Source organism: Homo sapiens, chromosome 14 (assembly GCF_000001405.40).
Source record: "Homo sapiens chromosome 14, GRCh38.p14 Primary Assembly".
Lineage (NCBI taxonomy): Eukaryota > Metazoa > Chordata > Mammalia > Primates > Hominidae > Homo > Homo sapiens.
The window spans coordinates 88,155,178-89,308,610 of NC_000014.9; the positions used below are offsets into that span (position 1 = coordinate 88,155,178).

Here is a 1,153,433-nt window from a genome sequence, read left to right on the forward strand (position 1 = left end):
CCTATTTTAATTAGACCGATGCCTACAGTTATTCTCATTTTTTTTAGCAGATCCAAACGACATAAGGTAGTTTAAAATCTAGTTAAAAATCATCTAGAGATCTGCCTGAGCAACATAGCATGACCCTGTCTCTACCAAAAAAGAAAAATTTAATTAGCCAGGTGTGGTGGCATGCGCCTATATTCCCAGCTACTCGCGGCGATTGAGGCGGGATCCCTTAAGCCCAGGAGTTCAAGATTACAACACTGCACTCCACCCTGGGAGATACACTGAGACCCCATCTTTTAAAAAACATCATATAGAACAGGGCATTTATTAATGTGACAACATGTAATGCATCACTAAATGCAAAAGCAAGCAAGAGAACAGTCTACACATAGTGCAGTAACATTACACAGTATTGTAATTATTACATAGTGTGCTAATAGTATGGAAACAATATCTACAAATACTGTATGTGTTTATGTGATTTTTGAGAGGGAGATGCTATATATAACCCAATATATTGTTATTTTTGGATGGAGGTGACTGCAGGTGATTTTTTGTTGTTTTTCTCCCCTTTAATACTAGTCACATTTTATGTTGAACATGTATTTTAAAACTAATCAAGGACTGTGCTATTTCTCAAAACAGCATAGGAAATTGGGGTGAGACAAGCTCCAAAGGTTATAGTTCGGATTACAGGAGATTTCTGAGTCTTTTGCCTTTCTCCTTCTAAGCAATTTGACAATAGAAAGAGTCAAAAGAAATCCCTGGTTGATTTAAACCTGTTATCAGTACTCCACTACTGCCAAGACAAGCATTTTTACAGTTTCTCTCTGGGAGATCAAGAATCCAGGCATTTTAACAAGTGATTAAATGTATCTAGCTAGGGTGAGAGGGAGTGTGATGGATACCAGTGGGATAAAAATAGATATTTTTACAAGAAGACAAATGATACATTATTCAAAACATTTAATTCAAGCTTTTTGTGTGCTCTCACATGCCCCCAAACACCTAGTCACTTCCAAGGACTAAGTTAATGGCCACCAAAGTGATGTGCATTTCATTTAAATGATAGATCACTTATTTCCCCCATTCTCCAAACAGAAGCAGTTGCAATTAATGCATTTCACCACACTATAATGCAATGCAGAAGAGAAGGGCTTCTTGGTGAAAGCCTGTCCTATTTCCATCCTGGGCCATCACCTGTGTGGGCTCTCAGTAGGAGACCACAGACAGATGAGGCGCTGCCTGCTGCTAGAATGCCATAAAACACACTAGTGTTATTTCTCTTAATGGCTTCCTCCCATTCCTGTCCAAAATGAACTTGCTAATATATCATAGGAGTTATCAAAACAGGTTTTTGTTTCTTCCTTAGTACTTGAAACTCCATTGGTAATTACCATTATGGGGTTGCATTTCGCATCTGTAAGTCTTAGGATGAAAACTAGAGCTCCCTCACATGTTTTCTATTTACACATTTTTCTTTTCTCAGAAAACTGGGCCACATGCATTCACAAGAGGTGGGCAGCAGGATGACAGACTCCACACCGAGCAGATGAGACATATTCCTATAGTCCCATGACCTCCAACAGGGTTTCCCTTTATCTGCAGACTCAGTAATCTCCTTTTCTGTCCCTCTCTGAAAGAATGAAAAGAACCCAACCAAACAATCTCTGTGGTAGTTCAACCCTGGCTATCATAAATCAAATAGGGTGAAGGATAAAACTGTGTACCTGAGCCAATGGGTTTCTTTGGAAACCTGCTAAGATGGAGCTGTTACATACTCGCCATCTAACTGATGCTTTTCAAACTTTAATGTGCTTATGAGTCACCTGGGGATCTTGGTAAAATGCAGATTCTTAGCCCCAGTCTGGGGAGCCCAGGAATAGGGATTTCTAATGAGCTCCCAGATGATGCTCAAGCGATGGCTGGTGCTTTCCAGTCCTGGCATCTTCTGGATACCATTGGTTGAGATAATCCATTAAAACCAATTTTGCCTGATAGTGATCCAAGGTAAGCAAAATTTAATCTGGTGATGAAGGGCTCACCCCTGATCAGGGAATATTATAAAAGAAGCCCAAAAGTGTAAGAAGCTAAAAGAGTTTTAAAAAATGACACATTATTCATTGGAACCAAAGAAAACCAGGCACCAAGACAACCCCAGAGACAGAACCAGAACAAAACTGAAACAGAACTACTGGTTTTATTAACCACTTTGTCTTGGAATCCAAAATGTTGAGAAAATGAGGAAAGCTTTTTCGGAGGAAAAACGAGGACCATGTTGCCACTGCCTCTGTAGGTGATTTATGCCTGCTGAAGGCATCAGGAAACCAGTAGCCAGGCTCTCCATGCACTTAACACTAGAAATGCAATTGTACAAACAAATGAACTACAGGGCAGATTAATTAAGTAGGCTACAGTAGTGAGACTCTTTCCTTTCTAGTTTCCAAGGTTTTATGATTCCAGGACATACACAAATTAAGTACACCTGGGAAGATATATTTACATCTTTTCTAAATGAAGTATTGCATCCACCTGTTTCCTGAGTCTATCAAAGAAGCCCATACTGCCATGGTTTCCATTTATATAAAATGAATAAGAGTGTACAGGTGTGCTCAGACATCTAGCCTTGCAAGGTTAGAAGGATTATACTCCCAGACTCTCAGGTCCACAGAAGACTCTGAGGCCCATAGTGACTTGTCTAAATCCAACTCCCAGTTGGGAGAATATTCTGCCATACTAGGAAGAGGGAGTCATTCATGGAAGAATCACAGAGGCTCCAGACCATCTGGATGTATGGATTCATCTTGACTCAAATTCATAACTCATTTTTAATTCCATTGTCTTTCCAAATTGTGAGCTACCGGTAAGGAGCAAAAGGCCGAAAAGAGAAGTTGATCCAAAATGTTTACTCCCTCTGCAATGACTGCTTATAGAAAATAGCAGATTCTCCAAAAGAGGTGCAGAGTCTGAGAATCCAGATATGTATGATCTTCCAGAGGCAAGACGGGTGGCCAAATTGAGGACCAAACTATATGTCTCCATGGCAGATAAAGAGGCCACTTCCAGCACCTGTGTGAAAGATGGTGCTTTTGCTTATAGGATATTCTTTTTATTGTCCAAAATTAGCATAGCCAGAAACAAAATCTTGGACCTGCCTAGCTGGGCAAGAATCTAATAATGAAGGTAGAGGGAAGTACTTGCATATGTTCAAGGTCTATAACTTTCTGTAACTGTCTTCTTGTAATTATTCAGTATCATAAAAGGAAAGGAAGAGAGAAAGACAGAGACTCATACTCAGAATCCCTAAATGCTAGGGAAGAAAAATAGTTTTGAGTGCCCTAACCTTCATTATCATAATTTCTTGGGGATGTAGATTACTCCATCAAGATTTAGAGAACTGTAGTTACAGTACTGAATTGAACAATAAGCAAGCCCAATAAAGGTCTGCCGAAAAATTCACAACTCTATTCCTCCAACAGCCATACTCTCTGTGTAGACCTTGCCACTCCCTATCATAGCACTGTCTTGGAAATGTCAGATTCCAAGACCTGGCTACCTCTCATTAACCGTCCAACTCTTATTTCTTTCCTCACCTTACAACAGGTCTTCAGGCTCATTGATCCTATACTTCCCTCCATACTTCCCAGCCAATCTCCCTTTTTGTGGCTTCCCTTTTTATTTCAGAAGGACCCAGAGTGAGACCCTTTTCCATTCTTGGTGAGATCCTCAATTACCTGGCCCCTTCTATTTCAGGCCCACCAGCGCTATTACCGATCTTGGACAGGTCCAAACCTTCTCCCTCTCCAATGCTCCTACACCTGCGCTGCTGAACACTGCTTGAGAAAGTCATACACAGGGCCTCCAGCCTCTCCCGGGATCACAGCATCCCGTAATAACCCTCACCCATATCCCACCACAGCTATTCCAAACAGTTACCAGTCTTACCAAATCCCCATCCCATCCCCACTTCATGCCTCAGGAAGTTGGCTTTGCCTTCCACCTCACTGAGGAAAACGAAGCCCTCAAAAGGGCCATGCAAGGTCCCCTAAGCCTATGAATGGGTCTAATTCTGTGTCTGTCTCCTCCCCATCCCCTTTGGTGAACTTTGTTTACACTCAAACTCAAGTTCAAGGCAATCCCACTACCGATGCTCTGCAAATGTCCCCCTCTCCCCTTTTCTTGGCCCAAGACCCTGTTTTCTGCCCAGTGTTTCCTTTCCCTTCTGCGTTCTCACCCTCTCTCATCAGGCTCTCTTTGTGCAGCTTATGAAGGTGCCCCAGAGCCTGCCACAGTTGTGGAGGAAGCAAAGGTCTCCCTTGACCTTCCATCGTCTCTAGCAACTGCTCCATCTTCCTGGCCAAGCTTGTTAAAGAAACCTAACTGGGCTTGCTCCCTTCACTGGGAGCCAAAGGTCTCACTTCTTCACCACTGAAAATGCTCTGGCAAAGTTTACAGTAGGTCACCTTCTAGATAACAAACCCAGGCTCAGTGGACACCTTTCAGAACTTATCTAATGTGAATGCTCTGCTACTCCTTTCTCAAAAGTCCCTTACCCTGTTCTTAGCCCTGGCCTCTGGCTTCTGCAACGTCAATCTTGCATTCTTCTTCCCTTACCCCTCCTAAGTTAACTTCCTCTGTTTTCCTGGTTTCCCCTCTTCCTTCAGGATCCCCCAAGGTTCTACTCTTTTCAGTCCACATGCTCAGGTAGAGAGCTCTTCCCCGCGCTCATGGTCGTATCCCATGGATAGACAAAATGGACCCAAAGTAACCAAGTCCTTTTTTAGCCATCTACTGGCTGAGTTTGCTAAAGAGCCTACTGACACCTCATTTCCTGACTGATTCTCCCTTCCCACAACTTCCAAGTCACAAAGGGAAACTCACTAAGTCTAGGTGCCTTCATACAAGAGGAAGTTAGAAATTTTGGAGATGCAAGAAAAAGAGGAGAAAAATATCTGTTCTGTGTGTCCAGCCTCAGGTTTGCCTGGTTTGTCTTGGCCACAAGGGACATAGGAGACCTCTTCACCATTGAGCTGAGCCCATTGCATTCTTCAGAGATTCCACACAATTTTCTGGCATTTCGGCTGTCTCTTGAGCCGGGTCCTGCTGTTCATTTGATTTTTGTTTCATTTGTTTCTGTACACATGCTTTCAACACGCTAAGCTCCTCTCTCCCTCTATCCCTTCCCTCTCTCCTTTCCTTCCCATCCTCCCTTCCTTTCTTCTGTCCGTATTCATTGACTGTCTACTACTTGCCAGTGTCCACTGCGGCACTAAGATAAATTAAGTTGCCCATAATCAAGTGGGAGATGAACAGGAAAAATGAGTAGTGACTGTAGAAAAGTCACGTTCACTTGGAGTTTCAGTGTGATCAAAGTCCAAAGCCCCCAAAGACCCTCTCCCAAGATTTGGGGGTTGCTGTGGCACCTTGCCTTTGCCAAAGTTCCATTCAGTTAAACTGCCCTTTGGGCCATTCCTCTTAACACTGCACTTGAATCCCACTCAGAGACACAGCACTAGCTTCTCTCTGTTGAATCTCGGGGTTAAGATCTAATTTTTCCAACTCTCTCATCATTTTCGTTTCCTTCACAAGTGATTCTTATGGGTTTTGCTGCATCCTTTAGTGTGAATTTCATTCTTCAGTGTGAATTTCACAATGACTTGGGGCCACAGGTTTTCCCTTCCCTCCCTCCTGCCATTCCTCCTTTCCTTCCCATCCACCCTTCCTTTCTTCTGTCCATATTCATTGACTGCCTACTACTGGCCAGGCTCCACTGGGGCACTAAAATAAATTAAGTTGCCAATAATCAGGTGGGAGATGAATAGGATTTCAGGGGAACAGGTAACCTATTCTCTAATACAAGCTTGAGAGAAAAGTGACTTGAAGAGTTGGCAAAAAATGTGGAGTTTTCTAGGCAACTTGTGGGTGGGTAAGCAGAGCCTGAGGGGATACAGGAATTATAGTTCTTGCCCTGTATATCACCCCAAATTTTCAGGTCTAGTTGGAAGCAACCATTAGGCAAGGCGAAAAACAGTAGAACATCAATATAGCGTGCCTCAGTTAAATATTTTTTGAACTGTTTTTGCACTGCAGAAGTGTTTGTTGAATAGCTAACAGAATCTAAGTTGAGAAGTAAACTTTAAGAAATTGGACTAATATTGTGATTTTTGATATTATTGGTCAGAATCATTTCCCATTTCTCATTATAATAGTTAAAGCAAGTACCTGATTTCTTAGTTTTTAATTCTCCTATAAGAAGTTAACCTTGCAGGAGAGGTGGTTTTCAGTGGTCATTCCCTGAGGAAAAATGCCTTCAGCCCAACCTCAGTATATACACATGCGCGCGCGCGCGCGCGCACACACACACACACACACACACACACACACACACACACACCACTCCACCATATACCCACCAACTATCCCTGAACCATCCAATGTATTTTTTGCTGGTCTTATTTCCAAAGCTAAGCAAAAGAAGAAGAGATTGCTCTCCTGGCTGATAGAAAATCATAGTAAGTTTTGAGAAAAAGCCAAGTAAATAGTTTTCTGGAGTTCTTATTCCATCTCCCATCCCAAACCTACCGTAAGAATCCAAAAAATTATAGAAATGGCTGGGATTTTTAATTTCAAAAGTCAGTGATGTGAGTGAAAGGCTGTGATCAAGATTAAGCTTCAGAAAAGTATCTCCGAGCTCCCAGAGAGTTGCTGTAGTGAGTGCTGAATGTCTATGGCACTAGTACTGGAAAGCAATGTGGAGTGCACAAAATTCCCTCATCACTGTAGACAGCTGAAATGCTCAGAAAATTTTGAGGAATCTCTGAAAAATGCAATGGGCTCAGCCCAATAGTGAAGAGGTCTCATGTGTTTCTGGTCTTGTAAAGACCAGAAATGAAATTTAACATGCATATTTTTAAACACATCATTTAGAAGAGAAATACTACTGAGCCAGATAACTATTGAATTTTATGAGTCCTAATAAAAAAAAGGGAGGAGGTTGGCTATAGGAAAATAAGATTTTTTGTGCTTATTCTATTTTGTGACGGTCCTTCCTTTTTTCCTTCTACTCATATTCATATTCGGAAGTTTGTGAGACTTCTCAATTGCCCTTCTCTCCACCTTGGCATTTTTCTTCTCTCTAGGATCCTGACGTATTTCTCTCGTGCCTCAAGGACGTTGACTTTGGAGAGAGCTGTTTTGAGTTTGAATCATGATTTTGGCACTTACTGGCTTTGTGACTTGGGAAAATTCTCTTGTTTGGCATGTATTTTCTCTTCCATAAAATAAGAATTATCATCCTTACCTCACAGGATGGTTATGAGTATAAACCAAGCTAATATATGCCAAGTGCTTCATACTTGCTGGCACCTATAGACACTCAATAAATATGAGTTTTCTTTCTCAGAAGAATAACTGTTGTTTTTTATATTCAAAGCTATATTCTCTGTCAGTGTCCTCAATAGTCCCAAACTGGGCAAACCTGGGGCTGGACACACAGAACACTGTGCCCTATCCTTTGTTCGCCTGAGAGCCAGGGCCAGAAGTTAACACACAGCTTAGCAAACAAGTATTTTCTTAAAAAAAAAAATGTGGAGTGACTGCAAAGCTCACCTCTAAGGCTCTTTTCAGCTGACATTATGACATTACGGGACTCTGCCTTCTAGGATCTCCCATGGCAGGCAAATACCTCTGACACACCTCCACCCCATGCATACATCTGACAAAACGGAAAAGAATAAAGCTGCAATTTGGAGGCCAAAGTGAGGCAAAAAGAAAGGCTGATGTTGAGAAGCAAACTTACTGTTCCAGCCTGGGGTCCTCCCTGCTATTGTTAACCAAATTGATGTTTTCTTTGGAAGACCACTCTGTCAGTTGATGGCAGTGGACACTGTGTTGGGAGAAGAGTCAAGATTCGACATCTACCTCCTGGTTACCTACTTGATTGATGGTCTACACCACAGAAATGTCCCACATTTTTCCCACACCACAGCCCCTCATAACCAAACTCTATAAAGAGGAGGACTAGCTCCCACCCTCAGGCATATTTTCACTCTTCATCCCATTCTCTTCTCTTCTTACGATGGAGCCCAGTCTGTTTGGCCTTGCCTAAGTAAGAATGGCATAGAGAAATCTCTAAAAGGTCAGGGGTTCCCTGGGTGGAAAGAATTACTGATGAGTTTTTGTTCACATTGATGAATGGGCAGTCAATCAATATGAAAGGAAGGGAGGGAAGGAGGGGTAAGGAGAAGAGAGAAAGGGAGGAAAGAAGGGCTTGTAGACAGTAACTGATGAGCATGTATATAGTTGCTGATGAAATGAGGACTGAAATGTGCTAGCAGCTCCTGTCTCAAATCCACAGCTAAAAAAACCCAGAAAATTTTGTAGAATTTGTTTCTGAGAAACAGAAGCCACTGAGTCAAAGTTCAAAATAACTAGGTTTGCATCTCTGAAAAGCTGTTTTCTAGCTGGGCGAAGAAGTCTCTTTCACCCAATCGTATGTATGAACTCTTGCTTTCCTCCCTGACGGGACTGGAAGCTCTTTTTACAGTCACGATATGGCTCTGGTCTGTGGTCCTAGACCAAGTTTTCATGGTACTCCCCTCTTTGGCCTCACACTTCCTCACGAAACTTCAGTGCTGCCTCATGGCCTGCAGGATAAAGTCCAAGTTCCTCAACATAGTATTTGAGTGGCCATGGGCCTGGCTACCCCCGCACCCTTATCTTGGTCTTTCCATTATAACAGCTCCCCATGGCTCATAGTTCACTGCTGCATCTCTGTGCTTTTGCTCATGGTTCCACTCTGCCTAGAACCCTCACCTACCCATACCCCTAGGCGAGCTGCTACAAGGTTCCTGCCTCCTTCCTCTGTGTGTGACCTCTGCCCCAACACTTGGCATCCCTCTCTCATTGCACTGGCCACATCCTGTAACATTGATCAGCTTCATGGTTTTACTCTCACTAGACAGTGAGGTCCTTTGGGGAGAAACACTGTCTTACCTCTCTCTCTGAATCTCCACCATGGAGAACCACGCCCAGCACACAGTAGGCATTCAGTAAATATGTGTTGGGTGAAGGGGTAAATGAAGGAAATGTCCATGTTCTCCCTTCAGTTGAAACTCAAATGTCCTTTAGAAGATTGAACACTAAGTTTGAAACCACCCTGACTGTTGCTGCCTCCATCCAACCTCTTGGCAGGTGTATATTTTGTGCCTTTTATCCTCGTAACCTCATTTCTCTTTTTATTCCCCTCTGTCACTTCAATGGCGTGCCAACCTCCATGCACTGAGCAGCTGATAAGGCTGGAAGCCTGGCAATGGTAACTACCAGAAAGTTTCGACTCCCAGAGATGGTCATGGACTTTCCCAAAATATGTTCCTGGGGCCCCAAAGTGTGTGGTGGGAGACAATGCTTTCTATTTTATGTAAACCAAGGAGAACTTGGCATGCAAGTGTGGGGGTGCCACAGCAGGAATATGGAATTCCATCCCAGACTCTTCTCACTCAGGTTGGAAATGTGCAAACAGCAGCTAGAGAAATATCCATCTGGATTACTGCAGACACGATCAGGGCTTTGTGTGGAAGGTTAGGCTAAGTGACCTCAACATTCTCTGTCCCTATATTGGCAGGTCTCGGTCTTTGAGTTCAAATTTGATAACCTGCAGTGAGTTTTTGCTGGGACTGTGATTTGGACCCAATTATCTCATTTCCCATTTCTTCCCTCCCCAGTGGAGACTGGAAAGACTCTGAGCCCCTGCACATCCCTTCTCCTGGCTCTTCACTACAGAGGGCTTGAGGCTTCTCCTCTCCTTGGTTCTTCCAAGGTCCAACCTATGAAAACAAAAGTGAAAATTTGAGTTATAAATACCGTCACCAAAATGTAAATGACTAGAAATAGCCACTCTTGAGTCTTACTGACACACATACAGAAAATATGTGACATCTCCCTGGTGACTCAAGGCAGTGTGAACAGCAGCAGCAGTGGGCTTGATAGTGATGCTTTACATGCCTTTGGCACAAGCACCTCCCTGGAACTTAGCTAGGCGTCTGTAGCTAATCTTCAGCCACAGGACCTTCTGGCATCTTCCATGGCCTACCTGTCAGTTTGAAGATTGACAGCAGCTTGGAGCCCTCACCCAGACGAGCAGCAAAAGAGGAAAATAATGAGTAATTCATGAAAGAGTCACCATCAAGGGACTCTTGGGACTATTTGAGAGAAACCTGGGCTGGGGGGAGGGGAGTGCTGGAGCCCTACAGAGCAGCAGGGGGCAGTGCCAGAGAAATATTATTCTGTGGCTGTTACCACAATTCTAAGCCACAGCAAAATGGATGGTTTCCCTTTATTGTTTTGTTGCATTCAGACAATCTGGACTAAGATGGCTGGTTCCTGAGGAGGAGTTTGGAAGTAAAGAGGAATGGTGATTTGGGACTCATAAAGACATCCCGAAAGTGGGGGTTGGGAGAGCAGGATAGCAGAGACCTGCCACTGGCAATGCAGGGCTCTCAGTGGAGTGTCCTGGCAGACTGTGAGGGCAGGGAGGAATCTGTTGTTTGACAGCAGTGAAGGGGGCAATACCCCTTTTATTGTAATTATCCAGTGGCTGACAAAGGAAGGTTTTCTTGACTCATGTGAACCCAGGAAATAGGGCCTTCGAGTCCTTTGCCTGGCGTGGCAGGGCAGTGGCACAGGTTCTGCACAAGGCAGGAAAATGGGACCTGATGCCACTGCCTGTCACATCCGTGCTAAAGAAAGGCACAATGCTCAAGGCCCATCGCACGTGATGCCCATTTCTGCACCATTACTACCCACCCCTCCTACACCCTGCAAGACTCATGGGATGGACCTTTTAGGGAGTAAAAAAAGGAAAGAAAAACTGTAAACATTCACAAGGCATAGAGAGACTGAATCCCAAAGTGCACACAAATACCATTAATACCCCCAGCTCCCAAATCTCCCCCAGGCCAGTCTTCCTGGCCTCCCAAGACCAGAGAGAAGTGGCCTCTCTCAATGCGAAATGATCTCTAAATGCCAAGAGGTGTTTTTGAATAGAATCATGCAAAACTTAAAAGGGTCCTCATGAAACAGATGAAGATGATGGATACAACAGTACCACCTGCAGTCAAACCATCTCAACCTGCAAGAGGAGCCTCTGGCTAAAGGTCAGTTATTTCGCAGGCTGGAGATTAATCACAGAGCTCAAGAATATGAAAGCAAAGAGAAACAGAAAGGAGGGAGAGGTGGAAAAGGAACCTGTAACCTCCATTTTCTCTCTCTGGGAGCCACATATAGTGAAGAAAAAGCATCAGGGTTGGGAGGTCTGGTGTGGTTAGGAGGTCCAGTGTGGGTGGTATTCTAAATGTCAACATAAACGGTAAGTCCACCCACTTCCCTCTACCAGAACTTTGCCCTTTACTGCTTCTAAAAGGATGGGTCATAGGGAATAAAAGAGGGAGACAGGATAAGAGGAAAGCAAAGACATGACCTCGCCTTTTCCCTTTAAGACCTTGGGCAAGTCACACTCCCTATCCTGGGCTGCCTGACATGCTAGCTGGGAATTTTCTGACTTTCCCTGGCATCACTGTAGTATTACAGCCAGATCATAACCTGAGAGCTGATGCGCTTCCTCACCTAAAATGGAACAGACGGGAGGGAGGGTGGAATGCTGTTTGTGTTCAGGTATGAGTCATTACCATGCATCCCACTTCCTTGAACCTGACTCTTAATTGCATGCTTTAGCCAAGATTCAGCAAAAGGAGAGCTTGGGAGTAAGTCTCCATTGGCAGAGAGCACCCATGTTGTTTGCTGCTCATTTTTCTACCCATGGGAAAAAGAACTCCTAACCTCTGGAGTCAGTAGTCTGGCCACGAAAACTCATCCAAGTGACTTGGGGAAGAGATAAGATTCCCTGGCCCCAGGTGGTGCAGAGAAGTGGGTGGTACCTCCTGGAGTCCCCATTCCTTCTATTATATGTGGTTTTCATAGTGGATTAGAGGCTTCATGGCAGTGAAGTGCCAATAAGAAGAAGGTGAGATCTGGAGTTAAACATGTCTTGATTTTATATCCCGGCCCCATCACCCACCGCTGGTGGGTGTGACCTTGAGCAAGTCACTGAAGTTGTCTGGTACCTAGGATGCCACACACACCCACCCACCCACCCACACACACATACACACACAGAGCAAAGAGTAATTGCATTTTGGTTCTGATGCACATGAGAGACTGGCAGGTTTAAACTCCTCGATGGGCCAGCAACTGTTGAAAGGCTCTTCAGTTTCTCTTTGGAATAAAAATAAACAAGTTCAAAAAGAAAAGAAAGCAAGTTGAAAAGGGACATGTATTCTTTGAGGAAGCAGATTTGCCTTCAGTGGCCAAACAATGAGTTGTGAGGTTTTTCCACTGGATCATTTATACTTTTTTGTATAGATAACAGCAGAGGATAAAACTAGTAATAGTAGAAATAATTAAATGTTTACTCTTTAATAGTAAATAATAAGTAGTTAAATATTTAAGAATAGAGTCATTAATTTTGTGTGTGTGTATGTGTGTACCTAACACAGAGGCAAGGGCTTCATGTACAGTATCTTTGGGGGATTCTAACCCGGAAAATTCTAACCTCTTGATTTTTTTAAAATCTTTTTAAGAGGCCTCCTCTTACTTTGTTCTAATCGCCTTTGGGACATCTATGGGTCTCTTTGTCAGAAAAGACCCAGAAGCCTGGGCTTATAGTATAGAAGTGGGGAGAATCCCCTACCACTGTAAGCAACGAGCATTGTTTTTATTTAATGGGAGTCACATTGTGCTGTCTTGCTGCACGGATAGCCAATTCTCTACATCTTATAACACAATAAACCAGGGAGGAGAGGGGAAGGGAAAGTACAAGTCCCCTTTGGTGAAAAAAAAAAAAAAAAAGAACACACTGGGGTGATGCCAGTTGCTAAAGGGGGCAGCACCAGGGACCAGGGACAAACGTGGAGAGGGCGTCATCTTCCGCTCCCCCTGTCCACCATTGCAGTCACAGCAGAGGCTTTCCCTGATGGGGGCTGGCGTGAGTGCACTTAGAGACAGCCTTTCCAGGGCTCTTTGCAGCAACGGTACCCCTGTTAAAAGTGAGCCCATTATACCCCAGGCTTGCATGAAGGGCGGGACCTATCTCTCTCTTCCTATACAGAGTGGCAGCATCCCAGAAATGGATGGCAGACAAGCTGCAGCGCTGTCTGTCCTAGACTGGGGGAAGAGGCTCTGTCCCAAGCCCATTTCAGTGGTAGCCACCAGAGGAGGATTCCTGCAGACCTCACTCACACTGCAGCCAGAAGCTAAAGGACAACGTCTATACAAACGGAAAGTCTTGAGCCCTGTGACAGGGGCATGATAGGGAAACAGATTGTGTTCTTGCCTGTCCAGGGCAAGGAGCTGGTGCGGCCCCCTACCCCTGCCCCCAGCCCTGAGACCTCAACATATCCCAGCACAACTCCCCCACCACCCCCTCACTCCAACTCCACTCCACATGAGGGCAGATGCCTACACTCATCACCAGGCTACTCAAGGGCTAGCCAGCTTTTACTCTTTAGTGCCACCTACTGGCATGGAGACCAAACAGCACCACCAAATAAGCCTGCCAGAAGGGCACAGTGCTAGCGTGGGAGACAAGCTTCCTAAGATCTCCACACTCCCAGCCCTGCAGAAGATAGTGTGTCAATATGCATCAGTCTTGTGTGTTATAGACCCAATACATCACTCCAACAAGCAGTATTTGAAAAAACCACTGCATAAAAGCTTTCCATAACCAAGGAACCCATACAGAGACTTGGTCCCCTGAAAGCACCCAGAAATGAAACCAAATGGTCATACACAATATACAACACAGTCATACCTTCTAGGGAAAATAAATTTTTAAAAAGTCTTAGCCAAACAATAGCAAATTCAAAAGTTAGAAGCGACAGTTTCTTTAGTTGAGAAGGAATCACCTCAAGAAATCTAGCAGTACAAAAAAACAGTTCTGACACAAAGGATCAAACTAGCATTCTAGCGATGGATCCTTACCAACATGAAAATTCTGAAATGACAGAGAACTCAACATATGGACTGTAAGGAAGACCTCAATGCAATCAATGAGATCTAAGAGAAAGTTCAAGGATCAATGAGATCCAAGAGAAAGTTGAAAACAAACATAAAGAAATCGGAAAAACAATTCAACATATGTATGTCTCGTATATGTTATATATATATACATATTTGAGACAGGGTCTTGCTCTGTCACCTAGGATGGAGTGCAGTGGCACGATCTCAGCTCACTGCAACCTCCACCTCCTGGATTCAAGGAACTCTCCTGCCTCAGCCTCCCCAGTAGCTAGGACTACCGGTGCTGGCCACCACGCCTGGCTAGCTTTTGTATTTTTAGTAGAGACAGTTTTACCATGTTGGCCAGTCTGATCTCAAACTCCTAAACTCAAGTGATCTGCCTGCTTGGACTCCCAAAGTGCGGGCATTATAGGCATTAGCCACCACACCCGACTGAGGTGGCTATATTTAAAAACAAGCAAAACTTCTGGAAATAAAAAATTTGCTACAGCAATTTCAAAATACAGTTGAAAGCTTTAACAATAGACTAGATCAAGCAGAAGAATTTCAGAGGTTGAAGACCAGTCCTTTGAATTAACTCAGTCAGATAAAAATAAATAAACATATTTTTTTAAAAAAATGAACAAAGCCTTCAAGGAATATGGAATTATGTAAAAATGACCAAACCTATGACTTATAGGCATTTCTGAGACAGGAGAAGAAGAAAAAGTAAGCAATTTGGAAAAGATATTTGAGGCAATAATTCAGGAAAATTTATCTGATCTTGCTAGAGAGGTAGACATTCAGTTACAAAAATTTCAGAAAACACCTGCAAGGTACTATATAAGATGAATATCACCAAGGCATACAGACATCAGACCATCAAGATCAATGCTAAAGAAAAAATCTTAAAGTCAGCTAGATAAAAAGGTCAAATCACCTATAAAGAAAATCCCATCAGACTAACAGCAGACTTCTCAGGAGAAGCTTTACACATCAGAAGACATTGAGGGCTTATCTTCAGCCTTCTTAAAGAAAAAAAAATGCCAATCAAGAATTTTATATCCTAATAAACTAAGCTTCATAAACAAAAGAGAAATAAAGTCTTTCACAAACAAGTAGATGCAAAGGGAATTCATCACCACTAGACCTAGCCTACAATAAATGCTCAAAGTAGTTCTAAACAGAAACAAAAAGACAAAACAATACTCACTAACATAAAAGCACACATAAGGGCAAAGTTCACAGATCCTATAAAGCAGTTATACAATTAAGACTACAAAGCAACTAGCTAGCAACACTAAGAAACAAACCTCATGTGTCAATATTAACAAAGAAACAAACCTCACATGTCAATATTAGTCTTGGATGTCAACAGCCTAAATATTCCACTTAAAGTATACACATTGGCAAATTGGATTTAAAAAATTAGACCCAACCATCTGCTGCCTACAAGACACCCACTTAATGTATAAAGACACCCATAATATCAAAGTAAAGGGATGAAAAATGTTTTATCACTCAAATGAAAAACAAAAAACAGTAGGGAATTGCTATTCTTAGATAAAACATACTTTAATTAGAAAAGAAGACTTAACTATCCTAAATATATACACACCCAACACTGGAGCACCCAGACTTATAAAACAAATTCTGCTAGACCTAAGAAAAGATATAGACAGCCATACAAAAATAGTGAAGGATTTCAACATTCCACTGACAGTACTAGATAGATCATCAAGGCAGAAAACTAACAAAGAAACTCTGGAATTATACTGGACTCTTGACCAAATGGACCTAATAAACATCTACAGAACATACCACCCAGCAACTGAAGAATATTTTTCTCATCTGCATATAAAACATTCTGTAAAATTGACCATATCCTTAACCGTAAAGCAAGTCTCAATAAATTCAAAATAATGAAATCCTATCAAGTATCTTCTCATATCACAATGGATTAAAATCAAATATCATTACCAAAAGGAATTCTCAAAACCACACAAGTACATGGGAACTAAACAACTTGCTCCTGAAAGACTTTTCAGTACACAATGAAATTAAGACAGAAATCAAAAATATTTTTGAAACAAATGAAAATAGAGACACAACATACAAAAACCTCTGGAACAGAGAAAAAACAGTATTAAGAGGGAAGTTTATAGCATTTCATGCCTTCATCAAAAAGAAAGATCTCAAATTAGCAACCTAACATCACACATCAAGAAACTATAAAAATAAGAATAAACCCAAAGCTAGCAGAAGAAAAGAAATAACAAAGATTGGAACAGAACTCAATGACATTGAGACCAAAAAAAACTATACAAAGGATCAGTGAAATGAAGTTGGTTCACTGAAAAGATAAACAAAATTGATAGACCACTAGCTAGAATAACCACATTAAAAAGAGAGAAAATGTAAATAAACAGAACCAGAAATAATAAAGATGACATTACAAATGCACAGAAAGTAAAAAGGATCATCACAGACTACTATGAACTTTTCTGTGCACACAAACTAGAAAATCTAGAGGAAGTTAATAAATTCCTAGAGACATACAACCTTCCAAGACTGAATCAGGAAAAAACAGCAGTCCTGAACAGACCAATAAGAGTAACAAAATTGTATCTGTGATTTAAAATATTTCAACAGGAAAAAAAAGCCCAAGACAAGACAGATTCACAGCCAAATTTTATCAAATGTAAAAAGAAATGCTGGTACCAATATTATTGAAACCATTCCCAAAAATCAAGGAGGGGAGATTCCTTCCTAACTCATCCTATGAAATCAGCATCATCCTGTTACCAAAATCTGGCAAGGACACAACAGAGAAAGAAAGATACAGGCCAATATCTTTGGTAAATATAGACATAAAGTTCCTCAACAAAATACCAGTGAACTGAATCCAATAGCACATCAAAAGAAAATTCTAGGGATACAAGGATGGTTCAATATACACAAATCAATAAATGTGATTCACCACATAAACAGAAGTAAAAACAAAACCCATATGATCATCTCAATAGATACAGAAAAGGCATTTGATAAAATCTAGTATCCTTTCATGAAAAAACATCCTCAACAAAATAGACATCAAAGAAACATACCTCAAAATAGTAACAGCCCATATATGACAAACCCCCAGCCAACATCAAGAATAAGAAAAAGTTGAAATTATTCTCCCTAAGAACTGGAACAACACAAGGATGTCCACTCCCACCCTGCCTATTCAAAATAGTACTGGAAGTCCTAGCCAGAGAAATCAGGCAAGAGAAAGAAATAAAAGGCATCCAACTTGGAAAAGAGGGAGTCAAATTATCTATTTGCTGATGACATGATTTTATACCTAGAAAACCCTAAAGATTCCTTCAAGACTCTTAGATTTGATAAACAATTTCAGTAAAGTTTTAGGATACAAAATTAACATCCAAAAATCAGTTGCGTTTCTGGACCCCAAAAACACTCAAGCTGAAAACCAAATCAAGAACTCAATCCCATTTATCATGGCCACGAAAACATATAAAATACCTAGAAATACATTTAACCAAGGATGTGGAAGGTCTCTACAAGGAGAAATACAAAACTGATGAAAGAAATTATAGATGACACAGATAAATGGAAAAACATCCTATGTGCATGGATAGGAAGAATCAATAGTGGTAAAGTGACTGCCCAAAGCAATCTACAGATTCAGCATAATTTCTATCAAATTAACAATGTCATTTTTCACAGAATTAGAAAAAACAATCCTAAAGTTCATATGAACAAAAAAGAGCCCAAATAGCCAAAGCAATCCTAAGCAAAAGAAACAGAGCTGAAGCTATCACATTATCTCACTTCAAACTATACTACAAAGCTATAGCTGTAACAAACAAAACAGCATGGTGCTGGAATAAAAAAAAAAGTCATGTAGATCAAATGGAACAGAATAGAGTACCCAGAAATAAAGCCACATACCTGCAACCAACTTTATCTTTGGCAAAGTCAACAAAAACAGGTAATAGAGAAAGGACATAAATGGTACTGGGAAAACTAAATAGCTATGAAGAATGAAACTGGGCCCCATATCTCTCATTATATACAAAAAATGACACAATATGGACCAAAGATTTAAATGTAAGACCTGAAACTATAAAAATCCTAGAAGAAAACCTAGGAAAAACTCTTCCAGACATTGTCCTGGGGAAAGAATTTATGGCTAAGACCTCAAAAGCAAATACAACAGAAACAAATATAGACAAATGTAACTTAATTAACTAAAGAATTTCTGCACAGCAAAAGAAACAATCAACAAAGTAAGCAGACAATCTTACTTTAAAAAGGGAGACCATATTTGCAAACTATGCATCCAACAAAAGACTAATATCTAGAATTTATAATGAACTCAAATGAACAAGAAAAAAAAAACAACCTCATTAAAAAGTGACATAGTAGACACTTCCCAAGAGAAGACATACAAGTGGCCAACAAATATATGAAAAAGTGTTCAAGCATCAGAGAAATGCAAATTAAAACCACAATGAGATATCATTTCACAACACTCAGAATGGCTACTATCAAAAAGTCATAAAAGATGTTGGCAAGGAAGTGGAGAAAGGGAACACTTATACACTGTTGGTGTGAATGCAAATTAGTTCAACTCCCATGGAAAACAGTATGGAGATATCTCAAAGAACGAAAAATAACCATTTGATGCAGGAATCTCACCACTGGGTGTCTACCCAAAGAAAAGAAATCATTATATCAAAAAGATACCTGCACTCATATGTTTGTCACAGCACTATTTACAATAGCAAAGATATGGAATCAACCTACGTGTCTGTCTATCAACAGATGATTAGATAAAGAAAATGAGGTATATATTCACCGAGAAATACTACGCAGCCATAAAAAAGAATGAAATCATGTCCTTTGCAGCAACATGGTTGGAGATGGAGGCCATTATGTTAAGTGAACTAACTCAGAAACAGAAAATCAAATACCACATGTTCTCACTGATAAGTGGCAGCTGAACAGTGGGTACACATGAACACAGAGATGGAAATAATAGACACTGGGGACTCCAAAACTGGGGAAGGCTGGAGGGGTTCCAGGTAAAAAGTTACCTAGTGGGTACAGTGTTCATTACTTGGATGTAGTGTTCACTACATATCCATGTAACAAACCTGCATATGTACCCCCTGAGCCTAAATAAAACAACAAATAAACTAGGGAGATACATGAGCAGAGGGCCTGCTTTGTAGCTTTAATAAAGTCACTGACATTTCTATATGTTTGTCTCCCTATTCCATAACTACAAAAAACATTGTCTGTCTCACCTTCAACAGATGGGAGCTTCTTGGGCAGAGGTACAAAATCTGACATATTGCTTGGGCTTGGCATATGATTTAGTGCTAACTGACCCCCTCTGCCTTCACACTAGTTTGAGATGTATTGAATTGAAGCCAAGCATTTTCAGCGTCTGCCTTGAATCTTCTTCAAAGGTCCTCTGGTCAAGCTGGCTTCACACATGCCTCAGATGCCATGGATGAGTTATTTTGTCTAGAGCACTCAGTTGGCCCCTTGGAGGGGCTGGTCTCATAAGGTCCCCTTCTCTGTCCCAGCCCTTCCACGTGTGGGCAGAAAATTGGTCCTGCATCCCAGCTCCCACAGGGCTGAGCTATTGAAGCTGCCCAACAGTGGGCATTCAATATAAGTCTAGCTTCCCAGAGGGCAACCAGGCCCTGAGGGGTCTGGAGCCAGGACCTGGAAGCTGGTTTGGCTATGGGACCAACTGGATCTCTCTCTCCACAGCAGGCCCACTATTCTGCCCCTATTCCCTTTCCTCTTTGCCTAAGAGGGGAGGCAGATTCGGCTCAGCATTTGGGAGTCTCTTGTCTCTGGCACCCACACCCGCCCACCAAGGCAGAAAGAGGTTGGAAAACAGGAGCTCAATTGCAGGTGCTTCTGGCCTCTAGCTACAGGAAACTGCCTCCCCAACCCTTTCTCAAAAAGAGACTGTGCATTTCATGGCACAACGCACGAATACAAAGTGTTTCTATGGTGTGAATCTTCCACAAATCAGGGAGAAAAATGATCTTCTGTTTCTACCCAAGAAACAAAATCATTCAGGTTCAAACCAAGAAGAGAACCATTTTGGTCAGAAGGAGAAAAAAACGGTTTAGATATGCACGAAGTGGTGAAGAACTTTATTTTCTGTAGATCATCATGACATCAGTTTCAAGACCCACCCAACTGGGAGCATGTGAAATTTTTTCTTAGAAGGTTTGGACTGGGATCTTGGGACTCTGCACCTACCCACACTGCCCCTCGCCCTCTGGCAGGGCTGCCCTGGGTCTTCTATGCTGAAGCCCACTGTGCTGTCCTTTCTTTTCAGGGGCTAGACACAGGCCCCCTGTGTGGGACTCCAGACTCCTCTCTGCCCTGTCCCCAACCTGAAAGGGAAACCTCTCTTTCCCATCACTGCATTCCAAATCACTCTACTCCCTGTCAAATGAAATCTTGTGAGACTGACTTTTGAAACAAACAATGAGGAATACTCCTACCATTGTGTTTCTCCCTAGAATGAAGCCAAAATCTGGGATCTGCTTGATGCAAGATAAGAGGAAAGGGGGAAGTAAAAGGAGAGGGGAGAAAAGTTAATATACTGTGTATTATTCAATCACACTTGCTTTCAGAAGGAGTTACAATTCCTGTTGTAGCTGGTGACCAGTAGCACCGATTTTCTGTTTATCTTTTAAGCTTGGCTTAGAGTTTGTAATTTGTTTTAGTCATTTTAAAGCATTCCCCCCTTCACAGAAAATGTCTTATAACAAAGTAATCTCAAATGAGTATATATTTGAAGTATTCTCTGGACAAACAGATCAATCTTAGATATTGATCAGAATATTTAATTAAGCAGAATTATGCTTTGGAGCCATTCAGGTTTCTCTGCTACCTAACAAGTCCTATACCATCTTTAAGATGCCCTGTCTTACAGGAAGCCTGCCTTGACTGACAAAATGCAAACTGATCCTCACACTCTCTTAATTCCTATCAATTTTGTGGTAATTTCTTGTACTCTTGAACCCAATTATATACAGTCTTACTGCCAGCTCTTTACCTCCCCAGAGCACATTGCTCAAAGCTACCTAACTCTACTGTGCAAAACTTTGAGGGCCGTGAACATGACCTAGTTGTTCCATCATTTTCCCAGGGCCTCATACATCACAGGGTTCCATAAATATTTATTCAATGAATGAATGGATTATACAATCTTAACCAGTTGCTATTGCCATTAGCTATTTCTCCTATTTTCCTCAGCAATAATTCACTGGGAAAAAATGTTTGGGGTTCATATTCGCTCACGGAAATAATGAAAAGGCCCGTTACTTTTCTATGAAATCAAATAACTGAAGAACAAAATGTTATTTAAGGTATTGATTAATGTTCTATATAAAATACTGAAACGCACAGCCATAAATTATGCTGGCATTATGTGTATTTCTATTTCTTATGTTTCCAACTAAGGCTGTTGATGCTAGAATGTTAAAAAACGTTCTTCATTTCAAAATAAATTCGTATCTCATTGAGGTCCTGTGATTGTTTTTTGCTTCAAGCATTTGCAAAACAATTCAAAAGAGCCATCAATATAGGCACTTTACAGACAACAGCATCAATTATTATGTTGGAAAATATTTTAATATTATCACATTCCAAGTGAGGAAAAATCTTTACTTATCCTGCATGATTCCAAATAATGAATAATGACCTTTAAAATTCATTTAATAAACAGTTGTCTTAATAATAACTTGTGTGACAATGTTTTTTTAGTTTTAGATTCTTACATCTTTTTAAATATATTTCTAAGAACAGGTCATCCAAAATTTGAGATATTTCACATGAAGAACATGTATGGAGGCTGACCTGTATGCCAGTTCAGATCCGTAGAGCCAGGTGTGCACTGCATTTTAAAACTGGGATAGTTTGGTTGGAAGAGTATCTGCGCCACTCTGGCTTCTTTGGTTGATGCAAGTTCATGGAGGTGACCAGATAAAAAGCTGCCATTGTGGTTGGTATTCTGTCTTCAGAAATCTCCCAACATATTTTCCATTTGTCTGGACTGCTATCCTTTGTCCTGGACTCCTGTCACACACTGCATCCTCCTGACTTCCCCTCTAGCTCACCCCAAATTTGGGCTCCCTTCTGCTCCGACTCTCTGCAGAGCCCCTTTGCTCAACACCACAGTTTTGGATTTGCTCTGTATTCAATGACTATCTTCCAAGTTCCTGCCACGTCTATTCACTGTGCCAAGCCCATGAAATTAATGAGAGAAAGAGAGCTCCCTCTAGGAACTCTCGATGTGGGGAAGATGACAAATGTCAAAAACCGGGGGACTGTTCTTACCAGGGGATCATTGGAAGGCCATCTAATCCAGTCATGGAGTTGCTGAAAGGCTTCTAGAAAGCTGGTGCTCTTGTGGAATGATGGCCAAGAAATAGCATATGTGAGACCTCTCTAGGGACTCTCGGAACTAATTGGGGAGAGACTGTAGGGACTGGAGGCCCACAGAGAAGCTAGGGCAGGGCCAGATAAATATTGTTTTATGGTCATTGTTATGATCCACTCCTATGAGGATAAGCAAGAAGCCCTTTCTAATACAATTATTTTATATCCAGGTACTTTTGAGTTCTCTAAGAAATACAGGCCCATTTACTATCATTTTGGAAAATTCTTTTGATGGTCAATAAAGTGTCAGATTACCTTGCTGCTGTTACTCTAAGTGACTAATGCTACTTTATTCTAAATACTGTACCCTCATGAAAAAATGAGAGGAAAAGGCAAATAATACCTTACTACTACTCTGAAAATAATTCTGACTTCATGGACTCCCTGAAAGAATCTCAGAGTCCTACTTGGATCACTAGGCCATATTTTGAGAACTGCTAACAGGGAATGTAACCTTAAAATAGATTTTAAGAATGTGCCTGGATTAGTAGGGAAGGAATTATTTGATTGATGAATGATGCCTGCCTTGGGCACAGGAGCAAAGCATAATCTCATATTTCCTAAGTATACAGACACTCAAACTCTATCTACAGTAATACGATTGGTTTTTAAATAAGCATTCCATTATCTATACATACAAATGAAAGCTGTCCTTCATAGTAGTCATGTTTAGAATCTAGTTATTTCAACAACTATCACTGTGATTAAACTATTGGAGTTCACTGTAAATCCGAAATACAAATCAAACTCATTACTTTATAGGCAAATTTGGTTTTGACCAAAATGATACTTAGGAGTTGGATAAGTTACTTACGCTGCCAGTCTTGGCTCCAAATGACTTCCGCTTCCTGAACAAATTAAATCTGCCTTGAAGGATGAAAATGTGTGATTAATAAGGTAATAAGATTATCCCACCAAGGCTGGGCACGGTGGCTCACACCTGTAATCCCAGCACTTTGGGAGACTGAGTTGCATGGATCACTTGAGGTCAGGAATTCAAGACCAGCTTGACCAACATGGTGAAACCCCGTCTCTACTAAAAATACAAAAAAAAAGTTAGCTGGGCATGGTGGGCACATGCCTGTAGTCCCAGCTACTTGGGAGGCTGAGGCGGGAGAATCACTTGAACCCGGGAGGTGGAGGTTGCAGTGAGCTAAGATTGTGCCATTGCACTGCAGCCTAGGCAACAAGAGTGAAACTCCGTCTCAAAAAAAAAAAAAAAAAAAAAGATTATCCCACCAATAATTTGAGTTTCTATAATGTATCAGGTACCCTGTTGAGTGCTAAGGATGGAAATGAAAGGCACAATCTCTGCCCTGAGGCATTTATAATATGCACGGAACAGACGAGGAAACTAGCACTTAAAACCCAGCATAAGCAGCACTATCACTGAGGGGAGCTCAAGCTGTGTTGAAAGCAGCTAACTCCAAGGGGATGGAGAGAAGTAAGGAAAGACTTCCTGGAGCTACCTCATCAGCTGAGTTCTGAGGACTTGAATGAGTCAGGTAGTAGTGGAATGGGGGAAGTGGCGCATCAGTGAGGACGACTTCCAGAGGGATAGCAGGTGCAAAGACATGAAGATAGAAGAACTGTAGACCACTTACACTTGCTCTGACACACAGTTGGGAATACACCTTTGAAACCATGGCATGTCTCCCTCACAAAAAGAAGAGGAGAGACGGTGAAGACAAGTCAGAAAGAACCACATCACATTCTCTGGAAAAGTCATGAAAGCATATGTCCCCTGCAGCCACATGGCCTAGTGAGATACTCAGGCTTGGAGCTGATTAACTTGGGTTGGAGGTTTCCTATTCTCTTTGAGCCTCAAAGTTTTCATCTGTAAAATGAAGATATTCAATTTATGGTTGCATTTGCAAGGGTAAATGGGATGTTTGTAAACTGGTAGATAACAGGTGCTCAAAAATGGTCAGCATTTTGTTTCTGCTCAATATTAATAAGCCCGTGGCTGGCAGATGCATAGCAAGAGCAAAACCAAACACAGCATGAAATGTCGGCATCCAAGGGGTTGTTCATTTTATACTGGAAGACCTGGCGCGATGTCTAAACTTAGTGTTTCACCAAGAAAATGTGATTTATCATGCTGGTGTAGTCCCGGCAATGTACAATCAAGATCAGGTTGAAACAGGGAAATGAAAGTAAATGTGCAGCAACAATTCTGTTTTTTTTTTTAAGGTTTCTCTTCATGGATTGCTTTGCGCTCCTCCTCCTGCAAGACAGTGAGTCTCCACAGGCCCATGAATGTCATAAGTGAGTGCAAGCTTGAAGAAGCACCTATCCTGTGCTCAGGACAAAATATCTGTGGTCCAGAGCAGAGCTCCCAACCCAGCTACTATGAACCACGCTAGGCCCCAGAAAAGAAAGGAAAACAGAAGAGACATTGGATTGGATCTTCCAGAAGGTCTTTGTTGCAATTTTTCTCCATCATTGAAAAAAAAATTACATCATCAAATAAAGACAATAGCAGCACAGCTTATTGAAATGTCACAAGCAAATTTGTTTTGTACTTTCCCTAAGAACATTATGAAATCTCCCTCCCCCCACATTATTTTCTGTAAAATGCCTTTTTTTTTAAAGCACCATGAAATCCTACGGAAAGAAAAATAAGTAAAACACCTCCACACATGGATTTATCATCATTGTCACTGGGTCCCCTGTCTGTGACTCTGGGATGGGAAGGAGGCCAGAGGCTGGCATGTGAGGTGGTTTGCATATCACTTCTAGGCACCACTGCACCTTCTCCCTTCAAGCTCAGAGCCCTGACAGCAAAAGAGAGCTTCCGCAGTTACCTTCTGCAGCATAGGTCTGCTGAATCGACGGAGCAGGAGTCCTCTCAAAATAATTTATTTTAATGCACAGGGAACTATTTCAGATTTTTCACCTAAGAATCAAGAACACAAAGTAGATACCAAATCTCAGGCACCTGTGAAAATGATAATAACTTTCAGTAAAATCAGAGACACCTCTCATTTCTCCTCAATGCCACTGCACTGATGTCAACTGACTTAGGGCAGGCATGAGAGAACTGAGGTTTACATGGAGTATGGATGGGTTGGTGAAGTCCAATGAAGGTATGGTGCAGAGACAGAGGACAGGGCTTTGCTTACAGCCATGTAATTAGCATGCTGTTCCAAAGTTTCCCTATGCAGAATTAACAGCATCCACAATGCCACACTAAAGTGATCTTTGTTTCAGAGAGTTACCCTTTTTCTTTTTAAGGCCATTACTAGCCAGCTCTTACTGTTCACTCAGCCACTGTCTTTGCACACAATTGCATCCTAACAGTGAGAAAGAATAACCCCATATTAGCAAAATGCAACAAGCAGAGATGTGGAATGCAACACTGGCTGGTTTTTCCTTTCTCGTTTTACAGGGGCTCTGAATGTTTGTTTTCCTACGCCTTTCCCGTGGTTCAGAAACCCTGGTACACACTGGATGCTTCATATTCTCACCAAATCCAGTGGGTAAAAACCAGCCCCACCCAAACTCTGGTCACCTTCTCACTAGTCCTCAGAACCCAGCATGCAAATAGACAGGCAGCATTGACGAAGCCAGGAAATGATATCATCTCAGAGGGAGGCAAGGGGGCAGGTTCTTAGCATTCAGCTCAACTAGGACTTTAAACATGGAATGGTCCTTATAGAACCCAAAGCAGCCATTTCCTCAGGTGTGTGTGTGTGTGTGTATGTGTGCGTGTGTGTGTGTGTGTGTGTGTGTGAGAGAGAGAGAGATGTCTGTCTGATCATAGTACTTGAATTCATGATACATGAAGTACTACAATTGACTGCAAATAACAACAGCTTAAAATTTCTTTAACTAGTCTTAACACCATGCAAAAAATGCCCTCACAGCATGAGCCCTCCCGGTGACAGTACACTAAAGAGCTATAAGGGAGGATAGAGAGAGCCTACACAGGGCATGATCCGAATTTGGACACCAGTCTCCCAAGTACATCTGGTCTCCATTAATCCCCCAAAAGACAAATCCCAAAGGGCAAGAGACTAAGCTCTCACCTTAACCTAAAATGGGCAAGACAATTAATTAGTCATTATTCACAAATCCAACTTATAATTTAATCTTAATAAATTTTGTGAACTCATGGACTAGGGAGTGTTTCATTAGAGAACTGCACAACTACAATGGCCCTTGACAAGTATCTGTGCTCAACTCCCTCCCTTGATGTGCAGACAAGGTAACAAGAGATCTAGGCAGAGAACTGATGCACCCACAATCACAGGCTATGACTGCTGGAACACAAATAGTCCTAGTTACCTTAGTAACAGGCCAGAGATGGCCCAACACCACCCCAACCCGCACACACACACACACACACACACACACACACACACACACACACACACACTCTATACAGCCCTGCCCCAAAGTGATAAATATCACTGTTGGGTTAGGACTGGGTATGGAGCTGTACTCTTTCCAGGAAAAAATGCCCATTGGCTCTCTCACCAGTAAACCTCCAGATTTGTCATGCAAGAAAAATTCAGTGCCTGCTTGCCAGTGAAGCAAAAGACAGCCCCCACTGAAGATGGTGGACGTGTGCTCTTTCTTTGTGTGAAATCGAAACATTTCTCCTAGGTTTATGCTGGAATGGGAGTGCAGATTGGAAAGGGGGGGCTGTGCTGATGCATGTATAGAATGTGTAGCAGCTTTGACCTATCACGTGTATTCTACATGCCATTTGGCCCCATCTAAAAAAGGTAACATTCAAGTAACTTCAAACCAACTGGCCTCCTCCAAAATTAGTTTATATGAAGAGGAATCCAACCTCTTATTCTCTCTCAGCATCTTTGCGAGAGTATTTCATAGGTTTCTAAACACTTTGCACACATATTTAATCGATCAATCACCATAGAGGATCTTCTTTGATTTTGTTCATCACATTCTTGGCCAAATGTCTCAGGGAATGGGTTATGTAGAAAATTTTCCCACCCCCAGCCCAAGGTTATGTTTGATCCCTCTGTGTGACTGATTTGACTCATTTGGGGAAGCATCTATGCACATACCAACACATGCACCTGTTCCATTTGGTAGAGTATGCAGCTTAGTGCTTTGAACTATTTTATTCCTGCTGTATGCAGAGTTTCTACAAAGTTAGCAAGTAAAGTGCAAAAGAGTGCTTTCAAAGGGCATTTTTTAAAGGGTGCCACATACAAAATTTCCAAAACCAAATAAATGTACAGTAGGTGTCTGCAGGGGCAACCCTTTGAGCCATGTTTACACAAAGACCTTGTGCCCTCTTGGTGGTGGAGATTCCACCATATCTGCTCCCCACATCTGTAAGCTGTGTCCATGAAGCTAGAAAGACACACATACACACAAACACACACAATCACAAGGATGCATGACACAGACACTGTAGTGAAGTTGAAAGCAGACTTTGGTCAGACTTTGAATACCAGCTCTACCACTTTCTTGCTGTGTGCCATTGGATAAATAACATAGCTTCCCTGAGCCTCTGTGTCCTTGTGTATATAATGGGTTTGCAAATACTTCCCACATAGTGTCGTGAAGTTTCAATGAGCTGACGTTCATAAAGTGCCTAATCCTGTGCCTGGCCCACAGAAGGCACTGGATAAATGAGAGGGAAGCCTCTGCCAGATTTGGCCGTAGGGCCTGGAATTTTAACACACTGCTACAAAGAACGTACCAGATAACACAGAGTGGAAACCAAATAAGTGAGATCCATGGACAGTTTAATTAGGAAGCTTCGACTTGTTAGAATAACAGAGGAAGTCCCAGTTATCTACCTATTCCTTAAAACACATTTTGTCAGGCTGGAATGATTCCCATAGTAAAACTCAACATCCACACCTGCATAAACATCGCCTCCCAAGTGACTATTTATTACTGAGTCGACACAGGATGTCACCAGTGAGCCTCATCTCCAGTCCAATGGAGGAGTTGACTTAGACCTTCCTTGGACAGGAAGGGTCTCATAAGCAATGCCAGAACTTCAACAGAGCCTAAAGGTCTGGGGACAGGGAGATGGGACTTCATGTGCTCCAGGCAGGGAAGAGCTGTGCATTTTTGAGAAATGGGCAGGGACAGGTCTTCCATGGTACCAGTGGTTGAGGATGTCGTGGGTACAACTTTCCCTGGAGGTCAGAAAGCATGAGACAGTTTCTGGAAGTCTCCGCTAGTGCTGTGATCTTTTGGTAAATCCACACTGCGGGTTAGTTACGTAAAATCCCGTGAACTCTGTAAAAGGTAGCAGTGAGCCTAGAACACCCATAACCAGCAACTGCCTGGTGTTGCCAGGTCCAAATGCTTTCACGTGTGGCCCAAAGAGCTAGCTGTGAACCAGCCAATTATGATAAAGACTGAGGCATACACAGGAGTATGTATTTTCCCCTTTCTGATACAAACCCATTTAAAATCATCATGCAACCTATGACTAGCCATTCCCCGACTTTCCTCTGCGGGATGTTCTAGCCTCACAGACCAATCATAATTATGATGTGTTAGCTTATCGTTTGCCTGGGAACAATCAGTCTAGGGTGTTCCAGTTTTAGTGAGTAACCGATGTGAGATGTAGAAACAAGCAAGGAGCAGTGGTGACTTTTTCAGAATAAAGGAATGCCCAAACATAAAAGTAAAATGAAATATTTTAAATATTTCTAAGTATCATTGTTAAATGGAATTAATGGCACTTACGCTGCAAGCAATAAAAACATTTCAAGCTTACTGTACAAGGGGTACATTTTCTTTTTGTTTGGAGATAGCGAGATTGGATCTTATCACTATGTCTACCCTAAGACACCCAAGGGACAAAAAGCCCTGAGATGGAAAGATGCCATGGTCCTCCTCAGTGTGTCTCAGAAATGCAGGATGTCTACTTTTGTAAAAATGTAGGATCAGCTAGACAGAACAGCAAGCCACTGGCATCATGCAAGGCAATTGTTTTGGTATTTCTACCCCTCTTATCAAAACAAGTTATAACCAAAGTACATGGACATTTCCAAATCAGTTTATTGTCACCATTGCACCCACTGAGGAAAATGCATGATTGGCCTTTAACCACGCAGCAGTTGATGTCATGTTTTCACCACTGCTCGCCAGTTCATGTGGACTACCTACCCCTGTGAGAAAGACCAAACTCAGCAGGCTTCTGTCATTGGTTAAGGTGATATCCACAGTGTGATGTGTTTGTGATTATTTTTTTTCTTTTGTCATGAGAAAAGCAATTGCACCTTTTCGTACGTGTGCTCTGATCTGCTTCCAACAAATTCCAGGTGCTCTCAGGTCCCCACAGACATTCATTTGGAGCATAGAAAGACTAGGTATGATGCACTGAATGGTTGGTATCAAAATTCAAGCTCAGAGCACATGCCAAAATGTCAACTCCAACGCTAGTTACACATAACCAGCTCCCACCCAATCAGGTCCCCTTCTGTGTGTGCACATATTACTACGACTCCACTAAAAAGACACACCTGTTTCTTTCAGGAGGCTGGTCTAAGGAATAGCTGCCCTTGTCTACGTGTGTGCCCAGGTAGCACTGCCCAGGGGTACAGCACTGCCACTGAAATGCCCTTAACATGTACGGCCAGAACCGGCTACGTGCACGGACACTCTTGGTGTGTCCTGCGTTTGCTATCTGAAATGAAGTTCTTGTTCTCTGATTCCTTTTGGCAGAGCAAGCTTTCAGTTGTTTATGGCACAGTGAAATATATTCTTCAATGCTATGTAATTTTGGACTAAAAAGTCTGTTTAAGGCACATGTCTCAGTGTGAATATTAAAAACACACACACACACACACACAACGCTCAGTCCAAGACCAATGTCCTTCACATTTAGTTTCTGTCTTCAAGTAATGAGTTGTTCTCCGGCTCCCGGTCTTTGGTGTCCGTGGGTATCATTCCGTTCTCCAACTCAGCGTGCTGCTGGATACAGTCCGTCAGCATGGCTGTGCTGGAGTTGTCTGAGTTACACATCTTTTCCGTCTCCTCCTCTTTCTTCTCCTCGTCCAGGGAGTAATTCCGGAAGGTCTTGTAGATTTTCTGAACGTCCTCGGGCAAGGTCTTTTTGAGGTCCTTGTTTTTCCTCTTGGTGAGTCTGGAGGTGGACCCGAACTTGTTGATGATGTTGTCCTCGGACGCACCCTGCCCATGCTTGTTCAGCTGCTCCGGCCCCTTCAGGCGCAGGTTGTTGGGCCGGTTGTTGATGCTCTCCTGGGATGAGGCCTTGAAGCGGCCGGTGTCCAGGGCAGCAAAGACAGAGCGCTTCTCGGGGGACAGCATGTCCAGTGAGTGGGCCCGCTGGTCCAGGCCCAGCCGCCGGCGCTCCATGCTGCGGATGGTGGCCGCCCGCTGCAGCTTATCGTGGATCTCCACGCTGAGCCTTCGCCGTGTCTCCCGGAACTCAGCCGTGACATTGGCCTTCCACTCTGCCGCATGGGCCTTGATTTCACCCACCTGGCCAAGAGACAGAAGAGCAACAATATGCTGACAAATGCCTCCCTGCCTTGGCCTCCCAGCACCCACAGCCCTCGGGTGTCCCCACGGGGAGGCCAGGAGGTGACGGAGCACATGCCCAGGGGGAGGTGCAAATGCTACCTTCTGCCCTAGTACTTCTGCCACCTGGACACCCATCCCTAATTGGCTAGTAAATAAGGTGGCTCAGGGAGACACACGTGGTGGGCAACCCCAAGAAGCCTCAGATTTGGAGATGGTGACTTAAAGAGAGGGGGACGGCATCCTGCAGGAGAGGTTAAAATGTGGAGTTGGACAGGCCTGGCTTCCAGCTCTCTCTTATCAATTGCATGGCCTCATTCCCCCAACATACACTTGAGTGACCATATATAGCTCACCTGAGACAAGGAAATGCACCTCACTCAGTCCTGGGCACAGCAGATGTTCAGCAGGCCTTCTGCCCTCCCTGCCTTTCTGGTTTTCTATCCTGGCAGGGTGACCAACTTGTTCCAGTTTGCCTGAGGCTGTCCCAGTTTTAAAACAGAGTCCTGTGTCCTAGGAACTCCCTCAGTCCTGGGAAAACTGGGATGGGTGGCCACCCTATCTGGGCCATGCTATGGTCATGTGCTGTGGGGCTTTCCCTGGTTTAAGAAGATGCTCCAGGGCACCTGGTAACCCACTTCCCCCAGTCAGGGTGCAGGAAGACGGCCTATTCTGCCAAAGCCCACAGAACAGGCCTCCTTAGAGTGGAGTTTTGCCTGAGGATCAGCACCAAATTTCTTGGCTCTTAATGAACAGGGCAGACAGTATAAGTCCCATGCTTCCCTCTGCAAATGAGGAACTCAAATTTGTGCATCCAGGAAAGTCAATATTCATGTTGTTCCCTTCTCTTTTGTTATAGCTGATTTTCAGCAGGTCAGTTAGCTGTCTGGGGAACCGGTCTGGAAATTGCATTGCTTACTTTCCTGGCTTACTTATATAAACCAGGAAAATTAGCATATGGGCCCAGGAAACTGATGTGGGAAATCTCTCCATTCAGCAACTTTCTCCTGGGGCCTTTTATACAGAATGAAGCAAACAGAGGCTGGCCCTCTATTTCTTTGGTTTTTCTTATCTCCCTTCCTTTCTTTTAGCTCTTTTTTTTCTCCTTCCTTGGCCTTCCTCCTTTCTTTTCCTCTCTTCCTAAGAGAGCTACATGAATATTTATTTTTTAATCACAAAATCTATCTTTCCTTCATATGTCTTCCTTTACTTCCCTTCATGTAAAGTTACATGCACGGCCCTTCCTCAGGGATGTATATTTGTCTCTATGGATGTGACAACCAAGAGGGGATAAGTGAAAGAGGCCCATTGGGCTCACTTCCCCGTAGCTGGTCAATGTTCGATGATTTCAGTTTCTTACTGAATCAGGAAAGATTCTTGGCGTTCAACTGCCTTTCTGCACAGACCCTGAGACCGGAAGGACAGGCTGCACCCCCCCACACACACACTCAGCCATAGTCTACCTCTCCTATTTATTTTCATTTTCATTTTTTTAAAATCAGCTGTTGTTTACTAGTTTTTCCAGGATTTATGGGCTGGTAAACGAATCACCATATTTTCTCACCTGCCAAAAAAAGAATCCAGAAATAACTGTATTCTATTCTCCTTAGCTTTGAAGGACTGATTCAACATGAGGAAGCCTATGACCCGCCCCCCGCTCCCCCTGCAAAACCGAGCCAGAAACACTCCAGCCCACAGGACAGAGACAGGCAATTCTGGACACAAGCTCATCTGTTCTCAGGAACATTCATAGGGTTAGGAAGGGGTCCTACCTCTTCTTTTGTCTTTTTGGACAGAACCCGTAGCCAATCTCCGATCATACTGAGGACAGCTGCAAAGTAGGCAAGGCCAACAAGGATCCAAAACCACACTAGGGGCTTATACCACTCCCGATAATTGATGCCAGCGTTTCCCCCTGAAAACAACCAAATGTTACTTTAACCATGATCTAGCATATGGTCTTTGCAGAGAACACATATTCCATTCCATGTAGTGAAGACGTCATCCATCATTGTTTAACACTCAGCTGTTAGGTTTGCTGTGTACAAGGTGGACCGGGGTTAGAGGGCAAGGGGGGTACCCATCCCTTACCCAAAAAAGCCTAACTTAAGGCTTTACTTCCCTCGATTCTTGACCACTAACCTTAATACCAGAAATAAAAAACGCCAGTGGCCAACTTGACCTACTAATGCTTGACCTGAGCGTTAAGGATGAATAACTCTGAACTACAGGACAACAGATCAGGCCTGGTTGTCATTGTTTTTTCTTAAACTTCTCTAAATTTATTTTAATAAAAATCAAATATAATCATATCACCCCCTATGGTTTGGAATTCTTGGAACCATTTCCATCTTAAGCACCCATACATTTACTAAGAGACAAGTGGATGTGTGAAAGTAAAATTAGCTTTAATGGCATTACTGGGATTTTGATGCAAGCAATAGTGATTTAATGCTAACTGAGGAATGGTGTTTACATAGTGCTACTCCAAAGGGTCAGTTAGGCTGAGTAATTAGAGTCACCATAAACTAGAACTAAAAGGGACCTTTGAGGCCAATCCCTTTATTTTATAAATAAGGATTACAGTAAAAATCCATCAAACCAAATTGGCCAGTTGCCTGATTGCATTGACTGGCTGTTCCATTGAAAGGACCAGTCATTTATTCTGAATAATTAGCCTATTTATTCTAACCTTCCTACAGACACTGCTGGAGGCAGCCATGCAAAACAGGTTGCAAGCCCAACCCACCGTCCTAAAGAAGTGAGGAAGCTCCTGGAAATAACGGACATCAGCCTCAATCTCTCTCTGGGAAACGCTATTGCCTAAGGAAGCAGGCAGTGGCCATTTCTAAGATGACAGATACTAGCAATGGATTGGTAACTATCGTATTAGGTGATGAGTGATTACAGACTTTCCCACCAGACCAAGGTTGTAACCACATCTAGCGCCACTGAGTCTTACGGCAAAGGCAGCTGGGCAAGAAATGTGACCTGTGGCTCCTCTCGACAAGCTCAAACCCAATCAGCAACACAGCGCAGCAGACCATGAGGCTCGACAGCTGCTGCCACTTCTTAACGTTAGAATTCCAACTTCTCTGTGCCAAGCCCCCTTCGGTTTGGTGCAGCTGCTTTTGGTTTTTCCTTTCAGACAACTCTCTCCTGCATCATTAGAGCTGTAGGATACGATCTGAGTTCCCGCACCAGTAAGTGGTTTTTGAGGTTCATTTCGTTTCTGTGCTACGCCAGAGAAATCTGTAGCTTTCTCCTGTGGGCTATCTGGGAGTAAATATTTACCTTTGCAAGTCACTATTACCCAGCAAAGATGGTCACTAGGGTGCGCTAGTGAACAAGGAACAATGAAGCAGGCAGTCAACACCCTTCTAAGTATCCCTTTATGAGCTGCTTATCTGGATTCGGAGTTCTGTGTGTGCTCCCAGACAGAGTTGCGAAATATTGTAAGGCTGTCCTAAAGTGAGTCAGCTGCAAAATAAATCAGCAATCAATCCTGCAGGATCAATGATCTGATTACATTTCTAGTAGAGTTCATACTATGTCGAATCACAGCAACCATCAACTCTTGTTAATGTATCGTTTTCCAATGATTGGGCAACCTTCCCTATCACTCGCAGACTGTTACCAAAAGATAGAGATAAACTTCCAGTCTTTTCAGGCATGCATTCTCCAGATTGGTCTGTGTAAGCTCGGAAAACTGGAGCTTGGAAGGGGTCTGGCCTAACTGCAGTCAGCACTGTGACTTTTAAGAGACCGTGGTCTACAGAAACCTCAGGACAAAGGAAATATGGCTCTGTAATCACTGACAAGGGCAGTAAAACTGTGGATGCCTGGGACTGTGTAGGTTGTGCCCTTACTAGGTAAGTAAAGATAAGGTAAAGTACTAGTTTGTACTAAGTGCTCAGTCCATGGTAGATAACAAATAATAAAAGCATCACTTAAAAAATCTCACTCCCAGGCCTCTGCTATTTGTGCCTCAGATTAACAGACTGAACTGAGCCATTGGTTAGAGATCTGTGTCTGTCACAGGTATCTTATAATAGACAGTCCTCAGGACAGCCCAGTGCTATCCCAGAGAGCTCTAAATCACCACCCACTGCAGGTTATGCTTTGGATACTTAAAGATGTTTGTGAAATAGTTCAAAATTCCAGCTGCCACTACATGTGTTTGCCTTAGATTGGAAACACCACTGAGTTTTCCCACGGACCGGCTACGGATGATGCCAAGGGATTAACTGGAATACATCTATAACTGTTCCTCTTACTTTTCTCAGTTTCTCTGTACAGTCTCTCTTCGGAGCTTGAGGCCACTAACTAGACATCCATGGTTGAGCACTGTGCGTAAGGGGAAAATGGGTAGAGTCCCAGGCTACAGGCTTTCTGTAAATGATTTTTAGTCACACTGACTAAAAATCAATTTTTAGTTAAAAGCTAAAAAAAACTAAATTTAGTCACTTTGCAATTCTTAGTCCTTAACCAATAAAAAGGAAGGGGAAAAAAAACCCTATTATTTCTACAAAGTGGAATTCAGTCTTTGTCTGCCCAATTGGAAGAGCTACAAAACCACTCTGCCAGTTATTTGTATTATAAAATTAACAGGGAGGCACGCATGCCCCTATTGATGAGCCTTCAGCAATCTCTTCCAGAATTTCCTGTTTGCCAGACTCCCAGAGACCAGAACCCATCCTCCTGATGTGCACAGTATTCCATGGAGAAATCAAGACACTGCTGGGATCACACGCCAAACAAGAACAGTCTGGCCAGGTGCAGTGGCTCACACCTGTAATCCCAGCACTTTGGCAGGCCGATCACATGAGCCCAACAGATCAAGACCAGCTTGGGCAACATGGCTAAATCCCATCTCTACGAAAAATACAAAAAATGAAAATAAAAAATAGCCAGGCATGGTGGCACACGTCTGTAGTCCCAGCTACTCAGGAGGCTGAGGTGGGATGATCACTTGAGCCCCAGAGGTCCGAGGCTGCAGTGAGCCATGATCACACCACTGCACTCCAGCCTGGGCAACAGAGGGAGACCCTGTTCAAAAAAAACAAAAACAAAAACAAAAACAAAAAAAAACAGTCTGCTTAGGGCTCAGGTCAGGCTGCCACTTCACCAGGAACTGGTAAAGGAAACACACACACACACACACACACACTCCATCCAGACATTTCAAACTTGTGACAGATGATAGAGTTGTTTGATCAAAGTGTTCACTTCTTGTAGTAGAAACTGATCACTTGTCTGAACATCTAGAACTATCCTATTAGAAAAAGAGAAGGATGGCCTCTTCCTTCTATCCGTACCTTTCTACCACACTTTTGGGAAACTGGTGCACATATGAAACTAAATCTCATTTCATTTGCAATTTCCCTGGCCCTAGATGAAATTGATGATTTTTTTTTCACTTCCTTAAACATAGCTCATCCACATTTATTTTTACAAGGAAGGCTATTGCTTGTATATACACTCCTGCATAATCCATGAGCTTATATTCCCTCTGGGCAGTTCTCAGCTCCCCATAGTCACCAAAGTCCTCAGCTTTGTATCTGGGCATGTGCAGGACAACGTTTGCAGAGACAATGGCTCTCACCTGGGAGTCAGGAAGCTGAACCTGCAGGTCACTGCAGACCAAATTCTATGCTAATCTCATCTGAGTTTCCTATGTGCCACTTCCTAACACAGCCTTTATCATTGGATTAGAGAGGTTTAATTCAATTCAGAAGTTCAAGATTTAATGAGAAATTCACTTTAGTCTTGCATAATTTGTGTGACGATAAGGGAAATAAGCATCCTGAGAAGGAAAGGGTTGGCTTTCTTTTCATAGCAGAAAAAAACCTATGGTATTTATATTACATAGGACTAGGGATTTGAAATGAGCCTCTTCACAGCAGTAGTGACACTGAGTCATCTTCATTTGCTTCTCCCGCAACATCTTTTATCGATTGCGAAAAGCACAGCCAACAGATTATTTTTCCCGCCAGAGCCCCAGTGCCTGGCCTGCCCAGGGTGCTTACCTGCCACAAAATCACCAAAGCCCACCGTGGTCAGAGTGACCACCACAAAGTAAATGGACTCCAAGGCCGTCCAGCCCTCGATGTACTTAAAGATGACAGCAGGGATCGTCACAAACACAATGCAGCCGGCCAAGATGAACAGGATGGTTGAGATGACCCGGATCTTGGTCTGACTCACTTGCTTTTTCTAGGAAGAGCAAAGGAGAAAGATAGGCAAGTCAGCGGCATCACCCTGGATTCAGGATATAGATGCACAGAAAACGGTACTGTGTCAGTGACTTTTAACCTTTCTCTGGTCATTGGCTGCTTGGAGGAAATTTGATGAACGCTGTGAACTCTTTCCTAGAAAAGTGCATTCAGAATTTTTCAAGTGGTCTAGGAGGTTCTCAGGCTCCCTGAAGCCTGTTCGTGGACACCAGGTCAAACAAACAAAAAAATCCTGCTTAGCCAATGCTTTGAATGTTTCTTGCATGGTTCCATGACTGCAGCCCAAATGCTGATTCTGACTTCTCACTGGTGCAAATATAATGGTTTCCCAAAAATGCTACCATTTGTCATGTAGTATTACTGATCCACCATTCGTGAGAATGAGTTTGGAGCTCTTTCCACAATGGTGGTGATGGATTTGCACCGTTTCCCTTGTGTCAAACAGAATATGCTGGAAAAAAAATTATCTGAGTCAGGCCAAAATGTTTGGATGAAACGGAAAACACAGTCATCCCCATCTTCACCTGTGACCGACTCTAGCCAAGTATTTGTGTGTTTCTTCGCCCCCACATTTTCCCTGCTGAGGCTGTACATTTATAACACACTTTTGTTTTAAAACACACCTGTCTGAGCTGGTGCTGTGATCATCATGTGTGTTGACTGTATCACTCACAAGAGACAGGATAGGAGTTAGCATAACAGGGTCCCCGTCTAAATGGGTAGTAGGACGACAATTAGATGGACTTAATGATCTGTGGTGAAATCTCCTTTGGGGCTTTGAAATTTTTATACATCTCTGCAAACAAATCTCATCTCATGCCAGCTCCTGAAGGAGTCAGTTGTTGGGTCATTAAGAAAAAAGCATCTAGAATGGGAATTAGACTGATACTGGGGCAAAGGAATCATACCAGTGGAGTCCAGGAGCAGGACTGGTAGCATCGGTCATATTCTCTTTGGATGTGCTGAAGGCGACACTGGAATTGACTCTAAGCTGAAAAACTCTAAGCTGAAAAATCCTCGCAATTCTCAGAATTGGTGCTGGAGACTGTCATCAGGAGGCCCTGGTATCATATACTAGCATAAATATATGAACGATGTGTTTAACACCAGAATGTATGGCCTTTCTACATTGCCTAGATGAATTTTCTGCAAACGTACACCACATTTGGGGCAATCAATATAGGAAATCCGTACCATGAGACCTGCATCCTCTTCATCGCACCAAGCACAGAGAGACCTTTGCTTTATATACTTCATTTTACACATGCAAAACTGAAGCCAAGAGGGGTTAAGGGACTTGCATAAAATGATGCCACTAATGAGCCGAGATTAGAATTCTGATGTAATTAATTCTCAGTCCAGTGCTTAACAACGGAAACAGCTTTTCAAGTAATTCAACAATTCACCAACCCAAAGAAAGTTGTCAAACAAAGTCGTCTGCATCTAACAGAAGAAATCAGACTAACTCCTGCTGAAAATGGGCAGTCCTCTGTCCCTTCTGTGAAGGAAGACTGAGAATAAAAAATGGTCACCGGGTGATCTGTCCAGGAAAAGCTAAAGAAATGCCATCCTTCCTTGTAAAAAGGAGGTACTTTTCTAACTCCTAAGAAGGCATCTGGTATATAAAATGGGAACAGGGAAAAATAATTTGATCTATGCTTTGATATAGAAACCCTCCTAATCTCCTCAGAGAAGCCATCTGAAAAAAAAATTACAATTTATTGATATTGTTGAAACTATATATGAAAATATCGACTTTTCCACACATGAAAGTGTCGTAACAAGATAAATTACCTGAAAACTGCAGGGAAAGTTTTGTCTATTTCATAAATTTCCATGTTGGATATTACAGGAGGATTTTGTGAAGGCAGGTAAGCCCCTCTGAGAATCCAGGAACTTACTTTAATTAGCCTAGTTTTGTTTGCAGAAATGTATGAAAAGTTCAAAGCCCAAAAGGAGATTTCGCCATAGATCATTAAGTCAATCTAATTGCTGGCAATGGGAGTACCATTCCTCCTCAAATATTCCTCCTCAAATGCATAGTGAAGTTAAAGTGAATTAAATGTTTGTGAGATGCTTGTTAAGTCATAAATTAAGATGTGAATGTAATTGCAATCTAAATGAGGTTGAGGTTGGCAAAAGAGGACTGCAAGTACGTAGGAAGCTGGAGACGTTCCTGGACTTCAGGAGATGGGCAGGAGGGAAGATGGGGAAGGACAGCGGTGGATTTGTTTGACGGCAGACAAGGAGGTGTATAACAAAGGCTAGATCGTGGCATCTTAATTGCATCATCTACTGGAGACTTTATCAGCAAGGTAAACATTTCACCACTACTCATTGCCCCGGCTAACAAGTGTGTTCCTGGGCTGCTTCTCCTAGACATCCAAGGGTCACACTCAGAGAATGTTTGGAGCATTTAATTATCAGGGTATTTTAGGGACTTAAGAAATGCGCGTCTTGCATGTGTATGTGTGTGTAGGTGTATGAAAATATGTGTATACCCATACTTTGCTATAAAAAGAAGTGCTGTGGGCGTAAGGTTTTAGCAATATCTGTTATTCTAGATACCCATGTTTTTGCTGCCCTCTAGGTATTTAAAAAAAAAAAAAGTTGCCTTAATTGAACATTTTAAACTGCAGCTTTCACAATGGAATCACAAACCATCTCATGTGCCGTGTGGTGATCTTCAGTTTTCTTATCCCCATTAGCCCTGTAACTGTTCACTGCTGCTGAAAAACCATAGTAGTGTTTAAGAGCACAGAGTCTAGGGAAAGACTGCCTGAGACACATCCCAACCCCACTGCTAAATAGCTGAGTGACCTTAGGCAAGTTTCTCAACCTCTCTGTGCATTAGTTTTTTTCCTCTATAAAATGGAGATAAGAAATCCCACCTCATCGGATTGTTTGGAAGATTAAACAAGTGTGCAAACACTTAGCACAGTGCCTGGTTAATATTCAATGCTTGTTAACAGGCCATTTTAATGTAAATGCTCAAATTTTTCCTTAGACGTAGACAGTCCCAGATTTAATGCTTCTCTTTGCCATTGAGGAATGTTCCCTCATATGTGGCTTAAGATAATCTCTGTTTAGCTTCAGGAGGTCGCTGCTGGTTGTCCTTTCCTGGATATATTGTATACCTCATTGTCAATGACAAAAAATGTCCTCATTCTCCTTTGGTTCCTCTTGCCAACTCTGGTTTGAGCTCTCAGACAGTCGCAGCTCACAATCTTGGAAGCTTTTTTATTTGCCTTCCAATTAATTCCATCCTACTTCCAAAACCCCAGGCTCAGCCACCTCCCCGTCCCATTTTTCATCATCCTTCCGAAACTGCCAAGAATTGCAGATAACGTTTGCGATGTCAGGAACCAGCTGCAGAGGGATTCTGAGAGGCACAAACCTCACTCTCCCTGCCTCCCTGCCACATCCCCCTGCCACTTACAGAATGGAGCTGTGTTTCCACGGTGGGGTTGCTAGGCAAAATTGCATGGCTTACTTACCAGTAAGCAGAGCCGCTAGCAGAAAGCTCTGTGAGAGCCCAGATCTAACTGAGCTAATGTGTCCTTAGGCTAACAAAACTGTTATCAGGGAAGAGATGGTCTGATATGATATTTGGGTAGAACTGATAGGATGGTCGTTGTACTTCTGTCTAAATCGTGTTTTCACACTTTGTTGATTGGTTAGACTAGAGCGCATGTTCTTCCCTTCTCTTTACACAAACAGTATTTTGCAAAACTATCTCCCGTATCTGATTGATACAAACTATAGGAATTTTTTAAGTACTCAAAACCCATCTCCTGTAGAGTTCATTTAGTTGTTAAAATTATATGTGCAATTGTTCCAAAGACCAAGTAAGCTTCGTAAACAGGAGGAGAGGGAGCCAGTTCTAAGAGCTCTCTTTTGAGAGAGGGATGTATGGACTGACAATTCGGGAAGTGTTTACTTGTTTCAGGCCTCAGAGGGCTAAGCCACATGTCCAATTCTCATTAAGCATAATTCTCTGTCTGTTTTTGTTTACTTCCACAATGTTATTTTGGAGAGCATGTATATTTCCATTCATTTGTGGGCTATTTTTTCATTTAATTTTTACCCCCTCTTTAATCCCCATTGTTTGCATCTTTATGTAATTTCTTAGAATTCTGAGATTAGCAATTCAGATTGTTTTGTCTGGCTGGGAAATTATTTATTCATTGTGATTTCTAGCCAGGATGTCGGGGATTTTACTCAAGAATAAAGACACTGCGGTAAAAATCCTAAGACAGAAGCTAAACATGCAGAGCTCAGTTTACGGCTTGGTTTGGTTTGTTGAAATGCAAACACATCACCATAGTAATACATCTGAACTGAGGATAATTTCTCAAAATGGAAAGATGATGGGAACTGCCTAGTAAGAGGACTGACTTCATTTTCTTATAACATGTTTTCTTCCAAGATTTATTTTAGAAGGTTCACTTATAACTAATAATTTCATCATCACAATGAATGGCCTTGTGGCACTAGCAATTCTATAAACTATGAGTAGAGCTTTTAAACACTCTCTGCCTAAAATCTCCATGGCAGAGATGCTGTAAGCACACATCAGTGAGAATAGTGAAGTGGAACCTTCAAGAAGCCTACTGAAAAAGTCCCACTCAAAAGCCGAATACACAAATGGATCATATATACACACACAGAAAAAAGTTTATATCCAGCTTCTGACTCTGAGTCATGTTGCAAGACACCTATGACAGACTGGCCAGTTCAGTACTTTGCTGGTTTCACTATGCAAAGTTCTTGAAAAAGATGTTGGTATATATGGGTAAATTGTTTTTATCACTAGACTACCAATATAGGTGCATCTGGGATGGAAAAAAATAAAATTCACAAATAATAAAAACTCAGGCCAGGCATGCTGGCTCACACCTGTAATCCCAGCTCTTCAGGAGGCTGAGGTCAGGAGTTCAAGACCTGCCTGGCCAACATGGGGAAACCCCAACTCTACTAAAAAATACAAAAATTAGCTGGGCATGGTGGCAGATGTCTGTAATCCCAGCTACTTAGGAGACTGAGGCAGGGAGAATCACTTGAACCCGGGAGGCAGAGGTTGCAGCGAGCCAAGATTGCACCACTGCACTCCAGCCTGGGCAACAGAGAGAGACTCCGACTAAAAAAAAAAAAAAAAAAAAAAAAAAAAAAAAAAAAAAAATCAACTGTTCCACTGCAGGAAGACTTTAATTAAAATTTTCAAAAGTTTTCTATTCTAAAAAACTGGTTGCTGTTAACATTTGAAGATAATACGCTATTGGAACACAAGATTTGGCATTTAATTCATTCTGCACATAATTATTTAAAACCTTAAATGTCAGGGACCATTCTAGTTGCAAGGGACATGGCAGTTCGAGGGAAGGAGGGAGGGAAGGAAGGAAGAAACAGAAGGAAGGAAGGAGGGAAGGGAGAGAGAGAGAGAGAGAGAGAGAGAGAGAGAGAGAAGGGGAAAAAAGAAAAGAAAAAGTTCCTTCCTCTTGCACACAAAGTCCAGCAGGAAGATCTGAGCCTTTGTCTGAAAAGGTCTTTGTGGCACTGTCCATGGTGCCCCACCCTGGTAGATATTGAAGGCAAAGCTTAGTACCTAATGACACCTAGGTGACCAAATATATCACCTGGGAGAGAAGAAAGGAAATAATAACATTCTTGTAGCTCTGGCATGTGGAATATAAAAGCATGCCAACTGTAATGGACGACCTTTAAATCTTTGTCAGTCAGGCATTCAGAAGGTAGGTCTCAGAGGCAGGAAAACTCATAAGCGATCACACCACATGTAGAAAACATCCAGACAAATCCTTAACTGAAGAAGGGTCCTTCTCTTTGGTTGAAGCATGAAAGAAAGCCCATGGAAAGGTAAGGAGAATGGGACACCTGCTGATGAGCCACATCAACTGAGTAACTCCTGACAATCCCAAAAGATGCCCCTCCCAGCTGCTCACCTATCCAAATTCTAAATTTATCCTACTCAAATTTCAGCAGCATGATGAACAATGCCTCCATCTCAAATGGCCTCTCCACCATCATAAACAGAAGCATACAATAATACTACAGTAACAATGCTACAGACAGCTAAAAGGTAGACTCACTCTTCTTCCACTGGCTAACAAGGTGTAAGGGCACAGTTCCCTGGCTAAGCAGTGCACAGGAGTGAAGGCACAAGACCATTCTAATAGGATAAATGCTCATTTTCCGCCCCAGTGCTTTCCTTGTATAGGGAGCTCCACCTGCTGCAATACACATGGCCACTCAACTCTTATTCTGACCCAGGAACTGTTAACCCAGCCCCTTCCTCTCCCCTTCCTTTTGGGAGTTACCCCTTGTGATCTCCTATCTAATTCTGAGGTTGTATTAGGAAACTCATCTTTCCACAGATATAAACCATATTCTTCAGTATAAAGGGAATATAGTAATGTTAGGCTTTAATTTATCATCTCCTTTGTCTTATTTTATTTTATTTTATTTTATTTTATTTTATTTTATTTTTTTGAGGCAGAGTCTCACTTTGTCGCCCAGGCTGGAGTGCAGTGGCGCAAACTCAGCTCACTGCAACTTCCGCCTCCCAGGTTCAAGCGATTCTCCTGCCTCAGCCTCCCGAGTAGCTGAGATTACAGGAGCGCACCGCCACGCCCAGCTAATGATTGTATTTTTAGTAGAGATGGGGTTTCGCCATGTTGGCCATGCTGGTCTTGAACTCCTGACCTCAAGTGATCCACCCGCCTCGGTCTGCCAAAGTGCTGGGATTACAGGCGTGAGCCACCGTGCCCGGCCCATGATTTTTTTATTCTAGCAGAAAGCTCAGTGATTATTCCATTATGAAGGGGGAAAGAGGTGAAATCCTCTGGTGTTCAGCAAGCTCTCCTCAAGGGAAGGTGAGTTCCCTTCTTTAGCTTGTGAATGTTCACCCGGAAGGAAGACATGTTGTAAAAGCAGAAAAGTAGGGTGAGATTACAGTGGGTTTCTTGCTAAGGGTGCTCTGCTAAAAGAAGAGTGGATTGGGACAGCCATTAAGGAACCCTGAGCCCTGGCTAGAGCTGTCTGGGAAGGACAAGAACCTGGAAAAGCAGCCAGGGCAAGGGGAGAGCAGTGTTAGGGTTCTCATGTAGCCATAAAACAGACTAGGTCAGTAAAACACCCCTTGCCTCGCTGGCTCCTCTAGGAACACTTTACTCTTTCTTGTCCTTCCCACCCATCTCTTAGCTATGCAGCTGTTCCCTGGAACCAGTATCCAAGAGTACCCAGAACACGTAAAAGAGAAGAAAGTTGTCATATGATCCCTATCCCCACTCCCATGAGTAGCCCAGAGGCTACTAGACAGAAGAACTATCTATAGGCCCAGGAATAAAGGTAAATGACAAACAGGTATGCATTTTCTGTGACCTTATTTATCTTGCCTGTTAGAAGATTTGAAGACAGCCTTCAAGGTCAGATAGATTTAGGTCAACACCTATACAAATACCTGGGTATTGCTGGATAAGCAGTAAACAACGCCCTTCCCAATAGACAGTTTCTTTCTTTCTTTCTCTTTCTTTCTTTCTTTTTCTTTCTTTCTCTTCTTTCCTTCTTTCTCTTCTTTCCTTCTTTCTTTCTCTCTTTCTTTCTTCTTCTTTTCTTTCTTTCTTCTTCCTTTCTTTCTTCCTTTCTTCCTTTTTTTCTCTTTCTTTCCATATTTATCTCTCTTTCTTTCTTTCCTTCCTTTCTTCTTTCCTTCCTTCCTTCCTTCTTTTTTTAGACAAATACTTTTAATGTAAGCATCTAGGGATGCTTGTCCACATAAAACTATAAATAATAATAAAATAAGCATTAAGAAATCTTACAGAGAAAGGTGTGTGAACTAGAAGAGAAAAAGGCAACAAGAAGCAAACAAAATTAGAAAATCTTTCAGAAGGATAATTTAAGAGCATAATTGAGAAAAAAATTGGGGTACAGAAAGAAGAGATAGAACAATAGTTTGAGGGATCTAGAATTTTTCTGGAGGCATACAAGAAGGCTTCCCAGCTACGTGTGTACCTAATTGTTTCAGAGATAAAAAGAAAATGGAGAGAAGGGAGAAAGGGATATGCATGAACTTTCTAGTTAGACTAGGAACGAGAAGTTAGATAAGAAGGAAATACAGCTTTATAGAAAGTCATGCAGAAATAAACCCTACACTGGGAAGGCCTGCACTAAGGGAACTGGACAGGAACACCTACAAATGAGAAAATTCCTTTAGCATATTTTTCAAGCTATGAATATAGCTGAACTCTATAACTTTTCTATTCCTTTTTTCAATGAGTATTTATCATGTACCTACTCTCTGTCAGATATTGAGCTAACTTCACCGGTGAGTAAAACAAAATGGCCCCCAGTCTCACAGAGCTAGTAGGAGTTGAGACAAGCATTAAACAGTCATGCAAGGAAATAATTAATCACAGCTTGTGATAAATCAGACGTGTTGTGAAGGGGAAAGAATCCACAGAGTGAGAGAGTGTAAAAGGGACCTCATGACACTGTGGAACTGTTTGCCTACCACAGTCTCCATATTTACTGCTCATACCTCAAGATTCCCTCTTCGTAGTAAAGGGAGTTGTTGCAAATGATCCAAAACAGGGGATTAGTGATGGAGAGAAACAACCCTGCAAGGAGGCTAGGGAGGTGCCAATGAACTTGGACTTCACATACATTGGCTGTTTTCTACTCCTGACAAAGTTTCCATTGGAGGCCTCATGGCAGAATCAGGGCAAGTACCTTGACATCCTAGGGGACGTGATCTCATCTAAGTTTTATACAAATGCCTCCAGGAAATGCCAGCTCCAATTGTGTGTTGTGGACAAATAAATGCATACATGATTCATTTCCTTATTCATCTATCACTTATTTATGATTATTAAAGAGGAGCACTGTTCCTTCATTTGATTAGAATGGATTTGCTTAGAAGGACTACACTGGGCCAGGCACAGTGGCTCACGCCTGTAATCCCAGCACTTTGGGAGGCCGAGAGGTAGGTGGATCACTTGAGGTCAGGAGTTCGAGACCAGCCTGGCCAATATGGTGAAACCCTGTCTCTACTAAAAACACAAAAATCAGCCAGGTGTGGTGGCAGGTACCTGTAATCCCAGCTACTTGGGAGGCTGAGGCAGGGGAATCGCTTGAACCCGGGAGGCAGAGCTTGCAGTGAGCCGAGATCATGTAACTGCACTCCATCCTGGGCAACAGAGTGAGACTACGTCTCAAAAAAGAAAAAAAAAAATAGAAGGCTACACTGAAGCCTATTTTGATTGCTGAACATGCATAATAAATGTCCTGGCTTTTAATTGGTACATTTTTTCCTCTTAAAACAATTAAGTTATATGCAAACTCTTTCATGGAGCTAAATGTAATGAATAAAGTAGACTATTACCTTTCATGAAGAGACTGGGCTGTTTAGCTATGCAAATGAAAGCAGATGTAGGCATCCCAAGGCTGTGACTCCAGGGACACATGCTCCATAAGATAAAGTAGTCAACAGTGCCCTACCCTTTGGTAGGGTTGCATCTCTGTAGATACTATTTCCTTTACAAGAGTATTCTCTTTAAAATGCAGTTCTAGATTCCATTGCTCCTGCAAAGTGTTTAGTAGAGATATGCATGAACAGTTTGAACAGTTCTTCTCAGAGGACCAGAAACTGAGAATCTAAAAGCAACAAAAGAAGATCTCCAGGCCTCCTGATGTTCACCCCATGTTAGGAGAAAGATTAGAAAATGGAATTGGATCAACCCTGGTGACGCTCAGCCTGTGGTGTATGGTAAATGATTATCAATGATACTGCCATAGGTCGCCCAAGCCACTCCACTATCATGCTGTGACCAAACAGAGCTAATGTGATCACAGGGCATGTCCACGTCAGAGGATCCTTGTCATTCTTTTTGCCCACCAATAATTTGAACATCCTTCTTTAGTTTGGTGAAAGACAGAGACCTCCTCCCAGTACAGAAGCTGCAATGTACCACCTACTGACTTTCCCAGCCTCTCCTGCTATGAGGAGACAAGCATGTGACCCAGGCTTTCCCAGCCATAAAGACATAATTCAGACTTTGAACCACACCCATGCAGATGTAACAGGGTTAAACCTTGAAGTAGTCATCTAAGAGTCCTCTGTCCTCCGTCCTCCTCTTTCGTCTCACTGGCACCCGCCACTCCCCAGACCATTCTGAAAAGAGGTGTGGAGATTCTCAGAGGCAGACTTACAGAACCACTTTCTCCTCTTCCAGACAGTAGGCAAGACCGGGTTAGGAACACAGACAGAGAGAAGGCGGAATGGCCACTCAGCCTGGAGCAAAAGTACAGTGGGAGGGACGAGATCTTCCTAGAGTCTTCCGGTTGCGGGGGGTGGGTGGTGGGAAGCAAAACGTCCAGTCTGGAGGCCAAGAGGAAGAGACTAGATGCAGAGCTTTCTGCTGGTGATTCACCACCTGTGCACAGCCCAGCTCTCAAGAGTCCTGGATCCTCCTAGGTCCTCCGACAGAGGGTGAGGGACTGGAACCCTGAGTGGGGTGGGCATGGAAGGTAAACCTTGCCCTTGATCAAGATGGAAGTGAAAGCATCAGCGGGGAGCTTCCATGGGAGGTGGGGTGGCAGGCAGGAGCAGACATATCTTGGATGTTATATAAAGAAACAGGGACCCTGTGGAAGCCATTCCAGGGATGGTGGTACCAATGTTGGTATGCCCCACTCCAGGAGCAGTCACAAGGATGGTTCTTGCAGCAGCATCCAGGGGCCACCGCCCTGTATATGCCCGGGCAGACACAGCAGTGGCTTCCTCCGGGACCAGTTCCATGGTGTGATTTGGTCATTGTTTTTAACAAGGTACCTTCCCAGTTTGGGTTTCCAACCATCCCAAGGATTTGGTAGCTATCCAATATCCTTTTTAAAATTATTTTCATTTTTGTTTAAATTAGCCATAGTTTCTCTCATTTTGAGCTAAGCTGCCTGCCTGCAACAGCTACTCCTGGAGGTCAGGGCAAGCTGGCTTCAGCTGCCTCGAGGCAGGTCAAGGACACAGCTCAATTGGACACCCTGGAACAGGCCTGGAATTCTGGGCTCCAAGAACAGCCAGACTGTAAGCAGATGTGATGTAACTGCTGTGGGTAATATCTCTCTGACATTCCTAAATCTTAAAAGTCTTGTTACAATGTACAGCTGGTGTCAGCTGCAGTTTGGAAGGTGTTGTATCTATTCCTGAGAATCTAGTGTTACCGGGGAGAGTGGTGTCCGTCTCCCTCAGCTCTAGGACAGCAGGACAGTAGCACTCCCCCTTCTGAGGCAGAAGGATCTGTCACCTGCAGAAGGTGGGTAGCAAAATTGTCATGAACGATCAGTGGTTAGAGCAGAGGTCAGCAATCCAGAAGGAGCTGATGGAGTAACACAGGGAAGGCACAGGCTGTGGCCAGGACACGGTGACAACCCCTGCCAGTACCCGAGGGCAGGGAAACTTGGACAGGGTAGGTAGCAGGTGGGAGGGGTACTGTGGGGCCAGTGGAGCACCAGGCATTGGGGCCAAATGTAGATGCAGAGAAAAGATTCAGAAGTACGATTATCAACGTGTTAGTGGTGGATTTCTTTGGACAAAGGATATTTACAGGATTTTACTTTCTTCTTTGCACTCCCCTGCATTTTCCAAGGCCTCTACAGTGACCATGTATACTCTTTGTAGTCTTTGTGATGAAAGAAAAAGGAAAAGGGGGAGAGGTAGGAGAGAGCGAGAGGGAGAGGGCTAAGAAGAGAAGGGAAGGAGAAAACGAGCAACATGCTCAAGAACATGGCAGAGGTTCCCTCGAGAAATAACAGCACTGTGCCCTTGAAAATCATTCACTTGGTCCTTCTTCCTTTTGGAAAAGGAGTGACAACCCTTCCTTGGAGGGAAAACTAAAAGAGAAAAGGAGGAAGAGATAATCCCCATGGTAACATAAGAGGGATGGGCCTTGTCTGAGCCTTCAGGATCCCAGGAATGTTTGCCAAAGGTGGCAGTGGGAGAGCTGTAAGGACCTGGCCATGATCCAGTTCAAGAAATGCATCCTGCCTGCTGCCTCATGCTGCCTCCTCCTCCTCCTCCTCCAGAATACGTCAACCCACTTCTGAGGAAACTGTCAGGGACCCCACCCCCCGCCATTTCCCCCAACTCCCCCCTACCCCCGCTGCAGGCAGGTAGTTGCTGACCCCTCTCTCTTGCTGTAGTAGCAGTTAGTTTGCAGTTCTGGAGAGACTGGATGGTTTATTGGTGCCCCAATACTGCTCCATTTTATACTTCAGTGCCTTTTTCAAGATTTGATTTTTTTAGAACCATTTTTGCTTCACAGCAAAATTAAGAGAAAGGTACAGAGATCTCCCATATAGCCCCCGCCCCAAACATGCACAGCCTTCCCCACTATCAACATCCCATGCCAGAGTAGTGCACTGGTTACAAGTGATGAGCCTATACTGACAATATCATCCAGAATCCATAGTATACATTAGGGTTCACTGTTGGTGCTGTACATCCTATGGGTTTGGACAAACGTCTGATGACATGTATCCACCATTATAGTATCATACACAATAGTTTCCCTAGCCTAAAAATCCTCTCTGCTCCACCGATTCATCCCTCTCTTCCCCCAGGCTCTTGGCAATCATGGATCTTTGTAACTGTCTCCATAGTTTAGACTTTTCTAGAATGTCATGTAGTTGGAATCATACTGCATGTAGCCTTTTCAGATTGGCTTCTTCCACGCAGCAATATGCATTTAGCATTCCTCTACATCTTCTCATGGCTTCATAGCTCATTTCTTTTTAGCTTCTGTGCCCTTTTAAGGGCTGTTCCATCTGCTAGGATAAGGTTCTTCGCCCTTTTTAATGCTTGTCAGACTCCTGTTCATTCCTCACACACAATTCTGACATTACCTCTTGCAGGAAGCCCTCTCCAGTTCTTGCTCTCTGCTGTCCATGTTCCTTCACCCTTGCATGGTCCCCTGTCCATAGAACTGCTCAACCTGCATCACTGTCTGTCCATCCATCCATGTGTCTCCCTACTACACAGTGTGCTCCTTCATCTCAATGTTCTAAGTGCCTGGCACAGTGCATTTTTCTTTTCTTTTCTTTTCTTTTTTTTTTTTTTTTTTTTGAGATGGAGTCTTACTCTGTCACCCAGGCTGGAGTGCAATGGCGTGACCTCGGCTCACTGCAACCTCTGCCTCCCGGGTTCAAGTGATTCTCCTGCCTCAGCCTCCCGAGTAGCTGGGACTACAGGCATGCACCACCATGCCCAGCTAATTTTTGTATTTTTAGTAAGATGGAGTTTCACTATGTTGGCCAGGATGGTCTCAATCTCTTGACCTCATGATCCGCCCACATTGGCCTCACAAAGTACTGGGATTATAGGCATAAGCCACCATGCCTGGCCCGTAGTGCATTTTTCTACAGCTGCCTCCTCTATTTTAGCACCTCAAGAAAATATGAGAGTACTGTTTAAAGCAAATATTCTATAAAAACAATAAAACCATTCATCTAGCAAGAGATAAACTGACAGGATTTTATAATTTGGAATTCTAGTAAAGGTACATAACATAGAAAGGTATAGTCAGATGGATGTACACACACATATGCATATAATAAATATTTGTGGAATAGAACTGAATATTAATGGCATGGGAAATACATCAAGGGAAGAGGCTTAACTATTGGAACATGGCCATTTTCACGAGAATAGAAATTAAATATGTAAATTCTTGAAAGTTACATGGGAGCCCCCTGGAAGCTCTGTTTATAACCCTGTTTAGATTACAACACCCTAGGAGGTGGTCTCTAAACTTGTTAGGGTGTTTGCGGTTGTCACAACTGGAGGGGCACGTTTGGCATGTACTGGGAGGAGGTCAAAGACGTTCAGATGTCCTGCAATACAACAATCAGTGCCACAAATCACAGAACCATCCCACATTTAGCATGAGCTTTGAATGTCCCACTGAGAAAAACTCATGTCTACAATTATCTGAGCCAAGAACCTAACTCCCTTTTACATGTGAAGACACACACACAAATTGTTTGCATCTTTTCAAAGTTGACCAAATTTTTTAAGAATCTGACTCTAATGTAAATAGATTAGCTGGAACCTTGCTGAGAGTTGTTCTCTATTTTGGAAAACCACACCACTGGAGAAAAAGTCCTTTGTGACATCTTAGTCATCAACACAACATACCTGAACCAATCTGCATTTGGAGATATTGCATTCTACGTATAGATGCCAAGACTCACTGCTTCAGCAGGTCTCCTAGGGTTTCATAACAGAGCACCTATTATTGAAACATTACTTTCCATTTATTTCTCCTTTATATTATAGCTAGAAAATTTGCATTGAATTTTTCAGAATTATCTGTATTGGCAAAGTGCACTGTCTCTGAAATTCATTTCAATGTAGTAAAGGAGTATTCATAAATATATGCTATAAAAGAATATTGGATATTACAGGGTTCAGAACCACTGGGTGAAGGTAAATTGTATACTGTATTTAAGAAGATTGACTTGATAAGTCTGTAGAATTACACTTCTAAGTATAGCCTGATGAGGTAAAAGTGTCTGCATATGAATACCATTGGCAATAAGCATTAGCAGGGAGCAGCTCCCTACAGACCCATCTTTTATTCAAAATAATTGTACTTCAAAGCCTAAGAACTTTTTTTCCCCATTGCCATTTATTTGCATACAATACTAGTTTCGATTTCAAGGTCACTCTCTTTTTTTTTTTTTTTTTTTTTTGAGACAGATTCTCACTTTGTCGCCCAGGCCGGAGTGCAGTGGTGCAATTTCGGCTCACTGCAAGCTCCGCCTCCCAGGTTCACGCCATTCTCCTGCCTCAGCCTCCCGAGCAGCTGGGACTACAGGGGCCCGCCATCGCGCCCGGCTAATTTTCTTGTATTTTTTAGAGGAGACGGGGTTTCACCATGTTAGCCAGGATGGTCTCGATCTCCTGACCTCATGATCCGCCCGCCTCAGCCTCCCAAAGTGCTGGGATTACAGGCGCGAGCCACAGCGCCAGCCCAAGGTCACTCTGTTTATCTTTTTTTAGAGGGGGATTGTGCAGGATTAGGAGAGTAGGAGGGATAGGGGATGTCTCACTATGCTGCCCAAGCTGGCCTGATCCTCCAGCCTCAGCCTCTCAAGTAACTGGGACCTAGTCCAGCTTCAAGGTCATTTTCTATATCAAGATGTATAAGGTTATGTCTAGCAATGTTCATTCATTGATTCATCAAGTATGGATTAAGTGCTCTCTGGGTTCCAGGCCATGTGCTAGCACCTGAAGATGCAGTGGTGAACAGGCAGATGGGACCCGACCTCACACAACTCATAGGCTGATGGGGATGCCCACCATCAATACAGTGAGATGAATGTTATTCTTGGGGTCTACAAGATGTTATTTGGGGGGGGTGTTGACCTCATTTAGAAGTCAGGAAAAGCTCCCCAAGGAACTGACATTTGAGCTGAGACCAGGAGGAGGGTACAGACATTGTTTGAAACACCATAAATATCACACGCAAAAGTCTGGAGATGAAAGAATGTGGCACATTCAGTGCAAACGCAGAGATCCACTGACATTCCCGTGGTGAAGCAGAGATTTCTCCCCAAACACGATCACCAAGGCTCTTACTTTAGGAAATATTAACTATGACAAACTTTTAACATTTTGACCCATATAATCTTTTCAGAAAATTTGGTTGGTGGGTTCCTTTTTTATTTCCCTAAAAATAGAAAATAATTTGAATTCAAGACATTTCTAGAAACATCATTAAAGGCACATGATCATTTTTTAAAAATAGAAAGGAGAAGAGAAGCAAATGTGTGCTCATCTTCTAGACAGGGGACAATACCATCAACTCTTAAACTCTTCCAATAGTGGCTCACGGAAGCAGGTGTCACATATTTATACAGCCATCTGTACAGGTCCTCTTCTTCCTCTTCCTTGGGGAAAAGGTTGATAAGCCTCCAAAGGGTAGATAAAAGAGAGAGACACCTAATATAAATACAGAATTAAAGGGCTCAGGACAATTGAGGCTTTCTGAAGAGCAGCAGAGTCAAGAAGCATACAGCAATGTCAGGAAAAGGATGCCAGAAAGAAAGTGGTAATAACATTGCAAGAATACCATATGGCATTTACATGTCATGTACTGCATTTTAAATGTTGATACTTGCTTTTTTTTTGTTAGCTCTGGTGCCAACTCTGTTATAGTACACAGCAAAATTTATTTTTTAAAAAAAATCACATGGAAGTTCTCTGTAATCTATTTTCAAATTGTAGATAAATTCCCTTTTATTTTAACCACATGATATCTATTCCTGATTCTAATTGCTCAAGCTAATCTGCAAAATAGTTTAGAATGAGAAGGGACAGTCCTGACAACTGAGACGAGATGCCCGATACACCCATTTGTGACTACTCGGGAGTGAGAGGGGACCTGGGGGTGGGGAGTGGATAGGTAGACAAACAAATATTAATAATAATAATTTAGTATCAGTTCTTTCAAGCATTCCCCAGGCTCGTATAGAAAGACTGCAGATGTTGTTCATGGTGAAATTCACTTCTGCCAAGGAACGGAACAAATAATGGAGGAAACATCACTCAATCTGAGAGGGGAAATGATGTAATAATACAGTATCTAAACAGAAGAGACAGTGTTTGAGCTCAGTAAAACCCATCTTCCGAGGATCCCTTGTTGGTATTTGAAGGGCCAGGCTTCTTTTCGGAGGAAACTTTAGTCTTCCTTTAGGATCTTTTAGTAACACTTTGATGCATTTTTATAAAAATACAAACTGGCCCTTGTTTTCAAGATCTGGTAAGAGCACGGGCAAGCTGAGAGGCAGTCAGCATGTAGCTAAAATAAATTCTCACTCATTCTTGGATTTTTTCTTCTTTTTTTACTAGAATCTGCGTATGTGGTAAGATCACATGAGCACATCTGCGTGAACACTTGCAGCCAGTGAAGTGTGGCCGACGACGAAGAAGACAACCTGCCTCCTTCACGCAGACCGAATGGCAACGGCATCCCCTGGGGGAGCCCCAGAGGAGCCGACGAACCTGCCGTCTGCACTCTTGCTTGTGCTGTTTGCCTTTCGAAAGGGCTCGCTGCATCGCGGCCAGTGCATCTTCTCCTCCCAAGGCCATGCTTGATGGCTGAGGTCCCGTCCCAGATACAGACCCTGTTGCCCATGGGTTTCTTTCTCTCTGTCGCTACCCTTTCTGGGGCCCCCTCCACTTCTCCAGCCCCACCCACCTCCATGCCCATTTCCAGGAAGGGTAGGACAGAGGGCAGCATCAGCAAGCATCTCTTCATTTGTGAAGCTTACACATCCTGGGTGCTTGGAAAAAGACCTGGTTCGTGTCTCTCTCCTCTCTAATCAATTCACAATCAATAAATATTTACTGAACACCTCCAAAGCACTTAGCACTGAGCAGGTCCTACAGGGATACAGGCCAATAAAGGCACAGTAACATTTAGCTTTAAGCCCCTATGCTTTACTTGAGCAGAACAATCCATTGGCAAGACAAGGCAGGTGCTTGTGTGATGTGAAATATACAAGCTAGACTTAACAAGTCCCTCTCTGGGCTCCCATAGCTAACAGTGTTCTACAATAATAGTGAATAGCATTGATTGAGGCTATGTGGCAGACACTGCTCTCAAGTGTCAACTAAGTGCCAAAACAGACAGGAACCATTATTATCCTCATTTTTTCAAATAAGAAAACTGAGGCACAGCCTGAGGTCACATAGCTGATAAGAAGTAGACATAGCATGGATCATTCACCCAAGGTGGTGTGACTTCAGAGCCTGCCTGCCCTAGCCCTGGTATCATTCTGCACAATATTATGGACACTGGTCTTGATGCATGGCTGTTTTCTCCTTAAGAGAAAGGACTATCCCTTGTTTATTGCCACATATCCCTATAGTGTTGAGAACACACACAAAAAAGTGTTATTCGATAATTGTTTATCAAGTTGACCTAGCGAGGAGCATGAAGGAACAGCCACAGTGAAGAACAGAAAAGTGAATCATGATTGGGTGAATAAAAGGATTTCAGAGTAGAAAAAAGGTCTGGTGGAAACTGGATGTCATCCGTATGCAGAGGCCCTAGTCGGCCTGGCACTGAGCCACCCGTCCTCCCACCAGCTCTGCGCACAGGGCCCAAGCTGACGAGTAGGAAGGAAAGACTCACAGGGACACAGCTGTAGGTTAGGGCAGGGAGGGAGACAGGGAAGGTGCAAGAGGGAAGCAAGGCTAACGGCACAGCCTCTCCACTTAGTCCCCAGAGTGATAGAACAGCAGCTATGGGAGCAGCCAGGACTTAGAGGCAGTCAGACAGCAATTTACCAAACGCTGTCATTTGGGCCTATAAAAGTTAAAGGAAAAAAAAAAAAAAACAGAAAAAAGCAAGTGTTGGTGAGGAAGTGGAAAGACAGAATCCCTGGGCATTGTTGGTGGGAATGTGAAATGGTGCAGCCACTGTAGAAAACAGTGTCACGGTTCCTCAGAAAAATTAAATCTGTAATTATATGTGACTCAGCAATTCCACTGCTGGGTATATGTCCAAAATAATTAAAAACAGGGACTTGAATAGATGTTTATACACCCATGTTCATAGCAGCATTATTCATAACAACCAAAAAGTGGAAACAGCCCAAAAGTCCATCAACAGATAAACAAATAGGCAAAATGTGGTATATACAGACAGGGGGATATTACTCAGCCTTGAAAGGAAGGAAATTCTGACACATGTGCAATATTCATGAAGCCTTAAAGACACTGTGCTAAGTGAAATAGGCCAGACACAAAAGGACAAACACTATATGACTCCATTGACATGAGGTTCCCGGAGTGGTGAAATTCATAGACACAGAAAGTAGAATGGTGGTCACCAGGAGCTGGGGGAGAGGAAATGAGCAGTTATTATTGAACAGACTCAGAGTTGTCATTTGGGAAGATGGAAAAGTTCTGGAGATGATGGTAGTGATGGTTGCACAACAATGTGAATGTACTTAATGCCACTGAACTGTACACTTAAAAACAGGATGGTAAATTTTATGTTGTGCACACTTTAACACAATTAAAAAAAGGCATAAAGAAAATCTTGAAGCAGGCTCTAAAGTATCCTACCAACTCCTGGGAGTAACTTAGAGGAAAAGAAAACTTCTGGCCAGGCGCGGTGGCTCACGGCTGTAATCCCAGTGCTTTGGGAGGCCGAGGCAGGTGGATCATGAGGTCAGAAGTTTGAGACCAGCCTGGACAAAATGGTGAAACCCCGTCTCTACTAAAAATACAAAAATTAGCCAGGCGCAGTGGCAGGTGCCTGTAATCCCAGCTACTTGGGAGGCTGAGGCAGGAGAATTGCTTGAACCTGAGAGGCAGAGGTTGCAGTGAGCCGAGATCGTGCCATTGCAGTCAAGCCTGGCAACAGAGCTAGACTTCATCTCAAAAAAAAAAAAAAAAAATCTTTGTAACAATGACTATGGCCAGGATGAAAATGTTAAATCCACAGAAAAAAGAAAGCCCAGAATGTCATGGAAATTGATGCTAACTTGAAAGACCAGTGATCTCAACTTTTGAGTATGGCACTCCCTTCTGAAGGTTAAAAATATCCTTGATCCCCACACAACAATAGAACTTTTGGTACTAACTGATAGTGAGAATATATATATATATATATATATCGAGAGAGAGAGAGAGAGAAAGAGAGAGGCCGGGCATGGTGGCTTATGCCTATAATCCCCACACTTTGGGAGGCCAAGGCGGGCAGATCACTTGAGGTCAGGAGTTCAAGACCAGCCTGACCAACATGGAGAAACCCCATCACTACTAAAAATACAGAATTAGCTGGGCATGGTGACACATGCCTGTAGTCCCAGCGATACAGGAGGCTGAGGCAGAAGAATCACTTGAACCCGGGAGGCAGAGGTTGCGGTGAGCCAAGATCGCACCATTGCACTCCAGCCTGGGCAACAAGAGCAAAACTCCATCTCAAAAAAAGAAAAAAAAAAGATACTATAGATACTATGAATTCGGGAGTCACCCTTTAAAATGAACTGAAATGAATCATTGATGACAACCCCTCTACACACATTTGGAAAAGGGCAGCACACATGTTAAGGAGACATATTGTTTATTCTGTCCACTGGCAATGCTTGAAACACAAAAGGATTCACTGATCCTTTAAAACGACACCTCAGGCTCCTAGGGGTCCACCACCTATAGGATGAGAACTACAGCTATCTATGAGCAGGAGCCTAAAACTCAGCAGTAAACTTCCAAGACATAGTGCAAAACCATTAGGTCAAAACTTATGATGCACAAATGCAGCTCCTCTCAGAAAATACAAAGCAATGCATTCTCCCCCAGAAATACAAAGTGCACTTCTAACAGGAATGCACATTTCCTGGGCTGGATTCAGTTCAGGAGAGTGCAGTTTGTTGGCAGCCCTTCACTATGCAAAGCCATCAGAGCCTGCTCAGCATGGGGCTGCACATGCTTGTCACACTGTCACCTCCCAGGGGAGCTGGCTCTTTGGGGTGTGATGGTTCAGAACACTGGCACACCTTTCAATAATGATGTGTATTCTAAACATTTTCCCTTCCCTAAGGCAAAAAGTCATAAAGCTATCTAGAAAGTATCAATGACTACTGACATGCCAGTCATCTAAAACTTATCCTACAGTGAACACATAGATCACACACCCAGCTCCGTGATGAGCACACTCAATTCAATAAGGGCACCTCTCAATTTTCAGGAACCTAATTTGTTAGAAGCTACACCAAAGTAGGTCATTGCTTGCTTGGCTCACAGAAGTAACATGAGGCTAAATGTAAAAAGAAAAAAAAAATTACGATAATTTTTTAAAAAGTTCTCTATAAGAAGAGAGCAAAGAATTAATATTTTATTAAATCAGTGCATTCCAGAGGAACCAAACTAACCTGTGAAAATTGGTGATAAAGCATGAACATAGGAAATCATTCACCTATTATGCTGATTTTATAATACTAGTAAAAATGTGATTGCTAATAGAATTCTTGCATTAAATTCATAACTCAAAAGCACCTGGAATCTTTAAATACAGTTTACCATGTTGTAGACCTAAAGCATCACTAGACTTTCACTAGCCCCAAAATGCAAAAATATAAAACCTTTTATTAATACTTAATGAAACCCCTGGGATTCTAAGAAGTGATTATCTCTTCAATGAGAAAGACCTCACTGATAATGAATACCCATAAAATTTTCTAGATAGTTTCCTCTATCAGAGATGTTTTAAGAGTTTCAGAAGCCTTAGGGAAAACCAGCCAAATCTGAAAGATATGAGGAAAGAGCTAAAATGGCTCTTAAAAGGAAGAGATATTTAATACTACTTGACATAGCAGACCTTGAGTTTAGGACTGAGTTAAATCCCCAGTGGGAATTAAAATCTTGGTGGTGATGGTCTCAAACTCTATGCTCTTTTTATTTTACTTTATTATTATTATTATTATTATTATTATTATTATTGAGACAGAGTTTCACTCGTGTTGCCCAGGCTGGAGTGCAGTGGTGTGATCTTGGCTCACTGCAACCTCCGCCTCCCAGGTTCAAGTGATTCTCCTGCCTCAGCCTCCCAAGTAGCTGGGATTACAGGCATGCACCACCACACCTGGCTAATTTTGTATTTTTAGTAGAGATGGGGTTTCTCCATGTTGATCAGGCTGGTCTTGAACTCCTGACCTCAGGTGATCCGCCCACCTCAGCCTCCCAAAGTGCTGGGATTACAGGCTTGAGTCACCACACCAAGCCACTCTATGCTCTTAAAACCATCGAAGCAGAGCATTGAGGCATTCTGATGAGCCCAGAAAAAGAAGAATGCTTTGGAGGACAAGGCCAGCTATCTCAGGGCACCAAGAGGCTTGGCTTTGAGCTGTGCATTTCCTCCTGTTTTTAACATTAAGCAGGTTGTACAAAGTAGAGCAGTGGATGGAAGAACAGAGTGGGGACTATCTTTGCCTGGCAACTGCTCTCGCAGAGGTGGGTCAAAACAAGTCAGCTATTGGTACAGTATAGGCCCCTCTTTTATTAGGTTGGTACAAAAGTAATTGTGGTTTTTGACATTACTTTTAATGTCCTATAGTGATACCAGAATATAAACCCATCTTTGTATTAGTCACATAGCAGCAGACATGAGCAAGGGGACACCTAAATCTTAGATTAACCTCCAAGAAAAGAGAACACAAAGAAAGAGATATTAACTAATAATGAGCTGGTATTAGGGAACTAAAGCAGATACATAAAGAACCAGAGGCTATGATGCAATTCAACACACTGAGAGAGAGCATGAAGTCAGAAAACTAAAATCCTTTTAAAGCAGATGAAGACAGGCCCAATATCTTTCTCTCAACTAGCCATTTTTATCTGTCCCCAGGTCTTACTAAACCTTTTGTGAAGGCTCCTCTGAGCCATCAGATGCTATGCCTACATTGCAAGAGAAAGAAGAAAGGGCATATAGTGGAATGACTAAGTCTATTCATGCACTCTGGGGCAGGGAGACCAAGTTTGGAAGTCTAGTTCTGTCATTTATGGGCTGTGTGACCTTGGACAAGTCACAGAACCAGTCTAAGCATTCCAAACTCATATAATTAAGAAACAATAATGATCTCTTTGGCAGGGTAACTTACTGTACAGCTTACTCTAGGTAAAGCCCAGATAGCCCAGTATCTGGCATAATAAACCCTCAAAACAGATTAGCGACTCTATTAGTCCATTCTCACACTGCTATGAAGAAATACTCGAGACTGGGTAATTTATAAAGAAAAGGGGTTTAATTGACTCACAGTTCCGCATGGCCGAGGAAGCCTCAGGAAACTTACAATCATGGTGGAAGGCACCTATTCACAGGATGGCAGGAGAGAGAACGAGTGTCAAGCAAAGGGGTTAAAGCCCCTTATAAAACCATCAGGTCTCATGAGAACTCACTATCACAAGAGCAGCATGGGAATAATCTCCCCCATGATTCAATTACCTCCCACTGGGTCCCTCCCACAACACATGAGGATTATGGGAACTACAGTTCAGATGAGATTTGTGTGGGGACACAGCCAAACCATATCAGTGACTTATATCTAGGCTTTGGTATCACAGTGCCATAATACTCAGTATTATCTCAACAAAATCCTCTCAGACAAATGACCGATCCAAGGCTCCCTACAAAGGTTCTGGCATGCAGATGTTCATGAATAACTTCCCACCCCAAAGTAACAATCAGATTCCCAGAAGTTACCTGTGATCAAAGCTTGCCGGGGGGAAAAGAGAGAGAGAGAGACAGAGAGACAGAGAGAGACTCTGTTAAAGCTACCTGGAAAATGTTTAAATGATAAACGCTATCCAGGCAGTATTTTAAGTAGTTCTATTTTAGGCAATGTTTGATATCTTTACTGTGCATAGAAAAGAGTGAAGATGCACTTTAAAGGCCATTAAAACGTTCTATAATGACCTCAGAAGACAACAGGAAACACCAAAGGGATACTGGCCAGTTATGAAAGGTAAGCCAAGAAAGAAGAACCATACATTAGATAAGTCCCTATGGGTCAGTTAAAGTTAGTGCTGAGATGGTTTGCCTAGTGAAGAATAATAGCAGAACAATTTGTCATTATGTGTACTCATCAGAGTCAAGTCTCCAGGCATTTTTGCTTTCTTGGTGAGAAATGATCTCATTCCCGGAGTATAAAATCTGCAAAGCCCTCTTTAAGGACCCATCTGAAGGAGGAGAGTTCTGAGTCGGAATGGCGCTAGCACTGAAAAACTGATTAGGATCATTGGTGGAGGCACCAGAGCTCGTGTGGAAGATTTGGACAGGGGACCAGGGCATGCACCTGGTAGTCTTTGGGGCAATTGTCCCCTTATATCCCAGTATAGCTATGGTCAAATTAACTAGGGCGATTTTGCCCCTGAGGACACATTTAGTAATGTCTGGAGACATTTTGGCTGTCATAACTGCGGGCAGTGATGATGCTGGCATCAAGCGAGTAGAGGCCCAGGGATGCTGCTACACATCTCACAATTCACAGGACAACTCCTATGACAAAGAATTATCCAGACCAAAATGTCAATAGTATCGAGGCTGAGCAATCCTATGTTAAATGAAGGGAGGAAAGAAGGAGCCGTCCATGGAAAAACTGTCATGGACTGTCATTAAGAAATGTTGTGTAGTCTGTTTTGTGGATGTCATATATGTAGGTCACCCCAAATGTACATTCTGGCCCTATCATTAAAGCTACAGAAAATCCTTAAACTAATTTGGAACAGACTTGATTGATAAAGCTTTAAAATTATTTGCATTTTCAAATAATTACTTCCTACCTTCTTGCCGCCTAGGAAAAGGAAGAAAGCAATTGTTTACATTAAAACCAGGGCCTTCTCTCTGATAAAAATAAACTCACGGCAGGGCGTGGTGGCTCATGCCTGTAATCCCGGCAGTTTGGGAGGCCAAGGTGGGCAGATCACGAGGTAAGGAGTTCGAGACCAGCCTGGCCAATATGGTGAAACCTCGTCTCTACTAAAAATATACAAAAATTAGCCAGGCATGGTGGCACGCGCCTGTAGCCGCAGCTACTCAGGAGGCTGAGGCAGGAGAGTCGCTTGAACCCAAGAGGCGGAGGTTGCAGTGAGGCGAGATCATGCTACTGCCCTCCAGCCTGGGCAACAGAGTGAGACTCCGTCTCAATAAATAAATAAATAAACTCACATTATTATGTAACATTAATCCTACTGAGTTAGTTGTTAGGAACTTATAATATGGTATGTACTAGGGCAGGCATGACATAGAAGCAGATACTCCAGAGACATATGGGCACTGGTAAACTGAAGTTCACTGATATTGTGTCTTTTCTACACTACTGAAAGGCAGCCATTTCTTAAACTAAAGCCACAGCCTACCACTCTGCCCTCCTCCCCTGCCTCTTTGGGTGCAATGCTGATGTGCACAGCCAAGACCCTTGAACATTTTCATTACCAATAGGTATTGGAAACTGTAGCTGAACCTACAATGCTGAAAATAATACCCAGTTTCCAAAACAGGGATTTTGATCTGTTTGAAATAATAATTTTTATTTTTTTATTTTACTTAAAAATATTTTTAGAGACAGGGCCTCATTCTGTTGCCCAAACTAGAGTACAGTGATGTGATCCTAGCTTACTGCAGTGTCAACCTCCTAGACTCAAGCAATCCTCATTCCTCAGCCTCCTGAGTGTCTAGGACTATAGGCACTTACCACCTCACCCAAGTAATTTGAATCTTTTTTTTTTTGAGACAGAGTTTCACTCTGTCACCCAGGCTGGAGTGCAGTGACACAATCTCAGCTCACTGCAACCTCTGCCTCCCCGGTTCAAGTGATTCTCCTGCCTCAGCCTCCCGAGTAGCTAGAACTATAAGCACACACCACCATGCCAGGCTAATTTTTGTATTTTTAGTAGGAACAGGGTTTCATCATGTTGGCCAGGCTGGTCTCAAACTGCTGACCTCAAGTGATCTGCCTGCCTCTGCCTCCCAAAGTGCTGGGATTACAGGCATGAGCCACCACGCCCGGCTCGATTTTCTTTTTTTTTTCAGAGATGGGGTCTCACTATGTTGCCCAGGCTGGTCTTGAACTCCCGGGCTCAAGTAATCCTTCTGTCTTGGCCTCCCAAAGAGCTGTGATTACAGACGTGGACCACTGCGCCTGCCTCTTGAAATAGTAATTATTTTAAGTTAACCCTTTTGCTGCTGAATGCTAGCTCAAAGATGCCTTGGGAGAAACAGAAGCTTCCTGCCAATTGTGTTCTTAAAAGCCTCTCCTTGATCCATGCCAGGCACATGGCAGAGGCCTGCAGGAGTCTTTGGCTTCCGCCACATGCCCCTTCCTGGAATCTAAAGTGGTTGATCAGTCCACTAATTTAACCGTATTAGCACTTTGAGATTGTCATCACTTCCATCTTAAACATGTGGCCTGTTCTAAATTTTCCAAGTAATTTTGGCACTCGTAAGTCTAGGGTAATGTTTTATTATTTGTCAGTGACACCCAGAATCATTTGGATCCATAAGCAAATAAACATTTCTGCCATATCCTTGGGGCGGGGGGAAAGCCAAAAAAAGAAAAAGAAAAAAAAAAAAAGGTGTCCCTTGGTTTTACAGGAAATACCAGAAAGCCTGCTGATCCGAGCCGGAAAAAAAGAAGCAGGTACTTCCTACCAGAGGCCAAAGTCCAGCTTGGAGCCAAGAAAATGAGAATCAGTCCAGAATTTGACTGGTTTTCCTACAGCATCCTATCAAGTGATAATCAGCCTGGCCCAGCAAGACAGCTACCCCACAGCAGGGGAGAAAGAGGCCGCCTGCTTCCAAAACCTGCTTCAGAATCCAATGTCAGCCCTCCTTCATCCCAAATAAGCAGATATTTGGGATGCTAACTGCCCAGATATTTCCCTGGGAACTCAGGAAGAATTATTTTTACTTTAATTAGTATGGTATACTAAAATATTCTAAACTCCACATTGGTTTCATGGTGTAGATTAATCTGACATTAATATTTTCAGCCCATCTGGAAGAGGTTAAGGCAGGATTAGTGGTTCTAATCCAGGTCCTACCACCAATTCACTGTGTGGATCCAGGCAAGTCACCTCACAGGCTCCATTTTCTCAGGTGTGAAATCTATGAGTCTCACAATAGTAGTATTCCCCCCGAAGAGTGATGCACAAACGACCTGGAACTAAATTCCTGAAAGGCTGGTCACCCTAGAGTGGGACCCAGGAGTGCATCTTAGAGCATATGAACATGACTATACCAGTGCGCAACAATTTTACCATCCACTACTATTCTTGGAGATAAAAGAATGCATTCCAAACCCCCTTTGCAGCTACGAATGGGACCTGGTAACTAGCTCGGGCCAATGGGCTCTACCTGAGGGACAACGCTCTGAAGAGCCAGCAAGCAGCGCTCAGCTGTTTCCCCCACCCTATCTAGCCCCTGAGCCTGAGAAGCTGCCTGGGTTGCAGCAGATCTGGCAGGAGTGGGAGTAGGCTGTTTGTGATAGGCTAGCTTATCTTGATTGATTCAAGGATCCCAACAGCCACCTAATTTATGACAAGGAAGAGTGAAGACATCTTCTCTATGAGTGATCTCAGTGGCTAGCAGTTAATTGACATCTATGTGAGACGTTATCATTTGCTTACTCCAACTTCTTCGCTAACAGAATTCTAATTTTGTTCATCACAGCAATGTGTTCAGCCCCAAGAGATGAAACATGATTCCTCTGCTCCTTAAGCATTGGAATCACTTGGACAGCTTGGTAAACACAGATTGCTGAGCTCCAGCCCCACCGCCCCCACCACGACCACAAATAATTTTCATTTCTAACAAGTTTCCAGTGGATGCCGATGCCGATGGTCCAAGGGATACTGATGCCTAAGGTTGAGGGACCAAACTTTGAGAATCACTGGTCCATTATGGCAATACTATCGTCCTTTGTCCGATACTTCCTTTCCTATCCTCCCTTGCAGATGCTAATGTGATCTCATTCTGGTCAATGAGACAGAAGGGGAAATCTACAGGGTAACTTCTGGGAAAGATTTTTCTTCCATAAAAGGAGCTGATGTCAACACAATATTGAAAAAGAAGAAAAAAATTGGAGGACTGACACTAACTGGCTTTAAGAATTACTATAGAGCGTGGCCGGGCGCGGTGGCTCACGCCTGTAATCCCAGCACTTTGGGAGGCCGAGGCGGGCGGATCACGAGGTCAGAAGATCGAGACCATCCCGGCTAAAACGGTGAAACCCCGTCTCTACTAAAAATACAAAAAATTAGCCGGGCGTAGTGGCGGGCGCCTGTAGTCCCAGCTACTTGGGAGGCTGAGGCAGGAGAATGGCGTGAACCCGGGAGGCGGAGCTTGCAGTGAGCCGAGATCGTGCCACTGCACTCCAGCCTGGGCGACAGAGCGAGACTCCGTCTCAAAAAAAAAAAAAAAAAAAAAAAAAAAAAAAAAAAAAAATTACTATAGAGCGAAAGTAATCAAGACAGTATGATATTGGAGAAAGAATAGACAAATAGGTCAATGAACTAGAATAGAGAGCCCAAAATAGAACCACATAAATATAGTCAACTTACCTTTGACAAAGGAGCAAAGGCGACAACATGGAGAAAAAAAAAAAGGTCTTTTCAACAAATGGCACAGGAACAACTGAACATACACATGCAAAAAATATGGCTGCAGACACAAAGCTCACACCCTTCACAAAAATCAACTTAAAAGTGATCACATACCTACATGTAAAATGCAAAAGTATAAAACTCCTAGAAGGTAACATAGGAAGAAATCTACATGACCTTGAGTATGCCAATTACTTTTTAGATACAACAAACACATGCTCCATGAAAGAAATAGTTGATAAGCTGGACTTCATTAAAATTAAAACCTCTGCTCTGTTAAAGACACTATCAAGAGAATGAAAAGATAACCCACAGATTGGGAGAAAATATTTGCAAAGGATATACTAGATAAAAAATGCAAAGGATATACTTGATAAAGGAATATAATTCAAAATATATAAAATATGGCCAGGCACAGTGGCTCATGCCTGTAATCCCAGCACTCTGGGAGACCGAGGCAGGTGGATCACCTGAGGTCAGGAGTTCAAGACCAGCTTGGCCAACAAAGTGAAACCCCATCTCTACTAAAAATACAAAAATTAGCCAGGCATGGTGGTGCATGCCTGTAATCCCAGCTACTTGGGAGGCTGAGGCAGAAGAATCACTTGAACCTGGGAGGCAGAGGTTGCAGTGAGCCAAGATCATACCACTGCACTCCAGCCTGGGTGACAGAGTGAGACTCTGTCTCAATAATAATAATAATAATAATAATAATACATTACACATTATACATTAAATCTCAACAATAAAGAAACAAATAGCTCAATTAAAAAATAGGCCAAAGACTTTAACAGACACTTCACCAAAGAAGATATACAGATGGCAAGTAAGCATCTGAAAAGATGCTCCACATTATACATCATCAGAGAAATGCAAATTAAAGCAAGATACCACTACACACTTAGAATTGAGAAAATTCAGAACACCGACAACAGCAAATGCTGATGAGGATGTGGAGCAACAGGAACTGTCATTCATTGCTGGTGGAAGTACAAAATTGTATAGCCACTTTGGAAGACAGTGTGGCAATTTCTTATACACCTAAGCATATTCTTACCATCCAATCCAGTCATCACACATCTTTGTATTTAACTAAAGGAGTTGAAAACTAATGTTCAACCAAAAAACCTGTGCACAGAGGTTTATATCAGCTTTATTCGTAATTACCAAAACTTAGAAGCAAACAAGATGTCCTTCAGTAGGTGAATGGATACATAAACTATGGTACACCCAGAAAATGGAATATTATTCACCACCCAGCAGAAATGGACTACAAGCCATGAAAAGACATAGAGGAAACTTTTATCCATATTTAAGTGAAATAAGCCAGTCTGAAAAGGCTACATACAGTATGATTGCAACTACACAACTGTATAAGTCCGTTTTCACGCTGCTGATAAAGACATATCTGAAACTGGGAACAAAAAGAGGCTTAATTGGACTTACAGTTCCACATGGCTGGGGAGGCCTCAGAGTCATGGTGGGAGGTGAAAGGTATTTCTTACATGGTGGCAGCAAGAGAAAAATGAGGAAGAAGCAAAAGCAGAAACCCCTGATAAGCCTATCAAATCTCGTGAGGCTTATTCACTATCATGAGAATAGCACAGGAAAGACTGGCCCCCATGATTCAACTACCTCCCCCTGGGTCCCTCCCACAACACATGGGAATTCTGGGAGATATAAGTTGAGATTTGGGTGGGGACACAGCCAAACCATATTAATGACATTCTGGAAAAGACAAAACTAATAAAAACATGAGTCATTGTCAAAGGTTAGGAGAACGGGATTGATGAACAAGCAGGGTACAGAGGATTTTTAGGAGAGTGAAATACTATGTATGATACTATAATGGTAGACGCATGTCATTATAAATTTGTCCAAATTCATAGACTCTACAACACCAAGAGTGAACCCTAATGTAAACTATGGACTCTAGGTGATAATGATGCATCAATGTAGGTTCATAAATTGTAACAAATGTACCAGTCTGGTGCGGGATGTTGATAATGAGGGAGACTGCACATGTGTGTAGGGGCAAGGGGATATGGGATATCTCTGTATCTTCCCCTCCATTTTGCTGTGAATATGCAACTGCTCTAAAAAAAGATAAATTTTAAGGGAGTTCCTTTTGTATTTCCTGATATGAGGTTGGGTGAAAACGTGCTATTTGGTCATGAAGCAGCCATCTTGCAATGTGAGTGACAAGTCTGAGGATGAAGAGCTACCATGCCAAGGAAAACAGAGCAGAAAGAGGTAACAAATCTGGATACACCTGACATTGTGGAGCTGATAGCACAAGCCTGAGTCAACGTACCTCCAGGCTTCTTGCTATGTGAGATAAGGGTTCAAATTCTTAACCCATTGTTAATGAGTGTTGGGAGTATGAAAATTGTCAGAATCAAAATGGGGTTACTTGTGCTTAAAACTCTGACAAACAGAGTCAGGGAAAGCCAGGAAGGAAGGATTCTCATGCACAAATGCCTGATTACAAGAGCTATCATAAAAGACTGCAAAAACTACAACCTTGCACAAAACCCATCACCTCGTTATGCAGAAAAGCATTTCTGCGAAGACATCTACCCAGCAACTGACTGTCCAACCTTGGACTGGCATCACCCTTGTTATTGATCCTTGTATTCAAGGATAATTAGCTCAAAACAATTATGTAATCCTGTTCATTTTTCCTTTAAAAACCTTTTTTTTTTTTTTTTGCTTTACCTCCCTGAATGCACACATAGTTTAAACTGGCATGTATGTTACCACTGCAATGCCCATCCCTGAGTAAATATCATTTTCTTTCAATGAGCCTCTGTCTGTATGTTATTTAGGGTGACATAAATGGTGTCAGAAGTGGGATCAAAGTGAGTGCACCTCAGAGGAATGAGAGGTCCCTGGAACTGAGTGCAGTACTGACTGAGCCCTTTCTGCTCTCTGCTTCTGTCTGTTGCCTCTTCTGTCTGGGTGACTCTCCTCTCAGATTCTCAGACTCCCTCCCTTTGGCGAGTTCTTTTTGACTTTATATGTGATTTGATTTGGCTAAAAGGTGCCTTAAGTAAAGAACTTTGCATCCCTCTTGGGTCTGTAAAAGGCGTTTTTGTTTGTTTGTTTGTTGGCAAGCACTTTCTGGTAGAAAAGTATCCTTCTGCATTGAGTACTCTGGTTTCTACAGAATTTACATTCTGTCTTAGTGGCATGTCTTTTCTGGTGAATTCACTTTTGGTTCTTTCTTTACATCTAGTTTAATATGTTATTTGGTCTGTACACCCGGCTTAAAAAAATGTGTGTGGCTGGGCGTGGTGGCTCACGCCTGTAATCCCAGCACTCTGGGAGGCCAAGGAGGGCAGATCACCTGAGGCCAGGAGTTCCAGACTAGCCTTGCCAACACAGTGAAATCCCATCTCCACTTAAAAAAAAAAAAAAAGAAAATTGTGAGCATTCTTATTTTAGTTTCATTTGGGTTTGGTTATGCACATCTGCAAATAATTTGGCACCTTTACTTTTACCTTTCCTTTGTTTCTGAACATCATCTGAGAGCAAAATTAAACATTTTAAGTGGTGGTGCAAGAAGGCCATTTAAAAGTGTTGTTTTAAGCTTCTATGATTGTAGTCATATGTTACACAGCAATAGAAAAACTAATGCAGCAGCAAGGTCCTAATTCAGGGTAAAGTGACTGTAAGCCCTTTCGGAAACAAAGCTAAAGCTATATTCTCTGATCAGCTTATAAGCAATAAAGCTGGCAATTTGATCTCCATCTGACTCCTCCATTTCACAGTTAGTTCTGAACTCCAGAGGAGAAGAATTCTTATTTATTCATGTCATAAAAACTCCAATAGTCAGGCATTTTATTATTCTGCAACCAAAAGCATTTCTAAGTAATCCAATATCCCTCAGCAATTCTTTAAAATGAGGATCAGACCTGGGATGTGTTGGAAGGACCCAAAACAGGGTCACCTCAGGATTCAGGCATCTTGAAGACCAACTTTATATTTACTTTATTTATTGATTGATTGATTAATACAGGGGCTCACCCTGTCACCCAGGTTGGAGTGCAGTGGCACGATCTCAACTCACTGCAACCTCCACCTCCTGGGTTCAAGCAATTCTAATGCCTCCGCCTCCCAAGTAGCTGGGATTACAGGCATGCACCACCGTGCCCTGCAAATTTTTGTATTTTTAGTACTGACAGGGTTTCACCATCTTGGCCAGGATGGTCTTGAACTTCTGACCTCAGGTGATCCACCCACCTCAGCCTCCCAAACTGCTAGGATTACAGGTGTGAGCCACCATGCCCGGCAGAAAGCCAACTTTAGATTTTATTTTTACTCCACCGTAAATCCTCTCTTCCCAAGAGCTGAGAGAAAACATAACAGATCAAGAGAAGGGCTTAACACTCATTGAGCAGAAGAAATACATAAACCTTCCCCCATGAGAACTAAAAATTCACAACCCCAAGCTTTGTTAGCTTATACAATTTTCATTTCTCAAATAACCACCTAAACGTAATTGGACTTTTAAATGTAGTTTAAATCAATGGCAGAAAACTGAGATTTTCTACCAAAACTTTACATGCAGCAAGCAAACTGCTGCAGGATCAGTTGTTCGTATATTTAGGAAGTGTGCTTACATTCCCCCTGGAATTCGGTCACCCTTTCCAATAGCACCCTCCAATACTCAGCAAATGCATTCATTGTGCACTGCCAATTCAATAATATGCAACTGTCTCGCCTTCCTAAAAGAATCTTGATCTTTGATGGTGCTGCAAGGAGCTGAGTGGACAATCAGCATAAAGATGAAATGTGAGGTTTCTAAGGCTCTGTATCAGAATCTGTTGATGGTCCATTTGAGACGCAGCTTCAAGGGGAAGGAGAACCATATACTCTATTTGTAGTCGGAAATTCATTAGGGGAGACTAAGTCCCTAAATTTAGTAGCAGATGTCCAGATGATTGCAACCTCTTCCATCACTTCAAATATAGTAACTAGAATTTTTTCTGCTAAGGAGGATTTCAAAAACTTTTAGTCCAATCCTTTCTTCTACAAATAAGGAAACTGAGCTCTAAAGAAGCTACATAAAAATAAAAATGCCAGATCAGTCATTTCCCCAATTGAATCCTGTTCTGAGTGTTCAAACTACCAGATTCTTTTTTCTCTAAGTCAGAGGGCCATGAGGCAGCAGCTAAAAGGGTGCTTCCAAGAAGTTCAAAAGAGTTCTTGGAGACAGGGCTGCTATGTCTGGTTTAGGAAGAACTAAACATCTGAAAAGCAGGGAAGCTGAGCACTGATGGTTTCCATGGAGACTACTGGGGAGCCCAGGTGCACGGTCTAATGAGGCCACCGGCCAGCCAGCATGAAGGAGCAAAGGCTGTGGGACATTCCAGTAAAACTCACACACCACAGAGCTCCTCAGATGAAACCCGGATGAGTGGCTAGCCTGCCCATGAGGGCTTCTCTTGGAGAGAAACACAGAAGCCCTGGGCTCTATATGTCTGCCCTATATGACAAGCTCTTTTCCACACATCATTTCATTTAATCATCACCAAAACCTGACAAAGTAGATTCAAATTCTATCCCCTTTTGTGGATGAGTAAACTGAGGCAGCTGACCCAGGATCAGTGAGATTATAAAATGGCTCACCCAGCTATGGTGCCTCGTTCCTCCCATTCTACTCTTTTTAAAAAGCCTCTGAAACTGCTCATCTGAAAGCTCCCTTGCATTCTTCTAAAGAGAAGTATGAGCCATTATTGCAGAGACAGCCTTGAACTCAAAGTTTAAGAGTTCTTAGAGGGGGAAAAAAGCACAGCTTTAGAGCTTCCAGCTGATCTGCCTTTGGCCACCATTCCTAGATCCTGGAAAAGACCTCAGAATGTCATTTGTAAATATTAAGTCATCATAAGAAAGCATTCCCTGAGGAAGGTTTGAAAGACTTGAGAATTAGGTCAGCGGTGAGTAAGAGGGCAGAAGTGACCTTACATCTGAGCAAAACAGGTGTTCTGTGAAAGCATACAAATGAGTGCGAGTTAAAGGGCATTGGGAACCCCGGTTTAATCACTCAGCCACTCATGCCTGCAACTAATGCCAGGAATAATTTATTAATTAATTTTAATTTTAGTAAATAAATTCCTTGAGTTGAGATAGTTGTCTCTTGTTTAAAGATAAATATTCCAGAAAGGAAAAAACCCACTAAGGCAATAGCAATCATCAACAGTTCAGTAGGAAGTAGTACATCAGGATGCCATTTCTGAGGGAGCACTCAGCAGTGAGAGATGGGAGAGAGAGAGACCATTAGGAGACAGGTGCAAAGCACAGAGCAGTGTCTGGAGAAGTCAGGCTTCTGGAAGAAGCAGGATTAGCCTAAAGACACTGTGCTTGAAAATAAAACGGAGTAAGGGAGTTCCAACAACAAAATGGATGGATTTACAGTTTTCTACATCATTACAAACACAATGAGGAACCCCATCTTCCATCTTGAAGGAGAAACTGAACTTGTCTCACCTCTTCAAAAAATCTGTGTTGGCAAATCCATACTTAACCCTCTTGTGTTGTGATTGCAGAAATATCACTCTAAAATAGGAAGCTACTCAAAGAAGGGAGTTTAGGTGCAAGATGTTTGACTTCCATTGGCCAAAACAGAAAATACAATCATAACATTAAAATTATTCCATTAAAAGCAGACAATGCCCCTGATACTGCCTCCTGGATCCTGTCAGGCTAAAGCCAACTGGATCACAGTGGTTAGAATTTAAATATGACACAGTACTCACTCGAAAGACCTTCTCCACTCTTGCAATGCTTTTCCCAAAGATGGTTCCAAGTTGGTCTCCAATTCCAGCCAATAAGAAACCAAAGAGTGGAATTCCAAAGATGGCATATAAAATACAAAAGATTTTGCCTCCTTCAGTGCTCGGAGCAATATTCCCATACCCTGGTGAGAAATATGAAAAAGAGGGAGAGTGGCAGAGAAATTAGCATACTGACCAAAGAACTCACAGACTTTTTTAAAAGTTTGTACATTCCCCCACCTTATGAGCTTCAGGGAGTAGAACTTCATTTCAAAGGCCCTCTACAATTCGCAACATTGTTCCATTGCTTCTCTTCCTTCTCCCCTTATAAACGGTTTTAAGGTTTCTTGGATATTAACACATTTTAGGAAATTCATGGTCACTCAGAACTTTCATTTTCATTTCTGACAAAAAGTGATACCACCTTTTTCTGAAACACCAAGCATCATGGGCATGTCTAGTTTAGCGAGACCTGAATGCGTGGGAAGGAATCACCACTGCACTTATTAGATTTGACAAGAGCTTCTTTTTCACAGTCTTACCCATGGGCTCCACCTGGACCGACTGTGGCTGTCTTGAAGGGTAATGGGTACCCCATATTAAAGAGGAAATGTGGTCTAGTACAAGGTTAGAAAGGACTCATGAATTGTACAGCCTTACCCTGGGAAGTCTAAAAACAGGAAAGAATAGGGAAGGGAAGGCTTTGTGCTGTCTCTCCCCACCGCCAGTGAAGTTTCGCCCCATCTGGTTTTTTTCTCTTTACTGGGAACTCCACATCATCTCTGAGTCCTACCTCTCCGCCCAACTACCTCTTGCATTGAGGGTAATAAGATGCTAAAAGTTTATTGATGGATGTTTGAATACAAGAGAATCTTTTTATAGTCAGGTCTACTAATATGTATTTCAAATAGTGCTTTGAAAATACCCGCAGCAATCTTAAGAGTACTGCCATTACATAAGTAACTTATGTACAATGAGTACTGGGCTTACCCTATATGGATGAGGCTAAAGAAAGTATTGCTGGAAGAAAAAGTCCTATAGCATTAGCACACTTTATATGGAGATGAAAGTCTAAATTAATTAATATTCATTTTTGTGCCAATTGATATTACAATCTTATGTTAAAAAGTATCTAGACAGTAATCTAACCATTCTCCCAAATCTGGGTAAATCATGTGGGGCCTGTTTCTGAATCCATTCAATGAGTGAGTTATTGGGTCCATGGTTATTGACAGGTTGGGAATGCAACATGATAAAAAAACGTTGATGGTTAGTCCATCATTCAGCCACCCACAGGCCTGCAGAACTCACGGTTGCCTTCTGCCTTCGGGAATGAGTCACCTGGATACTTTCTTTTGCAATCTTCTGTTCTGAATCATTCAAACCTCTTATAATAATCTAAATTACAGCTTCCATTTCTAAAATGAGTGTTCAGGCTAGGCTTCCTCATCTTGTATTTCCTTTACTCACCAGGATTTTGATTTAAATATGCAAAAAAGCTCTCAGAACTTTTTTCAGGTACTTTCAGGAACTTGGACAAAATCATTTTTCCAAGAATACCCCTCTAGAATGGTCAAGCTGACATTAAGCTAGCCCTATTGAAAAAGAAATAAATGAGCCTCTACAGTTTCACTTTATGCAGGTTTATGGTGACTCTTGGAAACATTCAAGTAACTTGTGAAAACACTGAAGACCCCAGCTTGACTGTCTCACAATAGCCTAACTTTGGGGAATATAGGTTGTCCAAGTGTCTCAGAAAGAAATATATTGCAGACATAGGCAAACAAGTGGAGGCTTGGAACTGGATGAACAGGCATCTCATTAATCCTGACAAGTGCTACACCCCCTTCCTCCAGCTTTCAGAGATGACCACCCCCACCCACCTCCTGGGTAAGGCACTGTGGCTTACCACGGAGCATCAGGGAGAAGTGAGGAGATGAAAGATCTGGATCAAATTCCACCTCACACTACCTGGTTCTCCTTAGACCCACTTAACATCTGCAAATCCTAGTGTCAGAGGTACTCAAGGAAAATGCAGGGAGAAAAAAATCAATGGACTGTAAAGTACTGTACCAATGCAAAGTATTATTATTATTATTATTATCACAATTGGTTCCTTATTTGTTCAGTGTTTTGTTGACTAGAACACAAAAATAATATTAAAGCTAAGTTCTTGGGTAAGAGCATGAGTGATGCAATACTCAAACAAGCCTTTAAATATATTCACAGCCATCTTTCTTTGGTGACACACTGCCCAGTGGACAGAAAGTCATCATTCTTGAGTGATGCTGTATCTCATGCATGGGCGTGTGTGTGAGTGTATTTGTGCTCCATGCCTTTGGTGAACTATAAGGAGAGACTGTTTGACCCTCAACACTGTCACTCTGGGAAAATTCCAGCACTTACACTTTGGAGCTTTGCTCTGAGGCAATGGGAAGACCACATTTCTGGATTTGGGGATCTAGTTACACCCCGCCTCTCTGACTGCCCTGCTCATCCTTCTAGAATGCTTGGGTAGAACTTTGAAGTAAGGTGTGACAGTTGTCTGTAGGCTCTAGAACTAGAGACTACACAGATTTCTGTTCTGATTCTTCTATTTACCAACTCTCAGGTCATAGGCACATTCTTAATCTCTCTCCCTCACTTTCTTCATCAAAAGACAAGGCTATTAAAGTGCCTACCCATAGCTATTAAAGATTAAATGAGTTACATGCAAAGCAAGAGTTACATGTGAAGATTAAATACCTGTGAAATATGATGCAAACTAAGCACCCCGTTTGCCTTGTGCTTTACTGTGGGAAGGAATTGTTTCTGAGCAATATGTCTCCAGGAAAACTCAGTCCCAGGAGAAAACAGGCGGTTGATTCCTATCTTCCCTCCAGAAACTTCACTGTTCTCCCATAGCACCCACAGCATCAGGTGGTGACTTTCAGCAGAAGACAACCAACTCCACAAGGGCAAACAGCCAAGGGGAGGCTGTAATGAACGCACAGCACCAGGATGAGCTCAGATCTGTTCACCTCTGGCTAGAAAAGAGTTCCCCGTTTTTCAGGAAGAGAAAGCTGGCATTTAAAGAGGACTTGTGCCTGAGGAGTGCACACAAAGGCTTCCACTTGCTGTTTACGTGCCAAAGTCAAATCTTGGCCCAACTGTGTGTTGTGCAGCCCTACTTGTTTAGTTGAGAGTGTGCTTTCTTATTATGGTCACCAGTCTGTCTGCGCAGGCAGGGCTGCTTTATGGATGTGCACCCTGTGCAGTCCCACAGGGCCCACGCTTAGATGGGTCCTGTGCTTGGTTTAATGCTCTAAGGGACCCCACTTCAATTTGTACTGGGTGCCACAAATTATGTAGCTGGTCCTGGTGAATCTAGCTGGACTCCACTGCTTACTAACTATGAAATACCGGGCAAGTTATTTAACTTCTCTGGGCCTCAGTCTTCTCATAGATAAAATGAGGCTAATAACAGTACCCACCTCATGTGGTTATGCAGGATTAAATGAGATAATGTATGTGGAGCACAATGCACGTTAACTAGTAAGAACTCAGTAAATGTTAGCCATGGTGATTGCTCTTTTCAAAGGCACAGGTTAAACATCCCATCTAAATCAAGTGGGGCTCACACTCATAATCTCAGCACTTTGGGAGGCCAAGGTGGGAGGATCACTTGAGGCCAGGAATTTGAGACCAGCCTGAACAATATTGTGAGCCCTTGTCTCTACAAAAAAAAAATTTTTTTAATTAGCCCGGCATGGTGGTGCACAACTATAGTTCCAGCTACTTGGTTGGCTGAGGCGCGAGGACCATTTGAGCTAGGAGTTTGAGGTTACAGTAAGCTATGATCACACCACTGCACTCCAGCCCAGGCAACAAAGCAATACCCCTTCTCTGAAAAATAAAAATAAAAATAAAAAATAAACATCCAATCCAGTGCTGGGTAAGTACCAACAGGTGCCTCGATAGTTTGATAGGGACAACCCTTAAATGAGGCTGCCAGGCTAGTGACGCAGTGACTGGCTACCACCTGGTCCTGACCAGAGGCTCTCTCTCTGATGTGGGCAGAGTCAGGTGGCTCAATCTGAAAATGCCTCACAGACTAAAATCTAATCGCATTTCACAGATATTGGTAAGAACCTGATCGCTCGCTGTCCTTCTACAAATGACAGCTTGTGAAAAAGCATCTGCACATAGAAGTGAGCATCATTCATCCAGCTTAGAAAAGCTAGTTACGGGGGACCCACCAGCTGAGCCAATAATCAAAGGCAGGTGGGACTTTCTCACGTTGAATTAGTTACTGAGAAAGGGACTAGGGTGCAGTGCAGCCCTGTCATTGACAGAGCAGAGTCTGCTCTTCCTTCTGGCGTGGCTACTGGTCTGGAGAAGTGCCTGAAGGTATTCCGTTTGCTATACACTTGTAAATCTTTCCATATATCTCAGCACAAGAAAAACCTTCTTCAAAAAGAAGTGCTTTGATATCCTCAGATAAAAGGGATCTCTGATACTAAGGAGTAGCGCTGCTTTTCAGAAAAGATTCTATTATTCACAAAGTGTGTCTATACACATTCTACCTAATAAACACATTTTTTATGTCTGAAAAGTACATAACCTTAAGCTGCTCATGAGAGCCTTTCTGGAAAGAAATTTGGCAAGCCTTTCATTTCCTTTGACAGAGCAAACCCTTGGTAACCTTTCCAAGGCAACAACCAGAGATGAAGACCACACTTCACAACGTTAACACCATGGTGTTACATTATTACTAAAATAGAAACAGCTTAAGTTCCCAGGAATATGTGATTATAGTGTGAATAGTGGATCCAATAGAAACCATCAAAGAATACACTTTTCAAAGAACTTTAGTAATATGCAAAAATGTCTGCAATATTACGTTGCAAATTTTATGATCGCAAGGGAACAGGCCAATATTTGTGTATTTCACAATTAATGAAATACACAGCTCCTCAGCTCTCACGGTTCCTCTTTCCTGACTCCTAACTAGTGGAAAATTGCTCAGGAAGAACTGGAAGAATTGCTGGGCTCTGAGTTTTCTTATAAACCTTGCGACCACATGCAACAAATGAATTTACCACTAAGTAACTGGAAAAACAATTATTTCTGCACCTCATTATTCTTACTTACATTGTATTAAGGGCTTCTTTGGAATTCTCTAACTGTATGACTCTATAAAGATCCTCCACTCTGGAGTTAAAATTTAGCCAGCTAAATGGTGCTCAACTTACAATACATTATTTTTCAATTAAAAGAAAGAAAGAGTGAGAGAGAAAATTGTGTTTTCTAAATTAAATAGAACAAGGACCCTATCTCTAGTGTTAACACTGTACAATGATACTGAAGTGGACTTTGCATTTTACTTTTGGTTTTGATGCACATTTGTTTTGCAGTAGTTTCCTGTTCAGCATCCACCTTCCTTCTGATTTTTGGGAAAGCCCCCCTTCCTGTGCATAATTGGTATGACACAGTGTCCTGCCTCCCACCACAGAGGAAACAGCTCCTAGGCAGCCAGGATGTGTGCACATGAACAAATAGGATGGCTCTGCCTAAGACTTTAAATCAAGAGTCAGTGGCTCAAAGATGATGACAGATGGCAGCTGCAGCAGCCAGCAGGCTCAGTCACTAGCTGTGGAGGTCAGAGGATATTCACTGGCCCTGCATGAGCTCTGACCCAAAGCATGTATTGGGATGTTCTCACTTGCAGGTAATAGAAAGCTCAACGCACACTCGCTTAAACAACGAAAGAAAATATATTGACCCCAGTAAATAGAAGGGGGTTTAACATTTATTTCTTAACACTTCCTGGGTAGCACCATCCAGAGCTCAAATGATGTAAACAAGACCCCATTCACCACTCCTTTTCTTCACTCTGCTTCTTTAGTGTTTGATGAATTCTAGGCAGAACAACCCAAGGGGAAAAAAATGACTGGCAGTGCCTTAGGCCTGTCTCTTTCCAGACTTACCTTTAGTAAGAAAGAGAGGTCATTTCCTCCAAAGCTCCGGCAAAAGCCCCTAATCCAGATCATATGTCCATCTTTGAACTAATAATTGTGGCCAAGCACTGGATTTCTTAGTCTAGACAAGGTGATTGTTCACCTGAGGCCTGGGGACAAAGCATGGGGAAGGGAACCACTGGGGATATGACAATGAGGACATGGGTGAGTAAGTGAATGGAATCCAGGCAACAGAATCCAAGGGCTAAGAGCCATTTGCTCAAACTCAAAGATTCCGGTGTAAGCACACACACAAAAAAGGGCAAAAACCATCGCATATCAAACGTTCTTCATTAGGCAGATGGAGCCACCATTCCTCAGTCACATAATATTATGTGGATCAATAAACATAGTTGTTCAATAAACCAAGTTCCTGGATTCCTAACAAGCTAACACAATAAATACCATTAATGCACCTTCCAATGTAGCCATAGTGTTTTTCAATGCAGCAGACAGATCATTCATTTAGCCATGTCATGAAACAAGAAAATTAGGAGTTTCCTTCAATATACACACTAATGTCTCATGAATCCAATACCGGGTATCAGAGAGCATTTTCCAAAATGTACTTCTTGAAGTGGCCCAGACTTTCTCAATTTTAATTGGTGTACAATAGATCCTCCTACAATGCGTGACACTTTTTCCCAGGTTAACAATCTGCTGAACACAATGAAACCTGACATTGGTCTTCTTGGATCCACTACAGCAACGCCCTCTGGTGTTGTTCAGGTTGCTAACACTTTTTGCCCGTATACTAAATGGTGTCAGGCCACCCAGCTTCCTTTGTTGGACGCTGTGAGTCTGTGGATTAAGCTGACCTAACCTGGCCTAGAGTGCCAGAAAAGGCTTCTAAGCCCCAGACCCACTGGTGTCATGGGCATCTTGAATACTTTTAATAGCTAACACCAATATATTTGCAGATTTGCAAGTGTAAACCTAGCATGTCATATAATTAGATTAAGAGTGTTTCTAAATAACAATGGCAATTTTCCTTCATCCAAAATGTTCTTGTTGCATATGACTTTCTGGATTTCACCTAGAAACAACATAGGTCCTGAAGGCTAGATCTTAAAACAAAAGCAAAAACCTGTGCCGCTAAACCAATCGTTAGCCTCTGAAATTTGCGCCTATAGGAAGTTGATTGTCAAAACTGTGCCTCAGAGGAAAGAACCTCTCAAAAGGCATAGCTGGGCTTCAGAGAGCAATAAGGCAGGGAGTTCCTCCTAGAGAGTATAAACAAGTTTGAATGAAGGAATTTCCCCCACCAGGAGGGCGGGGGAGCCTCTCAATGCCTGTCCCTCATTGCTGTGGACCAGTGACTGCTGGGTGTCTCTCCTGCTTCTGAATGAAGATTTTTGTTGCAGTGCTACTTCACAATTGTATGTGGGCAGAAAATCCTCAAACTCATTTTCAGCAGAGCTGGAAGAAGGATATAATCCAGAGATTCCAGCATATGTGTAAGAACTACCAAAAGAAGCGGAGATTGGACAGAAGCCATATGAACAAAAAATAAAAAGAAGAAGCTCAGAAAATGATGACAGGGCCCTAAAGTGGTAAATTTCAGAAAGTATCCGAAAATATCCAAGTATAAAGGGGAGGGTCTCACTCTGAACTTCAAAAGAGATGTCCCTGTTTTTACCAAGCATGAAACATAGGATAAAGAGGGAGAGCAGCAGAAGCCACCCTGAACTTGATCTGGTTCAGAAAACAGGGAGGTAGGACAGAAATAATACAGAAGGACCCTATTTGCAGAAACACTCTGTCACAGAAATGAAGAGAGTTAGGATGTGCTGTCTGGAAGGTGGTACCCTGACTCACCCTGCTCTCCTCTCCCCAACTCCATGAAATCATTTGGCAGAAAGCTGGTCCAGGAATATCCAGTTTGCCTGGGGCCAGGTATTTTAAAAAGAAGTTGACCCAGCATAAATATAAAACTTCCATAAGAAAAAAAATGTGAAAAGAGTAGCAAAACTTACCAATGGATGGAAAGAGGCTCACCAGAAAAATGTTTCCAAAATCAGACAAAAATTGTGACCAAGTATGAAATAATCATCTCTAAGAATCTTCACAGAGAAGCCAAAAAGTAGAAATTCAAGAAATCAGTGGAAAAATGGAACAACAAGTGAAGATGAAATGTGAGCTATGAAATTCAGGAAAGAAACAGGAAAAGGAAAAAATTCCCTATTGATCACAAAAACAAAAAATAAAATTGGAAGGAGCTCATGGCAGCACAGGCATTGTGGAAAACATACAAACTAAAGGAATAGGGAGAATAAAATTAACAAAATGAAAACTAGATTTTAAGAGTTAAAAAGTAGAAGAGAAATGAGAGACATAGAAGATGAGCAAAGAAGTTACAATATATGTATAGCTGTAATCTCCCAAAGAACAAAACCAAAACCACACAGCAAAGAAAATGTTTAAAGATGTCAATCAAGAAAACTTTAATGCAATAAAAGAGTCAAAACCTAGTAATGTTATCAGATGAAAGAGAAATAATATTTTAAGTCACTGAACAAAAAGATAAAGTCACCTATAAAAGTGGGGAAAAAAAGGCTGGCATCAGGTTTCCCCCAACAGCTGCATAAAAACTGGGAAACAGAAGAGCAACACCTGTGAGACCAGTTAAAAAGAAAATGTAAAGCCAGGCGTGGTGGCTCACACATGTAATCCTAGCACTCTGGGAGGCCAAGGTAGGAGGATCCTTTGAGGCCAGGAGTCTGAGACCAGTCTGGGCAACACAGCAAGACCTGGCTTCTACAAAATATTTTAAAAATTAGCTAGCCCTGGTGGTATGCGCCTGTAGTCCCAGCTACTCAGGAGGCTGAAGCCAAAAGATCACTTGGGCCCAGGAGTTGGAGACTGCAGTGAGCTATGTTCATACCACTGTACTCCAGCCTGGACAACAGAGCAAGACCCAGTCTCAAAAAAAAAAAAAGAAAAAGAAAATGTGAGTCAATAAAATGGATTTCATTTTGTTTCAACTATCCTTCAAATGTTAAGCTACAACTGTGAACAATGCAAGATCTCACAGAATATTGCTCCCCTGAGCCATTCTTAAGGCAACTACTTGAAGATGACTTTCAGCCAAGTAAGTGATCATGAGATAAACCACAGCAAAAGGACTAGAGATGAACATTAATGATATCTAACTATAGAGCTACGACTAAAACAAATGCAAATATCAGGGTAACAAATTAAAATCTAAATTACATACCCTGAGGTTATACAGGCATACGTCAGAGACATTGTGAGTTAGACTTCAGACCACCACAATAAAATGAGTCACACATTTTCTTTTTTGTTTCCCAGTGCATATAAAAGTTATGTTTACACTCTACTACAGTCTATTGAGTGTACAATAGCATTAGGTCTAAAAAATGTATATATACTCCTTAACTTGAAAATACTTTATTACCAAAAATTCTAATAATAATCTGAGTTTTCAACAAGTCATAATGCTTTCGCTGGCGGAGGGTCTTCCTTTGATGTTGATGACTACTGACTGATCAGGGCGGTGACTGTTGAAGGCTGGGGTGGCTGTGACAATTTCTTGAAATAAGACAACAAAGAAGTTGGCCACATCCATTGACTCTTCCTTTCACAATTTCTCTGTAACATGCAATGCTGTTAGATAGCATTTTACCTACAGTAGAACTTTTTTCAAATTGGAATCAATCTTCTCAAACCCTGCCACTGCTTTATCAACTAAGTTGATATAATATTCTGAATTCTTTGTTGTCATTTCAACAATGTTCACAGCATCTTTACCAGGCAGGAGCAGATTCCATCTCAAGAAATCACTTTCTTTGTTCATCCATAAGAAGAAGCTCCTAATTCATTCAAGTTTTATCATGAGATGCAGCATTTCAGTCACATCTTCACACTCTACTTCTAATTCCAACACATCAGCAGTGGCATCCTCTAGTGAAGTCTTGAAGCTCTCAAAGTCATCCATGAGCCTTGGAATCAACTTCTTCCAAACTCTTGTTAATGTTGGTATTTTGACCTCTTCCAATTCATCACAAATGTTCTTAATGGCATCTACAATGATGACTCCTTTCCAGAAGATGTTCAAATCACTTTGCTCAGACTCATCAGAGGAATCATTATGTATGGCAGCTACAGCCTTATGAAATGTATTTCTTAAATAATAAGAGTTCAAAGTCAAAATTACTCCATCCATGGGCTGAAGAATGGATGTGGTATTAGCAAGCATGAAAACAACATTTATCTCCTTGCACCTTTCCATCAGAGCTCTCGGGTGACTAGGTGCATTGTCAGTGAACAGAACTATTTTGAAAGGAATCTTTTTTCTGAGTAGTAGATCTCAACAGTGAGGTTAAACTCTTCAGTAAACCATGCTGTAAACAGATGTGCTGTCATCCAGGCTTTGAAGTTCCATTTATAGAAGGCAAGCAGAATCCTTAAGGGCCTTAGGATTTTCTGGATGGTAAATGAGCACTGGCTTCAACATAAAGTCACCAGCTGCATAGCCCCTAACAAAAGAGTCAGCCTATCATTTGAAGCTTTGAAGCCAGGCATTGACTTCTCTTCTGTAACTATGAAAGTCCTAGATGGCATCTTGTAATATAAGGCTGTTTTGTCTATAATGAAAATCTGTTGTTTAGTGTAGCCACTTTCTTAGCTAGACCTTCTGGATAATTTGCTGTAGCTTCTCCACTAGCACTTGCCACTTTAACCTGCACTTTTATGTTATCAAAAGGTCTTCTTACCTTAAATGTCATAAACCAACCTCTGCTAGCTTCAAACTTTTCTTCTGAAGCCTCCTTACCTCTCTTAGCCTTTATAGAACTGAAAAGAGCCCGCTTGCTCTGAATTAGATTTTGGCTTAAGGGAATGTTGTGGCTGGTTTGATCTTCTATCCAGACCACTACAATTTTCTCCATATCAGCAATAAGGCTGGTTCACTTTCTTATCATTCATGTGCTCACTCACTGGAGTATCACTTTTAATTTCTTTCAGGAATTTTTCCTGGCCAGGAACAGTGGCTCATGCCTGTAATTCCAGCACTTTGGGAGGCCAAGGTGGGTGGATCACTTGGGCCCAGAAGTTCAAGACCAGCCTGGGTAACATAGTGAAACCCCATCTCTAGAAAAAAATGTTTAAAAAATTAGCCAGGAATGGTGATGCACACTAGTAGTCTGAGCTACTTAGGGGGCTGAGGTGGGAGGATCCCTTGAGCCCAGGAATCAAGGCTGCAGTGAACCATGATCACACCACTGCACTCCTGCGTGGGTGACACAGAGAGATCCTGTCTCAAAAAAAATAAAACACAAAATTTCCTTTGCACTCACAACTTTGCTAACTGTTTGGCAGAAGAGACTTAGCTGTTGGCCTGTTTCAGAGTTCAAAATGCCTTCCTCACCAATCTTAATTATTTCTAGATTTACATTTAAAATGAGAGACATGCAACTGACTCTTCCTTTCACTTGAACACTGAGAAGCCACTGCAGGGTTATTAATTGGCCAAATTTCAATACCATTGTGCCTCAGGGATCTGGGATGCCTGAATGGCCAGCTGGTGGAACAGTCAGAACACACGGCATTTATTGATTAGGTTCACCATCTTCAAAGGGCATGGTTGGTGGCACCCCAAAACAATGACAATCATGACATCAAAGATCACTGACCACAGATCTCCTTAACAGATATAATCAAAAATGAAAAAGGTTGAAACTATTGTGAAAATTACCAAAATGTGGCAGAGACACAGAGTGGAGCACACGACGTTGGAAAAATGGCACCAATAGACTTGTTCAATGCGGGATTGCCATACACCTTAAATTTGTTTAAAAAAAAAAAACTCAACATCTTCAAAGCACAATAAAGCAAAGCACAATAAAGTGAGATACAACTTATATAGAATGACACCATGAATAAGAGTGGATAGTGGAAGAGGGAAAGGAAATTGAGATGCTAAGTTCACTGACTGCCTTATATGTAATAGCTGAGTGCCAAGAGTTATCATTTAAAGCTGGCAAATCATATAAGAGAAACATAAGCAAATTTAATCATTTAAAAGATGATGTCCACCAAAACTTTGTGTTGGAAAAAGAGAGAAAAGAGATATCATCACCCGTTATAGGGATCGAATACATGCTGGTTAACGAATAGAACACTAAAATTATTATATGCCATTATACTTATAAAGTTAACCCCTAGGCCAGGTGCGGTGGCTCACGCCGGTAATCCCAACACTTTGGGAGGCTGAGGCGGGCAGATCACCTGAGGTCAGGAGTTTGAGACCAGCCTGGCCAATGTGGTGAAACCCCATCTCTACTAAAAATACAAAAATTAGCTAGGCATGGTGGTGGGCGCCTGTAATCCCAGCTACTCAGGAGAATGAGGCAAGAGAATCACTTGAACCCGTGAGGCGGAGGTTGCAGTGAGCCGAGATTGCACCACTGCACTCCAGCCTGGGTGATAAGAGTGAAACTCCATCTCAAAAAATAAAATAAAATAAAATAAAATAAAATAAAATAAAATAAATAAATAAATAAAGTTAACCCCTAAGACAAAAATACAAAACTCACCAAGTGTCAGAAAAAAAAGACACACATACAAAAAATAAGACAAAGACTGATACAGGAAAGAGGTCATCACTGTTCACTCTATGATCAGCTGCAGAAAGCATTTATCTAGTCAAAATCATGCAGATGTTTCACTTCTATCTAATTAAATATTGGGAAGACAGGAGGACAGGAAAAGAGCCCTTCTGTGATGAGGCAGGCAGGAAGAAGGAACTAACTCCTCATCTTCCACAATGGAAAGTCAAAAAAAATCCCCAAAACTGAAAATTCCAGAAGTAGCACAAGCATGATATTTAAAGACATGGGGATGAGTGTTAAAATCAACAATCAAAACAGATGAAAGCAACAGTCTCTGGGAAGGTAAGAAAAGGTGAGACGGTCAGAATGTTACTGTTTTTTATAAAAAATTTTGTAGAATATTTTGGTTCCTTACTATATAACTTTAATAAGAAGTACAATTTTTAAAATGGAAGTTGAGCTCAAATGAGTAACCCGAGTTCAACCGACCAACTCATATTTTCCATTCTAACCTTTTCATTAGGTTTGCTAGCCTTTCATTCTGGAAAAAGAGATACTTCATTATGCTTTGGCTTTTGTTGAAAGCCACCACAATGACTGCATTAATTTAAACGACAGTGTTTCGTAAGCCTCCTCTGAACCTCAAACTATAGTGTATGCTATGAGGACAAAACACTGACTAAGCGCCCTTACTCAAGATGACCTGCAGAGGAAGAGATATTAGCAAACAAACGGGTACCTATGGTCGTAATGACAGTTCCAGCAAAGAAAAAGGCACTGCCGAGGTCCCAGTGGCTGCTGTTGTTGGAAGAGTTTCCTATTGGACTGACTCCCGCATTGTCAGCATCAAGAGCATGCTGCAAAGAAAGGGAAAAAGCATAAGACTCAGTTTAAAAGTTGTTTATTTTTTTTTTCTTCAAAAAAAAAAAAGGTTCCAATACATTATTCCCCTACTCAAGAACCTGCAGTGATCTAGAGAGAACTGGTTAAGTGGATGATGGTAGCATCCCAAAGCAAAATACTATGCACCCAGTTGTGAAAATCAGAAAATTAGTGTTAAATAGGGGGGAAACGCTAGGGTATAGAATATGGTGACATTTATAGAAAGCTTGCAGGCATGGGGTGGCCCAGATTATGCAAAATGTTACAAGTTTCTGTGCATATACACACACAAAAAATGTCTAGAAGAATGTTCACCCAAAGTGGGCATTTCCGCAAGGCAGGATTTTGGTTGCTTTTTCACTCTTTTCTGTCTTGTAAGAATGTTTTACGTTGAGCTTGTTTCCACAGGGCAGGAGTTAAGAGCCATCCTGGCTGTGGCCGTTATTAACTTCAGAACCTTGGGCAAGTTGTTTGAACCTCTCTGAGCCTAGTTTCCTCATTTGCAAACTAGAGATAATACCTTCCCCACAGGGTTGTTGTGAGGATTAAATGAGATGGTCCAAGTAACACCCTTAGCCAAATGTCTGGCTCCCAGTTAGGGTTTACCAAACAGTAGCCAATTTCATGATTGTCATTCCACTCTCCCCCACCCCCACACCACACACACACACATCGCTCTTTTTAAAAATAAGCTACAATGACTCCTTGATGATAACTGAATTGGAATTCCATACACCTTAAAATTTCCAACAAACTGGCCACAATGATGACCCATTTTCATCTCACACTGCTATAAATTCCCCACTCTGGGCAGGACACTCCATGACATGTTCCCTGTACTTATGTACCTGTGCCCTCCCACAAACGGTGCCCATCCTTCTGGGTCTAATTCAAGCCCTGCTTCTTCCAGGAGACTTAGTCTATGCATCACTGCTTCACAGTTGCCCCCTTCCCCGAGTTCATACTTCGGCAACAATTAAAGATACGCTAAAAATCCCTCCCTAGCCTCATCACGAGCAGGAGAAGGTGAAAAAACTCCGTAGCAGTTCTTCCTGAGCTGGCCCCTGCCATCTTCTTTCAAGCCAGGGAAAAAGGTAGGACGTGCTGTCATGGCAGCCGAAACACATGCTGTTCACACGGGTGAACTGGGATAAAAAAGCGACAGGTGGAAGCCTTGGAGAGGAGGTGACAGACACAGGAGCTACTTCTAGAACAACAAACAGACTCTCTGTTCCTTGGGCAAACCTGGAATAACCCTATGTAGGGAGAGCAAGACACAAATATTGAAACGTAATTACATTTATCCTAAGTAATGCCCATTAAGCTTTGTTAAAACAGGCATACAGTGGTTGTCACAAATCAGATTACAACTGGAAAAGTCAATCATCATTACATTTTGCCTTCTTTCATCTGAGTTATTTCAAACACTCTGAACCAGGGATCAACAACTTTTTCCATAAAGGGTCAGATAGTAAATATTTTAGCCCTGGTGGGCCACATATGGTTCTCTGTTGTATATTTTTCTTTTTTTAAATAATCTTTTAAATATGCAAAAACCATTTTCAGCTCAGGGGTTGTACAAAAAGATGCTGCGAGCTAGATTTGGCAGACTCATAGACAATTGACTGGATGATACAGGGGAAAAAAGCACCTTCTGTCAAGTCGTGAGTCTATTCTTTTCTGCCTCTAAGAGAACATGGAATATTATGCAAGACCGCAGCCGGCCACTGTTTCTAGCAAAACCTGGCACCCTAGAATTTAAAATCTGGCTGCATGGGATGTGTACAGACTGTCTTTGCATAAATCAGCCTAATTGACAGTGGTCACATAATCATCAGAGGTATGTTCTGCTCTGCTCTAGAGGGCAGACAGATGGTGAGTCCTTTCCACCGGTAGCATCTCCATTTTCACTGTGCCGTATGAGTACCATCAGACCAAGCCACAAAGCCTTCACCAGTGTTTATATCTTCATTATCAATTCAGCTCTGATGAGCCCACTTGGAAATAATACCGCAGGGAGGGCTCTAGGCTTCAGTCACTTAGGTTGCCTCAAATCATACCATCAGTACCTAATATTTACAACTCCTATCAAGCTGTGAAGAGAGGTTAGGCTCACTCAAGTCTCACGGTGCTGAGAATTGCACACAAATGTCATAAGCAAACCCAGCACTGCAAACAAAAACACAGATTTGCACAAAAGACAATGGGGACGATGATTTGTTTCATCAAAAAATCTGAAGAATCCTTTTCAAGTTTCATTTTTCTTGAATTATGCAATTCATAAATATTTAATGTTTACCTATGTAACCCTCAAGGAAAGTGTTTATCAGTTGAAAGGAAAAGGGAACTAACAGTTGTTAAGTGCCTGCCTTTCGCCAGGTGCACTAGAAGCGTCATTCTGTTTTATCCTTTCTACAACTTGTGTGTGATTCCATTCTATCCTTTCCATAACTTGCAAGAAAGTAGTATTATCCCCCACCTTAGAGATGGGGAAACAGGCTCAGGAAACTTAATTAACTTGTCCTAGGTCACCCAGCCAGGAAGTGAAGAGGCCAGGATTCAACCCTGTCTGGCCCAAAGCGGATGGTTTTGCCTTTCCTCTACCTTTGGTACCTAGAATGCATGTTGCCTCCCCTACTCCCATCTTCACCTCCAGACAGATGAGGAAGGAGGATAGCCATTGTCCCAGAATTTAGGCAGAAGAGACCTCACGAGAGATCATTTCTAATTAGACTACTTCCTTGAACATGCAAATGGAGACACCAAACTTCACTTGGCTGTTGAAGCTGATTAGAGATGAGTCGCTCTGTGTTAAAATAAAATTAAAGAATAAATTAATTAAAGTAGGAAAAGGTTGATTTTTATACCCTAAGAGGGAAGGATCAGAGAAAAGGGAAAAGCCCTGAAAAAGGAGGACAAGAAGAAATAAAGCGACAAAAAGGGGTGTCAACTGACAGGTGGGAAATTCAGGCTCCGTAGCGGCAATGCCCAAGTCTTTGAAGAGCAACTCCATCTAGTATCCAATTTCAGCTGGGTTCTATCTGTGACGTCAATTCCTCTCTCCCTGCCAAATCTTCAGTAAAATGGCCAATGCACCCAAATGCCCTGGGGAAGCAGTTTTGTGGAAATTATACATAAGGCTTGTTATGGGCAAAGTAGGGCCACTGATGATCTGAACTAACTCCTTGAGAGCAAGACTCAATGAAAAGGAGAAAAATAAGCTCTCCCACGAGTCACCAAATTTCTGACAAGGCTTTAGAAAGCCCCAATGCTGAGAATGAGGTTTGATTTTCTATCTGGATCTTATGACTCTGAAAAACTCTGGCAAACAACCAGAATTCAAATGAATCAGCAAACTCGGGTTATAACTGACGTTACCATTTGAATTGGCAACATCATTTTTAACTCAATAATAATAATTCTAATTGAGTTTACAGTTCTAATTTTTATTAATTTTCGAAGTATTTTCAAATGATCTTAATTGTTTGAGCTCAAGTAAAACATTTTAAAATTAAATGCATTTGCTTTTAAGATTTTTCTCAGCCGGGCACGGTGGCTCATGCCTGTAATCCCAGCACTTTGGGAGGCCAAGGCAGGTGGATCACAAGGTCAGGAGTTTGAGGCCATCCTGCCTAACATGGTGAAACCCCATCTCTACTAAAAATACAAAAATATTAGCCAGGCGTGGTGGCGGGCGCTGTAGTCCCAGCTACTCGGGAGGCTGAGGCAGGAGAATGGCGTGAACCTGGGAGGTGGAGCTTGCAGTGAGCCGAGATCGCGCTACTGCACTCCAGCCTGGGCAACAGAGTGAGACTCTGTCTCAAAAAAAAAAAGAAAAAATTACCTGCATTCAGGCTGCAGAAGTGAATGGAGGGCAGCCCATTAGAATGTATGAGCACACAGATGATGAAATGGCACAACTGAGCTCGGAACAGTTTAGCTCAAAAGATGTTACAGGGTAGAGGTTCAACCAATGTTATTTAATAATTTCAGACTCAGTGAGCATCATTTGTTCACTTACAAGTTCAACCATTATCAAGTTCAGAGAGATCTTACAAGGATCAAAAAATTCACACAGGCAGATAATTCAATAGAGGTAGACAGATAATTAGATACGAGGGGATACTGTAGATAAGAGGGCATTACTTTACATTTTAATTCCATTCCTCCTTGAATTTCCTTTTTAGCCTCTAAGCTGGCATTTCCAGCACCCACTCAGCTACCCAGTAAATGGCACGGGAGTGAATGTTTTAAGTTAACAATAAATAAATGAACAAACTAAACTAATAAATTTAGATATATTATCTTCCCAGAGGTGTGAGAGGAAAACATTTTACTTCTTTCTAAAATTAGACAAACACAAAAGCAACTCAACAAAAACAACAAAATAATAATGATTTGTTTCTTTTAAAAAGAGGTGGAGAGCTGACTTGAAAGAGGGCAGGATCTAAAAGATTCTGTGCCCCTCTTTCTCCCTTGTCCTCCCTCCCCCACACCATGCATTAGGACTACCTGACAGGCAGAAGAGAGAAACTGCAACCTCTCACAAAGTGAGGCGGGTCTGTAGCTGATGCGCTTAGAAAGAGAGGAGGAGGAGGTAACTGGACCCCTCACAGGACCCCCCACCACGTTTTCCCCACCAGTTTCCTCCCATCAGGCAACGCCAGCTACATGAATCACTGCTCCAGACAGCGTGCGATACCATCATGAGCGTTAGTGCTGCACTGGGATGAATGATGACCCACAGGGGACCACTAACTGTCTGTGGCTTTTCTCCTATGATCTGTGCACTCGGTGAGATCATCTGTTTCTCTGTTTCCTTATGTGCCACCAAAAAGAAAGACAAACAAAGGTGCAGCAGTAATCTCTTGGTTGTCTCAGATTGGCTGAAGAATACAACAGATTCGTGCTTTATGCATGGACGCTAATAGCTGGATGACCAGTTGATCTATTGTCCAAAGCAGGGAACTTGCAAATAAAAAGGTAGCTCTGTTAACAGCTATGCTGGGACCACAGGACAGGTGCAACCCAGGATGTATGGTCATTTTACTAACAGACTGTTTGTCTCTCGAGAAAGGACTTCATCTGAGGGTACAATGGTGGCTGCGTCCACCACGTTCTTACTCCCTGAACGGCACAGTCAGCAAAGGGATTATGAATTGGAGATTTAGCCAGGGATTGAGGCAGGATGAGGGCATGAATGTGGAAAGTGGTTTCTAAAATGTATTAAAAGTGAGCCTATTTTTAGTAGAGACGGGGTTTCACCGTGTTAGCCAGGATGGTGGCGGGCGCCTGTAGTCCCAGCTACTCGGGAGGCTGAGGCAGGAGAATGGCATGAACCAGGGAGGCTGAGCTTGCGGTGAGCCCAGATCGCGCCACTGCACTCCAGCCTGGGGGACAGAGCGAGACTCCGTCTCAGAAAAAAAAAAAAAAAAAAAAAAAGGGAGCCTATTCCAGCCATTAGCAGTTGGGAGGAAAGCCACAAACTCTGTGAGAAAGGCAACTGGCAGACCACATTCATTACTACTCAAAAATGCCCCTAATGATTCAAAACCCCAGCAGCAGGGCAGCAACATCTCTCCACCTCCTCACACATTTATGGCCGAAGAGCCTCGGGTTTGAAGTGGAAAGACAATATTTAATTTGCTTGCCACAATTACTTTTTCTTTCACCTGCTTCAGAAGTATTTCACATATAAATATTCCACAGCCACACAAGTGAATCTTCCAAGGGCAAGGTGAGTTCACAATATTTCAAACAACCATGGGAGGGTCTCAGAGAGGATTTCTGGGGCCACACCCAGTGAGGCACTTTTGTGGCTGATTCAGAGATGTCTTGGATTCAGTGCAGAGGAAGACAGTGGGAGCACCTCATACATTACTCTTGCAACAGGGAAAGTTCTTGGATAAAGCGGTAACCATTCAGCCTTGCAAGCTGTTCAGCTTCTCTGAACCTTGATTTCCTCATCTATAAAATGAGGACTAATACCTTCCATACAAGGTTGTTGTCAGAGTTGTCTAAAAATGAACATAAGACTTCAGGCACTGTGCCTTGTCATTTCTTATTCAGGAGTATTAGTAACAGGAACCCTTTCGGAGCACTTCCTAGAGTACAGATTAACTCAGCCCTGGTGAGGACCTAGTACAGTGGGCAACACTGCTGCCCCCAAGGGACTCATGACACTGAGAATGGTAAAGTGCTGTGTGTACAGTACACATCTGGTGCGCAGCAAAGCTAGCAAACAATGCTCTTAGAATTGTCAACAGGAAGTTCACCATCCTGAACTCTGCAAAGGCGCTTCTCTCTACTTTGAGTTCTTTTTTCTCTATCTCAGACGCACAGCTTCCCACATCTGGGAAGGGCAGGCTGGCTCACACCCAGCCTGGGACACCCAGCTACCTGCAATAGGACGAAGGGAAGAGAATGCAGGCTGACGCACGTGTGCCTTTACCTCCCACCCAGACACAGCCAATATGGCAGTCAAGCCTGGGCTGACCTGAGTGGACACACCCCAATCAAGTGGCCTTCCTAACTGCCACACCACCTCAGAGTCCCTCATAAAAAGCAGACCAGACCATAAAAAGGTAAAGAAAGAGGCACCTTCAGTGCTGTGGTGGATATTACAATGACGTGTATTTTCCTACTGCCCTAAGTACCCAGTTATGTGCAAATATTAGCCTTTCCTCAGGTCCTCAGGGAGCCAGGCAGCAAGTTTTCATTAGAACTTTACAGCCTAGTTATAAATCTAAAGTGAAGGCCACTGGCAGAAAGGACAGGGCAAGTGGAGAATCTGTTTGGAGAAGAGGAGAGAGAAACCCAGGATGGGCTAGCATGCTTGCTCATGGCGTATGGTCTTAGACACGCTAGCTTTCCTTGCTACTACAAGTTAATCCCTTACAATGGGGATTTCTGAGACTCAATTCATTAGCCCCTTGGGTATTCACTAACGACTAATCTATCTAAATATTATCTTATGAGACCAGGCCATATTTGGGGGCACTCTTGTAGCTTCCAAATTGTGCCTTATGATGGAAAATGCATTTCCTCTGTCTCTCTTTGACTACATGGAAGGATGAAATAAGACAAATTTTAAACCACGAGGAAAGTATCAAGTCCACTAAGGAATCAGGGATAGATGTGTATACTTTGATATGATCAATAAACTTTCAGACTAACAAGCTGTCACTCTTTCATCTCAGTTTGGACTTACACTCTACAGGCAGAATAACAAATTTGCCAACTGATGTTGAAAAATTGCCCTGGTCCTGAGGAGAGTGTCTGATATATGCCTTGCTCTCTCTGCACTTGAGATCATTCCCATTAAAAATGGGTCTATCCAATTTCTATTTTTAAAAAACTGTACTGGACTACAAAAGCAGCTACAAGAATTCTGATTCATTACACTGTGCACTAAATGGAAGGTTACTATTCCTTCCATTGCCATTGCATTGAACAGAGCCTGAAATTTAATATTTAGATGATTAATAACATCATGAAAAAGAGAGGCTTCTGCTATCTTGCTTTTATTGTAGCTATTTACCTTAGGGCTCTTTGTTGCTTTTGAGTGATCAATATTAATCACAAATTAAGATTTCATTTCCAGCTGGGCATGGTAGTTCATGCCAATAATCCCCATACTTTGGGAGGCTGAGACAGGAGGATTGCTTGAGCGCAGGAGTTCAAGGCCAGCCTGGGCAACATGGCAAAATCCCATCTCTACAAAAAATACAAAAATTACACAGGTATGGTGGTGCATGCCTGTAGTCCTAGCCACTCGGGAGGTTCAGGTGGGAGGATCGTTGGAGCCCAGGAAGCAGAGGCTGCAGTAAGCCATGATCGTGCTACTTTACTCCAGCCTCCACAGAGCAAGACTGCCCTTTACAGAACAAGATTCTGTGCCAAAAAAAAAAAAAATCATTTTCTGTGCCTCCTTAAGAATGAGTCACCAAATCTCCCTGAGCATAGTTTGATAAGGGGAGAAACAAGGAAGTGCAGACAATGCTAGAAACTTCAGGGAAAGTTCTAGAATACTCCTAAAATTAATCATAGCTGCCAGCACTTGCAATGTGGCAGACTCCGCCTTATTATCCTATTTAGTCCTCACAAAATCCTGTGAGGTTATAGTAGTTAGGAAGTGTCAGAGCTGAGACTGGTTAAAAGTCCTCTCTTTTAACTCTAGCCTTCTATCTTCCACGAATAGTTCTCTGTTCACCTTCTAAACATTTTTCTAAAGCTCATCTGTCATGTCACCTTCTTCCAACTAAAAAAAAGGACAACATAGAGAAGTCATAATTTGTATGTCTCATCTCCATTTTTAAAAAAACAAAAGGTTAAACACTCACTTACTGAGGAAAGTTAAGCTGCACCAGCAGGCTTTTCATCTCTTCTGCCCATTTCCATAGAGAAGGAAGGAAAAATAAATGTTCCCAATATAAAGTGACAAGCTACTCTTAATTGCAGACCTGAATGATAACCCATGGACATTGGTTTTAGATCGAAAAGGGTGACCCAGCTTCAACACCTTATGTTAAGACACAAAGCCCTGCCACTCTAAAGGACAACCAGGAGGTAATCACGACTCACTGCAGTTGACTCACAGGTGAATGAAGGTCCTCTTGGGGGTCCCATAGGTTGAGTCAGAGACTCCTGCTCTGTGACTAAGGACCTGAGTGCTTCCTTGTCTTCTAGAACCAATCTAGTAACCAATAGCTACTGGGCTGTAACTATCCACTAGAGTAGAGCATCATGGCTAAAAACCATGGATTCTAGAGCCGGACTGCCTTGGCCGGATCACAGTTCCACCTCTCACTTCAGCTTGGGCAAGTTATTTAACTTCTCTGTTCCTCTGTTGCTTACCCCACTTCATAGGATCAATGTAAAATTTAAATGAGTTACTACACGTGAAGCATTTAGAGCAGTTCCTGTCCACAGTAAGCACCATGCCAGAATTGGCTAGCGATATAATTAATACTGAACCTCAAGCTCCCTGAGGACAGGGTGGAGGCATCTTGCATTTTTTATTGTTTTTTAATCGCTAGAGCCAAACATAGCACCTGCTTCATTATAGGTACTAAGTAAATATTAGTTATATAAATGAATACATTGTATTGTGATAAGTAATAAGAGCAATTGTAGGAACGAGACACCATCAAAATCTCATTATTCCATAATGTATACAGCCACACTCTAAAGGAGAACAAACCCATGCACATTTGGAAAAAAATGCAGTCACAGGAGCATTCACTTCTGGGTTTTGGTTTTATTTTTATGGGAGTTTTTTTAGAACATTGAATTCTCATTTGCAAATTCATTTTCCAGTGGCATGCCAATTTCCATTACCTCTTTAATTTCTGGCTTAAAAGCTTTAGATCTCCTTCACTAAACAGTGATGAAATCAATAACCCCAGGGATAGAAACAGTAATAATAATGACTCGGAGGCCTGTAGACACAGGCTGGGGGCTGCAGGCCTGATCTTGCACACATTGAAGCATCTTTTGCGTGACTGCCTTGCTGGTGAAAGGGCAGCTCTTCTAAATTCAAAGCAACAGCCAGGAGGAGTCACTTCAACTCAGAGTTGTGCCCCTGGGCTCAAAGAACCCGAACCTGCACTCTCCAGAGCTCACCTGCTGCCTGAGCTGCTACCTAAACTTCCTGGACTAAAGACTGCTTGAAATAGGGGATGGCCCAGGGCAGACAAACAGAGGGCTGCTCTAGATCTGCACTCTGAAGTCACAACAAGGATTTCCATGAACATCTCAGGTGCCGTGCTTTCCAACACGCTGCTTTCCTAAAAATTCTTATGTCCCTAAATAGGGAAATACGTAAAGCTTCGACGGCTATAGATACCAAGGGAATCTGCTCATGCATAAAGAAGACAACAAGGTGAGTTTTTGTCTTAGCTGGGTGTGGTGGCACACCCCTGTAGTCCCAGCTTCTCAGGAGGCTGAGACAGAAAAATCACTTGAATACAGGAGGCGGATCCAGAGAAGTACTATTGACAACCAGACCAAAAAGAAAAGACTTGTAAAACAGAAACAAAAGAATTTTTTGCTTTCCTTCTGTGAAAGTTCTAAATGAAGGGCTCTTGGTCTTCAAACAGATACAAAGGCTGGGCACAGTGGCTCATGCCTGTAATCCCAGCACTTTGGGAGGCCGAGGTGGGCAGATCACAAGGTCAAGAGTTCAAGACCAGCCTGGCCAATATGATGAAACCCCGTCTCTACTAAAAATACAAAAATTAGCTGGGCGTGGTGGTGCACACCTGTAGTCCCAGCTACTAGGGAGGCCGAGGCAGAAGAATCGCTTGAACCCAGGAGGTGGAGGTTGCAGTGAGCTGAGATCATGCCAAGGCACTCCAGCCTGGGAGACAGAGCAAGACTCTGTCTCAAAAAAAAAAAAAAAAAAAAAGAACAGACACAAAAAGCACCATTCCTTCATTCCTCAAGCCTTTAGCATTTTCTATTGGCCAGCCACTGTGCCAGGCAGAAGGGATATATTGATAAAAGACATAGATTCAACTTCAAAGAGCTCACAGTCATGGAAAGAGGACAGAGAAAAGTAAAGGTCATCCAAGAGAGTCTAGCAAATGGGGGGCAAATGGTGCCAAGCAGGACACGACCCAACATAAAGGGCCCATAAAGGCTTCCCCCAAGAGTTGAGTTTTGGCACCACTGAGGACAATTGAGTTCAGAACTCCAGAGCAAAACACTTAGCAGAGTGCCACAGTTGCCACTCCATAAATGTTTAGTTATTGAATTAATGAACAAATAACTTAAAACCCTTTGGGTTTATACGAAGAACCAAAATGGCAATGTACTGATTGACCAGATTATATCACTCTGCTACTGAAAACATAACTGTAAGCTTCACAGTGCTCTTAAGATAAAATTCAGAATCAGCACCTGCGTGGTTTGGCTCCTGCCTGTCTCCAGCCAAATTGCTTTCTAAGTTCCCTTTGCTAAATGCCCTTTGGCCACATTTGCTCACTTCTCTCAAGTCCTCAGCCATGGCATGTTGCTTCCTCCCATCCAGGGCCTTGACTCAGCCCTCTCTGCCTGGAATCTTTGTCCTACTAAATCAGTTCTCCTATTTGGGTGTCCCATAGCTCTAGCTCCCTCTCCTTTGCAACTTTCATCTGGCTTTTAGTTACAATTATTTGTGTAATAACATGCATAAGGTTTGGCTCTCCCACTGTCTATAAGTAGGGTCACTATATATTTTATATTTCAAACCAAGACACTTTTTTTTTAATATAGATGGGGTTTTGCCATGTTGCCCAGGCTGGTCTCAAACTCCTGAGCTCAAGTGATCCGCCTGCCTCAGCCTCCCAAAGTGCTGAGATTATAGACATGAGCCACCACGCCCAGCCCCAGGACACTTCTGAGAGAGAAAGGGGCACTATTAACAATTACTCCAGAACCACAAAACCTGGGACATTTGGTCATCCTAGTTATAAGCTCCAAGAAGGCAGGGACCATGTCTGTCTTTTATTCACCATTACATCCCAGCATCTAGCACAGTAGGCAATCAACAAGTTTGTTGAATGAAAGAATGAATAAGTGAGTGAGCAAATGAGTAAGTGAGTGAGCAAGTGAGTGACTCGGGTCTTGGCAGAAGGGCAGAGCCACAGCCTTGGGAAATGTTTATGGGTCATGCAAATTACCAAGGAGATTACCAACATCTCCTTGGTTATGGAGAGAACAGTTTGACAGTTCATAATATCTAGTCCTCTCATCTGCAGAATAGCAGCTTTGGTTGCCATGACAACATCAAAGGTTCATACCCAGGACCACAGCACAATACCCACTCCTCACATGCCGCTGCCCACATCTTAGACTAAATCTTTCTCCACTAAAACATGGTAGAGTCAGGCCCAATGCGCACAGCCAATAAAATGAGTCAGTAAGCCAGAGGCCAACAATCTGGCACCCCAGCCTTGTCATGCAGGCTCTCTGTATGTCAGAAAGGTTACAAATACAGGAAGAGGACAGGAGAGAGAGCTCTGCGTTAGAAGGCAAGCACTAACTGTCACAAAGGAGCCTGCTCATCATGTTGTTTGAGTGGGTTTTCCCTTCGTCAGGAGGAATTTGTCTTGATCCAATTATGTACTCTCTAAGCCCACCGTGTCAAGCCAAGGAGAGTACGATTAAGAGAGCGTGGCCTCTGGAGTCAGAGAGATCTAGCTAGACTCAAGTCCTGCTTTGGTCACTAGCTAGATGCAAGAACTTTACCCTCTGTAAAATGGGGCAGCAACAGTGGCCGCCTCTTGGTGCAATGGAGAGAGGCAAATGAAGCTAAGTAATATATGTAAACTCTCTAGCACCCAGCCAGCACAGAATCAGTGCCTAATAAATAATGCTGACTGGAAAGAGTCAGGGGAGCAGAGGATAGGGAAGGATTTGTTAAACAGGACATAATTACAGCAAGATAACAGGAATAAATTCTAGTGTTCTATACCACTGCAGGATGGACTACAGTTAACAATAATCTAGTATATAGTTTCAAATAGCTAAAAGGAGGATATTGAACGTTCCCAACACAAAGAAATGATAAATGTTTGAGATGATGAATATGCTAATTTCCCGGATCTGATCATCATACATTGTAGGTATGGAAACATCACGAGGTACCTCATAAATACATACAATTATTATAGGTCATTTTTAATTTTTTAATGAAAAAATAATAAATCTTGCCAAATAATACTCATCAAACACAGTACTGAGCAAAGTATCTGAAACTCTATTTGGAAAGGATTAAAAAAAAAATCCTTAGCCGGCACAGTGGCTCACACCTGTAATCCCAAAACTTCGGGAGGCTGAGGTGGGCAGATCACCTGAGGTCAGGAGTTTGAGACCAGTCTGGCCAACCTGGCAACACCCTGTCTCTACTAAAAATACAAAAATTAGCTGGGGTGGTGAAGTAGCCTGTAATCCCTGCTACTTGGGAGGCTGAGGCAGGAGAATCACTTGAATCCAGGAGGCAGAGGTTGCAGTGAGCTAAGATCTCACCATTGCACTCCAGTCTGGGCAACAGAGTGAGACGCCATCTTGGGGGCAGAGAGGGGAAGCCCATAGACGTCATAAAGTGAAAACCAATGGTAAAGTTTCTGTTCACCAACATAAAGAGTCACTGGACCAGTCAGGGTGAGGGGGAGAGAGAGAGAGAGACAAAGCAGGTGGGAAGAGACCCCCCAAAAGGCTCATGCTCCAGGCAGTTCCAGACCTAGCCCCAGCCATGCAGATGAAGGCCCCGGGACTTTCTTCAGACAGAAAAACTATCATGAACAGACAGTGACCATTTTGCATTGGAGAGACCCCTCTTGCTGGAGGCAAGGACTGAAGTGAGCCAAGGAAGAAGGCAGCCTACCAGGGAGTGAGATAACCTGCTCACTCTGAGGGGATTAGACCAACCTGCCCCCAGAAACATTCTCCAGAGAGAGAGGAATAGACCCCTGTCGTTTGCTTTATGGCAAGGCACTTAGAATGAAAAATCCCATGTCCTTCCCGATGGGTGCCTCATCCAACCCTAAACCCACTCCCGTGAAATGCTATTCCCTTCAGCGAGGCTATGACCAGAAGAAATGGCAGCCATGGGACCACTCGAGCTCCCCTGAAGACACTCAAAATCTTCAAACATCTGGGAAACATCAGAATTCATAACCTGAAAAAAGACTGCTGCCAATGATCATCCCTGCAAACCGAAGCATTCATTCTACGCTTCCCCGTCAGTCAGCGAAGGCTCCTCACGATTTTATTCTTTGAGGATCACAAAAGAGGAATGTTTTATGGCTTTCTCCAAGACTAGTCAGTATAGAAGCTTCTAAGACAATTGCACTGGGAACAGGGAGATAAGCAATTGCGGCATGTGAGGACGTCAAAGATAAAGGCTTTCTTGGGACACAGTGACCGCCAAATCAAGTTCATGGAAACCTCAACTTCAAAAATACATTTAATTTACTTTATTCTACTGCCAAAGAAATGCAAGTACTCCAGGTATAATTATCTTTGTCTACTCGGTTCGCTTGAGAGAAGAAAGACGGGTGGGAGAAGGAAATAGCATTTCCTGATGCCAGTGACATGCCAGGCACTCTGCTAGGTTCACTCACTCCCCACAATCATCCTAATGAGGACTGTGATCCCTTTAATATGAGGAGGGGCCTTAGGTTTAGTGGTGTTGAGGGACCAAGTCTATCTGATATAACGTCCATGATCATTCCCCTTCTAACACACCCTTTCTTTGAAAACACAATATTCCCCACGTGGAGTGCTATAGCACCATGCCAGACAGCCCAGTTTCTTGAATCATGTTTCCTTCTCCCTCCAGCCTTTTCCTTGGAGTAAAAGCTTTATGAAGAGGTCTACATATTAGTGAGGGGATACTCACCATTGATGCAAGTAAGCAGTATGGCACAAGGGTTCAGTTGTGTGGGCTCTGGAGTCTGGCTTCCCAGGGCTCAAATCCAAGTTTAATCACTTATTGGCTGTCTGGACTTGGACAAGTTATTTAACTTCTTGGGATTTATTTCCTCATCCATAAAATGAGATGATGATTGAACCTACTTCAGACTGGGCATGGTGCCTCAAACCTGTAATATCAGCACTTTGGGAGGCTGAGGTGGGAGGATTGCTTGAGGCCAGGAGTTTCAGACCAGCACGAGCAACACAGTGAGACCCTGTCTCTACCAAAAAAAAAAAAAAATTAAAAATTAGCTGGGTCTGGTGGTATCCACCTGTAGTCCCACAGACAGACAGTGTCCATTTCACGGTGGAGAGGCCTCTGAGGACTTCAGTAACTTGCTGGAGGCAAGCACCGAAGAGAGGCAGGGGAGAAGCCAGCCTTCCAGGGAGTGAGATAACCTGCTCACTCTGAGGGGATTGGACCAACCTACCCCCAGAAACGTTCTGAGGAGGCTGAGGCAGGAGGATTGCTTGAGCCTAGGAGTTCCAGGCTACAGTGAACCATGATTGCACCACTGCACTCCAGTGTGGGTAAGAGAGCAAGACCCTGTTTTAAAAAAAAGGAATAAAAAAAAGTACCTACTTTGTAGGCTTCTTGCAAGAGTTAAATGAGCTAGAGGATTCAAGCACTTAGAACAGAGTCTAGAGGAAAGTAAACAATCAGTAAGTGGTAGCTATATTTTATTATTACACCAGCTCTGCAGGAAGTTACCCATTTACAATCATCTGCACACTCCCTCACATCTCAGGGGTAAGATTCTAGAGACGGATGCATCTTTTGTGTCCTCTATGTGCTGAACTGCTGAGCCCCAGCTCGGGTTAAGCGGCTTGCCCTAGGACATCAAACTTGGTCCTAGTGGAATTCGGATTAGCATCTTGTCTCTTTGTTCAGAAGGGTCCTTATTAAAGGGGCCTGGCCCTTCCTCTAGAAGATCCACATACCTCATTAGGGTTTAACTGCAGTCAGGCATTGGGGATATAAGCCCTTTCACTCGGTCACACCTTGGAATCTGTGGTCACTCCACTGGTCAGGTGACCTGCTGCTTTGAGGCCGCCTGAGCCCACCGGGTCCCTCAGGTTCTCTGAAACTGTGCCTCAAACCAGAGAAGCAGCGGGGAGAGAGATCAGTGGAGCCGGCCCTAGTGTCTACTTAATAAATGTGAGACTGACAGTCTCCAGTAAGACGAAGGATAAAGATGACATTCTAGATGCCCACAGTAAACCCTCTCAATGGAATAGCAACTTGCTGTGCTGATTCCCTGAGCTCAAGCCACAAAGACAGAGCATCATGGTGTGAGCAGCCCAGCCTAGCACTCTGGGAGCGACTTCTGTGATGGGCACTCTGCACTTGAACAGTAGAAATAAAATTTTTCTATGAGAAAATCCAGAGTTTGAAGCCCAAGAGTCATTTCAGACACCTTCTTCTCTTTTCCCTCAGCAGAACTCCACGATGCGCATCAGTTAGGAGTTTTCTGGTTTCTTTTTTTCTTCCTTCCCTAACAAATAAGCAGCAGCAATAACAAGAGCTCAAAGTTACTGAGCTTCTTTTGTTTAATCCTCAGACCACCATAGTGTCTAACAGGTAGACACCGTGATCGCAATCTCCATTTCACAGAAGAGCAGTGAGGCCGGGGCAACATGATATTTGCCCAATTCACTCAGCTCATTAAGTGGTATAGGATTTAACGTGGGGAGATTAACCCCCGAGTCCTGGGGGCTACAGGCCATGCAGGGATATGCAGCACATAGCAGAAATCTTTGCTGAGTCAGGTTTGAGTAATTTTCAAGTTTTCTCTGTCAACTTTCTTAAATATAGCCTTTTCTCTATCTCTCAGCATCCCTCACCTGTGATGTTGCAACATTCTAACTGGTCTTCCTTCTTCCCGTTTCTCCTTCCTCCAACCCAACTTCCTCATTGCTAAAAGGTTTTTTCAGCAGCCAATTTCCATCTTCCAAGCCTCGCTTAAAGCTTTCAGTGACTCGACATTCCACAACATAAAGGTCCTCTAAGCACCTCCTCAGCCCAGCTCCCACGACCCCCTTCCCAGTCTCATTTCCACGTACTCTCATACTTCTCAGTTCAAGCCATTCTGATCACTTTCAATGCCTCAAATCTGGAACTGATTAGTATAACATTCTTGTCACCACAAACTTGTTAGCATTTTCCCATGGGCCACATGCCAGCCATTGGGATACCCTCCAACCATGGCCTACCCAATGAATCCCTCCCAGATATCGTGTTTCTGTTCCAGTGCATGGTGGTTCAGAGCCTGGGATATGTGGTCAGACTGCCTGGCAGTAAACCCTGGATCCTCCATTTCTAACCAGGTGAACTTAAGCCATCATTTCAGCTCCTGCTGCCTCATTTCCTCGCCTGTATGTGGGCACCAAAGATTATCCTCACAGAACAGCTGTGGGGACTGAAGGAGATAAATAACCACAAAATATTCTCTGAGCTCTATTTGCCTCACTAGGGCTCCATTTTTTGGACGTCTTTCAGATAGCTCTATTCCAAAAGATTGTAATTATTGGCTTACATGCCTCTTCCTCCAGTGCTTCTCAACCTATGAGCATGTTGAACTGGATAATTCTTTGTGGGAGGGGGGGTCTATGCTGTGCATTGTAGGATGTCTAGCAGCAACCCTGGCCTCTACCCACTAGATGTCTATAGCACCTCCCCAGCTGTAACAACCAAAAATGTCTCCGGACATTGCCAAATGCCCCCTAGAGGCAACCATCCCCTCCCCGGTGACCCCACCCCATCCCATTAAGAACCACTGCTTGAAAATCTGAGCTCCCTGAATAATATAAAGAACAGTAGCAGCAATAGAAGCAGCAATAATAATCCTTTTGTGAGCATTTACCGTGTGCCAAGCACAGTTCAAAGCCTTTCTCATGAATTACTGCATTTAATCCTCTCAGCACCCTGAGGCCACATTCTATTGATGAAGAAACAAGAGGTGAGTAACTTGCTTATGGTGAGTCTTTTTTTTTTTTTTTTTCGAGATGGAGTCTCATTCTCTTGCCCAGGCTGGAGTGCAATGGCACCATCTCAGCTCACTGTAACCTCCGCCTCCCAGGTTCAAGCAACTCTCCTGCCTCAGCCTCCTGAGTGGCTGGGATTACAGGCACCTGCCACCACGCCCAGCTAATTTTTGTATTTTTAGTAGAGACAGGGTTTCACCATGTTGGTCAGGCTGGTCTCAAACTCCTGACATCGTGATCCGCTTGACTCGGCCTCCCACAGTGGTGGGATTACAGGCGTGAGCCACCGAACCCGGCCGCGTCTTCTTCTTTCTCTCCCCAACACCTGGCATGTTACCTGATACATGCAGGAGTTCAGCAGCAATTCTGAGAACAAGTGGATGGATGGATAGATGAATGAATGACTAAATGAATGGATGAGAATGTCCCCTTCATAACAGCAACCCATCTTTCTTCACCTTTAGGGATAGTGGCCCATTACTCTCCTCTGGAGTCCCACAGTACCCCATGAAGTGGTCTTACTTGTTGGAAAATCCCTCCCCACGATGGCTGTAAGAGCTACGGCTCTTCTAGGCTATCCAGCCATTTTGAGGGTATCATGCTTCTCTGGATACTCTATTTTGGTTATTAATAATATGAAGCACACATTCCAGCTTGGCTTTATGAGGGGTTCACTCAATCCAGCCAAGAGACATGATGAAATAAATACTTTCCATCTACTTTCTACTCTCCAGTCACTCCTTTCAGACTTGGGTGAGATACAATAGTACTATCTTTCCAACTTAAAACACAGCACACTGAAAACCCTTCCAGATGTGAAAACAGACTATTTTTAAATACTGTGTTTCTTGTGATCGCTACATACAGTGCTGCTCAGAGGCATAAAGTGTGAGAAAGCTCCCTGGTCTGTAAGAGTGGACACTTTCATCCTTGTGAAGGTATCAGTGAACTGAAGGGCAAAATGTAATGATTTGGTGCAATGATTTGACACAGATTCAGCAGTTAAACCTGCTTAACTTATATTGTGAGAAAGACTGTAGATAAACACAAGGATGAATCTGTAAGTCATAGTAGATGGAGATCTAAAAGCATCCCAGGTCCAGGACTGATGCTCAATGTGCATAGGGAGAAGAAACAGAAATGCTTCCTGTTAGGCAGCCAGGAACTCTAATGATTTACTTACTGAGACAAGGTCTCACTCTGTTTCCCAGGCTGGAGTACTGTGGCACAATCATGGCTCACTGCAGCCTTGACTTCCCGGGCTCAGGTGATCCTCCCACCTCAGCCTCCCAAGTAGCTGGGACTTCAGGCGTGTGCCACCACACCCATCTAATTTTTGTAACTTTTTGTACAAAAGGGTTTTGCCATGTTGTCCAGACTGGTCTCGAACTGCTGGGCTCAAGCAATCCATCCGCCTTGGCCCCCCAAGCTGCTGGGATTACCAGCATGAACCACCACACCTGGCCATCTAATGCTTTTTGACTGCTAAAATTCTGGAAAGTGTCTGATATGGTTTGGATTTATGTCCCTGCCCAAATCTCATGTTGAATTGTAATCCCCAGTGTAGGAGAAGGGGTATGGTGGGGGCAGATTTCCCTCTTGCTGTTCTTGTGATAGTGAGTGAGTTCTCATGAAATCTGTTTGTTTGGCTTTTTGTTTTTGTTTTTGTTTTGAGAGAGTCATGCTCTGATGCCTAGGCTGGAGTGCAGTGGCATGATCTCGGCTCACTGCAACCTCTGCCTCCCAGGTTCAAGCAATTCTTCTGCCTCAGCCTCCCTAGTAGCTGGGACCACAGGTGCACACCACCACGCCTGGCTAATTTTTGTATTTTAGGTAGAGATGGGGTTTCACCATGTTGGCCAGGTTGGTCTCGAACTCCTGATCTCAGGTCATCCACCCACCTTGGCCTCCCAAAGTGCTGGGATTACAGGTGTAAGCCACCGCGCCAGGCCAAGATATGGTTGTTTAAAAGTGTGTAGCATCCCTCCCTTTGCTCTCTCTTCCTCCTGCTCCAGCCATATAGGACATGCCTGCCTCCCCTTCGTCTTCTGCCATGATTGTAAGTTTCCTGAAGCCTCCCAAGCCATGCTTCCTGCACAGCCTGCGGAACTGTGAATCAATTAAACCTCTTTTCTTTATAAATTGCTTAGTCTCAGATAGTTCTTTATAGTGAGAATGGACTAATACAGCATTCAACATAAAGCACAAGTTTAAAAGAGACTGGAGCTTATTATAAACCAAGATCTACTTAAAGGGCCTGTAGACTATTTGGATGAGAGAGTGTACAGTCAGTCCAACCTTGCGCTGACTACCAGCTCTACCACTTTGGTGGTTGGAAAGTTACTCACCTCTTTAAGGAAACTGATGTTTCCTCCCCTGTAAAATGGGAATCGTGATATGAACTTAGAGTGTTGTTGATAAGATTAAATGAGATAATGGGTATATGATGCCCAGCTCATAACAGATGCCTAATAAAGAGCAGCTTTTTAAATTGTTATAAAATTATCTTAAATGCACACACGTGTGTATGTGCAAACACATTCACACAAACGCACACATACACACACATATCTCATTTCACAGAGAAATCTTTGAGGTCAAAACAGGACACCAGTCTTAATGGCAGCATCAGAATAAGGACCTCCACGCTCTCTGACCCTGTCCTTCATTCAGGTCTCTGAGCTCTCTCATAAAGATGAGGGTTAAAGAATGGGCAATACGGAAATGCCGAATTAATCAACAAATGCATGGATAAGCTCAGATAGCTTGTGACATCACCAGTGTTCTACAATTTGCTTTGATATCTTGCTCTAAAAACATTTATCTAATGGGCAATAATTAGAGGCAAAGCAAAGCATAGGTCACATGTGGAGGAAAAGGTAACACAGTGCATTCCTTTTCTTCAAGATCTTACTGCCTAATGAAGGAAAATTCAAACACAATACTAGATTCACTTCAGAACGCCTATCAGGTTATTATGACGTGTCTTACAACTAATTAAAAAGGATCCTACCTCATATCACAACAATGTGTATAAATGTAATTATACTCCTACTTAAAACTACTCCAGAATTGTTTATTCCATTCTCTATAGCATGCTAGGCTTTAAATCTGGCACTGATTAGTACAAAAATCTCATCACCACAAATGTGGTAGCATTTTCCCATGAAAGAAGAAAAGGGATGGGCGTGGTGACTCACACCTGTAATCCCAGCACTTTAGGAGGCCAAGGCGGGTTGATTGCTTGAGCCTAGGAATTCAAGACCAGCCTGGGCAACATGGTGAAAACCTGTCTCTACAAAAAAATGCAAAAAGTAGCCAGGCATGGTGGCACATGCCTGTAGTCCCAGCTACTCAGGAGACTGAGGCAGAAGGATCAGCTGATACCTCGATCAGGAAGTTGAACCTGCAATGAGCCATGATCACACCACTGCACTCCAGCCTAAGTGACAGAATGAGACCCTGTCTCAAAAAAGAAAAAGAAAAAAAAAAAAGACAAAGCCATTTGGAGAACTGACTTCCTATGAAACACTTATATGAAATGCTGCCCTTGGATTTTTAACATTTTATTTTTTTGAGAAGAATTATAGGGCATAGCTATGAAATCATATTTACTCCCAGGAAGGGAAGAATTTGTATTTCTATTTATTTAAGAGTCAAGTCATTATTAAAACTAACTGACAAGAATATGATTGCTATGAAGGTGCCAGATCATAAGCAGCATCAGAATTCCCCTACTCTATTGGTATGGTAAGAAATAAATAAATAAGAAAACAGCGCAGACTGGTAAATCCTACACTATCTTGGATTGTTGCAGCCATTAGAATTTAATGTGCATCTTCCAGAGCCAGAAGGAATTGTAAAAGCTGTCTTTTCCATCCCTCCACCTTCCAAACTTTAGAGCCCCCAGAAAGATGAGACTCTCCCTCACCTCCATAAATGTCACCGCCTTCCACCAAAACCCACTCTTTGTAGTTCAGGAGGGTGTCTGGGATAGAAAGTGGAACTTCAGCCTCAGAGGCAGCCTTCCTCCTTCACGTCCAAGGTGAAGCCCTCCAACAGGGCTCTCCACCATTTCCCTTTCTTCCTCGTGGGAACTGCTTTTCTCTCTGGCTTCTCAGACTTCACAACCCTCCTGATCCAGTCCCTCGCACCGCAGCCCCACAGATGACTCTCTGGCTTTCCTATAGCTCCTTACCGCCACAGTCCACCCCTGCCAAGTCCACATCTGTCGCCCAGAAGTGTTGCCTTGCTTCTTTAGGCTGCAGTTCAAGTTCTCTGCTTCCATTTTCCTAAGAATCTTTTTTCCTTAATATCCAGGGTATGTAAAGGCCTTAGTACAGTGCCTGATACACAGTAAGTATTCAAAAACAGCAAACCTGATGATTACTACTACTGTGATCCATATTATTTCATCCCCATAAATCCACTATAACAGCTGTCTCAGGCCACTGACAGCCTCTTCACCCACATACCTGGTGGCCTCTTCTCTACCTCATCCTCATGGACCTTGGACAGGTTAATATATCCCTGCTTATTCTAAATCTGCATATTTAAAATTCTTTCCTTCTTCGGGTTCTATCCCAGCATTCCACAGAGTTCAGAATCAAGGAGTTAATCAGCACACATAGGTGGACTTGAACTTGAAAATCCAAAGTCCATTGGCCTGCTGCCGCCTCTGACCACTCATCCAAAACCAGATGCAGAACATGGACCCTCCTTCCCCCACACTGTCACATGCCTCACTATCGCTTCTTGGAGGTCTCAGCTCACATGTCACCTCCCTGGAGAGAACTTCCCTGACCACCAAGAGCCTCTCAACTGAAGGCAAGACTAGAGACCCAGAAAGATAAAACCAACACTGCCATCCACCCCACCAGCTGGCCTAAGATGGACTCACTCCCTGCTCACCTGGATCAACGTCTCCAGCTCCTGGGGGCTCACACAGACATGATCCCGCAGGAATTCCGCCTTCTCCAAGGCGATGGTATTCTTCTGGCTGCTCTCAAAGGGCTGCTCCAATGCCCGGAAGACAAGACCGCCAGTGACAAGGTAGACCACCACAACCACAAAGATGGCAACCACCGTCTTCCACTTCATGACGGTCTGCAAGCCCCCTTGGGAGGTGCCTTCCATCCTGGCTACCACTGTGGCTCGGGAGGAAATGGACAGGCGCGGAGTTGGAGTCGGAGCCGGAGCCGGGGGTTGCCCGTTAGTGGCGCTCTTGGGCTGGCACACCGGTGCTGCTGCGGGAACGGCCACTGAGGAGTCAGGGTGGGGGACAAAGAAGAAGAGAGTTTGTTTATAAATAAATACAAAACGTGTCAGAAACAAAGCACAGATGTCTTCTTTGAGCCAGCTTTCAAATGTGAGGATGAAACGCTGGTTCACCAAGCCTGCAGTTAGGGAATTTGATCAGTTGCTAGGTACCCATTTGAGTTCTAAAAAATAAGCACCAGGGGTCCCAGTTTAAAAAAAAAAAAAGTATAAACTGAGTTTGAAATACTTACATTTTTCTACGAGGGTCCAAATTGAAAGCTATCTCTCTGCCATTTATAATTCACCTCCTCCCTTAGCTTCCTTGTTGAAACAATGTGTAAGGAATACAACAAATCATCAGATTTAAAAACAAACATGTTGTTGAACTTGGAGAGGAAGTAAATAGGAGAGGGATAACCAACTACTCTATCCAAGCACCAAGGGCTGGTGATACCAACAGCAGAGAAGAGATGAATGTCTAGAGACTTAAAAAGTCCTCTTGTCACAAAACAAAGGAAAAAAGGATGAGCTTGTTATATCTTAATAGAAGATGTGACTTAGGCATAACCACTCCTGATCTACTAGTAATAGAATTTTTCTTCTATTGTTTTCCAATAAGACGTCATTGGAAAAAAACTGTTTCCTGGTTTTCGAAGCACATAGAATTCTCTAAGGTCCCTGTTCTCTGTAGGGCAATTTCATTACTTTGGAAATAAATAGGTTCAGCTGGAGGCTTTTCTGCGATGGCAGGAAGTTTGGGGTTATGACGCACACGCAATGCTATCATGCATCACAGAAATGTCTTGTGCAACAACGAACAGCCACTGCACTTCAGTTTTGTTCTCCCTTTATTATTCCAACTCTTATTATAGTCTCTGTCATGGTGCAGGCTGGCTGTTGTGTGAAGAAGGTATTAGTAGATGATAAACCTAATTACCTAAGTGGGGTAAACAGTCCCACTCCAGCAGGGAGTTAAACTGCTCAATCACTGTTGGAAAAGTCAAAGAGCAGGCTATGTCACTGCCTGTTCAAAACACCTGGCTGTAGAGGTGATGGCTTAGAAGAATCTAAGTTTGTAAACATCTGCCTCTCCTCCTAGGCCCTCGGAATCAGTTTCTGTCTTTGGAAACCGAGCTGAACGTCAGTCTTTTATGGCATATTATCCAATCCAATAAAATCACTCCATGTTAAATTTCCCTCAGATTTACACAAACGCAAAATTGCCTGGAATCTTGATTGAAAGATCTATATGTTAGAATCAGCAACCTGGGCATTATGTTCTTGCTAACCTTTCCCTAAAGACGCTGCATTCACTTTCCCCCTTGCTCCTGTTGATGCCGAGAAGGTGAGCCTTGCCTAAGGTGGCTTTCTTTTACCACTGCCCACATCTCCCATTCATTCTGCCTCATCACTGTATTTCATCCCTTGGGCCTTTCCCTACCCCTGTGGCCAGCAGCCTCATCCAGGCCACTGTCACATCTTGCCTGGACCAGCCCAGCAGCCTCCCAAGGGGCCTCCCTGCTTCCATGTGTATCCTGCTTCTGAGCCAGAAATCTCATATTAAATATCACTTCTGGGAGCACCTTCTCCCCTCCTGCCTTGGGGGCAGGTAGAATAATGGCCCACAAAGAGGTCCACATCCTAATCCCCAAGACATATATGAATGTTATCTTACATGGCAAAAGGGACTTTGCAGATGTGATTAAGAATGTTGAGATGGGGGATGATCTTGGATTATATGGTTGGGCTCAATATAATGACAAGAGTTCTTATAAGAAGGAAGCAGGAGGGCCAGAGAGAGAAGGGATGTGAGGACAGATACACAGGTTGGAGTGATGCAGCCATGAGCCCAGGAATGTGGTCCCTCTAGAAGCTGGAAAAGGCAAGGGAAGGATCCTCCCCTAGAGCCTCCCGAAGGAACCTGTACTGCTTACTCTTTGATTTTGGCCAAGTGAGGCTGATTTTGAACTTCTGACTTCCAGAACCATACAATAATAAATTAGTGCTGCTTTAAGCCACTACATGTGTGGCAATTTGCTACGGAAGCCCCAGGAAATGAATCTGCCCTCCATTAGTTCAGGTTTCCTGATATGGTTTGGCTGTGTCCCCACCCAAATCTCACCTTAAATTGTATTCCCATAATCCTTACATCTTGGGGGAGTGACCCCGTGGGAGGTAATTGAAGCATGGGGGCAGGTTTTTCCCCGTGCTGTTCTCGTGATAGTGAATAAGTCTCACAAGATCTGATGGTTTTATAAAGGTGGGTTCCCTTGCACATGCTCTCTTGCCTGCTGCCATGTAAGATGTGACTTTGCTCCTCATTTACCCTCCACCATGATTGTGAGGCCTCCCTAGCCATATGGAACTGTGAGTCCATTAAACTTCTTTCCTTTATAACTTACCCAGTCTTGGGTATGTCTTTATTAGCAGCAGGAAAACAGACTAATACATCTCCCTTGCCCAGCACTCACTGTGCTGTGCTGCTGATACAGCCTGTGCCCTTGTCCAGCACTCCCATTAGATTGAAAGCTCCATGAGGGCAGGCACCCTGTCTACCCCTCACCTCTGCACCCCTAGTGTTCTGCACAGTACCTGGCACATGGTGGGTAGACAATCAATGATGGTGGAATAAGTGAATAAAGGGTGGAAGGAATGCTGGCACATCCAAACCACACAGACAACGTGGATGAGCAGCGTCAAATGGCAAACAGTTTGGCACTCCAGCAATACTGAAAGCAGGTCCTCAAACACAGCAGTGCTCTGTTCACACCTTCACACCTTTGCAGGTGTTGTCCTCTCAGCCAGTAACCCCTTCCCCACCCTCATCTGCCTGGAAAACTCCCATCCTCTTTAGTCTCAGCCAAAAGCTACCTCCTCTATGAAGTCGTCCTGGGCTCTTCCAGGCAGGCCCAGCGTGCTGATCTTCCCCACTAGCCTATCAACTTCTTGGAGTCAGAAAGTTCATCTTTTAATCATTGGATCTCAATTTCTTGGCATAGTGCCTGGCATAGAGCAAATGTTGTTTTCCAGTGGTGGTGGTGGTGGTGGTGATAATTCCTTCACACAAAAGCCCCATCGGAATCACCAGCACTCTCAAAAACAAACATTTATTTAATGCTGAATGGGCACAAAGGGGTGTGGTATGGTGGGGATAAGGCACAGTCCCTCCCAGCCTCAGGGGCTTGCCAGTCAGCTTAAGGAACATGTTCCACAGCACCAGGTAACCAACATTAGCTTAAAGCCTCATCAGCTGACATGCAATAAATAGCATGAGCATGGAGGTGAGTGGAGGCTGGACTCCGTCACTGACCTGCATCATGGATGCTTCCCAAGCTTCTAGCATCCCTGAGGCTGGGCAGAATTGGGCTTGAGAAACGTCTCTTCAGGCCAGGTCCTGGTGCCAGTTTGCGAAGAGACTGTCCATTAGGGCAGAGTTTGAACAGAATCCACCCATGCCTGAGCTTCCAAAGCACCAGAGCAAAAACCAGAGTTTCAGTCCCAAATCCATCAGTGACAGCATGACCTCGAAACTGTCACTTAGTTTCTCTGTTTGCTTACTGTGAAATGTGAATAATAGCAGCCATCTTTTTTTCTAAACGTCCACAGGGTTCTCAGGAACAGCAAATGAGCAGCCCTGGTCTACTGGCTGGAGTATATTTGTAGTTGTCAGGAGTACCGGCACAGATCTCAGAATGTTACAAAACCTTTTGTGCATTTCACTAAAAAGGGACTTGGTTGTTTTGGCAAAGAAGACTGCACATCTCAATGGCTAGAAAAGGATCTGGATTGTGCTTAAGATGGATAAATTCTTTTCTTTTTCTTTTTCTTTTTTTTTTTTTGAGACGGAGTCTTGCTCTCTCGCCCAGGCTGGAGTGCAGTGGCACAATCTCGGCTCACTGCAACCTCCACCTCCCGGGTTCAAGCTACTCTCCTGCCTCAGCCTCCCAAGTAGCTGGGACTACAGGCGTGCACCACCATGCCCGGCTGATTTTTTGTATTTTTAGTAGAGACGGGGTTTCACCATGCTGGCCAGGCTGATCTTGAGCTCCTGACCTCAGGTGATCTGCCCGCCTCAGCCTCCCAAAGTGCTGGGATTACAGACGTAAGCCACCGCATCCAGCCAAGTTGGATAAATTTTTAAATGGCATTTTCATTAATCCATTTATTCTCCTTAGAAGCCACAGTTGTTCTCACCCTAATACAGTTGCCTTATGACCTGGAATCAACCACTGGAGTTCTCATGCCTGGAACCAACAAAGAAGCAAACTTGGCCAGATGGTGATGAGGATGGTGGTGCTGATGGTGGTGAAGGTGACAGGAGCCCTGATGGCCTACTGGGCACTTACTCATGCTGTCACTCTGACAAACACTCTGCTTACATCACTACATTCGGTCCTCACTACAAGGAATTATCACACTGCATGAGTCCAGGTAGGACCCCCAGAAGCAGATGCCAAGAAGGGATTAAATGTGCATGGATTTTATTAGGGGGAACGCATGTGTGAGAGAAAATGATAGGGAGTTGGGGAGGCTAGAACAGCCACTAGACTCTATGTAAGTCTGACCCCTGGAAAAGGAAGGAAAGAAGGAAGGAGGAGGTAAGCATCTTCCAGCCTAAGGAAGTTTAGCAAGCCCATCAAGGAGTTCTTGAGCTGAAGTTAGCTGTCTGAGGAGTCCTGTGTCTCCCAGAAACAATCCTGCCGTGGTATCCTTGCTGCGCACAGACACTGGCTGGGAGCAGCCCGGGAGCAACGTACCCGCAGTGCAAGCCCAGCTGTGGAGATCAGGGCAGCAGCCAGGGCCCTGATCACCAACACCCACTCCAGTTAGAGGCCTGTAGGCGCATGCTCATGCCCAACACAGCCCCACTTCACAGACAAAGAAACTGAGACCCAGACAGGTTCAATGGCTAAGTCAAGGTTAAGCGGCCCAAAAGAGAGAAGCCAGATTAAAAAGGGAATCATCTGACTTCAAAGTCAGTTCTGCAGAGTGTAGGAACAGGAAAAGAGGAAACATAGCAATTCCAGGGGGAAAGGGCCCTTTTATCCCAAAAAATAGGAACGACATTTGTTTCAAATAGGCATTAAAAATATTTTCCAGTCTATGAGATTGACTACTTCAGTTTCCAAACAGCAGTGGAGTTCTTCCCTACAAAACGTATCAATAATGAATGGATCTATAAAGTAATGGCCTATCACACTTCACAGCTCCAACAGAAGAGTACTGGGCAGCAAAAGTGCTGCCAAGAATTGATGAGAAAGGAAATGTTGAAAGGTAATATCCTTTCTGCTAGTTTTCATTTTAAAATGTTTCCTCAAGAATATCTGCATGGCTGGGCGCAGTGGCTCACACCTGTAATCCCAGCACTTTGGGAGGCTGGGAGTTCGAGACCAACCTGGCCAACATGGTGAAGCCCCAGCTCTACTAAAAATACAAAAATTAGCCGGGTATGGTGGCATGCACCTGTAGTCCCAGCTACTCGGGAGGCTGAGGCAGAAGAATCACTTGAACCAGGTAGGTGGAGGTTGCAGTGAGCCGAGATCGTGCCATTGCACTCCAGCCTGGGTGACAAGAGATAAATTCTGTCTCAAAAAAAAGAATACGGCACATATTTCATTTTCACCTAAATGTGGGTGATATGGAGGGGTACATGTGGAAATCTGCTTTTTCATGGTTGAACAAGCTCTTAATAAGTTGACATTATTCAGGCTTTCTCAAGCCCCACAGATATTACTGCACCATCCATTCATTCGTTCAATCAACAAACAACTGAGTTTGCCTGGCACTGCATTTGGCACTGGAGCTACATAAATTAATAAGACGCATCCCGCCTTCAGAGTTAATGGAAGAATTAACAAAGATCTTACACGTGCATGAAGCTGTTTTTGTTTTGCTTTGTTTTGGTTGAGACAGGATCTTGCTCTGTCACTCAGGCTGAAGTGCAGTGGCACAATTATAGCTCACTGTAACCTCGAATTCCTGGCTTGAGCTATCCTCCCACCCCAGCCTCCCCAGTAGCTAGGACCACAGATATATGCCACCATGCCCAACTAATTTTTTAATATTTTGTAGCGATGGGGTCTCACTACATTGTCCAGGCTGGTCTCAAACTCCTGTCCTCAAGCGACCTGCCAGCATCGACCTCCTAAAGTGCTGGGATTACAAGTATGAGCCACTGCACCCAGCCAGTGAACCTGTTTTTATCTTCGCCAAACCTTCTGTGTAAGGTGATGATTATTATCTGCCCCCATTGATAGATGAGGAAACTACGGGCCAGAGAGGGGACACTGAGCAACCTATGACAAGCTAACAAGCAGGGGCATCCTTGAATCCATCTTCAGACACTTAACCCGAGTGCCTCCATTCCTCCATGTCACCTGAAACAAATGGCATTCCAAGGGTTCAGAGTCTCTTGGAAACCTGAAATGCAGCTGCCTCAGTGCCACGGTCACACAGCAGCGTGACTCTGCTACTGACCCAGGCAAAGTGCAACTGTGACTGCAGACTCCCGGGCAAGAGGGAAAGGACAGCCTCCTCTCACCTCCCCCCTCCCCGCAGCCGACCTCCCACCCCTACTCTAGGTCTGGAATCATTCCGGGGCCACCTGCACTGATGGCTCAGAGCTTCCAAAGAGTCCCAGGTTACAGCTCAGCCTGCATAGGCATAGGCAGACTTCAGGCCGCTGGGGAGGGAGGGTGTTAGGAAGAGGGCAGGAAAGATGAGGAGCGCAGGATTCCACCTCGGGTGCTCCACCCACACCGGCCTCCAGTTGTCCCAGCAGCTCTTAGAGCAGTATCTGTGCTGCCTCTGGTTCCAGATACCCAAACAACCAAATCATGTTTTCCCTGTTTCCATGGGACAGCCCTACCTTAAAGGCAATCAAGCTGATCCCAGTAAGAATGGCAGTAACACTAAGTCTGTATGCACTAAGAGAGCAAGCCATGGTCCCAAAACGCCACCCGAGGCTCTCCCTTTGGGTGAAGCATTGCTCCCTGCTGTCTTCAAAATTTCAGGCTGCACTTCCAGATGGAAGAGATCAAGCTATGATGAAATGACTGAGACCCTATGGAGCCATGAGAAGAGGAAAACAAGGCAGACTGGGGGGAAGAGGGAGCTAGAACTGCCTGCCACCTCATCTCACATCTGTGCTTTCCTGTCCCCTTAGTCCAGAACCCCATCTTCTCTCACCTGAATCACTGCGACAGCCTTCAGTCCTGTCCCCCTTAAATCCATCCTCCATATACCAGCCATGTACATGGTGTGTCACTCTCTCAGGTGTCAGTGTGATCACATGGACCCTTGCTAACAATGCTCTGAAGGCGCCACCAACATTCAGAGTAAAGTGCAGGCTCCATGCCTTGCTCCCTGACTCTCCCTTCCAGGACCTGGCGCCTGCCTATCTCACAGGCCTCACCCACTGCCACGCCCCCACAAGCAACCTTTGCCCCAGCCAAACCCAGCAGCACCCAGACCCGCTCACACCTGTCCCAGAGAAACAGGTCTCGCTTCCCAGATTCTTCTCACCTCTTGACTCTTTTTTTGGTCAATTCCTTCTCAAACATCAAAACCCACCTTACGTGTCCCCACCTCCAAGCTGACTGCTCATCCCCCAACATTATATTATAAGATGCCCTTCCTTTGTGTCTCAATATGAAGTTTAGCAGAGAACCTACAACTAGGAGACCCCTGGTTACAGTTTGTTTCATTCCTGAATTTGTTCATTCATCCATTCTCCCATTTGCTTTGGGCCAGCATTTATGGTATCAAGTTCACACACCTGCCCAACAGAAACTTTGACTGCAGAGTTAATCCTGCATATGGAAGCACCCCTGGCACTATTGTGGTTTTTTCCCATAGGCAGAAATCCAGAGTCAAGGTGTTAACATTCTCAAAAAGCAAACAGTCCAAAGAGAGTTCTTCATGGTTTGTACAAGCGCTAGAGTGGACAGACAAGAGACAGGGCAGTATTTTACTTCACTGGGCTCCAAACACTCAGTTCGGGCCTTTCTTGTTCCTTCATGAAGAGCTACAAGCCTCTCTTTTACTCAGGGGTACAAAATACTTGTGAGATTTTAAAAATTCTATTGAATGGCATGAGTCACACTTGGTGAGTCCCCTCTCTGGTGGAAGACAGGCAGAATTTACCCTGAGTCTGCCTTCCTGGGGTCCCTCTGACTGGGGCCAAACTGCATAAACTGTGATTTGAGGACCCAAAAGACTAAAGGGCTTTTCTTTCACCCCACAAGCTGGGGAGAGAACAAGGGGTTCACATGAGACTTAAAGGAGCAGTGACTTCCTTCTCGGGACTTGTAAGCTCGACAGTTTCCCCTGATTTTTCCCCAAATCTCTTCTTGTATTTATAAACCAAAGGTATGGCAAAAAAAAAAAAAAAGTCAGAAGCCTCTCCACTAGCAGACAGGCCCCAGAGAACAAGGTTATCAGGGTTAGAGGAAGCAGGGGGAAGGTTGGACTTCAACAGCCACCCAGCTTACCCCTACCATAGGTCTGTCTTCCACGATGGCCCCACCCTCCACAGGAAACACTGGGCAGGGCTCCTAAAAGACAGTCCCTTCTCCAAGCCTCCTTCCTCCTCCCTGGAAAGGGACAGAAGCAGTAGCACTATTGGGAAGATTTAACATAAAATGTACGGCATGTTGCTCAATGCCTTGTTCAAAGCAAGTCCTCAATCAACGTGAGCTGTCCACATTATTAGGAGGTGAAGAAAACTACGTGTTCTATGCAAGCAAATGCAACAAAGCGTGCAGATGCTGTGTTTGACAGAGGTGTGGGGGACAGAAAGACATGAAGAGAGAGTGTCAGTGCCACCGAAGAGGAGACGAGAATGCAAAGACAAGGTGCCCACTGGTGTGGAAAGGGCATTAGGTGTCTGCGAGAGGGCAGAAGGAGGTGGAGAGGAAGGCGGAACAGCAATGGGGGGGCAACAGATACAAAGACACTCAGCCATGAATCAGCCTGGGGCATTTGGGAAATTACCTCAGGTCTGCGTGTCAGGACTAGAGGGTGTGAAGATGGCTACACCAAAATAAAGCTGCAAAGACAAGCAGAGGAGAGAGTGTGGCTCTTGTTGGTCTTATTAATGAGCGTGGGAAGCCATCAAGGCTAACACAGGGAGAAGAGCCAGGGGGTCAGACCTGGGTTTAGCAAGCTGACTCTGGCAGCAGTGCGTAAGAGACATGCAGCAAGTGAGAGATCGTCTGTGGGGGGTGTGGGTAGGAGTTTACTGGAATGTATTATGAGGCCTCAACTCAGGCAGCAGCAGAGGAGGAGTCAGAGACAAGGCGTGTTAAGGAAGTAAAATGTGCGGGTCCTAGTGATGGATGCAAAGGAAGAAAGGAGGCGTCTGGGATGACTCTTATAAGCTTATAACAGTATCATGCTCTGCAAGACAGAAAATGCAGGAGAGTTAGGTGTGCAGCTCCTGTAGCCCATCCAGGTGGAGCTATCCAGTTAACATGAGGCATAAGGGACCAGAACTCAGGGGAATAATCTAGCTGAATCCCTAGATTTAAGAGTGATGAGTATGTAAGTGGTACTGAAGCCACAGGACTGGATGAAGTGGTCCAGAGGGAGATGTAAAATGAGAAGAGAGTAAAAGATGATGCTCAAGGGAGCAACATTTAAGGGACAGCAAAGGGAGGGGGATGCATGACAGAGAAAGAAAAAACTAGAGAGGAAAAGGGGAGAACTGGGCTGGGCGTCAGCATCAGAGATGGTAGATCTTATCCCAGTCTCTGTCTCCAGCACCATTCACAAGGCCTGACCCACAGGAAGTCTCAGTGTGTGCCTGATGACTTCAGTACTATACCATAGCAGCATTTTGCTGTTTTTACCACTTTCTATCTCGGGCTGCCAGGAAACCCTGTTCAACAGCACTCCTGTTCCAGAACTTCTGAGCATTTTTGGTTGCTCCTGGTAGCAGGTGGGATGCCTTTATTGTTCCGATAAAATAAACTCTCACCCTCCGACCCAGGGCACAAATTGCCCAGGACCAGAGCTATTCCTTGTGTGTGCTGAGCTGGTCAGAGCAGCCCAGGCATATCCGACTGGACCACCATCTTTTGGGATTTAGAGCTGCCTACCTCGTGATTCTCCCAATAGACTCTGACTCCGCCATGTTGACGAGATGGACTTCTTTATCCTGCCTCCATGATCAAGGCCCTAAAGGTGCACACAGCCACAGCTGGGGTTCCTTGTGTCTTTTTCCAAAATGCTTCCTGAATATCATATTCTGTCTCTTGCCCTAAGTTTTTTCCTCCACAATTTAAATTAACTAGCGCACTTTATACAGGAAAGACCTTTATCCTCCTCTTGGGATTAAAAGTAATACAAGCAGTCATAGTTCTCAAAATATCCCCTTTCCCTGGGGCCAAGGGTTTTAAATCTTATTGTCAACGCCATTCCTTCCAGATGTCTTTCCCAGGTGTCTTGTCAAAAGCAGTTATCTCTCCTCACTGGCTCCCGGAGGGGTCTCCCCCCACCCCCCACCCTGCCCTAGGCTCCACTCAGCAGCCAGGTGAGCCTTCTGAAATTCCCAGCTTGCACCTATTAAAACTCCACAAGCACCGCCATGGTTCTTTCCCTGGCCTCCAATGTCCCGTGTGCTCAGGGCTCATCTCACTTCTCCAGCCCTCCCCTCTTCTTCCACACACACTTCTCCCTTCCCAGCAAACTCCTTCAGTATCTGCAATCACAAGCAAATAGACCATAAGTAGTTATACTGTGGATCTACAGATCCACAGTAGAAAGCAAAACTGAAAAATATTTTTTGGCCTATTAGAAAGATCCTTTCCAAACCAGCCTGGCCAACATGCCAAAACCCTGTCTCTACTAAAAATACAAAAATTAGCCAGGCATGGTGGCGCACGCTGTAATTCCAGCTACTCAGGAGGCTGAGGCAGGAGAATTGGGAGGAGGAGGTTGCAGTGAGTCGACATTGCACCACTGCACTTTAGCCTGGGTGACAGAGTGAGACTCTATCTAAAAAAAAAAAAAAAAAGATCTTATGGCTTAAGTCCGTAACATGTCCTATTGCATAATTCCCTAGCTTTAAGAAATCTGTTCGCTGTGTCCCACCCAATAATGGTGATAACAAATAGCTAGAGGTACTTCGATTAATTCCATATTTATCAGACCATAAAATACATGGAAGTGACAATGGTTCAGAATGATGAAAAGGTGGGGCATCTACAAACTTGATGTGTCATTCATTTGTTTATTCAACCAATGCATGCCCCCTGTGTGCCAGGAGTAGTACCAATCTCCACACCCCACATCCAGGCTGCCAAGCCACCCACCACCGGGTCTGAAGGGACCAATTCTGAGAAGTGTGAGGCCAGTGAGGCCACTTGGTGTAGCTTTGTTCTCTCTTCTGCTCTCAGCCTCCTCCCCTCTGATCCAACCTTCCCCTCACCCCTACCCCAAACCATTCCAAAGATGCCTCAGGGGCCCCTGCTGAAGATCTGAAGACTCCCTCATGCCCCCAGCCTCTTCAGGGCCCCTTCCTGCGCCTTTTCTCCTGATACCTGGGCTTTCCCTGAGGACACTGTGCTGTCAGTGTGACTCTGGGGTAGGGGCTGTTCAGTCTCCCTCGCCCACAACATCAGGGTCACATTGTCCTGGAAAACCAATACCCCATATTCTTGTGTCAAACCCGCAGTTCCTCTGAGACCCCAGCCCTCTGGCTCCTCCACTTCCTACTCTTCCCCGTGGCCATCAGTGGTAGACCTGGCTGCTCCCCCAGTTTCCTGCAGCCTTCTCTCTGGGTCCTGTTTCCCTCCTAAGTGACTTCAGCATCCCACACACAACCCAGCCAAGACCCAAGCCTCCCATTTCCTTGAATTTATCACCATTGCCATCATCTCCATTCCATCTCAACCACTAACTCAGGGCAGGTATCCCAGAAGCAGATCCCGGATGAGAATTTGTTTGTGAGTTATTTATTTAGGAGATCCCTCCAGACAAACCGTGAAGGAGTGGGTGATACAAACTCCTAGGATGGCCAGGCGCAGTGGCTCATGCTTGTCATCCCAGCACTTTGTGAGGCCGAGGCAGGGGATCACCTGAGGTCAGGAGTTTGAGACCAGCCTGGCCAACATGGCGAAGTCCCAGCTCTGCTAAAAATACAAAAAAAAAAAAAAAAAAAAAAAATTAGCCAGGCATAGTGGTGCATGCTTGTAATCTAAGCTACTTGGGAGGCTGAGGCTGGAGAATGGCTTGAACCTAGGAGGTGGAGGTTGGAGTGAGCTGAGATTGTGCCGCTGCACTCCAGCCTGGGCGACAGAGGGAGACTCCATCTCAAAAAACTCCTAGGAACATCCTGAAAATAGGCTCCGGTAGACCAAGGAGAGTCCTCTGAAAAAGGCTGTAGGTACAGGCCAGAAAGAGAGAAGCCCCCAGAAGCTAAAGGACAGGTGCACAGAACAAAACGGATCTGGGTGACCTTGGCACAGCCCCAACAGCTCCACTACAGCTGAGTCTCCCTATGGCCACACCCTAAACCTTGTTACCACAAGAACTGTCTCAATACTCAGTTGAAGCGATTACTGCTACGGTCTGAATTTTTGTGTCCCCCAAAATTCACACACTGAAATCTAACCCTCAATGTGACGGGATTAGGAGGTGGGGGCTTTGGGGGGTGATTAGATGGTGAGGGCTGAGCCCTCATGAATTGGATTCATGCCCTTATAAAAGAGAACCCAGAGAGATCTCTTGGTCCTTCCACCGAGTGAGGACACAGCAGGAAGACAGCTGTCTGTCAATCAGGTACCAGATCCTTGCCAGACACTGAATCTGCCTTGATATCTTGATCTTCCCAGCCTCCAGAACCATGAGAAATAAATTTCTGTTGTGCAAAAGCTACTCAGTCTATGGTATTTCATTATAGTAGCCCTAAGGCACACTAAGACATTGACTAGATCATCCTCTCTTTCCAGCTTGCTACCCTCATCGCTCCCACATCATACCCTGCCTCTACTTTCTCCTGTCATCCTACCCTCCCTGTGTTCTCTTTCTCTTCTCCACCCAACTTGGATCCCATATTCAACACTGCTCTTTAGCTAACAGACTCAACTTCCTCCCCTTTTGTCTTTTCCTGGAGCTACCTGGAAATATCCCTGTATAATATTCCTTCTCTCTGCTCAGAGTCACAGGCTGCTGAACACTGCTACAGAAACCAGGCAGCCTCACAGGTCGCTATCACTCTCAGTCCACCATTTCCTTCTTCAAATGGCCCTTGATGCCCCATGGCAGTCCTGCCCTCTTTCTCTGCTCAGCTACAGCTGTCATGATAAATGTCATGAAGACATCCAAGTGTACCTCCCTATAAACAAACCTGAGATCATATACAGAAATCCTACTCTGCAAGATAGACGTGTACTTTACAAAAGGATTTTCCATCGAAAGCATTTAAACAGCACAGTCTGTGTGCATCAAAAGTGGGGTATCATATGTATATTTTTAAACCATTTCTGTAGAATGAGGTGTGCCCTCACTGTTGCCTTTCCCCAGGTCACTGACATGGAGGCTCCACACCCCAACACACTGCTTTGCAAGCAGCCTCAGCCATCTCCATTTGTCAGTGTAGCTGCTCAGTGCTCCTGGTTCATTTCAAAGTCACCAAAACCTCCTATACAAAACTTAAATGGAAAAAAAAAAAACATTTGGATGGTTATTCCTTCACTGTGCCTACTAAGTCAAAAAAAAATAAACAAGATCCATCAAAGGGAGAAAACAGTTTCTACAAAATACCCTACCAAACAGCTTTGCATTTCAGCATCACCCTCTGAGTAATTTCCTCTGAAGTGGCTCCTCTAATGCATATCAGTGCTGCTGACATCAGCAACATTTCTGTGATTTACTGCAAATGCATCTATCAGAGGCTGGGAGTGGGCGCAGGTTAGAGGAAGAGAGAAACCTAAAAGGGAAAAGGATACCCACATTATTCCTCATGGGGCTAGGGAGACAGCAATGTAGAAAACCTACAAATCCATTCATCTGAAGACTGGGAAGTGTTTTTGAAATATTCATAACTGATTAGTGAAGTCTTCGAGGAATCAACAGACTTACTTAAAAACTGGGAAAGTCAATTATCTTCAATAAAACAGCTCAGTCTCTTCCCAGTAACACCTAGGTTTGGGGAATAAAATGTGGCCGAAGGAAGGCAAGAGTCAGTGCTGCCAGAGAAATCTATGGCTGAATCAACATTCTGAGGAATTTTCCATACCAGAGAGCCACTGAGCATAGGCTGAACCTGCCAGCTAGACCAACACCTCACTCCACTCCCCAAAATACCTTTTCTCATTAGCAATTTCTCCTGCTAGAGGATAAGTTCCTCTAGATGCCCCTTGAAGGTGGACCTTTTCCTCTCTAAATTTTCCATGGTCCCAATCCCAGTGCACAGTGTATAAAAAGGGCTCGATTAATGTTCATGGCATGAATTCAACAAATGTTTGCTGAGGGCCTATTGTGCTTCAGGCATCGGAGGCACCAAGGTGATGAGCAGAATCCCTGCTGTCCAGGAATGGATGAGTTGGGTGAGAGCTGGCGGTATCTTCACCTCCACCCCTATGGAATTCAGAAGAAGCCCAGCACTCAGGGGCTAGAGAAGGCACCCAAAATCTCAGAGAGCAAACAGACCCTTACATGGATCATATAGAAGTCTGCTAAGCTGCTATACTGGTACAGAAGTTGGCTTCAGTATCATTTTCAAGGATTAATCCCGTCTTCCCCATATGAGAAGTGTCCCTTCTCCTAGACCCTCAGAATCAAATCTATTACCAAAGCAGTCTCTATGTGATGGGTTAGTCACAATTAAGCAGCCACTGTGAACATATTTCCATTCAAGGAACTCCCCAGTTATAAAATTGTGGGACACTATTCGAAAATCTAAGACAAATTGGATATTGAATGCTGGCACATAGTAGAGTTCCCTAAATTAATGTGGAATGAAAGTACCACATGCAAGCTTGCCATGTGAGTGAATGCTAAGTGTTGATGCAAGATCTTCGTAAACAGCAAAGCCTGCAGGAAAACACAAGAGAAAAACCGTTTTCCTAGATAGTTCAATCTAACCTTTGAGTTCAGGTGTCAGCCAAGGAACAGAATCTTCAGCCAAGGAACAGAATTTAATTCATCAATACACTTTGGATTCAACCCATACTTAATTGCTTGGAAATTGCCTCTGAAGAGGTCACTGGAAACAGTCTTGTGGTTATGTTTCCTCCACCTCACAGAAAGGAGGAGAAACAAAGGCATAAAAACTGGTATAACCAATTAAAGTAGCAGATGATCAGCCTGGCTGTCTTGGAATTTGCAGGCATGTCTGAGAGTTGTCTGCCATTGGGAGATTTTTAATGGCCCCTCAGAAACCAGTTGCACTTGGGCTGCCATGAGAGGTGCCAAACTCACAGGCACATGGAGTAAGTACTTGGTTCCAAAAGCATGCCCAAAAGTGCCACGCCACTGAATTCATTGAGAACCTCCCATGAGGCCCATTTCATGGTGTTCTTTAAGTTGTACCACAGGTACCAGGGTAGTTCATTTCTTTCCATTCAGTTATCAACAGCTGCTAATTTTCCCCAAATGCAATTTCTATCAAACCAGCATTTGATGAGGTCCTACTATGGGCTCAGCATCCTATGCTCTAAGGGAACTTAGTAGAAGCATTAACCATCACCAGACATAATTTCCTTTGAGGTCAGATTTTCTTATTGACCCTTGTGGCTAAACCTAGAAATAGACTGCATCGCATGGTAGCTTCTACATGGTAGTTTAGTTAAGGGAGAATTGCCAGATACGTGTGTGTGTGTGTGTGTGTGTGTGTGTGTGTGTGTGTGTGTGTGTTACAATGCACATAACATAAAATTCCCTATTCTAGCCATTTTAAAGGGTGCAATTCAATGTGTGCTACCAGATTCAGGAAACAAAAATACAGGACACCCAGTGAAATTTGAATTGCAGATAAACAATAGCAACAAAATTTTTAAAGGGTAAGTATATCCCATGCAATATTTGGGATATACTTATACTTTTTTAAAAAGTTTTCTGAAATTCAAATTTAACTGGATATCTGGTATTTTATCTGCCAGCTCTAAGGTAAGGGACAGGAGGAGCACAACCATCCCCTACCCAACATAATTGGCCAAAAACATAGTGAAGTACTAAACTGGGTGATATGATTTGGCTGTGTTCCCACCCAAGTCTCAACTTGAACTGTATCTCCCAGAATTCCCATGTGTTGTGGGAGGAACCCAGGGGGAGGTAATTGAATCATGGGGGCCAGTCTTTCCCATGATATTCTCATGATAACGAATAAGTCTCATGAGATCTGATGGGTTTATCAGGGGTTTCCACTTTTGCTTCTTCCTCATTTTCTCTTGCTGCTGCCATGTAAGAAGTGCCTTTCACCTCCCACCATGATTCTGGGGCCTCCCCAGCCATGCGGAACTGTAAGTCCAATTAAACCTCTCCTTCCCGGTCTTGGTTATGTCTTTATCAGCAGCGTGAAAATGGACTAATACACTGGGTGATACCCATCCTAAAACTGCATAAAATCTACTGGTCTTCCTCTCCTGTCACTCCACTGAAACTGCTCTGCTAACGATCTCTGCTACCGACACAGGGGACACCAACACGGCCACACATCACTTGTCCTCTCAGCAATATTCTGCACAGGAGAACTTGCTCCTTCTTAAAAAGCTCCCTGCTTACAGCCTCTGTGATATCACACTCTCAAGGCTTTCCTCCACCCTCTCTCGTTGGGTCTTTTTAAATCCACTCTGCAGATACTTCTTCTTCTGCCTAAACACTGGACTTCCGTGGGTTATTTTCTGCACCCCTTTTGTTCTATATCCTCTCCCTGTGTAATCCCTACCTACATGCTGATGGCTCCCAGGTCTATACACCCAGACCCAAAATGTCCTTGGAACTCCAGCTTCACACACCCAATTGCCTACTATTGAGTTTCATTTGGATACCTCAGGTGTGTCTCATGCTTAGTAAGTGAAAATTGCGCTTGTTAGTTGACCCAACCAAAAAAGGAAGTCTCACCTCCCCGAATGATAGTAATGTTCACCCAAACCGTTCAAGCCAAATAGGCAGGATCCTGAGAGGCAGCCTTACTTTCTGTTCTCTTGTCCTGTCCCTCCCCAATAGTTCTCTCATTTCTACCGCCAAAATAGACCTGCAAACAATCCACTTCCCTCTGTCCCCCTGGCCCTCCATCCAGGCTACCTGCTCCCTACTAGGCTCCAGCCATAGCCTTCTCTCAGGTCTCCCCACTTTCCACTCTCACCCACTCCCACAGAGCAGTCAGAAAAATCTTTTCGAAACATAAATCCTCTCACATTCCTCCTTGCTCAAACTTTTCAGTGCCTCTCATCACTGCATCTAGAATAAAATGCAAGCCCCTTATCATGGCTTCCAAGGTGCTCAAACTCAGTGCCTCTCATCGTTGCATCTAGAATAAAATGCAAGCCCCTTATCATGGCTTCCAAGGTCTGACAGTAAAGCCTCTGTCCCCTCTCTAATTTCATCTCACAACATGCCCCTTTTCCCTCTGGACTCCAGTTTCCATTCAGTTTCCACTCGGTTACCACTCAGTTTCTTTCTGCCTGGAAGGCCTGTCCCCCATTCTTCCACGGCTGGCTCCTTCCCATTCTTTGGGTCTCAGTTTAAATGTTACCATGTCAGAGAGGTATCTTCTGACTACTCTAAGTAGCCTAGGATAGTTCATTTTATGTGACAACTTGACTGTGTCAGAGGATGCTTAGATATTTGGTCAAACATTATTCTGGGTACTTCTGTGAGGGTGCTTTCTGATGGGATTCATATTTAAGTTAGCAGAGTGAGTAAAGCAGATTTCTCCCACGACATAGGTGGTCCACATCCTATCGGTTGGAGGCCTGAATAGAACAAAATGGCTGACCTTCCCCTGAGTAAGAGAGAATTCTTCCTGCCTTTGGACCTGAACTGAAATATCGGCTTTTCAGGGGAATTATACCATTGGCTTTCCTGGTTCTCAGGCCTTCAGACTTGCACTGGAACTAAACTATCAGCTCTCCTGGGTCGCCAGCTTGCTGACTCACCTGCAGATCTTGGGACCTGTCCATAATTGTGTGAGTCAATTTCTTAAAATAAATAAATCTCTCTCTCTCTCTCCATATATATATATATATATATATATACACATACACACACACACATACATATGTACATATATACATATATCTCTCATATAGATATATATATACACAAGATACATTTGTGTGTGTGTGTGTGTGTGTGTGTTTGTATCCTATTGGTTCTGTTTCTCTAGAGTACCCCCACTAATACATAGGTCCTCCCCATTATTCTCTATCACAGCAAGTATGATTGTAGTTATATTATTTGTTTCTTTACTATTGATGAACCATCATCCCCAACACCTTCCCCACTAGATTATCAACTCCCTGAGGGCAGAAACCCTGCTCATTTGGTTCACTCTTATATACCCAGTACCTAGTATGGTGTCCGGCATTGGAGGGCATTTAATAAATACTTTGAATGCATGAATGAAATCAAAGAAGAAGATGTTTGTTATATAGTAATTATACTGTATGAAAAAACTAATAGTTATTTACTTAAAAAGGAATCATAGATATCAACTAGTCCAACCACCTCAACCAGAGGTTGTAAATAACTTGCCCAAGGCAAATGCTGGAACCAGGATATAAGCCCAGCATGCATCCAGCTCTAAAATCCACGCTCTATCAAGACATCCTGCCACCTTCAAGTTCTGTTACAAGAGGTTCTCTGGAAGAGAAGCTCAGTTCATGATTTTGTATTAATTTGCAAATTTAGCTTGAGTTTCTCAATTTGATGCTAATAGTCCTTTGATAATTCCAAATCTCAATATTTGGCATTCAGGACTGCATTTAGCTCAGCAGGAGCAGAGAGCGGATAGCCATGCCATACCTCAAGGCCCAAAGCTGAGGCTTAGAAGACACCTATTTTTAGGGAATATCCTGGAACAAATCAGCAAACTAAGCCAATTAGCTACTGGCATGAAGGGAACTACATCTACCCCCATGGTCCTCCATTTCAGCACAATTGCACACTGTCTCAAACTAGCTACTTTTTTATTCCTAGGAACCCTCCAAAGATTGCAGAAGAAATGCCCTAAACTAAAAGCAATGGAGGTACAGAAAGGCACCACCTTGAAAATTACAGCATGTAATACCTTCTTATTCCTAGTACTTTGAGGCTTGGTATCAAGCTCTCCCATGCACAAAAATCAACAGAGGCTGGAATCCACGACCTCCTGACAGTGCTTCCGCATAGACAATTCCAGAAGACACCATTCACAGTCGCATAGTGCACAACCTGTGCAGACATACATTGTACCCCTACCTCTTACAACCTGCTTCAGCACTATGTCAAACTGTGGTCTCTCTGCAATTTAGACATGAGCTAGAAATGTCCTTGCACCAGAAAATTCACATTTCTTTTCATCACAAGTAAACAACTGCTGTATGCATCTATTAAACTCCACTGTCTACTAAAGAAGAGAGTGATTATCACACTTTAAGGGTTTTTTTAAATCACTTTCCATCAGGAAAACTTGATGTGGAAAAGGAAAACTGGGAACAAAGATCACGATATGATCACTCTTTCTGGGACACATTTATGTAAAAAATCAGTCAAGAAAACCCAAGAGATATAAGATCTAAATCAAACTGAACTTTTAAACAGTGGAATAAACTCTTTCTCTTTTTTCTTTGACTTTTAGTTTTATGGATTTGTGCTTACATGGGCACTTTAGAGGTTATCTTCCACAGTAGATGGTAATACAGATTTGCCGGTAGAAAAGACTTTAACTAGTGACTGAGACCTTGAGCCTGAAGTTAGAATAATGATACCGATACAGCTTACAGGCCAAATCTTTAAACTAAAAATATCCAACAGCAATGTGGAATATGTCAGAGGTGTGGGTTTCAAAAGTTTACATTTTAAGTGGAAATTCAATTGAATTAAACAAAATTCAAACTTTAAGCAGAAAATGTAAACACAGATATAAAATTCCATTTGAAGGAAGGGGCTCACGCCTGTAATCCCAGTACTTTGGGAGGCCAAGGCAGGTGGATCACGAGGTCAAGAGATCGAGACCATCCTGGCCAACATGGTGAAACCCCGTCTCTACCAAAAATACAAAAAAAAATTAGCCAGGCATGGTGGTGGGCACCTGTAGTCCCAGCTACTCAGGAGGCTGAGGCAGGAGAATTGCTTGAACCAGGGAGGCAGAGGTTGCAGTGAGCTGAGATTGCACCACCACACTCCAGCCTGGTGACAGAGCGAGACTGTCTCAAAAAAAAAAGTCTGAACACCTTTTGGTGTTCCATACTGCTCTTGGATATTGTATTTTGTATGTTACAAATATATTAAATATATATTAAGTATTGCATTATACTATGTATCATATATTAAGTTTAACACAATATAATTTACCTCAAAGCATGCTACTTGGTTGGACTTTGGAGTAAGGGCCTAGAGTCACATGAGCTTTGCTTCTTCTCAACCCCTGCAGCAGGTCCCAAGACTTTTTTAGGACCCAAAAGATTCAGGAACACAATTCAAAACCTCAAGTCTAGAGGAAAGAACACCAAGAAGAAAATCCAGAACCTGGATTCTAGTGCCGGCTTTGCACTAACTAGCCCTGTCACATTGAGCATGCACCTGGGGACTGGGAGACCCTGGGTACAAACGCCAGCCTCCATGACTGCATTAGTCAGGGCTCTCGAGAAAGACAGAACTAATAGGATAGATGTACATATGAAAGGGAATTTATTAAGGAGTATTGACTCACATGATCACAAGGTGTCCCACAATAGGCCATCTGCAAGCTGAGGAGCAAAGAAGACAGCCCAAGTCCCAAAAACTCAAACGTAGGGAAGCCGACAGTGCACTGTGGCCAAAAGTCTGAGAGCCCCTGGCAAACCACTGGTGTAAGTCCAAGAGTCCAAAAGCTAAACAACTTGGAGTCTGATGTTGGAGGGCAGGAAGCATCCAGCACGGGAGAAAGATGAAAGCTGGAAGACTCAGCGAGTCTGCTCATTCCACCTTCTTCTGCCTGCTTTTTTTAGCCGTGCTGGCAGCCAAGGGGATGGTGCCCACCCAGATTAAGGGTGGGTCTTCCTCTCCAGTCCACTGGCTCAAATGTTAATCTCCCCTACAACACCCTCACAGACACACCCAGAAACAATACTTTGCATCCTTAAATCCAATCAAGTTGACAATATTAACCATCAAAATGAGAACCTCTCTACTGTTCACTCTCATCTATAAAATGGGTACGATAAAGTAACTGCTTCACTGTATTGTGCAAATTAAATACATAATACTCACAGGGTGCTTAGAATATTCAATGTCTCTAGTAAGCACTTAAATAACTGCTAGTTGTAATTAATGAAGTCTACAAAATGGAACATGTGTTCCTGAACATTAAATGCAATGCTAACTAAATAAGTTTGCATTAAACTCACTTTGTGTCTTGTTTTAAATAGTGTTTGTTTGTTTGTTTGTTTTTGAGGTGGAGTCTCACTCTGTGGCCCAGGCTGGAGTGCAGTGGCACCATCTTAGTTCACTGCAACCTCTGCCTCCCGGATTCAAGCGACTCTCATGCCTCAGCCTCCCAAGTAGCTGGGATTACAGGCGCGCACCACCATGCCTGGCTAATTTCTGTATTTTTAGTAGAGATGGGGTTTCGCCATGTTGGCCGGGGTAGTCTAGAACTCCTGACCTCAAGTGATCCGCCCACCTCAGCCTCCCAAAGTGCTGGGATTATAGGCCTGAGCCACTGTGCCTGGCCTGAATAAGTTTTATTTTAACTATCATTAGAGGTTGTGAGTGGCCTCTGTCTCTCCAGAGACTAGTTAATTGAAAGCCATCTGTATTTGTCTTCACCTTTTAGCATGCCAACTTCTTGTGGCATCTCAATATGCTCCCACAGCCATTAGCACAGGATCTTGCACAGAGTCAAGATTCAATCAGTGCCCATTAAATGAACGAAAGCTTAGCTGTTCTAAGGAGTCAATCTTTGAATTTTAATACAACTTAGGTTAAGATTACTCAGGTTCTTTAATAAATAAAAGAGATCCTGATTTTAGAGTATGTCCAAATTTAGATGTGTACTGGATCCTTTAAGCCAGACAGGCTCATAAGTGGCCCACAGGTTAAGCCTCCTGGAAGACTGTATTTACCAAAACTAGCTACAACAATCTCTCCTATCCCATATACTCCTTACTATGTGACTTTAATATTCCCCCCGTGAGAACATCGAACCTATGTTCCCTCTCCTTGAATCTGGACAGGCTTGTGACTAAAGCAGAAGTGACACTATGTGACCTCCAAAGCTAAATAATGAAAGACCACACCGCTTCTGCCTGGTTCTTTTGGGATGCTCACTCTTAGGATCCAGCTGCCACACTGTGAGGAAGCTCAAGCTAACCCATGTGGAGAAACACAGTGATCACATACAGATGTTCCAGCCAACAGCCACGCTGAGATCTCAGCCAAGAGCCAGAATCAACCACCAGTCACATGAGCCAAGATACCTCCAGTTGATTTCAGCCCCCTCCCCTAACCCCACAGACACCTGTAGATTTCCCAGGTGAGGCTCATCTTCCCAGGTGAGGCCCCAGACGTTGCAGAATAGAGACAAACCATCGCCTCTGTGTCCTGCATGAATCCCTGAAGCACATTATCTGAGCATAATAAAATGCTTGTTTTATGCCAATAAGTTGGGATGGCTATGCAGCAATCCCAACTTATTGCTGCATCTATATTGTGATAGAGGCATTCATCTATATTGTGATAGAGGAACTGCTCATAAAATGGAAACATGGCAAAAACCAGGACAGAACCCAAGCATCCTGCACACTGACTAATACACAAGTTAAAACAAGATTCTGAAGTAACACTCTTGTTATAACACATTGTATTAGTCTGTTTTGACACTGCTGATAAAGACATACCTGAGACTGGGTAATTAATTTATAAAGAAAAAGAGGCTTAATGGACTCACAGTTCCATGTGGCTGGGAAGTCCTCACAATTATGGCAGAAGGTGAAAGGCACGTCTTTCTTGGCAGCAGGCAAGAGAGAATGAGAATCAAGTGAAAGGGAAAACCCCTTATAAAACCATTAGATTTCATGAGACTTATTCACTACCACGAGAACAGTATGGGGGAACCGCCCCCATGATTCAGTTACTTCCCACCTGGTCCCACCCACAACATGTGAAAATTATGGGAGCTACAATTCAAAATGAGATTTGGATGAGAACACAGCCAAACCTTATCACATGCCCTACTCTTCCATCTATTGAGGTGCACCCTACGGAGAAAATAAAATAGTAACATTAAAATTGCTCATTTATTGTTCATTACAATACCAGGCACTATTCCAAGTGCTTTACATGCATTAACTCATTTAAATGTAAAAATAACTTTACAAGCAAGGTATTATTATTACTCCATTTTACAGATAAGCAAGCAAAGCATAGAACATGCCACTAACAGGCAGGGCCAGGACTTGAACCTTAGCAATCTGCCTCCAGAATGCATAATCTGACACAGGACACTAGATGCTTCTCAAGCCTTACACCCTGTGAAAAACAATACATGTGAAGCAGCTAGCATAGTGTTTGGCATTGTTTCCTTCCTTCCCCAACATGGATGCTACCATCAATTATCATCAATTAGATTGCCACAAGTTCTTTTTTATTATTATTTCTGTAGGTTTTTGGGGAAGAGGTGGTGTTTGGTTACATGACTAAGCTCTTTAGTGGTGACTTGTGAAATTTTGGTGCACCCATCACCCGAGCAGTGTACACTGTACCCAATTTGCTGTCTTTTATCCCTCACTGCCCCCACCCTTTTCACCAAGTCCCCAAAGTCCAATGAGGATGCCTTTGCATCCTCATAGCTTAGCTCCCACTTATAAGTAAGAACACACAATGTTTGGTTTTTCCATTCCTGAGTTACTTCACTTAGAATGTTGGTCTCCAATTCCATCCAGGTTGCTGCAGATGCCATCATTTCATTCCTTTTTATGGCTGAATAGTATTCCATGGTGTGTGTGTGTGTGTGTGTGTGTGTGTGTGTGTGTGTGTGTGTGTGTGTATCACAATTTCTTCATCCACTCATTGATTGATGGGCATTTGGGCTGGTTCCATATTTTTGCAATTGTGAATTGTGTTGCTAGAAACATGCATGTATGAGTATCTTTTTCGTATAATGACTTCTTTTCCTCTAGGTATGCACCCAGGAGTGGGATTGTTGGATCAAATGGTGGTTCTACTTTTAGTTCTTTAAGGAATCTCCACACTGTTTTCCATAGTGGTTGTATTCCCAGCAGCAGTGTAGAAGTGTTCCCTTTTCACCACATCCCCGCCAACATCTATTATTTTTTGATTTTTTTATTATGGCCATTCTTGCAGGGGTAAGGCAGTATCGCTTTGTGGTTTTGATTTGCATCTCCCTTATCATTAGTGATGTTGAGCATTTTTTCATATGTTTGTTGGCCATTTGTATTAGATTGCCACACGTTCTAAAGCAAAAAGTATGCCCCTTCTAAAGCAAAATGTACAGCTCTAACGTTTTGTTCCACTCATTGTTCACTATTTAATTTTTACACTTAGTTGTCCAATTAGCTGCTTGTCCAAGTAGCACATTGAACATGATTCAAAGAGAAATTTTGTTTTCACTCATACACATTCACATCCCAACTCTGCCTCTTCTCCTAGGCTTGTGCATCTCAATTCATGGTACTGCTATTCATCCAGGGCTTGGACAGAAAATCCAGAGTAGTCTATGGCTCCACCCTGCCCTGACACCCACAGCCAGTCCAGCCAACTCTCCCTTCCAAATACATCCTGATTTCATTCCACCACTTCTTTCATTCCCACCTCAACCAGCCCATTAGCCATTGTTGTTTCTGCACAACAGTGTCCTAACCTGCCTGCCAAAATGTAAATTCGATCCCTCCACTGCATGCTGAAAACCTTCCAGAGGGTTCCCACAACTCCCTGAGGAACCTCCAAACTCCTGTCCTTAGATCCCCAAATTCTGGCCATGGCCCACTTCTCCACCTTCATCTCCTACCATCTGTCCCTCAATACCGCCCAGCCACACTGGTCTTCTCATTTGTCCAAGTTAGCTCTAGTCTCAGGGACTGCACGTGTGTTGTTCCCTCAACCTGGAACAGTCTTGCCCAGGGCCTTACAGGGTAGCTCCCTCTCAGTGCTCAATGCTGCCTCCTCAGCGAGGACTTCCTTCCTCACCACCCCACTGCAGAAGGGCCATTCTCCCCTCCAGTCTCTTCCTAGCCCACCACCTGGCTTGATTTTCCTCAAAGCAACTTAGTGCTAGCTGAGATTGTATTCTGTACTGATTTGCTCATTCCCTGTGTGTCTCCCTCATTAGAATATAAACTTCCCATCTAGAATATATGATTCAACCCAGCACCCGGGTTGGTCTCATTATAACACCACTCAGTCTACAGTCCAACCTTCACCCCACCTCTGCCCTCCATGTAAAAATTTCCATTTCCCTAAAGGAAATCCTGGAGAAGATCAAGAGTAACATGGCCTTTAGGATTCAAATGCTGCCTTTTCTTTCTGACTCATCTGAATGTACCTCCTTCTTTGCCTTTTAAAGTCACCAGGTGGTTTTTCTATTAATCATGAAAGAAGAATCTCACTGGGCTTCTTCTCTTTTATTCACACAGTTCCTCAGGCTGAAGCAGGGCCCCATTAGTGTGGTGTAAGTGATCTTGGGGAGAATCCAGTTTGGTGGAATTAATCATGCCCTTACACAGTTTTTTAGATTCACTTGAAGACAAGGCAACATTTGCCCAAGTGCCAGGGCCATGGACTTGCAGCTTTGGGTGATGGCAGGAATGGGAGCAATGTTGCATCAGCCTCCTCTGGGAGCTCTGCCCACTGGCCCTCATCATAGCTGCTTGTGTGATCTGCTCCTCTTAAGCTGGCCAATCTTTAGCTACACACACAGTGAAGAAGAGAGCCTGAGGGTAAACCCACCCATCTTTTAAGGGGGCTGTGATGAATTGTTCAAGCTTAGAATCAGATAGACCTGAGCTCATGTCCTTAGCTCTGTGGCCTTGAGAAAAAATACTTAAGCTCTCTAAGCCTCAGTGTTCTTATCCTTAAAATGGAAATTATACCTTTCCCTTAGTGCCATGGTGAGATTTCAGCAAGATAATTCACTTGAAGTGCCTGGCACAATGCCTGGCACATAGTAAATACTCAGTAAATGTCAGCTACTGTGATTATTACTAAGGGCATCGTGCTTGTGTATCTATTTTGGCATAAGCATTGTGTCTTATTCACCTTGTATGCCCAGCACACAGCAGAGGCACACTGTAGATACTTACAGGACAACTTTTTAAATAATTGGTAGGATCAGCAGGATAATGTTCGGTCCCCCAAAGATGTCCATGTCCTGATCCCTGGAACCTGTGAGCACATTACTTTACTACTTTACACGACAAAGGGATTTTGCTGATGTGATTAAGATCTTGAGATCAGGAGATGATCCTGGATTATCTGGGTGGGTCCAGTGTAATCACAAGGGGGAGCGGGAGGGCCAGAGAGAGGAGGCATGTGAGGACAGATGCAAAGGTTACAGTGGTGCAGCCATGAGCCAAGAAACATGAGCAGCCTTTAGAAGCTGGAAAAGGCAAGGGAAGGATTCTCCCTAAAGCCCCCAGAAGGAAACAGCCCTGTGGACACCTTGATTTTAGCCCCATATGACCCACTTAGGAAGTCTAACATGCAGAATGATATGATAAACTTGTGTTGTTTTAAGCTATGCAGTTTGTGCAACTTGTTATAGCAGCAAGAGGAAACTAATGCAATTAGTAACATGTTCTGGGTGCTTGCTCTGTGCCAGGCACTGTGTACATTTCACATGAATGCCCTCACTAAGCCTCACCGCAGACCAGGATGGAGGTTCTACTCTTGCTCCAGTGTTACAGATGGAGAAATCGAGGCACAGGGAAGTTAGGTACTTTGCCCAAAGCCTCAAAACTTATAACAGATGGAACGAGACTGACGTTCTAAGCTCTCTACTATGTGCAAAGATGAAAATTTACAGATGAAAACCTTTTGAGAAAATTCTTGCCAATGTCCCTATAAGGTACAAAGCCCTAAGCTAACATGGCCACAAGGAAACAACAAAATTATTTCTGCAGGTCATGCAGTTGCTATATTCAGAGCCAGAGGAAGACCTTTTCATTCACAAAAAAAAGGCACCCACCATGCAAGTTGTGCAGAAGCAAAGCATTCACCAGAAGCTTCTAGGTCAGCGTCAGGAAACAGGCAGGGAGGTATTCAAGTGGCAGAACCGTGCTGTGGGAAGAGGCCCACTAGGGCAGCCTGACAGGTGGTCCCTCTGCCGCGGAAAAGGGCAGCACCTGGACTATTTTTATTCCCACACGTCTTGTACAAACTATTGCTTTCACCAGCAGAAAATCATGAAGAAGCCAAACACTGCAGAACTGTAAATAGTGGGAAACTCCTGGTCGTGGAAACCACGGTTGGCTTTCTCAGGCACAGGAGTTTTCTAACTGTGCACAGAAGCCAGCCTTGAGCACCCCGCCCCTCGTTCCCCACCACCCCAATGGAGCACCATGTCACCTGCTTTATATACTGAGCTTCCCTGACAGCTTTCATTCAAAGAGAGGGTTTCTCTGTTACAAGGCAATGTTAAGTGAGCCCTTTCCTGTTGTCTTGGGGTTTATACTGAGATCTCTCAAAACTGAAGACTGAGGATCCATCAATGCAGAGCTTGCATATGATCTCTAAGCCATATAAGAGAATTCGCTGGAGAAAAAGCATTTCTTAGCAGAAAAGAACACATAGCATTGCAGCACTATGGCAAATGAAGGAGCAGAAAGAGAACTGCTCAGAGATCAGAGGGGTTGGCAGAAGGGGGTCTCAGCATCTGGAACCCCAGCTGGGTGCCTGCTGAACTGCATACTTCATAGAATGCACTGCTACAGGTAGGGGCATGAGAGATTTGTCTGAACTCAGGGCTGCCACATTAACTGTGCAATTCTAGGAGAACACATGTGAATGATGCCCTCTGGAGGTGTGCAATGAGACGGCCCTGGGAAAATCAGACATGGGTGCGCAGTGTTTGGCCTGTAATGCAGGCTGAGGAGGGTAGGCAACAGTGGAGTCACGTGCTTTCCCCATATATGGCAGCACAAAGATGCCTAATGGTTTCTCCTGGGCCAAGTAGGCACTGGATGGGGTCAGAAGCTACATCAAAGCCTTCAGAAAAAAGCCTTCCCCAAGAAGTCCATCCACTTGAGAAAAAAAGTTCAGGGTACACTCAAGGCAGAAGCTGAGAGGCCGGGGGTGTCATAAGAGACCAGCCAGGGAGGGCATCATCCATGTCTGTAGAGGAAAGTCTGGGGGTCTTCACAGGGTGGCCAAGAACTCACAAAAGCTGGACACCTGCAAGACAGAGACTATTTCATGACTAGAAAGAACCATAAGAAGCACCAGCTAAGTAAAACACCCTTGCTTTCTAGTCACCTTCTCCCTGCCCCTTGACTGTGGTGGAGCCAAAAGCAGCAAAGCCAGCAGGAAAGGAGTGTGCACAAGGAGGGAAAAGGAACAGCCACGGCCCCCGCCTTCCCTTTCCCATGGCTGATCTGCAGTGTCTCAGGCCAGGCCTGGCCTACAGGGAAAGGAGAGCTTTGTGATTTTGTTTTGTTGTTGTTGCTGTTGTTGTTTGAGATGGAGTCTCCCTCTGTCACCCAGGCTGGAGTGCAATGGCGCGATCTCGGCTCAATATAAACTCTGCCTCCCGGGTTCAAGCGATTCTCCTGCCTCAGCATCCTGAGTATCTGGGATTATAGGCACCCGCCACAATGCCCAGCCAATTTTTTGTATTTTCAGTAGAGACGGGGTTTTACCATTTTGGCCAGGCAGGTCTTGAACTGCCGACCTGAGGTGATGTACCCACCTCGGCCTCCCAGAGTGCTGGGATTACAGGTTTTCTTGTTTGGTTTTGTTTTGGACAGGGACTGGCTCTGTCACCCAGGCTGGGGTGCAGTGGCACGATCTCTGCTCACTGCAAAGCCCTCCCCACTTGTTCAAGTGACTCTTGTGCCTCAGCCTCCCGAGTAGCTGGGACTACAGGCACACACCACCACGCCCAGCTAGTTTTTGTATTTTCAGTAGAGACAGGGTTTCACCAGGCTGGTCTCAAGCTCCTGGGCTCAAGCGATGGCCTGCCTCGGCCTCCCATAAGTGCTGGGATTACAGGAACAAGCCACCTCACCCGGCTGAAAGAGAGCTTTGAATTGGATGAGAGGTTGATGTTTTGATTCATGTAAAACTGGACTTTTGAATATCTGAAAAAAAAGTACAATTTTTATTTCTATTTTACTTGATTTGATTTTTAAAGTGCCTGGAAAAGCTGTGAGGTATTTCTGGTGTATCATCCAGGGTTGGCCTCACAGGGCAAGAGTGAAGGTAGGAGTTGAAGATAAATGAAGTGATTTATGGTTTGTACTCTCAAGAAGGCCCGCCAATTTAATAAACTAGTTAAATGGCTTTAAAAGTAAAAATAAAAACTGCTATAGCCACCCCTTCTCATTATGGATTCATATATCCATGAATATATATTTCCAGCTCTACCCTCTAAATTCCAGACTCCTGTCTCCAACTGTCCAATTGACATTCCCACTCAGATATTAACAGGCTTCTCAAATCCCACAGAGCTAGAATAGCATAGTTGATTTTAAAATAATAAAAACCCTCCATTCTTACCTATCTCAAGAAATGCTACCACCATCCTCCCAAGTTACTCAGTCCACAAGCCTAGGAATCATTTTTAATTATTTTCCTTACCATCTTCAACATGTATTTCATCAGCAAATGCTGTGGATTCCATCTCCAAACTAGAAATCAAACCCATCCACCACTCTCCATCTCAGCAGTCACTCTGCTTGTCCAAGCCACCATGATTCTTTGCCTGGACTTCAATACCTCCAAACTAGCATACCCACTTCCTTTCTTCTTAGCCTCCTTCTCCTCCTCCTTCTTCTTTTTTATGGACAGAGTCTTGCTCTGTTTACCCAGGCTAGTGTGCAGTGGTGCAATCATAGCTCACCGTAACTTTGAACTCCTGGGCTGAAGCGATCCTCCTACCTCAGTCTCCCAAGCAGCTGGGACTATAGGCATGCACCACCACACTTGGCTAATTTAAAAATAAATTTTTTTAGAGATAGGGTCTCACTATGTTGCTCAGGCTGGTCACTAACTCCTGGCCACAAGCGATCCTCCTGCCTCAGCCTCCCAAGTAGCTGAAGTTACAAGTGTGAACCACTGTGCCTAGTCCTGCTTCCATTCTCATCCACCCTTTCTCTACATCATTCTCTCAGCATCCATGACCATGCCATATTATGTCAACAGTACCGATTTTGTTTAGGGAAACCACTACAGCCCACTCTCAGCCCTTGAGTTGGGCTTCACTGGGCTTCTCTCTTAGGTTCCATGAGTGAAGCACACAACCCAGGCAAAGCCAATTAGCACATTCGATTCCCCCAATCACCACCATGATAATTAAAGAATGAGTATCTGACCCTAGACAGGCCAATCAGGACCAAAAAGATGCCATTGCAAGACTTTTGTTTCAGCCTTAGGGAACTGAGCTTTCGCTCTCCTGAAGGATGTAAATCTGGAAGACAGAGGAGGGTCTGCAGCCTTTGGCAGCCACCTTAGGATTTCCAAGATGGAACTTGCCTAAGAATAGAGCAATGCAAAGAAGACGAATCAAGAAATGAAGAACTATGCAGTCCTGGATGCATGATCTGAGCCCTAGATTGAGCTTTGCCTGGACTGTTCAGTTTTGAAAATCAACAATTCTCTTTTGGGCTGGATCCCACTTGGGCTGATTTCTTGGGTACAATGTATCCAGAGCAATGTGTCAAGCAACAGATACATGGGTTGATCCAATGACTCTGCCTATGCCCATGACACTCAGGCCTCAAGCAATCCAAATATACAAACGTCCTCATAGGGCTACATGGGCAAAGGACCACAAGAGATTCTGGCTGGTCTTTAAAATACAAATTCCAGCAGCAAAGTATTGCCTTAAGGATCAGTTCCAGACTTGAAATATTGCCAGCTTTCTCTTTCCTCTCTTAAATTTAATATGCTACTTCAAGGGCACGGTCCCAACCTTCCCCTCTCAGGTATTCTAATAATGTTGCGTTCTACCCTTAGAAAATATTTAAATGAAGTCAACTATGACCCTGTATAGGTTAAGAATTTCTCACTGTACATTCATGAATATTCTAATTCTCTTCAATGTATTTCTTATATGTGTTTGCTCATCTATTTGTTCTTATACTGGAAACTCTAAAAGACAGAAAACGAGACTTTATGACCCTCTTTGTGAGCTATCTTGAGCCAAACAAGTATTTAAGTACCTAATAAATACCTATGATGACAAGTACAGCCGTGACAAGGGTGACAGTAGCGTTGTTCTGTGTGTCATTAGAAAGGTTATTGTTCTGGCCATTCAGTGGAGATTATTTCCCCTAAATTAATAGAAATCAACTTTGCTCTGTCACCCTTGTGGGAAGGCATTAGAAACAGGCATAGGTGAACAACTTGGAATTCTTCCTAGTTCCCAGATATGAATAGCCACCTTGGACATTTGAAAGCTTGGGCTCTTTCTCATAATTTGCAAAATTCTTCTTGGCTCTTCAGTAGCAAACCCAAACATTTTAAATTTCCTTGAGATGGTGGCTCACCTATAATCCCAGCATTTTGGGAGGCCGAGGCAGGCAGATCACCTGAGGTCAGGAGTTTGAGACCAGCCTGGCCAACATGGTGAAACCCCATCTCTACTAAAAATACAAAAACTAGCCAGGCGTGGTGGCGGGCACCTGTAGTCCCAGCTACTCGGGAGGCTGAGGCAGGAGAATTGCTTGAACCAGGGAGGCAGAGGTTGCAGTGGGCCGGGATCGTGCCATTGTACTCCAGCATGAGTGACAGAGCTAGACTCCATCTCAAAATAAATAAATTAATTAACTAATTTATTTATTTATTTATTTCCTTGAGATCTACATGGGGTCAAAATCTAAAAGGAATTCATTGACAGGAGAACACCTCCACTAGTATCAGAAACATAATTAAAGTTGTTCATTAGCTCCCAACTATGGACTGTGAGCTCATCCATTCAGCAAGTTCCTCTTGAGATCATGGGCTTTATTAAAATATCCTATCACTGAGTTCCAGAGTCTTAACTACAACAGCACTTCTGCTCTTTGGGGGGTCTAATTAAACTAACAAATTCTTGATCCTCAGCCCTTAACTCACCATGCTACCAGCTCCTTCTCTGGGCCTGCTGGGCAACCATCCCCTCCCAATCTGGTCTAGTCCATGCACCTGGGCTATACACAGAGGAAGTTATTCCAGGTATTGGTAGAATCTTGCTCAGGAACCCTATTAGATTCTGAAGCTCTTTTATGTAACTCTTCATACTCTGGCCCTGTCTGGCTTCTGAGACCTCACATAACCGGACATAAAGTAAATGCATGTTCTCAGATTTGGGGAAACTGCATGGCACACTGGAAGTGGAGCAGACCTTGATGCCCCATGGAGCAAAGCCTGAATCCTGGTTCTACCATTTCCTAACTGTATGACCTTGGACAAGTTTTTTACCCTCTCTGAGCCCCAGTTTTACACATGAAACAAGGATAATATTGATGATCAATGAATACTTATCTTGTAGAATTGTTATCATTTAAAAATAGTGTTTCTGAAGTGGATAGGACACTCGATAAATGCGTGTTGCTGCTATCACTGTAACCTGGTTGTTCACTTTACCATCATTAGGTATACACACCGAGCCTAATCTCTCTTGGTATGAGTCCTATCTCCCATGCTGCAGCTGTTTCTCTTTCCTCCTGCTCTATTCTGATATCTGGCAGAGTTGCACTGCAATGAATTTATGTGGCAGGCCAGAAAGGGAGAGAAGATGCATAGACATGAGGCATCGGAAAATGTCTCTCCATTCTGCTATTATTGTCTACATGGCTTGAACCCACTGGGCTCTGCATTCACCTTCTGATTCTTCTCTCTTAGACCTGGACATCTGGGCATTTGAGTCCTAGTGTCCCTGGACCAACATCAACGCCTAAAACTAGAGGCTTAACATTAGTAGTGAACTCCAAATAGGACCATTACATCGGCCAAAGCATGGTACCAATATAGTATTGTACAAATATCTTCTATCAAATCAAGACATTGTCAATTACAAAACACATCATTATCTTATGTGCCTCTTGAAAATTTAAATTGCCAATTAAATTATGACATATTGCTAGTAAGACACATTCTGATTTCAGAAGGGTAAATAATTCAAAAATGCATCTAAGAATTAATGTAGTACAATAGAACATTTCTCTTGGAGAAACATACAAAGTACAAAATATGGCTCTTGTTCCAGTTTATCGGAGTACTGCACAGAGCCTGGTAGGTAGTAAATAAATATTTGTAAATGAATAAATATATGCATGAATAAACAGATTTCCTATCAGCCACATTATAATGAGGTTCTATCATTTTAAAAGGAAAGTTGCCACAGTGGAAAAATCATGCAAAAAAATTGAAGTTAAATACTCATCATTTCACATTTAAAATTCACTTAAAACAATAAACTTCACTTCAAACATTTGTTGCCACTAGGTTGGAGATCTAGATCCATTAATAGATTCCAAAAGTTTAGTGTCTACTTAATAGTGAGTTTGAAATTGGACACTATTTTTAAGTGCAGCATCCAGGACCATAAAACGTAACGTGCCTATTGAGAAACATCTGGCAGCATTCTCAGGGCACAGTTTTGGTTCCTATTAGCTAGGAGACAGCGTTGGTGGTTTTGATAACAGAGAATACAGATCCCTTTAACAGTAACTTCTCCTTTCATTTGTACCCTAAATTGTCTGTCGACTTCCAGCTGTTTCCTGGCACTTAACCAATCCCAGTGATGATGGGGATGAAGGCCAGTGAGTCACGATCCCCAAAAAATTTTCCTTTAAAAGAATTCAGCCTCCACTTCCTGCCCAGAGCAGCTCCCAAGAATTGCTTTGCCCTATTCATTGCAGTCAGGATTGGCGCATTTCATCCCAGGTACTACAGAGATAGACATTATATAAAATAGATAAATTAAAAAACAACAGATGAAAGAACTATGCATGAAAATGAATGGATGTGGGAGATGCAGACTTAGACGTTTCTCTGAGGAAATTTCCAGTGGGCCACCCTTCTCTTCGTTCTGCAGTGGGAATACCAAATCTCAAAGCTGCTCGTTATGCGTTCATCTGCTCTTTGCCTAAAGGTATGCCCAGGAGAGTCATTTCTGTGTAAAGGCAGAATTGCATCCACAGCCACCAACCGTAAGATCTTTTCAGGTAGAAAACAAGAGATTGAAATAGAGGAATCCTGGCATGTAAGTATCCCAAAATATAAGGAAATTGAAAAGGAACTACCTATTTTATGTATAAAAATGAGTTACTCAAATGACTTTTCATAGAATATTATTGGCCAGTTCCCAGGACACAGTACCCTTGTACAAGTCAAAATTAATATCGTCCACGTTCAGTGCAACCTCTGCACCTCTCCAGCATGAAAAGCCAAACAGAAATTGTATGGCTATTTATCCTTGAGTATACTTAAAGACAAAAATAAAAGGAATTAACTACAGTGTGGACTGCCTCTGTTCTTTCCCAGTGAATAATCTGTAAAACGCCTTCCCCTCCTCATCCATCACCTACTGGAACTGCGATCATTATCTTCTTTCCCCTACCATACAATCACCATCCTCCACTGCTCCACGCCTTAGAGATGCCCCACCTCTCCTCCTCGTAATTTCGGAGAAATGATTGACTCCACTATGCCAGTGGCTAGTGGGTCCTCAGCCCTCTCAGTGACTATTTAAACCTTTCTTTTTCACTCCTCCAGTGCCCCCCTAGCCCAGACCTTTGCTATGGTGACTACTCACAAATTCATTGTTTCTCACCCAGATTGCTGCAGTTTCTCCCTAAGAGTATTTAGCTTGCAGTTATTTGTCCCTCTGACTTAAATTATGTACGCCCAGCTAGTGTAGCCTTCCATGGCTCCTGATCATCTGTGAAAATAAATCCATGTTCAACCTAGCATGTAAGGTATCCATAAGACCCCAACCTTCCTTTCCACCTTCATGCCCCCAACATCACCACCAAACAACGGAGACTTGCTCTTCTCCTCACAGGTGCCTCAGTTTCCCTCTCTGTTGTCATGATGATGCCCTTCCCTCTGCTGAACACCCTCCATCACTGCCTTTTGTATGATCCCATCTTTTAAAGTTCATCTGAAATGACACATCTTCTAGGAAGCCTTCCCTGGTCCCCAAAGCTGGCTATAAACTCTTCCTCCCGTAAGTACCGAATACATGTCATTGCATCTCTCTTACAGTCCTTATTCCACTCTGTCTCCCACTTCATACTTTGGTTTCTGGTTTAACACTCCCTAAGACACTTTAATTTCCTTAATATCTGCAAAAGTGTCATATAGTATCTGGCAAATACTTGTTGAAGTGAACTGAATTTGAGGAGAGCTTACCCTTGGGTTCCAGAGTGGCAGCTCACTCAGCTGACCAGTGGCAGAGCTGATATCAGATGGCTTATCTAAAAGCTGCTTTACATGGCAGAGATTGGACCTGTCAGGCCTACATCTCACTTTCTCATTGGTGTGCCATTCTCTCTCTGCTTTGCTCCAAATCTATTAAGAGTAAGGACTGCATCATATGTTCATCTCCTCCATCACAAGGGCTTGCACACAGTAAGTATCTAATAAATGTATCTGGCTCCTATTTATTCAGTTTCATCATGTCACAGTTAGAAAGCTGTAACAGTGCCTTGGGTATTCCCAAAAGTGTAGCACATGAACCATAGGTACACAAGACAGCATTAGGTAACACACATATGCAACATTTTTTTAATGGCCGCAGGTTTAATTTACTGTGCATTTGGAAAAATAGAACTAGCACAGAATACCTATGATTTCATAGGTACTAGTGCTTGGGGTAAGGCTACATTTATTTAAGATTTAAGGGGTTAAATTTAAAGAAAAGCATTCAGTAAACAATGATAAGTTTATTGCATAGGGCAAAGCTAAATTTAAGTTTTTAAAAGTGAAATCAACTTACAGAAAATATTAAGTATATAGTGACACAGCTGATATCTAAATATGGCCACCAAAAAATTAAAAAGTGAAGATGGCATAGGAAAGGCCGACGTTTAAGAAACCCTTCCCTAACTGGGCCTGAATCTGGTTTTGCTCTCAAATGCACCCACTGCAATATTTATCCCTCACAAATATTCCTTCATGTAACATCAGTACTCAGAAACCCCAAATAGCTCCCGGCCAGCCTAATCTCACTTCCTCTACTGACAGTTCTCATTTCCCTAATTCTCTTTGCCGATTCCCCTCTGATTCCTCCCCACTGGGTCTCAGCCCTTTCTATCCCTTGAGCAAAACTTGCAAATATGCACCATCTTACCAGTGCTTAAAACCATCTTCCTCCCCTCTCTTCTCCACCAATCCACATACATTCCCTTCCCTGAGTAACGAAAGTTCAAAACCACCTACTTCTTCTACTTCTCATTCTTATCCATCTTGTGCCACACGTCCTTCATCAATCACATTAACTGTCTTTACTTGTGACTTTGCATTTATTCACATGTATGTTTCATCACTCCAATTACACTCTGAACTCAGCAAAGGCAAAGACTATGTCCTTGATGTTGTGTGAGGTCTCAGTCATCCTACAAGAGTAGGCTAAGCATATACCACAAGCACTAAACATATGTCCCATAATATGAGAAACCAAAGGCCAACATGCCAGAAAACATTTAACACTGGGTTCTCTCCTAGCTTGTCAAACATGAAACTTGGTTTAGGAAGCACCTGCTCACTACGTAATTCAAGTGGGGTTCTTACTGCACTCATCACAAAGACTGAGTTTTAATAGCTTTCCTGGACAATGAACCTGGCTCATCATAAGAATGCATCTTTAGGGTATTTTAATAAGAAAATTGTTCAATCTGGATTCATTCCTAATGCTTCTTTTAAAGAACTCACCTATGCCTTCAAATGAATTGAATGAATGGAGTCCAGAATTCCAAAATTCAGAAGGTTTTGGACTGAAAATTAGTTTTATTTATCATATGTTTTAAATAAATAAGAAATCATTTATCCTATATTAGGCTTCCTTTTCTCAATCTGTTAAGGGGTTCTCTGTCTTCATCTGAGCAAATATAGACCAGTGGTTACAAATACGGACTTTGGATTCAGTCAGATCTAAGTTAGACTCTCAACTCTACCATTCACCAGCTCCAGGACCTTGTGGAAATTTATTTACTCACATAGCAAACATTAATCGAAAGCTACCATGTGCCAGGCACTTTGACTGACCTCCCTAAGTCTCAGTGTTCTGAGAATGAGAATAACATTCCTTGACAGTAGAGGCATTGTCAGGACTTTTAATCTGTCAGAATTAAATATGATAATGTACGCAAAATGCCTGGCACTCTTCCAGGTTCATAGTAACAATAAATGTTAGTTATCACTGTCATTATCACCATCATCATCATCATCATTATCATTATCTTGAGTCGTTGTAGAGCCTTTAGTGCTGCTAATTAAGTTCCCCTTCTTAAAACTCTCTCCTCCCTTGACTTCACAGAGATATCATTGTACTGTTTTTAGTTTATTAATTTTTAAAATTTTGAAATTTGGTTTATAAATTTTTTAGTTTTAGTTTATTAAACTAACAAATAGAACTTTTTTTCAAAGAGTTAGAGGCATGATGCAGAGACTCCTAACAGTATGCTACAACAGAGGGTGCCCAGCAGGAGTGGGCGGTTAGAGAAAGATTCTTGGAGGACATGACATTTGGACTGAGATTTCAGAGGCGAGGAGAAGCCAGTCCTATGAAAATTGGGCAGAAGATAATCCTAGGAGAAAAAAAAAAAAGAGGTCCCGTAAAGGCCCTCAGATCAGGAGGAGCTTGTTTTATTCAAGGAAAGCAGAAAGAAGTGCAGCATAGGTTAGAGGAAGACGGCTCAAGACCAGCCTTGGAAAGGAGGTCAGCACAGCCAGCACTCAGGGTGCTGCAGGCCAGCACCAGAAAGCAGATTTTATGCCGAGTGGAAAGAGGAACCGATAGAGAATTTTAAGCTGCGGGTCAAGAGAAATCAGATTCATATTTTTAAAAGATCATTGTGGCTGTTCCACGGAGGATCAATTATTGGGAGCAAGGGTAGAAGAAAGGAGGCCGATAAAAAGGCTGTCAGCTCTCCACACAGGAAGATGCGTGGAATGAGGGTGGCAGGAGCAGAAATGGAGAGAAACAAACAGATTCTGGATGTGTTCTAGATATCGTATCAGGCAGGACTTGCTGGTGAGTGGAGAACAAAATGGCAGGGGTGGGAAACAGAGGACTCATGCAACATGCCCGTACTTTAAGCAACTATACAGATAGATGGCGGTGCCCATCAATGAGATGGGAAACTCATTCAATGAGATGACAAACTCTTGAGAGAAGCAAGTTTAGGATATACTCGGCATATAGATGATACAGAGGGACTGCTGAGATCACTCAGGAGAACCTACAGATCCTGACAAGAAGGACCTCAGGTCTAACTATTTGGGCATTCCACCAATTAGAGGTAGAGCAATGAGAAAGGAGTCAACAGGAAACAGGAGTGGCCAGAAAAGTTAAAAGAAAACCCAGAGCGGCCAGGCGCGGTGGCTTATGCCTGTAATCCCAGCACTTTGGGAGGCCGAGGCGGGTGGATCACCTGAGGTCAGGAGTTCAAGACCAGTCTGGCCAACATGGTGAAACCCTGTCTCTACTAAAAATACAAAAATTAGCTAGGTGTGGTGGCACATGCCTGTTATCCCAGCTACTTGGGAGGCTGAGGCAGGAAAATCGCTTGAACCCGGGAGGCAGAGGTTGCAGTGAATTGAGATCGTGCCACTGCACTCCAGCCTGGGCAACAGAGAGAGATTTTGTCTCAAATAAATAAAAAAATAAATAAATAAATAAAACCCAGAGGAAATGATGTCACAAAGCATGTGATGGAAATGAAGTGCTTCAAGAAGGATGGGGTGGCTGGCTGTCAAAATTGCTAGGAAGGGTCAGGGAAAATGTGGCAGACACTGCCTGGCACTTTCACCTTAGGCGCTCCCCCTTCCTTTAACAGATCCAATTTTGGTTAAATGACAACATTTCAAAGAAGATGCGTCCCATTCACAGACTCAGGGGATGAATCTTAATTGGTCCAAGCCAATAAGGATAATACCATCCCCCTTTGCCAGGGATGAGTTTAGGGGGTGATATTTAAGAAATGTGCATGGGGCTTGCAGGGCAAAAAAAACATCCTCCATGATAAAAAGAAAAACACAGAGGCTACTTCACTCCCTTCCCTGCTTTTAGACGACATAATATCTGCTGATGTGATCAAGAGAGGCAGGGCAGGAAACTGAAGTCTGGGTCCTTGAAGGTGTTATGAAACACCCAAGCCAAGCCTGGAACATCCTTGTTCAGTGAGAACGTAACTCTCTTAACAGTCAATGTCCGTATTGTGTAAGTCACTTGTATCAGGACATTCTGCAACAGGCAGCTGAAAGCATCCTAACTGGTACTTAAGATAAAAGGACAGAAAGGTGATGCAATGTCCATAAGTGGCCTCCAAAGGAGCAGCCCCCATAAAGTGGTGGTGGCTTGGAAAGAATGTGAGGGGAGGAAGTAGTGATGGTGACTTCAGACCACCCTTTCCAGCAATTTTGCTGTGAAAGGCCTAAAGGAATGAGGGGTGGCTGGCGGCAATGCGGGATCAAGGGGGATGACACGGAAGCCCATGTATACGCTAGTAGGAATATTCAAGTAGAGAGGGAGAGATCAATTCCCCAGGAGAAGAGAGGATGCCCCAAAGAGCAAAGGAGTCCCCAGCATAAGCAGAAGGGACGGCCTTAGGTAGGAAAAGACGCCCTTCATCTAGAGAGGAATCAAGGTGGGACTGGTGGGTGCAGATGCAGGTAACCTAGAAGACTTGATCTGGGGAAATGAAGTTGTTTCGACCAATTGCTTCTTTTTTTTATCAATGATGTATGAGGTGTTCAAAATGTAAAATGTTTCTCAAGACCTATCTAAAAAAACTCCCTCCAATGTGAAGTCCTTCCTGAATCGCACACTCAAGTCCCTCCTTCACGCTTTCACAGAACTCTCTTCTGGAGTAGGTATTCTGTCTTGTGTCATAATTTGAGTTCCTTGTGCCACCAGAATGGACGCTCTTTAATGACAGGGACCATCTCATTAGCATCTCAATAGCAATCAAAAAGCCTGGAACACACGTTTAATAAATATACTAAATTGTACTTTGGGAGAGTGAGAAGGGGGATGGCTTGAAAACAGGAGTTGGAGACCAGCCTGGGCAACATAGGGAGGCCGTCTCCACAAAAAAATAAATAAATTAGCCAGGTGTGGTGGCATGTTCCTGTAGTCCTAGCTATTTGGGAGGCTGGGGCGGGAGGATCACTTGAGCCCAGGAGTTTGAGGCTGCAGTGAGCTAGGATCACACCACTGCACTCCAGCCTGGGTGACAGAGCAAGACCCTATCTCTCAAAAACAAAATAAAATGAAATAAAAATACTGAATTGAAGTAGAGTCTTATTGTAATGAAGTAAGAAAGACAACTGACCCTCATTATTCACTGAATATATATTTGCAAATTCTTCTACGTGTTAAAATTTATTTGTAACCCCGAAATCAAATCAATATTCATGGTGTTCTGCAGTCATTCGCAGTCATGCACACAGCAGTGAAAAAAGTTTGAGTCACCCGATGCACATGTCCTCAGCTGAGGTTGAACAAGGCAGCGCTCTGCCTTCTTGTTCGAGCGCTCATGCTGTAAGCTAGTGTCCATTCTGTGATCTATTTAGTGCCATGTTTTTCACATTTTGTGCTTTTTTGTTAGTGTTTGCACTGTTTAAAATCACCCCCAAGTGCAATGCTGAAGTGCTATCCAGTGTTCCTAAGTGCAAGATGCGAGGTGCCTTATGGAGAAAATATGTGTGTTAGATAACTTTGTTCAGAAATGAGTCACAGTGCTGTGGCTGTGAGTTCAATGCTAACAAATCAACAGTATATATGAAATAAGATGTCTTTAAACAGAAACACACATACAACAAGGTTATGTATTTAGTTGATGAAAATGTGACCTGACCAGGTGTGATGGCTCATGCCTATAATCCTAGCACTTTGGGAGGCCGAGGCAGGCAGATCACCTGACGTCAGGAGTTTGAGACAAGCCTGGCCAATGTGGTGAAACCCCACCTCTACCAAAAAATACAAAAGTTAGCCGGATATGGTGGTGCATGCCTGTAGTCCCAGCTACTCGGTAGGCTGAAGTGGGAGAATCGCTTGAACCTGGGATGTGGAGGTTGCAGTGAGCCAAGATCGCGCCACTGCACTCCCACCTGGGTGATAGAACAAGACCCTAAGCTCGAAAAAAAAAAGAAGAAGAAGAAGAAGAAAATGTTGTGACTAGAGGCTCACAGGAACCTAACCGTATATTTCCCCTAAAAGCAACGGTTCACTATTTGCTAATTCAGGATTTACAGCAACTTTATAAAACACAAGAATTACCATAAATGATGAGAATCAACTGTACTTGATTCTGCCCTTTTCTGAGAAGGAAAATTATGGAAACAAAATAGTTTGATGAGACTGGAACATGCCTCATCAAGCTTCACCCTCTCTTTTCATGCTGCATGGATCACTCACCAGCACCAGGGTTTGTTCTGAAGATATCTTGGGGAGAAAACTGCCAATCAGCTGTGGATTGTGTCTCCTGAGAGCCATTAGCCTGCCTGAGAGGTTGAGCATCCCCTCACTCCCACCATCAAAGCTAACTGATTGGGGCAAAAGGCAGAAAGGCAAGAAAAGAGGGAAGCTTTACCATATGTCTTCATTTGGGTTTCCCCAGAAGCTGATCCTACAATTACAATTTGAGCACAAGTGGTTTGTTTGGGAAGTGAAGAAATCGCCAGTAGGGAATTAGAGAAAAGAGAAAGGGCTGGGAAGGCAGCCAAGAAAACCAATAAAAGGTGAAGTTTCTAACTAGCTACTGCTGTCGCCCAGTGGAATTTTTCCTACAGAGGAAACTGGGACCCCATGTAAACCATATTCCTGAGTTACCCTACCCAAGGCTGAGGGAATTGGGGTGTTTACGCACCATCTTCCATCAGTTATTGGTTGAGGGCTCCTCCTGGGGTCCACTAATTCCCCAACACTTCCTGCCTTCCATGGGAGCAGCAAAGTAGGCTCAGTCAAGAAAAAGGCAAAAAAAATGCCAAGTTGGCAGTCAGAAGTGAGCCAGCATGAGCTGAAGTGGTGCGAGCAGGAGGATAGGGACAGGCACTGGAACATCTGCTACATCAGACTGGGCTGCTGCTGAAAGTCTTACATAAACCCAGAGCAGGAATGGGGCCACTTCCATGAAATCCATGGTAGACGAAATTCCTATACAACAAGCACATAACCACTACCGGAGGCCTAAATTGTTCATGTACTTTCAGCTAATTATCTGATTCAGGGGCCAATTTCCACTAGTTTTAAGTCAAAGTAAGGTTTCATGGTGTTTATATAGGTTATTTTCCTCCTTCTTTGGTAGAAGCAAGATGGAAATCTCATTTGCATTTTAATGATAAAATGGGACCTTTTCCCTAGAATAGCATGTGAGAGAACAGAGCAGGACAAAAGTAATTTTGGGGAAATGTGGGGGAAGATTTGTACTTCATAGGATGTGCTCTGTCATCATGATAGCTCATTCCCTGATGATCAAGTGAAGACACACATCCCTGCCCAAGAGCCTGCTGGTACCACGCCTTTTCCTTCCATGAATACCTGTCCCCATCATCCCCACTGCTATCACAGCAACTGAGGAAGGGATACACCATCTCATGTCTCCAGAAAAGCACTGGGGCTGGGGGAGGGGGCATGGGGTAGGAGGGGAGCCAACTAAGACACCATAGTGTTTCATTACAATCTATTATTGAAGACAACACAAGAAGGATGACATTTCCTCCATCATATTGAGTGACTGGTTGCTGGGTTTCCAACCCAGAAAGTATATCTCTCCTATCACTTTCATTTCTGTAACTTTCCAAGTTCATATCATAACCCTTAGGAAATGGACAAAAGAATTAGACTGGTCAACACTATGTGAGTATACAGACATGAAACCATATCCCCCTCAAGGTAGATGGAAAATATCAGAGTTCTTGCAACCACAGCAATTCCTCAGGATGTCCACACCCAGTGGGACACACCCATCTCTATAGAAATGGTGTTCAGCATGATGCAGAGGTCCAACCAGAGACCAGTGAGTGGATGAGAAGGCCAAGGTCTTGCCTTGGAGCCAAGATGGACCTGAGCACAAATCCCAGCTCAAGCGCTTTCAAGATGGGTGGCCATGAGCAAATTACATACACACTCTCAGCCTCAGTTTCCTCATCTTCCAAATGGACTAATACAACTGTCTCAGATGACTGTCTTCATTCTTCATTCAAAATAGGTATGGATGCCACATGAGTGAACCTTGAAAGCATTATGTTACGTGAAAGAAGCTGATCACACACACACACACACACACACACACACAAATATCTACCTGTTGTATGATGCCATTTACATGAAATGCCCAAAATAGGCAACTCCATAGAGACAGAAAGTAAATTCATGCTTGCCAGGGACTGGGAGAGATAAAATGGGGAGTGACTGCTAATGGATATGGAGTTTCTTTTTGGAGTCATGAAAATTTTCTACAATTAGATAGTGATGATGATTGCACAACTCTGTGAATATACTAAAAACCACTGAATTGTACATTTTAAATAGGTAATTTTATGGTATGTAAATTATATCTTAATAAAGCTCTTATTTTTTAAAAATAGATATGGAGTCCTTGTTACATGAAGATCCTTTGGAAGTCATGAGCATCTAAGTCGGTGAGCTAAACATTAGGATATTAACCAGAAGAACAAGCAAGTGACTCAGGCTACTGTGAAGAATAAATTACATATTATATGTTAAGCACTGAGTACTGTGCCTGAGCCACTGAAGACCCTCAGCAAATGGGTGTTACCAGCAGCAGCATCATTGATGTTTATTAGGTGCCTCCTGTGTGCCAGGCACTGTGCTCTGCTCTTCGTGTGCATGGTCTCATTTAAGAGGTCTCATTTAACCATACCTACTCCCTAGGGAGCAGGTACTTTTATCATTTCCGGTTCTCAAGTTGGGAAGCAGACACAGAGAGGTAAGTTAGTGCCTAAGTTCGGCAGCTTGGGAGTGGCAGAGCTGGTGGGGCACACCTGAGCTCTTGCTCATCTTCTCATCAAACACTTCATCTCCACCTGCAGCCGTGGGAGTATGGCCACTGTTAATAATCATCAGCACCCCCAGTCAAGGTTCCCTCGATCACTAGGACGAGCTTAAAACAGTGCAGAAACCTCTGATAGATACTGGAAGGATGGCTCCTACAGGTCTCTTCCAGCCACTCAGCTGAGAGTCCTGGCAATGGAAGTGCGGCCTCAAACTCCAGGTAAGACTCTCACTACCCCTGGATTCTTAATGGACACCCCAGTCAGTCCAACCATCTGCTGCTTCCTTAAGCCCTTGTGACCCAGACTGGCATCCGTGGTTCTCTGTTGGCCTCATTCTGCCCCAGCAGCCCAGAGAAGGCCAAGAGACTGCAAGGCATATAACAGACAAAAGTCCTAATTTCCTCCTACTCAAAAGACATGTAAATTTAGACACTTTGGAAATCACGTGTAGCAAAAAGTTACTATCTGCTAGAGTGTATGTGTGTGCACGCGTGCACACGCATCCCGGCACAGGCACACTTGTGTGCACTCATGCAACGTGTACTCAAGTACCTCACATTTCAGCATCTTGCAATTCCTTGGAGATTAATTTACATGCCATCATCATGGGAGAGACACAAACTCCAGTCTCGTCCCAGTATACATGCACAAGCCACAGAGTCCTAATTAACACAGATTCTTCAAAATATCTAATTACAAACTAGGCAGCTCTGAGGCCTTCTTTGAAATCACTGAATTTTCTAACAGAATGTCACCACCTTTGACAGCATCAGCACCCATTCCATATTAAATTCCCATATTAAGCATTTTTGCCAAGCAATGGAATATCAGAATGGCCTCATTTTCATCCTTATTAATGTATTTTTGGAACCTCTTTACTTGTCAAATGTGTGCCTGAAACAGATTTCTAAAATGCAGAAGTTGACCTGAGTGTGAGAGATGCTAAGCCTTGGCTAAACGGTTAGTTTCAGGAGGGCAGAGACTTCGTCTTGTTTATTGCTGTACCTCCAGGGCCTACAACAGTGCCTGTCACGAAGAAGACTCCGGGCAAATATTCACTGAAGAAATGGATAGATGTCTTCTTCAAGAGGCTGAATATACACTCACATTTGTACTTGCTGCAGACATAGAGAATTTAATCTGAAATCTCAGAACCGATATGCTCCAGACTCTAGTAGAGCCTACTGCTCTTTCTCGATTCTTTTTCCCATAGGAGGGAGAATAGCAAAAAGGCTCAAGCAGGCAGGGCACGGTGGCTCACACCGGTAATTCCAGCACTTTGGGAAGCCGAGGTAGGCGGATTGCTTGAGCTCAGGAGTTCGAGACCAGCCTGGGCAACATGGCAAAATCCCGTCTCTACAAAAAATGCATAAATTTGCCAAGTCTGGGGGCACATGCCTATAGTCCCAGCTACTCAGGAGGCTGAGGTGGGAGGATTGATTGAGCCCAGGAGATCGAGGCTGCAGTGAGCTGTGATTGCACCGCTGCACTCCAGCTCGGGCGACAAATCAAGATCTTGTCTCAAAAACATAAAAAACTAAAATTAAAAATTAATAAAAGGCCCCAACACCCGTTGGCATTGCCATAAGCATCACTGTTGAATAATGAAGGTTAGCATTACGGGTTCATAGATATGCTTTGTCCTCTTTTTGCTGTCTGGGCAAGCACAAGTCACTTCACCAATCTAGATTCAGTATTGCCCTAAGAAGCCTCAATGGACTTGGATATCTTAAAAGTTCCTTCCACTTTATAAAGTGAGTTTAACATGAGCAGAGCAACCTCTGACAACATTTGCACAAATGAAAAGTTGCTTTCAGTGACCTTCCTGGCACTCCTGCCCTCCAGAGCTCTCAGTCTGCTCCCTACACAGCACCTGACTTCCCCCCTTCCCACTTGACACCAGCCTATCAATACATATCAGTCCCTAGTTCTGTTCTCTCTTGGTCCAGTTCTCTCATAGGAACTATTAATTTGGCTGTACCCACGGGTAATTGGAAATTAGTTTGTTACCCTGAGGAACTACATTCGCATGTTAACAAGATGTGTTCTGGAGCTGATGTTTTAATCCATATCTCTCTCATATACCATATCATATGGTATATGATATACCATATCATATGGTATATGATATACCATATCATATGGTATATGATATACCATATAAATGATATGCATTTATCATGGTATATCATAATTACTTGATGATGCACCTGTCTCAGTGGCTAGGCTGTGACTTCTCTGGGTACACGCCTCAGGTCTTTTTCATCTTTCTGTGTCCAATGCCTAGCCCCATTTCTGCAGGCACTCACTCGCTAAGTGTTTATGGAATAACCAGATGGATGAGTGACAACAGCCAATGAATAAAGTAACTGTTAAGATTGTAGGCATCCTGATAGTCATGGGAAGGAGTGGTGTGTGTCAGCTGTGGAGAGGGACTTTATAGGGCTCCTCAAATCCCACCCCCTGTGGCTGTCTGCTCTGCCTGTCTTTAGTACTGAGGCTGAATGCAGAGATTATTGCCTGAGCAGCAGGCATTCACGCTCCTATAGAAACTGCGTTCTCACCCTGCCAGAGAAAGGGATCGGCACATCAGAAGCTTTCATTAATTCAGGCTTTTGGGAGGCCTTCCAAGCTGAGGCCACAAGAACACAACTAGCAGGGGGTCCCATTAGAGTCAAAGGAGAAATACCCCAATGTTACAATACCTCTGGACACACCAGGAACAAAGTGACAGCGGGTATGGAGGGGGCAATTTTATCAGGAGCATTATGCTGAACTGAGAGCCACATGCTTCCAAAAGGCGTCTGAAGTATAACAGAATATGAGCGAGCGCACCACAGTTTTGCATGTATTGATTCATCGACTCTAGATATGCAAATTATCACAGAATCAAGGGTCATGTAACAAAGCCAGGGAAAATATCATTTTAATGAACAGAAATTGAAAATGCAATCGCCATTGCTTTAAGATACACCTCCCATTTGCAACCAGAAGTTTGGAATTGGTTGTCATAATTCAAAGATGTCAAGAAAAGCTTTTTTCTGTTAAAATATTTTAACAGCTTTTATGTAGGATTCCTACAAGAATACACAGATACCCCAGGTAAGGCCAGCACTATGCCTGTCACACAGTAAGTATCCTCTGCAAACATTCGCTGAACCCATCATTTGATTTATTAGCGATTTAAATAATCTTTTAAAAATCTGATTGTGTCATCCTCCCACTTCAAATCAATCAAGACATTCCTGTTATTCTCAGAAAAAAAGAGTTCCTTAGTAAGTAAGACCTACTATGCCCTACATGACCTGAGCATCACCCACCTCTCCCCACCCTCATGCGCCATGCCACACCTCACTTTCCAACCAGTAGCAAAACCCACATCTCCAAACAAGAGACCACGGCTCTCTTTCCTGTGCCTCATTGCCTTTCTCTGTTCATTTAAAACACATCTAAAAAAATCTCATGGTCTATACCAGACTGTGAGTGCAGGAGTGTTACTGGAAACTTTGAGTGCCATGAGCCACCGTTGTTATGCCCAGCTGTAAATAAGTCTAGAGTATGTATACTACAGGACTTAGGACCAATTTTCACAGTAAAAATGGAAAAGCGGAAGAAATTAGGTGCATGAGGCTTAGTCTGGATCATAATGAATCCTTGTGGATCTCAGAACTGAAAAAGGGGCTACAGGAAGTGTTGAGTTAGTAGGAAGTTAAAATCACCAGTGTAGAAACCACCCTGAAAGTCAGTCCCTTGTCAGGGTGGTTGGGGGCAGGGATGGGGGAATTTCTGGATGAAAGAATAGAGGGGAAAACAACAGAACCAGAAGGGGGGCACAGTGGCGTCTTGGCATCCTGAGACTTTTTCCACTCTTGGTTACTATGGTTACAGATGCCATCAGTGCTGGCTCCTGAATGTGACTGGGGCCCCAGGCATCTCCATTCAACACACTCTCACCCTGTCCCAGACCCTGTCTTTGCCATTTTGTGCAGTAAGTGACATATTCAACAATGTCCAGCTCCTGATCATTCTCAAGTCCACGGTGCTACTCAAAAGAAACCATATTCACTCGCCTCTGCCCAGAACACAGAAGCTCCAAAACTTCCTTCAGAATACAAAACTGCCTCAGGAATAAGCCAGGCATGTAATGTTTGGAAACATGGGAACCTCTAAGTCATTGGATGCATCCTGCTTCCTGGAAATCATTTTCTCAAGACTGTACAGAAAAAGCAACAAGATTGTAAAAAAATGTTTACTCAAAATATGACAAGGAGTGCTAACGGTCCTCCCTCCATCAGCAGCTTCTCACTGTGTGTTTGCCGTCACCCCCAGGCACACGGTCCCTGCCATCCTGGCTGGATGCCGACTTGCGTTTCAGTCACCATACAGACACATGGCCTGCAGGCACTGCAGGAACACACCAGACACACACCAGACACCCCATTCCCCAGCATTTCTACTGCTCGGCCTGGAGGCCATCCTGTTTTTTCTGGCTTTACCCAAGAAAGTTAAGTTGTCAGTCACTGAATCTGTAAAAGAAGGGACATTGCAAAGAAAGGGACTCTGTAAGAGAAGTGGGACCATGAGTTATCACACCCCACCTCTAGTTTCACAGTCAGAAAAAATAGGGTGGATTATGGGGTCTTTTTTTTAAATTAATGTTTACAGATTTACACATAGATGGTGCCCACACAAGACAGGCAAAATAGACACTTCCAGTATTTGAATAATACAAAAAGTTTGGACTGATAGGTATGCTGGGATCTATTATGAGACCATATGTTCATATTATACATAAATCATCATCATGCTCACTGTCTTTCTAGAATAATGTTTCAAGCCGTTGGTAAATGAAAGGGTAAAAATGGAGTTAAATGAATCATCATTCTGTGGTTAAGTAGAAAATGCAGGCTTAAACAAAATTAAACAGACTTCTGAACTACAGGATTATCAGAGAGAGGCATATGAGGCAGAGGTAAGAGTTCAGGCTTTAAATCAGACAGACTCGGGTTCAAGTCGTAGCATGACTAGGTAACTTTGGGCAAGTTACTTAAGCTCTATAGGCCTCAGCCTCCTCATTCAGAAAGCAGAGATAATAATTTCACCTATTTCTTTGGATTATGAATAGGATTATATGAGATAATAACTACAAAGCATTTAGCCTAGCACGTGGTGCCTATTCAATAAATGATAGGAAAAAATTCTTACGGTGATTTTTCAATATGTCTTCAAATTCTTTGACATGTCTCCCTTCCAACGTGAATGTGATCACCCCCACCACTCCCCAGATGTGGACTAACTTTAGTGACTGGCGTCTAATGAAAAGAACGTGGTGGTGGTAACAATATGTGATTTTTGAAGTTAAGTCATAAAAAGTGTTGCCAATTCCACCTTGTTCTCTCTTGAATCACTTGTTCTTGGGGAAGCCAGCCACCATGTCACATATGAGTACACATAAGCATCCCATGGACAGGCCCACATTGGCAGGAAATGAGCCCTCTCCCCAACAACCAGCAGCAATTTGCAAGTCACATGAGCACACCAGCTTGGAAACAGATCCTCCTGCCCCAGTCAAGCCATCAGATGACAGCAGCCCGGACAACATCTGACCACAATCAATGACAGACTCCTAGTCAGACCACCCAATTAAACTATCCCTGAATTATTGATCCACAGAACTTATGAGATAATAAATGTTTATATTGATTTAAGCCACTAAATGTTGGGGTTATTTGTTACACAATAATACAGTAACATGCTAACGTGCATGATGACTCTCTAGGAATGACTGAGCACGTATCATCCTGCAAACTGACTTTACCATGACACCACTTTTCTTCTCAGAGTATCTGATGAGTCTAGCTTATGTCTCACAGAACACATTTTGGGAAATGTTGGTCTGGAATTTAACAGTTTATGAAGTTTATTCACATTTGTCTCATTTGATCATCTCAGCAACTGTGAAGTGGTTGTTATTGTGATCTTTATTTTACCCAAAAGAAAACTAATGCTAGGAAAGGTTAGGTGACTTGGCCAAGTTCACACAGTGTTATGGTCTGAATGTGTCCCCCCAGAATTCATATGTTGAAATCCTAACCCCAAAGGTAATGTTATTAGGAGATGGGGCCTTTGGAAGGTAATTAGGTCATGGGCATGGAGCCTTCATGATTAGGATTAGTGCACTTATCAAAGAAGCCCAAGAAAGACCCATCACTTTTTCTACCGTGTAAGGACACAGCAAGAAGGCACCATCTATGAGCTGAAAAGTGGGCCCTCACCAGATGCCAAATCTACCAGTGCCTTGATCTTGGACCTCCCAGCCTCCAGAACAGTGAGAAATAAATTTCTGTTGTCTATAATCTATCTAGTTTATGGAATTTTATTAAAGCAGCCGAAATCAACTATGATACACTGCTAATAAAATGGGTACATTAACTCAGACTCAAATATTGTGATTCCAAGCCATGTTCTTTCACTGGTCTTTTCTCTGAGTTAACCAGGACAGCCTAGGTTGTTTAAATCTGAACTAAGAATACTAAGAGTCTTCCAGAGTATCAGGAGGGTTGTGCTCTGCTATGGACCACTTCCTGGATGATCCAGACAGTGAACCAGATGCTTCCAAGAGGCTGAGCTGGAGGCTACCCTGACTTCACAGGCTGCCTCCTGCAACTGTGAGAACAGCACAAGGCAGGTACCACTCATGGAGCCTTCATGATGATCCGGCATTCTTCTAAGAGCTTTGCATGTATCACTTTATGTAATCCACATAACAAACCAAAGAAGTAATGGCTGTAATTATCCCTATCTTGCAGATGAAGATACCAAGTCACAGAAAAATGAAGCAATGTTCCCAAATCAGCCTCTAGTAAATCATGCTTGGATTAGGACTCAGGCAATCTAAGACTATCAGGGAAGGAAGGGATCTCAACAACCAACAACTCAACTCCCTCCTTTTCTAAATGAGTGGCAGCGCCAGCCCTAGAAACCAGGTCTCCTATCCTAAGCTCCTATACTGTACAGAGGGTGACATTTTGCCTGGAGTCTAGGTTAAATGACTATAACATGTATTTAATCTCCTTTCAGGTTATTGTAAGAATGTAGAGGCCGAAACAGATCTATCATAATCACCTCCCATATGGCCTCAAATTCCACCATGAGGGATAAATTCCTTTGGCCTAAAGCAACATTCTTAGCCAGTAGAATCCAGGAGCTGGCCCAGGTTAGTCCACAGTTAACATGGGTAACAACACTCCCCAGTTCTCAGAGGAAAATATAAATTAATAAATAGACTTTATTCATCTCTAAGCTTTTCCTCCCATCAATTTTTCTTAAACACTTGGTGCCTGACTTTTGTCTCAGAGGACGAAGTAAGTGAATGTTGGATGTCAAACCTTTTATCACACCTAATATCAAGCATCTCTATTCTGCCTGTCAGGCTCATATCACATTAAATTTAGTAAGCTATACTATTTATCTTTATCATGCTAAATATTTGGTGTGTGATTATTTAGGGGATCTCGAGTTCTGCTTGCACATAAGAAACTCATTTTCTTGGTAGTAAAATTGTTGCTAGCTTGCATGTCAAAATTATGAATATTGGTGTTTTAGGCGTCTGCAAAGGTTACCGTGACTTCCAGGCTCTCCATCACCCGACCAAATTTTCATTTTCTATTCAAGCAACTCTTTTTAAACTGTAAATACCACCAGCCCCACCACACTGGGTAGTTGAGTAAGGGAGAAAGGACCCTTTGCACAAGCGAGAGCAATTGAGATCAAGACTCTGCAGGATTTGGGGGGATGGCGGTGGGGAGGGAACAAGGGAATGAAGAAAAGAAGGACGGGAGGAATGAAGGAAAAGTTCCCTGTGATCACCTGGCTTATGTATGGCAGTAAATCCTATGTTTTCCTTTCTAATCTTGTTTCCCCACCATTCCACTCTGCTTCAAAGTTACTTCCATGGAAAGGGTAAGTGATGAGACTAGCAGTTATTGGTAATACAAAACCTAAAATCTCCTGAAATCCCATCCATCTCCCAGCCTCATCCCCACTACCTCCAATGCCCACCCCTCCCCATCTCCCTGGCTCTGGGAATGGCAAAGGAAAAGAATGCAATGCTCCCTCATGACCGTGCCCTCCCCTGCCAGTGATTATGACCCTTACTCCCTCCCTTCAACCCTAAATGGAGGATTAGGAAGTCAGGTTTCATTTTCAATTCAGAGTACTCAGTCCTAGACACTCACAGGGAGAAAAAAAAAACTCTTAAACTGTGGCTGCAAATGACAAATAGATGTTCTAGCAAGTAAATATGAGGTCTTTATTTCCCCATTGTAGGTGATGGTAATGAGCCAGACATAGATAAACTGTAAAGTCTCCGCTGAGAGTACCCCTAGGACCAGACCCCAGAAGTGGAAGGTCCCTTTGACCTCCATGATTCTTATGGAGAGAAATCACCCAGGTGGGTGGAACCAACAGGGTGACCACACTCCTAGTGCCATGGTTAGGTAGATTCTGTAAACATGCCATGCAGAGCTAAGCCCCTAACTCACTCTAACCTCATCTGGATCATCCAGTAGGTGCCCTTTATAAGAATCAGAGTACTGAAAAAGATTGTCATTTTTATCCACCTTTCTGCATCAGCCAAGGGAGCTGTCCAAACTGAAACTTCCTAACTGGCTATCAGTAGAATGGCTTCTTTCCATTTTATCATTAAACTCTTCCTCTAATTTCCTGTAGACTAAAAGTCAAAAGGAAATCACTAGCTCACTGTGCCTATATTAAATATACTTCACACCATATCTCAGTTGTGGTTGAAGTTTCCTAATGAGGGGAAAGACTATATTATATTTTTTAAATGCATCAGATTTAAGGTGGGGTTCATATGGAGCCAAAGTACAGATGTTTTGGAAATGGTGTGGAACAGCAAAGTCAACCTGCTCAGTCTTAATTCAACCCAGTGATCACTGGGATTAGCAAAAAGGATGGTGAAGCTCCTTAGACACTGCTGGAAAAGAAGCCTGAACCAAATCTTGGCCAAGACAGTCTTTGGAACACTGTTCCTTGGTACTTTTGAGGATAATTGTGGTGATTTTGGCACATTTTAAATCCCATTTGGAACACTGATCTCCTGAAAATTGGATATTAAATCAAAAATAGATTATTTTCTTTCCAGGAAATCTAAGCTCCGCAAATGTGTGTTTGGAAACACGTTAATAAAGCTAGCACTTAAGCAACCTAGCAAGTTGAAAATGGCCCCCATTCACAAAAGACCAAAATCTTCTTTTAGCCAGTACAGCAGAAGGAAGATCTAAGGGTCTTCACCTGAGCTCATAGAATGAAAGTGTAGACCTGTACAATAAGCACAACCTGCTGAAAATAGCCATCAACTAAAGATTCACTGATCAACAGGGAGACTGCTTCCTCTAAATCTCTCAGAGAAACCTTTGAACACACTTTTGGGTAACAAAGAGCAGGAGAGTGTGGAATGAACAAAGTCGCTGGGAGGAAGGAAAGCTTGAAGGAAACTGTCATGGACGTAAGCATCAAAAGGCCTAGGGTAGCCCCAGCTCTGCCTGTTTGTTGCTTTGGGCTCCCACATAAATCATTTATCCTTTCTACATCTTGCTTTATTTGTCAGTAAATCTAAGACTCTAATCCCTACAAAAATAGGGTTTTTTAAAGTACAAATGAGATCATTCCTAAAAAGTGTTCTGTAAACTGAAAGGTGCTATGCACATAAGGTATGGGCTTCTCCAGAATTTTGCATTAAAGTGTGCACTAAAAGTGTAGCATTTAAAAAAAAATCCACCTCCACTCCTAGAGCTTTGCTTCTTTCTTAAGTGGATTAAAGTGCCTAAAAATAGCCACACTCCAATAGCTAATATGAGCCAAATTATTTATTGGACACTGACCATATCTTCAGCAGGCTAGATCAGTCCACCCATCCACCCTCACTGCACTTCTATTCAGCCTTCTTACTTCGGGTCAAAGACGAGAAAAGAAGGAAAACAGCGCACTGGAGGTTTAGAGCGAGCTGGAGCTTGCAAGGAAGTGGGAATATCAGCGTCCTTTCTGATATGCCACTATTTGGGGATATTCTTCCTTTCTCCTTATTTGTACTTTGCCATTTATAGCTGAGAGGCGTCCTGCAATTTCCATGAGGCATAAAGCCTTCAGTCCTCTCCAGTCCATCCTGCCAACCTTCCATTCATTCAGCAAAGGGTTATTGAGTGCCAGGCACTTTCCAGGGCACTGGGGTTATGGCAATAAACAAGACAGAGAAAGTCCCTGCTCATGCACCTCATATGCTAGTAAAGGAGGCTGGCATCAAATGTCACCCATGAGTAAGTGAGATGGTTTCAAATCATGACAAGTGCCAGTAAGACAATCGAATAGGTGACACAAGAGAAAATGATGGTGCTGGGGAACAGGAGGAGAGGTCTTTCAGATAAGACAGGGAATCCCTTGCTAACAAGAGGACATCTGAGCTGAGATTCAAATGACAGAAAGGAGCCAACTACGTGAAATGCATTATAAGCAGTGGGAATTCCAAGCGCAAAGGCCCTCAGACAGATGCAAGTGTGATCTATTTGAGGAATGAAAGGAAGCCAACTGGCCCCAAGATCAGATCAAGATGGGGAAAGTTGAAGAGACAAAGTCAGAGAGGTAGACAAAGGCAATGACTCCTTTCTCCATGGAAGGGAAGCGAAACCCAGAAAAGCTAAATGAGCAGCCCAAAGTCATACCACTAAGTATTGCTACAGCTGCTTTTAGAACCTAATTATTTTGCCCCCAAATCCAAAGTTTTTTTACACTGTATTCATCTGCTTGCCTCTAGTGAGAGGAATACTATTTGCAGATCTCACTGGTTTTAAAAAGATCTTAATACACATAAGCAGCAAGTAAATACCAATTTTAAGCAGAAAATCATCAACAAATGATGCTGATGATTTAAAGTGCACGTAAATTCTGCTATGAAAGCTAAGACTTAGAACCAATCTACTTGTGGTAGGTCCTACACAAACAGTAACGCTCTTCATAGAAGTCTCTGTTCCATGAATATGAAGGAAGGCCATAGCTCACCAGAGATGAACCATTTTATATTTGGGTCTTGTTTTTACCTACACCTCTTGACAATGCTTTGCTTAATCCACCCAAATGCTATCCAAACCAATCTATTCTCAAACCACCTTCATTTTTTGCTATTAAATTGTAGGGTAATAAGGCTGTAAGAAAAACATTATAATTACAACTGCCTTCCAGAACCCATGAGAGCACCTCCGCCTGAAGGGTCATGTCTGTTGATAGACATATCCTACAGTCCAAGTAATGTGAACTGTCTCTCCACTTTCCCCTAATACTGCTGGGCTCCCCTTCATCTTTTCCCTGCTAAACACATTTGGTCTGTGTAATCCAGAACCTCCAAAACAGAGACCCAAACTCTGTCCAGTAGTCACTGACTTGCCCATCAGACATGGAAATGAAAAGATTATTGTCTGAATAGGTTAGTAGAGAAAGGAACAAGTAGGGTAAGCTTGAGCCACTGTCTCCTCTTCTCCTTCCTCCTCTCTCTTCCTCTCTTTTATCCTCCTCCTATTCCATTCCCTTTTCCTCTTCATCCTCTCTCTTCTCCTTTTCCTCCTCGCAACAAGCTTCTCCACTTCCTGAGCTTTGGGAACCTTACCAGGCAAAAGCCAAAAGTCCCAATAAGAAACACAGACTTGAAGAGTGTTTAAGAGCCCAGATTCTAATCTTGTCCTACTAGCTGTGCAACCTTGGGCAAGTTACTCAAACTCTCTGTTCCTCAGTTAACTCATCTGTAAAATTAGGATAATACCTTTCTCCTAAAATGTTTGTGAAGATTAAATTAACACATGTAAAACATTAGAAGAGCACCTAGCACATAATTCTATACAGATAAGAGATATGCCACCTCACTCCTCACTCTCTTCCCTCCTCCATCCCCTGGCTAGAAAAAGACTACTGTCACCCCTACCTTTGGGAATAACTGTGCACAAAGTCAGAGCAACTCCACTGGAAGGCAGATTAGTGGTGTCATGATGGCAATCAAGTGCCAAATGGAACTATAACACTTATACCATCAGATAAGTATTGTGAAAATAATTGTATGAAACAATGTACATAAAGCACCTGGCATGCAATGGTTGCTCATTAAATGTTGTTATTTTTATTGAGGTTTTTTTCATTTTTAGCACCACTGGTTGTAACTGAAGGTGCTATTTGTATGCTTTTCTTCACTGTGTCAGGCTGTAAAATGTGTAAAATTTGTCTGTGTTCATCACTGTAACATGAATATATAGAATGATGATCACACAGAAATGTACCTTAAAACACAAAGCCAGCTTCACAAAATCAGTCTCACGGTACTCCCTCTGTTCCTTGAAGATCCTGACCCCAGCACTTAGACAGCTGCCCACCTAACACACCCCTTGGATGGCTTGGGGACATGTCCTACTCAACAAGTCCTAGATTGAACTCATGAGCTTTCCTTCAAGACTGGTCCTGCCCTGGCTGCCATCTCAGTCATTCCAATTCCTTCACTTCACTTCCACACATTATTCATGCAAAGCCTGTTGATTTCACGTCCTCTACAGCTCTCTACTCCGTCCGCTTCTCCATGCCCACAGCAACCACCCTGGCCCATGCTACCATTGTATCTGGTCCCCTACATCCACAAGAGCCACACAGCACTTGTTTTGAAACTTAGCTCAAATCATGTCACTCCTCGTCTTGAAACTCTTCATTGGCTTTAGATAAATACTATACTCTTCCAACCCCACAATGCTACCCCACCTCCAACAACACAGGGCTTGGAGGGGGGCGTCTCGCCTGTGGATCCCCCAGTCATATCTCAAAACACAAGCCCTCTTGCTCTCTGCTAGGGATAAATACATTTTTCAGGGATTTCCCAAAAGAAAGCCAAGGCATACTTCCGTATTTCCAGAGGTTTCAAATAGAGACAAAATGAAAGGTTTGTGCTGTATTTACAGTATAACAGCCTGGGTGTTTAAAAAAGGCAATACCTCTTCACTCACTCTGCCATAGCCATGGGAACCTCCTTTCAGTTCATCATATACACATACCTCTTCTGCCTCAGGCCCTTTGCACTTGCTGTTCCCTCTTCTGCAACAATTCCCCTCCTCCTTAGACAATTAACTCCTATACATCCTCCAGGCCTAAGTCCAAGTGTCATGTCCTCAGGGAAGCCTTCTCTGGTCCTTGTCAATCTCTTCTATCAGACACTTTCTTAAACCTCTGATGCTCTCCCTGGAGCATACATAAACTTTGAATTATGCATTCCTCCATGGAATTGATTTAGGTCTGTCTCCCTCACTGTAAACTCCAAGTCAGAGCTTTTATCTTTCCTGTTCTGACTGTATCTCCAGAGCTTAGGACAGTGTTTAGCATGTAATAGGTATTTAACAAATATGCTTTTCAGGGATTCTCCCCCCAAAAAAGCAAAGGCACACCTCCATATTTCCAGAGATTTCAAGTAGAGACAAAATAGAAGGTTTGGGCTGTATTTAAGATGTAACAGCCTCAGTGTTTTAAAAAGGCAGTATCTCTTCACTCACTCTTCAATAGCCAGTCAATTCCTAAGACATTTACTCAACAAATAAGATGGTTTCTTCTTTCCAGTCTGGAGAAAAAGAAGAAATGCGCTCATAAAGAACATTAAACACACACGCACCCCAAATAAACAAATTTCAATTCCAATACACACAGAGGCGTTGCCTAGCCTGACACAGTCGTCAGATGAGCTACAAGAAATGCTAAAGAGCATTCTTGTCACAACTGGACACGCGGTTCCAACTTGTTCTGCTCTCATACTGATCACTCCCTTGGAGCCTTAACATCTGTATGCTAATTACAGACACGGTGGCCGACGCTAGGCACACACAAATCCGTCTTAATCCCTCCCTTTTGCGTGGATGAAACCTGGTCCAACATTCGTAAAAGCATGCAAACCACACCATTGCTTGGGCGGGCACACTTCGTGCCCCTCCCCTATGCCTTGCCAGCCCCACCCTTCTCACAAACCACCCCTCCTCCTGCTTCTACTCTGACCTGAGCCTAACTAGCTGCTAGGTTTGGTAATAAGATTGAACGAAGACTCAGGAGGCCCTGTGGGCTCCATTATTCTGCATGCCCTGCGAGAACGGCCCACCCCTAGGGACGGCTGCTGCAACTCGAGCCCCACTTGCTGCCAGGAAACCTTTCCCACTGAGGACACCCGGGCATGCGGCGCAGCTCCAGGTCCAGGGGGAAGCACCCCACCCATCTGCCAGAGAGACAAAGATCACCAGAAACAAAGGACACACACACACACACACACACACACACACACTCGCACACTCAAAGTCAAAAGCAAATACCGACACTTGCAATTTCAAACCAAACAGTCGGCTTGGTCTATCTAAATAGATCTGGAGACAATCTAGGAGGGACAATGATTATGTGGTAATGACAGGCACTATCTGGGTTCGGAACCCACGCTGCCTCCGCCCTCCTCCCACCCGCGCTGCAGTTCCCAGGCGCATTTCCCAGCCTCAGGACACACGCTGCCAGAAGCAAGAGTGCTTCCACTCAAGGAAGCGCGCACACGCCGGAGACAGAGGCAGGGCGAGGGCAGCCAAAAGTAGGAAACACCCACCTTTAGGATCCCAGTTCACCTGTTTTCTTGGCGTCTCGATTGGAAATTTCATTGCTTCGTTGCCCAGAAGGGGAAGAAATGAAAAGAACCCAAATAATAATAAAGTCCTCAAGCTTTACACGCCTCGGTTTAGCAGTCCAACAAAACAATTTCCGAGGATGGGGGAGCCTTGGACTGGCTCGTGGAGGAACCCCAGAAAAAGACAGGTGGGAAAATATTAGCTTGGGGGAGAACTGGAGAGGGCTTGGGTGTTTGCACCGGCCAGGGGGTGGCCGGCCGCGGCCCCGTGGGTAAAAGAAAAAGTAAGATCGGCGAGGGGTGGATGAAAGGATGGAGAGGAAGGCTTGGGGAGATGGAAGAGCCAAGCTGCTTCCCAAAAGCGGTGCCGGCAGGTTAGGGGCTGCGCAGCCTGAAGGCTGGGGCTACGGAGAAGCCCACTGCAGTGTCACTCCAGCCCCCGAAGGCGTGTGCGCACACACTCCCGCACACACACACCCGCACACACACTCCCGGGCGCGCGCTTGGGCGGGCACGTCAGCCTCGCTCGGCCGCGCTGAGCGCACACGCCCCACCCCGGCCGCGGCTCCTCGCCCCCGGCGACGCCCCCCACTTCCCGCTCCCCGAAAGCCATTGGATGTAGGGGTGGCGCGGCGCCCGGGCAGCGCGCGGCGAGGGCGACCCTCCCCGCGGCGCGCCCCAGACGCCGCGCCCCGGCAAGAGGGAGCAGGGCGAGCAGCGGACCGAGGCTCCCAGCTGGGAAGGCGCGCTGAGCCCCCGGCACCCGGCTCGGGGCAGCGGGAGGCGGTCGCGGACTTGCCCGCGGGGCGGCGGGAGGCGGTGGGCGGTGGCGGGGAAGCCGCGGAGGGGCGGGGAACGAGCGGTGGGCGCGCCGCTACTTACTGGCTCGGCCGGCCGGCGGGCGGGCGTGGAGGCGGCAGCGGCGCGCTTGCTGGAGTTGCAGCCGGAGACACGCTTGGTTGCCTGGAAGGCGCTGCAGGAGGCGGAGGAAGGGCCGCTGCGGCTCCGCCGCAGACCTCGGCCTCCGGGTCACCTCTTCTCACCGCTCTCACCCTGAGCTCTCCCTCCTTCTCTTTTCTCACTTCATTTTTTTTCCTCCCGCGTCTGGCTCTCTCGCCTGAGTCCCGAACCCACGTCCCCGCCGCACTCCAAGGAGGCCCGTGCCAGCCATGAGCCTTTTGTTCTGGGACCGCTCCGCATCTGCTGCGCTCTCCCCGCCCGGGGAAGCTCGCTCCCAAGGCACAGCTTGGTCCCTTCCCCAGCTACCTGCAGCCGGACTGGGGCCGCTGGTCGTTGGCTGGAAAGGAGGCTTGAGAGAGGCACGGGGGCCCCCGGAGGAAAGCGGAGTTGCCAAGACCCGGCAGCTCCCGGAAGCGGCGGCCCCGGGATCCTGGGACCAGCAGGGCAGATGCGAAGGGACCCAGACCTGTTCCCGGAAAGGGGCTAAACCTGGAGCATTCGTCTAACGCCCTCTCACTGCCCCTGCTTGAAGCCCCACAGGGGTTTGTGGTGGGGCCTCAGTCTTCAGAAAAGCCAGGTGGTGCTGAGGTGCTCTTGAACGGGTCACTCCGAGTATCAACATGAATGATGCTGACAAATTGCTTCGGATGCCTCGCAACGGAGCCTTACACGTAGTAGGTGCTCAAGAAATACTTGCTAAATGAAGACATGAATTGCATGCTGCAGTGTTGGATAGGAAGTAGTTTAAACCCCTACTCTGGCTTCCAGATAAGGTTACTAAAATTTGTTGTTCATTCAACATATATATTGAACCCCTTCCAAGTGCCATCACTGTGCTATGTGCTGGCCATATGGCAGAGAACAAGACAGAGATCTTGCCTTCATGGGGCTTACTATCTAGTGCCATAAGGTCCTGTTAGATTGTTGTTGCCTTTACTTACGCATAGAAATTGCCCAGCTCATTCCTATGCCTGCCAGCTGGGGTCCTAAAATCCCACACTAGCAGCTGATCTCTAAGTTGCATGCTACTCTACGGCACCTTGAGGCTTCTGGGGAGCCCTATGTCAGCAGCATCTTTCTCACCATCCATCCGTCACTATCACATCAAGGTTTCTGAGTCCAAGAGCAAGACCTACAGAGGTCCGCTGTGGTCTGTGGGAAAGGTGAGTGCTTTGTCACTGGGCTGTCACAGGCACCCCAGGCTGGAGCCCTGAATTCTCTGCAAACCCCGTTCAGGCAAAACTGGTACCAATCTGATGGTGCTACTCTGACTCTTCAGCCCTTTAGGCAGGTTCCCGGGTGCTTCAGAACCATCTTCCCTGGACTCTGTAACCACACTTTGCCTCTCTCTACTAGGACTGGGAGGATGGCTAAGACATAGAAATCAAACAAACAAGGAATCTCTGCTTCTCCCAGCCATGCCCCGAGACACCAGTGTGTATGTAAATTCTGTTCTCAAGTCCAGAGGGAGATGCTTCTAAGAAAGGCTTTCGAACCTCCCTCTGCGCTCTTCTCTTTAACTGTTCACGGACAGCTGGACTCTAGCACAGTCACTGCAATACAATGTTTTTTACATGCATCAGAGTCAGAGAGGGGCTTCAGCAGAGAAAGACACCCTCTCCTGAGTCCTCAGAGCACGGGGAGGCAAGATTGACATTTACTGAATTCCCCCTCACCATCTCATATTTCCTCTCCATTCATCTTTGTTAGATCATTTTGCAGAAGCTGTAACTGGCCTCCTTTTACAGATGAGAAGATCAAGGCTCAGAGAGATAAAGAAACATTCCCAAGGTCACGATATGAGGATTCAAACCCAAGTTTGTTGACACAAAGGTCCATGCTCTCCATGCCAGAACCTTGTGAGCTCATCCAGTCCCGGGACCCATGAATCTGACCCTGAACCTGTCCCATGGGTTCGTTTGGGTAATGAAGGTCTAAATACGATATTTTCCAAGCCTCCAGGCCCTCCTCCTTTGCAAAATGAACTGACCTATGGTTGTGTTCTGGGGTCTGCATTGGGGAATTAGTTCACTGTCCAAGGCAAATTCCTGTGGCAGGAACTGCACCCTTAGGATGCAACATCATTCGGCCAATCAACAAACATTTATTGAGCATCACTTGTGTACAAGACAGGTTGCAGGTCCCCATTAAAAGTTATTTGGGGCCCTGAGTAGTGATGACCTTCCCCAGAATGGCAACAGCAGGATGGTTATAAGGGGAGGGTTGGGGATGGGGAGGTGGGGGTAGACTCTATTAGGGCAGGGAGCAGGATCAGTGTCTAGTGCTCCTGGTCTGCCTTGAAGACTTGCACTAGTCATTGGCCCTTGGGATGATCTCTCTGCTTAATCACTGGATGCCGCCCCCTCCTTTCTTTTCCCCACCTCCAACCTCTGGAGCTTTCTCTCACCTCCACTTTCATTCTCCTTTCTCAGAATGTAGACAAAAGCAAGTTACCCGCCCCCCCCCAAAAAAAAATCCACCAAAATTAGGTAAATAAATCCCAGTACCGTTTCCCAAAACGTGTCTGAAATCAAACACAACTCCTCCTCAACTGCGTATTTGGAGTGGACTGCATGGAGTGGGGATGGAGGGAGACCTCCCTCCCAAGAAAACTTAGCCCTTTGGGCTACTGCAATCCCCCTCCATCCCCTTCGGTTCTACCCTTTGGTTATTTACAAGCTGGACTTCACTTACCCAAGGAAAGAAAGAAGTCTGTGTAGAGAAAAAACATCCAAGAAAGATGCCGCTCCAAGCGGTTCTGTCTCCCTCTGTGCCGCCGCAACTTCCATGGCTATTGCTTCAGGCGGGTTAAGTCTGGTGGAAAGAGACTGCCTAGCGTTCCTGCGGCAGGAAAACAAAACATCGTGGCGCAAAGTCTCCCTGCACTCGCCGGCCCCCAGCAGGAGACCCGGGCTGGCGGCCACTGCGTCCTGGGTGCACTCGGTGGCAAAGCGCTGCTACCGGGCACGGGTCTCTGCAGCTCAAAACCTGCCCGGCTGGAGCGCACCAATAGTTGCCCCACCACTTTAATGAATGCCGTGTGGCCCGGCATGGGAAGGCTGGGAAAGCCCGAAAACCCCAGTCATCTCTGGCAACGAAGTTTCCCCGAGTTGGCTGGCTCCCTTACCCCCTCCCCACGCTCCAGCCCGGGGTAGCTGTGAGACCGGAGGAGACGATGCCTGCCGCGTGGGGAGTCTCAGGGTGGCTGGCAATGAACAGCTCAGCCAGAGAAGAGTCGAACACGGATTCCGGGGCGAGTCAGGAGAATTTCCTGGGACAGCGAATGGCAGGGAGTGATGAAGCAGCTTGGGGAATCCTCTTTAGTGCCAGTTCTGCAAACAGAAGAGGGAGGAGATGGGCTGATTAGAATCTACTTTGAATTCACAAATATTAGACTAAATTCATTAATCTGCCTTGGATTGTTTCCCTTTGGTTTCATCCTTCTTCCCTGAAGTCCAGAAGAAATCCCAGTCTTCCATCTTTTCCCCACCCCCAAGACACCTCCAAGTCCTCTTCCCAAAAGAACTGCAGTCAGGTTTCCATGTCATTTTGTGAAAATACCCCCCGCCACACACACACCCTCCTTTACCACACACACATACACACAGACACGCAAGCATCCCCTTCATATACCCACTCAGTGGTAGTAAAATTGATAGCGTTATACATTAACGTGAACTTAAACGTGCCCCACCAAAAATTTTCTTCCCCCTACCCCCACCTCGTGAAGTTTCCACATTGGTCTCAGCGTTTAAGCATGCCTACATTTGTTTTCTAGTCCCAACTGACATCTGCAAAAACACACCCTTAAATATATGTTGCTCTAATCCTGGGCTCTGCTTTTGGCTTGGAAGAACTAGAGACACATCAGAAGTGAAAGGACAGAGGGTGTCATATGTCATACACCTGGAAGCGTGAAGCTAGGCTGCTCCATAATGAACTCTGTGTGTGTAAGTCCTGCAGATTTATTTTGATGACTCAAACCTCTAATTGGGGATTAATGAGGATAATATACTATAAACTCCAAAGAAGTTGTAATTAAAGTGTCAGGCTGATGGACATGATTCATAACCAGGAACTGCATCCTCTTTCCCTATAAGTTTCTCTATTTAAAATCTTAACCCTTAGGACAATATTTTTATGCTCCTATAAAGCATTGTGCCAAACATCTTACCAAAAATGTACAGAGCTATAGTCCTTCTTCTTATAGAACAAGTTTTAGAGTTTTTCTCTCTCTGTATTACTTCCAAACCATAATCCCAGGTAATTTTTTAAAGAGATGGAGCTAGAATATTTTTGCTTTTCCCCTCCACTATTTACTTTGAAAATTTTCAAACACACAGAAAAGTTACAGTTGTTTGGTAAAAACCAGTGCCACAGTTTGAATGTGTTTCTCTAAAACTCATGTAAAACTTACTCTCCAATGTAATTGTCTTAAGAGGTGAGGCCTTTAGGAGATGATTAGGTCATAAGGACTCCCCTCCCACTTATGAATTGGTGCCTTTTAAAAAAGGGCTTGCGGGAATGAGCTTGTCTCTTATTGCCCTTCTGTCATGTGAGGACACAGCAAGGAGATGCTATCTCGGAAGCAGAGAACAAGCCTTGGTTTTGGACTTCCCAACCTCCAGAACTATGAGAAGTAAATTTCCATTATTTATAAACTAACCAGCAAAAACGGACTAAGACAAGCAGGATCCAATCAAAGATTGCATTTGCTTGTTCTGTTTAGTGTGTTTTATTCTAGAAAAGCGTCTTCATATTTTTCTAATGCCATTGATTTTTTTTTTCACAGAATCCAAGCTCATTTGCTTTCTGATGTGTTTAATGGCCTGACGTAGCTAAAGATAAGTTGAGTCAAAGGGGGAAAATTATTTCCTGGTCATAGTAGATCATTAAAATAAGTTAACATTTTCTATAAACTTGGCATCTGTGCCAGTATCCATAGAATGGAAGACAGTTGTAGCTCCACTCACTCTCCTCCTTAGTCTTTGCTTTATTCAAAGAAGTTATCTTTGTTTTTTATCCAAAAGGTCTTGTTTCAGGAATGGATGAGTGTTTTCACACATATACACCAAGTTGACAGGCACATATGGTATTTTACTGAATTTAAAAATAAGAACTCAGCAAGGTCACACACCATAATGAATGAGCTCTGATTTTCATGTCGTTCTAGGAAGGTTTTAATTTGAACCAAACTTAAAGACGTGTAGAAAGCATGTGTGCTTTCAATAACCTATTGATTTATGAGCAAGTCTTATTCTCAGGGTCTTTCAACTTGGCAGAGTTGAAAATTCTTTAGAGGGACCTACTGTCTGGGCATATGGACAGATGCTTCTCCCAGAGAGCCTATGAAAGGCTTGGAATAGCCTGGAGAGTAGAAAAAATTGTGTTCAGTAGGAAGTGAGACACAGTCTCACATTGCTTCTCAGCCTTTTAGCGAAGATCAAGTGTGAGACAGAGTCTCCACCTCCTATGGGAATGTGTGAAATAAATTCATTTCATTTTTGCTGCTCTTAAAGCTAATATTTGTTTGCTTGAATATCATTGGAACAAATGTAATATAAGAACTTTCCTCTTCTACAATTAAGTCAGCTAAATGTTTGCTGAATCATGAAACCAGATTTCAAAGAGGTCATTTCAAGATTACTGGTTCAGTCTTCTACTTCTAAATAAGAGTCCAATATATATGACTATTCAAGGTTTCTAAATATATTTAGTGAAAGATTCCAAACCCTTTGTTGATGGGCTTTTCCAAAATTTAAGAAACTTCGGTGGAGTAAAAATATTCTCTTATTTCCAGTCTAAATCTCTTTCTTCTTTAAATTTTTCAGTACTTAAGTGAAGATGAGGAGAAACCAGTCTTTTTCTGTAACTGTTATGTATTGGAGATTAAATTGTTCAATGTCCTCTTCTTCATATCAAATAACCCTTTTTTACCCCTTTACTGACATGTATAGGCTAATATGGCCAACTCATACTTTTCTTAAAAGCATTCTTTTTCACTACAAGTTTCAGAAAAAAAAATCAAAGTCTTTCTAAGCCTTACCGAGTTTCTGCATCTATAAAATAGGGGTTCATAATAAGAACAAGTATTTGGCCAGCTTATGCACATTTTAGCCCACCGTTCTTTTCAGTAGGGAGCACTGCAAAACCAACCAAGTGAATCATGCCAAGCTTTATTCAGTTTCCTCACCTGTAAAATGGAGCACTAAATATCTGGCTAGTTCTGCCTACAGGGTTGCTGTAAGGAGGCAATAGATGTGGAAGTGCTTTGTAAACTGTGTAGGAATTCACATATTAAAGGAATCATCTTTAGGATTACTTGTTCCATAAGATTCTTCTTACTATCCACCGGGCACATAGCAACCACTTTTTAAGATTATCCCATTTATTTCTCATAACAATCCTAGAAGATGGGCAATATTATTGTGATTTAATTTAAAATAATACCTGACATGTATTGGGCATATAAATATTTGTTGAGGAGAACACTGGAGCTTAGAGAGGTTACTGCTTATCCAAATAAGCAAGGCTAGTTAGAGATGGAAGTAGAAATCAAACCCGAGCTATCTGACTGAAGTTGGGGACCCACTAATCTCTAAGTCAAATTACCATTCCCAATGCCAAGATGATTACACAAAGTTTTGATCTCTGGCAATTGCAGCTGAAACACTCTTGACCCTTTTTCCTTTTCATTGTTACCTCCCCAACTCTGGGGTACTATTCCCTTGTATTATTCTCTCTATCAAAGTGTGTTGTCTGTGTTCTTTGAGAGAACTGATGCTCAAAGACAATGTTATTCCTATCCCAGAGGTATTTGCATTTTTAACACCAGGTGAACATTTAAGCCAAAGTATAGAAAAATAAATCTTAGACCATCAGACATTATGAAACAAATAAAAGAAGTATGGGGAAGAGGTGAGTAGAGAGGGAGGTGAGAAAACCTTTGTTATGTCCCTGAAATCATGGCAAATATGTGACCATCCTGAAGTATTTACCCAGATATGCAGTCTTCTTGGAATTACTTCAACTTTTATCCAGTGTAATATAAGACCACATTATGTTGCTCAACCTACTCTACTCTTTCAGTGGTCAATTAATAATGCTGAGGTACGGAAAGAGGATCTATTTCCAGTTTATATAATGCCTCTATATTTAGATTCCAATACTATGTTTTTATTTAGGTTTTTTTTTTTTTTAGATGGAGTCTTGCCTCTGTCACCCAGGCTGGAGTGCAGTGGTGCAATCTCAGCTCACTGCAACTTCCGTCTCCTGGGCTCAAGCGATTCTCCTGCCTCAGCCTCCCCAGTAGCTGGAACTACAGGTGCCCACCACCACGCCTGGCTAATTTTTGTACTTTTTAGTATGGACGGGGTTTCACCATGTTGGCCAGGCTGGTCTCGAACTCCTGACCTCAAATGATCCACCTGCCTCGGCCTCCCAACGTGCTAAGATTACAGGTGTGAGCCACCGTACCTGGCCCCAGTACTATATTTTTAATAGTCATCTAATGTTACTGATACACATTGAAATGCTGATCCTCTTGGACCTGCAAAGAATTTCATCAGGAATCAAAGTTCAGTTGACAACTGTAATTTCTAAGAATCTTATGGTATCTTTTATGAAAAACTATTCTTTTTCATTTTTTTCCAAATTTGCGTCCTTGTTTTTCAAGAAGAATTTCAAAAGAGTGATGTCTTCATGTTCCAAAGCGTTGTAAGTGACTATAATCTTCAGGTAGAAAGAATGCAACATTTTTAGAAAACCTTTATCAATTATTGCCTCACTATATAATGCACCGTAGTAAAATCTCAACTAATCAGAACTCACTCAATTAAAACTACCTCCAGCAATGTTGTAGAAGAGAAAGTCAAACACTGCCAGCCTAGATGGCCACTGCTAGCCTAGATGGCAGATAGAGAAAGGCACTCCCCTCTGGTGGGAAACAACGCACTATGGCACTGTCTTAACTTGAGACAGTATCTTTGTTCTTTGTTCACCTCAGAAGACATCCCTTGGGGACAAGGGGTGGGGTATGAGACAGGAAGGATGTGCCAATACCAGGAAGCACAGCAGTATGTCCAGAATTTGAACTGGCTCTCAGTCCCACTCACCACCTCAGCCTAGTGCCTGTATACAATGTGCAAACTGAACAATTGTACGCTCTGGCCCTCTATATAAGATACACAGATGGATACAATAAGCAAGAATATATGATGAATTCCAATCATTCAAGGTCAATTTTTGGAAAGAGAATATTTAAGTACTTTATGTCATACATGAATTCAAATTAAGTTTAGATTAGTTTTGAGGGAGAAAATATATCATTGTGTTTGTCGTTTCTGGATATTTTCAGCTTCTCTTGTTTTCCTAAGTGCTATTTTTCTCCATTGGAAAGAAATCAAAACATTATGGCTATGCAATATCATAACCATGTTCTTCCTTTAAATCATAACAGTAAGCTTGAACTTGATATTACAGGGATGCCCCCATTGCTATTGAGCCATGAATGAGGAAAATAATAAATTTAATTCTAAAATATTGGGAGTGGGGAATCTACACTCTGCCTCTGACCAGCTGGGTAACTTGTTATTTTATTAAAGAAGCTGCTGAGACCAAGTAAAGCTCATACTTTAGTGATGGTTTGCTTTGCTTTACTCTACTCCTAGGAGATAGAATAATCTATTATTTTCTGTCTTTGGTGCCAGGACTTTTATTTGTAACATGTGCACATTGGACTTGGTATATTTTTTTCTGGCATATAGAATTTGTTTCTTAGAGACAGGGCCTCACTATGATGTCCAGGCTGGAGTGCAGTGGCTATTCACAGGCACAATCATAGCACACTACTCCTCCATAGCCTCAAACTCCTGAACTCAAGTGATCCTCTAGCCTCAGCTTCCTGAGTAGCTGAGACTATGAATATGTGCCACCATGCCCAGCCCTGGTATATAAACTTTATAAGCTGACATCAAAGACTCATCCATTCAATTTTAGATTCAAGAAAGAATAAATAACCTGGAGTTAGTGCATGTATCCATTCTTTTGTCCTTTATCCATAGAAAGCTAGAGAACCTTACAATGTTTTCCATATTCGCAGTGACCCTAAGTCCATCAAACAGAAATTCAGTTGCTTTAGAAATTCTGAGCTTCCAGTGAGAAAACTGAGTCATAAATATAATCATTAGTAGGGACCATGGAGATCATGTAGTGGGAGCTTTGCAAAATTTCTTAGTGGCAAGAAGCAGATTCCTAGGTCCAAGTGCTTCCTCTGAGATCCTGTTTCAGTGGGTCTAAGGTGGGGTCTGGAGATTCATTTATGCAACAAGAGCCCCAGAGCCCCAGGTGACTTATTTTTTGAGACACAGTCTCACTCTCTCACTCAGACTGTAGTACGGTGTTGGGTTCATAGCCCACTGCAAACTCAAACTCCTAGGCTCAAGCAATCCTCCCATGTCAGCCTCCAAAAGTGTTGGGATTACAGGCATGAACCACCAAACCTGGCCACCAGGTGATTCTTCCATGCAAAGTCTGGTTACTTCTAATGTACTAGAGCCCTTTGTTTTACAGATAACAGTGAGGCCCTGAGAAGTAAGGTGACTTCCCTGAGGCCAAACAGCTGGTCTGTGATAGAATTGGGACTGGAACAGAAATATTCTGACTGGCTTCAAGTCTTCATAAAATGGACTAATGTATTTAAGAAACATTTGCAAGCATGATGGGAGTTAGGAGTTGTGAAAAAAGCAAAGTTACACAATCAGAAATTTCAGTTATCCGAAACTCCTCATTTCAGATGCATTTGGGTTAATCAAGCATTTATAACGCCTCTGTCCCTTATTTGTTGGACTATTGAAGTCTTTTCTCCACGTTTTCTCTGATTTGCCCCAAAATCCCAAAAGCCATGTGATTTACTGGGTTCCCCTTAGTAACTTTGGGCCTATTAACACCTCCATCCTTCTCATACCTCTTGGCCAATGCTCTTCCCCCTCCTTAAAATTCATATAAAGCCAGACATATCTCTCTTGACTCATGTTACACAGCTCCTTTCTATACCGTTTCCTTCGTCATCCATTCATTTAGGTGCTCTATTTCTCAAGCCCTTCGTGTTTAACTTTTTTTTTTTTTAAAGACTAAGTCTCGCTCTTTCGCCCAGGCTGGAGTGTAGTGATGCTCTCGCCACTCACTGCAACCTCTGCCTCCAGGGCTCAGGCAATTCTCGCCTCAGCCTCCCAAGTAGCTGGGATTACAGGCAAGTGCCTGGCTAATTTTTGTGTTTTTAGTAGAGATGGGCTTCACCATGTTGCCCAGCCTGCTCTTGAACCCCTGGGCTCAAGTGATCCACCCACCTCGGCCTCCCAAAATGCTGGGATTACAGGCATGAGCCACCGTGCCCAGCCCCTTTGTGTTTAACTGTGGTGCATGCTTGTTTATATGAATGTTAAGTTTTTCACATATGAGATAGCTGTCCTAGAGTGGGAAGACCACTCTAATAGAAATTGAAACTACTAATTTCTAGTCTCAGCTCTGCCACTGGTAAGCGGTCTGAACTTGAGTAAGCCACTTTGCCCGTCTGAGCTTTTGTTGTTCAAGGAAAGGGTTAAACGCTGATTTTCTGAGTCTGTCTGACTGTCTGACTCTGTGTCTGTCCCATTTCTTTAAGGAAGAAACTATCTTTCCTGATTTATCTTCTTTTCACTGAGCCTATTTCGTAAAGTTACTTAGTGTGCTCTCTCGATAAATGCTGACACTTCCTTCTTGGTCTAGTTTGGCTTCCCTTCTCCACCTGCTCCCCTCACAGATGGTGCACGAGCCACATATCTGGTCACCATTGAACTTTGATTTTGGTAAAGACTAGATTTTTAAAGCAATATTCACCGTGTGTCTTTCCAGTGTCACCCTTCCCTCCCATGAAATGGCACACCGTGTTCCTTGGCCCTCCACATTTGCCATTAAAACAAAACATTGTTTTCACATGTCCCTTCTATTTAACAGGTTATTTTTTTATTTTTGGTACTCCTGCACTTGCATTTATTGAATCATAATATTTAATTTTATTTCTGATGTCCTGGACCTCTTTCTTTAGAATTTCTATTTACAGTGAGCTTTCTGTTTAGCTGTGATTTAGGTCACATTGGTTTATGTTTTTGAGTTTTTTAAGAAAATATTTGGTCTCACAATCACAACCATTATTACATTTTTTGTTTTGATTAAGTTTTTTTAGAAAAATAGCTCTTAAAAATATGACACTATATCACACATAAAATTGCTCTATTCAGTCAGTTGATCCATATTCAAGTGGACTGACATCCTTCCTTCCTCCGTCCCTCCCTCTCTCTCTCTCTTTTTCTTTCCTTCCTTCCTTCCTTCCTTCTTTCCTTCCTTCTTTCTTTCTTTTTGATATGGAGTCTCGCTCTGTCACCCAGGCTGGAGTGCAGTGGTGCAATCTCATCTCACTGCAACCTTCAAGTGGATTAACTTTAGATACACATGAATGATAATAGAGTATAAGAAATATGAAGTGATAGAATGTGTCTGTTCAATGAGCAAACACTCTGAGTTCAAAATAATACACAAAATTGTAAACCAAGAAAATGTGGGATTTCAGGACCTTGGACAGTTAGAAGTACTCTGGCTGTATTCCCTGGTATTGCCTCACAAGCAAGTTTGTGATACATTTTTACATCTGCAGTACTATATCCGACATGGTGCCCTGAAATATCCTGCTGTTATTTTTTTTTTTCAGATGAAGCAAAATAAAATTGCCTGTTCAAAAATAATGTGGAAAATGAAGGTTTTCCTACACATTTATCTGACCTTCTTTCTAAAATAAATGTAACGGGAAAATGTATTGCTGACTATGCTAATATATCAAGTTACGTGAACTCCATGCTGAAACTTAAAGATGATCAAAACCCCAGACAATGGCAAGTGCAAATTGCTGGGCGCCATTCTGAAACTTAGATTTTAAATCTATAATTTCTTGTTTTACCACGTGTATTTTCAGAAAATGCAAACAATAACTTTGAAAACTGATCATGGAGGGTTTTCTGTGATTTATATTTTACGAGAAGAAAATCGAGGCTTCCCTAATAAGGTCTATAAAGCCCAGGCTGTATGCTCAGATCCAGGAGAGCAAACAGCTTCGAGGCATTGATGCAACTGTGCTCTCAGGCATGGTGGCGGGGCTACTGCAATTTGGCACTAAGTGGCTTTCACAAATGCTTTTTTAGCTAGTTTGCTATTTCTTTTTAAAATATAACCAAATACTTCATTACACAGTTATAAAGAACTATAGGTGAGAAATACCAGGAAAAAAAGTTCAATGTCATAACCATCCAAGAAATGCAAATTGAACAATAGGATGCTGTTTTTCATCTCTCAGATTGGCTGAGATTTAAAAAGATGTCCAGGGATGTGGGGAAATGGGCACTTTCATGCTCTGCTGGCGGGAATGCAGATTGGCACAAGTCCTGGGGCGGGTGATTAGGAAATATGGATCAAAAGCCTTAAGAAAATGATGAAATGGTATATGTAATAACATGAAAAAACAGTCTCAGTTCATTGCTAAGTGGAAAAAAACAAGTTATAATCTGGCGCAGTGGCTCATGCCTGTAATCCCAGCATTTTTGGAGGCCAAGGCAGGTGGATCACTTGATGTCAGGAGTTTGAAGCCAGCCTGGCCAACATGGTGAAAACTGGTCTGTACCAAAAATATGAAAATTAGCCATTAGCCAGACATGGTGGCTAATCCTAGCTACTCAGGAGGCTAAAGCATGAGAATCACATGAACCTTGGAGGCAAAGGTTACAGTGAGCCAAGATCATGCCACTGCACTCCAGGCTCGGTGACAGAGCGAGACTCCATCTCAAAAAAAACAAACAAGTTACCAAGTTATACAATCATACGTTTGTAATATTTAAGCACACATTCTGAACAGATATATATGAAAATATCATTATCTCAGAGAGTGGAAGAGGGATGAGTATTTATATTTTATTTACATGTTTTCTAATGTATCTGTATCCAACATAAATTACTGTTTCGATCATGAATTATTATTTCATTTAAAAAATGACAATTTGCTTAATTATCAATAGAATTCTCATAGTAAATACTGTCTGGTGTCTCCTTTTCCCAGGTCTACGTTTACTGGAGTTGGCTTTGGTGTGTTTAAGACACTGAGGAGAAGCCAGTGGGGCTGGGCAGTTGTGGGTAAGAAAGGGAATAGCCCTAGATAAGTGTAGACAAAGTTGGAGGATAAATTATTTATTCTCACCTTTGAAGCCATGGTAGTGTTTGGATTTTATTCTAGAAGCAATGGACTACCATTTCAGGTACAGAGCAAGGAAGAGATGGTGATTAGATTATAAATTTTCGTTTTGTTTTTAATTAATTATTCTGCTTGGCTCTGTGCAGAGAATGGAAGGGAGAGAGGTGAGATTAGAAGCCAGGAAGATCAGTAGGACCATCATAGAATATAGTAGATGAGATTAAAGCACTGAGAGTATAGATGGAAAGAAGTTAGAAAGATTTCATTTACCTTTTTTTTAGTGAAAATGACAGGACTTGCTTGTGCGACAAGGTAGGAAAAAAATCAAGGATATCTCACACATTTGTACCAGAAATAACTCTGACAGTTACTCCTTATTGTGAAATTGAGAAAGATAAACTGTGCTTTTTAGTTATTAGTTTTCAAATCTTTCTACTGAAATACACCATTATGGTGGGTTGGATGGTGGCCTCCCAAAAAATATGTCCGCATGTTGGGAAAAGTTTTGCAGGTGTGATTGAGTTAAGAATTCTGAGATGAGGAGATCATCCTAGACTATATGATGGGCCCTAAATCCAAGGACAAATATCCTTATAAGAGAGGCAAGAGGAGACTACATAGACAGAAGAGGAGGCAGCAATGTGACCATAGAGGCGGAGACTGGAGTGATATGGCCACAAATCAAGCAATGCCAATGGCCACCAGAAGCTGGAAGAGGCCCAAAATGGATCCTCCCCTAGAGCCACAGGAGAGAGCACACCTCTGCTGGATTTCAGACCTCTGTCATCCAGAACTCTGAGAGAGTCCATTTCTGTCATTTTAAGCCACCAATTTGTGGTAATTTGTTAAGGCAGCTACAGGAAACTAATACAGTTATTGATATGGTTCGGCTCTGTGTCCCCACCCAAATCTCACGTCAAATTTTAATTCCCAATGTTGGAGTAGGGGCCTAGTGGGAGGTGACTGGATCATGGAGGCAGATTTCTCCCTTGCTGTTCTCATGAAAGTGAGTGAGTTCTCATGAGATCTGGTTGTTTAAAAGTGTATAGCACTATCCTCTTCTCTCTCTTCCTCCTTCTCTGGCCATGTAGGATGTACCTGCTTCCCCTCGCCTTCTGCCATGATGGTAAGTTTCCCTAGGCCTTTCCAGCCATGCTTCCAGTACAGCCTGCAGAACTGTGTGTCAATTAAATCTCTTTTCTTTATAAACTACCCATTCTCAGGTAGTTCTGTGTAGCAACAGACTAATACAGTCATTGATACAAAAACCTGCACAAATCTTAAGTATGGAATTTAATAAATTATCACAAAGTGTTTATTACTTTTTCCCATTAAAAAAATTAATTAGGCAGATTTTCAAACATACACAAAAACAGAGAGTAATATAATGAATAAGGTAATATTCACTATAAGTAACATAATGAATCCTCATGTGCCCAAAACCCATTTTCTTTTTTTTATTATTATTATACTTTAAGTTCTGGGATACATGTGCAGAACATGAAGGTTTGTTGCATAGGAATACATGTGCCATGGCGCCAAAATCCATTTTCAACAATTGTCAACACATGAGCAATCTAGTTTCATGTACACTCCCACTCACCACCCTGCCACTGGATTATTTTGAAGCAAATCCCAGACATCATATTGTTCCATCTATAAATACTTCAAATACATCTCTAAAAACAATGTTTTCTGCTGGGCAGGGTGGCTCATGCCGGTAATCCTAGCACTTTGGGAGGTCAAGGCAGGCAGGTTGCTTGAGGTCAGGAGTTCAAGACCATCCTGGCCAACATGGTGAAACCCTGTCTCTACTAAAAATACAAAAAAATTAGCTGAGCATGGTGGCAGGCACCTGTAATCCCAGCTACTGGGGAGGCTAAGGCAGGAGAATCACTTGAACCCAGGAGGCAGAGGTTGCAGTGAGCCAAGATCACGCCACTGCACTCCAGCCTGGGCGACGGAGCAAGACTCCATCTCAAAAAAAAAAAAAAAAAAGTTTCCTTTTTTAACATAACCAAAATATGATACATCACCTAAAAAATTAACAAAATATTTTAATAATATCAGATATCCAATCAGTATTCAAATTTCCCCCAATTGTCTGATATTTGGTTTCTTTATTGAGTTAGTTTGTTTGCAACAGGATTCAAACCAGGTCTATACACTGCATCTGGTAACATATCTCTTGTTCTATGAATTTCTTCTTTTCTTCTTCCCTCTAAATTATTTGTTGAAGAAACCAGGTCAGGTTGTTTGCGTTGTAAAATTTCCCAGATTTTAATTTATCTCTGAGTATCTTTAGTATATTCCTATCTTCCCTGCATTTCCTGTAAATGAGAAATTAGATCTACAGCGTATTCAGGTTCAATATATTTGGAAAGAATGCTTCATAGGTGGGGTTTTGTACTTTACATCTTATCACCATAATGCCTGGGTGTCTTTTCATGTGACACTAAGATTGGCTAATGGTTTCATTTGTTGTCAGCCTGATCTACCCACTACAAAGTTCCACATTTGCTTTTCCCCTAATTGTTTTACAACTATTTGTGATCATTGCCTTGAGCCATTTTTGGGGGTTGCAAAATGATAACATTTTATTTCTACTTTTTCTGCCTTTATTAGCTGGAATTATTGTATAATGAACTCTCCTTTATACACTATTCAATTACCTTGAGGTATAGCCCATCCACAAAAAATAATGATAAATGTTCAGTTCTTTCCCTTTATGTACCAGTTGTCAGAATAAGTAGTTGGTTCCCTAGCATCCTCCAAAGGTGATTAACAGGATTTGTTTTGTTTTACATCATTAGGAAATAATGAATTTTACTTTGATTATTATTTCATTTCTTATTTTTTGAGTTCTGCCCAGAAGACACAGTGTACTATTTCCTTGGCTGTGTCTCCTAGGAGTCTATGTCAGCCAGTGTCTAGCAACCTATTCACTTTTAGAACTATACATGGATCATTGGCCCCAGCCCCTGTTAAAAGAGAGGAGGAGACGGAGGGTCAGAGTGGCCTGATAATTTGACGAAATCACTCCTGTCGTTAGTAGCAGGATCCAGGTAAGAGCCCAGATCCATGCTTTTCAACTGCAACCTAACTAAGATGCTAAGCTATTTAGATTGCTAAATATTTTGCTTCCAGATGCAGAGTAGCCACAATAATTGCAGTAATAAATATATTCATCTGGTAGTTAAAAAAGTAATATTTGAACATCTTGTGGTGTATGTACTACTTCTTATTGTGGTTTGGCCAAAAGAACTGTAAATAACAATTCGTGCACCAATAAAGTAATCTGAGTCAATTGTTAAATCAAAGGATTTGAGTTCGGTTAGGGAAAAAACACTTTGGCACTGAAAAGAATCTGTTTTGCTTACATTTTAAAGCAGAACATGAAATAGCCAGACTAAAAGAAAGGTTTTCATGGCTAGTTCTACTCAGCTTCTATTTCTATTTTAATTGTATTTAAAATTAAATATTCATTTGAAAGTAATATTTAAATTTTAATTTTAAAATAAATTTAAATTATTTTGATTAAATTTAATTAAGTTTAAAATTTTTATTTTTAAATTTAAATTATTTTAATGTAATTACATTTAAATGGTTTTAATTTTATTAAATTTAAATATTTTAAATTTTAAAATAAGTAGTAATTTAAATTTTAATAATAATTTTTCAATATTACATACAATGTAATATACACATCTGAATTCCCATATTCATGGCTCTTTATTACAGGGATTCAGATAGGATGTAGTTCAAACTATATGCCCCTCCTTCCTGAAATACAGTCAATGATGGTGAAGTGTAATGTAATACTCCTGGGGTTGTAAGAGAATCATTAGCTCTTTTTCCTAGAGCAAGATTTACAAAGTACTTTCAACATCAATTATTAGGCATCTGTTACAGTATTTAAGAACTAAGCCTGGAGTCTTTTCACATGCAAAACTGTATTTGAAGTCAACATATGTCCTCTAATTAACATGTTATATTTTACTATATATGATATGCATGCCAGTGGAGTTGAAGGAACTAGAAAATTTTTATCTGGAGATGATCAATAATAACAGTTTTTTCAATTTTATTCACTACTAAATGGATAAGGGAGTGTATGTCTTCTTCATAACTCCATGCAAAAACCAATGTGTGTGAAATACAGTAAAATGTTGAACAACATGGGTTTAAACTGCAAGAATCCACTTATACACAGATTTTCTTCCACCTCTGCCATTCCTGAGATAGCAAGACCAACACTTCCTCTTCCTCCTCCTCCTCAGCCTATTCAACATGAAGACGACAGGGATGAAAACATTTATGATGATCCATGTCCCCTTAATAAATTGTAAATATATTGTCTCTACCTTATGATTTTCTTAACAACTTTTTCTTTTCTCTAGCTTAGTTTATTGTAAGACTGTAGTATAAAATAAATATACAAATATGTATTAATCAACTGTTCATGTTATTGGTAAGGCTTTCAGTCAACAGTAGGCTATTAGTAGTTAAGTTTTGGGGGAGTCAAAAGTTAAACACAGATTACTGACTGCGCAGGGAGTCGGTACCCCTAACCCCTGCAGTGTTCAATGCAAGGTCAACTGTACACTGACACACACACACACACACACACACACACACACACACACACACATATATATATATTTAATTGAGACGGAGTCTCACTTTGTTTCCCAGGCTAGAGTGCAGTGGCGCATCTTAGCTCACTGCAACCTCTGCCTCCCTGGTTCAAGCAATTCTCCTGCCTCAGCCTCCTAAGTATCTGGGATTACAGGTGCGTGCCACCACACCCAGTTAATTTTTGTATTTTTAGTAGAGATGAGGTCTCACCATGTTGGCCAGGCTGGTCTCAAACTCCTGACCTCAAGTGATCTGCCCACTTCAGCTTCCCAAAGTGCTGGGATTACGGGTGTGAGCCACAGTGCCCAGCCCACTGACATATATTTTGAGTCAGCAATGACACAGGAAAGAGAGCTGGGATCACTTCTTCCTCATTATTTTCCCCATGCATCCAGGTAGAAACGAGGAATATACATGCACCTTTGCATTTCCAAATCTATTTATTTTTATTTATATTTTTTACTTTTTTCTTCTATAACCAATCATCTAACCTATTTTTGTTTCTAGAAACTCCAATTCTTTAAAAACAATATTGGTATAAAATCTCTTCCCTTCCCCTCTCCACCCATGCATTCTTCAGTCCTTTAGCAGTCATGCTTTTCTCATGGCCTATGTGTACCTCTCTCTTTCTTCTCTTTGTTTTATTCCCTTGTATGGTTCAAAATTCCTGGAAGAAGATAAGCAGGAGCCATCTGTGTCCCACAATTAGGAGGGGGACTCCTGTGATAAAGCATTGGTTCCCAAATCTTGGAGTTTGTTTAAAAATACAGACTATACTCATCATCCCACATTTGGTTTTCCAGATCTCCAAGGTTAGGGCCCTAAAATGTGTAATTATGGCAAGCTCCCTAAGCAATTCTGATGGAGAGAGTCCAAAAACAGATACTTGGGAACCACTCTTACGAAGCACAGTGATTATTCTTGACCATAGACAAGAGCACACATTTCTCTTTTCCCACCTATCTCCATTAAACAAAACCTAACCAAACACTTTTACCGTAATAAACTTTAATTACCTCCACAAACTCTTAAGAAACTTTAAATCCTGGTGTCTAAATTATAAAACTATTATTGGAAAGAATATTTACCTTTCAGGGAGAAGTCTCTGCTTCAAGCCATATCATTATCATACTTTGTATATCACATATAATGCTACTAACAACATCTGGGACAGGTATTTGCACCAGTTAAGGCCCTTGCAGTTTCAAGTATCAGAAAACCGAACTCAAACCATATTAAGCAGACCAGAAATGTATGGGCTCACATTACTGAAAAGACCAAGTATTATTGGCTTCAGCCTTGGCTTGATCCAAAAGACTCAAAATATTTCAATTCTCTCTCTCTCAGCTGCACCTCTCCTGGGCTGGCTCTGTTTTCAACAAGATCTTCCCTTGAGGTTGCAAGGTGCTTTGCAATAGTTCTACATCTCATTTTCCAAAGGTCAAATTCACCAGGGAAGAGTCTTTCTCTCCCTGTGTGGTCCTAACACAGGTCTTCTTACATGTCAATGCTTCTGACTGGGTCACATGCCCATCCTTAAACCAATGACTGTGCCCTAAGGAATGTGATGTTTGATTGGCCAGGTGTGAATTAGTAGCTTGCACTCTCTGCTGGAGGTAGGGATGGGGTCAATACACATAGACCAACTGTGGATCTAGGATGGCTCTCCAAAAAAATACCGGGTGCGGCTACCAAAAGAAGGACACTAGATAGTCAAAAATGGCAAATATCTTCCCCAGTATAGGTGATTACAAGGCTATTTCGACCAGAAAACACTAGTAAGTTGCAAAACTGAAATCCCAACCAGGAATTTCAATCTCTTATGAACATCACCATACATACACCCAAAATGAGACATTACTATCTGTTCTAACAGAGTCAAAGCATGTTTATTATCTTTTCCTTTCATTTTGTCCTTCTGATTTTTATATCCAGTTTTGTTGCTCTTGTTGTTGTTGTTGTTGTTGTTGTTGTTGTTATTGTTGTTGTTTTGAGACGGGGTCTCGCTCTGTCGCCCAGGCTGGAGTGCAGTGGCACGCTCTTGGCTAACTGCAGGCTCTGCCCCACGGGGTTCATGCCATTCTCCTGTCTCAGCCTCCCAAGTAGCTGGGACTACAGGCGCCCACCACCTCTCCCGGCTAATTTTTTGTATTTTTAGTAGAGACGGGGCTTCACCATGTTAGCCAGGATGGTCTCGATCTCCTGACCTCGTGATCCGCCTGCCTCGGCCTCCCAAAGTGATGGTATATCCAGTTTTAAACAATGGATCAAACAATGTTAAAAAGCTAAAACTAAAAAAAACAGATTGCGAATTTAAAATGTCATTAAATGATGATGACACATTGCATACAGTACTTTTGACTTTTAAATAAGGAAACTTTTTCTACTTGAATGTCATCTGAAGCTTTCCAGACTTCAATATACAGAGGCCTGAGGTGCGTAATAAATAGAATACCTGAAAACATAAAAACATACCAAGCATAAATCTGAACCCTTAAATATTCATTATACATAAGAAAATAAAGAAATTATCCAGTATATAAAAAGAATTCCTGGGAGGCTGAGGCAGGAGAATGGCGTGAACCTGGGAGGCGGAGCTTGCAGTGAGCCGAGATCACGCCACTGCACTCCAGCCTGGGCGACAGAGCGAGACTCCGTCTCAAAAAAAAAAAAAAAAAAAAAAAAAAAAGAATTCCTGTAACTCAATAAGAAAAAAACAGAAAATTGGGCAAAAACCTGGAAATTATATTTCACAAAAGAGGCTATTCAAATGGACAGTATAGGTGTGAAAAGGTGCTCAACTTTATTAGTCCTCAAGAAAATGCAAATGAGAAAACCATAATCTGATACCACTATTCATCCAACAGAAAATAATAAGTGTTAGCTAGTACAGATGACCCTTGAACAACATGGGGGTTAGTGGCACCAACCACCTGCTCTGTCAAAAATATGCATATAACTCTTGAATCCCCAGAAACTTAACTACAAATAGCCTCTTGTTGACTGAACGCCTTACCAATAACATAAACAATTCATTAACAGATATTTTGTATGTTATATGTATTATGTGCTGTATTCTTATTAATACAATAAAGTAAGCTACAGAAAAGGGAGTGTTACTAAGAAAATCATAAGACAGAGAAAATATATTTAATATTCGTAAGTGGAAGTGGATTATCACAAACGTCTTCACCCTCATCATCTTCACAGTGAGTAGGCTGAGGAGGAGGAGGAAGAGGAGAGGTTGTTCTTGCTGTCTCAGGAATGGCAGAGGTGGAAGAAAATTCCCAGGATTTCTTGCCCACTACTGTTGAGAATGTAAATTGATATAACCATTTGGAAAACTATTTGGCAGTCCCTATGAATGTGGACATATGTTTATTCTATGTACGACACAGCAATTTTACCCCTAGATATGTAATCAAAAGATATGATCAAGAATGTTCATTAGAACACAACTTGTAGCAGTTAAAAACAAAAAAGCACCAAAATGAATATCAACAGTAGAATGGTCCATAAATTGTGGCATAGTTGCACAATTTAATATTCTTCATCAGAATGAACAATTACAAACAACAACATAGGTGAGTCTCACAAACATAAAAGTTAAATGAAAGTAGCTGGACACAAAAGAGTACGTATTGTATTACTCCATTTATAGAAAAGTTAAAAACAGACTGAACTAATCTATCCTATTAGAAGGCAAGATACCAGGTAACCCTGGTGGAAGGACAGTGATTAGAAGGAGCAAGAGCAGAACTTAGGGAGTTTGGAGATCATCAGTTTCTTGATATGGGTGCTAATTACACCAGTGTGTTAAGCTGGTGAAAATTCAGCTAGCTGGGCCTTGTGTGTACTTTTCTGAACATGCATTACACTTTAAAAGTTTAAAATAAAAAAGGAAGAAACAGTTAAGTCTCCAGCCAGTTATTTCCTTCTATTTCCAATTCCCTTGCTGTTTTATAAAGTTGCATTTCAATGTTAAAATACTTGTTCTGTTTTAACAAGCAGTGGGTGGTTGGTGTGATTTCTCTATAAATGATTTGTATAATGGTTTGGGAAACACATAAATGTTAGGGGTGTATACAATATTTTTTTCTCATAGAGATTATGTTATTAAATCATAGTACTTTTATTCAGTTTTATTTTTTCTGTGTAGCACAGTGCCCAGAAGCACTCATAATTTCCATCTGCAGATTATAACACAATTGACTCCTGTGAAGATCACAGCTATTGAAAACATTAAAGTAAAGCAAGAATCAGACATAGCTGCCATTGTTGATCCTGAAATATTATTTGAAATAATGAAGAAAGTCTGAGGATATCTGTTATTCCTTCTTATATTATCACTGTTTCCCATTAGTAGTCTATGTCTAGTAGATACAGAATAACTAGTGATCAGGTTTTCATAAAAATCTCCATTTTGGAACACAAACCCCAGCTTCCTCCACGTGAGCTCACAAGTTTTTGATCCAGCCAAAGCTCTTCTCAATATTGCAGCTTCCTTTGTAAATAAGTGTTCTTTTACTTTTCTTCACACTAACAGAGGCTGGATTAACATTGAGGGTAAACAACTTATCCTAATAAGCAGCATTGTATTATTCAGAATATGGAGTATGTGGACTGTGCAAAGCCATAAAAAATCCAAAAGAATATAAAAATTATGAAGCGATGAGTCAATAGGCAGATGTTTGTAAAAAGACAAAGTAACAAAGGGCATGCATCAAGTAGTAAATCGTTTGATTCTGAGGTCTCATAAAAAACAGGCAGTGGGGAGGTGACTCACTTGAGTGTCCCTTGATGCCAAATACAGATAGTCCCCAATAGTACAATGGTTCAACTCATGATTATTTACTTTTTTGACTTCACCACAGTGTGAAAGCAATATGCTCAGCAGTCGAGTACTCACACAACCATTCCGTTTTTCACTTTCAATACAGTACTCAATAAAGTACATAACCAATGCTTTTTTATAAAATGGGTTTAGTGTTAGATGATTTTGCCCAACTGTAGGCTACTGTAAGTGTTCTGAGCACATTTAAGATAGGCTAGACTAAGCTGTAATGTTTGGTAGGTTAGGTGGATTAAATGCATTTTGACCTAGAATATTTTCAGTTTAAGGTGGGTTTATCAGGACATAGCCCCATTGCAAGTTGAGGAGCATTTGTATCAGGAAAGCAACAGTTTTTCTAACCCATAAAGTCAGAAATAAAATTACTATGTTTTCAAAGTTGCTATGTTTTATCTTCTTTGGTATAATATGAAAATTTCTATCTTTTTTTGTTTGTTTGCTTGTTTTTGATACGGAGTCTCCCTCTGTCACCAGGTTGGAGTGCAGTGGCATCGATCTCGGCTCATTGCAACCTCCGCCTCCCGGGTTCAAGCAATTCTCCTGTCTCAGCCTCCAGAGTACTTGGGACTACAGGTGCCCATTACCACACCCGGCTAATTTTTGAATTTTTAGTAGAGGTGAGGTTTCACCATGTTGGCCAGAATTGTCTCAATCTCTTGACCTCGTGATCTGCCCACCTCGGCCTCCCAAAGTGCTGAGATTACAGGCGTGAGCCACCAATCCCAGCCGAAAACTTCTATCTTCTAAAAAAATTATTATGGCATTATGTTTTGAGATGTCTCAGAACCACAGGCTAACTTTTAAGATAGAATGAGAAGTTAAAATTTGTCTAAACAAATGGCCCTGAAATTGTGCACTGAGGAGCGCTGTGGGCTCCTACTTGGTGTTTCAAGGGGGTTAGAAAAAGGACAAGAGAGAATCAATCGGGACCCTGCTAACCCCAGCACATCTTTAACAAGTAGAAATCCACTTCTGTTTTCATAACGGGCTTCTATGTGGGCTTTATTTGAGGAAAGCATTCAACTATTTAAAAAGAAACAAAAACTTCAAAATAGATAATTCAGGCAGGATGCAGTGGCTCACGCCTGTAATCCCAACATTATGGGAAGCCAAGGCAAGTGAATAACCTGAGGTCATGAGTTCGAGACCAGCCTGGCCAACATGGTGAAACCCCCCAAAATACAAAAATCAGCCAGGTGTGGTGGCAGGCGCCTGTAATCCCAGCTACTGGGGCGGCTGAGGCAGGAGAATCACTTGACCCCGGGAGGTGGAGGTTGCAGCGAGCCAAGATCACGCCATTGCACTCCAGCCTGGGTAACAAAGTAAGACTCCGTCTCAAATAATAAAATAAAATAAAATAAAATAGATAAATCGTCTGGTCCAAATATCCTCGAAGCTGATACGTGTATAATTAAGGAAACTGAGGCGTCAGCAGTTTAAGTGATTTGCCTCAAATCTTAAAGCCACCCAAGGATAGAAGTAAAACTGGAATTTCCACTTTCTGATTCCAATTTGAATGGGCTCTCCAAAATATGATGTGTCCATCAAAGAGCTCTTGCAGTTCCAAAACAAGGAATTGAAAATCTTGAGTTTGATGTTATTGAATGCTTATTTATCCAACTTATGTAGATTTTTGTTTACCTTCAGTGTTAAAGTCTTTGATACAGAGACCATCTGCATTTTATTTTATTTTATGTTTGTAAATTTTTTTCACTCTTTGCAGAACTCAATCTACCATCTGCATATTAATAATGTGTGGCATGCTGCATGAAATAATATAGATAATAGAATCAAGAGTAAATTATTAACAGTCCACCTCCTGTTTGCTTCAAAGTGCTATTTGCAAATGGAAAAATAAATTAGCCGCTAAAAACATTAAATTGGTTACAATCGAATCCTTCAACAGAGTAAAGCTGCCATGGGAACTGACTAGATGATTTTAAAGCTAAAATAAGCCTTTTCAATACATACTTCAGTTTTTTACAGAAAATATATTAGGATGTCAGTTCAAAATGCATATATAATTAGAAATCAGCTTTTTCTATCATGCCAGCTTACTTTCTGAAAAGAATCTATCGTAATTAATTTCTTTATTTGATTCGGAAACCAAAGGGTTAATTAAAGATAGAGACCTCTATTTTTAGCTGTTACTATAGCCAGACTCCCATTCAGTCTAAAAACAGTCATGTATTTTACACCATTTTTAACCCTGCAAAGCTGAGACTCATGCCTACCCAAATTAAGGATAAGCTTAAATAGCCCATCCTCAGTCAAAACCATGGCAACCAGTACACAGTACACATCCTGCATCTTGCCCGGTAGTCCTTCAAATTCTTTAATCACAAGACAGGAAATCTGTTTTGTTTGGATGTCACTTAAGGGCAGATTAATATTACATGATGGTCAACCATTTGCTTTTATTTAGGAAAATAAAAACCTGTTTGATGGTGTAAGCTTTACAATTAGAGAGAGACAAGAGTGCTTTTTATTATTTATTTGTTTACTATCTTTTTTCAAAAAGATCTGTGGTAAGTCCCAGAATCCCAAAAGGAGAGATGAAGAAAGTGAGAAGTATTGGGTTGTGGGCTTTCTGCAGTTATGACTGCAGAAATAACTAGCTTGGCAGTCAGGGTAAATAAGAAAAATAAAATTGGATTCTGTACAGTGACACTGCCGAAGTACCACTCTTAAACTGGGCAACATGAAGAGATCTTTGATATTTCTGTCTTTTGTTTCAAGTTGAAAATAGCTTCATGATTTTTTTCTGATTATAAAGTCAACAGATGTTCAAGTAGACCATCCATGCACTTTAGAAGAGTATAAAGAAGAAAGCAAACATCAGCCTAAGTCACCCAAAGGCAACTGTTAAAATCATGGTGACTATCATCCCAACAGCACTCTGTGCATGTATTTTTTTTTTTTTTTTTTTTTTGAGACTGAGTTTCACTCTTGTCACCCAGACTGGAGTGCAATGGTGCAATCTTGGCTCACTGCAACCTCCGCCTCCCGGGTTCAAGCAATTCTCCTGCCTTAGCTTCCTGAGTAGCTGGGACTACAGGCGCCCACCACCACAACCGACTAATTTTTGTATTTTTAGTAGAGACAGGGTTTCACTGTGTTGGTTAGACTGGTCACGAACTCCTGACCTCAGGTTATCCACCCACCTCGGCCTCCCAAATTGTTGGGATTACAGACATGACCCACTGCACCTGGCCACATGCATTTCTTAATAACTTTATATATATGAAACTACTCTGCATGATGTTTTGTGACTGGCTTTTCCCATTCAATTCATTGTGAAGGTCTTTACATTCCAGTCAATATAGATTTGTCATACACTCTACTGCATAGGTGTGTCATAATTAATTTAACTAATCTCCTGTTTAGAAATATGTAGGGCATTTCCAGCATTTTGCTATTATGAGCAATACTACAAAGAAGATTATTTTACATGCATGCTATTGTACAATTGACCAACTATCTCCACAGGATAAGTTTCTAGATATGAGATTGCTAAATAAAAATATATATATATATTTAAATTTGGTGTCCATATCATCCAGATTGTACCCTAGAAGAGTTAAGCCAATCTATACATCCACCAGTAAGGCATGAAGATAAAGCTTTTCTGCATCTTTACAGATATTGGTTATCTCAGTCTTTTTATCTTTTCCCATCTAATAGACAAGATGTCATTATATTTTGATAGAAGCAGCTATTTCCCATCAATTTATAACTCCTAAAAAAGGAGAAGTGTAATTAAATTCAATGAGATAGTTGACCTAGATGATTTTGAAAGGCTTTTCCAGTTTTAACATTCAGGAATTCTACAAAAATGGTCTTAATTCATTTCTCTATCAAGCATCTGCTATAAGCAAGTCCCCAGAGAAAGAGAAGCTAACCTTGAACACCTAATCAATGTGAAAACAACCCTTTGAGATAGTTGTTTTGATGCTTATTGTATACAGGAAAAATATGGGGATTAAATAAGAGCAGAATCAGAGCAGGTTGGTTCAACTAGAAAGCTGAGATTTTTTTCTCCCTATCCCTTGCTGTACCTCATTGTTGTTTCTGTCCTTCAGGAACATACAGTCCACTCCAAGGCAAGGTAGGGGTTGCAGGAAAAACCATATTCACATAAACATAATTCAAGTCTCATCTTCTGATTTCTATGTTCAGGCCCTGGTCTTCCTCCACCCACTCCCGCCCACTACCATCTTGTGCTACCACTTGAGCTTTCAATATTGCACATTTAATAGGTGCTTGAGAAATATTGTCCATGTTCCTCACTATCCACCTATCTGGCTGAGGGGAGGGAGATTTTTCTTGTTGTGGACAAGGCAGTCCCTACTCCCTGCACCATGTAATAGCAGCCTGGCAGCTAGAAAGCTCTTAGCCTCAGGACTGAACATGCCACTTAACTGATAGCCCCCATCCTCAGCCAAGCCTCACCAGGCTTGGAGCTATGAGCCCAGAGAAACAGACTGAACTCCAGAGACAGCAAGACACTCAGCTCCGGGGCACAAGTAAGACAGATTATACTTTTAAAGTTTTTCTTGGACTTTTCTAAAAAATCTGATTAAATCATTATTATTTTTTATCTTTGACATTTTCTCTTTTGCCCTTTGACATTCTTAGAGTGTCTTTAGACTTTGTTGAGATTATTATCATCATTATCATTACTATTCATCATTAACCATGGATGTCTTAGTCTGTTCAGGATACTATAACAAACTGCTCTTGACTGGGTGGCTTATAAATAACAGAAATTTATTTCTCACTGTTCTGGAGATCAAGGTGTTGGCTGGTAAGGGCTCACTTCCTGGTTCATAGACTGTTGTTCCTTTGCTGTGTCTTCACATGGAGGAAGAGGTGAGGCATCTCTCTCGGACCTCTTTTGTAAAAGCATTCTCCTAATCACCTCCCAAAGGCCCCATTCCTAATGCCAGGTCCCAGAGAGATACCTCCCAATAAATGTTTTTGTCCCCTCCAAAATTCACACGTTAAATCCTAATGCCCAGTGTGCTGGCATTAGGAATGGGACAGAAACATTTAGACCACAGCAATGAGTAATTCACATTTGCTGTAGTTCAATGTTACCTGAAAAATAACATTTAAACTACTAGTACTCTAGTTACTACATTCTGAGAGCTAGAGCTGACACATTATATAACAGCTCAGGACCAAGAAGTTAGCGTTGAATGGTTATGTTCACATGTGGTCCAATAGGTCAAAATGTCATTGGTTGATATGCATTCATAGTGGTGTAGGACCTAGACTCTACATATCCACTCTTGTATATAAATCATTTCATGCTCATTTTATATTTCACATAGTACAAAATAGCTTTTTAATTTGGTTTGTGTAAATATATGACGAGCTGCAATTCAATGATTTCTGGAGATGAAATACCCTGAAAACAACTGGAAAGACACATCATTTACATTGTGAAATTCATGTAAACCTCACCTGATAAATGACCACATTTCCATGCAATAATTAACTGTTCTATGTGCTTTGATTAGGCTGGGAAAATCTTGATTTTGGTGAATGCCTATGGTTCTTCCAGGCTGTTGGATAGGACAAGCCCTTGATTGTGGCCTACCTCACTGTAAGGTTAGCCTCCGTATTAAAGAGAATGGCCATGGTGAGGACATTGAGCTACAGTGACAGCCCACTCCTGGGAAGAAAAGCAGGCCTATTACATTTGCTGCAATAAACTCATGCTTTCTAATTTGCTGTCTTTTTTTTTTTCAAACAAATGTGTTATTACTCAACAACAAAGGGTCTGACAAGATCCCACAGAGCTTATACTACAAAGCTACATAAAAGCAGGAAATGATGAATGTTAAGTGCATTCTGACTTGATTCGGTTTAAAGAGATCACTTCCAAGAAACACTTGGGATCAGTACTTGTGGTGTAAGAGATGTGTCCTGACAGCTGGGGTTTATTGGAACAAGTGGAGCTTTGTTCCCTTTTATGTCCATTTATTCCCATGCATTTGTCATCAGAAACTGCTCATGCAGAGGGCAAAGCAGAAGATTACACAGTGGAGCACCCGCAAAGAGGTGAGAGATTCTCTCCAACTAATGCTGAGGAGGAGGGATTCACTGTCAGTTCTATTTTTAGTGGTTGCTGCTGTGATGATTTCTAGGGTGCCGAGTCCAGCCTGTCCCTACAAATGAATTCACACCTGGGCATTTCTATAGTTTGATTTTGTTTGTTCCCTCCAAATCTCATGTTGAAATTTGATACCCAATGTTAGAGGTGGGGGCCTAATGAGAGGTGTTTGAGTCACGGGGGCAGATCCCTCATAAGTGGCTTGGTACAGTCCTCACGGTAATGAGTGAGTTCTTACTCTATTAGTTCCTGGGAGACCTGGTTGTTAGTGGCAACTTCCCACTCTATCTCTCTTGTTTTCTCTCTTGTAATGTGATCTCTGCACACATCAGCTCTCCTTCACCTTCCGTCATGAGTAGAAGCAGCTGGGCCCCTCACCAGAAGCAGATGCCAGTGCCATGCTTCTTGTACAGCCTGCAGAACAGTAGGCCAAATAATCATTCTTTCTTTATAAATTACCAGCCTCAGGTATTCCTTTATAGCAACACAAATGGACTAAGACAGTCATTAATATCCATGTATACAACAAATCCCATAACCTCTTCTTCCTTTGCACATAGCTAGACTCTATTTGCCAGCCTCTCTTGAGGTTATAGCTAATGGAATATGAGCAGAAATGACATGGGCCACCTCCAGGCCTGGCCCATAAAAACCTCCTTGATTAATTCTCCTTGCTATCTCTTCCCCCATCTGCCAGCTGGATGTCCGTGCCCAGGTAACCATGAAGTTGTGTTTGAATAATGGTGGAGCTTCCATAAGCCAGATCCTAGAATGATTACATGGAACTCAACTTATCCACCCCTCTACCCCTGTCTATTGGAATTTACATAAAGAAAATATAATTGTCTATCATATAAGACCACTGAAATATGGGCAGGGAAGTGGGGGAGGTCTGTTACAGCAGTTAGCCTCCCCTGACTCATACAGCATTCAAGAGCCCATAGAAAGAGCAGGTGATGCTCTCTGAATGCACCTACTCTTGCAGCATTTCTGACCACCTTTTTTTAATATTCCCCTCTACTTGATTCCAACAACTGATACTGAGCTGGGGAATGATGGGGGAGAAGCATGTTGGGTTGCTACATACTAGCATGTTGATGTGACTTTGGAAAAGAAAATGTGAAGACGGCAAAGAACACACATTCCTGAGGACAGAAATGCTATCCCAACCGACAAATCCTTGTTGGGCATGTTCCCTAAAACAGTCATTCTGCTAGGTGCTGGGAATACAAAGGTATGAAACTTCATCTCCACCTTAGAATGAAAACAAAAACAAACAAACAAACAAAAAGATACAGCCCTATTCCTCAAGCTTACAAACTATTTGGGGAAACACAACTTAAAATACAGTTGACTAATCAAAGAGGACAAGCTTTACAGTCAGACAGAATTAGGTTGCAATATCAAATATGGCACTTAGTAAATAGATGGAAAATTATTTCAACACATTGTGCCTCAGTTTCCTCATCTTTAAACTTATATAATACCTGATGTATTAGTCTGTTCTCACACTGCTATTAAAGACATACCTGAGACTGCATAATTTATAAAGGAAAGAGGTTTAATTGACTCACAGTTCCACATGGCTGGGGAGGCCTCACAATCATGACTGAAGGTGAATGAGGAGCAAAGTCAAGCCTTACATGACAGCAGGCAAGAGAGCTTGTGCAAGGGAATTCCTATTTATAAAACCATCAGATCTTTTGAGATTTACTCACTACCATGAGAACAGTGTGGGGGAAACCACCCCCATGATTTAATTATTTCCACCTGGCCCCTCCCTTGACATGTGGAGATTATCACAATTCAAGGTGAGATTTGGGTGAGGACAAAGTCAAACTATATCATTCTGCCCCTGGCCCCTCCCAAATCTCATGTCCTCACATTTCAAAACCAATCATGTCCTCCAAACAGTCCTCCAAAGTCTTAACTCATTTCAGCATTGACTCGAAAGTCCACAGTCCAAAGTTTCATCTGAGACAAAGCAAGTCCTTTTGCCTATGGGCCTGTGAAATCAAAAGCAAGTTAGTTACTTCCTAGATGCAATGGGGGTAGAGGCATTGGGTAAATACACCCATTCCAAACGGGAGAAATTGGCCAAAATGAAGGGGCTACAGGCCCCACGCAAGTTCAAAAACCCAGTGGGGCAGTCAAACCTTAAAGCTCCAAAATGCACTCTTTTGACTCCATGTCTCACATGAAGGCCACACTGTTGCAAGAGGTGGATTCCCATGGTGTTAGACACCTGATAAACAGGGTTAAGCTTTCTAACATTTTATTTTGAAATAATTTTAAGCTTAAAGAAGAGTTGCAAGAGTTCCCATCTACCCTTCCTTCACCCATCTTCCCCTAACTTTAACAATTTACATAGTTGGTTCTTATTTTACAGAATTGTTTTGACTACTCTGGTTTCTTTACTTTTCCAAATAAATTTCAGAATCAACTTGTTGATTTCTTCAAAGAAGCCTACAGTTGACTCTTGTTTTTTACCCAGTCTGACAATGTTTTTCAATTAGTGTTCAAATCATTAATATGTAAAATGCATCAAATCACCTTCTTACTAGCTGTTTTCTATTTGTTTCATCATTTCTTTGTCTCATTTTTTCCCCCCTTTTTGCTGCCTATTCTCAGAATCATTGAGTATATCTTAGGATTCCATTTGATTATCTCTATAGACAATATATATAAGAATTTTTAAAGAATATTTAGTGATTACCCTAGGTTTACAACACATGCATTTAATCAGAGTCTGCCTACAAATATATTATACCACTTTATTTGTAGTATAAGGAATCTATAACAGTATATCCTCAGTGCTTTTTAACTGTGCTCCACATGAAAATCAGGAGAGGAGATCTGGAAAAAAATGCCAGTGCTCAAGCCCAACCCAAAATGAATTCAATCAGAATTTCTGGGGGTGGGAGAAGCCCAGATGTAGCTTTCAAAAAGCTCTCCAGGAGATTCTTCTCTTTTTTTTTTTTTTTTTTTGAGACAGGGTCTCACTTTGTCACCCAGGCTGAAGTGCAGTGGTGCAATCACGGCTCACTGCAGCCTCGACCTCCCAGGCTCTAGTGATCCTCCTGACTCAGCCTCCCAAGTAGAAGTAGCCAGGACCACAAGCACACACCACCACACCTGGCTAATTTTCTTTTTTTTTTTTTTAGTAGAAACAGAGTCTCACTCTGTTACCCAGTCTGGTCTCAAACTGCCGGGCTCAAGTGATCCTTCCGCCTCAGCCTCCCAAACTGTTGGGATTACAGCCACGAGCCACCACTCTGGCCTTCAGGAGATTTTTTTTTTTTTTCTGAGGCAGAGTTTCACTCTTGTGGCCCAGGCTGGAATGCAATGGCATGATCTAGACTCACTGCAACCTCCGCCTCCCAGGTTCAAGCAATTCTCCTGCCTCAGCCTCCCAAGTACCTGGGATGACAGGCATGTACCACCACACCCAGCAAATTTCTGTATTTCTAGTAGAGATGGGATTTCACCATGTTGGCTAGGGTGGTCTCGAACTCCAGACCTCAAGTGATCCGCCTGCCTCAGCCTCCCAAACTATTGGGATTACAGGTGTGAGCCACTGCACTCGACCCCAGGAGATTCATTTTTTTTTTGGAGGGGGCTTAGGGGAGACGGATTCTCACTCTGTTGCCCAGGCTGGAGTGCAGTGGAGCAATCTCCACTCACTGCAACCTCTACCTCCTGGATTCAAACAATTCTTCTGCCTCAGCCTCCTGAGTAGCTGGGATTACAGGCACCCACTACCACATCCAGCTAAGTTTTACATTTTTAGTAGAGACAGTTTTCACCATGTTGGCCATGGTGAAAACTCCTGACCTGGTCTCGAACTCCTGACCTCAGGTGATCTGCCCGCCTCGACCTCCCAAAGTGCTGGGATTATAGGCCTGACCATGCCCCACCGGCCGAGATTCTTAACAAGCAATGAGTTCTGGCCACCAACTCCTTTAGGTCATGGGTTATCACTTGGTGTTTATATGCAATGTGCAGCCTGGGGGTGTGTTTAATTATGCCTGTTACTGAAAAGGCATAGTACCTGGGCAGTGAATACACCTGGTAACAATACTATTAGCACTTATTGTCCTGATACAATTATCTCAACTCCCTACCCACTTCGGTCTTTTATAATGTCTGCTTTAGACTGTAACCACTAGAAGACACCAAGGAGTTTGCAAAAAACAAACAAACAATAACATCACGTTTAATGAAAGAGTACAGAAGAAGCTACTTATACATTCAGTACAAGATGCCCCATTCCAATCAGTGAAGGAGGTACCAGACAGAATAATTTGCTTCCTCACCCTGAAACGTTTCACTTTTTATAAATGATAGTGTTAATAATTTGAGTGTTTGAACATGATTTAAGGCCATGAATAATTTTCTAAGAACAAAATATCAGTGAAATCACTAACACTAAATCTGCCATCTTTCATAGAGCAGCTTGTGATAGCACAGGTCCTAAAATAACTCCAAAGTTTTAGAGATTTGGCCTTTGTCAGAACAGTAGGAAAAAGCTGTCTTTTAAAAATACCAGGCTTTTCATAGAAATAAAGGACTGGAAGCCACATTCATTGCAATTTAACTCTTTTATTTTAAAGGTTAGGAAACTGAGACTCAGAGATGTATCTATTCAAACTCATACAACCACTTAATACTGTAAAAGCCAAGGATTTTGATCTCATAATTCTTTACTGTGTAATGTGTCCATGCAATTGCCAAACCTTTAGCATTATTAGAACAATTATTCTGGATAATCTCAAGAGCAGAGAATATAATGGGGAAAAGGCAACCGCTAATAAAATCTGAATATGGGTTTGGCTCATTTTAAGTCAGTCCTCCAATTTCTCCAAACTATAAAAATATTCACATATAAGAGTAGAAATACTGCTATATTTTCAGTCCCATCCAAGTAGGCATTCTGTAATGTACATTTAAGAACTATTCCAAGCTGTCAATAAAAGTAGTTTCTAGGAGACTCCATTTTCATAGTCTAGTTTGAACACTACAAAAAGTCTGACTGTGATTGGCTAGGATTATGTATAACTGTAAGTAATGGAACATTTAGTTCTCTCTTCTGAAAGTCTGAAGATAGTAGCCCTTCTAGGTTGGTATGAGCTTCCATAGTATCAGGGACTCAGATTCTGATGTAGTTTGGTTCTGTGTCCCCACCCAAATCTCATCTCGAGCTGTTATCCCCATGTGCTGAGGGAGGGACCTGTAATCCCCACATATGGAGGGAGGGAGGTGATTGGATTATGGGTGACATTTCCCCCATGTTGTTCTCATGATAGTGAGTTACTTCTCATGAGATCTGATGGTTTTATAAGGGGCTCTTCCCCTTTGCTCTTACTTCCCTCTCTCGCCTGCTGCTATGTGAGACATGCCTGCTTCCCCTTCCGCCATGATTGCAAGTTTCCCGAGGCCTCCCCAGCCACGAAGAATTGTGAGTCAATTAAATCTCTTTTTTAAAATAAATTACCCGGTATCAGGTATTTCTTTATAGCAGTGTGAAAACCAAGGGAGGCAGGTCCCAAGAGAACCATTCTTTTGTAGGTGCCAACAAAAAGGGGAAATGTGATTCCACTCTCTGGTTTAATGTCTACATTAGTCAGTGGATCTGCTCACCTGCCCCTGTGATCCAGGTGGAGGGGAATGAATTAAGAAGACAAGGAATGATGGAGGGTGGTAAGACAGAGAGAGGCCACTTCCTTTCTTTGCATCCCTTCCATAGTTCCAGATCCCAAGAAGTACAGAAAAGGATCCCACAGGTACTTGTAAGTCTGTGAGTCTGTGGCCTACAGTCTCTAGCTGGGGATTGCTGTAGCAGGGGTCAAGGAGGCAAGCACACTGAAGCAGTGGGGGAATATGCGGACCGAGGGTCTTCATTTGGAGTCAAATCTCACAACATATTACCAACATCTGGGGAAGCTGCTTGGGGAGGCTGCCATCAGAGGGGCATGCTAGAGCCATCGCTTGTCTACATTGAACCCTCAGACAACAACGGTGTCAACCACCCATGAGAGCTACGTAAAGACAAGTCAAATAAGGAGCTGGGTCTTTCTTGTTCCTTTTCCTTCTCCAGCTCAGCATCAGAGAAGCAGGTGCATGGAGGGAGGAAGAAGGGGTTATATGAAAGCAGATCATGCCCCCTCAAATGCCAGCCCTGGTGCCCACTGGTCTAGCCAATGCTGGGAGGAGTGGGGGAGAAGAGCTTTGGATCTGAAAAAAAATTAAAGTTTAAATAAACAGAGCTGAGTCTTAAAAACTGAAAGTGACTTTTAATTACTGAAAATGACAAAAAGCTAAAGAATCAGGCTGAAGTGTTATAAAGAGCCCCTGTCACCCAGTGAGGAGGGGACTGTGTTAGAGCAGCGTTGAAAATAGTGGTTGGGAAAAATAAGTGTTCTTTGTTTTTACCCGCAAATGAATTGAGACTCCTTCCTCAATGAACCAAATTTGTCCTTTAGTCAAAATCACACCAGTGAAGCAGCCTATGCCAATTTGAACAGATCCTTGTCTACTCCCTCTTTCCTCCATCTGGAAACAGGGATACCACTATACTAAGCAAGTGATTCCCAAAGCTAAGACTTCTAAGTACCACCTACATGGCTTTTGCCATATTGTTATACCACCTGTACTATTATTTACTTTATAGTTTTCCCTTGAATTTACTCACTTTAAAAATTAACCATATTTTTAAAAGAAACTGGCTCAATTATAATTGGAAGAACAGTACAGTATTCCCTTCTTAGCCATGAAAAATGCATTCCAAGATCCCCAATGGATGCCTGGAAACATGGATAGTACGAAACCCTAAACACACACTGTCTTTTCCCATACGTACTACCTACGATGAAGCTTAATTTATACATTAGACACAGGAATAGATTAACAACAATAACAATAAAATAGGACAACCCTAACAATATACAGTAACAAAAGTTATATGAATTTAGGTTCTCTCTCTCTCTGTAAACATCTCATTGTACTGTACTCACTCTTCTTGTGATGATGTGAGATGATCATTGAGAGGGCTACTAAGTGACTCATTAGTGGGAAGTGGAGACAGCGTGGAGACACTGGACAAAGGGAGGATTCACATCCCACATGGGACAAAGCAGGACAGTGCAAGGTTTCATCATGCTATTCAGAATAGCACACAATTTATAACTTAGAAAGTGTTTATTTCCAGAATTTTCCACTTAATATTGTTGAAGCATGGTCGACCATGGGTAACTGAAATCTTGAAAACCAAGCCCAATTACTACTGTAGAAATTGCCATAAATGAGCACAACAAAGATGATACTCTCAAATCTTATCTAAATACTGTGGCCTGAGCCCAAGCTTTGATCTTTGTTAGAAAGGGAGATTAGCAAGGGTGAGAGGTGCTAAAGACACACTAGTAACAAACAGAGACTTTCTCCTTGATGTAATTAGGGTTGAAAGAATTGCAAAGTGAATGACTTTCTTATGGGGTAATTCAAAGTTTTTTAATGCTGTGACTGAGCAATAATGTATGAAATTAAAAAACCTCACCTGAGAGGAAGCATGTTCTGCTATATAATGATGCCAGCAGTACATACCTGCCTCCAACATCTTGCTAAGCAGCTTTTATAACTACCAGGGAACTTACACTGAAAGGTGATGTGCTAAAAGATAAGTCTTAGAATCTGAGGGCATGAAGTGCTATGGGTACATATTAAATGCTCTGACAGGTACGATTCTTTCATTGCAAGCAACAGAAAAGAATTTGTTGGCTTATGATATGGTCTGGCTCTGTGTCCCCACCCAAATCTCATCTTGAATTGTAACCCAAATTGTAATCCCCACGTGTTGGGGAAGGGACCTCGTGGGAGGTGACTGACTTGACCAGGGCAGTTCCTTTGTGCTGTTCTCATGATAGTGAGATCTCGTGAGATCTGATGGTTTTGTAATAGGCCTTTCCCCCCTTCACTCTGCACTTCTCTAATTCTTCTCCTTCCTGTCTCCATGTGAAGAAGGACGTGTTTGCTTCCTCTTCATCTGTAATTGTAACTTTCCTGAGGCCTCCCCAGCCATGCTGAACTGTAAGTCAATTAAACCCCTTCCCTTTATAAATTGCTCAGTCTCAGGTATGTCTTTATTAGCAGCGTGAGAACAAACTAATACAGCTTATATAACTGGTAGGGCCAGAGGCAGAGCTCACTTCAACCAGAGTTGTATTTGGATGATAAAATAGTCTCTTCAGGAGGTGTTCTGAGTCTCTTTGTCTCTCTCTTCCAGCTTAGCAGATGCAGCAGAAAAAGTCAATACTAGAATCTCTAGCAGCTATGTCCCAGGGAGGTTGCCGATAGGATGGTGTGCTGACCAGGGCCCCACACCCACCTGGAATGAATGCCTGAAGCCAGCTTGCCTGGGAGTGTTCTCCTGGATCCCATTCCCATTTCCTGTGATAATAGAGAGCTAGAAGAAAAGAAGGGACTGGGAAGGAGGGAAGATCAAGACCTAGGATGAATTTCCCACAGGAAGACAAGGGAAAAGGTGCTAGGCAGTCAAAAACAAGTGTTCACAACAAATGCCTTCTCTGCACCAGGCATAGCCAATATGAAAATAACCTAAAAGGTCACTTAATGATATTTTAAATTACAAAGAGTAAATGTGTGTTTAATGGTCCCTGTTGCCTGGGCAGCAGACACCGCTGATGCTCAGCCCACATCTCCTCAGCCCTTACCACTTTATTGGATGCCAATCCCAACTTCAACAGCCAGTGTGTGCACCTTACTGCTTACAGCTTTCTCTGAACATGGAAACTTACTTACATGCCAATAGGGCAAGTCAGAAGGCCAGGGAATTAGCCACCTAAGGCCCTTACAGCCCTTAGACAAGTACAGTTGTTAGATGGTGGATCAATGCCCTAGCTTCCCCACCCCTGGGGTAGGATAACTGCTGAGTTCTGTACTGTTTCCCAGCTCCTTCCTGGTGGGATTGAGTTCCAGTTACCCACAGTGGTAACTTGCTTGATAGCATTCCTTTTTTGGCTTCCTTCTCTTCTCTCTCTCACTTCCATGTCCCCCTTCTAGTGTTTATTTGGACCATCTCCTAAATAAACTACTTGTACTTGAATTCTTGTTCCAGAGGAACCCAAACTATGACAGCCAAAAGTAGTGGTAAGTTATTTAAATGTATTACCTCCTGTCATTCTCTTAACAATCACATGAATTGTACACTATTATTATGCTATTTTGCAGATAAAGAAATGAGGCCCTTAGTAAAGGCCACACTGCTGGGGAAAAGCACAGCTAGAATTCAAAGCAGGTTGACTCCAACACACACTTAACAATGGCTGCTGTGCTTCCTGACACTTTACAATATCCCTATAGACCCCCAGCTTCCAGTGATTCTATTCAAAGCAGGTAAATCCCAGAGCATCACTGAAGGGGATGTAAATGAACTGGAGAAAGTACTGTTGTTCCGTAGAATCCCAGGGGGAAACGTGACCCAAGTAGCCTTGCACGTAGTAGGTGCCCCTTAATATTTATTGAAATAACATGTGGCAGTATTTACTTTACAAAACATCATTAGTGTTATTCTTTATGCTATCCTTGAAAAAGGGAAGCTTTCTGAGGGATAATTCTCCAGTAAAATGTTTCTAAATCAATACAAATGACAGTCCCCCTGGATTACGATAAAGTAATCATCTCCAGAGTAGAAGAAAATTGGACTCAACCGTGTTCAGAATAATACATGTTGCTCTTTTACAAAAAAAATGTATAACTTCAAAATATACATATTCTTACTTATCTAGGACAGCTTAGGTACAGGTTTGCCTAAGACCAAAGACTGAAGCAAATTCTCATTGATCTTTTCCATTTTATACATCCCCAATTGCATATGAAAATCATTTTTCTATTATTTTAGGTAGCACATGCATAAGAGAGTGAACACGCCTAAGGACAAGTCACTGAAATAATTGTCTTCCTGCCTATTTCCTGATTTAGTGGAATGAGCACGAAATCAAGAGTCATAAAGACCAATTGTGTGGGCTAATTACTTATCTTTTCTGGGCTCCATAGCTTTTTCTGCAAAATTAGAACTTTTGCTTAGCAATCACCAGCATCCTCCTAGCCCCTAAATTTTCTGACAAACAAGGGAAAATATTTGCTTACCTCCAGCCTTGTGTACAAACTGAATTAAAGAGTGTCGGAACATCACTTCTTCTACCTTGTTCAGATATTGTACAGAAACATTCACTCTGCATCTTATAAATAACACAGAGGAAGTCTTTCTGTACCCAGATCACCACCAAACTTTCTATCTTGACTGTGCTTTCACTGTGGGAAATATTAATAGCTCCTGTGTTCATTGTGACCTCAATGTTATCATAATCTCAGGTTGCCTATAGGTATAAACTTCAGTGAATACTTAACGTTACAGAATGATAGGCTGTTTTCATAACACATTTTCACACTGTTGGATAATTTAGATTTTGTTTAAAAACATAATGAACACTAAGAAGTTGTTTGCAGACAAGGAAATGGAAGACTTCAAAGAGGATAAGAGAAATCTCACATTTAATTCAATTAAGTCAGAGAATGAACATGTCTAAGGATGTCAAGAACCACCCTCCCACCTCCATTTTCTAAGATTACTTACTCAAATATTCTAAAGAAATAATTAATTTAGTCTAAATTAAATCTAAGTTTCTAATAGTGTTCTTCAAATACTTCAAACTACTAGGTAGAACCAAGTGATATTGTCTAATTGACAATTTTTTATTTATAAAACAGCAATTTCATGTCATTCAATCTAATAATTTAGAGTGTTTCTGTATATTGCAGGCAGACATCTAACAAGACAAAGAACTAAAGTGTGACTGGAGTGGAGACTGAAATCCCTTAGAAAGACTAGGCAAAGTATCAATAAAGAATGGTTTTCATTGGTAGCTTACATAAATCATGGCTTTTAAAAATTGATTTGTGCGTGGCAGTTTGTGAATAGTAGATGCACTTATAAGAGCTTTTCAAAAATTCTTTAACTGTTAAAACTTCAGATTCTATTTTTTTAAGTGGAAAAGATATTATCAGGATAGATGAACAGATTGGTTAAGCTTTTTGTTTTGCTTTGTTTTTCATGGTGAAGCCACTTGTAAACAGAGAATGCATTCGGTGGAGATTATCAAAGCTTTAGGGTGAGCATCCTCCCAAATGTACTGTTGTGGAGATTGATTGACAGTGGAAGAATAGATGGAATGCTCTTCTTAAGCTATGGGGACAGGTTACCTAGTAACCACTGAATGATTAAGTTCTGTTCACAGAGACTTGTTCTGTTAATTGGACGAAAAGATTTAAAGAGCGCAGCTGGGGAGAAATGGAAAGATGGAGGACCGTGGCCATTATTAGTGGACCTGACCAGCAGCCTTAGCCAAATTGTCACAATATGAGTGAATCTTCTGTTAGTACAAAGAAGTCAGTGAAGCTACCTACAGAGTCACAATTTTGTGCACTTTTTAACTGTAGGAAAAATGAAAATAAGGTGTGGAATTACACATATTAAAAAGTGCAGTGAAAACTGTGCGGTGTTATAGTTCTGAGAATGATCATTTTCTGTGGACAAGATTATATTTGTGTTCAGATATCAGAGTTCTATTATTTAAGAGAACTCAAAATAGGCACTTGGGGTCAGTATATCCTATCACAACTCTCTTCGGTCTAATACCATCAGGCACATACTGCTTTATAGAGAATTGTGGTCACCTCTGTTCTCTCCTGCTTTTAACAATAAAATTAAGAAAAGTCAAGGTATAGATTGGTAATAATGACATTTTTCATTCATTAAGGATTAAGAAAAAGCAAGGTATAGTTTGGTAATAATGACATTTTTTATTCATTAAGGATTTTTAGATGATAGAGTACTTTTTGCCTATGCTCAAAAAAGAACTCAGTATTTATATTTTAGAAAGGAAAAAGTATCTAAGACAAGTCTCAATCAATTTAGAGATTTATTTTGCCAAGGTTAAGGGTCATGACCTATGACACAGCCTCAGGAGGTCCTAAGGACATGTGCCCAAGGTGGCTGGGTTATAGCTTGATTTTATGCATTTTAGGGAGACAGAAGTTACAGGTAAAGACATAAATCAATACATGTAAGGTATATATTGGTGTAGCCAGGAAAGGTGGGACATCTTGAAGGTGGGGGTTAGGCTTCTAAGTCATAGGTGGATTTAAAATTTTCCTGATTGGCAATTGGTTGAAAGGGGTAAGCTCTGCCTGAAGAGTTGAAATCAGCTTGAGTGAAGGTAACTGGGGAGGGGTGGGTTGTGGAAACCAAGGTTTTTGTCATGTAGATGAAGCCTCCAAGTAGGAGAATTCAGAGACAATAGATGTGAATGTTTCCTATGGAACTTTAAAGGTCGGTCAGACTATTCAGAAAGACCTAGTAAAGGAAGGAGATTCTCTACAGAATGCAAATTTCCCTCACAAGAGACAGCTTTGCAGGACCATCTCAAAATATATCAAATAAATATATTTTGGGGTAAAATACTTTCGCTTTCTTCAGGGCCTACTATCTGTCACGTGATGCTATACTAGAGTCTGTTTGGAACTTGCTGGCTTATTGCTACAGAGCCTGTTCTGTCAGTCTTAGAATTCCTGTTTTCATATTAATGCTGGTCAGTTGTGCCTGAACTTCAAAGGGAGGCGGGTATAATGAATATGTCCTACCTTCCCCTTCCTGTGATGGCCTGAACTGGTTTTTCAGATTCCTTTGGGTCCCCTTGGCTAAGAGGAGGATCCATTCAGTCAGTTGGGGGGACTTAGAATTTTCTTTTGGTTTACCATATATATATGTATGTATATGTACACATATATTATCTAATTGGAGAAGCTCTACCTTGGAGCAGAGCTTTTTTGTCTGCTTGGGTTTTTTTTTAATTTTTAATTTTTGTGGGTACATGATAGGTACATGTATTTATGAGTTGCATGAGATATTTTGATACAGGCAAGCAATGGATAATAATCACTTAAGAGTGAATGGGATATACATCTGCTCAAGCACTTTTCCTTTATGTTACAAATAATCCAATTATACTCTTTTCATTGTAAAACAAAAAGTATCTGAGGCAGGTCTCAATCAATTTAGAAAGTTTATTTTGCCAAGGTTAAGGACGTGGGCCTGGGAAGCTGCACCTGGGAAACAGATCTGTGCTTTTCTCCAAAGATGATTTTGAGGGTTTTGATATTTTAAAGGGGAAAGAGGAAGAAATTTTTAAAAGGTGTAGATAGATGAGACAAGTGGTTGCATTCTTCTGAATCTTTGATCAGCCTGTCGTCAATTACAAAATGTACATGTGAGGGGGATAGAAGAATAATCCCTTATGCCTTCTCTAGCTCAGTGATCTGCATTTTTACATCAGAGGAAGCAATCAGATATTCACATGTCTCAGAGGAGCAGAGGGATGACTTAGAGTTCTGTCCTTTGTCCTGTACCTGGGAAGATAAGCTATTATTTACATTGTTGGGATAAAATTCAACAGAGCTATTTTAGGGTAAAGATCTTGGGCCCCACAAGGAATTTCCCAGTGGACAAATTGTGAGGCAGGTGTGTTAGCTTTTTTATCTTTGTAGCTGTCTTATTTAGGAATAAATTGGGAGGCAGGTTTGCCTGATGCAGTTTCCAGCTTGAGTCTTCCCTTTGGCTTAGTGATTTTGGGGTACTGAGATTTACTTTCCTTTCACATAATTATTTTAAAATGTACAATTAAATTATTTTTTACTATAGTCACCCTTTTGTGCTAGCAAATATGGGGCCTTATTCATTCTTTCTAACTATTTTTTGTACTCATTAACCATCCCCACTTCCCCTTCTAACCCTGTTACTCTTCCCAGTCTCTGGTAACCATCCTTATACTCTCTGTCTCCATGAGTTCAATTGTTTTGATTTTTAGATCATAAATAAGTAAAAATATATGAAGTTTGTCTTTCGGTGCCTGGTGTATTTCAGTTAATATAATGATGTCCAGTTCTATCCATGTTGTTGCAAATAACAAAATCTCATTCTTTTTTATGACTGAATAGCACTGCATTGTGTATATGTACATTTTCTTTATCCAGTCATCTTTTTGTTGTTGTTGAGACAGAGTCTCGCTCTGTCACCCAGGCTGGAGTACAGTGGTGCGATCTCAGTTCACTGCAACCACCACCTCCTGGGTTCAAGCAATTCTCCTGCCTCAGCCTCCTGAGTAGCTGGGATTACAGGTACCTGCCACCACCCACAGCTATTTTGTGTGTGTGTGTGTTTATATTTTTAGTAGAGACAGGGTTTCACCATGTTGATCAGGTTGGTTTCGAACTCCTGACCTCAAGTGATCTGCCCATCTAGGACTCCAAAGTGCTGGGATTACAGGCATGAGCCACCATGCCCGGCCTATCCATTCATCTTTTGATGGACACTTAAGTTGTTTCCAAATCTTGGCTATTGTACATAGTACTTCAACAAACTTCAGAGTGCAGATATCTCCTCGATATCCTGACTTCCTTTCTTTTGGGTATATATGCTGCAGTGGGATTGCTGATTTATATGGTAGCAGTACTTTTAGTTTTTTGATGAATGTCCAAACTGTTCTTCATAGAGGCTGTACTAATTTACATTCCCACCAATAAGGTACAAGGGATCCCTTTACTCCACCTCCTTGCCAGCATATGTCACTACCTATCTTTCAGATAAAAGCCATTTTAACTGAGGTGAGATAATAGCTCATTACAGTTTTGACTTGCATTTCTCTGATGATTAGTGATGTTGAGCACACTTTGTTTAACTTTTATTTTAAGTTCAGGGGTACATGTGCAGGAATCATAGGTTTGTTACATAGGCACACGTGCATCATGGGGTTTGTTGTACCAATTATTTCATCACCCAGGTATTAAGCTGAGTATCCTTAGTTATTTTTCCTGATCCTCTCCCTCCTCCCTGCCTCCACCCTCCAATAAGCCCTGGTATGTGTTGTTCCCCTCTATGGGTCCATGTGTTATCATTTAGCTCCTACTTATAAGTGAGAAGATGTGATATTTGTTTTTCTGTTCTTGCATTAGTTTGCTAAGGATAATGGCCTCTAGCTCCATCTATGTCCCTACAAACGACATCATCTTGTTCTTTTTTATGGCTGCATAGTATTCCATGGTGTACATGTCCACATTCTTTATACAGTCTATCACTGATAGGCATTTGGGTTGATTCCATCTCTTTGCTATCATGAATAGTGCTGCAATAAACATATGCATGCATGTATCTTTATAATAGAATGACTTATATTCCTTTGGGTATATACCTAGTAATGATATTGCTGGGTTGAATGGTGTTTCTGACTTTAGATCTTTGAGGAATCTCCACACTGTCTTCCAGAATGGTTGAACTCATTTACACTCCCACCAACAGTGTACAAGTGTTCCTTTTTCTCTACAACCTCACTGGCATCTGTTATTTTTTGACTTTCTAATAATCACCATTCTGACTGGTGTGAGATGTTATCTCATTGTGGTTTTGAATTGATTTGCATTTCTCTAATGATCAGTGATGTTGAGATTTTTTTCATATGCTTGTTGACCACATGAATGCCTTCTTTTGAGAAGTATCTGTTCATGTCTTTTGCCCACTTTTTAATGAGGTTCTTTGTTTTTTTCTTGTAAATTTGTTTAAATTTCTAATAGATGCTGAATACTAGATCTTTGTCAGATGCATAGTTTGCAAAAATTTCCTGTCATTCTGTAGGTTGCTTGTTTACCCTGTTGATAATTTCTTTTGCTGTGCAGAAGCTCTTTAATTAGATTACTTTTGTCAATTTTTGCTTTTGTTGCAATTGCTTCTAGTGTCTTTGATGAAATCTTTGCCCAGAGTATACTTTCATATACCTGTTTGCCATTTGTATGTCTTCTTTTGAGAAATGCCTATTCAGATATTCTGCACACTTTTTAATTAGTTTATTAGATTTTTCTTTCTTATTGAGTTGTTTGAACTCCTTAGATATTCTAGTTGTTAATCCGTTGTCAGAGGAATAGTGTGCAAATCTTTTCTCCCATTCTGTGGGTTGTCTCTTCACTTTATTTTTTCCTTTGCTGTGCAGAAGCTTTATAACTTGATGTAATCCCATTTGTCTATATTTGCTTTGGTTGCCTGTGCTAATGGGGTATTGCCCAAAAAGTCTTTGCCCAGACCAATGTCCTGGTGTTTCCCCAATGTTTTCTTGTAGTAGTTTCATAGTTTGAGGTGTTAGATTTATTACTTAAATGCATTTTGACTTGATTTTGTTATATGGTGAGAGATAGATGTTTAGTTTCTGCATATGGATAACCTGTTTTCCCAGAACCATTTATTGAAGAGACTGTCAATTTCCCAATGCGTGTTCTTGAAACCTTTGTTGAAAATGAGTTAGCATAAACGTATGGATTTATTTCTGGGCTCTTCATTCTGTTCCACCAGTCTATGTGTCTGTTTTTATGCCAGAATCATGCTATTTTGGTTACTATAGCTCTGTAGTATAATTTGAAGTCAGATTATATGATTGCTCCAGTTTTGCTCTTTTTGCTTAGGATAGCTCTGGCTATTCTGGGTCTTTTGTGGTTGCATATACATTTTAGGATCGTTTTTTCATTTATGTGAAGAATGTCATTGGTATTTTGATAGAGATTGTATTGAATCTGTAGATTGTTTTCGGTAGTATAGACATTTTAACAACATCAATTTTTCCAATCCATGAACATGGAATATCTTTTCATTTTCTCATGTCCTCCTCAATTTCTTTCATCAATTTCTTTTATAGTTTTCACTACAGAGATCTTTCAGTTCTTTGGATAAATTAATTGCTAGATATTGTATTTTATTTGTAGCTATTGTAATTGGTATTTATAAGCTATTGTAATATTGACTTGCAAAAATTAGCCTGTAAGTACTAGACAGATGATTGGCAAGATGGCCAAATAGGAACAGCTCCAGTCTGCAGCTTCCAGCCAGACCAATGCAGAAGGTGGGTGATTTCTGCATTTCCAACTGAAGTACCCAGTTCATCTCATTGGAACTGGTTAGACTGTGGGTGCAGCCCACAGAGAGCAAGCAGAAGAAAGATGGGGCATTGCCTCATCCAGGGAGCACAAGAGGTTGGAGAACTTCCTCCCCTGACCAAGGGAAGCCATGAGGGACTCTGCTGTGAGGGACAGTGCTATCAAGCCCAGATACAACGCTTTTCCCATGGTCTTCACAACCCACAGACCAGGAGATTCCCTTGGGTGCCTATACCACCAGGGCCCTGGGTTTCAAGCACAAAACTGGGTGGCCATTTGGGCAGACACTGAGCTAGCTGCAGGAGTTTTTTTTTTTGTTTGTTTTGTTTTGTTTTTGTACCGCAGTGGTGCCTGGAATGCCAGCGAGACAGAACCGTTCACTCCTCTGGAAAAGGGGCTGAAGCCAGGGAGGCAAGTGGTCTTGCTCAGCATATCCCATCCTACAGAGCCCAACAAGCTAAGATCCACTGGCTTGAAATTCTCCCTGCCAGCACAGCAGTCTAAAGTCGACCTGGGATGCTCCAGCTTGATGAGGGGAGGGGCATCTGCCATTACTGAGGCTTAAGTAGGTGGTTTGCCCCTCACAGTGTAAACAAAGCTGCCAGGAAGTTCGGACTGGGCAGAGCCCACCACAATGCCAAAAAGCCACTGCAGCAGACTGCCTCTCTGGATTCCTCCTCTCTGGATAAGGCATCTCTGAACAAAAGGCAGCAGCCTCAGTCAGGGGCTTATAGATAAAACTCCCATCTCCCTGGGACAGAGCAACTGAGGGAAGAGGCGGTTGTGGGCACAGCTTCAACAGACTTCAACATTCCTGTCTGCCAGCTCTGAAGCGAGCAGCAGATCTCCCAGCACAGCACTTGAGCTCTGCTAAGGGACAGACTGCCTTCTCAAGTGGGTCCCTAATCCTAGTGCCTCCTGACAGAGAGACACCTTCCAGCAGGGGTCAACAGACACCTCATACAGGAGAGCTCCAGCTGGCATCTGGCAGGTGCCCCTCTGGGACAAAGCTTCCAGAGGAAGGAGAAGGCAGCAATCTTTGCTGTTCTGCAGCCTCCACTGGTGATACCCAGGCAAACAAGATCTGGAGTGGACCTCCAGAAAACTCCAGAAGGCCTGCAGAAGAGGGGACTGACCGTTAGAAGGAAAACTAATACAAAGAAAGCAATAGCGTCAACATCAACAAAAAGAACGACCACTGAAAAACCCCATGCGAAGGTCACCGACAGCAAAGACTAAAGGTAGATAAATCTATGAAGATGAGGAAAAACCACTGCAAAAGGGCTGAAAATTCCAAAAACCAGAATGCCTCTTCTCCTCCAAAAGATCACAACTCTTTGCCAGCAAAGGAACAAAATTGGACAAAGAATGAGTTTCACAAATTGACAGAAGTAGGCTTCAGAAGGTGGGTAATAACAAACTCCTCTGAGCTAAAGGAGCATGTTCTAAACCACTGCAAGGAAGCTAAGAATGCTGATAAAAGGTTAGAGGAATTGCTAACTAGAATAATCAGTTTAGAGACGAACATAAATGACCTGATGAGCTGAAAAACACAGCACGAGAACTTCATGAAGTATACACAAGTATCAATAGCTGAATTGATCAAGCAGAAGAAAGGATATCAGAGATTGAAGAATAACTTATGAAATAAAGTGTGAAGACAAGATTACAAAAAAAAAAAAAGAATGAAAACTAACAAACAAAGCCTCCAAGAAATATGGGACTATGTGAAAAGACCAAATCTACGTTTGATTGGACTACCTGAAAGTGACAGGAAGAATGGAACCAAGTTGGAAAACACACTTCAGGATATTATCCAGGAGAACTTTTGCAACCTAGCAAAACAGGCCAACATTCAAATTTGGGAAATACAGAGAACACCACAAAGATACTCCTCGAGAAGAGCAACCCCAAGACACATAATCATCAGATTCACCAAGGTTGAAAGGAAGGAAAAAATATTAAGGGCAGCCAGAGACAAAGGCCGGGATATCCACAAAGAGAAGCCCATCAGACTAACAACAGATCATTCTGCAGAAATGCTACAAGCCAGAGGAGAGTGGGGGTCAATATTCTTAAAGAAAGGAATTTTCAACCCAGAATTTCATATCCAGCCAAACTAAGCTCCATATATGAAGGAAAAATAAAATCCTTTACAGACAAGCAAATGCTGAGAGACTTTTTCACCACCAAGCCTGCCTTACAAGAGCTCCTGAAGGATGCACTAAATAGAGAAAGAAAAACCGTTACCATCCACTGCAAAAACATACCAAAATGTAAAGACCATCGACACTATGAAGAAACTGCATCAACTAACGGGCAAAATAACCAGCTAGTGTCATAATGAAAAGATCAAATTCACAAATAAAAATATTAACCTTATATGTAAACAGGCTAAATGCCCCAATTAAAAGACACAGACTTGCAAATTGGATAAAGAGTCGAGGCCCTTTTGGTGTGTTGTACTCAGGAGGCCCATCTCACGTCCAAAGACACAAATAGGCTCAAAATAAAGGGATGGAGGAAGATTTACCAAGCAAATGGAAAGCAAAAAAAGCAGGGGTTGCCATCCTAGTCTCTGATAAAACAGACTTTAAACCAACAAAGATAAAAAAAGACAAAGAAGGGCATTACATAATGGTAAAGGGATCAATGAAACAAAAATAAAGCTAACTATCCTATATACATACACACCCAATACAGAAGCACCCAGATTCATAAAGCAAGTTCTTAGAGACCTACAAAGAGACTTAGACTCCCACACAATAATAGTGGGAGACTTTAGCACCCCACTGTCAATATTAGACAGATCCAGGAGGCAGAAAATTAACAAGGATATTCCGGACTTGAACACGGCTCTGAACCAAGCAGACCTAATAGACATCTACAAAACTCTCCATCCCAAATCAACAGAATATACATTCTTCTCAGCACCACATAGCACTTATTTTTAAATTGACCACATAATTGGAAGTAAAACACTCCTTAGCAAATGCAAAAGAATGGAAATCATAACAAACACTCTCTCAGACCACAGTGCAATCAAATTGGAACTCAGGATTAAGAAACTCACTCAAAGCCACACAACTACGGGGAAACTGAACAACCTGCTCCTGAATGACTACTGAGTAAATAATGAAATTAAGGCAGAAATAAAGAAGTTCTTTGAAACCAATGAGAACAAAGACACAATGTATCAGAATCTCTGGGACACAGATAAAGCAGTGTTTAGAGGGAAATTTATGGCACTAAATGCCCACAGAAGAAAGCAGGAAAGATCTAAAATCAACACCCTAACATCACAAAAAGAACTAGAGAAGCAAGAGCAAACAAACTCAAAAGCTAGCAGAAGACAAGAAATAACTAAGATCAGAGCAGAAATGAAGGCGATACAGACACAAAAAAACCTTCAAAAAAATCAGTGAATCCAAGAGCTGGTTTTTTTGCAAAGATTAACAAAATAGATAGACCACTAGCCAGATTAATAAAGAAGAAAAGAGGGAAGAATCAAATAGATACAAGAAAAGATGATAAAGGGGATATAACCACTGATCCCACAGAAACACAAACTACCATCAGAGAATACTATAAACACATCTATGCAAATAAACTAGAAAATCTAGAAGAAATGGATAAATTCCTGGACACATACACCCCCCCAAGACTAAACCAGGAAGAAGTCGAATTCCTGAATAGACCAATAAGAAGTTCTGAAATTGAGGCAGTAATTAATAGCTTACCAACCAAAAAAAAGCTCAGGACTAGATGGATTCACAGCTGAATCCTACCAGAGGTACAAAGAGGAACTGGTACCATTCCTACTGAAAATATTCCAAACAACAGAAAAACAGGGACTCCTCCCTAACTCATTTTATGAGGCCAGCACCATCCTGATACCAAAACCTGGCAGAGACATAACAAAAAAAAAGACAATTTCAGGCCAATATCCCTGATGAACATTGATGCGAAAATCCTCAATAAAATACTAGCAAACTGAATCAAGCAGCACATTAAAAAGCTTATCCACCACAATCAAGTCGGCTTCATCCCTGGGATGCAAGCTCATTCAACATACCCAAATCAATAAATGTAATTCATCACATAAACAGAACCAATGACAAAAACCACAGGATTATCTCAATAGATGCAGAAAAGGCCTTCGACAAAATTCAACAGCGCTTCATGCTAAAAACTCTCAATAAACTAGGTGTTGATGGGACATATCTCAAAATAATAAAAGCTATTTATGACAAACCCACATCCAATATCATACTGAAAGGGCAAAAGCTGGAAGCATTCCCTTTGAAAACTGGCACAAGACAAGGATGCCCTCTCTCACCACTGCTATTCAACATAGTATTGGAAGCTCTGGCCAAGGCAATCAGGCAAGAGAAAGAAATAAAGCGTATTCAAATAGGAAGAGAGGAAGTCAAGTTATCTCTGTTTGCAGATGACATGATTGTATATTTAGAAAACCCCACTGTCTCAGCCCTAAAACTCCTAAGCTGATAAGCAACTTCAGCAAAGTCTCTGGATACAAAATCAATGTGCAAAAATCACAAGCCTTCCTATACACCAATAATAGACAAACAGAGAGCCAAATCATGAGTGAACTCCCATTCACAAATGCCACAAAGAGTACAAAATACTTACGAATACAACTTACAAGGGATGTGAAGGACCTCTTCAAGGAGAACTACAAACCACTGCTCAAGCAAATAAGAGAGGACACAAACAAATGGAAAACCATTACATGCTCATGGATAGGAAGAATCAATATTGTGAAAATGGCCATACTGCCCAAAATAGTTTATGGATTCAATGCTATCCCCATCAAACTACCATTGACTTTCTTCACAGAATTAGAAAATACTACTTTAAATTTCATATGGAACTAAAAAACAGCCCATATAGTTGAGACAATCTTAAGCAAAAAGAACAAAGCTGGAGGCATCATGCTACCTGACCTCAAACTATACTACAGGGCTACAATAACCAAAACAGTATGGTACTGGTACCAAAACAGGTAAATAGACCAATGGAACACAATAGAGGCCTCAGAAATAACGCCACACATATACAATAATCTGATCTTTGACAAACCTGACAAAAGCAACCACTGAGGAAAGGATTCCCTATTTAATAAACGGTGTGGGGAGAACTAGCTAGCCATATGCAGAAAACTGAAACTGGACCCCTTCCTTACACCTTATACAAAAATTAACTCAAGGTGGATTAAAGATTTAAACGTAAGACCTAAAACCATAAAAACCCTAGAAGAAAACCTAGGCAATACCATTCAGGACACAGGCATGGACAAAGATTTCATGGCTAAAATACCAAAAGCAATGGCAACAAAAGCCCAAATTGACAAATAGGATCTACTAAAGAGCTTCTGCACAGCAAAATAAACTATCCTCAGAGTGAAGAGGCAACATACATATTGGGAGAAAAATTTTGCAATCTATCCATCTGACAAAAGGCTAATATCCAGAATCTACAAGGAACTTAAACAAATTTACAAGAAAAAAACAATCCCATCAAAAAGTGGGCAAAGGATATGAACAGACACTTTTCAAAAGACATTTATGCAGCCAACAAATACATGAAAAAAAGCTAATCATCACTGGTCATTAGAAATGCAAATCAAAACCACAATGAGATACCATCTCATGCCAGTTAGAATGGTGATCATTAAAAAGTCAGGAAACAACAGATGCTGGAGAGGATGTGGAGAAATAGGAATGCTTTTACACTGTTGGTGGGAGTATAAATGACTTCAGCCATTTGTGTGTGGCAATTCCTCAAGGATCTAGAACCAGAAATACCATTTGACCCAGCAATCTCATTACTGGGTATATACCCAAAGGATTATAAATCATCCTACTATAAAGACACATGCACACGTTTGTTTACTGTAGCACTATTCACAACAGCAAAGACTTGGAACCAACCCAAATGCCCATCAATGATAGACTGGATAAAGAAAATGTGACACATATACACCATGGAATACTATGCAGCCATAAAAAATGATGAGTTCATGTCCTTTGCAGGAATATGGATGAAGCTGGAAACCATCATTCTCAGCAAACTAACACAGGAACAGAAAACCAAACACTGCATGTTCTCACTCATAAATAGGAGTCTGCATGTTCTCACTCATAAATAGGAGTCAAATAATGAGAACACATGGACACAGGGAGGGGAATATCACACACCAGGGACTGTCAGGGCATGGGTGACAAGGGGAGGGATAGCATTAGGAGAAATACCAAATGTAGATGACGGGTTAATGGGTGGAGCAAACCACCATGGCATATGTATACCTCTGTAACAAACCTGCACGTTCTGCACATGTATCCCAGAAGTTAAAGTATAATTTAAAAAATTAGCCTGTAAAAATTTACAATCTATTGTAAATGGGATTTCTTGATTTCTTTTTTGGATTGTTCACTGTTGGCATATAGAAATGCTACTGACTTTTGTATGTTGATTTTGTATCCTACAAATTTACTGAATATATATATCTCAGTTCTAATAGTTTTTTTATTCAGTCTTTAGATTTTTCCAAATATAAGATCATATCATCTGCAAACAAGGATAATTTGATTTCCTTTCCAATTTAGATGCCCTGTATTTCTTTTTCTTGTCTGATCACTCTAGCTAGGACTTCTAGAATTATGTTGAATAACAGTGGTGAAAGTGGGCATCCTTGTCATGTTCCAGATTGTACAGAAAATGCTTTCAGTTTTTCCCCATTCAGCATACTAGCTGTCTGTCAGTCATATATTGCTTTCATTATGTTAAAGTATGTTTCTTCTACACCAAGTTTTTTGAAGACTTTTACCATGAAGTGATGTTGAATTTTTTCAAATGCTTTTTCAGCATCAATTTAAATGATCATATGGTTTTTGTCCTTCATTCTGTTGATATGATGTATCACATTGGTTGATTTGTGTATGTTGAACCATCCTTGCATCCCAGGGATATATCCCACTTGGTCATGGTTAATAATATTTGTAATATGTTGTTGAATTTAATTTACTAGCATTTTGTTGAAGATTTTTGCATTAATATTCTTCAGAGATATTGGCCTGGAGTTTTCTTTCTTTGATTTATCTTTGTTATTGGAATCAGAGTAAGACTGGCCTTGTAGAATGAGTTTGCAAGTATTTCCTCCACCTTGATTTTTTGGAAATAATTTGAATAAAATTGGCATTTGTTCTTCTTTAAATGTTTGCTGGAATTCAGCAGTGAAACCATCAAGTCCTGGGCTTTTCTTTACTGGGAGACCTTTTTTTTTTTTGAGATGGAGTCTCACTCTGTTGCCCAGGCTGGAGTGCAGTGGCACGATCTTGGCTCACTGAAGCCTTCGCCTCCCAGGTTCAAGTGATTCTTCTGCCTCAGCCTCCTGAGTAGCTGGGATTACAGGCATGCACAATCATGCCCAGCTAATTTTTGTGTTTTTGGTACAGACAGGGTTTCACCATGTTAGCCAGGCTGGTCTTGAACTCCTGACCTCAGGTGATCCACTCGCCTCAGCCTCCCAAAGTGCTGGGATTACAGGCATGAGCCACCACGCCCAGCCAGACTTTTTATTAAGGCTTTGATCTCATTACTTGTTATTTGTCTGTTAAGGTTTTGGATTTCTTCATGATTCAATCTTGGTAGGTAGTCTATATCTAGGAATTTATCCATTTCTACTAGATTTTCCAATTTATTGACTTATAGTTGCTCATAGTAGCCTGTAATGATCTTTTGAATTTCTCCAGTATCTGTTGTAATGTCACCTTTTTCATTTCTAATTTTATCCATCTTCTGTTTTTTCTTACATGTTTGACTAAAAGTTTCTCAATTTTATCTTTTCAAAAAAATCAACTATTTCATTGATCTTTTGTATTTTTTCCTTAAATTTCCATTTCATTTATTTCTGTTCTGATTTGTATTGTTTCTTCTCTTCTACTACTTTTGGGTTAGATTTGCTCTTGCATTTCTATTTAAGATGCATTATTAGGTTATTTGAAGTTTTTCCTCTTTTTTGATGTAGGTGCTTATAACTATAAACATCCCTGTTAGTAGCACTTTCATTGTGTCTTGTAGGTTTTAGCATATTGTGGACTATTATCATTTGTTTTAAGAAATTTTTCAATTTCCTTCTTAATCTCTTTTTTGACCCACTGGTCATTCAAAAGCATATTATTTAATTTTCATGTATTTATATGGTTTCCAAAATTCCTCTTGTTATTGATTTCTAGTTTTATTTCATTGTGGCCACAGAAGATATCATTTCAACTTTTCAAATGTTTTAAGACTTGTTTTGTGACCTAATATATGGTCTGTCCTTCAGAGTGATCCATGTGATGAAGAAAAAAAAATCTGTGTTCTACAGCCATTGGATAACATGTTCTGTACATATCTGTTAGGCCCATTTGGTCTATAGCACAGATTAAATATGTTTTTGATTTTTTTTTTTTTTTTGTCTGGAAGATCTGTCTAGTGCTGAAAGTGAGGTGTTGAAGTCTCCAGCTACTATTGTATTGGAGGCTATCTATCTCTTTAATACTAGTAATATTTGCTTTATATATCTGGGCACTACAGTGTTGGGGGCATATATGTTTACAACTGTTACATCGTCTCGCTGAATTGACCCCTTTATTATTATATAATGGCCTTCTTTGTCTCTTCTTAAGTTTTTGTCTTAAAATCTATTTTGTCTGATATAAGTATAGCTACTTCTGCTCTTTTTTGGTTTCCATTGACATGGAGAATCTTTTTCCATCACTTTATTTTTAGTTTTTGTGTGTCATTATAGGTGAAGTGTGTTTCTTGCAGCCACAGATAATTGGGTCTTATTTTTTTTTTTATCCATTCAGCCAGTCTATGTTTTTTGATTGGAAAGTTTAGACCTTTTACATTCAATGTTATTATTGACAAGTAAGGAGTTACTCCTCTCATTTTGCTATTTATTTTCTGATTGTTCTGTGGTCTTTGCTCCCTTCTTTCCTTCCTTCCTGTCTCCCTTTTAGTGAAGGTAATTTATTTTCTCTGGTGGTAGTATTTAATTTCTTGCTTTCTATTTTTTGTGTATCTGTTGTATGTTTTTTGATTTGAGGTTACCATGAGGCTTGCAAATATTATCTTGTATTTATTATCATTAATTATTTTAAGCTAATAACACTGCTTGCATAAACTAACAAGCAAAAAAAAACCAATAAAAATTCTACACTTTAACTTCATCCCCCAGCTTTTTAACTTTCTGTTGTATCTATTTATATCTTATTGTACAGTCTATGTCTTGAAAAGTTGTAATTATTATTTTTGATTTCATCTTTTAGTCTTTCTACTTAAGGGTACTTTCCACTCTACAGTTACAGTGTCATAATTTTCTGTGTTTTCCTGTATATTGACTACTACCAGTGAGTTTTGTCCCTTCGGATGATTTCTTATTGCTCATTAATGCCCATTTCTTCCTGATTGAGGTGCTCTCTTTAGGGGAGTACTTGTAAGACAAGTCTTGTGTTGATGAAATCCCTCAGCTTTTGTTTATCTGGCAAGGTCTTTATTTCTCCTTCATGTCTGAAGAATATTTTCACTGGATATACTATTCTCGGGTAAAAGTCTTTTGTCTTCAGCACTTTAAATATGTCATGCCACTCTCTCCTGGCCTGTAAGGTTTCCACTGAAAAGTCTGCTGCCAGATGTATTGGAGCTCTAGTGTATGTTACTTGTTTCTTTTTCGTGCTGCTTTTAGGATTCTTTCTTTATCCTTGACCTTTGGGGGTTTGATTATTATATGCCTTGATGTAGCTTTCTTTGGATTAAATCTGCTTGGTGTTCTGTAGCCTTCTTGTACTTGGATAGTGACATCTTTCTCTAAGTTTCAAAAGTTCTCTTTTATTATTTATTCAAATAAACTTTCTATCCCTATCTCTTTTTCTACCTCAACTTTAAGGCCAATAACTCTTAGATTTTCCCTTTTGAGGCTATTTTCTAGATCTTGTAAGCATGTTTCATTGTTTTTTTATTCTTTTTTCTTTTGTCTCTTCTGACTGTGTATTTTCAAATAGCCTGTCTTCAAGCTCTCTAATTCTTTCTTCTGCTCGATCAATTCTGCTATTAAGATACTCTGATGCATTCTTCATCAGCTGTGTAGCCTGGGGTTGGTGAGGCGGGACAAAGAGGGAGAGGTGCAAGCACTCTTAGCTTCCCCAGCTGGTATCTTAATAGGTCACACGTCCCACCCTCCAACTCAATCTACTGGCTTTGAGCCCAGCTCAATACCAGGACTTGCATAAGAATTGCAGTTCTTGTGGCCTAAACTGCCCCTCAAGTTCACTTAGGGCCCCAGTGCCTCCAGCCCACAGTGGCAAGCCTTGCCAGAACTCAAGCTCCAATTGCTGGAATGGGCAATTACCCTCTGCCTTGGGCCGGTCCAAATGCCCCCTCCATGGGCAGGCATCAGCTGAGTACAGCTCAGTTTGCTTTCTGCTGTGATGGGGCAGCACTGAGTCTAATGCAAAGCCTCATGACCGCTGTGCTCCCCCTCTCTGAAGCACAGAGATTCTCTCCAACAGGGAGCTGCTGCTGGGGAATGGGGGAGGAGACAGGGATGGCATCAGCAATTTAAGACTGTCTTTCCTACCCTCTTTGGTGCCTCTTTCAGTCATGTGAAATCAAAGCCAGGCACTGAGAGTGCTCCCTTGATTTTTGGTTCCTATGAAGATTACTCCCTTTGTGTAGACAGTTGTCAAGCTAGGTGTTCCTGAGAAGGAATGATTGGCAGAGCCTTCTATTCGGCTATCTCACTCCGCCCCTCCCCTGGAATCACTTTTTAAAATGTTTGTCAGTTGCACGTTACATTGCTTGAATAAGATTTGTAGGTAATATTGCCTTAGCATGGCTGCTTTCCTCACAGGGATGGAGCTTAAAACTTTCCTAAAGCCCCCTCTAGTGACAAACAGCAAATTATTATCCATTATTTCATACCTCCAAGCTCTAAATACCTCCAAGCTCTAAAGTTCCATTTTCTCATTTAGTTATTAGATGAATCAATTGCTACATTATTTCAATTAGAGAATGACTGAGAAATAGTTAATAGCTCAAATTCTCAAGCATTCTTAAATCACTGAAACCTAAGCAATTTTGTTTTGAGACTGAGGTCAGCACAGTGCACATTTAACTCTATAATTTTACTCTGCCCTCATACATATAATTTTTAAGGATTCCCTAAATTTCCTTCATTTTTGTCTTTCAGGAACTTTAAGGGTTAAAATATGTTCGCAATAACTCAATAAATAGAAAAATGTTGTTTTGAACTTTGGCTTCTTGTTGTTTTCACTGTATTTACTGGAACATTTTCTAAACACACAAATATAAATTCCAGGAATCCTCTGAATTATGAAACTAAGGGTCATCCATAAAGACATAGATTAAATATATAATAATAACATAATGCTTAAAATAATAATATATAATAAAACAGAATAAACAATAAACTATATATTATTTGCATAACTATAGGTTATGGTATTAAAATATATAGTTTATTTCACTTATATAAAATTGAAATATATTGTATATTTCAAATATATAAAAGCCCATTTCCAAAGGGCTTAGAGCTCATCCAATAAGACAGGCCTAATTAAACCATTAAAAGAAGAAGTCATATTCCTAATAAAGGGAATTAACGAGATAAATTTTTAAAAGGCTATGAATATTTATTTCAACTGAGCACAAATCTTAGTTTTGAGGTTCCTGTAAGCTAATACAAAAAAAGAAACCCAGTAATTGATTAGTTCATGCCAATTCATTAAGGGAAACAAAGTATTTCCGTCTAAAACACACATATGGGTCAGGCACAGTGGCTCATGCCTGTAATCCCAGAACTTTAGGAGGCTATGGCAGGTGGATCACTTTAGGCCTGGAGTTTCAGACCAGCCTGGCCAACATGGCAAAACCCTGTCTCTACTAAAAATACAAAAATTAGCCAGGCATGGTGGCTCACGCCTGTAATCCAGCACTTTGGGAGGCTGAGGCGGGTGGATTGCCTGAGCTCAGGAGTTCAAGACCAGCCTGAGCAACACAGCGAAACCCCGTCTCTACTAAAATACAAAAGAAATTAGCTGGGTGTGGTGGCATGCACCTGTAGTCCCAATTACTCGGCAGGCTGAGGCAGGAGGATTGCTTGAATCCGGGAGGCGGAGGTTGCAGTGAGTCAAGATCACACCACCGCACTCCGCCTGAGCGATGGAGCGAGATTTCGTCTCTACAAAAATAAATAAATAAATAAACAAACAAAAACACATATGCAGATTTCTAAATGTCAATAACAAGATTATAGCATTGGAATAATTTCAGAACATGAAATTCAGGTGTAAACATATATATTCAACAAAAGGTCTTCAGAATGCCTACTCTCCAAGGCCATTGCAGCTGGTGATGATTTTCCCAATAGAAGGGTGTTTCTTGGGAGCTCACCCTATAATAAACTCATACCAGCTGTATCCATCACCCATGATCATGAATTATTTCCTGGGAATAGCAACCAGAAAGAATCTTCTCTCTTGTTTACATACATAGAGCCAAAGCAAAGGACAAATTAAATTGCACTTAGGATAACATGTTCATTGCTAAAATTTGAGAGACATAGACCCTATTATGCACACATTCTTGAAATAATTGGAACAAAATATTGAAAGGGAAATAATGAAATAGATGGCTTCAGACAAAGTTGGGTACCAGACAATATGGTCTCCAGAAGTTTCTCCCATTCTGCTGCCCTCTCCAGATCACGCACCCCCCCGTTCTACTTGAAAACAAAATCTACTTGTCATCCTAAAGTCTACTTTTCTAAGAGGAGCTGGTATCACCTTCCCTGAGTCAAGTCACTGTGTTGCTTATCCCAAGGGTGTTTGCCTTGGGTTCCTTGTTTCTAATTCAATTTAACAAATGCTTACTGGAGGCCTATTATATGCAAAGTATTTGCTAGCTGCCAGTAGTGAAATAAAGGCCTTCATGATCTTAGAAATGGATTTCAGGCAATAATGAGTACCTAGGAAGGAGTTTTTGTTCTCTGCATGATATGATTTGGCTCTGTGTCCCCCTCCAAATTTCATGTTGAACTGTAATCCCCATGTTGGGGGAGGTACCTAGTGAGAGGTAATTGGATCATGGGGGTGGATTTTCCCCTTGTCGTTCTCATGATAGTGAGTTCTCATGAGATATGTTTGTTAAAACATGTGTAGCACTTTCCTCTTCGCTCTCTCTCCCTCCTACTCTGCCATGTGAAGAAGCTACTTGCTTCCCCTTTGCCCTTCCACCATGATAGTGTTTCCTGAGGCCTCCCCAGCCATGCTTTCTGTACAGCCTATGGAACTGTGAGTCAATTAAACCTCTTTTCTTCATAAATTACCCAGTCTCAGGTAGTTCTTTACAGTAATGTGAGAATGAACTAATAGACTGCATAACATCTGACTCCCTGCCCCTGTATCCTTCCAAATTACTTTTGTTGTTGGGGCCACAGAGCCATCACACACACTTCAACATGCCTCCAATTTTGAATCATTGTCTGCCTACCCTGGGTTTTAGGAAAACAGGGGTTCAAGCGTTATTATAACCGGGTTTCTGATTTATTTCTCCTTCCTTGTTACAGAGTTTCTGACTTACTCCCTCAAGCCTGAATTCCCTGATACCCAGCTCTGCTGAGATAGGAATCTCAGAAGAGAGAAAGCTAACATTTATTGAATACATTCTTTTATTTGCCAGGCACTGTTAATTCTTTTAACTATAAAATTAGTAGCATCATTTTTTCATCCCAAGCAACAGAGAGGTAGACTGTTGATGAAAAGAGTCAAACTCTGTAAAATATTTTTAGAGATTTATTCTGAGCCAAATATGAGTGACCCTCAGGAGGTCCTGAGAACATGTGCCCAAAGTGGTTGAGGTGCAGCTTGGTTTTATACATTTTAGGGAGGCATGAGACATCAATCAAATAAGAAATACATTGGTTTGGTTCAGAAAGGTGGGACAACTCAATGAGTATGTAAATTTAAACATTTCCTGGTTGACAATTGGTTGAGTTTATCTGAAGGCCTGGGATCAATAAAAAGGAAATGTTGGGGTTAAGATAAAAGATTGTGGAGACCAAGTTTATTGTGCAGAGGAAGCTCTCAGTATAGCAGACCTCAGAGAGAGAGCAGATTGTAAAATTTGTCTTGTCGGACCTAAAAGGGTGCCTGGCTCTTAGTTGGTTATCTCCTGGATTTGGAAAGGAAAGAAGGAAAACAAAGGGGAAAAGAGATTCTCTATAGAATGTGGTTTTTTCCCACAAGAGATTTTGCAGGGCAATTTCAAGATATGGCAAGGAAATATATCTTGGGGTTAAATATTTTGATTTTTTTTTCCTTGTCTCATAATATTATGCCAGAATCAGATTGGAAAGTAAGTCATGGTATATAGAGTCAAATAAAACCCATCTGATAAGAATTTATGGTTTCTAGGGCATGACTCCCTAGACACCTTAGATAGGAATTTGGGCAAGATAAAAAAATTAGAGCTTAGTCCTCAACTCTACAGAAGAAAATGACATTTACCCAGGAATGGGCATTGCAATAGGAATATGCGTGCCATGGCAAACTGTTTGCATATTCAAGGAATTAAAGGAAAAAAAAGTTTTTTTAAAAAATAAAAAAAGGAGAGGATTACATAATTGTTTTGAGGTAATTAGCCTTGGCTCCAAGCATCAATAACAAGGGTGATGTCAGTTCAAGGTTGGACAGACAATTGCTGGACAGATGTCCTCATAGAAGTATCTTTTTGGGTAAGGTGGAGGTCTTTGTGCAAGGTTGTGGTTTTCGCAGTATTTTGTGATAGTTTTATTATCAGGCATTCATGGATGAGAACTCTCCTTCATGGCCTTCTCCAGTTCCACTTGTCAGGTTTTCTAACACATGTGACTCTATTTTTGATTCTGACAACTTTCACAATCTACATTAGAAAAGAGAAAACTGGGGCTCAGAAAGTTTTAGAAACTAATTCAAGATCAAGCTGGTAAGTAGCAAAAAATTTAGAATTAAGTTCTACATATCTGGTTCCAAAACCAGGACTCTTTTCATTACAGCAGTGGTTCTCAACAGAGTTGCGATTTTGCCCCCCAGGGAATATTTCACAATGTCTGGAGACATTTATGACTGTCAGGATTGGAGGTGGAGTGGGTGGGGTCTGCTTCTGAGAAGCTACTTGCTTCTAGTAAACGGAGGACAGGGATGCTACAAAACAGTTCATAGGGACAGCACCCCCACAACAGAGAATTATACAACCAGCCCAAAATGTCAATGGACATTTGGGCTGAGAAGTCTTACATGACAGAATGCTTCCTACCCTGATCTGACGTTATTTCCAAGGATTCAAAGGTAACTGCTTCAAAATTAAACAAATTATAGAAAGCCATCAATAAATCAACCCCTTATTCATGTTGCAGCTCTCTTCCATTATAAATAAAAATGGATTGAAACTTACGATAAAAGGGAGGCAGGGACAGGAGCGGGGAAGCTTGGCGAGCAGAAAGGAAATTCAAACTTATTATTAAGGTTAAGAATTAAGATGTAAATATGTAGATGTTTTTCACCCCTAGGATTTTCACTAATCCAAAAGTTCACGGACTGCTTTGAAATTTAATTATTTGGAACTGGTTAAATGTTACCCTGACCTCAGCTAACATTTGTGTTTCACTTTTCTCCGGGACCCAGGGGACGTGGATGCCAGATGAGTCCACCTCCTCTCCCTGCTCTTCCCGCAGGGACAGAGCCTGCCAGGTGCTGGTGACTCGGATCCTGACAGGAGGTCGCTCTGCGGAAGACTGGCAGGATCCCAGAGCAACAGACTGGGGCTCGATGCCCCTTCCCCGCCAGGTCTCTCCGTCCGCAACTGTCCTCCTAGTACCGGGTATCCCGCAGGCGGGGCTGCGGAACGCACGTCCCCTGCGCCGTGACGTCACAATAGCGACTCACTGGACCCAGCCCTTAGCAACGGCCTGGCAACGGTTTCCCTGCTGCTGCAGCCCCCGTCGGCTCCTCTTTTCCAGTCCTCCACTGCCGGGGCTGGGCCCGGCCGCGGGAAGGACCGAAGGGGATACAGCGTGTCCCTGCGGCGGCTGCAAGAGGACTAAGCATGGATGGCAGCCGGAGAGGTAAAGGGCAGCTGTCAGGGGCTACCGCCGCCTCGCCCCTCGCTCCAGGCGGCGCTCCCAGCCTCGGGTCCGGGCAGCTGAGTGCAAGGCCGCCCCTTGGGGCGCTTCCTACCCCTGGCTGAGTCGCCAGTGTTGCCTGGAGCTGCCCAGGCCTGCGCAAAGGAAGAGGGAGAGCCTGCTTGCCAGCCTCGCAGGTCCGCTTCTTTGCCCTGAATTTGTCGCCCTGACACCAGGGGCCCCTGTCTCCTGAACTCAGGGTCGTGCAGCCTTTAAAACCTCAGTAGCTCCCAGGCAGAGGAACCAGGTTTGGTCTTTGGAGTCAGACCTCCCCGGGCCCCAAATCAAACCCCTCTGCTCTCCATGGAGACGACCCTCAGTTTTCTTATCTCTTGAACGTGAGGGTCAAATACCCAGGCCATGGAGTTCTTGAGGATTAAATGCAGATAATATAGAGAAGATCCTGGCGCATTTGAAGTGGTCAGTAAATACGAAATCTCCCAGTAACGAACTACCTCCCCCAAAGCTACTGAGTAACCCAGGGTTTCTGTAACTTTCTGTGAATAGGAATCCCCTCAGGGTCATGTTAAAATGCAGATTATGATTCAGTAGGTCCCTTGGGGGTGGCTGAGATTTTGCATTTATAATAAATTCCAAGTAATGCGGTGTTGCTGGTCAGCGGACTGCAGTTTTAGCAGCAATCCGTACTCACCATATACACCTGTTCTCTACTGATTTCTTGAGTCAGGTGGACATCATGTGGTGGGGTTGGGGGTGGGGAAATACAATCTTAAATATCTACAAATCGGCCCAAACCAAATAATTTGCATTTTCACACTTTCTGAGCCAGTATCATTCTTTCCTCGAGTCAAATGAGGCAATCTTTATAGACTCCCCGCCCCTCCCAATTCAGTGTTTTTATCTATTTAAAAGACTGCCTTTAAACCAAGCTGCTAGATGATTCCTTGATGTCTTTCTTTGAATGAGTCTGCCTTTATTATATAGTCATTGATCAAAATAAGTGCTACTCCGAATGTAGGAGATAACTATTCATTGATCAGCAAACTATTCTGACACTTCACCAACCTAGGTTTCAGAAAAAGCAAATCAAAACGCTTTATGATCTTAAGAAATTTTGCATATAAACTAACATTAAACCCTTGCTATGTACTAGGAACTATTTCCAAATTATCTCATTTAATGTACAAAAATACCTTGATAGGCATTAGCCTTATTTCATAGTGAAGAAACTAAAGCAAAAGATCACAAATAACTTGCCAAGATCACAGCGGCAGAACAGGATTTGAATCTAGGTGAAGAATATAAATCTGAAGCCAATGCATTTACTTACTATCCCATGGTAGGGATGGGCAGGGGGAAAGGATAAATGTAACATTTAGAGTATGGTAGATTTAGTAAGTTGTCAGTATTTGTTTATTGAATTATTTTAAAAATTGGGTTCATGCCAAATGTAAAAAGGTTTATATTTTTACAACTTGCACAATTTAATTAGCTTCATTTTTAGGAAATAATATATGATAATGTCAAATACTGTTATTTTGAATTTTTAAAATAAATGTAATCACCAAATAACCAGGGCAGTCAGCTTTCATGTACTGTAAATTAATAGGAAACCATAAATAATTTTAGACACAGCTAAAATAATTGAGAATAAATTTCTTAGATTTCATTAGGAGGTGCTTTTAGTTATTTCAGAGCATAAAATATTAAAACATCTAAAGAAAAATTATCTTTTGTCATGCTCTTACTGTAATCACGTTTTAGACATTCTTTTGTAAGGCAAGCCTTCTAAATGGTGGTATAGTACAGCACCAGACTGAAAAACGGTTAGTCTTGTTTGTAATCTTTGTTTCCTACTAACTAACTAGGTAATCTTCAGCATGTCACTGTACGTCCCTGGGCCTCAGTTATTTATAAAATGGGGGCTTGGACTAGGTATATATAAGGCATGGTTTCCAGCTTCCTATGGGGGAAGGTGAAGAAAAGATTGAGAATAACAAACTGCCATTCACTCTAATATCAATGACCTTTAGGAAGGAGAGGAGACAACCTATTAGTATATTACTGAAAGTAACTTGAAAAAAAATTTTTTCCCAGCACTCTGGGAGGCTGAGGCAGGTGGATCACTTGAGGTCAGGAGTTTGAGACCAGCCTGGGCAACAGAATTAAACCCTGTCTCCACCAAAAAATACAAAAATTAGCCAGGCATGGTGGCGTGCGCCTGTAGTCCCAGCTACTCGGGAGGCTAAGGCAGGAGAATCACTTGAACCTGGGAGGGGGAGGTTGCAGTGAGCCAAGATCATGCCACTGCCCTCCAGCCTGGGCAACAGAGCAAGACTCCATCTCAAAAAAAAAATTGTTTTGATCTGTTGGTCTCATAGAGACACTTATCAATGGTAGATTTCCAAACCTTTGGTTTTCCAGAGAAACCTTGCCACAAGAAACACTTTCATCTTTCCTCACTGGACTTTCTTCTGGCTATTTTAATCAAATTGTGTAGGAAAATGGGCTGCTCTCATATACCAGTGAATTTCACCACTAAGACCTTCAATCTCATTGACAAGATTTTAGTCCTAATAGTTAGAGAATGATGTTCTTTTCCTTGGCATTTGGTTTGAGGCTACTTCTCCATGCCCCTTTGGCTCATTCTGGGTCCAGTCCAGTCAGGAGATAGAAACCATACAGTGATTTTTATACAAGGAAAAGTTAAAGAATTGTTATACTTTCATAAAAGAGTAACTATAAGATGTAAGGGGCTGGGCGTGTCAGCTCATGCCTGTAATCTCAGCATTTTAGGAGGCTGAGGCAGGAGCATCACTTGAGGTCAGTGGTTTGTAATCAGCCTGGGTAACATAGCAAGACCCTGTCTCTAGTATATAAAACAAATTAATGAATTAATTAAAAAGATAAGAAAACTGTATTTGGTACCTAGAATTACGGGAAAGTACTCAAAGAAGGACAATTTGAAAGAGAGTTTCTCCCAAAGACTGGGGTTCAGACCTCATTAGAGAAGGCGTGATTGTGCACTTGCCCAAAGCTTCATCACCGAGGAGTGATATCGGAGGCTTCACATTCCATGGGAAATAGACTTTGATAAATTGCTTAGCCAAGTCACTAAACAAACAAGTGAACAACAATGAAAACAAGCTCAGGAGAGGATTCTGTATCTAGAGTTGCTGCAATATATTACCTAAAATGTTAACTTTTCAACAAAAAGAAATTGCAAGTCATGCAAAAAAACAAAAACAAAAAAACAGGAAAATGTGACCTATACACAGGACACAAAGGAGGAACCAGAAACTATGAGAGGGTAGATGAATTAAATCGTCTTATTTCTCCCCTCAATTCTGTTAGGTTTTTTTTTTTCCTTTCTCTTTCTTTTTTCTTTTTTCGAGACAGGGTCTTATTCTGTTACCCAGACTGGAGTGCATTGCAGCCTCCTGGGCTCAATCATCCTCCCATCTCAGCCTCCTGTGTAGCTGGGACTACAGGCACACACCACCACACCCAGCTAATTTTGTATTTTTTTGTGCAGTTAGAGTTTCGCCATGTTGTCCAGGCTGGTCTTTGAACTTCTGGGCTTAGGTGATCAGCCTGCCTCAGTCTCCCAAAGTGCTGGGATTACAAGCACGAGCCATTGTGCTCAGCCCTAATTCTGTCATTTTTAATATGACATGTATCTATAGGAATATTAGAAACCAATGAGTATATGCCTTGGTGTACGTCTGATGGTAAATAGACAAGGGAACATAGACATCAAGGAACATCTAAATTCCATGTTTGTTCTTATCACCATCTTATGCTAAAGAGCAGCTGGATTGATTCCTGGGGCCAAATATTAACCACCTTGTTCACAGCTGTCACTTACAGATGGGTGGGGAAGCATTTCTATCCAGAGCATTATCACTAGGTTCCAGCCTTTTTTCATTCTCTTTTCATCCTTTCACACTTCTCTGGGTATACCTGTTTTTCCTTTTTCTGTGACCTATAGTGAAACATACATAGAATAGAATGGAATTTGGAGGGAATAAACTACATACAGCTGAGATATCTTCTTGGTCTGTTTCACATGATTTAGTAGCTTAGAACATGGTTCAAGTACTGAGCAGTTTATATTGGTCAAGATAGTGTAATGATTAAGACCCAGGAAACAGACTGCTTGGGTTCAGATCCCAAATCTGTCACATTCTTGTGTAATCTTTGGCAAATTACAAGTTTAACCTCTGTGCTTCAATTACCCTCATCTATAAAGTAGGGAGAATTATAGTATTGTAAGGATTAAATGAATTTATACCAGCAAAGTGCTTGGAGCACTGCCTGGCAGGGTTACCACTCAATAAATTAGCCTTTTGACTACAAATGAAGAAATCAACTCATACTGGTTTAAGCTAAAATGGGAATTTTTTTTTTTTTTTGGCTAATGTAAAGAAACGTCTAGGGAAGGAAGAGCTTCAAACATGGTTGGCCTCAGGTACTCAAATGATGTCACCAAGAAATCGCTTTCTATCTTGGTTCCACTTGACTGTGTAGGCTTCATTCTCAGACAGGTTCCTTTATAAGGTTCAGGATGGCCACCAGCAATACAGGGCTTGCTTAGACCCTTCACTGGGTTTAGCAAGCCCAGTGAAATGAAAGTACCTTTCCTAATAGTTCCTGTCAAAGGCCCAGGATTGTGTATCTCATGTTGGGACTTGGATCGCATAGCATTGCTGACGCTGTCAACACAGCTGTCCACATTTGGGTTTTATGCCTAACCCTGACAGTGGGGTCAGCTCTATTTGAACCACCTGGGCTAAGAGTAAGGGAAGAGTCGCCCAAAGGAAAGTTGAGTTGTCATTTCCAGGTGAAGAGGCATTGAATTCTGGACAAGAAAAAAGTCACAGTTCTTTCTATCTGGAGAAATGAGGTTTTTCTGAGAGTTTGTTGGTATTTTTTCTTATGTTTAGGTCTTACCCTCCTTCTTTCTTGGTAGAAGCTATGCTCATTTCATGACTATCTTTTTTCCCAGTTCAGATGGCATCACCTTGACTTGTATTGTCCTAAATATTTTTTTCCTTCCTGCACTCTGACCTGTGACATAGAAAGAGCTTCATAGATATTCTGACCTCAGTTTGTTTTTCTGTTTTAATCTATTCTGACAAGCTTTGTTCTCTGGTCTTAGATTTTAGTTCTCCTAGCTCGATACTTCTTTTTTCTATATTTAGTCATCCATATATCTTCTAGACTTTCTATGTGTCCTCCTTGTTATAGCTTTTAACAGCCCACCTGATAGCAAACTAGCCATCTTACCCTCTTAAAACATCTCTGTTTGGGGGATAAAGCATTTATATTTTGCATATTAAATTACATTTAATGCTGTAACTCAGACTTCCTGTTTTGGAGATTACTACTAAAAACGCAATCACCTTTTAGGAAAGAAATTATTTTGTGATAAATTTATTATTTAAAAAATATTGAATATTGTTGTTTTTGTAAAAGTTGTGTTTCATTTATCCTAATTTATGATTTTTTTTTCTTGTTAAAAGTCAGAGCAACCTCTGTCCTTCCCAGATATGGTCCACCGTGCCTATTTAAAGGACACTTGAGCACCAAAAGTAATGGTAAGTGAGGTGCTTAAAACGGCAGCTTTGTTAGAAGATTGTCTGAGTGTTTCCTTTACTGGCAAATTATATGACATGATGGAAAAATTGTTTCATTTGACGAATATTTGAACTTCATATTATTAATTTTAATGAAATATAGGCGTTCTTGAGATTAGAGAATTTTGGAGTCTATGATTTCAAACTATTATTGTGCCCTGGATGTGGACTTGGCTGTCTCCTGCTCCCAGCTGCTACAGCAGCCCAGCTCTACTTTTGCCAGGAAACTACCCTGATTTAAGGCATACCTGCCTTGTTAAAATGGTGAGTAGCAGGTATTAAAGACGCAAGCACTGAAAAGGAAAAGCTGTGCAGAGAAAAAGAGCACTTGAATAATACATTTCCTATTAGGAGCAAAGGCCTATGGGCCTCTTTATCCAACTGGATTTCTAGGTGCTGTGATATTTTTATATTTTAAAGCTTTCAAGGTACATTTTTAAGGTAGGTTTTAAAATAAATTTTTGTAATTATACCTTAGAAGTATAAGTCTATGTCCTTAGGCAAAATAATTAAAGCCTTATTTTCCTTATTTACAGGAAAAATCTTTGATACTGTTACCTCCAAATGTGGTGGAAGGATCTCATTTTCAGTTGCCTCACTTATTTCTTTGTATTACAGTGTATTTTTTAAAGTTTATGATTGTGGCTATGTATGTATGTAACATATATATGTATGTAACATAGCCATAATGATAAACTTTAAAAACTAAATTTTAAATAAAAAGTTAAAACTAGATTTAAAATATACATACATAGAAATCAGGATAAAGAACAATATGTAAAGTTTGCTAACTTTCTTTTAAAGAATATATATATAGAGCTGGTATAGGTATGGTGGTTTTAAGTATGAGGCTGCCTTGGATCACATGGAAGCTGCATCCTTTATCAGCAGTGTAACCTTGAAGATGTAACTCATATCTCTGTGCCTCAGTTTTCACTTCGATTAAATGATAATAATAATGACTAGATAAGTTTATACATATAAAGAGTTTAGAACAATGCATGGTAAATGGCATTTATTCAGTAAATATTTTTAGTAGTGGCATCAAGCTCGTAATTATTGCATAGGCTTGTATTATGCACAGAGTCTCTGGAAGGATGCATTTAAACAGTAACATAGTATATTTCTGGGAAGGGAGACTAAAGGTCAGGGTAGAGAAATCACTTCTTTTTCAAACTCCATATGCCATTTTAGCTGTTGAATTTTTTTAACCACATTGCGTGTATTACTTCTCAAAAACTGTTTTTAATGTTTAAAAAAGCTTTGCCTATATTTATATTTTATACTTGTGTGTAAGTGCTTAACTATTTCTAAGATTTCTTTTAAACAGTTTGAATGAGGACCAAGGAGTTTAATGTCATGGAATTTCTTTGCGATTACACTTGTTATAAGATAGTTTTAGTACTTCAAAAAGAATGTAGTAAACTGGTATGTAGATCTTGTTTTCAGGTTTAAGTTAGAAATTTGCTTCTTGGAATATAATTTTTGTATGTAGGGTTTTGGGATTTGGTAGTCATTGAATTTCTGAAATTCCGTTGATTAAGTATTAACAATGGTAACTAATTAAGCAAGCAGCTAAACATCCTTAGTTAGAAGATTGAGAGCTGTCAAAAAAAAAATAGTTCTGTAAATGTAATGACAGATCATATCCTAGAATCTCTTCCCCAGAGTCTCAGGCTTGTAAAATTTTATTCTCAGGAAGGTTTGAACCCAAATGGTCAATAGCTCATTGGCATTATCAGTGCAAGATTAAAGCTTCACATCACAATGTCATATATCAATATCTCTGGTTGAATTTCAGAACATTTTATAAGAATGAGTTAAATAATCAGTGCCTTGTTTATCTCATGATTTTTATATTAGTTTTAAATATATAATGATTATGTTTTAATTTTTAGCTTTTTGCACTGACTCCTCTTCTCTCAGACTAAGCACTCTCCAGCTGGTCAAGAATCACATGGCTGTTCACTATAATAAAATCCTTTCAGCCAAAGGTAAAAATGTGCAAATGTGAACTCTCTGTACTCAATTTAAACCTCCAGCTTCACTTCTCATTAAAATATATCTATAGCAAAAATGAATACCTTATATATATGAGAGGATTTGTATTTGTTTGGTTTAGTGTGATACAAACTATTGACTCTAGGTACTTAGCAAATTCATACCCATTTTTGTTAACTATATTTGAAATCTATATATTGCCTATTTTATTTCGTTTTTTATCTCTATTGCTAATAATATTTTGTTAGATATTGCTTTTAATATGAAAATATATAATCTGCTTTTTTGTTTACACATCTATGGAAGTTGCACAAAGAAGATGCTATTTTTCTGTTTAATTTTTTTCTTTTGTCAGCTTTATTGAGATAAAACTTACATTATAAAATGCATTGATTATAATGTGTACAGATAAATATTTTGAAAAATGAACACATTTGTATAAATACTACTACAACCATGCTGTAAAACAGGAATCAGCTAACTACACCGTTCAGGCCAAACCCTCCTACCACCTGTTTCTGTACAGCCCATGAACTAAGAATGGTGTTCATATTTTTAAATGGTAGCAAAAAATTTAAAAAAAAGTATTTTGTGACCTGAAATTCAAATGTAGTTATCCATAGACAAACAATCATTTTCAATCTTTTACATATTGTCTGTGGCAGCTTTTACACTAAAAAGCAGAGTTGACCAGTTGTAACAGACTGTATCACCCTGCAAATCCTGAAGCATTTGCTACCTGGCCCTTTGTAGAAAAAATTTGCCAACCCTTGATATAGAAAAAGTCCATTACCTCAAAGAGTTCCCCCTAGTCCTTTGCCGTCAGTCCCCTCCTGACAAATCCCTGGCAACCACTGATCTGCTCTTTCGCCTATAGTTTTACCTTTTCTATAAGTTCATAGAAATGGAATCATGTATCGTTTTGGGTCTGGCTTTTTTCAGTTATCTTAATGATCTTGAGACTAATTCACACTGTTCTGTGTACCACCATTTATTCTTTTGTATTGTTAAGGAGTATTTCATTTAATGAATAGACCACAATTTGTTTATGATTCACCAGTTGTTAAACATTTGGATTGTTTTGACTCACTTTTGGCCATTAGGAATAAAGCTGCTATAAACATTCACATATAATTTTGGCGCATGTGTTTACGTTTCACTCGGGTAAATTTATGTGTCAGGAGTAGAACTGTGAGGTAATATATTAAGTATAAGTTTAATTTTATAAGAAACTACAGTTTTCCAGAGTGAATATACCATTTACATTTCCATTACTTCTGCACCCTTACCAACCCTTGGCGTTGACAGTCCTTTTTTAACCATTCTAGTGAATATGAAATAGTATCACTTCATAGTTTTAGTTTGCATTTCCCTGATTTCTAGTGATGTTGCCTTATTACTTCCCATCTGTATATCTTCTTTGGTGAAATGACTGTTCAAATCTTTTACCCATTATTAAAAATGGGTTGTTTGTCTCTTTAGTATTAAGTTGTGAGTTTCTTTATATACAGATTCTATATCAGATATATGTTTTGCAGATATTTTTTTCCCAATCTGTAGCTGGTGTTTTCATTTTCTTGTTAAAATTCGTATTCTGGAGAAATTTTTAGACTTACATAAACATTTAAAAATTGTATAGGGAGTTACCATATACCCTGTACTCTGCTCTTCCACTAATGTTAAAAATCTTAAAAACCGTGGTATAGTTATCAAAACCAGGAAATCAATATTGATGCAATCCCATTAACTACAGACCTTATTTGAATTTCACCAATTTTTGACTAATGTCTTTTAAATTTTTATTTTCTCATTTAAATAGCTAAAGTTTTTAAATTTTAGTTTATATTTTATGATGCTTATATTTTTAAATGACTAAAAAAACAAAAGAAAAATATTTTGTGACATGAAAATCGTGAAGTCGTTTAGTTTTTTAGTTTTATAAACTAAACAGGTTATTTCATAACCTGTTCAAGAAATATTTGCCTAACCTTAGGTCACTCAGAATTTCTTAATATGTTTTCTTCTAGAAGTTTTAAAGTTTTAGCCCTTACATTTAAATTTGCGATCCATTTTGAGTTAGTTTTTGTATATGGTGTGATATAAGGGTTTTGAGGTTTTTTGTTTGTTTTGTTTTTTTGCCTCTTCATATCCAAATTTCCCAGTACCATTTGTTGAAGAGGTTATCTTTTCTCTATTTAATTGTCCTAGTACTTTTTGAAAGTCAGTTGACCATATGTGTGGGTCTGTTTCTGGACTTAACTCCTTGGTTCTGTTGATCTATATGTCTATCTTTAAGCCCCATGCCACACTGCCTTAATTATTGTAGCATTACAGTAAGTCTTGAAATCAGGTAGTGTAAGTCTTCCATTTTGCTTTTTTTTCCCCAAGCTTGTTTTGGGACTACATTATAAGTATGTTAAGTCTGTTTCATTTTGAGTAGTTTATATTGCTATGTCTTCAAGTTCACTAGTATTTTCTTCTGCAGTATTGAATGAGTTATTAATCCCAACAGTGTATTTTTAATCAAGGATCTTGTGTTTTCCATCGCTAGAAGTATGATAAACAGCTGCAAGGTCTGGAACATTTTGTGATTTCCACATTTGGTATTTGTCATTTATAAATACTGACAATATTATTAAACTATTACCTTTCTCTTTCAGCTGCAGTAGACTGCTCGGTTCCAGTAAGCGTGAGTACCAGCATAAAGTGTAAGTAATTTTTGGACATTATTACCTTTTTAAAAAAAAATTAAGGTAAATATACATAACATAAAATTTACTGTCTTAACCATTTTTAAGTGTCCAGTTCAATATTAAGTACATTAATATTGTGGTACAATGATAACTACTACCTCCAGAACTCTCTTTATACTGCAAAACTGAAATTCCTGTGCCACATAAACAATAATTTCCTCCCATAGGCCCTGGAAACCAACATTCTTTTCTATCACTATGAATTTGACTACTGTCACCATTGTACTTACTATCTCTATGAATCTATTTTAGGTACCTTATATAAGTGGAATCATATCGTGTTTGTTCTGTTGTGACTGGCTTATTTCACCTAGCATGATGTTCTCAAGGTTCACCCATATTGTAATGAGTCAGAATCTCCTTTTTAAAGGCTGAATAAAATTCCATTCTGTGTATATACCACATTTTACTTATGCATTCGTCAGTTGATGGACACTTGAGTTACAGTCACCTTTTGGCTGTTGTGAATAAACTATACTGCTATGGACATGAGTATACAAATACCTCTTCAAGACCCTCCTTTTAAAGATTTTGGGTGTATATTTAGAAGTGGAATTGCTAAATCATATATTCTATTTTTAATTTTTTGAGAAACTACCATACTATTTTCTTTTCTTTTCTTTTTTCTTTTTTTTTTTTTGAGACAGGGTCTCACTCTATTGCCCTGGGGCTAAAGTGCAGTGGAACGATCTCACCTCACTGTAACCTCCACCTCCTGGGCTCAAGCAATCCTCCCACCTCAGCCTCCCAACAGCCTCCCAAGTAGGTGGGACTACAGGCGCAAGCCACCACGCACAGCTAATTTTGCCACAGCCTTTTTACATAGAGACAGGGTTTTACCATGTTGCCCAGGCTTGTCTCAAACTCCTGAGCTCAAGTGATCCACCTGACTCAGTCCCCCAAAGTGCTGGGATTATAGGCGTGAGCCACTGCACCCAGTGACCATATTGCTTTCTATAGCAGCTGCACCATTTTCCATTATGACTAATGATGCTCAAGTATTCAGATTTCCCCATGTCCTCCCCAACACTTGCTTTTTCCTATTTGTTTAATAGTAGCCATACTAAAAGGTGTTGACACATTGCCTTTTGAGAAAGCATTTCTAACTTAAAAATTATCCAAAAATACCCAGGCACAGTGGCTCACACCTATGGGAGACAGAGGCAAGTGGATCACTTGAGCCCAGGCATTTAAGAGTAGCCTAGGCAACATGGTGAAACCCTGTCTCTTCAAAAAATACAAAAATTAGCTGGATGTGGTGGCATGCAACTCTGGTCCCAGCTACTCAGGAGGCTAAGGTGGGAAGATTACTTGAGCCAGGGAGGTCAAGGCTGCAGTAAGCCATGATCATGCCACTGCACTCTGGCCTAGGTGACAGGGAGATGCTGTCTCAAGAAAAAAAAAAAAAAAGGAAAAAGAAAACCCATAATGTTGACACAGGATATATAGAATCCTTATATATCTACCCTTTGACCAGGTTATCTTCATTTTTAAATCATCAGACCAAAAATTTGAAAACCCTGTTTAAAAATTTCTGAAGAATACCATTTGAAACCTTTGTTTTTGATTTCAATTAAGAAATGTATACTTTATGGGAGGCCGAGGCAGGCGGATCACGAGGTCAGGAGATCGAGACCAACCTGGCTAACAGGGTGAAACCCCGTCTCTACTAAAAAACAAAAAATTAGCTGGGTGTGGTGGTGGGCACCTGTAGTCCCAGCTACTCTGGAGGCTGAGGCAGGAGAATGGCGTGAACCCGGGAGGTGGAGCTTGCAGTGAGCAGAGATCGCATCACTGCACTCCAGCCTGGGCGAGAGAGCAAGACACCGTCTCAAAAAAAAAAAAGAAATGTATCCTTTAAAAATAGGCAAAAAACATGGCTGTCACAGCCTTTGATTGTCGTATTAATCATATAAAAATCAGTGTTATACGTATGTTTATTGCAGCACTATTCACAATAGCAAAGACTTGGAACCAACCCAAATGTCCAACAATGATAGACTGGATTAAGAAAATGTGGCACATATACACCATGGAATACTATGCAGCCATAAAAAATGATGAGTTCATGTCCTTTGTAGGGACAGGGATGAAATTGGAAATCATCATTCTCAGTAAACTATCACAAGACCAAAAAACTAAACACCGCATATTCTCACTCATAGGTGAGAATTGAACAATGAGATCACATGGACACAGGAAGGGGAACATCACACTCTGGGGACTGTTGTGGGGTGGGGGGAGGGGGGAGGGATAGCATTGGGAGATATACCTAATGCTAGATGACGAGTTAGTGGGTGCAGCGCACCAGCGTGGCACATGTATACATATGTAACTAACCTGCACAATGTGCACATGTACCCTAAAACTTAAAGTATAATAATAAAATTTTAAAAAAAGATAAAAAAAAATCAGTGTTATAAATTTTAAGTTTAGTGTTTTCTAAGTTTCTAAGTTTTCTAAGTTAATATTTGAATTTATGTAGAGTTTGAGAACATTTCTACATTAAAAAAGTAAATATCAGCCAGGTGCAGTGGCTCATGCCTGTAATCCCAGCACTTTGGGAGGCTGAGGCGGGCGGATCACGAGGTCAGGAGATCGAGACTATCCTGGCTAACACGGTGAAACCCTGTCTCTACTAAAAGTACAAAAAATTAGCTGGGCATGGTGGCAGGCGCCTGTAGTCCCAGCTGCTCGGGAGGCTGAGGCAGGAGAATGGCGTGAACCCAGGAGGCGGAGCTTGCAGTGAGCCGAGATGATGCCACTGCACTCCAGCCTGGGCAACAGTGCAAGACTCCGTCTCAAAAAAAAAAAAAAAGAAAAAAAAGTAAATATCAACCTAAGGTTAATTCATGCTAAATGATAAATGAATAAAAGCATACATAGGGAAATGCCTTTTGGGTGCAATCTAGGAAAGATCACAAACAGTAGGAATGGTTAACTCATCTCTGCTTGTATATCTTAGTTGAAGAGATAGAAGGTAGGGGAGAAAGTAACTACCAGCTATAGGTCATAGCTACAAACACAGTGTCTGTCTCAGGCCTTGTGCTTGACACTTTGTATTCTCCCTTTTCTATTCTTTTTATGTTTGCAACAAACCTTCGTGTAGGCTGTCATATTTTTGAAGGAAAATTAGATTCAAATAATTTTAAAGGAGGAAAAAAGGCATGTTAGGCAAGAGTAGAGACTTCTTAGTACATATTTTTAAAGACCAGTTTGGTCGCTACATACAAGTTATATGGGCAAGTCATTTTACCTCTGACCTTCCTTTTTTGTGAAATGAAAGGTAATTAGATGATTTCTAAGGACCCTTCCAGATTTTTAATTTCTGTGCTTTACATTTTTTTCTTCTGTATCATATTAGTAACTTTTTTGTAGCACAAAACTGGTTCAGTGTTTACATGCTTTAAATATCTGGATCATTTGAATTAAGTTGGTTGGGATTACAGGCGTGAGCCACCGCGCCTGGCCTTAAAATGATCTCTAGAGACAATGACAGCCATTATATAATTTTTAAAGGGTCAACTTAACAGGAAGATGTAACAATTATCTACATACCCAACATCAGAACTCCTAAATATATCATGCAATTGTGGACAAATCTGAGGGAGAAATTGACTTTAATACAATAATAGAAGACTTCAATAATCCACTTTCAATAGTGGATACATATTATAAGACCCAGACAGAAATCATTTAAACCGCTGACTTGAACAACATAATAGACCAAAGGAATTTAACAGATATATACAGACCTTTATACCCTATTGAAGAATACGCACTCCTCAAGTGCACATGAAACCTTCTTCAGAATAGATCTCATATTAGGCCATAAAATCAGACGTAACATATTTAAGAAGATAAAAATCATTTCAAGTATCTTTTTCAACCAGAATGGAATAAAACTAATAATTAATAGCTGTAAGAAAATGGGAAATTCACAAATACATGGCAACTAAACAACACATTCTTGAACAAGTATTGAGTCAAAGAAGAAATAAAAACAGAATTTTGATATCTTGAGGCAAAGGAAAACAAAACCACAATATACCAAAACTTACAGAATGCAGCAAAATTAGTACTAAGAGAGTGGTTTATAGTGATGAATACTTACATTAAAAGAGGGGATCTCAAACAACTCAACTGTATACCTCAAGGAACTAGAAAAAGAAGAATAAACTAAGCCCACCTCGGTAAATCCCTAGAAACATACAACCTTCAAAAACTGAATCAAGAAGAAATATCCTGAATAGACTAATAGAAAAAAGGAGATTGAATCAGTAATCAAAAACTTCCCAACAGAGGCCACATGTGGTGGCTCATGCCTGTAATCCCAGCACTTTGGGAGGCCAAGACAGGCAGATCACTTGAGGTCAGGAGTTCAAGACCCTCTGGCCAACATGGTGAAACCCCGACTCTACTAAAAAATACAAAAAATTAGCCAGATGTGGTGTTGCACACCTGTAATCCCAGCTACTCAGGAGGCTGAGGCAGGAGAATCACTTGAATCCAGGAGGTGGAGGTTGCAGTGAGCTGAGATCATGCCCCTGCACTCCAGCCTGGGTGACAGAATGGGATAAAATCTCAAAAAAATAAAATTAAAAATTAAAAAAAACTTCCCAACAAAGAATAGCCCAGGACCAGATATCTTCATAGGTAAATCTACCAAATATTCAAAGAAAGGATAGCACCAGTCCTTCTTAAACTTTTATAAAAATAGAAGTGGGAATACCTCCAAACTCATTTTATGAGGCTAGCACCACCCTGATGCCAAAACCAAACAAAGACAACACAAGAAAAGAAAGCTACAGGCCAATATATCTGATTGATATAAGTGCAGAAATCTTCAGTAAAATACCAGCAAACTGAATTCAATTGCATGTTAAAAGAGTCAAACACCATGACCAAGTCAGATTTATCCCTGGGATACAAAGGTGGTTCAACATATGCAAATCAACCAATGTGATATACCACAGTAACATAGTGAAAGATTAAAAACCACACAATCATCTCAATACATGCAGAAAAACCATTTGACAAAATTCAGCATCCATTCATGATAAACTCTCTCAACAAAATAGGAATAGAAGGAACTTACTTCAACAGCATGAAAGCTATATATGAAAATCTCACAGGTAACATGATGCTTAATGAAGAAAAACAAAGCTTTTCCTCTAAGATCTGGTATAAGGCAAGGATTCCTCACTTTTGCCACTTCTGTTTAACATAGTATTGGAAGTCCTAGCCAGAGCAATTAGACAAGAAAAAGAAATAAAAGGCATACGAATTAGAAAGAAAGCAGTAGAGCTGGGTGTGGTGGTTCACTCCTGTAATTGCAATACTTTGGGGGACCAAGGTGGAGAGATCACTTGAGGCCAGGAGTGGCCAGCCTGGGCAACATAGTAAGACCATGCCTCTACAAAATAAAAAAACTAAAAATTAACCAGGCATGGTGACACATACCTGTAGTCCTAGCTACATTGGAGGCTGAGGCAGTAGGATCACTTGAGCCCAGGAATTCAAGGTCACAGTGGGCTTTGACCGTGCCACTGAATTCCAGCTTGGGCAGCAGAGAAAGACCCTGTCTCAAAAAAAAAAAAAAAAAAAAAAAAAAGTAAGGTTACTTCTGTTTGTGATGACATGATATATATGTAGAATACCCTAATGCCCAATAAAAAAGAACTGTTGCAATAAATTCAATATAGTTTTAGGATACAAAATTAATGTACAAAAACCAGTGGCATTTCTGTACACAAACAACTGTCTGAAAAGGAAATTAAGAAAACAATGCCATTTGCAACAGCAACAGAAAGGATAAAATGCTTAGGAATAACCTTAAACAAAAAGGTTGAAAACTTGTACACTGAAAACTATAAAACATCAATAAAGGAAATTTTAGAAGACACAGATAAATGGAAGACATCCATATTTATGAATTGGAATAATTAATATTGTTATAATTTTTGTACTACCCAAAGTAGTCTATAAATTCACTGCAATCCCTATAGAAATCCCAAAGACATTCTTTACAGAAATAGAACAAACAATCGTAAAATTCATGTGGGACCACAAAAGACCACAAATAAAACAATCTTGAGCAAGAAAAACAAGGCTGGAGAAATCACACTTTCTAAATTTCAAAATATATTTCAAAGCTACAATAATCAAAACAGTATGGAACTGGCAAAAAAAAACACATACCAGACCAATGGAAAAGAATGGAGAACCCAGAAATAAATCCATGTGTTTATAGTCAACTTATCTTCAAAAGGGTACCAAACACACACAGTGGGGAAAGGATAGTGTCATCAATGAATGACTCTGGGAAACCTGGATAGTCCCATGCAGAAGGATGAAAATGGACTCTTAAACCATAGACAAAAATCAACTCATACAAAAATCAGCTCAAAATGGATTTAAAAACTTAAATATAAGGTCCTAATCCATAAAACTACTAGAAGAGAACATAGAAAAAAAGCTTCTTGGCTTTAGTCTGGGCAATAATATTTTTGGATATGACTCTGAAAGCCAGGCAACAAAAGCAAAAATAGACAAGTGGAATTCACCAAACTCAAAAGCTTTTGTACAGCAAAGGAAACAATCGACAGAGTGCATAGGCAACTTACAGAATGGGAGGAAATATTTGCAAACCATGTATCTGATAAGAGGTTAATATCCCAACTGTGTAAGTAATAAGTACAACTCAATAGCAAAAAAAAAAAAAAAAAAAAAAAACCCAAAACCTTGCTATAAAAATGCATGAAGGACCTGAGTAGACATTCTCAAAGGAAGACATACAAGTGGCCAATAAGTGTATGAAAAGGTGCTTAACATTACTAATTATCAGGGAAATGCAAATCAAAACCTTAATGAGATATCACTCACACCTGTGAGAATGGCTATCAAAAAGACAACATGTAACAAGTGTTGGCAAGGATGTGGAGGAAAGGGAACACTTGTGCACTGTTGCTAGGAATGTAAGTTGGTACAGCCATTAGGCAAATCAATATAGAGGCTCCTCGAGAAATTGAAAATAGAACTACCATACGATTAAGCAATCCCACTTCTGAATATATATCCAAAGGAAATGAAATCAGTATGTCAAGGAGATATCTGTTCTCCCATGTTTGTTACAGCATTATAGCAAATAGTCAAGATATAGAAACAACCTAAATGTTGACAGATGAATGGATAAAGAAAATGTGGTATGTGTATAAAGAAATACTACACACACATACACACAACCCACACCACATTTATAACATACACAGACACATGCAAAACCCACACCACATAGCCTTTAAAAAGAAGGAAATCCTGTCATTTCTGTCATTTGTGACAACACAGATGAACCTGAGGGTTCATTTTAGCTTCCACATATAAGTGAGATCACGTGGTACTTGCCTGTGTCTGGATTATTAAACATGTGTATGTGCAATCTAAAGTGGGCAACCTCAGAGAGGCAGAGAGTAGAATGGAAGTTGCCAGGGGCTACAGGAAGGAGGAAATGGGGAGATGTTGGTCAAAGAGTACAAAGTTTTAGTTAATGCAAGTTGAGTAAGTTCTGGAGATCTAATGTACAGCATTAATTAGAGTTAACAGTACTGTATAATATACTTGAAATTTGCTAAGACAGTACATCTGTGTTCTCACCACAAAAAAAAGAAAAAGTAGCAACTATGTTAGGTGATAGATGTATTAATTATCTTGATTATGATCATTCACAATGTATATCAGAATATCAAATTAAATGCCTGAAACATATACAGTTTGTCTGCTATACCTTAACAAAGCTGAAAAAATTATTACCTAAGCAACCTGATATATATATAAACTTAAATAGAATGGCCATCTGGTCATGACTGGAAAGAATATATTAACCAGATATATTTGGTTAATGTATTGACTGGACCAAAAGAAAAGGCATATCTTGTTATAAGATAGAAAGACTCTATATAATGCAAATATATTGATACATACTTTTTAAAGTATTGATACTTTTTAAAGTAATTTCTAAATTCAATGTGAGCTCAATTAAGATGCCAAAAATCAGTATTGTTCATACACTACTTGACAAAATGTTCCAAAATTAACCTACATATATATGAGAAAATAGCCAGAAATAATCTGAACATGAATAGAAAAGAGTAGTAGAGTAGCCCTACTAAGTATTTAAAAGTATTTTAGGTCAGGCGTTGTGGCTCACGCCTGTAATCCCAGCACTTTGGGAGGCCAAGACGGGAGGATCACTTGAGGTCATGAGTTCGAGACCAGCCTGGCCAACATAATGAAACCCGTTCTCTACTAAAAATACAGAAATTAGCCAGGTGTGGTGGCATGCACCTGTAGTTCCAGCTACTCGGGAGGCTGAGACATGAGAATCACTTGAACCCGGGAGGGGGAGGTTGCAGTGAGCCAAGATCATGCCATTGCACTCCAGCCTGGGCAACAAGAGTGAAACTCTGTCTCAAAAAAAATAAAGTCAAAATCACAAATTTAAAATGGTCATTTAATTTATTTTGCTAGAGTAACAAAATAACATTTAATTTAGTTTGCTAGAGTTTATTCATTGATTTATTCAGCATATATTTATTGGGCCCCTGCTATGTGCTAGACATTGTTCTAAGGGCTGGGACTAAAGAGGTGAACAGGACAAATTTCCTGCTTTTGTAGAGTTTACATTGTAGTTGGAGAAGACAAACAATAAGCAAATACAAATAAATAAAGAATATGTCATATGGTAATAAATGCAATGGAAAAAAAATGACTGAGAGTCCCTTGGAGGAGAAGCCCTTGCTGATAAGGTGACAATTGAGCAGAGACCTGAAAGAATTAAGGAAGAGGCATGTGGCTATCTGGGGAAAAAGCAATCCAGACAGAGGAAACAGCAAGTTTAAAAGCCTTGAAATGGTGTCATGATTGGTGTTTTCAAAAAACAGCAAGGAGGGCTGTGTAGCTAGTATGGAATAAGCCAACTGAAGAGTAATAGATGAAGTCACTGAGATGGGACAGAGGGATGCAGAGAATAAAAGGCAGTGGCCATTGCAAAGACTTTGGCCTTCACTCTGAATGAAATTGCAAGCCATTGGAGGGTCTTGAAGAGAGGAGTAGCAGGGCTACTTTTACTTTTAAAAGCATCCCTTTGGCTTCATAGTTGGGAATAGTCTGAAGCAGAATGACTAGTTAGAAGACAGTAAATAATCCAGATGAGAAATAATGGTGACTGGGACCAGAGTGGTTGCAGTGGAGAGAGATTGAAATAATCAGATTCTGGAAACATTTCAAATGTGTGTCCATAGTATTTACTGATGGGTTGGATGTAGATGTAGTGTGAGAGAGAAAAGAGGATTGGGTCAAAAATGACTTCCAAGACTTAGAACCTCTCAGCCAAAAGGATGGAGTTATGATTTACTGAAGTGAGCAATACCATAGGAAAAGATTGAGAGGAGAAAGCAAAGCAGTAGTTCAGTGTTGGTCATTACATTTGAAATAAATGCCTATTACATAGCCAGTTGGCAACCCTTAGGAGGCAGTTGGAGTGCAAGTCTGGAATTCAAGAGACAATTTCAGGATAGAGCTAAAAATGTGGGATTTGACAGCATATAGGGGGTATTTAAAGAATTGCTTGCACTTTTTGTTTTTAAAATGTAGATTTAGCTAGTGCTTATTTATCCATGGTATTTTCTGCTTTTAGTCAATTAAGGCAGGAATTTTTCCTTTTTGCTACATAAACCAAATTGTGATGGCTTAGAGTAATTGCAAATATTATAATCACCAAGTTAAGTGTAATTAATAATCATTCTTCATTATATATGATTTTTCATTATAATGAATTTGGCTTAGAAACAGGCTTTCTAGACACATAAAAAGAGAAGTCTCTGGATTTGAGCCATCTCTGTTTTTATAAGCTACTCTGTACTTTTCTGTCATAGCAGACTACTGACTTGATCAGTTCCTAACCTGGAATATAGTTTATTGAATTATTTAAATAATTTAATTTTTATAGAAGTTTTATTGAAAAATAATTTACATACTATAAGATTCACTGATTTTTTACTAAATTTACAGAATTGTGCAACCACAAACCAATTTTAGAACATTTTCATCATTTTATGAAGATCCCTTGTACCCATTTGCAGCCACGCTGCAAATTCCTACCCCTAGCCCCAGGCAACCACTAATCTACTTTTTTTTTTTTTTTAGCATTCTATTTTTTGTTATTGGGAAAAGAAGAAATTCTATTAAATAAATATATTTACAAATCAAAATGATCTTTAATCAATTTGTAACTAGTTTCCACAATTGCATTTGTATACAGTTTCTTTAGAGAAGAAAAATATTGACTAAAAAATGTCCAGGTGTTCTTTTTTTATTATTATTATTATACGTTAAGTTCTGGGATACATGTGCAGAACATGCAGGTTTGTTACATAGGTATACATGTGCCATGGTGGTTTGCTGCACCCATCAACCTGTCATCTACATTAGGTATTTCTCCTAATACTATCCCTTCCCCAGTCCCCCAACAGGCCCCAGTGTGTGATGTTCCCCTCCTGGTGTCCATGTGTTCTTATTGTTCAGCTCCCACTTATGAGTGAGAACATGCAGTGTTTGGTTTTCTGTTCCTGTGTTAGTTTGCTGAGAATGATAGTTTCCAGCTTCATCCATGTTCCTGCAAAGGACATGAACTCATTCTTTTTTATGGCTGCATAGTATTCTATGGTGTATATGTGCCACATTTTCTTTATCCAGAAAGAAATATACCCATTGATGGGCATTTGTGTTGGTTCCAAGTCTTTGGTATTGTGAACAGTGCTGCAATAAACATATGTGTGCATGTGTCTTTATAGTAGAATGAGTTATAATCCTTTGGGTATATACCCAGTAATGGGATTCCTGGGTCAAATGGTATCTCTGGTCCTAGATCCTTGAGGAATTGCCACACGGTCTTCCACAATGGTTGAACTAATTTACAGTCCCACTAACAGTGTAAAAGCGTTCATATTTCTCCACATCATGTCTAGCATCTGTTGTTTCCTGACTTTTTAATGATCGCTATTCTAACTGGCATGAGATGGTATCTCATTGTGGTTTTGATTTGCATTTCTCTAATGACCAGTGATGATTAGCTTTTTTTCATGTTTGTTGGCCACATCAGTGTCTTCTTTTGAAAAGTGTCTGTTCATATCCTTCGCCCACTTTTTGATAGGGTTGGTTTTTTCTTGTAAATTTAAGTTCCTTGTGGATTCTGGATATTAGCCCTTTGTCAGATGGATAGATTGCAAAATTTTTCTCCCATTTTGTGGGTTGTTTGTCCACTCTGATGACGGTTTCTTTTGCTGTGCAGAAGCTCTTTAGTTTAATTAGATCCCATTTGTCAATTTTGGCTTTTGTTGCCATTGCTTTTGGTGTTTTAGTCATGAAGTCTGTGCACATGCCTATGTCCTGAATGGTATTGCCTAGGTTTTCTTCTAGGGTTTTTATGGTTTTAGGTCTTACATTTAAGTCTTTAATCCATCTTGAGTTAATTTTTGTATAAGGTGTAAGGAAGGGGTCCAGTTTCAGTTTTCTGCATATGGCTAGCCAGTTTTCCCAACACTGTTTGTTAAATAGGGACTCCTTTCCCCATTGCTTATTTTTCTCAGATTTGTCAAAGATCAGATGGTTGTAGATGTGTGGCGTTACTTCTGAGACCTCTGTTCTATTCCATTGGTCTATATATGTGTTTTGGTACCAGTATCATGCTGTTTTGGTTACTGTAGCCTTGCAGTATAGTTTGAAGTCAGGTAGTGTGATGCCTCCAGCTTTGTTCTTTTGGCTTAGGATTGTCTTGGATATACGGGCCCTTTTTTTGGTTCCATATGAAATTTAAAATAGTTTTTTTCTAATTCTGTGAAGAAAGTCAATGGTAGTTTGATGGGGATAGCACTGAGTCTATAAATTACTTTGGACAGTGTGGCCATTTTCACAATATTGATTCTTCCTATCCATGAGCATGTAATGGTTTTCCATTTGTTTGTGTCCTCTCTTATTTCCTTGAGCAGTGGTTTGTAGTTCTCTTTGAAGAGGTCCTTCACATCCCTTTTAAGTTCTATTCTTAGGTATTTTATTCTCTTTGTAGCAATTGTGAATGGGAGTTCACTCATGATTTGGCTGTCTGTCTGTTGTTGGTGTATAGAAATGCTTGTGATTTTTTGCACATTGATTTTGTATCCTGAGACTTTGCTGAAGTTACTTATCAGCTTAAGGAGATTTTGGGCTGAGATGATGGGGGTTTCTGAATATACAATCATGTCATCTGCAAACAGAGACAATTTGACTTTCTCTCTTCCTATGTGAATACCCTGCATTTCTTTCTCTTGCCTGATTGCCCTGGCCTAAACTTCCGTTACTGTGTTGAATAGGAGTGATGAGAGAGGGCATCCTTGTCTTGGGCCGGTTTTCAAAGGGAATGCTTCCAGCTTTTGTCCATTCAGTATGATATTGGCTGTGGGTTTGTCATAAATAGCTCTTATTATTTTGAGATACATTCTATCAACACCTAGTTTATTGAGGGTTTTTAGCATGAAGCGCTGTTGAATTTTGTCAAAGGCCTTTTCTGCATCTGTTGAGGTAATCCTGTGGTTTTTGTCATTGGTTCTGTTTATGTGATGAATTATGTTTATTGATTTGCATATGTTGAAGCAGCCTTGCATCCCAGGGATGAAGCCAACTTGATCGTGGTGGATAAGCTTTTTGATGTGCTGCTGGATTCGATTTGCTGGTATTTTATTGAGGATTTTCACATCAATGTTAGTCAGGAATATTGGCCTGAAATTTTTTTTTCTTGTGTCTCTGCCAGGGTTTGGTATCAGGATGATGCAAAATGAGTTAGAGAGGAGTCCCTCTTTGTCTGTTGTTTGGAATAGCTTCAAAAGGAATGGTACCAGCTCCTCTTTGTACCTATAGAGGAATTAGACTGTGAATCCATCTGGTTTTGGGCTTTTTTGGGTTGGTAGGCTATTAATTACTGCCTCAATTTCAGAACTTGTTATGGGTCTATTCAGGGATTCGACTTCTTGTTTAGTCTCAGGAGGATGTATGTGTCCAGGAATTTATCCATTTCTTCTAGATTTTCTAATTTATTTGCATAGAGGTGTTTATAGTATTCTCTGGTGGTAGTTTGTATTTCTGTGGGATCAGTGGTGATATCCCCTTTGTCGTTTTTTATTGTGCCTTTTTGATTCTCTATTTTCTTCTTTATTAGTCTGGCTAGTGGTCTATCTATTTTGTTCATCTTTTCAAAAAAACAGCTCCTGGATTTATTGATTTTTTGAAGGGTTTTTCACATCTGTATCTCCTTCATTTCTGCTCTGATCTTAGTTATTTCTTGTCTTCTGCTAGCTTTTGAGTTAGTTTGCTCTCGCTCCTCTAGTTCTTTAAATTGTGATGTTAGGGTGTCGATTTTAGATCTTTCCCACTTTCTCCTGTGGGCATTTAGTGCTGTAAATATCCCTCTAAACACTGCTTTAGCTGTGTCCCAGAGATTCTGGTACATTGTGTCTTTGTTCTCATTGGTTTCAAAGAACTTATTTATTTCTACCTTAATTTTGTTATTTACCCAGTAGTTATTCAGGAGCAGGTTGTTCAGTTTCCATGTAGTTGTGTGGCTTTGAGTGAGTTTCTTAATCCTGAGTTCTAATTTGATTGCACTGTGGTCTGAGAGACTGTTTGTTATGATTTCCGTTCTTTTGCAATTGCTGAGGAGTGTTTTACTTCCAATTATGTGGTCAATTTTGGAATAAATGTGATATGCTGCTGAGAAGAATGTATATTCTGTTGATTTGGGATGGAGAGTTCTGTAGATGTCTAGTAGGTCTGCTTGGTCCAGAACTGAGTTCAAGTCCTGAATATCCTTGTTAATTTTCTGTCTTGTTGATCTCTTTAATATTGACAGTGGGGTGATAAAGTCTCCCACTGTTATTGTGTGGCAGTCTAAGTCTCTTTGTAGGTCTCAAGAACTTGGTTTATGAACCTGGGTGCTCCTGTATTGGGTGCATATGTATTTAGGATAGTTAGCTCTTCTTGTTGCATTGATCCCTTTACCATTATGTAATGCCCTTCTTTGTCTTTTTTTTATCTTTGTTGGTTTAAAGTCTGTTTTTTTCAGAGACTAGGATTGCAACCCCTGCGTTTTTTGTTCCCTTGCTGGTGAGGAGTTGTGATCCTTTGGAGGAGAAGAGGCGTTCTGGTTTTTGGAATTTTCAACCTTTTTGCACTGTTTTTTCCTCATCTTCGTGGATTTATCTACTTTTGGTCTTTGCTGTTGGTGATCTTTGGATGGGGTCTCTGTGTGGATGTCCTTTTTGTTGATGTTGATGCTATTCCTTTCTGTTTGTTAGTTTTCCTTCTAACAGTCAGGCTTCTCTGCTGCAGGTCTGCCGTAGTTTGCTGGAGGTCCACTCCAGACCCTGTTTGCCTAGGTATCACCAGCGGAGGCTGCAGAACAGCAAAGATTGCTGCCTGTTTTTCCTTCAGGAAGCTTCGTCCCAGAGGGGCACCCGCCATATGCCAGCCGGAGCTCTCCTGTATGAGGTGTCTGTCAACCCCTGCTGGGAGGCATGGGGGTCAGGGACCCACCTGAGGAGGCAGTCTGTCCCTTAGCAGAGCTCAAGCACTGGCTGGGAGATCCGCTGCTCTCTTCAGAGCTGGCAGGCAGGAACATTTAAGTCTGCTGAAGCTGTGCCCACAGCCACCCCTTCTCCCAGGTGCTCTGTCCCAGGGAGTTTTATCTATAAGCCCCTGAGGGAGGCTGCTGCCTTTCTTTCAGAGATGCCCTGCCCAGAGAGGAGGAATCTAGAGAGGCAGTCTGGCTACAGTGGCCTTGTGGCGCTGTGGTGGGCTCCGCCCAGTCTGAACTTCCTGGCGGCTTTGTTTACACTGTGAGGGAAAAACCACCTACTCAAGCCTCAATAAGGTGGATGCCCCTCCCCCCACCAAGCTCTAGAGTCCCAGGTCAACTTCAGACTGCTGTGCTGGCAGGGAGAATTTCACGCCAGTGGATCTTAGCTAGCTGGGTTCTATGGGGTGGAATATGCTGAGCTAGACCATTCGCCTCCCTGGCTTCAGACCCCTTTCCAGGGGAGTGAATGGTTCTGCCTCACTGGCATTCCAGTTGCCACTGGGGTATGGAAAAAAACTCCTATAGCTAGCTCAGTGTCTGCCCAAACAGCCACCCAGTTTTGTGCTTGAAACCCAGGGCCTTGGTGGTGTAGGCACCTGAGGGAATCTCCTGGTCCGTGGGTTGCAAAGACCATGGGTAAAGCATAGTATCTGGGCCAGAGTGCACACCGTTCCTCACAGGATAGTCCCTCATGGCTTCCCTTGGCTAGGGGAAGGAGTTCCCCTACCCCTTGCGCTTCCTGGGTGAGGCAACACCACACCCTGCTTCAGCTCACCCTCCGTGGGCTGCACATATACAGTATTTCATCCTGTATATGTACCACATTTTCTTTATCCAATTCACCATTAATGGACACCCAGGTTGGTTCCATATCTTTGCTATTGTGGATAGTGCTGTGTTGGATATGAGGGCATGTGTCTTTTTGGTAGAATGATTTTTTGGGGGGGGTTTATACATGGTAATGGGATTGCTGGGTTGAATGGTAGGTCTATTTTTAGTTATTTGAGAAGTCTTCAAACTTTCCTCAGTGGCTCAGTCTTCAGCTTTCCTCAGTGGCTGAACTCACATTCCCAAGAACAGTGTGTAATTCCTTTTTCCCCGCAACCTTGCCACATCTACTATTTTTTGACTTCTTAGTAATAGCCATTCTGGCTGGTATGAAATAGTATCTCATTGTGATTTTATTTGCATTTCTCTGATGATTAGTGATGTTGAGTACTTTTTTATTTGTTGGCTGCTTTTATGTCTTCTTTTGATAAGTGTCTATGTCCTTTTCTCACTTTTTAATGGGGTTATTTGTTTTTCTTCTTGCTTTTTTTTTTTTTTTTAAGTTCCTCATAGATTCTTGTATTAGGGTTCTCTAGAGGGACAGAACTAATGAAATATATATATAAAGGGGAGTTTATTAAGTATTAACTCACATGATCACAAGGTCCCACAATAGGCCGTCTGCAGGCTGAGGAGCAAGGAGAGCCAGTCTGAGTTCCACAACTGAAGAATTTGGAGTCCGATGTTTGAGGGCAGGAAGCATCCAGCACAGGAGGAAGATGTAGGCTGTGAGAGTAGGCCAGCCTCAACCCTTCACGTTTTTCTGCCTGCTTTATGTTCGCTCGCAGCTGATTAGATGGTGCCCACCCAGATTAAGGGTGGGTCTGCCTTCCCCAACCCACTGACTCAAATGTTAATCTTCTTTGTCAGCACCCTCACAGATATACCCAGTACCAATACTTTGCATCCTTCAATCCAATCAAGTTGACATTCAGTATTAGCCATCACAATTCTTGATATTAGTTTTTTGTCAGATGCATAGTTTACAAATATATTCTCCCATTCTGTTGGTTGTCTGTTTACTCTGTTGATAGTTTCTTTTGCATTGCACAAGCTTTTTAATTTAATTAGGTCTCACTTGTCAATTTTTGTTTTTGTTGCAATTGCTTTTGAGGACTTGGTCACAAATTCTTTGCCAAGGCCAATGTCCAGCAGAGTATATCCTAGGTTTTCTTATAGAATTTTTATAGTTTTAGGTCTTACATTTAAATCTTTAATCCATCTTGTAGCCTTGTAGTGTAGTTTGAAGTCGGGTAATGTGATGCCTCCAGTTTTGTTCTTTTTGCTTAGGACTGCTCTTTTTTGGTTCCATATAAATTTTAGAATAGTATTTTCAATTTCTGTGAAAAATGATGTGAGTAGTTTGATAGGAATAGTGCTAAATCTCTAGATTGCTTTGGGCAGTATGGACATTTTAATGATATTGACTCTTCCAATCCACGAACATGGAATGTTTTTCCGTTTGTGTGTGTCAGCTCTGATTTCTTTCAGCAGTATTTTGTAATTCTTTTAGATATCCTTCACCTCCTTAGATATTTTCCTAGGTATTTTATTTTGTGTGTGTGTAACTATTGTAAATGAGATTGTGTTCTTGATTTGGCTCTCAGCTTGAATATCATTGGTGTATAGAAATGCTACTGATTTTTGCACATTGATTTTGTGTCCTAAAACTTTACTGGAATCGTTTATTAGTTCAAGAAGCCTTTTGGCAGCATCTTTAGGGTTTTCTAATTATAGAATCATATCATCAGGAAAGAGATAATTTGACTACTACTTTTCCAATTTGGATGTGTTTTATTTCTTTCTCTTACCTAATTACTCTGGCTAGGACTCCAGTAGTATGTTGAATAAGAGTGGTGATAGTGGGCATCCTTATGCTGTTCCAGTTCAAAAGAGGAATGCTTCCAGCTTTTGCTCATTCAGTATGATGTTGGCTGTGGACTTGTAATAGATGGCTCTTATTATTTTGAGGTATGTTCTTTTGATGCCTAATTTGTTGAGGGTTTTTTTTTTTAATCATGAAGGATTGCTAGATTTTATTGAAGGTTTTTGCTACATCTGTTGAGATGATCATAAGGTTTTTGTTTTTAATTCTGTTTATATGGTGAATCGCATTTATTGATTTGCATATGTTGAACCAGCCTTTCATTCCAGGAATGAAGCCTACTTGACTGTGGTTTATTAACTTTTTGATGTGCTGTTGGATTCAGTTTGCTACTATTTGTTGAGCATTTTTGTGTCTATGTTAATCAGGGATATTGGCCTATAGCTTTCGTTTTTGGTGTGTCTTTACCAGATTTTGGTGTTAGAATTATGCTGGTTTCATAGATTGGGTTTCATAGAATGAGTTAGGGAAGAGTCCTTCCTCAAGTTTTTGGAATAGTTTCAGTAGGATTAATACCAACTATTGGTATGTCTGGTAGAATTTGGCTGTGAATCTCTCTGGTCCAGGGCTTTTTATGGTTGGTAGGTTTTTTTTATTACTGGTTCGATTTTGGAACTCAGTATTTCTCTTCAGGGTTTCAATTTCTTCTGAATTCAATATTGGGAAATTGTATGTTTCCAGAAATTTATCTATTTCCTCTAGATTTCCTAGTTTCTATGCATAAAAGTCTTCTTAATAGTCTCTAAGGATCTTTTCTATTTCTGTGGGGTCTGTTGTAATGTTGCCTTTGTCATATCTGGTTGTACTTATTTGGATCTTCTCTTTTATCTTTGTTAATCTTGCTAACAGTCTGTTGATCTGTTTATCCTTTCAAAAAACCAACTTTTTGTTTCATTGAACATTTATATGGATTTTGGAATCTCAATTTCAATTATTTCTGCTTTTAGATAATTATTTTCTACTACTAGCTTTGGGATTAGTTCTTGTTATTCTACTTCCTCTAGTTGCAATGTTAGATTAATTTGAGATCTTTCTGTCTTCTTGATGTAGGTATTTAGCACTGTAAACTTGCCTCTTAACACTGCTTTTGCTGCATCCCAGAAATTTTGGTATGTTGTGTTTCTGTTTTTATTTATTTCAAAGAGTTTTTTTGTTTTTTTTTAATTTCACCTTCTGTTGTTTACCCAAAAGTCATTCAGGAGCAAGTTGGTTTAATTTCCATGTAAAATTATGTGGTTTTGAGGAGTACTCTTGGTATTGATTTCTACCTTTTTTTCCACCGTGGTCCAAAAATATGTTTGGCGTGGTTTCAATTTTTTTACATTTATTGAAACTTGCTTTGTCTTCGAGCATGTGGTTGATCTTAGAGTATGTTCCACATGCAGATGAGAAGAATGTTTATTCTGTGGTTGTTGGGTGGAGTATTCTTCTGTAGATGTCTATTAGGTCCAGTTGGTCAGGTGTCAAATTTAAATCCAGAATTTCTTTGTTAGTTTTCTGCTTTGAGGGTCTATCTAACACTGCCAGTGGGATGTTGAAGTCCCCCATTATTAATGTGTGGCTGTCTAAATCTTTTCATAGGTCTAGAAGTACTTGTATGAATCTGGGTGCTCCAGTGTTGGGTGCAAATATACCTAGGATAGGTAAGTCTTGTGGAATTGAATCCTTCGTCATTATGTAATGCCCATCTTTGTCCTTATTGCTGTTGGTTTAAAGTCTGTTTTATCTGATACAAGAATAGCAACCCCTGCTCTTCTATTTACTGTTTGCATGATAGGTCTTTCTTCATCACTTTACTTCAGGCCTATAGGTGTCATTACATGTGTGATGGGCCTCTTGAAGATAGTAGAAGGTTGGGTCTTGTTTTTTGTTTTTTTTTAAATAAAATATTATTTTATTTTTTAAATAAAAAAATTAAAAAGTGGTTCTTGCCACTCTGTGCCTTTTAACTGGGTACATTTAGACCACTTACATTCAAGGTTAATATTGATATGTGAGGTTTGATCCTGTCATGGTGGTGTTTGCTGTTTGCTTTGTAGTCTTGATTGCGTATTTGCTTTATAGGATCTGTGAACCTCTGTATTTATGTGTTCTTTTATGGTAGTGAGTATCATTCTTATGTATGCATGTTTAGAACTTCCTTGAGCATTTCCTATAGGCTAGGTGATGTAGTTTGGGTATTTGTCCCCACCCAAATGTCACATTGAAATGTAACCCCTAGTGTTGGAGTTGGCGCCTGATGGGAGGTGATTGGATCATGTCTGTGAATTTCTCATGAATGGCTTAGCGCCACCCCCTTGATGCTGTCCTTGTGATAGTGAGTGGGTTCTTGCAAGATCTGGTTGTTTAAAAGTGTATGCCCCCACAGCCTTCCCCTCTCGTTCTTGCCATATGAAATGCACATTCCCTCTTCGCCTTCCACCACGAGCAAAAGCTTCCTGTGGTCTCCCCTGAAGCAGATGCTGGCATTGTGCTTCCTGTACAGCCTGCAGAATCATGAGCCAATTAAACTTCTTACCTTATAAATTACCCAGTCTTGGGTATTTCTAATAGCAATGCAAGAACAGTCTAACACACTAGGTCTAGATATAACAAATTCCTTTAGCGTTTGCTTGTCAGGAAAGACTTTATTTCTTCTTTGTTTGTGAAGCTTAGTATTTGGTGATTACATAGTCATAAATAACATGGTTAAGCATTTGTAACCTTCATATCTCTGTGAATAACTGCTAAGAGTTGCTTTCTTATGCCCTTAGGCTTGGCCAGTTTGTCATATCTTGTTGGCATTCTTTTTTTTTTTTTTTTTTTTTGGTAACTACACAAATCTCACTATATTGTTTGTATTATTTAAATAGTTAATCCATTTAGAATTTCTATAAATTAAATGTGTTAGTTAATATCTAGAGGCACATGTGAAATAAATAATTTTTAAAATGTGTTAGTAACTCTTTATATAGGAAAATAAATGGATTTTTATTTACATATCATAACATTTTAACAAGAAAAATGTTCCATTTATTACTCTAACAAGACCAAAAAACCAATTTTCTATTTTGTTCCATATTTTGAAAGATTTGTTTTCCCTTTTAGATGCAGACCAACAACGAAGAGAGAAACTCAAAAAGGAATTAGCACAATGTGAAAAAGAGTTCAAATTAACTAAAACTGCAATGCGAGCCAATTATAAAAATAATTCCAAGTCACTTTTTAATACCTTACAAAAGGTAAGATAGTATTTTTATTTTTTAAAAGCAAATGTTTCTAAGGTACTTCTTTAGTGGTACAATCTGACTTTGTTTACTATAGTTTAGGGTCAGCAAATTTTTCCTGTAAAGATCCAGATAGTTAATATTTTAAAAGGCTGTTCAGGCCTCTGTCACAACTACTCTGCCATTGGAAGGCAGACATAGACAGTACATAAATAAATGAGTATAGCCGTGTTCTGCTGAAACTTTATTAACTGAAGACATTGGGTCAGATTTGGCCTGAAGGTTATAGTTTGCAGACCCCAGTTATAGGTTTTTTGTGATACCTTCGAACATCTGGTTAAATAAGTTCTATTCCTAGTTTGTGAAGTTTTTTTTTTCCCTTTCTCCTGAATGGATATTAATTTTATGAAATGCTTTTTTGCATCTCTTGGAATGATGATATTATGATATAATTTTTCTCTTTTAATCTGTGGGGTTTTTTTTTTTTTATATATATATATATAGTCTCACTCTGTTGCCCAGGCTGGAGTGCAGTGGCATGATCTTGGCTCACTACAACCTCCACTTCCTGGGTTGAAACAATTCTCCTCCCTCAGCCTCCCCAGTAGCTAGGATCACAGGCACCCACCACGACTCCAGCTAATTTTTGTGTTTTCAGTAGAGATGGGGTCTCGCCATGTTGGCCAGGTTGGTCTCAAACTCCTGACCTCAAGTGATCTGCCCACCTCGGCCTCCCAAAAAGTGCTAGGATTACAAGCATGAGCCACTATGCTGAGCCTCTTTTAATCTGTTAATGTAATGAATTACAAACAATTGACTTTAATGTTAAACCAACTTTGCATTCCTGTTGTAAACAGAACTTAGTCATGGTACATTACCTTTTTTATTCATTGCTAGATTTACTTACTAATATTTGTTTAGAATTTTGGCATCTGTCCATTATTGATACTGGCCTGTCATTTTCTTTTTTTGTACTCCTTGTGTCTGGTTATGCTATCCTCATAAAATAAACTGGGCACTATTTCTTCTTTCTGTACTCTAGCTTGTGTACATTTGGTTTATTTGTTCCTTAAATTTGGTGGAACTCAACATTAAAATTGTCTAGGCCTAAAGTATTTTTTATGAGAAGATTTTGACTACTGATTCAATTTTTTAAGTCATTATAGAATGATTTCAATGTTAGATTTATGTAGGAAGTTGTTCATTTTATGTAAATTTTTGGCAGAGAATTGTTCATACTATTCTCTTAATCTCTTCTGAATATGTATTATTTCCCCTTGTTATTCCTAAGGTAGTTTATTTGTGCCTTCATTCTTCTTCTTCATCATTCTCATCAGAGATTGAGTCAGTTTTTTTAAAGGACACACTTTTTATTGTGTTAGTCTTCTCTATTGTATTTTGTTTTCTGTTTTGTTAATATCTGTGTTTATCTTTATTTCCCTCTCTCTGGGTTTATTTTGCTGTACTATCTCTAATTTTATTTAATTTATTAATTCTCTGCCTTACTTCTTTGCTAGTGTAAGCATTTTTAATGCTATAAATTTTCCACCAAGTACAGCTTTAGCTGCATCCCACAAGTTTTGATAGGTGGTATTTTTATTATGTTTCAATTCGAAGTATTTTACAATTTTCTTTTTGTTTGTTTGTTTTTGTTTTGTTTTTTGAGATAATGTCTTGCTCTGTTGCCCAGGCTGGCATGCAGTAGTGTGATCTCGGCTCACTGCAACCTCCGCCTCCTGGGTTGAAGCAATTCTCGTGCCTCAGCCTCCCAAGTAGCTGGGACTACAGGTGCCTGCCACCATGCCCAGCTAATTTTTGTGTTTTTAGTAGAGTCTAGTTTCACCATGTTGGCCAGGTTGGTCTCTAACTCCTGACCTCAAGTGATCTGCTTGCCTCAGCCTCCCAAAGTGCTGGGATTACAGGCGTGAGCCACCATGCCCGGCCTACAATTTTCATTATGATTTTTTTATTTAACCCAGAAATCATTTAGAACTATTTCTTAATCTCTGTATCTGCTTTTTCCTTAGTATCTGTTTGTTACAGATTTCTAGCCTAATTGTACTGTGATTAGGAAACATCTATATTATATCCATTTCTTGAAATTTATTGAGCACTTGTTTTATGTCCCAGTAGGTGGACAATTTTTTAAAAATGTCCTGTCATTATATGTTTGAAAATAAAATATATTCTATAGTTTTTGCATGTAGTATTTGATATATAGTATATTCATTAAACTTTGTATTTTCCAGATATTCAAATCTTTTATATCATATTGATTATTTTTGTCTGGTTAATCTATCAGTTATTGAGAGAAATCTTCCACATACTTACATATTTAGCTATTTCTCCTTGTGGTACTATTAATTTTTGATTTACATATTTTGAATGCATGTTATTACATTAGAGATATTAGAGATACAGAATACAGATTTAGAAAATCCTGAAGGAGGTAGTTTCTTGGTGAACTGAACCTGTTATCACTGTGCTTTGAATTTCTTTACCTTAATGCTTTTTCTATTAATATTTTCTGATAGTGATATAATTAAATTAGCTTTATTTTGACTAGTATTTACTTGGTATATCATTTTCCATTTTTTGATCTTAATGTTTTCTTCTTTTTTTTTTTTTAATGTCACTTGCCAATCTCAATGTTTTAGGTTAGTATTTGGTGGGTCAGATTATTCAATCTGATAATCATTGTCTTTTTTTTTTTTTGAGACAGAGTCTCGCTTTTTTACCCAGGCCAGACTGCAGTGGCGCTATCTTGGCTCACTGCAAGCTCTGCCTCCCGGGTTCACGCCATTCTCCTGCCTCAGCCTCCGAGTAGCTGGGACTACAGGCACCCGCCACCACGCCTGGCTAATTTTTTGTATTTTTAGTAGAGACGGGGTTCCACCATGTTAGCCAGGATGGTCTCGATCTCCTGACCTCGTGATCTGCCTGCCTCGGCCTCCCAAAGTGCTGTGATAATCATTGTCTTTTTAATGGGGCATTTAATATGTTTTTATTTCTGGCTTCTTATTTCATACCTTCTATTTGACTCAATGTGGTAGACAAAATTTGAAGACAACACCCCCACAGTGACCCACACCCTTAAGCAATCCCCTCCTCTTCAGTGCAGGTAGGACCTGTAACTTGCTTCTACCCAGTAGAATATGGGAAAGATGATAGGATGTCACTTCTGTGATTCTGTTATGTGGCAAAAGTGAAGGGATATTTTCCCCTGCAGATTAAGGTTTTTGTTCCTTAAAAGAGAATGGAAAAATAAGTCTGGGAAGATTTTCCACAGTGACTGCTGTTTCTCTCCCCAAGCCACACCAAGAGAAGGTGGGAAAGGGATTCTCTCTACTCTTCCCTATAAGCTTCGAGTAGGTTTCCTGGAGGAAAAGCCTGCAAGAGGTACAAACTCCCCAAGTCCTCAGGTCCGGTACAGACCTGAGCACATCACTAGTCCACACTCAGTCTTTAGGAAATTAACAAATATTTATAACATAATCTTATCAATTTATGTGGCATTCCATGGCATCTTTCCCAAGTAAGCAAGTGCTGGGATACTTATCTCTCTCCATATTTCAGGTTAGTTGTTTGCTCTGTGACCTCAGTTCTCTCATTAGTTCAAGAAAAATCATTAATGTGCAGATCGTTCAGCTTTTTTCTTCTTGTAATGGTGAGAGCTGTGTTCTTTCCATCTCTATCTCTCAGCTGAAACAGTAAGTTTGTTTTATTTTTATGTGTGGTTTCATTTTTTGAACTTTTAAATTTTGAAAACCTTAGCATTTACAAAAATATAGTATAATAAGCCCACATGTTCCTATCACCTAGGTTGTAGCAATGATCAGCTCAGAGCCAGTGTTATTTCACCTATATGCCCACTCACTCTCCTAGGTTGTTTTGATGCAAACCCCAGACACCATATAATTTTATCCATAAATATTTGAGTATATATCTAAAAGATAGACTTTTAAAACCACAACAATACTATTATGCCTTAAAAATTAATAACAGGCTGGGTGTGGTGGCCCACACCTGTAATCCCAGCACTTTGGGAGGCCAAGGTGGGTGGATCACCAGGTCAGGAGATCAAGACCATCCTGGCCAACATGGTGAAACCTCGTCTCTACTAAAATACAAAAAAAAATTAGCCAGGAGTGGTGGTGCGCACTTGTAGTCCCAGCTACTCGGGAGGCTGAGGCAGGGGAATCGAACCCAGGAGGTGGGAGGTCTCAATGAGCTGAGTTAACGCCACTGCACTCCAGCCTGGTGACAGAGCGAAACTCCGTCTCAAAAAAAAAAATAATTAATTAATAACAGTTCTTTAATAATAAATATCTGATGTTTAGATTTCCCCACTGTCTCCTTTTTGAGTTTGTTAGAGTTGGTATTAGAAGGCCAGCAGTCTCCTTCAACTCAGTGCCAGGGTTCAGGATGGGGAAGTTTCCTTGCAAGTCATCTAGTTGAGGAGTAGCCATTGAGAGAATCCCAGATTCTCAAGCATGATCTCTTAAGAGCTTTGTTTTCTGCCCCTAGCACCCATGATGTGGTTTAAAAAAAACTATGGACTGCTGGGCAAAAGCCAGATTGACTGCTCTGCTTACCAAATACCAAGGCTGTAATAATGAGTCTGGATTTTTTTCCTTGAGAAATGCTGGGAGCCATAGACCAGTTTTTAGTTGGGAAGTTATGTCATCATACTGACACTACACAGACTACACTGACAACAGTGGAGGACAGTTACGAGACAGTTGCAGTAATCTGGGAAGCAGTAATTAAGACATGATTCTATGACAGCAGAGAGAGCATAAGGAATACATTTAAGAAATAATTAGAAAGTAGAATCTCGGCCGGGCGTGGTGGCTCATGGCTGTAATCCCAGCACTTTGGGAGGCTGAGGCGGGCGGATCACAAGGTCAGGAGTTCGAGACCAGCCTGGCCAATATGGTGAAACCCTGTCTCTGCTAAAAATACAAAAATTAGCTGGGCATGGTGGCATGCACCTGTACTCCTAGCTACTCAGGAGGCTGAGGCAGAAGAATCGCTTGAGTCCAGGAGGCGGGGTTGCAGTGAGCCAAGATTGTGCCACTGCACTCCAGCCTGGGCGACAGAGCGAGACTCCATCTCAAAAAAAAAAAAAAAAAGTAGAATCTGCAGGACTTGGTGACTGAGTGGATGATGTGAAGAGTAAGAAGCAGGAGTTAAAATCCTAAGTTTCTGCCTTGGGCAACTGGGAGAATAGTAATATATCATTCACAGAAATATAATAGGATGAGGTGCAGGTTTTCTTTGGGGCTGGAGGTAATAAGAGATAGGAGTTTATTGTTTGGCTGTGTTTGATTTGAGATGCTTTTGGAACATCTAGTATATTTAGTAGACACTTGGATATAAGCATCTGTGTCAGCAAAGAGGTCTGGGCTGAAAATAGACTTGGGAGTCATCAGGGGAAGCAGTGAATATGATTGAGAGCCCCAGGGCTATTATGTAGATAAAAAGACCAGCAATAGAGCTGCTTCCTTTAGAATAAATCTGTTATCTGCTCTGTATTATACTTTGCTATCTGGGATTCTGTTCCTCAATATTTGAATCACAGGTGTATTTTCATTTTTAGTGATTGTACTTTTTAACAGAAAATTTAAAATTTGTTTCTATTATTCAGCATGAGTATAAATTACTAATTAAATTTTGAGATAAGAATGGGGTTTCTTGAAAATACAAATCATATATTTTAATATATCTTTTTAATGTATTTTATATATCTATTTATATATAATAAAGTAAAAATATATATTATTTACATATTATATATTTTTAATATATTTCTGTAAATGTTAGATGTTTTCATTTTTCCAATAGCAACTATAACCCTATATAACTTTTTGCCTCCATAAAGTTGTTAATTTATTATTTTATCTGTATTTTTATTGACTCCATTTAGGATTCATAGTAACTTGCACTTTGCCTACATTTTTGATAAGCCCTGATAATAAATATTTTAGATACACTCAGATTGTCTTAAGAGCCTTATTTTGGGTAGTATATTTTGATAATTGAATGGGTGTTATGGTTAACAGACACCTGTTATGGTTATAATTTGTATTCACTGTAAAGGCTGCTATAGTTAAAATGCTGGCTTTAACCTCTGAATGTATTAGCCCTTTATATACATTATAAAGGTCATATATCAAAAACCTTTTATGATAATTGCCCAATTCTCTTGCCACTTTTCTTCTCCCATACTCTGACTCACATGCTGTCACCCTCAGAACCCTCCTAAGCCCTTCCAGTCTTCACCCTGTAACTCTTGAGTCATTCACTACTTAGTCAATGCTCCCATACTACTCGTTTGCTTCACTGGTGTAGCACTTACTGTGTGCTTTTAAGATTAAGTGAATATGTGGGTGTGAGCTTTATTTCTGAATAAATCTAGAAAAGAGGCGGGAGCAGTGGCTCACACCTGTGATCCCAACACTTTGAGAGACTGAGGCAGACAGATCACTTGAGCCCAGGAGTTTGAGACCAGCCTGGACAACATGGCAAAACCCCATCTCTACAAAAAAAAAAAAAAAAATACAAGAAAAAAAAAAAAGCCAGGCATGATGGTGTGTATCTGTTGTCCCAGCTACTCAGGAGGCTGAGGCAGGCAGATTAATTGAGCCCAGGAGGTCGTGGCTGCAGTGAGCCATGATCAGGCCACTGCACTCCAGCCTGGGTAACAAAGTAAGATTAAAAAAAAAAAATCTGGGAAACTTTTTAAAAACAGTACAAAATAGTGAAAATCAAGAGCTATATTTGTTTTATAAAATATAATTTGAAACTTTTTTGCAAACAGATGTTAGATTTTAAAATAATTTTTTTTTTTTTTTTTTTTTTTTTTTTGAGACGGAGTCTCGCTCTGTCGCCCAGGCTGGAGTGCAGTGGCGCGATCTCGGCTCACTGCAAGCTCCGCCTCCCGGGTTCACGCCATTCCCCTGCCTCAGCCTCCCGAGTAGCTGGGACTACAGGCGCCCGCTACCCATCCAATTCTACAATTGAATTGACTCTTCAAGTGTTTAAAAATCCGACAATTGGAAAATTATTGTAGGTTATGTCTTCTGACATCCTTAAAAAAGATTGATTTAGTACTGAGTTCTGTATTGTAAAATTCTTGACATGAAAGTATGATGAGTATATAAACTATGTTATGGTTATTACTTTACATAAATCTTGAAATCACAGAAACAGTGCACAACAAACCTCGTAAACTAAGAATAACCTAAGAAAGTGAGTGTTCAGGGTACCACCAGACTCTTTGCTCCATTGGCACATAATTGATGAACCCTTTTCTGATTTCAGAACTTTACAGTGATCTGCTGTTCATGTTTTGGGATTCTACCAGTGTGTTACATATATTCTGCACAAATATCTTTATCCAAGTTTCATGATATTCATAGCTAAAGGAAACAAGATGCAGATTGGTACAGTGGATTTTATACTGTAGTCTACTGGTTTCCAAGGAAAGAAAAAATAGGATACAAGGTAGAAATTATAAGATACAAAAATGGGAAAAGTTTCATGCTTTCTATAAGTTCAGAAGCAATTTTTCCATCCCATTTCAGAGAGATAGCTTAACATATACTTCTACCTTTTAAAAAGACTTTCTTCAGTGTTTCATTTTGTTTATTAAATAACCATTACCGATAACATTTCTTTACAGGCAATCATAATGGCTTATGCATTTCTTTCTCCTTCCTCTGATCTCAGTTTGTGCTGTTCTTCTAAGTGTAAATAATTCCTGTGCTTATTAATTAATTGCCCTATAGGATATTTTTAGACTGTACTTAGAAATTTCTTCTTTGAGAGCTAAACTCTTCTGGTACATAAGCTGTAGTGTGAGTATCATTTAGGACTACTTATAAAAACTAACATCTTGAAGTCATTTACCAAATAGTACCCTAGTGACTCAAAATTTAATGCCAGCATACTTACTTGCTTTGAGTAATGTTGTCTTGTATTTGGAATAAGGTTATAAAACAGTTGGAAAGGAAAGGTGATTTGACATATTTTAGATAGTAGTCACAATGTCCAGTTATCTGCAATTTTTTTGCTTTGATAAATCAGCACTTTAGGTTAGCTGACTTATTTGTTCCCAGAAAAAGAGTTAAAATCAGTTTAAAATTTTTTATGCTGTAAAAAAAATCTAAAATCATATAATTTTCAAATAAGTTTTTAAGTAGACAATATGATAAAGTGGCAAAGAACATGGGCTCTGCCTCTGTTCAAATCTGTGAGACACTGCACCTCAGAGCAGTGTTTTTATCTACAAAATAGGGTAATAATTGTACTACCTCTCAGAAGTTGATGTTAGGATTAAATGAGCTATACATGAAAATGAGTACAGTACCTTGCACATAGTAAGCACACCATACATATTAGTAGCAGTGATAGAAGTTCTTATTATTCCTCTTCTATTCAATGTCAAGAGCAGTACCTTTCATACAGGAAGCCTTTTTCCTTACTCAACTTGTCCATCTTCCCCTTGTTATTCCTCCCAATGAGGTAATAAGACAGATATAATTGGCTAAATCCTAGCGATTTTTAACCTCAATTTCTGTAACCTCCATGTAATTTCCCCTCTACCTAATGAAAGTGCCTCAGAGTTTTGCAAAGGATATACAGATGTGTCCGTAAGGGCTGAAGTCATAGGCAAAGCTTCTTAGACATTTTCAGTTTATAAAACAATAAAATACTATCTGTGTTTTTAGACTTTACAAATAACCTGTAGAAATGGTTTTCCTAAAGTAAAGCCAAAAAGAAATGGAGCAAGTCAAAATGCCTCCCTTTTCATAGTATTACCCCCACCCCAATGAAAAGAAGTTGAGAAATATATATGAAATTATTATGGAATAAATATTTATTAATTATATTTAAATTATCAATTACCTAAATCAGGGCTCCATACATTATGAGGAGAAGTTCCTTTTCGTTTCTTTAAAGGCTTAACATCACAAAGGGATGGCTTACACTGCACTCTCCAATAATGACAAGACAGGACAGTGAGGATGATGTCACTAATAGTGGTTGAGAAGGGCATTGGTGCTCACAATTTGTGTGGAAGCTTTCAGATAAAACTGACATCTCCCAATAAATCTTAATATGCAAGTTGAAGATCCCAAATATAGATATGTTATTCATCTTTTTTTCGTTTCAGAAAGGAAATTGATTGCTCTATTACTTATATTTGGAATTAAATGTTAATATCTTAGTTTAAATACTTGACTAGAACTTCAGATAAAATATTAACATCTTCAGGAACATATCAGTTAATTTTGTAAACCCTTGAGGCTATCATTTTTTTAATGTATAATCTCAAAATCCCCAATTACATGAATTCGTAATGCAGTTGATGACTGTCATATCGAATGTTCTTAGCCCTCAGGCGAACCGCAAATTGAGGATGACATGTTAAAAGAAGAAATGAATGGATTTTCATCCTTTGCAAGGTCACTAGTACCCTCTTCAGAGAGACTACACCTAAGTCTACATAAATCCAGTAAAGTCATCACAAATGGTCCTGAGAAGAACTCCAGTTCCTCCCCGTCCAGTGTGGATTATGCAGCCTCCGGGCCCCGGAAACTGAGCTCTGGAGCCCTGTATGGCAGAAGGCCCAGAAGCACATTCCCAAATTCCCACCGGTTTCAGTTAGTCATTTCGAAAGCACCCAGTGGGGATCTTTTGGATAAACATTCTGAACTCTTTTCTAACAAACAATTGCCATTCACTCCTCGCACTTTAAAAACAGAAGCAAAATCTTTCCTGTCACAGTATCGCTATTATACACCTGCCAAAAGAAAAAAGGATTTTACAGATCAACGGATAGAAGCTGAAACCCAGACTGAATTAAGGTATGACACATCAGCAACCAACAGTAAATCCTTCAGGAAATTAAATGAAAATTAATGAATTAATATTCCTTGTTTTCTGCTGCCAGCCTTAAGATCTGATAGTGCCCTTTTGATTGGAATGAGATGAATGTGACTTTTCCTTTTCCATGTATCACTAGAACTATCAGAGTAATTGCTGAAAAATAGCTATTAAACTGGTCAAGCACCTTATGCGTATGAATTACATATTTTATTATTTCAAGCGTGGTTCAAGAATTGTGTATGTTTTTAAATATTATACTTTCAGAGAATTCTTAAAATAGGTCATCAGACAGCATTTGTGGAAATATGCATATTGATTCATGTTAAAAGTGGCGAAACAATGGGCTATAGAGGGGAAGAAACTAACCCTTTATCCATCTAACCCTCTGCTCCATTTCCTGCAGATATTCCGGCCAGTCTTCATAGCAACAACTGCCAAGAATAATTTTAAATTGGGATAATTTCTAGAAATTAAGTATAATTTGCCTCAATAATGTTTTCAAATACAGTAGTGCCTGGCACAAGATGAATGTTCAATAAAAGTTTGCCAGATGACTAAAGAAAAAAACAAATCTTGTCAAGTTTTGAGATTTAGCAGATTTGTGATTGTGATTGTTTTTCTAGTATTACATAAACAATTTATCTGGCAGTAGGTTTTAGTTGTTTTAGAAAGTAAAAACAATTTAAGATTAGTATTTTTTTCTTTGAATATAGATAAGTACAGTGATATCAGATGAGTCTGCAGATATTTAATCAAATAAAATCAAATAATTCAAAATTATGTATTTTATAAGAATAGATGGGTCTCATTCTTTTTGAGTTTATTTTTTCTAGCCAGTAAACCTTGTTACCACAGTGCTTATATTTTGAAGGATTAACAATTATTTATTTTAAATTATTACAGCTTTAAATCTGAGTTGGGGACAGCTGAGACTAAAAACATGACAGATTCAGAAATGAACATAAAGCAGGTAATAAGTATGAAATCTTTTGGTATTGCTACATTTGAATTACAGATGTTTTTCAGTAAATAGAATATGTACAGCTATTTAGACTGTGAAGAATAATCTGTTGGTGGCACTTATCATACATGATATAGCCAGTATACAGAAGGTCTGCCTATTTACAAATGGTTATAGCTCTCTCTGAATGGCCAGGTGGATCCTGCCAAATCTGGGAAGTCATTTGTTACTAACATCTTTCCTAGATGATTGGTTGGCTGGCTGGACAAATGGAAGGATCAGTAAAATACCTTAAGTATTGTTTTCAAAGATGCAGACCTGGATTACTAGAGGAGCCAGCAGAGTAGTGCAGAAGTTGAGTTTTTATACCTTTTTTTTTTTTGTAAAGAATTGCCACATATTATATAATTGGAAATTATACATTTTATAAGAATAAGTAGCTGTTATTCTCTTATGTTTGCCTCTGCTTTTTCTAGACCATGAAGCTGTTTATTACAGGGTTTATATTTTGAATTCTTAGCATCATTTCTTTTAAAATATTGCAACTTTGAGTCTGATTTTGAGATAAATTGTTTTATTTTTGGAGTTTCAGTCTTGCACTTGTGTCCTGACTTAAATTTGTTGCTTATAAAAATGGTTTGTCTATTAAAATGTCAAACACAGATCCAGAGATAGAAGAATAAAATATAATCATACTCAACTTCCCCCTTCCCTTCTGAAAATGGGTAGAAGGTGGTAGTTTTCCATCTCAGCTATTAATCGCTGTTTGACATAGGGCCCTGCCACTTAAGGCCCAAGGACAAATCACTTATCCTCTGAGAGCTGAATTTCCTCATCTAGAAAAACTGTACTTAACTTGCAGGATTATTAGGAGGAGTAAATGATGTAGGCAAAGTGCCTAGCCTGGTAAGGGCTTAATAAATGATAGCTATTACTAGCTTGAAATTTTTGGAAAGAGTTAGCTTTGCAGATAACTACGTAAACATGAAAAAATATTTATTTACAATCCTGCAAGAAAATGTGTGTCCCCATATTCCATAGATAGTGCCATCAGTACTTGACTTGAAGAAGCCAGTAGAGTATTAACTGCAGTAGATCCATATTTTAACAGCACCTTTAAAACTGTAAAGCACTATACATAAATTGTCATTGTAAAGATTGAATCTAATGATGTGAGTAAATGCTTGGCACAGTTTGTGGTGTGTAGTAAGGAGTCTATAAAAGTAAGCTGCCATTATTTTTGTTTGTTAATATTATTGTTCATGCTGCCAGCGCTACCACTGCTTCTACATATTTGACATGTTGGCATTTAAAACAGATGAGCTATTTGAATTTCTGAATAATGAGATTTTGTTCCCTCAAACTTACTTAAAAGTTGAAAATTTGCTTCATTTTTCCCTTTATATGTTTATTTGTGGCAATTTCTTAATGTCATTTAAATGCCACTCATTAAAATACAAGAAATAAGTCATTTTATCTTTAAGTTTAAGAAAAAAGTGCTGGATGGATAGAAAAATTATTCTAAAATATTCTTTGTCGTACTGTATAATTTTTATCTACTGGATATCTCTGTTCAATCACTTAAAATTTGCTGTGTTATATTCTGCTTTCGTAATGTATTTTTAAGCAAAAATAAATATTTTTTTTATTGCATCCCCAGGCATCTAATTGTGTGACATATGATGCCAAAGAAAAAATAGCTCCTTTACCTTTAGAAGGGCATGACTCAACATGGGATGAGATTAAGGATGATGCTCTTCAGCATTCCTCACCAAGGTAAACAGTTCACAGGAGAAATAATTTCAACTGTCTTTAATTGCCTTCTTGTATAACAGACATATAGTATTTGCCGCATAAGTACTATTTAATTGCATGCTCCAATCTATTTTGGTGTTATGTAATTCAATAACAGTTTTAGTTTTACCAAGGAAATTTTACAAATTGAAGTGCTTAGTAAAAGTTGAAATGAATTAATTTTGCTAATTCATTAGTAAAGGAAAAAACCACACCAACTTGTATTATTTATTATCACTGTTCATTAAAAAAATGATTTTCCCCAAGACAAGTCCTCTGGCAGTGATGCTAACCAGTTTACATGCCACAAATAGTACTGAAGAGCTTTACCATTTGAGGAGTCATAATTTGTGATTTTGAATATTCATCATATCCTAGTGCTTGACCAATCTGTGCTATATGAAGACACTATTTATTTATTTATTTATTTATTTATTTATTTATGAGACAGTCTCTCTCTGTTGTCCAGGCTGGAGTGCAGTGGTGCGGTCTCAGCTCACTGCAATGGAGGCACTCTTTAAAAACTACTCATCATGTTGAGTAATTAAGGAATATTATACATTAATTAGCAGGTAGTAGAAAACCTAAAAGATGCCTCGATAGTTTCAGTTGTCAAATGTATTTCCAGTGTCAGAGAGTGGATATGAAATGCCGGTGGAAGGGGTAGAAGAAAGGAAGGAGTAGAGATTAAAAAGAGGGCAAGAATAAGGTGTTAGTAGCAGACCACTAGGGAAGTACACACAATCCCCTCAGGCTCTGGCTTCTCCCTCAGGCCTTTGCTAGGGAGATCTCACCTGCTAAGGCCATGGAGAGTTCATTGTTAACTACCCTGTCTTTGAAATTTCTGATGTTTCAACACATATAACTTATTATTTATTAATATAACTGCTCTTGAGCCAGTCTTCATTGAATATTAAGAATGACTTAAGGAAAGGAATATTTATCTTTTCTAATACTTTCTAAAAGAAGTAAAGTAGAATAGTATAGTTGAGTATACCTGAATAAAATTTAGCTTCAAATTAATTATTGGTAACATAACTGAATAATAACAAAATTTATCATGATGACCACCTTTAAAAATATTTTCATAATAATGTATCTATATCCAGCATTATCTATACATTAACCTTAGTCAAATTGTCATTGTTTATACTAGAGAAGTGCCGTAGTGTAGTTTTAAAAAGAATTGTGAATTTATACCTAGAAAAGTAGTTTAAAAACCTGTCTTTGCTGCTTACTAACATTAACCTTGGAAAGTTACTTAGCCTTTCTGACCCTTGGTGAACTAATCAGTAAATGGGAAAAATAATACACAGCCCACATGCCTGACTGGGTTGTTTAGAAGATTAAATTAGATATGGGTATGAGAGTGCTTTAAAAATTGCTGAAACATGTAATTACAGGTTGAGCATCCCAAATTTGAAAATCTGTAATTCACCATACTCCAAAATCCGACATGATGCCCAAAGGAAATGCTCATTGGAACATTTTTGGATTTCAGATTTTTGGATTGAGATGCTCAACTACTAAGTATATAATGGAAATATTCCAAAATCCAAATTCTGAAACACTTCTGGTTCCAAACATCTAAGATAAGGGCTATTCAGTGTGTACTAATATACAATGTTATTGAGTACTTATTGTATGCCAACCACTGTTTTGCTCAACTACTTTAACTTCCTCTTTCTAGGGCAATGTGTCAGTATTCCCTGAAGCCCCCTTCAACTCGTAAAATCTACTCTGAGTAAGATCTTTTTTAAGTCTTCGTTTTGCATAGTGGAATCAAGGATTAAGAATCAAAGAAACCATATTAAATAAGTCAGGATTGAACAATAATCTCTTTTTTTAAAACTGGCAAGTAATAAATGTACATATTCATGGAGTACCTAGTGATATTTTGATACATATACTGTACAGTGATTAGAACAGTTTAATTAGCATATCCATCATCTCGAACATTTTATCATTTCTTTGTGTTGGAAACATTGAGTATCCTTCTTCTAGCTATTTGAAACTATGTATTATTGTTAACCATGGTAGTCATCCTATAGTGGTATAGAACACTAGAACTTACTCCTCCTATCTAGCTATAATTTTGTATCTTGTAACAAATCTCAGCTTGTCCCTCATTCCCGTCTACCCTTCCCAGCCTCCAGTACCTTCTGTTCTACTTTCTACTTCTATGAAATCAACTGTTTTTAGCTTCCACATATGAGTGAGAACATGCGATGTTTAACTTTCTGTTGCTGGCTTATTTCACCAGCATCCATCCATGTTCCATCCATGTTGCCACAAATGACATGATTTTATTTGTTTTTATGGCTGAATAGTATTTCATGGTGTATATATACATTTTCTTTATCCATTCATCTGTGAACACTAATCTCTCTTACAACCAGCTTTGGGATATCAATCGTATAATACATACTAAATTTGAGAAACTGACCTGAATAATTTTCTCGAATTTTTTTGAGAAATAATAACAACTTTCTGGAATAATTATCAATCACGTCATTTTTATCTCCAGTAGAAATTTGTCCCCAGGTATTACCTGATACTTTTTAATAATCAGTATCCATGATTCTTACTTATTTTTTAAGTAAAAATAATAAAATAATAAAGAAGAGTTTTAGAGAAATGCAGACTTTTAATAGTTCAGGATACTCTTTCCAGAGGTTTCTAACCTCAGCAGTTCTTTGCAGATATTTTATTTGTAGATTTTAATGTTGTTTTAATTAAGTTACTCTTTTTAGGGAAAATAATTTATAAAATTTTATTTATTTTCAAATATGCTGTTTTTAAATAAGCAAGACCCTGTGAATCAGTTTGAAAGTGTAACTTTTTATTAAACATTTAAATCTATTATTTGATTTGCTTATTAACTCTTCCCTTATATTTGCTTATTCAGTAATTTAGTTACTTGCTACTTACATTTGGTATTAATTCACTAATTTCAGCTAATTAAAATCAAACGTACAATAATATCCTAATTTTCTTGTAATAGCTACTAAAATATAGTTATAATAGAGAAGTGTGTTCAAGTAGTTAAAAATTACCACAAGATTTATGTTCACAAATTTTCCTATGAGAATTTTTCGTCTCCAAACGTTTTGAGAGAAAAAATAAATTTTTCTGCTTAGTAAATTTCTCAACCTTAAAACAAGATGCTGGCCTAGGGCTAGGAGAGGACTTCTTAGTTGAAGCTCCTGCTTCTCTGGACAACTTTCCTCTTCCTTCTTGCAAATGCTTTGCAGAGGGACTTGCACCTCTGCTGCTGGACCTGGTCAGGAGCAAGAGGAAATTTAAAACATTCCTCGGGAGTGCTTGCTCCCAGTGGATTGCATTTGATTGCGCCTTGTCCTTCGTTGCTTTCTTTTTGTGTTGTTTAATTCTGCTTGTTTTTTACTGCTATGGATGTTGCAGATATCTGTGAAATTTTACTCTATTAGGTCATCACCTTTAGTAAATATTTATCCTTGCATAATTTGAGAAGGTAGACATGTTTGTTTTGTAATATTCCCCTTAGTAATATGAGATAGAAGTACATTGGTAATGGTAGAGATAGATATTTCTAATTAGGTACTAATGTTTCTTACAGTTTTCAGAATAAGTAAGGAATAATTTTTATGCTATATATTGCCTTCCTTTTACAGTGAAGAAGAACTGTTGTATCTGAGTTTCATTGAAGATGTAACAGATGAAATTTTGAAACTTGGTTTATTTTCAAACAGGTTAGTTTTTTTAATGGTGTTATGTTAATTCAGGAGTACATTAAATATTCTTCATATTTCTTCATATGATGTTAAAATTTTAAAGTTATTTTCCCATATTAGGAAATGAAAAAATATATTGCTTTCTTGGAAACTTATTATTATAATTGATAGCAAGTTGTAAAGAATGTTTAATTCATACTCTAGGGGAAGTTCACCACTTGGGAGAATTAAAGAATAGAGCTTTTATTCATTTTAATATTATATCCCTTGAGTTATAAGTGACTAGTGAAGGAAGATCTTTATCACTTATTTGCAAAGCTCCATAATCCCATTTTACTACCTAAAATTGTCATGAGAATCAAAAGCAAGCATTTTTGGTGCAACCATTATTAGTATTAGATCTAGTAAAATGAGAACAAATTAAGAGCTAGGTTTGCACGCTGTAAGTTAAATGGAAAGTTTGCAAAACCAGATTAGCTATTGCATAGCTTAAGGAAACTGTGTGTCCTGAATTTTGCTTGAACATTTATGTATCTAAGATTCATTGAGCACTGAGCTCTACTTTGTGTTATGTAACCTAGGACCCTATTATGTATACTACTTGCTTTCTCTGTCATAATAATATGCCAAGCATAGACATTTTTAATAAATTATTTCTATCCTCTACATCAAGTTTTTTAAAAAATTAAAGCAAACATTTTCATTATTGGTATAAAAAGGCATATCAAAAAGACCTAAGATTTTTGGCATTAATTCTGTTGACCCCTTTCATTTTAAAAAGTTGGTTAATAATATTTGCATAATATGGGTAAAGAGTTTCAGGATACATAATGAAAAGTTTTGGCAATCTGTATCACAATATGAATATACCTAACACTGCTGAATCGTGCACTTAAAAATGGTTAAGATGATAAGTTTGGTTAGTTTTTGCCACCACAAGAAAAAAAGTACACATACAAAATCATATGTATTTATGCTTAAAATTTTATGTTTTTCTCAAGATTATAAGACTGTTTATTACAGCATTTTTATAATTGTACCAAAAACCAGAATCAACCTAAATGTTTAATGGTAAATGTTTGGTTGAATAAACTGTGGAATATATATGAAATGTGAGGTCTGTTTAGGGATTAAAAATGATGTTGAAGTGAATTTACAGATATAGAAAGATGTTAAAGATATATGTCATTGATTAGAAAAAACAAAATAGGGCTGGGCGCAGTGGCTCACACCAGTAATCCCAGCACTTTGGGAGGCTAAGGTGGGCGGATCACAAGGTCAGGAGTTCAACACCAGCCTGGCCAATATGGTGAAACCTCATCTCTACTAAAAATACAAAAATTAGCTGGGCGTGGTGGTGCGCGCCTGTAGTCCCAGCTACTCAGGAGGGTGAGGCAGGAGAATCGCTTGAACCCCGCAAGGCGGAGGTTGCAGTGAGCTGAGATCGCGCCACCGCACTCCATCTTGGGCGACAGAGTGAGACTCTGTCTCAGAAAAAAAAAAAAAAAGAAAAAGAAAAAAGAAAAAACAAGATAGATACCCAAATAGTATGTATTGTTTAATTACAAGTTGGTAAAGAAATACAAATGAATAGAAAAAATGCCTAGTAGTGAATATTCTAAAATGTTAACAATAGTTGTAAAAAGTAGAATACAGATTTCTTGGGTTTTAATAAAAAATTGTGAAATAATTCAGAACTACTAACTCTGAGGTTGGTTCATAACTTCACTGATGCTAGCAAATGATAACAAAGGAAATTAGTTGTTTTTTAAGAAACTGTTGATACATTCCTGTGATAGAGAGGTGAGCATGGTGTTCTAGAATGAAGAAATTCTGTGGAGCCAGACACATCTGGGTTAAATTCTCCTAAAGGCTTTTGACCTCAGGGGAGAGGAAATTATCATCTTAGAGATGTGGCTTTCTCGTCTTTAAAATGGTTTTTACACTATCTTTCCCTCCCTACATTGGTCAGAACTAGAGGTAAAATGATTATTATGACTAGCACAGTAGCACTTAATGGAAATTAATAGGTGATAACTTTTAAATTATTATGTGGATTTACCATCAGTGGGAGTTTTTAAATTTTTTAATTATTTTTTAAAATTTTGTGAGGTACACAGTAGGTATGTATATTTAAGGGGTACATGAGATGTTTTGATACAGGCAAGCATTGTGAAATAAGAACGTCACGGAGAGTGGGGTATCCATCCTCTCAAGCATTTATCCTTTGAGTTACAAACGATCAGATTACATTCTCTAAGTTATTTTAAATGTACAATTAAGTTACTATTGACTGTAGTCACCCTGTTGTGCTGTCAAATGGTCTTATTCATTCTTTCTATGTTTTTGTACCCATTAACTACCCCACTTAACCTGCAGCCCTCTACTACCCTTCCCAGCCTCTGTTAACCATCCTTCTACTCTCTATGCCCATGAGTTCAATTGTTTTGATTTTTAGATCCCACAAATACGTGGGAGAATGCAATGTTTGTCTTTCTGTGCCAGGCTCATTTCACTTAATATAATGATCTCCAGTTCCGTCCATATTGTTGCAGATGACAGGATCTCACTTTTTTAATGGCTGAATAGTACTCCATGGTGTATATGTACTACGTTTTTTTATCCATTCATTTGTTAATGGACACTTAGTTGCTTCCAAATCTTAGCTGTCATAAACAGTGCTACGACAAACATAAGAGTGCAGGTATCTCTTCGATATCCTGACTTACTTCCTTTTGGGATTGCTGGAACATATGGTAGCTCAATTTCTAGTTTTTTGAGGGACCTCCAAACTGTTCTCCATAGTGGTTGAACTAATAGTTTACATTCTTACCAACAGTGTGCAAGGATTCCCTTTTCTCCACATCCTCACCAGCATTTATTATTGCTTGTTTTTGCATATAAGCCATTTTAACTGGAGTGAGATGATACCTCATTGTAGTTTTGATTTGCATTCCTCTGATGATCAGTGATGTGTGGAATACCTTTTCATATTCCTGTCTACAATTCGTATGTCTTTTGAGAATTGTCTATTCAAATCTTTTGCCCATTTTTTGATTGGGTTATTAGATTTTTCCCTATAAATCTAATAGTAAATAGTTGTTTGAGCTCCTTATATATTCTGGTTATTAATTCCTTGTCAGAGGGGTAGTTTGCAAATATTTTCTCCCATTCTGTGGATTGTCTCTTCACTTTGTTGGTTATATCCTTTGCTGTGTGGAAGCTTTTTAATTTGTGATCCCATTTGTCCATGTTTGCTTTGGTTGCCTGTGCTTGTGGGATATTACTCAAGAAGTCTTTGCCAGACCAGTGTCCTAGAGATTTTCCCTCAATGTTTTCATTTAGTAGTTCCATAGTTTCAGAACTTATATTTAAGCCTTTCATCTATTTTGATTTGATTTTTGTATGTGGTGAGAGATAGGGGTCTAGTTTCATTCTTTTGCATATGGGTATCCAGTTTTCCCATTACCATTTATTGAAGAGACTGCCTTTTCCCCAGTGTATGTATGTTCTTGGCAACTTTGTCAAAAATGAGTTCACTATAGGTGTGTGGATTTGTTTCTGAGTTCTCTATTCTGTTCCATTGGTCTGTGTCTGTTTTTATGCCTGACCATGCTGTTTTGGTTACTGTAGCTCTGTACTGTAATTTGAAGTCAGGTAACATGATTCCACCAGTTTTGTTCTTTTTACTTAGGATAGCTTTGGCTATTCTGGGTCTTTTGTAGTTTCATGTACATTTTAGGATTTTTTTTTCTATTTCTGTGAATAATGTCACTGGTATTTTGATAGGGATTGCATTGACTCTGTAGATTGCTTTGGGTGGTGTGGACATTTTAACAATATTGATTCTTCCAATCCATGAATTTGGAATATTTTTCCTTTTTTTTTTTTGGTGTCCTTTTCCATTTTGTTCATTGGTGTTTTATACTTTAATATAGGAATTTTTAAAAGTATAATTTAGGAAGGATTATAAAATATCTCTGTAAGAGGTTTTTCTTTAGGGTTTGGTTGTGTGTGTGTGTGTGTGTGTAAATATCGGGGTAGAGAGGCTTTGGGTGTTTGCATATGTCTGTGAGAGAAAAACAGCTTTTTGGTGGTGGGGTGAGAAAAAGGAGAATTTTATTCAAAGAAATAAAAGTAGCATACAGTCTTTCAGAAATATGTAATGTGAAGCAAATGCATAATGGAAGAACTTAGAACAGGAAAGGATTAGTCTTCAGCTTTACAGAGAAAAAGAAAAATCTGAAAAACATTTTTCAACCTTTGTAGTTTCAGTGTTACGTAGCTAGTTTATATTTAGATGATTTTCTGATTTTGAGACATTAACATTTTTGTTTATCATTTGTAGGTTTTTAGAACGACTGTTCGAGCGACATATAAAACAAAATAAACATTTGGAGGAGGTTTGTCTTTCCTTATAACTTCATTAGAAAAATTATAATGTAAAAATAATTGTATGGTTTTTTTCATACCTTCAAACAATACATTAAAAGCAAGTGCTTTTTTTTTCCCTTGAACTTTTTTGAGGGTGGTGGTGGGAGAAGTGAAAGGAAAAGTATTAATCCTGTGAGATTTTCAGCACTGCAGTCAAAATTTAATTTGACTCAATTAATGTAATTAGTCTCATCTTTTCTTAATCCTAGGAAAAAATGCGCCACCTGCTGCATGTCCTGAAAGTAGACTTAGGCTGCACATCGGAGGAAAACTCGGTAAAGCAAAATGATGTTGATATGTTGAATGTATTTGATTTTGAAAAGGCTGGGAATTCAGAACCAAATGAATTAAAAAATGAAAGTGAAGTAACAATTCAGCAGGAACGTCAACAATACCAAAAGGCTTTGGATATGTTATTGTCGGCACCAAAGGATGAGAACGAGATATTCCCTTCACCAACTGAATTTTTCATGCCTATTTATAAATCAAAGCATTCAGAAGGGGTTATAATTCAACAGGTGAATGATGAAACAAATCTTGAAACTTCAACTTTGGATGAAAATCATCCAAGTATTTCAGACAGTTTAACAGATCGGGAAACTTCTGTGAATGTCATTGAAGGTGATAGTGACCCTGAAAAGGTTGAGATTTCAAATGGATTATGTGGTCTTAACACATCACCCTCCCAATCTGTTCAGTTCTCCAGTGTCAAAGGCGACAATAATCATGACATGGAGTTATCAACTCTTAAAATCATGGAAATGAGCATTGAGGACTGCCCTTTGGATGTTTAATCTTCATTAATAAATACCTCAAATGGCCAGTAACTCAATATTACTTTTCTTCCTTTTTTAAAATGTATGTATAAGATTTCTCTATTGGTTTTCTGTGCTGCAATAATAAGTTACCAGAAACCTAGCGGCCTAATGTGCCACACATTTATTATTTATCCCACAGTTTTGTGGATCAGGAGTGTAGGCACAGCTTAGTTGGGTCCTCTGTCCTGGGTCTCACAAGGCTACCCCACAATCAAGGCAGTGGCTGGGGCCATGTTTTCATTAAGAGGCTTGTTGGCAGAATTATCCTCCTTGCAGTTATAGATTTGAGGGCTTCGTTGTCTTGCTGACCAGTGGCTAGAGGCTGCCTATAGTTCTCTGCCACTTGGCCCTTTCCTTAGGGAAATTATAACGTGGCTGCTTGCTTTTTTAAGGATATCAGGAAAACCAGAGAGATTCTGCTAACAAGATGGAGTCTTATATAATGTAACATAATCACAGGAGTGACTTTCTATCACCTTTACCGTGTTCTTTTGGGTAGAAGCAAGTCACAGGTCTTGCCCACACTTAAGGGTTGGGAATATATACAAGGGTGTGAATGCCAGAACACAGGAATCACTGGGGTCATCTGAGGACCTGCTGGCCACAATTTCTAAAATCACTTTTCAGAGGAAAACATATTTTACCTATATTTTCAGAGGAACATATTTTACCCAGACATAAGCGGTTTTGTAGGCTATGGGAAATGGTTTATGATCTGGTGTGAGTCTTGAAGCGTTGGACCTTGTCTGCAATATCTTTAATTTTGTTTTTCTCACTTTTCCTGCAATATCTAAAGCCTCAAGGACCTTTCAGTTGTCAGTGACCCAGGGAATTCTGTCAGCTGGCTGAGATGTTGTCTCTTGTTGTGAGTGCAAACATTTAGTCAGACCTGTCTGAAGCCCTCTCCTACCCTTGTAGCTCATGAATGAGACCCTTACTATTAGAACATGGCCCAGCAGATTCATCTCTAATTATACCTTTTTAACTATTTACAATAATATAATTGAATATTTGTGTGCCCATTATGTACAAAGTTTCATGCCTAGATACTGTGGAGGATAAAAACAATAACCCATTTTGTTTTTATAAGCTATATTTTAATTTTATATTTAAAAAAATACAACCCAGGTATTCTTCTAAAAACTTAACAGTGACTTCCAAGTATCCTGTTCTTTAACTCGGGTTTTTATCATCCTTTGGCCATAGCAGTGTTTCCCAAAGGGTGGTACTTACCACTGGAGACCTGAGAGTTGATTTTAGTGGTATGTGGATGACAGGTCCATCTCATTCATGGGATGCTGACCATCACCACTGTCTTCAGGATAAGACACAGGTACAACCTGCAAAGCACAATATGGTGGGACTGAGCACCCAACCCACTTTTCACCTCCACTGTCGGAATCCCCAACTCACCCTGCTACAACCCTTTTTTGGCACACCTTCCCCTCAGCCCTCACCTCTGGACTTCTTCCCTTTAACCCTGTAAGCAACACCGTCTATCCCCTCTTGCAGTCCTCTTAAACCTCCTGAAATAACCTTGGCTCTATTCTTGGTCCCCAGCCTGGGTCTCCCCATCTGTTAGATCTTTACCCCTCTAGTTGCTTCTTGGGTTCTGTTGTTCCTCAGCCCCAGGGTTCCTTTCTTCAGTCCCAGCCTCACTCTTTCACAAACCCCCTCTTCCCATTCCCCATGTAACTACCCCAGACCTACTGGCCTGGCCCAAATTTTCCTTCCTTGGCTGGAGCTACCATCTGTCTTTCCGGAGGCATTCTCAGAAACTATCTCCTGGCTGCTGTTCTCCAACACTTTGGTCCAAGCCCCAGACCTGCCCTATTTGACATTCAGTCTTCATGCTCTAACTCTGGGTACAGCTTCTTGTCTCTGGGGCCATGACCCATCCTAATTTGGATACCTATTAGGACAATTTGTTGTTATCCTTTAGTTTCCCTTTAAGTTTTAAAAGGTGAGTTGATTTAAAGAAATATTAAAAATGGTTCTTGAATGTGGCAAAAGTATTATAGTATGAAGGTAGGATGTGGGTGGTAAGTTTGGGAAACAGCACTTAAACTCTTCTAGCAGCATCTTTTTTTATCCCTAAGACATCTTGTTACAGCATCAAGCAACATCTTTATATCTTCCCCTCTTCCTTCTCACACAGCCCATCAACTGAGGCTGAGAGGCATGATGAATGCGAGTGTGTCTTCTGAGCCAGGTTGCCTGGATTTGATTCCTTTTGAGCTGTGACTTTGAGCTGGGTTACTGAGCCTGTGTGTGTTTTCTCATATCTTGGAGAGGGGTAATTATAGAGCCTTTATCATAGAATACAAGAATTAAATGAGCTTGCATGATAAATACAGGCTGCTGCTACTTTTTTTTTTGCTATTTATTTTTTATTTCAGTAGGATTTTGGGAACAGGTGATGTTTGGTTACATGAATAAGTTCTTCATTGGTGACTTCTGAGATTTTGGTGCACCCAGCACCTAAGCAGTGTACATTGTACCCAATGTGTAGTCTTTTATCCCTCACTCCCCGCCTACCCTTTCCCCTCAGCCCCCAAAGTCCATTGTATTATTCTTATGCCTTTGCATCCTCATAGCTTAGCTCCCACTTATGAGTGAGAACATACAATGTTTGGTTTTCCATTCCTGAGTTACTTCACTTAGAATAATGGTCTCCAATTCCATCTAGGTTGCTGCAAATGCCATTATTTCATTCCTTTTTATGGCTGAGTAGTATTCAATTGTGTGTGTGTGTGTGTATATATATACACACATCACATTTTCATTATCCACTTGTTGATCGATGGGCATATGGGCTGGTTCCATATTTTTGCAATTGTGAATTGTACTCCTATAAACATGCGTGTGCAAGTTATCTTTTTTGTATAATGACTTCTTTTCCTCTGGGTAGATACCCAGGAGTGGGATTGCTGGATCAAATGGTAGATCTACCTTTAGTTCTTTAAGGAATCTCCACACTGTTTTCCATAGTGGTTGCACTAGTATACATTCCCACTAACAGTGTAAAAGTGTTCCCTGTTCACCACATCCACACCAATATCTACTATTTTTTTATTTTTTGATTATGGCCATTCTTGGAACAGTAAGGTGGTATCGCGTTGTGGTTTTGATTTGCAGTTCCTTGATAATTAGTGATGTTGAACATTTTTTCATATGTTTATTGGCTATTTGTATATCTTCTTTTGAGAATTGTCTATTCATGTCCTTAGCCCATTGTTGATGGGATTGTTTTTGTTTCTTGCTGATTTGTTTGAGTTACTTGTAGATTCTGGATATTAGTCCTTTGTCAGATGTATAGATTGCAAAGATTTTCTTCACTCTGTGGGTTGTCTGTTTACTGATTATTTCTTTTGCTATGCAGAATCATTTTAGTTTACCTAAGTATCATCTGTTTATCTCTGTTTTTGATGCATTTGCGTTTGGGTTCTTGGTCATGAACACTTTGCCTAAGCCAGTGTCTAGAAAGGCTTTTCTGATGTTATATTCTAGAATTTTTATAGTTTCAGGTCTTAGATTTAAGTCTTTGATCCATCTTGAGTTGATTTTTCCATAAGGTGAGAGATGAGGATCGAGTTTCATTCTTCTACACGTGGCTTACCAATTGTCCCAGCACCATTTGTTGAATAGCTTTGTTGACAGTCAGCTGACTGCAAATATGTGGCTACATTTCTGGGTTGTTTATTCCATTCCTTTGGTCTATATGCCTGTTTGTTTGTTTGTTTGTTTGTTTGTTTGTTTTTGAGGCAGAGTCTCACTCTGTCACCCAGGCTGGAGTGCAGTGGTGTGATCTGGGCTCACTGCAACTTCTGCCTCCTGGGTTCAAGCGATTCTCCGACCTCAGCCTCCCAAGTAGCTGAGATTACAGGCACCTGCCACCATGCCCAGCTAATTTTTGTAGTTTTAGTTTGTAGTTTGTAATTTTAGTAGAGACGGGGTTTCACCATGTGGGCCATGTTGGCCAGGCTGTCTCAAACTCCAGCATAGAAGGTATGTTCCTTCTATGCTGATTTTGCTGAGGGTTTTAATCATAAAGGGATGCTGGATTTTGTCAAATGCTTTATCTGGTCTATTCAGATGATCATGTGATTTTTGTTTTTAATTCTGTTTATGTGGTATATCACATTTATTGATTTTCAGATGTTAAACCATCCCTGCAGCCCTGGTATGAAACCCACTTGATCGTGATGGATTATCTTTTTGATATGCTGTTGGATTCGGTTAGCTAGGATTTCGTTGAGGATTTTTGCATCTGTGTTCATCAGGGATGTTGGTCCATAGTTTTGTTTTTTTGATATGTCCTTTCCTGGTTTTGGTATTAGGGTGATCATGGCTTCATAGAATGATTTAGGGAGGATTCCCTCTTTATCTTTTGGAATAGTGTCCATAGGATTGGTACCAATTCTTCTTTGAATGTCTGATAGAATTCAGCTGTGAATTCATCTGGTCCTGGAATTTTTGGTTTTTTGTTAGTAATTTTTTTTTTTTTTTTTTTGAGATAGAGTCTCGCTCTGTCACCTAGGCTGGAGTGCAGTGGTGCGATCTCAGCTCACTGCTGCAACCTCTGCCTCTTGGTTTCAAGCAACTCTCCTGCCTCAGCCTCCCAAGTAGCTGGAATTACAGGTGCCTGCCACTGCGCCCAGCTAATTTTTGTATTTTTAGTAGAGACATGGTTTCACCATGTTGGCCAGACTGGTCTTGAACTCCTGACCTCGTGGTCCACCCGCCTTGGCCTCCCAAAGTGTTGGGATTACAGGCGTGAGCCACTGTGCCCAGCCTATTTTTGTTGGTAATTTTTAAATTACCATTTCAATCTCACTGCTCGTTATTGGTCTGTTTAGAGTTTTCTGTTTCTTCCTGTTTAATCTAGGAGGGTTGTATATTTCCAGGAATGTATCCATCTCCTCTAGGTTTTCTAGTTTATGCATGTAAAGCTGTTCATAGTAGCCTTGAATCATCTTTTTTGTTTCTGTGGTATCGGTTGTAATATGTCCTGCTTATTTCTTGTATTTATTTATTTATTTATTATTATTATACTTTAAGTTTTAGGGTACATGTGCACAATGTGCAGGTTAGTTACATATGTATACATGTGCCATGCTGGTGCGCTGCACCCACTAACTGGTCATCTAGCATTAGGTATATCTCCCAATGCCATCCCTCCCCCGACCCCACGACCCCACAACAGTTCCCAGAGTGTGATGTTCCCTTTCCTGTGTCCATGTGTTCTCATTGTTCAATTCCCACCTATGAGTGAGAACATGTGGTGTTTGGTTTTCTGTCCTTGAGATAGTTTGCTCAGAATGATGGTTTCCAGCTTCATCCATGTTCCCACAAAGGACATAAACTCATCCTTTTTTATGGCTGCATAGTATTGCATGGTGTGTATGTGCCACATTTTCTTAATCCAGTCTATCATTGATGGACATTTGGGTTGGTTCCAAGTCTTTGCTATTGTGAATAATGCCGCAATAAACATACGTGTGCATGTGTCTTTATAGCAGCATGATTTATAGTCCTTTGGGTATATACCCAGTAATGGGATGGCTGGGTCAAATGGTATTTCTAGTTCTAGATCCCTGAGGAATCGCCACACTGACTTTCACAATGGTTGAACTAGTTTACAGTCCCACCAACAGTGTAAAAGTGTTCCTATTTCTCCACATCCTCTCCAGCACCTGTTGTTTCCTGACTTTTTAATGATCGCCATTCTAACTGGTGTGAGATGGTATCTCATTGTGGTTTTGATTTGCATATCTCTGATGGCCAGTGATGGTGAGCAGTTTTTCATGTGTTTTTTGGCTGCATAAATGTCTTCTTTTGAGAAGTGTCTGTTCATGTCCTTTGCCCACTTTTTAATGGGGTTGTTTGTTTTTTTCTTGTAAATTTGTTTGAGTTCGTTGTAGATTCTGGATATTAGCCCTTTGTCAGATGAGTAGGTTGTGAAAATTTTCTCCCATTTTTTAGGTTGCCTGTTCACTCTGATGGTAGTTTCTTTTGCTGTGCAGAAGCTCTTTAGTTTAATTAGATCCCATTTGTCAATTTTGGCTTTTGTTGCCATTGCTTTTGGTGTTTTAGACATGAAGTCCTTGCCCATGCCTATGTCCTGAATGGTAATGCCTAGGTTTTCTTCTAGGGTTTTTATGGTTTTAGGTCTAACGTTTAAGTCTTTAATCCATCCTGAACTGATTTTCGTATAAGGTGTAAGGAAGGGATCCAGTTTCAGCTTTCTACATATGGCTAGCCAGTTTTCCCAGCACCATTTATTAAATAGGGAATCCTTTCCCCATTGCTTGTTTTCCTCAGGTTTGTCAAAGATCAGATAGTTGTAGATATGCGGCGTTATTTCTGAGGCCTCTGTTCTGTTCCATTGATCTATATCTCTGTTTTGGTACCAGTACCATGCTGTTTTTGTTACTGTAGCCTTGTAGTATAGTATGAAGTCAGGTAGTGTGATGCCTCCAGCTTTGTTCTTTTGGCTTAGGATTGACTTGGCGATGCAGGCTCTTTTTTGGTTCCATATGAACTTTAAAGTAGTTTTTTCCAGTTCTGTGAAGAAAGTCATTGGTAGCTTGATGGGGATGGCATTGAATCTGTAAATTACCTTGGGCAGTATGGCCATTTTCACAATATTGATTCTTCCTACCCATGAGCATGGAATGTTCTTCCACTTGTTTGTATCCTCTTTTATTTCCTTGAGCAGTGGTTTGTAGTTCTCCTTGAAGAGGTCCTTCACATCCCTTGTAAGTTGGATTCCTAGGTATTTTATTCTCTTTGAAGCAATTGTGAATGGGAGTTCACTCATGATTTGGCTCTCTGTTTGTCTGTTGTTGGTGTATAAGAATGCTTGTGATTTTTGTACATTGATTTTGTATCCAGAGACTTTGCTGAAGTTGCTTATCAGCTTAAGGAGATTTTGGGCTGAGACAATGGGGTTTTCTAGATATACAATCATGTCATCTGCAAACAGGGACAGTTTGACTTCCTCTTTTCCTAACTGAATACCCTTTATTTCCTTCTCCTGCCCAATTGCCCTGGCCAGAACTTCCAACACTGTGTTGAATAGGAGTGGTGAGAGAGGGCATCCCTGTCTTGTGCCAGTTTTCAAAGGGAATGCTTCCAGTTTTTGCCCATTCAGTATGATATTGGCTGTGGGTTTGTCATAGATAGCTCTTATTATTTTGAAATACGTCCCATCAATACCTAATTTATTGAGAGTTTTTAGTATGAAAGGTTGTTGAATTTTGTCAAAGGCCTTTTCTGCATCTATTGAGATAATCATGTGTTTTTTGTCTTTGGTTCTGTTTATATGCTGGATTACCTTTATTGATTTGCGTATATTGAACCAGCCTTGCATCCCAGGGATGAAGCCCACTTGATCATGGTGGATAAGCTTTTTGATGTGCTGCTGGATTCGGTTTGCCAGTATTTTATTGAGGATTTTTGTATCAATGTTCATCAAGGATATTGGTCTAAAATTCTCTTTTTTGGTTGTATCTCTGTCCGGCTTTGGTATCAGGATGATGCTGGCCTCATAAAATGAGTTAGGGAGGATTCCCTCTTTTTCTATGGATTGGAATAGTTTCAGAAGGAATGGTACCAGTTCCTCCTTGTACCTCTGGTAGAATTCGGCTGTGAATCCATCTGGTCCTGGACTCTTTGGTTGGTAAGCTATTGATTATTGCCACAATTTCAGATCCTGTTATTGGTCTATTCAGAGATTCAACTTTTCCTGGTTTAGTCTTGGGAGGGTGTATGTGTCCAGGAATTTATCCATTTCTTCTAGATTTTCTAGTTTATTTGCATAGAGGTGTTTGTAGTATTCTCTGATGGTAGTTTGTATTTCTGTGGGATCGGTGGTGATATCCCCTTTATCATTTTTTATTGCATCTATTTGATTCTTCTCTCTTTTTTTGTTTATTAGTCTTGCTAGCAGTCTATCAATTTTGTTGATCCTTTCAAAAAACCAGCTCCTGGATTAATTAATTTTTTGAAGGGTTTTTTGTGTCTCTATTTCCTTCAGTTCTGCTCTGATTTTAGTTATTTCTTGCCTTCTGCTAGCTTTTGAATGTGTTTGCTCTTGCTTTTCTAGTTCTTTTAATTGTGATGTTAGGGTGTCAGTTTTGGATCTTTCCTGCTTTCTCTTGTGGGCATTTAGTGCTATAAATTTCCCTCTACACACTGCTTTGGATGCGTCCCAGAGATTCTGGTATGTGGTGTCTTTGTTCTCGTTGGTTTCAAAGAACATCTTTATTTCTGCCTTCGTTTTGTTATGTACCCAGTAGTCATTCAGGAGCAGGTTGTTCAGTTTCCATGTAGTTGAGCGGTTTTGAGTGAGATTCTTAATCCTGAGTTCTAGTTTGATTGCACTGTGGTCTGAGAGATAGTTTGTTATAATTTCTGTTCTTTTACATTTGTTGAGGAGAGCTTTACTTCCAAGTATGTGGTCAATTTTGGAATAGGTGTGGTGTGGTGCTGAAAAAAATGTACATTCTGTTGATTTGGGGTGAAGAGTTCTGTAGATGTCTATTATGTCTGCTTGGTGCAGAGCTGAGTTCAATTCCTGGGTATCCTTGTTGACTTTCTGTCTCGTTGATGTGTCTAATGTTGACAGTGGGGTGTTAAAGTCTCCCATTATTAATGTGTGGGAGTCTAAGTCTCTTTGTAGGTCACTCAGGACTTGCTTTATGAATCTGGGTGCTCCTGTATTGGGTGCATATATATTTAGGATAGTTAGCTCTTCTTGTTGAATTGATCCCTTTACCATTATGTAATGGCCTTCTTTGTCTCTTTTGATGTTTGTTGGTTTAAAGTCTGTTTTATCAGAGACTAGGATTGCAACCCCTGCCTTTTTTTGTTTTCCATTTGCTTGGTAGATCTTCCTCCATCCTTTTATTTTGAGCCTATGTGTGTCTCTGCACGTGAGATGGGTTTCCTGAATACAGCACACTGATGGGTCTTGACTCTTTATCCAATTTGCCAGTCTGTATATTTTAATTGGAGCATTTAGTCCATTTACATTTAAAGTTAATATTGTAATGTGTGAATTTGATCCTGTCATTATGATGTTAGCTGGTTATTTTGCTCATTAGTTGATGTAGTTTCTTCGTAGTCTCGATGGTCTTTACATTTTGGCATGATTTTGCAGCGGCTGGTACCGGTTGTTCCTTTCCATGTTTAGCGCTTCCTTCAGGAGCTCTTTTAGGGCAGGCCTGGTGGTGACAAAATCTCTCAGCATTTGCTTGTCTGTAAAGGATTTTATTTCTCCTTCACTTCTGAAGCTTAGTTTGGCTGGATATGAAATTCTGGGTTGAAAATTCTTTTCTTTAAGAATGTCGAATATTGGCCCCCACTCTCTTCTGGCTTGTAGAGTTTCTGCCGAGAGATCCGCTGTTAGTCTGATGGGTTTCCCTTTGAGGGTAACCCGACCTTTCTCTCTGGCTGCCCTTAACATTTTTTCCTTCATTTCAACTTTGGTGAATCTGACAATTATGTGTCTTGGAGTTGCTCTTCTCGAGGAGTATCTTTGTGGCGTTCTCTGTATTTCCTGAATCTGAACGTTGGCCTGCTTTGCTAGATTGGGGAAGTTCTCCTGGATAATATCTTGCAGAGTGTTTTCCAACTTGGTTCCATTCTCCCCGTCACTTTCAGGTACACCAATCAGACGTAGATTTGGTCTTTTCACATAGTCCCATATTTCTTGGAGGCTTTGCTCGTTTCTTTTTATTCTTTTTTCTCTAAACTTCCCTTCCCGCTTCATTTCATTCATTTCATCTTCCATCGCTGATACCCTTTCTTCCAGTTGATCGCATTGGCTCCTGAGGCTTCTGCATTCTTCACATAGTTCTCGAGCCTTGGTTTTCAGCTCCATCAGCTCCTTTAAGTACTTCTCTGTATTGGTTATTCTAGTTATACATTCTTCTAAACTTTTTTCAAAGTTTTCAACTTCTTTGCCTTTGGTTTGAATGTCCTCCCGTAGCTCGGAGTAATTTGATCGTCTGAAGCCTTCTTCTCTCAGCTCGTCAAAGTCATTCTCCGTCCAGCTTTGTTCCGTTGCTGGTGAGGAACTGCGTTCCTTTGGAGGAGGAGAGGCGCTCTGCTTTTTAGAGTTTCCAGTTTTTCTGCTCTGTTTTTTCCCCATCTTTGTGGTTTTATCTACTTTTGGTCTTTGATGATGGTGATGTACAGATGTGTTTTTGGTGTGGATGTCTTTTCTGTTTGTTAGTTTTCCTTCTAACAGTCAGGACCCTCAGCTGCAGGTCTGTTGGAGTACCCAGCCGTGTGAGGTGTCAGTCTGCCCCTGCTTGGGGGTGCCTCCCAGTTAGGCTGCTCGGGGGTCAGGGGTCAGGGACCTACTTGAGGAGGCAGTCTGCCCGTTCTCAGATCTCCAGCTGCGTGCTGGGAGAACCACTGCTCTCTTCAAAGCTGTCAGACTGGGACATTTTTTTGTCCTGCTTATTTCTAATTGAGTTTCTTTGGATCTTCTCTCCTTTTCTTCGTTAATCTCACTAATGGTCTATCAATTTCATTTCTCTTTTCAAAGAACCAGCTCTTTGTTTATCTTTTATATTGTGTTTTTTTTGTTTGTTTCAATTTCATTTAATTCTGCCCTGATCTTAGTTATTTCTTTACTTCTGCTGGGTTTGGGTTTGGTTGATTCTTGTTTCTCTAACTCCTTGAGGTGTGACCTTAGATTGTCTATTTGTACTCTTTCAGACTTCATGATGTAGGCATTTAATACTATGAACTTTCCTCTTAGCTCTGTCTTTGCTGTATTCCAGAGGTTCAGATATTTTGATAGTTTGTGTCACTACTATCATTCAGTTCAAAGAATTTTTTAATTTCCATCTTGATTTCATTGTTGACCCAGTGATCATTCAGGAGCAGGTTATTGTACTTCCATTTATTTGGCATGGTTTTGAGGGTTCCTTTTGCAGTTGGTTTCTAATTTTATTCTACTGTGGTCTGTGAGAGTACTTGATAAGATTTTTATTTTTTAAAATGTGTTGAGACTTGTTTTGTGGCCTATCATATATGGTCTATCTTGGAGAATGTTTCATGTGCTGATTAATGAATATATACTCTGCAGTTTTTGGCTAGAATGTTCTGTGAATATCTGTTTAGTTTATTTGTTCTAGGGTACAGTTTAAGTCCATAGTTTCTTTGTTGACTTTCTGTCTTGATGACCTGTCTACTGCTGTCAGTGGAGTATTGAAGTCCCCCACTATTACTGTATTAACATCTATCTCATTTTTTTGGTCTAGTAGTAATTGTTTTGTAAATTTGGGAGCTCCAGTGTTAGGTGCATAGATACATTTAGGATTGTGATATTTTCCTGCTGGACTAGTCCTTTTATCATCATATAATACCCCTCTTTGTCATTTTTAACTGCTGTTGCTTTGAAGTTTGTGTGATACAAGAATAGCTACTCCTGCTTGCTTTTGTTGTCCATTTGCATGGAAAGATATTCCATTGGTAACAAATATCCCACTGGTATTTTGTTGGTAACTTTTTAATTACCATTTCAATCTTGCTGCTTGTTATTGGCCTGTTCAGAGTTTCTGTTTCTTCCTGGGTTAATGTAGGAGGGTTGTATATTTCCAGGAATTTATCCATCTCCTCTAGGTTTTCTAGTTATTCCATTCAAGATATTCCATCCAAATGGACATCAAAAGCAAGCAGGAGTAGCTATTCCACCCCTTTACCTAAGTTTATGTGAGTCTTTATGTGTCAGGTGGGTCTCTTGAAGATAGAATATACTTGGTTGATGAATTCTTATCCATTCTGCCATTTCATATCTTTTAGGTGGAGCATTTAGGCCATTTACATTAAACATTAGTATTGAGATGTGAGGTACTATTCTATTCATCGTACTATTTGTTGCCTGAATACCTTAGGTTTTTTTTTCATTGTGTTAAAATGAAAAATTATAGGTCCTGTGAGATTTATGCTTTAAGGATATTCTATTTTGATGATTTTGAGGATTTAAGATTTAGAGCTCCTTTTAGCAGTTCTTTTAGTGCTGGCTTGGTAGTGGCAAATTCAGCATTTGTTTGTCTGAAGAAGACTGTATCTTTCCTTCATTTATGAAGCTTAATTTTGTTGGATACAAAATTCTTGGCTGATAATTGCTTTGTTTAAGGAAGCTAAAGATAGGACCCCAATCCCTTTTAGCTTGTAGGGTTTCGGCTGAGAAATCTGCTATTAATCTGATAGGTTATCTTTTATAGGTTACCTGATGCTTTTGCCGCATAGCTCTTAAGAGTCTTTCCTTTTTCTTGACTTTAGATAACCTGATGACTATGTGCCTAGGCAATGATCTTTTTGTGATGAATTTCCCAGGTGTTCTTTGAACTTCTTGTATGTGGATGTCTAGATCTCTAGCAGAGCTGAGGAAGTTTTCTTCAATTATTCCCTCAAATATGTTTTCCAAACTTTTAGATTTATCTTCTTCCTCAGGAACACCAATTATTCTTAGGTTTGGTCATTTAACATAATCCCAAACTTCTTGGAGGCTTTGATCATTTTAAAAAATTCTTTCTTCTTTGTCTTTGTCAGATTGGGCTAATTTGAAAGCCTTGTCTTTGAGCTGGGAAGTTTCTTTCTTCCATTTGTTCAATTCTATTGCTGAGACCTTCCAATGCATTTTGCATTTTGCATTTCTCTAAGTGTGTTCTTCATTTCTAGAAGTTGTGCTTTTTGTTTTGTTTTTGTTTCGTTTTGAGATGGAGATTCACTCTTGTCGCCCAGGCTGGACTGGAATGGCGCAATCTTGGCTACCTGCAACCTCTGCCTCCTGGGTTCAAGCGAATCTCCTATCTCAGCCTCCCGAGTAGCTGGGATTACAGGCGTCTGCCACCACAGCTGGTTAATTTTTCTATTTTTAGTAGAGACAGGGTTCACCACGTTGGGCAGGCTGGTTTTGAACTCCTGACCTCAGGTGATCCACCTGCCTGAGCCTCCCAAACTGCTGGGATTGCAGGCGTGAGCCACTGCTCCCGGCCGTGATTGTTTTTTACTTATGCTATTTCACTGGAGATTTTTCCATTCATATCCTATATCTTTTTTTTTTTTTTCTTTGAAAAGGAGTCTTGCTCTGTCACCCAGGCTGGAGTGCAGTGCCACAATCTCGGCTCACTGCAACCTCTGCCTCCCTAGGTTCAAGCAATTCTGCTTCAGCCTCCCCAGTAGCTGGGATTATAGGCGCCCACCACCATGCCTAGCTAATTTTTGTATTTTTAGTAGAGACAGGGTTTTGCCACGTTGGCCAGGCTGGTCTCGAACTCCTGACCTCAAGTGATCCACCTGCTTCGGCCTCCCAAAGTGTTGGGGTTATAGGTGTGAGCCGCTACACCTGGCCCTATATCATTTTTTTTATTTCTTTAAGTTAGACTTTACCTTTCTCTGGTGCCTCCTTGATTGACTTAATAGTTGACCTTCTGAATTCTTTTTTCCTGCAGTTTAGAGATTTTGTCTTGGTTTGGATCCACTGTTGGTGAGCTAGTGTGATCTTTTGGGGTGTTAAAGAACCTTGTTTTGTCATATTACCAGAATTGCTTTTCTGGTTCCTTCTCATTTGGGTAGAGAATGTGAGGGAAGATCTGGGACTCAAGGGCTGCTGTTCAGATTCTTTTGTCCCACAGGATGCTCCTTTGATGTGGTGCTCTCCCCTTTTCCCTAGGGATGGCATGTCTTGAGAGCCAAACTGCAGTGATTGTTATTTCTCTTCTGGATCTAGTCACCCAGCAGGGCTACCAAGCTCTGGGCTGGTACTGGGGAGTGTCTGCAAAGAGTCCTGAGATGTGATTCATCTTCAGGTCTTTCAGCCATGGATACCAGCACCTGCTCAAGTGGAGGTAGCAGGAGAGTGAAGTGGACCCTGTGAGGGTCCTTGGTTGTATTTTTGTTAAGTGTACTACTGGTTTTGTGTTCGTTGGCCTCCAGCCAGGAGGTGGCGCTTTCAAGAGTGCATCAGCTGTGGTATTATAGGGAAAATCACACTGTGGGCGGGGCCATAGAGCTCCCAAGAGATTATGTCCTTTTTTTTGGAGTTCTTCTGCTGTCCCGCAGAGCCTACAGCAGCAATCCATCTCCTTCTGTCTGCTCAATTCTCTTGGCTTTCCTGGTATATTCCTGCAGTAGTTCTTGGAGCAAAAGTTCACAATGTGGGTTTCCACACGCTGCTCTGTCCATCTGAGTGGGAACTGCAAATTAGTCCTGCCTCCTATCTACCATCTTCCCTCCAGTATACCCCCTGCTGCTAGTATTTTTAAACAAACCATGCCACTCTCTTCTTTAAAACACCTGTGAGAGTTTGCACTTGCTAACACAATAAAGTCCAGGACCTTTGGCATTTTCTATGTTATATTTTCCTTCCCAGTTCATGTCCTGCCATCCTCTCCGAAGCACCCTGTGTCAATCACACCTACTCGCTTGTTCTTCACACATAGAGGTCCTCTCTCTCTCCATGTATCTGCTCAGGGTATCATTTCCTCTCTTTGGCACCCTGGAGTCTTCATTTAAATCCCAGACTGAATATAACACCTCCTGTGAAACCTTGAGGGATTGCCCTAACATTTGTCCCTCCTACCCCAACTCTGTGATCTGAAATCTGTCTTACTACATGAGTTTTATAATACTGTTTACCCAATTTGTCTCTAGACTGTAAGATTCTCAAGAGGAAGGACCTGTTTCTCTTTGGATACCCAGCTTGACAATGAATGCATTTGTTCACGGAGGAAGATAGTTTGAGCTTAATGGGAGGTTTAGCTTCAGATAAGGTTATAGGGAAAACAGGATATTTCCTCTTCTCTTTATACTCAGAAAGTTCAGGTTCCCCGTGTAGAAAGAAGAATGTAGCAGATTGCTAAGCTACATGAAAATGTGTTTGCTCACATTTTAAATGGTGTAAAATATAAATTAACATCATCATTAGAAGGCTGGCCTTAAAAAGTCACATGGTCTCTAGGAAGTCAATAAGTAAAGAACAGAGCAGCTTTTGTGGGCAAGACTATACTTTGCCAAGTGAACTAATTAGCTGTATGGTCACCAGTGAATTACTTTATCCCAGACCTTGTGTGTTTTTGATTTCTCAGACCTCACGGGGATGAAGGGCCTTGGTTTTAAAGAGCTCGGACTAAATGATCCAAAGATTTCTTTTTGTTACTAAAATTAGTTCTACTTTAATTCTTAAGGTCTGTAGAAATTAAAATGGAAATAATTTATATTTGAAGTAGAAATACCTATTCACTCTTCATGTGCTGGTGTAGTATTGGAAATCAGTCTGCTAAACCGATTCATACTTCAGTGATAGAAGATGCCACCCTGAGTTACTTTCCCCAGTAGCCAGATGGAACCAGTAAGGAATATCATATCCTAAAAGAACAAATCCATGTTTAAAGACTGGGAGGAAGATCTTTTTGGGTTGGAGTAAGGAAAGTTTTGCACCAAGGCTAAGCTTGTTGCCTTGTGCATTCTGCTTTGTGCTCATATTCGAGTTTTGAGGCAAAAACACACACCTAGCAGTTTGGGACATGAGGCCTCCATATCACCTAGTTTTTCCAACCCAACAAACCCTCAAGTTTCTCCCGAGAGAAAGAATATACCATTGTATAAGTTTCCTATTGCTGCTGTAACAAGTTACCACAAACATTAAAAAACATATCTTACAGTTCTGGAACTCAAGTCCTAAAATCAAGCTATTGCTGGAGCCACATTCCTCTTGGAGGCTGTAGGGGAGAATCTGTTTCCTTGCATTTACCAGCTTGCAGAGGCTGCCTGCGTTCCGTCACTTGTGGCATCTTCCTCCATTTTCTAGCCAATTGTGGAGGATCTTTAAATCTCTTTACTAAAGACCCTGGTGATTACTTTGTGTCCACCTGGATAATCCAGGATAATCCCCCAACTCAAAAATGCTTCATTTAGTCACATCTGCACAGTCCCTTTTGCCATGTAAAATTTATAACTTCAGGGGATTAGGATATGGACATATCTGGGGAGCTGCTATTCAGCCTACCATGACTATAAATATCATTAACCTAATTAAAATGGCCTAAATTAGCTGGCTGTGGTGGCTCACCTATAATCCCAGGACTTTGGGAGGCCAAGATGGGAGGATCGCTTGAGCTCAAGAGTTCAAGACCGACCAGCCTGGTCAACAGAGTGAGACCCCATCTACACACACACACACAAAAATTAGCTGGGTGTGGTGGCCCACAGCTGTAGTCCTAGCTAATTGGGAGGCTAAGGCAAGAGAATCACCTGAGTTCAGGAGATGGAAGCTGCAGTGAGTTGTGATCAGGCCACTTCACTCCACCCTGGGTGACAGAGCAAGACCCTATCTCAAAAAGAAAAAAAAAGAAAGCCTAGATAGACTTTAGTTTGTATTAATTATAGCTTGGCTATACAATGAGTCCCAAATTAGGACATATATTAAACGTCCATTGATTTTTAATTACTAAAGCAGTGGTTCTCAAACTTTAATGTGTATCAAAATCACCTGGAAAACTAAAGTGATTTCTGGGCCCCATCCCCATAGCTTCTGACTCAAAATATTTAGATCTGGGTCAAGGCTCAAGAATTTGCATTTCTAACAGATTCCAGATGCTGCTACTACTGGTCCGAAAACAACCCCACTGGAAGATGAATAAAGTGGACACAACAAATAGCATATGTTCTACTATAGAGGTGGCCACATGAAGAGCTCTGCAAGCCCACTGTGAAATTGATAGCAAATCTTTATTCAAGTGTATTAATTGACCCACAAATATCCTGATTAATGAAGCTGGCTAGTTTGGCAAGATGCATTCTAACTCTTAAAGTGATTGATTACTGTGGAGATGTGTGATGACAGATTGGCACCTACTAAGGAAACCTCTCTTGCCTGGTACATTATTAAAAATAATCCAGTGGGGAAATAGGACTAATTTAATTACATGCCTTTATGCAGTAAGATCCACAGTTGAAAAATAGAGGCAGTAGCTTTAATTGCACTGTAATGTTCACACACAAATCATATCTTGCTTGAAACAGTTTTATGGCAAAAATAGACCATATATTGATTTCACATATATAACATTTAACCCTTCAAGCCTTTTTGCCCATTAAATATACACACCTTTACAAACCAATAACAGTTTAGAAGAATTAAGCTCTTCTGATTATAAACTTTTACATTATTGATCAGACAGTAGCACATAAAATTGCTTTTTTTTTTAGTATTTTACATGAATAATTTTATTTGTGCTTCATGAAAACTCCATTTATCCCATTTTTTATTATACTTTAAGTTTTAGGGTACATGTGCACAATGTGCAGGTTTGTTACATATGTATACACGTGCCGTGTTGGTGTGCTGCACCCATTAACTCATCATTTACATTAGGTATATCTCCTAATGCTATCCCTCCCCCTCCCCCCACCCCACAACAGGCCCTGGTGTGTGATGTTCCCCTTCCTGTGTCCATGTGTTCTCATTGTTCAGTTCCCACCTATGAGTGAGAACATGCAGTGTTTGGTTTTTTGTCCTTGCGATAGTTTGCTGAGAATGATGGTTTCCAGCTTCATCCATGTCCCTACAAAGGACATGAACTCATCATTTTTTATGGCTGCATAGTATTCCATGGTGTATATGTGCCACATTTCCTTAATCTAGTCTATCATTGATGGACATTTGGGTTGGTTCCAAGTCTTTGCTATTATGAATAGTGCTGCAATAAACATGTGTGCATGTGTCTTTATAGCAGCATGTTTTATAATCCTTTGGGTATATACCCAGTAATGGGGTGGCTGGGTCAAATGATATTTCTAGTTCTAGATCCCTGAGGAATCGCCACACTGACTTCCACAATGGTTGAACTAGTTTACAGTCCCACCAACAGTGTAAAAGTGTTCCTATTTCTCCACATCCTCTCCAGCACCTGTTGTTTCCTGACTTTTTAATGACTGCCATTCTAACTGGTGTGAGATGGTATCTCATTGTGGTTTTGATTTGCATTTCTCTGATGGCCAGTGATGATGAGCATTTTTTCATGTGTCTTTTGGCTGCATAAATGTCTTCTTTTGAGAAGTGTCTGTTCATATCCTTCGCCCACTTGTTGATGGGGTTGTTTGTTTTTTTCTTGTAAATTTGTTAGAGTTCTTTGTAGATTCTGGATATTAGCCCTTTGTCAGATGAGTAGATTGCAAAAATTTTCTCCCATTCTGTAGGTTGTCTGTTCACTCTGATGGTAGTTTCTTTTGCTGTGCAGAAGCTCTTTAGTTTAATTAGATCCCATTTGTCAATTTTGGCTTTTGTTGCCATTGCTTTTGGTGTTTTAGACATGAAGTCCTTGCCCATACCTATGTCCTGAAAGGTATTGCCTAGGTTTTCTTCTAGGGTTTTTACGGTTTTAGGTCTAACATTTAAGTCTTTAGTCCATCTTGAATTAATTTTTATATAAGGTGTAAGGAAGGGATCCAGTTTCAGCTTTCTACATATGGCTAGCAAGGTTTCCCAGCACCATTTATTAAATAGGGAATGCTTTCCCCATTTGTTGTTTTTGTCAGGTTTGTCAAAGATCAGATGGTTGTAGATGTGTGGTATTATTTCTGAGGGCTCTGTTCTGTTCCATTGGTCTATATCTCTGTTTTGGTACCAGTACCATGCTGTTTTGGTTACTATAGCCTTGTAGTATAATTTGAAGTCAGGTAACATGATGCCTCCAGCTTTGTTCTTTTGGCTTAGGATTGTCTTGGCAATGCGGGCCCTTTTTTGGTTCCATATGAACTTTAAAGTAGTTTTTTCCAGTTCTGTGAAGAAAGTCATTGGTAGCTTGATGAGGGTGGCATTGAATCTATAAATTACCTTGGGCACTATGGCCATTTTCATGATATTGATTCTTCCTATCCATGGGCATGGAATGTTCTTGCATTTGTTTGTGTCTTCTTTTATTTCATTGAGCAGTGGTTTGTAGTTCTCCTTGAAGAGGTTCTTCACATCCCTTGTAAGTTGGATTCCTAGGTATTTTATTCTCTTTGAAGCAACTGTGAATGGGAGTTCACTCATGATGTGGCTCTCTGTTCGTCTGTGATTTGTGTATAAGAATGCTTGTGATTTTTTGCACATTGATTTTGTATCCAGAGACTTTGCTGAAGTTGCTTATCAGCTTAAGGAGATTTTGGGCTGAGACGATGGGGTTTTTTAAATATACAATCATGTCATCTGCACACAGGGACAATTTGACTTCCTCTTTTCCTAATTGAATACCCTTTATTTCTTTCTCCTGCCTAATTGCCCTGGCCAGAACTTCCAACACTGTGTTGAATAGGAGTGGTGAGAGAGGGCATCTTTGTCTTGTGCCAGTTTTCAAAGGGAATGCTTCCAGGTTTTGCCCATTCAGTATGATATTGGCTGTGGGTTTGTCATAAATAGCTCTTATTATTTTGAGATACATCCCATCAATACCTAATTTATTGAGAGTTTTTAGCATGAAGGGCTGTTGAATTTTCTCAAAGGCCTTTTCTGCATCTATTGAGATAATCATGTGGTTTTTGTCTTTGGTTCTCTTTATATGCTGGATTACATTTATTGATTTGCATATGTTGAACCAGCCTTGCATCCCAGGGATGAAGCCCACTTGATCATGGTGGATAAGCTTTTTGATGTGCTGCTGGATTCGGTTTGCCAGTATTTTATTGAGGATTTTTGCATCAATGTTCATCAGGGATATTGGTCTAAAATTCTCTTTTTTTGTTGTGTCTTTGTCAGGCTTTGGTATCAGGATGATGCTGGCCTCATAAAATGAGTTAGGGAGGATTCCCTCTTTTTCTATGGATTGGAATAGTTTCAGAAGGAATGGTACCAGCTTCTTGTACCTCTAGTAGAATTCGGCTGTGAATCCATCTGGTCCTGGACTTTTTTTGGTTGGTAGGCTATTAATTATTGCCTCAATTTCAGATCCTGTTATTGGTCTATTCAGAGATTCAACTTCTTCCTGGTTTAGTCTTGGGAGAGTGTATGTGTCGAGGAATTTATCCATTTCTTCTAGATTTTCTAGTTTATTTGCTTAGAGATGTTTATAGTATTCTCTGATGGTAGCTTGTATTTCTGTGAGATCAGTGGTGATATCCCCTTCATCATTTTTTTATTGCCTCTATTTGATTCTCCCCTCTTTTCTTCTTTATTAGTCTTGCTAGCAGTCTATCAATTTTGTTGATCTTTTCAAAAAACGAGCCCCTGGATTCATTGATTTTTTGAAGGGTTTTTTGTGTATCTCCTTCAGTTGTGCTCTGATCTTAGTTATTTCTTGCCTTCTGCTAGCTTTTGAATGTGTTTGCTCTTGCTTCTCTAGTTCTTTTAATTGTGATGTTAGGGTGTCAATTTTACATCTTTCCTGCTTTCTCTTATGGGCATTTAGTGCTATAAATTTCCCTCTACACACTGCTTTAAATGTGTCCCAGAGATTCTGGTATGTTGTGTCTTTGTTCTCACTGGTTTCAAAGAACATCTTTATTTCTGCCTTAATTTTGTTATATACCCATTAGTCATTCAGGAGAAGGTTGTTCAGTTTCCATGTAGTTGAGCGGTTTTGAGTGAGTTTCTTAATCCTGAGTTCTACTTTGATTGCACTGTGGTCTGAGAGACAGTTTGTTATAATTTCTGTTCTTTTACATTTGCTGAGGAGTGCTTTACTTCCAGCTATGTGGTCAATTTTGGAATAAGGGCAATGTGGTGCTGAGAAGAATGTATATTCTGTTGATTTGTGGTGGAGAGTTCTGTAGATGTCTATTAGGTCTGCTTGGTGCAGAGCTGAGTTCAATTCCTGGATATCCTTGTTAACTTTCTGTCTCGTTTATCTGTCTAAGGTTGACAGTGGGGTGTTAAAGTCTCCCATTATTATTGTGTGGGAGTCTAAGTCTCTTTGTAAGTCTCTAAGGACTTGCTTTATGAATCTAGGTGCTCCTGTATTGGGTGCATATATGTTTAGGATAATTAGCTCTTCTTGTTGAATTGATCCCTTTACCATTATGTAATGGCCTTGTCTCTTTTGATCTTTGTTGGTTTAAAGTCTGTTTTATCAGAGACTAGGATTGCAACCCCTGCCTTTTTTTTCCATTTGCTTGGTAGATCTTCCTCCATCCCTTTGTTTTGAGCCTATGTGAGTCTCTGCATGTGAGATGGGTCTCCTGAATACAGCACACTGATGGGTCTTGACTCTTTATCCGTTTTGCCAGTCTGTGTATTTTAATTGAAGCATTTAGCCCATTTACATTTAAGGTTAATATTGTTATGTGTGAACTTGATCCTGTCATTATGATGTTAGCTGGTTATTTTGCTCATTAGTTGATGCAGTTTCTTCCTAGCATTGATGGTCTTTACATTTTGGCATGTTTTTGCAGTGGCTGGTACCAGTCGTTCCTTTCCATGTTTACTGCTTCTTTCAGGAGCTCTTGTAGAGCAGGCCTGGTGGTGACAAAATCTCTCAGCATTTGCTTGTCTGTAAAGGATTTTATTTCTCCTTCACTTATGAAGCTTAATTTGGCTGGATATGAAATTCTGGGTTGAAAATTCGTTTAAGAATGTTGAATATTGGCCCCCACTCTCTTCTGGCTTGTAGAGTTTCTGCTGAGATTCGCCGTTAGTCTGATGGTCTTCCCTTTGTGGGTAACCCGACCTTTCTCTCTGGCTGCCCTTAACATTTTTTCCTTCATTTCAACTTTGGTGAATCTGACAATTATGTGTCTTGGAGTTGCTCTTCTCGAGGATTATCTTTATGGCATTCTCTGTATTTCCTGAATCTGAATGTTGGCCTGCCTTGCTAGGTTGGGGAAGTTCTCCTGGATAATATCCTGCAGAGTGTTTTCCAACTTGGTTCCATTCTCCCCATCACTTTCAGGTACACCAATCAGACATAAATTTGGTCTTTTCACATAGTCCCATATTTCTTGGAGGCTTTGTTCATTTCCTTTTACTCTTTTTTCTCTAAACTTCTCTTCTTGCTTCATTTCATTCATTTGATCTTCAATCACTGATACCCTTTCTTCCAGTTGATCGAATCGGCTACTGAAGCTTGTGCATTCATCACGTAGTTCTCTTGCCATGTTTTTCAGCTCCATCAGGTCATTTAAGGACTTCTCTACACTGTTTATTCTAGTTCGCCATTCATCTAATCTTTTTTCAAGGTTTTTAGCTTCTTTGCAGTGGGTTCAAACTTCCTCCTTTAGCTCAGAGAAGTTTGATCGTCTGAAGCCTTCTTCTCTCAACTTGTCAAAGTCATTCTCCATCCAGCTTTGTTCCGTTGCTGGTAAGGAGCTGCGTTCCTTTGGAGGGGGAGAGGCGCTCTGATTTTTAGAATTTTCAGCTTTTCTGCTCTCTTTTTTCCCCATCTTTGTGGTTTTATCTATCTCTGCTCTTTGATGATGGTGACGTACAGATGGGGTTTTGATGTGGATGTCCTTTCTGTTTGTTAGTTTTCCTTCTAACAGTCAGGACCCTCAGCTGCAGGTCTGTTGGAGCTTGCTGGAGGTCCACTCCAGACCCTGTTTGCCTGGGTATCAGCAGCAGAGGCTGCAGAACAGCACATATTGCTGAACAGCAAATGTTGCTGCCTGATCGTTCCTCTGGAAGCTTCATCTCAGAGGGGCACCTGGCCATGTGAGGTGTCAGTCTGCCCCTACTGGGAGGTGCCTCCCAGTTAGGCTACTCGGGGGTCAGGGACCCACTTGAGGGGGCAGTCTGTCCGTTCTCAGATCTCAAACTCCTTTCTGGGAGAACCACTATTCACTTCAAAGCTGTCAGACAGGGACATTTAAGTCTGCAGAGGTTTCTGCTGCCTTTTGTTCGGCTATGACCTGCCCCCAGAGGTGGAGTCTACAGAGGCAGGCAGGCCTCCTTGAGCTGTGGTGGGCTCCACCCAGTTCGAGCTTCCTGGCTGCTTTGTTTACCTACTCAAGCCTCAGCAATGGTGGATGCCCCTCCCCCAGCCTCGCTGCCATCTTGCAGATAGATCTCAGACCGCTGTGCTAGCAGTGAGTGAGTATCTGTGGGCGTGGGACCCTCCGAGCCAGGTGTGGGATATAATCTCCTGGTGTGCCGTTTGCTAAGACCATTGGAAAAGCTCAGTATTTGGGTGGGAATTACCTGATTTTCCAGGTGCCATCTGTTACCACTTCCCTTGGCTAGGAAAGGGAATTCCCTGACCCCTTGCACTTCCCGGCTGAGGCGATGCCTCACCCTGCTTTGGCTTACGCTCGGTGGGCTGCACCCACTGTCCTGCCCCCACTGTCCGACAAGCCCCGTGAGATGAACCCGGTACCTCAGTTGGAAATGCAGAAATCACCTGTCTTCTGCGTCACTCGCGCTGGGAGCTGTAGACTGGAGCTGTTCCTATTTGGCTATCTTGGAACCGCAAACAGTATGTTTTTCTTACATTTTTTCCTTTACCTTTTTGTTTGACTTACAGGGGTTTAAGTATTCTGTATTATCTTGTTTTTATTAAACCTGTTCTAGAAATAAACTTGTTGTCTCTGGAGAATATTCAGTTTTTTCAACCTGTTTGTTGGTCTGAACCAGTGTTGCACTGGTATTATTTCAGTAAAACTACAAAACCTTACCAAAATCCTTTCAGGACACTTAACTCTAAGATTAAATTACATTTCAATAAATATTAATCACTGTAAGTAACAAAATATTTGTCTCATTCAATGGTCCATTAATTTCAAGTGATTTCTAATAAACTTCCAGGATAAAAAAATTTGGACCGTCTCAGCATATGGTCACAGTCTGACCTGTAATATCTGTATCTTATGAAAAATGAATACGTTTATATTCCCTGTTCATTTGTTCAGTTTTTCTCAGCTGATGAGCAGACAGAAATGAAAACTAGTTATTGAATCTGTACTAGTCTCATCAACCTACTAAAAAAATTGAGGCCTGACAGACTCATATCCTGTCTAACCCAGGTAATCATCCAACCTTCTGAATTTCTTTGGCAATGGACATCTGTTTTTAAGAGTGAATACTGAAGATGTTTGTTTTACCAAGTTTTTAGAGTGTGAATTTAAGTTACACACGCACACTTAAATGTCAGTGGTTTCACATTTGACAACTGAAATTAAGTAGTAGTCTTTGTACACACTTTAAAAACCACCTACCAGTTCAGTTAAAATTGTAGGTCTATTAACACTGAAATTATGTCGCTTGTGTACTGCTATATCCAGTGCAGCTACACCACATTGTCGATTCAGAGCCAAGGGATTTTACAGATTTTAAAGTGCGTTTATTTGACACACCACAAAGTCATTTAATGAAAGTTAAGGAATAATGATCAAAACATTTATCTAGTTAATAAGTAATTTTCAGAAATTTGGAACAGTACGCAAGCCATACTATTTCTGAAGTTCTACAGAAGTTCAAACACAATGATTCCTTTCTTGTCATCCGTTTGTCCCTATTTATAATATTAAAGCATAACTCAAAAGTATATGGTTACTATCCCTTTAGTAACCCATAAAATGTTGGAAGGTGTTTAGATGTTCTTTAGATTTTTGAAAATTAAGTATTTTTTAGAATACACATGGGTAATGTCAACATTTTTGGAAATATGATGTGCAGACAGACCTTAATTTTACTTGTATGTGACCTAGGGATACCCTCTATATAATAGCATTTGCCTTGGAACTGCTGCTCCTTCAGCTGGGTGCTGAAGACCTTCACCTTCCTTCTTGGGCCATCCCTTACTTCCCATTTCAAGCCAGTAATATTAAGGAGGACATATAAGTGGCAACAGGAAAGGTAGGGGACAGTTTTGCCAATTTGCCCTCCTTCACCCCCTGCCCCACTTCAGACAGTTTCATTAGCAAGATCCCTGCTCACATTATAAGGCCCATTCTGTTCCTTACCCATGCACAGCTCAAGTTTCTGCAACAAACGCTGGCATACGTTCTGAAAAGTTTCCCATAAAACAGACACTTAACTTCAGTTGCTTTCTGAGTCTTGGTTGCCACTGCCCGACAGGAGTATTTATTCTCTGATCTCACCAGCAGGGTGCAGTAGGGAGAAAAGTTGCCCTATAATTTCTTGGAGTACAGAACACATACAGATACGGTTTGGTTCTGTACCACTGCTTACCTTTCAGGGCCCCTATGGTTTCAGTAAGCTTTGAGGGCACAAACTAAGAAGGCTAACACCAAGAGTATTGTTTGCATGGGTAAATATTACTAAAAGTCAACATACAAGTGAACTTTTAGAGCATATTTTTTATTTGGGAACTACCTGAAATACCCAGAAAACTATGCCACCACTTTAACAATCCAAGGACTTCAAATGTTTTCTAAAACTCTCTCTACCCAAGTAGACATGCAAACTTTGATCTGAATTTCCTGACATTTCCTTATTTTTCTGTTTTTGTTTTGTTTTTTTTTGAGACAGAGTCTTGCTCTGTCACCCAAGCTGGAGTGCAGAGGCGAGATCTCGGCTCACTGCAACCTCTGCCTCCTGGGTTCAAGCAATTCTCCTGCCTCAGCCTCCCTGAGTAGCTGGACACGTGCCACCATGCCCAGCTAAGTTTTGTATTTTTAGTAGAGACGGGGTTTCACCATGTTGGCCAGGCTGGTCTCATACTCCTGACATCGTGATCCACCCGCCTCGGCCTCCCAAAGTGCTGGGATTTACAGGGGTGAGCCACCACGACCGGCCTTCCTCATTTTTCTATAAATAATTTTAGATAGTAGGGTAAATGGAGTTCTTATTTCCAGGAATTTGAAAAGCTCATATTCTTTTGAGAAATGTTTTCCCAGGCAAATTTCTAATGCAGCTATTCCTCTACTTTTGAAATGTCCATCCCTCAGCTCAAAAGAAAGCACCCTGCAATTTAGATTCTTTTTTTAAAAAATTAAGTTTAAACTGGAAAGGGATAGTTTTAGCTTGTTCCACATGAAATCTTGCTGATAAGCAAATTCAACTACATTTCTATCCAAAAGAGTTCCTTTAAAAAGTCTGACTTACAGTCAGGCATGGTAGCTCATGCCTGTAATCCCAGCACTTTGGGAGGCCGATGCTGGCAGATCCCCTGAGGTCAGGAGTTCGAGACCAGCCTGGCCAACATGGTGAAACCCCATCTCTACTAAAAATTAAAAATTAGCCGGGCGTAATGGCGCACATCTGTAATCCCAGCTACTTGGGAGGCCAAGGCAGGAGAATTGCTTGAACCCAGAAGGTGGAGGTTTCAGTAAGCCGAGATCGTGCCACTGCACTCCAGCCTGGGTGACAGAACGAAACTCCGTCTCAAAAAAGAAAAAAAAAGTCTTATTTACAATAATTTCCTGTTTCCATTTCTTTATGCAAATCTCAAATAATAAACCTGCTCTTGGCAAGCTGCAGCTAATCTCCAGTTTATATTACTGTACATAGTTGTATATTTAAATTTTCTTAATATTGTGAACATTTAACATCTCAACCCTTCTGAAATGACTGATGGTGAAAGCTTCACAGAAAAGCTGGCCACGTCATGCTGTCGCCACTCAGTCCCACAACACCACACTCTCCTCCCTCCTCCTCCTGTTTCTGGCTAGACATTGCTTTCTGGACGTTTCTAAGGAAGCACAGGCCCAGCTTCTAATTCGACCAAAGGGTTTTAAAGTCTAAGTTCTAGCATTTTCTGAATGCTTCACAGTAGATGTTCCAGAAGAAATTAATGACTACAATAAGCATTCCAAATGATATTCTAAAATGAGGACTTTCTGGCTGGACACAGTGGCTCACGCCTGTAATCCCAGCACTTTGGGAGGCCGAGGCAGACAGATCACTTGAGGTCAGGAGTTGGAGACCAGCCTGGCCAACATGGTGAAACCCCGTCTCCACTAAAAATACAAAAATTAGCCGGGCATAGTGGTGCATGCCTGTAATCCCAGCTACTCAGGAGGCTGAGGCAGGAGAATCACTCGAACCCAGGAGGCAGAGGTTGCAGTGAGCCGAGATCATGCCACTGCACTGTAGCCTGGGCAATAGAGCAAGACTCCGTCTCAAAAATAAAAAATAAAATGAGTACTTTCTGTGCTCAAAACTACCAACTAAGCTAAACTATTTCATCAAAAGACCCCACTAATCAGGAAAACTGATACCAGAGATACCAAAATTGATCAGTGGAAAACAGTGGTTTATAACTCTACGTTTTGTGGAAGTGCACATTTTGATAATTCTTATTAAAAGACACTAAGATACATGAAGCATTGTGTAAGTTTGGCAGACATTAATATACTCATTTCAGAGGCAGTAAACCTATGAACCCTTAATGTTCTAGTTTGCTCTTGAAAATGATACTATTTCAAAGCTCAGTAATGTGGATAGATTTTTATTCAGAAATCCTTTCATATTCACTAACTGCAATTAAAAGTTTAAAATTACATGGCTCTTAGGAATGACGCCAAACATGCAACATTTTAAGAGTAATATTAAACAGTAATTTTGCCCTCAGAAGTTTACTTATCAAATTATTACAACAGGAACACAAATAGACCACATATTACTCTTTAATTAGATTTGTTTTACAATATGTTCTTGTCAACGAGCTATGTCAAACTGTTTGTTTAAACCTGACAGAAAAGCATTTTCACAAAAACGTACCATGGAGAGGGAGGGGGAGGGGAAGAAGCACTTTTTCTAGAGATGGAAAATAGTTCCAGTAAAAAGTTCTTATTCCTTTCTTCTAAGGAGCTCGTTCTGAATATTTTCACTTAGTTCTACTGTTCTTTAAACAGGACTTTAAAAAGAATTTTGTATTTACAAAATTTACATTTTGTTCCTACAAAATGTAATTTTTTAATTTTGTAAAATAAAAATGTAAAATTTTAATTTTGTTCCTACATGAGAAGTGTGCGTACTTTCAATTAGTTTTCATTAATATCTTCTGAGTTTTCCTCTTAGGTGGTTGGTTTCTGGGTAAGGCAGAGTTAGGCTGGTGCACACACTATTTAGGAAGTCCTGTCTCGTGGCTGACAACATACATGTAGTGCTCAAGGAAGTGAGTTAAGGAGTGACATGGGAATCAAAATGATGCCTAGAATAGTGTAATTTGGGAAACAGCCCTAGATTTGACATTTTGGAAGTTCACTGTAAGAAGAGACCCCAAAAAGAAGGAAAAGGGAAAGGGTTCCTCAGCTAAATATCCCACTCATCCATGCCTACTCAGCGGTCACTGTGACAAGGCCATCTTAATCGGGGCCAGAGATGACACTCTCCCCCTGTAACTCAGCCTGGCTCTGTCTATTGGGATGTGCCTAAATGGGATGGGTGAGGGGGCACTAAACAGCTAACACTGGCCAGGGAATTATTAAGGAGCTAAAATGCAAGTACCTCTTGAATACCACAGCAATCTCTGTGCACAAATTTGGACTGTACTTTTTGGGAGAAGAGGTGAAAACTATTATTAACTATTCCCTTCCTTCAACCAAAAGGAAAAATACGCCTCTTTAAGGCTTCTTTTAATGATACTATAATGCTGAATTTATTTATGAAAAAGAAACAATACAGGTTGAGGTGGGAAAAGCCCCAAGGAAACGGAGTAAGTCACTGGCGGTCACAGGACTTGAATTCCCTGGGGACAGTGCTGTGGGGTCCCCTGCTCGCCATCCCAGCACCTCAGTCTGAGTATAGATAATACTGCATTTTTGTAAAGACGAAGGCATCCTGCATTTACCATCACACTCCACCTACTCTTGTCCTAGTCATCTTACATACTCTTAGTCCTTAATCTCTCCCAAAACGCTTCTCAGCGCCCATTGTTATTGTGTCATCTACAAAGCAACACATATATTAAAACTCAGATTTGTTTTTAACAAAAAAGTGCTTAAAACCACCCTAGGCAATTGTTTTTCACTTCATTTTCAACCAATAAAATCAAATTCATTTAGATCTATGAATAATACTGAAAAAATAATGCTTATTCTCTTACATTTTAAATAATGTGCCTTCATCCTCAACTTTACATTAACTGACTCATTTCAGTATCTAAATGAATTGAGCTCTCATTTGAAAAACAGAAGGTACAACTATATAGAATTTTTAGGATAAAAAATGTTCTGGATAGAAAAATCCTTTTGATGTTTCAAAATAACACAGATTCTCAGTATAGTTTTCAGTTTGGCAACTAAACCATTATTAAGTACCCAAGGTTTTTAAAAAATAACAAAAGATAATAACATGATTTTTAAATACAAAGTTATATAGGAGCAACTCATATCTGTGGATCATCCTTACACAAAGTTGTTTCTCACTAGAAAAATCCCTAAATATTTGTCATAAAATAAAAACTCCATTATCAAAAATTAGTTTAAGATAGAAATCTATGCACTTTAATGATTGCCAGAATTGCCCAGCATAGCTTCAGTAAAATAGAGAATTGTCTAGAAAATACAATCTCCAAAATGTGTGCAAGTACTGCAAACCGGACAGACCGGGGCAGGGCAAGGCCCTTGAAACCAAGTCCTCCTTGAGCACCTTTCCCAGGTTAGAAACCCCTCTTCAGCCTGTGCTTCGCACGTTTCCTTCAGCGTGCCGCCATTCAGACTGCGCCACTTACGTCCCAGTGCCACGCTGCGTGGATCAAGTGTCAACGGGAAAGTATGAGTTAGGCAAGCGCTTTTTTTTTAAGCTGTAAACGCTTCACATGACTGGCCCCGTAAGAAATTGTGGGAGCTTAGATGAGCCTGGAGCTTTTCAGGAACTGGATGAGGACTCTGTACACAAATGTGTACTGGCAGAGAGTCTGCACCAGCATCATTCTCTGTTGCCTCAGCATGTCCAGCACTCTCGGGATGTCCAGCACCTAGGTTGAGAGAAACGGTAATGAAGATAATGTGTTCCCCTGGGGAGACAGAAAGGATGGGAGGACACGAGTGTCCTGGCAGAAACCTGGTTGGGAGATGGACAGTCTCTTTTCCACCTTAGCGTCTTCTAGAAATAAGCCATGATTGCCTACTTCTGATTTTCTGATTAGTTTTAGCTATAAATAGAATGTCCATGCAGACTATTTCTTCAACATTCCCCAGGTGTAGCTCACTGACTTTGTATGGTTGGACATAATTACCATGTCTCACTAAATACCAAAATTATACAAAAACATAGTGTGCTAAGTGCTATCAGTATCTAGCTATTTCCCTCAAGGGCTCTGGGCAGCATGAATCATCCTTGAAATGTAAACAGAAAAAGAATTCTGAGCTCAAATTTGAAAAACCCTGGGCAAGTAAAACAAAATTAAACAGCTTTATTTATCGTATGACTTCTTAGTCTTTAATATGCTAATTGGTACTGAGACTCTCCAAGAAGACACAGCCTTTTGCAGGGAACATTAGTAACATCTTGAGGCCACCACAGTCCAAGGAAATGTGCGCAAAAAGAGCTATTAAGTCACTATGTCCCTCTCTTCCCCAGCCTCATTTCCACCCAAAAAGGCCAGGTGATCATAAGCGCCATCACCTCATTGTGTTCCAGGCAGGCGATCATGATCTCCGACAAAATCACCACGCCAGTCCTTCCTACCCCAGCACTGCAGTGGACCAACAACGGAGGGTTGGGGCTTTGGGGATCACTTGTGCTATTTGTATGGCGTCGAACAGACTGGATCTCTTCAAGATATGCTGTGGAAAATCAATGAAATAGAAAAGTACTCAAGGATCAAGGCGTATCACATTGTTGACTCAATCTTCATATTCTCTCCACTGATTAAGAGGACTGCAGATAAAGAGCACTGGGTGCCAGTGAACCAAACCCAACCACAAAGGGACAGTGTGACCCTGAGCAAGTCACTACCTCTGTCCACTTTCTGATCTACAAAATGAAATGACGGAGATACTGAGTCAGCTGTGGCATTCTACTCACTACCAAATCATAATTTATAAACCTCGTTAACCCTCCCCAAAACACTTGTATTCTTTATGTTAAAACAAGTCCGAAGCTTATATGAGATAACATAAAGGAAATATTTCGGAAACATAAATGTTCCTCTCTGTTTAACACCTCCAGAGGCAGCTGTCCTCGGAACAAAGTTAAAGTCACTCACATAAAAATCCCTTGAGGTCTTCTGGACAGCCATGTTCAGGCCAGTCTGTGTATTGGAGGTGCCAGACGGTCCTCTCTTGCCCAGTAAGGAGGTGCTTCATCTTCAGGCCTGTGGTGGCATAGCAGCCAGAGTCTGTGCGGAACCGGGTCGTGATCTTAAACCTTCCATAGGTGACAGTGTTGTGCCTGGAACCAAGTCGTGGCCAGTACCTAAAGCTCTTCTCCCTTCCACCCTCCTGTTAAAGATGAGCATGGTTAAATGACTCGAGATCCGGCAATGGATGCCTTTCTCACATAGACGGCACATCTGAAACAGAACCACAACCCTACCCTGCCTTTTTCTCCACAGGTCAGGATTCCAGATGATTAACATTAACTGTTCTTCAGAGGCTGAGAAAATCACTTAAGAGAAATAAGTACCTACCTCTTCTGCTGTCACCATTGCTATAATTGCAATTCCCTGTTCCCATACCATCTGCCAAAAATCTTGACAGGTATTCTGTAATGGTCCCTGTGTGGCAATATAATCCCATTCGATTCCACTGACAGAGACCTGGGATTAGAAAAGGTTAAAAAAATTGATGTGTGGGTATAATATACATAGGTATGTATGCATGCATTCATGGTAGTACTAAAAAAGTTTTTTTAAAAAAGTAAAAAGTAAAAAAGTAGTAAACTGGATTATTCAGCAGAATAAGGAAAGACTTTTCATCTTTTCCCTTGTGAATACAATTTGCATTACTGACATTTTTATAAACTTAGGTACTGTGAATATACATAATATCTATGCAACCTGTTTAACCTTGCTGAATGTCAGTTCTCATTTATACAATAAAGATACTGCCTACCGTCATAGGGTCATTGTGAGGACTGAGTCAGTATCTATGGTACCTGGCACATAACTCAATAAGTAGCTGTTATTGCAGACATGGTGCCTCTTCTTTAAAAAAAACCTTCCTACTTAAGATAGTCTCACCTCTGAACTTCTGAGTCAAGGTCACTCTCCACAATAATATTAAGTTTCCACTTCAGATTTAACTTCCTTGAGAGCAGTCTAATACAACAGTAATTACTAGATTTGTGGTTAAGAGACCTGGGTTAAATCTTGGCTTCACCAATATTGAGTGACGACAATAACTGTCTCCAAACACTCACTAAACGTAAAACCCAGTGCCAAGCCTTGTGCCACACGCACTCTCACTCAGGGCTGCCAGCCCCCTAGTCACCGCTCCACATCGTCTCACTGAGCACCCAGTGGCTGCCACTGTGGATGAGTACCAGGTTATAACAGTGAATAAACACTAGGGAGGAGGAGGGGACTAGTGAGAAGCTGGCAGGGTAGGTGTCATCATTTATTTATTTCCATGTAAGTGAGATGAGGTCCCACAACACAGCTTATAAAGTGAGGTCCCACCTCATTTTAGATCTAGGCGTCAGACCCAGGTCTATCAAATTCTTTCCTCTATTCTGCAAGTGGCTGCTGAAGATTTTGAAATATCACTACAGAACTACAGTATCATTCATTCTTATCCATCTAGTCATGAGAGACTGGATGAGTTATTTCAAGGAAATGCTCGGTTTTTAAGTAAATTATGCTGATATTATATTTAAAAACAAAATAGTATGTGCATAGATTCCCAAAAGCCATCAAGGGGTACTGGCATTCACAGGCAGACTGCCAGTCTCCAGAAAGCCTTGGTGTCAGCTTGTTCCCTTCTCAAATAATACTTGCAAACTAAAGAAAAAAACCACCACCTGTCCACAGTTACTCATTCACTCACCATGAGATTTCTCCTTCCCAAAATAAAGAATTGAATGTGGCCAGCATGAACAAAGGGTACAATGAGGAAGAGGGAACATCTGGCTTTATTCCATCATGTGTTGTGAATCATCATTTTGTCCATTTTCATAGGAGTGATATTACCCCAGATAAGGTGCCAAGAACATACACTAGGGAAGGACAGCCTCTTAAATACATGGGACTGGGAAGACTGGATATCCATAAGCAGAAAAGTAAAACTGGACCCCCTATCTCTCACCATAAACATTACCCCAGTTTAATGGCATTATACTGGTTCCAGGAAAAAAGCACTTCTTCAAAGAAAAAAAATGATACTTAAAAATTATTATAAAGAGTATGTAAAGAGAACAGATGGCACCTTGGTAAGTTGAAAGCTTTTGTGAACACCATCAAAAAGCCCAGACACTTTTGTTACATAAAAATGCATGTCAGTATGTGATGAGGAAAAACTAGCAATTCAGTGGCTCCCAGAATTTATGAGCTAAAAAGAGGTCTTCAGATTTAGAAGGACAAAGTTCTAAAGCCAGGCAACACAAGGTCAAGGCTGTAGGGAGCCATGATCATACCACTGCACTCCACCTGTCTGGGCGACAGAGCAAGACTCTATCTCAAAAAAGGCAAAAGAAAAAAAAAAAAGCCGGGCAAATAAGTGCGCCCTGAGTCCTGGTAACAGTGTTGGGGGCAGAGTGGTTTCGCACATGGAGAGTAGACATGACTTTGGCTCTGTCTGATAGACGCTTTTTATCTAGCACTGGTATGTGGATTTCCCAGCTTGCAGTACAGTTTGTCACAAATGTTTAAAACTAGGGTGTTTATCTAAAACAATACAATAAAAATAAATTTTAAAATATCTGAATTCTAAACAGACATGAATACAATTCTTACCATTCTTGTAACTTAACTGAAACTGCATGTGCTGTTGATTACTTGAGGCGTTCCTCTCACCTTAATATGTGATGCGTTGATGTAACCAGTGTTGTTTTCTTTAGTTGGGACCAACTCCACTCTCACATCATCATAAGGAAGAACATCTTGGAATCGATTTCTTTCTGCATTTTCAGGGAGTCGTGCTGTTGAGCACTCCCCATCAACTAGCCGTTTCTTAAGAATTCTTTCATATTCTGTGAATACCATTCCTTGTTCTAATCGTTGTTCCAGAATTTTACACTATAAAACAGAATATGTGTAATAACATGAATACAGCCACACGTCGTGGCTACCTTTTGACTGTATATTTGAAATCTTGTTTTCTGCTTCAAATCTAGCACTGTATAATATTGAAAATTCTAGGTTGGGCACGGTGTCTCATGCCTGTAATCCCTGCACTTTGGGAGGCCAAGGAGGGAGGATCACTTGAGCCTAGGAGTTCAGGACCAGCCTGAGAAACACAGTGAGACCCCGTCTCTGCAAAAAATTAAAAAACGAGCCAGGTGTGGTGGTGCATGCCTGTGGTCCCATCTACTTGGGAGGATGAGGCAGGAGGATTGCTTGAGCCCAGGAGGTTGAGGCTGCAGTGAACCATGAGAACCTATCTCAAAAAAACCAAACCAAAACCAAAACAGAAACAAAATTCTAGGTGAAAATGAAGTTAAAATTTTAAAAAGCCACAACAACAAGAGTTAAAAGAACAAAAGACAATCATTTTGGTGAGAAATATAATGCAAACTTTTGTTTAAAGTTGAAAATTGGCCTAAAGAAATTTGTTGAATTCATTTTCTCTAGATCTGTGGTCAATTTTGTGACCCCTAATAGATGGAATTCTCCTGGGGAACAGTAAGTAAATCTAGGGGACGGATAATGAGTTCCAACAGCTATGAACAAATGTTTCCATTTTATGTCATACGATATATAAAAGACTAAAGCAGTAGGAAATATTCGAAACTACCTCCAGGATCCCGTTGTAAAGCAAATGTATGCCTATCTGATTTTGATGTAATAAAACCTCATAGAAAATACACCTCAGGCACAAAGGAAGTTTTGAAAAATTGAGAAACTACTCTCGAGATAAACTTTCAGTATAATAAAAGTCAATGTCTGCTGCTTTTCCCCTGTATGCTCCTGTATTTTTGTAGATTTCTTCTCACTTTAAGGCCATCAAAATCAAGACTGCTCCAAAAGGCCAGGAGAAGGTAAAAAAGAACACTGAGAAACAAACAAACAAAAAATCAGCATTCGAACCTGAAATTATCTATTAAGACATTAGCTATACATTTGCCCCAATTTTGAGGCCCATATTACAAAATTCCTTAACACTCATTTATTATTAAATTGTGTTAGAAAATTCACCAAAATCTCATGAAGGCATTTGCGTAGTATTTACCGGTTGTTCCAGAGAAGGCACAAAGCCCTGTGTGTCCCATACATACCCTTTCATCATTCGTTGCTCTGGTAGCCACTTCCTTTCCTTCATCAGGCAGAGGCACTCGAGATAGGGAGAGTCCATTTAGGGCAGCCAGTTTAAGAGGACCAATTTTTTTTGCATCTACTCGAGTCTTTTTCATTCCCTGTAAAAGGATTTATATGTATATATGAAATATACACAAATACAACCCCTGTGAAAAGAAGTTTCAATGCACTGAAGACCAGGAACACACAGAGGGAGTGTTCTCCTTTGCCAATAAACCCAGAAAGATTACACTCCTTCACACACCACTTGTTTAACAAACATTAGTAGGAAGACATTCCTTTCAAGGCCAAAGCCCTGATAAAGTCTTCCAGATAGAAGGTTTTGAAACACTATTGGTTACAAAGTTCTGTTGTAATGAAAGGTGAGGCTCCAGGCAGACTGCATTCCTTTTAAAACAAGACAGACGTAACAAATCAGCTGAAGTCCAAAAAAAAAAAAAAAAAAAAAAAACAAAAGCTTTAAATGCAATCAATTGACTATAGTAAGCTTTTATAAATTTTTTTTTTGAGGGTCTCACTCTGTCACCCAGGCTGGATGGAATGCAGGGGCACCATCATAGCTCACTGCAGCCTCAACCTCCAGTCTCAAGCAATCCCACCTGAACCTCCCGAGTACCTGGGACTACCAGCACATGCCACCATGCCCAACTAATCTTTGTGTGTTTTGTAGAGATGGGGTCTCACTATGTTGCCCAGGCTGGTCTCAAACAACTGAACTTAAGCAGTGTTGGCCTCCCAAAGTGCTTGAGATTACAGGCGTGTGCCACCATGCCCGGACAGCTTTTTATAATTTTTAAAATATATAAATTCTTTAAGTCATTCTGAAAAATTAAATGGTTTCTGCAGCAGCCCCCTTTGTGTGTTAAGCCCCCTCCTCATATGCTACTCTGCATTCTAGTGCAGACTTAGATGACCCGGGTTAGATCACGCTACCTCTCAGAACGGCTACGTTTTTAAACAAGGAAAATAAAACAGGGCTAAAATCTCCATCATGACACCAGGAGGATAGGACAGAAGAGAAAGCATCAACAAAATCTTGTCTCCTGAAATCAAGTGTTTCCTAAAATTATTATTAGAGCATGATTTTCCTCTCTGAGAATAGTAAGCATAAGAACACTAAGTTGACCAGGTGCGGGGGATCACGCCTGTAATCCTAGCACTTTGGGAGGCCGAGGTCAGGAGATTGAGACCATCCTGGCCAATATGGTGAAACCCCGTCTCTACTAAAAATACAAAAATTAGCTGGGCGTGGTGGCACATGCCTGTAATCCCAGCTACTCGGGAGGCTGAGGCAGGAGAAAGGCTTGAACCTGGGAGGTGGAGATTACAGTGAGCTGAGATCGTGCCACTGCACTCCAGCCTGGAGGCAGAGTGAGACTCCGTCTCCAAAAAAAAAAAGAACACTAAGTTTCGTTGGATATACTACACTTCCTTGGATGATATCAATATAATGAGTAGCCCCAACTGGAAAATAATGGTTCTGCCCTGTAAACAAAATCCGTGTTATTCCAGCTCTCTCAGCCTGTAACAGGCCATGAAGCCCCATGATAATGGTGCAAGAACAGAGGGAAAAGGCAACTTGGTGAGAGAGGAAAAAAATCCTAAAAGATTGCTGCTGTAATTGGAGACTGTGATTGGTACCTAACTCAATAAGCTAAGTGGATTAATTTTTAATTTTATAATTAATATTTGATCATGAGCTCCCCACATAATGCAGTCTAGACTATAAACAGCAGAGGCCTGGGTTCACATCTGGCCTCTAACTGACCAACTTCTTTCAGGCAAGTCACCTTTCCTCTGTAAGCCTCACCTAGACAGAAAGAGACAGATATATCCAGACACAGGCATACAGACTAAACACTTCCTGCTTAGGCTGAAATTTAATGATTCTAACGTGCAGAAAACAGTGATGTGCTGGTAATATTTAACAACAGGCTCTTGGAAGGAAGTTTTGATCGGTGTTTGCCCATATCCATGGTGTAAATACTCCCATCACAGCCAATTTCAAACTGTTAATGTCACATCAATTGGCTCACAAGGTTCCTGAACATTTAAGTCGGCTCTTGCTAGTCAATATGAACTAGCTCTGGCACTTCTCTGCCTGAAAATGACTCAAAATATCCCACACTGGGACACGCTGGATAAAGCTGATTGGCTGTGAGGTCAGTTCAAAAGCCAGTATTGGAAGAATGTTGTATGTAGTCAAAACTAGCCTTGAATATGCCTTAATTAGCCCTTAGAATATAAGCACAGGATTTTAATGCATACCCTGCACAGTGATTTCTTATGTGAGAACCACTGCACTAAAGGGTACAACAAAAAGAAAATCTTTATGTAGATATATGAGCACCCAAACCAGTCTGCCTTTAAGATAACAATCAGGTTGCTGGAGGTGGAGATGGGTGGAGAATTCTAAAATCATTCCTACTTGTCTACAGTTTATTTCACTGTTTTTAATACTAAACCTCCATAACCTTAATTCACATTAGGAAATTTGTTGTAACGATTAAGATAATGGCAACCCCATGTTACTATGAAAGGTCAGAGGGTACAATAGGGAATTGGCCTCTTCCACTCTTGAAAGCCATTAAGTTAAATATATGATGCCACCTCACAGTAATGTTAATATTGACTAATCTCTTTCAATGTGCCAGAACCTCATTTTTATCCCCCCAACAACTCTCTGGGGTCCTCTCATTTACAAATGTAAAAACTGAGTCACAGATTAAATAGCTTGTCTGAGGTCACATGGCTGCCTCTTTTACAAGGTAATCAGTGTCAAAACAAATAAAAGCAAATCTTTGGTTAAAATCAGTTACACTGAATCATGTAATTCAGGAGGCATTTTTTCATGCCTAACTGCATGTGGGACATAATGCCACGAAGCAGGCAGCGAAGGGATGACCGTCCTCATGATCTGAGGTTATCTGATGTGGAAGCTGAGGTTCTGACGCATGAAGGGTCCTGACCGTGGTCACAGAGAACTAACAAATGGCAGGCTCTAGACTCAGCCCCAACGTTCTTAACTTGTAGGACCTTTGCTCTTTCCTCGTGACCACAGCTGCCATACCCATTCCTTAAGTAGAATCCTTTAAGCAAAAAGGACCAAAAACATAATCCAATCACATAATTTTACTAGTATTGTGGTCTTAAAAGTCAATGGGAGAGAAAAGTTCTTTTAAGAGAACCAAATTGATCAAAGTCCTCAGATTTAACTGAACCTACCAGACCCCATTCAAAACATACAGGGATAAAATAGGCCTGAGTACTGAGCTGTACTCAGATAGCATTTGGGGAAAGTACGTGAGTCACACATAAAAACAGACCGTTCTTAATGCAATGGGAAGGGTGTTAACTATAAAAGGACCCTGTCCAGCTGGCTCAGGGATTCAGGTAGAGTTACTTTGGAAAATCTACCCACACCTTATCCTGAATCACTGCTCCCTACACTCTTAAATCTGTGTCCACTGAAGGCATTGGCCTTTACTGTTCAGGGATGTGAGTTATGTTGCATACTTGTGAAAAATTTAAAAATCAACTTAAAATTCAAACCCAAAACTTATTAAAAGAAAGCAAATTTAGGCCAGGTGTGGTGGCTCACACCTGTAATCCCAGCACTTTGGGAGGCTGAGGCAGCCAGATCACAAGGCAGGGGAATCGCTTGAACCCAGGAGGCAGAGGTTGCAGTGAACTGAGATCACACCACTGCACTCCAGCCTGGGCAACAGGGCAAGACTGTTCTAAAAAAAAAAAAAAAAAAAAAAAAGCAAATTTAAATCTGTGGTACTTTTTTTGTTAAGTAGTTTTTGTCTATGTACATTAATCTCTTTCATAAGTACTATAATAGTGTGCGTTTTTTCCTGTTTAGCAAGATGTTTGCAGCATCTTAAAGGATGTCATACACTAGGCCAGAACCACACTTGAGATGAGCCGTCCTGTCGGAGTTTGCAGTTTAGCAGCGATGGGGGGAGGAGAACCCTAGTTGCCAGGACACTGGAAGCCAACAGGAGATAGGATGGAGGCCCTAATCAAGTTAGCCTGGCTCAAGTGCAGGGCATGAGGAGTGGAGATGTGGGCCAGGAAGAGCTGGAAGCCTGAGCACTGCAACAAAATCACTTCGGTGGACACACTTCATGACAAGGCCGCAGATGCTTAGTCCCAGGTTAAGGACTGAGTTTAAAAGTTTCAGTGAAAGACTAGCAAGGCTTCAACAAGCAATTATGACTTAATAGAACATATACAGTATACTTCAATGCAGAACATACATCTACAGTGTAGATGATAACAGAATGGGCTTCTAAGTATGGGTTTAAAATTCCAGTTCAGTCACTCACTAGTCATGTGACCTTGGAAAAGTTAGTTAATATCTAAGTCTGTTTCTTCATCTGTAAAACAGGCATAACAATAGGCTTACTGTAAATAGGCCACAAAAGTAGAGGAAATGCTTGGCCCATGGCAAATGCTCCAAGGATGGTAGCTAGAGATGATGCTACTATGCTTTTTTATATTTTGCTTCAAAGTAGGTAAAAAGTGCTTAATTCATATTTATTTATTAGGCTGAATATTAAAGAACTGCATCTTCTACCGGGGACTTTCCTTAGATTCTCAGCTGAATTCATCTTTCTTTTAAATTTAAGAAACCTGGACGTCTCAGGATTTGCCTTAACAAAGTGCCACCTTCCCAACTCCAGAATCACTCTGGAGAATCACGGCCAAGATATGTAAGCTGTATCCACACACACTCCAACCTGGAGAATTATATTAGGATTGGGTACACTTTCCTGGATGCTTTTTTCAGATATCTCTTGAGCAAACTAAACAAATGCACCCCTGGGGTGCCACATCACCCACAGTATTTTTAATGGGTGGCTAAAGCAATCGTGGCTAAAGTAATGAAATCTTAACTGTCTTTCCCTTAACAGTGCATTACTAAAACATTTCATTCATCTTTTCCATTTCGACAAAACCCTGTGAATTTACCTTTTCACTTCATCTATAATAATTATCTCCAGTAAAACCACTAAAATTCAAGTGGATCCCCATGATTTCCATAAATTTAAATGTGTTCAGAATTAGACAAAAAGAGAGTGACGTGGGGGAATGAAGAACGTTAAAAGAACAAGAGGAGCTGAAAAACACGGGACGTGATGAGTGAAAGAAGCGCCAGGGCGAACGCGCGGTCCCCTGGCCCGGCACTGCTCGCCGCGTGGCTTACCCCTAGAGGCGGGAGCCCTTCCACGATGTTCTTCTTCCCAGAGAGAAGGTCCGACACCGGCCTTTTCTTCAGAGAGTCCCTCCGGGCTCGGTAGCGGCCTGACGTGGTGAGGTCGGACTCCGACATGGAGGGCATCAGCAGCCCGTCTCTCCAGGGCCGCTGGGCCTCTGCGGTCGTGCGGACGGGGCTGCTGTCCATCATCCTCTTCTCCGCGTCTGGGACGTGGGCCTTGGGCTCCAGGATGTGCAGGGGCCCGGCGAGCAGGACGCGAGGGCAGCCAGGTGGGTCCTGGGCCAGGCCGGGCCGAGGCTCGCGCGCACGTGCAGGAGGCGCCCGGGCCCCGCTCTCCTCCTCGAAGTCCTCGTCCTCCTCCTCCTCGCTGCTGTGGATTAGCATGGTGGCGTCCGACAGGGACTTCTTATGGCCGTACCTCAAGCCCTCCGCCTCCTCCGGCCCTTCTCGCTGTGTCCTCTCGGTGAAAACGCTGGGCTGGGAGCCCACCGAGACGGCTCGCGGCGCCACCTCTGCCGCCGACGCGGATAGGGTGCGCTCCTTGAGCCGCAGGCCCTCCAGGCCGTGGCTGAGCCCGGCCACCTCGATGCTGTTCCGTTTGTGCAGCTGCGCGTGGCGCGCGGCGGTGAGGGGCTCGCTGACCTCCTGCAGCGAGTGCGCCACGGGCAGGCTGTCCTCCTGGAACGTTTGCACCGAGTGGTGCACGCGCCGCGTGATGAGGTCGGGGTTGCTGCTGCTGATGTAAAGGTGGCGGGACAGGTCTGGCGTGCTGTTGGCGGGCCTGGGGGGCGGGTAGGGTGGGGGTGGCCGGTACACCTGCGTCCGCATGATGTTGGGAGACGGGTAGTCCTGCGCCTGCAGCTGCGCATTGGTCAGCTCCGGCACGCTGACCGCGCCCACCACGGGCCGCCGCTCGGCAGGGTAGGGGTAGGGAGACGGGCTGTGGAAGCTGTAGCTCAGGCTGAACGGGCAGTGTGCGGCCGCTGGCGAGGGGAGCTGTGCGTGCTCGCGGATCTCGGGCTGGCTGTAGACCAGCGCCGCGGGCCTGCTGTAGGCGTACGAGCTGCCGATGTTGAGGTTTCGCAGCGAGTGGCTCTGCCGTTCCGCATGCACCAGGCCCCTGTTGAGCTGCTTCATCACAGTCTCATAGTCTGGGGTGGGGCGGTAGGACGGGGGTATCACGGCGCTGTGCCGATGGGACGGGAGGTAGTCAGGCCTCATGACGTCACTCCCGGTGATGCTAGGGTTGGACGACATCGGCGAGGGCTGCAAGTAGGGCTGAGGATTATTTAAGGAGTTGGTGCTGTGTGCACTGTAGACACTGCCATTACGGATCCGACCGTTGAGGTCAATCTGGGCTCTATCCAAGCTTGTCTGAGAGTGACAGTAGTATCCGTTCTGGTTGGGCACAAAGAGGTTATCTAGAAAAAATGAGTTCAAAATGAGATTTTTTTAAATGGACTAATTACTCCAACCAAATACTGAGATCGGCCCTTACCTCTGATGACATTTTTAACACAGCTTGTAAAAATCCCCGCTAGAATGACCTAGCTTTAGCCACACTATCTGAGTGACCCTGGGAGCTTCGGCTTCCTCATCTATAGGATGGGCATGGCTCTGCCTACTTAAGGGGTGGCATTCATTGGGTGACAAAGTGAGACCCTGTCTTAAACGAACCACACCCACAGCAGACTAGCAGACTTTTTGGAACTCTGGGGAAGTTGAGGCAGAGATACCATTCAAGGCACTGGGCTGGGGACTCTGCCTTTCTTCCCTGGGTAGGGATGTGGCCTTGCTGCTGCTGAGCTAGTTCAAGCACCAACTGTCTGTAAGCATTTCCTTAACTGGAAATTTTTATTGTTCTTCCCAAATGAATATGAGAGCTTCGACTGTAAAAGGGTAATGGTATAGCAGGATCTGAACTTCTCTGGTCCAACAGTGTCACCAGCAGCCACACAGCCCATAAAGTGTCCAGAAGCCAAGAGGAGCCACATTAAACAGCTGCAGCTGCCCCCTGCCCTGGCCCCCATGTTTCAGGAAGATCCAGACCTGCAGCTAACAGAATCAGTTTAACCTAATCTTAAAATAGCTATGCATGTGTCCCTGCCCAGGGATGACAGGGGCCATGTTTCTTCTAGTCAATTTGTAGCTCACCTGCCCTCTGTTACTGAGGATGATTTCTAACCCTAGATGATTTCTAACACTCAGCAGCCAACTCCTTCAAATAACAATTTCCTCTGAAAGGCATTCTTTTTGTGCTTCGAAAGCTCCATGGTGATTTATGTGATCATGGTGATACTTAAGTAATACACCACAATCCAGTGGGTACACTTTATTCTGGTGGCACATGCAGCTGTGAGGAAATAGCACTCAAATCTCCATGGTATTCTTCTGCTGACACACAGCACTTCCATGTCACTGTGCTTTCCTCATTTATGCAAAGCTTGGTCATGGCTCCATCTCTGCAATCCCCCTTTCCTCACTGCTGCCACAGCTCGGGCCCCTACCCCAGCTTGTCTGAACTAGCTCTATATACACCTAGTCTCCCTGCTTCTGCACCCCACAAACCATCTAGCCATTTATGAGACTGTTATGTGGAAAAGGCAATACTAAGAATAGAAGGAGGAAAAGATGGTTGGAATACAGGCAAGAAAAGGGGAAAGGTATGCATGAAATCACCATAATTCAAGGAAGGGAGAAGAGATGAAGGGTTACAGGAGTCCAGAGGAAGAAATGCTCATTTCCAGCCTGAGTTGGGTTGATGGGGACAAGGAAGAGAGAACCAAGAACCACCTCACAAGATATGGCAGTTAAGGGGACTTGAGGGGTAAGTGGGTGGGGTGGGCGTGTCCAGCTTCCATCAGAAGTGAGGTCTCTCCACCTCTCAGAGCACGCAGGGTTACCCCTCCTCACCCCTTGATATCAGGCACAACAATGCGACTAGTAATGGTCAAGGGAAAGTGCACAGAGGGTTAAAAGCCAGCTTCCAGGCTCTCTTCCAACTGCAACACTGACCAACAACATTCCAGAGAGAAGAGCCTCTCCAGCTCAAGCCCCTACGGCAGACTCAGACAGGGCAGAGCCCTCCTGCTAGTACAGTGTGCAACGGACAGGTGACCTTTATTATTACTTCCCTGAGAGTTTGGAATGGAGTATTTTGTCAGCACAGCATAGCCCTGCCTATCCGGTCTGCATGGCAGCATGTGAACGGAAGGGTGCATGGGGTAAGGGCACCTGAGGGTGCAGAGCGGCACTGGCAAAGCCAGGGTGCACCCCTGGGCAAGCTGGGGTGGCTAGAGTGTCAGATAGCTACAGAGGAGTAAAATAACTTGGGAAGTAAGGTTGGAAGGGCAGGCTCAGGGAATATTGTGTGGAGTCTCGAACACCAGGCAAAAGAATGATCCTGCACACAGCCGTGTGCAGTGGCTCACACCTGTAACACTAGCACTTTGGGAGGCCAAGGTGGGCAGATCACCCAAGGTCGGGAGTTTGAGACCAGCCTGACCAACACGGAGAGACCCCATCTCTACTAAAAATACAAAATTAGCTGGGCGTGGTGGCGCATGCCTGTAATCCCAGCTACTTGGGAGGCTGAGGCTTGAACCCAGGAGGCAGAGGTGGCAGTGAGCTAAAATCATGCCATTGCACTCTAGCCTGGACAACAAAAGCGAAACTCCATCTCAAAAGAAAAGAAAAGAAAAGAAAAGAAATGTTAAATGTAGATGAGATCCCTGGGAAGCTCACAGAGGGAGGGAAAAAGCCACAGGACAGACCTGCAGAGCTCACCAAACAATACTGATGGGAAGGAGGAGGGAAAAACCTAGCATGCCAGGAGAGTTTCCAGAAGGTACAAAGGCTTGAATGTGATGGTGAGGGGATGTGGGGGTGCTGGGAGGCTCCCAGAGGGCCGCTTTAACAGAGTGGCAAAGACAGAGGAGTGGGCGGGTAACCAGCAAGCAGAAGCAGCACACAGAGAGTACTCTTATAAGTCAGTGAGAAAGGGCTGGGCACAGTGGCTCACACCTGTAATCCCCACTTTGGAAGGCCAAGGCAGGCGGATTACGAGGTCAGGAGATCAAGACCATCCTGGCTAACACGGTGAAACCCCGTCTCTACTAAAAATACAAAAAATTAGCCGGGCGTGGTGGCGGGTGCCTGTAGTCCCAGCTACTCAGGAGGCTGAGGCAGGAGAATGGCGTGAACCCAGGAGGCAGGGCTTGCAGTGAGCCGAGATCGCGCCACTTCACTCCAGCCTGGGCAACAGAGTGAGACTCCGTCTCCAAAAAAAAAAAAAAAAAAGTCAGTGAGAAAAGAAAGCAGATCACTCAAACCATTACTTAAAGGGAGGAGAATGAACAATATTAAGATGTTTATAGACAGAGGGAAGAGAATGAGTGGCAAAGTGAGACTAACAATGCAGAGGACAGCCAGGTCCTGGAAGTGGGAGGGGCCGGGATTGCAAATACCAGACAAGGGCAGGGTGCAAGAGGGAGGAAATACAAGAACATGGTGAGGGGGATGCTCTCAGGCTCTACACCCAAAGCCCTGCTCTCTACTACCCACCTCACTGCATGAAAACCCTCATCTTTTACACCAGGGCCGACACAAACAATACAGTCACATCCCACCTTCTGGTCCCTTCATGCATCACTCCCTACCAGTTCCTTACCCGAGAGGAAACCTGGACCACTCTACTCTCCAAACACACCCTGCTTCATTCTGTGCCTGGCGTTCACTATCCCCAAAACTAGGAACAGCAACCCCAGTCAAGTTCCTGCCTTTCTACCTGCTGAAATCCACCCATCTTTTCAGATACAGAAAGTTCTTCTCAATCTCCCCAATGTGATGAGTCTCTCTTCCACTGAGGAGCATGGTAATTGCACATGCTGTCTCAGAAAAACTATCATATTCAAGTTATTTGTGCCAGGAGTGGTGGCTCAGGCCTATAATCCCAGCACTTAGAAAGGCAGAGGCAGGAGGATAGCTTGGGCCCAGGAGATTGAGACCACCCTGAGCAATATAGCAAGACCCCATTCTCCACGAAAAAGGGGTTCAGGGGAGAAAGACAAAGTTATTTGTGCACTTGTCTTATCTTAAACTATTAGATTCTAAGGTGTTTTTTTTTTTTTTGAGATAGTCTCCCTCTGTCATCCAGGCTGGAGTGCAGTAGCACAAAATCTTGGCTCACTGCAACCTCCACCCCCACCTTGGGCTTAAGCAATCCTCCTACCTCAGCCTCCTGAGTAGCTGGGACTGGAGGTGCATACCACTACGCCCAGCTATTTTTTTTTTTTTTTTTTGGTAGAGACAGGGTCTGGCCCTGTGGTCCAGGCTGAAGATAAACTTCTTAAGATGTGGAAATACTCATCTGCATAAACCTCCTTAGCATTTGGTATAGCCCCATACAGAGAGAGTATAGAGTAAATGTTAATTGACTGCTTAAACTTCAGCTTGGGGGTTTGTTATAAATACAATTCCTTATACTTCTCATGTGAAAACTGCAGTAGTCATGTGTTTAACTTTTACAATAGGAAAGCCTCTGGCAGGGAAAGAAAAGTAACCCTGGGAATTCTTTGTCAGATAGCAAAGAAGCACTTAAAGGCTAATAGGGTGGTGGTAAAAGGACACAGGAACCAGCTTGATAGTTTCCCATTGGCCAAATTTGAGACCAGTGGAGCATCAAAATTTGATACTGCATGTTTTTACATACATTCAAGAACCCAAATATACCTGGATCATCTGAGGTCAGGAGTTTGAGACCAGTCTGGCCAACATGGTGAAACCCCATGTCTACTAAAAAATACAAAAATTAGCCAGGCGTGGTGGCGTGCCTGTAGTCCCAGCTACTTGGGAAGCTGAGGCACAAGAATTGCTTGAATCTAGGAGGTGGATGTTGCAGTGAGCTGAGACACGCCACTGCACTCTAGCCTGGGTGACACATTGAGACTCTGTCTCCAAAAAAACAAACAAACAAACAAAAAACAATATATTGGCTTCTTTTATGAATCCAGGATAGCTATTATCATGATGCAATTTGGGGTGCAACTTCAGCCAAAAACTGTCCAGGCTTCATGATCTCCAAGCATTCACAGATTTATCCATAGTCATAACTATGTAAGGCATGGCAGAAACAGTGTACTTTACCTTGGGAAGAAGCATATGGTTCTGTATAATGTCCATTATAGTGCAACTGCGGTGGGGGAGGCATCACGTAGGGCTGGGGTTTAGGCTAAGAAATGGAGAGTTTGACACAGGGTTGAAACACATTGCTTATGTAATACAGGTAAAGTTATTATCCACTGGATTCTTTCTGTTAAAAAAACTTCTAAAGGAATTAAATATATTATATATGGAAAATAAACATGAAGACACAGTAGTTCTTAACATATCTAGCATTTCTGTTTCCCCAAATGGCAATGTCAAGCCCTATGACTGATACCAAGGACATTAGGCTCCACCAGAAAATCTGCATCTAAAAAGCTAAGAGCAAGAAGCAATAGATACACATTTCCTTGTAGAAACATTTCAACATAAGAAGCTTATAGGTATTATAGTCAATCTTATTAAAGGCATCTAGTATTTTAAATATATACCAACTTAGGATTACTCTTGGCCAATAGTCTAAGTTCTTAATATTAAGGTCAGACCTAATATTCAAATATGTATAATATAATAATATAAATATTAGGTTGGACCTATGGGAAAAAATTACCATTTCTTTGGTTAAAAATGATGAAATATCAATACACTTTTATGGTTCAAACTCAAAATTAACAGCATTGAAAGCATATTTTATTCAGGAAAAACATCACTAAAATAAAAAAGCAATCATATTTTCCTTGTTTCTTACCAGAGACATCCTTGAAGAAGACCTCCTCCTGATTGGGTTCACTGTGACAGTCTGAGTTTGCCTATAAAATAGGATGACTCTGAGAAGAGCACATACACACTCTCTCTTAAATTCTACCAAAACAAGATATAGGAATGTAAAATAATAAATCTTCTCAGGCAAAAAAAAAGACAAGCTATCTAAGTCATGAAGTCAAAGAAAAGAAGGGAGGTTCTCTGTCGGCCCGTGGGGCCTCAGCCCTTTCCTGCTGCCCCAACCCGTCAACCTGCCCTGTGGTTTCAGGCTCCCCACACAGCATCATCGCCTGGACCCACAAGGGGATCAGAGCATACTTCCCAGGCCCATCCAATAAACCTCTGGATTAGCCATAAGCAGTGGGGAAAGAGACAAGGCTACATCACCCACACACTTGTCGCAGGAGAAGCTGGATTCAGTGCAAATGCAAATGTGTTTCTCCTATGCGCTGGGGGAGCCCTGGGTCCCTCCACTAACCTTCCTCCCGGGGGACCATCCACTGTCAACCCAGAAGCCTCAAGCAGTAAGAACTGCCTTTAATTAAAAGTCTGTTAACCACAGACTACAAACATAATGAAGAAATGAATTTATGATTTTAGTGACAAGAATCTACATTTCCAAGTGCAGTAAGCATGCTCCTGTAGACCCGCCTCTTGGGAGCATCTTGGGCCCAGGAGTTCAAGACCAGCCTAGACAACATAGTGAGACCCCATCTTTTAAAAAACTCAAATATAAAAAAATTTCAAACCTACGTATTTTTTAAATCTACATTTCCTCTAAGGAACCAAGGGAAAGCAAAGCACAAGACTTGGTTCAGTGAGCCGATGGTAAACCCATTTACCTTTCTTTGCAAGAAATTTCTGATTTGTTTTGAATATACTTTTTAAAAAAACACCTAAGGCCAGGCGCAGTGGCTCACACCTGTAATCCCAAACTTTCAGAGGCCAAGGCGGGTGGATCACCTGAAGTCAGGAGTTCGAGACCACCTGGCCAACATGGTGAAACCTCATCTCTACTGAAAATACAAAAACTAGCTGGGCATGGTGGTGGGTGCCTATAATCCCAGCTACTCGGGAGTCTGAGGCAGGGGAGTCACTTGAACCCAGGAGGCAGAGGTTGCAGTGAGCCGAGATTGCGCCATTGCACTCCAGCCTGGGCAACAAGAGCGAGATTCTAGCCTCAAAAAAAAAAAAAAAAAAAAGTACCTAAACGTATTAGGGAGTGCTGACAAACACTAATGTGATAATGTGAGATTTTCAACTACTCACACAGCAAGTTCTATCTTTAAAAAAACAATAAGGTAAAAAAAGGAAACAGACACAGAAAAGCCCATTTGTAACTATTGTTTTCAAATAAAGGCAAGATTTTTTTTTCTTCTGTGTGGTCAGTTTTACTGCAAGATCTAGGAACCTAAACACACTGGATTCTTGGCTTTGTTGATGACATGTAGTTTTGTCAAAGCACTTTTTCTTATACCTTTTACCACCTATTCCTGGTTCATGTACTTATGTAACACATAATCACTGATTACAAAAATATTTTGTGACCTTTGGTTACAGTGTTCTAAGGACTAATTACTAGAAAATCCATCATGACAAAGTGAATATTCAATCCATTTAAGCAAATTTACCATAATATCAAGCCTCATGTCTCATAAATTAATATTACTCTTAGCACTCTGAAAACTAGTATCTTATATTCAAAAACCCTGAATATTAGCTTATTTTTATAAGACTCTTGAGATAAAAAGAAAACTAGTACATACTAGTTTTAACATCAGGTGATTACAACTGCTTTTACTAGCTTTTATAAATAATTTCATTTCTTTGTTACTGGAAAGTATTCAGGCTGTTAATGAAAAATAAATGTCTCTTTTCCAAAAGATATTCCATTCTTCCAGTATTTATTTTGGTGACACAAGTCTGCATGGCGTGTCTGGGTTTTAAAAAATAAAAAATAAAAAATAAAAAATACTCCTTAACTGCACATTAATATATTCCTTAAAATTAGTGCCCACAAATTAGCCAGGCGCGGTGGCAGGCGCCTGTAATCCCAGCTACTCAGGACGCTGAGGCAGGAGAATCGCTTGAGCCAAGGGGGCGGAGGTTGCAGTGAGCCGAGATCACGCCACTGCACTCCAGCCTGGGCGACAGAGTGAGACTCCATCTCAAAAAAAAAAAAAAAAAAAATAGTGCCCAGAATTTGAAGACGCTGCATTTTTGCAGCCTTGAAATTTACTTTGTCTCTGGTTATTCTTCATTGTCAGGACTAGGTTTAGGCAAACTGGGTCCTCTGAACCCTGTGTTCAGTCTAGCAGAGACTCACTGTCTAGATGGACTGAACTTAAGAAACTTTTAAAGTACTACAAATTCACAAGGATTGCCAACAGAATTCTCTGTCAACAAACTCCAACAACATGTCTACAGTTGCCCAGCCTGGGGCAAAAATAAAACACAAAACCCAAGGATGCAGAGCTTCAGCACATGGGCGGCCCTCCCACACTGAGAGCTTATCTTGGCGCTCTTGCCGCAGCACCCAGTGTGGAGGCGAACACTGCCCACTGTAGTAGCCGGCTCTACTAAGAAAACAAACTACAAAAGCGTGTACCTGCCAAAGTGCTTGACCCAGGCAGCCACGCCATCAGTTCTAATAGTCTAACCTTCTCTTTCTTCTTGGCATTGTTCTTATAAATGCAGTTTACTCTGAGACCAGCTATCCTCAGCTTGGCATACAAGAGAAAACCATGTAACTGTTGGCTGTGGTTTCCAAACTTTTTGGGCAGTTACTATGTTGATGGGTGCTGCTAAATAACTGAGAAGAAATCACTAGAATCTGTGTGCCAAAGAAGACAAAATAAAAATTAAAAAGGCTGAGCCAGGCGTGGTGGCACATGCCCGTGTAGTGCCAGCGACTTGGAAGGCTGAGGCAGGAGGATCCCTTGAATCCAGGAGTTCATGGCTGTAGTGCACTACGATCCCATCTGCGAATTCCCACCATATTCTACCTGGGAAACTGGGATACTAGGACCTGGTGTCTTTAAAAAAAAGAAAAAAGTCTACCAGCCCAAGTAAAATCAATATTATTTATTGAAACTGTGCTAAGGACTGTACATGATTATCTCGTGGAATGTGAACACCAAACCCATAAGGGAGGTCCAGTTATTATCCTGATTTTACAGATAAGGAAAGTGATACGTAAGTTCAGTAAGTTGCTCCTGGTCACATGGCAAACAAGTAGTAGAACCGGCATTTGAACCAGCAGGTCTGTCAGATTCCTGAGTGTATGTGTCTAACAATCATGTGTCCAACCTGCTCCCCAACCCCAACTAATCTGTAAGCTCCGTGGAGGCAAGATGTGGTATCCCTGGTGCCTTTGCTGAGCAAATGAGTGACTAACAAGTGAGGACTAAAGTGATGCTTATTACTAAGCATTTACAGCTGAGCTTGTATTTCTAAGCCTCGTCTGAATTTTGCTTTGTAAGTTTCCTTTCTTATACGATGTAAGGGAGTTAAGATTTTGATAAACAAAAAGATGCCATTGAAAGCTCATGCACTAATAGATAGTTCAAGGAATAGATTCCTTCCTGTAATCCCAGGTACTTAGGAGGCTGAGATGTGAGGATCACTTGAGGCCAGGGGTTTAAGACCAGCCTGGGCAACACAGCAAGACCCCATCTCTAAAAAACTAAAAAAAAAAATTAGCCAGGCATGGTGGCACACGCTTATAATCCTGGCTACTTCAGAAGCTGAGGGCTGAGGCCAGTGGATCCCTTAAGCCCGGGAGTCTGAGGTTACAGTGAGCTATGATCACACCACCACACTCCAGCCTGGAAGACAGAGCAAGACCCCGTCTCTTTAAAAAAATAAATAAATAAAAGTGTTAGATGGTGGAAATACCTAGCAAATGTTTGTCTCAATGACTTACACCTTTTGAGCTCACTATAGTAAGGGTAAGGAAGAATAAATGCTCTCCTCCCAGCCTACACTTGGGTAGACCAGGGCTGCATCCAAGCTGCTTACAGGTCACTGACTTGGCTCTGGGATGCCTGCTTCCACTGTTCACCCCCCTACCAAACCCCGCCTTAGGTGTAGCTTCCTGGCATTGTGGGATGGGAGAGGAACAAAGCCAGCAGAGACCATCTCAGGTAACTGGGAAGGAATACTGATGGAGGGAGAGGCCCTAGTGTCACTCCAGCCCCATGAAATGTGTGGTTTTCTTTTTTTTTTTTTGGAGATGGAGTCTTGCTCTGTCGCCCAGGCTGAAATGCAGTGGTGCGATCCTGGCTCACTGCAACCTCCACCTCCCAGGCTCAAGGGATTCTCCTGCCTCAGCCTTCCGAGCAGCTGGGATTATAGGCGCCCGCCACCACGCCAGGCTAAGTTTTGCATTTTTAGTAGAGACGGGGTTTCACCTTGTTGGCCAGGCTAGTCTTGAACTCCTGGCCTCAGATAATCCACCTGCTTCAGCCTCTCAAAGTGCTGGGATTACAGGCATGAGCCACCGTGACCGGCCGACATGTGTGGTTTTCCAGGGTGACACTGACCTTTATCCATATAAGAACCTACTCAGAAAAAGCCGCTGCCTCTCCTCGGCTCCACCAGGGGTCCATGTCCCCATACCCAGAGGTCCCACTGTTTGGCCTTGTGGCTGCTCCTCCTCTCCCCTCCCACCTCTTCCTGCCCTGCTCCTTCACATGGATCCATGGGAACTACTGGGTCCTCTCTACACTTCTGGGGCTCAGGGGACTGGAATGGGATAGGGGCTGCTCCATCTTCTTCCAGACTTCCTATAGTCTCTTCAAGCCCTGCAGTAGGCCAAGAAGATGGGTAAACTCTTTCCCTTTCCAGGCAGGGCCTACTCTAGTCAGTCTCCTGATTACAAAAGTCTCCGGAACCAAGGTGGACACCGGCTGCTATGTTCACCAACACCCCTGAGCTGCAGGGAGCACTCACCAGCCATCTCACTGCGCTCAGCGAGTGGCCTGCTGCAGTCTGAAATACAAGTTTCCCTTCTGGAGAAAGTCTCTTGAACCCTCTATCACTTGGCTTTGCAGGTTGAAGGATACCATCCTCCCTTTTCCTCACAGAAAAGAGCAGGGGAGCCACCTACACCAAGGGGCCTCTCATGACTCCCCAACTCTCTCGGCATTTTCCTTATATAAATCAGGGAGGGTGCTTACAGCATGACCAGTTCTGGGGCTTAGAGTGAGAGACAGTGGGTTTGAAGCAGATTTCTGATCTAACAGGTTGACATTATTATGTCATTTAATTCCCAATTCAACCATAAAGGAATATTAAGTATAAAAGTCTCAATATCCTCACTTTATAATTTTAAAAGACAGATTGTTATCCATCTAACATTTTTAAGGTTTGGATAACGATCATTCTGTTATCTAATGCACTTTGTTAGGGGGTGGAGGGAGAAGGCTGTTGGATTATGCCATTGTATAAATACTAAAATATAGTTATCTGGGTCAAGATTAGATGAGTCACATAAGGCCATCCCAAGCAGCAATAAACTACAATAGATCAGGACTGGGGGTAAAGGGGACACCCTGGGATTACAGTTCCCCTTTCTGTGCAAGTCGAGTCTATCTCCTGGGCCACCAGTCACCCCAGCCCAAAGCAGATGTCCAGAAGCCACCGTCCAGTTCCAGGCCAGGGGCAGTTTTGTTAAATGCCTATCACGCTTTAGTTTACCCATCTGGCCCATGACAACAAGTCTACCAATACTTCAGAATCATAATATTGGAACATGACTAAACAGTCTATATTGAGAGCCTTTAAAACATGGCCATAACAATTAAAGTTCTTTTCATTTTATTATCAAGCAAAATTTTAAAAGCTAATATTAAAAGCTTCATTTACTTTATGTGGGAAACAAACGCTCACAATGAAATATATTAGTTCCCTACAGAATGAATCATAAGTAATTACATAGGAATAGCTCATGGAAATCGACTGCCACAATCTATTGGATATATAGAGATTGAAAGCAAACTTTGGAAAACAGCCCTTTAAACATAACTATTCCATTTTAAAAAGATTCAGGTGTTCCTTATTTAGGTATAGCATATGCAACTGATGACATTAATGTAGTTTTGTTCACACTTGCCAATAAATAGCAATATTCCAAAAACTAGAGCTGAATTTCTAAGACTCATTCACCATAATCAATCATTTGTTGCTTTTCCCTCTTCCCTCTTTTACTTATTACAAGTTGTTAATTTGCAAAAAAAAAAACACAAAACAAAACAAACAAACAAACAAAAAACAGGCACTAACCACCAACCAATATGGATGCCTCATGGAAAGGGATTATGTTTTATGGTTTATTCAAAATGTAGACTCTCCACTATTTTCCAGAGAAGAAACAAACTGAGGTAATAATGGCTCAATATTATGAACACTCTTAACTTATTAAAGTCTTTAAAATGAAAATGCTGTGGTCCAACAGACTGCATTATCTACTGCTTGAATCTTAGAACTTACTTCTGCATAGAAATCATGCCACATATGGCTGGATAACCAGGCCAGCCCCAGGGAACCCCAAAGGCAAGTAGCACTACTGAATATCACCACCAGGGGGAACACTTTCATATGCAAATACACCCAGGCCCCTAGCAGAAACCGCTTCCCATATTTACAAAGAAAGCAGGTTCCTCCTCCCTGTCAGTGCTTACGAAAATCCCATCACCAGACCAGCGATGGGGACTCGGATGCAAACATGGTGCAGGGGAAGGCAGAGAAGAGACAGGGACTGGGCCATACATGCAAACCACTGGCCAGCTCCCCGTCCGGGTGGGCATCCCCGCATGTTATCTTTACACTGCTGCTCCTGCCCAGAGTTTCTCTCACACCCTGCAAGACAGAAGGCACTTCCACAGCCTTTCTCCTTCCTTCCTGGTGCTAAGGGACAAAATGCCCTTGTTAGACTTTGCCTCCACCCCATGCCTCATTTACAATCTGTAATAAAAGGAAGAGACAAAGGAGCAAAAGTGCTCTTCTCCCCTGTGACTCCCATCACTGCCACACTCCGGCTCCCATTGTTCACTAAGCCCTTATGCACCGGGCACCTTGCCAGACAGGGGACACGAAGATGAGGAAGAGGAGACCCTGCCCTCATGGAGCTTCATCAAACAAGAGAGACAGATCAAATGAAAATGATCTGTCAGTTGATATCTGTCAATATGAAAAAAGCAGGCAGGAACTACTCTAACAGGCTAGCACAGCGGCTAAGAGCACAGGCTCGAGTCTTGCTGCTCCACTTACTAGTTGTGTGGCAGGGCAAGACATTTCACTTCTGTAAGTCTCCATACCTTCATCAATAATGGGATAGTAATAATTGTGCCCAACAGGGTTACTGTAAGGATTAAAGAAAATAAAAGCTCTCAGTATAATGCTTGACACAGAGCAAGCATTTACTAAATTATTGTTATGAATTATTCAGGTCATTGTTATAAAAGAGGTAGAAAAAACAACTTTCAGAGTGGTGTCAAGGACTAAGCAAACTGAATGTTTGGTGGTGTCTATGGGGGCTGTATTTTAAACTCAATCTTGAAGAATGACTAAGAGTCTGTCAGAGAAGGGAAGGAAGGGCATTTTAGCAAAGGCCTGGGCTGGGGGCATTCACATGATAAGGAAAGATGCCTTCCTGGAGTCAGACTCCAAGGCCAACTGGGCTGGGGCAGCTAAGTCCAGAGAAGGACCTCAGGAGTCTGCCCTTAATCCTGTACCCAGGACGGGGCGGGTGAGAGGCACATGCTCAGATTTGTTCCTGACATGTAACTTCAAGAGCAGTGCTACATATTTTGCTTATCTATCCAGAAGACTGACTGCATACAGATGAGATAGGGCGTGGGGGGCCAAGTGGGAGGGAGCTCCAGGAGGTGCCTCCAGACATGGACCAGGGACAAGAGGACAGCTTAAAGAAAGGTTGTGGGAATTGAGTGCAACATTTCGGGTCTCAGCTTAGATGTCACTTGGCTGGGTAGCCTTTCCTATCTTGGCAGTTCTGGGTGACGTACCATTTTCCTAAGGGATCTTACAGCACCAAGACATCTTGAATCAGAGCTCTTAACACCTGTATCTATAGATTAGCTGAACAAATTCATTAAGGCCGACAGTGAGCCAGGCCCTTGCTTGGCATGGGGAATATAGCACTGAAGGCAGGGAAGAGTGTCTGTCCTCAAGCACTGCTCTAGAGCTAACCTGCTGGCAGGGGATACAGGCAAACAAACAAACAAACAAATATAGAAATTCACATGGTGCTAAGTGCTATAAAGAACAAAACAAAGTTAGAGGGTAAAGAGACAGATCATAGTGGAAGGGGGGTACCATAGGACAATCAGGGACAGCCTCTGAAGAGGGTCATATCTGACCAGACAGCAGGCTGCAATGAGGGAGCAAGGCAGGTGGAGACCTGGGAAAAGAGCAAGGACAGCATCCCCTAGGGTGAGGCACATCTGCAGCCTAGCCAGGATACCACTGTGGCTGGAACAGAGCAAGCAGGGAGGAGGATAAAAGACATAAGGTTGAAACCAGGCAAGGACCACACTGTGTATGGCCTCGTACTTTTATTAGAAGTAAAATGGGGCCAGGCCTGGTGGCTCACACCTGTCCAGCCCTTTGAGAGGCCGGGGCAGGAGGATTCCTAAAGTCCAGAAGTTTGAGACCGGTGTGGGTAACATAAGGAGATCCTGCCTCTATAAAAAACACCAAAAAATTAACCAGGTACACACCTGTGGTACCAGCTACTCAGGAGGCTGAGGTGGGAGGATCACCTGAGCCCAGGGAGGTTGAGAGGCTGCTGTGAGCCATGATCATGCCACTGTACTCAGCCTGGGTGACAGAGCTGTCTCAAAAACAAACTAAAAAAATTACTTAAAAAAAGAAGTGGAATGCCAAAGGAGGGTTAAGAAGAGTGAAAGGATCTGGGCAGGGTGCGGTGGCTCACACCTGTAATCCCAGCACTTTGGGAGGCTGAGGCAGGTGGATCACGAGGTCAGGAGATCAAGACCATCCTGGCCAACATGGTGAAACCCCATCTCTACTAAAAATACAAAAAATTAGCTGGGCGTGGTGGCATGTGCCTGTAGTCCCAGCTACTCAAGAGGCTGAGGCAGGAGAATCACTTGAACCCGGGAGGCGGAGGTTGCAGTGAGCCAAGATCGTGCCACTGCACTCCAGCCTGGGTGACAGAGCGAGACTCTGTCTCCAAAAAAAAAAAAAAAAAAAAAAAAAAGAAGAGTGTCAGTGTCAGGATCTGATTCAGGTTAAACTAAGATCATTCTGGCTGACATATGGAAAATAAGCTACAGGCAGCGAAGGCACAGAAACAGGAAAGTCAGAAGGCTACCTCAGTATTCTGATGAGAAGTAGTGGCAGCCAGCACTAAGCTGTTAACACGAGTGGTAAAAATGGTCAGGTTTCATACCACATCCAATTCATCAGCAAGTTCTGCCAGCTCTACCTTCAGAATATACAGGCAGTAGTATATATTCACCACAACTTTCAGAGTGGTATTGAGGACTAAGCACACTAAATGCTTGCGGTAGGATGCAGGAGTCAAGAGCTCAAGGAGGGCCGGGCACGGTGGCTCACGCCTGTAATCCCAGCACTTTGGGAGGCCAAGGCAGGCAGATCACCTGAGGTTGGAAGTTCAAGACCAGCCTGAACAACATGGAGAAACCCTGTCTCTACTAAAAATACAAAATTAGTGGGGTGTGGTGGCGCATGCCTGTAATCCCAGCTACTCGGGAGGCTGAGGCAGGAGAATCACTTGAACCGGGGGCTCAGGGGGAGGACAGGTCAGGAGAAGCCCCCTAGACGAAAGGATTTGGAGAAAAGGCCTCAGGACCAAACCAGCAAAGGTGACTGAGAAGAAACAGCCTAGAAAGAGGAAGCCGAGCAGGGGGTGGTGTCCTGGCAGCCGAAGAAGAGCAGGATTCCAGAAGGATGGAAGGAGCTGTCGGAGGATCAGTACTGCGGAGCGGTCAAGTGAGAGAACTCATGAAATGATCACTGGACGAAAGTCACCTGACCACAACAAGCAGCATCAGTAACGTGGAGGCTTAGGGAAAATGGGATGGAAGGAAGGAAACATACAAGCATACACAACTCTCTTGAGGAAACCTGCTATTCAGGAAAGCAGAGATATGGTGCAGAGGCTGGAGGGGAGTATAGATGAAGGACAATATTTTATATGTGCAATATCACCGTGTGCTTTATTGATCTGGCAAACAGTAAGAAACCCATGTGGGCTAAGAAAAATGCACACCAGGAAGGAGGGGCAAAAATTCTTCAGATAGCTGGAAAAGCTGAATAATCTTTAATGACTCAAAATGCTTACCAGAGGATTGATTTAAACAAATAAAGGATATTATTCCCTTTTTACCTTTCAAGAATTACAATGGTTCTTGTAACTAGTTGAAATAAATCTTAGAGGCATACAATGTAGTTATTACAAGTTGGTCCAAAGCTAAAATAGGAAAACAGCTATAGGATCAAGAAAAGATGTCAACTGATAAAATGTCTTTCTTGATGATACAGTATACTCAAGATTACAATTTCTAAATTCATTATTTTTGATAATTTCCATGAGCAGGACATACTTACAGGTTACACTGGTTTAGTCTGTAAAACTTGTGTCGCGCAACACAGAGTCTCCAAATGTATTTTGCTGTTTCCATGTCTTCCTAGCAAACAAAATAGGCATAAAGCAATATGAAAGCACACATACAACTTGATACGTTTAATGCAGAGTTTGTCTAAAGACATAATGGGTGACATCATATGACAAAGTCACTTTCAGAACACTATAAGCCTTTCATTTTCCAACACTGTGCCCATGGTATGAATACCACAAGTAGGATTTAATTTATGAAGACAAAACAATCTGTTCTAACAGTGTGATTCTCATATTAAACAGTTTCAAAATGACTTGGGAATCTAAAAACTATAAAAATACCAACTTTTATTCTTGCCAAATATACTCAAAGACATTTTTAAACAAAAATATGACTCAGTAACTCAATATTGCCTTTGTCAAGAGAGCAAAAGCAAGTAACTGTTAAATAACATTTCTTCAGAGCTATTCATTTATCAATGAAATTTAAGATATCAGTGCTTACTTTCTCCCCCACATAATCCCTGAAGTTTAATTTAAAGGTTATCATGATCAGACAGTAGTTATCCAAAGACTCATTCACTCAGCATTTACTGAGCAGCCATTTTTTGCTAACTGCCATTTTGCAAAATGCTATATGATAAAACTGCATGTTTTATACAATTACAAAATATTATCATTTTAATGCTGCCCTGCCTCCAAACACATACAGGCACGCAGAAGTAGAACTTGTTAACTTTTAGGAAAAACATTCCATGCAGACCCCTAATGTTTACTCACAGTTTGAAATTGAATGGTCTCCTCTTTATTTGCCAGCTCTAATGCAAAAAAGGACTTGTTGTGGGACATGTTGGCAATGTCATGCCACCTAAAGAACAGCAAATAGAGAACTGGCAATGTGAGTGCCCATGGGGGAAACAAGGAGATAGAATACACAAGTTTTCCCTAAGCCTGACGTGTAAGTTAGCATTTGGTAACATTTTTGAGAAAAACAAAAAACAAAAAACACGAGACCAGCCTGGCCAACATGGTGAAACCCTGTCTCTATTAAAAATACAAAAACTAGCCCAGGCGCAGTGGCTCACGCCTGTAATCTCAGCACTTTGGGAGGCCAAGGTGGGTGGATCACGAGGTCAGGAGATGGAGACCATCCTGGCTAACATGGTGAAACCCCGTCTCTACTAAAAATACAAAAAAAAAGAAAAAACTCGCCAGGCGTGGTAGCAGGTACCTGTAGGCCCAGCTACTCGGGAGGCTGAGGCGGGAGAATGGTGTGAACCCGGGAGGCAGAGCTTGCAGTGAGCCGAGATCGCACCACTGCACTCCAACCTGGGCGACAGAGTGAGACACTGCCTCAAACAAACAAACAAAGAAACAAATAAAAAACAAAAACTAGGTCAGGCATGGTGGCTCACGCCTGCAATCCGAGCACTTTGGGAGGCCGAGGCAGGTGGATCACCTGAGGTCACGAGTTTCAGACTCCTGGCCAACATGGTGAAACCCTGTCTCTACTAAGAATACAAAAAAAATTAGCTGGGCATGGTGGTGGGCACCTGCAATCCCAGCTACTTGGGAGGCTGAGGCAGGAGAATCGCTTGAACCCAGGAGGCGGAGGTTGCAGTGAGCTGAGACAGCACCATTGCACTCCAGCGTGGGCAACAAAAATGAAACTCTGTCTAAAAAAAAAAAAAAAATTACAAAAACTAGGCCAGGCGAGGTGGCAGGCACCTGTAATCCCAGCTACTTGGGAGGCTGAGGCAGAAGAATTGTCTGAACCTGGGAGGCAGAAGTTGCAGTGAACCAAGATTGTGCCACTGCATGCCAGTCTGGGCAACAGAACGAGACTCTGTCTCAAAAAAAACCAAAACAGAAAAAAGAAAAAAAAAAACAGTGGTTTTAATCAGCTAGCATGAATGTTCTAATTGAAGTAACAGCAGCTAGTTCAAAAAGTAAACTCATGTATAATAAATGAGGGAAAAGAGAATTTAAAAGATGTAAAATGTATCATTCTCATGTGTCAGATTTGCTTGATGGAAGATCCCTCTCTTAGCTGATTGCCAATGCCCCATTTATTCATTCAACAAAATAAAAGACACCTATTATAACAATGCCAGAAATTGCAGTAGGTCCTAGGGACACTAAGATTAGTGAGTTACAGTGCTTCCCTCAAATTCGCACAGTTGGAGGGGAAAGGTGGGAGAAAGAACACAGAAGCAAACAAGAACTTTTAAGTGCTGCAGGTATTAAAATAAGGCACAAAAGTGGGGGAGGTGTGCTCTGAAAAGCTTCAGGGTGAAGATAAATTTGAAATGCCAGGAACTCAAAGAGTGAACTATTCTGGAAGTGATCACTAGGATTCAAAATCTTATACTTTCTAATTTTATCGTATTAGCTTTTATATGTTAATATTTGATTTTATTAATCACAGAATTTTATAAAAAGAAAAAATTATGGAAGAAAAAATTTTATCCTTCTCCATTAGATTTATTTATTTTAAATGTATTAAAATAAAATCAACTTAGTACGGATTCCGTTGTTTGTTAAATCTAAAGATTATTAGCATCACATTAAGGCAACTGTGAAAATTCCTATCCAGTGATAAAGGAAGCCAGGTAGAAGCCTCAAGTTTCCATGTGACACTTTGGGCACCATCAGAGCCCTGCTCTTCAGGTGAAGCCACGGATCCATTTTCCTCTCCTCTCCCTGACCCCCAACTCAGCATGTTGGGAAGGGTTAATATAAGTGGCTTGGGGACGAGAGAGCAACTGCCAAAGGGGAGCCACCCAGCCCAGGGCAGTGCATTCTAGGAATGGGGTTCTGCTCCCCAAGTGATGCGTACTCTCTGAGGTCATAATCACCATGGAGAATTCATGGCTCAAGAGGCAGTAAAGCAAAGGAAGTGAGGGAGGAGATGTCAGTTTAGAGAAAAAGCTCTTCAAAGGCCAAACTAGTTCTCAAGAAGAAATGGTAGGAGTGGTTTAGAAAGCTTGAGTAGTGTGTGTGTTGTGGGGCGGGCAGTGAGTAGGCGGTGGAGAGAATAAAAGCTGTTTAATACAGCGATTAAGAGCCCACGCATAAAGTGGAGGATCCAAGTTCTAGTCCTAGTTATGCCAGTTAATAACTGGGTCACCATGGACAAATCACAACTTTTCTAAGCCTCAATTATCACACGTGCAAAGTGGTGGTAATACCTACTGCTGACAGTGTTATGAAGATTACACTAAAAAAAATTCACAAAAAATGCTCAGCATAGTTTATCTGACTCATGATAAGCACTCAACAAATGGTAGACACAAAGGAACCAAAAAACAGAAGTGATAGAATATGTTTTCCTGCCTTATAAAAACAATATAAGCTTTTGGTTGGACATGAACTTTGGGTTTTCCAGATAACAGATTTTAAGGAATTAAAGGTAGGGGATTGTACAATATGGTCCAACTTACTATCTTTAAGATACAAATTAGAACACAGAATACTATAAAGGAAATTAAAATCACCTGTACTTTCATTGTTCAGAGTCAGTTACTATTAGCACATCGCTATATATTCTTTCCAACTTGCTTCACATTCCAAGATTTCCACAAATGAATAGTATCTTTTTTTATATCAGCAAAAAAAACCAACATTATAAAAAATAATTGAAATTTGCTTAGATACTGGTATTTTAGGAATTTTGGTACAAAACTAGAGTCAAAACAAAGCTCTATATTTTTCATAGGAAAGAGCCCTTCAGGCTGGGCACAGTGGGCTCACACCTGGAATCCCAGCACTGTGGGAGGCAGGCAGATAGCTTGAGCCCAAGAGTTTGAGACTAGCCTGGGCAACATGGTGAAACTGTCTCCACAAAAAATACAAAAATTAGCCAGGCATGGTGGCATTAGCCTGTAGTCCTAGCCACTCAGGAAGCTGGGATGGGAGGATCACTTCAGCCTGGGAGGTCAAGGCTGCAGTGAGTGGTGACTGTACCACTGCACTCTAGCCTGGGCAACAGAGTGAGACCTTGCCTCACAATAAATAAATTAACCAATAAATAGCCTTGGAAACCAGAGCTCAAATTAAACATTCATATCAAAGCAAAGAATGGCCTCCATATGGCACAAAAAGGGTCACACATTTTTAAGCATTTTATAATAGGCCGTCATTATAGGCATTATACTCTGGACATAGAGTTTTGAAGAAAGCGGCTTATTGAAAAGGACTGTTGCATTCAGATGGTATTTTTTTCCTAGGAAGGGAATTATTTCCATTTTTTAATGAGACCTTGGTATAGACTTGTGAACAATTTAACTGCTGTAAGTACTAAAAAATGTATCACCAACAGGAGCCATAGAAAACATACAAAAAGAGGTAAGAAAAATACCTAAATACCACAGGATGCCTTCCATTCTTGTGTTTCACAAAGATACCTTCAAGACACGCTCCAATGGATATGTCACTTCCTTGGCTATCCTACAAGGAGAAAGCAGAAGAAGAAACACCCAGGAAGCAGATGCAGAGGAACTGCTGCTAGAGTTCCCTGGACTGGTTTCCCAGATGTAGAAAGTTCCGAAGACCTACAGAGTAACTATTCAGGAAGACAAAAGTCTGAATGAGATCTATGATCTTATAGGTAAGTATAAAAATTGAAAAAGTTTGGCCCTCCTTAGGAACTCTATTTCAAGACCATTTCAAAGTATGAACCACAAAATGGGAATGTGTTTTACCACAAAACTTTGGTCACCAGGACCTCAGCTTTTAAGTTTCCAGAGTTTTGCACGTCCTCAGCCTTTGCACATAAGGACATCCTTGGATTTCCCCATGATTTTCTCAAATTTGTAAGCCTAACTTTAAAGAGCCCCAGCCGCCAAGCCACACTTACCTTAGCAGGGTAGCTCTCTTCTCCATAGCCATCCATTCTCTCTACCTCCTGCATGTACAGCATTTCAGCATCAGGAGCTGTGAGCCCTCTGCAACCCAAAAGAAGCAAGATTGTTCACAAAGCAAGCTTAAAATGGTTTAAAATAAAGCTTTTCTTAAAACCTATATGTCAATTTAGCATAAGACATTATAAACATTTCACGTTTCTAAGCATCTATAATTGGCTATATCAATCTTGCTATTTACTGAAAACCAGTATGTGCTGAATGCTGAGGGTATCACATGAGATCCTGCTCTCCATACTTAAGGCAGATGAGTGGGAAGGTGGGGGATAAAACAACTCCCTAAAAAATCTTAGGGTGAAATCTTGAACTTTTCTTAAACCACCAAGTAATTGCTTATTATCCCAAATATCAGGGCTGGGCATGGTGACTCATGCCTGTAACCGCAGCACCTTGGGAAGCCAAGGACAAAGGACCACCTGAGGCCAGCAGTTTGAGACCAGCCTGGGCAACATAGTGAGACCCTGTCACTACAAAAAAAAAAATGTTTTAAATTAGCCAGGCATGGTGGTGCACATCTATAGTCCCAGCAGCTTGGAAGGCTGAGGTGGGAAGACTGCTTGAGCCCAGGAGTTCAAGGATGCAGTGAGCTATGATCGCTCCACTGCATGCCAGTCTGGGCAACAAAAAAACAAAAAAAAACAAAAATAAAAACAACAAAATATGAGGCATTACTGAGAATTATGTGCTAAATGTCGAACGCAGGGAATAAGGGTACGAGGAGGCTACATGAAAACCCCTTTTTGCTCAGGTGAGTGCAACACTACTAGGATGGGTAGGAAGGCAGTGTGGGTAAAGGAGGAGTGCCCAAGTGCATGCAGACTTGCATCTCCAGCCTCATCTTCCGATGCTCCCCGCTGTCCTCAAGGCACCCACACTGCAGCCATCCCAAACTCTGCATCTCTTCAGATAGAATATGTTCCCTAGCCCCTCTGGGCTTTTGCACATGAGAATCCCTCTTCTTGGTGTGCCTGTGACTCACCTGTGGACCTGGCCAATCCCTAATATCCTTCAAGACTCTGTCTATGCATCATTTCCTCTGGATCACCTTCTGGGATTCTCCAATGCCGCAGCTCCATGCAGTCCCAACACATTCCGCCCATACCCCTCTAACTGCACTCATTATCTTCTTATATGTATTATAATTACTATAGTGGGTTGTCCTGCCAGCCCTCATATTGCAGGGCTGGGAATGCACTCTTAGAAGACAAGAAATTATTCTATTTATCTTTGTGTCATAGCATCCAGCACTCTTCCTCTGCTTAATGCAGAATAAGAACACTAAGCTATCTTTTAAGGAAATGCACAAATGAATAAATGGAAGTGACAAAAGGCAGGACAATGTGTGCCTGAGGGACCAATTAAGCTAGAAAAGAAATGGTTCATGTGGTTCTGCTGTCCAGCAGAAGGTAAAGCTGGGAAGGCAGGATTTAACCAACTTGTAGGAGGCCTTTAATCCCAGGGTAATGAACTTGGGCTAGTAGAAAGCATGAAAATACCCATGAGCACGTGGAAGGAGAAGGAGAGAGGTAAGAGGAAACTGATATTCTAGGGAGATTAATCTTTTGTGAGTCACTGTGTGGATTTGAGTGGAGAGAGACTAGAGGCAAAAGTTTATTTTATTTGGAAGGGGATAAGCAATAGGTTCTAATGAAACTGATCTGCTTTCAATTTCCACCTCTACCACACGTAGAGGTAACTAAATCTTTTTCTTTTTTTTTTTTTTGCTCTGTCACCAGGCTGGAGTGCAGTGGCACGATCTCAGCTCACTGCAACCTCCACCTCCCAGGTTCAAGCGAATCCCCTGCCTCAGCCTTCTGAGTAGCTGAGACTACCGGTGCATGCCACCACACCTGGCTAATTTTTTGTATTTTAGTGGAGACAGGGTTTCAACATGTTTGCCAGGATGGTCTCGATCTCCTGACCTCGTGATCTGCCCACCTCAGCCTCCCAAGTGCTGGGATTACAGGTGTGAGCCACTGCTCCCAGCCAGAGATAACAAAATCTTTTTGAGCTTGGTTTCCCCATCTGGTAAGATGGAGATAATAATGTTTATCTTAATGAGTAGTTATAAGAATTTAATGATAGAGTACAGACAGTCCTCAACTTACGATGATGGTTCAACTGAATGACTTTCAACTTTACAGTGGTACAAAGGTGATACAAATTCAGTAGGAACTGTACTTCGAGGACCCACGCAACTATTCTGTTTTTCACTTTCAGTACAGTATTCAACAAATTATATGAGATATTCAACATTATAAAATATATTACAGGCTTTGTGTTAGATGATTTTGCCCAACCGTATGCTAACATAAGTGTTCTGAGAACACGTAGGGTAGGTTAGGGTAAGCTATGATGTTCAGCAGGACTGGTGTATTAAATACATCTCGACTTAAAGAGTATTTTCAACTTACTATGGGTTTATCAGGACTTAACCCCATCACAAGTCAAGGAGCATCTATATGTGGAACTGTGTGGTAGTTGGTTTAGAATAAGACTTAGCATTATCCAGAAGAGTATTTTTTCTTACAGGCAACACAGAGATTCATCATGAAAGAACGTCAATATGTACAAGTATACAAAGGTATGCAGAAGCATAGTTCAGAGTAATAAGCACCATAGCTCTTAGCATAGCTCCCCAGGTGACAGACACAGCTTCCATAGGTATAGAGAGGGAAGTAACCCTGTACTTGCTAAGCTGTATCATAAAAGAAAACAAATCATCCTAATTTTACGTTAACCTATACAGGTTTGTTTGAGGTTATCAAACAAACCTTTACTACATGCAGTAAAAAATGGGCACCCTTCAATGACTGGCTGCTTTCAACTTCCTCAGTGTCCTCACTGGTAAAACATGGACAATAAATAAGTAATATGGGTAAGTGCTTACTTAGAACAGCACATGACACACAGTGAGTGCTATATAAATGTTGGCTACTTGTAATAGTAGTGGCAGTAATGTTCCAAATTTAGTTGGGCAAATAAATATTAATCATGTAAATTAAATATTTAATTGAATATTTCAAATTCAAGCAGACATTGGTTCTATGCTATTTCCATGTCTTATTTCTTAGAGTTACCTGTATTTCTGATGTAGTAAGGCCACTTTTTGGGTTGCTTCTTCCAATACTTTTTCATCTTGTAACCATCCCTGAAGAAAACACACAGTGGTAAGTATGTGACAATTCACCCCAATTTCTTAGAAGGAATCATGGCCATTGACTGTTAATGACTCTCGTCACTATCAGGCAAAATTATGACTATTGTTACTATATGGGAGCTTTGTTTACATAGGTAATCATCTTTCTAAGGAATTAACTGGCTTCTCACAAGAGCCAAAAAAAAAAAACTTGCCCCACCTTCTCAATTCCAGGGAAAGTTTCAGCTGAGTTATGTCAAGTTGGTGACAGTAGTTAGCCAGTCCTGAGCCCAGCAAGATAAAAACATCTTGTGCGTTCTCTGGCACTGTGTAGACACTCAGAACAGCATACCACACCTTCCTTAGTTGTTGCAATGCAGTTTCCATGTCCCTTCCATCAGTAATGACTTTATAAAAGTAGAAGGCAGTGTCTTTGTCATCTACTTTTTAAATTGCTGATGAGAAGCGACATTCCTCAATATAATTTTGTAAGGTTTCAAACCTTCAGTTAAAAGCAAAACCTGTGCATGCTTCCTGAGAAGCTGAAAATGAATCCTTCTTTTTAAACTCACAAATAGAAAACAAATGTCTCCAGGCACAGTGCAGTGACTACAGACCCTTCAGTTTCTGTGGGTTCACAAGGACCAAGATGACTACAACAGGGAAAGCAGTCACACTTGAGATGTTTATAAGAGGGAATTTTTTTTTATAATCCTATTCCTGACAGTAAGTCTATCATACGGATTTCATTTCAGGGATTATTAAGGGTATAGGAATAAACTGTTTCTTTTAAAAGGCCCAGTGTCAAAAGAAGTCTTACCACAGGAAACAAGGCAAATTTCTGAAGAAAGTCCTGGGATTCATACTGATCAAAGTCACCAAAATCCGCTATATAGAATGACAAACATTCACGTTAATTATATTTAAATTTCATTGCAAAATATGCACAACAAAATTCAATACGCAGTATATCTAGATGGTATGCTAATATTTCAGAAGTCAAATTTGTTATAGCTATATAAAGTATATTTTTAAAGTATCTTTTTAAAAGTGTTAATTAGGCAGATATGAGTCTTGGCTTGGAAAAATGCCTATGAATTAAATAAAAAAACAAGTTGCAAGCTCTATGTAATATGATCTCATTTTACAGTTAAAATGCAAACAAAACCTACCCTGTAATCATATATGCTTGCTTATGTACAGGAAAATGTCAAGGAGAAACCAAATTGTCAACAGTACTGATGACCTCTGGGGAATAGACTTAGACCACTTGAATATATTACAGCAAGATATATTTGTGTTGAAATTTTTAATATTTTTTAAAAAATTGACAATTCAGCAAAATGCTTATGAAAAAGTAATTCTTAAAGCCAAAAGTGATACTTAAGAAAATCTAAAGTACCTTGAAAAGGAATGTGGCTCCATGTGCATCAGGCATTTGTTTAAAAATGATACATGTCTCCATGCCTTCTTATAGCTGAAGGAGTTTTATTAATAATTATTCTGATTAAATTTCACTCCCAAGGCTAAATGCCAGTTATTGTTTGAAATAATGCCCCATCAGAAATCTTCCCAGCCAGGCACAGTGGCTCACACCTATAATCCCAGCACTTCAGTAAGCCAAGGAGGGAGGATAGCTTGAGCCAAAGAGTCTGAGACCAGCCTAGCAACATAGCAAGACCCTATCTCTATAAAAAATTTTAAAAATCAGCCAGGCATGGTAGCGCACACCTGTAGTCACAGCTACTTGGGAGGCTCAGGTGGGAGGATCACTTGAGCACAGTAGGTTGTGGCTGCAGTGCGCCACGATCACATCACTGCACTCAAGCCTGGGCAACAGAGTAAGACTGTCTCCAAAAAAAGGAAAATACACACATACATGTAAATACATGTATATCAGACATGTAAAAATGAAAAAAATAAACAATTCAAAAATGCTGGTGAAATGCAGAATCTTTATTTATATATGTACATTTTAAAGATGAGGTCTTGCTATGTTGCCCAGGCTGGTCTCGAACTCCTGGACTCAAGCAATCCTCCCACATTGGCCTCCCAAAGTGCTGGGATTAGAGGCGTGAGACACCGCACCCAGCCATCTTTATCTATTATGATTGATGTTATTACTGCATAATTCAGGACAACCATTTAAGAAACCAAACAAGTGGGAGTGGGGTGAGGGATAAAAGTCTATACATGGGGTACAGGGTACACTGCTCAGGTGATGGGTACAGCCAAATCTCAGAAATCACCACTAAAGAACTTATTCATGTAACCATAGCCAGCCACGGTGGCTCACATCTATAATCCCGGCACTTTGGAAGGCTGAGGCAGGTGGATCACCTGAGGTCAGGAGTTTGAGACCAGCCTGGCCAACATGGTGAAACCCCATCTTTACTAAAAATACAAAAATTAGTTGGGTCTGTGTGGTGGCAGGTATCTGTAATCCCAGGTACTCGGGAGGCTGAGGCAGGAGAATCGCTTGAACCCAGGAGGCGGAGGAGGTTGCAGTGAGCCGAGATCGTGCCACTGCACTCCAGCCTGGTCCATAGAGCGAGACTCCATCTCAAAAAAAAAAGTAACTAAATAAATAAGAAGAACTTATTCATGTAAGCAAACACCACCTGTTCCCCAAAAACCTATTGAAATAAATAAAAAGAAACCAAACATATGAAGTGTACTTAAACTGTAAGCGAATATAACCTCATCAAACTCACTGACTGGCATATCTTTCTTCTTAAAATATGACCTATTAGCAGACAAAGTCTTTGAACTAGATGAATACATAGCATAGTATTAATAAATGTATATGTATATAGTCATGTGTCAAGGATGGGAATGTGTTGAGAAAGGCATCATCAGATTTTGTCACTGTGCAAACATCAGAGTATACTTACACAAACCTAGGTGGTGCAGCCTACTCCACACCTAGGCTATATTGTATAGCCTACTACACACCTAGGCTATATTGTATAACCTATTGCTCATAGAAGCCTATACAGCATGTTACTGTACTGAATACTGTAGGCAACTGTAACACAATGGTATTTGTGTATCTAAACACAGAAAAGGTACGCTAAAAATAGTGTTATAATTTTATGGGACCACTGTCCTATATGAGGTCTTTTGTTGAACAAAATGTCATTCGGCATATGATTGTACATATGTGTGTGTATACACACATATATACATACTTCTATTTATTGTACTGTTTGCTCTGTTGACCTATAACATGATTAACTTCCAGAAGTCTCATATTTCATTGAGGTATTCCAAGTTCATTTTTTCCCAAAAGGAAGCCCCTTAGATAACAGAATATTTCACTAATATATAAACACTACTAAAGATGTATATAGATAGATAACTTAAAAATCCCTTGCTATTTTGTTGTAACACATTTTAATCTGATAGAACCATTTCATTATGAATTGATCTTATTTACCTTGAACAGCTAAGCCTGCTAGCTGAATTGCTTGTTCTAAGGTACAAGGAATACTTCCTTCCAAGATATCTTTCTTCAGTTGCAGATAATACTGATACCTATAAAAAATGTCAGTTGTATAAGGTCAATGTCAATATTATCTCATTGAGATACAATGCATTTAACCATAATTTGGTAGAGAAGCATAAACCAGTGAAATAAAACCTTAATCCCACATGGTTGTGTGTGTTTTTTTTTTTTTTTTTAGATAGGGTCTCCCTTTGTTGCCCAGGCTCGAGTGCAGTGGCATGATTACTGCTCACTGTAGCGTCAACCTTCCTAAGCTTAGGTGATCCTCCCACCTCAGCCTCCTGAGTAGCTGGGACTACAGGTGCATACCACTATGCCTGACAAATTTTTCTATTTTTTACAGAGATGGGAGTTTCACCATGTTGCCCAGGCTGTTCTCTAACTCCTGGGCTCAGGCAATCCTAGTGCTTGGATTCAAAATGTTGGGACTACGGACATGAACCACCACACAGAGCCCCTAGACAGTTTCAAACAAGGATGAGAAAGTCCTCAACCACATGACACTTACACATATTAAAGTATATGTGATGAATTACTTATCCCAGATTATAGTTATTTCAAAATTAAAACGATCCTATAAGACAATTAGTCATCTGCTTCATGCCCTGTAAAACAGTCCCCACAATTTCTTTTTAGTTGGAGAAATGGAAAGCCAGTGGCTAATCTTTACTTTAAAAACTCTGACTAGTAACTTAGTAATATAAGAGTTTGCTTACCTTGTTTGGTAGAAGTTCCCTAGCACTGGAAAGTAAAGCCAGAGAAAAATGGTTTCTGATATTTCAGACCAGGCTGATATTAAAATGTTTCTGATGAAATCCCTCAAAACAGCTGTTAAGATGCTTTCTTAATATCTGGTAATGTGGGTTTACTTCTGTTTACCACCCTGTTTGTACTTTCAATATATAGGGCATCAGTTACCAGAACAAGGTTTAGAGTCAAGTAGACCTGAACTCTCCAAATTAGTATTCTGCACGAACTTGGGCAAGTCATAATCTGGTGAATTTAAATTCTATCACCAGTAAAATGAGGGTACCATCACCCCTTCACAGGACTGAACATACTCAAATAATAATATATGTGAAGGACCAAGAGCATAGCCGGCTAACAGCAGCTCTTATCAATCACGTACTTGAAGCCACTCACTTCTCCATTTTGATAAAGCTCTAGAGTGAAGATTTACTACTTCCTTTTATTTATTTTCTCAACAGGTAATTACTGGGGTCTATTATATGTTAAGCATTATTCTAGATGCTGGGGATACCGTACTAAATGGAAATCACAGACACTCTGCCAGTGCAGTCTATGGAGCCATCTGGAATCCAAACTGTCCTCCGTATCTGGTGCCTGTGAAGTGCAACCCAGTTACAGTTCATGTTTGAATTCCTCTGACAGCCCACCCCTTTAATCATTTCATATGAGTCTTTATCATCTTATTTCAGCCACAGACATGTAAACCTCTGTTCTTTATTACCAAAGAACCTGACCAAAACACCATCCATTCAAGTAAGAAGAATTTGGATCCAGCTTTTCTCCTTCCACCTGCTAACAGCCAAACCCATGGATTTCCCTCTATAGCTAATGGGATGCTGGCAGTTCTGGGATCCACCAAAGAGAAAAACTTGAGATTTTCTATATGGCAGCTCCTTTCAGAAGCTTATCTGAGGGAGAGCGTGTTTAGGGAAGTCTGTCTATTGAACATGCTATTCACATATTCCATTCTAAATATTCTAGGACTTTTCCTTAAATCAAAAACACTAGAAAGGGCTGGGTGCAGCGGCTCATGCCTGTAATCCCAGCATTTTGGGAAGCCAAGGCGGGCGGATCACTTGAGGTCAGGAGTTGGAGACCGGACTGGCCAACATGGTGAAACCCCATCTCTACTAAAAATACAAAAATTAGCCAGGCGTGGTGGCACATGCCTGTAGTCCCAGCTACTTGGGAGGCTGAGGCAGGAGAATCGCTTGAACCCAGGAAGCAGAGGTTGCAGTGAGCTAAGATGGTGCCATTGCACTCCAGCCTGGGCATCACAGAGAGAGTCTGTCTCAAAACAAAAAACAAAAAACATGAAAAAGCAACATACTTGGACCCAATTAATGTAGCCTTCCACAAAAATATTTTTGCCTTACATTATACTGTTATGAGAATTGACTCTTCCATATTTGCTCTAACTTATTCATTTCTGGTTCAATGTCTTATATAAAAAATCACACCTCAAAGTTTCTGTTTAAATGCTATACCAGGAAAATGTATCATGCTTGCAAACAGGTATGCTTCTTTGTGTTACATAATGAATGATGGAACTCGTATTTCTTCTTTTGCTTTGGCTGCCATTAAGCTCACAGCTAAAATCCAGGCATAATCGCACTCATTACTATCCCTCTTAATTGCTTTCTCCACTATTTAATAATAGTTACCTTTAAGTGATGAAGAGCTGGAGCTCAGAGATTAAGCAACATGCTCAAATGCACAGAGCCAGACTGAGCTGGAGTTTGAATCCCCAGGTCTCAATGACCCAAAGGTCTTGTTCTTAACCACGACAAATCTACAGTTATAGATATTTCTAGTATTTTTATTCATTTAGTATGTTACATGACAGTCCACAAAACACAATGGTCGAGAGCAAGGACCCAGGAGCCAGCCTGCTTGAGTCCCAGTTCCAGTATATACTAGCAGTGTGACCTTGGGCAAGGTGTTCAACCCTTCTGTGTCTTGGTTTCCTCATCTACAAAATAGAGATAATAGCACCTACATCACAGGATTTGTTATGAGAATTAAATTAATAAAGTACTTGGGACAGTGTCTAACATACAGTAAAAAACATAAGTGGTTGTTATTATATGTTATTGTATTATCCCTCAAATACTTTAATGGAAGCAACTAAGGATGGATGAATGGATGGATGGATGGATACACAGACAGATAGATTTTTTTTTTTTTTTGAGACAGGGTCTTGCTCTATAGCCCAGGCTGGAGTGCAATGGCGTAATCAGGGCTCACTACAGCCTCAACCTCCTGGACTCAAGTGATCCTTGAGCCTCAGCCTCCTGAGTAGTTGGGACCACAGGTGTACACCACCACAGCTGGCTAAATTTTTTTTAATTTTTTGTAGAAACAGGGTCTCTCTATGTTGCCTGGGCTGGTCTCAAACTCCTGAGCTCAAGCGATCCTCCCACTTCGGCCATCCAAAGTGCTGGGATTACAAGCATGAGCTACCACACCCAGCCATAAATACGTTTTTCTTAAAGAAGTATTTACTGTAGGAGCAGATGGCCAAGAAATTACACTTCAATGACATTATCACTTTCTACTAAAGTGATTAAAAAAACCTTTTTGCTAAAATTTCTATATATTGGTGGGGCTGAAGATGGCTTATAAATATGTTATTTCAATATTTTTGCAGGCCTGCTGCGGTGGCTCATGCCTGTAATCCCAGCACTTTGGGAGGCTGAGGCAGGTGGATCACGAGGTCAGAAGGTCGAGACCATCCTAGCCAACATGGGGAAACCCCATCTCCACTAAAAAATACAAAAATTAGCCGGGCATGGTCGTGGGCACCTGTAATCCCAGCTACTTTGGAGGCTGAGGCAGAATTGCTTGAACCCAGGAGTCGGATGTTGCAGTGAGCCAAGATAGCGCCACTGCACTCCAGCCTGGCAACCAAGCAACAAGAAGAATGAAATAACAGGAAAAAAACAAAGCAGTAATAAAATGTAACATGCAGACCTGAATTCAAAACTGTCAGCCAAGGAATAAAAGAAATTGCACGTTTTGATTCAAAAGCAAGTATTCCATAAACTTGCCCGAAAGTCAAAATATGCTGATTAAATATTTTATCTAAATCTTTATGAAGTTACTGATCAACTTTCCAATATAAAATATTTCATACAATATATGACAATAATTATATAATAAATTAGGTGACCCCATTTTGCACAACAGAAATTCCAAATAATGTATGAAGAGGCAGCCTTTTTTCTTCATCTGTTTTTCTTAGACTAGTAATAGAAGGCAATGTGTAGGCATCGGCATTTTTATTTTTTAAGTTTTATTTTGGAAATTCTGAAACATATGTAGAGACATTAAGTATAGTCACCCCATCTCCTTATCATGGTGCCTCACCCATCAACCTTATGCCTACCACGTTTTCTGCATCCATCCTGTCCTTTGCCCCCTCCACCGCCAGTGTTTTACAGCAAATCCCAGACATCGTGCCACCTGTAAGTACTTCAGTACATATCCCTAAAAGGTAAGCTTTATTTTTTAAAAATGTAACTACATTTTTATCACACCCAACAAAATGAACATCTTCATAATACCCAATACCTGATTCATATGCAATTTTCATGATTGCCTCAAAAATGCATTTTTACAATTTTCTTAAATTAGAATCCAAACAAGGTCTACAGATTACATTTAATGGATGTTTCTAAATATCTCTTGCTATAAAAAAGAAAGTTTTTATTACCTTTTATTTTCATGTTATTAACAGAAATGGAGCCATTTGTCATGTAGAATTTCCTGCCTTCTGGACTTTTCTGATTGTAGTCTCATGGGGTCATTTGGCAAGTTTACATGTTCTCACATCTTTCCTGAAAACTAATCATTAGATTTAGAGCAGCACTGTCTAACAGAACATTCCGCAGTGATAGAAATTATCTATATCTGCACTGCCCAATATAGTAGCCATTAGCCACATGTGGCTATTCAGTACCTGAACTGTAGCTAGTGCAAGAAAATTTTTAATTGTATTAATTTTAATTAACTTTAGCCACATGTAGCTAACAACTACCTTACTGAACAGTGCAGACTGGAAGCTTGCTTTGATACAAGTTCATTTTAGTCATTTTCATCAGTGGTGCCTGGTACTTCCTGATGCATCACATCAGAAGAAATGGTATTTGGTTGTCCCACTTACAGTGACGCTGACATTGCCCACTGAGTTCAGATGATGCCAGCCTGTTCCCTTTACCCAAAGGTTTTAGCCAATACTGATGATTGTTACCTCTTTATATAGTCTATAAAGAAAAGATAGGATAAACTTACTGCCATTCAGAGTAATGAATTGTACTCTAGTAAGTTTCAAAGGTGAGCAATGAGGTTTTTTTTAAAGTATTATGAATTCATGAATTTTAAGATATATTTGGTATGTTTTAATCCATGCAGTTGTATTCTTTTTTTTGTTTTGTTTTGTTTGAGATGGGCTCTCACCGTCGCCCAGGCTGGAGTGCAGTAGCGTGACCTCAGCTCACTGCAACCTCCGCCTCCCAGGTTCAAGGGATTCTCCTGCCTCAGTCTCCTGAGCAGCTGGGATTACAGGCGTGCGCCACCACACTCGGCTCATTTTTGTATTTTTAGTAGAGACGGGGTTTCACCATGTTGGCTAGGCTGGTTTCAAACTCCTGACCTCAAGTGATCCACCCACCTTGGCCTCCCAAAGTGCTGGGATTATAGGCGTGAGCCACTGTGCCCAGCCCAGTTGTATTCTTTATGATGGTCAAAATTTCCAAGCTTTGTGCAGTGGTAGTATCATAGCCAGTGAGGTTTATCTGAGGCATGATTATCGACAATTGAAACAAAATGTCCTCTTTTGCAAGTAAAAACTCCAGGCACCAAAGTGTTTGCTCGCTCTGCCATGTGAGGACCCAGCCAGAAGTTCTGCAAGCCAGGAAGGGAACCCTCATGAGACCTCAACCATGCTCAGATCTCCAAACTGAGAAAATACATCAGCTACCCAGTCTATAATATTTTGTTACGGCAGCCCATGCTAAGATATATTTGCAGGTCGTTTTTGCTAGATATATAATCATTGCCTCATATTTCCTTTCCTTGAGGATGTTAAATGTTACTTTTTTGTCTGTTGGCATGAAGTGTTTTTCCAGAAGTCTGATACCAATCTTATTTTCTTAATTTTATAACAGTTTTAGTCTGGATGCCCAATTTCTGGTGACTTTGCAGAATGTGTTGGCGCTGATTGCTCTGGACTGACCATACCAGGTACACAGTATGCCTTTTCAATAGAGAGCTTCAAGTCATTTTCCTTTCAAGGAAGTTTTTAGAATGTGTTATAGCTAGAATATACAATTTGTTATATAGTTTTTGGAATTTGTTCTTTGCCAATGTTTTGCCTTAGATCATACTGTTAGAAGAATGTTTTGGCTTTTTCCTTTAGGGAATCCTATTACATCTATTTTTTATCTTGTCTTCTATACTTTTATAGTTTCTATCATTTCAAAATTTCTAATTGTTTTTGCAGCTATTTTCATATTCACCTGTTACACAGACGAATTATTCCCAAGCTTTTCTAATTCAGATTTAAATGGTTCTTTCATATCATGTTATTTTCTTAATTTTTTAAGTTCATTTTGTAGTATCAGGTGGCAGTTTTCTGCTGCTTTATGGTCATATTTTTCTGTTAAGTCTGCACTTTCTGAAGATGTATTATTCAGATTGTTGTTCTCCCCCTTTGTTTTCTTTTTTCTTTTTTTTTTTTGAGACAGAGTTTCACTCTTGTTGCCCAGGCTGGAGTGCAGCGGTGCCATCTCGGCTCGCTGCAACCTCCGCCTCCCGAGTTCAAGCAATTGTCCTGCCTCAGCCTCCCGAGTAGTTGGGATTACAGGCATGTGCCACCACACCTGACATATTTTGTATTTTTAGTAGAGACGGCGTTTCTCCATGTTGATCAGGCTGATCTCGAACTCCCGACCTTAGGTGATCTGGCCCCCTCAGCCTCCCAAAGTGCTGGGATTACAGGTGTGAGCCACCACGCCTGGCCCTCCCCCTTTGTTTTCTTCCAATATCTTTGAGTGGGTTTTTTTAGAACACAATTTTTGAGGTATAATTGGCATACGAATAAGCTGTTCAAATTTCAAGTGTACAATTTAGACACATATATATATCCATGAAACCATCACTATAAAATGAGGAACATACTGACCAACTGCAAAAGTTTCCTTGCACCCCTCATAATCTTTCTCTCCAATTCCTACCCCATTCCTAGGAAACCACTCATCTGCTTTCTGACTATGGATGTAATAGACAGAACTCTGGATATCTTGGACCAAGAGGTAACCTAGTGCATGGGAAGGATGCGCTGAGGATGCTGGAGCACTAAGAGAAAGTGCGAGCATCCTTGAAGACTCTGTGGAGCTGTCAGACAAGCTCTGCAAGGCTGACTTCTGAACTCTCACAGAAGTCAATGATATTTAGGGTTTTTGTTATATATAGCTATACTTAATCCTTACCGATACAACTTCTCTATCAGGTGCTCCTATACCTAATCGATGAGCAATCCTATTGATTGACTCTAATAGGCCCATTCTCTCTCAATCCAGCTAATGCCTTTCTGTTCAGTTCTATATTGTAAACCTATGCCTAGATTATGGCACAGGTATTCCTAAACTGGTGTCCTGCCTATAGTCTTGCCATCTCTGATCTACCTTCTATGATGGGTGATCTTTGTGAAATGTAAATTTAATGATTCCATTAAATTTGAAAATCTCTTCCTCATTGTACCATGACTTTATTGCTAATGTCTATTTTTAAAACCTCCTTAGGTAATACCTGAAACTTCCTGAAGACATGTAATCATTTTGATTATTCCCCCTGCTTTGCAAAAACTATTCCCTCTAGAACATTTCTAAAGTCAATTTAAAAGTCAGTCTCTCTACCTTTCCTGTTCAAGTTCCCCTTGCCCCACCCCTAGGAATCCACAGCTTTAATTAAAGCATTTATTATCATAGGATACTGTAACTATTTATATGAACTGCCAATTCCACCAGACTGTGAGCAGCTCCTCCAGGGTGGGATTAAAGCATATTCACCTCCCACTCTATTCAACACAATTCTTAGAGCATATCTTCAGTAAATGTTTAAATGAGTTAAAGTGATCAGTTCAGGCTTTTTCCTTCTGGCTTCCACTTTTCTCTTCAATATTTCTATCTCAGACTTTTACAGTCAGTTTGTGTTTATCCTACCACTGGATCCTACTGCTTTGACTTTCCATTCTCTCCTAATCATTAACTGGCAGACTCAAACAGCACTCCACAAACATGGGACAGTACCAGGTTCTTACTATCTGCAAGGCACTGTGTAAGATATCATTAAGTAAAGCTAAAGAAAACATGGGCTAAAACCTAGGAAAAAGATACACGGACAATCCTAATAACAGGGTATGACAATTACCATCTTAACACAAGTAGAATCAAATTCTAGGTGGTAAGCCAAAACTCATTCTATCCTGGGGTCATAGATGCTTCATGGAGGAGGTACCTTCTGAACCACAACTCAGGAGGCAAACAGGATTCCAGTAAATACATGTGAGAGAAAGATCTAGGACACAAAGATGAAAGGGCGTGCAGCATGTTTCGGGCCCTTGAAGTAGCACAGCTACTTCATTTTTGAACATATTTAACGTTCAAAAGTAACATTAAATAGGGTTAAAAAGGTCAGGTAGTGATGGGATTCACAGAACTTTGAAAGGCAGGCTCAAGAACTCAAATTTTATTCCTTTTTTCATTGTCTTCAGGGGGAAAAAGAATAAGAACACTTAGTTCCTCTATTCTGCTCCTTAATATCATCTTCCCTTTCTGCTTTTGTCCCTATTAAGTGCACTTATTGGCCAAAATTTCCTGATCTTAAACACTTCCCTCCCTCTCCTCTGTACTCCCTCCCCAACCGGTCTACAGAATATAGCTAGAGGCAGAGAATTCTAGGAGCCTTTCAGCACATTTCCTTGAGGAATGAAGACAGATTTTGTAACTAATTTTCTAAAATCTCTTCTCTCCTTTCCTTGTTACAAAAGATCAGAAACAAAACAACAAAAACATTAAAGGTAACATCACTACAAGAAGAGTTCACAGAGAGGGTAAATCCATCATTTTTCCCTTTAATTATTCCTTTGTGCCTAGTGAACCCATAAGTTACCCAACATGCAGTAAAACACTCTGACATGCCACATATGAGAATCTCTTTGTAACACCGTGGCTAAAAATGTGGGGCGAGAGGGCAAAGTTTCAAACTTATCTTCTGACTTCAACCTTAGTTTCACTTTTTACATCTCACTAGACTATTTCCTAAAAACAAACGGCATGTAATTTCTCACCTGGTAATCTCCTGCTGCAGCTGAGAAACTGAAGGCACATAAAACACCACTCCAAAATAGACGGTAGGTTCCAATGCATATTTATCCAGCTGCTTCTTCAAAGGTTTTTCCAAATCTACCCACCGGCGCTGATTTTGCTTGTTGTAGTACCAGAGGCTGAAGTAAGTGACCTGGAAAGACAGAAGGTCATTGAAGGAGGCAATAACATACAAAAGGATTTCAATGACTTCAGTCGCACTAATCCCTGACCTGTGACCAAATGACAGCAGTCTCTTATTGCCTTTCTTCTCAGAGAAGAACAACAGCAAAAACTGAAGGAAAAAAAGGAGGTAAGACCTATCTGTAACTAGCTACTCATATTCAGGAAACAGAGGCAAAAACTCAATTGCTCTTGCATATCATTTACTGAACTCTGAACCAAAAAAATACATTCACGACCTAGACACTGGAATGTAGTGGCGGCTACTCAATTTTATATGCAGATTTTAACAACAACAAAAATACAGAAGAATTTATCCTTGGTTTTTCAATTACTAAAACACTAAATTTATCATATATATGTATATATACACATACACACACATATGTATATATACATATGTGTGCGTATGTGTATATATGTGTGTATGTGTATATATACTATATATACACGTGTGTATATACTAGTGTATATACACTATATATAATGGTATATATATATGTGTACATGTGTATTTATGTGTGTATGTGTATATATAGTGTATATACACTATATATATGGTATATATATGTGTATATGTGTATATATACTATATATACGTGTATGTGTATATATACACCTGTATATATATATGATAAATTTAGTGTTTTAGTAATTGAAAAACCAAGGATAAATTCTTCTGTATTTTTGTTGTTGTTAAAATCTGCATATAAAATTGAGTAGCCCCCACTACATTCCAGTGTCTAGGTCGTGAATGTATTTTTTTGGTTCAGAGTTCAGTAAATGATATGCAAGAGCAATTGAGTTTTTGCCTCTGTTTCCTGAATATGAGTAGCTAGTTACAGATAGGTCTTACCTCCTTTTTTTCCTTCAGTTTTTGCTGTTGTTCTTCTGGGCAACAGAGTGAGCCTGGGCAACAGAGTGAGAATCTACCTCAAAAAAAAAAAAAAAAAAAAAAAAAAAAAATATATATATATATATATACACACACACATACGCACACACACACACATATATGTGTATATATACGTATATATACACATATATGTGTATAAGTGTATATATACATACACGTGTGTGTGTATGTGTGTGTGTGTATATATATATATATATATATATATATATTTTTTTTTTTTTTTTTTTTTTTTTTTTTTTTTTGAGATAGATTCTCACTCTGTTGCCCAGGCTACAGTGCAGTGGCGCAATCTCAGCTCACTGCAACCTCCGCTTCCCAGGTTCAAGTCATTCTCCTGCCTCAGCCTCCAGAGTAGCCAAGATTATAGCATGCACCACCACACCCAGCTAATTTTTTGTATTTTTAGTAGGGACAGGGTTTTACCATGTTGGTCAGGCTGGTCTCGAACTCCTGACCTCAGTTGATCCGCCCACCTCGGCCTCCCAAAGTGCTAGGATTATAGGCATGAGCCACCGCACCCAGCCTCATAATTAATATTTTTAAATAATCATAACTGGGGTTCTACCCAGTAGAATGCTGAGTAAGCAGTGTTAAACCAACTTTTCACTACTCTTAGTTTTGGTTTCTATAAAAGAAATTATTTCATGTAAGTACCATTTCTAGTATTCAGATGCAATTCCAACTCTTCTTTATTCCTTTGTCCCCAAAATTTCATTACATGCACATTTAAAACAATTATAATGCTGTGAAGGTGAATTCTCTCTCTCCCTACACACACACACATACACACACACACACACACACAGAGTGCATGAGAAAAGCTATGACTAATGCAGTAAAATAACGTTAGTGTATTACTCAGAAGTTTAAAGAAAATGCCCAGATGTCTTAGCATTTAGATCTCACTTGCTGTGAAATGAAACTGTTAAGATAAATCAATACTAGCCCTGGGCCTGGTCAACCTGAAAGGATATTAATGCACTTATGAGCTGAAATGACAGCCTCAAGCCACTGCTAATACTTGCCTCAAAATCAATCTACAGATTAAGACAATTGGAAAATCACTGCTTTGTAGTTGCACACTCCAGAATAACACTGTCCCAACAGAACTTAGTGTGATGATGGAAATTATCTACATCTGCACTGTCCAATAAAGCAGCCACTAGCCACATGTGGCTACTGAGTACTTGAAATGTGGTAGTGCCACCAAGGAGCTGTATTTTTAATATTATACAATTTTAATTGACTTAAATAGCTGCAAGTATCTAGTGGCTACTGTATTGGATAGTATAGATTTAAAGCAACAAGAAAACTGAGAAATAATAGAACATTTCTTTGACCTGCAATCCTCATTCAAGTAAAAAATAAAACTTTAATTTGCAAGGGAAAAGATTATGCAAACATGTGCTCAATAGTCATTTTATTATTTTTTAACAAGGTAAGAACTATACCTTTAAAATGAGTTCATCAAATAAATTCAACAAGAGTGAAGAATGTGCCCATTTTCCCCTATATCCACAAATCCCTAGAATACTGCTGGAATTCAATAAATTTTGTTGAATGTAAAGAAGGAATATTCTCTTGCTTCTTAGTTGCCACCCAAGTCATCACACAAGAATGGAATATTTTGAACATTTCCTATGTGCCAGGTTGTATTCCAAGAGCTGTAGAGATACCATAGATTAAATCACCATCACTAATTTATGAAGTAGGTATTTTTATCTGTGTAAAACCTCAAAGCCAGTGTTTCCCCCAGGTATTGTCCCTGGACTACCTCTACCAGAAGTACCTAGAGGGTTTCTTGGGCCCTAAAAAGCTATTAATCTCCTAGGTATTTCTTGGGTCCTTTAAAGTTTGATAACTTTGCACTACACTACACTGCTCCTCCAAAGTTATGCAAGAGAAAGTTATATAAAACCTTATCTTTGGCTGGGTGTGGTGGCACACACCTGGAATGCCAGCATTTTAGGAAGCTGAAGTGGGAAGATTTCTTGAGCCCAGGAGTTTGAGACCAATCTGGGCAACATGGCGAAACACTGTCTGTGTAAAAAATACAAAAAATTAGCCAGATGTGGTAGCGTGTGCCTGTAGTCTCATCTACTTGGCAGGCTGATCACTTGAACCCAGGAGGTAGACAGAGGCTGCAGTCAGCTAAGACTGCACCACTGCACTCCAGCCTGGGTAACAAAGTGAGACTCTGCCTTAAAAAAAAAAAAAATCCTTGACAAGCTGCATGCAAATAAAATTTTTGAAAATCCAAGCACATTGTAATATATCTGAAAGGCCAAGTCCCATTGTTAATTATATTCTGAGGTTATGACATTTTAAAATGAATTGCTTATTATCTGTAAGCATAGAATATGTATCATACATTTATAGAAAACAAGTACTGTTCTTTTCTTTTTTTAAACTGCAACTTATAGAAAACAAAAATCTGGTTTAATAGAAAGAGCTTGATGCTTAAGTCCAAAGTTCTGAGTTTGATTTCCAACAGTTATTTACTAGGAGTGAAATGGTAAAGTCAATCAATCTAATTTGGTTTTCTCAAGTGTAAAATAAAGTAATATCTCCCTCACAATCCTGTCATGAGGATTGGATACGGGAAAACTACCTAAGTACATTTTCCTATTAGAAAACCATTATATTTTATTTTTTGAGAGAGAGTTGCACTCTATCACTCAGGCGGGAGTGTACTGACATGATCACGGCTCACTGCAACTTCAAACTCCCAGGCTCAAGTGATCCTTCTGCCCCAACCTCCTAAGTAGCTAGACAACAGGTGCATGCCACCACACCAGGCTATATATATATATTTTTTTTGGTCAAGAGAGGGTCTCACTATGTTGCCCAGGCTGATCTTAAACTGGCTTCAAGTGATCTTCCCGTCTCAGCTTCCCAAAGTGCTGGGATTACAGGAGTGTGCCACTGTGCCAGCCTGAAAACCACTATATTTTTAAAAATATCATTTAGTTTCACCCATTCTCTCCACCAACAAAATCAATTACTGACTCCTCCCCTCAAAAGACTTTTAAAATTACCTACATGTATTTGATTACAACAAAATACATTTCTGTTACTATGTTTGTTTTCTGTTCCATCTTAGAACACAAGTTTTGGACTGAATGTACCACATTCGGTCTATAATGCCAGATTAGGAATCCTTTAGGATCTAAAACTGTTTTGGTAAGTTAACAGCAGGTCATTTTTTTTTTTGAGACGGAGTTTCACTCTTGTTGCCCAGGCTAGAGTGCAATGGTGTGATCTCAGCTCACTGCAACCTCTGCCTTCCAGTTTCAAGCGCTTCTCCTGCCTCAGCCTCCCAAGTAGCTAGGATTACAGGCACCCGCCACCACGCCCAACTTTTTTTTTTTTTTTTTGCATTTTTTAGTAGAAACGGGGTTTCACCATGTTGGCCAGGCTGGTCTTGAACTCCTGACTTCATGATCTGCCCGCCTCGGCCTCCCAAAGTGCTGAGATTACAGGCGTGAGCCACCACGCCTGGCTGTATGTCATCATTTTTAACCAAAATGAAAAGGTCTTAAAAATACCCTTTGAATACATTAACTTCCCCTTTAAATACAGTTGGACTGTAGACTGTTCCAAATACAAAAACAGAATTATAAAATTTCTGGTTTATTGTATAATTTGTGGTTGTACCTTTTGTGAATGGACTGTAATATAATTTAAAAAAATAACAGCTGAACAATCTGCTAGCATTCTGTTAAAAAGCACATTCTGAAAGGAAAACTGTTAAAATATGCTAACTTTATCAGTGCATCTATTACTCATGCAACATGAATTAGAAAATCAAATAGAACTGAACAAATACATTTGTTGAAATTGCATCATAATTAGTTTTTCACAAATTATAGACCATAGAAGAGAGTAGCGAGAACTTTATCTAAAGGTACAAACAGCTGAAAAGAATGGTGGGCTTAGGCCGGGCGTGGTGGATTGTGCCTGTAATCCCAGCACTTTGGGAGGCTGAGGCCAGTGGATCACTTGAGGTCAGGAGTTCGAGACTGGCCTGGCCAACATGGTGAAACTCCATCTCTACTAAAAATACAAAAAATTAGCCGGGTATGATGGTGGGTGCCTGTAATCCCAGCTACTCAGGAGGCTGAGACAAGAGAATTGCTTGAACCCAGGAGGTGGAAGTGAGCTGAGAGCATGCCACTGTACCACTGCACTCCAGCCTGGGCGACAGAGCAAGACTGTCTCAAAAAAAAAAAAAAAAGAAAAAAAGAAAGGTGGGCTTAGTAAATTCTTTGTTGGTTAGCTCTTTTAAATAAAGGAGTCTAAGATTTGGGACATCTGAATATTGACTTTGTAGCTTGTCAAGGATAGATTGTTTACATGACTTTCTCGTGCGTAACTATTGTAGTTAAAGTATTTGCTTTGGGACCTGCCCCAATGTTCAAGTTCTATCTTAAGAAGTAGTGAAAGCTAGCCAAAAATCAAATTTATATCTTGTTAAATACCTCCAAGGAGGTATTATATTTCTAAAATTGCTGCTAGAAATGTTTATATACATATGGGTAACTAAATTATTGTAACATTATAATCCTGGATTGAATGCTCTCTTAGAATTTCTACACATACATAATCAAGTCACAACATCTGATTCCATGAGATTTTATGACTACAATATCATCTGTTTCTAAAATAGGTAGGTGGAGCTTGAGCAACAAAGTATTGTGATTAAATTCTCATCAGGCAAAGATTTTTCCTGGGTAAGACCATTTTTTTTTTTGGCTCGTCTTGAATAATAACCTTAAGAATCTGAATAATTAACTTTCCAAAATAATTTAAAATCCATTCAAAAAACAAACAAGGTGGGGAGTGAGCACGAAAATCAAGGAAAAGGAGAGAATACTTTCTAACTCAATCTATAGGCCAGCATTACCCCAATACCAAAGCCAGACAAAAGATAACCACAAGAAAACTATAGACCGACATCCCTTGTAAATATAGATGCAAAAATCCTAAGCAAATATTAAAAAACTGAGTCTAACAGCACACTAAAAGGATTATACACCATGACTAAGTAGGATTCATCCCAGGACTGCAAGGGTGGTAAAACATACCCCCCAAAATCATTATACCATATTACTAAGACAAAAGAAAAAAAACACACATGATCATCTCAATTGATGCAGGAAAAGCATTTGACAAAATCCAACATCCTTAATGATAAAAAACACCTAGAAAACTAGGAATAGAAGAATAGAGAAGAGCTTCTTAACATGACAATGAGCATTTAGGAAAAACCCACAGCTAATATCATACTCCATGGAGAAAGACTGAAAGCTTTCCCCCTAAGATCAGTAACAAGACAAGGATGCCCATGTTCACCACTGCCATTTGACATTGTACTGAAGGTTCTAACCAGAGCAATTAGGCAAGAAAAATAAAAGACATTTAAAGTGGAAAGAAGTAGTAAAACTATCTATGTACAGATGACATAATCCTAGACAAAGAAAATCCTCCAAATCCACCCCCCAACCGTGACACACACACACACACACACACACACACACACACACACACCCCTGCCCTACTCGAGGTAATACATTCAGTGAAGTTTGCAGGGTACAAGATCAACATGCAAAAATCAGCTGCTATATACCAGCAATGTACATGTCAAAAAAAGAAAACAATTCCATTTACAGTAATATCCAAAAGAACAAAATATGTAGGAATAAATTTGACCAAGAAGGTGAAAAGGCATATACTGAACACAACTAAACAGTGCTAAAAGAAATTAAGGAAAATCTAAATAAATAGAAAGATATCCCATGTTCATAGACTGAAATACTTAATATTGTTAAGGTGCAGTACTACCCAAAGTAATCTTCAAATTCAAATGCAATACCTATCACAATCCCAATATGCTTTTTCATAGAGATAAAAAGCCAATCCTCAAATTCACATGGGCCTGCAAGGGGCTCCAAATAGCCAAAACAATACTGAAAAAGAATAACAAAATTGGAGGACTCACACTTCCTTGTTTCAAAACTTATTACAAGAGTATAGTAATCCAAACTGTGTGGTACTGGCATAAGGAGAGACATATAGACAAATAGAATAGAGAGTCTAGAAATGAACCTATGCATCTACAGTCAACTGATTTTAAATAAGGGTGCCAAGACCAGTTAGTGGGGAAAAGAATACTCTCTTCAGCAAATGGTGCTGGGGCAACTGAAGATCCACATACGAAAGAATGAAGTTGGATCCCTACTCCATACCATATATAAAAATTAAGTAAATATAAGAAGCGACCCGTAAAATAGTTTAGAAGAAAACATTAGGGTAAATCTCTGTGATCTTGAATTTGGGAATAAATGCTTGAGTATAACACCAAAAACATGAGCAACAAAGAAAAAAATAGATAAACTTATTTCAAAATTACAAAACTTGCCAGGCACAGTGGCTGATGCCTGTAATCCTAGCACTTTAGGAGGCCAAAGTGGGAGAAACTTGAGGCCAAGAGTTCAAGACCAGCCTGGGCAACAAAGCAAGACCCTGTCTTTACAAAAAATTTTAAAGTTAGCTGGGTGTGGTGGCACACACCTGTAGTCCCAGCTACTCAAGAGGCTAAAGTGGGAGGCTCACTTGGGCCCAGGAGACCAAGGCTTCAGTAAGCTATAATTGTACCACTGCATTCCAGCCTGGGCGACAGAGCAAGACCCTCTTAAAAACACACATACACACGCACAAAATTTAGAACTTACATGCAAAAAAAACCATATCAGGCTAGGCATGGTCACTTATAGCTGTAAACCTAACATTTTGGGAGGCTGAGGCAGGAGGACTGCTTGAGCTCAGAAGTTTGAGACAATCGTGGACAACATAGTGAAACTTTGCCTCTACAAAAAATAAAATTAGCTGAGTACAGTGGCACACACCTGTAGTCCCAGCTATTCAAGTGGCTGAGGTGGAAGGATCACTTTAACCCCAACAGATCAAGGCTGCAGTGAGCCATGATTGTGCCACTGCACTTCAACCTGGGCAACAGAGCAAGACCCTGTCTCAAAAAATAATAATAATAAATGAAGAAAGTAAAAAAAAAACCTACAGAACAGAAGAAAAGGAGAAAATATTTGCAAATTATATATCTGATAAAGGTCTACTACTTGAAACGTATAAAATGACTCTTACATACAGAAAGAAACAACCCAATATTAAAATGGGCAAAGGACTTACACACTTTTTGAAAAAAGATATGAATGGCTAACAAGCACATGAAAAGATGCTTAACATTGTTAGTCATTAGGGAAATGCAACTCAGAACCATAATGAGATACCACTTCACACCAACTAGGATGGCTATAATTTAAAAAATAGGAAGTAAACATTGGTGAGGAGAAACTGGAACCCTTATACATTGCTAGTAGAAGCAGAAAATGGTTCAGCTGCTGTGGAAAAGTTTGGTGGATCCTCAAAACACTAAATATAGAATCACCATATGATCCAGCAATTCCACTTCTAGGTACATACCCAAAAGAACTGAAAAACAGGTGCTCAAGAAACACATGTATATGCATATGCACAGCAGGACTATCTGCAATAACCAAAAGGTGGAAACAAGCCAAATGTCCATCAATAGATGAATGGATAAACAAGTTTGTGGTGTATACATACAATGAACATTCAGCCATAAAACACAATGATGTACTGGTTCATGCCACAATGTGGATGACATTCAAAAATATTATGCTAAGCAAAAGCAGCCAGAAGACAAAAGGTCAAATATTGTATAATTCTGTTTATATGAAACATCTGAATAAATCCCAAGGTGTGGTGGCTCATACCTGTAATCCCAAGGCACTGGAAGGCCAAGGTGGGAGAATTGCTTGAGGCCAGGAGTTCAAGACTAGAATATATAAATCCACAGAGACAGACAGTAAATTGGTGGTTGCTAGGGGCAGGGAAGAATAGAGAATGACTGCCTATGGGATACAGAATTTCCTTTGGGGGTGATGAAAATGTTTTAGAAATAGACAGTATTGTAATCGTACTAAATGCCAATGAGTTGTTTACTTTAAAGTGGTTAGTTGTGGCCAGGCACGGTGGCTCACATCTATAATCCCAGCACTTTGGGAGGCTGAGGCAGGCAGATCATGAGGTCAGGAGTTCAAGACCAGCCTGACCAACATGGTGAAACCCCATTTCTACTAAAAATACAAAAAACTTAGCTAGGCATGGTGGTGTGCACCTGTAATCTCAGCTACTCCGGAGGCTGAGGCAGGAGAATCGCTTGAACCTGGGAGGCAGAGGTTGCAGTGAGCCAGGATCACACCACTGCCCTTCAGCCTGGGCAATAGAGCGAGATGATCTCAAAAAAAAAAAAAAAAAAAAAAAAAAAAGGTTAGTTGTACATTATGTGAATTTCATCTCAGTAAAAAAATGTTTTTAAAGATCAGAAATATTCATAATAAAGTAAATAATTTTATTTTTATTACAATAATTTTTGGGGAACAGGTGGTGTTTGGTTACATGAATACATTCTTTAGTGGTGATTTCTAAGATTTTGGTGCACCTATCATGTGAGTAGTGTACACTGTACCCAATCTGTAGTCTTTTATCATTCACCCCATTCCCATCCTTCCCCTGGAAACCCCAAAGTCCATTACATCATTCTCATGCCTTTGCATCCCCATAGCTTAGCTCCCACTTACAAATGAGAACATAACGATGTTTGATTTTCCATTCCTGAGTTATTCACTTAGAATAATGGTCTCCAACTCCATCTAGGTTGCTGCAAATGCCATTATTTCATTCCTGAGTAGTATTCCATGGTGTGTGCGTGTTTGTGTGTGTCACATTTTCCCTTATCCACTAGTTGGTTGATGGACATTTAGGCTGGTTCCATATTTTTGCAATTGTGAATTGTGCTACTATAAACATGTGTGTGCAAATGTCTTTTTCATACAGTGGCTTCTTTTCCTCCTAGTAGATACCCAGTAGTGGGATTGCTGGATCAAATGGTAGTTCTACTTTTAGTTCTTTAAGGAAGCTCCACATTGTTTTCCATAGTGGTTGTACTAGTTTACATTCCCACTAGCAGTGTAAAAGTGTTCCCTTCTCACCACATTTACACCAACATCTATTATTCTTTGATTTTTTTATTATGGCCATTATTGCAGGAGTAAGGTGGTATAGCATTGTGGTTTGATTTGCATTTTCCTCATAATTAGTGATGTTGAACAGTTTTCCATACGTTTCTGGGCCATTTGTATATCTTCTTTTGAGAATTGTCTAACTCATGTCTTTAGCCCATGTTTTGATGTGATTATTTGTTCTTTTCTCACTGCTTTGTCTGAGTTCCTTGTGGATTCTGGATATTAGTCCTTTGTCAGATGCACAGTTTGCAAGTATTTTCTCCCACTCTGTGGGTTGTCTGTTTACTCTACTGATTACTTCTTTTGCTGTGCAGAAGCCTTTTAGTTTAATTAAATCTCATCTATTTTTGTTTTTGCTGCATTTGTTTTTGGGTTTTTGGTCACAGACTCTTTGCCTAGGCCAATGTCTAGAAGGATTTTTCTGATGTTATCATTTAGAATTTTAATAGTTTCAGGTCTTAGGTATAAGTCTTTGATCCCACTTGAGTTGATTTTTGTATAAGGTGAGAGATGAGGATCCAGTTTCATTATTATACATGTGGCTTGTCAATTATCCCAGCACCATTTGCTGAATACGGTGTCCTTTCCCCACTTTATGTTTTTGTTTCCTTTGCTAAAGATCAGTTGGCTGTGGGTATTTGGCTTTATTTCTGGGTTCTCTATTCTGTTCCATTGACCTATGTTTTTATACCAGTACCATGCTGTTTTGGTAACTATAGGCTTGTAGTCCAGTTGGAAGTCGGGTAATGTGATGCCTCCAGATTTGTTCTTTCTACTTAGTCTTGCTTTGGCTATGGGGGCTCTTTTTTGGTTCCATGTAAGTTTTAGGATTGTTTTTTCTAGTTCTGTGAAGAAAGATGATGGTATTTTGATGGGAATTGCATTGAATTTATATATTGCTTTTGGCAATATGGTCATTTTCACAATACTGATTCTACCCATCCCTGAGCATGGGATGTGTTTCTATTTGTTTCTGTTATCTATGATTTCTTTCAGCAGTGTTTTGTAGTTTTCCTTGCAGAGTTCTTTCACCTCCTTGGCTGGGTATATTCCTAAGTATTTTAATTCTTTTTCCAGCTGTTATAAAAGAAGTTGAGTTCTTGATTTCATTCTCAACTTCATCACTGTTTGTGTATAGCAGTGCTACTGATTTGTGTACCTGAATTTTGTATCCTAAAACTTTACTGATATGGTTTGGCTGTGTCCTCACCCAAATCTCATCTTGAATTCCCACGTTGTGGGAGGGACCTGGTGGGAGGTAACTGAATCATGGGGGCAGCTCTTTCTGGTGATAGTGAATAAGTCTCATGAGATCTGATGGTTTTAAAAATGGGAGTTTCCCTACACAAACTCTCTTCTCTTGTCTGCCACCATGTGAGACGTGCCTTTCATCCTCCACCATGATTGTGAGGCCTTCCCAACCATGTGGAACTGTAAGTCCATTAAATCTTCCTTTTGTAAGTTGCCCAGTCTCAGCTATGACTATCAGCAGCATGAAAACAGACTAAAACATTTACTGAATTCATTTATCGATCTAGGAGCTTTTTGGATGAGTCTTAGGGGTTTTCTAGGTATACGTTCATATCATCAGTGAATAGAGACGGTTTGACTTCCTCTTTACCGATTTGGATGCCCTTTCTTTCTCTTGTCTGATTGCTCTGGATAGGACTTGCAGTACTACGTTGAAGAGAAGTGGTGAAAGTTAACATCCTTGTCTTGTTCCAGTTTTCAGGGGGAATGCTTTCAACTCTTCCCCATTCAGTATAATGTTAGCTCTGGGTTTGTCATAGATGGCTTTTATTACCTTAAGGTATGTCCCTTCTATGCCAATTTTACTGAGGGTTTTAATCATAAAGGAATGCTGGATTTTGTTAAATGCCTTTTCTGCATCTATTGAGATGATCATATTGTTTTTAATGCTGTTTTTGTGGTCTATCACATTTATTGACTTGATATTAAACCAACCCTACATCCCTGGTATGAAACCTACTTGATCATGGTGTATTATCTTTTTGATATGGTGTTAGATTCAAATAGCTAGTATTTTGTTGAGAATTTTTGCATCTATGTTCATCAGGGATACTGGTCTGTAGCCTTTTTTGGAACAAAGCCTCCAAGAAATTTTAGATTATGTTAAATGACCAAACATAAGAATAATTGGTATTCCTGAGGAAGAAGAGAAATCTAAAACTTGGGGAAACTTATTTGAGGGAATAATCAAGAAAAACTTCCCTGGTCTTGCTAGAGATTTAGACATCCAAACACAAGAAGCTCAAAGAACACCCAGGAAATACATCACAAAAAGATCATCACCTAGGCACACAGTCATCAGATTATCTAAAGTCAAGACAGAGGAAAGAATCTTAAAGGTCAGGTGCAGTGGCTCACTCCTGTAATCCCAGCACTTTAGGAGGCCAAGGTGGGCAGACCACTTGAGGCAAGGAGTTTGAGACCAGTCTGGCCAACATGGTGAAGCCCCATCTCTACCAAAAATATAAAAATCAGCCGGGCATGGTGGCAGGAACCTGTAATCCCAGCTACTTGGAAGGCTGAGGCCAGAGAATTGCTTGAACCCAGGAGGTGGAGGTAGCAGTGAGCCAAAATCACACCATGCACTTCAGTCTGGGCGACAGAGTCAGACACCATCTCAAGAAAAAAAAAAAAAGAAAAAGAAGAATCTTAGGAGCTGTGAGGCAAAAGCACAAGGTAACCTATAAAGGAAAACCTATCAGATTAACAGCAGATTTCTCAGCAGAAACTCTACAAGCCAGAAGGCATTGGGGTCCTATATTAGCCTCCTTAAACAAAACAATTATCAGCCAAGAATTCTGTATCCAGCAAAACCAAGCTTCATAAATGAAGGAGAGATAAAGTCTTTTTCAGACAAACAAATGCTGAAACAATTTGCCACTACCAAGCCAGCACTACAAAAAATGCTGAAAGGAGCTCTTAATCTTGAAACAAAACCTCAAAATATACCAAAATAGAAACTCCTTAAAGCATAAATCTCACAGGGCCTATAAAACAGTAACACAATGGGGGAAAAAAAACCAAATTATTCAGGCAACAACTAGCACGATGAATAGAGCAGTACCTCACATTTCAGTACTAACCTTGAATGTAAATGGTCCTAAATGCTTCCCTTAAAAGATACAGAATGGCAGAATGGATAAAAATCCACCAACCAAGTATCTGCTGTGTTCAAGAGGTTCATCTAACACATAAGAACTCACATAAACTTAAGGTAAAGGAGTGGAAAAAGATATTCCATGTAAATGGAAACCAAAAGCAAGCAGGAGTAGTTATTCTTATATTGGGCGAATCAGGCTTTAAAGCAACGACACTTAAAAAAGACAAAGAGGGACATTATGGAATAATAAATGGTCTAGTCCAACAGGAAAATATTACCATCCTAGATATATATGCACCTAACACTGGAGTTCCCAAATTTACAAAACAATTACTACTAGACCAAAAAAATGAGATAGATGGCAACACAGTAATAGTGGGGGACTTCAATACTCCACTGACAGCACTAGACAGGTCATCAAGACAGAAAGTCAACAAAGAAACAATGGACTTAAACTATACCCTAGAACAAATGGATTTAACAGATATTTACAGAACATTCTACCCAACAACTGCAGAATATACATTATTTTCATCAAAACATGGAACATTCTCCAAGATAGACCATATGATAGGCCACAAAACAAGGCTCAACAAATTTTAAAAAAATCAAAATTACATCAAGTACTCTCTCAGACGACAATGGAATAAAACTGGAAATTAACTCCAAAAGTAACCCTCAAAACTATATAAATAAATGGAAATTAAATAATATGCTCCTGAATAATTTTGAATCAACAACAAAATAAAGACAAATTTAAAAATTCTTTGAACTGAATGATAATAGTGACACAACCTATAAAACCTCTGGGATATGGCTGGGCACAGTGGCTCACGCCTGTAATCCCAACATTTTGGGAGGCTGAGGCTGGCAGATCACGAGATCAGGAGTTCAAGACCAGCCTGGCCAACATAGTGAAACCCCATCTCTACTAAAATTACAAAAATTAGCCAGGCATGGTGGTGCATGCCTGTAGTCCCAGCTACTCGGGAGGTTGAGGCAGGAGAATTGCTTGAACCAGGGAGGCAGGGGTTGTGGTAAGCCGAGATTGCGCCACTGCACTCCAGCCTGGACAACAGAGTGAGACTCCATCTCAAAAAAACAAACAAACAAAAAACCTCTGTGATACAGCAAAAGCAGCTCTAAGAGCATTAAATATACATTAAATATATATTAACTCATAGCATTAAATGCCTGTATCAAAAAGTCTGAAAGAGCACACAGACAATCTATGCTCACAACTCAAGGAACTAGAGAAACAAGAACCAACCAAACCCAAACCCAGCAGAAAAAAAGAAATAACAAAGATCAGAGCAGAACCAAATGAAATTGAAACAAAACAAAACAAAAACAAAAAGCTGGTTCTTTGAAAAGGTAAACAAAATTGATTGACCATTAGCGAGATTAACCAAGAAAAGAGAATATCTAAATAAGCTCAATTAGAAATGAACTGGGAGATATTACAACCAATACCACAGAAATACAAAAGATCATTCAAGTCTACTATGAACGCCTTTGCGTGCATAAACTAGAAAACCTAAGGGAGATGGATAAAATCCTGGAAATAGACAACTCTCCTAGATTAAACCAGGAAGAAACAGAAACTCTGGACAGACCAATAACAAGTATTGAGGCTGAAACGGTAATTAAAAAAAAAAAAACTGCCAACAAAAAACAAGTCCAGGACCAGATGGATTCACAGCTGAATTCTATCACACATTCAAAGAAGAATTGGTACCAATCCTACTGAAACTATTCCAAAAGATAGAGAAAGAGGGAATCCTCCCTAAATCATTCTATGAAGCCAGCATTACCCTAATACCAAAACCAGGAAAGGACATAACAAGTACAGATATTTTCAGCTCTATTTTAAAATGTTTAAATACAACAAATTCAGTTCATTAAGTCTAAGAAAAAAAATGAGCCAGAAATAGACGAGCCTATGAGTTCATTACAATTTCTATTTTCTAATATCTATACTTACGTCAAGATTTTGTGCCGTTTGACAGTTAACTGGCAACCTCACGTGAACATAATTGAAGAACAGAGAATAGGGAAAAATGTGTTTGAGCAATCAAAAATACATATTAAAGTCAATGTTATAAAGTATATGCCCTTGACAAAGAAGAAATTTCTCCTATCTCTTTTATGGATTTTTTTTCTTATTTTATACATACTTTTAATGAGTTTAGCGATTTGGTAATCCAATCCAAAGCAGATTAAAAGATGACAAATTAAAGGAAAAGGGCTTATTTAATAATAGCAAGTTGGCAGTAGAGGGAAGTGATGGGCAACATTCTTTTTAGCAAAGGAGAACACGTACATAACAAACAAAAACCCCTTAAATAGAATTTACAAAGAATTACAAATATATGGGAGTCTGGAGTTACTTACTAAAGAAACAAATAACTCCAAACATTAATTAGTCATGTATTCAACAACAATCACTGTTCCTAAAAGCAGAGGTAGTATCCTTTATTTACGACAGATAGAAATTTATAAATTGTTTCCAAAACTTAGCACTCCAAATAGTTTGGACAAAGGAGTCAACCTTGTTTATCAGGCAAAGTTAGTTATGAAGCGCTTCATTTCCCAAAGAAATAACTTATTTCCAAGAAATAACTTATTTTCCAAAAATAACTTATTTTATATAAAGCTTTACAGTACTCTAGCCAATTTAATTGGGGTTTCATTACTTCACTTACAAGTACAAGCATATTTTCCAAAGCCAAACATGAAAGCTGTTTCCATTTCTGTTTTGGTACCTGCTGTTATTTGTTTTTTGAAAGGTTTAACTAGTAGCATAGAAGCTAATTACAGTCACGTGCCGCATAACAATGTTTTAGTCAACGACAGACCACAAATGCGATGGTGGTCCCCTAAGACTGTAACAGCTGAAAAATTCCTATCACATAGTGATGTTGTAGTTGCTAAGTTGCAGTGCAATGCATTACTCACATGTCTGTAGTGATGCTGGTATAAACAAACCTATCGTGCTACCAATTGCACAAAAGCACAGCACATACAACTATGTACAGTACATAACACTGGACGATAATAAATGACTATGTTACTGATTTATGCATTTATTATACTTTTTATTTAGAGTGTACTCCTATTTATAAAAAAGTTAACTGTAGGCCAGGTGCAGTAGCTCCCATCTGTAATCCCAGTGCTTTGGGAGACTGAGGCCAGAGGATCACTTGAGCCAAGGAGTTCAAGAACAGCCTGGGCAACATAGTGAGACCCCATCACAACAAAAAATACAAAAATCAGCCAGGTGTGGTGGTGTAGACCCAACTAGGAGGCTGAGGCAGGAGGATTGCTTGAGCCCAGAAGTTCGAGGCTGCAGTGAGCTGTGATTGAGCCACTGCACTACAGCCTGGGTGACAGAATGAGACCCTCTTTCAAATAAAAAAAACAGTGAACTGGAAATCAGCCTCAGGAGGTTTCCAGAAGAAGGCATTGTTATCATAGGGGATGACAGAGCCATGCATGTTACCGCCCCTGAAAACTGTCCAGGAGGACAAGATGTGGAGGTGAAAGAAAGTGTTATTGATGATCCTGACCCTGTTTAAGGCTAGGCTAATATGTGTGTCTTAGTTTTCAACACAGAAGTTTAAAAAGTGGCCGGGCACGGTGGCTCACACGTGTAATCTCAGCATTTTGGGAGGCCAAGGTGAGTGGATCACTTGTGGCGAGGAGAGTTCAAGATCAGCCTGGCCAACGCGGCAAAAACCCACCTCTGCTAAAAATTAAAAAAAAGGGGGGGCGGGGGGCGCTTGGTGGTGCACACCTGTAATCCCAGCTACTTGGGAGGCTGAAGCACAAAAATGGCTTGAACCCAGGACGCAGAGGTTGCAGTAAGCCAAGATCACGCAACTGTACCCCAGCCTGGGCAACAAAGTAAGACTGTCTCAAAAGAAAAAAAAAAAAGTTTAAAAAGTAAAAAACAAAAAAATACTTTAAAATAGAAAAAAGCTTATAGGGTAAGGATATAGATATTTTTGTATAGCTGTACAATGTGTCTGTGTTTTAACCTATGTTATTACAAGAGTCAAAAGTTTTAAAAATTTAAAAGTTTGTAAAGCAAAAACGTTATAGTAAGCTGAGGTTAATTTATTATCGAAGGCCAGGTGTGGTGGCTCATGCCTGTAATCCCAGCACTTTAGGAGGCCGAGGTGGGAGGATCACCTGAGGTCAGGAGTTCAAGACAAGCCTGGCCAACATGTTGAAACCCCATTTCTACTAAAACTACAAAAATTAGCCAGGTGTGGTGGTGCACGCCTATAATTCCAGCTACTTGGGAGGCTGAGGCTACTTGGGAGAATGCTTGAGCCTGGAAGTCGAGGCTGCAGTGAGCCATGATTGCGTCACTGCACTCCAACCTGGGCAACAGAGTGAGACTCTGTCTTAAAAAATTAAAAAATTGTGATATATTTAATGTAGCCTAGCTGTACAGTGTTTCTAGAGGCTACAATAGTGTCCTACTACTATAGTGCAACTTCCTAGGCCTTCGTATTCACTGACTCACCCACAGCAACTTTTAGTTCTGCAAGCGCCATTCACGGTAAGTACCCTATACAGGTGTACCTTTTTAATCTTTTACCTCACATTTTTACTGCACCTTTTCTATGCTTAGATATGTTTAAGTACACAAATACTCACCATTGTTATATATATATAATTACCTACAGTATTCAGTATAGTAACATGTTGGACAGGTTTATTATAGCCTACCAGGACTAGGCCACAGCACATAGCAGGTGTGCAGTAGGCTATACCACGTAGGTTTAAGTACTCCCTGTGATGTTCACACAACAATGAAATTGCCTAACGAATTTCTTAGAACATTTCCCTGTCCTTAAGTGACACATGGCTGTATTTCCCCCGGGTGACAATGCCTGAGATTCCAATAGCTGCCACTAGCATGGTGTGGTACAAAGAGCACTAGATTTGCAGGCAAAAGGCTCGGCCTTTGAGTCCTGACTTTACCACTTGCCAGCTCTGGAATGTCTCACTTCCTCACTGAGTCTGTTTCTTAATAGGGAATTTAACATGTACTCTTCCTTCCTCAAAATTGTGGTGAAGAACTTTGTAAGTTCTAATCGTACTGATAATACTGAAAAGCACTCTTACCTTTGTCATGGTACCTATATTTAGCAGATAGGATCTCTTCAGGTATGACAGAAAATAGAATAAAACTTGAATCAAGCATGCTTCTTCCTTGAAAATATCACTATTCAAATAACAGTCAAACTAATTTCTTCCTTTAAAGTCTGAACATACCAGGACTTTTACTAAAAGAAAGGCAAAAACTTTGCTACAGACAGGCCCATGTGCCTGAAATTTTAACTACTGCCTTGGTCTAGGATATCTTCCCAGAAGCACACATCCTCTCTTCCTTGAGTCCAAATCTTCTGGACTATGCACGTCCTGTTAATGGAGTTCGTTTAATTGTAACAGAAGTTTTCCAGCAGACAGCCTTTAGTTATTGGCGTTCAGTTCATGTCTCCTGCCACACTTTGTTATATAACTTTCCAGTGCTTTTCCTGATAAGAAACTTTACCTCCACGTGGCTTCTCTTTCTCCACAGCTGCATCCACTCTCACTGGTGATCAAAGCAAATTGACTTGACCTGTGGGAAACTCATTCCAGCAGAAGTTGTTAAATCACTGAATCTTCTAGCATCCCCTAGATCAATTCTCAATAGTCACTGTAGAGAATTTTGTGAAACTTTCATTGTCAGGTGTGTTTACATTCTCCCTTCCTTTCCTATTTTGTTATGAACAAACATATCAGGATAGTTTTCAAAAAGTTATTCAATGATTTCTTCATAGTTGTTTAAAATTTTTTCATAGCTACTCTTCTAAAATTGTACAGATAACTGTGCCTGCTTTGTAAACTACAGTAAAAATAAAAGTTAAAACAAACTTGGCTTCTTTTCAGCACAATATGGTTGACTTACTTTACATGAACTGATGTTGACTGAGAACAAAGTGATTTGATAACCAAGTTTTTTGTTCAAAGCAAAAGAGAGTTTACAAATTTGAGATGGGGAAAAAATGTGCAGCACCCAAATCATAGTCCCCTAAGGAGACGTCAGCTATTAAAAGCAGGTCCAAATCCTGTCAGAATGTAAACCCTTTCCTAATCCCTAAGTCATTTCTCGTCTAATTATTTTAAGAGTCTTTTTGGTTGTACTATTTTTAAAGTAGAGCAGAGGGACACAGAAATTAGCTGAAGGGTTTTTAAAGCCACTGATGCATTGGGTTGATAAAAGTTAATCCCATCTAAAATTGCAAATATAATTTCATCCTGATGCCTTTCTTAGACTAGGCAGAAGTCAGAAGACTTTTCATCAGGAAAGAGATGACAGAAGATAGCACTAGATAAAGTCTATCCCGGGAAGAGATCATCTAACAAGGGTAGTTAACAAGTATTAACCTAATTCAAGCCTGGAGCTTACCTTTACAGAGTCTGCCATAAATAATGAAGTATCGTACTTCTTCCTTGTGACAGATAGTGGCGGTCACATTGCCTCAAAGCAGGCAGCATTTTTTCCTTTTCTGTTTAATTTTAATCAGTTTTCTTCTATACTTGATCAAATAATATATATTTTACAGCCAAAGTGGTAATATGCAATATCATTATACTCTATTACAACTAAATGAAGACTCAAGAAAATAATCAAGAGTACATCTTGACCTTCTAAATTATTCTGAAATTATACTGAAGTCCAAGTAACTGAACTTCTCGTGTGGCTAGATTTTTGTTGTTGCTGTAGCATTTATCTTTAAGGAAGAGTCAAATGATAAGACAATTTCAGGGACTGAAAGACAGTAGGAGGCACAAACTGAGATTACTGTCCACATGGATGAACTGCTTATCTCTTTTCTATTTACTATCCTGGACAATGAGATGCTATGAATATGATGCCTCTGAAACACAAATAAATATACTCTATTTTTAACTGGACTAATGTTTAGAAAGATTCATCTATTCATTCAATGAATATTGATTGAATACCTACTACATGTCAATCACTGTTCTGGGAACTAGGAATACAGCATTGAACATGAGAACAAAATTCCTGCCCTCACGTAACTTAATTCCAATAGGGAAAAATAGACAAGCAAAATATATATTATGCCAGATACTGATAAGTGCTATGGAGAAAGATCTTGAATTATAAGATTAAGACAATATCAACATGTTTTTAAAGAGTAAACTAGGATTAAAGGGGAAATTTTAGTAGTCACGTGTCCCTTAACGATGTGGGAATGCATCATTAGGCTATTTCATTGTGTGAACATTATGGAGTGTACTTACACAAACCTAAATGGTATAGCCTCCTACACATTTAGGGCATGTGATATAGCCTACTGCTGCTAGGCTACAAACCTGTACAGCACATTACTGTAGTGAATATTGTAGGCAACTGAAACACAATGGTATTTGTGTATCTACACTTATGTAAACATAGGAAAGGTACAGTAAAAATACAGTATTATAATTTTATGGGACCACCATCTTATAAGCAGTCTGTCATTGACCAAAAATGTGATATGCAGCACATGACTGTATATATATAACCAACAAGAATGACAGGGATAATTGAGATGTTACTGCACAAAGTTTCAATACAGTCAAAAGCTAATATGCTCTATGTGCTACCATATAAAGGTTGTTTAGTTTACGACCCACATAACCAAAGATAAACTAGAACTTCTTATTCTTCAGTCACAGCCTGGGCTCATCACGAAAGGCAGCCAGCACTTCAACGGACTCACTGCCTCTACCTTTCTCCTTGCTTGGATGAAGAATCTGAATCTAGAAGCCCACCAAATTCATCTAACAGTAGTGCAAGCAGATATTGCTTTGGAAAATATCTCAGCAGAGAACACTCCTGGGATGTATTTCATCAGTCTGATACTTCCAACTCTGCCAGGGAACAAGCTCACCAAAGGCTTCTCATCAAACAGCTCTGCCCTAAACACCCTGGGGATTCCCCAACAGTGTCTTGCGGGCCTAATGACACTCATGTTCCTTCTCATGCTTACCTTTCTTTGCCTGACGTGAGTGCAAAAACCTATCTTAAGCAAGATAATTGTAAAAATACAAAAATTAAATGATAACAAATATCTCCAGAGTACTTACAAAAACTACTGTCACATTTAGGAGGCCACTCTGAGCCAGGCTGTCATCAAGGGCATGAGCTCCAGAGCAGGCCACCTGTCATTTGTCAAAGGTTATAAACCAGGAAGAAAGATGCTGTTCAAGGAGTCAGAACTACTCTAGCTGTGGTTTCCGCCATGTAACCATGAGCAAGTCACTTAATACCTTTGTGTCTCAGTTTTCCCATCAGTAAAATGGAGATGAGCATAACAGTGCCTCATATACAGGATTTTTGTGAAGATCAAAATAAGCAAAAACATTTAAAGCACTTACAAAAGTGTCTCATGCAAACAAGTGCTCAAGTAATACGAGATCTTCTTATCATGGTTTTCTAGTCCCTTTAAACAGTATAAAATTTCGTATTACATTTATTTAGTAGAGGAGATCCTACACTTAAATACTTCCTTCACTAATAGGATTCTATCTTTGGGAACTTTTCCTTTTCTTTCCTTTTTTTTTTTTGAGATGGAGTCTCACTCTGTTGCCCAGGCTGGAGTGCAATGGCACAATCTCAGCTCACTGCAACCTCCACCTCCTGGGTTCAAGCAATTCTCCTGCCTCAGCTTCCCGAGTAGCTGAGATTACAGGCGACTGCCACCACGCCCGGTTAATTTTTTTTTTTTTTTTGAGACATAGTTTTGCTCTTGTTGCCCAGGCTGGAGTGCAATGGCATGATCTTGACTCAATGTAACCTCCACCTCTCAGGTTCAAGCGATTCTCCTGCCTCAGCCTCCTGACTAGCTGGGATTACAGGCATGCACCACCATGGCCAGCAATATTGTATTTTTAGTAGAGATGGGGTTTCTCCATGTTGGTCAGGCTGGTCTCCAATTCCCGACCTCAGGTGATCCGCCCACCTTGGCCTCCCGAACTGCCGGGATTACAGACATGAGCCACCACGCCTGGCCTTCTTTCCCTTTATTTCCTTTTAAAGTAAATAGACAATATCAACACTTGGATTGCTTTTCTTTTAGGAAAATGGCAATGGCTCCATGGAAAAGCAGTATATTGAGAGAAAAGTGCTAAAACAAGAGCTGGAAGACCTGAATTCTAGCAGGGGGCTGTCACCAACTAGCTGCCCTAGCCAGGCATTAGTTGTATAGCATCATACAGAGAAATCTGCATTCTATTGAAGGGTAGCATACATTATACAAATAATAATAATACAATTTTAGACATATTCACTATTAAACATGCTTCATTTTTCTGTTATCATACTGTATGGTTTAAGTGTTATTTCCTTAAGTCACTAAGCATAAATTTGACTTCAAAATAGGTGTCAATCATAAAAACACAGGCGAATCAAGTATGCAAGTGTCTACATATTATTTCTAAGTGCAAAATACAAGGGACTGAGAAGGTTATTTTCTAGATATTTCATACCAAACTTGCAGGAAGAGAAAGGATGTTATGGTGAATATCTTAATTCTCAGCAGTGCAGCTCTGAACTCAGTTGCCTGACTTAACAATAATACCTCTCCAGTGATTTTTCTCCAATCCATTATTATCCCTCAGTGTATTATTCCAACTAACAAATTTACATGATGAAACAGAAAGTGGAAACGGCTAAAGAATACTAAAAAAGAGCTGCCAGTTAATGAGTGTCCTATGGATGCTATTGGTCTTTGGTCCACTCCATCAACGAGATGGTGGGAGGAAACAAAGTTGATTATACACAGGGTTACACATATGTAAAGCAACTAGCACAGGGCATGGAATATGGTCAGTACCCAATGCAGAGCTATCATTCTTACTATTACATGCAGCCATATCACATACAAAAGAAACAAATCCCAGGGAAGTTGGTTTCCTCAGTTCACACAGGTAGTCTGCAGGGATTTGAACCCAAGTCCATTGAGCACCAAAACTTTACCTCTTTTCTTCCAAAACCCCACTTTGCCAAATGTAGTTGAATCAAATGGTATAAAGTTCAATGTGCTGAAAATTCACTTGACATTGAGGTTCATTTGACAAGTCAACGAAGTCTGAGCCATCTAAGTAACTGTAACATAACAAGTTGTTTTTATTTTTATTTTTTCTGGAGACAGTGTCTTGCTCTGCCACCCAGGTTAGAGTGCAGTGGCATGATCATGGCTCACTGCAGCCTTGCCTTCCTGGGTTCAAGTGATCCTCCCACCTCAGCCTCTAGAGTAGCTGGAACTACAGGTATATGACACCATGCCCAGCTAATTTTTTAATTTTTTGTATAGATAGGGTCTCACTATGTTCCCCAGGCTGGTGGTGAACTCCTGGACTGAAGAAATCTTACTGCCTCGGCCTGTCAAAGTGCTATGATTACAGGCATGAGCCACCTTGCCCGGCCAATAAGTTGTTTTTAGATTCACATGAGCTTGCCACTCAGCATGAGATTACCCGTATATTTTCTTAGCCTGAGTAGGCAAAATAAGTCAAAACTTATTTAAAATAACAAAACTACTCTGCCCCATATATAAATCTCAACACTATACACCTTTTAATGATCATATTTGGGTAATCTACTATAGAAAGTGGTACAAACCCTTGATAGGAAGTTATTTCTACTACATGCTACCAATCCTCATGAAGGATTTGTGACATACACAGTTTCTTCTAGTAATGTTAGCATCTTAGGCAAAAACTTAAATTGCCTCTGTATGTTCTGTCAATTCATTAAAAGATAAAGGAAATCTAAGTGACATTTGTTTATGAACAAATTGCTCAGAGAACTGAATAGGAAAATATTCGCTAAATTGGCATACTGTTAAAAGAATGATGAATCCTTGTTAATAGAAAAGAAAATGCCATATTCACATAAAGTGTGTATCTGACAAGAAGAATGATACAGAGGGCTCAACAATTGGCCTGGGAACTTGATTAATGTATAAAGGAAGAATGAATCATCCATTCAATTCCTGAAGATGCATCACATACCTGCTGCCTAGCAGGGAAGACAGACATGGATCTACCATCAGCAGGACAGTGGGGGAATTCCCACTCATGACCTCCCCTCTGTCCCCCCTGAGAGGGGCTTTTTCCTTAATAGTAAGTTGTCCCACTGAGCAATGAATGGCCCTTCCTGAGACCTAAAGATGAAGGCCAAAGAAAAAAAGGGCATCTGTAGTAGAAGGGTCAGCGAGGGGAGGCTCTATATTCAGAGGCAAATTATTATTTTTTAATTATGAAGGTCTTGAATTGTTCACAAATATTCCATCCTTCCAGCATCTTTCACTCTGGGAAGTAGAAGACCAGGGAAGAAAGATCCTGCTCTGTGACAAGGGGAGAAAAAGGGAAAGACTGCCTTAACCAGGAAGCCTCCAGGCCCACAGCCTAGGCCCATGGATGGACTTGGGGGAGAGAGTGGCTATGAACCACCTGAAATTGTATACAAAATTCTGTGTTTGCATCAGATCTCAAAGGGGTCCATGACCGCCACAAATTTAAAGGTCAAAGTTCGAGCAGAAGTCTGATATAAAATCTCAAATCCTGGGTCTTTTGCTTATTAGCTACGTAATCACTCAAACTTTTCTTAAGTTTAGTTTCCTAATTTGAAAATGGAAAAGATAATACAACGCCTAACTCATTGTGAAGATTAAATGAGGTAAATAAAGCTTCCAGCACAATAACGCTCATTTACCCAAATGGAGACAGCAGAAAGTCAAAGCTTCTAGAGATATTAGAAGGAATGGAATCTGATTCTATACACCAAAGACAGTGACAGCACTTAGAGCCCCCAAAACACCATCAGTTCCCTCATGTCCACCATTTTGTAATTCACCTTACAAATCTCGAATGAGTAAATTCATGCTTAATTCCACATGGTCCTGAGACTACACTACTGTGACAGACTGATGGTAAGAAAATAAGGACATCTGGTATCTCAAGGGAAAAATCCAATACTGAAAGGAAAACATCTTAGGTTATTAGCCTTTAAGTTTATTAGGCACTAAGTCTAGGTTGAATAATACTCTATTCTTCAAATAAACAGGTTTCCAAATTCTGCAATAACTTGTGATTGTAGAATAGACTTTAAAATGCATATCCTCCATGTTTGTATGTGTAATTTCCATACTTATTTATATGGCTAATTCTTAATTACCTAGACCAAAGAAGAAAAGTAACAAAACCTAAACATCAAGAAAAATCCCTGATCATTTATAATTGGTGTTAGACTTGGGAAAGCTTTCTCTATCTAGGTGAGAGGCCAACCAACCTAACATTATATTTGCTTCAGACGGTCCAATAGCTCTAACTGAAAATATTCACAGATTCTTGTCTCTACCTCGGTCTTACTTGTTTTATAACGTACATACCTAAATGAATAACTACTTGGCCCAAAAGGTAAAAAAGTTTCTGGGTACTAGACTTTTACTTTACATATATATCAGCTATTTTTAGAGTCCAAATGAAAACAGCTAGTACACAAGGAAATAAGCATGAAATTCTTGATGTCTACTCAGATAACAGTCAAGATAAGGTCAGTGGATATTTGGAATACCTAAGACACTAATTTAAAATAAAACACTTTGATGGCCAAGAACACTTTCTAAAGTTGTGCTTGAGGGTTATGGTTTGCGTTATATGCTTGATTCCTCTCTATTCTAACAAATCCCCTAGCGAAAAAATATCCCCATCTGCCATAAGGTGCTATGAGAAGTATCTGTTCAAAGTCCAGTGAGGAAGCTGACACTCCCTTGACACAGCAATCTTACATCAGGGAGCCACTACAACTAGATCACTTTCTAAGTGTTTCAGAAGAAGCCCCAAAGTGAAAAAGAAGAGTCTAAAGAAAATGGTGCTTTTCTATCTGTATACAAAACTTTGGAAATGTTTACCTCTCTCCAGGAAATAAAATCAGAGCAAACAAAGGCTGACTTAATTGTACTGCTGTCCATGTTTATCAATCTAAATTCAAAACTAAACTCTTAATTTTTAAACTAAGTAAACATTTATTCAGCAACAACATAGGTGCAAGGTGCCATCCCAGACCCTGGCAATGCTCCAGTCAACAAGAGTCCTACTTTGATGGAGCTTACAGTCTATGGAACAAAAACTTGACATTGTGTGTAACGCACTAAACACACAATTTAAAAAACATTTCGTAAAGATCTATGATAAACCAAAGCCTATAATTAAGAAATGAGAGGCCACTATATATATTTTGCTAGACTTTCATCTTCAACAAAATACCCTGGAGGTAATTTTTAGCAGTGGCTCAGTATTTAACTCAACTTCAAAACAATAGTTATGTATGAAGGCCATATATGGGAACAACAATAAAGACGCCCCAGCATGCACACACCCCCCTCAGAAACAGCTGAAAGAAAACTGTCCTCTAAGTTATAAAACTAACACAATATACCACAGCAAACATGAAAAAAATAACCTTGAAGAGACTTCCATGGTTTCACAACTTCCCCATATCCTGAGGATTAAAAAACTTTTTAGGCCAGGTGCGGTGGCTCCTGCCTGCAATCCCAGCACTTTGGGAGGCCAAGGTGGGTGGATCACCTGAGGTCAGGAGTTCAAGACCAGCTTGGCCAACATAGTGAAACCCAGTCTCTACTAAAAATACAAAAATTAGCCAGGAGTGGTGGCAGGTGCCTGTAATCCCAGCTACTTGGGAGGCTGAGGTGAGAGAATCGCTTGAACCCGGGAGGCGGAAGTTGCTGTGAGCCGAGATCGCGCCATTTGCACTCCAGCCTGGGCAACAGAGCAAGACTCCATCTCACCAAAAAAAAAGAAAAGAAAAGAATTCCTATGAAGAGAATTTGGTCAGTTACTACAACAGGGGATAGGAGTCACTAATAACAATAACATAACATCAACAAAAATGGTAATAAAGAAGAACACTTATTGAGAGTTTCCCAAATACCAGGTCCTTTGCTAAATGTTTTACATTTAACACCGAATCCTCATAACCACTATCAAGTAGGTACTATTATTATCCCCAACTTACAAATGAAAAATCAATGAACTTGGGAAATTAAGTGATTTAATAATTACTTAAATGACAGCACTTGGATGCAACCTAGGTGTTTCTGAATACTGCAGACTGTCTTAACCACTTTACTAAGCAGCCATCTCAAGAGGCAGACAGGCACTGAAGCACCACTGAAGCACCGCGCAGAGGAAAAGGTGCCCTGACTCAAAGGAATTTGTCTGGTCCTGGAGGCAGCAATTCTCTGCTTATAAAAATATGTACTTTTTCTTTTCTTTTCTTTTTTTTTGAGACAGAGTCTCACTCTGTCGCCCAGGCTGGAGTACAGTGGCGCAGTCTCGGCTCATTGCAACCTCTGTCTCTCGGATTCAAGTGATTCTCCTGTCTCAGCCTCCCAAGTAGTTGGGACTACAGGCATACACCATCACGCATGGGTAATTTTTTTGTATTTTTAGTAGAGATGGGGTTTCACCATGTTGGCCAGGCCAGGCTGGTCTTGAACTCCTGACCTCAGGTGATCTGCCCACCTCGGCCTCCCAAAGTGCTGGGATTACACGCGTGAGCCACCGCGCCTGGCCGACTTATGAAAATATCTACTTTTTCAAGGTAACATTCTTCTGATTCCATGTTCACCAAGAAACTTCTGGTTTGTTCTGGTTCCCATGTGCCCTAACTATAGGAAAATCTTGGCCTAGGCAGAGGGCACACATACCTGGGACCCTTGGCAGTTCCTTACTGCTTATAAATTACTAAACTTGGGTCCTGGTTTTACACATCATTTTTAGCGAGCTAGATTAAATCAGGTCTTCCCATGACATGAGATTTTTGAGCCTGACTCTTGCACTCTGGATTGTGCTGATTCCGTCAAGGTGATGCCCCAGGCAGTGCCCATGCCCAGGTGGCCACTTGTGTCACCACCTCCTTCAAGCCTCTACAGCATATGCTTTTAAAATTGGAGAAAATTTTCTAGCTCCCCTTAAATTCCACAAGGACTCACAGCCTCTCTTGAAAAAATGTTTTGAAACTCAGAAGAATGATAGGCAGGGAATTTCAACAGCTTTGAGAAACTACTGCTATAACGAACAGCAATATTTTCCTAAGGGAATAATTCATTTTCCCATTTTTAAAAGTTACTTTGGCTCACGCCTGTAATCCCAGCACTTTGGGAGACCGAGGCAGACGGATCATGAGGTCAGGAGATCGAGACCATCCTGGCTAACACGGTGAAACCCCATCTCTACTAAAAATACAAAATTAGCCGGGCGTGGTGGCATGCGCCTATAGTCCCAGTTACTTGGGAGGCTGAGACAGAAGAATGGCATGAACCTGGGAGACTGAGACAGGAGAATGGCATGAACCTGGGAGACGGAGGTTGCAGTGAGCCGAGATCGCGCCACTGCACTCCAGCCTGGGCGATAGAGCGAGACTCTGTCTCAAATAAAAAAAAAAAAAAAAAAAAAGAAGTTACTTTCTGTAGTTCAAATATGGTGAATTTAAAAGAAAGTTAGCAACCTAAGTTAACTACATTGGATACATGTATATTAACCACGTTGCTTTTAATTTAATACAAAATATCTTAGACACTTGTAAAAATATGACAGCTAAAAATACAAACAAAAAAAATACCCATATACCCAGTGTAAGAAACACTACTGATATAGCTGAAACCCCTGGGTATAGTGTTATACTATTGTGCGGCCCTTGTAACTGTCATTATAGGCCCGGGCACGTTGGCTCACTCCTGTAATCCCAGCACTTTGGGAGGCCAAGGTGGACAGATCACCTGAGGTCAGGAGTTCAAGACCAGCCTGGCCAACATGATAAAACCCCATCTCTACTTAAAAAAAAAAAAAATACAAAAATACAAAAATTAGCCGGGCATGGTGGTAGGCACCTGTAATCCCAGCTACTGGGGAGGCTAAGGCAGGAGAATCGCTTGGACCCGGGAGGCAGAGGTTGCAGTGAACCGAGATCGCGCCATTGTACTCCAGCCTGGGCAAAAGAGTGAAACTCCATCTCAAAAAAAAAAAAAAAAAAAATTGTCATTATAGAAGTGAAATGGTATTCAATTAAGCAAGAGGGACTTTTCCCTCCATTTATATTTGGACAGTAGCAAAGTTTTCCACCCAAATCTATATGCGATAATTCCAGATTTGCTTGGTGGGAGAACAGTGCAAGAAACCAACATACTGATATTTCTTGGTATGAATCACACAGAGACTATATGTACAAACTAGAAACAGGTGTGACCCCACTCAGATTATTTCTGAACAGTCATTTGTTAAGATTAGGCCTGATGCCTGAGCCATCTGTTTATATGCTACAGAGCAGAGCTTCTGGGGCTTTCAAAGAAAAAGTTTGCTATACAAACTTTCTACCCATGACTGTTACATTTATGTTGGAAATTGTGGGACAGACTCTCCACAGGCAAAACATTTTCTAGGGACCATGCCTGTTTCCTCTTCTGTTAAAAATCAGGCTCAAAATATACCCACAGCTATATAAAGTTACTTGTTCCCTGAGACTGATAACTTCTAACAAGGGATGGCAATTTCTCTGGACTTATTAACAGAAGGAAGGCAATGCCTGTGGGTTCAGTTCTCCCTGTATTTACTGAACACATTCCACACCTGGTATAAAAATAAATAAACCACAGTTCCTCAAGAAGCTGACTCTCTAGGCGTTATAGACAGACCTGGTGCACGAGGAAGAAAATTACAGGAAGAAGAAACCATAATAGGAAAAAAAAAAAAAAAGTCGAAGCAACCAAAGTAAATAAATAAATAAATAAATAGAATATAAGCCACTAAGCCAGGCAAGGTGGCACACGCCTGTAATCCCACCTACTCACAAAGTTGAGGCAGGAAGATAACTAGAGGAAACAACTCCCAGACCAGCCTGGGCGACATAGCAAGACTCCATCTCAAAAACACAAGTTAAAAAAAAAATTAGCTGGGTGTGGTGGAGTGTACCTGTAGTCCCAGCTCTTGGCAGGCTAAGGCAAAAGGATCACTTGAGCCTAGGTGTTTGAGGATGCATTGAGCTATGACGGTGCCACTGTACTCCAGCCTGGGTGATGGAGTGAGACCTCATCCCTAAAAAAGAATAAATGCAAGTAAGCAGGGACTGGTTACTGAGGCCTGCTGTTCTGGTTTTCTTTCTTCTTCTTCGGCAGTTTCATCTCAGTTTCCTTCCAACACTTTCCCCTCCTCTAATCTACCATGAGGGGTCTGCGATGTCCTCTTTTTCTCCCCTGGAGAGCCTCATACCATCTTCTGGCTTTAATGAACTCACTTAGGCTGATACTTCCCAATATCTTCCCTCTAACCTGGATCTCATGCCTGAACTCCAGATCAGCAGATCCATCTGTCTATTCAAAACCTCCAACTGGCACCTCAAACTCAGTATTTCTAAAACTGAACTCACCACACGCTCCTCCTTGCCCCTAATAGATCTGCACTTCCTTTCACATTTCCTCTCTGTTATAGCCCCACCATCTACTGAAAACCTGAATATCAACCAGGACCCATGCTAACCCTTCTCTATTACTCGGTAGGTCCTGATCCAGATTCCAACCACCTCTCTCCAACCCTATCCAACTCCAGGTGGCTACCATCTGTACCTGAACCACTCCCCTCAAATCATTCTCCAAAGGGCTCACTCTTCACAGAAACAATCGTACCACACCTGTTTACACCCTTCATTAACTTCCCCACTACCCTCAGGATAAATCTAAATCCTTTAACAAAAAATCCTCATTGTGTGGCCCTTACAGTCGGCCTTTCCTCCACGCACTTCAGGCTTCAGGCAGACCAGCTTCCTCTGCGTCTTTGGTCCTGTGCAGTTCTCTTTGTTGGAACTCCTCCAGCCCTTGATAGGACTCCCTTGCCCCATCCTCAGGTCACAGCTCAGAATCAAATTCCCTGAGCAGCCTTCCCTTTGCTGCACCTCCCTCTGGCCTATAGCACACCCTCTACTTCCCTTATCACAGCATGCATCATGCCTGTTTTCTTACTGGCAACAACACTAGGGTGAGCTTCCAAGTATGTATGTGCTTGGCACTTACGCATCTTCAGTACTGAGTGATCATATAAGTGATTGGATGGTCACCAGGAGCAAAGTTCATCTATTCCTGACTTTTTAGGTGGAATAACCAGTTTCTCTAACTTTCCCTTACCCAAGAACCAGGTAGCCAAAGGTAGGGAGGGTCCTAGGTTTAATTAGAGACCTTTCTTCACAGGCCTTGCATAACATTTTAAATTTAAGACATTATATGGATACATGAGTACTCCATAACTTCCTACCAACTAGATTAGGGGTTTCCTGGGCAAACCTCCCAATCGGTACTCTAATAGACTAGTTAGCAGAGCTTACAACCTTATGCTACTCTGAGAATTAGGTGTCACAGTCATCCCCATGGTTCAGATGGAGAACTGGGGCTCAGAGATATCACATAACTTGCCCAAGGTAACAGAAGCAGATGGTGAGGAAACTAGAACTCAAACTGAGTTCAGGCAGTATGTTTCTAGAACCTCGATCTGGCCTGTAAGAATATAGTCAATGAATTTTACTCAATGAATGTTGAAAGAACGAAGTCAAGAGCCGGACATGGTGGCACATGCCTATCGCGGGAGGATCGCTTGAGCCTAGGAATTTGAGACCAACCTGGGCAACATAGCTAGACCTACCTTGACTCTAAAAAAATTAAAATGAACAAAAAAGAAAGAATGAAGTCAGTAAACTGTACTAGAGATCAGGATGACCTTTGGGGGTATATTAGAAAATGGAAATTTGAACAACCCAAAGTGTATTCACATTTGATTCTGGATTACCTTAGAGGGGGAATATAAACATATTCAAAATAAGAACCATTAGTTCTTATAGGGCACCCCAAGGGGAGACTTCTTAATCTAATCTATTCCTGCTTCATGAGGAGGGGACTACAGGCTCAACTCAGACATCCCAGCCAGGGACACACAGTGAGTGGCCCGTGGGCTAGAACACACAGCCAGCATGCGGGCCAGAGAAGCCTGTCGTGTTTTTTTTATTTATTTTTAATTTTTTTTGAGACAGAGTTTGTTGCCCAGGCTGGAGTGCAGTGCTGTGATCTCAGCTCACTGCAACCTCCACCTCCTGGGTACAAGTGATTCTCCTGCCTCAGCCTCCCCAGTAGCTGCGATTACAGGCACCCACCACCACGCCCAGCCAATTTTTTTTTTTTTTTGAGCAGGTGTCTCGCTCTGTAGCCCAGGCTGGAGTGCAGTGGAGCGATCTCGGCTCACTGCAGCCTCTGCCTCCCACATTCAAGCGATTCTCCTGTCTCAGCCTCCCGAGTAGGTAGGATGACAGGTGCCCGCCACCACACCCTACAGGCGCCCACCACCACGTCCGGCTAATTTTTGTATTTTTAGTAGACATGGGGTTTCACCATATTGGCCAGGCTGGTCTCGAACTCCTGACCTTGTGATTCGCCCGCCTCGGCCTCCCAAAGTGCTGGGATTACAGGTGTGAGCCACTGCGCCCGGCCTTGTATTTTTAGTAGAGACAGGGTTTCACCATGTTGGCCAGGCTAGGCTCGAACTCCTGACCTCAGGTGATCCACCAGCCTCGGCCTCTCAAAGTGCTGGGATTACAGGCTTGAGCCACCCGCGCCTGGCCTGCAGTGTCTTTAGGTGGCTTACCTCCCGCAGCTCCAGCCTCTGGGCCACGGCCTCGAGGCTTTCCTGGCCAGTGCTCTCCACGGACAGGGTGAACTCCACAAACTCGTTATTAAGCAGTTGGATCCGGGCAACCAGGCAACTCTTGCTGGACACCGTGTAGCGCCGGGTGCGTTTCAGTTTCAACCCAAATGGCAGTGGCATCTTCTTCTTTCTTCAAGAATGGAGGAGCAAAGAGGGAAAAGCTACCCCCACCAACCCAGCGCTGGTGACGCCAGGAGAAAGCGATCCTCTCCGGATGGGACGAACACTGTCCGGCCTCCAGCTGCTCACCCAGCAGCCGCTGCCGCCATTAAAAAGCAACGGAGTCTCCAATGGCCCGAGGAAGGGAGCATTGACGCCAGCGCTGGGGAAAGAGGAACGCCGTTAGTTAAGCAAACGTAACGCTGGGCTTTGCTTGTATAAAGAAAAGCCAGTCAAGCTGTGGCCAAAGAACAAGCCGTCCCTCTCCACTGGAAAAAAGGCACTAACAGGACCCGGAAGGCAGGGTGGAATTTTATCTCAGAGTTGTGCTAGGCTCAGGGTCAGACTCCACCCTTCACTGTATCCTACAAATAGGGATAGCAAACTGGGCCATCCTCAGGATTAAATGAGATAATAGCCAGCACTACTATAATCCCAAATTTTGTAGTTAGTAATTGTGATCCTCTTCCTATTTTGGATAAGGTGTTGTTTTTTCATAGGTAACTCTTTCAGGTTGTAATACTCCAAATGTCAGAGTTCTTTAGTCCTTAAGTGAGAAAAGTGCCAAATGGCCCCAAAAGAGCTAGGTTTCAGTCCCAATCCCTTTAGAAAATTAACCCTGAAGGCAAATGGGAGGAATAATCCCCACTAAGAAAGGCAGGTGTGTGATTCAAACCCGGTGAGGTGCCTAACAAGCGCTTGTGGAAGTATTTACGTCATCAAATTGATTTACTGATAAACATCATAAAAGACCCTACAAATGCTCGTTATCCATTTACCACTAGAAGAGTGGCAGTTCTGAAAATCCAGACCCCGGCCCCTCTCCAGGGTGGGGACGCCCAAACAGGCCTTCACCTAAGCGGAGCCGCGGCCCAGAAGGGGAGGCGGGCGAGGTCTTCCACGCCATCCTGAGTTAATGAGCGGCCGGAGGCAACAAACCCAAGAAGCCCACGGGGCCTTGGAGCACTCAGGCCCCGGCTTCTCCCGCGTCCTCCCCTTGGGAAGAGCACGCGGCGTTGCCAGGCCAACCAGTAGACTCGGAGGCCCCGGAACCCTCTTTCTGCAGCCGCGTTTCTGGACGGACGCGCTCTAAAAGGACCGGTCCCTCGGCTCCCGAAGGGAACATTTAAAGGGACCAGCGCGTGCCCTACTGGCGGTGGAGAGGTTGGGCGGGCCCCATAGGATGCCCGCTTTGGAGCCACAGGACCTCAAAATACGCTCCTTACAACGTGTTTTATAGAGCGAAGTCTCGCTATGCCACCCAGGCTGGAGTGCAGTGGCGCCATCGTAGCTCACCGCAGCCTCGAACACCTGGGCTCAAGCGATCCTCCCGCCTCAACCTCCCGAGTAGCTGGGACCACAGGTGCGCGCCACCAAGCCGGGCTCTAACAGTTTTTAACCAGACCTGTTGATGGTTTCTGGGGCGAGCACTAGCTGGGGATTTTTATATCAGCTGGATTAGTTTTTTCCCCCTAAACGAGTCTACAAAATCCCGGACATTTCCAGGGTCCTGAGACGGTTCCCTACCTTCCTTCTGCGCAGAGATTGCCTGTTGGGGATGAATCGCTTAGCGAGACCCAGCCATAGCTGGCTACGCTGAGTTCCGGCCCGGGACCGCGCGGAGAGGCAAGATCTATTCCCGACCCTCTCATCTGGCAGACAGAACCCAGGCTTCAGGAAGAGAAGCGGCTTTCGCAGTTTCACGCTAGGACGGGCTGAGCTGGGAATCGATCCCAAATTCCACAGTCCCAGTCCTCTCCTGGGTCCTGCTCTCCTGACTGCGTCTCAGGCCCAGAGGTGATGGGGCACTTAGGGTTAGGGAATGGCAGACCTGGAGAAAAGGGTTCCGCTACTACCCTCGGCTTTGCCAAACTTAACATTTTGAAATTCCATTCCACAAATGTGTATTGCGTCTCTGGGAACAAGACAGCGTAATGAGCATCGTGAGAAATCTAAGACGAATCCCTAAACCGTCGCTGTCTTTAAAGAGATTACAACCATGCTATAATTACATACAGAGCTGTATCTCTAATAAGGACCCAACCACGGTTTTATCTGGCTAGTTTTTTTGTTTGTTTTGAGCTCTGGTTATTTCCCATAGCCAGGAAAATCAAAATATTAAAAACAAGGGATAGGGGAAGGCCAGAAGAAAAAAACAACGCTGCAACTACCTAAAGCACTGTGTTAATTAACCGCATTTGCTGAGTGCCTTCTGTAGGTAAAAGCACCATACTATGGAGGGAAACAGAAAATAAGTATTAAAAGATATGGTTTCCACTTCCAGTAGTTTTCAATGCTCTTTGCTGTTTCAGGGGTATAAACTAAATAAGTAAAGCAAGATGGAAAAAAATTAGCAAATGACAACTTTAAATAATAAGCTTTTAACTAGAAAATTGATAAACCAAGAGTAAATATTTAAGGATTATAAATATGCATACTAAACACCCTTTCATGAGATCAGATGGTGGGTTTCAATTTTACATAAAAATTATGGTAACTGGAAACCGGGCGGATTAAGTAGTGTAGATGAACAGACAAGATATTGCATATGTGTAGAGGAAAGATAAATATTTGTATTAGGTGCCATTCAAATATGGTAGTCTTTTCACTACATAGAACTATGCCTTGAAAGCAATAGATACTACACTGTATAACTTAATTATTAACTTAAGCTCTGATTAAGCAAACTCAGTAAAACTTTCAATTGTCCCTCAGACTTGAAATGTATTACTGCATCAGGGATAAAGGAAAAGTCAAAATTATCTCTTATTTTGGTAGATGAAATTGAAAAAGTTGCAGTGTGTGTGTACATGGTGCATCCCCCCAAGATCTATCCATAAGAATGGCTTGCTTTTTGCTTATTTATATAAAACCCACTATGTTAAAACAATGATTTTGTTTAATAATTTACAAATTTATCAATGATTTATACATCTTAATTTTCAGTAATATGCAGTATTTGTTGCCAAATGGTGTAATACAATTATGAATGTCTGAAGATAATAAAACCAAGATGAGTAGAAATTTAAGAGTTCTTTGGGGAGGTCTGTTTCAGGTATAAAATAATATGCAATAATATGAAAGTGATTGGGTCTGGAATTATAATTTACTAAAGTAAACATAATTTATAAATAGCTATTAAAGGAAAACTAGGATATAATTTTTTCTCTACAAAATCTTTCCGTTTTGTGGTAAGTAAACAGATACATACTAGATTCTGCTTCAGTACAAGTTTACAAAAGGCAGTCTGAACTATTTGTGAATTCATTTTAATTTTCCCTCTCTACAACCCTTTCCAAAAGTTCCTCAAATACACTTTACCTCTCAATCTTACAGCGTTTCCCCTTTCCTATTAAGGTCCTTACCACATGTAATTTTGCCAAAGTTGCTTTAAAATAAAATAAGCACTAAAAGGAGAGAGTATGTGACATTTTTAGAGTAATATCTATAGCTATAGCATTAAACCCATGTTTCTCACGGAGAAAACATCTGTGCGTAGATGCTCCAGAATAAAATGCCCTAGAAACGAAACGGACTATATTCAGAGTAAAATTACTGTCGTGTCCCAAACTTAAAAAAATAAATAAACTGTCAGCAACTATTAGGCATACAGCAGTTGTCACTTGGAGCACACGAATGTTCTGAATGTGTTTGTGAGCATACGCTATTAGTATAAGGCTTTCTCAGCAAAAAAGAAAATAGGACGAGCATGCCAAGAGCGGCCAATCTAATCAGGATTTGCAGAAATCACAAGTCGGAATTTGCAGATCCAAGAATTCTTGTTTCCAGAGTAAATACTCTACTCCAAAAACAAACCCAGGCGTTACCAAACAGTCCTTCCCTGCGCCCCTTCTCGCCAAAGTTATCTGGCGAATTTCACGTTTATATATTCTGAGAGGCACAAATATGCCTAACACATTTAAAACCCTGATCCAGAATTAACCCGCAACAATCGGCCAGGGCGTTCGGAATAGAAGTTCAAGACTCCTTTTAGAAATTACTCAAGTATATGAGAGCGAACCTGAAAAACAAGACTTTTCTCTTTGTTACGCTCCCGCTACGGGTCTGGCCGCCGCGCCCCATTCTCCGGGATTCCGGGGCCGCGGGCGCGCTCCGGGGTCCGGGCGAGTGGACACACCCCACCGCTCGGGCCAGCCGCCCGCCCCTCCCGCCGGCCGGGGACCGCGCCCTCACCTGCTCCCGCTCCCGCTCCCGCATCCTCGGGGCCGCGCGCCCCGCTCAGCGACCCGCCTCCCGGGGCCCCGCCGCGCGGCCGCCGCAGCCGCACCCGCACGCCAGCCCGGGCCGCGGCGCGCTCATGGGGCTCGCACGCCTCACTTCCTGTCTCCAAAAACCCGGCTCGCAGACCATTCCCCTGGGCAGAGTCCGGCGGTGGCGACGGCGAGGGGCGAGGCCTGGAGGTGGGACCGGCCGGCGAGGAGCGCCGCACAAAGAAGCCCCGTGGGGGCGGGGGGTGGCAGGAGGACGGACAGACCGTCGGACCGACGCGGGACGCGCGGCCGGAGCAGCGGGGCGGCCGGGCCCAGGCGTCCCTCCCCCTGAGCCGGGCGGGCGGATCCGGGGAGGCGGCGGCGGCCCGTGACCTCAGAGAGTTGGAATGCGGGCAGCCGCGCGGGGGAGGCGCGGACAGCTGCGCCCGGCCGCCGGGGAGGGGGCGCGCCGCTGCTTTTTTTAATCGTATGACCACTTATTTTAAGAGTTTCCAAATAAAGCAAGGCTTTTAATAAAATGAGTGGAGGGGGTATTATTTAGGTTCCAGATAAAGGGTTTTATTCCTGTGTTATTAGGTAGGCTGTAAAATGCTGTTATTGATGGTTATTCGTTTACTCTGGTATATTTCTGAACACTATTGGAATACATTTCTTCTTTTCCTGCTTGCTCCTAAGGTTATGCCCCATATAACTAGACACTTCCAGTACTGGGTGGGAAAGCCCCCCCACCAAAAATGGTTCATATGCCTCAAATAACCTGTCAGTCCCCAAAAGGGAGCTGTCTGCTTATGCAATATAGAGCAGAACTGTTAAGGATGGAGACTTGACAAAGTTGTCAAATCCCAGCTCCAACATTTACTAGCTGGATGACCTTGTGCAAGTTTCTTAACTTCTCTTTACCTGTTTCCTCTCCTATAAAAGAGGGATATTAATATCTTTGCACAGCAGGGGTGGGGGAAATAAATACTAAGCAATATCCAATAACTTGTGTAAAGTATATATGAAGTGTTTCGTTTAAGGTTTATTATACAGTATTCTTGTACTGCATTATTACTGTATTGCAGCACTTAAGCTGAGGAATAAAACTGTGTGACCCTACCACTATTACAATAGTGTAAGATCTTTTCTTGGCATGTGGAACACAGAACCTTTTAATTTATGTAAATTTTAATTTCAGTGATTTTGTTTTAATGCTGTTGTTTCTGGAAAGCTTTTTAAAGTATTGTTTCATGTAAATCTCATTTTCTTAAACAATTAACAAAAACTTTTGAATACTTAACTCTGCATGAGACGTGGTCCCTGCACAACACGGACTTTTGGTTTAGTGGGTGATAAACGCACCTGCACACCACACACGCAGTACAAGGCCAAAGTGGGGAGCATTGTCATAGAGGTATGAGTGCTATCCAAGAGCAAAGCCCAGCAAGGTGCATCTTGGGTCGTTTAGCTAAAGGCAAATAAGATTACCTGTGTTTCTAAGGGAAAAAAAATAGATCAATTCTGTTTGTAATTGATATTTCAACTGAACTCTATGAGGGGGTCAATTTGTGTGTGAGCAAAGAAAAGAGATCTAAAAAGAAGTCACTTTGCTGGCTTCCCAAGGTAGAAAAACTGGAATCATGTGTGACTTCTCCCATTATCATCTCCAGCCTGTCATCAAGACCTGGTATTTCCTCCTTTGAAATGTCTCATGAATTCTTTGTTTCCTTTCTGTTCCCCCTGGAACATTCTAAATCCAAACCCTCATCATTTTACATCCGGATTATTGCAACAAGGGTGGTCTCCTGGCATCTGGTTTCTCAGTTCTCTCTTATTTCCTTGCTAATACCAGGCTTCCTTCTCTTATCACTCTTAATGGACTCCCAAGGTTAAGTTCTTCTGCCTGACCTATAGGGACTTTCCAAACGGGCCTCTCTGACCACCTATATCGCTTTCTGCCCCTGTCAAGCTTTGCCCCTGGCCAGCAGCCCCTCCTGCCCTCTTTCCACTTGTCTAAGCCTTCTGCTTCTCTGCAAGTAAGACTCTGCTTCCAGGATGACTTTCTAGCCACACCATTCCACAGTGATCTCCACACTTGGCAAGAACTGTAAAAGTTGTTTCATGACGGCTTCTTTTATATCTCCTAGGATTCCTAGGACAGTACTGGGCAAAGAGTAGGCACTAAATAAAAACTTGTTAATTGAATCAGGAAGAAAATAAAAGAATTTTAAAAATAGAAAATGACCATAAAACCCAAGAGATGTTAGACAACTGAGTTGAACTTCCTCCCTCACAGTCCACAGATGTCATTTACTGACCAAGTACCTAAGCCCTATTTTCCCTCAGCTATGTTAATTTGGCAGGAACATTCATGGGAAGGCACTTGAATAACACCTTCAAAATATTAGACATAAAATTATTAGCTTGTGTTGCATATCTAAGGAAGTGAGATAATTTATATGGTGCCACCCCCAAAGATACAAAAGGGTGTAAGTAAAAAGTCCCCTTCTCACCCTGCCTGCTAGACACCCAGCTCTTCTCCTGGGAGGTAACCAGTGTTCCCTCATTCCTCTGTATCCTTACAAAGATGTTCTGCAGAGTTACAAGAAACTACATATAAGTATCTTTACCCCCTCTTGTTATCCAGAAGGTGGCATACTTACACATACTTTTACACTGGAAGTTATTTCTTACTAAAATAAATAAAATGTAAAAAGAAAGCCCAGCACATAAAATGATGAAAGACAAAAAGATGAAAGAAGGCTGGGTGCAGTAGCTTATGCCTGTAATTCCAGCACTTTGGGAAGCCTAGGAGGGCAGATCAGCTGAGGTCAGGATTTCGAGATCAGCCTAGCCAACATGAAGAAACCCCGTCTCTACTAAAAATACAAAAATTAGCTGGGCGTGGTAGAGCATGCCTGTAGTCCCAGCTACTGGGGAGGTTGAGGCATGAGAATCGCTTGAGCCCAGGAGGCACAGGTTGTGGCGAGCCAAGATCACGCCACTGCACTCCAGACTGTGTGACAGAGCAAGACTCTGTCTCAAAAAAAAAAAAAAAAAAGGAAAGGAAATTGTGGTTTGGTGGGTGCACTGACTAGTGTTTTCTTAGAAGTTCAAAAGTTAATCTGTTTTGATAGCATGGTGAATACCCACCGTATAAATTATCATCATCTGCAAAAATCCAAATTGAATGAATGCCCTGCCACGCAAAGATAATGATTCCTGTCTGGGCGCGGTGGCTCACGCCTGTAATCCCAGCACTTTGGGAGGCCGAGGCGGGTGGATCACGAGGTCAGGAGTTCGGAACCAGCCTGGCCAATATGGTGAAACCCCGTCTCTACTAAAAAAATACAAAAATTACGCCCGGCACGGTGACTCACGCCTGTAATTCCAGCACTTTGAGAGGTCAAGGTGGGCAGATCACAAGGTCAGGAGATTGAGACCATGCTGGCTAACACGGTGAAACCCCATCTCTACTAAAAATATAAAAAATTAGCCAGGCATGGTGGTGGGCACCTGTAGTCCCAGCTACTTGGGAGGCTGAGGCAAGAGAATGGCGTGAACCCGGGAGGCGGAGCTTGCAGTGAGCCGAGATCGCATAACTGCACTCCAGCCTGGGCGACAGAGCGAGACTCCGTCTCAAAAAAAAAATTAGCCGGGCAGGTGGCACACGCCTGTAGTCCCAGCTACTCAGGAGGCTGAGGCAGGAGAATCGCTTGAACCCAGTAGGCGGAGATTGCAGTGAGCCGAGATCGCACCACTGCACTCCAGCGTGGGTGATAGAGTGAGACGCTGTCTCAAAAAAAAAAAAAAAAGATGATCCCTGAGGAAGGGGACAGTGAGGGCTAGAACTAGAAATGTGTGGCCAGGCGCGGTGGCTCACGCCTGTAATCCCAGCACTTTGGGAGGCCGAGGCGGGCGGATCACGAGGTCAGGAGTTCGAGACCAGCCTGGCCAACGTGATGAAACCCTGTCTCTACTAAAAATACAAAATTTAGCCGGGTGTGGTGGAGGGCGCCTGTAGTCCCAGCTACTTGGGAGGCTGAGGCAGGAGAATCGCTTGAACCCGGGAGATGGAGGTTGCAGTGTGCCGAGATCGCGCCATTGCACTCCAGCCTGGGGGACAAGCGCCAGACTCCGTCTCAAAAAAAAAAAAAAAAAAAAATAGAAATGTGAAGTCTTCGGTCTCTGAATCTGCACCTTAAGTTCTGCCTACCACACTCAATACTGTGTCACATGCAACACCTTTTCAGTTGCAAAAGAGCAACCATTTTATGGATAGATTCCCCTGGACATCAGAGAAATGATTATCTTGGCAGTGTGTTTGTTGAAATGGAGAAGCATGTCTGCCTCAGTAGCAAGTGACTGCTGTGACTGTAATTCCCAACACTTAGGGCTTTTGATCCAAGTATGTCTATGCCATGTGATAATCACTATTGGAAAACACTTGTCCATTCAGCCCACATATATTTAGAAGCCAGGTGCTGCAAGGAGAAAGGTAAATAGATGCATACCCCTGTCCTCAAAGACTCACCATGTGAACAACAGATGAATATGTAATTGTAGTAGGTGAGGAAATTTATACATGGTTATACTTTATAGTCTGAATGGACTGGTAATGTCTCGTTAATCACTGTGATCAGCTTCTGCTTGAGTCTGGAAAAGCAGACTCAAAAGGCTGACAAAAAAAGGTTGACTGAGTACTCAAAGAAAAGCAAAGCTTTGGGCCTGGCACGGTGGCTCACACCCAGCACTTTGGGAGGTCGAGGTAGGCGGATCATGAGGTCAAGAGAGCAAGGCCATCCTGGCCAACGTGGTGAAACCCTGTCTTTACTAAAAATACAAAAATTAGCTGGGTGTGGTGGCACGCGCCTGTAGTCCCAGCCACTCGGGAGGCTGAGGCAGAAGAATCCTTTGAACCCAGGAGATGGAGGTTGCAGTGAGCTGAAATCACGCCACTGCACTCCAGCCTGGCGACAGAGTGAGACTCCATCTCAAAAAAAAAAAAAAAAAAAGAAAGAAAAGCTTTTCAAGCAGGAAGACACCCCCACTCCCACCCCACCTTCCCCCATCCCCTAGTGCTTCTACACACTCACACACGCACACACGTGCAAAGGATGTGCAACATCCAGCTGAAATACAACCTGAGAAGAGATTGCAGACGTGGTTGGGGGGCAATGTTAGAAGACTCATGGCTCCATGGAGATGGGGTTGGTACTCAGCCCTTCTGACTTCAAAGCCAATGCTCTTTTCAGTCATCTTCTCTTTTTGGAAGACAGCCCAGAGCCCTCTTAGCTGGCACTTTGGGTTTGTTGAAATCTGGTCTTCACACTGTCCCCTAGAGGAAAACATGTTGTTTCCCCTAAATCAGAGAACATTTCCAAGCTGGGAAAAAAAAAAAAATACTGTCCAGTATAGTCTTTTTCAAGCCTAGCACTCCTACTCCCTCTAATGGCTTCTCTTAGGGCATTATCATGAACATCTTCTTCGAGATGTGATGTAGTTTGTGAAGCTGCAGTTTACAGGGAAGTGCCTGGAACTGCACTGGAACACCAAATGAACCATTGGTTTAGTGGGTTTGCCCCTCCTGTGATCGAGACATCATAACATCTTAGATCTAAATGTGGGAGGTCTCAAGCAGCCTTTCAGTCTCTTTTCCACAGTTGTCCTAAAAGTTAGCTCATGGTCCTAAAAGTTAACGCTTTCTTGAATATATTTTAATAAGTTTCCCTACTCTGAATATGTTTTAATGAAAACATTACTTTTTATTAAATGTTATTCTCAATATTATGTTAATATTGACTGAGAATTGGGTACCCAGTAATGGTAAAACATGTTTTTGTTCTTAGTTCTGAAATGGCTGGTAAAGGAATAAAAGTAATTCATCTGTCTTTTGTATTGTGAGTGTCATGAAAGCAGGGAGTTGGTCTTGCTCCTCTTTGTGCTCTGGCTCCTACCACTGTATCCCAGTGCAGGTACTTAATTTTTAATCAGCAAGCATAGTACTGCTATAAGCCAGGCACAGTTCAATATACTTCACAAATATTAACTTATTTCATCCTTATAGTAACCCTTTGCAGGTGAAACTAGTATACCTATATCACAGATAAGGAAACTGAGGCACAGAGATGAGAAGCAATTTGCCGAAGGTCTCAGAGGGAGTGGCAGAGCCAGGATTCAGACCCAGACGGTCTGGCTGCAGTGCCCTTGTTCTGTGTCATTCTGCTCTGCTGCCTGTCATCAATGCTGAATGAGTGTATGATCACTGGATTTATCCTTGAGGAATGCTTTTGTAAATTAGGTCTTTAATTTCTTTTACCCTATTAATATTTAATGAGTGCTTACTATGTGTCCAGCATCCTGAAAGGTTGGAGAAATATAAAGCCCTACAGAGAGTTTATAATTTTGTTAGGGAAGACACACACACACACACGAAATAACATTGCACAGAATATATTATTATACTAATAGCTTCCATATAGATGCCATAGGAATTCACAAGAAAGGATTATATGAGATTATTAAAGGACCACGTGACAGACCCTAGGTAGCCCCACAACTCCTGCTTCTGCTGTCCCCACAACCCACTCCTGACCCCTAGTGTGGATTGCTTAGGTAATAAACATGGCAAAAATAAGAGGTTTGGCAGATGTAATTGAGGTCGTGAATCAGCTGATTTTGGGGTCAGGTCCTGGGTGGGCCTAACTTAATTAAATGAAAGCCCTTGGCTGGTCTCAAACTTCTGGTCTCAAGTGATCCTCCCACCTCTACTTCACTGAGCTGAAATTACAGGCATGAGCCACTGTGCCTGGCTTTTACTGGCGTAAGTGAACAGACATGTTAGTGAACCCTTTGGCAAAGAACTGTGGGCAGCCTCTAGGACTTGAGAGTGGCTTCCAGATGATAGCCAGAAAAAAATCTGGGTCCTTACTCATAAAGCCACAAGGAAATGAATTATTTTTTTTTTTCCTGAGACAGGGTCTCACTCTCTCATCAAGGCTGTAGTGGCATGATCTTGGCTCACTGCAACCTCTGCCTCCCAGGCTCAAGCAATCCTCCCCTCTCGGCTTCCCAACTAGCTGAGACTAGAAGTGCATGCCACCACGCCCAGCTAATTTTTTGTACTTTTGAAGAGACATGTTTTTGCCATGTTGCCCAGGCTGGTCACGAACTCCTGGTCTCAAGTGATCCGCCAGCCTAAGCCTCCCAAACTGCTGGGATTACAGGCATGAGCCACCGCACTCAGCCAGAAATGAATTCTTGCTAACAACCTGAATGAGCCTGAACATAGATTCCTCCTCAGTCAAGCCTCCAGATGAGAATACAGCCTGCCTGACACGATTGTAGCCTTGTGAGACCCTGAGCAGAGGACCCAGTGAGGTTGACCCACGGAAACCATGAGATGATAAACGTTTGTGTTTTAAGCTGCTAAATTTGTGGTCATCTGTTATGCAGCAATGGATAACAGAGACCACTCTCAGGAATTAGTGGATATGAGGGAGAAAGGAGACCTCTCTGTGCTTCCTCTGTTTCCCAGGTTTTGTGATCAGGGATAGGGAGAATTCGGCTATTGATACAAATAGGGGAATCAACAGTAGTAACCTATTGAGTGGAGGAAGGGGAGATGAAGGCGACTTCTGTCTAAGCGCTGAGTTGGGAGAAAATAAGAGTAGTTACTTAGAATTTGGGAGTGGGGTTTGTGTGAGAATTCAAGGCTGATGGAAAATTCGGTCATTATCAGCACAGAGTTGACAACTTAAGTCCTAAGAACAAAAGTGTTGTCCCACGGAGGGTGTTCAGAGAAGCAGGAGGATGGGATTCGTCTCGGGGAGAGGCCACGGGTGGCCCTGGAAGAAGGAAGGCAGAACCAAACCCAGGAGGGCCAGTGTACTGCAGAGTCAAAGAGTTGACGGATTGGCTCTGTTGCTCTGGATAGTCCATTTTCCCTTCAAGGGTAATTGCAGTGCAACCTCTAATGGGCAGACTCCATTTTACAGGTAAGAAAAGTTGAAATACCTGGACCGATACCATACTGACAGTAAGTGAGGGCTGGATTTGAACTCGCGTCTCATATCACAGCCCAAGATCTTTCTGCTACACATTTAATTCATTCTTACCATCCAAGAGAGAATAAAATGAATAAGCGGAGGGCCAGCAGAGAGACTAACGAAAGGTCCCCGAGGTGCCCGGGAGGCGGAGCTGCAAGACCACCCGCACGCGCACGCCGCCGCCCTCCTTGCCTGAGCACAGGTTTCGCGGGTAGAAGGCGTGCGCAGGCGCGGACACGGGCGCATGCGCGTTCACTCCGGCGCGCAGTGCCGGCCGGGGCGGGGATACGCCGTGTGCGCGGCCGGGGGCGGAACGGAGGAGGAGGCGGTGGTGTCCCGGCTGCGGGGTAGGAGTCCGCGGCAGCCTCCGGGTAAGCCAAGCGCCGCGCAGTGCTGAGTTCCCGCACGCCGCAGAGCCATGGAGATCGGCACCGAGATCAGCCGCAAGATCCGGGTGAGGCCCGTGCCGGTCGGGGGTGGGAAGCCAGGTCTCGGCGAGCGGGCGGTTGTCAGGAGTAACGGGGACTGTGGGCCCGGGTGGACGCCGCGGCCTGGCCTCCGCTGGACGCTCCTGGCGGGCTGCGGCTCCTCCTCGTCCAGGCCGCCTCGGCCCTGGGGACATTTGCGGCCTCGGAGCGTGGCTGCGGCTGAAGTAGCCGCCGGGAAATGGAAGGACAGGCGCAGGCCCGGCTGGAGCCACCACCGCGGCGCACGGCGCCGCTTTGGATCCGCTGCGGGAGGTGGGCGCCGCGGGGCTGGGGCTGGAGCTGGAGTGGGGTGCGGGGTGGGGGGCGGTGCAGGCGAGGCTCCTCCCAGCCCCCGCCCGGGGGATCCGAGGTGCGCGCACCAGCAAAGTGGCCTCAGCCGCTGCAGAGTCCGGTCTTGTTTTCCTAGAGCCGCCTTTCTCACATGCACGTTTGCTCTTTTTCTCTCAGAGTGCCATTAAGGGGAAATTACAAGAATTAGGAGCTTATGTTGGTAAGTGTTTTTTTGGTTGTTAGTCTTACAGAATTTAGAGTTTGCAGCTAATAGAATTTTAGTGAATGCGTATTTCTCACCGTACTTTGGACATTGGGAGAGACTCCCTTCTACCTTCTTCAAATCTTATACTCCCTGGTTACTTCTTTATCATCTTTTTGCAACCTTGTTTTTTTTCTCCCAAACCTCCTTCTGTTATGGTGTTTTGAAATTTAGTTTCCTCCGTTAAGGCTCTGTTTGACCGAATTTTATTTTATGTTTTTCCTATTCTCTCTCTCTCTCATTTTAAATTCTAGGGACGGGTCTCGCTACGTTGCCCAGGCTGGTCTTAACTCCTGGGCTCAAGCAATTATCTGACCTTAGCCTCCCTAGGTGCTGGGAGTGCGGGGATTACTGGTGTGAGCCACCATGCCTGTTTAAAGTTTCCTATTCTTGTTACTTTCCTCTTGACATTTGTTTTTAGAACTCTGATGTTGGATGTGAATGTTTGATGCTTTCTGGCATTTGCTTCTGTAATGGTTCAGTGAGTTTTATTTTCCGATCTCTTTATGTTTTCCCTCTCTCTCTGAAACAGTAAGGCTTTTTCCGTCTCTTTATTCTTTTATAATTTGAGTGTTTACTCTGGGTCAGGTACTGTGCTTAACTATTGTATATGTATTAACTCAGGATAATCCCTACGAGAATCCTGGAAGGTAAGTGGCAGTATCTTTGACTGTGTAAACAAGGAAACTGAGGCTTTGCCTACTTGAGCAAGGTTTTATGGTTTGCCCCCAAAGCTGGTGCCTCCTATAAAAATAATAGCTACCACTAATGACAGTGGTTCTCAAAGTGTGGGAGACTCCAAGGGCCTCTGAAGTCAAAACTGTTTTCATATTAATACTAAGATGGTATTTGTTATTTTTCACTGTGGTGGTGGTGTTTGGATTGTGTAAAACTAATGGTTGATAAAACTTGTCAGCATAGTAACACCATAATGAAATCATATTCAAATCACTCCCCCCTTGTAGTTTTTTTCTTTTTGAGCCAATTACACTTAAAATGTCATTGATGAAGATGTGAAGTCCAGGGTTTACAAAATATTTTTTATCTTCTTAGTATTCAGTGCGAGGAAATAGAAATGCTCATAAAACATTTTTATTGTATACTGAAATACGATTGTTCTGAGGAAAATCATTTTAGTTGAGAACTAAGCTAGCCACCTCTTTCAGGGAACATCATTTTTAACTTCAAAGTACTGACAAACTGGTTACATACACTAGGATATTTGGCAGATATTTACTTGAAAGTGAGCAAAGAAAAGAATCCATAGTCTTTGTTGCCAATCACATGTGAGCTTTCAAATGAAAATTAGAATTTTGGAAAATCTGAGCCTGCCTCCATGAATTTCACAGCTTCCCAGTACTTAAAAAATTTCTGATTAAATAAATGGTGATTTAAAAAAAATTTGTTATTATTATTATTTTTTTTGAGATGGAATTTCACTCGTTGCCCAGGCTGGAGTGCAGTGGCGTGATCTTGGCTCACTGCAAGCTCTGCCTCCCGGGTTCAAGCGATTCTTTTGCCTCAGCCTCCCGAGTAGCTGGGATTACAGGCATCTGCCACTACACCCAGCTAATTTTTTGTATTTTTAGTAGAGACAGGGTTTCACCATGTTGGCCAGGCTGGTCTCAAACTCCTGACCTTGTGATTCGCGTGCCTCAGCCTCCCAAAGTGCTGGGATTACAGGTGTCAGCCACTGCATCCGGCCAACTCAATGGCGATATTAAAAAATAATTATTTTATACTGCATAATGAAATATATCAACGTGTCAGTGGTTTTTGTAGCTAAGTGAACCAATCTTTTCTAAATAACCAATGCATAATATTACAAAATTATGCAGTGGATTAAAGATTTATTTAAACTCTGGGGTGGGTCAGTGGATTTTTGTGCAACAGTTCAAAAAGGTCATTGACGTATTTGACATTCCACGTTGCTTTAACATTTAATAAGCTACCACTTGTTTAGTTTTGGTGTAGTGTCACAGAAGAATATCCACCTTATCTGAAAAGACTATCAGAATACTCCTTTTTCAACTGCATATCTGTGAGACCAGATTTTTTCATATTCTTCAGTCATAAGCACATAGAACAAGATATATAAAAATATGAAACAAGGCCAGTCTTTGCAGTAAATTTTTCTTTTTCTTTTTTTTGAGATGGGGTCTCACTCTGTGGTTCGGGCTGGAGTGCAGTGGTGCAATCTTGGCTCACTGCAACCTCCGCCTCCCAGGTTCAAGCAATTCTCCTGCCTCAGCTTCCCGAGTAGCTGGGATTACAGGCACCTGCCACCACCCCGCCCCCCCCCCCCGGCTAATTTTTGTGTTTTTAGTGGAGACGGTGTTTCACCATGTTGGCCAGGCTGATCTCGAACTCCTGACCTTAGGTGATCCACTTGTCTCAGCCTCCCAGAGTGCTGGGATTACAGGTGTGAGCCACTGTGCCTTGCCTAAATTTTTTTTTGGAAAATTTAATAATGTTACTTGTGTTAATATAATTGGATTTGTGATTAACATGTGATGGATTTATTTTTTAATGAATTAATAAATACTTTTTAATTAAAAATGATCAGTTCTAATTTTGAACACCATAAATAATAGAACCTGCATAAACCAAAGAAGGGGCCCAAGACCAAACAGTTTGAGAATTGGTAATTTATGGAGTACTTACCACCATTTGCTGGGCACTTTCATAAACGATTTGTTGTCAGGATTGTTGGAAGACTAACAGATGAGAGAATTGAGGCTCAGAGAAAATAAAGCTGAACCAAGATTTATTTATTCTTTTATTCTTTCAACACTTGAACTGCATTTTTTATAGTTTTCTTTGAAACAAAAAAAGTACTTCTGAAATGAACCTTTCTGCCTGCATAGAAATATTACAAGTATTTAAGGTATTAAAGAAATTTGTCACAGCATGGTGGTTCACGCCTGTAATCACAGCACTTTGGGAGGCCGAGGTGGGTGGATCACTTGAGGTCAGGAGTTCGAGACCAGCCTAGTCAACATGCTGAAACCTGGTGTCTACTAAAAATACAAACATTAGCTGGGTGTGGTGGCAGGTGCCTGTAATCCCAGCTACTCGGGAGGCTGAGGCAGGAGAATCGCTTGAACCCAGGAAGCAGAGCTTGCAGTGAGCCGAGATTGTGCCACTACACTCCAACCTGGGAGACAGAGCAAGACTCTGTCGTAAAAGAAAAAAAAAAAAAAGAGAACTGGAATGGAGTTTTGAGGGTCAGAGATTAGAGTTCCTGATAACAGCTTTTGCTTCCTTATCTTCTTAGTGAGGTTTTTGTTTTTTTGTTCTTTTAAATCCTAGACCTCACTCTCATAATCACTGTAGGATTACCACTAGGAGGGTGTTTTTTGGCTTCTTTTATTTATTTTATTTATTTATTTTTTTTTGAGACAGAGTCTTGCTCTGTTGCCCAGGCTGGAGTGCAGTGGCAGGATCTGAGCGCACTGCAAGCTCCGCCTCCTGGGTTCACACCATTCTCCTGCCTCGGCCTCCCGAGTAGCTGAGACTATAGGCGCTCACCACCACACCCGGCTAATTTTTTGTATTTTTAGTAGAGACAGGGTTTCACTGTGTTAGCCAGGATGGTCTCAATCTCCTAACCTTGTGATCTGCCCACCTTGGCCTCCCAAAGTGCTGGGATTACAGGCATGAGCCACCGCGCCTGGCCTTTTTTCTTTTTTTTTTTTTTTTATCCTAGACCTCACCCTTATAATCATTGTAGGATTACCACTGTGAGGGTAAAACCGTGCATTGAGTTGACATTATTTAATGTTAAAATTGATTTTTTTAAATGATGTGGAGCTTTTGGGTCTATTTGTTTATTCGATGTTGCTACAAGTTTGTTACTGTGAGTAATTGAAACCTGCCTTTAGCAAGGGTAAAGATGTTCACTTGAGAAATGAGTGTTATTTTGAAACTTTGCAAATTAAAACTAAACAAAACTCAATTCTTTTTCTTGGGGAATGTTCAAATATTTCCCATAAGCTTCTTTGAAATTAATAAGCATTATTAAAAAGATTCAAGGAAGTGAATGCATGCTCAAGTTTGACCCTATAATTCAGAATGTTTAGTTTTGTAAGTATCAATTATTCTTAATTTCCATTCTTCTAGTATTTGAAATACCTGTGGAATGAAGAGAAAAAAATTAAAGCTAAGCCATCTTGTCCAATGTAATTCCAGTAGAGCTCTGCGACTCTAAAGCTTAGAGCTACATCTATATTTTCAAGCACATCAACTTTAAGAAGAAAGTTTTGAGGAAACAAAGTTTTGATCTACCTTTCCTTTTAAATAGATGAAGAACTTCCTGATTACATTATGGTGATGGTGGCCAACAAGAAAAGTCAGGACCAAATGACAGAGGATCTGTCCCTGTTTCTAGGGAACAACACAATTCGATTCACCGTATGGTATGTTTCTGAATTTTTGTGCCTCAGACCAAAGTTTGGCACAAGCCTGAGTTGATATTCTGTCCAAAGAGAGGTTCTTGACACTTGAGTTAGGTTTACTTTGGAGAGGCAGTTTGTGAGTGATGAGAGCACAGCCTCTGTATTAGTCCATTTTCACAGTGCTATGAAGAAATACCCGAGACTGGGTAATTTCTAAAAGAAAGAGGTTTAATTGACTCAGAGTTCCACATGGCTGGGGAGGCCCCAGGAAGGGGAAGCAAGCACCTTCTTCACAAGTCGACAGGAAAGAGAAGAGTGAAGGAGGAACTTCCAGAGACTTATATAAAATCATCAGATCTTGTGAGAACTCACTGTCTCTTGAGAACTCGGGAACTCACTGTCTCTTGAGAACTCACTATCATGAGAACATCATGGGGGAAACCACCCCCATGACCCAGTCACCTCCCTCCCTTGACAGGTGGGGATTACAATTCAATATAAGATTTGGGTGGGGACACAGAGCCAAACCTTATCAGCCTCTGAAGCCAGACAGCCAAAGTTGAATCCTGGCTGTGTCTTGCCTTGGTTTCTCTAGCTATAAAATGGAAATAGTACAGCCACTTGCTTTATAAAATTATTATTGAGGATCAAATGGGCTAATATGTGTAAAGTACTTATAGGTGTCCCTAGCATTTTCCTAAGGAATTCTTAGTATATGTCGGCTATACTTAATATGTTTCTTTTGTAAACTTCTATATCTTTTTTTTTGAGACAGGGTCTTGCTCTGTCACCAGGCTGGAGCACAGTGGTACAATCATGGCTCGCTGCAGCCTCGATCTCCTGGTTTCAAGTGATCATCCCATTGCAGTCCCCTCCTTCCTGAACTCCCATGCCTGACTAATTTTTAAATTTTTTGTTCAGACAGGGTCTTAGTATGTTGCCCTGGATGCTCTTGAACTCCTGGGCTCAAGCAGTCCTCCTGCCTTGGCCTTCAGAAGTCTTGGGGTTATAGGTATGAGCCACTGCACCTGGCCAGCTTCTGTATCTTATAGTTCCTTTTCCCCCACCAAAACCAGTTACAGATGTTTTTTTGAACTGGGTTGGCTTCTTACATTGCCTTTTACAATGAGTTACCTTTAGAGGGCAAGGTTTTCTGTTTCTCACTTTTCTGTTTCTTACTTTTTAAGCTTTTTGTTAAACTCACACCTTCATTTTGAGTAATAATTGTAGTGTAATGTTACAGCATATTTTGAGATTATAAGTTTTTTTAAGTTTGGAATTTTAAAATAGGCAACTTTGCTTTTATACATAAATTACTGTTATATGCCTTTAGTTGAGAATACTGACTAGAAGAGTAAGATTCAACTTAAGATGCTAGGTCCTGGTACCAGGTTTGAGGTAAAGTGAGGATGAGGGCTGGAGGATAATGATGTAGCTGAGAATAGACAGACGAAATACTTTATTAGGCTTCTCAGGCTAGGAACTACCAGTTACCGTGAAAGGTGATGATGTAGCAGAAGTGAGCAAGTGGCCTGCCGAATTTGAGTGCAAGAGGAGGCACTGAGTGGGGAGATGAGCCTGGTTAAGTTCTTGCCTTTATACCAAAGGTCGTCTTCAAGGTGTTTTTGCCCAAGTAGGCAACTGTATGCTTATCAACCGTCTTGAAATTCTGCACAGAATTCTCTGGGTTTATACATTGCACAAATTTGAAGAACATTGTATAGTGGTCATCAGTTGTTATGATACACTGCTGCCTCACTGTGGGTGACCCAACCCATTTGTTACAATTTGTCCCCAGAGGTTATTCCCTCCCAGCCCCCCACAAAAAAAGACTGTGGGTCTTTTGACTGGGAAAATTACCATTATTGTGAGTACTATTTTTTTTTCTAAAGCGACCGAGTAGATCCTTTTCTCCGATAACTTGATAGAATACTTAGATTTTTAAAACAGACTACCAAATGAATTTAAAACCAAATTAATTCAACATTCTCATCTGGCCATAAATTGAGTTCTTTAACATGTAGTGAAGCAAAGGGTGATGTCCCCATTTTGGCACTTTGCTTTCTTAAGTTAGTGTTCATTAACACCAGCCCCAAACAGACTATTGTGATTATTTGGAGCCTTGAAGTAATTGTGTCCGTGGGGACAGTAGCATGTGACTAGGGTTCTCATTGAAACATGAGGTTTCTGGCATATTTTGAGAGGTACTGGGAAGGGATGTAAGGCAAAGTACCTCATTTATAACTACCAAAACAGGTTATGTTACAAGCAAGATTACAGCCTTACAGCATCAGTTTTGAAAGTAATAGAGTGAAATGATATAGCATAGTTTGAGATTATAACTTGTTTTAACCTCTCAGAATTAAGTTGTCCAAGACACCATCTAGTTTAAGCAGTTAATATAAGCTGCTTAAATGGTGGTAATAATAAGCAATATTACATGTTTATGATACTTGTTTTACTGTAAGCTACAGTAAATCTTTAGTACTTACAAACAGGGTGACATATTTTGTAGACTAAGACTGGTCAGATGATATTCTTTCCCATATTTTTGCAGAGGCTAGATGTTGAAAACAGTGAAGAAAAAAATACAATTTTTTATTGACTTCTGTAGGATTTATACAAAGCCCTTTTTTAAAAATGTGAAGTTTGAAAGTTCATACCATTTATTCACTAAATACAGTTTATCAGTATTTATCTCAGCTAGGTGCGGTGGCTCACGCCCGTAATCTCAACACTTTGGGAGGCTGAGGCAGGTGGTTCTCTCAAGTCCAGGACTTCAAGACCAGCCTGGACAACACAGTGAAACCCCATCTCTATTTAAAAATAATAAAAATATAAAAAAATTTAAAAAATTATCTCTGAATATAATGTCATAAATTTAGAGTGACAGTTGAAATGAAATCTTTCTTAACAGAAGGTTTATTTTTGTTTTTTGTTTTTTTCCTCAGGCTTCATGGTGTATTAGATAAACTTCGCTCTGTTACAACTGGTAAGATTCATAACTTTTTTTTTTAATTTCTGCTTGCTATGGCATATGATTTGTTTCTTTCTAAAGTCATAGTGCTTTGGGAAAAACCCATCAATTTCAAAACGGTTCATTTGAACTTTTTTAGAAAGCACATACTTTTATGAACTTAAGAGCAGTAAATTTAACATAATTCAAAGATAATTTAAGTGTGGGAGAGGGAGCAGTGCACTTTATCCGAAGGAAATAATTACATATATGTGCAAAGATTTAGCCTCAAGGATATTTCAGTATTTTATAATTGAAAACAATTTAAAAGTTCAGTCATAATAAACGAAATTGTTGTATTACCATGTGTGGAATAATATTTAACTATTAAAAATAATGTTGTGGAAGAATAACAGAATATACACGCATAAGATACATGTTTTAAAAAATGTGTATATATGCTCTTCCCCCGAAAAATCACCTTTGAGATAATTGGTGATTTTTATTATATTTTTAAAATTTTCTACAATAAACATACTGCTTTTGAATTGGTGATGAGGAAGGAAACGACTTAAAGTAATAAAAATAGATGGCCGGGCACGGTGGCTCACGCCTGTAATCCCAGCATTTTGGGAGGCCAAGGTGGGCGGATCATGGGCTCAGGAGATGGAGACCATCTTGGCCAACCAACATGGTGAATCTCCGTCTCTACTAAAAATACAAAAATTAGCCAGGCATCGTGGCACATGCCTGTAATCCCAGCTACTTGGGAGGCCGGGGCAGGAGAATCGCTTGAACCAGGGATTTGGAGGTTGCAGGGAGCCGAGAACGCGCCACTGCCCTCCAGCCTGGCGACAGAGCGAGACTCCATCTCAAAAATAAATAAATAAATAAAAATAAGAAATAAAAATAGATTAAAAGGACTGTATTTTTCTTTTCAGAACCCTCTAGTCTGAAGTCTTCTGATACCAACATCTTTGATAGTAACGTGCCTTCAAACAAGAGCAATTTCAGTCGGGGAGATGAGAGGAGGCATGAAGCTGCAGTGCCACCACTTGCCATTCCTAGCGCGAGACCTGAAAAAAGAGATTCCAGAGTTTCTACAAGTTCGCAGGAGTCAAAAACCACAAATGTCAGGTAAGAGTCTGGTGTAGACCTGCTGGGGGCAGATGGCTCTGTGTATGTGACATTTATATTAGTTTTTATATCTTTCAGTTTGCTGTTCTCAGCAATTTTTAGAAACAATGAAGTGATCGTGAGTAGTTTTTTGAATAAAATAATGGATAAGATCTAAGTATGATTATCTTTTATCACAAATTTAGTAAATCAAAGTTGAAAGAAAGTGCAATTTCAAAGCAGTTTTGAATGGAATATGTAAAGGGAGTATCCTCAGTTTTTTCATTGAAATTTTTCAAGTAAACATTCTTTAAAGATTTGGTGATAATTGCCCTAATTTGGCTGTAATACATTTTGTTGTTCTTTTAAATAGACAGACTTACGATGATGGAGCTGCAACCCGACTAATGTCAACAGTGAAACCTTTGAGGGAGCCAGCACCCTCTGAAGATGTGATTGATATTAAGCCAGAACCAGATGATCTCATTGACGAAGACCTCAACTTTGTGCAGGAGAATCCCTTATCTCAGAAAAAACCTACAGTGACACTTACATATGGTTCTTCTCGCCCTTCTATTGAAATTTATCGACCACCTGCAAGTAGAAATGCAGATAGTGGTGTTCATTTAAACAGGTTGCAATTTCAACAGCAGCAGAATAGTATTCATGCTGCCAAGCAGCTTGATATGCAGAGTAGTTGGGTATATGAAACAGGACGTTTGTGTGAACCAGAGGTGCTTAACAGCTTAGAAGAAACGTATAGTCCGTTCTTTAGAAACAACTCGGAGAAAATGAGTATGGAGGTTTGTATGTACTTTTAAATTCTGGCTTAGGCTAAAAATCGGCAGTTCTTGATACCAAATAATATATGAAGTAACTAAACACATATTCCAAGGCTGGGCACAGTGGCTCACACCTGTAATCCCAGGACTTTGGGAGGCCGAGGCGGGTGGATCACGAGGTCAGGAGATTGAGACCATCCTGGCTAACACGGTGAAACCCCGTCTCTACTAAAAATACAAAAAATTAGCCAGGCATGGTGGCAGGCGCCTGTAGTCCCAGCTACTCGGGAGGCTGAGGCAGGAGAATGGCGTGAACCTGGGAGGCGGAGCTTGCACTGAGCCAAGATCGTGCCACTGCACTCCAGCCTGGGCAACAGAGCGAGACTCCGTCTCAACCAAAAAAGAAAAAACAAAAAACAAAAAAAACACATATTCCAAATTTATTTTATTTTATTTTACTTTTTGAGAAGGAGTTTCACTCTTGTTGCCCAGGCTGGAGTGTGATGGCGCGATCTCAACTCACTGCAACCTCCACCTCCTGGGTTCAAGCGATTCTCCTGCTTCAGCCTCCCGAGTAGCTGGTATTACCCGCCACCATGCCTGGCTAATTTTTTGTATTTTTAGCAAAGACAGGGTTTCACCGTGTTGGCCAGGCTGGTCTTGAAATCCTGGCCCTGTGATCCACCCACCTTGATCTTGGCTCACTGCAACCTGTGCTTCCCAGGTTCAAGTGATTCTTCTGATTCAGCCTCCTGAATAGCTGGGATTACAGGTGTGTACTACCACGACCAGCTAATTTTTGTATTTTTAGTAGAGATGGTGTTTCACCATGTTGGACCAGGCTGGTCTTGAACTCCTGACCTCAGGTGATCTGCCCTCCTTGGCCTCCCAAAGTGTTGGGATTACAGGCATGTACCATGGCGCCTGGCCCCAAGTTTATTTTTAAATTGTTTTATCTGCTGTTTCTCATGCTATACCAGATTTTCTTCCCCATGGCTTGCTCCTAGAGTTCTTTTGTATCACATCTGTATACCTTTTTGGGATTTCCAGCATTTGAGATATTAATCTTAAATTAATTTGGGGGGTTTCAATCAATTTTAGATTGTTCATGGTAATTGCTAGTGAGCAACCAATTAACTCTGTTTTATTAGTTTCCTCAATAGCACTATATGCAGCTGTTGATAAAATAAATGTAAAGTTCTAATTTTTGTTTTAGCTAAAGGTTGACTGTTAGGGATAATATTTATATTTATAGTATTTATTTATTTATTTATTTTGATACGGTGTCTCACTCTGTCGCCCAGGCTGGAGTGCAGTGGCATGATCTTGGCTCCCTACATCCTCCACCTCCCGGGTTCAAGTGAGTCTTCTGCCTCAGCCTCCCGAGTAGCTCGGACTACAGGCACATGCCGCCACGCTCAGCTAATTTTTGTATTTTTATAGAGACAGGGTTTCACCATATTGGCCAGGCTGGTCTCGAAATCCTGACCTTGTGATCCGCCCACTTCGGCCTTCCAAAGTGCTAGGATTACAGATGTGAGCCACCACACCCAGCCTCATATTTATATTTTTACATAAAACCAAGAAATACTCTGTGAATTTCTCATATTACTGTGTACTGTTTTTTTCTTAAAATGGAAACATTTTGTGGTAGAACTCTTGTTATTTTCTGAGATTAGGTAAGCATAAATTTTATCTGATTGCAGGATGAAAACTTTCGGAAGAGAAAGTTGCCTGTGGTAAGTTCAGTTGTTAAAGTAAAAAAATTCAATCATGATGGAGAAGAGGAGGAAGAAGATGATGATTACGGGTCTCGAACAGGAAGCATCTCCAGCAGTGTGTCTGTGCCTGCAAAGCCTGAAAGGAGGTACCTTGAACATGGCTGTAAATTAATCTTTAACTGCCTTGGTGGAGTCTTCCTGATTTATTGAAGAGAATAATCACGAAAATAATTTTTGTTTGTTTTTTGAGACGGAGTCTCGCTCTGTCAACCAGGCTGGAGTGCAGTGCCACGATCTCGGCTCACTGCAACCTCTGCCTCCCAGGTTCAAGTGATTCTCCTGATTGAGCCTCCTGAATAGCTGGGATTATAGGTGTGCACTACCATGACCAGCTAATTTTTGTATTTTTAGTAGAGATGGTGTTTCACCATGTTGGACCAGGCTGGTCTCGAACTCCTGACCTCAGGTGATCTGCCCTCCTCAGCTTCCCAAAGTGTTGGGATTACAGGCATGAGCCACCGCACCTGACATAAATATTTAATGTAATACCGTGTAAGACTTTTCCATTGGGTTTTGAGAAACACGTTAATGAGAGAAATTGCTTAACATTGGAGAGGATTGCAGAGAATATTGACTAATATGGTGGGGTGAGGAGGAACAACATCAATTAAGATTCAGATTTATTATTTAAAAAAACTAAAAGGGGCCTAGGCATGGTGGCTCATGCCTGTACCTAGCACTTTGGGAGGCTGAGGCAGGAGGATTGCTTGAGACCAGGAGTTCGAGACCAGCCTGGGCGATGTAATGAGTCTTTGTCTCTTAAAAAAAATTAAAATAAATTAGTTGGTCATTGTGGCAGGCACCTGTAGTCCTGGACTGGAGAGGTGGATGTGGAAGCATTGCTTGAGCCTAGAAGTTTAAGGCTGCAGTGACATCACACTCCATCCTGGGTGAGAGAGTAAGAGTCTGTCTAAAAAAAAAAATAAGGTTCCAGTGTAGTTGGCATTTTCTAAAAACTGCAGCTAGTCTGTTTAAAACCTAGAGAAGGTTGTGGTAAAGGCATAATAGATGGCTGGCCTGTGAGGAACTGAAATTTAAAGTTTAATAAAAATACCTTTCTTAACTCTTTTAGACCTTCTCTTCCACCTTCTAAACAAGCTAACAAGAATCTGATTTTGAAGGCTATATCTGAAGCTCAAGAATCCGTAACAAAAACAACTAACTACTCTACAGGTAATTTAAATGTATTATGTTTACACTTGGTAAGACATTTCTGTAATTCTTGAGTAAGGTGAAAATGATTGCTCCTTAAATTGTAAAATAAAGGTGCCTGTCAGATGTCAAGACCAAGATGAGGTTCCCATATAGAAAAATGGCTTTAAAAGGAAATTGACAAGTTTGAGAAACTTCGCCAACTGTTATTGGACTGTAGTTTTTCAAGCACCATATAATGCCTTTTATATCTTTCCAATGTGTGTAAAATATATAGTACGTAAATATTTTGAAGAGAATTTTGATGAAGTAGGACTTTCATATTAGTAGCATTAGATTCAACATTAGATATGAATTTACGATGTGTAAAGGGGAGTACAATTGGACAATGATAGGTATCTGAAGTTATAGAAATTTGTTAAACAGTAGTATATAAACAAGGTTGGTTTCTTCCCTTTTGGCGGAACTCATTAGTAGAATATAAGGCAGAGAATTGACTCATTTGTGATGTTCCTGCTCCAATTCTAGTGGAAGTACTGAATAATTTTATGAGAGAATATAAAAGTATTACGTTTTCAAAACAGGAGATGAATCAGCTGTAAGCTGGTCTTACGGAAAGCTGATTCTGAAATGCAAACAACTGATGGGTGTCATTTTGTGTTGTCAAATTCTGTACTCTCTGGCCGACCTGTTGTAGCCAATGTGTAAACTTGTGTTAAGAAGCTGATGGTAATGAGCTACTCTAAAAAGATTTAAGTTTTGCTGTGGATTTGGTGGGTGTACTTACAGCATTGCCCTGCTTATCCACTCTCTCGCTTTTTTTTGTGACCCCCCTTCCTAAAATGAGGTAAACTGTAGCCATCAGTTTTTTTATTTGTTTTCTTTTTTTGAGGCGAAGTCTTGCTCTGTTGCCCAGGCTGGAGTGCAGTGGTGTGATCTTGGCTTACTGCAATCTCTGCCTCCTGGGTCCAAGCGATTCTCCTGCCTCAGCCTCCCAAGTAGCTGGGATTACAGGCGCCCACTACCATGCCAGGCTAATTTTTTTGTATTTTTAGTAGAGGCGGGGTTCCACCATGTTGGCCAGGCTGGTCTCGTACTCCTGACCTCAGGTGATCACCTGCCTCCTCGGCCTCCCAAAATGCTGGGATTACAAGCGTGAGCCACCGCGCCTGGCACCATCAGTTTTTGATCCTGATACTTGTCTGTCCTCTTGGTTCTCCTCATCCCTAATTTAACCTTGAACACAAAATTCAACAGGTTTTGGCATATAGAATAAAGATTATCAGGCAAAGGCGCACTCTTGACCTAATGATATATCTACATTTCATTTCCTGATCTATCAGCAATATTAATTGTCTAGAATGATGAGAAGTTTAGAGAAGTTCCATGACTTTGAAATTTTCTTTCTTTACCTAGGTTATCTAAATTACAATTTGAAACTCATATAAGATCATGAAGCTAAGCTTAAATAAACCGCATTTTGTTGAAAATGAATACATATGTACTATATTGTATTCATGGTATGTGGTTGTATGGATATTGTTTACATATGTTTGGATAAATAGGTTCAGGTATCTATCTCAGTAACGTAAGAAAAAATGAATGGTATCTATGGATTGAACTCCTCATATATATGTTCTTTTCTTTTCTTTTTCTTTTTTTTTTGGAGACAGAGTCTCACTCTGTTGCCCAGGCTGGAGTGCACAGTGGTGCAATCTCGGCTCACTGCAACCTCCGCCTTCCGGGTTTAAGCAATTCTCCTGCCTCAGCCTCCTGAGTAGTTGGGATTACAGGTGTGTGCCACTATGCCCGGCTAGTGTTTGTATTTTTAGTAGAAACGAGGTTTTACCATGTTGGCCAGGCTGGTCTCAAACTCCTGACCTCAAGTGATCCACCCACCTTGCCTCCCAAAGTGCTGAGATTACAGGCATGAGCCACTGCGCCCAGCCTGAACTCATATGTCCTAAACCAAAGGAGGCATTTATATTTAATATGACATAGTCACTGTGGAGTTTTGACGTATTACTGCATTTGTATTTCTATCTTTTTTGCTTTTATGTGAAAGTTCCACAGAAACAGACACTTCCAGTTGCTCCCAGAACTCGAACTTCTCAAGAAGAATTGCTAGCAGAAGTGGTCCAGGGACAAAGTAGGACCCCCAGAATAAGTCCCCCCATTAAAGAAGAGGAAACAAAAGGAGATTCTGTAGAAAAAAATCAAGGTAATAACTTAAATGATGTTTCACTCTTTACTACAGTTTTTTCATGAGGCATTGAATATTTTCCAATGGATTTTTATGAAATATTACACTATGAAAAAAGTGATGATTAAGCCCAGAAATAGAATGAGAAGAATACCATGAGGAAGGTTCATACCAACACTTCAGAAAAAAATTTTTTTTTTAAAGAGGTAGGGTCTTGCTGTGTTGCCCAGGCAGTCCTCAAACTCCTGGGCTCAAGCAGTCCTCCTGCCTCAGCATCCTTAGTAGCTGGAGGTGTGTACAAGTGTGTGCCACTGCACCCAGCCCTTTCTAGAAATTTTTGAAAGTCTTTTTATTGTGGAAATTTTTAATATTCTCAAAAATGGAAAGGCTAGTACAGTGAACTCTCATGAACCCAGTCATTAAGCCTTAGTTATTATCAGAATTTTGCTGGTCTTTAGATAGCTCCTTCTTAAAGATATATTTATTTCTGCATTCTTTCTTTTTCTCTTTTTGTTGATCCTGCCCGTTTACCTGAACTTGAAATTTTAGTTACCTTTAAATCTCCCGTCTCTTAAGCATCCTGTCTCTGACCTCCCATATGTGTCCCAGCAACCCTAATTTATCCCCTCGTGCCTAACATACTTCAGTTTGCTTCCAGGTTTTTTTTTTTTTTTTTTTTTTTTGCTTTTTTCTCAGCTTTCTCCCCCAATTCCTATACAATCTTTTGACTTTGAAAGTGTGTCTCTCATCTTCTGACTCCTTTGTGAAAGTATCTCTCCCCTCCTCCTCATTACCCAGAACTAACGCTATTAGTTTGGACTTTTGGTGTCTGTTATCTGACCCCTGGGCCTGCACAGCCCTTCTCCATGACTCTTCAGACCTTTTGTCTCTTTTGTCGTCAAGAAGGATTCTTTTTTCTTCTGTTTCTTTTTCTACTAAGATTTGAATTTTAAGACCCCACCAAAAAAATCTATATGCTTATTATGTTATTTCTCACATACTTTTCAAGAACCTTGGAATATATTTTTTCATTTCTTCAAAACTGTCCTTTAAATTGTTCCAGGTTTCATGAAACCTTATGATTTCAGAATTGTCAATTCTGTATTTGTTTCCTCATTGTGTCTCTTTAAAAATTTTTGACTGTATTGTTCAGTTTGCCATGACAGCGTTATATACTATTCTGATAATTGATAGGCCTGAGGACAAGACCTGTTTGGTCCCCAAACAGCAGATAGGTACCAATTGGAAAATGTGAATGGGCCAAATTGAGAAGAGGAGCTGAAACTGAGGAGGGATTTTGCTCAGTGCAGTGGCAGATGAGGCTGATCTAAAAGGACTGCAGTGGTCTACTCCCTGTGGAGTCTGTAGTGTGTTGCACCAAGGTTTTCTTCAAACACAGGACTCTACGTGAGAGTCTTGGAGTGGAATCAGATGGAGCAGGGAAACAGACAATAGAGAAAAGGAAAGAATGTCAGATAAAAATAGGAGAGGAAAACAATAGGAAATCTCAAAGCAAGGTGCCATATTTTTTAACATCACAAAATCAACAGAAGAAGGTTGTTGATTCTGAAGTTAGAATAGCTATCCAAAGCAAACTTTCCCCTAAAATGAACAACAGAAAAGTATCAAGGTCAAGTCCTGTGCCGAATTAAAAGATAAAAGGGAATAAAAGACAAAACAGCATTGTTTCAATGAAAGCATGCTGAAAGGTATACCAAAAAGAAATACAATTTCAAAGTGAGCTAGAAGACATTATTTAAATAATACAAGACAAAGCCAAGAAAAACATAAAACAGAAGAACTTTGAGGCTGGGTGCAGTGGCTCATGCCTGTAATCCCAACACTTTGGGAGGCTGAGGCAGGAGGATCACTTGAGACTAGCCTGGGCAGCATAGCAAAACCCTGTCTCGACAAAAAATAAAAATATTAGCTGGGCAAGGTATACACCTGTAGTCCTGTCTCCTTGGGAGGCTGAAGTGGGAGGATTGCTGGAGCCCGGGAGGCTGAGGTGGGAGGATTGCTGGAGCCCAGGAGGCTGAGGTTGCAGTGAGCCACGATCATACCATTGCCCTCCAGGGAGGCTGAGGTGGGAGGATTGCTGGAGCCCAGGAGGCTGAGGTTGCAGTGAGCCATGATCATGCCATTGCCATCTAGTTTGGGCGATAGAGTGAGACTGTGTCTCAAAATAAATGAAGACTAAATTAGAAAGAACTCGAAAGAATTAGTGCGTCTTAATAAAATAAAACATGCGTGTAATCCCAGCAATTTGGGAGGCCAAGGCGGGAGGATCACTTGAGGCCAGGAGTTGAAGATCAGCCAGGGCAACATAGCAAAACCTTATGGCTACAGAAAACAGCAATTTAAAAATAAATAAAATTAAAACATCTTCAGAGAAATTGAAGATAAAAGACAAGAACATTTTAAAAGTCTAAAAGGGCTCATGAGAAAGTGGCAAATATTGATAATAGGCAATAGAAATACAGTGTTTTTATAGTAGGAATCTCCAAAGAAACAATATTCAGAGGAACAGAGCAAACATTAACTGTCTTTCAAGAAAACTTTCATGAAGTGAAAACATGTTTGAAACTGTTGTCTGAAAAATTGTACAGTATACCTGAGAATATTTACCCAGAACCATAACACTAAGATGTATTATATAATTAATGAAATTTTAAAAAGAAAAAAAATGATTTGGACATTCAGGCAAAAGGGGCACATGACTTAGAAGAAAAGGAAAGGTAGATTATCATCAAACTTTTCAACAGCATCACTTTTGTGCTGGAAGAAAATGGACTAGCATATTTAAGATACTCCAGAAAAGAAAATGTGAGCCAAGAATTTAATGTCCAGCAAAAGTGACCTTTAGAAGTGATCCAGCACCAACTGTTATCTATATGCAGAAATTCAGAGACTCATTCCCATGAACTTTTCTTAGGAAATCTAATGGAGGATGAGCTTCAGACAAGTAAAAGCCTGTTGTCCTGAATTTACATTGGAAATGTTTCGGAACTCACAGTGTATTTTATATATAAATACATTTTTTTCTAGTTCTGTCTACTAGAAGGCATAGAAACATTCATCAACCCTTAGCATCATCTGTAGTTCCCAGATTGTGGTCTTGGAATACTTCCTATTTAAAAAACTAGGCTTCTTGGGCTGGGTGCAGTTGCTCACGCCTGTAATCCCAGCACTTTGGGAAGCCGAGGTGGGCAGATCACCTGAGGTCAGGAGTTCAAAAGCAGCCTGGCCAGTGTGGTGAAACCCCATCTCTACTAAAAATACAAAAAAATTAGCTGGGTGTTGTGGTGTGCGCCTGTAGTCCTAGCTACTCGGGAGGCTGAGCCAGGAGAATCGCTTGGATCCGGGAGGCGGAGGTTGCAGTGAGCCAAGATTGTGCCACCGTACTCCAGCCTGGGCAACAGAGTGAGATTCCGTCTCAAGAAAAAATAAAAATAAAAAAACAAAGAACTAGGCTTCTTGAGAAATGTCTTTTTCCAGGTCTGGGGCAGGAAATGTTAACATGATCCTGGAATGGCTCAACATCCCAGATAGCAAAGAAGCTGTCAATGAATGGTAGACCACGTCCAAAGGATGCAGGCGCCAACTTAGAGGTTTCCATTGGCCAAAAATGGAATTATTTGAGATTCAGTAGGTGTAAATATCGCGGTGAATTAAAGCCCATTTAAATCCACAATTTCATAATGACATTTTAAAAAAATAAGCTCTAACTAGTCACCTTCTGGAAGGTAGTAGATAATCATTCATTGTCTTGAAAACTGGGTAAATAAAATAATTGAACATTTATGCTGTCTTTTCTGTGAGAACGATACCACTGGGTAACCCCATAGGACAGGAGTTGGCATCTGTTGGAACCAAACCGTGCCTATTCATGTATGTATTGTCCGTGGCTACTTTCATACTACAGCCTTAGTTGAATAGTTGCAACAGACCATATAGCTTGCATAGCCTAAAATAGCCTAAAAGATTTGCCAACCTCTGATATAGTAGATGAGAGAAACATTTTCTTTTAAAATGATTTCAGCTGATAAGAGAACAAGATGGTAGGATTAGAGTTATGCTTTTAAGAGTGAAAACCAGTTGTTTTGTGCCTCTTGATACAAAAGAACAGAACTTTTGTCTTGCCAAAAATGTAAACCTAAGTCATCAAGCTCCCAGTCCAGCAGTCAGTTTGCAAGAAGTTGCAGAGGCCAGAGGAGTATGTTGGTTGAGCTTCACCATGAGTGTGCAGCCGGAAAAATAGTGTTTGGGACACTGTGGGTTGAATAGCCTGAGAAATTGAGATTAAAAGGCAAATCAAAGGAAAATAAAAGGAGCAGGATTAAATTGTAGTGGCTAGGGATACCCAGTGTGTGTGAAATTATAAAGAACCTCTAGGCGTTAATATAAAAAGCACATAGTGGTTGCTTTTGAAGAGGACCGATAAAGATGGAGCACACAGAGAGGCTTCTGGGGTGGCAGATGACGTTCTCTCTTTTGACTTGGATGGTAGTCAGAAGGGTGTTTTGCCTTACAAAAATTCATTAAGCTATATGTTTGTGTGGTTTTCTATACTGTGTTTTAAAAGGGGATAATTGAAATGGTGTCAGGTACCTTTGCTGATGAGGAGTTTGGTATTACTAGATATATTCACAAGTGTGAAGTGATACTGCAAGCAACTGTTATCTGTTAATGTGGTTACTCACTGTTGTACGGTATAATCTGGGGCAGGTTTTTAAAATATAAACATGCACTCGTATTGGCATAAGTTGTTAATTTTTTTTCTTCTTTTGTTTGAGCAGATAGCATTCTCTCATTTCTCTGGTGTCTTTATTTTTACTAGCGCACCCACCTCATAATATGTGTACTTTTTGCTTTTTGTCTTGCCATCAGTCTGTCACTAGAAGTTTATTTTGCCGATCTTTTCAAAGACTTAACAACATTATTCTGGCTTTATTGATTTTTTTTTTTTTTTGGTGTTTTTGTTTTCTATTTCATTGACTTGTGCTTTTTTTTTATTTTTTTTTTTTAAGAGGCGAGGTCTCACTGTCACCTAGGCTAGAGTACAGTGGCACAATTGTAGCTCACTGCAACCTCAAATGCCTGGGCTCAAATGATCCTCCCACCTCAGGGACCATAGGCACACGCCACCACGCCCAGCTAATGTTTAAGTTTTTTTGTAAAGATGGAGTCTCACTATGTTGCCCAGGCTGGTCTGGAACTCCTGAGCTCAAGCAGCCCTCTTGCCTCAGCCTCCCAAAGTGCTAGGTTTACAGGTGTGAGCCACTGCACCTGGCCCGACTTCTCTTTTAATTTATCCTTCCATATTTTAAAAATTATTTACCTCAGGCTGTCTTCTTCTCAAATGTAAGCATTTGAGAAGAATACATATGACAGGTTTTAATTCATCATGTTTTCATTATCAGAGTGTCTTTAATTTCCATTATAATTTTCATCATTGAAAGTGTGTTTTCTATACAGTATTTGGAAGTGGTATGTGTTTTTGTCTTTTAATCCTTTTTATTATAGACACCTGACTTAATTGCATTGTGGTTAGATAATGTAATTTTTACAATGCATAGTTTTTGAAAATTGTTAACACTTGCTTAGTGCATAATCAAGTTTATGCATCTTCCACATGCATTTTGGAAGAAAGTGGACTAATTATTGGATGGGGAATTTTACATTTATTCAGTAGATAAAGCTCTACTGTTAACATTATTCAAATCTTGACCTTGCTGAGTTTTTGTGCTGCTTGACTTACCACTTGAGAAAGGGTGTTGAAATTGCCCAACATGATGACAGATTTATCTTAATTTCTCTTGTACTTATATCAAGTTTTTGCTTTATTTTTAGGCTGTTATATACTATTAGGTGCATACATATTTAAATTTGTTATATCTTCTCTGCAAATTGAATCCCTTATCTTGATTTATGACCCTCTGCAAAAAAGATGTTTTTATCTCAAAGTCAGTTTTGCCTGATATTAATATAGCCATTTAATTATATTTGCTTTATATATCTGGTTTCCCTGCCTTTGTTTTCAGTTTTCTCTCTCATGCTTTAGGTATATACAGTTGACCCTTGAACCAGACAAGTTTGAACTGTGTGGGTCCACTCATACACTTATATGTGGATTTTTGAAAATAAATATATTGGAAATATTTTTTGAGATGTGGCAATTTGAAAAAACTTGTAGATAAACTATATAGCCTAGAAATAGTGACAAAATTAAGAAAAATTTAGGTATGTCATGAACACATAAAATATATGTAGCTACTAGACTAACATTTACTATCTTAAAACATACACATCTATTATGAAGTTTAATTTATCAAAATATATGCACACAAACACAGACTTTACATGATACCGCTTGTAGTTGAGAGAAATGTAAGCAAACATAAAGATGCAGTAATAGCTACATAAGATTTACTATAGTACATACTGTACTACTGTAATAATTTTGTAGTTACCTCCTGTTGCTTTATGGTAAGCTAAGGTGTTTTGAGTGTCCACTTAAAATGCTGTGTGATGCAACCATCTCTGCGACAGTTCAGCTCTCCAGTAAATTGTGAATTGCAGTGAAAGGTGATCTCGCAGTTCTTGCATATTTTTCATCATGTTTAGTGCAATACTGTAAACCTTGAATAACACCAGGGGACCCATAATGTGCTACTGGTGATGCTGGACATGCTCCCAAGAAGTAGAGAAAAGTCATGACATTACAAGAAACCATTGCTCAGTATGTACCAAAGATACATGTTACAACTGTGGCTGCAGTTATTCACCATTTCTGGATAAATGAATTTAACATAAGAACCATGGTTAAAAAAAAAAGAAAAAGAAAAAAATGTATGAAGCTGCCACTGCAGCTACGTTGGCAACAGTAAGTAGTTAAATGTTTGGGAAGTCAAAAGTTGTATGTGGGTTTTCAACTGTTGTTGGGGGATTGGTTCCCTTAGCCCTCATATTGTTTAAGGGTCAACTATATATTATATCTTAAATATTATAAAGCTGGATTTTGTTTTTTAATCTCATCTGAGTTTGCCTTTTATTGGAGAGTTTAGACCAGTCACATTTATTACAATTACTGGTATAGTTGGATTACTTTCTGTCATCATTGCTGATTTGCATTTGCCTGCTTTTCTGTTTTTTCTCATGTTTTTTAAGGTTCATTAATTACTGTTATTGTTGACAACCCTAACCCTGGTTCTACAATTTTAAACTAGTTTACTGTTTAAACCTTCCCTTTCTGTTCTTTTTTTTTTTTTTTGAGACGGAGTCTCACTTTGTTGCCAGGCTGGAGTGTAGTAGCGCGATCTCGGCTCACCGCAACCTCCGACTCCTTGGTTCAAGTGATTCTCCTGCCTCAGCCTCCCAAGTAGCTGGGATTATAGACGCCCACCACTACGCCCAGCTAATTTTTGTATTTTTAATAGAGACGAGGTTTCACCATATTGGCCAGGATGGTCTCAATCTCTTGATCTCTGATCCCCTGACCTTGTTATCTGCCCGCTTCAGCCTCCCAAAGTGTTGGGATTATAGGTGTGAGCCACCATGCTTGGCCTCATTTCTGTTCTTTTAGTCGTTACCAGTGAAATTTTACCACACAAATTTAATTTAGTATTCTAAAAGTTAATATCCTGACCCCACTCTCAAACAGTAAAAGGACTTTTGAATACCTATGAAGAGCTTCAGTCTTTATCCTCCTCATTTACTTGTTTCCAGTGTTTCAATTTGATCTTTTTTAAAATGCACAAGTTGGGCCGGGTGCGGTGGCTCATGCCTGTAATCCCAGCACTTTGGGAGGCTGAGGCGGGTGGATCACCTGAGGTCAGGAGTTCGAGACCAGCCTGACCATATGGTGAAACCCTGTCTCTACTAAAAATAGAAAAATTAGCCAGGCATGGTGGCACACACCTGTAGTCCCAGCTACTCAGGAGGCTGAGGCAGAAGAATCGCTTGAACCCAGGAGGCAGAGGTTGCAGTGGGCTGAGATTGCGCCGCTGCACTCCAGCCTGAGCGACAAAGCGACACTCCTTATCAAAAAAAATAAGTAAAATAAAATACACAAGTTGGACAACATTTTTGTAATTTTTTCCAGGCAATGTTTTTTGAGGTTTACCTCCTGTTTATCATTTTACTTATTCTTAACATCTCTGAGTGTTATTTGGGGATCATTATTTTCCAATATTTTGAAGTATTTTTGAAGTATTTTTTTGGAAGTTTCACTGAAACATGTCTGTTGGCAATATATTTTCCAAGAGTCTATTCACCTGTGAGTGTTTTCTTTCTTTGTGTTCTTGTGCAGTAGTTTTGCTGGATACCCAAATCTAGGTTGTTAGTTATTTGCTCTCCACACCTTATATATATTATTATCCCACTGTCTTCTGCTTTCCATTGTTGAGTGGACTTCTATCATTCTAATTGTCTGTCGTTCCTTTGTAGGTGATCTGTCCTTTCTCTCTGGCTGCTTTCAAGATCTTCTCTTTGTGTTTGATGTTCTGCAGTTTCACTACGATGTGTCTAGGCGTGGATTTCCTTTTATTTTTCCTGTTTGGTATAATGTATGGAAGCATCCCATATATTTGAAATAAAATGCATTATGAAATACATGCTCACCATAGAAAATCTGGAAAAAGAAAGCATATCAATGTAATATCTCCTGATAGATGAGAAAATAATCAAATAGTATAAAAAAGATTAAAAATAAAAAGCAACATTCCTTACTTCATTCTTCTCTATACTAGTCCCACTCCGCAGAATCCCCCACTTTTAAATGCTTCTGTTTCTTTCTCCGTGTTGTAATAATATGCTTTATACTGTTTCTTCATTGACCAACTAGATAGTACCTGTTGATTTCTTGCTGTATGTCAGGTTCTAGCCCATTTATACTTTTCCCTTGCTTCCAAGCTCATACAGCAAAATCAATTTTTAATTCATTTATTGGTTACTTTAGTAATTTTAAGTAGTAACTTAAATATTTCTTGTCTGGTTATATTTCAGTATATTTTGACTTCTGAAAGATATGTATCCTTCAATTCCTTTTTTTTTTTGGAGGTAGAGTCTCACTTTTGTCACCCAGGCTGGAGTGCAGTGGCGTAATCCTGGCTCACTGCAACCTCTGCCTCCTGGGTTTAAGTGATTCTCCTGCCTCAGCCTCCTTAGTAGCTTGGGACTACAGGCACACCCTGCCACACCTGGAATTTTTAATAAAATTTTTAGTAGAGACAGGGTCTCACCATCATGCCCAGGCTGGTCTCAAACTCCTGAGCTCAGGCAGTCTGCCCACCTTGTCCTCCCAAAGTGCTGGGATTACAGGCATAAGCCACCATGCCAGGCCTCTCTTTCAAGTCTTATATTTTCTTTCTTGCCGCCACCTACATTCTGTCCTGCCTCCACCTTCTAAATTGTCACCTGTTCTTTTATATTGTCAAAGCTGATCAAATTTACATTTTGTTCCCTACTTTAGTTAAGACTTAGTCGATTGACTCTAAGTTGAGAAACAGTAAGCATTTACACTGTTAAGACTATTTAGTCTGGGCATGGTTGGTGGCTCACACCTGTAATCCCAGCACTTTAGGAGGCTGAGGTGGGAGATTTGCTTGAGCCTAGGAATTTGAGGCCAGCGTGGGCAACATAGCGAGACCCTCATCTATATATATATTTTAATGTTTTTTAATTAGCTGGGTGTGATGATGTGCACCTATAGTCATGGCTACTCTGGAGAATTGCTTGAGCCCAGGAGTTCGAGGTTACAGTGAGCTGTGATTGTGCCAGCCTGGGTGACAGACCAAGACCCTGTCTCTAAAAATAAAAAAAAAATTTTAAAGACTATATAAATATTACAAGGCCAAATTTACATTCTGTTTCTTGTACAGTTTTGTGTGGGAACTCTCTAGAGTTTTTTTAATTTTTCCCCCTTTTTTGTTTCCCTTAGGTTCTTCTTTTTTCCCTTCTTTCATTGCCTACCTGTACTGTAGCCTAAAAGTCTTATCACTCTGTGCTTTGAAATCTTTGGGTTTCCCACTTTTTCTTAGGTACCTTCCTCCTGGAGCCTCTCTCCTCCTTTTCTGACCTCACTGCTTGCTCTAGGCCTGCTCAAGGCCATCATCCCGAGGCGCCCTCCTCCCCTGAGTCGGCTCTGCAATTCCTGAATTCCATTTTGTCTTCTCAGTGCATTTCTCCGTTTTGTAATCACGTCACAAAGAAACTCCTTAAGAAAGTATAGAAGGTAAATTTTCTGAGTTCTTGGAAATCTGAAGCTATCCTTGTACTTGTTTGATACTTTGACTAGGTACAGAATTATAGGTTGAAGTCATTTTCTTCAGAACTTTGAAGGCATAGTTTCATTATCTTGAGGCTTCAGTGTTGATGCTGAGAACTTGGTTGCCCATCTTATTCCATTGTGTAATACCTGGGATTTTTTTCTCCGGGAACTTTTTTTTTTCTATGTTCCTGGTGTCTGAAATTTCACTGTGGTATGTCTAGATGCTAGTTAGGTACATTAGGTACCCTTTTAATTTGAAAATTCATTCTCTTCCGTGTGGGAAATACTCTTGCATTATTTGTTTTAAAATTTGCTGTCCTTGTTTTCATTGTTCTCTGGTGGAAATTCTGTTAGTTGGATGATAAGCCCTTACTTTAATCTGTCAGTTGTATATTTTTTCTCTCTTGATTTTTGACTTGATCTTGTTGGTCTACTCTTGAATACTTGCTTGACTTGATCTTTAGTCTCCTTACTGAACATTTTAAAAATGTAGGCAAGCATATTTTTTAATTTCCACAAACTTTTTCTTGTTCTATTTTTCATAGTATCTTACTTTGTGGATACAGAATCATCTCAACTGTCTGAAGATCCTAATTAAAGGGATTTTTTTTTTCTTTTCAAGGAATTCACTCTTGTCTTCTAATTAATGGAGTCAGAGTCAGATTTTATGCTTTTTTTCTTGCTCTTTCGATTATGGAATTTTTTTCAAAAACATCTGCAGATAGTGGTTCCTAGTTTAAGGAAAGGTAGTGCAGAGGCTTACCTAGAATTGTGCTGTGGGCTGAGCTTTTCTGCAGGCAGGTTTAGCTTTCAATGAAGCAGACAAGGAGCTGCAATTGGCCTTGCAGTTGTAGAGGAATTTCTTGGGGGAGCAGGTTGGTATGCTTACACTCCTACTGGTTGTCTATTAAAAATATTAAAATTTTGTCTTTTAAATGTCTGTCTCTGGCAGTACCATTCACAAGCCTTCTTCTCTGCCTTACATCCTTCTTGGTTTTTACTCATTGCTGCAATCTCTCACAGTTGGATGGCCCTTTGTTTCATCCAAATTCAAGGCTTGATATATCATCTCTGCACTGTGACTCTCACATTTTTATATCTCCAGCCTGGACCTTGCCCTGAATTCCTCATTTCTGTCCAACCACTTTATATTTCTTCTTGGAGGTGTAATAAATCATTTCAAACTTGTCCAAAGCTCAACTATGAATTTTCCTCTCCTGTCTGTTCTTCCTGTAGTCTTCCTCATTTTAGTTTATTGGTGACTTCACCTTTCCAGTTTCTGAGACAGAATCCTGTTGCCATTCTTTTTTTCTCTCCTTCTCCTTTCCTTCCTCTTCCCTCTCTACCTCTGTCTCCCTCCTTCCCTTGTTCCACCTGTCAGCCTCTACCTCCAGATTTATAGAATTCACTACCGTTTATCACTTCTGCCTCTACCACCCATCAAAGTCACTGTCTGGCCGGGTGCGGTGGCTCATGCCTGTAATCCCAGCACTTTGGGAGGCCGAGGCGGGTGGATCATATGAGGCTAGGAGTTCGAGACCTGCCTGGCCGGCATAGTGAAACCCCGTCTCTACTAAAAATACAAATATTAGCTGGGCATGATGGCACATGCCTGTAGTCCCAGCTACTCAGGAGGCTGAGGTACGAGAATTGGTTGAACCTGGGAGGCGGAGGTTACGGTGAGCCGAGATCATGCCACTGCACTCTAGCCTTGGTGACACAGTGACACTCTGTCTCCAAAAAAAAAAAGGCAAAAAAAAGTCACCGTCTGTGATTTGCCTTGGTTACTTGATTATTGGAATAGTGTGTTCTTACAAGGTGTGCCTGCTTTCAAACTTGCCTTCCTTCAGTCCATCCCACACAGCAGCAGCAGTGATCCTTTACACTGTAAATTAGATCATGCTACTTTGCAGCTTAGAACCCCCCAGGGGCTCCCTGTCACACTGTAAGTCACAGTGTTCTGCCTTCTCATCACCCACCTGCCTCCCTCTGCTCTGGCTCCCCGTGCTTGCTGCTGCTCCTGCACACTGGCCTGCTTGTCCTTCAGGACGTTGGAAGAGCTGCGCGTCTCAGATGCTTTTGCCCTCTCCTGAGAATGTTTACTTTGGATGTTCTCATATCTCATCCATGTGTCATCTTTGAGGCCTTCTCTGGCCCCATCCCCACACTCCCTCTTTTCTGAAGCTTTATTTTTCCCCATAACGTTTGTCACCATCAAATACATATTTTATGTTTTTGTAGTTTAGGTATTTTTATCCGAACGTAGGTCTTTATGTTTTAACGTGAATTGTTTTCTTTTAGCATGTATTTTTTTGGGGGTCTTGAGAGCTACCTCCTTCCCCGTCTCAACAGAGTCTGTCCTTTTTGAGCAGGGATTTATGTGTTTGTTCTGTATGGCTGTTACTGAGTGCCCAGAGCAGTGTCTGGCATATAGTAGCAGGAGCTCAGTCAGTGTTTGTTGTCTGAGTAAATGTCACTCCTGCCTTGCATCTAACCTGCAGTTTTCACAGGGGCTCATTTGTGGTTTTGCCTGCTGTGCCTTACAGCCAGTATTTGTCCATATATTTTCTATTACCCAGAGATTGTTGACATCTCATCTGCTGCACCTTGTAACCCCCATCTCTAAACCAGTGATCTCCATCATATTTTTGACCTGAAAATTTTTGTACAGTAGCCATTTTTAAGTATGTATACCAATATATGTATTTTACTTACGTACACATGCTGTATTGATATGAATATTAGAAAACATAAGAATAGAAATCTGCCGGGCTTGGTGGCTCACGCCTGTAATCCCAGCAATTTGAGAGGCTGAGACGGGCAGATCATTAGGTCAGGAGTTCGAGACCAGCCTGGCCAACATGGTGAACCGCCGTCTCTACTAAAAATACAAAAATTAGCCGGGTGTGGTGATGGGTGCCTGTAATCCCAGCTACTTGGGAAGCTGAGGCAGGAGAATTGCTTGAACCTGGGAGGCGGAGGTTGCAGTGAGCCAAGATTGCGCCACTCCACTGTAGCCTGAGCGACAGGGTGAGACTCCATCTCGGAAAATAAAATAAAAAAAGAACAGAAACCCAAAGATCATAGGGTAGAGATGTAGATATTAAGTTCTTTAATTCACTTTTATGGACTCTTCAGAAGGAGAGATTATAATTGTATATGCTTGATACATTGTGTTGGACTGGAAGCACTGTGAAAGATTCTTAGTCAAGGGGAGATTTTACATTCAAAGAAAATGGAAAATCCCCCTGCTTTGCTCGGAGGGAAGAACTGCACTTAAAAGTTTGATGTGTATTGGTGTCGTCTTCTAGGCATTTCTTATATCTGTGAACATGTGCACCCTTTGTATATAAAGTGGAATTACATGTTTACTTACGCACACACACACATGTACATATAAAGCAGGAATTATACTACCCAGAGTTCTCTGTGACATTTTTGTTCCACTTAATGTATCATGGGAGAGTCCTTGAGTGTGGACCTAGGAGCCAGACTACCGAAGGTGCAGACCCTGCAGTTTACTAGTTGATTTAACCTTTCTGTACCCTAGTTTCCTAATCTATAAATGAAGAATAACGGTAGCATTTACTTCAGAGTTCTTGGTAGGAGTAAATGTTAAAATACATAAGCTTTCTCTGCTGATGAATATTTACACTGGAGTCTTAGGAAGGGTCCTTGCTTATTTTCTATTCTAAAGTTGGGCTGGACATAGTGGGCCATATGGGTGCCATCAGATGGGCTCTTGTTTCTCTGTGACCCGTTCTGTTAGACCTCTTTCCTGCTTTTTTCCTTGAGGTTGTTTATCTGTCCTCTAGTGAACCAGCTGGTTTGCAGGTGGTGCTTTTCTGAGAGTGTCTTGCTGTTAACAGTTACTATGGATGTCATATGCCAGCTGGTTCTGTTAAAAAAAAGTCTGTGAATCCAAAGCCTTGAATTTTGAACATTATTTTCTGTCTGGAATTTTGAAGAACTGATTCATAAAGTGGAGAAATGAATAAAGATTTTTATTTTACAAATTCCAGCACTTAGCATTTTCTTTATTCTGTTACTGTGACATCTATTTGGGAAACCAAAGACTACCATTCTTTATAAGGATTCCTTTTTTTTTTTTTTTTTTTTTTTTTTTGAGACAGATTCTCACTCTGTCACCCAGGCTGCAGTGCAGTGGCGCAGTCTCACTCACCGCAGCCTCTGCCTTCCCAGGTTCAGGTGATTCTCATGCCTCAGCCTCCCGAGTAGCTGGAATTACAGGCATATGCCACCACGCCTGGCTAATTTTTGTATTTTTAGTGGAGACAGGGTTTTGCCATGTTGGCCAGGCTGGTCTTGAACTCCTGACCTCAAGTGATCCACCTGCCTTGGCCTCCCAAAGTGCTGGAATGACAGGTGTGGGCCTCTGTGCCAGGCCAGGATTCTTCTTTTAAGAGACTATAGTGAGCAGCATCTACCAACTTGCATCCTTGTATGTTGCATATCTTATTTGTTTGCTTGGGGAGTAAACCAAAGTAAAAACGTCCTTTGTCAAATTAAGGACCTTACAAGATTTTCTGTGTTAATGGATTGGAAGTCTTTACTATTCTTTTTTTTTTTTTTTGAGATGGAGTCTCCCTCTGTCGCCTAGGCTGGAGTGCAGTGGCACGATCTCTGCTTATTCAGTCTCTGCCTCCCGGGTTCAAGCGATTCTCCTGCCTCAGCCTCCTGAGTAGCTGGGATAACAGGCGTGCGCCACCACACCTGGCTGATTTTTGTATTTTTAGCAGAGACGGGATTTCGCCACATTGGTCAGGCTGGTCTCGAACTCCTGACCTCATAATCCACCCACCTTGGCCTCCCAAAATGCTGGGATTACAGGCATGAGTCACCACGCCCAGCCTAGATGTCTTTACTATTCTTAAGATGGCAGTAGTCCCCAAGTTGATCTATGGATTCAACTCAATCCCTGTTTAAACCCCAAATTGCTTTTTTTTGTAGAAATCGGCAGGCTGATCCTAAAATTCATATGGAAATAAAAAGGGACTGAGAATAGCCAAAACTATTGAAAAAGAGTAACGTTGGCAAGGTTATGTTGCTTGATTTCAAAACTTACTACAAAGCTAGAGTAATGAAGACTGTGTGGTACTGGCATAAGGATGACCATACAGACCCGTGGACCGGAATTGAGAATCCAGAAATAAATGCATACTTTCACAACCCATCAATTTTTGGCAGCGGTGTTAAGACAGTTTATTGGCAAAAGAATAGGTTTTTCCACAGGTGATGCTGGGACAACTGAATATCCACATGAAAAGAATGAAGTTGGAACCTTATCTTATGTCATAAACAAAAATAACTCAAAATGGATCAAAAACCTAAACTTCAAAACTCTTAGGGAAAAAAATAGATATGTCTTGGATTCCAGAATGATTTCTTAAATATGACACCAAAAGCACAAGCAACCAAAGGAAAAAAGATAACTCGGACTTCATCAAAATTTAGTATTTTTGTGTTTCAAAAGATACTATCAAAAAAAAAAAAGACAACAAAATGGGAGAGAATATTTAAGAAACACCTGTCTAATAATGGTCTAGTATTAAGCCAAGGCTGAGTTCTTATTTCCCCATCCTTAAGTTTACACGATACTATATTAGTGAAGTTGAATTCTGTCATTACCACATGTATCTTGAAAGAAGTTTGTGTGGATCACGGGTCCAGTTACTTTCTCCGCCCTTTCCCTCCAGAGGATTTGTCACTCTCAATAATGTTATATACTAATTTCAAGGGGAAATACAACTCAAAACAAATCAGAAATCTGAAGCTTAAAAATGTTATGGTTTAGATGATGAAAAGGGAAAAGTACATTTAATTCATATCATATTTAGATGTAAAGCACTTAATGTTATATTGCTTAACCTATAAAGTAGCGCTTCAGTGCTCTCATCATATGAAGTAAATAATAGAAAATTCTTTGTGTGACACATGTCTGTTTTCAGCCAATCAGAAACCAGGATTATTTTGTATGTAATAATAGGGTTTACTGGAAGAGGAGCTATACAGATGGTACTTAGAGGATGTAGGGCCCTACGTATTAGGGCTTCTTAGTTGTAGCGAAGAGCAATTGGTCTGGTACGTTTAGCTTTTTCACATTTAGTTTTGAATTCTGACTCTAGAAATGTACAACCCCATCTTTTGAATTACAGGTTTTAAGATGTTATTTGCTCTTAATACGTCTTAAGGTAACAGCCTTGATCACTGCTTTTACTTTCGATGAAATAACTTAATGAGCTGTGAAGAAAAAATTATCAGATTTTAAGGGAGAGAATTTTATGAAAATGTCTTTGAGGTTCCTGTCACCTTTATGAGAATGTCTTCAAAGTTTCCATCACCACCTCTACCAATTTTTCTTCCACCGGAGCCAGTGGACTTAGGTTCCATAACAAGCTCCTCTTGTTCACTGAATGAGCTAGACAATATTTCCCACCTTTTAAGGAAAATATCAGCTGATATCAATGAAATTAAAGGAATGAAAGCAGCTATTTTGACAGTGGAAGCAAATCTTTTTGATCTAAATGTTAGAGTGTCCAAGAATGAAGCAAAAATTTCATCTTTGGAGGTTAAAATGAATGAATATTCAACAACATATGAATGCAACAGACAGTTTGAAGATCAAGAAGAAGATACTGAATCACAGTCAAGAACTACTGATGTAAAAATAATCGGCTTCCTTAGAAACGTTGAGAAAGGTAAACTCTTAATATATGATATGTTCTAGGTACCCATCCTTTGATCTGTATCTTTCCACGTATGTTGACTGTAGCTCTGATGTGGAGGGAGCAAGTTACAGAGAACTTGAATTTTTCATGGACCTTTAATGACAAATTTGGATTCTGCTTGATTTAGCTTAGCAATCTAGAATTGATCAGAATTCCATCCTCTTTAATGGAGCTCTCTAAAACGATGTTTTGAAAAGACAGATGAACCTAGAGCAATGAAGCAAAACTTGAAATGTGGAAGTGTGGTCTTTCATGTGTCTTGTGAAATTATTTTAAAATGTCTCATTCTTTCATCATGTACTGTTGATGTGAAGGAGACCTGTTGCAGTATTTGGATGGAAAGAGCATTCTTCCTGTAACTTTTCACCTCAGTTTTCCAAGCTTCCCACAGGAATGCAACTTGACCTAAGTGTCATCTTCGTTACAGTTCCTCAGAATGTGTGTTTTTTTATGGTAATAATTCTGGAAGGAATTGACTTTTTTGGGACGCACCAGTAAAATTTCATATAACTTATGTTTTAAAGGAAACTAACTGATACAATTTCAAATCGAGTATAGGTTTTAAAATTTAAAAACACCTTTTAATGAAATGTGGTGCTTGGTGGGAGATGGCCCACTTAACATCTTTGCACTGAGTAAGCAAAGCCTGTCCTTGTGAAGCCACCTGTAATGGATATACCCAAAATCAGCATGTGGGCATCTTAGTAAGATTTCAGTATTTGCAACCCTATCAGTTACATCCCTTTGTACACTGTAGTGCAGTACCTTATAATGAGCAAGTGAGTGCCTGATGTCTGCTAAGCGCTGTGGGGGCTACAGAAAAGTGTGACATTCTCCCATCCTCAAGGAGCTTAACATCAAATCGAGGATGGAAAAAAATCAGTTCTTTGTCCCTATTTTGTGCAGTCAGACTGCTGGGCATATTATTGTTAGGAATAGTGAACCTAATAGGAATTAATGTTAGGAGCCTATTTTAGAAGAAATAAGTAGTTGAACATCTTTTCTTGTGGAAGAGGCAAAGAATTATTATCATGCTTTGCTAACATAGGGTGTGGATTGTAGAGCTGAGTGTCTTATTGTTTTCTTTGCATGCATCGAAGCCCAGAGTTTGTCTTTTAGGAACTCTTGTTTAGATGATGAGAGTGTTTTGTTTTGCTATTTCGATTATCTTCAAAGGTCATGAGTGAGTCGTGATGGTAAGAGCTCAGGTGATGGAGGGAGGTGCTTGCCATGCTTATTGTGCAGTTGGCTGTGATGCGAGCTGCTGGGCCACAAGGTGCCTTTTCCTGGATTTTCCACCCGTTTGCCACCTTTACTTTCCCCGCAGAATTCAAATTCAGGAAAACTGATGTCCTCATAGAGGGAGAACCAGGAGTGTTTTAAATTGGCATTTGTGGTTTAACCCTGAGTACAGCCTTTTTTGTCTTACAGGATATGTCTTTGGTCTATAAATACTATTAAATTGAATTGTTGAAGCTTTAAGTTACTTTTAAGACTTCAAGTTAAGAACCCAGAAGGATTGATTTTTGGGAACCACATGCTGGTATTGTCTGTGTTGTAAGCTTAGTGAAGTTTTAAAATTTATATTCTAGGAACTCAACAGAGGCAATTATTATCCCGACTGCAAATCGACCCAGTAATGGCAGAAACTCTGCAGATGAGTCAAGGTTGGTAATGTTTCAAGTTGTACTGTAATCCAGCCATTTCAGTTGCCATTTCCATTTCTTACACCCCATTTAACGTATCTCGGATCTCTTAGATCCTGCCCTAAGATGTTATATTTAGATCTGTGAAAATATTTTAGGGCCAGGAGATAAGATCTGCATTTCTTTCATGTTATATAGTGTTATAATTTTTTGCCTCATTGGAAAACTTTGTTCCTTTCACACCATTCCAAGTGTGTCCCTAGCACTGTCGGCTGTCACTCTCCTGCTGTCAGGAGTGACCTGCGTTTCTGATTTACCCTCCCACTCTACCCAGCTTTTGTCATTGCCATGAGTGGCTTTTGTATCCTGTTTTTCACCTGGTTAGCCTTATCCTCTTGTACTTCATTTTGGAGTCTTATCACCAGGGCCACACCTGGAACTTGTTGTTCTAGTGTTCTAGAGCCACTCTAGTTTGCCTGTCTCCTTTCCTCTCCCCACAGACACACATGCCAGGGGCTACTCCAGGACTGGAGCTGACGCCTTCATTTTTATTATCTCTGTCCTCAGTGCCCAGCCCCTGCCAGATGCATGTTCAATGTCTTAAAAATGACTGCAGGATAAACACAGGCAACCATGAGAGACCCGGAATCATCTCAGTCCTTCTGTTTCCCCTAAGTCTGTCTTTTGTGGGAAGCTCTGGTCCCTAGACCCCTCTCAGTCAGGACTCCACAGTCAGTCACTCTGTTCCCCGACCCTCCCCCAGCTTTCCAGCTCAGAAAGTGTGCTTTTCCTCCCTAAGGGTCAGCCTCCACCAGAGGCCAGATCCCACTGGGTTGGTGAGCCACTGGCATGTCACCCACTCCTCCAACTTCATTCTCTGCCTCCTGTCTTCTCTCTGTAGAGGTGTTCAGACATTCTCTGCCCGTGATTTTGCTCTCTCATCTCCCAGCAGTCCGTCCTGCTTCCTCCACAGGAGTATTTGAAAAGGTTGACAGCCGAGATCTGTGTGTGGGATCCACTTCATCAGCTCTTGTGCATGTTTTCTCTTCTGCCTCCTTCAGCTTTTCATTGTACCCATGGTGCACGCAGTTTGAAATAGCAAGTAGTTCTGTGAGGCTTATGAATGACTGCAGTCCTTAGCTCCTATCACATTTTTTATTCTAAGATCCCTTTGTTTCTGCATATTCTATTAATTTTCTAAAAACATACTGATTTTGTGTACACAATACTCTTTGTTATTTCTCTGTGGTCTGAAAGGTGGTTTTGACATTTTTCCCCTCCCTGCTTCGTCTTGTTTTCTCTAAGTGGTCTGTTTTGGCTGTCTTTTATGCTGGAGGTTCCCCTCTGATGTCTGGGGATCCTAGGTGGTCTTACATTTAAGAGTGGAGCACTCAGAAGGTCACTGGTATTCTGGGTTCATGAGTTGGGGCATGGGGCACTTTGACTTTCTGTTTGAAACTAGACCCTGTGGTGGAAAGTGATTTGTCCTGCCTGTCTGGTTTGTGGGCACCCTGATGTCACTGCCTTCAAGACTTTCCTCTCAGGCTGGTCAGCTTCTCCAAAACAAAGTTTTTCAAGTAATAGCCTGGTAGTCAGAGTTCTGCGAGCTTAAGTGGGGAAAGAAGGCTGGGGGAGGCACCTCACCATTAATTATTATGTAATGTTTATTTAACCCTCCCCCAACCATTGTCAGTCCAGTACTTCTTTCATCATGGCTGGTGTCTCTTGGTCCAGGGACTCTGTTCTTATCCTCTGAAGAGTCTAAAGCTCCACTTTCTCCAAGGGAGAATGCATGCAGTGGGTAAAGATTTATCAGGAAATCTAATTGCCTTTAAAAATTTTTAACAGTGTACCTTCAGGTGATTTTGTCGTAGCATCTTTCTGGCAGAGACCCTAATGCTTCATCCATAGGCCTCTCCGAAGATTATCTACAGGAAAGCACATCACCAGTCATCCCAGGTGTCTTCAGTGTAGAGGTCGGGATTGGTGTGGCAAGCATCAAAACCAAGAAAACAGTGGCCAGGTGCAGTGGCTCACGCCCATAATCCCAGCACTTGGGGAAGCCAAGGCAGGCAGATCACTTCAGGTCAGGAGTTCCAGACCAGCCTGGCCAACATGGCGAAACCCAATCTCTACTAAAAAATACAAAAATTAGCCAGGCGTGGTGGTGCACATCTGTAATCCCAGCTACTAAGGAGGCTGAGGCAGGAGCCTTGCTTGAACCCAGGAGGCGGAGGTTGCAGTGAGCTGAGCTCGCACCACTGCACTCCAGCCTGGGTGACAGAGCAAGACTGTCTCAAACAAAGAAAACAGATACATGGAATTAGAGTTGAAGAAGAACTAACTGCTTCTTGGACACATCTAATACACCTCTTTTTTGCCTGCCATTTCTTCCATTTCTTCCTAAGGTCCTTTTACTGCCAGTTCCTGAGCCTTTGGAGAATCTTGTGGTCTGAATTGGATTGCTTCATTATTGCCTTAGAATTCAGCTTTTACAGATCCCCTGAGTTCTTAATCATCTGTTTTCCACTTTGAAAATTTCTTTTTACACTTATTTTCTTTGTGAGTTTATGCTTTCAAAACAAAAACAAAACCCTTATTGACATTTCTGTGGGCTTTCAGGAGGGAACAAAAAGTAAATGCATGGGGTCAGCCTGTGGTCTCTACTCAGAAGATGTTACTTACTCCCCCGTCTGTCTGGTCTCCATGTGACCTGGGCTGCTAACGTTCCGCTTGCAGAGAGGTGTGCGGGAGGGACCGGTGCACGCTTTCCTCAACCCTGGAGCATGTTACACTTGGGTTCCCATACTTTCTCCAAGCTTTGACCTTTCGGCTTCCAGTTCACTCTGTCTTTATTCTTCTCATTCCCTTTCATTCTCATGTGTCAGCGCATCTCCTCCATTCCTCCTCAAAAGGTTAGCTTTGCTCTCTCCCACCTTCAGCATTATTTTCATCTCTTCTGTGTTCACCCAACCTATGAACTGGTAGAACTCCTTCGTCTCAGAAAGTGCAGAGTGGTGGGAAGGAGTGAAGCAGCCCCTGGGCCACTGTTGGGACCCACCTTTGACAGTTGTGAGACCTCGGTGAATCATTTAATAACTTGGAGCTGCAAACAGTCATCTGTAACATGGGAGGAAACCGACTTTGTAGGCTTTGAGTGAGGATTCAGTGAGAGACGGCCACCCTGAATATGTTAAACACTTCTGTCACCTTCGGTTTTGACTCAGCATCTTATTTCTGTCCCCCCACCTACAGGTCAAATCTGAATTTTCTACTTCCTCTTAAACATGGGAGAGTCCCACAAAGACTTTAAATCTAACATGGAAATGTATCTTTGCCCCTTTTAACTTTGCTCTTTTTCTTTTGCTAAGTTTCTCATCCCAGCTTTCTCTTCCGCCTGTCTCCCTTTACCATCTGTACTGCCCTTGCTGGGGAAGGCGGGCACGCCCCTTCCCAGGATGGAGCATGTCTTCTCTTCCTGTCAGGTGTGTGAGACCAGGACAGACAGCAGAGAATCTTTTCATTCAGAGCCTCACCCTCTGTCCCGGGCAACAGCAGGTCGAGAACTCTGGTTCTTCCTTAACACTGTTTTTCTAAAAACCAGTTTGATCAGGCCACTTCCTTCCTTAGGAACCTCTCTTGATTTCTTTTCTCTTTTTTTTTTTTTTGGTTTGAGATGGAGTCTCCCTCTGTCACTCGTGCTGGAGTGCAGTGGCACAATCCTGCTCATTGCAGCCTTGACCTCCTGGGCCCAAGCACTTCTCCCACCTCAGCCTCCCAAGTAGCTGGGACTGCGGGCATGTGCTCCCACGCCTGGCTAATTTTATTTATTTATTTATTTTCTGGTTGATGGGAGGTCTCACTATGTTGCCTAGGCCGGTCTCAAACTCCTGGGCTTATGGAATCCTTGTGCCTTGGCCTCCCAGAATGTTGGGATTACAGACATGAACCGCCACACCAGGCCACTTGATTTCTTACTAATTATAGACCAGAATCGAGAGTCACTGAGACATAGAAGAACCTTTATTATATGTGTCAGCCTTCCTTGGTATGTACTGCTGAGCCCACCACACACACCCTTCCAGCCATTCCACATTCTAACCTTTCTCAGATGCCTTCGGCCTTGTGAAAGCCCCTTTCCTTCTACGTGCGTTTTCCTCTGCCTGAAGTGCTGTGTTCGTTTCTCCGAGTCTCTCTCCTTGTTTATTCCTGCTTGTTCCTTTACTGCTGACTTCAGATGTTCCTCCTTGCTAAGCTTTTCGTTGGTTCTTGGCTGGAGTGGGCTGTTCTGTATTCTCAGCACCTTGTTCACATCCCTTTTGGGTCATGCTATTCTGAAATTGTATATGTGTCTGTTTTTCTTTTTTTCTTTGTGTATCTAGCTCAGTTCTCTTAGTTGTTCAGTAAATACTCAGTGAATGAACATAAATGAATACCCTGTAAATTTTGGTCTCTAAGCTTTAAAAGAAGTGTATTAACTTCAGTCCGTTGATGGCGTATTGATAGGTCAGCCATTCTGGGTTGTAGGTCTTGGCATATTTTATAAAATAGTAGATGATGTGAGCTTATGGTTATTTGCATTAAAGGCCAGTGTTTTTCTTGATACATATGTTTAAGTGTCCATTCACCTTTCAGTTACCTTTTAAAGTAGTCCTCGGTTTATAACCAACTGGAAATTATACCACTTGAATTCTTTTTATCAGGACATGATTCTAAGTGGTACTGTGCGAAGTGAACAAACCAGATTTTGGAAAAGTGGTTCAGCAGTCTGTGTATTCTAATTATAGGGAGCATTAGGACTCAAATTCTCCAGGTTTTTAGAAAAGATTTTTGTACTTTAAGGGTATATTGTTAATATCTGTTGAGATGCCTCACCTGAGAACCTTTCTCTGCTGTGGTTAGGGAGTGTTAATCAGAATCACTTGTGCCGTGCCCTACGCGAGAAGGACTCCTTGAGTTCTTTGAAAACATGTTTGGAATAGAATTATAGCCCTGTTTTCCTGAGTGGAACCAGTTGTGATTTTCCTTTGAAATAATTTGAATATATAAAAGATTGACATTCTTCTCACATATATAATGTTGGGAATGTAAGGTATATTCAAAAGTAAACATTTGTGGCCAATTTTTTTGGCTCAGATTACTATGACATGGAATCCATGGTCCATGCAGACACAAGATCATTTATTCTGAAGAAGCCAAAGCTGTCTGAGGAAGTAGTAGTGGCACCAAACCAAGAGTCGGGGATGAAGACTGCAGATTCCCTTCGGGTACTTTCAGGACACCTTATGCAGACACGGTAGATGGTTTCTTTTTCTTGTGTAGTTAATTTGTGTGATTAGATAGTAAAGGTTAACCATTCGTTTGCAGCTTCCCTCCTCCCCGCCCTAACCGCTAGCGTAGAGTGCTTTCATTGATTCAGTAGCTAGCCCATGAATAGTTAGCCAAATTCAGTTTTCAAGAATTCCAGTTCATCTTTCTTGTTCAGAAATCCATTAACCTACAAATTACAACTCAGTGTATGATTTAACTCTATTAAAGATTCTTTTCTTTATGCAAATTCAGGAAATGCAAGTTTAAAAGCCAGCTGACCATAATCAGGTCAGCTCTAAAGAGAGTTGGCAGATCAGGTTTGGGTGATTTTTCCCTTAGAAAATTGACTGTTTCTATAAAAGAAGAAACATACAGATAATTAGCATAAATGCTGCTGGCCCTTGTGTTCTGAGCATTGATGCTAATTTTTTGGTTTGTTTCCATGTTGACCCTATGAAGATCGAATGGGTGATGGGGTCAGGCTTGAGGGGAGATTGTCCTTAGTAAGTACAGGCTGGAGGGTCACTGGTGATGCCACTGTGACTGTTCATGGCCATCGTGTGTTAGCAGAGAACCCACCAGTGCTGCACCTGGTAGCCCTACCTAGTCTTTTTTTATTGAACCAAACGCAAAGCCAAGGGAGTGATAGTTCTGCTGAAGAGCACTTTAGGGGGCTCAGCGTTTTGTGTTTGTTTCCCTAATTCTATGGTATTTTTTATCTGTCTGGCAGAGATCTTGTACAACCAGATAAACCTGCAAGTCCCAAGTTTATAGTGACGCTGGATGGTGTCCCCAGCCCCCCAGGATACATGTCAGATCAAGAGGAGGACATGTGCTTTGAAGGAATGAAACCCGTAAACCAAACTGCAGCCTCAAACAAGGGACTCAGAGGTCTCCTCCACCCACAGCAGTTGCACTTGCTGAGCAGGCAGCTTGAGGACCCAAATGGTAGCTTTTCTAACGGTGTGTTGAGAGCTCAGATTTTCAGGGTGCTGTCATTGTGAAGGGAATCTTTGACTTGTTTCTCTACCTTGAATGAATATTGGTTAAAGGCCTTGCTTTTATTTATATTCAGTAATGGCCTTTTTTCTTCTTTCAGACAAACCCACCAAGTACATTTCAGACTCTTTTTCCTGTGTCTTTTTCATAGGTGGGCTGTTACTCCAGTTTGAAAACGGAGTTCAGCCATGGAACCTGAGAGACCTCTTCCGCTTATGCTGGCTAAAGGATGAACCACCATTCTTGTTGCCTTCTTTACCTTTGTATTTTCTTCAGAAACTGTACTGCCACTTTGCCCTTTTATCAGCAATAGTCTCTTGCAATTAACTTGAGAGAAAAATTTAGATTTGATGCTATTTCTACCTCAGTGAAATTTCTTTGAAAGGAGTTTCTCACCTAATCTATCAAGATCTTGGAACTGTTTAAATTAATGTTGAAGAGTAATATTTAGCAGAACTCAGATGAACTCATTTCAGATAGCACCATAGTTTTTGGCAGGTGACAGTTTCTTATCACCGTTTCTTTCACTGGGTATCAGTGGTAGCTGCAACGCCACTGATCATTTCCATTCATGATAGAGAATGGTAATTATGTTCCTTATATCTTCTAAAATATTTAGAAGCACCTCTTCATTGGCAGGAGGGATAATTACTCAATCTTAAAAGCGTACAGATTCAAAGGAAAAACAGTAATGGATTTTGAAACATTTCCTTGAGTAATCCTCTTCTTGGAAGAGATATGAAAATGTATTGAATACCTTTCTCGATCATTAAAAATAGAATAGACTTCAGAGGGAAATCATATGTTAGTGGAGCAATAACACTTAGCTTTATTTTAATTGGTTGCGTTTCCTACTGTGAATCAATGACGTAGTGTCGTGGTTTTGATTAGTGGAGGGAGTTGAAAATCTGACCCTATCAACAGGAAGAAAAACTTAAAAAATAGTAAAAGCTGCAGTAGGCAGTCCCGATTTATTGACTCTGTATGTTTTGTCTAAAGAGAAGACTCCAGTGTTTTCACTACTCTTGATTTTCAATTTGGTACCTTAATTTTTTGGTCTATTAGGATCTGGTTTCATTTAAATGTAGGTGTCCATATGAGGCTTTATGGGGTATACATGTAGCAGCAGTGACACCATAAATAATATGTTAGTAAAAATTCTTGCCAGTGCTGTGGCCATTGTGCTGACAGCCATGATGAGTGGTGAGCCTCCTTTCCCATTGCTTTGACTGGGGACTCAGTGTTTCCCTGCTGCTCAAGGATGAAGCTTTGTAAGATTAGCATAGGGGTGTGGCTGGAGAGACTCCTGCAGAACAGTTCTCAGGAGTCTCTAGTCTCTGCACCACTTCCCCTGTGAGCAGGGAGTTTGAAACTGCAATTGCTTCTGGTTGGTTTTATGTTGGGTTGTTTCAAGGATGCTACCAACAACAACATCTGTTTTAACCTGCTGTCTTTTCACTCACTGTCATATGGCAGCACAGATTTTATAGCTTGCTTTCTTTGTTTTTTTTTTTTTTGAGATAGAGTCTCTCTGTCCCCCAGGCTGGAGTGCAATGGAGCCATCTCAGCTCACTGCAACTTCTGCCTTCCAGGTTGAAAGCCATTCTTCTGCCTCAGTCTCCCAAGTAGCTGGGATTACAGGCATGCACCATCACACCTGGCTAATTTTGTAGTTTAAGTAGAGACGGGGTTTTACCATGTTGGTCAGGCTAATCTCCAACTCCTGACCTCAAGTGATCCACCAACCTCGGCCTCCCAAAGTTCTGGGATTACAGGTGTGAGCCACCGTGCCTGGCCTATAGCTTTCAATAAAAGGTGAATTTGCCTCTTAAAATTTGAACAGAAAGTTTTAATAGTTTACAAAGTCGGTGTCAGCCAGTGAAGACTAGGGGCATGACCTTCGTATGACTTAATGTTTTTAAAAGAAAGATAAAGTTTCTTTGTAAGGTATTATTGTAATAATCACATTTCTTTGTAAAGTATTATATTGTTCCTGAGTATCTAGCTACTTTGCTTTCCAGCTAGGCTTCTCTTGGGTATTCTCTTAATCTTTTATTTGTACTGGGTTCTTGTGTATATATTATAGTCTGCTGTGTGTAATTTATTATAGGAAAAGGGTAAGACACATTTACTTTGCGGGGATGACACAAAAAACCTGTAAAAATTAGAGAAACTTCCAGTCATCTCACATTTTCTTTGGAACCGATTATTCTTGTATCTTAGAACTAAAATGACTTATACTGTTTTGTTTTTAGAAAGGGTATCCCTCCTGTTGCCCAGGCTGGAGTGCATTGGCACAGTCATGGCTCACTGCAGCCTCCACCTCCCAGGCTCAAGTGATTCTCCCACCTCAGCCTCCTGAGTAGTTGGTTACTACAGGTGCACACCACCATGCCTGGCTAATTTTTTGTATTTTTTGTAGAGATGGGGTTTCACCATGTTGCCCAGGCTGGTCTGAAACTCCTGAGCTCAAGTGATCTGCCCGCCTCGGCCTCCCAAAGTGCTGGGGTTACAGGCATGAGCCACCACATCCTATTTAAAGCTTAAATAGGACTTTTACTATTTTTAAAGTAGCATAGAAAACTGTTTGTATCAGGCATAGTCATAATTGCTCTTTGATGCTGCTCCTATCTGGGCTGCATGACTACATTTGTGTGCCTTGTTCTCCTGTAGTGAGGACAGAATGTGGGTCACTGGAACAGTAAGTACTCATAGAACTAGCTGCTGCTGCTATTACGACTGGTTGCCTGTTTTGCATTTTTTCCGTTTAATCATCAGACTCTAAGGAAGACATTATTTTCTCTTTGTATAGATGAGGAAACAGAATTCCAAAAAGTTAGCTAACATTTGCACAGAGTGTCTGGCTGAGCAACTAAGTGGCAGAGTCAGATTTTAACTGACCTCTGGCAAGAGGACTAGAGGAATACAGTTGAAGTGATACTTGCTTTCATGAACATGAATGTGAACCATAATACATAATACCCATGATGCTATTTTGTGGGGAGTTTAAGGTGTCTCAGTCCAGAAATTAGCAGCTGATTATTGCCTGTAGCTGTAATTTTACTTATTCAGTGTTATTTAATAAATTGCCAGCATTACAATTTCGATGAAGGCAGATTTTTGGCTTACTGAAACAGGATAAAAATCTGGCAACAGGGGTCCCACTTTGCCCTGTCATAGTAATCGAAGCTGTGATTGGATGTGGCACAGGGAGTGGAGTGGATGGGTGTGCACTTGCTTTCCAGGCTGCTGCTCCCCGTCTGTCCCTTATTGCATTTATCATCTTCAGCCCAGTCAGTCTTGCTGTTAGGGGAACTGCCCAGTCTCTGTAAGTGATGGCATTTGTGACCCCATTGTAGGTAAAAATGTTTTCCCCTTTTTAGACATTGCTGGCTGAGCGCGGTGGCTCATGCCTATAATCCCAGCACTTTGGGAGGCCGAGGTGGGTGGATCGCTTAAGTCCTGGAGTTCAAGACCAGCCTGGGCAACGTGGGGAAACCCTGTAGCCAGGCGTGGTGGCACGTGCTACTTGGTAGGGGCTGAGGTGGGAGTATCACTTGAGCCTGGGAGGCAGAGGTTGCAGTGAGCCGAGATTACACCACTGGCACACCACTGTACTCCATCCTGGGTGACAGAGCAGGACCCTGTCGTAAAAAAAAAAAAAAAAAAAAAAAGTAAAAGACATTGCTGAGTTTCGCACCTGGACTTACAGCTCAGCAGGTGGGAATCCTTTTGTATTTGGGCCACTCATCATCTTGCTGGCGTGTGAGGATTCACATCTCCTTATCACCTTACCTGTTTTCAGTTTTTATTTAATTTTATTAGTTCCCCACTTGACGTCCTTCTCTATTTTTAATTCAGCTATGAATTAGTATTGAGAATTAGAATTTTTGGTGAAAAATTTGGCCGTAGTTGCAGAGTCACTGTCCTCTTTCCTTTTCACAGTGAGAACTGTTGTCTTCTTCCTGGCAACCTTTTATAGGATTCTATGGCCAGTGTTAATCCCATAATTTGAGCTCACTTATTTTATATGACTGTACATTTAACAGAAGATTCTAAGACAGGTTTGAGGGAAATATGTTAAAGGTGCTGTGTACTGAATTGATCATAATGAATGAAATACTTTTATTTCCTTTCCCTTTGTAGCTGAGATGAGTGAACTGAGTGTGGCACAGAAACCAGAAAAACTTTTGGAGCGCTGCAAGTACTGGCCTGCTTGTAAAAATGGGGATGAGTGTGCCTACCATCACCCCATCTCACCCTGCAAGTGAGTACCATCCCCCCATCTCACCCTGCAAGTGAGTACCATCCCCCCATCTCACCCTGCAAGTACCATCCCCCATCTCACCTGGCAAGTACCATCCCATCTCACCCAGCAAGTACCATCCCCCACATCTCAACCCTCAAGTGAGTACCATCCCATCTCACCCTGCAAGTACCATCCCATTTCACCCTGCAAGTACCATCCCCCATCTCACCCTGCAAGTACCATCTCCCCATCTCACCCTGTAACTACCATCCCATCTCACCCTGCAAGTGAGTACCATCCCTGCATTTCACCCTGCAAGTACCATCTCATCTCACCCTGCAAGTACCACCCCCTCATCTCACCCTGCAAGTATCATCCCCCATCTAGCCCTGTAAGTGCGAGTACCATCCCCCATCTTACCCTGCAAGTACCATCACCCACTTCACCCTGCAAGTACCATCCCCCACCTCAGCCTGCAAGTACCATCCCCCACCTCAGCCTGCAAGTACCATCCCCTATCTCACCCTGCAAGTACCATCCCCATCTCACCCTGCAAGTATCATCCCCCACCTCACCCTGCAAGTACCATCCCCCATCTCACCCTGCAATTGAGTACCATCCCCCATCTCACCCTGCAAGTACCATCCCCCATCTCACCCTGCAAGTGAGTACCATCCCCCATCTCACCTTGCAAGTACCATCCCCCATCTCACCCTGCAAGTACCATCCCCCATCTCACCCTGCAAGTATCATCTCACCCTGCAAGTGAGTACCATCCCCCCATCTCATCCTGCAAGTACCATCCCCCATCTCACCCTGCAAGTACCATCCCCCATCTCACCCTGCAAGTACCATCCCCCATCTTACCCTGCAAGTGAATACCATCCCCATCTCACCCTGCAAGTGAATACCATCCCCATCTCACCCTGCAAGTGAATACCATCCCCCATCTCACCCTGCAAGTGAATACCATCCCCATCTCATCCTGCAAGTGAATACCATCCCCATCTCACCCTGCAAGTCATAGCCAGCTGATTTTGGCTTTCAGTTTAGTGTCTGTATCTTACACCTTATTTTGTTTTTGTTTTTCTGTGGACAAGTTTTTAGTTTTATAACTAAATGGAGTGACAATTACCATGGCCCTCTCCAGAGTAGCGTATTTCTTGTTCATGTATGTTTGTTGAGAGGCAAGGGTGGGGGGGCTTTGTTTGTGCCTCGGACCTGTGAGATACTGAAATACCTGGGGTTCCTTAAGAATTCTGTACGTTTAAGCAGATGGGTATATGGTAACTGCCCCAGTTTGTATGCATTTTGGCCACACGCAGTATACACAGATTTTGAGGAGTTGAGGGAAAAGTTAGTTATGGGTAATGAAAACATTTTGGACTTGGGTTAAATTTTTCCTTACAAGCTGGCTGGCTCAATGTAATGAGCTTTATGAGATGGCTTTTTGGGGCTTCTTTTTTTTGCCGGGGGTAGGTCCTATGGATGGAATCTTCATTTTTAATTCTTTTAAGGAAATGATGTGGGAATAATACAGCTGTACATATAAGGAGAGTATGGGATGAGTCTTTTTGTATCACAAAGCCTTGCATAGAGGATGTGTTTATTGTATTAATGAGTTCACTGCATAAAATATATACCTTTTTTATTAAGTGGTGTGATTTTTATCACAAAAGCTTGTCTTTCTTGGTGGCTTGGCTTGAGTTAAAAGCCTGTGTTTGTGTTATCCCAAGCTTTGGAATAAATGATTGTGTCCTATTTTGATATATGGTCTTATTTTAAAATATTCTTTTTGTTGCTGTTTTTTTTGCATTTCTCAAAACAAGTAGTGATGGGGAGTGTAAAGAGCCCTTATACACAGAACTAATAATGCATTGAGAAGATTGAATATGAAATATGCTTTTTTTTTGTTTTGTAGAGCCTTCCCCAATTGTAAATTTGCTGAAAAATGTTTGTTTGTTCACCCAAATTGTAAATATGATGCAAAGTGTACTAAACCAGATTGTCCCTTCACTCATGTGAGTAGAAGAATTCCAGTACTGTCTCCAAAACCAGGTGAGTGAGTGACTGTGCTACTACATTTGGGTAAAAAATATAAAATGGCATTTTGTGACTGTAAATGGAATTGAACAAACAAAAGATGGTTTCAGAAATAATTTTGGCAGGATCAGTTAATCCAACCAGTCTTTAAAGAGCAAGTGTGCCTATCTGTAGTATTCCGAAGTATTTTGACTAGTGAATATATAAACCTTACCATTCTAATTTAAAAATGGTTTTCACTTTCAAAAAAAACATCAGTAGACTGCATTAAAAATGGGTTTTCCAAACAGATTGGAGATCAGTCCTGGTTTTTATTTTGTTAGCAGTTGCACCACCAGCACCACCTTCCAGTAGTCAGCTCTGCCGTTACTTCCCTGCTTGTAAGAAGATGGAATGTCCCTTCTATCATCCAAAAGTAAGAACTTCTATTTTCTCAAATCAATTTAGTGACAACATCTCAATTTCCTCATTTAACTTCTTTTTTGTCAGAGTTACTACATTGGTGCAAAAGTAATTGCGATTTTTGCCAGTAAAACTATTAAGTTGTTCCTCGTCACTGAACCTCCATCTGGCCCCTTAGGCCAAGTGGTCTGAAACTGTTCAATGTTAGTATCCCAAGCACTCAGTGGGGGGAAGCATATCTTTGCTAGTCACATTTTCCATTATTCCCTGCATTTAAGTATATGGATGGGTTTTAGCGGGGGCTGGGGGGCAGTTTGAACCTAATGTCAGAACTGAGATGAAGAAATCCAGTAGGTACTGCTTAAAACCATCCAAACTTGTACTGATGATGGTTGATGAATCTCCAGATGTTTAGTTGGTCAAAATGAATTATCTCCTTCTTGCCCCGGTAGCTTGAGGACCATATGAAGGCCTTCACTTGCCCCCATCTGTAACTGGGCGTAGATGAGGGTACTCAGTGAAGAGTGTAAGGGATAATTAGAAGTTTTTGTGGTATGCTAAACTACCTTTTGAAATTGTACTTGCTGTGATTCTTTGACTAGAATTTTGTGTCTCAAGGTTAAGTCCATTTTTCAAGGCTTCACTAGTATTAAAATGGTCCTTATAGATGGAATCTCTTACTCTGTTAATGGTTAGGGTGGGCTGGTTATTGTCTCCTAAGTTGTATGTTGGCCAGGTGAGGTGGGTCAGGCCTGCTATCCTAGTACTTTGGGAGGTAGAGGCAGAAGTGGAAGGATCGTTTGAGCCCGGGAGTTTGAAACCAGCCTAGGCAACATTTAAGAGACCCCATCTCTTAAAAAAAAAAAAAACAGGCTTGGTAGCACACGCCTGTAGTCCCAGCTACTCGGGAGACTGAGGCAAGAGGTCATGCCACTTCACTCCAGCCTGGGTGACAGAGTGAGACCCTGTCTCAAATAATAAAATAATGTGTTTACTTATATTAGCCTTGTGGATATTGTTGAAGCTCTGTTATCTCTATTCAGCATTGTAGGTTTAACACTCAATGTACAAGACCGGACTGCACATTCTACCATCCCACCATTAATGTCCCACCACGACATGCCTTGAAATGGATTCGACCTCAAACCAGGTAAACATTCAAATTCGTTTTTCTCATGTCAGTTCAAATTCTTTTTTCTAATTTGCAGTTTCTAAATTTATAAGCACACAAAATTGGAAACTAGACTGTTACTTTGAATTTTTTTCTTTGCTGTTTAATTATAGAAGGCTCCTTTGGCAAAATAATTTACTACATGGGCTAAATTTTACATTATCCAGTGGTTACTTTTTTAACCTAGATTATCTTGCTCTGTTGCCCAGGTTGGAGTGCAGTCACACTATCATAGCTCACTGCAGCCTCAAACCCCTGGGTTCAATCCATCCTCCCACCTGTAGCTGAGACTACAAGCGTGTGCCTCTATACCTGGCTAATTTTTTTTATTTTAAGTAGAGATGGGGTCTTGAACTCCTGAGCTGAAGCGATATCCTTCCACCGTGGCCTTCCAAAGTACCAGGATTACAGGCATGAGCCACCACACCCAGCCAGATTTTAACTTCTCATTATATACTACGCAAACATATACTAAGGCCAGCAGGAGTATATATATGTGTACTGTACTTGAATTTCACATCCATTTTCTTCGACATTAGCAACTGGGAGATACTGAAAGGAAGTTTCAAAATATTTTAGTGTGGCCAGAAAATTTAATTACATATGGTATTATCTTTTATCTACCTGACATAATTGAATTATTTTTAAAAATCTGCCATTTATATTGTAATCTTATGACCAAATATTTATTGCTTAAAACTAGTCAACTTTTTAAACTGAGATATATGGTATATATGGATACAAAGCAGATAATTAAAACAATTTTTGGTTCTGTTCATTCAGCGAATAGCACCCAGTCCTGCCTGGCAGAAGATCATGCAGTTTGGAAGTTTTCATGTACTGATGAAAGATACTCTACAGAACTTGTCAAATCTTTGAAACTTGGAATATATTGCTTTCATAATATGAAGTTTTATTGCCTATCTATCTGAAGTGTCTAATTTTTCAAGTTTGTAAGTTTATTATGTGGTTTTAACATTGGGTGTTTTTGTTTTGTTTTTACTATGAAAAGACAGCTTAAGGAAGAGCTAAATTCTGTTAAAATATTTGGGGCATGTTTGTGCACTGCTGTTGTGAGGATCAGCATATGAAATTGACATCATGGTTAGTCATGGTACTGCAGCTTAGGGGGCTACACGGTTGCTGTGTGAGTGGAGAGATGCAGTGAGGCAGTTGTCATTATTCTAAAAATTGTACTACTTTCACTTTTCCCAAAGATTATATAATGTTCATAATCCACCATGAAAACAGCATTGGCCAAAGGTACTGAGGCTGCTTAAAATATTCAATTCTGCTTTTTAATTTTTAAGTGAATTTAGTTTGAAAAGCATGATTATACAGGCCTCTCAGGCTGAGTGCTACTTTGGTAAAGTTCCCAGTTTTCCTGCCTTCTGTGACAGGATGAATGAGGTGGGTATGGACAGTGGAGGCAGCTGGAATGGCAAGTGCAGAAAATAGGAACAGTTCTATACAGTGCTCTCATTTACTAATAACATAATGCCTTCTAAATAATTTTTTTGGGAAACTACATTATCACAAAATTATACAAATTTTTTTACAAGTATTTACATACTGTATCTGAAAACAGACTTTAAAGTCACAAGATTATAAATGTACATATATATTCTCACATTCTGAAAAATAACATTCTCAGAATCCACAGAAAATATACTTAGTTACTACTGAAGATAATTTTTGAAATGTAAAAATTAGATTTAAATAGTATATTTTAAATGACAGAACTATAATTACAGAGATCAGATCAGATAGGTAAACTGCAAGATAGATAGGATGAAACTTTTGGCCTACTGTATTACTTACAGAGTTTTTTTGTGTGTGGTTTTTAAAACTGTTAAGGCAAGAAGTGTCAAATGCTTTAGAGTTAAATAACAGATCACTGATTTCAAAGACTTGGTGTATAGTGTTAAAAATTAAAGCTTAAAAGGTGGTTAGAAAAGTGGATTAATGCAAAAGGGGTAATAAAGACTGCAACATTCTCAGGACCAAATTAAACTGCTAAAAAAAAAAAAAAAGTTCATTGACTTGCTTAGTCGTATACTCAAATGATGATAAACCTACATGTGCAAAGGCTCACGTTTAAGATTGTCAAGCCAGCAGTCTACTGTTGTGTTGCCATTGCTTTTCCATTGGGAGAAGAAAGAATTAACCAGTCATTAAACCATTTGGTAAGTTGCACTTTGCTGTGCTGATCCCACAGGAAAGGCTTGAAACACGAGAAGCAGCAAAGACAGAGCACACAAGTGCATAAGGCTGTTGTCTTCGGCTTGGGTGAAATGACAGTTCCTCTTCATTCTAAAGGTTTACTCCATTGAATTTAAGGCATTTGTTCATTCCAGTGTTGAGATGCTTTGCATCTCTGCAGAAGAAATTTATTTTAAATTGTTTAAATATCTGGAAATACTTTTAGCTATCATTTATAAAGATAGTTTTGTTCTCAGTTTCACTATAAATTATAGAACAAATGGGAAACAAGGGTTTAATTTAGTTCAGCCATTTTACAAGGAAATAATAAAATACTAAAATCTGATTGTTTTTTGCTATTTAATAGCCACTGCCCAGACACATATTTAAGAGTTTAATCTTTCAGTTGCTATGGCTTATGAACAAGCTAAGGTTGACCATAAAACATTTGTTGGATGACGTGGTTTAAAATGATCACCACAAAAAGGGACCACAAAAAAAGGAAGGAAATGAGCATGGTTGGCGATTGGAAGCAAGGGTACCAGAGGGCACAGTGTGCTTTGGCATGCATTTTATACATAAAATGAATGGAACAAAAGGTGCCAGAAGTCCCAGGTTACACAATCAGGAGCTTAGATACTGCACACAAAAATAATTATCTGGGTTAAAAAAGTAAACATAGGGCAGATTCTATATGGCCTATCATGTTTCTTCACCTTCCCCTCGTTGCTGGCTGATACAGCGAGGTGGTCAGCTGATGACTACTTAGTCAATATGACCTTTAGTCGTGAAACTGACAGCAGCAGTGATTAAGGCTGACTTAATCAGGTTGGCCACTTTGAAGGACAGAAATGCAGTGGAAACAGTTTTATTCTATGTAGTTTACATGCTTAAGGTTACAGAGTTTCTACCTGCACTGTAATGGAAATATAATTTCTCTGTAGCCAAAAGCTGGCAAACTTGACCCAGAGGGAAAATTTAAAACTGCAGCAGGCTCAAATGTAGAGTATTTTTCTTTTTATGGGCAGGTTGTTCAGGGATTTTTTTCCTCCTTTAATTTATTGACTGACTGTAAATACATGAGTAGAAACTTAATAGTCATGTATTTCAAAATTTGGCTTAATTTAGGAGAATCCACTGATGAACAAGTACCAACTTACGTTTCAAGCTTCTTAGCCCCATAATCAGTCCTTCAGCCACAGCTATTTAGAGCTTTAAAACTACCAGGTTCAATCACTGGTTATGCTTTCTGTGATGTAATTTAGTCATTTCTATTTTTAGTATTAACCAAGTATTAGACACAGAAAATAGGTATTAAGAATCTTCATATATCCTGTCAGACCAAATGGGATTCCAGGAACCTAAAGCGATCTATTATGCTATAAAGATAATTAACACATTAAAAACTCATAGGGTCAATACAGCATCTTAAACCTCACACTTAGAAAAATATATTTTTAAATAGCAGTCTACATAATTTTCAATCTTCAGGAAACTACAGATAGGCTAGACAGCGAATTCCTGAATGATGAGTAGTGATCTTTGGCAGCATTTAAAGTGAAAAGAAATAAGGATCTAAGAATTCAGCCCTAATCCACTAAAAAAAGGAATTCTAACTGACAAGTTTTTACAAATGGAGTTGGGCTCATTCATTTTGGAAATAAACCTATGGAGTGGCACACATCTAAACAAATTTTCCCAATAGAAAAAAGGCTATAAAAATTTTATTCCAAGAGTGATTAAATTGTATAATGTTGTATATGTGAATTTAACACTTTTGTTTACATGTTAAACAAATGTGTATATATTAGACTACATTAAATATGCAATTCTTTCTTCCAGTTAAATACTGTTGCTCCCTAAAACCCTTACATTGTACACCATTGGGAATGATTGTTCATCATACTACTTTTCCATTAGTGAGGCTACAGTTATGTTTTAAATGTGCGATTACAGAGATGGCATCTGAACATAAACTGATGGCTCGAAAATGAAAATGGAAATGTAGCAGCCATATACTGCTAACTTTGGATCTGTTCCTGAATTCAAAACTACTAGGAGAAAAGTGTCCTTTATAAAAAAGGACCTTATTAATGCCTAAAAAACATCATATTCTCTAGGAAAGCTTGTGTCTGTTTCCTTAGGGAAAATGTTTGCCTTTTAAAAACTGTGATCCTTTAGGATGATCATGACTTTCCCTTTCCTTATGGAAATGCAAGAATAAAATATTTCATTAAACAATGAACCTTGAAAATAAAATATAAACATTAAGAAACCATTTTGCTAAAAAGATAATGAAAATTATCCAAATTGGGTTTTTGAGTTCTTCTGTAAAGAGTGCTCTACCCTAAATTTTCCCAGCAGGTCTGCCGAAATCACACACTTCCCAATACAGGGGGACTTGGCCTTTACCATCAAGTATTCGATCCTTCCTTGAAATGGCATTATCTGGCAGTGTATGGATTACGGATTATACCCAGTGCATATAGCAAATATTTTGAACAGATCAGTCTTTCACTATTTTGATGATTCTGGGCATTTCTCCCTGTTACAGTCTTGGGTTAGCACCACTTGACCATGCAGGGTTGGGTTTTGGTTTTTCTTCTCTGTAATTCTGGTCTCAAAGTTAATTTCTGTAGTCATCTCAGCATCTCTCAGTGAGGTGTATGTACACATTTCCAGACAAATAAGCTGCAATCAGAGAAGAAAATTGCAGGGAGTTAATTATGTTTTTAGATTTTCATAACAGTTTAATATTTTTCAGTTGTGCTTTCAGGTTACATGTGTAATATTTTTCCTCTTTAACTCCTTTTATTCTGTATTTGCATAAATATGAGATTCTGAAGAGCCATCTGGTTATACTACCTTCTACTAATGTTGACTAGCTGATTTCATAAACCAAAGCTGTAGGAGTTGTTGTATTAAGTCTCTTAACTAGTAACATAGTCTGCTCTTCATGGGCTGAGAAAGTTACTAACCTGCAGTCATCACCTCCAGCACTAACAACATGTCGATCACCACTGGTAAATCGAATATTTGTCACATGGGGCGAATGACCCAAGAACCTTTTGTGTTTTGCCTAAAAAACAATGACAGACAAGCTCAGGGCATTTGGTGCACACAGAAGTCAAAGGCTCTTATTAGGAACTATAATCTCTATGACAAGAGCTGTGGAGAGAGTAGGGAGTTAGCACCGCAGCCAGTGATTAGAATGCTTTTCAGCATGAGTAGTGGATCTGCAAAACCAGGCTGTGTGGGCAGTCAGATGTCTCCAGGTACTCTGACCATTTTTCTCTAAGGAAAAGCATTTGAAATTTGATAACTGATTATAGGTTTGGTGAAAAGCTAATTACAGCTTTTGTAGGATGGTTCCAAAGATGGTATTACTCGAGGGAGAGGATTTGTTTCTAATAGCTTTTATTTCAAAGTAAATAGATTTAGAAAGTTTGGGGAAAAATTTAGAAATTAGGACAAAACATTTTAAATATATGGGGAAAAGTGCTGATGATAAGACATCAAAATTAGGAGTAAACTGATAATAGTAAACAAAACACAAACTTACAAATTTTTCTGGACATGGGAAGTCAAATAACTTAACCATGCCAAAGTCATCTCCTGTAACAAGACTGATTCCTGAATGAGATACACAGGCACAGTTGACATCAGCTTTCTCAGCATGTCTGGACCAGATTCCCAAAACCTCATCTCCTAGAATACTAGAGGGAAGGAACAAAAGAAAACTCATCATGGCAAGTGCGGGCAGGTTGACTATATTCAAAAAGTTTCTTGGCAATTAATCTCTAAGTACCCTATCATGTTACTTAAAATACAGGAAGTAAATTATGGTAAGTTGTTTGGAGACCTGAATTTCATCAGGATATCAACTCCTGCCTTTTAAAAATGACATTTTATAATTTGAAGGGTTTCTAGATTAATCTTTTTAAGATTAAAGTAGTACTTTATGAAAACTGATAGAACTATTTTTTCTTTTTTTTTTTTTGAGACGGAGTTTTCGCTCTTGTTACCCAGGCTGGAGTGCAATGGCATGATCTCGGCTCACCGCAACCTCTGCCTCCTGGGTTCAAGCAATTCTCCTGCCTCAGCCTCCCGAGTAGCTGGGATCACAGGCATGCGCTAACATGCCCGGCTTATTTTGTATTTTTAGTAGAGACAGGGTTTCTCCATGTTGGTCAGGCTAGTCTCGAACTCCCGACCTCAGGTGATCACCCCCGCTCGGCCTCCCAAAGTGCTGGGATTACAGGCTGAGCCACCGCGCCTGACTGAAAACTGATAGAACTATTTTTCAAATTAAAAGTGCTACTTGGCTGGGTCCAGCAGCACATACCAGTAATCCCAACATTTTGGGAGGCTGAGGCAGGAGGACTGCTTGAGGCCAAGAGTTTGAGACCAGCCTGGGCAATATTGTGAGATCCCTATCTCTACAAAAATAAAAATGACTTATGACATAGGAATTAAAAAAATTTCAGAGATGGGGTCTTGCTATGTTGCCCAGGCTGGTATCAAAACTTCTAGGCTCAAGTGATCCTCCCACCTCGGCCTGCTACATCAGAGATTACAGGCATGAGCCACTATATGCCTGGCTGATACAGGAATTTGATGGCATTTTTCATTGGCCAAAAAAATGGATAGTCATGGTTACCTGTCATACAGCCAGGAAATTTGAACAAATTTGGAAGCTTTGACTTCTAATAGATTCAAGATAGCATTCCTTTAGATAGAGAATTAATAACAGTTGCTTAACAGCACCCAATACCTTTTTGCCAGTCATTAAATTTAGCATTAAGAAAAATATCAGGGTATCTTTAAAGTTAAAACTTTGATTTCCTTAAAAAAAAAACTTGATAAATCATGGAAACTGATAAAACATGGAAATATATTCAATAAAAAGGGGTCCCAACATGAACATACCATTTCAAAATATGGTAACAAAAACTTGAAACTCAATTACTATTCCTTATTGGAATGGCTCTAACAGTTCAGAAATAGGATTTTCTAACTGGCCTTCAAAGTCAGTTCTTGCCTTGTGAATATATAAGTATTTACCTAGTCCATGTAGCCCAAGTAATTCTGTCAATAGCGGCATGATCCATAAGATGTTTTCCTGAAGGCACTTCATAGACATGCCGTTTATAGCAGCCACTAGAGACCTTTTTCATCAGATTAAAATGGGACAAGAATTCCATTAGGTGAGAGACAAAATCCACAGGGGGTTTACAGAATACTAGCATATTGCTACTTGATTTACATGTCTAACATTATTAAGTATGCAAAAGATCACTACAAAAACTTAATAGGAGAAAAGCTCTGATAAGTGGGGGAGGAAAGGGGAGCTGTAGGTCAGAAGGTACAAAGGGAGGAGTTGAGAAGCTGGAGCTCTGGAGCTCAGGAACTTTAAATGCATTCACTAACACGAAATGTAAAAGCAGAAGAACTTGCCACCTGGGTATACAGTATTGGTACTGTACCTGGAGATAACTGCTATCTGCAGAGAAGTCCATTTGAATGACAAAGCTTGGAATGTCTTTGCAGTAGCTGATTCTGTTAAGAGTGGGGCCCAGCGTTAGGTCATAAAAATCCACTGAGTTCTCACTAGAACCTACTGCCAGATACCGGGAATCCGGACTAAATCTGAATCAAAACAAAACGTAAAAAGTATTAGACCACATGAAGTATTATAAATACTTAAGATCAGTGACTTTTCCTTTCTAGTTCTTAAAAGTAACGTGTGATAAGGCCTCAAATAGATTTACCTGTCAGACACAACTGATCATGTATACTGAGATTGTCTGGGTTACATGAAATAAGGAAGCTTTATATTTTACTTAAATTTTAAATATTTCCCCAATTGTCATCTCCCAATTCCTTTAAAAACGTCTAATGGCTTAAAAAAACTTTCTTAGGCCAGGCCCAGTGGCTCACACCTATAATCCCAGAACTTTGGGAAGCGGAGGCGGGCAGATCACCTGAGGTCGAGAGTTTGAGACCAGCCTGACCAACATAGAGAAACCCTGTCTCTACTAAAAATACAAAATTAGCCAGGCATGGTGGTGCACGCCTGTAATCCCATCTACTCGGGAGGCTGAAGCAGGAGAATCGCTTGAACCCAGGAGGCACAGGTTGTGGTGAGCTGAGATTGCACCATTGCACTTCAGCATGGGCAACAAGAGCAAAACTCCAACTCAAAACAAAACAAAACAAAATTTAATTTTTTAAATAGAGGCGGGGTCTCACTATGGTCCCAAACTCCTGGCCTCAAGCAATCCTTCCCCCTTGGCCTCCCAAGGTACTGGGATTACAGGTGTGAGCCACAACACCCAGTCAGAACATCTCAGCTTTTAAAAGCCATTAGCATTACATAATTAATAAGCTAACAATTCATTAAGATAGTTTTCTTCCATCTGGAAAAAACGTTGTCTTAATATTAAGCAAAGAACACAGCCCAGCTTAACTAACCTCCAGTTATTAAGGTGAAATGACACAACTTGAATCTTGGAAGAAGAATTTTTTTTTTTTGAGACGAAGTCTCGCTCTTGTCTCCCAGGCTGGAGTGCGATGGCGCAACCTCCGCCTCCCGGGTTCAAGCGATTCTCCTGTTTCAGCCCCCTGAGTAGCTGGGATTACAGGCGCCTGCCACCACGCCCGGCTGATTTTTGTATTTTTAGTTGAGATGGGGTTTCACTATGTTGGCCAGGCTGGTCGAGTACTCCTGACTTCAGGTGATCTGCCTGCCTCGGCCTCCCAAAGTGCTGGGATTACAGGCATGAGCCACCGCGCCCGGCCTGAAGAACTTATTTAAAAGACAAAGTGAAATGCTATTTGCCTAGCAATCTTTGGAGTCATATGGGACAATTCAGTCTCTTGAAATGGCCCATGAGTCTTACTGAGGTACGATAGAGACATGTAAAAGCTAAGGGAAGCCACTGTTACTATTTTATATATTGAAGTTCTGAGGAAGGTTTCATTTGTAAAAGGATTTTACTGATGAAAAGTGTACAAGCTTTTGACAGACCTAGATTCAATAATCTTATCTACTGATCACACGGAAGTACTCCGTAAATGGTAGCCACTGTTGAAAAATGCTTAAGCACTGAAAAACAAAGGTTTAAGAAACATTTAAATTAATTTGGATTCTGGAACATTTAATCAATAGGTATTGATTAAATTAATGAACTACATATTCCCAAACTGAGGTTACTAAGAGAAGATATGTTTGAAATCACAACTTTAGTTTTCCAGGGTGACAACTTTTGAAGGGCAGATAGCTCTCTTGTATTACAGTGGGAGATACCTCTTGGTGGGATGAACTTAATGGACATGGCTAAGTGTTAACATGAATTCATCAAACATTACCTACTAGTACTTGCTATTATAGTTGGTGCCCAGTGGGTTTATAATTTAGCAAGAAGAATTAAGTAGTATACAAACAGCCATATTTTAGCATACAATTTATAATACGGGAAATGCTACAGGCCCTGGGGACCTCTTTTTGAAGGCAAGGCTATGGAAAATTTTACAAATGGAAGTTAAATCAAGTATATACTAGAAACTCTATTCCATTTGTTCACTAACCTGATATCATGGATTGCACATCTCCTGTCTCTCTTCTTTCCCCATATTTTTAGAGAACTCACTAGTAAAATGATAAATTCTCCATTTTTCATTCCAATAGCCACCATGTCCCCTTCAGGGCTGTAACACACAGTACGAGCAGCATGTCCCAAATTCACTTTGTTTAACATCTTCTGCATTTAAAAAAAAAAAAAAAAAGAGTCATAGGAAACATTAAGTGAAGTACTTCTAAATTATACCAGTTTCCCCTCAAAATGCTCAACAGAATTCTGGCAGTTCTTTAAGTACTAGCAATTTAGAACTTCCAACTTTTCTTTTTAGAAGTTGTAACCTCTTTTAAAAAAATTATCTGTACTTACTTTATCAGCAATATCCCAAAGTCTCACTGTCCCATCTTCTGCAGCAGAAAGGAAAAAATCCCTGGAAGGATGTGTTGCTAGTCCCCAGATTGGCCCATCCACATGACCGTTAACTAAAATATTACAAGCTGCATTTTTCTCTCCAACTTCGATTATTTCAGCATTCCTTGTCCCAACAAGGATCTTGCCCTGAAACACAAGCAGGACCAATACAGTGAATGTAATACAACAGCTGCTTTTCTTCTTCATAATATAAAAATGACCCTATTGACCTGCTTTCAGAGAACTTTTTGCTTTGAGCTAATCTAGTAGCAAGGCAGTCATTAGCTCATGCAAATTTTTCTATGACTACAGGCACACATCTATCTGTAAGCACAATGGGCTAGATTACATATTAGAGTCCATGCTACAGAATAGAACTTTTCTGTGGCAGTACACCTGGATTCTTCAATAATCAAAGTTTTTATTTGATAATCTTAGGATTTCCAAACTGGGGTCAGTGCAGTGGGATATAGGAAAAAATAATAGAATTTATTTTTTAGTTAAAAAGTAAAAGCTTAACTACAATTTAATATGCAGGCTGAAGATAATATCCGTATGATTTATAAATACACTTAATAAGTACAAACACGCTCAAAAATTTTCATAGGAGTTGTAGTTTTGAATTTTTATTTTGAAATTGACACATAATTATACATATCTATAGGGCATAGGGTAATACGCATAACCATCACCTCAGACATTTATCATTTCTTTGTGATGGAAACTTTCAAAATCCTCTCTTGTAAATACCTGAAAATACATAAATACGTGATTCTTAACTATAGTCATCCTACAGTACTACAGAATACTAAAACATACTATTCCTATCTGGCTGTGTAAACTTGTATCCTTTAACCAGTCCTTCCCTATCCCCCTCCCCCTCCCCCTTGTCCGCCTCCAGTAACCACTATTCTACTCTCCACCTCTGTGGGATCAACTTTTTTAGTTTCTGCACAGGAGTGAGAACATGTATTTATCTTTCTGTGCCTGGCTTATTTCACTTCACATCATGTCCTCCAGTCTCATCCATGTTGCCACCAAGAATGACAGAATTTCATTATTTTTTATGGCTGAGTAGTATTTCATTGTTTGTTTACTGCACGTTTTATCTAGGGAATGTGTGTTTTTTTAAAAAATGGAGACAGCTGTCCTAATATGAGTCAACTGCCAAGGGCTTTCAATTATGTCTACTAGAGTTGTTAAATTGGCAGATTCTAGAAAATATTGGAGGTTTACATACAGTATTTAGACAGAATAGCTTCCTAGCTTATGCACCACACTGGTGCTAACTTTGGCAAAGAAAGCAGCAAAGACAGAGTAATGTTGGCAAGCAAATCCATCGTTATGCATTATTAAGTATTGTTCATTAGGCTGCAAAGGGTGAGGGAATCACAGTAATAACCACTTTCTGTTTTCTGCTGCACTGTATCAGCTCATGGAACATCTTACTTTGCCTCTGCACACAGAACGAACACAATCTGTGGCTTGTCCTGTCTCAAGCCTGAAGGCACGGCACCGCCTCAGTTCCTGATCCCACAGTTTAACCGCTCCTCCTTCTTTTGACCTAAGTAAATAACCAAGCCAGAGTAAGTGTTCATTATTGGCTACTATAATTTTTATTATAAACAAATACCAAGTTATAAGCAGAATCTTTTTTTTTTAAAAAGGCCCTGATATTTATAATTTACCTCTAATATTCTTGTAAACTTTCTATGGCAATTTGAGGATATACTATATCTCAGTCAAAATAAACATCCAGTTTCAGTGAATTTTATTTTGAGAAATACTCTTTTTTTCTGACATGAGCATAATTTTATTTAGCCTCTACAATACATTACAATACATTATCCTCTCTCATAATACTTTTTTTTTTTTTTTTAAGATGTAGTCTCGCTCTGTCTCCCAGGCTTGAGTGCAGTGGCATGATCTAGGCTTATTGCAACCTCTGCCTCCCAGGTTCAAGCGATTCTCCTACCTCAGCCTCCCGAGTAGCTAGCATTACAGGTGTGCACCACCACACCCAGCTAATTTCTGTATTTTTAGTAGAGATGGGGTTTCACCATGTTGGCCAGGCTGGTCTCAAATACCTTGACCTCAGGTGATCTGCCTGCCTCGGCCTCCCAAAGTGCTGGGATTCCAGGTATGAGCCACTGTGCCTGGCCTCATAATACTTCTTGATTAGGAAGATGTAAAAAAACAATTTTATTAAAAGGATAATGGAAATGTAAGGCAAAATAATAGAATTACAAATGCTATGCTACAGAGTTGATTTATTTATTTTTTTGAGACAGAGTGTCGCTCTGTCACCTGGCCTGGAGTGCAGTGGTGTGATCTCGGCTCACTGCAACCTGTGCCTCCCAGGTTCAAGCGATTCTTCTCCTTCAGCCTCCCAAGTAGCTGGGATTACAGGCACCATGCCTGGCTAATTTTTGTATTTTTAGTAGAGATGGAGTTTCACCATATTGGCCAGGCTGATCCCAAACTCCTGACCTCGTGATCCGCCCACCTCGGCCTCCCAAAGTGTTGGGATTACAGGCGTGAGCCACTGCAACTGGCCCAGAGCTTATTTTTGAAGGCCAAAACAGAAGCATATTTATTCCCTATCAGGTGTTAAAATATCTCACTGGAACAGTTTAGCAGGCTTCTAGTGAGTGGGGGTGTGCAGGAGTAAATGACGTGGGAAATACAAGTGTTGGAGGACGAAATAGAGCCCATTTATGGATTTTATTCCTGGAAGGGCTGAAAAATGTATTCCTTCCTTTTCTGCTAGATGAATTGCTTGTCTGAAAGCATGCCTATGTGCATTCTTCCTTTATGTAAAAGGCACAAATTCTGCGCTTGTGTTTAATTAACATATGTGGGTTCTTTCAATCCTGTATTGAAATGTACTTCTTAGTCAACTATATGTCACATTTTTTTTTGTTTTTGTTTTTGTTTTTTAAATGGGGTCTCACTCTGTCACCCAGGCTGGAGTGCAGTGGCACCATCACAGCTCACTAAAGCCTTGACCTCCCCAGGCTCAAGTGATCCTCCCACCTCAGCCTCCTGAGTAGCAGGGACTACAGGCATGTGCCACCACACCCGGCTAATTGTTGTTTTTTATAGCGATGGGGTTTCACCATGTTGCCCAGGCTGGTCTTGAACTCCTGGGCTCAAGCGATCCACCTGCCTCAGCCTCCCAAAGTGATAAGATTACAGGTGTGAGCCACTGTGCCTGGCCTACATGTCATGTTTCAACATGCATATGACTATGTTGGTGACAAATCAAATCATAAGTATCTGGTTACTGTTGGGAGATTTGAAAATCACTCAGAAGAGACCTCTTCTCAAATTTTGAGGTCTTGTATAAAACAGTTTAAATTTGCCTCAAGCAAAAGGAAACAAGGCAGTTCTCTCTAGTTCCCTCATCCTTTTCTAAAGCAACAATGTGCATTCTACTCCTTAGAATCCATTCTGAACAAAAAGAGAGCAGGCAGTCAAAATACAACCCTGGCTCCAGATTCCCCCATGGGCCTCCTACTCAGCAAATCATACACAGGCATACAGACATTAAGAAAAGTAACTCAACTTGTAGGACAACTACCTATCCACACCTCAGAAAAAGTATCACCCCAACATGAAAAAAATTGGAAGTGAATTAAGACCAGAAATGAGAATCAAATAGAAGGCACATAAAAGGTAATAAAGGAGAAGCATATGAGGAGGAAGGTCGGAGAGGACACTCTGTGTAGCCTAGAAACAACTAGAATAATTAACTGCAAACCTCAGGTAGGTCACAAATGCATAAATATTCTGTGAAAAGAAAGAGGACTCACGGCCTTTCCTTTCCCCCAGTCACGATAAGTCCATCTCGCAGGGTGGTGTACATGGCAAACACAGGCCCGTTGTGAGCTCTCGCCACGATTCTACACAATATGTGATCTTTCCACACACAGACATCACCACTGATGGTACCTGTAAACGTCAAGTTATTCTGAAAAGGAGTGGGGGAGGGGGAGACAAACTCATCAAAAGTTCAAATAGAGTTTAAATAGATAATTTTCTATGTATGTGTAATGCTGTCTCACCCTTGATACAAAGAGCATGCATCGTGTAGTGGCAGCAGCACTGAATTCACGAGTCAGGAAACCTGAACGGGAGGCTTAGCTTTGTCAGGACCTTTTCCTTTCCAAGTCTGTTGCTTATTAGCTAGAATAACCTTAGACAATTCTTCCCTTCCAATTCTAACATACTATAATTCTAGGGTTTATTTTTTATTTTTTTGAGACGGAGTTTCGCTCTTTGTTGCCCAGGCTGGAGTGCAATGGTGCGATCTCAGCTCACCACAACCTCTGCTTCCCAGGTTCAAGTGATTCTCCTGTCTCAGCCTCCCAAGTAGCTGGGATTACAAGCGCCAGCCACCACGCCCGGCTAATTTTTGTATTTTTAGTAGAGACAGAGTTTCACCTTGTTAGCCAGGCTGGTCTTGAACTCCTGACTTCAGGTGATCTTCCCGCCTTGGCCTCCCTAAGTGCTGGGATTATAGGTGTGAGCCACTGTGCCCGGCCTGAGCCACGGTGCCTGGCCTGGTCTTATATTAAGAATACCCAAAATGTTCAACTGAAATTTGACATGGCACAAACATTTCAATAGTCTTTTTCTCAAAAATGTAAGTGTACTTAAATATTCTAAAATTATAACTTTTCCTATAAGTATTGCATAATCACAAAAACAAAAAATGCACTTAGTTTTTCGATGCACCAAAGGATTTATACAGCCTAGCCAATGCAGGATATTAAAGGAAAGAGATGTGGATTGGAAGCCACAGGTCCAGATGAGATGGAATAAAGTGAGAGGAGAGCAGGTCTCCTGAACACCCTTCTGTCAGGGCCAGGAATTGTGCTATTTCCTTCTGTCTCACTACCTCCTTCTTCCCTCGAAGTAGAGACACTGGCCCAGAGCACTTCCAGCTGTATGATAAGCAGTGTGTTAAATGATAAAAAGCAAAGGAAATCCTAAACCCTAGTACCACCTTAAATCATTTGAAAATCATGTTTCTTGATTTACCTTTCTCTCTGACAAATTTTTAGGACTATGAAGAACTACTAGGAAGACAGAAATTTTAGGATATTTAGGGTGACAATTAGAAGATTAAGGAAGGCTTTTGAGTATAACAGTAGTCCAAGGAATCAAATGTTCATCAGAATCCTTATTATGGTGGCTCATGCCTGTAAACCCAGCACTTTGGGAGGTCAAGATGGGAGGATCACATAGCTTAGGAGCTTGAGACCACCTAGGCAACATAGCGAAACCCTGTCTCTACTAAAAATGAAAGAAAAATTAGCCTAGCATGGTGGTTCCTGCCCTGTAGTCCCAGCTACTAAGGAGGCTGAGGATCACTTGAACCTGGGAGATGGAGGCTACAGTGAGCTATAATCGCACCATTGCACCCCAGCCCAGGCGACAGAGTGAGATACTGTGTCAAAAAAAAAAAAAAATCCTTTTCCCCCTCTCATTAACATTCTTTTCACTCCCTAATTTCTGAAAGAACTAGATTTTTGAAAGATGAAATATATGCTTGACCAGGGCATGTAATGATTAGCAGATCACAGTATCATCTCAACAACATTCATGTGGCTGATGATCTAAGGCAAGAGAATGTAAAGTAGTCAAAGTCACACTATGTGCATTTTAAGAGACATACTGCACCAAATGCAATAGCGAGCATGGTCTGCATCCGGGCATCTTCCAGTGTGCTCAGTAGCCCTTTTTTGCTAAGAAGAGCTCTTCCTGCCAGGGTCCAGAACTTCACATGTTTTACTCCCACTGAGACAAACTGGGTATCTGAATCTGGTCGGAATTCTGCCACAAAAATACGTTGATTGTGACCAGCTCTGCTGGCAATTTTGGCACCTGACAAGATACAACAAAATTATCTAGGTTATTACAAGAACCAAGCTAATCAACAGCATCAAACAAATATGTAAAATACATAGTTCAAAAAACAAAGGCTTAGAAGAGAGGCCAATGGCCCCTGCTCTACTACCTAGCAATACATGATTTACAATTATTTGTGTATTGAGTCCTTTTCACTTATCTTCGCTCCATTAACTTTTCTTTATATAACGTAAATGTTTTGTCTAAAGTGTGGTAGGTAATATTATCCTGCTGATCTGCCATTATCATTAGAAATATACATAATTTTCATAAGAATCTCCAAAACCAATCAAATCATTAATAATAAATACATAGTTTCTTGCTGGAAGAAAATAGCAGTGAATCATTTATAATGCTAATAATGGTTTCATTAATTTATCTGTTTTGTGAGGTTACAGTTCCACTGGGCTTTTAAAGTGAAATATACCTACAGTACCACTGTGTACAGTATATTGCATAGGCCTCCACTGAATGATTGTTTCAACCACCAACTTTAAGACAAATATTAAATACAGAATTCCTACTACCTTTGTATTCTTGTTTTTTTAAAAATCAAACACACAAAAGAATCCTACCTTCCTGCCATCTCCAAATGGTAATAGTATGTTCTGGGTCTAGTCCCACAGACAGCAATAGTTTGCCAGTAGCACTGAAGCTGACTGAACATACTCCCTTTGAATGGTAGCATCTTAGGATAGATAAAGTCTGCTTGTTCATTGCATCCCAGATGTGAATAGAAGGAGCTGTAGCTAAATAAAGATAGTATCAAAAAGTTGTAATCTACCTGTTATAAATATTTCTGTTTCTAAAGCTTATGCATATTCATCTGTGAAACATGGACAAATGTGTACCAAACAAAAACTGTACTTAACAAAGAACAGCTCAAAACTAAGGCTAAATTTAAGAAAGGAAAAGGAGTTTTGGGGGTGGGGAGGAAAGAAAAGGAAAATATATAGAACACTTCTTCAGGCCATATTCCAAATTGCACTTTTGGAAAAACAGCATTTAGACAAGCAAATCAGGCAATCTCAACTTTAAACAATTCAAAACAAATGCATGTTTTATGTATACTTTTAATCTTTATACAATTATATGGAGAACTATACAAATATTAAACAATAAATATTAAACACCAAGTATACATTCAGTACTGATGTTATCTGAAAGAGAAGTGAAAAGCAGACACAAATAGACAAAGGCAGTAGATAGGAAACCACCTGAATAGATCTCAAAAGAAATTTTCAACCATACAGATAGACATCTGGTAAAAAGCTAAGTTCATATCACTTTATAAGACATTTACTTAAAAAGGATTTCATGAGAAAGATAAAACTGCTAATCTTTAAAAAAATGTGGTTATTATTAATCTTGTGTAGCTTGTTTCTGCTGCTTAAAAAATTATCCCAGTTCTCCATATTTTCTAAATTAAAAAAATTATAGTTTTATATTTTCTTTTTTATGAACTGCACCCTATAAAAATGGATAGGTCAATTCAGCAGTTAATTCAATCTCAGAACATAAGTACTTTTAATGAAGCAATAAAAATACTAAAGTGCATTTGCTTCAAATTATAAATGTTATAAATGTTTTAAAAATAGAGAAACATTAAGACAAGCTGCCTTAAATCATTCAATGCAGAAATAAATGTTGGTCTCTAAAGAAAATATTCTGATAAGTTTAGATTATATTTTATACCATCTGCTATTTGTAATACACAATGATAAATTAAATCTGGCAGTTCTTCAAAGCAGTTAAAATATATTAAACCAGAGACTTAGAGTATCATTAAGTAGAAATTGTTCAAAGATTTATGCAACTGTAAAATATCAAAACTACACGGAAACATACATAAAAGTTTATCATATAATAAAATAGGTTATTTATGTTTGTAAAATTTATGACAATAATGTCAGTATTGAACTAAAATTAATATATTATTCATTCATTAAAAGTCAAAGTACCCCAAGGCATAGGTAAACTTAACCTCAATAAAGAATGTTAGGTGGCTTAAATTTAAAATGTAAATATATACCAGATCACTCTATACATTTTGCCAGTGATAAATATTATATAAATATTTTTATATGTTTACAAAATGCACCTCTAGGCAATTCACATGTTATATTTGCCAAATCATGATGAGGTAGACAATAGATTTTCAAGAAATATCACTAACTTTGCCTCCAAATTTAATATGCCACAAGTTTTAAAGTTTTATTTATCTAAATTTAAATAGCAAGTAATCTTAAATTCAATGACTGAGCTTCTCATATTTTTATAAAAAATTAAAGGAGATGGCAAGAAGGTGAAACCAGAATTTATGTTTTAAAACGTATAGGTACGTAAGGTAATGGAATTGTCACACACTTAGACTGTTCTAAACTTACATCAGTAACAGTATTTAAAACTAAAATTACTGCAAATTTTCAGGACCTCTCGAAGTTACTAAAGATGAAACTATGTTTATTAAGTATATTATATTTTCTCCTATCATTTGGAAATGGTCATTCCTGATGCTTGGGTAACACATAAACAATTCTTCCTCCACCTGTTCCAGGAGGCCATGAGGTATTAAGTACCTATCATGGCAGGCATGTTACTGGGGACATCGCATATTTTCTAATGCTTACCTTCTAGGTAGGTACGTTTTTTCCTGAATTCAGCCTCAGAGAAGATAACTGACTTGCCCTAATACAACTCAGAGCTGGGAGAGGCAGCACAGGTATGCTGTTCTCAGTATCCAGGTTCCACTCTTGCTCTTTTCCCCACATGTAGCTCCCTCCAGAAAATCAATCCCAGTAACTTTTCACTACCGTTTTTCACTCTTAGTTTCCAGTATAGAGATGCCATAAGTGTCTCTTTAAATTTTTAATTGGGTCTTACAAGAATCAAAGTTTTAAAGGATATTCTTTATCCCCTAGTTTGCCTTTGATGCAGTATAATAAAAACTGTATTTTTTTTTTTTTTTTTTTTTTTTGAGATGGAGTTTCGCTCTTGTTGCCCAGGCTGGAGTGCAATGGCATGATCTCGGCTCACTGCAACCTCTGCCTCTGGGGTTCAAGTGATTATCCTGCCTCAGCCTCCAGAGTAGCTGGGATTACAGGCACCTGCCACCATGCCTAGCTAATTCTGTATTTTTAGTAGAGATGGGGTTTCTCCATGTTGGTCAGGCTGGTCTTGAACTCCCGGCCTCAGGTGATCTGCCTGCCTTGGCCTCCCAAAGTGCTAGGATTACAGGCATGAGCCACCATGCCTGGCCTAATAAAAACTTTATTTTAAAAGAAAATTTTAACATGGGTCATTAGGTATGCCAAGTGTATTTTGTCCTTTAGTCTCTGTAGTGAGTAACTCCTTACTGCATACTCAGCATCCATTACATCCTTTCTTCCTACCAAGGCTCCAGTTTTATTCAGGAATCTACTCCTTCCTAGAGCGTAAGTGATTCAGGGGAAACAAACTGCATGCTCAACTAATAAGTCTGAGCCCACTGTGATAATACTGCCTCCACTCCCAACCCAGACCTCAGTGATTAGTTTAATAACCCAGACTTAAACCAATCAGCACATGGTATTCCCCTAGTATCTTCTCAGTTCGCAGTTTGCTTTGTGTCCTCACGCAAAGTCAGGCTAAAATGACTCAGTCAGGCTAAACGGAAGGATTTTTAGGTCATGGCTCTGAAAAGGATTTTTTTGCTTCTTTCCCACTGGATAACAGCAAGGAAGCACATAACTCCAATTGCTACTGCAGCCATTTTCATGACCACAAATGCAACCAGCCTTATCGGTGAAGCCAACACTGTGGATAGCAGAGCAGAAGAGACGGAAAGTCCCTGGGTTCTGGATGACATCATGAAACTCCTGAAGTAGCACACTCCGGAGGCTACCCTCCCTCTTCATTCTTGTGTGCTAAGGAATTTCCTTATCCTCTGCTGTAAAATGCAGACACCCACTGAAGTTATTTGATGGGCAACTGCCTGTCACTACAAATACTACCAGAGAGTGAGTTTTCTCTGCTTAATTGCCTTAAGGATCAAAAATATCAAATTCTGAGGTGCAGTCTTAGGAGGGCTGAAATTACTTTATCAGAGACAAAAGATATTCCCATAGTGTCCACTGAAAACATATCTAATGTATTCAATGCTAACTTTTCTTTTTTCTTTTTGAGACAAGGTCTCACTCTGTCATCCAGGCTGGAGTGCCATGATGTGATCATGACACACCGCAGCCTCGAATTCCTGGGCTCAATTAATCTACCTACCTCAACCTTCCGAGTAGCTGGATCTACAGGCACATGCCACCACACCCATCTAAGTTTTGTATATTTTTGTAGAGATGGGGTTTGCCATGTTGCCCACACTGGTCTTGAACTCCTGAGTTCAAGCAATCCACCCACTTCAGCCTCCCAAAGTGCTAAGATTGCCGGGCACGGTGGCTCACGCCTGTAATCCCAGCACTTTGAGAAGCTGAGGCGGGTGGATAACCTGAGGTCAGGAGTTCGAGACCAGCCTAGCCAACATGGTGAAACCCCATCTCTACTAAAAATACAAAAAGTTAGCTGGGCGTGGTGGCAGTCGCCTGTAATCTCAGCTACTTGGGAGGCTGAGGCAGGAGAATTGCTTGAACCCGGGAGGCAGAGGTTGCAGTGAGCTGAGATTGTGCCATTGCACTCCAGCCTGGGCAACAAGAGTGAAACTCCATCTCAAAAAAAGAAAAAAACAAAACAGAAAAACCCAAAGTGCTATGATTACAGGTGTGAGCTACTGCGCCCAGCTCATATCTCTTCTAATGTATTTATTCTCCCACATTGCAAAGTGACAATTTAAAATCTTTATCCTTGTTCCAACCTAATACTCATTCCCCACCTCCTCAATCTCAGTTGATGATACAGGGAAAATGGAAGTCATCAGACAGTACTTCCTTATTTTTCCATCCCCAAATCTACCAGTCTTCTTATATTTGTACAAGAAAGAATGTCCAATAAATTTCACTCCTTATATCTGTGGATAATTTCTTCCTGTCAAACTGATTTCTCTCAAAGTATTCCCCATCCCATTTGGCTCACTGTTCAAGCAAAAAGTTCAACTGGCCTTGATTCCTCACTATGTCATACGCCCATACCCAATTAATCAGAAAGGATAACTGGCTTTACTCCAGAATACACCCCATATTTGTCTCGTTCTCTCCACATTCACTCCTGCCACCCTGCTTAACTGTTTTTTGCTTGGACTACTATAACGGCCACCTAATTTTCCAATTTTCTCTCTTCCCCCTCTACATTCTCAATAATATAGTGAGAGTGGTTTTCTCAAAGTATAAATTCGGTCATATCACTCCCTTGTCTAAAATTCTCCAGTGACAGCCTCTGCACTTAGCATGAATCCAAACTCTTCTCCCTGAGCTACAGCATCCTGCATGAGATGACCACTATCCCTCTCTACATTCATCTCAGAGGCCTTCCTCCAGTCACACTGACCTTCCAGTTTCTTGATCCAGCCTCAGGGTTTATGCAGGAAAGATTTAATATAAGCAGGGTACTTGCAGGGTACCAAAAAGCAGTGCAAAGGCCCAAGGTTACTGTCATCAGAAGGGCCTGCTTGCTGGGCTAGCTCTTGGCCAGTGTGTAAGAACTTCTGAAGTGTTCTCCATGTTGACAAAGCTCTTTTGTCCACCTGGGGCGCTGAACACTTGCTTTCTTCAGGGCGTTTGGTATTTTGGTAGTTAAGGCTGGTCTTTATCCCTATGTGACCAACCCCCAATAAAAACTCTGGACTCTGAGACTTCAGTAGGCTTGCCTAGGCAGAAACACCTCATGTGTGTTGCTGGATTTGACTGCTGGAGGAAGAAGCAGGTTCTGTGTAATCCCTGGCATGAGGGTGTTGGAGAGACATAGAAACCCTGTAACTAGATGCTCCGGATTCCACCTCATATGTCTTTTCCCTTTTCTGTTCAATGTAATAAACTAAAGCCTTAAGTACCTCTGAGTCCTGTGATTTCTCCTAGTGAACTGCTGAATGTGTGGGAAGTCTTGGGACCCCTGAAACTGGTCTGAGCCTGCAGCCCCCAGATCATGCCTCAGCTATCTACTCCTGGCATAGCTGAATGTTACCACCTCTGAAAAAACAAATACTTTGTTTTATTGCCATCATCTCATTTATTGTTTTTAACACATTTCTTGCCATCTCATCTCAAATCATCAAGGTATTTTAGTTTTTATTTATTTATTTATTTATTTTGTAGAGACAGGGTCTTGCTGTTGCCCAGGCTGGACTTGAACTCCTGGCCTCGGAACTCCTGTCTCAGCCTCCCAGAGTGCTCGGATTACAGGTGTGAGCCACTATACCCCACCTGTCATCTCATTTGATTACAATACAATCCATGCTTCACTGTGCCTTAAAAGTGTGATATTCAAAAACTATTTTTGTTTTTTGTACCCTTGTCTTGACATGATGGAGATTTACTGGTTAAAAAACAAAATAAAATAACAAGAGATAACAGATAGTGCTCAAAGTCTGTGAATTATAATTGTGTTACTGGAACTTGCAGAGTACCAAAAAGCAGTGCAAACAGATGAGTGTCATCTATAGCCTCTGTAGCTACTACACACCTCTGCCATTGTAGCACAAAAGCTGCCACAGAACATATATAACTTCATAAGCATGGTCGTGTCAAATAAAGCTTTTATTTAAAATGCTTATACTTTTATTAAAGTGCTTAAAACAGTGCTGAGAACAGGGTCTCACTATGTTGCCCAGGCTGGTCTTGAACTCCTGGGCTCAAGTGATCCTCAGACCTTGGCCTTCCAAAGCACTGGGATTACAGGTGTGAGCTACCATGCTTGTCCAAAAAAAACCATTACTATTACCACAGATTGAGTTCAGAATCATGACATTAAAATAATGTATTCTTCATTAAAAAAAATCCGCAAGTTTTTTATAGAGTAACAAGATACTTGATGATATGGTTTGGATATATGTCCCTGCCCAAATCGCACATTGAATTGTAACCCCCAGTGTTGGAGAAGGGGCCTGGTGGGAGGTGATTGGATCATGGGGGCAGATTTCCCCCTTGCTGTTCTTGTGATTGTGAGTTCTCATGAGATCTGCTCGTTTAAACGTGTAGTACCTCCCCTTTCTCTCTCTTCCTCCTGCTTCCACCATACAGGACATACCTGCTCAAGCCCTTTGCCTTCCACCATGATTGTAAATTTCCTGAGGCCTCCCCAGCCCCATTTCCTGTACAGCCTGTGGAGCTGTGAGCCAATTAAACACATTTTCTTTGTAAATTACCCAGTTCTTTAATAGTAATGCAAGAACGGACTAATATACTTGAACTTAAGTTTAATATGCACTATCATTACCAAACAATATAAATAAAGCAGAAAATGTTTAGTTTTCCTTACCTGACATGTCTGCTGAATCACCTATAATGGAAAATAATTATCTATAAATAACATAAATCTGTAAAATCTGTAAAAACCCAAATATCATATTAATTATAATTTAAACTATTATATACAAAATTGGTTTTATTACATTTGATTGAGTAAACTGTAAGAGAAGGCACTCATTTCAATCATACATACTTATTAACATGCTATGTATGATCTTTCAATCTTCCTTTGGATAAAAATTTTGTTTTCTTTGCATTTAATGAGTTACATAAACTTTTAATTATAATAACTTTTAAAATGATACTGATATGATTTAAAATTATATTACCCTCATTTTGGTTTATAAAAATGTACTGCTAATAATAGACTCTCTGGAGTTTTAATGACAGCAAAGGTTACTATATAACTCAAGAAAGGAAACAAGTTCTTTCTTTCAACTAAAGATTTTCCGTATGCATCTTTTAATGCATCTCTGTCTCCAGGGAAGAATTAGATCTAAACCTTCTGAGCTGAGAGACATGATGGCAAAGCTTACTGTATAACTCAAGAAAGGAAAAAAGTTCTTTCTTTCAACTAAAGATTTTCCATATGAGTACAAGTTTGCCAAGAAAGAAAATGTGAAAGCTCATGCTCATTATATTTGTGGTAGAAATACCTAATAACCAAACTTTTCAAAGTAGCAGTCTTTAGAACAAGAAAGAAAATAAAAATATAGGAATCCATTGAAGACAGGTGATTGTTTTTTGCTTTGGTAAAGCTTTATATCCATATGAAATAATGATTTAAAAAACATATTGATAACATAGGACCATAGTGCCTTGACCTGGAACATGAGGAAAAACAGAATAAAGTACTTAACTCTGCTGAGCAGACCACATAGGAAATATCATTTTTAGTTATGAATATGCTCTATTAACAACCAAATGGTGAGAGGGCTTGGAACTTTGCCACCTGAAGCCTGGGTGAAAGACTGGGAGTGTTTGGTCTGGAGAGACTAGGTTTGTCTCTGAATATTAACAGGGTCTGGGACAGAAGTACAAATGAAAGCTTGAATGTCATCGGCCTAAATATTTTAAAGCTATCCATCAAGATAAAACTTATCAAATAAAATATATTCTAGCCTCTTACCTTGATGAGTACACTCCTATAATGATCTGGAAGGCAGATACCAATTTAGAACTCCTTAGAGTTTGGGCAGCATGAGACAACCTGTCTCATTCTCTTCCATCCCACACCACAAAGAACCATGGAAGCTCATGTGTGGTGCTATGAACTGGATGTCTGTCTTCCCCCAAAATTCATATACTGAAACCCTAATCACCAGTGTGATGGTATTAGGAGGTGTGAAGGTTATGAGGATGGAGCCCTCACAATGAGATTAGTGTTCTTATAAGAGACAGGAGAAAGATAATCTTTTTTCACCATGTGAGGATATAATGAGAAGACAGCCATCTGCAAATACAGAGAAGGCCCTCACCACAACTTGACCATGCTGGCACCCTGATTTTGGACTTCCAACCTCCAGAGCTGTGAAAAATAACATTTCTGTTGTTTAAGCTACAAACTCTGTGGTATCTGTCATGGCAGCTCAAATTTCTTAAGACATGTGGTTATCCTAGCTACTGCATTAGAACTCCATCCACCCCTACACAAAGAACAGCTTGGCCACCCCTCAAGAGTATACACATTGGTTGTACAGTCTGTCACTGGGAGGACAGACGCAGAGAAAAGGCTCATGCAGGGCCATTAGTAGGTTCAGGACCATCTGGTAGAGAATTCTGGGATTTCATATACCCAAAACATGGTCCAGTGGAGAAGTAGGCTCCCCCATGGAAAGCAATCCCCTTGCTCTCATGTACACCTTGTTCCATGGAATGTAGTTGGAGGGTGCCAAAGGAGACCTTTTAAAAGAGAAGCAAAAGGCTGGGCACGGTGGCTCATGCCTGTAATCCCAGCACTTTGGGAAGCCAAGGCGGGCAGATAACAAGGTCAAGAGATCAAGACCATCCTGGCCAACATGGTGAAACCCCGTCTCTACTAAAAATACAAAAATTAGCCAGGCATGGTGGCGTGCACCTGTAGTCCCAGCTACTCAGGAGGCTGAGACAGGAGAATGGCGTGAACCCGGGAGGTGGGGGCTGCAGTGAGCCGAGATTGTGCCACTGCACTACAGCCTGGGCAACAGAACGAGACTCTGTCACAAACAAAGAAACAAATAAAAGATAAGAACTAGATAAGACTCAGGGAGAATATGCTAGCTGTCTCCAAAACTGGAAGATAATGCCATGGGAATGTGATTAGATGTTCTAGATACACCAAGAATGAGGGCCAAAGAGTAGCAATCACAGACAGATTTCTGTTGTATATGAAGAACCACTTTATAACTAAGCTTCCCAGGGAAACGTTTACTTCATTAGGTATTAAGTGGCAGCAGGGTTCAAACACACTGTAACAGAGAGGACAAAATGATATACTTGGCCCTAAAATTCCAAGATTCTATCCAGGAAAAAAGTTTGAATGTAACTGGCTAAAATAGTACAAAATCAAACATTTCAATTACTCTATGATCTATATGATTTTTAACAGAAGGAACAATAAACATTGTAAATGCTGTTTTGTGTTTTGTGGGTATTAAACAAGCCTGACAGCAAAGTAACAAAACAATTCTCTTTATGTGTGAGGAGAAAAATAAAATCCTTTCTTATTCTTTAGTCTTCCCTTGAGTCTATCTTAATTAGTCACCAGTAATTTTTGTTATCTGTCTTCTGGAAGGGTACAAATGGTGTAAAGAATGGAGCTACATATATAATCTAAAATTTACCTCTGTACTCCCCAGATTTTGACTTGGAAAGAAAGAGGAGGGATATAATTAAACATTTCATATTTTCTATAGTGTTGTCTTTCAAAATAAAGGGGAGAAAAGGGCCAAATTCCTAAAAGATTAATTTGTGACCATGACATTTCTTAACTAAGAAAGAAAACCACAGCACTAAAATGATAAATAAGTTGCCTAACAGAGGGAGAGCAAAGGAAAGAAAAGGAGAAGCCAAGGTGGGAAATGAAAGAACCATATTCTAGAATTCTATTTGCAGAACGTAAATCCCATTAATACAGGGATTTTGCCTTTTTGTAAGTAGCCCATATCCCCAGCACCTAAAACAATACCTCGCACATGGCAGGTGTTCAGTAAATTTGTTGAGTAAGTGAATTTACTCAATAAAAATTAACTAAACAGTAACTATGTACCAAGAGGCATTGAGCTAGGTACTTAGGTAACATAGTTTCTTCATTCCTCAAGGAGATGGGCCTTGTTCCTTGTGCACAGTGAAAATAAGACTTCACTTTCCAAAATCTTAGCACAAACAGAAGCTAGACCTATGTATTTATATGCAAAGATTAGAATATTTTCTGTATAATGGGTAATGTTCCATTTACTTTTAAAAGTAGAAAACTGTACAAAAAGGAAAAACACAAGGGTCTATGTGGCATAGCTTCAGAACCAGGCAACCCAGACAACAAATTCCTGACTATCAACTTAGTACTCGCATGAAAAATAAAGATATTAAAAGTATAAATTATCTTAGTCAAGAAGAAAAGGGACCTGGAAAGCTAGCTTAGCCATCAAGGCCCAATAAATTCCAACAAACTCAATGATTTCAATAAATTTTACAAACGTATTGAAGTTTATGAAACTTCTGCCATATTCATATTTAGTAATCACAGGTTGGCAGATATGTCCTAAACAGACCTGCCATCCTCTCATCAGTTTGGCTGTAGAGTTATGGCCTTTGTTTAACAGTTTTTCACAGAGGTAAAAGAATACAGGTATATTTCAAAACAGCTCAAGACAGTTGGTGAATTAGGTCAATGACAAAGAAAAGAAAAAGGCAGAAGGGATTTACCAACAACAAACAGACTTGGGTCCTCTCTTCTTTCCAGCCTGAACCCCCACGGAAGCAGGGTTCTACCCCGCCCAGTCTAGTTATTTCTTAGCTTCCCTTTGTTTACTACTTCCTCTTCAAACTCCTCTTTTCTGCTTTATATGCTATTGACTTAAACCTTTTTGCTGACCAGAAATTCCTGCTAAAGGACTAAATCCAACTATTTCAACTACCATACAATAGTTTCCTTTAAATTTTGGATTGTCAAGACCAACTCAGATAACCAGAGTGAGTGAGAGAAAGGTACCTGAAAGCAAATAATATGGTATAATTGGGTAGGGCTTTATGTATACATAGATTTTGAACAATCGATAAATCAATAAAATTTTGATTTTTTCCTTGGATATTGAATTTATTTGAACAAAGCAAATGCTTTAAATTGTTTCTTTTTAAAATACAGAAACATACCTACTTGGCCAGTTGCCACTATGTTGATAAATTTGGGGTGCTGGTTTACTGTGAGGCACAGAATATCATCATTATGTTCCTGATAAAAACTCTGAGAACCTACAAAAAAGAATTTGAGAATTAAGTTTGAAAATTTTAAGATGTAACAGCCAAAAGCACTTACCCAGAACAATAAACTACTCTTTAACTTATTTGCTTATTCAAAACATGTTTTTGAGCACTTACTATGTATACAGCATCATAAGGATAGAAAAATGATTCAGAATTATGTAATGGGATAGAGCCGTAAAAGGGATAAACAATACAGTACAAGGCTGAAGATTCCAAGTGCCACAAGAGAGTTGGGATCAAAATGCTATGGGAATTCAGAGCAGAAAAGATTAATCTCATCATGGGAATATGGTACTCCTGGACTGACCCAGATAGATTTTACAAATGTAAAAGTCAGTGGGGAAGGGCCTTCTAGACAGAGGAACACTTTAAGCAGAGGCCTAAAGGCAGGAAAGTGTTGTGTATCCATATAACAGGCTCATTTGGCTGAAGTGTAGGGTCATGAAGAAGAAAGATGAGTAACATGGTTGGAAAGGCAGCTTGGGACTAGAGTTAGGGAGGATTTTGAGTGTCAGCCCACGATCCTTCTGTTTTGGTTTCTCAAAGAAAAGGATTTGCCAGAGTCACACAGAAACCAGTAGTAATTTTCCATTTAATAATTTGGGCCATATTGAGTCACATTTTATATTTGTTCTTATGTCAGTGGAGGAAGAACTGCAATCTGTTTTTGTTTTTTTGAGACAGTCTCACTCTGTTGCCCAGGGTGGAGTGCAATGGTGTAATCCTGGCTCATTGCAACCTCCACTTCCCTGGTTCAAGCAATTCTCATGCCTCAGCCTCCCAAGTAGCTGGGATTACAGGTGTGTGCCATCATGCCCAGCTATATATTTTTTGTATTTTTAGTAGATACGGGGTTTTGCTGTGTTGGCCAGGCTGGTCTCAAACTCCTGGCCTCAAGTGATCCGCCCATCTTAGCCTCCCAAAATGCTGGGATTACGGGCATGAGCCACCGTGCCCAGCAGGAATTGAAGTTTTTTGATCAAATAAGTATAATGTGATTCATCTGGTAGTAGTAACAGTGAAGAGACCTTGTAAGGCTATGACAGTAGTCCATGCAGAAGGGAAAAAAGATAGACTTGTGGAAGTAAAATGAAGAGGTGGAAAATGAGTTCAGAGCAGTAGGTTGGATCCAGAGGATAGAGAAACCATGAATACTACTAGGCCCCCCAAAAAGCAAAACAAAAATCAAACAAGTGGGGCACTTCAACAACCCACTGATAGTGTTAGATCATCAAGGTAGAAAACTAACAAAGAAATTCTGGACTTGAATTCAATACTTGACCAATTGGACATAACAGAAAGAACACTCTGCCCATCAACCATAGAATATACATTCTTCTCATCTGCACATGAAACATACTCTAAGATTGACCACATGTTCAGCCATAAAGCAAGTCTCAATAAATTCAAGAAAATTGAAATCATCTCTGCCATACTCTCTACCCACAGTGCAAAATAGAAATCAATACCAAGAAGAGCTCCCAAAACCACACAATTACGTAAAAATTAAATAACTTGCTCCTGAATGACTTTTGGGTAAACAATGAAATTAAGGCAAAAATTTAAAAAAAATCTTCAAAGTAGATTAAAACAGAGACACAACATACCAAAATCTTTGGCATGTAGCAAAAGCATGTTAAATGTTAAGAGGAAAGCTTACAGTGCTAAATGCCTATCTCAAAATGTTAGAAAGATCCCAAATTAACAATCTAACATCACACCTGGAGGAAATATAAATACAAGAACAAAGTAACCCCAAAGCTAGCAGAAGAAAATAAATAACAAAATCAGAGCAGAAATGAACAATACTGAAACCCAAACATCTATACAAAGAATCAACAAAATAAAAAAATCGGTTTTTTGAAAAGATAAACAAGATCAATAGACCACTAGTAGTTAGCTTAACAAAAAAAAGAAGATCCCAATAAACACAATAAAAAATGACAAAGATCACATTACAACCAATCCCACAAGAACACAAAAGGCCCTCAGAGACTATTATGAACACCTCTAAATACACAAACTAGAAGATCTAGAGGCTATGATGTTAGTTGTGGGCCTCTAAAAAAAGAAGAAGAAGAAGAAGAAAAATCTAGAGGAGATGGATAAATTCCTAGAAACACACAACCTCTCAAGATTGAATCAGGAAGAAACTGAAATCTTAAACAGACCAATAATGAGTTCCAAAATTGAATCAGTAATAAAAAACCTATCAAAAAGCCCTGGACCAGATGGATTCAGAGCTGAATTCTCCCAGACATACAAAGAAAAGCTGGTGCCAATCCTACTGAAACTATTCTAAAAAATAGAGGAGTGGGCACTCCTCTCTAACTCATTCTGTGAAGCCAGCATCACCCTCATACAAAAACCTGCCAAAGACATTTGAAAAAAGAAAACTACAGGCCAATATTCCCATAGAAAACTACAAAACATCCCACACAAAACATCATTCCCATACAAAACATCATCCCTATGATGAACATAGATGCGAAAAGCCTCAACAAAATACTAGCAAACAAAATCCAGCAGGACATCAAAAAATTAATTCACCATGATCAAGCAGGTTTCATCATTCCTGGCATGCAAGGTTGGTTCAACATATGCAAATTAACGAATGTGATTTACCATATAAACAGAATTAAAAACAAAAACCATATGATTATCTCAACAGATATGGAAAATGCTTTCGATAAAATCCAACATCCCTTTCATGTTAAAAACCTTCAACAAACTAGGAATTGAAGGAACACACCTCAAAATAATGAAGCATTTATGGCAAACCCACTTCCTACACTATGCACAATGTATCCTCAAACTGGTGAGAAACCAAATATAATAAAAACTAAAGCAGGTGGCCTAGTCTCCATCTGCCCTCTCTCTAGACACCCCACCACTAGAAAAGTGATTAATTACAAATCAGAAAAGTAAAAATAAAATTATAAGTATAAACATGAGAGTTTACACATACATTCCTTTCTTGTTTATCTTACTCTTCCTCATTCTCTCTGAAGGACAGACAGACCTCGATTAAGAAGGATTTTTCTCTCTAATCAGTATGTTTTAAATGGCCCAAATTATTAAATAGAAAATTGCCACTGATTTCTGTGTGATCCTGGTGAATCCTTTTCTTTATGAAACCAAAATAGAAAGATCATATTGATGGTTAATACCGACAAGAGGTGGTGGATTATAATTCACATCATCAATCTACTCTTTACCCATTCAGGATGAAGCTATCAGAGGAAAACCAGAATGAACTAGATAACCTTTATTTTTACTTCTAACTTTCAGACTTTTATGAAGTTTGCCATTAAATTGTAATAAAACAATTCAAAATTAAATACTTAATGTTACTAGTAGCATTATCACATTGTTCATGAAATGATGCTAACAGAACATTATTTGCTCTTGAATAATCCAACTGAATAACCCAATCAGTTAAATGAACATCAAGAAATAATTTTCTCACCTTCTTGGATCAAACAAGGTATCATCATAGAGCCACAGATAAACAGCTTTCTTAGCCTTTCTTCCTTGGCTTTCCAAGGCCTCAGTAAGAACACTTCCAGCCCCAGCAATCACTCACCCAACATGCTACATTCAATCACTATCAGAAACCACCATCCAAACCATCTATTCTCATCATGAGGTTATGGGAAAATAGAATTAAAGTTACAAACGGTTTCAACATAAAACATGGTTTTAACATACAGTAAAACCTCTACTTCTAATAGAGACTTATGAGCACTTTGCATTATGAATTCCTTTTCTGCTGTATTATACTCTCTTAAAACTGAAATTTGTTTACTTGAAATATTACTAGAAAGTTCTGAAATATGAAATATTTTTATTCTGGAGTGTTTCTCCTACATTTCAATTACTATTTATAGCTTTAACAAAGATTTTAAGCTGCTAGATCAAAATTTCTAAGTTAAAAAAATTGATAGAGGGATGGAGAATCAGGGTTTCCTACCTGTAGCAACATTGTGCAGAATTCCAACAGATGCAGTGTGATAAATTATATCATCACCATCATTTAAATAGTGAACATTATTCCTACAGTCTCTGCCTCGATAACCAAAAATGAGCTCCAACACAAGGTCCTATAATGATAATAATAAAACCATTATATTCTTCCTCATGTATAAATGTTCACCACTGTTTTGTTGTATACGTAATACTAGTAGTGTCTGCAGTCAAAATGGAGTATGCATTTTTGATGTTTTACAAACTTAATATACAAAATTAAGCTACTCATACTTCTTTATATAACCTGTTTTGGGCAGCTTAAACATACATTCTATACTTTTCTATATAAAGTTATGAAAAGGAAAATGGAATCACAAGGTAGTCTGATTCCAAGAACTTTAGTTCTTAAGATTTCACATGTAAACACTGAGGTACAGTTGGCCTTACATATCCAAGAATTCAACCAATTCCAGATAGAAAATATTGGGGAAAAAAACAATAAAAAATAACATTTAAAACACAATATTGTATAACAAATATGTATACAGCATTTACACTGTATTAGGTATCATAAGTAATCTACAGATGGTTTAAAGTATGCAGGAGAATGTGCATAGGTTATATGCAAATTACTATGCCATTTTATATAAGGCACTTGAGCACCTGTGGATTTTGGCATCCCCAGGGGGAATCTATCCCCCATGGACATAGAGGGACTGTATTTTTTGTGTCCAAAAGAAGAAAATTTTATGTTCATTGTTAATCAAAGTATCTGACCTACATACAAGAGTCAGGATAAATTATGTCCAAGTCACATACTTCGAAGAACTCAAACAGTACATTCATCATCGGTGGATAAAAACTAAGTATACTGTCTCTGACAATTCATGCTAAAGTTCTGGCAGATAATTCTGCAACTGAAAATGTACATTTCATTGACTTTGTAGGACTAGGTTGGGGAGGGAACGACAGCAATCACCATCGCACAGCTTTACGCCTTGTTTACGTTTGATTTAGCAGAGTTTGGTTGTTCGCTACTGCTACCGGGATTATGAAATGCCTAAAGAGCCTTCCTTCTTCCTCAATTATTACGTAAGGTTACTTTGGCTGGAAGCAGAGACAGAAGGAGAAACAGGCTTCATGAACCCTGTACAGTGAATATATCGCACAGGGTCAAAATTCCTATTTGGTATAAGTACTTACTCTTTAATTTACAAATTTAAGCCACTAAATTTTAGATACTGCCAAGGTGTCTGTGCTTCTATAAGCAAAAGATCATTCACACATACTTAGGTTTAGGACTCCTCTGAGATACAGTTCAATTAGGGTATTATTCACAGAAAAGTAAAAGGAAGACTAATTTAAAAAATTAAGAGAAACAGAGAATATCCATCCAAAACTCAGACTTACATAAGAATTAAGTCAAACAAAAAACAGTACTCAAATACACTGATTTTCATGAAAACTAATGACAAAACTTGGGTGTTTTATAAAAAAGAACTCTGGATACATTTCAGTAACACTGGAGAGTGAGTTTTCCTTACCTCTATAGGTCTCTTTTTCTTGCCTACATTGTTTGTCTGGAGTTTCTCTGGCTGTGGTGGGGCCCTGCTCACTGGAGGCCTGCAACAGAGAAGTGGGGAGGAGGAAAGGCATGCAGCACTCAGTGCCTTCACTGAGCCTCTCACACCATCCCTCCCAGAGAGGTGTCTTGTCACACCTTCCCAAAGATGACCCATTCTGTGGTCCACTAGACTGCCCTCTTCATCTTGAGAGCTTCTAAAGCAGGAAGGTAGAAAGAAAATATTACAACTTTTATTCATTTTATTTTATTTTTTTTGAGACGGAGTCTCACTCTGTCGCCCATGCTGGAGTGCAGTGGTGCAATCTTGGCTCACTGCAACCTCTGCCTCCTGGATTCAAGCGATTCTCCTGCCTCAGCCTCCCGAGTAGCTGGGATTACAGGTGTGTGCCACCACACCAGATAATTTTTGTATTTTTTTAGTAGAGACGGGGTTTCACCATGTTGGCCAGGCTGGTCTCGATCTCCTGACCTCAGGTGATCGGCCCGCCTGGGCCTCCCAGAGTGCTGGGATTACGGGATCAGGAGTGAGCCACCACACCCAGCCTTTTCTCTTCTTTCTTTCTTTCTTTTTTAGACCAAGTTTCACTTTGTCACCCAGGCTGGAGTGCCGTGGCACATTCTCGCCTCACTGCAACTCCACCTCCCGGGTTCAAGCAACTCTTGTGCCTCAGCCTTCCCAGTAACTGGAACAACAAGCGTGCACCACCACACTCAGCTAATGTGTGTATTTTTAGTAGAGATGGGGTTTCGCCATGTTGGCCAGGCTGGTTTGGAATTCCTGGCCTCAAGTGATCCGCCTACCTCGGCCTCCCAAAGTGCTGGGATTAGAGGAGTGAGCCACTGTGCACAGCCTTACTTTTAATTTCTTTGGTGTACGTGTCATAATGTAAATAACAGCACAAGAGTAGATTGTTTATAAACAAATGTGAAAATGTTAATTTAACATACTCAAATATTTCTTGATAGGTACATTAACAACAAAGCCTGGATTACTGTTCTAAAGTATCTAACAGAGTATCTTCACATGGCAGGTATTGAATACATCCTTCTTGAAAGTGAATTTTCGTAATATTTCTATGAACGTTCCACACTGTTAGCAACATAAATCACATCCGAGTTCAAATTTGTATTTATCTGTTTCTCCATGCCCTTCACCTTCTCTACTTGCTGAAGTCCCTAGTACTGGTTAATGGCATTGCCATCAGATGGTTACTCAAGGAAGACATTTTATAGTCACAAAGCACTGTAAACCATACAACACACTATAAAAGGAAATAACTATTATTATTGCTTCCAACTCTTTCTCTTCCCTTATTCTCACTATTTACTAAAAATGTATCAACTTTACCTACACAGTAGCTGTCAAATCTCAAATCTAGCCCCTCTTCTCTGTTCAGGATCTATTTATAATGTGCCGTGTCCCAACAGGTATATTGAGTTCACATTTTGAATTACTTAAATGTAGAAGCTCTTCTCTAGAACCTTTAATTTTTTTAAAAAATGCAATTTAGTTTATTATTTTTATCTCAACCATTATTCAAATACTGAATAACCGGAACATTGAATTTAAATCAATCATGCACCAATCCCTTTCCAAATTTTAAGTTAATATTCAATTTGTAACACCTAAATCAGGAAATAATACAAATTAACCTTCCCATATAAAAGACTCCAACATTTATGAACAAGTCTCATAAAATTAAAGGCATAAAATATACTTGCATTTTCAAAATGGTTGTCAAGTTAAACATCAATAAAAGTAAATGTGCTATATCTTAAACATCCAATAAGAAATGAATGGGATGTTGATACGCAATATGAGGCAGCATGTAAAATATATAAGCATGACTGGTGTCATAAAAAGTAAACATCCTTTTCAAGAATATATAAACAATGTTTTCAAACCTTCTTCATATACTTTTTTGGATGCCCACAAGTAAAAATAAAACTGAATTTATCATATTTAACATTTAAAAATATTTCTGACAGGACCATTTCAAAGAATGATAGAAGCCTTGCTTTTTTCCCCAAGTCAATTTTGTTGGTGAATATTATTCTATGTTACTGTCTGACAGCTTTAAATGTAACCCAAACAATAAACAGGTAATTTTTATCTATATAATCCTATATAACAATTAACCACATTTTAATTTTTATAAAGATCATTTAAGCATATTTTAATTTTTATAAATATCATTTATATAAGGTATATCATTGCTGAAAATAAAATTATACAACTTATAAAATTATACAAGTTGAATGGATAAGTTTTAGTAAAGCAGTTACTTATACAGAGTAAGTCCAATAATTAAGATGTTATTCATTTCAGTGATACCAATTCCAAAGGAAAAAAATGTGCAAAACTGTGAAGAGAGGTAAAGAACACTAAGTAACAGTATCCCATTAATGCTAAATATGGAAGATGACAAAAATACAAAGTTAGGCTTTGTAAACACAGCAAAGAGAGGATTACCTGGAACCTCTTTTCAGCAGCAGATAAAGAGGGAAAAAGATTACAACATAAATTTGAATTGAAAACACTAGTGAAATACCTCCTGTAATAAAATATTTTAACAAGTTTAATGCAGACAGCTATATTGCATAATATTAAAGGCCTGTTGTTTTTAGTTTATAATCCCAGCACTTTGGGAGCCCAAGGCAGGAGGATCACGAGGTCAGGAGTTCGAGACCAGCCTGGCCAACATGGTGAAATCCCGTCTCTACTAAAAATACAAAAAACATTAGCCAGGCATGGTGGCACGCACCTGTAATCCCATCTACTCAGGAGGCTGAGGCAGGAGAACTGCTTGAACCCAGGAAACGGAGGTTGCAGTGAGCCAAGACTGCATGCGCCACTGCACTGCAGCCTGGGCGACAGAGCACGACTCCATCTCAAAAAAAAGAAAAAAAAGAAAGAAAAAAGAATAAAGAAAAGGCATAAGGCTGGGCACAGTGGCTCACACCTGTAATCCTAGCACTTTGAGAGGCCAAAGCAAGAGGATTGCTTGAGCCTGGGAGTTTGAGACCAGCCTGGGCAACACTGTGAGACCCCATCTCTATAAAAAACACAACAATTAGCCAGGCCTGTGGCACCTATAGTCCCAGCTACATGGGAGGGTGATGTGGGAGAATCACTTGACCTGGAAGGTCAAGGCTGCAGTGAGCTGTGATCACATCACTGCACTCAGCCTAGGTAACAGAGTGAGACCGTCTCAAAAAAAAAAAAAAAAAAAAAAAGGGTTACTCCATTAATTAATAACAGGGAATCACAAGAAAGGTGAAAAAAGAAAAAAACAAATAAATGAGAATTCAATATATTTCATGTTGTGAACTTTAAAGCTTGCCATTCTTATTTTTCTGCAATATAATCTGAATTTTAAACAAAACATTTAAGCTTATTTTTGTTTTTAAGAATGGGCACTGGCACTAAAATGTTAATTTAAAAAGCTGGTAGCACTGGAGATACTTCAAAGGAAATTGTCTAAAGAGCCTAAGTTCCACCTGTTCTGACCTAAGAGGGTTCCCCAGTCAGTGAATCCAAGCAGGCAGAATTAGTCACTCGGGACTATGCTGAATTTAGAATTTTGCTAGTAAAAAAAGTAATCTTTAAAAAGTTTTTTTTCTCTCTTAATAGCATAATGATCAAAACAAAATTGGAAGGAATCATGAAAGTCATTTCATCCATTTTCCCACTGAGACCAGGAACCTTCTTTACATGTCTAGAACAATCATTGTACAGCTTTGATGACAACTAATCATCTAAACTCTGTATAAATACTGCTTGTGACAGGTCTCTTCTACATAAAAAGCCATTCATATCCAAGATAACAATGATATCTCCATTTAGTTTTCTTGTTTTGAAACAAGATTCCCAGAATAATAATTATTATATTTTTTTGAGACAGGGTCTTGCTCTGTCACCCAAGCTAGAGTGCAGTGGTGTGATCATGGCTTACTTGAGCTTTGACCTCCCACGCTCCAGACATCTTCCTGCCACAGCATCCCACGTAGCTGGGACCACAGGTGCACACCACCACACCCTGCTAATTTTTAAAATTTTTTTTGTAGAGACGGTGCCTCATCAGATTGGCTAGGCTGATCTTTAACTCCTGGCCTCAACTGATCCTTCAAACTTAACATCCCAAAGTGCTGGGATTACAGGCATAAACCACTGCACCCGGTCAATTAACTATTCTTTATATGAAGTGGCCTCCCAACCTCCCTTCCTCCTGTGCTTTCTTCTAGCCCATTATAAACTATCCAAGTCTCCTTTAAAATGTAGAGATCAGTACTGAGTAAGCTATTCTAGATGTGAGGCTAGATCCGGGTGCTTTATTTCTGGTAAAATAGTATAAGATTTTATGGCCCATTTTAGAGGTTGCTTCATACTCTGAACTCATATCTTTGTACACACCACTCTGCTTAAAACAGATGATGGATTCCTGCTGTAGATATAATATTAACAGGTGCCTATTATTTGAGTTTCTGCACCATCTGGTCTCAAGTCTACTGTTTTCATCCTTATCTCCCAGCATTTTCCTAGTGATACCTTCCTCCCGCCACCCCCCACCCCCGAAACAGGGTCTTGCTGTGTTGCCCAAGCTGGAGTGTAGTGATGCCATCACAGCTCACTGCAGCCTCAAACTCCCAGGCTCAAGAGACCCTCTCACCTCAGCCTCCTGAGTAGCTGGGACCACAGGGCTGCCACCACACCCAGCTAATTTATTTTTACTTTTATTTTTTGTAGAGACAGGGTCTCATCATGTTGTCTAGGCTGGTCTTGAACTCCCAGGCTCTAGCAATCCTCTCACTTCGGCCTTCCCAAGTGCTGAGATTACAGGCCTGAGCCACAATTACAGGCCTGAGCCACCGTGCCCAGCCATGATACCTTTTTTAATTTATAAAACAGACTAGCCATTTCCACACTGTCGTTTCAGAAACTCTTTCAAGACATTTTCACATCACCAAAGGTAGATATAAAAGTAACCCAAAGAGTCTTTACCTACATGTCATTTTATTAAACATACAAATACCATAGTTACCCTCTTTTCATCTTTTTAAATGAATGGATTAAACATGCATTAAATCATGTTAACAGGTTTAAAATTGAATAGTCTTTCACTTAAATATATGTGTGGTTAGGTTTGTTTTTACGAGCCTCTGAAACTTAAAGAAAACCAAAACTATTCATTTGCATTGTAGTAGTTTGTACAGTCATATGTAAAACAATTTATCATAATGAAGACCCTTATAATAACAACCATATATGCTATCTAAAAATGCAACTCTTTTATAGAATTTGTCCTACTTCATTTTATAATGCTTTGTTGACAAATGTAGTTAAATGTTTTATAGGGAAAAAATACCTTAAAATACCATAAAGAATAAAATAAAGGGTAAATTTTTGAATAAAATATTTTCTTTTATAAAACACTTACCTTACTACTCCCTGCCTTCAAAAGGAGCAAGGGGGAAAAAAGTAGGAAAACATATAAAAATTGATGATGAATAGAATACAGCATTTTAGCAAACAGAAGAAAGGCAACATGTCAACAGAATTTTAAGGAAATACAAAAATGTCTAACTTATGTCACATTGGTTTAAACATTGATTTAAATATTTTTATTCACAAATACTGGAAATTTGACAAAAATTAACTACTTTAAATACATAATATTTGTTATAAAAACATTTATTGGCTGGGCAAGGTGGCTCATGCCTGTAATCCCAGCACTTCGGGAGGCTGAGGTGGGTGAATCACTTGAGGTCAGGAGTTCGAGACCAGCCTAGCCAACATGGTGAAACCCCGTCTCTACTAAAAATAACAAAAAATAACTGGGCGTGGTGGTGCCTGCCTGTAATCCCAGTTACTCAGGAGGCTGAGGCAGGAGAATCATTTGAACCCAGGAGTTGGAGGTTGTAGTGAGCCAAAATCGTGCCACTGCACTCCAGCCTGGGCGACACAGCAAGACTCTGTCTCAAAAGAACAAAACAAAACAAAAAAATAAAAACAAAAACATTTATTAAAAAAGAAAAAGGTAAAATTATCACTTAGGAAAAACATCCACGAAAGTATCAACCAAATAGAATGGTTATTGTCATCAGAAGCATTTTTCCTTTTAAGTGGATATTTGATAAGTATTTAATTGTTTTTAATTTTTTTTTCATTTATTTATTCTCCCAGAGACAGGATCCCACTCTGCTGCCATAGCTGGAGTGCAAGGGTGCGATCATAGCTCACTGCAGCCTCCAACTCCTGGGCTGAAGCAATCCTCCTGCTCAGCCTCCTGAGTAGGAACCTCCTGGTACAGGCATGTACTACCATTCTTGGCTAATTTTTCTATTTTTTGTAGAAATGGGGTCTTGCTGTGTTACCCAGGCTGGTGCTAAACACCTAGTCTCAAGCAGTCCTCCCACTTCAGCCTCCCAAAGCACTGAGATTGCAGGCATGAGGCACAGCACCTGGCCTGTTTTCCATATAAAGTGCTTTATTTCATATTTATGACAGTAATATATGTTACTAAAAAGCAATTATTTAAATAAACCATGAACCATATTATCTCCTCACAAATATTCTAAGTTGGTAAAAGAGATATGAACCTCTTCATTTGTAATCTCCTTTGATTTTTTTTCATTTTGTGAAAATGAAATCACATTGATGACTTCTGCCTTGTCATTTTCTTTTTTTTTTTTTTTTTTTTTTTAAGGCAAAGAGTAGAGCTTGGACTCTGCCACGGGGGCCAACAGACCCTCTCTCTCCCTCCCCACACCTTGTCATTTTCAAAATATTTAGCAGGGTTGAAATTGTAAAGTAAATTGAGAACAAAATGCAAAGCAATTTGAAAAATTACTTTGAAAAAGTTAGCTGCAGAATATACAAGCTAACATCAAAGATTTCAGTTATGACAGTGTTAATCATTCTTCATGAGTAGTAAAATATTTCCATCTGTCAGAACATGCCTCACTTCAGCAATGGGTGGAAATTTACATTTAAGTGTTTTACCGTGAATGAAGCAGACTACAGATTAAAATTAGGTCACATTTTCTGACATACCAAATTTATCCAATAAATAATTTTTTTAAAAAATCAATATAACAAATGAAAGAAATTTATGGGAATGTCTAGAGCCCCTTCTTCCCCATAGAACACTTTTCACTTTTCATTACTTAGGAGACATAATTTTCCTTAAGTCATATTAAACACTACACTTCAAATATTCTAATTAGAATATTTAAATAATATTATATTTTCATATTTATCTGTATTTATCTAATAAATACATATGTAGCGCTTATTGCTTTGTGAATATTTAATTTCAGAAATAATGTTTAAGTATTTACCAGGTATCTCCTCAGTTAACTTTCATTTCATTCCAAGGGATAAGGTGTCATTAATGAAGACCTACTATCTAAATTCTTGATTTACATTATTTCATTTAAAACTTGAAATATACCATAAGTTAGGGATTATAATGTTCATTTTGCCACTGAGGAAACTGAGGTTCAGAAAGAATGAATAATTTTTCAAACTCACACAACTGGTAATGAAAAAAATGAGTATTTTACCCATTTGTCTGACTCCAGAATTCATGTCCTTTGCACTATACGATGCTGCATTCTAGCAAGTTACTTGAAACATGGAATTCTGTACAAGTACTTAGATTATGGTATACTGTGCTTTCTTAAAAATATCCCTAATTTAATACTTTGCCTCTTTATACATAATGAAAAACTGGATGATCACTCTCCATCCCCTTTCCTTAGGTGACCTCCCATTGCTATGATCTGAGGTACATGAGGTATACCATCAGCAAACGACACCTGGAAAAGGAGCTGAGGAGGCACTGCGCCCTTAACACTCCATCTAGACTTCCCTGGCAACGCGGGGGTCAGTCAATTTACAAGATCTCTCAGTTCTCCCTTCCCCATTACTAACGTGTTTTTCACCTTAACTTCATCCCTTTCCCCGAATATAAAATCCATAGGTGCAAACTCAAATCCCTCTGACGAAGCTTTCCTGTAGTCATTTCTATCTCTCTGAGTTCCAAAATTCTTCAGCACTATCCTAAATGGCCACAAATTCGCTTGAATTTTCTACAAATCCTGTTCAACTGTGAATGAATTCCCTTTTAATTTCTCCCTCAAATTGTCCACTAACTTCTCATAATAAAGTTTTCCTCACCACAACCTTGTTCTCACCTCCCACTCCCTCTGTTCCTTCTTACTGTTTCTGGATCTTTTCCTTTTTTGTTCTTTAAACCTCTTTGCTTCTGAAGTCCATGCCATTCAATGCTCCATATCCCTTTTTATTGTTTACCACCTTTGATTTTGAAACACTAGTTTCACAATTTATTTCTTAATCTGTCATCTAGCTCAGAGACTTTATTAAAAAGTGATCTCTAAATTACTTTGGGCAGTATGGCCATTTTCACGATATTGATTTTTTCCTATCCATGAGCATGGAATGTTTTTCCATTTGTTTGTGTCCTCTCCTATTTCCTTGAGCAGTGGTTTGTACCTCTCTTTGAAGAGGTCCTTCACATCCCTTGTAAGTTGTATTCCTAGGTATTTTATTCTCTGTGTAGCAGTTGTGAATGGGAGTTCACTCATGATTTGGCTGTTTGTCTATTATTGGTGTAGAGGAATGCTTGTGATTTTTGCACATTTATCTTGTATCCTGAGACTTTGCTGAACTTGCTTATCAGCTTAAGAAGATTTTGGGCTGAGACAATAGAGTTTTCTAAATATAAAATCATGTCATCTGCAAACAGAGACAATTTGACTTCCTCTTTTCCTATTTGAATACCATTTATTTCTTTCTCTTGCCTAATTGCCCTGGCCAGAACTTCCAACAATATGTTGAATCAAAGTAGTGAGAGACAGCATCCTTGTCTTGTGCCGGTTTTCAAAGGGAATGCTCCCAGTTTTTGCCCATTGAGTATGATATTGGCTGTGGGTTTGTCATAAATAGCTCTTATTACTTTGAGATATGTTCCATCAAAACCTAGTTTATTGAGAGTTTTTAGCATGAAGGGGTGCTGAATTTTATCGAAGGCCTTTTCTGCATCTATTGAGATAATCATGTGGTTTTTGTCATTGGTTCTGTTCATGTGATGGATTACATTTATTGATTTTGGTATGTTGAATGAGCTTTGCATCCCAGGGATGAAGCCGACTTGATTGTGGTGGATAAGCTTTTTGATGTGCTGCTGGATTTAGTTTGCCAGTATTTTACTGAGGACTTTCACATCGATGTTTACCAGGCATATTGGCCTGAAATTTTCTTTTTTTGTTGTGTCTCTGCCAGGTTTTGGTATCAAGATGATGCAGACCTCATAAAATGAGTTAGGGAGGAGTCTCTCTTTTTCTATTGTTTGGAATAGCCAGAAGAATGGTACCAGCTCCTCTTTGTACTTCTGGTAGAATTCGGATGCGAATCCATCTGGGCTTTTTTTTGGTTGGTAGGCTATTAATTACTGCCTCAATTCCAGACTTTGTTATTGGTCTATTCAGGGATTCCACTTCTGGTTTAGTCTTGGGAGGGTGTATGTGTCCAGGAATTTATCCACTTCTAGATTTTCTAGTTTATTTGCGTAGAGGTCTTTATAGCATTCTCTGATGGTAGTTTGTATTTCTGTGCAATCAGTGGTGATATCCTCTTTAACATTTTTTATTGTGTCTTTTTGATTTTTCTCTCTTTTCTTCTTTATTAGTCTGGCTAGCAGTCTATCTATTTTGTCAATCTTTTCAAAAAACCAGCTCCTGGATTCACTGATTTTTTGAAGGGTTTTTTGTGTCTCTCTCTCCTTCAGTTGTGCTCTGATCTTTATTTCTTGTCTTCTACTAGCTTTTGAATTTGTTTGCTCTTGCTTCTCTAGTTCTTTTAATTGTGATGTTAGGATGTTGATTTTAGATCTTTCCCACTTTCTCCTGTGGGCATTTAGTGCTATACATTTCCCTCTAAAGACTGCTTTAGCTGTGTCCCAGAGATTCTGGTATGCTGTATTCTTTGTTCTCATTGGTTTCAAAGAACTTATTTATTTCTGCCTTAATTCTGTTATTTACCCAGTAGTAATTCAGGAGCAGGTTGTTCAGTTTCCATGTAGTTGTATGGTTCAGAGTGAGTCTCTCCATCCTCAGTTCCAATTCAATTGCACTATGGTTTGAGAGACTGTTTGTTATGATTTCTGTTCTTTTGCATTTGCTGAGGAGTGTTTTACTTCCAATTATGTGGTCAAATTTAGAATAAATGTGATGTGGTGCTGAGAAGAATGTATATTCTGTTGATTTGGGGTGGACAGTTCTGTAGATGTCTATTAGGTCCGTTTGTCCAGAGCTGAGTTCAACTCCTGATTATCCTTGTTAATTTTCTGTCTCGTTGATCTAATATTGACAGTGGGGTGTTAAAGTCTCCCACTATTTTTGTGTGGGAGTCTAAGTCTCTTTGTAGGTCTCTAAGAACTTGGTTTATGAATCTGGGTGCTCCTGTATTGGGTGCATATATATTTAGGAAAGTTAGGTCTTCTTGTTGCATTGATCCCTTTACCATTATGTAATGCCCTTCTTTGTCTTTTTTGATCTTTGTTGGTTTAAAGTAGATTCAATGCTATCCCCATCAAGCTACCAATGACTTTCCTCACAGAATTGAACTACTGTAAATTTCATATGAAACTAAAAAAAGAGCCCATATAGCCAAGACAATCCTAAGTAAAAAGAACAAAGCTGGAGGCATCATGCTAGCTGACTTCAAACTATACTACAATGCTACAGTAACCAAAACAGCATGGTACTGGTACCAAAACAGATATATAGACCAATGGAACAGAACAGAGGCCTCAGGAATAATGCCACATATCTACAACAATCTGATCTTTGACAAACCTGGTAAAAACAAGCAATGAGAAAGGATTCCCTCTTTAATAAATGGTGTTGGGGAAACTAGCTACCCGTATGTAGAAAACTGAAACTGGACCCCTTCCTTATACCTTATACAAAAATTAACTCAAGGTGAATTAAAGACTTAAACATAAGACCTAAAACCATAAAAACCCTAAAAGAAAACCTAGCTAATACCATTCAGGACTTGGCATGGGCAAACACTTCATGACTAAAACACTGACAGCAATTGCAACAAAAGCAAAAATTGACAAATGGGATCTAATTAAACTAAAGAGCTTCTGCACAGCAAGAGAAACCATCATCAGAGTGAATAGGCAACCTACAGAATGGGAGAAAATTTTTGCAATCTATCCATCTGACAAAGGGCTAATATCCAGAATCTACAAAGAATTTAAACAAATTTACAAGAAAGAAACAACCCCATCAAAAAGCTAAGGATATGAACAGACACTTCTCAAAAGAAGATATTTATGTGGCCAAAAAACATGAAAAAAAGCTCATCATCACTGGTCATTAGAGAAATGCAAATCGAAACCACAATGAGATACCATCTCACATCAGTTAGAATGGTGATCATTAAAAAGTCAGGAAACAACAGATGCTGGAGAAGATGTGGAGAAACAGCAATGCTTTTACACTGTTGGTGGGAGTGTAAATTAGTTCAACCATTGTGGAAGACAGTGTGGCAATTCCTCAAGGATCTAGAACTAGAAATACCATTTGACTCAGGAATCCCATTACTGGGTATATACCCAAAGGATTATAAATCATTCTACTATAAAGACACATGCACATGTATATTTATTACAGCACTGTTCACAATAGCAAAGACTTGGAACCAACTCAAATGTCCATCAATAATAGACTGGATAAAGAAAATGTGGCACATAAACACCACGGAATACTATGCAGCCATAAAAAAGGATGAGTTCATGTCCTTTGCAGGGACATGGATGAAGCTGGAAACCATCATTCTCAGCAAACTAACACAGGAACAGAAAACCAAACACCACATGTTCTCACTCATAAGTGGGAGTTGAACAATGAGAACATATGGACACAGGGAGGGGAATATCACACACTGGGGCCTGTCAGGGAGTGGGGAGCTAGGGGAGGGATAGCATTAGAAGAAATACCTAATGTAGATGATGGGCTGATGGATGCAGCAAACCACCATGGCACATGTATACCTATGTAACAAACCTGCACGTTCTGCACATGTATCCCAGAACTTAAAGTATAATTAAAAAAAAGTGATCTCTCCTCATAAAATGGCCTTGCATATGTCCTTACTTTTTTATTTGCTGATTCTAGACTAAGACCAATAATTCCCATTAAAGACAACCTGCCTTTTTAGAAAATTTTTGAAATGAGGACTGACTATGCTTAAAGAAAGGCACATGGATAGGCAGGCCTTTTCAAAATTGAATCACAATACTGCTCACATACTTCTTAAAAAGTACTCGGTATTGGATTCAATTTTTATTATCTCCTCCAACCTCATCACACACATTTATAAAAGTTAGCAAATAAGATGAATCATATCAACCTTATAAACATGTATAAATCCCTAAACCAATAGTGTTAACACATAGTGTTACCATCAATAGGGTTTTGTTTTTGTGGGTATTTTTTTTTGAGACAGGGCCTCATTCTGACACTCAGGTAGGAGTGCAGTGGCACCAATCATAACTCACTGCAATCTCAACTTCCTGGGCTCAAGCAATGCTCCTGCCTCAGCCTTTGAAGTAGCTGGGGCTACAAACACACACCACTAAACCTGGATTATTTTTATATTTCCATAGAGACAAGGTCTCACTACATCACCCAGGCTGATACCAAAAGGTATTTAAAGACAGACATACTTTCTAAGAGGTGCTGTGAATTGTCTATAGCAAGAATATCACTGTTACTTAGTTTGTGTAAAAAAGCCACTTAAATAATAAATTCCATTTTTAATGACAATATCTTTTTCTTCATCTAATACTAAACTAAATTATTACCTTTCATCAATTGAGGGTTCTTTTTGTTGTAAATGAGGCTTGATTCCTAACATTGGGCGAATATTTGTTGATAAGGCTCTGATGGTGTAACTGATTTCATTCTCCCTTGTAACATCACTGTCATAGCCTACAATAAAAATATACGAGTAATTCTTTAAGCAATAACTGAGATCAATTATGATCTTATAAATTGGATACAAAGATGTTCAACAATATGAAATAAATTAAGTTGTTATAAGCAAATTATGAAGTAATATACAACCAGAAAAAACGATGTAGAAGAATATTTAATTATATGTAATGATGTTTTCAAAGTATTACTAAGTAATAATAGCAGGTTAAAAAATAAGTTCAATATGACCATACTTTTCTTAAAAAAATATTAGCTACATACATCTTAGGATATACCCCAAATATTAGAAGAGGTGTTACCTCTGTGTGGTCAAATTATGGAGGCTGTGTTTAATTTTTATGGCAAAATACATTTTCTATAACGAGCTGATATTACTGGTATATTAGAAGAAAATCAAAATTATTTTAAAATATGAGGTTTAATAATATAAAATTTACCTTAACAGTACTTATTTAAAATTCAGATATTTTTCATTTGTAGATAAATAATATCAAAGTCATAAATTCATGGCAACCTGTTGTTCTTGAGTCACAAAATGGATTTTGATGTTAAACAGACTAAAAACAGTACCACTACAATTATTCAAACATTATTATTACTTGCTTTAACTTCCACAGCTTAAACAAGTTGTGCTAAATTTTCCCTATATTTTTGTTCAAGTATTATAAAATGACGTACCCCCATCTTCTTCAGAATCAATGTCGGATTCTTCACTATCACAAGGCCTTTTTTCTCGATAGCCTTCCATCTCATTTGTCCACACCATTAAAGACATATCTGTACCGCCTAGGGTAACCAACATGCTGTCATCATAAGTCCAGCGAACATTTGTGACATGTGTACTATGGGCCACATACCTCTTAAACTTTCCAAATTTCCCCTAAAGAGGAAGAAAATTCAAACAATCTTTCTGAGAAATTTCATTATTTAAATATTTCCATTATGATTTTGAATTTTATTAATAATTAAAAATTAATCATTTCAAGTGCAATGTGTTAAAAAAAATGAGAAAATACTGAAACTCAGCAGAATAAAAGATACCAATTCCTAAACCTGTTAAGGACAAGATCTAAAACCAGTAGTTTCACAAAATGCTGGTACCCCAGGCAAAACTCTTTAAAAAACCAACTTGGTATTCTGCATTAAAAGCATAAAAATGTTCTTGTATTTGACTCACCCATCTCCCTTTTAGGGATCTATGCTAAGAAATGCTATCTGTGTAAAAAAATACTTACCATGGTATTTACTTATAGTAGTGAAAAAAATTAAATACCTTAAATGTTCAAAGTAATAGTTAATTACAATGTATATGGAATAGTGTATATATATTAAAGACAATGGTTATGCAGATGTACTGTTGGAAATAGATACAATAATTGAGAAAGGATACACATGCCTATGTACAGCATGAGTATGTTAACAAAAAGTAACTATCGATTGATTGCTTTGGTACACATATATTTATATACCCATGTAAATATCTTTCATCTCAATTCATTAGTGCTTTTTTTTGTAAGCAATACACATAGAAATGTATTTTCCTTTTAAATAACAATAAAGTTTAAGTTATTGTTATTATGGTATTAGCATTACCAAGTTACATAAATTTCAGATCAAAGCATCATAAAGCAGGTTTTCCGTTAACATCTTTTCAAAGGTGTTAAAATGAGAGATGTCTTATACAAAACACAGTGATAGCAAAATTTGTGAATTCCCTAGGAATGACGACTCTCTTTTTTTTTTTTGATACTGGAATGCAGTGGCACGATCTTGGCCCACTGTAACCTCCGCCTCCTGGTTCAAGCGATTCTTCTACCTCAGCCTCCCAAGTAGCTGGGAATACAGGGACCCGCCACCGTGCCCAGCTAATTTTTTCTGTTTTTAATAGAGACGGGGTTTCACCATGTTGACTAGGCTGGTCTCGAACTCCTGACCTCAGGTGATCCACCTGCCTCGGCCTCCCAAAGTGCTGGGATTATAGGCGTAAGCCACTGCGCCCAGCAGGAATGATGACTCTTAATAATTAAGTCAGGGTGAGGGATCTGTCATCAAAGCATGGCAAGAAGGTAGTTTCTCTAAGACTGTGTGGTTCTTGCTACACTAAGGTGAAAACATAATCTGCAGATCAATATTCCAGAACCTATTCCTAAGGGATCTACACCATCTGGAACGCTGGAAGTGAAGTTTCTGGCAAATATTTTAGTGGAACACATTGTTAACAACTAAGACTCTACCATTTACATGTATCTAAAACAGGAATCAGTGGAATATTTTCTTGGGTGTCTGAGTTTTCAATGAGAATTTTTAAACCTGTGTTTTCATTTCAATGCTGATCTAAAAATATTAATATGAGCAGTTACTCAAGATCACCAGGAACTGAATACCACAATATCATTTCAGTGCCATATTTCAAATTTATCTTTATGTTCATGTTGGTGCCAGAGTATAATATATAACTTAATTTGTGAATTAAGAAATAAATGCTGCCAGATAACAGTGACTCGCGCCTGTAATCCCACCACTTTAGGATGCCGAGGCAGGAGGATCACCTGGGTTCAGGAGTTTGAGACCAGCATAGGCAACATCTGGAGACCCCATCTCTACAAAAAAAAATTTTTTTTTACATTAGCCAGGCATGGTGGCATGTGCCTGTGGTCCCAGTTACTCAAGAGGCTGAGGTGGGAGGATAACTTGGGTCTGGAAGGTCGATGCTGCAGTGAGCCATGATTGCGCCATTGCATTCCAGCCTGGGTCACAGAGAGAGACGCTGTCTTAAAAAAAAAAAAAAAAGAAAGGAATGCATTGTATCTGGACTTGATATATAAATTTTATTTCCGTGTTAAGGAAAAGCCTAATATTTTACAGTAGTTTGAACAGAGGGAAGTGATAAAAGAATTAAGTACTTGCACAGCACACATTAGCATAGGTACGTAGAATGCCAAAGAATCTGTTGGCGAGGCCCAGTGGCTCACGCCTGTAATCCTAGTACTTTGGGAGGTCGAAGTGGGCGGATCACAAGGTCAGGAGTTTGAGACCAGCCTGACCAACATGGTAAAACCCTATCTCTACTAAAAATACAAAAAAATTAGCTGGGCATGGTGGTGCGCGCCTGTAATCCCAGCTACTCAGGGGGCTGAGGCAGGAGAATAGCTTGAACCCGGGAGGTGGAGGTTGCAGTGAGCCTAGATCATGCCACTGCACTCCAGCCTGGCGACAGAGTGAGACTCCATCTCAGGGAAAAAAAAAGAAAAAAGAAAAAAAAAACTTAATATACATAAGCAGGAAGTAAATACCAATTTTAAGCAGAAAATCATCAACAAATGATGCTGATGATTTAAAATGCACATATATTCTGCTACGAAAGCAGAAAAAAAGAATTTGTATGATTTGGTTTCAAAAAAAGTCATTCATTACATTAAATCAATGGTGCTTAATTTTATAAGTGTAAGTATTTTCTATTTAATTGGTTAAAACAACTTCAAGTTTGAAGCTGTAACTATAAAGAGTTTATATTTATTGTTAATAGTATATATTTAATTAAAAATTGAAAAATTATTGAAGTTAATATTGGGGATAAAAGGAATGTGTCTCTCTCTCTGACACAGGGTTTTGCGCTGTCACCCAGACTGGTGTGCAATGACATGACCACAGCTCACTGTAGCCTCCAACTCCTGGGCTCAAGCAATCTTCCCACCTCAGCCTCCTGAGTAGCTAGGACTACAGGCATGTGCCACAATGCCTGGCTAATTTTTTTCTCTGTTTTGTAGAGAGGAAGTCTTGCTATGCTGCCCAGGCTGGCCTGAAACGCCTGGCCTCAAGTGATCCTCCCACCTCAGGCTCCCAAAGTACTATACTGGGATTATAGGCATGAGCCACTGTCCCCAGCCAAGATGTTTCTTGTAAAAGGGATATTCATATTAGTCAATATTGAAAAACACTATAGGATATGATATATAACTTAATGTATGGGATTATAAATTACAATACTTAAAAGCTATAGATATGAAACATAATTCTGAACCTTTCATATTACAACATTACATATTACATATGTACAATTAATAACAATGAAGTGCTATGACAGGACATTACCTTAACCATTTCATAATTGATGATCATTAGGAAAGTTAAAGAAAAACACATACTTTAGTAGGATATCTAAATAACTTCACAAATCCCAAATCGTCCCCGGTAGCTAGAACCATTTTGTCACTGGTGAGGCAAGAAGCAGTTACATCTGTAACTTCTCCAATTACTGGCCAAATTCCTTCACAGCATAAACCAAGTACACTTGTCCATGATGCCCAAGCAATTTTTTCTACCTAAAAATGAAAAACAATGCTGTAAGTTTGGATTATCCAAACCTAAAGTATTAACAACCAAAATGTAAACATTTTTCTTTGTAGTTATGTGTGTCACAAGTAAAATGAAAGTTTTAATGAAAAAATAGTTAAATTATTAGTTGTCTTGGTTTTGTAACTCCCCAGAGCCTACTAATTGCTGCAGAAAAATTTTAACATAGTATTATTCAGAATATAATTATATATCCACTGTGTGTTCTAGATGCTAAGCATACAGTGTTAATAATAAAACCGTTTCTGACTTTAGGATAATCAAGTAAGATTCTTACAGTTCATGTTTAAATTTCTAATAATGCATTATGTTTTCCAACTAACCCTTACTAGAAATTTAGAACTTTTACTTATGGTCTCTCCCTTCATTAAGACACTTTCATGTTAAATTTGTTAAGCCTCTCTTCCTAGGCCAAGATAAAAAATAAAAAAAAAAAGGCTAATATTGTCAGGCACAAAATGCAACACAATTTTTCTTGTTTTTTTTTTTTTTTTTTTTTTTTTTTAAAGAAGCAAAAACAGTAATCTGCCAACAAACTTCTTAGGCATATGGATTCCTAAGGACGTGGCAGATATGCAATACTCCAATCTTAGATGGCATGTCTTCTATTTGCTATTTCACGCTTCTTGTCTTTTAAGGAAAGCAACTGGAGCACAGCTAGCCGTGCAAGTGATTTATTCCTTTTTTTTTTTTTTTTTTAATACAGGGTCTCACTTTGTCACCCAGGCTGGAGTGTAGTGGCATGAACATGGCTCACTGCAGCCTCCGCCTCCTAGGTTCAAGCAATCCTCCCACCTCAGCCTCCCAAGTAACTGGGACTATAGGCACATGCCACCATGCCCAGCTAATTTTTTGTATTTTTTTGTAGAGATGGGGTTTCAGCATGTTATCCAGTCTGGTCTTGAACTCCTGAGCACAAGCAATCTGCCTGCCTCTGCTTCCAAAGTGTTGGGATTACAGGCGTGAGCCACCATGCCCACTGACTCCTTTTATTAATATAGTGTTTCTTCCTTCACCCATGTATTCTGACTCAATAAACTCAATAATATCCAATATTTTAATAATTTGAGAACAGACTTCACGTGTAACTAAACGATAGAAAGTAGGTATCAGTTTTCTAGCCACTTTTATTCACATGAACAACACTGCAAGCACCACTGTTGTCCTACCTCCACGCTGGGGATGGTTTGTTTTTTCCCTCTGGGAGCTTCAAAGAATAATTGTTCCTTAGCACCAGTGTTGACCTGTAAAAGCTTTCCTTCAAAAAAATTTTTAAAAATATTTACACATATAAAATACATACAAATATATATACCATCAGTATGATGTTTAAGTTTTATGGGAAAAAATCAGCTTAAATATAAAAACCATTTTCTGCTGCAGTCAACTTATAGTAAGAACATTTTATTTTTATAATTCCATATTACTAAGTAACTAAATTCATAAGTGGTTTGATTTTTGTATATGTATATACATAAAAATGATTTCTTTGGTTATGCATATGTAAAAAATTCCTAGAAACAAATGTTAAAATATTTTTTAAAGTGTATCTGTTTAACTATATTTAGAAAAACTTTATGATGCTCAATTTATATAGTTGAATACAATATAGTTGAATACATGAAACAATAACATCCTTAAAAAGAGAGGATTTAAAATACTTAACATTTATCAAACATATTAAACTCAGTCATATGCCATGCATTCTGCTAAAATACAAACATACTCATTAAGTTCTTTATGTTATATGATTATGACTCTTTTTGAAGATATATTTCATATCAAACAATGAGAAAAATGACTTTAAAATCTTCATTAACATTTCTTTTTAAAAATGTATTTCATTTTTTTTTTTTAGGAATGGGGTCTCACTGTGTTGCCCAGGCTGGTCTCAAACTCCTGGGCTCAAGCAGTCCTCCAGCCTTGGCCTCCCAAAGTACTGAGATTACAGGCATGAGCCACCATACCTGGCCAACATTTCTATATTCTATTTATGTCAAATTTATATGACAAAGATCAAGACATCTTCACAACAATTTTTTTGCACAATATTTAAATCACTTTACAAATTAAACAACTAATCACTTACTGTACTATTATTTGAACGATATTAGGTGAAGTATTGAAAAGTGTAGGTTGGGTGCAGTGGCTCATGCCTATAATCACAGCACTTTGGGATGCCAAGGTGGGAGGACTGCTTGAGTCCAGGAGTTCGGGACCAGCCTGGGCAATATAGTGAGAACCTGTCTGTACAAAACATTTAAAAATTAGCCAGGCATGGTGGTGCATGCCTGTAGTCCCAGCACTCAGGAGGCTGAGTTGGGAGGATGACTTAAGCCCAGGAGGTTAAGGTTGTAGTGAACTGTGATTGTACCACAGCATTCCAGCCTGGGTGACAGAGTGAGACCTGTCTCAAAAAAAAAAAAAAAGAAAAGAAAAAGGAAAAAGAAAAGTCTCAACTCTATAGTATTCATCTTCAGATGTAAAATAGTAAAAAATAATTTTGAGAATAATGGTTGTTTTTCCCAATTCTTTTTAACTCATCTGTTGAATCACTTTTCCGTTTCTCTAATATAGCTATACTAAATCAAATGAAACTTTTATCAAGTATTAAGTTATTTAAAGTCTTACCTCTAATATCCCAATCAATATGGGTTATGTAACTGGTAGCTCCTTTGCATATTCCTACTCGTTTACTACTCATTACATTGTATATATCTATAAAGCTGTCATGGGATGCTACAGCAAGATATTTCCCAGAACCTATAATAGAAACATATTTGCTTGACATTTTCTATCTTTGGAAATACTTTTTTACACTCTGCAACTAGAGTTAATTTTCCTTTTCTTTATGGAGAAATCTTAGCTGTTTCATAAATTATAATAAAACAGATGTGTTAAATAACAAATGATAACATTTTTCAAGTATATTATACTTAACAAAATAATTTTTTAGTGTAACAAATTAGTTCAGTGGGAAGCAAATGTCAAAAGCTATGTATGATGTAGTTTTGATACTTTGTATTTAACAAAACTCCCTCTAAATTTAGAAAAAAATGGAACTAAACCAACATAAGTAAATTTTGCCTTAACATTAGTAATTGCTACATTACAGTAGGTTTGTAGTAGATAATGAATACATGGAAATTAATGGAGTAAAATGAGTGCAATTTCAAAAGCATTAAGAATATAACGAAAACAGTTATCCAACCCCTTTTATATCACAAATGAGGAAACAAAAGCTCAGAGAAGCATCCTGGCTCAAGTCACACAGAAAATTTAGTAACAGAATTGGCGCTAAGACAGATATTTGCACCAATCTAACAACAGGGCTTTTACCTCTTGCTACACTGCCTCTTCTAGTAAAAAAGTTAAGTTCTGAGATAACATAACAGTTAATAAAAATTATACATTGATACATTTATACACTGCCAGACCCAAGTTAATACTCAAATACAATTTCAATGGATCTTACCAGGTGAAAATCGAATATCTGAAATCATATCTTTTCTGTGATGAAAAGACACAAGATCCTCTAGAGTATCCGCATTTGCCATTAAGAAGCTTCCATCGTTGAGACCTACGGCTAAAGCTTTACCATCAGGAGAAAAACAGCAACACCTCCCACCTGAAAGAGAAAGAGCATATTAGGCAATTTTCCCTTTTTTCTAATTTAAAGTATGGGCCAGGTGTGGTGGCTCATGCCTATAATCCAAGCACTCTGGGGAGCTGAGGCAGGAGGACTGCCCGCGGCCAGGAGGTTAAGACCAGCCCGGGCAACATAGCAAGACCCCATCTCTGCCAGTAGGCAGAGTAGGGGAAGGGGCAAGGGGCAAAGGAGAAGGGGCGAGGGGGAAGAGAGAAGAGGGAAGGGAAGACAGGTAAGTAAGTAAATAAATAGACAGGCATGGTGGCACACACCTGTAGTCCCATTTACTTAGGAAGCTGAGGCGGGAGGACTGTTTGAGCCCAGGAGGTTGAGGGTGCAGTGAGCTATGATTGCACCACTGCACTCCAGCCTGGGTTACAGAGTGAGACCTTGCCTCAAAAAAAAAAAAAATATTTGCTAAAAAGGTTGCCTCTTTATTATGGCTTCAAATCAATATTAAAAAGGAGTCGAGATACAGATTAAGTTTTCTATAGAAGTCAATGGTATGGAATTCTAAGCAGGAATGAAACTCACTTCTGAATACAACAAAAGCAAGTATGGATATTTACCTTAAAAGAAATTAAGTTGATGAAAAAGAATGAGAGATTTTAATTAACATAAAAAGCCAATGATATATGTGGAAGTTTTGCAGAGTAGGTTTTACCTTTGTAGCTTCTTTCCAAAAAAACAGAAATTTAAGAAATAAGTCATCTTTATAAAAGTAATTTTTTTTGAGATGGAATTTCTCTCTTGTTGCCCAGGGTGGAGTGCAATGGCATGATCTCAGCTCACTGCAACCTCCGCCTCCTGGGTTCAAGTGATTCTCCTGCCTCAGGCTCCCAAGTAGCTGGGATTACAGGCATGTGCCACCAGGCCTGGCTACTTTTGTATTTTTAGTAGAGATGGGGTTTCACCATGTTGGTCAGGCTGGTCCTGAACTCCTGACCTCAGGTGAACCACCTGCCTCAGACTCTCAAAGTGCTGGGATTACAGGCATGAGCCACAGCACCTGGCCTATGAAACTAAAATATTTTTAAAAATCTAATAGGCCATTATTAAAGGTAGGAAGATACATCTGTATATATACGTTTCAGAACCATATATGAAATGATATTTTTATTATTAATGATAAATTAATATCGTTCATTAATGTCATTAATGATGTTAACATTCGTAAAAATAAGGGTTAGTGCTGCATTGATAAACACAAAAAAGGGCTTACCCTAACAGCAAGGGTTGCAGCAAACATATTCAAAAGCCCTAAGGATTTTGGTATCTTGTATGAAATCTGATGAGGAAAGGACAGGGTATATACAGAATGAAAAGTTATAGCATAAGTTGAGAACAAGTAGTCATTTAATTATCAAGCATACATTGGAAATGAAGAAATCTAAGATGTGATTTCTCAGATTTGAGAGTCAAGAGATGATGATGACCTGGAGCTGGGTGGCAGCAGTGGAGGTGATAAGAGGAAGGATTTGGATATATTTCAAAGATAGAGCTGGCAGAACTTTGACCAACTGGATGTGGGGTGAAAGGCGTCAAGGGCATGGTTTTGCTTGAGTGGTGATGCCATTTACTGAGATGGGATAAACTAGAGGAGGAACCACCAGTGCTTAGTTCTGTACAAATTAAGTTAAAGATGCCTATGAGAAGTTCAAGTGAAGACATGAAGGAGACAATTTAATATATGAATCCTTTTCAGGAGCTGCATATAATGTTTGTTATATGTATATCTTTATTTGTGTATATTAACTATTTGACTTTTCTCTCCTTTTTCTCCTTCATATTTTATACAAGTTTGTTGGAGGTTAACTTTACAATTTTGTGTTAAAAGAATATTCCTTGTGTTAAAAGAATATAAGACCGTGACTAAATTTGAGAATAGCGTAGGTCTTCTCTCTTTAGGGGTGAGAACTACTTCACTTGTACCAAGGGTAGCTGCATCTCTTTGGGTAGAAACATAAGGTTAGTTCTGTGATTGTACTGAAGTTCAAATGTGTGTATAAAGGTTCATGTGGATCCTGACTAGCCAGAGGGGAAGACTGTGCTGGTTATTAATTTATTGCCTCTCAGTTCCAAATCTGCCACTTTGGGCCTCACAGACTTTTTTGCTAGCTTGCCAGTAGAGGGAGCTGGAGAGACACTACAAGGCCAAAACAGAAGTGACTCCCTTCCTCCAGTGTGCTGTTTTACTAACAGAGCCCGGGCACTGGCATGAAGGGGGCCTGATGGCATTCACCAGAGTGGCAGCCCCAACTGCCTCTTTCAGCAAGTTTCTCCACCATCACTGTAATGGCTCTAACAATTTAGCTGCAATTTGCGGACTTCAGGAAGATTCTCTGGCAGGAGTCCTCACAGTTCAATGATTTTGCCCTAGGTTAAGCTCTTCAAGCAGTGGTTCTGACCATTCAGCTCTGGCCTGCTGCCTCTGGCAAGCTTCTCCTTCACCAAGTGACTACTCTCACTGTTCCACTGAGGGCTGCACCCTCTGGCAAGCTTTTTCGCCACAAGCTCACTGAATGTTCTGGTGGCAGCCACACCATTTCCAAACAGGTCTGAATCACCTTTAACTTGTTCACTCTCCCTTAGTACTAGGGTTGCTGCTTTCTATGGTGGCTACCTCTAAGGCTTTTTCAGTAGGTAATCACTTTTTGCTAGTTAGCAATTCTTTTTATTAAATTCCCACTGTTCAAATAAGCCTTGTAGTCTCATCTTCTGACTGGACAGTGACCGACTGAATCTAAAGTGTGAGTGTACATATGAAAAGAAAAGTCCGGGGAGAAGCGCTGGAGCAGTCCTAAATGCAGAGTGCAGGAAGAAGAGATAGCACTAGCAAAGGAAACAGAAAAAGGGAGTCAGTGAAGTAGAGAGAAGAAACAGACACGCACGGGTTCCAGAGACAAGTGAATAAAGTATTTCAGAAAAAAAAAAGGGAATGATAAATTGTGTCACAAACTGCTGTGAGGTGAATACACTGAGAACCAGGAAGTGATCAACAGATTGGCAGCAGGTTAAATGGACAAGTAGGGAAAAAAGCCTAATTGGAGTGGGTTATGGAGCTACTGTCATGTGAACACACAGAGAAGGGCGCCTCAACTATTTTGAGGAGTTCTGCTACAAAAGAGGGAAGAGAAACAGAATAGTAGTGAGGTCAATTATCACAGTTCCCTGTTTTACTCAATGCTTATTCTGCTGGTTGGGTGCAGGCATAAAGCAGGTAGAAAGTTGAGTTTAAGGGAAGATTAATATAGTAAGTATCCTTTAAAATTCATAGCTGAGATCATTGAAAAATTAGAAACATTTTCTAGTTATCAAAATTAAAAGGGGAGCAGAAACCCAGAGCAAAAAAGCCACATTTGGAAGGGGAGGGGCCAAGAAAGCCAACTAGAAACAGCTGTGGTCAGAGGCTCCCACCAAGAAGACCGAAAACGGCAAGTGAATCCTGCACCAGCAACTGAGGTATCCAGGTTCTCTCATTGGGACTGACAAGGTGGTTGGCATGACCCATGGAGAGTGAGGAAAAGCAGGGTGGAGTGACAGCCCACCTGGGAGCTGCACAGGACAAGGGGAGCTCCTACTCCCAGCCAAGAGAGGCAGTGAGTGATTGTGCTATCCTGCCCGGGAAACCACACTTTTTCCATGGATCTGTGCAACTGGTGGATCAGGAGATCCCCTCCGTGAGCCCATGCCACCAGTTCCTTGAGTCCCAAGCATAGAGCTGCACAGATTCTCAGTGGCCACTTAGCTACAGACTGCCGAAGACTACCAAGTTCCTGGGGGAAGGGACGGCTGTCATCACTTTGGCTGTCTGCTGCCTCAGATGACTGAGCTCCCTGGGCGAGGGGCAGCAGACATCACTGCAGCTCCAGTCTGCCATTTCTCCTCTGATGGTGCCTGGGAAAATAGACAGTTTAGACCCAGGAGGAATTCACCACAGTGCAGCACAGAGGCTGTGGCAGATGGTGGCCAGACTGCCTCTTTAGGTCGGACCCTGACCATAACCCCTCACTGTGCGGGGCCTCCCTGCAGGAATTTCAGCAACTCCAGCCAGAGGTTTGTGGACAGAACTCTGATCTCCCAGGGACTGAGCTCCTAGAGGGGAGGGGCATCCGTGGTCTCCATGGATCAGCAGACTTAGTCTTTCCCTCTACCAGCTCTGAGGAATCTGGGCAGTCAGGACAAGTGGGATTTCCCCCAGTGTAATGCACCCCCTCTGCCAAGGGGTAGTCAGAGTGCTTCATTAAGTGGGTCCTGGATCCTGTACCTCCTGACTGGGTGAGACCACCCCAACAGGGGTTGCTAGACACCTTATACAGGGGCGTTTCCACTGGTATCAGTTCAGTGACCCTCTGGGACAGAGATCCCAGGGAAAGGAGCAGGCAGCTACCTTTACTGTTTTGCAGCCTCCACTGGTGATACCTCGAGGTGTGGGAGGGACCCAGGCAAAGAAGGTCTGGAGTGGACCTCCAGCAAACCTCAGCTGGAAGAGGAAGAGGGGTCTGACTGTTAAAAGAAAAACAGGCCAGGCATAGTGGCTCATGCCTGTAATCCCAGCACTTTTGGGAGGCCGAGGCAGGTGGATCATGTGGTCAGGGGTTCAAGACCAGCCTGACCAAGATGGTGAAACCCCATCTCTACTAAAAAAAAAACAAAAAAAATTAGCTGGGTGTGGTAGCAGGTGCCTGTAATCCCAGCTACTTGGGAGGCTGAGGCAGAGAATTGCTTGAACCCAGGAAGTGGAGGTTGCAGTGGGCCAAGATCATGCCACTGCACTCCAGCCTGGGTGATAGAGCAGGACTCCATCTCAAAAAAAAAAAAAAAAAGGAGAAAAAAGAAAAACAAACACCAACAACAAAAGCATCAACAAAAAAAGTCCCTGCAAAAACCCCATCCAAAGTTCAGCAGCCTCAAAGACTGAAGCTAGATAAACTCACAAAGATGAGACAGAATCAAAGAAAAAAAATGCTGCAAACTCAAAAAGCCAGAGTGCCTCTTCTCCTCCAAATTAACACAACACCTCTCCAGCAAGGGCACAGAACTGGGCAAAGGCTGAGATGGATGAATTGACAGAAGTAGGCTTCAGAAGGTGGGTAATAATGAATTTTGCTGAGCTAAAGGAACAAGTTCTAACCCAATGCAAAGAAGCTAAGAGCCATGATAAAACATTACAGGAGCTGTTAACCAGAATAACCAGTTTAGAGAAGAACACAAATGACCTGAAGGAGCTGAAAAACACAACCAAGAATGTTACAATGCAACCACAAGTATCAATAACTGAATAGACCAAGCACAGGGAAGAATTTCAGAGCTTGAAGACTATCTTGCTGAAATAAGATACACTACAAGATTAGAGAAAAAAAAAAAGGATGAAAAGGAATGAGCAAAACCTCTGAGAACTATGGGATTATGTAGAAAGACTGAACCTATGACTGACTGGGGTACCTGAACAGAACAAAGTTGTAAAACGTACTTCAGGATATCATCCAGGAGAACTTCCCCAACCTAACAAGACAGGCCAAAATTCAAATTCAGGCAATCCAGAGAACCCCAGTAAGATACTCCATGAGAAGATCAACCCCATGATACATAATCATCAGATTCTCCAAGGTCAAAATGAAGGAAAAAAATGTTAAGGGCAGTCAGAGATAAAGTCAGGTCACCTACAAAGGGGAGCCCATCAGACTAACAGCAGACCTCTCAGCAGAAGCCCTACAAGTCAGGAGACACTAGGGGCCAATATTCAACATTCTTAAAGAATTTCCAACTCAGAATTTCATATCCAGCCAAACTAAGCCTCATAAGTGAAGGAGAAATAAACTCCTTTTTAGACAAGCAAATGCTGAGGGAATTGGTCACCACCAGGCCTGCCTTGCAAGAGCTCCCGAAGGAAGCACTAAATATGGAAAGGAAAAAGTGTTACCAGCCACTGCAAAAACACACTGAAGTACGAAAATCAATGATACTACGAAGCAACTACATTAAGTGTGCAACATAACCAGCTAGCATCACGATGACAGGATCAAATTCACACATAACAATATTAACCTTAAATGTAAATTGGCTAAATGCCCCAAATTAAAAGACAGAGAATGGCATGCTGATAAAGAGTCACAACCCACTGGTGTGCTATATTCAAGAGATCTATCTCATGTGTAAAGACACATACAGGCTCAAAATAAAGGGATGGAGGAAAATTTACCAAGCAAATGGAAAGCAGGAAAAAGCAGGGAGTGCAATCCTAGTTTCTAACAAAACAGATTTTAAACCAAAAAAGATCAAAAAAGACAAAGATGGGCATTGTATAATGGAAATGGGATCAATTCAACAAGTAAAGCTAACTATCCTAAATATACATGCACCCAGTTCAGGAGCACCCAGATTCATAAAACAAGTTCTTAGAGACCTACGAAGAGACAACTTAAACTCCCACATAATAATAGTGGGAGACTTTAACACCCTACTGTCAACATTAGATCATAAAGACAGAAAATTAACAAAGATATTCAGGACTTGAACTCAGCTCCGGATCAAGCGGACCTGATAGATATCTACAGAACTCTCCAACCAAAAACAATAGAATATACTTTCTTCTTGGCACCACATAGCACGTACCCTAAAATCGATCACATAATTGAAAGTAAAACACTCCTCAGCAAGTACAAAAGAACTGAAATCATAACAGTCTCTCAGACCACAGCACTATCAAATTAGAACCCAAGATTAAGAAAATCATTTAAAACCACATAACTACACAGAAATTGAACAACCTGCTCCTAAATGACTCCTGGGTAAATAATGAAATTAAGGCAGAGATCAAGAAGTCCTTTGAAACCAATAAGAACATGGAGACAAGATACCAGAATCTCTGGGACACAGCTAAAGCAGTTTTAAGAGGGAAATGTATAGCCCTAAATGCCCACATCAAAAAGCTAGAAAGATCTCAAATTGACACCCTAATATCACAACTAAAAGAACTAGAGAACCAAGAGCAAACAAACCCCGAAGCTAGCAGAAGACAAGAAATAACCAAGATCAGAGCAGAACTGAAGGAGATAGAGACACGAAAAGCGCGTCAAAAAATATTAATGAATCCAGGGGCCGGTTTTTGAAAAAAATTAATAAAATAGATCATTAGCTAGACAAGAAAAGAGAGAAGAATCAAATCGACACAATAAAAAATGATAAAGGGGACATCACCACTGATCCCACAGAAATACAAACAACCATCAGAGAATACTATAAACACCTCTATGCAAATAAAATAGAAAATCTGGAAGAAATGGATAAATTCCTGGACACATACACTCTCCAAAGACGGAACCAGGAAGAAGTTGAATCCCTGAATAGACCAATAACAGTTCTGAAATTTAGGCAGTAATAAATAGTCTACCAACCAAAAAGAGCCCAGGACCAGACAGATTTACAGCTGAATTCTACCAGAGGTACAAAGAGGAGCTGGTACCATTTCTTCTGAAACTATTCCAAACAGCTGAAAAAAAGGGACTCCTCCCTAACTCATTTTTTGAGGCCAGCATGATCTTGATACCAAAACCTGGCAGAGATGCAACAAAAAAAAGAAAACTCCAGGCCAATATGACTGAAGAATATTGATGCAAAAGTCCTCAATAAAATACTGGCAAACTGAATCCAGCAGCACATCAAAGATTATCCACCACGATCAAGCTGTCTTCATCCCCAGGATGCTAGGCTTGTTCAACACACACAAATCAATAAACATAATTCATCACATAAACAGATCTAAAGACAAAGACCATATGATTATCTCAGTATATGCAGAAAAGGCCTTTGATAAAATTCAACATCCCATCACGTTAAAAATTCTCAATAAACTAGGTATTGATGGAACATACCTCAAAATAATAATGATAAACCCACAGTGAGTATCATACTGAATGGGCAGAAGCTGGAAGCATTCCCCTTGAAAACCAGCACAAGACAAGGATGCCTTCTCTCACCACTCCTATTCAACATAGTATTGGAAGTTCTGGCCAGGGCCATCAGACAAGAGAAAGAAATAAAGTGTATTCCAATAGGAAGAGAGGAAGTAAAACTGTTTTCTGTTTGCAGATGATATGATAGTATGTCTAGAAAACCCCATTATCTCAGCCCAAAAGCTTCTTAAGCTGATATGCAACTTCAGCAAAGTCAAAGGATACAAAATCAATGTGCAAAAATTACAAGCATTCCTATATACCAACAACAGAAAACAGAGAGCCAAATCATGAATGAATTCCTGTTCACAATTGCTATGAAGAGAATAAAATACCTAGGAATATAGTTAACAAGGGAAGTGAAGGACCTCTTCAAAAACTACAAACCACTGCTCAAGGAAATAAAAGAGGACAGAAACAAATGAAATAATTCCATGCTCATACATAGGAAGAATAAATATTGTGAAATGGCCATACTGCCTGTTATTAGTCTGTTCTCACACTGCTATGAAGAAATACCTGGCTGGGTGTGGTGGCTGACACCTGTAATCCCAGCATTTTGGAAGGCTGAGGTGGGCGGATCACTTAATATCAGGAGTTCAAGACCAGCCTGGCCAACATAGTGAAACCTTGTCTCTACTAAAAGTACAAAAATTAGCCAGGCATGGTAGCGCATGTCTGTAATCTCAGCTACTCAGGAGGCTGAGGCAGGAGAATCACTTGAACCCAGGAGGTGGAGGTTGCAGTGAGCTCAGATTGTGCCACTGCACTTCAGGCTGGGCTAAAAGGGTGAGACTTCATCTCAAAAACAACAACAACAACAACAATAAAAACCCTGAGACTTGGTAATTTATAAAGGAAAGAGATTTAATTGACTCACAGTTCTGTATTTCTGAGGAGGCCTCATGAAACTTACAATCATAGCAGAAGGCAAAGGAGAAGCAGGCACCTTCTTCACAGGGCAGCAGGATGGAGTGAGTACAAACAGGTGAAATCCCAGACACATAAAACCATCAGATGTCGTGAGACTCACTATCACGAGAACAGCACAGGAAAGACCCGCCCCCATGATTCAATTACCTCCCACCAAGTCCCTCCCACAACACATGTGAATTCGAGATGAGATTTGGGTGGGGACACAGTTAAACCACATCATTCTGACCCTGGCACTTCCCAAATTTCATGTCCTCACATTTCAAACCCAATCGTGCCTTCCCAACAGTCCACCAAAGTCTTAACTCATTTCAGCATTAACTCAAAAGTCCACAGTCTAACATCTCATCTGGGACAAGGCAAGTCCCTTCCACCTATGAGCTTGTAAAATCAAAAGCAAGTTACTTACTTCCTAGATACAATGGGGGTACAGGCATTGGATAATACAGCTGTCCCAAATAGGGGAAACTGGCCAAAACCAAGGGGTTACAGGCCCCATTCAAGTCCAAAATCCAGCAGGACAGTCAGATCTTAAAGTTCCAGTGATCTCCTTTGACTCCATGCCTCACATCCAGGCCACACTGATGCAAGAGGTGGGTTCCCATGGTCTTGGGCAGCTCTGCCCCTGTGGTTTTGCAGAGTATAGCCCCCTTCCTGGCTGCTTTCACAGGCTGGCATTCAGTGCCTGTGGCTTTTCCAGGCACATGGTGCAAGCTGTCAGTTGTTCTACCATTCTGGGGTCTGAAGGATGGTTGCCCTCTTCTCATAACTCCACTAGGCGGTGCCCCAGTAGGGACTCTGTATGGGGGCTCCAACCCCACATTTCCCTTTTGCACTGCCCTAGCAGAGGTTCTTCATGAGGTCCCTGCCTCTGCAGCAAACTTCTGCCTGGGCATCCAGGCATTTCCATACATCCTCTGAAATCTAGGTGGAGGTTCCCAAACCTCAATTCTTGACTTCTGTGCACCTGCAGGCTCAACACCACATGGAAGCTGCCAAGGCTTGAGGCTTCTGATCTGAAGCAACAGTCCAAGCTGTACTTTGGCCCCTTTTAGCTATGGATGGAGCTGCTGGAATGCAGGGTACCAAGTCCCTAGGCTGCACAGAGTAGAGGGGCCCGTGGCCTGGCCCACAAAACCATCTTTTCCTCCTAGGCCTCCAGGCCTGTGATGGGAGGGGCTGCCGTGAAGACTTCTGACATGCCCTGGAGACACTTTCCCCATTGTTTTGGGAATTAACATTCAGCTCCTCATTATTTATGCAAACTTCTGCAGCTGGCTTGAATTTCACCTCAGAAAATGAGATATTCTTTTCTGTCACAGTCAGGCTGCAAATTTCCTGAACTTTTATGCTCTGGTTCCCTTTAAAAACTGAATACTTTAAACAACACCAAAGTCACCTCAAGAATAATTTGTTGCTTAGAAATTTCTTCTACTAGATACCCTAAATCATCTCCCTCAAGTTCAAAGTTCCACAAATCTCCAGGGCTGAGGGAAAATGCCACCAGTCTCTTTGCTAAAACATAAGAAGAGTCACCTTTGCTCCAGTTCCCAACAAGTTCCTCATCTCCATCTGAGACCACCTCAGCCTGGATTTCATTGCCTGTGTCATCATCAGCATTTTGGTCAAAGCCATTCTACAAGTCTCTAAGAAGTTCCAAACTTTCTTACATTTTCCTATCTGCTTCTGAGCCCTCCAAACTGTTCCAACCTCTGCCTGTTACCCAGTTTCAAAGTTGCTTCCACATTTTCAGGTATCTTTTCAGCAGCATCCCACTCTACTGGTACCACTTTACTGTATTAGTCCGTTCTCACACTGCTATGAAGAAATACCTGAGACTAAGCAATTTATAAAGGAAAGAGATTTAACTGACTCACAGTTCCACATTGCTGAGGAAGTCCCAGGAAACTTAACAATCATGGCAGAAGCCAAAGGAGAAGCAGGCACCTTCTTCACAGGGTGGCAGGATAGAGTGAGTGGAAGGAGGTGAAATGCCAGACACATGAAACCATCAGAAGTCATTAGACTCACTATCACGAGAACAGCACGGGAAAGACCTGCCCCCATGATTCAATTACCTCCCACCAGGTCCCTCCCACAACATGTAGGAATTCAAGATGAGATCTGAGTGGGGACACAGCCAAACTATATCACTGCTCAAGGTAATTTATAGATTCAATGCTATTCCCAATAAACTACCATTGACATTCTTCACAGAATTAGAAAAAAACTACTTTAGAATTCATATGGAACCAAAAAAGAGCCCATATAGCCAAGACAATGCTAAGCCATAAAAACAAAGCTGGAGGCATCATGCTAATCCCACTTCAAGCTATACTACAAGGCTACAGTAACCAAAACATCATGGCCACTAGTACAAAAACAGACACATAGACCAAGGGAATAGAATAGAGATCTCAGAAGTAAGACCACATATCTATGTCCATTTGATCTTTGACAAACCTGACAAAAACAAGCAATGGGGAGAGGATTTCCTATTTATTTGTTTGTTTGTATTTTTTCTGAGACAGAGTCTTGCTCTGTCTCCCAGACTGACGTGCAGTGGCACAATCTTGGCTCACTGCAACCTTCACCTCCTGGGTTCAAGCAATTCTCTTGCCTAAGCCTCCCAAGTAGCTAGGACTACAGGCACACACCACCACACCTGGTTAATTTTTGTATTTTTAGTAGATACAGGGTCTCACCATATTGGCCAGACTGGTCTCGGACTCCTGAGCTCACACAATCTGCCCACCTTGGCCTCCCATAGTGCTAGGATTACAGGAATGAGCCACCACACCTGGCCAGATTCCCTATTTAATAAATGATGCTGGGAAAACTGGCTGGCCACATGCAGAAAATTGAAGCTGGACCCCTTCCTTACACCTTATACAAAAATTAACTCAAGATGGATTAAAGACTTAAATGTAAAACCCAAAACTATAAAAACCCTAGAAGAAAATCTAGGCAATACCATTCAGGACACAGGTACAGGCAAAGATTCAATTATGAAAATGTCAAAAGCAATTGCAAAAAGGCAAAAATTGGCAAATGGGATCTAATTAAACTGAAGAGCTTCCTCACAGCAAAAGAAACTGTCATCAGAATGATCAGGCAACCTACAGAATGGGAGAAAATTTTTTGCAATCTGTCCATCTGACAAAGGTCTAATATCCAGAATCTACAAGGAACTTAAACAAATTCACAAGAAATAACCCCATTAAAAGGTGGGCAAAGGACATAAGCAGACAATTCTCAAAAGAAGACATTTATGCAGCTGAGAAACATATTTTAAAAAGCTCAACATCACTGATCACTAGAGAAATGCAAATCAAAACCACATTGAGATACCATCTCACACCAGTCAGAATGGCGATTATTAAACAGTCAAGAAACAATAGATGGTGCTAAGGCTGTGGAGAAATAGGAACACTTTTACTCTGTTGGTGTGAATGTAAATTAGCTCAACCATTGTGGAAGACGGTGATTCTTCAAAGACCTAGAACCAGAAACACCATTTGACCCAGCAATGTAATTACTGAGTATATACACAAAGGAACAGAAATCATTCTATTACAAAGATACATGCACACATATGTTCACTGCAGCACTATTCACAATAACAAAGACATGGAATCAACTCAAATGCCCATCGATATTAGACTGGATAAAGAAAATGTGGTATATATACACCATGGGATACTATGCAGCCATAAAAAGTAACAAGATCATGTCCTTTGTGGGGACATGATGGAGCTGGAAGCTATTATCCTCAGCAAACTAACACAGGAACAGAAAACCAAATACTGCATGTTCTCCCTTATAAGTGGGAGCTGAACAATGAGAACTAAGGATACAGGGAGAGGAACACACACTGGGGCCTCTTGGGGGACAGGGAGGAGGGAGAGCATTGGGATAAATAGCTAATTCACATGGAGCTTAATATCTAGGTGATGGGTTGACAGGTGCAACAAGCCATCATGGCACACGTTTCCCTATGTGACAAACCTGCACATCCTGCACATGTATCCCGGAACTTAAAATAACATAAAATAAAAAAAAATTTTAAAGCCACATCTGCCCTAACGGCATAGCAGACTAGTCTTGCACCTGAACCTCCTAGACAAAACTGGAATTCATGAAGGGACATACATTAATTGTACTCATTATAGTACTAGCTTTCAAATTTTTGTTAATTTTAGGTTCCAAAATACTCATAGTGATTAATACCATTATTTCAAAATTTTAAAAAAATCTGATCTCTGAATCATTAGCATCCAGAGTAAACACGGGTTATATTGTTTTGAAAAAAATTTTCTTCCCTCAAATTTCACAGAGATAATAAAGGTCAACTAAGCAAAACTAATACTGTGAGAATAATTCTTATTCTAGCTTGAAGACTTTTTGAACACTGGAATATGAACACAGTATTGGTTTCCTAGAGGCTGTAACAAATGACCACAAACTGTGTGTCCTAAAACAACAGAAACCCATTCTCTCACAGTTCTGGAGACTAGAAATCTGAAATCAAGATGTTGGCAGAGCTATGCTCCGTTGTGAAAGTTCTTGGGAATAATCCTTCCTTGTTTCTCTCTAGCTTCTGGTGGTTGTAGCAATCCTTGGTGCTCCTTGGTTTATAGGTACATCACTCCAATCCTCTGCTTCCATCATCACGCTGCATTCTCCCAGTGTGTCTGTGTTCCTATATCTTCACATGGCCTTCTTATAAGGACATCAGTCACTGGATTTAGAGCCCAACCAAATCTAGTATGCCTTTGTCTTAAACTGATTATATCTGCTAATACTCTATTTCTAAATGAGGACACATTCACAAGTACTGGGGGGTTAGAACTTCAACATATCTTTTCAGGGGGACACAACTCAACTCACAACAAATACAATAGTAATGAATTATAATTTCCTTCTACAAATCATAAATTTAAAGACAATGTAACCTGGAAATGCTTTCTTTAAAATAAATATTATAGCTTGCTATCAATAAAGGGGCTATAGCCAGGCATGGTGGCTCATGCTTGTAATCTTAGCACTTTGGGAGGCCAAGGTGGGCGGATCACTTGAGGTCAGGAGTTCAAGACCAGCCTGGCCAACATGGTGAAACTCCATCTCTACTAAAAATACAAAAATAAGCCAGCCGTGGTGGCGCACGCCTGTAGTCCCTGTTACTCGGGAGACTGAAGCAGAAGAATCGCTTGAACCTGGGAGGCGGAGGATGCACTGAGCCAAGATCATGCCACTGCACTCCAGCCTGGGTGATAGAGCAAGACTGTCTCAAAAAATAAAAATAAAAAATAAAAAAATAAAGGTGCTATAGTCCCTACAAAAAAAAACTTTTTCAAAAAAATGTCCTTGAAGCCATCAAACAAGAGATAGTATTATCTGATGATACAAGAGTCACAGGAAATTTAGAACTGGATTATACTTATATTTTCATCATTACTCAGACTAGTGTATAGAATAGTGTATAGTATAGTGTAGCGTATAGTAAGGGCCTTTTAGGCCATTGGAAAAATTTGCTCAAAATTAATTACTTTTCAACTCAATAATACTATCATTAATAAACTTTGCTCCTTAAGGTTGCTTTAAAAGAAACATCAGTTATTTTATTTCAGTGTTTTATGCTGAAACTTTCTTCATTTTATGAAGTATTTACTTTTAATAATTTACCAATTAAAATACTGCACAGCTATACTTATATTATGATTTTGTCTTTTTGTATTTCAATATACTAAACATTAAATTATATATTTAGTTTCACTAATTTTTACTTTAAATTTTTTTGACTCATGAATATCTTAAGAAATAAAATAGTTATTTAATTACATGCAATTTTTTTGGCAAAAACTCTCCAAACAGCATATTGTCATTTTCTTCTAGTATTACAACCATATCTCAGGAGAAAAAAACAGAGAAACCTTTTTTTTAAAATGTGTCTGGCAATAAAGACTTTATGAAACAAGCTTATCTATCCTGGCCTGGGTTCTCCACAGAGAAGGAAAAATCATACTTGAGAATTCACAAACACAGGGTGGCTTTCATAAACCTTAGATTCAAATTTATTCTAATTACATGATTTATGTAATCCCAGTTAAATAAATTTTCAGTGGTTCTCGATGGTAGCACCCCAGACACCTGAAGAGAGAAACACAAAATCTCTGGAATTCATGAAGGGACATACATTAACTGTACTCATTATAGTACTAGCTTTCAAATTTTTATGTTAATTTTAGGTTCCAAAATACTCATAGTGATAATCTAATACCATTATTTCCAAATTTTAAAAAAATCTGATCTCTGAATCATTAGCATCCAGAGTAAACACGGGTTATATTGTTTTTCAAAAAAAAGTCCTCGATCCAGACATCATGGGATTCCCACACCCTCAATCCAGACATCATGGGATTCCCACAGGTAAAGTCCAATCAAACATGAACTTACAATACAAATTTAAAATGCACAAGAAGATGGACCACTAGGAGGGAGTCAGCAGAAAAAAAACAAAAACCAAAACAAAAAAACAAGAAAACATCCAAAAGAATGGTAAGAAAAACACAGCAAAATGAGATCCTTGGAGACAATTAGATTTTATATTCTTTATCTGAAATGGGTAGTTAAGATTAAAGATAGAAAAGAGTAAATCTAAAATATAAACAAGAAGTATGATGTTAAAATATCTCAGGCAAACTTGAAAACAAATAGAAGTTATAAAAATGACAATTATCAAAATTAACTAATGGGTAGCTTAAAAAACAGATGGGAATGAACTGCTATAAAGAGAATTAAAAACTAGAATAAAGATCTGAAAAAATCACACAGACGCCACATAGAGACAGACAGAAAACATGAAATGAACAAGACAAGGACTAATAGTGTAGAATTAAAAAACAGAAAGTTCATTTTAAACTTGGAATTGGCCGGGGGCCGTGGCTCACGCCTGTGATCCCACCACTTTGGCAGGCCGAGGTGGGCAGATCATGAGGTCAGGAGATTGAGACCAGCCTGGCCAAGATGGGGAAACCCTGTCTCTCTACCCTGACAGCTTCATCTGCTTCCTACAAATGGGCTCAGTTCTATTTACAATATCCTTCCTCAGCTGTCTACCCTTAGTTTTTAGTTCTTTTTTGAATTTTTTTTAGTCCCCACTATGCCTTAGAAAAGTTTCCAGTTCTAAATTATGTATAATCCATAGTCACAAAGGAGAGAAAAACTTAGCTTCTGTTTACCTTCTATATTCTTTATTCAACAAGTTATTGGAAATTTGCTCACTTTAGGCATGATGATAGGAGGTCCCATAAAGCCAAGACTGAGTACAATTACGTTTCTCTATGTGGCACCATGAGCAAGTAGACATTGAATAAATATTTCAACATATTTAAAGCCTTTTTAAAATGTGCCTAGTTTTGCTTTCTTATATTTGTAAAGGTTAGAAAACTGTGAGAGCTTAATCTACGTTCAAGTGTGAGAGCCTCTTACCCTTTTTCAGCTTCCGGACAGCCAACATACAATGACTAGGTGAGAGATCCCATATTCTTAAGGTTTTATCATCGCTTACAGTAGCACAGATGGGCAGATAAGGGTGTGTAGCTAAACCCCACACCTCTCCTTCCATGTGTCCCTATAAAGAAAACATAGGATCAATTTAGTGTATGTGTGTGTATATTTATACACAGTTTTATTTAGAATAAAGCTAAAGATACCATTCAATAATATATGATAATAGGATACCGAATAGTGAGTAAATCTATCAAAACTTTTCTGTTTATCTTTGGGAAACACAATAAAATACCTCTGTAACAACTTTAGCTCCACAATTACCATATAATCAAGCTACAATTAAAGTTAGCTTATAATCCTAAAACTTTCTCTGGGTGGAGAGAATAGGAATTGGCTGCTCTGCAATGTTAATAATTGCCACACAGGAGGTACTTTCCTGCATGAGAGAGTGAGGAGCTCCACAGACCTGCTCACCAGTGAAACTAGTAAAAATCAATTAAAAAAAAAAAACGCAAGCATTTAAAGTCTCTGAAAATAGTTCCAAGGAGATGCAACAAAGGAAGGAACATTTACTCAAGAAAATCTGTTAAAATTTGTTAAGAACAGTGAGAGTCTACGGTATTTAAACTGAGATCCACTCCCTTCCTCCCTCCTCATCTGGTTGGAAACTCCGAGACTGATGCAACCAAGAACACTAGGCTCTCTCTCCCCCCAGCTCGCGGTCAGAGCACTATCTTTCCAGGTAGGGCAGGATGTCAGCATTTCTCACCCTGCCCTCAGCCTCCTGTTGCTGAGGCTAAATTCTTGTTGAGCTCAGCTGACAGGTGGGAGATAACTTCTGCCCAGCCCCTCCTCCAGATGGAGGCTCTACTTTGGATGTGGTGCCTCTGAGAATAATGGGGTCCTGGGGTAACCCAGGAAAAGCTGAGACTACTGTCCCCTCTCCCCTTACCAAGTACTCAGGGCCTAAAGCCTGAGATACTCAAAGATAAGGATTCCATTGACCTCACTCTCAACTCCAGAGCCCTGGTTCAGAGATTCTGCCTGGAGGGAGAGGCAATCCAGAAATCCAGATAGCTCCTAATCTCTTCTCAAAGGAACTGACTTCATTTACAGCAGAGTGTGAAAAAGCTCATGCATAAGTACGTCTCAAAAACAGTGAAAATTGTTTTGAAAATTTCTTAACTATTCTTGAATATTTTTTCTTCTATATGGTTTTTAATATCTTTCCAGAATTTGTAAAAAATCTAATAAAAAGTAATTGGGAGGAGACTGGTAGGCTAACTGGAAATATAGGCTAAACCGTAGGCCAGCTAGTTTGTCCAAGAGAACCAGTAAACTCGCAGAGATAGCTGGGAGGAGCCTGCCTGGAGTCAGAAACAAACCTCAAACACTAATCTAGGGAAGTATCCCTTTAAAGGAGCCTGAATTTGATTGGTTTAGCCTGTGGCACAATTTATACCCAAGGAAAATGTTGAAAACAATAGAGCAATATGCTACCAATTAAAGGAGTTTAACAGTTGGGTGTGGTCAGGGAAAGAGACAAAGATGAGGGAACCCTTCCTGAATTATGTTATACAGCCATTATTACCCTGATATCAAAGCCAGACAAAGATATCACAAGAAAACTAAATACCAATATCTCTTATAAATACTGATGCTAAAATCCTCAACAAAATACTGGCAAACCAAATCCAATACACATAAAACATTACATATCACAACCAAGTGGGATTTATCCCAGGAATGCAAGATTGACAACATCAAAAATCAACTAATACACTATATCAACAGAATTAAAAATGAAAAACACATGATCAGCTTAATAGACATAGAAAAAGCATTTGATGAAAATGCTCCACAAATTTGGAATAAAAGGGTAGTAACTCCTCAACTTAAACTTAGTAAGGAGCATCTACGAAAAACCCACAGTTAACCTTATACTCAATGGTGGAAGACTAGATGCTTTCACTCTAAGATCAGGAACAAGACAAGGATGTTCTGTTCTCACCACTTACATTTAACAATGTACTGGAGGTTCTAGTCAAGACTATTGGACAAGAAAAAGAAATAGCAGGCATCCAGATTGGACAAGAAGAAGTAAAACTATGTGTATTTACAGATGACATAATGTTGTACACAGAAAACCCTAAATAATCCATTATAAAACTATCAGAACTAATAAATGAGGACGGCAAGTTTACAGGTTATAGGGTTAATGTACAAAATCTACTGCATTTTGATACACTAGAAATGAACAATATGCAATCAAAATTAAGAAAACAGTTGTATTTATAACAGCATCAAAAATAATGGAAGTTAAAAACTCGGCTCACTGCAAGCTCCGCCTCCCGGGTTCACGCCATTCTCCTGCCTCAGCCTCCCAAGTAGCTGGGACTACAGGCGCCCGCCACTACGCCCGGCTAATTTTTTGTATTCTTAGTAGAGACGGGGTTTCACCGTTTTAGCCGGGATGGTCTCGATCTCCTGACCTCGTGATCCGCCCGCCTCGGCCTCCCAAAGTGCTGGGATTACAGGCGTGAGCCACCGCGCCCGGCCTGTTTTATTATTTACATCTTTTCACTGATATTTAATTTTCAGTAATGAAATTTTAGCATACATTTTTATTTTTTCTTAGAAACTTAAGAATGGCCTAATGAAGAGTTTCAGAGAAAAATAATTGCCTTAGGCTCAACAAATATACCTTATATAAATAAAATTAAAAACAGACTGGGTTAAATTAATTACAGCTGGTTTTTCTTTTCATGGGTCCTTTATTTTCTGATAAGAAATTACTCAAAATATTGGCAATTATTCCATAGAAGAATATGTATATTTACTGACACCCAATCATTTCATTATAACCAAATTAAAATTTTTTCTGTATACATTAACAGAAAAAAACAAATTTTTTCTGTATACATTAATTTTTTCTGTATACGTTAAAATTTTTTTCTGTATACATTAAATTTTTTTTCTGTATACATTAACAAATATTTCCCTAATTTAACATTATTTTTCATCACTGTCAACTTTTGGCTCTTATATATTGAAATAATCAATTGTATGTAAAGAAAAAAAAACAAATTAGCATTTAAAATTACCTGAACCAGAAGTGTTATTGGGCCACTTTTATCCACTTCTAGTATTTCACCATTCTTTGTGCCAACTAAAATATGACCATGTCCTAATGATATGGCACGTATAGATGGATTATCTTCCAAGAGAAGACCTGAAATGTTAAATGAAGATGTTCTTTTAGACATACAGTTACTATAATACAACAGTGTATATATTGCCAATTAAGCTATTTTGACAGTGAAAATCACATTACAAGGTTTTCTCCTGTATTTTAAGTATTCTAATAAATGTACTATATTAACCTCAATCATTCAATTTAGTAATCTCTAAATAAGTACCACCTATGTCTTATAAGTCTATGATTCTATTCTCACATTCCCTCCTACCATTCCAACAGCTATTTGTTTACCTCTTCTTATATTAGCCCTTCCTTATCCATCTCCTGCCCCTCTTATTTACAATATTCTTATTAGTAATTTTAATTCAATTCAAGATATATAGTCAGCCCTCAGTATCCTTGGGGGATTGATTCCAGGACAACCACAGATACCAAAGTCTATGGATGCTCAAGTCCCTCATATAAAATGGTGTAGTATTTGCATATAACCCACATACATCATTCCATATATTTTTTTTTTCAGTAGGGTGGGGTTGTGCCATTTTGCCCAGACTGATCTCAAACTCCTGGGCTCAGGAGTTCCACCCACCTGGGCCTCCCAAAGTGTTGGGATTACAGATGTGGGCCACCACAGCCGGCCCCCATGTGCTTTAAATAACTTTTAGATTGCTTATATCTAGTAGAATGTAAATGCTATGTAAATAGCTGTTATACTGTATTTTTAATTTATATTATTTTTATTGTTCTATTGTTACTTTTTATTTTTCTCTAGCATATTTTCTATTTGCAGTTGGTTGAATCTGAGGATATGGAACCCACAGATACAGAGGGCCAACTATATTTATTTATGTCTACTTGTCCTAGGGAGGCTTCAGCAACATATTAGTAAAGATGATAGACTCAACTCATACCCTTACAGAGCATACAGTGAGGAAAACAGACCCTGTGTTAGGGGCATATTGAAATGGGAGCACAGAGCAGTGGAATCTAACTTTTTTGAGAGGAGATGAGGGTGGGGGAAATCATCCTAGAAAAAATCAGGTTTGATATTTGAAAAATAAGTATGTTGTCAAGTAACTGGAGGGGGCAGGAAGGAAGAGGAAGGACATGTTTTAGGAAAAAGTAAAAACAGGTAGAAAGGCCCAGAAGTCAGAGAGAGTGTGGTGCTATGCCTTAAAGGAAGAAATGCACTCAAAGACGAGTTAACGGGTGCAGCACACCAACATGGCACATGTATACATATGTAACAAACCTGCACATTGTGCACATGTACCCTAGAACTCAAGGTATAATAATAATAATAACAATAATAATAATAATAAAGAAAATGCACCCTCTGGGCCCACAGCCCGGAGGATGGTCGGCGGACAGGGAGTTGGGCCTGATGCTGCCCTTGCACCCTTCCTCCTCTTCAAAAAAAAAAAGGTAGGCCAAGCACAGTGGCTCATGCCTGTAATTTCAGTGCTTCGGGAGGCCAAGTTTAGAGGATCATTTGAGTTTGAGACCAGCCTGGACAACATAGAGGGACCCTGGCTGCACAAAAATTTGAAAATTTGCTGAGTATGGTGGCAGGCGCCTTTAGTCCCAACTACTCAGGAGGCTGAGGCAGGAGGACCACTTGAGTCTAGGGGTTCAAGGTTTCAGTGAGTTATGATTGCACCACTGCACTCCAGCCTGGGCAGCACAGCAGGACCCTGTCTCTTAAATAAATCAACAAACAAATGGCAAAGGGAAAAAAGGCCTGTGAGGCTACAGAAACAGGGTCAACAAAATGCCAAGGTGAAACAAAATATCAAAGTTGCACACAAGTTCCTGACTGGTGATAAATGTGATGTTCACATGGAAATTTTCTTTGGAAAATTAATGTTAAAATTAGGATTCATAATCTTGTATTTCACTAATATTTTACCATGTGTATCATAGAAAATAGACTTTTGAAAAGATGGCAATGATTCTGGTATCCAGTTAAGTGATTTCTTCCACTTAATTCTGATGCCCAACAAGACGGAAAAATACATGCCATGTGTTCCACCTCAGTGATCACACACATTAATGAGCAATTAATCTTTTTTTCCTATACAAAAACCCCACTAAGTCTCAAATCACCTTTAGATCCTGGGGCCAATGCAGCTCTTTTTATAGCATAGGTCTTGAGACATCTTTCAAAAGAGTCATCCCAAAGAGCTACTATACCATCTTTTCCTCCAGTTACAAACCCCTATGGAAAAAAAAAGGTTCAAGTTAATAAAGATCTAAATATTTTTTAAAATAGTAACCTTTTTCCTTATATTGAAAACTTCTAGAAAAAAGAACATAGTCAAAAGTTACAGCTTGTAAAGAACAGGAATTAGCTTAAGAATCCATTGTGTTTTTAAACCGTCTACATGGAATCTGCAACAATATTTACAGTGACCCTAAACATTTTACTTTTAGATAGGGCTTTAGAAACACAGTTTCTAAAATCTGTAACTATAAGTTAGATCACCACTCTCAGAAAGTTACATATATCCTCTTGGAGTCTACATAATAACCTCATCCTTAAAAAGAGAAAACAAAAATGGTAACTACCTGATGGATATGGTGATTATATATAAACAGCCGATTTTTGACACATAGTATGAGCTTAAGAACATGAAGTTAAACTTTAAAAAAAAACAAAAAAAACACAAAACAACAACAGCAGACCTGGCTGGCACCATGGCTCATGCCTGTAACACAATACTTTGACGGCTGAGGTGGGAGAATAGCTTAAGCCCAGGAGTTGGAGACTACCCTGGGCAACATAATCTCTACCAAAAAAATTTTTAAAAATTAGATGGGTGTGGGTGGCACTTGCCTGTAGTCACAGCTACTCAAGAGGCTGAGGCAGGAGGATTTCTTGAGCCCAGGAGCTGGAGGCTGCAGTGAGCTATGACCACACCACTGCGCTCCAGCTTGGGTGACAGAGTGAGACACTATCTCAAAACAAAACACTGCAGACCTATTTCATTCTGTGTTCGGGAGTTTGAAAAGAGAAACAAAGAAAGGTCAAGATGACCCTAGCCCACAGACTACTGCTGGATAGTCCAGGCAAGTAGAAAGGCAGTGTTCCTTTACTTCTTAAAATGCTCTACACTCCAGGACAAATTTTGTTTAATTTAAAATCTCTTTAGGTTACTTACTTTTTCCAATGCATGCATACTGAACACTGGCCCATCATGCGCTTTCACTGTTTTTACAAGAAAGATGTCTCTCCAGATACACACATCTCCTGTGGATGTTCCAGAAAAAGCCATCTCTTCAGTCCATCCATACACTGCACACATCATTGTGTCATTTTTCCCCAGTGTGCCTATGTAGCCTTTTCTTCCAATCAATCCTCCCCCTAGTTCACAAAAAATATTATGAAAGTACCACTTTCAAAATGTACTCAATTATAAAGAAGCAAAGTTTCTTTTCTACTGTTGTTGTTGTTGTTTGAATAGTAAGGCATGCAACAGTAAGGAGAATTGAAAACTACAGGTGTCTCAATCAGTGATGTGGGTAACACCTTGCATAACTGCATTTAGACCATAACTTTTTAGATAAACAAAGACCTGGACTAAGTCTGTTTTAATCAGCCCTTAGCACTTTTGATGATGTTTTTTAAAGTTTTTATTATGACATATTTAAGAATACAAAAAGGCATTTAAAAACCCCAATACAATGAATGCCTATATATCCGCTGACCTACAAAAAGATCCCAAAGTAACTGAAATGTCATGCCAACCTCATCTCCCTTCTTCACGCTTTAGTATTGTGAATGTGATACTGATTATTCTCATGCATTCCTTTACATATAAATATTTGTGAATTTTTAAGCAATCTCATTTTTCATGTTTTAAATTTTTCTATAAATATCATCCTGTATGTATTCTTTGCAACTTGCTTTATTCACCAATGATTTGTTATAGAGTTTTTTACATGTTAGAAAACTCACTTTCATAACCACATAGCATTCCATTATATAACTATACCATGGCTTATCCATTTTCCTATTAATGGAGATTTAAGTTACTTCCAAGTTTTTGCTATTAAAAGCAATGCTGCTTTAAACATTCTTGTAAAGGCCTCTTCTATACAAGTGCAAGAGTTTCTCTAGGAATGCCTGGGAGTAGTAATAGGGTAATGTGCAAAAGGCATATCATATAGATCAGAGAGGTATCAGCTCTTGCCAAACTGTTTTCCGAAGTTTATATACCAATGTACACTCCTACGAACAGTGAAAAGAATTCCTTGTTTCTCACCTTTGGGAACAGTTTGTGTTGTCACACTAGGGAATACGAAATACCAACTGAATTTTATTGTAGTTTAAATTTGCATTTCTGTGAATATTATGCTAGATCACATTTTCATATTTTTACTGGCCATCATTACCTATTGATATCTCTTGCCCATTTTTCCCAATTGGACTCACAAATTCCTTCCTTCCTTCCTTCCTTCATTCAAGAAATATATTAGCTGGGTATGGTGGTGTACGCCTGTGGTCCCAGCCACTTGAGAGGCTGAGGCAGGAGGCTAGCTTGAGCCTGAGAGGCAGAGGTTGCAGTGAGCCATGATTGTGCCAGTACGCTCCAGCCTGCGTGACAGAGCAAAACCCTGTCTCCAAACAAAAAGAGAGAGAGAGAAAGAAAGAAAAAAGAAATATACATGCCAGGCACTATTCAATGTACCAGGCATAGACTTATGAACAGAACAGGCAAGACAACAAAATTCCCTAGAGCTTCATGGTGAGAGACAGTCAATAAATGTAACAAGTAAAATATACTGTGCTAGATGATGATGGGTGCTTTGGAGAAAATAGAAGCATAAAAAGGAGACAGGAAGTGGGAGGAGTCCACTTTAAGTAGGGTGGTTAAGGTAAGCCTCATCAAGAAGGTGTATCTAAATGAAGACTTGAAGGAGGTAGCAAGAGCAAGCCATGCTAGAAGAGTGTTCCAGGCAGAGGGAGCAGCAAGTGCAAAGGCCCCGATACAACAACATGACTGAAATCACTAAGTAACATCCAGGGAGACAAGTATGGAGCAGCAAAGAAGGGGAGACAGTAATGGGAAATGGGGTTGGAGAGGTCTAAGGCAGTACTGCAGGCCATTGTAAGGACGGCCTACTTTTGCTTTACATGAGATGCAAAACATTTGAATAGTGAAATGACAAGATCTGGCAATTGATTTATTAAGAGGTTCATTCTGACTTCTGGATTGAGAATAGATACAAGGGAGGTCAAGGATGAAAGGAGTTAGAAGGCTATTTCAATCATCTGGGCAAATGGTAAATGTGGCAGACCAAAGTGATATCATAGAAGATGACGAAAAGTGGTTAGATTCCAAATGTATTCAGAAGACTGTCTTTTCTCAACATAGAAGGCAGAGTCATTAGTGACCTTGTAAGAGCAGCTGGGTGGAGTGGTGAGGTGAAAAAAACTAGATTAGACTTTTCTAAAGAGAAAGAGAACATAAACTGCAAATTGAAAGTAGGAACAACTGTTTAGAGGTGGTTTAGCATAGAAGATGACAAATTGATCAGCAACTGGAGAATAAAGTTGAAAGAGGGTTTTGTGTCACTTATTTAAGATGGCGAAATCACATCACACTTTTATGCTGAAGGGAAAGTCAGTAGAGAGGAACATTGATGATACAGTAGAGAAAGGGTAGAAGAGTTAGAGTGATGTCCTTGAGTAGATGAGAGAAAGAATCTAGTGCACAAATGGAAGAACTGGCCTTTATTAGAGGGCAAACTATCTTCTAGAGCAGGGTGGGGAAACAACAGGCTGAATGCCAAATCCTGCCACTACCTGTTTTTGTACAATGTCCACTAGAGCAGGTTAGCACTCTGAGCTGCAGAGACCAAGTCTGTTTACTTCTCTGCACCCAGGGTCTGCCTCCCTGGTTTGTGGCTGTAACTAGCATCTGCCCAGAGTCTGGGCTGGTCCCCACCTACAAGCTAGAGACTCTGCTAATGGCAACTGCTGGGTATCTGGCAGTGGAATCTCAGTCTAGTAGTTGCCCCATTTCTGGTCAGCTGCCCAAATTCAGAAGGTTGGGCTCTCCAGGAACAGAAGGACACACTAGGATCTATGTGTCACTGGGGTAGTGAAGCTCACTACAGTTTCACTCCCAACCAAAACCTGCCAGACCCATTCCCTGGCAGACAGAATGTCTAATGGCAACTGGGTGCAAACAGGGTAAGCAGGGCAGGACAGTTTTCTCTCTTGTTCTATAATTACCTACATAATACCCTTGATTTTGTCCTTTGGCCTAGAAAGCCTAAAATATTTACTATCTGGCCATTTATGGAAAAAGTTTGCCACCTTTGGTTCAGAGCATTGACAGCTGGGTTTTCTTGATGATACACACAGCATAACATGTTCCTGTTACATGAGGTCATATAATCAGCTCACATTATTATTGCATCAAAAACTTTCAGAGGCTCCCCATCCCTCTGTCCCTACCATGAATAGAGTTCAAATCCCTTAGGGGAGAGATTAATAAATCATAACTTGAAATTCTCAAAGCCTAGATCTGGAATGGGAGGCAAGAAGCCCCATGTTAACCTCAAGCCTAAGTCATCTCCTTCAACCTAGTTTACCTAAAACTATGCATTTAGAGGGTTAAACAATAGTTAGGTTAAGTAAGTGGATACTTATTTCCCAAGTGGTTAATGAACTCTGTGGATCAGAACCCCAAAAGTAAGGAAGGTTGAAATGCTCACCAAAGCCTTAACATTCATCCTTTTATGCTTCACTTTCAGGTCTACTATACGTCTAATCAAACTTAAGAAAGAAAGTTATTCATTTGGAAGTATTTTCACTGCAAGAATATTTGCTTTCTTGAAATCTTATTTCAAACAAATTCATAGTTCTTTTCCAAGACAGAAATACTGAGTAAAATCGGCCTTCCATGTTCTCAGGTTTTGCATCTGTGGATTTAATAAAATGTGGATTGAAAATATTCCTTTTAAAAAGGATGGGCTGGGCACGGTGGCTCATGTCTGTAATCCCAGCACTTTGGGAGGCCAAGGCGGGTTGATCACCTGGAGTCAGGGAGTTCGAGACCAGCCTGGCCAACATGGTGAAACCCCATCTCTGCTAAAAAATACAAAAATCAGCTGGGTGTGGTGGCGGGCACCTGTAATCCCAGTTACTCAGGAGGCTGAGGCAGGAGAATCACTTGAACCCAGGAGGTGGAGGTTGTAGTGAGCCGAGATCACAACATTGCACTCCAGCCTGGGCAACAGAGCGAGACTCTGTTTCAAAAAGAAAAAAAGGATGGTTGCTCTGTACTGAATACATACAGACTTTTTTTCCTTGTCATTATTCCCTAAACAACAGTACAACAAACTATTTACATAGCATTTACATTATATTAGGTATTATCGGTAGTCTAGAAATGACTGAAAATATACAGGAGGATGTGCATAAATTATATGCAAATACTATACCATTTTATACAAGGGACTTGTGCAGCATGGATTTGGGTATCCTTGGGGAATCCTGGAACCAATCCCTGATATTTTCTGATGCCATGAGGTACAACTGTAGTATATGCTGCGAATTTGCAATTACAAGTGACTAAGGTGCCCAAATGAAGTTTGTTTAAGCATGTGGAAACAAAATTACAAATGTAAAAATACTTCTTTTTACTTTGTAAACGCATATGCTGTTATCTGATGAGTTTTTGATAAAGTGTTAAATCCAAGACTGAAAATTAATTCATGTCCCATGTAATTTACAACTTGAAAGTTACTTGAACTTGGGAAATGTCTTCACTAAGTTTATTCTTTTCTAATAATGTTTTACTTCTTCCTATATTTACATATTTTCTCTGAACAGTTTCAATTTATTGAGATTTTGATGTCACATTGATGGAATTTATAAGTATACTATTTAGAAAACAGACATTTTTTATTTTATAGTTACAAATGACTAAAGTATCATTTGTACTATAAATGATACACTTTTGTATCATTTAATAGCATATGAGTAATTTTTTTTAATTTTCATTTTCAGTTTAGACTATAGAACATGTCTTTAACAGAAGAAAAAGTCTGGACATAATTTGATTAATCTCATATATTGAATTCTTTTGCAAGTATGAATACTACTGTATTAGTCTGTTCTCACACTGTTCATAAAGACATACCCAGGACTGGGTAATCTATAAGGAACGAGGTTTAATTGATTCACAGTTCCACATGGCTGGGGAGCCTCACAATCATGGCTGAAGGTGAATGAGGAGCAAAGTCACGTCTTACATGGTGACAGGCAAAATTGCTTATGCAGGGGAACTCCCATTTATAAAACCATCAGATCTCATGAGACGTATTCACTTCCACAAGAACAGTATGGCGAACCGCCCCCATGATTCAATTATCTCTACCTGGCCCTGCCCTTGACACATAGGGATTATTACAAGTGAAGGTGAGATTTGGGTGGGGACACAGTCAAACCATATCAACTACATAAATGCAGCCAATAAATGGCAATAAATCTTGTATTTGTTTAAAATGCATCAATACAACAGTAAATTACTTTTAAAAAATAAACTAATTTTAGATAATTTTAGATTTCCAGAAAAGATGCAAAAGTGTTACAGAGTATTATTCTCTTATACACTTCAGTTTCTACTAATGTTAACATCTTTTTTTTTTTTTTTTTTTTTTTTTCGAGACAAGTTCTTGCTCTGTTGCCCAGGCTGCAGTGCAGTGGGAGATCACAGCTCACTGCAGCCTTAACCTCCTGGGCTCAAGTGATCCTTCCACCTTATCGTCCCAAGAAGCTGGGACCACAGGTACACACCACCATGCCCAGCTAATTTTTTTTTTTTTTTTGTAGAGACAGGGTCTCACTATGCTGCCCAGGCTGCTCTTGAACACCTAGGCTCAAGTGATCCTCCCACCTTGGCCTCCCAAAGTGCTGGGATTATAGGCATGAGTCACTGTGCCCAGCCAATGTTGACATCTTATATTACCATAGACCATTTGTTGAAACTAAGAAACCAACATATTTGATACATTATTATTAAATGAACTCAAGACTTCATTCAGATTTCATCAGTTTTTCTCCTAGTGTTCCTGCTCTATTCCAGGATGCAGTCTAGGGTACACACTGCACTTAGCTAAATTACTTTCAAAAGCAATAATTTCTTAAAATTCTATGGAGTAAAAAAGAAGCACTTTCTTACCTGCTTTACGCCAAAATTTCATGTGTTTAATTCCAGCTGTAATTAGTTTATCAGGCACATAGGGGTTCATCTTTACAACAAAAATCTTATCTTTACTTCCTCTGAAATAAACATCGAAATGTTTTAGCTCTGAAGATTCATCATTCCTGTATTAATCTCTTGCCTAATCCATACCCTATCTTGATTACTCTATTTACGAATATTTTACTCCCACTTATCTCTCAGGTTTGGGCTGTGTATTTGTTCTTTTGTCATCATTTTAATATGGTAACTCTGCTCAAGAGAATCTCAAGAGACAGAAATGGTCAAAACTGAACTCCTTTTGGACAGCATCTATAATACCTACTATAGTACTGTGCCATAGGGAATGCTATTTGTGGCATGAATGGGTTAAAGTCAATTTTAAAACAATACTTTGTTATAGCTTAAGATAGCCTTTCCAACTACAAAATTCCTCTTAAACTATTGTTAATTTGAGCATTATCTATATGCTCCATAAAAAGCATTTATCTATATATTTAAAGTGCTTTAACATCGCTTTAATAAATAGCAGGTTAAAATCTCTGACACTGTTGACTAGTTCCTCCTTTAAAGCATTGTTAATATTACTATAAAAAATACATGCTCACTGTAGAAAACTTAGAAAATGAAGAAAAATATAAGAAAATAAAAACCTATAACTTCTTTGTGACATATATGCATATATATCTTTTTTCACTTTAATATATAATATAAGCATTTGAACATGGTCTCCAACAGCTATATAATAGCCTATCATACAGTAGAACACATTCTAACTGTACGTGGAGATTTTAGATAGTTATATCCAATGCCATATTATAGTTATATTTAAAAGTGGGTTCACAAGGGATAAATCTACAAAGAAATTCTGAAATCATTTACTATGATTATATTATTTATTCAATGGTAATAAACATGGAAGCAATAAAAAGTTACATATTTGCTTGATTTCAAAATTCTTTTAATTAAAAATTTTTTTAAGTCCAAAGTAATTCTAGTATTTTGCAAATGTGATATCAAGTTTTTTTCCTACCTTGCTATTGAAAGTTTCTCTCCTTTCTTCCAGTCCCAGAGCACAACAGTATGGCTATCATCTATGCCAACTGATGCCAAACGTTTCCCATCCGCTGTGGAAAATTAATGAGAGAGATAAACTGACTATTAACATTCAGAAGAGAGAAAACATTCAGTATATATTCTAAACCCACATCCTATATTTAAAATTTGATAAAATAATGTTAAATGTTAGGCATGCATACACCTATAAAAAGAACCAGAATTTATAAGGGAGGGAGAATAAAAGTTTCTCAAATCCTCTAAATGTATCTGCTCTCATCGCACCTGATCTCCTTTTCCCTTATCTATCCATCAGGTTGGGATGGGAGGAGGGAGATAAGAAAAATGGAAAAAAGAGATTTAAAAAATAGAAGGAAAGGGAAAACTAACAAAGGGATGAAGAAAATATTTAATTAAATTCATCATAAGAAATTTACTGTAATATAAGAACTTTGAGTAATTATGAAAAGTTAATCAAATGAAAAACACGTAAGTTACAACAACATGCTGCCACTAATATGACTACTTTTAGTAAAGGTCAATCATTCAAGCAATACATAATGAATATATTAGACAAATCACTGCGACAAATGATCAGTGAATATCCTATGGGTGTGCATGTTTACAGGCTGTAAAGGCTCAGACCACAAGAAAATATTTTCCATTTTACCACACTTTGCAAGTCTCAATTAGTTCCTCACTGCTCCAGTGGTATTTTTCGTGGTGACTCACTTAGCTTGCAATTCATTTTCTAGTTTCTTAACTGTTAGCAACTCTTTGAATATATATATATATATATATATTTCCCTCTGAACTCTACTATGGATAATTTATCACTTCAGTCAGAGCAGCAAAAGCATTAATTCACTGTTTCTTAATATAGAATTCTCTATTAATGTATTTCCTCCCTCTTCCCAATTCACACCCTAGCTTTCACCGTAGATCTATCTGTAGTGGTCAAACTTTTAAACAAACAGAAAAGCGCTAATATGATCTGAAATTATTTTTACAAGACAGTTTAAAATTGTCACTGTATAAATATGTCTAAAATAAGTATTTCAATTCTCAACTCTTTCTTTGCTAGCCTTTTACCCTAAACATTTTCAAAGTTTACTCTGGCTATAAAACGGTAAGTGAGATCAGTGCCCTCCCAGCGTGGGAGATGCAAACCACCTGTGGTAACTGAGATGAATTTAGGTTGTTACGTAGATAAACATTTTTATGTTAACAGAAACATGTAAATTTTAATAAGTATTAAAACTATACTCATTAAGTTATAATTATAAACTAGCTAGCAAATCCACACTTTCATAGTATTTGATAAGGATAACAGTATACACATTTGATAAAAACTGTGAATGTCACAGCTAAATGACAAGCTTAGGTAACACTGACTTAGATTAAAATGCTATGTGTTGCCTCTGCATTTTGTTAATTCTTACTGAGACAGCAAACAGCCTTACCTGAGAAATCAACGGCACTAACACCATACTGGTGGTGGCCCTTTAATATGGACAATGGTTTAATGGTCTCTGTATCCCATATATGAATTGAGGGATCTCTACCAACCTAAAATAGAATTATAGAAGCTATTAAATACAATTAAATTATTTATTTCCATATCTACTAAAAGGAAATAAAACAAGAGATTTTTACAGCTTGACTTATTTACCACAGAAATTTATTAAATAAAAATTTAAAGCAAACTATATAAGTGACTGATATTTTTTTCTTATGCTTGTTCAAAAGCTAATGAGGCTAGGCTCAGTGTTTCCAGGAATGATGTAACTAACACTATGTGACTTTTATCATATATTTCATCAATAAAGATGATAAATGCTTACTGAATATCTATTGTTTGTATGCTAGATACAACGAGCAATAAGACATTCAGGTAACTTTTGCAAACTCACTGGAAAAACAGGACATTATCAATGAAAGACAAACACCTCTTAATAGATGCTTAATGAACATGAAAAGGCTGTGCAGAATGAGTCCATAGAAGAGAAGGTACTGGAGGTGGGCCTTCAGAAAGCACAGAACTTGAATATAAAGAATTCTAGACTAAAATAATGGGGTAAACAAATATTCAGAGGGGGTTAAAGTACCAAGCATGTCTATAGACCTGAAAAGGCAAATCTACTGCAGCACTCTGTCACTTATTTTTTAACTTGGTTTATGATGTTCACTAATGCACAGGTAAACTATCAATTCTTAATTATTCCTCTAGACTCAAGTAATCACTTTCTTTAACCATAAGCATAAAGAGATATAATATCTTTGTATATAGAGACAACTCCTGAAATAATTAATAGAGCTGTCAATTATAGTTAATTTTGAGACTGATTTATTTATTTTTTATTTTTTTTGAGATGGAGTTTCACTCTTGTTGCCCAGGCTGGAGTGCAATGGCGCTATCTCGGCTCACCGCAACCTCCACCTCCTGGGTTCAGGTGATTCTCTTACCTCAGCCTCCCAAGTAGCTGGGATTACAGGCATGTGCCACCACACCCAGCTAATTTTTTGTATTTTTAGTAGACACAGGGTTTCTCCATGTTGGTCAGGCTGGTCTCAAACTCCCGACCTCAGGTGATCTGCCTGCCTCGGCCTCCCAAAGTGCTGGGATTACAGGTGTGAGCTACCGCACCTGGCCGAGATTGATTTTATAAAAAGATATAACAAATAACACTGCAATCAGCCAATATTTCACTAAGTTATTCAGCCAAACATTACCAGTAACTTTTTAGAAAATTTTTAACATTTTTTGTGGGTACACAGTAGTACCAGTAACTTTTAAGTTTTCTTTTTATATAAAAACTTCTACAGAATTTGATGCTTTTGATGATTTTACTGTACTACTCTCTTCTGGTTCTCCAGTTTCCTTTTTTTTTTTTTTTTTTGAGACAAGGTTTCACTCCTGTTGCCCTGCTGAAGTGAAATGGCATGATGTTGGCTCACTGCGACCTCCGCCTCCCAGGCTCAAGTGATCCTCCTTGTCTCAACTTCCCAAGTAGCTGGGACTACAGGCATGCACCACCATGCCCGGCTAATTTTTGTATTTTTTGTAAAGATGGGGTTTCACTACGTGTCCAGGCTGGTCTTGAACTCCTGGGCTCAAGTGATCTGCCGCCTCAGTTTTCGAAAGTGCTAGGATTACAGGCATGAGCCACGGCGCCCAGCTTCCTTGACTCCTACTACTGAGTTTCCTTCTCAATTTCCTCACCTGTTACTTAAATACAAACCTCTCCCAAGGTGGTCTTTAATTCTCCAGTCTTCTCATTCTTCATTTTTGCCCTGAGGTATCTCACTTCTATAGTTTCAGTGGTTAAATCAATAAATACCTCCCAAGTCCTTCTCTCGAGCAGTTACTTTTCCTCTGAATCCAAGACTTACATTTTCAATTGTCTACTGGACATCTCACCTGGAAATTATGATGATGACTAACACTCACTGAGAAGTAATTTATGTGCCAGAAACTGTTCTAAGCACCTTACGAACATTGACTCATGTACCAATCACAACAACTCTACGAGATGGGAACAGATAACATCCTTATTTTAAAGGATGAAGAAACGAAGGTAAAGAGAGGTTAGGTAATTTGCCAGTAGCGAATAAGTGGAAAGGCTTGGATTTCAATATCACATTCCATGAGGTATAGACAGTATTTAGTATAATATTGAGTACTATTAAAGTACACTTAGGGCATCTCACTCAGGGATGAAGGGGAGAAGGGAGAGGTTGGGAGAGTTCTCAGATAGGCTTAGCCTAAGTCTTAAAAGGAGCAGAAATTAGATAAAGTTGGAAGGTTGAATAGAAGTGGAGGGGAAGAGTTTTCCAAGACGAAGGAACTAAGTAAAAGATGTGAAATAGCATTATACGTGTTGGACAAATTCTATCTATCTCAGAAGGCAAAAAAATAGTTTACAAAGAGGCAAATAGAAAGAGATAAAAAGGGGAGTTGGAGAGTCAGACTTGGTTAAATGCCTTGAATTGCATTGGGAGTCAACTTCCAACTCTGCATTAATGTTATGCCTTGAATTGCATTTAACCAAGTCTGACTCTCCAACCTCCCCTTTTTATCTCTTATCATTTATAGCTTGTGGCTATTTAGACAGCTGTTTAGACAGCCTACAGGCTATTAACACTAATAAATATGAAAGAATTTTAAGACTTTTAGAAAGATTACTAGTGAATGGGAAAAATGGATAGAGGAAAAAAGCAGAAGACCAATGGCTATAGTAATGTTTTAGAAATTGTGAAGCATTGATTGTCAGTAGAGATATGGAAAAATTAAAGATGAAAAGAATATTGAAGATAAAGAATAAATATATATTCAGGTGAAAGAATGGGTGCTACTTGAGGACTGACTAGCTTTAGGGGTGAAGAACAAGATTAACTTCCAGGCTTAGGCAACCAAGTTAATACACTGCTATGTTCTAAGAAGGAAACACGAAACGATGAACAGGTTTGGAAGGGAAGATTAATCCTATTTATCTCCATTTTAGATATGTTGAATCTGAGTTGCCCACAAGACATCTAAATCAGTGTATTTTTAGTGAATTATATCTATATATACACACACACATATATACACACACACATACATATACACACAGAATAATTTGTCCAATTCTTATACTACATTGTGAGCTCCCGATAGTGGCAGCCAGTCTGAGTTATCTCTGTGTTTCCCCACAACATTTAATGCTTTTGAATAGGAAGCACTCAACAAGTATTTGCTGAATTAAACAAAATTTCCAAATTATAGTACAATTAGTCATGTTATTCGACTTTCCAGGTAAGTTTCTTTCACATTCTTTCATTTCCACTTAAGATCACAGTTACTGACAAGAGGTTATTCTTTGTATTTAATTCTCCAAAAGACAAAACTCTCTAGATTTTTCATCTAAATTTCTTTTTTTTTAAATTGTTTTATTTGGGAAAAGTGCTTCTTACAAAAGGGAAGCTGCAAAATACAGAGACCTCTGCAACAATTATTTGTTTTTTTTTCTTAAAGTGAAAGAATGGGTGGGATCCAAGGAATCAAAACAGTAGATGGACAAACCAGGAGCATCCCTGAGTTATTTTCAGGAAACAAAGCATCAAAACACAAAGGAAAAATTTCCAATCAAGGAATTCTTCCAACGACTTAACTTTATCTAGTCTCAGGGATTCCCAAGCCCTCCCCTTCAGTGGAAAAGCATGACTTATTACTGCAAACCCATTACTCCACTACAACAAGCACCTTAGAACAGAGTTTTTAATCACATCTGTCTACCTGAAAACTCAGAGGTGGAATGAGGCAAATACCCACAAAAACAAACACAAAAACCTGACAACAAAATGTCCCAAATGAGGACAAACGTTTCTCAGAAAGTGCCTGTACCGGAAAGGTTAGATCGTAAACCATTAAATACAACTGTGCATCCAAGACCCAGTTTGTGTTAATATATAGGATAACCAGGTAGTTTTAACCTCTACCTACCCTCCTGATTAGTTCCTCAACTAATGTCCATAATGCATTCTAAGATTTGAACACTGTGAGTTACTCATAGTTCTTTAAATAAGCTGGGTTTTTTTTTGCCCTACTTTTACAGATGCTGTAATACACTTAGAATGCTTTCCCCCAACTTCCCCTCTGCCAGGTAAACAACTCAGCTCAAATGTCATCATCTCTATGAGGGTTTCTTCGATTCTACTGGGCAAAATTAATCATTAGTTCTTCATTACATTGCTACCAGGCTTTGTACATATTTCTACATTTAAAAACAGGGTGATTTTGCCTTCCAAGGGACATCTGGGTACTGTCTGGAGACATTTTAGGTTGCCACAACTCAGGGAAGTGGGTGTTCCTGGCTTCTAATGGGTTGAGACCAGGGATGCTGCTAAATATCCTACAATGCATAGGTCAGCCTCCCACAACAAATAATTACCTGCCCCGAAACATCAATAGTGCTAAGGTATTGTCATAAATATAGATCAGAGAAGCTTCTCTGCTCTATACTTAGGACACTGTATCACAACTCAGAATGTGAGTTTTCACCATGACAAGAAGTTGTCTTATTTATCTTTATATTCCTAGCACATTTCTTGGTACATAGAATGTGCTTGATGAATGTTTTTGAGTGAATGAAAGAAAGGAAGAAGGAGAGGGAAAGGAAGGAGAGAAAGAGCAAGTAAGGAGAGGCACAAAGAAAGGAAGAAAAAGGAAGAAGAATGGGAGAAAGAAAAAAGGGAGGAGTTTTCTCTCCTTTCAGGAAAGCTATATAGGAGGATGCAAGTTGATCCCTTTTCCACATATCCTAGCTAGAAGGTATATTTACACAGTGTTTAAAGCCAGACAGACTGAAGGCTTTAGGCTTTACTACCTATTAACTGATTGATCTTAAGCAAATTATTTAATTTCTCCAAACCTAAACCTCATCATTTGTAGACTGAAGGAAATAATTTTACTCTCACATGGTTGAGGTGAGAATAAAATAAATATACATTAATAAACTAGTAAAGTACTTACACAAAGGAAGAATCTATAAACATCATTTCTTCCCTTCCTTCTCTAAGAATATCCATATAGAGAGGTATCAGTTAAGATTTTCTCAGGGTTTTTTATTTCAATATTTGTGCTTTCTACTTTGGTAAACCTGAATAGATTACTATCATGGTTGTAAAATAAAGAGACATAGTCCTTTGGTTTGTCACAGGACATTTGTTAAATAATTTACATTTGTTTTAGGTAACTCAACCTAAAGACACCAGATTTCTAGTCTTTATGTTTTCTCTAATTTTACTAATTTAAAAAATTAATATCATGACAGAAATAAAACAAGCCAGAGCTATGAGTTCCAAATTTAAATTAAAATAATATGAATTAAAATAATAAAAACTCTAAAACTGTAGGAAAAAAGTTTGGGGTAAATTTTATTTATAATCTGAAAATAAAACTCATTCTAAAGAATTCTTTACTCTTCATATCCTAGAACATAAAAGAGATATGTGATTAATTTATTTAAACTCAAACAAAGGTGTAGCTTATCTGGCTTATTGTCAGTCTTTCAAACCTACCTGGCCTGTTGCCACGTAGTCTTTCAAAGGATGAATAGTTAGGCAGAGAATATCATCATCATGACCCAGATAAAAACGCTGTGTGTTTTGCTGTCGATTATAAATGACACCCACTGCTGCCACATGGTACACAATTTCACCAATTTGAGTATAAAACAGATTACTTCGACAGTCATAACCTCTGTAACTAATATAGAAAACAAATCATATATAATTAATTTTGGCCTTTTATCTGATCAATACAGAATATACAGGGGAGAAGTAGGTACCCTTTGGGTGAATCATTCAATTTCCAGTTTTACAGGATACTAAACAATTTTTTTTCAAGAGATGGGGTCTCGCTCTGTCACTCAGGCTGAAGTGCAGTGGTGTGACTGCAGTTCCCTGCAATTTTGACCACCTAGGCTCAAACGATCCTCCCACCTCAGCCCTCCAAGTAGCTGGGACTACTGCTGTGCGCCACCATGCCTGGCTAATTTTTGTATTTTTCATAGAGATGGGGTTTTGCCATGTTGCCCAGGCTGGTCTCAAACTCCGGAGCTCTACCCACCTTGGCCTCCCAAAGTGCTGGGATTACAGGTGTAAGCCACCATGCCCAGCCTGAACAATTAAAAAAATACCACCATCTCAGATCCAATAAACTTTTATGAACTGCTCGGACTGCAAATAGCTAAATCTAAGCTATAATACTGAGTGAAAAAAACAAGGTAGAAAATAGTATGTATAGTATACTACCATTTACATAAGTATAATATTAAAATTGTATACTATAAAACAAAAACAATTGCTTTTTATAAGTAAAAGGTATAGAAAAGTATATTTGTATTTGTTGTATAAGTATTTCTGAAACTAAGTAACAGTAACTATCTGCAGAGAGGGGAAATGATGGCTGGGAGGGCAGAGGTGGGAGAAAGATTTTCAAACTGTACCCTTTTATACACATTGTTGGACCATGAGAATACAACGTATATTCCAAAAATAAGTTTAAACTACAATTTTAAAATATTATCCTCATCCAAGACAAAGTAGTCAAATCTTAAAATGGTCAATATAAGTCTATTTATAGCAACCTTGGTTTGCACTTCAAAGAAACCCAATTCATAAAATACAACTGCATAGAAACTACTGCCATTTTAACACTAGAGAAAAAATACTTGTACTAATTAAATCCTTTTTCAAATTCTTGATAAGTATTATCAGTCAGGTAAGAAAACGAATGCTGGGTGAATGGTAGAAAAGAGTCAGATTGGAAAATCTGTTTCTGCCAAGCTGAAATGTGAGACCCGTATTGCCAGATGTTCTAAGAGAATCCAGAACCCGTATTTTGGTGAAATTAAAATATTTAGGCAAAAATGCTCATGCAAGAAGAAGTCACAATATCATTCCAAATTAGACATATTGAGGGGAGATGATTATCTCTTACATTTTACTTAATTGTTTAAAGAGGCCCATTTCCATACATATGAAACTTTCATAAGACAAATTTATTTTTTATTTAATAAACACTTACATAGTGCTTATTATGTGCCACATAATGTTGTAAGTCACCACTAGCATTGCCTTATTCACTCCTCATCAGAACCTTGTAAGGTAGGTACTTGATATGATTCGGATATTTGTGCTGTCCAAATCCCATGCTGAAATGTGATCCCCAGTGTGGGATATTAGGCCTGGTGGGAAGTGTTTGGGTCATGGGGGCTGATCCCTCATGAATGGCTTGGTGCCATCCCCTTGGTGATGAGTGAGTTCTCTCTTGATTAGTTCATACAAGATCTGATTGCTTAAAGAGTCCAGAAACCCCCTTCCCTTTCGATCCCTTTTTCCTTGCTCTCTCTCTTGCTAGGTAACACACCTGCTCCCCCTTTGCCTTCTGCCATGAGTAAAAGCTTCTTGAGGCTTCACCAGAAGCTGAGCAGATGCTGGTGCCCTGCTTGTACAGCCTGCAGAACACTGAGCCAAATAAACCTCTTTTCCTTATAAATTATCCAGCTTCAGGTATTCCTTTATAGCAATGTGAAATGGACTAACACAGTACTATTATCTCCATTTTACAGACAGAAAAAAAGAGACACAGAGAGGTTAAGTGACTTGTTTAAAGTCACAAAGCACACATATCATTAATATATTACACACAATGTAATGTATTACTCTAAGTCAAATATGCCCAGTTGTCCCAACAATGTCCTTTATAATCATCTTAAAAATCCAGATATTTTAAAAAATATCTTTCAATTTGGTTTTGTCTAATGTCTCCTCATGATTAGATTCAGGTGATGTGTTTTCCCCATGGGCAATGTTGTATCCTTTCGGATATGTCATTTCAGGGGATACAGTCAGTTCTATCATTAGAGATGTTAAGCTAGTAAGTGTGAACCAAAATTCAAACAAATAAATGAAAGATAGTTGTTTTATACCCGTGAACAAAGTGTAATCGAATACTATTTCCTGGAGCCCGCTCTCTTCTTTTAGAAGTAGCACTTTTTTGTTTCTCTTTGCACTGTTCTTTAAGCTGAGGTAGATCTTCTTTGTAAACCTTTAAAAATGTATACAAGTAGAAATATTCTTAGAATATATACTAATAAAGGTGTTCGTATACTCCCAATATAACTTTCAGACATTGTCTGAAAACAACAGCTTTAATAGTAGTCTTAAATGAAAAGTTAATTCATGAAATTTACTCCCTCGGAAAGAACAAACAAATTCACATTTTCTACATATCACACTGACAAATAGATACATAGTGTTCCAGGAAATTTTTATACTTCATAAAAGAATATTGTTAAAGGAATAAATGTGAGTATACTATGACAAAATCCTATAGGCAAATAGAAGGCAAGCATACTTAATATACCAAGCATTTAATATAAAAAAAATTTTACACAAGTGTACTCTAACACTGACAGTGGGAAAACTAATATAGTCATACATTGCTTGAGAAATTAAAGCCACAAAAGATAACAACAGATGACTAACGGGGAGCAAGATAAAGAAGAAATTAGACTTTTTAGAGAAAAACCATGTGATATGGAAAATTACCTGTCGACGGTAGGTGAGCTGTGTCTCTTGTTCAATTTCAGAATCCAGTTCTGGAACATCAGACAGATCTGAATCTGATTCATCACTATGAGAGTCAGCCAGACTTTCTGTAATTTTTAAAAATGAAATGTTACTTGTTTAAAGAAGATTCATTTTCAAAACAGCACTGAAAAATTAATGATTAAGAGCTATGTCAGTTGACATGGAGACAAGCCATAAAACAATCAAATGAAATTACCTATTCAAGTGACACAGATGTCAGTAAACTGTACTACAGATTATCTTCCTCTCCACTCACTGCAAACTCAATAGCTCCTTTAAATCCCTTCACTGGCTCCCCAATGACCGCTACATCAAATTTAAATGTCTGTGCAAATATAAGTGAATATAACCTATAATTAACATGAAAAATAGCTAAAAATACTATATGCAACAGATGAATTGACATTAGATAATTTTTGTCAATAAAAGCATTTACAAAATCTAGATACCCATCTCTCAGAGGATATATTAAATGTTTGTTTTGCTATTAATATAACTGTTTCTTCACTCATTATTTGATAGATTAAAACGCAATCAAAATTACTTTGTATTTCACACTCTGTGACATCTAACTTTAAACATATAGAACTAATATTTTAACTTGAAATTTCTACTAATAACAAACTACACTGTTAACTTATGAGGCCAGATTATACTTTAATATAAAATTGTTATTTGGGGGTTACTGAAGAATTATTTGACAGGGAAACTGTTTAGCTAATGCATACTACTCACCTTGGGGTGCTATGTGAACAGCATCTTTCAGTTTTCTTTCAGGAATAAATTTCCACTGAAAGACAGAGTGATCTGCTCCACCAATAGAAATAACCCACTGATAATCATGTGACCATCTGACATTAGTTACGTGAGCTGAATGGCCAATATATTTTCTAAACTTGGCCCCTATAATAAAAATATATCTTTAAATTGATAAACAAATGCTAAACAAAATACCATTTCAAACAATTTTTATATATGAACCACTGTATCATCCTTCTATCTGAATTATAAACAAATGGGAAAAATGCTGACTCAAAAATTGAACAAATGAATGAATCTGTATCAAGGAATGCAAATATCTCCTCTGCTGATTCACAAGGAACCACAAAGGCTGTGAGGCATTATCTTACCACTTTGAGAAAAACCTGGGGATCAACTGTTTTTATATTAAAACATTTGAATGTTTTGGCCTGAGGCCTTTGGGCTTAAGTGAAATTCAAAGGACTAATCAACTAGACCTTACCCCCATTATTCTCAACCCAAGCAGCCAGAGGATCCTTTTAAGACTTAAGTCATCAAGAAAATATTAGCAAAATGAATTCAGCAACATATAAAAAGGATTACACAACATAATCAAATGAGATTTATGCCAGGAATGCAAGTTTGGTTCGACATTAAAAAGTCAATCAATGTAATGCATCATATTAATCAAAGTCAAATATGCCCAGTTGTTCCAACAATGTCCTTTATAATCATTTTAAAAATCCAGATATTTAAAAAAAATCTTTCAATTTGGGTTTTGTCTAATGCCTCCTCATGATTAGATTCAGGTGATGTGTTTTGGGTAAGGGCAATGTTGTATCCTTTTGGATATGTCATTTCAGGGGATATGGTCAGTTCTATCATTAGAGATGTTAAGCTGCATCATTTGGCTATGGTGGTATACACCCAATTTCTCCAATAATAAAGGAATCATTTAACTTTGTGGTTAATTTTCTTAAAAATCTATGTGATAATAGGGATATATTTTATTTATTTATTTATTTATTTATTTATTTATTTATGGCAGAGACAGGGTCTTGCTATGTTGCCCAGGCTGGTCTCGAACTCCTGGGCTCAAGCAATCCTCCTGCCTTAGCCTCCCAAAGTGTCAGGATTACAGGCATGAGCCACCACATCTGACAGGAATATATTTTTAGAATATATTCTCTATCTCCTCCTCCTGGTATGTGGCATTATACAGATATTCTTATTAAAATACACAGGATACAATGATGCTTAGCTTCCTTTTGATATTGTTTTAAACACTTTATATTAAGTTATAGAAGACTTGTATATCAGGATGTCAAAGCCCCATCAACGAAATTCTGGAGAAAAACTTTCATCTTAGTCATTAATTTAAGATAACTATCATCATTAATGCATGAGATAGAATCAAAACTCATCTAAAGTTATAATTTACTGCTGCTTAATAGTAATACTGTTATTTTAGGAATAAATTTTTTATGTAGCTTAATATAAGTCACTAATTTAACTTCGCATAGTTCAGCCCAGCAAAGTCCTATGAGGTAAGGGCTCTTATATAGGAATGCATTACTTGCCTGTCAAGAGGGCTTTGGCTACTACTACTACCTTTGATGCAACCCTTAAGCACTCTTAGACATCAGAGAGTCTGAAAAGTTAAAGCCAGAAATTCTAACAAATAAAATTCCAAGTTCTAAGATCTACTAATTTGTTATGTTAGGACAATTAAAGAGTTATCTCAGCATCTGATCTGCCTATACCGAGTGATAGAGAGAGGTACAAATAATCCTGTAAGTCCCTTCCAAACTTTTCTTTGAGACTTCTCAAAGACCCTCTTGGATAAACCAAGGCAGCTAAACAAGAAAGTTGTAAAATAAGTCTAAGAGAAACCAGTATTTTTAGTCAATGGGACTGTATTAATTTTTTAATAACCAGTTTAATTTTTAATAACTTGTTCTGATAAATGGGTATCTTAAAAGTGAACCTAGATATCATATCTTTCATGAAATGACTTTGACTCACCAAGACCAAGTTACATGCTTCCAGAATTCTCTGTGATTACCCCTTGTGATTATATTTATATAACACTGAAATGTAATAGTCTATTTACTTGTTAACTCCTCCAATAAAACTATAAGCTCTTTAAAGACAGCAGTGGTGTCTTGTTTAATATATATCTCTGGTGCCTGGTATATAGCAAACACTCATTAGATATTTGAAGAAAGAGAAAAAGAAAGGAAAAGCAAAGATTATATTTCCTTTTGCTCTGCTTGGACTTTTGAGTTGGAATGCTAGACTGTAATGTAGGAAAGAGTAGTAAAGGAAACTGAGAGGGCATGAACATGATTCCAACCCCTATAATGCACAGAAGAGGGCAAAAGTTTGATGTGCCTTAAAGAATATTAGAATTGAAATCAAAAGACTAGTGCTTGAGCATCATTTAATAGCACGGAAGTCTGAGCATTCCACCAAACCTCTTTTGGACTCCATTTTCTCAGTTTTAAATGTAAATTGGATTATATGCTCACAAGGTACCTTTTGATTATGAAAACTATGATAAAAAATGATTCAGTAATAAGAATAGTTAAGGCCTAAACAGTGTATCATCAATTAGTACAAATATCTCAGAGAAAAAATTTATCAAGACAAACTATAATGATCATAGAAGCTTCCTAATTTAAAAGAGGATGAAAATTCTTGGTAAGGATAAAGAAATATACTAAAATATTTGTGTTTCAATGATTCCATTTCTTTTATAATGTGTTTTAATGTGTATTTTCACACAAGGGTAATATGATCTAAATATTTTCAATATATGGTATCAATATGACAAAAGATTTTTTTCCATTTAACTATGTTTTAATGATATTAAACTTCTAGATATGGGAATAATAAATATATGAAAATATCTTTCTGACCCTAGTAAAAGTAAGAATTTCTTAATATACAAAACTACACTACCTATAAGAAAAGAAAGAGAAATAGACTTGACTACACTGAAATTAAGAACTGGCCAAGAAAACACATCATTAAGAAAATAAAAAGGCAAGCCAAAAACTGGGAAAAGATATTTGCAAACTATAAAAATTACAAAGCATTTGTATTATTAGAGTATATAAAGTAATTCTTAAAGATCAATAAAAGAAATAACCCAACAGAAAATAGGAAAGAGATATGAACCCATGTTTGACAGAGGAGAAAACACAGAAGACCAAAACATATTTTAAAAGATGGTTAACCTCATTTGTAGTCAGACAAATGGAAATTAAGACCTCAATGTGACATCATTTACACCAACTGGGTTTGCAAAAGTTAGAAAGTATAGCAATATCAAGTGCTGAATCAATAGGCTTTGTAAAACTGGATAACCACTTTGGAAAATATTTAGGTATTTTCTTATAACGTTCACATTCTCCATGACCCAGAAATTTCACTCCTAGTTATTTCACTCCTTTGAGAAACCTGCATTTAATATCAAAAGATGGGAAATGACCCAAATGTCCAATGACAGGAGAATAAATGCATGAATTGCAGCATATACTTACAACACAATATTTTGCAGCAGTGAAAAAAAGGCATTAAAGCTACACGCAACAATATGGAAAACAGCACTGAATCAGTCCCCGTTATAAATTTTTCTTTGTTAGATATTTGGTTTTTCCTATGAATTTCCTGGAATCTAAATGATATTTTCTCCAAATATAAATTTTCATTTGTCAACAAGAAGTACAGAGGGGGTCTTGGCCATTATTAACAGTGATGGAGGTGATGGGCTAACGTAACTCTGCCCTCACCTCTCCATTCTCCCTGACCCTGACCTGCTCACTGTCCACCACAGCCCCTATGCTGCTGCCTAGGAAGAGTCCTGGATTCTTTCAGAGAGATTATGGTCAAGAGCAGGTGAAACTAGAGAAAAAGAGGATGATAATGAAGAAAAAAATATGAAGAGGGGTGGAATGCTTTGGGCTGAAATTAAAGTGCAGTATGTAGGGTATATGTGGTTCATATGATCATTCTCTCTTTGAGCTAACTTCGTATATTTTTTGTTTCAATTACAATGATTCTATAACATAAACTACTTCTATTATTTAAAGTCCACATTTTGTAAATGCTGCACTTCTAAGAAGTCACCTAATGAATATTACCTGAGTGGATATCTAAAATATATTAATACACCAGCTACATTTTTCTAAGTTGGACTAGCAATGCAACTTAATAATTAATCTAAAAGAAAGAGTATATTTCTAGTAATACTGCCAACTTCAAGGTATGTAATTATGTGAATTCAATTAATACATAATCTTTTTTGGCCTAAGTGGTCTGCAAAACATAAAATCTTAAAATACTTATATTAATCCATTAAAAATGCAGTAGTCGTATTCTGTCTTTCCCACTTACCTAGCTACAATCTCAAGCTGACTCACAAGTGCCTAGAAATAGAAATCATCCTTACTAGAAAATAAATTACTAACAAAAAAGCTAACAAATGGGAAACAAAAAAGAGAAGCAATTTATACTTATGTCCTTGAAGGAGTGAATAATCTCTTAGACAAGACTAATTTTCTTAGGCTTTGGTAAAATATTCACACAGCAGTTCAAAGAACTACTACACATTTTATAAATGAAATAAAATTATTGTGCAATAATATCGACTTCTCTCTTGCAAATGATAAAAATAATCAATAAATCCTATTCACTTGACTAAGAAAACTAAGAAGATTAAAGCATTTTTGTTTTTGCATAGAGGTCAGTATGTGAAACAGTAAGTAGGAGCAACGTCTAAGAGGAAGATCATCATGACTACTACTGAATCTCACACTTCATAACCAGGCAAGTATCATCTTAAAATTTGTTGTGCATGGTGACTCTCATGTCCTGGCTATGTGGTGGGACTCAGAAATAGGGTACTTTAATTGTTAGATATTTAGCCAGTCTTTTGATATGGTTTGGCTCTGTGTCCCCACCTAAATCTCATCTCGAATTGTAATCCTCATGTGTTGAAGGAGAGACCTGGTGGGAGGTGATCGAATCATGGGGGCAGTTTCCCCCATGCTGTTTTCGTGACAGTGAGTGAGTTCTCACGAGATCTGATGGTTTAAAAGTGTTCAGCAGTTCAGCATGGCTGGGGAGGCCTCAGGAAACTTACAATCATGGCAGAAGGTGAAGGGGAAGCAAGGCACCCTCTTCACAGGGTGGCATGAAGGAGAAGTCCATGAGATCACAGGAAAAACTACCATTTATAAAACCATTGGATCTCGTGAGAATTCACTCACTATCACAACAGCAGCATAGAGGAAACTGCCCCCATAATCCAATCACTTCTCACCAGGTTCCTCCCTTAACACCTGGAGATTACAATTCAAAATGAGATTTGGCTGGGGACACAAAGCTAAACCATATCAGACCCTGCTCATGCCTGTAATCCTAGTACTCTGGGAGGCTGACGTGGGGAGATCACCTGAGGTGAGGACTTTAAGACACAGCCTGGCCAACATGGTGAAACCCTGTCTCTACTAAAAATACAAAAATTAGCTGGGAATGGTGGCACATGCCTGTAATCCCAGTTACCTGGGAAGCTGAGGCAGGAGGGTTGATGGAACCCAAGAGGTGGAGGCTGCAGTGAGCAGAGATCACCACTGCACTCCAGCCTGGGCAACAGAGTGAGACCCTGTCTCAAAAAAAAAAAAAAAATACAACCATCATTGTACAGTCTGACTCTATGAAAGAATTCACGAAGTGAAAAGAAAAACGTTTCTTTGAAAAGAAAGAGATATAGTGCATTCATAACAACATATGAATTCAAAAAGAATTTTCTAATAAAACTTCATGACCAAAATAAATGCAGCATATGACAATAATTTTTGAATTAGAAAAATGAAACCCTTCACCAATCAGTGTAATTTTAAAAAATATGAAATCCTTTATCTCAAGACTAATTTTCTGCAAGAACACGAAAGTCTTCTGTGAGAGAGAGGTTACTTAATATTTTGAAAGAAAAGGTACCTTTTCTTAAACATGGATATCGGAATAATTTTATAATTCCATAGTCATCAGCTGTAACTAAAACTTGGCCAATATAATTTCCATCTACTGAATTTATATCGTTGATATCTGAATACTTGGGCCAAATTCCATTTACTTCAAGGCCTGAAACACATGTCCATGAAGCCCAATGAACACCTTTTATTTCTTCTGTACTTGTCACTTCCTTTCCTCCTAAAAATAAATCAGAGTCTTAATTTAAAAAGTTATTTCATTTGATTTTCTCAAGCCTAAACTGTACTGAGAACATAGTAAATTCCAAAATTTAATGTATCTTCCCACCCCACTTAGAGGAAAATACATAAATAGGTAGATAAGTTTGGGTTAAGAGAAAAGAAAACTAAATGCAAGAAATTTATAAAAAGCTACTACAGAAATTATACTGATTCAGAGACACACATTGCCTTGAATGATTAGCTTAGCAGGTTCAATTATGTGGAGAATAAAACTGAATCTTATTTAAAAAATGATACAGATTAGTCATAACAGGGTAAGTTATAAAAAAGGTAAAAGCTATGAGAAAGTGGCAAATCAGGTATTAAAAAAGAAGCCTAAGATACATAGTTGAGGAAAAAGAGAGAACTGGAAAAGACCAAGAAGAAAGGATGAGTGTAGGATAATATATTTACATTAGGTAAGAGGACTTTAGGACCCGGTCAGTCTTCATTACATATAGACTGTTAATGAAAAACTTTTGGGGAGATGCATTAATTGAATTATGCAGCTAATTTTATATAATAGGTTATTGGAAGATAGTGACTAATTCCCTAAGCGTCACAACAAATAAAGTACTATGCAGTGGCTGGGTGCAGTGGCTCACACCTGTAATCCCAGCACTTTGGGAGGCCGAGACAGGCAGATCACTGAAGGTCAGGAGTTCAAGACCAGCCTGGCCAATATGGTAAAACTCCATCTCTACTAAAAATACAAAAATTAGCTGGGCATGGTGGTGGGCACCTGTAATCTCAGCTACTCGGGAGGCTGAGGTAGGAGAATCACCTGAACCTGGGAGGCAGAGGCTGTAGTGAGCTAAGAACATGCCACTACACTCCAACCTGGGCAACAGAGCGAAACTCCGTCTCAAAAAAAAAAAATACTAATAGGTAATATTTTGATGATTCTGCTTTTATTCCATCCATTCATGCACTCACTCACTTGTTAATTTATTTACTTATTTGTTTAGTTAGAGCCACGATCTTGCTCTTTCACCCAGGCTGGAGTTCACTGGCACGATCTTGGCTCCCAGCAGCCTTGAACTCCCAGCTCAAATGATCCTCCCACTGCAGGTGCATGCCACCACAACCTGCTCATTTTTTTTTTTTTTTTTGGTAGACATGTGGTCTCACCATGTTCCCTGGCTGTTCTCAAACTCCTGGGCTCAAGAGATCCTTCCACTTTGGCCTCCCAAAGTGCTGGGATTACAGGCGTGAGGCACTGCACATAGCCTATTCCTCTCTTTTAAAATCTTTGGTTGCAATTCTGTTTTTCAAAGTTAGTTAGTTATATTATTAATATTTGCAAAGTTTATTTGTTTTTTTTTTTTTTTTGAGACAGCCTCTTAATCTGTGGCATAGTTGGAATGCAGTGGCAACATAACGGCTCACTGCAGCCTTATCCTCCCAAGCTCAAATGACCCTCCCATCCCGACCTCCCGAATAGCTGGGACCACAGGTGCATACCACCATGCCTGGCTAGTTTTTGTATTTTTAGTAAAGGCAGGGTTTCGCCATGTTGCCCAGGCTGGTCTCAAACTCCTGGGCTCAAGCTGTCGGTCCACTGTGGCCTCCCAAAGTGCTGGGATTACAGGCGTGAGCCACTATGCCCAGCCTGCAAAGTTTATTTGAGATAAACACAAAAAAAATGTATTGGTCACACACTTCTAGTAATTATATTCACTTAATTAGTTCCACCCATAAAAATGGCATTTTTGACTAAGATACAGTGGTACTTTACCATACACTATACTCATGGTATGGTATTCAATAAAAAGAGAATCTGTTTTAGATCCTCCAGCCAAAGCAGTTTTAATTAAGAACCAAAGGATTTATAGTAGTAGTTGCCAGGGACTGGGAGAGGTAGAGGTTGGTGGGGGCCGGGGTGGATATAAGGAGATATAAGTTTCAGTTATACAGGATGAATAAATTCAGAAGATCTAATATACAGCTTGTTGAGTACAGTTAATAATGCTGTTACTGTATGATATACCTGAAATTTGCTAAGAGAGTGGAACTTAAATGTTCTCACCACACACACACAAAAATGGTAACTGTGAAGTGGCAGATACATCATTTAGCTTGATTGTGGAAATGGTTTCACAATGTATCTATCAAAACATTACATTGTAAATTTTCAATATATACAATTTTTAATGTCAATTATACCTCAATAGAGTTGAGAAAAAACCCAAAAGGATTTCAATATAAGGCAGCCTTATTGTATTATATTGTAGAATTATTGTAGAATACAATAATATATTGTATTATATTGTAGAAAAGTCTACAATGCCTGAAATATTAGCTCAGATCTTCTTTGATTTCCTATGATCAAATGTAACTTACACTCTGCTTCCAGTAAAACTCTAAAATATTGTATAGGTACTACAAATCTATAATTTGCTAGAAATTGTTACCTGGCATTCTATAAAAAAGTCTTTTCCCATTTCCATCATTTGTCTGCAAATATCTACTGTCTGAAGACCAGTCCAGATGAGTGATGAAACTAAGGGATCCCAAACACTCGCCAACTTTTTTATAACGCTGAGCAACTCCATAAATATCAACCGAGCTGTCATTGCATCCAACAGCAAGGTAAGTTCCATCTGGTGAATATTTTAACTCATGAATTGCCTCCTTCCTATCTTTAATATGTACAACTTCCGTCATATCTCTGTTAAAAAGAAAAAAATGAGACTACATGAACAGAAGTCACAACAGAATTAATGCCGTTTCAAACATGTCTAAAATGACCGTGAAGCTGTATCAAGTGTTTATAAACTATAAAGTAAACATAAATAACACAAGTAGTATTAATTCAGCAACAATACGTTGCTGAACAGAAATACATGGAAACAATATATGCCAGATGTACAGGAAAATGCTGAATTTCAGTTTCTAAATTACTTTAAGTACTTCAGAGATCCATACTAAATTTCTGGAGTTAATAAAGAATAAAGGAAATAAAGTAATAGATTTTTATGGTAAAAGAAGTTCTTTGTAAATATGGAGTTTATGAAAAATGTTTAATTTAAACACTATAATTTTCAAACAATTTTTTTTTGTAAGGAGCTAAATGTGCAAAATTACATTTAGGAAATAATAAAGGATGAATTCATCTATATTACTTCAGTAATACTTTTTTTTTTTTTTTGAGACAGAGTCTCGCTCTGTTGCTTAGGCTGGAGTCCAGTGGCATGATCTCGGCTCACTGCAACCTCCACCTCTGGGGATCAAGCGATTCTCACCTCATACCTCAGCCTCCCGAGTAGCTGGGATTACAGGTGCACACCACCATACCCGGCTAATCTTTTTGACGTTTTTAAATAGAACACACATTCCTCCCTTAGGGACCATGTTGACCAGTGAAGTGGAACTTTTTTTCAATGATGACTTCTTATTGAGTATCCAAAATAATACAGATATTAGTAACAACCAAAAGATGGATAAATATGTAGTAAAACACCACGGAGTTTCCAAAGTTGTGGAGTTTGTGGGCAGGAGAAGGAGAAACAGAGGGAGGGAGAAAAGGTAGGGGGAAGTAAAAATTCTTATTTTCAATCAGTGTCAGAGACTTTTCTCCAGAAAAATTTTGCTTTTATTGACTTCTGTTACACATGTGCAAGAATTAATCTTCAGTTGTATTTGAGTCACTATACAGCTGTGGGCCTGTTAATTACAGTACTTACTGATTATGCTAACCAACATAGTACTAGAAATAGAAATAGAAAAATGAGCCCCAAGATAAATCCAAGATTGTATTATTTGAAGCTTCTGTACTTTTTTTTAAAGTTTCCCTGGTCAACATCACTTCTGCCTCTGCAACTTGCAAGGTCCTCTTCCTATGCATAGACTCATACAGCTGCCTCTGCATTTCCCAGGGACTCCTTCAAGTTAACATTAAATCCATATACCGTATTGCCCTTTGCTCCATATCCATCCATCCATCCATTCCTCCCTCCCTATATGGAGTAAGATTTTTAAGAAAAGTCTAAGGCACTATTTGGCAGCTTTTACTTTTTATGCCTCCTTTATTTAAAATTTTATAATTATAATCTTCATGACCTGCATTAAAATGCTTCTGGAAAATTCTTCAGAAGTATTTTGGTATTTTTTATAGCATTTTTGTTTAGAGACTTAATTGCTTCCAATTAAGAAGAGAAGAACGTCTTATGTCCAAGGTTTTCTGTTAACATGTCCACTGCTCACCAACACACACACACACACACACACACACACACACGGTAGAAGGTAACAGAGAGAGATTGTGGTTGACTGATTGGTATTTTAGTATAATATCGCTCCGTCAATATTGTGAATTATATGACCACTCTCTCACATGAAGAGTTTCTCTGACAAATTTAAAGCAAAGACGACAACTATTAGATGAAAATTTGTTAATTTTTTAAAACATTCTGAATTAAGTCTCTGGGAGACTAATATATGATCACTATGGTTTCTTTTAAGAAGCAGAAGGAGGCAAAAGCCTGGGAATACTCATACATGAACAGTTCATAATACATCACAAAGTAAAGGTACAGAGTTGATCAGAGCATACAACCGAAGAATCATTTCTAGCTGAGTGATTCTGGGGAGACATATCAAAGGAAGTGGAGTAGATAGCTATGATGTCTCCATTTTGTTCTGAGGAATGAATGAGATTTAGCTCAGCAGAAGATAGGAAATGGAGGTAAAGGACCTGTTTCAGCAGAGACAACAGTATGTGAAAGAGCTGATGGCAAGAGAAAGTATTCAAGTTCAGCTTGTGACGGCCACTGTAGTTGAATGGACACAAACAAGGGGACTTTGGTGTGAACTCAGTCTGCTGAGGGAGAATCATGAAGTGGGGGCCTCATATGTCTTATTAAGATTTTTGGCCTTAATTTGTGAGGTTAAGCTAGGATAAGATGTACCAGTCAAATCACTGATTTGGTTCCAACGTAAAAAACAAATAAGGCTGGGTGTGGTGGCTCACGCCTGTAATCCCAGCAGTTTGGGAGGCTGAGGCGGGCAGATCACAAGATCAGAGAGAGACCATCCTGGCTAACACGGTGAAACCCCATCTCTACTAAAAATACAAAAAATTAGCCAGGTGTGGTGGCATCCGCCTGTAATCCCAGCTACTCAGGAGGCTGAGGCAGGAAAATCACTTGAACTCGGGAGGCAGAGGTTGCAGTGAGCTGAGATCCTGCCACTGCACTCCAGCCTGGGTGACAGGGCGAGACTCCGTCTCAAAACAACAACAACAACAACAACAACAACAACAAAACAAATTAAAGGAGCATAGTAATAGGATCAAAACCAATTAAAAGGTTACTGCAGATGATGGTTTCTCAGACTTCAGAAAAAAGTGAGCTTCTTTAAAATACAATGTAGTATTATACTCCATACTATTATAGGACGTAATACGTACTATAGGTTAAAGATATAATTCTAATCTTATTCACAAACCTTAATTAAAATGTTCCTAGAAAATTAATTAGGAAAGCAAAATCAACAGGATGTGGTGCTGATGGATTACAGATGGTGGGTTCAGGAGAAAGAGGTATCAAGGAAAACACCTAGGTTTTTGCTTAGGAACATGGATAATGGTGCCATTAACTAGGATACGGCCCATAGACAGATGATCAGTTTGGGAGGGATATCATGAGTTCAGTTTTGGAAATGCTGAGTTGCAGGTGCCTTTGAGACATCCAAGTGATGTTAAATAAGTAACTGGATATGCATAGCTCGAGTTTTGAGATAACAGCTGGAGCTGTGCATCCAGGGTCATTAGGCTATGCGTGGTAACTGACAGCAGAGGCAGAATGAGACTATCTAGGGAGAAAACATAGAGTAAAAAGAAGAGAAAGTCTAGGCCTGAGTTTTGAGGACCTCTAATATTTACTTGCTGGGCAAAAGATAATTAGCCTATGAAGAAAATGGGGCTAGAGAGGTAAGCTGAAAACAGAAAGAGAAGAAACACCTAAAAGCCAAGGGAGAAAGCATTTTGAGAAGCAGCAAGTGGTTAAGAGAATCAAATACTGCTGGAAATTCAAGCTAAATGAGAAGTGAAAAATGTCTCCTAGTTTTAGGGACATAGGGTACAATTAGTCAGTGTTTTTCAACATAAAGCTGAAAGCAGAAGGCATATAGGAATGAGGATAGAGGTTGATAATTAGAAGAAAAGAGAGAATAAAGTTAGACAGTTTTATGAGAAATACTCCTGTGAAAGGGAGGAAAGTAGAAATGTGATGTAAGAGAGAGAGACTTTGGTTTGAGGCATGAAACTTAAGATGGGACACATTGAGCATGTTCTAATAGGGCTCTTTGGTGGGGGTGCAACCAACCATTTCATGTGAAAAAATAATGGACGTACACAAAGAGTTACTTTTTTAAAGCCAGGAGACAACTTTTGGAACTTACTACTCCCAAGACGCAGAGCAGAAAAAATATAAATAATTTGAAGAAAAATTTTAAATGAATGTGTGATTTCTTCAGCAAAAACTGTCACGATCCCTTTTAAAGTTGATAAAATGTGGTAGTAACACTGTCAGAGAGAGACAAGTGGCTAGCCATTGGTAGAATCTAAAATGACAATTTGACTAGGCATGGTGGCTCGTGCCTGTAATCCCAGCACTTTCAGAGGCCAAGGCAGGAGGACTGCTTGATCTCAGGAGTTTGAGATCAACTGGGCAAAATGACAAGACCACATCTCTACAAAAAATTAAAACATTAGCTAGGCATGGTGGCTACTTCCAAGTAGTCACAGCTACTTGGAAGACTGAGATGGGAGGATCGCTTGAGCCCAGGAGTTCGAGGCTGCAGTGAGCTGTGATTGTGCTACTGTACTCCAGCCTGGGCAACAGAGCGAGACCTTGTCTCAATCAATAAATAAAATGACAATTTTATGTATTTACAACTATTAATAGTCTATCCCATACCCTGTGGGAAACCTTACTCCATCTTCAGCATAATTCATTAGCCTTGCTTATCAAGCTCTTCCACTATTATGAAGTCTCTCTCACTATTCATGAGAAGGAATGGGTGCCTCTGAGGAGTTTGCTGTTGATAACACAGTGTAGCTTACTGTAAGTCAAAGTTCCATATGTGTATATATAATTTTCTACTTTAAAATATTTGCAAGTTTTCATATGACTCTATGATATGAGCTTTTTTTTTTTTAAACAGAAAATGGTGGGAAGTGAGGACAGCAAAATGGTGGAAAAGGACTTTCCAATGCTACTCCCCTTGCAGAAATACCAATTTGAATCATCCATGCATAAAAATACCTTCACAAAGGAGATAGACACATGAAAATCCCTCCAAAAAATTAATTAATCTAGGATCTGGTTTTTTGAAAAAATTAATAAAATAAATAGACTGCTAGCTAGACTAATGAAGGAGAAAAGAGGGAAGAATCAAATAGACATAACAACAAATGATAAAGGGGATATCACCATTGACCCCACAGAAATACAAACAACCATCAGAGAATACCATAAACACTTCTATGCATATAAACCAGGAAATCTAAAAGAAATGGATAAATTCCTAGACACATACACCCTCCAAAGACTGAACCAGGAAGAAGCTGAATCCCTAAATAGACCAATAACAAGTTCTAAAATTGAGGCAGTAATAAATAGCCTACCAACCAAAAAAGGCTCATGACCAGATGAATTTATAGCTGAATTCTACCAGAAATACAAAGAGGAGCAGATACCCTTTCTTCTGAAATAGCCCAACAATTGATAAGGAGGGACTCCTCCCTAACTCATTTTATGAGGCCAGCAACATCTTGATACCAAAACCTGGCAGAGAACCAACAAAAAACTTCAGGCCAGTATCCCTGATGAATATCAATGCAAAAATCCTCAGTAAAATACTGGCAAACTGAATCCAGCAGCCCATCAAAAAGCTTATCCACCACAATCAAGGAGGCTTCATCCCCGAGATGCAAGGCTGGTTCAACCAATGCAAATCAATAAACGTAATTCATCACATAAGATCTAAAAACAAAGACCATATGATTATCTTAATAGGTGCAGAAAACGCCTTTGATAAAATTCAGCATCCTTTCATGTTGAAACCTCTCAATAAACTAGATATTGAAGGAACATCCCCCAAAATAATAAGCTGTTTATGACAAACCCACAGCCAATATCATACTGAATGTGCAAAAGCTGGAAACATTGCCCTTGAAAACTGGCACAAGACAAGGATGTCCTCTCTTCACCACTCCTATTTAACACAGTATTGAAGTTCTGGCCAGGGAAATGAGACAAGAAAAAGAAATAAAGCATATTCAAATAGGAAGAGAGGAATTCAGATTGTCTTTATTTGCAGATGACATGATCCTATATCTAGAAAACTCCATCGTCTCAGCCCAAAAGCTTCTTAAGCTGATAAGCAACTCCAGCAAAGTCTCGGGATATAAAATCAATGTGTAAAAGTCACAAGAATTCCTATACACCAACAACAGGCAAGCAGAGAGCTAAATTATGAATGAACTCCCATTCACAATTGCTACAAATAAAATACCTAGGAATACAGCTAATAAGAGAAGTGAAAGACCTCTTTAAGGAGAACTACAAACCACTGCACAAGGAAATAAAAGAGAACACAAATGAAAATATTCCATGCTCCTGGATAGGAAGAATGAGTATCATGAAAATTGCCATCCTGCCCAAAGTAATTTATAGATTCAATGCTATTCCCATTAAACTACCACTGATATTCTTCAAAGAATTAGAAAAAAACTACTTAAGACATCATATGGAACCAAAATAGAGCCCGTACAGCCAAGTCAATCCTAAGCAAAAAGAACAAGGCAGGAAGCATCACGCTACTGAACCTCAAACTATATTACAAGGCTACAGTAACCAAAACAGCATGATGCTGGTATAAAAACAGATGGGTAGACCAATGGAACAGAATAGAGAATTCAGAAATAAGACCACACATCTACAACCATCTGATCTTCAACAAACCTGACAAAAACAAGCAAGGGGGAAAGGATCTCCTATTCAATAAATGGTGCTGGGAAAACTGGCCAGCTATATGCGGAAAACTGAAACTGGACCCCTTCCTTACACCTTATACAAAAATTAACTCAAGAGGGATTAAAGACTTAAATGTAAAACACAAAGTTACAAAAAACCCTAGAAGAAAATCTAGGCAATGCCATTCAGGTCATGGGCATGCGCAAAGATTTCATGAAGAAATCGCTAAAAGCAGCTGCAACAAAACAAAAATTGACAAATGTGATCTAATTAAACTAAAGAGCTTCGGCACAATAAAAGAAACTATCATCAGGGCAAAGAGGCAACCTACAGAGTGGGAAAAAATATTTGCAATCTATCCATCTGACAAAGGTCTGATATCCAGAGTCAACAAGGAACTTAAACAAATTTACAAGAAAAAAACAACCCCATTAAAAAGTGGGCAAAGGACATGAGCGGACACTTTTTGAAAGACAACATTTATGTGGCCAACAAACATATGAAAAAAAGCTCAACATCACTGATTATTAGAAAAATGCAAATCAAAACCACATTGAGGTACCATCTCACGTCAGTCAGAATGACAATTATTAAAAAGTCAATAAACAACAGATGCTGGTGAGGTTGAAGAGAAATAGGAATGCTTTTACACTGTTGGTGGGAATGTGAATTAGTTCAACCATTGTGGAAGATGGTGTGGCGATTCCTCAAAGATCTAGAACCAGAAATACCATTTGTCCCAGCAATCCCATTACTGGGTATATACACAAAGAAATATAAATCATTCTATTACAAAGATGCATGCATGTGTATGTTCACTGCAGCACTATTCACAATAACAAAGACATGGAATCCACCCAAATGCCCATCAATGATAGACTGGATAAAGAAAATGTGGTACATGTATACCTTGGAATACTATGCAGCCATAAAAAGGAAGGAGATCATGTCCTTTGCAGGGACATGGATGGAGCAAGAAGCCATTATCCTCAGCAAACTAATGCAGGAACAGAAAAGCAAACACCACATATTCTCGTTTATAAGTGGGAGCTGAACAATGAGAACTATGGACACAGGGAGAGGAAAAACACACACTGAGGCCTTTGGGGGTGGGGTGAGGGGAGGGGGAGCATTAGGAAAAATAGCTAATGCATACTGAGCTCAAACCATTTATGCCTAGTGCTCCATTACTGGAACGCTAAGCTTGTGGGAATTATTTATATCTTACTGCTCAAGGTCATTGCCAAGGTCTGATTTTTCATAAAAAAAAATTTGCAACCCCTGGCATAAATGGGTTAATACCTAGGTGATGGGTTGATAGGTGCAGCAAACCACCGTGGCACATGTTTACCTACATAACAAACCTGCACATTCTGCACATGTACTTTGTAACTTAAAATAAAAATTAAAATAAAAAAAATGTTCATAAGAGCTAAGAAAACATGGTGAGAGATTATAGAATCTGTATGTAACACAGCAATAAGGAAAGACATATTTGAAGAAGGAGGGAAGGACAGTTTTACATTACTCATGTCACCCCTTCCCTCAAGCCAACCTAAGTGTCCATCAATGTACACATGAATAAAAAAGAGATATACTATTCATTCTTAAAAAGGAAGAAAATTAGCTGGGCACAGGGGCTCATGCCTGTAATCCCAGCACTTTCAGCAGCTGAGGCAGGAGGATTGCTTGAGGCCAGGAGTTTGAGACAAGCCTGGGCAACACAGTGAGGCCCAGGCTCTACAAAAATTTTAAAAAATAATTTTAGAAAAGGAAGAAAATCCTGTCATTTGCTACCACACGGATGAACCTGGTGCACATTATGCTTAGTGAAATAAACCAGGCAGAGAAAGACAGATACTGCATGATCTTGCTTATATGTGGAATCTAAAAAAGTCAAACATAGCAGAGAGTAGATTGGTGGTTAACAGGGATTAGGAGTACAGGTGGGAAATGGGGAGATGTTGGTTAAAGAGTACCAAGTTTCAGTTAGAACGAGTTAGTAAGTTCTGAAGATATACTGTATGGCACAGTGATTAGAGTTAATAATAATGTAGAATATACTTGAAAATTGCTAAGACACATCTTAAATGTTCTCACCCCCTAAAGTGGTTAAGTATGTGAGGTGATGGATATGTTAACTAGCTTGATGTAATCATTTCACAAAGTATATGTATAACCAAAATCTCATGTTGTACGTCGTAAATATATACAGTTTTTATTTGTCAATCATGCCTTAATGAAGCTGGGGGGACACAAAAATAAATTTTTAAAAAGGCAGACTGGTTACAAAATAATTTTAAAATTGTTAACAGTTTTTATTATGAAGAAAAGATAAGTTTTAAGAAGATATTGTGGCTTTACCCTGGCATACCACCTTATATACTAATTTAAGAATCATGATGTGAGATTCTAATTCATTCTATTTTCTTCCAACTCTAACATAACCCCCACTCCTGGTGCAGGTACTTTAATATGTTATGAGCCGGGCACAGTAGCTCACGCCTGTAATCCCAGCACTCTGGGAGGCCGAGGCGGGCAGATCACAGGGTCAGGAGATCAAGACCATCCTGGACAACATGGTGAAACCCCATCTCTACTAAAAATACAAAAAAAAAAAATAGCTTGGCGTGGTGGCACGCACCTATAGTCCCAGCTACTCAGGAGGCTGAGGCAGGAGAATCGCTTGAACCTGGGAGGCGGAGGCTGCAGTGAGCCGAGATTGCGCCACTGTACTCCAGCCTTGTGACAGAGCAAGACTCCATATCAAAAAAAAAAAAAAAAAAAAGTTATGTTCAGTAATGAATCCTGCTTTACCATATGGAGAATACAAAGCAAATCAAGAAGAAATAGTAACCAGATAAATTCAGATGGATTAAGAAGACCATTTTGTGAGTTAGAATTTTGTGGTTCACTTTTAAAGGCATTTAATAATCAGAATAACCCTTTCAATACTATTAGCAATGTTGGATTCAGGTGCTAAAATACAGTCTTATTAGGAATAAAAACTTTTTCATCCAGTCTACTGCATTCAGTAACTGAAAGGGCAAGTAAATGTATAACTAAAAAAAAATCACTACTTTTGAATGTGTATCAGATATGATAGGAATTCTTAGGTGTTTTACATGCATCTTAAATTCTTGTAAAACCTCTATAAGTGAGCACTCCAATTCCAGTACTTCCAATACTTTCAGTTCTTACAGAAAAGAAAAAATGAAGCTGATCATGAATATTAATTATTATTCATAAGTAATGACCAGGTGTTTCTATTTATTATTTCTAACCTGCAAAACTGAAGAGCAGCCTCCAAAGAAATTAAACAACCAATGAGAAAAAGAACAGATGTTTAATCTTAGATGATGATAGTTACAGAGATTCCAGAATCAATAGATCAAATCAGTGCCCAAATTATAACAGTATGGATAGCCCAACAGGGAGGTTTCGTAGTCTTTCATCTCTCTTCAAGAAGCTGTTTCAGCATGACAAAATAAAGTAATATGACATATTTATAGAGCTCTGTGGAAAAAGCTTTAATTTATATTCAAATGTTATATTCATTTTTTTAAAATATGAGGTACCTAGAGTAGTCAAATTATGTCTTTCATAGAGACCCAGAAAGTAGAATGATGGTTATCATGGGCTTAGGAGATGGAAGAATGGGATTATTTTTTACAGGGTACAGAGTTTCCATTTGGGAAGATGAAAAAGTTCTGAAGCTAGAGGGTGGTGATGGTTGCACAACAATGTGAATGTACTTAATGGCACTGAATTTTACATTTAAAAATGGTTGAAATGTGAAGTTTATATATTATATATTTTACCACAATAAAAAATGTTAACTTAAAAACCGGTCTCGGAAAGGGGAGTCAGCACGTGTAGAGGCTCAGAAGTACAAGAAAACATAATGTATCTGTTCATAATGGGGAGATGTTAGTTAAAGAGTACGAAGTTTCAGTTAGAATTAGTGAATAAGTTCTGAACATATACTGTATGGCATGGTGATACAGGAAAGGAGTTTCCTATAGATGAAAGAAACTGGGGTACTGAGAAATAGGCTGGAAAGATGGGCACTACATACCACGTGAAGGATTATGAGCTGCATCCTAAGGACAGTACAAAGCCTTTATCATACTTTAGAAATAAGAAGAAAGCACACAATGTGTTTTAAAAGGAATCACCATCACTGTGGAGTGAAGAAAGGTCTTGAGGGAAACCAAACAGGAGGTAAGAAGATCAGCTAAGAGGCTATTCCACCAATCCAGTTAGTAGATGACAGAAGCCTACACAAGAGTACAATGGTGAGAATAGAAGGAAGGAGATTAATATGAGAGCTATCTCAGAAGTAGACTCTCCAGAACTCTTTAATTAACTACACAGGGGAGGCAAAAGAGAGAACTGTGTTAATAGTTTCTGAATTGAGCAACTGAGCGAAGGATCTTACCGTTCACTGAGGTAGAGAAGAAAGACTTCGTAAGTACTTATCCTGTGGATCTACAGCAAATTTCTTACTGACTGCATAGAATTCAATTGAATTTATCTATCTATAATTCAACACAAAATGTTAACTGCTTTACCAAATTCTTTAAATTTTTCTAATTACTCAAACAAAAGAAGAGATGGAAGCATTTTTTAAAGCATAAGGCTGTAAATAACAACAACAACAACAACAACCCCATTTTAACAGCCTCAGCTTGTTAAACGGAGAGGGATCATTACTGAAAATCTATACTAACAGGAAAAGGTAGTTGGGACCCAAACTTTATAGCTCAAAATTTTAGCCATTAATCTATTAAGCATTCTTAACCCCCCAAACCAAGGCTTCTGAATTTATTTTTCGGACAAAGCTATTTTTATAAATATATTTTTATACTTGATGAAATTAACATCTGAAATATATTAATAAGAAGGGGAAGAGAAAAGGATAAATAGGTAAAAACAACAAGTATTATATATTCTGTATCGCTGAAGAGAAAATTACTTATATTCTGTATCACTGAAGATAAAATTATTATGTGTTTCTACCCTAATACCATACCTTACTCTAAGTACAGTGAATGAGCCATCCTTCATTCCAAGGGCAAGATGGATTCCATCTGCATTGACAGCTGCACAACGAATTGGTTCTTCCATATTACACCTTGCTATTAATGCATGATCTACTAGGCTCCATATCCTGTAAAATTTAATTTAAAAAATAAAAAAGGTTAGCTAATGCATACTTTAGTAAAAATATTTTGGTTAAAATAATCTCATCTTAATTAAGATAAATCTAGATATCTTAACTATCTGTTGTGTGGCAAGAAATTCTTATCTATGAAAATGGGAATTGTTCATGCTTAAATGACAGAAGTTGATAGAATCTTTTGCTTTGAATTTTTTTGGCGACATCACGTCACTCTGTCACTCAGGTTGGAGTGCAGTGGCGTGATCATAGCTTACTATAACCTTGACCCTGTGGGCTCAAGCAATCCTCTAGCCTCAGCCTCATGAGAAGCTGGGACTACAGGAATGTGCCACCCAACCTGGCTATGTTTTGTTGTTGTTGTTGTTGTTGTTGTTTTGGTATCCTTTTAGCACAGTTATAGTGTCACTGCATAATAAACACAATGTTTTGCCATCTAATTGAATAACAGTAAAGTCCATGCTCCACTTTGCCTTAAAAATGTAACACTCAAAGTCCAATTTTATCTTTTTCCTCTTATGTCAACATGATGAGTATGCACTGGTGATAAATAATAATGTCACCATATGGTAATGCACATAGCGGTCAAAATTCTGTCAAGTTGTAAATGTGTCACTGAAATTTGTAATGAGCTGAGGAGCAGTGCAAAGGGATGTGAGTATACCATCTCTTTCCCAACTTCTCAACTCTGCATCTGTAGTGTGATACACTGCATTTTTTTTTTTTTTTTTGAGACGGAGTTTCGTTCCTGTTGTCCAGGCCGGAGTGCAATGGTGTGATCTCGGCTCACTGCAACCTCCGCCTCCCGGGTTCAAGCAATTCTCCTGCCTCAGCCTCCCAAGTAGTTGGGATTACAGGCATGCACCACCACGCCTGTATTTTGTATTTTTAGTAGAGATGGGGTTTCTCCATGTTGGTCAGGCTGGTCTCAAACTCCCAACCTCTGGTGATCCACCCACCTTGGCCTCCCAAAGTGCTGGGATTACAGGTGTGAGCCACCGCACCCAGCCAATACAATGCATTTTTAAACAATGCAGTACATTGATTCTTTCACTTTTAGATAGGTTATTTCTACCCTGACCAAAGGGAGAGAGTGTGTGTGTAGACACACATATGTATATATCCTTATGTACATACAGTCTAGTGTTTAAAACTATCCAAATTCAGAATCTGTTCCAGACCACAATGCTAGAAATCAACAACAAAAAAGATAACTAGAAGATACCCATTGTTTGAAAATTAAGAATTATACTTCCATATAATCTAAAAGACAAAGACAAAGATGAACTCTTAATGATTTGTTACTATTTTGAAGTAAGTTATAAAACTGCTTAAAATCAAAACTTGTGAAATATAGCTGAAACAGTACTTAGGAGGAACTTTTGGGAGCTTTAAATGCATATACAGTTGGCCCTCTGTATCCATGGGTTCTGCAGCTACAGATTCAACCAACCATGGAAGGAAAATGTAGTTAGGCCTATGATAGTTGCATCTGTACTGAACATGTACAGACTTTTTTTTTTTGTCATTATTCCCTAAACAATATAGTATAACAACTATTTACACGGCACTTACACTGTATTAGGTATTATAAGTAATCTAGAGATTTAAAGTACAGTTGACCCTTGAATAATGCACCAGTTAGAAGCACCAATTCCCATGCCATCAAAAAGCCACGTCTAATGTTTAACTCTCCAAAAACTTAACTACTAGTAGCCTACTGTTGACTGGAAGTCTTATCAATAACACAAACAGTTGTTTAACATACACTTTGTGCATTATATGTACTAATACTGTATACCTACAATAAAGTAAGCTAGAGAAAACAATTAAGAAAATCATAAGGAAGAGAAAATATAATTGTTATTCATTAAGTAGAAGTGGATCATCATAAAAGTCTACATCCTCATCATCTTCACATTGTGTAGGCTGAGGAGGAGGAAGAGAAGAGGCTTGTCTTACGATCTCAGGGGTGGCAGAGGTGGAAGAAAATCCACCTATAAGTGGACCCATGCAGTTCAAACCTGTGTTGTTCAAGGAATAACTGTATTTTGGAGGATGTTCAAATTATATATCATTTTATATAATGAACTTGAACATCCACAGATTATGGTATCTGCAGGGGGTCTTGGAAGTAATCTCCCCCAAAAATAGCAAGGAATAACTACATTATAAATAAACAAAGGCTACAATTTAATAAATAGGCATCTACCCCCAAGACATTAGAAAAAGATCAGCAAAACTAAGATTTTCTAAATGCTTTTATAGTATTTTTAAAATTGTTACTAGTTTATAGGAAAAATGATTTTTGTATATTGTTTTCATATCCAGAAAATTTGCTAAATTCTCTTTTCAATTCCAGTAATTCATCTTTGGATTTTTCTATATATATAAACACATCATATATATATATAACCAACTGAGAATGGCAGTTATTTTTTTCCTTTCCAATCTGTGTGTGTGTACGTGTACATATATATACACATACATATATATGCTATACACATATACATTTGGCCTTACTATATTGACCAAGACTTCTAGTCTATAGCTGAACAGAATGGTGAAAATAGCATAACTGTCTTTTTTCTGATTTCAAAGGAAAATCTTCAATACTTCAACATTAAATATGATATTTGCTGGTGACATTCTATGCTCTTACCACAAGGGACAGCAAACCATGTCCTGTGGGCCAAACCAGGCCTGCTGCCTATTTTTGTACAGTCTGAAAGCTAGGAATAATTTTTACATTTTTAAATGGTTGAAAAAAATGTTTTAATAAAATTTTGAAACACAAGAAAATTATTTGAAATTCTACTTTCTGTATCTGTAAATAAAGTTTTATGGAAGTATAGGCATATACTTATTTGGTTTTTTGTTTTTTGTTTTTTTGAGACAGAGTCTCACTTTGTCACCCAGGCTGTAGTGCTGGCGCAATCTTAGTTCACTGCAACCTCCGCCTCCCAGGTTCAAGTGATTCTCGTGCCTCACCCTCCTGAGTAGCTGGGATTACAAGCATGTGCCACCATTCCCCGGCTTATTTTTGTATTTTTAGTAGAGACAGGGTTTTGCCATGTTGGCCAGGCTGGTCTTGAACTCTTGGCCTCATGTGATCCACCTGCCTCAGTCTCCCAAAGTACTGGGATTACAGGCATAAGCCACCACACTCGGTCTTGTTTTTTGTTTTTTTTTTTTGTTTTTTTAATGTATTGTCTATGGCTTACATACTGTCTTTGTATCACACTACAGAGGCAGAGTTGAGATACTGGGAAAGAGATGATACACTCTCATCACTTTGGACTGCTTCTTAGTACATTACAATTTTCAGTGACACAGTTACAACTTGACAGAATTTTGAGGGCTATCTGTATTACCATATAGTGACATTTTGTTATTATTTTTGTTTACCAATGTATATATTAATACTGGACTTAGAATGTTACATTTTTAAGGCACAATGGAGCATGGACTATACTGTTATTGAATTAGATGGCAAAGCATTAGGTTTATTATGCAATGACACTGTAGCTGTGCTAAAAGGATACAAATATACATTACCAGACTAAGCACTCATCACAATTTTTCCAACTCACAGGAAAGCTCAGAAAAATTAGAAAATTTAAAACAGAATATCTCATCACAGAAGTTATTCACAAATTTAAAAATACAATGAGGTTGCAAGAGAAGTAAGTTTCTGAGTGGTTGATTTGTTAGCCAAGCAAGGAAAGCTACTTATTGGTAATGAATTACTTAAATCATTTTGAATTGCAGCAGCTTAAGAAATATGTCCAGAGAAAACAGACTTGTTTAAGACTGTTAGCCTTTCTGTGAGAACAGTTGCTCCAAAAGTTGAGAATATTGGGAACACTACCAATAATTAATTTAAAAACACGACAAATAATTTTGAGTGGTTTTCCTTGATTCTTCATGGGTTAACAGATGTTACAGATACTACTCAATTGTTTATTTGGGGAGTCAATGCAAAGTGTGAAGTGACAAGAATTTGCTTTTATGAATAGTCTGCATGAAACAACTAGAGACAAGAATATATTCAAAATCATTGAGAAAACACTAATTCAATGCAACCTAAATTGGAATCTGCTAAGATGAATTATAACTAACTGATGGTGGGAAAAAAGTATGTATAGAAAAAATGGCTTAAAGAAATTTACACAGATTATGAAAACGTAAGGGGTTTAAAGCCTGTGCTTATTCATTGTATTATTCTTTAGCACGTACTTAGTGAAGAAAAAAATAAGACTCTCTCGTTTTTTTTAACCAATAGCATTAATGGTGAACTTCATTTGCTCCTGTGGATTTAACTAACCACTTTCAGTTCTGTGAATTTATTTTTTGTAGTTATAACAGCTGCTTTAATGTCTTTTTATATTATTATTATGCTTTGAAGTTCTAGGGTACATGTGTACAATGTGCAGGTTTGTCACATATGTATACATGCGCCATGTTGGTGTGCTGCACTCATTAACTCGTCATTTACATTAGGTATATCTCCTAATGTTATCCCTCCCCCCTCCCCCCACCCCATGACAGGCCCCGGTGTGTGATGTCCCCCTTCCTGTGTCCAAGTGTTCTCATTTTTCAATTCCCACCTATGAGTGAGAACATGCAGTGTTTGGTTTTTGTCCTTGCGATAGTTTGCTGAGAATGATGGTTTCCAGTCTCATCCATGTCCCTACAAAGGACATGAACTCATCCTTTTTTATGGCTGCATAGTATTCCATGGTGTATATGTGCCACATTTGCTTAATCCAGTCTATCACTGATGGACATTTGGGTTGGTTCCAAGTCTTTGCTATTGTGAATAGTGCCACAATAAACATACGTGTGCATGTGTCTTTATAGCAGCATGATTTATAACCCTTTGGGTATATATCCAGTAATGGGATGGCTGAGTGGAATGGTATTTCTAGTTCTAGATCCTTGAGGAATTGCCACACCGTCTTCCACAATGGTTGAACCAGTTTACAGTTCCACCAACAGTGTAAAAGTGTTCCTATTTCTCCACATCCTCTCCAGCACCTGTTGTTTCCTGACTTTTTAATGATCACCATTCTAACTGGTGTGAGATGGTACCTCATTGTGGTTTTGATTTGCATTTCTCTGATGGCCAGTGATGATGAGCATTTTTTCATGTGTCTGTTGGCTGCATAAATGTCTTCTTTTGAGAAGTGTCTGTTCATATCCTTTTCCCACTTCTTGATGGGGTTGTTTTTTTCTAGTAAATTTGTTTGAGTTCTTTGTAAATTCTGGATATCAGCCCTTTGTCAGATGAGTAGAGTGCAAAAATTTTCTCCCATTCTGTAGGTTGCCTGTTCACTCTGATGGTAGTTTCTTTTGCTGTGCAGAAGCTCTTTAGTTTAATTAGATCCCATTTGTCAATTTTGGCTTTTGTTGCCATTGCTTTTGGTGTTTTAGACGTGAAGTCCTTGCCCATGCCTATGTCCTGAATGGTATTGCCTAGGTTTCCTTCTAGGGTTTTTATGGTTTTAGGTCTAACATGTAAGTCTTTAATCCATCTTGAATTAATTTTTGTATAAGGTGTAAGGAAGGGATCCAGTTTCAGCTTTCTACATATGGCTAGCCAGTTTTCCCAGCACCATTTATTAAATAGGGAATCGTTTCCCCATTTCTTGTTTTTGTCAGGTTTGTCAAAGATCAGACGGTTGTAGATGTGTGGTATTATTTCTGAGGGCTCTGTTCTGTTCCATTGGTCTATATCTCTGTTTTGGTACCAGTACCATGCTGTTTTGGTTACTATAGCCTTGTAGTATAGTTTGAAGTCAGGTAGCGTGATGCCTTCAGTGTTGTTCTTTTGGCTTAGGATTGTCTTGGCAATGTGGGCCCTTTTTTGATTCCATATGAACTTTAGTTTTTTCCACTTCTGTGAAGAAAGTCATTGGTAGCTTGATGGGGATGGCATTGAATCTATAAATTACCTTGGGCAGTATGGCCATTTTCAGTTCTGTGAATTTTTGCCAGATACAGAAGCAGAAAATCCTGACTTGCACTAACACAGCAGTTAAATGGCTTAGCAGTGGTTAAGTTTTGTTGTGATTTTCTGATCTCAGAACCAAGATTGAAATTTTTCTGAATTAAGAAGAATTGATCTCTGTCTTTCTTTTGAGACGGAGTCTGGCTGTTTCCCAGGCTGGAGTGCAGTGGCGCGATCTCAGCTTATTGCAACTTCTGCCTCCCAGGTTCTAGCGATATTATTAAACACTGAATGGATTTGGAAATTAGCTTCTACTGAAGACTCAATACTGTTACCTAATGAATTCAACCTAAAATTATAAGGCAAAAGCAGCACAATGTAATGTGAAACTTACATTGTGGTAAAGTCATTTGAACAATTAATGCTATTTGAATAACAATATCAAGCTGCTTTATACACTTCTGTGCTATCAAAACTTAAAACAAGAAGTGAGGTCTCCACTGCCACACAAATCTGCAGCAGATATTTTTTGGAGCTTAATTTATAGCTTTAGCACCATACGTTGGACTATCCTCCTTTGGCAAATGCTGGGTCTTGTCTGTCCCTTGTGCTCCAAGACAAAGCCATAAACAAAGGTCAAGTTTACCCAAAGGAAAAATGCCTTCAGGGCAAAAAGCGGCTTTGGCACAATGCCCCTAAATGCCCATTTTCTTTCACAAATTGGCTGGATAGCTCCTCACTATCTTGTCAGTTCTTTGAAGCTTTTAAGGTGATTGACATTTTAACTAATATCTTTAGTTGTTTTCATTGGAAGTTGTTTTATTCCAAATAAATTGCCCACCAATAACAGGAACAGTAGTCTGAACAATTACTTTTTAAAGAAACAATTGTCCTATTGGCAGCAGCTAGGTGGCACTTGGTAATAGCAGTTCTACAATGAAAGGATTATGAATAGCTCCTAGCAGAGCACAGAGTGAGGTAAGGTGTAGCCCCCACAGTAAGTTTACAGACATATGACCTATGCCATCTCCCATCCCCCAAAAATAGACTGGCACAATGACAGTAAATGGCATGACTGATTAGCATACCATAAAAAACATCAGTAATTATCTGGAAACAATTAGGTTGAGTCCCCATCTTACTTCTTACACTAAAGGAAGCTTTACATAGATTGGGAGTTAAACATAAAAATATAACCACTAATGTACTGGAAGAATATATTGAAAATTTTTAAAAAATAATTTTGGGGAAGATTTCTCTATGATACAATCCTAGAAGTCATGAAAGAAAATACTGATAAATTCAGCTATATGAAAAATAACAACAACAACAACAAGAATTTTTGCTTACCTAAAACAACCTACACGAAGTAAAAAAAAAAGCAAGTAACAAACTATTGAAATTACTTGCAATTTACATTATAGGCAAAGAGTTAACATCCATAATATATAAAGAGCTGCTAAAAGTAAAGGAGAAAAAGATCAACAACCCTACAGAAAAAATGGCAAGAAATGTGGAAAGTTTACAGAAAGGATTCTAGGGAACCACCTAACTTTTAAAATTGGTAAATATAGGGAAAGAATTAAGCACCTTTCTGCCTTTATTATAACCAGGATAAACAAATAATTGATGAGAAGAAATTCTCTTTATAGAAATATTACAGCTAACAAATGAATAATGAGTGGTAAATGTAAGTATTAGAATGCCACCATTTGAAATTCTTATTAAAATGATAGATTTAGGCCATGCATTCTCAACGGGGGCAATATTTCTTGAAAGGGGTTAAAAATGAATTCTTAGGGGTAAAATATCTTAAATATTACAATGGTTTGCATTCTCTTAAGGGGCCACAATACAAAAAGAGATACATAGTTGTCTGTGGTCTTAAAATTTCAAAGACAGGGTGTGATCAAGAAAAAAAATGTAAGAAAGTGACAATGAAAAAAGGTTGGGAAATACTAATCTAGACGATAATCATCAATGGCTGCTACTAGAAAAAACGGAGACTACACATTACATACCATCAAGCAGGAGTACATCACCACCTAGGAAATATCCTGAAAATTCATAACTGTATCTCATCAAACCTCTAAATCTAACTACCAATTTACAGGATACAGGGAACACAGACTATGTTAAAATACACTATGGGTATGCAATTAGCCAAATCCAGAATGTGGGAAACGCTGAATAAACTGTAAGAAGAACAAAAAGGGAAGGAAGAAAGCTGTAGAATAAAAGAGACTGAAAAGACATATCAGCAAACGCAATATATGAAGCTCATTTGGGTCCTGATTTTAAGAAATCATAAAAATATTTTATGAGACAATCAGGAATTTCTATACTAGCTAGATACAGAACACTGTGTGATAACAGTATTGTGGTGATGTTTGAGATATCTTTTAAAGATACAAACAGAAATATTTACAGATGAAATCAGGGAAAAAAAAGACAAACTGGGGTAAACAAATCTCAATTCCTAAATTTGATCAGTGGTTCTCAAACTTTTGAGTATATCGTAGTCACTTGGAAGGCTTCTGAAATCACAAATCGCTCAATTTCTGGTATTAGGTCCTGTAAAAGGCCTGAGAATTTGCATTTCTTACACATTCTTAGGTAATGCTGATGTTGCTCGTCTAGGAACCACACTTTGAGAACCACTATCACAGACAAGGTTTCTAATTTCTTTAATATATAAACAGGTATCATTAGATCTTATTTAAAATCAAGTAGAGAAAAAGACCTATGAACTAACAGAAAATAGGCAAACAGCTTGAACAGGTCAAAGAAAAAAATGTCCTCTAAACATATAAAAACATAACAACCCTCAATATAAGAGAAATACATATTTTCAAATATAACAAGGTATCATTTTTCACCTTTTGGGATTATAATTAGTTCTGTTAAGGGTGTGAGAAAACAGGCACTGGTAATATATTCACAATAGGTGTATAAATTGTTGCTGCCTCTATGTAAGGCCTTATCTATCAAAATTTAAAATGCACACATCCTTTGACTACTGCTAAACATTTATCAGAGATATTCATACATGTACAAAATGACAAATGTATAATGATATTCACTGCAAGCCCTGTATTTCTAAAATACACAAAACTGGAGGAAACTAATCTTCCATCAGTAATGGATTAGTTGAATAAATTACAGTATATCCATGCAGTGAAATATTATATTCCTGTTAAAAAGGAGGAGGTAGTTTTGTACATTCTGATATGGAACAAACTCCATATCATATATTTGTAAGAGAAAAAATATTACTAATAATTCTATTAATTTTCAGTATTACTTATGTTCATTTGTTATACCATGAGCTAATAAAGTTTTAATCGGAGTATTTTTTCTTTCTTTTTTTTTTTTTTTTGAGATGGAGTCTCACTCTGTTGCCAGGCTGGAATGCAGTGCCATGATCTTGGCGCACTGCAACCTTCGCCTCCTGGGTTCAAGCGATTCTCCTGCCTCAGCCTCCCAAGTAGCTGGGATTACAGGTGCCCGCCACCATGCCCAGCTAATTTTTGTATTTTTAGTAGAGACGGGGTTTCACTATGTTGGCCAGGATGGTCTCAATCCCTTGACCTTGTGATCTGCCCGCCTTGGCCTCCCAAAGTGCTGGGATTACGGGCGTGAGCCACAGTGCCTGGCCATGTTTTCTTTATGTTTATCTAAGGATACATTCCAGCCTATGGAATTAGTTTATAATTTGCTTACCTGACCGAACGATCATCACTTCCAGTCACAGCCAAAGGTTTAGTAGGATGGACAGCAAGTGCCCAAAGTTCACCTTCACAATGCCCTTGCATAATTAGAAAAGGTTTATTTCTTTCTTGCACCACAATTTCAAAAATTTCACTGTCCTGTGTTCCAACTAGAATGTGGTCACCTCGCCAACACACACTCCTTACAGACAAACCTAGTAAAAAGTAAATTGTATTTAATATATAATGCTGTAATAATGATAGCAGCAGGAGGCAGACAAATCCCTATGCAGATAGGGGCAAGTCCCGGTGAAAGCCAACCTTCAAACCTAAGACAGTTTAAAGCCTGAAAGCCAAGCTACAAGTCTCAGATAAATCCATGGACCAACTGAGAACGTCTCTTCCCATTTGGTGCACTTTCCTCTGATTGATCCCCACCTTTCACTTACTTTACACATATTTATCCTTCCCTAATTTTTTTTTATAGTGTTGTGCCCATCTTTGAGGGGTGCTTTTTTTAAGCCTTTTTTTACTCACAAACCCATCAGCATGCAATCCCCCATTCTGAGCCCATAAAGGCTCCAGACTCAGCCATATTTGGGGACTGCCCACCTTTGGGTGGGGGGTTGGGGGCAGGGGAGACTACCTGACTTCACCCCATCTCGGGTACCCTCTCCATTGAGAGCTGTTTTGTCACTCAGTAAAACTCTTTGCCTTGCTCACCTGCCAGCTGCCAGTATAACTTCTTTCTTCTTGGATGTGGGACAAGAACTTGGAACTCACCAAACAGTGAGTACAGACAGAGCTGTAACCATGCAGCACTCCCCTCCTACTCACCAAGCAACAGGAGAGGGAGCCGCTGGGCACCACATGCCCCCATTTATTGGGCAGGACTGAAAGAGCTATTAACATGCTGTAACACCCCCTTTGGGGCTTCAGGGCCGCTAGAGTCCCCAAGTTTTTTAGGTGCCACCACATTCCCTTCAACCAGACGCCAACGCCCAAGGCAGAAGCAGGTCACAGCACACCCGGCCCAGCCACAGGCTGAGCATGGATCCTGCAGCAAGTGTGGGATCCAGCCAGAGTATAAGCCAAGCGCAGCCTGCCAGGCCAAGTGGGCAGGGTACCTCCTGGCGAGCCTGGAGCCCAGTGCAGCCCGGGACAGGGGCATTGCGCCCGCCATGGAGGTCTCCAGCTGGCAAGGTAGCACCCAAAATATCCTGTGTCAATAATTCCAATCTTCCTAAATTGAAGTTAATTTTGTACCTTTTATATCTTAGATGTGAGACAGAAGAAATATGTAAGTCCTTGATCTATACTCACATTTTCTTCAATTGTCCATGTTGTTTTCTACATGAAATATTTGTCTTTTTATGTACCTAGTTCCTACCCATCCTTCAAGACATGTACTCTTCTTCCTTCTCCCTTGTAGACAACTCTAGCCATGTCTACTTGCTCAGCCAGTCTTATAACACTTCAGTCTGCATTGTTCAATAAGTACTCAATTAGTAAATTACCTTTATAGAATTGTATTCTTTTCCTTTTAATAATCTTTTTACTTGTCTATATTTCTTCAATATACTTATAATATCATTAAAAAGAGAGAATTTTACTTTTTCTGCCTACTCCTGAATGTCTTTTGTAATCTTAGGAAAGCTACCGTGTTTTTCAGTTTTCTCATGTGTGTTACATGGCCAATATAAAGACACCGTGTACCTCACAATGTTCTTGTGAGGATCAGATAAGAAAAAGTCTCAAATTATTTTGTAAGCTTTAAAGCACAATAATGTTTAGCAAAACTAATGAAAATAAAATACCAATTAACATTTACATGCTTATTATGTGCTATCCTTATAAACATTTGAGAAATATCAATTCATATATAGGATCCTATATCCTAAATAATATATTTATTCTTATTCTCCTTATTTACAGTGAGGGTAAATTACCAGCCCAAGGTCACACAACTTGTAGGTGACTGGAATATGGTTTAAACACAAACCTGTGGGTAGCTTTTATAGTAAAAGGTCCTGTTTTATTACATCAATTTTTTTTAATCCCCAAGAGAAAAAAAAAAAATCCCCCAATTGCTGACAAATTTGGGTGAAGGAAAAATACACCTATCCACATTTAAATTATCCTGAACAAAAGTTTCCCAACCCTCAATATTTACCCCCAACTGTTTATTTAGAATAGTTTGTTAAATAGTTATATTTAGCATTCTAATAGTAAAATACTTTCAAAATCCAAAGATACCTAAGTGAGTACCTCTCACATCTCTCTATAGGTCCCATTATAATAGATATTAGACTTATGAAAGAATCTTTCTCCTAACAATGAACCTAAACTCTTTACAGGCAAAATTTCTCCTTAATAGAAGAATTTTAATCAAATGCATACAGGGTGAAGAGGCAAATATAAGTCTTATTTATATTTACAAAACTTACATTTATACTCACTGAAAGAAAGAGATAATCTTTGGGAAGTTTAGAGTTTGCCTAGTAATAAGACATTTGTTTTGTTATTACCTTTGTATCCCTGGTCTGTTTCCCTGAGATCAATCACAGTAATTGGTTTAAAAGTTAAATCCCAAAGACGAATACAACCATCTCTGCCACCAGTAGCAAAGCCTTCTTCACAAGCATTCATGCTAAAAATTCCTGCCTAGAAGAGGAAATAAAATAATTTAACGACAAATATTTTTTAAGAACATCTACTATATGAAGGTAGAAACCCTTTTAAACCAATTTAACAATATTTTGGTAGGATATAAGAATAAACAAATACATCAGAAAACACAAAAGAAAATCTAGAAGTAAGTCCATAAGAACTTAATACAGTTGCCCCTTGTGGATTTGAACTTCACTGGCTCACTTATATGGATTTTTTCAATAAATACAGTCAGCTGTGTATCCACAGTTCCACATTAGCAATGAAACCCAGATCAAAATACAATCTTTGTGGGATGCAAAACCCATAGATAGGGAGGGCTTTACATATGCAGGTTTCCCAGGGCAAGACTTGAGTATGTGTAGATTTTGGTATCTGTGGTTCTGGAGCCAATCCCCCCCAAAATATCAAGGCATGACTATATATAACCAAGGTGGTATTTAATTATATGGATAGAACATAAAAGAAAATAAATTTAATTCCTATACCACATGTAAAAATGAATTATACATGAACTTAAAAAATAACTATTTATAACTAAATATAAAACAAGAATATTAGAAAAATTCAGAATAACATTTAGGTAACTTTGGGCTGTGAGAGACTTTTCTAGGCATGGCAGATCACCCACAAGTTTTAAATTTGTTCATATGAGAAAAGATGTAATAAGCAAAGACAAACAGATTGGAGAAATATTTGCAACATGTATGACTGTCAAAAGATTAATAACCCTAATATTCAAATGAATAAAGGAAAGAAAACCAATTCAACAACCACAAAAAATTTAAAAAGTAAAAAAGAAAAGGGTAGGAAAACCCAATTAATAGAAATGTAATGCACTGAGGACTTTTCTACACAAAGATCTTGCTGTTAACAACATGGCAGCTTTGTGCTATCTAGCTCCCTTTACTTTGTAAGGGGGACCCAAACTGCTAAAAAGCTCAAACCAAAAAACGCTAAGAATTTAAACAGCAGATTTCTTTTTAAGTTTAGTAAGTTATTTACACGAAAATTTAATTGCCTCTGGTAAATTAGCCTCAAGAGCACTAGCTTTATTCTGGTGTGGTTAATCTAGAATACTTTTAGATTGAAGTCAACAAGCTTTTTTTCAACACTACTCTTCAGAAAGACACCATACTAAAGCAATAGCTTTAACAAGATACTAATTATACTAATGTAATAAATATCAATGAGTCTAATTGATTTCTTCATTGAAATCTTGAAAACAAATAGATAATTCAGTTAGAAAAGCATTTTCAAGCAACCAAACTGACTAGAAACAATATACTATATTACGCAGTCTATCATTCTAAGACAAGGTTAAGTAATACACATGAAAGTGTTTAAAATACTTAAATGTACTTACAGCATGGGCTCCTTGTATTGTTCGTATAAGATTGATTCCTTTCCAAACATATATATCCCCATTGAGTGCACCAGAATATGTTAATTCATCCCTTGCACAGGCTAGGCACAGTATTGTCTGAAGGTCACCCGTCTTACCAAAGACACCTCGTTTTGGGGTCAGAGCATTTCCACATAAACTCCAGAACTAAAAGGTATATAGTATAATCAAATTACCAAAGAATTCTTATAAAATAAAGTAAAACATTCCCAATACTTTGATGCTATATTAGAGCAGTGAGCTAAAAATTAACTAAGAAATTGCCTTATGATAAAATAGCATTCAATGTTCAGATTCTCATCCTAGTGCTGTCAAAAGCTACGTTATAGCATAGCTATATAGTCACTGGTTTCAATTCTTATCTGTAAGAATAAGGGGTTTGAATCAGATTATTTTTAAAATATGCTATGCTTTCCTTAGGTTTCTGAAAAGAAATCTACATAAAACTTAGATTAAGCCAGGCACAGTGGCTCATGCCTGTAATCCCAGCATTTTGGGAGAGCAAGGTAGGCAGATCACCTGAGGTCAGGAGTTCAAGACCAGCCTGGCCAATATGGCGAAGTCCCATCTCTGCTAAAAATACAAAAATTAGCCAGGTATGGTGGCGCATGCCTGTAATCCCAGTTACTCGGGAGGCTGAGGCACAAGAATCGCTTGATATCAAGAGGCAGAGGTTGCAGTGAGCCAAGAGTGTACCACTGCACTCCAGCCTGGGCGCAGAGTGAGACTCCGTCTCAAGAAAAAAAAAAATTTTAGGTTAAAAAGTTGGGAATCGGTTAGCAATGAAAATGAAGGTAAGTCATCATAGACTAAGAAGAAGAAAAAGGACCAAATCTAACATACTCTCTCTGATAGAAACATTAAGGATAGGAAAAAAAGAGTATGCTACAGCTCACGGTAACTGCAGCTCACTGTAACTATAATATTTGATATTTTCAAAGCTGAGCAATTGCTTTGCTTGTAAAGCTTAAAAAAATAAGATAGATGTCCATGTGGAATGATTTGTTCATTCTTGGGAGAAAATAAGAAGTTAACCATGAATCTTCATTACCAGGGCTTTTGTTCTATTAGGTGGAATTAGGTAAATTTTTATAGTTCACGGAGAGAAATTTAAAGAAAAAGGAGTTGGGGGGAAGTGGACACAGTGGCAAACGCCTGTAGTCTCAGCAACTTGGGAGGCTGAGGTGGGAGGATGGTTTGAGGCCAGGAGTTTGAGGCTACAGTGAGCTATAAATCACACCTGTGAATAGCTACTGCACTCCAGCATGGGCCACATGGTAGGATCCCATCTCTAAAAAATAAACCAAAAAAATGGGACAGGGCAGAGATACATACATTAAATAGTTCTGCATAAAGAAATTAGGCCCAAAGAAAAAATTCAACTTTGTAATAAGTAATTAACATTTAAAATAATTTATTATCATATATTCTTATTTTAAAATTTGAAGCCTCAAAGAACTAAAAATTATGATCATTATCTATTCAAAGATCTAATGAGTACTTTAATTAAACTTTGTAATTTTTAAACTTAAAATCTCCATAATTTGTGTACATAAGTGGCTTGTTTTCTTTCTTTCAGCATGTCCTAATTTGAATCCATTATTTTCTTCTAGATCAGTGATTCCCAATGTTAGCTTCACATTAGAATCACCTGGGAAATCATAAAATGGGATGCCTGGACTCCCAATTGAGATGAACTGAGACAGAATCTCTGAAGCATGAAGCCCAGGTACCCAAATTATTTTGATGCTCAGCAAGGGTTAAGAACTATTGTTCTAGAATCCAAATCAATATTGACCAATAGAAATTTCAGTGATGATGAAAATATTACACACACACACACGCTTTCCAATACAGTAACCACTACTAGATACATAAGCATATGAAATGTACTGCTAGTGTGACTGAGGAAATGAATTTTAAGTTTCATTTAACTAATTTGTGTTTAAATAGCTATGTATGGTTGGACAGTGCAGTTCTAGATCATCTCTGGGAATTAATTTCCTCACATGTATTGCCTGCAAAGAGAACTATGTTACTATTCATTTCTTCTAGCAAAGGGAAAGAAATGTAACTCATTATAAAAATATAGTTTATTTAGTTTGAGATAAGCTTTTTATAAAAACCTGAAAATGGAGCCTTTAGCTTTACTTACAATATAAAATAGTAAGATCTCCTTATTCATAATTAATTTGCCAATCACTTATTAAGCACTTAATATATATCAAGTACCATATCAAACACACTGTCCATCAAAGATGAACAAGACAAAAATACCTTCACAGTGCTTATATCATGTGCCTTAAAGCCCAGCATACAGCCTTTTTGGTATTAAATATTTGTCAAAAAATAAATATTTACTACTATCCATCAATCAAATCAATACCAGAATAACAAATCAAGAATTGCAGCAGCAGTGAAAGATGCACTGGAGAAAACGTGGATGGAGTTAGGCATATTGAAATAAAGAATGTGAACACAGAACCTTAATTAATTCACTAGGAATTAACTGTTACCAGGAACTGTTACATCAGACAGTGGAAGTAAAGCAAGTTAATTCCAATTTGTTCCAATGATTTAAAAGTAACTATAAACATAATAATGAATATCACCACTGACTTTACAGGCTTCAAAATCTGAGCTGTAATTATAAAACAAAACCCAGAGCTTTCATAAGCAAAGTAAATAGTGGCTATCAAGGCTGAGAGAGGGACAAGGAGAGATTTGTTAAAGGATACAAAATTGTAACTAGAGAGGAGGAATAAGTTCTACTACTCTATACCACTGTAGAATGAGTATAGGTAATATGAATACACAGTTTCAAATAGCTAGAAGGAGGATATTGAATGGTCCTAAAACAAAGAAATAGCAAATGTTTGGGATGATAGCTAATTACCCTAATCTGATCACCATACATTTTTATGTATCAAAACATCACTATGTACCCATGAATATGTACTATCATTATTTGTCAAAAAAAAAATTTAAAGGCTGAGGTCAAATCAGGGAGCAAATATAGAAAAAGGAAAAGCAACACTTTCAGAAAGCAGACCATGTGTTAGGCACTATGACAAGCACTTGAATATACACTGCCGCCTTATTTAATCATCAATTCTTTGAGGATGGTAACAGCAGTCACAGTTTTAAAATGTGAAAATAAAAGCTCAAAGAGGTTAAATAACTCATAGCAGGTTAAACAGCTAATAAATGGCAAAGCCAGGTCTACTCATGTTGCTTCTCCCACACCATTCTATGTAAATGAAAAACTCTTCATTTCTTTCCTATTCTCAACATTTTACTTTGTAAGTGAAACATGAAGAAACAGGATGGACACAGTAAATCCTGCCTCACTAGACTACAGATTTCTTTATGGAATGTGGCTTATTAATTTCCTATTCATACCTATATTCCTTACAATAGTTCAAAGCAAATAATATATATATTTGTTTGACTGAACATAAGAACAATAAAAACATTGCCATTTTAAAAATAAGTACTATCAAAATTCTGAAAGTAGGCTAAATTGTTAACAGTGCAATATATACTTAGCAGCAGAGAACTAAACGTGACTATTATAAAACAAGACCCTTCTAGTACCTTGATATGTTTTACACCACAGCTGACAAGTTTATTTGGCTGGTACAAATCCCAAGAAATATCAAATATCTGTAAACAAATCAGATTCATGATTAAAATACTTATTTCCAGAATCATTTAAAAATCCTGTCCAAAAGACCAAATGGCCCAAACTCCTAATCATAAAATAATATTCCTCAATAAATAATAATCAACATCCCACACTTCAAAATCTTATGAGAAATAAAGTAAATTTGAAAATGATAAGAAATAAAAAGCATTTCTTCATTTCTATGAACTTCAAACACTACTGGAGTAAAATTTAACACCTCTGTTTATTTTTAATTTTTAAAAAAATTTGGTCCATAAATAACAAGAATGGTTGAACAGAATTAGGACACGAAGGGAGGTGCTTGCATAATTTCTACAGAAAAGAGATTCAGAATGGAACGTGACACTTACACAGCCTAGAAATAAGAAACACCTTTATAGCTTTCTATCACTCAGAACTGTTTACATAAAGAATCCAAACACTGATTTTACAGTAATTTTTTTCACTGTTTAAAGGTCAAAGTTAACTCAAATTTTGGGGAGTCTCCAGGCTTCATTATTTTCTAAAATTCCATAAATTCTAAATACATGCAAAACATTTTGTTACAAAAGCAAACAAGCAAAAACCCAGGTGAAATAAAATACGAATGAGAAATGTAATTAAACAAATGATGAAAGAAAAACTAACATTTAAAAAATAATTCATTTATTCTGCTTTCTGGTAGTCGTCATGTTTCTTTGACACCTTATCAACCTACCTCTAAAAGGTTTACATTTTTGGTATACTAAAATGTACACTTCACATTTTGGTATACTCCAAAAATTTACAAAGTGATGCTCTTTAGTGATAATGAAGAAAGAATACATATTACAGTTAATATTTAACAACTCACCATAATACAGATTATATGAAAAACATATCAATGCAACTTTGAAATATTCAACCACAATAATACTTTCAAAAACTCCATTGACAGTGTCATATTTTGTAACGGGTCTATTTATATAAATTCCAAATAGTCATGTGCAAAATGCTTTGATCTAAGCAGGTAAGAACATGCCAGCTGTCTAATAAAATATATCCAACATTTTAATAATGGTCTAAATTGTGTGTTTGTGTGTGTGTGTGTGTGTGTGTGTGTGTGTAATAGGCCTCTCTGTGCACCTACTAAAAACCAAATGTATTCTCCAAAATGCGAATATACACAAAATTTTCTACCCAACTTTTAGAATGATAAATTCCCACCAAATACAGTCATTGGCCATGCCTCTGTGCTGGTTCAGGTTAGGATTTTACTACATATACATACACACAAATTAGACACTTTTAGGAGTTTACAACTTTTTTGATCTACATCCATAAAAATAGTATAATATTTAATTAAAAGCTGGCTATGATGTATTGTTTATATACAATTTGGAATGAGGAATATATATTCTAACAAGTCATCAGTTAAAAATGTTAGGTCTCTAAAAAATGTAATAGTAATACGTAATTTTAAATCCACACAAGCAACATTATTTTTCACCTTAACCATAATACATATGTAACAAATTAGTGGTAAACCAAACTAAACAGACCCTAGGCTCAAACCATTCAATTTTTAAATTGAGATTTGAATAATGGGTGTCTGCATATGTCAAACCCATCAAACTTCACACCTTAAATATGTGCATCCCTATGTATATCAATTATATTTCAATAAAACTGTTTTAAAAAATGTAAAGAAAATACATTGTTTTTACTGAAGCAAACACCAGGTTAAAAGTCTTATACCTAATGTAGATGATGGGTTGATGGGTGCAGCAAACCTCCATGGCACGTGTATACCTATGTAACAAACCTGCACGTTCTGCACATGTACCCCAGAACTTAAAAGTATAATAAAAAAAAGAAAAAAAGTCTTATGCCAATGCTATACATATCAAATCATGTTTCCAAGTCCTACAATACATATGTACTCTAACACTTTAAGACTTTTTACATCTGTACAATTATTTACCAATTGTAAAATTTTAATTACATATGACCTATCTGGCAATAACAAAATACAGAAGAATAAAATCTCCTGAACTCTCTTCTGGTCTTTCCCTTCCAGTACTCATTAGAAATCTCAAAAGAGAATACTTACTCTATCTGTATGACCAGGAGCCATAGACAACATTTTTCCCCTTTTCCAGTCCCAAACACAAACTGCATTCTTTGAATCAAGTCCAACTGAAACCAAGCGCTGATTTATGTCCAAGAAGTCCAGGAAGGAATAAAAAGGCAAACAAATCAAAGAGAAACTGAATTACAAATAGCAAAGAAATTATACTCATGGGTTTTTATAAACATAAAACATATATGCCTATATTTTATAGACCTCATAAAGGCTGAATGTATTTCACCTTGTTAGTGTTTCCACATATGTATAGATCTTCACATTATGAAACAGAAGAGAGACTTCCATTTCTAACAGTAGGATTGACAAAATATCCTAAATATACCTCCTACCAAAAACTAAAAATACTAGATAAAATGTAAAATCATGTTTTTAAATGGACTGATGAGCTGTCGAAAAATTAAGAAATTTTCCAGTGGGAAACCTGGAGGATGAGAAAACACCTACACCTACTGGACTCTAAAGGCATCGGGTGAATACTTGTACCCCTGATTTCTGTGCTGTGGGCTGAGGAAGATAGGAGACAAAGTCTAGGGCCTACCTAAGGTGGGGATTTGAATTGCAGACCGCCTCTGATTAAAGCAGTAAACCTCTCGGAAACAACAAATAACCCCTTCCTAAAGAAGCGGAGGCAACTCATGAAGAGGGAGAAACACCTCCCTGAACATTTGTAACCACAAGCATCCTTCACATGGTTGCTGGCCTAAATTCTCATTAAACATGAATCCTTCAACTAGGAAATTTAATTCAAAGTAGTCTTCAGGGTTGGCTGTGTCTTCAAGCAACTTCAACAATGTGGCCCAAGCAAATATAAATCCTAAATGAAGTACCGCAACTTTGATCTATCCCTCAAAGAATTCCTACAGGTAGCAATTCAATCAAAATAAGCTAAACAAACAAACAAAAAAAAAAGGGTCAGGTGCGGTGGCTCACACTGTAATCCCAGCACTTTGGAAGGCCAAGGCAGGTGGATTGCTTGAGGCCAGGAGATTGAGACCAGCCTGGGCAACACGTTGAAACCCCGTCTCTACTAAAATTACAAAAATTAGCCAGGCGTGGTGACTCACGCCTGTAATTCCATCTACTCGGGAGGCTGAGGCAGGGGAATCACTTGAACCCAGGAGGTAGAGGTTGCAGAGAGCTGAGGTCGTTCCACTGCACTCTAGCCTGGGAGACAGAGAGAGACTCTGTCTCAAAAAATAGTAATAATAAGCTGAAAAAATAAACAAACCACCCCACCCACACACACAAACACAACAAAATAAGAAACCATGAGTGAGAATGGGCAAGTCACAACAAACAGCAAAGTCGGCCTTGCAAAAAACATCAGATATGGCATTATTAGTTAAATAACATAAGCTTAACGTGAGAAATAAGCTTAATGTGCGAAATAAAATTAAGGATTCAAAATATCTGTATATGAGCAAAGAATACGAGACTATAAAAAGTATCCAAGGAGACCTGAAGAAGCAAACGGAACTTCCAGAAACAAAAAATAAAATAAGTTAAAAATTCAATGGAAGAGTTAAATACAAGATTAGCAGGAGATGAAAAGACAAAGTTGAAAACAGAAGTGGACAGTGAGACCGAAAGTATGAGAGAGGTTTAAAAACACAAAAGATGGACTTCTAGCCATGAAGGAGTATCAAGGTCTGAACTTACCCTCCCCGACCCACCCCTGCCATAAACAGCTAGAAACTGTACAGAATACATGAAACAAATGTTTTCAGACATTTGCAACTGGAAGTAAAGCACTGTGAACCCTGAAAGAGGGGAAAACAAATAAATTAAGTCCTGTAATCACCCGAGCTTCCATCTAGGAGGCAATTTCTAGACCATGGCACAGAAAGGTGGAATCCAAATAGAGCCTGGTAGACTTACTAATTTGGACAAACAGAGCCTGGAGTTCAGAGAGGACAAGATGCCTAGAATTTGCAGAGCAGGAAAAGAGCTCCAGTAAAACTATCTATAGTAAGATTTGAGAATATTAATCTCTGCATGCATAGGATGAACTCTATGAGGTCATGCAAAGAAGAAATTCTAGAAAAAGAACAATTACTAGAGAGCTAAAAGCAAAAAATTCTCAGAGATCACAAAGGGTCCAGAATCACTCAAATTCTCAATAACCAGAATGAAGATACCTCTTTGAACTCGCTGGGCAGTCATTAGGAATCCTGAGGTCAGGAGGAGAGTGTCATACCTTAATAGTGAAATTATACCAGTAATTCTAGAGCAAAAGCTACTCTAGTGCTGCCTCATCAAAGTTTGAAAGCAAGCTTTTCACAAAGATGAAACTGATTCATGAGGAACTTGACTATTTGCCAGAACAGTGTCCATATACTTTAAAAGGATATAATAAAATTACAGGTATGTGAAGAAACAGGAAAATGTGACTAATAACCTGGGGAAAATCACTCAATAGAAACAGACTCAGGAAACCCAGAGATAATTAAAATTAGGAGACATTTGCTGTTAAAATTAACATTTTCAAGACAAGAATTATCTCAAACATACCAAGAATAAAAAAAGATATAAAAGAACAACACAGAAAACTGTTACATTATCTAAAATGAAAATTTACTCCAAAGGATTAACAGCAGCTCAGACAATGATGAAAAGATAAATAAACTTGAAGACACAGCAATAGAACCCATCCAAAATAAAGTACAGAAAGAAAAAGAAAAAAAGAATTGACAGAGCTTCAATGACCTGCAGGAAAATATCAAGTGGTCTAACATACAGGTAATCATGGCTCTAGAAGGAGAGAAAAGACAGAGGAAAAGAAAAAAAAAAACTGAAGAAATAATAGTAAAAAGTTTCCTAAATTGATGAAACCATAAATCCACAAATTTAAGACGTTCAACAAATCCCAAGCAGGATAATCATTCACACAGAAAAAACACACAAGACACATGGCAAACAAATTGCTGAAGCCATCGCTAAAGGGCAAATTCTAAACAGCAGCCAGACAAAAAAGGACAACTGCTGTATGGAGGAACAAAGATTTAAAAATTATCCTAGACTGCTCATCCAAAGTGATGTAAGTTAGAAGACAATGGACAAACAGTTTAAAGTGCTGAGGCAGAAAAAAGTCAGCACAGAATTGTATACTAAGCAAAAATATCCTTTGAAAATTGAGTCAAAACAAAGTCTTTTTCAAGCAAACAAAAGCTGAGAAAATGAATCATCAGTAAACCTGCACTACAAGATATGATCATGAAAGTTTTCTCATGCAGAAGTAAAATGATACCAAATAGAAACAACTTACACATATGAGAGTGTCCAAGTGGTTAAATATGTAAGATTTTTCTCATTAAAAAAGTTTTAACAACTATTTACGGCAAAATAACAGTTATTATGGGGTTTTCAAAATATGTAGAAGTATTAATAAATAAATGACGATAGCACCATAAACAGAAGAAAGGAAACAGCAGAATATACTTTTTCATATTCTTTCCAAATATACATGAAATATCATGAAGATCACAAAAATTTGGATTACAAAGTGTCAATAAATTTTAAAAAATTAAAATACAGAGTATGTTCTCTGACAAAAACAGAATTAGAGTAACAGAATGTTATCCAGAAAATCTCCCAAATATTTGGAAATTAACAACATACTTCTAAGTAACTGAAAGGTCACAGAAGAAATAACAAGAAAAATGTGAGGAAAAACCCACAACACATACTGTGAAAAGTACTGGTTTAGAGCAGGGGTCAGCAAAGTACAACTCTCAAGCCAAATCCTGTCTGTACCTATGTTTTTGTAAATAAAGTTTTACTGGAATATAGCCACACTCATTCCTTCGTGCATTGTCTATGACTGCTTTCACACTGCACTGCAATGCAGAGCTGAGTAGTTATAGCAAAGACCAAATGGCCCACAAAGTTTAAAATATTTACTATTTCACTTACTATAGACAGCTTATCAAATGGTGGTTTGGAGCACAGATTCTGGTAGCAGATTGCCTAGGTTTGAACATCATCTCTTACTAGCAGGGTGACTTTGGACAATTATTTAGCCTCCCTGTACCTTACTTTCTTCACCTATTAAATGGGGATATAAAATTACTTCACAGGGGTCACTATGAGAATCAACATATACACTATTTAAAGGAGTTAGAGTGCCTGATATATGGTTAATGTTATTTAATGTTTGCTTCATATCATTATTATTATTGCTATTAGTTTACTATAACCATAGTTAAATGGGGACAAATAAAAATACCTCACAGGGGTTACTGTGAAAATTGACATATGTACTACTTAAAGGAGTTAGAGTGCCTGGTATATGACTGATGTTACATAAATGTTTGCATCATATTATTATTATTACTATTAGTTTACCATAACCTTAATTAGCTTTAAGAACCTACGCCCTCTAACTGTCCAAATGAGAAATGCCATCTAGTACCCAGTTACAATTTCTGAAAAGAAAGTTTTACTATTTAAACTCCAAAATTGGTAGAATGAATAATTTATATAAAAAGATACAGAATACAGTTTGTTATGACTCTCCATCAAATCAAGCTAGCAGAAAGCCCAGAGAACAAGAGGAGATTATTTGTACCTCCTGAGAGTATTTACTATTTGGGAACCAAAGGGCATCAGCAAAAATCTAGCTAGAACAAATGTATCTACCTCTTGCTATCAGAATACTGTGTAGAGGTTAAAATTTCACAAGACAAGTATATTAAGTGAGGAATAGCCAGAGGGGCACTGCTGTTCTTTCTACTAATGTCTCCTCTGTCTGGTATAGCTCATCAAATACACACAGCAAAACACAATTGGCCAAAAACTTTAAAATTCCATGTATCCAAATAGAGCCTCAATACATCTAGTTCTGCAACTACAGGCAATAACAAACTAGACTTGAGAGTACTTTCTCTGTAGGCTTGATAAACATATCATGACCCAAACCAACATCCCTATGCATAGATTACGCAACAACAGACAGGACAAGGTAGAAATGACACAGCAAATACTACCTCCTCTTCTAGCTTTTTATCATTTTTTACTTTATCATTTCTTTTAACCCAGACTTGGTAGGTGAGAAAGAGAATAAAGTTTTCAAGCAAAAGTAATGCTTAATCCATTAATTGGAAGAGAGAGTCAGAGACAGTTTGTAGAAAAGTAATAGTACATTTCAGAACAAAGGACCTCAAGATTAGAGAGATCATGGTGCTTTCAAGAGAGTGCCAGTAATTCAATCCAGGGGAGGGAAGGAGTGCTAACTGGAAAGCGGCAAGAGACAAGGCTGGAGAGGTAGGGCAGAAGTCAAGAGGAAGAGTTTTTTTTTGTTTGTTGGTTTTTTTTTGATAGTGTTCGAATAAAGAGAGAATTCAGTTTTAAATGTAGAAAATGGAATATCTACAGAACATTCAAGTGTGATATTTAGAGTTGAGAAGCCAGAGCCACTGTTAGCTGATATGGAAGTTAAAGTCATGGGCCTATATACTCACCCAGAGAATGTAAGTAAAGTGAAAAGAAAAGGCTACAGACTCCTGAAGAACACTGATATTTAAGAAGCAGACAAGGAAAGACTCCTTTAAAGATAAAAATAATCAGAGAGGGAGAAAGAAAACCAGATAAAGAAGCCTCTATCCATCTTCCCAAATTCCTACCTGATCCTATTCCCAGACAAAATCTTATTTGTGTCCATTAACTGAATTGGAAGTATCCATAAAAAATTTTAGCACATCAAATATTTAAATAAGGAGATAATAATAGCATCTATTCCAAAGGGTTGTTGGGAGGATTAAATGAGATAATGCAGGCTTAGCATAATACCTGGCACTTGGTATATGCTCAACACCTTTAGCTATTATGTTTTTATGAACTTAAAATTTTAAGTAATATGTTCTCATGAAGATCTCTGATAATGAAATACATGTACCCAAGACTTTTCCTATAAGTTGCTCAAAGTAAGTGAAATTAAACACTTTCAACTAGTAAAAGCTATGGGCATGATTTCTCCTTGGATATATAGAAGAAATTCCTCAGCAATGCAATATATTACATTTAGAAAGGGCAAATTTAAAGCTAAGAAGAAAATATCTATATTTAATGTTATAGATGCTTATAATTAAAATGGCTTGAATTTCATAACACCTTAAATAAGTGGTTTTTAAAAATAACTTTGTAGGTTTGTTTTATAACATTTTATGCTATGAAATAGGTATTATTTCCTTTAAAGAAGAAAATGAAATTCTGACAGAACATTAAGACTTGAAAAATAATAGCAAAAATGGGATATGAATTAAGTTTGTGCAATTGCCAAACACTGCTATATGGTGATATAAACCTAGAAGCACATTTTTTTTCCAAATAAGAGATTCCAATTAAGTCTTTATAGATCCATTACCAGAAAGTCATCTCTTACTAATATGAACAGGAGGCAGGGAAATACTGGGTAGAAGAAGGTGGGGTCCCTGGCAAGGGTTCCACCCTCAAGCCTGGACCCCTGGCCCTCAATGAGAACATGCACTCCTGTTTTCCCACCCGAATGTTGCCTTTGCCAAAATCACTCTGGCCCACAACCCCAACCCTGTACCCATAAAATCCCCAAACTCCACTGGCGGAGGAGCAAAACAGCACTGTAGAGAAGGAGAGAAGAGAAGTGTCTGCATATCAAGAGGAGTTTGGCCCAGGATGGTCAGGAGAAGATTATCTTCCCACTCCATCCCCTCTCCAGTTCGCCATACCACTTAGAGCCACTTCCATTGCTCAATAAAATCCTCCATATACACCACCCTTCAATCTGTTCGTGTAACCTGGTTCTTCCTGGACGCTGGACAATCCAGGATGCACTGGGTGCAGGAACCCAAAAAGGCTGTCACACTGACTCTTCACTGAGTTGTTCAACACTTAAGCTGCTGGTGTCAAAGAATATTGTTTGTAACACACACCCTCTGGGGCTCCAGAGGTTGTGGGTAACCTTAGATGCTGCCACAGGCAAGCCAGCACCCAAAGGCACTCACCCCAGCTCTCCTGCAACCTCTCACCTGCATGCCCCACTCCCACAAGGGGTTTGAGCTGGGCAGCCAACTAAACGAGCTACACCCTTGTTACAAGTCCTGCAAAGGGGTCAAGGGAACTCTCTCATCTCACTACCAGAAAATCACATTAACCTATGCTACTCAAAGAAGCTATTCCTCAGAGTAATATATAAAAACATCTACTGGCTATCATGTTCAAGGGGATAGAACACACTGTAATTTGTTTCTGTAAAATTGAGGTCTATAAAACTAATTTTATGAATTAAAAAGCAGATAACTAAAATTGTTCTAAAATTTAAAATGATTTTAAAGTCTAATTATAACATAAAACTTTTAAAGATTATAAATGAACAACCTGCAAGATCCAACTTTTTACTGGTAACTTTAAAGTATTTTTAGGTATAACAATTTCCATAAAAGCACCACAAAAAAAGCTCTTGGCTTGTTTAACTTTTTAAAATCATTGACTAGAAGTAGATGATAATTTAGAAACTGATTAGTCAGTTGAATGATAATTATATCCTTTGTTGTGAACTTTGATTTTGTATAAAAAATAACTCATAGGAATTGTTCCATTATATTCAATAAAAATATAATTTTAATAGACAACCTTTAAGGTAACTGAAAATTGAAATACAGGCTGGGTGCAGTGGCTCAAGCCTGTAATTCCAGCACTTTGGGAGGTCAACAACACTGGAGGATAGCTTAAGGCCAGAAGTTTGAGACCAGCCTGGGCACCACAGTGAGATCCCATCTCTACCAAAAAAAAAAATTAGCCAGGCATGATGGTATGTGCCTGTAGTCCTAGTTGTTCAGGAAGGTGAGGCAGGAACATTGCTTGAGCCCAAGAGTATGAGTTATGATCATGTCACTGCACTCCAGCCTGGGCAGCAGAGCGTGACCCTGTCTCTAAAAATAAAAAAATAAAATTAAAATAAAACATATACAGCTTTCTGAGAAACTTAATTTTCCTAAGATATCATCCATCTGTCCTGTCAAAATACCCTATCTGGAAAAGAGTTACATAGAAAAATCTGTATAATAACCATGTAATATTCCACTGAATCAAAATCACTTTGGCTTTCAAGGTAATAATTAATTCAATTGAGAAAGTTCTTGACATGATGAAATAAAAACCCCATTGTTATATATCAACCTCCCACCCCACCTACCCACCTCCACCTTTGGACAAATAATTTTCATCAAGTGTCCAATTTAATATTTATAGATTTATAATCATTTTCTATAATATACCTTAACATACAATTTAGAAAAAAATGAAAAACTGTCACATACCTGTCCATCTAAGTCAAACGCCAAGCAAGCTATACCATGTGTATGAACATCCTTTAAAACTGATATGGTCTGCACAGTGTATGAATCCCAAATACAAATATAAGGCTCTTTCCCAACTTGTCCTGTTGCTACCAACACTCGTTCAGGATGCAATGCAAGGCTGTAAAATAAGGAAATAAATAAGTAGTATTATTAAAAATTGCTTATACAGATTTTATAGTATTTGGTAGATGTAAAACACATATACCAGTGTGAACATTAGACTTTATCCACTTTAGACAATTTGGATTTTTTAAAAATTATTTTTGTTGAGACAGAGTCTCGTTCTGTCAGCTAGGCTGGAGTGCAGTGGTGTGATCTCAGCTCACTGCAACCTCCATCCCGCCAAGTTCAAGCAATTCTTGTGTCTCAGCCTCCTGAGTAGCTGGGATTACAGGCACCCGCCACCACGCCCAGCTAATTTTTGTATTTTTAGTAGAGATGGGGTTTCGCCACATTGGCCAGGTTAGTCTTGAACTCCTGACCTCAAGTGATCCGCCTGCCTCAGCTTCCAAAAGTGCTGGGATTATGGTGTGAGCCACCACGCCCAGCAGGTAATTTGGATTTAAAATAAATAGCTTCTATAAAAATCCATGCTAACAGTTACTACTTCATAGAATATGTGATAAACAGTTAATGATAAGCTAATTATACCCTTCATAATCCCTGCAATATATTGTGTGTAAACTTCTCAAGAAAAGAACTCTCACAAGAGAGCAATTGGATCACAGCAACAAATTGGTAGCCTTTTCCTCATTTAGTATTCACCTGTTTCCAAGCCTTCTTTCCCATTTTACTATTCCTTTCACTGGATAAAGTTAGACAAAATCTTAATGTCTAAATACAGCATTTAGTAGCACTCCTACTATAACACTAATTCTTAAATTATAAATTCCATTTTAAGAAACAGAAAGGTCACCCATAATTCGCAAAAAAAAATCTATGAGTCTCTAAAAACAAGACAAAGACCTAGCAGTTGGTAATAGTTTATGTACATCAGCAGAAGGCGGGGAAAATATAAATTTCTATTTGATAATTTTTTCTATATGTCAATTTACAATATCATATTTGCCCTTGAGATGAACAAGAAAATCACACCTGGCATCACGGTGGAGAATCACTAAAAGGGGAAAATTAGGAGGATATTAAAACAGAATCAAGGCTGGGTGTAGCGGCTCATGCCTATAATATCAGTGCTTTGAGAGGCCAAGGCTGGAGGATCACCTGAGGTCAGGAGTTCAAGATCACCCTGGGAAACACAGCAAACCATTGTCTCTACAAAAAAAAAATTTTTTTTAATGAGCCAGACATAGCAGCATACACCTCTATTCCCAGCTACTTGAGGGGCTGAGGTGAGAAGATCGCTTGAACCCAGGAGTTCAAGGAACCCAGGAGTTCAAGGCTGCAATGAGCTATGACTGCACCACTGCATTCCAGCCTGGGCTTCTGGGCCAGATCCTGTCTCTAAAGTAAATAAAGAAGATAAAATTAACAGATTGGATGCAGGGGACAAGGGGAAGAGAGGGGTCTAAGATGACTCGGGTTTCTGGCTTGGGTATTTGAATGGTTTGGGGTGGTATTCATCAAGTCAGGGAATACTAAAGGGGTAATCAATGGGAGAGAAGATGAGTGGGAATACCAGGCTGGTTCAACATATGAAATCAACAAATATGGCATATTAACAGAAGAAAGGTCAAAAAAACTCCCATATATGTTTATCTCAATAGACACAGAAAAATTATTTGACAAAACCCAATCCCTTCATGATAAAAACACATAAACTAGAAACTGAAGGAAACTTCCTCAAACTGACAAAGGACATCTACATAAACCCAAAGCTAATAACATATTTAATGATGAAAGCCTGAAAGCAATCCCACTAAGTAAAGGGAAAAAACAAGGATGTCAGTTCTTGTCACTCATTTAACTTATTAGATATTCTAGCCAAGAAAAATAGGCCAGGAAAAGGAACAAAAAGTAAAAGTAAAGATCTCTATTGGCAGATGATATGATCATATATACAGAAAATCCTAAGGAATCCACAAAGAAACAACCAAAAAATGAAGAGCTAATATGAATTCAGCAAGGTTGCAGGATATACGATCAACATAAAAAATCTATTGTATTTCTATACACTAGCAACGAACAATAAAAAAATTAAAGAAAATAATCCCACTTACAGTAGCATCAAGAGGAATAAAACATTTAGGAATAAATTAAACAAAGTACAAGATTTGTACACTGAAAACTACAAAAACCCACTGAAGGACATTTTAAAAGATCTAAATAAATGGAAAGACATCTCATTTCTGGGCTTAGAGGAATGTAATATTTGTAAGATGGCAATACTTCTCAAATTGATCTACAGAGTCAACATAATCCTTGTCAAAATACTAGTTGTCTTTCTTGAAGAAACTGACAAGCTGATTCTAAAATCCAGAAAGACTCAAAATAACCAAAACTATCCTGAAAAACAAGAACAAAGTTGGAAAAATCACACTTTCCAATTTCTAAACTTACAAACTTACTACAAAACTACAGTAATCAAGACAGTGTGGTACTGGCATAAGGATATGCAGATCAATCAAACAGAATCGTGAGTCCAGAAGTAAACCCATACATTTGTGGTCAACTGATTTCAACAAGGGTGGTGCCAAGACAATTCAATGGGGGATAAAATGGTCATTTCAACAAATAGTACTGGGACACCTGAATATATATCCACATACAAAAAAATAAATTTGGACACATACCTCAAACCATATACAAATGTCAACTCAAAATGGATCAGAAGCTAAAATAATTGTTAAAACTCTTGGAAGAAAATATAGGCATAAATCTTACCAATCTTGAATGAAGCAGTGGTTTCTCAGATATAACACAAAGCATTAGTGACAAAAAAAAAAGCAGATAAAATGGACTTAATCAAAATTAAAAACTTTTATGCTTCTAAGGACAATCATCAAGAACATAGTAATGCAACCCAGAGAATGGGAGAAAATATTTGCAGAGCATATATCTGATAAGGGACTTCTATTAAGAATATATAAAGAATTCCTACAAATCAACAATAAAACTATAAATAATCCAATTTTTCAAACAAATAAAGGATTTTAACAGACATACCCCCAAGGAAGATATACAAAAGGCACATAAAAAGATGCTCAACATCAATAGTCAGCAGGGAAATACAAATCAAAAATCACAATAATATACCATTTCTTTTTTTCTTTCTCTTTCTTTCCCTCTTTCCTTCCTTCCTTTTCTTGCTTTCTTCCTTTCTCTCTCTTTCTCTCCTTTCTTTCTATTTATTTATTTCAGACAGGGTCTCACTCTGTCACCCAGGCTGGAGTACAGTGACACAATCACCACTCACTGCAGCCTCGACCTCCCATACTTAAGACTCATCCTCCTGCTTTGGCCTCTCAAGTAGCTGAGACTACAGGTGGGTGCCACCACACCTGTCTAATTTTTTTTTTTTTTTTTTGTAGAGATGGGGTCTCCCTATGTTGCCCAGACTGGTCTCAAACTTTTGGGCTTAAGAGATCCTCCCACCTCAGGCTCTCAAAATTCTAGTATTACAGGCATGAGCCACTGCTCCCAGTCCACTTCTATAAATATACATATATATACATATATATGTGTATTTATTTTTTTTTGACACAGAGTTTCACTCTCATTGCCCAGGCTGAAATGCAATGATGCAATCTTGGCTTACTGCAACTTCCGCCTCCCAGGTTCAAGCAATTCTCCTGCCTCAGTCTCCCAAGTAGCTGGGATTACAGGCATGCACCACCACGCCCAGCTAATTTTTTTGTATTTTTAGTAAAGACGAGGTTTCACCATGTTGACCAGGATGGTCTCAAACTCCTGACCTCAGGAGATCCACCTGCCTTGGCCTCCCAAAATGCTGGGATTACAGGCATGAGCCACCGCGCCTGGCCCACTTCTATATTTTAAAAGACAGAAAATATGAAGTATTGGCAAGGATGTGGAAAAAGCGTAACCCTTAAACATTGATTATGGGATTGTAAAATGATGTAGCCTCTTTGGAAAACCGCTTGGTAGCTATTCAAAAGGCTAAACAAAGTTACCGTATGATCCAGCAATTCTATTCCTAGATGTATTCCCAAAAGGAATGAAAACATATGTCCACACAAAACTTGTACACAAATGTTCACAGCAGCATCATTCACAAATGGCCAAAAAGTAGAAACAATCCAAATGTTTGACTGAATCACGAATAAAATGTGGTATCCACACAACAAAAATGACAAAAGGAATAAAGCATTAATACATGCTACAACATGGATGAACCTTGAAAACATTACGCTAAGTGAAGGAAAACAGATATATAAGGGCCACATATCATATTAATACATTATGAAATGTCCAGAATATGCAAATCCATAAAGAAAGTAGATTAGTGATTGCCAGGTGCTGGAAGGAGAGGAGAATGGATAAGGACTGCTAATGAGCTTGGGAATTTTTTAGGGGTGATAAATATTCTGAAATTAGATAGAAGTGATGGTTGAAAAACTTTGACTATACTAAAAATCACTGAATTGTGCACTTAAAGTGTACATTTTATGTTATGTGAATCATATCTCAGTTTTTAAAAAGTGAAAAAAAATACTGACATTACTGTCTGTACACATATTTTTAGTATAAGGATTTATGCAAAGAAAACCTTTGAAGTTAGACAGACATGGGTTCAAAATTCTGGCTCTGCTCTTCACAGGCTTCTTAGCAAATTCTTTATCTTCATCTTGTTTTCTCACCTTCAAAAAGGGCATATATTTACTACAAGTAATATGAGGGAAATTTCCCCAAGCTTGAAAACTGGGGAGGAAGGCTGTGTGGTGGCTTGTGTCTGTAAACCCAGTGCTTTGGGAGGCTGAGGCAGGAGGATCACTTCAGGCTAGGAGTTCAAGACCAGCCTGGGCAACACAGCAAGACCCCACCTCTACAAAAAATAAAACAACTAGCCAGGTGTGATGGTACATGCCCGTAGTCCCAGTTATTCAGAAGGCTGAGGCATGAAGATCACCTGAGGCCAGGAGTTCAAGGCTGCAGTGAGCTGTGATCATGCCACTATACTCCAGTCTGAGTGACAGGGCAAGTCACCATCTCTTAAAAAAAAAAAAAAAAAAACTGGGGAGAAAAACTATGCAGGTCCTCATAGTTTAACTACAAAATCTTCATACAATAGAACAGAGGTATTCAAAGTCAAGTTAGAGAAAAAGGATAGGGTGGGTCCGTGTTTAGATTTATAAGAAACTGTCAGTTTTCCACAGTAGTTGTACCATGTTACACTCTCACCAGCAATGTAAGAAAGTTCCAGTTGCTCCACATTCCTACTAATATTTGGTAGTGTCAGTGTTCTTAATTTGAATTTCCCTGATGACTACTCACATGGACTAATTGGTCTTATAATGATCTGTTCAAGTCTTCTAGCCATTTTCATTAGGTTGCCTTTATATTTTTGAGTTTTCAAAGTATTTCATATATTCTCAATACAAGTCCCTTTGTCCTACATGGGACTTGCAAATATTTTCTCCCAGACTGTAGCTTTTCTTTGCATTCTCTGTTTCTCTCACAGAGCAAACATTTTTTAATTTTTATGAAGTCTATCTAGTTCATTGACTTTTGTTTTATGGACCATGCTTTTGCTTAACCAAAGGTAATAAAGATTTCCTCTGATATTTTCTAAAACTTTTATAGTTTGTCTTACATTTAAAGCTACAATCTATTTTGAGTTAATTTTTGTATAAAGTGTAATGTAGGTTATAGTTGTTTGTTTGTTTGTTTTTTGCTGTCTTTATGTAAGATTCCTAACTTTCCAGCACCATGTATTGAAAAGACTATCTTTTCTCCATTGACTTCCCCAAGCACTTTTGTCAAAAATCAATTGACCATATCTATATTACTTTTCCACAAATTGCACCCTGTATTTTACACCATTAACCTATGTATCTATCCTTTCACCAATACCACACTGCCTTCATGAGTATAGCTTTATTATAAGCCTTAAAATTGAATACTGTGAGTCCTCTACCTTTGTTCTTTTTCCAAATTGCTTTGGCTATTCTAATTACTTCATCTTTCCTATAAAGTTTAGAATCAGCTGTATATCCTATATATCTTGTTGGGATTATGATTAGAATTGTATTATATCTATAAAAAACTTTGAAGAGAAGTGACATCTTAATTATATTGAGTCTTCCAATCCATAAACATAGTACGCCCGCCCTCCATTTTTCAGGTATTCTTTGTTTTCTGTCTCATTTTATAGTTTTTAGTATATAACATAGACCTTGCATAGATTTTGTAAAATTTATATAGATATTTTTGAGCTTTTGTAGACAGTATTGCTGTAAAATTTCAGTTTCCAATTGTTCATTGCTAGTAGGTAGAAATATAACTAATTTACGTATGTTGACCTGGTATCCTGTGACCCTGATAAATTCACTGAGTTTTAGGAGTAGTGTTTTTTGTGTGAGTTTTTAAAAAATAAATTATTTGGAATTTTCTATGTAGGCAATCATGTTGTCTAAGAATAGAGACAATTTATTTCTTCCTTTTCTTTCTATAAGCCTTTTTATTTCTTGTCTGATTGCACTGGCTTGAACTTCTAGCAGGATGTTGTTTTTTTAAAATTATTATTATTCTTTAAGTTCTGAGATACATGTGCAGAACGTGCAGGTTTGTTGCATAGGTATACATGTGTCATGGTGGTTTGCTGCACTCATCAACCTGTCATCTACATTAGGTATTTCTCCTAATGCTATCCCTCCCCTTGCACCCCAGCCCCAACAGGCCCTGGTATGTGACATTCTTCTCCCTGTGCCCATATGTTCTCATTGTTCAACTCCCACTTACAAGTGAGAACATGTGGTGTTTGGTTTTCTGTTCCTATGTTAGTTTGCTGAGAATGATGGTTTCCAGCTTCATCGTCCCTGCAAAGGACATGAACTCATCCTTTTTATGGCTGCATAGCATTCCATGGTGTGTATGTGCCACATTTTCTTTATCCAGTCTATCATTGATGGGCATTTGGGTTGGTTCCAAGTCTTTGCTATTGTGAACAGTGCTGTAATAAACATACATGTGCATGTGTCTTTATAGTAGAATGATTTATAATCCTTTGGGTATATACCCAGTAATGGGATTCTTGGGTCAAACGGTATTTCTGGTCCTAGATCCTTGAGGAATCACCACACTGTCTTCCACAATGGTTGAACGAATTTACACTCCCACCAATGTAAAAGTGTCCCTATTTCTCCACATCCTCTCCAGCATCTGTTGTTTCCTGGCTTTTTAATGATCACCATTCTAACTCGTATGAGATGATATCATACTGTGGTTTTGACTTGTGTTGCTCTAATGACCAGAGATGAGCTTTTTTTCATATGCTTGTTGTCTGCATAAATGTCTTCTTTTGAGAAGTGTCAGTTCATATCCTTAGCCCACTTTTTGATAGGGTTGTTTTTTTCTTGTAAATTTGTTCCTTGTAGATTCTGGATATTAGCCCTTTGTCAGATGGACAGATTGCAAAAATTTTCTCCCATTCTGTAGGTTGCCTGTTCGCTCTGATGATAGTTTATAAATGTATATGCACCCAATACAGGAGCACCCAGATTCATAAAGCAAGTTCTAAGAAACTTACAAAGACACGGGCCATGCGTAGTGGCTCACACCTGTAATCCCAGCACTTTGGGAGGCCGAGGCAGGTGGATCACCTGAGGTCGGGAGTTCGAGACTAGCCTGACCAACACAGAGAAACCCAGTCTCTAATAAAAATAAAAAATTAGCGGGTTGTGGTGGCACATGCCTGTAATCCCAGCTACTCGGGAGGCTGAGGCAGGAGAATCACTTGAACCCGGGAGGCAGAGGTTGCAGTGAGCTGAGATCATGCCATTGCACTCCAGCCTAAGCAACAAGAGTGAAACTCCATCTCGGGGGAAAAAAAAAGAAACTTACAAAGAGATTTAGACTCCCACACAGTAATAGTGGGAGACTTTAATACCCCGCTGTCAATATTAGATCAATGAGACACAAAATTAACAAGGATATTCAGGACTTGAACTCAGCTCTGGACCAAGCAGACCTAACAGACATTGACAGAACTCTCCACCCCAAATCAACAGAATATACACTCTTCTTAGCACCATATAGCACTTATTCTATAATTGACCACATAATTGGAAGTAAAACACTCCTCAGCAAATGTAAAAGAATGGAAATCATAACAAACAGTCTCTCAGACCACAGTGCAATCAAGTTAGAACTCAGGATTAAGAAATTCACTCAAAAACCATACAACTACACGGAAACTGAACAACCTGCTCCTGAGTGACTACTGGGTAAATAACAAAATTAAGGCAGAAATACGTTCTTTGAAACCAATGAGAACAAAGACACAACACACCAGACTCTCTGGGACACAGCTAAAGAAGTGTTTAGAGAGAAATTTATAGCACTAAATGCCCACAGGTGAAAGTGGGAAAGATCTAAAATCGACACCCTAACATCACAATTAAAACACTTAGAGAAACAAAAGCAAACAAATTCAAAAGCTAGCAGAAGACAAGAAATAACTAAGATCACAGCAGAACTGAAGGAGACAGAGAAGAAAACCCTTTCAAAAAATCAATGAATCAGGACCTGTTTTTTTGAAAAGATAACAAAATAGATAGACAGCTAGCAAGACTAATAAAGAAGAAAAGAGAGAAGAATCAAATAGACACAATAAAAAATGATAAAGAGGATATCACCACTGATCCCACAGAAATACAAACTACCATCAGAGAATACTATAAACAACTTTATGCAAATAAACTAGAAAATCTAGAAGAACTGGATAAATTTCTAGACACACACACCCCCCCAAGACTAAACCAGGAAGAAGTCGAATCCCTGAATAGACCAATAACAAGTTCTGAAATTGAGGCAGTAATTAATAGCCTACCAACCAAAAAAAAGCCCAGGACCAGACAGATTCACAGCCGAATTCTATCAAAGATACAAAGAGGAGCTGGTACCATTCCTTCCAGAACACTTCCAAACAATAGAAAAAGAGGGAATTCTCCCTAACCCATTTTATGAGGCCGGCATCATCCTGATACCAAAACATGGCAGAGACAAAACAAAAAAAGGAAATTTCAGGCCAGTATCCCTGATGAACATCGATGCAAAAATACTCAATAAAATAGCAGGATGTTTAATTAGAAGTGACAAGAATAGACACTCTGGTCTTTTTCCTGCTTTTACAAGGAAAACATTCAGTCTCTCACCATCAGGAATAAACTTAGCTGTAGGTTTTTACAGATGCTTTTATAGCCGGGTTAAAGAAGTGGACTTCTAGTCCTAGTTTGCTAAGCATTTTAAAAATATGAATAAGTATTAAATTCTGTCAAATGCTTTTCCTGTAACTACTGAGATAGTCACCTGGCTTTTCTTCTTTAGCAATTATATAGCGAATTACACTGATTAATTTTTAAATGTTGAACCAGCCTTGTATTCCTGGAATGAATCCTACCTGGAATGAAACCTGGTTATGATATATTATCCTACTGACGGATTTTATTTGCTTATTAGCTTATTTTGTTGAGAATTTTTACATCTATATTAATGAGGGACAGTTGTCTGTAGTTTCCTTTTCTTCAAATGTTTGTCTGGATTTTGTATTAGAGTGATGCCAGCCTCATAAACACAGTTGAGAAGTAGTACTTCCTCTTCTATTTTCTATAAGCAATTGTGTGGAATTGGAATCATTTATTCTTGTAAGTTTGGTAGTTTATATCTTTTGAGGGAATAGTTCATTTCATCTCAGTTGTCAAATGTATAAGTTGTTTATAGTAATCCCTTATTCTCCTTTTAACGTCTTTAGGTCAATAGTGATATCCTGATGAATACTGGTAATTTTTGTCTTCTCTTTTTTATTCTTGGTCAGCCTAGCTAGAAGTTTATCAATCTGATCCTTTTCAAAGAACCAACTTTAGGTTTTTCTCTATTGTTTCACTGTTTGCACTAATTGTCTTCATTATTTCCTACTTTGTTTGTTTTTGTGTTTGCTCTTCCATTTCTATTTTCTTAAGTCAGACTCCTAGATTACTGACCTGAGATTATTTTTCTTTTAAAAAATATGCATTTTAATGCTCCAAATTTCCCTTGAAACACTGCTTTGGCTGAATTTTACAAATTTTGATATGTTGTATTTTCACTTTCTTCTTCTTTTCATTTTCATAATATATTCTACTTTCCCTTCTGTTCTGTGTTACTGATTTTTATTTTGATTCCATTATGGTCAGAGAACATACTCTATATGATTTCAATTCTTTTAAATTTGTTAAGGTTTGTTTTATAATATATAGCCTATTTTGGTAAACGTTTTGGCACTTGAAAAGGATGTGCATTCTGCCATGACTAGCTCATGCTGTTTTCTATGCCATGAATAATAAAGTCCTTTGTCTCTAACCTAGGAATTTCACGTCTTTGCCAGCATCCAAAGAAAAAAGTAACATATTAGTTTGTAACAAGGGTATTATATTAGTTTTCTATGCTGATGTCACAAATTACCATAAATTTAGCACCTTAAAGCAATACAAGCTTATTATCTCCCAGTTCTGCAGGGCAGAAATCTGGTTAGTGTGGCTCAGCTGAGTCCTGTGCATACAGTCTCACAAGGCCAAAAGTCAAGGTGTTAACACAACTAAATTACTTTCTAGAGTCTCTGGGGATGAGTCAGCTTCCAAGTTCATTCAGAACGTTAGCTGAATTCAATTCCTTGTGGTAAAGGGACTGAGGCTTTCACTCCCCTGCTGGCTGTCAAGGGGGAACTGCTCACCTCCTCAAGGCCAACTGCATGCCTCATGATGTTACCACCTCCATCTTCCAATCAGCAACGGCACATTGAGTTCTTCTCAAGCTTTGAATCTTTCTGACTTCTGCTGCATGTTTTCTCATTCCAGCTAAAGAAAATTATTTGCTTTTAAGGGCTCACATAATTAGACTGGGCCCATCTAGATAATTCAAGATACTCTCAATATCTTAAGGTACATCCCTATCTTAATTATATCTGCAAAGTCATGTGTGCTTTGTTTAACATAAAAAATTCACAGGTTCCAGGAATTAGAGTATGGATATCTTTGGGGCCAGTCTGGCTACCATGCAGACTCAGAAATTGAGTCCCCTGGAGAATTATTTATATTTTTATATTTTCAGTTCTAAGTATTCCATTTTTCTACAACTTCTATTTCTTTGCTGAGAACTTCCAACATTCTATTTGTTTTAAGAACAGTTACTTCATGGCATACTGTTGTGGGAAGTCAGGGACCCCGAACGGAGGGACCGGCTGAAGCCATGGCAGAAGAACATAAATTGTGAAGATTTCATGGACATTTATTAGCTCCCCAAATTAATACTTTTATAATTTCTTATGCCTGTCTTTACTGCAATCTCTGAACATAAATTGTGAAGATTTAATGGACATTTATCACTTCCCCAATCAATACTCTTGCGATTTCCTATGCCTGTCTTTACTTTAATCTCTTAATCTCGTCATCTTCGTAAGCTGAGGATGTATGTCGCCTCAGGACCCTGTGATTATTGCGTTAACTGCACAAATTGTTTAAACAATATGAAATCTGGGCACCTTGAAAAAAGAACAGGATAACAGCGATGTTCAGGGAACAAGGGAGATAACCATTAGGTCTGGCTGCCTGAGAGCTGGGCGGAACAGAGCCATATTTCTCTTCTTTCAAAAGCAAATAGGAGAAATATTGCTGAATTCTTTTTCTCAGCAAGGAACATCCCTGAGAAAGAGAATGTGTTCCCAAGGGGAGGTCTCTAAAATGGCCGCTTTGGGAATGTCTGTCTTTTACAGTTGTGGATAAGGGATGAAATAAGCCCCGGTCTCCCATAGCGCTCCCAGGCTTATTGGGACGAGGAAATTCCTGCCTAATAAATTTTGGTCAGACCGGTCGTCTGCTCTCAAACCCGGTCTCCTGATGTTACCAATGACAATGCATGCCCAAAACTTCATTAGCAATTTTAATTTCGCCCCAGTCCTGTGATCTCGCCCTGCCTCCATTTGCCTTCTGATATTTTATTACCTTGTGAAGTATGTGATCTCTGTGACCCACACCCTATTCGTACACTCCCTCCCCTTTTGAAAATCACTAATAAAAACTTACCAGTTTTGCAGCTTGAGGGGCATCACGGAACCTGCCAACATGTGATGTCTCCCCCAGACACCCAGCTTTAAAATTTCTCTCTTTTGTACTCTTTCCCTTTATTTCTCAGACTGGCCGACACTTAGGGAAAATAGAAAAGGACCCACGTTGAGTATCGGGGGCTGGTTTCCCCCGATAGCACACAGTTATAACAAATGTTTTACATTCTTTCATAAATTCAACATGTAGGTCATCCTGGGGCTGACAACTGTTGTCTTTTCTTGTATAAATTGTTGAGATTTTAGTAATTTTTATATGCTAATTTTCAGTTATATCCTGAGCACTTCGAATATTAAGTTATAAACTCTGAATCCTCTTAAAATTTTCCAGAGAATGCTGATATTTTTATTTATTTCAGCAGACAAGCAATCCAATTAGGTTCAAGGTACATATCCCTGCCCTCCTTCTGGGGTCCCAATGTTAGTTCAGTTTTAAAGTCTTTGCAGTGCTACCACATGTACACACACCAAAGGGGCAAATCTGAAACTTGGATGATTGTAGGTCAGTTCTCAAAGCGCCTGATATGCAGGCAGTTCCTGCACATGCAGCACAGAAGTGAGTCAACTATACCCTTATGAAGATGCCCTTCTTGAGCTCCGTACCCCCTACAATTTTCCCCATAATTTCCAGCTCCCAGAGGTCCCTTTTCATTATACTGGAGCTAAGAGTCTAGGATGTTAGCCTCTGCATACTATCATATACTTCCCACAACTGGGCCTGCCTCTGGACAAAAAGCATTTTTCCTATTTTTAAATTATTTGTCATAATATTGTTACACTGTAAGAGTTCTTAATATATTCTTGGTACAATTCTTTTCTCAACTGTATTTTTTTGCATATGTGTGTCTGCTTGTGGCCTACCTTTTAATTTTCTTAATGGTATATTTAAAAGAGCAAAAGATTTTAATTTTTTTAAGAAGTGTTTTATTTTGGACTAATTTGAGACTTATAAAAATGTTACGAAATAGTACAGTTTTCTTGTATCCCTCATCACACTTCATTACAATATAAACATTTTACATAACCATATAGTAATCGGGAAGAAGAAGGAAATTAACATTAGTACAATATCATTACCTAAACTAAAAACCTTATTCAAAAATTCACCATTTTTTCCACTAATGTCTCTTTTCTGTTCCAAGATCCTATCCAGGATCCCATGCTGCATTTTAACTGTTATTCCTCCTTAGCAACTTCCAGTCTCTATAAAACTTTCTTAGACTTTCCTTTCCTTTCATAACCTGGGAACTTTTGAAGAATACTAACCAGTTATTTTAGAAAATGTCTCCAAATTTGGATTTGTCATGGTTTCTCATGATTAAAGTGGGGTTATGCATTTTGGGTAAAAATACCACAAAAATTACATTTGTCCTTCTTTCCACATCGTATCAGAAGGTTTAGGGTGTCAATATTACTGATGATGTTTACCTCGATCCCTTGGTTAAACAGTACATGCCACTGTAAAGATACTACAAAGTTTTTCTTTGTAGTCACTAAGTATGCTAGGGGAGATACTGTGAGACTATGCAAATCCTATTTCTCTCCTCAAACTTTCACCCACTAATTTTAGCAACTATTGGCGGATTCTGTCAGTAACATTTACTACTAAAATATTTCCGTAATGTGATTGTCTTTTTTTTTTTGAGACAGAGTTTCGCTCTGTCACCCAGGCTGGAGTGCAATGGCGCAATCTTGGCTCGCTGCAACTTCCACTTCCAGGGTTCAAGTGATTCTCCTGCCTCAGCCTCCTGAGTAGCTGGAATTACAGGTGCCCGCCTCCACACCTGGCTAATTTTTTGTATTTTTAGTACAGACGGGGTTCCACCATGTTGGTCAGGCTGGTCTCGAACTCCTGACCTCAGGTGACCCACCCGCCTGGGCCTCCCAAAGTGCTGGGATTACAGGCGTGAGACATCGCACCTGGCCTATAATGTGATTCTCTTTTTTCTCTCTTTTCTTCAACATTTATTAATTAGAATTCTACTACAAGGAAGTTATCTTTTCTATTTATTTATTTAACCCATCTATTTATATCAGCTTGAACTCATGAATATTTTATTTCAAAAGTTAGCAAACTTTTTCTGGAAAGGGCTAGAGAGTAAATGTTTTACGCTCTGTGGGCCATACAGTTTCTGTCACAACTACTCAACTGGGTTATTATAACACTAAATCAGCCATAGATAATATGTAAACCATGCATTCCCATTGGGAGCAATATCATCTCCGAAGGGGCAAAAATTAGTTCTTAAATGCATAGAGGTCTGATTGCATAAAGCACAGAAATACATTCAATATAGGAACTGATATATAGCATATCTGAGCTATTAAAATTTTGTAGTGGGTGAGGGCATTGATATAGTTGGATCTGTGTCCCCAACCAAATCTCATGTTGAAATGTAATCCCCAATGCTGGAGGTGGAGCCTGATAGGAGATAACTGGATCATGGGGTAGCTTCTCATGAATGGTTTACACCTTCCTCTGGGTGCTGTTCTCATGATAGTGAGTTCTCATGAGATCTCCCCACCTCGCTTCCTTCTACTCTAGCCATGTGAAGTGCCTTGCCTCCCCTTTGCCTTCTGCCATGACTGGAAGCTTCCTGAGCCTCCCCAGAAGCAGAAACTGCTATGCTTCCTATACAACCTACAGAACTGTGAGCCAGCTAAACCTCTTTTCTTTATAAATTATCCAGTCTCAGGTATTTCTTTATAGCAGTGTGAGAATGGACTAATACAGGTGTTTAGAGAAAAGACAATATCTAAAAGGGCTCCTTAGGGGGCAGTAATAGAAATGCACTTGTAAAATACTGAGGTAACAAATAGTCATATCTGAATTCAATTAAAACCTTATTTACAAAAAATAGGTGACACGCCAGATTGTCTCAACTAGGAAATATAGTTATGTATACTAACCCATGCATACATTCTATAGTCTGTATACATAGATACATTCTGTATCTAAGTATTTGAAAATCATGAATTCGTATCAACACTTCAGATTCTAATCCGAAACCACAGGGCTCATTTAAGACTTCTCCCTTTATTTATAACTTCTTACTCCAAGAGTGAGAAACTAGGCTCTCATAATCTATGGTCTATTTACTTTAGTAGACACAAAGACAGTTCAGAATTGGTAGCCCTGTGGAGGACAATTTTACTAACTAGATTACAGCATTATGTGCAGTTTTTTTTTTTTTTTGGTCTTTATCCTTACAGTTAAGATACTGTTAAGACACTGTTTTTCAGTCATTTAGGTTCATTGTTCGCAACAAAGCTCAGCAGCAGAGGAGAGGAAAGAGCGCTTGTGAAACGGCCGCTGAAATTTGTTTCTTTTTCTCTTTTTACTTACAGTCATTTTGCAGTTTTGGTATTCTCTGTTTAAGTAATGCTGGGGCTATGGTTTGCACAGAAAGTCTGGAGAAGAGATTTTGGGAGGTTACTTACTACATACCTGCCATTGTCTTCACTTACCTGGAGGTCTGATAAGTTATTTTAATGAGGTTCAATTTATAATTTTACTTTTTATAATTCATGCTTTTTGTGTTCTATTTCCTATGCTTTTTCTAGAAATTTTATAGTTTTACCTCTCACCTTTTAAATTTTATATATGGTGAGGTATATGCTGGGGTTCATTTTTTCCTCATAATAGATATTCAGTTGTTTTTCACATCATTTGTTGACAAGAGACCATTCAGTACAGAGAAAAAATGCTGATGTAGGTTAAGATAAGAACGTTTCTGAAACAGGGAAAAAAGAGTGGGATCCAGTACACAAGCAGCAGGATTAATATTGGATAGGAGCTGAATGTATTGCTTTTGGACAGTTGGAATCTGAAGATTCTCTTCCGATTGGTCCAATTTTCTTAATGAGAATGAAAGCATGAGTGTTGTTCAGGTATCCTTCAGGTTAACTTAATATCTTACAGTTAAGTTTCATCCACATAATGCCTAGTATATTGCTGAACATATAGTAAAAACTCAACATTTATGGATTAATTTGGGAGACAAATGACAGATGTAATCATCTGAGGGTATATTCCCATTCTAAAACATTTAACAAGATTATTACCCATCCATATTGTGACACTATCATCTGAAATATATGGAAAGAACAGATTTTTTTAAAGTTCTTCTTCCTATTAATATTGCTGAGTAATGGAAATTAATTAGATATAAGCACTGTCATCAAATCCCACAATTACATATTAAGTTGCTTTAAGTATTTAATCTCTAAATTTATCATAACTATAAGGAAATAACATGTTAAACAAACATAAAGTGAGCTATCATCTTCCTCATAAATCTCCATTCTTACATGCAAATATATCAATGTTCCTTTACATTTATCTCACACATCTCAAATGAGCACTGTACACTAGTAGAGAACTCTATTAAACACTTAGCTGGTAAATGTGCATCCTTTTCTCAACCTCCAAACTCTCACATGAGCACAGTTCCCCCCTATCAACCTCTGCCTTGCAGCAGATAAGCCTGTCTTGTACTTAATGATTAACATAGATCGAATTAAAGAAGATACTTCATTCCCATGAAATTCACTAATCTAACTGTACTGGCAGACTCTGACTTCTCTTTATGTCTATACTCCTTGAACTCTCCGCTTGTGTTCTAGGTCCCATTCTCCTTAGTTTCAAGTACTTTACTCCTAGAACTATGCTTTCTGGAATTATTGCTTCCTCACTACTGAGTCATTCCTATTACCATTCAAATATACCCATTAAAAAACAATTCCCTTGACCAATTACCCATCATCCCATTTCTCTGCTCCTCATTCAAAGCAAAACTTCTCAAAAGAGGTGTCTCATCTTTTTCACTCCCTTTATTGTGTTAACATACTTCAAAGTAGGCATTCATCTCTTCTCCTTCACTGAAACAGTTTTTTCCAGGTCATGTATGACATTGCCAAACCTAATGATAAACTGTATGTCCTTATTCCCCTCCATTTTTCAGTAGTGTTTGACATAACTGACCACCCACGTTTTTGAAAGACTTTCCTCTCTAGGCTTCCTGACTTCACAGTTTATCAGCCCTTCCTTCTCTGTCTCCATTGGTAGGCACTATCTCCTGCACCCCACCTCTGAATATTAAAGTGTATGAGGGCTTTGTCTTGGCTGTTTTCCCTTCCTTTCCCAGGTGATTTCATCCAATCCCACAGCTTTAAATGCATATAGACTGTGATAACTCCCAACCCTGTATCTCTAGGTCAGCACAATGGATACATTCCTCAAATTTAACTCATCCTAAAGAGAATCTGATTTCCTCCTTACCTTTCCAATCTGCTCCTCCTTGCCTTAGTAAATGATATCACCATCCATTCAATTGCTCAGACCAAGAAGCTAAATTTCATCCTCACTACTTATCTTTTCCTCACTCATCTCATGCATTCTATTAGCCTGTCCTACTGGCTCTATCATCACCGTCATTTCTGCTACAATCTTAATCTGAACCAGCATTCATCTTACATCACAACTACTTCGGTAGCCTTCTGTCTACCTACCATTATTCCTCTATTGCTTCCCTTTAGAGCTTTCTCAACATAGCCAGGTGATCTTTAAAAATAACATAAATCTGATCTCATCATTTACCTCGGTAAAAACCCAATAGCTTCCTACCGAATTAGAATGAAACCTGAACCATCTAAGATGGCACTTTCAAGCCTTTGTAAGATATACCTTCGGCCGGACGAGGTAGCTCATGCCTGTAACAGCACTTTGGGAGGCTGAGGCAGGCAGATCACGAGGTCAGGAGTTCAAGACCAGACTGGCCAACGTGGTGAAACCCGTCTCTACTACAGACACAAAAAATTAGCAAGGCGTGGTGGTGCGTGCCTGTAATCCCAGCTACTGGGGAGGCTGAGGCAGAAGAATCGCTTGAACCTGGGAGGCGGAGGTTGCAGTGAGCCGAGATCCTGCCACTGCACTCCAGCCTGGGCGACAGGGCAAGACTCCATCTCAAAAAAAAAAAAGGTATACCCTCACCTACTTCTCAAACCTTAGCTCCTACCATTTTTCCTTTTGTTCACTACACTCCAGCTACACTGGCCTTTCTATCCCTTAAAATGGCCAAGCTCATTATGCTATCAAAGTCTTTGTCTGGAATGACCTCCCAAATCTTTGCCGCATTCATATTATTCATGCTTTGGGGCAAATATAACTTGCTCAGAGAAGCTCTCCCTAACTACTCCTAGTCATCCCAACATATTCTGTCCATTACTCTAATTATTTCATGTTTCCCTTCATGCTTACTCCTTCGGAGGTATCTGCATGCCAGTGTTACAAGGTAGGCACTATGTTTTACTTGATCTTTTAACAATCCAGTTTACCTTTAAATTCAGCCAAACCCACTGCAGCTACTCCACGAGTCTGCTGAAATCATCACCTGAGGCACTGGGTCATAGTACACCTCACTTGATATCATACAGGATGCACATAATTATGACCTTCCAGGTTCCCTGTGAGTGAGCATTTTTCTGGACTGATAATGCAGGATATCTGTCTTTCGGTGTTTTCAGCTCATGATGACACTGAACAGATCCACCAATAGAAAACAAAAACTTTGCTTGGTAATAAATCTCCAAACAGGGAATATCCAGCGTGGGAGGGCCTTAGGCAAGAAGCCCAAAGTATTTAAGGAGGTCCCAGTACTTACCCACATTGTCATATAACGCATAATAGTAAATGAGTGGATTTGGCTAGGTCCTGAGGTTTTTTTCAGGTTGACTCCTAGGCCAGCACCTGAACATGGATTACTATTAAATCCAGAGCAGTGGTTTTCAACCCTGCCTGCATATTACAATCATTTGGGAAGCTTAAAAATTAAAAACAGAAACAAACAACAAACGATACCTGGACCCCAACCTAAACAAATTAAATCACAATTTCTTTGGGTAAGGCTTGGCCATTGGTGGTTTTATTTTGTTTGTTTTCTTTTAACTTTCTATTAAGCAGCCAGGGTTGAGAATCAGGAATCTGGAGCAGTGTTCTCAAACTTTAGATTATATTAACATCACCTGGAGGTGATAAAAAACTTATTACTGGGGCCGGGCATAGTGGCTCATGCCTGTGATCCTAGCATTTTGGGAGGCCAAGGCAGGCAGATCACCAGAGGTCAGGAGTTCAAGACCAGCCTGGCCAACATGGTAAAACCCCACCTCTACTAAAAATACAAAAATTAGCTTGGTGTGGTGGCAGGTGCCTGTAGTCCCAGCTACTTGAGAGGCTGAGGCAAGATAATCGCTCGAACCCGGAGGCAAAGGTTGCAGAGAGCCGAGTTCATGCCACTGCACTCCAGCCTGGGTGACGAGAGCGAGACTCTGTCTCAAAAAAGCAAAAAACAGAAAACAAAAAACAAAAAACAAAACCACACAACTGATTACTGGGCTCTACACTTAGAGTTTCTAATTTGGTAGATCTGGAATGAGCCCAGATAATTCGTATTTTTTAGTAACTTTCCAGGTGATGCCGTTGCTAGTCTGAAGACCACACTTTTCAGAAGCAACGATCCAGGGCTGCCAGCTATGTGTCATTTTTTTAATAACCAAGTAAAGCAGAAACTGCTGGAACAAATCTGTTTTTAAGAAATGTTATGAATACATAATAGTTATACATTGGAACGAATCTTGAAAGAGGCTAGTTTTGTGTACCAATAATGACATGACTCATTTTCTCATCTTCTTCCTGCTCTTCCTTTTCCCCTGGGCATACACAGTCTTTTGGGGAGTCTTATGATTACAATATAATTATAGCAAAACTTCGCTAAGGTGAAGCAGTCCTCATCTTATTGGACACAGCTGATAATTCCTTTCTCCCTGAAATACTCTCTTCACTTGACTTCCATGATCTTATACTCTTGGTTTTTCTCGTGTTTCTCTGGCCACATTTTTGTCAGTTCTTCATCTCCCCTACATTAAAATGTTGGAGTGCCACAGGAATCCATTTATTAGATCCTTTATCTAAACTCACTCCTTCAGTGGTCTCATCTAGGTTCATGGCTTTAAATACTGTCTATATGCTGATAACATTCAAATCTATACCAGCTCAGATTGCTTCCCTGAATTATAGACATGTATGTTCAACAGCCTAATTTAAAACCCCACTTGGTTGTCTATCAGATAATCTCAAATAGAACACTTCTAAAACAGAGTTGCTTGGTCAAAGTCATGAGGCCCCTGTTTCAGGCCCTAGCTACCAGACGACATTTTTATTCCCTGGGACAGAAGGGAAACTGCTGCCTTGAAGGGAAGGACCTACTCCTGGCAGCATTCACCACCTGCTAACTGAATAGCCCTTGGGCCCTGAATAACCAGTAGCAATACCCGGGTACTATGTCAAGGGCCTTAAGTGAGCCTCTGAGGCTTGCTGGCTTCAGGTAGGATACAGCACATTATCAACTGTGGTGGCCATGGGGCGAAACTCCTTTTGCTTGAGAAAAGCGGAGTGAAAAGTAAATACTTTGTCTTGTACCTTAGGTACCAGCATGGCCATAGGGGTGGGTAGATCACCAAGTGGGATCTTTGGGTCCCCAATTCCAGAACCTGACTCTTAGATGGCATTTCTGGACCTGCCCTGGGGCAGAAGGGAGCCCATTGCCCTGAAAAGTGAGTCCCAGACCAGGCAGCATTCACCACAAGCTGACTTATGAGCCCTTGGGCCTTAAGGGAACATTGGCAGTAGTCTGGTAGTGCTCTCCATGGCCTGTGGTGGCAGGCAGTGGCTGTAGGGAGAGGCTCCTCTGTCTTTAGAGAGAAGAGTGGGAAGGACTGCGCCTTGTGGTTTGAGTGCCAGCACATCCACAGTACAACAGAACACCAGGTAGACTTCTAAGGTTTTTGACTCTAGTCCCTGACTCATGGATGGTACCTCTGGACCCACCCAAGCCTGGGGGAACTCACAGCGCTGAAGGGAAGCACACTGGCCTGGCCGGCTTTACCACCTGAGTGTAGAACCCCAGGGCCTTGAGCAAACATAGGCAGTAACCAGGGACTGATTACAGCAAGCCTTGGGCAAGACAAAGTGCTGTGCTGTCTTCAGGTCTGACCCAGCACCATCATAGTGGTGGTGGCCACAGGGTGATTATGTCATTCACCCCCAGCTTTAGGTGGCTCAGAAGAGAGAGAGAGAGAGAGACTCCATTTGTTTGGGAGAAAGTAAGAGAAATGAGTAAGAGTGTGCCTGCCTGGTAATCCAGAGAATTCTCCGGGATCTTGTCTAAGACCATCAAGGTGGCACCTCTATGAGTCTGCAACAATTACAGCATTACTGGGCTTGGGGTGCCCCCTAAAGCAGATACAGCTTAGATCACAACACCCAAGTTCTTTCAGATATCTTGGAAAGGCTTTCCCTAGGACAGGTACAAACAAGCTCAGATAGTGAAGACAACAATACCTAACTCTTCAATGCCCAGACACCAAAGAATATCTACTAGCATCAACACCATCCAAGAAAACATGACCTAACCAAAGAATTAAATAAGCTACCAGGGACCAATCCTGGAGGAACAGAGAGATGTGGCCTTTCAGAAAGAGACTTCAAAATATAGCTGTGTTGAAGAAACTCAAAGAAATTGAAGATAACACAGAGAAGGAAATCACAATTCTGTCAGATAAATTTAACAGAGACTGAAATAATTTACAAGAACCAAACAGAAATCCTGGAGCTGAAAAAATACAATTGACATACTGAAGAATGCATCCAAGTCCTTTAATAGCAGAATTGATCAAGCAGAAGAAAGAATTAGTGAGTCTGAAGACAGGTTATTTTAATCAGAGAAGACAAAAGAAAAAATAAAAAACAATGAAGTGGGTCGGGCATGGTGGCTCACACCTGTAATCCCAGCACTTTGGGAGGTCGAAGCAGGTGAACTGCTTGAGCCCAGTAGTTCAAGACCAACGTGCGTAACATGGCAAAACCCTGTCTCTACCAAAAAAAAAAAAATTAGCTGGGCATAGTGGCACATGACTGTAGTCCCAGCTACTCAGAAGGCTAAGGTGAGAGGCTCACTTAAGTCTGGGAGTCAGAGGTTGCAGTGAGCTGAGATTATACTGCTGCACTCCAGCATGGGTGACAGAGCAAGACCCCGTCTCAAAAATGAAAAAACAGAAACAACAACCAAAACAATGAAGTACCCCTATAAGATCTAGAAAATAGTCTCAAAAGGGCAAATAAAGGAGTTACTGGCCTTAAAGAGGAGCTAGATAAAGAGACAGGAGTAGAAAGGTTATTCAAAGTGATAACAACAGAAAAAGATATCCCCAAACCTAGAGAAAGATATCAGTATCCAAGTACAAGAAGGATATAGAACACCAAGCAGATTTAACCCAAAAAAGACTACTTCAAGGCATTTAATAGTCGAACTCCCAAAGATCAAGGATAAAGAAAGGGTCCTAAAAGAAGCAAGAGAAAAGAAACAACACACAACGGAGCTCCAATACATCTGGCAGAAGACTTTACAGTGGAAACCTTACAAGCCTGGAGACAGTGGCATAACATATTTAAAGTTCTGAAGTAAAAAAAAATTTACCCTAGAATAGTATATCCAGTGAAATTATCCCTCAACATGAAGGAGAAACAAAGACTTTCCCAAACAAAAGCTGAGGGATTTCAACACCAGACCTGTCCTACAAGAAATGCTAAAGGAAGCACTTCAATCAGAAAGAAAAGGACATTAATGAGCAATAAGTAATCCCAAGTGGGTTTTGAAGGTACAAAACTCACTGGTAATAGTAAGTACACAGAAAAACACAGAATATTATAACACTGCAACTGTGGTATGTAAACTACTCTTATACTAAGTAGAAAGACTAAATGAACCAATAAAAATAATAACTACAACAACTTTTTAAGACATACGCAGTACAATAAGATAGAAATAACAAAAAGTTAAAAAGCAGGAGGATGGGCCGGGCACAGTGGCTCATGCCTGTAATCCCGGCACTTTGGGAGCTGAGGCAGGCAGATTGCTTGAGCCCAGGAGCTCAAGACCAGCCTGGGCAACATGGCAAAATCCATCTCTACAAAAACTACAAAAATTAGCTGGACATGGTGGCACACACCTGTAGTCCCAGCTACTCAGGAGGCTGAGGTAGGAGGGTCACCTGAGCCTGGGAAGTCAAGGCTGCAGTGAGTCAAGACTGTGCCACTCTACTCCTGCCTGGGCAAAAGAGTGACATCCTGTCTCAAAAAATACAGCAAATTTTTAAAAATGAGGGGACCAAGTTAGGGCATAGAGTTTTTGTTTTCTCTTTGTTTATACAAACAGTGTTAAGTTGTTATCAGCTTAAAATAATGGATGATAGTATTTGCAAGTCTCATGGTAACCTCAAACCAAAAGACATAAAATGGATACACAAAAAATAAAAAGCAGAAAACTAAATCATATCACCAGAGAACATCACCTTAACTAAAATAAGACCTGAACGAAAGAAGGAAAAAAAAGACAATGAAACAACAAGAAAACAAATAACAAAACAGCAAGAGAAAGTTCTTACTTATCAATAACAATAAAGATTTGTTTAATATTGTATGGATTCCTGCAAGTTTGGGGCTCTCTTCAGGTACACAAGAGTTAAAAACTTCAATTTTGAGTGTACGACTTTTCTCAGAAGCCACTGTGGTTTGCCCTGTTAAGTATATATTATATTGACAATTCTGTTATTTTCTGTTTCTGGACATAGAACTGTGGAAGGTTAAGAAGTGGTAAGTGGCTGGGTGTGGTGGCTCACGCCAGTAATCCTAGAACTTTGGGAGGCCGAGGCGGGTGGATCACGAGGTCAGGAGATCCAGGCCATCCTGGCAAACATGGTGAAACCCTGTCTCTACTAAAATACAAAAAATTAGCTGGGCAATGTGGCGCACGCCTGTAGTCCCAGCTACTCAGGAGGCTGAGGCAGAGGAATCACTTAAACCAGGGAAGCGGAGGTTGCAGTGAGCCAAGAATGCGCCACTGCACTCCAGCCTGGCGACACAGCAAGACTCCATCTCAAAAACAAAACAAAACAAAACAAAGTGGTAAGTTAAATATTTCAGGGATCAATAATGCAGTTTATCAAAGATATTTGGGTTTTCTCCCTTTTAAGCATATAACAGGATTTCATTTTTGGGCTTCTTTGTGGTTGGTTGGAACAATGTTATTAGTTTTTGGGGTTTCTTTCAAATGAGTTAGGAGCCTATGTGATGAAACTTCCATGCTAAAGCATTTAGATTGTAGATTGTATATGTGAGAATTTTTGGAGCTCTCTTTTCTTCTGGCGCAAGCAACCATCAATGTTCAAGGTAATCACTGCTCCATTAGTCTGTGTTCAAGAGTAACCACAAAGAACAGAACCCTTAGGGAAACTAATTAATGATGGGTATGAAAAATATACCTTCGTTATTAAGCAATCCAGGTTTTGGGGATATTTGTTACCATACCAAAATTTAGTCTATCTTGACTGATTAAAGCCTTCTTCTAATATCTTTTTTCCTGAAGCCATAAAGAAAAAGCGAAACTATGAGTATCATATCAGAAGTTTAAATATAGCACAGAAATATAGATTTACTCAACAGAAAGGGAACTGAACCAGATCCTGCCTTCTGCCACTGATAAGTTATGAGACCTATGGCTAATTACTTAATGTCCAATAGTATCAACAGTTTATATAATAAAGGCTAACAAGGGATAATGGCACGTCTTTCATTTACATCATCCCCAAGAAAATGAGTTGGTTCTCTGTCATCTTTAGAAGGTGACCAATTACCTTGAACTTGAATTTACTGCAATTCTTACCCTAATTAAAAAGCTCAAATTGTCCCATGTAGAAGTCACTTCATATTGCCTCCTTGGAACTTTGTTTGTCACCCTACTAGTCTTTTATATATCCTCTGCTCTCTGATGTCAAGATATTCTAGGCGCAAACCAGGATCAGCTGTTTCTCCATTAATCCTTAGTTTTTATCTTGAGGAATGAATTTTAAGACCAGAGTCTGGGACTTGCTATCTATACTGGCTTTGTCACAGTTTTGTAAACTTTCAGTGGATAGAACTAGGTTAAAAAATGCATATATGATACATTGTGAGTTCATATGGACATTTCCAATTCAAATCCAGAACTACAAAATTTTTACTTCTATGTTACTGTGAGGAAATAATTCTCTATGGATCTCTCATGTTTCTGAAAAAAAATTTTTTTTTTTGAAATGGAGTCTTGCTCTGTTGCCCAGGATGGAGTACAGTGGTGCAATCTCGGCTCACTCTGTAACCTCCACCTCCCAGGTTCAAGAGATTCTCCTGCCTCAGCATCCCAAGTAGCTGGGATTACAGAAGCACACCACCACATCCAGCTAATTTTTGTATTTTTAGTACAGATGGGGTTTCACCATGTTGGCCAGGCTGGTCTTGAACTTCTGACCTCTAAGTGATCCACCTGCCTCAGCCTCCCAAAGTGCTGAGATTATAGGCATAAGTCACCACACCCAGCCCGTGTTTCTGAAAATTCTGAATGCAGAGGTATTGACTGTCTTTGTTCTAGGCTATTTTTTGGAGGATATTTGTATAGCAAACAGACTTGAAAAATAAAGATAATATCTCCCTCTGCACAAAGGGTAGATTTGTTTACTGTTCAGTATAATAAATGTATCTCTCTCCAGCACAAAGGACACTTTATCAGTCAGGGTTCTGCAGAGAAACAGAATAGAATACATACAAATGGATTTATTTCAAGGAATTGGCTCACATGACTGTGAGGATCGACAGGTCTAAAATCCACAGGGCAGGGCAGCAGTTGATGTTTATAAAAAATCTTTTTTTTTTTCTTTTAAGATGGAGTCTCACTCACTGTGTCATCCAGGCTGGAGTGCAGAGGCGCGATCTTGGCTCACTGCAACCTCCGCCTCCCAGATTCAGGCAATTCTTGTGCCTCAGACTCCCAAGTACCTGGGATTACAGGCGCGCGCCATCATGCCCAGCTAATTTTGTATTTTTGGTAGAGACGGGGTTTCATCATCTTGGCCAGAATGGTCTCGATCTCTTGACCTCGTGATCCATCTGCCTTGTCCTCCCAAAGTGCTGGGATTACAAGTGTGAGCCACTGCACCTGGCTGAGTGGGGCCCCTTATAAAGAATAATCTCCTTTCCTGAAAGCCAACTGATAAGATGTTAATCATATCTATAAAATACCTTCACAGCTCACTTAATGTTTGATTAAATCATCTGGTACTATATAACCTAGCCAAGATGACACAGAAAACTAACCATCACAAGCAGGTTTGTTTGCAGTCTATTATAAAAGATTCAGTTTCCCTAAACTCCAGGTTACTTAGCTGTGATGTAAACTCACAATTTAGGCTCCTCTATATCACCCTGTGGGTTTAGGCGGGCAAAGATGACTGATACAAATACAATGCTCATGCTGTTTTCTGTGCATATACAAAGTGATAAATCCTTTTGTCTCTGACCCAGAAGCTGGTGTGTTCTGTCAGCATCTAAGAAATTGTGATAGGCTCCTAGTAACTTTCCAGTAGGGTAAAACTGCAGAACTTTCACAGTTCTTCACACTTACATCTGATTTTTTTTCTTCCATCCTGAGAATTTTGGTTCTCAAATGTAATAGATTTATAAATCAGAATGTCCCCAAATTACTGATTTGTTTTATCCCACCTTGCACACACCACAGACTCAGAATAACAATACCAATGATACTACCACTAATTATAATTACTAAAAATAGTCACTTCTTTTGTATATCCTTATCCCCTCTTTGCATTTCTTATTGATATGGTTTAGTTGTGTCCCCACCCAAATCTCACCTTGATTTGTAGTTCTCATAATCCCCAGACATGGGAGGGACCTGGACAAGGTAACTGAATCATGGTGACGATTACTCTCATGCTGTTCTCATGATAGTGAGTTCCCATGAGATCTGATGATTTTATAAAGGGCTTTTCCCCCTCTTCACTCTGCACTTGTCCTTGCTGCCACCATGTGAAGAAGGACATGTTTGCTTCCCCTTCTGCCATAATTGTAAGTTTCCTGAGGCTTCTCCAGCCCTGCAGAACTGTGAGTCAATTAAACCTCTTTCCTTTACAAATTACCCAGTCTTGATTATGTTTTTATTAGCAGTGTCAGAACGAACTAATTCAGTAAATTGGTAAAGATACCCAAAAATGTGGAAGTGACTTTGTAACTGGGTAACAGGCAGAGGCTAGAACAGTTTGGAGGGCTCAGAAGAAGATAGGAAAATGTGGGAAAGTTTGGAACTTCCTAAAGACTTGGAGGGCTCCGAAGACAGGAAGATGTGGGAAAGTCTGTAAGTTCCTAGAGACTTGTTGAATGGCTTTGTCTAAAATGATGATAGTGATATGGACAATAAGGTCCACCCTGAGGTGGTCTCAGATGGAGAAGAGAAACTTGTTGGGAACTGGAGTAAAGATCAATCTTACTATGCAAAGAGACTGGCAGCATTTTGCCCCTGCCCTAGAGATCTGTGGAACTTTGAACTTAAGAGAGATGATTTAGGGTATCTGGTGGAAGAAATTTCTAAGCGACAAAGAATTCAAGAGGAAGCAGAGCATGAAAGTTTGGAAATTTTTCAGCCTGATGATGCAGTAGAAAAGAAAAACCCATTTTCTGGGGAGAAATTCAAGCCTGCTACAGAAATCTACATAAGAACGAGGAGCCAAAGGCTAATCACAAAGACAAAGAGGAAAACGTCTCCAGGCCATGTCAGAGACTTTTGCGGCAGCCCCTCCCATCACAGGCTCGGAGGCCTCAGAGGAAAAACTGGTTTCCTGTGCCAGGTCCAAGACACCTCTGCTACATACAGCCTAGAGACTTGGTGCCCTGTGTCCCCACCACTCCAGCTGTGGCTAAAAGAGGCCAAGGTACAGCTCAGGCCATGGCTTTGGAGGGTGCAAGCCCCAAGCCTTGGCAGCTTCCACATGGTGTTGGTCCTGCAAATGTGCAGAAGACAAGAACTGAGGTTTGGGAACCTCTGCCTAGATTTCAGAGAATGTATGAAAATGCCTGGATCGGGCACGGTGGCTCACATCTGTAATCCCAGCACTTTGGGAGGCTGAGGTGGGTGGATCACCTGAGGTCAGGAGTTCAAGATCAGCCGGGCCAACATGGTGAAATTCTGTCTCTACAAAAAATACAGAATTAGTCAGGTGTGGTGGCACACACCTGTAGTCCCAGCTACTCAGGAGGCTGAAACAGAAGAATCGCTTGAACCCAAGAGCTGGAGGTTGCAGTAAGCCAAGATTGAGCCACTGCACTCCTGCCTGGGCAAGACAGAGTGAGACTCCATGTCAAAAAAAAAGAAAAAAAAAGAAGAAAGAAAGAAAAGAAAATGCCTGGACGTCCAGGTAGAGGTATGTTGCAGGGGCGGAGCCCTCATGGAGAACCTCTGCTAGGGAAGTGCATAAAGGAAATGTGGGGTTGGAGCCCCCACACACAAATGTGGGGTTGGATCCCCTACACAGCTTCACTAGGGCACTGCCTAGTAGAGCTGTGAAAAGACAGCCACAGTCTGGAGGATGGTGTAAATGTAAAGGACTAAAATCTCCAATCAAAAGAAATAGAGTAGGTGAATGGATGAACAGATCAATGGAAGATCCAATGGAACAGATCAATGGAGCTTCCACTGATCCAAGAAACACACTTCACCTATAAATACACACACGGACTGAAAATAAAAGGATGGAAAAAGATATTCCATGCCAATAGAAACCAAAAAAGAGCAGGAGTAGCTATATTTATACCAGAAAAAGTAGATTTGAAGTAAAAAAACAAGTGACAAAGTCACCGTATAATGACAAAGGGGTCAATTCAGCAAGAAGATATAACAATTTTAAATATATACGCACCCAACACTAGAGCACTTAGATATATAAAGCAAGTATTATTAGAGCTAGAGAGAGAGACAGGCCCCAATATAATAGCTGGAGATTTCAACAACCCATTTGCAGCACTGGACAGATATTCCAGACAGAAAATCAACACAGAAACATCTGACTTAATGTGCACTATAGACCAAATGGATCTAATAGATATTTGCAGAATATTTCATCCAATGGCTACAGAATGCACATTTTTTTCCTCAGCACATGGATTATTCTCAAGGATAGACTGTGTGTTGGGTCATAAGACAAGTCTTAAAATGTTGAAAAACATTGAAATAATATCAAGCATCTTCTCTGACCACAATGGAATAAAACTAGAAATTAATAACAAGAGGAATACAAATACGTGGAAATTAAACAATATGCTCATGAATGACCAGTGGGTCCATGAAGAAATTAAAAAGGAAACTGAAAAATTTCTTGAAACAAATGTAAGTGGAAACAACATAACAAAACCTATGGGATACTGCAAAAGCAATACTCAAAGGGAAGTTTAAAGTTGTAAGTGCCTACATCAAAAAAAAGGAAAAACTTCAAATAAACAATCTAATGATACATCTTAAAGAACTAGAAAAGCAAGAGCAAACCAAATCCAAAATTAGTAGAAAGAAATAAGATCAGGGCAGAAATAAATGACATTGACATTTTAAAAAACCAATACAAAATTTCAAGGAAACAAAAAGTTGTTTTTTTTTAAAAAGTTAAACAAGATTGACAAACCTTTAGCCACATTAAGAAAAAAAAAACAAGATACAAATAAAATTGGAAATGAAAAAGGAGACATTACAACTGATACTGCAGAAATTCAAAGGATCATTAGTGGCTTCTATGACCAACTCTATGCCACTAAATTTGAAAATCTAAAAGAAATGAACAAATTCCTAGACATATACAACCTACCAAGATTGAACCAGGAAGAAATCCAAAACATGAACAGACCAATAACAAATAACAAGATCAAAGCCATAATAAAAATTCCAAATCAAAACTACAATGAGATACCATCTCACCCCAGTTAAAATGACTTATATCCAAAAGACAGGCAGTAACAAATGCTGGAAAGGATGTGGAGAATGTAAATTTGTACAACCACTATGGAGAACAGTTTGGAGGTTCCTCAAAAAACTAAAAATAGTGCTACCATATGATCCAGCAATCCTACTGCAGGGCATATACCCAAAAGAAAGGAAATCAGGATATCAAGGAGATATCTACACTCCAATGTTTGTTGCAGCACTGTTCACAATAGCTAAGATTCGGAAGCAACCTAAGAGTCTATCAACAGATGAATGGATAAAGAAAACGTGGTATATATACACAATGGAGTACTAGTCAGCCATAAAAAAACGAGATCCTGTCATTTGCAACATCATGGATGGGACTGGAGATTGTTAAGTGAAATAAGCCAGGCAAAGAAAGACAAACATCGCATGTTCCCACTTATTTGTGGGATCTAAAAATCAAAACAACTGAACTAATGGACATAGAGTAGAAGGATGGTTACCAGAAGCTGGAAAGGGTCGTGGAGGACTCAGGGGGAAGTGGGGATGGTTAATGGGTACAAAAAAAGAGTTAGAATGAATAAGACCATTTGATGGCACAACAGGGTGACTATAGTCAGTAATAATTTAATTGTACATTTTAGAATAACTAAAAGGTTGCAACTGGATTCTTTGTAATACAAAGGATAAAGCCTTGAGGGGAAGGATACCCAATTCTTGATGTGATTATTTCACACTGCTTGCCTGTATCAAAACATCTCATGTACCCCATAAATAGATAAACTCACTCTGTAACCACAAAAATTTAAAATAAATTTAGTAAAATAAAACAGAGCTGTTGATCTTTCCTTCTGTCCAAAATATAAAACTTGCTCTTCCAACACTGTTTCCCAATTCAGTAGCCAGCAACTCCATTCTTCCAATTGTTCTGACCAAAAATTCTGTGATCATCACTGACCTTTCTTTTCTCTCACAATTTATATGTGATCCATTAGTAAATCATGCTACCTCTATCTTCAAAATACATAAAAATTTGCTCTTTTGTCACTACTTTCACTGTTACCACCCCAGTCCAAGCCACCAATACTTCCTGACTGGATTACTGCAACAGTCTCCTAAGTGGTCTCCCTGCTTCCATCCTGCCCCTGCCTCTCTTCAGTCTGTTCTCAACATAGGAGCCAGAGTGACTTTGTTAAACCGTAAGTCAAATTATGTCACTATTTTGATTAAATAGTTCCAATAACTTCCATTCTCAGATGGGAAAGTGAAAATCCTCTCAATAGCCTATAAAATCTGCCCCCACCACCATAGCTCATCAGACCTCATTTCTTACTACTTTCCTTCAAGTTCACTCTGCTCCAGCCACACTAACATTCTTACTATTCCTCAAAAATACTGGCATTCTGCTTCAGGGCATTTGCATTTGATAGTCCCTTTACTTAACATGTCCTTTCCACACAGCACATTACCTCACCTCCTAGTCTCTACTTAAGTGTCACCTTTACAGTGAGGTCTTCCTGGCCACCCTATCTAAATACCTATCTAAACTCTTCCCAATAGTTTCTATCGCATTTTCTCACCTTCTTTTCCTTAGCTCTTACAAACTATACATATATACATGCATATATAAAAATTTACACACATATATAAAATTTACCTTCTTTATTCTGTGTCTCCCCACCCAGTAGATAAAAGCTCCATAAGGGTGGGCAATTTTATCTGTTTGGTTCACTGCCATATCTCTAGTGATAAGAATAGTCTTTGGCAAATAATAGGTGTTCAGTAAATATTTGCTGAAAGAACAAGTAAACCAAGAAATAGATATGTCCTAAATGCCACTTAAGAAAGGGTCTTAAGAAGGTGTAACCAACTGATAAGGTTTGGCTCTGTGTCCCCACCCAAATCTCATCTCGAATTGTACTCCCATAATTCCCATGTGTTGTGGGAGGGACCCAGTGGGAGATAATTTGAATCATGGGGGCAGTTTCCCCCACACTGTTCTCATGGTAGTAAGTCTCACGAGATCTGATGGTTTCATCAGGGGTTTCGGCTTTTGCATCTTCCTCATTTTCTCGTGCTGCCGCCATGTAAGAACTGCCTTTCACTTCCCACCATGATTCTGAGGCCTCCCCAGCCATGTGGAACTGTCAATCCAATTAAACCTCTTTTTCCTCCCAGTCTCAGGTATCTCTTTATCAGCAGCATGAAAACGGACTAATGAACCAACTATGTCAAATCATGATGAAAAATCAAATAAGATGAGAACTGATAACCACTGGATTTGGCAATGCAGAGGTCACTGGTAACCTCAACAAGAACTGCTATGGTGAAACAGAACAAAGCCAAGAGTAAATGGGAGAAAAGGAACTGAAGATAGTATAAGCAAATTCTTCAAATATTCTCTCATAACACAAAACCACTGCACACAATGTTACCTCTTCCCAGAATGCTATACCTTCTTTCATTTCTTCTGATGACCCTTCTCCCTATTGTCCTCAAAGACTTAGCTTAGGTATTATATTCTATAAGAAACACTGTGAACTTTTTATATCCCCATGTACATACCATATCACAGGTACATTAGTGCTATTCCTAGTATACATATGCTCATTGAGCATCTGATTGTGTCTAAACTCTGAGTATCTTAAGGCAGGGATTCTTGCACAAAACAGAAGCTCAACAAATATTTCTTGGATGAGAAAACTTTGAAATAAAAGTTCTTAATAGCTTCTAATAATTCATTATTCCACGTTTTCCTTAATGTATATCCAAAACATGTTTTATTAATTGTCTGCATATTTGCACATAAGACATTATAAAATAATAAAGGAAAATAATTAAATGTAAATCTAATAATCTGGCTTCTCCCTAAAGAATATATACTTAATACACATCTATTACAACTTCAACTATTATTCTAGTTAATTCCTACTTTTCCTGGAAAACATCTCTTAATTTTATCCCTTAAATTATGCAATATTTAAAAAACCATAAATATTTTGATATTGCAACACATAAAATGAAATCTTACCAAATATAATTGTTACATGGTCTATAAATAAATGTTAAGTCCATCTAATTCTAGTTACTTAAGCACAGGGACATTTTATTAAATATGTTTTCTAATACTTTTTGAAGCACTACTTCTACATATTGCACAGTGCTTAAGAAAACTCTGGTATCAGGTTTGAGGAGAGGGTTTGTGCCCATTTCTCAAACGGCTTGTGTTAAGAATTCTAGGCATGGTGGGGGCAATGTGTTTCCCAAACAGAATAATCTGAGGCACTTTTTAAAAAATAGATTCCTGGGCTCCAACCCTAGAAGATTCTGACTTTGTGCGTTTGAGCAAAAGGCTAGAAACTGGTGAAAAGCTCTTCAAACTATTTTGAAGATAAGCCAGGTTTGGGAAATCATGAGCATGTATCTAGAAGCATTAAGTAGACTACAAGTAGGTTTCCAGTAATTCCTACCAGAGCTTAAAAAGTTGCTACTCTGAACCCATATAAACACAAAAAAAATCTATCTACCGTGCAAATGTTATTCTGAATCGCTTTTCCAATTACAATTTTGACTTGCGTTGAATAAATTAAGTTTCTATACCATAAATACTGAGCTGTCAAAAACCACTTTTACTAAACTACAATAAGACTTGGTCAGTATTTTTTCTTAAGAACACGATTTACCACAAATAAAGAAAATAGCTTCTACACCCTTCATTTTGTCTTTTAAAAAAGCCATACATAGAAGCAATGAACAGTTATTATTTTAACCTGCAACCATATAGTGTGGTATACTTTTCAAAATATTTCAGATGCATCGTCATTTGAGCTCATCACCAACTGGTGAGACCCTTTCACTATGTTAAAAAAAAAAAAAAGTACTCTAAATTCTATACCTACTTAATACATAAACAATGGGCTCTGACTCCCATAAGGAAAGCAGAGTCAAATAACAAAATGCCCCAAGTTAATTATATTCCATCAATGGTCTTCACTGGTATAGATTATTTGTAAACTCTCAATAATATCCTTAAGAACAATCTTGCAAAAATTTGCTTACGGGAAGTACCTAGAATAATAAATTTGAAAAGATATTGCACTCTGGCTGCACACGGTGGCTCACATCTGTAATCCCAACACTTTGGGAGGCGGAAGTGGGAGGATCACTTGAGCCCAGGAGTCCAGCACACCAGCCTGGGCAACATACAGAGACCCCATCTTTACCGAAAAAAAAAAAAAAATAGCCCAGCATCATGGCCCACATCTGTGGTCTCAGCCACTTGGGGAGGCTGAGGTGGGATGATCACCTGAGCCCAAGATTTCAAAGATACAGTGAGCAGTGATTGCACCATTGCACTATAGCCTGTGTGACGCAGAGCAAGGGCCTGTCTCAGTTTAAAAAAAAAAAAAAGCTATCGCATTCTTGTAACAACTGGCAAAAGTTTCAAAATATAGACCAAGGTATAGATGTGCATCTTATGCTAAAACTGGTAGTAGCTTATTTTATAACTTAGTCTTAAATCTAGACTAGAGATTTTTATAGATACAGATTTTATAGATTTATAGATTTTATATTGATAGAATAACTGGAGAATTTTATCAATATAACTTGAGAAAAAGAACAAAAAAGTGACCCCAAAAGCCCTATATTATTTCTGACATTGAAACTAATTGCCATATAAACCAGTTACTAAGATAAATATAACTAAAAGATAAATGACTAGAGAAGTATACACAAGTAGATGGCAAAAAGAAGATGGAGAACTACAAGCAACACTGAGAAAATGATGAAATGTCATGTGGCACCACCACTGGCAATCCCAGGTGATAATAAAATGGTCAAAGAACCAGTAAGCAAATGATAGACTAGTCATGATTCAGCCTTTACTGAGAAAATGATGAAATGTCATGTGGCACCACCACTGGCAATCCCAGGTGATAATAAAATGGTCAAAGAACCAGTAAGCAAATGATAGACTAGTCATGATTCAGCCTTTACTGAGAAAATGATGAAATGTCATGTGGCACCACCACTGGCAATCCCAGGTGATAATAAAATGGTCAAAGAACCAGTAAGCAAATGATAGACTAGTCATGATTCAGCCTTTACCACCAACATTGCACTCACATTTTCAAAACCTGAGGACAATGATCTGCTCATTCTGGAACAGTTCTATCCTCAGACTAAGTAATATTTGACCAATAAGTTTTACATAAGTTTCAGGCAAAGGTGGAAACAAAACAGATGATGAAAACAGCACTGACTTTTTATTACTAAAGCTAAGGTTACAGCAACATTGGTTTTCACTATGCATCACATTTGTGAATATTACATCTTCTGCTGTGGCATAATTTAAAAATTACTAGAGTTGTTTCTATACTCACAAGTCAAACACTGAACTGAAAAAATATTGAGGTTTTAATATTAGCTCAATATATTTCACAAACATGAATGATCTGTCATTACTATTTGAAATAAAATGTCCAGAGCCCTTTCACTGATTCCTAAATTATATTCTCAGTATCATATTAAATTTGTGCCACCAATTTCAAGATGCTGTATGATTCAGATTTTACTCCCTCATTGAAACTTTTCAGGAAACTTATTTTCATTGTTATACATTAAAGATGTGTCATTTGGATAAAATCATAAGCATGTATATTCAACGATGAGAAATTCGAGTATGTTTGTTGTTTTGTATAAGTTGTGCAACTATACCAAAAGAAAGTCAAAGCATTACCTTCCTTACAGTTTACTGAAACACAATTATGAAATTTAAGCGGTGTGACATATAACACAGCTTCTAATTACTGCTAGAAGAACAAGATGTAATTTACCTCACCAAATAAATCATATCTAGTTTCAGAAGACCTTAGTGCTATACTGCTCTCATAACCCCCAAGGAGTAAAAACAATACAAGTGTACCACGAGAAGACCTCAAAATCCTTCACATTTACTCCACCAGCTGAATTCAACCTAACAGACTAAATTATCTGGAGCAGGGCTTCAGTTAAGGCTGCTCCAGCTAGGTAAAGCTACTATGCCTGGTACTTTGGGAGACCTAGCATATGGAAAAGAAGGGAGACTTGAAAGGATTAGGGAAAAAGACAAGACACTGGGGTAAACTCTACTCTTGGGATAACTAAGAAGATAAATAATTACTACGGGTTTACTTTAGTTTTGTTTTTCCATCAGCAATTTGGGCTATTATAATAGGTCTGTAACCCTAATCACCACGATACAGAGTCCCAGCTTGAGAAAAATGAAATGACTTATCAGTTACCTTTTCAAAGTAATACATTAAATACAATCTGAAAAAGCACTCTGGTGTCCAAAAAACAAAAACAAACAAAAAAAACCAACTGAATACAGAGCACCACCTCATTCCTTACTCTGCAATCTCAATTTTGTCTTTTCTTATCTTTACTCCATCTTGCCCTACCTCTGTTTGTCCTAGGCATCCTTTCCCTCTTACATATTATAGATGTACAGAGACGCAAAACAGAAGAACAACTTTATTTGTGGAATTTACATACCAGGGCTTCTTGCCTACAAGACTTCAAACCAAGGTACCGTATTTGAAATGCCCAATTTAAATCCTGTGCAACATACATGAGGGAATAACATTTTGTAACCAAACCCAAATCGTAGAATCTTTGATAAAACCCCAAGAGCACCACACAAACACATTCTCAATTGCTTTTAATATATTTTCCTCTGTAAAGGACAAAAAATGCTGTGCTTGAGGCAATAATCAGTGGCCTAGAATGATTTCTGAAGCTCTTGACTTTACCATAAAAGTTGTACTAAGACACTGATTGAAAATTACATTTCAAATATACCGCTCACTAAAGAAATGTCAACAAGCTCTGGGACCAACTTTGAGTTATTGTCCAAGGAAGACTAAAAATAGCCCCCCAATAGCGATTTAATTTTAAGAAAATACAAAAGTAGCTTATTTAGGAGTATTTTAATGAAGATGAAGAGAACTGGAAATCAGTGAAGTTTTCAGCAGCCTCTTCAGATAAGACCTACCTTAAATTGCCTTCAGGTGTGCACATTTTAACATCCAGTGAATTGCCTGGAGGTTGCCTGGGGTTTCTGCTGATTATAGCAGGCGGTGAAACCTGAACTAATAATTACGGCCAGGAGGTGAGAGCCCTTCAGGACGCCACCCTGGGCGCGCTCCCCGGGAGCAGCCCACCGCTTGCTGTGCTTCCATCAGTCCTTTATTAGGTAAAGGGTTTCCCCCCACCCCGGGTGCTTTAAGAATGCGTTTAATAAGAAATTTCTCACAGGATCTAACGGAATAAAGTGCCACCAAAATAACCTTTTCGCAGTTTTCGTAATTGTGATGGAGTGGGAAAGGGGACAAAGCCGTCAAACCGGGTGCCCGGTGGATCCGCGGACCTGATCTTCCTGCACGGACCCGAGAGAGAGTCCCTAGACGAGGAAGAGGGGAAAGGCATTTGTAGGGTGTTAACTGGTGGACTCGGGACCAGAGAGACAGCTGCGGATTCCCCTCGGGGTGATGCTCCGTGCAGGAGCGGTCACGGCGTCCAGAGGAACCCGCGGGTGCAAACTCCGGGAGCGGCTTGCAGGGTGACGGCGGCGGCCCCCGCTCCCCGGTACCTGATGATGTCGTCGCTGTGGCCCCGGTAGAACTTCTGCCTGTGCTCCCGCGGGCTGTACACCACGCCGACCCCCGCCACGAAGTATACGATCTCCTTGGCCGCAGTGTAGTAGAGGTTGTTGCGGCACTGGTGGCCCCGGTAGCCGTACACCCACTCGAGCCGCAGGTGGCAGCTCGGGGCGCTCCGGGCCGCCATGTCGGGGCGCCCACCCGCCGCTCCCGCTCGGGCCCGCGGCGGCGACGGGAGGCGGCGGCGGCCCGGCAACGAAAGCCCTCCCGCTGGCTGCCGGGACTTCCCGCCAGCCGCGTCCTCTAAGCCGCGCCCGTCAGGTGCATCTCGTTTCGGGGGCCGCCGCCGCCTCAGCCCACAGGCGGGAGGAAAACCCTCGCCTCGCGGAACATGCTGAGGGCCGCGAGCGCCGCCGGCTGTCAAGTGGATGCCCAGAGCCCTTCGCCCGCCTCGGCTCGCCTAGTCTCCTCAGCCCGTAGCGCCTGGGCCGAGAGCGAGGGCCCGCCTCCAGCTCCTCAGCCGCCGCCCGCGCACGCAGCTCCCAGCCCCGGTCACCTGCGGCGCTCGCGCCCCGCCGCGGCTTTGTAGCCACAGCCTGGCGGACCCGCGCCGCGCACCCCGAAACCGAGCGAGCCGAGCCGAGCCGAGCCGAGCGGCGGGCGCGCGGCCTTGCGTGGCCCCGCCCCCTCCCGCGCTCACTCCGCCCCTCCCGGAGCCGAGAAGAGGCTGGAGTTCGCGGGGCCACGGTCTAGTTGCGGAGTCGCTGGGACCGCGTCTCTGCAAGTGCGCGGGCCGGTGAGCCCTCCCTCGTTGAGCTGCTTAAGCCCAGGCGGACCCTCGGCGACCCCGGGCTCCCGCTGCTTTGCGTCCTCAACCGGGAAGCACCTGCCGGTTCCGCACGGTCCCTGCACCCAGCGTAGGCCACGTTTTTGCCTGGGAAAATCCACACCGGGATGCTAAATTCTCTTTTTTACGCTTGATACCTTGTGTGTCTTGCTGCCTTATAGTGCTTTCGGACCCAGACATTGGAATGATGCCGAGCTTCCTAAATGTGCTTTTAAATTATTATTTTTAGAAACAGAGCCTCGCTCTGTCGCCCAGGCTGGAGTGGAGTGGCGCAGTCTCAGCTCACTGTAGCCTCCAACTCCTGGGCTCCAGCGATCCTCCCGCCTCAGTCTCCGGAGTAGTAAGGAGTACAGTTGCGTACCACTATGCCCGGCAAATGTTTTGCTTTGTTTTTAAGTTTATTTTGTAGAGGCGGGGGTCTTGCTGTGTTGCCCAGGCTGGTCTCCACCTCCTGACCTTCAGCAGTTCTTCTGCCTCAGGCCTCCCAAAGCGCTGGGATTACAGGCCCAATCCACTGCTCCTGGTCCTAAGTGTATGTTTTCTTAAGTGACCGCAAAGCTGAAGGTAGACTTTAGATGGTAAACTGACATGTGAGATCTGATTTCCGAATAGCAAAAAAAAAAAAAATTGTACTTCGATTTTTTTAAAAATGACTGGGACATCACCAACAGTTACTCTTAATTAAATAAATTCAATTGTGATCCTGTAGAAAACTCCTGTAATAAAAGTATTGGGAACAATCAATTCCTGACTATGTCATTTCCCCTCCTACTCAGTTGTGTCCTCTTCTCACAGGAATATGAACAAGATTTATCAATACCTCTAAAAATAATTGGAAATCCACAATTTAAAAAGTGTTAAGTTCAGGATGGCCACAAGATTTACAACAAAAAAATACTAATTCAGGATATACCAATATGAACCCTTATTGTCTAAAAATTACTGTTTGATTTCCATAGGAAATACCAAGACAGAAATCTGACAAAAGCTAAAATAAACTACCATCGTTTCAAGAAATATGACTCCAAAAGGGGTTGACTCCTGTGTGGTACAGATATATTGGAATAGATGTTATCCAATGTCTACTTCCTCAAAGATGCCAGTTACTAACTTGAGACAGGATTACCGTTTCGTCTTTGATTATGACTTCTAATCTGCAAGCAGTTTACATGCAGGAAATAAAGGCCATCTGAAAGGAATTTACATAGATGTCATGAAAAGTAAACTCTGAAAGAGTTTCCATTCTGGGCAGAATCTGAAAAAGAGGAATAGCTTTCTGGCAGCTGCTGCAAATAAACAAAGAAATCAGGCCTGAGAAGTGGCTCTAAGGCCCATGTAGGGTACCCTGGGCAAAAGCACACACAGTTTCTCTTTGTCACCAGGAGGGCGTTTTCTGTTTTTTAATAAGAATATGTTCTAATTCACTAGTGAGTTCCTTGAAATCCCCTGGTGAGAAAAAGAAAAATTGTTGATTATTTAAATTCAAGCAGTGAACTTAGAAAACATTAAATATTTGTTGCTATACATTTGTGATATATTAATTACTGGTTACATGTAAATTTTATGAGACGAGATGGAAGAATATAGTTTTTTCTATGTTTCGGATTTTTCAGCACAATATCTTATGGATCCCATGATACACACTTAAGTACTCAGATTAATAAGAGATTTAAGTAATTTATTTTCCCATTATCATATTTTCCATTACGATTTTAATGACCCAAGTGTAGAGTGCGAAGCAAAAACATTCTTAATTAAACCATCCTCAACTGGCGACTCAAGACCAAAAGAGACAGCCGAGGCACAAAGGTGGCTAGAAAATGAACCATTCATGAATACTAGAGGAAGAAAAAAACAAACCTGATCAGTTCTTACCCTCACAACTTTATATAATCCAGTATTACCAATGTCACATCAGAAAGCTTAATGAAGCTTCTATTGCTAGGTGATATTCCATCATCTGTATCCTGTGAAAGTAATGCAAATAAGGATGTGGGAGAAAGAAACAAAAAATTATACACATCAACAAATGGACATTTGTTAAGCATTCCAGACGAAGGCTGCAATACCCCCTGTATTCGTCCGTTCTCATGCTGCTAATAAAGACATACCTGAGACTGGGTAATTTATAAAGAAAAGAGGTTTAATTGACTCACAGTTCCGCATTGCTAAGGAGGCCTCACAATCATGGTGGAAGGCAAAGAGGAGCAAAGTCGCACATGGCAGCAGACAAGAAGAATTTGCGCAGGGGAGCTCCATTTATAAAACCATCAGATCTCATGAGACTTATTCACTACCACTAGAACAGTATGGGGGAAACCACCCCCACGATTCAATTATCCCCACCTGGCACCACCCTTGACATGTGGGGATTATTACAATTCAAGGTGATATTTGGGTGGGATACAGCCAAACCATATCACCCCCTTTGGTAATCTAGTTCCTGAAACTTGAGTTCCTAGTATGGAATTTGAGATATTTGAAATATTTCTAAAATTCAGGCAAATAAATCATGTGCTGGCTACTGATTAGGTACCCTTAGGTTTATAAAGAAATCTAAGGCAAAATGTAGAAAACATAAAAACCAAAATTCCCCAGCCTGGCCAATATGGCAAAACCCCATCTCTACTAAAAATACAAAAAAAAGTAGCCGGGTGTGGTGGTGCAGGCCACCATCTCAGAAAAAAAAAAAAAAAATTCATGCAATTACTTCTAGCTAGCATGGTGGCTCTCACCTCTAATCCCGGCACTTTGGGAGGCCAAGGTGGGTGGTCAGGAGTTTGAGACCAGCCTGGCCAACATGGTGAAACTCCATGTCTAGTAAAAACACAAAAATTTGCCAGGCATGGTGGCGGGCGCCTGTAATCCCAGCTACTCGGGAGGCTGAGACAGGAGAATCGCTTGAATCCGGGAAGTGGAGGTTGCAGTGAGCTGAGATCGCACCACCGCACTCCAGCCTGGGAAACAAAGAGTGAAACTCTGTCTCAAAAAAAAAAAAAGTATATATATATTATATATATATTATATGTTATATATATTATATATATTATATATATATTATATGTTATATATATTATATATATTATATATATATTATATGTTATATATATTATATATATATTATATGTTATATATATTATATATATATTATATGTTATATATATTATATATATATTATATGTTATATATTTTATATATATATTATATGTTATATATATTATATATATATTATATGTTATATATTTTATATATATATTATATGTTATATATATTATATATATTTTATATATATATTATGTTTATATATTATATATATTATATATATTATATGTTATATATATTATATATATTATATCTCTTATATGTTATATATATTATATATATATTATGTTATATATATTATATATATTATGTTATATATAATATATATTATATGTTATATATGTTATACATATTATATGTTATATGTTATATATATTATATATGTTATATGTTATATATTATATATATTATGTATATTATATGTTATATATATTATATATATTATGTATATTATATGTTTTATATATTATATATTATATATATTATATGTTTTATATATTATATATTATATATATTATATGTTATATATATTATATATTATATACATTATATGTTATATATATTATATATTATATATATTATATGTTATATATATTATATATTATATATATTATATGTTATATATATTATATATTATATATATTATATGTTATATATATTATATATTATATATATTATATGTTATATATATTATATATTATATATATATTATATGTTATATATATTATATATTATATGTTATATATATTATATATTATATGTTATATATATTATATATTATATGTTATATATTATATATATTATATGTTATATATATTATATATATAATATGTATATAATATATATAACATATTATATATATATATCTGTAGTCTTACCTTTGATCAGCCTATTGTACATGCAGAGCCTACCACAGTGCCTGGTACTACAATAGCTGTTCCCTACATATTTATCAACCATGAATTAGAAAAGAAAATGTTGTGCACAATCCTATTGTGTTGTGCACAATAGGATTCCTCTTAGTTTTATCTTGAATACTTGAAATCTTTGAAAACTTGGAAGTTTTCTTTCTTTCCTTCTTTTTTTTTTTTTTTTTTTGAGACAGAGTCTTGCTCTGTCACCCAGGCTGGAGTACAGTGGTGTGATCACACTTCACTGCAGCCTCGACCTCCCAGGCTCAATTGATCCTCCTACCTCAGTCTCCCAAGTACCTGAGGCTGCAGGCATCTGTCACCGCACTCAGCTAATTTTTTATTTTTTAGTAGAGGTGAGGTCTCACTATGTTGCCCAGTCTGGCCTCAAACTCCTGGACTTGAGCAATCCTCCTGCCTCAACCTCCCAAAGTGCTAGGATTACAGGTGTGAGCCAGCGTTAGCCACTATGTCCAGCCTTGAACCTTATTTGATATCCAATACTGTGTTAGTCAGGACTTCTTTGGTTGTACGTGACAGAAACCCACTCAAAAGGCTTAAGATAAAAAGGGAATTTTAATGCCTCATAAGACTGAAAAGCTCTAGAACTGGCATCAATGCACTTGAATCCTAGGGATCAAGTGATGTCATCAGAAACAGGTCATCAGGCTGGGCACAGTGGCTCACACCTGTAATCCCAACATCTTGGGAGGCTGAGGCAGGTGGATCATTTGAGGTCAGGAGCTCGAGACCAGCCTGACCAACATGGTAAAACCCCACCTCTACTAAAAATACAAAAAAATTAGCCGGGCATGGTGGTGCATGCCTGTAGTCCCAGCTACTCCGGAGGCTGAGGCAGGAGAATCGCTTGACCCCGGGAGGCAGGGGTTGCAGTAAGCCAAGATTGCACCACTGCACTCCAGCCTGGGCAACAGAGCAAGACTCTGTCTCAAAAAAGAATACAAAACAAACACAACAACAACAAAACAAAAAAACAGATCATCAGAATTAACTCAGTTCTACTTTGAGTAGACTCCATTGCCAGACAAGCAAAACAGCTGCCAGCCACTCCAATTCTATATCCCACCCGCTTAGCAATCACTGTGGAAAGAGCTTTTCTCAGCAGTTCCCCTGGAAACTGTTAGACTTTAGCCTGGTTAACTCTGATTGGCTGACTTATATGCCGCCCTTGGATCCATAGAGTAGTGCCAGGTGCGCCAAAACCACAGGAAGGGGGAGTAGGGGTGGAGGAATCCTCTCAAAGAAAATCAAAATAGTATTACCGGAATAAGAAAGAATGGGGGCCAGCAGGGCTGCACAGGGCTGACTTGGGAGCTGTAACATTCCCCAGTCTTCATTTACCAAACCAAATACACCTGCAATCTAAATCGTAAAACAGATGTTTGGTAAATAAATGCAACTATAACACAGTACTCTTTCTAACCAGATTGCCACCCAAAGATCCTCCTCAGGAAAAAAAAAAAAAAATCTTGAAGCTAGTACCAGATGCCAGGCAGGCACAACCAGCAGATGTTCCCTACTATTAACTATATTTTCAAATGCCTATTAGATTCCACCTAAAGCCTTTAAAAACTGGTACCATATATAATTCAAATAAAAGAAATCTCTAATCAAATTATCTTGTCCTACACATCTGCACACCTTGCCATCTTCTCTTTCTGTTTTAATATCAGTATTACCCCAGTGAGGCAGGTTGGAAAGATAGGCAGTTGCCTTTGGTTCCTTACTGTTTCTCACCTCCAATATTTAGTTACCAAGTCCTTTTGGCTCTGTTTTAGAAATATTACTAAAACGCATCCCCATCTCTACATCAATGCTTTCCCAATCCCCACTGCCACAGTTCAGTTCAAGCTGTAATTATCTTTTCCCTAGATTCTGCCACCTGAGTTAGCTGTAAAAAAATCATTTATCTGATCATGCCAATTCCTCTCTTTTAACAACATTTGCTATAAGCAACTTAGGAATAGGTATCTTGTGCCTTGAAATATTCTTATGTTTTGACCCACAGATTTCTCATCTGGATACCTGCCACAAGGTAATAACAAAAAAATGTAAATCAGGATTCATGTTGAAATTCATGTTCAAATATTTATCAAAAGGCTGGGCACAGTAGCTCACACTAGTAATCCCTGTACTATGGGAGGCCAAAGGGGGAGAATTGCTCCAGTTCAGGAACATAGTGAGACCCCATTGCTACAAAAAGAAAAAAAAACAATTAACCAGGCATTGTGGCATATGCTTGCAGTCCTAGCTACTCAGGTGGCTGAGGGAGGAAGATCGCTTGAGCCCAGGAGTTCAAGGTTGCAGTGAACCATGATCATGTCACTGCACTCCAGCCTGAGTGACAGAGTGAGACCCTGTCTTTAAAAAAAAATTATCACAGCATAACTTAGGACAATAAAAAATATGGAAGCCTAAATGCCCAACCACGGAGAAAACCTTAAGCAAATTGATTCAGCCAGTATGACAAAATATTATAAACCATCAAAAATTAGGCGTTTTTTTGCAGATAAATTTTGGCAACGTTGCAAATTTCCCATAATAGAATGTAAATGTTTTATAGCAGGATACAAAAACATATATATAGAATGAGCCCGTTTATATAATATAATGAGGACTAGATCAAAAGATACCAAAATGTGAACAGTTTTGTAATATGATGGGCAATTTTTTTTATTATACCTTAAGTTCTGGGGTACATGTGCACAACGTGCAGGTTTGTTACATAGGTATACATGTGTCATGGTGGTTTGCTGCACCCATCAACCCATCATCTACATTAGGTATTTCTCCTAATGCTATCCCTCCCCTAGCACCCCACCCCTGACAGGCCCTGGTGTGTGATGTTCCCCTCCCTGTGTTCATGTGTTCTCATTGTTCAACTCCCGCTTATGAGTGAGAACATGCGATGTTTGGTTTTCTGTTCTTGTGTTAGTTTGCTGAGAATGATGGTTTCCAGCTTCATCCATGTCCCTGCAAAGGACATGAACTCATCCTTTTTTATAGCTGCATAGTATTCCATGGTGTTTATGTGCCACATTTTCTTTATCCAGTCTATCATTATTGATGGGCCTTTGGGTTGGTTCCAAGTCTTTGCTATTGTGAAGAGTGCCACAATAAACATACATGTGCGTGTGTCTTTATAGTAGAATGATTTATAATCCTTTGGGTATATACCCAGTAATGGGATTGCTGGGTCAAATGGTATTTCTATTTCTAGATCCTTGAGGAATCGCCACACTGTCTTCCACAATGGTTGAACTAATTTACACTCCCATCAACAGCATAAAAGCGTTGCTGTTTCTCCACATCTTCTCCAGCACTGTTGTTTCCTGACTTTTTAATGATCACCATTCTAACTGGCATGAGATGGTATCTCATTGTGGTTTTGATTTGCATTTCTCTAATGATCAGTGATGATGAGCTTTTTTTCATGTTTATTGGCTGCATAAATGTTTTCTTTTAAGAAGTGTCTGTTCATATCCTTAGCCCACTTTTTGATGGAGTTGTTTTTCTCTTGTAAATTTGTTTAAGTTCTTTGTAGATTCTGGATATTAGCCCTTTGTCAGATGGATAGATTGCAAAAATTTTCTCCCATTCTGTAGCTTGCCTGTTCACTCTGATGATAGTTTCTTTTGCTGCGCAGAAGCTCTTTAGTTTAATTAGACCCATTTGTCTATTTTGGCTTTTGTTGTCATTTTTTTGGTGTTTTAGTCACGAAGGTTTTGCCCTTGCCTATCTCCTGAATGGTATTGCCTAGGTTTTCTTGTAGGGGTTTTATGGTTTTAGGTCTTATGTTTAAATCTTTATAATCATTATGGGTAATTTTTCAACTATTTTTGCTATGTTTTCTAAGTTCTTTTTAAATATACTTGTTGGTTGTGCGTGGTGGCTCATGCCTGTAATCCAAGTACTTTGGGAGGCCAAGGCAGGTGGATCACCTGAGGTTGGGAGTTCAAGACCAGCCTGAACAACATGGAGAAACCCCGTCTCTACAAAAAATACAAAATTAGCCAGGAGTAGTGGTGCATGCCTGTAATCCCAGCTACGCTGGAAGCCGAGGCAGGAGAATTGCTTGAACCCGGGAGGCAGAGGTTGCAGGGAGCCGAGATTGTACCACTGCACTTCAGCCTGGGTAACAAAACGAGACTCCGTCTCAAAAAAAATTATATATGTGTTCGTGTGTGTGTGTGTGTGTGTGTGTGTGTGTGTGTGTGTGTGTGTTTGTAGCTGGGTACAGTGGCTCACGCCTATAATCCCAATGATTTAGGAGGCTGTGGCAGATGGGTCACTTGATCCCAAGAGTTCAAGACCAGCCTGGGCAACATAGTGAGACCCTGTCTCTACAAAAAAATTTAAAAAGCAGCTGGGTGTAGTGGCACACGCCTATAATCCCAGCTACTAGAAAGGTTGAGGCAAGAATGATCCTTTGAGCCTAGGAGTTCAAGGCTGCAGTGAGCCAGTTGTGCCACTGCACTCCAGCCTGGGCGACAGAGTGAGACTCTATATCAAAATACGCACAAACAGACAGACACACAAAGACACTATCTCAAAATACACACACACACACACACACACACACACACACACACACACTAAGATGAGATAATTTTGTTTTTCAGCATTCTGCATGGGAAAAGAATTATGTTTGTATAGAAAAAACAAAATACCTGAATGAGTGCTTGGCATAGAAAATTAGATCTTAAAGGAACCGAATGTGGACAATAATGTTCTGCAGGGAGAATGAGGAAGAATTTGTTGCTCCAGGAAGATGAAAGAGGAATGAAAGTAAGAGAGATGGCAAAATTGCAAGTCCTGCCATGTAGCTCTCTCCAAAACCTTTCAAATCTTACATAACATTTCTAAACTCATGAAATGTTAGGTGGGTTCTTTCTTAAAATGGAAACTGGAGAAATGGGCTTCTCATGTGAGTTGATGTAGCAGGAAGCAATGCCACAAGAAGAGAAGAATAAAGTCAGTGGGGAGCAGGCAGGGAAGTCCTGGATTCTAACTGGTAAACTTGGAGCTCAAGCCACGTTAAACTCTCCAAGCGGTAGTGAAGTTGAAACTGACATCTCAGTTACACACACCCATTGCTTTTATTATTAGGGAAAAGTAACAAAAGTAATTTTAAACAAACATTGGGTAGAATCTAATTGCCGTATAAAGTACAAACTCCTCATGTGACATACAATGCCTCCCATCTCTTTTAACAGACTCACCTCCAGCCAGTTCCTCCCTGCTCTGAACTAGCCCTTCTGTGTAGACATTCTAGATTGCTGGTAATTCCTAAAATTAACCAGGCCTTTCAAGAACTGCGTATACATTTGCAGCCTCCATGTTGTGCCTTACCCTCAACCATCCACTGTCAGCCTGTTAAACTCCTACAGAATCTTTGATGTCCAGCCCAAATGAACTGCCTTATTATGAGTTGGATTGTGTTCCTCCCAAATTCATAGGTTGAAATCCTAACCCCTAGTACCTTAGAACAGGGTTCTTAAATCTGCCGGCCATGGACTGCTACCCATCTGTGGCCTGTTAGGAACTAGGCTGCACAGCAGGAGGTGAGCAGCAGGCAAGCGAGCGAAGCTTCATCTGTATTTACAGCCACTCCCCATTGCTTTCATTACCGCCTGAGCTCTGTCTTCTCTCAGATCAACAGGGGCATTAGATTCTCATGGGAGCACAACCCCTATTGTGAATAGATTGCACACGCAAGAGGGATCTAGGTTGCACGGTCCTTATGAGAATCTAAAGCCTGATGACCTGTTGCTGTCTCCCATCAACCCCAGATGGGACTGTCTAGTTGCAGGAAAACAAGCTCAGGGCTCCCACTGATTCTACATTATGGTGAGTTGTATAATTATTTCATTAAATATTACAATGTAATAATAAAAGAAATAAAGTGCACCACAAGTATAATGCACTTGAATTATCCTGACCCACCCCATCCGTGGAAAAATTGTCTTCCACAAAACCAGTCCCTGTTGCCAAAAAGGTTGGGGACTGCTGCCTTAGAATGTGACCTGATTTGGAAAATATTTCATTGCAGATTATAATTCCTTAAATTAAGATGAAATTCATACTGGAGTGAGGTGGGCCCCAATTCAATGTGACAAATGGGTAATTGGGATACAGACACCCACACAAGACAAACTCTCTGTAAAGATGAAGGCAGAGATTTGCAAGTCAAGGACTGTCAAGGACTGGCACAACCACCAGAAGCTAGGAGAAGGGAATAAAACTGATTCTCCCCCACAACCCTCGGAAGGAACTAACACTGCCAACACTTTGATCTTGGACTTCTGGCCTCTAGAAATGTGAGACGAGAAATTTCTATTGTTGAAGCCAGTCAGTTTGTGGTACTTAATTACAGTAGCCCTAGAAATCAAATACATACCTCTCTTCTATAGTTTGCTGTGACATCCCCATACACAACCTCCAGAATTAATCAGTGTTCATTTAAGTCCCTAGTACATTTTATTTTTTTGAGAGGGAGTCTCAGTCTGTTGCCCAGGCTGGAGTGCAGTAATGCTATCTTGGCTCACTGCAACCTCCACCTTCTGGATTCAAGTGATTCTCCTCCCTCAGCCTCCCGAATAGCTGGGATTACAGGGACCCACCACGGCTGGCTAATTTTTTGTATTTTTTAGTAGAGAAGGGGTTTCACCATGTTGGCCAGGCTGGTCTTGAACCCCTGACCTCAGGTGATCCACCTGCCTCAGCCTCCCAAAGTGCTGGGATTACAGGCATGAGCCACTGCACCCAGCCAGTCCCTAATACATTTTATACAATCATACATACCTTTATAGCAGCGCTTATAGGACTTTAGGAAATTATGCTTCCAGGATATGTGTTCTCAAGAGCATGTGTTTGCCACTTACTCTTTTAGAATCTGTAGTTCTCCTTCTTTACTTAGCTACTACCTTAGCCTGGAGTCTCAAGAAAACAGAGCCTGAGGCAATGATTAAGGCACTGATGTTTTAATTGGGAAGGGCAAGCCCAGGGCAGTGAGGTTAAGGAAAAGGAAATGAGTCAAGGAAAACTGTGAAGCAATGCGAAGTGACATAAAGTGACGTTACTCCCTTGCTACCATCTTATCAGAAGCCAGAAGAGACAGAGCAGGTCACCAGGCAGGCACATCCACTTGGCACACAGGATGTCCCTCAATGTGCTGCAAGGACAAATCATGCCATGGAGTAATCCATGGGAAGGAGGATGGGAATTTATTCATCCAGCTTCCTCTTGTTCCCTCTTTCCCATTGGTTAAAGTTCATCTCTCTAGGAGTTAGAATTAATAGCCATACTTCCAGGTTTCATTGTTCAGCTTCTTCTGTGGTTTCTTGGCCACTGGATCCCTGAACCCCAATTCTTACAGGGCAGCATGCAGAGGGCCAGGTGATATCTACACACACAGTGAGTAGCATTACAGGGCAGGAATTCCAACGAAGCTTAGGGAACCTAAGTCTTTTATAATGGGCAGTAAACCTGTCTGACCTTTGCCCTGAAGGAGATGTCATCTTTATTATAGGGACAATAAACAAATCTGTCCCTGTTCAAGAGGAGGATCACACTATCTTTATCTTCCATCATTGTTCACTACATAAATATCCTTGAAAGACAGTCTGGAACCAAGGCAGTGAGTGCCTGTGCTTGCAAGATATGAGAAAGGTGAGAGACCTACAGAACACTGTCCTAACACAGATCCAACACACTGCAGCCAAGTGTTTATTTCCTGACTGGAAATCCTACTAATTTATGATCAATATGTAAAATTTATTTTTGCGGCAACTGAGAATATTGACTTAGGCAGGTAATGCAACATAGTAGATAGCCATAGTACAGCTAAACTACCAGTAAGAAATCTATCTTGACATCAATCTAATAAAGGAAAACATGAGAAATCTTTGCTCAATAAATTAACATAACACCTTCAGGGACATAAAAGATTCTACTCAAACAGTTATGCAATATTTGAGGATATAGTAACTGTGGATGCTTGCAAAGTTACTAAAAGACATTATTATATATTGTAGTGGTGATTATTCTGTAATCACTGCTGACTTGTTTCAAGTTCCTTCATGTTTCTAATTCTTTCAAGTACATTGCCAACAATTCTACTATTTGAAAGCATGTCACAGAAAGTAAAAGGTAAGGAATCACCACCATAGTCATTTTTAAACATAAATTGAGTGCCCACGTGTGAATCATTGGGCTTGGTATTATGGGGGAATAATTTAAAAAATGAATACACAGTCTGTGTTTTGAGAAATTTATGTTCCAAAGATGAAAATGAGATAAAGACATAAGTATCTTTAAAAACAAGTGAAAAAAATATATAAACAAATGAAATATGTATAACTACATATATATTTTTTAATTCAAGTAAACACCATATTTTAAAAATTACAAAAGAATTATAGAGTAAATATGCTCTTATTAAAAGATACATTTCTGAATTCTACTCATCATTAAAAGTTACTATATTTTTTTAAAAAATGGATCTAGGAAAGATAGCAAATAAAAGTAGATTTACCATAGGTTGTGAAAAAAAAAAGAAACTTAATTGCAAAATATGTATGGAGAGAGAAAAAGCTAATTTTGATGTAGGAGGATATTTCCTGGAGAGGCAAATACAGTTTAATTCTAGATAGTACCTTTCTAGAAAGAGGAGATGTGATAATTGGTGATAAAAGAAGATAAAGTCAGGATGCATAAAAGACAAGGATGGTAGGCTGGGTGTGGTGGCACACACCTGTAATCCCAGCACTTTGGGAGGCTGAGGCGGGCAGATCACAAGGGAAAGAGATCGAGACCATCCTGGCCAACATGGTGAAACTCTGTCTCTACTAAAAATACAAAAATTAGCTGGGCATGGTGGCACATGCCTGTAGTCCCAGCTACTCGGGAGGCTGAGGCAGGAGAATCACTTGAACCCAGGAGGTAGAGGTTGCAGAGAGCCAATATTGCACCACTGCACTCCAGCCTGGTGACAGAGTGAGACTGTCTCAAAAAAAAAGACAATGATAGTAGTGAAATGTCACATATATTTTAAAGTCACAGACTTTACTGGGAAATAAAACCATTGTTTTATTAGTCAACAATTGAAACATTATCTCCAAATGATAGCTTTACATTTTGCAATATTTTTATTTTATTCTGCATACCCCTATGAGCATTCAATAATACTTGATTTACATATTTTGTCACCATTTAAAAGTAAGTATACTTGTAATAAATGTTTCTGAATATAGACTTGCTCATAATTTAATCTGCAATATAATACAGTGTAATTGGATGGGACCAGATAAATTCATTTAAAATTTCTTCTAAATTATAACTTACATTATTACAAGTATGGGGTGGTCACCTGCCAATATAAAATATTGGAATATCACCGAGCACTTCAAATCTTACTCCCTTATTTGTGATCCATTCTAGTATACCCTAGGTTATCTTCAAAAATTTTTCTTTAAAAATATGACAAAATTTACATCATTCAAAGGCATTCATATATAAAATACAAACACTGGGAGATCTGAATTATATGTTGCTTAAATATTATTTTTTTCAAATCTAATTGCAATTACATCCCTTTCCCCATCAACCTCAATTTGAAATTCTCCAATGGCTTCCCACTATTTAAGATAAAGGCCAAAATTCTTAACAAGACCAAAATGTCCACGATGGTCTTGCTCCTGTCTCTTTACCCTCAATTTACACCCTTTTCGTACTCACTGGGTCTTCTTATCCTAGGACTTCTTACTTTCTTTCACTTCCTAGTACTTGCCATATTACCCTGCCATAGGGACTTTTTTTTTTTTTTTTTTGACAGGGTCTTGCTCTGTCACCCAGACAGTGGCACCACAGTAACTTACTGCAGCCTGAAACTCCTGGGCTCAAGCGATCCTCCTGCCTTGGCTTCACAAAGTGTTGAGATTACAGGCGTGAGCCACAGTGCCCAGCCCGATGGGGACTTTTTACATGCTGATCCTCAGCGGCTGGAAATCCTCCCCTCATTCAGGACACTTCAACTAGTTGACTTGTACCCAGCCTACATACCTGAGTCAATTATCACTGGACAGCAAAGTCTTCCCTGACCTTCCTGAAAAGGTCACATTCCCCTCTCACAATCTCATAACAACAGGTTCCTCTTGCTGAATATTGATCAAAATTATAGCTTTATATTTGCTTGTATAATTCATTAATGTCAGTGTTGCCCACCAGCTGTAAGTTCCTTGAGGGCTTTCATCAGAAAGATTAGGGGCAGAGCAGGGAAATGGAGAGAGCCCCCCTTAGTGGAACAAGCATACATGCTGATTGGCGATCAACTGCCACTGGGGGACAGACGCTAATCTCCACCTACTTTCCTGGACTCTTCTCGTAAAGCCTGCCCGAGGCAAATATCCCCTGCTTGTAGGGAAGGGGTAGAATAAAAACCAATCAGTCCCTAGAGAGGGGAAAATATCCTCTGGGACCCAGGAATCTGCACCAATACAAAGCAGAGGTCTGTTTATTGCTAGGACAGAAGCAGAAACACTCTCCAAAACAAGATCAAACAGAGATACAAGGTAGCATTTGACTATCACGGGGAGATGGCAGGAATACCAAGAAAGCCCTGTCCCCAGGCCCAGGTTCAAGTTCTGCTTAAGCCTGACAGGCTGGACCAAAAGAACCAAAAACACCCTCCTGCCCCCACCACAATCTTAGCATGAGTAACAAGAACCAAGAGTCTGCTCTTGGGGAAGGGCAGGAACATAGAGAAAACCTCTCCCTCCCTACTGTGGCACAGTCCCTGCAGAGACTAATGAAAGTGGAGGGTGGAGCAGAAGCACTGGGAATAATCCTGCAGCACCCCAGACATAATACATGCACAAAGTAACAACAGCTCACTTTTGGAGGAATATGAAGCTTGTGGTACACTGAAGGTAACAATAGCAACAATAAAGCCCAAAACTAGTTCAACTCCTGACCAGATTAACTGCAGCTCCCATAATAACAGCTTGAAAGAGAAGAGGCATACCCATTTCCAGGTATAAACAGCGCTATGTTCCTCATCCTCTGCTATTCTTCTACCTACAGTGTTCTAGTATATACTAAAAAATTATAAGACACAAAGAAAGCAAGACAGTGGTGGGAGGGATATTGTGAAGAGATAAAGCAATCAATAGAACCAGGTTCAGAGATGGCTAGTTGTTGGAATAATCAAATAGGGACTGTGATGGTTAATTTTATATGTCAATTTGACTGGGCTAAGGGATGCCCAGATAACTGTAAAACACTATTTTTGTTTTGGTAAACCCTAGTGTAAAACACTATTTTGTAAAACACTAGTGTAAAACACTATTTTTGCTCTACAGTTATCTGGGCATCCTGTAGTCCAGTCAAGTTGACATATAAAATTAATCATCACAGTCCCTATTTGATTATTCCAACAACTTCTGTCTGTAAGGGTGTTTCCAGAAGAGATAAGCATTTGAATTGGTACACTAAATAAAAAAGATTGCTTTTGTTGTAGAAAACAACCAGATTCTTGTCACATAACCAGGAAAATTTAGGCCCACAGACACACTGTAGGGTGAGTAGGGCAGGGTTTATTGGATTAAAATAAAAAAGGAAAGAGGAACTCTCAGCAAAGCAAGAGAAAGTTCTGCTAGCAGGTCTCCTGCCTCACAGATTGAATCCCAGGTCATTACCCAGGAACTGAAGAGGCCAGGTTCCTACCCCCTGCAAATGGCACAAACTTCCTGAGGCTCCACCCTGTCCTCCCAGTGTGCAGATGGGCATTATTCAGAGAGAATCAATTGGGAAGGGATGGGCTTCATCTGGCACCAGCAGTCCCATTTTTCAGCCTTCAGGCTGAAGGTGGGATTTCACCAGGGACCCTTGGCTGTCTCCTGTCTCTATCACTTTCACCAATAAAGAAGGGCATCATCCAATCTGTTAAGGGACTAAATAGAACAAAAAGGCAAAGGAAGGGAAAATTTGCTTTCTACTTGAGCCAGAACACCTATTTTCTTCTGCACTTGGACATGGATGCTACTGGTTTGGGGCCTTTGGACTAAGACTGGGACTTATATCATCAGTTCCCCTGGATCTCAGGCCTTTAGGTTTGGGCTGGAGCTGCACTGCTTTCCTGGGCCTCCAGCTTGCAGATGGCAGATCATAGGACTTCTCGGCCTCCATAATCACACTGGTCAATCCCTCATAATAAATCTCTTAATATATACCTACGTACATCCTATTGGTTCTGAGTCTCTGAAGAGTCCTGACTATTACAGAGACTTTAAAATTACTATGACTAGCATGTTAAAGAATCTTAGAGAAAAGGTGGACAATATGCATGAGCAATGGGAATTTCAGCAGAGACAGAAACTATAAAAAATAGTCAAATGGGAACTCTAAAAATATGAGATATAATATCAGAGATAAAGAATTCCTTCAACAGATTCATCAGTATACTGACTGACACTGCTGTGGAAAGAATTAGTGATTTTTAAATTAGAGCATTGTCCAAATCAAAAGATAAAGTGGAAAAAAGAAAACAGCACTCAAGAGCTGAGACATCAAATAATCTAACACACATGTAATTGGAGTCCTACAAGGAAAAAAGAGAGTGAACAGGCATAAAGGCATATTTGAGGATATAATAGCTGATAATTTTCTAAAATTAATTAAATGTAACAACCACAGATCTGAGAAGTTTAGAAAATCTCAAGAAGGATATATATAAAACATACACACAAGCAACCCTGGACATATCATGGTCAAACAACTGAAAACCAAAGATTAAAGATAAAATTTTGAAGAAAAAGATGACACTCAGAGGAACCAAGATCTGAAAGATCCTTAAAGAGTAATTTCAGAAAGGTCACATATCCACAGTCAACATATGAAAAGTAGATGAAATTTATTAATGGTGTTGTAATTCAAAAACAGTTTGTTAAACATCTTCGATTAGCAACAGCATCAAGAGCAATTTGCAAGCAAATAGTCAACTCTACAGAGGCATCATTCCTTTGAAGGCTCTGTGAAAGTTTTGGTCACTCTAATTTGGCTGATAATAACAAGTGAGTTAGGGCAGTATTTCTCAATCTGTCCTCTAGATCATGAGAAGCCTGTGAAAGTAATAATTTTTCACATGTAGAAAGACAATTGTATGCTCTTCAGCACAAGCTAAAAGATTGTTTTGGGCTGGATCGTACTATAGATACAGTGGTTAGTTTATTTTGACAAAAAGTTTTTTGTTTTCTTCTAACTTTTTAACTTAGAAACAATTTCAGGCTGAGATAAATGATAAAGAGAATCCCTGTATACTTTAATTTTAATCCATATTTCTTGATTCCTTGAAATTAACATTTATTGCATTTCCTTTACCATTCTTCCTCTCCCTCTCCTTCCCTCCCCTTCCATATGCACACACACACACATTCATTTATAAGTTGTAGACATAATGCTCCTTGTTTCTATATTTGTATTGGTACATATTTGTATATGTGTGTGTACAATATACACACACATATACGAATATGTATATGTATATGTATATAGTGTGTGTTCTTAAGATGACAGTTTTTTGTAGGGTTTTATGAGAAAGTATAGATGTTGTGTTCAATTAAATAATCTATTACTATCAAGTGTTAATATTTATGAAAATGCTAATAGTATTTGGATCTTTAAGCTGAAAGTGATTCATAACTTGTATTGAGTATACTATTATTGGAAAGAAAGCCATTTATTCAACAAATATCTTTGGTGCACACATTATGTGCCAAGTACTATTGTAGGCACTAAAGATACAGCAAAGACCCTACTCTTGGTGCTTATGTTGTGGGAAAAAGGAAGTTGAGGGCAGAAATCGACAATAATATGTACAATTGTCCCTTGGTTTCCATGGAGAATTGGTTCCAGGACCCTGCAAAGATACCTAAATCCACTGATGCTCAAGCTCCTTATATAAAACGGCATACTATTTGCAGATAACCTACATACATCCTCCCGTATAATTTAAATCACCTCTAGATTACTTATAATAACAAATACAATGTAAATGTTAGGTAAATAGTTTTTATACTCTATTATTTAAAGAACAATGATGAGGAAAAAGTCTGTACATGTTCAGTACAGATGTAACCATCCTTTTTTCCCCAATATTTATTTCCTTCCTTCCTTCCTTCCTTCCTTCCATCCTTCCTTCCTTCCTCTCTCTCTCTCTTCCTTCCTTTCTCTTTTCTTTTCTTTTTTCTTTCTTTTTTTTTTTTTTTTTTTTTTTGAGATGGAGTCTCATCCTGTCACCCAGGCTGGAGTGCAATGGCGCGATCTCAGCTTACTGCAACCTCTGCCACCAGGATTCAAGCGATTCTCCTGCCTCAGTCTCCTGAGGCAGAGCTGGGATTACAAGCGCCTGCCATTGCACCTGACTAATTTTTTGTATTTTTAGTAGAGACGGGGTTTCACTGTGTTGGCCAGGATGGTCTCGATCTCCTGACCTCGTGATCCGGCCGCCTTGGCCTCCCAAAGTGCTGGGATTACAGGTGTGAGCCACTGCACCTTTCTTTTCTTTTCTTTTCCTTTCTTTTCTTTTCTTTTCTCTTCTCTTGTCTTCTTTCTCTCTTTCTTTCTTTCTCTTTCTTTCTTTCTCTCTCTCTTTCTTTCTCTCCTTCCTTCCTTCCTTCCTTCCTTCCTTCCTTCCTTCCTTCCTTCCTTCCTTCCTTCCTCTCTCCCTCCCTCCCTCTCTCTTTCCCTCTTTCCCTCTTTCTCTCTTTCTCTCTTTCTTGAGAAGGTCTTGCTCTGTATCTCTCCTAGCTTGGGACTACAGGTGCACACCACCATGCCTAGCTAATTTTTTGTATTTTTTTTGTAGAAGATGGGGTTTCTCTATGTTGTCTAGGTTGGTGTCAAACTCCTGGGCTCAAGCAATTCACCTGCCTCAGCCTCCCAAAGTGCTAGGATTACAGGCATGAGCCACTGTGAACGGCCTTAAATATTTTCAATCTATGGTTGCTTGAAGCTACAGATGAGGAACTCACACTTATGGAGGGCCCACTATAAAATCATACTTCTAAAATATGTCTGGTGATATTAAAGAGAACCAGAGCCTGAGAGTAGTTAAAGCAGCAAAACTGATTTTCATTCAGGAGCTATTACAATCGGGGAAAAGAGACAGTATAGAACTGGGCTCAACTCCAAATATAGCAAAAGCAAGTGGAGATTTATAGCCAAGGAAACAGGTTGCAGGGGGTTGGGAGGTGAGTGGTCGGTGGACAGGAATCACTAAGAGGAGACATCAAGGGAGGGGGAACTCTTGCTGAACTGACTTAACAGGTTAGGGTGATCAGCCATCCCCTGGGGGACAGTGGGAGATGAGGAATTTGATCAGATATCAAGGGTGATCAGCTACTGAGGGTGAAGGATTCCTCTTGACTGACATAGCATAATTCTCAGTAAAACCGGGCTCTGCAAGAATTGGACACAGAAGCCCAAGTTTGAGGCCAAATCTAGAAAAGGACTCAAAGGAGCCTGATTACAGTTTGGTCAAGGACACAATCTTTGTCTGGAGTAGTAGGTGCTTTGATGAAAAAATATGGAAGGAAATGAGATGGAGATGGTTTGGAGGGAGGACCTCTTTAATGAAGTGACACACTTCAGTGGGGACCTTTATGAACTGGCAGAGTGAGGCAGGTGCATACCTGGGGGAAGAGTGTAGCTGTCAGCGAATAGCAAATGTGAATACCCTGCTAAACCCACTCAAGGACCAGCAAGAAGGCAGTGTCACTTAAGTGGAATGAGCAAGGCTGAGGAGGTAAGATATGGTTGGTGAAGTAGCCAGTAGCTACAAATGTAGGACCTTTAGATAGCTTGGTAGGGAGTTTGGATGGTGTTGGTAAAGCATTTTGGAACTTAATTTTTCTAAAAAAGAGCAGTACTGTAGCCAAATCAAAGAAATTTTCTAACTCATTGTCCTCCTCTTACATATGTATATAAATGTCTTTGTGGCAGATCAGAGTAAAAGGCAGGGATGTAAGAATATATTGTATATTGAATTTTCCTTTTCTTTTCTCTTTTTGAGACAGTGTCTCGCTCTGTTGCCCAGGCTGGAGTGCAGTGGTACAATCTCGGCTCATTGCAAACTCTGCCTCCCAGGTTCAAGTGATTCTCCTGACTCAGCCTCCCAAGTAGGTGGGATTACAGGCACGCGCCACCAAGCCTGGCTAATTTTTGTATTTTTAGTAGAGACAGGGTTTCACCATATTGGCCAGGCTGGTTTCAAACTCCTGACCTCAAGTGATCCGCCTGACTCAGCCTCCCAAAGTGCTAGGATTACAGATGTGAGCCACCGCACCCGGCCTCTATATTACATCTTTTCAAATAAGAAGTTTTATATTTTAAAATACTTATATCAGGATTCCCAATAAAAGTTAAAGGTTGGCTGGGCTTGGTGGCTGACACCTACAATCCCAGCACATTAGGAGGCCGAGTTGGGAGAACTGCTTGAGCCCAGGAATACAAGACCAGCCTGGGCACCAGAGTAAGACCCTATTTATTAAAAAAAAAAAAAGAAAAATTAGCTGGGCATGGTAGTGCATGCCTGTATCCCCAGCTACTTAAGGCAGGAGGATTAATTGAGCCTGGGAGGTAGAGGCTACAGTGAGCCATAATCTCACCACTGTACTCCAGCCTAGGTGACAGAGTAAGACCCTGTCTCGAAAAGAAATAAAAAATAAAAATAAAAGTTAAAGGTCTTTAACTGTTTTACATATAAATGCTAAATGGGAAGTAGATTTTATTTTGATTAAAATGTCATTGTTTCAGCTAAAGAAAGTCTAGGTCTACTTTTCTTCTTAAAAAGTATTTTAAAAGAATCAGCCATGGCTCTTTGCCACTGAATAGGAATAAGGCACTCTTTCATATCATGTTCAATCACATCAGGATAAAACGGCGCCAAAGGTAGCTGTCACATAAATAGAATTTATACCAACGGAGTTCTCAGCCTACTTCAATTGTTGAAAATTAACTTATTTTCAGACTTCAAAACCTGATTTTCAGAGTACAAGAAGCTTGATAGAAAAAGCAATTCAGTGTAATCAGCTCTCTTTATATGCTTAGTTTAAAACTCTTTAGCCTGTCTTATATGATATGAATCAGAGGGAATTGATAAATATTCCTAAAAACACCTGGATGGATCACCTTAGTGAATGTCTAATTGCCTGTGAAATTCTGACTGTGAAGTTTTCTGTGAAACAAGAAAGTTTAGAATCAAAGGAGATGTTTAATAATTTTATTTTCACTTTCTTAAGACCTTTGCTAAAATAACAGGTAATGATATCACTGGAGAGCTCTAGCAGAAAATAGATCTTGGCAATTGGTCAGTAATTTGAGATTAATGTAATGCAAATCATGAACAAAAATTGAGAAGCATTTTATATATTTTCAGGGAGATTGCTAGTTTTATAGTGCTTTTTTGATTTGGAGGTTACTATAGTAGCAGCAGAGTATTATTAAGTGTGTATTTCTCACCACATAAATAAAAGTTTTTGTTCAAGTATTTGAAATGCCAGTAATATTGGATTGTGACTACTTTATGGCATAAAATAGTTTTTCTATGAATAAAGGCTCACATAGGCTTAAGACTTCAAAAAAGTGAAGATTTGAAAACAAAGCTACAGAAATTAAAATTGTGTTGTATGGTTATAAATATTAACCTTCATACCAATGGCACTGAAGAGACAAGGCAGAAATAGGATTCAGTATATACTAGAATTAGTAGAGGATGAAGGTAGTATTCTAAGTTACTGAATCAAAGTGTCCAATAAATTACAGAATACAAAATAAATATTTTTAAAAACAAAAGATTTCCTATATAACAAAATTTTCTAGAAAGAAAACTATCTGGCTGGGCGCGGTGACTCATGCTTGTAATCCCAGCAGTTTAGGAGGCCACGGTGGGTAGATCACCTGAGCCCAGGAGTTCGAGACCAGCCTGGGCAACATGGCAAAACCTCATCTCTACAAAAATTAGCCGGGCATGGTGGTCCGGTGCCTGTAGTCCCAGCTATTTGGGAGGCTGAGGTGGGAGGATCACTTGAGCCTGGGAGGCAGAGATTGCAGTGAGCAGAGATTGTGCCATTGCACTCCAGCCTGGGCAACAGAGTGAGACCCTGTTTGAAAAAAAAAAAAGAATTTTCAAAATTTTTAAGGTTAACTACACTTACAAAGACTAATCTTCAAAGGCTTTGGCATTTTAATAAAAAATGTTATACAGCACCATGTTTTTAAATGGTTAAAATTGGTTCCCTACGCATTTAAACAGATGCCAAAGTACACATTCAAACATTACAATATTTATTTAAAATATAACTGTCAATTTTGCACTTAGTATAAAAGTATAGTATGTATTGAACTTCATTCAACTATTCATTCAACAAACGTCTATAAAATGATTATTGTCATGTGCCATTTGCTGAATGAATACATTAAAGTCTACTTGGAGAATCAGATATTACAATGTAGCACAATGTTTTATTTTTTTATTTTTATTTATTTATTTATTTATTTCAGATGGAGTCTTGCTCTGTTGCCTGGGCTGGAATGCAGCGGCATGATCTCAGCTCACTGCAACCTCTACCTCCAGGGTTCAAGAGATGCTCCTGCCTCAGCCTCCTGAGTAGCTAGGACTACAGGCGTGTGCCACCAAACCCGGCTAATTTTTATGCTTTTTGTGGAGATAGGGTTTTGCCATATTGGCCAGGCTGGTCTCGAACTCCTGAGCTCAAGTGATCTGCCTGCCTCAGCCTCCCAAAGTGCTGGGATTACGCCCAAAGATGTGAGCCACCGCTCCTGGCCTAGTTTTATAATAAGAGTATTAATGATATCTTGCAGACAGGCCCTTGGGGCATCCGTAAGGTTCACAGTAGAGTGGGAATTTGGCCTGAATCTATCTACACCAATAAGAAAAAAAGGCATGTGGAGAGGAGATAAGGACACTGCAGATGTTAGACAGCATATGGGAAGACACTATATGAAGTTCAGATGGAGTAGGGAGAAGTCAAGTGTGGTTAGAAGTGTACAGTTGGTTGAGGGTGCAGGATTTTGACTAAACATGAGTTCAAATTCTGGTTGCGCTACTCACTAGCTGGAGGACTTTTTGCAAGTAACTAAACCTAAGTTGCTGTCCTTTCATCTGTAAAATGGGGATAGTAATAATACCTAGCTTGCAGAGTTAATAGGAAGATTTAAGAGCACGTGTGGAACCTAGTATTGTGTCTAACCTACCCAGACTAAGAGCTAAATAAATGGGCCAGACAAGGTGGTTTCTTCCTGTAATCCCAGCACTTTGGGAGGCTGAGGCGGGTGGATCACCTGAGGTCAGGAGTTCGAAGCCAGCATGGCCAACATGGTGAAACCTCGTCTCTACTAAAAATACAAAAATTAACCGGGCGTGGTGGCAGGTGCCTGTAATCCCAGCTATTTGGGAGGCTGAGACAGAAGAATAGCTTGAACCTCGGAGGTAGAGGTTGCAGTGAGCTGAGATCACGCCATTGCACTCCAGACTGGACAACAGAGCAAGACTGTCTCAAAATAAATAAATAAAAATTAAAATAAATAAATAAATAAATGGTACCCATTTTTATATTATTTATTACTACTTCATGTAAGTAATATCAAAAAACATTTGGCTACATATTTCTGAGAATTTTTCATTCCATGGCCTTAAAATTATTTTAGTTTTTAAATTTAATTTATTATTTATTATTATTTTTTGGAGACAGAGTCTTACTATGTTGCTGAGACTGGCCTCAAATTCCTGGGCTCAAGCAATCCTCCCACCTCAGCCTCCCAAATATCTGGGACTACAGGCACGCACCTGGCCATTCTATGGCTTTTTAAATGACAAGTGAGTGTTAATTGCCAACCTCTTTTAGATGTTCTCTAAAAGAAAATGATATTTATTCAGGAATAGGACATTGCAATGGGAATATGTGTGCCATAGTAAACTATATGCATATTAAGGGAGGTAAAGGAAGATAAAGGTTTTAAAAGGAAAAATAAAGAGGATTACAGAATTGTTTTGAAGTGATTCTCCTTCAAAGGATCATAACAAGGATCTGTAACAAGCGTGGCATCAGTCAAGGTTGGCTGGCAGATGTCCTCACAGAAGTATTTTTTGTGTAAGGTTGTGATGATCTTTGTGCAATGTTGTGCTTTTTGTAGTCTTTTGTGATAGTTTTTGTTACAAAGCACTCACGCAGGAGAACCCTCTCTTCATAGCCTTCCTCAGTTCTATTTGTCAGGATTTTGTTTTTTTTTTTTTTTTTTTTGAGACGGAGTCTCGCTCTGTCACCCACGCTGGAGTGCAGTGGTGTGATCTCGGCTCACTGCAAGCTCTGCCTCCCGGGTTCAAGCCATTCTCCTGCCTCAGCCTCCCGAGTAGCTGGGACTACAGCCGCCCTCCACCACACCTGGCTAATTTTTTTTGCATTTTTAGTAGAGACGGGGTTTCACCTTGTTAGCCAGGATGGTCTCGATCTCCTGACCTCGTGATCCACCCGCCTCGGCCTCCCAAAGTGCTGGGATTACAGGCGTGAGCCACCGCGCCTGGCCGATTTTGTTCGTTTTTAACACAAATGACACCATTTTGATTCTGAGGACTTTCATGTAATAATGAGTTCACTTTTTCATATGGAGCCCAAGAGTATAAAAGTGTCACTTCTTCCTGACCAAAAATACGGTAAACGAGTTACTTCAGACTACATTCACTTTAGGGAATAATCTCTACCCCAGAATCAGTGGTTTATGTAACTGCCTGTTATAGAACTTGATAATCTTAAAAAGCTTTACAGAGAGCATCTATTACATGGTAAAATGTCCAAAAAGTAGAAAATTTCTATGAATTCAAGCATATGCATGTGGCTTTGCAAGTATTTTAAAATCATTTGCATGAGTAATTGTCCCTTGAAAGAATAAGCTGCATTCGCATGTCTCTTTCTTTAGGTCTGTTTCTGTCTCAGCCTATTGCACTCAGGTTTCTGTTCCTATTCACTCTTGACTCCCTGAAATGACTCTGACAAATATTGCAAATAGATACCTAATGGCCAATGGCCAAATCAGTGACTTTTTTTAAGCTTTTCATTTCCATGAATTCTCAGAAGTGAACATGGTTGAACTGCCTCTTCTTTTTGAAATTCTGTCTGTACTTTGGCTTCATGATGCCACACCCACTTGGTTTTCCTCTTACATCTCTGGCCACTCTTTCTCAGTAGATTTTATTTTTCCTCTTTTCATTACCTGCCCCTCAATGTTGGGAATCTGCAGGGTTTCTGTCTTTGGCTCTCTTCTCATTCTACAAATTCTCTGTGGGATGATTTCATCCTCTTTATTGCTTTCCATGAGCAGATGTATAATAATATGAGTCTCAAATTTAATCTCCATCCCTGACCTTGCTCCATTGTTTCTGACTGGCTTCTAACTCTAGTTACTAACAGAATATCTCCATCTGGCTGTCCCAGAGACACTTAAAATCATTATATCCCAAAATGAATTTAATCTCTGTTTTTTTCCAACCTTTTCTGTCTCCTTCACTCTCATCTTGGTGACTGGCTCCCCTATCCATACATGCACAACCCAGAGAGCTGGGAGTTATCCTGGCTTCTTTTCTTTCCTTAGCCAAATGCCCTCCCCATATTCAGTCGGTGTCCAAGTACTGTTGATTCTATTTCTTGAACATGTTTTGGCCTCTTCTGTCCATCCCCATTACTCCCAGCAACTCACATCATGACTATTGCAATAGTATCCTAACCAGTCTCCTTGCCTTCACTTTTAGTCAATCAAGTTGTTTCGTTTCACTGGTAAAACTTCTCTGGTGGCTTTTCACTGATTATGGGCTAAAACCCAAACTTCCCTGCATGGTGTTCCATATTCTTGATGATCTGGCTTCAGTGAATCTTTGTGTCTTCTTTTTTTTCCACCCCTCCTTTTCTGTCCACAGGATTGCATGCTGTTGGGAAACTTTTCCTCAGCGGCTGACTGCAGAGCTGTTTATGAACCCCACACACAGGTAGAATCACTCAGTCCTGTGCCTACGTCCATAACCGCATTCTCTCACAGGTTTCCATCATAGCTCCTATCACCCTTTATTTAACGTATTTGTTTATATGCACATTTCACCCTATTTCTCTGGCATCTCATAGTATTTAAAAGAATTTTTGGCATAAATATCGGTATCAATAGATATACATCAAGCACTTTCTTAAGGAATTCCTCAAGAAACTTCCTCCAAGAACTTCCTCAAGGAACTGGGAAAATGAGAACAACTTCCTATCTCTTTGGTAATTCCTCAAACTGTTCTATCTCTAGCATGTAATAAACATTGTCTTGCTGTGGGGTAATTAAGGAATCAGAGAGATCGAGGGGTTAAGGAGGAATTATTTAATTATTTAGGTGCACCGACCCAGTCGGATTAACATCAAAAGGACTGAGCCTCGAACAGAGAGTCAAGCTACCTTTTAAGCATTTTTTGGGGCAGGGGGAGATCTATGCAGGGGGAAGCATGTTACAGAAGCGAGAAACAAAGACAGTTATTCAATTAAGACATGCATTACATTATTTCTTACTTTTCAAGGAACAACATGTTTTACGACTTGACATTATCTGTCTAGTGACCTTGCAGCTGCACAGCTAGAGAAACAGAGTCTTCACAATGCCTGGGAAAGGGAGAGATAAGGTCCACTAGCCACAGAAAAACAGGCAGTTAATTTTAAAGGACTCCAGCTCTTTCTCTTCTTCAGGGGGAATTGAGTTTTCTTACATACAACTGAGTTTTTGCTTACACATTCTTTAATTTCTTTTAATTCCTATTTCAGTCTGACTGAAATTAGAGGAGCTACCTGGCTGCATACATTACTGATTCCCCGCCAACGTGTTTCTATGTTCTTTGAAAGACAATGTAATTGTGCCTTACTTGAAGTAAATTGATGTGATCTCCACAGTCATCCCATAAAATATTCACTATCATTATCACTATCATTATAATCTGGCTCAAAGGCCAGATTAAGATGGTCAAATAAATTAGTTTGTTAAACCAATTTAAAACACACAGTCTTAGCTTTGTACAGTGGAAATATGGTAGCCAATGAGGTTTATCCTAGGTTATTGCTAATTGAAAACTTTTTCCAATACCCTGCCATGACAACTTGCAAGATAGTCAGCACTGGCAATTTTTGACAGTCACTATGGAGACTGAATTGTTTTAGAAAAAAGTGGGAAGCAAGGGGAAAGAGATTCAGTAGGTGAACACATTTAGATCATGCAGGTGAAAGGACCACACTACTGTGGGTCACTCAATGTTCACATGTTCTGCCTCTCTCTCTGCCTCATCTGCCTTCTCCAAAGATGGCATGGTTACAAGAACCAGAGTGTAGGTAAGAATGTTCAGAGATGGAAAGTTCATGGTGCCAGTCTATGTTTGCTCTATCAAAAAGACTGAGGTTGCTGAGTGCTGTGGCTCACACCTGTAATTCCAACACTTTGGAAGATTGAAGCACGCAGAGTACTTGAGTCCAGGAGTTCAAGAACAGCCTGGGCAACATGGCGAGACCACGTCTCTACAAAAAATTTAAAAAAAAATTAGCTGGGCATGATGGTGCGTGCTTGTAGTCCCAACTACCCGGGAGGATGAGGTGGGAGGATCACCTGAGACCTGAAGGTTGAGGCTGCAGTGAGCAGGCAATGAGTCATGATTGTGCCACTGCACTCCAGCCTGGACGACAGAGCAAGATCCTGTCCCCAAACAATAAAAATAATAAAAAGATAGAGGTAAGTATGAGCTACACCTATAGCTCAGCAATGACCTGATGAGCAGCAGTATACATTTTAAGCACAAAACAAGTGGGTTAGAATGGATGATACCAATGGGTGGTCAATTTGAGGCAACAAGACTGATCCATGCTTTATGAATATTTAAGGTTTATTTTGCTTTCCATCTCTGTTTACAAGTAACACTCTTGTTTGTTTTGTCCTTTTAACGTATGTCTAAGAAGTAAATATCTATTCTATGTTTAACATGTTTCATGGGTTAATGATTTACTTATTATCTGTACTTAACATATGAACTGATGTAACATATACTTACAGATAAGTTTCATCTATCCCATTTGTTTTTCCTATTCTTTAGGGCAGAATTGAAAATTCTTAAATAATACAGCAAATGCATGTTACATTATGGATAAAAAATCTGAGGCACAGGCCAGTAAGTCCCTTCCACAAAGTCCCCACAACTTTGCCAAGGGCATGAAAAAGTCAGGTTTCAAATACAAAACATCTGGCCCCAGAGCCCAATTTTTTTTTTTTTTTTTTTTTAGTGACAGGGTCTTGCTCTGCTGCCAGGCTGGAGTGCAATGGCATGCTCATGGCTCACTGCAGCCTTGACTTCCTGGGCTCAAGGCTCAAGTGGTCCTCCTTGCCTTTGGCCTCCCAAAGTGCTGAGATTATAGGCCTGAGCCACCATGCCCGGCCTCAGACCCCACTTCTTAATCATCATCCTAAACTGATTCCTAATTTGCCTGAGAAAACACGGCTGCTAAATCTAACCTTAAGTCCAGTGCTCTTCGTGCTAATTACTCTTTGTGTATAAGTACTCTCCGGCCAGGAGATCTGTCTTGTTGATCTCTGCATTCTTACCACCAAGCACAGAGCCCGGGCAAATACTTGTTGACCAAGAAAATATCTCATTTTATGCCTTTTGTTTTTCTTTTGGGTTAAATGTGCAGAATAATTCCAATTTAACATTTAAGAAAATTTAAACTTTGGCATTTAAAGTTAAATTACCTTAGGTATTTGATTTAAGACTGATTAACCTAAAGAAATATCTAGTTGCTACAGAGTAAAAGATAAGGATCTATGAACTGAGATCTAGCATCGATTGTGAAACTAACCCTTTTAAAGGGCTTGTTTCTCTGTGCTTCACTTTCTCTAGGAGGAAAATGGTCCTAGTAACTCTTATCTATTCCCTTCACCAGGAATTGTTACATTGTCTATTCTTCCTATTACTAGCATATCTTTAAAAAAATGGTTTCTGCTTTATCAGTTAGATATTATTAAAAAATGTAAGTCTGTCTATAAATTCATAAAATCAATGAACCATAAACATATTTACATGATATTAAAAATAACATATTTTTATATCCTTTTAAAGACACATTTTATGCTACATTTGGACATGTTTAACATCCTGTAATTTACTAAATATCCTACAATTTTCCTCATTCATTTGACTTTTGTGAGAGGAAAAAAACAGCCTTCTGAAAGAAGTTAACACACATTATATGCTACTAAAATATTTTAATGCCTCATTTGTTCCACATTTATTTATATGTTTATTGGCATGTTTATTTCCCCACTTATGTAAATAGTGTTTCTCTGTAGGAAGTTGGCAATAATCTCAATAGATACATGACTAGAACTCAATGTAGTGGGTGATTAATCCTGGCTACCCATCAGAATCACCTGAGACACTTAAAAAAACAAAACCGATGCCCCAGTCCTACCTCAAACAATTTAAGTCAATATTTCTAGGGCTGGAATTGGGACATCTCTATTTTTAAGAACTTCTCAGATATTCTACAAAATACTTGACCAGCACTTTTCAACACTGTCAAGGTCATCATAAACAAGGAATGTCTAAAAAACTGCCACAGTGTCAGAGGAGGTGAAGGAGACATGATAACCGAATGTTATGTGGTACCCTAAGTGAGATCCTGGAATAGAGAAATAACATTAAGGGAAAACTACTGAAATCCAAATAAACTGTGGAGTTTATTTAATAGTAATGTACCATTGTTGATTCCTTAGTTGTAACAAATGTATCATCTTACACTAAAACAAATGTCAACATCTCACACAATAGAGAAACTGGGTATATGGGAACTGTCTACTATTTTTGTGACTTTTCTGTAAATCGAAAACTATTCTTTAAAAAAGTTTATTTAGAACATCTGACTATATGCTAGAGAGTAAAAGATAAGGATCTATGAACTGAGATCTAGCATCATTTGTGAAACTGACCCTTTTAAAGGGTTTCTCTGTGCTTCACTTTCTCTAGTAGGGTTGAAAATCACTTACATAGTAATCTGCTTACAGTGTACCAGAAAACAAAAAGACGCTGTGAAATATTGAGCCCAATTGTCAATTGTCGGCATGTGCGTTCTTAAAAATTTGACACTCAGAAACCATGGGCTGCTTCATTAGGACCTTTAGGGAGATTACATTTCTACCGGCAGTTCCAGGAGAACACAAATAGACTAATGACAATACACTTAACTGTAACAATGACAATCCTGATAATTACTGACTTCCAAAATACAACAATTCAAGAAAGACTGCTTAGTAGAGAATAAAAGGTAACAATAAATTTCTTAGTTTAGAAGCATAAGTTTCATTTTAATACCTATGAAAAATATAAATATGTGGATTAAATAGAATGTCTAATGTTTTCTCAGACCCCAGTGGTTTGAGAAAAGCCTACCTGGATTTAGCCGGTCACACCTCTCTTTTCATAACCATTGCAATTTTAAGCATATTTGTCATCTGTGCAAATTTCTAGAGAAAAGTCAGAATTGTGTTTGAAGAAATCACTCTGCACAAGTAAACCCTTGCCAAACAGCAAGTGCCAGGAGACGATGTTTCACAAAGCTTTTAAAAATTATTATTATTATTATTATTATTATTATTTTGCACACATTATCTAGTTTGGTAAAACTGTCACCAATTTACAATCCGGAATCACCATGTGAGTCGAATTAACAAATGTATTAGCAACTTGTAGTCAACCAGATTGCAGTTCCAGCTCCCTAACTCAATGCAATTTTAATAATTTCTCTTCTCTGAGTCTATCTCAGTTTCTCATCTGTAAAATGAGTAAAAGCAAACCACTTGCAGTTCAGATGTTGAGATTCGGTGGGAAGGACCTCGAGAAACAGCGGACAATTTCAGGATTTAGGACTTTAGGTCTTGATGGGTGGATGGTACTGTGGAAGCTGTTTACTTGTTTGTATTTCTAGAATCGGAAGGTAAAGCGAAAGGGATGGAAACGAGCGAATGGAAGAAGTAGGACAGACACCAGACAGAGATCAACTCCAGGGACTCTTCCGGACCTGCAGGGCAGGCAGAGCATTCGGTTGCTAGGCAGCTGCGCCTCCTGGGAGGGTGGGGGACCCCAGGGGCAGGTGTCTAACTCACTACCTTTTTGTTTAGCCGCGGTGCCTTCTTTTCAAAATCAATGAAACCTGTAGCCTTTAAAAGTAGACATCTTTTTCCAACCAAGTTTAGGCAAGCCCTGTAGCCGAGTTCTGCTTGCGGTTGTTTTTCTTTTTCCTGTTCTCAGGCGCGCTGCGGGCACCTCTCGGACAAGGCCCCAGCCGTCGCGGGTTGCCGGGCAGAGTCGGACGCCGCCAGCTCTTCACTCCACGCCCACCTCTCTCCTGGAGCGCTGGGCCTTCGCTGGCCGCACCGGCAGCCATGAGCTCGGAGATGGAGCCGCTGCTCCTGGCCTGGAGCTATTTTAGGCGCAGGAAGTTCCAGCTCTGCGCCGATCTATGCACGCAGATGCTGGAGAAGTCCCCTTATGACCAGGTACCGGCCAGCTCCCGTCAGCCTGTGCATCCTGACGCTGAGGCTGCGGGGTCTGGGGCATATCCCAGCCCCGGGTTGGGAGGCCGGGGAGGAAGGCCCGAGGCGGGGCTGACCGTTCGGCCCTCGGAGGCGCCCGGAGCGAGACCTTGTGGAGCTGTGACTAGCGGGTCCGCTGTCCGCCACGTCCACGGGGATAGCAAGTTCTGTGCCATGACCGCCCCCTCCTCACAATTTTCAGCCTCCCCTCCCCTATACGTGTCCCAGAATGAGAGCCCTGAACTTTACTTGACGAGGAACTTTGATAATTCGTTTATACTTGCATATTGATGGGCTTTAAGCTCTCAGCGTGTGCGTTGTTAATTTCTAAAAAATATGCATAAACAAAGATCTGTGACTCTCCACCTCCTGTTAACATAGCTGCCTTCTTCCTTTTGGATCGAACATGTGATCCTCCCACCTCATCTTTAGACTGTTGTCCAAGAGTGAAGGAGGCCATGAGTTTAGCTTGAGGCAAATATGCAAATTAGAAGAATGAGAATCTAGGAGGGAGAAAGATACATTCATTATTTAAAAAATTACCTAGGCAAGGGAAGCTCTAATTGTAGGAGGGAGAAATGGGAAAGAAAGGCTCCTTACAAGAAGGAATGATGGCATTGATGAAAAGAGAACTTAAACTAGAGTAATGTGTATAGCGAGTGGAAAAGGTAGTATACAATGTACGTGAGCGGTACAATTCTGGTGGGCAGGTGGCTCCTGGAATAGGCAAAAAAGGAGAAAATGGGAGAACAGAAGTAGCGCTGCGGCAGTTTGTCAGTGCTTTTAGTAAGTGCGGAATATACCTACGTAGTTCTAGTTCCCTAGCTTTTCCTCTAGTGGTGTTGCCTTGGAGATGTTAGAAAAAATGGAAAATTGAAGGGAGTTACAAAAGCGGAGGCCTGAGTGTGAATGCTGTTACTAGGCTCTGCCTTAGCTCCCAGCAAATGGATGATGGATGATAACCTGCTGAGATGAACATTTTGTCTTTCAGATAGTACATCTCTCTTAGAACAGCCTACGTTAGTGGTAATACAAAGCTAGGTTCTGTTGTTAGTTCACATTAATTAATAGGACTATATTTCTGTAGACAAGCATTTTTCCAAGGTTTTTTTAAATTTTTTTTATTTTTTTTTATTTTTTTTTGAGACGGAGTCTCGCTCTGTCGCCCAGGCTGGAGTGCAGTGGCACGGCGCGATCTCGGCTGTCTGCAACCTCCGCCTCCCAGGTTCAAGCGATTCTCCTGCCTCAGACTACCGAGTAGCTGGGACTACAGTTACGTGCCACCAAGCCTGGCTAATTTTTTTGTATTTTTAGTAGAGACGGGATTTCACCGTGTTAGCCAGGGTGGTCTCGAACTCCTGACCTCGTGATCCGTCTGCCTCGGCCTCCCAAAGTGTTGGGATTACAGGCATGAGCCACCGCGCCCAGCCCCCAAATGTGTTTTTGGCATAGTAATCTTATAGATATTGCTTAAAAAAATACACAATCAAATATGTTTGGGACTTGTGACAAAATATTGACCCTTTACGTTGGTACAACAGAAGCTTGTTAAGAACCTTTGATGTGGCCGGGCACGGTGGCTTATGCCTGTAAACCCAGCGCTTTGGGAGGCCGAGGCGGGCGGATCACGAGGTCAGGAGATTGAGACCATCCTGGCTAACACGGTGAAACCCCCTCTCTACTAAAAATAGAAAAAATTAGCCGGGCGTGTTGGCGGGCGCCTGTAGTCCCAGTTACTCGGGAGGCCGAGGTAGGAGAATGGCGTGAACCCGGAAGGCGGAGCTTGCAGTGAGCGGAGATCGCACCACTGCACTCCACACTCCACAGCCTGGGCGACAGAGAGACTCTGTCTCAAAAAAAGAACCTTTGATGTGCCAGACATTGTTCTAGGCACAATGGTTTGCAGGAACTTTATGTGCCATTTTAATTTTTCCATTGAGTTACGGTAGTTTTCATTCTGTGTTCCACGAAACAGTAGTCCCAAGAGCTGTTCAGTGAGAACAAGTTCCCTCATTAAGTACATTTGGGAAATGTATGTTCCTTCTTGGAGATTCAGGATGCACCCTAAAGGCTCTGAGTAGTTTTGAAGAAAAGGAAACTAATTTTGCCTATTTTTGATTAATCCAAATAATTAAATAGTTCTGAAACTTATTTGACCACCGGATTCCTTTTTTTTTTTGACCCAGGGAAAGGGTCAGATATCTTCACTGTTATCCTGGGAAGATGTTGGTACATCGGGAAATGTAGGCAAAGCAGCAATATTTTTATTAATAGTTAAGACCCTCTAATCTTGAGTTCATAGTGACATTCAGTATTGCACCTATAAATTGAGATATCAGGACTTGATATATATTCATCTCAATGACCTTTCATTGAGTGCTTACTACAGATTGTGTATCCCTTATCCGAAAAGCTTGTGACCAGACCTGAATAGAAGTTTCAAAAAAAGTTATTGTTTTATTTTTATGAGCAAGGGTTGATATGTTCAGCTCCAATATATATAGAGTAGGTCTAAGAGAATCAGTACCAGATCTGGAGGAAATTTGATATTCTTTTCCTTTCTAATAATTTTTATTTGTTTTATTTGTTTGTTTTGTTTTGTTGAGGTAGTTTATTATGGTTGAACTGTATGTATTGCCAGAATAATGAGTAGCATTTTACCAGGAATAGACGTTTAACTTGATGTCATCTTACCAGAGTTAGGTTTTGTTACTAGGTAGGGCTATTGAAAAGTTTACAGGGCTTACTCATGTTAGTCATTCTTTGACCTAACTTTGAACACTGTGCTGTTATTACTCTATGTTTTTCGTAACACCAGTTTCTGTATTTTGCACCCAGTTGTTATTTCATGTTGGAAATATTTCCCAGAATGATTTTTCCCAAGCTTGAAGAAATCCTGCCTTTTTCTTCATTAAAAAAATTAATATTTATGTTAGAGTGTTGATGCAATTAAAGAAGAGCTTTAGGAAGGAAGCTTAAGGAAGTTCCTTTGATTACAAGCTTGAAAATTATCTTTCCTTAGAACATGACTCCACAATAGCAGGTTTGTGTGGTATCCCAAGCACCTGATGCAGAGTCAGGCACACAGGGGCTTTTGATATGTATTTGCTGAATGAGTGCGTCGATCATGTTCATGTGTGTGTTTTGATGGAGTTGTTCATATTTGTCAGCTTCCTCTCTATGAAGGTCGTCGTAGTTGCTTGATGATCTTTGTCTTCCCCTGCCCCATCCTTAATTCTCAGCACCATATGTTCTTAAATGTACACTTACTTTTTCAAATAAATATAATTTCATTATGGGCATTCTTAATTCTTGTTTTGAGGGTCAGTTTTTAAAAATCAATTTTTAAAATGCTTCCTAGGTTCCTCCAGGAGAGTGTTTCTAATAGTAATGATCATCATTGCTATCTCTTACAGTGCTTTCTTTGTTTCGGTGGAGGAAGTTAAATGATGGAGAGATTCACAATCTATGAAAAGCTAACAGAAATGTGACCAGAGCGTGAGCAGATGGTCCTCTGCTCCGCAGTTAGCTGGTTCACCTTCATGCCCCTTTAGCCTCATGGGCATTTACTGAGGTTTTGACATTTGAGAGTACTTTTCCTCTATAACTATTTGAATTACTGTTCTGTGCCACCAAACTGATTATAGTATGGAGTGAATTTGAAACTCCTGGACACATAGAGGAGCCCAGAAATTAAAATATTTCTTCTTAGTGCCAAATGGATTCATTTTTGCTCTTACGTTTTCCCCTCCCCATTACAAAAGATAGTTTTTGTTTTTAATAATGTCATTTTTCACTTTTGGTTTTGCTTATTTTTCTCCCAGATGAGAAAAACCTCTCAAAAATGATTTGTTATTTGTTAATCTTTTTATAAGCTGGTCCAGGGAGCTTCAAAAAGATAACATTTTGGTCCTGATACATTAGCTTATTGAGATGAAGGCCACCTCTAAGACTATTTATATGCATTTATTTCGCCTTTAAGGGATACTATTTTGGTGTAGAATCATCAAAAGTCTTTAATTATTGCCTTGTATTTTCTATTAGGATTTCTGGATTTTATTTTTGATAGTCAGGCTAGCCAGAGAGGTATGATGTACTATGCAACAGCATGTTTCTTCAGAGTAATACATTTTAATTTGGCTACAAAAGAACTGAAGGGTAGATTAAATATAATAATATGGTGTTTGGTAATGGGGAAGGGTTCTTGAAGAATATGGGTTCTCAACTGCTTTTTCTAGACACAGAATGGTGAGGGACAGAGGCCAGCCGGGGTCTGTAAGCATGAAGAGTATTAAAGTTCAGATCTGTTAAGAATAAAGAAAGAAAGATAACTGATTAATTTATTATAATTTCCCTTTTTTGATTAAATATAATAGGAATAACCAATTCATAGAGAAGCATTATCTTTTTCAAAGTGTTCTTTAAATCGTGACTGAAAAAGTGGTTAAAAGTTGTAAGATATAAAAAGAGGAAATGCAAAACAGTCCTCTCCGTACAGCACTGTGACCTAGAGAGAATGTTTGCTTCTGCAGCTCATGTTGATCATCCTGATCAGTTGCTTAATCTGTTTACTGTTCTTTGTGTTCCATATGTCAGATTCATGGCTTTAAAACCAGTCCTGATTTTTAGCTCCATTATAATTAAACAGTTAATAAAACGTAAAGGTTTTTCAGGCAGTGGGATTTTTAAAAGACAATATGCTTTCATTAATGGGGTAGGTGTCTGGTAGATTTTCAGATTATTAAAATCGGTGATTCTGAGGGTGGGACCCATTAGCTGTGTATCAGAATGGGAGAAAGACTTTTTTCTAACTTACATTCTCGTTTTGCCCCAATCTCTGCTTATAATGAGAGATGTTACAGAGAGGAGGGGGTTATTATTGTAAATGGTTTGAAGGAGGAGAAATGGCTGAAAATGACTGGCTTAGATGAAAGACATGAAACCAGGGCTCCCCAATGAGCTGTATGTTAGTAGTTGGTTGAGACAGTGATTTGGTGATCCAAGCCAAAGAACATATCGTGTGATTATCTAATTGGTTTCCTCTTTGGGGCCATGGAGACTTAGCCAGACTTAATCCTTTGATTCTATACGCTGTGGGGCAGGTCATTTTATGAATTTGTATTCCTGCTGAATTACACAGATTACACTCCCACTTGGCTGCGTGGTCACTAGATCTCTCTAACCTTCTGAAATCCATCAATTCCTCTATTCTCTTAAACTTTTTCCCCCTTCTTTTATTACTAAATTTTGAACAATGACTCGGCAGTTTAAGCTGAGGAGACTCATTAGCCAGCATAAGTAGTGGTGGTAATTAGAAAGTTGCATTCAGAATTATCTGGAGATTTAATTCCCTAAAGTAACAGAAACAAGCTAAGAAAATGCTGAACCCTAGGGTGGAAGGAAGGAAGCAAACAGATGTGACTTGAAGTTGATGCTAATGGGTATTTTCTGGTTCTAGGAAGTGGCACTCTACTTTCCATGTCCTGTTACCCACTTTGAGGGAGATTCAGAGGAAGTTTTAATTTGATCTTCCATCACTGGGAGTCAGTTCTGAGTTCTGAAAGGGGGAGTAATAGATGGTTTGGTGCTTCTGTTAAGCTTATACTTGAATAAGTATGATAATATATGTGAAAGAACTCTAAAAGTTGTGAAGTTTTCTTAAAAATGCAAGGTTTTATTATTAGTCCTTAAGATTCTCCTATGAAGTAGGTACTATTGCTTTAATTTGAGAAGGTAATGTAGATTATATGACTTGTTCAAGGTCATGCAGCTAAGTGGCTCCCTGAGGATCAAGCCTAGCCCACGTCTTCTGACTCTAGGGCAAAGCCTGGAGCTTTCTGCTCAACTGCGCTGATACCTGTAGAAATAGTTTGCTAGACTAAGTGAAGCTGCACGGGTGGATTAATTTAAATCACAGAACTACAACTGAGAGCGACCCAAAGAGGAAAGGCTCAGTGATTTTTAAAAAAGAGTTTTCCCCTATCTCCTAATTAAAACATTCCGACTCTTCCTTCATAGTCCTGCTCCTGATGGATCTCCACAGAGCCATGCCTGTCCTTGGTCTCTCCACATCCTACGGTAGTCTGTGTTCCATCCTTGCTGTCATCCCACATACTCAGCAGAGTCCTGCTCTGGGCCCAGAGTGTCTAGGTTCAAATACTGCCTCTATACCTTTGAGGTAAGAGACCAACAGGACTTGTTTTCTGGTCACAACACGGCTGACCAAAATAGGATCTAGTCTAGACAGGTTAAAGTGAAGAAACCAGCAGATGGCAAGGAAAGCGACCCCTCGCTGCCCTCACTGCTCATCAGTAGAACACCCCTCCCACCAGCTGCCATGACAGTTTAAAAGTGCCATGGCAATGACCCAGAAGTTACCACCTCTTTCCATGACAACAACCTATAAGTTACTGCCCCTTTCCTAGAAAGTTCTAAATAACTTGTTCCCTAATTTGCATTGGCCCACCCCTTAATTTGCATGTAATTGAAAGTGGGTTTTCATGAGTATAAATACAGTTGCCAAGAGCCCATAGTTGCTGATTCTGGCTACACTGCCTATGAGTTAGCCCTCCTCTGCAAGGAGCAGTACCAGCCAATAAAGGATTGCTGTCTAATACCACTGACTCACCCTGGAATTATTTCCTTGGCAGAGCCAAGAACCCTCCTGGGCTAAGCCCCAATTTTGGGGCTCACAGGTCCTGTAACATCTTGCTCTGAGTGTTCTCATCTGTAAATGGTGATGATAGTATACCTATAACTCAGAGGGTGTTATAAGGCTCATGAACATGTGGTAAGTGATAAAAAATGTTAGCTGCTGTTGTCTGTATACCTACAGATATTTGCATGCAGGATTCTATCATCTATATTTTTCTTAAAGGATTGCTGGGAATCTGAAAAGCATTTTTGAGGAAGATGTCCAGTGAAATGGATGGTGAAAGGATGTTGAATATAGTTCATAAATCATTGGCACTCAATAATTTCCAGAATAATCTCCCCCTTCTCTGACTCTCTTATCTTCCATGTCTTCTGCTTTTCTTTTGTTCACCTAAGTCATCTATAATTTGACCACAATGTGAGTATAGTATTTGACACATTGTATTGTAATTTAGGTGCCTCCCCCTCTAGAATGTTGTGGAATTAATGTGTTCTTGGCCTCATACCCACTTAGGCCTGGTCTCCATTTTCCTTCAATGCAATCCCTCACCTGTCTCTGCACCTCCCTACTCATTAGGCCTCTCATTTTCTCTTCTGACCTGCACATTGATGATTTCCTGTAATTTCCCTACACACTCTTCATCCACATGATCAGCCCTAAATGTATCCCTGAAGGGCAGAGGAACAAGACAGAGAGATCGCGGAGACTTTCCTCAGTGAGCAGAAATCCTCTGAGGCTGAGCTGGTGGTTTCATTTTGTGTCACTGGAGGAATCTACCTGCCCTTGGCAAATCACAGCATCCAGTATCAGTGGCTTCTGTCTCCTTTAGCTGTTTTTTCCTTTTCAAGCATTGTCTACAATCACCTCTAGTAAACTTTCTCCCTCAGTTTTCTATAATATATTGGATTTATCTTGTATCTCTCCTAAACTTTACCTTTCATTCCTGCCTTACTATGTCCAACTCTCTTTTTTTTTTAATCTCCAAGAGGCACTGGCAAGAAGGAGCATTTGATTCCCTCAACCGTTTGTGTGACCTTAAACAAATTACTTAACATCTCTGAATTTGTTTCCTTATCTGTAAAGTAGATAATACTTACCTGCTTTCCTCAGATGGTTGTTATGAGACTCAAATGAGATAATGGGCTATAGAGATATGTATACAAGTAAACAGAAGAAAGAAAGAATAGAATGTGTTACTTCTTTCATCTGGCATGTCATTCCCTGGATTGGTGTGTTTCCTTAAGTTTGGACTGTATTTAGGAAATCTATACTTTTTCTACATCCTTGGTAGGTGCACTGGAGTTGAAAACCTCCAATTGCTATGTGTTCTCTAGTTGCTGTTTTGTGTTCGGTTCAGTTGATTGCCACATCTTCTGTAACTTCCATCCTTTGGGGCCCTCATTTTCTAGCCTAACTTAACCTTTTCCTCTCATGTTCCTACCATGCGTCATGTTAAATAAATTACCTGTCCTTGCATGGTGACCATATGGTTTGCACATTGCTTGTACCAAGAATATATTCTTAAAAAATATTTGAGGTGTTCTTTTTGGATTTAGAGCTGTAGAAAGCAAGGATCTTTTTTCCTTTTTCTGTTTCTTAGTACTTTCCCCAGTAAAACAGATTGAGTGCTCAACAGACATTGCTGACTAGACAGACATGTAAGTGTAGATGTTTTATAAATAAATTTGTTATAAGTCTGATTTTTTTAACCAGTGGGTTTCTATTTAATTTGTACAGAAAAACCCAGATGCTGAGTTTATCTGAAGGGTTTGTGTTATGTGGATTTTCCTTCTTCTCCTTAAGTGATTAAAGTCTGAATGTTTTAACCACCGTGAACTTATTTTTGAATAAAAGGAAATATTTCCTTGGTATAGTTATGGGATTATTCTCAATTTCTGATATATTGTGTGTTCATTAAACAAGTAGTTATCATCTCTTTGCACTTTGAATGAGGTTAGATTAATTAGAATTTTCTGATCATTGAAAATTTAGCATTCTTCAATGTATATTCATTTTACACAACTCTTGAGAACACTTCTGTAGGAAGACTAAAGTTAATTTTTTGGATTCTTATTGAATGAGTTAGAGTTCACCTACAAATACTTGGTTGGTCCTTAGGACTTTTTATTTTAGAAACTGTATTTCTTAAAACTGTTTACTGCCTTCTTAATGCTTTCCAGGAACCAGATCCTGAATTGCCAGTGCATCAGGTAAAGAAAGGTTTAGCTGCAACCTTTAGTTTAGAGAATTCTTTAATGCTATTGCTTAGTTGTTGCTATAGATTAGAAAATTTGCTGCATATCTTCCTGTGGGTTTATAAAATTAGCCATATCTGTCAGACATTCTGTGCCTTCTTATGTAAATAAATGATTATATTTTCAATACTTTTGTGTATATTGATAGCCTTGTAGAACTAATAATGCAGTCTACTCATTGGGACTTGGAGCTTAAATGGAAATGACCAAGATGGATTAGAAGGATATGAAAAATAAAGAAGGAGGTGAGGGGAACCAAGGGCTTAGAAAGGGAGCGGGAGAGTCAGCGGAATGACAAATGTCTGAAAGACTGTGATGGATGGGATGGCATGTCTTGAGTCAAGAGTGGACTGTGCTTGGGAAGGTCTTGGTTTTAACTGACCTGGTGGCTCTAAGAGGGAGGAGGCTGCCACAGTGAGGGAAGAAGAAAGGGACACTGGCCAGACAGTCACATCGAGCAAATCAGTTTGGATAAGGATAGGAGGCAGCTAGAGCCTTGCTAACTGGATAAAACACAAGAGAATGAATTGGGAGGAAACCCTGGGAGAGAGGAGGGGGACACCTGGCCAGTGATACTTTTAATCCAGGAGAGTTGCCAGTGAGTCTGGGACTAAGGAGAGAAGTTGTGCAGAGTTATAAATCAGAGAGCTTAAATGTTGCCAGGTGTTAGCCCTACCAAGCGAGATGGAATGTTAACAGCGGTTTTTTTAGGTAAATAAAAGACTTGAACCTTATTAGGGGTCCATATGTGTAATTAGCAAACCTTTTAGAATAAAAAGCAATTTACAAAGTACTCTTATGGAGGCTTGTGTAGTATTAAACACACACTGTAAATAGGTTAAAATGTGGCACTGTGTTCTTTAAAAGGCTGACATTTGTCTTTTGAATGTTCATAATCTTGATTTACAAACTGATAGATGGGGCAAAACTATTTTTTTTTTTGCATAATATGGGTACAAGTCATTCAAGAAGGATCAAAGTTATAAATACTGTGGATTTTGTTCTCAGGAAATTTGGAAGATTTTGATTAAAATTTAAAACATCAATAATTTGCATTGTAGAAATGGTTTTAAAACTATAAATGGCATTTAAGAGCTTTAAACTAGCACAAGGACTCATGAAAAATCTGTATTTGGCATTATTTTCCTGTTCTGTTTGTATAGACTTAATTATTCACTGGATAATGATACAAAAGGGAACAAGGCTGACTAGATTCTTTTGGCCTTACTATTTCCACTTTTGGAATTTCTTATTTTTGCACACTGTTACAACTTCAAAAGGAATGAGGCTATATACAATAACAATTCAGTATCTTGTGCCTAAGTTTTCATTTTCATAGAGTAGGCAGAGTGGCCATAGTTACTGAGTCTTATGATGCTAAATCAGGTCAGACAGACTGTTCCTTTCATAGCCTTATTCTAATAATAACCTAAAATTGTTTCTTACATGCTTTAATCTACTGGCCTTGCATTCTGTATTAAGAGTAACAGAATAATTTAAACATGCTTTGCTCAGTCAGCAGAGTTTTAACCCCTTCATCTGTTTATTTTTATAACTAAAACTGAACTAGTGTCACAGTGGATGGAATGAGTGAGTCAATATTTTCCTGATGTTTGCTGGCAAGTATCTGCTTCAGGAGTAATGTCCTATAGACTAACTCAGTTGGTGAGTGAGATGGGATTGTGTTTCACAGATAAAAAGGGAAAAATTGATATGATTATTCATTTGGTTTGGGAGAATCTGTGCTTTTCCCTTAAAAAACAAAGTTCCAAAAGCATCAATTCTTATTTTTATTGATATTATGGTACTTCTAATACATAAATATTTAAATAAATTTACATAAACTATTTTTTAAAAACTGTGTGACCCTCCCATTTGTTAATAAGTAAACATATCTGATAAGGCAAATTTATATTTTTATTTAGTTTTAAGGGGTAGTTTGGGATTACTGTGTGTGCTTTGTTATTCATTTTATTTTAATCACTGATTAGTTTTAAACTTTTTTTTGGTTTGTTTTTTTAAAACAGGCAGAGGATTTTAGGGATGTGAAACATACTTGGCTTGTTTCCAAAGTAAAAAAAAATTATTATTTTTTTAAAGCCAAAGCTCCTTCTGCTGTTTTCATTAAAATCTCAAGAATTGTTCACATTGCCAGGAGCAGTTCTTTGAAAACAGTCTGATGTTTAATCAAGCAGTGATATGTGATTTTCAAGGTCATTTTTGTTAGGACAGAAGAGAACTCAGGAAGATTAATTTTCTCAAACACTGATAAAATTTAAAATTGAATAACAGTCTGAGTAGATTTTATTCTAGAGCTGTAAATATCAAAAATTCATACCATTGTTTCTTAAGAATCATATTTTAGAAATTAAATTAATATTTTTCTATCTTTTTGAAAAAGTGGATTCTTACGGAATAAAAATTTTAAAAAGATATTCCTAGCCTTGGTGCAGTGGCTCACACCTGTAAACGCAGCACTTTAGGAGGCCAAAGCAGGAGGATCACTTGAGACCAGGAGTTCAAGACCAGCCAGGGCAACAAAGTGAGATCCCATCTCTGCAAACAAACAAACAAAAAAAGCTGGGTGTGATAGTACACACCTGTAGTCCTAGCTACTCTGGAACCTGAGACCTGAGGTGGGAGGTGGAAGGATCACCTGAATTCTGGAGGTTGAGGCTGCACCACTACATTCCAGCCTGGGAGATAGAGTGAGAGCCTGTCTTAAAAAAAAAAAAAAAAAAGTTCCTATTTGACTTTGACTTCGGAAGTATTTATTCATATTGCAGGGAAGGAAGAGTGGATTTTCTTTTCTATATTTTGCTTAGCCTAATATAAAAAATTTCTAACTCTTTAATATTTAAGACGTCAGTTGGGGGATGGATGTCAAGAATCATGATGAATTGGACTATGAAATAACAGTATGAATTTGAAAATAGTTAAAAGTAAAATATATTAATAACCAACTATATAAATGCTGCTATAATGATAAAACTTGATGTTTAAAACTTAAGGCTGGGCATGGTGGCTCACGCCTGTAATCTCAGCACTTTGGGAGGCAAAGGAGGGTGGATCACCTGAGGTCAGGAGTTCGAGACAAGCCTAACCAACATGGTGAAACCCCATCTCTACTAAAAATACAGAAAATTAGCTGGGCGTGGTGGCACGTGCCTGTAATCCCAGCTACTTGGGAGGCTGAGGCAGGAGAATTGCTTGAACCCAGGAAGCGGAGGTTGCAGCAAGCCGAGATCACGCCATTGTACTCCAGCTTGGGCAACAAGAGCAAAACTCCATCTCAAAAAGTAAATGAATAAATAAATAAATAAACTTGATTTAGGTAGGACTCCAAATCATAGTTCTGAAGCCTCATTAGCTTCTCATCAGGATAAAAATTTACATACCTCACTGCGGCATACAGGATCCATCACCTGGCTCCTGACTTTTTCTCCAACCTCTTCCCTCATTCTTCACCTACACTCAATTCTCCTAGAGTTTCCAAACATGCCATAGGCTCTCTAGCTAGCCTGCCTATTGTCCACTTTGCCTGTCCGCTGGGCCCAATTCTTCACTTCTACCCTTCCTTCCACTCCCAGGTAGCTGGACACATTTCCTCTGTTCTATCACACACTTCTTTTTGTTTTTCATTTTTGTTATTACATTTTTCCCATTACATGGAAATTCTTTCCAGTTAGAACTAGGACTATGATTTACTCCTCTTTGTATACTCAGGATGTAGCATGCAGTAGGTGCCCCCTGGTAATATGGGAATGAACAAGCAGAGCCCATGTTGTGCTTTGCTGTTCCAACAGAAAATGCTGTAGTCCTTCCTGTCCACCAGAGAGTGCTGAGCAAAGAATGCTCTTTTGAAAAATCAAAGCTGTCAGATACTGGCAGGGCAGTATGACCTGTAGAGATTTAATATAAATCAGTATTGCCTATTTCCATCTTTGAAGTTAAATTAGAACATTAGCTCAAGCCATTGAGGACTTCCCCGATCCCTGGGAACAGTTGTATAGATATGGTATTGTTCCTGATCTTTGATGAGTGAAAACCTGAGATTTTTTTTCTATACTTTGTTGGCTCTCACAGTTCCAATTGGAGTTCCAATAGGAATTGTTTTTTTTTAATTTTTTTACAAATAAGTTAGTTTTTTGAGTCTATATTCTACTCATCTAATTGTGTTAAATTCATACATAACATTCAAAACAGTTTGTTCTAAATTTTTAAATAATCCAGTAAACCTCAACCAGAAAAGTGCAAGCCAAAAGCCAATCATCTAACCAAATGTATTTTCACTTTGGGAACCTAAATATGTTGTAGAGGCAGCCATCTTTATTCCCATTAAAATGAACGCATGATGTTATTCTTTTTTTTGTTTTTAAAAAAATGTTCATAGAATGCATTCCAATTACTTGAGCTCACAAAAGGATCTTTGCTTTCCAACATCTATAAAACCACACACTTGTCACCTGTCATATTTCACCCAGTAGGTGATGTGTTCAGGGAAATTAGGATCCGTGTTTTAATCTTCTCATGTTTCCTTATCAGAACCTAGCCTGCTGGTATTTAATTAGGGGGTGCTCAATGAATATATATACTGAATGCATCTTGAGTTCTTTACGTGGGGACTTTCTGGACCTCCTGTAGCTCTCACCTGTTCCTTTCGCAGTCCCTTGGCCTTCACTGAGCCTGCTTGACAGCCATATATTCCTAGTATACTGAGCCTAATGCCCCCAAATTTCCCTTGCTGCTACTTCCTCTAGGCTCTAGAGTCACTAATATGCTGCAGCTTCAAGAGTTGCCTTCTTTTCAAATCCTCCACAGCACACCAAGCTTTATTGTTTTCTGCCTCTATTCTGTAGTAAAGGAAAGGTAGAAATTTCAAATAAAACAATTTCATATGTTTAATAAGAAATTGAATGGTGTACATGTTTACATTGAATTTTTCAAGGTAAAGCAAAGCTGATAAAATATTTGCCAGTTTAGATTTCTTAATTAGCTTTTCCCTTTTTTTCATTATCTAGCAGGTTTTCTACTGACTAGATCACAAAGCAACCAGTGTTGTTTCGTTATTGGAATCGGATAAATTGATCTTAGTTCAGTTCAACCAACATTTCTTGAATACCTACTGTCTACAAAAACCATAGATATTATGGAAAATTCCAAAGTGAACAAGATATAAAAGTTTGCTAGAGTGTTTTTCAAATATGGTTAAGTGTGTAATAATAGAGGCATAAAGAGAAGTCTCTGAGAAAGACAAGAGTGTGTAATAGGTTTAGAACTGGAAAATCAGGGAAGGCTTTATAATAAAGGACTTGACCTTGAAGGAGGAAGGCAGAAAGAACAATGTGGTTGTAGCTTTATTCATTTGTTTTCAAATTATTATTTTAGTAAAATTTTCTCTAAAGATCTATCTTTTTATTTATAAAAAGGAGTGATAGAAGACTACCAGGTAATTACCCCACTTCTATTTACTATGTAATTGATACATTGGTTGTTTCTTGATTAATAATGATGGCTTCTTGTATTAGTTTTTGACATGGCCCTTTAAATTAAAATAATGTGTTAAGAGGTAAACATGTTTAATATAAAATGAAATAACAACAATGAAGGATGGCTATTTCTATAAGCTGTGTAGTATTTCTAATGCTATTTTAATATATGTTTTATTTATCCATGGGTTTTAGGCAGCTTGGATCTTAAAAGCAAGAGCGCTAACAGAAATGGTATACATAGATGAAATTGATGTAGATCAGGAAGGAATTGCAGAAATGATGCTGGATGAAAATGCTATAGCTCAAGTTCCACGTAAGTATTGGGTTTTCAGTTAAGTTAATGAAATACCATTAAGAGGAAGAATACTGTGTATAAGAGGAATATATATGCCTATATATTTCTACACTTTATATATATAAACATTATAGACATGAAACAAAAATGATGAAAAAACCATTACTTCAAGTAAATGGTTTCTGTTCTGCCTTATGGTACAAAGGCTTTTTCCCCACAATTCAGTTATCTTAAACTTAAGGTATGAGATTGATGTATAACAATTTTCTGATACAAGCTATATTATGCATTTTAGAAATAATTTATACCTACATTCAACTGCTGATCATATGGGAAAAATTTATAAAAGTACATTCTATTTGAACTACTTGTCTAATATATCAGAATATTGTTTATCTGGGAAGTATCCAAACAACAGAGGTGTTCTAAGAGCACTTTAAAAAAAGGTCGTTCGAAAACATCACTTTATTCTTATAATCGAACATGATTTGCTCTAAATCATAATGTGAGGTAATGAGGTGATATGCTGGGCTGTGAGTGTCTGTTGGGATTGTCACAGAGGCACAGTCCCCAGCTTGGAGATGTGGTGGTACAAATGGTATTGGATAATGGCTGATCTAAGAGTGTTGTTTACAACTAATTGATCACAACTCATTACAGATTTCTTTGTTCCTTCTTCACTCCCACTGCTTTACTTGACTAGCCTTAAAAAAAAAATGGTATTGAATTATAACCAGGACATATGGTGGTCTTGCTGGTAATTATAGTTCTCAGTCATTTATATCTTTTGGAAGGTAATAGCTATTTTAAACCTTCAAATAGAAATTGAGAAAAAAATACATATTTTTATGTTAATATATCTTTCTTTACCATTATTTTGTTCTTTTAGAATTAAAAATATCTAAATTCTAGATATTGTGGGTAAATTATCTTTTATTGGGAGAAGTTTGTATGAGAAATAATTGAACTATGAAGATAGAACCATTATTTTGAACTTTGGAGCCTGTTAGTCTTGAGTTTAAATCCCAGCCCTACTAATAGGTTGACCTGTTTACTTAATTCTGTGAACCTTTGTTAAATAGGTTAATACTACCTACTTTACAGACTTAATGTGATGATTAAATGTGATGACATAAGTAACATGATAGGTACTCATTAAATATTAGTCTAAAACACATCTCCCTAAAATACATTTCTTGCTATTAATGTCTTTTTCACCAGGCCAGCGCAATTCTGAAAATTGTATTAGCTTACAGTTTTTACAGATTAATAGATAATATATAAATTGTATTAGCCATCTTGTCTCCTAGGCCCTGGAACGTCTTTGAAACTCCCTGGAACTAATCAGACAGGAGGGCCTAGCCAGGCCGTTAGGTATGTACTTCTGCTTCATAACCTCTGCCACTAAATATTGATCAGACTGTATGAGAGTCTTTCCTCAAATGATCTTCTTTGTATTATAACAATTTATAATCTTCACAGGCCAATCACACAAGCTGGAAGACCCATTACAGGTTTCCTCAGGCCCAGCACGCAGAGTGGAAGGCCAGGCACTATGGAACAGGCTATCAGAACACCCAGAACCGCCTACACAGCCCGCCCTATCACCAGCTCCTCCGGAAGATTTGTCAGGCTGGGAACGGTAAATTCTATCAGCTTTCCCATAGCCTTGTATTACTTTGGTATTACCAAAGTAGCTTTATATTATGGTATATCATTTTCCCCTGTTGTTATAGTGGAGAATTATATGGAAGATTTTTGAAGGTGATTATTTTTATTTATGTTGCCTTTATATTTTTATGCATATTAAACTTGTTTACATTTCAAGAGAAAGTTTCAGATCTCTTGGTCTATTGTTTTTCCTCTGTAGGCTTCCATGCTTACAAGTCCTGATGGACCATTTATAAATTTATCTAGGCTGAATTTAACAAAGTATTCCCAGAAACCTAAGTTGGCAAAGGTATGTACTTAAAATGATTTTGAGTTATGAAGTAATATTACACGTATGATGATAATGACAAATTAGAAAATGAATAAAAACTTGTGAAGGAAAGGCCATGTCTTTATTGAAGTGGAAATGTTTTATATGTAAAATTACTCTTAGTCTTTGAGTTAATTGAGTTAAGGAAGGTCAGTCAGAAATAAAGTACATATACCATTATTATAGGAAATTCTTTTCCCTTGATAAAGAGTAGTAATTTGTAACAAAGAAAGCAGGTATGCAGCATCATCTTTGTAGAATGAAGCTTAAGAAGTCATCTGTATATGTACGTATTTTTTTCCTTTTTAGCTTGGACTATTCTCAGAGAAATAATTTTCTATCCTTGTAGGTTTTTTAGGACTGTCAAAGGATGATAAAAATTATGTACTCCTAATTAGTAATTTATCAGGCATCTCAAAAAGGATTACTGAAACCACATAGTGGCATGCCAACCACATTAGTAATTATCACTACTCAAAGATTAAATGCTCCTTTAAATTAAAGAGAAAATGAGAGGCAGAAGGAGAGGGAGAAAGGGAAAGAGAGGCAGAGGGAGAGAAAGAGAAAAAGAAAAATAAAGGAAGGTGTCCATGACCTTTTCAGTATATAAACCTTGAGGGTGAGCTTGCAATAATTCAGAGACAGGAGCACTTATCTTCCAGAAACTAATTTAAGCCTAGCTCAGGTTTTTAGCTGAAATCTCTGAGCATAAGTGCTGAGCTCATTCCTAATCTCAGTTCTAATGGTGTTTAACGTATGTGTTTACTAAATACCAAACACTCTAGAGAAAATTAAAATGGACACTAGCTGTACAGACTTAAGTTTAAGTCTGAAAAAAAGATGCCATTTGGTAGACAGGGAATTAGCCAGTAATAATTGCTGCTGATTTTTTTCTTAAATTCTTGTTCAGCAGCAATCCTGTTGACTTCATTTAGTAAAATTGTAAAGCTATCCTTACTTCCCTTTCTTTTATGAGAGTGGAGTAGTGAAAGCAACTCATGTGGAATATCTGGTTCCCTACCCTTTAAGGTCGCTTACTTGAAGGGACTGTCTGGCTAGTTGATACCATTGCTATTTTTTGACCAGAGAGTCAGTCAGTGGAAGCATTTTTCTCAATTAAATTAAGATGCATCCAGGACAGATCTGGTCTGTTACTAGATTTAGCCTGAACTAGATTTTGTGCTTTTTTAGTGTGTTGTAGAAATAATGCCAGGTTTTTCTGTCTTTGGCCCCCAGCTTGCCTTGACCCAAAAGGAGTCATTTTTAATAAAGGCATATTGCTTGGGGTGTCTAGGGTGACTCTATGACACTGTCTTTGATGCTGTAACGTCATTTTCATGGCAGTAGTAGCACCAATTGCACTCTTAACTTTTGTTTCTTTATAACAGAACAAATGGAAGGATTGTTATAGGTTTGTTTTTTTTTTTAAAGAAAGGCCTTGTCTTGATTTTTTTAAAAAATTGGTTGCCTCCAAGTCTTCTTTGTTAGTAACCTTGATATTTTCCAGGGCTGTTAGCCTCTTTGCAAGTGTAACAAGATGGTATTATGGAAAAAGGTAGTACCAATAAGAGTAAATGCTTATTTGTTTAGAGGAGTTGAGTGAAATATTGGAAATAATTGTTCTTAGCCCTGGCTGTACATGAGAGTTATCTGAGGGCTTTAAAAAATATAAGGTCAGGGCTTTGCCATCCCCCCAACTCTGATTTAATTTAAGTGGTCTGATATGTGCCCCACCGCCAGGTGATTCCAATGTCCAGCTTAGCTGAGTAGCACCCTGCTAAAGAAACCTGAATATTCTGAATCATAGAGTTACTATGAATACCATATAAGGAAAAATAGCTTTAAAAATTAAGCAAAAAACACCCTGCTTTACCCTTGTACTCTACTTTGTTTCAGTAGAAACTTCCAGTTTTTTTATGTCTAAATTATCATTATTAATATCATAATCACTGTATAATATATGTAGAGAATATAAAGAATTGTCTGCATCTGTTTTACGACAATTCTGAAGTTGGTCTTTAAGAAATAAATTTTTCAATTGTCTTTCTAATAAAATACATAATACGAAAAAAAGTTTAATTCTTTGAGCATTCCAGTTTGTATTCTGTTAAAACCAGAATCAGTTATAAATAGTAATATTTTAAAATGAGTGATAGTAACAAAAGATGGATAGGCCCTTTTATCTATAAATCCAGGGCTTTAGAGTACTTTTGTTAACAGCAAATTAAAAAAAAAAATCTAACGTATTTTTGACACTTTTTTCTTCACAGGCTTTGTTTGAGTATATCTTTCATCATGAAAATGATGTTAAGACTGTAAGTTTTGAATTCATGCTATTTTCTTTTATTGTAATTTTTCTGACTTTGGAAGTTTAGATTCTGAAATATTCTATTTCTGACCTTATAAACAGATGAAATTATTAAAGATTGGAGAACTACTAATACTTTAAAATCCACCCTCAGTTTCTGTGGGAAAATGTGTATAAATATACAAGTGATAAGAACTATGCTTGGTTCATAGAGTATGTAGATCTCCAATAAATGGGAAGATACAGGTTATTGAGAATACTGCATAACATGCTTGTGTTAAAGTTATAGTTTTTATGCTAATGGTGTTGTTGATCTGTTTATTTCCTTAGTCCATATAGTATATTATAGGTTTACTAACATGCATATTTCTGTTATTTTTGTGGTGTGTCCTTTTCCCCATCATTAACGTTTTATGATCAAAGATTTCAAACATACAAAAGTAGAGGGAATCGTCTTCATAGCCTCTTAACAGAGAATTTTAAAGTTATATGCGTATGACTTCTCAAATTGTTTTGATTTTTGCATACTTATATGCAAATGAGCAATAATGGAACAACTTTGGTCAAATCAAATGCAGTTCATTCTACAGTGTCTGATTGCATGTTTTCTCATTTTCCTATTAGTTCCAGGAAAAAGGCTTTATATCCATACATTAAGCATTTAGGAAAATAAAAATGTTTTCCTTAATTGTGTTTTCTTTTTTTCTTCTTTTTTTTTTGAGACAGAGTCTCACTCTGTCACCCAGGCTGGAATGCAGTGGTATTATCACGGCTCACTGTAGCCTTGACTTCCCAGGCTCAGGCGATCCTCCCATCTCAGCCTCCCAAGTAGCTGGGACTATAGGCGTGTGCCACCATGCCCAGCTGATTTTTTTTTTTTTAATTATCTGTACAGACATGCTCTCCCTATGTTTCCCAGGCTGGTCTTGAATTTCTGGCCTTAAGTGATCCTCCTGCCTCAGCTTCCCAAAGTGCTGGGATTACAGGTGTGAGCCACCATAGCCATCCCCTTAATTGTGTTTTCTATGTGTCAACCACTAGCTATACACTAGGAGAACTAATAAAAAATATGATACTTTTTCCTGCCTCTACAAGCCATGTAATCTAGCTGAAGAAATAAAATGGACATAAATGAAATAGTTAAAGAGGTAATTGTCAAACTGTGAAGTTGTTACCAAGTAGGAAAGGGAAAAATTCAGAAGGGATGATATTAGTAAAGATCCATGAAAATAAGTAGAATGTATGGAAAGGAGGAAAAAGAAATGTAAAGAAAGGGCAAAAACAAGAAAGAGATATGGAATGATCACTAAATCGTCCTTATCCTAGAAAATTGGAGTTCCACAGAGACATTTTAAAAAAGGAAGTGACAGAACTTGATGATAGATTTGATGCTAGGGACAAAGGAAAGACAGACAGGTCAAATTTGCCTCCTAGAGATGCTGTGAGAAGAGTGATAGTTTTATTGGCAGAAATGGGATAATTAGGGAAGGAAGTCAGTTTGTAAAGAAGCTGACTAAGTGACTTGAAGGCGTTTTGAGCTTGAAATGACAAAAGGCTATCTAAGTGGAGATACCATTGCATGTGTTGGGAGATGTGACATTGAAATGTAGGGGACAGCCTGGGCCACATGTATAGAATGTGGTGTTCATAGATGTGGTTATGTAGGGAAAAGAAAAAATGAAGGTTGGGACAGCTGAGAAACCATGCACACTTCTGTAAATAAAAGTCAGCCATTTTAACTTCATAAAAAGCTGGTGAGGGGCTTTCAGCATGATGATATATAAAATTATATGGTCAAACTGTAATTAAAAAGCATTAGAATGCTATTCCATTTCATAAATTAGTAAATCTCAAATTACTAGAGTATCATAAAGTGATACTCTTGTATTTGGAAGATTAATGCATATCAGGGGCATTTATTCTTTCATCCAATGTATGTTTGAACCACAGTTCCAGCCCTGAGATCACACAGTGAAACAGACAGACAAAGTCTCTGCTCTTTTAGAGATAATATTCTGGTTGGGCAAGGAATAGAAACAAACTTTAAAATGTATGAAGTCTTATGGGCTAATGAGTACTGTAACAACAAAGAAGCAGGAAAGCAGATAAGGGAATAAATAATGACGTGGGGGAGGATGCTATTTTGGATGGAGGGGGGAGTGGTCATTGAAGTCTCTCTGAACAGAAAATATGTGGCTCAGTGGCTGAATCCCAGCACTTTGGGAGGCTGAGGCAGGTGTATCACTGGAGCCCAGGGGTTCGAGACCAGCCTAGGCAACGTGGCGAAACCCTGTCTCTACAAAAAATACAAAAATTAGCCAGGCATGGTGGCACGTGCTTGTAGTCCCAGCTACTCTAGAGGGATAGAGCTGTAGTCCCAGCTACTCTGGGAGGATCACCTGAACCCAGGGAGGTCGAGGCTGCAGTGAGCCATGATCATGCCACTGCACTCCAGTTTGGGTGACAGGGTGAAACTCTGTCTCAAAAAAAAAGAAAAGAAAAGAAAACATTCTAACAGACACCTCAATGAAGGGGGACAGGAACCACATCATTATGTGTAGGAAGAGCATTTTCAAAGAGCTTTAACTGTAAAGGTCCTGAGTAGAAGCATGCTTGGGTTGTTTAAGGAACAGTAAGAAGGCCAGTGTGGCTGAGTGAGGCCTGTGAGGGGGAAGAGTTGTTGGTGATGAGTTTAGAAGCTAGGCAGATCATAAGCCATTTGTAGGTCATGGTGACAATGTTTTTTATTAATAGATTCATCTTGAAGATGTAGTTCTACATCTTGGAATTTACCCATTCTTATTGAGGAATAAAAATCACATTGAAAAAAATGTAAGATTTATTCCCTGCACTACTGCACTTAATATTCTAAAGATTCTAAGGGTTAGCCGACTGTAATTTTTACATATTATGTTAGTATCATAGTTCTTCATGCATATGAACTTAAAAATTTTTGATTTTAAACAGATAGAGTAGTAACATTTAAACTTTTTATTTTAAGCAGCAAAATCCTTTTCTTCAAGTGAAATCTTATCGAGACCCTAATACGTAAAACAGACAAAAGGTGAGCTACTTGAATTATAGCAGGGCTAGCAAACTTAGAACATATCCATCAGCCTCCTCCTTGCTCGTCCCACCCCATGATCTTCTGCCCCTCAAATATTGGGGCTGTTGGGTAGTTCCTATATAGGGCTCTGCTTCTAAATTACCTGGGGAATTATTAAATAAGGACTTCTGGATCTGTGCTAGACTTCTTGAGTCAGAATCCTCAAGGGTAGGTGTGGCGAATCTGTTGTTAATAAAAGCTCCGCAGGCAATGCTAATTTTCAGGCAGGATTGGAAAATACTGCCTTAGAATATAGTAGTTTAAAAACCAATGGTTAATAGACGGGTGTAATGCCAGGTGTTCCTGTGTAGTAAAATAGACCTGGGGAATATTAGCAGAACTCAAAAACCAGAGCTCCCTATAGCAAACAAAACAAGAGGGAGGTGTGTTACCTGTCTCAATGAAAGAAATCAGCAAATGAAGAGAAAAGAGACAGCAAACATGACTCAAACATATCTCATTAACACGGAGGTGATAGTAAAAACTATTGAGAACTGGAGTCCCCATTTATAAATTATATATTTTTATTCTTGGTAACAGTGACTCTCTTAAAACACCAAAACCAAGCAATATTGAACAAAATCGTTGACTCTTTTATCTTTATGATTCATTAAATGACACTTGAGAAAATTTGTCTGGGGACTTTATTTTAGATATTTAATCAATGAAGAAGAAAAAAAATTGAAACTAGCAAACATTAGGGTATTTCATAAAGTTGGTTGGATTTGTGAAACAATCACAAAGGAAAAAGACTTACTGATGCATATGTGTAATCTCTATCTAGTGGACAGAAACAAAATCAGAAGTAAAAGGGCAATAGAAGGGGGAATTATGTACATGAAGCATGATTTTGAAATATTGGTATTTATCATGTATAAAAAAGCTGATCTTGGCTGGGTGCAGTGGCTCACAACTGTAATCCCAGCACTTTGGGAGGCCAAGGTGGGTGGATCACCTGAGGTCAGGAGTTCGAGACAAGCCTGGACAACATGGTGAAACTCTGTCTATACTAAAAATACAAAAATTAGCTAGGCATAATGGCAGGTGCCTGTAATCCCAGCTACTCAGGAGGCTGAGGCAGGAGAATTGCTTGAACCCGGGAGGCAGAGGTTGCCGTGAGCCCAGATCGCGCCACTGCATTTCAGCCTGGGCGACAAGAGCGAAACTCTGTCTCAAAAAAAAAAAAAAAAAAAAAAAAAAGCTGATCTTAATTTTTGAAAAATTTTTATGACAATAGAAATGACCCCAAAACAGAAAATTTACATTAGAAAAAATGCTGGTAAATAAGCACATTAGAGGTGTACTTTTTTAATAACAACAAAAATATAAAATAAAGAGTCTTTGGACTTTGAGTTTTATATTTATGAAATTAGAAAAAAAATCCTGAGGGAGAGTACAGTTAGTTGTCATACATTATAGGTGATATTACACATGGTACCACAATTTGGAAAACAATATGATAATATAGAGCAGATAGCCTTAAAGATAGTTCCTCAATTTGTTTCTGTAATTTCACTTCTCAGGAGATTGCAGGAAAAACTAAAGTGCTGTATTTGCAATGGTGTTCATTGTAACTTTAGATATAGTGGCAAAACTATATCTAACCTAAATGTTTAACAATAGGGAATGAGTTTGGTAAATTATAATAAATAGCATGATGGAATCTTATGTAGCCATTAAAAACCATAATTATAAACACTAGGCAGAAACATGGAAAGTGTTTATTTTATAATGTTAAGCCAAAAGTATACCATTTAGTATGTTAAATAGAAGTATAACTCTAAAAATATGCATTTATGACAGATACTAGAAGGTATTACTTAAACATTAAAGTGGTAGTATTTTGAGGTTAAGATGTATTCATTCCACAAATATTTGTTGAATGCCTATGTTGTACCTCATGGTACTAACGGAGATTAAGTCTAACTTTACCTTTGTTTTAAAATTTTTCAACAATAATGTTATAGTAAAATGAATTATAAATTAGGGGCAATAATATATTAAAATGCTGCCAATTTGTACTCTGCTTGTTATTTTCATCTGCTTACCCCCAATATACATACATTTTTTGTAGAACATAAAATGGAGCAATTTGTTTTGTTCTTATTTAGTGAGAAACACAAATTGTTCCTTTGTTTTCCATTTTATTTACTAATTCATATATTGATACATGCGTTGATTAGTTTATTCTTTAAATAATAATGATTGGGTTGTATATATTGGTACTTTGATGGGTGCTAGGGGTGCTGAGTTGGACAGATGTCTTGTTCTGTTTCTCACTCTGGTACAGTCTTGCCACATTATAGTGATGTTGTGGATCAGATTGTTCCATTAAAATGTCATTCTTGCTTTTACCAGAAATGTTCTTTTCTGAATGGAAGAAGGATTTAGATAATAAGTATAAAGCATGTATTTTTATATCTTACATATATTTTGTAACTTTAGCTGGAAAAAGAAAACAGGAATTCTGTTTTTTAACATGTTAAGAAATCAGAGGTGTTTTCATATTTAGATACCTTGGGTGGCCTCCAAATTTCTCTTTAAATAAAGTATTTAACACAAATACAGAGAATATTATAGACAAATATAAGAAATACCTTGAAATGGTGTTTAAATATTAAGAAAGTATAAAATTGATTGTCCATGGAAAACGATTTTTCTGTCTTTGAGCTTTTAGTGCTTTTCTCATGTTGTGGGGGTGGGCAGTATCAACGAAACTCAGGGGACACGTGGGCTGGTGATTCTGTGTTTATCTACAGACTAATAGGAAGAATACTGTAGAGACAGAGAACGCCATGCAGTGGTATTTAAATGTTAGGAAAAAGTAAAGTTATATATGGAAAACTATTTCTGCCTTTGAGTATTTAATAACTCCCTTTCCCCACCTTTCCCTTTTTGGACAATATTGTTGGTATCGACAAAACTAAAGTGGCATGTGGGTTGGTGATTCTGCAATCTTTGTTTCCACATGCTCTTTAATTTCATCATCCTGAAGTTGTTACAACTATAACAACAGTGAAAGGATGACTTTTTTTAAACTTAGATCTGCCAAAATTCCTCCTACTTTTGGACTTTTATAAACTTACTGCTTTAAAAAAATGGCATTCTGAGCTTTTATTAATATCTAGATATTGGTTTTACTAAATCATCCAAAAATCATTAAAGTCTTATTTATTTTAAAAATTTGGGAATGATTAAAGAAATATAGATCTGTCACTACTTAAAAATTTTAAGGTTAATAGCTTTTAATTATGAATCTTATTACTATGACAATTTTGTTTGGTTTTTAAGGTGTTGTCAACAGACGTCAGAAACAAAGATTATAATTAATTCAGTCAACAGATAGTTCTTGAGTACCTCTTCTGTGCACAGCAATATTCCAGAACAACAGCACAGATGTAAAAGAGGATTATCTGTCCTCAGGGAGCTTGCCAGCCACTTAAAATTGTCCCAGATGGGCCAGGAATGGTGGCTCACACCTGTAATCCCAGCACTTTGGGAGGCTGAGGCAGGCGGATCAACTTGAGGTCAAGAGTTTGAGACTAGCCTGGCTAACATGGGGTGAAACCGTGTCTCCACTAAAAACATAAAACATTAGCTGGGCAGGGTGGCACATACCTGTAATCCCAGCTACTCAGGAGGCTGAGGCATGAAGATTGCTTGAGCCTGGGAGGTGGAGGAGTCGAGATTGTGCCACTGCACTCCATCCAGCCTGGGCAACAGAGCAAGACTGTATCAAAAAAGAAAGGAAAGAAATTGTCACAAATGTTTTTCTTTAGTGCCAGTGAGGACAGAAAAACCAAATTCTGTCAAAATATTTAAAGAGGTTTATTCTGAGTCAATATGCGTGACCTCGGTCTGGGGATACACAGTCTCAAAAGGTCCTGAGAAAGTGTGCCCAAGGCAACTGGGTTACAGTTTGGCTTTGTACATTTCAGGAAAGTATGGGAATTGCAGGTAAAATCATAAATCAGTACATGGAAGGTATACAGTGATTGGGCCTGAAAATTCTGTACATCTCGAAGCCATGGCTTACAAGTCATTGGTGGGTTTTAGGGATTCTTTAGTTGGCAATTGGTTGAAAGGTAATCTTTGTCTAAAGACTTGAAGTCAGTACATAAGGATGTTTAAGATCAGGGGGTGTCTGCCATCTCTCATGTGATGCTACACTAGAGTCAGATTGGAAAATAGGCTGCATTATACCAGCTTAGTTTAAAAAAACTGTTTAATGAGATTTTATGGTTTGTGGGGTCTGCTTAGAAAGGATTTGGGGCAAGAGAAAAAAAGGTCAGAGTTCAGTCCTTAGCAGCCTGAGTCTTCATCATTATAATTTCTTTTTGCCATTTTTATTCTGTATCAATAATTTATATTAATATCCTTAATTGGATTAGCACAAAGATATGGGTTCTCCATAGGATGAGTTGTTTTAGGACCAACTATGCAAGCAAAACCAGCAACCTGTAAGAAGCACTAAATCTAACCTTGGGAAGTTAGAAGACATAAAAAATTTTTGCATGACATCTTTTTCTAAAAAATAGAAGGTCTGTTTATACAAAGCATGAGAAGGACTATGGTCTATTTGCTGGAAAAAGGTCTTTATAAAGATCAACTTAAAATGTTTAGATATTTACCATGTATGCCTGAATTAAGCTGGCTGAAAATATATTTTTCTAGTATATCTGAAAATAATGCTAATTGTAGTTATACTTTTCTCCTCATTTTTTTTTGTTTCATTTTTATTTCTGGCTGGGGGCAGGGTGGTGGGGGAGAAAAATAAGCATATGAAAGTACTGTGTGGCTTCTTTTTAATTTTCATAGCTTTCAAGTAGAGATGCTGATTTTTCAAGTCCATTAGAGGCTCAGCATGGTGTCACCATTTCTTTATAAGTAGTTTGCATATTTAAAGATCTCCCCTGGAGCAAGAGAAGATGGGGAACACAAGGAAAAATAATTAATTATACAGTAAGATTAAGGAACTCGCATTCATTTCAGAAAAGAGTTGGTATTAAGAAGTGGACAGTAATCTGGGATGTGTTTTGAGATAATAGAACTGAAAATCTAAGAGGTACTTTAACTGAGCTCTTGGATATCATGATTATGTTAACACTGGCTAAAGAATAAAAAACTTTCAGCCTTGAGAGAAAAATCGTATTACAAAAAATCAGAATTCTCTCTTAACTAGTAGCCCCAGCTTCTATTAATCACATCTTTATCTGAGCTTCAAATTTCTACAAAGACTGATTTGCTTTCCCTTTGTCAAAAATGGTTTCCACCTCCTCTATGTAAAATTCTAATTCTTTTTTAGTCACCTCTTGTCTAATCTTGAATAAACAATAGAGGGAACAAACTCGAGGGTATTAAAGATATGGGGTAAACAAATGTAAAATATGAAAACAATTGAAGAGAAGATCTTTTTCAGTTTGTGGCAAAGGGCAGTCTGCTCCTTAGAATTTACTGGGACTTAAGGTGATGTCAGAAAAGTGAAATGATGGTTGTTGAAGACAACAGTTATCCAAATACTCCAGCTCCTTTCACTCTTCTTCATGATCCCATTTTCCAAGCCTTTTCTCTACCTGCTTACTTAATCTTTATTTCTCTACATCTGTCTTGAAAGTGGGCACTGCCACTGGATCTGGCTTACACACCGAAGACTTGACTGCCACGGAGTTTGGAGGCATTTTGAATCATTATACAGTAGATAAATCAGGGGGAGTGGGTAAAAACTTAGGCATTTTTTAATATCAATTTTGTGTCTTGTATATTAAAATTATATTCAAATATATTATACATCTGCTTCCCTTTGATGAGTGTTTTTATCTCATCTGCTATTAGCCCTCTGGTCTGGAACTGATTAGTGAAAATTGGTGGGGCCATCTGGAAACATGAGCAACTTGAGTTTCTGTCGGATTTCTAATGCACATTTTGATTGGTGCTAATTATATGGTCTATTTCATTATTTATTTTCCTGACTGCTTATTGTTAGAAAAGAAAATACTAATCTAAAATGAATTGTTTTCAAAGGCTTTGGATCTGGCTGCCCTCTCCACAGAACATTCTCAGTACAAGGACTGGTGGTGGAAAGTACAGATTGGAAAATGTTACTACAGGTAAATTTCATTATTTGTGAAGGGCTTAGAAGTGGCCACGTATTTTAGGGTCTCAAATCTGATACTTTTTGAGGGGGGGGAGATTTTCCCATGAAGAAATGAGAACTGTGTCTTTGACTTACTTGATAAAGCATTTACTTAACAATCACAGGGTAGCAATAAGAATTAATACCTTTAGAATAATAAAACTTTGAGCTGGGAGAGGGAAGCTTTGAGACCATCAGGCCCAACTCCCCTTTTCACATGAGGAAGCTGAGGCCAAGACAGTGGCTGTAATTTGCATCAGGAGCTAGTGAGTAACAGACCAGGGACTAGAACCAAGTCTGCTGATTTCTAGTTCTGTTCTCTTGGTAATCAAATCTTTTTATTTACACTGATGCCTCACATCTGTAAAACACTTCATAGTTAAGAGATACTTTGTTCCTACATTATACCATTTCACTTAAGTCTCACAGAACCTTGGAGGTAGTGGCTATCGTTAGTCCTTTTCCCAGATGAAAAAAATTGAGCCTCACAAAGATAAAGTGATTTGTCCAAATTCACGTAACCAGTAAGTGGCAGAACAAGAATTTGAGCTCCCTTTCTGACGCCAATTCTCTTGCTGTTTCCACAATTCCATATTGTTTCTGTAGGACCTGAGTATTTTTATATTCTCTTAATGTTTCAATGTATTTTAAAGCAAATTAACTGAGAGATCAGAAGAGTCGTAATGAATTTTATGAATATTTATATAGCAACTAGTAAATAAGATCTGAAACTTGTTGCTGATATTGAAATGCATATAGAACATTTGGAAAAATAGAAACAAATGAACAATTCTATTTTTAAGTATAAATATCTTTTATTATTAAAATAGGGTAGACTTCAGTTACTATGAGCACACTTCAATATTTATAAGCTTCAGTTGTCATTCAAGTACTCTGAGAAAAAAGAAGACTATAAATGGGACAAAAAGCATGTTTATTGTTCTGCCGTTGAAATTAAGACTACTTTCCATTTAGATATTTCACATAAAACTCTAAAGTGTTTTTTCCTGCTGCTAGATGGAGAAAGTGTTTTCTGCTAAAAGGTAATTTTAGACCATTATATCATTAAACTCTTATGAATGTAATTCCTGGAGACAGTCTTGAAATCTTGAGCTGCCAAGCAAAACCTTCAGAAATGCTTGATAATTAAAGGAAAGCAAAACTCTGATTCCTTTTGCCATCCATATACGATGGCATTTAAATGAGTGTACCTTGTCATATTAAATTATCCTTCTTTTCTGTTCTTTAATACCTGCCCATCTTTATGACATATTCAGTATTCTTTCACTTATACATTCATTCATTCACTCAGTAAAATATTTAATGGGCAGCTACTCTGCCAGGAACTGGGAGTACAAAAGATTAGATTGTCCGTTCTTTCAAATGGTTTACAATAGAATGGAGGAGAGAGGACAGTAAATAATTACGGGTTAAGTATTTCTTATCTGAAATGCTTGGGAACAGAAGTGTTTCAGATTTTGCAATATTTGAATATATTTAATGAGATATCTTGGGGATGGGACCCAGGTTTAAAGATGAAATTCATATATGTTTCATATAAACCTTATACACATAGCCTGAAGGTAATTTTGTATAATATTTTATTTTATTATATTTTTTAGAGATGGGATCTTGCTCTTTCACCCAGGCTGGAGTGTAGTTATATGATTGTGGCTCACTGCAGCCTCAATCTCCTGGGCTTAAGCCATCCTGCTTCAGTCTCCCAAGCTGGGATTACAGGCACATGCCACCATGCCCGGCTAATTTTTTAAAGCTTTCTTTTTTATAGAGACAGGTTCTTGCTATGTTGCCCAAGGTGGTCTTGAACCCCTGGACTCACACCATCCTCCCGCCTTGGCATCCTAAGGTGCTGGGATTATAGGCATTAGCCATTGAATCCTGCCATACTCCCATTATTATGTCCTTTTCAATGAAACCAAATTCAGCATTCCCTAACATGCTGTTTACTTTACTGCCTATGTACTTACGTTCATGGTTTAATTTTATTTTGGAAATGTCGCTCTTCCCTCCACATCTGGCTGTTGAAATCTTGCCTGTTTACTATCTCCCTGAACCTCCTCTGTGCTCTCAAAGCACTTTTTTCCTGATTGACCATAATATGATTAAATTTATTTGTGAACATGTTTTGTTTCATTCTTTGATTATCATTGCTTTAAGGACATGGTTGTTACCTTCTTCATTTTTCATCTCCTTACCATCACGAAATAAGCACGCAGTTGACACTTTACAGTTTTGTTAACTTTAAGTTGGAGAGAAAAAGTTGGCAGCTGGACTCTGACTCTTTGATACTGGCCGGTGTTTATAAACTTGACTGATGTTTTATGCCTTGACTTTCTTTGAACATGGCATGTTCCATTTTCTTTGCACAAGAATTCATGTGGTGGATTCCTTTTTGATAGTATTAGATTAAGTTCTCTCTTAAGGCTGTAGTAATAAAGAACATGGTTCTTTGGCTTTCATGTAGTGTAATATTTCTGATTATATTTTTATTTTTAAAATTTATCTACATTGTTTTTAAAATAATCTATTTCTGTTTTCATATTCTTGTTTTATATGTATCTTTTTATTGTAATCCCTTTTAAATCATTTTTGGAAAGAAACAAGTTAGATAAAAATACACAGACTCTCATGGATAATTTAAATTCATGGAATTTAGTGACTGTATTTCAGTCACGTGTTTAAGACTTGCATGCATGGCCAGGTGCGGTGGCTCATGCCTGTAATCCCAGCACTTTGGGAGGCCAAGGTGGGAGGATAGTTTGAGCCCAGGAGTTGGCAGCCAGCCTTGGCAACAAGGTGAGATCCTGTCTTTACCGAAACAAAATACAAAAGTTAGTCGGGCATAGTGGTACATGTCAGTAATCCCAGCTACTTGGGAGGCTAAGACAGAGGATTGCTTGAGCCCCAGAGGGCAAGGCTGCGGTGAGCTGTGATCCCACCATTGCCCTCCAGCCTGGGCGACAGAGACTCTATCTCAAAAGAAAGAAAAAGATTTGCATGTTCAGTTGATGTTGTGTACATATATATGTTGGTTTTCAGAACTTTAGAGTTCTTTGATAACATTTTATAAATACTCCCTGTGAAACTGTGGGACCTTTGAAGAGGTAGGGGCTTCTGCCATGTCCCACATCTTCTCACTTTAGCCTTTAACCACTTTAATCCCAAGGCCTCCAATAGCTATTTGGGCATCAGCCACACCAATGCTTAAGGTTTAAGGTTATGAAAAATGATCAAAGGTCTTCTTTCAAGCCTTTAAATGAAAGTAGCACAATGGAGCATACTGTATATCATTTTGATTTGATTTCACAAAATAAAACATTATCGTATCTGAGTAGCTCTCAGATAGCTAAAAAATGAGTGGTTATGAGTAAGCCTAACAGGTCTATTAAGGACATGAATGAATAGACCTGTTGAAAGTTGTGTGTGTTTTAATGATTGAATTAGTGGCAACAGATTCTTTCCTGGGTGTAAGAGGTAGGCCCTACTTACATCAGGACAGTCATATTTAGGCAAGGAGCAAATCTCAGATTCATAGACTAGGACAATCAGTATCAGATATCTAATAAGGGAAAACAAGATTTCTAGAATAATAAAATGGTATAACTATATTACCCAAGTGCTAATTATTACTTACATCAGAATAGCTTTTAAAGATAGCTTTTAAAAATGTGCTTTTGTCTCAGAGCAGAAGAGATTTTCAAATAAATGTCATCCTTCAGCTCTTCCAGTAATATGGAGACTCTAAGCATTTATTCAGGTCACTTGCCATATGTCCAGCTGATCATAAGCTCTTTGGGTGGTGAACTGATGTGACCTGGCTTACTAGCAGCTATTATCTTAGTCCTGCTGTGACTAGGCTTCAGACAGACTCTTTACATACCATTTGGGGGTTAGAAGCCAGTGAATATGGGAGATAGGCAACTTATTGCTAAGCTGTATAAATAAACATGTTAATTTATGTGTATGTGCAACATTACCTTCCTTGGTATGTGCTTCCTCTTATAATTTGTCTCTATTCATCCTCAGGGTATGATGTAGTGTTTATTTTTAAGTTGAATGTCTAATTCTTAAAATTGCTATTTGTAGGTTGGGAATGTATCGTGAAGCAGAAAAACAGTTTAAATCAGCCCTGAAGCAGCAGGAAATGGTAGATACATTTCTGTACTTGGCAAAAGTAAGTAAATCTTAATTTGAGTGAAATCTGCCTTCTCAGAATAAATGTTTAAATTCTGGCCATTGCATGGGGAGAGTAAACAGCTTCTTCAGGAATATTTGGCAAGTTACTATGTTTAGATTTAACTTGTTTTTCTTTACAGCAAGGGAAAAAATGAGAACGTATAGAGGGTAACTGTCTCATAAGAAATTGATTGCCATGAAAAATAAGAAGACCCATTTGAAAGATTGCCCATTAGGACAGGAGAAAATACCATAGGCTCACTACTCGCATAGGTAACAGGCCCCAATGAGGCCTTATTTTCTACAGTACCTTTGTATCCCACTTGGGCAGGTAGTAGAGAACAGGGACTGTTTTTACTTAGGTTCCTAGTTACTCGGCTGAGGCATAATAATAAAAATAATACTTCACCTTTATTGATCACCTACTCAGTGTAAAACATTTTATCATGTTCATTATATATACAGTTTAACCCTCACAATAACCCTGCAAAGGTGAGTTTTATCATTTCCTTTATACTCTTAAGGAAAATTAAATTTAAAGAGGGGTAAGTTTTTCAGGGTCCCTTGGTGGTTAGGAGTTAGCATTCAGATCCAGGTCTTTCTGACTCCAGACCTAGTCACTGCTGCAGTGCCACCTGCAGCCACAGCAGAAATGATGGGGCCACCTAGGATTTTCTTTCTTTCATTTTTTTTTTTTTTTGAGATGGAGTCTTGCTCTGTTGCCCAGGCTGGAGTGCAGTGGCATGATCTCAGCTCACTACAACCTCTGCCTCCTAGATTCGAGTGATTCTCCTGTCTCAGCCTCCCAAGTAGCTGGGATTACAGATGCACACCACCATGCCTAGCTAATTTTTGTATTTTTAGTAGAAATGGGGTTTCACCATGTTGGCCAGGCTGGTCTTGAGCTGCCGGCCTCAAGTGATCCTCCCGCCTCAGCCTCCTTAAAGTGCTGGGGTTACAGGTGGGAGCCACCATGCCTGGCCAGAATTTTCAATAGTGGAGTAAAGTTACTTCTTGACCCTCACCAAGGCTACTTTGAAAGAAAAACACAAGTGGTGGTGATGACATGATTTTGCTTTATCTGTTAGAGTTTCTTAAATTAAAAAATGTGGTAAAGGAGATTCAAAAGAAGATGAGATATAAAAGGAAGTGCTACTAGTTCCTAAATATGGGAATAAAAATTAACATATGAAAAGCAAAATGAAAGTTATATAAATTTACTGTGCTAGTCTTAGTATGTTTTAATGACTTTCAAAAATGTTTGAAACTATCTGGTATCTAACTTTATCTTCTATATGTGATATATTCAACTTAAACAATTTTTTTTTTTCTGAGTAGGGGTGTCACTCTGTCACCCAGGCTGGAGTGCACTGCCATTATCACGGCTCACTGCAGCCTTGACTTCCCAGGCTCAGGCGATCCTCTCCTCTCAGCCTCCTGAGTAGCTGGGACCACAGGCCACCATGCCTGGATAATTTTTTTTTTTTTTTTTTTTTTTTTTTTGGTAGAGATGGATTCTTGCTGTGTTGATAGGCTGGTCTCAAACTCCTGGCCTCAAGCGATCCTCTGGCCTCAGCCTACCAAAGTGCTAGAATTACAGGTGTGAGCCATCATGCCCAGCTTACACTTAAAGTCTTAAAGAAGTTTCTGTGCATCATAGTAAACTTTTTGGAAAGAGCTTGAAATTAAGGCTCAAGTCACACTATTTGACTATCATCTTAATTGATAATCACTATGTTGTTGAAAAAATATGCTTTTTATTTAACTCTTGTTAAATACATGGCTTCACCTGTTTTTCCATAAATTGATTTGTTTATTATTCCCTACACAACTATATAGAGGTAGAATATACAGTTTTTCTTTAATGTATGAATGGATGGTTATTATGTAATAGAGATCAAGCAGATTTTTGTTCTATCACAATGACACATGCATGCATATGTTCATTGCAGCACTATTCACAATAGCAAAGACATGGAATTAACCTAAATGCCCATCAGTGGTAGACCGGATAATGAAAATGTGGTACATATACACTATGGAATACTATACAGCCATAAAAAAGAATGAGAGCATGTCCTTTGCAGGAACATGGATGGAGCTGGAGGCCATTATCCTCAGCAAACTAACACAGGAACAGAAAACCACATACCTCATGTTCTCACTATAAGTGGGAGCTAACTGATGAGAACACATGGACACATAGAGGGGAGCAGCAGACACTGGGGCCTCCGAGAGGGTGTAAGGAGGGAGAGGAGCAGAAAAAATAACTAATGGGTAGTAGGCTTAATTCCTGGGTGATGAAATAATCTGTACAACAAACTCCCCATGATATGAGTTTACCTATATAACAAACCTGCACATGTACCCTGGTGGCTCATGCCTGTAATCCCAGCACTTTGGGAGGCTGAGGCTGGAGGATTGCTTGAGTCCTGGAGTTCGAGACCAGCCTGGACAACATAGTGAGACTCATCTCTAAAAAATATATATACATATGAAATTCAATATATATTTAATTTATATAAAAATATAAGATTATATAATTATAAACATATAAAAATAATATAAATATATAATCATATATAATATAAATATATTATATATTATATAATATATAATATAATATAAATATAATAACTATATAGCATGTTTATTATAATGTATACTATATATAGTAATATAATATAAATATTTTTATATAATATATATTTACATATGTTGTATATGTGTAAAGGAAAGAGATCAAGCAGATTTTAGGAACATTGCTTTTTAAAGTTCTTAATTGTTAATTTAAAAATTAAACCTTTTAGATTATGTAAATACTAATTATATATTATTTGTTATATTTTTAAAATATAGAACTTGTACAGTCAATAGTGTATAAGGTAAAAACTGAAAAGTTATTATCCATACCTCTCTCTCTCATCTCAAACTTTAATGATAAATACTTTAGTTTTCTATTGTATCCCTTTGGATTTTTTCTCAAAGCACACCCTTACTGTTTAGAAAGTGGATCCGAAAATCATGGAAAAAAAGTGTCATAATCTTATGTTGCCATACATAAAATAATAATACTGTTTTAGAAATTCCTATTAAGTATATGGTTTACTCATGCTAATGTTCTAATTGCTAATGAAGTGGAAGCCATTAAGTGCTAACTTGCTTTACTCCCTGACCTCACAAACCTGTGTCCTCTCTTGTTTTGGAAAGGCCTGTCCACTGCCTATCTCTCTCAGGCCTTGTTCCATGGGTCATCTCCTCTTTATTCAGCATCTTTAACCTCAGTCTCCTAATTGGTTTCTTAATGCCAGCCTATAGACATAATCATACCTGTTCTATCCTAAAAAGATTTTCCCTTGATTCTTTCTTGTCTAGTTACTATTGCCAGTCTCTGGCAATAGTAAACTCACAGTAAGCATTTGTTAGAGAATAAATGAATGAATGCTTTATGTATAACATGTGGAGATAAAACTATAATGTCATTATTGAAAATTAATCCTGCACATTTTTGAAAATTCTTTCTTCTTCTTCTTTTTTTTTTTTTGAAGACAGGGTTTCACTCTGTTGCCCAGGCTGGAGTGCAGTGCGATCACAGCTCACTGCGGCCTTGACCTCCCAGGCTCTAGTGATCCTCCCATCTCAGCCTCCCAAGTAGCTGGAACTACAGGCACATGCCAGCATGCCCAGCTAATTTTTGTATTTTTTGTAGAGATGGGGTTTCACTGTGTTGCCCAGGCTGGTCTCGAACTCCTGGTCTCAAGTGGTCCACCCACCTCAGCCTCCCAAAATGCTGGGAATACAGGTGTGAGCCACCACACCCGGCTAAAAATTCTTTAATGTAATATCTAGGAGATAATTTGTTACTAATCAATAATTATAAATGTCATAACAAATATTAATTTTAAGAACCTATACTTTTATTGAAATGTATCTTGTTTTTAGGTTTATGTCTCATTGGATCAACCTGTGACTGCTTTAAATCTTTTCAAACAAGGCTTAGATAAGTTTCCAGGAGAAGTAACCCTGCTCTGTGGAATTGCAAGAATCTATGAGGTAATTCATGTTATTATTATTATTATTTATTGATACACAATAGTTTTACATATTTTTGTGGTACATGTGATATTTTAATTCCTGTATACAATGTGTAATGATCAAATCAGGGTAATTGAGTTATCTATCACCTCAAACATTTATCTTTTCTTTGTTTTGGGAACATTACAATTCTTTCCTAGCTATTTTGAAATATACAATAAATTATTGTTAACCATAATTTCCCTACTGTACTATCAAATAGAACTTATTCTTTATGTCTAAATATTTTTGTACCCCTTAACCAACTTCTCTTCATCCTCCAGTCTCCCCACACCCTTCCTAGCCTCTGGTAACCATAATTTTACCTTTTACCTCCATTAGATCCACTTTTTTAGCTACTGCATGAGTGAGAACATGCGGCACTTTTCTTTCTGTGCCTGGCTTATTTCACTTAACATAATGACTTCCATTTCCATTCATGTTCCTACAAATGACAGGATTTCATCCTTTTTTATGGCTCAATATTGCTTTATTGTGTCTATATACCACATTTTCTTTATCCATTCATCCACTGATGGACACTCAGGTTGATTCCACATCTTGGCTATTGTGAATAGTGCTGCAATAAACATGGGATATCTCTTTGATATACAGATTTCCTTTCTTTTGGGTATATATTCAGCAGTGGGATTGCTGGATCATATGGTAGGTCTATTTTGAGTTTTTTTGTGGAACCTCCATACTGTTTTCCATAACAACTATACTACTTTACATTCCCATCAACAGTGTATGAGCATTCATTCCCCTGCCTTCACATCCTTGCCAGCATTTGTTATTTTTTTGTCTTTTTGATGATAGCCGTTCTAACTGGGGTGAGATGATATTTCACTGTGGTTTTGATTTACATTTCCCGGATGATTAGTAATGTTGAGCATGTGTTCATATACCTGTTGGCCATTTGTATGTCTTCTTTTGAGAAATGTCTATTCAAGTCTTTTGTCCATATTTAAATTGGATTGCTTGTTTTCTTGTTTAGTTATTTGAGTTCTATATTCTGATAATCCTTTCTTGGATGGTGTATTAGGTGATTCTTGCATTGCTATAACATTGGTATAAGAATGGACAAACAATCCAGTGGAACAGAATAGAAAGCCCCAAAATGTATCTTCCACAAATAGACAAAAATTGATACTGACATTACATTCCATTCTCTCTCTCTCTCTCTCCATATATATATATATATATATATATATATATATATATATATATATATATATATATATTTAGAGATGGGTTCTCACTCTGTTGCCCAGGCTGGATCGCAGTGACGTAATCATAACTCACTGCAGCCTCCAAATTCCTAGGCTCCAGTGATCCTACGTCAGCCTCCTGGGTAGCTGGGACTACAGGCTTGTGCCCCCATGTCCAGCTAATTTTTTTTACTTTTTGCAGAAATGGGATCTTACTTTGTTGATCAGGCTGGTCTCGAACTTCTGGCATCATGCTTATAAATTTTAGAGTCATGTCGTCAAATTCTATGAAAAGTCCCATTGAGATATCTTCCCTGCTATCTAATTATTGTAGTTTTACAATAATTCATGATATCAGGTTGGGCAAATTCTACCACCTTTTTCTTCTTGTTTACAGTTGGTTTTCCTGGCCCTTTGCTCTTCCATATTGATTGTAGGATTGGCCTATCAAGAGCCATAAAAATCCCTGGAAGCATATTGATTGGAATTACATTGAGTGTGTGAATGATGGGGAGGGGGTGGGTGGGCCGCCTGTCTTCCCATTCTCCATCATGATATAACTCTCCATTTACCTAGGTCTTTTTTTTGTTCTTCAGCAAATATTTTGTAATTATCTCCAGAAAGATGGTGTGTTGAGGGTCCCCCAAACCACGCTGAGATTCAGTGATTTACTGGGACTCATAGTACTCAGCCAGCAGTTGTACTCACTGCTATGATTTATTTCAGCAAAAGGATACAAAGCAAAATTAGTAAAAGGAAACAGCTCTTGGGGCAAAGTTCAGAGGAAACCAGGTACAAGCTTCCAAGAGCTCCCTCCCAGTGGAGTCACACAGGACACACTTAATTCTTCCAGCAGCAAGTTGTGACAACTCATGAGAAGTGATGTCTACCAGGGAAGCTCATTAGAGACTCTGTATCCATGGTTACTATTGGGTGCTGGTCATATAATCACACACTGTTTATCACACAACAAAGACTCCCAGAAGTAAACAGGCATTCAGCACAAACCACACTGTTTACGCAAACAGGTTAGGTGTAGCAAGCTACGCTTATCATCTGGGGAAATTTCATATCAATGTAGAGAACCAGCCAAATTCCCAGATACAGGCCTTTCTAAGAATAGTGGTCTCAGGCCTGCTATGTTAACTTTTTTCTATGCAGGTGTATTCCTACGTATAAGTATGAATGGAATCCTTAATTTTTTCTCTTCTATTTTCTATTTGATTACTTCTGGCAGATAGGAATGTATTACTTTTTAAAACTTTTTTTGATACTAGCAACTCTTTAAATTGTAAGATCTTGTTCATAGGTCCTCTTGGATATTCTAAGTAAATAAAACAATCATCATTTGCAAATACAGATGGTTTCATCTCTTCCTTTCAATTATTTTACCACTTTTAAAAATATGTCTTACTGCTTAGGGCTTCCAATATAATATTGAACAGACATATCTCTGTTTTCTTGAAATTCCTTGAAAATGCTAGGTATGATATTTTGAAATCATTTTGTTAGAAAAGAATGGAATATATTAATAGCTTCTATACCTAGGTGATAGTATATGAATTTTTTTTATACTTTCTGTATTTTCTAGATTTTCCATAATAAACATGTATTACTTTCAAAATAAAAGTATTTTAACATTGTCTAGAAAAACTATGATTTCCTTTTGAAATGTAATTTTTATAAATGTATAAATAGAAGCCTTTGATCAATCAATGAAAATATTCTGGACTCTAAATTGAGTATGAATAAAACTTTGACCAACAACCTTAACCAGTGGAATTCATGCTTGTTCCAATGGTAACTATGCCAGTGCAGTTGGAGCTCTGACCTTTAGGCCCTTGCCTTCTGCTCATTTCAGCCCTTTTGCCCTTCTCTTCTTAGACAGGAAGTGCTAGCAGAAAGAGCTAGAGAACTATCACATCTTTATTGCATGGTTGCTGGTGGGAAGAATTCCTTCCAAGCCTCTGTTACAGTCACTGTTGCTGTGGCTGTGATACGGAGTAGCTCTGGAGTGGATTCCTTTTCTCAACCTTTCCCTGCTCTAAGTTGACTGTACACTTGAAGGAAGAAAGAAGTGGAGAGGAAAGCATCTTAGCTGTAGGGACAATCATGCACAAATAGAGTGATCAAGGACTAAGCACAGATTTGAAATAGTTGGTGGCAGTATTTCTGTCTTTTGCCTTGAATTTGCATAGCTAATTTCCGTTATGTAAAGGTTTACCACACCAAAGTCAGATTTCCAGTGTATTCTTTTTCTCTTCATGTGACAATAGATGTCCAGTTAATCAGTAAATTGGTTTTAGCACCGCAGCCTGCACTGTGTGTGCCTTTAGGGTTTTTGTTACATACATCATGCTTGGCCCTGGCTGGAGGGATTCCATTCCTTTATGTTCTCTTCTTTTTTTTATCTTTCATTGTTGAAGATATCTTTTAAATATTGTCTATTTTAGGATGAATATGTTGAACTGCTTATTGTTCATTGTTTAAAATGATTTATCCTTGCCAGATTTCTTTGTTGGTGGTTTCAGTTTTTCTTGAGGTATTTTGTTTATTCATTTCAAAGACAGGTCTTAATTTTAGCCATTCTTTGTTGAAAGGCATTTGCAATTAAAAACCTTACCCTGGAAATGTTATTCTAGAGGTCTTCAAACTTTACTGTGTATGAAATTACCTTGGGAGTGGATGGGAAGTATGACCCATCCTCTTCCTCTGAATCAGAAGTCCTGGAAGGTGGGACTCAGGCATCTGGATTTTTAGCAAGCCCACTAGGTGATTGATTCTGTTGCAGAACAAAATTTGAAAACTACTGCAGCATTCATTTTCTGCAGTTGTTTAATTTTATTTTAATCCCAGAACTTTGGGATGCAGAGGTGGGCAGATCACCTGAGGTCTGGAGTTCGAGACCAGCCTGACCAATATGGAGAAACCTTGTCTCTACTAAAAATACAAAATTAGCCTGGCTTGGTGGCACATGCCTGTAATCCTAGCTACTCAGGAGGCTGAGGCAGGAGAATTGCTTGAACCCAGGAGGCAGAGGTTGCGGTAAGCCAAGATCGTGCCATTGCACTCCAGTCTGGGCAACAAGAGTGAAACTCCATCTCAAAAATAAAAATAAAAATAATAATAATTTAAAAATCTAATTAAAGATTTTGTGTCTACATTTTGTGAATTGGATCAAAAATAACCACTAAAAATCACTTGATACCAAATTTATTATATACTTGCAATGGCATTTATATACTTGAAAATGTAATTTTAAGTCTACATTAATAAAATCTATTCTAGAACTAGTAAAATTTAAACAACTCTGATAAAGGAATAAAGAAAATAGAGTCAATGTGTGTTCATATATATGAAAATTTAAGATGTGAGAAAGATAGCCTATTAAGCCAATTGCATTACTTGGTTATTTAATAAATAGTTTAAAAATAGAGCTGGATGAGTAATGATTTATACTATTAATTACTGCCAGATTTAAAACTTTAAAAATTTAAAACTTCAAAAAATGATACCCTGAAAGTTCCAGAAGAAAACACAGATGAATTATTTGTATAAATTGGAATGAGGACGATTTTTCTAATCATGACACAAAGTCAAAAAGCCATAATAGCAAAGATTGATAAATTTGAGAATGTAAAAGTTAAATTTTCTAAATGGCAAAAACAAAAAATAGAAACCAAACCCATATACAACAAAACAAAAGATAAAAATATCAAACAGGGAAAATAGTTGGCATACCTGGGACAGACAAAAGACTGCTTTTGATTTCCTCAAACTACACATTGCTTAAAAATTGCTGAAAATGGGAGATTTAAACACACACACACACACACACACACACACACACGCACACACAAATTCTCATCTATTTAGTCAAGAATGTAAACATGGAAACGAGGTATTTCCATGTCATGGTGTGGCTTTTCCTTAGGCTCTTGTTTCCTTTCAGCCTACACAGTGGCCATTGACCCTCTCTGTGAAAGTAAAATCACCACAGAGATGAGACAACAACCAAGTTCCAGCTGCATTGACTATACCGCCCCCCTTTTGTACTTAGGGCTTGGTGACACCTATTTGGAAGAACTTAATTAACCATCTATACTTTTCCTCTGAAGAGAATGTTTATAAACACTGAGCCTTCCTGTGTTGTTGAACTATGGTCAACATCAACACGGGCTCTTTTCATCTGGAATAGAACACAGTCAGTGCCCAGGGATTCTTGAGCCACACCTCAGCCTCCAGCTCTCCTGTGTCCAGGAGGGCAGTGTTCCACCCAAGACTCCCATACACACAATCGTGGAGGGACAAAAGATAGGATAGGATAGAAGAACAGACAAAAAATATGAATTGGCAGTTCACTGAAAGAGAAATATAAATAATATCTGATGTGTTAAATGCCTAACCTCTGTCATAATTAAAGATATAAAAAACTAAAACAACAGTGATAAGCCATTTTTCACTCAATCAGATCAGCAAAGATGAAGAAGTTCTATGTTATCTAGGGTTGCCAAGGGTGTAGAGAAACAAGCTCCATGTATGAACATTTGGAAGTTGTTTGCAATTATTGATGATATTTTAAAATGTGCATGCTCTTTGACCTGGCCATATTACTTCTAGGAATTTTCCTTAAGGATATTTTCATACAAGTGCACAAAGATCTGTACAAAGATGTTTTTATAGCATGTTTTTTGGTTAAAAAAAGGAAACATATGCTTGAACAAAAAGGGACTGGTTTAATAAATTATGGTCTCTGTATTGATGGAACACTATGCAGAAGTATTATTTAAAAATATGAAGTAAAGCTTTTGGTTTTGATATGGAAAGAGTCAAGACACTGAGAGTGAAAAAATAAACTGTATATTAGAATGTATAGAATGATTCTGTTTATGGTTAAAATATGCACACCCATATGTATGCTTATGTATGAACAAAATTTCCTGAACAATACTCAAGAAGCTATTAACAGAGCCTCTGCCTACTACAATTTGGGGATGGGGCATTTACTTTTAATTTTGTACCGTTTTGTAAGGTTTACATTTATTTAGTATAAGCACATATTTTATAAGTTTATAAAACTTAATTGAAAACCTACATACGAGGTTGTCAGTACAATAGGTGTTTCAGTCTAAAATTCCTCGAGATTACATAAATTAATTTCTGTGTCCATTAATTAAGTATACAAGTATTCAAAAGTAATTTTATAGAACCCAAAGTCTTGAACCAACTGGCTTATTGAGGCTTGAGCCTTCTTTGCATTGGGCGTTGCCACCTTTGGAAGCTGTAACACTGAAGCCTAGCACTGTGGGATGCTGTTGGCTTTGAAAAAGAATTTCAAATATAAAGCACATGAAGAAATATATATAAAACATAGATTTGGGTCAACTGGTGAATGTTTTGTTAGGGTTTTATGGGACTGATAAGTTACATCCCTGTTCTCCATGTTGAGAACCAACTGAGAGAGAGATACAAGATTTCGACAAATAGAGGTCAGACCATTAGCTTGATTACAGATAAAAGCAGAAGTGGAGCTTTTGGCTTTAGACCTATGCTCAAAAGGACTTAACAACCTTCTCGCTCTGGGTTAAACAGACTAATCTACCCTGTCACAAACATAGTTGTACCAACCTACAGACTTTCTCCACTCAGAAGAGCTTATTATTTTTCATAAAAATGTTATGTATGTGAACATGTAATAGGTTTATTTTGTGTTATTTAGAATGAATTAATAAGTAAATGTTTAAAGATAGCTCAGTTGCAATTTCTAATATTAATCTATATAACTTACATAAACAAAACTTCTTCTCAGCAATTTTTAACAGTTTAAAAGGAATCTTAGACCAAAACGTTTGAGAACCTCTGTTCTAATGGAAACATGGGAAGCTAAGAACATTTTTTAGAGTTGTTTAATTCTTGTTTATTAATTTTTCAGTTTCTAGAACACTAAATTTTGTGCTAAGAAATGGCACATATGATCTTGCTTTAAAGGAATTTACCATATTTCATGGACTCTAAAAACACATTTTTTTTCACATTTTAACATCTCTGAACTTGAGATACATCTTAAAATGGATAGCATCTTTTTATGGCCAAGTGGCAGTTGCCATGTAGTTGTCATAGTCTGTTTATATGGAAACTTGGGTAATTACTCTTGGGAGCATGGTGAACCTGGTAATTATTACTGGTTGTAGCCTGAAAGCTTTTGTTGACACCTGCTGGTAAGATCAAGAAAATCAAGAAAACACAGGTATCAGCATAGCAGAATGACTGTCCATAGGTTGGAAGAAAATCTTGGAGACAATAGTGGAGCACTTTTAAGAAATATTAAAAGTGGATTTTAAATGTTCTTACCACAAAGTATGCAAAAGAGTGATCTGTGATGCAATCTGTGTATGAGTATGTCTAAATATCAGTGAGGATCAAATAAAAATTCTGTTTAAAAAAAGCACTGCATGGTGCTTCTTAACAATCAGTAGAGTCTCTTATATTTGATATGATTAAAATTTAATGAAAAGTATGAGTCCTTCTCTAATGAGAACAAGTTCACATAATAAACACCATGTAAGTTGAGAGGTAGAAGACAGCTATGTGAAGTGAAGGCATTAGGGAAATCTTCATGAAGGATGTGGAGCCTGAACAGGGCCTTGAAGGTGGACTTGAGAAATATAACATTCATTGATAACATTAGATGCATACATTTATGATTATCAGTATTTTAGAAAGAATATATAATAACTGTAGAAGGTTTATTTAGTTTTTCATTTTGTATGTATTTCTAAGCTTGGTCTTGGTTGCTGTCTTTTCTTTCCTGGACTTTTGATCTTCCTGCTACCACTCTTTCCTATTTTGGTATGTCTAGCATGCAGCAGTCAAGTTATTCTTTCAAAATGCAAATATGATTGTTATTCCTCTCCTAATGGATTTCTCTCAACTAGAAAAAAAAAAATCTGAAGTTCTCACCGTGGCTTACAAAGGCCCTGGCTGCCTCTCATCTCCTTTTGTGCCACTTTCCCTCTTCCCAGCCTCATTTACCTTCGTGTGGTTCTTCATATGTGACAAGCACGTTCCCCTCTCAGGCTCATACATTTGCTCTTCCCTCTGCCCAGAGTGAGCTTCCCCCAGATATGCTCAGGGCTTGATCCTTCACTTCACTCAGGTCTTTTCAAATAGCACCTCCTCCAAAGTGGCCCCTTCCGCCACCCCTTCTGAAGCACACTCTCCCTGCTCTCTCTCTCCTTCTCTGTTTCTCTTCACAGCACTTAACCTTCTCTTATATTACATATTTGTTTGCCTTTCATACCAGATGTCACCTCCCTGAGGACAGTGACTTTCTCTTTTTGTTCATATTGTATCCCCAGGGTCTAGAATGGAGTCTGGCACATGGTAGCCTCTCAATAAATACTTATTGAATGAATGGACTTAAATCAGTCAGAAAAAAATAATTTTTTGTCCAATATTAATAAAATATTGCTCTTCTCTCTTGATGGAGAATAGGAAATGAACAATATGTCATCAGCAGCAGAATATTACAAAGAAGTTTTGAAACAAGACAATACTCATGTGGAAGCCATCGCATGCATTGGAAGCAACCACTTCTATTCTGATCAGCCAGAAATAGCTCTCCGGTTTTACAGGTGCACTTCACATCCAATTCTTAGAACCACTTTCCTGTGAAATATTGATAAAATAATAAGAAAGATGGAATGAAAGTATAGAGAAATAAGGTATAGGCCATGTCTTTATGAAACTCAAATGTCAACACTGAGATATATAATGAGCATTGAAGTGACATCCAATAATTTGGAAACATGCAGATGTCTGGCATCTTGCAGAAACACACTGGACAACTGACTGAGTTTTAAACCTCATTGTCATTGTATGTGTTAGCCATTTTGTCATCAACCAATAAGTTGAATAGTTACTTAAAACTTATCATCATCATTGCCTCCGTTAATACCATTAAACATAAAGACACTGAAATTGAAAGGTGAAAAGATTTGCAAAGAGCATTTGGCCTCATGTTCTGAACCTTGATGAGGACCTGAAACAGAATCACCTGTTTTGTGCAGCATTGTTGGTTCTTGTCCCAATATTTTTTCAGTCTAAATAAATTATATTCACTGATTCTCTTTTAAGTACTTATTTCATCCTACATATGACTTCTGAAATTAATTTTTAAATTATGATTTCCTCCTTAGCCCTTGGGTAATATAGAAAGAGATGACTGGCAGCTGACAAGGGTTCTTTCCAAATATGTGTTGGAGGCATAAAATGTAATAATAAGAACACTATTCTGTGCACCTGCAGCTGACTCTACTCCCCAACCCCCAAAGTGGGTCATGGGTTTCTCACGGCAGCTGGGCTGGATTTTCATTTGCTCATATGAACTCGCTTGTCCTTTGTCCCATGGGATTAATTATGCATAGAAGCAAATGGGGCTCTTGAGCTGCAGTGTGAGAGCTAAGTGGATAATGTAAGGATCCGCTGATGGTCTTGTCTTCCTCAGTGGAAGCTCATTGGAGTTCAGTAGACACAGCTGAAGCACAAAGTACAGCGAGCCAAAAACGGGATCCAGTCAGCTGAAAACGTAGAGGTTAATGCTAAACGCAGTCCTCAAATTAGATTAGGTTTTAGGAATTTACCCTATGGGCAGCAAAGCTTTATAAAGCTGAAGTGTGTGGGCGTTACTTTTTGTGACTATTTCTTATTTTGGTTCTCTAACAAAGCATTTGGGGAGAAAACTTAGATCAGTTGTTTGTCTTTGTCTCTAGACACATTCCCCATGACTAGTACCATTATGAAAGAGAGGTGTTTGTATTTGCTTTAAACATTTTTTCATTTACTATAACACGTATTTATATTCTTAAGGAGTATCAAAAATCACAAGATGAATTCATTTTTAACTGTGTAAAATATATATATATATGTCTTAAAACTTACAAAGTTGGTCTGACACCAAAATTTGTGTGTTCTTTTTTGAAAAGGCGGCTGCTGCAGATGGGCATTTATAACGGCCAGCTTTTTAACAATCTGGGGCTGTGTTGCTTCTATGCCCAGCAGTATGATATGACTCTGACCTCATTTGAACGTGCCCTTTCTTTGGCTGAAAATGAAGAAGAGGCAGCTGATGTCTGGTACAACTTGGGACATGTAGCTGTGGTATGTTGTCTTACTGATATAATTTCTGTTATAGAAAGTTGGTTTGAGCCAGACACAGTGGCTCATGCCTATAATTCCAGCATTTTGGGAGGCTGAAGCAGGAGGATTGCTTGAGCCCAGGAGTTTGAGACCACCCTGGGCAACATAGTGGGACTCTGTCTCTACAAAAAATTTAAAAATTAGCTGGGTGTGGTAGTGCACATCTGTAGTCCCAGCTACTCTGAGGGCTGAGGCAGGAAGATCACTTGGGCCTAGAAGGTCAAGGCTGCAGTGAGCTGTGATCGTAGCACTGCACTCCAGCCTGGGTGACAAAGTGTGAGACCCTGTCTCAAAACAAACAAAAAAGTTAGTTTGAAGAAATTTTCAGGAATTATCCTACATCCAGGTTTGGCAGTAGTCTTACGGGGCAATTTAGAAGTTTCTGGGAGTCATTGCGGCTCATTTTATATTCTTAGGTTAAATCCACTTACGTAGAATTCACATTGACTTCTATAATTGTATGGTACTTGATGCTTTTTGTCTGGTAGCAGAAGAGATACCTATGAGGAAAGAAGGGAGGAGGAAGTAAACGGACCCATGGGTGTGAACATAGGCTTTCTTTTGTAGGGAATAGGAGATACAAATTTGGCCCATCAGTGCTTCAGGCTGGCTCTGGTCAACAACAACAACCACGCCGAGGCCTACAACAACCTGGCTGTGCTGGAGATGCGGAAGGGCCACGTTGAACAGGTCAGTGAACTGGCAGCGGCATGCTGGGCAGTCTGCTTTCTTCAGAGAAAAGCTGTCATGTGTGGTAGCATTACAGCGTATGTTATTTTAAAATGAGCTCTAGAATCTGACAGGCGTGGATTTGAATCCCAGCTCTGTTGTGTATTAGCTGTGTGACCTTGGGACAAGTTACTTAACCATTCTGAGTCCAAAATAGAATGTTTGATTTTATTAGGACAAATCTGAGCCTCCCCAGTCTACCCTATCTTAGTGAAGTGTTCTACCAGTCACCATCCCCTGTCTACTACATAACTGCTCAAGCCAAAATCCTTGGAGCCACCCCGAAACTTCTCTCTTTTTATTGCTTCCCCCTGCCACACCTGCGCCCACATCATATTCAGCAAGCCCTGTCATTCTGACCTCAGAGTCCCATCACATTCTGAGCCTGGCCACCTTTCTCCATTCCCATGACCCTTCTTCAGACTGCTCTCATCTCTTGCATGGACTACTATGAGAGCCTCCTAGCTGGTCTTTTTGTTTCCACTTACATCAGCAAGTCAGTGCACTCTATGATACACTCTTCTCAGAACAACCTGAGAGATTTTTTTTAAAACCAAGACTGTTTAATACTACTTTGTTTAAAATCCTCTAGTGCCTTCTCCTTCAACTTGGAATAAAATCTGGACTTGAAACCGTGACTATGGCCTTTGAGGCCCCACGTGACCTGCCCTCTGGCTCCTGCTCAGACCACATCTTTTGCCACTCCTTCTTCCCCACTGACTTGCAGACACATCGCTGCCTTGCTGCTCTGCAGACAGACAGTGCTCTGTCTTCCTTTAGGGCCTTTGGAGTGTTCTTCCTTCAGATCTTGCAATGACAAATTTCTGTCTTGTCATTCAGGTCTTAGATTAAATGCCACCTTCTTAGAAAGGTCATCTCCCCCATCAGTCTAAAAGAGCCCTTGGGTGTTATCACATCTCTTACTTTTTTTCTTCACAGTATTTACCACTTTATCAGATATTTTCATATATATGTGTAGGATGTAGAATGTCAGCTGTATGAAAAGAGTGACCATATCTGTCATGTAACTGTTATATTCCCAGCATCAGAAACAGTACCTGCCGTATGGTAGATGCTCAGTCAATATTTGTGGAATGAATGGATGATACATAAAATAGAGTGTAACAGTAGTGATTTGAAGGGATTGTTTGTGAGTGTTAGATCATGCACTTGGCATAGTGGAAGCATAGTATGGAGCACATGGTAGATGCTTAATAAATTGTATTATTATAATGATATATGTAAAAGAAAAAGTTTAAAATACTAAATATGTTCATACAATGTTAGCAGCCATCAAGGGCAAATATTATTACATTCCCCACTTTGGAGATAAAGAAACGGAGGCTTGAGAAGGGTGAGTAACTTTACCCGAGGTCACAGACATGGCGAACAGCATGCCAGTACATTAGCCTGGTCTTCTAAGCACAATGATAAACTTTTAACAACAACAAGGAAAGAAAGGTCATTGGATGTTACCTTTATTGCATAAATTCTCCCAAAGTAAGGAAGATAGATTTGTAGTTTACAGACTGTTCTAAAATGGACACTTGTTTTGTCAGGAACTTTGCCTGTATTCATATGGTGAAACAAGTGATTTTTGTGATTTTTCTCTGTTCCCATATTGGTAATTTTCTTTTCCTCTTACTTACTGTAGTTTCTCTAGCATGCAATTGACTTGAAATGTTTTGGTGAAAGATTTCATAATATGAACTTCATTTTATTAAAAATTATATCTTTCATTCTATATTAGCTTGATATCATTTTGTTTTCCATTAAAAAAGTTATACAAATTTGTCTTCAGGGTCATGGATAGAAGTTTTAGATGTAGCTACAAGTTGAGGGGTTGTTAGCAGTTTGTAATGTTGAATTTGTGGTCTTAATGAATGTATAAGCATCTCATGCTGCTCAGTGGTCTCTGCATTGATGATCCTATGATCACAAAAAAAAAATGTGAATGTTATATTTTGAGTATCTTAGATAACAGAAAGCTTGTCATATTCAATTGCTGTCTCACTAACAAAACTGATCAGCACTATATTAAATACTTGCTCACTGTCATCCAGCACAGAATTTTGGGCTTTGAAATTTACAATGGTTTTTTTGGTTGTTATTACATTAAAGAAAAGGTAATTAGAGCCTGCTTAGTCAATCAACAGCAGTAAAAACTAGATTAAGTAGAATGTTGTAGTATTGAGAAGATTGTATTTCAGATTGTATGTCATATTGAAATATAACCTTTATGAGAACATTGGTTCCCAAATAACTTTAAATGTACTCTGAATTTTCAGTTCTCTTATTTTCTGTGTCTTATGAAGCATTTATTATTAACATAATTTTGGCAAGGTATCAGTAGTTAATTGTATTTCATGAAGTCATTGTATTTCATGAGGAATGTTGTCGGTATTTATCACAGGCTCGTGTTATTAAAGTCCTGTCATAGGTAAAGAATTCTTTTACCAAAAAAAAAACACAAATATGGTGCTGATATATGTTCATACGCCTTTGGTTTTTCTTTTCTTTATTTTTATACACAGGCAAGGGCACTATTACAAACTGCATCATCATTAGCACCCCATATGTATGAACCGCATTTTAATTTTGCAACAATCTCTGATAAGGTATTCTCTTTCTTCATTAATTTATCATCTGATCTGTTCTTTTTTTTTCTTTGTTTTAAAAAAAGTACAAATAAATGAGGAAATTCTAACCTCATCTTCCTGAAAGAAATGACTTTTTAAAACTCTTAATTACTGCATTTATTTATACATCTTTACTTCAAGGGACAGCATTTAAAACTTTTAATTTATTGCTGAATATTGACTAAACTCCATTATAGATTATAGAATTATTTTATGTTTTGAAATATGGCATTTAGTCATTGAAGAAATACTCACTTAATAACTCCTGGTTTGGGAAATGTTTAGTTATTGGCTTTTACAGCAACAAAATCCTGTGCATTATTTGTAGATCATATTGCCACCAAGTTTCTGGTACAATTGCTGTAAAATTAGTGATATTCTAATGTGAAAACTATCTTAGCTATGAAGAATATGGGGGAAATAATACTGTGTTGCAAGTCAGTTAGTATCCGAAAGCTAAAGGGAACCACGTGCCATTTTTAACAATAAGAAAACAAGAAAAAGACATCTAATAACTAGCTTGTACTTGGAAGGTGAGTCTGTTTTGAGAATAAGGAAATGGCTAAAAATATTTGTGATATAAATTAGGGTCTTGATAGACCATAAGATATTTATAAAGATGTTATTCTTCATAGCATAAATATGAAGTCATCTACACTGTCATTTCTGTATTGAAAATAAAATAAACTGTCATTCATGAGTTGTAATTATTGAGCACCTGTAAGTACCAGCCACTGTTCTAGGTGCTTTAAATACTTTCTCTAATTCTCCCAACTACCCCGCCTTCCTCACTCATTTTTTTCATGACTGATGTTCTATTTATTGAGCCTTTGCTATATACCAGGCCCTGTTTTTGGCACAGAGGATGTAATGATGAGTAAAAGACAAAAACCTGTACCTCAAGCAGCTTAATTTCTAATGGAACCCAAGGCTTAAAGAGGTTAAAAGACTTCTGCGTCCCTTGGCAGTGGCAGATTTCAGATTCACACCCAGATCCCAGTGATGTCCATGTGTTTCCCACTGTACTGTGCTACTGCTTAGTTAGTTAAACCCCCAAGAGGGCTGGCTTACCTTCGGGAATAGCACCACATTTTAATAGTATATAACTCAAATGAGATATCTTCTTTAAGCAAAAGGCTGCACTTCCATAACAGAAAGCAGTATATTAAAAAGAAGTGCTATGATTTAAAAAAGGAAACTTAATTTCTGTTTTAATACGTATGTATTGTTACCAGAAATCTACCAGAATTTATCTAGATTTTTTGAGTGTATACATGAAAAAGCCTCTTCCTTTTTAGAACGTATCCATGAATCAAGATATACTCAACTGTAATTAATAATTTATTGTATATCCCAAAATAGCTAGAAGATTTGAAATATTCCCAACACAAAGAAATTATAAATGTTTGAGGTGACGGATACCCCAGTTACCCTGATTTGATCATTATACCTTGTATGCTTGTATAAAAATATTGCATGTACCTCATAAATATATTATTATGTATCAATAAAAAGGATACATTCAGACAGTATATGTGTTTTTCTTTGGGAATTAATATAAAGTTCATTGAAAATCAGAGACATCCTTTATAAACTTTTAAAACCAGATATTTTCCCAACATTATTGTGCCAGCACCACTTAAAACCTCTCAAAACATGTTATTATGCCTTAAATACAGCAGTTTTTGCTTAAATTTTCTGTCTAAAAGGTAACAACTCTAATCAAAATATATTTTTGTTTGTGGTACCTTACAGATAGTTTTCTCTAAGTTTTCTGAGCTATCTAGAGCTGGCTGTTTCAGCATGTAAATATCACTTTACGTTTATAATACTATCATCAGTGACAGGAAAAGAAAACATAGGTTTCTAAATTCATTACCAGACAGCTAGAAATTATTTATATAATTGGTTATTTTATCTTTCTCATGTATTTTTCAAGATTGAATTATAATCTAGAATTCTAAAATCAAAGTAGCATAATTAAGCAATTTGCCTTTAAGAACCCTTTGAGTTATGATGTTAGTTGTGGGTTTGTTAAAAAAAAAAGAAAAGAACCCTTTGAATTTCTACAGCATGCAGATACTATGTCTTATTTTCTTTTTTACTTCCTTACTCATTTTTTTCTGATCTCATTCCATGGTCTTATTCTTGTATTTTTTGCAGATTGGAGATCTGCAGAGAAGCTATGTTGCTGCGCAGAAGTCTGAAGCAGCATTTCCAGACCATGTGGACACACAACATTTAATTAAACAATTAAGGCAGCATTTTGCTATGCTCTGATTGTTCCTTAGACCACATATGTTCTTATGAAGCAGCATTATGCAAGGGGAAAAAAGCACTATGTCTGTGTATGTATGTATATAGTGTAATACGTATATTTTAACAAACCTGTCCTTGATATTAGTTAAGGTGACACATAAGGGTGACACAGAATGTGTAATGCAAATTTCATAGTAATAGTAACTTTATAAAATAATATTATAAAATACAGGATTTAAACCTTTCTAAATAGATCCTGAAACTGTCTCTCACATTATATAGTAGATGTTTGTTTATAATGTTTACAAAACATTTTGGTGAATTTCCTCAATGTTTTATAAATGTACATTTTTTAAGTCCTTAAGCTGACTCTTAGCCATCATGTAGCTTAAGGAGTCTGAAATCTGCCATTAAAACTGCACCTTTAAGCCAGGTGTGGTAGCATGTGCCTATAGTCCCAGCTACTTGGGAGGTGGAGGTGGGAGGATTATAAATAGAGACTTTCCTTAAGACTTTAAAAATGTATTTAAAACTATTTTTTATTAAATACTTTGTGATTTCCTATTAAGCTTTAAAATAAATCATTGTGTAAAACACCATCATTTCATTATTTTTTAATGAGTTTTTATTTTAGTCATCTCAGGTGAAACAGGTTTTACAGAAGTCCAGTAATCTTAGAAATCATCATTATTTTAATTTTATTTCAAATGATATACCACCAATTCTGTTTTTTCCTAAAAAGTGATTTATGGGATGTCACATTATTAATAATAAGAATATTCAGATTAGAAATAGAGTCACAGGCCAGGAGTCCCACTTCTGGTCAGCCACAGCACGGAAGTCAGCAATATTCCAGTACCATGCATGGCATAGCAGCCTTAGAAAGGCTCTTGAACTTTTCTCTGCCTTATTTAGTGGAACTCTTATTAAAGTGTTCACACAAGGAAATGTGTTAATGGGACAGGACCACTCAAACTCATACTTTGGACTTTGGGACCTCCATGTTATTTTTCATTTTTTTAACTTCATGAAAACTATTTGATAGATACTTCTATTCTTTTCAGATTTGTATAAATTGTATACTCAGCTGAGAGAACAAAAAAATTGAATTCAAGGAATGATAGCTTGCTCAAGGCTAGCATTCACTACAGACAAGAAAGCAAGGCCCCGCGTCACATCCATAGCTGCAGCCCAAGGTCTTGTTCCTGCACCTTAGACTTGAACCTTTCTTGGTTCTCTGTGATGTGTTAGTGTTTATTTAGCCCTTGAGAATTTCCTCAGGTACTATCACATTTCCTAATATCGTAGTCAATATTTAGATTCAAATGGTATAATGTGAATCATTTTCTTAATTTAAAATAAGAGCTAATAAGAATGGCTGAACATTTACTGAGGATGTTAAATATGCCCACTGTTCTGAGCTCTTTATGGGAATGAATTCATTTCATTCTCACCGTAGTCCTATGCAGGCTGTTATTCCATTTTACTTATGAGAATACTGAGGCATAGTAAAAAGCTTATTGAACTAGTAGTAAGTGCCAAAGATTCAGGTTTAGGCAGCGTGGCCTCTTGAGTGTGTGCTCTTAATCACTAGGTCAAATCACCTCTCTCTGTTTCTGCTGTAAATAAATCTACTACCATTTAAAATGAACATTGTGTGCATTAGGAAAGTTGAATAATAAGGGAATATTAACACAGCAAAAAATAAATGATTCCATTTTCCTAAGGTGATATGGAGGGATTTTGTCTTGAATTTATGTGAATTCAGTGTGAGCATGAAGGCAAAGAATGAGTCACAGTGGCTCAGGGCAGAATGATGACATAGCACCGTGGATGACTGTATCAGAAGCGACATTCAGGATGTCTTTGTAACAACATTTCCTATGGACTGCGTAACTTCTGGCTTCTGTGCCAACATTTCTGTAGAAAGAACACAAAAAATACTAATAATTGTTTTCCAGTTTTCCACTGTGGCTAAAGAGGTGCTCAATCCATAAATACAAATTGCTCAACCAAAATTCATATCATCGAGCATATTTCCAACTGATGAAAATGAGATCTGGCAAGAAGGCTTCCTGCGCTAAAACATTACTGAGGTTAGAAGTTCTTCCTTTTTTACAAATGTGTCATGGCTGAGCCAGTCCCCATAGTGATAACTCTTCCATTGCATTTCTGAGTGCTTTTTCCCAGGCTCAGATTATCTATCAGGATACAATTTATGGCCTACAGATAAGAAAATTAATAAAGGTAACGTGTCACTACATTATTATTATTATTATTATTATTATTATTATTATTATTATTATTATGACAGTCTTGCTCGGTCGCCCAGGCTGAAGTGCAGTGGCATGATCTTGGCTTACTGCAACCTCTGCCTCCCGGGTTCAAGCAATTTTCGTGCCTCAGCCTCCCAAGCAGCTGGGATTACAGGCATGCACCACCACACCCAGCTAATTTTTGTATTTTTAGTAGAGACAGGGTTTCACCATGTTGCTCAGGCTGGTCTCAAACTCCTGGCCTCAAGTGGTCCACCCGCCATGGCCTCCCAAAGTGCTAAGATTACAGGTGTGAGCCACTGCACCCAGCGTCTCTACACTTTTAGTTTCCACCACCAACCCTTTACTACAATGAGGGATTTCTGTCAGGGTCTTTCAGCTGGGATTGAATTTAAGCATTCAGAAAACAAATATTTTAGAAAGGCTGGCAGGACTAAACCTTAGAAAATAACCCAGAAATCAAGTGTAGGAAAAAAAGCCATCACCAAATAATTTTGTATTCTAGGAAATAGAGAAATTGGAATGTTCCATGTTTATGTTCCTTGCAGAGTTCCAAAATGGTCATCTAGGCTCAGATTTGAGGGGGAAACATTTATTTAGCAATTTGAAAATAACTGCACTTTCATATCTATCCATATAGATGGCATTCGTCCTATTTTTAGCTAAATAAAAACAACATTTTTGAGAGAGACTATTATTTCACTTCTTTGATGTCAAAGCCAGTCCTTGAAATGAAAGAATAGACATGTTGTTATAATCCTTGGGAACTATGTTTCTTGCAATGTGATCCTTTTCTTTACCTGAATCTAATTCTGACTAATAAGGGAAAGTGGATTGTTAAGTGAAAACAACGGGAACTCTTGGTGAAAGCAACCGTGTTATCTTGGAGAAGAGGCTAGACCTAAACAGATTTTAGGAAGAATTTTGTTTTCTTTTTAAATCAGAAAGAGAGACCCTCTTCCAATATTTGAAACTCAAGTTTTTATGGACTCCAGCACCTTGCAACTGTCACCGCCCCCAAACCCCACCCCTCTTCTGGTCTAATAGCTTCAATTTATTTCTCTCTACTGGATTATGTCTTTTTTAAAAATCACATTTCCTTTAAGCCTGCCTCCCTTTTTAAAAATAGACAATATAACTGTTTATTAAAATAAAGGAAGAGAAAGAAAATAACCTGAAAAGGAAACTCATAAAAGAAATTAAAATGGTTGATAAACATATGTAACAAAAAAAATTTGATAACAGAATGAAATTAATTCAAGAGAAAGATACATTTTTAACCTCTTCAGAGAACAAAGATTTGAAATGTTTATTATATATGAGGTGAAGGTACTGTCAAAATTCACTGTTGGGCATATATATCATTACAATCTTGAGAGTAGTGTGGCAAATTTTATTAAATTCCTTCCATTTCTCTTGTGTGTTTTTTTTTTCTTCCACTTTTAAGTTCCAGGGTGTATGTGCAGGATGTGCAGGTTTGTTACATAGGTAAATGTGTGCCATGGTGGTTTGCTGCACAGATCAACCCATCACCTAGGTATTAAGCCCAGCATCCATTAGCTATTCTTCCTGATGTTCTCCCTACCTCTACTGTCCCCACAACAGGCCCCAGTGTGTGTTGTTCCCCACCATGTGTCCATGTGTTCTCATTGTTCAGCTCCCACTTATAAGTGAGAACATGTGGTGTTTGGTTTTCTGTTCCTGCATTAGTTTACTGAGGATAATGGCTTCCAGCTCCATCCATGTCCCTGCAAAGTACATGATCTCTTTCCATTTTATGGCTGCAGAGTATTCCATGGTGTATACGTACCACATTTTCTTTATCCAGTCTATCCTTGATAAAACCTGCCCCCTTTTCTAGTACCACCCTATCTCCTTTGTCACAGGTCTTGAAAGGCTAGATGACTTTTGTTACCTACTTCCTCATCTTTCATTCATTCCTCAACCTCTTTAATCTGGAGTCTACTTCTACCACTCTAGAAACTGCTTTCACTGAGGTCACCAGTAGCTCCCAACCCAGAGGTCGCTTTTTTAACATGACTTTTTTGAGATATTGTTCATGTACTATATGACTCCTCTTTTTTAAAAAAAAGTATACCCAGTGGTTTTTAATATATTCACAGTTAAGCAATCATCATTACAATCAATTTTAAGACACTTTCAGGTTGGGTACAGTGTCTCATGCCTGTAATCCCAACACTTTGGGAGGCCAAGGCAGGAGAATCGCTTGAGCCCAGGAGTTTGAGACCAGCCTGGGCAACATAGTGAGACCCCATCTGATATGGTTTAGCTGTGTCCCCACCCAAATCTCAAATTGTAGCTCCCATAAGTCCCCTGTGTTTTGGGAGGGACCTGGTGGGAGGCAATCAAATCATGGGGGTGGTTCTTTCCCATGCTGTTCTCATGGTAGTGAATAAGTCTCATGAGATCTGATGGTTTCTGCACATGCTCTCTCTTGCCTGCTTCCATGTAAGACATGACTTTGCTCCTCATTCACCTTCTGCCATGATTGTGAGGCCTCCCCAGCCACATGGAAGTGTGAGTGAATTAAGCCTCTTAACTTTATAAATTGTTCAGTCTCAGGTATGTCTTTGTTAGTAGTATGAGAACAGGCTAATACAAAAAATTAAAAAATTGGCCTGGCACAGTGGTGCATGCCTGTGGTCCCAGCTACTCAGGAGTCTGAGGTAGAAGGATCACTTGAGCTCAGGAGGTCAAGGCTACAATGCAATGTTTGCACCACTGCATTCCAGCATGGATTACAGAGCAAGATCCTGTCTCAAAAAATTTTTTTCTCATCATCCCCCAAAGGAATCTCATACCCATTAATAGTCACTTTCCATAGCCCCACAATCCCGTCCCTATCCCTGACTGTAGCCCTGGGCAACCACTAATCTACTTTGCTTCTCTATAAATATACTGTATTAGTCTGTTCTCACACTGCTATGAAGAAATACCCAAGACTTAGTAACTTATAAAGAAAAGAGGTTTAATTGACTTCAGCGTGGCTGGGAAGGCCTCAGGAAACTTACAATTATGGTGGAAGGCACCTCTTCACAGGGCGTCAGGAGAGAGAATGAGTGCCAAGCAAAGGGGACAGCCCCTTATAAAACCATCAGCTCTCATGAGAACTCACTATCACGAGAACAGCATGATGGAAACTGCCCCCAGGATTCAATCATTTCCACCTGGTCCTGCCTTTGACACAAGATGAGATTTGGGTGGAGACACAGCCAGGCCATATCATTCTGCCCCTGGCCCCTCCCAAATCTCATGTCCTCATGTTTCAAAACATAATCATGATCTTTCAACAGTCCCCCAAAGTCTTAACTCATTCCAGCGTGAACCTAAAAATCCAAGTCCAAAGTCTTACCTGAGACAAAGCAAGTCTCTTCCACCTGTGAGCCTGTAAAATCAAAACCAAGTTAGTTACTTCCTAGATACAATGGAGGTACAGGCATTGGGTAAATACACCCATTGCAAGTGAGAGAAATTGGCCGAAACAAAGGGGCCACAGTCCCCATGTAAGTCCAAAATCCAATAAGGCAGGAATTAAACCTTAAAGCTCCTAAATAATCTTTTTTGACTCCATGTTTCACATTCAGGTCATGCTGATACAAGAGATGGGCTCCCAAGGCCTTGGGCAGCAGCTTCACCCCTGTGGCTTTGCAGGATACAGCCCCCCTCCCAGCTGCTTTCATGGGCTGGCATTGAGTGTCTGTGGCTTTTCCAGGCACACGATGCAAGCTGGTGGATCTACTATTCTGGGGTCTGGAGCATGGTGGCCCTCTTCTCACAGCTCTTCTAAGCAATGCCCCAGTGGGGACTCTGTGTGGGGGCTACAACCCCACATTTCCCTTCCACACTGCCCTAGCAGAGGTTCTCTATGAGGGCCCCTTGATGAACTCAGTATACCACTGGCGGCTCTATGAGTAAATAGCAAACTGTTCTCATGAAAGCAGGTTGTTAGCAAACTGACAAACTGCGTCTGCTGCCCAGAAGGAATGCTGAGGGCAGTCACGCCCAAAGCACAGTGTTTCTTGTGATTAGGCACATCTGAAGCCTGTTAGCAATAATGTGAACCTGTGATCAATCAAGCAGCTGACCAATCATTACTTCCTCCTCCCTGCTCTTTCTACCCAATAAATATGAAGGGCTGTAGAAGCTCAGGACGGCTGCCTTTGCTCACTAGAAGCAGGGAGCTCTCTTCTTCTTCCCCCGGCCCCTTCCCTTAAAACAGTTTCTTTTGTTTTAAGTTTTCATTTCTGCGTTTGTCCCCCTTCATTCAGCCTTGTAATGACAGTCTCAAGTAGGAACAGTAATAACGGTTGTAATGACGGTCTCAAGTAGTAACAGTAGTAATGGTCATAGTGATGCTCTCAAGTAGTAACTGTTACAAGTCTGCCACACTTTTCCATACATCCTCTGAAATCTAGGTGGAGGTTCCGAAACCTCAATTTTTGTCTTCTGCACACCTGCAAACCAACACCATGTGGAAGCTGCCAAGGATTGGGGCTTGCACCCTCTGAAGCAATGGCCTAAGCTGTACCTTGGCCTCTTTTAGCCATGGCTGGAGCGGCTGAGACACATCGCACCAAGTCTGGAGCTACACACAGCAGAGGGACCATGGACCCAGCCCATGGAACCATTTTTCCCTCCTAGGCCTCCAGGTCTGTGATGAGAGGGGCTGCCTCAAAGTTCTCTGACATGCCCTGGAGATATTTTCCCCATTGTCTTGGTGATTAATATTTGGTTCCTTGTTACTTATGCCAATTTCTGCAGCAGGCTTGAATTTCTCCTCAGAATATGGGTTTTTGTTTTCTATCACATTGTCAGGCTGCAAATTTTCTAAACTTTTATGCTCTGCCTCCTCTTGAATGCTTTGCTGCTTAGAAATTTCTTCCACCAGATACCCTAAATCACCTCTCTCAAGTTCAAAGTTCCACAGGTCTCTAGGGCAGGGGTAGAATGCTGCCAGCCTCTTTGCTAAAGCATAGCAAGAGTGACCTTTGTTCCAGTTCCCAACAAGTTCTTCATTTCCATCCAAGACCACCTTAGCCTGGACTTCATTGTCCATATCATTATCAGCTTTTAGGTCAAAGCCTTTCAACAAGTCTCTAGGAAGTTCCAAACATTCCCACATTTTTCTGTCTTCCTCTGAGCCCTCCAAACTGTTCCAACCTCTGCCTGTTACCCAGTTGCAAAGTCTCTTCCACATTTTTGGGTATCTTTATAGGAGCACTCCACTGTCTGTGGTACCAACTTACTATATTAGTCTATTCTCACGCCGCCATGAAGAACTACCTGAGACTGGGTAATTTATAAAGAAAAGAGGTTTAATTGACTCACAGTTTCACATGGCTGAGGAGGCCTCAGGAAACTTACAATCATGGTAGGAGGAACTTTATCACAGGGCATCAGGAGAGAATCAGTGCTGAGTGAAGGGGGAAGCCCCTTATAAAACCATCAACTCTCATGGGAACTCACTATCAGGAGAACAGCATAGGGGAGACTGCCCCCATGATTCAATTATCTCCACCTGGTCCTGCCCTTGACACGTGGATGTTATTACAATTCAAGGTGAGATTTGGGTGGGGACACAGAGCCAAACCATATCATCTACCTATTCTGGATATTTCATATAAATTGTGTGATATGAGGTCTTTTGGGACTGACTTTTCTCCCTTAGCATAACGTTTTCATATTTCATTCACGTTGTAGCATGTATCAATATTTATTTCCTTTTTATTGACAAATAACATTACATCATATGGATATACCACATTTTATCTATCCACTCATTAGATGATGGATATTTAGATTGTTTCTACTTTATGGCTATTATTAGTATTGCTCCTGTAAACATTTACATACAAGTTTTTCTGTGGATGTGTTTTTCTCTTGGACAGATATCTAGAAGTAGAATTACTGGGTCATATGGTATCTATATACTTAACCTTTTGAGGAACTGCCAGAGTTCCGAAGTGGCTGCATCATTTTTCATTCCCACCATCAGCGTATGAGAGTTTAAATTTCTCCACATTCTCATGAGCATTTGTTATTATCTGTCATTTGGATTAAAGTAAAAGTATAGGAAAAGATATATTATACTAAAACAGAAGAAAAGCTGAATGCTATATTAATATAAGGCCAAGTAGAGTTCAAAGCAAACAATATTACTAGAAATAAATAAAGGACATTTAACAATGATTAAGGGAGTGAATTCCTCAAAAGGACATAAGAATCCTAAATGTTCCTGTACCTAATAGCAGAACTTCAAAATACCTGAAGAAAGAATGGATAGAAATGCAAGGAGAAATACACAAATCAACAAGTTGCCCATAAAAACATAGAAAAAGAAGACCAAATTAATCTCAAAATAAGCATAATAAAAGAAATAACAAATATTAGAGTGGAAATCTATGAAATAGAAAAGAAATAGAGAACGTTAGTGAAATCAAAAGCTGATTCTTTGAAGAAAGCAATAAAGTTGATAAGCCTCTAGTTAGAATGATAAGGAAAAAAGAACACACAAATTTCCAATATCAGGCATGAGAGAAATATTACTCCAGAATTTTACAAATATTAAAAGGCTAATAAAGACATTTATAAACAACTTTATGGCAATATGTTCAACAATTTAGATAAAATGGAGAAATTCCTTGAAAGACACAAACTGTCAAAGCTTTTTCAAGAAGAAATGAATAACCCAAATAGTCCCATATCTATTAAAGAAATTGAATTTGTAGTCAAAAACCTTCCCAGGCGCAGATAATTTTACTGGTTGATTCTACTAAACATTCAATAAATAAATAATATAAATTCTACACAAACTCTTCCATAAAAATTGAAAAAGGACAGGACAAGTACTTTTCAACTCATTCTATAAAGCCAGCATTACCCTGGTACCAAAATCCAGACACAGATAATACAAAAAATACAACTATAGACACACCAATATCCCTTAAGAACACACATTTTTAAAATTATTAACAAAAAGTCAGCAAATCAAATTTAAGAATGTATAAAAAACAGTGATACATCCTGAGCAAGTACAGTTTATTCTAGGAATGCAAGAATATTTTAATATACAGTAGTCAATTAAAATAATTCACTATATTAACAAGAAAGAAAAAGTCATATGATCATCTCAATAAACTGAGAAAAAGCATTTGACAAAATTTCACACGCATTTTTGATTGAAAAAAATAACAGCAAACTAGGAATAGAAGAGAACTTCCTCAATTTGGTAAAGGCACCTACAAATAGCCTGTAGCTAGCTAATGTCGTACTCAAAGGCGAGAGACTGAAAAAGAACACACTTTCCCCTATAATTAAGAAAAATGCAAGGTTGCTGGCTTTCTCTACATTAATTAATGTTGTACTGGATGTTCTAACCAGTGAGATAAAGCAATAAATAAATAAAATACATTTAGGCTGGAAAGAAAGATACAAAATGGCCTTTATTCATAGATGACATGATTATGTAGAAAAATCCCATGTAGTCTACAAAAAATACTAGGACTAAAAAGTGAGTTTAGCAAGGTTGCAGGATAGAGTATCAACATACAAAAGTCAATTGTATTTCCACATATTCACAGTGAAGAGTTGGAAACTGAAATTATAAAATCAATACCATTTACAGCAATATGAAGAATATGATATACACTTGGGGATAAATTTGACAAAATATATATAAGACTTCTACAAAATATTACTGAAAGAAATTTTTAAAGTCTTAAATAAATGATGAACTGTACTATGTTAATGGATTGGAAGACTCCATACTGTTAAGATGTTATTTTCTCCCAGATTAATCTACATATTCTACACAGTCCCAATCCAAATCCTAGCTTGTTTTTGGTAGGCATTCACAGGCTAGGTCTAAAATTAATATAGAAATGCAAAGATCCAGTAATAATCCAAACACTGTTAAAAAAGAAGAACAAATTTGGGACTAACACTATCTAATTTCAAGGCTTATTTTAAAGCTAGCATAATCAGTACAGTGTGGGTTTCTTCTCAACACAGACAAATAGATTGATGGAACAGATCTAAAGAGTCAGAAATAGAGCCTCACATGTGTGGAAAACTGATTCTTGACAAAGGTGCAAAGACAAAGGGTAATTTTTTCAGTGTGATGAAACAATTAGATATCACACGCAAAAAATCAACTTTGGCTTGTAGCCTGCACCATATAAAAAATTTAACTCGCAATGGATGAGTTAAATTTTATACTTACCTATAAGTATAAAACTTTTAGAAGAAGACATAAGAGAAAATCTTTGTTAGTTTGGGTTACACAAAGATTTCCTAGTTACACCAAAACCACAATTTAAAAAAGAAAAATGGATAAATTTGACTTCATGAAAATTAAACTTTGTGCTTCTATGGACATTGTTAAGAGAATGGAAAGAAAAGCCACAAGCTGTGAGAAAATATTTGCAAATATTATATCTGATAAAGGATTTGCATCCAGAATATGTAAACAACTCTCAAAACAATATGAAAACAATGCAATTATAAAGTGGGCAAATAATTTAAATGAACATTTCAAAGAAGCTATATAAATGGCAAATTAGCACATGAAAAGATATCTAACACCATTAGTTATTTAAAAATGTAAATTAAGATTAAATTAGGTTGTCTACAATTAAAGAGATGGCCCATATCACGAGTTGGTTAGCACGTGGAACAAATGAAACTTGGAAATCATATAATCAAGAAAAGACTTGGACATGAGTGTTCATAGCAACTTTATTTGTAAAGTTCCTAACTGGAAACAATTCACATGTCTGTCACAGATAAATGGATAAATAAACTGTGGTATGTACACATAATGGAATACTATTTGAGAATAAAAAGGAATGAACTATTGATAATACATAACAATATAGATGAATCTCCAAATAATTATGGTGAGTAAAAGAAGCTAAGCAAAAAGAAATGCATACTGTATTACTCCATTTATAGAAAATTTTAGAAAATGTAAACTATATTGTCAGAAAGCAGATCAGTGGTTGCCTGGGGACAGGGTAATGGCTTCACCAATGTATACATATGTCAATCTTACCACATTTTACACTTTAAATACATGCATGTATATTCATTACACCTCAATAAAACTGTTTTTTAAAAAAATAACTCATAGAACTCTGCACCTTAGTGAAAGTTTTACACTATGTTGATTATACCTCAATAGAACTAATTTTTAAAATAGAAACATTCCAGTTAACTAAAATGCCATGTTATTTTTTACAGACTGTGTAACTGCAATAAAATTTTAAGAGCTCTGTAAACATGTTTTGATTTTTATTTTTATGCATATACAATAGTTGTACCTATTTATGGGGCACATGTAATATTTTGATACAAGCATGCAATGCATAATGATCAAATCTGGGTTATTAGGATATTCATTGCCTCAAACATTTGTCATTTCCTTGTGTTGGGAGCATTCCAAATCTTCTCTTCTAGCTATTTTGAAATATATAATAAATTATTGTTAACTGTTATTAAAAAAAGTTTTGAGACAGGGTCTGTCACCCAGGCTGGAGTTCAGTGGCACAATCATAGCTCACTGCAGCCTCAAACTCCTGGGCTCAAGTGATCCCCCAACCTCAGCCTCCTGAGTAGCTAGGACTACCCGTGCATGCCATCATGCCCAGCTAATTTAAAGAAAACATGTTTTTAAATCTTTCATAGAGACAGTGTCTCACTGTGTTGCCAGGGCTAGTCTTGAACTCCTGGCTTCAAGTGATCCTCCCGCCTTGGCCTTCCAAAGTGCTGGGATTATAGGCATGAGCTACCATGACCGGCCATAAGTCTTTTTTAAATGAATAAGCATTGAGAGCATATGGGAGAAATCACTGGATGAAGTGCCTTACCTTGAAGAATAAGTAGGATTTTGACAACCAGAGAGGAGGAAGAGGCCATAGAGTGGCATTCCAGGCAAAGCTAATGGGTGAACAGATTTGGGAGCCACTAGAATATGAATTTGGCTGTAAGGGAGTCGAGCAATAACAGTGAGAGTAGGTTGGTCATGAGAGCTAAGTTTGGTGAGATGGGGAAGGATTGGAGTGTAGGTTTTGAATCCCAAGTTAAAGAGTTTAAGTTTTAACTGAAGATTGAAAAGGAGGCAGGTATTTTGTAAACACTGATCTGGAGACAATATTTGGGATCAGTTGGAGAATACAAAGTTAGATATAGATTAAATCAGGTTTTCTAGGAAGAGTATGAAAATGAATATGTTTATACCAGATAATAAATAAAATTTTCTAAACCGTGTAGCATATGCATCTAATAGGATAATTCACACAAAGGTTACACCCTTTTCTCTTTCCCATCTGTGATAAAAAGCATAAAAATTTGCCTAGATGACTAGTCACAGCTCATGCAAAGAACACTGAATCTCACAGATGGTGCTTCATTAATTAGTTTGCAACTAATAGTTTTCTTAACAAGATTGCTGTCTTTTTATAAATGCAGGACTACTAGTTATATGGCAGTTTTATATTTTAGCAAACGGGAATTGTGGGGAAGTAACAGTTACCTCAGGTTACAATTTTATCCATTGTAATATTTGTTACAACATTTGAATTAGTGTCTAGAGCTGCAGTGATTCTGACATACCTTACAGTTTGAGAACCACTTTGCTAGATGGCTTCTAAGAGCACTCTCCCCACTAAATTCCTCAAAAGATGCAAATGATTGAAGCTTCCTCAAGAAGAAACAGATAACCTAAATAGCCCTATATCTATTATCTAACTATTAATACTCCAGTGGGAAATATCTGATACAGCTCCAATGGGAGGTGCTCCAGGATCCTTTAAGGGGGCTTTAAACCAAATGATCCAGGCCACCTTTTGGGACTTCCATAAAACACTTGTGAACAGATGAAGAGAGAGAAAACATCATAATAGAAATTATTATGTATTAGATGCCTGTTGCATGTAATCTTCACAACTCCACAAGTTATCTATCATGATCCTAATTTTCCTGGTGATAACCTCACAAAGGGTATGTAACTTGTCCTAATTTACAGAGATGGTAAAGGCATAGTGGGAATCTCAGCATCTTGGCATCTTGTCTTCTTTCAGCCTATTGAGAAAAGATCAACCATGGTAAAAGCAGAAGATGAGGTGGCAGCTCTCCACATGTCTGATAAACATTGAGATGTCACAGGGAATAAATGGTTCACAAATGATCCAATGTCTCCCATCAGAATGGGTCCTGGTAGCTCCACAAGTTCTATGGGCCACAGTGTGCTTTCACAAGCTTCTCTGATCCTTTCAGCAACCTGTGGGACTAGCAGCCCAGCAATTTGAATCCCCCTCTTACAGATGAGAAAAACAAACATCAGAGAGATAAAATGATCCACTCACGGTCACACAACTGGTAAGAGACAGACTGGGGACTTAAATACAGATCTTCTGTTCCCAACCATACCAGTACCTTTCCACTTTCCCAACCACACCACAGCCTGTTAATAATATAGAGACCAACTGAAAGGCAAAGCTGAATTAATTAAACTTGCCAGTAAAGGGAGACCTTTAATTGGAAACAGAGTCTCCTCCAACAGCACTGAACACCTCTTAGACACATTGAGCGTGTCCATCAGTTGAAGCAGGAGAAGATCCTGACTGGCAGGATGGAAATGTGCTGCGTTGATATCTCTGTATTCTGACCTGTCTGAGCTTACAGCAGGCTTATTTTGGTTTTACAGTCCCTAATAGTGTTTCAACTGCAAAAAAATTTCTCAAGGACTTTGATTGAAAATAACATGTGTTCTTAGGACTACAGTCCTCTTTTTGATACTGATTCCCCAGAACAAGGCTCCTTGCTTTTATATCCTTGAAGCTCATGCAAGCAGCTCTTCCCAGTGTACAGTGACATTCACCAGCAGATGCAGGTGAAGGGACAGAGCTGAGAAAATCTGAGATGTCTGGGACACTGTTTAAGAGGTCCACTATTAGCATGAAATTTGAAGTAATAGCCTTCTGTTTATCCCCCCTTTAAAATAGCCATGTGAATTAACTGCAAAGCAAATCTGAATTTATTTTAATGTAAAAATAATGTGGTCATGGTATCTTCGCATAAAGCAGCTGTTCCAGAACAAAGGTGTGTATTTTAGCTGGTAGTTTCTCCAATAGTCCCCACACTTAGTCTCTTCTCAGCTCTAGGTGGAAGAATTAAGTGGGTGAAGCTTGCTTTGTTTTGCGCCTTCATCTCCTTACCTGCCCCCGTGACTTCTCCAGCCTCCTTTCCCCTTCACTGGGCTCAGGGTGCTCCCCCACCCTGTGAGCAGCATCTCCTGTTCCAGAGCCTCGTCTCCTCTCACCGACATGTGTCAATTCTGTCTCTCCTCATGATTATGCCAAATCACCATCTAATTCTCCCTCCTAAGTAAAAGACTTGTATTTTCACATGGGGCTTCAGGCAATGTGGCAGAATTATATGTGAGATATTTTGAGGCAAGACAAACCTTGCAGCATCCCTCAACTCACCCCATGACACCAACTGCCTCGGCAGGGACACTGCTCTTGCAAGTTCCAAAGTCAGTGGAGCATTTGGTGACGTTATCGTAGCAGAAAGCCATAATGTTTTAGATCCTATTTATTCAAATTGCTTTTCCAGGCTTTCATCATAGGGCTGCTTTTAGAGCTGTACTGGATAGGGTTTAATTTGCAAATCTGATGGGGGGATATGACAACAATGATAGTGGACTTCTAAGAAAAGTGGATCTAGTTCATATTGGTCTCCAGGTTCCTAGGAGACCAGAAAATAATGGCTATAGTACTTGATTTACCCTTTGAGAAAACCATTGCTCACTGAGGTTTGAATCTGCTTCTACTGTGTCCTGTTAAAACTCTCAGGACCTACTCTCCCTTGAGTAAAAGTGTTAATTACATTTTTAAAGCTGTAAACTCAACACAATGTTCTTGGAAGACAGTGGGAGGATGCGTAAGTGTTTGGAGACGCTTTCTGCTCTGGCTTTGCTCATGCATCCATTTCTGCCCACATGGTGCCACACAGATTATACCTTTGGGGTTCTGTGGGGTGCTTTCTTTGTGTATCCGTGTGTGTGCACACGAGCACGTGTAGGTGTATGTATGGAGAGGGAGATCATATTCTTTTTTTTGTCTGTTTGCAAGTTAATCTAAAGATTCTGAAAGTTGCTATGTAGATGACACTTGGGAAATAAAAATCTTTGATTTGCTTTTAATATAGTAATATAATCATGAGGCCTCAATCTACCACATAGAATAGACATACTTTTGTGGTGCTAGCGGAGCCCCTGCACTGTCTTGGAAATACCTGTTTCCTAACTACAGACACTGTTTCATCATGTCCCTGCTGCTATCCCTCCAGCCACAGCTGATGGGACCAGGAGTAGCAAATTAATTGTCGAGGAGTAGCAAATTCAAATTATTCCTTGCCTCTTCCCAGGTTGCTGGTAATCCTTGGTATTCCTCAGCTTGCAGCTGCATCACTCCAGTCTCTGCATCTGTCACAGACACACAGGTGGCCTCCTCCCCTGTGTGTCTGTATGTGTCCTCTCTCTCTCAGTTTTTTTAAGACAGGGTCTCACCGTCGCTCAGCACTAACCTGATTCTGCAGCATGATGGTGTGCACTAGAACTGAAAGGCAGAGGTGAGTCAGGGTGGCCTGGAGAATAGTTGAAGAGCGTTGCTTTTAGCATCTCTCTACTGATTTGGAAGTTTGACAATCTCTTTCTGTGTCTTTTTAGTAGTTTTTCTTAATATTTAAGAGGTATATTCAATTTAAATCTATATTCAATATTTCCATCTTCTTCCTGCATAATTCAAAACCCTCCAATTGTAGGTGCTGACTGTTACATGCCCAGGGCTTTAATTTCACCTTGTTTCTGTATCCCTCAAAGCAGTCACTTGTCACTATTGTTGCTAATGATTGTTTAGATTTACCTATATGATTACCAATGTCTTTGTTCACTTCCTTCTTGAGACTAGTCACATCTTGTATGAGTCTGTTTTCAGGCTGCTAATAAGGACATACCCGAGACTGGGTAATTTATAAAGGAAACAGGTTCAATTGACTTACAGATCCACAAGGCTGGGAAGGCCTCATAATCATGGTGTAAGACAAAGGAGGAGCAAAGTCATGTCTTACATGGTGGTAGCAAGAGGGCATGTGCAGGGAAGCTCACCTTTATAAAACCATCAGATCTCATGAGACTTATTCACTATCATGAGATCAGCATGGCAAAAACCCGCCCCCGTGATTCAATTACCTCCCACCAGGTCCCTCCCACAACATGTGTGGATTATTACAGTTAGAGGTGAAATTTGAGTGGGGACACAGAACCAAACCATATCACATCTTATTATGAATTCTCAGGGAGATTTATCTTACATTTGGTATGTGATCCACGGACAAATAAAAAGGCAGGTTTTCCATATGACAGATACCAAATCTTTTCTCTTTCTGTAACATACAAGTTGCTTTATCTATTTCATTTATTTTATTATTCAATGTATTTGTGTCTTTACTGCCTTTTTGTCTATGAAATTTGTCAGATTCCGAAAGCATCGTTATTGATACACTATCTCACAGCATTTTGATTTGAGTAGTAAATAAAATTATGTGTGTGTACATGTAAAACCTTTAGCTCAGGGATTTTGTGCTTAATCCTCTCTTCTCTCCCCTCATAATGGCCCAAGCCTTTGATGACCTCCCATTCTATAGTGTCATGGTACAAAATCCAGAGCAATACTTTCTTACCTTAATACAGTTTTACTTGGGGGATCCCACAGTCTGAAATCAAGGTATCAGCAAGGCTGTCCTCCCTCTGAAGGCTCTAGAAGGGAATCTTTCTTCACCTTTTCCCAGGTTGCTGGCAATTCTTAGTGTTCCTTAGCTTATAGCTGTATCACTCCAGTCTCTGCCTCTGTCATCAGATGGCTCCCTCCCCTGTGTGTCTGTATGTGTCCTCTCTTCTCCTCCTTCTTTTTTTTGTTTTTGTTTTTAGAGACAGGGTCTCATTTTGTCACCCAGGCTGGAGTGCAGTGGTGTGATCACAGCTCACTGCAAACTGAACTCCTGGGCTCAAGCAATCCTCCCACCTCAGCCTGCCTGTAGTAGCTGGGACTACAGGTGCACACCACCATAAGAACACCAGTCATTGGATTTAGGGCCCACCCTACTGCAGTATTGTCTCATCTTGATTTAAGTAATTATATCTGCAAAGGTGCTATTTCCACATAAAATTATATTCAGAGGTCCCAGGTAAACATGAATATTTGGGGGACACTATTCATTCCACCACAGGGGGTGATATGTGCAGGGGTATGGTGGTCTATTTGTCTGAATGAAGTCCGTCACTCCCCATCACTTTTAATGAGGTCAGTAATTCCCGAAAGGGGATTTTAAGGAAAATTTGGGAGCAAAAGATCTTAGTAGATGTTATAGTGTAGAATGCGGCTTTGGGCATAGTGAGCCTTGATGGAAAAAGTATTTCAATAAAAGAGACGGAAGTTTGTTTGTGAAAATTGGAAAGGTACTGGCTGTACACCCTGCAGAGCCCCGGAAAAATGAACCTCCTCCTCACCCTCTTTTTTATGTTCTTGGTAAACAGCTCTGACTCAAAGGAAGAATATGCTGCCAGCCAGGGACTATGTTTACACTGAAGTCCACATGGGAGTAACAAAAACCTGCTGGGAGGCTTTTGTGGGTTGTTTTTAAATTGTGTTAATAATAAGGGCTATTATACATATGACAGAATTATTGTAGAGTTGGGGCCTATTGTCTTGGTCTATGTTGAACATATAGGCTCAAAGTTCTGTGGCAGGGATGGCTGGCAAGCGAAGGGATGTTACCAGGCACAGCAGAAGGGATTGTCTTGGGAAGAATATTTAAGTGACATTTATTCATTCAACAAACACTTACTGAAGGCCTACCCACTGTGTGGCAGGCACTAGACTGTGTATCTCTCCTTTAATATAACTCATATATCATATATAGGCATAATATTTTATGGTTATTTACTCAAAAAATGTGAGTAAGCTCATGTGAGGATAACGTAGCAAAGCTTTAAGCACTGAGTTAACTAAAGCGTGGGAAGTTGATATGAAATAACGAGGCATTGTGCCTGGAGTGAAATGGAACATGTCAGGGTTTGTGTGAGGCTCAGAGTCAGATAAGATCAGGATGAAGTCTAGGAAAGATGGTAGTTAAATCTACTAATCTAAGATGATTCCTCAGCCAGGGTCACATTAGGTGTTGTGGAAAGATCAAGAGAAAAGAAACAGTACGCTTTGTCAGATATTCAGGAATAGGTGTTGCTTATTGGGTTTATGTAAAAAACAACTCATAAAAGGACAAAAGTTGAAACATCTTCCACTAAGACAGTTTTACACATTAATCTCAATAGTTGTGCCTCTGAACAAGTTGCTAGGTAACATGTATGTTTCTCTCATCTCAAAAATGTCTTCTTTGATAAAAGGCCAGGGAAGCTCAAAGAGGCCAGGGGGTTTCTTTCTCTTCCTAGGTACCTGGTAGAATCTATTCATTTGGCCATGTTTTTGGGGTGACCACAGGAGCAAAGCACAAGCTGACTGGAAAGTCATAATATTTTGGGACCAGAAGAGCTTGCACAGAACATTTCATCTTTCCCCTTTATTTTTCAGCTGAGGAAAATGCCCAGAATACCAAAAGGCCTGGCTCAAGACCACTGGTGGCCAGGGGAACCAGGTTTTCTGAGCCACGTCTGATACTTTTCTACAAGGCCATTTTGCCACTTCTGTGCCCTCACCACTGGGCATATCCTGAGATGGAACAGCTACAGCCTGGCCTGAGCCCCTTGGACCTTTGGAAGGGCCTTTTACCTCCTGGTTTGGGATTGTTCTGAAGCATGATAATGAATCGGGAAGCAAGTAAGACAATGAAAAGAGAAGGAGCCATGTAAAGTAAAAGGAGCATTTAAAAGAATTTCAAGGCAGTGACATTTGTCCTAATCCCTAGGTGGTATAAACAACCAAAATTAGAATCCTAAGAGTTCATTTCTAAACAAACAAAAAGTTAAATTTCAGGCCAGGCATGGTGGCTGACACCCGTAATCCCAGCACTTTGGGAGGCTGAGGCGGGTGGATTGCTTGAGGTCAGGAGTTCAAGAAGAGCCTGGCCAACATGGTAAAACCCTATCTCTACTAAAAATACAAAACTTAGCCAGGCATGGTGGCAAGCACCTGTAATCACAGCTACTTGGGAGGGTGAGGCATGAGACTTGCTCGGACCCAGGAGGAGGAGGTTGCAGCGAGCCGAGATTGTGCCATTGCACTCCAGCCTGGAGTGACAGAGCGAGACTCTGTCTCAAAAAAAAAAAGAAAAAGAAAAAAAAAAAGAAAAACTTCAAGCTGGGCACAGTGGCTCACTCCTGTAAACTCAGCACTTTGGGAGGCTGAGGCGGGTGGATCACCTGAGGTCAGGAGTTGGAGACCAGCCTGGGTAACATGGCGAAACTCTGTCTCTACCCCCAAAAATACAAAGATTAGCCAGGCATGATGGCACATGCCTTTAGACCCTTCCCACTCAGAAGGCTGGGGTGGGAGGATCACCTGATCCTGGGAGGTTGAGGCTGCAGTGAAACATTGTCATGCCACTGCACTCCAGCCTGGGTAACAGGGTGAGACCCTGTCTCAAAAAACAAACAAAGGTAAACTTCAAGTAATAGAATTCTTAGAATAGAATGAAAGGGAATTGCATTTTCTAGTTAAGGAAGGATGAACAAGAAAATTATGTCACCTTTAAAAGCTGACATTTCTAATATGTATTATTAGTTCATTCTATTAGTGAGTAGAAGAGTGAATATATAGTTAGATACTTATTTGATAAATGTGCCTCTTTTAGGACCTTGGGGTGGTCATTCTAGTGAAAAGAATAACCTCACAGAACAGTCAATATAGAAATACTGGTTTTAATGTAGACTGCAATAATCACTTGTGATTATTCCTTTAAAAATGCCTTTTGGTTAAAGTCCTCTTATCAGTTTGTTTTGCTATAATTTCAAACAACTCCCCCCACCTAATCCATTTTCTGTATTTGCTTGTTCTAGCATGGCTATAAGGAAATACCTGAGACTGGGCAATTTATTTAAAAAAAGAGGTTTAATTGGCTCACGGTTCTACAGGCTTTACCGGAAGCATGATGCTGGCATCTGCTTGGCTCCTGGGGAGGCCTCAGGAAACTTACAATCATGGCAGAAGGGGAAGCAGTCACATCTTACATGGCTGGAGCAGAAGCAAGACAGAGAGTGGGGTGATGCCACACACTTTTAAAACAACTAGATCTCATGATCACTCACTCACTCACTATCATGAGAACAGCACCCAGGGGATGGAGCTAAACCATTCATGAGGGATCTGCCCCATGATCCAATCACCACCCACCAGGCACCTCCCCCAATACTGGGGATTACAATTCACATGAGACTTTGTGAGAACACAGATCCAAACCATATCAATCCCCTAAAACAAAACAAAACAAAACAAAAAAACAAATAAAAAACCAAATATAGTTTGAAGCACTTACAGAAGTCAAATCCAGATACTAAAAATCAAAGAAACCAGCAAACACAACAAACCTGAATGACAAAGATATTTGAATCCCAGTGAACCTATTTCAAGTTTTAATAAACATGATAAAACTCCAACACAACAAAACAATTTGGACAGTTCTGAGAATTTTGCTTAGGTGTAATGGTCAAAATCTATGAATGTAAGTGATAGCAATGGAGGACCTCCTAGATCAGCCTAAAATTCCATGATTCAGTATTTTTGTCATTTAAAAAGCATAATTTTGTCTATAAGGTATAACTGACCCATGAGGTTGCTCTTTTTCAAGGGAAAATTAGAAACAGATTTAATTCAATTCCAACAGTTAGTTCAATTCCATTCACTTCTTTGCAGTCCAGTATAACCATATATGTAATATTTTAAGTCTTCTACACGAAAATGTGTACGCATATACATTTAAGGCAAAGTGAGAAAACTTTTTATAAAACTTTCATTACTTTTTATGACCACAGCTCTAGAGGCTAGAAGATACAAAATCCAAATAAAATCTCAAAATCGAGGTAGGAGATTGGGCTTTTCTTTCAAAGGAGAACGGGAGTGTGTTCCCTAAAATAATTACTCTAAGTGTTCTAAAAAAGTAATGTCTATTTTGGGCTGGGCATGGTGGCTCACACCTGTAATCCCAGCACTTTGGGAGGCTGAGGCAGGTGGATCACTTGAGGTCAGGAGTTTGGGACCAGCCTGGTCAACATGGTAAAACCCCCTCTCTACTAAAAATACAAAAAATTTTGTGTTTTTGTAAAAATACAAAATATGTATGGTGGCATGCACCTGTAGTGCCAGCTACCAGGGAGGCTGAGGCAGGAGAATCGCTTGAGCCTGGGAGGCAGAGGTTGCAGTGAGCTGAGATCGTGCCACTGCACTCCAGCCTGGGTGAAAAAGCTAGACTCCGTCTCAAAAAAAAAAAAAAAAAAAAAAAAGTAATGTCTATTTTAATGTGAAACAGTCTGGAATTAACTCTTTTTTGCCAACCTGTGTGTGTACTTGATATTCAGGGGTTTGTAATTTTGTATCAGTTATTCATTTCCACACATTTTAGGTATCCTCTGCATAAAGGAAATACAGATGAGAAAACTGAGGTCATGGAACTAGCCCAAGGGCACATAGCTCAGGTAGAAAGACTCTACTGCAGTGAGGTCCTCCCACCCCAAAGTCAGCTGTTACTCATTGACATTTTGCCAAATCTGTGACATTATTAGTTACAAACTAGTGACATTTCACTAACCTTACTCAGGAAAGCCTTTGGGTGTGCTGTATTTCTCACAGTGTGGTGTGAAGATCACCTGAATGAGAATCTTCCTGGGGCGAGAGTGTGATATGGTTTGGATATTTATCCCTTCCAAATCTCATGTTGTAATTTGAGCCCCAGTGTGAGAGGTGGGACCTGGTGGGTTGTGTTTGGGTCATGGGGGCGGATCCCTCATGATCAGCTTGGTGTCCCCCTCTACGGTAATGAGGGACTTCTTGTTCTATGAATTCACTCAGGATCTGATTGTTAAAAAGAGCCTGGCATCTCCTTCCCGGCTCTGTCTTGTTTCTCTCTCATCATGTGATCTGCACACATCAGCTGCCCTTCCCCTTCCACCATGAGTGGAAGCTTCCTGAAGCCCTCACCAAAAACAGATGCTGGTACCATGCTTTTTACAATCTGCAGAGCCATAAGCCAAATAAACTTCTTTTTTTCTTTTTTGAGACGGAGTCTCTGCATGATCTCAGCTCACTGCAACCTCAGCCTCCTGGGTTCAAGAAATTCTTATGCCCCAGCCTCCCGAGTAGCTGAGATTACAGGTGCACACCACCATGCCCAGAACATTTTTGTATTTTTAATAGAAACAGGATTTCACCATGTTGGCCAGGCTGCTCTCGAACTCCTGACCTCAAGTTATCTGCCTGCCTCGGCCTCCCAAAGTGCTGGCATTACAGGCGTGAGCCACTGCACCCGGGCTTTTTTTCTTTATGAATTACTCAGCCTCAGGTATTCCTTTGTAGGAAGGTAAAATAGACTAAGACAGGGTGTTTGTTAAAAACACAAATTCCCGGGGCCCATACCCAGCCCTACTGAATCAGATCCTGAAGAAGGGTCCCAGGAATAAATATTTTAGACACACTCTGTAGTTGATTTTTTTTTTAAGAGACAGGGTCTTGCTCTGTCACCCAGGTTGGAGTACAGTGGTGCAATCATCATACTCACTGTAACTTCACACTCCTGGGCTCAAGCGATCCTCACACCTCAACCTCCCAAGTAGCTGGGACTGCAGGCATGCACAACCATGCTCTGCCAGTATTTTAAATAAATATTTTTATAGAGACGGGGTCTCCCTTTATTGCCCAAGCTGGTCTTAAACTCCCAGCTCCAAGTGATCCTCCCACCTTGGCCTCCCAAAGTGCTGGGATTACAGGCATGAGCCACTGCACCTGGCTGCAGTTGATTTTTATGCTTATTAAGATGTTGGAACTGTTTAAAGAAGGAACATTGACTCATGGCTGAGTAATCACCATGGCAACTAACGAACCCATCACCTGAACCATATTCCAAATCATTTTATGTGTACCATCTTCTACTTTAAATGATAGAAAAAAACTATAAAGATCTGGTCAGAAAGTCATCATTTATTCATTAACACAACCTCAGGTCCAGAAGCAGCCTGACATGACAACTTTTCTATCTCAGTTATGATCCCTTCCAGACAAGAGTGATGAGGTCATGGATCCCCTTCAACAGACCAGAGATGTGCTTGTCCCAAAGTGGCCTCACTGGGGACACTCTGTCATTCTGCCAGCCTTGCCAATGTGAGATATGTGAGGTGACCCTGCTAAGGGAACTGTGGTGAGCTAATTTTATCCCAATCCCTCACCCCATCAAGCACAAGGATATATGAATCAGACAGCAAATCCGAGAAAGAAAAAAAAGGCATTCGGAATAATTTTAGGAGGAGGGATGGGATACTTTTAGAACTCCAATATCATGAGAAAGAAGGAGAAGGGAGAGAAGGTGAATTTTCCATTTTCTATTTTCTAAGACTGTCTGCAATTTGCTCTTGATAACTCAGTTTGGAATAAAGCTCAGGTGATGGGCCTTTAGTTGCCATGGCAATTACTCAGCTGTGTGCAGCAGCCTCACGTGTCTCTAATTTTCCTACAGACGCACACTCAAGGTCAGCAGAGGATACGAAATGCTCATCCCAGGCTCCTGGGAACCAAGTTGTACTCTGCCTGGCACATGACCAACATTTCTTTAAAATTTATTCCATCCCTTAAAATATTAGTGATTGTTTTTAACATAAAATGAGGTAAATTTGAACTCTGGTGTGCCGAAAATATAATTTCATTTTTGCATAACTTATGATTTCTCCCTTTATTCCAATGGGATAGTGGGGAGTTAAGTTAGTCTTTAGAGATCACTGTACTTTTTTTTTTTTTTTTTTTGAGACAGGATCTTGCTTTGTTGCACAGGCTGAAGTGCAGTGGCACAATTTTGGCTCACTGCAACCTCCACCTCCCAGGCTCAAGCAATCCTCCTGCCTCAGCTTCCTGAGTAGCTGGGACTTTAGGCATGTGCCACCATGCCTGGTTAATTTTTAAATTTTTTTGTAGAGGCAGGGTCTCACTATATTCCCCAGACTGGTCTCAAACTCTTGGGCTCAGGTGATCCTCCACCTCAGCCTCCCAAAGTGCTGAAATTACAGGTGTGAGCCACTGTGCTTGGCTCACTCTACTTTCTCAGAGCTGTGTGAAGGTTTGGCAGGGGAGATGGGTTACACACTGACAAGATTTTTGGAGAGACAGCCTGGGTACACGGATGCCCACTGAGACTGCTCTCCTTTCTGTACAGGTGGCCATATTTGGCCCTGTGTCTCTCTCTGCTGCTCTGCTCCTTCTTGGGGTGTGCACCTCCCTGAGATGCTGTTTCTGGTCCTCTCTGAATAGAGGCATCAATGAGGCATCCGCACTCACGGGTCTTGAGGCTTCCCTGGGGTTCTGTCCATGGGGCATAAATGTCACTCTCCAGGACTCACCAAACTCTCTGCTTTTGTCACTTTCCTTCAACCCCCTCAAATATTTTTCTAGTGTGTAGGGAGAAGGAAAATCCTCTCTCATGTTTCTCCCAAGCATTTTGTCTACACCCTATCCTTTCTGTTGCTCAGAGGCTCAGAGTTTTAGAAACTCAGAAAGACTTTCTCTATTTTCTGGTCTGCTTTATTTCTCCCCTGAGACAGTCACTTATTTATTCAGCACATATTTATTGAGCATCTACTAAATGCTAAATACTCTTATAGGTTAGGGAGATACAACAGTGGACAAAATACACAAAAATCCTTGTGATTATAGGGCTTATATTCTAGGAGGGAGACATATAACCATCCATAAATGTGATAATAAGTAAAGCAGAGAGTGCACTAGCAGAGAAGGCATGCAGGGTACGTGCTAAGATACATGCTAGGGTACACGATAGGGAAAAACAGCTCAGGAGCATGCAGAGGGAGCTGTGAGTTGCAATTTTAAATAGAGAGTCTAAGGCAGGTCTCATGAGGAGACATTCTAGCACAGACTTACAGAAGGTGGAGGGAGTGAGCTAAGTGGGTATCTTGGGCAAGACAGTTCCAGGCAGTGGGAACAGCTGAAGCAAATGCCCTAAGACAGGAGCATGTTTTGGAGCTTGGGATTCTTCTAGGAGTAGCAAGCAGACCAGAATGGCTGGAGTTGAGTGAAGGGGAGAGTGGTACAAGATGATGTCAGAGATGTGTGTGGGGGGAGGTGTTTGATAGTGTGTGCATGAGTGTGTGAGAGTGTGTGTGTGGGTGTGTGAGAGTGTGTGTATGGGTGGGGGTGGGTATTGACAGATCATTAGGGTCTTGTAAGCCACTGTAAGGACTTTGATTATTTCCTGATTTGAGATGGGGAAGCACTGGAGAGTTGTGATTAGGAACATAATCTGACTCAGGTTTTAAAAGGCTCACTCTGGGCCAGGTGCGGTGGCTCACGCCTGTAAACCCAGCACTTTGGGAGGCTGAGGTGGGCGAATCACGAGGTCAGGAGTTTGAGACCAGCCTGACCAACATGGTGAAATCCTGTCTCTACTAAAAATAGAAAAATTAGCCGGGTGTGGTGGCACATGCCTGTAATCCCAGCTACTCGGGAAGCTGAGGCAGCAGAATTGCTTGAACCCAGGAGGCGGAGGTTGCTGTGAGCCAATATCATGCCACTGCATTCCAGCCTGGACGACAGAGTGAGACTACGTCTCAAAAAAAAAAAAAAAAAAAAAGGGGATCACTCTGGCTGCTGTGATGAGAAATAGACCATAAGGGAGAAGAGTGGAAATACGGAGATGTCAAAGATAAGACCAGATCAAACTAAAATTTTTAAAAGTTTACTGTCATACAATAAGAAAAATTACAGATCGCAATGCAGGAGACTTGGAACCAGGTGGTAAGAAGCTGGCCTTATGGCAGACAGCACAGTTTGTAAAGCATAAGAAGAGAGATATTTTGTTCTTTCCTGTGATTGGCCGTTGTACATTATCACATTATCATTCTTTTTAGGACAAACAAAGCTCTTTACGCTGATTTGTCTATAGTTGATTGGTTTAATTTCAAAGAATCATGCTGACAAGGATGCAAAGGCAAGGTTTTGTGTTTATGACTAGAGGAAGGGTTTCAGGGTAATCAGAATGACTTGTTTTGGCTATGCGGCTGCAGGTGGTTGGCCTTGGGGTATATCTAAAAGGTGGTCTCTGTTTTTATTTTTCTTAACCAGAAACAAGTCAGAAAACCATTGCAGCAACTCAGATGAGAGATAGATCTGGAAGTGGTAAGAAGCGGCCAGATGCCAAGGTTAAGGGTGATAACTGTCCTCTACCTGCTTTTTGATTATGTTGGTTAAGTTTCTTCTTTTCCCTACTGCTAAAGTCAGTTGTCACAAACCTGGGTTTTATAACATGTGACAGGTTTTCCAGGAGCTCTGCTTCATGACAAGCAGAGCACCCTTCAGGGATAATGCAGACAATCATTTGTGCAATAGCCCTTCCTGGTAGCACGAGTCGTTTAAAAAATGGCTATCTAGTAACTCGATTTTGCAAATGGCCTCAATTTGATCCAGATAATCTATACTTTATTAAATCCTGGAGTACATGTCCCATCACATGCTGCACCAATTAAGCACTTAAAAAAATTTACATCTAAGTTCTGTAGCCATTTGTCTCTCCTAACTGCTACATGGCAGTCCAGCTTGTATGTCTCAGAGCAACCTATGACTTTTGAATTAAAGCTCAGCTATTTCCTGGGCATATATTAACATTCATTCTGTCCAATGACCTGGCTATTGTGCTCTGGTTTAAACTACAGGAATATTGGAACCAGAAAGGGGTGTGGAGGGCCTGGCATCTTACTATTATTCTAGCTGCTTTTTATTAACATTCATCCTGAATATAGACTTTTGTTTTTTTTTTGCCCAAGAGCCATTTAAAGTGTAGTTGCAATTGCTGTATACTTGGAAGAAAGCTTACCTCTTATTTCTACTACTACATCAGATTCTTCCAGCAACAGCTAAATATCTTAAATATTTTGTTTTAGGTTTCATTTTTTAATCTCTTTAGTTTTTTAGGTGCTGAGATCATGGTTTCTGGTTGCAAACAATAGAAATCCAGTCTGGCTAACCTGAGTGGAAAAATGAATATATCAAAAGAATGTGAGCTAGGCCACAGAAATGACGAAATGTCTGGATAACCAGACTCAAAGGACAAGTGGATTGCAGGGGAGGAAAGGGATGGTCGAGGCCACACCACAGGGAGGATCTGCCCAGGACGCTGCCTCCAGCATCACCCAGCATCATTGTGGTTCCTGCTATGCTTGGTTTCTGCTCCTAGGACTTTCTCTGCTGTGTGGCTGGACTTGCGTCATCTCTGAAGCCGTTACAAATAATCTCTCTAATCCTTCATCTTTGCTTCTTTACCTCCAGATTCAGAGGTTGGACAGGAGCATCTGATTGGCCCAGCCTGGATCACAGGCCCAGGCAGTACCTGTCAGGGAGCTGGGAGAGGATCTTTTTACTTCCTCTGGCCTCCGTAATGGTAGGTGGGCTGTGGCTTCCACCTGACTTAGGATGCCCACCAGATAGAAGAGTTGCCTGGATGATGGGTGGCAACAGTGACAAATGTTCACTTCGGGTACTTAGGTCATTTATCTTCACATCATCCTGCAAAGTAGGTACTATTGTCCCTACTTTAATCGTTCAAATCTAAAAGTCCACAGAGGTAAAGCAACTTGGACCCTAGCACGTGTTGTTTCCACTTACTGGAATCTTTCTGCTTCTCCTTCCCACCAATTCCTCCTTGCTGTTCTGATGCCTGCTTTATTATTTTTTTAACTTGTATTGCAGGTTCAGGGGTACTTGTGCAGGTTTGTTATATAAGTGCATTTCATATCACAGGGGTTTGGTGTACAGATTATCTCATCATCTAGGCAATACCTGATATCATGCTGGATGTGTCATCCAGCACAGTACCTGATAGGTAGTTTTTTGACCTTCACCCTCCTCCCACCCTCCACCCTCAAGTAGTTCCCACTGTGTTGTTCCCCTCTTTGTGTCCATTTGTACTCCCAATTATAAATGGGGCCATGTGGTATTTGGTTTTTTGTTCCTGTGTTTGTTTGCTTAGGATAATGGCCTCCAGCTCTATCCATGTTGCTGCAAAGGATCATCCATTTTCATGGCTGCGTAGTAGTCCATGGTGTATATGTGTCACATTTTCTTTAGCCAGTCTACTGTTGATGGGCATTTAGGTTGATTCCATGTCAAGACATGAATACTCAGAGGCCTGCTTTAATATCACTCTCATGAAAGCCTGAGCAGAACCTACTGGTAAGGTTAAATCCTGCTGTCCAATTCTCATCATGGCCCGTGTTTCCCCTTTGCAGACCTATCACATGGAACCAAATAAATATTTAGTGTGTGTTTTCTCCTCAACTAGGATAGAAGCCCCAGAAATGCAGGGGCATTGTCTGGTTCCCTGCTATATCCCCTTTGCCTCACAGTACTAGGTAGGTGCTCAATAAATGCATGTTGGACATTGATAAAACCAGTGTGCAACCCAGGGATTGGAGACCACTGTTCTAGTCCATAGAAAGAAGTTTGAAATTTTTGCTTCCTCTTTTGAACCTTCCCTGACCTTTTCTCATTAACCTTTTAAGCACAGTTATTTGATCCTGAGGAAATTACTACTAAGCCCATCTGACCACCCATCATTCTCATCTCAACTGGTCTTTGTGGATCTCTGGTCATTTGTTTCATGTATTCTTCAAAAATGAAACTCCGTTTGTTTTAAAATAGCACCAAATTAAAGAGAAAACGTAAGTGAAAGTTGAAAAGGCAATAAGGATACATTCAGGAATCATGTGATTTTCAGTGATCATATTATCCATATTTATAAATTTGGAGACCCCAAAGGTCTACAGATATCAACCTCCTAAATGTCCAAAGTCTATGCTACTGTGAATTACCAGCCCCAGTGGCTTAGCCCGTTCCTACTGCTATAATAAAATACCTGAGACTGGGTGATTTATGAAGAAAAGATTTTTTTCTCTCTCTCACAATTTTGAAGGCTAGGAAGTCCAAGATTAAGCCACCAGTAGGTTCATTGTCTGGTGAGAGCTGCTCTCTGCTTCCAAGAGGGTGCCTTGTTGTTGCATCCTCTGGAGAGGGACAACTGCTATGTCCTCACATGGTGGAAGAGCAGAAGAGCTAAAAGGCCCTAGGCGAGTTACCTCTAGACCTTTTAATTTATTTTTTATTTATTTTTTTATTTTTTGAGACAGAGTCTCACTTTGTTGCCCATGCTGGAGTGCAGTGGCGCTATCTCGGCTCACTGCAAGCTCCACCTCCTGGGTTCACACCATTCTCCTGCCTCAGCCTCCCGAGTAGCTGGGACTACAGGCGCCCACCACCACACCCGGCTAATTTTTTTGTGCTTTTAGTAGAGACGGGGTTTCACTGTGTTAGCCAGGATGGTCTCAATCTCCTGACCTCGTGATCCGCTCTCCTCGGCCTCCCAAAGTGTTGGGATTACAGGCGTGAGTCACCGCGCCCGGCCCTCTAGACATTTTATAAGGCACTCTAGACATTAGTGACTTCCTCCCTTCCCCAAAGGCCCAACTTCTTAATACAGAAACAGGAGAATAGGGTCTGGAGGCAGGGAACCTAAGGCCAATTCACACTGATTTCCTAGACCTGAATCAAAAGGAAAACCCCACCCCTCCATGTGCAATTAACAAAAGGGTCAGAGGCTACTCCCTTTGCAACTCCCACCCTTTTAACTGTGGGGCAGAAGAAAAATGGAAAGTACCTCTGACTGGTCCCCTCCCACAACCAATCAGACTGGTCGAGGGCCAAGTCTTTATTTACATAGGGTGTAACCAAGTAACCAATGATAAACCTCTAGAGGGTATTTGAACCCCAGAAAATTATTTAACCAGAGCCCTTGGGATTTTTGCTCAAGCCCACTCCCACTCTGTGGAGTGTACTTTCATTTCAATAAATCTTTGCTTTCGTTGCTTCAGTCTTTCATTGCTTTGTTTGTGCCTTTTGTCCAACTCTTTGTTCAAAATGCCCAAGAATCTGGACGACTCCACCAGTAATAATACCATTACAGCAGGGTATTTCAACATGAATTTTGCAGAGGACACATTCAAACCGTAGCACATAGGTATCAGCTGGTTGCCTATTTCTTCAATTAAATTATAAGCTCCTTGAAGCTGCGTATAAAATGGCTTTTTCTGCACATGTAAACTTCCATAAAGAACCAAACACATTTCTGGTTTCATGGCAGGTACTTCTTTATCTCTAATTAATTAATTCCACCTTGAAGATCTTTGCTTACACTGACAGAAGGATTGTGTAAAGATGATAATTGTTGGAGTTTATGAATTTCCCAAGATGTAAGTCGCCTACCCTACTTCCCAAGATAGAAGTTATCTTCCTTTCCAGCCTTTCTTGCAGGTAGGGAACAGACATATGATCTTGATTTCTCCAATCAAACTCACCCACGGGACACTTTAATTTGGAAGAAAACAATAGTAGGAAACAGCTGGATCCAAGAATCCAGTTTTCAGATGGCAGGGGTTAGTGAGGCATCCAGCCTTGAAGAACAGAAGAAAGAGAGGTCTGGCAACCAGAATGTGGGGTCAGCTTCTGGTGTGAGCTGCAGTTCTATATCCACTGATGAGAAATGTCTTTCCTGGAGCTGCCCTGCAGCATGGCTTGCATGTTGCATGGACTCTCAACCTGACTCTAGTCCTCCAGGAATTTCAGTAAATGATCTCATGTCCTTTAATAAATTCCTTTTCTGGGTACACTGCTAAAATGCCTTCTATTTTTCTCAACTAAGAACTCTGACTGGCGCAAGCTGGGTAGAGAAAGCAGGGATATTTCAGCTAAGTGTTAGAGTTGAAAAGAATCAGGAATTAGAAACAAAACCTCTGCAAGTTATAATTTAAGTCAGTAGGGGCATGATAGTAGATTTAGAAAATCTCAGTTTGCTTACAACCTCTCGGAGAGCAACACTACTGAAATAGCATGCTTTAAAATGGAAGGCGGGTATTTGGCAACTAGAAGCTTGTCAAGATATTTTGACTGTAAAGTACCCTAGTGGGATGGCACATGGACATTTAAAATAAGGCTACTTTCTCACCCTTATACTGGCACACTGCTTGATGTTATTACATCCCCTTCCAATATGAGCTGTTTTCCATTCACCCTCAGATCCCCAAGGCATATAAAATGCCACTTGAGTGTTTCTACATTGAATTCCTGGCAACTGAAGGGGAGATTTTGAACTATTTGGTTGAGTTGATATTCCTATATTGTAAACAGTTCAGTTTTATTTCTCCTGGGCTATTTTCATAGTCTTGTTTTTCATTTTTAATGTAATCATAGTACTAGGTATGATCTAGTTCTGTCAGCTGGGTTCCAGGGCTAAAAGTTAGCACCAGCTCCGGGCTAAATTCTGAGCTAGAATTAATCCTACTGAATTCTGTCAATAACCCTGCAAGTGAGGTCTTATAGCTTCTTTTTTTGTTTTGTTTTGTTTTTTGAGATGGGGTCTTGCTCTGTTGCCCAGGCTGAGAACAGTGGCACAATCACAGCTCACTGCAGCTTTGACTCCCTGGGCTCAAGTGATCTTCCTATCTCAGACTCCCGAGTAGCTGGGCTACAGGAGTATGCTACCTTGCCCAGCTAATTAAAAAAAAAAAAAATTGTAGAGGGAAATCTCTCTATGTTGCCCAGGCTCCTGGCCTCAAGTAATCTTCCTGCCTCACCCTTCCGAAGTGTTGGGATTACAGGTGTGAGCCACCATGCCAGGCCTGCTCCTATTTTGTAGATGAAGAAACTGAGACTCAGGAAAGTGATGTTCTAGAATTTAGATAATTCACAAGCTTTTTAGACATCATAAACCATAATAAAAATGGAAAATATTTTAGATTGGTGCAAAATTCTTGACTTTTCACCAACCTAATACCTATTTGCATTAGTTAGGGTTATCAGTTGGAAGACACAAATTGCTGTAGGTATTTAGGCAGAGGCGAATTTAATATAGGAATTAGGCCACAAGATTATTGGAAGGGCTGTTGAGAACAAAAAGCAGGGAGGGATGATGTTATCCAGAGCCCAGAAAATGCAGAAAGCTGCTAACATCCCTGCAGGGGTCCAGGTCCCTGCATTCTACTGGCGGAGGTGGAAGAAAACTAGCTTCCACTTTCTTCCCACCTTCTGAGTGAGTGCTTCCCAGAAACCATAGTGAGTGCTTCTTGTGACAGAAACTAATGGGGTCTTCAGGCTTCCTCCCTTGCTTTGCTGGAGAGAGCATGCCAAGGTGGGACCGTGGTTAAGGACCACAGATGATGCCCAGCACAGTGTTTAATCCAAGTTTTCTCTGTCCACACTAGAGTCCTATTAACAAAAACAAACAATATTTTTCCAGCCACTTTCCCCTTCCACAGTTATGGGGGCTTCCGTTCTCTCTAAGATAGCATCCTATGATTTCTATGGGTCCTCTAGACTGTCCTCGAGTGCCGGTAAGAACACCACTCTTGGGTTCCATGTGTCAGCTGTTGGGGTCTTCATTTCTGGAGCCCCGCTGGATGGTGTCTGCTGCCTGAGGAGTTTTGGGGCTGGTGCCTGCCCTGAGTGCCAAGAGCATGCTCTCCCACGGCTTTCCCACCAGCCCTGCTGTGAAAGGGTCTGGCACCCACTAGAAAGCTCCAGATGCCGTCATGACGTGGTTGTGCCTGCCATCCAGGGCACTGCCACCACCATCCCCGGGAGCTGTCGGTTCCTCCATGGTATGCCAGTTGAAGATGACAGCATCAACCACCAAGGCTGCCTGGGCCACAGCCTGTCCCCACAAGGTACTGCCTCTGCCAAGTGCTGAGTCTGTGTGCTATCACCATGCCAAGTTGCCATCTGGTGCAGCCACTGTTGTTGGTTCCATCATCACACTCTGTGGATGTTGCTGAAGGGGCGTTGTACCCATACCACACCCCACTGATGTATTCTGGAGAAGTCTTTGCTCATTGCCCCAAACTTACTGCTGCACGTGACCTTGTTCCCAACAGGTTACAGAGCATTCATTTGAAAAAGTGCTCGTTTACTTAAAATAGAACTACCACTTGGCCCAGCAATCCCATGACTGGGTATATATTCAAAAGAAAACAAATCATTCTAACAAAAAGACACATGGACTCGCAGGTTCATCACAGCACTATTCACAATAGCAAAGACATGGAATCAACCTAGGTGTCCATCAGTGGTAAACTGGATAAACAGAATGTGGTACATATACACCAGGGAATACTATGCAACCATAAAGAAGAAAGAAATCATGTTCTTTGCAACATGGATGCAATTATTGTAAGTGAACTAATGCAGGAACAAAAAAGCAAATACTACATGTTCTCACTTACAAGTGAGAGCTAAACATTGGGTAATCATGGACATAAAGATGGCAACAATAGACAATGGAGACTACTAGAGAGGGGAGGAAGGGAGCAGAGCAAGGGCTGAAAAACTAACTATTGGGCACTTTGCTCAGTACCTGGGTGACGGAATTGTTTGTACCCCAAATCTCAGCATCATGCAGCATATCCAGGTAACAGACCTACACACATACCCTCTGAATCTAAAATAAAAGTTGGGAAAAAAAGAAAAAGAAAAAGGGCTCTTTTGGTCTGTTTTGTTTCTTAAGTTCACCACTCGCCTTTTTCTAGGGATGGGACCTTGGGAGCCTGGGCCTGGAAGAGCACACCTGTTCATTCACCACTCATTCATTTGGTCAACAAATGTTTATTGAGTCCTAGTATTGCCAGCTCCCATTCTAGGCTCTAAAAATAAAGCAGGCAAAGTTCTGGCCCTCGTGGAGCTTATTGTCAGGTAGAAGATTGACAGTGAAGGCAGATCATAAGGAAACTAGTAATTTATAACCTATCATGGGGTAATAAATGCCATATCAGAATAGGGAAGATAGAGAGTAACGTGTGTGTGTGTGTGTGTGTGTGTGTGTGTGTGTTTGGTATTTTAGTGGGGGTTAGGGAAGACCTCCCTGATAAAGGGACATTTGAGCTTTTCTTTCTATTTATTGGATGTGGCCATCTGCACCATCTCTGTCCCCATTTAATCATTGCAGTGACGTTCCAGCAGCCAATTTTCAGGGGCACAATATCCCCCTGGTCAAACAGAGTATTACGCAACCACAACAACCATAACAACCCCAACCCCAACAGCTAACATATTTTGAGCATCTGTTACGTGCCAGACACTGTTCTAAATGCTTTGTATATGTGACCTAATTTAATCCTTATACTGATTCTATGAGGAAAGTACTATTATTATGTCCATTTCATAATGCGGGAACAATAGGGAGACCAGTGTGCCTGGAGCAGAGTGATGGCAATGTTATGGGTGGAATTGTGTACCCCTAAAATTTCTATGTTGATGTCCTAATCCCCAGCATCTCAGAACGTAATCATATTTGGAGATAAGGTCTTTAAAGAGGTAATTACATTAAAATAAGATCTTTAGGGTAGGCCCTAATCAGATGTAATTGATGCCCTTACAAGAAGAGGAATTTGGACACAGGCACGTGCATGCACAGAGGAAAGGCACAGCAAGAAGGCAGTCATCTAGAAGCCAAGGAGAGAGGCCTCAGAAGAAACCAAACCTGCTGACGTTTTGATCTTGGACTTCCAGCCTCTAGAACTGTGACTAAATAAATGTTTATGAGTTAAGCCCCCTCCCCCCACCCAGTATGTGGCATTTTGTTCTGGCAGCCTAAACTGAGTTAGGCAGCAGGGACAGGGTGCAGTGAGGTGAGGCCAGAGGCCTCAGGATCCAGGTTGTGTAGAGCTTTGCAGGTGGTGGTAAGGGCTTTAGATTCTATCTGGGAGAGGTAGAAAAGGATGTGAGGGTTCTGAGAAAAGGAATGACATACCTGACCTGATTTTTAAAGCATCATTCTGGCCGTTGGGATGTCAAGGGTAGAAACATAGAGTGGACCACAATGATCCAGGTGAGAGACGATGGTGGCTTGGCTTGGGTGGTGGCAGTGGAGTCAGGGAGGTGTGAGCAGATTCTGGGTATGTTTTAGAAGTGGAGCTGCCAGGGATTTGCTGATGGATTGGCTGTCGAATGTGTGAGAAAGAAAGGAGTTACAGATGCCTCCATGGCTTTTTGGCCTGAGCAACTGAAAGAGTTGATGGAGGGAGAAATCAAGAGTTAAAATTCACTCAGTTCAGTGGCTCATGCCTGTAATCCCAGCACTTTGGAAGCCAAGGTGGGAGGATTACTTGAGGATAGGAGTTCAAGACCAGCCTAGGGAATATAGTGAGGTCCTGGCTCTACAAAAAATAATAAAATTAGCTGGGTGTGGTGGTATGCACCTGTAGTCCCAGCTACTCAGGAGGCTGGGGTGGGAGGATTGCTTGAGTGTGGGAGGTCAAGGCTACAGTGATTGTGCCACTGCACTCCAGCCTGTGCAACAGAGTGAGACTTCCCTGTCTCAAAAAAAAAAAGGAGTTAAAATTCAGCTTGAAATTCCTATCCCAATGGAGCTGTACAGGAGGCAGCTGGATTCAAGAGCTGAGATTCGGAAGACATGTCCAGGCTGGCACATTTGGGAATTGTCAATGACAAGATAGTATTTAAAGCCATTAGGCTGGATGAGATTACCTAGGAAAGAAATGCGGATAGAGAAGATAAGCTGTCCAATGACTGTATCCTCCAAACTTTGGAGATGGGGAAAATCAGGAGGATGCAGCAAAAGAGGCTGAGGAGTATGTAAAACAGGCTGAGGAGTGGCCAGTGAGTAAGAAGAAAACCAAGAGAGGAAGTGGAGGGCTGGAGGTCCAGTGAAGTGTGTTTCAAGAAGGAAGGTGCTCAACAGGGTCACATGAATCTGTTGATAGGGTTCGAGGAGAACTTAAATTTGACCATTGGATATAGAGCTCTTTCACTGGAGTGTTAGGCATGAAAAGCTTATGTGAGAGGATCAAGAAAAACCAAAAAGAGAGATGTTGAGCCCGTAAAACTAGATAACCAACCCTTTCAAGGTATTTTTCTGTAAAAGGGAGGGAGGGATTGGCAGCACCTGGATTGTAGACGTTAGGTCAAAGGAGGTTTTTATTTCTGTGTTTTGATTGTGTTTTGTTTCTAGATAGGCAGTGTACGACGTGTTTATATGCTGATAGAAATGATCCAGCAGAGAGGGGGCATGGAGCAGGCTCACTAATCATCAATCTCAAGAGAGACTCCCACTGAGTATAGAATTGCAGAGAATGTCATTATGCCAAGCACCAGAAACCAGGAGTCCATGTACTTATGCCCGAGACATCCTAGGCTACTGTTAAGTCCACCTCATACTGGTTATCTATTTGTCTGAGTCCAGTGAGACAGAACATACACACAAGTTATGTAAAGCAGGTTTATTTTTTATAGATAACAGTAAGGGACAGAAGTCTTGGATCCATTGTGAGCTCATCCCTCAAGGCTCAAGAAAACTGCCCAAGGTGAACGTGGTCTTGACTGCCTGTGTCCCATTTTGTATCACAGCTGAGGACCCTCAAAAGGCAGCCTGCCCTGGGTTTCATACCCTGGGAGAAACAGGACTCCCTGGGCAAAGCTTTGAAGGACATCTTCCTTCTGGGGGAGAGAGGAATAAAGCCTGAGCTTTTTCTCAGGATATTGCATTCCAGCACATTCTACTCTTATTCTTGAGACTACATGCAAAAAAGGGGGAGGGAAAATTGGGTTGGTTCAAGGTCACTCAGAGAACTGTCTTGCAGGGGAGAAACTTGGCGATGCAAGCAAGAGAGGGTTATCGCAGAAGGTAAGAGGGGAAGGCTTCCAGTGTTGGGTTTGGTTTTAAATAGAAGTGTAGACAGCTCTGCCCATAGCAACAGGATGAAAGACAAGAGTATAAAGATATAGGCACTGCTACCCGGAAAGATGTCTCCTTGGGGGCAGGTGACATTCTTCTAATTGCTCCTATTGTTCCAGTGAAATAAGGCCATCAGCTGAGAGTGAGGAGAAGGGAGGAGATACCACAAAACATGGGCTGCAGCTTGGACCCCTGCCCCATATTTTTAAACCCAGCCTATCTGGCTTGAAATTTCTAGTCAAGATGCTGCATTTGGATCTACCTTTAAGCCGTCCACCTTGTAAAGGCATTTTTTCCCTCATATAGCCCTAAACACCTCTTTACAAGCAAGGTGATTTACCCGAGTTGGCTGTCCTACTTAATCAAGCTATTAAAGCCCAAACTGCAGTGTGAAAAAGGTGCAGGCTCAATTTAGGTGCCAAGTCATTACAAAATTGGCCCTTATGAACTATAATTAGGCAAGAGAGCCCACAGCTGATCCAGATGGCATTAAGGAACAGAAGAATGAGTCAAGGGCCAAGGGGACAGGTGTACCATCCACGGAGGCTTTCCTCACACAAATGCTTCTTTTCCTTCTTTTCCTATCTTCTCCGCTGGTGGCAGCAGCCTCTCTCATTGTGGCCTCTCCACTAAAGCCTTAGGGTGCAGGGGTGGAAGGGTTAGGGCAGAACCTAACATCCAGTGTTGCCGTGAGTGGGGTGAGCCTGGGGCCCTGTTGAAACCCAGGCTAAATCATAGTGGGAGCCTCTCCTACCCCACCTCCCTCACCACTTCTAGGATTTTCATCCAAAGCAAAAGAGGCTTCACTGAATGTCAAGTCAGACTTGAGAAGAAACAGAAAAGAGAAGTGCAAAAATGATAGGAGGGAGGCAAGAGTCTCTTATGAGGCAGTGCCCACAGCTATAGTGTAGAGCTGGCTCAAGCCACAGCCAACAGAAAATAGGAGCTGAAGAGAAGCTTGCCCAGGGGGGCTGCCTTAGCCAGAGCTTCTTGCAAATCCCCCAAATGATTTTCACATCCTTGCATTTAACTCCTCCATCTCCCCCACCCCCGCTCTGAGCAGAGGTGACTGTAAACTAGTTTTTGTTCCATACTTCTAGAGTGTTACCACGGTGGTTGCAGTCCACTAAGGGCAGTTGTGAGATACCGGAAGTCAAACCCAGTTTTCCCTTATCACCTCTTTATGTCACTGATTTTCAATTTAACAGTTACAGAGAAAAATGAATTTGGCTGGTTTCACGATAAACCAAAGAAAGCACACCTGAAGGCAGGTGAGTATCAGGTGCTGTCTGTAGGTTTCCTATCAATGAATGGAGTGGAGGGATGTGGTTCATTCTTATTTTCTCCCTGACGTCTCTCCCGGCCCAGAGGACCACTCTGTTTTAAGCCATGGGATGATGTTCTTTGACTTGCCAGAGTGGCTGCTTCTCCTCTGTCTTGCAAGGGAGGGTCCCCCTCAGAGGAGTGAGACAGCTTTCAGACCCCACAGTAGAAAACAAAGAGGAAGAAGCATCTGGGGCTACAAAATGAAACAGAGTCCTCTCAATAAGCTCTAAATGACACTGGGCACCATGTCATCTCTACATGTTCTCTACACCCAGTGGTGTGCTACCACACGTTTAACAGTTGGTTCTCTGGGGAAAAAAAAAGACCTAGTTTGTAGCATATGCCAATTTCTATGGTGTAAATACTACCACTCAGATGAATTTCAAGCTTTCTAATATGAGGTCACTGAACACAAAGTTGGGAAGATAAAAGCACCACTGGCTTTTGTGAGCTGGTGATTACCACCAATGTTTCATGGTCAACAACGTGAGGGCAGGTGTACTTCATCTCGAATGAAAGCTGCGGTAGAACTCAAAGAAGTAAAAGGTATAGAAGTAACAGGCATGCAAGGCTTGAGGAACTGGGCAGAGATTAATTTCTCTGCAAAATGAGAATATTGGGAAGATCTCTTCGGTGACCCAAAACAGAGAGACTTAGGAAGAAGTATCAGACAGGGCGTTTTGGGGGTTGGGAGTGGAAAGCAGGTAAAAATCCTATTTGACATGTATTAATTGTGTAATTTTAAAAGGAAAAAGAAAAACAATATTAAACAGTATTCTGGGCTATGCAATGTAGACTTCCCTGTAGCATCCTTTAAGAAATCTTCAGTAAAATCTTCAGACTAATTCTTCACTTATGGTTATTTGAGTGGCTTTTGCTTCAGGGGCTGTGAGGAAGTGATGAATTCTGCTGTGAGGCTGTTGTAGGATAAAGCTGAGTCTGCTTATGAGAGAGCTGCTGTATCCAAGACCATTTAGTTACAATCTCTTATTTATTCAAATCAGAAGGTAAGCTCCACAAGGGCAAGGACTTTGTTTTGCTCACTGCTATCTCATTAGTGTCTAGAAATATACGTGGAAGATTGTGATAGCTAATCTTGAGTGTCAACTTCATTGAAGAATACAAAGTACTGTTCCTGGATGTGTCTGTGAGGGTGTTGCCAAAGGAGATTAACATTTGAGTCAGTGAACTGGGAAGGGCAGACTGACCCTCAATCCTGGTGGGCATAATTTAATCAGCTGCCAGTGCGGCCATAATAAAAGCAGGCAGGAATCAGGGAAAGACTAGACTAGTTTAGTCTTCTGGCCTCCGTCTTTCTCCCGTGATGGATGTTTCCTGCCCTTGAACATCAGACTCCAGGTTCTTCAGCTTTGAACTCTTAGACTTATACCAGTGGTTTGCCAGGGCCTCTTGGGTCTTAGGCCACAGACTGAAGGCTGCACAGTCTGCTTCCCTACTTTTGAGGTTTTGGGACTCGGACTGGCTTCCTGGCTTCTCAGCTTGCAGATGGCCTATTGTGGGACTTCACCTTGTGATCATGTGAGCCAATTCTCCTAATAAACTCCCCTTCATATATACATCTATCCTATTAGTTCTGTGCCTCTAGAGAACCCTGACAAATACAAAGACGATCAGTAAACACTGTTTGAATGTTATCGAATAGCTTTTTAAACATCACCATGGTGCTTAACACAGCACAGTCCAGTGGAACTTTCTGCAGTGGTGGAAATGTTCTATGTCTGTGTTGTCCAATGTAGTGGTAGCCACTAGTCACAGGTGGCTGTGGACATCTAAACATTTGGCTACTGCAATTAACAAACTGGATTTTAAATTTTATTTCATTTTAATTAATTTAAACTTAAATGAACACCTGTGGCCAGCATCTACCACACTGGACAACACAGTAATCACTTTGCTACTCCAGTTATGGTCTATGGCCTAGCAGCATTGGCATCATCTGGGAGCTTGTTAGAAACTCAGAATTTCAGGCTCCACCACTGAGCTACAAAGCCAGAACCTGTATCCCATTCCCACACGGTCATACACACGTCAAAGTCTGAAATGCTCTGCTCTAACAAACGTCGGCACTTTCACCTACTTTATTTTGTGTGATCCTCATTAAAAAATCTACATTGAGGATATCATTCTTCCCGTTTTATTTATTTTATTTTTATTTATTTATTTTGAAACAGAGTTTTGCTCTTGTTGCCCAGGCTGGAGTGCAATGGTGTGATCTCGGCTCGCTGCAACCTCCACCTCCTGGGTTCAAGAGGTTCTCCTGCCTCAGCCTTCTGATTAGCTGGGATTACAGGCACTTGCCACCACGCCCAGCTAATTTTTTTTTTTTTTTTTTTTGTATTTTTAGTAGAGATGGGGTTTCGCCATTTTGGCCAGGCTGATCTCGTACTCCTGACCTCAAGTGATCCACCCGCCTTGGCCTCCCAAAATGCTGAGATTACAGGCGTGAGCCACTGCACCCGGCCTTTTCTTCCTATTTTATAGATAAGGTAATTGAACTTCTGATTATGTGATTTTCTTAAGACCACAAAGTGGAAAGGAGAGACGGGGTCGGCAAGCCCAGCATTTCATCTGTTCTGTTCTCTCTCTGTATGCTGGGGTAGAAGATAGCAGGCTAGATCTGAGCAATTTCAGCACCATTTATTCCAGGACTGTTTTAAAATGGAATAAGATCACAGCACTTTACTGCCAGCAACATGAGCTATCGATGTAAGTGATAGTGTAGATGGGTTGTGAAATGGAATAGTTTTGTGGGGCAGGTAGAGAATTAGCTTCCCATCTCTTCCTCAAGTATAATTGAGTGAGTAGGAATGAAGGCATGGCCTCAATGTAATGGCAGGCTTGCTTTTAGCCAGAAAAACTGGTCCTTTTGTTGTTCGGGATCTACTTATATGCATACAAGTTCTAGCTGCTTTTCATTTGTTTGTTATTGCATCATATAAAAGGGTTGGGGAGATTTTTAACAATATGGAGATTAAATTTGACTGGCTTAATGAACAATTCCCTTCGAGAAGTCCCAGGGGTGAGGATGTGGTTCCCTCTATAATGACTGAAGATGAGATACAATGACAGAGAAATGAACGGTGGCTTTCAACATGAACCCCAAATCAAAAAAAGGTCACAAGGACTCAGACTACAAATTATAAGACCTGGTTTGCTCTCCAGCACCCTTCCGTGGAGACATCTGTTTATAGCAAGCTCCAGATTCATATTGAATAAATTAATACATGTATTTAATTATGGCAAATGAATCCCTCAAGCAACGTTAAGAAGTCTGCAATGAGTATGTGCTGTTCAGTCACCAAGTTTTCACTGGGGACACTTTCTTCCCCAGAGCAACCTGTTCCTAGCCAGCCTACACTATTTCATTGGCCCTACCCTTGTAGAATTAAAACTCTCAAGTGAAAGGACTTGTTACCAAAAATAATGATATCAGTTCAAGTTAGGTGTATGTACTCCTGGTTTGCAAACCAGCAGTGAGAAAGAACAAGCAAAGGAACAAATAGGTAAACAAAGACAGAAGGAAAAGCAAAATAATAGATTCAGAGTTATCAACAAAGCCGTGAAATAACAGGCCTCACCTCCTCCTGGCCCAGCTACCCTGTGACCTCTGTTCTCCGGCAGGGAGAGCAGTTACTCTTCCACCCGGGCACCTGAGCTGGCATTCCTGCCATTGCAGTCACTCTTGGTTCATCTCTGAAGGCATGCTTGCATTCTTGACTCATTCCTCTCTCTCACCCTTCACATTGAATTGATCATCAAATCTGGTCTTGTTTTTTAAGGGTATACAAACAATAAAACTTTATTCCACCATAAAAAGGAATGAAAGTTTGATACAAGTTGCAACATTGACAAACCTTAAACACATTGCAAGTGAATTATGACAGAAATTAACAGGACAAATATGTATGATTCTACTTCTACAGAATATTTAGAATAGGAAAAATGAATTGAGACAGACAATAGATTGAAGGGAGCAGGTACTGGGGTGGTGGTGGAAATGTGGGTTATTGCTTAATAGATGCAGAGTTTGTATTTGGAATGATGAAAGAAATTGCATATTGTGGTTATGGTTTAATGACATTGTAAACATAATTAATGCCATGGAATGGTCCACGTAAAATGGTTGAAATAAAAAAAATTTATGTGAAAACTTTAATCAATATTTGAAAAACTTTAGGTCACTGAAACACACAGTTAAGATGATGAAATAAACCTACTGAGTGGAAAAATATTTGCAAACTACACGTACAGCAAAGGACTAGTATCTAAAATATATGAAGAGTTATCAAACTCTAATAGTTAAAAAAATAAACAATCCAAGTACATAGTGGGCAAAAATACATGAAGAGTCATTTCAGAGAAGAGGATATACAAGTGTTAAATAAACACATGAAAATTGCTAATGATGTTGAAAATCTGGTCAATTCTAGTTTTTCAATAACTCCATTACATCATTTCTCCTGCTAGGGTAATAATTCAGGTCTTTATCATTTTACCTGGAATTCTGCAATTGCCTCTTAACTACTCCCTTCCAACTCCATTTTTAATCTCCCCCCTCATCAATTCATAATTTCTGTGAAAACAGAAAGCAAAATACCAAGCATAATTAGACAAATATCTGTATTTCATTATCAGAATTGTCATATTGTATCAAGTCTTTTATAAAATTATATTACAGTTCTAGATAACATCCTCTTCATTCACTGACTCCTCTTTCCATTCCCCTTCCAGCTCCTCCCCTGGCGGTCACCACCATGAGTTTGGAGTGTATGGTAGATCATGTTATTTGTTCCCAATAATTTATTGCCTCCTTACCCTGTTATGCTTCCCTGAAGGCAGAACACACTTCCCCAAAGACTTTGGGCTTGGTCCTGTGACTTTCTTTGGCCAAAGGAAAATGAAGCATGCCAGATCTGATCTTGCTTTAAATGTACTCTCATTATTTAATATTGCCCTTCTTGAATTCTTGTCCTCTGCCATGGTTACAGCAGATTCCAGATAGGAGCTGCTCCTCCAGCTGGGGTAGCAGAGTGAGAAGCCACATGATGCTGAGCCCAGCTGAGCCCAGCTAAACCCACCAGAGTCCAACAGAGCCTGACAGAGTTGAAGAGGGACATTGAGAAACAACAGCCTTCCTGTAATGTGAATAAAAGCAAATGTTGTTATTGTAACCCATTAAGATCCCGGAGCTATTTGTTACACAGCAAAGGCTGACTAAGTCAAAATATTTATGTATGTGAAGGCTTACAAAATGTACACAAATATTTCTTGTAATGGTTAATATTAAATGTCAACTTGATTGGATTGAAAGATGCAAAGTATTGTTTCTGGTGTATCTGGGTGTTTATGGGTGTTGCCAGAAAATATTAACATTTGAGTCAGTGGACTGGGAGAGGAAGACCCACTCTCAGGAAGACCCACCCACAATGTTGGTGGGCACCATCCAATCAGCTGCCAGGGTGGCTAGAAAAAGTAGGCAGAAGAAGGTGGTAGAAGCAGACGTGCTGAGTCTTTCTTGCCTTCATCTTTCTCCCGTGCTGGATGCTTCCTGCCCTCGGACGGCAGACTCCAAGTTCTCTGGCTTTTGGACTCTTGGTCTTACACCAGTGGTTGGTGAGGGGCTTTCGGGACTTTGGCCACAGACTGAAGGCTGCACTGTTGGCTTCCCTACTTTTGAGGTTTTGAGACTTGGACTGAGACGCTACTGGCTTCCTTGCTCCTTAACTTGCAGACAGCCTATTGTGGGACTTCATCTTGTGACTGTGCAAGTCAATTCTCCTTAATAAATAAATTCCTTTTTATATATACATATATCCTACTAGTTCTGTCCCTCTAGAGAATACATATGTATGGTGTTTATTTTGTATATTTTGATATACATATGTGTAACCATAAGCAATATATAGTTTTGCTCAATGGGTGTTCCAAGTCTACCCAAATAATTGCATTCTCTACATCTTGATTTTTTACACTGGAGATTTGTTTGGGGTATCTACCCATGTGGATGTGTACAGATCTAGTTCATTCCCTTTAAGAGCTGGCAGATAAATCTTTCTAAATTATGTCTCTTCTCTGCCTTAAAGGACTTACAGCTGAAGGTAGTCACCAACAGCACTCCAGGCACCTGGGGAAACAAGCCCTTTCTGAAAGAGGATCTCAATGGAGTATCACAGTGGCCCCCACAGTTCACCTTTGTGCACTTGAATCTCGTCTTCATATACATTCTGGAAGCAGCTTCTTCTGCCTCTTGGGGGGAACCTAGAAGCAGTGTATCAGTAAGATAAGTTTGAGCCCCTGATGCTGCAACTGGTCTTAAAATCAGAATTGATATTTATAATCTCTCTCCTCTACCATCCATCCTCAATTCCTCTCACCCTCAGCCAGAACCTCTGCAGATCTTGATGGTTAAGCTGGTGGAGTGACCCAGACTTATATCCCTGAGGGGTCTGTGCCCTGGTCACCATGCCCTTCTGAGGTTGGGCTTTCTGCACTCGTGCTCTTATTGTCAAAATGGTGCATGTACCAAGAGGGACCCAAGTGGATCACCTGGGTGCCAAACATACTCCTCCTTGACTCCATTGCATGACAAAAGCCCAAGTCAGTTTTGCATAGAAAGAAACAAGTGATAACCAGGAAGCTAATACTAGACCCTTTCCTGACTTCACCTTCAGGTCACCAGTCTATTAATTTAATTTCCTTTCCATTGTCCAAACTGGGTTTATTTATTTTTTTTATTTTTAATTTTTGTGGTTATATAGTAGGTATATAAATTTAAGGGGTACATGAGATGTTTTGATGCAGGCATGCAATGTGTAATAATCACATCATGGAGAATGGGGCATCCATTCCCTCAAGCATTTATCTTTTGTGTTACAATCCAGTTATACTCTCTTAGTTATTTTAAAACGTACAATTAAATTATTATTATTGACTATAGTCACACTGTTGTGCTATCAAATAGTAGGTCTTATTCATTATTTCTATTTTTTTGTACCCATTAACCATTCCCACCTCCCCCTACTCCCCTACTAACCTCCCCAGCCTCTGGTAACCATCCTCTACTATCTCCATGAATTCAATTGTTTTGATTTGTAGATTCCACAAATAAATGAGAATATACAATGTTTATCTTTCTGTGCCTGGCTTATTTCACTTAACATAATGACCTCCACTTCCACCCATGTTCTTTCAAATGACTGGATCTCATTCTTTTTTGTGACTGAATAGTACTTCATTGTGTATATGTACAACATTTTCTTTATCAATTCATGTGTTGATGGACACTTAGGTTGCTTCCAAATCTTGGCTACTGTGACAATGCTGCAATAAACATGGGAATACAAATATCTCTTCAATATACTTATGTCCTTTCTTTTGGGTATATACCCAACAATGAGATTGATGGATCATATGGCAGCTCTATTTTTAGTTTTTTGAAGAATCTCCAAATTGTTCTCCTTAGTAGTTTTACTAATTTACATTTCCATCAACAGCGTACAAGGGTTCCCTTTTCTCCACATCCTCACCAGCATTTGTTATTGCCTGTCTTTTGGATATAAGCTTTTTACTGGGATGAGATGGTATTTCATTGTAGTTTTGATTTACGTTTCTCTGCTGATCAATGATGTTGAGTACCTTTTCATATGCCTATTTGCGATTTGTATGTCTTTTTTGGCGAAATGTCTATTCAAATCTTTTGTCCATTTTTTGATCAAATTATTAGATTTTTTCCTAAAGAGTTGTTTGAGCTCCTTATAGATTCCATTTTGTTTGTTTGTTTGTTTTGTTTTTTTGAGATGAAATCTCACTCTGTCACCCAGGCTGCAGTGCGGTGGCACAATCTTGGCTCACTGCAACTCTGCCTCTTGGGTTCAAGAGATTCTCCTGCCTCAGCCTCCTGAGTAGCTGGGACTACAGGCACGTGCCACCACGCCTGGCTAATTTTTGTATTTTCAGTAGAGACAGGTTTTCACAACGTTGCCCAGGCTGGTCTCGAACTCCAGACCTCAGGCAATCCACCCGCCTCGGCCTCCCAAAGTGCTGGGATTACAGATGTGAGTCACCGCACCCAGATAGATTCTGGTTATCAATCCTTTGTCAGAGGGGTTGTTTGCAAATATTTTCTTCTATTCTTGTGGGCTGTCTGTTCACTTTGTTGATTGTTTCCCTTGCTGTGCAGAAACTTAAAATTGATGTTATCCCATTTGTTCATTTTTGCTTTGGTTACCTGTGCGTGAAATTTTTGCCCACACCAATGTCCTGGAGAGTTTCCCCAATGTTTACTTGTAGTAGTTTCATAGTTTGAAGTCTTAGATTTAAGTCTTTAATTCATTTTGATTTGATTTTTTTATATGGTGGCAGGTAGGGGTCTGGTTTCATTCTTCTGTATATGAATATCCAGTTTTCCTAGCACAGTTTATTGAAGAGATTGTCTTTTCCCCAGTGCATGTTCTTGACACCTTTGTTGAAAATGAGTTCACTATATGTGTGTGGATTTGTTTCTGGGTTCTCTATTATGTTCCAATGGTTTTTGTATCTGTTTTTATGCCAGTGCCAGGCTGTTTTGGTTACTATAGCTCTGTAGTATAATTTAAAGTCAGTAATGTGATTCTTCCAGTTTTGTTCTTTTTGTTTAGGATAGCTTTGGCTATTCTGGGTCTTTTGTGTTCCATATACATTTTAGGATTATTTTTTCTATTTCTGTGAAAAATGTCATTGGTATTTTGATTGGGATTTCATTAAATCTGTAGATTGCTTTGGACAGTATGGACATTTTAACAATATTGATTCTTCCAGACTACTAACATGGAACATCTTTCCATTTTTGAGTTTCCTTTTCAATTTCTTTCATCATTGTTTTATAGTTTTTGTTATAGAGATTCTTTTCTTCTTTGGTTAAGTTAATTCATAGATGTTTAATTTTATCTGTGGCTATCATAAATGGGATTTCTTTTTCAGATTGTTGATTGTTGACATATAGAAATGCTACTGATTTGTATGTTAATTTTGTATCCTGCAACTTTGCTGAATTTGTTTATCAACTCTAATAGGTTTTTTTTTCATTGAGTCTTTAGTTTTTTCCAAGTATAAGATCATATCACCTACTAACAAGGATACTTTGACTTATTCCTTTCCAATTTAGATGCCATTTATTTATTCTCTTGTCTGATTGTTCTAGGCAGGACTTTAAACTCTAGGCTTATTTTAAAAGCCTAAATTGTATGTATATGTGTATAAAAGGATATATGTGTGTATGTGTATATATCAGAAGCTATAGGAAAATAGGACTACCATAGAAAGCACCCAGAATCCCGCCAACCAGAGGAAAATACTATTAACCTTTTAATCTTTCTTTGCCATCTCTTTCTCGATATGTTTCTTTGATTTTTCTAAAACAAAAACTACATATATGTATATATAATTGAGTGTCTTACCTCTTTTTTTTTAAAAAAAAGAAGAAACCCTTAATAATATATTGTGAATATTTCCCAACTTCTTTTCAGTATATTTAAAGAAGGGCAAAGGAATTAGGCTAATTGTGATTCTTTCTAGATAGCATTCCTCAACGTTATTTTATGGTAAAAACTGTTGACTTTGAATAAAAAAAAAACCCAAAGTGATTTATCTTTAGAAGGCAAAAAGCAGCATATATAATGCAGGGCATATGTAATAACAACAACCCCAATAATAATAAGCACATTATCTCTTATAACTCTGCAGCCATATTATGAGTTCAGGGTATATTGTTACTGTTAATACAGATGAGGAAGTTAAGGCTTAGAGAGATTAAAGCACTTGTCAGCACCACACAACTAAAACCTAGAACTGAAGTTCAAATCTAGGTTTCCTGATCTCAAATTCCACACTCATAACTAGTACAAATAGTTAAGGCAAGTTAGCTGGGGTGATGAAAGCCCAGGAGACACAGTGTTCAGTGAAGGAAAGAAGTCTGGCAGAGCGGGTGTATCACAGCATCTAACAAAGACAGCAACAGGCCAGAGCTGTTAGCTGAGGCTAGGAATCGGCATTCAGAAGGCTTGCCTGAGGTCACAAGAATTCTGGCCTGCAGGTGGGTGAAAGAGGATGTGGCAGTCTTGAGGCATAGGAGCTGGAGCTCCAGGGGGAAGTCACAGGAAAGCACATCAGGAGGCAGTAGGAAAGGCAGCCCCAGGTTGGGATAGATGAATCCCAGGTCCTGAGGGAGGAGGGTGGAGGAAGTTGCTTGGGGAGGAAGGAAGATAGGAGCCAGAAGTTGGGCAGCTGGAATTCTTTTCCCTTCCAATCACCCACTCTTGGATTACCCTGCCTGACTTGGATAAGGGGAGGGAGGCTTGTTAAAAAGAGGGGAGATAAACAGTTTGTACGAAACAAAATAGATTTCACACATTCACCAAAAGATGTACAAGAAGGTTCCTAGCAGCACTATTCAAAATCGACTGAAACTGGAAACAACACAAATGTCCATCCAATGTGATAGATAAATCAACTGTGGTCTAATCACACAATGGCATTGACATGGTTTGGCTCTGAGTCCCCACATAAATCTCACCTTGAATTGTAATAATCCCCACATGTCAAGGGCGGGGCCAGGTGGAGATAATGGAATCATGGAGGCCGTTTCCCCCATACTGTTCTCTTGAGATTCAGTAAGTCTCACGAGATCTGATGATTTTATAAATGGGAGTTCTCCTGCACGAGGCCTCTTGCCTGCCACCATGTAAGATGTGATTTTGCTCCTCATTCACCTTCTGCCATGACCGTGAGGCCTCCCCAGCCATGTGGAACTGTGAGTCCATTAAACCTCTTTCTTTTATAAATTACTCAGTCTTGGGCATGTCTTTATTAGAAACATGAGAACAGACTAATGCAGGCATACGGCACAGCAATGAGAGTGAACAAACTACAACTATATGTGATAAAATGGATGAATCTCATAAATATGATGTTGGGTGAAAACAGACGCAAAACCATAGGTTCTGTAAAATTCCATTCACGTGAAGTACAGAAACAGTCAAGACTATTCAATGCCCTTAAAAGTAAGGTTATGTATGCTTGGAGGTGGGAGAGTAGTGACTAGAAAGCATCATGGCTATAGGGTTTCTAGGGCACTCATAATGTTCTTGTTTTTTAAAAAATCAGGGTGCAGGTTTCATTTGTGCATTCTAACTATTTCATCTAAACTTGAACAGGAATTTATTAGATTACAAACAAAAGAAGTAAGAGAAAGGAAAGAAATAAACAAGAGCAGCAACAGCAACAGAATAATCTAAACCATTATGATGAAAAGGTTTATTTCACTCAGCTTCCATTTATGAGTAGAACATAGCACATTTTTGGCCACTTAGTTTCTACGTGATTACCCCCAATACTGTCCTACCCCTGTCATCACAGGAAAATTGCAAGGGAGAAGTTTCATGCTGTCAAATAATTTAAAATTGCTCCAACCCACTTTGGAAGTTTCAGAGATGGGCTGTAGGGCATGGTTCTAAGTGGCTTTGAAGTCTTATTGCATTATTTCTATGTAATGCAAATTGACAAGGTCTCTAAATTAGGCAACTAACTAGAAAATGGGGTCTGAAAGCCAGTTTTATTAGCAGCCAGGAATCTGCTCTCAAAGACTTATCTGTTTGTGGCCAGGGCATGGGTGGGGAATATATTTTCCATGCAGGAAATCAGGATGATAGTAGCAATGGGGAGGAAAAGATCCAATGTAGAAGCCAGGGAATAGATATGGGTGTTGCACATTTTTCTAGATTTTATTTGACAAATATTTATATAGAACTTTCTATGTGCCAAGCACTGTCTAAGTACTCACTGTATGAAGGATTGATTTAATTCCTTACAGCAAACCTACAATGTGGGTGCTATTATCATCCTCACTTTAAAGTTGAGGAGACTGGAGCACAGAGAGGTTAAATACACATGAAAGGCTACACAGCTGTTCAGTGGCAGAGCCAGAGTTCAAATTCAGATTGTCAGGTTCCTGAGTCCTTGCTCTTAACACTAAGCTATGATGCTGCTTCTCACCAAAATGGCAGCATGACTCCCAGGCTGAGGACCTTGGCTTTTCTCACTGCATGCTGTGATGGAGAGATTGCCAAGAAGACTTTCCCCTCCCCGTCTGTCCCTGCCCCCAACTCAGCTTCTGTAAGGCACTATTGCTAATGTCTGAACTTCCACCATTGAAATTTATTCTTTTGGGTTAAGTGCCCTGCTTTCCCAACATTTCTTATAAAAGTGTGGACACCTTCGCAAGATGTCTGTGAACCAATGTCTGAGTGTAAGACTTCACCCAGTGTATTAGTCTGTTCTCATGCTGCTAAAAAAAGACATACCTGAGACTGCATAATTTATAAAGAAAAAGAGGTTTAAAAGACTCACAGTAACAGTTCCACATGGCTGGGGAGGCCTCACAATCATGGTGGAAGACAAAGGAAGAGCAAAGGGACGTCTTACATGGTGGCAGACAAGAGAGCTTGTGTGCAAGGGAGCTGCCCTTTATAAACCATCGGATCTTGTGAGAATTATTCACTATCATGAGAACAGCACAGGGAAGACTTGCCACCATAATTCAATGACCTTTCAATGGGTCCCTCCCATGACATGCAGGGATTATGGGAGCTACAATTCAAGATGAGATTTGGGTGGGGACACGGCCAAACCATATCATCCAGCTTTCTGGGAAGGGAAGAATGCAAGCATGGAGGACTCAGGAGGGCAGGAAGATACCCAAGTTGGTGGTGGGCCTGAAGGCCAATTTCACTGACTTTACTGTTCTGTCAGTCACTTGCTGGCTAAGGCACATTTCTGGATCCATCCATTCATTGAGTCCTTGATAGATGCAAGACCTCGGTGTCGGTGTCCTTAGGGATATAATGGATTTGTAATCTCCAATAGCCCTTATATATTATCCATTTTAATTCATAAATCTTTTCCCAACCTATCCTCCAAAGTCACTATTATTATTCCCAATTATCCATGAAGAAAGTTATGTGCAGAAAGCTTTTGTGAATTGCCCAGGGTCACGCAATTTGTGAGTGACAGTCCTGGGATGAGGACCCATGTCTTCAATGAATCTCAGTAGAATAGCAGGAAAAACAAAGGGGACTCATTCAGCAGGTGCTTATTTGTTTGTTTTCAATATTGTAGTAAAATATATATAACATAAAATTTACCATATTAAACTTTTTTTTTTTTTGAGACAGAGCTTGCTCTGTCACCCAGGCTGGAGTGCAGTGGCACAATCTTGGCTCACTGCAACCTCTGCCTCCTGAGTTCAAGTGATTCTCCTGCCTCAGCCTCCTGAGTAGCTGGGACTGCAAGTGCCCACCACCACAACTGGGTAACTTTTGTATTTTTAGTAGAGACGGGGTTTCACGATATTGGCCAGGCTGGTCTCAAACTCCTGACCTTGTGATTTGCCCTCCTTGGCCTCCCAAAGTGCTGGGATTACAGGCGTGAGCCACCACACCCGGCACTTAACCATTTTTAAGTGTGGAGTTTAGTAGTGTTGAGTACATTTACACTGTTATACAACCAACCTCCAGAATTCTTTTCATCTTGCAGAACTGAAACTCTATATGCATTAAACAAGAACTCACCCATTCTCCCCTTCCCTAAGTCCCTGGCAATCATCCTTCTACTTTCTGTCTTTATGATTTCAACTATTCTAGGTACCTTATAGAAGTGGAATTATAAAGTACAGTATTTGTATTTTTGTGACTGGTTTATTTCACTTAGTATATTATCCCCCAGGTTCATCCATATTGTAGTGTATACCAGAATTGTCTTTCTTTTTAAGGCTGAATAATATTCCACTGTATGGATATACCACATTTTGTTTATTCATTCATCTGTCAATGGTCACTTGGGTTCCTTTACCTTTTGGCTACTGTGAATAATGATGCTATGAACATGGGTGTGCAAATGTCTCTTCAAGACCCTGCTTTCTACTCTTTTGGTCAACAAGTGCTTTTAAGATTAGATAATAATGTCAAAATTACTAAGCCTATGATGAAAAAAACCTCAAAGAAAGTGTTGTGAAAGCTCAGACTAGTCTAATCGGTATGTGATTGAGCCTTTAGGGCTCAGACCATGAGGCCCACAGGGAAATGGTCAGAGCGGGTGCCTTCCTTCTTCTTTGCTGGTTGCCCATCCTCCAGCAGCGCAATCTCATCCTTGGACTTTCTCCTCCTTGTGGCAGAACTGGGCAGTGTTTCTACCCCCCAGCTCACCCTTTTCTGTGAGCAACTTGTCCATCTGAAGATGGGGCTCTGGACTCCAAGAGCTGCCCTGGGCTTCTTGACTCAGCCTGGTACCAAGGACCAATTCTTAATTATCTGTTTTCAGTCCCAACTTGCTGACCCATCAAGTCCAGCCTGACCCCCAGCCGCAGCACACAGTCGAGGTCACAGCAAGTGACATTCCTTCCGTAAAACACCACAGAGCTCGGGCTCCACATTAGCTGTGCCAAAGGGCCACTATCCAAGTGAACAACATTACAGTAGGAAAGAATTGTGGAGAAGACTTGAAATTGCAAGAGGGAGAGAAAGAAAATAATGACTTCACCTAGCCCCATAGTATGTGTAGTGGGCAAATTTTAAGACTCCCGTTAGATACACTGTGCCCCAAACACAAGCTGGTATGAGCCAAAGTCATGCTTCCCACTCCTGCGTTGATTTGGTAGGGAAGAGCATGTCTTTTTCATTATCACAGATGTAATGGAGAAGCTCAGATTGTCAAGGAGCAGGCTGGCCACAGTAAGGATGGAGAGGGAGGAATGTGGATGGCTCAGGTAAATCCAGAGAGAACTCCAAGCACACACTCCGCTGAGAACCAGACATGTCTTTGTGACTCTATGAATGTCTTCTGCTCATCTGTGTGGGATGCATCAGGGCAGCCTAGCTTGGACGTAGACTCATAGAGCACTGGGATCATAACTATTTGCCTTAGTTAATCTTGGGCAGATTGATTTTCTCATCTTATCTCATGACAAGATCCATCTTTGTAGGATCTCAGCATGGCAAATTGTCTCCAAAAGGATATGGTCTATAGAGCGTGTTCCTTTTGGTTCAGAAGTCCCAAGCAATCACTTTTAGTGGATGTATTGATCAAGGCCTGGTCTTTGATGTTCAAAGGCTGCAGAACTTAGGCCGGTGTTCCACATTTCCTTTCCTTCCAGCTTTTTTAATGCCTCTGAAGTGGACCATCAAGACTTCTCTACAGGCAAAGGAAAGTTTCCAACAATGCCAAGGAACCAGGGAAGGGGCATTGTCTAGTTACAGATCAAAGGAGTGGGGCGGTCTAAGGCTTCATCCCTCATGAGAGCAGCTGGGCACTGGGCCCTCCGCCCATCTCTTCATCTCTTGAAATGGTCATTTCTGCCGTGGAAATACAGTTCTTTGGAAGCAGCCGATGAAATAATGAGCTGGGGAAACATTGTTCCAAATGCCATCTGTGCCATAGGAATGGGACCATGACCCCCTTCTGTGAAATTGCTGGGGTTGTTTCCCAGCCCCCCGTGTCTGTGGCTCTCATTAGTGTTCTAATGGAACACTCAGAGATGGCTGGCAGTCGGGTCCAGAATGTGTGTTATCGACATCTCTTCTCAAGCCAAACAAAAGTCACACTCAGGTCAAAGGGAGACGGGGCTGCTGCAGAAAGAGAGATATAAATAAAAAGCCAAAATAGATACTTTGAGAAAGGGCACTTTATTTTTAGGAAAGAAAAGGAATTAGGAGAAGATAATGGTTGCCCTGGCAATGAGAGAGCACTGCATATATTCTATAGGCCCAGCTTTAAATGTAATGCGGGAAACAAAACGGATTCCCTGGTGACTTTCTGAGAAAATACAGATGGAAATAAAAAGCCTGCTCAGAAACAATATCTCACATTAAGTCCAACTGCCATTTCACTACTGTTTTATAGGCTTCCCACTCCACGGCCCTGTATTAATTTAAAAACCCATTTTCATGTCTGGCACAAAATCCACTTTAAATGAGAGTCTCCATTTCATTTTTTTCCACTGTTCCTAACTGTGCTTTAAAAATTGAACTGGGAGGCCAGTCACGGTGGCTCACAACTGTAATCCTAGCACTTTGGGAGGCCAAGGCGGGCAGATCACGAGGACAGGAGATCGAGACCATCCTGGCTAACACAGTGAAACCCTGTCTCTACTAAAAATACAAAAAAAAAAAAAAAAAAAAAAAATTAGCCAGGCATGGTAGTGCACGCCTGTAGTCTCAGCTACTCGGGAGGCTGAGGCAGGAGAATTGCTTGAACTTGGGAGGCGGAGCTTGCAGTGAGCCGAGATGGTGTCACTGCACTCCGGCCTGGGTGACAGAGCAAGACTCCATCTCAAAAAAATTGAACCAGGAGCAGCAGACCTAGAAGCATGGCTTGGAATACTGTAATTCTCAGCTGAAAGAGGGTGATAGTGTCGGCAGCTTCTCTAAGCCCTTGATTTTACCCAGGAGGACCAGACAAATTGGTTGCTGACATTTAAACATCTGGAGAATGCACACAAAAATTCACATTTCTGTTTTTTCTTGAAAATGTAGAAAACCTGACCATCTTGGACCTTCCTTTCCACGTGGCAAAAATCAGCCCCAGTCCCCTCAAGTCCCCATAATATTCTTTTCTGTCCAATGCCCATCGTATTATTGCCTAGTCTCTATGGGCATTGGGGTTTGACAGGCTCATCTAGTTCCAGCTGAGGTCCTCTTTCTTGGCCAGTGCTTCTCAAACTTTATTCCATATCAGAGTTACCTGGAAGGCTTCTTAACACATAGATTGCTGGATCCCACCCTCAGAGTGTCTGCTTCTGTAAGTTGTTGGCAGGGACAGGGCTAGGGATTTGCATTTCTAGCAGTTCCAGGTGATTCTCATGCTCCTGGTCTAGGGACCACACTCAGAACCACTGCCCTGGATTCATGGTAACTCTGCTTCTGTCAGTAAAGAGCTCTTGATGATTTTCCTCAAAGAAATTTATATCAAGTTTAATGAAGTGGCAAAAAATTTTTATCCATTGCAATGCATCAGAGGAAGAGAGCCATATTTTTGGGGAAAAGGGAGCATGATGCTCTAGCTGGAAAGATGACAGCAAGACTGCCTTGCTGAGACAGGCAAGAAAGGAGAAAGGAAAGGAGGGAAGAGAGAGACAGCAGGGAAAGGAGGTCTTAGTGTGAAGTCAGTGGGAGGAGGGGTCCTTGCCTGTGACCCCCATTTTTGTGACCCTGAAAATGCATGGTGTGAGTGGAATGTGTATGTGTGTCAATGGTGACAAAGTCTTGGACTGAAGTGGTGAAACATGAGCCTTCATACATGTCTGTGGGAGCCAGAGAGGAAGGTCACCATGGCAACCAAACCCATGAGATCTGTACATGCCTCGGTGAAGGCTTTGGACTTTCTCAAGCCATGAAATTGAGAGATTTGAGCCAGGTCCCCTCCATCTCAGAAGAGCAGGGAGGCCCCAGCTGAATTCTGGGTTCCATAAGAAAGATTTCATCTGAATAAAGTACATAATTCATTTTGCCCATTCTAATCATCAAAGTGGTGTATAGCAAAGAATCTGAGATTCTCCTCAATGGGAGATAACACCCTGGACTGTCTCAATTCCAGGCAAAAGCAACAGCACTTGATGTTTTTGATAATCTATGCAGGCTTAGAGACGAAAAACTCTTTGTTAGTCTTTTCTTGAAATACCAGTGATAGCTCTCGGATGTCCATTATTTCCTTTAGAGGTCTTTGGAGATCTGGAGATGGCTGGGAATGCCTCCCGGGCTGGTGTCCGGCCACGCACAGGCAGGTTGGGGGTGGTCTTGAGGGCCATGTTGCAGGCCTGGTCCAGAGATATTCACAGGGAGATTTAAATTTTCTGTTTCCAACATGCCTTATTATTATTCAGTATATACAATTACATAATGAAAGCATTATGTAGAAGGTAACATGTTATTTGGCTCTCTTTCCTTTATTGAGCACCTATCATGTGCCCAACATGTTATGTGCACTTTTTAGTTTAATATTCACCACTGTTCTGAAAAGTCAGAATTTTATCCCCATTTTACAGAAAGAAAAATATGCTTCAAGAGTTTAATAACTTTCCAAATGTTATTCAGCCAGTGAGTGGTGGTGCCAGGATTTGAGCCCAGACCTGTCCAACTCTAAAGTCCCTGTTGTTTTCTTCTGACCACCCCACCGCTTGCTGCTTCTCAAATGAAAGAGATTGCCTTTATTGTCTATCCCTATAGCTTTCGAGTATGACAAGCAATATTCTGGCTCTCTTACATTTGTTCAATGTTTAAAACCTATCCCTTTAGCTCCAAGAAAAGCATAAAAGAAGAATTTGTACTGCATTCCTTTGCATGATAATATTGCATTCCTGAGCATCAACTCTACAGGAGCCTTCTCTGTGATGGAAGTACAGTGTTTGAAGATGGCTGCACGTTCCCAGCCCTCTATGATTTTTCAGTGAGCAGTTTCAGCTGGATATAGAATTGCAAGTAAGAAAGTTCCAGTTGGCTTCCCAGAAAATTTAATCTCTCAATTTTCCTTAGTTGTTTGGCATGCCAGGATGAGATTCAAATGAGATTCTATAAAAATGACGAGTTTTTCCTGCTTCCTTCTGTCATTAGCCCCTCTCACAGCTGGGCTTCGTTTCTGTGACCATAAACTAGCTCATGCTCTCAACACAGGAGTAGCTACAAACTGGGAAATGGAACTAAGCCCAATATAGCAGCCAAACCCTCCCAGTTCTGCTTTGCTCTGTCTTGGTGCCATTTTGTTTGAAGAAAAAGGGGGAACACATCACTTTAGAAGGCAGCTGTTCATTTTTCCTGTAGGTAAACGCAGAAGAAGGCGCGGAGGAGAAGAAACCTCACCTTGTTGTGAGGTTTCTGTGGACAAGGACCTCTGTCACTGGGCTTTCTGCTAACCACAACATCCAACTGATCAGCACTCCTGCCTATCTAAAATGAACTATTGATAGAACTATTGACCCCGAGGAAGACTTCAGAGTACCCTAAGGGTACTGGCCATCTGGCTTCCTTGCCAGTAGTCTCCCCAGACCTCGTCTCCACATCAAGGTCACTCTCCACTGCTGCTAAAATGATCCTTCTATAATGTGAGCAAGCCACACCCTGGCCTCAATTGTTCTTCATAAGGTCTTCTATGACCATATCCCTGCTGACTTTTCCGGTCTTGTACTAACTTGTCTTCCTGCCTCCACGTGCCTCCATGTGCCTCCACGTGCTATGGAGAACCTAAGTTGGATCATGTCACTCCCCTGATCAATTCCCCCTCCCCGTCTTGTCCCATTGCATGCAAAATGAAATCCCAGGTCTGTACACTGGGCCAGGAGATCCTTTGCAATCAGCCTCTCACTGTCTCTCTACTCTCATTCCTTACTGTGCCTTCTCCTCTCCAGCCACTCTGGCTTTCTCTTCCTCTTTCTCTCTCCCTCCCTCCCCTCCAGCCACTCTGGTTTGAGCACTGTTTCAAGCCTACCTCAAGGCCTTTGCACTTCTTCCCTCTACCTGTGTCACTCTTTCCCTAGATCCACAGGGCTCACACTCCCTCAACCCCTTGACCCAGGTTATGGGCCAAATGTCAGAGAGGCTGTCTTTATGAAAATAGCAGCTCTTGTCACTCTAATCCTTTTCATCTTGCTTTAGAATTTTATTTTTTTCTACTCCTGTACAAAAATCCAGTCACCATGAAGGCAATATCCCTTGAATGGAGACTCCTGTGTGCCCCATAGTAGGTGCACACCTAACACTTTTTCAATGAATGAATCTCCTCCCATACCACCCTCAGTACTACACACCCCATACCACCCTCAGTACTATACACCCCATACCACCCTCAGTACGACACACCCCATACCACCCTCAGTACTACACACCCCCTACCACCCTCAGTACTACACACTCCATACCACCCTCAGTACTACACACCCCATACCACCCTCAGTACTACACACCCCATACCACCCTCAGTACTACACACTCCCTACCACCCTCAGTACTACACACTCCATACCACCCTCAGTACTACACACTGTAGTTGGTCCAGAGTACTTACAAATCCTCAAACTTGTTAGGTAGCTTCACACCTCTGGGCTTAAAAAATGTTTTTTTAATTGAATAACAACTTTAATAAAGTAAACAAATATTAATTGTATAGCTTGATAAATATATATATTATATATATATAATATAGACACCTGATTTATGACAGAAGCCCCAGGGCAATTCAGTAGCGAAGGAACAGTCTTTTCTATAGTTGTTGCTGGGTCAGTGGGATATCAGTTGGGGCAAAAAATGAACTTTTATTCCTGCCTCCACTATACATAAACATTAATTCATGGTAGATTATAGAACTAAATGTGAAAATAAAAACATTTAAGTATGCAGAAAAAGAAAGTAAGAAAATGTCTCCATGACCTTGGGGTAAGCAAAGATTGATTGATTGATTGATTAACTGATTAACTGATTAGATTGATTTAAGAAATGGGGTCTTGCACTGTTGCCCAAGCTGGAGTACAGTGGCACAATATAGCTCACTGTAGCCTTGAACTCCTGGGCTTAAGCAATCCTCCTGCCACAGCTTCCTAAGTAAGGACTACAGCCCATGTCATCACTTCTGGCTAATTTAAAATATTTATTTAAAGATGGGGTCTTGCTATGTTGCCCAGGCTAGTCTCAAACTTCTTGTCTCAAGGGATCCTTCCATTTTGGGCACCCAAAATGCTGGGATTATAGACCGGAGACACCACACCTGGCCCAGTTATTCTTAAACAAAACATTAAACACTAACTTTTTAAAAATTGATGAATTTAATTAAAATAAAACACTTTGGGGCTGGGTACAGTGGCTCATGCCTATAATCCCAGCACTTTGGGAGTCCAAGGGGGGGCAGATCACTTGAGGTCAGGAGTTCAAGACCAGCCTGGCAAACATGGTGAAACCCTGTCTCTACTTAAAAAATACAAAAATTAGCCAGGTGTGGTGGACACACCTCTAGTCCCAGATACTCGGGAGGCTGAGGCAGGAGCATTGCTTGAACCTGGATGGCGGAGGTTGCAGTGAGTTGAGATGGTGCCACTGCACTCCAGCCTGGGTGACAGAGCAAGACTTTGTCTTAAAAACAAACAAACAAACAAACAAATAAATGAAAAACATTGAAAGAGGGAAAAAGACAAGCTGTTGACTGGAAAAGATACATATACTCAACAAAAGTCTTGTATTCAGACTGTAAATCAAGAAGAAATAGACAAAATGGGCAAAAGAGTTGAACTGGCACTTTAGAAAGAATATCAAAATGCTCAATAAATATGTAAAAAAAAATACTTAACATCATGTAAATTAAACTCACAATGAAATAACTACTACCATGACGAGATACCACTTTTAAGTAGCTAACATTTCCAGGACCAAAAACATCAAATATGAACTAGAATGTTTCAGAACAACTGGAACTTCCTTTTGTTACTGGTAGGACTGTAAACTGGAGCAACGAATTTGGAAAAATTTTGCCGGTACCTACTACACCTGAACATATATATATGTATGTCATGTTAAACCTCTGTGCTTTCACCAAATGCTTTTCCATCTGCATATATACCTTCTTGGTCCATGTCTACTGGTTAAGCCCTTTTCACCGTTCAAGACTTCTCCTAAATATCATCATGCCTGTGAAGCCCTTCCTGGCCTCACCACCCACTTCGCTCTCATGGAGGCCTTACTGCCCTAATGACCTCTGCATCACACACTTGCTGTTGTTGCAAAGGTGTCATGACCCCTTGGCTATGTGTTTGCCTGGGAGCATCTTGGCGGCAGGGTCTGGGCCTTATTCATCTTTGTGCCAAGCACTGTGCCTACCACAGATGATCTGTGAATGTTTATTGAATGAGTCAAGTTGAGAGCTTCTGAATAACTAAAGAAAGGTCAAATTCTTTACAGCGTAACTTTAGAAGTAATCTGTACTGAGAGTTTCATTCTTTGAAAAACTGATATTCAATGTCCAGTATGTGGTATAACCCAAGTGTATTATAAGGATAACTCATAAACCAGTCATTTAGCTGATAAAAGGGAAGGTTTAGTTATGAATGGAGGAAAAAAATGAAAGAAACTAAGAGAAAAGCATTTAAATGAGAATATTTCTTTTTTCTTTTCTTTTTTTTTTTTTTTTTTGAGACAGAGTCTCGCTCTCTCACCCAGGCTGGAGTGCAGTGGTGAGATCTTGGCTCGCTGCAACTTCCATCTCCCGTGTTCAAGCGATTCTCCTGCCTCAGCCTCCCATGTAACAGGCGCCCACCAACACGCCCAGCTAATTCTTGTATTTTCAGTGGAGACAGGGTTTTGCCATGTTGGCCAGGCTGGTCTTGAACTCCTGACCTCAGGTGATCTGCCCGCCTTGGCCTCCCAAAGTTCTGGGATTACAGGCATGAGCCATTGCATCCGGCCCTGAACCAGAATATTTCTAAGGACATTAAATAGGGAGAATCTACCCAGCAATATATCCTTTAATGTCTTAAATTCCTTCTATCAGAGTCACAGTTTCTAGGGAGACATTTGTATAGGGTACCTGCTAAAAGTGTAAAATTTGGAATTCGGATGTGATTTCAAATTCCCTATATGCCAATTATTTGAGAATCTACCCAGTAATATATGCATTAATGTCTTAAATTCCTTGTGTTGGAGTCACAATTTCTAGGGAGACATTCATATAGTGTACCTTCTAAAAAGATGGAATTTAGAATTCAGATCTGATTCCAAATTCTCTATATGCCAATTACGTGACCTAATGTAATATTAATTTGTCTCTGCCTCAGTTCCATCATCCATTAAATGGATTGTTGAAAGGTTTAAAGAAGAGAATGTATGTAAAGCACCCATAATACAGTGCTTGACATAGTAAGTGCCCCATAGGTGGTAAAATTTTGGAGGTGCTCCTTCCCCAGTGTTTCATTCATGATCTGCAAAGATGGCAAGTTGCACCAAGAATGCTTCTAGTAAGCTTATACAATTACTAATTGGTCTTCCTGTTGCAGTCATTTTAACTGAATCAAGGCAAGAGGGAATATTTATTCTTTTCATTTGTTAGTTCAGTGACAATATAATTACATGCTAAGAACGCTTTTTGCTTTGGGACAGAGACTGTTATATCTTAATGCTCATTTTTTTTTTTTGAGATGGAGTCTTGCTCTTGTCGCCCAGGCTGGAGTGCGATCTCTGCTCACTGCAACCTCCGCTTCCTGGGTTCAAGCGATTCTCCTGCCTCAGCCTCCTGAGTAGTTGGAATTATAGGCATGTGCCACCACGCCCAGCTAATTTTTGTATTTTTAGCAGAGACAGGGTTTCACCATGTTGGCCAGGCTGTTCTCAAACTCCTGACCTCAGGTGATCCCCTCACTCGGCCTCCCAAAGTGCTGGGATTACAGGCGTGAGCCACCGTGCCCGGCCCTAATGCTCATTCTTTCCGTCTTCCCTTTAGATTACAGCTTGTTCCCACATCCAAATAAGATTTGGCAGAGCACATGGCCATCTGGCTGGAGGCTACATTTCCCAGCCTCTCTTGCAATTGGATCTGGTTCTGTGATTATATTCTTTCCAATGGAGCTTGCTAGCTCCTCTCCTTGGCTGAAATGCTGATGTAATTTTGGTGGTGAACCAGCTTTGACTATGTGGAAGAGGAAAACACCCTGGGGTTCTAGGGAGATGGTCAAGCAACAAGATGGAAGGAACCTGGGTCTCTGAATGAATTAATGGAGCAAAGTTCCCTATTAATCCTAGATAGTGATTACAGAGAGAGATACATTGCTATCAGTTGGGTCAATGTGTTTTGAGGGTCTTTTGTCATAGCAGCTTAGCATCCACCTTTACTACTGCAAGCATCGTATCTATATATCTTTTTGTCCTTCGGGTGTGCTGTCCTCCGCCACCCCTGCCAGAACATTTTCCCTCTACCCTCTGCCTAATAGTCTTTTTTTTCTCTCCCTTCAGGTCTCAGACTAATGTCTCTTCCTTGGGGAAGCTTACCCTGGCCTCTCATCATGAGTTAATTGTCTTAATTTTGCTACCTAGCACCATTTTCTGCTTCCAAAGGAATGGCCTATTACAGTCGTAATTTTACATGTAATTGTGTTTCTTTGATTAATGCTTATCTCCCTCACTATATCATAAGCCCTGTGAGAAGAGGGACCATGTTTTCCTTTATTTACTAAAGTATCCAGAAAAGCTAGCACAGTAGAGAGCACACAATAGGTATTGACTAAATACCATCATTTTAAAAAACCATCAATGCACCCCCCTACCCCATAGTAATAAGTAATCCTTGTCACTGTTCCTCATTACTCTCTAGAATGGGTTAAGTGATCAAGAATTGAAGGGCAACTTGGCTTATCATGCTGTGGGAGGAGATTCTCTTTTGTCCCCTGACTAATCCTTAATTCTAAAAGCCAGTCCATCAGTGTGAAGCCAAGACTGGGGCTGCCAATTATATCTATTAGCATGTGAGGTGGCTGATAAAAGTCAGAGGATGGAATCGAGATTGACTCTGGCCACCCGTAGGAGTTCTGAATCACTGGATAGAATTCGGTAATTTACCCCCGTGGTGTGATTCTGCATCCAAGTCGACCATTTGCTAAATATCTGGCCATTGCAGCCTTGAATCACATTTACTTTCTGGGTTTAATGTCATTGAAACAAACCTCTATGGGTTTGAACTAAATTATATGGCTGCCAATCTCTAAATAAAAATATTTTCCTAGAGGTAAAACGTTGGCAGTTGTCTCTGCTAAATCAGATGGTGTGTTATCCCAGAAGAAAACTGTTTCAAGTCAAGGCCAACAAGGGAGTGACAGTGACTTCTGCAGAAAGTTGCATCTTCCTCCTGGGGCATTATGAAAGAAGAAGCTGCAAATTTGGGAGCTATAATATAATTTAGCTCAGCACTTGCCTACACATATTTTTAGAAGCATGGGGCTTCTATCTTCCCCATCCTGTTTTTGAATAACCTCACCACGTCTCTGGAGAACATGTTTAAACCAATTACCTTCCAAGTGGTCTGCCTCTGCAGAGATGGGTTATATTTATGAAAACAATTTTCATAGACTAAAAGCCTTTCTCTAGGATGTGCCAGAAAATAATGCCACAATATTGCTAGGAGAAGCTTCTAGAAATCAAAAGCACCTGAGTCATATTAAAAACTTTGAGCCTAAGAATCAGGTTGGTGCTTAAAGCCCAACCTGGCCCCTGCTTAAAGCCCATTTTCTGTATTATTCCTCAAGGGCTTCCTCAAGGAGACTCCTTTTATAACCTGAAACTCCTCAATGTTGCCTTCTTCATCATGCTTCTCAAATTGCTTTGGAAGTATGTGAAGTTTGTGAAAACCCAAATTTCATTTGCATTTAGGCCTTTGCATTGATACCTTTCTCACTGACATTTCCTAATTCCATGAGAAATTCCATGAGAATTATAGTCTGTGTGTGACTCAGGGTCAATTCCTTGAAGGTTTTTTATAGAATCAATACTCCAGAGAAGAACCTCAACAGAGTGGTGAGTAAATGGTGACAGACAGAGCTGGCTGTTTCCTTCAGTAACTAATGTGTAGGTATTACCTAGGTAACCTCTGTTTGTTCTTCCAGGCTTCCAATACCTATGTAAACAATTCCCTGTCTTAAATATCCTCTGTTAAAAATACCTAATATGGTTTCTGACTGACTATATATTGCATTTACCTGTAAAGCCATCTAAAATCCATTGCAAACACAAGGCAGGTTAAAACCAAATGAATAAGTAAATAACAAGTGACGGGACTTTTTGGGGGGTTCAAATCTCCCCTCACACTATGCAGAACCAGAAAGAACTAAAACTATGGTAACCATTGCACAGCATAAAGATGAATAGCAAAATTTATGCTAATATTCTCCAGTTTTAATTTATATTTACTTACAAGAACATTAAATAGCAAATAAAAGACACCATGACAATTTGAGAGAGAGAAAACATGGAATAAAGAAGCTTTATATTTAGCACAATTTTTTTTTTTTTGAGACGGGGTCTTACTCTGTCATCCAAGTTGGAGTGCAGTGGTGCAATCTTGGCTCACTGCAACCTCTGCCTCCCAGGCTGAAGCAATCTTCCTGCCTCGTTCTCCCGAGTAGCTGGGACCACAGGTACACACCACCATGCCCGGCTGATTTTTGTATTTGTGGTAGAGATGGGGTTTCACCATTTTAGCCAGGCTGGTCTCAAACACCTGAGCTCAAGCTATCTGCCCACCTCAGCTTCCCAAAGTGCTGGGATTACAGGCGTGAGCCGCCATGCCTGGCCTATTTAGTACTTTTAATGAAACTTTCCTTTTGCTTGGAGAAATGGAGCTCCACATTTTCCCCCCACAAATTATGCAGGCTCTGCCTGCAGGGAGTGGGGGACAGAAAACCAAAAGCTCGGCCGGGCGCGGTGGCTCACGCCTGTAATCCCAGCACTTTGGGAGGCCGAGACGGGCGGATCACGAGGTCAGGAGATCGAGACCATCCTGGCTAACACGGTGAAACCCCGTCTCTACTAAAAAAATACAAAAATTAGCCGGGCATGGTGGCGCGTGCCTATAGTCCCAGCTACACGGGAGGCTGAGGCAGGAGAATGGCGTGAGCCCGGGAGGCGGAGCTTGCAGTGAGTCGAGATCGCGCCAAAAGCTCTTATAAGAAGCACATTTATTTGAGCTAGCAACACTCCCAATCCACTTTCTCAGCCCAACAACAATAGCAACACACACACACCTGGAATCAAAGTAGTCTTCTGATTTGGGGGTAATGTCTGGAAAAGTCTCTGGGGTCCCCAGTATCTGACATTTCATGGAGGTTCTTGGTGCTACTGGGGTGATTTCTGTGGTACACATTGACTGAGCTTCAGAGGCTAACCCACGAGGTATCAGGGGTGGGTCCCCTAATTTACCATGTAAATTAATTTAATGAGCAATTCTTTACCAAAAAGAAAAACCACTATTGTTCCCCTCATAATACGCATGTACTGAGCATCCACTAGATGCAAAGCTCTACGCTATTACAAATCTGATTTCCTGTAAAACTCACAACAATCCCGAGAAGCAGCTTTTGTTAACTACAGTTGAGGAAACTGAGGCTCAGTGGCTGTATGTGACTTGCCCAGGGTCAAACAACTCTTTATTCAACAGACATATTCTTGATTTCCGAAGCATTTGCTCAGAGCTCCCCTTCTCCATGAGTCTGCCCTGATCACTCTATTTAATATTGCAAACTGCTCTCTGACTGTGGCACTCCCAAGTGCCTATGCCCTGCCCTACTCTTTTATCTTTTTTTCATAACATTTATCACCTGCTAACACACTATATAATTTACATCATTATGTTTGTTGTTTATTTTTTGTCTCCACTGCCAAAATAGAAGCCCCTTGAGAGGAGGTGCTTTCTTTGTTTTGTTCACTGATTGTCTTAGTCTATGCAGGCTGCTATAACAGAATACCATAGGCTGGGTTGCTTAAGCAGCAGACATTTATTGCTCATGGTTCTGGAGGCTGGGAAGTCCAAGATGAAGGCACTGGCAAGGTTCAGTGTCTAGTGAGGGTCTGTCTCCTGGTCCATAGATAACCATCTTTTCGTGTCTTCACATGGTAGAAAGAGTGAGGGTCTCTCGGGAGATTCTTTTATAAGGGCAATAATCCCATTCGAGGGCTCCACCCTCATGACTTATCACCTCCCAAAAGCCTCATCTCCAAATACTATCATGTTGGGGATTAGGTTTCAACATATGAATCTTGGGCACAAACATTCCATCTATAGCACTGGTATATCCCACAAGCCTGAACCAGTGCCTGGTGCATAGCAGGTATTCAGTATTTACTGAGTGGCTGAGTATTGATTCCAATTCCTGAGATACGGAAAGATGTCTCTCAACATCTTTTTATACATCCATCGTCTTTCTGAGATCCTACGACAACCATTACTGTCCCCAGTTTGCAGATGAGAAAACAAAGGCGCAGCAGCTTGTGTTAAAGTCACAGAATTAGAAAGAACCAAAGATGAGGTTTAAATACAGCCCTGTCAGTACCTGACATCTATACTTTCTCCTTTGTGCCCTAGGTTTGGTTTTCACTTGAAAGTCAAATACTTTGTCCGACAGTGGACCCGGCGGTGTTCCCCCCAGCTTCTAGCAGGTCTGCAGGCCTCATGTCTCCTCTCACAGCGCATGCAGGGATGGTCTCCCAGCTGAGAGAATGCACCGCAGCAACCACAGCCTGACCTCCAGACCAAGGGTGAAGGACTCTACCGACCAGCGATGAAGGAGCACCCGCGTCTTCAAGCCCTTCCGTGCACCACCGCTTCCTGGTGTCCAAGGCAGCAAATCAGCATCAACATTTTCCAAGACCTTCTGACCCTTTGGTGGAGCCAAAAAAGGAAAAGAAGACTCAATCCCTGCCTTCAGGATCTCACATATAAAAATAACTAATAGCAAAAGGCAGCTTGAGCTGCCTGGGATCTGGGGACCATTTATCCAATTGTTTCATCATCAGTCAACATCCATCTCCCCAGTGTCTAGTAGAGGGGTTGGCACATGCTTTTTCTGTAAGGAAACAGATTATAAATATTTTCTGTTTTAGGAGACAGATGGCCTCTGTTGCATCTACTCAGTTCTGCTATTGTAGGGCTAAAGAAGCCATAGACAATATATAAATGAATGAGCATTGCTATTTTCCAGTAAAACTTTATTTGTGGACACTGACCTTTGAATTTCATATCACTTTCACATGTCACAAAATATCATTCTTTTGGGGGATTTCCCTCCCAACCATTAAAAAATGTAAAAACCATTCTTAGTTCACAGGCTAGACAAAAACAGGTGGTTGGGGGATGAAATATGGCCCAGGGGCTGTAGTTTGTGGCCTTCTGTCCCAGTTGGGGGTGAAGCTCTGGGCTGGGCACAGGGGATGCAGCAATGACTGAGACCAGGTCCCTGTCGCCATTAGCCTACAGTCCAGTGGGGAGCAGACAAGCAAACAAGCCATGACCAGTCCAAGGGATGAGAAGGTGTGAGAGGAGACACAGGCAGAACCACCCTTGGAGGGGCCCTGGGAGATTGGAGGATGCTGGGGAGGGCTTCTCAGAGGCAGACAGAACTCAAACCAGCAGAGCCAGACAGACCCCACAAATGGCCTCCCTGAATGGGGGTTTGAAAGTAAGCTTGCCCTGCAGGGTGGGAAGTTTCAGCCTGAAAACTCTCTGAGCTTTGGAAAAAGCTCACCTCCCTTGGGTGTCTGCTAGAACCAAGTCTTGTGATGAAAAGGAACATGGCACTCACGAGAATGGCTTCAGGGAAGCCTCCTGCTCTGTTCTGTTCCATGTTCTCCACATGTGTGGGAGGCATTGAGGAAACCTTTCTGAATAAAATCAAATGGGCAGACTGGCCCTCTAGACAGGCACAGAGGCACAGTGCCACAGGCAGAGTGGGTTGAATGCAGTAGGTCCTTATGATGTGCTTGGCAGGAGAGGAGTCTCTGGCTGTTATGGATTCCACCATGTCCCTCAAAAGTTCATATGTTGAAATCCTAACCCCCAGCGCCTCAGAATGTGAGCTCATTTGGAAATAGGGTTGTTATACACATAATTAGTTAAGATGAGGCCAGACTGGGGTAGGGTGGGCCCTTAATCCAGTATGACAGGCGTCCTGAGAAAAAAGAGGAAATGTGGACACAGACACCCAGACACAGGGAGGACACGGTGTGAAGATTGGAATTCTGCTGCCACAAGCCCAGGAACAACAGAGATTTCCAGCGAATGATCAGAGGGTGGAGGAGAGGCCTGGAACAGAGTCTCCCTCAGAGCCTCCAGGACGAACCAATCCTGTTGACACTTTGATCTAGCTTCCAGAACTGTAAGACAATAAATTCCTATTGTTTACACCACCCAGTCAGTCAGTGGTACTTACTTCCCCAGTGGAACTGTGCATTTGGAGAAGGCACCTCAGACAGAAGCTGGAGCGGTCTAGGCTTAAATAAAAATGCAGGGTTTTAAATACATATATATATATACATATATATACACACACACACTATATATATATTAAAATATATATATATATTGTATGTGTGTATATACATATATATATATGTATACACACACACACACACACAAGTCTAGCTGCCCTATATAGAAGGAGGAAGGGAGGGAAGAAGAAGAAAGAGAAGATGTTGGAGAGGGAAGAGAGAGAAGAAGGAAAGAGAGGATGAAGAGGAGAAGGAGGAAGAGGAGGAAGAGAAAGGGGAAAAGGAGGAAAGAGAAAGAGAGAAGAACAAGGAGGAGGTAAGAAGGAGGATAGGGAGGAGGAAGAGAAAAAGAAGGAGAAGAAGAGGAGGAGGAAAGAGAGAGAGGGAGAGGAGGAAAGAGAGAGAGGGAAAGGAGGAGGAGGAGGAGATGCCCAACGGAGCCCCAGCAGTTCCAGGTTCCAGCCCAGGTGCCAGAGAGCCAGTGAAGAAGCCCTTGAATGACCTCAGCCCCATCACCACCTGACTGTCACTGCATGAGACACCATGAGTGATCACTTCCAGTTCGGCCCAGTCAGCCCTAGATCTGCGAGCCCAAGGTGATGGAAAACAGGCCTATCGGCACCCCCTTACTGAACACCTTGCAGGTGCCCAGAGGGTGGGGAGCATGCCACTGGGCCAGGGCTCAGTCTTCCCAGGCTTCTCTTGGGAAATCCTAGCCCCAACCAGAAGCATTCTGTCCTCCTCTCTGGGCTCCCTAGGTACAAATGTATATATATTTTCTATCCAAAAATCTACTTTCTTGTAATTTTATTTTTTCTACAAAGTATTTATTGTAGACATATAAGAAGATATCAAAAGCATGAAAAAGGAAACAAAAGTCACTCATATTCTCACCACTCAGACATTTTAAAAAGTGTATTTATTTTTGGCCAGGTGCGGTGGCTCATGCCTGTAATCCCAGCACTTTGGAAGGCTGAGGCAGGTGGATCATTTGAGGTCAGGAGTTCCAGACCAGCCTGGTCAACATGGAGAGACCTTGTCTGTACTAAAAACACAAAAATTAGCCAGCCATGGTGGGGGGCACCTGTAATCCCAGCTACTTGGGAGGCTGAGGCAGGAGAATCGCTTGAACCGGGGAGGCGGGGGTTAGAGTGAGGGGAGATCCTGCCACTGCACTCCAGCCTGGGCAACAGAATGAGACTCTGTCTCAAAAAAAAAAGTATTTATTTTTAACACACACAGTTTTTACATGAATGAGATTCCACTGTGCCTATTTTTAACCCGATTTTTTTCATTTGACAATATATTGTGAAGGTCTGTCAAAATATACTCTTCTAGCTTTTTGTTTTGAATGAAGAACATTTCTTTCTATGAATATGCAGTAGTCTTCCTTTTGTCCAATGTCTCAGCAGCTGCTTAATTAATAGAAAAAGCTGATAAGATTTTGGAATCCTGGACAATTTCACATATGTACCTTAGGCATTTTAGTTCCAATGAAAGCATAAAAAAATGCATATTCACTCACCAGTCTTTTGCACAGAGCACAGGACTTGCTAGCTGGAGTGCTAGCTCTTTGTCTCACCTAAACCACACCCATGATGGCACCATCTACATCTCCAGTTTCTGTGTCTTTAATGTGGAGTGAGTACTTAAAGATACAGCCAAGCAATTCTGGTGTAAAATCCTCATAATTTTCCCCACTCATTTATAGCTGTTTCACCCACATCTCATTCTGCAGCAATTCTTTGGCAACTTTCCATTTATGAAGTCTTTCCTAGGCATTTAACACAGTTTTCATAGAAACACATATTCTCTCTGCATGCACACTTCATCAGTTTGCATAATATTTAGTTATATTATGAGATAAAATTAATGCATACAGCTGCCATAAACTACTTTGGAGGCAAAGCCAACAGACTCACTAAACTCACACCTCAGCAGTCGGGAGCTGGAGTATTGAGTACCCTTATATGCACAGGCACACCGGCAGGGCCATGGCCTCAGTCACCAGGTTTTACAGAGGAAGAGGAGTCTGGTTCAGTTAGGTAGGTTGAGAGAGCTTTCACCTTCCCAGGATTCATTCAGCCCTGTGATGGAGAGTTTGGTAGTTTCCTATTATATTTTTCTGTTGTGAACAATGCTCCGCCGAATGTTCTTGTTACTAACTTCTTGATGTTGTAATATTTGGAACAAAATTGAGTATTTCTTGGAATGAATAAATGTGTAGCGGTCGAGATACAGAGACCAGTGGTCTGCATGCTTTTAAAGGTTGTGATAAGATTTGTCAAATGGTCCTGCACACAGCACCTATCAGCACTAGGCATGAGTGTTTTCCCATCCCCTTCTCAACTCTGGATAGAAAGGAAGAGTTGCATCATACATAACTTCAGGAAATTCAACTCTATGTGTTCAGCAACTCCTCCACAAAAAGACAAAAAAGCACAAACATTTATAGTACAAGCAGTTGAAGTATTGACTTCGACTGCTGCTCCAACCTTGTTGGAAAGACAGCCTGTGGTGACTTACTAAGAGATGCGGCAGGGACGGTCTGTGCAGTTTGTCACTAAGGTGTCCGTGTCCTATCCACAGAGGTCCTTTGGGTCTGGGTGCTTTCCCCACGACTGCGGGGTTACAGTAACATTCCTGCTTAATTTCACAAGCCAGCCCTCTCCTCTCTGAGGTCTTGCTGGATCTACCAGAAAGCAGACTGCTGGGTCCCCTGTGTCAGAACCTCCCAGTGCCTATAACCTCATCACCTCACCTCCATTTTCCCACCCCACAGTCTGGGGAATTCTTGCTTAATCTTTAGGGAAAGCCTCCCTTTTCCCAAAATGTGGTCTCCTATCTAGGGCTTCAGGCTCTTAGGAACCAAAGCCAGGAGGAGGCTCCTGGGGTGTTGTCAGAGCCCTCCTGGGATAGACTGGCTGATTGAATGAGGAGAAGGGCAATGAAGGAAAATGTCGGCAGAAAGAAAGTTATGATTACAACAAAATGGGCCAGGTGTGGTGTCTAACACCTGTAATCCCAGCCCTTTGGAAGGCCGAGGGGGATGGATCACTGGAGGTCAGGGGTTCCAGACCAGCCTGGCCAACATGGTGAAACCCTACTAAAAATACGAAAAAATTAGCTGGACCTGTAGTTCCAGCTACTCGGGAGGCTAAGGCAGGAGAATCGCTTGAACCTGGGAAGTGGAGTTTGCAGTGAGCCAAGAGCATACCACTACACTCTAGTCTGCAACAAAGCGAGACTCCATCTCAAAAAAATAAATAAAAATAAATAAATAAAACAAAACAATCTTAGCCCACAACTCTTAGCTCCCAGCAAGCTCCAAATGTGGTCCACTCCTGTAAGACATTTAGCCTCTTCATGGGAGGTAGCAGTGTTACTGTATTATCACTTGGAACTCATTATTTTCAGTGGTCTAAAATAAATTTAGAATAATATGTAAAGCAATCTTTCACTCAGATAATAATTACTCACCAGATTATATTATCCACAGGCTTTATTGCTTTGAACTTATGATAAAACAAACACGACTTGAATTCTTATGGGTTTTCACGTCATATAGGGACGCTGAACAGAGCTCCACTTGATTCAGTAAAATTATCGTGCCTACCTACTGCATGCAGGAATCTGGGCTAGATCTGGTGGGGGCTACAGAGATGAAAGGACGCTGTCTTTACCCTAAAGAGTATGTGAATTTATCTTACTAATTAGATTAATGAAGAGAAGTCAGTTGAAACTATTAAATGTTAAAAGATTAAATTTTTGGAGAAAATATGCAATTAAAGTACTTTTTAAAGAAAATAAACAGAGTATGACCATCTGGTTTTCTGCTTGTCCCAACCATGGAGTCCGCAAGCCAATGGTCTAGGACAGCTTCCAAAAGAGAAATCTTGATTATTTTGCTATTGCATCTTCCATCTTCAGCAGCCAGGTAAGACAGGTGGCATTTCACAAAGGGGACACAGACAAATATTGCATCCACCCCTGCAGGTATTCTAAGTTCCAATTTGGAGCAGGTCAGACCATCTGGGGTACATACTTCTATGTCATTAGTTGTGCCTTTGCACGAATGTCTTCATGGAATTGAAAGAATATTGGGAATGTGTTTGGAGCCAGGCTCCTCATTCCAGCTGCTTTGACTACTGGCTGTATAATCTTGGGTTAAAAAAAACCCAGTACCTCCTTGAAAAACATTCCTGAGGGTGGGTGTGGTGGCTCATGCCAGGAATCCCAGCACTTTGGGAGGCTGAGGTAGGCGAATGGCTTGAGCCCAGAAATTTAAGACCAGCCTGGGTAATGTGGCAAAAACCCATCTCTGCAAAAAGCACAAAAACTAGCCAGGCATGGTAGCACATGCCTGCAGTCACAGCTACTTGGGAGGCTGAGGCAGGAGGATTGCTTGAGCCCGGGAGGTCGAGGCTGCAGTGAGCTGTGATCATGCTGCTGCAATCCAGCCTGGGTGACCAGTGAGATCTTGACTCCAAACCAAACAAAACAAAACAACGACAACAACTACATCCCTGAGTTCTGCCTCTGCTGGAAATGAATCATTCCCTCCTCTGTGTTGAAGTTTGCGTTACTGCGATGCTTATATCTTGCCTTGCACATTTATTTGTTCACTGGTTTGTCTTCTCCTCTTAAGCACTTTGGCAGCAGGGAGCATGGCTGAATGGTACTTTATCCCCAGGACATAGCACAGAGCCTGGCATGTGGTGGATGTGTTAGGAGGCACACATAGAGCCAATGCTCTGCAGAAGCTGCCACAAGTGTTGGGCAAAACTGCCAGCGACCTACCCAACTGTGGCATGACCTCTCATAGTACCATCTATTATTAAAGAGCTCAGACTAATGGGGAGCCAGTGAAACGGAACCAGATTCTATCCTCAACCCCATTATCTTTCTTTAACTCACCAGTAATGTGATTCTCAATGTTGGTCCTGCCCAGTCCCTCCAAAGAGGAAGCGTCCCTGGTAGAGAGTCTACCTGGGCACCAGAGGGTTGCGGTTAACAAGCACCTCACTTTTTTTGTCCTCTTCTATATCTTGTCAGTGGGAGAATGCTAAAAGTGTATAGGCAGAGAACCTTGGCAGTTGGGTTTGTATAAGGCTGAGTATGTCCTGTTTTTAAGGTTCATAGGCTCTAGGCTTATTCTTTAAAAAATAGGGGTGGCCTTTCATATTCCCATCCACATCCATTCTGTGTAGCCAAAAATTACTCTTTAAGTGTTCTGGATCGAGACCTAACCTCCCTGCAGTGCATTGAATGGTAGCCTCCAAAAAGATATGTCCATATCCTAATCCCAGAACTTGTGAATGTGACTTTATTTGGAAAATGGGTGTTAAAACATGTACTTAAGTTAAAAATCTTGACATGAGATTATCCTGGATCATCCGGATGAACCCTACATTCAATTGTTGCCAAACTTGACACACAGGAAGCCAATCACTGAGACAATAAGTTTTGCCCAGGAAGAAAGGCTTTATTGTGAATGACGTCAGCTGGAAAATAGGACACAAGTCTCAGATCTATCCTTACAACTGACTAAAGTTAGGGGGGTTATATAAAACAGGAATTAGGGAGGCACAAGGAAAACAAGTTGATCACAGACAGGAGGTGGTCGAATGAGGGGTTGTGTGGCATCTCACTGTCTGGATGTGGTGATCTGGAAAGTTTCAGTTCCTTGATACTATCTGGGAGACCTGATGGTCAGTTTCCACAGAAAGGAACTCAGATAAGACAAATGTTGTTTCTCAAGCTTTAAGACTAAGAGGGTCAATTTCAATGTTTATTCCAAACAACAACAACAACAACAACACAAGTTATATGGGGAAATTGGGCTGGTTTCACAATCACAAGTGTCCTTATAATAGAAAACAAAGAGAGAAGACACACAGAGGAGAAGGTGTTGTGAAGATGGAGGAGAGATTGGAAGGATGTCACTACACCAGATGCTGGAAAGGCAAGGAATAGATGGTCCCATAGAGACTTTGGAGGGAGTGTGGCCCTGCCAACACCCTGATTTTAGACTTCTGGCCTCAAAAACTGGGAGGGAATGTATTTTCGTTGTTTTAAGCCACCAAGTTTGTATTGATTGGTTATGATAACCCTAGGAAGTAAATGCACTTTGCAAGTTTCAGTTTTCTTAGCTGTAAGATGAGAATAATAATAGTTTCCACCAGATTTATTGTATGGGTTTCATGATAAAGTACACATAAAACTGCCCAGAGCAGTGGCTTTCACAGTGGGCCCTCAATATATGGCAGCCACTGGACTCTTATGCTGTGTTTTTGGCATTTCTGGAAGGTGATTTGAAGACCTGCATTTGGTGACTTCACATGAACCTGGATTTCCCTCTCAGTGTCAACCTGACAGAGAAATAATTGATGAAGAAGAACAAAGAAGTGAAAGATCACATGAAAGAGACAAAACCTTCTCAGGTCAGTAGGATGTGAGTTATCCTGATTGACTGTAGTGACATCATCAAAGAGAGTTGCAACCCAAAGGGTTTGGGGCAGCCACAGGAGCCTAGAAAGAGGAGAGCAAAGGGGCAAATGTTGGCCGTGCCCATTCAGACACTGTCCAGGGAAGAAGAATCTTAGCCAAAAGATTCTGTGATTTCCAATCTCTAGGCAAAACTATCACATCTATGTGGTTAATGGGTATTAGCTCAATGCCCTTACATAGTTTGTGTATCACTTAACTTTCCTTGTTTTCAAAGCAAACTTCGGATTTGCATGTAGATCTGCCTTGAGAGGAAAATGAACTAACTGTAGGGGTTTTGATGCCTCTGATAGAGATTTCTCATGACAGGTCCTAAGTGTGGACCATCAGAAGATTTGGCTTCCCACGTGTCTTCCTAGAGGTAGAAAATGTACAGATGGTGCCAGTGAAGGCACCCGTGGTCTTCCTAACAGCTATCTTGTTGCTGGTGCTTGTTTCAATCTCTGTGCATTTCCATTAAGCTGAGCCAGTCCAGGACTTAATCATGCCTGGCATCAAAGTCTCCCTGGCCGATGAAGCCTTTGTTGGTGCATGGGCGGCACCACTATGATATTTCTGGTTCATCCCTCCTACTGATCTCCACAGAAGCACTTTTTACACTCCCTGCAGAGCTTATCAAGAACATTCAATTACGTCTTTCACTGTTTCCAATACTCATGGTGACTACGTTTTCTAAAACAGAAATTGGACATGCGTGGGTGAGTATTTGTATAGAGAACAATGGGATAGAATATTTAATAATGAGAGTAATTTAAAAAATTCAGCACATGTGGCTATTATTTTTATATGTGGTCCCAGTGAGAGAAACATTATAGAATTTAATTCTGGGGAAAACATTGTCTCTACTGAGGAATTGATATATTTGCTTCTTTAGTAAAAATATCTCTTTCCCTTTTGTCCTGGTTAACTAGAAGCTCAATGTTAAATCTGTTATTTAATCATAGAGACTGCATAAATTCTTGCACGTTCTTTACTCCTAATTTTCTATTTCTTCCACTCTGATTCTACCACAATTTCAGCTGCTCAGGAGGATGGCTATCTATTCATGGCAAGGGCTGGTTGGGTCTACTCTGCATCCATTATCTTCTTTTCCTTTATTAAGAAAAGCTCCCTTGGAGCAAGGTATGGTCACATGAATAAATTTTGGCCAATGAGCTATAAGTGTCAGTTTTGTGTGGGATTTCTAGGGAGGTTGTTTAAAGTGTGCTGACTCATTCATTGCAGGAGTACCCATTTGTCTTTCCTCTTTTTCTCCTACCTATTGACTGGGTAGCACACTGGCATACCAGCAGTCATCTTGGACTAGGAGGTGTCCCAAAAGATGGAAGCCAGCATGAGGATGATGGAGCCAAACAATGTTTCCCCGGGTCCTTAGTGTCTGGAGAGTCACCCTGTTAGTTCTGGACTGCCTAGCTTGAGGCTTCTCTTAGGTGAGGCAGAAATAAACTTTCACTTTATTGAAGTCACTATTGTTTGGGGCTTTCTCATAAAATTGCTATACTATCTTTTTGCAGCACTTCCCAGGACTCTTCAAAATGAATTTCACACTCATCACATATTTTAAGATAGACCATCTGTATTAGCCCGTTCTCACATTGCTATAAAGAAATACCTGAGACTGGGTAATTTATAAAGAAAAGAGGTTTAATTGGCTCACAGTTCCATAGGCTGTACAGGAAGCATGATGCTGGCATCTGCTTGGCTTCTGGGGAGGCCTCAGGAAACTTACAATCATGATGGAAGGCAGAGAGGAAGCAGTCACTTCTCACATGGCCAAAGCAGGAGCAAGATAGAGAAGGGGGAGGTGCTATATACTTTTATAAACAACTGGATCTCATGAGAGATCACTCACTGTAATGAGAACAGCACCAAGGTGGAGATCATGGAAATCACCCTCAGTCACCTCCCACCAGGCCCCACCTCCAACATTGGGGATTACAATTCAACATGAGAGTTGGGCGGGGACACAAATCCAAACCATATCACCACCCCCAAAATATCCTCCAAATTTAGTGAAAATCTGTTTCAATATTTCTGTGTGATTTTAATTTTATCTATGTAAATATGCCCCTTTTTGTAGGCTGGCTTAAATCCTTTTTTTGTAAGTGCATAGAGTACAAATAAATAAGTAACAGTAAGCAAAGTAGAAAAATATTGTCAAGAGGTGATCTCCATCCATTTTCTTTAATGAAAATATTAACCATTTTGAAATTAGCATAGCACTTGTGTGGAAAAGAAAGTATCTAATGAATATTTATTATATCTTGTATATAGACTCTTCCCATAAGACCTTATTTGTATCATTCACCTGCAGAGAAAAATCACTTTTTCATAGATTAAACCAAGATAAAGACCAGATCACTCTCTGTCCAAAGTGTCATAAATTCTGTATTAGTGAGTTAATGAGATTTAATGAAATCCAAATTAAGTCTTATAGTACTTTGGAAAGAATCCTTCTTTCCTCCCAACCCTAGGTCTTTCCTCCCCTCTTCAAAGGGAGCATTAATGTGAAGCAATAAATCCCAGCATGGATCATGATTAAATTTCATAAATTAAACAGAAATACTTTTGCAAAATGGTAAATTCAATCAGTGAAACAGATATTTTTCTTTCTCAGCCAAACTAAAGGCCAAATGTTTCCAGATCTTGGCAAAATGACTACATTTTCATTCTTCCTAGAAGTATTATGTTTTTAAATACCTTCAAGACTAAATTGCAAAATGATAACTCCTGCCTTTAAAAACAAGGCGTCATGCTGTCTTTCTGTTCCTCCTACTTCCTCCTTTCCCCAACACATACCCATACAGACTTGGTGGATATTTGGGCAACACTGAAGAATAATCATGGCTTTGAGTGTAGAATGGGAGAAAGTAGCTTTCAAAATCTGGATTCTCTAAGTGAGAAGCACCGGCTTGGAAATAATTTCTAGTCACTATAGGTTTTCCAGTGTCTTGGCAATAAGAAACAGCAGCTTGCTGGCAGCATTTTAAATGACCTACATTTTTGTGGAAAGCCACGTGGTTCATCCCAGCAGGACTAGAAAGGGGAAAGATGGCTTTGGCACTGATTGTTGATCAGGACAACAGACTTCAGATCCTTCCTGCTTGGCTTCTCTATCTCACCATCTGCATAACTGCTGATTCACTAGGCAGGTGTCTCTCCTGCTGCTGGAAGGGACATTTGTTCCCTATAATTTGCCACTTTTCCAAGTGGTTAAGGGAAATTGGACTCAATGCTGGAAACCAAAGGCAAGTAAGTCTGGGAATGATGTGAGTGAGCTAATGCCAGCCTTTACCCTCATAAATGCCATTAATGGAGTCAAGGCTCAAATGGTGAATGGCTTTCCAGCTAACTTAGAGTGGATGCCTACAGGAAAAACAACATCTGTCATGAAATTTTTGGAAAGGCTCTGATTTAGATGTGGCATCTTGTTGTCCCTGTATTTATCAGATTATGCATTTTGAATTCTGGTTTGAAGAACAGTGTTATATACTGAAGGTTGAACTATATTTCTCAGAGAATGTGTCTTCAAAGTATGTCTAAGTAATTATAATTCAGCAGTGAGGAGTCTGGAAGGCATAATGCCCACATATTTCCAAAAAGAGCTCAGAAACAAGAGTGCCTTACTCTCAGCAGGGCCTAAGACACTACTTGTTACGCTACTTGTTGCTCTCTCCTCTTCACCTCTGTTCTACTTCTGGTGCTGTGCCTCCTCCCGACCACCAGACACAGGTGTGTGCGTGACTCAAGATGAGCCCATCAGAGTACCTCAAACCCCTGGACACAGTGACTGGACTTAGAGATGATCAAATTGGGATGGAGCCTTTGCCTATTGCATGAAGAAGCCATTCATTCATTCATTCTTAAAATATTTACAAGGTCTCCACCTATATATAGGTACTTTTCTATCTGGGGAAGTAGCAATGAACAAGACAGATGCAACTCCCTCTTTCTAGGGAGTTTACATGATGCAGCGGGTGGGAAGTAGGAAAGCAGGTAACAAACAAGTAAATAAACAAGATGATTTGTGAGAGTGTTAAGTGTAATGCAGATGTAAGCCCATGAGTGATAGCATACTAGGCTAACACTCAACAAGAAGTGGAAACAGAATGGGGAGGAGACCCTATTGGTACTGGAGAAGGCTCTAGCTGTTCCGCAAGGCCAACCCCACCCCTGCTCTTCCTGGGTTTTTATATCATGAGCCAATGAATCTCCCTTTGGGGCCAAGGCCAGATCAAAGCTTTGGTTCATACATTTCATATCCACTATTCAATACCCCCAAGACCCTGGCTTAAGAATGGCCATTAGGTTAGTCAGGAAATCTGTGCTGACTTGGCACTGTGCTAGGTGCTGTGATGGATACAAGGATGAACCGGTTATGCTCCTTCCCCTCAAAGAACTTTTAGAAGCCACCAGGGGCTGGGGAGTGGGAACGAATGCACATGAACAATGCCAACCTGTGATTGTGTGGGCCAGATACGAACGACTCTTTGGAGAAGGCTCTGGATTTGAGAAAGAATTTGACCTAATTCTCATTAAATTCCCATTGTTGAATAAGAGAACTCTGAAACATAGAGAAATGTAAGTAAGATCTCTGATTAAAAAATATTCATTAAGAAAATATATTGTTTATTCATTAATTAATTGGTTGATTAAGGGTAACTATGAGGAAGACTGGCAGGGGAAAGAGACTAGGATAAAAATTTAACAGGTCTAGGAAATGGGAGAAAAGCCCATTCTTGTCTCTGTCTATGCTCTGTCCCTTGGTGATTTTATCCAGTCCTAAAGCTTTAATCGCATCCCGTATGCTGATGATTCCCACACTTGGATCTTCAACCCAGAGCTGTCCTCTATGCTCTAGACTTCTACATCCAACTTTCTTGACCTTTCCACCTGAAGCTCAAGATTCATCTATTAAAAATTGAACTCTTGATTCTATACCCACCCCCAAACTACTTCTCCCTAGTAGCCTTCTTTCTCAGTAAATACTTCTGTTATCCACAAGGTTGTAGAGACCAGAAGCCTGGGAGTCTTTCTCCATTCATCTCCCTCTGTCATCTTCCATTTCCAAATCTCAAAACTGTTTCTTGAGTCCATCTCCATATGCATCACCCAAGTCCAAGCCATGATCATCTTTCAAGTGAACCATGGCACAAGTCCCTCAACTCATCAGAGGTGGAGTGAGCTTCCTTGGATCTACTTGAATCTTCAAGTGAGACAGGGAAGAAGATCTTGGAAACTGGGAAATGGTTCATCATACATTCATCACTGACCCAAGGAAGTCACAGACTCTAATGCATTCCTAGACCAAATGGAATTATCACTTAGATTTCCCCCTGCTTTTTGTGATTTGTGATGTGACCGTTTCTTGTTAGCACACATATGGTTAGAGTTGAGAATTCTTCGTGAAATGTTAATATTGGAAAACACTTTGAGGTCACCCAGACCAATTACTTCATGGTACCAGTGTGGAAACTAAGGTGAAAAGAGGTAAAATGGCTTGCCTGAAATCGCCCTGATTAATTAGTTGTATATATAAAATGCCTCATTACAAAACGGATTTGAGATACTTTATCTGCAATCCAAAAGACTAGATGCATAATGTCATAACTATTATTTCTACAAATAAGACTTTTTTTTTGAGACAGAGTTTTGCTCTTGTTGCTCAGGCTGGAGCGCAATGTCACTATCTTGGCTCACTGGAACCTCTGCCTCCTGGGTTCAAGTGATTCCCCTGCCTTGGCCTCCCAAGTAGCTGGAATTACAGGCATGTGCCATCACACCTGGCTAATTTCGTATTTTTTAGTAGAGACTGGGTTTCACCATGTTGGTCAGGCTGGTCTCAAACTCCTGACCTCAGGTGATCCACCTGCCTTGGCATCCCAAAGTGCTGGGATTACAGGCATGAGCCACCACACCCAGCCTACAAATAGGCTTTTGATAAGAATCATGTGGCAGGGAATTCAAGGATATGCGTGGATGGGTACAGGGGAACATGTATTGTGGTATGGATTAAGTGTGGATCCATATGCTCTAATGTTCAGCCAACTCTTGAGGAGGGTTGACGCCTTTTGTAAAAATGGAACCATTTTTCCCCTGCATACCTCACTTTAGATGAGTGCCCCTGGATATGGCTAAGATTTCTTTTAGAAAACATCTCTGGCCCAATACTACACTGGACAAATGTATGGTTAGAGCCTTGGTTTTCTACTATGGAAAAGAGCTGTGGCCATTTTAGTTTAAGAATGTTCAAATTAGCACTATCTGAGCCATAAAAACAAAGCACCCATTGAATGTCTAACGTTAAGCAGTTAAATCCTGCAAGATAAACTAATTGCAAAATTTGTGAATGTGTAAATAAATGAATTGGCTTTCTGTTTGATGTGTAGTCCTATAAACCAGTTAAAGATTGGAGGGCATTTTCTCAAAACGAGAAGTTTTATTTTGGAGTGGTCATTTTATGTCATTATTTCCCACTTCTTTGTCCATGGGACAAATAATTAGCTAAGCGTGTTAGTGCTCTTCTGTTGTCTCAGCTGCTCGAGAAGCTGAGGTGAGCAGATGGTTTGAGCCCAGGAGTTTGAGGCTGCAGTGAGCTATGATTGTGCCACTGTACTCTAGCCTGGGTGAAAGGGCAAGAACAATGTCTGTCTGAAAGAAAGAAAGAAGGAAAGAAAGAAAGAAAGAAAGAAAGAAAGAAAGAAAGAAAGAAAGAAAGAAAGAAAGAGAGAGAGAGAGAGAAAGAAAAAGAAAGAAAGAAAGAAGTGTGTAGGAGAAAGACCTCTGTTTATTAATGTATTACCTTTCTTCTAGATGGGAGGACACCAAGCAGAGATTTTGTCTTGTTCAACTTTGTCACTCCAAGATTGCTGAATTGATAATAAAGGTCCTGCATTATCCAGTTAATTAGCTTTAGTCTTGACTTTGACTAGAGCTTGCTTAGTGTCTAGCATGAGTTTGATATGCTCTCATCCCTCATCCCAAACTTCTATATGCTGATAACAAGATTTTATTGTCATAAACTGAGTGAGTAGGATAGACAATCAACCCCTTAAAATAAAATATGAATATTCATTGAGAACTATGATAAACGCTTTATGTGAACTATCTCATCTCCTTCTCCCAACAACTCTGTGACACAGGTATTATTATAGACTCATCATACAGATCTCAAAGTGTTTTCCAATACTAACATTTCACGAAGTATTCTCAACTCTAACCATATGTATGCTAACAAGAAACGGTCACATCACAAATCACAAAAAGCAGGGGGAAATCCAAGTGATAATTCCATTTGGTCTAGGAATGCATTAGAGTCTGTGACTTCCTTGGGTCAGTGATGAATGTATGATGAATGATTTCCCTGTTTCCACGATCTCCTTCCCTGTCCCACTTGAAGATTCAAGTGATCCAAGGAAGCTCACTCCACCTCTGATGAGCTGAGGGACTCGTGCCATGGTTCACTTGAAAGATGATCATGGCTTGGACTTCGGTGATGTGTATGGGGATGGACTCAAGAAACAGTTTTGAGATTTGGAAATGGAAGATAAGGGAGGGAGATGAATGGAGAAAGACTCCCAGGCTTCTGGCCTCCACAACCTTGTGAATAACAGAAGTATTTACCTAGAGAGAAGGCTACTAGGGAGAAGTAGTTTATGGGGGAGGGTATAGAATCAAGAGTTCAATTTTTAATAGATGAATCTTGAGCTTCAGGTGGAAAGGTCAAGAAGGTTGGATGTAGAAGTCTAGAGTGTGGAGGACCACCTCTGGGTTGAAGATCCAAGTTTGAGAACCATCAACATACAGGATGTAATTAAAGCTTTAATTGTTTATTTTTTATGTGTAGTGACAGAGTTTCTGTATGTTGCCCAGGCCTTAAGCAATCCTCCTGCCTCAGCTTCTCAAGTGCTGGGATTACAGGTGTGAGCCACTGTGCCCCACCAGAAAGGATTTTCTTAATTAAATTGGATATTGACCATAAGGTCAATAAATAAGCAAACACAATTTGCAATACTCTGATTGCCATTGGTCACTACAGGCTTGTCACTAGGGATTAGGCCCTGATGAGCAGGATGACAGGTCGTGGGAACAAAGCACCAGGCCTCACAGTGGCATGAGCGATGCTTTCTTTGTACACTTGTTCATGCTGTGTCCTTTAGTTTACTTGCATTATGAATTGCGATGCCAACAAAGTTTGCAAGGTCAAGGCCAAAGATGATTGAGGTTGAGAAGGCTCGGGGGTGTGTGGCTTGTGAGGCAATGAGATGTTTGTCTTTCTTGATAAAGTAATTTGATCGTTTTAGCTTGCAATTAAATACTCTGATAGCTACAAAACACCTTTATTATTGAAATTCCTGCAGGAAAACTAACTTTGTTATTGTGAGCCTCAAATGCCCTAACCTCAACCCCTTTTATCTCTCACTGAATCAATTGGTTTTAAATTCCATTCTGATAAGATAAATTTTCTTAGGAACCCAATTATCTCTTTATAGCATATCAGTGTATAAATACACAATCCAGGAGCTGCTACTGCATAGGAATGCATAAAATGGAATGGTAACCCAAAATAATTCTGCCTGGGGTATGTGGGTGGATAGAGGGAGTGTTAGGGGAGGCTACGGAAAAGAGGTGACATTTAAATAGAAGAATTAGGAATAAGGACCTATTCCCCAAGCAAATGGAATGGGAAAGACTGCTCCTGGCAAAGGGAATGACTTGAATGTACAAACTCTGGAGAAGTGTAAGTGCATGTCATGTACAGGAGATTATGACGGGTACAGCTAGTTAAACATTTGCAGGACAAATATAACCGAATGTGTAGCAGGTGCTGTGCCAGGCAATGGCTGTTGGCTGCTGGCTGCTAAGAACAGAGATGACTTGGAAAAAGAGGCTGGAGCCAGGAGACAGGCTGGAAGGCCTCATGTATCATTGCCTTAGTGTTTGCATTTATTTCTGAAGACAGCGTGGCATTCACTGTGGTTTTTAAGCACAGGAATGAAGTGATGACACCTAAGTGTAGAAAAAGAATGCAGACAGAATCCTAGAGGGTGGATTAAAGAGAGGAGTGACCAGAAGCGTATTCTGCAGTCCAGGCTGGGGCAGTTGGGGGTAGGAAGATGTCATGATATATGATTTGAAGGAGCCCCATTGGCATATAGGGCCCTATTTCTTGCACCCAGAGATCCATTTCTCCAGCTTCTCAACTCTTCTTTTCATCACCTGCTCTAATTTGCAAAGAATTAACAACAACAACAAAAACCCTAAAAAGCTAAATTGGACTCTCTCTCCTAGAGCTTAAATTACTTTAGCAAGGATAACGGCTCCTTTTAGTTTGCAGGGTCTCCTCTTCTAAAGGTTAAAAATAGAAAACATTAAAATCCTGAAGATAAACCCAAAAAGGATTCCTATTCCCGCTCTGTGGGGTGATACATTTAAAGGGCCCTGGGATCTAGAAATTGCCTGAGTGACAATCTTCTGTTGATGCATTTTTTTTTTCTCGTTGAACCAACAGTCAAAGACACAGCCATGTGCTCTTTTACAGAATGGATGGGGTCATTATTGTTAAGTAGGTTCATTCTGTTTTGCTTAGCAGACCTGCTTCTAATCACTTCTCTTACTATTTCAGGTTAGGTGGGGGTGGGGATGATGAGAAAGGAGAAGAGGGAATGCCTATTTTAGCTGTGGCTTCAAAAATTAACTCGGTTTCCAATGAAGATGTCTCTTCTATTAGATTCATTCCCTTGGGGCATGCCTGGAACAGCAGCATTTTCTCTGCACTCCCTGGAATGCTCTTCTGTCCTAGAATTGCACTTTGTGCTGCTGCCCACTCTGCTGGCTTCCCCTTGCCAGAGACTCCCAGAATCACCACTCAGTGGCCCTGGCTGTGGGCTCTAAGTGGCCCTTTAGGCTTATGTTGATTGGGTGAGCCAACTAATCCAGCCTGGAAATAATGAAACTTTGCTTCCAATGACTCATCTAAAAATCTCTTCTAAGCCTTCTTAGCCTTGGGTCCAGTGATATTTACTACAGGATAGGCGTGGGAGTGGGGATAGCAGAGGCTCTGGGCCATGTAGCTTCAGCGCTTACGTAAATTAGAAAGAGAACTCTAGCACCTCCAATGCTGGGAAGACGGAAGGGGCTGGTGGATGGTGGCCCTCCTTCCTTGGTGTCCTCATGAGAACTATTACCTTATGCTAGAGAAGACAAAGCACACGTCAGCATGCATCAAGTCTCCTTTTCCATCCTTTCTGAAATTGCTGATAAAATCGTTAAGTTGTCATGGTCTGTTATTTCAGGAAGGTGTTGTTTTAAAAAATAAGTTGTCTTTGACTTCACTTTCCAAAACTCTTCTGAGACATTATTATTATTACTTTATTTAAGCTCAAAGACAAATTTTCCCCCTTAGAGACAGATATATTTTGAGCCAGAAATAGCCCATTTGGGGTTGCAATAGCAATCTGTTGTTCTTCCCTGCCTGGCATCCCTTCTCCTTCCCCTCGGATAGACAATTAACTCCAAACTTTCCTTTGGAAAACCATGCCATCCCTCACGTCCCACTCTTACTCCCTAAGGCAATTTTCAGGCTTTCCTTGCTAATAAAATCTCAATTCTTCTTTAGGGAATGATGGGCAAAACGCTAGCTTCATCAACCTCCTTTCCCGCTAGCAGTGGGCTTATAGCAATGAGATCTAAGTGGAAGTCCCTGAACCCTCCTGGGAGGACCTTTGTATTTCATGATAAGAGGGACAGATAGGTTGGCATGGTGGCTCATGCCTGTAATCCCAGTGCTTTCAGAGGCCAGAGGGAGAGGATTGCCTGAGCCCAGGAGTTTAAAACCAGCCTGGGCAACATAGTGAGAACCTGTCTCTATAAAAAGTTTTTAATTAGCTGGGCATGGTGGTGTGCACCTGTTGTCCCAGCTACTCAGGAGGCTGAGGCAGGAGCATTGCTTGAGCCCAGGACTTTAGAGGCTGCAGTGAGCTATGATCATGCCACTGCACTCCAGCCTGGGTGATGGAGCAAGACCTTGTTTCTAAAAACATACCAAAAGAAAGAAAGAAACAGAGGCGCTACAGAAGGCCCTTTGATCTTCTTCCTCCTCAAATGCAGACACAATGGCTGAAGCTGCAGCATTTCATCTACTGGAAAAGGCCAGTCGAATCACAGTTCATTGGCCCTTCATGTCATTGAGTCACCAACTTAATGCTGGTGACTGCTTACCTCTAGATATATTATTATGTGGGAATAAGAAACATGCTTATTTAAACTACTGCTAGCCAGATATTATTCTGTTACTTGTGGATGAGCGCATTTCTAACTGATAATACCTGAATTTACACTAACAGAAAATCAGCTGCAAAAGAATGAAATTCCCAAAAGTGCAATTCATCCCAATATCCATCTCTCCTGTCTATGGAGGGCATCAAGGAGAACAAAACCTAAGAAAACTGGATTGGCTAGTCCAGGAACTCATCCTACAGCCAAGCCAGGGAGCTTTGCTATCCCTCTCCAAAAGGATGTGGTATATGCCATGGACTATACCATGTTGTTTCTCTTTTTCAAACACATGTTTTCAGAGCAACTGTCCTGGTTTTTTCTCCACTCATATGTATTGGGTAAGCTGGTAGACGGTTAAATATCATTTACTCAAAGGCTGCAGATCATGAAGAGCCACACTCAATCTGACGGAGAAGAATACACATCATGAAGAAAGCCTGGGTTTGCAGTGGGCACAGTAACTAGACAAGACTTTGTGTTGTGTCCCTTTGGAGACTGAGATTACTGAGTTTAGTGTTGCATGTGGATCAGTTGCATGATGTTTGGCTGGGTACTTTTGAAGGTGGGTTTATGGGAGGAAATGTGCATGAGAGAAGAGCACTCAAGGGGTGGACTATAGCAGACATCAATTTTCATGTTCTCACCTTCCATTGCCCGTTCCTCTGATAGCAATACCCAGATCTTTCTTTAGAGAACTATCCCTTCACTCTCAGCCATTGTGTTTTGGTGGGGCTGGCCATACCCTAACTCCAGAGATGGGTATGTATGAAGTCCATACAAATCAGAATATTTACTCTTCTCGTCACTGTTACTGCTTCAGGGATGAGCTTGTGTACCATCAAAACCTAATGAGAGTCATCACAGGGGGTTTTGCTGTCATTAATGGGAAAGAAGCTAGTTATTTTTATTGCCAATCTGGTAGAATGAAGATGTGGAGTTATGGATGGGCATCATTGACAGTGATGGGCAAAACTTTTTTCTAAAGTTAACATAGAAGGAAAAGAGCAAGAGGTGGAAATACTATTGGTAATTTGAGCTTCTGGATCCAACTGACCTTGACTCTAACCTTGAACTTTTCAACCATATAATGCAATAAATTCTATCTCTCTCTCTTTCTCTCTCTCTCACTCTCTTTTGAGGCAGGTTCTTTCTGTCGCCCAGCCTGGAGTGCAGTGATGCTGTCTCGGCTCACTGCAACCTCTGCCTCCTGGCTCAAGCAATCCTCCCACCTCAGCTTCCCAAGTAGCCAGGACTACAGGGGCATGTCACCTTCCCTGGCTTATTTTTGTATTTTTTTGTAGGGATGGGTTCTCGCCATGTTGCCCAGGCTGATCTTGAATTCCTGGGGTCAAGAGATCCTCCTGCCTCAGCCTCCCAAAGTGCACTGGGAGTATAGGCATGCAGCACAGCACCTGGCCAAATTCTATTTTTCATTTAAGATAATTTGAGAAGCATTTTTGTCACTTGAAGCAGAAAGAACCCTAATTAGAGAATTATCTAGTTTCTTGATCTTAATTTGTAGATGGAAAATATAAAACCACAGAGGGTAAGTGACTTGCCTGAAGTCACATAGCTATTTAATGGCAGAGCCAGGAATATAATCCATGTCTCCTGACCCCTGGGCTGTGAAGCTCTTTTTCTGCCTCCAATTAGCAAAAGGACCAGAACTACGGGTGTTCACAGGAAGAGATGTGATTTCCAATTGAGATAAGCAGGAGATATTAAGAGGAAATAGCATGGAAACTAGGAAGGGCCCTGAGGTTTTAGATCTGGGAAGGTGAAGGGTGCTCCAGGGAAACAGGACATTGAAGAAATGTGGGGAGACTCGAAAGCCTAAAGGAGATTTAGGGAGAAGCAAATGCCACTTTTCCTCGAGCAGAGTTTGCATAGGGGAGTATTAGGTTGGTGCAAAAGTGATTGTGGTTCTTGCCATTAAAGTAATAGTTTATTTATTACGAATGAAAAAGAGTGAGAAGTGAAGAAGAGGAGAAAAGAAGCATGAGGAAGAGAAAAAAAGAGAAGGTAGAGGGAAGAGAAAAAGAGAACAATAGGCTGGGCATGGTGGCTCACACCTGTAATCCCAGCACTTTGCGGGGGCCGAGGCGGGCGGATCACCTGAGGTCAGGAGTTCGAGACCAGCCTGGCCAATGTAGTGAAACCCTGTCTCTACTAAAAATACAAAAAAAATAGCTGGGCATGGTGGTGCATGCCTGCCTGTAATCCCAGCTACTTGAGAGGCTGAGGCAGGAGAATTGCTTGAACCCGGGAGGTGCTGAGACTGGGGGATTTATTAAAAAAAAAAAAAGGAGGTTTAATGGACTCACAATTCCACATGTCTGGGGAGGCCTCACAATCATGCAGGAAGGTGAAGGAGAAGCAAAGTCATGTCTTACATGCTGGCAGGCAAGAGAGCATGTGCAGGGGAACTGTCCTTTATAAAATCATCAGATCTTGTGAGACTTATTCACTATCACGAGAACAGCACAGGAAAGACTTGCCCCTGATTCAATTACCTCCCACCAGGTCCCTCCCATGACACGTGGGGGATTATGGGAGCTACAACTCAAGATAAGATTTGGGTGGGGACACGGCCAAACCATATCAGTAAGTTAAAGAAAGAGGAGAGAAATAAGAGACCTAAATTAATACTTCTGCACCTGTTAGGCACTGAATTAAATGCTTTATGCTCAGTTTTTAATTCTCATGAAACTTATTGGGGGTATTTTTAAATCCCATTTCACATTTACATTTCACGTGGTGAAATGTTAAATGACTTGCCCAAGCTCATACCGTGGAAGTCCTTGCTAGAAGGCCAGGGTTCCAGCCCAGGCCTGCCTGCTCACAAAGCCCTTCCCCTCCATTGCTGGGGCTTTAGAGGCAGAGCTCAGGTCAAAGAGAGAGAGAAGTGATACCCTGGTCAATTCTATGGAAGCAGTTTCAACGGAGTTAGGAGTTAGCCTGGGCTCTTGATTCTAATCAACTTGATTCACCAGATTTGCTTTTAATTTTATTTATTTATGTTTTGTAGAGGCAGGGTCTTGCTCTGTCATCCAGGCTAGAGTGCAGTGGCAGCATCATAGCTCACTGCACCCTCAAACTCCTGGGCTTAAGCGATCCTCCCACCTCAGTCCCCTAAAGTGCTGGGATTAGACGTGTGAGCCATTACCCAACCCTAGAGTTTTTTTCTTTAGAAGCCAGCAAAGGCATTGTTTTTAGCTTCGGGAGCATCCACAATTTATTATGTTAACTCTGTCTCTGCCTTTAGTAATTTTTGCTCTTACCTTCCAAGGCAGTGGATGAGAAAAGTCAATAAGCACTTAAGGGACTTCCCTATAACAGGACTACAGTTTGGTCTCAGAATGCTGAAAATTGTGCTTCCATTCGAAGCTCTCCTGGGGCAGCTCCTACAAGTTGGGTCACTGCATTTTCTTGGGATCACAAAAGATCTACACTCTCCTCTCCTCACCTGTGGAGGATTAAAGGTGCCCATTCATTCTTTTACATTCCTCCTCTTGAGAGACGGGTCTGTGTTCTTATCCCTTGATTCCGGGTCAGATTCTTGACTGCCTTGACCAACAGAATAACAGTAGAATAGTGATGCTGTGCCAGTTTCCAGGTCTGCAGGGATGGCAGTTCCCAGTTTGTCTCTGGGATCACGTGATTTTGGAGTCCTGAGTTATGATGTAGGATATCTGTCTATTTTGCTGGAGAGACCAAGTGAGAGGCCCTGAGACTACATGGAAAGAGAGTGGGGTCCACTTGGGCCCACCAATCCCCAGACATGTGGATGAAGCCTACTTGGGCCCTCCAGGACAAACCAGGTACTAGTTGAATGGCAGATGGAGCAGAAATGCCCCCACTGAGCCCTGTTCAAACTGCCAATAGCTTATGAACTAATAAGATGATTGTTATTTAAGCCACTACATTCAGGGGTTTGGTTGCATAGCAATATATAAGGAGAACAGAACATCACTAGACAAAGAAGTCTTTTCTGGAGAGAGGAACAGAGAAGAGACCATTGAGGAATGTCTTCATTTTAGAGGAGGGATGTCAACATCATTCTGTTCCTCCTCAAAATAGTCACAGAAGCAAAATACTGTAAGAAAGGTATAATTAGAGGCCTCTCCACCCCCCACCCTCATACCCAGCAATGCAGAGGAATTTGGAAAGGAGAAAGTCTAACTGCAGTTGTCCTTGACATGAGCTGTGTCAGCATGTGGGTTGCAAGAACATCTTTTGTTATTTCTAAAAGGCCTTGTCCCCTAATGCCCAGAGACTGACTAGATGGAACACTTCTCAGGGGTTTCTGCCAGTCTGTGAGCTGGGCAGGAGCAGGGGCCTTATTGCCCCTCTGGAAAATTGGATGCATTACCCCCAGGCCCCTGCAACCCACAGCAGGCATGCTGAGAGGTTGGTGGAAGAAGGCGCCAGGTGGAGCAAGACTAAGCATGGCAGACACAAGAAGAGACGTCCTCTGCATGGAAGGGATGCAGATTTTGACACGGAAAGTGCTTTGGAATCTGGAACAAAATGGGAAAGAAATACTCTTGCTGTAAGTCTGTCAAAATACATAATCATTCATTCACTCCTTCCACAATTATGTACTAAGCCTCTACAGTGACTTATTAACTCTCAGACATTTATTTATTTTAAAGGAGTCCTTATGCATATACAGACACAAGCTGAAATGAATTTGGATAAAATAATAGGATACCTGAGATTTGCTTCAAAATAACGCTGGCATGGGGGAAAATAGATGCTCCGAGACACGCCATGAATTAACCAGCTGTTGCAGCCGGGAGATAGATCCAAGGGCCTTCGGTAAACCTTTATCTCTACTTTTGTATATGTTTGGAATTTTCCATTTAAAAATTAGCATCAAAGCTTCTGGGCAAGGTGCACATGAAGATTCATGTGTGGTACATGAAAGGGCCGGGAGTTGTTAAGCCGTGGCCCAAGTGGCTTCCAGCCTCTCACCCATTTAAAGGGCCCCCGTGTCCACTCCTGGCTCTATGTGTCCAAAAGACACATCTGATTGCACCCCAACTCTTCTTTGAGAAAGACCAAGGCCATGGAAGCCCTGCTCTCCATCCCAGCCCACACGCTCATGTTCCCCTCTCTCCACTCCCCACTCCCTGCCCTCTGCACTCTGAACACACCAGCCTTCTTCAAAGTCCTCCAGCTCACCACCCTCCCTCCTGCCTCAGGACCCTTGTTCCTGCTGTTTCCCCTTCTGGAATGTTCTCCCACCTTCTTTCGCTTACTGTGCTCAATGAACTTGCTCTTCTCCTTCTGTTTATGCTTTAGAGGTTACTTCCTTGGTATGGTAGGCCCCCAAAGATGTCCATGTCCTAATCCCCCAAACTCATGAATATGTTACCTGGCATGACAAAAGGGACTTTGCAGGTCTGCTTAAGGTAAGGATCTTGAGATGGGGAGATGTTCCTGGATGACCTGGGTGAGCCCAATCACAAGGGTTCTTATAAGGTGAAGGCGGGAATGTTAGAGTTGGAGAAGATGTGGCAATGGAAGCAGAGGTCAGAGCAGTGGGTTGCTGGCTTTGAAGATGCAAGGAGGCCATGAGCTAGTGCAAGTGGCCTCTAATAGCTGGAAAAGGCAAGGAACAGATTTTTCTTTACAGCCTCCAGAAGACATGCAGCCCTGCCAAGACCTTGATTTTAGCTCAATGAGACCTACTTTGGACTTCTGACCTCCAGAACTGAAAGAGAATAAGTTTGTGTTGTTTTAAGCTGCTGCATTTGTAGTACTTTGTTGTAGCAGCCATAGGGAAGCAATACATTTGAGGAAGGCTCCTCTTTCCCCGGCCCCTGTCCTCCCACCCGTAGATAAGGTGTCCCTCTTACATACGGTCATGACCCTCACTGCAGGGTGTAATTATTTTCTTGGGTGATTACTTGTGGGATATCTTTTGACACCCTAAACTGTGAGCTTCAGAAAGGTTGGGACTCGAGGTGTGCTCACCATTGAGTGCCCAGAGGCTAGCCTGGGCCCCATCAAGGGAGCCTGGGGCTCACTGTGGCCAGCCTCACCGGTGGTCCAGCTGAGTCCAAGCCCCAGCTCTGGCCACTGGACTTTCCCTCTGTGTCTCCGAGGTTTGGTCCCATAGGCACCCAATTCCTCCCACATTGAAGTCATGTCTGTCTCTCCTCCCCCCTCCACCCTGGGCTTTTGAAAGACCACACTTATGCTCCCGTGGCTGAGATCACACCATTAGGAGGCTTTGGGGGTCATGCCAGCCTGGTCGAGTCATGGCTTTGTCACTTACAAGCTGCGTGACTTTGGACAAGTTCCTTTACCTTCCCGAACCTTGGTTTCTTCATGTATATACTGTGGATACAATACCTCTAGTGTTGATTAATAAGAAGGTAGAATTAAAACATCCAGCACAGACCTGAGCTGAACAGGAAAATGAGGGATTAGTTCCTTTCTCTGTTCTTAACACTGGGCTGTGCGCATCCACTGGGGCTATCAGTGAGGAAATTTCTGACGATTCCCGTCCTCCCTGTACCCCACCTCCATCACTTATTCAATCCAACCCTAAGCTTTTCTTAGCCCTCCAGGTCCCAGGCACCTGCAAGAGGCCTTGAGCCAAATGTGGTTTCCCTAATATAGGGAACAGTGTTAAATTCCAAGGCTCCGACAAAGTGAGCTCCTGAGCAAGGACTCTTCCTGCCACTCAGGCTCACTTCCCAAGTGCAGCCACTTCCTGGCTTCCTTGTTTGCAAAACATCCCTTTAAAACAGGAGGGAGGCCGGGCGTAGTGGCTCACACCTATAATCCCAGCACTTTGGGAGGCAGAGGCAGGAGGATTGCTTGAGCCCAGGAGTTTGAGACCAGCCTGGGCAACATATTGAGACTCCCATCTCTACAAAAAACTAAAAATTAGCTGGGCATGATGGCATGTACCTGTGGTCCCAGCTACTCAGGAGGCCGAGGAAGGAGGATCACTTGAGCCCAGGATTTTGAGGCTGCAGAGTCAGGGGGAAGGAAGATACTAGTCCCTGGAGATAATCATACCTATTGGAGGAGCAGCAGCATCTGGTCAGGGAAAGAGCATGGATCCAGCAGTCAAACAATTGCTCTTGTTTAGTGTGTAGAATCACAGAACTGAGGTGGCAGATGGTCTGTCATCATGTTTTTCAGATATGGGAAGTGAGGCCTGTAGAGGAGAACTAAGGATCCAGGCAATTAAGAAAAGATCCCAGGTCTCCCATTTCCCAGAGCAAAACTATTTCCCATTGCGACTTTTTAGGCTGCAAGTGTAGGAAGTTGTTGGCTTACAAAAGTGAGTTCCTAAGATAAAATTGGTTTCAGGTGTGGCTGTATCCAGGCATTCAAGTGATGCTCCAAGTCTCTATCACTGCAGCTTTCTCCATATATTGACTCTACTGTCACTCCTTCTATTTGTACATTGGCGTCATCCTCTCCTGTCTTGGATAGGATCCCTTCACAAAACAGGGAAAATGGCTTACAGTTTGAGATCAAAACTACAAGAAAAGACTTTCAGTTTAAGATCCAAATGGAAGAGCAACTTTTCTCTTAGCTTCTATCCATCAAATCCTCAGAAAGACTCCATTAAGATCTCTTGGGTCCCATACCCACCCCTTGAAGCAATCACAGGGAATAGGATGTGAGCTAGCATGACTGGATGACTTTGAGTCATTTGTCCAGCCCGTGACCAGGGGTGGAGGGACACTAAGATTGGCTGTTGGACCAGAATATGTGGAATAGGGGAGAAGCAGTTCTCCAGTGGTGAAGGGAATAATTGAGACACTAAACAGAACAGAGAAAAGAAGTCCACTTTATCTCCTTGAGGGACCTGGCCAGGAGTCAGCAGAGGCTGCCTCTAGGGGACAGCCAGGCTCTGCTTAGCCAGCATCCAGCACAGTACCTGACACATATTTGTTGTCTCTTTGAATGGAAACTGTTCCTTACCAGCTTCACAGATGCTCCTCTGACCCCAAACCTCAATCCCACAAGTAGTTTTCTCTGTGGCCTTGCACCACATCAACTCAGAGCTCTTTGTTTGAGAAATGGGCCAAGATAGCCCTCTTTGGAGGCCTCTTCACCTGGGAGGTCTTTCTCCCATGAAGGCTGGGGAAGGTCGAGTTTTCCAAAAGGGTCCTGTGATAGTAAAAGCAGGACAGAGCTTCCACCTTCCACATAGATACATGGGATCACTATTTTCTATATTTTTAGCATAGGGTTGCTAGTGTTTGTTTTTTTTTTTAAAGGCTACCATGTATTTAATTACTTTTAAAATTAATTATTTAAAAGTATTGAATGTACTGACTTTTTAAAGAATCAAACAGTATAGGATGATAGAAGAGAAAAAGTGAAAATTCTCTTTCCCTCCCTTCTTAATCCCTAAACCTCACTTCCTAGAGATGATACTGTCAACAGGTTCCCATCTGCCCTTTCAAAACACTTTCTACATGTAAATGGATACCTAATTTTTTAAAATATAAATGGGCTCGTACTACACAATACCATTCAGGACATAGGCATGGGCAAGGACTTCATGACTAAAACACCAAAAGCAATGGTAACAAAAGCCAAAATAGACAAATGGGATCTAATGAAACGAAAGAGCTTCTGCACAGCAAAAGAAACTACCATCAGAGTGAACAGGCAACCTAGAGAATGGGAGAAAATTTTTAAAATCTACCCAACTGACAAAGGGCTAATATCCAGAATCTACAAAGAACTTAACCAAATTTACAAGAAAATAATCAAACAACCCCATCAAACAATGGGCAAGGATATAAACAGACACTTCTCAAAAGAAGACATTTATGCAGCCAACAGATACATGATCACTGGCCATCAGAGAAATGCAAATCAAAACCACAATGAGATACCATCTCACACCAGTTAGAATGGCGATCATTAAAAAGTCGGGAAACAACAGGTGCTGGAGAGGATGTGGAGAAATAGGAACACTTTTACACTGTTGGTGGGACTGTAAACTAGTTCAACCTTTGTGGAAGACAGTGTGGCAATTCCTCAAGGATCTAGAACTAGAAATACCATTTGGCCCAGCAATCCCATTACTGGGTATATACCCAAAGGATTATAAAGCATGCTGCTATAAAGGCACATGAACATGTATGTTTATTGTGGCACTATTCACAATAGCAAAGACTTGGAACCAACCCAAATTTCCATCAATGATAGACTGGATTAAGCAAATGTGGCACATATACACCATGGAATACTATGCAGCCATATAAAAGGATGAGTTCATGTCCTTTGTAGGGACATGGATGAAGCTGGAAACCATCATTCCGAGCAAACTATCGCAAGGACAGAAAACCAAACACCACATGTTCTCACTCATAGGTGGGAATTGAACAATGAGAACACTTGGACACAGGGTGGGGAACATCACACAATGGGGCCTGTCGTGGGTTGGGGGGAGGGGGGAGGGATAGCATTAGGAAATATACCTAATGTAAATGACGAGTTAATGGGTGCAGCCCACCAACATGGCACATGTATACATATGTAACAAACCTGCATGTTGTGCACATGTACCCTAGAACTTAAAGTATAATAAAAAATTAGAAATAAATAAATATGAAAAAAAGTATTACCAAATTAATTATGTTTAAGCCCTTGTTTGCTAAACTTACATACATGGAAAACTTTATTAATACCCCTATAAACAGTCTGAAAAACAGTTTGGGAAACACCAAATTTATTCATTAAACTAATAACACCTACTGTGTATCACCTGGTGATACAAATATAAATAAGATGTCTTCCTATTCAAACACTTGCTATAGGCCGGAAGCAGTGGCTCATGCCTATAATCCCAGCACTTTGGGAGGCCGAGGTGGGGGGAATCACTTGTGGTCGGGAGTTCAAGACCAGCCTGGCCAACATAGCGAAACTCCGTCTCTGCTAAAAATACAAAAATTAGCTGGGCGTGGTGGTGCGTGTCTATAATCCCAGCTACTCGGGAGGCTGAGGCAGGAGAATTGCTTGAACCCAGGAAGCAGAGGTTGCAGTGAGCCCAGATCATGCCACTACACTCCAGCCTGGGCGACAGAGCGAGACTCTGTCTCAAAAAACAAAACAAAAAATCCACAAAAAACAAAGACTTGCTATGAACAAGAGGAGTCAGAAGTAAATAAATGGAGACTGTAATATAATATAATATAAATATGCGCTATGGACAAGATTTTAGAAAGTGACTAACTGCCCAGAGAGAAAGCAGGAGACTTCAAGGAGGAGAGGTCATTTGGCATTGGGTCATGAAGGATGAGCAGGAGTTCAACCAGCCATCAACCATGTGGGCATTCCAGGAAGAGGGAACGGCCTGGACAAGAGCACAGTACATTAGGAAATGGCAAGAGTCCAGTGTGGCTGCAGAACAAGAGTCTGGGGAGAGGTCGGGTATCAACTCAAGGCCTGAGGCCAAGAGGTGAAGGACCTACAGGAATCTGGGCTTTCATGAACCTGGGCTTTCAAGAATCCTGGGTGAGGTCACTAAATGTTCCATGTATGGGAGATGTGATTGGACTTGTGTGTTAGAAAGATTAATCAAGCCTCAGAGTGGAAGCTGGATTGCGGGGGGGGGGGTGAGCCCTGGAAGCCACTGCCATGGTCTAGGTCTGAAATGGTAACACCGTTTAAACATTGGTAATGAAAGAGGCCAGGATACACTGGGGGCCTATTTAAGATGCACAATTAGCCGGGAGTGGAGGCTCATGTCTGTAATCCCTGTACTTTGGGAGGCTGAAGCGGGCAGATCACTTGAGGTCAGGAGTTCAAGACCAGCCTGGCCAACATGGTGAAACCCCATCTCTACTGAAAATACAAAAATTAGTTGGGCCTGGTGGTGTGCACCTGTAATCCAAGCTACTTGGGAGGCTGAGGCAGGAGAATCAAACCCAGGAGGCAGAAGTTGCAGTGAGCAGAGATCATGCCACTGCACTCCAGCCTGGGTGACAGAGCAAGACTCAGTCTCAAAAACAAACAAACAAACAAACAAAAACATGTACAATCAGTACCACTCAGTGACTGATTTTAAATGAGGTTTCTAACTGAGCAACAGGTGCATGGTGGCACCATTAGCAGAAGAGGATGAAGAAGGCTCAGGCGCTCTGGGGCCCACTGACCAGTGTCCCTTGGTTTCTTGGAGCACCTTGGAGGAGATGCCTGAATGCTGAGGCCCACGAGGGCAAGTCCCCTTCCTTTCTCATCTTCATAGACCTTCTAGAATAGCCAGGTCAGAACAGTGCACAGTCACCAGGTGGTATTTGCTTAATAAGTAAGGAAGACACAAGGTCCTCATTTGCTGAGTGAGCAGAACAGATGGACCAGGATGAAATGGCTGGAATAAAATCCAAACTCCAGCTTGGGCCAAAAAGGCCTGGCATGATCAGGACTCTGGCTGCCTGAACAACTTGTCTTTTCTTGCTTTCTCCCTCACTCTAGCCACATGGGTTCCTTGCTATTCTTCACACCCCAGATTCACTCCCTCTTCAGGGCCTGTGAAGTCATTATTGCCTCTGCCAGGTGTACCCTTCCCTTACATTTTCAAATCACTTCATTCAGTTCCTCAGTGAAGCCTTTTCTGACTGCTCTAAAATAGCTTCCCATGGCCACCATAACTCCTTTTTCTGATTCTGTTCTATTTTCTTCGTGGCACTAAACATTCCTGAAATTATATTATACATTTATCATTTTATTGTGTCTCTCCCACTAGTTTATGAGGCTATGAGGGCAAGGGCCTCTTGCTGTTATACTCTGCTGTTTCCAGGGTTGGAACAGGGCCCAGCTCACAGAAAGAGCTCTGTAAAAATGTTGACCAATAAGCAAGTAAGCAGAGTGATCTCCGTGGCCTCTAAGATTCCTTCCAAGAGTCTTTTCTTTCTTTCTTTTTTTCTTTTTCTTTTTCTTTTTCTTTTTTTTAATGTTTCCCACTGTGCTTTATACCTGGAAGGTCTTCATGTATTTGTAAAGTTGACTGGAGGGTAAACTATGGATACTAAAAATTTCAAATAAAACCAGTCAGTGAGTTTGCTTTAGCCCCCTGCATAGCAGTGGCTATTTCTTTTTAATCCCAAATAGCACATTTCCACTTGACTTTGATGAAGTGCCTTAAGAATATCAAAGAGAGCCTGGTTGAGCTGCCTAGAATTTCCTGCCCATGTAAGCCAGCCTGGGAGCTCCTGGGTGAGGCTGAAGAAATCAGGGGAGGGAAGGAGTGGGGGTTGCCTGGGCTTAGCGCTGCCACTGGTTATCAGTTCAGGTCTCAAATAGCTGGAACCTGGTGTTTGTCTTAAACTTCATCTTTGTCAACATGACTGCCATCCTTCTCCGACTCATTACCATTTTCATGATCTCCTCTGCTTTACATAAGCCCTTGACCTTTTCTGATCTGTCTCAGTCTATAAATCTAACCCAAGTATTTTAAACTGGCTTATCACTCCAGCTGACTCCCAACTTTATCAAACTTTAGCAGGAGATTGGCAGCAATTCCTTGTTCAATTTCTCTGTAAAACAGATCTTTTCGGAGTGAAGGCACCAAGATATCATGATGTAGACTTTGGAGTCTGCCAGACTTGAGTAGGAATCTGGCTCCCCTACTTTCCAGTTGTGTGATTTTGGCCAAATAAAGTGCTCTCTCTGATTCCAGTCCTGGTCAGAATGTAATTTTAAAAATCATAATTATCATACAATTATGCAGTGAATATACATAAAATACTTATTTAACTCACAAAGGAAGAAACCTGCAGGGTGGTAAAGGTTGTTCAAAGATACTGTCCAAAAATATTTAGAAACATACTTAGTCTGTCAGGAAAGGAGTGTTGCAATAAACCTGTTAAGTGAGATTTAAAACTGGTGAATGTCATACAGGCCAACAAAACCATAAACGTTGGTGCTATGTTTCCTAGTGGACATAAATAATGTGCATCTCCATTGAACAAAATTATTTGCATCTTACCAATGTTTCTCTAGCTAAAATAGAAGTTTGCATTGTCTAAGCCCTAATTAATAATAAATAGTAAATAGTTAATTGAACAAAGATATTTTTCTAGAAAATTAGAAAATCCTTGGGAGTATCTCTTAAACAATGCTCCAATATGATATTAAAGGACATGCAATATTCTTTGCCATGTTCCAGCTTTTGAATACTTTTTTAAACAGTTTTCTTATGTTAATTGGGGTGCTATACTATCAGACACATTGCATAATATAGAGGAGATAGTATTTCGAGCCTCATACAAGGCCCTTCTTTCTTGATTAAGTAGACTGATGGTTTACCAAGCTATTGCTACTCATTAATTCCCTATTAGGTATCAATATCACCATGCAGTAGAGAGGGTCCTTTGAGCCTTCAAGATTCTGAAGACATCAACCTCTTCCCTTTGTTGACCCAGCCTTGGGGGTTGGTAGCTGCTTCCTGCCATTACTGTTTCTGAATTACTTCAATATTTTCTTTTAGCTTTATCTTCCCTTCAACACCTGTTTAATGAATTTATATGTTACATTCTCTGTTAAAATAATGAGTATGGTTTCTGTTTTTGATTTACCCTGACTACTACCTGTGGAAAAGGAGCATATATTTCCTTGACTTCCTGATGATAAGGAAGTTTTCTCTGGAAAACATGACATGAGTTTTAAAGTTACATTTATTATTACATTCAGAACTGTTACTTTTACTGCTTCTGGAAAGTATTGTTGTTTTTTTCCTACAAAAAAACTCTCTCAAAGCACTTTGCATGCATCATCTCATTTAATACTCAAAATGATCCGATGAGTTATTAATTACTCTCATCCTTACTTTAAAGATAAAGAAACTTAAGTCCAGAGAGGCAAAATAGCTCCCCTAAAATCCCACTAGCAAGTAGTGGGGCTGGGATTCAAACCCAGGCTGCCTGAATCCACTCTCCATCGCTCTCCTTCGTAAATTGTGATGTATGAGTCATGGGTTCAATTTGCATTGTGACATTGTTTGTGTAAAGAGCAGTCTTTTCGTCAAGAAAAAAAAATAAAGCAAAGAAAGCCTGTGAGAGGTAAGAGCATTCAACAAGAATTAGTGGGGAGAAGATCCATTGTCCTCACCTGCTGTGATTGTTCAGGACCATGGACAGTAACCACGGAGTTTCTCACACAACCACCTGCCCCCATGGCAATGCAAAATACGTTTCTTACCCCTCAAGCTGCCCTGTATCGCTCTGCAGACTGTGCCTTGTAAAAGAGTATTTGGCTAAGGGGGTGAGGGTAGGCTCTGATGGCCAAGTTGTGCAACCTGGTGTGGGACTATAACTTCCCTGGGGAAGAGGGGCTTTCTATAAGTTTTCTCTTAGCCCAGTGGGCTATAAGTGATCCTGTTACTGTAGGTCATGGTCAAAAAGTTGGAAAACAATTCCAGAGTTCGATAACTGCGAACCAGACATGGCAGAACTAAGATCCACACAGGCCGAGTTTTGGTGAGAAGAGGAGGAAAGGATAATATTTGGGAATTTGGAAACGAAATTTAAGAGAGATCTTTGAGAAGCATGAGGGTGTTACTTACTTGAGGAGAGAGAAGGTTAAAGAAGAACTGAAGTGAAGAGGGTGCTTAGTGGGAGCAAATTTCCCAGACCTGATGATTTTGCCTAAGGCTTGCTCCAACCTTAGCTCTGAGACAGTAAAGACAAGGATTTACGGCCGGGCGCGGTGGCTCACGCCTGTAATCCCAGCACTTTGGGAGGCCGAGGCGGGCGGATCACGAGGTCAGGAGATCGAGACCATCCTGGCTAACACGGTGAAACCCCGTCTCTACTAAAAATACAAAAAATTAGCCGGGCGTGGTAGCGGGCGCCTGTAGTCCCAGCTACTCGGGAGGCTGAGGCAGGAGAATGGCGTGAACCCGGGAGGCGGAGCTTGCAGTGAGCCGAGATCGCGCCACTACACTCCAGCCTGGGCGACAGAGCGAGACTCCGTCCCAAAAAAAAAAAAAAAAAAAAAGACAAGGATTTACAACGTAAGACCTGCATTAAATTCCTGGCTCCACAATTGCTAGTCTTTGAACTTGAAGGCAGAGTTTGCATTTAATTTGTCTTTGTGTCCTTAGCTCTGAACACAAGGTACAAGATTACTGTGTAATGAACATAATTATCTATGGATTCTAAGCAATCTTGTACTAGTCCTTCCAGAAATGTCTGAGACTGTTTTCTCCTCTGCAAAACAGGCTCCTGTTTTCTACATAGGATGACCATCAGGATCACATGGGGAATTAGCTCAAGTGGTAGAGCGCTCGCTTAGCATGCGAGAGGTAGTGGGATCGATGCCCGCATTCTCCATACGTTACCATTTGAATCTTGGGTCTCCAAACAAGATCACAGACGTTGAGCCAGGTTTATTTTGAAGATCAAATGAAATAATCAAGGTGATGAACCTTGTGAAATGCTAAGTGCTGCATAGCAGTTGTTTGTGGTATAGTTGTTACGATGTAAATTAACTGGTCCCTATTTTTATTTATGGAGGGCAGACTATATTGTGGAATCCTAGGAAAGTGTTTTGGGAAATAGGAGTAGATTTAAAGGCTGCCACTACAAGTGCTGTATGAAGACTAGTATTCTGTACTGAAAGATAAGGATTTACAAGGTATTTTTTATAATTAACATGGTGTAAACACATTCCACTTTCTAAACACATTGTTCAACTTAGTAACTGCAACTCCTACACCCTTAGAAGGATAATTTTCTCCTCCTGATTTTTTTTTTGAAAAGTCACTAGCTAGCACTTCTTTAAAATCCAACATTTAAAACAAATACATCAAACTCCGCCAGGAGATGCAACCTCTTGATCTCAAAATCCAGGCAAAGATATTAACAAAATGCAGAAATTATTTCAAAACTGTGTAGTAATGATGAGACTATGGTGGGTGATGAGGAAATAAGGGAGAGAAGGAGGGAAAGAAAGGGAGGAAGACAAGAAAAAGATCAAAAGCTTCCCAAATCCCAAAAACTTTAGAAATTTTTAAATTTCAGGACACCTGCTGTTTAAGCCTAAAATATCCACTTTGATGCTTTAAATAGATGAGACCAAAGTGACATCATTGATGTCACTCTGGAAAACATAGTTCCATTAGGGTGATTTTTCACAACATTCTTTCCCAAGATATAAATGTTATTTGTTTCAAATGAAGAAAGGAACCACACTGGTCTAAGTCACACTTCCCCAGCTATTCTTTTTACAGCATAAATTAATGATCTTACGGTTTACACTGACAGACACTCAAAGGTGTTTAATCAGCTGTCTCTGACAAAACACAGCATTTTTTAGGCTGGCACATTTACAAATAAAGAAAAAACAGCCTGTAATCCCTCATAAAGTGGAGCTATAGTTCAACCCCATTTGATAAAATGACATTCTCTTGAACAGTTCCTCATGAATGCATAAACAGGGCACAGCTCGGGAAGTTCAGGTACGTGCAGAGCATAAATATTGCATGGGATACATTAGCCAAGCCCTGGAAAGAAGGGTATCTCAACCTTCCTATCCCAGTTAAAAGGGGGAAGGGGCCAACTGTATAGCTAAGGCAATAGATTACCTGTTGGCTTCCAATGAATCTAGGTCACACAGAGAGAAAATGTTCAGCCCAATAGAAGAAGCAAGAGTGGGAGAGTGGAGGTAATGGGAACAGGCATTTCTTTGAGCAGGGCAGCATTTATGCATGCAAGAAATGAATAACTATCTGCCCTGATTGTTGCCTCCTTGGAAACAAAAGGATGAAAATCCTAAAAAGATGAAATTACTATGGTGCATAGACTGCTGGTAATATCTAGGCCCAGCTCATCCTTGAGATATTACTGGCAGTCTACACACCACAGCAATAATTACTGAATATCCACTGTGAGCCAGGAATGGTGTCAGGGATCATAAATCCAAAAGCCATGAAGATACTTCTGCTGTTCCATTTCAATGGGGAGGAACATAGTCAGGGATCTTGGTGGCTACAGAACCCAGATCTGGCTACACTGAATGGAAAAGGGATTTATTTTTTTTATTTTTATTTTTTTTATTATACTCTAAGTTTTAGGGTACATGTGCACATTGTGCAGGTTAGTTACATATGTATACATGTGCCATGCTGGTGCGCTGCACCCACTAACGTGTCATCTAGCATTAGGTATATCTCCCAATGCTATCCCTCCCCCCTCCCCCGACCCCACCACGGAAAAGGGATTTATTTAAAGGACTTTGACTGGCAAATGAATAAGCAAAATGTGGTATATCCATGTAGTGAAATATTATGTGGCAATAAAAAAGGAACAAACAATGGATACATCCACCAAATCAACTTTTAAAGAAATTATGAAACACTATGGGAAAAGCCAGACAGAAAATACTACATAATGTTTGATTCAATTTATATGATATTTTTAGAAAAGTCAGAGAGTCAGGAAGCAGATTCTTGTTGCATGGGACTAGAGGTGTGAATGGTGATCAGTAACAAATGGGCAAGAGTGAACTTTTCTGAGGTGATGGAAGAGTTCTAAAACTGGATTGGGGTGATGGTTGCACAACTGGATACATTTACTAAAACTTATTGAAATGTACACTTACAATGGGTAAATTTTATGGTCTATAAATTGCGCTCCAATAAAATGGCATGACAACTACAAAAAGGACATTGGACAGCTTGCAAAATAGGGCACAGAATCTGGGAGGGCTGGACAACTAACCTTAACAGCCAGGACCAATGCTTGAAATATGCCACAGGAACAGTGGCCACTACTGCAGCTGCCCTCACTAGAATGGGATCCCCAGGGTCTCTGCCTCTGTATGCCACATATTTCTGGGGCTAGCCCAGGCACTGCTCTCTGACTGGAGGAGACTATCAGAGCTCTCAGTTTAGCTGAAAGGAGGACTGAGAGAGAAGGTGTCTGACATTTTTCCATTTCTATACTGCGAGGTAGGCATTGCTTATGAGAAGCAGGAGCACCCCAAACATAGGAATGGGGTTCAGATGCAAAGTGGACAAAAAAAACAAATATCCACTACAGACCAATATAATCCATTTTTTAGTATGTTCTGGGATGTGCATGATAGAGGCATGTGCAGAGAATTTGGGGAGCACTTATAAGGTAGGAGGGGAACTTAGGCAGACTGGTGCTGAAGAGAAGAGTTCCTGGAGGAAATGATGCAGAGTCTAAATGAGGAGTAAGAGTGAGCCCAGTGAGTACAGGAGGAGTCTTCTAGACAGAGGCAAGTAAAGGGAGCTCAGTTTCCAGCGTGTCGAGGCTGAAGTGGAGACTGATGAGTCATGCCGGGGTAGGAGATTTGCATTTATTTTATTGGCCCTAGATATCATGGGAGGGATTTAAGGTGGGGAGTGATCTGGTACAAATTTTCACTTTGGAAGGACAATTTTGGCAGCAATATGAAATGTGTGTTGAGAGGAGCAAATCTAAAGGCAGGGAGACCAGGCGGAACCTGCTGTAATTGTTTGGATGGGAGATGATATGGGCCTGAGCAAGAGTGGAAAGGAGGGTGTGGATTTAGTAGATATTTGTGAAACCAGAAGAAGAGGAATTTATTCTTGAGTTGCTGTGGTGGAGGTGAGGGGGGAGGTCCACGACTACCTTAAGTTCAGTGTGAGTAATTGGGCAAGTGATGGTGCCATTGGCCAACAGAGAGAAGAGGTAGAGGAAAAGGCAGCCCAAGAAGGGGGAGATAATAGGTTCAGTTTTGGACAGGTTGAATGAGAAGTGCCCACAGGATGTCAAAGATGTCAAGTCAGTAGCTGGATAAATTGGATAAATGAGTCAGAGTTCAGGAGAAAGACTAGAGGGCATGATTTGGTGTGTCATCCTATAGCCAAGCCTACAAGGGGCCATTGGCTTGTCCAAGTCAAGCATGCATAGGGAGAAGGGTAAGAACAGAATTATTGAGCACAGACACCCTTGTTTCAGGAGAAACACTGGAAGAGAGCCAAGGAAGGGGCCAGAACATAGGCCAGAGGAGGCAACCCTCCCAACAATGTGTGACCCACTGTGTTACTACAGCTGAGAGAACATGCAGGGACAAGACTGAAAAAAATACTCTTTTGAATTTAAAAATATGGAGGCAATGAGGAACTCCAGCAAAAGCAATTCCAGCGGAATGGTGACAACAAAAGCCAGGTTTCTGGGGGACAAGGAGGAAATGAGCAATGAGGAAATGGAGACAGTGATCATCAACCACTTTTCTGGGAATCTTGGCAGAGAAGGACTGGAGACAGAAAGAGTAAGAGAAGAGATTTAAGGTCCTAGAGGGTTTTCTTTGAAAGTGCAAGAGATTGTGAGAGCCACATGTACAGGTGGAGGGAACACAGCCAGCAGAAAGAGTGCATATGAGATGTATGAGAAAGGAGATATTCGCTAGAGCAGAGTTGTGGGGCAGAAAGAGGGGAATTTCTGGAGAGTACGGGGCAGTAATGAGTCTCAGCAAAACTCTGAGACTCATGAGAAGGAAGCAAGAAAAGGTACAAAGATAAACGTGTAGGTGAGTGAGTTGTTAAGGTAAAGGCTAAGCCGCTATCACAAAAAGGCCCCAGAATTTTGTGACACCAACAAGATAGAAGTTTACTTTTCTCTCATGCGATGGTCCAGGAGGAGTATGCAGGCTCTGCACCCCTTGAGCTTTTCCCTCCTTCTCTACATCCTCAGCTTCTAACCTGCACCCTCCCCCAAGTCCAGGGGAGCACTGTGCCCCACTGTCTCAGGTATGTTTGCAAACTACATTAAATAGATTCCTAAACCTCTGCCTGCCTCCCCTTACCACAGCTGGCCTGGGCTAAAATATTCAACAGCTTGAGTCTTAAAACAAAGGGGAAAATAGAAAATGCTTACATTATAGATTTGACTAGATATCTACTGTATGTATGAATGAATATTTTTCAGACACTTTCTGCCTTTTATTTGAGGGATTGCTGAGGGCTCCTTTCCCTGTTCCCCTTAGAGGTGAAATTATCTCTAGCTTTACTTTCCTGCTGGGAGAGGGAACTGCTGCTCTCGAGCATCAGAGCATTTACTCATGGACTCACTCCCAGCCATCCATGCCGTCATTCCCACCTCTGGTTGCAGAGAAGACAGCATTCTCCTGCTCTGCCTAAACTCATGACTCATCCCTTTGTTATCTGTATTCTCTGACTCCTGGTCTCTGTTGGTGTTACTGATCAAAACAGAAATTGTAGGTGGATAACAGTGTTGGTGGGGAAAAAAAAATTGAGTTCTGTTTGGAGCCCGTTGTGTTTGGGGTGTCTGGGGGTCACGTATGTGGAGATGTCCACTGAGCAGCTGGTGATCCTGGACTTTAGGAGGAAAGTCATCTAGTGGTCTGGTGGCAAACCTGTTCCCTGAAGGAAAACCCCCTTGACTTATAGCATTTGCCAACTTCTATTGTGTAAATATGGCTACCATAGCTAATTTCAGCTGACCAGTGGTTTAAAAACCAGCTTGCAGATTTCCTAAATATTTAATAATCAACTCTTGTGAAAACAAGCTGGCACGAGCCAGCTCCAGACACCACTAGAAGTTGAGAATAGAGATACACATTTTGGAGCCAATGATGGCAGGCAAAACCCTGCAAGTGTTTAAAATATGCATGGCATAAAAGGAGAAGAGAATCAAAGGCCCAATTCCTTAGCATTCAGCATCTCCCTCCACCTTCTTCCTGGGGCACAGAACCTCCACATTAGGGGAGTGAGAAAAATTTCACTGGGTTCTATACCCAGTATGCAGAGTTCTAGAATCAAGAGCCCATAAAACTTGGGCTCATAGGGGAATAAAATGTTACTCCAGGAGAAACAAAGTTCTTAAAAACCATCAAACATATGACAATAGCCACCAGCAGAAGGTCCCCCACCTCAAGGCACCATCTATGCAGGAGGTCTGGAAACAACTGGTCCAAGTGAGGTGGCCTCTGGGAACATTCTTAAGACCTACATGTCATTGGAGCAGGCTGCCACTCAACAGCTATGTGGCAGCTGGGAAGGCTGATGGAAGGAGGCTTTGATGGAAAGCCGGGGTCTTCTCAAGGTCTGAAACAAAGTACAATGAGGAAAGGCCTTTTGTTCATCTGCCCAGCACTGGCTGGTCAGCATCCATGTCTTCCTATGCAATGGACGTGGTGGCTTTGAGCTATAAAATCAGCCTTAAAAATCAGCCAACTCCCTTTGCATGGATTTGCACTTTCACCAAGCTCCCATGCAGACTTGCAGCATTTCCTACAGTGCAAAGGATGCTGTAGGACTTGCATACTCCAGGCTATATGTAGGCAGACACATTTCTTACCATTGTCACTCCGATTTGTCAACTGGTCATCTTGTGGGATAGGTAGAATCAGTTCCTCTTGAGTCGAATGCACTCTGGATTAACTATCACTTCCATCATTATGATTTATACTACAACTAAGCATTTATGTATCACAGGTAGTCCCAGGCACCACGCTAAGCACGTGGCATATACTATCTCAACTTACCTTTATGGCAACCTGACCAGATAGAAATTGGTATCCCCACTTACAGATTAGAAAAGTGAGGCTCAAAGAGTTTCAGTGTCTTGGATTCTCTGAAAATGCAACCCTGAGGATAAGACCATGAGCTATGAGACTCCACCAAGGCCAACCTGAAGATTTGCCAGGGCAGCCAGTGCAGCTAAAGTTCCTGCTCCTTAACATCACTATTAAAAAGCAGCAGGTACCATTGCTCTAGGCCTGTGTCCTCTGTTGCCTCCCTCAGGGAGAACACACATATGAGAAAAAAGAGGGAGAAGTGGTGGAGAAATAGTGATGAGATTCTGACAAACAAAATGTATTCTTAACAAGAAGGGCTGCTCTGTGTTGAAGCAGAACCCTGTAGGTATCTCTAATTATGCATAGCATAGACTGTCTCCTTCAGAGAGCTCTGTTTCCCAGACTGTCCAGGACTTGTTATTGCATTAGGCATCTCAAGGGCATGATGGCCATCTGGAGGGCATCTGGCTTTCTTCAGAGTTAAGGTCTACTGACATCTGGCAGGAGGGTAATAGAAATAATCAAGATATCCAAGCCTCCATGGCGGTAAGAGGCAGGCCTGGTCCTAGGAAGAGTTGGGTGTATCAATAATGATAGCAACAGGGATGGTCATAGCAACAGCAGGAAGAGGGAAAAAAAGAGAAGATATAATTTGTGAAGCACACACCAAGGTCTGCAGTCTGTGCTGGGGACTCTGTGGACATTCATGAGCTGACAGCTCGTCCAGAAAATCACGGGCACCTAGGATGTCCCAAATAGGGCCAGGAAAAATACTGAATTCAGTGGTTCTTTTCCTCCATGAGTTGTGATCTCCTTCAACTAATGATCATAGGAATTTTCCTCCTGGGCTGGCAGAGTGCCAAGACAGAGGGCTGCAGACATCTGGGGAGAATGCCGAGGGGTCATCTGGAGGGCACTGCAGCCGATGAGTCAGGGCGAGGCAAGCGGGTGGCTTGGCGTCCTAACCATGTTAGCACCTTGGCCCAGTTCACATCTGGACTGCATGGTGGGCCAGAGTTGAAAGGCCTGATTTAATTTCAGCCAAGATGGTCCCCTCTGCCTCCTCCTCACAGGACAGCAGACTCAAGCAAAGCAGCAGTCGCTCCTCTGTCCCATCCTAGGAGCCAGTCGTTGTTCTCAAGGACAACCCAGCATTGGCCCAGGCACACTCTTTCATGCAGGGACACACACTTGGCTCCCAACTTTGTGGAGCTTCCTGACTGCTGGTCAACAGCGACCGCTGCTTCCGGGAGTCCATTCCATTTGCCATGGTGATTTCAGTGGCTCTCCCTTCATATAACCCCATCTGCTGTGCTGGCAAACATGCCTACTTAGTCACTTAGGTAGTTTTGTGGGAAGAAGAGGTTTCCTAACTAGACGGGAAGTTCCTTGATCCTTCAGTATCTGACCTCCTTTACCTCCTTCATGGAGCCTCAAGGTCAGAACCTTCAACCCTCCTGAGAGTCCTTCTGTATTAGTCTTTTCATGCTGCTGATAAAGACATACCAGAGACTGGGTAATCAATAAAGGAAAAGAGGAGGCCTCACAATCATGGCAGAAGGCAAAAGGCACGTCTTACATGGTGGCAGACAAAGAAAGAATGAGAGCCAAGCAAAAGGGGAAACCCCTTATAAAACCATCAGATCTCATGAGACTTATTCACTACCATGAGAACAGTATGGGGGAAACCACCCTCATGATTCAGTTCTCTCCCACTGGGTCCCTCCTATAACACATGGGAATTATGGGTAGAGACACAGCCAAACCATATCATCCTCTTTCATATTTGTGGGAAAGAGTTTGTCTTGTGTCCACCCCCAAACTGAGTCCATGTCTCAACTACTTTTCTTCAACACTTGCGACTCACTTTGGGCTCACTTGGCTGGAGCCTGCTTCTATGCCTTCCCAAGGACACACAAACTTGAGGTCAAATGAGCAGCTAATTTGCTAATCATTTGGGGAGCAGCAGAGGGGTTTACACTGTAGCAGACATAGCAGGTATCTTAAAAATGGAATATTAGAACCCCGTCCTGAAAGCTCTCTGGTTCCCACTCCCAGGAGTCCCTCTCCTTTCTTGGTAGGTCTCTTGTCTCACTCACTGCACATCTCTCCCCCAACCCACTCTTCCTGAGAGCTGTCCCTGAAATCCTCCAATTTCATTTTTATTATGAAGAGGAATTTTTGTTCTCCTGATGCTATGGCTTTGGGGTTATGTGTTGAGGATTGTCTTTTCAGAGCCAAATGGCTCACCAAGAATTTTACTGAATGAGAGCCCTTCTGTTCCAGAAGAAAACCATGCCACTCCTTTAAGGAAGTGGTTAAGGAAGTGGCTGCAGGCAATTGCGGTTGGGATTTTTCCCTACTAAATCACTCCCTTTCCAGGTAGGTAGCAAAATGGGTTCATCCACTAGAATCTTTCTGCTATCATTCTCCCTCCAATCTCTCTGACTGGGTAATTAGGGTAGAGGTACTTGTGTATTTGTCCATCCTAGGCAGGCCTTTCTATAACAAACAACTCCTTGTATCTCGGTTACTTAATATAAGAAGTTTATTTCTGGGCCAGGTGTGGTGACTCATGCCTGTAATTGCAGCACTTTGGGAGGCCCAGGCGGGCAGATCTCTTGAGGCCAGGAGTTCAAGACCAGCCTGGCCATTATGGCAAAACCCCATCTCTACTAAAAACACAAAAATTAGCTGGGCAAGGTGGCACCCGCCTGTGGTCCCAGCTACTCCAGAAGTTGAGGCATGAAAGTTGCTCGAACCTGGGAAGTGGAGGTTGCAGCGAGCTGAGATTGCGCCACTGCACTCCAGACTGGGTGACAGAGCAAGACCCTGTCTCAAAAAAAAAAAAAAAGAAGTTTATTTCTCACTAACATGTAGCTCTAACGTGGATTGGGTAGGGGATCCTCTACTTCATACAGTCATAAGGGACCCAGGTCCCTTCCATCTTGTGGCTCCATCCACCTCTAGCATCTCAGAGTCTTCTCTATTCAGCAGGCAGATGGGGAAAGGGAGCAAAGACTGCTTGTGGAAGGTTTATATAGGACACACCTGAAAGTGGCAGTCGTCGTTTTGGCTCACATACCATTGGCCAGAATTCAGTTACATGGCCACACTTAACTCCAAGGACAATGGAAAATATAGTTCAGCTGTCTGGAAGAAGCACAGGGCATGAGTGCTGATGAGCTGTAGCAGTCTCTACCACATTCTTTTAAGGGTAGCTTCCCTTTACTTCAAGGTGTAGCTTCTTTTAGTGGTTCATCCAAGTTAAAAAACAAAAACAGCAACAACAACAAAAAACCTGGTACCTTGCATTGATACAAGAATGGCCATAAAACTGAAGCCTCCTGAATCCTTTCTGAATATCTCCACTGGAGTAAGAAGTAAAGGAGTAGGCAGAGAACAAATATCCTAATGCCAGAAGAAGGACCACTGAGTAATTCTCAGTTTAAAAAAATTAAATATGGCAGTCACATAGTTTTGATAATATGGCATCTTCCTCCTCCCTTCTATTTTCCTCCAAAAATGGAGAAAATTATTTATTCTTTCCTGTCTGCTCTCTTATGTCTGGAAGTCTTACTTCAAAGCTTCAGGAGAGACTACATTCACCCCAAGATAAAAACAAAAACAAAAATAAAAATAAAAACACCTGTGAAATCACAGCAACTTAAGTGGGAGGAGAATGTAATGTTCTCAGCTATCTCTTGCTACGGAAGATGTGAAGGGAATATAAATAAACGTAGACAGTGCAATGTACTTTGCTGAAGCGTAAAAATTATAGGGTTTCAATCTACAGAAAGAAACTGAAGAGCTTTTTGACACTAGGTAAGTACATTGTGTGCAGTTGACTCCGAATCTCCTAGCAATGAAACTCTCTGGAAAGAAGGCTTGATATCCAGAGAGAGAAGGGGATAGGGAAGGTGGCCATTCATTCTTGTGTGCCCAGGACAGCTGTGGATCATGCCTGTCCTCCCAGTTCATCACTTACAGCCCCTTTATTCTCTCTCTCTCTCTCTCTTTTTTTTTTTTTTTTTTTAACAGAGGCTCACTCTGTCTCACTTAGGCTGGAGTGCAGTGGTGCTATCTCAGCTTACTGCAGTCTCCGCCTCCTGGGTTCAAGCTATTCTCCTGTCTCAGCCTCCTGAGTAGCTGGGGCTAGAGGCATGTGCCACCACACCCAGCTAATTTCATATTTTTCGTAGAGGTAGGGTTTCACCATGTTGGCCAGGCTGGTCTTGAACTCCTGACCTCAGGTGATCCACCCTCCTTGGCCTCCCAAAATACTGGGGTTACAGGCATGAGCCACCACAGTCGGTCAGCCCCTTTTCTCTCAAATAGGTACCACTGAGATAATACTTTCTATGGTCCAATGGAAGGCATTTGAATACAGAACAAATTTATTTACATCTAATATCACCATGGGAAAATTATATCTGCAAATTACATGAGGAAAATGGTTAAGTAAATCATGGCTTATCCCTAAGGAGGAAGCCACCAAATGATGACTATGTACGATATTTGAAAACTCTTAGAACCCAGAGTACTGCCAGGGGTCCCTAACTGGTTTCCTTGCCTCCAGTCTTGCCCCTTCTAATATGTTCAGGGCCATTGTGTACAGTGCTTCATATTACACACTGTGCAACTCCAGGAGATGCCATTCCCATAGACCAGGATGAGGATCGTGCCTACACTGGAGTTGTGCAAATACCCAATCTGTCCAACTGTGCAGGGCAGGCCTGAATGTGTTTCCCACACTTGTAGTCTTAATGCTTAGTCTTAACATGAACACACTGAGCATGGCATTTCCTGATTAAAGTCATTCAGTGCCTCCCCTTTGATCTCAGGATTAACTGCAAACTCATTTTTGTGAATAGGGCAGCTCATGATGATATCTGGCCCCTGACAAACTCCCTAGCATCCCCTCTTGCCTTTCCTCATCACAGAGTCTGTGATGGTTAATTTTATGTGTCAACTTGACTGGGCTATGGGGCACCCAGAGAGTTGATCAAATAGTATTCTGGGTGTTTCTGTGAAGGTATACTTCTTGGATGAGATTAACATTTAAATCGGTGAACTAAGTAAAGCAAGTTCCCCTCCATAATGTGAGTGGACTTCATCTAGTCAGTCAAAGGCCTGATGAGAAAAGAAGGCTGACCTTTCCCGAAGTAAGAGAAAATCCTCCTGCCTGATAGTCTTTGAATGGAGATATTAGCCTGCAGATTTTTGATTTACCAGCATTTATAATTGCATAAGCCAACCCCTTATAACAAATCTATTATCTATCTATCTATCTATCTATCTATCTATCTATCTATCTATGTATCATCTGTCTATCCATCTTTCTATCTATCTATCTATCTATCTATCTATCTATCTATCTATTATCTATCTATCTATCCATCTATATTATATATCCTCTTAGTTCTGTGTCTCTGGTACAGATTTTGGTACCAGGATTTGGGGGGCTGCCCTAACAAGATGCCACAGGCTCGGTAGCTTGAAAAATAGAAATTTATTTTCTCATAATTCTGGAGACTGGAAGTTCAAGATCAAGGTGTCAGCAGGGTTGGCTTCTGGTGAGGCCTCTCTTCCTGGCTTGTAGACAGTTGCCTTCTGGCTGTATCCTCTACAAGACCTTTCCTCTGTGCACACATGTGGAGAGAGAGAAACCTCTGGTGTCTCTTCCTCTTTTCCTTGCCTCCAATCTTATCAGATGAGGGCCTCACCATATGACCTCATTTAACCTGAATTACCTTCTGAAAGGCCCTATGTCCAAACAGTCACATTGGAGGTTAGAACTTCAACATATGAATTTGAGAGGGACACAGTTCAGTTCATAACAGAGTCCAAGCTCCCACCATGCTATTGAGCTCCTGACATATCCTCCAAGTGCTGTGGACTTGCCAGAAGCCTGCTTCCTTAGGCTCCCTTGCAGCTGGAATATGTGACTGCCATCTTGGCTAATGGAACCCAAGGAGAAGACTGTTGGCGGATTCTGGGCAGGGTTTTCTACTCCAATAAACTGAGACAAATGGGAGGAAGTATTTCCTACTTTCACCAGATATTGCCATGTCTACATGCCATGAAAAACACTCTTCCCTCTGCAGAGAATACTCCTCCAATTTCTCTTTACTAAGGTCGCAGGAGGCATGCATCTTTTGGTCTAAGGTTACAAAGCACCTCCTCCAGGAAGGCTTCCTTGAGCACTGCCCCCACAAGTCCAGGTCTGGGCTTCCTCTAATGTGTTTCCATAACCCCTGCCATACACTTCCATTTCATCACATTGCATTGTCCTCATTATCTGTTTATCATTGCCTGTCTTCTTCTCCATTGAACCCCTACCAGCTAATACTGAGCCTGGTATTCTCAGACATACACAGTAAACATTTCTTAAATTTAAATTGAAAAAGTAGAACAATAATAGTCTGTATGCTATGATTATGACTATGTGAAACACTTGAGTAAAAGGAAAATGTTAAGAAGAAATGATAAAATGACAACAGTGGTTGTGTTCATTCGTGGAATTATTGGTGGCTTTGTCTTTTCTCTATTTCCCAAGTTTTCTGTGATGTGATTCTACTATTTTATAACTTTTAAAAGTATGGTTTAAAAGTGCACGTGGCATAGCATTGTAGTTCTCAGCCCTAAGCTGGCTGGTTTCAAGCTATCTTCCAAAGGAACTGATTTCCTCACAGAAAACGATTCTGAAAGGTGCCCTGGAGTTGTCCCTAATGGGATTTGACCTATATGTTGTTAATTGGGGAATGTGACCTCCCTGGAGGATGGTTCATTACTGCTCTGTGGGGTTTCAATAATGATCACAATCATCACCTTGGCAGGTAGGCATTCTCCAGATGGCAAGCCTGCCCTGGGAATCTGTGTTACAAAGATGTCCTATAGCTGGAATGCTGGAAGGCCAGTGAGGTCTGGATATCTTTTACGGAGATGAAGCTACCTGGCGTTATCCCCTAGTTTTTAGCTTCACTCAAGGGGAGAGAGGAAGTCAAACACCTAAGAATATTTATAGTCCAGTGTAATAGTCTCTGTAGGTGTAAAGAGGTCATACACCTGTTGGTGTTTATTAGCTGAGCAGCCATGCTGTGTCTGTGGTCTTCAGAAAGGGGCCAGTTCTGGGAATAATGTAATTTTAACCATAACTGGGGGTAAAGGATGATGCCGTGGGTTTGTAATGGTGGGATGAGTGGATGAAGAGCAGAAACAACTCACACATACTGAGCTCTGTGCCTGGCAAGCACTGGGCAGGGTCCTTTAATATACCTCCCCAACAGCCCTTACCCACCCCTTCCCTTCTGGCTGCAGGGCCACCTGCCATTGTAAACACTGAAAATGCCAGAAGTCTGCTTCCTCAGGCTCCCTTGCAGCTAGAATATGTGACTCCCATTTTGGCCAATGGAACTCAAGGAGAAGAGTGTTGGGGGCTTCTGGGCAGGTTTTTCTACTCCAGTAAACTGAGACAAATGGGAGGAAGTACTTCCTTCTTTCACCAGATATACAATGCCTGGAACTGTGACAGCCATCTTGAGAACATGAGGAAGCAAGCCTAAGGCCAAAGTCAAAAGACTCTGGGGATAGTAAGACAGAAATATGGAAAGAGGTTGAACCTTTGGTAATATTGCTGAACTAGAGAACCAACCCAGGAAATGCCCTACCCCTAAAATTGTGGCTGTATTACATAAGAAACCCTTTTTAATTGGGTGTTCTATTGCTAGTAGCATCCCACGTTCCTTTAATCCTCATGAGAACCCTATGATGATGGTCTGATTGTCCCCATTGTAGAGATGAGGGAACTGTAAACTCAGAAGATCATCTGGCTCCAAACTTGTGTTGTTTCCACCATACACTGCCCTGACTGTGTTCCTAAGATCTGTGAGAGCTCTTTGTGAACAGGTGCTGTGAAGATGTCAGGCATTGTATTCCCAATCCTGGGCCAAACGTGCTTCTGGCTACACTAAAGAATCACCTAGAGGCTGGGCACAGTGGCTCACACCTGTAATCCTAGCACTTTGGGAGGTCAAGGAGGGCAGATCATGAGGTCAGGAGTTGGAGACCAGCCTGGCCAACATGGTGAAAGCCCATCCCTACTAAAAATACAAAAATTAGCCGGGCATGGTGGCGCATGCCTGTAATCCCAGCTACTCGGGAGGCTGAGGCAGAAGAATCACTTGAACCTAGGAGGTGGAGGTTGCAATGAGCCGAGATCACGCCACTACACTCTAGCCTGGGTGACAGAGCAAGACTCTGTCTCAAAAAAAAAAAAAAAAAAGAACACCTAGAAAGTTTCAAGTATTCTTTCAAATGCCCTGGCTGCAGACCAGCCTAATTAAAGCAGAAGATCTAGGGGGCTGGCTCCATACATTGGTGTTTTTGAAAATCTTCCGTGTGATGTCAGTGTGCTGCTACCACAGTTGAGTTCCAGTGTGCAGTACAGAACATTATAGGAGGGCTTTTAAGCAGAAGTAGCTTGAAATTGTTTACATTCAATATTTTAAAAGATCCTAATCTCCTCAAAAGCAAGAAATAGATTTACCTTTGCATCTCTCTTATTTCTCTCCTGTCTTCTTGTACCCTTAGCCCAGTTTTCAAATGAAATTTAAGGTGGCAGTGTGCCTTTTGCCCCAGAGGTATAAAAGGTCCCAATTTATGGCATTTACCAATTTCTGTTGTGTAAATATTTCCTTCATGGCTCATTTCAAGCTACCATAGGATGCGAACTGTCTGGGAAAATTCTGAAAATGTAACAATCAGCTCTCATGAGTCAGCATGAGCTGATGCCAACCCACCACTGATAAGGTAGGACTCACATACCAAGGGATTTCAGAGTACAGGCATGTAATTTCAATGACTTAGGTAGACCAGGTGGAAGGCACTTGAAAGTGATGGGGACCGTGGCAAATTGGAGAGCAAATGCCCATCTAATGACAGTCAAATGTAAATATCTGGGGAAACAATGCTTGAATGAAAAACTACTTAAAGATTGAATGCAGCCTCCTTAATTCCCAGTTTAGGCGATTGATTAATGATTAATTAATAAAATTAAAATTCTAAAACTGGGGTATTTTTCCCTATTATATCCTTTTCCCAACTATTTGACTTGCAACTCAGGCGGAGGGGTTTCCTACTAGGATTTACTCTCCAGAGGCTGGGTGCGGTGGCTCACACCTGTAATCCCAGCACTTTGGGAAGCTGAGGAGGGTGGATTACCTGAGATCAGTTCAAGACCAGCCTGGCCAATATGGTGAAACCCCATCTCTACTAAAAATACAAAAAAATTAGCCGGCAGTGGTGGCAGGCACCTGTAATCCAAGCTATTTGGGAGACTGAGGCAGGAGAATCGCTTAAACCCAGGAGGCAGAGGTTGTAGTGAGCCGAGATCACACCACTGCACTCCAGCCTAGGTGACAGAGCAAGACTCTGTCTCAAAAAAAAAAAAAAAGGATTTATTCTCCAGAAACTCCTGCTGTCGCTCTGGCTCTGGTAGTTTCCAGAGATTCTCTCCAGGTGGGAGCAGAGGCAGGAACTTCTCCATGCTGGTGTACAGATGCTCCTGCTTGATGCAATCACTTGTCTTGAAAAGGGGTCAGATTGTGGGGTGTTCATTTTGGAAGCAAAATAGGTGATGACGGAGTCATTGTCACAAGGGCCTTCAGCTCCAACCCTCGTCCTCACTCCCAGTCTGGCTCAGCTGATCTAAGGATGCATTGAAACTTTCCATCCTTGAGTGGTCCGTGGAAACAGAGTATGCCCCTAAACCCCCCTCCCTCTCAGAGATCTCCCATAGATCTCTGGACGAAAGTTATGAGTAGATCTTTGCAGATTTCATCACATTGTGAAAAACAAGGCAGGTCAATGCTAATTGAGTGAATAAGTTCAAATTCTGTTGCTTGTAGCCAAAGGCAGGCCACACTGCTTTTATCCTCATGAGAACCCTATGATGATGGTCCTATCGTTTCCATTTTACAGATGGTACAATTTTCTCATTCTCAGGCACTTCAAGCCCCACCTTGTGCTGATCCCCACTTCAGTACACCCCTTGCTGGTCTGCAGCAAACCTCTCGAGGCATCTAAAGTGCAGCTCATTTTTCTCTCGCCCCTTGGCCTGATCCCACCTTCCTGGCTTGGCCTCGGCCTGACCAGCAGCCCCTGGTGTCAGCACACTCCCCCTGTACATCTCATGGCTCTGGGCTTCAGCCACCATCATCTTGGCTTTCTTGGCTCATGGCCGAATCATGATGCTGCCCTTTGCCCTGGTGGCCCAAAGAGATCACTCCTGATGAACATGATTTATCCTGTGAATCATAAAAATTCCCCATTGCCTGACTCTGGCTTGGCAAGGCCTTATAGACATTAAACCTCATTAATCCTTATTAAAGCCCCAGACGGAGGAGTTATTTATAACCCGTCCTGGATACAAACTCACAGACATGTGGGTCTATGGGTATTTTTCTGCTTCAATGGGCAAATTGTGTGTGAGAGCCAGCTTCCAGGTATGTAAACAGCAGGCATTCCAGGCTCCACTAACCACCGCTCATGAAGTTGGGTAAGGGAGGTTTCCCAACACTGGAAACATCATAAGGATTACACTAGAGTAATGTCAAGAGCCATCTATCTACACTAACTCCCTGTAAACTACTTGAGGCCAGGAACTTCTGTTTTATGTGTCTCCATAGGCCCTGTGCCCAACACTTAAAAATATCTGAGGCATGAGCTGTCCCAGGGAAGTCAGGTAGATCATCCGAGGCCCGTAGCAGGTGACAGTGCAGACCAGAGCCAAGAATTCTGGCCTCCAGGTGGGGGCCTGCCTGGGAGACTGAACCCCACCTGTGATAAAACCAGTGCTTCGTTGGACAGGATGGAAACCTTCAAGAGGCGTGTGATTCTAAAGAAGATTCGAACCCACTTGAAGGTCCAAATGCTAGATCTGACAGTGCAGTCAAGTACATAAGTTGGAGGGTGTGGGGGCTGCAAACCCGAGAGAGTAAGAGATTTGCACTTGGCACCTTTATTCATTCAGCAAGCATTGATCTCACTCGTTTTTCACTGTGGAATGAGATTTGCAAAGGCCTTCTCACAGGTTTTGTCCAGGAACCTATGGGAAGTCCCTGCAAAGTAGAAGGGTTTAGGGGCATCACTTCTTCCATGGCTCTCCCAAGGATGGAAATTTTCACTGGATCTTTAGATTGTCTGATCCAGACACTGGGTAATTGGCGGGGGGCTCAGGGGTCATACAGCCAATTCTATTGTCAACTCCCCTGCCTCCAGTATGTCCCCTGAATCTGACCACCTCTCTCTGTTGCCCCTAACCTGATCCAAGTCACCACCCCCTCTCACCTAAATGACTTCATCGGCCACCTCATTGGTCCACTTGCTTTCATTCTTACCTTTTGCCATCCTTCCCTTGCAGAGTAGCCACAGAGACCTTTGGAAACAAGTCCAAATGTCTCTCTCCCCTACTTAATATCCTCTAATAGCTTCCCACCTCCCCTTAGCTAAACTCCAAACCTCTTCCCATGGCCTAGGAGACCAGCTATAGCCTCCTTCTGTCACCTCTCCTCACTCTCTACACTCCAGCCACACTGCCCTTGTTTCCCACCCTTGAAACTCACTTTGTTGCCCTCTGCCCAGATAATTTTTCCTGCAGATCTCCCTCTGCAGACCTCCAGGTGCCTCTGGCTGGCACCTTCTTGTCATTCAGGTCTCAGGGCAAACACCACTCCCACCAACTTCTAACCCTCCATTGCTAGAACCGAATGTTACTGGATTTTATCGGTTAACATATCTGTTCTATTCTGAGCAAGGATGGAGCAATGTAACAGTTTGGTTATATTGTTTTGTACTGTGAGGTTCATGGGAGAAGGATCCTTATCTGGTCAAGTCACCTCTGTGTCCCACACTTAGAACAGTGTTGCTTCACCCATAGTTATTCAATAAATAGCTGTTGAAAGATTGAATTTTCCTGAGATTCAGTCGTATCACAGGTCAAAATGTATTTTCTGAATTTCATGCAGTAAAAACCATCACAGAGCCTATAACATTGATGATGATGATGATGATGTTGATACATGTAGTGGGGATAACATGCTCACTAAACATTCTACCTGCCTCTTACATTTCCCGGGTGCTCAGTAGACTAGTTCTGCATGGTGAGACATGTTGGAAGCCAGGTTTGTCACTTCTGGGTGGTGGCAATGAGAAGCCTGGGTAGGTTTCTCTGGGCTCTCTTCCCCTTCTGCTGTATGGGTAGGTCTCTTGGTATAGCTACGAAGTGGTGGTTCCTTGAGGCCATGTGAAGCACAGCTCTCTTCTACCCCTCACCCTATTGACCCATGGTGGGGGCATAGCTTGACTGAGAAATTCAGTTCATTGAGTAAAGCCACTGGGAGTTGGGGGTCCACACGTCACTGCATCATACTTAGCCTATCCTGACTAATGCAACAGCTAACACCTTGTGAGTTCTTACTGCATGCCAGGACCTTTGCATATATTATCTCATTTACTCTTTGTAGTACCCTATAATGTAAATAAGATTGTTATTCTCATCTTGCAGATAAAGAAACTGAGAGGCAGAAAGGTTGAACAATGTGCCCAAAGTCACCCAGTTAGAAAGTGGGAATTGACTTGAATCCAGGCAGTGTAACTGCAGAGCCCACGCTTTTAATCACATATTTTAAGGAACATTCTACTTTATGGATTAAAGTTTTTCATGATAAAGATAAACATAAAATCCTTTGCCATTAAGAAGTCTCTCCCTCATGTTTATCTTAAGAATATCTTTGGGTTAAAAGCAATTTTAAGAGATGCTGTTCCTGACTTGTTTCTCTTTGTCTTCTAATAAGCTCTAATTGAATGATGTTGCAAGCAGGTCTGCTCTCTGGAGCCAGTCTGCTGTCATGCCAACTAATTTAGAAATGTATGGATCTTACTGTTTCAAACCTGAGGCCATATTGATTCTGGAATATGCCCCACTAATTGCTGACAGCCTGATGCTAAGAAAAAAATAGAAGAAAAAAGCTTTCATGTCAATATTTGTTACTAACCTTGATAAATAAACATTATAAGTGATGGTGACTTTTTCCTCTTCTAAAGCTTTAATTACTGGCTTGCACACACTGCCATCATTTTGTTCTTGTTGGTGTTTAATAGTCTGTAATCCATTTTAATTACATTCTTTGCTTATCAAGATCAGACTCCAGAGCGAGGATAGAACAAAATTTAACTTCTGCCTTTTCCCCCCGTCTCTATCCAGTACCTTAAAAATATTCTGGGATTTAAAAACATCTTAAAGATAAAAATTTATCTTTAAGCTTAAAGCAAACAAGCAAACCATTAAAAGGAAGTTTCTTGCTACTTTTGCCAATTTATCAGTCCATTGACAAAAGCAACTGGACACACCTGCTTCCTCTATTAACCTTAGAATCTGAAGCTTGCAGAGAATTTTGAGAGAGTAGGGGTGGCATGGGGAGGAGAGGACTTCTAGGGTGAGGAAAATGTTCTCTTTCTTGACCTGGGGTGGTGAGTACAGAGTGCTTTGTTTTGTAATAATTCCTTGATCTTGTGCATTTATGTTGTGTGCACCTTTCCACATATGTGATACATGTCTATAAAAATGTTACTTAAAGCACTGAACGTGGCTAGGTTTCCAGGGTTTTTCAGTGGTTTTGTTAAGGGTAGTCATTTGAAGGTAGCCAAGCTCTTTTTTTGTTGCCACTTCTGATGATTATACTATTTTCATTTTTTATATCTGTATTTACAAGAGTAAGAATTATAAGGAAAAATGACTGTCATGCAGAAAAACACTACCACAAACGAAAAAATACTCTTTCGCTTACCTAACAGTCCCAGGTGGAAGCTCCTGGTCAGTGAGAGCCCTTCCACACAGTGATTCAGGGATCAAGCCTCAGATTGCAAGGCAGAATTGACAGCCTCAGCCTACTCAAAGGGAGATCTAGAGTAAAGATTATCCACTGGAGCAGTCCTGCACTGGGCAGAGATGGCCGGCTCCACTATCCCGCCATGCTCGGTCATTGCCTGAGGGGTGCCCTAGAAGAGGGCTTCAGCTCTAAAGCTACTTGTAGTCCTTGAAGCTGAATGGCAGTTATTTCTTGAAAGGTGATATGAGTGGTACACCTTCATGACTGTCACAAATGCTCTATAATGGAAGGGGAAGCACCTTTTTTTTTGGTGATCAGGAAGCCTCTTTGCCATAGTGGTAGCGGGCAGATTTGAACTTGACTCCAGAACCATGCTGGCGTGACTTCCCCCAGGTGCTGACCTGCCTTTCACTGCCCTTGAAATGTCCCACTGCCTCATTGTCTGTGGCCCATTAGGGGACTTTTTAATTTTACTCCCCAGCATTTATTCCTTTTTTTTTTAATGAAAGCCTCCATTTTTGTATGGAAAGCCCACCCCCACCCCACCCCAATTCTTAGTCCATGTGGTTTGGTTGGCCACCTTATCTCCACTGATCCAGCTCTATGGTTATTCCTATCCCTTAGCCAGAAGGAAGCTTTCCGTGTTGGGCACATGACCTAACCAGGGACAGGGACTTCTGCTAAGCATGCTCATCTACAAGAGGGTGACTCAGAGAGGATGCAGGCTGGAGTTGTGCAGCCATCTTGTCACTATGGTGGGGGAGCTTGGAGCAGCTGGGACCACTGTGGGAAGCATGAGGGTGAAGCCAACATGGTGGAAAGCAGATCTAAATCTGGAGAGAAACCGGGTCTTACGGAGTATGTCTGAGCCTGAAATCTCTGTGTCTGAACCCAGACGTGGATTCCTCCACGTCTTAGTAAAAAGTTTCCTTTTTACTCAAGCCACTTTGAATTGGTTTCAGTCCCTTTCACCTGAAAGTGTCCTAATAAAGTCCAACCATCAGACCTGAAACACACCCAGTTTAGAAATATTTATTTTCATTGTAGTTACTAAAGTCCCTGGAGCCAACCATCAGATCAGTCCCAGATGGTTAATTAGCATCAGCTAAGTGCTTTCAAAACAAAAAACGGTATTTTAATTAAATCCATGCAGGTTCCTCCACCCTACACTGCCCCCCACCCCCAATACCCCAATACACGCACACTTGGTATTTCAGAACTTCTGCCTACATTTTAACTGAGGTCTCCCTTGGAAAAAACAGCAAATAACAGAAATGTTTTTAACTCAGTTTCCCAAATGGACTCTGACTCCTTGAGGGCAGGAGTTTAGGGCATCTCATATTCCCAGAGCCTAGCACAGAGCCAGGCAGGAAGCGGTGGTTCAACCCATCTTAGACTCGACAATGCCCAGCTGGTGTCCTCAGCCTTGAGGTTGAGTGGCAGACACCTTCCCACGCCCTGTCTGGCTGTGTGCATGACTCAGCAGTTCCTGTAGGGAGAAGGTCATCCAGGGCCTCCCTGGAAATGAGTAAGCAGTATGATTGGGTAATCTAAGGCTGCCTGGTGAGGACCACCAGCCTCCTCAGCCATATGCCACTCTCCTCCACTTCCTGCCCCCTCCTTTTTCTAGCTCCTTCCCCCTCCTACTCCTTCATTTCTTTTCTTTCTCCTTTCCAAGTCCCCCCACCCTTACCCACAAACATGGGGGTTCTCCCATAAGCCTTGCGTGCCCTGGTAATTGTCCTCAGGGCTGTGCTTGAACTAGTCTTGCCCTGCAAATCAAGACATGTGACACAGTGATTCCAAAGGGGGTATGACCTGTATGAAGACAGATTTCACAAGGAAGGACTCTTCACTCTGGAAAACAAAAACTAAAAAGCAGCATGTGTAAAAGTATGATGGGTTATTAGCTATCTGTTTCTGTGAAACAAATTATCCTAACACTTAATGGTTTAAAACAACTATTATATTTATTGTTGTCCCTCATTTGGGGGCATCAGGAATTTGAAGGGGGCACAATGGAACAGCATGTCCCTAATTCATGATGTTTGGGGCCTTGGCTGGAAAATGCCAAAGCTGGTGGCTGGAATCATCATTGTTTACTTACATGACTGGAGGTTGAGGCTGACTGTTGGCAGAAACCTTAGCTGCGGCAATTGGCTGGAGTGCCTACATATGGTTTCTCCAAGTGGACTTGGCTTACTCACAACATAGCGGATGGGCTGCAAAGGTAAGTATAGAGAGAGAGAGAGAGAGAGAGAGAGAGAGAGAGAGAGAAATAGAGAGCGTCCTAGGCACCTCCCTTGTGTTATCCCAGTCCCAGCTCTGCAGCCTCACCAGACATTTGCTACAAACCCATTGACAGAATTCCCAGGTCCCCTAAAAAGCAGGACAAATCTGAAGGAGGTTCAGTGCAGGGATAATGGGGCATCCCTTCCCTTGGAGCCATAGAACCTGGCTTGGAATCCAGGTTCTCTTTTTCAGCTCTGTGACTCTGGAAAATTTCATTTCATTTCATTTCTCTTGGTCCCAGTTTCCTCATCTGCAAAATGGGTGCTAATCAAAATACTTATCTTGTGGTGAGCATTAAAGGAGTTATGGCTATAAAACACTTTGGAATTGACAAAGAACTACATAAAAGCAGGCTATTGTGATTCAGTTTAAATAATAAGACAAATAATGAATTATACAATTAAGTGGTCAGAAAAATTATTAAAGTGTGATTGTCCCCAGATTTACTCTGTTCTACCTGCTGATTAAACCCTGTATTTGCTCACTCTCTTTGTAAATAAAAAGTATTATTTCATGTTAGAAGAGAGCTCATACTAATTCCATACTAAGGAATGGAAAGAGATGGTGGGGAAAGATAGAAAACACATCTGGGAGTACTGGGGGCATGGAGAGAGAAGTTTACTAAGTATTGTAATAGATTATAATTAGACTCAAACTTTGCTGTCTCTAAGAGATACAAATATAACATTTTAGTTACATTTTTATTATTTTTGTATATTGGTCTCTAAATGTAACACTCTTCTTAGACTGGACCACATGGATCTCCAAATGTATAGAGAAAAATGCTACTACTACTACTACCAATAATAATAATAATAATGATAATAATGGCAAGAGTGATTGGTAAATTCTGCCTGACAGCTTAAGATACTGAAGGTCGAATCTACTATGAGATAAGATCAATTACCCAGAACTAAGTGGCAGTTTTGCAAGGTGAAATGTTAGAACCAATGGCCATGCAGAAATGTGGAGAAATCTTCAGTCCCTCTGTCCATGCAGGACTTTCCGCTGTCAATGACAGCTCCCAAGAAGATGGCGTATTAGTCCATTTTCATGCTGCTGATAGACATACCTAAGATTGGGAAGAAAAGGAGGTTTAATTGGACTTACAGTTCCACATGGCTGGGGAGCCTTCAGAATCATGGCGGGAGGTGAAAGCCTCTTCTTATATGGTGGTGGCAAGTGAAGAGAGGAGGATGCAAAAGCAGAAATCCCTGGTAAAACCATCAGATCTTGTCAGACTTATTCACGAGACTTTACCATGCGAACAGTATGGGGGAAACCGCCCCCGTGATTCAAATTTTCTCCCACTAGGTCCCTCTCACAACACGTAGGAATTATGGGAGTACAATTCAAGATGAGATTTGGGTGGGGACGCAGAGCCAAACCATATCGGATGGTGAAACAAAGTTTACATTTCTTTCATAATCAGCTTTATGACAGTGATGGGAAATTTTGAAAGGAAAAAAAATCTCACAACTTTACTGACCTGTCTTAATGTTCGAGCTATAATTCAGCTCAACATGGTATTTTTAATCTATTAGTGTCACCGTGCAAAATTTGGATACATTTTCTCATAGCTGGACTGAGGGACAAGGTCTGAATGTCTTCAGACCAAAGGACGATGTTTGGGAGGAAAAAAGAGAGATGTCTGAATGTTCCTCCAGCCTCTCCTTAGATGCAATCCCAACTCTGCAGGATTTGTGCCATTGTTCCCCATGTACTCAAAAGGAGCACAGCCCAGCCTTGCCCAGCCTTGCTTGAGTATGGAAAGTGAGTTACAAAAGCTTGGCCCCCAGAAAGGAAAATAGCTTATTCCCCAAGACTGAATTTTAATTGCCCTGTCTGGGCTGCTAGACATCAGATCATACCTTAAGATGCAACAGTACTTTTGATTAAATATCTTTATCACTTGGTGAATTCTTTGGTTCTTTGTCGTCAATATCATAATTAGACCCCAATTTTTTCATCGTTTCAAAACTAGGAGGTACTCAGACTAACATTGGAGACATTCTGAATTTACATTCTTTTATCTAAATTTGTGCCCCTTTCTGTGGTCTCCCTTCTGATCAATGATACTATGTAAAAACCATAGTACCTACTCTTCCCTCCATTCAGTCTTCTGTGAAGTCCACGATTCTGCCTGTGAAATAGTACCCAGATCCATCCCTACCTTTCTATCCTCACAGTTCTAGTGCAGGCTCCTGCTCCTCTCACTGGGACTCCCACAGAGGCCTCCTAAATGGCCTGCTGATCTCCAAGGCCACAGGCACAGGCACATCCCACCGCAGCTCAGAGGCTATGCTGGCTTCACACTCCCCATCTAAACCTCCCCTCAACCCTTGCTCATGGCATCAGGCCCTCCCATCTCTGGTCTAATCTCTTTTCCTTGCCCTTGTACTCTCTCTAACCATACCCCACTCAGTGTCTTACACATGCACATAAATTCCCACCTTATTACCTTTGATTTCACTTTTTCTTTTACCTTTCCATTCCCACACACCTTTATTCTCTCCCTTAACAAATGCAAATTAATACTTCAATGTCTAGCTTTAAAAGCATCTGCTCCATAAAACCCTTCTCTATCATTCTGGCTAGAATTAATCCCTCCTTGCCCTATAAGTCCAAAATCCCATCTCTGGAATCCTCTATAGCATTTACAATTAGTAGCTTATATCTGGATAGAACTTTGTAGCTTATGACCTATTTCCCAATAACTTATCTCATTTGTTTGTAATGTAGTGAGGCACATGTTTTACAAATGAGGAAACTGGGCTGGGTGAGAAGCAGTGGGAGGGGCTGTTTAACATTATGGCAGAGACAGCTCTTGATGCATTTTCCTCCTCTATGATGATAGAAGCTTTTAGCTGGGAACATGACTACCCAGCAAAAGACTCATTTCCCAGACTCCTTTGCAGTCAGGTGACTAAGTTCTAACCAGTGGGAGGTGGTGGGTGCAATTTCTGAGCCCAGCCCTTAAGGGGTGGGCCTGGCCCTTATTCCCTTCTCTGCTGACTGGAGTGTAGACATGAGGAACCAGAGCACTTGTTTGGGTCACAAGATGGAAAATGCATTTAAGGATGGAAGAGCAGCAAGTTAGAAGGAGCCTGGGTCTCTGATGATTGTGGAGCCACTAAACCACCCACAGACTGCCTCCCTGGACTTCAAAGTGAGAGAAGAAAAAAACTATATTGTTTAAGCTGTTACTATGGTGGCTCTCTTTGTTATAGCAGCTAAATTTACATCTTAACTAATACAAATAACTTGCCCAAGGTTATAGGGCAGTTAATGGTAGAGCAAGCATAACTCTAGAGTCCAAGCTCTTTCCAATAGATGCCATTGCAGTTTTATTACCATAATTTGGCTCCTGGATACACACCTTTTCTTTCTCTTTACCTTTTCTTCCCTCTCTCCTTGCTTCATTGTAAATACCTTGATCACTTATTAAGAGACTATTTACTGAATGCCTACAGTGTATCAGGCACTGTTTTAGGAGCTGGGAATACCACAGTAAATACGTATGTTTGTCTATTTTCATACTGCTATGAAGAAATACCTGAGACTGGGTAATTTATAAAGAAAAAGAGGTTTAATGGTCTCAGTTCCACATGGCTGGGGAGGCCTCACAATCATGGTGGAAGGTGAAGGAGGAGCAAAGTCACATCTTACATGGTGGCAGGAAGAGAGCATGTGCAGGGGAACTGCCCTTTATAAAACCATCAGATCTCAAGAGACTTATTCACTATCAGGAGAAGAGTGCTAGAGAGACCCACCCCCCTGTTTGATTACCTCCCACCAGATCCCTCCCAGAACATGTGGGGATTATGGGAGCTATAATTCAAGATGAGATTTGGATGGGGACACAGTCAAACCATACCAATAAGGCAGATAATATCCTATCTTTGTGGAGCTTACATTTTAGTGGAGGAGAAAGACTACAAACAAGCAAATAAATAAGTATATAACATATCAAGTGGTGGTAAGTCCTGGGAAGATAAGCTGGGATGATGTGCTGGTGAATGAATTGGGCAAGGGTTGGTGACTTCAGGTAGAGTGATCAGAGAAAACTTCTCAAAGAAGGTGATATTTGAGCTGAGAACTGAATGGTAAGAAGGCCATCCTGTGATTATCTTGATTAAAATCATTCCAGGCAGAGGGAACAGTAAGAACAAAGGTACTGAGGCAGGAATAAAAGTGGCTTCTTGGAGGAATAGTGAAAAGACAAAGACCTTAAAAAAAAAAAAAAAAAACCCTTACTTGGCTGGGTGTGGTGTAATCCCAGCACTTTGGGAGGCCGAAGCAGATGGATCCCTTGAGGCCAGGAGTTTGAGACTAGCCTGGCCAACATGGCGAAACCCCATCTCTACTAAGAATAAAAAAATTCGCTGGGCATGGTGGTGTGCACCTGTGGTCGTCCCAGCTACTTGGGAGGCTGAGGCACAAGAATTGTTTGAACCTAGAAGGCAGAGGTTGCAGTGAGCCAAGATAATTCCACTGCACTCCCACCTGGGACACAGAGTGAGCCTCTGTCTCAAAAGCAAAAATACAAACAACAACAAAAACCTTTCTTCCACCACCACACTGTGTCATGCATGCACACAGCAGGTGCTTAGTAAATGTTTGATGAACTGGACAAGACACATCTCTAGTGCTTGATATGTAGGTCTCTATCCAGCTGTCCAGCATTCTGGAGCACAGTGGGTTCTGGACATGCTCATATTTTTCAGCACTACGGCCTGTGCTGCTCACTGAACAATGCTTCATTCTTCCTACAATAACTAGGATGACCCATTACCAAGATAAAAGTTTCTTGTTTTTTCACTTGAAAATCCTTCAACATGCAACGAGTCATGGGAACCCATTCTATTCCATTCTGAGGCCTTTGAGTTCTAGCTCAGCATGAGTATCAGTCAGGTATTTCTACAAATATGCTAGGTAACAAACCACCCCAAAATGCAGTGGCTTACTATAGGTTTATTTTCTTGCTTTACATTTCTGCAGGTCAGCTTTGGCTCTGCTGGGCTGGCCATAGATTGTCTGAGCCTGGATCCAGACTGGTTTCAAGTCTGCTACTGTTTAGTCAAACCTACTAAGATCCCAAGAGAAGAGTGACTTTGGTGAGATCAGCTAGTTGATATGAAAACCCCAGATGAAACCAGGTCTCTTCATGCCTAAATGAGCCTTCAAACTAAGAGCAAACCAGCAAAGCAAACACTGAGACAGGGGGTCACATGAATTCCTCATTGTCTTTGGATAAGTGGTTAACCAAGGCGTGTTTCTCATGACAGATAGCAGATACTAAAAAAGGTGAGCACATTTAACCTCTGCTCATGTCGCATCTGCTAACATTCCACTGGTCAAGGCAAGTCACTCGGCCAAGTCCAATGCCAATGAGGCAGGGAGGCAGGGAGGGAAGCATACTTCACTCTCAGCAGAAAGGAGAGAAGAATGATATTTACTGACCAGTCACCAGTCTATCCCAGCATATAGACAATTCTGACTTTGCTCAGATTTAGAAACTTTATCTGTAGCCAGAGATTTCCTCAATAATGTGTCCTTGATGGAAACTTTCTCCAATCTTTAGATTTACAAAGACTTCACTTTGGGGACTGTCCTCATCTCTGAGCTGTAAGATGCCATGCAGTGACTTTATTCTCCTTGGATGAGGGGAACTTTCTTGCCACATCATTTGCATCCCACTTCCAGCTGGGAGGCTGGAACCCAAAGCTCAGAAGTCTCTTTCAGGGCCATATAAGCTAATCAAGGCCTTGAAGGTAAGCAAGGCCATCAAGATTTGGGGAGCAACTCCTCTAACCAGATGCTGAGGGGACCTCAGAGGAACACAGAGCATAACCTTCTGGAATAAATTGTAAGGACCAGCCCCTGTCAAGTATCCTCTGCATCTTTAAGGATATGGAGATAAATGTGTTTTGTTACAGAAAAGTAAATGAGTGAACCATCGTAATGGCAAATTGCAGCTCCAGTTGGAATGGAGATGTAGGGAAGATGCTTCCATAAATATCAGGAGGTGAATTCGTGTGACCCTCTTTCTCAGTGTTTGCTTTACCAGCCTGCTGTCAGTTTGAAGGCTCATTTGGGAGTGAGGAGACCTGGTTCTGTCTTGGGCTTTCATATCAGCTAGCCATGTGAACCCACTGAAGTCACATCTCTTTTTTTGGGCCTTAGTGGGTCTGACTGTAGCAGTTGTTCTCTGAATCTCAGGCAGGTCCCAGCAACAAGGGAATCTGCAAGTGCCGCTAGAGGGAGAGTCACTCTTGGATGATTGGTCTGGAAGGACTTGCAGGAGGAGAAATTATTGAAACTGGTTCAAAAGAGATGGGAAGGTTTAGATTCAAAGAGAAAGAAAGAGAGGGAGAAAAGGGTCATATTCTGAACATCTATGTTAGGCAATACTAGAGGTTTTATATATGTACCAGATATTAGAACAATACTTTTCCAGCATCAGTTTCACCTGACAAGCATATATGATGGGCATCAATATTTCAAAGGGACTGTGAGAATGACACTTTCCCAGGCTGACTGGCAAAGGAAATGATCTCATCACTGATAATCTGCTATGATACTCAGTTCCTGGCCCTCTCAGCCTACCAAGGGTTTAAACTAGAGTGAAGAAAGGGGTGAGAAGACTTCTTTGTTGCCTCAGGGAGAGAGATCTGTGTGCCACCTTCTGATCCCAAACCCAGGGCTTTGAAATGTTGGAGCCTCAGAGAACTGGGGCCTCACTCATGCCTGAGAAATCTTACATGGACCTGGGTAGAGGGTGGGGAATTAGCCTCACCCAGGGAGTCCTGCACAGGAGCAAAGGCTGATTAAATGCTCTGATGGGGCTCCAGGACAAGACTGGGATTTGCCACCCCACAGAAATGGTCAGAGCTTGAACGAGACAGAAACTCCCCTATCCAGAGGTGGCCATGCCAGAGAGTCCCCATAATGATAGAGTGCAGAGTCAACACCATCAGAGGTTGCATCTAGAGGGGAGAGTGGATAAGCTGGTCTCCAAAACTGCACTGTCTCCTGAAGAGAAGGGCACAACAGAGGGAGCTGCCTGTTACCCATCTATGAGCTAAGGCACCCCTCTGAACAGAGATGCACTAGCCAGAGCCAAGGGGGCTGCAGGAGACAGGCCCAGCAGGCTCTTGGAAGAGCCTGGAAAGGTGCCTGTCGATAAAAGCCATCTTGACCGTCACTAGGCAGACCAAGAGAGAGCAGAGTCATTCACACAAGTGTGAGCAGTCCTTTCCCATACCTCTCCTCCTTCCCCCAGCTCTGGTTGAAGAAAAGTCCAAACTACAGCAAAGAGTGGATAAGGAGGTGAGCAGGCAGGCCACGGGAGGAGAAGCCAGCGGTGCCCTGCTTCCCCCACTGCTGGAGACAGTCTAAAGCAGGCCTGAGCCAAGTCAAGATTGGAGTTGTGTTGAATAGCTTGGACAGGGCATTCTAATTACTGACTGGGCTTTGTTTGAGATTTTCTGCCATTGCAGCACTTTGTTATTCAAAAGTGAGCAGAAAAGTCAAGGGATCTGCTAGACTAGGTAGGGGAAGACAACCTCTACTGAACAAAGATTAAAGGGAGGTGGGAGACAAAAAATAAAAGTATGTTTTGTTAGATCAGGTGTAATGTTGTGGTTTTTGTTTGTTTGTTTGTTTGTTTGTTTGTTTTTGAGACAGAGTCTTGCTCTGTCACCCAGGTTGGAGTGCAGTGGTGCAAATCTTGGCTCACTGCAACCTCCACCTCCTGGGTTCAAGTGATTCTTACAGTTCAGCCTCCTGAATAGCTGAGATTACAGGCGTCTGCCACCACATCCAGCTAAATTTTGTACTTTTAGTAGAGATGGGGTTTCACCATGTTGGTCAGGCTGGTCTTGAACTCCTGACCTCAGGTGATCCACCCCCCTCAACCTCCTAAAGTGCTGGGATTACAGGCATGAGCCACCGTGCCCAGCCTGAGATCAGGTGTAATGTTTATTCAATACTCTGGTTGCATGAGCATTAGCTTATTCAGCCCTCACTTTTCATAAGACTTAGCTTCCTAGCAGTGTTTAGGAAAAACCTTTCTGGTCATGATATGGGTATGCTGAGGAGAAAAGGTCTTCCTTGAATAAATGGACTTTTTTTTAACCACTGAATAAAATTGAACTTGTTTATTTATCACAGGATTGCTCAGAGCCTTTAATATACCAATGTGCATTTTTGACCTAGAAGAGGAAGACTTCTTAGAGAGCACTTCTCATGCTCATTTGATTGCATGTGTTCTTAGAGTGTATTTAGGAGCTTCAATGAAGGGTTTAGAAAATGCTCCCCTGTAACACAGCAATAGCATCTGTATTTGGTAGATGAAGAATGTCTTGGCTGCATCTTTTATGCTGAAAAGAGTAGAGACAGGCCCAGGTCACCTTAGGAGATGATGACTTATTAAAAGGATAAACATGGAAATAAGGAAGTCAAGATTCTCAAGCAGAGGGGTCAGGCCCCAAAGGACTAGAACAAAATTTGGTAATTGAAAAGTCATTCAAAAGACAACACAGCTCTTTGGCAATGATTTATTGGATATGACACCAAAAGCACAGGAAACAAAAGAAAATAATAAATTGGATTACATCAAAATTTAAAACTTCTGTGCATCAAAGGACACAATCAAGAGTGTAAAGGCAACCATAGGATGGGAGAAAATATTTGCAAATCACATATACAATAAGAGATTAATATGTAGAATATACAAAAAACTCCTATAACTCAACAACAAAAAAAGCAATCAATCCTAATTTTAAAATGAGCAAAAGATTTGAACAGACATTTCTTCAAAAGATATACAAATGGCCAATAAGTGTATGAAACAATACCCTTTCATGATCCAATCAGCCCAGGCCAGAGTGGTACTATCATATGGTAGACAGGATAGCTGAGAAAGGTACTATGACAGACATGGCTAGTTGTCTGACAAGGGTGCCATGACAATTCACTAGGGGAAAGATTAGGCCATTCAAAAAACAGTGCCAGGACAACTGGATATCCACATGCAAAAGAATGAAGTTGACCCTATACCTCATGCCTCATATAAAAATTAACTCAAAATAGATAATAGACTCAAACATAAGGGCTACAAATCTTCTACCTGAAAACAAAGGTATAAATATCTACGATCTTGGGTTAGACAATGGTTTCTTAGATATGATATTAAAATCACAAGTAACAAAAATAAATAGACCAATTGGATATCATCAAAATAAAAAATATTTGTGCCTAAAGGGACAACCATGAAGAAAGTGAAAACACAACCCAGAAAATGGGAGAAAATAACTGCAAATCATATTTCTGGTAAGGAAACTGTACTCAGAATATATATTTGAAAAAACTCTTACAACTTAATAATAAAAACATTAACAACCCAATTTAAAATGGGCAAGACATTTGTCCAAAGAAGATATACAAATGGTCAAAAAGTCTCCACATCATTAGTCATCAGGGAAATGAAAAAAAAAAAACTACAATGAGATTCTACTTCACGTCCACTATAATGAAAAGGACAGATTATAATACATGTTGGCAAGGACACGGAGAAATTAGAACACTCATACACTGCTAGAGGGAATGTAAAATGGTATAGCCCTTTTGGAAAAGTCTGTCAGTTCTTCAAAAGGTTAAACATAGAGTTACCATATGATCCAGCCATTCTACTCCTAGTTATATAACCAAGAGAAATAAAAACATTTCCACACAAAAAGTTGTGCACAAATGCTCATCGCAGCATTATTCACAATACCCCAGAAGGAGAAACAACCCAAATGTCCATCAACTTATAAATGAATAAACAACTATGGCATATCCATACAATGGTATATTATTTGACAATATGAAGGAGCGAAGTACTTATGACACATGCTACACCAGGCATGAACTTTGAAGAGATCATGCAAAGTGAAAAGAGCCAGTCACGAAGGACCATATATTGCACAATCCTAGTTATGTGAAACGTCCAGAGCAGGCAAATCTATAGAGACACAAAGTAGGTTAGTGGTTGCCTACGGCTGTAGGGAATGGAGAGATGAAAGGGAAGGACAAGGGGGTGGGAATGCCTAAGGAGTCCACAGGTTTCTTTTTAGGATAATGAAAAATGTTATAAAGTTTATTGGGTAACAGATGCACAAACATGTGAATATACTAAAGGTCACTGAATTGTACACTTCAAATGAGATGAGTGAATTGTATGGTATGTGAATTACACCTCAATAAAACTTTTTAAAAATGGTTTTTTTCTATATAATATTAATTCTCTTCTTCCCGAACAACCCAAAACTCATTTGATTCAAGACACTCCGCTAAAGAACTACATTTCCCAGCCTCCCTAGCTAAGTATAGCCACATTACAACTTCCGGCCAATAAAATGCAAGCAGATATTTTTTGTGGGACATCCAAGAAGGCTGCTTAAAGGGAATCAACTGAATGATACTTATTCTTTAGTCCTCTTTTATTTTCTCCTGCAGCTGGCCTAGAACTCAAATATGACGACTAGCAGTTATTTGGGGTCGTGAGTTGACCTTGAGGGTGAAGATCACATGCCGAGAAAGACAGAAGGAAAATTAAGAGCTTGGGTCCCTGATAATCCCATGGAAACACACCCTATCTATCAGCCTTGGATTGCTCACCTCTAGACTTCTTTTGTGTGAATGAGAAACAACCTCCTATCTTGTTGGTTCTCCTCTTTTATGGAACAGATCCTAATCTTAGCTGACAGCCTAATCCTAATTACCCAAGGTTACTAGTACACAGTAGAGCCGATACCCAAAGCCGTTTCCCTTCCTCCTCCAATATGCCGGCATTTCTGTAGATCGAATGACCTGAGGTTCAGAGGTGAAGAAATCATTCTGTGAAGACAAGACTGCCTGAAATAAAAAGCTGCTATGGGAGATAACACGGGAAGGACAGAGTGGGAACAGATTGCAGAGACTGAGACGTTGAGGAGGTGATACTTTATCCTGCAGGTAAAAAGCCGTAGAATACCAGGATGAAAGGAATGTGTGGTAAAGATTAACCTGTACACATACTACACTAAGTGGTTAGATTAAGGCAAACTAAATTTGCCCAGTGGGAGAAGAGAGAACAAATATAGTAATGAGCTTACACATTAACTGTTGCAGCCACATAGATTAAATCACAACAAACCATCCTCGAATCAACTCAGGGAATCCTCAGAAAAGCAAATGAGAGCAAAACACACTTATTTACGCAAATGTGGAGAGAAGGAGGATTTTTTTTTTTCCAAATTTGGCAAAATACTCCTTTTTTCAAGCCCGTCACCATCCCTGCCACATGGGATGCCCTAGGACACATTCATTATACCACAGGTTTCCGGCTGACTCTGCAGGTCTCAGAAGTCTAGATTGCCTTCAGAAACCCGCCCGTATGGGCTGGCTATCTGAAAGTTCGATTTTTTTTTTCTATTATCACTTTTTTTTCTCAAGGGCTTCAAAACCCATCTTTTAGTAGCTGATCAGGTTCCTACAACTTTTCTGTAAAGTTCAGGGGGAGGTGGGGAATTGATCTGAAATATTTTCAATTTTCTTGTGTGTGGAGGATGTCTGTTTCCTTGGTCGGCTGGCGCCCTCTGTCCTTGGGGAAATGCACTTCCCCTATTTCACGTGGTGCTGGTGGGACTGCCAATCACAGCGCCTTCTTCAGCCTCCTGGTCACATGAATGGGACCTGGCCAATCACAAAACTCCATTCTCCGACCTCCAATGATTGAGAAGACCGCAGGACCAAAGCAGGACCAATCAGAGCCTTCCATGGATGCTAGGCTAATAGGAACCCTGAGAAGGAGGTTATGTTCTTTCTCCAGGATGGTGGATTATTAGGGTCATGGAGCCTGACGCTGCCAGAACTTTTTTTCCCACCTCATGGAAAGAAGAACTTCCTGGAAGGAAGGCAGGACTGAGAGTTGGAATGAAAATGACAGAGCCCTGTCCACACCGTTAAAGTACTCAAATCCAGGTAGGACTGCAAGCAGTTCAACTCTTGGACTTTTAAGTTATATGAACTGAAAAAGAAATTAATTAGATTTCTGTCACTTGCAGCTGCAACAGTTCTGATGAATAATACAAAGTCCAGACAAAACAGGGTATCAAGGCACATCTGTCCAAGCAACTCAACAGGTCTTTATCTCAACATTTTCAAAAGGGAATGTCAGGTCAACCCAGGGTTCTGGAAATATTTGGGGAAAGGTAAATAATATACATAGAAAGTGGCTTGGGTTTTCTGGCTCCGTCATTCTTGCTAGCTACCTAGGATCAGAGTGATTGCAAAAATCAGATTCTGGCCCATGTGGGGTGCAAACTAGGTCTCTGGCATCATGTAACTGAGCTAATTTTGAAGCATAGGCTTTCCTCAATTCTTAAAATAAAAAGCCCCCCACATTGTGTCAATCATGTAGCCAATTAAGAGACCTAGAAATGACAAACCACCGCATTGTCAAGGTAGATTAAAGACACAGAAGACGTTTCTGATGGTTGGGATAATTAGACTGTCATCGTGCTGCATGGCCCGATCTGCTTGCCAGAGAGGGGGATGTGGAGGAGCCCAGGATTATTTTAACAGGTGGTTTAGGGAGCTAACTCCCCTGAACGCTCACCTGCTTGGCCCAGAGCAGGGATTGAAATACCAAAACCAGGAGACTGGGAGCGAGGTGTGTTTCTGTGCATGCCTATGTGTTTTTATTCCTGATGTATAAATACAGCCAAGGTGTACTGTAATCAAGCAGCCCCCATCTGTTTGCAAAATACAGCCACCTTCCACAGTTCATCTGCCCCAAGGGCTTTATTTGAGATGGAGTTTATTTGCCCAGCAATTTACTTCCTTTCCTTTCCTCTGGGAGCCCTCACGACCCCATTTAAACCTTTGAATGCACGTATCAAATTTCAGATTTGATTCCTCCCAACTCACACCTCTTCCCAGCCAGTCCACATAAATCCTCACGAACGGTGATTACCTTCCTTGCCCCAGAGACCTAGAGAACTCCAGTTGAACAAGATTATTCAGCTCCCAAAGACTAAATAGAGGAACTATCCCTAATTTACAGACAGTTAGTACCTCTCGTCCACATCCTCCTTGGGGGGAAGTGGGTCTGTATTGCTTTGCTGCAGGAAGTCACAAATCTAGTGCTAAAAAAAATCCATATTTATATACACATGAGGGCCCCAAAGGCAAAAATCTATAAGAGGTACTAGACTGCCAGAAACACAGCGGGATGAAGAAAGTGTTATTTGTTGTTATCTTCTCAAGGAGATCTGTGTGTGTTGCAGGAATAGTTTAATACACTGCTTGCAATCCATGGTAGCTTAAGCCACTTTCCCAAGAGTATGGGTCCAAAAAGCAGAAAGGCTTTTATCTTGCTGGGTGTTGGACACAGGGCCGGGGCCTCAAGGGAATTGCTTTAGATGATTGAGGCAGTTTGGGTGGGGACTGCAGACAACAGTCTTCCTCCCACCTATCCTTTTGTGTTTGTACCTATTGCTGCCATAACAAATTATCACAAACTTGGTGGCTTAAAACAACAGAAATGTATCCTTTTAAAGCTCTAGAGGCCAGAAATCCAAAACATTCCTACTGGGCTAAGATCAAGGTGTGAGTTTTGCAGAGCTGTGCTCCCTCTGGAGGTCCTAGGGGAGAATCTTTTTCTATATCTTTCCAACTTCTTGAGCAGCATTCCTTGGCTCATGGCCCCTTTTACCACCTTCAAAGCCAGCAATGTGACATCTTCTCTCTCCGATTCCTTCCTTTTGCCCTCATCACATGGCTTTTTCCTCTTCTGTCAGTAGTCACATCTCCCTCTGTCTGCCTCTTATGTGGACACTAGTGATTACATTGGGCCTACTCAAATAATTTCCCCATCTCAAAATTCCCAATTTATTCACATCTGCAAAAACCCTTAGTTTATGTAATGTAACATTGAGAGGTTCCAGAGTTTAGGATCTGGTATCTTTGGAGGTCACTATTCAGCGAATGATGCTTCCTGTTAGGGGTTGAAGAGTTATTTCCCACTTATTGATTAGGGGAAGCAGTCACTCTCAGTCTGGTGGTAGGAGTTCAAATTGATGCCGGACAACTTGGCAGTCTCTATCAAGAGTAAAATATATTTTCTCTTGCATTCAGCAGTTTCTTCTAGGAATTCATCGATTCAGCTTCTAAGAATTCATCATGGAGATGTTTTTGAAAATGGATGTGTAAGGATTTTTTTTCTAGGGTTGTTATAACAGCCCAATTTTCTAAACAAACTGCATGGCCCCAGCTATGAGGGCTGGTTGGACAAATTAAGGAACATCCATATCATAAAATGCTGTGCAATTATAGAAGAGAATGAGATAGATCTGTGTAAGTTAATGTGGAAGCCTTTAAGATAAGGGAATAAAATAAGGTCATAGACAGTATGCAGAGTAATTCTCATGTGTGTAAACAAGAGGAGTGTGTGTGTGTGTGTGTGTGTGTGTGTGTGTGTGTGTGTATTTGTATAGACCTACAATATTCCTGGAGACAGAGGACAAGTTGTTCCCTCTGTGGAGGGTGACTAGGAAGATGGAGGTATGGAATACAAGTGGTTTTAAGTTTTTACAGTGGGTATTTATTACTTTTAAAAGCAGTTAATGAAAAAAGAGAGCAAACATTGGTTTGAAAGAGCTCGTTTTCAAGAAGCGACTTTTATTAGCCTTTCCAAGGCACCCATAATTTCTGGTCTTATCTCCCCAACTCCTCAACCCTCATCACCAAGACTGAGGTCTTTCCGGCTGGGCGCAGTGGCTCACACCTGTAATCCCAGCACTCTGGGAGGCCAAGGCAGGTAGATCACGAGGTCAGAAGATCGAGACCATCCTGGCTAACATGGTGAAACCCCCGTCTCTACTAAAAATACAAAAAAAAACAGCTGGGCGTAGTGGCGGGCGCCTGTAGTCCCAGCTACTTGGGAGGCTAAGGCAGGAGAATGGCATGAACCCAGGAGGTGGAGCTTGCAGTAAGCCAAGATCGTGGTACTGCACTCCAGTCTGGGCAACAGAGTGAGACTCCATCTGAAATAAATAAAAAAAAAACACAAACAAAGAACAGACTGAGGTCTTTCCTACAATCCCACAAGATCACAGTACCTTTCTCCTTGGAGGCTCCCACAGGTATCCTTTGAAGCCAGATTGATTTCTGCAGGTTACAAATGGGAATTTGCAGGGGACATTTACAGTGGGGGGAAAATATTAATAATTTTCTCCGATCATAAACCAAGACTGGGAGAGGGGTAGCAGGAAAAGAATCTCGGCCTAGAGTTGAATACTTTGGAGTTCAAATTCTGGCCATGTGACCTTGAGCAAGTCACCAAACCATTCTGAACCTCAGTTTCCTCATCCACAAGATAGGAATAATGATATGAACTCAGGACTGTGGTGAAAATCAAAATTAAAAGTGAGACTATAGGAGATTGTGTTTTGGAAGCTTTAGACACTCCCCAAGTGGATGCCCTCTCTGGGGATTGCCCTGACCCCATGCTCAGACTGTGTTGGTAGGGAGAAGACCTAGATCTGAGGAATGTAGGGTTAATAGTACAGGAGCTTCGGAACTTGTGGCTGCTTTGTTACATAGAGGAAGGCACAAGGTCTGTGTGCCTGAGATTCTAGTCTATAAAACAGAATTCATAAAACACAAAGTTAATAGATAAGGCAGTGTAGGGTTTAGTTGGCCTTGTAGTACATTAAGAACCTCTTGAAATTAAAAAAAAAATGTTAAAGGCTATGAGATACCCACGGTCTCTTGACTATTGATGCTGAACCAACAGTACTGCTCCAACTCAAAACCAACGTTCTTGGCTCAAACCACTGCATGTCCAGAGCCAGAGGGTAAATAAATACACAAGACAATTGCAAGGGGATCATGAGGTGACCAAGGCTGGCTGTGAATTGGAGCCAAGTAAGTGAATTGGAAGTAGAGCACAGCCACATGAGGCAAACAAACTCTGCTCCAGGTGTGTGGATGGGCTCAGAGCTTCTCATGCCCGCTCTGACTGGACTTGCTGGCTGGGCTCCGGCCATGTGAGCAGAAGCCTGGGATGCTTCAGCCTCATTGCACAATACATTGTACTCATCCTGAACCAAATACCGAAGCAGGAAGAGGTGTCTGTCCAGACTGCAAAGGAGGACAACTTTTCTTAGAAGCCCCCCAGGTCCATTGTGCCATGTCAAAACTCTCCACGTAGCCTTAAAAAGATCAATGCTGTTCAGTTTCCTTAGACTACATTTGAAGTGAAGAATTCCCTTTCCTGGAGTTGTTATAGTGGAGTGCCAGCCCCGTACCTGAGTCCTGGCCTTGACATTTACTAAGTGGGTAACCTTGGGCAAGTTGTTAAACTCTCTGAGACTTCATTTCTTCATTTACAAAATGGGTATCATACCAAATTTCCTAATTTCTAAGATGACATTTTGCAACATTTCGGAAACCATGCTGGGTCTTATGATTAAGGTGTATATTTAATTTGCCATTGCTTCTTTTATTCTTAGACTCTTGCAGGATCACTGATATTTTTAACAGCTGTATTAGCATTTCTTTATTAGCAGCTTTATTCACACACCATGCAATTCACCAATTTAAATTTTACAGTTCAGTGATTTTCAGTATATTCACAGAGTTGTACATTCATTACCACAATCAATTTTAGAACATCTTCCCCAAAAGAAAACCTCTACTGTTTAGTTATTGTATAACCCAAGTCTTTCTGTCTTTATAGTCAGGCCTTTTCTGGACATTTGCTACAAATGAAATCATATGATATGTGGTCCTTTGTGTCTGGCTTCCTTCATTTGGCATGTTTTCTAGGTTCATCCATGTTGTGACATGCATCAATAATTAATTTCTTTTTATGTCTGAATTAATATTCCATCATATGAACATGCCATATTTTATTTATCTATTCATCAATTGATGTTTGTTTCTTTGTGTCTGTTTTATGAATAAAACTACTATGAACATTCATGTACAAGCTTTTGTCTGAACATCTTTTCATTTTTCTTGGATATGTAACTAGGAGTGAAATTGTTGGGTCATATGTTAACTTGGTGACAATGGTTAACTGAGAAACTACCAGACTTTTCCAAAGTGGCTGCACCATTTATTTATTTATTTATTTGAAGTAGAGTCTTGCTCTTTCCTCCAGGATGGAGTACAGTGGTGCAATCTCAGCTCACTGGAACCTCCGCCTCCTGGGTTTAAGCCATTCTCCTGCCTCAGCCTCCTGAGTAGCTGGGACTACAGGTGCGTGCGACCACACCTGGCTAATTTTTGTGTTTTTAATAGAGATGGGGTTTCGTCATGTTGATCAGGCTGGTCTTGAACTCCTGACTTCAGGTAATTCACCCTCCTCAGTCTCCCAAAGCTCTGAGATTACAGGCGTGAGCCACCGCGCCTCGCCAGCTGCACCATTTTACATTCCTGCCCGCAGTGTATGATAATTCCAATTTCTCTACATCTTTTCCAACACTTTTTATTGTCTGATTTTTTTTATTATAGCCATCCTGTGAATGTGAAGTATTATCTCATTGTAGTTTAATTTGCATTTCCCTGATGATAAATGATGGTAATATATTTTTGCCTGTTGGTCATTTGTGTATCTTCTTTGGAGAAAGTTCTCTTCAGAAACTTTGCCCATTTTTAAGTTGAATTGTCTTTTTATTACTTAGTTGTAAGAGTTTTTAAAATATATTTTAGACACAAGTGCCTTACTGATATATTATTTGTAAATATTTTCTCCCATTCTGTGTGTTGTCTTTACACTTTCTTGATGGTATCCTTTTAATCATGAATATTAATTTTGACAAAGCCCAAACAATCTCCTTTTCTGTTTGTTGCTGTGCTTTTGGTATCATAATTAAGGAATCATTTTAAAATAAAAATCACAGTGGTTTGCCTTCTAAGATTAAAGTTTTATTTCTCACAGTTAGGTCTGTGATCCATTTTGAGTTCATGTTTATATGTAATGTGAGGCAAGGGTCCAGATTCATTCTTTTGCATGTGGACTTCCAGTTGTCCCAGCACTATTCGTTGAAAAGAATACTCTTTCCCCATTGAATTTTCTAGGCACTCATCTTGAAAATCAATTGACCATGCATGTGAGAGTTTATTTCTGGACCCTCAATTCCATTCCACTGATCTGTCTGTCCGTCCTCATATAGACAGTACCACATGTTCTTGATCACTGCAGAATTGTAGTTAGCTCTAAAATCAGAGAATGTGAGTCCTCCAATGTCGTTCTTCTTTTTCAAGATTGTGTTGGCTGTTCTCAGTCCCTTACACTTCCTTAAGAATTTTAGTATCAGCTTGTCAATATCTGCAAAAAGACATCTGAGATTTTAATAGGGAATGTGTTCAATCTGTAGATCAGTTTAGGGAATATTGCTATCTGAGTAATATTAACTCTTCTAATCCATGAACATGGGATATTCTTCTATTTATTTAGACCTTCAATTTCTTCCAACAATGATTTTTAGATTTTTAGTCTTTTGGATATAAGGTTTGCTTTTTTTTTTTTTTTTTTTTTTTTTTTTTTTTTTTTTTTTTTTTGAGACAGTGTCTTACTCTGTCTCCCAGGCTGGAGTGCAGTGGTGCCATCTCGGCTCATGGCAACCTCTGCCTCCTGGGTTCAAGCGATCCTCCCACCTCAGCTTCCTGAGTAGCTGGGACTACAGGTGTGTGCTACCACACCTTGCTAATTTTTGTCTTTTTAGTAGAGACAGAGTTTTGCCATGTTGGCCAGGCTGGTCTCGAACTCCTGGCCTCAAGTGATCCACCCACCTCAGCCTCCCAAAGTGCTGGGATTACAGGCGTGAGCCACCTTGCCCAACCTACTTCTTTCATTTATTTTTGAGTATTTTATTCCTTTTTACACTATTGAAATGGAATTGTTTTCTCAATTTTATTTTCATTGTTCAATGCTAGTATATGGAAATACAATTGATTTTTGTATATTGATTTTGTACTCTGAAACTTTGCTGAACTTGTTTGTTCTAATAAATTTTTAGTGGATTCCTTAGGATTATCTGTATACAAGGTCATTACATATGTTTCTTCTTTGTTTCCAATCTGGATACCTTTTATTTCTTTTTCTTACCTAATTGCCCTGGCTAGAACTCAAATACAATGTTGAATAGGAGTGGCAAAAGTGGACATCCCTCTCCTGTTCCTGGTCTTAAGGGGAAAGCAGTCTTTCACTATTACGTATGATGTTAGCTGTGGGGTTTTCATAGATATCTTTTAAAGGGTTGAGAAAGTTCCTTCCTATCCCTAGTTTTTTTTTTTTTTTTTTAGCATTTTTATCATAAAAGGATGTTGAATTTTGTCAAATGCTTCTTCAGTAGAAATAACAGTGTAATTTCCTAACAATCTCTCCAGTGTTTTGCTTGGAGTAAAAAGTCTTGGGGCCACTTCACTAATTTTAGCATTAGCCCCAAGCAAGGAACACCTAAGATCTGCCAAGTCACTGGCTTTGGGACATCTAAGAGCAGAGGAGCACCCCTTTCCCACACACCTTTTACTCCAGCTGGCCTTCCACTTAGACCCCAGTTGAACTGTCCTATTCAAGGGCTGATTCCTATGACCATGGATAATCAAGTCCTGGGAGATCAAGAGTTGAATTTTCATGGCAATCAGATCAGATTCTTTCTTTGCCTTTTGGGGGATGGTTTTTTCTCATCTTGACCATAATTTTCCTCTAATTTCTACTCATGGGCATTTGAACTTGGGCATAAGACATACATATACTGAACTCAATTGTTTTGTAAGTGTTTCACAGGTTTTTATTTTGCCTAGGTAGTCAAGGAGTAATTTTTTTTTTCTTTGAGACAGGGTCTCACTCTGTCTCCCTGGCTGGAGTGCAATGGCTCAATCTCAGCTCACTGCAACCTCCACCTACTGGGCTTAAGTGATCCTCCCCACTTAGCCTCCTAAGTAGCTAGGACCACAGGTGCACACCACCACACCTGGCAATATTTTTGTATTTTTTTGTAGAAATGGGGTTTCACCCATCACTCTGAGCAAACTATCACAAGGACAGAAAACCAAACACCGCATGTTCTCACTCATAGGTGGGAATTGAACAATGGGAACACTTGGACACAGGAAGGGGAACATCACACACTGGGGCCTGTCGTGGAGTGGGGGGAGTGGGGAGGGATAGCATTAGGAGATATACCTAATGTAAACGATGAGTTAATGGGTGCAGCACACCAACATGGCACATGTATACATATGTAACAAAGCTGCATGTTGTGCACATGTACCCTAGAACTTAAAGTATAAAAAAAAAAGAAGTGGGGTTTCATTATATTGCCCAAGCTGGTCTCAAACTCCTGAGCTCAAGTGATCTGCCTGCCTTGGCCCCCGACGTGCTGGGATTACAGGTGCGAGCCACCATGCCCAGCTGAATAAATTCTCTGAGGGCAGAAACCACACCTTTGAGCCTTTCACAGAACCAGGTAAACTATTTGTCACAAAGAACAGACTTGATAAAGACACTTTACGACTAATCTCAACCTTTTAGCAAAACTGTCACATGTGACGTGCTATCCGGCCTGTACACCACCACATTTCCTATGTTTGGAGGATGCTGAGCAGGAGAGAATGACACAAACACATTCATGAGAGAAGAAACTGAAACACAGAGCCCAGGGGCCACCCAGATCCCTGGTTTCAGCTGTCCCTGTGTGGCTTTATGGCTTCCACAACACAACAGGAGGGTCTAAATGAGTAAATTGAACATGGTACTGAAAGAAAAGAAACACTGCCATCCCAATATTCTTTTAAAACTTCACGAGAAAGCCATATTCGCCAGCTTAATCAAAGAGACTTTGTCAGTATCTAATGTCACAACACAGATCATCCCACGCAATATTGTCTGTCACTCCCTAATGCAGCTTGAAGAGAGATATTGACAAAGTATGGCATGATGGCATTATTAGATGGCATGCATGCCCCCCGGGGCATGACAAATGCCACACTCAGCTCAGAGAAGCTTCACTGCCAGAAGTCTTCTCACCAGTGATAGTAACATGACAAAGCTTTCATGTTAGGGCATCCTATCTCTCCTTCAACACCCTCCCCACTCCAAATTCTGATCTAGGGCATTGCTCGCTAACATAGAAACCAGAATTTTTCACTGAAGAGAAAAAAAAAAGCAATGATCCATTGTATTTGCGAAACCAGATCTATGTAAATCACTTAGCACAGTCCCTGGTACAAGGACGCTCAATACACATTCACTGTTGTTCAATTATTACTGCTCTTAATGGAGCACTCAGAGTATCCATCTGGGAATCTAAGTTCTCCAGCTGGACAGTGCTTTGGGCTGGGTTTCTTCAGGAAAGGTGAGTGGGGATTTCCTGGTTTTGTTTCCAAGAAATAACCAGGACAGCTGTGGGCCATTTTGTACAAACTGTGCCCCTGTGCGCACAGGTGGAATTAGTTGCTCATGAGAGTCAATAGGCATGTAGGTAGCTCAGGAACTCAAGCAAGGCAGGTGCCAATCAAGATTCATTTCTGAAAAGATTAGATGTCCCTAACTCATCCGGTGCTATTCCAGGTGCTGGGAATACAAATGAACATTGGCTAGGCTCTGCCTCTGAGCAGTCATCTACTTGCAGCGGAGGAGAAGGCAGGAGAGCAAACACCCTTATGTGCCATGTGGTGTGGACCCCTGATGGAGGGACTGGCAGGAGAGATTCCCAAATGGGGTGACGTTCAAATGGATCTACAAGAATTAATAATGCATCAGGCAGACAGAGAGAGAAACACTCTTAAAATCTGTTTCTTTATCTGTAATTTGAGAAATTAAAAACAAACAAACAAAAAACAGCTTTCTCACAGTACGCAGAACCGTTTAATGGCCAAGCCTGTGGACTTTCAACAGGCCTGGGGCTGAGTCTTGCTCAACCACCAAGATCTTGGGAAAATAAAAATAAAAACCACAATAATAATAGCAACAAGCATTTAAGCCAACTTTTCTTTGTCTGCAAAAAAGGGACAAGAATAGCAGAAACTACTTAAAAAAGAAAACACACGTAAAGCATTTGACAGAATGCCAGGCACATGTAACATACTCCTTACATGGGAAACTGTTGTTGCTATCACAGGGAGCTTGTGAGGATCAAATGAGACCTGAGGTGTGAGACTAATCTGTGAAACCAAATCTCTGGGGTTATTACTCCAGGCAGAGGGACTATCTCACGTAAAAGCAGGGAAGTTAAAGGAGTGATGATTGTTTCTTGAAGGGAGAGTCCTTGAGTGTGGTGGGAAGGAAAGGTGCACAATGAAAAGGGGGAGGTATTTGAATTGAATAATCAGACAATTGATTAGAGGCCATAGGTCTTGCCTCAGTTATTCAGTTATATGACCAAACATATGGAACAAGAAAATCACGAGAGAAAGAAATCACTGGGATCATAATTTTGAGTTGAGATTTTTTACATTTTTAAATAATGAAACAGTCACATAATTATAAATAATATTAATACAAACATATATAATAAATATTTGTTAAAATTTTAAGTAACAATATTCATATATCCCCACTCCTAGATTTCACAGATGTCAACACTGCGGTATTTACTTGGGACCTTCAGGTATTTGTTGTTTTTGTTTTTAAGTAATAAAATGTTACAGACACTGCTAAAGCTTCACATTTACCCATTTGTGTGTATCACTCTCCTAGATGTTTGCATACTTTACTACATACATGGGTGATTCCATAAACAAAATACAACCTTTTTCTGAGTGTTCTTAGAATTTTACATAAATAATACTATTCTGTATCATTTTATACCTTGCATATACTTCAGTTAACATGTTTTCAAGATGGATCCATGTTGTTAGACATAGATATTGTTAATTCATCTTAACTGCTCTATCCCCTTTGAGGTTTATACTGTGGCTCAGCAATTCTGCTTCTAGAAGTCTTCCTAGAGGAACCATCAGGTATGTACAGAAGGCAATATGCTCAAAGAAGCTCACTGCAGAACAGTTCACGATAGTGAAAAAAGTGTGGAGAATCTGTTCTGGTCATCTTATTGCCAAGTAATAAACCTCCCAACCTTAGTGGCTTAAATCAACAATAATTGCTTATTCTGCTCATGAATCTTCAATTTGGGCAGAGCTAGGCAGGAACAGCTCATCTCAGTTCCATACGGCATTGGCTGGAGTGTCTGAAAAGCTGGAGGCCAGAATTGCCTGGGGACACACTTGCTCCCATATCTGGGGATCAATGCTGGCTGTTGGCTAGGACCTAAGCTGGGACTGTGGCCAGAGCGCCTACTTCGTGGCTGCTGCATGTGGCTGCTTGGCTTCCTCACAGCATGGCGGCTGGGTTCCAGGAGCAAGTGTCCCAAGACAGCAAGGCAGATGCACATGGCATTTTTATGATCTCATCATCACTTCTGCCACAATCAACTGATCACAAAAGTTCACTGAAGTTCAAGGGGAGAGGATACAAAGAAGTCAGCCCAGACCCACCCAGGTTCAAGGGATGTCACAGTTACACTTTAAGAAGAGCATATGGAATGTGATGTATTGTGGTGGCCACTCTTGGAAAATACAATCTGCCACACAACCTAACCGTTCACGCTATGGGACACATAAATACACAAAATTTTGGTGTCTTTGCTTTTGCTGTTTTAAAAGCTGTAAAAAGATGGGCATCTTTTCTCAAAACATAAGCATATTTCCATGCGGAATAAAAAGAATGAAGTGTTTAGGAGGTGATAACAGGGACTTTATACTGGTCTCTATATATCTTTGTATGATGAAATGTTATTACTTCTAGGCACAGAGAACATCTTCCTCCCTTAGAGTACTCTCAGGAACAGTCACAAAAGAGAGTTACTTTTTAAGTTCCTTTTTTCTTTCTCTTGAACAGTATGAAGAAAATCTCCTAGTTCTACAAATTGAGGACTATGATACAACGGTTGCAAAAATGGTGTCTCCTTGAGGGTGCATCTTTGTTCTCTCTGCACTCCAGAAAACCTGGAGAGAGGCTCTGGGTGTCTTGTCTTCATCAGCAGCATAGCGGCTAAAGGGGTCTCTGGAGCCTGGATGGTTGGGTGTGACTCCTGGCTTTGCCACTGGCTCTCTGTGCTTACTTAACTTCCCTGTGTTTCAATTTCCTTATATGGACAACGAGTCTAATGTTACCACATGCAATATTTTTGTAAACACTAAATTTGTTCATCTTGAATTCTGCTTAGACTTGATGAGTGCTTTAAAAGTCATCCGCTGTTATTAGTAATTACAAGAGAGCTGATTCAGAAAGTTGGAAGTAACTTGCACCAGATTAAGTGGATTTAATCATGAACACTATCCCCATGGGCAATCCCAGAATCCTCCCAGCCCGCAGGATAATTAAAGTCAGGCTCTCGATGGAAACCTCTCCTGCCTGTCTTCCTCCGTGTGAGAGAGTTGAAATTGTCAAGATGGGAGGCTGCAGGAAGGGGACGTGCGTCACAGACAGGCGGCAGGAACCCTCCTGCGTTCCTATTTTACAGACAGGGATGCAGCCTGGAGCTCCTGCCTGGGCGTGGCGGCCACAGGGCGCAGTGGGAAGTCCCATGCTCTGGTTAGATGTGAGTTCTCTTCCCAAATCCCCAGCCTTCCCCGACTCCGCTCAATAAAAGCTCCTTGGCCTGGCGCGATGGCTCACGCCTGTAATCCCAGCACTTTGAGAGGCCAGGTGGGTCACGGGGTTAGGGGTTCAAGACCAGCCTGCCCAAGATGGTGAAACCCCGTCTCTACTAAAAATACAAAAATTAGCCGGGCCTGGTGGTGCGCACCTGTAATCCCAGCTACTCGGGAGGCTGAAGCGGGAGAATCGCTTGAACCTGGGAGGCGGGGGTTGCAGTGAGCCGAGATCGCGCCACTGCACTCCAGCCTCGGCGACAGAATAAGACTCCGTCTCAAAAAATAAAAATAAATAAATAAATAAGCTCGCCTCGGAGAAGGCTGGGGGTGGAGAAGCAACAGAGACCCGAAGGCTGTGTCTCAACCATCGGCGATGGGCTTGAGAGATAGACTTGTGTTCCCGTCTGTTACTTATTAATCGGTGACCTTGGCAAATTACTCAGTCTCTTCTGCCTCATTTTACTCCTCTCTAAATTGTCAAATGCTCATAAGGTTCTTTTCCGAGGGGGTCAGCGCAGTGCCTGACCCAGGGTGAGCCTCAGCGAGCAAGAGCCCACGATGGGGTTGGCGGAGAGGCGCGTCCTCGAGGTAACAGGGATGCTGAGAGGTGGCTGAATTCTTCCTTCTTTCAGCGCCCCTGACCTCCCGGCACGGCGCTGGGGAACTCACGGGTCTGGAGCGTGTCCGTGCTGGGCCCCCGGAGATGATTTCTGGAATCGCGACCCGGGGACCTGAGGCCACTCTGGGACCTGCGAGGCAGTTGTTGCCCAAAGACAAGGCCTGGGTACAGGAGCTCGGGAAGCTCTCTGCTGCCCGTCTCCGTTATCCACGTTCGTCTGGGCACCCTCCTCGGGTGCTGCCCATTATTCCTCCCGCACCTGCCGGATCCAAGAGTAGACGCAGAACCCGGACCTCGGAATGGGACGATGCGACGGGCGGGGAAGGCCTGGCCCGGCCGAGGTGCCCTCGGCCCCGCCCTCCACCGAGGGCAGGGAGGCACTGCCTCCGCTCCGTCCACTCGTAACTGGTGACGCTGGCAGCCCCGCCGGGGGGCGGGGGGAGTGCAAGAAAATCCTGAGGTGTGTCGGGGGACCTGGACCAGATGCCCTCCTGCACCGCCCTAGCTCCGGGGAAGTCGCTCTCCGGCTCCGCGGCGCGGGACCCGCCAGCGGGCAGAGGCGCGGCGCTTTGATGTCGCGCGGCCACACGGTGGCGCTGCCGCACCGCCCGCTGGCGGAGACTGGGGGCCAGGGGTGCCCGGGGTGGGGTGGAGCCGGGACGCGCGCACTCCCCAGCCACGCCCGGGGCTCATCCTGGAACCCGGGCGCCCGCAGGGTCGCGAGGCCAAGTGTAGGTCATTCCCCTCCCCGCGGGACCCGTGCCTGGTGGACGCATCGCCGACGCGGACCCTGAACGCTCACATGAGATCCTTAGGGAAACTGAGGCCGAAGAATTGGGAATCTGCATTTAGTCCACTCTCCTGTCCGTAAGAAGAAAGGGGCGCGACTAAGGGGAAGGGAAGGAGCCACAGGGATTCATTCCCAGCCGGTCCCAGTAGCCGCCACAACACCCGGCAGGTCCGAGTTAATCCGTTCTGCAAGCTAGGAAATGAGGCTCGGTATTGGCGGAGGCCACACTGTTGAGAGGCGGTGTTCAACCCCAGGGCTGTGTGTCCCAGCTCTGCAAACTCGGTCACAGCCTCTATCTCCGTGGCATTCACAGTCCTTACCGGTTTTTGACAGTGACCTACAGTGAGATGTCTGTTTACGTCCCTGTCCGCGCGCGCGCGCACACACACACACACACACACACACACACACACACACCTATATAGAACTGAAAACGACACTTAACCTTAATTAGTGTGATGCACTCTGTTTTCTTTTTTGATTCTGTACTGTGTCTTTTCTACCTTTCAGTGCTGGGTGCTAAAATAATCTCACTACTCACTAGTGGGTCCCTAGTCAGTTTGACAAACAACTTCATAGGTGCTGGCTGGGCTCTTCTAGCCATGGAAGTCAACGGAAAGTTGTCCATGTAAGAGGACACAGTCAAGACCAGATAAAGATGGGGAAGACGGTGATTCCCCACGGATAGCCTGGGCATGTGCTGAAGAGCAGATTCTGACTCAGTGGGCCTGACGCTGGCATTTCTAACAAGCTCCTGGTGATTCCGACCACTCCATGCTGAGAGTGACCAAGTCCCCATCACGTGTGTTATCATGAAAGCAATTCTGAGACCAAATTCTGTCATACATACAATAGCTATTAATAAGCAGACACAAAAACTAGATTCAGCCTGTTCTTGTAGTTCTGAGGCAGAGTGCTCCAAATCTACTCCTCCCTTCCACCACCACCACCACCACCACCCTAACCCCTGCTCTTTCATGTCATGGTGATAGAATCTAAGGCGGATGCTGTTGAGCCACCTTCTTCCTCCCAGGGTGGATCTCTAGTGAAGTTTGAGTCAATGGGATGTGAACAGAAGGGATATATGCAAATCCCAGGTGATCTTCTGGGAGATAGCCTAGCTTAGTCGACTTAAAAGACAACTTAAAACTTGTACTTCAACTTAAAATGTAAGCTCCTGAGTTTCGTGAGTGCTCCTGAGTTTCCTTCTTTTCCCTTCCAGCAAGTAGGAAAATGCTCACAGTTCAGCTCTGACCCTGCAGACAAGGGCAACAACCCTGCAGACAAGAGGTCACAATTCAGCTCTGACCCTGCAGACTAGGGCAACAAGCTGGAAGGAACCTGGATCCCTGAATCATTGCATGGAGCAGAGCTGCTCCATCAACCAGGATCTCTCACCTAGAGATGCTTATTTAAGAGAGAAACAAACCATCTTCTTTAAACTTCTGTATTATACAGTACTTGGTTGGGGAACTTGTGCTTTTGTTACAGCGCATATTCTCATTTAGGTTCATCTGAAGCAAATGCAACAATATTCTGATAGCAGAATCAACTAACGGGTATCTGATCAGGTAACAGAATCCTCTGTTGAGTGTGTTGTGGGGAGGACCCTGGGGGAAGAGGAGAGAATAGGACCACAGTTGTAAACCTAGGGCACTAGATTCCCATGCTACTTTCTTGCAAGCATGGAGATATCTCTGTGTGTATCTTTCTAGCCACTACCCATTAGCACCACCCATTTCACCATCAACAACAACAAAAAAATCTTTTTCGTAGTTCTTAATGAACAAACCCTCTGGGGAAGACTTGGAAAGCAATTTTTGAAGCCTGGGTCTTCCTATGTTTACTAATTGCTCCACCTTGCTGCCCTGTGTATCACTTAAAGTTAACTTACATACATATATACCACCTATATCTATACTGTTTAAAAGTAAATGTAGACAATATTTTACCTTGTATTTTCCCAGAGTATTATTATAGCCTAAGTGGCTATTGACCTCCAAGCTCATTATTTCCTTTATTACTTTAAAGGAATTTGGCTTGAGCCCCATTGAACATGGGATAGAAACCCTGCTCCATCTCCAAAAGTCCTCAGTGGTGGGACCTTCCTTGATTCTTATCACCCCAGACCCCCATTTCTTACTTCTCCTGACTTCTCTGGCTCCACTTTGCATCTCATGCTTCATGATTGTTCCCTCTTTCTGACCCATATCAACACAGAAGGGAAGGTACATCTGGTGAGGATTGGTGGGCAGTGGACTGGGAGTGGGGTTACACTGCAGTGCAGTGCCGCTGATCATTTTTAAATTTCACAGTGGACGTCCGTATCTTCAGAGCCCTTCAGCCTTCCTCACTTCAGGCTATTTATTAGTTATGTGCCTGCACCTTAGCTGGCCTCTGTCTCTTTAGGCTCGTGTGTCTTGTGGTTCTCTCCCTTCACCATCCCACCTGCTCTCTGCTCCCTGGCCCCTCATCCAGACAAAAAGTCACGTGCACAAAATTGAATTGCAAACCAATTTGTAAAAAAAATTCTGTCATCCACTGCCCTGCTCCCTCATTCTGTGCTTTGTTCCAGAGCCCGTCTTTTTCATAGCACCTGTGCTGTCAGAGAGTTCTGCTTAACACCAACAAACACCCAAACACACAAATACACACAAAAAGTCTCTTCCTGCCTGGCCAGATCACACCTAACTTCTTTCCCCTCCCCAACTACATGCAAGGCTGATTCAGGGATCCCTTTACTTAAATCTCTGCAACAGCTCTTCACTGGCTTCTGTGCATCACCATTGCCACGGTGACCGCCAGGCCATTGGTGACCTGGCCATGCTCCCTCCCTTCCAGCCTCATATCTGACTGTGTACCCACACACCTCCTGTGCCACTCATCCCAGCCACGTCACACTCTCCAAACGGGCCCAGCTCAGCTTTCTCAGCTTCATTCCTTTGCACATTTACTCTCCTTGCTGTGTTCACCTGGAGTGTCTCTCCCTGAACTCTGCCCAGCAGCTGTTGTCTCAACCACTGCTGGGAAGCCCTCCTTGACTTCTCAGGCTGGGTGAAGGACTCCTCTAACCCCTCTGCCTGTCTATCCTGGCACATAAAACTGATTTCAGGAATTTTAGCTTTCCTTGTCTCTCCCCTCCAACAGATGGAACGCTTTAGGGGCAGGACTACATGCCCTGCTGTTATTTATCCTATAGATGAGCGCATAGGAGGCAGGCCTTCAGTGCATGCTTATTAACTGAATGTGAGAGTGTATAAGACCTGTCGCTGACTGAATGTACAATACCTGTCGAGGTAAAAATCAGACTGGAGGACAGTCTGGAAGGGGTGAAGCAAAGGAAGGGGGGTGCCTGGGAGGCAACTTTAGGGCTGCCAGGGGAGAGGGAAGTCTGGGCAGCAGGTTCATAATCAATCAAGACACTCATTGGCTCCAAGCCTTTAGTTTTCTTCCCACCAGTGGGCCAGACCGCTGTCCTCTTCTTGCTCTCTCTCTGGGACAGGTCTCTGCATCTCCTTCCCATTTTGCCTCCCAGTGGCTCTGCCTGCCTTCCCTGGGATGGGCAGAACAGCAGCAGGAGCACTGAGGTAGGTTTGTCCTAAGCCTCCATTTCTGGGAAGGGGCCACTAACATCTCTGATGACCATGGAGGGGGGTCCTCTTAGCAGAGGGGAAAGGCATTCCTTGATTCTGAATGTCTGTTGAGAGACATTACTTTCCCGACCCTCTTCCAAACACACCCACCCCAAGAAGAGTATGTGCTTTCTGGACGGAGGGGCTATATCAGCGAGGATGGGCTCAGTCACATCTCAGGAATGAGATACTGTAAAGCAACAATGATGTGTTGTTCCTGACTCCCAAGACGTCCATTTTGCATGGGCAGAAAGGCTCTAATCATTGCAGTTACTTCAAGAACTGGCTTGAACCACCTCAAGCCAGTTCTTTTTTTCTTTTTTCTTTTTTTTTTTTTGTTGTTGTTTTTGTTTGTTTTTATTATTATTATTGAGACCGAGTCTCTGTCTGTCGCCCAGGCTGGAGTGCAGTGGCGCAGTCTCAGCTCACTGCAACTTCTGCCTCCCAGGTTCGAGCGATTCTCCTGCCTCAGCCTGCTGGGTAGCAGGGACTACAGGCGCCTGCCATCACGCCACCTGGCTAATTTTTGTATTTTATTTTATTTTTATTTTTATTAATTTTGAGATGGAGTCTCGCTCTGTCGCCCAGGCTGGAGTGCAGTGGCGCAATCTCTGCTTACTGCAAGCTCTGCCTCCTGGGTTCACGCCATTCTCCTGCCTCAGCCTCAGGAGTAGCTGGGACTGCAGGCACCCGCCACCATGCCCAGCTAGTTTTTTTTTTGTTTTTTTTTTTTTTTTGTATTTTTAGTAGAGACAGGGTTTCACCATGTTGCCCAGGCTGGCCTTGAATTCCTGACCTCAAGTGATCTGCCCTCTGCCTGTCTTGGCCTCCCAAAGTGCTGGGATTACAGGAGTGACCCATCAAGCCCAGCCAGCCAGTTCTTGAAAGAGCCTGGGATGGTCCCACACTGACAGTTAAATGCTGTGTCCCGGAAGGACTCACTTCACTTCTACTCTATCATTGGTCAGAACCAGTCACATGCCCCACCCATCACGTGCGGACCAGGAAGTGCAACCCTACCACAAGGTGGGGGACTAGAAATCCTCGGGACACAGCACTGATGACTACCGTAGGGGGTGAGGAAAGGAAAGTCTAAAAGACAAAAAGGGGAAATGGAGGCTTTTAGACATTAGGAGAATCTGGTCGCCCTTGAGGCACAATGGCTTGGACTTTTGGCTGGCCTTAGAGCAACGCAAATGCTGGCCTGCGTCAGGCTTAGAGTATGGAGGAGGGTGGATGCTCACTGGGCCCCCAGAGTGCATTTCCCCATCCCCAGTGACTTGCTTCTGGCCCTGCCCAAACCCAAGCCAGACTTTCAGGACCTCATTGTTTCCTAGAATGTATCTCTAGTAAATACAACTGGCATTGACCTCCCTTCCATTTCAGCATATTTAACATGATGTTCTCCGATCATTTTGTGTTGATACAGCCTCTTCTTCCTGATGGCAAGTCCTTAAGTTCAGAGTCAATCTCAAGGCTTTCTCTGTATTCCCCAACGCATGGGGCTGGGCATTCACCCAACATGTACTGGGTCCTTATGCACTCCACCCTGGGAAGATAAAAACCAACACACACAAAAATTAACGCAAAAGGAAGGTTTAAGGATGGGAAAGATGTGATGCCTACTTCAGCCTATCAAGGTGCCCAATAAATGCTTAAATTGAGTCAAATCATCCTTGGATACACAAAACCACATTGTCAATTTCCTGTATGACAATGTCATCATCTCTGTTTGAGTGAAGGCTTCACAGAGGTGAATCTGTCCATTATCCTGTATCTCTGCACTGGCCAATAGAGAGGCTTCTAGTTACATCTCTGTTGAGCGTTTGAAATGTGGCAAGACCAAGGAACTGAATTTTTAACTGAATTGCACTTACTGCTGTAAGTGCAAAGTAGATATCAGATGTCAAAGACTCATGAGAAAAAAAGAATGTAAAGTATCCGATTAGTATTTTTCTCTTGAGTATATTTTTAAGTGATGTTATATTTCTACTGAGCAGTTCAGCTCTAGAAAGCCCAGGGCAGGATTTGGGTAAGATCAGCTGCTTTCAGATTTTCATTTACAAAGCTTCGAATTATAACATTTGATCAAACCCGACTTTGGAAAAGTTATCATAAAGATGGCATTTGAAGTTTGGGGCATTTAATTTTTGGTTCTCTTTATTCTCCTTTCTGCTTTTCTCCCAAAGCTATGACTACAAAGAAAACTAAAAGCATCTCATTTATTCCACAAACTGATCTCCACGTCTTAACTAAATAGCAATTGCTGGGCTGTATTTTATACACACACACACACACACACACACACACACACACACACACGTTCCTACAGGGACCAACATTTTCCCATGTGTAAAGTGACATGCCTGATTGCTAGATTAAGCAACGGAAATTAATTATTACAGTAATTACTCGGCCACTAAATATTTGAATGCTAGACTTGACATAGCCGTCTCGGGAGCCACCTTCAGCTTCCTGAATGTGTTAGTATTGACAAGGCAGCTCATGCGAATGTATTTTTAAAACGCCTTCTTTTGCTGCGTCTTGCCACTGTGAGCCAGGTGTGTTTGTTTTGGTCAGTGGGTAGGACTGTACACCCTACGTCACAGGAAAATAGACGGCTGGCTTCTGGCACCCATCTCTCCAGGCCTGAAATCAAATGCCTGAAAATTGGAATCTGTCGTCTTCAGGGAGGCCACACAGTAGGGTGTTGACACATGTAGTGTGCAAACACTTGCTGGGCAATTTCAGAAACCAAAAAGTGACTGCTAGAATGGGCTCATATCCAAGCCACCCTCCCTGAGGGAAGGAATCTGTATCATCTGGAAATTCTAAAGCTAAGGAAGCCACACCAAGGTGTTTATGGGCAGTCCCATCCATTCCTTCTAAGCCATTGCTTTTTGTTTTCTCTTTTCATCATATCCTGGGTACACAGGCTTCCCCAGGGGACATTGCGTGCCTTCTTCTCTAAGGCAAGGTGGGGAAGAGATTTATTTTAGTCACGTATCCAGGTCAAGACCAAAGATTTTCAAAAAGCAGCTCTACACATTGGGCCTTGTCTAGCAAGAAAACAAGAAGTCCTTACCGCTTGTCACTCACCTCTGCATTTCTTTCTGTTCTGGGACTCTACCTTCATTCAGGAGCTATGTGATGGTGAACGTAGCTGAAGCTGGCTCAGATGGTTCAAGGAGCGGATTTACAGGATAAAAAACATTTCTGCCACTTTTTGCATCTTGGGGTAGGGTTTGAGTTTGATGGCACGGGGGCATCTTCACAACTTTTTGCACTTTTTTTCCATAAGTCCCCAGTTCCACCACCATTTTAGGACATCTGGGGTTGTCAGGTAATTCTCTCTGACACATTCCCATTGTTCCTGCTTTAAAACTGTCAGGTCAACTCAGAAAATTATCAAGCCACATGTCGGAGAGTATTAAAGGCAGTGGCTTCACTAAAAGCCAAAAGAGAAGCTCCAATGTACCCAGACGTCTGGCCTAACTCGAGTTTTCATTCTGTAGCTCAAGGCCAGAACTACTTTGACCTTCTCCAAAACAATGCATCTTCCAAGCAAAGACACAAGCCTAAATATTATAAATTTATCCCAAACAACTCCCATTCCTCTTGAAAAGCATCACTGTCTATTAATAAAGAGAAATTAATAATTATAACAATAACATTTGATATTTTATTTTCAGTATATTATTAAGCATTTTAGAATATTATTTTATTCCATCCTTATGTATTAATTCAAATATATTTATATGGTCTTGACCAGTCCCTCCCTCGTGGAGCTCTCATTCCATCCTATAACAATGGAAATCTTCAAGGCAGATGTGCCCAAGCCACATCCCCTCCACCTTCCTCTGACCTCAGCTGTTGCCAGGATGGACACCTCCCCATCTCCAGTGCCCTTGAATTTCAGGACGGAGGAAGGGGCTTCATCCCCAAAGTAGGTGCAGCCTGGAGGAGCAAGGAGTTTGCATCAAAGGATGGGGATGGGCAGTGGGAGAGAATGTCAAGCCTTTCACCCTTCAGATGGACAATTCCCAGGCACGTTCCTCGCAATTTCTCCAAGGCCCCCCGACAGGACAGGCTCACTTGGCTGGCAGGGCTTCATAGCCCCTGCTCTGTGGGCCTCTCCTCCTTGTCTGTTTCACTCTCACCACCGCTTCCCTCCTGCTCCCTGGATCACCTCCCGAATAAACTGCCTGCACTCACATCCTTCTCAGGCTTTTCTCTAGAGGGACTCAACCTCCCATTTTACAGATGCAGACTTTGTGGCAAAATGCCTTGAAATCGTAAGCAGCAGATCCAGGACTCACACCAGGTGTGTGTGACCCCAGAGTCCAAGGACCCAGCACTGATGTGATGCTGTCTCCTGCTGTCAAATGTTTTAGGGCTGTCCCAGTGGCACTCAGATTTATACTGATTACCTGAAGTGGTACTTTTCAAGACAGCCCCACTCCATCGCCGGGTAGGTCTAACGATTAGAAAGTTCTGATTGGCATTCAGCTCATATCTACATCCATGAAGCTTCATGTATTTTTCCTTCATCAGCAAACACCTATTCATTGTTGTCTAGAAGCTGGACACTGTGCTAGGCATGGGGGCACAGCTCTAATGAGGAAGATATGGTCCCTTTGTTGACAGAGCTGCCCGTCTGGGACTGTTGAGCACCGTGCAGGGTGGGAGCTGCAGGCTGCTGTGGGGACATGGAGTAGGGCACCTCTCTCAGCCACACTGTCCTTCTCAGTAACCTAGAATAGGATTCTCCATGTCCGCATGAGTCCTGCAGGCAGTGGCTGCAGATATCATGTCCCCGTTCTCTGTTCTTCACGTCCATCAGCCAACCTTTGAATGGACCTTGATAGCATAATGGAACCCATATCTCCTGGTGTGATCAAATGAGAAACCAATGCAGAGTGCATTCCCTTACCCAGAGAAGAGATCCAGACCTCGGCAGGGAGTCTGGGAAACCATGGATGAATCCTTGAACCTGTCCTCAAGGTTAGTCTTTGGAAGACCCCACGGGGCTTTTCCCCAATGCTGAGTAATTCAAGCCCTGATCCCTAACCCTCCCACCAAAAATATTGGCAGCACAGGCCTAAGACGCCTGAATAGGTCCTAGGGAGTGAAAACAATATTACGTTCCTTTTTCCCTTGTGTTGCAACTGATACAGAAGGTAGTAATTTACATGACCAATTAGTGGGTAGTAGGCTTTGGAGTCTGCCTTATTTAAAAAAATAGGCTTGTGAAACTGCTAGACTTGTCTGCTTTCTTAAATTTCAGATGGTCCCACAGCAAAGCAACATATTGTTTGGCAATTAGGTTGCTGCGGCAGGCTAGAATGGCTCAAAAGCAGCCACAAAAGCACAGAAATGTGAACTATTTTTAAATGGCTTTCCCAGCAACATGAATGTATGCTCAAAGTTTGACTTCCTTCCCTCTGATCTATTAAGTTCTCATGTGGATTTTTCTTTTTGAAATATTTTTGGAAATGGGATTCTAGACATGTGTCCCTGGAAGTCTTGGAAAGGCAAACCTCAGATTCCCGGGAAATGACACTGTGACCTTCAACTGCCCTTGCTGTATCCATGGTCAACCCCCTCCCCTGCCTGCCCCCACCTTGCCTGATGACACCAACTCAACAGGCATTCTCTCTTCCGCTATGACTGGCAAGGCAGCAGCCAACTCCAATCTCGGAAAGTCCCATTCACCCATCCGTTTATCCATCATCCATCCCTCTCTCCCTTCATTTCGTAATTTATTCAATGAATACTAACCTTCCAATACACACCAGAAACTGTGTTAGGGGCCACACTAAGCCCTTGAGACACTGCAAGAAATAAGAAAGTCCCAGATGTCCTCTCACAAGCCCTTTCATCTAGCAGGGAATGGATGTTATGCAAATATTTTACAAATAATTGGCTACAATTGTAATAGGTGCCCCTAAGGTGAGTATAAGGCACTATGTGCACCTATAACAAAAGGGACCGAAACTAGCCTGAGTTTCCTGAGGTGACACTCAAGCTGAGAGATGGAGAAATAGATGGTGTCAGCAAACTAAAGAGGGAACAGAGAGGGAGGGCAAGAGATTTAGGAATGAAGGGTCTGCGTAAGGGTCCTGGGAAGAAGGAGTATTCACTTTGAGGGGCCGCATAAAGGCCACTGTGGCCAAAGGGTGAGCGCTCAGGAGACAGGGGATGGGGCAGGATGGGCCAGAGAGGGAAGCTGTGGCTCCATCATGCAGGATTTAGGAGAAAAAGGGGAAACCAGGGGAGGGTGATGTGTGTGATGCTGGAGTCACTTGTGTTCAGGAAGGCCACGCTGCTGCCTGCTATTTGGAGAGTGGGCTCCAGACGAGAGGGTGGAGTGATGGGTGGAAGGTGGAGGTAAGAAGCAGGGAGGGATGTTAGGAGGCCAGTGCATTGTCCTGGAGAGGTGACTGTGACTGTGACTGGAATGGGGATAGTGGCAGTGAAGAGAATCAGAATGGTTCAAAATATACTTTGGAAGGGACCCATGAGGACTCCTCGGTGCTCTGTGGCATGCCAGGAGAGCCCCTTGGACATGCTGCACAGCTTCAGAGCTGAGCCAGGCCCTCAGCAGCCTCCTGCTTCTGATCCGTGGCTGCGCGAGGGTCTGCAGGGTCAGAGGGAAAGGATGGCTTCACTTCCGCCCACCTCTCCTGCTTCTGTTTCTGGAGGGATTGTGTTGTGCTGCTGTTCTCCAACTGCTTCTCGTCGAGTGAGTAACTAAGGAGAGGTGTATTAGAAACTTTTTGTACCCTCCTTTTTTCTCTGAATGGCTGTAGCACTTACCAGCCTCTTGGCCATACCGTCAACATTCAATTTGTACTTGGGGATTGAGCCATCACTCCATATAATCTCAGGAAAGGTGAGAATCAGGTGCATTCTCACCTCTACCTGTTGCTATCCCATATCAGCTGTCAGGTCAGCCAAGAGGCTCTATAAACTAGGAAAGGGGAAGATGGTTTGTTGGTTATTGCAGCACTATTCACAATAGCAAAGACTTGGAACCAACCCAAATATCCATCAATGATAGACTGGTTTAAGAAAATGTGGCACATATACACCATGGAATACTATGCAGCCATAAAAAAGTTCATGTCCTTTGTAGGGACATGGATGAAGCTGGAAACCATCATTCTCAGCAAACTATCGCAAGGACAAAAAACAAAACACCACATGTTCTCACTCATAAGTGGTAATTGAACAATGAGAACACTTGGACACAGGAAGGGGAACATCACACACTGGGGCCTGTTGTGGGGTGGGCGGAAGGGGAGGGATGGCGTTAGGAGATATACCCAATGTAAATGACGAGTTAATGGGTGCAGCACACCAACATGGCACATGTATACATATGTAACAAACCTGCACGTTGTGCACATGTACCCTAGAACTTAAAGTATAATTAAAAAAAAAAAAGGGGGAAGATGGGAAAAGTAAGTTCCCTCAACCCTAATACAGGAAGTTGGAAAAGCCACACTGTCAGTACAGTCCTCAAATACAAGAATTATCAAACAGTAGCATCAAAAGGCACAATGGGGGCTGAGTGCAGTGGTTCTCACCTGTAATCCCAGCACTTTAGGAGGCTCAGGCAGGAGGATCACTTGAGCGCAGGAGTTTGATACCAGCCTGGGCAACATAGTGAGACCTTGTCTCTACAAAACGTAAAAAATTTGCTCAGTATGGTGGCACACACCTGTAGTTCCAGCTATCTGTAGGCTCAGGCAGGAGGATCAATTAAGCCCAGGAGTTCGAGGCCACAGTAAGCTATGATCACACTACTGCACTCCAGCCTCACAGAGTAAGAACTTTTCTCAAACAAACAAGCAACAAAAAAAGAAAGAAAAAGGCACAATGGTGTGGCTTTCTGGCATGTAATACCCTCTTTTATCTTCCTGCCTAGCTGTATGTATGCCACCACCCATCTGTTGTGTGCTCATGGCAGACATTACAAATCAATCAAGATGCTTTGCCTCAAATTGAACTTTCAGGAACACTCTCAATACTATGCTTTGGGCTCTTCAGTTGACTAAGGTTGGTATGGAATGTGAAACTTATTTGCCATCCCTATTCTTGACTGTTTAATCAAGATAATCAACTTGGGAAGATTCCTTTTTTTTTTTTTTTTTTTTTGAGACGGAGTCTCATGCTGTCACCCAACCTGGAGTACAGTGGCATGATCTCGGCTCACTGCAACCTCTGCCTCCTGGGTTCAAGCGATTCTCCTGCCTCAGCCTCCTGAGTAGCTGGGATTACAGGTGTGTGCCACCACACCCAGCTAATTTTTGTATTTTTAGTAGATATGGGGTTTCTCCACATTGGTCAGGCTGGTCTTGAACTTCTGACCTCAGGTGATCTGCCCGCCTTGGCCTCCCAAAGTGCTAGGATTACAGCCATGAGCCACCGCACCCAGCCACTTGGGAAGATTCTTCAAGTGACCATTTGGTCAAGCGCCCAAGCTTTTATGTAGGCAAACCTCCTAGTTATCCTAGGCAGGTGGTGGCCAATTCTTTTAAAGATTTCCATGGCTCTCGATACCCCCATCATACTCCAGCACCCATCCTGCCCTGGCTTATCCTGACAAAAGATTTTTTCCCCCACATTTACCTGAACTCTGTCTTCCTTGCTATTCAGAGAAAATGAAGAAGGAAAGAGAAAGAACTACAGAATTACCAGGATACAAGGAATTTGCTGTTAAGATCTTCTTAACCTTCCAGTTGCTTGGGAATCATTGCCGTAGGGTGTCTCTGTACTCAACAGAAGGGTGAAGACGTTTTAGCAACAGTAGCAAAGCAAATGATCTTGGACTTACAGTTTCTTGATTTCCGATGATTAAGCTTCTGCACATACCAACCCCAAGACAGGGTCATTCTATAACTTCTTAATAAGGTTAAGGTATTTCGACTACTTGGTCTTCAGTTTCCCTCAGTAATAGAGACACCAAGATCCTATTGCTCTCCAGCAACCAGGCAGGAGAGATTTGAGTCAGAGGAAAGCACGAGAGAGAAGTTAAGAACAGCAATTTCTTAAGTCATAAACGGAGTCAGGACTGTAAGTGTGATTTTCTGTTACCTGCCCCAGACCTCATGGAATTAAACTTTCCTGCCCTGATCCCTTGGATTCGTTTCTCCAACCCCACTCACCTAGCCCGGCCTCCCCGAAACACAAATTGGAATGGCGTTGGCTCCCGGGCACACTAGGGGGCGCCAGCGGGCTTGTTTTCCAGGATGGCCCTAAAATTCTCTCCAGCGAGGAGAGGACCATGACGGCCAGGCCACGCTTGCTCTGAAAAGCGCCGAGCGTGGAAGGGTGTCTTGGAATGGGGTCTAAAAGGGAGAACGACATCCTTATGACTTGCTTTAGGCTGCTTTCTGGATGTATTTTCAGAGCTGGGGATGAGGAGAGGTTGCGTAAAGGTGCCGGCCTGCTGCTGGCCGGGGCTGGCAGCCTTTCAGCCGCCGCGGGTGAGTCAACACCTGGGAATTGCATCCAAGGGCGGCCCTTTCAAGCTGCCTGGAACTTTCTGCCATCACACTGAGGCCACTGTTTGACCCAGTCCCGGGCCAGGGAGGCAGGAGCCGATCACGTCCCAGGGCAGTGCTTCTCCCTGGCACTGAGTCCGTGGAAAGAGGCTGGGAAGGTTCTTTCCACACTTGAGGGCTGGCGTTGGGAAAATAGGGTAGTGCTCTCCGCCCCAGTGAACAGCAAGAGCTCACTTCCCCCAGCAGACTTCTGCTCCACTGGCCTACTTTCAGCATGGAGTGGAAGGAAGCCAGCTCCAGGAGGGCAGAGGCTTCCTCTCCACCCCTCTCTTCCACAACCTTCAACAGGCGCCTTGTTCTCCCCGGCCAGGGAACTGCGGATGGTGACCATCGTTTCCCAGCCCAGCAAGGGGAAATGAGGGGAGGAAATAAACGCAGGGTTTTTATTGCCAAATATTTCTTTCCCTGGGAGGACAACGCATTCAAACCGCTGAGTGGAGATTGGAGTTAGTCCAGCCATAAACCATCTTAATGAACACTAATAGAGAACCGCAATTATTGTTGACTTCAAAATGCAAACAAGAACTTTAGACAGTGATCCCTATCAGCCGGTGAGGCCGGGCACAGATGCCGGGCGCTGTTTTTGCCGTTGCTTAGCAATGGAAAATGAACTGTTCCTGTCTGTTACCACTGGAGGTGGAGGTAGGACAATGAGCTTTATTGGACAGAATAGGTATGAAATTAGTTTATTCTTTTTCACTTGGAGAAGGCAATTGGCAGCCAAGAGAGTCACTCGGAAAAGGGGTATTTTAGAGGTTGAGGGTGACTTTCCTTCTCATTACTTCGGTAAATCCTAACCACCTTGTTTTCCTCTACAGATAAAGTTTGAACTTTTGCCGGGAGTGTCCCTCCAAAACGATCATCAATCAGACAGAATAGCTGCAAATACCAACTCACAGACCAGGTTGGGAATTAGGGTGAGGAGAATGAAATCTTGGGTGCAAAATTTAAGGGAATGCCAAAAAACTTAGTAGCCAGGATAAATAATAGTTTAATGCAATATTTTTTAAAAGTCAAAATAAATGTAAAATAACCATGGTAAAAAAAAAAATCAGATTTGAAATAAAGAGAAGCTCAATATCACTGATTTTTATTTTTCCTTTGGCTTCAGGCTTTAATATGGCACAGTGCGTCAGTGCCACAGACTTTTTACCGCACCAAACACATTTGCAACACGGACAGTTTTGGGAGCTGCTTTTTCCTCAGCAGTGTTGATGCTATGGAGTACAGAGCCCTGTAGCTGGGCAGAAGGGAGTGTCTCTTTCTGCAGTTCTTTAGTAGGCTTCTTCCAGGATAGTAGAGAGGCAAATGGTCTTGGGGAGGAACCTACCTATGCTTCCAGGGCAGTGACACAGGAAGTACTAAGGTACAGGAAGTACTAAAAACCCAGGGCTCAGCAAACACAGACAGTCAGGTGAAATTGCCCAAAACACTGTTCCTCAGACAACAGGGACAGGCCCAGAGCTGGCAGTTTATGGTAAAATTATCTCCTCTTTTGTTATTGGTATTAATAGTAACTCCTATATATTGAGAACCCTTAGGTGGAATCACATGGAATCGCCAATATTGAACCTTTTTTGACCTACAAACCCAATGTATATGGTTTAATCCAATGTATGCTGAGTATGGGAGGCTGAATAATGAACCCCAAAGATGTCCACATCCTAATCCCTGGAACCTGTGAATATTACCCTATATGGCAAAAAGGATTTTGCAGATGTGATTGAATTAAGGATTCTTTTTTTCTTATTTTAGTGATAGGGTCTTGCTATGTTGCCTCGGCTGGAATGCAGTGGCTGTTCATAGACATTATCACAGCACACTACAGTCTCAAACTCCTGGACTCAAGCAATCCTCCTGCCTCAGCCTCCTGAGTAGCTAGGACTACTGGGATGCACTACTGCTCTTGGCAAATTAAGGATTTTGAGATGGAGAGACTATCCTGGATTATCTGATGGGCTTAATCATTGACAAAGGTTCTTATATAAGGAAAAGTCAATGTGATAATGGAAGCAGATTTGAAGATGCTGTGCAACTGGCTTTGAAGATGGAGGACGGGGCCACAAGCCAAGGATTGTTGGCAGCCTCTAAGCTGGAAGAGGTAAGAAGCATATTCTCCTGTGGCACCTCCGGGAGAAATGCAGTACTGCCTATACCTTGACTTTAGCCAAGTGAAACTAATTTTAGACTTCTCACCTCCAGAACTGTAAGATAATAAATTTGTGTTGATTTAAGACACTATGTTTGTGGTAATTGGTTACAGCAATAGGAAACTAATAGACCAGGCATTATGTTAAGTGCTTTATATCATTAAAGAAATGTATACAAATCCACCCTCAGCCTTCTCGATGACTTTCTGTGTTTGGGTTATTTCCTCTCTTTTGCATCCTCAATTTCCCTTTTCTTAGTGGGTCTTTTCCATTGGCATATACACATGCTTTCCTGTTTATCGCCTTCAAGAACAAAATCAAAAAAAAGACCTAATAACATCCACTCACGATTTTTTAAAAAATTAGTGAACTAGAAATAGAAATTTCTTCAACCTAATGCAGAATTTCTACCAAACATCCGTAACAAACATCATACTTAAAGGTTAACAGTTTTTTTTTAATCCCCACTTCTATTCAATACTGTACTGAGGGTACTAGCCAGAACAATAAACCAAGAAAAAGAAACAAAAGATATAACACTTGGAATCAAAGAAGAAAAACAGATATTCACTGAAGGTGCTAAATGACGAGTGAAGCACACCAACATAGCACATGTATACATATGTAACAAACCTGCACGTTGTGCACATGTACCCTAAAACTTAAAGTATAATAATAATTTAAAAATAAAAAAAGATTATTTTCATAAAAAAACTCAAGGAATCTACAGCTAAATTATTAGCATTAATAAGTGAGTTTAGTAAGTTTAAGGGATAAAAGATCAATATTCAAAAGCAGTTGATTTTCTATACACCAGCAACAAAGAGATAAGAAATATAATTTAAAAAACAGTTTCCAGTTGCAACAGCAGCAAATAAGTAGGGGAAAAGTGGGCAGAGAGAAAGAGAGAGGCAGAGAGAAAGAGCGAGACAGAGAGAGAACAAACCTAGGAGTAGATCTGTCAAAAGATGTGTGGCTGGGCACGGTGGCTCATGCCTGTAATCCCAGCACTTTGGGAGGCCAAGGCAGGTGGATCACGAGGTTAGGAGTTCAAGACCAGCCTGGCCAACACAGTGAAACCCCGTCTCTACTAAAAATACCAAAAAAAAAAAAAAAAAAAAAAAAAAATTAGCCAGGCGTGGTGGCACACACCTGTAATCCCAGCTACTCAGGAGGCTGAGGCAGGAGAATTGCTTAAACTGGGGAGGTGAAGGTTGCAGTGAGCCAAGATCACACCACTGCACTCCAGCCTGGGTGACAGAGCAAGATTCCATCTCGGGGTGGTGGTGGGGGGAAAGAGGTACAAGTCTTTCATGGAAAAAAATACATAAAATTTCATCAAAAGGTATAAATAAATGGTTTATAAATTCAGTTCAGTTCAATCAACATTCAAATAGGCTTTTCTTCATGGAATTTGACAAGCTTTTTAAAAAATTAGCATAAAAAAGCAAAGGACGAAGAAGAGCCAACAAAGAAAGTAGGGAGTCTTGTCTATTAGATGTCAGACTTACTTCACAGTCAATAGTAATTAAGACAATGTGGTATTTACATAGATCAAAATCTAAATCAGAATGGAATAAAGAGCCCAGAAACACATATAGAAGTGTGATGTAAGCCAGCACTAATATTGCAGATCCAAAGGGGAAAGGATAAATTAGTCAAAAAGAGGGGGAAAAATAAATATATACACTATAAAGAAACAAATTCTTATTGATAAAATAAAAAAAGAGAAAGATGAACAGTTTAAAAATTTAGAATATATTATATAAAGGATTTTAACCTGGGTTCCACAGACATCCACTGGTTTGTTGAGCATAATTCAGTACATTCATGATCATGGATAGGAAAAAAATTAATGTTTATTTTCACAAATCCCAAACTGAAAAATTAAAGATTCAATTATGATCATGGACAACAGACCATAGTAGCCTTGCAGTATCTGTGACTTTGCCACTAATAAAAATACAGATAGGTTTATGTCGTATTATAGTTATTGCAGGTATCTCATAATATTATTTATGCACTCAGTACTTGGAAATTTACAGCAGTTATTAGATATTCTGCTAAATCTTGATATTTAATGCATTAAGAAGGAGCACATGTGTTATATATCATCACTTTAAATATTTTAATAACTATATTTCAGCATAATTGGTTTTCTTTGTAATTCTATGAGTTTCATTTTTTACCTTTACCAACATGACAAAGGGTCCACGGCATTAAAATGGTTTAAAAATCATATTACAGAAAAAATTGTATTATAGAAGAATATTCATATGACCTCAGCATATACAGAAAGATTTCCTAAACAAGGCAAAAGAGGAAGCCATAAATGAATAGAGTGATAAATTTGATTACATTAAAATTATAAACTTTTTCTATCAAAATATATAATACTATAAAGAAACTAAAAGATATGTCACAAACAGAGAGAAGAGATCTGCTTCATCTACTTAACAAAGGATTAGTATCTGGAATATCTGAAGTCTACAAATCAATAAAGAAAAGACAGACAATTCAATCTTTTAAAGGACAACATTGTATGGTCTTCTGGGAAAGACCATACAATGACCAATAAACATTTGAAAAAATGGTCAACCTCAGTACATTGAGAAAAGGTAGTTTAAGACAAGGAGCTACTTACTATTTAATAACCACATTGTCCCAGGTGAATATTTTTAAAGTATCTGGCAATACCAAGTGTTGGCAAAGATAGAGAGCCAGGGGGACTTTTACATGCTGCTAATGGGAATATAAATTGTTGTTTTGGGAAAACCGTTTGGCTTTTTTTGTTTGTTTGTTTGTTTTTTTTGAGACAGAGTCTCGCTCTATTCCCCAGGCCAAAGTACAGTGGTGTGATCTTGGCTCACTGCATCCTCCACCTCCCGGGTTCAAGCGATTCTCATGCCTCAGCCTCCTGAGGAGCTGGGATTACAAGCGCGTGCCACCACGCCCAGCTAATTTTTGTATTTTTAGTTGAGATGGGGTTTTGCCATGTTGGCCAGGCTGGTCTTGAACTCCTGACCTCAGGTGATCCATCCGCCTAGGCCTTCCAAATTGCTGGGATTACAGGTGTGAGCCACCGCGCCCAGCCGTGGCATTATTTTTAAGGTGGAAGATGCACATACCCTAAACCCAGTAAAACCCTTGCATATGTGCACTAGGAGTCACATTCAACCCAACTTGCCAAGAATGGAAGAATGGATGCATAAATTGTGGTGTAGTCACAAAGTGTAATATAATGCTATTGTGAAAATAAAGTAACCACAGCCACATCCATTCACATGTATGAATCTCAACCCTGATGTTGAGTGAAGAAAGCAAATTTCAAAAAAAAAAAAAAAAGCAAACAATGTGATTCAATTTATACAAAGTTGAAGAAATAAGCCAAAAAGAATTGTTTTCCAGTGTTGAATGTAGAACACTTGAACTTTCCACTCCATCCAAACAAGCAAAAAGCTAAAGAAACTAGAAAATCAAGAACTCTTAGATCTGTAGCAGAAATGAGAGCTCAGGGCACACTGCTGTCCCCAGAACTGGAGAGACAGACAGGTGGATACAGACAATCACAACATACTACAGCAAAAACCTCCATGGGAACCAGTGCTGGGGACATTGTATCTCGCTATCATGAAAAAATTCCAAAGCATGCTAAAAGATAAAAACACAGTTTGAAGAGACAGAGTAAGTCAGAACCAGACATAATACAGATATTGGAACTATCAGGCAGAGAATTTAAAATAATTATGATGAATATGCCAATGGTTCTAATGCAAAAGTAGACAGTATGCAAAAACAGATGGACAGTGTAAGCAGAGAGATGAGAAGCCTAAGAAATAATAAAAAAGCAATGTTAGAGATCTAAAACACTATAGCAAATGAAGAATGCTTTTGATGGGCTTATTAGTAAACCGGACATGGCGGAAGAAAGAATTTCCGAGCTTGAGAATGTATCAGTAGAAATCTCCGGCCAGGCGCGGTGGCTCACGCCTGTAATCCCAGCACTTTGAGGCCGAGGTGGGCGGATCACAAGGTCAAGAGATCGAGACCATCCTGGCAACATGGTGAAACCCCGTCTCTACTAAAAATACAAAAATATTAGCTGGGTGTGGTGGCACGTGCTTGTAGTCCCAGCTACTCAGGAGGCTGAGGCAGGAGAATCGCTTGAACCAGAAAGGTGGAGGTTGCAGTGAACTGAGATCGCACCACTGCACTCTAGCCTGGCGACAGAGCGAGACTACACCTCAAAAAAAAAAAAAAAAAAAAAAGAAAAGAAAGAGAGAAAAAAAAAAAAGAAACCTCCAGGACTGAAAAGCAAAGAGAACAGACCAAAACAAACAAAAAGACAACAATAACAACAGAAAGCAAAGAAAATCTTAGACTATTCAAAAACTGTGGGAAAACTACAAAAGGTCTAACATACAAAATGGTTACCACAGATTCAGGAAGCTGAGAGAACACAATGCAGGATAAACGCCCAAACAAAACAAAACTCTAAACCTAGGTACATAATTTTCCAACTACAGAAAATTAAAGATAAAGAAAAAACCTGAAAGAAGACAGAGGGGAAAACATTTTACATGCAGAAAGAGCAAAGGTAAGAATTACATTCTACCTCCTCAGCAACTATGCAAGCAAGAAGAAAGTGAAGTGACATATTAAGTGTTGAAAGAAAAAGTCCCACCAACCCAGAATTCTGTAACCTTGACATTAACTTTCAAAAGTAAAGGAGAAATAAAGACTTTCTCAGGCAGACAAAAATTGAGGGAATTTGTTGCTAGTAGATCTGCCTTACAAGAAATGTTAAAAGAAGTTTTACAGAGATAAGGAAAATAATACAGGTCAGAATTCAGAGCCACATAAAGAAAAGAAGAACATCAAAGAAAGAATATGTGAAGGTAAAATAAAAACTTTTATTTTTCTTATTCTTAAATTATCCAACAGATAACAGTTTGTTCAAAATAATAGCAACAATGTATTTGGTTATGTATGCTTATGTTTATATCTTATGTTATATGAGTGTTTATGTATATTTATATGTAAGTAAAATGAATGACAATGATATAAGGAGTGGAAAGGTGGAATTAGGATTTTTTTTAAGTTTTTTTTTTTTTTTTAGGGTCAGGGTCTTGCTCTGTTGCTCAGGCTGGAGTGCAATGTTGTAATTATAGCTCACTGCAGCCTCAAACTCCTGGACTCAAGCTATGCTCTTGCCTCAGCCTTCTGAGTAGCTAGGACTACAGGTGCATATCACCATGCCCAGCTAATTTTTTTTTCCATAGAGACAGGGTCTCACTGTGTTGTCCAGGCTGGTCTCAAACTCTTGGCCTCAAGTGAGCCTCATGCCACAGCCTCTGAAAGTATTGGCATTATAAGTGTGAGCCACTGTGCCTGGCCTATTTTGTTATTTTAAGGTAATCACACAACCAGTGGAAATGGCAATAGTGTTATTATTCTACTTATTTTTCTTTTACTTTTTATAATGATTGCCCTAGAGTTTGCAGTATATATTTACAACAAATCCAGGCCCACTTTCAAACAACACTATATCAATGTATAGTGACTTAATATATCACTACACTTTCCTCTTCTATATAACATGTTATATTTTATACATATATTAAATATAATGGTATAGTATTATTTGAAAGTAGGCTTGTATCTGTTGTAAATGTATGCTGCAAACTCTAGGGCAATCACTATAAAAAAGTAAAAGAAAATTAGGTAGAATTCATATGCTAAGAATGGAGAAAAAAATGGAATGATAGAAGATGCTCAGTTAAACCACAAAAGGCAGACAAAGAGTGGAAGGCAAAAATAAAATAATGTACAAGAACAACAAATAAAAACCAGTAACAAATACGGTAGATATTAATCTGGCTATATCAATAATCACTTCAAATGTCAATGGTGTAACTGATGCAATTAAAAGACAAAGATTGTCAGAGTGGATCAAAAAACATAACCCCACTTTGAGAGTCCAAGGAGGGAGGATAGCTTGAGTCCAGGAGTTCAAGACCAGCCTAGGCAACATGGCGAGACTCTATTTCTATGAAAAATACAAAAAGGTAGCTTAGCTTAGTGGCTGAGATGGAGGGTCACCTGAGCCCGGGAGTTCAAGACTGCATTGAGCCATGATCACATCACTGCACTCTAGCCTGGATAACAGAGTGAGACCCTGTCTCAAAAACAAACAAACATAAAAGACCCAACTATGTGTTATCTACAGAAAGCCCATAAAGACACATAGAGATTAAAAGTAAATGGATCGAGGAAGATATAACATGGTAACACTCATCAAAAGAAAGCAGAGGTAGCTCCATTAATTTCAGACAGAGCAGACTTCAAAGCAAGGAAAGTTGTCAGGGACAGAGAAGGGCATTAGTAATGATAAAGGGGTCAATTCTCCAAGAAGACATACCATTCCTTAATGTGTGTATGTCTAACAATAGAACATTAAAATACATGAGGCAAAAACTGATAGAACTACAGGAATCATTGAAAATAGATGAATCCACTAGTATAGTTCCAGACTTCACCCCTCTATCAGAAATGCACAGATCCAGTAGGCAGAAAATCAGTAAGGACATAATTGAACTCAACAACACCATCAATCAACTAGGTATGATGAACATCTATAGACTGCTTCATCTGACAACAGCACATTCATCTCAAAATCACATTCATCTCAAGATCATATGGAACATTCACCAAGATAGGTCATATTCAGGGCCATAAAACACACTTTAACAATTTTTTTTAAAAAAAATAGAAATCAAACAATGTCTGCTCTCAGGTCACAATGGACTTAAACTAGAAATCAATAAGAGAGATAACTGGAAAATCCTAAAAGACATGGAGATTAAATATAACACTACTAAATAACAGAGGGGTCAAAAAAGTCATCTCAACAAAAATTAAAATATTTTTAATTAAATAAAAATGAAAATACAATTTGCTGAAATTTGTGGGATGCAGCAAAAGCAGTTCTTGGAGGAAAATTTCTAGCATTGAAGGAACATATTAGAAAAGAAGAAAGACTGGCCAGGCGCGGTGGCTCACGCTTATAATCCCAGCACTTTGGGGGGCCAAGGCAGGTAGGTTGCCTGAGGTCAGGAGTTCGAGACCAGCCTGGCCAACATAGTGAACCCTCATCTCTACTAAAAATACAAAAATTAGCCAGGCGTGGTGGTGGGCACCTGTAATCCCAGCTACTCGGGAGGCTGAGGCAGGAGAATCACTTGAACCTGGGAGGCGGAGGTTGCAGTGAGCTGAGATCACACCATTGCACTTCAGCCTGGGCAACAGAGCAAGACTCCATCTCAAAAAAAAAATAAACAAAAAGAAGAAGAAGAAAAAAGATCTAAAATAAATACTTTAAGCTTCTACCTCAGGATGCTAGAAAAAGAAAAGAAAATTAAATATGAAGCAAGCAGGAGAAAAGAAATATAATAATAATTAGAGCAAAAATCAGAAAGTCAGTGGAGAAAATCAATGACTCCAAAAGCTGGTTCTTAGAAAAGATTAATAAAATCAATAAGCCACTAGCCAGGCTAACCAAGAAAAAAGAGAGAAGACACAATTTACTAATATCAGAAACAAAAGAGGGGACATAGCTACAAATTCCATGGACATCAAATGGATAATAAGGCAATAATATGATAAATTCTATGTCCATAAATTTGATTATCTAAATGAAATAGACAAATTCCTTGAATCTGCCCAAACTCACACAAGAAGAAATAGGCAATGTAACTAGGCCTATATCTATTAAAGAAATGGAATCAATAATTAATAAGCTTCCAAAACAGAAAGCACTGGGCCCAGATGGATTCAGTGGTGAATTCTACAAAATATTTAAGGAAGAAATTAAACCAATTCTTTACAATTTCTTTCAGAAGGAAGAAGCAGAGGGAATACTTCCTAACTCATTCTATGAGACCAGCATCACCTTAATACCAAGGCAGGATAAAGACATTACAATAAAACTACAAACCAATATCTCTCATCAACATAAATGCAAAAATCCTCAACAAAATATTAGCAAGTCAAATCCAGAAATGTATAAAAAAGAATTATATACCACAACCAAGTGGGATGTATTCCAGGTCTGCAAGGCTGATTCAACATTTAAAAATTAATTTAATCCATCACATCAACAGGCTAAAGAAGAAAAATCGCATGATTGTATAGACACAGAAAAAGCATATGGCAAAATCCAATGTCTATTCATGATAAATAAAAAAGCAACTCTCAGTAAACTAGGAATAGAGGAGAACTTTCTCGACTTGAAAAGAATATCTACAAAACACCTACATGACATCATACTTCATGGTGAAAAAATGGAAAGTTTCCCACTAAAATCAGGAACAAGGCAAGAGTGCCCCCTCTCACCACTCCTTTTCAACATCATACTAGAAATTCTACATAATGCAATAAGACTAGAAAAGTAAATAAAAGGTTTACTGGTTGGAAAGGAAGAAATAAATATCTCTTTGTTTGCAGATGACTTGATTGTCTATGTAAAACAATTAAAAGAATCAACAATAACAACAACAACAACAAAATCCTGGAACTAATCAGCAATTACAGCAAGGTTGCAGGATACAAGGTTAATATCTAAAAGTCAATCACTTTCCTATATACTAGCAATGAACAAGTAGAACTTAAAATTTAAAACATGATACTTGCTGGGCATGGTGGCTTATGCCTATAATCCCAGTACTTTGGGAGGCTGAGGCAGGAGGATCACTTGAGCCCAGGAGTCAATGTTGCAGTGAGCTGTGATGGCACCACTGCACTGCAGCCTGGGTGACAGAGCAAGAACCTGTCTCAAAAAAAAAAAAAAAAAAGTAAAAACACAGAAAACCATGACACCATTTATATTACCACCACCAAAAGTAAACGACCCAGGTATAAATCTAACACAATATGAACAAGATCTATATGAAGAAAACTAAAAAAAATATGATGAAAGAAATCAAGGAACTAAATAAATGGAAAGATATTCCATGATTATGAATAAGGAGACTCAATAACATCAAGATGTCAGTTCTTCACAACTTAAACTATATATTCAATGCAATCCCAATCAAATTCCAGGCAAGTTATTTTGTAGATATTTACAAACTGATTCTAAAGCTTATGTGGAGAGGTAAAGGACCGAGAATAGACAACACAACATCGAAGGAGAAGAGTAAAGCTGGAAGACTGACATTACCTGACCTCAAGACTTACTATAAAGCTACAGTAGTGGCCGGGCTCGGTGGCTCACACCTGTAATCCCAGCATTTTAGGAGGCCAAGATGTGCAGATTACCTGAAGTCATGAGTTGGAGACCAGCTTGTCAACATGGTGAAACCCTGTCTCTACTAAAAATACAAAAATTAGCCGGGTGCGGTGGCACACACCTGTAATTCCAGCTACTTGGGTAGCTGAGGCATGAGAATCGCTTGAACCCGGGAGATGGAGGTTGCAGTAAGCCAAGATCGTGCCACTGCACTGCACTCTAGCCTGGGGGATAGAGTGAGACTCTGTCTCAAAAAAAAAAAACCAAAAAACAAAAAAAAACACCCTACAGTAGTTAAGACAGTGGTATTGGTAAGAAAATAGATAAATAGATCAGTGAAACAGAATAGATAGCCTAGAAACAAACCCACATAAATACAGTCAACTGACCTTTGACAAAAGAGCAAAGGCAATACAATGGAAAAAAGACAGTCTTTTAAACAAATATTGCTGGAATAATGGAAATCTACATGCAAAAATGAATCTAAACACAGACCTTAATATATTCTTCACAAAAATTAACTGAAAATGGATCACAGACCTAAATATAAAACACAAAACTATAAACTAGAAGATAGCATAGGAGAAAATCTAGATTACTATAGGTTTGAAAATGATTTTTTTTTCAATAGGTTCTCTGTCACCCAGGCTGGAGTGCAGTTGTGTGTAGTGTGATCATAGCTCACTGCAGTGTTGAACTCCTGGGCTAAAGTGATCCTCCTACCTCAGCTTCCCAAATAACTGGGATCACAGGCCTGTGCCACCAAGCCCAGCTAATTTATTTTTACTTTTTAGAGACAGGGTCTCACTATGTTGCCCAGGCTGGTCTCAAACTCTTGGATTCAAGTGATTCTCCCGTCCTCCTAAATGCTGGGATTACAGGCATGAACCACTGTGCCCGGCCTGGCAGTGACTTTTTAGATATGACACCAAAGTTACAATCCATGAAAGAAATAATTGATGAGCTGGACTTTATTAAAATTAAAACTTTCTGCTCTGCAAAAGACACTGTCAAGAGAATAAAAAGACAAGTCACAGACTGTGAGAAAATATTTGCAAAAGACATATCCAATAATGGACTGCTAGCCAAAATTTGCAAAGAACTCTTAAAACTCAACAATAAGAAAACAAACAACCCAATTAAAAAATGGGCCAAGACTTTAACAGACACCTTGCCAAAGAAAATATACAGATGGCAAATAAGCATATAAAAAGTTGCTCCACAGCAGGAAAATGCAAATTAAAACAACAATGAGATATCACTATGTACCTAGCACGACTGAAATCCAGAACACTGACAACACCAAATGCTGGCGAAGACGTGGAGTAATGGGAAATCTCGTTCGTTACTGGTGGGAATGGTATGGCCACTTTGGAAGACAGTTTGGTGGTTATTTACAAAACGAAACATACTCTTACCATATGATCCAACCATCATGCTCCTTAGTATTTATCCAAAGGAGATGAAAACTTATGTGAAAAACCTATGTATAGATGCTCACAGCGGCTTTGTTTATAATTATCTAACCTTGGAAGCAACCAAGATGTCCTTCAGTATGTAAATGGATAAACTGTAGTACATCCAGACAATGGAATATTGTTCAGCGCTAAAAAATAATGATCCATCAAGCCATGAAAAGACAGGGAGGAAACTTCAATATATATTACCAGTGAAAAGAGCCAATCTCAAAAGGCTACATACTGTGTGATTCCAACTATACGACATTCTAGAAAAGGCAATCCTATAGAGACAGAAGATCAGTGGTTGCCAGGCACAGTGGCTCACGCTTGAAATCCCAGCACTTTGTGAACCTGAGGTGGGCAGGCTACTTGAGGTTAGGAGTTTGAGACCAGCCTGGCCAACATAGTGAAATCCCATGTCTACTAAAAATTTAAAAAATTAGCTGGCCATGGTGGTGCGTGCCTGTAGTCCCAGCTACTCAGGAGGCTGAGGCAGGAGAATCTCTTGAACCCAGAAGGTGAAGGTTGCAGTGAGCCAAGATTGCATCACTGCACTCCAGCCTGGGAAACACAGCAAGACTCTGTCAAGAAAGAAAGAAATGAAGGAAGGAAGGAAGGAAGGAAAGAAAGAAAGAAAAGGAAAGAAGGAAAGAGAGAGAAAGAGAGAGAGAGAAAGGAAGGAAGGAGAAAGAAAGGAAGTGTTGATGGTGACTCCTGTTCCAATGTAGGAATAAATAATATTAAAAAAAAAAGAAAGATCAGTGGTTGCCAGAGCCTAGGGTGGAGGGAGGATGATAGGAGGAGCCCAGGGGATTTTTTTTAGGGTAGTGAAACTATAAGATGTAGGATACTGTAATGGCGGATACGTGTCATTGCACGTTTGTCCAAACGCAGAGAGTGTACAACACCAAGAGTGCGCCCTAATGTATTACAAGGAACTTTGGGTGATAACCACGTGCCAGTGTCAATTAGCTAACTGTAACAAATGTACCACTCTGGCGGGGGATGTTGATAATGGGGGAGGAAGCTATGCATGTGTGGGGCAGTGGTATATCAGATGTCTGTGTACCTTCCTCTCAATTTTGCCATGAACCTAAAACTACCCTTTAAAAAAGTCTTAAAAAACAAAAAGCAAAAGTGAACAATATATTATTCTGCTATTCATAGAAATGTATAAAATTATAAATGAAGACAAAAAAATCATAAATCTTCAGGGTGTGACTTCCCCCATGGGATAGAGGCAGGAGGAAAGGTCTTGGCTATCTAGGAGGGCCCTGCAAGGGTGCCCATTAGTGGTGGGAGTCCCTGATTGCTCATCCTATTTCTTTTCTTTTACGTGAGTGAAATAGTACACTACTAAAAACAAAAATTAAAACATGACACACAAAAGCCAGAAAACAGGACTCCTGTTAGCATGAAATAAATCTGAATTAATGGGAAAGCTGGCCCACTCTTAGATGGGAAAAATCAGTATTACAAAGAAGTCATCATTCCTCCATAAACCGGCATATTTCATGGGTTCCTATTAAAAAAGAGCAAAAGCTGGTTTCTTCTCACATTTTAGTTCACAGAGAGGCTTTTCCTGCACTCAACCCAAAGTAGACCCTCCCTCTTCTCATTTTTTCCTTCATTGCACTTATTCTGGTTTGTAATTTACTTGTTTGAATTTGCCCTCTCCACTAGACTGCCTTGTACTTGAGGGTAAGAATATGTGTATTTTGTTCAACCTATGTGGATACAAAGAATACATATAGTTGGTATAATTAATTCCTGGCACATTGTGGCTGTTTGATAGATATTTGTTAAGTAGGCCAGGCGCAGTGGCTCATGTCTGTAATCTCAGCACTTTGGGAGGCTGAGGCGGATAGATCACTTGAGGTTAGGAGTTTGAGACCAGCCTGGTCAACATGGTGAAACCCCGTCTCTACTAAAAGTACAAAAATTAGCTGGGCGTGGTGGCAGAAGCCTGTAATCTCAGCTACTTGGGAGGCTGAAGCAGGAGAATCACTTGAACCTGGGAGGCAGAGGTTGCAGTGAGTCAAGATCACATGATTGCACTCCAGCCTGGGCAACAGAGCGAGACTCTGTCTCAAAAAAAAAATGTGTGAAGCAAATAATTTATTTTACCCAAGCCACCCCAGACCAAAACAGATGGTGAATTAGTCTGTTTTTATGCTGCTAATAAAGACATACCAGAGACTGGGTAACGTATAAAGGATAGAGGTATAATGGAGTCACAGTTCCACATGGCTGGGGGAGGCCTCACAATCATGGCAGAAGATGAAGGAAGAGCAAAGGGATGTCTTACGTGGTGGCAGGCAAGAGAGCGTGTGCAGGGGAACTCCCCTTTATAAAACCATCAACTCTTGTGAGACTTATTCATTATCACGAGAACAGCATGGGAAAGACCCGTCCCCATGATTCAATTACCTCCCACCAGGCCCCTCCCATGACACATGGGAATTGTGGGAGCTACAATTCAAGGCAAGATTTGGGTGGGGACACAGCCAAACCACATCAAATGGGTATCATTATCTCTTTTTGCAGATGAGTAACGTGAGGCTCTGGGACATCTGGTAACTTTCCCAGCATCAGCTATTTGGGATGCTCTCCAGGGATGATAAGGGTACCGCTGAGCAGAAAGAGGATGCAAGAGGGTGCCAGAGGGTGCTGGCAATGGTGGTCTTCCATCTCCAGCTTCCTTCTGAGGGGCTGTTTCCCAAAGCAAAATAGAGAACCTTCCGAGCTCTGCAGTAGCCTCTTCTGGTCTGGGGTCAGAAAACAGACAGACCCAGCAGGCATGGGCAAATATCCCCACTTCCTCTACACAGGCCTCCACTCCACGCAGACTCAAAGAGCATCCCTTGGGCACTTGTGTGCCTGGGGCAGTGTAGGGGGCAGTTATCCACATGGGCCATCTTGTCTACCCCTCTTAGTGCCTGCTGGGGCAACAGTGCCAGGGCAACCCACTGCAGCTGTTGGCCTAGGGCTGTCTCCGTCTGGCCCTGAAAGTCTTGAGTCCTGGGCGAACTGGGATGGCTGCTCATCTTCCTTTTTGTCACCACCCTCTGTTTCCAGGAGACTCAGGGAAGGCCATATTGTTTATTCACAGAGGCTGGGTTTGAACCACATTTTCTTTTCTCTTTTTTTGAGACAGGGTTTCACTCTTGTAGCCCAGGCTGGATTGCAATGGCACAATCTCGGCTAACTGCAACCTCTGCCTCCCGGGTTCAAGCGATTCTCCTCCCTCAGCCTTCCACATAGCTGGAACTACAGGTGCCTGCCACCATGCCCAGCTAATTTTTTGTATTTTTAGTAAAGACGAGGTTTCACCATGTTGGCCAGGCTGGTCTCAAACTCCTGACCTCAAGTGATCCACCCTCCTCAGCTTCCCAGAGTGCTAGGATTACAGGCGGAGCCACCACGCCCAGGCTGAACTACATTTTCTACATCACATCTGCCTGTTTCAAAAGAACGAACAAAGTAATAATGTGAATGATAGTAGCTCATGGTAAGACGGAGGTCTTACCGTGTGCCACCCACTTGGTGTTCAGGTCCTTGTTCAAATATCACCTTCTCAACCACCCCATTTAAAAACAGCATGGAGTCCCTGCTCTCCATCCCTCTCTATCTCCTTATGCTGGGTAATTTTCCTTCATAGCACTGATCACTACCTCATCCCACATCATAGCTGTATAATTTATTTGTTTATCGTCAGAGTCTCCCACCAGAATGGAAGCCTGCTGGACCCCAGATGAACCAGCTAAATCAGCCACGTTGCTGTTGGGGGCTTTTTGGTTACTGTTTCCCGAGTGCCCACCATGGGCTGACCCCTGTACCACAGGCCTGTCAGTCACTGCCACAACGCTCCATGAACTAAGGACTAACGCAGAGCTGAGCTGCCCTCACAGTTGATTCTGAGCACCTTGCTGGGTACAGGGTGGGCACAAGGTGTCAGCTTCTCTTCTGAAACTGACAAATGAAGCTCTTGTATTAGTTTCCCGGGGTTGCCATAGCAAACTGCCACACACTTGCTGGCATAAAACAACAGAAATGTGTTCTCCCACAGTCTGGAGGCTGGAAGTCCAAAATCCAGGTGTTGGTGGGGCCACATTCTCTCTGAAGGCTGAAGGGAGGGTCCCTCCTTGCCTCTTCGAACCTTCTGGTGGTTGTTATCAATCCTTGGCATTCCTTGGTTCGTGGCTGCATCACTCCAGTTTCCGCCTCGGTCGTTTTGTGTCCCTCTCCTTGTCTGTGTCTGTGTCTCCGTATCTGAATTTCCCTCTCTTTTCTTGGATAAAGACAGTAGTCATTGGATTTAGGGCCCACCCTAATTCAATGTGGCCTCATCTTACCTAATGACATCTACAAAGTCCCTGTTTCCAAATAGGGTCACATTCTAAGATTCTGGGTGGACGTGAATTTTTAGGGGAACACTCCCCATCCCACCACAGACACTAAGGTAGGAAGAGTCACTCCCAGCCCAGGTCTGTTCTCCCTCCAAGCACAAAGCTCTGAATACCCACCCTTTACTGACTCTCAGTTGTCTCCATTTGTGGAATTGAATCAGAGTTTTATTACCTTCAAATTGCTGGGCACGGCATCCTAACAGCATTTCAGAGACCAGGGCCCTGGAAATCTCATTTCTGCTGGTCCAGGCCCTCGAGGGATCAATGTTTTTCACGCTCTTCTCTGGATCGTTGGAATTGGTCTTCCAAAGGCCAACTTGCCAGACTTAGAGGCCTTTTTTCCATGTCACGTTCCTCAGCTACACTTCAAGGGCCTGTGTCTATCTGAAACTCTTGAACATGAACAATTGCTTATTATCTGTGTATTGCTGTTTAATAGGGAAGTTGGAAACATGGTCCAGAGGCTCAGTTACAAAATACTGAAAACAAAACAAAAATATCTGACAAAACACCCAACACCCTATCTCACCTCTTTTATTGGAGCCTATTCATTATTGCTTCACATCTATCTAGAAGTCCACGTCCCATTTTGGATTCTGGTTTGCTTTAGTTCACTTTCCCTGTCAACATTCTGTGTGTGTGTGTGTGTTTGTGTGTGTGTGTGTGTGTGTGTGTGTGTGTTTTCTTCCTTCCCTAAGAAAAAGTCTAAATAATTCAACAGAACTTCCCTTTCTTCCTTTGGGTGATGAGTCACCCTCTAATGAGTGTCACTGATATCTAATATCACTAGGAAAAAACTCCATCTTAATTTTAATTTGTATTTTTTTAGAGACAAGGTGTCACTCTGTTACCCAGGCTGGAGTACAGTAGCATGATCATGGCTCACTGCAGCCTCAAACTCGTGTGCTCAAGCGATCCTCTTGCTTCAGCCTCCCAAGTAGTTGGGACTACAGGTGCATGCCACCATGCTTGGCTATGTTTTAAATTTTTTTGTAGAGACGGGTTCTTACTATGTTGCCCAGGCTGGTCTTGAACTCCAGGCCTCAAGGGATCCTCCTGTCTCAGCCTCCCAAAATGTTGGGATTACAGGCATGAGCCACCGTGCCCAGCCAAAAAAATCTCTTCAATTGGAATGATTTCCTTCTGCTTATTGCTAGTCTGTTTACCAGCTGAACTAAATCAGCAACTAGTTTTAATCAATTTGCCTACTTGCTGTCCCCCTAGCAACCAAGCTCTTCTCTCTAGGCCTTCGCACGAGCTTTTCCTTCTGTCTGGAACTCTCTTCCCGGTGGATCTTTATGGCTCATTCCCTTGCCTTCCTCAGGTTTCTGCCCACATGTCACCTTTGCAGGGAACCTCCTTTGACTATTCTGTAAAGACAGCATGCCCCCAAGGCCTACCACTAGCTTCTATCCCCTTTGCCCCCAACTCAGTGCCACCTGAGTTATCATATATCGATTTGTTTTTTTGTCTGTGCTGGTAATTAGAATGTCCACTTCCTGAGGGCAGGACTTTTTGGTCCTTTTTGTTCCCCCACTGTATCCCCAATGCCTGAGAGTAGCAGACAGCACATAGCAAGTGCTCAGTGAATATTTGTGTAAATAAATGATCTCTCAGATGTAAACAATATGATTCCATATTTAAATTACTATCTCTTTGTCTATACTAAGAGAGATAGAGAACGCCCTTTTACATCATGCCATTAACTTCCTTCTCTTACCAACAGTGTCTTCAAGGTTTCACACCGGGGAGTCACTTAGCCAATTAAGAAACTTTGACCACTGAGATTTACATCAAGGGGTCTCCACTTTCAGAGGGCATGGACCCTTTAGAGCCTGATGCAAACTATAAAATTTCTTTGCAGAAAAATGCACACTTTTGGAACATTTTGCCTGTGATGGTGGGATGGGGACTGTGAGCATTCCCTAGCCTTCTCCTGCCTGCCCCTGGTTCTAATGTACCTGCCCTAGGGTAAGTATTTGTTGACTGAATGAATGATGTGTATGGTGAGTTCTCAGCTATATACATTCCTTTACTAAGGCTGCTGACACAGATTACCACAAATTTGATGCCTTTAAACACAGAGATTTATTATCTGACAATTCTGCTAGCCAGATGTTCAAAACCAGTGTTTCTGGGCTGAAATCAAAATGCTGGCAGGGACAAGCTTCCTCTGCAAACTGCAGTGGGGAATCCATTCCTTGCCTCTTCCTGCTTCTGAGTGCTCCTGGCATCTTGGCTTGTGGCCACATCACTCCAGTCTCTGCCTCATGGTCACACTGCCTCCTCTTCTGTGGCAACCAAATCTCCCTCTCCCTCCCTCTTCTAAGAATACATGTGACTGCATTTAGAGCTCACTGTGAAAATCTGGTGCAATCATCTTCCCATCTCAAGATCATTAGCCTAATTACACCAGCAAAGTCATTTTTTTTAAACCATATAAGATAACATGTAAGGTTCCAGAGATTAGGGTCTGATATCTTTGGAAGCCATTATTCATCATAGTACACCAAATAAAGAGGAAAAATGGCATAAATAAATACACACACACACGCAGAATTATTTGGAGATTTTCACTGTGTTTTGTTTTGTTTTTTGAAATGGAGTCTCACTCTGTCACCCAGGCTGCAGTGCAGTGGCATGATCTCGACTCACTGCAACCTCTGCCTCCCGGGTTCAAGTGATTCTCCTGCCTCAGCTTCCGGAGTAGCTGGGATTACAGTAGCTGGATTAGCCACCATGCCCGGCTAATTTTTGTATTTTAGTAGAGACAGGGTTTCACCATGTTGGCCAGGCTCGTCTTGAACTCCTGACCTCAAGTGATCCGCCCGCCTTGGCCTCCCAAAGTGCTGGGATTTGAACCACCATGCCTGGCCTTCACTGTGTTTTAAACCTGAGTGTGACAAAATTTCCAGAATTCACAGCATTTAAAATAAGGAAGGTAGAATGTGAAAGGCTGATTCCATCCCCATCTGGCCCCCAGCCCATACTTCTCATCCTCCATGGGCTTTGTTTAGAATTCACAGGAGGAATTTCAGGTTGCCTGGGGGGGCAAACATAAATGAGAGGGAGCAGTCAGAGTTGTTTAAATGACTCTATAACTCGAGTGTGTCCAAAACTGACAATAGGAGGGTGAGCGTGAGTTTGTCTGAATGCTCTGATGCCCAATTCCATTGCGAGTTAACAGTATGTAAAGGGTTTCCAACCTTCCCAGGACCCTGAAGGCAGCACTGAAAATAATCTACCTGCAGTAAACTTTGCTGTTGTTTAAGAGGAGAAATGAGATTTAATGCTGTAGGCCACACCAGGAGTCCAAAAGTGTGTCCCCAGCAAATTGATGTGCACTGTGCAGAAAAACTTCTCTGCAAAGGGTGGCTGGAATTCTGTCAGGTGTTGTCCCACACTTGGCATGTTAATTTAAATAACAAGGATAGCGTCATCAGTCCAGGAGGGTCACAAGTCCCTGTCCCTTCTTGGCAAGTTAATGTGGCCTAATGTTTGTGTAAAGTCCACCTATTCTTTTAAATAAATATACTTTACTTAGCAGGGTTTTGACCAGTGTCATATATCCTTAATTCCTTTAAGCAATAAATTAGATAACCTTTTTACCCTCTTTTCTGTCCTAGAGCAACAAACTTTTCCAGAAGGCTCACTAGCTGTAGGCACTATGAGAAACAGACCCTGCCCTTAAGGCTCTCATAGCCTGGAGCAGGAGAGGAACACACACATAGTTCATGCATGGAATGTGACTTCTGGATGCTTGGAATACTGGTTTAAAAGGCTTAAGGCTAAAGGTGACAGACAATATGTGCCCCACTTTCTAAAAAGAGCTGCAGACAAGCCCCTGAAGAATTTACTGAAACATGGCAGAGTCCATTCCATCAGTGTTCACCTCCGTTGCCCTCCTCCAGCCTACATAAAACAAGAAATTTGCAGGAGGGTTCATGCAAGCAATGGGTTGTGGTAGACAGAAAAGTATCATCCCTCTCCACAAAGATGTCCATGTTCTAGTCCCTGGAACCTGTGAATATACCATCTCACATGAAAAAAGGGACTTTGCAGATGTGATTTGCGTTAAGGAGTTTAAGATGGAGTAGCTGGGATTTTTCAGGTGGACCCAATCTAATCACATTGGCGAACCATTCCTTGTTGTTGTCAGAGAGGGGGATGTGACGACAGAAGAATGGCTGGAGAAATCCAACCCTGCTGGCTTCAGAGATGGGCCTGGTGGAGGATTCACTGTCAAGGAGTGCAGGCTCTAGAAGCTGGAAGGGCCAGGAGATACGTTCTCCCCTAGTGCCTCCAGAAGCAACAGCCCCACTGACACCTTGATTTTAGTTCAGTAAGACCCAGGTTGAACCCCTTGAGACTGCCTTTACAAAAATTATAACAGTGAGAACATTAGAAAAGTGAAAGAGATCTGACTTGACCAACTCCATCTTGCCTTTAACCTCTACATGGCCCTTGGTCATGCCTGGCTGTGGACCAAGCTAACTTTGGGAGAAATTTAGTTTATAGTTTAAATGATGTTAGCCCTTCCCAAAACTAAATGCCTTTATAAAACTAATAAAAGCCCCCAAGTTTAAGATTATAAGAGGGGACTGAATTCTGCTAAAATGTAGATGTAGTTAAATAATTGCCAGCCATTGGTCTGGAGGTCACAAGATTTGTAACTTCCCCAATTATTCCTGTAAATAACATCACTATTGTAGAAGCCATGATTGGCCTTTTGAGATGCCTTTTCAGACTTTCGCATTTCTGATGGACTGAATAACTCCACCCAGACCCGAGACTCAAGACTCAACCTCTCAACCAGTCCTGTGGTCCCACTCAGAAGTGGGCTCAGTGCACGAGGACCATTTTCCACCCCGCTATGATTGCATCCCTAACCAGTCAGTAACACCCATTCCCTAGCCCTCTGCCCACCAAACTATTCTACTGTAAGTCAGAGAGAGGATGTCTCAGCCTGGTGCACCGTACATAGCTGGAGCTGGCTCCAGAACTTCCACAAGAGTCTTTTGAGGATGGGCTTGCCACGTAGATCACTAGAGTGCCAACTCTGCAAGACACTGATGCTGTCCTTCGAATCCCCTCTCCCCTTCCCAACTCTGGAGAACCTAGCTAGGGAAAGAGAAGGAGCAGAAGATCAACTGGGAGGAAGAATGAGCTGGGCCCTGTTCCCATCCCCACAGTATCCCCAAACCACTGGCAAGCCTGAACTGGGAGAGGAGATTCATGGAGCTGGACTGATTGAGGTTTTGTTCTATACTGGACTGGCCTTCTTACTACCCCCTAAATAAAGCTGTTCTCCTCACTGGAAGTGAATGAAAATCTGTGGCTCTGCATGAAATGTAGTTAAGCAGTAGGGAAGGGAAAGATCACAGGACATGTTGGAAGGCAGTGAGGGGAGAAAGTAAAGCTCTTTCCTCTTGAACCCATGGAGTTCAACCTGCTGGAGAACCCAGTTTTGCTGCAACCAAACACAGTAAGCATCATGATAGATGTATCTTGACTTCTGTAGGAGACCACCTGGGGAGTTACATAGACTTTAACTCTCTTGGCATATTTAAAAAAAAAATTTAGAGAAAAAAGCATGGGCATGGTAGCTCCCACCTGTAATCCCAGCACTTTGGGAGGCCAAGGTGGGAGGATCATTTGAAGCCAGGATTTCAAGACCAGCCTGGGCAACAAAGTGAAACCCCATCTGTACAAGATTTTTTTTTAAAAAAATTAGCTGAGCATGGTGGTACATGACTGTAAGTCCCAGCTACTCAAGAGGATGAGGCAGAAGGATCACTTGAGCCCAGGAGTTCGAGGCTGCAGTGAGCTGTAATTGCACCATTGCACTCCAGCCTGGGTGACAGAGCAAGACTCCATCTGGAAAAAAAAAAAAAAAAAAAAAAAAAAAAAAAAAAAAGCCAAAAATGCCAAGAAAAAGATACAAAAATTGGGGGATATTTCAAATATATGCATTTAGCAAATTAATGATTTTTAGTTAAAAATACAGTCCAATGTGATTGTGTCAGTCATCATGGAGTCAGTTTATCACTTTAAAATAACTACAAGTGTATGATGCAGTGTGGTCAGTGTAATCGAGTAATGAGACACATTCAAAGGCAAATGATGAAACTTCTTGCTTTTCAGTGCAGTCAGTGTATTATCCTTGTGTGTGTATGTGTAGACACACACCATTCTGATGACCTCAAAAGTTCAGATTTAAGAAGGTGTGGCCCCGGTCAAATGATCCTTCTGCCCCTAACCCCCATGTCTCCGTGACTGGCCATAGGAGGTATAGGGGAGTTAAGGGAAATGTTCCAAGACAGTGACATCTGAACTAGGTCTTGAAAGATCAGGATGACTCCTCCAGGTAAGAAAGGGCATTCTGAGCCCAAAGAGCCACGCTGCAAAGACACAGATGCTTGAGAGAGCCTGGCACATTGGCAGAGCTGTGCCAGGCTCTCTCAAGCATCTGTGTCATTGTAAAATTATTTACAGCCGGGCGTGTTACAGGGCTGCAGAGTGCAGAAGGTGATGAGAGAAGCAATGAAGACATAAACGGCCCCAGATGGCAAAGGGCCTTGACTGTTGAGCTGGGGCTTCATCTTGATCCTGAGGACCCCAGGGAGCCAAGCAGCTTTTGAAGCAGGATGAGATCAGTTTTGGAAGGTGACTCTGAGGGTGGCACAGAGGACGATGGGAGAGAGGTGAGGTCAGACCCAACAGAATGTGGCCTGGAGAGGAGCAGCCAGAGGGGAGAGAGATTTCTGAGGTGGGATCGGTCAGGACATGGTAGCCAGATTCTGCTTAGGGACAAAGCAGGGTCAAGGGCGACCAGAAGCTGCCATTTAGGAGCCCGAGAAACACTATAGACCAAGACCTGGACGAAATCCATATGGGTAGATGATGAATTTGCTTTTAGATGTTTTAGATGTTTATATTCCATGTGAGTTACCTGCCGAGAACATCCATTGAGGAGGTCCCCAGATCCCTAGTCCCTTCCTGTGTCTTGAAATTCCACGACCTCAGGGGCCCGTGGAAGTCAATGGTTTTCTACTCTACTTGGTTCTAGTGAGGGGTGAGCCTGGATGGGAGATGGCAGCGGGGAGGAAAAAGAAACAGACCTGGGCTGCTTTTCTCCTAAACCATTTGAAGTATAGCCCAATTTCATTTATTCTCAAGGACCACTCTGTTTAATCTATAAGAAAAAATTGTGTGTGTATATATAAATAAATTGTATATGTATGTATGCATGTAAAATAAGATACATATGTATATCTTCTGAAATGATTATACCCCTAGTTCTTTAACAATTAACAATAATCTTGGTACCAGGCTCAAGACACTCTCCTGACTACCATGGCTCAGAAGGCACAGGTGGTAGATAGTCAAGAGTCCAACTCACCACCTCCATTTATATCGTATAAATCTGTCTATAACCCGACGGGGGGAGAGGGTCACCAACATGTTAAGGATGATTATCTGGATGGCAGAATTTCAGGTTGTTTTCATTTTCTCTTTAATATTTTACATACAATTGTAATTTTTGTTATAAAAATATTTTTCCTTTAAAAAAGGTAAGCAGCCTGGGCAAAAGCGTGAGACTCTATCTCTACAAAAAATTTAAAAATGAGCCCAGCATATTGGTGCATGCCTTTAGTCCCAGCTCCTTGGGAGGCTGAAGTGGGAGGATCACTTAAGCCCAAAAGTTTGAGGCTGCAGCCATCTTGCCACTGTACTCCAGCTTGGGTGAGAGAGCAAGACTCCAACTCAATATAAAGGAAGAAGGGGGATCAGCCTTACCTTTATGTTACCAGTGGGAATTTCAGCAGGCAACTTAGCTGTACCAGAAGCTGTAAGATAAACCTTTCATTTGAACCGACAAGTTTACTCCCAAGAATGCATCCTAAAGAAATACTCTGCATTCCACTACAACCCAATAATCACATTCCCAAACTTACAAAAATGGCCTAATTAAATTAAGGAGTTGTTTTGATGATTTATATATTTTGAAAAAGGAGTTGGGTAGATAGTAAAAGGTTTCACATTCACAGTAAAAAGCGATTTCTTTTTCCTGCAGGAATTTTGTTAATAAAGTATATCTTAACTATATGTGCATTTCTATTATTGCAAAATAAATCAATTGACCTAAATTGACCACAGAATCTGAAATCACAGATCAAATCTGAAAAAAATACAGGTGATCAAAATAACTGCATTTCTAGGCCAGTGGTGCGCCAACCTGGCTGCACGTTAGAACCACTGGGAAGCTTTGTAAAAATACTGATGTGGAGCTCCGCCCTCAGGGATTCTGATTTAGCTGATCTGGAGCAGGGCTGGACAGCAGTATTTTTAAAACACATCTCTAGATGATTCTAACGTGTAGCTGGAGTTGAAAACCCCCAGACCATTGGCCACACAGCATATAATTCGTAACTGTTTTAAAAAATGCAATGCTAACTGAGCAACCAGTACTCAAAGGCACTGTTTCTATGCTGCCATTCAACACGTTCCCTTTTACTTTTCTTTGAAGTATAGCATCCATATAGAAACATGCACGTATTATAAGCAGATAGCTCAATGCATTTTTACCAACTGGACATATCCGTATCACCAGCACCCAGATCAAAAAAGACACCCTTACCAGCACCCGGCACACTCTTGGTTCATTTCAATTGTTCAATAGTTTCCCCTCCTTTCATGTTTGGTGTTGATTCTTATTAAGTAACTGAGTTGTAAACAATAGTAATCCTTATAATGCAAATAAGTTTCCTTAATTCATCGATCACATCCTAGCTAATTTGAATTACGAAAACTTGTATAGGAGAAATAATTATGGACATGCATTTAGCCGCAAGAAGTTTACTAAATATCTAATCGCAGGATCCAGTTAAATAAATTAGCTAATGTTCATATGAAACTGTCTGGTTTGTATGCTATGGCATAAATAAGATAGGAAAATGGGAGTCCTTCCACAAAAAAAGACTTTATTCTATCAGAACCCTAGAATAGCATTGTTAATGGGCTAACTTGTGCCCTCTCCCCACCCATCCGCTGCTCGACAAATTCATACATTGAAGCCTCAGCCCCCAGTACCTAAGAATGGGACTGCATTTGGAGACTAACAGGGCCTTTAAAGAGGTGATTAAGTTAAAATGCAGTCAGTAGTGTAGGCCCCAGTGCAATATGACTGGGATCCTTATAAGAAGAGGACATGAGGCCACAGACACACACAGTGGAAGATCGTGTGAAGATAGAGAAGTCGCCATCTGCAAGCCAAGGAAAGAAACCTCAGAAGAAATGAACTTTATCAACACTTTGATCTCAGACAGCTAATCTCCAGAATCGTGAGAAAGTGATTTCTGTTGTGAAAGCCACTCAGCTGTGAAATACCAAACACCAGTCTGTGGTATTTGTTCTGCAGCCCTAGCAAACCAATGCAAGCACCAAGACTACTAGTAGCAGGTGGAGGAAGAGCTGGACCATGCGAGGGTGACCAGACTAGTACGGGCTTCTGATGAACGGAGACTCCCAAAGGAGCCTCAGAGGTGGGAGGAGCCGGGCAGGGCCCCAGTTGTCCGTGGCCACCAGAGTAGAGAGGAAACCTCACGTTCGCAACACAAACCCCTCACATACACCTCTCCCTTGGCCCACACGGGCAGTAGAGCCAGGTTCTTCTACCCAGCACCTGCATGCCCAGTCAAACGCACAGGGATTCCCACAGGATCTGAGGAGTCCATTCCAGCCAGAGTAATCTGGACCAGTAGGTGGCCAAGATTCACCAAAAGTTTTAGAAAAACAGAAAAGGAAAAGGAAAGCACCAACTCCACCTCCAGAGAAATTTACATCTGAAGAAACAGAATTCTTACAATGGGGAAGCAGAGGGAGAAACACTTTACAATAAATGTAATTAGTATTGTCAAACACATTTGAAACAGTAGCATATCCAGATAGATGAGAGCGAGAGAGAGAGAGAGAGAGAGAGAGAGATAAACAGAGCCTCTATAAAAAGTCGTACTCAGAGTTCTTGAAAACTAACATTATGAATAATAAAATTGAAAGCCCTATAGAAGATACAATTTCCATCCATCAGATTGCCCAAGTGAAAAAGTTTGATAATATCTAGTCTTGGTGAAGTTGTGGGAGCCACAGATTCTCAAACACTGTTGGTTTGACATAACGACAGTTTGTTTATGCTCAAATATTATGTACATAATAAATTTATTAGAAAAACAAGTTTTTCTAATAAATTTATTAGTTTTTCTAATAATTTATTACAAAAACTGTTAAGCTTTTTCTAATCAGTTTATTATGTGCATATGATTTGACTCAGCAATTCCCCAGGTATAAGCCTCAGAGAAACTCTCACACAAGCACAAATACACATTGTGTTCTCTGCTGTACAGCTTCTAATAACAGAAAACCTAGAAGCAACTTTGATGTCCATCATTCGTAGGGTGGATACATTCATTGCACATATTCCTACAAAGCTCTATTATTTACTTAGATTGTTGCATATCTCGTTCATTTAAATGAAGAAAGACCATGTTTATTTAAATCAACCAGATATGCAACAATCTAAGTAAATTTCCCAAAACATATTGTTGAGTGAAAAAGCTAGCTTAAGAAAAGTAAATTCAATATTTACTTAAAATATTTTTATCTTAAAATACATTTTTTAAAAAACTGTGAAAGACTGTAGGCGGCCGGGTGTGGTGGCTCATGCCTATAATTCCAGTACTTTGGGAGGTCAAGGCAAAAGGGTCATTTGAGGCCAGAAATTTGAAAACAGCCTGGGCAACATAATGAAACACTGTCTCTATGAAAAATTAGCCAGGCATGGTGGTTCATACCTGTAGTCCCAGCTACTCAGGAGGCTGAGGTGGGAGGTTAAGCCTCCTCAATCTGATAAACATATTTTTCCTTTAAAATAGGTGAGCAGCCTGGGCAACATAGTGAGACTCTATCTCTACAAAAAATTTAAAAATGAGCCCGGCATATTGGTGCATGCCGGTAGTCCCAGCTCCTCAGGAGGCTGAAGTGGGAGGATCACTTGAGCCCAGGAGTTTGAGGCTGCAGTGATTGTGCCACTGTACTCCAGCCTGGGTGACAGAGCAAGACTCCAACTCAAAAACACTGAAGAAGGGGGATCAGCCTTGCCTTTATGTTACCAGTGGGAATTTCAGCAGGCAACTTAGCTATACCGGAAGCTATAAGATAAACCTTGCAGGTGGGAACCTGAGCCTGGGAGATTGAGGCTACAGTGAGCCATGATAGCACCAGCCTGGATGACAGAGTGAGACACTGTCTTAAGAAAAAAAAGAAAAAGACCAGAGGATGGTGGAATATATCTATATCTATATCTATATCTATCTATCTATCTATCTATCTATCTATCTATCTATCTATCTATCTATCATCTATCTATATGTATATATATCTATATATGTATATACGTATATATATGTGCATATATGTATATATGTGTATGTGTGTGTATACACACACACACACACACACACATATTTTTATAGCCAAAATAAATGGAAAAGTGTGCATAATGTTGATGATAGCAATTCCTTTGGGGACAATGGGCAAAAAGTAGTAGCAAAGTGAACAAAAGGGACTGCAATTTTATCAGTAATATTTTATTTATTTTATTAAAATGGAACCAAAGCAAATGTGACAAAATGTTAATGCTAATTATTTCTCAGTAATGGGTACATGGGTGTTTGCTATGTTATTGATATGGTTTGGCTCTGTGTCCCCAATCAAATCTCATCTCAAATTGTAATCCCCACGTGTCAGAGGAGGGGCCTGGTGGGAGATGACTGGATCATGGGGGCAGATTTCTCCCTTGCTATTCTCACGGTAGTGAGTGAGTTCTCACAAGAGCTAATGGTTTTAAAGTGTAGCACTTCCCCCCAGCTAGCTCTCCCTCCTGCTGCCATGTGAAGATCCTTGCTTCCCCTTCTGCCATGATTGTAAGTTTCCTGAGGCCTTCCCAGTCATGCAGAACTGTAAGTCAATTAAAACTTCCTTCTTCATAAATTACCCAGTCTTAGGTAATTCTTTACAGCAAGGTGAAAACGGACTTATACAGTTGCTTCTGTAATTTGCCATGGTTTATAACTTTTTCCAAGTGAAGAAAACCCTAAAATAGATGGATTGATTATAAAATGCATAGAACTGGAGAGTACTTTAATAAACTGGAATACTGAGGCAAGTGATCCACCTTGAACACAGTGCGAAATTCCGGAAGTTGAAATGTGAAAGATAAAAACCTGAACACAAAAAAACAGAACAAGAAGTTTCAACCTCTGTCTCAAACTATATCCAGAAGGTGAATGGATAGAGAAAATAATCATACGAATTATACAAAACACTTTCAAAGCTAAAAGAAAGTCTGAATTCTTCATATAAAAGGGCCCATGAAATACTGAAAAGAAATGTGGGAGCAAGTGAGGGGTATTTGGGAAAAGACATATTGATGAAATAAAAAATAAAAATAAGGAATAAGGGAGAGATTAAAGAAAAAAATTCAAAGAGAAATAAAATACCCCTAGTTTAACTTCAAAGGAAGAAGAAATAAATGGACATTGAACTTCTCAAATGCAATGAATATAAAATTATATAAAACATGGTATCACCAAGTTCTGCAGAAAAAATTAATTTCTAATCTAGAATTTTGTACTTAGACAAAAAGTGATTTAAGTACAAAATAGAAATTATTCCTAGATGGACAAGAACTCAGAAAATTTCTCTCCATGAAGTCTTTTTGAAAGATTCTCTAGAGGCTATACTCCAACAATACGAAAAATGAGCTGAAGAAAGGGAAATATCAAACAGTGTTGCGCAAAGAAACTAGTAAAATTTGAGCCCAAAGTGTTACTGAAAATATGGCTATAAAGCTTAATGCATTGTTAAGAAAGAATTCCATCTGTTAAATTCCAGATTTCAACAAAACTTGGGAGTGGGTAGAGGCAGTTGGTGCATGGAGAGGGAAGAAAGACATGATAAAGCGTCAGGATAGTAATATGTACTGATTAATTCTCAGCATTGATAGAAACATATCTTTAAATGTGTTGAGTAAAATGTTTAAATACATGCTTAAAGAAGGAATAAAAACAGAAAGAATATTTTTCAAACCACTAATGGCTAAAAAGAAAACAGTCAACCAAGCTAAAGAAGAAACAGTAAAGGAAACAAGGAAACGTAATAAAAAACAACAAAACAGGATGGCAGGACTATGACCAAATGTATCAGTAATACAGCCATAACAGGGAGAGATTTTTCGCTTGAACCCGGAAGGCGGAGGTTGCAACTAGCCAAGATAGTGCCACTGCACTCCAGCCTGGGTGACACAGTGACACTCCGTCTCAAAAAAAAAGGGGGAGATATTTTTAAAAATTTAGTTATATGGTATTTATAAGAGTCCTACCTAAAATGAAAGGATAAGAACAGCTTGAAAGTAAAGAATAGGAAAATATATATAGGAAAATACTAACCAAAAGAAAATAGATGTGATAGTATTAGATCAGATACTAACTAAACAGAAAGAGTTACAGCAATAAAAGGTCCAACTCACTGAGACGTTACAAAAGTCTTAAGCCTTTCTGCACCTTAATAATATAGTGTTAAAACATAGAAGGGAGTAAAACCAACAAATAAGGATAAAAGAACTCACAATACATCCTCTGATTGCAACTAGAATTAATAACTAAGGCAACCTAAGAAATCTAATCACTTAGATAATTAAAAAAATTTTTGTTTTGAGATGGAGTCACCAGGCTGGAATGCAATGGTGCGATCTCAGCTCACTGCAACCTGCACTTCCCGGGTTCAAGCGATTCTCCTGCCTCAGCCTCCTGAGTAGCTGAGACTACAGGCGCGTGCCACCAGGCCCAACTAATTTTTGTATTTTTAGTAGAGTCACCATGTTGGACAGGATGGTCTCAATCTCTTGACCTCATGATCCACCCGCCTCCCAAAGTTCTGGGATTACAGGTGTGAGCCACCGTGCCCGGACTAGAAAATTAAAAACACTCTTCTAAATATCTCTCAGGGATTTCAGAAAAAGAAGTCAAGACTGAATATACCAAATGTGAAATAAATAAAAATCAGACAGTACATAATAAAACCTAAGGCATGTAGTCAAACCAGCATCCAAAGGAAAATTTAGTTTCAAATTAATTTGCAAATAAATTAGTGTCATTTGATTGCAGAAACTAGAAACAAGGACAATAAAATAAATCTAAAGAAAGTCTAAGGGAGGAATTACTAAAAGTAAAATTAGAGGTTAAAAAATAGAATGTAACAAAAAGTATACTTGATTAATAAAGGCAAATTCCAGTTCTTCAAATATAAGCAAACATACAGATACGATGTTCTACCTAGAAAACCCAAGACAATTGACTGGAAAACTCCTAGTTATAATACAAATCGATAAGCTAGGTTGGGTGCAGTGGCTCACTCCTGTAATCCCAGCACTTTGGGAGGCCAAGGTGGGTGGATTACCAGAGGTTGGGAGTTCAAGACCAGCCTGACCAACATGGTGAAACCCCATCTCTACTAAAAATAGAAAAAATTAGCCAGTCATGTGGCTGGTGCCTGTAATACCAGCTATTCAAGAGGCTGAGGCAGGAGAACCACTTCAGCCTGGGAAGGGGAGGTTGCAGTGAGCCCAGATCACGCCACTGCACTCTAGCCTGGGCAACAAGAGTGAAACTCTGTCTTAAAAAAAAAAAAAAGAAGAAGAAGAAGTCAATAAGATAGTAAGATACAAGGTGAACATATAAAAGAGCTAGCTTCCCCTTACTGTAGCAATAACTAATTAGAAAATATATTGAAAAAATCCTATTAACAATAATGAAAAATATTATAAAATACCTAGTCATAACTTTAAAAAACCATGCAAAGCCTATATGGAGGAAAACACTAAAACATTTAGTGTGGAAGACTAAATAAATGGAGAGACATCCTATTTTTCCACGTTATGTACTCAATATTGTAGAGATATCAGTTCCCTTCATAAAAATCAAATAACTTAGTTCAATGTCAATTTTCATGGAATTTAACAGACTGATTCTAAATTTCATTTAGTGAAGTAAAAGAACAAAACACTCAGATTTACTAAACACCCTACCAGACATTAAAAACTATTAAAAGGTAACATTACTAAATAATGCTGTTATAGAAATGAGAGATATATGAAATAAATTGGAAGCCGGGCACGGTGGCTCACGCCTGTAATCCCAGCACTTTGGGAGGCCGAGGCAGGTGGATCATCAGAGATCAGGAATTCAAGACCAGCCTGTCCGACATGGTGAAACTCCATCTGTACTAAAAATACAAAAATTAGCCGGGCGAGGTGGTGGGCACCTGTAATCCCAGCTCCTCTAGAGGCTGAGGCAGGAGAATCGCTTGAACCTGGGAGGCAGAGGTTGCAGTGACAGTGAGCCAAGATCATACCACTACACTCCAGCACTCCAGCCTGGACGACAGAAACTCTGAAAAAAAAAAGAAGAAAGAAAGAGAGAAAGAAAGAGGAAAGAAACAAAGAAAAAGAAAGAAAGAAAGGGAGAGAGGGAGGGAGGGAGAGAGGGAGGGAGGAAGGAACGAAGGAAGGAAGGAAGGAAAGAGATTAGAGTTCAGAATTTAGTCTATGACAAAGGTGGTATTGAAACAAGTAGAGAAAAGATGGATTGTTTAAAATTGGGGAAATTGGCCATCCATTTAGGAAAAAAAATAAACATAGACCCCAATTTTATATCACACACAAAAGTAAATTTCAGCTAGTTTAAGATCTAAGACTTTAAAACTGTAAAACAAAAGCAACAACAAATAATTACAGGGTAATAGTCATTTGTTTAATGGTTTTCCTAATCAAGATATAAAACTCAGGTACCAAAAAGAAAGATCAATAGGTTTGACTACCTGAAATTTAGTTTTTTTTGTACTGTGAAAACTACTGTAAACAATTTAAAAGAAAAGATGCAGATTAGGAAAAAGTATTTTTAATTTTATATAGTAGTAGGAATTTAAACAAATTTGCAAGGAAAAAAATCCTATTAAAAAGTGGGCAAAGGACATGAACAGACACTTATCAAAAGAAGACACACATGCAGCCAACAAACATATGTAAAAAAGCTCAACATCACTGATCATTAGAGAAATGCAAACCAAAATCACAATGAAATACCACCTCACGCCAGTCAGAATGGCTATTACCAAAAAGTCAAAAAACAACAGATGCTGGCGAGGTTGCACAGAAAAAGTAACACTTTTACACTGTTGATGGGAATGTAAATTAGTTCAACCATTGTGGAAGACAGTGTGGTGATTCCTCAAAGACCTAGAGGCAGCAATCCCATTACTTGATATATACCTAAAGGAATATAAATCGTTCTATTATAAAGATACAGGCATGCATATGTTCATTGCAGCACTATTCACAACGGCAAAGACATGGAATCAACCAAATGCCCATCAATGATAGACTGAATAAAGAAAATGTGGTACATATACACTGTGGAATACTATGCAGCCATGTCCTTTGCAGGGATATGTATGGAGCTGAAAGCTGTTATCCTCAGCAAACAAATGTAGGAACGGAAAACCAAACACCACATGTTCTCACTTATTAGTGGGAGCTGAATGACAAGAACACATGGACACACAGAGGCAGGGAGTGAAGGGAACAACACACACATGCCTGTCTGGGGGATAGGGGGAGGGACAGCATCAGGAAGAATAGCTCATGGATGCTGGGCTTAATACCTAGGTGATGGGATGATCTGTGCAGCAAACCACCATGGCACACGTTTATCTAAGTAAGAAACCTGCATATCCTTTATGTGTACCCCTGAACTTAAAATAAAAGTTGAAGAAAAGAATTTATTTATGAAAATGTATAAATTAGTAAGAAAACCACATTCTAATAGATTAATGGACAATTCACAGAAAAGGAAATGATCACATGGCCAATAAACATTGGGAATGATATTCAGTCTTCTTATAAGTAATCAAGAAATTTATCTTAAACAAAAAGATGAAATATTATTTTTATCTCATCAGTGTGGCAAAACTTGGAAAGATGGGCAAATCCAGTGTTGCTGAGACTGAGAAGACAGAAAGCAACTCTGTCCGCAGGCAAAGTAGTCCAGCAGGTCAGTCTCTGGATGCACCAACCCTGAGGATGCCAAGCAAAGAAGTTCAGGGTCCAGGAAAGACACACACGGGGACAGCGAGGGAGAAAGAGATAGGAGGTAGGTTGAAAAAAAGCTCAACATCACTAATCATTAGAGAAACGCAAAAAGCAACCAAAGCCCACTACCAGTTTTTGACTTTTTAGTAATAGCCATTCTGACTGGTGTGAGATGGTATCTCACTGTGATTTTGATTTGCATTTCCCTAATGATCAGTGCTGTTGAGCTGTTTTTCGTGTTTGTTGGCTGCATGTGTGTCTTCTTTTGATAAGTGTCTGTTGATGTTCTTTGCCCACTTTTTAATAGGGTTGTGTTTTTCTTGCAAATTCATTTAAGTTCCTACTACTACATAAAATTAAAAATACTTTTTCCTAATCTGCATCTATTTCCCCTCTCTTCCAGAAACGCAATAGAATTTATACCTTTAGGTGACAGGGGAGGGGCCCAGGACCCTGAAAAGTGAAGGAACAATAGGGTTTGTTGACTAGTTGCCTCACAGGTAAACCCCTACCTCTTTGAAGCTTCCAGAAGTCATAGATGGATGAGTGGTCTGGTTCCTGCACAAAAGAAAGCAACCAAAGCCACTGCCAGATTTGTCCTTAGTTTGACCCCTTCTACTTCTTCTCAAAGTAAGAAAGCAAATGTTCAAACCTAGAGGGACCCTGCAAAGGTAGCCTGGGTTTGATTTTAATCATCCAACAGCCTCTAGTCACCAAGAAAAAGGAACCCCCCCACCCCGTGCCAGTGGTTCTTGCGTTCTGGTGAGCAGCAAAAATTGAGAGTTTGTAAAAATAGAGACTGTTGGGACCCACGCTCAGAGTGAGTGACCCAGTGAGATAATTTGCCTTTCCACTAAGTCTCCATTTGTTGATGATGCTGTCCAGGGACCATACATTGAGAACCGCTGCTCAGAGTGAGTGCGTCTGTCCCATCAACATGTGGATGTTCTGGATTTGCTGGTTTTTCTCTTTGGAGGAAGTTATCACAAGCTGCTACCCAGCGTGGGAAGGCCTGTTGGACCTTTTTCCAATTATCAAGAATAATTCGTTTTTGATTCAAAAGAATGTCTCTCTAGGAAGACTGTTGCTGACGAAGAAAACCCCGAAGTAACTTATTTTTCTGTTGAAAAAAAAAAAGAGAGAGATGGGGAGGTATAGAGAGAACCCCAGTCATTTCTGTGGCAGTACTGGTTGAACATGCCTGGCAACAGCATTCTCTTAACCCACCTGGGCATAAAACAATCATTCTCTGACATTGATATGTATATGTCAAGAAACATTTTTAAGAAATACTCTGGTGTTGCAAACTGTATTAGACAATATCCTTTGTTTTGGTTGACAAAAAGCAGAAAAAACAACTGCATTTAAATAAACTTAAACAAAAGTCAGCGATTGGCTCCCATAACTGAAAATCCTTAGGGTAATGGCTTCAGGTATAACTGGATCCAGGCCACATGGGAAGAAGGCAGACTTGCACCTAGATAATGGGGTGGGCAATGGGTGAGACCAAGCTGCAGAGGTAGGCAGGGGCTGGATCTTAAAGGGCCCAAAGAGCCGTTTTAAGGAGTTGAGAACATGTGCATGCATGTATCTTTATAATAGAATTATTTCTATTCCTTTGGGTAGATACCCAGTAATGAGATTGCTGGGTCAAATGGTATTTCCACCTCCAGGTCTTTGAGGAATCACCACACTGTCTTCCACAATGGTCGAACTAATTTACACTCCCACCAACAGTGTAAAAGTGTTACTTTTTCTGTGCAACCTCACCAGCATCTGTTGTTTTTTGACTTTTTAGTAATAGCCATTCTGACTGGCGTGAGATGGCATCTCACTGTGATTTTGATTTGCATTTCCCTAAAGATCAGTGATGACGAGCTTTTTTTCATATGTTTGTTGGCTGCATGTGTGTCTTCTTTTGATAAGTGTCTGTTCAACTCCTTTGGCCACTTTTTAATAGGGTTGTTTTTTTCTTGCAAATTTGTTTAAATTCCTACTACTACATAAAATTAAAAATACTTTTTCCTAATCTGCATCTTTTCTTTTAAATTGTTTACAGTGGTTTTTGTAGTAAGAAAAAATTAACCAGGTGTGTGGCGGGCGCCTGGCTAATTTTTTTGAAGACAAAAGCTCCACCTAAATAAAGGAGCAGCATGAACCACTTGCCTTTAAGAAGCACCCTTCTGGCTGTGGTGTGGGTGGCTGGCATGGGCACGCCTAGAAGCAGGGGTTCAGGTGGGGCAGTGTATGACCAGTGAAGAGGTGATGGGCATGAGCAGCCCCAACAATTCTGCCTGCTGACCCAGACCTCACTATTCCACCGCCAGGATGATTCATTTGCCATTAACCAAGTCCAAGGGCCTGCCACGGGACACATTTGCTTAGGGAACCTCACATTTATACTTCCACTACCCTCTTATGCTCTTTAGTCTGAGCCCAGACTTGAACCCAGGTCTACCTAAATCCAAAGCCCATGATCTTAAACTCAACACTGCATTGCTCCTAGCTTTTTAAAGTCCTGTTTCCATAATCTCCCTGAAACAGAAGAGGAGACAATTGTAGGTGGGGTTGGGTGGGAGGCCCACTGTTCTCTGTTCTTGACCACACTGATGTATTTCATGGCGAAGAACAAACTTTTTCATAAAGCAATTACTCATCAAGTCAAAATTTCTTATGTTCGCAGCCTTATTATTTCCATGTACCTTTTTTATCCTTTCATCTATGATTTAATTTTTCTGTCTAGCGACTCTACAGCAAGCTCCCATTAGCACCGAAAGCTGTCTACCCACTCGGTTGGGCTTGACTCAGGCACCAGATGTGCCCCAGTTTATCCACGTGGCTCCAGGCACTCACATGTTCCTCCAGGTCCCATCCGCAGGCCTCCGGGACGCCTGCAATGGTATCCTGAATTCCCCTCCTAGAGCACCACCGCTACCACCACCCCCTTCCCGGCTCCAAGCACTCAGCCTGCTATAATTAAACAAACAGGGTTATTTGTGACATCCTGGTTTACACATCAACAAGTTATTTTCTCTGATTTTGCTATGGATGGATTTGCTCTGCTTACATTAAACAAAAACAGCTCACCCAAAAATGCAGAACAAGCAAGGCAGAGGAAAGGCGGCCCGACAGCTGCCTCCTTCCCTGTGAGGCAAGATCGAGTCTTCCCTTCCCAGACTCCTGGTCTCAAAGGAGCCAAGCCAGGAAGCTTCAAAGACACGGCCAAAGACCTCAGACCCGTAAGACAGCTGTAGAGGGTCAGAGCTTGGCACGGGAAGGGAGGGCTCCAGAAACACAGAAAGGTCAAATGGGAGTGTGTTTTGGAAGATTCCAGACTAAACAACATAGGAAATATAAATGTGGGATTCCCTAAGCAAATGTGTCCTGTGCAGGGCCCTTGTGCTTGGTTAATGGCAAACAAATCACCTTGCAGGTGGCAATGTGAGGTCTAGGTCAGCAGGCAGAATTGTAGGGAGTGCTCATGCCCACCACCTCTTCCCTGGTCAAACACACTGCCCTGCCTGAACTGGTTTCCAGGCATGCCCATGCCAGCCACCCACACCACAGCCAGAAGGGGCTTCTTTAAGGCAAAGCGGTTCATCTCACTCCTGTATTTAGGTGGAACTTTTTTTCCTCAAGAGAAATCCCAATTCTACAATGGTTCTATCAACCTTTTCTTTTCTTTTCTTTTCCTTTCCTTTCCTTCTCTTTCTTTCTCTCTTTCTCTCTTTCTTTCTTTCTTTCTTTCTTTCTTTCTTTCTTTCTTTCTTTCTTTCTTTCTTTCTTTCTTTCTTTCTTTCTTTCTTTCTTTCTTTCTTTCTTTCTTGACACGGCATCTCTCTGTCACCCAGGCTGGAGTGCAGTAGCGTGATCTTGGCTCACTGCAGCCTCGAACTCCCAGCTCAAGCCATCCTCCCACCTCAGCTTCCCAAGTAGCTGGGACTACAGGTGCATGCCACCATGCTCTGATAAGATTTTTGTATTTTTCTGTAGAGATGAGGTTTCACCATGTTGCCCAGACTTGCCTTGAACTCCTGAGCTCAAGCTATCTGTCTGCCTTGGCCTCCCAAAGTGCTGGAATTATAGGTGTGAGCCATTGCACCTGGCCAGTTCTCTCAGCCTTTCAAGATGCAGCCCCTGCCTATCTCTGCAGCTTGGTCTCACCCCACTGCCCACCCCAGTAAGAGGAACATTCAAGTTTTGCAAATGTGCCATTGGCACAAGGTGTTCCTTCTACCTTGAACACACTCTCGGCAGCCACCTTTGTCTGAAGCTTCGAGCCTACACTTTGCTGACTTTCTCTCCACCCTTAGCAAAGCTCGGATCTGGCTGTGTTCTAATCATCTGACTACACACCATTTCCCTTACAAACATTCAGCTCCATGAGGGCTGGGGCATGTCGACTTTGAACACTGTCCCATCTCGGTGTTTGTCTACATGGCTGGCATATTGTAGGTTTCCCACAGATGGTGTTTGCTGAATGAATGAGTGACTTTCTTTTGTGTTCAGTATCTCTTTTGGGGTAACTGACTCTGCAAACATCTGGTTCAAAAGCAGAAGCCACATGGTAGCTCCAAACTGGAAATACCCCAAATATCCATCAACTATAGACTAGAAATAGTGGTGTATTCACAAAAAGAAACTATAAAGGGCATGAACTATCTATAACAACACCCCAAAATGTAGCTGCATTTCACAAATAAAATGTTGAACGCAAGATGCCAGACACAAAGAATTATAGGCTATGGGATTCCACTTACATAAAATACAAAACCAGGTAAAACAAATCTTTGCAGTTAGCAGTTAGGATAGTGCTTCACCTTTTGTGGAAGATAGTGACTGGGGGATGCTAGCATGTTCTGCATCTTGGTCTGGATCCTGGTTACACAGGCATATTCAGGTGGGAGAATTCACACTGGGCTCTACACTTATGGCAGATGCACTTCTCTGTATGTATATTAAACTTCAATGTAAAGTCAAACAAACAAAAAACTAGAGACTGATATGGAGCTGAGGCAGGAGAACTGGGCCCCTGCTCTCTTGAATGTGGTGGGCACCCAGGCTTACACCTTTTCTCCCAGGGCCCCCAGTACTGGGATCTCTTCTTTTGCCTCTGAAGGCCCCAACCCCATGTAATGGAGACATGTGGTTGCTGCAAACAGTCAGACTCAAGAAATTCAGAAAGTCCCACACCCCAATGAGTTAGGAACTGTAGAGGGGACTCTGGAAGCAAGTGCAGGAAGAGACAAGGGAGAGAGGAATTGCTCTGCAGAAAGGAGGGTGAAGAATTTGGATCCTAAGAGATAATCCTGGGGGAAGGAGGTGACGAAGAACAACAACGAGATGCACAAAGGGAATCAAGATTGAGTGAGAGGCCTGGCACGGTGGCTCACGCCTGTAATCCCAGCACTTTGGGAGGCCAAGGAGGGCGGATCACTTGAGGTCAGGAGTTCGAGACCAGCCTGGCCAACATGGTGAAACCCCATCTCTATTAAAAATACAAAAATTAGCTGGGTGTGGTGGCACATGCCTGTAGTCCCAGCTACTCAGGAGGCTGAGGCAGGAGAATCACTTGAACCCAGGAGGCAGAGCTTGCAGTGAGCCGAGATCACCCACCGCACTCCAGCCTGGGTGACAGAGCAAGACTCTGACTCAAAAAAAAAAAAAAAAAAAAAATTAAGTGAGATGGGATGCAGCTGGGGCACCATGTGTTGACACCTCCATTGTCAGGGTGGCCAGGAGACGTTACGATGCAAATATTCAATTTGAAGGCATTGTATGTTGGCAACAAAAACCCCTTTTTGCTGCCCTCCCCACAAAACTCCAAGAAAGTAGGCCACATATACACACATGCCTTGTCTGAGTGGGAGTTTTGTTGGGAAGCCAGAAAGAGACTGAGCTCCATGTCTGGGTCCCTGAGGTGGTCAGCTGGGACAATGAGATGGACAATGAAACTGATCTGCCAGCAGAGGCAGCAGGGACACCATCAGAGGGGCTCTGAGCCTCCAGGGAATTCTCACTCCTCCTGGGGATGGTTTTGTACTTGCCCGGAATGCAGACTGAGAACTTGAAGCAAATCTTATTTGGATTTTAAGAGGCTAAGAGATCATGGCTGACACCAAGGTCACGCATTAGTACATTTAAGTAGCTATTAAATGTCTTAACTCTCCTCTTAATTATAAATCTCTCCAAGGCAGAAATTGCATATTTATCTTAGTGTCTCCCAAGAACCCGAGAGCCAGGTCTGGAATGAATACATCTCTCCAGGTCCCTGAGATGGAGGGGTTGACCACACACTCGCCATACTTGATGCACTGTCCTCAGAACAGGCCTGCACGCCGGTACCTTGTCCCAGTGTCAGTCCAGAGAGAATGAACAAGCTGTTCGTTCAGCCAGCCTCACAGCATTTTCATACGTGTATCGCACTCAGTTCTTACAGCAAGCCAGGAAGGAGAGTATGTGGTAAAGCTCATTTACCTATGAAAAAATGGAATTTTAGGGAGGGGTCAGAATGTCTTCCAGGTACCCAGTTAGTAAATGAGGCAAATGGGACTTGAATTCAGACCATCAGAGAGCAAAGTGTCCTTTTGAGGCCACTCAGGCATGCAGGGTGGGTTTCTTCCCCCAAGAGTTATTCTTTCTATTAATAATATCATGCTGCTTTTTTTTTTAACTTTTATTTTAGGTTCAGGGATACATGTGCAGGTTTGTTATTTAGGTAAACTCGTGTCACGGGGGTTTGTTGTACGAATTATTTCGCCACCCAGGTACTAAGCCTGGTACCTAGTAGTTATTTTTTCTGATCCTCTTTCTTCTGCCATTCTCCACCCTCCTGTAGGTCCCAGTGTGTGTTGTTCCCCTCTATGTGTCATGTGTTCTCATCATTGAGCTCCTACTAAGTGAGAACATGCAATATTTGGTTTTCTATTCTTGCATTAGTTTGCTAAGGATAATGGCCTCCAGTTCCATCCATGTTCCTGCAAAGGACATGATCTCATTCTTTTTTATGACTGCATAGTATTCCATAGTGTATTGCAGAGAAAAGGGAATGCTTATACACGGTTGGTGGGAGTGTAAATTAGTTCAACCATTGTGGAAAACAGTGTGGTGATTCTTCAAAGAGCTAAAAACAACTACCATTCAACCCAGCAATCCCATTACTGGGTATATACCCAAAGGAATAGAAATCGTGCTACCAATAAGCCACATGAATGCATATGTTCATTGCAGCACCATTTACAACAGCAAAGACATGGAATCAATCTAAATGCCCACCAGCATCACACTCTTTAATTACTTCCCAGTCTCAAGACACCCACGAAATGACTCCCTCCCCACCCCAATCTGTAACAAGGTTTAAGTCGATGACCAAGGCAGCCAACAGGGGTAGACAAAGAGCAGCCAAGTGGCACCTTCAGCAACTATAAGGGACCCTGGGCTGTGCCTCTATTAGAGCTCTGCTCTCCTCTCCCTTCCTCCCCCTCCCTCCTCCCTGTTTGCCAGCAGCTCACCCATCTCCTGGATTGGGGTTAGCAGGGCTGAGAAGGGTCTGACCAGTCCACAGACTTCTTAAGAGTGTGGCTGCCCTCAAAGTGACTCTGTTGGGGAGCACCCTGGGGACTCATTCATCCTTTCTTTGAATAAATGCTGTAGAACTAGAGAGATCCTGTGGCAGGCTCTGGGAGGGGGAAGCAGTGAACCTGACTCTGCCCTTCACCTGGAGGTGTTCCTAGTCTGGTGTGGGAGCTGCCTGAAGAGGGAAGGCTCTAATCCCAGTGAGCCCAGAGGGAAACTGACCTGGCTTTTGAGGTCTCAGGGAAAGTGTCATCTCAACCTATATTGGAGGTTGGCTGGAGCTGGTGGCAGTAAGGGTAAGAGCCCCACACACTTAGTGAACAAAGACCAGTTCAGCCTGGCTGCTTTCCAAGTGGGGGTGTGAGGGTGGAGAGCATGGCTGGTCTCACATAGCTGGCCTCACCCGGTCCACCTATGGCCAATGGGGTGCACATACCTTGGCTGGATGATAGCAGTTATTTCCTGCTGTGTTCTGAATATTTGTGTCCCAACAAAATTTGTATGTTGAAACCTAACCCCAAAAGAGTAGATATTTGAAGGTAGGGTCTTTGGGAGGTGATTAGGTCATGAGAGTGAAGCCCTTTTGACTGGGATTAGTGTCCTTATAAAAATCTCAAGAGAGCTTGCTTCTGCCATGTGAGGACACAGTGAAAAGATGGCCATCTATGAAGAGAGTGCTCACCAGATGCCAAAAGTGCCCTGGTCTGAGAATTCACAACTTCCAGAATGGTGACAAATACATTTCTGTTGTTTCTGAGCGACCCAGACCGTGGTATTTTGTTATAGCAGTCTGAATTAGTAGTGACTAAGACACTTCCCATAGCACAGTGCTTTGGGGCATACGTTTCTCTCTCCTCCTCCTGCTCTGGCCATGTAGGACGTGCCTGCTTCCCCTTCACCTTCTACCATGATTGTAAGTTTCCTGATGCCTCCCTGGCCATGCTTCCTGTACAGCCTGTGGAATCATGAGCCAATTAAACCTCTTTTCCTTATAAATTACCCAGTTTCAGATATTTCTTTATAACAATGTGAGAATGGCCTAATACACCTTTAATCTCCATTAGCCTCCCTTCAGTTTGGCATCCCAAGGTTCGACTGAAAGTTAGAAATATAAACCTCTTCCCCCAGGAAAGATTTCAGGCACTGCCAGGCCTGAAACATTCATTTTCTACTTTCTGCTTTTGATGGATCAGGAGCCCAAGAAGCTGGCCCAGACCACTCTGAAAATGGAGTGGTGTCCTGGATCTTGACTGAGTGCAGGAGGAAGCACAGAAGGACCTTCCCCTGGTTGTAAATACCTGGCTGTGGAGCTTTGGACAGGGCAGTGAGCCCCTGGGTTCAGTGTCATCCTTTTATAAAATGAGGAAAAATGTGTGGCTGTCAGGTGGGCCACGTGCTAGGGAGAGAGCAGGCACCAAGGCAAGGCCCTGCCTTCATAGACCAGATTGAGATGCAGAGGAAACCAGTGGCCCCTCTGCTTGGTGACCATGTTGTATTAGTTTTCTAGGGCTGACACAACAAGGCACCACAGCCTGGGTGACTCAAACAACAGACACTTATTAATTCACAGTTCTGGAGGCTGAAAGTCCAAGATCAAGGTGTTGGCAGGGTTGCTTCCTTCTAAGGGCTGTGCGGGAGAATCTGTTGCAGGTCTTTCTCCCAGCTGCTGGTGGTTTGCCGGCCATCTTTAGTTTTCCTTGGTTTGTAGAAGCATTGCCCTGACCTCTGCCTTCATCTCACATGTGTTCTCTCTGTGTGCTGTCCATATCCACATTTCCCCTTTTTAATCAGGACACCAGTCATATTGGCTTAGAGGCTCACCCTATTCCAGAATAACCTCATCTTAGCTAATTACTCTACGAGAACCCTATTGCTAAATAAGGTCATATTCTGAGACACTGGGAGTGAGGATTTCAATGTAGGAATTTAGGGGAATGCAATTCAACCCATAACCCATGTGAGATCAAGAAAGGTCAAGATCATCTACCTTTCTTACCTTAGTTTCTGTGCTTCTGAAACCAGGGATAATCAAGAAGGATAAACGGGACCATACATGTGAGGGTCCCTAGAACATCATAGATGCCAGCATAGAGGAGGAGCTCAACAAATGCTGATTCCTTCCATCAGTGACTCGGCAGAGATGCCCAAAGTCCCAGTCCTCGTTCCTTTACTCATGGCCTTGGCTCACTCTCCTCCTCCCTCTCGCCCAGGAAAGCTGACAAACTGATTATGCTAAAACTTAAGCATTGAATCTATTCTCCAAAAGGACGCTTGCTGTTGAAGTCTGTTTGGGGGCATCATTTTTATACTCCCAAAACCATGACACGTTTGTGACCTGCAAAGCCCAGCCCCGCCATGAAGATAAAGAATGTGACAGCTGCACCGAGGGTGACCGCTTTTCAAGCACTGCTCAGGACCATCGGCACAGCTCAGTGTGAATAACTGCAACCTCCTTTCTCCCTCTCTCTCCCCCACTCGTCGGCTTCGATTCACAGGCTGTGTAATTCAAGTCATTAATTTTTTCCATTCAGTGCACTGCCAATTTCTTCTCATTTTGTTCCTGGAAATCTCTTGTGTGCGTCTTCTAAATTTAAAATAAATACACTGTACATAATTGGATGCTAACCAGACAACACTGAGCAATCATACTTTCTCATTGATTCTGCAGATGTATTCGTCTCCAACACGGAATAGGAAAGGTCTCTGCGTGTTCTGGATGAAATGGTAAATGGAACAAGTTGTCCTCACATTCTTCAATATCAGTATTGGCCTTTAGAATATTTCCCCAGTTATGATCTTACTTGAAATGAACAATGAAAGGTTCTTGCACCAAAAATAGACATCCAAATTATTCTAGCTGCTACCATTGCGTGCTCACAGGGTTGAGTGGAAAGAGTGTAAGTGCAGGCCTCAAGAGACAGGAGATGTGGCTGCAGACGTTCCACGAAGAGGGCGGGTCATGGCAAGGAAGCACTTATTTACACTGGAGATTTCAGTATTCTCAGCTATGCAATTAAGAGCTTGGCCCAGATCCTTTTCTTCCCCCAAAGCACAGGATGCATTCTTGAGATATACTCAAGATGATTTTAGAAGTACAGAACTATGACATAAAATAGCATCGGATCTTGTGGAAGAGACAGAAAAACACCCCCCAAAGAATCCATTTGCTCACCCGCATTTCCTAGCCCTCTTGTTTGTATTAGGTGAGGCCATATGACTAGCTCTGACCAATGAAATGTGTACAGAAATTATGTGTGCCACTTCCAGTCTCAGATAGTGGGAAGCCTGTGCACCGTTCTCCAAACTCTCTCTTCCTCACACATGGTGGCAGAGAGTGCCTTGCATTACAGATTACCCAGTTCTAAGATGGTGGAGCCTTCGTCAGCTTAGCCTGCCGAGTGACTGGGCAGAGAAGACTCCCCACCAACCTGTGTAAAACACATAACGTGAGTTAGTTAGAAATAAACATTTAATGTGTTAAGACACCGAGATTTTTAAACATAGAGTATAATCCAGACCTGACTGAGTTTCTCATATTGAAAAAGTCCTTTCTTTAAAAATTCTACCTACTTCTGATTTCATCAAGGAGAAAGTCTCTGTTGGTGATAGTACATCTTTAACACTTCTTTCTTTTCTTTTCTTTTCTTTTTCGACAGGGTCTCACTCTGTCACCCAGGCTGGAGTGCAGTTGCGTGATCACAGCTTACTGCAGCCTCAACCTTCCGGGCTCATCTAGATGATCCTCCCACCTCGGACTCTCAAGTAGCCGGGACTACAGGCATGCACCACCATGCCCAGCCAATTTTTTTGTATTTTTTGTGGAGATGAGGTTTTGTCATGTTGGCCAGGCTGGCCTTGAACTCCTGGACTCAGGCGATCTGTCTGCCTTGGCTCGGCCTCCCAAAGTGCTGAGATTACAGGCATGAGCCACCGTCCCTGGCCCTTTTATTCTTATAATCTCACTTTTTAACTAAAAGAGAGCAGACTGGGCTCAGCATTTTTCAGCAGGCAGTAATACCCAGTATATTAGTTTGTTAAGTCTACCATAACAAAATACAACAGACTGGCTCGTTTAAACAACAAAAATTTATTTTCTCTTGGCTCTGGAGGCTAGAAGTCTGAGATCAAGGTGTCAGCAGGTGCTTTCTGAGTCATCTCTCCTTGGCTTGCAGATGGCCGCCTTCTCTCTGTGTCCTCACAGGGTCTTTCCTCTGTGCACGTGCATGTCTAGCCTCTCTCTCCTCTCTCTCTCTTTCTCCCTCTCTGCCCTAATCTCCTTTTCCTATAAGGAAACCAGTCATACTGCATTAGGGCCCACCCACCCTATTTGAACATAATTACCTCTTTAAAGCCCCTACATCCAAATACGGTCACATTCTGAGGTTTGGGGCTTTGGGACTTCAACATATGAATTTTGAAGGAACATAATTCAGCCCATGACACCCAGCTGGAGTTTTAGGACATTGTCTTTCACTTGTTTTTGGAGGGGTAGATGTTGCTTTCTATTAATGCAAGCCATGCCAGATTTCCATTTATAATTTTGATGCAAATTTTTCATAAATATACATGTATTTAAATAGTAGGAAGCTTGATTTAAAGTAAAACGTAAGAATTAACAGTATACCAAAAATTGTGAAGGGAGATGCAAATGGCTGAATTTGGGGAAACATTGCCTGGATGATTTATAAAGCCCGTCCCAATTCTTAGTTTCTTTCTTACACTATTTTAATTTTATTGCTTATGCATCCATTTAACTGAGTGCCTGCTATGGTTTGAATATGTCCCTCAAAGTTTCTGTGTTGGAAAATTAAATGTCATTGCAACAGTATTCAGAAGTGGGACCTTTAAGAGGTGATTAATGGATTAATGCCATTATGGAGGGAATAGGTTAGTTATCTCTGGAGTGAGTTCCTGATAAAAGGATGAGTTTGGCCTGATTTTCTCTATGTCTCCCATATTCACTCTTCCACCACATTATGATGAAGCAAGAAGGTCCTCACCAGATGCTGACATCATCTTTGTGGATTTCCCAACCTCCAAAACTGTAAGAAATACATTTCTTTTCTTTATAAATTACCTGGTCTGTGGTATTCTGTTACAGCAACAGAAAATGGACAAAGAGGGTGCATACTAAGTTTCATGTTAGTGTTGGACATTAGAGTGATCATAGAGTCAAGTGAATAATACCATCAGACCAAAGAAAGAAATAATTCAATTCTGCCTGGGAGAATCAGAAAAGGCTTCCCAGAGGTGGTGACGAGCAGTGTATTTTGGACTTTTCAGCCACACAAAAACATGGTCTCCTCATTCTTAACTCAATATTTCCTGAATTTTGAATGTGTACAAAACACTGTGACGATGCACCAAGAAGACACTGTGACTTTAAGAGGAGAGAAGAGGCTAATTAGTAGCAGAGAAGACCAGACATAAAATTCATGACTTGCATGTAGGGTTGTACTTCTTCCAGAGATGATTTTAAACATGTTTGGTTTTTTTCCCCTTGATTAGGAACTTTACATTTTCCTAGAATCTAGTTGTCTGATGTGAAATACATATTGGAAAAATTCAGGCATAATTGTGAAAACATATTTCTTAATCAAATGTAACCACAGGAGGAAAAATATTTCATTGAATAAACTCCTCTGAGGAGAGAGAGTTTGTTTTTGGAGTAATTCATTAAATGTTTTAGCCATCGGTCCCTGTCTTGGTCATTCAGCAAAGTACAAATATTTTTGGAGCTCCTACTAGACGCAGGAACTGTTCCAGATGCTGCAGATACTGTGGGGAGTAAGGCCAACAAGATTCTCTCTCCTGGGGCTTATACTCTGGCAGGGAAATTGACAATAAGCAAACAAATAGATGAGAGAGGATCAGATAGAAATAAGCACTCCAACTGAATGAAAATAAGGTGACGAGATAGGGATGATGGGAGAGCATGCCTTGGACTAGGGGAGTTGGGAAAACCTCTCTAAGAGGCTGATCTTAAGATGAGATCTAAGTGACAAGAAGCAGCCAGTGGGAAGAATATTACAGATCAGGGAAGAGTTGGACATGGGCCTCAAGGTAAGGAGGAGTATGTGAATTTCAGAAACAGAAAGTGGGCCTGATTCTGCAGCCTGGTGGGCAGAGGAGACTGGCAGGAGGCAAGGTCAAGGTCAAGAAGGAAGGTCAGGGTGAGATCACGCCTAGAACCTCGTAGGCCATGGAGAGGAACTGGGATTTGCTCAGGTGCGAGGAGAGCCACTGGAAGTTTCTGAACAGGAAATGGCATGATCTTGTTCAGCATAACATCTGCCTGTGTGAACACAGAGGCTAAAGAGTCCAACTGCCCAGCTCCAAAGCTTAACATCCCCACCTACCAGCAGCGAGACAACCTCTCCAAGTTCAATTTCTGTACCTTGGGGTCAAACCCAGCTCACAAGATGAGAGACAATGTTGTACAATTTCTCCACAGCAGGAGTTGTCAAATTTTTTTCTGTAAAGGATCTGTTGTGGGTTGAGTTGTAGCCCTCTAAAATTCTTATGTTGAAGTCCTAGCCCTCAGTACCTCAGAATATGACCTAATTTGGGAATAGGGTCAAGGTACATATAACTTGTTAAAATGAGGTCATTCTGGAGTAAGGAGGGCCCCTAAGCCTATATGACTGGTGTCCTGATAAAAGGAGAAATTTGGACAGAGACAGCACACAGGGAAAACGTCATGTGAAGATGAAGGTAGAGGTCAGGGCCATACTTCTGTAAGCCAAGGAATGCCAAAGATTACCAGGAAACCACCAGCAGCTGGGACAGAGGCTTGACACAGGTTGTCCCTCACAGCCCTCAGAAGGAAGCAACCCTGTTGACACCTTGATCTTGGACTTCCAGCCTCCAGAACTGTGAGAAGATAAATTTCTGTTATTTAAGCCACTCAGTCTGTGAGACTTTGTTAGGACAGTCCTAGCAAACTAATGCAGTGCTTCCCTAGTAAATATTTTAGGCTTTGCAGGCCAGATGATCTCTGTCATACTACTCAACTCTGCCATTTTAGCACAAAAGCAGATATAGATAATACAAACAAAGGAATGCAACTGTGTTCTAATAAAGCTATTTATAAATATAGGCAGTGGGCAGGCTGGATTTGGCCTGTGGGTTGCAGTTTGATAACCCCTGTCCTACAAAAATGTCTACCTCATTTTGCCCACCAAAGGCTGGGGCTGTTGGGTAAGTTCACTTTTTTTTTTTTTCGTGGAGACTTTGCCTCTGTTTGCAGTTTGGTAATAATAGTAAGAACTAATATTTACAGAGTAATTAATTTGTACCTGGCTCTATGGTAAGTGCTTTATGTGAATTTCCTTACTTAATACTCCCAACAACCTAATGGCATAGGAATTACTGTTTCCAACTCCATTTTACAGATGAGCAAATTGAACACAAGTGAGTTAATTGAGTTGCCTAAAATCCCACAGCAGGATTCAACCCCAGCAGCCCCACCATTACTCTAGCAAAACACACATAGAAGTGACTTTCCACTGCCTCCAAAAAAAAAACAACAACAAAAAAATCATTTTCTGGCTTTCTCTTTCCTCTCATACTCGTCTCCTAGCCTTTGGCATTTTTTTCTTTTTCCAGCATAAAAGTGTGTTTAAGTCATTTCCCCTCCAATTAAAATGTGCAATCCTTTCCTCCCTAGGGAGCAGTCAGCTACTGCAGATGATTTTGGAAAAATTGTTCATTTGTCTTATTTCTATATGTTGGAGCAATTATTCCTTTTTTCTTATGATCATTCTTTTAAAAACAATACCATAACTTTAATAGTCCCGTCAGTATTGTTACTTTTGCACGGATGATGGGCTGATAGAGCCATATGAATAAACTGGTACATGGAAACTCTGAGGTTTGATAAGAGCAGTTGATGAGCTGTGAACAGTGGTCAAGTGTTGCTGTTTCGTTTCTTCAGCCTCATTTATTCACCTGTTTCTCTTCATTCCTACTGGTGCCATCCTAGACCAGGCCTCTTTATTTCATGGCTGGATTGTTGCAAGTTTGTCCCTATGTCCCTGAGCTATTTTCTTTCTCATTTTTTCCTGTGTGCTATATCAGATTCATCTTCCTAAAATATCTCTTCAGTCATATCACTGTCCTTCTAGAGAACTTCTAATGGCTCCCCACTGCCTCCCAAATCAGGCTCCTCCATGGGACCCCCACCCTCACAAACATGGCCTTTTAGATTTATGTGAGTGAGTGTGGTATTTCTTTCAAGCCAAATGTGTTTTGAGTTGCAACAGAGCATCTCTGATTTGTGTAAAACATTTCTCATGCCAAAAATGTCAGCATCACCCATAAGAATTCATGAACTTAGAGAAGCAAACAAAATTAAGGGCATATAAAAGCAATCCATTCCACCAAATTCACCAATCGGTTGTGATATGCGGCATCCACACGAACATCCTTCCTACCAGATGGCGAGAAAGAAAATTGAACCCAAAGTTCAATCCACACAAAGGAAATATTCCACCCAGTTAGAAGGCTGGCTATGTCCATGTGTGAGCCAAGAAATCACTGAATCCATTTTTGAAATATATGTCCTATTAATCAGGATAACACAGCTGCCATAACAAATAGGTCTCCAGATTTCAGCAGCTTGACATGTTAGTTTATTTCTTGCCCACATAGCAATGAATGGGTGTTCCAAGGCAGGCATTTTTGGTTGGTGGACAGCTTTCCTCCACGTGGTCGTTCAGGGTTCCGGCCCTCTTCCCTTTCTGGCTCCACAAGAAGAACTCATTGTTGTCAGTTTCATCTTCTGATGGAAGGGAAAAGGGTCTGTGTGGAGCAGGCACACCTGCTTCTTAACAAACCTATCCCGGAAATAATACCCATGACTGGGGCTTGATTCTATTGGCAAGAACAATGGCACCTGGACATAAGGGGGTCTGGGAAATGAGTCCCTGGTTGGACAGCCACTTCTCAACAACAGCCTCATACTATGGGAGGGGGACTGCAGATTGAGGTGGACAGCTAGGTGTTCCAGCTATATAGACAGGCTGTTAATATCAAGTTCAATGGTAACTTGATCCTCAGACTAAATATAACTTGTCCAAGTTATGACAGGCAGGCAAAACCTGAAAAATAAAAACAAAGCTATTATTCCTAAAAATTACTTTTTATTACATGATTTTACCTGGTTAACTCCTATTCATTCTCCAGATCTCAGCCCAATCATGACATTCTCAGTGGAGCCTTTCCAGATATTTCTGCCTAAGCTGCATTTCTGTTTTCTATACACTTCTAGCCCCACAGACTCTCCATCTGTAACACAACATGGGTGCAGTTTTACATTTGTGTGTGTGATGATTACATGAAAGCCTGTCTCCCTCATTAGACTCTATGTTTCATGAGGGCAGGTATATAAATTGTTTTTCTGACGACCTTATTCCCAATGTCTAGCACAGGAGCAGGCACACAGTAGGTTCTCACCACATAATTATTGATTGAATAAATTAAATAACATTTGTTCATTGTAGAAAAACGGAAATACAAATACACACACAAAAATGAACATTTAAAATCATCTATAAGCTCTTACATGGGTCAGCTATTGCTGAGCTAATGCTGTGTAACAAACGTCCCCCCAAATCTTGATGACGTGCAACAACAATGTTTATTTCTCACTCAGAGTTTTGTGAGTTGGCTGTGGTGGCTTGGCTTTGGGCTTCAGGTCTGGTCCAGACCTGACATAAATCTTTTGCCATGACCTAGGCTAAAAGATCAGTAACTACCTGGGGTGAATTCTTCTCATGGTGCTGGGCGGTAGTGCAAATGATCAAGCCAATCCACACACACAGTTAAAATCTCTATTTGGGTTTGGTGTATGTTTTCACTGTCCATATTCAATTGGCCAAAAGCAACATGGCCTTGGGAGACAAAAGAAGGACCAATGGAAAGGGGTGGAAGAAAACAGGGCAATCTATTGTGTTCCCATCCTGACTTAGTGCTCCATATGTTTAAATATTGTGTGTGTGTCTGTATACATAGATATATTTTTAATGTTAATCATACTGTCTTCTAACCTTCTAAAGGCAGAATATTTAAAGGTAGAGAGATCCTGAGGAGGGGACACAACGGGGGGCATTGTCAATATATGAGCTCAAGTGTATACAGAGTATTTTATTAATTCCTGCAGTGACTTACAAAAAACAAACCTGCAAAAAAATCTTTCAATCTAAACTGTGTTCGAACTATGCCCTGGCTTTATTTATAGCTCCTTTTAAAAAACAAATGAATCATGACTCATTAATAAGTGCAGCAGGAATAACAAAACTGGGACTTACTTCTTGTGTTCAAATATTGCCATGGCTGAACAATTCTAGAAAACATACACGTATGCAAAAGCATTTCATCACTGCTCAGGCTGGTTCTGGTGCTTAACAATTCTCAGAGACTAGAAGTCCTTTCATCTCTCAGCACTTTAAGTCTTTTTCAGTAGACACAGAAAACAACAGGCCATCCCTTATGAACATTTCCTTCGAATCACCTTTATGTACCTCATGAGTGACAGGAGCTGATTTCTCCTATAGACCAACAATAACCAAGTACTTAAAAGTCACTCTCTCTTGCTCTCTCTCTCTCTTTGCTCTCTCTCTGCAAGCTTTTGGTGTATTCAAATACAATTGATGCCTTAAATCCTGACTTATTAAATAAGAAGGGAGAGGTTTACTGTGATCTTATGTGGAAGCTGCTCAGATGTCAGGGTGAAATGTGAATGAGAAAATCAAGGAGAAAAGACATTTTAAGTGGCTCTTGGTGCATTCATATTTGAAGGGGGAAAATGTACTTGTTCAAACATTTATGTTGCTGTATTTCCATTTCTACCAAAGGCAATAAATACAAGTAGATTCTTCCACCCTAAGATGTCCTCACATTATTTTTGACATATTTTTTCTGTCTTGAACTAAAAAGAATTGAAATTGAAATAAAGCTGAAAAAATGAAATAAAAAGAATAACGTATTTCTAATTAAAATGAATACAAAACAAGACTCAAGGCTGAAACTGATGACTGGAACTAGAACTTAAGGATTTCAAGCAACCAAGAGCCATCCTGGGTGGTCCAGCCTCTCCCCCGTAGACATGTGCAGGACAGCACCTGGCCCCATGCTCGCCCTCAGTCCCTGCTCCATAAACTTTAGCCTCCTTCCCTCAGAGGAGGAACTGGGATTCGGGTGGCACAATTCTGTCTTGAGACATCAGCCAGCAAAATGATGTTGTAAAGCCAGTAAAACAATCACCCATCTTCCCAGACTCTCCTTAGGTCTATTTGCTTGGAATCTGGCATTTTCATTTTTCCTGCTTGACAAAGTTCCCCTCTCACCTTCTTTCCCAGGACTCTTCTGTTTCTGCTGCGCTTGCTTACCCCTTGCATTTGACCACCCACCCACGCAGGTAGCCTGGTTGTTTTGGGGATATGCCACCCAGTTAATCCAAAAAGCCAGCAGTTTTGAAAAAGAGGCCCCTCCTCCGGGGCCTTGACTCCTCTCTCACTGCTGCTAATTCCATTAACTGAGAAAAGGCAACACCTGGAAAACCAAGGCGGGGTGTGGTCAATATCAGAGCACGCAGTGGGCTGGACAGGGGCTGGAAACCAGCTCTTAGAAAGTGGTATGGTTTGGATCTATGTCCCCACCCAAATCTCATGCTGAATTGTAATCTGCAGTGCTGGAGGTGGGGCCTGGTGGGAAGTGATTGGATCATGGGTGTGGTTTCTCATGGTTTAACACTCTCTCCCTTGGTGCTGTTGCAGTGATTGTGAGTTCTCATAAGATCTGGTTGTTTAAAAGTGTGTGGCACCAACTCTCCCTCTCTCTCTTCTTCCTGCTCTGGCCATGTGAAGTGCCAGCTCCTCCTTCACCTTCTGCCATGATTGTAAGTTTCCTGAGGCCACCTCAAAAGCCAAGCAGATACCGGCACCGGGTTTCCTATGCAGCCTGCGGAACTGTGAGCCAAATAAATGTCTTTTCTTTATAAATTACCGAGTCTCAGGGTATTTCTTTCTTTATATTAGGTTGGTACGGAAGTAGTTGCGGTTTTTGCCATCACTTTTAATAGAATTGTGAGAAGAGATTAATACAGAAATTGTGCCCTGTTTCTGCTTGAGCAGTGTTTTGTTTCTTTCTTTCTGCATAACACACCACCCCAACATTTAGCAGCTTAAAACCATAACACTCATGTTTAGCTCTCTCCATTCTGGGGATTGACCAGGCAGCTCTTCTGCTGGTTGTGTTTATAATCTCTTATGTGTTTGTAGCCAGATGGCAGCTGGGTGTGGGGTCATCTGGGGGCTCAGCACTGAAACGCTGGGAGCCCCTCCTTCTCTATAGAGTGTTGAGTCCTCTCCTTCCTGCTAGGCCTCTCCAGCAGGATAGCTGGACTTTCTACCTGGCATTCAGGGTTCCCAAAAAGTAGAAAGGAGAACTGCCTGTAGGGTCTGAATGTTTGTGACCCAAACTTATTTTGAAACCTAATCCCCAATGTGACAGTACTAGGAGACATGGTCCTTGGCAGATGATTAGGGCTAAGTGCGGGACCCTCATGCATGTGATTAGTGTCTTTGTAAAAGAGGCCAGAGGGAGCTTCTCTGTAGTTTCCAGCATGTGAGGACACAGCAAGAAGGTGTCATCTAGGAACTGGAAAGCTCCCACCAGACACCAAATCTGCTGGTGCCTTGATCTTGGATACTGAACCCCCATAACTATGAGTGATACATTTCTATTGTTTAAAAGCCACCCAGTTCATAGCATTTTGTTGTAGCATCTGGAACTAAGACACTGCCAGACCCACTGAAGTCTCAGGCTCAGTGTCAGCAATGGTGCACTGCTACTTTCGCTTGGCTAACGCCATGCCAGGGCCAGTCGGGAGAGGGTGAATAAACTCCGTTTCTTTTTTTATGAGATGGAGTCTCACTCTGTCGCCCAGGCTGGAATGCAGCGGCACCATCTCGACTCACTGCAGCCTCCACCTCCCGGGTTCAAACAATTCTCATGCCTCAGCCTCCTGAGTAGCTGGGATTACAGGTGAGTGCCATCACGCCCAGCTAATTTTTATATTTTTAGTAGAGATGGAGTTTCACCATGTTGGCCAGGCTGGTCTTGAACTCCTGGCCTCAAGTAATCTGCCTGCTTTGGCCTCCCAAAGTGTTGGGATTACAGGCATGAGCCGCCACGCCGGGCCTAAACTCCACCTCTTGATGGAGCAGTGGGAAGAGAGAGACAGATTAATAATTTCTGGCCGTCTGATTTGGAAGGACTTGTTTTCGATGCTCTTCTGCAGTGGATTTCACCTCGTCCTGGTCCTTTGTGCTTGAGCACATTTTTCTTGGGTTGCATTCTTATTCTTGGCTTTGGTATTCTTCTGTATGTCATGTCACTGAGTCCTTGGCCTGGTAACTGGCTTCACTGTTCCATGCTTTCAGTTCATTTGCTGCCATTTCTTTTCCTTGGACGATGGCACAACATGTGCATGGTGTGCATGTGTGTGCTTGCATGTCTATATGTGCACACATGTGTATGCATGTGTGTACATATGTATGTAGGTAGTCACTGGGGAACAAAACAAATGATACAATAAATCAGGAAAGAAACGATTAGAGTGCTAGGCGACATTTAGTCTCATCTGACACTGAAAATTCTGGGACTGCAAGCAGTTTTCAGAGTTAATGTTTATTAGATCCAAAGAAAACATAAACAAAGTGAGAGATATTGGAGCATTTTTAGTCAGTAATTACTACGTCCTACTGGTTTCAGGGATTGCTTTGAGTGGAGAACATATTGCAAAAGGAAATTCCCATCTCACTACCCTTTTCTTCAAGCCTATTAAGCTAATGATTTTATTTTAACAATGCCTTTCCGCACAGCCAGTCTGCCTTGGGTATAGACTGCCAGGCATGGTTACTAGACACCCAGAGACTCAAGCAATTTTAGCAAATTCTATTTTTAAATTCTCTTGTATAGTCTCCAGGGCAGGGAGGTGGCTAACATCAGCTCCATAGATTCCAGAATCTTCTGCTCCCACTAGTCTGAGTCTTGATTTCCTTCAGGTGCCTCTGGAAGTTGCTGCCCAGGACTTCCATCTCTGAGAGCTGGATACCAAGGGGGAGCTGTCCTTCAAGGGGGGAAGAGGGCACTCCTAACCCGAGGTGGGACCCTCAGGGAGCTGCGCCAACGTGGGCAGAGTCCCGGGTGCTGACAAGTGGCCCTGCTTCTCTTTTCCTGGCAGCTGATGGGCTATTTGCCCCCATGCCCTTGCCAGCTCGGCTTGTGGCCACAGACACACGTGTGTCAGGTTTCTGAGTATAAAGGTTCCACCCGAGCCAGGTGAAGGCTGATGCCCTCGGGCAAAATTTCAAAGTAGTCGAGCTTATTTATTGGTGGAATCATCTCCCTTTGGGGAGTCATTTTTCCTCTGAACCTTCTCTCCCAGCACCCCACTTGTTACTCTCAAACTCTCCACCTGGCCCACCCTCACTTTCTAAGCCTTTCCTTTTAGTATGAGGTTGCACGGCTCTCAAATGCTCCCTGGTCCATTCCATTACAGCCCCCACCCCATTCCTCTTCCACCCTAAGGCTTTGCTTGCGATTCCTACTTCCATTTGAATCTGCAGCTGGGGTTCAAGGCAATGACAGGTGATTGGCATGTTAAACAGCTCCAGGGGCAGACATAGAGGGTGAAAATTCCAAAGGGGTCAACCTGGGTGGGAAGGAAGGATGATCCCCCTCTGCTCCCCTACCTAGGACAGCCCACCTGGTAGCTACTAAGGAAACAGTAACCATCATTCTAATGGAGGTAATTACCCCAATCAGCCCCATCTCAGCAAAATGTAGAGAGAAATTCCCCTTAGGAGGAAGCCAGATCTGTCTTCTCTCAGTCCCCTGGACTTACAATCAAGAAGAAATCATACAGATACATTCCTATAACTTATTTCTTACAGAATTTGAACTCTCCACTCTGCCTTGCTCCCACCCACAAAGAAGGTGTCTGTCAGGGCAGCTGCTAGTCCAGAAGGTTATCTTTCTTCCAGCTAGAAGTGTGAGCTTTTCTTTTGGGCAGACTCAGCCCCATGCCCAGGTGCACGATTGGATCTTAGTGCCCCCTCCTCCCCTGAAGTGTCTGTCCGCTTCCGAGAATATTCTCCCCAGCTGAAATCACACAGCTCCAGTCTGATTGTCATGTGGTTTAAATACAAGTTTATCATTTTTGTCTACATCAGATGTCATTTCAGAGAGGACTTGAAGCAATTTACAAAAATACACAACATCAAATTGAAAAATTACACATAAGTAAAAATCAGATTCAAGGAAAATGTAAATAAAGTGATTTTTTTTTTTGAACAAGGGAAAGTCAGAATTCAGATATACAGTCTGGAGAAGTGGTTCTCAGCCACAATTGCATATTGGAATTACTCGGGGATTTTTTGAAATGGACATCTGGGTCCCAGCCCTCAGAGATTCTGACTTAGATGGGGTGTGGCCTGGGCATTGGGATTTTAAAAAGCTAAGTGATTCTAACTTGCAGCCAAGGATGAGAAACACTGGCCTAAGTGGAGCCTGCTGTTATTACAATGAAAATACAGATTTAATTGTGAACTTCCCAGCAGGGAAAGCAAAAAGGGAAACGTGGTCAGTTTCATAATACACATTGTCCCAAAGATGGGAAAACTTTCTCTTCCTCTGAAATCTACAGGAAATCCCTGAAACATTTTCTGGACAGTTGTGTGTGCATGCACATATTTCTTGGGTCATTTATATGCATTTGTATATCCCTTTTTATGTAAATGGACTCATACTATATTTGCTCTTCTGCAACTTCCTTTTTCCTCTTTTTAAAAAAATTATACTTTTAAGTTCTGGGATACCTGTGCAGAACGTGCAGGTTTGTTACATAGGTATACACGTGCCATGGTGGTTTGCTGTGCCCATCAACCCATCATCTACATTAGGTATTTCTCCTAATGCTATCCCTTCCCTAGCCACCCACCCCTCAACAGGCCCCCATGTGTGATGTTCCCCTCCCTGTATCCATGTGTTCTCATTGTTCAACTCCCACTTATGAGTGAGAACATGCGGTGTTTGGTTTTCTGTTTGTGTGTTAGTTTCTGAGAATCATCCATGTCCCTGCAAAGGACATAAACTCATCCTTTTTTATGGCTGCATAGTATTCTATGGTGTATATGTGCCACATTTTCTTTATCCAGTCTATCATTGATGGGCATTTGGGTTGGTTCCAAGTCTTTGCTATTGTGAACAGTGCTGCAATAAACATATGTGTTCATGTGTCTTTACAGTAGAATGATTTATAATCCTTTGGGTATATACCCACTAATGGGATTGCTGGGTCAAATGGTATTTCTAGTTCTAGATCCTTGAAGAATGGCCACACTGTCTTCCACAATGGTTGAACTCATTTACACTCCCACCAACAGTGTAAAAGCGTTGCTATTTCTCCACATCCTACCCAGCATCTGTCGTTTCCTGATTTTTTAATGATTGCCATTCTAACTGGTGTGAGATGGTATCTCATCGTGGTTTTGATTTGTATTTCTCTAATGACCAGTGATGATGAGCTTTTTTTCATATGTTTCTTGGCTGCATAAATTTCTTTTGAGAAGTGTCTGTTCATATCCTTCACCCACTTTTTGATGGGATTGTTTGTTTGTTCTTCTTGTAAATTTGTTTAAGTTCTTTGTAGTTTCTGAATATTACCCTTTGTCAGATGGATAGATTGCAAAAATGTTCTCCCATTCTGTAGGTTGCCTGTTCACTCTGATCATAGTTTCTTTTGCTATGCAGAAGCTTTTTAGTTTAATTAGATCACATTTGTCAATTTTGGCTTTTGTTGCCATTGCTTTTGGTGTTTTAGTCATGAAGTCTTTGCCCATGCCTATGTCCTGAATGGTATTGCCTAGGTTTTCTTCTAGAGTTTTTATGGTTTTAGGTCTTACATTTAAGTCTTTAATCCATCTTGAGTTAATTTTTGTATAAGGTGTAAGGATGGGGTCCAGTTTCAGTTTTCTGCATATGGCTAGCCAGTTTTCCCAACATCATTTATTAAATAAGGAATCCTTTCCCCATTGCTTGTTTTTGTCAGGTTTGTCAAAGATCAGATGGTTGCAGATGTGTGGCGTTATTTCTGAGGCCTCTGTTCTGTTCCATTGGTCTATATCTCTGTTTTGGTAGCAGTGCCATGCTGTTTTGGTTACTGTAGCCTTGCAGTATAGTTTGAAGTCAGGTAGCGTGATGCCTCCAGCTTTGTTCTTTTTGCTTAGGGTTGTCTTGGCTATATGAGCGCTTTTTGGTTCCATATGAAATTTAAAGTAATTTGTTCTAATTCTGTGAAGAAAGTCAATGGTAGCTTGATGGGGATAGCATTGAATCTATAAATTACTTTGGGCAGTATGGCCATTTTCATCATATTGATTCTTCCTATCTATGAGCATGGAATGTTTTTTCATTTTTTTGTGTCCTCTCTTATTTCCTTGAGCAGTGGTTTGCAGTTCTCCTTGAAGAGGTCCTTCGTGTCCCTTGTAAGTTGTATTCGTAGGTATTTTATCCTCTTCATAGCAATTGTGAATGGGAATTCACTCATGATTTGGCTCTCTGTTTATCTATTATTGGTGTATAGGAATGCTTGTGATTTTTGCACATTGATTTTGTATCCTGAGACTTTGCTGAAGTTGCTTATCAGCTTAAGGAGATTTAGGCTGAGGTGATGGGGTTTTCTAAATATGCAATCATGTTATCTGCAAACAGGGACAATTTGACTTCCTCTCTTCCTATTTGAATACCCTTTATTTCTTTCTCTTGCCTGATTGCCCTGGCCAGAATTTCCAATAACATGTTGAATAGGAGTGGTGACAGAGGGCATCTTTGTATTGTGCTGGTTTTCAAAGAGAATGCTTCCAGCTTTTGCCCATTCAGTATGATATTGGCTGTGAGTTTGTCATAAATAGCTCTTATTATTTTGAGATACATTCCATCAATATCTAGTTTATTGAGTGTTTTTAGCACGAAAGGGTGTTGGATTTATTGAAGGCCTTTTCTGCATCTATTGAGATAATCATGTGGTTTTTGTCTTTGGTTCTGTTTACATGCTGGGTTACGTTTATTGATTTGTATATGTTGAACCAGCCTTGCATCCCAGGGATGAAGCCCACTTGATCATGGTGGGTAAGCTTTGTGATGTGCTGCTGGGTTCGGTTTGCCAGTATTTTATTGAGGATTTTTGCATCAATCTTCATCAGGGATATTGGCCTGAAATTTTATTTTCTTTTTTTGCTGTGTCTCTGCCAGGTTTTGGTATCAGGATGATGCTGGCCTCATAAAATGAGTTAGGGAAGAGTGCCTCTTTTCTATTGTTTGGAATAGTTTCAGAAGGAGAATGGTACCAGTTCCTCTTTGTACCTCTCGGAGAATTCAGCTGTGAATCTGTCTGGCCCTGGACTTTTTTTGGTTGCTAGGCTATTAATTGCTGCCTCAATTTCAGAACTTGTTATTGGTCTATTCAGGGATTCGACTTCTTCCTGGTTTAGTCTTGGGCGAGTGTATGTGTCCAAGAATTTATTTCTTCTAGATTTTCTAGTTTATTTGCATAGAGGTGTTTATAGTATTCTCTGAAGGTAGTTTGTACTTCTGTGGGATCAGTGGTGTTATCCTCTTTATCTTTTTTTATTGTATCTATTTTATTCTTCTCTCTTTTCTTCTCTATTAGTCTGGCCAGTGGTCTATCTATTTTGTTAATCTTTTCAAAACACCAGCCCCCCAGATTCATTTTTTTTTGGAAGGGTTTTTCACATCTCTATCTCCTTCAGTTCTGCTCTGATCTTAGTTATTTCTTGTCTTCGGTTAGCTTTTGAATTTGTTTGCTCTTGCTTCCCTAGTTCTTTTAATTGTGATGTTAGGATGTCGATTTTAGATCTTTCCCACTTTCTCCTGTGGGCATTTAATGCTAAAAATTTCTTTCAAAACACTGCTTTAGCTGTGTCCCAGAGATTCCAGTATCTTGTGTCTTTGTTTTCATTGGTTTCAAAGAACTTATTTATTTCTGCCTTAATTTCATTATTTACCCAGTAGTCATTCAGGAGCAGGTTGTTCAGTTTCCATGTAGTTGTGCGGTTTTGAGTGAGTTTCTTAATCCTGAGTTCTAATTTGATTGCCCTGCAGTCAGACAGACTGTTTGTTATGATTTCCATTCTTTTGCATTTGCTGAGGAGTGTTTTACTTCCAATTATGTGGTCAATTTTAGAATAAGTGTGATGTGGCGCTGAGAAGAATGCATATTCTGTTGATTTTGGGTGGAGAGTTCTGTTGATTTTGGGTGGAGAGTTCTGTAGATGTCTATTAAGTCTGCTTGGTCCAGAGCTGAGTTCAAGTCCTGAATATCCTTGTTAATTTTCTGTCTCGTTGATCTGTCTATATCAACAGTGGGTGTTAAAGTCTCCCACTATTATTGTGTGGGAGTCTAAGTCTCTTTGTAGGTCTCTAAGAACTTGGTTTATGAATCTGGGTGCTCCTATATTGGGTGCATATATATTTAGAATAGTTAGTTCTTCTTGTTGCATTGATCCCTTTACCATTATGTAATGCCCTTCTTTGTCTTTTTTTATCTTTGTTGGTTTTAAAGTCTGTTTTATCAGAGACGAGGATTGCAACCCCTGCTTTTTTTTTTTTTTTTTTTTTTGCCTTCCATTTGCTTGGTAAATATTCCTCCATCCCTTTATTTTGAGCCTATGTGTGTCTTTGCACATGAGATGGGTCTCCTGAATACAGCACACCAATGGGTCTTGACTCTATCCAATTTGCCAGGCTGTGTCTTTTAATTGGGGCATTTAGCCCATTCACACTTAAGGTTAATATTGTTATGTGTGAATTTGCTCCTGTCATTATGATGCTAACTGGTTATTTTGCCCGTTAGTTGATGCAGTTTCTTCATAATATCAAGGGTCTTTACAATTTGGTATGTTTTTGCAGTGGCTGGTACTGGTTTTTCCTTTCCATATTTAGTGCTTTCTTCAGGAGCTCTTGTAAGACAGTCCTGGTGGTGACAAAATCTCTCAGCATTTGCTTGTCTGTAAAGGATTTTATTTCTCCTTAGCTTATAAAGCTTAGTTTGGCTGGATATGAAATTCTGGGTTAAAAATTCTGTTCTTTAAGAACGTTGAATATTGATCCCCACTCTCTTCTGGCTTGTAGGATTTCTACACAAAGATCTGCTGTTAGTCTGATGGGCTTCCTTTTGTGGGTAACCTGACCTTTTTCTCCAGCTGCCCTTAACATTTTTTCCTTCATTTCAACCTTGGTGAATCTTACGATTATGTGTCTTGGGGTTGCTCTTCTCGAGGAGTATCTTTGTGGTGTTCTCTGTATTTCCTGAATTTGAATGTTGGCCTGTCTTGCTAGGTTGGGAAAGTTCTCTTGGATAATATCCTGAAGAGTGTTTTCTAACTTGGTTCCATTCTCCCCATCACTTTCAGGTACACCAATCCAACATGGGTTTGGTCTTTTCACATAGTCCCATGTTTCTTGGAGGGTTTGTTTGTTCCTTTTCATTCTTTTTTCTCTAATCTTGTCTTCACACTTTATTTCATTAAGTTGATCTTCAATCTCTGATATCCTTTCTTCCACTTGATCAATTTGGCTATTGATACTTGTGTATGCTTCATGAAGTTCTTGTGCTGTGTTTTTCAGCTCCATCAGGTCATTTATGTTCTTCTCTAAACTGGTTATTCCAGTTAGCAATTTCTCTAACCTTTTTTCAAGGTTCTTAGCTTCCTTGCATTGGGTTAGAACAGGCTCCTTTAGCTCAGAGGAGCTTGTTATTACCCACCTTCTGAAGACTACTTCTGTCAATTCATCAAACTCATTCTCCGTCCAGTTTTGTTCCCTTGCTGGCAAGGAGTTGTGATCCTTTGGAGGAGAAGAGGCATTCTGGTTTTTGGAATTTTCAGCGTTTTTGCACTAGTTTTTCCTCATCTTCGTGGATGTATCTATCTTTGGTCTTTGATGTTGGTGACCTTTGGATGGGGTTTCTGTGTGGACGTCCTTTTTGTTGATGTTGATGCTATTCCTTTCTGTTTGTTAGTTTTCCTTCTAACAGTCAAGCCTCTCTGTTGCAGGTCTGCTGGAGTTTGCTGGAGGTCCACTCCAGACCCTGTTTGCCTGGGTATCACCAGCAGAGGCTGCAGAACAGCAAAGATTGCTGCCTGTTTATTCCTCTGGAAGCTTCGTCCCAGAGGGGCACCCACCAGATGCCAGGCGGAGCTCTCCTGTATGAGGTGTCTGTCAACCCCTGCTTGGAGGTGTCTCCCTATCAGGTGGCACAGGGATCAGCGACCCACTTGAGGAGGCAGTCTGTCCCTTAGCAGAGTTCAAGTGCTGTGCTGGGAGATCTGCTGCTCTCTTCAGAGCCGGCAGGCAGGAATGTTTAAGTCTGCTGAAACTGTGCCCACAGCCGCCCCTTCCCTCAGCTGCTCTGTTCCAAGGAAGACAGGAGTTTTATGTATGAGCCCCTGACTGGGGCTGCTGCCTTTCTTTCAGAGATGCCCTACCCAGAGAGGAGGACTCTAGAGAGGCAGTCTGGCTATAGCGGCTTTGCCGAGCTGTGGTGGACTCAGCCGAGTTCAAACTTCCCAGTGGCTTTGTTTACACTGTGAGGGGAAAACCGCCTACTCAAGCCTCAGTAATGGTGAATGCCCCTCCCCCCATCAAGCTCGAGTATCCCAGGTCAACTTCAGACTGCTGTGCAGGCAGAGAGAATTTCAAGCCAGTGGATCTTAGCTTGCTGAGCTCTGTGGGGTGGGATCTGCTGAGCTAGACCACTTGGCTCCCTGGCTTTAGCCCCCTTTCCAGGGGAGTGAACTGTTCTGTCTCACTGGCATTCCAGGCACCACTGGGGTATGAAAAAAAAAAACTCCTGCAGCTAGCTCGGTGACTGCCTGACCAGTTGCCCAGTTTTGTGCTTGAAACCCAGGGCCCTGGTGGCATAGGCACCTGAAGGAATCTCCTGGTATACAGGTTGTGAAGACCATGGGAAAAGCATAGTATCTGGGCCAGAATGCATTGTCCCTCAGGGCACATTCCCTCACGGCTTCCCTTGGCTAGGGGAGGGAGTTCCCTGACCCTTTGCACTTCCCAGGTGAGGCGATGCCCCACCCTGCTTTGGCTTGCCATCTGTGGGCTACACTTACTGTCTAACCAGTCCCAATGAGATGAGCTGGTACCTCAGTTGGAAATGCAGAAATCACCCGCCTTCTCCCTTGATCTTGCTGGGAGCTACAGGCTGGAGCTGTTCTTATTTGGCGATCTTGCCCACAGCTCCCTTGCTTTCCTCTTTACTAGCATGTTGTCACATACAGATTTTAAGAACACTTTTGGTAGATGTGATCCAAGAGTAACTCAGAAGAGCATCTGTGGCATCCATTCTTCCCTTTGGTAATTTTTAAGAAAAATAATGCTGCTGCTTCTCTCTTTGTAAATGGTGACGGCTTTCTCCACTACATCCTGTATTCTCTCTGCATTTTTGCCTTCTTGATAGCATTAGCAATTCTCAGAACAGATAATAACCTAGAAATCCAGGTTTGATTAGTAAGTGATATTTCTAAAAAGTGCTTGCAAACCTCCTTTTATGGACCAGGGATATTAACAGAAACTGTTTTACAGTTCTTCCTTTCCAGGGACAAAACTGATCTCATAATCTGTGACCATTATTCCAAAGTGAGAATCCATCAGGCTCTGCATGTGGCTGTGAGAATGAACTTCCTATCCAGAGTGAGATCCATTAGGGAAAGCCAGCCCCTCCATGGGGCAGATGATGTCAGGAAGTGGTGGCTGGGTATCATCATAGCCATCATTTTGCCTCGCTAAATAAGGCATCAAAAGGGGACAGAACACATCTCCCTTTGGGGGCAGTTGTCCTGGGTCCCTTATATGTGGGCAAACCCCTCTTCACTCATTCCTCTGGGACTGGGAGTGAGCGTGCTTGTGACAGCTGTCTAGATGAACCTCTAAGCCGAAAGGGTACAGACATTGTTAAATGTCACACAGCCTTGCCTTAAATGAAGACCAAATGTTGCCTCAAACAACCTCTGTGCCTGATAGCCTGAAACCTGTGTCTCATCATTTTTTAAAGAGTCTACATAGGCCTAGAACAGAAAATGGAGCTTTTCCTATTTTTCAGCAAGACTTTAAAAGCATCCCTATGACAAGGATGGAAAAGAAAAAGCTGACTGCTTCTCCGTGCTTGTAAGAAGGTAAACTCTGTAGGGGAGACATGGCATGTTTTGTTCAGCTGGCACATGTCAGTATGACTACGACAATTGGTAAAATGCTGAAATACTTCCAGACCAATTAACACTCACTGTGCTGAGCAAGGCCCCAGAAATCGCCAACCACTAACAGAGAGGGTAGTGACTGGCCCACTGGGGGCCGGCGGGACCTGTTCCAGCCCCTTGACTTATATCTGTTCTGGTTGGCTGTTGCTGGAACCCTCGTAACTATTGATATTCTGCAGACCGTCCCTATTGCAGCCCAAGCATCTGAAGCTGTGCCTGGCAGAGGCCCTGATATGGTTTGGCTGTGTCCCCACCCAAATCTCATCTTGAATTGTAGCTCCCATAATCCCCACATGTTGTGGGAGGGACCTGATAGGAGGTAATTGAATCATGGGGATGGTTACCCCCATGCTGCTGTTCTCATGATAGTGAGTTCTCATGAGATCTGATGGTTTTATAAGGGGTTCCCTCACTTTTTTTTTTAATTAGACAGAGTCTCACTCTGTTGCCAGGCTGGAGTGCAGTGGCGAGATCTCGACTCACCGCAACATCCACCTCCCAGGTTCAAGCAATTCCCCTGCCTTAGCCTCCCGAGCAGCTGGGACTACAAGAGTGCTCCACCTCACCTGGCTAATTTTTTGTATTTTAACAAAGATGGGGTTTCACCATATTGGCCAGGATGGTTTCGATCTCCTGACCTCGGGATCCACCCGCCTCAGCCTCCCAAAGTGCTGGGATTACAGGCATAGGCCACTGTGCCCGGCCGGTTTTCCCCTCCTTTGCTCGGCACTTCTTTCTTGCCTGCCATGATGTTAAGACGTGCCTTTGCTCCTCCTTTGCCTTCCACTATGATTGTGAGGCCTTCCCAGCCACGTGGAACTGTGAGTCCATTAAATCTCTTTTTCCTTTATAATTACCTAGTCTCAGGTATGTCTTTATTAGCAGTGTGAATGGACTAATACAGAACCCCCCCATATATATTTGCTGAGTGAGTGGATAAGGACACCCATATATTCCAGCCACCTTTTGGTAGGTGGTTTATAGGGGTAGGCACAGGCCCTGACTAAAGAACTGGCTGTTTTGCCAAGGAAGGGACCTGAGCTGAGAAGACTCATTTACTCTCGAAGACTTAAGACAACATCTCTCTTGGACCAGAGAATGCTGGTGAGTAGCCCAGGGACAAATCACCCCAGTGGGTGCTGGGCTCTGCCGATACTTGGTCTTGAGGCAGCTGGGCAGCACTCATGGGACTCCAAGTTGCCCCCACCCACATCCCCAAGCTGAGAGGCAGGACTGACAGTGCGCTCATAACTGCCAACAAACTGATATTAAAATCCCATCCGATTAGTTAAAGCTCACCCTGTGAGCTCTGATATTTTTCAGGAAATAGGAAGGATGTCTGCCCCCCTGCACACACCCCCCCTGCCCTTTTCTCTTAGTTTTCTTTTTTAATAACACATTCAGAAGTGGTTTAATGGCTGTTGAAGGAAATTATTGCCACAGCAATCAGGGCTCTCTGTGTGAAACACCTTCAATAGTCCGTGGCCTCCCTCATGAGGCAGGGGGACATTTGGATATTTAAAATGCCACTGAGCTACATCTGCCGGCAAGCAGCCACTAATCATCTCTTAAGGCAGCAGGGGACCTACCCCAGGTCCTCAACTCACCAATACCTTCCTTAGGCGTGTTGCAGCCAGATGGTGGTTTCCTAGGCAAGGACAGCAGAGAACGAGGAATAAAGAAGTAGAAAAGGATCTGGCAAGAGGCCAGCACAGAGCGAACCATTTGCTCATCCTCTCTGCTCCAGGTGAGAACAGACCTGCATGGCTCACATTCGTGAGGTCCAATTTTCAGTTAAGTGGTGCCTCAGAGGAAGCATGTGACCTTACTTGCAGTTACATCCAAAGACTATACATTTTTTTAAGTGCTCCTGTAAGTTGAGCAGCTTCTATATGCTGGGTTGGGAGGATGCAGTCATTGGCCTTCCTGGATTCTCCTTCCTGCTTCTCTATCCTCTTCTGAGCCTGGGACGCTGGCCTGCCTGGAAGGCCCCCTTATCCTCTGCCTTCCACTGGAGTTTGGCCAGCGGGAAGAAGCAGCCGGAGTTAGAAGGGTGGGAAGAGAGTAAAGTCAGGATGTTTATTCTCCAGTTCACACCCTGTAGAGATACCACCAGGGGTTGGCAGTGTACGTCCTGGCATCAACCTCCAATCCTATTGGACGATCCTCCCCGTCATGCTACTTATATGTAGCAAGCATTCTGGATTCTGACAACTGTTTTCTCCTTTGCCCTTCAGGCTAACAGCTATAACAGCTACCCCCACTCCCCCGCCCATACACACCATTGCCAGCCAGGTACTATGCTATGTCTTGTGAGTCTCCCCATCCTTGCTGCGCCTTTGTACGTGGTCTCCTAATTTCTCTCTCCTCCAATCACCCAGTTTGAATGTGCCATCTGTTCCTTGCTGGGCCCTGGCTGCCACCCAGCTGCATGCGGGTCTTTCTGTACCTTCTTGGAGACCTTCATACCACTCCTGCAATGTCATCATAACAGTCTCCCTTTACAGAGAAGACACCACGTGACTTGCCCAAAGGCACTCAGCTCAGCTGGAATTTGTGACTCTAGGCATCAGAAGCATGTCAGTCTAATTTCCAAGTGTAGGCCCTGCTCCCTGCCCCCCTAGGATCTCTTAGACCTCACAGGGGTCCCCATATCCTTATTTCAATCTTCTCTCAGCACCAGCTGTTTTATGAACTAAACTTTGCTTACCAGCCTTTGGATCAAAGCACTTCGACACCTTTGATTTCCTTTGAGCCTTGGAACATGAATTTACTTGGATCCAAATCATTCCCAACATACCAAGAACCTACAGATGAAAAGGAATCCAGCAAGGGACCCGTTGGCAGAGGATCGGTGGCCTTGTGTCATCCTTCAGTGTATGGCACACCATGGGCACCCAGGAATGTCCTGGGGAGGCGTGGCATTGTCCCAGCAAGTAGAACCAACATGTGTACAGCTTGGGCTATAGCAGGGGTCATTCTGCCTGGTTCAAAAGTCCACTCTTCCTTTTAATACATGGCATGACCCATTTATATTAGGGTAAAGCATACCTCCTGGAGAAAGCAATCTTAAGATACAGTGAAGAATATGGTTTTTCATTTCTTTTTCTCAGATGTAAGCATCTGATTTGAACATTCCAGGTTGGCAGATCACTATGCCCCATGTGGCCATCAGGAACCCTTTCAGCTTGTCTCTGCATGTCCAGGAGCAGTGCTGCTTAAGTGTGGATTATAGGCAAGTACTAGTCCATCAAACTTCTTGGTAAAAGTCCACCATGAATTGAGTCGCGACATGGATAACACACTTTCAGAAACTTTTACCTCGATTTGACATTGCCATGACATCCAGGCACATGACCAATGGACTCGTCTCATTGAACAAGTTGTAGACCAAAAGTTGGTCCATGATAGATGGGAATTGGAGTTGGGTGGAAATCACATTCTTCAACACAGGTAGTTTCAGGAGTCCTGCTTTAGAGTCTACTATTCTATCTGGTAATTTCTGTAGCCAGCAAGAAAGAGAAAAAGAGCATGGAAGAACCACACTCTGTGTCTGTTGTTGTTGTTGTTGTTGTTGTTGTTGTTGTTGTTGTAGAGTAGCTGTTCCATTTTTATAGCATGAGAACAGTACAATCTACTACTTGTTCTGCAGTAACTCGTTTCAGTGATTGAGAATTTCTGTGATATGCAGAGATGGCCTATATTTGGTCTCATTATCCACTTGAGTCTAACATGATCTCTGCCCAAAGTTCCATTTCTTGGGCTTTGATATTTATTACTAAGTGCATATGTTGCTTGCTTTTCACCTTGTCTTATGCTTTCTGAGCAGGTTCAAACCTCAGAAAGAAAAGGTGAGGCTAAAAGCTCAAAGTGAGTAAGTGTCAGAACCACAAGGAAGCCCACCACTCCACAGTAGATGATCAAGACCACGTCCTCAGGTGGTAGGTGGCACTTGGAGAGGGCATAGTCTGTGGGTGTGATGCTACCCATAATGAAACTGGGGTTGTTTCTGTTCCTCCAACTGAAAGATGAGAGGCTGAGCTCGGGGATTCATCCCCCGTGGTGCACCTCGCAGGTGCTGTGCGTGTGGCCGCTGAGGACCAGGTGTGGCTGGAGTCAACACAGCAGCTTTTGCGATGCCTCCCGAGAAAGCACATCATAATTCTCCTTAATGGGGTGTTCTTTTCCTCCGGAGGAGCAACATCTTCCCCAGAACAGTTAGTGTCGCTTCTCCAATACAGAGGATAACGCTCTTGGGAGCAGTTCAGTCTGTAAGAAACTTCAGTGAGCTCTGCTTCTGCTTCAGAACAGATGCCACAGCTGTCCCCCTTCAGTGCCATGCTGTTGACCATCATGAAGTTAATCCTTTCCAAGAAAACAGGCTTTCAGAGATGAACACTTTCTCAAACCGTTCTACTTCGTATGTGTTCGTCTCATAGTGGAAGCCAGTGTCATGGTTTCCAGCAACTACCTTCAGCTGCACATGACTTGGGTGTCTGAACATTTTCCGAAACTGCTCCACATCATCCACCCAGGCCTCAGAGGTGCTCCACTTCCCTTCATCAAAGACATCCTCCAGGATGAAGACGACTTCCGGCTGCAGCAACCACAGAGCTGTCTGGAAGGCTCTCTCCACCTGCCATTCCCTTCGTAATTTGTCCAGCCAGTGACCTAGGAATTCCCTAAGCAAGTGGGTGTCAGCCAAAAACATGGCTTTGAGCACAGGCTCACACGTGGCCTGTTCACCATCATAGGCTGCGGTTTTCGCTTCAGGCCAATTACACCAAAAGATCACTAAGTAATAGATTAAAAATTCACAAAACAGAAGCACAGAGAAGACAATGAATTTCAACAGCAATCAACTCTTCCTCTTCAACGGATGAAAACTCTGTCTTCCAAACCTCAATCCACTCATAGCCATTTCTCAAGCAACTAACAAATCCATCAAGGGTTCACCATGAGAAAACTGCAGAGCCCTGGGTAGGGTGATGGCATTCAGATCTTAGCTGGGTACCTGTAATTTTTCAGGAAAATCACCGATTCACCTCACCTTTTAAAGAGAGAGAGATTGGTATGAAAGTAGTTAACTTCTGCTCCCCCAAGTCAGAATGCGTTTGTAACAGCCACGCTTTCCCGCCCTGTGAGCAACGCCAGGCAGGTGGTGAGAGGTGACAGCGTGCTGGCAGTCCCCACAGCCCTCGCTCGCTCTCGGCGCCTCCTCTGCCTGGGCTCCCACTTTGGCGGCACTTGAGGAGCCCTTCAGCCCACCGCTGCACTGTGGGAGCCCCTTTCTGGGCTGGGCAAGGCCGGAGCCCACTCCCTCAGCTTGCAGGGAGGTGTGGAGGGAGAGGCGCGAGCGGGAACCGGGGCTGCGTGCGGCGCTTGCGAGCCAGCTGGAGTTCCGGGTGGGCGTGGGCTTGGCGGGCCCCGCACTCGGAACAGCCGGCCGGCCCTGCCGGCCCCGGGCAATGAGGGACTTAGCACCCGGGCCAGCGGCTGCGGAGGGTGTACTGGGTCTCCCAGCAGTGCCAGCCCACCGGCGCTGCGCTCGATTTCTCACCGGGCCTTAGCTGCCTTCCCGCAGGGCAGGGCTCGGGACCTGCAGCCCACCTTGCCTGAGCCTCCCACCCCCTCCATGGACTCCTGTGCGGCCGGAGCCTCCCCAGCGAGTGCCACTCCCTGCTCCACGGCGCCCAGTCCCATTGACCATCCAAGGGCTGAGGAGTGCGAGCGCACAGCACGGGACTGGCAGGCAGCTCCACCTGCAGCCCCCGTGCAGAATCCACTGGGTGAAGCCAGCTGGGCTCCTGAGTCTGGTGGGGACGTGGAGAACCTTTATGTCTAGCTCAGGGATTGTAAATACACCAATTGGCACTCTGTATCTAGCTCAAGGTTTGTAAACACATCAATCAGCACCCTGTGTCTAGCTCAGGGTTTATGAATGCACCAGTGGACACTCTGTATCTAGCAGCTCTAGTGGGGCCTTGGAGAACCTTTATGTCTAGCTCAGGGATTGTAAATGCACCGATCAGCGCCCTGTCAAAACAGACCACTGGGCTCTACCAATCAGCAGGACGTGGGTGGGGCCAGATAAGAGAATAAAAGCAGGCTGCCCGAGCCAGCAGTGGCAACCTGCTCGGGTCCCCTTGCACACTGTGGAAGCTTTGTTCTGTTGCTCTTTGCAATAAATCTTGCTACTGCTCACTCTTTGGGTCCACATTGCTTTTATGAGCTGTAACACTCACCGCGAAGGTCTGCAGCTTCACTCCTGAAGCCAGCGAGACCACGAGCCCAAAGGGAGGAACGAACAACTCCAGACGCTCCACTTTAAGAGCTGTAACACTCACCGTGAAGGTCTGTAGCTTCACTCGTGAGCTGGCGAGACCATGAACCCACCAGAAGGAAGAAACTCCGAAAACATCCGAACATCAGAAGGAACAAACTCCAGACGCGCCACCTTAAGAGCTGTAACACTTACCGGGAGGATCCGCGGCTTCATTCTTGAAGTCAGTGAGACCAAGAACCCACCAATTCCAGACACAGTGGGGCGCACTGGGCATGGTACAGGAGCCCTTTCACCTGCGCCTGCCGACGGTTGCAGCAGCCGAGGGGCCCGGGCACTGCAGCCTGAGCCCGGCCGTGCACCCACCACACTCTGTGTCTTAAGATGTCATCTTGGGGATGGTTCATCCTCCTCTCACCATATGCAAGTGAGAGCTTTTCAATATGGCCCCTGCCCCTAACACAAGGAACGTTGGGAAACCTGGTCCTCCACTGTTCAGCGTGCATCCGCCACTGAACCCTCACCATGGACGATGAGAAGAATGGATTTTGGTGAATGACTACTATTTTTTTTTAATCACGTCACCCTTCCTTATCACCCATTCTTGAATACAGCCCACTCAAAATGAAAGCCACCATTTCTACCAAAAACAGTGATCAGCAGTCTTTCCTGTACACTCTCAACTCTCAGTTGGAACACACAGGAGTAGGAAAATGCTGGACCAGCATCCAAGACCTGCTTACTATTCCTACCTCTGTAGCAAAATGACTCTGTGACCTGGAGGACACTGTTTTATCTCTGTGCTTCAGTTTCCTCCCTTGACAATCAGGGATCATAATATTTATCAAGTAAAATCATTGTTGGCCATGTACACCATACGTTAATAGTGATAGCTAACATTTATTGAGTGTTTGCTATGTGCCAGGTGCTGTTCTAAGTATGTTGCATGTATTAATCCATTTAACCTTCACACCAACACTATAAGAAGGGTTCTATTATTGTCTTCATTCTACAGCTGAAAAAAAGTGAGGTACAGAGCAAGTAAGGAACTCACCCAGGGTCACCAGAGTCCAAGTTCATAATCACTGCCATCCTGCTTCCTTAATAGAGAGGTAAAGGGTTTTCAGAGTATTTTATCCTGTTTTCCTTGAATTTCCTGAACTTCCACTTTAGTTTATGGGCCATCTGGTCTGTCTCGCTGTGAGATGAAGAATTCTTTCTAGGAAGGGACCATTGATTTTCCGTCCTCATACCCCCAACCACAACCTATCCAACCTGGTGCTTTCATGTAAGAGTTTAGTGAATGTGTGTGGATGAATCTCGGTAAATACAGCAATGCAATTTTTATTGAATTCATGATGCCATCATGGAAATGGCATAAATTTGCCATCACCACACCTGGATTCAATCCCGCTTCTCCTGGATCCTAGCTGTGCTAGACTGGGCAAATTACTTATCCACCTAACCTCATGAAGCATTCTTTTTCTCCCCATTAAAATGGATGTAATATAGAGAAAAAGTTTAGTTCTTAAAGCCCAGGTTTCCTGTGGCAACTTCTGCCACTTATGGAATCATTCATAACACTGAGGAATACATCACTAATGCACACCTTCCCCAGCAGAGATTGGTGTGGCTGGAACAAGGGAAGGACCAAAGTGCAAAGCCATGCTGGCTCCTCTGTGCTGTTCAAAAGAGGGACTTGGAGAGAATGTGCCCCTGATGAGCAGACATGCTAATGAGCTTCCAGGTAAGCCTAGAGGTGAGTAGGGCTGGAGAACTCACATTTTTATTCTGCAAAAGTGACTAGGAATCAAATGGGAGAGAGGAGATGAAAAGATGGGAAAGAAAGGGGACCCAGAAAAATGCAGGGTGAGAGCTTAGCTGGGAGGAGAAAGGCCACACAGGTGAGAGTCCTCTTGTTGGAAATGGCCTACTAAATGCCAACAGAGGGATGCATGATGTTCAGTTTCTTTTCTTGCTTTATGGTGAAGCATCCCCATTCAACATTCTAAACCTTAAGTATAGTCTTCTACATACAAATGCTTTGAGTTAATAATATGTGTTGTGTGGTGGTGGGGTAGGGGAGGGGGCACTCCATATCTGGGTGATATGATCAGAAACGGACTGCAACATGGTAGGAACAGCAAGAGAATTTGCAAGAAGTCAGAGGAGCTTGAAGCCAGAGATCAGTGGGAAAACATAAGCTCCCACCCCCCACATGTCTCCTGAGAGATTAGAGGAAACGTGGCTGGCTGTGATAGCACACACAGCAGCATTGGAATCAACTTAATTTGTTTGTTTGTTTGTTTGTTTGTTTGTTTGTTTTTGAGACAGAGTCTCGCTCTGTCACCCAGGCTGGAGTGCAGTGGCATGATTTCAGCTCACTGCAACCTTCGCCTCCCAAGTTTGTGTGATTCTCGTGTCTCAGCCACCGAGTAGCTGGGATTACACGCACGCACCACCATGCCTGGCTAATTTTTGTATTTTTGGTAGAGACGGGGTTTCACCATGTTGGCCAGGCTGGTCATGAATTCCTTACCTCAAGTGATCTGCCCACCTAAGCCTCCCAAAGTGCTGGGATTACAGGCCTGAATCAATTTAATTTAAATCTCCAAGGGCAGGGGACCTCTGCTGGCATCTAGGCTACAAAGGTATACTAATATCCAAGAGTCATTTCTAAAAATGTAAGCAGCCTGTATGGCATGGCCACCAACGTAAGAATGAGATGCCAGCCTATATACCATCATGGTAATGTGATAAACATCAGCGCTGCCAATACCTACCTCCTAGAGCTGCAAAAATTGTAAAAATACAATGACATACATAAAAACTCAACAATGTAAAATCCAGCACATATAGGTCCTAAATAAACACCAGTACTCTCTCTTCTTCAGGTAGGAAAGGGCCAACAGGATCCAAAGATCTGGGGGAGATGGAGTGGGAGACAGAAAAATGGAATTTGGGAAGGAGTTCAGAGTTCTGCCATCCTCCATCCCTGCCAACCCAGGTGCATTTTAGAGGCAGAGGGAAAGGGAGGACCCCCCCCCTCCTAAGGGGAGACAAGAGCCAGCCTGGGCCTCCAGCATGACACAGAGAGCAAACGGATGCTGGGGTGGTATGCTCCACCTGTGAACTTAGTGTCAAGAGGTGGGACTTCTGAGGTCTAAAGATTTATTTAGAAAAAAATCCAAAATAGTTTAGGCAAAAAGGAGGATTTACAGACTCCCAGAAATTGAAAATGCCAAGGGATGTAAAGTTTTCAGGCTCAGTAGGATTCAGGAGGTCAAACCACAACACACATACCTTGGCTCCTCTGTCCTCTATTTTGACTTTATCCTCAGGTTCCATGTGGTGACAAAATGGCTGCCCATCACCCAGCCCATATCTCTCATGGTTCATGTCACTGGCCCATCCCTGAACCATCACTGTGGCCAAGGAAACTAAATACACTGGTTAACCTTGGCCATTGTCTTGTGCTTACATGCTCTCTGGCTTCATGTCATCCTATTCTCCCTCTCGCCTACTCTGTCTCAGCTACATGGGCCTCCTTCTTGTTCCTCAAACAGCCCAGGCATGCTTCACTTCAGGGCCTTGGCCCTTGCTCTTCCCTCTGCCCAGAGCATCTTCCCTCAGAGGTCTGTGTGGCTCCTTCCCATTTCTCCTTTGGATCTCTGCACAAATGTCACCTTCCCAACGAGGACCCCTGGATTTGAACTCACACTGATACCACCTGCTGCACACACTCACATATTCCCTATTCCTGTCTCCTGTCTTATTTTTCTCTAGAGCAGATTCCATCATCAGACTGTAACTAAACAAATAAGTAAAATAGGCAGTGTGTTAGTCTCCCTCCACCCCACACTGGTAGAAAATAAATTCCATGAGGCCAAGGACTTTTGTCTATCTTGTTCACCACTCTATTCCCAGAACCTAGAATAATGCCTGGCACAGGCTGGGAGTGGTGGTGCACACGTGTAATCCCAACACATTTGAGAGGCCAAGGTAGCAGGATTCCTTGAGCCCAGGAGTTTGAGACCAGCTTAGGCAACATAGCAAGACCCTGTGTCTACAAAAAATAATAATAAAAGATTAGCGAGGCATGATGGTTTGTGCCTGTAGTCCCAGCTATTCAGGAGGCTGAAGTAGAAGGATCGCTTGAGCCCAGGAGGTCAAGTTTGCAGTAAGCTATGTTCACACCACCGCACTCCAGCCTGGGAGACAGAGCAAGACCCTGTCTCAAAACAATAATAATGTCTGGAACATAGAAGGTTATCAATAAATTGTTTAATAAATAAATAATAAGGTCACAAGCTCCAGATGTGGAATGTCGGTAGGGGCTGCACTCAAAAGCCAGGGATTGAGGTCAAGGAGATGCAATTGCCTGAGTAAATGCGGGGAGAGGTAGCTACCAGTGGGAGAGTGAATGGCAGCTTGGCCTCTGAAACAGATGTCCAATTTCCCTCCCTGTCCACAATCCACACACAAGCCATTCCCTGGCTTCCACCTCAGAGTCACAGCTGGAGCTTCCTAAAGCAATTCCCCCTCTGAATGCAGCACCTCAGAGTGCAGACCCAGCCTCTTTCCAATCCCATTCCCCAAGCTAGCACTGGGCGCCTGGCCCCACGTGGACAGGGACACTTCAGTCTTGCTCTATCCACCCCAATCCCTTTATTCCCCTCCCCTCCACCCCACTCCCCTTTGTGCCTTTTTACATGACAATCAATAGCAGCCGGGCTTTGGGGATATTATCGGAGCCCTGATTGCAACCTCTAACATTATAATTCACAGGGTTGCGGGGAGCATTAGTACATCCAGGATAAATTAATTCAGTGTAAGTAAGCGCTTTGAAGCCGGGCACATAGCTCGGCTTTCGAAGCTTAAGCCCTGTTTAGATTACTTGATTAAAGTGGGTTCAAAGCTTCGGCGATCAATATATTTTGCTTAAGAGCAGTGTTGCTACAGAAGCAGATTTAATTGCATCCTGGTGCCCTGCCTTGCAGATAGCTCTTTAGAATATAATGAGATATCAGAGAGCCAAAAATTGAGGGTGGGAGGGAGGGAAGAGGGACGGTCATTCAAGTCACCACCCTGGAAATGCAGGGGACACATATTTGGATGATGTGAGCATAAATAATCCCCCAAAATGAGAAGTTGGGGAAAACTAAAGATGGCAATCTCTGCTTATAAAATCTTGACACACAAGACACCAGAGGACAATCTCGGTTATCTGGCTGTTTTGAGGATGGATTCCTGGGTTGCGACTGGGGGAAACAATTAGTCCTCAATAATGTGACATTTTTAGGATTACAGGCTGGCACTTAATCAAAGTCAATGTGGTTAATGAGGGGGCTGACCGGACGGCCCCCACGAGGCAGGAGACAGGCGGCATCACTAATATCAGGACAGTCATCTGAGTCTGCAGCAGGAGCCTGGACTAGGAGTCCAGGATGGATGGGAAGAGAGGAAGTAACGTGTGTCACATGCCTACTGTGTGCTAGCTAGTGCTCTGGGAGTTTAACGCTTTTATTAGGTTGACGCAAAAGTGATGGCGGGTTTTTGCCATTACTTTTAATGGCAAAAACCATGATTACTTTTGCACCAACCTCATATTTTATTTAATTGTTAAAGTAATGCTATTAAATGAATACAACTGTGCCCATTTTCCAGGGGTGGGCTGGTTGGGAAGGGAGTAAAGGCAGGATTTGAACCCCTGTTTCCCTGATTCTCAAAGCCATACTCTGCATCAGTTCTGGTCTCCATTCAGCCACTACCTATCTGTGGGAACATCTGCAAGTCATTTAACCAACCTGGGCTATAGTTATCTCTATTGTAAAATGAGAGGGAGCCTAAGCCTCCTCTGACTCAAAATCTTTGGTCTAAAATAACTCTGGCCTGGGAGTCAAGACAGCCTGGGTTTCTGTCTTTGCAACATCAACCAGCCGTGTGATGGGATCATCGTTTCACCTCTCTGCTGCATTTACCCATTTACGATGCCAAGTCATGATGCTTACCTGGCCGTGTGGTAGCAGTCAATGAGATGTCAGATGAGGGAGGCCTCTGACAAGTTGTAAATATCACTCAAGTGAATCTACTTAAAATCTTTAAATCAGGTGGGCCACAAACTCATCTCCTTTAAAGGAGCAGAAAACTCTCTATGCCATCATGCCCTGACGTAGTACAAAGACCAGCTGACCACGTACATTAGTCTGTTCTCACGCTGCTAATAAAGACATATCCAAAACTGGGTAAGTTATAAAGGAAAGAAGTTTAATTGACTCACAGTTCTGCATAGCTGAGGAGGCCTCAGGAAACTTACAATCATGGCAGAAAGCACCTCTTCACAGGGCGGCAGGAGAGAGAATAAGTGCCCAGCGAAGGGAGAAGCCCCTTTTAAAAGCATCATATCTCGTGAGAACTAATTCACTACCACCAGAACAGGATAGGGGAAACCACCCCCGTGATTCAATTATCTCCACCTGGTCCCTCCCACGACACATGAGGATTATGGGAACTACAATTCAAAATGAGATTTAGGTGAGGACATGGCTAAACCATATCGCCATGGGAGAGGAGCCCTCCACCTACCGACAGCCACACTTTCCTCTATCCTTGCAGTTCTCTCTCCTCATGGGTTCCAAAAGTTTACCCCTCAATGCTGAATTCTCTGTATGAAATCCAGGTAGCCTCATGCCTTTTTCTTTCCAAGTCAAACCCGATTACCTTGGAGGACAGGGCTGGGGTGGGAGAAGGAAGTGAGGAGAAGTGGCCTCCTCAGCAAACATCCCATGGAGGCGGTCTGCATCTCAAACACATTCTTCCTTTCACAGCCTGAGGCAGCTGACAGAGCGTGGGGGCTCCGGAAGCCTCCCTCCCTTAAGTTTCCATGTAAAATATTTTTATTTATGTTATAACAACATGATACAGCACCATATGCCCGTGAATCAGACCCAGTATAGAGTCTGCAGATTTGCCTTCCATTGGAGCTGAGCTGAGAACAACAGACTTCAGAAAACTCAGAGGAGGACACATGCCCCAACTAGGGGGAAGCAGGAAAGGGACTGAGTGCTTTGTTTGTTGGCTCCTTGGGTAGGGGTGAAGGTGGGAAAGTGAACCAGTATCTCCTGAAACTCTCATTCAGAGTTTCAAGAACATTCGTATTGGCCATCAAATCCCCTTTCAGGCTTTGGGAAACTCACCACCTTTTTGAGTATTGGTGGGTGGTGTCATTGGCTCTCACTTTAAAAGCAGAAATTGCCAGACACTTGCTTTCCCAGCCTCCCTTGCAGCTAGGACATGGGCACATGAGAGAGGCTCCACCCATCAGATGTACTTAACCAGAGTTTGCATCCAGGGTTAGCAACATAAAGAAGCAGGAATGGTAGAAGATGCAGCAAGATGGAGTTATGGAGCAGGGGGCAGTGACAGTGGCCTGAAGCTAGGGGTGGCATCTGGTGCTGGTGGCAGTATTGTGTATGGTGCTCAGTAGTGGTGGAGGGAGTGTCCTGCAGGCCAGTTCTGCAGCACGATTGGGGCACTGCTCCTGTGTGCATGACCCCAGCCTGGTTCTCCAGGCACTCCAGCAATTCTGTGAGCTCTCTTTGAATGCATCCCTTTGGTTAAGTTTTCTGTGGCTTCCTCTTAGAAGCTCTTTGTAGATGCAGAACAGAAATCAGAAAGCTGGGGCAAAGTCCTGGCTCCACTGGGCCTTGGTGCAATGGGGCACTTGCGCTCTACAATTTTTGAGTCCTATCCTGCACTGACACACCATGGTGGGAGAGGAAACCTCCAGAACACGCACAGCATCCTCAGGCATGACACGCAGTCTCTTTAGTCAGACTGGAGTTTCAGTCCTCCTGCCTCTGCTACCCACTGTGTTCTTGGAGACTTACATCAGAAAGCCTCAGTTTCCTCCTCTAAGAGTAGAACCTAAGAATAGTACCCATCACATAGAGTGAGGTAAGGGCTAAATGCAATAATCCATGTAAGAGACTCAATAAATTCTAAATCTAAGTCAGCACAGGAATTGATTGACACAAAGATGTCCTGAGCACTCCTCCTAAAATGAATTCCTGCAAAACAGTTTAAGCTTTCATGCTTACTTAAAACAATAATAATACGCATGCCACTTACTTTGCTTTAAAATTACATTTTAAGGCTGTTAATAATTTTTCACATTTTAACTCTTTTGAGCTTTACTTTACAGCTACCCTGTCTTAGTCCATTCTAGCTGCTATAACAAAATACCATAGACTGGATAGCTTCTAAACTACAGGAATTTATTTCTCATGGCTCTGAAGGCTGGGAAGTACAAGACCAAAGTACCAGCAGGTTTGGTGTTTGGTGAGGGCTGGCTTCCTGGTTCATAGACAGCGTCTTCTCACTGTGTCCTTACATGGTAGAAGGAGCAAACAAGCTCTCAGAGGTTTTATTATTTTATAAGGGCACTAATCCCATTCCTAAGGGCTCTGCCCTCATGGCTTAATCACCTCCCAAATGCCCTTCCTTCTAATATCATCCCCTTGGGGATGAAGATTTTGACATATGAATTCTGGGGGGACATGAACATTCAAACCATAGCATAACCTACACAAAGAAAATATTCTTACCCCTGTCTTAGAGAGGTAAGAGCCAGGGCTTAGAAAAAATAAATAAATAAATAAATAAATAAATAAATAAATAAATAAATAAAAACTCACCCAAGGTCTATTAACTTGGAAGAGCAGGGCAGGATTAAAAACCAAGGTGTCTTTATGTGAATGTAGTTCCTAACTGTCCCTGAAGAGGTACGTGCCCCAAACAAGAAAATTATTTTTTGGCTCCAGTGGTTTGTGCCCTTGTAGTTTCCCAGAGTCCCTGGAATCTAGCCATGGCTGAGAGCAGTTCTGCCCCTGGACTTTCCAACCATGTGAACTTGAAGCTCCCTGTGTTCACTTTAGTTAGTTTGAGTTGGTTCTTCTCGCTTGCCACCCAGAGCTCCAACTGTTTCAGAAGCTTCACCCCTCATGTTGTTTGCTTTTATCTATTCCATTTGACAGCCATTCACTGAATTATTGTGATGTGCCAGGGACCATGTCAGGCCCTGGGGATGCAATGATGAATGGGGTACAGTCCCTGCCTTCAGAATGCAGCCACCCCATGAACTAGGCATTGCCAGATGCTCCCACTTCTGTTTTCTAGGCTAGGAAACCTAGGCTCAGAGAGATTGAAGGACTTCACTCAGGGTCATAGCTTTCTAGTGGCAGAGCCAAGAAAAGAACCCCAGCAGATAATTTTCTACAGAGAACATTACTTCACCATTGGAGTCCACAGCTGATGGATGAGGGCACAACTCAACCACAAGTCTCAGGGGTTGCTTCTATCCTTTGGAATCCAATAAAGACTGAAAGAATAAATAAGTTCCAGAAGGGCTTAGAGGAGCTCACATGAATGATGGAGCCAGAATGAGTTATTACAGGGCAAGTCAAAGAGGCTCACATCCCTAACCTTTAGAAATTGACTTCACCGAAGGCAGCTACTGTGTTCTTCCCATAAAGCATCTCTTGCTACTACTGTCAGAGACAGAACAAAGGGACAGACCAAACTCTATTCTGTGCTCGTTTAGTGGGTCTCATATTTCAAAGGTTTTGGTCTCTGCCTCCCTCAAGAAATAGGATCCAAGTGCCTCAGAACTTATAATCAGGAAACTGAATCCCTTGCAGGGTAAAAGCAATGGTAGGGGAGAAAGAGATTTGCTCCTGAGGTGAGTCAAATAAGCACAGAAATTCCCTACTTGGGCCCTTTCTTATAGCTCCAGAGGTAGTGCCTATAGTTCGAATGAGAACAAAGAAGGAGGTGGTCACAGCACAAAGCCACACATCACACTGCCTAGCCATCACCATGGCAACAGCAATGTCCCTGGGAAGCCGGGAAGAGGAAGCTGCTCCTGCCACCATTTTCTGCCTAACAATCTGAGTGGCAGCCTCTAGGTGATGGGGAAAACTGGGGACAGAGCTGGCCAAGTGTCCAGGCTCACTTCTGTCCAGAGGCACCCTTGTGTCCCTAAGTGCCACCTGACCTCCTCTGTTCCTTCTCCAAACCCTCTTGAACACTATTCCCTCAATAGCGGTCTCCTTTCTTCTCCCTCCCAGCAGCCAGTTAGTGACCTACTTTTCAAACTTAACATTTCCCAGAATATCTGAACTAAATGAAGCCTCAGGTGTCATCTATTTCTACTGCTCCCCCATGTCCTCCCCCATTTTTCAGAGGAGGACAGGAAAGCCAGGCACATCATGTGATTTGTCCTGTGTCTTTTCTAAGGAGCGCCATGACCAGAACACATTACTGTGACCCAGACGATCTGTAACCTACAGCACCTCATTTTCACTCCCCTAATAAAGACCCATGTGCCAGGTTGATCTTCCCTCCTTCTCCCACCAGGTCTCCTCAATGGCCAAAGTGGAGGAGCCGCAGCCAGAGACCTGCCCCCACCCCGCCAACATGTTCCCTGTGTTCCTCTCCACAAGTTTGCCATGGCAGTGGTTTTAGAAAAGAAGTCAGCTGAGGAGAGCCAGCTTGGATGACAGCACTGACTTACATTTCACAGTCTCTAAAAGAACTCCCTAAAAAGAAGGGCAGTGGTGGATATTTACATTGTAATGTATTAGAATCAGCTTTAAATGATTTCAAAATGTTAAAACTCTCCCTATATTCTCAGCCTTTTGAGAGAACAACTATTTCCATTTTTTCCATCCTTTTTTCATTATTCATAGAAGCCTCCATGAGCAAAGTGACGTAGCAGCCATGTGCCCAACTGATCTCGGTCACATGACGAGGTCTTCTCTGCAGAGGGACTCTAGGAATCCGTGCAACACAGACAGATGGGCCACACAGACCGCTTTCAAAATAAGGGTCCCTTCCTCACTTACCTTCTATGATGACGAACATCTGCCTGAGCCTGAGGCTGAGCCTGAGAGTGGCCGAGGTGCCTGGGACCAGTAGTTCGCAGCCTTGACTACACGTTCGAGTCACCTGGGCATTAGTATTTTTTAAAACTCCCTGGGTGCTTCCCATGTGTGCTAAGGTTGAGCCCACCGCTCTAGGGGTTAGAAATGGTTCCACCAATTTTCAGTTAGCAGGTGATAGGGAGGGGCCTGGGGGCCAACTCTTACTTCTTGGAAATCCCTTCTGCTCCCTACAACCCTTGCAGTGACTCGACCTACAGTGAGAATAATGCTTATGAATACAAACTGCTCAGTGGGAAGATTGCAATGTGACAGAAGTTTTTATTTGCTTTTTTGTATATTTTATTTCTTATAAAATAAAATACATGTATTAATATTATATAAAATACAACAAATTATAGAAATAAATATTTGGATTTTATTTTAAATTTTGTTTTTATTTTACCTTCTCTTTACAGGTACACCTACAAATAAGTCCCTATTTGTAAACTAATGAGGAAGTGAAACATGCTCTTAAGTTAGGGCTGAGCCAAAGGACTTGACAACACAACACTATGACACTAAAACCTCTTGAGGCCAGGGGTCTGAAGTACTGGGACAGGGTCCAGGAAATTCCATAAGGCAGAGAGACTGTAACGTCTGGCCTGGGGCATTGGTACCTTTCTCCTGCACTAGCCTTGAGGCTCCACCCTCTGCACCCTGGGGTCTGGCAGATTAAATCCTTAGACACCTTGATTCAGAGGATGAGTCTAGGCAGAAAGATCCAAGCTCATCATCCACATGGGAGAGGCTATCTCGTGGTGAAAGGAAAGTCATTTCTGAAATCCGACATCCCTCCAATTGTATATAACCTATTTTCTCCCTACCCTATAATTTACTTTTTAAAATTTTTATTTGTTGTTGAAGTGAAATTCACATAGCATAAAATGAATGATTTTAACGTGAACAATCTAGTGGCCTTCAGTACATTCACAATGTTGTGTGACCACCACCTCTATCAAGTTCCAAATACTTCTATCACCCAAGAGAAAACTATCCCAGTAAGCAGTTACTCCCCATTTCTTTCTCCCCCAACCTGTGGCAACCACCGACACACTTTCTGTCTCTATGAACTTATCTATTCTGGACATTTCATATAATTGGAATCATGTACCATGTGACCTATGCTTCTTTCATTTAGCATAATGTTTTTGAGGTCCATCCAGGTTGTAGCATGCATCAGTACTTCATTGCTTTCAATACCTGAATAATATTCAATTGCAAGGAAGTACCACAATTTGCTTATCCATTTGTCCACTGAGGGATGTTTGGGTTGTTTCCACCTTTTGGCTATTGGGAATAGTGCTGCTATGAACATGCATGTATATATGTTTGTTTAAGTATCAGTTTTCAATTCTTTTGTGTATATACCTAGGAGTGGAATTGCTAGGTTATATGGTAGTTTTATATTTACTTTTTGAAGAACAACTATACTCTTTCCCCAATCTACTTTTATGGAAGAAAATAACAGAAGCATAAAGAGGTTTTTCCATTCATGCGGAGCTGAGATTAGGAGTCTTGACTTCTTGTCTCCTCTTCTTCCTGCCCCCTACAAGCCCTGCTATTGAAAATGTTAACATCATGCTTGGTCCTGAAGTTTGTGTTGTTGGCTGAGGTTCCTGCATGTCCTCTGAATTATGATGCTCTCCACAGAACTGTTGCCTGAGAAGAGACAAGATTAGGTGAACTTCTACTGACTGGCAGTCCATAGGAAGTTTCCTCTCGTTTCCAAATCCCACATATCTGCACATTTTATTACTCACGTCTTTCTCCCAAAAGAGGAAGGTGGAGGAAAATGCTTGTAGCTGAAAGTTCTGGCACAATGTATGTTTGGCTGCTAGAGTCACAAAGATGAATCATGGTATACACACTTTGTCTGGAGGGAGACATAGACCTATTCATTCAACATTCAAGGAATAAGTATTGAGTATGCATTAGCTCATTTAATGCTCATACAAACCCTAGGAGGCTCAGTAATCGTATTATTCCCACTTAACAGATGAGAAAACGAGGCAAAGAGACTTATTAATTTGCCCAAGATCACATGGATGGTAAGTGGAGATGCTGGGATTGGAGCCCGGGCAGCCTTTTGATAGCTCATGTCCCTGGGTCAATGCTCTATGCTCCTTGGGATGAGGGCATCTAACTCAACACCACTCATTGCACAGTGAAAGGATCCTGTGACCACCATCAACCTACCTAGTTTCCCCCTCCCAACTGTCTGCCTTCTGCATTTGTCTAATACTAGCAAAACCCCAGCAAGGCAGCAAATGCTTATCCTGATGCACAACCAGCTCCCTGCTGGCCAGCCCTGAGGGATCCCATGCAGGCGACTGGAGACAGATGAGGCAGAACTGGGCCACCTGCAAGGATGTGTTCAGAGCCAGTCAGACTCTCCCCTCCCTCCTCTGCACAGTGGCCTTTCTTTCCAAGGCACCTGCTCCCTGCATCCTTGTCCTTTTCCTTCGGATGAGCCCCTTAGCCATCACTAGGCTGAGCATCCTTTACAATCCAAGAAAATCTTCTGGTGAAATGCTGTTCTGGATTCCCTACTTTAGCACCTCCAAGATTGGGGGTTCCTCAGGAGTAAGGACCAAATCCCATTTACCTTTACATTTCCTAGAGCAAATATTTATTGAACCAAATTACATTTCTGGCCAGGTGCAGTGGCTCATGCTTGTAATCCCAACATTCTGGGAGGTCAAGGCAGGAGGATTGCTTGAGCCCACGAGTTTGAGACCAGCCTGGGCAACAAGGTGAGACCCCCATCTCTACAAAAAATTAAAAAGCTAACTGGGCCTCGTGGTGCACACCTGTGGTCCCAGATCCTTGGAAGGCTGAGGCAGGAGGATCACTTGAGCACAGGAGGTCACACCACTGCACTCCAGTCTGGGCAGCAGAAAAAAAAAAAATTCTGATAATCTTTAAGAAGTGAAGCATTTAGAAAGAGGAAAATGAAATAGAGAAAGGCAAGATAAATAAGGAAGCACAAGAAAGTCAAATTTAAGATTGGAAAGGGATATTAGAGATGGCTGAGGAAGGCACCGCAGCTATGTTGCTCACGACTGGAGGATTTCCGCTCTTATTCCTGTGACAGACATTAATAGTCAATCATAGATGTCTTTCCAACTTTCCATCTTCCGTTTTGGACTAAGCTTTCAAAATATTCTCAACACAGTGCACCACTACAGCAGAGCTGATGCTTGAGCTGAAACCTAATGCCATCCCTAATTTCTTATTTCAAAGATGAGGAAACTGGAGCCCAGAGATTTGCTTCAGATGGTTAATTACAGGCTGGTTCCAGTATCTGGGTCCTTTAATGACTGAGCCCCAAATTCCCCACACTGGTTTCCAAACCTGAGGGCCACGTGGGGTAAGAAAGGGGACAGAGAGATGAACAACAGCAGGTGCTAAGCTACTACCTAGAACACCAGTATGAATTTTGTTTGTTTAGAAAACAAAAATATCATTTATTGTTTGAGTGCATATATTTTCAAAAGTAATAGATGGTCACTGTAGAAAATTTGAAAACATCAAAAAGTAAAAGGAAAGCCATAAAAAAATCTGTAATCCCACCCCCCAAAGATAACTAATGTTAATATTTTGGTTATGATTTTTATATATTCTGGGGGTAGGTGAGTATGAGTGTATGTACATAAAATACATATTTTAACGGAATCTGAATATTTATGTGTATTCATATATGCACACACATATTTGTTATCTATCTTTTTTTTGCTGTTTTTCCAGAATTGCTGCTGCTCAGACAGTGATATAGTGAGATGTAGGGTAAGGAGCAGCTTCAAGCATCAGGGAGTGAGATAGCCACGTGAGAGTGCCTCATACTTTGATAGTATTATAATTTCTTGTCTAGGCCTGTGAAGTCAGAAGCACATGTTAACATATTAATGTTTTATCCCATTAACCAAAGATATTTTTAAACATTAGCGTACTCAATATTGTGGTATATGTGTAGGGGAAACCAGTGCTCTTATATTTGGCTTCAAGAAGTGTACATCAGTACAAATTTTCTGGAGGAATACATGTCAATATGTAACAAAAACTTTGGAAAAACACATGTCCTTTGTTTAAGCAATTCTACTTCAGGAAATTATTTTAAGGAAATGAGGAATATATAACAAAAAAATGCACACTGAATCTTTCATTATGATAGCAAAGAATTAGAAATAATTTAAATATCCAACAATATGATGGAACACAGTGCAGCCTTTAAAATATATTAAATAAGAATATCTAAAGATACATGTTTATACCATATTGGTAAGTAACAATGTGCAGATTACAAAGCCGTGTGCCCAGCACAATCCTATTGTTGTATACTTGTAACGTGTCTGGGTACATGCATTTGCATGCCTGTATGCGTGTATGTGTATATGTGTAGGAGTGTGTTTGTGTATGTGTATTAGGCTGGAGGTGCATATCTTAAATGAGCAGCTTTCTCATGAACAGCAGGGTGAGATTATAGATGAGTGTTTTTCTTTGGGCTCTTCTGTATTTATCATATTTTCGTCAATGAATATGTATTACTTTGGTAATTTGAAATTTTAAAAAATGTTTTAAAAAAGCACCAGCCCATTTGCCACCTGACAGATGGGAAACTGCTCAAGCATAGAGAAAAACAATTGCTTTAAAGTTTTAAAATTAATATTTTTTAAAAATGAGATTTGAGTCCACAGAGTGAACTTTAGACAAGTTAATCAAGGTGCCCCTGGGGGATCAGACTCTAGTGTAGTTTTAAATAAATATCACTAATTTCCAGTCACCATTTGCTAAAATGAAACTGAAGAGTTTAAAACAAACCCTTCAGATTCCAAATCACATCGTTCTAAATGAACACCTTGGCTCTTCAATCCTGTTCTTTTAATCAGCCTCTTCTCTGTGATTAGGCAGGCCCCATCTGCCATTTTGCACCAGGCCAGCTTATGAACAATTGTCTAGAAAATGTGTAAAATACATAATAAAGCACGATTAACTGAAAACCTTAATTAATCAGACATTTTTGGCTTTGTTTTTTAGGAGAAAGATCAAGAGAAAATGTAACAGGCTTAAAAACGACAAAAAGTGCTAAAGCTCAACTTCATGTGCGTCCTTTTGCCTGTTCCACTTTCAAACTAATCCTAAAATGCAAGCAAAAAGAAGCTCCGAAAAGCAAATAGAAAATTAACATTGCCTATGATCTCATCCCGGTGATTTAGCCATCGAGTATGTTTTTGTGCACATGCTACCAGTCTTTAATGCATCCAAAACACATGTACATATATGCGTGCACACACACACACACGTACATCTGGTAGGATGACTGCAAGGGTTGATCCCTTCCACACAGAAGTTTGTAACTGGAGTAATAATATTTGAAATGTGTCGACAATATTCAGTTTCTGGAGGTACAGACATCATTCCTCTTTTGAGGCAGACTTCTATTGTTTTCAGAAAAAGCCTCAGTCTGGGCTCTTTTAATTGCACAAATGTAAATGACTTACCTACAATACCGAGAGAAAATAGCAAAGTCACCTTAAATATGACCACAGCTGTTTAGTCTGACACAGTTACTAACAGAAACGGAGCTGTTCTTTAGTCTGACTGTGCTCTTCATGAGTTAGAGAAACAGTTTTTATCTAAACAAAAATTTGGGTTGGCCTGTTGGTGTTCCTTATGTTGGGTATTTACAACTGGATTTGGGAATTGGGCTGACAACTGCTGTATTTGCTTGTTCTAGGGTAGAGGTGTCGAACTAAACCCTGAGTGCCTGAATGGACATGGTAGGTGGGTAGGTGGGGAGGGTTTCCCCTAAAGGAAATAGATCATTCCTCTTTCAATCATCCTGAGTAGGCGTGAGGGTCACTTCTTGGACCAGGAAAGGGCTACCTCATCTCTTGGGGTCTGGAGGAGGGCTGGCCTGGTCCCTGCCCTGTGGAGGCCTCTCAGGCTCCAAGCACAGACCCTGAGCAAGGATAGTTTTGGGCATGTGAGTACCAAAGGGATGTAGAGTCCTTAGATGCAAAGTTATTCGCTGTACTTGAGTCTGTGTTATTCCCCCAAGCATTCAGCAAAAATTTGCTAAACATTTGAGCTGGGATTTAGGCGCGTTTAGGGCAGCTAAGTAGCAAGTGGCCTAGAAAAGAAAGCTACTCTCCAAGACAGCCGGAGGTGACCTGCAGGCCTTCAGAACTGTACTGCAGCCAAGCTAGGACTGCTAGAGGAAGTAACAGCAAGCAGGTCGGGTTTGCGAAATGGTCAAGCATTCCCCAGTGCTTCCCAGAATGACCTTGGGTGGAAACTGGAAGAAGAATGGATTTTCTGTCATCTTTGAGGTGGGGAGTTTGGAAGAATTTGGATATTTTAAAAATGCAAACTTATTTTGTGCTCCAGCTGGGAAATGGGTGGTATATACTACATACATATATATATATATATATAATATATATATATATTTTAAAAGAGGGGTCATATGACATTGTGTTTTGTAACCTGTTTCACTTAAGAATATATTATAAATTTTCCATAACATTAAATACTTCTTTTTTTTGAGAAAGGGTCTCGCTCTGTCACCAGTCTGGAGTGCAGTGGCATGATCTTAGCTCACTGCAACCTCTGACTCCCTGGTTCAAGCGATTCTCCTGCCTCGGCCTCCTGAATAGCTGGGATTACAGGTACACATCACCATGCCCAGCTAATTTTTGCATTTTTTAGTAGAGACGGGGTTTCACCATGTTGGCTAGGATGGTCTCCAGCTCCTGACCTCATGATCCGCCAGCCTTGGCCTCCCAAAGTGCTGGGATTACAGGCATGAACCACCGCGCCTGGCCTCATTAAATACTCTTAAACAACATTGTTTCATATGACTGTTACATATTCTAATGCATGGACGTACCATAATTTATTTCCACTTTTCATTATGATAAGTGATACTATGATGAATATCTTGCTAAATCTTTGAATATACCTACATCTATTTAGACTAAAATCCTTGAAGCAAAATTCCTAGTCAAAAGACATGCACTTTCTTTCTTTCTTTTTTTTTTTTTTTTTTTCTTTTGAGACAGAGTCTCACTCTGTCGCCCAGGCCGGACTGCGGACTGCAGTGGCGCAATCTCGGCTCACTGCAAGCTCCGCTTCCCGGGTTCACGTCATTCTCCTGCCTCAGCCTCCCCAGTAGCTGGGACTACAGGCGCCCGCCACCGCGCCCGGCTAATTTTTTGTATTTTTAGTAGAGACGGGGTTTCACCATGTTAGCCAGGATGGTCTCAATCTCCTGACCTCGTGATCCGCCTGCCTCAGCCTCCCAAAGTGCTGGGATTACAGGCGTGAGCCACCATGCCTGGCCAAGACATGCACTTTCAACATTCTGCCACATTGTCCTACCCAAAGATTGTATTTCTACCAGCAACCTTAAATTCTTAGCAATTCAGGCTAGAATTACCATTAAAAATAATGTGTGACTTTTGATGGCAAAATAAAAAGAGTATCTACTGGCAGTGGTATACATCTGCCTGCATGCCAGCAATCAGAGAGTGCATTCTCTGTGAAGAACTTAAAAACAAGAACAAAACCTACTGAATTTAGTTTGTCTGCTTTTTATTAGCACCATATGTGAGCAATAGTAAACATCGCTGGTGATAAACACTCCTCAAAAACATGTTCTTTTGGTTTAAGCTCTAAACAGTTTCTGTGGTTATTGCTGAACTTTAATAAGACAGATGTAACCTTAACATTAGTGCATCTTTATGACATCCTTTAATATAAATCGCATTCTGCATGGGAGTTAATCTGGAAACTCCCAGTGAATGTGGTTGCTCCCAGTACGGGACACTGGTGAAGCAGCTACTCAGGTGATTTTCAAGGTTAAGTTCACAATGGCTTGAAATCATTTGAATTTACTTGGGGCACATTCATATCCCCACCCTCTGTGGTACCACAGATGGTTGTGTTTAAACAGAAATATGAAATAAACAATGATTTGAAATACATGATGACAGCATGGTGATTGCAACGACAAAGAAAGAGAACTTGAATGACTTCATCCCATGTGACCCCTTGAAGTTTTAATTTATGTCCAAATTTAAAATGAAACAACATGCAAACTGGGAGGTGTTTTGAAAATACACATTTTAGTTTGTGCTCGAAATATTTTGTTGAATTTAAATATGATCTCTAGCCAGGTGCGGTGGCTCACGCCCGTAATGCCAGCACTTTGGGAGGCCAAGGCGGGCAGATCACGAGGTCAGGAAGTACGAGACCTACCTGGCCAACATGGTGAAGCCCCATCTCTACTAAAAATACAAGAATTAGCCGGGCATGGTGGCACACGCATGTAATCCTAGCTACTCAGGAGGCTGAGGCAGGAAAATTGCTTGAGCCCGGGAGGCGGAGATTGCAGTGAGCCGAGATCGCGCCACTAAACTCCAGCCTGGGTGACAAAGCGAGACTTTGTCTCAAAAAAAACAAAAACAAACAAACAAACAAACAAACAAACAAAAAACTCTAAGCCCAGGTGTGATGGCTCATGCCTGTAATCCCAGCACTTTGGGAGGCCAAGGCGGGTGGATGACTTGAGGCCAGGAGTTCGAGACCAGCCTGACCAACATAGCAAAACCCTGTCTCTACTAAAAATACAAAAATTAGCCGGGCGTGCTGGCGCACACCTGTAGTCTGCTACTCAGGAGGCTGAGGCAGGAGACTCGCTTGAACCCAGGAGGTGGAGGTTGCAGCAAGCTGAGACTGTGCCACTGCACTCTAGCCTGGGCAACAGAGCGAGACTCTGTCTCAAAAAAAATATATATATATATGATCTCTAAGATTGAAGTTTGTTCTTCTTTTAAAATGATTGGTAGTTTAAAGACTAAAGAGCTAGTCAAGAAAATGAAACATCACTGAACAGTTATTAATTACTGAATAATTATTTTCATGAAATACTATTATATCACTGCCATGATCTGAAAGTATGTGTCCCCCTAAAATTCATATGTTGAGATTCTTACTCCCAAGGTGATAGTATTAGGAGGTGGAGCCTTTGGGAGGTGATTAGGTCGGAGAATGGAGCCCTCATGGGGGACTGGCGCCCTTGTTAGAGAAAATCCAGAGAGCTGCCTTGCCCCTTCCATTGGTGAGTACACAGAGAGAAGACAACCTCTTCGAATGATGAAGAGAGCCCCCTCACCAGACACCAAATTTAGCAGCACTTTGATTTTGGAATTCCCAGCCTCCAGACTTTGAGAAATAAACATTTGTTGTTCATAACTAATCCAGTATTTTTTTTTTTTTTGAGATGGAGTCCCACTCTGTGGCCCAGGCTGGAGTGCAGTGGCATGCTCAGCTCACTGCAACCTCCGCCTCCTGGGTTCAAGTGACTCTCTTGCCTCAGCTTCCCGAGTAGCAGGGATTACAGGTGCAAACCACCATGCCCGGCTAATTTTTTTTTTTTTTTGTATTTTTAGAATAGACAGAGTTTTGCCATGTTGGCCAGGCTGGTCTCGAACTCCTGACCTCAGGTGATCTGCCTGCCTTGGCCTCCCAAAGTGCTGGGATTACAGGCGTGAGCCACCGGGCTCAGCCCCAGTCTATGGTATTTTGTCATAGCAGTCCAAACAGACTAAGACAATCAGACTATAAACAACTGTTGAATATTTAGTTGAGCTTTTTTATGTGTGCCATAACCATTATTTTATTTTTAAAATCTTTAAACCTATATATTCTATATACAAAGTTTAATAAAGAATGTTTTCAATGACTACATTTCTCTTCTGGCCATTGTTATTATTTGTTTCATTTCATGATTGTTACAGAAAATACAATATATTGTTGCCATATAGAGAGGAGGGCAGTAGTTAATGAATGATCTGTTCCAGGCAGGACTGGCTATATAATTTCAAGGTCCTAGTCCAGGGCCTCTTGTTCAAAAATGAGGAAGAATTTCAAGATGGCAACAGTCGAGCACTAAACCAAGTAGGGGTGCCTTTGAGCATGGGCCCTCTGCAACTCGACAGATCACACACCCAGACAGCTGGCCTTGACTCTGAGTGCCCAGTATTCAGGGAATGCCACTGTCCCCTGGTTGGTTTCCTTTCTTGACTCCAGGTGGGGCTGTCATATCAGCAGCCCCTCCACCCTAACGGTCAGCAAAGAGCTGCTGCTCAGCACGATGGCTCCAAAGCCCCTCAGATTCTCCATCATTGCCGACAGGTAAAATCAGATCCAATTCCCCAAGCCACACCAAAGCACCAAGACAACGATGAACTCAGAAAAGTTTGCGTCCCAGAACTGCCCCCTCCTAGATCTTTTTTAAAAAAATCATTTGACCAAATGAGTAGTTTTAACTGTACCCTGGAAAAACGAACTCTTGTTCTCTTGTCTGGGGTCTCTCTGGGGCTGAGTTTTATGCTGAATCTGTGCCGAATACTGGGAGGTAAAGTTGGCCTACTTACCTCCTCCCACACCACTGCAGGAACATCCTCAAGATGGCTTGGGAATCACAAAATTGCAACTATTTGAAGATGAAGGGACGGTGATCAGGGTTGCTTATCTTTACTCAAGTGCATATTAGGCTCCATGTCCCAGACAAAGGAGAAAAGCAAGGACCAAGAAGCCCTGTCCAGCCCTGCAGGGCTAAGAGGGCTACTTACACAGCGGGCAGAGCAGCCCAGTCCAGGAGCAAGCCCTGATTTGCTGAGTGGGAGAGGCTGTGAGACAGCGAGCATCCCATGTCCTTGATACTCCCGTCTATAAAAGGAGCATCTATAAAACGCTCCACACCTGATAGGCTGCTAGTAAGAAATAACTAATAAAAACCCACTTGGGATGCTTAGAGTGCCTTCGACACAAACTCAAACCATACAAAGGGATGTGCTTCTAGGGTTTTCTTGTGGAGGCTGGGAGTAAATGACCCACAGCCTTTGCAAAGAGGCTGTCAGAATATTTGAGGCAAGAGTCTTGTTTTCATTCACTGACGAAAAGGGATCCACTCCTTGAAGCGAAGAATCCCCGATGTGCTGGATCAATGGCTGCTAACGTGCCTGTTTGGAGCTGGTAGGAAGTTTAAAAGGGATTTCAAAGATTTGTAATTGTAATTTAAGATAAGCCAGTGAAGCAAATGAAGCTGACATTTAACTCTGAGTGGCGGACTGTGAATTGTGGTCTCCACATGCACACAGACCCCTAGCACACTCCTTCTCTGCATGACACAGTGAGGGTGGAGCTCCTCTCTGGATCTGTGCACCAGGCCTGGGCTAGCTGTGTCCTGCCTCACAGGTGGCAGAGACTGCCACTCAGATATGGGCCTGGCTCTAAGCCCGGTGTTCCTCTGGTATCTGGGTGAATTTGCTCCTGCAAAGGAGGAAACTGGGGTGCTGATTTCTGGAATGTCTGCTCCAGGTCAAGAGGTAGGCTTGCAGTGGAAGTCCTTACAGACAAGTAAAGGTGGTGTGATTTCAGGATCCTTTCTCAATGAAGTTCATAGCATGGTTCAGTAGGACTAAATTCTGACCATATCAACGACACTGAGATCTTGGGCAAGTTCCCTTCTGAGCTTCATGTTCCTTGTCTGTAAGATGAGTGTAATCACTATCTACTGCAACACTCGGTGCTAAGTGCTTAATAATGGTTAGACGAAAAATGACACATTTTTTCACTTAAAACTAAGGCAGAGGGAATGTAATGAATGCCACTGAACTGTACACTTAAAAATGATCAAAATGGTAAATTTTATGTATGTTACTACAATAAAATATTTTTTAATTAAAAAATGTATAAGGACTTATATTTGAACCATGATGAAGTAATAGGGATTGGATTTACTCTCCTGCCTTAAACAACTAGACAAAACATATGAAACAATACCTTTCAGATATTAGAAAACAGATAATACAGAAAGTAATCCCCAGGGGAAGGGAAACAGGGGAAGTAATTTTCAGGCTACAGAACAGGGAGGGAGAACCCAAAGAGAGCTTGATGGTCTTCCTGAGTTGACGAGACAGAGTTGAGAATTTGAGAAGGCCAAGGAAGCTAGAATTTACAAGGCAGGATGCCTTAGAGAAGAGCACTGCACAGAGAAGAAAGAGCTACACAGAGAGAAAGTTCTGAAGATCTGCAGAGGGTTCCCCTTGATTGGCTACTGACCAGTGCAAGTGCATGCATGTGAGAAAACTACCCGAGCAGGAAAAAGAACCAACAAAAAGGAGCAAGCTGAATAATCCCTGGGACTCACTCGGGCTAGGAATAGTTCATGTTCCCACCAGCCGGAATAGAAAAACGTCATAATATACAAAATATACAGAAGGGTATTGTTTCAATAATAAGAAAACTTTATCCCTAAAGTCTGCTCTGGTCCCACCTAAGAAAGCTCAAAAGCAAGCCTCAAAAGGATTGAAGAAATTTAGCTGCCTACCAGAACAAATGTCAAGAATATTTGAAGGGAAACAAAAATATCCAGCATCCAACAACACAGCACCTAGTATTCAGTAAAAAAAAATTACCAGGCGTGCAAAGAAGCAGGAAAACATGCCCCAAATGAAGAGAAAAATTGATCAGTAGAAACAGACTCAGACATGACACAGATAATATAATTAGTAGAAAAGGACATTAAGCCAGTTATTATAATTGTTTTCCATATGCTCAAGAAGGTGGGCAAAAGCATGAGCATGCTGAAGAGAGACACAGAAAACATTAAAACAAGAACCAAATAAAACAACTAGAGATGAAAAAGATAATGTCTGCAATAAAAATACACTGCACAGGATTAACAACAGATTAAACATTGCAGAAAAATGCTAATAAACTTAAAGACAGCAATTGAAACTATCCAAAGTGAAACAGAGAGAAAAATGACGCCCCAAAACGAGCAAAGCGATCAGTGAGCTATGGAACAACTTCAAGCAGCCTAATATATATGTAACTGGAGCCCCTGAAGAAGAATGAGTAGGAACAGAAAAAATATTTGCAGAAGTAATGGCCAAAACTTTTGCAAATTTGAAGAAAACTATAAATTCAGGCTTAAGAAGCCTAGGAAATTCCAGGCACGAAAATCAGGAAGAAAATGATACCAAGGCACATGAAAAATTGAATTGCCTAAAACTAGTAGTAAAGAGAAAATCTTAAAAGCAGTCGGGGTAGGGGGAGGAAGTACACTTTACATACAGAGGGGCAAAAGAAAGGATGACAGCAGATTTCTCACCAGAAATAGTGTTAGGTTAGAAGACAAGACAGATGTGTCTTTAAAATCCTGAAATAAAAAAAGCTGTCAACCTAGAATTCTATACCTAGCAGAAGTATCTTTCAAAAGTGAAAGCTGACAAACTAAAAGCTGAATGAATTCATCTCCAGCAAACCCGCACTACAAGAAATATTAAAGTCCTTTGCACTGAAGAAAAATGATACTAGATGGAAACACCAAGAAATAAAGAGCATTAGAAATGTTATCTGTCTGAACAAATATAAAAGACCTTATCCTTTACTTTAAAAATAACTTTAAACACTAAAGCAGAGGATCTCTTTCTCCTGCCATTTAAATTGTCTATTTTCTGGAGTAGAGAATTCACAGAACTGTGAATCCATGATGTGAAATTTCAGCTTCTTGCAAATGACTGAAGGCAATTATTTACCTCTCTAGAACTCAGTTCCCCTCACTTGTCAACAGGGGACAAGATGATAAGCTAATGAATAACACAATCCTTTGTAAAATTAAAAGCAGCATATAAACATCACTGGTCTTCCTTTAATTTTGCAGTCCCTTCCAAGAAAACAGCTTCGCATGGTGATGTTGAGGCCTGCCCAGCTGGTGCTGATGCTAAGATCTGCTTCCCAGGCAGCAGGCCTGTGCCTCCATTTACCCTCAAAGGAGAATCTCCCTCCCTCCTTAGGGGTTGGGGAGATGCCCTGAGAACACACTTTCCCTTTCAATATAATCCCTTATTCTGGTGCCCCTCACCCAATACTCCTGCAAAACCTAGCAGTGCCTCAGTTGTTCTTGCTAGCCTTGCCCAGTGAGGGATTTGGGCTCATGGAATAACATTCTTTTCTGGCTGGGCACGAAGCAAGAAGTTGAGCCTCATTCAGAGTGGCAGCAGGCCAGGCCTTCTTGCCTGTTGGCTCTTCCTGTTTGCTCAGGCCAAGGCAGCACTGGGGTGACCCACACCGAGGGCCGCACCAGTGGGCAAAGGGCCAGGCCCAAGTTTGAGGTTTAGGGGTGGTGAGTCATGCTGGAGTCATGGCCTGGGCTGGGAGAGGCACCGCCACTCCAGCAGACTGCTCAGAACTCTGTCCCTCCAGCTTTCCTTTCAACAAATATCTTCTGGGTACCCACTTGTATACCCGACTCAGAGTCAGGTGCTTTCTATACATTGTTGAATTTCTTCTTTAAAATGGCCTGTGAGATTGGTCTTTATATTCCCATTTCACAGGTGTGGAAACTGAGGCTCAGAAGGGTGAAATTGTAGGTCCAAGTGCACACAGCCAACTGCAGACACAGCTGGATTCAAGCCCTTTTTGAACCTGTATGTCACTCTTCCTGCACGACCTGGATGTTTGCATACTCACAGGGCACAGGGGACTAAGGTGGCTTTGGAAGCAGAAGCGGGAGAGTAACAACAGCTAACATTTATAGAAGGGCTACCATGTGCCAGCCACTGTGCAAACTCCTCACAAGAATGGTCTCATTTCATCCTCGAAGGGACCCTGAGAACTAAATACTAGTATTTTCCTTATTTCTCTTGTGCAGCATTGCATAGTGTGCAAGGGGTGGACTGGGCTTTGCAGTAGATCCAATACTTTGTCCCAAAGAGACCACGGATCTTATGTTGGTTCCCCCAGGAATGAACCTGGAGACGGTGTAGTTTAATTGGGAGGGGATCCCAGGAAGCACTGAGTTGGGGAAGGTGGGTAGGTGGAGAAACAGGAAAGTGCAGGAAGCATGTAAAAGGTATGATGTGGAACAGGTTGCTACTATGGGCAATGGGGTCTTTATTCCTCCTGGAACCTTTGGAAAACAGCATGGGGCAGTGCTTCTCAAAGCTGAACACGCACTCGAAGCTCCTGGGATGCTGTTAACATGCAGACTCTGATCCAGAAGCTCAGGGTGGGGCCCAAGACTCTGCATGTCTAACAAACTCCTAGTGATGTCAGTGCTGCTGGTCCCTGGACCACACTTTGAGTAGCAGGGTTGTAGCACATATCTCAGAAGTGTTTCACTAGAAGGTGGAGGGGGCTGGGATTATGAAACTCCAGCTTCCATCTCTCCTTGGCTGAAGGCTGCGGGGAGTGGGGCTTCTCTGCTCTCCTGGCCCACCTGGGAAAGGCCTTTAGGTAGCCTGCTGTGTGGTGGGCAGTCCTTTGGCAGGTATTGCAATGTGAATGCCAGCGGGCCTGGGAGGACACTGACAGCTTCGACTCCACTGTGGGATTGCCCTGCGTGCACTGTCCTTCCAGCTCACAGGACTCCCGCCTGCCCCTCGGTGGGAGGGAAGCCTAGGTGTGCCCACGGGCATGTGCTGAGAGCAGCTGAGCCAGTCAGGAATAGCCACTCCTCAGCAGGGGTCCCAGGCAGTAACCACAAAAAAAACCTCTGGGCTGCTCCTAGAGCTAGTCTGGACCTCCGGATTCCTGAGTGGGGCTCCTCCCCATTCCTGCAACCACTCTTGAACACAGAAGTTGGGGGGCAGCTTTAAAAACACTCCAGTCATCAGGGGGGGTCTTGGCAGGGACTCAGCCAGAATCCGTGGACATAGACCTGTGGGGCTTTGTGTTCTTGTTTGGCCTGGCCTGGTGTGATCCCGGGAATGCGTCACGGAGGCTCCTCCCCACAGCGCGGGGCTCCTGAGGAAGGTGGCAAAACATCTTTCTGGCTCGAGACCTGCTCATTGGTCAGGGCACAGTCCTGGTCCCTTGGCAGACATCAAGAACCTCCCAGGCCCAGGGAGTGATGGCATGAAGTCTCTGCAAATGAAGGGGCTCAGGCAGCAGAACAGTGGCCGCCTCAGCCAACACTGGGCAGTAGGTGGGGCAGGGCTAAGCCTGCAGGTGAGAGAGAGCCTGGGACCTGTGTGGAGAGCTTCTCAGGGACAGGCCAGGAGGCAGGGATGACAGCTGGGGTGGAGCCTCCCTCACTGCCTCCTGGCCTTTAAAAGATGACTCGGCGGCTTTTCTTTAGGTGTGCCTCCAAACACCTGGGTTCAAGTCTTAGCTCTGCCACATAATAGCTATGACGCCTCAGGCAAATTATTTCACCTGTTACATCTCAACATCATCATCTGTCCAATGGGAATAGTCATCCTCCCATCACAGGTCATGAATGAGACAACACTGGCGTAGCACTTCATACAGGCTGCGCTTTGTGGTAAATGCTCAACAAGTGGGCGTTGTTCTCATGGAATAATGGGATACTCTTTTTCTTCCCACTGTATTTACTTTTCAACTCAGGGGACGGGGTTCTTTAGTAAAGTGGATAAAGTGCCAGACTGCTAGCTTACTAGAGCATAGGAGCTCTGCTCTGAGAAGAGGTCAATATTAACAGAAGAACGATGTGTTTGTCATGTAAATGCGCTACCGGGAAGAAGCCGGGACACCTAAGAAAGCCAGAGTAGGATGTGGAAATTCTGGAATGGAGCCTGCGTCCTGGAGGGTCAGCTTTGAAGCAGGGAAAGAGAAGAGCAAGAGGAGACCACAGAGAACAGGGGGGCTCCAGGATGCCCACTGGAGGGGCCTCTGTGTGACCAGCAAGGTGAGTTGACAGCAAAGGTAAACAATGTTTAGCATTCTCTCTGGGCTCTGTGCATATGGGTGCCCCGGATCAGGAGCCAAGCCACTGGGGTTCAAACCCCAGCTCCTCCCTTAACATCTGTGTTTTCTTGGGCAAATTACTCAGACTCTCTGTGCCTCAGTCCCGTCATCTGTAAAACGAGGATAATAAAATTAGCTGCCTCGCAAGTTTGAAGAGAGATGAAGCAGGTTCATATCTGTAAAGTGCTTGCCACAAGCCCTGGCATACAGCCAATGCTCAACATATGAGGGGACTTCAAAAAGTCTGTGGGAAAAATGAAGTTAAAAAATAAAAATTTAAAATATAAACTTTATTTTTCAACGTGAGCTCCATCAAGTTCAAGACACTTTTGTAAATGATGACACCAGCCATTTAGTACATCCCTAAGAACAGAGGGTCTTGGGAACTTAACCTTGTTAGTGCAGTCTTTTTTACATTATCACCTGAAGAAAAATGAGTGCCCTTTACAGATTTTATAAGATTAGGAAACAAAATGATGTCAGGAGGAGGCAAATCAAGACTGTAAGGTGGATGCTTAGTTACTTCCCATTGAAACTCCCACAAAATCGTCATTGTCTGATGAGAGGAAGAAGCAGGAGCATTGTTGTGGTGGAGAAGGACTCTCTGATGAAGCTTTCCCAGGCGTTTTTCTACCAAAGCTTTGGGTAACTTTCTCAAAATGCTCTTATATTAAGCAGACGTTATCCTTCTTCAGTCCTCCAGAAAGTCAACCAGCAAAATGCCTCACGCATCCCAGGAAACTGTCACCGGGACCTTTGCTCTTGACTAGTCTGCTTTTGCCTTGACTGGATCACTTCCCCCCTTTTGGTAGCCATTGCTTTTGTTGTGCTTTGTCGTCAGAATGGTACCAGTAAAGCCATGTTTCAGCTCCTGTTAGAATTCTTCTTTTTTTTTTTTTTTTGAGACAGAGTCTCATTCTGTCACCCAGGCTGGAATGCAGTGGCGCGATCTCAGCTCACTAAAAGCTCCACCTCCTGGGTTCAAGTGATTCTCATGCCTCAGCCTCCCAAGTAGCTGGGATTACAGGTGCGCACCAGGCTGGTCTTGAACTCGTGGCCTCAAGTGATCCACCCGCCTCAGCCTCCCAAAGTGTTGGGATTACAGGCATGAGCCACCATGCCTGGCCTCCTATTACAATTATTTAACAAAATGCTTCAGGTTCTTGATCCCACAAGTTTAAAATTTCCAATCAAAGCTCTGCTCTTGTCTGCAGCTGATCTGGGTGCAGTGGTTTGGGCACCCATTGAGTGGAAAGTTTGCTCAACTTTAATTTTTCAGTTTGAATTGTGTAAACTGAACCAAGTAAGATGTGTATGGTGTTGGTTACTGTTTCTGCTGTTAATCATCAGTCCTCTTCAATCAGGGCATAAACTAGACTTATTTATTTTTAATCACAAATTGATGTGGATGGTCTGCTGCTGCAGGCACCATCTTCAACATCCTCTTGTCCATTTTTAAAACAGATTATTCATTCGTAAACTGCTGATTTCTTTGGGGCATTGTCCCATAAACTTTATTTAAGGCATCAATGAATTCACCCAAGTTTTATCAGAAATTTGCTATTTGTTCTTGCTTCAATGTTAGCAGAATTCATGTTGCTGTGAAACGGGCTCTTTTCAAACTGATGTCTCATTCTTCTACATGCCTCAAACTAGATCCTGTTCAGACATGTTATAACAAGTTAGTAAGAGTTTATTTTGGTGCAAAAAGTTTTTGAAATCCATGCATAGCTTTTGCATAATAAGCATTTTCCACGAGCTTCTTGAAGACCTTTGTAGGTATGCTCTGTGACTGATTTTTCTTGACAGCCTTTGAAACCTCGATTGATCTCTGTTCCTCTTGTGCCTCAAATCTTTCATCTGCCACAAATGTCCCCCTACCCAGGTGAGGGAGAGTTCAGCAAACAGGAGGTATCATTGCTTACCATCTTTTACTCCAGGACCTGAGATTTCCTTGTCCCTATGTTTGTAAAAAGAGGGCTCCTACCAATGGCAGGAACACTAGGTGCAGAGTGGAGAGTCCAGCAGATGGAGTTGGGCCCTCCAATAACCCCCTTTCTCTGCTCCCACTGGAGGAATTCCACAGAAACAGGAGGAAGACTCGGTCACCCTGTGACCCCACTCCGCATAGGAACCCATGAACAGTCCCAGATGGGAGCAACACATAATGTTAATCAAGATGCTGGGAGTGAAACTGAGTTATTTGCAAAGCTCCTGGAGCAGTCCTGTATTTACTACAAATGCAGAAAGGAGTGATGTAAGATGACTAGCGTGGGTTCCTGCAGAACTGCCTGCTTCCACATGTAGCAGAGACATGAAACAATTATAGAGAAGATGCAGGCTAACGTGCTCCTGTATCCACTCTCAGCTCTCCATCAGTTAAGGTGAATGTCTCTGCCTTTTTACATTTATCCCGCCTTCCCCCACATGCCTGAAACACATGTCAGGTGGCCGGGGATTGTACTTGTTTTGAGTTTGTTTGTTTGATTGTTAAAGACAAGGCTTCTGGTATAATTATCCTTCCCTCCCATCTCCCAGAACGTTCTTGCTTTGGGTCTTTTGTGTTCATTTCAATGTGTTGATTCAGACCTTGCTTGCTTTCAAAAGAGATGTGAGGTATCTCACTGTCGCACTAACATTGATGAAGCAAAAGAGAAGCACAAAATGTAAAGAAAGGAAAGGAGGAAAAAAGCTCCCAAGAACTCTTGGCTGAGAAAAGTGATAGTAGTGACACACCCCAACTTCCTAGCATTGTGAGAAAAATGGGAAGCCTGATATTCCACCTCTCTGTCACTGTAGACCATCGTCATGGGAAAAAGTGAACCAAAACCCAAACTGATTGTTGGCTCTGAGCTTTGAGAAGATTTTGTCACGTGTCACGGGGACTTTGGCTCAGGGTCCTTGAGTAACATCATAAAAAATATCCTCAAATGTACTTATCAAATGCAGAAGGGCTTTTTTTATTGACTATGTCTTATACCAGTTCTCAAAACAACCAACTGCGTACTAAAGCAGGTTTCCTTAAAGGAGTTTAGGAGTCTACCTTATAATAAATAAAGCCAAAAAATTAAATACATTTTATATAAAAAGTTTGTTCATAATATAATATTGTGATTAGTACTTATGGATGACAGCAGGTTACCCCAAAACTTTAAGATAAAGTTTCTTTTCAGGAGTAAAATTAGGAAGAGTTTGCCCATAATGGCAGCAAGATTAGCCACCCATTAAACAGCCTGAGTTGACACCCATAAGACAATCCAAGAGTTATTGGTGGTTGAATTAATTTGCTAGAGCTTTCATAAGTAAGTACCACAAAAGGAGTAGCTTAAACAATGGAAAGCTATTGTCTTGCAGTTCTGGAGGTCAGAGGTCGAAGGTCAAGGTGACTGCAGGGCCACACTCACTCTGACGGGGTTATGGAAGGATCTATTCCAGGCCTCTCACCTAGTTTCTGGTAGTCCCTTAGATTCTGGCAACATAACTCCAGTCTCCACATGGTATTCTCCCTGTGAGTCTGTGTCCACATATCTCCTTTTAATAAAGACACCAGACATATTGGATAAGAGCCCAAACTACTCCAATATGACCTCATCTTAACTAATTACATCTGCAACAATTGTATTCCCAAATAAGGTCACATTCGGAGGCACTGGGGGCTGCGATCTTAACATATAAATTTTTGGGAAAGGGACACAATTCAATCCAAAACAGTGGCCAAAGACATGGGTGAAGCCGAAAACCAAGTCATAGGGACCAGGAAATACTCTCGGGTGGGGGGAAAAGTTGCCATGTTCCTGAGCCAAAACCCAATCACATGTCTTGTGTCCAGGCTGAAGGAAAACCTTATAATCAGAACAGCAAGAGTCCCCCTACAGCCTGGTGGAGAAGGGAAGCCAAAGAACAAGAATGTGTTTCCCCAGCCCTGCCAAGAGGGAGTCCACACACCAGGGGAATCCGGACACTCTGTCCTCTGGGGGACTCAGCTGCCAGGCAGGGAGCTTCCATGGCTTTGATAAAATCCCTCTGGACATCTTCTGGTTTCCAATTTTGAACTCACCAAACTCATTAATTCACCTTCTCAAGGACCCTAATACTGAAAACCACCATGTTGCACACTTCATATCATAGTATTCCTACTGCTGTTAGAACAAAATCCAAACCCCTTCTCATGGAGCCTGGAAGGTCCTATGTAATCTACTCTCCAACTTCATCTCCTAGGACTTTTTCTCTTCTCTTCTGAGCTCCAATCCCATTATTCTTCCTCTAAGTTAATTATTACCTTAAAGCCTTTGCGCTTGCTAAGTCCTGTGTCCAGAATTCTTTACCCCTAGGTAGTCATAAAGCTGATACTTTTTGTTTCTAATTTTGAACTCACTAAACTCGTTAATTCACCTGCTCGGCGACTCTAATACTGAGAACCACCATGTTGCACATGTCACATCACAGTAGGCTTGGTATAGATGCTGTCCCTGGCATTGCACAATGTACACCCTGCATGACCTACAATGTGGACCTAGGGTCAGGGTTCCTTGGACTGCAGAAGGAGCACACAGTCCCTGAAAAGGACTCTCTCTGTTTTAAACGAACCCTTTGGCAATCTGGTTTATTCATCAGTCTTTTATGCCTTTGGTTAATGGTAATCTGCTCTGCCTCACTCAACTTTTGAGAGGAACTGCCAAATCTAGAGACCAGTTCCTTGGAGATCCTAATTCAGAGAATAGATGGGAAAAAGCAAAGAGGACAGGAAGACTCTAGAAAGGGGGATACAGCAGTGGAACTGGTGGAACAGGTGGAGAGGAGAGAAATGTGGCATGAGCTGGAGGTAGAGAGATCGTTTGCATGTACTTGGCAGCAGGGGCAGGGAGTAGCACATTAAAGGCTTCAAAACAGCACTGGGTGCCAGAAAATTGGAAGAGGAAAGGTGATATAAGAAGCTTTCATGATGCTTCGGATTTTGTTTATTATTTTAAAAGAGATACAAGTTAAGGATTGGAATTCCTGGGTGTTGCTCACTTTTTGTTGTTGAATTACTTTTGGCTATTTGACGGAACTCCTTTGAAAGTGATTCCACATAGCACAGGGTAGCCAAGAAAAGAGTCACATATGCAATTTTAAATTTTCTAGCAGCCATTTTTTTAAAGTAAAAAAGAAACAGGTAGCATTAATTTATTTAAATATCTTTTATTTAACATAACAGATCCAAAATGTTATTTCAATATATCATCACGACTTTTAAAAGGTATCAATGAATATTTTACATTCTCGTTTTCATAGTAAGCCTTTGAAATCCAGGATCAATTTCATGCTCACAGCACATCTCAATTTGGACTCCACATTTCAACTGCTGTATAAAAGCCACGTATGGCTAGTGGCTGTTATATTGATCAGCATCATCACAGATACAGGGGCTGGGCTATGTAGTTCTGGGATTCTGAAGGTGAAATAATAATAATAGCCATAATAATAACAACAGGCATTTATTGAGCCTCTTAGATATGCCAAATGTTATATTAATTCCCTTTCTCATGCATCATTTCATTTAATCCTCTTAACAACCTACATTTTGGGCACTATTATCATCCCATTCTACAGATGCAGAAACAGAGCCTCAGAGAGGGTGAGTGCTTTGCCCAAGGTCACACAGCTGGTAAGCAGCAAAGCTAGGACTAGAAAACCAGTCTGTCTGTCACTAACCACTGCCTCAATAACTTAGGGTCAGTAAAGGAGCCAGCCAGCAGCCAGACTTTCCTCAGTCCCTTCCTCAGAGCCCATGCACAAGGAGTCACTTTGTTTTCTGATTAGCCAAGCTGCCATGTTGCCTAAAAACCAGACTGGAAAGAACATTCATTGTACAGCTGAGCATATTGTGTGATTGAGTGAGAAAAGAACAGCAACAAGATGCTCTGCCTCTCGTCAACTGTAGGAAGCTGCAAATTCAAGGCCAGTGACCAGGTTCACAAAATGCAATTGTTCTCAATGACACTTAACAAAGAGCCAGGGAGAGAATCGATTGTCATTAAAAGCTGGCCAAGAACATCGATCGTCTCCCCAGTGATGATCTCAGAATTTTGACTTAGCCAGGCCAAGAGCGTTGGTGCAGAGACGTTTTGATGTGATTTCTCATGTGGAAATGGGCTCCAGCATGGCGAGTCAGCACAAAACAAGCATGAAGCTAAGGACGGAGCAGCCAGAGCTCTGCCCATGCCTCTCCTGCTCCACCTCCATGCCCTGTAGACAGAAAGCAAAGGAGGAGGACTGGCTGGACTGGGAGATAGTAGATCCTGTGGGTCCTGTCCCTTCCTCTCTGTTCCTCTTTATCCAGATACTTTAGAAGCCTTTGGAACTGTGACATTTCTGGGCCTCACATTCAGGGGAAGGAGGATGATTCCTTCAGCCTGCTGGCCATAGAGAACCTGGCCATGGATATGGCCTAGATAAAACAAGCCAAACCATCTCCTATTTATCCCTGAGACCCCAAGATGGGCAGTGAGCAAGGCCTCATGCCCCTAGAGCTCTCCTAGGTGGGAGGGAATATCTTGCTGTCAAATGCTCCTGAATACAATTCCAACTCCTGCTCTGTCCTGCATCTTGCTGTGGTTGGGGAAGAGGGTGCAATGCTCTCATTTATAGTATGCAGGCTAGGATCTGAGCAGTAAGTCTTGTTCATCCATCTGTCTATCCAAAAAATGCTAGCTGAGTGACTGCTGCAGCCAGATGCTAAGGCAGGTCCTGGGAATAAACAGATGTACAGGGCAAAAAGCTTGCCCTTTAGGAGAACATGACAGACACTGGGAAATCAATAGCCACAGAGAAACATAGCAAGTGCTAGAATGAAAGCATGTTAACCACAAGGTACCTTGGTAGCAGGGAGTGGAGAAGTTGAACACAGAGGGAAGACATGAAGACATTCCAGAAAGGCAGAGAGGGTGGTCCATGCGAAGCAACAGAAGGCACTAGGAACATCCTGGGAACTGCAACTTACCAAGCAGCTGAGGCTCAGAGTGGGCCTGGGAGGGGATGGGAGATCAGACTGGAGGGCTGGCTGGGAGCTTAGCCAGAGCACAGGGCACAGCATAGGACTTTAGGCAGGGGCACAGTGTCAGATGGGTGATTGGACGGTCATCCTGGCTGCAGTGGGTTGTGGGGGAATGGATAAAAGAGGGGCAGGACCAGCGTGCTAGCCTGGGGGTTCCTGGTGCCCTCAGTTTCCTTCCTTGGCCTTCCTCTGCTCAGCTAGGCTTAGCTCTGCATGAGTATGAGTCCATTCTCACACTGCTATAAAGAAATACCTAAGACTGGGTAATTTATAAAGAAAAGATGTTTAATTGGCTCATGGTTCCTCAGGCTGTACAGGGAGCATGAGGCTGGCATCTACTGGGCTTCTGGGGAGGCCTCAGGAAACTTACAGCCATGGTGGAAGGCAAAGGGGGAGCAGGCACTTCACATGGCTGGAGCAAGAGGAAGAGAGAGAGAGGGGAGGTGCCAAACACTTTTAAACAACCAGATCTCATGAGAACTCACTATTGTGATGCCTTACTTTTAATGGCAAAAACCACAATTACTTTTGCACCAACCTATACTTGGTGTGATGGTTAATTTCCCGTGCAACTTGACTGGGCTAAGAGATGCCCAGATAGCTGGTAAAACACTATTTCTGTGAGACCATAGCTGGGTGAGATTAGCATTTGAATCAGTAAATTGAGTAAAGAAGATCCACACTCACCAATGTAGGCAGGCGTCATCCAATCTGATGAGAGCATGAACAGAACAAAAAGGAAGTGCAAATTTTCCATCTCTGTTCTTGAGTTGGGACATCTGTCTTCTCCTGGTTCTCAGGCTTTCAGACTCAGACTGAATTACACCACCGGCTTTCCTGGGTCTCTGGCTTGCAGACAGCATATTATGGGACTTCTAGGCTTCCATAATCGTGTAGGCCAAGTATCATAATAAATCTCTGCTTGTGTATCTAGACCTCTATCTATCTATCTATCTATCTATCTATCTATCTATCTATCTATCATCTATCTATCTGTCTATCATCTATCTATTATTGGTTCTGTTTCTCTGGAGATCACTGATAATATACTTAGAGTGTCTCCATTTCCCTGGTGGGGCCTGACTTGTACAAATGGAGAAAGGGGAAGCAATTAATGCAAGTTTTCTAACTGCAAAAATCCAACAGAGCAATGATATAGGTTTGCACAGAGGTTACTATCGCAGTGAGGATGGAACTTGGAGATGCTTAAGAGGTGGAATTGATAGGGTTTGATGGCAAAATGTGGGGAGAAAGGGCTAATTTTTTTGAAATTTTTGTAGTTAAAGGGTTTTGTCATATTGCCCAGGCTGGAGCAAGTTTCTTGTGGAAAAGAGACAGAGATATACCGCTTGCTGGCTCTGAATGAAAGAAAAATTTGGTGAAATGGACGTATCATTGCCAACTATCTGTTTAGCTAACTGAGGATATGAAAAACAAACACACACCTTAAATTTAGAACACCTTAAGTATCCAAGTGGCAGGCACCGTACTGGGGTTCAGCATAAAATACCATCTGATGCCTGCCCCTAAGCAGATCACCTCCATCAGGGGAGCCAACAGGTGGATTTAAAATCCTAACAGCCTGTGATGACAGCCACCAATAGAGACAGGACTTTGGTGGTCTGGAACTTGGTGAGAGAACGATATGACTTGGGCCTTGAAGGACTGACAGAGACTTTTCAGGAGGAGAGAGGTAGGGAGTGCATAGAGCATCCCAGGAAGGGGAAAAAATGTGAAGAGGCCCCGAGCCACAAAAGGCTGAAGAGTTTGGTGACTGGAGTCATTGAGGATGCCCGCAGTTCAGGTGGGTCTGAGAAATGACAGAATCAGAGGTGATTTGGAAAGAGAAGTCTCATGGTCCTGCAGAGGAATGTGTGGTCAGTGGAGACCAGCACCTGTGGTCATCATCTGGGCAAGAGGAAATGGGACTTGACCAGGATGGCGGCCAGAGGAGTGGAGGACAAAGGATGATCAAAGGTGAGTTTAAAGTACAACTGGCCAGACTGGGTGTTGGGTTCCATGGAGGAGCTGACAGAGCAGGAGGGACTCTGGATGATTTGAGGCTTCTTAGAAGGGTTGGTTTGGGATGGACAGGTTGACTTCTTCACAGCACGTTGTAAACATGAAAGACGAATGTTAAACACAGTGTGTTTATGTTATTATTAAGTTACAAGTCGTTAGACAGAGAAGAAAACTTCTGCCTTTGCAGCGTAAAAAAGTTAACTCAGGTGTAAAATATATATCCCTCCTTCAGAATTTTCTTAGTTGCCAATTGACATTTTTACTCCCAAGGGGATTAGTTACTGCCAGTAAAGGTGGAAAAATATAGAGTTGTTTCCCTCCTACTGGGTCTGATGGGTTAGATGAAATTTTTAGCCTAAGAGAAATAGTCTAGGCTGGGCATGGTGGCTCATGCCTGTAATCCCAGAAATCTGGGAGGCTGAAGTGGGAGGATCACTTGAGGCCAGAAGTTCAAGACCAGCTTAGGCAACACTGTAAAATCCCATTGCTCCAAAAAAAAAAAAAAAAAAAAAAAAAGCCAGATGTGGTGGCACACACCTGTATTTCCAGCTACTTGGGGGTCTGAGGTGGGAAAACTGTCTGTGTCTGGGAGGGCAAGGCTGTAGTGAGCTACAATCAGGCACTGAGCACTCCAGCCAGGTGACAGAGGAAGACCCTGTTTCAAAAACAAACACACAAACAAACAAAAAAAAAAAAAAAAAAAAAAAAAAAGAAAAGAAAAGAAAGAAAAAGAAAGGAAAAAAACAAGAAATGGCCTAGCAGAAAGGATTAAGCATCAAAAAGGCATGCTTTTTGTATAATACAACAAGATCCCTGTGAATCAGCATGCATGAACACATTCCCTCTTAGCTCAGAGCAGAATTTGCTGCCATGGTCCACATTCAGGCAGAAGGCTGGAGGTGATGAACTCCTGCAGGTCTATGCAGCATGTTCAGTGAATAAGAGTTTTGCAGGGAAGTCTAGCCTGATAATCAACAGAAGGCTTCATGCATCTCTCTGCACACCCTTGTTTGGCCATGATAGTGGCAGGAGGGTTATTAAGATAAAGTAAGAGCATCCTCTACCATTCAGGTTCTCCAATCTTTTGCTCTTAGAGCAATTTTGAGAAAGGAGTGATAAAAGTAAGGTGGTGGGGAGAAAAAGCCGGGAGCAGGGCAGGTATGGGAGACAAATGTTTGTTTATAAGCCAAGAACATCAAGCATCGTGCAGAAGAAATGTCCCAGATTCTTTTTATCACAGAGCTGGTGCCAGGCAGCAAGGATTAGTTCATTAAGAAATAATCCACCCATTGGAGGGATGGCTAAGTCTGCAGATAGTGGACAGGCTCTTATCCAATGTCTCATCAGCTAACAGGTGAGAAGAGGGGAGACTGGCAGGAGAAGAAGACAAAGGCTGGATTCATCTTTGCAACCAACATGCTTATGTCTAGAAAAGACCAACAACTACTAAAAAGTTTGGGGAAGGATATACCAGCTGCCAGTGAGATGCCCATTAATCAACACAGCTGGATTTTTGGACACGATCATGCTTGAAGGTAAGAGCCAAATTTTTTATCTGTGTCCCAGCACCTAACAGGATTGTCACATAGCAGTTGCTGAAAAACAAGTGTGAATTGACTATGACAATAAAGGAGAGAATCTATTTAAAAAGTTTCCAGGCTGGGTGAGGTGGCTCACGCCTGTAATCAAAGCACTTTGGGAGGTGGAGGTGGGTGGATCACGAGGTCAGGAGTTCGAGACCAGCCTGACCAACATGGTGAAACCCCGTCTCTACTAAAAATACAAAATTAGCTGGGCATGCTGGTGCACACCTGTAATCCCAGCTACTCAGGAGGCTGAGGCAGGAGAATCGCTTGAAACTGGGAGGCAGAGGTTGCAGTGAGCCGAGATCACACCACTGCATTCCAGCCTGGGTGACAGACTGAGACTCTATCTCAAAAATAAATAAATAAGTAAATAAAACAACCCTTTCCAAACTGTTTTTTTAACTTCTTTATTCTTTCGTGTTTTTGGATAGTCTTTTTAGTCTACTGAAGTTCTGGATGCTTAAATATATATGCCATGTTGGGTAAAGGGCCAACTATTTAAAAGTAAGTAGGTGCCAGAAGTTACCAAACTCCTGATAATATTTTTAAAGGAAGCTAACTATACAAATTCATTTGACTATACTTAAAGGCTAAGTACATGCTAGATAGGTCAGTCCCCTAAATAGGCATGTAAATAAAGTGAAGAAATACTACTAGGCATTATACCAAAACTTCCGGGTTGTAAACAGCAGACAATATCTGCACACTACAGATCCATGTATTAGTTTGTTCTCACGCTGCTATAAAGAACTACCTGAGACTGGGTAATTTATGTAGAAAAGAGGTTTGAAGAGGAACTGTGAAGTTCCTCAGGCTGTACAGGAAGCATGGCTGGGAGGTCTCAGGAAACTTACAATCATGGCAGAAGGGCAAAGGGGAAGCAAGCACATCTTTACATGGCAGCAGGAGAGAGAGAGAGAGCAAAGGGGGAAGTGCCACACACTTTTAAACCATCAGATCTCATGAGAATGCACTTACTATCATGGGAACAGCAGGAAGGAAATCTGTCCCCATGATTCAATCACCTCCCACCAGGTCCCTCCTCCAACATTGGGAATTACAATTCGACATGAGATTTGGGTGGAGACACAGAGCCAAACCATATCAATCCATAGCCTCAATGTCACCCTCTGAGTGAGAATCTTGGGTGGATTATTAAGAGAATAGTTTGCAAGCTCTTGGCAAGGAAGCCATCTTGGGCTAAGACAGAGTAAAGGAATGAATGAATTGTGGTTTCTTTTCATGTACGGGGTATGTTCCTCAAGACTTCATATAATAACTACATAAGTCAAGGCTAATTCCCCCATAGGAATAAAGTAGAATTCACATTATTTCAATGTTTATGCAATTAGTGAAATTTTATTCCTTTTCATTGCTTTATTTCAAATTGGCAGACCTTACCTTAGCATAGAGTGCAACTTCATTTCCTTTCTTATAAAGGAAGACTACAGACTTATACATGGAGAATGAGGAGGTACTTGACAAACTTTTGACTGGATGGAGACATGTACATTGCATCTTCAGAAAGCCTGGTGCCTGCATAACTAGTTGAATGATGAATGACTGACAATGAAAGGTGCTGACTGAGAAGAAAGTTGACCTACAAGGAGGGCTCTAGACCCATGCCACATGGCTCCAGCTTTGTCCTTATACAAAAGACATTTTCAAATTTGTGATTAAATGATACCTGGAAGGAAAGCAAATGTTTTTGATGACAAAATCTGAATCCTCATACCCCCAGCCCACTGCCAATCTGAACTGGCTTAAGACAGTGGACCAAATCCAAGGAGATTTGACAGAGATAATGTAGTCCCTCGCCGTGACTCAAAATGGGTATCTGGAGAAGAACATCAATAGACAGGACTTACTTGTTTTAGCTAATAGCAACTTCAATGTGAATCAGTGGTTTGGTTATATTAATGGAAATAGAGGATCTAGAATGAGGTGGGGAGAGTTTCTCATCATTGAACTGTACCTGGAATTCTGTTGTCAGTTCTCAGTTCTGATCACAAATGGGAACATGTTCAGAAGAAAGCAAATAGGAGGCAGAAGTTGGAATGTTTATTCTGAAAAAGACTTAGAAATTATTGTTGTTTTCAACAATATTATTGTTGCCATGTGCAAGATGATTTAAGTTTACATGTTTGTGGCCTTTTAGGATAGTCTAAGCACCTTCAGGTAAGTCTTAGGGAGCAGGATTTTGTCTTAATATAGGAACAATTAGAAGTGTCTGAATACGGTAAAAACCTCTGGAGGCAGGTGATGTTTGGGCATCTTGACACCATTTAATGGTGAACTGGGGACATTGTAGCAAGGAGTCTATAAATATGAATTCTCTCTTTTAAACTCTTAGAGAGTCACTTACAGATGATTCCACCAAGATAAATAATAAACAGTCAGCAAACATATGAAAAGTAATGTAACTTTGCTAGAAATTAAATTTAAATTAAAATGGCAACAAAGTACTATTTTTGTCTGTTAGCAAAAATTAAAGAGTAAAATCATATCCAATACTGGTGAGAGTGTCATGAAACTGGGGTTTGCATTCATTGCTGTTGGCATTGGTGCCTCTTAGAAAGTCTGCGTATAAATAGCTACCTCATTGATAACACTTTTGTTTCAATAGTCCAATAGGCAATCTAACTGAAAGACAAGTGGAAAGAATGTAAATTGCCACATACCTGAAGATGTTCATTGCAGTATTACTTATAATGGAGAAATTGAAAGCAATATAAACATTGAAGAGTAAGGTAACAGTTGAAGATGGCAGGACACCCATTCAACAGGATGTTATGTATTACTTCAAAAGATAATCATTTTTCACTATAGCTATATGGAAAATGCATAGGATATGGTAAGTGTGTACGTGTGGTGAATTGCCAGCTATGAAATCCTACAGATCTGATGATTATAATTACATACCAAATAAATGGATACAATAGAAAAGACAGAAAATTTCTTCTCTTTAAGTCCAGCTCCACGACTAGCTAGGCGTGTTATCCTGGGCAAAAATTTTCCTGTGTCTCAGCTGCCTGGTCCATAAAATGGGGAGTTTGGACCAATGGTCTCTAATATTCCTTCCTGTTTTATAATGTGAATAGACTGGACTCATTTAATGAAGAAACCGTATCCTGGGGGGAGCTAGAAATCAGCCACTATCTTGGTTTCAGACTTTCCCCACCAGACATAATATGTACTTCGTCCATATTATATCTTTTTAGAAGTCAGTTTGAAATGTGTACCAGGTGAGAAAAAGTAGAATTCCTGACTCTCTCAAGTAAGCTGCCGTATTTGAAGGAGATTTAGCCATAGATACTCCAAATTACTTTATTATGGAGTAACATAAAACGATTCTCACAAAAGTTACTGAGTCCAAAAATGCCCAAGAATGATTTCAAATTACGGTATGACTGCTATGAGCATTATTTAGACACACTGCTCTAGAAAGGTCTGTTCACACAAAACAAAGGAGCAATTTTTTAAAAGACTTGAGTACAAGGGAATAAACATATTATTTAATATTATTAAATGCTTATTCCCTTGTACTTGAGTCTTTTAAAAAATTGTCCACACCCAGCCCACAAACCCTGGTTTTGTATTCCTATCAATGAAAAAAAAAAGGTCAAAATACACTTCTGCTGGCATATGTAGGGCCATTTGGTTTGGTGATCTGGAATTAGGGTAACCAGAACATGAGCTTTTAGCTCATAAAAACCTCCTAGTCATATCAGACTCCCGAAAATGCCCTCATCTGTTCATAACTTTCTAGAAGGATGGTGACTTCTTGGTTCATACTTTCATCAGGCAGTGCAGTCAAAAGGTAAGGAGAAAACTGTTTAGGGTCTGCAGTGCCCCTCACTGGCACCCATCCAGACTCAGCTTCAAACCCAGAAGAGCCTTCATGGTCCCTGACACCATGGGGAGAAGTTCCCTTCTCTAAGAACCCATAGGAATTTGAAGACAGTGTTACCTGATCAGAATTTTGCAGGTGTGATCATTTAGACAGGGCTCCCTCAGGCATGCTGATCATCCACGTGGGGTCTCTCCTCCAGTCTCGAGAGTCACTTATTGAAAATGGTTGTTGTAGGTGCTGTTTTAAGGTGGCCCCACCTTATATTTGGCCTCAAGCACTACCCAATTTAGATGATTACTTGATTCATCAGATTCAGCTCCCAATGACTTTAGCTCTTCCTCCCAATCAAGTCTCCTCAAATATTGATTTGTACCCTGGAGGACACATCACAGCTTTGAAAGTGATTCAACAGTGGGATCAGATATGGCAGCAATAAGGGCCAAACCCACAGGATCCAGAGGTGACCACCTTGAGATGGGTAACGGGGAGGAATTTATCCCCGTAAGCTTACCAGGACAGATGGGCCTATGACCTCAGAATGATACCATAACTGCAGGAGGACAGGAGACGCAGCCCAAGCATCTTGGAGAACAAAGACACCAGTGGATGTGGGGGCCCAGCAGAAGGGTAGTGTCCAAGGCCAACTCTACACTACGGTTACTGTTGGTGGCAAGACCTGCAGACAGGACATGCTGAAAACAAAACCATCACAAAAGGAACCAGAGAGATGCACGAGAACATCCTCTTTCTACTCCTCCAGCACGGTGAGTGGTGCCCTGTGATCCCTTCCTTGTTCCCACTCCCCTCTCTCCCATCAGCTCCTTGTTGGCTCCTGGGGGATGTGTGTGCGAGGGTCTGGGGTGGGCACTTGAGTGATGACGTAATAAACCCTGGCAGATGAAGGTCTTAGGGCTAGGAATGTCATTACAAGAAACCCTCAGGATCTGGGATAGGCTGGCAGGCTCCAGTACTAAAGTACAATTGCAGTTTATTGTTTGACAACTTCCAAATGAAAGGGAAGCTCTGTCTAAACCACAAGTCTTAAGGCTCATGATGGGAGGCTGGCCAGCCACCAGCTACACCAAAGCTGGAATTCTCTTGAGATCCCGGGTAAGCCCAGCTTCCGAATGTGCATTTGTGTTTGCAGAGCAGTGTGTGATGCCCACCCAAGCCTACGCACGTGTGAGGATGGGCACAATAAATGCAGCTGAGAACCCCGAAACCAGACTGCAAAAACTGCACACACGCCTGACCGCAGGTAAGGAACAGAAATGACGTTGTGGACCAGCATCTGCACAGGGAGGCGCAGCACACATAACACTACGTGGTGTTTTTCTTCAATTGATGCAACTCAGTAATTTTTATTGCAACTGGAAGACAATACATCACAGAAACTTTATGGTAGGTCTGGGGAAAAGTGTTATTTACAATAAATGATGAAATAGTTTGTCTTTGGCAATATGATTACATACGAAGAATGCAAAATGCAGGTATGGATGCCTTCCAAGCAACACCAAGTCCCTAGAGTTCGGCTGATCGCGCCTGCCTCCACACTGTTTCTTTAGGTTTACATGAACATAACAGAACATCACGTTCTTTCTCCTTTATGGTTCTCCCTTTCTATTCATGATATTGGCAGTTTCATACAGAAAATACAGAAAAAAAATTGGCTTTTGAAAAATTATTACTCTCGTAAATTAATTTGGCCGTGTAGGTCTATTGGCCAGCCAAGGTCAGACGACCCTAAGCATCAATAGTAAACCTCTTGGTCTTCTGATTGCTTTATCACTTTTTTTTTTTTTCTGTAAAACAAAACAAAACTCAGAAATGTTACAGAATCAGAGTATTAAAAAATGTACAAGTGTATATGCTTCCCAGACACACATGGATACATTTTTCCTCCACATTTTCACCATGGCAGTATTAAGTAGTGAGTGTGAATGACACAGCATGAAACTGGTTACTGAATCAGCTATGAGCTCAGATGGCCTCAACATACATACTCAAGAAATGTTGCATGTTTAAATAACTGAGAGTGTGCTAAATCTCATCTAAAAAAAAGGAGGAGAGGGGCTGGGGAACTCAGGCCACAGTCATGAAAGGATGAATACAATTTCTAGGTTTAATAGGTTCACCATATCGAAGTCTTTGAGAATCCAATATGGAATATCAATTATTTTGCAAAAGGTAGAGAAAGCAGTTCTCAACTTTTGCAAATGAAATACAGTGGAAAAACACTGTTGTATATATTCCAAATAAATAGTCTCGATTTCAATGCTAACAAAACAACAGGAAGGGTACTCGTGAGCATCTCACGGTTAAGTCAGAAATGATCGTTCACACACGTCTGATTTCAGAAGTACAACAGCAAGGTGCAGCACCATAGACACATCGGTTTCGGCTGTTAAAAGATGGATCGTTTTAAAAACTGTGTTTTCCTTCCTTAATTTTTGGTCAGTGAAGCTAGCACTTGTTTGCTGAACTGTGGAAGAACTGCAAGGTCACACACATTATTCATGATAAAGCAACCGAGCTGACGAGTCTGTGCTTAATTCAAGAATAACCAGTAGGAGAGAGAGAAAACACAAGGAGTTAACCACCATCGCCGGTGCTCTCTCAAAGGAAGAGGGGTTAACAGATGAATTCACAAAGGTAGGCAGATCTATACAGAACACTGAATGCCATGTGTAAATCCTCATGAAACTCCAGAAACAGGAACACCACACAATGTATATACTTTGATTTACACATTCCGTTACAAAGGAAAAAAAGACACCATTACAGCTTTGTAACTGTGTTAACTGCAATATAAACCAAGTCCAGAGTTTGGCAGGTAACTAAAAGAGGGTTATCACTTAGGTTATATAGCAAAAGTGTTGATGTATATTATATATAGTAGTATAAATAATAAAAAAGTATTATTTAAATTAGATCACAGTGCTGCATTATGTGCATAACAGTGTTTGATATAGTATTGGTGGGCTGGGACCTACGACACTAAGGACTTAACTGTCAACACTGGGAAGTCACAATCAAGAGGAAACACAGAGTTCCAATGTTTTCTTTTGGTGGCAAAAAAAATCCTGAAGATGAAAGAAAAATACTTCTCTACAGAAACATAAAAATCAATTGCAACATCTGGGCAGCTGTGATCCACCAGAAAGAAACGAGTCCCAACCTGGATTAAAGGGAAAGAGAAATCACATGGAATTTAATCCAATCTCATCTAGAAAAGCTTCCCATTTAGGTCACTTGTACGTAACTCCAATTCCTTCTCCAAGAGCCCTTCCAGGAGAGGCCCAAGGCGCCCCCCACAGAGTGGAATGAGTGGAACTTGCGTCAGTAGCCCTTGGCCTGGGCAGTCCTGGCGTGGTGCAGAACTCTGAGCTGGGCACAGAAGGCCTCCACCTGGTTCTCACTCTACAGAGCCCACTGCCTGATGCTGTCCCTCAGGCAGGAGCCTCCTTCAACACAACGGCCCCTCCCAGAAGGCTCTGTGGTAGTAACTGCTGTGGCCAGCAAGCACTAGACACATTGAATGCCTCTGCAAAACAAAAGAAAACTCTGTTCTTGGGAATCGGCCTCTGGCACATTCCTTCTTAAAAACTCCCAAGATTGAGACCTGCCACAATCGTTTTGGCCATGGTTTTCTCCAACCACCAGTGAAATATGGGTTTGGTTCATTTTAGTTTCAGATAGATGGCTTCACCAAAGAACTCTTGAAAGAATACTGATTAGGGAGGGGCAGGGAAGTAGGAGCTTATGGTATATTATAAGGCTGGGAAAAATCTATGATGCAAACCCTTTCCACATAGTACTAGATAAAGACAAAAGACAATTATAATAGGATAAAAATAACTGTTTATATGTATATCATTTAAGAAAAAAAAGAGTGACTGTCTCTTTCTCTTAAATGTATCCGAGGGCCAATAGCAAGTAATCGTAGACGTCGTGGTGTTGATGTGTTCACGGTTGGTTTCCAAAGCATCTTTAAATATTGCTATAGTTCCCCGTTTCCCCCTCCCCCCTGCCCCGTGTGAGTATGTGAGATACTGGAATGACACATGAACCGCCACTTCTCCCAGCAGGAGAAATGAAAGCAAAAACGCCACACCTCTTAATGGTGTTCAGGCGATCTGTCAGACTAATGGATACATATGCTAGTTTGGAAGCTAAAAGAACACCTGACGTTTGGGAAGGAATTCCAAGACTAAAGTGAATGACACTTAAGCAAAATATTCTTTCACAAATAGGCTTGTGCTTAAATTCTCTACTGCTCTTGGAGGAGGGGATAAGAGAGGGTGCCTCCTGCCCCTTGGCTTGTTAAGGACACGGACAACCTCATTCTCCAATAAATTCACTACAAACAGCCACATACACATTGATACTTTTTGTTTTTGTTCTCAACAATCAAAATACAAAGTTAAACACAATTGAGCCATTGTTTTGGTTATGCATAATGTGTATGCCTCCAAAAACAGAAGAAAAATAGGAAGAAGTACCCTCACTAAAGGTTCCCCGACAAGTCTTCCGGCAGATCCAACGAAGGGAGACTCAGGAAAATCACACTTAGAAAGCTGCCCGATGAGGTATTTATGCAAAAAGAGTGGTTCTGGAGTTAAGAACACACTTTTATATTTCTCTATTTCTCAAAGAGATCAGAAAAGTAAATCACACACATTGCATTTTATTATTTTCTAAAAGAGGCCTCTGCCCCTTTAGAAAAATGAAATGAGGGGAGACAGCCCACGGTGGGGGTTTTAATTGGAAGAAGTCCTCGGCCAGAAACAGTCCTGAATGTTGAACCTCTGCCTTTCAGGAGAGAGGTCTGAATTTTATCATCTGTGGGGTGGGATGAAGGTGGGGGACTGAGCTGGAGGTCTTTAGGCTTGGTCAGGTGACAACACAAATCAAGGTGTCGCTCAGGTTCCATAGCTGTGGATGGCTTTTAGGGTGTCAGATGTCTGGGGAGACGGAGGGAACAGAGCACTGCGAAGATACTTTATTCCCACCTACACCCTGAATAAATATGCTGGAAGTATTCAGCTTCAGGTCATGAATTCGACCTGCTGTAGAGGTGTAGGTTTTTTCAGGTTCTCTCATCAGCAACCCACCGGAAGGTAAGTGTGGGGAATGCACCAGTTAGTTCCCACTGTCCGGGCTGATGGAGCTCTGACATTACCTCGTCCTGGCAGATGGGCTTGGCTTTGGCCCACAGCAGTCCCTTTTTTAAAAGTTAAGGTCATCTCTGTTCCCTCCCTCTCCTCACGCATCATATCCTGAGCCACAGTACTGGGTGTTTTTGTTTTAAAGTTTCCCTCCACTTGGATGGAAGATCATATTCTTTTAGAGATTTCTCTTTGTACCCCCGCCCCCCGCCCCCGCCATTAAAGAAAATTTCTTAGGCAAAGGTAACAACAGGAGTTTCTGGGCTGCATGACGTTGTCTGGTTTCTAAATTCAGCTCTCGCAATCTAGGTGGTCTTAATTCCAGGTTGGTCAGTGTGCTGAAGGTAGCGATGGCCGGCCCCTGCTTCCTATTGCGACATGGCATTGTGGCGATAGGATGTCTGGGGCTGGCCTTTCCTACCTCGGCATCGCTTCCTCCTTCACATGAACCCCATCTCGTCCCCTCACCCAATAAGGCCCATTAGCACGGTTCCCCTTCTTCTGGCTAATTTGCATAATTATTCACTGCCTTTTTCCTAGAACCAAATCATGGTAATGATTTTCTCAAGTAAGCGTCCCATAATTCTCTTGATTCTATCATACACACTCACTACTAAGTTTGCCCTCAAATTATTGCGTCATGTTAAACATGTACAGACAGAGAGAAAGGACACACTTTTCAACAGAGAATCAGAGGGGGTCGGGGCTGAAGTGCACACAAGGCAGTACAGAGTTCAACCATCCAAGCCCTACCAGAGCATGAAGATATTTTTATATTGCAGAGTAAGTTCCCCAACAGTCAGAATTTGTCCCTGAAGAAGGTTAAACCTTAAACACCTGCTTCAAAAAACCAAAACAAAATAACCCGAAAAAAAAACAAAAACAAAAAACAAAAACAAAAACAAAAAGGAAAAAAAGAAAGCAAAGAAAAGGAAAGAAAAAAGAAGAAAACCAAAAGAAACTCTAAGCCTAAGGGCTTAAAAATTACAGGCATAGCCTTTTCTCTATTTTCTATATTTATATGAAAATAATTCATGCTTCATGCTAAATACATTATTTACCTTACAAGAACTTTGTTACTTTTGAATAAAAAAAGTTTGTTTTTGTGATTTTTTTCTCTTTTTCTTTTTTTTCTTCAAAGGAATCCATGCATTGTGGATCAGAAATTTCTGCTGGCTATACTGGCTGAATGTGGAAATCACTGATTTTTGCAAAGATAAATCCTGATATTAATTGCAAACTCCATTTTGAGGGCAGTATAGGAGTTATTTTATTTTTTGCCATGTTTTACTTTTTTTTTTTGTCCATCAGTGTACCTTTAATCTTAAAAATACACCACAATACTAATGGCAGGTTCCGTAGCTTTCTAGTTTTTTTTTTTTTTTCACTTGGATCAAATAGTTTTGATAGACAGAAAAAGATCTGTACCATTATTTCCTTTCCTTAACAGCTATTGTAATTTCCTGGACTTGGTTGCTTTTCACTTGGGCAGTTAAGAAGACACAGCTTGTTTTCCCCATCAGTTTTCTCTCTCTCTCCTTCGTGTGTGTGTGTGTGTGTGTGTGTGTGTGTGTGTGTGTGTGCGTGCGTGCACAGGGCCAATCTTCAGGCTTATGGCTTTTGGAACATTTTCTTAATTTAATAGAGAACAGAATTCAATGATTAGCAACATCACTAAAAATTTACCCCATTTCTTCTCCATGAGTCACTGACACCCGATGCGCATGAACAGTCCAACGTCCACCTCGTAAGATGTCATCGGGCTTCAGGGTTCAGAAGCATCGAGGACTGGTGGCCGGCCCTCTGTGCTCGCCGTGTGACAATTCCAGTGGCTTTCCTGGCACCATCAGATGCCTGGTGCCACAAGCTTGGGTCTGCTCCTAGGGGGACGAGGGGTTCCTCCTCCTCCTCAATTGCTTTATGTGCCTTCACTCAGTGAACCCAATGGGATGGACAACCTGACTTTTTAAACCTAAGGGTTGGGCCTGAACGATGATTACTTTGCCCACGTGCCTTCTAGGTGCCGAATGTGTGTTCCTGTGATATTGACGTTGACATCCCTGCGGATTCAGCCACAGGTTTCTGACAAGCTGGAGGAAGCAATGGTAATTTTGGCTTTTTCGGTTTTGTCTTCAGATAATGAAAAGCTTTTGTAAAACAGCTGAGTGTCAATATGAGTTCTATGGCTTCAATCTCCTTTAAAAATAAAATTCTTAAGGGTCCAAAACAAAGAAGAGGGGGCAAATTAAAACAAAATAAAAGGAAAAGAAAAGAAAGAAAACCAAACCAAAAACAAGAAAAAAGAAAAAAAATTGCTGATATTGCCACAAATCATTAGAAATCTCCTGACATGCTGAAACCAAATGGTCGTAAGTTCAAAACAAATCAGTGACTTGTTTTTAATTTTTTGTGGTTTCCTTTTGCTCTTTCTGCCCCTTTGCCGTCCGATTGGTGATGTTATTCAAACAGGACCGGATCCCTGCTAAGTGCAGGAGGGACCCTGCCGCTTCTTTCATCTCCTCATCATCGCTCTCGGGGGGCTTTTCGGTGCGTCTCTTTTTGAGGGGCAGTGTGTCGCTGGGGACCTTCCTGGCCTTGGCGAAGTGCTGGCGCTTCTTGTGCTGGGATGCGTACCCGCTGTCCCCCAGAGAATCCTTGGGCTCCTTCTGGCTGTGCTTCCTGTCGTCCTCTTCCGTGTCGCTGGGGCTCTCGTGGCTCCGGAAGCTCCCCTCGCTGCCCTCGCTGCCCTCCTGGCTCCCCTTGGTGGCAAACTCATAGTGGTCGTCGGCTGAGGAGGAGGAGGAGGAGATGGAGTCGCTGGTGGGCGAGGTGCTCCGGGCGTTGGAGGACTTGGCACTGCTGTAGTTGTGATCCTCCTTGGGGTCTCCGCTGACCACTGGGGAGCCACAAGATGGCTCACTCTCAGTCCGCATCCGGCAGCTGGTGATGCCATTCCTGCAGAGCGAGGACAGTGGGGAGGGACGGGAGACAAAGAAGGGACACAGTTAGACGTCCTCAGATGGGGGCACCCGGCAGCCCGCCTGCATTCAACCATCAGTCCCTTTGTGTTCAATGGAGCCACTCGCAAACTGTGGGGGCAACAGGTGGATCTGCTTTGAAGGCAGGGTCCTAAATCCTGACACCTCAGTCTCCCCTGCTTATCTCCTATAATGGCAGTTTCACTCCATTTGTGTGGCTGAGACGTCAAAACAACAATCTTCTGAAGCGACAGTGGTGGAGGCTCCATCTCTTACATTAAACCATAAAAATCAAGCTGTGCTTGGTTCGTGTCCCCGCCAACACCACAGAGTCAGACACCGCCAGACGATGTTGGCTGGGTACTTCAGAGAAAAAAGCCTGCTCTCGTCTGAAGCGGCTACATTAGGAGGCTTTTGTCAGAAGACTAAACCAGTGTTCAGCAAAGATACCTGCCATGTGGTGACAGCTACTCACTCATGCATTCCCTCCCTCGTTCATGCAATCTACAAATACTCACTGAGCGCCTAACAGAAATGCATGACCTTAGGGAGGGTTCTGGGGGAGGGACACGGGGTTGGATCGGATATAGACACTGCCACAGCGATGTTGCAGCCTAACAGAGAGGCAAGCCAGGGTCGCATCACAGACCAGAGGGCAATAAACTACGACTTCCCGAACTCAACACCTGCCAGGCGCTCTGCTAAGTCTGTGCAGAGGACCATGTTTAACTCCGTAAGGTGGATATTAGCATCCTTATTTTACAGTGGCTCGAAGTGAAGCCTGGAGAAGTTCAGTGATGTACTTAAAGTCACACAACTGATCACTTGCGGAGCAGGGACTGGAATCAAAGTCTGACTCTCAGACTTGAGGTCTTAGCTACATCACCAGACCGACCCTCCTTTGTGATTTCCCTATAACAAGGTCCCTGCTACCCATGCCTATAAGGCGTCTGTAGCACTCATCACACCTCTGATTATTTCTTTGTGTCTTTACATCTGAGCGATGTACTTTCCTTGTGCTTCCTTATCGCGAAAGTGGGAATAGTAACTACACCTGCTCCCCGTGGGTGTGGGGCTGAGGACACGAATTAATGCCTGCAGGTGCCTGGACCACGGCTTGGCCTGACAGCAATGGCTGTGAAGCTTATTCCTGGTTAGGACCCATGCTCCTTATGTCTGGGAGGCAGCTGCCTGTCTGTTAGTGCCTGGCGCCCAGCCTTCAGAAGGATGAATACTTGCAGGAGAGGAGGGTCACTTGTAGCTGAAGGGGACGAAGGGTGGACGCCAGGGAATGTTTTGTGGAAGACAAGGCATCTGACCTTGGACACAAGGGCTGAAGAATTTGGCAGGGATGGGAACTGTTCTATGGCACCATGCTGGCCCGGTTTCCTGTAAGCTCATCTACCTCGTGATCCATTTCTAAGAGTTCTGGGGAACATGACCATACTTTTCCTGCCTAGATGACCCCAACTGTAAGTACTCTTACATCCCCTCCATAGAGGGCACTCCCCACCATCATTATGAACTGTGTGGTCATGTGTCCCATTAGAGAGCTAGCTCCATGAGACAGGGTGTGGTTACTGCTAGGCCCCCAGTGGCTATCGCCGTGTCAGCACGGTGGACACAGCAGATAAACTGAGGAAGTGCGGCACAGGTGGAATCACGTGGCTGAGAGCATGAAGCTTGGGAAATGACTGTGGGTCTCCACCACCATGACTCACCGGGCACACGCTGAGGATACGGCACTGGTAGAAGGGCTGTGGGGTCAGGACCACCAGTGAGATAACAGTAGTGACAATCTCTACCCTGGCTTTTCTCCTGTCACCCTCATGGGCCTTGAGGCTCAGGGAGACTTCAGCTGCATCCCACATAGAAAGTGAAAGGGGAAGGGAAAGAGTCCCTAATGAAAAGGGTGCAGTAGGGAGTGAGGCGAAGGAGCTGCTCTCCTGGGGCCCCAGGGCCGGTGGTATTTTGCTAAATTTAGGCTGGGGGAGAGACTCCGTACTGTCGTGTCCACCAGCAAAATGTATGAGGGTCATTATCAAAACTCAGCCTTTGCTAGATGTCCGAGAGCCTCCTGATGAACCCCAACACTTACAATGTGTGCATTTGTACACGGAAGTCCCAGTGAGACCCAGAAGGGTCCCAGCTTGTGTCCTGTGCTCCGTGATCCCAGATACACACCACCTCCCCTAAATCCTTACAGACAGAGCCTGGCTTGCAAGCCACACACGCCTGTGCTCATATCCCAGTGTTGCTTACTGGTGACTTTGAGCAGGCTGTTTTACTTCTTGAAGACTCAGCTTCCTCATCTACCTTGTGGGGCTGCGTGAGGATTAAATGAACTGTCCTGAGCACAGAGCAAGGCTGTTTGTGGTGCCTGATCATGTTTTTTACTTGTGGTCCGATTCCTGCGACTTCCTGCTGCTGTGACTTGTTCACTCTGAGCAGTCTTGTTTTCTCTTTCTATTCTGGATCGGGAGGCGTATGGGAACCCAGCACCAAGTCAGAGGAAACAGGCCCTTCAAGAGGAGTTCCTCCAGGGCTTGCCTGTGAACACAGCCCCTGAGCTTTGGGGTTTGGCCTCCTCCGTATCTGTTTTCTGCAGACTTCCTATTTCTTGGCTGTGTCTTGGGTGCATAAAGATGGCTGGGATAAGATTACTTTGAGGTGTCACCAAATGTGAAACTTGGTAAATGTAATTAATCATACAGCTAGCTATTAATAGTTATTAGAGCAAACGAAAATGAAAGTCTCGTTGTATGGTCCTTTTAATTTTTGCCATTTGAGGGAACTACTGTAAAATACAAAAATAATTCACCCACTGAACTAACATCAAACAGTTTCATAGTAAATCTAAGTATACTTGAAAGAGTAAAGTGGGCTATATTTAGCTTTTAATAAATGGATTCAGTTCTGAATGTTTCTTTTAAAAAATAACTTGGGGCTTACAACTCACGTCACTACCACAGTTAAGCAGAACATGATCCCTCTCTGAACACAGATGGGGAGAATCACGAGTGGGAGAGTGAGAAATAAAGCAAGTGCTCCACAGTGCTGATTCCTGGTGAATCTAGGTGAAGGGTCTGTGCTATTCATTGTGCTTTTCTTTCCCTTTTTTCCTAAGTTTGAACATTTTTTAAATCAAAGTTTTAGGGAGGGGGAGAAATACTCTAGAACCAAAGCAATGATGTTAAACGTGAGCTCCACACTATCATAAGAGGAATGGTTTCGAGCCTGAGAATGTCTCTTTCTTTCTTAAACAGGGAGATTAGCAGCATTAAAGAGGGGGATCCAAATGGAAACTTTCTTCTTAAAGAGATCCCATGGATTAAAGGGAGAATAGAAAAGAGAATGATTCCACAGCCCCTGATTTGATGCTGTGTGGGGCAGAGTTTCCGGTACCACCTAGAATCAGACTGCATGCCAACAGAGTCCATGACCCAAGTCCCTATTGGAACACTGGCCTACTTAACCCATTTCACAGAAAAACAGAAGCTCAGAGAGCCCCATGGTTGTTGAGTGGGGTGGCCCGGACAGTCTCAAAGATGGTTCAAGCAGGAATTCAAAATATCTCCCTGTCACTCCTGAAGAAGGAAGTTTACTGTGATGAAGACAGAAAACCAATACATCCACTGATAATATTTCTGGATGAAAACAGGTACACAGACATAACTTCAGGGAGTGAGAATTAAAATATAAATGTCTCTCTTTCTCATTTGATGAAATTAACCTTCCCTGAGATTTTAGCTTGGGATTATGTAATCCATAAGTTACACACAAAACTCAGCAGGAAGTGAAAAGCTCCTTCAATTATTAATAACTTGGTGCAATGTTATTCACGATGGTGCAAGCCAGCTGCACTGACTTGGTGTCAAATGTTTCCCGCCGCAGGGATTGCCATTACAGGACAACAAATGCTTAAAAGAAACCAGCCATTCTGAACATGTTGGAAGGTGAATTTCTAACCACTTTCTTAAAAATCATTCATTAAAGTGAACATGTGATACATCCGAAATGCCTGCAATTTTTCAGTTTTAGCTGAATTTATGTGTAACGATATTGCAATTAGCATAAATCAGAGCCACCTGATTTTACTGGGCCTCTAAAAGTTTAAAGCATGTGGCTCAACAAAACCACGTGCTATTCATCTCAGATAAAACCTGGTACTCATTCTCTTGTCAAATAGTTGGAAAATATCAAACATAAAAAGAGAAATCACATTAGTTCAAACCCAGAATGAGCAGGCTTTCAGCTAACAAGTCAAGGTGTAGGTTTACGACATGGCCATCTGCCATTTTTTGTTTGTTTGTTCATTTGTTTAACCAATTAATTAGGGGTTCCACTACAGTATAATGAGCATGTGTCATCTCTGCCTCTTACCTGGTGCACTAGGAGTCTCTCTGGAACTAATGGCTCTAATTCTAAAGGATATCATGTAGGGTAGTTGTCCTCCCCAGGGATTTAGTTGAGGACTCTGATCTTTTGCCAAATGTGAAAAGTAGATGGGATTAATGGGATTGTAGAAGCAGGGGACTGGAGCAAGTTCAAAGCTTCTTTTGAAAATCAACTGCAAGTAGACATGGAAGAGAAGAGATGACCAAAGACTTCCACCTCCAGCCAAGTGGTAGAAAGACATTTGGAAGGTTCTCTTCTGACTATAATATAAAAGATCCTAGATCAAGTACAGTAACTTGTTTTAAAGGCATTGCTGAGTTCACTAGAAAATAAGGGATATTCAGAGACCCATAGAGACATACACACAAATAAAACATTTTAAAGTAACCTGCAGTGTGAGCAATCAGGCAACTAGGCAACGAAGAAAGCCAAAGTTTCTCTATAGCGAACGTCTGCCCTCGCAGTAGAACAAGAACCCAAACTCACTCAGTGGGAGGCAGGAAGGGAGCAGCAGGAAGGTTGATGCTGGCTGCTTCCTGCTTACTGTGTACCCTCTAAGGGCGTTCAAGTGGCTCCAGGTATACTGGTCCCCCAGGCTCCCCACCGAAGTTTTAAAAGCAAATCCTCTCTGAAAGAACATACTTTAAACCCAAGCCACAAGGAATTTCCACAGATAAGATTTCAAGAACATGGGTTCATAATAAAAAAACAAAAATTAAAAACATTAAACACAATGGGAATAAGCCACCATAAGCAAAGAGACAAGAGAACAGAGAAATGATAGAATCTGAACGGCAAAGACTATAAATGTTGAAATAATTCGTTACAGAATGTAAAGTTAGTATGTTTAAATAAAGGAGGGAATTGAAAAATACTAGAAAGGAAGATCAGGCTATATTGGAAAGCACTAAACAGAACTTCTAGAGATAAAACATATAATCCTGGAAATTAAAAACATCAATGCAAAGTGTGGTGGCTCACACCTGTAATCTCAGCTACTCAAGAGGCTGAAGAGGAAGCGCTTGAGCCCAGGGGATCAAGACTAGCCTGGGCAACATAGCAAGACCCTGCCTCAAAAATAAATTAATTAATCTACACTGAAGGTCTCCTAAAAAACTCAATGTAGCTGAAGAGAAAAATTAGTGAATTGTTAGATGGACCTGAAGATACTACATAAAATGCAGCAGAAAGACACAGAGATAGAGAATATGGAAGAAAGGTTGGATGAGACGGAACACAGAAAGAAGAACCAACGGAAACCTAACTGGAGTTCCAGTGAAAAGAAAGAATGGAGAAGATTCAATACTTGAATAGAAAATGGCTAGAATTTTCTAGTTTTGATGACGGTACCAATCTTCAGATTCAGAAAGCCAACACGTCCCATGCGGGATAAAAAAAATAAAGTCCATACGGAGACACATCACAGTCAAACTTTAGAGCAGACACAAAAAAGACAAAAAGATTTTTAAAGTAGTAGAAAGAAAACGTATCGCCTAAAGTACTAATTAAGATAAAACAAGTGAAGCAGAAGAAAGTGGAACAATATTCTCAAGAGAGAAAATAACTGTCGATCTAGAATTTTATATTCAGTAACACTAACTTCTAAGGGTAAGGGCAAAATATAACTTTTCAGGCAAAAATTCAGGACTTTAACTACAAATAAACCCTTACTGTAGGAATTTCATAAGAATATATTTTAGGAAAGAGAAAAATGATCCAAAATGGAAGATCTGAGATGTAAGCAGAAATGATCAGTACAGAAAATGTAGGCTGGGTGCTGTAGCTCATATTTGTAATCTCAGCACTTTGGGAGGCTGAGGGAAGTGAATCTCTTGAGCCCAGGAGTTCCAAGACCAGCCCAGCAACATGGTAAAACCCCATCTCTACAAAAATGCAAAAAATTAACTGAACATGGTGGTGCATGCCTGTAGTCCCCACTACTCGGGAGGCTAAGGTGGTAGGATCATTTGAAACCAGGAGGCTGAGGCTGCAGTGAGCTGTGTTCGTGCCACTGCACTCCAGCCTGGGCAACAGGAGTGAGACCCTGTCTCAAAAAAGAAAAGAAAATGTGGCCAAGTATTGATTGTACAATACAATAATAATAATGACTAAGTGGTTACACACACACACACACACACTCACAAAACACACACACACACAAAACACACACAAAGAAACAAAACCAGAACCAAAGTACTGGAGAAATGTAGCATATCAATTGGGAGGTGGACAGAACTGAATTTAAAGCATTCCCAGAGCCCTGTATTGATCAGAAGGTTAAAGATATTGATTAACTTTAAATACTTAAAAATATTCATGCTAAAAGTTCTAGGATCAACACTAAATGAAGAAAAACAGAATGGGTAACTTCCAAACCATTAGAAAGGGGAAAAATGGAATGAGGAGTAGGAGAATCAATTTAAAATAATGCTAGAAACAAAAAAGAATCTGAAAAAATAGGGCAAACACAAACGTAAAACGAGATGATAGAACCAAACCCAAAAATGTCAATAAAAATGCGCTAAAAATCTTCAGCTAAAAGGTACAGATCATTAGCTCAAATTTAAAAAAGAAAAAAGAAGCCATGTGCTGTTTGCAAGAGACAATCCTAAATAACAGGATAAAGAAAAACAGGTTAAAAGTAAGACTGGAACAAGTTGTGCTATGCTGGTATAGCAATATTAAAATGAGATCAGATAGATTTCAAGGCAAAAATCATTACTCCAGATAAACAGTCATTCAACAGTCTAAGGATTCAACCCATCAGGAAGATAAAACCATTCTAAACATTCACAGTTTCATTAAAATACCTTCAAAATATATATGTCTAAAATTGAAAGAGGTACAAGAAGAAACAGTCAAATCTACATTGGAATGGGAGATTTTAATGCATCCCTTTCAGTATGCAATTGATCAAGCTGACACGCACACACACACAAAAGTTTCATATGGAGAAGATTTGACATAAACATAGAACATGTGCTAATAATGGAAAAGACATATTTTCTGATGCACACATGACATCTTTTTTATTTTTATCTACTTATTTATTTTTCATTTATAACTGATAGAGATGGGGTTTCACTGTGTTGACCAGACTGGTCTTGAACTTGTGGCCTCACGCAATCTCCCACCTCAGCCTCCCAAAGTGCTGGGATTATAGTTGTGAGCCACCACGCCTGGCTGAAATATTTTTTAAAAACTGATATATACTAGACCACACAGCAAATGTCAACAAATTTCAAAGAAGCAATAATGTACAGATAAATTCTCTGACCACAATGTATTCAAATTAATAGTCAATGTTGAGAGATAACTGAAAACAAAAATTAAAAACAACCATCTTCTCTTTAGTGTGGAAATTCAAAAAACACATTTTAAAAATACCCATGGGTCAAAGAAAAAATCAAAATGGCAATTAGAAAATACTTATACCTTAACAATAATTAAAATAAATATACCAAAACCTATAGAATGTAATAAGCAGTAGGGTGAGGAAAATTATAACCTTAAACTTCTATAGAAAAAGAAGAAAGGCTTGAAATAAAAGTACACAATCTAGACAAAGAAAAACAGAATAAATCCAAAAAAGAAAGGAAATTATAAATAGCAGAAATCAATGGAATAGAGAATAAATGCAAAGTAGAGCTAATTTAAAAAGTTGATTCTTTGAAAAAAAATCTATGGCGAAATTAAGCAAAAAAGAAATGATACAAATGAAATAAGGAATAAAAAAGGGACATAGTTACAAAAGATGTTTTGAAAGATGACAAGGTATATTATGAATAACTCTTTGCCAATATATTTGAAAAGAAAAACCCCTAGAGTTGCCAAAAGAAATTCAAAAGGAAATTTAAAAACACAAGTCATCCTATTATCATTACGTAAATTAAATCAATAGTTAAAAATCATCCCACAAGGAAAACATCAGTGCCAGACTATTTTGCAAGCAAGTTCCAACAAACATTAAGCAATAGATATTTCCAGTCTTAGATAAACTCTGAAAGAATGAATACGCCTCAACTCCTTTTCTGAGGCTAATGTAATCTTGACACTAAACTAGATAAAGACAGAACTAGAGAAACCTGGGTTATAAACAAAGACACAAAATTCATAAATAAAACATTAGCTTGGCAACTCCAGTAATATGTAAAAAAAAGTATCATAAGCAAGTATATTCAGAAATGCAAGTTTTGTTCAAAACGACAAATTTATAGTATAATTCACCACAGTAAAAAAAAGAAAGAAAAATTTTATAGTTATCTTAACAATGCAAACTTTTTTTTATGAAACTCAATAACCACTCATGATAAAAATATCACAGCAAAGTATGAATAGAATAATTTTGTTATGATAAAGCATATTTCCTAAGAAACCTTTAACTAATGTCCTATCAACTGTGAATCAGTAACATGGGTCCATTTAAAATATGAAATAACACAAAGATGCCTGTTATCATAACTTCTATTCAGAGGTCCTGGACTGTGCAATAGGACAGGAAAAAGAAAAGATACAATAATTAGGGAAAAAAACCCCACCAGTATTGACAAAAGATATGATTTGTGCACAGAAGAATCTATAAACTGTTAGAGTTACTAATGCAGTTTATTTAGCAAGGTTGCTGGAAAAAAATCAATAATGTGAAATAAATTGCATTTCCATATATTAGCAGCAAGTAGAAAATACATCATATTAATTTGTAAAATTTATAACAGCATGAAAAAGAATCTATTCCATGTAGAATAAATCTAACTGAACAGGCATAAGAACTTTAGGGAAAAAAATCATAAAGCTACAATGAGAGGCACTGTAAGATTTAAGTAAATGGAGAACTATACATGCTCATGGACTGAAAGATGCAAAAAGGAGGTTTTGTTGTTAAGAGTCAGGGTCTCACTATGTACAGGCTGGCCTCAAACTCCCGGGCTTTAAGCAACCCTCCCGCCTCAGCCTCCTGAGTAGCTGGGACTACAGGTGCATGCCACTGCACCTAGCATTCAATATAGGAGTATTAATCCACAACAAATTGATGTAGAGATTCCATACCACTCTAGTCAGGAACCATAATAGGGTGTCTTTTCTTTGTTTTTCTTGTTCGCGCACTCCCTTGCAGTTTATCAAGCTGATTATAAAGTTTATACGCAACTGCAAAGAGCCAAGAATAGCAAAGACACTTTAAAAAGAACAAGGTGAGAGAACATGTGCTCCCAGACTTAAGAACTTACAAAGATATCATAATTCAGACACTGTGGTATTGCCATGGTACAGGAAAATATGAAATAGGACCAAGAGTCCCCAAAATAAACCCACAAATAGAAAGAAACCTGATATATATCAGAGCTAGCATTTCATATCAGTGGGAAAAAGAGGGGCTACTTAATAAGTGATGCTGAGATAACTGTTTATTATTTGAAAAATATTTAAGTGTATCTTTATCTCACACTGTAACTCCAGATGGATTAGAGACTCAAATAATAAGACTTAAATGTGAAAGCAAAAAACTTTCAATCTTTTAGAAAAATACTATAGGAGACTATATGACCATAGAGTAGGGAAATAAATTTTTAAGACACCAGATTTCATAAAAAGATTGATAAATGTGATTAATAAGAATGGAAATTGAAAGAGAGTGAAAAGACCATCCGCAAACTTAGAAAATCTGCAACATATGTAGTCAATACAAGATTGATATGTAGACTATACCAAGAACTCCTATGAAGAGAAGAAAAAAGGGAACCCAGTAGAAAAATGAGCAAAATGCTAAACAGGAAATCCATAAAATAATATATTCAAAGAGCCCCTTAAATATATGAAAAACTGTGCAACATCTTTAGTAAAAAGGGAAATATAAATTAAAGTACAATGAGATACCATTACGTACCTACCAGATTGGTTGAAATGACAAAGCATGACAATTCTAAATGTGTGTGAAGATGTGGAGGACTAGGGACCATCACACTCTGCTGGTGGCAGTGTAATTGGAAACAAGCACTTTACAAAACAATGTGGCATTACCTTGTAAAGCTGAGCATGTACATACCCTATAAATCAACAATTTCACTCCTAGACATCTTAAATGAATCTGAGACATGTATAAGAATTTCCACAGTAGCACTGCTTGTAATATCAAAGAACTATTAATGATCCAAATGTCTTTTTTAAAAAAATGATAGTATAGTCACATAATGGGATATTATATAGCAGTGAAAATGACTCAATTACAGCTAGATGTCACAAAACAAAGAAACCTAATATGAGTTTTTAAAAAAACAAAGTTAAGAAAGACACAGTATTATTCTAGTTATTTAAAAAACTCAGGGCTGGGCACTGTGGCTCACACCTGTAATCCTAGCACTTTGGGAGGCTGAGGTGTGTGGATTGTTTGCGCCCAGGAGTTCGAGATCAGCCTGGGCAACATGGCAAGATGCCATCTTTACAAAAAATAGAAGAATTAGCCAGGAGTGGCGGTGAGTGCCTGTAGTCCCAAACACTTGAGAGGCTGAGAGGTGGTAGGATCACTTGAGCCCGGGAGGATGAGGCTGCAGTGAGCCGTGATTGTGCCACTGCATTCTGGTGTGGGTGACAAAGCGAGACCCTGTCTCAAATAAATAAATAAATAAAAATAAAAAGACAGTAGCCTCCCCAAACTGTAAAGATGAACACTACGAAGAATGATAGGAAATACTAAGGAGCATGCAGAGAATCATTTAATACAAGTTGCATAAAATACTTCTCACCAGGTATCAAATTCTACCTAGGAGAGAGATGCCATTTAGGTCATTAAACTGATTTAACTTGTTAATTTACAGCTCTTCCCTACCTTTTTCACAAAATCCAGTCTAATTCTACCTGTGCCTCGGCTGTAAAATCAAGGTGAGGTTTAAGATCCCTTCCAGCAGCCCTAGAATTCTGCAATCTGGCAGATGCATGGCTAAAAAGGTAAAGGACGTCCAGGGGCCAGGTGGTCAGCTCTAAGAGTTCTAACTCAGTGGTAATATCCAGGGGGACCACAATTTTCTCCCATGAGCTGCAAACTGCTCCCCTAAACCACTGAGATAAACATGATTTCCTTTTTGCAAGAGATCACACAACACAAATAGGAGTGATCCTACAACTCTCCTCCATGAATTGTTTTGCATTTACAACAGTCCAGAATCATTGGGAGTTTGGAGGATTTCTAGGTACAACATGAAAAGGAGCCACCAGGACTTTCAAAGGCATTAACGAACGTCATTGATATGAAATATGAGGAGCAGCTCTAGAATGTTGATCAAATTTCACAGTTTGCTGGTCGTTGTTTAAATTTCTGGACCAGAAGGGCCCAAAACAAAAACTACGCTCGCTGAAATGGGCCCAGGAGGGAATTCAGTGCATGCTTTGTGTAACTGGGATTCTTTCCCCACTTTCCCTTAAACCTAGCTCTTTAGTATTTTCTCTTCTCCTCCCACTACAAAGCAAAATCTAATACTGAGTTTTGTAATTGCCTTCAAAGACCATGATTTCAAAGACAAAGGCCAACAGGTGTTTGGTCTTTACATACAGAACAAAATACAACACTAGAAAAGATCAGCAGCCAATTTACCCTCAAGTTACATAATTGGACAACAACCCTATCTTAATACTAAAGGTTGCCACCTTCCTACACTACTGAAACAAACATCTTCTCAAGGGAGGAGATAAAGACAGCTGATCCGGAGCAGAACTTAGGCTGAGAGATGGGTTTTCCCGATGATTCTATTTTGACATGACCTTAAGAATTAATGTTTGCTACTACAGTCAGACCATTAATGCCTGACTTGCTTCATGTTCCATGGGAAGTGCAGTTTTTCACTTGAGGTTGCTGGAGATCCAAATAAAATTAAGCAGCCTTAGACGGTGATTGGATGAAACTCTCATATAATTTGGCAACAAATAGGGTGATCTAGACTTGTAGTCCAGATTATGGCCAGCACTCTTCAAAGCCAATGGCTTTGCCAACAAATGTACTCTGTGCTGAAAGGTGGCATGAATTTAATTTAAGCCTTCTCCTAAGGTTTTGGGGTACCTGAGGTTCCAGTGCTCAGGAAGGAAACCTGGGAAGGTCTGTGAGAGACAGGCTAGGTGAATCCATGAGGCTTTCCATGTTACTTATTTATCAAACACCTACAGAATGCTGACTATGTGCTGGGCACACAGCTGTGTGTGAATCCAAATAACACATGAGGCAGACACACGTTTCCTCTTGAGAAGCCCATGGGCACTTCCCTGAGGTCACACGGCTGCAGGAGATGGACCGAGGAAATGTGGTTCCTGAGTTCACGTACGTATTTTGTTGGTTCAGTTGCTACAGAACAGGCCTTCCCCACATCAGCTTTTTCCCAATCCTCCAGCGAGCCCTGGACATGTCATTCTTTTCTGCCACCTGATGAGGCATGTAGGGATCAAAAAGAGCCCTAAAGGTTAAAAGCAAGGTGGCTGAGATCCAGGGAGGTTGCTGTGACCCAACCCAGGGTGTGGGACAGCCCACGATGCTGTGAATGTAAGAAACCTGGGACTCCTCCTTCCCAAGAAGGCCAGCAACAGCTCTCCCAGGGCTATCCATCATGGGTTCCATTCAATGCAATCTCTGCAAGGGATTTTCCTGGGAAAGCAGCCGAAGACACAGGCATAAAACTTTAAGATGTGTGAGTAGTTATTTTGAGGATGATGTGTCTTGAGGACTTGACGCCCAGGCAAATTTAAAAATAAGCAGGTTTCCAACGTCTAAGGATGGGCCAATCTTGGAGGTTATTGAGTAAAAAGTCAACACCGTAAAGTCAATTACACTATTGACAGATACTCTTACAAGGAGATTTCACATCATAATTATATGCAAAGGAACCTGGCAAATAGAAGCTGTGTAATGATCAGCTAATAAAAGTAACACTTCATCTATGTCAATAACAGTTTCAGAGTTAAGACAAACAAACATGGCCTTTGCCACTCTGTGGAGGAAAAAAAAATCCCTGAAAGACAAATATTTTCACTTAAGGAGAAGTCGCTTAGATTCACAAGGAAAACCTGTCACACAAAAGAGAGTGGGAAATTGGTCTTTAGTGGGTGCTAATGACTCTCCCGCCCTCCCTGGGCCCCAGCTGAACAGACTGGGGCAGCAACCCCTGTAAACATCTGAGCACACACAGAATACTTGGGCACTGCCACGTGGTCTGGGAGATAACATTCTGTGTTGTTCTAGTCTCCACTGCACTGCTTTCCTTTTTAGCCTTGGCTGAGTTTGGGTTCCACTGACATGTGGCCAAATTAAAAATGTTAAAATTATGATGAATGTGAAAATGCAAAACAAGATGTTTTTCCCCAAGCACTTCTTAATGGGTTTTACACAGACACTGATTAGGCAGATGCCTCCATAGCTATGTTTGTGTTCCTTCTTTCCAAAAGCATCTCAGTGTCTACTACCTGCCCTACAAAAAGAGGGCAAAGATACTACAAGCAAGTACCCCTAATGTTCCAGAGCTTACTACCCCTCTTCCCCTAATTTCCCTTAAAACTGAGGGGGGCAAGTTCAGAATTGGTATTTGGACAATTAACTGCTAATGCACAATGGTTTTCTTTACTGGTTATCTCTCTCTCTCTTTCTTTCTTTTTTTTTTTTTTTTTTTTTGACAGAGTCTTGCCCTGTTGCCCAGGCTGGAGTGCAATGGCACAATTTCGGCTCACTGCAACCTCCACCTCCTGGGTTCAGGCGATTCTCCCATCTCAGCCTCCTGAGTAGCTGGGACTGCAGGCACATACCATCACACCCAGCTAATTTTTGTACTTTTAGTAGAGATGATGTTTCACCATGTTGGCCAGGCTGGTCTTGAACTCCTGACCTCAGGTGATCTGCCTGCCTCGGCCTCCCAAAGTGCTGGGATTACAGGTGTGAGCCATCGTGCCCGGCCTCTTTACTGGTTATCTGTTTATGCAAATCGTAACTTGCCTAGCTTCTGCAAACTATGGTTTCACATTTTACCAAAATGATTTTGTTCAAAACTCCTATGATGCTCAGGAAAGTCACTCCTTAATTAGACTATACATCCTTTTGTAGTGGACAGAGATGAAGCAAGCTGTGCCATTACAAAGCTATTGCCACTCAGTCTCAAACCCACCCTTCTACTCTGTTTCCCAAACTGGGGCTGGGGCTGGGGCTGGGGCTGGGGCTGGACTTTACCACTGGGTTCCATGTGAGGCTCCGCCACCAGGGGGTGCCATAGAGAGACTGAGAAGGTGGTGGAGAAAGATAGAACTGGCTCCTGCCTGTTTCCTGTTCTTGTGCCACCCAGCAATGCCTCTGTACCTCAGCAGCAGCATTCATTCTCGGAGGTGCCAAACCCAGTTTGCAGTTTTTCCAGCACTTGCAGAACTGTGTTCCCTTAGGGGCACCAGCACCATCAGAGGCTGCTTCCTAGTCCCTGCCCCCCACGCAAAGGTGAGTTTCAGCTCCATGGGGTGATCATTCCAACCTCTTCCCTTTGTTCCGTCAACCCTAGAGGTGGTAGCTGCCTCCTGCAATGACTCTCTCCATGATACCCTGAGTCATCTTTTACCCTTTCAGTTACCTAGTTAATAACTTCCTACCTGGTTCACAGCTTTGCTTTCTTTCTAATCATTTTGATTTTTACATGGTCTCACTCTGTCACCCAGGCTGGAGTGCAGTGGAGTAATCTCGGCTCACTGCAGTCTTGACCTCCCAGGCTCAAGGGATCCTCCCACCTCAGCCTCCAGAGTGGCTAGGTCACAGGTGTGTGCCACCATGCCCAGGTCATTTTTTTTTTTTTTTTAAATAGAGATAAGTTTTCGCCATGTTGCCCAGGCTGGTCTCAAATTCCTGAGCTCAAGTGATCCACCCGCCGGAGCCTCTCAGTGTTGGGATTACAGGCGTGAGCCAATGTGCCCGGCCTCGGCGAATTTTTAAACTTTTTGTAGAGCTGGGATCTCCCTATGTTGCTCAGGCTGGTCTTGAACTCCTGGCCTCAAGTGATCCTCCTGCCTCAGCCTCCCAAAGTGCTGAGATTATAGGCATGAGCCACCACACCCAGCCCTGGTTAACATTAAAGTCTCTCTGTTCAATTACTTGGTGTGGTTTCTGTCTCCCTACTGAACCTGTCTGATACACAAGTTTGGCTCAGAGGCTGTCTTGTTTTCTTTTACTCTGGAAGGAGCCCAGCTGAGGCACTCAGTGGACTGCATGAGTGGCAACTTTCAACAGAAACAAGACTGTTTGCTGCAGTGCTTTGTTATTCTCTAACTAGAAAGAAACCATCGGTAGTTGAAATAACACCTCAAGAGGGAACTAATCAGTAAAATTTGTCATCATAAATGCCATGAGAGTAAGAATTAAAATGAGAAGGCGGCTCCTGTTGAAGGTCCACCTGTTGTCCGCCTGGCTTTTCTGTGCCCTTCTATAAGGTATGGCTGGGCCCATAGTGAAAGCTACTCTTGAAGGCACTAAAAAAAATGGTCAAGAGGATAAACTGTAAGTCTATATTTAGAATCTGCTAATAAAAATACATTGTTGCTCCAAGCAAAAATAGTTCACAGTCTCCAAGTCTTCTCAACCAAGAAGGTAAACTATGAGGCAACACAGGAAAGATTTTAAGAAAGAATGAAAAACAGAGTATGTCTTTTTCATAAATGTGAGGTAAGAGCATTGGAATTTTGGCTTCATGGAAAGAGGCTTACCACTTAGGAACTCAAGAATTATTGACCTGAGAGTAGCCAGGAAAGATACCGGGGAGGTACAAGAAAAACCTTTCCATGTATTTTTGGAAAATATCCCCTTGTCAGATTAGTAGAAATGATAAGTGGTTTTATAATTTGTTGCTATTCTAATTGCTAACAACTTCCCATCTTATCAGAACCTATAGACCTTTGCTCTGAAGATTATGCGACTTGTCCTGACAACAGCAGGAGGAGTTAAAAGACAAGCTCGTGGAGAAGCTGCACGCGGCAGGGGAGTTTGACCTTGCTTCTCCCTCAGGCCCAGCTAAACACACTTTCTGGGTTGGTTTCCTTTTGGACATGAAACACTATGAAAGCAAAATGGCCTTCAGGTGCAAACTTGATCCGTAAACGCAGAAGGAGAGGGATGGTACCTTCAAGGGATGCAGCTCAGTGAGACAGGCTTTTTCTAAACAAGCAACCAGGACCTGGCACATGCAATAGTGATGCGGCATCAGACAACTGATTGAGAGCTAGCCCTCATCCTCAGGACACAAAGCACCCAGGACAGAAAGGGACACACAGAGAAACTGCTACCATACAGGGTCACTCATTGAAGGGCTAAAGCATGGGGCTAATCGGTTCACGGCAAAGAGAAGTTTCTCTGATGCTGGTTCCCAGACCACATTAAAAAAAGCATTGGGAAGGGATCATCTTTTGTGTCAGATTTTGAAGGACGTGCTGCCTTACATATGAGGGTGAGGGGAATCTATGCAGACAAAACTGTATGAATAAGATGGGCCAATACTGGGCATATTTGGGGAACACATTTGGCTCGAGGAGAAGGAAGGACTATCAGGGTGATGCAGGGGCAGTCACAGAAGGTGCTTCTGCAGACAGCTAGAGGGGCACGGAGTTAGGAAACTGGTCTGGCAGTGGTGGATGGATGGGCAGGAGTGGGTGTAGAAGCAGCTGGCGGATGGGAGGAGGCTCCGCCAATGGTGCCTATGAGGGCCGCAGGCTGGCGGTGGACCCTGATCCGGGGCTGACAGTGGAGATGGAGAGCATGGAGGAGAGAAATGTCCCAAGGAAGGGTTCATGCGGTTTGGCAGCTGGCCTCATTCTTGGAAGCAGGGGAATGATGCCACCTGCTATTTATAGACCACGTACCAAAGCTCGCCTCACATCTGATTTTGCATTTGATTTTCCCCGCAACCCCTGGTAGGAGGCAGGAGTTTCACAGATGAAGGAACTGAGCCCAGAGTCACAGGACAGGGGAGGGACAGGACTGGGTCTTGCGCTAGGCCCGTTAGCCTAGAATCCAATTAATATCCTGCCTTCTGTTTTCTTCTGCCCACCTCTTACCCTGCCTTCTTAGAATAAAAAACTTAACTTGCCTCCATCTCCTCATCTGTAAAGAGACCAGGATCATCTGGTGGCCCGAGAAAGAGAAGGGGGCATTTGGATTGGGAGTTCTTGGGGTTACTTTCACATTTCTGAGCACGCAAACCAGGTTTATTGCTGTCACTAGTTCGAAGCAGCTCCTCTCTGTCTCCAGAAGGGACCCCGTGGACAGAAAGCTGCCCTTCCCACTCCCCAGGCTGGCTCTGCCCAGCGCACTCCCCACTTACCTCATGGCCGCTGTCACCCCAATGGGAGTGATTGGCAGCGGCCGCACGCCAGGAAACAGCCCTCGGCTCAGGACCCGCGCTCCATTTTGGATCACTCCTGGAGGAACTGAAAAAGCAAAGGGGAGAAAGACACCGCACGTGAATTCAACTGTGAAGATTTCCGTTCCAAGTCAGAAATTCTGGATAGACCAATAAGAGAGAGAGAGAGACAGAGGGCAGAGACAGAGAGAAACACACACACACACGTGCACATACACACACACACACACAGTCACACAGACATGCACAGACACACACTCACACAGTCATGCACGCGCACACACACACACATGCAGACACGTACGTACACCTGCACATACAGACATGCACACACACACGTGCACACACACACGGGGAAACAGAGACAGAAAAAGATACCCAGAGAGTAAGACAGACAGAAAGATAATCTGGTAAGTAAAAATCAGACTAGTAGCTCGCAACCAAAGGATTAATGCCTAGGTTAAAAAAAAAAAGTGAGTTTTCAAAAGTAGGCTTCAAATAGTATTTTCTCACATTTATTAAACATAACCTTTTACCTTCAGTCAGAACCTAACAACAACTCAAAAACCCCAACACTGTAGGAAAGACACCTGGTGACCAACAAAAGCACCTCCCCATGCTTTGCCATGGGCAGAAGCTCAGAACATCTTTCCATTTATCCTTAATCCAACAAGGGGAAAAATATGACCCAAATTATCTCTCGTAAAAGCCGATTTTAAAAGCTACTTGGCATCTCAGCACGCACCACACAGTTCATCCCCCCAGGCGATCCTCGTGGCCTGAGGAAAGGCCCCTCCCCGGGGTATCCTCTCAAGCAAATCTCCTGAGAAGTCGCTCCTCATCCCACCTTCTCCTAAACACACGCATCCCTGGAGCAACCCTAAGTTCCCCTTTCACCAGCAACCATCAGATCTTGTCCATTCTCCATACAAACTCCAAGATCTCCACACCAGCCTGATTTTGTCTGAGGGTTACCTAAGAGGAGAACCGCAGGGAATCCCTGATGTAACCTTTTCTAACCCTCCAAACAGCAATTTCATCTGGTCCAAGCTAATATTCTGCCATCTGCTACATCTACCAAAAACCCTCCCTACGTCTGAGGGGCAGGGGAGCATCACTAAGTGAGAACACGGGTGAGCTTTCATCTGAGTTCTCTTGTGTGACTCTGTGCAGGTCTGTGGATCTCTGTTTCCCTCTCCGAACACTGTTCTTCTAAGACCCTGTCTACCATCATGGGTTCAAGACTCCCCAGAGCTCTGGCTGTGCCCATATAGTCCCTGGCACAGTCTCAGATAGTGGCAAGGTGGGTAAATAGTGCTTTTTCAAACAAAGACCGTTGAAAAGGCTCTAGAAAATTATGTATTCCAAAATGAAAACCACTCTGGACATTAGGTGTGTAAGCCAATATTATATAGGTAGAATAAATGCTTTTCATAAAACACATTGCCATACTTTTTACTTACATAATTTTTAGGTATCTAAGGACATGTTTTCAAACCTTGAATCAAACATCATGTAGGATGAATGTCCACTATTGAATACGGGGTAATTTTACAGACTGTCAATTCTTTGGGCATTCTGCACTTCTTGCTAATAATTTTTGCCATTTATTTTCCTGGTTTGCGTAAGGCCTTTGTTACTAGGTCTTACAAAAGGTGGGATGGGTGACAGAATGGAAACTCTCGCCTAAGTCAGTACTACTATTACAGTCCAGGGTTCCATAATCTCCCCCGTCACTTACCCTAATTAATTGTGAGAGCAGGCAGACCCAGATCAGTAGCTCCTACCATTCCTGATTATCAGCCTGATTTCCGCTAACAGACCACCTTATCTGAGGCAGGAGACTTACCAAGTATCTTTAAATCACAGAACTGTTAGAATGTGGTATGCAGCGAATTATCATGTCTTACACAGTTGATGAATTCTCTATAAGGAAGAATGTCTAAAGTTTATATTACCTAATTTATCTTATCTGATTTTCAAGATTTCCTATAAAGTTACAGGAACCAGGACACTCTCATACTGGCGTAAGTCTAGACATATAGACCAATCGAACAGAAGAGCATTCGGAAATAGACTCACACGCATGTGGTCAACGGATTTTTGACAAGGGTACTGAGATAATGCAAGGAGGGGAAAGCAAGTGTTAGAACAACCAGAGATCCATTTGGGAAAAAAATGAACCTTGAGCCTTACACCTCATACCACATATAAAAATTAGAAATGGATCATACACCTAAATGTAGGAACTAAAACGATAAAACTTCCAGAAGAAAATATAGGAGGAAAAATAGCAATAATTCTCAAGGACAGACATATGTAGAAGACAGCAGAACTCTTGTAGATAGATCCTTTGGATGAAATCTATGTGTGTTGTCTAAAACGATAGGCTTTTTGTTTGCCTGTTTTGGGGATTGTGGGAGAGGGTTTCCATAATTGTGGTGTACGGCAGTCTCCTAGAAATGGTCAGATAGCCACAGGTTCAGTTGAATTCTGATCTAATATATCCGTCACTAGGGATCTCAGGTAGAGCAACAACTTAGTCTGATATAATGAACCATGCTGATAAATAACAGAAATATTTAAAATCTCTAATACAGTTGTAATTCACGTCAGTAAAAATTATTACACTCCCATATACAGTCACTAAAACTTTTACCAAGTACTTTCCTATATATTAGATGATGGGGATATAAGGTAACTACAAGCAAGAGGGAGGGGGAGATAGAGCGAGAGAGAGAGAATGAATTAAGGAGGCAATGAAAATATACTATGGTACATGCTAGGACAGGGGGCCTAGAGGCAGAAAGGATGGAGACACCTAACCCAAACTAAGGGGTATTTGGGAAGGCTTCCTTCCTGTAGGAAGTGTCAACTAAACTGGAGTTCAAAGGCAGAAAAATGGCACATACAAAGACCTGGAAGTGATTTTTTAATGATGCAGAATGTGCTCAAGAACTAAAAGGCTGCTTTTGGACAGCACACAATCCTAGCAGAAATGAGATGTGTTTGGACTTTATCCTATGGGTAGTGGGAAAACCATTAAAGGGTTTTGAGCAGAGAAGTGCCCTGCGCTGCAGCAGCTGACAGCCAGGCTCTGCAAACCAACCTAGGTCTACATCTCATCTCTGTCAATTATTGATCGTGTCCCCTGAGCAAGCTACTTAAACTCCTTAAGTAAGATGGGGGACAAAAATGATATTTACCCAGGGTCTCTGGAGACTTAGCTGAGTTACGGAAGGCACGAGTATTTGGAAAATACATGTTGGTCATCAATATCGTCATCATCAACATGATCAACATCCACAGAGGAATCCTGAGGCGGCCTGTGCTTTCTCTACTTCAGAGGAGCTGAAAACCCATAAGGAACAGAATGGGACAGAAACCAGACCATGCTGGAAGAATGTAGCCATCTTCCTGGTGACAGAGTTGCTGGAAGAGCAACAGATGCTGTTATGGTGCTTCTGCTCCCCTTGTGCATAGCATGTCATATCAGAGCCACCCTTGCAGCAAAAACACCCAAAACACGTAAAGTTGGACAAAGATGAGGGAAGCCCTGGAACAGGAGCAGAGCAAATCCAAGTTAGGGAGCGCAAGTTCTTCTTAACCCTAGCATGGTTGTCAAGCCATCTGCCAATCAAGGAAGAAAAGCACCCCTGGGGAGAGTGTGGCATGACAGAGTCCTCTGCCCAAATACTCAGAACATGTAAGCATCAGGCGCATGGCCAGCAGAGAGGAAAACTAGGAAAGGAAGCCAGTCGTCACCAAGTTCCTACTGGAGACCACGTTCTTTGGATGTTCCTTGTCTCACGGAACCCTCAGGGATGAGGTATACTGCAGTGGTTAAGAGTGTGAGCTCTGAGCCACACAGCCTCAGTTTGGCCTTGCCCCGTTACTGGCTCTGTGGCCTTGGCCTAGTGCCTTCACCTTCCTGGGTCTCCATTTCCTCACTGGTGAAGGAGGCTTAAACATACCTTGCAGGATTGCTCTGGGGATGAAATAAGATAAGCTAGGTCAACGGCTTAGCTCAGTGGCTGGCTCGTTATGTAAGCTCATCATCGTCATCGTCACCGTCATCCTTCTGCCATCCTATATCACCTCTCCAGCATCCTCTTACTAATGATCTACAAGGATAGGGCTGAAAGGGGTCCGGACATGGGGAAATACTTTCAGCCCATTATGCTTTTTGTAGTTATTCCTAACTGCATTTACCTATTAAAACATCTTCCTGATTAATGAACAGCATTCACTTCAAAGAGAATCTCATGGACAAAGCTCTCTTGCAGCATTAATAGGCTTTCCCTGAGCTATTTCCTGAACCTCACAAGACTCCTGGCATGTAGACTCAGCTCTTCCTCTGAATCCTGCAGCTTGTTCTCAAATGAGCTGCAACTAAATGCTGCCTCTGCCAACCCTGGCACTTCTCCGTCCTCATCATTGGCAGTCTTCTCCATGGAGAGATGGCGGATGTGCTCGTGTTTGCTCACCAGCTGCCAGAAGCCAGCTGTGACACTTAACTATACCCCTGTCTTTCTCCTTTCTGTCCCCATCCCCAAGTGTCAGGAACGTGGCTTCTGAAGAACAAGTCACAGCCAGTCTAAAATGGCTCTGTTAGAGAAAGGCATTCTGAGGCCCACAGTTCACTACTCTACATTAGGAAGCTCGGTGGGAACATGAGTCCATTCTTCAGCCTTTTCTCTACCAGCAAATCTACTCTTTCCCTTCCTTTTACTCTGTTTCCCTCAGAGCATATTAAGACACCGAAAGACCAAAACCTTTACAGCCAATCTGACGCACCTGATGTACTGAAGTGCACTGGCCTCCAGCTATGTAAGACATCAAAAGGGCTGGACGTTGAAAGTCAACTTCTTCCTCGGATTTGTGGCTCTCTCCAGACAAGGCCCAGGCCTCTAGCATCATCCTTGCAGGTTAGGCCAGTTACGTATTTATCTTTTAGATGAGAGAATACCCACCCCTGAGGCTCTCAGGATGAGGGACATTGGCGCCACACTTCCCCACACTTGCCATCAGCCACGTTCTCTGCAGTTAGAGAGGGACTCTTAAGCTTTCTGGTTTTAACTAGCAAGAGGGCAACCTTCACACATAAGAAGAGAGCCAAACAGAGCAGCACTGCTCATTGTAGATGCTATGTTCTAAATGGGATAACGCAATCCTGAGAATCTTAAAAAGAAAAAAGTCTAAGGTCCAAGACAAACTCCTCCACGCTACATTGTCCCTCAGCACTTCCCCAGCTCCCCTCCTGAGGCTTAGCTTCCTTGGTTTTTCACAACTTCTAAAATTAACCTCTGAGCTCTTGCCGCTGCCTTTGGAGGGCAGCCCTGGCTAACTCTCTCAGAGGCCATAAGCTGAGCAGCAGGTGATTCCGCTAATCCTTCCCTTTCCTAAAGTCAGCCTTTCCACCTGCTTACTTGGAAGCACACTGGGGAGGGGGCTGGCACGGGGAGACACAGCCTATTTCCTAGTTGTCTTCCCTCTGCTGTGCCTGGTGTGTCTGACATACATCCCAGTTCCAGGCAGGGGGAGGAACGCCTTCCCCCAATCCCTCCCCTTCCCTCGTTCCATTTTGTTGTTTTGTTTATTATCTAGTTTGTCTCTGGGAACCTTCCAACCAGGGATTATATAAGCCTTTGAAGATGAGTAATGGAGATCTGGCTTCTCCTGACTAACAAGTCCTCCATTGGGGTTAAAGCTGACTCACGGGGCTTGTCAAACGGGAACTGCAAAGCAGGTACTGAAGGAGATACTAGAAGCTGGAATGAATCTACATAGCCATTTTGAGGGTGGAGAGGGTGGGGTAGGCAGATGGATTTGACTGGAGCATAATCCAAAGTCCAGGGGGTAATGAGCCAGCCATGTCCCATGCTGACTGTTCTGAAGGCAGCATCCTATAGAGCGCGTGAGACATGGTGGCTCTCCTTGCAGAATGTTTCCTATGCTGCAAACGGGCAAAGTCTAAAAGGGCTAATGTCACATGCACAGCGGATGCTGCCAGGAGGACAAAATGTTGTAGCCTGAGGTTTTTATTAGGTGCACACTGCCGCTGCACTGCAAGTGAAGCATTAGACTGAAATGAGAGGTGGAGGGACCCCTAGGGACTCCAGCCCAAGCAAGACATGGTGTGCTGGGCTCCCTTGGGGCAACACGGACCCTCCAATGATAAAGAGGCTTGCTCTGCCTGGGGCTCTCACCAGAGTCTGAGCCATTTCCTTTGTGCAACCTAGTCAGCTTCAGACCCTGGACTGTGGCCAGTCTGCCGGCCTTGAGCTACCTTTACAGATGCTGAGCAAGGGTAGGAGGAAGAGAAAAGATCTAAGTGGCTGCCATCTGGTGACCTGGAGTGGCTATGAAGGGTGAGGACAAAGGAAAAGCCTTCCAGCTATCCAGGCCAGCCTCTATCTGCTGGGAGCAGAACAGCAGCAGAGACTAGGTTGGTGGCCCCCATGCAAGCAGGGGCATCTAGCAGCCCAAGAGGTGAAAACAAGGGGCTATAAATAGCACCGCACGAGGAAGCTCTATCAACAGAGCCCAGCCATAGCACCAGCCCACGGGGGAATACAGGCAGGCTCTGCGCAGACAGGAAATGTGTTGCTCTCCGAAGCCACACTCTCCACTCATGGGCAGTGGCAGGACCCCTCAACCTAGAGAAGACCTGGGATATATCCACACTGGGACACAGGCACACAAACACCCCTACATAGGCTGCCCACACACCATCACTGTGGCTGGCTGGCTGTTGCCTTTAACCATTTTTGCACAGGAATAGCCTCTCACTTTTTCCAGGCCTTGGGCGATGCCGGCAGGGCAGGGGATGACTGCCTAATCATTCTGCCTGTAATGCTTCTCCCTTAAGAAGGCAAAGGACTGCCTCAAATCCCAAGGCAAATAACGTTATGCAATATAAAATGAAAAGAAAGGTGGCGGGGGTAGGGGGCACGGAGAAAGAGTGAAGCCAGAAAGAGCTAACCACAAGCTGCAGATACATTCCTCTGGTTGGGTTTATGGGGAGGATGGGCCAGCTGGCTTCCCAAGTGCACAGAGAAGACGCTCCATGCATCTTCACTCCCTTGCTAAGGAACTGCTCCAATCCTTGGGGTCCTTACAACCTGCTCCTTGACTGTACTTGCCCTTGACCTCCAGGGCATTGAACCAGGGCTGGCGGTCAGATGGGACGGTGAATGCAAAGGTAGACTCCCTACTTTCTGCCCAGTCTTCACATTTACTTCTCTGTTATTCCTGTCCATGAGCGTCTCCTTCTGTGACCTTTGTAGGCACCCCGGGTTCTTTCCTTCCACTGTCTTGGAGCCCCGTTCTTGGCCTGGGGCTTTCATGAAGGCTGTGGCTGGATTTCTCACACAGCGGTAATAGCCTTCTAAAAAAAAGCCTTCTAAAAATGAGCCTACAGCTTCAAAACATGAACACTGAGCTTGTAAAACTCAAATTCAGCATTTCAATGTAAATAGGACCGTGGCTACCCTGGAAAAAGAAGTATTTACAGTCTGAGTATTACAGAGTTGGAGAGGGGAGGCGAACACTGAAAACAACTCACTTGTCAACTCATCAGGAGAAGCCTTTTTCCTTTCCTACCTATGCTCAAGAATCCAGTAATCATGGACGTTTATGGAAGCTGCTGAGGATCTGTGAAGGATCAATCAGTCCCCTTGCCTGGCTTGGTTTCATTTCAAAGATATTCCAGGCTCCAGCAGGCCTGCTTCACCAGACTCTTCTCCAAAATGGCAGCTTGGTGATGAGGTCCCAGAAGAGACAGAAATTTCTAAAAATGGGTACTGCTCCGGTCCATTACGTTTAAGCTGGCCCCATATAGCCTCTTCTAGCAGAAGGTCATGGTCCCATTTTCCCTCTGAACTTCAGCAACCAGCTGGAAGTATTTTTGTGAAACTAATGATCACTGTGTAGTGGCTGGGTGCAAAGGAAGGTGCTCGAATCTTACATGGCTCTGATGAAATCAGTATGTTTCCACTGGGTTGAGTTATGCAACTTAATTTTAGAAATCTTTTCAGCCTGGAACTTGATTACAATCTGGTCTGTACTTTTCCTGCAATGCCATCTAAGAATGGAAGTTTATTTAAAAAAAAAAATTTAAAAACATATACATTTCTCTGAAATATGAAACATCATTTAAAAACCACACTCCAGGTTAACTGCTAGTTATAGAGCTAGGCCAGTGACACATCTGCTTAGCAGTGGTGTTTGCATGTCAGAGGTGTAGGCAGCCCAACATTGCAATGGCTGGAGGTCTGAGTTTGGAAAGAGAGAATCAGAACTCTAGACTGTTCGGAACAGGTAATGGCAGCTCCAGGCAGAGGAACAAGTCTCCCTGAGAATGCTCAGCTGAATTTCTTGGGTCTTTTAAAATAGGAACAAATAAGAAAGGTTGGAGTCAAATATCCTAAAGTTGTCAGGAAGGCTGGGACAAGCAGAGGGGCTATGACGGATGGCCTGGAACTCCACGTAGTCCAATACTAACAAAAGGCACCTGTTTTGGGTCTGAGGATGGATGTTTTCCTGTGTGAAGTAGCATCCACTCCAAAGGCAGGGACTTCCCACTGCTCAGCAAGCCATGTGGCCCTCAGAGAGCCAGAACCCAAAATGAGCTGAAGGCCTAGCCATAAGAAGGAGATAGGTGAGTGCCAGCCCCTAAGCGGTGGTGTTGTAGTGGCGTCTGCTGCTTCATGTCACTATTTCCTCACTACCGTGTTTCATCAGTAAGAGGCTGTAACACAGCAATGTCCTAACAACAAGCTGAGCAGACCTTGGTAAACCAGCTGTCTGTGTGTTCAACAGGGTTCTAGCTGGGTATGGGATGTGGGCACTGGTACTGACCTCGAGTGGGGAGAAGGAAGGGACAGATATCTTTGTTTGAAGTCACTCTTCATCCCTTGGGAAGAGATCTTTCTAAAACCATGGTAGACTATCTCCAGAGATGGTAAAAACCTCAGGTGGTGAGAAGAGAAGTCTCAGTAAGGAAATGTTGTCTCAAACTTGACATTGTTGAAGGCCAACAAAAAGAAGGTGAGGATGGGAGTCCTGCTTAGCTAAACAGCCCTACCCTGCTATCTGGGGCAGCCTGGGAGGCTGGATAGAAATGGTCCAAGCTGGTAGCGTGGTTTCATTTCAAAGATATTCCAGGCTCCAACAGGCCTATTTCACTAGACTCTTCTCCAAAATGGCAGCCTGGCGATGAGGTCCCAGAAGAGAAAGAAATTTCTAAAAATGGGTACTGCTCAGGTCCATTAGGGTTAAGTTGACCCCATGTAGCCTCTTCTAGGAGAAACTACAAACTCACAGGAACAATACCTGCAGGAGCAAGGAAGGCCTCTTCACTGGGACTCATTAAAGGATCTGTTTCCCTTTCCCCAAGTCTTAAGTCCTGAAATTATATAAGAACTTTCTCATCTTGGAAACACACCTATGCATTCATTCATACATATGCATGGCTGCATGTTTATATGCATATGCATGTAATCATGCACTTATGTAGCTTTTAAAGTGATTCTATAAGGGAAGTTCTACTTTAGCATTAGTTCTTCCTATGACCTGGTGTATAAATGAGAAGGTTAAGTTCACAAACTATGGTGCTGTAGGCTATAGAAATATCTACTCACAACCTGCTTGTATCTCAGGGGGAGTATTCAAAAGCATCATGGCACTGGCAGCATCAATGTCAGGATCTGGAAAAATCAACCAATAAATAACATTATTTACAACGGGGCCGGTGTGTGTGTGTGTTTTTCCCCCTGCAAGTTACAGTTTATGAATGCAACAGAGAAAAAAAAAATATCCAGCAACTGGATGAGCTATCCCAAAGGCGACTTTCTTCCCAGTGGGATTTGAGAAGAAGAAAAGGTATTCTAGAATGAGATTTAAGGATCATGTTAGTAAATTTTTCATCACACAAGCATGGTTTCTTCTCATTTTGTTAATTTTATAATTTGCACTGTATGTTCCTGATAAATTGCTGATCTATGCACCCCCACAGCTTTTACCGTGGGGTGAGGAGCAGGAGAGTCAGTGACAATAGGAAGTTCAGCCATATGAATCTTTAATGAACTGGGGAAAGCTCACAGCATCAAGAAAGCATTAAATACACCTGCATCTAGTGAGATACAAACAAGACATGTGGTCATTTCCATTTGTCAGCAGAATGTAAATTGTGTTTCACGAGGTTATGTGTTTGTAACAGTGGTGTGGATGTGGTGAAGGCATTAAAAAAAAGCACTTAAAATATAAAGAAAAAAGTAAAGTTGTCATGTTGAGGGCACAATGTTTGCTTCCACTTCTATTATTGCTTTTAATATGGGTAAAAAAAAAATACTCATCACTCCATTGCTATAATTCTTAATAGGTTTCTGAATCCTTACTGATCCACCAGTTGACAGATGGCAGGTTATATAGAGACAGAGAAAAATATTATCCTTTTATAACTAAATTCATTTTCCTCTGAGAAACAGCAGCTCTGCTGCTATGGAAATGAAGGTCACCATGGCAACAGTAAACAACCCCCAAGAATGGTCACTGAATAGGCTGAAAAGAACATCTGCCCCAGCGCAGCGTCCCAGCTGCCCTGGGGCGAAATTCACTAATAGTGCGGTGATGCCGCGTGACAGAAGCTGCCGCCTGTGCCCTGTCCAAATAAATGAAGTGTGCAATTGAAGTCGACATCAAAATGCCTTCCCTTGCAGATTACTGCCTCTGTGTCCGCCAAACCCAATGACTAATGATGGGGGACAAGGGGCTCGCACTTGTCAGTTTTTGTACAAATTACATACCAAAAAATTCAATTTGCTACTAATGGCTCCATGGCACCTTATTTTGGATATTATGCTAGAAAATTACTTTTTTAATGTTTAAAAAAGTACATTTTTCATACTTTATATGTGTGGTTTAATTCCAAAGGAGTAACATGATTGGTAAAAAGAGGCCCACAAGCGATTAATGATATGGATAATGCTGGTTCCCGAAAACAGGGTCTCAAAAAAAAAAAAAAATAGAACTTGACTTTGAAGAGTTTTTTTTCTATTTTGCCTGCAGGAGGCCTGTTACTTACATTCCATAATGGACTAAAAGTTTATTTTAATAAGTACATTATATGAGAAACAAGTAAATTAACTTATTTGGCAACCCTAGGGGTGAAATTCCTAAAACAGTCACCATTTCCCACTGATATTAGTATATATATATATACACATATATATAACTATAATATATAATATATATTAGCTAATATAATTAATCATTAATCATCAACTAACATATATAAACTATTATATATAATAATATACATACTATATTAGCTATTATATATAATAGTATATATACAGTTTATATATTTGGCAACTCCAGGGGTGAAATACCTTAAACAGTCACCATTTCCCACTGATATTAATATATATTATATATTAATATATTAACTACAATGCACATTAAATATGTATATGAATATTATATATTAAGTATATTATATTAACCATTATATATAACAGTATATATTAAGTACTTATATATACTATATAATAAACTATGCATACTATTATATATGATCATTAATAAAATATATAGTTATATGTAATAGTATACAGTTTATATATTAACTATTTTATATAAGTTAATATACAAACTACAAAATATCAGTTTATAATAGTTGTAATAGTTTATAATACATAAATTATATATTATATATAAACTATAGTTTATATATACTATTACATATAATAGTTAACATTTTATAAACTATATATTAGTTTATAATAGTTGTATATAACTTTATAACATATGAATTATACAATATATAACACATATGTTATATGTAATATAAACTATATAATATAAGCTATATAAACTATATAATATAAACTATATAAATCTTATATAGTTTATATATACTATTATATATAATAGTTAATATACACTACTATATATAATGGTTAATAGTTTATACTATTATATAATAGTTAATATATGTATACTATCATATATAATAGTTTATATATTATTAGTTGAATTTTATATATTTAATATATATAAATATATAAGATATAGAAAAATATATATATTTATATATAAAACCATTCAGCTAAAAAACTAAAAGTTCTTCCCACTGCCCCTGTGGCTCCCACTGCCCCGGGTCCCTTGGTCCCCCACAGGGCCTGTTGCCTGCAAGCAGCACTCACAGCCCCAGCATTCTTGCTGGCATCTCACAAGTCACAAGGGACAAGCAGTTCCTAAGGGGGGCTGTTAAGGCCTCAGGCCTTTCCCTCTTGCCCCTCGTTTTAGAAAGGGCCTTTTCCTTTCTCAGGGGGTAGCCAAGAAAAACGATTTTTTCCTGCCAAGCAAAAGGTCTCTGCCATTATTGAGAACGAAAGTGCTACAGGTGACCATGGTTGGCCTGGCTACATGGTCCCTGCCTCCGCAGGTGACTCGTACCCAAAGTTTTTCTCGGTGGCCAGGAGGTTTGCTGGGCCCAGAACAAGAAGAAACACAGGGAGGAAGTCTGGAGTCTTTTCCTATTTATATGGCCAGAAAATTAAAGAAAATATTTCAGTATTCTTCCAAAACACATTAAAGGAAATTGTAGAGGGACACAAATAAAAAGAAGACATAGTGAAAGAAAGAAAACAGAAAGAGAGAAAGAAAACCTTAAAGGAAAAGTATTCCATCAATAATCACACATGTGGGAGAACCTAAGTGGGACATTCCCAAGGCACACTTGTGGGGGTGCTTTGGATCTGTAGAGCATCCACCTATGACCCCCCACCCCCCCACCTTCTGTTATTCATCAAAGATGGGGTGTCAATAGTTCATTCCTTATGGCTATCGCTGAGTGGTAGTCACTGAACGGAAATACCGCAATCCATTCACCGGTAGGTTGACACTGGATTGTTTCCAGTTTGGGATATGATAAAAAAGCTGCTGTGAACTTTTATACCAGTCTTTTTTGAACCTGTGTTTTCATTTCTCTTGGAAAATTGCTGGTAAATGTATATTTAGCTTTATAGAGAATTGCTACATTGTTTTCCAAAGAGGGTGTACCACGTAGGAGAGTTCCAGTTGCTCCATATTTTTTTTGCCACTACTTGAAATTGTCAATCTTTAAAAACGTTAGCCATCTAGGGGATATATAGTAATATTTCACTGGGGTTTTCATTTTTATTTCCCTAATGACAAATAACCTTGAGCATCTTTTCATGTGCTTGATGGCCATTCGTATCTTACATGAAAAGTCTGTTAAAGTCTTTTACCCATTTTTTAGTTAGGTGGTTCAACTAGTATTATTCAGTTGTAAGATTTTAAAAAATATTCTGAATATAAGTCCTCTGTGAGATACATGGTTTTTTTTTCTCAGTCCATGGTTTACTATTCAGTTTCTTAAGAGTGTCTTTTAATAAGCAGAAGTCTTTAATTTTTTAGTCCAGTTTACCATTTTGTTCTTTTATAGCTTAATGTCTTTTGTGTTCTAAGAAATCTTAGCCTACCCTAAAATTGCAAAGATTTCCCAAGTGTCATCTTTTATGTTTTCATTTGTGAGTGTACTAGATATAACACTTTCTTGGTCCAATATCCAGATTTACAGGCAAACAAAAATAGAAGTAATCACTCAGACCTCTTTCCTTAACTAGCAAGCTGGTTAAGCACAGACCTAGCACTGTAGATCAATGCCAGGAGGACCCTCTTTGGCTCCTGGGTTGAACACCAAGCAGCCTAATGAGTCTGACATCCTTCTATGGAAAAGTGTCCTGGACTCTCTGCTAGAACGTCTCATATGCCTTTCTCCTTGTCACACCCTGACACCCTGTGAGTGCTTCTGTCTTCAGAGCCAACAGCCTCCTGTCTCTCCTCTCCAAAGATAAGAGATACTATAATGCTTGCTCTTATCTATTATTAAAATACTTAAGTTTTTCCCTTTTTATTAAAAGTCATGAAAGTAATATGTGCTCACTGTAAAAAAAAAAACACTAGATGGATATAATTTGAGAGAGAAATGCCTTCCCTATAAGCTTACTTTCAAAATCATACTTTCTTATATATATGTCCAAAAATTATGTATGTGAAAATAAGCATATATGTACATATTCATTGAAAAACTAAGACACACACACATATATATACGTACTCATGCATGCAAATCTATTTTTTTAAAAAATAGCTTTATATGGAAAATAGTTTCCTGCAACTTAAAATTTTTTTCACTTATTTCGTCAGCCTTTTATATTAGTATATGCTATCAAAAGTTTTTCTACGGTGAGAATTTTGTGCATAAATACACACTGCACTGTTTGTACAGGCATTGCCTTTTCTTTAGATTGCAAACTACCAGAAGGTAGAAAGAAAGTGTTTGGGCTGATTAAATAACTTGTGCTCAGCACGGTACTCCAACCTACAGATTCTGGGCACCTAAGGGCACTGCCTCTGCACACTTCTCCCAGTCCCCTCACCCCAAACACCCCTCCCTTTGATCTCTCTACCCCACCCCTTCCTATGAGGACACAGTGCTGCCCCACTCTCTTCCTCCTGTGCCTCTCTCTGGGGCTTACTCCCACTCTCTACCTTAGGTGATGTGCTACTTCTCATCAGCACACTCTGGGTCTCTATAAAAAAGTCCAAATTTTCTGTGGTCAAGAGAGACTACTGGTGGTTTACCTCTTTAGATAGCAGAGGAACTTTCTGATGCAGGCACGCTATTGTGGTAGGATGCTTCGGACCAAAGACATTGGAGATTTGTGGCTGGAAGCATTTCAGGGAACTGGGTAGCTGTTTGGTGGACAGCGGGGGCTTCTGCTTCAGAGGCATAGCTGATTGTGAAGGGTAAAGGGCCCAGGACAAGATCTCCAGGAGGGGAGCAGTGGATTGGCTTTGTAGGATCTTCCCTAGATGGTCCAACCCAGTTTATCAGCAAAAGAAAAGAGAAAGGCATTTTGGCCAGGAACTCTTTCTAGGAATGGAGACCCACTTGGCAGGAGTGCTTCACGTTATATCTCAGGGGAATGAAGTGAGACAGGGGGGTACGAGAGAACAAGCAAGTGCCACCTTTTAAATTTTTGGATGGGCAGGGTCCTCCCATCAGTACCTAATTCAGCAATCAGTACCTAATTCAGCATTCCCATCAGTACCTAAATCATTGATTGCTGGTTAATTCAGTATCACACCAAGCATGCTGTCATGGGTGCTGAATAGAGTTATGACCAACCATCATCCAGACTGAGCCAATCTCAAATCCCATATTAAAAAAAAATTCCTCCTTCGCCCATGCTTCAGTAACAAATGTTACTTCTCCTCTGGACCGGTTCCCAGCAGCCTATTTCAATTTTCATCTTTAATGTAGTTGTCTTATCACATTGCCTCTTCTCTGTAGTACGAGACTGGAAAACGGTCACACGTCTTAAAGATGTTTTCAAATCCTCTTCTTTTGAATGTACACACACAGTTATATTATGCTGCAGGGAGACAAACAGGTAACACAGTTTCCAGAATCAACGGTCCAGCTATTTGGGTGAAGAAAAATATTGAGCCTCAGTTTCTCAAACTGTTGAGATGGTTCCATGGGTTGTGGAAGAGGCTTCTCCTCCGTGGACAGGACGGGAAAAGCACTGCACTAGACATGAGGATTCTTGGGTTTAAGTCCTGGGTCTGCTGACTTTCCTTTCATTTTGCTGTGCCTGAGTCCACTCATTTTAAAATGATGGGTGGGTGGCTGCAGACTTGGAAGGGGCCGGTTTGGTTTTTCATCCCTTTCCACATAGTTCCTGCTCTGTAATGTCCCTTGATTTGCTCCTCCCTTTGTGACTTGTGGCTGCCAGAGCTACGGATTCCAAGGAACACCTACCAAATGGGGCATCTACTCCAAAGACCTTAGGGGCAGCTAACAGCCTTAGTAAGGCTGGGAGAATACACTATTGCCTCCAGAAAGCCATAGCCTGTCCTGATGGGTCCCTGCCAGGTCTGTTTCACAGCAATCCATCAAGCCTGGTGTGGGTATTCTGTGGGTTCCTGGTGTGGTTTCTAACCATGTTCATTCCGCTTCCTCTGGGATTTAGTTTCAGTGGGAAGTGACTTGGAGAGGCCATTTGCTTTAACAAACTAAGAATACAAGGCCAGCAGGAAGCCCCTGGTTCAATCCACACTGCGATATATACCTGCTGCAAAAATGTAAGCACTGCCTTCAGCACCTCTGAGCTGACCAACCTAACAAAACAATGACAATGAAACACTTCCTATAGAGAAAGCCTAAGAATCATAACCATTACTTTCTTAGAAATCATGTGATTTTCCACAGGGCTAATGTGTTTTGTTTCTCCAGCTCTCTCTGCTCCCCCTCACACCTGAGGGGTCTTATAGGATGATGAAATCTCTTTAACTGAATAAAAGAAATTCAAGAAACAAACAAACAAAAATACCAAATAATAGATGACACACACTCAGACAGAAATGATCAGATATAAGAACACGGGTAGGCTGGGAGTGGTAGCTTGTGCCAGTAATCCCACCACTTTGGGAGGCCAAGGTGGCAGATTGATTGAGGTCAGGAGTTCAAGACCAGCCTGGCCAACATGGTGAAACCCCACCTCTACTAAAAATACAAAGATTAGCCGGATGTGGTGGTGCACACCTGTAGTCCCAGCCACTCGGGAGGCTGGGGCATAAGAATTGCTTGAACCTGAAGGCAGAGGTTGCAGTGAGCCGAGATGGTGCCACTGCACTCCAGCCTGGGCGACAGAGCAAGACTGTGTCAAAAAAAAAAAAAGAGCACGGGTACATGGTCAGATACATACACTAGGGTGTTCCCTAGCACCTAGAACAGTGCCTGCAACATCCAGAGTGCTGGATAGTTAGTGAACAAGTAAATGGATGGCTTGTCCAATCTGCTCCTGGGTGAATCCAGCTGCCTGAGGCCTGGCACCCAGCTTGGGGGAGAAGTACTGGATGCTCCCCAGGGCATAAGCCTCCAGATGTGCAGTGAAATTCCACGGGAACCCCAGAAAACCAAACATCAGGCTCCACCCTAGCTGAAGGAATCTTTGTAGGAATCTGTCAGGGAATTCTGAAGTGTTTGAAAGGCGAAGAACGGCTGTCGCAGTAAATGAAGGATGCCATCCAAAGAAGCCATCAAGGAAGACAAGTGCTGCCAGATCTTCTGTAACATTACTAGACTTCTTTGCTTTGAAATATCTTTGTCCATTTTCTCTAACTCTGCATGAGAATGACACAACTGGGGCATTAATTAACCCCCTACAATGAAGAAAAAATACAGTCAGCCCTCCATACCCATGGGTTCTGTACCTGTGGTTTCCATATCCATGGATTTCATCAGCAAAGGATCAAAAATATTAGGGAAAAATAATTCCAGAAAATGTTACACTGTTGCTGACATGTATACTATGTAGTGAGATGATGGCCGCGTCTGTACTGAACATGTTCAGGCTTTTTTCTTGTCATTATTCCCCCAAACAATGCCATCTAACAACTATTTACATAGTATTTACATTGTATGACGTATTATAAGTAACCTAGAGATAATACAGAATACAGAGGAAGATGTGCATAGATCACATACAAATACTACACTGTTTTATATCAGGGACTTGAACATCCTCAGATTTTGGTATCTTAGGGGGTCCTGGAACCAATCCCCCATGGATACCGAGGGATGACTGTGCTTAGATAACTTTTAGGGCCAAAGGGATAAGAACAGATGAAAACAAGCAAGCAAACAAATAAACAAAACTCCAAGTAAGCTGTGGATTTTGTGGGGAAATGCTGAGTAGATCTGCATTAACGCACACCTTGTATACTAAGCCAGTATTTCCAACTGCAGGCAATTTTGCACTTCTTTCCCCCAAGGATGTATGGCAATGTCTGAAAATGTTTTTGATTGTCATGACTGGGTGAGAGCTGGAGGGTGCTACTGGCATCTAATGGGCTGAGGCCAGGGAGGCTGCTCAACATTCTACAGCGTAAAGGACAGCCCTCACCACAAAGAACGATCCAGTCCAAAAGGTGAATAGTGCTAAGGCTGAGAAACCTCACACTAAGCTCACAGATACATGTGGTATGATCAAGAAAAGCAGCTCTTCAAACCAAACTATCTCCAATAGAACACATCAAAAGTAAACAGATATACAATTCACTTTGTTGTTGACGTCTTTCTTTTCCTCCTTTTTGCAAAATCCCTAGGCATCGGTTAAGACAGATAGGATATCTACATTTGTTGCTTTGAAATCACTGAAGTAAGTAAGAGCCATACCCTTTGGCTTCTGTTGCAATCAATCAAGATATCTATAACAGCCGCCTCTGATCTTGAAGGCAGCAGAACACGGGGTGCCGTCAGCTCTACTGACGTCATTTGCCATGAATATTTCTTCCACTTCCCTTTTGGCTGAAGGTTATTGAGAAAGAAGTTGCCCGAGTGAGCAGGAGGGATGAAGTGGGAAACAGGAGACTGGATTCACTGTGGACATGAACTGCAAACACCTTAGGGGTTCTTGTCACAGTGAGACAGGAGACAAAGTGACGCCAGTGAGCCCGGTGCACAAGCTTCTGATGAGCAGGATTTTAGGGAACAAAAATCTCCCACTAAGTTGGACACCAAGTTGTGATTTTACGCATCATCTTTAGGATGGAAGTTGGAGACGGAGAACACCAAGAGGGGCCTTTCTTCTCCAAAAAATGAATCAAAGAGCACCCCAAACTCTTGCTGCTCTGAAGACATGAGGCAAGCTCAAAGCAATGATTAAGCAAACTGAAACTAACAGCTGTTTGTTGGAACAAAAGATGATCTAATTAAGTTGGTAGGTGAGTGGGGGACTCGGGGGGAAAGGGGAAAGGATGAATGATCTATACAAATACTACACTATTTGTGGTGGCTCATGCCTGTAATCCCAACACTCTGGGAGGCCAAGGCAGGTGGATCACTTGAGGTTAGGAGTTCAAGACCAGCCTGGCCAACATGGTGAAATCCCATCTCTACTAAAAATTCAAAAAATTAGCCAGGTGTGGTGGTGGGTGCCTGTAGTCCCAGCTACTTGGGAGGCTGAGGCAGGAGAATCACTGGAATCCAGGAGGCAGAGGCTGTAGTAAGCCAAGATTGTGCCACTGCGCTCAAGCCTGGGCGACACAGCGAGACTCCATCTCAGACAACAACAACAACAACAACAACAAAAACAACAACAAAAACTGCACTATTTTATACAAGAGATTTGAACATCCTCAGGTTTTGGTATCTTAGGGGGTCCTGGAACCAATCCCCCATGGATACCCAACGGATGACTGTGCTTGGATAATTTTTAGGGCCAAAGGGATAAGAACAGATGAAAACAAACAAACAAACAAACACACACATCTCCAAGTAAGCTCTACATTTCATTGGGGGTACTCTGGGTATGAGGCTCCCATTCACACATTTCCTGAGTCTTTCCAGCTTAAATACAGTGACTGGTAAACTCTAAATGAAGAATGTACGGGCTCTGAGGAACAGTATCACAGTGAACCCTGCAAATTCGGAATACATCTGTCCAAGTCAGCTCCCCAACAGGGGGCATCTTTCTAACTCGTGTAAATTGCCCATCTATTACCCCTCATTTCACTTAATCAGGAAGGGGATTCTAGGAAAAGCTACTGGAAGGTAAGTACAGAGCTCAAAGAGCATCCTGGGCTGGGAGCCTGGTGCTGAGGGCTGTCTCAGGCGCCCCAATTCTAAGGTGGTGTTAGGATGGCCGGGCTGGAAGCTCTCCGGGCCTCTCACTTCCTCAGAGTCGATCACTGTCCCTGCTGCTCCTCTGCTGGAGAAATGAAAGGAGTACCTTGATACTCCCCAGGCAGATGCTTTCGTATTTCTGTTTTCTCCGGGCAACAAGAACCGCTTTAACTTTGATGTCTTCTGAGTCCCTTAATTCTAACGTCCTTTTCGCCTCAGCAGCGAGGTCTGCGTCACATTGCCGTCACATTCCCGAATCTGTGATTCCAAAGCAAGTGAACGCATCACCTCCAGCCCTTTGACAAGACACTGCCATCCCAGACACCTCTTTTATCTGGCACTCTAAATTTTCCTACTGATCAACATTGACTTCTTTAATATCTTTGACCAGTTGATCAAAATCTTTCTAGCAGCTGCCTAGGAAAAAACTCAAAGAACCATGTGGACAGAAACTGAGAATACCAAAAAATCTAAACTTCTAGATTTGAAGCCCAGGACAAAGGTGACAAATGACCCAGACCAAGTTATGATCCTGTCCCATGGGTAATAAGACAGAGCCATTATTGAAGAGGCAGGGGGTTTTGATTTGGTTCTGTTTGGCTTGTTAACTGTGCTGGACTTGTCTGAGGTCAGTTTATATATTTTTTAAATTTTTTAAAGCTCCCTATAGATGAATGAGAAACTACACATTCCTCTCAAGTCTCTTCCCCTTTGCATCTCATCCAGTTGTGAATCTCTGCTTACTGCATTCTCTGGTTTCTGTCTCCTGGGTCACCCCTCTCTGGGGATGGCAGTAGCTCATAGCCATGTGCACAGGGGACATTTGGGGTTGCCGTGGAAGAGATTCTGACCCTGCAGGGAGGGAGGAGAGGGCGATTAATGCCGAAGCCCTCTAGAGTCTGGCATTCTTTGCTTTGAAAATGTCCTGCTTGCTCCTGGTTTCTTCATCCAGTGTTACAGCTGAAGCTCACCGCCCAGGAGGGGACTGGAGCCAGCCTCAGGTGCAAGAAGGCTTCCACAGGGCAGGAACAGGAATGGAGACTCCCAAGAGACCCCAGAGCACCTCAGAGCCTGGCCACACTGGTGTCCAAGAGAAAGGATGTGCCACGGCCAGAAGCCAGAGGTGGGACCAGGAAGCCCCTTGAGACCACAGCCAAAGGCCCAGGGAGATGCTCAGAGTATAGGGGCCTGGGCACGGCCAGCCAGGGACCACCAGTGCATCTTTCTTGAGTCTGTTTTTCCCCCTCTCTATGCTATAAGGTCATCTTCCCCAGTGATTGGCTTTCCCCAACCATCACTTCTCTCCACTTATTGGAAGATAGCTCCTGCCCAGTTCCCACGCCAGAAGCCACTTCCTCCTCTAGTAAAAGGGTTCGTGGTTGCTGGTAACCCCTGCACCAACTTTCCCACAGCTGTGGGGGTGCTCATAGTGGCTTGGCCCCAGCAGGCATGGCAGTGCTTGTCAGTGCTGAGAATTGAGTATTTCCACATGCACGGCATCTTCATTAACTCTGTCTTCAACTGGGTCAATGTGCAAATAATCTTTTACAGAAGGAAAGATTCCATCTCAGAGTGACACTGGCAGGTGTGTTAGTGAGAGTAAATACCACGCAGAACCCTGCCATCAGTGCTTCAAGGCACACACTAACTGCGTGCCCACCTCTCCACTGTCTTCCTCCCTAATGCTCGAGCACTGAAGAACTGGAGGGTGACTCTGAACATAGGCTCACTTTGCCTGGGGATGTATGTCTTATACTAACTCAAAATAATTTAAAAAGGAACTATGGAGCCAGTGATGTTCCCACACCTGACACCTGCCTCTCATTATAGAGACACAGGACGTAGTCTGAGAACAAAACCTCACTGTGTTCTTTCTGGGTAGACTTCTACCATATTGAATCACACACCCGGTCCCACTATGCCATAAACCACTGTTCTGCTGAGGCAATCTCTTTGTTACAAAAGGTTTTGCCTTTTGATTTCCTTACTAGAAAGCTGCTTCTCAAACATCTGGAAGGGGATTTGTAATGTGCTACAGTTTAATGTGCTCGACCTCTCTAAAGCACATGCTGAAGTTTGATCCCCAGCATTGGAGGTGGGGCCTCACTGGAAGTGTTTGGTTCACGGGGAGGATCCCTCGTGAATGGCTCAGAGCTGTCCTTGTGGTCATGAGTGAGTTCTTGCTCTATGTGTTCCCGTGAGAGCTGGTTGTTAAAAAGAGCCTGGCACCTCCCTCCCTTCCCCCATCTCTCTCGTGCTTTCCCTCTCACTCTGTGATTCCTCCCCTCCGCATTTCGCATGAGTGGAGTAGTCTCAGATCTCCATCAGAAGCTGGTGCTGGCGCCATGAAGTTGTACAGCCTACAGAACCATGAGCCAGATAAACCTCTTTTCTTTATAAATTACGCAGGCTCAGGTATTCCTTTCTAGTAATACAAAAAAACCCCACAGAACTTTGGAGCCTAAATCTCTAAGATCACGTAAATTCTGCAGCTGTGAGATGCTACAGCTCTGGGGCAATGGTTATCTTCCACAGCCAGGAGTGACCCACCATTTCCCTTTTTTAAACTTTAAGACAGGTCCAGTGGTGCTCTAAGAACCCATCTGCAACCAGGGAATGTGGGGGGGGTGGGGGGAGGGGGAGTGAGGAGAACATATTAAAAATAAAATAATTCAACTATTTACAGCCCATCAAGTAATCAGTTACAGATCCCCAGCAATAGGTACTCCAGGGGGCTGAAACCCGAGAATGCAATAGGTAGAGATGTTGAGGGGAGGGGACTTCAGAGGGATGTGCGGTTTCTCACCTTGACTCTTTATGCCTGCACCACAGGATTTAAGAGCAGTTCAAGCAAACATCGCAGAATTCCCTCCCTTTGCTACAGTGGACTTCCAAATCAAAGTCTAGGGCGTTCTTCAGAGAGAGGCTCTGGATATCCAGCCAAGGCCCAGATCTGTTCTCCCTCCCACATAGACCAGCAAGCCTCATAGTGCCCTGTGTCTGTGGCACCCGAGGGAGGCTGTCTGCCAGGCTAGGTGTGCCTGGAGCATGTCCCTCCTCTGGGAAGGAGGGCATGGAGGGCAGAAGAACCAGTCCTGACCAGGCTGCCCCACTGGAGTCATGCGCTGAGCGGGCAGAGTGTTTAAGGAAGCGGGGGCGTGTGGTATGAATACTCAGATCACAGCATGTGCATGGGGCAGGCAGATATGCTGCTGGGCTGGGGCTGGACAAGGTGGAGGGCAAGGAAGAGTGGGCAAATGTCACACATTTCTTCCGCTCCCAGGGCTCCTTACTTTAAGCTGAGACTATAATCTTCTATGGTTTTCCTCCAGCCAGTCTGACGGTCCTCATCCACCCAGAGCACCCCACAGAAGGGAAGCTGGTAACGAGCCAACAGAGCAGGGACTTCTGCACGCCTTTAGTGCTAAGAAAGCCAGCATTGGTGCTCTGGTTACCCTGCTCCCAGACTAAAAGTCACAAGGCCACAAGCATAATGTACTACTAAAGCTTGGTTTATTTAAGCCATATTTGGGCCATCTTATCCCAAGGTCAGAAAGAAATACCGGTATAACCAGGCATACTCCCTTACACACACACACACACACACACACACACACACACACACACACACACACACAACTACTACTACAACCACCCACAGGAGCGATCTCTCTCTTTCTCCCTTAGAAACCCGAGCTTCAGGCACAAAGAGGAACCAAAGGACATGAAAGCACATTTCCCAGTGGAGACTTGGGATACTTATTCTGGCTTCGGTCTGTCCACACTGAGAGCCACTCCCATCTTGGGGTGGCTGTGGTACACTCTTCACGGGAAATGATGGTGCATGGCTGGGCTGCCCTCCTCAGCTATTCCTCTAAAGTGAATTCGGGGGCTGCTGATTCTCAATTCTCACAGCAGGTCTCATGGGCACCGAGCTCTGTCCAGGCCTCAGTTTCAACACTTAGCCTTTTACTCTCTCTAGTCAAATTCTTCCTCCGAAAAATAGACTAGGAAAAAAATAGAAAAGCCAATCAAATGCTTGGTATTTTTTTTAAAAAACTTTTTTATAGTTTTCTGAGATGTGTTGATTCAGAAATAACCCTCACATATTATCAGTTGAAAAATAAAACAAAGCGCCAAAAAAGCATTTGCATTTTCCTTTATCTTACACGGGCCCTTCACCTACTGTCTGCCTCACACCTAAAGCAGAGCCTGGTTCCTGGGAAGTCCTACATTGGTACAATGAGAAGGCTATGATAATATAACTGCCATTGCTTTTGCTTTCCCTGAATAGTGCATATTCAATTTGATACAAAGAGACATAGGCTCCATCCATCCATCCATCCATCCATCCATCCATCCATGCATTCATGCATCCATCCATCCATCCATCCATCATTGAGAACAAAAGATATCGTTATGCTGTTAATGAGTATTTCATTTTAGACACAATTAAGTATGGAAATGTAGATTCAGGATTAAGACTATACATAAAGGTATCATGGAAATAAAAGAATTATAGTGCAAGAGCTGATTTTCTGGTGAGCGAATGGGAAATGGGTTCTAAAGAAAATCTCCACAGAATTTTCTAGAATGGTTATTAAGAATGGCTACATCCCTGGACAAGTATTCTGCATGTCAGGAGTCTACTTTGAAAGATGCTTCTTTTTTGAATGTGTTTGATTTAAAAAAAAAAAAAGGCAAGTTCCTTACTTTCTAGCCACATGGTCTATGTGGGTGCTGTGATCAGAATGTGTGTGTCCCCCAAAATTCCTATGTTGAAACCGAATCACCAAGGTGAAAGCATGAGGAGGTGAGGCCTTTGGGAGGTGATGAGGTCATGAGGGAGGGGCCCTCATGATGACACGGGAAGTGCCGGGTACAGAAGGGCGGGGTCCCTGGCGAGGGCTCCACCCTTGGGCCTGTGCCCAAGGACCTAAATGAGGACAGGCATTTCTGCTTTCATGCCCAAAAAGTTGCCTTCTGGCCTGCCACACTCCCATCGTGTGCCCACAAAAACCCAAGACCCTAGTAGGCACTGACGTAAGCGGCTGGACGTTAAGAGGAGCAGAACAACACATCGACCGACACCAACAGACACCAGCAGGCCATCGACGGCGGGACGACGCGGAATTTGGCTGGAGGTGGTTGGAGGAGAGTCTGCTCCATGCCAGGGGAAGACCACCTTCTGGCTCCCCATCCACCTCTGTGATAAGGCAGAGAGTCTAACTGAGCTGATTAACACAAGCCGCCTGCAGATGGCAAAACTGAAAGAGCGCCCTGTAACACACGCCCACCGGGGCTTCGGGAGCTGTAAACACTCAACCCTAGATGCTGCTGTGAGGTCAGGGGCCAAAAACGCTCCCCACGACCTTCCCGTCTGCATGCTCCCCTTAGGGGTTTGAGCAATGGGGCACTGAAGAAGCAAGCTGCATCCCTGTCACGCGCCCTGGGAGCGGGTTAAGGGAACTTCTCCCGTTTCAATGAATGGGATGAGAGCCCTCATAAAAGAGGCCCTAGAGAGCTGCCCGTCCCCTCCACTATGGGAGGACACAGCAAGAAGATGCCCTCTAGAACCAGAGAGCAAGCTGGCATCAGACGCGGAATCTGCTGGCACCTTGATTTTGGACTTCCCAGCCTCCAGAACTGTGAGAAATAAATTTCTGTTGCTTATAAGCCACCCATTTTGAGGTATTTTATTATAGCAGCCTGAATGGACTAACATAGTGGGTAAAACGCCCCGTACATAAGCACAAACACTAAGTAAGTGTCATGAGGAATAAAGGAGGCCCAAGCGTGAGGGCCAGAGCCTGGTCAGGGACACATGCTTTTAAAGGAGGTGAGCTCGGGCCAAACGTGGTCTCCTCTTGTGGATGCTGCGTATTCATTCCAGACAAAACTGTAAATGCTAAGCCAAATAGAGCTCTTCAGTTTGTATCTGGGGCATACTTGTTTTTGGAAAAACCAAGAGGGCTTGATAATCGCCAGAAAATATGATGAACAGACCCAGGCAGATTGGAAGGGTAAGATCGACGGAAGATGATGGCGTGGACAGCGGAGGTTTCCGTTCCCAGTGGGGCGGCAGCAAGGACAAAAACATCTGGAGAGGCGCTCTGCAGGCCCGCCTGGCAAGCTGGTGGATCAGGTTACTTCATGACGGCAACTGGGTTCGTTCCGTACCATGAAAACCATATTTCATCTTTCAATAGGAAAAAAATTACAGCTAGTGTTATACAAGCAAAACGAAACAAAGAAAACTGGAAAACAGAGAAGGAAAAATCAACCACCGTAACTGCCATCATGCCTGCGGTTTTCTCTCATCCTTTCAACATTCTTCTAGAAAGAGTTTCGACTTTTTTTTCTTCTTTTTTTAAACTAAGCTTGCTTTAAGCCTAAGCCGTGCCTGGGAGCCTTCAGACTTTGACTATGCCAAAGGACAGTGTGGCCATAAAATGTTTAGGGGAAGAGATTTAGAGGGGAGCAGAGGGGAAATAAAAATGAGTATCTGTTTTTAAGCCAACAATTCAATCTCTTCTTTAACAATAAGAACAACAATAGTAGTAGCAGTAGCGGCAAGAGAAAAAGACAGTGGTAGATAAATATGGAAGGAGAACTCATGGTAGCAGGCACCTGTAATCCCCACTACTTGGGAGGCTGAGGCAGCAGGATCGCTTGAACCCGGGAGGTGCAGGTTGCAGTGAGCCGAGACGCACCACTGCACTCCAGCCTGGGCAAAAAGAGCAAAACTCTATCTCAAACAAAACAAAATAAAGCAAAACAAAACAAAACAACACAACTCCTCCAGCTTAAAGGAGACCTAAGGGACACATCCATCAGTTACAACGTATGGAACTTTATTTGAGTCTAGATTAAAAAAAAAACAACTGGCTAAAAAATTATAAGCTTTTGGGGAAATACAAACACCGATGGGATAAATACTAAGGAACTGTTAACACTATAAGGTGTGCTATTGATATTACTATAGTTGTATGTTTAAGAATCTGTAAATTATTGAAATACGTAATGAAATACATACAGAAGAAATTATATGATAACTGAGGATTTGCTCCAAAATCCTCATTACTTGGGGGTGAAGGAGGTGGTGGAAAGTGGGACAGGGGCAGATGAAATAAACTTGGCCAGGATTGATGACTGCTGGGTGAAAAGTATACAAGGGTTCATGATTCTGTTTTTTGTGATATATTTGAAATACTCTACAGTAAAAAGTTTTAATGGGGAAAAAATGGTAGCAAAATATACTAAACGTACTGTACCAGATGTGGAATGTACCCTTTGTCAACAAAGACAGGGCCCATAACATGGAGCTCCAGGTGACACTGTGCTCCAAGAATGCCATCAGGGAAGACAGGCTAGGTCTAAGCTCATTGAAGTTTTATTTCCCTCTTGCAGATGAGTTAAACTTGACCTTCCACTATAATCAGTGTTAAACAGTGGTTAAACCTGGTGCTTAAACAGCGTGAGAAGCACAGCAGGCCCAAGTGTGTCTGCCTTCAGTGCATGCCTGGTTGGGGTTGGGGGAGTCTATGCGGGAGGGGACAGACATGAGCACCCTTCTGACCCCTGCAGGCAATTAACTGATACTTTCAGGCAGGGAGTGCCATTATCTTTAACTCAGCAGGCATCACTGTACATAATGAGAGGTCATAATTATAGTTCTCTTTTTAAAATGTGACCACAGTATCCAAATTGACCTCTTGTGGCAGGCTGGCCTACATGCTGGGAAGTACAAAAAAAGGCGGGTACGGGCCCTACCCATTGGCGTGACAATGATGGGCAGCCAGGGTCCCTTTGCAACTTCTGAGGTCAGGCATCCGCGCTTATTCCCTGGGGAACTTCAATCTGTTTAGGGTTTACTAATTATCATTTTTCACTGAGTAGCATTTTACTTCTTTAAATAGACACAGACTAGCCAGGGCTTTTTACTGGGGAAAAGGCAAAAGCAACGACTCAAATTAATATGCCAGTGATGATGTGCATCTACTGTCTATCCATGGAATCACCAAGTTGAAAAGATCAATTTCTGATCATTTTTCCACTTTAGTATTTTGTAAGATTGCTACAGAGACTCTTTCACTTTAAAAATGCTGACTTATTATACTATTATACCTTATAATTGGCCCCACCTAGCAATATCTCGAGCTCCTACAGCCCAAACCATTATATAGACTGAACTGTCTGTGGGGAAATGCAACCTGCCTGGATTTTCATATAGACAGACTCTCTCAGTTCTAAGCACAGAATAATAGAATTTTTGAGCTAAAAGAGACCCTCTGAAATCATCTTACTGATGAACAGTGTGAAAAAGATCTACTTGAATTAGCGGGCTGGATGGAGGCTGAGACAGGAGCCAGGTTCAACCAGGGTCTTGAGCCACAATCTGCTCGACCCCTCCACCTGTCTCTTAAACATCAAAGAAGCTACATCCCAGTGATGCCTTCCAGAGAAACACAGAAGATCTCCCAGTTTTTCTTTTTTAACAACATTAGACAAGTCCTCTCAAAGGCCTCATTTCCTAACCACGCAACGACAAACACACTAAAATAAAATGAGGTACTCACCTACCTTCCACGGATATTTGGAAGAATAAACTTTTTGTTACTCTAAAACACTTCGGACTCACTGGATATTCCATATATATGAATGATATAAACAAATGTGATGATAAAATCACAGGGGTGAGGAACTCACAGAACCAGCTGTAGTTACCACCTTATCTGGCGGCCACGTTAATTCCAGTTCTTGCTTCCAACACAAAGCCCAGGCAGCTAATCTGTGCCTCTCCCATTCCTTTACGTATTAGGAGCTTCTGCTCCTTTACCTTTCCCCAATAGGTATTCAATAACCCTGACGAATGGCCAATATTTTTCCAATGATATTTCAAATCCTTAGCCAACACTAGAAAAATTTGAGAGATATTGGAGCACCAGCTAATTCCTTCCCGGCTGAAAGGAGGAACAGAAAATTCCAAAGTGTGACATAAACAGTTTCAGATAAATAGCAGACAATGTCACACCACAACATTTACACAGCGGAGTGACGATTCCTGCTTGAAGGCATGGGCTTTGAATAAATGGCCCTGAGAAATACAGTTTTTACCAATATGCTTTTCTTGAATAGAACCTGGGAGTGAATGATGTTCTCTATATTTGTAAACACTTCTTTATTCAGAAAAGCAAAACTTACCCACTATTCAGAGATGGCCAAAACTAGAGTTTAAAGAAAAGAATAATTGCTTTACTCCTTTTCTAGGCATGTCACTACTAAGAAATATGACTATTTCCTTTTGGTTCAGTAAAACAACACAAAGGAACAAGTCTAAATACATCACAACAACGGTATTTAATTGGGCCTAGTGCATTTGCATCTCAATATAAAGTCACTGCATGATATACCAATGCGGATGCACTGATGAACTTCATTCCACCATTGTTAACAGATAAGGAGAAACTTTTCGGTGGGAAATTCTTCATGTTTTACATTATTTATTGGAACATTTCATGTACTTACTTGGCTGAGAAACTCCAATTCCATGCTACACAAGTATTTTGCAAAATATGTGCCTACTTTTCACAGTCCCAGAACTGTGGCTTGACACAGCACCTAGCATACTGATACGGTTTGGATCGGTGTCCCCACCAAATCTCATGTTCAGTTGTAATCCCCAGTGTTGGAGGTGGGGCCTGGCAAGAGGTACCTGGATCATGGAGGTGGATCTTCCATGAATGGTTCAGCACCATCCCTTTGGTGCTGCTCTTGCAATGGAGTTCTCACAAGATCTGGTTGTTTAAATGTGTGTGGCGCCTGCCCCCGCCCCTCTCACCCTCCTATGAAATGCCAGCTCTCCCTTTACCTTCCTCCATGATTGTAAGTTTTCTGTGGCCTCCCCAGAAGCTGAGCACGTGCCTCCATGCTTCCTGTACAGCCTGCAGAACCGTAAGCCAATTAAACCTCTTTTCTTTATAAATTACCCAGTCTCAGGTATTTCTTTACAGCAATGCGAGAATGGACTAAGACACATACTGTTGTCACTCAAATACTCTATTTAAATAAAAGCCCTGATTCTCTAGAGTTTTGCTTTGCTGCTCAGTAAATCAGCCTCTACTATATTTATCCCTAAGTGTCATTTGCAGCATTAATTAACACAAACAAGCCACGTATTTAAAGACCATCATTTCCTATTTTAGTTACATTTTGGTTGTAGACTGCACATTTCATTTAGTTATTTGTCAGTGTAAGGACAACCTCAGCACCCAGTAATGGAAAGGGTTAAAAACAGAGGTGCTATCGAGTCAGCCCCTTCCTTGGGTGGTTCATCAGACAGGTTATCAAAGTGAAACACTCCATCGACAGGGTAAAATCCTGGCATCTGCTGAGTGGCAAATTCGGCTCACTTCATTTTGCTTTATTTTATTCTCCAAAGAAACTATACAGTTTGGACTACAGAACACAATTAATTTTTACATTTCTCCACTCTCTGGCAGCTTATTTTCTCCATCTAGACATGTTGCAAAAACCAAAAAACAAAAGAGAATAGCTAACAAAGCCATAGTGGATTTATTGTATTGATTCCATTTCACATAAAGATGTTAATTCATCCAATTCTTTAAAAAGTTTCATTACCTTTCAACTAGAATATACTGTGTCCCACCCAAGCCAGCTGATGTCACTCTACACGTTTCACTGTGCAGTTTTTACTTCTGGAGGGACCTGAGCCCAGATTCAAAGCAATTTTGGAGATTAAGCTTTGCAAGTAAATTCATTTTTATCACAATCTTCATGTTCCAAAGTGGCCAAGTTATCTTGGTCATGTTTATTAACTAAAGGTAATAGGAAAGATCCTAATCAGAGCTTCAGTGTATGCAACTGTAGAAACCAATTCTCTCTCTGGATGTGGACAGAAAGTTCTCAACTCCAACCACTGAATCTCATTAGTGTCCTGGGACCTGATCAACAGTACCATGGCTTGCTGATGACCACCCAAACAAAAGCAGTTTCTGGAGGAGCAAAGAGTCGCTTATACTGAAGAAAGAACAGGAAACAGGCTACAAAGAGGGATCTGGGGTAGGTGGTCAGTCCACAGGAAGACTTAAACCTGCAGAAAGTACATGTAGACACTGGGAATTTGTGCATGTTTCTGGAAAGGGTCCATAGCTTTTATCCAATTCTTTTAGGAGTGGATTATACAGAAAGGGGTAGCACTGGCTTCAGATTCACTCATCATTAGGTTGAGTCTCACCCCAGAGAGCATCAACAGAACAGAACGAAATTCTCTCCCCTTGCTAAAAGGAAGCATTATGATCCTTTGGTCTGGGATGATCCTGAAATATTTGCTATAACAGGAAGATGTGTTCTGCTAGGGACTGAATGTTTATGTCTCCCTAAAATTCATACATTGAATCCCTAACCTCCAATTTGATGGTATTTGAAGATAGGGCCCTTTGGGAGGTGATAGAGTTAGAGGAGGTCATGTTCTTCATGATGGGATTCGTGGCCCTATAAGAGTAGCATAAGTAGTGACCACATAAGAGAGATCTCCTCTTCCCTCTCCACACAAGCACAGAAAAAAAGGGTAGGTGATGATACAGCCAGACGTGAAAGTCTGTACACCAGAAACCATACCCTGCTGGACCTTGATCCTGGACTTCCAGCCTCCAGAACTGTGAGACAATACATTTCTGTTGTTTAAGCCACCTAGTCTGTGGTATTTTGTTATGGCAGCTGGAATAGAATAAGACATGTTCTTTGGCCAGTGTTATGTTATCAGAATCTCACAATTCACAAGGATCGTGTGTTGGGGGCACTGTGGATTGCTCCTTCAAACTGCGGAGGTTGGGAAGCTACAGTCTTCATCTTCCAGACTTCCTTGCAGCTGGGGTTCTGGGGGTAAATTCAGTTCTGCCAATTAGATGAAGTCAGGCTGAGGTGAGGTGAGGCCCCCTTTGGCTGTGTGAGTGGCCTGCAATGCTGCAGAAAGGCTGGGTTTTCCTGCCGTGACCTCCCAGTGCCCATTCTCCAGTGCCTGGGTGTCAAGAGGCAGTTGCAGGGGTGGCAGTGGGCTCTGGGTCACAGCCATGAGGTGTGTTCCTGACCACACAGATCCGGCGATGGCAGCCTGCCTGGTGGCTGGCTCCTTAGGATTCTGGAAATCATTTCTGAAAGGCTGGCCTGGGTCCCCCTCCTTTGGCCCTTCCAACAATTTTGTAAATACTTAATTCTTTGTATTGCCTCCCTTTCTGCCTCAACCCCTTAAACTACTTATCACTTCTGTATCTCAGACCACAGAACCAGGCACATCATTAAAATCCTCCATGTCTGGAGGGCCCAAAGAGCTGTTTGCCTCCAGGAGGGCTCTGCTGGTTTAATGAGGATCAGGTTTGACACCGCTAAGGAGCAGTTACTTTCTGGAGCTCATTGTTGCTAAAGAGATACGTTATAAAAAACTCAGGTCTTTTAAGTTGACAATTTCAAAAAGCCACTCAAAGGCAGACCAGGCCTCTGCAGTTTTACAAGGTTAGTAGAGGGAGGGGGAATTTCCTCATTTTGTTTTTCTGGACATAGAGATACCATCTGGGCATGCTCCTGGCTGCCAGCTAAGGCCTCCCCGTCCAACATCCTTCCCAGGCACAGGGAAGTGTCAGAGCAGATGGATAGAATGTGACCACACACCTGCTGCCCATCTCTCCCCCAACCTTCCATACAGCATTGCCTGGAGACAACCTCAGTTCAGCTCTGAATCCTTGCCTTTCACCAAGGGCCTCATAAGAAAAGGGTATCTGTGGAACCTTCGTAACTACATTAAATTCTGTTAAAGACATTTCTTACCTTACTCATTGAAAGCCCCAAGACAGGGGCTCATTCTTAGAGGCAGGCACTTCACTGGTATGTGTACTTATACCAGAAATAAGAGCTGTGTGTACCATATTTCTCTTTTTGCCTTAGCTGCTAGGAAACTCGAAGATGGGTTTTGAATCGGTCACTCTAGTTTCCTTAGACCCTGCAGAGTGACTGTCCCTCTCTCCCCTTTTTGAAACATATAGCTACTGTTTCAAAACCCTACCTTAAGGATGGCTGATTCCATTGTTTCTTGCACCTTATCATTATAAGTCACCTCTCTGTTTTGGGAGACAGCTGAAATATACAGATAAGTAAAACTTAAGTATTTGTTTTTGGCTAGCTACTGGTTTGAGGACATGAGCCTTTCAGCCCACCCTGTGTGGAAAATACTGAAGAGAGGTAATAAATAAGGCCCTTTCCCATTTGTCCTGGGGGAGGCAGTAAGACTGCCCCCACCCCAGAGGAAATTTGACAACTATGTTTCTTAAAGAAGGCATACAAATATCAAAAATTGTGGTGCAGTTGCTTAAGGCTATACCTAATAATTTATTAAGCTATTGTTTCTTCTAAATTTTATACTCACTGTAACAGTAACAAAGATAATATTACCATGTACATTGTTGACAGATGGGTCTTTACTCAATGAGTTTTCTCACGGATCTTTAAAGAGTTTAAAAACTAAGTCTCTTGGGGCAATATGCAAACAAAAAAAAGTGGCAAAATGTTCTGGAAGAAGTTACAAAGTTCCCAAAGATGAACAAATAATTCAGTGTGCCTTCTCTCTCAACTTTGATGATATATCTTTTTTGTTTGTTTGTTTAAAATACCTACCAACCAGTCTGGGCAGGTTTCGGATGGCCACTGTTTCCTTATCTGTAAAAGAAGGGGGTTGGACTAAACCTCTAAAATGGATTCTATCATCTGTGAAGCAAGCTCCGTCATCCTCAGCTCCACCCGATGTTGAAAGAGGACCAGGTTTGTACGTGCAAGTCCCTACTAGAGACCAGGTCCCTGCCTCCTGCACCGTGCGGATGACTGCACTCCCTTGGCTGGACAGAAAGGGTCACCCTTGCCAGGCCTTCTTGTTTGGTTAATCTCTTCACATCTATTTGCTCCGCTGCCCCGACAACTTAACAGCAAACAAAGGCCTGGGCTCCATGCCACTCACTCCGAATCAGGAACCTGCCTATTTTGTTTACTTTGGGGCACAAGAAGGAAGCAAACAGCAGCTTTTGTAAGTCAAGTTGGTGATAGTCTTCACTCAATTACGGCCGTGAAAAGAGGGAGAGATGGAAAGGACCCTTTTCCAGGGCAGGCACTTCATGCTGACCCACTCTACCCAAGTTTCCTTTCACTGGCATCGACCCTGGAAGTGGCTCGACTTTGAGGGAGCTAACCATATTTTCTGCACTTTGTCAGACTGTTTTTTTCTCAGCCCAGTGGGGACCACGTAATGTGAATGCCTTCTATCTAAGCAGAGTATTTTCTTGAAAGAAAAAGCACAGGCTACAACTAGCTCCTTGGGAGTAATACAATTCCATTTTCTGATTCTTATCATCAGGCCAGATGCTGCTTCTGACTATAAAACTATTACCGGGTAAGGTGAGGCAAGCCAAGTGCTTTAAATAAGCAGAATTAAAAGAATTTACCATCAGATGGTTAACAAGAAAAGGGAGAAGGTACATTAGGCGAGGGTAGTATATTCTATGGAAAATATTTTGCAAGGCGTCTAAACCAGACAAAAACAGGATTGGTTGGTTTATTACATAATTAAACTGCAGTCAGCAATGGGCAGGGTCTTCTGTCTTTTAAAATCCAAACTAGTTATTCAAGTTTCATTAGATACAGTTTAGAGATTCTATTTGGGGAAGGAACCCAATTTTTTTTTTTTTGTCTGGGTTAGAGTTAAAAAAAAGAAGTGCTGCTTTGCAAATCTGGATTCTAGTCTCAATAAAACAATCACAATCCCCTCCTCCTTCCTCAAATATCTTTTTTGCTTCATTTCTTCAGAGTTAGGAGAATAGAGATTTTTTTTTTTTTGGCAGAAAGCCAAAGTAATATCCCAACAAGATATCTGACTTCTTTACAGAGAGACATACTGTTTCATGTTTGATTTTGATTTTCAAAAGCAGAATAATTTTCACATCATTATATAAAAGGCTTCCACTATTTAAAATGTCATTTCTAAATTAATTTTATACCCCTGAGGCAAAATGCATCCGACCACATTGAATTCTACCCGTTTAAAGAAGGTGGGGACTTGGTGAAAGTGGCAGAAAAACTCTCAGTCTTTAGAACAAGAAGTCAAAGTCAGTTGTTTCTGGAAGCTGGTTTTGTTTTTCATATGGCATGTCTCCAGTTGTGAATCCCCATCAGATGAAATGCAGAAGAAAAGTGGCTCTTCTGTGCAATTTCTGCAGTGTGGCAGTCAGGAGAATTTGTTGGCCCAAGAGACCTACAGCAACATTCCTGCGTCTGGCGGCGGCGGCAAGACAGCTGAAAATTTGATGACTTGCTATCTTAAAATCTTAACAGCTGGGCAGATGACGGAATAATGAAATGGCTCCTTGTATCTAAAACTCTTCATCTCACCTTAAAGACAAGCCAGCATATTCTTAAGAAAAGAACCTCAGTGACCTCCTGATAAAGTATATTAATTTGCCAAGTGTTGTTCTAGAGGAATGCCTACCTTTTCTCATCAAAAGTCAGAAGTGACCATTTGTGCCCAGGAGCAAAGAGTTAAGCTGAGCAGTCCAGTGCCCTATGGGGCTACAGGTGCCTAGGCTGATGTATCCTAGTGATAGGAAAGTTGGTTAACAGGCACTTACAGAGGACTTCCTGTGGACACGCACACAGGTGTAGGGTAGGGGCTGGGAGGGAGGAGGTAGCTCAAGGAGGAATCATTCCAGCAATAAAAGGCTTTATGCTCTAATCGGGTACAAACTTTCCATCATCCCTGCTTGATAAAAAAGAAAAAACAGATAAACACAAAAACCCAAATGTTTACCCAAGGCAGAATCAGCTGTAAGGCATAGGTCAAAGGGGAAAATGTCTCGGCAGGTAAGGAGTTTATAACACCATCATAGAATAGATGCATTCAGAATGCATCTAAGCCACTCTCCCACAACCTAACCCGGGTGCCCAACATTTAGTGCCAGAACCTCTGGAACTACCTTCCAACAGGTCTCCCTGCCTCAGTCTCCCTCCCTGCTATCCCACTCTCCTCATGGGACCACACTCAGGCCCCTTTTTCCTTCTAAGCTTCTGTAGGCTCTTCTCCATCCTTCAAGATGGTCCAACTCTGCTCTCCAGCATTCAAAGCCCAATGGCTTGTGGCCCTTGCTGAACCAAATGTCCCCCAGCCAGGTTCTCACTGACCTCAGGCCAGGTTTGGTCTTAGACGGTTTTATCCATGATGCCACCCATCTAGAATCACTTCCCCAGACTTTCTTCCTAAGAAAACTGTTCCCACCCCTTAATGAAAATCCACCTTCCACAATCCACAATCCTCATTGTTCCCTGCTGCGTGTGGCTGTCATCAAAACCTTCCACAGCCATCTGATTTTCCATTTTTATTACCCTACAACCAGGCCAGATGCTTCTTGAGGGCAAGGAGTGTGGAAATGGCATCTTCTTATTCTCTATATCTGCCCTTCCCCCAGCCTGGCCCTATGCTGTGCTGATTCTGTTGAAGATAACTCTTTAATTTCTCTTTTAGGAGGATCCTGGGTAAACGGGGTATGTAAATCTGGAAGCTGCTCAAAAAAGAAACAGTTGTTTTAGGAAAATGACAAGGGTGTGAGATCTCAAAATGTTTTTTTGGTTCGTTTTTGAGACAGGGTCTCACTCTGTCATCGAGGCTGGAGTGCAGTGCTGCGATCACAGCTCACTGCAGCCTGGACCTCCTGGGCACAAGCAATCCTCCTGTCGCATTGCAGCCTCCCAAGTAGCTGGGACTACAGGCACCTGCCACCACACATGGCTATTTTTTTCCTTTTTGTAGAGATGGGGTCTCTCTATGTTGCCCAAGCTGGTCTTGAACTCCTGGGCTCAAGCAATCCTTACTGTCTTGGCCTCCCAAAGTGCTGGGATTACAGGCATGAGCCACCACGCCTGGCCTCAAAATGTTTTTATGTGTTCTTCACCTCTGCCACGCCTAGCTGCTAGTAAGAAGAGTGCCAAAGACTCAGAGTCCTGGAGCCAAACACATCTGGGTTCTAATTCGCCATTTCATTCACTTGCTGTGTGCTTTTGGGCAACCCACTTCACTTCTCTGAGCTTCAGTTTCCTCTCCAAAGGGGACCATGCACCCTAGTTCATAGGGAGGTGGTGAAGAATTACATCTTCTTTAAAAGCACAATTAAAAATTATATTTAAAATAGTCTTGGTAGTTCCTTTGGAAATGTCAGCTTCCCATGCCCACCCATGGGTCCCAACAAACTACCAAAGGGAAGGAACAAAGTCCAGTCCCCGCCAGCTTTGCAGTGACCCACTTCCCTCCTGTTTGTGGGAGCCCTCCCCAATGCTGAGCCTGCAGCACTGCTGCCGGGCCTGGCTCGCTATGCTGGTGGCTCCCTGAGGTGCTGGTGCACTCAGGCAAAATGAACCGAACATCTGTATTCTATTTGCTAATGAGCAATCATCATTTGTACCTTTTTCCAGCCTGGGATTCAGCTGCTTGGAATACTAATGCCATTAGAAATTGGAATCTTTTTTGAAAAACACATACTCTTTTAGCAAAACCCGGTTTCACTCACTGACATTTTTATGGTTCCTGGGATTCCTTGGCAATTCACTGCTGGTTACAAAGCCCTTAATTCCCCCTGGGCCCCTCTCCGCCATGCCTGCACCTATCTGTGTAATATTTGGGTGTGTGGGTGGGGATTGGGATCCAGAAGACTTGACTGGTCCTAGACTTGCCTTTTCAACTAATTCAGTGACTATGATCGGACAAGTCAATGGAGCATTCCTTTTTAATCATGTGATTTTTAATTAATCACAAGATTAATACAAGACTACAACTGCTTATTTTAAAACTCAGGTCATCACAAGAGAGGTCACCCAATCCTATTCCCTTGCCTTTTCCCTAAAGGTAACCTTACAACCTTGGTGTGCACCTGTCCTGAGCTTTTTTCTATGAAGATGAGCATCTGTGTCTTTCAAAACAATTGAGTATTAAGTTTGTGTGTGTTTTACACATGTGAAGACAAACGTATACATTGTTCTACAGCTTGCTTTTTTCATTCAATGATAAGTTTTGTCTTCTATTCAAGAGGGATATGGCTCATGCCTTTTCATTGCTGAAATTCAATCTATTTCAACATTTCCCTGGTCATGAACATTTTAGGTTGTTTCCAATCTTTGGCTTTTATAAAGAATGCTGTAGTGAGCCTCCTTGCACACGTCTGGCTGTGGACATGTGGGGCTGCTTTTCTAGGGAAAGTGACTCAAAAGAGACTTTCTGGGTCTTGCTTTCCTCATCTGTGAAATGAGAGGTCTGGACTGAACAGTCACCATTATGACCCTACTTCTATTGTACGTTTTGTGGCATTAGGAACCAACGTAGGAAGCCTTTGTTTCTATACACAAACTCTATTCTCAATTCAGCACCCGCTAAGACTTTCCCTAACCTTCCAAGGTCTTCCATAAGCAAAGCTCATTTATTCTTATTTTCTCCTTTTATTTAACAGATTGTTATTCTCAATCCTGCATCTTTGTCAACTCCCTTCTTCCCCTAAGAAATTCCTGCTTAATACTTGACAGGCACTGATATGGTTTGGCTCTGTATCACCACCCAAATCTCATGTCGAATTGTAATCCCCACATGTCAGGGGAGGGAGGTGGTGGGAGGTGACTGGATCATGGGGGTGGATGTCCCCATCTCGTGACAGTGAGTTCTCACGAGATCTGATGGTTTAAAAGTGTGGCACTTCCCCTTCTGTCTCCCTCCTGCTTCCATGTAAGACATGCCTTGCTTCCCCTTTGCCGTCTGCCACCATTGTAAGTTTCCTGAACCCTCCAGCCATGTGGAACTGTGAGTCAGTTAAACCTCTTTACTTTATAAATTACCCAACGTCAGGTATGTCTTTATAGCAGTGTGAAAACGGACTAATAAAGGCATTATTGGAGATGCTCAGAGCTTCTAACTTTGTGTTTGCACATGTGTTCCCATGAATGTCAGCCCCATGAGGAAAGGGCCTTGTCTTTCCTTAGCCCGTGTTCCCCGAGAGCATGGCACCACATGCAGTGGGCTGTCATCAAACATCTGGCGAGTGGATGGCTGCGACTCTTACCACGTACTGGAAGTACAACTTGGGGCAATTTGACGTAACCGCTCTGTGCCTCAGTTTCTTCACCTGGAAAATGTGATAATAGCACCCCCTTCCCTTACAAACAAGTTGATACACGCAAAGCCCTTAGAACAGCGCCTGGTTTGTAGGCATTGTCAATGAATGTTAGCTACTATTACAGTTGTCATTAAAGCTGTGTTGGTTGGATATTCCATTTGACCAATAGGATATGTATCCAGCAGCGCCCCTGAGATTGCTGGGATGCAGCACTGAGGTATCATTGGGCTAGGTTTGCCAGAAGCTGTTAGGAGAGAAGTCTCAGGCAGGATCCTTGCCACTTACAGAACTAATCATCGGTCTGCAGTTGACTATTTTTTTAAAATTATAATGATGTATATAATTCCATACTGATATCAACTGATGAGCTGAACTTTATGTTTGCTTTGCTCCATTTTGCTATGCTTTTTGCAAGCCACACCTTCCTCCTCCTTTCTTCTCATCACATTATTCTTCTTCCTCTTGCGAGGCCCAGCAGATCTCCCAGAGAAGCCACATGCTTTGGATTCATTTGCGGCCTCCCTTGGTTCCAATTCAGACCATGGAAAGTGGCAGAGCAGTTGAGGATGCAGGCTCTGGATTCAGGTGGCATGGGTTCAAATCCCGGCTCCAGTACTTACCAGCAGTGTGACCACAGTCAAGATACTTAACCTCTTTGTGCTCCAGTTTTCTTATCTGTAAAATGGGCTGAGGATTAAATGAGCTGGTGTGTAGAAAGCATGTACAGAGTAGCTGGCACACAGCACTGAATAGTGCTGCACCATCTTCAGATCTAAATGATACAACTAAAGCATCACCATTTTCAGGACCCGCAATGCAAGCTGTGTGCTGGTGATACGACTGATTTTTCCTGGCTGCAAATACACACACGGCTCTTTCCATACTACCTACTTCATACTACCTACTGTACACCAGCCTGGGTCACGAATGTGTATTCATGGGCTGGATCGGGAAGAGAGCGGTGGCCATGACTGTGGTAAAGATGTCTGATCTGGACCTAGATGGTACCCTGTCCTTGGTCCCCCAGCATCTCTCTGGGGCTGACCTGCCAGGCAACTGAGCATCAGTACTCCTATCAGACGAATTTCTCAATTGTATCCAAGTGTTAATACATGCTTTGAAAGACGGCCAGAAGAATGCCCTGAGAACCATCAGAAAGCAAAGATTAGCTCCAGGTGAGGCAGTTCTACTACACAGGCTAACGTGATAGAACGATGACTGAAAAATCACCAAGGGGAGGCAACCCTGACAGCAAGGAAAAAAATAAAAATTAATTACAGCACTCTATGGAGAAGGTGTTCAAACCCTGAAGCTTATGGAATCAGGCTGGTAGCTGAAAGTGAGTTCAGGGATGCATTAAAAACAGAACCTATTTTTACACCAACAAGCAGCAGAGGCAATAGGTACAAAACTCTCAAACGAAGGCAGAAGCCTGTGTGTGTAATACAAGCCCTAGTGTGGTGTAAGGGCCACTGAGAATTACCACTAAATGTAGCGTGGATTTTATTATTTGACAGTAAACATAGTGGTAACAATGATTATTTTGTTATAATGGTAGTTCTATTCCAGCGAAGTGTCTTAGGCTAGCATTTCCTCCTTTCTCTTGGATGGTGTTCTATTGCTATGACAACCAATAACATTTTGCACACCACAGAGCACTATATCATGTATCACCACGGCAGAAAAGGAAATGCCATACTGTACTTAAAAGCCACCTTCTTTTCTTTCTCTCTTTTAAAGTCTGTTATCACTCCCCATGCATTATTCACTATGCCATATTATATATAACCTTTACCTTTGGTTACAGTCAGATTTGTGATATATGAAGCAAAAGCCAGAAAGCCTTGCAAATCCCTTAACATTTTCTAACAAATAAAGGATAACCAAACTGTATTATTCTGATTTTTCTTCAACACAGTCATAAAGAACTTGATTTTGCCAACTTCCTCACTGGATCAAAGGCCTTTGTCAGACTTTCGCCACTGTTTGTCTTATGCAGCAAGATCTCTCTCAGTGACACGGCTGGGAAGTAAAGTATCCCCTCTAAGAGAATTTTCCAATACAAGAAGCATCACCTCTTAAAATATCATTTTTTATTTTAAATATTTTAACCAAATTAAAAAATCACATCATACACCAACTTCCCTGTCTATATAATCTTTTTTTTTTTTTTGAGATGGAGTCTTGCTCTGTTGCCCAGGCTGGAGTGCAGTGGCGCGATCTCGGCTCACTGCAAGCTCCACCTCCCGGGTTCACGCCATTCTCCCACCTCAGCCTTCCAAGTAGCTGGGACTACAGGCGCCCGCCACGGCGCCCGGCTAATTTTTTGTATTTTTAGTAGAGACGGGGTTTCACCGCGTTAGCCAGGATAGTCTCCTGACCTCGTGATCTGCCCGCCTCGGCCTCCCAAAGTGCTGGGATTACAGGCGTGAGCCACCGCGCCCGGCCTACACAATCTTTTCTTGAGAACTTAGTTGTCACCGTGGAAACCCATCACTGGCCATTGCTGTGGCACACAGAGCTCTCCAGAGCTGATGTCACCTGAGAAGTACCCTGCCTATGCCCACTGTGGGGCTGGGGAGCTCTGGACAGAGTCAACTAAAGCTGGGAATATACCAGCTCATTTTAACATCTGTCAGCGTTGCCTGGTCCCCCAAGACAGGAAATACATGAAAATTATGCACAATTCCACAGAGTTTCAAGGTCTTTGGATTCTAATGGAAAGACGCTTACATATATTAAGATACAAAAAAATGTAAATCCAGTCTAGTGACAGCCAGAGGGCAGGGGACGTAGACTAATACAAGTGGACAGAGAAATCCGTAATGTTTACCGTGAATCTAAGGAGTGTGGGCCACATGAAATCTGCCTCTTTATTTTGTGGCCTCATTTACAAATGACTATAAAAAGGAGCTCAACCCAGGAGTCAGGGGCACAGACACCCAGCCGAGCTCAGGAGGACACCTGTTGGTCACCGAAACATCTCAGCAAGCCGGGAAGGCAGCCCCACCTTCCCACCCAAATTCACCTAGGAAGGCGATGCCCAAAACTACCTGGGATGACACAATTGATGGTTTCTTTAGTGAAATAAACATCATTTTCTTTGCTCTTCTCTCCTACCTCCCTCTACCCTTCCTTTAAAAAATAAAATAAAATAAAAATTTTAAAAAAGGAAATAATTGGGGGCAAAAGTTTTGCTGAGAGTATCTAAACTATGGAATCTGCCTTTAGTGTTTCTGTAGGATAAGAAACAATTTGGCCTCAATTTTTTTTTCTTTTTAAACAGAGACAGGGTCTCACTATGTTGCCCAGGCTGGTCTTGAACCCCTGGGCTCAAGCAATCCTCCCACCTTGGCCTCCCAAAGTGCTGGGATTACAGATGTGAGCCACCGCAACTGGCCTGGGCTTGGTTTTTAAAAAATGTGAACTGGAGAGCCAGATTTACTTACTGGTCTGTTATTTCCTGCAATCTCAATGACCGTGAGGCTTGTGACTGAGGCACAAGTTGAGTTGAGCCACTGTATGCTAGATCTATGAGGATGGGAGGCCGAGGGTGGAAGGGAAGCTGGCGAGGCTGTGTCGGGTGGTCCTGAAGTCGGCCTCCAGTGGGAAGAGCACTAGTCCCTGGGTGGGCAGGTGCAGACCACGGGCTGTGGTTCCAAGGCCAGACCCCATGGCCTCCTGCCTCCCCTTTCCCACAGCAAAGGTCACCACAAAGGCCAGGGGCAGGTTCTCCTGGGAGATCGCCCAGGGTGCAGGTTGCTGATGGCTTCCTACATTTCGGGTGAGAAGGGGCCTGCTTGTCCACCTTTGTGAGCTTCCTCAGGGCGAAGAAGAATTAGAAATTCCGAGGACTGAACTGCATTCCTGGGCAGCCTCCAGGAGCCTCCAATTGCTCAGACTTTCCTTCTTAAAGTTGCCAGAAGCCCCTGGTAGGTCCCTTTCAGAAAGCATCTGATTTGGAATTTATAGCAATTCTCCCACTGGGCAGTCGAGGGTGAGAGGTGGGCCGGGTGCGGCGCTGGTTGCTGGGGAAGAGACGTTTCCAAAGATCCCTGAGGTGTGGAAGTCAGGGGGAGAGGCGTCCTCATGGGAAGCAGGTCTTTCCATGCTTGGACAATTTGTGTGAGCATCTTTTACCCCCAGGAACATTTAGAATAAAGCAGAGAAATGCTTAAGGAAATCAGGTCTGTAGAATGAATTCCTTAAACAAGACATCAATGCAGATCAACATATCGATGCAGATCAATGTATCAATTGTTCTAACTATTTGAAATACTCACTGTATTTCAAACATAGTATTTCAAATATTTATAACGATTAAGAGAATCTGTCCATTAGAATAACAGACCAGCCTTGAGACTTTAACTTAAAATGTGGCATTAAATAATCAACTTAGATTTTGATTTGAAGTCAAAATCTCAGTAAGGTCATATATACTATACAAGAAAACTTAAAAGACCACAAGGTGTAACATACTTATGAGCTTAATTAGACTTATAAGAATTGCTTAAGTGCTCTAAGAGGCTTGTTTGTTGAGTCAGGCAATTGAGTACTTATAAATTTAATAAGTTCGATTTCCTTTACAAATGCAGCTTAAAATGTTTAAAGGAGTTTAATTAACTAAGTTTGCAAATCAGACCAAACATTAATAAAAGGCCTCCTTAAAAGTGATTATTAAAAACTGATAGGCTTATAAATAAAATGAGATCTGTGAACACCTGTCAAAAGCCTAAGGAGAGGTGAGAATTTAGATTTCATAACTTTCATAAAAATTAATTTCAAAGAGTAAATATCAGAATTACCTTTTCTGCCCCAAATGCTTTGGAACCCTACCTTGCCCATATGATGTGATATGTTTTAGTTTTCCATCTTCAATAACAACTTATTGAGGCACCTACTGTGTGGCAGGTACTATACCAGGCACAACTGGGTATGTTCTAACAATCATCTGGTAGGAGAGATGTAAATATGTGCTACATGAATAACTGCTACATTAGAAAACGGGTGACAATCAACTAAGGAAGACAAAATGCTACAGAAATTCAAAGAACATACATCAATGAAGGCATCATAATAAAATCTTATTTGGAGGCCAAGACAGGAGGATTGCTTGAGGCCAGGAGTTCAAGACTAGCCTGGGTAACATAGCAAGACCCTGTCTCTATAAAAAGAACTTAAGGACGGGTGTGGTGGCTCACGCTTGTAAGCCCAGCACTTTGGGAGGCCGAGGCGGGCGGATCACGAGGTCAGGAGATCGAGACCATCCTGGCCAACGTGGTGAAACCCCATCGCTGCTAAAAATAAAAAAATTAGCTGGGTGTGGTGGTGCGTGCCTATAATCCCAGCTACTAGGGAGGCTGAGACAGAAGAATCCCTTCAACCAGGGAGTCAGAGGTTGCAGTGAGCCGAGATTGTGCCACTGCACTCCAGCCTGGCGACAGAGTGAGACTCCATCTCAAAAAAAAAAAAAAAAAGAACTTAAAAAAGAGCCAGGTGTGGGGATGTGTGCCTATAGTCCCAGCTACCTGGGAGGCTGAGGTAGGAGGATCACTTGGACCCAAGAGTTCGAAGCTGCAGTGAGATGCGATCACGTCACTGCACACCAGCCTGGGTGACAGAGTGAGACTGTCTCTGAAAAATATATAATACAAAAGCCGGGCACAGTGGCTCATGCCTGTAATCCCAGCACTTTGGGAGGCTGAGGCAGGCGGATCACGAGGTCAGGAGATCGAGACCATCCTGGCTGACATGGTGAAACCCCGTCTCTACTAAAAGTACAAAAAATTAGCTGGGCATGGTGGTGGGCGCCTGTAGTCCCAGCTACTTGGGAGGCTGAGGCAGGAGAATGGCGTGAACCCAGGAGACAGAGCTTGCAGTGAGCTGAGATCGTGCCACTACACTCCAGCCTGGGCGACAGAGCAAGACTCCGTCTCAAAAAAAATAAAAATAAAAATAAAAATATGAAATAATATTTGAACTAGATCTAGTCTGCAATTTACTTTTTGAGTTGACCCCCTCCCTCACTGTCCTGAAGCATCATCCGCTGACCTGAGTTTGCCTTACACACAGGTTCACGCTTCTGCTCTTTTACTAACTGGAAACTCAGCTTTCACAACTCTGTTAGGATCGTGTGTAACATAAAGGTTAACAGGATGTGAGTGAAGGCCCATCAGGCTCTCTGAAAGGGTTTATTTCACAAACGTTTTAACATCTTCACTCAGAACTCTTTCCATTTCCTTTGAGACCTTGGTTCTCCATTCTCTACCCATCTTATAGGTGAGGTTGTCAGATAATTGGCCTCTGGACAAGTATTCTTCTATAAGTAGGTTTATCCCTGACCAATTTTAAATGAAGAATAAGAGCAGCTTTATTTCTAAAATTAAGTCCAAAAGGCAAGAATGCCATTCTGATGAGAAATTAGTAAATTCCCAAGTGATGGGGGCGGGGGGAGGGGAGGGGAAGGAAATCTAGTTGTTTTCTGACCATTGATCTACCAAGGAGACATAAAAAAAAAAAAAAGGAGGGACAGGGAGAGGGAAAAGGAGAGGGAGAGGTAGAGAGAGAGAAAGGTAGAGAGAGAGAATCTTACTGTCAACCAGGCTGGGGTGCATTTGGTGTGGTCATAGCTCACAGTAGCCTCACATTCCTAGGCTTAAGTGATCTTCACACCTCACCTTCTCTAGTAGCTGGGACTACAGGCATGTACCACCATGCCCAGACAAGTTTTAAATTTTTTATAGAGATGGGGTCTCACACCACCACGCCCAGGTAAGTTTTAAATTTTTTGTAGAGATGGGGCCTCACTATGTTACCCAGGCTGGTCTCGAACTCCTGGCCTCAAGCGATTATAGGCATGCACCACCATGCCTGGCCAGGGAGACTTTTATTTACTCGCTAGAGTAGTATGACTAGTGGGAAAATTTCAGATTATTCTTCATTAAGTGTTATTGGTTGACCTGTGCCTCCCCCAACCCCAATTCATGTGTTCAGGTCCTAACCAGTACCCCAGAACCTGGTCTTATTTGGAATCAGGTTGTTGCTGACATAAATAGTTAAGATGGTCATACTCAAGTAGGATGGGCCCCTAATCTAATATAAGCAGTATCCTTATGAAAAAGGGAGATTTGGACGCAGACAGAAACACGAGGAAAACACCATCTGAAGACTGGAACTCTGTGGCCACAAGCCAAGGAACTACCAAAACCTCAGAGAGAGACCTGGAACAGATTCTTCCCCAGAGCCTTCGAGGGGGACACAGCCCTGCCCACATCTTGACTTCAGACTTCTGATCTCTGAAACTGTGAGACAATAAATCTCTGTTGTTGAAGCCGCTCCGTGCTGGGTACTTTGTTACGGCAGCCCTAGCAAACTAACATGCTAAGCAAACAGAGCCAGAAGAAAAAAGCAATTTCAGGAATAGCCTATTACATTATACAAAGACCAACTCATTCCATTTCAGGCTTTTTTATATACCCTGAATTAGACTCCAAGTAAAACAAGAATGATCTCAGTCAACATGCTGGTACCCCTCAGCACCCATGAAGGAGGAATTTTAAGCTGTTCTGGGGTCTGGCTGACTCCCATTTGTCCAAATCAGGATTTTTCTATGTCTCAAAAAATAAAGTGAATGAGGCTGCAATATTGACATAAACCGTAACACATGTTCACAGCGGATCTCCTTCCCAACAGCTTGGAATAAGCTCTTTGCTCTCATTTAATTCTTCATCAATTGGACTCCCTTCACGGCATTTACTCCAACTAGACAAAATAAGACTGATCAATTTTTTCCATTTGGTCATGTTGGGTTTCTTCCTGTGGATGGAATATAATAGTCGGTGAACTCATGAAATGTGGCGGGTCAGTCATGTTGTTTTCAAAGGTTCTAGACCAGCGGTTCTTCTGAATTTTTGTGGGGTGATTGTGGCAGGTGAACATTAAGATGACCCCCAGTGAGTCATCTCTCTCCCCTTGAATGCAGATGGGACTTGTAACTGCCTTCTGGTAATAAAATCCGGCACGATAAAGCACAGTCACCCTGAGATTACCTTACATCACAGAAGGCTCCGTCTTAGCAGACTGCAAGAAGAGAGTCTCCTATGGCCTTGAAGGAATCGGAGGGCTGGTGAGGGCAGGTGCTCCAGCAGCTAAGAACGGCCCCCAGCTGATAGCCACCAAAAACAAGGGACCTCGGTCCTAACAACTGCAAGGCACGGAATTCGGCCAACAACCTTATGAGCTTAAAGGGAAACCCAAGCTTTTGTAGAGATGGGGTCTCCCCAGGCTGGTCTTGAACTCCGGGCCTCAAGCAATCTTCCCACCTCAGCCCCCCAAAGTGCTAGTATCACAGGAATGCACCACCGTGCCTGGCCAGGGAGACTGTTACTCACTGGTGGCAGCCTGGGGAGACATTAAGCAGAGGACCCTGCAAAGCTGCACCCAGCCTCCTAAGCCACAGAATCTGGTATCATTAAAGTGTATTGTTTAAAGCCACTGTTTGTGGTAATTGTTATACAACAAAGAAAACTAATACAGTGAGGATGTCATTTGATGGTCTGATAAAAGAGGCGATCTCTCATTAGCAAAGCTCAGGAAGACACGTTTTGAATTTGATTTTAGGGATTTGTCAGACCTTCTAAACTCTTCAATGTACCCTCAAGATGTTCTTCCACGTTCTGGGTTATGAACGTTTCTTTTTGTTTAGTCAATAAAACCTACTGCAAAACTTGGTGACATCTGGGAAACTAACAAGGTCACAGTCCGTAAGAATGGCTAAGAATGGCTTGCTGGGCCATTTCAACAGTTTTCAAATGTAAATTTAAATAATTTGTTTTATTCTTAACCTGTAAGATAGGACCACATTTTAATATTGTACCATATTCAACTTGTGTAGAGTGATAAAAAAGCATAGGTTTGAAGAGAAGGCAATTTCTTATTTTATTAGGAAAGTATCTTCAATCCTGCCTCTTCTAGATTAACTATAGGAATAAAAAAAGCTGTAGTTTGTAGAAACCATGTGAGTTTTAGAAAGGACATGTTTAGGAAGATGGGCTCAGTTCATTTCCTGACAGAGGACTTGTTCAGAACGAATATAACACCTGGAATAAACTGATTTCCTAATCCAAATGTCCTTTGGAGTGATATATTAGAAAGAAAACAAACAAATAAAAAACTGTAGATTTAAGTCCTTGTTCTATTACTTCCTAGCTGTGTACTTGGGAGGAAGTTACCTTATTTCTCTGATTCTGTGTTTTCTTAACCATAAAATGGGTTGTTGCTTCCCCTCCCGCCTCTTTCCAAAGCATGCTGGCTGTAAAAACGGGCTGTTTTGAGGACCAGATAAAATAATAGTCATGAGAGAGCCTTGCACAACACCAGGCCTCGTAATAAGCAATCAGAACAACCAATACAGCCCTGACAAATGGGGTTTATTCCACTGCCCCAGAGAGGGAGAAGGGAACAGAGGAGTTGAGGATGGCTGCTCTCCAGCACTCGTGTCTAGGGAAAAAGAGGTCTGAGTGGTAGCTGCAGGGACTAAAATAGATAAGAGTGTCACCCATGACAAAATTCGTCACATTGATTGCCGGGCCAATACCAAACACAATTCAGACTTAGTCAAAGATTTTGTTGTACAAAAGAACTAGAGAAACAAACATAACCCTAAAACAAACAATCAAAATATCCTATTGCACAAAAGTATTTATTAAGCTCTTGCCACTCTGACCACGGGATTAAAGTAGCTCAGCAGCGAGAACACTCTTCTATCTTGGTGGCTGTGGGATCACATGAGGGACAGAAAAGAACAACAAAGTTTGCCAAAAGACAGTTGGGATCCATCTTCACCCAAGTACACACTGTAATGACACCCTAGTTGCAGAAGTTAGATGAGTTGTGAGAATCAACGTGTTGCTGTTTGGGCAGGAACCAAATGCTACTGACCCTTCCCTAGCAGAAAATACACTTCCGATGGTGTTTCTTTAGTAGGCATGTGTCTCCCCAGCCAATCCTCTGCCAGGCTTGGAGTGCAAGTCCGTGTGCAGTGCTGGGTACAGGTGGTAAGATGCAGTAGGTTGTCCCTCTGGTGACACTCGCTGAGGCCAATAAGAGATAAAAGGAGGTAGGGCAACACTCAAAAGAGCAAAAAAGAGCTATAGTACAGCCACCGACCAAACCGAAGGATGTCCACAAGACCTGGGCCAGCCCTGCAGGTACAGGCAGAGGAGAACAGCTCAGGATGGCAGAAGTCCCTGGCTCCATGGCCCAGAATCCAAACAAAGCAGTGAATGGCCCCACTGGCCTCTTACCCTTGAAGCTCTGCAGTGAGAGACAGGGTACAACACCACTGATCAATGGACTTCAGAAAAAGGTAAGGCCCTCAATGCCATGAATTCACTAGTCCAAAACCAAAGGGTCATGGAAACCAATGCTCTTCCAATATGGTATCTCCATAGGAAACCAGGGAGGAAGGTATATCCCACCATGCTATCATGTGATTTGCTTATATGTCTGTGAACCCAAGAACACTGTAAATCCCTCTATGGAGGGATAACACACACCCTTTTCATTTCTTTCATTTCTATATCCCAGGGATCTAACTCATTGGCAGGTACAGAGCACTCAGAAAACGTCTGCTGAATGGACAATCCCTCTTACTTCACTCTGTTTCTTTTCCCACATTCTCATCACCTCCACCATCCTCTGCTGAGCATCTGCTCTGATGAAAGCCAGGCTGTGTGAAATGGAATTCCAGCTAAAGCACTCGTGTGCCCCTGGGCAAGTCACTTCATCTCTGTGGGGATCATTTTCTCCCAATGGGTTATTGCTATTATCTCCCTGCTAGGGTGTATGGGATTAAGTATACATAAAGGGCTTAGACTTGTGCCTAGCACTAAGTAGGCACATCTAAGTGCTAGCTACTATTATTATTTTGACAACTTGCTTTTTATTTATCATATTTATTGTTTCTTGTCTATCTCACGCAGAGTTCCACAAGGGCAAAGATTTGTGTCTGTTTCCTTCACTGATGAATCCCAAGTATCAAGAACTGCACTACGCACACGACAGGCGCCACACACTCTTTATTAAATAAATAGATAAACAAACATTCTTGGATAGTAGAGGTCACATCTGCTTTAAATTCTGTAACCCTCCTTACAGTGTTCAGCCTTGTTTCTCAATGGAGATGAAGGTTTTCATTTTTCTGTTGAAAAAATAGCTTTCATTTATAAAGTACTTCTTCTATTTTCTCATTTGAGCCTCGCAGCAACCCTGTGATAAATCCCCCATGGCGTCTACTGGAGTAGCACATAGCCACTAGCTCTGCGGGAACATCAGGACTTGAGGTTGATGATAATGATAACATCCCACCCATCTCACCTGTGACAGGCCATTTATTACTTGATGAGGAGAAGCATGCCTGCCTAATTTTTTTGCATTGACTTACCTGGGGTGATTTTGTTGTTGTTCTACTGAACATAAAAGATGATGTGTTTTTATTTTCCTTATCCCAAACTGCTCTTTTAAAATATACTCTTTTCTTTCTAATGAAAAAAAAAAGTATCTGTTCGCCAAGGAAAACTTCAGCAAAAGCAGTAAGAGTATAAAGAAAATCAAAATTACCCATATCCCATATAATGTTAGAACTTGCTTTGTAGGAAATACTTGCAACAAACAATTCCTGTTTGGCCAAGAGAGACACTAGCTGGCCTGTTGGCCACACAGCATTCTGGGAGTCAAGAGCCGGCCCAGCCTCAGGAGAGGAGAGGGCTGCCAGGAGCTAACAAGCCAGGTGATCCAAGAGGGAGGGTGGCTGAGACTGAAAAAGAATGCAGGGGTCTCGGTCCACTATGGAGGGAAGGGCAGAGTAGGGATATGATCTGATTTGCCAGGCAGTATGACAGAGGAGTGTGGTTCTGTTGCCTGGACTTCTGTTACAGCGGGATGTGGGCACCAGCAGCTATTCAGAAGGTCTCAGCCAGGGCCCTAAGGGACAGACACAGAACCTTCGCATCTGGAGAAAAAGGAGGGGACGCAATGGTACAGCCGCTCCATGCAATACTGTGCTCCAAATCGGACCTGCCTACCTTGCGGTGCCTCTATGCTGGGGCACAAGGCAGACATGCCCATGGTTCAATCCTTCCAAGACCAAGCAGATGGAAGCAGGTGGTGGCGGGGAACACACGGGTAATTAATCTCTAGGTCTGCTCAAAGCGATTGGCTGGGAGCATGGCAGGGCAGCAAATTATGGCCACTGAGATGACATTTGCAAGAGCTGGGAGAGGCTCCAATGGTGCCAGCAGCCACTGCTTCAGGGACAGGTAAGCTCAGTGTTGCGGGAAGGCGTGGAGCTAAGCCCCAAGAATACTATCTGCCTTCAGGGTGTCACGTTTCCTAACCGAAACTGGGCCAAGACTGGAAAAAGCCACAGGAGCTGCCTCATGGCGGATGTAGAACTCACTGATTTATTGGACTTTTCCACATCTAGGCCTGCCCCAAGATTCTGACCTGCTAGTAACCTGGGCAGAACCCAGAAGGTTCCTATAAGTCAGACTCCAAAGGCCAGTTCTTTCAAACTGCTCATCTGTAGGAGGATACATGTGTCTGAAACTTATTTAATATTCTACAAACACAAACCGTTCGCCTATACATAGTTCATTCTGCAGATAGTGTTACTGATGACCAATAGACCCCGAGTGCTTTAATCAATGAAATTACTGCCTCGGCTATTACAGGAGACTATGAACTGTTGCAATCTTCTATCCACATTTCAATCGATGTAAACCAGGGCAAGAAAAAACAGGACCCTTAATTATATAACCGGGAAGGATTATATAACAAAGGTCCTGATGCAGCTTTAACTGTCTCCGTGCCTACGCGGGCTGAAAGAGCACACGTTTTCAGAGGGAACATGAGCAGCCCAGAGTTGTGCAAACCATTTTTCAATATTGGTTTAACTAATCCCACTTACTCACCATCGACAAGTCCTCTGCTCTTCTAACCTTGTTTTTCCACAGCCCTGGATGGAGCAACCCCATTTCAGGGTGATAGTTTGTTAAAGTGACAGCGCGCCAGCCTTACGAGACATAATTTGAGGAAAGCTGGCGAGAGCGTCAATTTCTCTGAGAGGCTGGTCTCAGCTATCCAGCACGGCAATGATAATTTCATAATGCTGCTAAAGCCACTTCTGCCATTTCAAAATGGCAGGACACTGATCACTTGTGACAGGAAGCATTTGCACTGAGAGATACTTGAAAGCCACACAGCATTTCTTTGTTGGAGGAACCCAAGAAACAGTCATAGTAACAACAAAAAATAACCACCTCCCCTCCTTCCTTTCAGCCTGTGCTGCCGAGCAAAATGATCCCTCTCCATGTGTCCTTTATGTCTTACTGATAGAAATTACATTCGAGGGCATCCGACACAAAGGACACTTGTGCAAGCAATGTACCTTGTATGTGACATTTCTTCTGAACCCTTAGGAGAGATATTGATTTAAAGCTACCAAGATGCTGTATATGCAATGCTGCGACCATCATGAACCTACCCGGCATCCCACTCTTGTGATTTAAAGCAAGCCTGGAAAGCTGAAATCTAACTGAAATAACATTAGTTGCTCTACTTCACCCTGCAGGAGGAGGACAGGAAAGTCAGAAAAAGGCAAAAAGTGGTAACTTGGTGGTGTCTGAGGTCACATAATGGCTGCTGATTTTGTAAATTCTATACTCTGTAATACCTAGGTGTGATGAGTCCATGAATGAAGAAGCTAGGAGCTGGAATTTCCCATCCACTGGGTAGAAAATTATTTTTCAGTGACACATAGTAAAACTAAGTATCTATGAATTTTTAAATCATATAAACTTGATCATTCTTTCAAATCCCTTTCCTGAAGGTCAACAGTTCCCTTTTTTTCTTTTTCTTTTTTATGATCTGTCATCCCCCTCCACTCCCAGTAAACACAGTCTAATGGTTTAACTTAAAATTCTGTGCCCAAGAAAATTTTCAGAAGTGAGAACCACAGAATCTGGAGTCTCTAGAAATCTCAGTGATCTGGATGTGAGATTCAAGTTCCAAGTTCAAGTTCTGATTCTGCTACTAGCAGAGTGACCTCGGGTAGGTCCCAAGATACTCCCTGGGATAGTTTATCATCTGTCAAGAGGAGGAGTTGGAGTAAATGAACTCAAGGCCTTTGGCCTAAACCCCATGACGCCAGTCTAGGTCCCTATTTTCTAAAGGGAACCATGTCACAATTGGCTGTACAGGTAGTCCCTGAAGGAATCAGAAAGAGCCTGTGCCTGTTCACTCCATCCTCCCCTCACCAGGTCACTCTGTCCCTCGTGTAGATCCCAGAGACGTCAACCTACATACAGGATAGAAAGCCACAGTGCCCCTCGGATCATCAGATTCTCCCCAAAGACCACTTAATAGCCATTGGTTGACTTCAACAGGCACATCTAAACTGCTCTGAAAGACTAAGGAGAACCCAACGAAATTCCTCTAGTACAGGGGTATTTCGTGTACTACGTGTATTAGTTCTAGGGCCACTGCAACAAAGTGCCACAAACTGAGTTCTTCAAAACAACAGAACTTTAATGACCATAGTTCTGGAGGCTAGAAGTCCAAAATCAAGGCATTGGCAGGGCCACCATGCTTGCTTGGAAGCCTGCAGAGGAGACTCCTTCCCTGCCTCCTCTTAAGCCTTGGCGTTCCAAGGCTTGTGGCTGCATCGCTCTACTCTCTGCCTCTGCTGTTGTACGGTTTGAATCTGAGTCTCCACCCAAATCTCATGTTGAATTGAAACCCCAGTGTTGGAGGCGGGGCCTGGTGGGAGGTGACTGGATTAATTAGGGGGGCAGATCCCTCATGAATGGTTGAACACCATCCCCTTGGTGCTGTCCTTGTGACAGTAAGTGAATTCTCATGATATCTGGTTGTTTAAAAGTATGTGGCATCCTCTCTCTCTCTCTCTCTCTCTCTGCCCCCCTCCCTCCCCCACTCCCCTGCTTTTGCCATGCAACACATATACTCCTGCTTCACCTTCCACCATGAGTAAAGGAGAAGATCTTTATTTTTCAAGGGTTGGACAGGTGTGAGCTGGTAAGGAAAGTGGAGTTCTCTCCCCAGTCGAGCCCTACACACCCCTGCATTGTGCTTACCCTGAACATGCTTATGTTTTCCTGTCTTGGCCCACCTAGCCCTCGTTGCCAGCAGGGCTGCCCCATCCCCAGCTGTTGAAGTCTTACTCACTCTATGAGTGCCCGCTCAAATTTGCCCTTCTTGCAACCTCCCTAATTCCCGCAGCAAGAAATGAAGTCACCTGCCTCTGACCTTTCCTGGCTTTTGTCTGCTCCCTGATGATACTCGTAACTTTATGCCTTGAACTATGGTCACTTCTGCCCACTCTCTGGCAACTGCCCCCTGAGAGCGTGGGCTATTTCTTATTTAATCCTTATGCCCATAGGAGGTGACTGTAAGTATGTGCTAAAGTAAACCTGCAGGAAGAGAAGAACAGAATGGAGAGTAATGCCTGATGTTTTGAAAACATCACCATGGAGAGGGCCCTTTGGAACCAGGGGCTGTTAGAACCTTGTGGCTTACTGATTCCCTCACTGTCTCTTTGTGACCTCCTTCCCCATGCCATGTTGCTTTGAAATCAAAAGAAAGCCCAGAAGATAAGCTAACCACACAAAGTAAAGTATAGGAGTGTGCCTGTGTGAGGGGCTTCTGCCAACCCCAATCAGCACCAGCGGCTCTTGGAAACCATCAGCCGTTGTGACCCTGGAGGTTTCCAAAAAAGAGGATGACACCTGAACGCCCAGCAGGTCTTTGGAACTGTGAAATGCTTCATCTGTGGGGTCCTGGCAATCATGGCAGTAAGCATGTCTTCTCCAAAGGATGTCCACATCCTGATCTCCAGCACATGTGACTATGTTAGATTTCATGGCACAGGGGAATTAAGGTTGCAGCTCGAATTAAGATAGGGACATTATCCTGGATTAGATAGTCCAGGTGGGCCCAGTGTAATCACAAAGGTCCTCACAAGTGAAAGAGGGAGGTCAGAGTGATTTCATGTGAGAAGAACCTGACCCGCTGTGGTTGTCTGTGAAGATGGAGGATGGGGCCACAAGTCGAGGAATGCAGGCAGCCTCTAGAAGCTGCAATAGGAAAGAAAGCGGCTTCTCTCCTATTTTAGCCCCCCAAGACTGATTTTGGAGTTCTGATCTCCAGAACTGTAAGATTATAAATTTGTGTTGTTTGAAGCCACTAGGTTTGGGGTGATTTGTTATAGCAGCAGATGGAGAAACTGAAGCCCAGGCAGGTTAAGGAGTGTTTGGCCTGAGGTCACACAACTAAGGAGTGGCAGAGCTGGCGCTCATGGCTGGGTCTATGGCTCCAAGTCAAGCAAGCTTTGCTCTATGAAAAATACATTCCTTTCTTGGATGTAGTCACTAGGCCCCTGGCTCTCAGCTAAGGAGAAGCACATCTCCCTAGAGGCCCAACCTATCAAAAGTCTGGTCAGGGTCACAAGAGCGACTGGAAGCCAGAAGGAGCCTTTGAGAGTAGCATGCAGGCCGGGCACGGTGGCTCATGCCTGTAATCCCAGCACTTTGGGAGGCCGAGGCGGGTGGATCACGAGGTCAGGAGATCGAGACCATCCTGGCTAACACAGTGAAACCCCATCTCTACTAAAAATACAAAAAATTAGCCGGGTGTAGAGGCAGGCACCTGTAGTCCCAGCTACTCGGGAGGCTGAGGCAGGAGAATGGGGTGAACCCGGGAGGCGGAGCTTGCAGTGAGCCGAGATCACGCCACTGCACTCCAGCCTGGGCAACAGAGCGAGACTCTGTCTCAAAAAAATAAAAAGAAAGTAGCACGCAGCCAGCACCTCCTCTACCACTGAGGACTCTGGAGCTTTAGAGAGGGCCAGCATCTTGGCAAGGGGCTATGGGAGCTAACAGTAAGCCAGAAGGGGGTTTCTGCTCATTTGTTCCCAATTTGCACATGCTGATTAGAAGCTGAGCCTTTCATTGTCCTGATAGGGAGGCCTAATGCCCTCTCCCCAAAGATTAAAAATGCTCTAGCTGTGGGGACACTTAAAGCCTCTAGTTTTCTGGCCTGGAGGCCTCAGTTCCAAGCCTTTAAGAAGTTCTACCCTTTGATGAATTCCATCTTCTGCCCACCAAGCATTGCATCCTGATGCCAGGAGCTGACCTGGAGAAATTCCAGCCACATGTACCCCACCACTTATCAGCTCTTTTAGCCCAGAAAGAGATTCTCACTGGTCTTCTAAGAACCTCTCTCTTCCATCAGTCACCACCATCTGTCTACATACAACAGAAGACAAATTCCCCCTGGACCTAAGTTTCAGGCCCCCCTCTGACACATGATCATTTGGCAAACAACCAAAATCAGCAACTGAGAGCATGTGGCAGGGCAATACTGAATATATACAAAGCTGTCATCATTTCAGGGAAAAAAAAACAAATATCCAACTAGAAAGTGAGCAAAAGACATAAATAGACATTTTGCAGAAGAAGATTTGCAGATGGCAAATATGCACATGGAGATACCCCTTCAACATTATTATCCATTTGGGAAATTCATATTAAAACCACAATGAGATATCATTAAATACCTTCAGAATGGCTATGAAAAAATAGTGACAACACCAAATGCTGGCAAGGATGCAGAGAAATGGGATCACTCACCCACGGCTCATGAGAATGTAAAATGGTACAGATACTCTGGAAAATAGTTTAGCGGTTTGTTAAAAAACTAAACATGCAATCAACTTATGAACTAGTGATTGTATTCCGAAGCATTTATCATCGTAAATGATAGAAATGTTCTGTATCTTGACTATATCAATGTCAATAAGCTGGTTGTGATATTGCACTACTGTTTTGCAAGATGTTACCGCTGGGAGAAACTGCATAATGGGTACACAGGCTCTGCCTGTATCATTTCTTACATGTGAATCTAGGATCATCTCAAAGCAAAGGCTTAACCGGAAAACAAAAACTGACCACCCCTCCCCCTAATTTTTCTTCTCACATTGAGAAGTACAGTAAAGTACTAGAAAGGATTAATAAAGTAGTACCTCAGCCATGCTTGATCTTTACTCTGCTGCATAATTCTTTGTAGCACTCATAGCTGTATGATACTACATTGCATTATATTATATGACATCACATCTATCTATCTGTCCACGCTGTGTCTTGTTTCTCCCATAGAGCTGTGTGCTGTACGATGGCAGAGATGTCTTAGTTCACACTCTAGCACATTATGGGCACCAAAAAAAGTTGTTGGATGAATATGGGGAAGTCAGTAATGTTGCTCCAGCCTTTTAAGTCAGTGTATTTCCAACTACCTAAGTTCTCTTAAATCCGATCTCCTCTAAGGAGTTGCTCTTCAGCACCCTCTACCTTTAAAGGAGGAAACTTTAGTCTTTAGTCTTTTCCAAATTCCCATCCTTGTATACTCACAGCACCAGAACGAAGCCCAACACTGGGAATCCCCGCAGGTGAGTTGTGGTCTAGGTTGCTGGAACCTCCCCTTGAGGCACTGCGGCTTCAGGCAACATCAATGGTAACTGTGTTTACCCGGTCCCTACAGCACAAACATGCCTCCCAATCCCACTCTGTTTCTTGACTGGATCAAACTGATGTACCGCAATTTAATTTGCACACAGATACCAGGGACATCTGGAACAAATCTGATCTTCAAATTATGTTTTCCAAGTCTGTTTCAGCTGCCATTATCACGGAGGAGGACTTAAATGTAAAATAAGAACTTCACTTGCCACTGGCTTCTAACTTCTTACCATATTCCTCACAATTACAGTGCTGGTAATGGAGGAGTGTTCGGCAGCCTACGGGACACACACTCAATGCCACTAGCCACACAGTGGCTTAAGGGGTCACTTGGGAAGTCCCTACAGTTACATAGAGAACTGCAGAATATTTTATTTTTTATCTAGTTCATTTAGAGGTATGTCCTAAGCAACTAGTACATATTGGATACTCAAAAAATGGTTGTGAGTTTAACGAATTAGCCAAAATACTGGGTGCCTTTCAGTTAGTGTATAGTGGGATTTTTGAGCTTAAAACCTCATAATGAATATCAATAACAATGCATTTACTCAACTACATCAAGAGTGTGAGTGAAATGTATCCATTTCTAAATGGTTTTGGGGTAGATTATAAACTACAATTCTTGCTATTGGAAGAATTCTAGCTTACCACCCTTGCCGCCACGGAAATGACAAACAGACAACATAATTGCAGACTGCCAGTAATTAACATTCACCCAGCTATAGCACACATGAACATTTAAAATGAACAATTATATACTAAAAAAGAGACTGCGAATGATCAACCAGGGGGAAAAGGCAGAAATCTATGAATGAGATAGTGTTAAACAGTTAGATGTAATTCACTCCGCCCCCCTCTTCCCTCAGAGCTTTTTCAGCAAGGAGCAGAGAGTGTTTCCTGTCAAGCCAGCGGAACCACAAGAGCTGAATTGGTATCTCCAAGCAGGCAATTTTCCTAGTTGTAAATAACCAGCAGTTTTGTGGGAATCAATTAGGAGGTTCCCATCTCTTCTTTGGAAGTCTTATTTCAGCCATCCATCTTCCTTTGTTAATTTCGTAAGCGGGGTTTAAGAGATCCAGAGAGAAAGATCTATTTTCTGTCCCTCAGATTTCTTGGAGGGGGGAGGAGCGGTTTTTACATCTTTCCCATTTAGAATTCAAGTAGAGTACTTTCAAGTCACTCTCCCTTTTCAAGGCCAGGAAACTGCATGGGATTTATGTACTATGTCTAGCAACAGAGGTGCAAGGCCTGAAAGAAAATTATAGAGTCACAAGGCAAATGAAATAGACATAGGTGCAAAGAAGCTTTTATTGCAAAGATGCAGATGGCCTGCACACCAAATTGCATCCTTTGGAGCGGGTTCCTGAAGTCAAAGTCCAATATAACATGGTTGCCGCATTAACCAATTGTTCAGTCTTAGCCCATGCCTCTACTGTCAATCGTTTTATTTATGGTGATGATAATAACAGTCATATCAATGATACTAATATTAGAAGCTACCAATTATTGAAAACCAATCATGTGCTAGCTACTTTAAATATATGGTTCTTCTATTGCTCACAACCACCTTGCAACACCAGTCTTATGATCCTATTTTCTAAATGAGGAGACTGAGACCCAGAGAAGGTCACATGACCCATGAATTCTGGAGCCAAGAGGGTCTGCACCCAAGTTTATGTCTGGAAGACCAGTGGTTGTAAAGACAATCTTGTCCCACAAGGCCATGCTCTCCCTCTTGTTCATCCAGCAGTGACTGGTCAAAGCTCCACTCTGTGTGGAGCAGACACATCCCTTTACTAAGTATCAAAAAGATAAGTACAGAATGAGCCTTGCTGAAAACTTGCCATGGCCACACCTCAAAAACATGGAGAAGGGCCTTTTACTGGGTACCCAGACTTCTCGATGGACACACGATGGGTCTCAGCAAACCTCCAATCAGATCACTTTCCCCAGAACTGACCAGCACTTGGATCATTATCTCTTTGGAAAATATGATGTAACAAGAAAAAGCAATTCAATAGGAAAAAAAAAAAATGAGCATGGGGCATGAACAGAAACTACACAGAAAAAGAAATACAAATGGACTTCCTTTCCAGTTAAGGAAATAAATAACAACAGAATATCACTTTTAACCAATAGTGAAGACATGTGTGCAAAGATACATGCAGGAGTATTCACTGCAACACTGTTTGTATAATGCCCACTACCAGTGGTGGCTTGAATACATCTGGTACAACCATACAGTGAAATACTCTGACATCAATAACAAGGATGAATAAATCTGTATGCACTGATACAGAGAAAGCTACATGATAAAAAAAAGTCAGGATAATGCACATGGCCTGTGCCCATCTGTGTAAACATCCACACACATCCAGGGCTGTGTAAAGGCATCAGCTGTCAAATGATACAGAGGAAACTGGTCATCGTGGTTACCTCCGGGGAGGAGGTTAGGAAGCTGTACTTCCTTGACAAGAGAATGCCGTACTTTTCACTATATATCTTTTGGTATAATGTTTTTTATTACTATTTTTTTAAACAACATACTAAAAAGAAAAGGAGAAAGGGCCTGAGTGGAGCAGTAACCTGCCTGGGGTCCCACGAATGGCCCAGGGGTAGGGCCGGGCCTGGCTCCCAGGACTCCCAGCCCAGGGTTCTTTCCACTGCAGCAGCATGTGTATAGACAGTTTGATTTTATTCCCTCTACGCCTCACTCAATACTTGCCACCCACAATAATCACTCTTGGAAAAACTGCACCCACTTCCCAGTGATTTTATTAGTTAGCAGTGACTCTGACAAGCCTCCATTTTCCAATTAGCGCTACCCCCCATATCACTGACACTGGCATCCTCTGAGTGACATGTAGTGGCTGAGCCAGACACTCCCTAACCAAAGTGACACAACGGCATTGCTCTTCGATGGCCTATGGCTCCAAGTGCAACCCAAACGTTTAGACCGATTTTAGATTTCTGTATAGATAGCTCATGCCAAGCTTAAGTTCACACGAATGTTCACAAATATTACTTGGCCTGTAAATTATTCCCAGCAAATTTTCCATTTCAGGCCAACTTCTACTCAGCCACTTCCCTATTAACTATCTACTGCTCTCTGTGCATGCTCATGAGGTGGCCACCGTGAGCTTGTGAAAATTCAACCCAAAGCCACCATGGTGGCTGAATGAGACAGACACACGTGGGTTCTGCATTTTGGGCTCAGCCAGCATCAGTGACCCAGCTTCCTCCTTTCTGGCTGTGTGACATCAGGTGATACACTTACCTTCCAATCTCAGTTTCCTCCTATGTAAAGCGGAGTGCCTCAGGAAAGAACCAGAAAGCCTGCTGGTTCTGTGGAAACAGTAACTGGAGTTGTTCATACCAATGATTCCTTTTCTCCCACTAGGCAACAGACAGTTGATTATAAATAGTTTTTTGGGATTCTCTTCAGAATCCCACGCTCCTGCCCTCAGTGTCAAGGCTCTGGGATACAGCACGTGGAACCCTGGAGAAGCATGAGAAGTTGCCACTGGAGGCTAGATAAGAATCTGGAGTCTCTGTCTCTCTCAAGAAAACAGAAAATGGGGCTCTGTTTGGGGTGTCTATCCCACTCGCAATGGGGGGCCTCTTCCCCTCGGAGCTCTGCCTCTCCCCACCCATGGAGAAAGCCCCTGGCTACCACGTTTTTTCTCCATGCTGCTGCTCCCCCGGACAAGGCGTCAGGACCAGGTAGGTCACATGCTTTCAGTGACTCCATTCACAGAACTTCTGTTGCTCCTGGGAAGTGGGCACTGGAACTGAAAGACAGCCAGGCCACCTGAGCTATTCTCTTCCATGGAGGATATTTGGCTTGAATGCCACAAGGTGACCACTGATCATCCTGCACATGGCATTAGAGAAAACAAAGAGAACACAGAAAGTGACAGAGAGAAGGTACGAGTGGTGCCCGCGTTCCTGGCAGCCTTCCAGGTTCCAGTCTTGATGACCGCCAGCTATTATACATGCTTGGCCTTGGGGTCCTGAGAGACCCACAGTACTTCCTCCAATAGATTCCCTGCCCTCATATATATATATATGCATTTCTTCCTAAACTTGTTGCTTTCTGTTACTTGCAACCAAAAGAAGCCTAAAATATTCTGATTCCTATCTGTATAAATCTCCATCAGTATTTGAGAATGGCCTGAAGGTGGCACTTTCCATTCTGAGACAAAGAATTACTATAAAAATGCTGAATTTGTGGCATTACCTTTATTTTGCCTGATTGCATTACTCAAACAGAAAGAGCTATGAATAATAATAATAATAACGATACCACTAAAGTAAAATATTTGACACTCACAAGATTAAAAGCTGAATACAGTAATCTTCTCATAATCATCACGGGATATGCAGCACTTAATCAACAATTACACTGGGAAAATGCCCGCGACTTAATGCTTAAGTACCGGGAAAAGGCAAAGGAGAAAAGTAGGAAATCAATGCAAGGGGAGCAAGAAGTGTATCCAATCTAAATACTGCATGTATTATGATAACAGAGTTCTACATTTTCCTATCAAGGCTATGCAGAAAAATAATAAAAACAATCCAAGAATACACACCCCAAACCAAAACACTCTCGTGAAAGAGCTATTTTTAAAAATCACTTAGAATATTCATCTGATGGTGACACAGTCCATTAATCGGGGTGCTTATTTTTTCTTAACAGCTTTATTAAGGTGTAATTTACACATTCTTTATGCCCAAGTTTCTTCCCCGAGTCCTGCCCCCTGATGGGAGACGGAAGTGGAATGGCCCATGCAGGAAGCCAGAGCCTGGTGGAATAAGAGGCAGCAGTGTGGCCGACGCAGGGAGGAGAGAAGACAGACCCTCCCTCCCAGGAGGGGGCTCCTATCCCCAAAGGGCCTGCCAAGTGATTGTTAGGAAGTAGGTAGGTATATTCATATCTAGAACATGTAAATTTTTTTAAAAAAAGCAAAGCCTACTTGCCAGATCAAAATATTTCATGACCCAGAGCAAGTAACTCAGCAACCTTGGGAAATAAGCAAGCATTTACAACAGCCCACAATCTCTTTTGGCTGTCAGATCTTTACAACATGAGTTTTATTTTTAATGTTCTTTTTAAAGAGCTAATTCTTCATTCAGGATGCGCCTGCCCGATGCAAGCAGCACAAACACCCGCATTGTATTATAAATAGCCTCTTTTAAGGAGGGCTGGGTGGATAGCAACATTTTTTAACCTAGATACAGTTGTGACAACCCGTGACCTCCACACATCAGCCTTATTGTGTTATTTTATGAAGAATGTATCCTTGATGACTGCAATGATAGCCAATGAGGCCACAGTATGACTTCATGAACACATAATAATGCTGCCCTTTCATTTTCTGAGAGGGTTTATCTTCCTTCTGCTACAGGTAAATACAGTAAATTTGACATCATGGAATACAATTGAAGTAGCAAATGATCAATGTCAACCACAATAACAGTGCTTCAAAAAATTACCTCAACAATCCTATTTTCACCATTTTCCACAACCTATGGAAGTGAGGGAGTGGCATGAATGGGCACCTGGTAACTGAGAGGGAAGAATCTAAACATAGCTGCGTCTGCATCGCGCCCGCCAATGAAACCACATAAGCCCTCCCTCCGGGATGCATCAGTTCACATAAGGGCTCCCCTAAGCTCCAACTCGCAGGAGAATGAAAACAATAGAAAGCTATCTTCAGCCCTGGCTCCACAAGAAAAGCTCATTGCACTGATGCTAAGGTGGCTTTGCAGAGGAAACAGCTACAGACAAACCAACCCCCAAACCCAACTCTTAGTCAACTAGTCAAGATAGGCATTCAATCTTAATACTAGAGATCTGGGAATCCTCTTTACACAGAACTGAGGTGAAATCACCCCTGAGAAAACCAAGCAAAATGAAATCAAGTCCCTGCAAAAGACAAAATATTTCCTTAGACATACATACATGATATTGGTAACGGCCTTCCCTGCCTTTAAATTTGACCTTATAATACAAATGCAACCTCAGGCAAGTTCCCAAAATAATGCAGGAACCTTCAAATATTTCCCCGTCTAAGCCATACCTACAAATGTCATCTATAAGCCCTCCTATTGTATCCTTAGTAAGCAAAGAGACACAGGAATCTGCCTCTGGCCAAATATGCTCAGAGTTCACCTACCAACTGTCATGAAAACCTTGCAAAGTGTGAAGAGTATGAAAAGGCAAAGCTATTAGACTTTTTCTAGGTCTGTTGACTGATTTCCTATAGGTTCTGGGCATATGCTAATATCAAAGCTGAAATACAAAAAGAAATTGGCCCTTCAGGATAAGACCAGTATAAGAATTTCACTTCAAACAAGATGAAAGGAAAACCACTTACCTTGTCTTATAGCTACAAGAATGAAGATTCCCCATACTTAACTTGCTTAAGATTACAGAGAAGAGAAACATACCAAAAGTTAAGATCAGGGAATGTGAAAATCCGGTTACCCTTCAGATACGTACAAAACAGTGTCAGTTTCTGGAGAGAGGCTACAGCACGATGATAAAATGTTCAAGCTAGAGGGCTCCTTAGAAATCATCAAATTTTCTTTTTGCACTGGGCACCTGTGCGTTCATTTCCTTCAACTCATATTAACCAATAACCTACCAGATGCCAAGCACTGTTCGATATGCTGGGGATAGCACAATGAATGAAGAAGAAAGTCCCTGTCCTCAGACCTTCGACTCTAGGGGTGTGGTGGAAGTAACAAAGATACATACTGTCAGGTGGATGGAAGTGCTACAGAAGGCACAGTGGGTGCTGCTGAATGAATTTTATAGATGAGAAAGTGAAGCTTCAAATCACAAAGCTAGTTTGAAGGCAGCAGCAGGACTGCATACATTTTTTTAATGCAGAAAAGGAATGCTAAAACGTGAATAAAAACAAAGGAAAAATCGAGTATGATGAACAGACTTGTATTTTTGGAAACATATGCAAAAGATACGCAGGTGGGTCATTCGGGGCCCTTTCCTCTTTCCATCTTCCTGACGCTCCACGGATCTACTGACCAAGTGGATCATTCTCACCTTTAAATATGACATATCAAAAAAGTGTTTCTGCACACAAAACACCCAAGAGTAAGAAATGTTTCTTTGTTTGAAAATGAGAAACATTTCACTGTCGAGTTCTCATTTCAAAATTCCTTGGCCTTTAGGTGCTTCAAAAAGGCATTGGAGAAAAAAAAAAAAGAAATGGGGGCTTGGTTTCTCCAGTTTTCTTTTCTTTAACTGGGTATTTCTTGTAGGATACTTCTTTCCCCCTCATTTATATCGTTTCTCAGCCTCAGGGTTATAAACCACTTATGAAATAAAGTAAAAGGGGAGCCTGTTCCATCCATCAGGACCAGCATTTGGAAAAGTGGTTGAGTGAGAAAGAAGAAATTTTCAGATAAAAGAGATATAAAAGAATGCTTCAAAATTCACATTTTTCCTTTTTCTCCAAAAAAGTGGAGCTTATTCTATGTGGGCCAAGTGACTTGTTAAACAAACAAACTCCTGAGGACACGCAGCCGGAGAGGCAGCCCCCTGAGATACTCCAAGTAGTGAGATCAGCCCCCCATCCCGCATCTGGCATCCCCCAGACCCCAACCCGCAGCCCTGTGACACTTGCTGGAAAGCCACTTGCTAATCAGAGTGCTGAGAATCATTGCTCACTTTCCTGCAGGCCACGACTTGCCAGCTTGATTTAATAAGTCATCATTTGGTGTGAGGACGGGTGATGGCTTAAGGGTACAGGGTTTTTCCCCCGCACTGGGTGATGAAAATATTCTAAAACTGCTTGTGCTGATGGCTGCACAACTCTGCGAAAAAAAACCGCTGAATTGTACTTTAAATAGGTGAATTGTTTGGTATGTGAATTATATTTCAATAAAACCCATGTTACCTTTAAAAGTTACCATTTTCATCAACCCCAAAATGTCAGTGGCCTTTCTTATTACATCACCCTCACAGTAAAGGGCTAAAGCTGAGAACTGGTGTTTACATTTTAATTGTGTTACATCTTTAAGTTAAAACATATATTTTCCCGGGGCATGATTTCCTCCAGGCCTGGGAAGGTTAAAGGCCATCAGGAAATGCAGCCTAGGGTAGAGACCCCTCACCCTGAAACCATGGTTTTCACAGGCTCCGAGTTCTGAGAGCCACAATGAAGAGTAATTCTACAGAGTGGGCAGAGAATCTCATCTGAGTGCCCGCCCCACCCAGCGCCCACACCTCCTTTCTCATCTTATTTGCAGGATGCGGCTTTTTTTTTTTTTTTTTTGAGACAGTCTCACTCTGTTGCCAGGCTGGAGTTCAGGGGCGTGGTCTCGGCTCACTGCAACCTCTGCCTCCTGGGTTCAAGCAATTCTCTGCCCCAGCCTCCCAAGTAGCTGGGATTACAGGCATCCGCCACCACGCCTGGCTAATTTTTTGTATTTTTTAGTCGAGACGGGGTTTCACCATCTTAGCCAGGCTGGTCTTGAACTCCTGACCTTGTGATCCACCCGCCTCAGCCTCCCAAAGTGCTGGGATTACAAGCGTGAGCCACTGTGCCCAGCCGGATGCGGCTTTATGGCTGAAGAAAAGAGAGCATGACAAGACGGTTAGAAAAGTTCAGATCTGGATTACTAAGAAAATCTAATTAAATGAATAATAACCCCTCCCTCAATTCATCCCTCCAATCTGGGCAACAGGAGAAAGAGACTTCCCTTCCTCCCTTCTCTCCCTCTTTCCTTTCTTTCTTCCATCAAACATTCATCCACCCAATAGTCAGTCTGTTGATCCATCCATCCATCCACCCACCCACCCAATAGTCAGTCTGTCCATCCATCTGAACACCCGTCCGTCCATTCATCCATCCATCCCTCCATCTCATAATTTTTCAAAATTCTCCTGTGCAAAAACAGTGATACAAATAAAATACTTTCTGTAAATTGCAAAGTGTAACACAAAGCTTAAGCATAATTATTGTATAAAACATGACAATTATCCTTTTTCCCTCTCTTCTCCATCCCTAGCTTAAAACCAGTCAAAGGTTATTACATACCCAAGCCTGGGGACTAAGAAAATTTTGACCAATAAAACTGGGTTGCTAGTGGAGCTTTCTGGAACCTGGGAGAGCTATGAAAGGCCAGGGAAGTATTAGTAGATTTTAAACTTAACCTTACTTCTAGGCTCAATTAAATAGATAATTTATTATGCTTCTACTATAGGCCAGAATTATGATAAGGGGACAGGAAAGGATGTCTAGTGCAAGGTCTTGAGTCTCTAAGACAAGACCTTGGACTAGAGGTCTAGTGCACAGTCAACTATATCTCACCACTGCTACCACCATAGTCTCGGTCAAATCATGATCACCCTCATCTAGGCTATGACTATAGCCTTGTAACTGGATTCCACACATAACCCCTGTTCCCTGTCAACCTACTCTGTTCTCCACCCTGCAGAGTCATCTTTATAAAAAGTACACCAGATTTGGTTTTGCCCTTCCTCAAAACCTTCCAGTGGCTTCCCATCACAATTAGAATAAAATCCAGTCTCTTCTTCATGACTTACAGTGATCTGGCCTCTGCTAATCATTCCCAATTCCTGTCCTACCACTGTTTGTCTTGCTCATTCCTCAAACATTGCTGTTCTTTCAACAAGCCGTGTTTGTTCCTACCATCTTTGCACCTGCCCTCTGCCTAGAAAGCTCTTCTCCTCCATGGTGGCACAATTGCACCTTCTCATCATTTTGGAATCGATATCAATTCTTCAAAGGGCCTTCCCTGGCCACTTTACCTAAAATAACACCTTCCTCCTGCTCCAACCCCTCTACCTTCACCTTACTTTTTTCTTCTGTCTGGCGCTTAGCTGGACCTGAGGTCACATTACATATATGATTCTCTACTTGTTTGCTTTCTGTCTTCCCACTACACTATAAAATGCCACAAGCGCAAAGACTTTATCACTTAGCCACCACTGTCTCTAGGGGCCTAATCCAGCGACTGATATAAAATACGCAGTTTACAAATATGTGAACTGATCATTTCAGTTTTAGTTCCACCTTCCATACTTTTGCATCTTAGTATTGTCTCACTTTCCACCAACAGGAGCAAATGATTTATAAAAAATGCCCAGCAGAATAATTTTGTGACTTCATTATTAATACTCTCCCCATCCCTGTCTACTCTCTTCCCTAGGGACTGGCTTTAGTCAAATTCAGCTTTAAGCTGACATGGGCCAGAGACCCTGAAAATGTAAAAGCTGCTGTATTTACAGAAATGATGCCCTGGGGGGAAAAGTCAGAGTTTAAGGATTTCTTCTGGAAGAAAAGATAAGTGCATGCCTACGTGTGCTGTGCTACGTGAGGCAGTGGAAAACTGCCTGCTTTCACTTGGTGGGGAACAGTCTGAGGCATGAAATCGACTTTACCCATAGGAATAAAATTAGAACTTCCTCCGCTATAGACATGATTTTGATTTGAAGTAAAATGAAAAGGCAAAAACTTCAATTAAGTAAATCTCAAGAGCAAATGATCCAAGAAACAGGTGAATTTTTTTAAAGCCATTCTAATGGTTTAAACAGCTTATTCAAGTGGAATACTTTAAAATGTCAGGAATTCAACCTCTTGATTTAAGAGCTCTGGAATTCAAGTGCTTCAAATTGAGAAAATAATACACAAGTAAATGGTTGTAATTTCTTGTTTGTGCATCCTGGCATTATACCCTCCACGTATACAAGCCTGTGCCTGCACAAACCAGGCTACTTGAATGCCAAACATCATTCCTGGGTTGAAATTATAAAGAAAGCTCTTGCTTTAAAATTATAAACAAGGTATAAAATAAGTATTTCAGGGGCTCATTCAAATCAAGTCTCTTGAGAGTCTGGACACAACAGATACACTGTACTCACTAAAGCTTGCCAACAGTGGAAAGGAACATTCTAGAAATTCCTGCAGAGCTACACAGTATATTTACAGGCCACCTGTAGCAGGAAAGGCTTCCGTTGCTGTCATACCTGTCTCTTCTCCATCCTCCTTTCCAAAGCCCTTTCCCCTTTCCCCTGACAGTCTTCGCTTACTCACACTCACAGGCACTCAGAGCTTCTCAGCTGAGTAACTCTTAGAGCAGCCACTGTCAGGTAAAGAGAATTTATTTACAAGCATCACAGCCTTTGAAATGCTGAGAGGGCAAGTCAGCAACGCAGACACCGTGATACTACTAAATACCTTCCAGCACGGATCTCTCCAAACAGATGTTGCCTTCTAGGAATGAAACAATAACTTCCAAATTTTTCATGTAGACACAGCCATCCTGCAAGTGGGATAATTACTACACCATTCATTTGGAAGGCATTCAGCAAGCACCTATGATACGCCAGGGACTCTTGGCTGTAGAGGAAGGTCTCATAGTCCCTGCTCATTCGGGAGAAAGAAACACAAATCCAACGATGGGACAATGCCATAAAAGACACGGTGGTGTATAGGACTACAACAGGAACTTGGAGGAAATCCTGTGACTGCAGAGGAGGGACAGGCTCTTCAGCCCATGGGCCAAATCCATCTGTTTCGCATGGCTTGAGAGGTAACAGCGGTTCTATACATTTTTTAATGATTGAAAAAAAAGTCATCAATATTATATGAAATTCAAATTTCAATGGCCATCAATAAAACTTTTTTGGACACAGCCATATCCATCAGTTGACATGCTACCTGTGGGTGCCTGGGCAGAGCTGAGAAGTGAGACAGGTTCTGTGGCCTGCAAAGTCTATTAGACTTACTGTAAGACCCTTTCAGGAAAAGTGTGCCAAACCCTGAACCAATTTGACTGAACATGATGGAGGTTTTCTGGTTTTGGTTTTCTTTGTTTCAGACAGGGTCTTGCTCTGTTGCCCAGGCTGAAGTACAGTGGTGCAATCACAGCTCACTGTAGCCTTGACTTCCTGGGCTCAACGGATCCTCCTGCCTGAGTCTTCTGAGTAGCTGGGACCATAGGCATACACCACCATGCCCAGCTAATTTTTTAAATTTTGTAGAGATGGGGGTCTTCAGATGTTGCCCAGGCTCATCTTGAACTCCTGAGCTCAAGCAATTATCCTGCCTCAGTCTCCCCAAGTGTTGGGATTACAGGCATGAGCCACTGCATCCAGCCTGGTTTTGTTTTCTAAAGTGGAGCATAAACATATAAGAATATCAAACTCTAGTTGGTCATGTGATAGCAATGGAACAATTCTGAGAGAACTGCAAAAACACCTGTTGGTTATAAAGAAAAGCAGCCTTTGATGTCTCCCAGACCAACTCACATATGTTACAGATGAGGAAGCACATCCTGAGAAGTCAAGTTATTCTGCCAGGGCCATGGGGAATGGCACATTCTAGAAGAAAATGTTTCTTCTGTCCCCAAACTCATATATGTTCCCGATATGGGTTGGCTGTGTCCCCACACAAATCTCGAATTGTAGTTCCCATAATTCCCATGCGTTATGGGAGAGACCTGGTGGGAGGTAATTGAATCATGAGGGTGGGTCTTTCCCATGCTGTTCTTGTGATGGTGAAAATGTCTCATGAGATCTGATGGTTTTATAAAGGGGAGTTCCCCTGCACATGCTCTCTCTCTTGCCTGCCACCATTTAAGACGTGACTTTGCTCCTCCTTTGCCTTCTGCCATGACTGTGAGGCCTCCCCAGCCAGGTGGAACTGTGAGTCCATTAATCCTCTTTATAAATTACTCAGTCTCGGGTATGTCTTTATTAGTAGTGTGAGAAGAGACTAATACAGTTCCACAGCACTGACTGGAAAAAATTATCTTGGCCAAGAAATGGCTGAAGAAAAAGATTAGTATTTGAAAGTGCTGGATTTATGCTTTGTGTTTTTTCTAACAAAATGCCCCTACTTGTGAGCCACTGGTGCCTTAGAAGGTGGCATTTCCTCCTTTTCTAGCCTCCAGCCTTCTTCCCACATATCCTACATTTCTCAGACGCCTCCTACAGCCACAGCACACCCATGCAAGTACTGTCCCGGAATTCACCCTAGGCAGCTGACCTGACTCACAGACTGCCCCTTCTGCCTAGAATCCTTTACCAGTTGTTTGATCCACCAGGTCCCCTAATTCTGGTGCTTGGGCCTCCAAGCTTTCTGTAGCCTATGCAAATGGGTCAGCCCAAAACACAAAATTCACTGGAAAAGCACCTCGCACATTTGAAATAAATGCTCAGTTAAATGTCTATAAACATATGTTAACCAATCAAGAGCAACTAAATTCAACTCTTACATAGCTTACATATAATGATATTTAATGTGGAATGTGGGTGGATTTCAGTTACTTTACTGGCATAGGAAAAAGCCTCCAAATATTAAGAGTACATGGACCTAATCAAGTACTTAAATTTAAAATGTCTGTTTTCCTTCGATATAAAGATCCCACTCAACTGCCATCTCCTTTATGAAATATTCCATTTTAAATTTATTTTCTTTGTACAATAATTCAACATGCTGCTTTGGATTCATAAAATCATTACTATAAACAAATAACTTGGCATATTTACAGAACACCAATGATGTGCTATGGGAAATGCAAAGGTGTCTTTACATGTGGTCCCTGACCTCAAAGCACAAGCAATAAGACAAATGACACAAACATGCTCAACCTTATATAACAAATCCAAGGTTTAAAGCATTCAAAGACATTTGCTTTGCGATAAACTAGCTACAACTGCAGACAGTAGGCTTTGGCTGAAACAGGGATAGTTCTTTGGAAGAACTGTGTCTTGAATAACAACCATTCATTGTCTACTAGGTGCCACTTTTACACTTGGCCATTTAAATGATCATCTTTCATTCTTACAACAACCCTACAAAGTAGTGATTCTTATGCCCGTTTAACAAATGAAGAAACAGAGATTAAGTAACTTGACAAAGGTTACTCAGCTAATAACCTGCTAAACTACCAGCCAGATCCAGGCTATAGAGCCAAGGATTATTAATACTTTTAATATGTGAGCTTTTCAAAGTAGGCCATATACTACCCCTGGTACACAGATGGGTTTTTCGTTGCTGTTGGACAGGGTGATCTTGAAAATTCGAATTCATTGCAGTACTTAAAAATCAGGAAATTGGCTGGGTGCAGTGGCTCACACCTGTAATCCCAGCACTTTGGGAGGCCGAGGAGGGCGGATTACCTGAGGTCAGGAGTTCGAGACCAGCCTGACCAACATGGTGAAACCCCATCTCTACTAAAAATACAAAATTAGCTGGGCGTGGTGGTGCATGCCTGTAATCCCAGCTACTCTGGAGGCTGAGGCAGGAGAATTGCTTCAACCCGGGAGGCAGAGGTTGCAGTGAGCCGAGATCGTGCCATTGCACTCCAGCCTGGGCAACAAGAGGGAAACTCTATCTCAAAAAAAAAAAAAAAAAAAATCAGGAAATTTTACATAAATATCTCGAAGAGGTGTGTGAAGATATGAGGACTCAAAATGCAAATGGGACATTTTACCTATTCCTCGATTTTATATGAAAATCTTGGAATAAAGAGTTAAAGTATGCAAAGATATTATTATCTTTAGAGAAACAACAGATACAGTGTGAAATAGGATATAAAACTGGCATGCGTTTTCAACTGAGTGTGTGCACAACATGGCGGGTAGGTACTGTCCCAAAGGGTGGGTAGATTCAGGACTGCAGGAACCAAAGTGGGAAGCGCAGTCACTTTAGAGAAAGGAGACAAGCTCCGAGAGCTTGGAAGGGGGTTGTCAAGGACACTAAGTGTCTGGTGTTTTGCCTCGGTGCTGATCCTGGTGGACTGTGCCAGGGAGAAGAATGCTGCCTCATGATGGTCAGCCTGCAGCCACCACAGTTTAGCTATAAATGGCTCCCTCCTGCCCCAGGTTGTCAGGGCTCATTAAGGCCTGATGCGAAACAGCCTGCACCTGGGGAGGGGACCAAAAATGGAGGGAGCCTGAGTTTGGAAACTTCCTTTTTCAGGGAGTGCTCACCGGCATCGCGGAAAAGAGCCTCTGGCAGGGATCTGGCATTCGCTCTAGGGCATGAAGCTTCTGGAAGAGTGAATTCAAGAGCTCCCCAGGGAGAGCTGCCCAGGGCCAGCACGTCTTTGCATGGCCTCAAGGTGGAGATTCGGTTCCAGTTTTCACCACTCCGTGAGGCGTGATCCATCCTGTTTGCCCTGATGCTGCCCACGTGGGAGATCAAACGGCTCTTTCCCAACAAATAGACTGGACTGAAGAAACCTTAGTTGTGAGCACAGAAAAGATCAAGTCTTATTTCACTCCCGGAGTTGTTTCTTAAGGGAAAAGTTTGGCTGGTGGGGGCTCCTTTCTTTGGGCTACAGCACCAAGAAAACAGACGCCAAATTAAAAGAGAAGCAAAATTCAATCCTGTTTTAAAAAAACAGAATGTACAGACATATGTGTCTAAGGCCTTCTAATAAATCTTTGGCCTCCTCCTCCTCCTCCCTCTCTAGTCAATCTGTACCCTTCTCACTAGCCATCACTGCGTTTTTCAAGACCCCAATCTCTTTCCTGAAATCCCCCAGGACTTTCCAATTCAGCTGCCCTGATGGATTCCGGACTCCAGCTGTATGCCTGAGCAGATCACTCATCTTTTCAAGCCTTTGTTTCCTCATCGGCACATGGTACCTGTCCCAATGGCTGTTGCTGGGATCTATGGCCATGGCCCATCAAACCACCCAGCACGATCCCTGGCCTGTATTCTGCACCCTGTAACTGTTATTTTTTTAATCCCTGGTCAAGAGCACCAGTCTTGGAACGGGCTGCCTGGATGGAAACCCCAGCTGTGTCACATACTAACAACATGACATGGAGCAGGTACTTGCCCCTGTGAAACTTAACACTTCAGTCTCCCCATCTGTAAAGCAGGATCATAATGGCCCCTTCCTCACACGTTTCTGTAGGATGAATGAGTTAAAGCAAGGAGAGTGCTCAGAAGAGGCTCTGCGCATAGTAGAAAGTTCCATGTTTTAGCTGCATCATCACCACCATCATCGCCATGCTATCCTGCCTTCTGCAAGGCTGCTTGAATTGCCTGAGCCTGGAACGTTTCCCCAACAGAAGTCAGCAAGCTTGTTCCCTAACCAGGGACTCAGTTCAAATGGCTGAGTGTCTGTAAGGGAGGTGGGGAGAAGGGGTGGTGCAGGGAAAGGAGCGAGTGGTCAGAACTGCACGGCCAGACAGACAGCTCGGAGTGTGGCTGCTCAGGTCCAGCCAGTTGCTGCCCTGTAGCAAGGCATGCCCGGGGATGCTCCATCTCCCAGATGTCAAGGGAAGCTAGAAATCCAGATATTTATGTAAAATTTCCTGATTTTTAAGTAGTGGCAATGAATTCAAATTTTCAAAATCACTCTGTCCAACAATAAAAAAACCCATCTGTGTACCAGTGTGCTGGCTCTGCTCCCGGGGCCATCAATCTGTGTCCTCTGCCTGGTGGGGTGGGATCACCTCCAAGTTCTGCCTCTGAACACTCGTCTCCTCCATGAGGCCTTCCTAGGGGGCCTGAGAAGAGATACTAGTCCTACTCACCTTTTCAGACCCAGAGTGCTCAAGGCCACCTTCTCTGACCACACCTTTGCCACTGCGGCCCAGCCATGGGCCTTCTGTTGTCCACTCCCCCACTAACGACGCACTTAGCAGCACTTAGCAGAGATCTGCAGGAAAGCTAAGTGCTTTAATGACACTTGTGTATCGATTCAGAGCTTTTTTTATTCCCCCCATGAGGATTTCCCATGTGCGGCGCATTTGGGGGCAGTGCAAATTCTTAGAGGCTAAGTTCCCAGAGGCCAGGGGCTACTCTATAAAGCTCTCTCTGAACACAGGGAGCACAGGCCTCAGCATCAGCGACTCCTTCTTCTGATGAAGGGCGAGAACGCTAAGGACACAGTGCATTGTGAAATGTCTTTTAGAAGAAATTCACACATTAACACTTCTTTCAACACCAGCCATGAGCCCACGTTGCCACTTTCCGGTCTCATTTTCACAAATGCGGCATTTCAACTGATGCCCAAATCTCCAACTGTGTAGACTTGAGTCAAACACAAGGAAACCGGCTCTCTGTATTTAAATCAGGCACCAGCTGCCTATGAAGATGAATTACTGTTGGTCTGTGTTCATTCATTCATTCACTCATTCATTCAACAAGCATTGGTTCTCTCGGTGTCAGACGCAACAGTACTAGGCTCTAGGAATGGCGAGAACAATTAAGAACAAAAAGTCCTATGACAAAAGTCTTCTCCCTCACACCCAGAATGCCAGAGGCTAGATGGGATCTTAAGAAATGGTCCCATCCAACACTCTTCTCCTGGTGAGGATCTGAGGCCCAGGGAGTTGACTATAAATTGCACATGTCTGTTTGGCTATGAAAGGAGGATACAAAAGGTGCCAAGGTTAAACCCAAGGCCCTTGCTCCTGGCCCAGGGCTCTTTTCAAAGCAGCACGCAGGACATTCTAAGCGGACTCCAACTAAACCACTAACAAGGCCTGGGGTCAGCAAACTGACCTTCCAGGAGAAACCGCTGGGCACACCATTCATGACTGTCCTCAAGAAAAAAGGTCTTCATAGGAGTAAGAAGCAGGAGTGCCACTCTGCACAGAGACCCTGCCATTACCCTTCTACAACCAGCCTCCAGTGGCTCTCACACTTTCGTTTTTTGCAATGTACCAAGGCACCTAAGGAACAAGACACCTCCCCATGAGTGCCAGAGGCTCACAGTAAGTCTAGAGGGCAGGGTGGAGGTGGGTCTGACACCAGCCCCAGAGGCACATCTGACATGCCCTAATAAAAGAACTCATGGTTGCCTGGTGCCAGCGGGTCAGAATGAGTGTGCTGGCACCACCCTTCCCTGCCTGCCACCCTCCTCACACTGCCCTGTCCCCTCAAGGACACCTGTTGTCATTTTCAAGGGGAAAATCGAGTTTTTCAATGAATAACTGGCATAAAAAAGGCTCTCCACACAATATGCTTCAAACTCTCTCATATGAAAATCAATCAATCAGTCAATCATCAATCAATCAATCAATCAGTAGGACCATGTCACTGGCAATCAGAGGGGAGAGTTAGGCTTGGACAGATGATTGATGAACGGCACTGAGGGAAGCAGGGGCAGGAATCACAGATGTCTTTGAGGACCTACGGTCACGCCACATTCCACAAGGCCAGGACAAACAGGCTGGGTGGACGTCTATTTTGGTCACACAGCTGCAAACATATGATTTATGAAGATGTTTAACGCTGGCTCCCAGGAGGTTTGTGCATCACGCTATTGCTGTCCCGGCCGTAAGAAGCTGAGCCTCTGATGCTTGGCCCATCCTTCCTCTTCCCACTGAGCAAGGTGTATTCTCAAGCTCTGATCCCTTCTGACTCTTCCCAAGACACTGGTTTTCTTTTCTGCTCTCCCTAATCCGTGAGAGTTTAAGGATGTGCATTATTGAGTTTGGCATCCATTGGCCTCAATGTTCTCTATCATTCCACTGCAAAGCTGCCTCTTCTTGGTGAAATTTAGCTTTATTGATTTCTATTTCTGACTTTCTCGACACTGGCTCATTCATTATTCAGGGAAAATCTGGCTATGAGACCACGGTTTGATATTCTGCCAACAGGAGCCTGAGCAGGTGAGACCTCTGCAAGTCTACTTTTCAAAGAATCAGAAGAAGCTATAAAAAGCAGTATAGTTTAGACCCCTCAAGATATTCATTATTTTCTGTGTGAACTGCAGGTCAGCTAGTAGGAAATAAACCAGTTATTTTTGGGCAGAGAAACATTCCATTGTTTAGCTGGAAAACAAACCCCTCCTTAACCACCTATCCTGCAGGTTGCGGTGAGAGTCCCCCAGGGCTAGGGCAGGAGGAGGTGGCTCCATCCACCACCATCAACAACTCATATGGACACATGGACCTATTTCCATTCCATCATGAGGGGCTGAGTCCCACCACCTTCCATGAGGCCCATGGTGTTTGTGGGCAAGGTGACATTTTCAAGGTGTTACAATAAGATGCAGGGAATGGACCCATTTGTTTATTTTCCTTGTCATAGAGGACAGAAGTAAAGGAAATTGTATTCAAACCATAAGAAGAGAGGTTCAAATTAGAGAGTGTGAAGAAGTTCCTTCCACGAAGTTGGGCTGAAACATACTACTGAAGAAAGTAGTCGAATTACCCTCTAGAGAAATCTTCTAAGAACAGAACTAATTACCACCTGTAAGTACCAATTCCTGTATAATCCGATCCTGTGGGAAGAGACTAGATTAGGAAATCTCTCAAAATCCTCTTTGGGCTTCCCCACCAGGTGAATTTTCACCATAAAGAGTCTGGATTATGTTTAGTTGGGCATAGTGGCGCACACCTATAGTCCTAGCTTCTTGGGAGGCTGAGGCAGGAGGATCATTTGAGCACAGGAGGTCAAGGCTACAGTGAGCTATGGGCACACCACTGTACTCCGGCATGGGTGACAGAGTGAGATCCTATCTCCAAAAAACAAAAAAATGAAAGTTTCAAAGACTTTGGCTAATGTCCATTTAAGGTCTTGGTGTGAGACTGGCTTGGTCCTCGATGTCCCGTGGATTTTGATTTTAACCTCAGAGCAATGCAAAGCGAGTGGCATGGGTGCCTGTGAGCACTCTCTAAGGGGTGACATTTCCTCAGAAGACAATGGTGTGAGCATTTTTACCAAGGCTTGAGGATGGTATCCTAACAGCAGAGTAGAGCCTTCATGGTTTTGTTTTCTACTTTGTAAAAGGAGACATCATAAAGAATGAAACTGGGAATGACCAACCATCCTTGAGTGTACACACACACACACACGCACTAGAGCCATGACAAATGCATCACAAAATCATGGTGGGCCAGTGCTCTGAGAGGCAGCAACACCCTGGAGCAGTGGTGTTTGCCTGGCTTTTCTGTAGGGGGCTGAGGAGGAGGCTGAGCCAAGTGACCCTCAGCCTCCCACCTCCCTTAGTTCACCAACAATGGACAACAGTTCTGATTTCATGTTCTATATTATTTCAACCCCCTGGAAGGGAGGAGAAAAGGAAAGGGGAAAGAAAGCTTCATAACCACAGATAGAGTGCCAAGTTTATGAATTCTCTTGGAATGGGCAAATCTGAGTAAATCACTGTCACTGATAGGGAGATGATGATGATGACGATGATGATGATGCCACTTTTCCTCCACAGATCTCTGGTGAGGCTCAAGTGAAGGCATGCAGGTATGTGCCAAGCTCCATGCCTGGAACACAACAGGCCAGGTTAATAAATAGTAGTCATTGTGATACCACCTGGACCACCTACATCTTATTTTCTAAAATGTATTTTCCCAGAAAACACCTACATCTTATTTGCTAAAATGTAAGCAGCTTTTTTCAGAAGATAAATGTAACTAATAGTTACAGTGGTCCCAATTAAAGATATATTCAATGCGCTTTACCTTCAAATGTCTTCTTCACATGACAGTATACCTTTCCCATCTATGTAGCTTCTTCTAAACCACATTTGTGAAAGGGTTTAAAACGAGTATGAAGGTTCTCCCTTGGGAATGTGCCCAGGTCTTTTCCTCTTTTGGGGTCCTATCAGGCTCATTCGTCCACACCCTCTTTCCTTACTAGGCTCACTTCCTCTGAGCTTCACCTCTCACATCCTCTCACATGCTCGGTTATCCCCTGATCACGAACAACTCACCAACTCTGTGTTTCCAGCTCTGGCCACTTGCCTAGCTTAGTTATCTGTTTCTCACTGCCTATAGCAGACAGCATCAAGCCTGTCTATACAACAGAATCACCTGGTGGCTTTGAAGACTACAGATTCTGGGCCGGACCTCAGACCCAGTCACTCAGAGACAAGAAGGCAATGTTCCTGGAACTATCACTGAATAATTGACTTCTACATCTCTGTTGCATTGCTTTGCCTAGAGAGATGTTACAGGAAACTGCCTTTGAAACCAGGCATATTATTAAGGATGCGTCTTGCTGTATGACTGATGATCTCTTTCTATGAGAATCTAAAGGACAAGCATCTCTCAGGTTTTAGTATTACGGACCTCTGTGTTTCTCTTGGGTAATGAGTCAGTTTTAATCTTCTGAACATTTAAACCATACAAATGATCATGTTTCCCTCTTTGCTCTGGTCACTAGGAAGCTCAGAGCCAAATTCATGACTGATCCCACTCCCAAACCAATACCTAGAATTTACAATATTAATTTTGTATATTAATGTTATCCTCTAACTTTATCTTGGGTTTCTTGCCTTTATTTTCCCTTATAATTTCTGCACTTCCTTTAAAAAATAAAATAAAATAAGATAAAAAATAAAACCTCTAGGTATACAGCACTTTTGTAGGCCATTGCAAATTCTTTTTGGAACTAGGCGGGATATGTTAGACAAATTAATTAAATATAGTCATTGACATACAGCCTCTCACAGCAGAGCAGCTCTAAAGCAGATGGTAGTGAGCACCAAAGTACAGACCAGGGCTCGGCAGAAACTTCCAGGCTTTGGGGTCAACTCCCCCGACAGAAACCTTCCTTCCAGCTTTGGTTGTCACAGAACATCTGGAGGCCTATCTGAACTGCATATTAAATATGTTTTAAGATTACAAAAAGACTTAAGTGAAATAAAAACAGCTACACACATTCAACCTCTGGAATCCTGACATTCAGTTCTGAATCTACTCTCAACCAGCATATCCACAGACAGAACTTCTAAAATGCTGGTCCTTATGGAACTGATCAGGTCAGTCTATGGGATTCTCTACAAGTAACAGCAGATAGTGGAAGTCTGCAGCCTCGTGTCGGGCAGTGTGAATGGATCATTTAGAACACCTGAAAAGTATTCCAGTTGTTAAACAACACGTAATGATTTTTATAATCCTGGGAATTCCAAATAGCTTACCGGTCCTCACCCTGCACAGTCGGTGCTTACGTAACTGCTCCTCCATAGTTTTAATCTGAACTAACTCCCCAAATACTACCTGCTTTCAAATGTGATCAACAAGGTCATAATCTGCCACTGAATTGCTTTCCCTTTTCTGTACGGGGATCTGCTCTCCCGGGCACGAAGCTGAGATCACTCCCGGTGAGGCCAGGTCTCTGGGAGAGCCCGACCACTGCGGCAGCCTGCACCAGAGCTCTGGGCTGGCACCCCTGTGCTCCCGGCAATCAGCAAGAAAAGAGGGGCTCTCTCTTCTTAGCACTAACCCAGCTCATCTATATCAGGTGGGAGGGGACCAGCCAAAGAACTCCTGGCTGGCACAGCCTGGGTGCAGCCCACTTTGTCCCCAGGGTCATGTGTACGGCAATGGGCCTGATGGCCGACTTGCTATTAGTTGTTATTTCTTTCACGTAACAGCTTAAGGATATGGATTGTATTTATTTGAAGTGTAGAATGCTCCGGCACAGGCAACTAGGCTCAAAGAGGGGCCCAACTGAAAGCTTCCCTACCCCCTAATATTTAAGCAGCCCAAGTGTCGGAATCACTCTGCCATTTGTATGTTTGCATGCGCTGCTCAGATTTTTAAAGATCTTAACTAACCTTTAACATTACCCTAATGACATAAACGAGCAGCTATAACATTTAATTAGTTTTGTTCTTTTATGTATTTTAGTTGTGTAACCAATATATTTTTATTATGGCAAGTATAAAATTCATTAAAAACTATCCACACAATTCCACAGCTCAAAATAACCCCAATTTACATGTTAGCATATGTAAATTGCTCAGTCTGCTACCTGTGTTTGTGTATGTGCATGTGTGCGGACTATCTTGAACCACAGGTTGAGCCTTGGGTTGGGCTGACCCTGGAGTTGGGGTCATCCTCAGTCAAACTCTGGACCATGCACATAGCAGTGGGTTGGGGCCAAGTCCAGGCAGGCCTGGCTGGGGCCTGCAATGTCCCAAAAGGAACCTAAAAGGAGAGAGACCCACCAAATGGTTCAGTGGTAGCTTTGAGGTGTGGAGTGATTCCCTGTATGGCAGGCATGGGAGCAACACCACTGAAGTCTTTCCTGAGATCTATCACTGTGGGTCTGACTTCCCAATTCATAGATAGAGACACTGAGACCCGGAAAGACACACGTGCTGCTAGCAAGCAGAAACGCTGGGACTCAAGGCCAGGGGCTGGGCCCAGTATGATGAGAAGGAAGTTTCAGCTGTACATTCCTGCTTTTATTACCATATATACTGCAGTTTGGGTTTCTTTTCTACCTTTCCATATTTCTGAATATATTAAGAAGAGAAGGAGGGCCGGCGGCAGTGACTCACGCCTGTAATCCCAGCACTTTGGGAGGCTGAGGTGGGTGGATTGCCTGAAGTCAGGAGTTCGAGACCAGCCCAGCCAACAGGGTGAAACCCTGTCTGTACTAAAAATACAAAAATTAGGCCAGGCGTGGTGGCTCACACCTGTAATCCCAGCACTTTGGGAGGCTGAGGCGGGCGGATCACGAGGTCAGGAGATCGAGACCATCCTGGCTAACACGATGAAACCCCGTCTCTACCAAAAATACAAAAATTAGCTGGGCGTGGTGACAGGCGCCTATAGTCCCAGCTAGTCGGGAGGCTGAGGCAGGAGAATGGTATGAACCCAGGAGGTGGAGCTTGCAGTGAGCCAAGATCATGTCAACTGCACTCCAGTCTGGGCGACAGAGCGAGACTCCGTCTCAAAAAACAAAACAAAACAAAACAAAATTAGCCAGGTGTGGTGGTGGGCACCTGTAGTCCCAGCTACTCGGAAGGCTGAGGCAAGAGAATTACTCGAATCCAGGAGGCAGAGGTTGCAGTGAGCCGAGATCGCGCACTGCACTCCAGCCTGGGTGACAGAGAGAGACCCTGTCTCAAAAGAAAAAAAAAAGGAGAAGAAGAAGAAGAGAAGGAGAGTTTATTCCAATTTGATGGCTGGAAAAGAGAGCTGGACTGACCTGAGAAGGGGCAGGTTTTACCACCAGTTTGCCTGTGACTCAGGGCAAGCCCTGACTCTGGGCCCAGTTTACTTGTCTATTCATTGAGGATGGGGCCAGCTAGGTATCTAAGAAACCTCCTCGTTCTAAAATGCTATGATTTAACTTAGACCCTGCACACACACAAATATGCAAACTGGAGGCCAGTGTGATCTGTGGCACTTTGCTGCTATCACAAAAATAATGATCCCAGACACATAGGAAATACTATTTAAACTACCTTGTTCCAAGAAAACAAGCTTTTTATTAGACATTGGAGAGGGGAAAGGATCAACTAGAACAGGGAAAATATGCTAAAGAGGAAGAATTCAAGAGTTAAACTAGTCAAAATCAGGACATGTGGGTAACTAACCTTAACTAAAAAAAGAAAATATTGTCTTAACTCTTTCGGGAAAACAAATACAAACATATCTGAGATTCCCTGTGCCCCTGAATATGGGGCTAACAGAGTCTTTGGTTCAGAAACACTCTCAAGATAAAATCTATGTCGGAGTATTAATATTAAAATGATGCTAATTTTTTTTTATTACAACACATTCTTAAGACATTTGGAAACCTAAGAGGCAGCATTAACCACTCAGTATTTACAAAGGGCTGATGTATGGAGACTTTCAGTTTAATTGAAGATAACAAATGGTTCACTGAACTGACAGGCAACCTTAATCATTTCAACAAATTCTGCAGAGAAAGAGGATTCTTTTCAAAGCGAACCTCTAAGGTACTGGTATAATTATATATGTTTCCCGACTAAAAAGATCTTGGCTATCCCATATTCCACTGGAAATTATAGATCGCAGTGAAATTGGCCTGCTTGTTTTTAAATCTCCAAAGTTTTCAAGCACAATGTTTTCTGCCTAGAAAAACGCTTGCTATGAAGTTTCAAGGTTTAAACAATAGTTTATAAAACAATTACTTCACCGACATATTTAACCATCAAGATATTATGGTGGAAAGAGAAACCACTTTTGTCTACATAAAATTTTAAAGCTTATATAATTTACCAATGTGTTTTGGCAAAGGCCTTCTCAAGTTTTTGCTGAAGGGTTTTCATTTTTTTCCTAATTTCACTTATAGTCACATAAGTTCATCTTAACTTACAGTTGTGAACCTAACTCTCTGGCAATGAATTTTTGAAGAAAAAAAAAAACCAACTCATTCTTGGGAGAGACTGACATTCAGTAATCTTTGCCAGCTGGAATGTTCAAAATGGAATCTAAATATTGTATTAACAACATCAATAACAAGCAGGTTTGGAGAGACTTTATAAAATATGCTTGAATTGTGATAAAAATTCTTGTTACTTTGTGTTTCGCTCAGCTCTAAATTACCACTTGATTTGATAAAATCTATGACAATCCTATTTTTTAACCATGTAAGAATTCTGAGGCTCACTACATGTACATAATAAAAATCTGAAATCAAATAGGTGTAATGAAATTGCAGCTGCCCAATCAGTTTTGAAACTTTCTATTGGAATAACGTATGTCCAGCAAAGCCCTTGTATGTGTACAGCTCAGTGAATTTTCCCAAACAATTTACCATGTAATTGCCAGGGTGGTGCCTCACGCCTGTAATCCCAGCACTTTGGGAGGCCGAGGTGGGGGGATCGCCTGAAGTCAGGAGTTTGAGACCAGCCTGATCAACATGGTGAAACCCTGTCTCTACTAAAAAATACAAAAATCAGTCAGGCATGGTGGCAGGCACCTGCAGTCCCAGCTACTTGGGAGGCTGAGGCAGGAGAATCTTGCTTGAACCCAGGATACTGTAGAGGTTGCAGTGAGCCGAGATCACGCCATTGCATTCCAGCCTGGGCAACAAGAGTAAGACTCCATCTCAAAAAAAAAGAAAGAAAGAAAATTTACCATGTAATCAGCACCCTATGAACTAACAGGGGGCTCTTGGCACCTGAGGAGCCCCCCTCTTGTCCTCCCTAATCATTACCTTGCACTCTGTATTAGTCCATTTTCATGCTGCTGATAAAGACATACCCGAGACTGGGTAATTTGTAAAGAAAAAGGTTTAATGGGCTCACAGTTCCACATGGCTCAGGAGGCCTCACAATCACAGCAGAAGGCGAAAGACACATCTTACATGGCAGCAGACGAGAGAGAAATCAAGAGAGCCAAGCAAAAGGGGAAAACCCTTATAAAACCATCAGATCTCATGAGACTTATTCACTAACATGACAGAACAGCATGGGGAAATCACCCCCATGATTCAATTATCTCCCATGGGGTCCCTTCCCATAACACATGGGAATTATGAGAGCTACAATTCAAGATAAGATTTCGGTGGGGACACAGCCAAACTATATCACATCACAAGGATAACCAGAACCTTGGCCTGTCTTTGTATACTGTCCTTGGCTGGGGCAACATACAGCCAAGGTGATCAGATGAGAATCAGGCCCAAGAAGAGCAGGAACACCCTCAGGGTGGGCTCACAAGGAAAGGGCTCCCCATGAGTTTCCATCGTCAGGAACCTGGCTATGAGGACGCTACTCAGTTTCCACAAACAAGTGCCATCCACATCAGGAGGATGCTGGTACCACCTAACCCCAAAAGAAACAGAATCAGTTCCTTCTCAAGTAGGATTCCATGCAGCTATCTTCATCATCAAATCAAAATTCTCAAAGACTTCTACATCCCCCTCCTATCACTGCTGCAATAATTCTTACTGATGATAACAACAGCTTCCATATATTCATTCCTTACCAGGTGACACTGTGCTAAGAATGTACACATCTTTTCACAGATGTTCAAAGAGCATGATATTGAGTCCAAGAGGCACCAGTCACCAAATTATTATTTGGATTTTCCAAATAATAATTCCCTGTGTTCAAACTGTATGTCACAACCTTTGCCTTTGCCTTCATGATCTTATTTAGAAATTGTATTATGAAAGCTCCTGTAGCTCCTGTATGGTGTACAGGGCAGGTGTTAATAGCTTTATCAGCTAGTAATCTTTCCATCTTTAGCGATTTTTAAAAACCGAATTGAAGAGATTTTATCGCCTGTGACTGGGAAAACCAGGAACAGTGATGCCTTTCAAATGGCATTTACCAAGCCCTACTCTCTGTCCCCCAACTCAGCAACGCTGCTGGTGAAAATAGGCTTGGACAGGCTCTCCTCTGTTCACAGGTGGCTGCCGGCAGCCCCTGGGGCTACAAACAGCAGCTTTGAATCTAGCATTTCCCCAGTGTTCACTGGAAAAGGTCTGAGAATCACTGTAATCAGACCAGCCTCTATCACATGACCACCCAGACACACCAGTGTAGCCAGAGGAATGAGAGTGACTTAAACTAGTGGTAGAGACGTCACTTGGAAGCACACAGATGAATGAACTGGGGGGATGGAGGGCTCTCCACCTGCAAGCCAGGGTTAATGCCTAAAAGAGGGAAAAGGAACTGTCCATTATAGCAGCACGTCCACTTTTAAAAACAAATCATAGACCCCAAAAAGGTAAAATTACACATGCAAGTATACACAGCTAGTAAGTGGAAGGTCCAAGGCCAGACTGCAGATCGTCCTACTTGAGACTCTTTCAGCTTTCTTTTCATGCTAATTGCTATTATTCATGGGTGTACAGAACTGCCAAGGTCTCGGGGCATACGGTGATGTAGGTCAAGTTAAAACAATTTCCAAGAGGCCCAGAATCTTAGTTGATGATGACATTCACGTTCCCTGGTAGGGTGGGAATGCCTGAAACAGCCTTAGCCAGACTTGCCTCACTGGTGGTGAAGGAGGAGTGCAGGGTGGGACACAGCTGCCCATTACTGTGGATTTATCTTAAGCAGCCAACCTTGGGATCTTCCCAAACTGCCCTTAGCAGCCAAAGTTGACCCCTACAGTCCCAGCTTTGGGATACAAGGTGCTAGGACAGTTGGTAAATATATTAAGTCAGTTCAGGCTGCCAGAACAAAATACTAAGACTGGGTGGTTTAAAGAACAAAAACTGATGTTCTCACAGTTCTGGAGGCTAGAAGTCCGACATCAAAGAGCAAAGAGGTGGCACGTTTGGGTTCTCCTGAGGCTGTCTCCCTGGCTTGCAGGTGACCGACTTCTCACTGTGTCCTCACGTGGCCTTTCCTCAGTACATGTACATTCCTGGTATCTCTTCTTACAAAGACACCAGTCCTTATAAAAACTCCTCCTTTATGTCCTCATTTCATCTTAATTACCTCTTTAACGGCTCTATCTCCAAATTCAGTCACATGCGGGGCGGTGGTGGTGAAGGCTTCAACATATAAATTTTGGAGGCGGCTGGGGGGGCGGTGGAGATGCAATTCAGTCCATAACAGTAAGTTACATGGATATATTTTACAAACCTTCATTGATCTCCTACCGTGTGCTGGGTAACCTGCAAGGTGCTGGAGATAGAGATAAGAAAACTCCAGCCTCAAGGAGATTACAGTCTGGCTGGAAGACAGAAGTAACGGGATAACCAAACAATCTTAGTGGTTCCTGCCATGGCGAATGAGCTCAGATCCTGGGGGAAATAAGTAAGGTGTCAGGGAAGACTCTGCTGCTTATACGAGAGGCTGCTGTTGCTGCCTCTCTTAAATCTACCCTCCTGACCGGCTCAATATGGTCAACTGTGCACTTCTCCATCACAATGTCACTCCAGGCCCTAAAACAAAAGAGACGCCATTGTATTTGCAGCAACACCAAAAGCTCATTTGGCGAAGCTCACCCAGTAATGAGGCTCATACCAAAGGCACGAGCCATGAGTCAATGCACAGACAGCACTTGAGCATGACACGTGTGTATGTAAAAGCAAAGGGGAAAAGTGATGAAGCAGGATGCGGGGAGAAAACATCACCATCTCCCTTTTAGGTAGTTTACCTTCTTCCCTTCTTCCCTACAGGAAAAAAGACAGGGAGATGAAAGAAATGTGTTTCAAGCAGTTGAGGGGCAATTCTGATAAAGGTACTGTGAGCAGGTTTGACCCTGAGGAGATGAGGGTGGCTACACAGTGGGTTCTCAGGGTAGACGGTACAATTTAAATCTTACATTTAAATGAGGCATATAAGGAAGGGCTGGGAACTAACATGGGAAACTGCTGCAGGATGGTGAGCACTGCATCACGTGATTACAATGCGCAAGTTGGCCAGGATCCCTGGCGCTGCAGTGGTCATAGCTGGGCTGACGCTGGAAAGACAGGGAAGCAGCTGCCTTCGCTAGGTTAGGTGGCTCACCAGGTAGACCAGGAAGCAGGGGCTGGGGCGGTGCTCTGGCTGGGGGAGGGGAAATGGAAGGACAAGTGAGGTAGCAGAAACTCAGATCACTATTAGTCTAGCATGCCTTTGCATTTCTCTCATTATCCAATCTACTTAGGAAAAATAATAATAATCACATCTCAAATCAGTATAATTTGAAGAGTAATTGAGTAAAGAAAATCCAGGTCAGAACCAAAGATATAGCCTCTTCAATCTCACTTGCTAGTTCCCAACTTAATTTTTAAAATTAAGACACCTCTAATGAGACTCAAAATTGTTCACAATGAATCTAAAATGCAGTGAGGGGAAGATCAGATGTTAAAAGAGAAAATGTGTTCCATTTCCAAAACGATCAGAGTATGCGTGCGTGTTGGCGGTGGGGGCCGTGGCAGGGGGTGAACACAGTTCTTCTCTATATAAGGCCATCTAACTATAAATGGCATTGGTTGGACATGTGAGTCAATGAACTTGGAGGAAATGGGGATTGCCTAAAATAGCATTTGTGCTATAGACCTGAATTTAGCATTTGAGGGACCTGGCTTTGAATCCTGACTCTGAAAATCCTTCATAATAATACATACACACACATACACACACACATGCTCATCACACTTAAACATATATGCACCTACACACACATACAGCTACACATTAATTTACACATATACATATATGCTGCTTGGTTTAGCCAAATGCTCGACTTTAAGCTTCTGTTTCTTCATCTGTAAGATCAGGAAGATACCACCTACCTCTCAAGAAGTAAGTGAAATTACATGTAAGCCAGGTCTCTGCAGCTATAATGGGGGATACGTGGATGTGAGGAGTATTACTACTATGATCCTACTTTCTTTAAATCAAGTCACTGTCTCTGAAAACTCTCCAAGCTCACCTTCTATTCTCTCAAGGGACAGTCAAACCACTAAGTGGGCCTCTTAAGACAACAAAGAGGCTGAAATGACACTGACACACAGAAATCACCAGTGCTGTATACTTAGTTTAACTAACACTGTTAATTAGAAACACTGTATTCATCATGACTCTCGACTGTACATAAGAAAAACCCAATTCAAGCTGGCTTAAGTATAAAGGAGAATTGATGAGCCCATCAAATCCAGCCACAGGTAGGGCAAGGAGAGAGTGGCCCCTGTCTGTGCGTCTCTGGGCTGGTGCCATTTCCCGTACCCCAGCAGATTCCATGTGCAGGGCTCGTGAGGCCAGCACACCCTGTGGAGCTCCCAGAGCCAGGATGTGAAGCCTAGGGTGGAATTCTGGCCTGGACTGGGCCACGTGCCTATCCCTCCACCAGTCACTAAGGCCAGGGAGTTTCTGTAAGAAGCTGGCACCTCCCATTTGGAATCTATGGGAAGTGGAGGGGTGGGAGGAGAAAGCTGTCCTGACAGGGTTCCTGGAACCCATACTGTCCATGTGAGCCACCGCAACTTGGGCCCATGACAGCTGCAAAAAGTGAAAACTTCATAACTATTTCTTTTCCAGGCCATGCATGGCAAAACACAGAGACAAAAGTCTCCCAGAGCCTGAGAAATACAATACACAAATGATCAGCACACAATCGACCTTTATACATGTCACAGCCTTCTTGTTTCTTATCACAATATCCTCACAAAATTCCTCAAAATGTGGGAAATGAATCCACAACTAGGACGTTGGGAGCATCTCTACTGGCAGACGTCATCAACACCAAGACCTGTGGTTCTAACTCCAAACTGCAACTGTGTCAAATTAGCAGGACCAGATCATCCTGATCAAGCCCCATTAGAAATCACAGCCTACGGAAAGAGGGGCCAACCAGTGTATGCTGCGGTGACCATGAGGTAGGGAGAAGTTCAGCACAAGCCCTTCAATGACTTTGTAAAGTTCCGTATCACTGCAAGTATGGCTGGCTGTCTTGCAGTCTCCCTGTGGTCTCTGAAACTAGTCTTTGCAAATGTCTTAGTCTAGTTTGCATTCTTGAAACCAAGGGGTTAATTTGATCGGATCTGCCTGTACTGCTTGCTTTTGGTCACTTGCTTTTTGTTTTGTTTTGTTTTTTTTTTTCCTTTTTCCATGAAGCTGAGGCCTTGCCACTGAATGCTGGAACTTGACCTTCACTGGCTACTTTACAGATAACATTCATAGGTCACCACGGTAATGGTCGCAACAGTTGTTTTTCAGAAACTAGGGCAAGCTCCTGTCCAGTTCAAACCAGTTAGGACCACTGCCCCTTCAACTGGGCCTGAGCAAGTGCCGGAGAGGTGGCCTTTTGACATTGGAGGGCCAAAAGCTCCACCTCCCCCAGATCACGCTAATGCTGCCATTTACTGAACATACTTCCTTTGAGATGCCATGAACCCCGACTATGCTTGTGCAGAATGAACCTGTTACTTCATTTTTTCCCCATTGCCAATCACTTTTCCCCACACGTTAGACCACCCTGCTTCCCTAACCCATAAATATCCCCGAGCCTTGTCTTCAGGGAGGTGGATTTGAGAGCTGTTCTCCTGCCTCACTTGGTACCTTTCTGAACAAATCTTTTCTCTTTTGGAAAACCCTCCATGTCACAGTGATTGATTCGCTGTGCTAAGGCAGAACGGACCTGGACCTGGCTGGAAGCGTTCTAACACAATCAGAGGGACAGATCACAAGCAATTCCAGCCCATCTCCAAGGAACTTTCTTTTTCTGTCACATTTCTGCAGGATCTTAGTCACTCAGAAGGGTCAGAAAGGATAGCCAGTCAGGACTCCTATTCCACTCCTTCCATGGCCATCCTGTGGGTATTTGCCTTATGCATCAGGAGCTTCAGAGAGACTGAAAACAGTTTGAAACATTCCTGAAGGTATCACTTCGGTTCAGCTGGGGAAGGATCTATGTTACTATTGCTTTTGCTGTTGTCTGTCGGGGGTGGAAGGTACTGAACATCTTAGGAAATTGCAAGACATTGCAGAAATGCTATCATAAGCATCATTAATTCTATTTATTGGATACCCAATCATCACCAGGCACTGTGCAGGTCTCTGTCCAAACATTATCTTTTAATTCTCACAAAATCCCATGAAGTAAGTACTACTATCTATTTGACTGACTGGAAAGGAAAGGCTCAAACTCATTGGATGAGTTGCTCGAGGTCACTCAGCTGGTGGGTGGCAGAGGCTGGCCTTTGAACCTAAGGTTGGCCAGCTCCAAGGTCCATATACTTCTCTCCTAGTTATGCTGCCTCCTCTGGAGTGAAGTGTGGCAATGGCACCTGCTCTTGGAGCACCTACTAAGTGCCAGGGATGCTACACAGATCATCATCAATCCTCATAGTAATCTTGCAAGAGGGATTTTTTTTCATTGTATAGCAGCTCAAAGAGGGTTAGAAAACTTCTCCAAAATCAGGTGGCAATTAGGAAGCAAGGTGTGGAATGGACTCAAGTATACCTGACTTAAAAGCTGAGGTCATTTACCCTATGCCTGTGTGTCACGACTCACAAAGGCCAACAGGGGACCTGGGGAGAAAGACGGGCAGAGGGATGGCAGGAGAGATTCATTCTGAAAGTTCACACTTGGCACTGGTAAAGGCCTGAGGGCAGGGGCCACATTCACTCATGCATGTGCACATACCTGCACACACACACACACACCCACTCCCATGTCACGTGCACCGCAGCAGGTACTCCCCAGAAACTCTGAGCCACACCTTTTGGTTGTCAAGGGAACCAAACAGGAACACAAACTTGACCCCTTGCAGTTTATAGGTGGATGATTTTAAGTCCACGTCTGAAACTGTCATGCAAACAGCTCGCTCAGAATATATTCTAAAGAGTTATTCTTCCTCATTAAAATCTCTTGGCAATTGTATAAAAATATTTCTAGACTTCCATTTACAGTTCAACAGAATTTCAAGGGGAATGACTTTTTCAATTGTATTTTAAGACTGAGCACTGTGATAAAAGCAGGTTCTGCAGTGCAATGTGATCCAAGGTTGTTTAATCTTTATATTTTATAATCTAACTGATATAATTTAATAGACTAGAAAAACATTTTTAAATGCTCAAAAATTAAATAAGGAAAGATTCCTATACATGAATTATAATTGGTGTAAAATTACTTGTATCTGCATCTGTCTATCTACTAATATAAAATTCACATAGACTAAAATAAAATATTCATTCTATTAAAGAATGGGTGGGTTCCTCTCACTGTGTTAATCTTTGAATGACTAATTTTAGGATTTCCTTTTTTCTCTATCTAGTTTTTAAAAATCATAAAGTGAACTGTGTAGGAACGAGGAGGGAAAATGAAGCACCTTAATTACTTAAATGAAAGAAGACAAAGTTTTCATTTCCATCTTTTTGTCTTATTGTAAATTACTTATAAACGTAACAGGATTCTCCCTCAGCCCTAGTCTGCAAAACACTGTAGAACACCCAAATATCTAAAGTAGAAAACTGTTTAGAAATATTTATGCCATTTTGAAGTAAAGACTGGTGTGAGTTCAGGTTTCTGTGACTTCGAGCAGAACAATTGCTTCAGGCCTTGTTTCTCCCATCTACAAAATGGTAGTAACCATATCAAATGCATAAGGCTAGTACAAAGAAATAATGCAGGCCAGGTGCAGTGGCTCATGCCTGTAATCCCAACACTTTGGGAGGCCGAGGCGGGTGGATCACCTGAGGTCAGGAGTTCGAGACCAACCTGACCAACATGGTGAAACCCCGTCTCTACTAAAAATACAAAAAAATTACCCGGGTGTGGTGGCACGCGTCTCTAATCCCAGCTACTTTGGGAGGCTGAGGCAGGAGAATCGCTTGAACCCGGGAGGCGGAGGTTGCAGTGAGCTGAGATCGCACCACTGCACTCCAGCCTGGGTGACAGAGCGAAACTCTGTTTCAAAAAAAAAGAAGTGATGGTTGCACAATGCTGCAACTATTAAATGCCTCTGAACTGTACACTGTAAAATCATTAATTTTATGAGTCTCACTTCAATTAAAAAAAAAGGTATAGGTATTACATGTGGATGGTAAAATTAGGAGTAATTATATCTTTAGATTGTCTATTTTCTATAACAAAGACATATTATTTTGGTAACAAAAGCAATAGATGTTATTTGGGGTGGGCAGGAGGGACTGACATTAGAAACAAAAATTAAGCTGCGAGCGGTGGCTCACGCCTGTAATCCCAACAGTTTGGGAGGCTGAGGCGGGCAGATCACCTGAGGTCAGGAGTTTGAGACCAGCCTGGCCAACATGGTGAAAACTCTGTCTTTACTAAGAATACAAAAATTAGCCGCGCATGGTGGCGCACGCCTGTAGTCCCAGCTACTCGGGAGGCTGAGGCAGTAGAATCACTTGAATCTGGGAAGCATAAGTTGCAGTGAGCCAAGATCACGTCACTACACTCCAGCCTGGGCAACAGCGCAAGACTCTGTCTCAAAAAAAAATTAAAATAAAATAAAAATAAAATAATCCTAATTTGAGGAGAAAGAGGCATGCTAATACAAAACCCCAGAGCCCTGAAATTTTTTGCTGAAATTGGCCTCCTATTCTTCTATGAGGGGGCTCCTGCCCCTTCCTTCTTTGTGAAACTCTGCACCTTTCATTTCAGTGATTTCCCCAGTTTCGGACTGAGCCGCTGCTTCTTCATGGCCACTGTTGTTTGCTACTACATCTCTCACTGCTGTAAACCTAGCTCTTGAATATGGGTCAGCTCTCTGGACCCTTTTCCTCTTTTCCATTCTATAACCTCCTGCAAAGCTCATCTATGCCCATAACCTATGCCCATAAGCTTCCTCCCCGCCCTGATTCCCCTCTTCCGAAGTCCAGCCTCAGTTTCCACCTCCTACTGAACAGTTACCCTGAAACATGAGATTAAGCCCACACACACCCCAGCAGGGACCTGGCCTGGAGGAAGCTCTTAATAAAGGCCCTCGATTTCCTGACTTCTCTGTTTCTGTTCACAAAACTGCCATTTTCTCAGTGTGCATCACTGGATTTTGGTTAAAATGGTTACTATAGACGGGTAGCGGGAAGAGCTGAAATTAAAGTCAGACAGGAAAATACAGGATATCTGACTGGTATTTTCCCAGATTCCACACCAGGCTGTAGCCACTGGGGAAGAAGGGGGGTAACTGGAGATTGGGCAAATTTGGAACCTCAAGAGATGGCAAAGATCAGAATCAACCAAAGCCTTCTTTTAAAATTGCATTTCCTTGTATTTTTAAAGTAACTTAAGACTGTGTTCTGCATGTTCTCACTGACCACATAAAACCTTGAGAGATCAGAGCTGCAGACCAGCAGCCCTGTAAATTCACCGCTGATTGTAAGCAAAAGCAGCTAGCTGACTCTATTACTGTAGTTACAGAAATATCTTTACAAATAATGCAGTGCAGAACAATAAGACAAATGATGCCAAGAATAAAGGGCCCCTCCTTGAAACCAGAGGGCCTCTGCAGGCCCAAAGAGGACAGAAGGCAATTAGGACTTAGGTGTTGGGGGGAATGGAGAGAGGTTTTCTTATTTTCCTTTTCTGCCATTGCTAATTTTTTTTAATGTGTATGCCTGAGGGTGAGAATCAGGAGATTTATGCATTAGGTGGATGCCCTCCTTTGCAAAATGGACAAAAGAGTCAGCTTGCGGAGCAGATTAGATGGAAGAGGCCAAAGAGCCCAGGGGCTTCAAGCTCCAACCAAATGGGAAAGCAATGAGTGGGCGAGGGTCAGGGCAAATTCAAACAAAACCTGGGATTCATTGGCCCTTACAGAGAGGTAAGGGGTGCCAGGACTCCAGACCAGAGGCTGTGGCCAGACACAGGAGTCTGGTAGTGACATCCTGGTCATATCAGACAGTGACACTGAAAATGGAAATCATGAGAAAGGAAGGTATTTGGGAAAATGCTCGTTTGGAGAGTTTTGGAAGTTTTTTCAACTGGAATATACCTATGAGAATGAATGGTCAGAAACCTGAGGCATGAAACATTGAAGGCTAAAGCTGACTTCGTATGGAGCATTTGTGAGGTGTCAGGTACCAGAGTGACTGACATTCACAGTTCTTTAATCTTCACCAAGACTACAAAGATCACAAAGACCTTGGGCCTCAGGTTTGATTGTAAAACGGGGTTGTGAGAAACACATCTCGCAGGCCCATTTTACAGGCAATCAAACCTGAGGCACAAGGTCAGAGAGCTGGTGCCCAGAGAGGGAGGGATTCAGCCCCAGTTAACTGTGATGCTAAAGCCCGTGCTCCTTCACAAAGCTATATGTGCACCTGCTGTGAATATACACTTTGAGAGTATCGAGTACAGCTTGGTACTTGTGAGCTAGGTGAACTTCTCAAGGAGGCAGTCCTATTTATGAGGAATTAAAAGTGTCTGAGATAAAGATATGTACGAATTCTCCTTCAGATTTATGTATACATCCAACAGGCTCTGGGCATCCTCAGCCTTTGCCCCATCCTGAGAACTGCCCAAACAGATGGGCAAGAGGACTTTGAGCCAGGAAGGCGAAGAGTGCAAGGAAACCACATTCGGAGGATTTTAGCCCTATTTTCCTAAGAGTTGCAGTTTTGTAAAATATTTCAATAGCTAACCTTGATTGGGAATTTAGCATGAACTGTCCTATGTGCTTGACTAATGTGAATCCACCAAATCCTCACCAGGACTCCAGGAGACAAGCATTGTCATGACTCCTAAAGAGAAGTTAAGCCAGCTGCCCAAGAAACCAACACAGGGTTCACTTCCAGGTTGTCCAAACCTATAATATATCGTATTGTCTCCCTAAGATCCAAAGGACCTTGGAAAATCATCTTGTTTGGGGATGGGTATCTTCAGCCAGCCTTCCACCCACTCTGTCCTCTCCTTGCACCCGCAGCAGACACAGCTGGCTGAAGGTAACACTCTTTCTCCACTGAGCCAGAACTAAGCATCAAAATCCATTCTGACCTATTTTGGGGGAAGTTGCTAGAGTGGAACAGAGCTGGTACTAGATAGGGAATCTTTGCCATCGCTGAGGTCTGCTCCTTAAATTGCAAATGAAGCGCTAGGTATGCCACGTGGCTTGTCCAAGGTCACAAAGTTTACCAAGTGAAGGGTTGAGACCAGAACCCAGGTCCCTTGACTCATAATCCAGTGTTCCTTCCACTATAACTTCCTCTTGAGCCTTTCATGGCATGAAAGACAACCAAGGTGAGGTATCTCATACATTTCAGCAGTAAAAGTTCGTAGCAGAGTTATGGGAGGGGTAAGAGTTGTGGAGAAGGGGTGATAAACGCTGTTACTCCCAAGTAAGTTTGGATATGAAGCCAACCTAGAACATGGGAAACTGGTATTCCTCAAAGCAAGTCATCTAACCATCATGTCAACTTCATGCACATTCTACGGACTGCGTGTACATTGGTGCACATGGAGGAACAGCATGCATCTCACAGCAGAAGACCTGGTTTCCTTTTTCCCTATTTTAGCTGTGGGGGTGGGTAGGTGGGAGTCTAAGGCAACACAATCCTCCTCTGTGAGCTGAAAATGCCTTTAAGTCCTTCCATTACATTAGCTCGTCCAGTGTGAGTTGTCAGAAGTAAACGGATGGCCAGGCACAGTGGCTTAAGCATGTAATCCCAGCACTTTGGGAGGCCAAGGCAGATGGATCACATGAGATCAAAAGTTCGAGACCAGCCTGGCCAACACAGCAAATCCCCATCTCTACTAAAAATACGTAAAAATTAGCTGAGTGGGGTAGTGGATGCCTGTAATCCCAGCTACTTGGAAGGCTGAGGCAGAAGAATCACTTGAACCCGGGAGGCAGAGGTTGCAGTGAGCCAAGATCACACCACTTGCACACCAGCCTGGGCGACAAGAGCAAGACTCCGTCTCAACAACAGCAACAATAACAACAACCAACAGAAGTGAATGGAAATAAAATATGTTAGATAATTTATTTTAATTCTACCACCGCATCCTAGGGACACAGAGTTGATAATAATTAGAGGCCCAATACTATAGTGACGGAGAAAAGGAAGAGGGAAGAATGACCAGAAGGGTATAAGGGTGTCAAGTGAGTCACTGGAAAGGTTTGTAAAACCAGTGGTTTCATCTGTGCTGAGAGTGGCTGGGCTTCTTAGAGTGGGTGGGCCAAGCAGCCTTTTCCAAGAAGGGCTAGGACTCGTGGTCTGACCACAGAACGGGCTGTGAGTGGTTGAGAGGGTGGGACCTGGTTGAGAGGGTGGGACCTGGACTTCCCCTGGGGATCTCCAGCCTAACCCAGGACTGGACACACAGAGATGTACCATCAAGAAATGCTTGCAGGTGGGGTGGGGAGGGTAGGCCCAGGGAATGCCTGCTTGGAGGAAGAGCTAGAAATAAAAGCAGGCCAAAATGGTCAGGCAGTAGCTCCTCTCTGAACAAAACTCCGTGGGGAGCTCTGAGGCCAACAGGGCCTACCAAGACCAAGAGGGCAGAAGTAGGATATAAAATCAGCATGGCTTGTGGCAACTTTCAGCAGAAGGCATGAAGCTACCAAGAGCAGAGGTGCCTATGTCATTTTGGGATGAAACCATCAGAGACCAGATGAAGGGTCAGATTAGGGGTGAGGAATGTCTTTAATTATGAATCACTGACTCATTACAACAAATCATCCAAGGGTGATGTTTTAATAAAGTAACCTAATTTTAAGTTTGATGGGTGAATGGAATATGGGGGAGGGGGACAGGGAGTTTGGAAATGGGAAAATATAAAAAAGACTTTATTCTTTTCATTAACAAAATAAGAGAGATTAGTAAATGAATTAAACGAATAAAATAAAGAACACGTTTCAAACACATAGAGACCGTAACACAGAGACACACAGACACAAGAAGAAGGCACGGTGGGGACACCTGTCAGCTGGCCACGCCTGCAGGGCTCTGAATAAGCCACTCTTCTGTTCAGCCTGCCCTGGGTCCCCTCTGAAAAATGAGCTTGTCCCCTTCTAATGCTCTGCTTGGTTTCCATTGTACAAGAATTGAAGTGCTCTCTAGCCTGCTGAAACTGTCTGTAGCAGCCTAAATGGCATTTAAAATAAAGACTGTGAACTGATGAAATGACCAATTATGTTAAGTACCCATGCCTGGTGTAATCCAAACCAAATCTTACCCCATTATCCTCGAAACCGAGAGGTGATTCAGCAGCCCCTCTTGCCAGTGATTCTGAACCAAAATACAGGCACCCGACGTCCAGGGAGGACCTCGAGAACAACCAGTTAATTCTTACAATTGGTTTTGTGCTGGGAAAAATAAAGGTACTAAGTTTCCACTCTAAACCAAACAACGATTTGACAATGAAAACTGGTGCCCCGCTCTAACTATTAGGTCATTTTGATTTCAACTTTGCTTCAGGTTTTAACTTCCATTATTTCCTCTTCAGACATTGCATTATTCTTCCCGTCGCTATACAAAGGTGTCTATGAAGTGCTCAGGTTCCGCGCTGTTGCTATGGTCTCTGTGAAGCTAAGTTCTCTGGTTATTTCTCTTTCTTGCAATGACATTTTTTTTCTATTTCCACACACCTAAATCTATCTGCTTTTTTAAGGCCTTAAGTGTCAGTTCTCCCAAGAAATGACAGCCCCTCTGCTCCCACCCTTCTGACAAAAATAGGTCTCCCTCCTCTACACGACAGGGCACCCCCACTGTATTAGTCCATTTTCACGCTGCTGATAAAGACATACTGGAGACTGGGTAATTTATAAAGAAAAAGAGGTTTAATGGACTCACAGTTCCACGTGGCTGGAGAGGCCTCACAATCATGGTGGAAGACAAAAGATACGTCTTACATGGCGACAGACAAGGGAGAATGAAAGCCAAGCAAAAGGGAAACCCCTTATAAAACCATCAGATCTCGTGAGACTTATGCACCACCACGAGAACAGTATGTGGGAAACCGCCCCATGATTCAATGATCTCCCACAACACCTAGGAATTATGGGAGCTACAATTCAAGATGAGATTTGGTTGGAGACACAGCCAAACCATATCCTACTTATTTTCCTATCCTGCATTATTGAGTCCTGGGGAGACCACTCCATGAAGCAAGTTATCCCCCACCCTGGTTCAATTCTGCCAGTCCTGCTAGTGATCCATAACTCATGATCCATAACCCCGGCTGGCTTCTGCTGGCCAGTCACTGGTCCCACAGCACCCTAAAGAAAGATTCCCACGTCACCCCCATGTGACCAAACTGCACCTTCTCACCCAGCACTGAGAATTGCCATCTTTGGGGACAAGCATCCTCGTTCTACTTGCCCTCAATTCCAATGCCTGTGGCTGGAAGCTATTAACAGAGTTCCCTACTCGTCTGATTATCTAGAAAAATTTTCTTCCACTTGCTATAGGGAAAAACGAGGGATGTGCGTACATTTTTGAAAACAGAAAGTGAGAAATCAAAAACCTGAGAGAGTGGCATTAAACAGGCACATTTTTCTTCTACTTGATTCTAACCCAAACCTTCCCCTGGCATGACTGGACAGTCCCTTCTTTAGGTACTCATATCTTTATTCGTAAAATCTTGCTTGTGGGCCTTAGCAACTTTCCCATGGCCCAGAACCACCCACCAAAGGACACAAAAATATTAATTAGGAAGAATACCCACATATTCCAAAAAAATATTATCACAACAAAAGTGTCTCCAGAACTCTAGGGAATGAAGAAACATCACAGAAAAAAAAATGAATGTTAACAAATCTCTGCCCACCCTCCCAAGCTCTCATCAAGATTCTTCTGATTTTCAAATGTACAAAATTTTAATGGGTTGCATTTAACTGGATGTGGATTCAATAAGCATCTGAAATCTGTACTAGTTTAATTCACAGTTCCTAGAGCAACTGGGGGAATTTGTAACCCTATCAGGAAGAGAAAAGAAGTCTACACCCGCAGGATAATCTCATACTGACATCTCTCAACTTCAGAAACCTTATCAATATTAATATTTCCCTCATGTTTTTGCCCCACAGAAACGAACAAAAAGAACTTACCTAATGCCAAAGTGAATGAATAAAAATCGTGAGAAAAGGCTCTAAGAAAACAAAATCTCTTTTCTCAAAATAATCCAAACCTGAATGATATTCATATCACTGCTATAGTTCTAGAGGAAAAATGACGCACATAACTTTGAAACTCACTTGAAAAGAACCCAAAGGCTGATCCTAATCAGTTTCCACTTCTACTATCTGAAGGGAAAACAGAATAGATTTTTTTAAATTATGTGTTAATTTTTGAGAGTGGAGGGACTTCCTTTTGTTTTCTTAAACATTTAGGATATCTACGATGATTATTAAAATTAGGTTTAACCAAACTTGCCTGACTACATTTCACCTGTACGAAGCAAAAATACAAAGAAACGCTTGATTTCCCAATTTCACAGGCTATTAAAATCACAGTATGCAATTGCGTGGCCTATAAATCAGCACTAAAAATGTGATGACATCTCTGACAAGGGTTTGAGCTACTACGGAAACCTGAAGATACATGTCTCTCTTCTTAACCATACTTATCTCCTACTCCTTCACACACAGGGCCGGCCCTCAGCCTCTACTTCTAAGGGAAAGAGGCTAAACAGCTCTCAACCAATCAATAGACACTAAAATCCCTCACCATAAGCCCAGTGTAGTTCAAAAGCTCTTAGCACAGCCAAACTCATCCACATTTGGCCAGCAGGGCCTGTCTGACTCCTAGCCAATCAACAGAAGTAGGAGGGATAGAAAGCTCGAAGGCCCCGGGAACCACTCAATTCCATTTTATTTACAGAACAGATATCCAAAATAGCGATAACCCCAAAGTAATTTCTAAAAGGATTAAAAATGAACCTCTTTGCTATTTTTTAAATCATTTATTCCTCCTTAACTTTGGCCATTTCAAAAGGAACTTAATGGCAAAAGTAGAGGTGAAAGGTCATTGGAATTCCATGAGCACACCGCCTAGGGACTAGGACAAGGCAGCTGAGTTGAGCTGGACAACAGCAAGGGTGTCCCCTGTAGGTGACACTTGTGGGGACCAATGTAGGGTGACTGGACTCCGAACCTCAGAACAAACCACGGCCAACCTTCCAGGTACATGTAGATGTTGGGCAACAGTAAGAAATGCATGCACCTCCATGATGATACAAGTGCCAGAATAACCAAACCCTCCTTTTTCAGCTCAAGTTTTTGAAACATGTAAAGGGGTTTGCTTTTATCAGCCTAGTTTATGTTTCTGTCGCATTCTAATTACCATGTAATTCCAACATCACCAAAGCAAGCCGAACACTTCCAGAATATGAACAGTGACGGCGGGCCAAAGAAGCAGTCCTTAGAGGCCTGGTTTCAGACTCATGATTCACAGCGACCGAGAAGCTTGAGTAGGAACAAATAAAGAGAACTGGACAAATAGTCCCCACCCACAACAGTCACACTTCTCCAGAAAGCGGCCACTCCTAAACGGGACAGAACTGTCCTATTTGACACCAAGCACAAAGGAGTGATGAAAGGCGGGTGGGTGAGGGGGAGGGAGAGGAAGGGGTGTTACTAGGGACCTACCTTGGAGAAGGGCTCCATTTCTCTTGAAGAAGGTACTGCCCGGCCAGATGGGTGGACCTGATGTGCTGAAAGAGAAAAGAAACTAGCATAAGGCCAAGTTCATCTGCACTCACACACCTGCAACCCCTTCCCACACTTCCCTCAAAACATTTCCCCAAGTATGCATTACTGACACCCTTTGAAAATGCATCCTCGAAAACCATGAGGTCTGCTTTATTGTAAACAGGCTTCATATTTCACAGTGCAGAACCTATCTGTGTGAGTATTCTGCTTATCATCTTGACCCTGCTCACACCTGGGCACTGGAATGACCGACAGATACACAAAATGGCAAATTCACATGGTTTAACGGCATAGCGTATAACTTAAGGATATTTGCTAACCTATTCATAATTTCATGAATGTATGTGGCAAAGAAGTCCTAATCATGTTTTCTGAGACCAAGCGGGTTTTCCAACACTTCCTGGTGCCACCTGCCTGCTACAAATGCAAACTTGTCATTCTTGGCATTTCTACCACTAAATCCTTAATATATGGAGATGACCTTAATCGATTTCCTCCTTCCCCCTCTTCTCGTTTCGTATCCTGTTTTCAATTTTTTGGCTTAAAATGTTGCACTCCATACCCTATAAAACATTTTGCAGATATGTTACCACCCACAGTGTGGTAACAGGAGAGGCAAGAAAATAGGAGAGATCAATATATCACAAAGACACTTACCGCATTCATAGATGAGCATTTTCACTGTTTTAAGACAGCCAGTAGAAAACTTTATAACCAAGCCAGCCTTAGTAAAATGTCCTTAGAGTGGAAAGTAGGTTATATTCTAAATCAAGGATTGGTTTAGATTAATGTTAGAAAGTACTTAGTCAAAAATGTTACTACATCCAGCCCAAGAGGCAGTATAAATTACTCTCATCAAAATAGTACATGACAAATTATATTGGTTAATGCATTATCAATCACCTTCAATATGAGAAAAATAGGTTCGAGTAATGCATTTGTAAGTTTGGCAGAAACACACACGCACACACACAGAAGAATCTGAAGGGCTATACGGTGAATGCTTCACCATTAAACCAGGGTCTCTAGTTATCTAGGACAGCAATACTGTTAGCAAGCAGAAATGCCAATGACACATTCTGCCCACTGGAATTTCATTACCAGAGGTACAAATAGTATGGCAGGTATAGGGACACATTACATGATTGAGGAGGAGTAGGAGGGAAGAAGAAATGAGCTACAGCACAAAAATGCTATCCCACATCAAAATCATGTCAAATGTGCTAGAAAATACATACTATAAACCTTGATGTTAATGAACCTTTTGTTTTATTTTGTTTTGGATCCACTATACTAAAATTAAATGAGCATCACGCATCTCAGCCATGGTATTTCCCACAGCCCTGATTCTCAGCCAGGTAGTTGTGACCACAGAGTGGCCAGGAGCTTCACAGGGTAACAGCAGACCGGACTGGAGTCTCAGGATGATGACACCAGCTGATTGCTCTTCGATTGGATTCTGATCTTACTGTTTCGGGGCACTTAAGGCTCAAAGTTGCATGAAGAATAATGTGCATTAAAATACTTAAGATTATCTTTTAACAATCCCAGCAAGCTCTCAGGATTTTACCATCTAATTTTTATAACAAAGCAGGGAACAGCAAGCTGGCTGTTGCCAATACAGAATCACCTGATTTATAAAGATATTTTAAAACTGAGGACTTCATTATAGCAGAGTTGGTGTTTCTAGAGAATTCAATAATTGAGTATTACTGCAGGAGCCTGAATATCCAGCTTACTTCCATCCAAACCTCTTCTTTATCCTGAGCTTGATTTGGCTGAAAACTGAGTAGACATCAGGGATGGAGCACTATGGGGAATGAAGGTCGGATAAATCCAGTGGTTTAGATAAGGAAAATTCTCTGTATGATAAAGATTCTTACAACATACCTAAAGATTCTTACAACATCCTTTTAATGTACTTAAATCACTGATCACCACTGTTCTATGGTCAATCTGTGGTGCTGTGGAACTTATCTGTACTCTAGTAGTGGAGAGAGACTTGGACTGGCCACCACCTTCTCTTTCCTGGCCCCTGTTGTAATTGATGAATTCACAAGTGGTCTCTTTCCAGCTCAGGGTAAGTCAGCTCCTGCCATGCTAACTGCAAAGTTTTCAAGCTCCCTGGCCCATATCTACACGCTTCTTTTGGAGGGTTCCTCAAAATGACATCTTCTAACTGTTAGAAGATCCGAGGATTTATTAAACTCCTGCTGAGAATTGTGCTTGGTGTTGAGAAAGACTTGAGGGGAAAATTTAAAACCCTATTTTATGACCTCTAAGAACCTGCTGTCATACTTACCTGGCTCCAAACTCCTCTGACTCTATCTAATGAGACCAGCAATGCCTATAGACAGACTCATGGTTATGCCTCCAGTGGCTGCAGGTTGGGAAGGCAACAAGCTTGATTTTTTCCCCCCTCCATCTGGAGATGTCCCTGGATGATTGGCCTTTAAAGCTTAAAGTTGGTTAAAACCACACATAGTACATGAAATTACTTAGAAGTGTCTATTAACCACAGTAATTCAGAGATGAAACCAGTGACAGAAGTCTTTGTGGGAGGAGTTGCAAACCACCCATCCTCAGGCAGCTCAAAAGCGGGGAGGGTGGGAGTGGCGGGTGAAGGGGAAGAATGGGGTGCGCTCCATACCCAGCCATGTAAATATCACTGCCATGAGAAATGACCATGGGGGCCCCTTGTTAACCCTGAGTGGGTTTTAATCACCTTAAAATGGTGTTTGCATTACATGACCCTAGGATCAAGTTACCATTTACTGAGCATAGTAATCAACCCTTTTCCATGGAATCCTCTAATTCTGCAGGGTGAGCAGGGCAGAAATCACCTTCCTGTTTTTTGGGGGGTTTTTTGACAGAGTCTCGCTCTGTAGCCCAGGCTGGAGTGCAGTGGTGCGATCTCAGCTCACTGCAACCTCCACCTGCCAGGTTCAAGCAATTCTCCTGCCTCAGCCTCCTGGGTAGCTGGGATTACAGGCACCTGCCAGCAAGCCCGGCTAATTTTTGTATTTTTAGGAGAGACAGGGTTTCACCAACTGATTTCAGTGGCCAGGTTGGTCTCGAACTCCTGACCTCAAGCGATCCACTCGCCTTGGCCTCCCAAAGTGCTGGGATTGCAGGGGTGAGCCACCATGCCTGACCCATCCATTTTTTTTTTTAATTTTTTTAAATTGAGACGAAGTCTTGCTCTGTTGCTGAGGCTGGTCTCAAACTCCTAGCCTCCAGTGATCCCCTTGCCTCATCCTCCCAAAGCACTGGTGGTGTGAGGTACCATGCCCGGCCACCTTCCCCGTTCTATAGGGAGACAGACAGAGGTCCTGAGAGGTGAAAGGACTTGCCCAAGACACTGCATGACAAGTTAGTGATCAACCCAAGAAGGACTAGGGCTTGCCCACTGTACCATAGAGACACACGCATCAACAGCTCCAATTTCATTTCTGATCTTCCAGCTTTCCTCTTCTGCTCTTCCAGCACTAAACTCTTAGTCATCCTTCCCTGTGGAAGAAGGCTGTGAATGGTATTTTGCTAGGACTCTCTCCAAGGCAAAGTCCCAGGCTAGAAAAAGCAATCAGACTAACCATATGTGAAAGACACGCGGGCTCCTATTAGCAGAAACAATACAACGCCAGTGCCACAAATGTCTCATTTCAATAATATGCTAGCAAAAATCCCATGACCTTCAGCAGTATAAGCCAGACCAACTTTGTAACAAAGAAAGCAGACCAACAGGTTAAGAGGACCTTGCCGGCCAGCAAGGTGGAGTGCGACCTGGCATTTGAGAACATTGATCCAGCTGATCGTTAAGAGCAGCGCTGAGCCTGCAAATCCCAAGAGGTGAGTGATACCATCCTGAACAGCATACCCGGCGGCTGCCAGAGACTCAGCCCTCAGTAATTCCCGGATCCCACACTCTGAGCTGCACTACCTCCAGCTCCCAAGGGGATATCCTGAGTCAACAGGTCGGACAGCCTGAGGGTGGCTCTTAGCAAGATGACGTGATCCATCATGTGTTCTCTATACCCAGGAACCTTAACCATTGTGAGAACCACCTGGATTATAAACCAAGACCCTGGAAGGTTCCGCCAAGACACACACCTGTATTCACCAGCTGAACTTTCTGTGGATCTCAATGAGAAATAAATTAAGAAAAGGACTGTTTTCTAAGATCTCACCTGCCAAATGTGAACTAGGACCTACAAAAGAGAGAAGTGGGCCAGGCATCGTGGCTCACGCCTGTAATCCCAGCACTTTGGGAGGCCAAGGTGGGCAGATCACAAGGTCAGGAGTTCGAGACCAGCCTGACCAACAGGGTGAAACCCCGTCTCCACTAAAAATACAAAAATTAGCCAGGCATGGTGGCGCATGCCTGTAATCCCAGCTACTCAGGAGGCTAAGGTAGGAGAATTGTTTGAACCCAGGAGGCGGAGGTTGCAGTGAGCCGAGATCACGCCACTGCACTCCAGCCTGAGTGACAGAGCAAGACTCCGTCTCAAAACAAAAAAAAAAAAAGAGAGAGAGAAGAAGATGCTACAACATGGATGAACCTTGAAAGCAAGCTAAGTGAAATAAGCCAGAATAAATAAAACAGATACTGTCTGATTCCACATAGAAGAGGTATCTAGAGTAGACAAATTCACAGAGACAGAAAATGGAATGACGGTTGCTAGAGGCTCATGGAAGGAGGAGTAGGGAGTTTAATCGGTACAGAGGTTCAGTTTTACAAGACGAAAAGAGTTCCGGAGGTTGGTTGTACAACAATGTAAATGCACTTAACACTACAGAACTGCATACTTACAAAATAGTTAAGATGGTAAATTATATGTATTTTACCAAAAATTTTTTTTTTTTTTTTTTTTGACAACAGGGTCTTGCTCTGTCACACAGGCTGGAGTGTCGTGGCACAATCTCAGCTCACCGCAGCCTCCAGCTCCTGGACTCAAGCAATCCTCCTGCCTCAGCCCTCAGAGTAGCTGGGACTACAGGCACACACCACTATGCCTGGCTAAGTTTTTTTTGTTGTTGTTTGTAGGACAGGGTCTCACTATGTTGCTCAGGCTGATCCCAAACACCTGGGATCAAGTGATCTGCCCACTTCAACATAAATAATTTTTGTTAATGTATAAAACAAGAGAGGAGTAGGGAGGGGAGGAGGGAGAGGAGTAGGGAGGGAAGAAGGGAGGGGGAGGAAGAAGAAAGAACAGAGAGATTGAGATGATAAGAAGGACTCTGAAGAAATGAATGAAAGCCTAAAGTGCTTGGGGCGGGAAGAAAGGAAGAATATCTGAATGTCCCCCATGGTCAGCTTTCTGCCAGAATGGTCCACAGCACACGACAAAGCAGAAAGCCCAAACCAACGGGGATGGGGTGGGGGGAAAAAGTGGGTGTAGCAAGACCAGCCCACCCTGATTTAGCACTCATGGAGGCCAGAGCTTACCCACTACTCTTAAGCAACCGAGCACAGAGTCCTATCATACTCTTAGCGCTGGAGATGGACTGTGATGGCAATCCCTTCGGATGGGTGACATCTACCACCAGACTGCAATTTCCCCAGGAATAAAACAGTCAACGCAGTTGTAACAAAGGGAGAATCACCCACCACAAAAAATCCTTGAAATTCCATTGTTTTGCCTTATAACTGGGGATTAATCACCAGGAAATAATAGAAAACCAAATGTGACCTACGCCACAATGTAACAGGGGCTCTCTGAGTGAAGGATGTCACTCGCTGGCATTTGGAACACGGCAACCAGAGCAGGCTGGACAGAGACGTGTGTGGGAAGCTTCACAAAATACCACTCACCGTTTGAGAAGCATCACTAAGAACACAGATGAAAGTTCAGATTCTCGGGGACACTCTTGACACTTTTCTAACCTTCCAAAGAAGCTTGAGTGTCCCGGCAATTAAAAGGGATCTCTGTGGCCACAGGGTCCAATCCAGGGTGAAGTGGAGAGACCGTGGGATTTGGACTCAGAAATTTTGTTTAAAACACAGACTGAAAGTCTTTTAACTTGTCAAAGTCTCAATTCCATGCCTGCAAGCCGGGGGCAATGTGTGAGAATAAAATGAGATGATGGGGGAAAAAAATTGCTTTCTAGACTGCAAAAATCCCAAAGGTGGTTTTTCTTTTAGTTGTTTTTGTTTTTGAGACAGAGTCTTGCTCTGTCGTTCAGACTGGAGTGCAGTGGTGTGATCTGGGCTCACTTCAACCTCTGCCTCCCGGGTTCAAGCAATTCTCCTGCCTTAGCCTCCCGAGTAGCTGTGATTACAGGCATGCACCACCATGCCTGGCTACTTTTTGTAATTTTAGTAGAGACACAGTTTCGCCATTGGCCAGGCTTGTCTCGAACTCCTGACCTCAAGTGATCCTCCTGCCTTGGCCTCCCAGAGTGCTGGGATTACAGGTGTGAGCCACGCCCAGCCCCAGTGGTAGTCTTGATTGCAAGCAAACCCCAGTTCAGAGTTAACTGACACACTCAAGGCCACACAGCAACATTGTGGCCATTGTCAGGTGGGCACCAGCACTTCCTCCTAGACATCCTTAACTCTCCCAACTTGGCCCGTTTTTCCATTCCTGTGACAGATGAGGTAACTGCACTTTTCCTTTTTTCTTTAAGGATTCTTGGAGATGTTCTAATTGCAAATATTTCTCAGTCTAAAGTAGCAACACTTACTAAATATCCAAGAAGCAACTTCACAGATGTCACTTACTCTAAAGAATGCTAAAAAAAAAAAAAAAAAAAAAAAGTAACTGTTGGCTCACCCCTGTAACCTCAGCACTTTGGGAGGTCTAGGCAGGAAGATCACTTGAGCCCAGGAGTTTGAGACCAGCCTGGGAAACGTTAAAAATAAAACATTTTTTTATTCTACAAAAAATAAACAAAATCAGCCCAGTGTGGTGGCATGTGCCTGTGGTCTCAGCTACTCAGGAGGCTGAGGTGGGTGGATCGCTTGAGCCCAGGAGCTCCAAAGCTGCAGTGAGCCTTGATCACACCACTGCACTCCAGCCTGGGCAACAGAGCAAGACCCTGTCTCAAAAAAAAATATATATATATATAGCTCCATGCAGAATCCTGCAAAGATCCAAAATGGGCACGCGATCAAGAGACAGAAAGAGACCAGGTAGAAACCTACCAAGAGTGGCCCATTTCAGAGGATGACAATTGCTGAGGAGGCATGACTGAAGTGATCAGACCACAACCAACCAGGCCCACCAACACTATAACTGAGTGTGTGGCAAGATTACTCAGAGGGCAATGCACCAATCAAGATAAGAAATGGAATTGCTCTGTAAACTTAGCCAAATGTTGACACTGGAGACTCAACTGATTTCAAAGGTATCAGCCTGCACATAGTTCTTGTATGCCCAATACCACCAGGACCCATGAGAATCTGACAGGTGGCAGCTGCTCTGGCACCATATCTATCGAGCTATTTTATTTTACTTTTAAACAATTATCATTTTACTTTATTTCAGAATAAGTTTACAGTTGAAAAATGATGTTTACTATCAACATTATACGAACAAAACTTTTATAGCAAAACCTTGGTATGTGAGCATTAATAATCCAAATACTACACAGATATAGAAGATATTTTAAAAATGGAAACGACATACTCCAAAGGCTGTAATAGGCACTCTCTTTCTCTCTCTCTCTCTCTCTCTCTCTCTCTCTCTCTCTCTCTCTCTCTCTCTCTCTATATATATATATATATATATATATATATATATATATATATATATGCTTGCACTGGGTCCGTAAGCATTATACTATAATTCATTAAATGTCATCCAAGAAGTTGCAGATTTTTCAACACTACGTACTGAAAAGATACAAAGGACTATCATAATTTCTCTTAACATTGAAAAAAACATGGGGCCGGGTGTGGTGGCTCACACCTGTAATCCCAGTTGGGAGGCGCAAGTGGGCGGATCCCTTGAGGCCAGGAGTTCGAGACCAGCCTGACCAACATGGCGAAATCCTGTCTGTACTAAAAATACAAAAATTTGTTGGGCATGGTGGTGGGCGCCTATAACCCTAGCTACTCAGGAGGCTTAGGCACAAGAATCGCTTGAACCCAGGAGGCAGAGGTTGCAGTGGGACGAGATCATGCCACTGTACTCCAGCCTGGGTGACAGAGTGAAATTCTGTCTCAAAAAAAAAAAAAAAAGAAAAGAAAAAGAAAAGAAAAGAAAAAGCATGTATTAGCAAGACTACAAAATCAGAGCAGAAAGCCAAACTAACAAATAATTCCTTAGGCTTTAGGAGAAGTAATACATCCATGGCTTTTCTCATGTTCATTTTTGCGACTGGTTAGCAAGTCTGGCAGGCAGAAAAGAAAAAATTAGACTATAATAAAACATTAAAGACACCATTTAGAAGACATCTGACATTTAACATGTTCAAAATTGGAAAACAGACACTGAGCTTGATTTTTGGGCAACACTGCGAGGTACTACATAGCAAAAGCACTGTTTCCTCCCATCAATCTGTTGACACAAAAATCTCTTATGCAGAAAAGTAAGTTTTCAAATGACACGGTAGAAATACATATAAGATGAATAATTCAAATTTATACTTTTGGTTTTTAGTAACTATAAAGAATATAGGTCTTTCAAGGACAAAGAACCTGAATTTGGTCCTTAATATGAAATGTTCTTACATCTTTTAAAAGCGTGGGCGGAAATACGTACTCCTGCTGACAGCATATCCACACTGCCAAAGGTGAACATGTGCTCACGATAAGAAAAAAACTGTACATTTCTCAGGGCACATTACTACTACATCATATTGAAATTGTCTAAAAGATAAAAATGTACATCTTAGTTTATTTTTCAACAAGCAATTGAACATACGTGGAAAATTGAATCATGCAGTATTTTTACCTATCAGTTACTATGTTTGTGATATGAGGGGAACAGACTTCTTTTTTTTCCCTTTAAATCCATAATGTTCACAAGTCACCACGTGGAACTAAAATCGCACACACACAGGCAAATCATGAAGAAATGTTAAGTACTTCAAAATGCCCACAAAGTCGTGCCAGAAACGATGCTGTGTCTATAGCACAGAATTGTCGGAGGCCAAAACTAAAGTGGAAGGTGCTTCTGCAACTTCCAGTTCTTTACTGCTACTTTTTTATTTGTTTGATGGAGGGACTCAGGTGAGGGGGTTCACTGACCAACTTGGATCCATCCCATGCTGTCTTGAACTGCTCAGGGACAGGAAATTCTCTGTCATTACCACCCTGACGAATAAGTATATTCATTTTGGATGATATGATGCTCACAATCTCACAGTCTAATGCATCTTCCCCGAGTTAGGTATGTGTGGCAACCTTCTGTCTTATTAGTGGAAATTGCTGGTACTCTCCCCATTACCTGGATTTGAATGTACTTGGAGTTGGTCATTTCCCCAATGCCCACCAAACTGTCAAAGACCAGACCAAACTTCTTACAGTTTTCCACTGGAATGGAGTTTACTTTCCCTTTCATCGGGAGAGCTGATTTTTCACAATTGAAAATGTAAGCCACTTGTTTCAGCTCAGTCTCTGAAATCACAAGGTCATTCCTGTCTTCTTGGTACTCTGCTCTCCATTTACTTCCTTCCAACTTGAACACGGGTGCATGTTGCTGGGAAGGATGAGGTTTGGGAGATGTGGGACTTGGAATGTAGCTTCTGTGGGGAGACGTACTTTGCCCTCCGTGAGCCTGCAGGCTGGGATTCTTATATAGGCCTTCTGGTCATCAGTGATGTGCCAGAGCCCTGGTTCTGCAGGGTTAGGCTTCTCCCTGGTTAAACCGGGCAAATAAAGCTGAGCATGAAGGAGAGGACTTTTCTTTTGTGTCTTCATTCTCAAAAAGTGGAGGGGCCCTGGAGGAGGTGAGGAGGATGTGGAGAAAGGTCAGGCCCTCAGGAGAGAACAGAAAGCGCTGATGTGGGTGCTGCGGACCTGTTCTGCTCCACGTGAGGCCCGTGGTGTGGTGCTCCTTGACTCATGCTTGAAACTCACTCCAAATGTTCACATATGACCTCACCCAATCCACACGGTGTAAATCATGTTTGTAGCCCTTTAAGACCCTGTTAGTGTAAAAGGTGGCAGCATCACACATCTCGTTGACGTAAGTACCCAAGTTGGGGGGCACAGTTATGCAGCCAAGGGCAGGGAGGCTTTTGCTGACATCCGAGAGATGACTAAACATGTTACTCCCTCGGTTTCTCTCTTTGAAGGTTTGGACTTCTGAATCTTTTCTGATTTGGGTTTCAGAAATGCAGCCACGCATTCTCTCGGGGTTGTTGGTCATGAGATGCCATCAGAAGGAAAGCCCTGTAACACCCTTTCTGCATAAGTCTCCATGTCACCAGCAAGGATGCTACTGTTCTTTAAAAACTTGGCCACCATGCTGTTCATCAGCTTATCAAAGGCTTCCACGGAGGGTGCCACACCTCCACAGACACTCTTGCTTACCCCGCCATCCCCAGGGGGCCTGTGGGACTCTGCAGACAGCGACTCCAGGCAGCTGACAGCCCACTCCAGTCTTTCCAGCAGTCCCTACATGTCTGCCATTCTGCTTTGCTGCCCTGGGGTCCTGTCTTTGGCAATGCAAATCTGTGGCCGGCCACTCATGCTCTCTTCCTGTGGCCCTTATTGTGTTGTTTTAAATATACTGAAGTTTCATCACATTCCCCAAAGCCTGCCATTCAGTTGGGACTTCATTCCTTGAACGTGTTTGCGAACTGCGATTGACCTACGGCCGGATTTCTTAACCTCAGCATTACTGACATTCTGGATTGGATAATTCTTGTCCTGGGATGCTACACTGTGGATGGTAAGATGCTCAGCAGTCTTCCTGGCCTCCCACTAGACACCAGTGACACCCACCTCATCAGCTGTGACAACCAAAAATGTTTCCAGTTATTGCTGTGTGTCCACTGGGGAATAAAACTGCTCCCAAATGAGAACCCAGGAACACTGGCCCCAATCTCTCCACTCATCAAGTCCCAAACCTCCCGCTCCATCTTTCGGCAGGCACCGTCACCTCCTCTTTTCTAAACGAAGGACATGCCCTTCCTTCCACCTCCGTTCGCTGGCTCCATTATTTCTGCCTGCGCGTGCATCTTCTTACTTGCCAAAGTAACATCTCTATTACCCTTCTTTTCCTCTGGAATCTTTCCTCCCTCCACTACCCCTTGTCTCCACTTACCTCCCCCTTCCCAGGACTGATGATTTCTTATCTTAGCCATCGCCACACATAAACTGGTGTCCAAGTCCTCCTTTTGGCTCCCATTATTCTTTCCTGCACTCACAAATCCCAAGAGCTGGCACCGACAGCGCAGCTTCCACTCCCCCATGTCACCACCACAACCTCTTCCTGCCAGGGGTCACCTGGGTCCCCCAGTTCCCCAGGTGCTATGGTTTGCATGTGTCCCTCCAAAATTCAGGTGTTGCCAAGGTGATAGTGTTAAGAGGTAGGGCCTTTAAAAGGTGATTAGGCCAGGAGGGCTCCTTCCTCATGAACGGGATTAGATGACCATATAAAGGGGCTTAAAGGAGGGAGCCACCCCCCTTTTCTGCCTTCTGCCATGTGAAGACACAGTGCTCCTCTCCTCTGGAGGGTACAGCGTTCAAGGCCCCATTTTGCAAGCAGCCCTCACCAGACAATGAACCTACCACAGCCTTGATCTTGGACTTCCCAGCCTCCAGCATAGCGAGAGATCTATTGTTTGTAAATTACCCAGTTTGTGACAGCAGCACAAACAGACTAAGACGAGCGGTCACTGCCCTTGATGTCACTCCAGCCTCTCTCCCCTCTCCACCGCACGACCTCCCACATGCACTCACATGAGAAGCCTCTTTCTGGGTTACACAAACTTCCTGTTACTTTTGACAATACTCTTAAAAATCCTTTCCACCTTTAGCTACAAAACACCCTCCTGGCCTGGGTTCGGCTCCTCCCACTCTTCTTGCCGGACAGTCGGCTAGCTCTCTGTCCATGCTCGGCCCCACCATCAGAGCATTCCTAGAGTTCTAGCCCTCTCCTCTTTTCTTCTCATGCTCTTTTCCTAGGAGAGTTTGTGGAAAGGTTGGGTTTGCCACTTCCCCACTGCCAGCTGATTCTGTTTCCAGATGCTGGAGGGTATCTCCAGCGGGCTCTGCACAGAGCAGCTTTCAGCTGCCCCTAGCTCCCACATCCGCTCAAACCAGAAGGCAGCTTCCCCCCTCTGCCTTGCTTGCCAGTTCCCAGGGCACGCTCTCCATGCTGCCCAGGGTTTATCAGTGTCTATTCGTTTGCTGGGGCTGCCATAACCAAGTGCCACAGACTGGGGGGTTTAAGCAACAGAAATTCCTCCTCTCACAGTCCTGGAGGGCAGAAGTCCAAGATCAAGGGGTCACAGGGCTGGTTCCTTCAGCAGGCTGTGGGGGAGAATCTGTTCCTGGCCTCCCTCGCAGCTGCTGGTGTTTGCTGGTGTTCTCTGGCTTGCAAGAGCATTGCCCTGCCTTCATCTTTACACAGCATTCCCCCATGTGTACAGCTGGCTTCAAATTCCCACCTTTTCTAAGGACAACGTCATGTTGAGTCGAGGGTGCACCCCACTCCAGTGTGACCTCATCTTAACTAATGACATCCTGCAAGGACCTTATTGGAAATATGGGCACATTGGAAGTAAGGGCACATTCTGAGGAACTGGGAGTTAGGACATCAACATATGAATGGAGCGGCGGTTGGGGGTAGGGGGAGAGAAGCACAATTCACCCCAGACAGTGGCTATTTCCCTTCCACATGCAGTCTCTCCAGGCTATACCAAGACACCTGTGGCTGTCTTTTCCTGAATCCCTAATACCTACTGCTGTGCTTGGAACCTGGCTGCCACAAATGTCTGTTGAGGGAAGTAAAGTTTATCCTTTAATTCAGCATTCCGCAAAGAACAAAACAGAAGAAAACAACGGACCCAGCCTTTGGTAATCACCTGGCAAATGCTCTAGTTCAAAATTCTGGAGGCTCTGACACCTTCCTCAGCTACGTCCCTGCCTCCAGTCCCCATTGGGGCCCACCCGTTCTTCCCAAGGGCTCCTGCACTTTCCTTTCCTTTCTGTTTCTACTCCCAGGCCTGGGGTCAGCTCAAGTTAAGATGTCCTCTCCTGAATCCTAATAGGCCTCCCTGTCTCCAGCCTCTCTCCCCACAGCAGGCCGCCCTGCCTGACACCTCAGCAGCATTCTCAAAGCACAATATCTTCAGGCACAGTCCCCAGGGCTTGCCAACGTGGAGAGGTGCCCAGAGTGCTATCAGGGGTGGGGGAATGGTATCACCAGAGCTGCCCAATGTCAACAAAGCCTCTCATTTTTCATGTGTCTCATACACCGACTCTCCATGTGCGTCTTCATTCGAAGAGTTTGGTGGCTACAGAAGTGTGAATGTGCCAGAGGCGTCTGAACCACAGCAACTCCATCATGAATAGGGGCTGGGTAAAATGAGGCTGAGACCTACTGGGCTGCCTACCCAGATGGTGAAGGCATTCTAAGTCACAGGATGAGACAGGAGGTCGGCACAAGATGCAGGTCACAAAGACCTTGCGGATAAAACAGATTGCATTAAAGCCAGCTGAAACCCACCGAACCAAGATGGCAATGAGAGTGACCTCTGGTGGTCCTCACTGCTACACTCCCACAGCACCATGACAGTTTACAAATGCCATGCCAACATCAGGAAGTTACCCTATATGGTCTAAAAAGGGGAGGCATGAATAATCCACCCCTTGTTTAGCATATCATCAAGAAATAACCATAAAAATGGGCAGCCAGCAGCCCTCCGGACTGCTCTATATATGAAGTAGCCATCATTTTGTTCCTTTACTTTATTAATCAAGTTGCTTTCACTTTACTCTATGGAATCGCCCTGAATTCTTTCTTGTTTGAGATCCAAGAGCCTCCTCTTGGAGTCAGGATCGGGACCCCTTTCCTGTAACAAATGCTTACAGGGCAGGGTGAGAGCCAATCGGTGCTGGTACCCCTCAGAAGCCCTCCTGTTCCTTCCCAGCATGTCCTTCCTGCTTTCAATATGCCGCCTGGCACAGGTCTCCAGAACACCTGCACCCAGGAGGCTTTTTGGGCCCATCCCAGCCCAATCTCTCCCTCCGCTGCATGAAATGCCCTAGACCCATGTTCTCTTCACCTGTTACAGCCTATTCATCCTTTAATGTTCAACTCGAATCCCAGGTACCCAGGACACCTTATCTGGTCACTCTCACCCTACAACCTCTCCCTCCTCTGAATCCTTCTGGCAAATACCTTCTGTGCAGCTCATCTGGGAATTAATTGCACTCTGCAGTGTCTTCCCATTCTAACGCCTTATACCTTTAACCCACAGGTATGTGTGTCTCACCTTACCTTGGCAGACGTCACGTGAGCAGAGGCTAACAGTGACTCCTCTCTTAGAACCTGGCCAGGTTCACAGCACACGGAAGATGGTTGTCATTATTCTAAGTGATTCTGAAAAACAGCGGGAATGCTACCTGCACCTCCTACACAGAATTATCTCAAACACTAAGGATTTTTTTTTTCCTTTTTTTTGAGGCAGGGTCTCACTCTGTCACTCTGTCACCCAGGCTGGAGTGCAGTGGCACAATCGCAGCTCACTGCAGCCTCAAACTTGCAGGCTCAAGCAATACTCCCACCTCAGCCTCCTGAGTAGCTGGGACTACAGGTACATGCCACCATGCCTGGCTAATTTTTGCATTTTTTTTTTTTTTTTTTGTAGAGACTGGGTCTTGCTATGTTTCCCAGGCTGCTCTTGAACTCCTAGGCTCAAGAGCTCCTGCCTCAGCCTCCCAAAATACTGGGATTACAGGAGTGAGCCACCATGCCCGGCCAGGATTTTTAAAACATCTCTTATAAACATAATTAAATCTCTCACAAAGAAACTAGCCTATAGTAACACATCTTCTTCACTATCATCATCTCAAATAAAAACTCAAAAATATTTAAAAATTGAAAGAAAATTATAAATCTCATTCATAGTAAGTAATAGATTAGGTAATTTGGATTCCTCTTTTCTGTGATTTCTTGATTCCTTAGGAACAGATAAATAACTAGATAAATACATGCATATTTTTTATAATATGGGATGCATGTTTTGAGTATATACTGAAAAAACTCTGCTTAAAACCACGGCTACGATTTTACATGCATACAGCTTATGATACATCTCATGAACAGATGCAAAGGTGTTTATCATTATCTTTGTGCTACACAGTTTCTAATTTTACATATGAAAACCAAGGCATCATTCAGTATAAAGTACATTATTTGCATGATATATTTGCATTTGTAAAACACCCACATTTACTTTTACTGCTTAATGGGCCCTGATTTAAATGGGCCACTCTATATAAATGGAGCACACTGGTTCTCCACTCAATGGTGTTGATAAGAAAACTACTCCTTTTAGATGCAAATGAGCCTACTAATCACAATTAGAATGGTGGAGTTAAGGGAGGCAGAGCAGCTGGGCCAAGAGCTCCCAGTCTAGTAGGGCCAGTTTGGTTCTAGCTTCATCTCTGAAGCAGCAACTTGGGACTTCCCCAGAGGACATCTGCCCAGGGGCCCCAGGGATAAACTCAACATTTCTCAACCGAGTCTCGCTCTGTCGTCTAGGCTGGAGCGCAATGGCACGATTTCAGCTCCCTGCAACCTCCACCTCCTGGGCTCAAGCGATTCTCCTGCCTCAGCCTCCTGAGTAGCTGGGATTACAGGTGCCTGCCACCATGCCTGGCTAATTTTTGTATTCTTTAGTAGAGGCGGGGTTTTGCCATATTGGTCAGACTGGTCTCGAACTCCTGACCTCAGGTCATCCACCCGCCTCGGCCTCCCAAAGTGCTGGGATTACAGATGTGAGCCACCGCATCCAGCCGAAACTCAACATTTCTGAAGGGGCTGGAGGAGAGGAGAAACAGCTTCAGAATTTGGGCCTGCTGTGCTAGTGTGGATCAATCTATCCATGGCCTTTGTTATCCCAAACCTGTCCAAAGTGCCAGATATTAAGCAATACTTTTCAAACATAAGTGGAATCATACGGAAGGAGAATAGCATTTGTAAAACTAACAAGAGGAAAGGCAAGTAAAGGGAAAAGCTAAGTAACTATATAAGACATTACCCAAACTAATGCCACGGAGGCGGCGCAAAAGACATCCCCTTAAAATGGTGCAGGCACTCTGAAAAAACAGTATGGCGGTTCCTAAAAAAATTAAACATAGGGGCCGGGCGCGGTGGCTCAGGCCTGTAATCCCAACACTTTGGGAAGCCGAGGCGGGCGGATCACAAGGTCAGGAGATCGAGACCATCCTGGCTAACACGGTGAAACCCTCTACTAAAAATACAAAAAAAATTAGCCGGGCGTGGTGGCGGGCGCCTGTAGTCCCAGCTACTCAGGAGGCTGAGGCGAGAGAATGGCGTGAAACTGGGAGGCGGAGCTTGCAGTGAGCCGAGATTGCGCCACTGCACTCCAGCCTGGGCAACAGAGCAAGACTCCCTTTCAAAAAAAAAAAAAAAAATTAAACATAGGAATGCCATCAAATCTAACAGTTCCGATTCTGGATATATACCCAAAACAACTGAAAGCAGGGATTTGAAGAGATACTCGTACACCCATGCTCATAGAAACATTATTCACATCTGGGTGCGATGGCTCACGCCTATAATCCCAGCATTTTGGGAGGCCAAGGCAGGAGAATTGCTTGAGGCTAGGAGTTCGAGACCAGCCAGGGCTACATAGCAAGACCCTGATTCTACAAAAAAAAAATTTTTTTTTAAGTCACCGGGTGTGGTGGCACACACCTGTAGTCCCAGCTACTTGGGAACCTGAGGCAGGAGGACGGCTTGAGCCCAGGAGTTCAAAGTTACAGTGAGCTATAATCATGCTACTGCACTCTGGCCTGGGTGACAGACAGAGAACATGTCTCTAAAAAAACAAAACAACAAGAAGAAAAGAGAAACATTATTCACAATAGCCAAGAGGTAGAAGCAACCTAACTGTCCCTCGATGGATGCATGGATAGACAAAACAAGAGAATAATATTCAGCCTTTAAAAGGAAGGAAACCCTCACATACGTTATAACATGAACCTTGAGGGCATTATGGTAAATGCAATAAGCCAGTCACAAAAAAGACAAACACTGTATGACTCCACTTTTATAAGGTATCTAGAGTCATTAAACTCATAGATAGAAAAAGAATGGTGGTTGCCAGGAACTAGGTGGAGGGGAACGGGGGGAGTGGTTGTTTAATGAGTACAGGGTTTCAGTCTTGGAAGATGAAAAAAATGATGATGGCAGTGCTGGCTGTACAACAGCTGAGCATCTTTAATGCCACTGAACTGTAAACTTTAAAAATGCCTGGATGGCGCCACTGCACTCCAGCCTGGGTGATAGAGGGAGACTCCGTCTATTTAAAAAAAAAAAAAAAAAAAAGGCTGGATAGTACATTTTATTTCATGTGTCTTTTACCACAATTTAATAAATAAATAACAGATAGACGACAGACAGACAAACAGACATTTCCTAATGGCTGGCCAGACAGTACATAAGGCAGGTGACACCTCTGCTGCTCCACTGCCAGGATCTAGAAATAAGGGCTGGTTTCCTCACTCTCTTTTCTCTCACTCATCCATTCACTGAATAAACATGTTTTTACATTGCTATGAGGACGCTGTGACAAAATAACCATCCTGTCCTCCAAGAGGCAGGGACATGGATGGCAAATTAGCTCAAGGATTCTGAGATGTACAGAGGAACCCCTGCAGCTGCCTTTGGATGTCTTGGTTACTACACCAAGAATAAAACCAGACACTAGAATCTTCTGGACAATGTTCCTCTTGTTGGGTAGAATACACTGACAGTCTCTTCTATGAGGCCCATGCCCATTCCTTGACCCTCATCTGAATCTTCTCTGAGCCCTAAAAGTGCTGCTGTGGGACTTCAATGCCAACTGTCCTGCCAGTTCTCCAGCTGCTTCCCTGGAAAAACTATAGATCCTCCAAAGGTGACATCCACCTTCTGGGTGCTCACACCCAGTATGTGCTCAATAAGTGCTGCTATTATCACAGCCTAGAAAGTAGCTGATATGGTTTGGCTGTGTCCCTACCCAAATCTCACCTTGAACTGTAATAATCCCCAAGTGTCAAGGGTGGGGCCAGGTGGAGAGATTTGAATCATGGGGGCGGTTTCCCCCATACTATTCTCAAGGTAGTGAATAAGTCTCACAAAATCCAATGGTTTTATAAATGGGAGTTCCCCTGCTCAAGCTGTCTTGCCTGCCACCATGTAAGACGTGATTGTGAGGCCTCACCAGCCATGTAGAACTGTGAGTCCATTAAACCTCTTTCCTTTACAAATTATCCAGTCTTGGATGTCTTTATCAGCAGCATGAGAACAGACTAATTCAGCAGCCCTTCAATATCTTCTCTTTGGTGCACTCCTGAGGAGCTGAAACCTGGAGGCTTTGCTCTATCCCATGGAATCTCTCCATCTCAGCCTCACTGATCCCCAAATACGGAAGCCAAGTCCCTCAAGGAGCAGCTTGCCTCAGAGATGGAGATGATAGAAGGTGGCCCGGGGATACCTTCTACACCTCCCACTTTGGCCGTGCTGACCCCAGAGAGGGACCAGGTGGCCAAGTCTGGACTGGAGGGACTCTGAGACTGAGGAAGCCCAGCCACTCCCTCCTTCCTTTGGCAACAGTTTCACGGAGGTCTTGACAATGGTACAAATGGCACCAGTGCAACAGGTGGAACCAGCTGAGGACTAGACAATGTTAGTATGGCCAGGGTGCTTGATCCAAAGACAGTGGCAAAAGCTTATCTAAAATCCCCTCCATCAAGAGCAAACACATGGTGAGTAAAAATATCATTTCAACTTGAACTGAATCGCAAGGAAGCAAGAAGGCTGGCCACACTTGCATCTTCTGTCCCAGCACAGCAGCATCATTTTGAGGTGGTGACCAACAACTACACACTGCCCATTATATAATGTGAGTAACACAATTCCCTCATTACTCCATGAACTGATACAACATTCAGCAGAAGTACCTCAATAATAAAGGCAAAAGTCACTATGACCTATTTATCTTTCAGGATTTCAAGCGAGATCAAGAAATGTACTTTTTTTTTTTTTTTTTTTTGAGATGGAGCCTCGCTCTGTCATCCAGGCTGGAGTGCAATGGCATGATCTTGGCTCATTGCAACCTCTACCTCCCAGGTTCAAGTGATTCTCCTGCCTCAGCCTCCCAAGTAGTTGGGATTACAGGCACCCGCCATCATGCCCAGATAATTTTTCTATTTGTATAGAGACAGGGTTTCACTATGTTGGCCAGGTTGGTCTCGAACTCCTGACCTCAGGTGATCCACCTGCCTCGGCCTCCCAGAGTGATGGGTTTACAGGCGTGAGCCACTGTGCCCAGCCAAGAAATGTATATGTTTTAATCCAAGTTTTTGACAGTCTGGCTCCCGGTACTTCCTATGATGCTGAAAACCAGTCACAGACAAGAAAATAACCTATTTGTGGAGAAATTGTGATTTCCCTTGATTATTCATTTCCTCCCTTTGACAGCTAGTCCCATCCCATAGTCCACCACGAAGATGAGAGACATAAACACTGATTTTGGAAAGCTGATGACATAGAAGGGACACCTCGATCTAAATGCTGTATCAGGAAGACCTAATCTGGGCACTCAATTGCTACAGTTGTATGTAATAGTGCAGATGTTTGTTTGTTCATTTGTTTATTTATTTATTTGAGATGGAGTCTCGCTCTGTTGCTCAGGCTGGAGTGCAGTGGCACAATCTCGGCTCACTGCAACCTCCGCCTCCAAGGTTCAAGCGATTCTCTTGCCTCAGCCTTCCACGTAGCTGGGATTATAGGTGCCTGTCCCCATGCCCGGCTAATTTTTTTGCTTTTTTTTTTAGTAGAGACGGGGTTTCACCATGTTGGCCAGGCTGGTTTCAAACTCTTGACCTCAAGTGATCTGCCTGGCTTGGCCTCACAAAGTGCTAGGATTACAGGCATGAGCCACTGCACCCAGCCTCAGATGTTTATTTTTTATAAAACATTTTTCCTATGGTTTATTACATCTATTTATGGTTGGCTTCAAAGTGACAAAGTGATTTTAAATTTCCAAAATGTAAGACATGCCTATAATCCTACCATTTTGGGAGACTGAGGCAGGAAGACTGCTTGAGCCCAGGAGTTTGAGACCAGCTTGGGTAACATAGGGAGATCCCATCTCTACAAAAGAAAAAAAAAAAAAATTAGCCAGGTGTGGTGGCACGCACCTGCAGTCCCAGCTACTCAGGAGGCTGAAATGGGAGGATCACTTGAACCCAGGAACTTGTGGCTGCCATGAGCCATGATCATGCCACTGCGCTCCAGACTGCGTGACAGAGTGATACCCCATCTTAAAAAAAAATGTGGTGGGGCTCGGTGGCTCACGCCTGTAATCCCAGCACTTTGGGAGGCCGAGGCAGATGGATCACGAGGTCAGGAGTTCAAGACCAGACTGGCCATCATGGTGAAAGCCCGTCTCTACTAAATATACAAAAATTACCTGGGTGCAGTGGCAGGCTCCTGTAATCCCAGCTGCTTGGGAGGCTGAGGTAGGAGAACTGCTTGAACCCGGGAGGCAGAGGTTGCAGTGGGCCGAGATCATGCCACTGCACTCCAGCCTGGGCTACAGAGTGAGACTCTGTCTCAAAATAAAAAAAAAATTCCAAAAAGTAATCTCTTCTGTCTCCCAAGGCAACAAAGTACTGTGATGGGCATCAGCGCCTTAACCATGTCTTTGTCCTGATACTTCCAACTGAGCAGAAAGGCCCGGCCCGACCTCAAAGGTACCCTGTCTACTCACTCCTTTCCCGGTGACCTCTGGCCACCTCCCTCACCACCTGTACCAACCTTTTCCTTGCTTGTGACTCTCTGCTGTTCGCAAACTGTCCCACGTGTCCCTCTCTCAGTCCCTCCCCACATAGTGTAGCTCAGGAAAACCCAAAACGAAATGGTTGGGAAGGCCAAGTGCGTTGGTTTTCTTCCACCATCACATGGGCTGGAGCCGAAGAAACTGATTCTTACACACCTAGTACCTAATACCCATTCGATGCTTCGAGAAAAACTATAGAAACATCTATTCCTCTCCTGGAAGTGAACTGAGGCAAATAATGTTGCTGAACTTCCATGATAGCATTAAATTCGAAGAGAACATAGTTTCAAAAGAGTAATGTCACTTCTTGGCCATAGTTATGTAACTATGAGGGTGTGTCCATCAAGCTTTACAAAATGTGGTAGCACACCATGCCTTCTCAGCACCTTTCTTTCTGGGTGTAAACAGTTACGTATGATTGTGAGGGTTTTGCTTTGTTTTACTTTGTTTTGTTCTGTGCTTCCCTCTTCTTTGAATTCCTATGGCGAATAAAGAGGACCACACAATTGAAGCTTTAAACATAACCCGAAAAACCTTAGCCTCCTGAAACCTTTGGAGGAAACTGACTCACACACATGGGCTGTGCTTCTTGGTGCTGGGTCATTGGGCTCACCTTTGCAAGTCCCCTGAGCACACACAGGCCACACACCGCTGCCAAGGCTCGTGCCTTCCTCTTCAATGCTACCTGGCCTGAAAGCTCCTGAAGGATGTGACTTATCCTCCAAAGCCACTTGCAGAGCCCAGTACCAATCGGGTCTGAGAAGGTATGCTACTTCTCTCCCTTTCATCTGCCCTTCTCTGTCCACCTCCACCCTCTTCAAAGGCTGCCCACCTCCGCCCTCTTCAAAGGCATTGTTCAAAGGAGTCACAGGCCACCAAGTTTTAGTACTGTGCTACAGCTTAGCCTTTCCAGGGAGGACACTTTATGTGTAGGGCATTCTTTGCCTGCACTAAACTGCTACCACTTCATATACACAGATTCAGGGACTTTTGCTAGCAATGACTCCACTTTAATTTGTGTATAATCCAGTCAATCGTGTGCTCAAAATGACTCCTGGCTCCCTGTGACCTGTGCCACTTCCAGGTTCTTTAGCACTAAACAATTGGCTCCACTTGCTCCAGCTTCTCCTGCCACCCCTTGTCTTTTAGTTTTTTTCGCTCTGACAATACCAAGTTGCTCATGGTCCCTTGGAGACACCAGAGCGCCTTTGACCTCTGTCATTGCTACTCAGTTGCCCCTGCTTGGAATGTCCCTCACTCCCTTGTTTTCTTTGCAAACTTTTATGCTGTCTTGAAAATACTGCTCCTCCTGTCTTCTTCCTGCCTCCCTCCATGCTGAGAGCAGATCCTATCTGTCTTATGCTGTCTCCTTTCCATGAAACACAGGGTATTATAAGTTAGTTATTTATGGAGCTAGACTGTGAGCTCTCTGAAGACACTGACGATCTGATTCAGCTCATGTCCCCAGGAGCTGGCATGGAGTAGGTGTTCAATAAACATCTGCTAAAAAAAAAAAACAAAAAAAAAACTAGCCCTATAAAGTATATAGGGCTGGTATTATGATCCTCATTTTGCAGCTAAGAACACTTAATTCAGAAAGGAAAAGTCACTTAATGAGGGTCGCATGGCTAGTAAGTGACTCATGCTCTCTTCATTGCCATGATGCTTACATAACTACCTCCCGTTTCCTGCTGTCTCTTGAGTTTGGTGATCTACAGAAAAGAAAAGGAAAACTGAAGAAACAATACAAACACTTCAAAAGTTTAATGGATGTTTCTGAGCATCTATACATCGCCTTCTTCTCAGAACAGACATTGAGGACAGTCCTATAATTCACTATTATCAGTGTATCTACTTTAACTTGGAGCCCAGGCAACCAAGCACTAAATTAACACTGCCCTGTCTCTGCAAAGGTGATGGGGGACAAGACGCCTTGTAACTTTGAAGAAGAGATTTACACACCCCTGTGTCTCCCATATAAATGGACTCAAGAGCTGCAGCAGTCCATAAATGATCCTTTCTTTCCACTGTTGATAGTTGAAGGCAGCCGTTTCCAGCTTCTTGCCGGTGATCACTCTGCTAAAAATAGCTTTGATGCTGTCACATGCAAACTTGAACAGAACCTGAAAGCAGTTCCCCTTTTAGTTCTGAGCTGGTTCAACTTTAAAAGAGAGGCAGCTGTGAACACACTCCAGCGTGTTTACATGATGCTGAAGTAGTTCAGCTCGTAGTAAAAATACCACTGAAAAGGGACAGGCTTGGGTTTGCAGCCTCTGCTGACGACATTTCTTCCTGCTGAGCTGGAGCCCGGGAAGGGGCGGGAAGGGGCGGTAAGGTTAGCAGGGAAAATCCAAAATGTCCAGTTTGAAGGGGAAAGTGGCTGTGAGCAGAACCGCGGTGAAGACAGGAGAGAGATGTTTGTTGAGATGTGAGATTTCTGACTATGGTGGAGGTGGGGGCAGGAGAGGCGGCAAAGATCATATAGAAAAGAGAACTTAGACAACAGGGGGTGCTTTTTAAAAATTCTGTTAAAAATATCTAAGGGCTGTTTTTTTAGAAATCAAGGAAACAAAGGATGAAATACATTCAACATCTTGGCCATTCATTTGATACCTTATGTTGGTTTGCTGGGCAAATGGATGATTCTGGATGTGTTCTGAAAACTGGGCCCAAAACTAAGGATAAAGCAGAGTATGGGCTTGGAAACCAGAGAAAACCTGGGCATTCAACCCGGCTGCTCCTCGTCTGGCCCCCATAAAACTTGGCTTAAGCACTGGTGTCTCCCAGACCTTCTGCACAGAGCTGGGAGTTAAGTGAGAAAATACACACCGAAGTGCCTGGTGGAGCGGGGGACCCTGACCCATAATAGACAACGTCCTTTAAAAACATATACCCAGAGGAGAGGAAGCTGACAGTGATCTGCGGACAAATCTGGAATACAGTGTAGTTTCTTAAAAAAAAAAAAAAAAAAAGTACCAACCAAATAAATAGTGTTTTTTCTTCCTTCTTAATTCTATGTGGCCAAAGCATGACTCACACTATATTTGCTTATGAAATGAGAATTCATTTTACGAAGTTGTCCTAGAAAACTTACGCTGAGCCCGGCTGATCTGGAGGGGACGAGAGGAAGGCCTGGCCAGCACCAGGACGGATCACACAGGCCGGGTGCTGGTGTCTGTACCCACTGAGGGCCACTAGGAGATGGGAACTGAGGTCATCGATGGTGAACTCGCGGCTCCTGCTTAAGAACCAGAATCCTGACTTCAGACGTTTATGCTGGAGCTTCACATATGTTTCAGAACCCATCGTTCAACAAAAACCTCAGATTCATCTTAAGAGCCCTTGAGAAAAGGACGCCTCTATGACATCACTGTCCTACCCGATGAGTTTCAGTACCATGAGCAGATGACATGTGACCCAAGTACGAAGTGAGCAGGTTCTCTAAACAAGCTATAAATTTGAGCAGCACACTGAGGTTATATTAGCATAGGAATTTATCACGTAAGTTATATGTTTGAACAACAGAACAGACTTAACATACTGCTGTATCTTTAACTATCATTTTTTGTTAACAAGACAAAAGAATTTACAGTTTCTGCCAACTGTTTTGTTGGCCCCTAATACCACGATTAGCTGTTGCCAGGCAACCATGAAGCATGCTTCCTCCCAAATCAGGAAGACCCACTGCTAAATCTAGACTAATTATAAAAGGAGACAAATATTTAAAAGCCTTATATTTATGAAGGATTTGGGAGGTGCCCTGATAAGAATGATTCTTATTAAACGGATCTAACTAAATACAATGCATATGTCTGCAGTGCATTGTCACAGGTTTTGTAAAACAATTTAGGAAAACTGAATGTTTCTGCAACTTTCCTAATTTCCCTCAATAGGATACTAAACAAAACCAGGTGTTTATAATTTGTGGAAGCATGTCTTTTGCCTACTTCTCTAAGAATAAGGATGAAAAGAAGCAGCTGAGAGACCTAAGCCTTTTAAAATACATATATATTTGCAAAGAAATTATGAGAACACCACCACCATTTTCACAACCCTTACAGAGCTATGTGCATATAATGCTCAGCAGCTTTCCTCTCAAGTTTCTGCCTTTGTCTGCATTCTCAATTCCCTCTATTTCAAGAGTCATTTAGAATTCTCTGTGTGGAGAAGAGTTTTTCAGTCCCTGAGGCGAGCCTCCTTGCCATCAGCACTAAACTGCTGGTGGCAGGCTCCAACAACCGGAGTTCTAATGTCTAGAGACCCTGCTTCATCCCCAAGAGGGGAGCTGAAGAAACAGAAAAGCTCAACACACACACACACACTCACAGACACACAGACGCATGCACACACACACACACACACACTTTGGTTCTCTTTTTTTTTTTTGAGACGGAGAGACGGAGTCTTGCTCTGTTGCCCAGGCTGGAGTACAGTGGCACCATCTCGGTTCACTGCAAGCTCCGCCTCCTGGGTTCACGCTATTCTCCTGCCTCAGCCTCTGAGTAGCTGGGACTACAGGCGCCCACCACCACGCCCGGCTAATTTTTTTGTATTTTTAGTAGAGACGGGGTTTCACTGTGTTAGCCAGCATGGTCTCAATCTCCTGAACTCGTGATCCGCCCGCCTCAGCCTTCCAAAGTGCTGGGATTACAGGCGTGAGCCACCGCGCCCGGCCCATTTTGGTTCTCCTTCATATGCAAAGTGGAGTTTTCTCCCCAAAAGACAAAATTCTGACTACAAAGTCAGAACTAGGACGGGGGTTGGCAAATTATGAACCAAACTGTACTAGCTGGAAGCTAAGTATGGCTTTGACATTTGGTAATGGTCAGGGAAAAAAGAATCAAAAGAAGAATATTATTTCTTGACAAGTGAAAATTATATGAAATTCAAACTTCAATGCCATAAATAACATTTTATTGGGACACAACACACTCACTTGTTTATGTGTACGTCTATTTTGTGCTAAACAGTTACTACATGACCCTTCATAGAAAAAGTTTGCAGAAGCCTGAAGTGGAAGACAGAGTAGTGACATTTTAATCTTGAAAAAGAAATTGATTTTGGATTAACTTTAAACGCGACCAAAACAAAGCAAATAGGCCATGTCCCACCCAATGGCCTGAAACCTAGGTTGCTCTGAGTGTGTGTGTTACTCAGTGACTGTCCTACCAAAATTTCCAGAAAACAGTCCCTGTGGAACGCTAATCTAATTATTATTAAATGTAATAATCATTACTTGGAAGCTTTCTGATTTCACTAACCCAATCCTCTCTCCACCTCCACACACAAATTCAAAATGTTTTTCTTAAGATTGTTTCTCCTCTGTGTTACTAATGGAACAATCTGAGGCACTCATCAGACTGTCTATGTAAATCTACACCTTTTTTTAAGCTGAAATAATTCTGGTTATTAAAAACAAACATGGGTACTGTTTGTAGGTCTGAGAGGAATATGGAATCAATTATATATATGTGTGTAAATAAGGCCGCCCACCAGATAATGCTGGATGGCCGGTGAACTTTGCTAGAAAAGTGCTGATGCAGATGAAAATTTGGACAGGCTCTCGTGAAAGTCGGAAACACCAAAGGTCTCTTTGCTTTTGCTACCCTCTCTCCCTTCGGTTCTCCATTTACCGAGCCACAGTATTTCTTAAAGCTCGTTGGCAGCCTGCACCTCTGCTTATTCTTGGGAGACACGTGTTTGCATCCTATTACAACCCATAGTTTTTGCATAACCATGGTGAGAGGAACCATCCTTCCCAATCCCAACCTCAACCAAAGCTTAGAAAAAGTGCCATTCTTAACCTTTCAGAATCACTCATAAGTAAATCCTATAGCAGTCTCTGCTAATGCAAATTTCAATGTGTGCCCGATATAGGTAACTTTTGTACACTCTGCACCGACATAAAGAAAAGAACAAAGATCTTCAAGTTTTGTCAGTATTTGCATTTTTGGAAGAAGAGCATGAAAATAACATCAAAATGAAAAATTAGGCCGGGAGCAGTGGCTCACACCTGTAATCCCAGCACTTTGGGAGGCCGAGGTGGGCGGATCATCTGAGGTCAGGAGTTCAAGACCAGCCTGGGCAACATGGTGAAACCCTGTCTCTACCAAAAATACACAGTTTAGCCAGGCGTGGTGGCACCCGCCTATAATCCCAGCTACTCGGGAGGCTGAGGCACGAGAATCATTTGAACCTGGGAGGTGAGGCTTCAGTGAGCAGAGACTGTACCACTGCACTCCACCCTGGGTGCCAGAGTGAGACCCTGTTTCAAAACAAATGAACAAACAGACAAACAAAAAGAAGACAAATGAAAAAATTGTATATTTCTGTCCCTAATCCTGCAGGATGGAATTAGCTCTCCTAAAATGAGCTCGAATCTTCTGGAATTTGTTCGAGATGTCCCGCACCGTTCTGTGCAGATGCACGCACTTGCTGTGGCCACTATGGGTCTCCAGTCTACTCTGAAAATAATCCCACTGTCTTCAGGCTGTACCTGGGGAAAGGTGTCATTCTGTGAATGAAGATACCTGGTGAAGTTGCGGGTCTTTGGGAGCTCCTGGCCCACACTGTCCTTATAACGCCTGAACCCACATCCGTGGCCACATACTACGGGAAG

The 1,153,433-nt window shown here is 41.2% G+C and overlaps 8 protein-coding genes, 5 long non-coding RNA genes, 1 other non-coding gene and 4 pseudogenes across 101 annotated transcripts in view, besides 54 other annotated features; 10 read left to right on the forward strand and 8 right to left on the reverse strand.

The window, feature by feature from the left end:
* Window positions 1-5,456: 5,456 nt before the first annotated feature.
* Window positions 5,457-25,021, forward strand: KCNK10-AS1 (KCNK10 antisense RNA 1). Of its 3 annotated transcripts, XR_944120.2 has the most exons (3): window positions 5,457-11,141; window positions 21,895-21,975; window positions 24,721-25,021. It is a non-coding gene; the product is annotated as a KCNK10 antisense RNA 1 (long non-coding RNA). The 3 variants fall into 3 exon arrangements; XR_944119.2 differs by lacking the exon at window positions 21,895-21,975 and having other exon boundaries at window positions 5,457-12,007; XR_944121.2 differs by lacking the exon at window positions 21,895-21,975.
* Window positions 9,853-10,002: an enhancer, noted in NCBI's record as "active region_8835". NCBI's record gives its function as "activates an Ori minimal core promoter by ATAC-STARR-seq in GM12878 lymphoblastoid cells {active_cell/tissue: GM12878}" and the evidence as "EXISTENCE:reporter gene assay evidence [ECO:0000049][PMID:35858748]".
* Window positions 24,931-171,735, reverse strand: KCNK10 (potassium two pore domain channel subfamily K member 10). 3 transcript variants are annotated; one of them, NM_021161.5, is made up of 7 exons: window positions 171,242-171,735; window positions 108,025-108,374; window positions 85,526-85,643; window positions 72,198-72,358; window positions 37,047-37,233; window positions 32,790-32,932; window positions 24,931-30,978 (listed from the first exon to the last, which is right to left on the reverse strand). In NM_021161.5, the coding sequence occupies exons 1-7, from the start codon at window positions 171,276-171,278 to the stop codon at window positions 30,358-30,360; spliced, it is 1,617 nt and encodes a 538-aa protein (NP_066984.1). In that variant the 5' UTR covers window positions 171,279-171,735; the 3' UTR covers window positions 24,931-30,357. The 3 variants fall into 3 exon arrangements, with proteins under 3 accessions (NP_066984.1, NP_612190.1, NP_612191.1); NM_138317.3 differs by lacking the exon at window positions 171,242-171,735 and adding an exon at window positions 167,570-168,092; NM_138318.3 differs by lacking the exon at window positions 171,242-171,735 and adding an exon at window positions 115,561-115,734.
* Window positions 34,099-34,238: an enhancer, noted in NCBI's record as "active region_8836". NCBI's record gives its function as "activates an Ori minimal core promoter by ATAC-STARR-seq in GM12878 lymphoblastoid cells {active_cell/tissue: GM12878}" and the evidence as "EXISTENCE:reporter gene assay evidence [ECO:0000049][PMID:35858748]".
* Window positions 34,339-34,418: a silencer, noted in NCBI's record as "silent region_5989". NCBI's record gives its function as "represses an Ori minimal core promoter by ATAC-STARR-seq in GM12878 lymphoblastoid cells {active_cell/tissue: GM12878}" and the evidence as "EXISTENCE:reporter gene assay evidence [ECO:0000049][PMID:35858748]".
* Window positions 35,139-35,308: an enhancer, noted in NCBI's record as "experimental_38654 CRE fragment used in MPRA reporter constructs". NCBI's record gives its function as "activates a minimal promoter by MPRAs in K562 erythroleukemia cells, with activity observed for the non-introgressed 14:88656745 variant allele {active_cell/tissue: K562}" and the evidence as "EXISTENCE:reporter gene assay evidence [ECO:0000049][PMID:34662402]".
* Window positions 40,568-40,862: a silencer, noted in NCBI's record as "tiled region #1231; HepG2 Repressive non-DNase unmatched - State 21:Repr". NCBI's record gives its function as "represses a minimal TATA promoter and a strong SV40 promoter by Sharpr-MPRA in HepG2 cells {active_cell/tissue: HepG2}" and the evidence as "EXISTENCE:reporter gene assay evidence [ECO:0000049][PMID:27701403]".
* Window positions 64,102-64,317: a silencer, noted in NCBI's record as "fragment chr14:88685623-88685838 (GRCh37/hg19 assembly coordinates)". NCBI's record gives its function as "represses an EF-1alpha promoter that drives an FKBP-Casp9 reporter gene in an ReSE screen in K562 erythroleukemia cells {active_cell/tissue: K562}" and the evidence as "EXISTENCE:reporter gene assay evidence [ECO:0000049][PMID:32094911]".
* Window positions 115,608-115,902: a silencer, noted in NCBI's record as "tiled region #1180; HepG2 Repressive non-DNase unmatched - State 10:DNaseD, and K562 Repressive non-DNase unmatched - State 24:Quies". NCBI's record gives its function as "represses a minimal TATA promoter and a strong SV40 promoter by Sharpr-MPRA in HepG2 and K562 cells {active_cell/tissue: HepG2 | K562}" and the evidence as "EXISTENCE:reporter gene assay evidence [ECO:0000049][PMID:27701403]".
* Window positions 167,438-168,097: an enhancer, noted in NCBI's record as "H3K4me1 hESC enhancer chr14:88788959-88789618 (GRCh37/hg19 assembly coordinates)". NCBI's record gives its function as "activates a minimal SCP1, AML or CMV promoter by ChIP-STARR-seq in naive H9 embryonic stem cells {active_cell/tissue: H9 hESC(naive)}" and the evidence as "EXISTENCE:reporter gene assay evidence [ECO:0000049][PMID:30033119]".
* Window positions 168,380-168,619: a silencer, noted in NCBI's record as "silent region_5990". NCBI's record gives its function as "represses an Ori minimal core promoter by ATAC-STARR-seq in GM12878 lymphoblastoid cells {active_cell/tissue: GM12878}" and the evidence as "EXISTENCE:reporter gene assay evidence [ECO:0000049][PMID:35858748]".
* Window positions 168,670-168,729: an enhancer, noted in NCBI's record as "active region_8837". NCBI's record gives its function as "activates an Ori minimal core promoter by ATAC-STARR-seq in GM12878 lymphoblastoid cells {active_cell/tissue: GM12878}" and the evidence as "EXISTENCE:reporter gene assay evidence [ECO:0000049][PMID:35858748]".
* Window positions 171,035-171,549: an enhancer, noted in NCBI's record as "H3K4me1 hESC enhancer chr14:88792556-88793070 (GRCh37/hg19 assembly coordinates)". NCBI's record gives its function as "activates a minimal SCP1, AML or CMV promoter by ChIP-STARR-seq in naive H9 embryonic stem cells {active_cell/tissue: H9 hESC(naive)}" and the evidence as "EXISTENCE:reporter gene assay evidence [ECO:0000049][PMID:30033119]".
* Window positions 209,444-210,251: an enhancer, noted in NCBI's record as "OCT4-NANOG hESC enhancer chr14:88830965-88831772 (GRCh37/hg19 assembly coordinates)". NCBI's record gives its function as "activates a minimal SCP1, AML or CMV promoter by ChIP-STARR-seq in primed H9 embryonic stem cells {active_cell/tissue: H9 hESC(primed)}" and the evidence as "EXISTENCE:reporter gene assay evidence [ECO:0000049][PMID:30033119]".
* Window positions 209,588-209,882: a silencer, noted in NCBI's record as "tiled region #789; K562 Repressive non-DNase unmatched - State 24:Quies". NCBI's record gives its function as "represses a minimal TATA promoter and a strong SV40 promoter by Sharpr-MPRA in K562 cells {active_cell/tissue: K562}" and the evidence as "EXISTENCE:reporter gene assay evidence [ECO:0000049][PMID:27701403]".
* Window positions 230,163-230,242: an enhancer, noted in NCBI's record as "active region_8838". NCBI's record gives its function as "activates an Ori minimal core promoter by ATAC-STARR-seq in GM12878 lymphoblastoid cells {active_cell/tissue: GM12878}" and the evidence as "EXISTENCE:reporter gene assay evidence [ECO:0000049][PMID:35858748]".
* Window positions 230,273-230,342: an enhancer, noted in NCBI's record as "active region_8839". NCBI's record gives its function as "activates an Ori minimal core promoter by ATAC-STARR-seq in GM12878 lymphoblastoid cells {active_cell/tissue: GM12878}" and the evidence as "EXISTENCE:reporter gene assay evidence [ECO:0000049][PMID:35858748]".
* Window positions 230,353-230,672: an enhancer, noted in NCBI's record as "active region_8840". NCBI's record gives its function as "activates an Ori minimal core promoter by ATAC-STARR-seq in GM12878 lymphoblastoid cells {active_cell/tissue: GM12878}" and the evidence as "EXISTENCE:reporter gene assay evidence [ECO:0000049][PMID:35858748]".
* On the forward strand, window positions 230,480-315,173 carry SPATA7 (spermatogenesis associated 7). Of its 11 annotated transcripts, none has more exons than XM_006720205.2 (13): window positions 230,480-230,660; window positions 236,204-236,278; window positions 238,216-238,311; window positions 240,979-241,026; window positions 261,534-261,667; window positions 271,055-271,527; window positions 272,453-272,522; window positions 274,171-274,286; window positions 275,995-276,048; window positions 277,958-278,035; window positions 282,366-282,420; window positions 282,661-282,726; window positions 314,670-315,173. In XM_006720205.2, the coding sequence occupies exons 1-13, from the start codon at window positions 230,642-230,644 to the stop codon at window positions 314,688-314,690; spliced, it is 1,305 nt and encodes a 434-aa protein (XP_006720268.1). In that variant the 5' UTR covers window positions 230,480-230,641; the 3' UTR covers window positions 314,691-315,173. The 11 variants fall into 11 exon arrangements, with proteins under 11 accessions (XP_006720268.1, XP_047287537.1, XP_006720267.1 ...); XM_047431581.1 differs by having other exon boundaries at window positions 272,453-272,519; XM_006720204.2 differs by lacking the exon at window positions 314,670-315,173 and adding an exon at window positions 299,883-306,802.
* On the reverse strand, window positions 310,601-399,830 carry PTPN21 (protein tyrosine phosphatase non-receptor type 21). Of its 5 annotated transcripts, none has more exons than NM_007039.4 (19): window positions 399,474-399,830; window positions 395,061-395,442; window positions 361,915-362,084; window positions 352,746-352,843; window positions 350,127-350,194; window positions 349,248-349,318; window positions 346,104-346,191; window positions 345,606-345,694; window positions 342,026-342,113; window positions 341,236-341,315; window positions 330,605-330,665; window positions 329,899-329,983; window positions 323,743-325,175; window positions 318,488-318,625; window positions 317,067-317,288; window positions 314,745-314,873; window positions 314,322-314,556; window positions 313,739-313,899; window positions 310,601-313,088 (listed from the first exon to the last, which is right to left on the reverse strand). In NM_007039.4, exons 2-19 carry the CDS (start codon window positions 395,238-395,240, stop codon window positions 312,960-312,962), a joined length of 3,525 nt encoding a protein of 1,174 aa, NP_008970.2. In that variant the 5' UTR covers window positions 395,241-395,442; window positions 399,474-399,830; the 3' UTR covers window positions 310,601-312,959. The 5 variants fall into 5 exon arrangements, with proteins under 5 accessions (NP_008970.2, XP_005267344.1, XP_011534669.1 ...); XM_005267287.4 differs by lacking the exon at window positions 399,474-399,830 and adding an exon at window positions 396,135-396,375; XM_011536367.4 differs by lacking the exon at window positions 399,474-399,830 and adding an exon at window positions 396,059-396,375.
* Window positions 327,224-327,754: an enhancer, noted in NCBI's record as "NANOG hESC enhancer chr14:88948745-88949275 (GRCh37/hg19 assembly coordinates)". NCBI's record gives its function as "activates a minimal SCP1, AML or CMV promoter by ChIP-STARR-seq in primed H9 embryonic stem cells {active_cell/tissue: H9 hESC(primed)}" and the evidence as "EXISTENCE:reporter gene assay evidence [ECO:0000049][PMID:30033119]".
* Window positions 337,266-337,455: an enhancer, noted in NCBI's record as "active region_8841". NCBI's record gives its function as "activates an Ori minimal core promoter by ATAC-STARR-seq in GM12878 lymphoblastoid cells {active_cell/tissue: GM12878}" and the evidence as "EXISTENCE:reporter gene assay evidence [ECO:0000049][PMID:35858748]".
* Window positions 345,690-360,325, forward strand: LOC105370614 (uncharacterized). 2 transcript variants are annotated; one of them, XR_007064296.1, is made up of 3 exons: window positions 345,690-345,854; window positions 358,733-358,808; window positions 359,812-360,325. It is a non-coding gene; the product is annotated as an uncharacterized LOC105370614 (long non-coding RNA). The 2 variants fall into 2 exon arrangements; XR_944123.4 differs by lacking the exon at window positions 345,690-345,854 and having other exon boundaries at window positions 358,321-358,808.
* RNU4-22P (RNA, U4 small nuclear 22, pseudogene) lies at window positions 358,321-358,486 on the forward strand (annotated as a pseudogene).
* Window positions 394,134-394,951: an enhancer, noted in NCBI's record as "H3K4me1 hESC enhancer chr14:89015655-89016472 (GRCh37/hg19 assembly coordinates)". NCBI's record gives its function as "activates a minimal SCP1, AML or CMV promoter by ChIP-STARR-seq in primed H9 embryonic stem cells {active_cell/tissue: H9 hESC(primed)}" and the evidence as "EXISTENCE:reporter gene assay evidence [ECO:0000049][PMID:30033119]".
* LOC124903405 (proline-rich protein 2-like) lies at window positions 399,480-401,613 on the reverse strand. The gene is made up of 2 exons (XM_047432047.1): window positions 401,586-401,613; window positions 399,480-399,883 (listed from the first exon to the last, which is right to left on the reverse strand). The coding sequence occupies exons 1-2, from the start codon at window positions 401,611-401,613 to the stop codon at window positions 399,519-399,521; spliced, it is 393 nt and encodes a 130-aa protein (XP_047288003.1). The 3' UTR covers window positions 399,480-399,518.
* Window positions 399,788-399,837: a silencer, noted in NCBI's record as "silent region_5991". NCBI's record gives its function as "represses an Ori minimal core promoter by ATAC-STARR-seq in GM12878 lymphoblastoid cells {active_cell/tissue: GM12878}" and the evidence as "EXISTENCE:reporter gene assay evidence [ECO:0000049][PMID:35858748]".
* Window positions 407,649-408,358: a silencer, noted in NCBI's record as "silent region_5992". NCBI's record gives its function as "represses an Ori minimal core promoter by ATAC-STARR-seq in GM12878 lymphoblastoid cells {active_cell/tissue: GM12878}" and the evidence as "EXISTENCE:reporter gene assay evidence [ECO:0000049][PMID:35858748]".
* ZC3H14 (zinc finger CCCH-type containing 14) lies at window positions 407,860-472,419 on the forward strand. 30 transcript variants are annotated; one of them, NM_001326297.2, is made up of 17 exons: window positions 407,860-407,992; window positions 408,474-408,516; window positions 412,681-412,976; window positions 415,907-415,947; window positions 416,853-417,048; window positions 417,401-417,830; window positions 419,516-419,676; window positions 420,663-420,763; window positions 422,808-422,963; window positions 441,557-441,631; window positions 446,747-446,906; window positions 447,651-447,883; window positions 452,066-452,186; window positions 454,090-454,226; window positions 454,535-454,626; window positions 455,657-455,763; window positions 456,568-472,419. In NM_001326297.2, exons 3-17 carry the CDS (start codon window positions 412,885-412,887, stop codon window positions 456,572-456,574), a joined length of 2,109 nt encoding a protein of 702 aa, NP_001313226.1. In that variant the 5' UTR covers window positions 407,860-407,992; window positions 408,474-408,516; window positions 412,681-412,884; the 3' UTR covers window positions 456,575-472,419. The 30 variants fall into 30 exon arrangements, 29 of the variants coding, with proteins under 29 accessions (NP_001313226.1, NP_001313244.1, NP_079100.2 ...); NM_001326315.2 differs by having other exon boundaries at window positions 454,538-454,626; NM_024824.5 differs by having other exon boundaries at window positions 412,862-412,976.
* Window positions 444,875-445,154: an enhancer, noted in NCBI's record as "active region_8842". NCBI's record gives its function as "activates an Ori minimal core promoter by ATAC-STARR-seq in GM12878 lymphoblastoid cells {active_cell/tissue: GM12878}" and the evidence as "EXISTENCE:reporter gene assay evidence [ECO:0000049][PMID:35858748]".
* Window positions 457,254-637,776, reverse strand: EML5 (EMAP like 5). Of its 26 annotated transcripts, NM_183387.3 has the most exons (44): window positions 637,130-637,776; window positions 599,335-599,494; window positions 591,008-591,106; window positions 588,846-588,914; window positions 585,210-585,395; window positions 583,702-583,837; window positions 581,187-581,388; window positions 571,364-571,501; window positions 559,762-560,018; window positions 557,094-557,306; window positions 551,082-551,249; window positions 550,305-550,411; window positions 549,683-549,801; window positions 547,269-547,455; window positions 541,670-541,775; window positions 540,184-540,277; window positions 539,130-539,230; window positions 533,094-533,296; window positions 532,039-532,150; window positions 529,838-529,965; window positions 526,713-526,854; window positions 510,160-510,312; window positions 509,316-509,447; window positions 507,854-507,942; window positions 506,477-506,653; window positions 503,010-503,211; window positions 502,199-502,325; window positions 494,735-494,749; window positions 491,770-491,778; window positions 489,256-489,334; window positions 487,716-487,845; window positions 483,632-483,730; window positions 479,292-479,312; window positions 472,469-472,642; window positions 471,661-471,869; window positions 469,793-469,950; window positions 467,427-467,541; window positions 465,936-466,124; window positions 465,577-465,749; window positions 463,473-463,635; window positions 463,051-463,154; window positions 461,549-461,702; window positions 460,965-461,065; window positions 457,254-460,677 (listed from the first exon to the last, which is right to left on the reverse strand). In NM_183387.3, the coding sequence occupies exons 1-44, from the start codon at window positions 637,324-637,326 to the stop codon at window positions 460,641-460,643; spliced, it is 5,934 nt and encodes a 1,977-aa protein (NP_899243.1). In that variant the 5' UTR covers window positions 637,327-637,776; the 3' UTR covers window positions 457,254-460,640. The 26 variants fall into 26 exon arrangements, with proteins under 26 accessions (NP_899243.1, NP_001372045.1, XP_047287013.1 ...); NM_001385116.1 differs by lacking the exon at window positions 491,770-491,778; XM_017021062.3 differs by having other exon boundaries at window positions 459,680-461,065.
* Window positions 463,177-463,798: an enhancer, noted in NCBI's record as "OCT4-NANOG hESC enhancer chr14:89084698-89085319 (GRCh37/hg19 assembly coordinates)". NCBI's record gives its function as "activates a minimal SCP1, AML or CMV promoter by ChIP-STARR-seq in naive H9 embryonic stem cells {active_cell/tissue: H9 hESC(naive)}" and the evidence as "EXISTENCE:reporter gene assay evidence [ECO:0000049][PMID:30033119]".
* Window positions 513,218-513,397: an enhancer, noted in NCBI's record as "active region_8843". NCBI's record gives its function as "activates an Ori minimal core promoter by ATAC-STARR-seq in GM12878 lymphoblastoid cells {active_cell/tissue: GM12878}" and the evidence as "EXISTENCE:reporter gene assay evidence [ECO:0000049][PMID:35858748]".
* Window positions 611,135-611,335: a silencer, noted in NCBI's record as "peak2226 fragment used in MPRA reporter construct". NCBI's record gives its function as "represses an SCP1 promoter by STARR-seq MPRAs in K562 erythroleukemia cells {active_cell/tissue: K562}" and the evidence as "EXISTENCE:reporter gene assay evidence [ECO:0000049][PMID:32103011]".
* Window positions 637,287-637,366: a silencer, noted in NCBI's record as "silent region_5993". NCBI's record gives its function as "represses an Ori minimal core promoter by ATAC-STARR-seq in GM12878 lymphoblastoid cells {active_cell/tissue: GM12878}" and the evidence as "EXISTENCE:reporter gene assay evidence [ECO:0000049][PMID:35858748]".
* Window positions 637,557-637,916: a silencer, noted in NCBI's record as "silent region_5994". NCBI's record gives its function as "represses an Ori minimal core promoter by ATAC-STARR-seq in GM12878 lymphoblastoid cells {active_cell/tissue: GM12878}" and the evidence as "EXISTENCE:reporter gene assay evidence [ECO:0000049][PMID:35858748]".
* On the forward strand, window positions 665,120-665,255 carry RNU4-92P (RNA, U4 small nuclear 92, pseudogene; annotated as a pseudogene).
* Window positions 668,976-725,902, forward strand: TTC8 (tetratricopeptide repeat domain 8). Of its 11 annotated transcripts, NM_001288781.1 has the most exons (16): window positions 668,976-669,037; window positions 669,397-669,644; window positions 684,275-684,395; window positions 685,688-685,751; window positions 685,860-686,019; window positions 686,248-686,337; window positions 688,629-688,673; window positions 691,421-691,498; window positions 697,794-697,879; window positions 702,013-702,100; window positions 706,045-706,155; window positions 714,882-715,021; window positions 716,372-716,546; window positions 717,153-717,275; window positions 719,849-719,932; window positions 722,117-722,819. In NM_001288781.1, exons 2-16 carry the CDS (start codon window positions 669,531-669,533, stop codon window positions 722,231-722,233), a joined length of 1,596 nt encoding a protein of 531 aa, NP_001275710.1. In that variant the 5' UTR covers window positions 668,976-669,037; window positions 669,397-669,530; the 3' UTR covers window positions 722,234-722,819. The 11 variants fall into 11 exon arrangements, 10 of the variants coding, with proteins under 10 accessions (NP_001275710.1, NP_938051.1, NP_001275712.1 ...); NM_198309.3 differs by lacking the exon at window positions 691,421-691,498; NM_001288783.1 differs by lacking the exons at window positions 686,248-686,337; window positions 691,421-691,498 and adding an exon at window positions 691,671-691,730.
* Window positions 669,126-669,485: an enhancer, noted in NCBI's record as "active region_8844". NCBI's record gives its function as "activates an Ori minimal core promoter by ATAC-STARR-seq in GM12878 lymphoblastoid cells {active_cell/tissue: GM12878}" and the evidence as "EXISTENCE:reporter gene assay evidence [ECO:0000049][PMID:35858748]".
* On the forward strand, window positions 823,921-823,993 carry TRA-AGC15-1 (tRNA-Ala (anticodon AGC) 15-1). The gene has a single exon. It is a non-coding gene; the product is annotated as a tRNA-Ala (tRNA).
* Window positions 845,197-846,396: an enhancer, noted in NCBI's record as "MED14-independent group 3 enhancer chr14:89466718-89467917 (GRCh37/hg19 assembly coordinates)". NCBI's record gives its function as "activates an origin of replication core promoter dependent on BRD2, BRD4, P300/CBP and CDK7 cofactors, and independent of MED14, by STARR-seq in HCT116 cells {active_cell/tissue: HCT116}" and the evidence as "EXISTENCE:reporter gene assay evidence [ECO:0000049][PMID:35650434]".
* On the forward strand, window positions 858,218-870,632 carry LOC124903356 (uncharacterized). The gene is made up of 2 exons (XR_007064297.1): window positions 858,218-858,382; window positions 870,315-870,632. It is a non-coding gene; the product is annotated as an uncharacterized LOC124903356 (long non-coding RNA).
* Window positions 872,043-872,252: a silencer, noted in NCBI's record as "silent region_5995". NCBI's record gives its function as "represses an Ori minimal core promoter by ATAC-STARR-seq in GM12878 lymphoblastoid cells {active_cell/tissue: GM12878}" and the evidence as "EXISTENCE:reporter gene assay evidence [ECO:0000049][PMID:35858748]".
* Window positions 872,273-872,412: a silencer, noted in NCBI's record as "silent region_5996". NCBI's record gives its function as "represses an Ori minimal core promoter by ATAC-STARR-seq in GM12878 lymphoblastoid cells {active_cell/tissue: GM12878}" and the evidence as "EXISTENCE:reporter gene assay evidence [ECO:0000049][PMID:35858748]".
* LOC105370615 (uncharacterized) lies at window positions 879,187-920,270 on the forward strand. Of its 4 annotated transcripts, none has more exons than XR_944128.3 (3): window positions 879,187-886,602; window positions 887,441-887,786; window positions 920,067-920,270. It is a non-coding gene; the product is annotated as an uncharacterized LOC105370615 (long non-coding RNA). The 4 variants fall into 4 exon arrangements; XR_944126.3 differs by lacking the exon at window positions 920,067-920,270 and having other exon boundaries at window positions 879,187-886,327; window positions 886,504-886,602; window positions 887,441-888,018; XR_944127.3 differs by lacking the exon at window positions 920,067-920,270 and having other exon boundaries at window positions 879,187-885,607; window positions 886,504-886,602; window positions 887,441-888,018.
* Window positions 885,242-885,301: a silencer, noted in NCBI's record as "silent region_5997". NCBI's record gives its function as "represses an Ori minimal core promoter by ATAC-STARR-seq in GM12878 lymphoblastoid cells {active_cell/tissue: GM12878}" and the evidence as "EXISTENCE:reporter gene assay evidence [ECO:0000049][PMID:35858748]".
* Window positions 885,602-885,721: an enhancer, noted in NCBI's record as "active region_8845". NCBI's record gives its function as "activates an Ori minimal core promoter by ATAC-STARR-seq in GM12878 lymphoblastoid cells {active_cell/tissue: GM12878}" and the evidence as "EXISTENCE:reporter gene assay evidence [ECO:0000049][PMID:35858748]".
* Window positions 885,773-886,329: an enhancer, noted in NCBI's record as "H3K27ac-H3K4me1 hESC enhancer chr14:89507294-89507850 (GRCh37/hg19 assembly coordinates)". NCBI's record gives its function as "activates a minimal SCP1, AML or CMV promoter by ChIP-STARR-seq in naive H9 embryonic stem cells {active_cell/tissue: H9 hESC(naive)}" and the evidence as "EXISTENCE:reporter gene assay evidence [ECO:0000049][PMID:30033119]".
* A 34,460-nt stretch (window positions 920,271-954,730) lies between the features above and the next one.
* On the reverse strand, window positions 954,731-956,246 carry MPPE1P1 (metallophosphoesterase 1 pseudogene 1; annotated as a pseudogene).
* A 12,403-nt stretch (window positions 956,247-968,649) lies between these two features.
* LOC124903357 (uncharacterized) lies at window positions 968,650-970,611 on the reverse strand. The gene is made up of 2 exons (XR_007064299.1): window positions 970,151-970,611; window positions 968,650-970,049 (listed from the first exon to the last, which is right to left on the reverse strand). It is a non-coding gene; the product is annotated as an uncharacterized LOC124903357 (long non-coding RNA).
* Window positions 984,250-985,171: an enhancer, noted in NCBI's record as "OCT4-NANOG-H3K27ac-H3K4me1 hESC enhancer chr14:89605771-89606692 (GRCh37/hg19 assembly coordinates)". NCBI's record gives its function as "activates a minimal SCP1, AML or CMV promoter by ChIP-STARR-seq in naive H9 embryonic stem cells {active_cell/tissue: H9 hESC(naive)}" and the evidence as "EXISTENCE:reporter gene assay evidence [ECO:0000049][PMID:30033119]".
* Window positions 1,001,000-1,153,433, reverse strand: part of FOXN3 (forkhead box N3) — a 462,989-nt gene continuing 310,555 nt past the window's right edge. The window contains exons 4-7 of one of the 2 annotated variants that reach the window (NM_001085471.2): window positions 1,125,773-1,125,837; window positions 1,035,207-1,035,272; window positions 1,025,524-1,025,629; window positions 1,001,000-1,007,792 (exon numbers count right to left, since the gene is read on the reverse strand). In NM_001085471.2, coding sequence (NP_001078940.1) covers window positions 1,007,237-1,007,792; window positions 1,025,524-1,025,629; window positions 1,035,207-1,035,272; window positions 1,125,773-1,125,837 — 793 coding nt within the window. In that variant the 3' untranslated portion in view covers window positions 1,001,000-1,007,236. The remainder of the gene's footprint in view (window positions 1,007,793-1,025,523; window positions 1,025,630-1,035,206; window positions 1,035,273-1,125,772; window positions 1,125,838-1,153,433) is intronic. The other variant, NM_005197.4, reaches the window with a different exon arrangement.
* Window positions 1,009,814-1,010,745: an enhancer, noted in NCBI's record as "H3K27ac hESC enhancer chr14:89631335-89632266 (GRCh37/hg19 assembly coordinates)". NCBI's record gives its function as "activates a minimal SCP1, AML or CMV promoter by ChIP-STARR-seq in naive H9 embryonic stem cells {active_cell/tissue: H9 hESC(naive)}" and the evidence as "EXISTENCE:reporter gene assay evidence [ECO:0000049][PMID:30033119]".
* Window positions 1,009,990-1,010,039: an enhancer, noted in NCBI's record as "active region_8846". NCBI's record gives its function as "activates an Ori minimal core promoter by ATAC-STARR-seq in GM12878 lymphoblastoid cells {active_cell/tissue: GM12878}" and the evidence as "EXISTENCE:reporter gene assay evidence [ECO:0000049][PMID:35858748]".
* Window positions 1,010,240-1,010,369: an enhancer, noted in NCBI's record as "active region_8847". NCBI's record gives its function as "activates an Ori minimal core promoter by ATAC-STARR-seq in GM12878 lymphoblastoid cells {active_cell/tissue: GM12878}" and the evidence as "EXISTENCE:reporter gene assay evidence [ECO:0000049][PMID:35858748]".
* Window positions 1,020,020-1,020,521: an enhancer, noted in NCBI's record as "H3K27ac hESC enhancer chr14:89641541-89642042 (GRCh37/hg19 assembly coordinates)". NCBI's record gives its function as "activates a minimal SCP1, AML or CMV promoter by ChIP-STARR-seq in naive H9 embryonic stem cells {active_cell/tissue: H9 hESC(naive)}" and the evidence as "EXISTENCE:reporter gene assay evidence [ECO:0000049][PMID:30033119]".
* Window positions 1,033,177-1,033,361: a silencer, noted in NCBI's record as "fragment chr14:89654698-89654882 (GRCh37/hg19 assembly coordinates)". NCBI's record gives its function as "represses an EF-1alpha promoter that drives an FKBP-Casp9 reporter gene in an ReSE screen in K562 erythroleukemia cells {active_cell/tissue: K562}" and the evidence as "EXISTENCE:reporter gene assay evidence [ECO:0000049][PMID:32094911]".
* Window positions 1,046,555-1,046,614: an enhancer, noted in NCBI's record as "active region_8848". NCBI's record gives its function as "activates an Ori minimal core promoter by ATAC-STARR-seq in GM12878 lymphoblastoid cells {active_cell/tissue: GM12878}" and the evidence as "EXISTENCE:reporter gene assay evidence [ECO:0000049][PMID:35858748]".
* Window positions 1,049,930-1,050,431: an enhancer, noted in NCBI's record as "H3K4me1 hESC enhancer chr14:89671451-89671952 (GRCh37/hg19 assembly coordinates)". NCBI's record gives its function as "activates a minimal SCP1, AML or CMV promoter by ChIP-STARR-seq in primed H9 embryonic stem cells {active_cell/tissue: H9 hESC(primed)}" and the evidence as "EXISTENCE:reporter gene assay evidence [ECO:0000049][PMID:30033119]".
* Window positions 1,097,355-1,098,010: an enhancer, noted in NCBI's record as "H3K27ac-H3K4me1 hESC enhancer chr14:89718876-89719531 (GRCh37/hg19 assembly coordinates)". NCBI's record gives its function as "activates a minimal SCP1, AML or CMV promoter by ChIP-STARR-seq in primed H9 embryonic stem cells {active_cell/tissue: H9 hESC(primed)}" and the evidence as "EXISTENCE:reporter gene assay evidence [ECO:0000049][PMID:30033119]".
* Window positions 1,121,475-1,121,574: an enhancer, noted in NCBI's record as "active region_8849". NCBI's record gives its function as "activates an Ori minimal core promoter by ATAC-STARR-seq in GM12878 lymphoblastoid cells {active_cell/tissue: GM12878}" and the evidence as "EXISTENCE:reporter gene assay evidence [ECO:0000049][PMID:35858748]".
* Window positions 1,134,821-1,136,496, reverse strand: CAP2P1 (cyclase associated actin cytoskeleton regulatory protein 2 pseudogene 1; annotated as a pseudogene).
* Window positions 1,138,668-1,139,335: an enhancer, noted in NCBI's record as "NANOG-H3K27ac-H3K4me1 hESC enhancer chr14:89760189-89760856 (GRCh37/hg19 assembly coordinates)". NCBI's record gives its function as "activates a minimal SCP1, AML or CMV promoter by ChIP-STARR-seq in primed H9 embryonic stem cells {active_cell/tissue: H9 hESC(primed)}" and the evidence as "EXISTENCE:reporter gene assay evidence [ECO:0000049][PMID:30033119]".
* Window positions 1,139,336-1,140,003: an enhancer, noted in NCBI's record as "H3K27ac-H3K4me1 hESC enhancer chr14:89760857-89761524 (GRCh37/hg19 assembly coordinates)". NCBI's record gives its function as "activates a minimal SCP1, AML or CMV promoter by ChIP-STARR-seq in primed H9 embryonic stem cells {active_cell/tissue: H9 hESC(primed)}" and the evidence as "EXISTENCE:reporter gene assay evidence [ECO:0000049][PMID:30033119]".
* Window positions 1,140,877-1,141,439: an enhancer, noted in NCBI's record as "OCT4-NANOG-H3K27ac-H3K4me1 hESC enhancer chr14:89762398-89762960 (GRCh37/hg19 assembly coordinates)". NCBI's record gives its function as "activates a minimal SCP1, AML or CMV promoter by ChIP-STARR-seq in naive H9 embryonic stem cells {active_cell/tissue: H9 hESC(naive)}" and the evidence as "EXISTENCE:reporter gene assay evidence [ECO:0000049][PMID:30033119]".
* Window positions 1,141,440-1,142,001: an enhancer, noted in NCBI's record as "OCT4-NANOG-H3K27ac-H3K4me1 hESC enhancer chr14:89762961-89763522 (GRCh37/hg19 assembly coordinates)". NCBI's record gives its function as "activates a minimal SCP1, AML or CMV promoter by ChIP-STARR-seq in naive H9 embryonic stem cells {active_cell/tissue: H9 hESC(naive)}" and the evidence as "EXISTENCE:reporter gene assay evidence [ECO:0000049][PMID:30033119]".
* Window positions 1,142,002-1,142,563: an enhancer, noted in NCBI's record as "H3K27ac-H3K4me1 hESC enhancer chr14:89763523-89764084 (GRCh37/hg19 assembly coordinates)". NCBI's record gives its function as "activates a minimal SCP1, AML or CMV promoter by ChIP-STARR-seq in naive H9 embryonic stem cells {active_cell/tissue: H9 hESC(naive)}" and the evidence as "EXISTENCE:reporter gene assay evidence [ECO:0000049][PMID:30033119]".
* Window positions 1,148,539-1,148,608: an enhancer, noted in NCBI's record as "active region_8850". NCBI's record gives its function as "activates an Ori minimal core promoter by ATAC-STARR-seq in GM12878 lymphoblastoid cells {active_cell/tissue: GM12878}" and the evidence as "EXISTENCE:reporter gene assay evidence [ECO:0000049][PMID:35858748]".
* Window positions 1,148,639-1,148,698: an enhancer, noted in NCBI's record as "active region_8851". NCBI's record gives its function as "activates an Ori minimal core promoter by ATAC-STARR-seq in GM12878 lymphoblastoid cells {active_cell/tissue: GM12878}" and the evidence as "EXISTENCE:reporter gene assay evidence [ECO:0000049][PMID:35858748]".
* Window positions 1,148,799-1,148,998: an enhancer, noted in NCBI's record as "active region_8852". NCBI's record gives its function as "activates an Ori minimal core promoter by ATAC-STARR-seq in GM12878 lymphoblastoid cells {active_cell/tissue: GM12878}" and the evidence as "EXISTENCE:reporter gene assay evidence [ECO:0000049][PMID:35858748]".
* Window positions 1,149,912-1,150,181: an enhancer, noted in NCBI's record as "active region_8853". NCBI's record gives its function as "activates an Ori minimal core promoter by ATAC-STARR-seq in GM12878 lymphoblastoid cells {active_cell/tissue: GM12878}" and the evidence as "EXISTENCE:reporter gene assay evidence [ECO:0000049][PMID:35858748]".
* Window positions 1,153,274-1,153,433: part of an enhancer, noted in NCBI's record as "active region_8854", that runs on past the window's edge. NCBI's record gives its function as "activates an Ori minimal core promoter by ATAC-STARR-seq in GM12878 lymphoblastoid cells {active_cell/tissue: GM12878}" and the evidence as "EXISTENCE:reporter gene assay evidence [ECO:0000049][PMID:35858748]".

Bases quoted from the DNA above. Each gene is read 5' to 3' on its own strand.
- ZC3H14 (NM_024824.5), top strand. From the start codon at position 407,957: ATGGAGATCGGCACCGAGATCAGCCGCAAGATCCGG. The intron at 441,632-446,746 runs GTTGGTAATGTT...TTTTTGGCTCAG, and splicing joins AACTCTGCAGATGAGTCAAG to ATTACTATGACATGGAATCC. The intron at 447,884-452,065 runs GTGTGTTGAGAG...TTCCCTTTGTAG, and splicing joins AAATGGTAGCTTTTCTAACG to CTGAGATGAGTGAACTGAGT.
- TTC8 (NM_001288781.1), top strand. From the start codon at position 669,531: ATGAGCTCGGAGATGGAGCCGCTGCTCCTGGCCTGGAGCTATTTTAGG. The intron at 686,338-688,628 runs GTATGTACTTAA...TTTTCTTCACAG, and splicing joins AGAAACCTAAGTTGGCAAAG to GCTTTGTTTGAGTATATCTT. The intron at 716,547-717,152 runs GTATGTTGTCTT...TTTCTTTTGTAG, and splicing joins ACTTGGGACATGTAGCTGTG to GGAATAGGAGATACAAATTT.
- LOC124903405 (XM_047432047.1), bottom strand. From the start codon at position 401,613: ATGAAACAACTTTTACAGTTCTTGCCAA. The intron at 399,884-401,585 runs GTGTGGAGATCA...CAACTCTCTGAG, and splicing joins ACTTTTACAGTTCTTGCCAA to GTCACGGGCCGCCGCCGCCT.
- EML5 (XM_011536528.4), bottom strand. From the start codon at position 637,326: ATGGCGGCCCGGAGCGCCCCGAGCTGCCACCTGCGGCTCGAGTGGGTG. The intron at 526,855-529,837 runs GTAATTTTAAAT...TTTTCTTTATAG, and splicing joins CAATAACACTTCTGGTTCAG to GGACACATGGAAGGAGAGGT. The intron at 510,313-526,712 runs GTAAGAGGCTCT...TTTCTCTTTCAG, and splicing joins TGTCCGGAAGCTGAAAAAGG to GTGGGAGGTGTTGCTGTTTT.
- SPATA7 (XM_005267851.2), top strand. The intron at 238,312-240,978 runs GTAAAAATGTGC...TTTCTCTTTCAG, and splicing joins TAAAATCCTTTCAGCCAAAG to CTGCAGTAGACTGCTCGGTT. The intron at 278,036-282,365 runs GTTAGTTTTTTT...TATCATTTGTAG, and splicing joins CTTGGTTTATTTTCAAACAG to GTTTTTAGAACGACTGTTCG.
- KCNK10 (NM_138317.3), bottom strand. From the start codon at position 167,621: ATGAAATTTCCAATCGAGACGCCAAGAAAACAGGTGAACTGGGATCCT. The intron at 32,933-37,046 runs GTAAGCACCCTG...GGTTGTTTTCAG, and splicing joins CTTTGGTGATTTTGTGGCAG to GGGGAAACGCTGGCATCAAT. The intron at 30,979-32,789 runs GTAGGACCCCTT...TCTCTTGGCCAG, and splicing joins CCAAAAAGACAAAAGAAGAG to GTGGGTGAAATCAAGGCCCA.
- PTPN21 (NM_007039.4), bottom strand. From the start codon at position 395,240: ATGCCACTGCCATTTGGGTTGAAACTGAAACGCACCCGGCGCTACACG. The intron at 325,176-329,898 runs GTAAAGTACACT...CATTTTTTCTAG, and splicing joins ACCATATGCTTCTTCCCAAG to ATAACCTCTTTGTGCCCAAC. The intron at 318,626-323,742 runs GTAAGCCACGCG...ATCCTTTTACAG, and splicing joins AAGGGCTCCCGCCTCTAGGG to GGAATGAAAAAGACTCGAGT.